Raw genomic sequence first — 1,076,076 nt, 5'->3', positions numbered from 1 at the left:
TCATACATTAGGAAAGTTAAAAAACAAATGAAGGAGTATGCAATTCATTTAAGTGTGCTATATTAATAATTTAGTCACTTCCAAGAAAGAAAGAATATAGTAAGTAATTGTTTACATTTGGGTCGACAATGGGGGTGATTTGGAAGCTAAAAGTTATCTCAAATTTTTTTTTTCTTAAAATAGCATTGTAGTACAGAAGAACTCTAGCAACAGCACATGAGCCTAAAAAGTCTGTAAAAAAACCCATAACATCAATGAATAGTAATCGAACAGTTTTCTCTAAGTGAAGTTTTTCTCAGTATTGGGTGGTAGTTGAAATATCTGAAAGTAGGTGCTATCTGTTTTTCAGGTAGTTCCTTGTGGCTGGGATTGGCTTGGAAGAAGAAACAGAAGTTCTGAGATGTCTGTGGGAACTGGGGTTGCTCCAATTACTGAGCTAAGAAGAGGAGTTCCCAGTATTTCTGATGGGGGAGTGACCAGAAACCCAAGTTTTTCCTGCCTAGGGAGTGGCAGATTCCTCAGTCTTTTAGAGTGCACTCCAGTGCAACCTTCCCTCCAAAGCACAAGTCAGTGAAGTGAGAATTTTGACATTTTGGAGTGCTTTAATTTTCATACATTATTTTAACCCAGTCCTCAGCATATAGTAAATTGTTTAATTAGGTGAAAATAATAGCTTTGTCATCATTATTATTACCACCATATGCCTCAGTCTTATCTCTCAAGTGAACTAGCTAACTGAAGTGTTCGTAAGATGCAGCTGCTTGTTAATAGAGGTCTTACCTTGAATATTAAGAAAGATAACTTTATTTTTTCCTACAACTGAGAGAGAAACTGATTTTTTGACATTAAGATTTATTTTGGAAAATGGGTTTCAAAATACCTACTTAAGGAATGGATTCATAAAGTTTACATTTAATGTTAGAAATCTAATTTAATATTTGAAAGCAGCTAAGAACACCCTGGCTTAACCAGGAATGATAAGGAATCATATTTAGTTACATTAGGGATATATTAACACTTGAGAAATTTAAAGTTCAAAATATAAGGTTAGTATAATCAAATTGTGGTAATTGGTTTGTTATTTCTATTTTTGGATCAACATATAGTTAGCAGAAAAGGACAAGTTACGTTTCTAAGCCTCAGTATCCCTTGTGTATGGGAAATGTAGGCAGTACTGCTCTTCCCACCTCACAGGGTACTGTGAAACTCAAATAGTAGGAATGCAGAAATGCTATGCAATTGATAAATTGCTATGTAGGAGGAAAAGTTGCAATGCCAGTTTCATGTCTGCCAGATCTTAGTTGCCTACAATAAATAATACCCTGATGTCGCTTTGCTACAGAGGATTTTTTTGTTTTGTTTTTAAGTGTTAACATCTGCTAAAGCAAAAAGATGTAGAAAGCAAGTCTATAATGCATCCCAAAGCCAAATGAAAGGAGAATCTGGATTTAGCCTTGTATTTTCTGTTTGAACTATTTGATAGCCTAGTAACACAACACAGATACATATTTAATTATGGACTCCATTTAAAAATGAGATTTTCTGTGTATATACCTTTAAAGGTTGCTGTGAAACTGAGAGGTAATTTTAACACAGTCTTTGGAGAATATGAAAAGAAAAGACGTTCTCATGAGTAGCTTGGGACTTCAAACAAGATTTCCTCACTGCCTTAATATTTTTAAATAGAGCAAAAATCTGAAAATGTTTTTTCATTCAGGAGAAAAGGGTATGGAACTGTTCAGTGAAATTGAACATACATAGGTTTCTATTTTGGCTAAATATTTGCTTCAAGAAAATCTGTTGGTAAGAATTCAGTAGAAAATCTCAATTTTAAGCCACAGTATTAGGATATGTGTACCAGTTATCAAAACCCTTAATTTTGGAGTTATTCTTTATTCTCCTAAGTATACTTATTCCCTTTATCTTTTTTTGTTTTAGATTTTGCAAATAAAGTATTAATGAAGTTAAGTGTCAGATTGCCCACATAAAGGACAAAATGAAGTGTTCAGATACGCAGAAAAATACAAAGAACATAAACAGCTATGCACTTACTATTTCACCACCTAATACTTCCCATACTTTGTGTAATTTTAATATATGACTTAAAAAAAACATTACAGATTGAACTGATCTCCTTTATGTACTTTCCCTGATCTTAGCCCCTGTATATCCCTTCTCCACAGGTAATCGTTACATTGAATTTAGTATGTTTTAAATTCACTGGTGGTTTTTCAAAGAGAATTTGGTCTGTATTCTGTAGTCTAAGTTGCTTTTTGTACCTAAAAAAATACTGCAAATATTTATGATGTTTATTAAATGGTATGATATTTTGTTCAACACACTTTAAAATTTTGTTAAGATTAGGATGTCTGGACATTAATAATCCCCTTATCAAATCTCATGACATTTAACCAATTTTAAGGTTATTAAATCAATTCCTTTTCAATAAATACTGTATGAGTTGTTTGAGTCTCAAGTTTTTCCTAAGGCAAAGATGTAAAAAGTAAACAAGGAGCTATCGTTAGTATTTTAAAAGCTGAAATTATGTGTGAGATCCTCAAATACAAAGATATCCTTTCCAGCTTCACATTATAGCCACTGTTCGTACAGCTTAATGCCTCCCTCCCATTTCAGTGGACAGAAAGAGTATTCCCCTTAATTGGTGTTAGTGCTTAGAAAATAACAAACCTCCCTCATTCCGCTTCAGTTACCAACTTAACGATCTTTCTTGTTCCTCCCATATTATCACCTCCCAGACGTATTTCATCATCAGGTTTTCTGGAATGTTTTCCTTACAGTGTTTTATTCCTGGTCATAGTCACTATTCTGCAACGATATCTGGGCTAGCCTAGCTTGTCAGTATTACAGTTTGTTCAGATCATAGAACCTTGCTACTCAAAAGTCAAGTCCCCAGACCAACAGCAGTTATCACCTGGGAGCTTATTAGAAACTCATAATCTCTAGCTCCGCCTCTGACCTGCTGAACTACATTTTGACAAGATTGGTAGGTGTGACCCATTTGGACACTCAAGTTCTATGCTAGTAGAATTTTTTTTTTCAGTTCAGTGAAAATCAGCTTAAAAGTTTTTTCTTATTTTTTTGCTGAGTGTGAACATTGCTACATTTTCTTGGTAATTTCAAGTTATTCGAGAGATATGTACTGTTAACGCTAAGGAATAACTGTAGAGCTGAAAAGGACCTTATGTATAGTTTTAACCTCATTTTAAACTGTTCTAGATAGGTCAAATGAACAGTTTAGCAACATATTTGTATTGACTTACCTGTAATTAGATTACAGGTACCTGGGTTTCCAGTTCAGTCCTGCAATGTGTTAAACTAATTAAAGGAAGTAGAGGCCTGCTGTTATTCATAAATTAAAATTACTGGAATTTAATGTACAAGATAATAGGTAAATAGCTAATAACAGAAATCAATACGATTGTTTTATTTAGTAATAAACATCAAGTTTAGCCTGACAGGGAAAGGACTTCCACGTGAATTGATAATTATTAAATGACTGGAAATTAACAGTCTTAAGCCCTGTCTCTGTTACATCATACTTTATAATAAAATGACCCTTGGGTCACTTTGGTAAATAGAAAGCTTTCCTATTCACTGAATGCTGCTTCAGTTCCTTTCCCAACTCCAATTGGATAGCACAGTTCTAAAGTTGCAGTACCTAAACTTTACTAGTGATGCTGCTGATAGCTCTCTGCGTTAGAGCTGTGATAAAAATACAGATTTAGCTGTGCCATCCTATGCCTTCAGTGACTTATTATCCATATCCTTAGCATGGTTGTTCATGTTCTTGTGGCTAGCAGTTTTCTCTGTTGTCCTGTCTTGCTGAGTATTTCCTGTTTACCACTCCCATTGCTGTCTCTAAACCTTGTTGCTGCTTTAGCTATCATTTAAATTGTTTTTCTCTTTACTTTTCATCCATCTTCTCTTTGCAGTTAATTTCTTGCTCCTGTGACTTACATTTTTATAACCACAACCAACCAGTTACATGAATCCTTTCAACTGGTTAATGAACTGATAAATGATGGTACAAATTGTAATATTCAGATGTTTTTCTATTTTTGTCTGGTTCAGCTTAAAATCCTCCCTTTTTAAAAATTTTCTTAATTTCTGGTATTGTAACAATTCCAGACGGTAGAAATCACTAAAAGGCTCCAGAAACCTGAAGTATTAATGTATTTATCACTAGTGTGTTCAGCGCTAGTGGAGAATTAGTCAAAGAATTGTGGTTAAAAAGCTCCTTATGCTGACACCTATAAAGTTCTAAAAGGTGGTTCCAATTCACTTAGTAATGATTCATAGAAGTTAAAGTACATATATATGTTCAAAGGAATAATTACTGCTGTTTTTTTAAAGATGTAAGTAAAACAGCCCCAGGGAGACCATGGTAACATTGCAGTAGTTGTCTCTTCCCTGAGTTTGGAATTTTATAATGTATATTTTAAATTATAAATATTTTTTGTTCTGGAAAAAGTATAGGCATTGACATTAGACTGAACTGTATTCAAAGACCTTATTCTGCTACCCAGTAGTGATGAGACCTTTCAAAGCCTTAATTTTCTCATCTGTAAAATAGAGATAATACCTGCCTCATATGTTCACTGTGAGGATTATGTGAAATACAGATTCATTCCATTGGTAGTTTTTCTTTCTCCTCTTGCTTGGGGAAGATTCTTGGCATTCCGTTTATGGAAGTTTTTTTCCCCTAAGTGTTAATTTATACGTTTTCAAAAGACGTTTGTTGGAATTTGCTATTTGCATTGTAGGGAATTCAAAGATAAATGGAACCACAGTACACTCAGCTCTTTTCTTTGATTTTTGAAAATGCACATTTGTTCCAACATATTTGATATATTAAGGAAGAATTTAAGTGTTACATGCATTTCGCATTTAATGTGCGATTTCATCACGAGAAACGTGGAAAACAGAAAACTGCACCCAGCTAATCCAGGCTGTTTAGAAATACACCAGGTGCGCACACGTATACACCTCAGACATCTGTCAGCTACCTACCTCAGCTCTTCACGTGTTAGGGGGCACACTTACCCACATCTGGGGTTAACAACTTGCCGTCCAATTTCACACAATCCTTCCAACACTTCACGATGACTCACAAGCTACAACGCTTCCAACACCCACTTCCACAAGCAAGCTTTCAATCTTTTTTAAAATAAGGCATATTTATAGCAGTATTTATATATTTCTTAAACATTTAACATGCAAAACTGTGCTGCCATTTTTTTTATTGTTTGTTTTTGTGTGATGAAGTGTTTGAGTGTTGTGTCCCATAAGCCCTGTGGTTTTTATTGTGTGATTTTGCATAATGTGGCAGTGTCTGGAAATGCTTATGCTTTGTTATAGTAGAGTTGTCTACTCTCAAGGAGCTTCTAGGCCAATTCACATTATGACAGAAGGTATATAGCAAATTGTGATGCTGGACATGAGAAAACAGGGTTTGAGGCTGGGCATCACCATTTATAGATCATGGCAGCTTGAACAAGCCATGTTAGTCTGAGCCCATTTTCTCGTCTATGGCCTTTCCATCTTGTCTATGCTATTACAGGAATCATGCTTAAAAAGATAATGCCCAAGATGTTTATTTTCTAGTTTTTGTTTATCATAATCTCTTGAGCATTAGTTTGTAATCTGGGCATGGTATGTATTCGTTTTCTGAGATGATAATAGTATTAATTTCAACCAGTCATGAATACTAAAAATATTGCACTCTATGTAATCATAGTATATTTATTGCTAATTAATGTATAGATTAATAGCATAGGCAACAAAAAATGGCAAATATTAAAATATTTTCAAAATAATGATTTAGTTTCAAACAAAATATGCAAGCACTTCACAAAATATCAACTGCTGTAGAAATACAGTTTGGGAATGTCTGTAGTGATAGAAAAAAGAATCACCTTTTGAACCAGTTTTTTAAGGTGAGATTATTTTAACAATTTTCTGAACGAATGGAGGTATTTTTCGACCTCAAAGCCCATGGCTCTTTTCTCTCTACACCACAATAACAAAATGATATAAATTATTTGTGGTTAGTTTTTTCCCTTTCCATTTTTGTTTTGTTAGATAATAATTGAATTTATTTATAAAAATTACAGGAGAGTGCTTGCTTCAGCAGCACATATACTAAAATTGGAATGATACAGAGAAGGCAAGACGGGAATAAAGACACAGACCTACTAGAGAATGGACTTGGTGCTTTGTGACCACCTAGAGGGGTGAGATAGGGAGGGTGGGAGGGAGGGAGACGCAAGAGGGAAGAGATATGGGAACATGTATATGTATAACTGATTCGCTTTGTTATAAAGCAGAAACCATTGTAAAGCAATTATACTCTAATAAAGACGTTAAAAAAAATGACAGGAGAGCACATGAAGAGGTAGATTTCGGTTTTAAAAGACTGTCAGTATAAAACATCCAGTATTATGCTTTCAAATGAACCACTAAGTAACTCCTCAAACTGGATTTCTATGAACTAGAAACATAAACTATACTTACTCGCTAACATCTTCATTCAGCAAATACTACTACATGCTAACTAGAAGCTGTGAATCAGCATGAAACACAGTTCCTTCTTATCAAGGGGCTTTCAGTCTGGTGTGAAATAATAGCAGTTGTATAGTTTGGTAAGTTTTATGCAGAAACTACTGGGCGCTATTGTAGTATACTCAACCTTTACCCGTTAGAAAAGGATTCTTGGAGGTACAGTTGAACCTTGAACAACGTGGGGGTTAGGGCTTATAACTTTATAGTCCTCCCTTTGTACCCTTGGTTCTGCATCTGGGGATTCAACTGAGGATCCTGTAGTACTGCAGTACGTATGTATTTATTGAAAACAAAAATCCATGTTTAGGTGTACTCGTGTAGTTCAAACCTGTGTTGTTCAAAGGTCAACTGTAGTTACAGTTGAGAGCTGGGTCGGAGGGATGAGGAAGGGAAGTGTTGAAGACAGAACAGTTTGTTTAAAAAAAAAAAATAGTACTGAGTCAAGATTATGGCACCCTGGAGAAACTAAAAGTTTAACATGGCTAGGTCATCAATTATGAGACAAGGAAGCAGTAGAGAAATGTGTTTGTTTGGGTATGAAAACGTCAAATCATGGGTCACGCTAAAACATTTGGACTCTATTCTAAGATCCGTGTTTTTAAACACAATTATTGGTAAAATGGATTTAAGAGAAGGGTCAGGGTTGGAGTGACAAAACTGATAAATTTACCCTGCTCATTAAAATATCCCTTTTAAATATAGAGGATTTTTTTTTCCTAATTCTAAAAAAATCACACAAGTATTAAGTTTGTTTAAATCTGTATATAAGAACCTCAAATAAAACTTGATACTAGATTCTCCTAAAGAATATAAAATTAAGACTTCCAAAAGTATCTCGTTGAGTGCCATTAAAAGGAAGATCCTTACTCTAATGCTGCATCATCCTCTGACGACTTTAAACCCCATGACCATACTTCTCTAATTATATGATAAGGATTAGAGAAATCCATGAAACAAACATGATGCATGGTTTTGGCACTGTCTTTTTTTGTGGTAATTTTAAAATATTTTCCCATTAAATCAAACATGGACATATCAGAAGAATGCAAAACATAAAGCATGTAAGTGACAACAGAAGATTTAAAATGAAATTTCAAAGCCATTTTAGCCACTGTACTTTTAGGACCATTTTAGGCTGTGATTCAAAGTCCCATAGGAATATTGCCTCAACCTCCTAAGCTGTTCATGCTGCCGTTTTGGCTTGAGAATTCTAGAATCCCTATTTTTAAGTAATATAGAAATTTTAAATCTGAAATATCAGTTTTGTTGAGTCAAAAGACAATGTAGTTGAGCAAAGACCCCTTTAAAAAAAGTTTCAAGTCCCACAGTAAGCTTAACTCTTTATTACTTGCTAATAAGTAGTATGTTAACCATGATTTGTCTTTCAGCTAATTCAAGCAGAATTATACATGCAATATATCCTTGAGTTTACAACCACACTCAAAAGCAGTTGGATTGAAAATTCAACATATTTTTCTTCACCATCTGTGCCTCTAAATTTGTTATCTACCTTAGCTTATCATTTTGTATACAAAAGTCATATGTGTTTGAGTTTAATGAGAATTACTTGAAATCAAGTAGACAAGTAAGATATCTTTGGGAATACTGTGCTTTATATTAGATAAGTAGAACTGCCAAAAATATTTCTGTTAGCATTTGCTTTCTTTCTGATCACTGAATCACTATACCTAACCTAGAACTCTAGAAGTTCCTTACCAATATATTGTCTCCCTTAAGTATATTTTCTTTCTGTGTCTCTCTTTATTCATCATTCTTAACTGCGATGATGTATGGAGTTGATAATTTAGGTCAGATCCCACTTTAGAAACTCCAAAGACTGTCAAATTTTTTGACACATTAAATGAATTGTTATTAAACAGATGTAATTTAGTTTTAATTAGTTTAATAGTGTTTGACCTAAGGAGATCAAAGAACTCTCATTCATTCTGTATTTAATATATTTACTGTATAAGTATCATACTATCTTGGTCTAACTTATGGAGTAATAAATGCAAAATAATTGGCAAAATTAATCCAAATTTTGTTTTCATTTGTCACCTATTTTTGCTAAATTCTAAATGTGAACATGATATACACAGGTACTAGTATACTAGTACATGAGAGTTTGATTTGTTTCTTCAAGAGTAGTTAGGATGTTGTCTTCTGTTAGGGTAGGAGAGCTTAAGTATGTGGGTCTTTGTAGATTTGTTGAAGCAAGTGATAGGAGACAATTCAGATGATAAAACAAGACACATAAAGCAGCAGAGTCATATAACATTTAACAGGATTTCTGAAAGAACGCAAACATGGTTAAGTGTGTCCTTTTCCTCTTTTGTATTTATACTCAACAATGAACACTTGTTGTATGGAGATCTGTAGTCACAGTGTACCCTTTTCTTTCCCTGTCTTCCTTCAGGGGGAAAAAAGTATTATGTGTTCTCTAAGAACCTAAATTTATACTTTTACATGCTATCATAAAGATGATCAAAATCAATCATGGACCTAATCTAGCTTTGTTAGATTTGTAGTGCCAGAAGGAGACATACTCTTTTAATTTGTCTATACAACCAACACTAAAAGCAAACTATCCACATGGTAGCCCTTCAGTCAAAGGAAGATGAAGAAAAGATCTTTTTTGAATCTGATTCTTCTTGGTCCTGGTTGCTTATCTATATACCTTTTATCCCTGACACAATTTTACATTACATAACATTTCTTCTGTCCTTTGGATATAAATCTTGTACATTTTTATCATAAGATCTTTACTTTTTAGTGCATTTTTGCACTAGAGAGCCAGAACTTTCTCTTTGCTGTCTTTTTTTCTCCTACAGGATGATCATGAAAACATCTGTTTTCCTTTTTCAGATAATGGAGGTGGGGGGGGGGAGGGTTTGATAAAACTTCAGGAAATGACACACATGTTGGAGCAGTGGCAACAGGAAACACAAATCTCATGTGCTGTAGGTCTGGATTTGCAGTTGTGGTCCTGTAGTAGGTAAGAGAATTTAAAGAGTATTTGATAGTAATACTTACAATGCTGAACCCTGTATATATTTGTACATTTAATTCCTGTGGCAACACTGTAAGGCAAATATATATTATTTCCATATTAGAGAAAATGAGGCTCAGTAGATGTTACTACCAAAGTCACACAGTAAACAACAAAGACTGAGCCCATGTTTTGTTTTGTTTTTTAAACAACTTTATTGGAGTATAATTGCTTTACAATGGTGTGTTACTTTCTACTGTATAACAAAGTGAGTCAGCTATACATATACATACGTATATCCCCATATCCCCTCCCTCTTGCATCTCCCTCCCACCCTCTAGGTGGTCACAAAGCACCCAGCTGATCTCCCTGTGCTATGCAGCTGCTTCCCACTAGCTAGCTATTTTACGTTTGGTAGTGTATATATGTCAATGCCACTCTCTCACTTCGTCCCAGCTTACCCTTCCTCCTCCCCGTGTCCTCAAGTCCATTCCCTACTTCTGTGTCTTTATTCCTGTCCTGCCCCTAGGTTCTTCAGAACCTTTTTTTTTTTTTTTTAGACTCCATATATATGTGTTAGCATATGGTATTTGTTTTTCTCTTTCTGACTTACTTCACTCTGTATGATAGACTCTAGGTCCATCCACCTCACTACAAATAACTCAATTTCGTTTCTTTTTATGGCTGAGTAATATTCCATTGTATATATGCACCACACCTTCTTTATCCATTCATCTGTCAATGGACACTTAGGTTGCTTCCATGTCCTGGTTATTGTAAATAGTGCTGCAGTGAATATTGTGGTACATGACTCTTTTTGAATTATGGTTTTCTCAGGGTATATGCCCAGTAGTGGGATTGCTGGGTCATATGGTAGTTCTATTTTTACTTTTTAAGGAACCTCCATACTATTCTCCATAGTGGCTGTATCAATTTACATTCCCACCAACAGTGCAAGAGGGTTCCCTTTTCTCCACACCCTCTCCAGCATTTATTGTTTGTAGATTTTTTGATGATGGCCATTCTGACTGGTGTGGGGTGATACGTCATTGTAGTTTTGATTTGCATTTCTCTAATGATTAGTGATGTTGAGCATCCTTTCGTGTGTTTGTTGGCAATCTGTATATCTTCTTTGGAGAAATGTCTATTTAGGTCTTCTGCCCATTTTTGGATTGGGTTGTTTGTTCTTTTGATATTGAGCTGCATGAGCTGCTTGTATATTTTGGAGATTAATCCTTTGTCAGTTGCTTCGTTTGCAAATATTTTCTCCCATTCTGAGGGTTGTCTTTTCGTCTTATTTATAGTTTCCTTTGCTGTGCAAAAGCTTTTAAGTTTCATTAGGTCCCATTTGTTTACTTTTGTTTTTTTTTCCATTTCTCTAGGAGGTGGGTCAAAAAGGATCTTGCTGTGATTTATGTCATAGAGTGTTCTGTCTATGTTTTCCTCTAAGAGTTTTATAGTGTCTGGCCTTACATTTAGGTCTTTAATCCATTTTGAGTTTATTTTTGTGTATGGTGTTAGGGAGTGTTCTAATTTCATTCTTTTACATGCAGCTGTCCAGTTTTCCCAGCACCACTTATTGAAGAGGCTGTCTTCTCCCCATTGTATATTCTTGCCTCCTTTATCAAAGATAAGGTGACCATATGTGTGTGGGTTTATTTCTGGGCTTTCTATCCTGTTCCATTGATCTATATTTCTGTTTTTGTGCCAGTACCATACTCTCTTGATTACTGTAGCTTTGTAGTATAATCTGCAGTCCGGGAGCCTGATTCCTCCAGCTCTGTTTTTCTGTCTCAAGATTGCTGTGGCTGTTTGGGGTCTTTTGTGTTTCCATACAAGTTGTGAAATTTTTTGTTCTAGTTCTGTGAAAAATGCCATTGGTAGTTTGACAGGGATTGCACTGAATCTGTAGATTGCTTTGGGTAGTATACTCGTTTTCACAATGTTGATTCTTCCAATCCAGGAACATGGTATATCTCTCCATGTGTTGGTATCATCTTTAATTTCTTTCGTCAGTGTCTTATAGTTTTCTGCATACAGGTCTTTTGTCTCCTTAAGTAGGTTTATTCCTAGGTATTTTATTCTTTTTGTTGCAATGGTAAATAGGAGTATTTCCTTAATTTCTCTTTCAGATTTTTCATCATTAGTGTACAGGAATGCAAGAGATTTCTCTGCATTAGTTTTGTATCCTGCTACTTTACCAAATTAATTGATTAGCTCTAATAGTTTTCTGGTAGCATCTTTATGATTCTCTATGTATAGTATTATGTCATCTGCAAACAGTGACAGTTTTACTTCTTTTCCAATTTGGATTCATTTTCTTTTTCTACTCTGATTGCTGTGGCTAAAACTTCCAAAACTATGTTGAATAATAGTGATGAGAGTGGGCAACCCTGTCTTGTTCCTGATCTTAGTGGAAATGGTTTCAGTTTTTCACCATTGAGAACGATGTTGGCTGTGGGTTTGTCATATATGGCCTTTATTATGTTGAGGTAAGTTCCCTCTATGCCTACCTTCTGGAGAGTTTTCATGATAAATCGTTGTTGAATTTTGTCGAAAGCTCTTTCTGCATCTGTTGAGATTATCATATGGTTTTTATCCTTCAATTTGTTAATATGGTGTATAATATTTATTGATTTGCGTATATTGAAGAATCCTTGCATTCCTGGGATAAACCCCACTTGATCATGGTGTATGATCCTTTTAATGTGCTATTGGATTCTGTTTCCTAGTATTTTGTTGAGGATTTTTGCATCTATGTTCATCAGTGATATTGGTCTGTAGTTTCCTTTTTTTGTGACATCTTTGTCTGGTTTTGGTATCAAGGTGATGGTGGTCTTGTAGAATGAGTTTGGGAGTGTTCCTCCCTCTGCTATATTTTGGAAGAGTTTGAGAAGGATAGGTGTTAGCTCTTCTCTAACTGTTTGATAGAATTTTCCTGTGAAGCCATCTGGTCCTGGACATTTGTTTGTTGGAAGATTTTAAATCTCAGTTTCAATTTCAGTGCTTATGACTGGTCTGTTTATATTTTCTATTTCTTCCTGGTTCAGTCTCTGAAGGTTGTGCTTTTCTAAAAATTTGTCCATTTCTTCCAGGTTGTCCATTTTATTGGCATATAGTTGCTTGTAGTAATCTCTCATGATCCTTTGTATTTCTGCAGTGTCAGTTGTTACTTCTCCTTTTTCATTTCTAATTCTGTTGACTTGAGTCTTTTCCCTTTATTTCTTGATGAGTCTGGCTAATGGTCTATCAATTTTTTTATCTTCTCAAAGAACCAGCTCTTAGTTTTATTGATCTTTGCTGTTGTTTCCTTCATTTCTTTTCCATTTATTTCTGATCTGATTTTTATGATTTCTTTCCTTCTGCTAACTTTGGGGTTTTTTTGTTCTTCTTTCTCTAATTGCTTTCGTTGTAAGGTTAGGTTGTTTATTTGAGATTTTTCTTGTTTCTTGAGGTAGGATTATATTGCTATAAACTTCCCTCTTAGATGCAGCTTTTGCTGCATCCCATAGGCTTTGGGTCGTCGTGTTTTCATTGTCATTTGTATCTAGGTATTTTTTAATTTCCTCTTGATTTCTTCAGTGATCTCTCGGTTATTTAGTAGTGTATTGTTTAGCCTCCATGTGTTTGTATTTTTTGCAGTCTTTTTTCTTGTAATTGATATCTAGTCTCATAGCATTGTCGTCGGAAAAGATACTTGATATGATTTCAATTTTCTTAAATTTACCAAGGTTTGATTTGTGACGCAAGATATGATCTATCCTGGAGAATGTTTCATGAGCACTTGAGAAGAAAGTGTATTCTGTTGTTTTTGGATGGAATGTCCTATAAATATCAATTAAGTCCATCTTGTTTAATGTGTCATTTAAAGCTTGTGTTTCCTTATTTATTTCCATTTTGGTTGATCTGTCCATGGTGAAAGTGGGGTGTTAAAGTCCCCTACTATGATTGTGTTACTGTTGATTTCCCCTGTTATGGCTGTTAGCATTTGCCTTATGTATTGAGGTGCTCCTATGTTGGGTGCATAAATATTTACAATTGTTATATCTTCTTCTTGGATTGATCCCTTGATCATTATGTAGTGTCCTTCTTTGTCTCTTGTAATAGTCTTTATTTTAAAGTCTATTTTGTCTGATATGAGAATTGCTACTCCAGCTTTCTTTTGATTTCCATTTGCATGGAATATCTTTTTCCATCCCCTCACTTTCAGTCTGTATGTGTCCCTAGTTCTGAAGTGGGTCTCTTGTAGACAGCATATATACAGGTGTTGTGTTTGTATCCATTCAGCCAGTCTGTGTCTTTTGGTTGGAGTATTTAATCCATTTACATTTAAGGTAGTTATAGATATGTATGTTCCTATTACCATTTTCTTAATTGTTTTGGGTTTATTATTGTAGGTCTTTTCCTTCTCTGGTGTTTCCTCCCTAGAGAAGTTCCTTCAGCATTTGTTGTAGAGCTGGTTTGGTGGTGCTGAATTCTCTTAGCTTTTGCTTGTCTGTAAAGCTTTTGATTTCTCTGTCGAATCTGAATGAGATCCTTGCTAGGTAGAATAATCTTGGCTGTAGGTTCTTCCCTTTCATCGCTTTAAATATAATGGTCCACTCCCTTCTGGCTTGCAGAGTTTCTGCTGAGAGATCAGCTGTTGACCTTATGGGGATTCCCTTGTATGTTATTTGTTGTTTTTCCCTTGCTGCTTTTAATATGTTTTCTTTGTATTTAATTTTTGATAGTTTGATTAATATGTGTCTTGGCATGTTTCTCCTTGGATTTATCCTCTATGGGACTCTCTGCGCTTCCTGGACTTGATTGACTATTTCCTTTCCCATATTAGGGAAGTTTTCAACTATAATCTCTTCAAATATTTCCTCAGTCCCTTTCTTTTTCTCTTCTTCTTCTGGGACCCCTATAATTCGAATGTTGGTACGTTTAATGTTGTCCCAGAAGTCTCTGAGACTGTCCTCAATTCTTTTCATTCCTTTTTCTTTTTTTCTGCTCTGCAGTAGTTATTTCCATTATTTTATCTTCCAGGTCACTTATACATTCTTCTGCCTCAGTTATTCTGCTATTGCTTCTTTCTAGAGAATTTTTAATTTCATTTATTGTGCAGTTCATCATTGTTTGTTTGCTCTTTAGTTCTTCTAGGTCCTTGTTAAATGTTTCTTGTATTTTCTCCATTCTATTTCCAAGATTTTGGATCAACTTTCCTGTCATTACTCTGAATTCTTTTTCAGGTAGACTGCCTATTTCCTCTTCATTTGTATGGTCTGGTGGGTTTTTACCTTGCTTCTTCATCTGCTGTATGTTTCTCTGTCTTCTCATTTTCCTTAACTTACTGTGTTTGGGGTCTCCTTTTCATAGGCTGCAGGTTCATAGCTCCCGTTGTTCTTGGTGTCTGCCCCCAGTGGGTAAGGTTGGTTCAGTGGGTTGTGTAGGCTTCCTGGTGGAGGGAACTGGTGCCTGTGTTCTGGTGGATGAGGCTGGATTTTATCTTTCTGGTGGGCAGAACCGTGTCCGGTGGTGTGTTTTGAGGTGTCTGTGAACTTAGTATGATTTTAGGCAGCCTCTCTGCTAATGGATGGGGTTTTGTTCCTATCTTGCTAGTTGTTTGGCATGTGATGTCCAACACTGGAGCTTGCTGGTCATTGAGTGGAGCTGGGTCTTAGCATTGAGACGGAGATCTCTGGGAGAGCTCTCGCCCATTGATATTACATGCATCCGGGAGGTCTCTGGTGGTCCAATGTCCTGAACTCGGCTCTCCCACCTCAGAGGCTCAGGCCTGACACCTGGCCAGAGCACCGAGACCCTGTCAGCCACACAGCTCAGAAGAAAAGGGAGAAAAAAAAAAGAAAGAAAAAAAAAGAAAGAAAAATAAAGTTATTAAAATAAAAAATATTAAAATATTAAAATAAAAAAATTTAAAAAGTAATAAAAAAAAAGAGACAACCAAACCAGTAAACAAATCCACCAATGATAACAAGTGCTAAAAGCTATACTAAGATAAACATAAGAATCAGAAACTAGTCTGTTGCATACAGCAAACCCCTAGTCTACAGTTGCTCCCAAAGTCCATGGCCTCAATTTTGGGATGATTCATTGTCTATTCAGGTATTCCACAGATGCAGGGTTTATCAAGTTGATTGTGGAGATTTAATCCGCTGCTCCTGAGGCTGCTGGGAGAGATTCCCCTTTCTCTTCTTTGTTCGCGCAGCTCCCGGGGTTCAGCTTTGGTTTTGGCCCCGCCTCTGCATGTAGGTCGCCCTCTGGCGTCTGTTCTTCACCCAGACAGGAGGGGGTTAAAGGAGAGGCTGATTCGGGGGCTCTGGCTCACTCAGGCAGGGGGGAGGGAGGGGTACGGAATGCGGGGCGAGCCTGTGGAGGCAGAGGCCGGCGTGACATTGCAACAGCCTGAGATGCACCGTGTGTTCTCCCAGGAATGTCATCCCTGGATCACGGGACCCTGGAAGTGACGAGCTGCACAGGTTCCCGGGAGGGGAGGTGTGGATAGTGACCTGTGCTTGCACACAAGATTCTTGGTGGCTGCAGCAGCAGCCACAACACACGCCCGTCTGTGAGGCTCGTTTAGGCGGTGTTCTGAATCTCTTCTCGTAATGCACCCAGAAACAATGGTCTCTTGCCTCTTCGGCAGCTCCGGACTTTTTCCCAGACTCCCTCCCGGCTAGCCGTGGCGCACTAGCCCCTTCAGCCTGTGTTCACGCAGCCAACCCCAGTCCTCTCCCTGGGATCCGACCGAAGCCCGAGTCTCAGCTCCCAGCCCCCGCCCGCCCTGGCGGGTGAGCAGACAAGCCTCTCGGGCTGGTGAGTGCTGGTCGGCACCGATCCTCCGTGCGGGAATCTCTCCGCTTTGCCCTCCGCACCCCTGTGGCTGCGCTATCCTCCGTGGTTCGGAAGCTTCCCCCCTCCGCCACCCGCAGTCTCCGCCCGCGAAGGGGCTTCCTAGTGCGTCGAAACCTTTCCTCCTTCACAGCTCCCTCCCACTGGTGCAGGTCCCATCCCTATTCTTTTGTCCCTGTTTTTTCTTTCTTCTTTGGCCCTACCCAGGTACGTGGGGAGTTTCTTGCCTTTTGGGAGGTCTGAGGTCTTCTGCCAGCGTTCAGCAGGTGTTCTATAGGAGTTGTTCCACATGTAGATGTATTTTTGATGTACTTGTGGGGAGGAAGGTGATGTCCATGTCTTACTCCTCTGCCATCTTGCAGGTCCTCTGAGCCCATGTTTTAAACACCAATCCTTCCACTATCATCTCAGCCCACAGACCTTTAGTGATAACATTTTATCATACACCTCCATAAATATGCATAGTTTGCTTTTGACACATTTATTCTTTATCCTGTCTTACTGCCTTCCTCAGGCTCTAGGGTTTAGAGCCAAGTGATGGGACAAATAAACACAAAACTAGGCTCACTTTCTGGTGGGAGTGTGTTATCAGAGACCAGGTGATGGTATTCTTTGCTCTTGAGTCTTTAAGTTGGGCATTTCTGTTTTTACTGACATCAATGTACTGAGATCTCAATCCACTCTGAGTTTCTCAATATACTGGCCTCCATTACCACCAAGGACCTATTCTTGCCCTGGCTTCAACATCAACAGATCAGACCTCTGATTTCCCAGCGTGTCAGCCTATACTTACTAACTAGCTCCATTCAACTTCCAACACTTCCCTGGGCTTCAGCACATTAATAATAACTAATAATTAAGAATTGCTATGTGCAAGCTCTACACGAAGTATTTTATATAATTTCCAAAGTCGTAGAGTCTATAAGTGGTAAAGCTGGAAATCTAACTTAGGAAGTCTTTCTAGAATCTGGACTCAACTGTTGCACCCATGCTTTTTTGTAACATTTGAGTTGACTAAATTCACTCCTTGATTGCTGCCCAAAATGTAATTCAAGTCCTTTATTGTCTGCCATATACTCATCCTCATAATTTTCTGTGCTTTCTCTTTCTGAACAAACTTCCCACTGCTACTCTTTCTCCTTGACCTTTTCACACTGTTTGTGTAACCCTCACTCATCACTCCATGGTGAACAAAGCCCTTAGAGTGTTCACATAATGCCTTTCCCACTTCCTTAACTAAACCCTGATTCTTCTCATTTTACATATATCCCATGGGATTAGAAGGTAGGGCAAGCTTTTTTCTCTCAACTACTGCTTCTCTCCCTCTACTTTCAAGTAAACATTCCTACTCCAGTGATACTTTTGCATCTGACCACACCTTCCTTCGCCCAGTTTCATCTCTACAACATAGCAACCTCCTGTTCACTCCTTCACATTCATTGAAGACTTTTGCACCTGGCTTTTTGTCTTATCACCCAAGTGCTGACAAATGTCTTGACTGATTTCCTACCCATGTTTATGACTTATGGAATATATTCTCCTTAGAGTTTCTTGGTCTTCTAAACTCCAGTGACCCATACCTTCACAACACTTCAGTCATCCCTTCCCATGTCAATGTATGCTCTTTATATCTTCCAGAACTGTTTTACCCCTGAAAATTTGAACTTCAACAAACGTTATGGGGATTTTTGTCTTTTTTCTTCTGCTGTATCCCCAGTTCCTAAAACAGTATTTGGCACATAGTAAGTGCTTAATAAAGACCTGTTTGATCCATAAATTACAACTTTCAATATTTCAATCTCAGTATATCTGGTTTTTGAAAACAGAGAGCCTATGTTCCTTGATTCTTCCCAGTTCTTCTACCTAGTCTGGAGCTAAGAATTGTCATCTGAACCACTCTCACTAAAATCTTCATTTCCCTTATATCTGTCATTTATGCCACACCTGACCAACAAATCTCAACCCAGATCAATATCAAAATCCATGTTCTTTGCTTGAATTGCTAAGTACAGTTGAACAAAATCTTACATCCTTGCAAATTAGCTCAACTCATCTGAGTACTTCGCACCATCTTAAAATTATTTTAGGGACCAAGGTCAATTCCCTTTTTATATTTCCCTTAGCCTATATATACGTATTTCCAACTTTACCACTAGCAAATACTTAGGGATAAATGTACATAACATTACTTTTTGTACATGTTTGTCCTTCTGCCTATAATGTTCTTACTTCTCTCTTTCCTAGCCTGCCGTTTTGTACTTATTCTTAAGAGTGAATTGTGTTACTGGAATCCTTCCCTGATTTCTCAGCCTAGACTTGGTAAATTGTCTCCCTTAACAAACTGTTTATCTGAATCACTGCACTTGCCAAATCCATTCAATTCAAGCAAAAAATTGCAAAAATGACTCACAGTCTAGCAAAGAAAACATAAAACAACCATATTGCCATGGTTATAATAGAGATGTATATAAAACTGTGCTATGAGAGCACATGGGAAGGATAAACTAATGCCACAGAGGAAGTGAGATTTGACTAGAGTACTAAAGGCTAAGTAAGTACTTGCCAGAAAGAGAAATGGATAAGGAAGGTATCTTAATGCAATAAAAGATATGTGCAGAGGCACAGAGTAATGGAAAGACATTATTTTCAACTCATATGAGTAGTTCAATATTGATGGAATATAGTATGGGAGGTGGGAGTGCAGAGAGATAAGACTAAAAAAGTTGGTAAGTCTTGTCTGTCATGCTGAGGATTTTAGTCTTCCCTATAGATAGAAATTGTGAATACTTAAATAAGGGCTCTATGTGATCAGATTTGTATTAGATAACTGGTAGGAATGATGAGGATGGATTGCATGCAGGAAGAGACCCTGGAGTAATTAAGATTAGTTGGGGAAATTCTTGGAACAGAGCAAGCCAAAGATAATGCTATGAATTCAGGCAGTGGAAAGGGAGAAAATTTGAGGACTATTTCAGAGATGGGCTGGGAAACTAATTAAGTGAGAGGATGTGAAGGAAAAGGAAGATTTGATGACCAGAGTGTTATGCTATTATTTTTTTTTTTTTAAGGTAGAAAAAGAAGTAGCTCTTGTAGTGTAGTTTTAGAGCAACAGTTTAAAGGACTGTTGGAACATTCAATTAGATTGTAAAAGAGATGGGAGTGGAGATAATGTCCAGGGAGTCTTTGGGCCATACCATATAGATAATAGTTTAAGCAATAGGAGTGGGTAAGGTCATCTATAGAGAGTGGATAAAGATTTTTAATTTTATCTATTTCCTATTCTATCAGTCCTCTCTGCCCAAGTAGACTGTGTGCTCATTGAGGGCTAGGATTGATTCAAATTTTATATGCTTCTAAGAGTCCAGCACAAGAAAATGATACTTTCAACAGGAATGAGTATTTGCTAAAGAATTTTTTTTCCCTCTTTGCTTTCTTATCTTCAAAGCACTTTTCCTTCTTTGCTTATGCACTCTCTGTTCAATTCAGCACAGAGAGTAATTTGGAAAGTAATTTCTGGTGAGGTGTATAATATAATGAAATACCACCATAGGGAAAAATTTGAATGTTCTGTGGAACTTGCCATATAACTCCAGACACAGTTTCACCTTAGAGGCTTTTTAAGAACATAGAAAAGTTATTATTTTTTTTTTGGAAAGTAATGTTAATGATATATTGTTACTTCTATTGTTCTGCTTTGAAGTTTAAAAATATGCTAATCTGAAAGGCTACAACATACAAATAGGCCTATGTACTGTATGGTTTTCACAAAATATATGAAAAAGAGCTTATAATATCAATGCTTATTCCGTAATGATATAAGTTACTTTTAGATACACTATCACAGAATATTTACACAATTCTAGGTCTACATATACACTCTATGTAGATAGGCTGAATCTGTATTTGTTGATACTTGATAAAATTTTACTCCATTAAATTTGGCATTTTTTTCTTTATATTTTCATTTACCTGGCTTAGTGAGGTTTTTTTCCTCTCCTCCTTTACTCCCTCCTGCCTGCCCCCTTCCTTGTTCCATTAGATTCTCAGAGTTAAATAAGCAATTTTCTAAGATGTCCTTGTCAGGCAACATTATGGAAATTATTTGAATATCATTGCTAAGCCAGGTGAGCCATTTAAAAATGTAAATAATTTGCAATACCATGAATCTAGCTGATGAAGAGCAACCTTAATGCTGATTGATTTATTAGAATCTTTTCCTGATTAGTAATTGCTTCAAAATCTCTTTTCTGTGGTTCAGTTTATCATTTTTGTGCCAGTTCTTAATATAAATCTGTATAACTATCAAGTCTGTAATAAGCACTTCACATCATTACTCTATACTTTTCAAGCCAGTAATAGAGGGCAGTAACTGTATATTTCTTATAGCTATTGACTACTTACAGTGCTAGTTGATATTATTAATGATCTGATTTATAAAATATTTGAAAGCTTTGCATTGGTCCTACTCAACACTATTTTGTTCCCCAGGGTGCCATATTTTCAAATATATATTATGGCACCAAAACAAGACTTTCAGGTTTTTATCCATTCTTTAAAAGTATTTTAAAGGAAAAGATATAGTCATGACATTGAGTCATTTCAAACTTGAGCTTTGTTTAAAATTCACAATCGTGATTGTAATTTCAAGAAGCACTGTCTTAAAGTCGTCTCATTGCTGTAATGAAGCTGCTAGAAATTTCATTTATTCTCACGTTAAATCTCAGGAAACCTATTTTATCATAGGAAATAAGTCAGTGCTAAAATACTGCTTTGACTCTGAGGTTCAAATTTATTCATACATCTCTTGAGGAATGCCTATCAGTCAATCACAGAAGCTTTATTGCCTATTATATTTATTTTTTAATATAAATTTCAATTTAGCATTCTCTGAGGGTAAGTACTCTGTGTATTGCTACTTTCATCACGTGTGTATCTTCATTTATTTAACTATACATACATCAGGAAGCTTACCATGCTCTACATAGCACAGATTTTAGATGTGTAGTGATAGTAAAAGGATTTGAGTACAATACATATTAACTAAAAAAATCTGTGATTATGGCTGATTTTCAGCTATCTATTTAACAGAGATAAGAGACTGTACTATGTGCTATATAAGATCATTTCCACTTTGGAATTAACTTTACTGTGAAGTAATTTTGGCTGCTGTAATTTTCATAACAACCATGATTTACTGATGCAAATCTAATACTTGATATATCCATGAAAAAGTTAGGACAAATCATTTACTAAAACAAGAACAAATACATATCTCTTAAAGCTGTTCACATGTAGCTCAAATACTTATACACTGTTTTGTTTCAAAAAATACCCTTTTGTGGGAACAAAAACTCTTCATTTCTTTTAATTTCTCAAACTATAACTACTTTTTTAAAAAAAGCATAATTATATAAACAATTTGTGTGCTGATATCTGTTACATTTAAAGTATTTTATTCTTAAATGGGGGAAGCTGGAATCTAACATGTTTCAAAATTCCAGAAGATATACACCAATATATTGCAAATAATATAGGATTTCTTTTTGCATATTCATCTAAATGTTGAGTTGTTTTTGCACCTAGAGGCATGTCTAAGTTTTTTTGCTAAATTCTAAACCTTTCCTTATGAAGTACAGGTTAGTTCCATTCCATTTACATTTGATCTAACAAGAATTTTTGAGGCCTAAAAAGACTACTTGTTTGAAATAATACAATATTAGTGATTAAATTGAACATTTCATTTCTGAAGTCAATGTGGAAGAAAGGATGAACTGGAAGGATCCTACCTAGAGTAAAAATGCAGTGCATTTTTCCCCAGAGATAGTTGTATTAAACTAAGCATTTTCTTTCAATTGATTAGATAAGATATAGTTCAAAAATGATCAACTGAACTTATAAGTTAATAAACACTTCCTAAATAAAAATAAAAATTTATTTATTTAGACATTTGTTTATACTGGTCTATTTATACAACGTGAAGAGTTTGTAGCCCCCAATTTACTACATTTATTTAGTTCAACTGTATTTTTTCATCTAGAAAATGTTTATTCTATCATGAAAAATTTTTAGATTTAAAACTGAAGCTTAACATATAAGGGAAAACAGATTCTGTCTCAGTCTATAAACATATTCACATTGCATAAAACACACACCTCTGATCTCATGTCCCCTTCTATTATTTAATCTCACTTCCCCTTCACATTCACACTTTTACAGGGGTAGTCTATACTTACTATTTCACAAGACTTAATCCACTCCAGTCAACTGCAGTCTGACTTCTGCCACCAATATTCCACAGAAATTTCTCTCATCAAATCATTAATGTCCATCATTAATGACCTTCTAACTGCCAATTTACTAAGCAAATAGTTTCCACATGTCACAGCATTTAATTTGCTAACATCCTATCAAGTGTATATTCTTATCCCAGTTTTGCAGATGAAGAAATCCACTTCCCATAATTCTTCAAGTTTCAAAAGTTAGCCTGATAGGATCAGCTTGAGTCACATACCAATTGATGAGATCATCACTACAAAATTTCTCTGACTAGGCAAGTTGGGGCTGTGTGCCTACCTCTGAACCAATCATGGTAGCCAGGGGAATTGGATGCTTTGATTGGCTGAGATTGAATCACTTGCTCCATCCCTGGAGTCCTTGAGCACATAAACTAAGAATAGGGAAAAGGTGCTTTCCTAAAGGAAATTCTACCACCTTTATGTTTATGTATTATGGTTTTTGTATTCTATGAATTTTCTTCTACCAAAAAGGTATTTTCTGCTTTTTTTTTAAATAGTAGCAGAAACTCTGTAAAAATAATATTCCTTAATTCCAAAAACATATGAAACTTATACTATGTCTTAGGCATGGCATTAGATCCTAGGAGTACAGTATACAAATAAGACATACATAGCCCTTATTATAAAAGAGCTTATAACATGTAACTGTGGTCATTAGTATTTTATGCTCATGTACCTCTTAAAACAATTTTGAAAATGTGTGTACCCCTTGGTATACCTTAAACTGACATCAAAAATTTTTGTTATAAATTTGAATAATAAATTTAAATAAATGATTTGATTTCCAGAATATTATAAATGTTTTTTTAAGAATAAAACTGTGTGCTTCTTTAAAATAATACTAATGGTATTTAAAACCCATAATCATTTGATACCCACCATCTTCCATCTAAAAACTTTTTTTGTTTTTTTAATTTTTTTGGCCGCACTGCACAGTATGTATGATCTTAGCTCCCCGACCAGGGATTGAACCCGTGCTCCCTGCATTGGCAGCACGGAGTATTAACCACTGGACTGCCAGGGAAGTCCCTAAAATCTATTTGTAACAGCTTTTCTTTGACATTCAAAAATTAAAATTTTTCCTTTTACTCCCTCACTTTGAGTTTTTATTCCTTTTTCCAAATATTTCTGTCCTTTTTACTGATTATCCTTACATCATCATATGCAACCAAAATATTTATAAAAATGAAAATATCAACAGTATTCATTTTTTATTGTTGTGTAAAAAATTACCACAAGATTAGCAGCTTAAAACAACCCATATTAATTATCTCAGTTTCTGTGAACCAAGAATCCAGGCCTGGCCTAGCTGGGTTCTCTGTTTAGGTTCTCACAAGGATGTAACTGAGGTTGAGACAGGTTCTCATCTGAAAGCTCAGCGGAGGAAGAATCTGCTTCCAAGCTCATTCAGATCATTGGCAGAATTTATTTCCTTGCAGCTTTATGACTAAAGGGTCTAGCTTTCTGCTGCTTGTGGGCTGGAGTCCTCTGGAATGTCCTAGAGGCTGCCTATGGCTTCTAGAGGCCTTTTGCACTTCCTTGCCATGTGGGTTTCCTCAATATGCCTGCTTACTGTATCATGTTAGCAAAGAGAATCTCTCTCTGTCTTCTAAGGAGGAGTGAGTAGTCATGGAAGTGACATGCCACCACATTTGCCATAATCTGTTAGTTTGAAGTAGTCCCAAGTGGTGCCCACACTCAAAGGACAGGGCACCAAGAGGAACAAAACCATTGGGGTTCACCTTAGGGTCTGTCTGCCACATCTACATTTCACTACTTCTACCAATAACTCTCTTTGCTTTCCTTCCTTGAGACCTTCCCCACTTCTATGAAAACAACTGGAAGACAGAAGAAACAAATATCTGGATTCAGGATATCCCAACATGGACCAAAATTCCACATTTCTAACACAAGCTTATCCCAAGTAGAATATATAATGATAGGAAAATAGAAGAATTTTTATGGACCTATGGCATCTTGATTAACTATTGAAAGGTATGTCTCCCCTTTTTTTGGCAACAGATTTTCAAACCTCCAGCAATAAATCATAGTAATATTTAATGTGTGGGAGAGGTATGCATTACTTGGTAAAGGGAAGAAGGTCTTTTATGAACCCAGGCAGGTCCTTAGGCAAACCTAAGGCAGGTCCTTAGGCAAAAGAGTACTATGGAAGATGAGGGCACAGACTGATTTCCTTAAGGCCATTCATGCTCCTTACCCCCTGGAAAGTCTTTGCACACCAGGAGTGTTTATATCCTGCCTTGAAAGATCTTATACTCATGTGATCCTAATAAAACTGATGCCTTTGTCACTCCCTTTATTTTCTGAGTCCCACATACACCAAAGAGTACCCCACCCACCAAATTAAAGTTCTAAAATTATTTTCTATAGAAATTTCCACTGAGACCTTCAATATACTAATCTATTTCGATATTCTATTCTCTGAACATCCATAAATAGGAAAAAAAAAAAAAACCAAACAAACTGTGCTATTCTAACAGGGCTATCTATTTCTATAAAATTTCTCCAGTCTTTTTGTGTTTGAGGACCTTTCATTGTGTCAAAAAACAATCATGATTTCATGAAAACTCTTACTGTTAGTACCTTTTGATTGATAGAGTACATAGTAGTAGAAAACTATGATTTTAAATGGATCTGCTACTTTTTAAACCACATGTAACTAAAAATATTTCAGTACACCTCACAATGCTTGTATAATTTCACACCTATACACCTATACAAACACACCTATACAATGTTTGTATAACTTCAAAGTTTGCAGACCTTTTATAATAACCACCAGGACTCTGTGGGACTCAGGGTGAGAAGCACTGAATTCTGGTATACCCACTTCCAAAAGGATTCAAAGCAAATGAGGCAGTGAGTGTTGGTTATTATCAGAACAGAGCACATGGTGTTTATTTTTGCCACATCTTGCCCCAGAAAGTTTTAAAGGCAGAGTATAAAGATATATTACATGACAGATAGCATAAGGAAAAGTGAAGGAAAATAAAATCAAAGATGAGGACAAAGTAGAAGTAGGATTAAAAGCCACATTGTCCATTTTACGTGTCACTATCTCATTTCTCATACGTAAATTCTCACACATAAAAATGCAAGCCCCATGTCTATCTCTTCTAGGGTTTGGATTTATTCCTTAATCTAAAATTGTATTCTTTTTCTTTTCTAATTGTCCTATTGATTGAGTCAAGTTAACTTTTCCTTTGCCTTTGCTGTCATCATCCCCCTGAAATCCATCTCCTTTGTTGCCTCTTTCTAAAGTTCCCCTTTCCAGCTTCCTCTTCTTACAGTGTCCCCCACTGTCCAAAGCAGCTTCTGTAACATTCATTTGGGAAAATATTACCCAATTTAATATTGGGGTTTTTTGTTTGCTTGTTTGTTTTGGCCACACAGCTTGGCATGAGGGATTTTAGTTCCTCGACCAGGGATTGAACCCATGCGCCCTGCAGTGGAAGTCTTAACCACTGGACCACCAGGGAAGTCCCTTTTTTTTTTTTTCATCCCAGACCTTTGACCCATTTTTATGTGTCTCTGTCTCCTATTCTGAGATACTTTTGTGCAGGGGCATAGATAAGGAAGCACACCGGAAATAATAAGACACTATATAAATGCAAGATAGTTTCTTTACCCCCAGACAGGAACCCAATCATTTTTAGAGAAGGAGCTACTGTGCCCATTTCTAAATAGGGGCCACTCTCTATGATATGTAACATTAACCTCATGTGATATCTTCAGCCACATGTATAATGTAACTTTGGTTATACCTGTTTGAGAACCGTGGCAAGACTCCCTCTGCCATGGTTTAATTCACAATCATTTTTTCCAGGCTAAACCACACTCTGCTGATTTTACTGAACTGTTAATTCATCACTATCCAGTTTCCAATCATGAAGAAAATGGGCAGAGTGTCTAGGTGATATCATTTTAGAGTTTCTACCTGCCTCTTTTCTTCTGATACCACCCCCAGAAAGAGTCAAATTTCTCTTCTGGTCTGTAGTCCACACCTAAATTCTTTCTTCAGTTTGAATGGCAGGCAACGTACCAGTTGGCCCCAACCTGAGTTAATGAAAGGCCTCCACGTCATGGTTCACAGAGCTTTCATCCCAGGTGAAGCAAGACCTCCTGGGGACCCCACTGTCACAGTGTACTCCCCTAGCTACTCCACTGATGGGCTGCCTGAGCCTTCTTTCCTTTCCTTCCCTGTCTCCCCAGGAACCATGTTATAATAAAAAGCTAATGATAGTTTGAAACATTAGCTGATATTTCCTCCTGGAATATCCTATTATGTTTTTACTTTCTCCCAACTGGACCAATAACACATCATTTCCTCAGGAAGAATAGGTAAGAGAATCAAATTCCTGGCATTTCTTCAAGCTGAGGTATAAAAATAAAGTAATAGATTTGGAAGAAAAAGTCATTTGTCAAAGCCAGCTTTTTCTTGTCCTCAAGACTTTATCTTGGGAGAAAGAAATGATTAAAGGAAAAGTAAAGAGCTTAGAATGTTGGAAGGGCTGAGTAGAAGTCATATATCCTGCCCCCAAAAGTGGGCTGAGACTTGAGGGGAACTGATTAAACTTTGATAAATTTGTGAATCCAAGAGTAGGAAAGGTCTATATTTTATTCTCTAGGGAAGCTGAGGGCAGGGTCAGCAAACTCTGACTGTCCCACGTGCCAGCTGCCTGTTTTTATAAATACAAACCCATGCATTTATGTACTGCCTATGGCTGCTTTGATGTTATAATGGCAGAGCTGAATCATTGCAACAGAGACCTTATGGCTTGCATAGCCAAAAATATTTACTACCTTGTCCTTCACAGAAAACGTTTGCCAACACTTGGCCTAGGGCATTGGCAAATTCCAGTTCCCCAGGTAGACGTGTGGAGTGTTGTCTGGGAGTACAATGAATGGCTAGCATGCTTAGGCGGATAGGCTTAAAACAAGCAACCAGCATGGCACATAAAAGTCAAATGCATCTGACAGTTTCCCATGAACTCAAAGTGGCAAAAAGATGGATAAAAGGCTGAGACAGTCCTAGTGAGTTTTTTGCAACTTTTGTGTGGTATGGAAGCAGCAGAATGGTGACTATACAGAAATAACCAAGAATGCCATCAGGGCTTGGAGGAGCCAGCACAGACAAGAACAAAGAAATGACCCGTTAGCATCCTTCAGGACCCAATGGCCAAGGACCCCAAGGGATGACTGATGTAACAGATGTCAGTCTGAACAGTGAACCTGCACTACAGACCAGGTGCCAATGCATAATCCCCCTCAACAAACTTCAGGAACCAGAGGATGGAGACCCTACATCCATTCTTTTGTTCATTCATCCATTCCACAAATTCTCACAGAGTACCTATTCGTTTTCTATTATTGATCTAGGCCTGGGAAACACAGAAATAAACAACAATGTTGATTCTCCCAAAAATATCACCGGACAACCTGTTAATAAAGCAAAGGTAAATTTATTAGAACTTACTGAGGTAAGGGAGAACACCACCTTGAAGGAGTTTTAACACATTTTTTTTTTTTTTGGATTTTATTCTTTTTGTTGCAATGGTAAATGGGAGTGTTTCCATAATTTCTCTTTCAGATTTTTCATCATTAGTGTATAGGAATGCAAGAGATTTCTGTGCATTAATTTTGTATCCTGCAATGTTACCATATTCATTAATTAGCTCTAGCAGTTTTCTGGTGGCAGTTTTAGGATTCTCTATGTATAGTATCATGTCATCCGCAAACAATGACAGTTTTACTTCTTCTTTTCCAATTTGTATTCCTTTTATTTCTTTTTCTTCTCTGATTGCCGTGGCTAGGACTTCCAGAACTATGTTGAATAATAGTGGTGAGAGTGGACATCCTTGTCTTGTTCCTGATCTTAGAGGAAATGCTTTCAGTTTTTCACCATTGAGAATGATGTTTGCTGTGGGTTTGTCATATATGGCCTTTATTATGTTGAGGTAGATTCCCTCTATGCCCACTTTCTGGAGAGTTTTTATCATAAATGGGTGTTGAATTTTGTCAAAAGCTTTTTCTGCATCTATTGAGATGATCATATGGTTTTTATTCTTCAATTTGTTAGTATGGTGTATCACATTGATTGATTTGCGTATATTGAAGAATCCTTGCATCCCTGGGATAAATCCCACTTGATCGTGGTGTATGATCCTTTTAATGTGTTGCTGGATTCTGTTTGCTAGTATTTTGTTGAGGATTTTTGCATCTATATTCATCAGTGATATTGGTCTGTAATTTTCTTTTTTTGTAGTGTCTTTGTCTGGTTTTGGTATCAGGGTGATGGTGGCCTCATAGAATGAGTTTGGGAGTGTTCCTTCCTCTGCAATTTTTTGGAAGAGTTTGGGAAGGATAGGTGTTAGCTCTTCTCTAAATGTTTGATAGAATTCACCTGTGAAGCCCTCTGGTCCTGGACTTTTGTTTGTTGGAAGATTTTTAATCACAGTTTCAATTTCATTACTTGTGATTGGTCTGTTCATATTTTCTGTTTCTTCCTGGTTCAATCTTGGAAGCTTATACCTTTCTAAAAATTTGTCCATTTTTCCAGGTTGTCCATTTTATTGGCATAAAGTTGCTTGTAGTAGTCTCTTAGGATGCTTTGTATTTCTGTGGTGTCTGTTGTAACTTCTCCTTTTTCATTTCTGATTTTATTGATTTGAGTCCTCTCCCTCTTTTTCTTGATGAGTCTGGCTAATGGCTTATCAATTTTGTTTATCTTCTCAAAGAACCAACTTTTAGTTTTATTGATCTTTGCTATTGTTTTCTTTGTTACTATTTCATTTATTTCTTCTCTGATCTTTATGATTTCTTTCCTTCTGCTAACTTTGGGTTTTGTTTGTTCTTCTTTCTCTAGTTTCTTTAGGTGTAAGGTTAGATTGTTTACTTGAGATTTTTCTTGTTTCTTTAGGTAGGCTTGCATAGCTATAAACTTCCCTCTTAGAACTGCTTTCGCTGCATCCCATAGGTTTTGGGTCGTCGTGTTTTCATTGTCATTTGTCTCTAGGTATTTTTTTATTTCCTCTTTGATTTCTTCAGTGATCTCTTGGTTATTTAGTAACGTATTGTTTAGCCTCCATGTGTTTGTCTTTTTTACGTTTTTTTCCCTGTAATTCATTTCTAATCTCATAGCGTTGTGGTCAGAAAAGATGCTTGATATGATTTCAATTTTCTTAAATTTACTGAGGCTTGATTTGTGACCCAAGATGTGATCTATCCTGGAGAATGTTCCGTGCGCACTTGAGAAGAACGTGTAATCTGCTGTTTTTGGATGGAATGTTCTATAAATATCAATTAAATCTATCTGGTCTATTGTGTCATTTAAAGCTTCTGTTTCCTTATTTATTTTCATTTTGGATGATCTGTCCATTGGTGTAAGTGAGGTGTTAAAGTCCCCCACTATGATTGTGTTACTGTCAATTTCCTCTTTTATAGCTGTTAGCAGTTGCCTTATGTATTGAGGTGCTCCTATGTTGGGTGCATATATATTTATAATTGTTATATCTTCTTCTTGGATTGATCCCTGGATCATTATGTAGTGTCCTTCCTTGTCTCTTGTAACATTCTTTATTTTAAAGTCTATTTTATCTGATATGAGTATAGCTACTCCAGCTTTCTTTTGATTTCCATTTGCATGGAATATCTTTTTCCATCCCCTCACTTTCAGTCTGTATGTGTCCCTAGGTCTAAAGTGGGTCTCTTGTAGACAGCATATATATGGGTCTTGTTTTTGTATCCATTCAGCCAGTCTATGTCTTTTGGTTGGGGCATTTAATCCATTCACGTTTAAGGTAATTATCGATATGTATGTTCCTATGACCATTTTCTTAATTGTTTTGGGTTTGTTTTTGTAGGTCCTTTTCTTCTCTTGTGTTTCCCACTTAGAGAAGTTCCTTTAGCATTTGTTGTAGAGCTGGTTTGGTGGTGCTGAATTCTCTTAGCTTTTGCTTGTCTGTAAAGCTTTTGATTTCTCCATCAAATCTAAATGAGATCCTTGCTGGGTAGAGTAATCTTGGTTGTAGGTTCTTCTCTTTCATCACTTTAAGTATATCATGCCACTCCCTTCTGGCTTGCAGAGTTTCTGCTGAGAAATCAGCTGTTAACCTTATGGGAGTTCCCTTGTATGTTATTTGTCGTTTTTCCCTTGCTGCTTTCAATAATTTTTCTTTGTCTTTAATTTTTGCCACTTTGATTACTATGTGTCTCGGCGTGTTTCTCCTTGGGTTTATCCTGTACGGGACTCTCTGCCCTTCCTGGACTTGGGTGGCTATTTCCTTTCCCATGTTAGGGAAGTTTTCGACTATAATCTCTTCAAATATTTTCTCTGGTCCTTTCTCTCTCTCTTCACCTTCTGGGACCCCTATAATGCAAATGTTGTTGCGTTTAATGTTGTCCCAGAGGTCTCTTAGGCTGTCTTCATTTCTTTTCATTCTTTTATCTTTAGTCTGTTCCGCAGCAGTGAATTCCACCATTCTGTCTTCCAGGTCACTTATCCGTTCTTCTGCCTCAGTTATTCTGCTATTGATTCCTTCTAGTGTAGTTTTCATTTCAGTTATTGTATTGTTCATCTCTGTTTGTTTGTTCTTTAATTCTTCTAGGTCTTTGTTAATCATTTCTTGCATCTTCTCAATCTTTGCCTCCATTCTTATTCCGAGGTCCTGGATCATCTTCACTATCATTATTCTGAATTCTTTTTCTGGAAGGTTGCCTATCTCCACTTCATTTAGTTGTTTTTCTGGGGTTTTTTCTTGTTCCTTCATCTGGTACATAGCCCTCTGCCTTTTCATCTTGTCTATCTTTCTGTAACTGTGGTTTTTGGTCCACAGGCTGCAGGATTGTAGTTTTTCTTGCTTCTGCTGTCTGCCCTCTGGTGGTTGAGGCTATCTAAGAGGCTTGATGGGAGGCTCTGGTGGTGGGTAGAGCTGACTGTTGCTGTGGTGGTCAGAGCTCAGTAAAACTTTAATCCACTTGACTGTTGATGGGTGGGGCTGGGTTCCCTCCCTGTTGGTTGTTTTGCCTGAGGCAACCCAACACTGGAGCCTACCTGGGCTCTTTGGTGGGGTTAATGGCAGACTCTGGGAGGACTCACGCCAAGGAGCACTTCCCAGAACCTCCGCTGCCAGAGTCCTTGTCTCCACAGTGAAACAGAGCCACCCCCTGCCTCTGCAGGAGACCCCCCAACACCAGCAGGTAGGTCTGGTTCAGTCTCCCCCAGAGTCACTGCTCCTTCCCCTGGGTCCCGATGCGCACACTACTTTGTGTGTGCCCTCCAAGAGTGGGGTCTCTGTTTCCCCCAGTCCTGTCGAAGTCCTGCAATCAATTCCCACTAGGCTTCAAAGTCTGATTCTCTAGGAATTCCTCCTCCTGTTGCCAGACCCCCAGGTTGGGAAGCCTGACGTGGGGCTCAGAACCTTCACTCCAGTGGGTGGACTTCTGTGGTATAAGTGTTCGCCAGTCTGTGAGTCACCCACCCAGCAGTTATGGGATTAGATTTTACTCTGATTGCGCCCCTCCTACCATCTCACTGTGGCTTCTCCTCTGTCCTTGGACGTGGGGTATCCTCCTTGGTGAAGTCCAGGGTCTTCCTGTCAATGATTGTCCAGCAGCCAGTTGTGATTCTGGTGCTCTCACAAGAGGGAGTGAGAGCACGTCCTTCTACTCCGCCATCTTGGTTAATCCTCCTTAACACATTATTGACCAGGGGATTTTTGCAGAAACTAACGCCTGTGGCCATAATACATCTCAGGTCAAAAATGTGTTAAGAGTGTCCCAGAAAGAAGCCGAAAGTAAAATGTTATAGGACTTTGGGGTCTGAACTCAAGTAGTTTAAGGAGGGTCTTTCAAATGGAGTTGGACAGAGAATGTGACCTAATCTGTCAGGACCTGCCAACAGAGACAAGTGAGAGTCTTGAAATGAGTCTTGCTAAGTAAACCATGGTTGATGAGCAAAATGTTTGTCCAGGTGAGCAGGTCATCATCTTTGATAAATTGTTCTGAGGGAATTTCCTGAAGTAAGCAGTGAAGTTATTTATTGGCTTACAGCCATGCCTTTTCTGGGCAAAGGTTTTCTGTAACAAACAACTAAGTCAGGCTGACATAAGTGGTCTACACTTGTCGAAGTCATATAGCCACAGGTGGCCTCCATTCTCAACCAAGTCCTCATGGGGCTTCCATTCTGGCTGGGGAAGATAGACAATAAACAAATTCTGTATAAATCAAATGTGACAAGTGTAATGGAGAAAATAATAAAGCCGAACAAGGTAGAGGGAGATTGGAATAGGGCTGTGAGTGCTATTCTGTAGAATGTGATCAGGAGAGGCGTCTTTAATAAGGGTTCATTCGAGCAGTTCCTGCAGTGTGTGTGAGAGAGAGTCACAAAGACTGGGATGGGGATGGCTTGAGAGCATCTCTACCACTTTCAAAATAGGGGCTCAATAATTAGTTCAGCAAGAGAAAAGTACAGTTGCATTTCTTCCTCACCTGAGTTGACAGACTGAGATTTATACCTCTTCTACCATAAAAAAGCCAACCTGCCATTTCTTTCTTTCCTTCCCTTCCTACTTGGGATTCGCTGTATTGCCTCAACTGTTGATCTTTGTTCTGGGTATATCGTACCTGCCTCAGGTCTCCTGCTGGAAAAGCAGCTCTGGGCTTGCAGACCCCGTGTTTCTCCTTCACATTTCACCATGCCTGACTCTCCTCCTTCACTTCCTGAACTTCCTGCAGGCTTTCTACACAGGAAACACTCCTCTCTCCCAGGGCACAAGTAGCCTCCTTGCCTGTGCAGACCAGTGGGCGAGGCAGTTGAAGCCAGGGCACTCTGGAGACAAGAGGAGACCGAGGCACAGACTGGTGAAAGAATTTCCCAGCACACAACATTAGGGCTGCGATAAGCAGCTGAGCTCTCCTGACACCTAGCTCCCATCCCTCCCAAGCTGTGTGTGGTATGTGCCACCTCGCTCTGAGAGCTGTTTACTATGGCTTTTACCTTGTCAGGGATACCTCAGATTCTCAGGTCTGGACTTTTTATTTAAAATAATTACAACTTACGTTCATGTGGTTCTCTGTAGCTTGCAATGAATTTCTTCAATCATTTGCGCTTTACACAGGCCCAAGGTAGTCTAGGGGATGAGGACGATGGTGATGATCAGAGCAGCTAACCTTTAATGGACCACTAACTATGGGTCCCTGTCAGTTCTAAGTGATTGATATCTGTTATCATTTCACCCTCACAGAATCCCCTGTGATGATCACATTCCTGCTTTACCGGTTAGGAAACACAGAGAGAAGTTCAGTAACTCATCCCAGGTATGTTAGCTGTATGGGAATTCACCCCAGAAGATCTGAAGCCTGCACATTCCCCACTCTGCTATAAGCCTCTATAGGGTCCCTATTTCACGGGTTTGGAAACAGAGGCTCCACCTCAGTGGTGGAGCTAGAAATATAATTCCTATTTTAGTGGTCTTTCCACCTCCTACCACCTCCCTTTTAAAACCTATTACTTTTTGGCTAAATTCAAAATGGAAGCCCTCAGGAAGCTGCTTTGTTTAACCTGGAAGAGAGGATGAAAATGGACTTAGGATGAAGGTAATTTTTCACTATTAAAGACAGTGTAGGGAGTTCCAGACTTCGCTCTCCGCCCCCTTTCACCTTCCCACAGCTTTTGGTCGTGGGGCCCTGCTCACGTAAACTCCCGCATCATATGAGCTCTGAGTAAGGGCCAGCACCCCCTGAAGATGGACCAGTCTCCATGCAGTCCCGCTGAGACATTAAAAACTCTCTTCTCATAGGCTGACAGGAACGATAACGTTTCCCCTTGAGGACTGCTTGCTCTGTGACACTTAAAACCCTTATTTCTGCAGTTTCTCTTTACCTGACTTATAGACAGTTTGAATCTAGAAGTTGAAGCCCAAAAGCTGGGATATGAATAGATTTAATGGATTCATCTGGGCATTTGCTGTGGTTTGAAATAAACAGCTTCTCGGTGAACAACTTTATTTTTAGAGTTATCTATCTTATGCTCTTGAATATCCTGTGGCTCATCATGGCCTATGGGCGCTTATCCTTAATATGCGGCTTCCTGCGCAGCTAAAACGGAGTGAATGCAAAGGACGGAGAAACATTTCCGTGTGTGATTCCGCGTCTCTTCACATCCTTTCTCTGCTGAGCCGTCTCACTCAGGAGGAAATGCTACCTTTGCCCATTTTCATCTTCAAAGAATTTTTCTGGATGGTTGGTGATTACTCTACATAACCCCCTTTAGAAGTGTTTGCATTCTCTCTCTAGTATGGGTGAAGAAACCCAGGTGGAAAAGTCAGGAGGTTGAGGCATTTCCCCAAAAGCTGGAGAGGGTGCTTGATGAGAGCTGAGGTTAAGATGCTGCCAGATCTTTGCCTCAGGTTCCCTGCTCACAGCTCTCCCTCTCCATGAGAAATACATGCCACTTAAATATTTACATTTTGCTAACAGTAGCAGAAATAATGCCAACAAATGTTAATTAAGCAGCCACGAGATGATTAAAACACTGGTCTGGGCCTCCCCAGTGAGAGTAAATCTATGAACATTTCCTTATTGACTCTCAGAAGCCTCACTGTGATCTGTCTCCGGGAGCTGAAACAAAACAAAATTTCTGATCAAAGGGATTTGTCCCAGGGGGGGATCAACTTTGCGTTAAGGAAGCACTCATCCCCTGGCTGGTAGGGATTGGATGCTTATCTGGTGGCAGCCAGACATGGCAGTACGACTCTGAGAAAAGGATTTGTAGTTAAGAAGAGTAACCATCTGGGGGCCAGGTGCCAACTAGGGCCTCCCAGTGCCTGCTTCTACTGTTTCTCCAGAAAGGGCCATCTTTGCTCGCTGCTTCCACAAGTGAGGTCTCTATAGCTGCTGGCAGTCTTGTGTACCTTAGCTGTAGCCTCAAGATGCCAGTTGAGTGTGAGAGTGTGTGTGTATGTGTGTGAATGGGGGTGGAGGGGGTCAGCTTTGCCTTCCCCCCTCATCCAGTTCTTTCTCTGTCAAGTTAGGAACTAGCCGCATCACCTCCGTTAAGTACAGAGAGGCAGGCTAGGTGCACTCCATTTCCTGTCCAGTGATTTTTTTTCCCCAGCCCTTTTTTTTTTTTTTTTTGCATTCCCATGGGTTAATACTGACAACTTTGCTTTCCTGCTCCCTCCTGCCCTCCCTGGCAAAGGTGCCGCCAGGACACTTTCTTTCCTCTTTGAGGCAACTCTTGTGAGGATTGCTGGACGTGGGCCCCCTTTATGTCCTGGGCTTTTCCCCAACTCTGGTGCACTCTCTCATTTTTCCCACATGAGAGAGTCTCTTTTTTGTGGCCTTGCTGCTCCCACTGAGAATTCAGGTGTGTGCATGGTAGATAGGCTGCCCCCAGTTTGCAGGCCAGGAGCTGACTCCCAGACTGGCGTTCTAGCATCCCCTAAGGCCACAGACTCTTGTCGTTAAAGGAAGGGGAGGTTTTTGAACAGAAAAGATTTCCTTTACTGGCAAGAATCTATAGAAAGAAGAATCACAAAACAAGAAACACCTCCTTTCTTCAGTGTAAAAATATTCTCATGGATGTTGGGACTAAAAAGCCACCATGCCTACACCAAAGGAACTCAGGAGGTGGTAGAGGAGATATGGGTAGCCAACACTCACAATACAGAAGATGAGGGCCCTGACAGATATATCCGTAAAGGGCACCAAAATCAGACTGTTGAGTTCAGGAAGCCTGCCTGGAGGAAGTGATACTCAAGCTGAGTTTTGGAGGATAAAAGGTAACTGCAGGTAAGACTGTACATAGGAGACTGTTACAGTTATCAGGTGAGAAAGTCATCCAAGTGGACAGATTACAGCAATTAAGTAGAAAAAATATACAGGACCTGATGACTCACAGCCTTGGAGAGGAAGTGGGGTTGGTAGCGAGAGAGATGGAAACATTAGAAATAACTGTCAAATTTCCCTTCTGAGCATCTTGGTGGATGAAGGTGCCAGTCATCAAGATGGGAATACAGGAGAGGGATTGGGCTTGTTGGGGAGGAAATGAGTGTGGTTTTGGACGTTTCGCCTTTGAGGTGCCTGTAAGTCACCCAGATAGAAATGACATCCTCCTCGCCTGTGTGTTCCCCAGACCCAGCTGCAGACAGAGTAATTGCCAGGCTCTAGCAGGGCAATTTCCCATTAGCAGAGAGTCTTAGCATTTCCTGAGCAGCAGCAAACTTTTTCAGGTTCCTATGGATGCGTAGACTTTTAGGAATGGAAGCACCTTTAGAGAACAACATCTAGCCTAATTTTGCAGATTTGTCTAACCTTAGCCGCAAGCTTTGTGCACCCTTAGAAGAAAAAATGACTGACCAAACAAGGATTTCTTCTGCCCCTAATACAGAGTGCTACAGATTATGAGGTCCTTCTCTGCACTAATTCTGAGCCTACTTTATTCATGTGTGAATAAGAATCAAGAAAGCACATACTTACTGAACCATGTCATGAATAGATGACTTTATCTGGGAAAAAGATACCCTTCTTCCCCTCAGTGCTCTGAGCCAGAAATCCTCAGTAGCCTATGATATCCTTGACCCTCCTGGACAAGGTCAGGGAGAAATTGGAATCAGAATCTGAATAACTAGGACAATCTCCCTTGACATTTTGCACTCACATTCAACTCTATAAAATACACCAATTTAACATTTATTGAGAATCTCTTCTGTACCAGGAACTGTGCTAAGTACCATGGCTTTTAGAGACAGGAAGGGAAATTACAATGTATAGTCTAAACTTTAGGTTGCTTCTGGCCTAGAAGAAGAAATACATATTGAAAGAAAACGTGATGACATAAATCCTTGACTTGTTCTGTACAACTTTCTCTCTCAAAAGGTTAAGAAAGTAAAGAGAGGAACCAGTGCTTTGGGTCTACCTGTGAGAGACATACAGGGAAGAATCATTAAACTCATATTTTCCTTTCCTCTCAAGTAAAATTATCTTTAGCAGAAAATACTACATGAGACATATGTAAGAGGGAATTAAGACCTGAGAGAAGTGAAAGCTGACGTGTCCTGGTGTGGAAGGACTTCATCTCAGATTACTCTCTTAACTTAAGGGTACAACCCTCAAATGCTGCTTAGTGATTTTTGAGGAGATGGGGAGTCCTGGAGAGGCACCCCAAACTGAAGCAATAGTCTTGGTTTTCAAAAAAAGGTCGGGGGAGAAGGGTTAAGTCTTTCAAACTATTGTACAAGCAGATGAGCGTAATGGCAATGGAGGGCAATGTTCTAGACTGAATTCCCTTTTTAAAACATGCTTACAAATACTTAGAAGAGGAAGCACAATTAACAGGAATCAAGCTTGTTAATGAAGAGTGAATCATGCCAAACTCACCCCCACTTCTCTTTTTGATACAGCCACAGCACTGATGCATCAGGAAAACGCAGTAGACATCGTGTATCCAATTTATTTGGGAACAACATATGTGACTTTAGAACCACGATTCCAAAGAATTTACAAGAACATTAAAAATTCTCAGAACAGAGCCCATTAGAGCCCATCCTTCAGGTGTAATTAAATTCCCATGTATTTGCAGTGTCCTAGGGAGGCTATTAGAGAGAGCCTGGCGGGTACTTTAGTTATTTATTCACTTTATCTCATACTATACTCTCTTTCAACTCTTCAAACTTTCCATTAATCTGTTAGCCTGTCTTCAGATTCTGTTTGCTTTAAGTTGCTTTTCTCAGACCCTGGAACTGATTAAGGAAAATATCTATGCAATTCATCAAAGCCAGAGGAAAAGCCAAGTGGTCTTTGAAGTTTTAAGTATAATGTCACCTTTTGCTTTGTCTCTACATTTATTAACTAGGTCAGGAAGTGGACATGGCCCCTGAGGGTCTCCATTTGACCTTGATAGGGGCCTGGCTGCCTTGAGAAAAAAAACCTGGACTGAGTATAGATTGTTTTTGATTTGGGTGACACTAGATCAATGGCTTCCCAATTTTTTCCATGTCTCATATTAGAGATGGCTTTTACAAGTGCACCGCACTCTCATGGTTATCCCCAGATTATAGGGTCTGGCAAGGATCAGACTGGGTGCATTTTACATGCAATTCTTGGCAGCCTACTTCTAAGTCCATCTTTTTCTTTTTTACTCAGGAGAACACATTGAGTTGTGAGGGAAATTCATGTTATTACAGTGGTATAATTTTTTTTTTTAATTTTTATTTATTTATTTACTTTGGCTGTGTTGGGTCTTCATTGCTGAGCGCGGGCTTTCTCTAGTAGTGGCGAGTGGAGGCTACTCTTTCATTGTGGTGCGCAGGCTTCTCATTGCAGTGGCTTCTCTTTGTTGTGGAGCACGGGCTCTAGGCGCATGGGCTTCAGTAGTTGTGGCTCACGGGCTCTAGAGTGCAGACTCAGTAGTTGTGGCACACGGGCTTAGTTGCTCCACGGCATGTGGGATCTTCCCGGACCAGGGCTTGAACCCCTGTCTCCTGCATTGGCAGGCAGATTCTTGACCACTGCGCCACCAGGGAAGCCCTACAGGGGTATAATCTTGATTCTTGTCTAATGTTTATGAAAAACCCAATTGTCCCTATATCTTGGTATTTATTAAAGGTGACAAATTACAACAGCTCGTAACTGCATCACACAAGTGAGTTGTGACTCTAGGACTAAGAACTGGATTAGAGACAGTGATACAGCCAACAGTTTAAAATGTCAACAGAAATGATTTATTATGTGGGGGAAAACACAGTTCCTGAAGACCTTTGTGCTTCTAATGATTGACATGTTCCCAGCAGACTGGTGAAAAATGTTAAGTCTTTGTCTTCCATGTTTCAGCTAATTGTTTTTGAGATTTAAACAAACAACGAAACCCTTCATCTATGGATTTATCCTACTTTAAGTACCCAATAACTTTGCTCCATTTTCCTTCCTTCTATCAAAATCTACACTCATCAAAAGGTCAGACATCAATTCATTAACACCATCATATAAATTTCAATGTTCTTTGTTTTTCCAGTAAAGGAATATGGTTTGCATTTTCTGCCTTATTTCAACTGTAGAATTAAAATTGCTTCTATTCAACGGTTGTCATTTTAAGTACCTGCCTTAAAATCAGAGAGTTTGCAGCTTCAGTCTGGAGTTATCCCTTTTTGAAATCGTAGAAAATAGGCAGCTACCAAGAAAGGCAACACTGATTCCCAGCCTCCTCTGCCAGGCGTTTTCAGAGTTTGCTGGCCTCCATCGGTCATTCCTCTCCGCTCTGCAGCAATCTCTTAATAAGGTCCATTTCACTGAAATTTTTAAATTGCCCCTCTTTATAGGAAGAACAGTTTGATTCAGACCATTTTCACAGACTAACTCTTTCAGATAAGAGTATTATAAATTGGATAATAAAACTAAATCTCGAAGAGAAAGAAAATCAAGGCTTTATATCAACTATAACCCATACAGAGACTTAGGATCCCTCCTCAGCAATTCTTTTGTAATTCTACCTACACCGTCTCTAAATTAGTTAAGTACATGTGGTAAGCAACTAATCAGGGTTTTGTTTCTTAATTAAAAATTAGGGCACGATACTGGGAAAAATCTCGCATTGACTAATCCAAGCGCTTAGGCCCTCAAATTCAGCTTAAATAAACCATATTCTGATTAGGTATTTGCTACATTTCAATTTCTTTAATTTGAAAAGTCAAATTGGGGATAATAATCATCATTTAAAATAAAAGAGTCTAAAAACTACCACAGACATTTGCGAAGAGGATAAACACAGCATGGAGTTTTAAGTAGTAGGGATCAAAGTTTCCCTTCTGGTGTGTTACCCTCAAGCCCACAGGCTCGAGTTACAATCCCGTTAACATAAATATCAGGATTGTTTTACTGGCAGTGTTTCTAATCTGGAAACTCTCCTCTTTCTCTCTTTAATGTAGTTATGGGCCACCTTCTCTGCGCTTCAGCCTTGAGCCTGTGGGGATCCCAGAAGATGCTGAGGCCTGGTTTCTGTTCTCATGGTGCCAGGACAAGCTTCCTAAACATAGATTTATTCATTACCTCTGTCTTAGCTCAGGATGCTAGAATAAAATACCACAGACTGGGTGGGTTAAACAGCAGTTCTGGGGGCTGGAAGTCTGAGGTCATGCAGTCTGAGGGTCCAGCCTGGTTGGTTCTGGTGAGAGCTCTCTTCCTGGCCTGCAGACAGCTGCCTTCTTGCCGCATCCTCACCTGGCAGAGAGAGGAAGCTCTCTTCTCTTCCTATAAGGGCACTAATCCCTTCATGGGGCCCCCACCCTCATGACCTCATCTAAACCTAATTACCTCCCAAAGGTCCCACCTCTAAATACCTTCATATAAGGGCTTAGCGCTTCAAGATAAGAATTTTGGGGAGATACAAACATTCAGTCCATAACAACCTCCTCACTTAAAAGTCCTCGGAAGTATCTCCCATCTTGAATTAGAAACCTTTTCACACACCGCTCCCTGCCTCCCCACTGCCCCCGCAACCCAGCTTTCATCCTTCACCTTACAGGCTGCCCCTCACCTATTCCAAACCACCTGCCATGTGTTTTTTCTGATGAATTTTTTTCTATTATGTTCCATTGGCCTGGAATCCCTTCCTTAACTTGTCTACCTGAATAATTCCTATTCTTTTAAAATAGCAAGTGTAGCCTTTCTCCTCTCCCCCTTTTTACCCTATGACTTTTCCTTATTCAGTCAGCTGGCATTTATTCTCAGCAATAAGTTGTCTCAGGCACTATTTTCTCAGGTAAAGCAGAAAACAAAAGACCAAAAAAGGTCCATCCTTGCCTTTTGATTTTTAAAAGCCTCAGGCCCTCAGGGGAAGAGAGGCCATAGGTTTGAGAAAATAATAAAGCATAAAAGCAGTTTTCCTCCATACAGATGAAGCCACCAGACATGAATTCTCTACTGTTTGAGGAGGAAGGAGTTGGAGCAGAAATGAGGAATGAGAAGGCATCAGAGGAGATGAACAGGAGAAGCAGATCTTGAGAGGTGTGTGTGACTGAGAGCACAGGGGGCTATATCCCCCACCACCCCTGGGAAGAGATGCACAGAGAGAGAGCGGGATATCGTCCAAGTCAGCAGACAGCCCTGGAGCCCCATGCAGCAGCCCCAGTCCAGGGAGCTGTGGCATCTTCGAATGATGTCATGAAAGTGCCACAGAATTTTAGCACCATAGTTTCCCAAAGTATAGCAGCAGTAGCAGCAGGAAGAAAGCTGCTGGAGGGATTTGCTAGATTGGAAGTGATCTTCTACTGGATGTGAGGGATGAGCTGGGTGTGACCTGCATGGACCAGCCCTTTGGAGCAGATAGGAGAATGGATGTCCCTATAGCTGCCAGCACCCCCAGCCTCACAACCCCTAGGCATTACGAACATTCCTAAAAGATGGCTGCTACCCCAAACTGACTGAGATGAAGATTTCACCATCTGGCAGAATGGGCATGCAAGATAAAAACTAAGTTGAATGAAAAAATCAAATCAAATCAGATGTATTCCACATCAGAATTTACAGACAGAGATTCCAACCCATACAAGTCCTTAACTCAGCTTTGACATCACTCTTATGAAACGTATGATAACTCTCCTTGGGAAAGGGAGGAGCTCTTTCTTTTTAAAAACAGAAGAAAAGATTCCTTCTTTACAAGGTTATTATAAGGATTGATGACATCACGTTTATAAAAGGCTCAGCATAGTGCCTGATTCATTGACAGCTCTCAATATTCGATGGATTATATTCTAATTTGTCTGGTTCACCTTTGTTTGGTGGTGCCTGGCACAAAACAGACACTCATATGTGCTCAGTGAATCACACCATGCTCTACAATCTAGTTAATAGAAAAGACTGGCACATACGAAATATGTTTATTTATAGATTACATACCACTCTTTCTATATTTGTAGAGTGGTACATAACCTATTCATGCAGTAATGGTACAGAATAGAGGAAGAGATCACTCTTGTTAATTGTCAAGCTTCCTCAAATCTGAACAGCAGGGAACAAGAAAGAAATCAGACACCATTATCCGGAATATGAGATCAATTATCTTCATCTCTTGGACCATTGCAAATTTTGGCCCTGATTCAAGCTTAGTGAATGTACAATTACTCTCAGTGCTACTCAGTCCACACATGGATCTAGACACCCATCAAAATTCTTTATCTTTACGGCATTTGGTTACATTTGAAAATAATACGTAGAGAGACCACTGAGAAACGCAGGGCTATATCGCAGTAGGAGACGTCAGGGGCTGTTACAAGACGACAGGAAGCAAAAGTTTTCTTTCTACAGGAGAAAGGAAACGGAAGACTGCTGTTCACATGAGGAGGGAGCAGCCACACCTTCTGGCTCTGAATCCCAGGTCGCCCTACCTACTGGGCGTGCCACTGGGACATCAGCGCAGGATGCTGGGCTCCCTGGAAAGGTCGGTGGCTGTGACTGCTCGGCGGCATTACGGAAAGTGACACTCCCACCACTAATCAGATACCTGGTAAGTGTCTATCCGCATGAGGTTGAAAATTAATCGGGGAACAGACCCACCATGAAGGTGTGAGACGACCAACGGGGTGACTCGATGCATGCTGCACATGGCTAGAAAAAAGAAATTCTGTAAATTAATTGCCAAATGAGAAGGAAATGAAATGCTCTGTCTGACCCAGCAGTCCTTCTCTTTCTTTTCTCCCCACCCTCTGCCCTCTCTTCATTCTCTTCCTCCTCCTTCTTCTTCTCACCAACCAGCCTCCTCCGCCCCAAAGAGCAGCCACAGGTTAGGGAACTTTTGTCCAAGGAGGATGTAAAAACCCCAAACATTCCATGGGAGCCAGAAGGGACAGAAGGAAAGAAATGACTTCCGTAAGAGGTCCTACACCTAGAGAAATGGAAATTAAGGGACTCTTCATGACGCTGTAGTGCTAAGAAAGGATTGTGACCCTGTAGAGTGGTTTCCACTGAGATCAGAACAGGGGTCTATAGACCGACTAGAGTCGGATGGAGAGGGAAACTTGTATTGGGGAAAACACCTCAACTTTACTGCGAGGCACTGACACCCAGGAAGCCGTGATGTGTAGAGTCGCTTCACTTGTCTTCACTTGGCTGCTTTCTCTTTTTGGAGTATTTTTTTTGTAGTGCGGTGTTGTAAAGATATTAAACCAGGGTTTCTCATCCCTGACATTATTGACATTTTGAGATGTGGGCCTGTCCTGTGTATGTGTTGCAAGACGTTGAGCAGCATTGCTGGTCTCTACCTACTAGATACCTTTAGCACTCTCTCAGGCTGTGACAACCAAAAATGCCTGCAGACATTGCCACACGTCCCCTGGAAAGAAAAATTCCCCATGGTTGAGAACCACTGCTTCAGAGGGTAGATTGATGTTGTTAGCCCTGTGATTTCTGGAGTCTAAAATGGAGCAGAAAACTTTCTGATAGTGAACTGACACTGATTCCAGGTGTTCCAGTTTCCAGAGTAGGAGGGATTGAAATTTTATGTCACCTGTTGAGAAATTACTCGACTTCTCTGGGTATAGCAGGTACACTGATAGCTTTCATTTGGGGATGCAGTTCTATCTAAAACAGTTCTTTAAAATGTCTAAAGAAAAAGAGTGTTTGTGGAGATGCCAGAGAGGTAGTTATTAAAGGGGGAATAAAGATAGAATTAAGAGCCATTTCATTTCTTTTGTCAAAAATTATAAAGATATTAAAATCCATACAGATTAAAATACTACAAAATACTAAAAGTACTAAAAAGTCAGTATAGCAAAAACAAAAAAAATCCAATTAAAAAATGAGCTGACAAACTGAATAGTCATTTTTCCAAAGAAGATATTCAAATGGACAACAGGTATGTGAAAATGTGCTCAACATCACTAATCATCCGGGAAATGCAAATCAAAACCACAATGAGACATCACCCTCACACCTATTAGAATGGCTATCATCAATAAAGACAAGAGATTAACAAGTGCTGATGAGGATGTAGTGAAAAGGGAACCTTGTGTTACAAACCCTGTGGGATTGTAAATTGGGGTAGCCACTATAGAAAACAGTATGGAAGTTGCACAAAAAGTTAAAAATAGAACTACAAATTCTACTTCCATGTATATATCCAAAGGAAATGAAATCACTATGTTGAAGAGATATTTGCACCCCTCATGTTCATTGCAGCGTTATTAACAATAGCCAAGGCATGGAAACAACCTAAGCGTTTATCAACAGATAAATGCATAAAGAAAATGTGGTGTACACACACACACACCATGGAATACTGTTTAGTCATAAAAAAAGGAAATCTTGCCATTTGGGACAACATCAATGGACCTTGAGAGCATTATGCTGAGTGAAATAAGTCAGACAGAGCAAGACAAATACTGTATGATCTCACTTATATGTGAAATCTAAAATAAAACCCTCCAGCCCCCTGGCAAAAAAAAAACCCCAAACTCATAGACAAAGCAATCGGATTTGTGGTTACCATTAGGTAGAAGGTAGGAGGTGAGGGAATTGGATGAAGGTGGTCAAAATGTACAACTTTCAGTTATGAGATAAGTACTGAGGATATGATGAACAACAGAATGACTCTAGTTAACACTGCTGCATGGTATATTTGAAAGTTTCTAAGACAGTAAATCCTAAAAGTTCTTATCATAAGAAAAAACATTTTCTTGTACCTATATGTAAGTCAAGTCATTCATTATGTTGTACAACTTAAACTTATACAGTGCTGTATGTCAATTATATCTCAATAAGCCAGAAAGGGAAAAATAAAATTAAATAAAAATAAAATGTAAAAAATACTGCAAAATCCACCTTAATGACAAATAACATCAGTTGTCCCCATGGCAGGGGAGAAATAAGGATAAAGATGAATTGAATTGAGGCCACAGCAGTATATAATCACAGCCCATTATCTTTAGCCCCTCGGTCCACTGACCCCAGACTAGAGCTCTGCTTCCCATTCAAGGAATTCCGAATCACACATCAGCTGCTACTCTCCAAAAACACAAACAGGCGAGTCCAAACACAACAGGGGAGGAGCATTTGGGCCGGGTTTGAAAATTTAATAAACAATTTGAAATAAACCTGAGGTAAAGTGGTGACAACAGGTAAACACATTTGGAAATGACATATAAATAATATTCAGCTTCAAGTAAGTCCTATGAGGGACTCTAAGAAAAAAAAGTACAGTTGTTGGGTTAAAAAACAGACGAGTAGGGTTAAAACACCCTACACATGAAATGGTGGTTAAAGCAGCCTCGGCTCTTAACTAAATGCTGTTCATCCTTATAATATCTGTATTTGAGAGGTTAAAAAAAAGTTTGGACACTGTATTCCACTTTGCCCTTTCCACCTTGGTGCTTACAATAGTCCTGATGCTTTTCTCTTTTTCCCAGGGCACTTGACTCCGGATCACACACAACTCACAGAGAGATTAGATAAGTATTGTCTGGAGAACAATGAGAGTTGGTGGATAAATTGGAATGGCTTACAAAGAGGATACAAAGGGGGTGGTTATCATCAGGGTATCACAGGATTGGGATGTGGGTCCTGTGTGCTCCATTAGGGTGTGAGCCTGAGCCCATCATTACCATCCAATCCTTTTTACAGTTGACCTTGAAAAGAAGGTCAATGCGATATTGACCAAATTTGCAAACAGCACAAAGCTTTCAGGTAGGGGAGATAAAGACGATGACATATTACAAACCCAGCAGGAAATAGATAATTCAGGGCACTGGTTGAACAAAAGTGAAATGAGGTTTAATACAGAGACATGCAAGATAATATATGCACCTGAGAGAAAATAACTCTCAGCGCAGATTCAAATTATGGGGGTATTACTCAGGAAACTGTCATGCTGAGTGAGATTTGGGGAGGATGGTGGATAACAAATTGAATAGGAGTTCACAGTGCAGTGCCACAGCAAAGAAGGGCAGCGCTATTTTGAGATATGTAGACAATATAAAGCGATCTTTGAAAATTCAAGTGGGGACAGAGTGTTGCTTTACACCATGTGGGTAAAACCTCACCTTGAACTCCCTGGTGCCCTGACATTCACAAAGACGGCAATAAGATGGAAGATTTAGCAAAGACAGTCATTTGAATGGTATTCAAACTGATGTAAAAGTCTCCCTAGGAAAAGCTGAATTGTCTTCCTTTGCAAACACACATTTATAAAAAAGTTTTTTTGTGGTAAGTTCCTTCTGTTATTTTATTTCCTTTAATGCCTTGTTGAGTTTCAGGAAGGGGAAAATAACTACTTAGAAAAGAAGAAACAAACAACCAAATGTATTCTTTTAGGGAGCAGAAAAACAAGTGTTGAATTTTCATATGTTCAGCAATATTTACTGGGTATAAATTCCTGCCTGCCAAAATCTTTGACTCTAATAGGAAAAGAGATGACAAAGTTATCATACAAGGACAAATTAATCCTTATATTAGACTCATATATTAAACTAATATTAGAACAATAGAAGTTCAAAAGGACAGATACTGTTCTGGAGTCGATTACGGAAGTTTTCAAAGTGCTCTCTCCCCCATTCATATTATTGAAAGATCAGTAACAGGGGGAGTGGGCAGATGCTTGAATGGGGAGAAAATGGAGCTTGTGAAGTTGGTAAGAGGGACATGACTGGCACCTGAGCCAGCTGGTGGGGGGTGTCAGGAATGGAAAGGAACAGAAGGATAGGAGAACTTGTGTGAATGAAAAATCATTAATACTTGGGAAGATCAAGGCTTTGCAATCGGACGTACTAGATTTTAATCTAGACTGTAGAATTTAGCAGATACATAAGCATGCAGTTTATGTAATCTCTCTGAGGCTAAGATGTTTTATCAAATTATAAAAACTACTTTGCAAGATTATGATGACAATTAGAAATATGTATATGTGAAGCACTTAGATGTTAAAACCTGTAGTAGGTCCATGATGAAGGTTTACAGTTTTAGTAACTGATTAGTTGTTGAAGCCATAGAGGAAAAAAAATAAGACTATGAGGTTTTATTCCTGGAGTGAATTTTAGTACTATTTTTCAGAAATACAGCAGACAGAAGGATAATTTATTAGCTTGGCAAGGTGCTTGGACTTCCATCCATGTTGTGTTTGAAGAGATGATAGAACACCCAGGGTTTTGATTTTGCTAGAATTTGCCTCTTGAGGTGTTTCATGCACTACCGGATATAGTGAGGGTAGAGTCACTAAAATAGTAAAGTTGTATAAAAATTCTGAATCCAGTTTTCAACACTTAGAGAAATAGCAATGTGTTAGCATTTCTGCAGAACAGATTTTGAACATTTTGATGGGCCTAGGTCAAACTGAAAAAGAACTCAGGACTAAAAATTCTCAGCTCATTGGACCATATGTATTCTTTTTTTAAAACGTAAGTACCCAGCGAAAGCAATAGGAATTACTCATGCTCAGTTTCTAACTCACATTTAATTTCACACAAATAATGGCAATGTTTTTATGCAGATCATGAGTGTGTGTAGTGGGGAAATTTCCATATTGGGGTACATGGATAAATAAATAAGCAAAATAATAAACTAAACTCCAAATAGAGGATGTAGCACATCTGTCTTAGGTTCGTGGTACTTTGTATTAAGATTTACCTCATTGTTGCTTTTTATATCTCTAGAACATTTGTTATCAGTTATCATTGCATGGATAGGAACAACATATGAACACCTGGTTAAAACAGTCACTGTATTATGCTTCTTTGCACACATTTATTCCCATTTTGTCATCATTCAAAAGACATTTTTATTTCTGCCATTCAAACAATAATCACTTCTTAAACTTAAAATGATATATTAAAAATTAAAATATAATTAGCATCATCATAGCTGAAATGTACCTAATTTTACTGACAACAATTTGCTAATAAAGGAGAGAAAGGTTAATATGAATGGTGTCGATCATCTTTCCAATCACCCAAATTTATTTTTACACTTTAATATTCTAGAGCAGAGGCCAGCAAACTTTTCTGTAAAGTAGCAGAGAGTAAATATTTTAGGTTTTCTGGACCTGGAGGCAAAATCTAGGATATTACGCAAGGACTTATATAAAAGAGAGAAAACAAATGTCCACAAATTTTAAAAATAATAATTAAATATTATTCATCAATATAACAGTTAATATAACAATAATTAAATATATTTTTAAATAATATGGGTCTATTAATGAGAAGAATAGAATTCTTCTGGGGGGGATAGAATTTTGCTTAATTGAGGTTGAAATCTAGTGTTCCCTCATTCTCCTACAAAGCCTTCTCTTGCTTCTCTGAAACACAGTGATCTTTTTTCCAGGGAACGCTCCAGAATGTGTTGTTAGCACCTCTGTTTTGGTACTCAATATACTAACCTCATAGCATTGGACTCTTTTTAAAGTGGGGAGGCAGTTTTAGAGCACAGGCTCTGGGGTAAGACTCTCTGAGTGTGAATTCCAGTAGAATTTGAAATGCATTTGTTGTGTAACCTTTGATTACTTACTTCAGTTTGCTCATCTATAAAATGAAAAGTAGCACCTACTTCATAGGATTGTTGTAAAGATTAAATAAATTTAAAAATGCAAAGATTTAGTACCGTGCATGACATATTATAAAGCACTTGATATAAATATGATCCTTCTTTTAACTTTTAAAAACAACTACTAAAAAATATAAAACCATTCTTAGCTCATGAGTTGTGTAAAAACAAGCAGTGGGTTGGATTTGGGTCATGAACCATATTTTGCTAAAATTTTTTTCTTTCCCTTAAACTATCATTATCTGTGTATTAGAACCAAAATTTAAGAGCCAGAATGAACTTTAAGCTGTTAAAATTACTTCACTCGTTGTACAGATAAAGAAACTGAGACCAATAGTCAACTGACCTACTATTACAATCTAGCTCATTAGTGACAGGTCCTAGAGTAGAACCTCCATCCCTGGGACTTCCTACAACTGCAAGTCACAAAGTGCAGCCTGAGTCGGGGGTTAAGAACAGGTGGAAGTCGACTAGAGTTAGAATTGGTGAGTTCAGACATTTAAGTCTTACTCAGTTCCAAAAAGAAGACCCAACATGCAAGCCTCCTATCTGATTCCTAGCGGTTTTGAGGACTTAGGAATTACTCCTTCAGACTACAAGAATTTAAGGAGAAGGCAAGATTTGCAATATATAACCTTCTCTGCTCCAGGATCCAAACTCCCATGGGATTTGTATTAGTGTGCTAGAGCAGCCATAACAAAGAACCACAGGCTAAGTGGTTTAAACAGAAGAAATTTATTTCCTCACAGATCTGGAGGCTGGAAGTCTGAGATCAAATGGTGGGCAGGGTTAGTTTCTCTCATAGGCCTCTCTCTTTACCTTGTAGATGGCTGTCTTTCTATATTTTCACATGGTCTTCCCTCTGTAAGTGTCTGGGTCTTAATCTCCTCTTCTTATAAGGACACCAATTATATTGGATTAAGATCTACCCTAATTACCTTATAAAGTGAAGCTAAAAACTAAATTACCTTTTCAAAGTCCCTGTCTTTAAATACAGTAGACTTATATTCTAAAGTACTGAGAGTTAGGACTTCAATATTGAATTTTAGGGGGACACAATTCAGCCCATGACAGAATCCCAACTCTGATACTTTAGAAAGGTATCTATATAATACTGGAATATTTACACCAAGCACAGGATGGTGGATTGATAAGAAATGGAAGTAAGTAACTTTATAAAATCATCTGCTTTTCAATGTTGGAAGCAGATGGACTGTCATAACCAAGTCTCCCAAATACTCCATGGGTCTCAGTTTTCTAATCCTTAAAACAAAAACCTTGACCTGACTTACAGAGGCAAAGCAGAAGTGAATAAATGTATGTCAAGCACCTTGAGGTCCTAGAGGAAAGTAATTCCATCTGCCCAAAGCATTCAGGTTATGTATTACAGTTTCAGAATTATATTTTTAACCAAGTAATATTTCACAAGGATAATGTAATCACCTAATGAAGTCCCCTTGAATGTTAATTATAGAGACGTATTGAAATCCACCAACATGATTTATTTTTTCTGAAATATCCTTTTTCATACCATCTAATTTAGAGAGCATTGTGCCTACAGCATTCCATTCAAAGTCACCTTGCCCCTTCACAAAATCCTGTTCTGCTAGAAATATATTTAAATTAGTGCATGGTATACAGATTTTCACCTTACAGAAGTTTCTGGGAATTTCTGATTGAAATATGGGTAGAGATAACTGTTTGTAGGAAAAGCATTAAAAAAGCAAAATTTGTTTACATTGCTCTGCACTTCTCTTTTAATAAGTATCCCTTATTTTTAGTTAAGCACATTTATCTTCATTTGAAATAGGGTAGATATCTCATAGGTGAAGAAACTGACAATCAGAGATGTTTAGTAATTTGCCCAAGGTCACAGAGTTTGTAAGAGATGGAGTCAAAACTAATATCCAATTTTGTCTGACTCTATTCTAATACTTTTATTATAACATTGCTTTCTCTTTCAGAATCCCTTTAACCATAAAACATCCAGTAACCTGAAATATAGTTTTGATAACATACTTTCTATATCTGTTAGTCCACTTTTGTAAGTAATATAAAATTAACTCGAATTGATTTAGCTCCTTCTCAGCATGGCAGCTGGATGTCTGCCAGTAGCAATGGCAGAAGAGAGAGATGGTATTCTTTTTAGAGTAAAGAAAAACTGTCTCTGAAGATTCTAGCAAACATTTTGTTTTGTCTTATTGGTTGGAATTAGCACACATGCTCTGAACCAATCAAAGGGATGGGATTAAACTCAAACCAATCAGGTCTAGCCTTTGATCTGAGGTTAATTCCCTAATCTACAGAGATGTTGCTCTGTGGAGAAGCTGTGAAATGAAGATTGGCGAGTAAACTGCGGTATTGCTTCCTCCCGAGGGTCAGATAACACTAGGCTTTTAATCTTTTAACACCCCCTTTTCAGTGTGTTTGAATGTACCATAACTGCAACCTGTTTGTTTCCTCAGGATCCTGTGCTTTTAAAGAAGAATGAGTTCTAATTCATTACTTGTCAGGTAGACTAAACCCTTTGCCAAAGCAACACCTTCTCAGTGAAGAGACTACTTTAGCCAAGCTAAAGCATGGGTGACACACAGCGGGGCAACCTGGCTGAAAGGTAGCTGTCACTGGGAAGGTCTCTTCAAGCACGCTCCCTCTGTGAAAAGTTATCCTTGTCAATTAAGAGAAAAAAGGGAGAGAGAGATACCCTCATTTTTGCTATAATACATAAAGAGTATACTTTTTTTTGTTTTAAGGCAAATATTTGCTTTTGTGGCCAATATTTTAAGCAAATATTTGTGTTTTTTTTTAAGATTTTAAAAGTTTTTAACACAAATATTTGCAACTTTTTTGGGTGGTGTTTTGTTCTGTATGGTATGTTTAAAAAGATAAGAAATTGTTTGGGGTTCAGTGTAGAGGCAAAGACCTAATTTTAGTGTAAAGTGGTGCCCCCAGAGAGCCTGCACAAATAAGATGACTCAGCAGTAGGCCTGATGGCATGTGTGCCATTAAGGTAGCTTCACTATTTAGATGTTGTTCTTAAACTAGATGCCTGAAAATGTGTCTCAGGGGGCTTAATACTCTTAACCTTAAACCTAGTCATTTTATTTCTGGGAATCTAGCCTAAGGGGAAAAAATCCTTCATGTGGAAAATGCCAAGGGGGAGAAAGGGTCGGGGGATGGATGGATTGGGAGTTTGGGATTAGCAGATGCAAACTGTGATATGTAAGATGGATAAACAACAATGTCCTACTATATAGCACAGGGAACTATATTCAGTATCCTGTGATAAACCATAATGGCAAAGAATATGAAAAAGAATATGTATATATATGTGTATAACTGAGTCCCTTTGCTGTACAGCAGAAATTAATATAACATTGTAAATCAACTATACTTCAATAAAATTTTTAAAAATGAAAAAAAAAGATAAGAAATTTGTAACACTGGATCTTTAAGACTATAAAACAGTGAATTGTATCTGTTATAGTATTTCAGGTTATAGTGTTTCAGGTTATAGTATTTTATAGCTAAATGAAAAAAAAATCCTTAAAATTGTTAATAAAACATATGTTTTAAAAGAACATTAGATACCTCTTAGAAGCATTAATAGCAAAACTATTTTTCATAATCATGCATCTCAGTAGTAAAATATCACTTTTCTTTTAACTACCAAACTTTGGAGAAAGATCATTTTTATAGAGTTATGATAAATAATATTTAATATATCATCAAATACCAAATATTTACTGAGTGTTTTAAAATAACTTCAGGTATATTAACTCATTTAACCCTCATTATAACTCTCTAAGTTTCTTCACTTTACAAATGAGGAAAGTGGGGCTCAGGGAAGTAACATTGATAGTAAGTAGTGGACTCAAGATCCAAACCCAGACAGTCTGGTCCAAAGCACTGCTCTTATTGACAATGTTATACCACTTTTTTCAGTATCTAGTGCCTTTCCAGAAGTATCCCAAGGACTTTCTCCACTCAACACTCTACCTCAATAGTTAATACTCCTGATCATACCCTCAAATTTGTCCCTTCGCCTAACCTGCTTTTCCTCCTTATTAATAAGAGCCAACACTTGAATGGAATTTAATGGTTTACCAAGAATTCTCACATAATATTTTAATTACAAAGTGGATTTCATTCATATTCCTATTTTGCAGAAAAGAAACTGAAGTTCAGAGAGGTAAAGTTTCTTATGTTAGGACTGACGTCACCAATGTGGTGACATAGGCTGTTCCTGACTTGGCTCTCCCTCACAAGGAGAACAACTAACCACTATTCACGGACAAGACACCACTGAAAGAACCCTAGAACACGGGGGAGAGACTGAAGCACCACTTTAAACTAGAGACCAAGAGAGCCTATATTAGAATAAGAGGAGTGGCAACATGCTGACTACATTGACCCTCCCCCAGGCTGGGGCAGCACCATGCCAAGAGGTCTCCCTTGAGCCTCCACTTGCTCTAGTAAGAAAAGAGAGCCCAGGGTGGACATTCAGCTCACCCAGCATTGTGGGTCACTTGTTGAGAAGCTCCACTCCAATCTCGTCTCACAGGGATTGCAGGGTATCTGCAGGACTCAACTACTGGGAATCTGGTTGTGACAGGAAAGGGAAGAAGGGGCTTGCAATAATCAGCACTTGGATTTTGGCAGAATGAGTTCCTACCTGCAGCACCCAGGTATGGTCTCAACCAGTGGCTTTGCTCATCTGCAGAGCCAAGACAGTGGCACAGTCTGTTCGGGAAACTTGGCAGGGTACAGGTCTGCCTGACTTGGGTCCACAAACAAAGAGCTTTGCCGGCCCTATCACTAGGTGCCCCCACACAGGTAGGGAAGCTGAGTCATATCCCAGCCCACTGCTGATTAGCTCCCAGCCCTGCCTGATCAAAATGGCTGGCCAGAACACCTGGAAGCTGCATAGCCTAACAGTGCTCATGCAGAGGGTATGGCAGACAGAGCTGATCATCTGCAGAGCAAACCCAGTGGTCCTGTTTGGCTAGGGAACCTGGGGTGTCAGTTGGTTTGAGTCAAGACCACAAATGAAAAGCTTTGCCAGGCTTGGAGACAGTTCTTATGCTCTCCTGGGCAGGGAAGAGCATTCATAGCCCTGCTCATTGCTGGATACAGCCTTCAGCCCACCCAACTGGGGAACATAAACAGAGCCCATGGGAAGCTGTGTATCCCATCCAACAGGCCTGCTTACAGTGGCACTTGAACAGAGAACACAGCCTGTGGCTTTCCCCTTCTGTAGAGTAAACTAAAGGCCTCATGTGGCTGGGGAATTCAGTGCACAGTCTTGCCCAATTCAGATTCCCAAACAACAAGCTGTGCAGGCCCTGAGGCCCATCCTGCTGCCCTGCCAGTGCAGAGAAGTTAATTCATAGCGCCATCTACTGATGAGTATAGTACCCAGTTCTGACTGTCTAGTCAGCCTGACCAGAGAATCCAGGCAAATGTGTAGGTCATCAGCTCATCCTACACCCTTGCTTGGGCAGAGAACCAAGCCAGCAGTCCTATCCAACTGTTCTCAGCCAGCAGCAGCTCCCCAAATCTCCTCCCTGACACCAGAGCTCAGACAGTGGCCTTGCACAAAAATAGACCCTGATAGCAAGACATATCAGTCTAGGACATTACCAGAAGATATGTCCAGACACTCAAACTGAGCTGACTGGTGAAGAACTATCTCTGCCAAAGTGAACCTATAAAGTCTGGAAGAGGACTCAAATGCAGAGACACCAATGTAAGGAATCAAGGATCATAAAAATCAGGTAAACATGATACCACCAAAGAAAACTAATAAAGTTCCAACAGCTAAGCGTAAAGAAATGGAGGACTATGAACTGTCAGACAAGGAATTTAGAATAGCTCTCTTAAAAAAGTTTAGTGAACTACAAGAACACCCAGGCAAGTAAACAAAATTAGGAAAACAATGTGTGAACAAAATAAGAATTTCAACAAAGAGAAATAGAAACCCTCCAAAAAACCCCCACAAAAAACAAAAAACAAAAAAAGAAATCCTAGAACTGAAAAATACAGTAACTGAATTGAAGAATTCAATAGACAGCTTCAAAAGCAGACTCAACTATGCAGAAGAAAGAATCAGTGACCTAGAAGACAGGATATTTAAAATTATCCCATCAGAGGAGCAAAAGCAAAAAAAATTAAAAAGAGTAAAGAAAGCAAAAAAAAAAAAGAATAAAAAAGAGTAAAGAAAGGATTTATGGGACACAATCAAAACAAATGATATCTGCATTATGGTAATTCCAGAAGAATAGAAAGAGAAAGGGACAAAAAGTATATTTAAAGCAATAAAGGCTGAAAATTTCCCAAATCTTAAAAGAGAGGCCCAAAAGACCCCAAAAATGTTGAATCTGAATAGGGCTACATCGAGACAGATTCTAAGTAAATTGTCAAAAGTCAAAGACAAAGAAATAATTCTGAAAGCAGCAAGAGAAAAGAGAGAATTTATATACTAAGAAACTCCATAAGATTATCAATGGATTTCTCAACAGAAACTTTTCACACCAGGAGAGAATGGGATGATACATTCAAAATATTGGAAGAAAAAACTGTCAACCAAGAATTCTATACCCAGCAAAGCTGTCCTTCAAAAACGAAGGAAAAGTAAAGACTTTCTCAGACAAATAAAAACAGAGGGAGTTCATCACCACTAGACCTGTCTTACAAGGAATGCTAAAGGGAGTTCTTTAAGTGGAAATAAAAGGACACTAATTAACATCATAATACCACAAGAAGGTAGTGTAAAACTCACTGGTTATGATAAATATATAGTCAGATTCTGTTATATGGTAATAGTGGCACATAATACATTTACAACTCTAAAAGTTAAAAAAAAAATGGTAAAAATAACTATAATTATCTGTATGGTTACCCAGTATAAAAAATAGGTAAACTGTGACATAAACTTGTGAGGGAGAGGAGGAGTAAAACTGTATAGTTTGGGAATGCCTTGAAGTTAAGTTGTTATCAGCTTAAAATAGGGTGTTACAATTTTCAAATGCTTTATGTAAGCCTCATGGTAACCACAAGGGAAAAACCTGTGGTAATCACACAAAAGTACATAGTAAAGAAGTCAAACATACTGACCAAAGACATCAAAACACAAAAAAAGATAGCAAGATAAGAAACAAGGAACAATGGGTCTACAAAACAGCCAGAAAACAATTAACAAAATGATAATTGTAGTCATTACCTATAAATAATTACCTTAAATGTAAGTGGATTAAGTATTCTAGTCAAAAGACAGAATGGAGACTTGGGCCAAGATGTCAGATAGGAAAACCCTGAGCTCACCTCCTCTCACAGGCACACCAAAATCACAGCTGTTTACAGAGCATCTACTGATGAGAAAGACCAGAATCTAGCAGAAAAGGTCTACAACTGAAGATATAAAGAAGGAATCATGAGACAGGTAGGGGTGGAGTCACTGTATAGTCAAGATCCATACCCCTGAGTAGGCAACCCACAAATGGGAGATTAATTACAATTGCAGAAATTTTCCCCAAGGAGGAATGGGTCTGAGCTCCACATCGAGCTCCCCGGACCAGGGGTCCTGCACCGGAAAGATGAGCCCCCAGAACATTTGGCTTTGAAGGCCAGGGGGCTTACTTTCAGGAGACCCAAAGAGTTATGATAAATAGAGACTACATTCTTAAAGGGTGCACACAAAATCTCACATGCGCTGGGACCCAGTGTAGAAGAAGTAGTTTTAAAGGAGCCTGGGTCAGACCTACCTGGTGTTCTCGGAGAGTCTCCCAGAGAGGCAGGAGGCACCTGGAGCTCATCCAGTTGGGATGATGTAGACACTGGTGGCAGCTATTTTTGGGAGCTTGTTCTACCATGAGGACACTGGTGCTGGCAAGCCCCATTTTGGAATCCTTCCTCTAGCTTATTAGCACTTGGACCCTCATCCACCCACCAGCCTGTTGGTACCAGTACTGGGATGCCTCAGGCCGAGCAATTATATTGGTGGGGACACAGCCTCACTGACCAGCAATCAGCCTGCCCCTCTGAGTGAGCCCAAAGCTGCCCTGGGACACACTGTTCACTAGAGGGCCCAGGATCCTGTCCCACACACCAGTGTGCATGCACTAGCTCTGGCACACCCAGGGTCCTGTAGCCTGTGAGCCTGGGACTGAACTCTGCCACCAGTGGGCCAATATCATCCCCAGGACCACTGCAGCCTTGCAGCTTGGAGTGGCAAGACTCAGACCACCAGCAGGGCAGCACCAGCTCTGATACACCTAAGGCCCCTCAGCCAGCAGCCCTGGGATCCAGTCAACAAAACAGTAGACTCACACAAGATTCAGGACACCCCAGAACCTGTAGCCAGAAGTGTCAGGCACTGGTCCCACCCACCAGGGGGCCAACACCAGCACTGGGGCCCTGTAGCCAGAGATTCTAGGATCCATGTGCACCCACCAGTGAGCTGGCACTAACCCTGGGAACACCTGGGCCCTGGCCTTGCCCACCAGCAGGACAACACTAGATCTGGAAATCCCAGCCCTGCAACCATACACCCCAGAACCTGGTTCTGCCTTCTGCCCACCAGTGAGCCAACACTAGCCCTGGGACCCCCCTGGGGTTCTACAGCCAATCACCTCATGACCCAGCCCCACCAACCAGTGGCCAGCAGCCTCTGCAAAGTCATAACCTAGCAACCAACCAGGCCGAGGGCCAGCCACACCTACCAGACCTCCAACAGTAGTAAGCCTACCACAATAGAAGGACTCACACAACCTGCATGGGGGCATCCCTAGAGTATAGAGCTCTGGTGGTCAAAGGAAAGTGTGCTACTCGGATGCAGAGAATATCTCCTGCAAAAGGCCACTTCTTCAAGGTCAGGAACTATAACCAAACTACTAGATACATAGGAGTAAACCCAGCAAATTAGGCAAAAATATGGTGATAGAGGAACATGTTTCAAATAAAGTAACAAAATAAAACCCTAGAAGAAGAACTAAGTGAAGTGGAGATAAACAATCTTCCTGATAAAGAGTTCAAGGGAATGACTGTAAAGATGATCAAAAAGTCGGGAGAAGAATGGATGAACAAAATGAGAATTTAGAAGTTTTATTCAAAGAGAAAATACAAAGAAGAACCAGAAGAACCAATTGGGAGATTGGGATTGACATATATACACTAATATGTATAAAATAGATAACTAATAAGAACCTGCTGTATAGCACAGGGAACTCCACTTTGCTGTACAGTAGAAACTAACACAACATTGTAAAACAACTATATCCCAATTAAAAAAAAAAAAGCAGAGATGAAGAATACAATAACTGAAATGAAGAACACACTAGAAGGAATCAAAAGTAAGTAGATTATATGATACAAAGGACTGGATCAGCAAGCTGGAAAACAAAGCAGTGGAAATCATTGAAGCTGAACAGAAAAAAAGAGAAGAGAATGAAAAGAAATGAGGAGTATTTAACAGATCTCTGAGACAATATCAAGAGTACTAACATTCACATTATAGGGGTCCCAGAAGAAGAGAGAAAGGGGCAGAGAACATATTTGAAGACATAATAGCTGAAAACTTCCCTACCCTGGGAAAAGAAACAGACATCCAGGTCTGGAAAGCAGAGAGAGTCCTAAGCAGGATCAATCCAAAGAGGAACACACCAAGACACACTGTAATTTAAATGGCAAAAATTAAAGATATAGAGAGAAAGGTAAAAGCAGCAAGGGAGAAGCAACACGTTATGTACAAGGGAACTCCCATAAGGCTATGAGCTGACTTTTCAGCTGAAACTCTGTAAGTCAGAAGGGAATGGCATGGCATACTTAAAGCAATGAAAGGGGAAAACCTACGATCAAGAATATTCTACCTGGCAAGGGTTTCATTCAGATTTGATAGAGAGATAAAAAGTTTTAAAGAAAAGCAAAAGTTAAAAGAATTCAGCACCACCAAACCAGCTTTACAAGAAATGTTAAAGGGACATCTCTAAGTGAAAAAGAAAAAGCCACAACTACAAACATGAAAATTCTGAAAGGAAAAAGCTCATTGGTAAAGGCAAATATACAGTAAAGGTAGTAAATCAACCAAGTTCAAAGTTAGTAGGAAGGTTAAAAGACAAAAGTAGTAAGATCATTTATATCTGCAATAAGTAGTTAAAGGATACACAAAACAAGAAGATGTAAAATATGATGTCAAAAAGTAATCATGGAGGGAGGAGAGTAAAAATTCAGGGTTGTTAAAATGCATTTGAAATCAAGAGATTAGCAACTTAAAACAATCATATATATATGATATATAAATGATACACACACACAAAATAGAAGGGAATCAAAACTCAACACTGAAGATAGTCATCAAATCACAAGGGAAGTGAACAGAAGAAGAAATGAACAAAAAAGACCTACAAAAACAACAATTAACAAAATGGCAGTAACAACACACATATCAATAACTACCTTAAATGTAAATGGACTAACTGCACAAGTCAAAAGACACAGAGTGGCTGAACGGATACAAAAACAAAACCATATGTATGCTGCCTACAAGAGACTCACTTCAGATCTAAAGACACACGCAGACTGAAAGTGAGGGGATGGAGAAAGGTATTCTATGCAAATGGAAATAAAAAGAAAGCTGGCGTAGCAATACTTAGATAAAATAGACTTTAAAATACAGACGCTATAAGAGAAAAAAAGCACACTACATAATGATCAAGGGACCAATTCAGAAAGAAGATATAACAATTGTAAATATATACACACCCAGCATAGGAGCACCTAAAATACATAAAGCAAATATTAACAGACATAAAGGGAGAAATTGACAGTAACACAATAATAGTAGGGGACTTTAACACCCTACTTACATCAGTGGACAGATCATCCAGACAGAAAATCAATAAGGGAACACAGGCCTTAAATGACACATTAAACCAAATGGACTTAATAGATATATATAGAACATTGTATCCAAAAGCTGCAGAATACACATTATTTTCAAGTTCACATGGAACACTTCCCCCAGGATAGATCACATGCTAGGCCACAAAACAAGCCTCAGTAAATTTAAGAAAATGGAAATTGTGTCAATCATCTTTTTCAACCACAACACTATGAGACTAGAAATCAACTAGAAGAAAAAAACTGAAAAAACACAAACACTTAGACACTAAACAATATGCTACTAAACAATCAATGGATCACTGAAGGAATCAAAGAAGAAATTTTAAAAAATACCTGGAGTAAATGAAAACAAAAACCACTATCATCCAAAATCTATGAAATGAAGCAAAACAAGTGCTAAGATGGAAGTTTATAGTGATACAAGCCTACCTCAGGAAACAAGAAAAAACTTAAACAACCTAACTGTACACCTAAAGGAACTAGAAAAGGAAGAACAAACAAACTGCAAAGTTAGTAGAAGGAAAGAAATCATAAAGACCAGAGCAGAAATGAATGAAAAAGAGACTAAAAAAAAAAGAAAAAGACAATAAATCTGAGATCAATAAGATCAATAAAACTGAGAGCTGGTTTTTTGAAAAGACAAACGAAATTGATATATCTTTAGTGAGAATCATCAAAAAAGGGGGGTCAAATCAATATAATCAGAAATAAAAGAGGAGAAGTTACAACCAATATGACAGAAATATAAAGGATCACAGAGATTACTATGAACATCTATATGCCAATAAAATGAATAACCTAGAAGAAATGGACAAATTCCTAGAAATGTACCATGTCCCAAGACTGAACTAGTAAGAAACAGAGAATATGAACAGACCAATTACCAGTAATTAAATTGAATCAGTAATTTTAAAAAACCCAAAACTCCTCAAAACAAAAGTCAAGGACACATGGCTTTACAGGTGAATTCTACCAAACACTTAGAGAAGAGTTAACACCTATCCTTCTGAAACTATTCCAAAAACGTGCAGAGGAAGGATTGCTTCTAAACTCATTCTATGAGCCAAGAATCGCCCTGATATCTAAACCAGACAAAGATATCACACCAAAAAAGAAAATTACAGGCCAATATCACCGATGAGCATAGATGTAAAAAGCCTCAAAAAAGTATTAGAAAACCAAATCCAACAGTATATAAAAAGGATCATACACCTTGATGAAGTTGGATTTATCCCAGTGATGTAAGATGGTTCAATATCCGTAAATCAATCAATGTGATACATCACTTTAACAAACTGAAGAATAAAGATCATATGATCGTCTCAATAGATACAAAAACTTTTGACAAAATTCAACATCCATTTATCATAAAAACTCTCCACAAAGTGGGTATAGAGGGCATATACCTCAACATAATAAAGGCCATATATGGTAAGCCCATATCTAATATCATACTCAATGGTGAAAAGCTGAAAGTATTTCCTCTAAGATTAGGAACAAGACAAGGATGCCCACTCTCACCTTTTATTCAACATAGTATCCTAGTCCTAACCACAGCAATCAGACAAGAAGAAGAAATAAAAGAAATCAAAATTGGAAAGGAAGAAGTACAATTGTCCATGTTTGCAGATGACATGATACTATACATAGAAAATCCTAAAGAAACCACTAAAAAACTACTATAGCTCATCAATGAATTTGGTAAAATTGTAGGATACAAAATTAATACAAAGAAATCTGTTGCATTTCTATACACTAACTACAAACTATCAGAAAGAGAAATTAAGAAACTATCCCATTTACCATTACATCAAAAAGAATAAAATACCTAGGAGTAAATCTAACAAAGGAGGTAAATACCTATATTGCAAGATGCTGATGAAAGAAATTGAAGACACAAACAGATGGGAAAATATACCATGTTCATGGATTGGAAGAATTAATATTGTTTAAATGACCCAAGGCAATCTACAGATTCAATGCAATTCCTATCAAAATACCAATGACACTTTTCACAGAAGTAGGACAAATAATTCTAAAATTGTTTGGAAACACAAAAGACCCCAAATAGCCAAATCAATCTTGAGAAAGAAAAACAGATCTGGAGGTATCATGCGCTCAGACTTCAGACTATACTACAAAGCTACAATCATCAAAACAGTATGATAATGGCACAAAAACAGACACATAGATCAACGGAACAGAATAGAGAGCCCAGAATAAACCCACACACTTATGGCCAATTAATCTATGACAAAGAAGGCATGAATATACAATGGGGGAAAGACAGTCTCTTCAATAATTGGTGCTGGGACTTCAGATGGCTATATGTAAAAAAAAAAAATTAGAACATTTTCTCACACCATGTGTAAAAATAAACCCAAAATTTACTAAAGACTTAAATGTAAGACCAGAAACCATAAAAATCCAAGAAGAAAACATAGGAACACTCATTGACATAAATTGTAGCAATATATTTTTGGATCTGTCTCTTAAGATAAAGGAAACAAATGCAAAAATAAACAAATGGAACCTAATTAAACTTAAAGGCTTTTGTACAGCAAAGAAAACCATTGAAAAAATGAAAAATACAACCTACTAAATGGGAGAAAATATTTATAAATGATATGACCAATAAGGGGTTAATATCCAAAACATATTTATCAGCTCATACAATTCAATATCAAAAAAACCCCAAACAACCCAATTTAAAAATGAGTAGAAGGCCTGAATAGATATTTTTCCAGAGAAGAAATACAGATGGCCAACAGCTACATGAAAAGATGCTCAACAATGCAAATTACTAGAGAAATGCAAACCAAAACTATAATGAGATATCACCTCATACCTTTCAAAATGGCTATCATCAAAAAGACATAAATAACAAATGTTGGCAAGGATGTGGAGAAAAGGAAACCCTTGCACACTGTTGGTGGGAATATAAATTGATGCAGGCACTGTGGAAAACATTATGGAGGCTTGTCACATAACTAAAAATAGAATTACCATGTAATCTAGCAATTCTACTCCTGGGTATATATCCAGAAAAAAAGAAAACACTAATTCAAAAAGATACATGCACCCCAATGTTCATAGCAGCATTATTTACAATAGTCAAGATATGGAAACAACCTAAGTGTTCATAAACAGATAAATGTTTAAAGAAGATGTGGGATATGTGTGTGTGTGTACATACACACACACACACACACACACACGTTGGGTTGGCCAAAAAGTTCATTTGGGTTTTTCTGTAAGATGTGTGTGTCTATATATATATATATATATATATATATATATATATATATATATATATATATGTACATACATACACCCACACACACATACCATATACATACATGCATACACACACACACACACAATGGAATACTACTCGGCTATAAAAAAGAATGCAATTTTGCCATTTGCAACAACGCAGATGGACCTGGAGGGTATTATGCTAAAGTGAAATAAGTCAGACATAGACAAATATTGTATGTTATCACTTATATGTGGAATGTAAAAAATAAAACAAACAAATGGATATAACAAAACAGTAATAGACACACAGATATAGAGAACAAACTAGTGGTTACCAGTGGGGAGAAGGAAGGGGGAGGGGCAAGATAGGGTAGGGGATTAAGAGGTACAAACTACTATATATAAAATAAATAAGCTACAAGGATATATTGTACAACACAGGGAATATAGCCAACATTTTATAATAACTTTAAATGGAGTATAATCTATAAAAATTTTGAATTACTTTGTTCTACATCTAAAACTAATATAATATTGTAAATCAACTATAACTCAATAAAAATAAATTACAATACAAATAACACATAAAAAAAGGACATATAATGGCTGAGTGGATACAAATACAATATCCAGTGATATGCTTCCTTTAGTTTTAAAGACACAGAGTGCAAGAAGGAATGGAGAAAGGTATTTCAAGTAAATGGAAACCAAAAAAAGCAGAGGTAGCTATACTTATATTAGACAAAATAGACTTTAAACTAAAAATGGTAAAAAGATACAAAGAAGGTTATTCTATAATGATAAATGGGTCAATCCAATAAAAAGATACAACAATTGTAAATATTTATGCACCCAATATCAGAACACCTAAAATATATATAAAGCAAAAACTAACAGAGCTAAAAGGAGAAACAAATAGCAATAAAATCATAGTTGGGGACTTCAATACCCCATTCTCAATAATGGACAGATTATCCATAGAGAGAATCAATAAGGAAATAGCAGATTTGAACAACACTGTAGACTAAACAGACATTTACTGAACATTCTATCCAACAACAGCATAATACACATTCTTCTCAAGGGCACATGGAACATTTTCTAGGATAGACAACATGTTAGGCCACAAAACATGTCTTAGCAAATTCAGGAAGACTGAAACCATACCAAGTATCTTCTTTGATCACAATGATATAAAACTAAAAAATCAGTAACAGGAGGAAAACCGAAAAATTCACAAATACATGGAAACTAAACAACACTCTCTTCAACAACTAATGGATCAAAGAGGAAATTAAAAGGGAAATTTTTAAAAGTATTTTAATATAAACAAAAATGGAAACACAACATACCAAAACTTATAGGATGCAACAAAAGCAGTTCTAAGAGGGAAGTTCATATCAATAAGCACCTACATTAAGAAACAAGAAAGATCTCAAAGAAACAACCTAACTCTACACTTTATGGAACTAGAAGAATAAGAAAGAATCTGGTCCAAAATTAGCAGAGGGAAAGAAATAATATAGATTAGAGCAGAAATAAATAAAGAACAGGAAAACAGTACAAAAGATTAACCAGATTAAGAGTTGGCTCTTTAAAGAAAATTAATAAAATTTACAAACATTTAGCTAGATTTTTCATGGAAAAAAGGGAGGAGACCCAAATCAACAAAATTATAAGTGAAAAAGGAGACATTACACCTGATACCATAGAAATACAAAGGATCATAAGAGACTATCAGAACACCAACAAACTGGACAATTCAGAAGAAATGGAAAATTCTTTTAAAAAAATACAACCTACCAAGACTGAATTAGGAAGAAATAGATAATCTGAACAGACCAAATACTAGTAAGGAATTGAATCAGCAATAAAAAAATCTCCCAATGAAAAAAGCCCAGGGCCAGTTGGCTTCATGGGTGAATTTTACTAAACATTTAAAGAAGAATTAATGCTAATTCTTCTCAAACTCTTTCAAAAAATTCAAGAGGAAGAAACTCTTTTTACAAACTCTTGTTACAAGGCCAGCATTACCCTGATACCAAAGCCAGAAAAAGACACTACAAGAAAAGAAAACTAACAGGCCAATATCCCAGATGAATATAGATGAAAAAAAATACAGCAAATCAAGCTCAGGAGAACATTAATAAGGATCATTCACCATGGTCAAGTGGGATTTATCCCTGGGCTGCAAGGATGGTTCAACATATGCATATCAATTAATGTGATACATCACATTAATTAAATAAAAGAAAAAAATCATATCATCATCTCAGTAGATGCAAAAAAAAAAAGCATTTGACAAAATTCAACATCAGTTTGTGCTAAAAACTCTTAACAAATTAAGTATTGAAAGAATGTATATCAACATAATAAAGACCATATATGACAGGCCCACAGCTAACATCATACAAAAGAAAAGTTTGAAAGCTTTTCCTCTAAGATCAGGAACAAGACAAGTATATGCACTCTTATCACTCCTTTTCAACATCATACTGGAAGTCCTAGCCAAAGCAATGAGGTGAGAAAAAGAAATAAAAGGCATCAGAATTTAAAAGGAAGTAAAATTGCCTCTATTTGCAGACTAAATAATTTTATATATAGAAAATCCTAAATATGCCACCTCAAACAATTTAGATCTAATAAACACATTCAGTCAAGTTACAGGAAACAAAATTAATACACAAAAAGTTAGTAACATTTCTATACACTTACAATGAATTATCTTAAAATGAAATAAAACAATCCCATTTACAGTAGCATCAAAAGCAATAAACTTAGGAGTAAATGACACCAAGGAGGTAAAATATCTATACTCTGAAAACTACAAGACAGTGATGAAAGAAAACAAATAAATGGAAAAGTATCCCATGTTTATGGATTGGAAAAATTAATATTGTTAATATGTCAATACTATTAAAAGCCATCTATATATTCAATGCAAGCCCTATCAAGATTCCAATGGCAATTTCTACAGAAGTAGAAAAAATGATCCTAAAATTTATATGGAACCAAAAAATACCCTGAATAACCAAAGCAATCCTAAGGAAGAAGAACAAAAATATCATGAGGAAGAACAACAAAAGGCATTACACGTCCCGATTTCAAACTATTCTATAAAGCTACAGTAATCAAAACAGTATGGTTTTGGCATTAAAACAGACACATAGGTCAATGGAACCAATTCAAGAGCCCAGAGATAAATCCAAGCATATACGGTCAACTAATATTTGACAAAGGAACCAAGAATACTCAATGGAGAGAAGACAGTCTCTTCAATAAATGGTCCTGGGAAAATTGGATATCCACATGTAATAGAATGATACTAGGCTCCTATCCTACTCAACTCACAAAAATTAACTAAAAAGTGGAATAAAAACTTAAATGTAAGACCAGAAACCATAAAACACGTAGAAGAAAACAGAAAAAAACCTCCCTGATATGTCTTGGCGATGATTTTTTTGGATGTGAAAATTAAAACATAAGCAACAAAATCAAAAATAAATAAGTGGGACTACGTCAAACTAAAAAGCTTCTGCACAGCAAAAGAAATAATCAGTAAAATGAAAAGACAACTTATGGAATGGGAAAAAATGTTTGTAAACCAAATATTCAATAAGGAGTTAATATCTAAAATATATAGGAAACTCACACAATTCAATAGCAAAAAACCAAATAACCCAATTAAAAAATGGGCAAAGGACCTGAATAGACACCTTTCCAAAGAAGATATATGAATGGCCAACAGATGCATGAAAAGATGCTCAACATCATTAATTATTAGGGAAATGCAAGTCAAAACCACAGTAAAATACCTGGTAGAATGGCTAGCATAAAAGAGACAAGATATAACAAATGCTGACAAGAATATGGAGAAAAGGAAACCCTTATATACTATTGGTGGGATTGTAAATTGGTAAAGCCATTATAGAAAATGGTATGGAGCTTCCTCAAATATTAAAACTAGAACTACACATGATTCAGCAATCCCACTCCTGGGAATATATTCAGAGGAAATTAAATCAGTATGTTGAAGAGATATTTGTGCCTTATGTTCATAGCAGCATTATTTATAATAGCCAAGATATGGAAACAACCAAAGTGTTCACTGACAGATGAATGGATAAAGAAGTTGTGGTATATATATATACAATGGAATATTATTCAGCCATAAAAAATTAGAACATCCTGACATTTGTTACAACATGGATGGATTTTTGAGGGTATTATATTAAGTGAGATAAGTCAGACAGAAAAAGACAAATACTGAATGATTTCACTTATATCTGAACTCTAAAACAAACCAAACTCATAGAAAAAGTGATCAGATTTGTGGTTATCAAGGACAGGAAGTGGTGGGAGGGGACATTGGATAAAGGTGGTCAAAAGGTACAAATTTCAGTTATCAGAGAAACAAGTACTGGGACTGTAACATACAACACGATGGCTATTCTTAACACTGCTCTATGATATGTACGAAAGTTAAGAGAGTAAATCGTAAGAGTTCTTATCACAAGAAAAATATTTTTTCTTTTTCTTTTATTTTATATCTATATGAGATGATAGATATTAACTAAACTTGTAATATTTCATGATATGTGAGGACAAATCATTATGCTGTACATCTTAAACTTGTATAGTGCCGTCAATTATATGTCAATAAAACTGGAAAAAAAGAAAAATAAAGGGGGAATAAAGGCCTTATTCAAGATCCTTCAGCTAAGAGGAAACAAGACTTTACTCAAATCTTTTGTTTTTTTCTGTGATGCTGACAATGCCGTCTTTAGCGGAAAAAATTTTCCTCTGAGCTATCATTGTTGAGTTGTATGGAATGGAGTAAAGGTCGCAGAAACTTTTTCACACTCTTCTCCTGGGAGCTCTGGGCTCCCTTGAGGAACTTTCAGGGGCCAGCAGGAGAGGATGAGCTGGAGAGCCTTCGAGCATTCCCACTGATCAGGGAAGATCTAGTTTCAGCTCTTTTACACTTGCACTTTTATGAAATAATATTTTAGATACAATATTCGCCTGCTTAAAAACCACTGCTAAAGCAAACAAGCCACAAAACAAAGCAAAACAAAAAAACTTAGAATGAAAAAACTAGTTCTATTCCAAACCTCAGACAAGGTAAATAATTTTCCACAAATCACACAGCTCATAGATGCATAGAACCAGAAAGACCATAACCTAGTTCTCCCAAGTTGCATCCCAGGGCTTTTTCTACCATCATTATAAATGCTACCTTCCTGAAGAAAAAAGTCATTTAAAAGCCCATTACAAAAATGATAAACTGGGAGCCAGAAACAAAATCTTAAGGAAAAAAGTAAGCCAAGTGCTGTATTGAGGTCTGAGAAGGCCATTTTTTGCCTACTCAGGCACTGATTCAATTGTTCATTTTGGCATGATTTGAGGTTTCTTCTTTCTATGTCCAGGTACAACTCTTTTTCAGGAAATTCAGTATGGACAGTTATCTACTTGGGGCAATAAATGAGACTCTTTTTAATGGTGTTCCTTGCTCTGCTTTGAAGAAAGATAAATCGGAACTTGCTCTCAAAACACCTTACCAAAAGTGAAAAATATATTTTAATATTCACACTCAGCCCTGGGTAAATGAAAAGTAAAACATATACATGATAAGCATGGAAAACATAAATGATCAAAATGTTAGTAATGATATAATGTAATAAACACATAATTTACCAGAATACTCAGGTAATGGAATGGGCGCATGAATATAGTTTTCTAGTCAACTTGAACAAGCAAAAAATGATTGGTTTAGCCCTCACAAATTTTTTAATGTAATTTTATTTACTCTTAAAAAATAGCTATAATACTCTTAATGTATGTTGTTTGATAATTTAGAATATTATAGTGCTTCTGGACCATCATTCTGAATATGAATTCTCATTGAGTTCGATAAGGTGAAGGAAACTGGGTTTAAGGAAGCTTACTCCCAAAAGCTTTTTATTTTAAAAATTCATAAGGCGTTCTCTTTAAAAATTTCAACTACTTCTCTTTCTAGCCATGACAAAATAACTAGTGCTTGAAATGCTTGTCCACTGTAAATAACTAGAACACTGGACAAAATGTACTGAACAACAGTTTTCAGACACTGGATAACAGGTATAGCAGGACTGTGCCCCTCAAGAAAAGGAAAACAGATGAGATTATCCCAACAATTGTCCTAGATTTCTGCCTAGTTATTCTTTCCCTATGGTGACAAAAGGAAGGTGAACTTAAACAGAGCACAGAGATGTCACTGAGTTGTGGCGTCAGAGATCAGAGCTCAGGGAGGCTGAAGCAGTTAGAATTTGTGGGTCAGCATACAGGAGAGGGTTGTCTAGGGTACGAAGCTCCAGAAATCTCCATAGGAATCCATTGTGCCTTTACTTGACTACTAAAGTGCATGTCATATGATACAATACTACACGAATAAGCAAAGAACTACAAGCACCGTAAAACAAATAATTCTCAGACCTCAAACAAGGCTGGGAAATGTTCAGCCTCTGAATAGCTTAGTACACAGTTTCTCTCTGAACACCTGAAACATTCAGAAGTGAACCCAGAAGGATTGAGACAGGAAGGAAGGGGGCAGGGCACAACCCTTAAAAGAATGATAAAACCGTTAAGAAGAACAGGGTGCCACAAAAACTGGTTAGAACCTACTAGGCCCAAGATGGTGGAAGATTTGACTTCCAGTTGACCTTGAGTCTCATTATATGCTCATTGTGGTATATTAGCATATGTTACATGACACACACACAGGTGCCAGGACAGTTCCCAGGCTCACCATAAAAGGCCAAAAAGTGGGTGGTGCCCCAAATCCTGGGAATCCCCACCCCCTTCTCCAAGATAGTTAGAATATTCTTCCTACTCATTAGCCTATGAAATTACCCAGCCTATAAAAACTAACCACCCCCGCCACCTCTCCCCTTCTGAGATGGCCCACACTCTGTCTATGGAGTGTGCATCTCCCTGAATAAATCTGCCTTCACTTTACTATGGTTCACTCTTGAATTCTTTCCTGTGCAAAGCCAAGGATGCTCAGTTGTCAGCCAATCCCAGGGACTCACCTGAGACCTAGGACATGACCATCCTCTCACACCCCATTTTTCCTGCAACAGGATCATTCCTTAAAAGCAGGGCTAAACCCCCTAGAGTAAAGGTTGTTCTAGACATGCCCTAGCAAAACTTAAAAACAAGCTTCAAAAGGATCAAGCTGATCAATGTAACTGAACTGCCTATTAAACACTCCATCCAAACTCTTAAAAAGAAGAAAACAAACAAGAAAACATATGCAACAAAGTAACATTTCTAATACCCAGCTTTCGATCTAAGTTCACCTGTCATAAAATGAAGCAAAAAAACATGACCCATAACCAGAAGAAAAATCAGTGAGCTGAAATAGATACAGAAGTGACAAAGACATTGTTATTAGCAAACAATGACTTAAAAATAGCTATTATTAATATGTTCATGGATTTAAGAGAAAGCTGTGAACATAATGAGAGAAATGAAAGATTTAAAAACAGGAAATTTTAGAGATCAAAAATAACTTTGTCTTTGTTGAAAAATTCATCAAATGAGCATGCCAAAAAATTAAGCATTGTAGAAGAAAACATCCGTGAACTTGAATATATAGCAATAGAAACTATTCAAACTTAAGCATACAGAAAATAAAAAGACTGAAAAAATCTGAACAGAGCCTAATGATCTCTGGGACAACATGAAGACATCTAACATATATGAAGTGGAATCTCAGAAAGGGGGTTGGAATATGCAGAAAAAAATTAAGTAACGATTCCAAATTTTACAAACATGGTGAAAGCTATAAATGTGTAGATCCAGGAAGCTCCAATGAATTCCAAGCAAGATAATTATAAAAAATACACACCAGGACATGATAAAATAACTAAAAAACAATCAATAAAAATAGTTTTAAAAGAAAAATATACAGTGGAACAAGGTTCCATATTCTAATAATGACTGCTGGCTTCTCATTAGAAATAATGCAGACTGGAAGACAATGCAATGAAAGTTCTGAAAGAAAAAACCTTGAGAACCTAGAATTTTACTTATAGCAAAAATATCCATTAGAAACAAAGGAGAGATAAAAATATTTCAGATAAACAAAATCTGAGTGAATTTAATTGCCAGCTGCTCTAAACTATGAAAATATGTTAAGTTTTCAAGTGGAAGAAAAGATAATATAAAATGGGAACTTGGATCTAAAAAAAAGAAATTAAGAACCCTGGAAATGGTGAATATTTGAGGTAACAAAAATGACATTTTTTCTTGATTTTAATTAAAAAATTGACTATTTAGACTAATAATATTTTGTGGGATTTTATAGCATATGTAAAAGCAAAATGCATGACAATAGCACAAAGAATTGAAACTCTTGTATGTTGTGTGAATGTAAAATGGTACAATGATCTTATAAACATACTCTTACTGTACAACTCAAGAAGTTTGCTCCTCATTATTTACACAAGAGAAATGAAGCATGTACCTCACAATGACTTTAACACAGATGTTCATAGATGTTAGGATAAACATTCATAGTGGCCACACGCTGGAACTGAACCAAAGGTATATAAACTGGTGAATGATGAACAAATTGTGTTTTATTCATCCAATAGAATACTACTCAGGGCTAAAGGAATGAACTATTGATGCATGCAACAACATAGGTGAATCTCTAAAATAGTATGCTGAGTAAAATAAGCTAGACAGAAAAAATATATACTCTAAATTTTATTTGTATGATATTTTAGAGCAGACAAAACTAATATATCAACAAGAAAATAGATCAAATGTTGCATGAGGTCAGAGTTGGTAGAACGTTACCTGCAAATGGAACATAGAAGAACTTTCGGGATGATGAAAATACTGTACATCTTGATTGTTGTAGTGGTTAAATGGGTTATTAATTTGTCAAAACTCATTTAATCGTGTAGTTAAAATGAGTTCCTTTTATAGCATGAAAATTATAACCAATATTTAAAAATAAAACTAATAAATAATGGAAGACTTGAATGTTTCTATTTAATGAACAATTTTCTTTAGAACAAGTTAATGTAAAATAATTGATACAGGAGCTTTACATAATTTACATAATAGCTTTAAAATAATTGATACAGGTTAAATGAGAAACTCTGTGCTCCTACAGTATTCTTACTTTTTCATTAATGAATTTAATGTCTAAAATAACCCATATTTTGACCTGGTTGCGTGCCTCTGATTTTCTCATTTGATGGATGATTTTCTGATTAATAAAGTCATATTTAAATCAAAGAAAACTAGAAAATAAATTTCATCATTCCATTTTCCCTCTTTGAGTGACACTGATTTCATTCATTCATTCATTCATTCACTCTTTGAATAAGATAGCACAACATAGGCTATGGAATCAGTAAACTTGGCCTCTAATCCTGGCTAATTATTAGTTGTATGGTTTCGGTCACCTCAATCTTATTATTTTTTTGTTGTTATTACAGACTGTGTAGTCAATAAGTAGCAATATTAATATGCCATAAAGAAAAAGCACAGTCCCTGTCTTTAAGAAACTTGCACTTGGTGAAGAGACAGGTGAACAAGTAATTGTGACATACTTTTGTCATTGGCGGGATGGAGGAATGTACATGTGCAGTGGATGTCCAGTGAAGGGCCACTGAAGTGTGCTGAAGCTATTTGGAGGAGGTGTCAGACAAGAAGTTCATATCTGGACTCAGAGTTGAAGAACTGTTAGGAATTTACCTAGTTGACCAGCAGGCAGGAGCCATTTTAGGTATAGTAAACCCAAGTGCAAATGTAACAAGGCTTATGAAAGGTAGTATTTTTAAAAAATATTGTAGAGGTATAACATTTAAGGGTTGTAGGTTGGAGCCATGGGAAGCGAAGCAGGACAAGTAAATACACACCAGCTCATGGATGGCACTGCATCCCACCTATTTGAGAACTCTATCAGATTGGATGCTGATTAATGGAAGTTTTGTCTTGTTTATCTGGATGTAGAGATCACCTAACGAGTTGCAATGTTTACCAACACACTAGGATGTGCTTCCTTTGTGTAAATCTAACAGTGCTAGTAAAGAGTTTCTGCTACATTGTTTAAAGTTATAGTTAAGTTTTGTGATTTATTTTCAATGGTGTTAATATTTATCAGCATATCTACTTTTCCTTTAAATTTGTGAGTTTTAGAATTTCTATATCAGCTGATTCCATTTTCCCCTCCATTGAGAATACAGTTCACCATTTTGAAATGATGGTTGATGGAAAAGATGTAATTTCGTAAATTGAAATATAATTTATAAATAACTGTTGTATTTAATAAAATGAAGTTCGCATTTAAAGTGGCTTTTTAGCCTTACCTACCTCCAACTTTTTTTCCCAAACATTTTGGAGCTCAGTGGACAATACAAGAAGATTGAATTAAGTCCATTTAATCTTCTGTCCCAAATGAAAAGAAAAAAAAAAAAAAAAGGCTCGAAACATTGTTTTCAGTTGAACTCAGGAGGCTAAGAATTTACTGATCAGGGCTATATCTAGAGACAAATAATGTTTATCAATCAAAGTTTAGTTCATAAAATAGAACACTATTGTATTTCAAATAGTAAGGGATATAATATAGGGTATTAGAAACTTACAAAATTGTTGGAAAAGTTGGAGGAGTGTGAGTCAGGGATTAGTGATTAACTCAACCGTAGAGGTTAAGGATATACCACCAGAGCTGCAATTCAGGAGTCAGGAAGATGCTGCAGGCCTCCCACCGCACTGCCACAACTGTCACTCGACTGAGGTAAAGCCAATGACCTGACCCTGGGAAGCTGAGTCCAGCCTCCACAACCGCCGTTGTCGCCATGACCACGATCGCCAGCACTAGTTAACAAGAACTGCTCTCTATTTCTCTTCCACCTTCCAGATCTCATGAGAGCCCATGTAAGTAACAGAAATTAATTTGCATTTATAGCTCCAGCTATAAGAATGTCTGAGGAATGAGGATTGTAGTGTTCTTTCCCTTAGGGCAAAGCTCATGAAAAAGAAAGGAGAGAAACGGATGCCAAGGACATATTTGAGTACTGCCAACACGTCTTTCAATCTTAGAATTGGGTCTCATTCAAATTTTGCCTCATGAGAAAATGTGACAATTTAAAATTACAACAGAACGTACTATAAAGAAGCATGGTGTTAGAGGTGGACGTCCTATAAAAAGAACTAGAAAGTAAGCAACTTGAGGGCAGGATTAATATTTTATTAATTTTTAAAATTTTCTCTCTAGCACAGTACCTGATATAAGATGGACACTCAATAGTTTACTGAATAAATGAGTTGAATGAAATACATTATCCCAACACAACTGACCGTGGTTGCTCATTCATCCATTAGCATTAGAATTTCAACTGCTCTAGTTGAAGTTAATAAACTTATTTTTGCCACTTTCCCTCCAATATGTATGTGTATGTGTGTATACATACGTATATATGTGTGTGTGTGTATCAGCATTTATCTCCTTAGAATAGTCACCTACATAAATACATTTCAATTATCCTATTCAGGAAATTAAATTTTGATATAACACCCTTATCTAATATACAGCCCATATTCAGATTTCACCTTTTGTTAAAAAATCTAGGATCCAGTCAAGAATCATATATTGTATTTAGTTATCATTTCTCTTTAATCTCTTTTAAACTAGAAGAGTTCCCTAGTCATTATTTATCTACCTATTTATTTTCATCTTTCAAATACTGACACTCTTTTGAATCCAGGCCAGTTGTTTTGCAGTATGTCCTTCAGTTTGCATTAGTCTGATTGTTTGTTCATAATGAGAGTCAGGCTTACATTTGGTTTGCATTTTGTTCAGGAGCTACTATGTAGGTGACTCTGTGTCCTCAGAGCATGACATCGAAAGGCACCTTATGTCAGTTTGTCCCATTATTGGTGATGTTATATTTGATCATTCAGTTAATTTATTTATTACTAGTAAATTTATTTTGAGGTTTGCATGTTGTACTCTCCATGTATGGAATGTCTCCTAGTGTCTGGGTACTTTATGTGTACAAAGGCATAAGGTTTTAATTACTTCCCAGCAATATCCGGACATAAAGGAAGAATTTTCCTCTGCGGCTATGTTTCTAGGGAGCTGTCACCCAGTAATTGCACTAGTATAGCTATTATAAATGCAACAGTTAGGAAATTGAGTAAAGCAGAAAACACTACTGGGTCTGAGTATAAACTTCTGGACAATGCAAAGGAAATCCTTGCTGTAAAGAGGATCTCATGTAGACGTGGGCCTTCCTGTCAGCTTGTTTCTTGACTTTGGGTCCTGATGCTTGCCTTGATATTTAACTTGAAGTGCTGACCTGCACAGGACTTTTAGACCCTGGCCAGGAAATAGCCAAGGTCTGTAGCACTTTCTACCCATGGGACTTTTCTCTAGCTACTCAGATCACATTTATCCAGAACTCAGCTTGGATTACTATTTTTTTCTTTGTTTGAACATCTTTGGAAAACTAGAAGCTCTCTTCAAAGGCAGGAAAAAAGATAATTCTTTGAGATTAACCATTAGACATGTAACTCAGAGAATTAGAAACATTTGTGGAACTAGTCCTATCACAACAGGGAATTTCACAATAAGAGAAGGATAGAAATTCTTCTGTTTTGCAGACACTGTACAGATTTTCCTGACGGTGTATGCGGAATAGCTTCGGTTAAATACACAGCTTGTGAAACCAGCAGACTACAGAGCAATTTCTGGCTCTCTATCTTCTACCTGCAAGTCTGAACTTCCTCATCTATAAAATAGAGGTAATATATACTTTCCTCACGGATTATGAGGATTAATTAGACAATGTCCTTAAAGTGTGAACAGCACTTCTAACCATACTCAATGCCAGGCATGTGGATGCCAAGACTGGATTTTATTATCATAATCACCTTCAATTTAGTTAATATTTCACAAGGACATGATGGAGGCATATCCAAACTTTGATAACTCAAGCTTCCCCTATTTGAAATGCTACTAGTGATGTTTAGCATTATAAAAGCCCATGATTTTAGGGGAGCACAGTGTGATTGTTCAGGAGAAATGGAGTGCATTTGGAGTCTGATGATTTTAGGTACAACCTAAACTAAGATGTGTTTAGGCATATTACTTAACTCTCAGCCTCAGTTTATTAATCTCTATAATTTGTAGAGTTTCTCTGAAGATTTGAACTACTGCATTGGGAGATAAAGAGGAAAGGCAACTACTGGGGCTCTGGACTTTCTTCTCCATGTGGAAATAGAACTTCAGACCCTCAAGTCTTCTAACCATTCCTGATCCTTCAGACCCTCAGGTGTCCTGATCACGGGAGAGGATCAGACAGGCTGCTCACCATTTCCCTCCCACACCCAGCCCTGTGCCGGCTTTGGAAACAAAATGACTTAAATAGGATAGCACCCAACAATATCTTTATGTCCCAACTGATCTCCTATGAAATTACTGTTTTCCCTCATGACATTTCAATGATGGAATAAACCCTGCTAAAATATATTGCCTTTCCCAGTCGATAAAGATTAATTCAAGTAGTACTTATAAGAAGTAGTCAAGAGGAAAATAAGATTTAAAGCTTGTTTCTCTAATTTTCTGGGCTGTGGTCAGCTCCTAGTGGTTCAATGATCTGATTTTATATGTGTGTGTATATATACACACACACACACACACACACACACGCATATATATATATATGTACACACACATACATATACACACACGCATACATATAGGTTCCATTTGTTTTTAGTTTTGTGGTTAATATGTTAACTATATGAATATTTGCATAATGTTTCTAGACATTTGAGAGTTTTTGTATATAGAGAATTATATAAGTAATTCCCTAATAAAGTCTCTGTTTGGATTCTACAGATGACTTTGATAGAAATATATCATCTAAATATTTTTAAGCATTCATGTATTGCAAAGGGATATTCTAGATACTAAGAGGTAAGAAGGAGTATGAGACATGGCCTCTCTTCTCAAGTAGCTTATAACCCAACTGAAAGAGAAAGCAAACACAGGCAAATGGAATGATAACTGAAAATGGAATGATAACTGAAAATAAAACCTAAAGACCGAGTAAACAGACCAGACCATATTGCTTAAAAGAACCAAAAAGGCAGGTGAGATAACTTACATATAGAATGATTAAAAAGGTTTCATGATTAACAAGAGCTAACATTTATTGAAAGCTTATGATATTCTAGGCACTGTTCTAAGTGCTTTACACATTTTATCTCATATAAACCTTACAATCACCCTAAGAGGAAGGTGCTATTTTCCCCATCTTACACATGAAGAAACTGGAGCACATGTGAAGCAACTTGATCAAGGTCATGCATCTAGTAAGCAGTGGAACCAGCATGGAGGCCAGTTAGCATGGCCTATGCAGCCCACGTGTTCTTAGTTTTTATGCCAAATACCTCTTGAAGGGGATGAGTTAAAGTGAAACTTTAGAGGACGAGTGGAGTTGAAATGGAAGACCTTTTGGATAGGTCAGTGAGATCACTGGGGTAGGAAAGTACAAGTAACTTTTCAAAAAAGTGAGTAGTTCCTTTTGGATGGAGTCAAGAGTTCCTGTAAGAGTGAAGAACGTAACACTAAGAAGGGCAAAATTGGGGTCCCCTTGTAAAGGGCCTTATAGATCAGGTTTAAGATAAGGTACTTCAACACCATGATTACCAAGGAGCCACTAAACATTTTTGGCATGAATTAAGGTTCTTGCCTATATTTATCCATATCCCTCAAGAAGCCCAGAGAACTGTGTCTCTCTGTGCAAGATCTGTGGTTTCTCATAAAACCTGAACCTTACTCCACCCATTCTTCCTCTCACTGACTTTCTTCTTGTGCCAGAGACAGACAGGGTCATACCAATGACCTTCACCTTGAACATTCTTGGTTCTTGTCTCCTTGTCCTCCCTTACTTTTCTGTGGCATTCTTTGATACTTGACCATTTCTTCCATCCTAGAAAATTCTTTGCCCTTGGCTCCTGTGCCTGCATAGCTTCTCCTATTTCTGAAGGTGGCTCTGTGTGAGTTTGTGTGTGTGTGTGTGTTGCTTTTCATATTTGCTAACATCCTGAGTATAGGTTCTGTCTCAGCCCACTTTTCTTCATTTTCTCTCTTTATCCGTATTGCTTGGGGTCTCTTCCACTTCCACAGTAGAATAGGTAACTTTAAATCTAGACTTCTTGTGCTTCAGAGATTCCTGACCAGTAATTCCATCCACTGACCCTACCCAAAAAGGGCCTTCATTTTCTCAAGCCCCAGGATGACTTTTCAGGCCCAGGAGTCTTCAAGCTCGGCCTTTATTTTCACTAGTCATAGGGGTTTAGCCTACTCTATTTTCTTTTTTATCTGTTCCTTTTCACTCTCTCTTATATGACTTTTCCCCCCACTACCTCAAAGAGTAGTAGCAGATAGGACATGGTCTAGGTTCTTCCCTTTCTAAATGTTTCTGACCACAAGAACACAGGTCTTCTGCATTTTATGGAATTTATAATACAGACACAGCTTGATAGCAAACGTGGAGAAGTAACAGAGGTTAAGAAATCTTTCAGACTTTAAAATGTTGTAGTCCACGGTTTATAATTCCCAATTCCTTTATTAAGGTGGTAGCATCTGGAAGTTGGACTCTCTTATCTTTCTCCTCCCATTCACCAATTCTGCCATCCATCCATCATGCAGCTACTACTTGATGTTCCAACACAGAGCCCACACACTCCTACTCCATTGTTTTATACCGGCTTGTGCTGTACCTCCTTCTAAAATGCCTAGGTAGTTCAAACACTGTTCATTAAATGCCTATTATTTATTGAGCACTATACTACATATGGGTTATAAATACACTGGTACCATTTCCTCATGGAATCTGTAGTACCATTTTAAATTGAGTGTGTGTGTATTTGTGTGTATGTTTGCCTGTGTGCATAACAGTTTTTCTACTCCCTTCCTGCTCAAATATGATGAAGGATGTGAGTCACATAAAAACCACAAGCCTTCCTAGAACCTTCTTCTGTGGCTTAGAAATATACTTTTAAAAGAGGTCTTAGAAGATACCTTAATCCATATCTACTACATTTCATCACCTGGCAGCCCAATACACATATCGCCTTCTTCCCATATATACAATTCCAAAGATGCCTCAACTTGCCATGATCTTCATGATTATACAGTTTATAGACTAAATAAAACACTCACTCAGAACCAACCCATTTAATATTTAATATTCAATAGTAAAGGAAAAACAAGGCAATGAAAACAGAAATTGCACTTGGGAAGAACCAGTAAGAAAATTACAGCTCTCCACCATGTATTGATCATATCCTGCATCCTCTGGATAGAATAATAAGGTATATTATGGGAGCAGAGACATCCATGGAAAATAAATTGTCAGACCCATTTCTTGGCATTAGAGCACTTTCCTTGGCCAGGAAATCTGACTCCCTGACCCAGGCTGGCTAGGTGGTTTCTCTAGTCGAGTATTCTCTATAGGGCCCTCCTTAATAGAGAACCAGGAATAATTTCGTAGTGTACATATGTATCTGCATTCTCATAGCTGTTCAGTTCTCGATGGCACAGATATTCATCGTACTTTGTCCTGGTCTTAGCCTGGGTGACCCTCCCAGTCAGTTTGCATCAAACATAAACCACTACTCTCTAAGCTTGGGATTTTCCCTGATGCTTCAACCCTCTTAAAACCTCTCCCCATTCACTTTAGAAACTCCAATTAATTTTTTAAAAGCCAATTCTAGGGATAGCTGCCTCTCAAATCATCCACCCCAAAGTCTGTTTACCAAGCTAATTTGTTTGTTTACTTTGAGGGACAAGCCCACTTCTGTTGGCTTAATTTCAGCTATTTGGGACATGTTCATCCACATTGCATGTTGTTCTGTGCTTAATAACCCTTACCTCATGGCAAGGATGAAGAAAAATGGATTGGGAAGAAGCAGATGGGGCTTTTCCTTGCCTAATTTACCTTTGTCATATCACCAATTACTGCACTGGAAATTCCACTTCTAGAGCTAGAATAAGGTGGTAGAAGATTATTGCCTATCCTCTATTCTTTTTTTTTTTTTTTTCCAGAAGCAGGGCACATTGTGTAGAAGGGGGAGGATATGTTTAATTTGGGTATTTTGAATTTGAACCAGTAAGCAAATTTCCAAGAGGAAGTCTTTTGAAAATAGTTTGAAATAAGAAACTAGAATCGAGGTAGGAGATCTGAACTGGAGAGGTAGCTTTGGAATCTAATTTCAACAGTTTTATGGTTGAAATCTGAAATACACTTAAGCTCAGTGAGGAAGTAAATCAACGGAGAGAAAGAATGTTGGAGAATCAAATAAGCCAAGTAAATAGGTATGTATTGTATATACTAAAATGCCATAAAATATTGGTTTTGATTTTTATAATCATCATTATAACTATATCTATTAAAATGAGGAAGACGAAACAGCGTTGGATTAGTTATACGATTGGAGGAGGACAATGAAAGTTAAAAATGCCAAGAGAGGAGAATATTTCCAGTAAATTCTCTAGTATCAAATACGCTTCAGAAAGATCAATGATACTGACTGACAGAAAGTCATGCGATTTGGCAAACAGGAGAGGTCACCGGCAATGGTGGTAGGGGTAAGAGACAGGTTGTGGGAAATTATGATGAAAATGAAGGTCAAGAATTGGGGGTATTTGTTTAGATTGTTAGCATAAAAAGGAAAGGATGCTATTGATTGGTAAATAGAAATGGCATTAAAATGAAGTAGAAAAGGATTGTTAACCAGGGGAAATAAAATACTTGAAGGTGGAAGGAAAGGGAATAGATGGGATACAGCTTGTAGTGAGAAAGAGATTGAACTGCTGGAGGCAGATGAGGGTGGGAGTAAACTTATAAAGAAAACAGGAAGGAGTGTGAGAGTTTTCTCAGGGATTATTTTTGCTGAACTCAGCCAGAGATGGTGCAGAGCCCTCCACATCACACGAGAACTTGCCCTCTTTCAGCTTTCACTATCAATCCATTTTATAGATTTTGTCTTTTTCCAAACATCAGATGAAACTTTCCACCTTGCTTTGGCATTCTATTTACATTCTGTTCCCCTACACACCTCACAATATGGTTTACTACCACATAGAATTGTGTCATATGCATGTGAATAAGATGAAGCAACTGTGAGCCTCATGTCCAGTAATGCAAGGGTTGCAGGAATGGAATGATCACTCTAATTTGATGCTTAAATAGGTATAGGACAATTCTTTTCATAGCTGTCTATAAAGTCTTCATGATGAATTACATCAGAAATACAAGTAGATAAAAAGAAAAACAATGTTTTATTCTTTCTAAGGTAAGGGTGTTAAAAACAAGGTTATTTTTCTGAATCGTATTATGTGAAATATGTTTTGTTTTTGTTTTTTGGCTCAGGTTTGATAGACTTCACAAAATCAACTTCAAATTCAATTATTGTCATCTCTCTCTACCCCCCTTCCCCTGCCAGTTTCAAAAGATGTGACAAGAACTTAGATGTTGGTTTAAAAACACAGAAAATGTGATTAAAGCATCTATAGAGATTATCAGAGCAGAGTCTATTTTAATAACCCTTTTAGATTTTTGTACATACAATGTGGACAGGGGGATTTAAAGTTGGTGCAAGTACCTTTCCAATTATAATTAGAATTGAACAAAACACTGATCAATAGGTCTTTTTCTCCTTGGGGTTATGAGAAGTCTGCAACAGGAATTATATTTTGGGACAGGGGTATAGGAAGTTATTTGGAAAAAAAGAATTAATCATAACTGTTATGATGATTTGATCTGGGTGATAGATGGTCTCTTAAATAAGCTTCTTACTTAATCCACCTGAATCCAGCCTTCTTTTGTGCAGTCCCCACAGGAGTGTTTTATGTATTTTCTTGTGTTTGTTATTTCATGACTTTGTGGTATTTACATCAGTGCCAATGACCAGAGAGAAGAATTTATTCACTCTATTCTTTCTCACACTCTGGATTGATTCATACAAATTGAGGCAGCATGTAGGAAAGGTTTCATTAATTTCAGGCAGGTCATGGGAATGAAGAAACATATAGAGTGTTAATTGAAAATATCAGGTGTGTGCTGTCTCCTTCTTAATTTCCCAGGCTAAAAGCTTGCTGGGTTTTTCTCTTTTGTCACATAATACATGGTAGTGTATTTTTTAAATTAGCTTTGGGTTGCTGAGTAGTTGAAACACTGTATTGAAACTTGTCTTAAGCCAAATTATTATAAAGCATTTGATTGTATGAATGTTTCATTTCTCTGCCACATCTTTTATCTAGATTAGTTACGTTGATAAGATTAATTCAGTTTCACCTGGATGTTAGATAATTCTGGGGTAAAATAGCTAACAGAATGTCATAGTTGGTTTCACAAATCTCTTGTACAATTTCATGAGGAAAGATGTCTGTGAGTCTCCATTTTATAGAACTATGTCCTATATTCCTCTAATATATGATTGGAAAAGATAACACTTCTTGACCAACTGGCTGTCATATGCACAGAACTCAGACCCGATAAACCATTCTGAAAAGATGAGAGGGTGTAAGGCAACTTTCAAGATATCCATGTAAAAGCCTATGAATATGGGTTTAAAATTTTTGGCTTGTTTTATTTTGTTTGCCTCTGATGGCCTCTTTGTGGGTAGATTACATATTTTTCAGAAAGCAGAAATTTGGGTAACCTTTATGATTATTTAAAACTGTAAAATGTACAGTAACCATTAAATTTACTCATTTTTCATCTTCTGAAAGTAAATAATTGAAACTGCTACATATTTATAACAATTTGAATTGAATTAAAGCCCTAAAGAACTCAGAAACTAGGATTCCTGAAACGCCTCCTGTTTGCATTCTAGTTTATAGAACTCCAGCCACTTCAACCAAATAGAAATGACTAGTTCTGACTTCCCTGGTGGTGCAGTGGTTGAGAATCTGCCTGCCAATGCAGGGGACACGGGTTCAAGCCCTGGTCTGGGAAGATCCCACATGCCACGGAGCAACTGGGCCCGTGAGCCACACCTACTGAGCCTGCGCGTCTGGAGCCTATGCTCCGCAACGAGAGGGGCCGCAACAGTGAGAGGCCCGTGCACCGTGATGAAGAGTGGCCCCCTCTCACCACAACTGGAGAAAGCCCTCGCACAGAAACCAAGACCCAACACAGCCAAAAATAAATAAATAAATAAATAAACAAAATTAAAAAAAAAAAAAAAAAAAGAAATGAGTAGTTCTTAGAAGCCTGATAGACTCTTGTAATTCCATAGAATTGTTTGTCTCATCAGGGCAGCAGACTTCCAGAAATAATGTTCTTCCATCATCTCCTCTGTCAATACAAGTAGACAGAGAAGTATTCCCTGTCTTTGTTCTTTCCCTCATCGCTCTCTTCCTCTCTGAATCTTTCCAGCTCTTCATTAGTACTAGTGGAAATAGTTCTAGTTTCTCACTTTCCTTTTAGCTTCTGCTTTAGACTTAAATCACTCCTAGAACTTTCTGTAGGGAAAAAGGAGCCACAAAGATGGCCTGTTTCCTACTTTTTTTTTAAATGGACACATATTTATTTATTTGTTTATTTATTTGCCATGTTGTGTGGTATGCAGGATCTTAGTTTCCCGACCAGGGATAAAACCCGTGCCCCGTGCATTGAGAGCATGGAGTTTTAACCACCGGACTGCCAGGGAAGTCCCAGCATGTTTCCTACTTATGTGATCTGCCTCTTCAAGGATTGCTTATGTGACCATCACCTTATTTTTAAAATAAAAATTGCTTAATTGTTTGTTTTAATTATTAAAATAATACATGTTTATGACATAAACACCCCACACATAAGAAAATTTAAATTTGTAAAATAAAATAAAGAAAAATATTTGAAATTTAAGTTACTATTGGTTTAAAATAGATTGTTATAATATGTTGCATGTAAACCCCATGGTAACCACACAGAAAATACCTATAGAAGATACACAAAAGAAAATGAGGAAAGAATAAAAGGATGTCATTACAAAATAATTAATGAAACACAAAGGGAGACAGCAAGAGAAGAAAGAGGGACACAAAATCTACAAGACAGGGAAAAAAATTAACAAAATGGCAGTAGTAAGTCCTTCCCTACCAGTAATTACTTTAAATGTAAATGAATTAAACTCCCCAGTCAAAAGACATAGAGAGGCTGAATGAACAGAAAACATGATTCAATTATATGCTGTCTACCAGAGACTTTAGATTTAAGGACACACATAGGCTGACAGGAAAGCATAGAAAAAGACACTCCATGCAAATGGTAACCAAAAGAGAGCAGAGGCAGCCATACTTATAACAGACATAATAGACTTTAAGTCAAAAAATCTCAGAAGAGACAAAGAAGGACATTATATACATTGATCCTTGAACAATGTGGGGGTTAATCTGCATATAAATCATAGTTGGTCCTCTGTATCCATAGTTTATCCACATCTGTGAATTCAACCAACAACTACTGTGTAGCACAATAGTATTTGCTATTAAAAAATATCTGCATATAAGTGGACCTGCACAGTTCAAACCTGCATTGTTCAATGGTCAACTGTAATTTTAAAGGGTCAATTCAACAGGAAGATATAACTATTATCAATATATATGCATCCAACATCAGAGAACCCAAATATATGAAGCAACCATTGATAGAACTGAAAGCAGAAAAACACAGCAACACAATAATAATATATTTCAATAATAAATAGAGCATCCAGACAGAAAATCAATGAGGAGCTGACTTGAACTATACTTTAGATCAAATTGACCTAACAGACATATACAGAACATTCCACTCAACAGAAGCAAAATACAGTTTTCTCAAGTGCACATGGAACATTCTCCAGTATAGATCACATGTTAGATAACAAAACAAGTGTTAGCAAATTTAAGAACATTGAAGTCATACCAAGAATCTTTCCTGATCATAATGAAATGAAACTAGAAATCAATAGCAGAAGGAAAACTTGAAAATCCAAAAATAGGTGGAAATTAAACAACATACTACTCTATAACCAATGAGTCAAAGAAGAAATCAAAAGGGAAATTAGAAAATATCTTGAGACAAAGGAAATGAAAACACAATATACCAAAACTTATGGGATACAGCAAACGCGGTACCAAGAGGCAAGTTTACAGTGTAAATGCCTATATATAAAAAAAAGAAAGAACTCAAGCAACCTAACATTATACCTCAGTGAACCTGCAAAAGAACAAACTAAGCCCAAGGTTAGCAGAAGGAAAAAAACCAATAAAGGTGAAAGCAGAAATAAGTGAAATAGAGAATAGAAGAACAACAGAAAAAAATCAGTGAGTTGGTCTTTTGAAAAGATTAACAAAATTGACAAACTCAGCTAGGCTAAGAAAAAAAAGAGAGAGAACTCAAATAAATAAAATAAAAAATGAAGCTAGAAAGAAAAGCTAGAAAGATGAAATATTTCAATTGATGCCACAGAAATAAAAAAGGATTGTGAGAGACTATTATGAACAACTGTATGACAACAAATTGGATAATCTAGAAGAAATAGATAAATTCATAGAAATATACAACCTACCAAGACTACATCATGAAGAAACAGAAAATCTGAACAGATCTATCACTAGTAAGGAGACTGAGTCAGTAATCAAAAACCTCCCAACGAAGAAAAGCTCAGGATCAGATGGATTTACTGAGAATTCTCCCAACATTTAAAGAATTAATACCAATCCTTCTCAAACTCTTTCAAATGCCAAAGAGAAGGAAATACTTCTAAACTCCTTTTAGGAAGCCAGAATTACTCTGATACCAAAGCCATACAGAGACACAACAAGAGGAAAACTATAGACCAATATCCCTGGTGAAAATAGATGTTAAAATCCTCAGCAAAATACTAGCAAACTGAATTCAACAGCACACTAAATAGATTATACATCATGAACAAATGGGATTTATCCCTGGAATGCAAGGTGTTTCAACATTTAAAAAATCAGTCAATGTGATACACCACATTAACAGAATGAAGGATAAAAATATCACATGACAATCTCAAAAGATTCAGAAAAAGCATTAAAAAAAATTAAACACCCTTTTATGATAAAAACGTTCAGCAAACTAGGAATAGAAGGAATGTTGAAGTATCTCAACATAATAAAGACCATAAATGAAAAGCCTACAGCTAACATCACACTCAATGGTAAAAATACTGAAAGCTTTTCCTCTAAGATCAGGAACAAGACAAGGATGCCTACTCTTGCCACTTCTGTTCAACATAGTAGTGGAAGGCCTAGATAGAGCAAGTAGGTAAGAAAAAGAAATCCAAATCATCCAAATCAAAAACTAAGTAAAATTATCTCTGTTTGTCAATGACATGATCTTATATGCAGAAAATTCTAAAGATTCCACCAAAAAGCTGTTAGAACTAATTGACTGAGTTCAGCAAAACTGATACAAAAATCAACATAAAAATATCAGCACATTTTCAACACTAAAAATGAACAATTCAAAAAAGAAATTTAGAAAACAATTCCATTTGTAATAGTATCAAAAATAATAAAATACTTAGGAGTAAACATAATCAAGGAGGTAAAAGACTTGTACATTGAAAACTACAAAACATTGCTGAAAAAAATTAAAGACACAAATAAATGGAAAGATATCCTGTGTTCATGAATTGGAAGACCTTAGTATTGAAAAATTTTTCATAATACTTAAAGCTATCTATAAATTCAGTACAATCCCTATCCAAATCCCACTGGTATTTTTTTTGTAGAAATAGAAAAAAGAATCCTAAAATTCATATATAACCACAAAGAACCCTAAATAGCCAAAATAATCTTTCTTGAGAAAGAACAAAGGTGGGAGCCTCACACTTGTTGACTTCAAAACATGTACAAAGCTATAATAATCAAAACAGTATGGTACTGGCATAAAGACATATAGACTAATGGAACAGAAAAGGGAGCCCAGAAATAAACCCATGTATATATGGTCACATGATCCTTGACAAGTCTGACAAGACCACACACAATGGAGAAAGCTTATGCTCTTCAGTAAACAGTAGTGGGGAAACTGCATATGTACATGCAAAGGAATAAAAATGGATATTCATCTTACACTATACACAAAAGTCAACTCAAGATGAATTAAATGCTTAAACATAAAACCTGAAACTACAAAACTTCTAGAAGAAAACATGACATTAGACTTGACAATGATTTCTAGATATGATACAAAAAGCATAGGCAACAAAAGCAAAAATAAACAAGTAGGAACACATCAAACTAAAAAGCTTTTGCACAGCAACAGAAACTATCAACAAGACAAAAAAGCAGTCTACTAAATAGGAGAAGATATTTGCAAATGATATATCCCATAAGGGGCTAATATTCAAAATATACAAAGAATTTATTAAACTCAACATAAAAAACACAAACAACCTCATTAAAAAATGGACAGAGGACCTAAATAGACATTTTTTTCCAAAGAAGACATACAGATGACCAACAGGTACATGAAAAGATGCTCACCACCACTAATCACCAGGGAAATGTAAATCAAAGCCACAATGAGATATCACTTCACACTTGTTAGAATGGGTATATTCAAAAAGACAAGGGAGAAGTTGACAAGGATGTGGAGAAAAGAGAACATTTGTGCACTGTTGGTGGGAATGTAAATTGATGAAATCACTACAAAAAGAGAATGATGTTCCTAAAAAAATTAAAAATAGAACTGTCATATGATCCAGCAATTCTATTTCTGGGTATTCATCCAAAAGAATTGAAAACAGGACTTCAGAGATATTTGTGCTCCCATGTTCATTGCGGCATTATTCACAATAACCAAGAGGCAGAAACAACCTAAATGTCATTGATGCATAAAAAAAGAAAAGGTAATATAAACATACAATGATATTATTTGGCCTTCAATAAAGAAGGAAATCCTCTCATATACTACAATATGGATGAATCTTGAGGCCTTTATGCTAAGTGAAATAAGCCAGTTACAAAAGGACAAATATTGCATGATTCCACCTATATGAGGTGTTTAATGTAGTCAAACTCATAGAACAGGTAGTAGAATGGTAATGGCTAGGGCCTGGGGGAAGGGAAAATGCGGAATTGCTAGGCAATGAGTATAGAGTTTTAGTCATGCAAGACAAAAAGTTCTAGATACCCGATGCACAACAATGCACATACAGTGAACAATACTGTACCATACACTTAAAAATTGTTAATTGGGTATATTTCATGTTATGTGTTTTAACCACAATTTTAAAAATTCTATATTTGAATCTTGAGTTTTTTCATAGTTTAGTATGTATTCAGTGTTCTGTGGAAATGTTCTATGAATGTTTGAAAAAAGCATATTTTATTATTTTTAATTAATAAATCTTATTACTTAATAAATTCTATTAATTATTTGACCCATCTATGTTATAATGCTGGCAACTATATCTTCTACAGATTGACAGTGGCTTGCGAAGTTCTTCTACAATTATATTTCTCTCAATTTCTCCTTAAATTTTCAAACAACTTTTCTTCATATTTACATATCTATATATATGTTCAATTTAATGCTGTGTTTTGGCTTTGCCTCTCTTTTGTTTCATATTTATACTGCTTCTCTCTCCCTCCTCCCCCTCCTTCTCCCTTCCCCTCTCCCTTCCTTCTTTTCTTCCTTCCTTCTTTCATCCTTCTTTCATGTTTTTGACATTTTCTCAGTACCTCTTTAATCATTTTTATTTCTTTTTAATCTTATTTTTGCTGTTAATAACATATAACCTATTTTCATTTACATCAAATCTAATATTTTCCTTTTTCAACTTGCTTTGTGCTTTCTAGCTTCTGTTTTTTGTCTTTGATAAATATATTTTATTTTTATTTTCTTTAATAATGTGGCAAGTACATATATTGTTTTAAGTTCTACCTCTAATTGCTTATAGTTTATCAAACACATATGTAATCTTCATTTCTCCATTTATTAAAATCAAGAACCAAGAGACTACATCCCATTATGCACTGAGGAATTTATCCATCATTCTACTTCTCCTCCTCAGAGTGATCTTTGAAGACTGTAGAATGTAGAAGCATTGCTTGTGTGTGCATAATACATGTCCGTATAAATATTGTAAATGTATCTGCAGAAGTCGCACCCATTGGTTTTAATACAATTTTCCCATTCTGGATCTCTTGATTTTGATTATCTCTTAGTAAGCTTGAACATCTTTAATTTTTTTCTAGAGAGATTTGTGAGTGGTATAATTTGAGAATATCATTCGTTTTTTTTGTCTTTAGGTTTTAATATTGTAGGAAAAGTTGGAGGCTAGCCTGATTTTTGTTCTGAGTCAGAAGCTTTGGTGTTTGTAGAATTTTTTGTTGTTATCTTACAATTAGCTTTAATAGCTTGACTACAGCCAAGTTTAGGTCTTTTTTGTTAACCATGTCTAGGTCATAGTGAGCTCTTCCAATTTACACACTGTATGTTTTCTTTTCAGCTCAGGAAAAATTTCATTGAACATGTATTTGATTGTTGTATTTAATGATGATGATGGTATTGATAACAGTTATTCATTGACTACTTGAAATGCCTATATTAAATAATTTACATGCTATCTAATTTAATCATAACAATGTCTACTATTATCCTCATCTTAAAAATAAGCAAACTGAAGCTCAGAGATGTTTATTAATTTTCCAATGCCCTCACAACTAGTAAATAGGAGGGAGTTTGAACCCCAAAGGCCTCACTCTGAATCAAAAGGAGTCACTGGTATGAAATGTACAGCATGGGGAATATAGTCAATAGTAATATAATATTTTTGTATGGTTACAGATGGTAACTAGACTTAACCTGGTGATCATTTTGAAATGTACAGAAATATTGAATCACTATGTTGTACACCAGGAACTAACAGTGTTGTAGGCCAATTATACTTCATAGAAAAAGAGATCAGATTTGTGGTTACCAGAGGCAGGAGGTGGGGGGGGGGGACCGGATGAAGGTGGTTAACGGACACAAACTTCCAGTTATAAGATAAATAAATTCTAAGGATGTATGCACAATACAGTGAATATAATTAGCACTGCTGTATGTTGTACATGAAAATCCTGAGTTCTCATCACAAGGAAAAACCTTTTTTTCTTTTTCTTTTATATCTATATGAGATGATGGATGTTCACTAAACTTATTGTGGTAATAATATCATGATGTAAGTGAAATCATTATGCTCTACACCTTAAACTTATACAGTGCTGTACATCAATTATATCTCAATAAAACTGGGGGAAAAAATCAAAAGTCCTCAGCTACTAATTGACACTGCCTCCTCAAGGGGTCTAAGTTTCAGATTCTTTTCTTTAGGTCATCTACATCTATTAGCTTTTATCTCAGCACTTTATCTTACATCTTTATCATATTCAGTCATTTTGAGTTCTAGGAGAGCATTTTGAGTTGGATGCTCTCTTCAAAGATTTGATTTTATACAATGTTAACTTTGTTTTTGATTGCCTAATTTTAAAAATTCTGAATTACATTTTAGGACTCATTAAAATCCTTTTAAAGCTTCATCTAGTATCATTTTTGTCTTTTTCATTGTTTTTGGCACCGGTGCCATGAAGGCATCAAAGAGATGTTATTCTAAAATGGTCTTATGTTTCCTGTAGCAATTTTTCTGAATTTTCAACATGTTCCTCCTTTTCTCAGGTGTTGCTTTTTTTGTCTACTCGTCCTTGGTTGGGGAGAAAATTCTCTGGGTCTCATGTTTTTTTGTACGCATGGGGAGTATGTTTCTAGCAACTCTCCCTTTCTACTAGCTGTTCAGAAATTCCTCCTCTCAGACTTAGGTCCTAAGGGCAGAGTGATATCTATAGTCCCTACAATCAGTTCCTTGCAACTTTGTCATCCGGAGTGGGTCTGCTGGGCTGAGACGGATATTTTTTCTGTGGTCAGGCTCTCTGCCTATGCTTGCAAGACAGAGGAATCTACAGCAATTCTTAACACAAGTTTAGAATAGGGAAGACTGCTTTCTGCCAGCATGCACTTCTGCCATCAGACTTCATGTCTCCTCACAGCAAGCACTGTTCTCAGGCACCTTATGCATCCTAAGATGCTGTACACTATTGAGTGTTCCCATCTATTTCTGACGATGACTTTCGCAGTCTCTGTGTAGAAAGCCACGAATGCATGGGAAGCAAGGAGAGATGCATTGTTGGGTCAGTTGGTTATGGGAAGACCACTATGCATCCCATAGCAAAGAGCAAATATTGGAGCTGAATCGAGGTTTTTTTCTCCTTCTCCATAGTGTTTTTGGTATTCTCTGTTATTCTTGGTTGATCCACAGAATATATGAAATCTGAATGTTTATTAATGCATAAATCTCAGTGATAGAGTCAATGGAAAATCTCCCCAGACTTTAACATATGTTCTCTTAGAAGTTTTGTTCTGTACTTCCGTTGCTAGTTTTTTGCTTTTTCCCCCCATGGGATATTTTAATTGCAATTTACAAGGCTGCTCTTTTCATCTGGATTCCTCAGAAAGTAGAGCATGGGGCTTATGCTTCGTTCAGAATGTGGCTCCAGGGAGCAGAGTCTGAAGCAAGAAAGGAGGGAGAGCCATTCCAAGGGTGTGGCATGGAGTTGATTTCCACTATGGGTGACTGGCTGATCAATCCTGTCAGATAGCCGGGAAACAACATAAAATGTATAATCTTTGGTGGAAAAACTCCTACCTGAGAGGAAGTAGAAGAGACTGCTGAAATGGACCAGGTAGAACTAGTGGACTTTGATGCAAATCAGGAAAGATGGAGCCGTTACAATGGAGAAGCATATGAGGATGACGAATATCATCCTCAGGATGGTGTTCAGTGTCAGACCTCTTAACGGGGCCAGTGAATAACACTCACTGCTGGCATTTCATTTGCAGTAGTGATTGAGTGAAGGTCTATAATCATAATATGCTCACTGCTTGCTATTGTTTGTTTTAATATTCAACTATAGTAGTGTTTTAAAAGTTAAATGAAGAATAAACTCAAATATAAAAGCTAAAAAAACAAAAAAACAAACAAAAAACCCTAACCTTGTGTTAGCACCTGGTGTTAGGGACAGTGTCTATTAGTCCCCATCTCTTATTAAAGTTTCTACCCATGGGGGGTTAACTCATGAGTTGCACATATGTGGATACTGAACAGGTTCCTGGAATCAACCTACAAAACCCTGGGCAGGAGGCCAAGGCATGCAGCACAGACTGGAAGCCAGGTGCTATTGCAATGCTCCTCCTTGAAACCACATGGGCCATGCAGATCCAATCACTTGAGCAGTGGCTGGAGAAATATACAACAGAGTGTGGAGAGGTTGGTAGAAGGGACCTATTGGGGACATACCAGGCTCTCAGTAAAGGCTGAAGAAGCATCAAATGCTTTAATCTGGGATAGAGCAGAGTTGTGTAGGGGAGCAGAATTTGCCACTCCAAAATGTCTCTTTGGCATACAGATAGCTTTTTTTTTTTAATTTATTTTATTTTATTTTATTTATTTTTGGCTGCATTGGGTCTTTGTTGCTGTGCGCGGACTTTAGTTGTGGCGAGCGGGGGTTACTTTTCGTTGCGGTGCACGGGCGTCTCATTGCAGTGGCTTCTCTTGTTGCGGAGCACAGGCTCTAGGACCATGGGCTTCAGTAGTTGTGGCACGTGGGCTCTAGAGTGCAGGCTCAGTAGTTGTGGTGCATGGACTTAGTTGCTCTGCGGCATGTGGGATCTTCCCAGACCAAGGCTCGAATCCGAGTCCCCTGCATTGGCAGGCGGATTCTTAACCACTGCGCCACCAGGGAAGCCCATACAGATTGTTTTGAGCTGAAAATAATGAAGGCCCAGAAGACCTAAGAAGAACTTTTAACTTTCCCCCTAGTTGCCCAAAGAACGTATCAATAGATAGGGGACCTTTTCCAGGAAGGGAGCCATCATCATAGATAACTGTAGTATGAACTAGGTGCAACTGACAGGAAGGAACCTAGCAAAGTCTGTTAAAATTCTACTCTATGTCCCATTGTCTCTGCATGGCCCAGCAAACATTTATTCACCAAACATTTACTCTTCCATCTCCATGTCAATTACCTTCCTCCCCTGTGAAACCCCAAACAATTAACCCCAACCTCCTCTTGTTTGTAGCTAAAGAAAGTATGTAAGGTGAGGGTTTTGGCCATTTTGGGGAGTTACTCAGTTCTCTTGGGTCTCTGCTATGTGTACATGTTACTAAAATTTTATGTGATTTTTCTCCTGTTAATCTGTCTCAGGCTAATTTAATTCTTAGACCAGCCAGAAAAAAACCTAGAAGGGTAGAGGAAAATTTCCTCCTCCCTGACAGTTGTTTTCAATTAGATTTAGCGTTACCCTAGATACTAACAAAATGGAAAGAGCTAATATTGCTCAAAAGTTTACAGATGTTCTAAGATTGTTCATGTCCTCATATTGTGAGAATTAGAGAATCAACATCACATCTACTAAAGTCCCCTAGTGTGAGCCCATTTCCCCATAACCTCTCCTATAACTCTGAAAGGCCCTCATCTTACTTTCTATGTGAAATACCTCTGTCTTCGTGAAATCCATTAGATGGATAGTGGTAACACTGAGACTCTATGCAAGGGAATTTAAGAGTAACTCAAGCACAAGGCTGGTGGGTAAGAAGTGAGGACACTGGGCTCTTGGGAAAGAGGAGCAGGAAGGTTGGAAGTCCCTTGAGACCCATTTCAGATGTTTTCACCACCCTGCTGCTAGCCTTTTCACAATAGTAAATTAATCCCAGAGATAAGAGAACTGTTTTAAATCCAGTGACAAAATGGGTTTGTGACAATGAACTACTGAAATACTTGTATACTGTTTGCTGCTTAACTATCAACATTCAGCTACTTCTCACTGGCAGTGATATGTGATAGTGTCATTATGGCCCAGACATAATTTTAGAGCTGTCACAATTGTGCTAAGTAGACCAAAACATTGGTAAGATCTTACACTATTGTAAACCTACACTCATATATGTGTTATCAGTGAATTTTTTTTTTAAACTTACATTTTGAATGCATTTTATTTTTGGGGGGAGATTTGAATTTTATTTACTTTTCTATACATCAGGTTCTTATTAGTTATCTATTTTATACTTAGTGTATATATGTCAATCCCAATCTCCCAATTTATCCCACCACCACCCCCGCCCCACTTTCCCCCCTTGGTGTCCATATGTTTGTTCTCTACATCTGTGTTTCTATTTCTGCCTTGCAAACCGGTTCATCTGTACCATTTTTCTAGACTCCACATATATGCATTAATATATGATATTATTTTTCTGTTTCTGACTTAACTTCACTCTGTATGACAGTCTCTAGGTCCATCCATGTCTCTACAAATGACCCAACTTCATTCTTTTTATGGCTGAGTAATATTCCATTGTATATATGTGCCACATCTTCTTTACCCATTCATCTGTTGATGGCATTTAGGTTGCTTCCATGACCTGGCTATTGTAAATAGTGCTGCAATGAATATTGGGATGCATGTGTCTTTTTGAATTATGGTTTTCTCTGGGTATATGCCCAGTAGTGGGATTGCTGGGTCATATGGTAGTTCTATTTTTAGTTTTTTAAGGAACCTCCATACTGTTCTCCATAGTGGCTGTATCAATCTACATTCCCACCAACAGTGCAAGAGGGTTCCCTTTTCTCCACACCCACTCCCCTCTCCAGCATTTGTGTTTGTAGATTCTCTGATATCTCACTGTAGTTTTGATTTACATTTCTCTAATAATTAGTGATGTTGAGCAGCTTTTCATGTGCTTCTTGGTCATCTGTATGTCTTCTTTGGAGAAATGGCTATGTAGGTCTTCTGCCCAGTTTGTGATTGGATTGTTGGTTTTTTTAATATTGAGCTTCATGAGCTGTTTATATATTTTGGAGATTAATCCTTTGTCCAGTGATTCGTTTGTAAATACTTTCTCCCATTTTGAGGGTTGTCTTTTCATGTTGTTTACAGTTTCCTTTGCTGTGCAAAAGCTTTTAAGTTTCATTAGGTCCCATGTGTTTATTTTTGTTTCTATTTCTATTACTATGGGAGGTGGGTCAGAAAAGATCTTGCTGTGATTTATGTCAAAGAGTGTTCTTCCTATGTTTTCCTCTGAGACTTTTATAGTGTCTGTTCTTACATTTAGGTCTTTAATCCATTCTGAGTTTATTTTTGCGTATGGTGTTAGGGAGTGTTCTAATTTCATTCTGTAATGAAATGAGCACCACTTACTGAAGAGACTGTCTTTTCTCCATTGTATATCCTTGCCTCCTTTGTGATAGATTAGTTGACCACAGGTGAGTGGGTTTATCTCTGGGCTTTCTATCATGTTCCATTTATCTATATATCTGTTTTTGTTCCAGTACCATATTGTCTTGATTACTGTAGCTTTGTAGTCTAGTCTGAAGTCAGGGAGTCTGATTCCTCCAGCTCCGTTTTTTTCACTCAAGACTGCTTTGGCTATTCAGGGTCTTTTGTGTCTCCATAGAAATTTTAAGATTTTTTGTTCTAGTTTTGTAAAAAATGCCATTGGTAATTTGATAGGGATTGCATTGAATCTGTAGATTGCTTTGGGTAGTATACTCATTTTCACAATATTCATTCTTCCAATCCAAGAACATGGTATATCTCTCCATCTGTTTGTGTCATCTTTGATTTCTTTCATCAGTGTCTTACAGTTTTCTGCATACACGTCTTTTACCTCCTTAGGTAGGTTTATTCCTAGGTATTTTATTCTTTTTTTTGCAATGGTAAATGGGAGTGTTTCCTTAATTTCTCTTTCAGATTTTTCATCATTAGTGTATAGGAATGCAAGAGATTTCTGTGCATTAATTTTGTATCCTGCAACTTAACCAAATTCATTGATTAGCTCTAGTAGTTCGCTGGTGGATTCTTTAGGAATATCCATGTATAGTATCATGTCACCTGCAAACAGTGACAGTGTTACTTCTTCTTTTTCAATTTGTGTTCCTTTTATTTCTTTCCTTCTCTGACTGATGTGGCTGGGACTTCCAAAACTATCTTGAATAATAGTGGCAAGAGTGGACATCTTTGCTATTTTGTTGAGGATTTTTGCATCTATATTAATCAGTGATATTGGTCTGTAATTTTCTTTTTTTGTAGTATCTTTGTCTGGTTTTGGTATCAGGGTGATGGTGGACTTGTAGAATGAGTTTGGGAGTGTTCCTTCCTCTGCAATTTTTTGGGAAGAGTTTGAAAAGGATGTGTGTTAGCTCTTCTCTAAATGTTTGATAGAATTCACCTATGAAGCCTTCTGGTCCTGGAGTTTTGTTTGTTGGAAGAGTTTTAATCACAGTTTCAATTTCAGTGCTTGTGATTGGTCTGTTCATATTTTCTATTTCTTTCTGGTTCAGTCTTGGAAGGTTATACCCTTCTAAGAATTTGTCCTTTGCTTCCAGGTTGTCCATTATATTGGCATAGAGTTGCTTGTAGTAGCCTCTTATGATACTTTGTATTTATGCAATGTCCATTGTAACTTCTCCTTTTTCATTTCTAATTTTATTGATTTGAGTCCTTTTCCTCTTTTTCTTGATGAGTCTGGCTAAAGGTTTATTGATCTTGTTTATCTTCTCAAAGAACCAGCTTTTAGTTTTATTGATCTTTGCTATTGTTTTCTTTGTTTCTATTTCATTTATTTCTGTTCTATCTTTATGATTTCTTTCCTTCTACTAACTTTAGGTTTTGTTTGTTTTTCTTTCTCTAGTTGCTTTAGGTGTAAGGTTAGCTTGTTGATTTGAGATTTTTCTTGTTTCTTGAGGCAGGGTTGTATTGCTATAAATTTCCCTCTTAGAACTGCTTTTGTTGCATCCCATAGATTTTGGATCATCGTATTTTCATTGTCATTTGTCTCTAGGTATTTTTTGATTTCCTCTTTGATTTCTTCAGTGATCTCTTGGTTATTTAGTAACGTATTTTTTAGCCTCCATGCCTTTGTGTTTTTTACATTTTTTTCCTTGTAATTTATTTCTAGTCTCATACCATTGTGGTTGGAAAAGATGCTTGATATGATTTCAATTTTCTTAAATTTACTGAGGCTTGATTTGTGACCCAAGATGTGATCTATCCTGGAGAATGTTCCCTGTGCACTTGAGAAGAAAGTGTAATTTGTTGTTTTCGGATGGAATGTCCTATAAATATCATTTAAATCTAACTGGTCTATTGTGTCATTTAAAGCTTGTGTTTCCTTATTAATTTTCTGTCTGGATGATCTGTCCATTGGTGTAAGTGAAGTGTTAAAGTCCCCCACTATTATTGTGTTACTGTTGATTTCCTCTTTTATAGCTGTTAGCATTTGCCTTATGTATTGAGGTGCTCCTATGTTGGGTGCATATATATTTCTAATTGTTAAATCTTCTTCTTGAATTGATCCCTTGATCATTATGTAGTGTCCTTCCTTGTCTCTTGTCACATTCTTTATTTTAACGTCTATTTTATCTGATATGACTATTCCAGCTTTCTTTTGCTTTCCATTGGCATGGAATACCTTTTTCCACCCCCTCACTTTCAGTCTGTATGTGTCCCTAGGTCTAAAGTGGGTCTCTTGTAGACAGCATATATATGTGTCATGTTTTTGTATCCATTCAGCAAGCCTGGGTCTTTTGGTTGGAGCATTTAATCCATTCACATTTTAGGTAATTATCAATATGTATGTTCCTATTACCATTTTCTTAGTTGTTTTGGGTTTGTTTTTGTAAGTCTTTTTCTTCTCTTGTGTTTCCCACTTAGAGAAGTTCCTTTAGCAATTGTTGCAGAGCTGGTTTGGTGGTGCTGAATTCTCTTAGCTTTTGATTGTCTGTAAAACTTTTGATTTCTCCATCGAATCTGAATGAGATCCTTGCCAGGTAGGGTAATCTTGGTTGTAGGTTCTTCCTTTTCATTACTTTAAGTATAATGTGCCACTCCCTTCTGGCTTGTAGAGTTTCTGCTGAGAAATCAGCTGTTAACCTTATGAGACTTCCCTTGTATGTTTTTTGTCGTTTTTCCCTTGTTGCTTTCAATAATTTTTCTTTGCCTTTAATTTTTGTCAATTTGATTATTATGTGTCTCAGTGTGTTTCTCCATGGGTTTATCCTGCCTGGGACTGTCTGCACTTCCTGGACTTGGGTGGCTATTTCCTTTCCCATGTTAGGGAAGTTTTCGACTATAATCTCTTCAAATATTTTCTCTGGTCCTTTCCCTCTCTCTTCTCCCTCTGGGACCCCATGATGCGAATGTTGGCGCATTTAATGTTGTGCCAGAGGTCTCTTAGTCTGTCTTCATTTCTTTTCATTCTTTTTTCTTTATTCTGTTCCATGGCAGTGAATTCCACCATTCTGTGTTCCAGGTCACTTATCTGTTTTTCTGCCTCAGTTATTCTGCTATTGATTCCTTCTAGTGTATTTTTCATTTCAATTATTGTTCATCTCTGTTTGTTTGTTCTTTAATTCTTCTAGGTGTTTGTTCTTTAATTCTTCTAGGTCTTTGTTAAACTTTTCTTGCATCTTCTCGATCTTTGCCTCCATTCTTTTTCCGAGGTCCTGGATCATCTTCACTATCAATATTCTGTATTCTTTTTCTGGAAGTTGCCTATCTCTACTTCATTTAGTTGTTTTTCTGGGGTTTTATCTTGTTCCTTCATCTGGTCCATAGTCCTCTGCTTTTTCATTTTGTCTATCTCTCTGTGAATGAGGTTTCAGTCCCACAGGCTGAGGGACTGTAGTTCTTCATGCTTCTGCTGTCTGCCCTCTGGTGGATGAGGCTATCTAAGAGGTTTGTGCAAGCTTCCTGATGGGGGGGGGGACTGGTGGTGGGTAGAGCTGGGTGTTGTTCTGGTGGGCAGAACTAAGTAAAACTTTAATCCACTTGTCTGCTGATGGGTGGATCTGAGTTCCCTCCCTGTTGGTTGTTTGGCCTGAGGCGACCCAGCAGTGGAGCCTACAGGCTCCTCTGATGGGGCTAATGATAGACTCCAGGAGGGCTCATGCCAAGGAGTACTTCCCAGTACTTCTGATGCCAGTGTCCTTGTCCCTGCTGTGAGCCACAGCCACGCCCTCGCCTCTGCAGAAGACCCTCCAACACTAGCAGATAGGTCTTGTTCAGTCTCCTATGGGGCCACTGCTCCTTCCCCCGGGTCCTGATGCGCACACAACTTTGTGTGTGCCCTCCAAGAGTGGAGTCTCTGTTTCCCCCAGTCTTGTCAAAGTCCTGCAATCAAATCCCACCAGCTTTCAAAGTCTGATTCCCTGGGAATTCCTCCTCCCGTTGCTGGACCCCCAGGTTGGGAAGCCTGATGTGGGGCTCGGAACCTTCACTCCAGTGGGTAGATTTCTGTGGTATAACTGTTCTCCAGTTTGTGAGTCACCCACCCAGGGGTTATGGGATTTGATTTTATTGTGATTGTTCCCCTCCTACCATCTCATTGCGGTTCTCCTTTGTGTTTGGATGTGGGATATCTTTTTTGGTGGGTTCCATTGTCTTCCTGTTGATGATTGTTCAGCAGTTAGTTGTGATTCCAGTGCTGTCGCAAGAGGGAGTGAGTGCACATCCTTCTACTCCACCATCTTGAACCCTGAATTCATTTTAGATTTATGGAAAAGTTGCAGAGATGGTACCCAGAGTACCTGTATATCCCTTATCTCTCTTCCCTAATGTTAACACCTTAAATAACCATCCTCCAATTGTCAAAGCCAGGAAATGGTCATGGTTTAATACTATTAACTAAATGTCATACCTTATTTAATACTTCATACCTTATTTTAACTTCACCCATTTTTCCATTAATGTCCTTATTCTGTTCCAAAATCCCACATTGCATTTAGTTGTTGTGTCTCCTTAGTCTCCTCCAGTCTGTGACATTTTTTCACCTTTCTTTGTCTTTCATGACTTTGACACTTTTGAAAAATACTGATCGTTTATTTTGTAGAATGTCTCTCAAGTTTGTGTTCATATGATGTTTTCTCATGTTTAGAATAAACTTATGCCTTTCTGACAAGAATACCAAAGTAATGATGTCGTGTCCTTTCGAGTGCATAGAGGTTATTTTTTAATATTCTCTATGTTTAGATACAACTTGTAAAGTTGTGTTACTGTTCATAGAAGTACTGAAACAGTGAGTAGATGTAGTATTCTTGGCTTTGGATGTGAAATTGAGGTAGATGACTTCTAAGATCCTTTTCTATTTATCAGAGTCTATGATTCCACTTCATCCATTCAGCCAATAAATATATTGAGAACCTTCCATGTGCCAGGCATTGGAACATAGACAAATACTTGTATCTAAACAAACAATATTTTAGGAATATACATAGACATATGCATATACAGCAAAATACATCTATTAATAGAGGAATGTATAAATTTCTTGGGGAGCTCAGGAGAGTTGGGGGTTAAGAAAATTAAATTGGGGAATTATAATGTGTGCTTTTTCCACACCACCAAGCAATTCTCCCATACCAGCTGGGTATCCTACAATTCAATTCAATTCTGATACTAACTGGAGCTCATGCCAGATCCCACAGGTTAAGGGCTCAGTCCTACAAAAATGCCCTCCCCCACCTCCCCTTCAGATGCCAATTGCAAGTCCAGGTTGTTGCCCCTGCTTCAGACCCACCAACTGGTTCCCATGACCCCCTCCTCAGTTTGATTAATTTGTTAGAGAGTCTTAGAGAACTCAGAGAAATATTTACTTATGTTTACCAGATTATAAAAGGATATAACTCAGAAACAACCAGGTGGAAGACCTGCATCAGGCAAGGTATGTGGGAAGGGGGTGCCACTCTTCCTGAATGTTCACCAACCCAGAAGCTCTTTGAACACTGTCCTTTGGGGTTTTATGGAGGCTTCAATACATAGACATGATTGATTAAATCATTGGCCATTGGTGACAGAACTGAATCCCCAGCCCTTCCCCTCCCTGGAGGTCAGGGGTGGGACTGAAAATTCCAACCCTCTAATCACAAGGTTTGTTCCCCTGGCAACAAGCCCCCATTCCCTAGGTTACCTAGGGGCTTTCCAAAAGTCACTTCATTAACATAAAAGGCACCTTTTCAGTTCTCCTTCAGGAAATTCCAAAGTTTTAGAACTCTGAGCCAGGAATGGAAACAAGGATCAAATAATAGATTTCTTATTATAAATCACAATATCACAGGGATATTAGACAACTCTTCTCTCCCTAATTTCCATCTTTACCCATACAGGAAGGAATGTCCTCTAACATTGAACTTGAAGAAGTTGTGGGGAAGTAGATTCTTCCTTCTCCACCCCCTTAACTGAACTAATTGGTGAAATGGTAAGACCCTGACATTCACTGGGTATCATATTTTTATGGGGCATTGATAAATGTGTTTTTGTTTATATATGATCCAGATGCTTGATTTCTAGGACTGTTGTCTTTGGAAGCAACAGGCTTTGTTTTCAGTTTTTGTAAGGTTAATCCCTCAATGGATGGGGCTCTGGGCAAGGGTGAGGGAGCTGACTCGTCTCTATCTTTTCACTGGTGACTGGTGTATATGCTTGAGTGTGTTTGCACAGTGGGTGGTTATATGAGGCTCTGTTGAATTCCCCAATCCAGTTCTACCATTAATAACATGGCACTTTGATCCCTATTTTGATTCATGTGTCTATTATCTATTGATTTGAATCCAAAGGAAGAAAGATCTGTAATTAGCACTCCTAAACTTGAATACCTTTGATTGTCAGGACAGGCTTTGCAGAGGCAGAGCTGTTTGGACTAGGTTTTGAAGGTAAGACAGAGAATGTCAAAGGTAGAAGACAGGTACATATTTTGGGCACAGGAGTTTTAGAGTGTTTGGAAAAGTGGCTAATCATAGTATCTCTCTTCTCTACCTTGGGTTTGGAACAAATTGTCAAATAAGACAATGGAGCAGCAGATGGACAACTGAATATAATTTTTATTACTGATATATGCCAAGTTGGAGAATATAACTCAGGGTAGTTCTGCTGAATGTAAAAGAATTTCAGTCTAAAATGGAACTGGAGGATATGAAATGGAGAATCTCACACATGCACTCTCAAAAGAACAGAACTTAAGAACTAAGAAACTGATTTCCTGTAACTGCCTGCTTTACAAAAGACTGAGAGTTATCTCCTGACCAATGAACATCAGCCAATATTCTCTTCCCATTCCCAAGCCAATGAGCTTACTGCTTGGACTCTGGTTGGACCCCATCCTCTTTTCACTCTGTGTGCATAAATACAGCCCACTTCAGAACATCAAGGGACTCACCTATAGCTTGCTACAGTATGTGTTTCCAAATTGCAAGTCCTCTGCTATTCCCAAATAAACTCAGTTTCTGGCAAATCAAGCTTGCCTCAGTTTACTCCTTTATTTAGGTTGACATGAGCAATCCCCAGAATTACCCTGAATTTCCCTCATGGTCACGGGCAGTGATAAACTGGGGCAAGTATCCCAACATGGGTTGTATGCATGTGAACAGTATAGGGTATATGTGCGTATTGAGATGATGGGAAATAATAGAACATGAGACTAAAAAGAAAAATTGGAACAGACTTAGCTCTTTGGAAAAGGGACATAGCTTGTATCATATATTAGATCACTCTCATTGCAGTATGAATGATGCATTGGCAGGAGGGGTGACAGAAGGCAGGCAGCAATTTCAGCTCCCCATTTGTTGACCTAATTCAGGAGTGAAGTGACTAGTTTATGAACCAAGACAATGGAAGTGAGGTTAGAGGGAACAGGATAGATTCAAGACAAATCAGTACAGTGGAACAGACCCACTCGGTGAACAGTTAGATATGGAAACGAAGGAGAGGAAGAAGATTAGGAAGTCAACCGAGTCTCTAGCTTGAGGATCTGAATTAGGGAACATGGGCAGCAGCAGGTGCTTATGGAGAAAGGACCCTGACAATTTTTGAGCTCTTAGTGTGTGCTAGCATGTGCTGGGCACTTTCCATGACTATTGGAGTTTAGGGGGTCAAGAAATAATATTCTTATTTCTCTCCCAAATTTGGAAACCACTGAAGAATAGGACACAGGAGTTAGTCACATGCAGATCAAAGTTTCTGGCCAGGTGGGCTTGCCCATATTTTTCGCCTGAATCAAACAGATTTATCCACTAGTGAAACTGGACAATTGTAGGCATTTATCACAGAGCTGGGAACAGATCAAGAACAAACCCTTCTAAAAGGCAGGCACTTCTGAAGGAGAAAGAACTTAGAAGGCACTGACCTGAGCAGTCTCAAGTCCTTCTGAATTCAACAGAGTGCTTCTCCTCTTTTGGGCAGAAATGAGTAAAGGGTGGAGAGATGAAGGAAGTGGTCCTTGGTTTTCTTTTTCATTCTTGGAAGAGGCATTGGAATTATTCACATCTATGGAAATAAGAGGAGTAGAAAATAAACATTTGCTCTAGTATTGATAGTACTCATTTTAATACTTGCAACAATACTGTGAGATAGGTATTTTTATCTCCATTTTATAGACCACAAAACAAGGCCCAGAGAGGTTAAATTATTTGTTAAGTTCACACAGCTATTGAATGGTGGGGGCAAGATTTATATCTAGGTTTGCTTGAATTGGAATACTGCATCTTTTGCCATTGGTATACTACATTGCTTTAGGAGCTGAGTTAGATGCTGACAAGGACATCCAGGTGGAGAGGTACAGTGGAAACACATATCTGGGGTTCAGAAGGAATCTTGGGCTGGAGTTATAAATTTAAGAGGCAGAGGCAAAAATATGGAAGTTGAGACTTTTGAGTAAGATAAAATTCCACCGAAAGTATTTGATAAGGAAGACTATGTGAAGGAGAGCATTATGGAAAAGAGAATGTTTGGAATAATCAACAGAATTATGGGTTGGTTGCAAGTTATATACATAAATTTTACTTAATTTCTTTCCTTAAAATCTATGACATATTTTCAAAGATAGATCATGCCTGTCATAATTATGTTTATTAGCCTCCCAGCATAGGAGGCAATTCTGTTCTGTAATTGCTATGCCCTCTCTACTTTACAGCAGCATTGATCTTGGGTTTGGATTGACAAACTAGGAAGACACTGTTGGCTTCACCCAGCATTGTTTAGCTTTAGGAAAGGCTACAGGATATAAGATCAGCAGAGCAAAGGTGCCATGACTCCCAGGCACACTTTGAGGTCCCTCTCACTCTGCACCTGGAATGAAATGAAAGTGAGTAGATGTAGACAACCTCAGTTTAGGGAAACCTCTGGGTCCTTTCAGCTTTCATGACTAGCTAGTTACTTAGACCGTCTCAGAACTATAATTCTAACTTTTATTCTTTAGTGCAGCTGATTCTCACCAATAAAAGTTATCCATTATTTGATAAATAATCTTGACAATAAGGTATAGGTTCTTGGTCTAGTACATAGTTCTTGGCCGGATTCTTGTTTATCTTGGATCTGGTACAGGCATACTCCTAAAATTTCTTCCATTATTGTTACAGGAGGATTTGCAGGGTCATATTCCCAGGTATCTCAGAGTAGAGAAAAGGCCACAGAACCATTTCATTCCAGAAATGAAGAGATAAAAATCAAGGGAAATCTATATACATTATACAAACTATGTAACCTACTTATTAAATAATTGTTAGTGCATTAGAATGATCGATGATCAATTACAAGTGATGAAAATTAAAAACAAAACAAAACAAAACTTCAAGCTGATTTAACTAAAAAAGAAAAATAATTGATTAAAAATCGGGAAGTAGTTACAGCTTCTGATACAGGTAGATCTAGGGTCTTAGCATTGCAAATGATATATTAGTACTTTCTCTCTCTCTCCATTTCTCCACTCTACTTTCTGGTTTACTGGCTTCACAACTAGGCCCAACATGGTAATCTCTGTCAACTCAATACTTGGTTTCTCCAATGTTCAAATCCAGTGGAAAAAAAGATTTTATAAAATTCTCATTCTGCCTCATTGGCTCAGATTGGAGCATATTCCCATTCTCGAACCAATCACTGTGGTTCAAGGGAATTTGATGCTCTAGTTGGTCATGCTTGTAGCTGAAGGTGGAGGCCCACCTGAAGCACCAGGACTAAGAATTGGAAACAGGATGCTCCAGGGGAATTTGAACTTACTGGAAAAATGGTGAGTAGATGCTGAATGACTGAAAAAAGCCGTCTGTGTTTAGGATTCTTGCTCTCTTTCAACTTATAGGAACCCAGCTCAAAGTAACTTAAGGATAAAGGAATCTTCATGAGTTCACTTCCATGAGAAGTCCAGAGGTGCAGCTGACCTCATTCAAGGCAGCGACCAGGAGCTCAAATGATGTTGGCGTGACTCTTTCACTTGCATTCTATTTGGTGTTATTTTAGTATTTAGACCTCTGCACAAGGTGAGCGAATTGGCAACTGGAAACCTCATACTTGTTATGTAGCTGGAAACATTTGACTACTTCAGCATTTCCAGTAGATAATAGTCTTTCCCATTAAGCTCCAGAACCCATGGAGAAGACTTTCTGCCCTGCTTGGGTCAGATTTCTATCCCTTCATTAATGACTAGGCCCCGATGCCAGGCTACTTTAGCAAGGTTTGGACTCACCATTGACCAGGTGAGGGCAGGACACTGGGATTAACAACCCCAAGGGGGACCAGGAAGCAATGGTTCCCAAAGGAAAGTGGATATATATCAGAAGCAGCAGACAAAACCATAGCCACAGCAGTCTACTCTGACTGGTTGGAGGCCTGTAAAGGATTTAATATCACGTCCATATTAACATTGCTCATGTACTTTCTCACTCCTCTGAAAGCAAATCACCGAGAGCAAGTGTTTTAAATATGAAAAACAGAAAGATCACGTGTGTGTTCCACTTTATCAGAACATAAGACCTCGTATCTACTCATTGGAAATTCATATTCTTGTAACCAGATTTGGAAGAAATTTGGGAGTAATCATGCAATTCCTGGTAATAGGCCTGGTATTTTCCTCTGCAATGCTACACTGACCATATCAGAGGAAATAAAGGTACTGAAATGACTGAGATGAGTTCGACTGATAGGGTTTTGTTAGTTATGGTTTTCGCTAATGTTATATCTTAAATTAAATATCAGAATAACCGTAAAGATCTCACCTTTGCACTTTGAGAGTAACTTTGGCAACATTCTTATTTAGTTGTAATTCTTTTATATGCAAGTCCTTTGGAGATGAGCTTTCAGAAGGGGAGATTCAATCAGTGAGTTTCTTCTAAATTCATACAACTTTATGATCAGGCCTGGAAGTGAGTAGGGTGTCTTTAGTGAGGTGGAGTAGAGATGACTCACTTTGTTTTTTCACTACGTACCACACATTTCTCTACATGTGAGCCAAGCTTTCTTCACTTTCAGCACTAGGAATGCGTCCACCCAAGCTGATTAACTCACACCAAGGGTTTAAATGGAATGGAATGAAGATGGCTTATTTAAATCATATGCATTTTGAGGATCATTAGAGCTCTCTGTCCTATGAATAAGGATGATTAAAATTCAACAGAGTTTTGTGTATTCTTAACGTGCATTTAGTTTACACCACAACGTCGTCTTTAACATACCATTATGCTGTGTGCTGTGACTGCTATTCATAATGACACACATGCAGTAATAAACGTGATGATACAGAATAAGTTTAAGTGTCTTTACATTATTCTTAATATAATAATGGTTCCTAGGGCTGCATGCAGCCGTGAGTGCATATTAACAGGGGTAGCCCACTGTGAATTATGAATTTATAACACAAAATTTTCAGAAAAAGTACTTACTGTGGATGTAAAATAACCACATTTTACAGCTTGGAACTTGGTCTGGTTAAAATCGCTCCTAGCAATATTTTTAAAAGAAAATATTCCAGAGGTAATAAGTGAACTGAATGGATTTGTGAATGATTGCCATAAAGTCTTCTTAAGGTAATAACTCACAAAACTGCAAAAGGAATAGAAAATTATCTTTTTATGCATGTGTAATATGAAATCAATTCAAATGAATTCCAGTAACAAATGTTCTTGATGTTTTTGCCATCTTAATGGATCTCCCTATTTATCTTTTATTCTTGTTGGTCGACTGATACTGAGACAGAAAGGATCATATTTCTTTGCTAATTTGAACTGAATGCCTATAAATGTGGATAATTTTAAGGATTAATTTTTTAAGTTGCCATTTTGACCTTATTTGGGTAATATCCAGACACACATCCGCTCCTCCCTAAAATCTCTCTGAAATTCCTATCGTCCCAATGAACTGGTCCAAACACTTTACTCTCACACGTGAAACTCTTTGTGAACTATCCACCACATTCTTTCCAAACTCATCTTACTTTACCTCCCATCACCTCAAAATGTGTACACCAGCATTTTGCAAACATTCATTACCTCTTTGCTCTCTACACATGCTTTCCCTCAACCTGGAATGTTTGCCGTGCCCCTGTGGACACTTTTCAGTTTCAAGGCATAGTTAAAGCCTTGTCTTCTCTGTAACATGGCCCTTGATCCTTGTGTTGTATCCCTTGGCCCAGCCCACCCCAATCACACACTTAGTCACGCCCTTTACAATGCTGTTTCTGGACTGTGTAGACTGACCTCTGTTAGTGTACTTACTGGGCAGCACAGCAGTAAAATAGGCAAAATACTACTGATCCTAAGGGATTGACATAAGCCTGAAATATGTGTAATTCACAGTATCTAGTACACAGTGTGTACCGTATGTATTAGCAATTCTTATGCTTACTGAACTGAATTTTAATTATTTTTAACTATGAGTATCTCTTACTATTCACCCCATGAAGGTATATGTCTTATACTCAGGACCAAGCGTAATGTTAAACAAAAATAAAAAAGTGACCAGTGAATTCATGTTGCAAAACTGGGTTGGATAATTCACTAAAGCATTTCATAAATTGTAGAATGATTTTACACATGAGTTATTGTTACGGTATTTCATTGATTCTAAGATTCACCATCTTGCACAATTTAACTCCTGAAATTGGAACGGGTTGTCATAGCTTGATTGGCAGCATTCATTCTTTCTTAATGGAACATAAAATCATGAGGTGTCTTACTTTTGATGGTGTCCTAAATTCAAAGAAATATGGCATTACTACTTCCAACTAGAGTTAATAACATCAGTTAAAAATATCCGTTAAGTGTCTGTATTGGTCAGGGTAGGCTGAGTGCCATAATAAATAACCACAAATCTCAGTGGCCTATCAAAGGTTTAGTCTTCACTCATGTTCCAGTCTAATGTGTGTCAGAGAAGAGATGAGGGAAGTCTGTTGTCTACAGTCTTTCAGGGTCTATGCTTGTTCCATCTGGATGTGGCTTCCACATCCACTGGTGTAGTGGCATCTTCTCATGGACCTTCTACATGAAGGGAAGAGTGACAGCACAGAGGACTCTGCTGGAGGCTTGGGAACCAGCCTAGGTGTGGCACGCATCACTTGCATTCCCATCTACCAGCAAAACTCAGTCACATGGCCCTACCTAACTGCAAGAAAGGCTAGACATATAGACTAGATGTGTGCCAGGAGGGAGAGGAAATGGGGTTTGGGAAGCACACAAAAATCTCTACCTCAAGCATCATGAGACATGTGGCAATGTTGAGACACACACAAAAGTTTCCACAACTTCTATCTGCAAAGAGCTTATAATTCAATCTCTACTCAGTCAATAAATATTTACTGACTATCTGCTATAAGCCGTGCCATATGCTAAATGACATGAGGTATACAGAAACAATGGGATTTGGATCCTTCTGTTGAGGATTTACTATCTGAGAGAGGAGATGAAACAGGCACATAAATAGCTATAAGATAGAAAGTGAGAAGTGCCATGAAACAGGAGATTGTACCTAGGTGGAGAAATCAAGAAAGGGTTTTAGAAGAGAGATGTGTTGACATAGACTAAAACAAGGAAGACTTTGAACATGGATATGAACAGAAAGAATGCCAGGAAGAGGGACAGACTTTAACTCAAACTGGGGAAGAAGAAGGTACAGGCTTGATCTGAGTGTTCCAGAAATATGCCCGTGTATGGCTGTTAGCATAACTGATGCCATCTTGGGCCTGTATAGTTCCTCCTGTTCTTCTGCTGACCTTACCCAGGACAGTACTGTGCAGTGAACCACTTCTCTGCTGTCAAGGACTTTGTAGTTAGTATTGTTTAATAATCATTAGGACCACGGGGGCTCTATGCTCTGTTAGTCCCCAAACGATGATGACAATCTTCCCTGACATATTCCCGGGGCCTGTGACACTAGTTACCCATTCATAAATCTTGACGTTGAAATGCACATCCTGTTTCCAAGCACCTACCTTCATACCCTAGGTTAACTATAAAACTGTCCCAATGGCGCCTGGCCAGTCTGGAGTGTAGCTGTTAATGCTTTTGGATTGTTGTTCACGCCATCGAGTATGTTACCCTATAATAAACCGATCTATTGATTATATGGAGCTGTCTGCCTCATTTTTCAGTCTAAAGATGTCTTCCCAGTTAGGTGGATATTTTTTGTTCCCTGTGTCCTTCAACAGCCTAGAACAAACATATGGTCTCAAAGAGCCAAAGAAAATCTTAGTGATTAGAAGCAGTCTAGAAAGAGGGATTTGAGCAATATTTTGAGGGGTGTAGGATTTTGCTAGGTAAATTTAAGGAGGAGAGAGCGCACAAAGGAAGTGCACAGAGGCAAGGTCTCCATACGGTTGGCTTTGGTTCTAGCATTCCAGTTGCTGGGCGAGCACACCTCCCCTTCTGTTCCCCTCTCCCCACAAGCTACACAAGACGTGGTAGGTCACGTTCCATGGGTGTGGCCTGCATCCAGTGCTTTCCACCTGGACATACGTACAGCATGTCCTCAGTGCAGAAAGCTTTGTTCCTGAAACCCTGTCACCCTACCACAGAGGGCACTGTAGCCAACGCCTTTTGTGCCCAGTGTCACATTCCCTTGGGCCACCTCTGATTTCAGCCATGGTTGTGACGGACAGTTGCACGGGAACCCAGACCCTCCTTGTGCCGGCAACCTCCCTTCCACCTCAACGGCACTCTGCAGAGCCTGTCAGCCTTAAAGTGGGGGAGTAGTTGACAGCCTAGGGGGCAGCCCTTAACCAATGAGCGAGGGTGTCCGGTGGATAAATGCCCATATTCATTTCAATTCAGATGTTTAAAACATCTTTGAGAAAATTGTGTTTTCCTTGTTGACTGTTGACAAAAGCAGAGAACTAGTGAAAGCATTCCAGGAACTAAGAAACATCCAGGATCGTGGGTGTTTTTGGTTTTTGGTTTTTCATTAGGTTACTGTTCTTTACCTTAATAAGTTCTGGCTCTGTAAGCCTCCTTTAAAAATATAAAAGATATACCCTCTTTGTCTAACAGCTATAAAAGCTTATCAGCACTGTAGTAACCTTTACAGGTTTATTTCTATTTAAATCACTTAATCTGATTTACATTAGTCTTTTTAAAAGAAGCAATATTTTCTTGCTATAGACACACTTTGAAATTGATATGGTTTAAATCTTCCCACACAGGCATCTCTGAACAGTGACTTACTGCTTTCCTTAGTTGCCAACAGACTGAAGAGATACGAATAATAACAAAAGAAATCACAGGCTTCCCTGCATCTATGTCACCTTAAAACCCCAGAACTCTCAGTGGCTAAAATAAGAAAATATGAAAGAAGCCATGTAGGCTCTTAGTATAAAAGTTACCTGCAGAAAAATAAAATTCCTTAGATGTCTGCACCTCTACATTGACTTCTACTTAGCGGCGTCCTCATAGCCTTCATGCTGGTGGATGGAATTCAGTTTACCATACCTTTATATTTCTAGAATTCTTTCAAATACCACATTTCGATATGGATAACAGGAATGACAACAAGATTGTCAAGAAGTGAAATGGTACCTATAGAATTCTTACTATCTACTACGAAGTATGATATACACTTTACATGTAAGTCACTTATTCCTCAAATCAGCCCAGTGAGACTGGTATTATCCCAATCTTACAAATGAGAAATCAAGACTCAGGGAGGTTAAGTAATTTTCCTCAAAGTTACATACTAGTGAATGCATATCCATTCAAGGCAGATCTGTTTGACTGCCTTGAAATGACAAACTGGGTCCTTTCTTCCCCTTCCTTATTTCTCCCTTCCTACTGTCTCTTCATCCGTATTACTCCACTTATTCTTTGTATAGACCCACTCTGAATACCTTTTCTGCACTAGATTCTGGCTTACAGGCTTTCATAGACTCATAAAATGCAACCACTGGATAAAACCGCAGAGTTACAATGACCACAAAAGGTTAAGTAGTTCAACCTTCCTATAGATACAAGGGTCGGACACCCATCGGGGGGTTGGGGTGGAGGGATGATACAACATTCCGAACAGTTTAAGTCTCACTCAAAAACTTTCTGAGATTGGAATTTACGTTCTTTCAAAGTAGCGCATTCTTCAAATCTCAGCTTTAATCCTTTTTTTTTTTTTTTTAAACTGTGTTGTAACTAGATTTTATCACCCATTCTCCACTAGAGCAGCCTGCAAGGAGAAAGCCAACCTTTCTCCAGAGGAACAAGTGGCTGGGCAGCTTTGGCCCCTGTCCCATTGGACAGAACACATTGGAAATGGTCTAGTCTGGTTGCCTTGATCAATTTCCAAATCAAGACAGTTTGACTGTGTCTCTTTTGTCAAATTGAGAACTGACTTTTAGAAATTCTGATCTTCCAGCAGAGTTTCCAAATCAGTGGGGAGGATATTTCTCCCTCCCTCCTCTTGCTTACTTCCTCCTCCTTTTTCTCTTTGTTATCAGAAACCAATATAAATTTCCTATACAACTACTTGCCTCTCTATTTGACCCATTGTTTCTTTTAGGGATTTTTTTTTTTATCTGAAGAATCCTTTGTCAGTTGCTCTTGGAACCTGTACTCCAGCACCAACTCCACTGAAGGTAACTATATATTCTGATTTATTCAAATTCAATCAGGGAGAGTTAATGAATTCCTAAAGGCAGGAGATCAATCATGTTCTATTTATATTAACTTTGTGTTGCCTCACTTGTCTTTTATAACTACTTTAAAGCATTTGAGAAAAGCATATTTGTAATACGTTCTTCTCTTAAAATAACTTTTAATTTTTTAAGGAATTTTAATACACCAAATTCATAAAAATCTTAGCTTTCTTGGGGCTTTTAGGACATACACAGTAATATTTTTTATTAACAAAAAGAAACCTCCTCACAGATTTTGTGCCTCACAGATTTCCTCATTTCCTCCAAGGTAGAATTGATTCCATATTCTTTTTTGTCCCCAATGAAACTCAGTTGTAACAGTTTGTTGCATGTGCTTGGTTTATCTGTTTGCTTCTCTTTCTGGACCATGTGCTCCTTTGTCTCCTTGTGTTTTGCAGTATCCACGGTACACACAGTAGGTGCTGCAAGAATGTGTTGTTTTGTTTGAAAGACTGGATGAATGAGTGAATCTAAAATGCTGTGAAACTAGAAAAATATAGGATGTACAAGACATATCCGAGGGAGACTGGCTGGTTACACATGGAGCAAAGGGTTATGGCAGATGAAAAAGGTTATGGCACAGCATGATTAAATGTTGGGAAAATGAAAGGATGATATAACGTATGCAACTGGGCACTAAGATTTTGGTATAGAGGGAAAGAGGGGCTGACCTAGAAGAAGAAAAAGAGTTTGACAGGGAAGTGGGTTGTGCACACATATAGAGGGATGACTGGGAGACCAGAATTAGGGCAGGGGAGACCCATCTCTTTCAGAAGCTGGTATAACATCATGGACCTAAGTTTTTCTATTATGAAAGATTCTCAGACCTCCCTTTGTTGGCCAGGCACTTATTAATTTTTCTTCAAGAAAGTAGGGAGACCATCTAGGGCAGGGGTCAGCAAACTTTTTCTATAAAGGGCCCTATACTAATTATTTTCAGCTTTGCAGGCCATACAGTCTCTGTAGAAAATTCTCAACTCTGCTCCTGTGAAAACAGCCATAGACTATATGTAAGTGGTCCAATTAAATTTTATCTACAAAATCAGGCATTGGGCTGGGTTTGGCCTGCAGGCATAATTTTCTAACTCCTGATTTGGGGCTCACAGATCATAGTCTATGCTTTCTGGTCTTCTCTCAACTCTGTTGTGTTTTCATGGCTTGCCCAATAAATTGGCTTAATGTGAAATTAAGGCCTTTCTGCTCCAAATGAACAAATAACAACTTAGCTTGCTTACTAACAAACTCCTTAACAGGAAAATGTCAACTGAAAATAAAAGCACAATGTGACAGTTGTGAGTTAAGTTTTATTTGGGGCAAAATGAGGACTATAGCCTGGGAGACAGTATTTCAGATAGCTCTGAGAAACTGCTTCAAAGAGGTAGGGGGGAAGGTCAGTATATATGTGATTTTGGAGAAGGGGGAGTACATGCAATCGAGCACATATTTTTTGCAGAAGGTTTCTGTTAATCTTGTAAAAGTTACTGCTAGTCATGAGGAACAGATGTCACCATGAAGGATTTTAGTGCTTTTCTAGATACGAGGAGATGCAAGAATTGGGCTCATAAAATCCTCTCCTGAAAATATGTAACTACCTGAAGACTTGTTCTGCCAGTTTTTCCCAGAGCAAAGAGTGCCTCATTCCTGATCTCCACCCTGAACGCCTTTCGGGGGTATTGAAGGTCAGCAGCTACAGCGGCTCATGATTTAATCCTGTACAGGTAGATGGCAAGTGCCAACGACAAGTGCCAATTTGTAGGTGACAAAACAAAATCTTTTATTTCTTATTAGCTACAAAAAGTTCACTATTCAAATAAGTTAATACAATGTCTGAAATTCACTCATTAGAATATACCCTATTAATAAGTTGAGAATTTCAAATTACCAATTTTAAATCCTTTCGAGTTTTCCAAAGGGGAAGAGACAAAGAGGAGATGATCACTTGGGACATGTGAGCTGGGGGAAGTGGTGGACATGAGGTGATAGGTGAAGAAAAGTGGCAGAACAGGCTAGTTGGAGAAGACAATCAGCTTTGCTATCCTCATCATTTGACTTAAAGTCAGTCCAGCTTGTCTCAAACTCATCATAAATTATTTCTTGGGGGGCATTTTTGTTAGCAATGACTATTAATGCTCTGTGGCTTTGATTTGCAAGATTTCTGAAAAACAATTTTTTGTTTAAATATGATTGATCACATAAAAAATGAATTAATTCTCAATGGATTCTAATTGTGGTTCCACTTCATTCCTTGGGATAAAAATTCAGATTCCTAGAGAGGTAGTATTCTGATCAAAATGGGGCTGTAAGTTTATGTATAAAACTGTCTCCTCCCAACTATAAACATATGGCAATAATATCTATAAATAATATAAATATAATAATATAAATAATATTTATAGAGTCATTGTTCTGGAACATAAACATCTCTTATGGACCAAAAATTTTTTTAAAAATTGCAATTAGGGAGGCTGAAGCTGGAGATCTACTACATTACAGGATGAAAACACAGAGGCAGCTGAGGGCTCCATTTCTATGGGGAAACAGGACCTAAGCTTTCCATACTCTAGTCAGGAGCTGAAGTAAGAAAAAAATTCAAAATCATTCTCAGGGGCTGTAGCCCATAGTGTACTACTCAGTAGCATGGTAGGAGGAAGCAAAGACAGCTGGATATGGCTCAAGCCATATACTAACTTTGATGCTTGATCGGTTTTAACTCCAAGAACAGTGATTCTGAGCTGCCAATTATCTTAGAACTAATGGAAATTATAATACCCTAGAAAAAGGGAGGGCTGGTGTTTGGAGGGTAAAACGTGCTAAGATATTTTAGGAGTAAGAGAAATAGTGAAAATTTTAGGCTTTGTTAGAAAAATATGAAATTAAGTAGGATTGTTAAAAATTTTAATATTGACGCTAAAAGAATAGAAATACAAGCTATAATTCTAAACTGGCAGAGAGGAAAAGAGGGAGTGAGAGCAAATAAATGTTATCAAACAATAGGCTGGAAAAGAAAAGGACAAAAGATAAAATATGGAAAAAAGAAAACACAAAATAATATAGTATAAATGAGTCTAAATAAATCAGTAATCAAAATAAATGTTAATGGATTAAATATACCAAGTATTTAATCCATTAATCCACTCAGAAAAAGAGTGATCCAATTGCATATTAAAACTGTGTTCGAAATCTAGACTTACCAATGTATCATTAGGGTAGGTGGTTTGGAGGAAGGTGAAGCAAACCAGGTGTGTAATTTTGGTGTCATTTTTGTTATTTAGGATTTAGATGACCTCAGTGTGATTTAGTTACACAGGAAACCAGAAATAGTAAAAGCAGTTGATATCACTGAATTTGTCTGCACATTACTATGCAACTCTGTTTTTCAGGGGATTTGGAATGAGAGACACTTCAGCTAAAATCCTGGTTGTGTCATCTGACTTTGTGACACAGAACAAGTTATCTAAGGTTTCTGAGATTGTTTTCTCATCTGTAACATTTTATAGAATCCTACTTCACAGAATTAAAGTGGATGTAAGTTTAAAGTGTTTATTAAGGTTCAAGGTATGTTAGACCCCTAGTTCTCTTTCCCCTTTACTCTTTAATGTGTTCTATTTGGGGCTAAGATAAAGCTAAACATTTGGCTTGATTTAAAGCTTCAGTAAAGAAGTAAACTTAGAGGCAGCAAAGGCTCATTAAATCTCAGTCTCCGTATGTAGATGGTGTTTGCTTGGAAGAACTACAGGAACTCAAAATGATATCCAAGAAAGGGGGTTTTCCAGCTTGCCTGTGCTATAAATCAAATTGTGCACAGCACCTTAGTAGCTACTTAAGTCTTTTTCATTTTACCAATAGGGGAAATGAAATACAGAAGGGATTAGTGTGCTGAAGTTATATAGAACAATGTCTCCCACACTTTAATGTGCATATGAATACCTGGGGAGTTGGTTAAAATGCAGATTCTGATTCAGTGGGTCTGAGTGGAACCTGAGATTTTGCCTGTGGTTTCAATGCTGATGCTCAGTGGACCACACTTGGAGTTGTAAGAACATAGATGTTGATGGCAGAACAAACTTTATAACCTGAATCGCCACTAAAAACACAATGTGCTTTCTGCCACTTCACACTTCAGGTAGCTTTCCTGGGAAGCAAACAAGACCTTGTTCCTGGAATAAAATAAGGCACATGATGCTGTGGTTTATAGAACAGGAAGAACTATATATTGATACATATTCTTCTTGGTTTGTAATTGGAAGTTAGATGGCAACTCTATATAAATAAAAATTAAAGTGATCAAAAAACTTGTTAGTGAGGAGAGAATTCTGCATGCTGCCACCTCCAAATTCTCCCTTTGTGCCTTTCTGCCAACTTCCCTGCCAAATTTCCAAGTCTGTCTCTAAGGCTTTCACTTGAAAAATAAATGGATTTCAAAGCACCTTCTTCTTGCTGTGACTCTCACTGGGGTTTTAGAACACATATAAGGGAACCAAAATCCAAACCAAAACCCGTTGAAACAAGATACATTCAATTGTTAGGTTTGGATTCAGATATTTTAGTCAAGTTTATTTAGGCAACATTATTTTCCCAAATACTTCTTGCTTTTGGGATTTGAATAAGGCTCTTAGACCCTTGGGCTCAATTTCCCTGTCTGTTATTACACTAATTCTTTTTTTTTTTTTTTTTTTAAAGAAACACTTAAAATTTTTCTTTTAAGTGCTAAGTTCTTAGATTTATGGATTCAATAAAAAACAGTGCCTCTTCAGTTTTTCAGGGCTTGTGCTGATTTCTATGGCTTTGCTGACAAAAACTAGATTAAAAATTTTTATTGAATCTTGTCTGAAATGCTTAAACTTGACTTCAAGAGAGAAAATTCATTCTACCAATTCTCTCATTGGATTTGGCTTTGGGAAAACAGAATGTAAGCACTGACTAGGCTACTTGTTTATGTCTGGATGTATCCTGGTCTACCCAGCCCATCGGGGGAGGAGATTTCTTATCCCATTCATAATCTCACCAGAATTATGTATATTGCTTGGTATTTCAAGATGTTGCAGCCTGATTACCATCTATGTAGACAGGGTTTGAATTTTCCAAGATCCCAGCAGTTGAACAGAACTCTGATTTACTCAGTGAAAGAATTATCAGGAGACTTCTTTATGCCTTTGGAAGAACTTGTTTGTCAGAACTCAAAATTCAAATTTCTGGGTTGCAGCTTCCTGCAGCTCTGATTATAGACTTTCTCTCCTTGGTCATGATTTTCTTCATTTGAGCTCAGTTTGGTCTCTAGAAGTCCAGTAGTGTTTTACGCACTTAGATGAACATTGAATCAGGAGGACAATTAAATAGCTAAGAACAATGAACTCGGGAAACTCTGCCTTTCTTCTCTGTTTAAATCCAGGAATTGTTCTAGGCTTCGCTTTCAGGATGATCAAAACCCTTTGGTTTTTACCCTCCAGTTACAGACTACCAGAAAAGTGTGGAATTTGTTTCATTACCTTGTGAGATTGCTGGCAACAGTGACTCATGCAGGGATGGTTATTTGCTTCCTGTGATTTTCCTGCCATGCAGGTGGTTGGTTATATAAAAGAAATTTTTTTTAAAGAAGTTATTTTCAGATATGTCCTGAAATAATATCACCTCTGTTGGGTTGCCTAAGGTAATAGGAAACTGAAGGATGAGGGGTAGGGGGTTTGGTCTTGCATTATTTGCAGTATAAGGGTGATGAAAAGACATGTATGTGTTAGAATAGCTATGTACAGAATGTAATACTATCATTGCTCATCGCTAAAAATTTAAACACTGCAATAACATAATTATCTAGTTGGGTGAATTGGTGGACTGCAGTAGTGTCATTAGTGTGATTTTGAATAATATTTTAATAGGAAAAATATTTACCATAAGAATTATTAAGCAGAAATTTTGATACCTATTTTTTTGCTTTTGCCATGGTGTTCCCCAGCCCATACCCCACCCTAGGAGGAAGTACCCCTGGTGTTTCTATTCTCTCCTCTAGAAGAATGAAGACTAGATTTGGGGGAAATTTATTTTTGACAGGTAAATTATACATAGCACTTTTGAGGTATAGGTGTTAAGTGAACTTTAACTATTAAAACATTGCCAGAGCATTTGTATATCTATACTAGTGAGTTCAAGATACTAAAAAATAAATATCCACTCTCACTTGTCAAATGCAAAGGCTTTTCATCCTGGCACAAATTAAATGCCTCATTCCTAATTTCCAAACTTATTTAGTAAATGCATTTTGAGCTCAGTCATCCCTGTAAATTTAATCAATCAAAAAGTTCTCCTTTTGAATTGTGATTCCTCAGAACTTTACCAGTAAGTCACTGTGGGGATGCAAGCTTCTGAATCAAACTCTTCAGATCCCGTTCTGCTAAGATCTCTCTCTCTCCACCCAGGCTGCAAGCCTAGGCAGCCACCCAGGGTTCTATGTGAGGGGCTCAGAGGCCATTAGGAGTCAGGGAACAGCTTTCTCACTGGCATGGTCCTGAGGTTCTTCTGAGGAACGATGGGGCAATGACACTGGCTGCTGCCGACAGCCTGTCTGCTGTCCTGGAGTTGCTGTTTTTCAAAGCTAATCTCTTTTTCCGTTCATTTTTATACTGAGATTTCATTACCATGTAAAACTGCAAATATCAAAAAAGGTACAGATCTACTCGGAGAGGATATTACTGAGTTAATCTCATGAGATATCACAATGCCCATACATTTATTTTTTCAGCCGTTATCAATTGGATAGTTCATATTAATCAAGCTTCCTATGATTTTGCTGCAGAACCAGTTGTTGCTGCTGTCAGTTTTTCCTGTGTATGGTTCTATCATCTAAAAGATGGAGAATTCTATGGTAGGAGAATTTCTTCAGACTCTGAGTCAGAATAAGATCTAGGAAAAGGTGACATGATCTATATTCTTAATTTAGAACTTTTCTCTAATGATCAATAACTGCATCCAAGGTGTAGTTTTTATGCTTTCATTTTAAATATAGATCAAGCAGCATTTCTAACATATCTTTTCTGTTAAACATTTAATATATTACACTTTTTATTTAACTCTTGAGACAAGGAACCTATTAGTTTATAAAAGAAAATGGATAACTTTTTCGGACTGATTTTGAAAGCTGCTGGGAAGAAGCAGCAAATTGGAGCTAAATTTGGATCCATCGGTGGATAGTAGGTGAATGATAAGGTATGCGTGCTATTTAAATAATCGTTGGATCACATTTCCAGAGAACTTCTTACCTATACAAGATAACTTCCCTTACGATAAGAACATAGGGGAAGTGAGTTTTAGCACTCAGTGAAAGTTTCAAGTCTACACTGATGTTGGGCGACAAATAAGAGCCACCCCACAGACTGAGTTAATACAAATATTTTGTGTTCACTTTGTCCTTATGAATTTAAACAAGATTGCCGTGCACCATACAAGTTGTACAGGAAAGAAAGACATCTTTATTAATTTAATTCCTCAACTAATATTCATTAAGCACTTGCTACATCCCAGGAACTGTGCTAAGTGGATGTGCTCCAGCTCATTTGAGTCACTGACTGATACCATCTAACATCATCCTGACCTCCCTCCTCACTTCTGTTCTACAACTACCGGGTCCCAGACCCTGAAAAATGTCTCCTGGACTAATTCAGTTTTCCTTGTCTTGATCACTTGTGAGAGGTTGTTTGCACCAGTCCTCTGTCTTCCCTCTCCTCCTTCGAGTTAACCATCCCTCTGATCAGCCTGGGGACCCAAGTGTTACTTGCGTAAATGGTGCTCTGAGAACAGCGGTGCCCTTTCCTTTTGGGAGGAAGATTGTACATTTCTGTTGTGGTCGTTCTGTTGCTACAGGACGTAATGGGACCTGTGATTCCTCCGAACCCTCATCATAATGAGCTAACAATGGATTCCCTCTAGCTCTCTGTACTTGTTAAACAAAGTAAGCTTTTCTTCAGAAACAAGTACTTCACACTTGTTGAATGACACTTTCACTGCCACAAAATTGTCTAAATGAAATGGGACTAGAGATGAAGGCATGTAGCAGGGGAAGAAAGAAGACGTTTTCCCTGAGGCAACTTGCTTTTCAGTGCTGCCAGTGACCATCTTTGCCTTGGAATGCCTTGAGTAAAAGTAGGTACTAAGCAGGAACGAATTTCAACATTTTTTCTAAATTCCTAATTTTCTTGACCAGTTGGTTGGCAGTACTCAGAGCGGTATGAGCTATCTAAGTTGCCAAAATGGACACTTTTTTTCCAGAAAGCAGCAGATATTATTTTGAGAATTCTTGAAAATTCTTGCAGTTTTTCTTAGATTGAAAAACAAGATTATAACTCAAATTTTAAAAAATTTTCAGTCTGATCTGTGAACATTGGAGAGAATTTGAAATCTGAATAATATCTCAATTATTCGTATCTGAAATCTGACTATAGTATTTCAATTATTTGTATCTGATTATAGTCTGAGATAAAAAACAAATTGAGAATAATTTTTACTCTCTCTTGTGTGTTGGGGAAATTTTTACTAATTAAAACAAAATCATTTCCCAACTCAGAAAAATTCTCCACAATGGTAGTAGAAAACTTATTGAATAAGCATTAAACCACAAGCGTTAAACCACAATGTGATGCAGGTCACAGGCAATTTGATAAGAGATTGCAAAGACAGGAGGGATCAAGATGGCAGAGTAGGAGGATGTGGAGCTCACCTCCCCACCACAGACACATCAAAAATACATCTACATGTGGAACAATTCTCAAGGAAAACTGGAAACTGGCCAAAGAACTCCTATACAACCAAAGCTATAAGAAGGATTTCCATGTAACTGGGTAGGATGGAAAAAATGCATGGGATTGGGACCTCTATCCCTAGGAGGGCTTTGAAAGGAAGAAAAGGTCCACACAGGTCACCTTCACACTGGGAAGCAAGCAGGTTGAGCCACACACTGGGTGTCCCAGTCCTGGAGTCCTACATGGAGAAGACAAGTCCCCCTGGCTGCTGGGAGAACTGCTGGGACAGGTAGAAGGGCTGGAGAACCTAGACCCACTCATGAAGAGTGCATGGGTGCAGACTTGCCAACAAACAGGGCAGAGGGAGCTCTGCACTGGCAGCTGCTACCTCACCGTGCTCCCCCATCTGAGCGAGGCAAACACCCTGGACCTGCTTACTCCACACCACAGCTTGGCATGAGATCTGGGTGAGCTGGGTCTGGGGAAAAGACTCTGTCTAGGGACACAGGTGGGTTGGGGGCCTGGGATGTGGTTCAGGTAGGGCAGCAGCAGCCAGTGTTGGCACTAGCTCAAATCAGCACCACAGGGGAAACCCAGATTTATGATGGCAGCACAGCTGCTTCAGTTCCTGCAGCCACAAAGCTCCAACCTCTAGCCCCAGCTTAGATGACACACTGGCCCAACTCACTCCGTGCCACAGTCTTGGGACAACCATAAGAGGGGAAGAGACGCCACCTTGTGCTATGTCTGAGCAGAGCCATGAATTCCTACATGGGCAGTGCATCAGACCTGTGTGAGTGCAAGAGCCTCACTTCAGCACTCCTGTCCTTTGGGGCAAAGAACACATTCAAGGGAAACAGACCCTGCTCAAGCTCAACGCTCAGGGCTTCTGCTGGAGCAACTGGGGAACAGACCCAAACCTTGACAGGGTGGTGATATCTAAGGAGCAGAGAGGAAGTCCTGCCTCACACTCTGTGCAGGCTTTAGATCCCCTAACACAAACTGCACTCCCTATCAAGGTGATAGTGGTCAGTACACCTGGGGAAAAATGTGGCTGTCATCCACATCAAAACAAGCCTTCACACCAAAGACACTGGATACACACAGTCTACATAGGGACACTCCCACATAAAAACACCCTTTCAAGACCACAATAGATAAGTGTTTCTTCTAAATTCATAGAGACAGAGAAAGTTAAGTGAAAAGGTGGAAGAACTACTCCCAACTAAAGAGCAAGAGAAAAACCCTGAAAGTCTAAATAATGAAACAGATCAGTCTACCAGACAATGAGTTTAAAAAGGAGATAATAAAAATGCTAATTGAATTAAGATTATCGATATAAATGTAGATCATTGTAACAAGGAACTAGAAACTACAAAGATGACCCAATCAAAAATAGATAACTCAATTTCTGAGATAAAAAGCAATCTAGAAGCAATGAATAGCTGACTAAATGATACAGAAGAACATATAAGCGATTTGAAAGATAGAATAATGGAAATCACCAAATTAGAACAGCACACAGAAAAGCAAATGAAAAGAAAATGAAAGCAACATACAAGATCTATGGGAAAATATAAAATGTGCCAACTTACACATAATAGATGCTCCAGAAGGAGGAGAGAGAGAGAGGGGAGATCAAAAATGTATTTAAAGAAATTATGGCTGAGAACTTCCCATACCTAAAGAAGACAACAGATATCCAGGTACAGGAAGCACAGAGGGTCCCAAACAAAATGAACTCAAACAGAACCACACCAAGACATATCATAATTAAAATGGCAAAAGTTAGAGATAAAGAAAGGATTCTAAATGCAGCAAGAGAAAAACAGGGTTAGTTACAAGGGAACCCCCATAAGGTTGTCAGCTGATTTCTCTGCAGAAAGTTTAACTATATCATGTCACTCCTTTCTGGCTTGAAAAGTCCTGAAGGGGAAAAGCCTGCAACCTAGGATAGTCTACCCAGCAAGACCATCATTTAGAATAGAAGGAGAGAGAAAGAATTTCTCAGGCAAGCAAAAACAAAGAGAATTAAGAATATTAAAACCTATTCTAAAAGAAATGTTGAAGGGTTTTCTCTAAATTGAAGAGAAGCAAGAATTTATAGGAAAGGGAAAGATCCCAATAGGAAATGTAAATATATAGTAAGGATTAAAGATCATTTAGGTAAGCCAGTAGGTAGATTAAAAAACAAACAAAAATTGTTAAAGCAACCATAACTACAGTAAATATTAAAAGGACAGACATGAAGATGAAATATAGGACATCAAAAAACACAAAATGTGGGGGAGGGGAGTAAAAACTATAGATCTTTTAGAATGTGTTTGAACTTAAATGATTATCAGTTTACAGCAAGTAGATGTAGTTATAGGTCAACATCCATGAACACCAGGGTAACCACAAATCAAAAACCTACAATAGATTCACAAAAACCAAAAAGAAAGGAACTCAAGCATACTATGAAAGAAAACCAAACTACAACATAAAAACAAAAAGAAATGAACAAAGAAGAACTACAAAAACAACTGGAAAACAAGGAATAAAATGGCAATAAGTACATAGCTATCAATAATTACTTCAAATTTCAATGGACTAAATGCTCTGATCAAAAGACAGAGTGGCCAATTGGATAAAAAAAAAAAAACCTTTAATATGATGCCTACAAGAGACTCACTTCAGGGTGAAAGACACACAGATAAAGTGAGGAGATGGAAAAGATCTCATGCAAATGGAAATGACAAGAAAGCAGGGGGCAGCAATACTCATATCAGACAAAATAAACTTCAAAACAAATGTTATAAAAAAAGACAAAGAAAGGCATTATATAATGACAAAGGGATCAATACAGGAAGAGGATATTATACTCGTTAGCATACACGCTCAACAAGAACATACAATGGGAAAGAGACAGTCTCTTCAGCAAGTGGTACTGGGAAAGTTGGGCAGCTGTATGTCAATCAATGAAATCAGAACACACCCTCACACCATACACAGAGTAAACTCAAAAAGGCCTTAAAGATGTAAACATAAGACGTGACACCATAAAACTACTAGAAGAGATCATAGGTAAACCATTCTTTGACATAAATCATACCAATATTTTCTTAGGTCAGTTCTCCAAGACAATAGAAATAAGAACAAAAATAAAACAAATGGGACCTAATCAAAGTTACAAGCTTTTGCACTGCAAAGGAAACTGTAAACAAAAAGACAACCTACATAATGGGAGAAAATGTTTGCAAATGATGTGACTGACAAAGGCTTAATTTCCAAAATATACAAACAGCTCATACAACTCAACAAAAAAAACAACCCAATCGAAAAATAAGCAGAAGACGTAAATAGAAATTTCTCCAAAGAAGACATACAGATGGCCAATAGGCACATGAAAAGATGCTCAACATAGCTAATTATTAGAGAAATGCAAATCAAAACTACAATGAGGTACCACCTCACACCAGTCAGAATGGCCATCATTAAAAATTCTACAAATAAATGCTAGGGTGTGGAGAAAAGGGAACCCTCCTACAATGCTGGTGGGAATGGAAGTTGGTGCAGCCACCACGGAAAACAGTATGGATGTTCCTCAAAAAACTAAAAATAGAATTACCTTCTAATCCAGCAATCCCACTCCTGGGCATATATCTGGACAAAAATATAATTCAAAAAGATACATGCACCCCTATGTTCATAGCAGCACTATTCACAATAGCCAAGACATGGAAACAACCTAAATGTCTATCAACAGATGAATGGATAGAGAAGATGTGGTACATATATACAATGGAATACTAGTCAGCCATAAAAAGGAATGAAATAATGCCATTTGCAGCAACATGTATGGAACTAGAGATTATCATACTAAGTGAAGTCAGACAGAAAGAAAGACAAATACCATATGATATCACTTATATGTGGAATCTAAAATATGACACAAATGAACCTATCTACAAAACAGAAACAGACTCACAGACATAGAGAACAGACTTGTGGTTGCCACAGGAGAGGTAGGGTAGGGGGTGATGGACTGGGAGTTTGGGGTTAGCAGATACAAACTGTTCCCTATAGAATGGATAAACAGCAAGGTCCTACTGTATAGCACAGGGAAGTATATTCAGTATCCTGTGATAAACCATAATGGAAAAGAATATAATAGAAAAGCATATAAAGAAGAAAGTATATATCTGTATAACTGAATCACTTTGCTATATAGCAGAAATTAACACAACACTGTAAGTCAACTATATTTCAATTAAAGAAAACATACATGCCTAATACAGGAGTACCTAAATACATAAAGCAAATACTAAGACAGAAAAAGAGAAACTGGTAATAGTACAATAAAAGTAGGAGACATTTTAACACCCCAGTGACATCAATGGAGAGATCATCCAGACAGAAAATCAGTAAGGCAACTAAGGTCCTAAATGATACAGCAGAACCGTTGGATTTAAATGTTATCTAATTAAAGGACACTACATCCCCCAAAAAGCAGATTATACATTCTTTTCAAGCACACATGGAACATTCTCCAGGATGGCCCACATACTAGGTCATAAAGCCTCAACAAGTTTAAGAGGCTAGAAATTTTATCACGGATCTTTTCCAACCACAGTGGTATAAAACTAGAAGTCAACTACAGAAAGAAAAATGAGAAAAAAACAAACACATGGAGACTAAAAAAACCAGTGGATCAACAATAAAATCAAAGAAGAAATCAGAATATGCCGAGACAAACAAAAATGACAGCACAACTTTACAAGATCTATGGGATGCAGCAAAAGCATTTGTAAGATGGAAGTTCATAGTGATACAGGCTTTCCTCAAGAAACAAGAAAAATCTCAAAACAACATAAGCTACCACCTAAACAAATTAGAAAAAATAAGCCAAAACTCAGCAGAATAAAATAACAAAGATCAGACAGGAAAAAGAATAGAGATTGAAAAAACAATAGAAAAGATCAATGAAGCCAGAAGCTGGGTTTTTTTTAAAAAGATAAATAAAAATCGACAAACTTCTAGCCAGGCTCACAAAGAAGAAAAGAGAGAGGACCCAGATAAAATTCAGAATGAAGAGGAGAAACAACCAATACCACAGAGATACAAAAAATCATAAGAAAATAGTATGAACAGTTATATGCCAACAAATTGGACAACCTAGAAGGAATGGACAAATTTCTAGAAACATACAGCCTGCCAAGACTGAGTCAAGAAGAAACAGATAATTTGAGCAGACTGATCACCAGAAGTGAAATCGAATCCGTAATTTAAAAAACTACCTGCAACAAAAGTCTAGGACCAATGGCTTTACTGGGAAATTATGCCAAATATATAAAGAACTTATACCTATTCTTCTCAAACTATTCCCAAATTCAAATTCATTCTATGAGGCCACCATTACCATGACATCAAAACCAGACAAAGACATTACAAAAAAAGAAAATTATAGGCCAATATCTTTGATGAATATAGATTCAAAAATCCTCAACAAAATATTAGCAAACTGAATCCAACAATACATAAGAAGGACCGTACACCATGATCAAGCTGGATTTATTCCAGGGTCACAAGGATGGTTCAATATATGCAAATCAATGTGATACATCATATTAACAAAAGGAAAAACAAAAACCACTTGATCATCTCAATATATGCAAAAAAAAGGATTTGACAAAAATTCAACATCCATTCATGATAAAGACTCTCAATGTGTGTATAGAGGGAACATATCTCAACATAATAAAGGCCATTTATGTCAATCCACAGCCAGTGAAATACACAATGGTGAGAAGCTGAGAGCCTTCTTGCTAGATCAAGGAACAAGATAAGGATGTCCACTCTCACTGCTTCTATTTAACACAGTATTATAAATCCTAACCACAACAATCAGAAAAGAAAATTAGATGTATCTAAATTGGAAGAGAAGAGGTAAAACTGTCACTATTTGCAGATGACATGATACTCTATATAAAGAATCCTAAAGTCTCTACCCAAAAACTATTAGAGCTAGTAAATGAATTCAGCAAGGTAGCAGGATACAAGATTAATGTACAGAAATCTGTCTCATTTCTATATACTAATAATGAAATATCAGAAGGAGAAAGTAAAAAAAAATCATTTAAAGTCTCATCAAAAAAAAAATCTAGTAATAAACTTAACCAAAGGTATGAAAGACTTATACACTGAAAACTACAAAACATTGATAAAATTGAAGATGATTCAAAGAAATGGAACGATAGCCCATGCTCTTGGATTGGAAGAATCAATATTATTAAAATGGCTGTACTACCCAAAGCCATCTATAGATTTAAAGCAATCCTTATCAAAGTATCCAGGACATTTTTCACAGAATAAGAATAATCCTAAAATTTATATGGAACCATGAAAACCCCTGAATTGCCAAAGAATCCTGAGAAAAAACAAAGTTGGAGATATTACCCTACAGACTTCAGACTCTACTACAAAGCTATAGTAATAAAAGCATTGTATTGGCACAAAAACAGATACATGGATCAGTGGAACAAAATAGAGAGCCCACGCACCTATAGTCAATTATTCTTTGACAAAGGAGGCAAGGATATACAATGGGGAAAAGACAGTTTCTTCAACAAGTGGTTCTGGGAGTTGGACAGCTACTTGTAAAACAGTGAAATTAGAACATTCCCTTACACCATATTAAAAAAAAAAAAAAAACTAAACTAAAAATGGTTTAGAGACTTAATTAAATGTAAGACAAGACACCATAAAACTCCTAGAAGAGAACATAGGCAAAAGACTCTCTGACATAAATTGTAGCAATATTTTCTCAGATCAGTCTCCCAAGGCAAAATAAATAAAAGCAAAAATAAACAAATGGGACCTAATTAAACTTAAAAGCTTTTGCACAGCAAAGGACACCATCAACAAACAAAAAGACAACCTATGGAATGGGAGAAAATATTTGCAGAGGATGCAACCAACAAGAGGTTAATACCCAAAATATATAAAGAGCTCATACAATTCAATATCAAAAAAACAAACAATCCAATCAAAAAGTGGACAGAAGAATAGACATCTTTCCAAAGAAGACATACAGATGGTTAACAGGCATAGGAAAAGATGCTTAACATCACTAATTATTAGAGAAATGCAAATCAAAACCACAATGAGGTATCACCTTGCAACTCTCAGAATGGCTATCATCAAAAAGTCTACAAATAATAAATACTGGAGAGGGTGTGGAGAAAGGGAACTCTTGTACACTGTTGGTGGGAATGTAAATTGGTGCAGCCACTATGGAAAACAGTATGGAATCTCCTAAAAAAAAAAGAAAAAAACCTGAAAATAGAACTACTATATGAGCCAGCAATTCCACTCCTGGGTATATATCTAGAAAAAAATAAGAACACAGTCAAAACGATACATGCACCCCAGTGTTCATAGCAGCACTAGTTACAGTAGCCAAGACATGGAAGCAACCCAAGTGCCCGTAAACAGATGACCAGCTTAAGAATATGTGGTGTGTGAGTGTGTGTGTGTGTATGTATGTATATATATATATATATATATATATATATATATATATATATATATACATACACACACACACAATGGAATATACAATGGAATATTACTCAGCCATAAAAAAGGGATGACATATTGCCATTTGCATCATCATGGATGAACCTAGAGAATATTATGCTTAGTGAAATAAGTCCGACAGAGGAAGACAAATACTGTATGATATCACCCATATGTGGAATCTTAAAAAAAAATACAAATGAATGTATATACAAAACAGAAACAGACTCACAGACATAGAAAACAAACTTATGGTTACCAAACATGAAAGGGGGGGAAGACAAATTAGGAGTATGGGATTAACAGATACAAAGTACTAGATATAAAATAGATAAGCAAGAAGGATTTGCTGTACAGCAGAGAGAATTATACCCAGTATCTTGTAATAACTTATGACAGAACATAATCTGCAAAAAAACTGAATTGAAACTAATACATGAAACTCATGAAACTAACACAATATTGTAAATCAGCTATACTTCATTTAAAAACAGATTTCAAAGAGAGAAAGAAATCTCATCCCTTTATATAGCCATGCCGACTAACCTACTACATACATGTTTCAAGATGAATAATAAGTAAATAAGTAAAGGACTCAACATCATTTGTCACACATAGTTCATCCTAACTTTACCTGGTAATTGGGGAGACAATATGTATTAGCTAATTGGTTTTATCTAGAGAAAAAACAAACCTCATTTCTTTATAGCAGGAGGCAATTTTGCAACTTAGAGCAAAGTGCCCACTGAAGTTAGGTTCCTATCTGCCACCGAATCTGGAAGATAGGGGTACTATCTCCCTTGATGTTTGCATTTCAAAGAGATAGTTCCCCAGTTCTTCAGAAAGACATTCCAGGTCAGAAAGATGACAGGAGGCCAGGTGACAAAAGACCTATCTAGTCTTCAAAAGGATTTATATGTATTTCAAAGAAGTGAGGAAGTACTTACAATGATAAGTTTTATAAAGCAAATGCTCTGTGAAAAGGGAGGGGAAGGAAATCTCTTTCCCCATTTTCAACAGGGAGAATTAAGCCTCTTCTTTTTAATTTGTGTTTGTTCTTACATGTGCAACTCTGCAGAAAAAATCATTATTTGGTTTCACAATTGTCTGCTAATAAGATCTGTTATGTAAATGTTTACCTCTGGATATTGAGATCATGTGCAATATTTATAATTTTAACTCTGATAAATGTAACCTGTGAGCTGAGTTCCCTAGAAATTTGGGATTCCTTTTGCAGCAGTTCTCCTCCCCATGCTCTAAGAGAATGGAGTTGCTTGGGAGATCAGAGATCTGGCTTATGTAATTTTGTAGGTGCCATGACCCTCGGTCACAATTCAGTGGCATGCTCAACTTCTGAGCTCTTTAGTTAATTTATGTAGAGTTAATAATTCCTCCCTTGGCCTTCCTCTTAATTCAGTTACTATTGAGGTAGATATCCTTACTGCACCCAATTTCCTTCTTACTCCTCTTATCTATAACAATGGTTCTTAACACTGGATACATATTACACTCACCAATGGACCTTTAATAAAATAACCATGTCCAAGAACCCATCTCTTTCAGAGATTACACTTCAGTTGATTTGTCGTGGGACCCAGGCATCAATATTTTAGATCTCTACTGTGCAGTTTGAATTTAGAACCACTGATCCAGAACAAGTGATTTGTCCAATAAGCCACTCACCAACAATAATAATTACCCTCTGTCTGTAGGATGGTGCCATGCTCATCCATTAAGAATGGTGGGGACTTCCACTTCACTGGCTCTTTATATAATGGAGGAAAATCTTTTATAGGAGACCACATTATCACTACCACCACTGTTGCTACCACCAGTAAGTGTAAGCTACCTATTTGAATCCTTAGTACCATGCACAAAGTCTTGCATACACCAGCACCTGATAAGTCTTCATTCAATGAATGAGGAATGCCTAGTTACTGAGTAGTATGTGAGAATCAAAGAGACAGAATTGGAATTTCAGGTCTCTTCTGAAATTCCAATTCCAACTCCAAGGATGTAGGATCATAGTAAAATTCAAGTACATGATTATTTGCTGGTAAGAATAATTAAGGTGTGATCATAGTAAGTTGTTAGGCTTTTAAAAAGTGGGGAAAACTCAAGCCAGAGAAATCTGAATGGCAAGTAATTCCTGGATTTTGAAACATTTTAGTTATGAGATATCAATAAAGCATTCTGCTATGGCTTATTCATCTCTCCACTGAGAGAGAGAGAAAAAGATAAACACCCAGATGCTTTGTAGAATTATCACTATTTCTTGACTTGGGTGGGAGGGTAGTAGAGAAGAGAATAGATAAAGGAGGAAAACTGGGCAAAGATAATGTTTTTAGGGTTGAGGAGGAGAAAGGAAAAGTATGAGAGGACAGGAAGAAATTGATTGAGTGGGCCTTTCCCAACCAAGACAAGGAGAGTTAGAATGGGGATTGTTCTTTACACACAAGCATAATATTGTATTAGCCTGAGACATCTAACAATAATTTTGGAGCTTCCTTATCTTCTTTGAAATACACCTTATTCCTTTGGTAAATGTACTTCCTGGGTTTTTTCCTCCCCCTACAGCCCTACATGGTCTTCTGTGGAATATATATATATATATATATATATATATATATATATATATATTGTTTTTTTTTTTAGAGGGCAGGCATTTAACCAGGATTTTACCTAAGTTTACCAAACATTCCAGTCCCCCAAATGTTCTACATTCAAAAAAGAGCTCCTGGCCAGGTAAACCTGAAAAGCTGTGTGCTATAGCCCCATGCATATTAACATGTTAAAGGCCGGAGAAACCTGAAATAATGAAATATGTTGAAATTTAACCCAGCGTTCTCCAAATTCATGAAAGTAGGGAACTCTTTACAATAACTTACTAACAGTCTGCAGAGCTAGAGATCTGTATTACACACTTTGGGGAATACTGTGTTAACTCACTTTACCTGCATTACATTTTCTGTCCTGTTACTTTAGTTCTATTACTGTGGGCCTTTATTCATCTGTATTACTGAAGACCTAAGAGGAGAAAGAAGTTGAATTTCAGAAAATAGGTGGGAAAAACAGGAAAGTGAAGCTACTAGAGGGCAGAGAGAGATCCAGAACCAAGATGGTGTTAGATCAGAAAACCAACCAAGCTGATCAAGGACTTTTCACGTGAATATCAAATTTAGGGAGAAGAAAAAGAGTGTAAGGGAATAGGCTTTCTGGATTACTGTGAGTATGTGATTTTAGGTTTCCTACTAGAGGCAATCTAGTCTTTAGACATACAGCCTGTTCAAAAGAATCAGGATGAATGTGAGCTGAGCTCGAGATAAGCAAGAAGCGTTAGTACAGAGAAAGAAATGTCAAGTTCTATATGATGATTTCAGAAAAATTGCTCTGATTCTCTCTAGAACATGGTTATGACCCACATTTCATTAAAAAAGAAATCCTGTTTGGGTAATATTGTTGTTCTCTCTCTCTGCAAACTCATTACCTACTATAAAATTTATCATAACCCAAATCCAACTAGCTAGATTCCTCTGGCTGTAACCAAAGAGTTTTTCTTTATTATTCCACATTTAGAAAAATAAATGTCAACAAAAGAAGCTAATGGGAAGGATTTATGAGATGTGCAATAATTCCAGCTGCATGACTTTGATTTCCAAAATGCTTTCACATCGAGTATCTAATTTGGTAGTGATTAGGCAACTGTAATTATCTTAGTTTCCAGATGAAGGCCATTAAATGATTTGCCCAAGATCACACTGCTAGGAGAGCCTGCACTTTAGCTCCTTTCTTCTGACTCCAAATTCTATCTTCATCCCAACACATGTACAGCTTATTTTACTAGTCCTTTGATTTTACAAATAATTCACACTTGAAGTTCACAGAAAAATGATGAGTTAACAACTAACGATTACTGAGAAGTTACCATGTTGTGGGCCCTGTTTTGAGTCTTTACGTAAACTATCTTATTTTATGCTCACAATATTCCTATGGAGAAAACACTATTGCTATCTTCGTTTTTCTGATGAGGAACCAAGGTTTAGAGAAGTTGATGGGTCTGGAATGGAGACTCAGGTCTTTTTGACACTGGAGCCCGCTCACGCCCCAAAGCTGTTTGTGTTCGTTTTCTATCGCTCTTGTAACGATTACCACAGACTCAGTGGTTTAAAACAACACAGTTTTATCTTACCGTTCCAGAGGTCAGAAGTTCAACACGAGTCTCACTGGGCTAAAGTAAGGTGTTGGCAGGGTCGCATTCCTTCTGGAGGCTCTAGGGGAGAATCAACTTCTTTGCTTTCTCCAACTTTGAGAGTCTGGCCACATTCGTTGACTCCTGGCCTCCTTCCATTTTTAAAGCCAGCAACATTCCCTCGCGCTACTCTCTCTGTAGAGTCTCGCCAGCATCCGCTATTAAGAACGCTTGTAATTACATTGAGCACACCTGGATAATCTAGAGGATTCTCCCTACTGCACAGGTCTGCTGAGTAACAATATTAATTCCATCTGCAACTTTAATTTCCCTTCGCTCTGTAACTTAACATACTCAACTGACGTGAACATCTTTGGAGGACATTACTCTGCCTACTACACTGTTCTTTCTCTTTTCACAGAAAGGAAGAGTCAGTGAGGTTTGGTATGCAGTACTACATTTACTCAGGTAGAAAATGTCACCAGGATGTTTTTAAAAGACTTTCAAAAATAAATATGTAAACAAAAACAACTTGATTAATAATGAAGAGCCTCGAAAATATGAATTTTTTATAAAACAACTGGATTTGCATACTACTGTGTACTTTAGAGTGTTTTCACACACATCTGATGCCCGTAGATCACCTGTGAGGTAACTAGGTTAAACTTGATGGTTAATTAACCCTCCTCCCTCCCTGCTTTTTTTGCTTACTTTTTCTTTTTATCCTGCCTTGTTTCACAAATGGTTTCTTTTTCCCAAAAATAAATTATACTGTGTAGGCCTAGTAAAAATTGTAATTTTAACCTAAAATAAATGCATTAAAATTTCCCACAACTTTGTATTATTTTTTAGTTTAGTTTTCAAGGAACTCTGTGGGAGGATTCTGAGTATTATTTGCAGATGACCGGTCTTGGAGTTGTTTATCTCATCAATAAAAGGAAAATGAGAATAAAGTAGACATTGTTAGGAGAAGTAAGAGTGAAGTTGGTAAAAGGAAAGCATTTATTCATTGAAAAGCCATATGGAACACTTACCATAAGCTAGGCAATGTTCTAGGCTCTAGGCAAAACAGTAATGAATAAAATAGCCAAGAATCCCTGTCTTGGGAGCTTAGACAGCAATTTCTAGAAGGAGAGATAGATAATGAACAAATTAACAAGTACATATGTAATATTTAGCAGTGGTAAGTGCTGGGAAGTCTGAGAAGAGCCAGTCAAGTTGATGGTTGCTATTTTCTACAGGTTGGCCAAAGAAGACCCCCCTGATAAGTTACTATTGTGAACGGAGACCAAAAGGAAGTAAGAGACAGAGCCATGTGAATATATGGGTACAAGGGTTTCAGACAGAGGGAATAGAAAGTCCAAATGTCCTGAGGTGGGAATATTCTTGGCATATTGGAAGAAGAGCAAAGAAATTATTTTATTTCATTTTCCCAGCATTATTGAGGTACAATTGACATATAGAGTTGTGTGAGTTTAAGGTATATAATGTATTGATTTGATGAACTTATATTGCAAAATGATTACCACCATAACCTTAGCTAATACACGCATCATGTCACATCATTACCATTTCTCTTTTTTTTGGTGAGAACATTTAAGATTTACTCTTAGCAACGTTCAAGTGTAAAATACAGTCTTATTAACTATAAACACCATGCTATATATTAGATTCCCAGAACTTAGTCATCTTCTAACTGGAAGTTTGTACCTTTTAACCAACATCTCCCCATTTCCCTCATCTCCCAACCCCTGGTAACCACCACTCTACTCTCTGTTTTTATGAGGTTGGCTTTTTTAGATTCCACAAATAAGTGATATCATACAGTATTTGTCTTTTATCGTCTGACTTATTTAACCTAGCATAATGCCCTCAAGATCCATCCATGTTGCCACAAATGGCAGGATGTCCTTCTTTCTAATAGTTGAATAATATTTCATTATGTATGTGTGTGTATACACACACACACACATATATATGTATATATACCACATCTCTTTATCCATTCAACCATTGGTGGACCCTTAAGTTGTTTCCATATCTTGGCTATTGTGAGTAATGCTGCAATAAATATGAGAAAGCAGATATCTCTTTTATATCTTGTGTTCATTTTCTTTGTGTATACATCCAGAAGTAGAACTGCTGGGAAGAAATTATTGTAAGTGAAGCAGAGGGAGAAAACCAGACAGAAATAAGAAATGAGTTCAAAAAAGTGGTAGGGACAAGACTATAGCCTAATATTTGAGAAATTTGTTTTTATTCTGAGTGAGATGAGGATCCACTGGGTTTTTGGAACAGAGAAGTGAGATCTGACTTCAGTTTTGAAAAGATCACTCTGGCTGCTGAGGGTGAGAAAGGGAATAAGGGGAAGAGAGACCAGTCAGGAGGCCATGAAAATCATCCTACTGAGGGATGATGGTAGCCCCTGAGGTGGAGAAGGGGCCAGATTGTGAGTATATTTTGAAGGTAAATCTGTAAAGATTGCTAATGAAGGGGAAGTGTGGTGTGAGGGAAAGGGAGGAGTCAAAGATGAAGCCAAGGAATTTAATTGAGCAACTGAGAGAACGGAGTTGATACTTACTTTGATGAATAAATCCAGGGACAGGGTAGGTTTGGAGAAGAAAATGCAGATTGTGGCTTTGGACATGTTAAGATTGAATTTCCTATTGGATACTCAAGTTGCAATGTCAAATAAGCAGTTGGATATGTAAGTGTGGACTTTAAAACTGGATATATAAGTTGCAAGTCATCTTAAGTCTTATTTCCTGGTGTGTCTCGATATTTAGCAGTTGGAGAAAAGAGGTGGAAATTAGTAAAAGAAGCTGAGGAAGGGCCAGTGAGATAGGAAGAGAATCTAAATGGAGTAACAACCTCAGAGTCAAGTGAAGAAAGTGTTTCCAGAAGGAGAGTAAAAATGCAGCTAGTAGGGACTTCCCTGGTGGCGCAGTGGTTAAGAATCCGCCTGCCAATGCAGGGACATGAGTTTGAGCCCTGGTCTGGGAAGATCCCACATGCCATGGAGCAACTAAGCCCGTGCACCACGACTACTGAACCTGCGTTCTAGAGCCTGTGAGCCACAATTACTGAGCCCGCGTGCCACAACTATTGAAGCCTGTGTGCCTAGAGCCCGTGCTCCGCAACAAAAGATGCCACCGCAATGAGAAGCCTGCGCACAGCAACGAAGAGTAGCCCCGGCTTGCTGCAATGAAAGCCTGCTCGCAGCAACGAAGACACAACGCAACCAAAAATTAATTAATTAATTAATTAATTTTAAAAATGCAGCTAGTAGGGGGAAAAATATAAAATTGAAAATTGCCTGTTGGCTGTAGCAATGTAGAGAGGAATTTGATAACCTTGACAGGAGTGTTTACAGTGACGTGGTAAAGATGAAACTGATTGGAGTGAGCTCCAGAGTGACAGGGTGAAAGAAAGAGACAGCAAGTATAGACACCCTTTAAAGACGATATCTGTGAAGAGGAGCAGTAAAATTGAACAGTAGTAGAGAGGATCATGAGTCAAGAGAGGTTTTTTTATTTTTCTATTTTTGAAATTTTATTTTTTAATTGAAACATATTTGATATATAACTGTGTAAATTTAAGGTGTACAAGGGAAGTTTTTTTTTTTAATGGTAGAAATTATAGTATATTTGTAGGCTTATAGGAATGAACTAATAGGAGAAATTGATGACTCAGGAGTCAGGACAATTGCCAAAATAAGTACGTAACAGGATGTGGGGATGCAGCTCAGGGAAGCACCGGACTTACACAGAACCATGGAAAGTGACAAGAGAGAAGGTGGAGGATGCAGGTCCAGATACAGATAGATTGGTAGTTTGGTAGATGTTCTCACTGCTTCTGAGAACTTCTAATGTCTCAGTGAAGTAAAATGCAAGGTCATCAGGAGAGAGTGAAAAGAACAGAGGAGCTGCGAAGAGTTTGAGGAAAGAGAAGACGGGATCACCTAGGAGATTAGAGGTGAGAGTATACTAGGCAGATGTGGTAGGATGCTGGTGGTGAAGTTCAGCATGGTTCTGTGTTTTTCTCTAGCTCCCCCAGGGATAAGAGATTGAAACTGAATCATAATCATTGGTGCTATAATATTTTTTAAATTTGTAAAGATATTTTCTCTTTCTGGATCATAACAAAGTATTATGAAGCCTTTAATGTCATCCACTCTCTGGGAACATTTGTATTTTCAACAGTAGGAGAAACCATTACCCAATACCTGATGATTGAATAGTAGAACTTCAGATTTCAGTAATAAGGTTGGTGAGGAAATGTTATTGGAGAATGAGTACAACTGTTGTTCCTCAAATAACAGTATATTGTCATCAATGGATGCATGAATTTGGACCTTTATAAATAAGCAGTTGTGATTTTAGATATTTACTTCCAACAGAGGTTATTCATTAATGTCTGGGTGAGTGTGCCACTTAACTCCAGAACAAGAAAAGAATAAGAACAAGGAAAGGTTTAAGGGGGTAGCATGTTTGTAAATCTTCTTTTTTGCTGTCCTATGGTTATCTTTTAAAGCTGTGATTCATTTCCAGGGTTTTTCACCAAAGTGAATAATAAGTACCACAAAGATTCCCAATATTTTCTTTTTTTAGCCCTTTGGCCCATTATTACAATGCTAAACTTAGACATCTTTGGAAAATGAGAGCACAGTGGTGTCCTCATAACACAAGATGCTAACTCTAGTCACCCCTACCATTTAATAAAGACAAAGGAGATGTCTCTCTCTCTTAAGTGGCAGAGCTAACCTTATAATCTGTCATAGCTCTGCTTAAGCAACAAAATTCTGAGAAAACTTCTGACACATTTTTCTAGACTTCTGGAAAAATAGTATATAAAGAACCAAGAGAGCCTGACATGAAATGAAGACAGCTTACTATTCTGTCTTTTTTCCTTAATTGGAAATGCTGTTTTATAAGAAGCTCTATTTTATTTTCATGCACTTCAAAGAAGATCAGGGGAGTTTGATTAAACTAGAAAAATCCTCACTGGTGCTTTAACATTGTTGTTTTATTGCAGAACTCACAGTGTGGTTCAAAGAGAGGTTGATGGGCCTGGTAGTGCTTTCTGGTCTAGGTTACAATGGGAATCTTGAATTCTAACTGGATAATTCCCAAACAGAAACACAAAGATAAACAGCAGAAAATATAATTCAATACAAAGGTATTATTTACTTTTATTTTCCATTTGCAATTTATTTGTTTTTCATCGCTAAGGGTCATTATCTAGCCTGTTATTTATTCATCCATCTACCCTATTAAACTAACATTTATTATGTATCTACATGGTACTAGCCTTCATACGAGGTGCAGAGAATATGGAGATTAGTCAGTAATGGTCCTTGATCTCATGTAACACATAATCTAATCTTCCAACATAACCAATGGTATTGGGTTGAATTGTGTCCCCCTAAAATTCATGTCTACCTCAGAATGTGGTTTACCAAACCTCAGAGTGTGACCTTATTTGGAAATAGGGTCTTTGCAAATGTAATAAGTTAAGATGAGATCACACTGTGGCATCCTTATAGGAGGAGGGTTATTTGAACACAGACACAAATAGAAGGAAGGCAGCCATGTGAAGACAAAGGCATAGGTTAGAGTTATGCTGCCCCAAGTAATGCCAAGGATGGCTGACAGTCACCAGAAGCTAGAAGGATACAGAGAGAGCATAGCCCTGCCCACACCTTGATTTCAGAGTTCTGCCCACACCTTGATTTCAGAGTTCTAGCCTCCTGAACTATGAGACAATAACTTTCTGATGTTTTAAACCACCCAGTTTGTAGTTCGTAATTTGTTAATGTCAGCCCTTGCAAACTAATACAGATACTCACCCATTTTGATATATCTTCACTACCTTCAAATAATTCTCTTCTCTCACAGTTTCTTTTGTAAAATCATTCTGTTTAACTGGGGAAAACTTTCAAACAAGTGGTCTGTTACTAGTTGATTTGCAATACTCTGTGTCGACCCATTTTCTTTCTTTCACCCATCAAGTGTTTTTGTTCTCATGTAGGGTAGATGTTTTCTTTTAAAAGTACATCTGTGAGACAGTTTGCTTTCATAGTGCAAGTGTATTGTGGTGTAAATAAAAGCTAATCATAGAGGACTAACTAGAAGCTGAAGACATTTTTACCAAACCACAGGTGAAGGGCTTATAATTCTTCCCAGAATTTCAAATACTTTATGTGAGAAGTAAATATGGAAGAAAAATGATATCAGGGCTTCTTAAAGCTAAATGAAATTTCTACTTGGCAATGTCTTAATAAACAGAAGCCAGCTAAGCCATATTTTTTTTAATCTGCACAAAATGAATGGCATTTCAATCAATAGATCCAACAGGAAAAGAGCAAGCCGTGGTAGTACAGCTGCCAATGTCCAATAATAGTAAGTACTCAAGTTAGTACTCAAACTTGTCCCTGTCCATTGGCAGGGACAAATTTTGTGCAAATGTTGTTTCATGAAAAACAAATTCTCATGGTAATTGTTGGTGACCATGGAGATCATGTTCTAAATTAACATTGTACGATTATTGATTTGGAGGTAGGAAATGTATTTATCCTAAAAGCTCATTACCTAGCAACCACTGAGGCAGAGTCACCCAATCAGAAATTGACTCTCACATAAAACTATGGAAGTCAAGTTACATGTACAGTTTTTTTGTGTGTGTATGTGTGTGTTTTATTTGGTATTCAAAAATAGGTCTGCATAGAATAGAATATTCATAGCCATTACTTTTCAAACCTGCTCAAGCTAGATTCTCTTATAAAGAATAGGAGAGAGCATAAAAAGATCTCTTAGGGTACTTGGGAAATAGCAAAACGATAAATTACTTGCATTGGTTAGATAACTTTTATTTTTTCTTCAGGGGAGAGCCTTCTTCCTTCCTTTGTAAACATTCCTCCTCATTCTCTCTCTCACTCTCTCTCTCACTTTCTCTTCTCTCAGGACTAACCATGTAGAAAATCTTAGAATGTACATATACAGAACTATCTAACCAACACAACCTACTTTCATGTGGCATTTCTTTTAAAATATTTCTTTCTGAAATATTTCCCTAAGATAATAATGCTCAAGATTAATCAGAAAATCCCAATTTGATGTAAAATAAAATGTATGTGGGCTCTTCTTGGGTATGATCCCATGACAAACAGCTGTTGTGTGGTACAAGTCCAAGTTTACTCATTCAGTTCATGGAGTTAAATAGTAATTCACCTGGAAATAATACTCCTCAATGACAATAAATGTTTGTGCACCTACTTTAAGATTCTACTAATTTCCTTTCGTATTTTAATATGTTGGAAATAATTTCATGCTACTGTATAAAAGTGGAGGTGTTTTGGAAGTGGTGGTGACACATATCTTTAAAAATCTGTTATAATAGCCTATCACATACAAACCCTGCTCATTTTTTGAATACTTGCTAAAATATAAGAATAAATTAAACTTTCACGTTAAAACTAGGAGGGTAAAATAGTCAATGATCTTGACCTTCCTTACTTAGTATCCTTATATGATTCTTAATAATGTTTGACTAGTTCTGATCACTTCTCAAAGGACAAATGTTTACTCAATAGAAAAATGTAATTCTATCCTAATGCTTTGCAGGGGAAGAATTATGTGAACCATGTATGTAACTATATCCTGAACCCTTAAAATTGGTCATAAATCTCTCAAAAACTTTAATTTTTTAATCTGTGTAGACTTGTTTTCATCATGTTTAATGTTAAAATCTAGTTACCTGTTGAGTGCCTGCGTGAAAGATGAAATGCTTGGAGCATTTGGCATGACAGTTATAGCTATTAGTTATTAAGCTGGTAAAGTTAAATTTATAACCAAGTGACCAATGAATGAATGCTTTACTCCTTAATCCCTATTTTCTATCAGTTAGGCATACCACCGTCCGAGAGGCTCTACTGAGTTGGATTATAAATAATATATCTATACATACACATAACTAGACACAGAATGATGTATATAACTGAAGTTAAGATCCTTAGCTGGCATTAGTAATGTATCCCATGACTCATTCCCTGACAAATATTTATTGAATGCCTACTAAGTACCAGGGATTGGAGATTTAGCCGTAAACAAATCAAACGAAAATCCCTGCCTTTGTGGAACACTAATTCCATGATGACTTTAATTACAACATTGCAACGAAATATTTAATGAGAATTGTGTATAAGATTGAGCAATGTAACTGGCTTTTTATTGAAGTAAAATTTATATAGAGTGTAATATACAGGTAAGAAGTAAACAGTCTGACAAGTTTTGATGAATATATACACCTGGGTTTATAACTGCAGTCAAAGTATAGGACATTTCCATCTCTCCAGAAAGTTTTCTCATGCTCTTTCCTAAAGAACCCATACACCGCAACAGGAATGACTGTTCTGATTTTGACAACCAAAGATTGCTTCTTCTTTTTCTTAGATTTTATCAAATAGAATTATAGAGTATGCACTATTGTGTCTTACTTCTTTCACTCAGCATAAAGTTTCTGAGATTCATTCATGTTGTTGTATCAGTGGTACGTTCCTTTTTATTGCTGAGTATGATTTCATTGTATGACTATACCACAATTTGTCTATTCATTCAAATGTTGATGGACATTCGGGTTGTTTCCAGTTTTAGGTTCTTATGAATACAATCTGTTACTTAAACAATCTGGCATAATCCTTTTTCGTATAAGTCTGCTGTCAGATATATGTACTGTGAATATTTTCTCCCAAGCTGTAGCTTGCATTTTCATTTTTTAACCATGTCTTTTGATGAGCAATATTTTTAAAATATTTGAAGTCAGTTTGACACTTTTTTCTTTTATGGTCAGGGCTTTTTGTCTCATCTTTAAAAAAATTTTCCTCTTCAAGAGTCACAAAGATATTCTATGTTTTCCTCTGGAAGCTTTAAAGTTTTAACTTTTGGTTTTAGGTCTATGACCCATTTCAAGTTAATTTTTCTGTGAGGTAGAGGTTGAGATTTATTTTTGCTCTATGTATTTATCCAGTAATCCTGCATTATTTTTTGAAAAGACTATTTTTTTCCCTATTGAATTGTCTTGGGGCATTTGTCAAAAGTCAATCGACCATATATGTTTCTGGAATATTTCTGAACTCTATGTTCTGTTTCATTGATCTATTTTTTAATCTTTATGTAATACCATACTATTTATAATAAATTTTGAAATTAGGCATTGTGAGTCCAGATTTTTTCTTCCTTATTCAAAGTCATTTTAGATATTGTAGGCTCTTTCCACATAAATGTAAGAATTAACTTTGTGATTGTATTTTAAAAAGCTTGTTGGCAATCCCACTACTGGGCATACACCCAGAGAAAACCATAACTCAAAAAGACACATGCACCCCAATGTTCATTGCAGCACTATTTACAATAGCCAGGTCATGGAAGCAACCTAAATGCCCATCGACAGATGAATGGATAAAGAAGATGTGGTACATATGTACAATGGAATGTTACTCAGCCATATAAAGGAACGAAATTGGGTCATTTGTAGAGATGTGGATGGACTTAGAGACTGTCATACGGAGTGAAGTAAGTCAGAAAGAGAAAAACAAATATCATATATTAACGCATATATGTGGAATCTAGAAAAATGGTTCAGATGAACCGGTTTACAAGGCAGAAATAGAGACCCAGATGTAGAGAACAAATGTATGGACACCAAGGGGGGAAAGTGTTGAGGGGGTTGGTGACGGTGATGGTGGGATGAACTGGGAGATTGGGATTGACGTATATACACTAATATGTATAAAACAGATAACTGATAAGAACCTGCTGTATAAAAAAAAATAAAATTCAAAAACAAAAGTAAACAGAAATGTATACAATTAATTTTATGTTATATTTCGTTTAACTCAATATATCCAAAAATATTATTTCAACATATAATCAATATAAAAATTATGAGATATTTTATAGTCTTGTCTTTGGTACTGAGTCTTTTAAATCCAGTATGTATTTTACGCTTACAGCACACCTCAGCTTTGATTAGCCACATTTCAAGTGCCCCATAGCCACATGTGTCTAATAGCTGTCATATTGAATAGTACAAATCTAGAGGATAAAAGACAAATATATACAAAATTAACTTGTAGTTGAATATATATTTTGTCCTTCTATAAATGCATGGAAGCTAATAAGATAACTTCAAAAATTTACTTTCTTAAGACACATATTGCATTATCTAGCACATTTCTCAGTCTAAGCACTATTTTAGGGAGGGATAGCAATGGTTAAGAAGCCAAGCTCTGAGCTAGATTGCCTATTTTCCTATACTGCCTCCATAATCTACTGTGTGACTTTAGACAAGGTTCTTATTCTCTTATTCTAAGACAAAGGTCTTAGGTAAGTTAAATAAGATCAAACAGTGGAAGGTGCATAGTAAGCATTCAAGAATGTTAGCTCTGAGTATTTCACTGTGTGTGTGTGTGTGTGTGTGTGTGTGTGTGTGTATGTATGTATGTATGTGTATTTGGAAACAACTTATAGATGACCTGGATGAAAAATGAATCCAGTGTGTGAGTGTGTGTGTGAGTTTGTGAGTGTGTGTCTGTGTGTGTGTATGTATGTGTATTTGGAAACACCTTATAAATGACCTGGATAAAAAAATGGATCCAGTGGCAAATCATGTTCATTTATGTCCCTTTTGGTTGGTCTTATAGTTAAACTGAGCCACATATATCAGGTTTGATATATTAAAGTGGAATAATCAAAAGCATGACACTTATGAAGAAAAATCATGAGGAAAGTGTCTGTGGAACCAACCAAAGAAACAGCCACCTACCCTGGCCAGCGGAGAGAGGTTCCATCTAGGGATCTCAAAATTGCTCTGTATTTAGAGCTGAATGGACTTTTCAGACATTTTTTATAGATATATTTGCTCTAATTTCTATTTCTGGTCCCAAGCTGCCAGTAACCTCTGCTGGCTCAGTTGACATCTGGCAGCTCTCTGACTCAGTAACTTAAGTCAAATTATCCTTTTCTCTTTGTTTTAATAACTATACTCTTCTATTCTCCTCCCTGGAGGCCAGAGAGAGGACAGAAGGAAAAAAAGAAGTCCCTCTGAGGCAAAGTCTTAGATTTTTGAAAGAATCTATTTTGGACTCGCTTTAAAATCCATTCATTTTGATGAATATAATCTAGTATGTGTCTGGAGCCAGCCCAGTAAATCTGTGAAGATTCTCAGCTTCATCTCAGTATTCTGAGAGACAATAATTCTGCACTTCGGTGGCATAATGAGATTTATTTGCACAACTTCCATGAGTGTATCTATAGAATGTGCTTGTGGGGGAGAAGGGTTATTCAAGTGCTATCATCTGACTTTCTGCTTTCAGTAAATGTTTGCTATTTGAGATATTTTTCTATGTATGTGTCTCTTCGAGTTTCTCTGCTTTGTGATGTGTTCTCCTCTTGGGAGGCTGGTGGTATAAGTAATTGACAAAAAAAGCTAATAAATCTGAAGTTAATAGGGCTCTAGACAGCAAAAGTACGTAGAAAAAGGAGTCTCACTAGCTGCAGTGTATGGTTGAAGGCGGAACTGTCAACAGGAAGTCTGATTATTGCAAAGGGCAAGACACAGCTCAGAAAAATTCCAGATGAGTTTTCAATTCACTGAAGTCATATCTCACATCAGCATATACCTTTCTCTTGGGATTTGAAGTTGGAGAGAAAGTAGTCAAGGAAGGATACAACTCTCTGTGGGGTTTCAGCTTAGCTTGAATTTGGAGGTGGTTCAGGTGAAATACCTTGAGGGGCAAAGTACACAGGAATGGAGAGTGTCCACACTCAGATACATCATGCACCTTAAATGTTTGTATAAAGAGCCGCATGATGGAACCTCGTGCATTTTGTGATAATTTGCCATTCACGTTGCTTTTGAAGCTCAGTGATACAGATTCACTTCCTACATACAGGGAGATCAGACACACTTAAACAGCATTTATCTGCTGTGGTTACACAGTGGAGGCGAGGTGGGGCCGTGGGCAGGGATTCCGTTCATGCAGACCCTTAGGCAGGAGCTTGGCTGAGGGTGGGTACAGCGACAGCTGACATCTGACTGTCATGGCAGCCACCACTCTGTATTTCCTCAGGAGGTCCTCAGATGGGGTGAGGAGGTGTGTCACTATGGTTGTGTAGGTGACACGCTGCTGGGGCGGAGGCTGCTTTTCCCTGAGATCTGAGCGCTGAATCTGTGATAGCGGTGGAGACAAGATCCCTCATAGCTTCTAACTTGTAAAAAGAGTAAGGGGCTGAACCATCGTACATTTGAGGAGTAAAAAAAGGGAAAGGCAGCTTAAGTGTACAGCTGACATGGGGACACAATTATCAAAGAAACTACATTGTCTCTGATCTATAACACAGGAATTGGTTTCTCTCAAAATCAAGTCAACTACCTCTTGAAACATACACATTTCTCACACTGAAGAAAAAAGGATCTCATTTGAAAATAGCATGTCAGGAATGAGGGTAAACTGAGGCTTCCATATAATTGTAAGTTTCTCAACACTTACAGAGTAAACAATTTGTGCCAAGTTCATTGCTAGGTCCAGCAGGGAGGTCTAAAGAAGCAGGGGTCTCATCCAGCAACAACTCCCTGACTCTTCCCGGAGGTCCAGCTTTGTATGAGACAGTGGCCCATGTGGGTCGGAGACAGCAGAGGGAAATACGTTCTAGAGTCCTTGCGGGTGTCTGACAAGCACATATTCACCTGCTCTGGAGACCGCCATGTCACCTGAGGAAAGAGAGAGAGAAGCGGGTGGGGGGTGTATCACTGAGAGAGTAAACCCTCCAGCTCCTGACAGCTCTCTACCTTCTCATGTAGCCTGGCAGGACTTCTTGCCTTTGAATTCACTGCAATACAACTGTTTCTTAGAATCAGCTCCCTTTTCTGGCTGAAGCTAGTTTGCACGGATATCTGTAATTTTTTGAGGGAGACCAGATGTACAACAAAGGAAGATGAATAAGTATTAAATTGAAGTAGAAATAATCCTTCCTATTCTAATTTCCATCTTCCTGCCTTGTATGTGTATATTTTTCTTGATTCTCATATTTTTTGAGCTGCTCAATGGACCCTTCTCTTTTGTCTACCCTCTTTCCCTTTGTAATTTTATGTGATTTGCAGTAATAATGATGTCAAGTAAATGAATCCCAACCTTTTTTCTCATTTCTGGCTTTTATGCACATTATGCTCGATAAAATTGGACTATCCACAATATGACAGAAATCTATTCCCCACATGGTTAGTATATTAGTTATTACTGAACTAATACAGTGTTTCCCATGTAAACCGCAGCCTTTCCTATTTTAATCTCTATATGACCAAGGCCTACTTACTTGACTCTGCTTAAATGCTATATATTTCTGATTCCTCTTGCTTACCTCATCCCTCTCATCCCCTTCCCTTTCAAACCTATCCACCCTGGGAAGTAATTCTCTCTCCTTAAACTTCCCACACTATTCTACGTACTGTGCATGTGCTAACTCATTCAATACTAACCATAACCCTATGATGTACATAATCTTATAATCACCACTATTTTACAGATGAGAAAATTAAGGCGTAAAAATCGCATGACTTTCTTGATTTCGTGCTTTTAGTATATAACAGATCAAGGATTCAAACCTAGACAGTCTGGTTCTAGGGTCCATGTTTTCAGCCCTTATTCTGTAATGCCTAAATATTGTCAGTGCTTTATATGTAATGTTAAAGATGTTGATGGCAGCTTCCTTTCCTCCTTTAACCTTCTTGAGTGTAGAGCAGCTGTTTGATTTTCTCTGGTTGCCCCACATTGCCTAGCAGGGTGCCTTACACATTCAGAAACTCAATAAATATTGGGTGAAGGATTGATTCTCTTATTTTGTTACCGCATCACTTTCTGTGGTTTGGTTGTCTCTAAATTTAACCAAACAACATATTAGTTGATGGTCAATATGTTGATTTATCAAAAAAACCTTATTAAGACCAGAGTAAGCCATCTCCTTTATTTCTTTCATGCCACCTCTCACCTCCTCCTGGCTGAGGAAGAAAGTGGAATTGGTTTGACATGACAAATTTTGTGGGCTGCTTTTAAACAACTTAATAACCTCCAGGGTTTTACAAATTGATCTTTTTCTTAATGAATTGCCCCAGAAACTTTCAGGTTTGAGAGTCAGACCAACTGCTCCATAATTCATGAGTTAGTCCTTGTGTTCTTCTTGTAATGCAGGATGAACTGATTAATTTTTTGGACATTTTGGCAAATCTGATCTGGGTGACTAAGTCCCTGGCCTGTTTTAAATCCTATTTCTTAAGTCCTCTGGTAGGAATTATATTATGTCTCTGACAATAGTGGCCTTTGTAATGAGAACTGAAACAAAACAGGCATTAAACATGTTCATGTTAGCCAACCATTATTCATTTCTCCTCTTACTACAAAGAGTGTCTACCCTTTTTTTTTGACTATGTTTGAAATATATTTCCTGGTTGTTAAATGTTACATCCCTCCTGCTAATATGATTTTGTGTATCAGAAGCGTATGCATAGTTTGAGGCTTTGGATGATAGAATGTGGATTCATTTATTTTTGAAGGTTAAAGTTTGGGGATTATTTATTACAGCAGCCCACCCCATACAAGCATGACCTTTACCTTGCTCATGAAGAAGGGCTGGTCACACAGACAACAATCTACTTAATCTTACTTTATTATGCCATGCAAGTGCCTGGGAGAAATTCTGAAGCTAATGCTGTAGTCAAAATAAACTAATCTGTAATAGTTGAAGACATTTCCCTCTTCCCTGAAAGCTGTAGCTCCTATAGCTTTAAAGGGAGGCATTTATTTCTTCATTCATCCATTTATTTAACTAATATTTACTGATGTTCTAGCATGTGCCTGGTCAGGTGCTAGGTCAGGCGGAGCATATAAAGATGAATAAGAACTGACACCTGCCCTTGAGGAGTTCAGTCTGGTGAAAGGATACTGCCAAGTTGTGTATCAACAAAAATACTGGGTATTTACAGAAGGAAGAGTGATTAAGTTCCTAGAGTACTTAGAGAAAGTGACTTTTTTTTTAACATCTTTATTGGAGTATAATTGCTTTACAGTGTTGTGTTAGTATCTGCTGTATAACAAAGTGAATCAGCTATACATATACATATATCCCCATATCCCCTCCCTCTTGCGTCTCCCTCCCACCCTCCCTATCCCACCCCTCTAGGTGGTCACAAAGCACCGAGCTTTAGCTTATATATACTACCAATTTTACATTTGGTAGTATATATAAGTCCATTCCACTCTTTCACTTCATCCCAGCTTACCCTTCCCCCTCCCCGTGTCCTCAAGTCCATTCTCTACGTCTGCGTCTTTATTCCTATCCTGACCCTAGGTTCAGAACCTTTTTTTTTTTTTTAGATTCCATATATATGTGTTAGCATACGGTATTTGTTTTTCTCTTTCTGACTTACTTCAGTCTGTATGACAGACTCTAGCTCCAACCACCTCACTACAAATAACTCAATTTCGTTTCTTTTTATGGATGAGTAATATTCCATTGTACATATGCGCCACATCTTCTTTATCCATTCATCTGTCGATGGACACTTAGGTTGTTTCCATGTCCTGGCTATTGTAAATAGTGCTGCAATAAACATTGTGGTATATGACTCTTTTTGAATTATGGTATTCTCAGGGTATATGCCCAGTAGTGGGATTGCTGGGTCGTATGGTAGTTCTATTTTTAGTTTTTTAAGGAACCCCCATACTGTTCTCCATAGTGGCTGTATCAATTTACATTCCCACCAACAGTGCAAGAGGGTTCCCTTTTCTCCACACCCTCTCCAGCATTTATTGTTTGTAGATTTTTTGATGATGGCCATTCTGACCAGTGTGAGGTGATACCTCATTGTGGTTTTGATTTGCATTTCTCTGATGATTAGTGATGTTGAGCATCCTTTCATGTGTTTGTTGGCCATCTGTATATTTCTTTGACGAAATGTCTATTTAGGCGAGAAAGTGACTTTTGAACCAGGTCTTCATGGCTAGAAAGGAGGGTGCAACACTGAGAGCAGGCAGAGGAAAGAGAGGTTGGGCATGAAAGAGAGATAGAGGGATGGAGATGAAAAGGAGAGTTGGGCTCTGATGGGGAAGGGCTTACTGTGATTTTTCTAAAGTGGTCGTATTATATTCTGAAGGTAGTAGAGTCTGAAGGTTTTGAAACATGAGAGTGACATGCTTGTATATATATATTTTTTTTTTGTAGGAAGATCATTTTGGTGTCAGGTGGGGCACAATTTGGAGAGAAGGTAATAGGAAGCTGCCTATAAATACTGAATGACATTGCTCAGAATTTGATTTTCTGGAGATGTTTATATAAAAACTCAACCTTAGTGGAGAGAAGGATTTTATTGATAATGATCGTGTACTGATAATCGTTAATGATTTATTTGCCCTATAGCAAAAGAATCAGCTCTGGCATGACTTTACTGCTCTCAGGGTACAAAATCACTGTTATTTTCCCCAACCCAGTGCACGTATCTGAAACTCAACCAAACCCTTGGCATTTAAGCAAGTTCACGCTCATTTGTAAGCTGCTTTGCTCAGCAGTATTTGGACAAAACTGTTGTGCACGTTTGGTGGGAAAATGGCCTTAAAAGTAATTGTGGAGCCCAAACTTTCTCTCCTGACTAAAGCAGAATCAAATTTTATTTAAGAGTTGATGAGACTGATTATGGGGCTTGGGATACTGCAGAGCTGACGGCAATGGTGTCTGCAGGCCTAATGTAGAGCCTCATGCCAGTCTATGGCCAAACTATTAATCAATGGTGACAATGACGACTGTGATGCGTAATGTAAGTCATCCTTGGAAAAATTAGCTGTCTTGTCTGTGTCCACGGAAAGGAATGCTTTCTCTAATCACGGAAAACTGTATTTTTTTACATAAGAAATCTCAGATCCCATATTCAAAAAGAAGAATCTTGCCGTTCAGGGTGTATTTGAAGAGCCGGCTGGATTCATGAGAGAACTGGGGTATATTATGATATTATGGAGTCAGGAAAAGTAATTAAACACACTATATTGCCCATCTCTAAGGTCTTATATAATAATAAGACTTTTAAAATGTTAAAAAAATATATAATGAACATATGCAGTAGAAACCCACATGTGTTTACAAAGAATTAAAACTCTAGAAAAATATCATGATGTCATGATGTTTGGCTTAATCAGACTCAGCCCAGGAAGAAGTGGAAGGAATTTTGCAGGTGGAAGCCATGATCATTTGATGTCTCGGGTGGTAGTGAGTAGTGATGACAAAGCAACGCCAGAGCTACTACCCATGTGACAGAGTAGAAGTCCATCTTCTGAGCCATGTTCAAGGACATAAGTCCAAGACCTGACTCTGCCACATATTGGCTCTGGGATGGTGGAAAATTCATTTAAGCAATATATGCCTTGGTCTTCTTATCTGTAAAATGAGCAAATTCAATTATATTCCCTCTGAGATGCTTCTTAGTTCTAACACTCTATGAATTCTGTGAATTCAAGTCATTGTCTGAAGGCCCACAATTTCAGGGGTTAGATGAATCTGGCAAAGTGGTTGGGTTACCAGACTCTGTTGATGGGCTGTTAGGGCCGTGGTGCTAAAGCAGCAATGTCGATGAGGCAGGGAGGGAAGGACTTTATATTCCTTCAGGGTTGGAGCTGATCTCTATCTACCTCAGTTTCCACAAACCAGTTATGAATGTGGAGTTGCTGAATGAAGGTTATAGCTCTCATAGGACTGGATCCACCAAAGATACAGGAGAAGGATGCAAGGTTAGGATATTCTGGCCCTCTCCTACAGTGTCCATGCAGTGCCATGATTAAAACAGTAATCAGCTTGGTGACTTAGGCAAGTTGCTTAATCTCTCCGAGCCACGTTTTCCTCACTAGAAAACTGGGCTAACCATAGCACCTATCTCATTAAGTAGGCTTGAAGATTCAGATAAATAATTTCTAAAAAATAGTACTTATTGAGTGGGAAAAGCCTGGCATTTTGTCTGAGTTTTAAACTCTCAATCTTACTTATTTCTCAAAAGGAGTAGAGGGGATGTTGAGTAGAAAGACTGAGGTGGCGGAGAGGGAGGAAAAAGGGACAACAGAAACAACATTTTTATAGCTTTGTAGCTTTGTCTAGGGCTGGGCTTTGTCCCACAATTTGCCTCAGTCTTCTCGTAATTCATAAGCATACTGCTGTTGTAGGTGTGACCTTTGACTTTCTAAAGGAAAATAATGAAGCAAGAGAAAGTTAGTGCAAGTGGATTCGTGGCTAAACATAAATGTGTCTTCTGTATTTTATGATCACACCAGTGTGTTCTACTTTAAATTTCTCTATTTTTTCCCCATTTTCAACTTGGTAGAAATCATTTGCTGTCCTTATGTTCAGTTAGTGAATTTCTTTTGTAGGAAAAAGAGCTTTTTAAAAATCGACTGTAATGACCACAGCACAAGTGAATCCTTCCTATAAATTCACTTGGATTTTAACCTTGACTATTGTAAATGAAATGTAAGAATAAATTTAACATGCCTGAGAGAAGCAATTGGCTCCTCTTCTATTAATTTTAGGTTCACACCTATTAATTTGTTTTTGGTTTCCATAGCGGGCAGACTAAGATGAATTGCATTCAAAGTGTAACAGGAGTGATTTGGAAGACAGAGGCTCAGATGAAGATTTTTGAAACACTGTGATGTATTATCTAGAATGACTGTGAAAATATCTTCCCTTGAGAATTTTCTGAAGAGACTGGCTTCCTTCCTGTTTATATTATACTCAGTGCAGTGGTAGCTGAAGTGTGGTGGTGGAGGCAATGGTGGAGGGTGTGTATCCAAAGCCCCTTCCAGTCCAATCCTTCAGAGTCTAATACCAAAGGGAAGGAAACTTCACAAAGAGCCTTTATCATTAGAGCCAACTTAATGACAAAGAGCAATTAAGCATTTCTATGGCGGGTAGTATTCTGTGTCTGTTAGCTATTATTAAACTTATTGAGTTTTTGAAGGGATTTATCTCTTGTTGCCTCTCTTTGCCTTGGCTCAATAAGGCAATGAAATCAGAATTGCATGCCTGTGACAACACGGGGCGTTGCCACAGGATGAAAGATGTTACCAATTTAGCCTGCCGACCACTTCAAAATCAAGAGGAGGAGCAGATGGGCTGGCTCTGGAAAATTCTCTTACTTGCTAGATGAAAACAACTCATAAAGTACTAAAGAAGGAAAAGTGATTTTTAAAAAGCAAATACAAATCAATTTTTCGTGTTTCTTGGTATGTTTCCTAAACAATAAAATCATGTTTGGCCTAGAATTAATCAAGGAACATTTGTTGAGGGCCTACTAAATATCTGTTATGAACTATGGAGTACAAAATTAATGAGTTTTAAAGATATCGACTGCTTCTAAGGAGAGTACATATGATTACCAGGACAAGCTGCACACACATGTGTGTATGTTTGTCTATATCTATTTGTCTATCTATATATATATCTATCTGTGCATCTATGTATCTGTCTATATATCATCTATCTGTAGAATTATATTAGCAACAGGTCTTGAATTAATAGTATATGTATATCACATATAGATAAGACTAAATGTTAAATTGTGAGGTACTGGCATATAAAATACTGTCAGTTACGCAATATGCAATACATATATTGTAAAGGAGAATTTTTAAGAAAAATGAATATGAATAGAGACATCAGAGACAACTTGATCTGGACATTCAGGTGCATAGATGGGAGGAACAAAACAATTAGTTATGACAAAGAGCTTGAGCCAAGATAGAGGTTGGAGTCAGGGAGGCAGTGAAAGGATCTGCTTAATGGGGGCTAATTTTTCTTGATTTGGAATTACAGAAGATAAAACAAAGTAGGCAAATAGTCCAAGAAAGCTAGACAGAGCTGGAATTAATGTGGAACCCATTATAGGGTTCTAAACTGGAGATGACATATGGTTTAGTGGATGAATGAATTTAGATTTGGAAGTAAGCTCTACCTTCACCACTATTTTGTAAGGTTGGAGACTTGCCTAATGGAATTATTTGGGAAGATGAGAGTTGAACAAATTGTGCAATAGTAGAGGCAAACTTTTTAAAGGTGGAGAGGAATATAATTTAGCATAGACGTTGCTGCAAACTTGGTGACATCATTCATTTAAAAAACATTTGTCAGTACCAGCACTGTGCTAGATACACCCAATGGACAAGCTCCCTATCCTCCTGGAGTTCATAGTTGTGTTAAAAAGCAAAATTTAACTGAGTAAATTTTAAAGAGCCTATTGTCTTTATTCAATGATTCATGAACAGGGCAGCATCTAGCAGAAAGAAAGGAGCTCTGAGGAGCTGTACAAAATGGAAGGCTTTATAGGCAGAAAGTGGAGAGGGACAGGAAAGAGCAGCTTGTTTAAGGCAAGGTCAACTTCCTTTGGGGGATGGAAGGGTTTTCTTGAGCAGATTACTTCATTAGTGCTGACAAGATTATTCCAGATTGATTGGTTAAAGGTTACATTCCTGGCAGAGGGTGAAACTGCAGTTAGGTTAGGTATTAAGTCTTGGTTTGCTGACATAGGGCTTAGCACAAGTGACTCCATTTGGGGCCTGTTGCCTCTTTTTAAATAATTTGAATGATGTCCATATTTAATACACACTACTACTTTGGGGTAGAGAAAAAGTAGCTTCTTTTTCTACAACTTGTCTAATCTTCCTCCTCATTCTTATCCCACTGAGTGAAAATATAACATTGCCCATTAATAATATTCCATCTCATCTTTCTCAATCTCAATCATTTAACAGTCTCTGTGGGTTAAATCTTTAGTAAATCCAGAATTTTCAATTCCCCATTAGGGTTAGTTTAGATTGTCTCTTTCACATGACTCAATCTTTTAGGCAAATCTTTAGTCTTTCAGATTTTTTTGTTCTTCTTCCTGCTCTTTTCCACAGTGGCATCTGGCTATGGAAGGCTTGTTTCAGTGACCTTGAGGTCATGGAAAAGAAGGTAGGTATTCACAGGGTGTCTTTAAGATACTGGTGATCTGAGCTGATAAGGCACAACCAGAGCTATCTGAATATTTGGAATGATAGATGAGGTCTATCCCTGGAATCCACAGTTAAACCATTTGTCTCAGATTCTGTTGTCTTCCATGTCCTGACGCAGGCCCTGATGGTCCACCTCCCCTAGCAACAAATGCATGCGTGCTCACCAGGGCACACAGGACCCCTCCATGTCCCACATGGGCTCTGTGGCACCAGGGGAACTGTGTCCATCTCTCCAGCTGCCTTCCCAGACCATTGTTGCACTGTTGTTCTCAGCCTTCCTATGTGATGCCTGAGAAGAAACATGCAACCGACCCTCTTCTCTTCCACATGGTATCAGTGGGCTTTCTCAGACTTACCCACATTGGCTTTCTCAGACTTGCTCACATTGGCTTTCTCAGACTTACCCACATGTTTCTAAAACTCCCCACATCCTGAAGACTTTAGCCCTGTTTCAGTCTGAATTATCTCCCTCACCCTAATTCATACGTTGAAGCTCTAACCTCCAGTTCCTTGGAATGTAAATGTATTTAGAGATAGGGCCTTTAATTAAGGTTAAATGAGGTCATATGGGTGGACCTTAATCCAAATTGACTGGTATCTTTATAAGACAAGGAAAGTTGGACACACAGAGAGACACCAGGGTTATGCACACAAAGGAAAGACCATGTGAAGACACAGCGAGAAGGTGGCCATCTGCGAGCCAAGGAGAGAGGCCTCAGAAGAAACTAAAGCTGCCAACATTTTGATCTTGGACTACTAGCCTTCAGAATGGTGAGAAAATGAATTTCTGTTTAAGCCACCCAGACTACGATATCTTCTTATGGCAGCCCAAGCCGACTAACACAACTCCCAAAGCAGAAAGTTGAAGACTTATCCTTATGACTTCTTGGCTCTTTCATCTCTCTTCCCTTTCTGTGATTTACTGGAGCAGGAAAGTTGGACTTCCCATTTCCTGTGCATAATACTTTCCTATTTTAATCTTCCTTTTTCTCCTAGGTACCAAGCCTCATAATACAACCATGATGGAAGAAAGGGTAACTCCCCCTACACTAATAAAAAAAATAAATCCATGATTTGAGTCTATCAGGCATGACTGTTCTTATGGTAGTCATGGAATAATTTGTAACAGTGAAACTAGCATGAAAATGCATTAGTTTAATATCCTCAAAGTATTATCCCTGCTACATGGCTTTAGTGGAGGAGACAAGCTTTAACATATAATCACACAAGCGAATAAGTAATTATGAAGAGGAGTAAGTGTGATGAAAGCAAATATAAGACCTATTGAGATGGGAATGGGTGGCAGTAGGGAATTCCTCTCTAAGAAAGATTTCAGCTGGGACTTGAAGGAAGAGTAGGATTTAGCAGGGAGCAGGGGGAGAGTGTTTCAGGAGTGCCAAGGCAAAAAGGAGGAAGGACGCTCCTCTGAGGAACCAAATGGAAGCTAGTGGTGGTTGGTGGGGGCTGAATCAGGGTGAACACAAGGGTGTGGCATGGGTGTCATACTGCGCTGGGCTAGTATGTAGACCTGACTGTGGAGGGCTGGTGGACTGCGTCAGAGGTTTGAGATTTTAATCCCAGTGCAAAGGCAGCCACCAAAGGATTTCAGCCTGTGATTGCCAATTTGTGATGATGGAAACTCCAGGGAGCAAAAATATGTAATGATACCAGCTACAGGAGCATTTATTAAATGCTTCCTTGGTGTCAGGAGGTTTCTATGTTGTTATTTAATCCTCACAACACCTGGTGAGGTAATAATTGTTACTCTTTATTGGGTACTGACAGTATTCCAAGCACCATAATAAATACTTTACAAATAAATCTCTACTCTCACAGCAAACCTGTCAGGAAGTATTATTATCTCCTTATTTTAAATAATAGAATGCAGGCTCAGAGTGATTAAGAGATGATTAAGGTAAGTGGTAAAGCTGATGTGCAAACCACAGCTATATAGCCCTACCTTCCACAGTCCTAGGTATGTAGTTTATTTAAATAGAGAAACAACTGGAAAGGGTTAACAGTAGACAAAGCGAGATAAACAAGAAAGATGTGATTTGAGGAAGGCCCTTCAATATTCCTGAACCTCTCATTCTGACTGAATTTAGGACAAACCCACAAAATCTATTTGTCATTCTACCTGTGTAATTCACCAGCAACCCTTTAAGTCACCTCGTGTCCGTGCCGTGCGTATTAGTTTCCTAGGGTTTCCATAACAAATAATCACAAACTCAACAGTAGAAATTTATTCTGTCAAGATTCTGGAGGCCACAAGAAATCAAGATGTCAGCTGGTCCGTGTTCCCTCCAAAGGCCCTGAGGAGCATCTTTGCTTGCCTCTTCCACTGGTGGCTCCAGGCCTTCCTTGGCTTGCGGCTGCATAACTCCATTCTCTGCCTCCATTTTACATGGTCTCTTCTTCTTTACTCAGTGTGTCTCTTCTCAGTGTGTCTCTTATAGGACACGTGTCTTTGGGTTTAGGACTGGATAATCCAGGATGATCTCACCTATAGATCCTCAAATTTAAATGCAAAGATCCTTTTTCCAGTAAGGTCGGATTCACAGGTTCGAGAGCATGGGCACATCTTTTTCCCACTTTACCACGTGTTCCATTTCAGGAAGCTCCTCCTGTGTTCTGGATGAACATCCAGAGAAAACCCAGGGTATTACCAATCTGGTTGTGATCTCTTTGCTTCCAGAGGCAGAAGACCTCCCTGGTCAGGGTGCAGCTCTCTTGCTGTGGTTAAGGCTTCTGACCAAATATAGACAAGTTAAAAGTCTACAGAAGCCCATGGATGTTTTTCCATTTTGTATTTGGGAGTTTTGTGATATTTCAGAATTCACCAAAATCATATAATTTCCCTTTCTCTCCTTGATACACAGCTCTCTTTCATGTTTCAGTTTGTACATAGAGCATTAGAATGTGTGTTGTTATTGTACCTAAGAGTAAAAATGTTTGTCTGGAGTGTAGATAATAGTTATGACTTGATCATTTCCTTTTTTCATTTTTAATTCGTCAGTGTTAGTCCAATGAACCGAAGTGAAAAAGATCTTCACACAGTCCCAAGTTAACAAATTCTTTTCTACTCACTCATACATCCAGGCATAAATGATAAGGCATCGTATGTGTTTGGAATGGAACCCTGTAATCTGACCTGCAGATCAAAAAAGTGCTAATAAGTGGCAATCAATCTATCAGCCAACAAATGGTTTTATTTTCACTCAGTAAGGGTTTCACGCTTAAAGGGGAGATGGATAATTAAGACTTCATGTTTCAAAATATTAAATATTGATTTGTAGACATTTAGCAGCAGGCATAAAGCTCTCCTGAGGGATGACAACAACTGTCTAAAAGATTATAAAAGATTTTATTTCTCTTGGTAGAATTTAGCATTTATTTCTTATTTAAAAGATGTGAAATGAGTTAGTAAAATATTATATCAAGGAGATAGCTTGGAGCTCCACAAATGGCTGTCATGTCTGCAGTGTGTGGCTAGCCAGAGTTAAAATAAAACCGTTTTGCTACTTTCATATCATCTTTTGGTTTATTGATGTGTCAGAAGGTTTATAAGCTCTTCAACTCAAGTTTTGATTGTTTTATCCAACTACTGTCACTTCTTATCAGTATTACAGGCAGAAATCAAAGAAAAGGCCCAAGGGAGGAGGACTTCCAAATGTTGCTTTTTGCTGTCACTGTTGTAATGCTGATACTCTCCTGACAGGCCCTTTTTCTTGACACCACGGGGTAATTAGGGGGATTTTTATAAGAGGCTTTACCAATTAGTTAATACATTTTCTGATTAAACACTCCTTTGTCTCAGCCATACAGAAACTGCCTAAATGAGTAGGAGCTGGGGATGGGACCTACAGTCGGGGCTAGAGGGAAACACCACGGTGAGTCCAAATGTCACCTAGGCTTTGACTTTCCCAAGACCTTGAGTCAGTAATCCTTGTCAGTGCAGGCAACTGGGACAACGTCAGGGCCAGACATAGTATTCAGACCTTACAGAGTAATTTTGCGTTCAATAGACCCCATGTAATGTGTGGATTTCTAGTACCTTGGTGAAATTCAGTGTCTTTCCGAAGACACTGAATTCTCCACTAATAAGCTCTCCACTAATAAGCTCTTTTGGTTGAGGAAATGTGCAAGATAAAGAAAGGGCAGCACATTGAATGGATGTGGGGACACCCACAAAACAATCTAAAGGTTCTGGAAATACCCAACATAGAAGACTGATAAAAATTGCAAAATTCCCCAGTGTTGCCATAGCATTCTCACAGATACAACTTGAGTTTCAACTTTATTTATCCTACTTAATATACTTTGATACAAACAAGCATGCCATCAAAAATCATATGCCATTTGGTTTGTTGAATCAAGGTCTTAGTTGATAAAAGTAAAAACTGTGGTTCCAAGGCAGAACTCTTTTGGCAACGTAAGGCTTGGTGGTGTTGGGTGGAGTGGAGGGATGGTGGTCTTGGGTCTGCTCTTCTGCTGGGGTAAGAGCGGAGTTTAAGCCTTAGAGTTCCCCAGGTGGAGGGTGCCTGGGAGGGACTTGGCTGGGCAGTCTCTGTTGCCTCTTATTTTGCTCTAACGGTGGCTTCCTACCTCTGAGCATCTTTTCAAATTTCCTTCTATACGGCATTCACTCTGGGGTCTTTTATTTCTCATTTTAATACTTCAAAAAATTGACAGCAGTTGGATTAAAAAAATTGGAATTTGGATTGAAGTTCTTATAAACTTTCTTTCCATTGGAGATCATGTAATGTTTGGGCATGTTGCTTTTGACAGCTCCTGCTACTTTCTAAGACTGAGGTAGGTAACATCCCATAGGTGTAAACTGTGAAGAGAAATGAGCCAGAGCCTCAAGTTCCCAAATTGTAGCCATGATTCTCCACTGGATGATCCTTGGATTTCCATGCCCGGTGGTGTGCTTTCTATTGATTTTTGTTTTCTAAATCAATTGCACCATGGGGCTTTAGAATTGCTCATTAAGGAGGTTGAAAAGAAGTAAATTTGGTTCAAGTTTTTGTGCTGAAAATTTGCACTCTCTAAATCTGAACTGCCTAGCACTAGGGCTCTGCAGCCCTTACCTCATGCTTTGGTGGCTCCCTTGCATATATCCCATGGCAAAGTGGAAAAGATTTAATGAATAGCCTTGTGGTACATGAAATTGATTTCCTTAGCAAATATTAGTTTGGGAGTTTCATGTGTGAAACTGACATGCAGTGTCACAGTTCATTTTGTTTTCTTTTTTGCACTGGTATATTCAATTTTAGAACAAAAGTATTTTTGTATTTCCCATTGAAGTTCATGTGATGCAGTTTAGAGCTATCTTTTGCTTATAATGAAACACTTAGAATTAAAAATGCATTCTTTTAAAGGCACATCTTTTTTTTATTAGACATTTGAATGCATCACACCGTTTTATCAGCAGTAGTAAGTAGAGGATAGAATAGGGAAGTGACAGAAAATCCATTTGGCAGAGAAAATAGGCTCTCTTCATATGTGTATGTGATTGCATGTGCGTAACATTAAGTAATCATAATGCAAGTATAGACATCTTTTGGCATCATAATGGCAAATCAGAAAATAAAATACAATTTTAAAAATGTGGTCTGTTTTGGTCACTTGATTATTTCACACTAGCAGCAAATAGAAAATAGGCTAAGACAAGTGAATCTACTACATTAGATTCTAAATTAAGTCCTAGGTTATATCTCTTTTATAAGTGAAAGGGAATTTAAAAGGCAAGTCATCTATTTGGAAAAGAAAAGGAGACAATATAGTTAGAAATAAACAGTCATATTTTGTTTTAAACATATATTTTATAAAACAAAGAAGCAGCTGTGTTTTCCGTAAGAGAACCATTGAGAGTGCATTAAATGGAATATTTAAAGCTGTAAAGTTGAAGTGGGAATTCATACCAATTATCATTGCCTCTAATAATTTAGATAGTATTTCCTAGTATGCAAGAAAATCTCTAAAGTATATGATCATGTTCATATTTATATTTAGGTTCGAAAAAACAAAACAAAGAAAAAAATCTTTTTCTTTCGAAGAGCTTCCAGGAGTCTTATTCGACATGCAAATCCCGTCTGATTATCAGGTGATCAAGGAAGTATTTGTCATTTCTAAAATACTAAACATTAGATTCTGAAGATAATGCACCCTGAAGAGGGGAAAACCTGGCTCATTTAATAACGTATACTTCATTTACAGTTCCAAGGAGCTTCGTTCTTCTGGCTACGACATTTCCCCCAGTCATGCATGGTTCTGATGTATGCAGATCTCTAAGTACATTTTAAATAGAACAACAACTGAACGATTCACTCAACAGGATTCATGAAGAGGAAATAGACATATTTCGGCATGGGAGAATATTTATGCATTATTTAACAGCAATAATGTTTGAATTCATACATTATGCAAATGCAGTTATAATCAGGAAAATGAAAGAACTTGGACTGCTGCAACATCCTTAAACCCACCATTAGGTACCTATTTGTGCATAACGTGTAATGCTGCACAATGCCTTACGATGCTACAGTGTGTCACTCGAAGAGAAAAGTTATCAGAGATTAACTGGGTATAAAATGAAAAGTTGATGAACCCTTGATTGCTACCTTGGTACTGAGTTCTATAAATTTACCCTCAAACAAGTGCAAGGATGTTAATGATAATTAACATGATATTGGAATAAAATGCACTTTACTCAAATGCTGCCCCCCATTAAAGCTTCCCCCTATTTAGTCAGATATGGATGACTTCATCTTCTTTATCTAGAGCGCCCTGCTTATGTGCAGGCACTAGTCTAAGAATTTTACATGACTTACCTCATTTAATCTCCTAACAATTAGCTCATAACAATGTTATGAGGTAGACACTATTATTATTCCTATTTTACAGATGAGAAAACTGAACCACAGAGAGAATGAGTATCTTGCCCAAGGTCACTGAAGTATTAAGTGGTAGAACCTTGACTTTGAATACAGGAAGTCTGAATCCAGAGTCTACTCTCTTAGTCTCAATGTCATGTTGTTTATATGTATTACTATGACAGTTACTTAAGCTCTACTTCCTTCTTTTAGAGTGTAAACTCCCTGCTTTAAAAATGATAATAATCGACCATTTGCTATATCCCAGGCACTGTGCCAGGCTGGGTGGATGCATAGATGAGTAAATATAGCCCCTGCTCTCCAGGGGTTCACAGTCTAGCAGGGGAGATATACATGAAACTAGACTGCATTGTGGGAAAAGAGAGACAGGCATGTAGAGAGGGAATTAGAGAAGCAATTGGAAGGGCATCTAACTCATCTGGAGGAATGGGAGCAGGAAACTGAAGGAAAGCTAAAGGAAGAGATACCCATGACTGGGGCTGCATCCTATTTGCTTGGTCCTTTCCTTATCCTCTAGCTCCTGGCATGGGATTCTGCACAGAGAAATTGAATAAGTAGATCAGTTTAATGTTTAATTGGCTGAATTAAGTTACTCTTTCCCAACACCAGGGACTTCCATGTTGGTGATCTTGGGTGCCACAGTGTCTGGGGAGAGTTTAGAGAAGACATGTGCCCTGATTTTAACTGAAAGTAGTGGTTCCTGTTGATTTGTAGAGAATTTTATAAAATCCATGACCTTGACCCAGGAAAAAAAATACACCTGTGTGGAATTCTGTGAAATTTCAAGGTGTTTGTGAACTCCCTAAAACCACTCAGGACCCCAGGTTAGGGACCCCTGGTCTAAAGGACGGCAAGTTGGATGAGTAATAAGCTTACTAGTACATAATGGCCATGAGTACAGATCAGTGGTTCTTAAACTTTCTGGTCCTGAGGGACCTCTTTACATCTTTAAAAATTATTGAAGACCACCCTCACCCCAAGTTTTTGGTTTATGTGGATTATATCAATCTACACTTATGTGAGAAATTAGAACTGAGAAATTTAAAAATATTGCCTACTAATTCAAAAATTACAACAACCCCCATTATATGCTTACATAAATGTGTTATAGAATATAACTATGATTTCCAAATCACAAATTTAGCAACACGAGTGGTATTAGTTTACATTTCTGTAAATCTCTTTAATGTCTGCCTCCATAGAAGATAGCTGGATTCTCAAGTCTGCTGTTGCTTTTAACCTGTTGGGTTATGTTATTTTCGTTGAGCATATGAAGAAAAAGCACTCTCACATAGATATGTAGTGGGAAAGGGAGGAGTACCTTGAATAGTTTCATAAGGTCATTGTGGATGTTCTTCTTTGATATTCCACCAAAACTTGGCAAGTGGTTATTTCTTAAAAGTTATTTGAAATGTCAAACTTGAAACCATATTAACGAACTTTTTGTACTGTTACTTGAAAGTCCACTAGGTTTTTTTGCATTTTGAGTGGATCTTTTGCTCCTGCATGATTTTTATAAAATTTCACAATGTTATTTGGAAATGTAAATTCACTGAGTTTTGCAGATCTTCTTGACACATTTCATTATACAGCATTAAAAAATTGCATTCACTAATATCACCATCAATCTCACCCCAAAATCTTTAACTTTGGGAAGCTGTCAAACTCATCATTATGGATACAAGATTTCCAAAATTTCAATTTTCACGTGAATGAAATTTAATTTTATCAATGACAACAAACGTCAGTTGCTTTTCTTGAAACGGTGGTTCACTTCATTTGTTTTTGAGAAAATGTCTCCCAAATACACAAGATTGAATAATCATAGTTTGTCAGTCATTCTTTCAAGTAAAAATGCTTTTCCACAAAGTGGCTTTTTCAGCTCACAACACAATCACACAAGTGTCTCTCCTTGAGACAAATCTTGTGCTTCTCTATGCAACCAAAGCACTTCATATCTACTTCCCATTTCATCATCTTGATTATTAAATAGTGTATTCAAGAGTAGTTTTTTTTTGTTTTATTTATTTATTTATTTATTTATTTATTTATGACTGTGTTGGGTCTTCGTTTCTGTGCGAGGGCTTCCTCTAGTTGCGGCAAGTGGGGGCCACTCTTCATCGCGGTGCGCGGGCCTCTCATTATCGCGGCCTCTCTTGTTGCGGAGCACAGGCTCCAGACGCGCAGGCTCAGTAATTGTGGCTCAGGGGCCTAGCTGCTCCGCGGCATGTGGGATCTTCCCAGACCAGGGCTCGAACCCGTGTCTCCTGCATTGGCAGGCTGACTCTCAACCACTGCGCCACCAGGGAAGCCCAAGAGTAGTTTTAATAAAATTAATTTTATTGTTTCATAAAGGACATTCTTAAGTGAAACTGGCATTTTTTAAAACTGTAATTGCATGGCAGTTGAAAAATACGATTATGTTGTATAGCTGGAGGTCACTGCCTTGATTTTGCAAAGGCACCAGAAGTCCTATCCACCATTCCTTTTGCACCATTAATGCAAACCATCAACAAAATGATAAAGGCAAATAATATCTTAGTATTATTATGAAAGTAGTTTTGACCTTGAAGATGCCCTGAAAGATTTTAGGGACCCCTGACATTCTGCATTCCACAATTTGAGAGTCATTGAGGTAAAAGGTACAAAAAGAAATTAGCTTCCTCTATGGAGAAAAGTTGAAGTAAATATGGAGGCAAGTTGAGAGGTTTGGGGAAAACAGCTTTTCAGGGAGAGAAGCTAACTAATAAAAGTATTAGTGTGTACCTAAGGGTGTTTCAAGTGCAAGGAAATACTGTAGACTTCTTGGATGTCCAATACACCAATTTTAACACTGCATTGTTCAAGATAAGGATGTGAGACTCCTGAGGCAATCGTTTTCCTGGCTGCAATTTTTAACCTGAGTGTTTCAAACACACCAATATCTATTTCTCTGGGTAGAATTTAAAGAAGGAGTCAGTGGGAAATGGTAGGAGGGAATTACACTCAACCAGCTGAAAATAGAGATTTTTAAAAACCTCACAAAACAAAGGCTTTCAAGAGTGAACTTATACTGCAAACCCATAAGCTTCAGAGAACCCAGGTTCAGAGTGGAGTGTTGACAGAGGCAAGACTGGAAAAGCAAAAGGCTGTTCTGCAGTAATTAAAACTAAACTGAAGAAGTCGAAAGATGCTTGTTATTCTGTGTTTTCATAGCAGTGTGTTCAGCTGCCATGGAAGAGGCTCTATTAGCATTTACTTTACAAATCTCATTTCTTCAGAGGTCAGAGCTCAAGCTGAAAATTCACTTCTGGTGGAAATTCCTTACCTTTCTGTTGGCCCATGTCACAAATGGAATGCTTCCTAGGTTTATTTTAGTTGTCTAAATATTGTAGGGTTGCCTGGTAATAAATCAACTTTATGTAATATTTTTCTTCTCTTTATCTTTAGTCATCTTGAAACACTAAGGGTTTCTTGCATTAGAGTAGAATCCTGTATAATACATAGATCACTGATAAAAAGATAATTTGGTGTTGTGAAACAGGTTAATAAGAAAGAATATTACTAGCCATTCATCTTGCTGCCTCCAAGGCAAAGAATGTCTTCCAGAGAGATAGCAATTGAATGTCCTTTTTAAAACACGGTGGTAATTTTCCCACCAAGATTATTGGTATGTGGATTGAAACTTGCAGTAGAAAGTTACCTGAGCTTCAAATTTCATTCATACTTTGTGATTTCCATGACATCCATTTCTTTAAGCACAGTTAAGGTATATTGTGTAGTACATTTCATATAGTCTGATATGCAGTTATTTCTGGGACTAGGTTAGCATTTGGTGGTGTTTCCTGCCAAAGAATTTTGCAAAGGAAATTGCTGTGCTTGGGTAGTGCATGAAGAATGTAATCTGCCGCGACTCTTGAGTACCTACCACATGAATAAAAATATGTGCTCTCAGCAGAAAAAAAAAAAGCTTAGACTAGAAAAACTTACCCTGTTCTTCTGACCTCTGTGAGTCATTGTCACAAGAGAGGACAAGTAAGTACACAGCTCTGGAGATAAAGATAAAGGAGATAGGGTAATAGTCTCATGTTTCTACCTATTTGGAAGAAACTATTTTTTGTGATCTGGAAAGTTGTAGACATTCACACTTGGCTTTGTAACTAATATAGTGATTAAACACATTTAGGTAATTCTGGACTGGGCATCGATGTTAGATTAATGGAAGACCTTTCTGGCAGTGCAATCTGTTCAACTACCCAGAGGGGTTTCTCAGAGGACTTTTTGGAGGTATCTTGTTGGGAAGTTTATATAAGAATAATCATCGAATTAAAAAATCACAGTGATAAAGGGGGCCTTGGAGATGGTTTATTAATGGTTTATTACCATTCATTTCTCAGGTGAAATATGTTTTCAGCTGTTTAGGATCATATCAGATGAGAGCGAACCTCTGGATGGGCAATAGTCCAGAGAACTCCTTGAATTCCTTTCAAGACCTAAGTTTTCATGATTTAATAATAACAAATATAAAAATATTTGCATTGAAATAAAAGCCCTCCATACATTCTAGCTATCATTTTTATTATCTTAACTGTTGGTTAGATGCTAAAGAGTGAAGGGGTAATAATAAAACCAGGTCTGAGAAAAAGGCTGAGAAAAAGACTGTCTCTCTATAGAGCTTTTCAAGGCAAGTGAAAGCAGCATTAGCCTGCTGAGTGGTCGTGATGGGGAACAGTTGAAAAGAGCTTAGAATTTCCAAATCAGCACAAAAGCAGTACAGGTGTCACTTCAATCTCATATAACGTTATACCCCCCTCCCCAAAACCCTTGTTCCCTTTGTGAGTCAGAATCAATATAGTTTAAAAAGAGGCCACAGGAAGGAAGCACGGTATTTGCTTACTCATAATGAATACTCTCCCTGTGATATATTGATAATATTGCTGCTTTTGTTTTTAGAGGTATAATATATGCCCCCCACCATCACACACACACATATTCCAAGCTGAAACATGGCACCAAGAGCTTCATCCTGCGCAGTTTCATTATTAATAGTGTTATCATTAATGCAAATGTTGACACATTATCTGCACAACCATTTTCTAGTAAGGAAATCCACAAATAACACTTGACATCTTGTTTGCATAGCAGCTACAGTGTGTATTTTTCACTGTTCTTTGTATCTTTACTGCTTATTGGAGCGCCACATCATTTTGGCCTAGTTCAAAATCTTTTAATATGCAAACCTGAACCAACATCAAAGGGAAAATCAGCTTCAAAATGATTTTCCACACTAACAGTCTTGTACATCGCCACCAAATATTATCGCATTGATTACTACACAGTTTTAAGATACAATGGTTTTGTGTTGATTTTTTCCCCATTAATATATGTGGACTTTCATTATATGATTTTGGGGTCATAATTTTTTAGTTCTCATTTTCTTTTCTTAAATCTTCATTAAATGTGCAATTTTTAATACAATTCAGGGTTTTCTAGCATCATGATGTTAATGATACTTCAATTATTTTACACTATTGTTTGCAATGCAATTAAACAACACACTGAATCTTAATATTTACGTTTCTTCTGTATGCCTACAAGCATTACATAACTATTGCAAACTTGCTACAAATTCTGGAGGATTTAAATCAGAAACAATCTTTGAAGAGCTATACCTCACCATAGGGTGCAAACATCTTGGCTCCTAAGAAAGGCATCGTAGAGAAGGTTTGCTAATTGATTTTTCCTTAGGAACAATCTGTTTCTCTTCCAGTTTATTATAGGAAACACTGGCATTTGTCATTTTTCCAATATTTGGAGCTTGCTGCATTAATAAATGCACATATCAGATGATGCTCGCTCCCTGTCTGATGGGCGAATGGTGTTGGGCAGAGGAAGGTCACACTGATGTTAAATTTGCTGCTGAGCAAAGGATCACAGTGTAAATGGAATCCTGAAAGCTGGGAAATGTGAGTGTGCCAGTGTAAATAATCTATTAATTATTGACAGCTAGGGGACTGAAATTCCTATTTAGTCATGACATCTTCATTTTCACACTGAGCCATTTCTGGCATTTTTAAAATTAAAGTTTTCTTTTACTATAGATATGAAATATTTCCATTTATACTAAATCTCTGCTGGTGCTTTCTTCTTCTTTTGACATTTTGTCTGATTTTTGCATATTAAAGCAATAGCAGATATGGCAAAAGGCAAGGAATGATCCAAGAATGAGAAAGAGAACAATGGTATTAGGATTGCTTACACATTACACATTTTAAAAATTCTGTCCCTACGTAGAGGGGAAACAAACCCCCAGGAAAAATGTAAGTGATGTTTGAGAAGCTTCAGGCACATTCACTATTTACAGAAGCCAAATGACATTGAAGGTGCTGACACTTATGTGACCATTTAGCAGATATCGCAGGACTGTAGGTCATTTTCAAACATTTAAAAATATTCCAAGAAAAAGGACAAGGCTAATGTAAAATATTTTAGCGTCCTTGCTGTTATTTTTTAAAGTTATTATTATAAACTGGTCAATGACATGATACCTTCATATATTCAATTTCTTTATCTCTACTACACATCATCAGGCTTTCTTTATTTCCGGCATCAGCTGTTTGTTTAACTGAAGTAACCGGCACTCTGCTCGTCAGAGTTTAACCGGAGAGAGTATAAATGTAGCCTAACGAAAAGGTTGGACCATGCAAGAACATTTGGGGACTTCTGAGGCACAGTGGGTTGGTGCCCCTGACATGTTGGGGAATGGCTTTTATTAACAGCACACTTCCATTGGCGAGGTAATGTTCAGGTCTTTGATCACTATAAAGACCCTCTCTTCTGGGTTTCTTAACAAACTAAAAGGTTGAATCAGGTCCCCTGAAGTTTGTGAACCCCTTTTTGTCCATTTGGGTCAAGTTTGAAGCCCAAATGGACCAATTTATGTTTTCAGGTTAGTGTTGCTTTGAGTTGAGGAAATATGTTTGAACTTTCTATTCAGCAGTCCAACTCAGGGGGTGTGAATAACGGTGAACTGTTCACACGAGCCCCAGCACACCTCCACTGCTGGGTCTCCTACTGCTGGACTGCTGGTCCAAACTGGCCTTAAAGGATTTGCCACCAGGAGGAGGTCTTTCATGTTCCTCTAACTTTGATTTCCCACTCTCTGCTACTGATCATTTATGATAAACTGGAGCCTTTTCAGGTGAGCAATGTCATGGCTGCTGTCTACATTTGAAATGACACTACATTGATGCATTTTACAACTAAAACCAATATGAAATACATGATATTTAAAAGGAATGTTTTAGGTAATATGTCTAAGATAGAGAGGGAAAAAGTGAGAGGGAAGGGTTACCATGGAATAAACGTAAGTGTGAGGAATTTAACTATGTAGTTTGTTTAAAAGAAGAAAGAAGGCAGGAAGGATCAGTAAGGAAGGAATCCTTCAGAGGCTAAGCTAAGAGCAAACCATTATTCCTAACAGAATCACATAGTAGGTATGAGTCTTTGTATCTTCAATTTGGAAAGATATTTTCCTTTTTGGGTGTGATGCTGTGCATTGTGTGTTCTACAACAACAGTATCTGAAATGGAGGAAATATAGATCCATCCTCATTGCTTATAACATGGGAGAACTAGCTCAGTCACAGCCCTGGTGGTACTTGAAATGCTCATTCTGTCCAGCAGAGGGCACTAGTAACTAGTGCACACCAGTAACACATTCACGGTATTTCCCATGATGAATAACCATATTTTCAATACATTACAAGCCACAGTAATGAGAAGAACCAGTTATTATTTTTCTTCTTGTTATCATGACATAATATCTTTTATTTATCCCAGTGAACATTTCCAACTTCTATAGCTTCAATTAAAATATCAATGCCGGGTTCAGAATACTCTCTCAATGTCCAGAATTGGTCTGTTAAAACAAATCCACACAGATGTTTTCTCATGTCTGAATAAAAGGAACTTTCCTGACTTTTTCTCACACTAACACTTCTATTCATTTAAGCAGGATTCCAAAGCAAAAGGGCAACAATTCTAAACAGTGGAGATCTTTGAATGGATAGAAATGGTGCTTCAGAACTTTTAAGAACCGTGTCTCTGCTGCCCCAGTAGGAACTTTTCACTGAGGAAACACAGTCAAGGTTCAACAAATCTTGATTTCACAGACAGACTCCAAAAATTTTAATTAGCCATCTCCTTACATGTTTAGATATTATTTATGTAACCATCTTATTACATATTTAAACACTAACACTAATTGGGCAGCCTGCTGACTGTTACTGAAGACTTCCTTGCAGAGTGACAGATATTTCCAGCCAATGATATTTTGGTAACCAAAATATCATTCGCAAACTTTAACTAAAGAATTTTGGCCATTTTCATCACCCTGGACCGGATGTATAAAAGGAAGAAGCCATAGAACTTCATATATCTTAACTGTTCCTCAGTAAACTTACCTATAAAAAACAATAGCAAACACCTTCAAATCACTAGCAAGAGTTTCTTGCACTATTTTTGTGCAGTAGCAATCTAAAAATATTATTATTGAATGATAGTTATCTAAATATAAAGTCTATGTATATTCTTATTAAAAAGAAATTTTATGACATTTTTAAATTAATGTCTTTTTATATCCCCATATGTACACATGTGTTTAACTTTGGATCTTTGTGATTCTCCTTTTTTGGCAGGGAGACCTAGACTTTATGAATATGTGTGGCAATTTAAAAAGTAAATAAAAACATGAATGTACACTGCATATCATTGAAATGACATACTTTACTATAAAATTATACCTTTTACGACTTTCACTGAAAATATAGACTGCAGTGCCGGTTGATCAATCAGAGTTCTGAATTTTGTTATTCATATTTCTTATCACCTGTTTGTGAGTAGTGTCCATTTTGCTTTTCATCACAGTTGTGCCTGGCTGAGTGCAGAAAAGGTTACATGCTGGCACATGGGGAAAGCTTATAGGAAGATTTATACCATTTTGAATGGATTGTTTCAGGTTGCCTGCATTTTTAATACCGCTTTCTTGTCACGGAGAAGAGTTTGTTATTTTTGGCTTTCATTAGAGTTCTCACTTCAGAGTCGGTTAGTGTGGGTTTCTGCTTTCAAAGCTGACATCTCTTTTCTTTTTAGCATCTGTTACATAAACAGGGTGAATAGCTACAGGGTTCCAAAATCGCGAAGGAAGCAGCTAACCCGCTTATTCCTCGCTCGACAATGTAACTGACAGCACGCAGCTCTCTCCACCCCTGCTGTCTCAGTTTTGAAGAGAAGCGCTGCTGCGCCGCCTCCCCGACACCAAGGCGCTGACAACAGGCAGATCTGAGGCAATGAGTGTTGCTGGGAAGAGAGCAGAGGAGAGAAGCCTGGTGGTGGGAGAATGAAGGTAATAAAGGAAATTATTGATACTTCTATAGTGTTTTTTTGCATCTTTATCTCACTGATTCTCATACCATCCCTTTGAGAATATATAATTATTACCTCCTGTTAAAAATTCTATATACATATTTGTATATATGTGTATTTTAAGTAAAGAAGAGGAGAAATACTCTAGGTAGGAGAATTCTTTTTTCTGTTCTCTGAGCAGGGACTGGTCAAATCAAAATGTCCTAAACACAAGGGAAAATATTATCTCACACAACAAGAAGCTTCAACGTAGACTGGTTCCAGGGCAGAATGATGTCTTCAAGGACTGAACGTCTGCCATGGTCTTTCTGCTCTGCTGTTCTCAGAGCACACTGGATTCACACTCAGCTTGTGTCTTCATGGTCATAAAATGGCTGCCACAGCTCCAGGAGTCACAGTTCACATTGCCAAACAACACAAGATCTAGCACAGTTTCTTAAAGATAGCAAAGTCTGATGCATCAAATTGTACTGTTTTACCTCTGAGCTCAGTGGTGGCTTAATTCCCAAGCTCCACGGGGAAGCAGAATGGCTCCATTTGCTCCTATAGCTCGGGTTCAAGCCCATCATAAAAGAAAAACAGAAACAAAGACCTTGGCCTCAGAGAGTTAAATAATTTATTCCAGGATCCAGGAGCATATATGGAGCACAGTGCCCATTGTTCTGTCTCTAAGTCTGTCCTGGAAGGTGTTTGGATTAAGAGAAGACAGCCCTCTCAGATCTCTGTTTATTTGTACAGAATATCCACTTCTTTGTACATAGTAGGCTCTCAATCAGCATCAGTTGATTTGATTTTAGGTTTAAAAATGAAATTAAAACGAAGTTCCCTCAGGCTATTTGGCTTTGCTCTCTCTCTGGCATTTCCCTGTGATAAGTTTAATTGAATTTGAACCAGACTCAACTGTGAGAAATATCCAGGACCCAGATATCTTTTCTTTTGTGTTTAATTTTGTGCTGATGTCAACATAGATGGAGATAGACTCTGAACTCATTCTGCTTCTCTAGGATGCTAGCTTCACTTTCTGTAATTAATCAGCCAATTAATCTACAATGCCTTTTGAGTAACCCCACTAGTACTCCATTCTACCTGCTCTAAAGTATGTAAAAGGTGCTTTTCATCGAGGAGCTTGCAATATATTTGGAGAAACATGTCAAATACACGTAAAGGGTTGACTAATGGTTTTAAGGTTATATATGCATCAAATAATCAAGCTCCCTGGGAGGCTCGGTACACAAACAGGCAGACATAAGATGTGAGCTGGCCTTTGGCAGGAGAACTGGCCACAAGGGAGGAGAATAATAACTCTGATGGAGAAGGTCTATTCAAATTTTATGAACATGAGTTTTCTCAGATATCTGCAGCTGCACCACCTTGGAGGGATTGGAACTGAATAGGCCTCAGAGGCATACCTCGGGCCTGGAAAACTGGGCCAATTGCTTAGGGCTGTCTACTCTATGCAGTGAGAGAATGATTCAGAGAGGCAGCCTTGAGGGCCAAAGGAGGATGTTTTTATTTAGGAAGATTTAACTAAGAGAAAAAGTTTGCAGGATCTAAACAAACAATCAGCCAATAAATGCGGACCTCATCCCCAACACAGAGCCCACCAAGCCACACAGCCTCTTTTATGACTTATTTAGTATGGTTTCTAATTCAACCTAATTTCCCTTGCCTTATCAGCAGTGTAGGCTCAGTGGACTTGATAGCAAGAGTTCTCTGATCTGTTGTTTTTTCTTTCAGCCAGAGCCTCTGAAGCTTGGATCAGGAATAGAGGTGTCGATTTGGAAGTCAAGAACAGGAGATGACTACTGACACCAGATAGGTACGCTATATAGGCAAGAGATTACAGAGGAGATAGCCAGAGATAGAGCCCAGAGGATTGCTCACTAGGGTTGATTCTAACCAAAATTGTCCCTGGATGTCTCATTTGTAAAAAGAAGACCATAATAGTATATCCATCCCACAGGATATTGCGAAGTTTTGGTGAGTTAATAGATGCAAAGCATTAGAAAGTTTTTTGACAGATAGAAAGTACTCAATATTGTTGTTATTAAGGCTAATCATCTTCTAATTTTCCCGTTTTCCATTCTTCTCCCTTTACACATTTCTCCTGTCAGTGCTAAGCTGCCCTGGTGTCTGCATACCCTCCCTGGATGTTTGCAACCCTCCCCAAGCCCCTCTTGAAGGATGTGTGGGCCTCCAGTCCTCCCTCTTGACTTTCCACAATCAAAACTTAACTGTTCCATATCATGTAATCCAGCAATTCCACTCTTGGGTATATATCCGGGAAAAATTAAAACACTAAATTGAAAAGATACATGCACCCCAGTGTACATAGCAACACTACTTACAAGAGCCAAGGCCTGGAAACAACCCAAGTGCCCATCAACAGACAATTGAATTAAGAAGATGTGGCATTTATATACAATGGAATACTACTCAGTGAAATGAAATACTGCCATTTGCAGCAACGTGGATGGACCTAGAGAATATTATGCTAAGTGAAATAAGCAAGATAGAGAAAGACAAATACTTTATCACTTATATGTGGAATCTAAAAATTATGGAAAACAGAGACAGACTCACAGACATAGAAAACAAAGTAGTCACCAAGGGGCAGAGGGAAGTAGGGAGGGACAAATTAGCGGTATGGGATTAACAGTTACAAACTACTATACATAAAATAGATAAGCACCAAGGATATACTGTATAGTACAGGGAATCATTGCCATTATCTTATAATAACCTATAATGGAGTATAATCAGCAAAAGTACTGAATCACTATGCTGTATACCCAAAACTAACACAATATTGTAGATCTACTATACTTCAATGAAAAAAGAAAATTTAACTGTTCCATTTCAAGCCCCACTAATTCTGACATGGGTGTTTGCATTATAAGCAGACAATGCCTTAATGTCTAAAGAATGTCTCTACTGCTGAGATATGAGACATCAACAGTGGTTTGCTGATTCAGGGCTCTCTTGGGTGCCCTCCTCAAAATACACTTGTAAGCAGTCCCCTACTCATGTGATACCTTGAAAGCAAAGCAAAATAAATGGTGAAGAAGTAGGCACAGAGAAATGAGCAGTAACAAGGATGCTATCAGACTATTTCCACAGAAACCAAGAACTGGTTTAAAGAGAGAAGCTAACAAATTTGTGGTCATTTAAAGCCTAAAGACACATTTAATAACATTTCTTAATTTCTTTAAGTTTCTATCTATTTCCCCGTATGGAGGAAATCTACCCGACATAACATAAACCACTAATACTGTGCTCTAGGCAGAACATGGTTCTGTAAGCAGTGCAGACGGGTTTCAGGGAAACTAACAACATTATTGATTTTAGCCAAGCTTATTAGAATCAGTGTTACATGCCCTCTTCCTCTACCAGATTGTATTTGGACTTCATTATGAAATCTCATTACATTAAAAGGAGGCAGCAATGAGTTCTGTAAATAAAAAATTTCCAAAGATGGATTTGTTAAAATTAGTATATCTGTGAAACCTGCTTTGGGTATCAATCTGTCAGGAAATGGAATCATGTATTTTCTTTCTATCCTGCATACCCCCTGCTCTTTTTTCTGATTGAGAATATTCGCCAAATCTAGCAGCATACAGAAAATCATCCCTTGTTTTCCTGTTAGCAACTTCAGTGCAGCATACAGCTGGGTGAGACATCAGATCACATAATGACTACAGGCAGCTTGAAGGGAAGAACATGGGTTTATTCCCCTTTCCATACAGCTCAGTGACACAATAAACTCGTGAATCCCAAACAAGAGCTATGACAATGGAGTTAAGTCTGCAGCCCTCTGGCCCTGGGTTTTTAGTGCAGGAATATGAAGGACTAGAAGAGATTTGAAATCACTCCCATTTCTGCTTTAATATGTGGCATATCATTTGGATTAGGCGGCTTAAGTGAATTGATGAAATTGATGGAAATGAATTTATATTGGAAATTGTTTTTCCAAAGCAAACAGTTACCACATGTACTTTCCTCTTAGACCCTCACTCCTGCAGCTGTTTATTCAGTATCAACACACACAGTCTTGTAAATACTGGAGAGAATGATGAAAACTATTTAGCCAGAAAGCTGAGTACTCTTTCTTCCAAAATTACAAATACAAACTCAACACCAAACTATGAGTGTGGCTTCACTTGGCACTGAGGAGAGATTCTGGAATCCCCATTTGAGAAGCAGGGAAAGATGAGAAGTCCAAGGCCTTCCTGGAGGGACTCGGCGGCAAACCGCTGGCCTGCTTCACACACGGCTCCCCAGTAAACCTGCGCCGGCTTTGTCCCAGAATGCTTCCTCCCCACCCACCCAGCTGACATTTAGGATCTCTACAGATCTGGGCATTGACCTGATCTGTTGGATTAATACTGACACGGGGACGAAGACCTTGGTACCAAGATACTGAGCAGAATATTACAGAGTAGGGAGAGCCACACAGAGAAGTTAAAACTCCCAGGACTCAAGTCTCCAGGTAAAGGATGACAGTTGAAGTGACAGGCTGACTTCTCCCTCTTCTGACATGGTTTTTCCCATCCACCATACCCTCTATAGATTAGTAGTGGTGTCACACATTTGCTCAAGCCATACACAGCCGTGCTGGGAAAATGTAGTGTCTTTATATTCTATAATTGATCTGAGTCTTCTTTATGAGTCCCCTCTCTCCTGGATGCTTTGAGTTGCCAATAAACAAGATATCAGTCTCCTCTGCTTTAAACAGTCTCATTTCAGCCTCTGGTTCATCTGTCTGGCCTCCTCCCAGGACTGCCTATGGGCTGCCGCCCCTGCACCATGGGGACTTGGCTTGGTCCCAAAGTTTAGGGATGTCCTAGAGATCTGGAGCCTGGAAAAGCAGGCAGGCGCTAGTTGCAGTGTTCCTAAATTCCCCTAGAACTGTACGTTTTTAATTATCGTCCCCTCTTGGGCTGTGACCTCAGGATGGGTGGGGCAGGGGAGGGGGATTGTACGCATATGAAAATGCATATGCATCCCTGCCTCTGTCTCTTTCCTTCCTGCCATTGCTCAGAGCTGGCAAGGTTGGGCTTTTATTTTACTTTCTCTTCCTTTCTGATCAGGACTTCTTACATCCTACATTTCCCTTGCAGAGATCATTCCCACTGGTCACTGAGGTTTAAAGAGAGAATCCAATTCACCAATAAAGGATTTCAACTCAGAAGGCATTTTGAAAGCATTGCACCCATTGCCCACTGTTATACTGGTAGAGGTAAAATTTGAGTGGAATTATAAAATATTGGAATAATAAAATATTTCCCATATAAGCTTTCCTCACAATGTCCAATTTCAGAGGCAAACTTGAGATGTCTATTGCCCTTGCTCCCACGTTGTTTAGCTAGATATCCTGACCTCACTAGAGTCTCCTAAAATTCTTTAAACCAGATGGGTATTTATCTTTAGTTACCACAGTATACTTGGAAAAGTGTGCATGATACTTGTAACAAAAACTGTGAAGGGTTTTGTATCAATCTGGTTGTTACCAGTCTGTATTTATATTTACAAAATTCTCTTGTAGTGATTTCATTAGAGCAGTTCGAAGCAAGGAAGTCTCTCACTCCTAGTTTGTAGAGTTGTATATACAGAGGCATTAGGTTATGAAATTAGTTTTCTAAGCTTCTACAAGGGGAAAAATGATCTCGTTGTACTCAACCCTAGTCAACCTCCCCTGGAGTACGTTATACAATTCTGGATACAAACAGTACATCTCTCGGAGGGCAACTGGGACCCAATCATTCAACATATTTATGCAACAAATATTTCTTGCACTCTACAGGCCAGCTCTCTTTTTTCGGTGCTGAGAACAGAATGGCGAAGTGTTAAATAAGGTAGAAAAAGTCTCTATCCTGAGGGAGCTTGTATTCTGGTAAGTAAAATAAGAAAAAGGATATGGGTGTGGATAAAAAATGTCACCTGCTATATCAGTCAACAAAGGATGTTGCGGTTATCAAGCCTTCAGCCACTGCAGCTGCCCCAACTGTGCACCCTGAGGGGATTCAGGATGGAGAAAAGCAGGATACTGGTCCTAGATAGCTAAGGTGAATATCAAAGGAATGATGTCAATAAGTCCAAACTTTTGCATCTTCCCATACATAGAAAAGCACTAAATTCATTAACCTGAGATGTCTGGTTTTCTTTAATTAACGGTAATATTTTGATGCTCCAACTACCTGATTTTTTTGTTGCAGAAACTCCTATATATCCTGGCTCCTCCCTTACCTCTTCAAAGCTGTCCCTCAGAGCTGTCTGAGAGGCTGTCTTCTGGGCTTAAGTCCTCAGCAAGTCCACCGAAAAAACCATAATTCTCAACTTTTAGGTTGTGCATTTTTTTTAGTCGATGTGGATAAATATAAAGAGTACCTAGGGAACTTCAAGAGCTTATCCATAAGAAGAAGAGAAACCCTGGGGAAGGGAGAGTGAGATTTGACAACTGTATATAGTACATGGTCTGAATTTTAGAAGAGAGAGGAACTCATATTTCTATTTGGTGTTGCTGTGTAGACAGGACCAGGGTCAATGGGGAGGATTAGGGAGGCAGATCTTGCTCAATATAAGAAAGAACTTGCTAGCAATTAGAGTTTTACTTCACCTGTCTCTGTAGAACCCTAATATACTGCTGGCGGGAATGTAAATTGTGCAGCTGCTTTGGAAAACAGTATGACAGTTCCTCAAATGATTAAACATACATTTACCATACGACCCAACAATTCCACTTCTAGGTATATACACAAGAGAAATGAAAACATATATGCATACAAAAAGTCGTCCATGAATGTTTATAGCAGCATTATTCATAATAGAGAAAAGGGGGAAACAATCCAAATGTCCATCAACTGACGATCAGATAAAATAAATGGAATATTATTTTATTGCCCTTTTTATTGGCCATAAAAAGGAATGAAGTACTGATACATGTTACAACATGGACAAACCTTGAAAAGATTATGCTACATGAAATAAGCCAGTCACAAAACACCACATATTGTACGATTCCATTCATATGAAAGTACAGGATAGGGAAATCTATAGCGACAAGAAATAGATTAGTGATTGTCTAGAGCTGGCAGAGGGGTTGGGGGGCTAGGAGAATGAAAGCTAATTTCTTTTTGAGGTGATGAAAATGTTCTAAAATTGATGGTGACAAAGTCTGCACATATCTGTGAATATGCTAAAACTGTATACTTTAAGTGACTAAATGACATGAACTACAGCGTTAAAAAGCTGTTAAAAAAAGAAGTAATATTTGAATCTGTGGTTTCAACTTTTCAAACCAGATTATGAGACACTCCAAATTACAGGTTTGGTTTGAAGGAAAAGAGAGAGTCCATTTTAGGCTCCTTTTGAGCCTTTTAATTCTCTATTTTAGCAAGTATGGAAATCAGACATTGTCTGATGACTTGGGGAAACTGGGTTTTCTGAAAGATAACTCCTGCCTTTTTTTAGTGCTTTCTGTGTCCTTTGTCCTAGGTTCTCACTCCTAAGGATGCAACGATAAGATTCAGAAGAGAGAAAGATCTGAGAAAATTCACAAATCAGTTGCTACTCTTCATCTCTCAATGAACTTTTATCAAAAAGGACAATTTTTAAAAGAAACGTATAATAAAAGAAGGGTATCACTTATCAATACATGCTTGAAATTTATAATAAGGAACAAAATATTAAAATTTCATGATTTTATTGCTTGTTATATGAAATAATAAAATTTTTACTTATTGGTACTTACTGAGTATCTATTGTGCCCTAGTCACTTTTAAATACCTTAGTCATAATTCTCTTTAGCGTTAAAGAAACAGTTTAGAGACACTGTAATTTGCTTCAAATCACTGTTTTTGGTTCAGTGGCAGAGCCAAGGCTTGAATCTGTGTCTTTCAGACATCAGTTTGCTTTTACAAGTTGCCTCTGAAGAAAGCGGACCAAAACTGCAGCTTGAACGTCCTTACTGCTAAGGAGTACAAAACAACCTAAGAGGTAAGCAAGAAACCTGGCTATGTAAAAGTTCCCTCCACAAAGTTATCAAAAGTGAAAACACATCCTAAAGTGAGTTCTCCCGATTATTTCTTAATAGGTCAATACCATTGCTCAAAGTCTTGAAAATTCCAAATTTTCTTATTTCGTGATTACTGGATTCAGATGGCAGCGCTCTTGCTCTGTCTTTTTCTCTTGCCTTCACCCTACACAAATTGCTAGCTGTTGAGCTGCCAACAAACCAGAGCTCCCCTGGTGCTTCTCACACATCTCCAGAAACGATGTCAGACCAGCTCGGCTCATGTTCATATTCTCCTTGGTTGATGAAATATTTAAACCGTGCTGATAGCCTCAGATGGCATTTTAGATGCTGAATACACCACCCTGTGGGTCTCTTTCCAGAGGAACAGTAGGCTGCAGTGCCCTGCATCCGTCTCTCTCCCATATTTATGCTAAAAATGATGCTTCCTCCTAATGCTTTTTAATCAAAAGCAACTCACCACCAATAATGAAAAAAAAAAGTCATTGCTAGTAGGCTTGACTGGCCAAGTGCACACAATTAGTAAGACCTTTTGGAGGAAGAATGTACAGAAAATGCTCCATTCTTTGACTTTCAATTAAAATGGTAACAGCAACAGATCAAGTGATAGGAAACCTGTTGCCTTTCTGTCAACCCTGAGGCTGGTGCCCGGTGGGAGAGCAAGGCGGTCTCTGCAAGCACAGGTGAGCAGGTCATGCAGAGTGCAGCTTTTACACCCAGGCTAATTGAGGAAGACATTTTCATTTTGACCTGATCCCATAGAAAACAGACAAACAAACCCCAAACACTTGTCGGAGAGCTGTGCTGACACAGGTGAGGTTAATAGGTGTGAGGGACTAGACTTTCCTTAATATTAATAAAAAATAATTTGAGCCTTAACACAGTGCCCTTGTTCCTTAATTTTGATGGTAAAAATCAAACCGTTTCCCTTCAATGTCATTAATGGGGTCAGTCTCCGAGTCTGAGTCGGTTGCCATGCCGCCAGTCCTGCGGAATCCTAAAAACCATCATCATTTGTTTCTAAACAGATCAAGAGCTATTTACCATCTCAGTGTTTTGTGCACAGCTGGGTGTCTGGCAAATGTCCAATATCCATTAACATTGAAAAATTAGTCCCATAATGCATCTTTTCTGGGGCTTGAGAAGTATACACAGTGACACATGTTGGGAACCAATTACACTTGCACTACCATTAGTCTGGCTGCATTCAACTTCCCAGCAAATGCAGGCTAATTTAGTTTCCAGAATGGTGTGTCTAAATTCATACAATGACCTTAGAAAAGGCTGAGTATCTAAAGATTTAAAGTGGAACAAACTGCTTAGCAAGAATATTACTTCTCATAGTGAAACATGAGAACACATTATGTGATGATTCGCTGAATTTCTGCATGTTTCCTTTTAATCCACCCTTTCTAAAACTTGCAGTCAGGATGAGTCGGGAGGGCACAGTTGGACTAACAGATCTCAGTAACCATGTTTATTCCCTTGGTCTGCAAAGCTAACATCGCTTTGTATGTTAGCAAATAATTAAAAATGTGTCTATTCTTTCTCACTTCTGGGGTTATAGCTGGGTTACCTGATTCCATTTGTTTAATGAATGAACAAATTCTGTCTTCGGAGTAGAGCACGTCAAACTCTATTTGGGAATCATATTATGATACTGCCCAAGATAAGCAAAGCAAACTATAATGGGTGGTTTGGTAAAATGCCGAAAGTAGAGAAGTTCAGAAATAAATACTTTCTAGAAAGTGTTCTTCAAATTTGCACTGTCAGAAAAATTCCTCTAATAATATCCAAGGTGAAAGAGAGAGTCGAATCTATCTGGGGAGCAGCGCCCCCCTTTTTTCCCAGGTGTCCATTCAGTTTTCAGTAATCAGGATGGAAACTGATTGGCTTCTCTGGCTGATGATTCTGGAGCGCGTAGTGTCCAAGCTTATCTTAGCTCCCTTAGTCTATGTCATGCTGTTTAATAAAGCTAAATTGCTCACATAAACAGAATACTGTGCCACGGGCTTTTAGGATTCAGAGGTAGTTTAAAAATATAATTTTTCACTAACATTCAACAGAACAATTTAGCAATAGCTTTACAGAAAATTGCAGGAAAGCAGTAATTTTCCAAATGTGCACGAACTGATTCAGCAATTTACAAATTAGAGACTTTGCCGGGGGGTGGGGGGGTGGGGGGAGGGATGTGCACTGAGGTAAAAAAGTTGTCCTCTCCTAGGGAAGATTTTCCATGCCTCAGGCCACGCTGGCGAACATTATTCCGTTTTTCTCAAGTACCTTGAAATATCATGGTAAAGCTCCTTTTGGAGGTTATAATTAAGTTAAAATTGCATTGACTGAATTGACTTAAATTGGGGTTGATTCTAGGAAATATCAAGGCCTCTGTAATTTAAGGGTAATTTTTAGTGGGTTTGGAGGCATATGTTAGGATCTCCTCTGGCGTGCTCTTATTTTGAGAAGACTATATATTTATAATATTCTGGGTTGAAATGCTTTCAAACATCATAGGAAATACAACTGCCTCATCAAGGCTGTTGATTTGTGTTCTTACTGAGTTAGGAGTTTGGGGTTAACATTCTTTTTTATCATTTAGGGAGTGTGTGAATCATAGTTACTGCTGAAAATTTGTAGGATAGGCACATAGACATAGTAGATTAAAATAATAAAGAAAAATGTGCCAATTGGGAAAAACATCCAAACCTATAATTTTTCAAAGCTGTTTATATTGTATGTTTCCAGGTCATTTTTTTTTTAATGTAGGGATTAACCCAATGGGTGTAGAAGAATTTGATTTATTGGATGAGGAGAGTTTCAACTTGGTTGAGAGTATTTCATGTTAATAACTTGAAAGGTAAAGATTTTTACCTCTAACAGTAATTTGAATGTGTGTCCTGCTTAAAATAACTAGTTCAAAATAGGCTGGGGGAAAAGGTGCATTTTATTTTTTGTATAAAATGCATGCAGGGTTATGATCTCATCACACATACAAAAAACCCTTTACAACTGGAATCGTGAACAAGAAATGTATTTCTTCCAACTTAATTATTTAGTTTCCTATGAAGAAGTTGCTCTGTAGAGGTCAATTATCCTTCAGGGATATCCTGGAAGAAATGAACAATTAGCTTGATTTTCTGTTGAATTTAGAGCTTGAGACTCAGTATGTGATCTATTAAAAAAAGGAGATAATTCCTCTTAAACCATGTCCTAATCTACATGGGAGTCTTACACTGCAGGTAAGAAATCAGTGAAGTAATCTAATCCACCACCATGGGGCCAAGACTGAGCATCTCGATACACAACAATCATGGCTTCAAAACATTAAAAGAAAAATCTCTTATGGGGAGCAATGAAGGATAACAGAATTCACTCCTCTTGAAGTGTAAAACCTTATGAAAGGGAAATGCCATCTGATTTTTTTTTTTTTAAACAAAAGAGAATTGCTCAAATCTGATTAAAGGGAGTAGCAGCAAACATTGTAATTTGGGGTAATCAGGAGAGTATACAGGTTTATGGAGAGATGAAAGGCAAGAGTATGACTTTCATAAGCTTCAAACTATCCAGGAGGCTGACTATTACCTGGTTCTGCTCTAAAATAAGCTCTCTTGCCCCAAGAAACAGAATTTAAAGTGGGGACTAAATTGAGTTAAAAAGCATCCTACACAGAGCTTTTCAGAAAAGCACTGAATTCGCCTACGCAATGAATCTAGAAAAAAAATATTTCCTCTCTGGAAATGTCTTTCTCTCTCTTTTTGAGTTAACATGGGAGTTGTAAATACAACATTCTCTCTCTCTCTCTCTCTTAATTTGAGGATGGTAGTTTCAGCTGGCTCTATTGCCTTGGAGAAGCCGGGGCTATGCTTTAAGCTAAATAATATTGGATGCCCCTCAGGATCTTTACATCACCTTCACGTCACTGATTGAGCATTTCTCCTGAGGATGCATTCATTTGTTCTGTCTCAGTCCTAGGAGTCTGGCTTTTAAACATACACACACACAGACACACACACACACACACACACTTGGGATAGAGATGAGAATATGCAGAGGGTTTAAAGAAGAACTCAGGAGTATATTATGGAGTGGGAAATTGTTGGAGTTGTGTCGTTTCAAATATAATCCCAAGAAAACAGTTTATAGCCAGTTGCTGGTTTTCTTTACAAGAGGAAGAACAGTTTTATCAAAAACCACTCTGTGGGTGGCAGAAATAAGTTTCTCCATGGAGAGGGGGTAGAGCTCTCTTGAATGGCTGCTACATATGATACCAAAGATAATTTGTAATAATATTTAAAGACAGCACCCTGAATTCATTTAACCAATTTCAATGCGATTTAAACACTTTTCATGCATTTTCATTGACTTTTACAGCATTCTGGTGAGGCAGAGTGGGCAGATCTCATTTCTGCCTCTGCAGTTAAGAGATGGCTGTGATGAAGACTAGAGCCGCGGATGTGTGGAGTGGTGTCTGGTGATACAAGATTAGGTGCTTCTTGTTGAATCCCTTTTCAAGTTATTTTTCTGATATATTTCCCTTTCAATATTTTCTGTACTCAGTTGCACACTGCTTCAAGTCTTGCCTGGAGGGAAGGGAGAGGGGGGGTCCCAGGACTTGAATCAATCTGAAAGACATGCTCTTTGATTTTAATCCCCCTTTTCCCTTAAACTCAGCTTATGCGGACAGCCTCAGCATGACCTAGTAATCTTGAGCCATCGGATTGGCATCAGATGTGGTCAGAAGAGATTTTATGAGGAAATGTGTGTTCCTACCACTCAGTCTGGACTTGTATCGCCAAAACCAAGGCAGCTTAATGTGTCCTGAAGGATTGAGTAGAGGCAGCAATCATAGATTTTGGTGTCAAGACATGCCTGGATTTAAGCCCCGGCTTTGACACTTAGTCTGAGTCTTCCTCATCTGTAAAATGGAGGTAATATTGATAACCACCTCATAGGATTATTTATTTAGGTATTGGTAAGGATTAAAGAGACAATGTGAGCAAACTTGCGGTCGCCACAGACCCATGCTGGACCAAACAACTCATGTCTCTGTGATGCATAGTAGCTGTGGATTCAGAATTTTCTTGAGCTTAGTCTTTTCTGTAGTGTGCTTTCTTGGTCAAAGCCCCCAAATGCCAGCTTTCTCTGTTATACCATGTCAGAAACCCACAAAGGAACTTTTCTGAGTGTAATTTTATATCAAATATATGTTACAGAACTCTTAACATAAGAAACTTTTCTTGGTCTTGATTATTTCACAGTATATACCTACATCAAATCGTTATGTTGTACACCTGAAACTAATATAATGCTATGTGTCAATTATTTCTTGATTTAAAGAGTAAATGAAAGTAAAGATGACTTGAGGAATCCATTAACTAATCTTTGCCCTATCGAGTAGTAAATTTTGTCATAAGAAGGCCTCACACCTCATAAAACTCTCTCTGAAGGTGCAAAATATGTGTGGTGGCAGTTTCCAAAAGCATTTCTGTACTTTGTTACCAGAATCAAACGTCAGAGAATGTTAGACCCAACAGCACCTTGGAGAGCACCAAACTCACTGCTCAGCCCATTTCACAGATGAGGAAACCAAAAAACATAAAATGGCCGCACTGCTCTTCAGTTACTAAGTAGGAGCCTTGGACTCCTAATTCCTAGTATTGTGCCTTTTATATCTCATAGAATAAAACATAATCTAATATTTGTGGATACAAGTCTGAAGGCAAAGACTACTTGTTCATAAAACAACTGATCCATGTAAACAATACAGTTATTCAGTCAATTCATTCCTTGGCAGGGGAAGGGAGGATGAGTTGCTGATGGGGAAGGGACTCTTAAATTGGCTGTTTGGCTAGTTGTTTGATGAAATCACTCTCAGTTCGGGCCAGTGGTCATTCCAATAGTCTTCTAGATACAAACAGATCAGGAAAAAGAGCTTCAGTGATGCCCCTTCCACTGCTGTTCTGGATGAATGGGAGGCAGTGGTTATGGCCATGGGCATTCAATTTGACAGAAGGAGATGGTGTTCATTCCTCAGGATTTACAGGATGCATAATTGTGGCTTGTTGTCAACTCTGTCTTATCCCAAAGGATGGCTCTGGGTGAGCCATCATATTTTTTTTCCTTCCACAATGATTTGTTTCCTCTATTCGTTTTTCCTTCAGTGGTGCATTTACACAAGGCCTAACAAAAGATGGACACCAAACTCAAGGGCACAGTTCAATAGTTCAAAAGGCCTTCTCTGGGAATTAAGGGGATGTTTGAGCAACCACCAGAATGACAGGTGAAGTCAATACAAGGCAACTTTAGTTTTTCTTTTCCTATTTGCTCTTAGAATTATGCATTTTGCCTAATGAAGAGTTGGTGAAGCTTCCTCTCTAATAGTAAGTTTTAAACCACCCCAAAGCATTTCTTACTCCATCCCCAAATTGCTTTTCTCTGGTAGAAACATTTTATTCTCCTAGGTCTCTAAAAGTTAGAAGATGTTTCAAAGGTGGCAACATCTGTTCCCTACATATTATCTGTTCCCAAAAGAGCTTTGCAGAATCACCTTCACTAATGTGGAGCCAGCACTGAGCTCTGTTACATCTACTTATGTACCACATATCTGGATGCCTAACTACTTGTGTAATCTGAAGACCAAGATCTTATAAATGATGGCTCATAAACTTTACTACCTGAACTTTACCAGCTCAGCCCCCAGTTGCTCATTTGAGAATCTCAGTCCCTCTCCCACTTGACTCACTAATCATGTATGTAGGCCCACCTTGGGATACATTCACTTAGGATTCAGTCTGTCAAGTTCTTTGCAAGGTGCTTTACCAGCCTTGCAGTGTCCTTAGAAAGAAGACTCTTCCAGGGCACAGCATTTGTCTGGGAATGGCCCCAAGATCCTTTTGGGAGACTGAGCTGCACCATTATGGGGGGGTGTCATGGGGCCGGAGACCCAAGAGAAGAGATAAGAAAGGCCTTCTCCCCTGCTCTGTGTTGTACTTTGTCACCTGGGCTCCAGAGTAGAATAACTTGGGTTCAGAATCTTATAACATTCAGCTCTGTACATCCTAACATCTTCCTCCCTTTGTGTCCAAGACGGCTGCCCATCAGACTGGTGGTGGGGAGGAGAGCGGTTGGGAGAATGGAAGGATACTGTACCATCCCCTCCATCCCTCCTTCCTCCTCAGCACCCCTCATATATACAACCACAGCAACGCTACTAACCCCACAGTGCCTCCTTCAGTTGAAACTCCAGCCTCTTTGAAAATTCACTCATGGAAATGAATATCCACGTGTGTGGCGGGGCAGGATGGAGAAGCAATTGGATAGGAAAGTTCTCTTCCTGAAATCCTTGAGCAGTGTAGGAATTCAGAGTAGGAAAGGCTGGAGCCAATCAGGTGGTGAGGCCCTTCCTCTCACACTGTCAGGGCGTCTGGTTCCTTCTGGCTGGCAGTTGTTTCTTAGGCTGGGTGGTTGTCAGAGGTAGATCCTGTTCTCCGTGTGTCTGCCTCAGCTGGCTTCCAGGAGAACAGAGCATGCTGGTGACCGTTCTCATCAGTTCTTTATTGAAGAGCTCACATGCTTGCGCTCAAACCATATAGTAAGGGGATGAATGTGGGGAGATTGCATGGCTTCTGACTCCCTACCTTGGCCTTGAGGGTATGCCAAGTGGATGCTCTCTTGCTCACTAATTCTCCCTCTTCTCTCCTCTCACCCCTTTAAAGCCCTTTCCCACGTGGGTTCCCAGCACCATCCCTATTCCCTTCCTACTCCCACAAGTTCTCCCAGAAATTCAACACCCTCGCCAGAATAATGGAGCCGCTGTATTCCCTCCTTGTGTCCGGAAAAGTCCACAATGTGGGCCTCATGCATCCACTAGATGTTGTGACTTTTTCCCTTCTATGGGCTTTTTGCTGGTCCACCGAATGTGCTCTCAACTAGAGCCCACTGGAGCTCCAGAAAACATGCTCCCCCTCTTCCTCTTCCCAGGAAGCTGTCCTTTGGAAGACCTGGTACATAATCTTTGGTACAGATTCCCATTTCTCCTTATTAACAGACCTTTGACATTGTTTCTTGAGAATGAACCTGGCTTTATATGTTCCCCTGCATTACATTCCTTACATTCATTGGCATGGATGGCACCAAATCTAAATCTCTTCTTTCTCAGATGAAACTCAGCCTCTTTGAAAATTAACTCATGGACATGGGTTTACAAGTTGACCCTTGAACAACATGGGAGTCAGGGCCACTAACCCTCCCGCTTAGTCAAAAATGCTCGTATCACTTATAGTCCACCCTCCACACCCATGGTTCTGCATCCGGGGATTCAACCAACCTCAGATCGTGTAGTACTGTAGTATTTACTATTGAAAAAATAAAAGCATGGATAAGTGGACCTGTGCAGTTCAAACCCACATTGTTCAAGCGTCAACTATGCACGTGTGTGGTGGGGTAAGATGGCTCCCCAAATTTCTCCCTGACCACAGAGTTGGGGTGTAGAGGTGGAAGGACTTGCAGGTGGTTTTCACCGTGCACCAGCACGAACGGCACTGCTGGGGATGAGGGGCCGTGCCCTGTGCACACTCAGTATGTTTTCACACAAGTCCTTTAGTCTCTGTCTTAGGTTGGGTCCCCCAGAAACAGACCCCGAGACAAGGATTTAAGTATAATTAGTTTATCTGGGAGATGATCTCAGGAAACGCCAATAGCGGAATAAAGGTGTGAGACAGGAAAGGGAAGGAAGGAAGCTAATGTGTGTGCAGTGGACCCCCCGGGCTCAGTCCTCCGCCAAACTCTGGGAGACTGTAAGGAACTTACATCAGAAGTGTCCCACCCAAGGGGCGGGGAAGACGGGTATTTATTCTTCTCTGTTACTAATGGCACGCTACTCTGGGAGGGATGAGCTCCCTCAGCATTTCTGGCAGGCCCCGCCCTCTGTTAGAAACCAGAGAAAGCCCTCCGTGCGGAGTCATAGGTGCTCGCAGTCGGAAACCGATAATAGCTTGCATTGGTGCAGAGCGAAAGGGAATGGGCAGGCCACTCACTGCCCCGTCTACTACTGCTCTATTCAAAGATATGAGGAGAAATACACTTTTATACTTTACTGGTCTGTGACCCAGAAATGTAGAGACCTCTCCTTTCCTTTGGTCAGAACCTGCTCCGTGCAGTTTGCTGGTGTGGCTTTTTGAAATGTAAAGCCCTCCCTACCCCCATGCCACAGAGAAGGATGTAGCAAGGAAGGAGGAAGACTGGCTGGGATATTGGGCCGTTTATGATCGTCGGTCTTTGTTTTGATAGCTCCTAAGAAGGTGGCTAGTACCGGTTTAATGAAAATCAGTATTTTCTAAATGGAATAATAAATTAAAAATTGGGATTTGAATCAAGAACCCCTGATCTCAAGAGAGGTGCTTTTTTCATTTCGTTCCACCTTCCCCTCATTAGGGAGTCCCTGAGCTGAGGAGGCTGGGAACAGTAGTTGCCACCAATGATGGCAACGAAAGGGTTCCCTCCCTGGGAATTCTCGGCCCTGACTGATAATGGCTTTTGTGTGTCTAGGACTGGGATCTGTAAATTGGCCTGCCAACCTAGCCAGAATGCTAAACCCCACTCCATTAAGGGCCATTCAAATCAACCAAAACGTCAACACTCTTAAAAACGGATCTATTAATAATTCAAATGCTTTAGTAACAATACAAGCGTTTTCTCACATTATATTTAAAAATGTGACAATGTTTGCCCATATTTATAATTGCGCTGGCTTTCTTTTTCAGAAATGGTATGATTGCTAAGCACTGACACATTTGTTTCTGCACTGAATAGTCTGATTTGATGAAAATTTCCCAAAGCCCATAGCTCTTATTTCAATAAAGAAAATTTGTCTAGGAAAACTGTGAATTCATCCCAAGAAAAAAGAAGCTAGTTTTAGCATAGGATTAGTGGTGTTTACGTGTTTTTGTTTCTTCTAGTTCTTTGATAATTTGTTATGGGCAGTAACTTTCTCATCAGGACTCATTCTGTTCCACCGGCTGTAACAGGTACTAAAGTTTCCATGCTGTGGATCTGCACACACATTATGTGCACATGCACATGCATTTACACACTTACTGTATTCATTCATCCATTGGACAAATACTTGCTGATCCATAAATTTGTCACTAAATGTATAAACTTATTTGAAGGCCTACGATAAGGTAACTGCTATGCTAAAAAGGAGAGCACAGACCTTGTATTAGGAAAGACCTTAATTCAAATCCTATTAGTTGCCTAAGACTGAGTAAGTGAGTTCAACTCTTCAAGTTTCAGTTTCTAAATCTGTCAGATTGTGATAAAGAAAACTTATCTCATGATTGATGAGGGTTAAATTAGAGAAGACATGTGAGTAAATTAATATTTAATTCTATGGATGACGCTATGAGATTGATATCATTATGCACATTTTTGTAGAGGAGGCAAGCAGGATTCTCCCAAATATGATTCTCCCCAAGTTGCACAGAATGGCATCCATGTAGTTAAAACAGGAGGCCACGTTCTGATTTATATACCTGACATCTTGCTCTACAGTTTTCAGGCTTATATAGAAGTAACAGGAAGCTTCCTTTTATCTCAGGTGGCACTACAATTGTTCTTATCAGGTAAGAGACATAGAATCTCTTTTTTTTATCACTTAACTACTCATTAAGGTTAGCAAACTTTCATTGATTGGTAAAGGAGTATGTGGCTAGTTAAGGGGGCAGTAGCAACTTAACTGCAAAGCAGAGGATGCCTAACAATTTCCCTGAAAGTATTTTCATTTATTTCCATTGGGTTTTATTAAACATCCAGCATTACAGCTTAGGAATGCTGTTTAAATATTCGAGCGGGAATTGATTGTGTGTTTTGACATAGTTGTGCTTTTGCAGGAGTATCAATGATCATATGGATTGTTTGTCCATTTGATGAACTTCTTGCATGAGTGGTGTTGACAGTCAGACTGTTCCTTCAAGAGCATGTTTGGCTCCACCAGCGTCCTTTTGTTATATATTAGGGTAAATATTTTTCTTTGTGTGTGTGGGAGCACATTTCTAAAATCACAAAGGAAGGCGGTGGGAATATATGATTTTCATATACAAATATTTATTTTACAGACAACATTTCAGAAACATTTAGTGCATACAGCTAAGTAGATCTATATATTGATTAGGCTGGCTTGTTCCCAGGGCAGGAGAACTTGATTCATCTCCTGTAAATTCACTACTCTCTTTAGAGTTTCAGGATCTTCACTGACAGCGTTTCTCCCAGGGTGTTAAGGCCTTTGCCACCTACATAGGCATGGGTAAAGAAGAAACAAATAGGAGAGGAAGACAGCAGCATGAACAGAATATTTTGAAGATAGAATTACAAAGCATAAAAAATGTTTACCTTTGATATCTTTTGTATAAGAAACCTCGGAAAAATAATCTTTATATTTCTCTTCATATTTTGACCTACTTTTTTTTTTAATTTATTTATTTTATTTATTTATTTTTGGCTGTGTTGGGTCTTCGTTTCTGTGCGAGGGCTTTCTCTAGTTGCGGCGAGTGGGGGCTACTCCTCATCGCGGTGCGCGGGCTTCTCATTGTCGTGGCCTCTCTTGTTGCGGAGCATAGGCTCTACACGTGCAGGCTCAGTAGTTGTGGCTCACGGGCTTAGTTGCTCCACGGCATGTGGGATCTTCCCAGAACAGGGCTCGAACCCGTGTCCTCTGCGTTGGCAGGCAGATTCTTAATCACTGCGCCACCAGGGAAGCCCATTTTGACCTACTTTTGACAAAGGGAGGAGGATAAGGCAATAATGAGATGGGCTTTGGAGCCTGGTCCACCTGAGCCCTCCTGTGCCCCTCAGTGTGGCCTGAAGGAAGTTCCCGACAGTCCTGGGTCTCAGGCTCACCCCCTAAGAACGAGTACCATTATAACTACCACGTAGAGTGGTGAAGATTAAAGAAAATGTATACAAAGTACCCAGAACACTGTAAGTAATGAATAATTGTCAGCTATTTTTATTTTTTAACAAGGTTATTATAGCCCCTGGGAAGACAGAATATCTAGTGGTTGGAATATAGTATTAGAAGTGGGCAAGGTGCAAAATTCTGTTTTTAGCTCTACTATCGACTCATTACATATTTGGCATTAGGAACGTACCTTCTTACTTGTGCCATTTAATTTCTAAGTTATCTGAAAAATATGATGTTGGAATTTGGTGATAATAACAGAGCCCAAAAGTGTTTTCAGAAGGGAATCTGGAGATAATGGGGGAGGGAATAGATCACACAGAGCCTTGTTGACCACTGTGAAGATGGTGACTTTGACTTCTACCATGTCAGGGTTTTCAGTAGAGGAGTACAGTTACCTGGATTAGGTTTTTAACTGACTCTTGTGGTTGCTGTGTTGACACTAACCTATGGGGTGGGGTTTGGGGAGAAAGGTAAGGCAGTAGGCAGAAAGGCCCATCGGGTGGAGATTGTAGTAATCCAGGCGAGAGCTGGTGGTACCTCAGATGAGGATGGTTGCAGCAGAAATTTTGAGAAGTAATTATATTCTTGATGTATGTTCAAAGTAGAGACAATAGCATTGTAGATGGGTTGGATGTAGGGTGCAAAGAAAGAGTTAAGAATCACTTGAAAGTTTTGTCCTGGCCAAGTGGAAGGATAAAGTGCCATCAGCTGGGAGGGGGACAACTGAAGTGGAGCAGATTTGGGGTGGAAGATCAGGAGTTCAGTTTGCCACATGCTGAATTTTAAAATGTTTATTTAATTCTAGGTCGATTAGGCAGTGAGAGGTATGCATCTAGAGTTAGAGATATGGATCTGGAGTTAGAGATATGTATCTAGAGATCAGACTGGAGATACAAATTTGGAAATCACTTGCATGGAGATGGTATTTAAAGCCATAGACTGGATGAGATCACCAAGCAAATTAGTGTGATAGTAAAGAGGACCAGCAGTTGAGCCCTGGGACAGTTTACTTCATTAAATGATGTCTCCCAAAATTTAAAGGAAGAGCAACATTATTCAAAAGAGGCCATATCTACAGTTGATCACTTTTGTGACTTGTAACTGTGAAAAATATAAGTTGTCCTGCTTTTGCTAGGTTTCTGCTGAAAGAGAAGGTATAGTAAACAGGGGAAACTTGATGTTTTTTTGAATGTCTCTTAACTGCCACAGACTTGCATCTGGAATATATAAAGAATGTTCAAAATTCAATAATAAGAAAACCAACCCTTGATTAAAACATAGACAAAAACTTTGAACTGGAACTTTACCAGAGAAGATATAAAAATTGCAAATAAGCACATGAAGAGATGCATAGTATCATTAGTCTTTATGGAAATGCAAGTTAAAATCACAATAAGATATCACTGCACACCTACTAAAATAACTAAAAAGCAAAAACAAAAGAAGAAGACAAAAAACCGATAGAACCAAATGCTAAGGAGGGTACAGAGCAGCTAAGACTCTGATGGTTAGGAATGTAAAATGGTACAGCCACTTTGGAAAACGGGAAGTTTATTCTTATAAAGTTATATGTACTCCCCATAGACCCAGCAAGCATATTTACCCAAAAGAAATAAAAACTTATGGTAACACAAAAACCTGTACACACCTATTTGTAGTGGCTTTATTCATAACTGCCCCAAACTGGAAACAACCCAAATGTCCTTCAACTGGTGAATCGATAAACTGTGGTACATCCTTACCATGGAATACTATTTAGCAATAAAAACCAAACTACAGCTACACACACCAACATGGATGAATTTCAAATGTGTCACGGTAAGTTTAAAAACCAGATTCAAAGGCTATATATCGTCTGATTCTATAAAGACAATCTATAAAGACAGAGAACAGATCAGCAATGTGATGGTCTGGGATTGTGGAAAGGAGTTGAGTGCAAAGGGCACAAGTGAATATTTCGGAGGGAGGGAACTCTTCTATATCTGGATTGTGGTGGTGGTTACACGACTACACATTTGCCGAAACTCAAAGAAGTGCTCACCAAAAAGGGTGGATTTTACTGTGTAGATAATTATATCGCAATCACCCTGACTAAAAACAGGATGTCTTTACACTAACAAAAAACAACTGGAAAAGAAATCAGAACAAACAAACAACCACATGACTTCACAGTGTTGAACTTCTGGGAAGCTACCTCAAAAGTCAAGAGAAAACCGGATCCCACGCTGAAGTCTTTCCCAAGGGCTGGGCAAGAGGGAGCGAGTCAATGAGGACCCCTTTCATTCGCTGCATCCAGAGCACTTTGACAAAGCCAGAGATGGACTTGCTGTGGACCATTGGACAGCACATTGCCTCAGTGAAAGATGATCCAGCCTGATGTACTACAAAGTGCCAGCATACAACCAGCTTGTTGTATTTTTAGATCCCAGACTCAGAGACACCATGTATGGTCTTTTCACCTGGGGTGAGGTTGACCTAAAACACTACAGGCAGATTCTCTGGAGTAAAAGATTTTTAACTACATGTCAGCGATGACTAGTTACAAAGGGAAAGAAAACTTGCCCCATTTGACAGTAAATGACAGAACAATGTGACAAAAGCTAAAAACAACAACAACAAAAATCAGTCTTTAAGACAAGAGGCTGATCCTCAGTAGTGTTAGGAACAAGTCTTTTGATTACATCTTTTGTCCCACAAATAGTAAATCCCTACCCTCAAAAGGCTTTCTAGGCTGGTCTCCTGTATTTTGGTCTGATGACCTCCAAAGTACAATTTGCAAAGTTGAAGGAATCTGACCTGTGTTTAATGTTTAGTTTCCATCTATCTCTGCAAAGTGTATTCTGGAGAGGAAGCCGCAGGATCTTGTGTCCCCCTATAAATCAGGTACAGCACAGACCACATGTTCTATAGCTTTTTAGAGACTTGAGTAATGGGTTAAAACCCTGATTAGTAAAAATGCTCTTTTAAACCTCTTGATTTAGTCTTCTAGCTAGGCTATTAATTCTAATATTGGCTTTCTATGAAACTTCAGCCTCAGTAATAAAGTACGGAGTAAGGCTTTGCTAGAACTAAGCATGCAGAGACACCAGACAGGGTTCCTGTTCCTAAGGGCTGGCATTAGGGTAGGAAGAAGCAAGACTTAATAATAAAATAATAATCATGATGACGATGATGATGATGGCAATTCAAAGTAGCATATGCTAAGTCACAAATGTGCACAAGAAATAGTAAACACAGTAGAGAAGCAGCACCCCGCAAATAGACGTTCGAGAATCAAACAGTTCTGCCCTGAAGTCCAAGTTCCATTCCTTTGTGACTGTGAAACACTGGATGACTCACGGACCCTCCGTAAGTCTCAGTTTCTTTATCCAGAAAAAAAGATAACTGTAGATTCTACTTGTGAGCGTTAAAGGAGATCACACCTATAAATGTTTATGTACAGTACGGGGTACAGCAAGCACTCCATGAGTGTTAACTATTGGTAGTGGATGGAAGCGGAGATAGTACAAGTCATAGTGGGATTGGAAAAAAGGGGCTATTTCTGCAATGGTATGTCAAGTGTGCTCTCGGGGGGAGGTCCTGGCTGGAGCTATACATTTGGGAGTATGAATAGTCATACTTCAAGTCATGGTAGTGGAGTGAGATTAAGGAAAGAACGTAGACTGAAGAGAGGGTATGGCCTAGCAGGGAGCCCTCTAGCACGCCAAAGTCTAGAGGTTGGGCTGAGAAGGAGCTACTAAAGTTGGATTCGTTTTCTCTCTATTTATTTCAGAATTTACCTCTATAACACTTTACAAATCCCCCCAAAACATCACAGTCATGGAATTAAGCTTCAGCCTAAATCCTGACAGATAGCTCGACTCACTTTCATTTCTGTCATTATTAAGGGAATGTGAAAAAAAAAAGCTAAACTTTTCTTGGCCTGTGTAATTGTAGTCCAGGTCTCCATTGTCAAAGTAAAGGGTTGAAGCAATTATCTAGATAATTCAGGCAGAACCTACCAGGCCCTTGGGACCCCTCTCTCCTTCTGCTGCTTTTGCCTGAGTAACTAGGGAATCACGTCAATCCTCTCTCTGCTCACGTAACTCTGGTCTTACTATGTCTTTAACCATTGGACCTTGTCACTGAAATAAATATATCATATTGGAAACAAACACCAGGGAGGTAAGGCACTCTCGTTTCACATGTGGATGTATTTTATTTCCATATGGACTATGTCGGAAGCCAGTGCAGAAGGCAGATCTAAAGTGTAAAGGATAAATGAAGGCAGACAGGTAGGAACTGAGTCCTTGTCAGTTTGAAAGGAAATCAAGCCCCCTAAAGGTGAAGGAGATGAATTTTCTTGACAAGATCCTGTATTATCATTTATTGTTATTTATGGCTCTTTGGGAGAACAGCAAGAATACTAAAATGAAGGAGAACACGTTGACCCATGTCACAAAACACTGTATGAATTTATAACCTCCCTATTAGAGATATTTTTCTAATCAAGAAGTAGCACTTTCGCCTCAAGAAAAGGGATGTGAAGGGGTATGAGAAATTTTTGATAAAAGACTAGAAAATCGTACTTGCTTAAATGCCCAGGATGGGATAAATAACAGCAGAGTAAATGAAAATCTCACCAGCAAATGGCACCCTCCCTTTTGTGTGACTGAATATAAGTCCATGGAACTTGCGGTTGTGCCCAAATAAAGAGAAGCCACCGGCTCTAACTCGGCATTGACAGAGGCTGTCAGATCTTATCTTAATGAGGCACAGATCCTAGGACAGGAGAGGAACAAAATGAAGCTGTGTGATAAGGTACACAGCGCAGTAATTGGATCAAGCTGAGGCAGTGGTGGTCCTTAACAGCAGCTCTGGATACAAACGAAAGGGCTGCCACTTGAAAATCATTTGCTACGTTTCAGTGTTACTTTTGTCCATAGACTTGTGTGTGAGAAGAGTCTTAGACTTTCCTTCTACATTTGCCTTCCAGAATATTTGTCTCTAACCACACTTCAGCAAATTTAACAACCTGGGAATCTTGAGATGCTTGAAATCCTTTATTTACGTGAATAGAATATACTTTCTCAGCTCTTACCTTATTCTGCATCCGGTAAATTCCCCATGTTGCTAGCATAGTGTTGCAATTTGCATTGCATTGTCCATGATTTGCCAGGGTTTCCCCAAGATGCTAGGTAAATATTGACATCCCATGCTGTGAAATGAACTCTCCAGAATAAACCGAGGTCTTGTTACAATTAAAGAAGTATTTAGCCCCTGTGATCCACAGCACTCTTATAACAGTTCCATAGACATTGTTTCTGTAATATATTGCTTTGTAACAAGCTGCTCCAAAACTCAGTGGCTTTAAACAATAGTTTATCATCTCTCATTATTCTACAGTCTGGACTGGGCTGAGTGATGGAGTTCTTCTTCTCCATCTGGTGTTAGTTGGAGCTGGAACATAAGAAGATGGTTTCTTTACTCACATGTCTGGGCCTCGCCTGGGTTGTCTAGAACAGCTGGGGGCTGGTCAGGCATCTCTCTCCACGTGGCCTCTTCATGTGGCAAGGTTGGGCCTCCTGATGGCATCATGGTCTCAGAGAATCTGACTTCTTACATGGTGCCTGGCATCCAAGAGGGAAGAGGCAGAAACTTCCGGTCCTTTTAAATCCAGGGCTTGTCCCATAACATTATTTCTGCTACACTGTACTGATTAAAGCAGGTGATGGAGCCAGCCCAGACTCAAGGGAGGGGAGATAGCTATTTCCCCTCTTAGGAGACGAAGATGCACCATATATGTACAAGAGGGAAGGAATTGACCTTTAGGGACCTTAGAGAGACCTCCTGACTGCTCTGGTGGGGACTGAGGAGCATTGGACATTGGATTCATTGCTTGTAGATAGTTTATTTCTAGTGTAGAGCATATTATTTCAGGGATATGAGGTACCCTAGGCATCATTTAAAAGGTGTTTCTCCATGTACACACTACTGTATTTAAAATGGATAACCAACAAGGACCTACTGTAAAGCACAGGGAACTCCGCTCAGTATTATGTAACAACCTAAATGGGAAAAGAATTTGCAAAAGAATAGACAAATGTGTGTGTATAAATGAATCACTTTGCTGTACACTTGAAACTAACACAACATTGTTAATCAACTATACTCCAAGATAAAATAAAAAGTTTAAAAAAGTCAAAGGCAAAAAAAAGGTGTTTCTCAAACAATTTTATGGTTATCCATAGTAAGAAACATCTTATATCACGATCCAGTATAAGAAAACTTTAAAAATATACACTTAGTAGTTTCATGAAAGAATATTGATCTTTAATACATGCATTGAACTCTGCTGTTTTTATTCTGCTTCATTTTAAAGAAAGTTGGTCTTGACCCATTGAAACTGATTTTATGATCTACCAATGGGGTAGCATCGTGATCTGAAAAATACCAACCTAATCCTATCTATTCATTTTACAGATGAGGTTGCTGAAGATTCGTGGGGTTGGGAGACTTGTTGGGCGGAGGCAGAACTAGAATGCAGGTCTCATGGCTCAGAGGCTAAAGCTCTGCCACTCACCACAGTGCTGTAAAAGCTGCAGCGCAAGCAGTGATCTAATGTGAGCTGTTCATTTTGTTTAGTTTACTTTCTCATTCTGGTCTCCAAAAAGGTGCAAATGAAGGATTTTTTTTTAAAGAGCATTTTCTTTCTCATTACCCTACAACTTAACCATGCTTAGTATATTTATTCAAGCATGAGCATCAACTCACAGCATTTTCAAGCAAGCAGAAAAAGCACAACCTATTCTCTGCCCTCAGGCTATTTTTCTGGTAGTTTATTTTCTTCACAACCCTAAGATACATAAAAGAAATAAAAGTTCATAAAGTCATACCTACTTATTAGAGCAAAGAGGGAACATTTCCTGACCTCAATGCTGTGAAGAAAGGGGGGTGGTAGAAACGTCCACAGGAGGTTTTGAGGAATAGGGCTGTCTTCCAGGAAGAGTTTTAGTATATTTCTGCCTGGAATCACAGATTGACTAGATGACCTCTGAATCCAACTCATTACTTATCTCGGTGTAGTGGTGTGATGGGGGCTGCATTAACTGATGGCCCAATTAGCTTTCCAACAATAAAACTGCTTATTAAGTAAACTAAACTATCTCTAAACATGGGCCTGCAGTTGACAGTACAGAGCTGTACAGACATTACTTTGGTTCTTCCTGTAGCTTGAGATTCTACTGCAGCACTGTCGAATAGAAATATGATGTGAGCCACATATGCACCACTTTGAAATTTTCTAGAAGCCACATTCAAAGAAGTAGAAAGAAACAGGTGGAACTAATTTTTAAACTTTATATTTTGAAATAAATTTAGACATAAAAGAGTTACAAAAATAACGCAACATTCCCAGACATCTTTCATTCAGCTTCTCTTCATGTTAGCATTCTGCATAACCATGGTAAGTTTATCAAAACTAAGAAATTAACATTGGCACAATATTATTAACTAAACTACGGACTTTATTTGGATTGGGGAAATGAATTAACCCAATTTCAACATGGGATCAATCTAAAAATCATTAACAAGATATTTTACGTTCTTTGTTTTGTGCTAAACCTTCAAAATCTGGTGTGTATCTTACACTTATAGCACATCGCAGTTGGGACCAGCCACATTTCAAGCACTCAGTTGCCCAGGGTGGCTGGTGGCTCCCACGTTGAGTCGAGTAATCCTACCATAACAAGTCAGAGAAGAGCTGCCGTCAACAATCGACTTCCTCTTGGGTGACCCCTATGGTAGGTACTTGAGTCCATGAAGTACTGATGGGCAGGACAAAAGAGTCTATTGTTGACAGCACTGGCTTAGGGATCAGGCAGAGTGGAGTTCCAACCTTGCAACTTACTGTTAGCTATGCGACTCTGATATCTAACTGAAATTTTCAGGACCTCCTTTTCCTCATCTATTAAAAAATGAAGAAAATAGCACCAACTCTTGGGGTTACCAGATTGATCGAATGAGGTCACGCAGTTAAATGCTGGCACGTGCCTTACCGGGAGTGGCTGCATGGTAAATGTTAGCTTTTAGTGGTTCTCTGTGTCACGGCCAAAAGATCAAATATATGTGCATTTTCTTCAGTGTTGAGTGCTAGATAGTAAAAGTTGGTTTAAGGCTCTGGTTAATATTTTAGAAAAGCTCGACAAGTGGTTATTGAGTACCTACTATTTTCCAGGCACAGTGCTAAGTGCTAGAGGCAAAAATGTGAATAAAAGCCCTTAAGGAGTTTTCGCTGCAGAATCTGAAAGACTATTTATGGAAAAGGAATAGTTACCTAAGATGTTTTTCAAATCAATGGATCAGGCTGCATTTATTAGTTGGATTAAAATTTACTTATTTCCTTGTTACAGAATGAGGTGGCAAGCTCATGGAGATGATTAGACACGTCAAAGAAAACCATCAATGGTAATAACAACAATAAAAGCCAACATTTCTTGAGCACAAAATCATCATGTGAACACAGCAATATAACTCTAGAGCTTTGCCTTAACTATTATCTTACAATGTCTCTAGTAAAGTTTTTGTTATCTAAATCTCTGAGTGTAGCGTATGTCAATTTTTAAAATCCTGACACATACAGAGAATCAGGAAACCACAGTAGTGACTCTTCCGAACTTGTAAGATAATTGTCTTTGGGAAATTGTCCTATGATGATCCTTCCCTTCCTCCCTCCCTCCCTCCCTCTCTCCTTCTCTCCCTCCCTTCTTTCTTCCTTCCTCTTTTCTTACTTTCCTATATTTCTTGCATCTATAACATAAAAATTAGACAATTTGGACAAATGATCTCATGATACAAAGTAAATGCAATTTGAGGAATGAACTACCTTGAACTTTCAAAATAAAGGCTAATAGCTCATTGGTGTATTTTAAAAGATTCTATTCATAGTGCAGTGATCACAAGACAAACAGACTGAATTCTGGCTCTTATATATAGATATATTCCTTTTGGGCAACTTAACCAATTTGACTCTCAGTTTCCTTATTTGTAAAATGAGAGTAAGAAAAATGCCTTCCTTTCAGGATTGTTTTGAGGATTAAAAAAGATAATGTATGTAAAGCTTGTATTACAACATATGCTTTACACACATCGACCACAGAATGAGTGTTCAATATATGGTTGTTTAACAGTCAGTCCAAGATTCAACCTACTTGCAATTGGGGGGTGCTGAGGAATAAGAACTAGTGTAGCAAGAATGCAAAAAGAAAGAGTCCTTTAGCTTTTAATTAGCTAAATGGTATCTTTGTGCCTAGATGATCATTTTGAAACCTAGATTTTTTTTAAGCTAGATAAAACTTTTTTTCCCCATTCTACTGTCTCCAATTTAACTTTTCAAGGACAAAATATAGAGGATTTTAAGCATGATGTTTCTTTTATCACTTAAAGAGGATTGCCCTTCTACCTCAGCCAGCAAGGTCATGAGACTCATTGCCCCGGCATGGAAGGAGGCCAGGGGGGAAAGGAAATGGGAAGCCCGAAATTGGCCTCTTCTGTTCCAGGAGGATTTGGGGAAAGGGTGACCTGAGATAGAGTGAGGAGTTCTTCCTGCCCTTGGTTGGGTCCACTTCTCATCGGCACAAGGAAACTTAAGAATCACCCAAATAATTCTGTGATCCTGAGAAGTGAGTGCTAATGGCATGGTGTGGGGAGAGGATGCAGGGTCTCTTAACAATCCCAACCTTTGCAGTGGGTCTCCGCCCAACTTGGCTTAGAAATGATGGTGCCATCACTCTTAGGGATGAGGCTGAGGGAGCATCATTGGCTCTCCTTGGCCTTTGTAAGGCTCAGCAAAACTGGCCTGGTGTGGGGATGTAGAGGCCTTGAGAGGCCAGAAGACTGCCAGAAGTTGGGATGGTCATGGAGCAAAAGACTCCAAGCTGCATGCGGGGAATGAGTTTAAACGGTTGGGACTGTGAACTCTGGAAATGAACACCAGACTCTTCTCACTGTCAAAAAACTGTGAGATAGAAGCACTGTGCCTCTGCAGCTTAAGTTCACGGAGCAGAACAGACCAGACCAGACCACATGTTACAGAGGACACGGGGTTATTTGTACATTCTATCTCCTTCGCACAAGCACTAGGTTGCGTTAGCTACATTCCTCCATATTCTCTGACAACATTTTTACAAATAGCAGGGCAAGGATAAGGTAGTTTAAAATACTTAAAAGAGACTGTTATACCAAAAGAGACTGAGCTGCCTTAAGGGAATAATTAAACTATTGGATCTAAGTTTACCAGATTAGATTAACATTTATATTCTCCTCTATTAACTGGTAGTATAGGTGTGTATGTTTTTGTTTGTTTGTTTGTTTTGTTTTTTTAATTTTTATTTATTTATTTATTTATTTTTGGCTGTGTTGGGTCTTCGTTTCTGTGCAAGGGCTTTCTCTAGTTGCGGCAAGCGGGGGCCACTCTTCATCGCGGTGTGTGGGCCTGTCACTATCGCGGCCTCTCGTTGCGGAGCACAGGCTCCAGACGCGCAGGCTCAGTAGTTGTGGCTCACGGGCCTAGTTGCTCCGCAGCATGTGGGATCTTCTCAGACCAGGGCTCGAACCCGTGTCCCCTGCATTGGCAGGCAGATTCTCAACCACTGCGCCACCAGGGAAGCCCCAAGGTGTGCATGTTTGTATGTGTAGAAAAAAAAAATGGGAGAGTGAGAACATGGGAATATAGCCAATATTTTATAATAACTAGAAATGGAGTATAACCTTTAAAACTTGTGAGTAACTATATTGTACACTTTTAACTTATATAATATTGTACATTAACTATACTTCAGTAAAAAATTTTTTCTAAATTTAAAAATAGGAGATTCCTTTCAAGGAGATGGGTAAGATTGTGAGAAGAGCACAGTTTTGCAGGGGGAGATCAAAAGTTCTATTTTGCACATGTTAAATTTGAGATGCCTATTAGACATCTAAATGGAAAGGATGAGTAGGCATTTAGGTATGTGAGCCTGAAATTCAGAAAAGAGGGCTACACTGGAGATAAAATGTAGGCATTATCAGCAAATAGTGTTTATGTGCCAGGGCATGGCTGGTCCTTGGCAATTCAAGTGTTTGAAGAATGTATACTTTTCACTAGTTATCTTCTGGCAACACTGCATGCACAGCTGGGATGGGGGATGGAAGCTTGACTGATTTTCCTTTTCCCTTGACCATAAGCCTAAGAAAAATGGAAAAGTAGGAGTAGATTTAGTTGACCTAGAGGGTATGTATTGGTGCTGAATACAAAATTCTTAGACATCTGTGTGGTTTCCCATGAGGAAGGGAGCGAGGCAAACCTGCCCACACTCCCTACAAGCTTCACAGAAGGAGTAGTGAGGACACAATTTGCATGCCACCCAGGTCAATATTTTGAGAAGAAAAGTCCTATCCTTTTGTAGCCTCCTGGTTTAATACAAAGGCACAAGAAGAGTAGACATGAATGAGGAGATTGAACACTAACAAAAGCCACTTGCCTCCCACTGTTTCCACCTCTTTAACTTCTAAAAATAACATCTTTGAGAGCTGGGCCTGCATATACATCTGTCTGTTGGGGTTTTCACCGTCCTTGTGTCATACTCATGCTTCATGATGAGGAGAAATTTAAGGCATGTACCTCTCACTCCTTTCCTTCCATTTACCTCCACATTTACCTCTTGTTCACACATCCATCTTCCCCAAGTGTGTTCAGACATGACAGTGGAAGCAAATGCTCTATTTCATATCACTGGGGATGGACGCCATCTTTCTAAGTAGATGCGCGTGGATCGATCTTCTCTGCATCACTGACATAATATAAAACTCCCACTCTGTTGAGGTGCCCACAGGTCCATTGTCATTCCTGACGTGTTTTCAGTTGCTGATTCTGCAGAGTCTATCTTGTTCTTGAAATAAACATAGTCTTCTTTTCTGAGAGGCTTGAGCAAAGTATAGGAGACAGTTTAGTAAACAATGGCAGTAATGATGTTAAGTATGCTAATATTGACACCTACCATTCATTAAATATTTTCTTATGTTCTGGGTCACTATGTTCATCTCTTTGCCTGTCTATCTCAGATACACATGAAGTGGGGTTTGGGAGGCCATGTACATGGTGGTTAGGGCCAAAGCTCTGAAGCCAAACTGTCTGGGTTTGAATTTTGGTAGCATCACTCATTGCTGTGTGATCTGGATCCCCATTTTTCTTGAATTTTTTTCATCTGAGTAATATGAATAGCAATAGTGAGGATAATAAGGGTACCAACTGCAGAGAGTGGCTTCAAGGACTAAATGTGATAATATAAAGAAACAAAATCTGACATATTAAGAAACTAGAAAAACACTCAGCCCATAGTAAGCAATCCATAAATATCAGCTTTATAAATATCAGTATTATATTTGTCCTCCTGTCAAAAATGAGAAGAATAAATCAAATGCAAGTGATCCTAAACTTCACCATGATAGGTGGTATGTCTGGACTTAAAGTCAGGTTTGTTTCAGGCTATATATCTTCAGAGGCCAAAATGGCCCCATAACAGACTTCTGACATTTGTATATAACTAATGAATGTTTCATTCTAACATAAGAAATAGTGGTAAACACATCATGTGCTGTATCACACAGGTACATGTTATATCACTGTCAAGAGAAGACCACAGTGTTCCCATTTTACTCGACTCTTGTACTAGTTCAGGTGGCCCTGATCTACGTGCAAACTAAAACAACAATAATAACAAAACCCCCAGCAGCTATGTGAGAAGGTCAGTGCACCTGACCACTACTGCATCAGATCCCAGGCTGCAGAGTCCTGCCTTCACAGTCGAGCCTGTGCATGTACTTTGTAAACTTTAAAGCTTTTATAATTATCATTCTGGGATGCCTACTGTGTGGGTACCAATACCTAGGAATATTTGTGCCATCTGGGTAGAAATTAAAAGCCCCTGAAAGTTGACATTATAACTCTCAATGCATTTTTCCTCTCTATTTTTCTTGTTTCTAATGTTGACAACCACCCACATGGTATTCACTGGTTCTCAAGTGTAGCCCACAGAAATGCCAGCTGGCTGCATGCCAGTGTCAGGAGGATGAGATTGTGGGGAGCTTCCTCATAGCAAAACTTTGTCAACGACCAGCATTATTTCGGAATCTGAAACATTTTTCTTTTTCTGTCCCTTTGGTTTCTCTTTCCACCTGGGAGTGGGACCAAGAATGGGTTACTAATTATATTGTGGTAGCTGTGATTCGTAACAACCCCAGCCCTCATCTTTATGCAGCGTCACTCACTTAGCTGGTCCAGCTAATACTCGGAGATCGGATGGGGCTGTCAGCGTGCACATGCAACATCGCAGGAACTCGGCTGTGCCCCCTAGTAGTTCCGCGATGGCTTTTAAAATATGATTTGTTTTCTCCAAACCTGTCCAATGCACAACATCCAGAAAGATACATGATAAAAACACAAAATCTGCCTCCTGCTTATTTTTGACAGTTATAACAATCTTTGTCTTCAATTAATAGAAATGCTAAATTTATCTGTTTGAGAATCGATGACTACCAAAATTCAAACAGAAGCATTTCAAAACCCAAGACCTTTCTTCTATCCTAATAACAACTCCTCAGGTAGCAGCACAGACACGAAGGAGTATTCTTTAGTTTGGAATCTGGTCTTGTGTACATTGGATTGCTGATTAGAGCAATAATAAATGAAGAAAGTTTGCAGAGTGCACAGCACTTCCTAGACTGTATAAAAGCATGTTATCTTTTACTCAACAGGCATAATGCTTTAAAAATGGAAACTCACTAGCTTCAGGACATATTTTGGCCTCCAAAGTCTCCCAGCCAAGAAATCTAAGGGCTTCTGACTGCATGTATTTTGCACATAATGAAAATACATGGTGAGCCTTCAACCTGTGTGTGATGCGTGCATATCAGTATAGTAACTCTATGTGTTACTGTGCTTGTATTAATCTGCCAGGAATGAGAGCAGTTCACTGACTTAAATGTCTTTAGAGAATGATGGAGTCAGGATACAGAGACTTGTCATTCGAGGTGTATTTGGTTTATACTCGGTCCTGTGGTGGTTCAGAACGCTGTATTATCACATGTGGAGCATCGTCTCCTACCAAGGCTCTCAGGGGCTGCCATATTGGATTCCAAGTGGCTCTGGGTTTGGGAGCAACAACAAAAGAGAGGGATTCATTGGTGCCCCTCCTCTACCATAGACCTGAGCTTTCCTTCTATCTGCAACTCTGGACCCAGAGCTTTCCAGTAATTTATTTAAAATGCAGCTATGGTTTGGAATATTTAAGTTGTTCTTGCTCTGGGTATATTGTGTATTTCTTTGGTAGAACAACAGATAAGCTAGTATTTACTGAGTACTATGTTCTAGGCAGGTTCTAAGGGCTTTATATGTGTTAGTCCATTTAATCAGCATAGCAATCCTATTAAGTAGCATTACTATTGTCCCAATTTCCTGATGAGGATATTAAAACACAGCAAGGTTAAGTGATTTTCTTAGGGTCACACGGTAAGTGGTAGAGGGGAAACATGTCCAGTGCTTTTAACCACTATGGCCATGGACTTTGAGAGACAGCTTTTATGTAGAAGTAGCAGTAAGGAAATTTTTTAATATCAGGTCAATCCAGAGGAGAGGCTAGAAACCTCTGATTTATGATACATAAACTTCTTGGTTTTTCAGGCTACTTTGCCCTGTTAGCAAGAGTATCTAAGAGTCCTCAATTTGGGGGAATATCCTAAATCTATTGTAGCTACACATTTTCTCCTTTTGCAACAAAAATATTCTGAATGTGTAAAATACATGAAAAAATTGCAACTTGTAAGAGATATGAACATAAAGATTTTCTTACCCCATGTGGTGGTAATAGAATAGATGTTTCCAGAACTGGTACCACCCACAGTTTTAAGTCTTACCTAAGAAGGAGATAGGGTTCCACTCCAAAGGAATGCAGGGTTCGCTATATTAAACCATTTGGCTGGCGATTGTACCTAGAGTAAGGAGTGCTGCTGTACCCGCCAATCATTTGTTAGCTTCACACACAGTTGTAGGACATTTTCTATAAATGCATTTTCTGTAGATGGTGCATTTGATCAAGGACTAGACATTTCAAGGGATGCCTTTGAGTAGAAAGTTTTGATTTGCTCCTATTAGGTCTAGCCCTGTCTCACAATGAGTCTTGGTTCCCCCTGAATTCTGAGATGTTGCAAGTATCTGAGGTAGTACTGAGTGACTGGTATTCCCAAGGAACCTAATACAATAAGGACCAGTTGAAACGCTGCCCTTGGAGACTCACGTGTATACTTCACCTTGGTCTGTGGCCAGGACACAGGAGATGGATGAGCCATTGGTTCATTTATTTCAATTCATTCCATATCACTCCACATCACCAATCCATTTCACTCCAGAGTAATACCAACAGCGTTCTCTTTTTGGCCTGAACCAGTGAGTCCTTTAGATGTCCAGTGCTACCTCCTAATTATTTTCATTCTTGCTCCCCCCGCCCACAAAAAAAAAAAATCATTAGCAGTACTGTGCATGATTTGGTTGATTCACCTGCCAGTTTTGCTACACTCAGAATTCTAGAGCAGATCTGCAAATGAAAGGGTGTCCAAGTAAAGACTCTACATGTGAGGATAATTCACTAACTAATGGTTGCACTGCTAATTTGATTTTGCTGCTGATCAGAGATATGAAGAGAATTGTAATTGAAACGCATTGCCACCAATTTGTAAATGTTGGTACACATTATCCATCATTGTTATGCTATTATGCTATTAACATAAATTATCACATAGAGGTAATTTAAAACTGTTAACTGATACAGGTAGAACTTTTTCCTGGTGATAATTACACATAAAGGAAAGAGGTCAGGCTAAATGTTGCATGGTATTATTGCATGGACTATTGATGGACAGTAGTGATTAAGTGATGTTAGCGCTGAAAAATTACTTTGTTCCTAGCATTTCTATTAATTTTCTGTTATACATGAATTTAAAATATCATATTCAAATAAACAATAAATTTTTCTTAAAAACACACTTTCAGGGTTAACTTTTCTAAAGTCACTCTTCTGCTTCATGTTAATTTAATATTGATTTTAATGAGTTTTTGTTTCACGTTTTTTAGCTGCATACTTAGCTATAAAACATTTTCTTTAAAAAGTTAGAAGACACTAACTCACTACTAGTGAATTCTTGGTTGAGTACATGAATTCCCAATTCATTTGTTTATTGATGAATTGTGTCCTATATTCTTAAGCAAATTAGTACCAGAAATAATAAGCTTATACTTCAGAAGGTGAGTATTCAGTTTGACTAAGGGAATTGGGACATGTGGGCAGATTCTGTGTTGATGCTATGATATTATGAAGAAAGATTTTCAATGGAGTCTATCACATTATGTACTGTATGTGGCTTTGGGGATATAACTAATGAAAGGGAAACTAAGATCAATTATAGGATGAGAGATAAAGCCAGATGAGGAGCACTGGATATTTCAGGTTTAAACTTTGAAAATCTTAAGTGCTTGAAGCTTCTCAGCCAGAGGTTAGGTTGTCAATGAATATCACAATAAAAACACTGGACAAGTCATTCCTAGAAATGTTCCATGAGATCTTACTACAACCGTATGTCAAGGACAAAATGTAAAATGACAAATAGGTCCTTAACAGAATAATGTGCTATAACTTTATCTCCTCCCAAAGGGTTCCATCAGTGCTAGGACTGTTGAGTCTATGAGAGTCATGTGTTACAAGTATTTATGAGATGGAGAAGAAACAACATAGGTGACATTCTGCTGCTGTGAAATGGGAGGCCTAGACTGATTTCTCAGTGCTCAGGTCAGAAAATATTTGCACATAAACTTATAGAGAACACGTGACAATAATTCTTTGTTATTCTCAAATGTGGAACACTAAATTCTGAGACAGGACTTAGTGGGCTGTTTCTAAGTGATAAGTTCTAATATAATCACGAAGGGTGAGAGACATATCATCAAAATTACTCTTGAAAACCTCAGGAAGTTGTCCTATCAAAGACCTAGACACCCTCTTAGGAAATCCAGAGCTGACAGTTTTCTCCCAGGTTGTGTAGATCAGATTTCTATGCACACCAGAGGCAGTAGATGTCATCTATTTAGGGCCATAATGCACAAGAAGGATATATGTATAAGCACCAGAGTCTGAGTCAACAGAGCAAGGACAGTCACATGATGAGGGGCATGTAAGAACCGGGGCAGGTTGAAGGAACAGATTTTCATCTTCTCACATTCCATCCACAATTCTCTCTGAGATTTATAGGGACTGAGTGAAATTGCCGAAACTGCTGGCCTAATTGCTTTATTTAAACAGCTATCTTTCACATTCTTCTTCTCTTTGCTCCTCTCTTTTCTCTTCGTCTTTTCTCCCTTCCCTTACCTCCCCTCCACTACTAACTCTCAACAGAACATTATTTAGCGTCACCCTGACAGCCTCTTTGAGATAGAATAGAAACATTAGGACTTAAAAAACTTGTATGTAGCGTATTCTCAGCTCTAAGATCTCTAATTTGTTCAAACCTCTATGACTTATTTTATGTTGGTAGGGATTCTTAATGTTTTTGTAGGTCCGAGATTTGAGTAGATTCTGAAAGGACCCTTTCCCAGAAAAAGGTACTATAAACATTCAAACTCAACATAAAGAAAAATCAAGATCCATTCATGGTCCTATAATTTTTAACTAAGATTCTCTAGACCACCACAGATTTCTCCTTCAACTAGCAGGTGGTCCACATTCTCACAATCTAATATTCTCTCCTATATCATCACTTTAGAGGGGACCTATAAGCATGATAAGGACAGAATACTAAGATTGAATAGCTAACATGCATTAAATGCTTAAAGATGTACAGGCACTAGTATCAGTTAACTCATTTACCATTTATCACAACCTGATGACAAATGTGCTGTTATCCTCATTTTACTGTTAAGGAAACTGAGGTACAGGAAGGTTAAGGAATTTGCCTAGAAAACACAACTAGTAAGTGACTGAGTCATGATGTTAGTTCAGAAAGTCTGGTTTGAGAGTCCAAGCTCTTAACCACTATGCAGTATAAAATTAACCGGGTTTCCTTTCTCCTCAGTTTGGTAAAAAGAGAAGAGAAGATGATCATGGCTATACTGTACCATCAAATTGTGACCCTGTGACAGTGGCCATTTCTACCAGTGCTTCCCTCCTTAGAAGAGGATGTGCCGCCTCTTAGTACTTGAAGCTGGCTGCTGACCTACAACTACATCCAGCCAGTCTTACAATCAGTCGCCTTGGTAAGCACTTGAATTGATTTCTAGCAGTTTTACAATCTGATTACGATTCCTAAAAGGACTATACCTACTTTTCAGAACAGGTTAATTACACATTACTGTTTGTTTTACAATCAAAATATAATTTCAAAGACTATTTAATAAAAATAATATTATTTAGGACACGTGGCTGCAAGTATCAGAAATTTAACTTGTTATAACTTAAGGAAGAAAATAAATTATTGGGTCATGATCTCCAAAGATCTACAGAACAGTGAAGTCATGGAAAAATACAGAGAAGCTAATATTATTGGATATCTTTTGTCCTCATCTGCTTTTCCTTTTATTCATTTTCCCTTATTGCTAACTGGCCTTTTCCAAATGGCAGGAAACATGAAGCACCATAGCTTACACATTTTACATTTTACATCTTAATCACAAAAGGGAGACAGTTTTCTCATTTTCTTCATGTCCAGTTCAAGAATCTAAGGCAATATATTTTATGGACACAACTTGGTTTAATTTCCCAAGGGTTTGTTCCCTGGAACAAATAAAATGGGACTAGGGATAGAGGGGTTGGATCGTTTGAAAACATATTAGGTCCATAGAAGTATGTGGATGGAGTAGGAAGAGAGAAGTTCCCAGGAAAAGGGACGGAGTGATAGACAACCCTTACCGAATGGTTATGAAAGAAAACTCAACTCAATTTATTTGCTTGAAGTTAGCATTAAATTATAGAGAACTATTGGAAAGAGGGCTTGAAAACTTATTTCTTGCTTTACACATTGGGAAAAAATGGTGTGCAAATCAAATTTGTGTTAATCCAGTAAATAAGTGACTGTTTGGAAAACTTTTATTATAAATATTTCAGCAAAAGTAATGTTATTACAGTAAATAATATCAACCTTAATTTGGATTTTCATATCAGTTTAGAGTGAGATAAAATTGTAATGGGAAGCCAACGGGAATAAGAAGCACCTTTCTTCAAAGCACAGCTGTGGCGTCCTGCCGAATGACCTTCTGGAGGAGTCTGGGACTTGCGCTGAGGGAACTAAGCTCAGAAGCAAAGTGGATGGGCACAGTTTATGGACTGACATGTCAGAGGTTTCCTCATAGTCTAATGCCACCTGGTGCTTTTTAATGAAATAAGCAAAATAGAATTAATACACATGACATTTTAAGTAACATGATTCTGAGACATGGGCCTGAGTCCGCTCCTAGAAGAATCTGTAGTTTTCGAGAGGGAGATTTCACTGGTGTAGCTACACCTGCCTTACATTGCTGTCACTGTGCTGAGTAAAAGATGCTTCTACACAAGCATGTTCTCAGGAATTATGTTAGTAATAAAGGCTTGTACCTTATGGAGGTCACATTTTCAGCACTGAACAAGCATCAGGATGTGAAGGACAAGTTTATCATTCTGTCTCACTCATATTAAGTGAGAAAAAGAAATTTACGTGTGAGACTTTATGTATTTAAAAATACATGCGAGTCAGAACAGCCTCTTCAATAAGTGGTGCTAGGAAAACTGGACACGTAAAAGAATGAAATTAGAACACTCCCTAACAACATACTGAAAAATAAACTCAAAATGGATTAAAGACACTATCAAACTCTTAGAGGAAAACATAGGCAGAACACTCTTTGACGTAAATCACAGCAAGATCTTTTTTGACCCACCTCCTAGAGTAATGAAAATAAAAACAAAAATAAACAAATTAATTAATTAAGCTTAAAAGCTTTGGCACAACAAAGGAAACCATAAATAAGACAAAAAGACAACCCTCAGAATGGGAGAAACTATTTGCAAATGAAGCAACTGACAAAGGATTAATCTCCAAAATACACAAGCAGCTCATGCAGCTCATACCTCCAAAAAACCCAATCAAAAAATGAGTGGAAGACCTAAATAGACATTTCTCCAAAGAAGACATACAGATGGCCAACAAACACATGAAAGGATGCTCAACATCACTAATTATTAGAGGAATGCCAATCAATATTACAATGAGATATCACTTCACACTGGTCAGAATGGCCATCATCAAAAAACCTACAAACAATAAATGCTGGAGAGGGTGTGGAGAAAATGAAACCCACTTGCACCATTGGTGGGAGTGTAAATTGATGCAACCACTATGAAGAACAGTATGGAGGTTCCTTAAAAAACTAAAAATAGAACTACCATATGATCCAGCAATTCCACTACTGGGCATATACCCAGAGAAAACCATAATTCAAATAGACACATGCACCCAATGTTCACTGCAGCACTATTTACAAAAGCCAGGACATGGAAGCAGCCTAAGCAGTCCATCAATGGAGGAATGGATAAAGAAGATGTGGTACCTATATACAATGGAATATTACTCAGCCATGGAAAGGAATGAAGTGGGGTTATTTGTAGAGACATGGATGGACCTAGAGACTGTCATACAGAGTGAAGTAAGTCAGCAAGAGAAAAACAAATATCATATACTAATGCATATACGTGGAATCTTAAAAATGGTATAGACGATCTTATTTGCAAAGCAGAAATAGAGACACAGACATAAAGAACAAGTGTATGGATGCCCGGGGTGGGGATGGGATGAATTGGGAGATGGGGATTGACATATATACACTATTGATACTATGTATAAAATAGATAACCAATAAGGACCTACTATATAGCACAGGGAACTCTGCTCAATGAGCTGAGGTGACCTAAATGGGAAGGAAATCCAAAAAAGAGGGGATATATGTACACATATAGCTGATTCACTTTGCTGTACAGTAGAAACTAACACAACATTGCAAAGCAACTATACTCCAATTTAAAAAATAATAAATAAATAAATACCGGATCTGCCATTTAAACAAAAATATATGGGAGTCAGATTGAAGCCTTTCTCCTTGACCAGCTTGAGTGAGTGTGAGAAACAATGTGCTGTGGATGGGTGCATGCAGCTCTGAACTCCATCATTTGGAAAAATGAATAGCAGGAAGTTTTAGCTTTAATGCTTTTTAAAAATGTACTTTATGTTTAGATTTATAGTTAATATTTAAAATCTCTTTCATCTACCATTAACTCTGGGAGCATGATGATGGAACCCTAATATCAATTTGTAGCAGTTTTTGGGGGGGAGTAGACGTGCGCATTTGCACAGCAAGTTCAAAGGACAATTTAAGATTGAACAAATGTAAACACTAATTTATGGTGATAGTAGGCCATCTCAGTAGCTTGAAAGGGACACGATGGTATATATGGGGAGAGAGGGAACAGAAGGATGAGATATGGTGGGGAAAATGCAAGAAGGGTGTGAAATTGGTAAGAAACAAAGTGTGTTTATACATAATCACAGACACTGATTCTACATAGAGGAAAAAGAAAATAGGATGTTAGAATTATAATTTGTGAGAAAGAAAATCCAGCATGCTTCTTGGTCATTTAGAATTATGACTCGTTACCCATTATGCCATTGGAAGGCATTAATATATAGTTGGTCAAGAGTATGGGCTGTAGAGTCTAAGTTCAAAAATCTTTCTTACTGGTTGTGTGACCTTGGACAACTTAATCTTTTAAATCTCAGATCTACCATCTTCAGCATGTGGGTAAGAATAGAAGCTGCTTGAGAAGGTTATTCTGATTAAACGAGCAAATCCATATAATGTTACTACTATAGTGCCTGCTATACAGCAACCGCTTAATAAAGTTTCCTATTATTTATGACTCAGTCATTAATTCCCCCTCCTCACTTATGGATAGAAAAATCTGTCCCAACACGTACATGCACATCCTGGTCATATTCGTGGCTTCAGTACTCACTGGAATGGCCTTAACGTTGTCTGATCATGGATAACTCTTTGACCAAGGGATAGTAATGGACTGCTCAAGATAGAAGGTGACAAAGTCGTAACTACCATTCCTACTGATGGGTAAGCTGAGTCCCAGAATGCCTATGCATCCTTCATAAGATTACCCAACTAACTGGTGTTACATTAATGATTTTTCCATTATAACATTTATTCTTAAGATCCTCTGGGGGCCAGGAACCTCTATGAGCACCTGACAAAAGCTGTAGACTTTATCCTCAACCAGTGTATCTCTGCACATATAAAACATTTTGCATACAATCTCAGGGAAATCCCCCAACACCACACCCAACACACACACACACACACACACACACACACACACACACACTTTCACAGGCTCTTGGTTATGGACTCTAGCTGATCAACACCCTCCTGATTTTGCACCTTGAAAAAAATAACTTCCGGTTAGATTCATCTTTGTTTTTCTTCCCATCCATGTCCTTCATGTAGAGACTTTCATTCTCTCTTCCCCCTGTTCTCCAGACCATAGACACAGGAACGGGAGATCTAGAAGCAATGACTTATATTTTAAAGTTGGTTTGAACCTAGAGGTCTTACCACCTGCATCCTTTGGAAATGTTTCAAGAAATACACAGCCAACTCCAAGAAAAAAATTTCTACCAAATCCCTCAGGAACAGAGCAAAGAATAAACTAGGAAAAACATAAATGTGGGAGTATGTCCATATGTGTGGCTGTTCTAATTTTTATTATATCAAGATATAATGTGATGTGAAATGAGATGGTGCCTCTAGATTTGTGCTCATAACAGAGAAAAAAATTGCCCCAAATCATTGCTTTCTTTACCTCCTGCAGATGATGACTTGTGGTTCAGCTGGAAACTTATATCCAAACTAAAGTTTTCTCGTCAGTGGTGGAATAATTTATTTTTTTCTTTTGGAAAAGTTACAAGCATCTCTCTGTATGCAAAAGAGTGAGCAGTGGTAGACATAAGAGAATGGAAGGAAAAGGAGTGATTTGCTTTCAAAGTAACAAATGGTTATTAGAGTATTAGTGAAGGAATAAGAGGGTGAGGCAAAGCATCGGAGTGGTGAGAGGGGAGAGAGGAGAGGAAAGGAGAGAGAAGCATAGGGAGATCAGATTGCCAGCTGTTCATCCACCCCTCTGTTGGTGGCAGACAGAGGACCCCCACTGTCCCTTCCAACCTAGCCTAAAGCCCCCAGATAGACTAGCACGTGCATTAGCATACGAGGGACATCATAATAAAACTCCACAGACTGGGTGGCTTACACAATAGACACTTACTTTCTCACAGTTTTGGAGTCTGGAAGTCCAAGATCAATGTGTCAGCAGGGTTGGTTTCTACTGAGGCTTCTTTTCTTGGCTTACAGATGACCACCTTCTCTCTGTGTCCTCACATGGTATTTCCTCTGAGTTTGCACATCCCTGGTGTCTCTTTTGTGCGTTCAAATTTCCTCTTATAAGGACACCAGTCAGATTGGATTAGGACCACCTTAACGGCCTCATTTTCTTAATCCCCTCCTTAAAAGCCTTATCTCCAAGTGCAGTCACATCCTAAGGTACTGGGTGTTCGGACTTCACAGTATGGTTTGGGGGAGACACAACTCAGCCCATAACAGCAGAGTAGCTTGTCAGCCTGCCAGCATCATAAAAATGGTCATCCAGGCAGAGGTGAGCAGAAGTTTTTGTGTTTTTCATCAGAGTAATATTTCCGTAAGGTAGAGCGATGCAAGGTGGGCTCACCACTTACATTTTGAGCCATCAGGATTTGGAAGATAGAAGGTAGACAATGATTACTTTGGCTCTTTGACCAAGGTTAAGTCCCAAATCCTACACCAGCTCTCTCTGCAAAAATCTGAAGTCTCTGGAACAAAAGATTTTCTGTAACCCTGAGAATGGATTTCCAAGAAGTCTGCCAACCCTAACATAAAGGCTTTGCTCCTGTCCAGCTCTCACTGCTGTGTACACTCACCACGGTGGAACATTTCCAATCCTGTCAGCTTGTCTTTGATTTTACATTTTTTATAGTAACTTTCTAGCCAAATATCAATGCTGCTCACTGTCTTTTAGATGTTCAAAATCAAAAGTTGCACAGTGGCTATGTTTTTATTTTATTTAAGGATTATTTCTATTTTTGGCAATCTTTGACAGCTCTTTTCAGCACTGATGCTACAATAAACCCATTGAAACTCTGGCTTTTATGGAGAGCAAACAAGACAGAGAATTATTTCACCCAACTAAGATGAGAGACAGATTTTTGTTATCTTCCGCCTCCAAAAATCCTATATATCTCCATTAAAGGTTTACCTTAAGAATGGAATTTTGTGTCTTGCTTGCATTTTCTAAACTTTGGAGTATTTCACATAAAATAGAAAAGTACCTTTCATATCTTTTATTTAAAGCCAGGACATCTCCTGGGCCAAAGAGGTGACTTTTAGAAATGGAGCTAGGCCATGATCTTTTGCCCCAAATGGGAGACAAATCTAAAGTGTGCTGAGCTAAGAAGCCAGACAGGTTTCAGAAACCTCTTACCATATTTATTTTTATCTGTATACTTCATCTCGTGCCCATTCCCATATGATCTGCCATCAATTACCCATTGTAATGGAAACCTCGAGTTTCTTATAAGGCAGAGATACAATAAAAGTAACTGGAGGCCAGTGAGGCTGCCAGCTCAGCTTTTGTCTTGTTTCCTGCCCCTGCACATCCCTGACTCCTTCCTATGGCCTTGTTGTTAAAAGCATCCATTTGTATATTTCTTCCTTCTCACCTTTTAAAGTTCATGGGGAAAATTATTGTGTTTTGTTTCAAGGCACATTGGTATCAGATCAGGAATTGAAATCCTGGCCCTACGCTTGCTGTGCCGACTTGGACGAGTTTCTTATCCTTTTTTCTCCCTTAGTTTCCTCATGTCTTAATTGGTGCTGAAGAATAAATGAGATTACATTTATAAAGCACTTAGTCTAGTGCATGGCCACATAGTATCAGCACTCCACAAATGGAAACTATTTGTATATTTCTTATTCTCTCTCCTTATTATCTCTTTCATTTTGGTCCCATCTCCTCTCCTCTCCTCCCCTCTCCTTTACTGTCCAGTTTTCTCTTTCTCCTAACAATAACATAGTATATGCACACCTTTGCCTGTGACCCAATCCAGTGAGTCTCAAGCAAGGGCTGTATTGGATATACTTAAGGATATTTAAGTATTTCAAGAGCCTGAGGGAAGTCTTAAATTGATCTGTGATAGCACTTCATTGTTTCTTTTCTTTTGACTCCAATTAGGTGAACTCAGTGTAGAGAAACTGTCTGCTTCCTGTTTATCAGCAGCTCTGATGAGGAGTTATAAATGTCTTGCATTAATAAGAGAGAGAGAGAATGGGAAAAAAGAATCAACTTATAAACACATTTTTTTCTGGGAATTACATCTTTCAAAATGTGGAGTCCATGAGGATTGAGAAAGAGAACAAAAAAATTAAACACATTTTTTTCTCTTTTCTCATCTCTAAATTAAAAAAGACATAGACTAGATGCTTTTACCCGTCCTGAATACTAGTGGTATGGACCATGTCAGCCTGACTCTTTAATTGAAAGGTGTTTTGGTGTCTGAGGCCATTAGCCCTTTCATTGAGGGACACTATAAGAAAAATGTTTATGAATCATACCATTGTGTTAGTTGTTCAGGAATATTATTGCGGACATTGCCTGCTACATTATTCAGCGTGGCTCATGTATGAAAGCCATTCCACTATTTCATATTGGCATCTAGGAAACTTACAGTCAAATTCAAATCTCAATTCTAGCAACTGAAGTGGTCTTTACAGCTTACAATGTATATTTTATTATCCCAGATCCTGGTGTTTAAAAAACAACGTTTTCAGATTTGTCTATTTTATGATATTTACCTCAAATCCTCTCTAGAAAAATTCAGAATATACATTAGTAAACAACTCTCCTCCCTCCTCTGGCTTCTCTAACTTCTTAGCGCTCACAGATACCATTTCCTCCAGAGGCCATTTCATTCACTCGCCTTCTTAGTCTCCGTTTATCTCCTGCGTAAAATCAACGACTCATAATTTGTGCACGAGGACTAAGAGAGAGGCGTCGGCTCTTTCTCCTCTCCCAACCTCTAATTTTTGCATGTGGATTTCTGTTTGGCTTGCAGATGTTATTCTATGCTATCTGGTAAGAAGAAATCTACAGTGATAACTCGTACCCCGTATCATACCTGACTTTCCCTTATGGTCTTAATTTTGCTAGTGAAGCCTGATATTTTTCTCTTCTCTATACTTCTCTTTTCTTTTGTTTGAGAATATCCCATATTTTATTTTGGAATATGTCATATTTTACATTGAGAAGATGGACTCCAGACAAAAATTGTTCCTGAATTACTCAGTTTGTACCTTACTTAAAAACAATTGGTTATTGCAAGCCACATTGCCCACAGAATGTTCCTGGCTCATGGCAGTCCTTGATTTAGTCATTTACTATGGATTATTGAAGGGGTTTCGCATTTTAATTTTGCAAATTGTTTCAAGAGCGTTTTGGTCATTTACAACAAAAACTTTAGTGAGCAGGATACACATGTAACATTATTTTTTACAGAAGGATTGCTGAGACTCTGATAACTAAGATGGCATGTGGGTTAGCACATGGTGAAAGCCATGGATCTGGAGTAGGACTTCTTGGGTTTGAACCCCAGATTCTTCATTTATTTGCCACGTGGTTTTGAACAAGTAACTTAGTCTTTCTGTACTTTATTGTTTTTGTTTTTTAATCTGTAAAATGGGCCCAAAATGACACTTTTAACTTAGCTCAGAGCCTGGCTCATGAGCAGTATTATTGTTTTGATGATTTAAAATGTTCAGGATAAAATTGTCAAAACTGGCCTGCAATGAACTGGAATGTAATTACACTTTATTGCCTTAACTCCATGCCTCTTGGCTATTAGCTGTTGGGTTTCTGTTATCCAGAGAAAGCTGTTCTATACCCCAGCATTATACTTGGACATTGGGGAACAAAAGGGAGCTCATGTAAAATGAAGCTGAAAAAGAAGTTGATGATTTAAATAAATGAGAACTGTTTCTTATAAAACCCGGGAAGGATAAAGAGCCCCACTCAGTTCATTAACCAGTCGCTAAATGGTGTTTGTGTTATCTCCATGAATACTAAATGAATTCATTACGATATGTGCTATCATGGTGAATAGCAAATGAATTCATAACGATGGGCTTCATAAAAATATTCCTAATGGAGAAGTTATGCATTATCAAGCTGGTTTCTAGAGTAACTAGGGCTTCCATTTAAATGGGGGAAATAAATAATACTAGTCACGACATTGGTTAGTTGGAGTTATTTGGGAAGGTTCTACAGAACTGAGAACACAGTTCACGTCTTGGTAATCTATCAGTAGCCTCTGATAACTCTCAGTTTTTGGTTTCTGTCTTTTGTTACTGATGGCTGATATCTATTTTTGTCTTTGATTCAAAGAGAAGGATCCAATTATATGCAGCTAGTCAACAGTAAACCTTTACTTTGTGATTAGAAAGATTAAGTGAGAAAGTCTTAAAGCGTTTTCAACCTTTCCTGCCCAGAGGCTATCTGAAGGAATGGTTATCACACTTCACCAATCTTCAGGTCAGTTGCTGTACATAAAATGCAGTGAACCCCCTCATCTGCCCACTTTCTCTCAGCATAAGAATAGAATAAATTTTAGAATTAACGGCATGAATAGTGTACCCTTGAAGTAATATTTGAATTTTATTGACCGTCATAAATAGATTATGAAATCATGGCAGCAACAAAAGCACAGATGGTGTCTTATTATAAACCTGCAAACTGCAAGCAATGAGCCTGAAGACCACTCAGAGGGCACTTGTGGGCCATCAGTGGTCTAGAAACCACACTATGCTAACCTCTCATCTAAAGGTAGAATTAATTTCTTAGAAAAAAATTGACACAACTTCTTGATTTCATAATAAAATTAAAATACATTCAGGGCTTAAGTTTCAAGAACCAGCAGTTTTATGTGTAACCCTAATTTATGAATTACATTTGAGCCTCTAAGAGAAATATTTAGCAAGAAGTATAAAAAGTAAAAGAAATACAAGGTAAAACTTTACTAATGCAAGCAGTTTAACAATTCAATTAAATAACATTACTTGCAGCCTACAATGTGCAAGGCATTGAGGGAGATATGTAAATAAGACACTGTGTTAGTCTTCAAGAAATTTTCAATAGAGTTTGCCATGTACATATTTCACTATGATATAAATTAAACTGGGATAAGACTTAGAACTAATATACACATAATAGAATGTGAATAATTATAGCAAAATAATAATAATCACTTACATAGGATTTTTTTGTGTGCCAGGAACCTTTCTAAACACTTTACGTAAGTTATTTATTTAGTCCTCACAACAAGCCTATGATGTAGGCACTACTGTTATCCCCAATTTACGTGTGAAGAAATGGAGCCACAGATGGTAAAGTAACACAGAGATAGCTGACTGTGACCTTTTCTTGCTTTTCTTCTAGGATGGAGTGTTTTACTGAGAAGAATTTTGAAGCTGTAGAAGAGGGTGGAGCTAGAAGATGGAAGAAGGTTGGATTCCTGATACCATAAAAAAGATTGGACTTTCCAAAACAGAAGGTGGTATCAAAAGCAACAGATATATAAAATAGGGTGACTGGTGAAAAAAGCGAAGAAAGATGTTTGATAACTAGAACATCAATGGTATTTCTGAGTGGTTCATGGAAGCATTAGTGCATGGACATGATTTCCAGATTAAACTTAAAAAAAGAATAGGGCATAAAAAAGTGAAGACAGTAAGTGAAGCCTGTTCTTTTGAGAAATTTGGTATTGAGGGCCAGGGGAGCAAGGATGAGATTAGGTATAGGTATTTTTAAAAAGGAGAGCTTTTCAAAGTAAGCATGGAATAGATGTAAGAGTGATTGTCAGAAGGGAGGAGTCGATGGAGACAAAGTGATTAAAGATGCAATCATCCCACCCTTTCTTGGGAGGGATATACAATTTTATTTAATTTATTTATTGAAATATAGTTGACATACAATATTATGTTAGTTTCAGGTGTACTACATAGTGATTTGATATTTGCGTACATTATGAAATGATCACCATGATAAGTCTAGTAACCATCTGTCCCCATACAAAGTTATTACAATAGCATTGACCATATTCTTTAAACTGTGTATTACATCCCTGTGCCTTATTTACTTTATAACTGGAAGTTTGTATATCTTAATCCTCTTCAGCTGTTTCACACTGCCCCCACACCCCACCCTTTAGGCAAACACCCTTTTGTTCTCTGTATCTATGAATCTGTTTTCATTTTGTTTTGTCTTGTTTTTTGGGATTCCACATATAAGTAAGATCATATGGTATTTGTCTTTCTCTGACTTATTTCATTTAGCATAATACACTTAGCTCCATCCATGTTGTTGCAATAACAAGATTTCCTTTTTTTTATGGCTGAGTAATGTTCTGTTCTATATATATATATATAGAGAGAGAGAGATAGATAGATAGATAGATAGATAACAGCTCCTTTATCAAGTCATCTATCAATGGACACTTAGATTGTTTATATATCTTGGCTATTGTAAATAATGCTGCAATGAAAATTGCATATATCTATTTGAATTCGTGGTTTTGTTTTCTTCAGGAAAATACCCAGAAGTGAAATTGCTGGATACATGGAAGTTCTACTTTTAATGTTTTGAGGAACCTCTATTTTGTTTCCATAGTGGCTGTACCAAGTTACAATCCCACCAATAGTGCACAAAGGTTTTCATTTCTCCACATCCTCACCAACACTTGTTATTTGTTGTCTTTTTGATGATAGTCATTCTGAAAGGTGTGAGGTGGCGTCTCATTGTGTTTTCAATTTGCATTTCCTTGATGATGTTAAGCATCTTTTCATGTGTCTGTTGATCATCTGTATGTTTTCTTTGGAAAAATGTCTATTCAGGGCCTTGGCCCATTTTTTAATCTGGTTGCTTTTTGATATTGAATTGTATGAGTTCTTTGTATATTTTGGATATTAACCTCTTTTGGCTACATCATTTGCATGCATCTTCTCCCATTCAGTAGGCAGCCTTTTCATTTTTTTTTTTTTTTAAGAAATTCACGTTCTTTTATTTATTTATTTATTTATTTATTTATTTATTTATTTATTTATTTATTTATGACTGTGTTGAGTCTTCGTTTCTGTGCTAGGGCTTTCTCTAGTTGCGGCAAGTGGGGACCACTCTTCATCGCGGTACGTGGGCCCCTCACCATCGCGGCCTCTCTTGTTGCGGAGCACAGGCTCCAGACGCGCAGGCTCAGTAATTGTGGCTCACGGGCCCAGTTGCTCTGTGGCATGTGGGATCTTCCCAGACCAGGGCTCGAACCCGTGTCCCCTGCATTGGCAGGCAGATTCTCAACCACTGCGCCACCAGGGAAGCCCGCCTTTTCATTTTTGTTGTTAGTTTCTTTTGCTGTGCAAAAGCTTTTTAGTTTGATTTGTTTTTTCTTTTGTTTACTTAATTGAAGAAACATATCAAAAAATATTGCTAAGATCAATGTCAAAGAGCATACTGCCTATGTTTTCTCCAAGGAGTTTTATGGTTTCAGGTCTTATGTTTAAGTCTTTAATCCATTTTGAGTTAATTTTTGTATATGGTGTGAGAAAGTAGTCCAGTTTGAGTCTTTTGCATGTAGCTGTCCAGTTTTCCCAGCATCATTTATTGAAGAGACTGTCTTTTCCACATTGTGTATTTTTACCCCTTTAGTCATAGATTAATTGACCATATAGACTTGGGTTTACTTCTGGGCTCTCTATTCTGTTCCATTGATCTATGTGTCTGGTTTTGTGCCAATACCATGCTGTTTTGTTTACTGTTGCTTTGTAATAGTCTGAAATCAGGGCACGTGATACCTCCAGCTTTGTTCTTTTTTCTTTTTTTGGCTATTCTAAGTCTTTTGTGTTGGTTTTTTATAGAATATTTGTTCACTTCTATGACAAATGACATTGGTGTTTTGACAGGGATTGCATTGAATCTGTAGATTGCCTTGGGTAGCATGTTAATTTTACCAATATTTATTCTTCCAAACCATGAGCACAGCATATTTTTCCATTTGTTTGTGTTGTTTTCAATTTCTTTCATCAGTGTCTTATAGTTTTCCAAGTACAGGTCTTTTGTCTCCTTAGTTAGATTTATTCCTAGATATTTAATTATTTTTAATGCAATAGTAAATGGGATTGCTTTCTTAATTTTTCTTTCTGATAGTTCATTGTTAGTGCACAGAAACACAACAAATTTCTTCATTTTAATTTCATATCTTGCAACTTTACCAAATTCATTGATGAGCTCTAGTAGTTTTTGATGGCATCTTTAGTATTTTCTATATAAAGTATCACATCATCTGCAAAAAGTGACAATTTTACTTCTTCTTTTACAATTTGGATTCCTTTTATTTCTTTTTCTTGTCTTGTTGCTGTGGCTAGGACTTCCAATACTATGTTGAATAAAAGTAACAAGAGTGGTCATCCTTGTCTTGTTTCTTATCTTAGAGGAAATGATTTTAGCTTCTGACTGTGGAGTATGATGTTGGCTGCAGGCTTGTAATATATGGCTTTTATTATGTTGAGATATGTTTCCTCTATACCCACTTTGTTGAAATTTTTATCATAAATGAATTAACTCTGCCCAAAGCTTTTTCTGTATTTATTGAGATAATCAAATGATTTTACTTCTTCAGTTGGTTAATGTGGCATATCATATTGATCAATGTGCAGATATTGAAGCATCCATGCATCCCTGGGATAAATTCCACTTGATCATGGTGTCAAAAAGACGGATTTGTTGTTAGTTATAGGGATTGGACACCATGGTGTGAGGAAACATGGCTCGATGGTGATTTCCCTAGCTCAGTCTCTTCATTAGCCAATGGACCTATTTCTTATTATTGTAATCCAAGGAGAGAAGGAAAGGAGCTTGTGACCAAGATAGAGAAGAAAAGTGAATCCAGGGAGTAATTTCAGGGAAGCCAAGAGAAAAGTTTGCTGATTTTTTCAATGTTTGGCACATTTCAATATCACTTGCATGTTTTCTGAAGAAATTTTTATCAATTTTTCAGACTCTGGACCTTCATTAAAGAAAGTCTTATAACAAACACACACACACATCTCCAGTTACTCTAACTATGATACACAAAAGCCTTAGTTTTGAGTAATTTCCTATATTACTTAAACATGTAATATATATGATGACTCAGGTAACTTTATCTTAGCTTCATTAAAACAATGGCATTAGAGCCTATCTAACTGATTAATGGCACATTACACATATCAGAAAGGAGAGAACTTTTCACATAGTGCCTAGCAAAATGTTAAATGAATTAAATGTAGTTAAATATGAGCTTTAACACACATCTCATTTAATACAAAAATCCTGTGAAATAGGTGTCATTATCCTGTTTTACACATGAGGAAACATGTTAAGTGACTTGAGTAAGGTTACAAGGGGTGGAGAGGAAAAGCATGGTCTTGAATGGGTTTCAAATATCCTAGTAGTACTTTCCCCTGCATTACATTTGTTTTGTTTGTACTTAAAATTGAAAGTATAAGGCAAGTTTAAACTATAAATTTCACTGTGTATTAAAAATTATAATATTTTTGTGTAATGACTTCTAAAAACTGTTCACAGTCTTGTACTGTGGCTTACACCTCAGCAGAAAAAGCTCTCAGCACTTTGAGAGTGGGACCATTTTATGTAGCCTAAAAATGCTCTCAAATGAAGCCATTTAGTAGCAACTCCACAGACAACCTCCAGAATATAAAGTACGAACAGAGTCTAAATGGGAAGAAATGTTTTTGTGGGGGAAGAATGCTATTATTAGCATCCTTAGAGTCACCATGCTCTTAGTGTGGAACCTGAAGAAAAACAATGATGTAGATTTACTGATACTAGTCTCTAGTACCCTCCTGGAGGTAACTGATAATCAATTACTTACCTATTCTTAATATCTTTTCTATTTCTACAATAACAATCACAATAAGAACACAAATGGTTTAATGCAATCATTTATTCCTTCCACAAACTCTTTTTAAGTAATTATTTGGTGCCAGGCACTGGGATTAGTATTTTCGATACAAATATGAACAGAGTTCCTAATCTATTCCCTTGAGGCTCTTGTTCTCTATTGTGTGTATTTTAGGTATATATATATATATATATATATATATATATATATATATATATATATATATATATATATACACACACACACACATATGTAGTATTACACATAGGACTGTTAAAATACATTATAAAAGATATTATATTAATGATAACCTGGCATTATGCATCAAACTAACAGTTGTCCCAGATGACTCAAATTCTAAACTTTTTCAGGAAAGAAGCTGCCTTATACAGCACTTCTCTTCTCTCCCTAACGTCTCCCTTCCTCACCAGCTGGTACAATGGCTTAGACTTAGTGAGTGGCCAAAAATACTAATTAAATGATTTCTTGATTGGCTTTTGATAATCTTTATTCTTTAAGGTATATATTTAGCATTTTTCTCCACAGCAATAATTTTTAACCATCAGATAGATTTATTCTTTCATCAAACACTAATAAATGCTACTAGAGGTCCTAGGTAGTTTCTGGATAATTGTCACTGAGTTCAATTCACATCTAAACAAAGTCTTGATGCTCCAGGATTACTAAGGATGATTTGGCCTATGTCAAAATTATTTCCTAAGGTCAGTAGATCAGGCAGCGTCTGCATAATGCCACCACCATTAAGTGATCTAACTTTCACATTCACATGTTGGCTTTATGTTTGCCCATCCAGGGGAGGAGAAAAAGTGAGAAAACCAAAACTTGCTTGGTCATAGAAGGCAAATCACTCAGTCAATTGTCTTGCCTCTCTAGGAAGCTATGGCTCAAAAACAAATTGAGCATATCTAAAGCTGATAAAGTGCCTAAGCTTCAAAAGCAAAACAAACCCAGAAACTGATAAATCCCTTTGCTTAAAAGCAAAACCAAAGAAATTTAAATGACTAAGAGAAAAGCTTTTGTTTAGCAGCCAGGGATATGACACATAGTCTTGTGGGAGACAGGATGAGAATTAAATGATCGCATAAATGATCCCACTGTTTTAGTGGATGGTTATGAAATGACCAAAAAAAAATATTGCTCTCTCATTTTGATCAGGGTTTAAGGTAATACAGTGGAACAAGTTTGATAATTAAAGAGCTCCAGGAAAGCTGATGTTTATTAAAAAAAAATTAAACTAAGCCAATCTCCTCACTATGTAATTTAGTTCATGACATTTTTTGTTTATTTTCATGAAAACCACTTCATTCTTTATCAGCTAGGCTCACTCATTTCTAAGAAGTCAGAATTATGTGCCCCCAAAGTCGATGATGTACATTGCAGAGCAATCAAATCAGCTTGAAGCATAAAGTCATTTTGTGATTAATTAGATCTGAACTAGCTCTTCTTTGGAGGACACTTTGTGGTAAATCCCACAATCTTGTTTGTGTGTGTGTGTGATTTGGGCAGTATTTAGCCCCGTGACCCTTTCTTACTTGTTGAAATACTCTCTACCTTTGGACTGCATGATAACTAACTCTCTTGATATTTTCCCAATTTTTTAACTTCTTAGTCTCCTTTCTAGGGGTTTTCTTCTTTGCCCCATCTCTTTAACTTCTTAGTTTTCTGCCCCAGTTGTAGTATATGATGAAGAGCATAAGCTTTGAGACAGACTGATTGTGGCTTCTCAATAACTATGAGATTTTGAGAAAATATTTTAGCTTTTTATGTCTTGTTTTCCCTCAATAATACGCCAAGATAATTATACTTACCTGTTTGTTTCCTAGGGCTGCCACAACAAAGTACCATGACCTGGATGGCAGTCTCACAGTTTTAGAAACTAGAAGCAAGAAATTTAGTTGTTAGCAGAACCATGCTCCTTCTGAGACCTGCAGTTTTGCCTCTTTCCAGATTCTGGTGGGTTGCTGGCAATCTTTAGCATTCATTGGCTTGCAGTTGGGTAACTCCAATCTCCGTCTTTGTAATCACATGTTTTCTCCCTGTGTCTATGTCTTCACATGGCCATCTTCTTATAAGGACCAGTTACATTGTATTAGAGGCCCACCCTACTCCAGTATGACCTCATTTTAACTTAACTAATCACATCTGCAATGACCTTATTTCCAAATAAATTCATATGCTGAGATACTGGAGATTAAGACTTTAACATATCTTTCTTGGTGGGACCATTTCAACCCGTAACACTGACCTATGGCATTCTTGTTTGAACTAGAATGACTGATCAATTGCTTGGCATCTAGTAAGTGCCACAAAGTTATATTCCCTTCCTTTCTCCTTCATGCTGGGTTATAATTACAGTGTCTGCCCATGACTGATTTCAGTCTGTCCCAATGTCCTTAATCTTTTTCCAAAAATGTGCACTGAATGTGGTGAAAGTTGGGTCACCACGTTGATCTCTATTGATTCTCATCGTCACGCTGGTTTCTGAGGACATGGGCTAATTAATGGTATTTGGTGTTTTTGTTTAGAGAAGCACTTACTGGCACCTCATGCAGTGTTTACCCACTGTTGGCTTCTTTCTTTGTCATTTTATTCAGTTTTACCGCAATCTCTTCCACACCACAATATGCTTTTGTGCAAGGAATCAGATCACTATAGGGAGAGGGTTAACGTCCACAGATAGTGGACCCCAGGAGCACCTGTTCTGATACAGGAGGCAAGATGGCTCTGGAAGACACAAACTGTCCTAAGTTATGGATGCTCAAAGAAGAGTGGTTAGTTTTAATTATAATACTTTACTTTTGGCTATGCTTACCTCCTGCCAGATTTCTAATTCCCTTAACATTTAAGATTGCCAAATCAGGCCATCTGTAAACATGAAAAGTTGTAAAACTGGGGTCTTTCACCAAAGTGATAAGTTTTAATATTCTGAACAGAAGAAAGAATGATTTTTCCGGTCCGGAAAGTCCCAAACAATTTAGTTTGGAGTGGGTATACCTTCTTCCTTCTCCACCCTCTGTAATTCCTAGGGCTTTCTGAATGTGGGTGGATTTTGGTTCAAAAACCATCTTTTTAAATTTTTCTTTTTTCCTTTCTTTCTATCCAGAATGTGCCTTGGCAAGCATTGTGGAGAAGCCCCGCACAGCCTTTCATGAGCCAGAAAGGTTAAAACTGTGATGAAAGGACAGCCCCAGCTCTCTGCTGTTGGTGAGTTATTCTGTTTATTCTACATATGTTTCCTTTTAATTAAAATGTCATTTTTAATTAAAAATGAAATGTCAAGAAGGAAAAAAAATTGGCAAAGTCTGGACTATTGCAATGAATGCAAGCAGAAAAAGTCAGTAGAGAGGAAAAAACTTTGAAAGGATGAGAACAGTATCTCATTCACCATTTTTGCAGAAAGAAAAAAAATCCAGAAGAGGCTTGGAGAGGTTTGAATGGTCCTTGTTGTTCATGGCATACACGCACATCTGCTTTATAGCATGTTCCCATAATTAAAAAATATATATTTGATATGTGGGCACATGCTTTAAGTTAATGAGTGATGCTGATGGGTGCCACATTTTTCATGAGTGACAGAGCCACTAATGAGATATAGCATTGACTGCAGAGGGCACCAATAAATTGTGTAAAACACCCTTTCTGGTCATTTATTTAATATATTTTACAGAAGTATAATGCCTTATAGCTTAATATGGAGCTCTTATTTTGTTATAAAGACCCAAGCCTACAATGGGCTTTTCAGGAATTATGCATCATTTATGCCTCCCATTTCAGCATTGCTCTGATAGAGAATGTTCCACATTATGATTAAATCCTCAAAGGGATGCTTCCATAGACAAGTAAATTCCATAAAAATAATTGCACGAGAGTATCCATCCCTTTTCCTAGAGTGTAGGAGCTGACACACGGTTAGGAAGATGGTGGGGCATGTAGAAATCCGCTGTGGAGGAATGACCAAAAAGTAGTTTTGGTATTGAATAAGGGAGAGACCAATGAGGAGTGAACCTCTCCCCAGCAGGTAGTACTTTGATTTGGCCTTTCATCTCTTTCATTTTTGTCTTGTTTGCTCTTTCGATGAAAACTTCCCTTCCCTCTCCCTGTCTGCCCATGTTGGCTTTATTTTCTTCCCTCTGTGGTACCATGCTTTTCCTTGACTTGCGTCTGTGCATATCGTCTTCCTTATACTTGAAATATAATTTTTTCCCCCAAACTCTCCCCTAACTCCCTTCCTAGCTACTCCTTCTCATCCTTTGGATCTCAGTTTATAAAATCAATTCTCAATAGCATCCAAATCTACTGCCTTTTCTCTACCATCAGTAGGTTCTCTGATTACCCGCCCACCATGATATTCTTTCATAACACCCTGGACCTCTCCCTTGTAGCACTTATTGCAACTGTAATTAAATAATGAAATGCTTAACTTCCAACTTAACTTGCCTACTTTTTCTAGAGTGTAAGCTCCAGGAGAGGAAACCATGCCTACGTTATTGATGGCTATGTCTCTAGCACCTGGCTCACTCTCCAGTACATAGTAAATGTTAGATACATATTTGTTGTTGAATGAAGTTTACTGTCAGTGAAGTAAGACTCTGTGTGTGGTTAGTATGATTTGCTACAAAGCAGGTGAAAAGTAGTGTAGGTTCCTGCAGATTATGAACAGGCTTTACAAACAGTCAAGCACACCTCTACTGTAGATTTAGCTCTGTCTCTAGTATGGCTGTGAGCCATGAAAATGATAAAAGTGCTTAGAGTTTCATCCTGAAATGATCAGAAAAAAAATGCAATTTTTGGAGACATAATTCAGTAAACCGATATTAAGTTTCTACTGGCAGTGTGCTTGGTACCTACTGTACAATTTAAGAGCTCTCAATTTAGTAAAATTTGTGGAGCAAGTGAGAATGAAAGAACATTTTTCTGCTGGCTATCCTTTTTGTTCTCCACCAGTAAATGTTATCTAGAGGAAAATGAAAGTTAGGTATCTGCCCAGTTCTTCACTGGGTCTACAAGGAAACATACTTGTATCTATTTACAAAGCTGAACCTGAAGGAGATTGAAATGTTGTTACTTGTTTACCTTAATAGCTGATGAACTAATATGAAATGACTGCTTTTGTTGAAAAATAAATAAAATGGTAGAAATTTTATTAGGTATATATTAATTTCCTTGCCTCGTCCTCAGTTTTGTAAATATAAGTAATAAAAGTAAAGACATCTCCTATCCATTTCACTGGATATTTTTTGACAGTTATCTTTGAAAAATATTGAAAAGGTTCCCCCATTTTTCTTTATCACCATGACAGTCCAGAAGTCCTGCTTTGTGTCCAGTTGAAATCCCTCCTGCTTTATTAAAACAATTTCTGCTTGTTTGCTTCTCTGTATCCATGGAGAACAACTGATCGACATCCTTCATATAAAACCCTTTATATTCTTGGAGGCAGTAATTTCCTGTGAGATATTTAGTTGAAAGTTTCATAAACTTTAAGAGAAAAAAAGGACTGTGATTTTGTAACTTTACATTTTGTAAAGTTTATACTTTACAAAAATATTATCCAAAGTTTTGGACATAAAGATAGTTACATTTACCTTCCTGTGTGACAAATTAACTCTAACCCCCTTTTAAATAGCATTTTGAGTCCCATAATAATACATTTAAATCACATATTTCCTGTCAAGCATGGTTAATTATTTTGAAAGTGTGTGCATTATAGCACCTCTTTTTGGCTTCTCAATTTCTTGGTAAATCTCTTCTACTGTATTCTATCATTTAAATTTATAATTGTTCCAATATGAATTATCACTCATTTTGAATTGATTTTGGCAATTTGATTTTAAAACCTTGAAATCTGATTATGGATAACCAATAAAAAAAATTAATGTGAGAGACAATAAAATATTATCTTTTAGGGTTGAGTGATTCGATTTAGGAGCAGTTTTAAAAAATAGCTTATCTCTAGCATTAATTTCACATTAGTTGTCCACAGCAGTTTAAGAAATCCAAACATTTACATAACAAAAAAGGCAAAATGTCACTTAAACTGCGAACATTTGTATGTGATCTAGATGTGAAGTTATTTTCCGGGATTGACAGCACGTGGTATTAACTGTCTCACAATTTCTTCATTCTTCACAGCAAGGGAGCTCTTCTTCTTGGCAGTTCTATGATTGGAGGGGTCTCCATACAAATTAACAAAAAGTTCTGCCCAACTGTTTCCTTGGTTTTGGTGAGAGGCTGCCCTCTTGTGCAGAGATGAGAAGCAACTGTTTAAAAACCTCATTTGCCTTATTAGTGATGCAATTACTGTTGGATACTGAAATGAACATTAAGACTTTGCTTGGCACACGCAAATCATCATTTAGAAATACTAAGAAGCCACTCTTAACCTTCCTTTGGACTCCTTGTACTTTATAAATGAATTATGATTTTCATAATTCTTTTATACAACTCGGGCCAAAGGTAAACTTTCACTTCAATATAAGAAAATAACCCACTAATAGGAAGAATCTACACGGTTCCCCTTTTAAAAAATAAATATCCCAGCTTACCCTTCCCCCTCCCCATGTCCTCAAGTCCTTTCTCTAGTAGGTCTGCGTCTTTATTCCCATCCTGCCCCTAGGTTCTTCATGACAAATTTTTTTTTTTTTAGATTCCATATATATATGTGTTGGCATACGGTATTTGTTTTTCTCTTTCTGACTTACTTCACTCTGTATGACAGACTCTAGGTCTATCCACCTCACTACAAATAACTCAATTTTGTTTCTTTTTATGGCTGAGTAATATTCCATTGTATATATGTGCCACATCTTCTTTATCCATTCATCTGTATTTACATTTTATTAAAATATTCTCTCATGAAAAAAAATAAGTAAATGATGTGCTTTTTCTAATTATTAAATCTTCTGATCTGTTAACAAACAGAGTCATATAACTAAATAAAAATGAAGTCAGAATTATTCCTTTTGGTCTGTTGAAGGCTGGTTCTTGACTTTGTCACCAGAGGGAGAGAAGAAACTTGGAAAATCCTTCCAAAATTAGCACTTAAAAGTGAAAAATAGAGCACACACACTCTCCCACCCTTTTTTGGTCTTATTTTTCCAAGTATTTAGTTTCACTGAAGTAGTGATTCCAAAATTCATCTTTGATAAGTAGATAGATAATAGTAGATAATAGCAGTAGATAATAAGTGGATTATTTCTATCTGATACTTTAATAATGTTTTATTTTATGCAAATGCTTTCTTGTACTTTTTAAATTTAGGGTTTAAAGAACTTAACAAATAATTATTGTCATTTAGAAAAGAATTAGTTGACTATCTGTGAAAGGTATGAGCAATGAAGAATCCTGAGCCATGCTATCTGAATTAATTACTCTGTCTCTAACCCATAACTCACAGAATGGAGAAGTAAAGCTTTGATGTGGCTTACACTTTAGAATTCCATGAGGTCTTTAGTCGTCAGATGATGTTCGAACTCCATCTTTTTAAAAGATAAGAATGACTTAAAAGCAAAAAGAGCCCCAAGAAAAATAAAAACATATGTCCACACAAGAAGTTGCAAACAAATGTTCATAGCAGTATTATTCATAATAACCATAATAGCCAAAAAAATGGAAACAATCCTAATGTCTATCAGTGGAAAAAATGTGGTTTATCCATACAATGGAATATTATTCATCTATAAAAAAAATGAAGTACTTATACCTACTACAACATGGATGAATCTTGAAAACATTATGCTAAGTGAAATAAGCCAGACACAAAAGGCTACATAATGTATGATTCCATTTTCATGAAATGTTCAGAATAGGCAAACCTATAAAGATAGAAAGTAAGATTAGTGGTTTCCTAGGAGTAGGGGTAACAGGAAAGGTTGGAGAGGGAGAGAAGAAAAGGAGAGCTGCTATTAATGAGCACAGGATTTCCTCAGGAGGTGATAAAACTGTTCTAAACTTGATTGTGGTGATGGTGGCACAACTTTGTGAATATATTAAAAACCGTTGAATTGTACACTTTAGATGAATTGTATGGTATTGGAATTACATCTCGATAAAGCTGTTATTTAAAAAAAAAAAAAAAAAGGTAAAAAGAAAAAAAAAAAACCCTGCCCACTGTGTTCTGTAACAAAGTCTTTTCCTTTATTGTCAGTGTCCGACATTTGGCATTCAAAACTCTTCTTATGTGTGCAGCTAGCCTCACAGAACCTTCCTTGGTTTTTAAAGATTTTATGTCACTGGTTCAAATCTGCCTTCTTGTTTTATGAGTTTAATTATTATGAATAATATTCCTTCAGACATTTTTCCCCCCTTCCAGGACAAAATGCCTTGCAGGGAATGTAAATATTTTAAGTGTTGTTACAATATTTATATGTGCAGAAACAAAGAGCCAAGGGCGGCACTTTGCCCTAACAGATCCGAGCACAGGCTTTGAGGTCTGACCGATTAAGATTCAAATCCTGCTTATTAGTTGTGAAATCTAGCACAAGTCCTCTTTTTGAGTCTCAATTTCCTTAGCTGTAAAATGGGGACAGCTTCACACAGCTGTTCTCTCGTGTATTAGATGAGATAATGCATTTAAAGCACTTTGCAAAGTTGCTTAGCACATGATAGATATTCAAAAAGATTAATAATAATTCTGAAGGAAACAATTCCGTTTATTTAACTAAAGTACATTTCTAGAAAAGAGTTAGCTTCCTCAAGCCACTTTAATGTTAATTAGGGAGTTTTTGCTTTGGTTTTTAAAAATATGAATATTTCTAGAGAGTTCAATATGAAGATGCATTTTTTTTTCCTTTAAAAAAAAGCTAGATAGAAACATGTAAGGAGTCATCACAGCTTTGGGAGAATGGACAAAATTATTCTCTTCAGGTATTATTTTCAAAATAATGGATTTTACTTGTCTAAGGAATTTTTTTCTGCCTTTTCATTACAATTGCAATCAGCACACTACCTGCTGTCAACAACAACAGAAACAGCTGGATCACCCATTTTGATGAGGGATTACTCTTCAGTATTTATAGTAACACCCATTTCACCAAGTGGAGCCCAAAAGAAGGAAAAAACAAACAAGTGACTTTCCTTATACCAGGTAACTGCTTTCTTTTGTATTAAATTTCCTTCCCTATTGCTTTCCCCAGCTTCAGAGTCTGAAGCCCGTTTTGCCACTCAGGGGACACTTTGAAAGCAGCCAAACCAATGTAGCTAATAGAAATTTAACTTTAAAAATACAAAGCTTTGCTTTAAATATCCTGTAGAAGCATTAAGCAAAATATTAAGGGATAAAAACAAGCACATAGCCATGCCAAAGACCTTGAAATCTGAACAGAGACTAGGTTCGAAGTCAGACATGCATAAATAAGTGTCTTTTCTCAGTGATATTAATGAAATGGTTAATTCTGTTGTCATGGCAACAAAGAACAGCTGTGATAAAAAAGCTAAAGGTCTATACATAATGCCCAATACAAGGTCTCTCTAGTTCTAAAGCTGATTTTCTTAGCTACAATAGAAGTGATGTGTTTTCAATATCATCCTAAGCTTTCACGTCAAATCCTCCCAGTTAATCCAATAAATAGACAAGTAGCATAAAAAGGAATATATGTTTGTACATTATAAACCTTATAAAAGAAGTTTACCTGTGCTCAATCTTAAGAGGGGATCTGGAAGGTAAACATATGCTCCTGGAAAAATAAAAACCTTTACTGAGTGGAAATTGTAAAAAATAAAATATGTTCAAATGGGATATCAGAGTAATTATCAAACACATTATTATCTAGCCAGTCAGTAGGAATGTATTATATCTGAGATAACAATATCACTGTCAACAACAGCAATGCAACAGCAAAAGTAACTCAATTTTTAAAACTCACCAGAACATAATAAGTGAATGAGTTTTTTTCCAGGCCCATCAGTGTTGTTTGTGTGAAAGTGAATTCACTTCAATTCGCTGAATAATCACACCAGTAAATCCACCCCGGACTGCAGATCAATTTTGGACTCTGATAAAGACCCAGGTAATATTTCATCTTTCTGCATAAACCTCTTCTCTCCACCTTCTGGTTCCTGGAAGATGTCCTAGCTTTCTTGGTCTTCCTCATCTCTGCTCCTCATGGGTCTCTATCAGAACTATTCTCTCCACTCTCTTCCATGTTTATAGCTCGGGTACTCATAGTGCCTTCCCTGCATTACTCTAATAACTGAATGGGTCCCAATTTAATGTCTTCTCAGATGTCAGAGTGATCTTTTTAAAACACAAATCAAATTGTGTCATTTGTCTTAAAATCTTTCAGAGAGTCTCCCTTTACATTCAGAAAAAAAATCCAAACTTCTTTATTTATTCATCTGTCTTTATTTTTTAAATAAACACTATATATTTAAGGTGTGCTTGATGATTTGATGTACCTATACATAGGGAAAAGATTACAACAGTCAAGCTAATTAACATATCCATCTCCTCACATAGTTACCATTTTTTTTTTTGGTAATGAAAGCACCTGAAATCTATTCTCTTAGCAAATTTCAAGTGTATAATACAGTGTTATTAAGTACAGTCTGGCCGTTCGCTAGATCTCTAGACTTAACGCATCCTACAGAGTGGCAGCTTTGTATCCTGCGACCAACATCTCCTCATTCCCCAACCTCTCTGCCCTTGGTAACCACCATTTTGTTCTCTGCTTCCGTGTTTTCAACTTTTAAAAATTACACATATAAGTAAGAGCCTGAAGTATTTTCTTTCTGTGTCTGGCTTATTTCGCTTAGTATAGTGTCCTCCAGTTTTATCCCCGTTGTTGCAAAGGGCAGAATCTCCTTCTTAGAAGGCGCTTCATGATCTGAACCTTAGTGATTTCACTCTCATCTCCTGGGATGCCGCACATCTTCATCTCTGGCCAAAAAGATCTTTTGAAGCTTTCCAAATGGGCAATATGTTCTCAATGTCTGTGCCATTTTACAACTCTTTCTTCCTTTAATTTGAATGTCTCTTTTTGCTTCTCCATCTAATACTCTCCGATTTGTAATTTTAGATCTAACTCATATTTTCAAAGGTGGGCAGCATAGTATTATATGTAATGCAAAAAAAAAAAAAATTAAATGTCCCATAGTTAAATAATTTAGTTAAATAAATTGTGGCATAGACGCAATATGGAATGTTTTGAAGCCATTACAAACTATGCCAGAGACATACATGTATTGATACAGAAAATATTTACTGCTATCTTTTTAGGTTACTATCAGGTGAAAAAACAGTATGTTCAATGTGATTCAAGTTTTTAAAATTAACTTTATTGATGTATAATTTACGTACTATAAAATGCACACATTTTAATTGTATAGTTTGATGGGGGTTTTTTTAATGAATACTAGCATGTGACCATCGTCACAATCAAGATAAAGAATATTGCATCACCCAAAACTTTCACTGGCTCCCCTTACTAGTTAATCCCACTGCTACCCCTGGCCCCAAGCAACCACTGATTTCCCTTCTATTAATATAGATTTGATTTTCTTTCCTGGAGTTTCAATGAAACCATATAGCATGTGCTTTTTGTGTTTGGCTTTTTTCTTCCAGCACAGAGATTTTGAGATTCCCCCATGTTGTTTTATCGATAATTCTTTCATTTTATTGCTGAGTGGTACTCTACTTCATTATTCAGTAATTTATCTATTCACATGTTGATGGACATTTGGGTTATTTCCAGTTTTTGCCTAATATTAATAAAGCTGCTATGAACATTCAAGTACACGTCTTTGCATGGACACGTGCTTTCTTTTCTCTTGGGTAAATATCTAGGAGCAGAATTGCTCAGTTGATTGGTAAATGTATGTTTAACTTTATAGGAAACTGCCAAATTGTTTTCCAAAGTGGCTGAACAATTTTACATTTCCATCTTCAATGCGTGAGATTCCAGTTCCTCTGTAGTCTTACCAAGTTTAATAGTGCCATTCGTTTCAATACTGGCCGTTCTAGTGGGTGTGTAGAGGTATCTCACTGTGGTTTTTATTTGTATTTACCTGTTGATTAATGACATTGAGCATCTTTCCATGTGCTTGGTCATCTGTTTATCTTTCTGGTATCTATTCAAATCTTTTGCTCATTTTTAAATTTGTCTCTTTTTCTTGAGTTGTAAGAATTAAATTTTTTTTTTCTGGAAACAAGTTCTGTTTTATGTATGTATTATACAATATTACATAATGTTTTATGTAATATTTACATAATATTACATAATATTTTCTCCTTGTCTATAGCTTGACATTTCATTTTCTTAATGGTTTCTTTTAAATAGGAGAAGTTTTTACATGATTATGTTTTGGTAAAAATAAAGCATAAGCACATCTATCAAACACAGACAAGAACGTAATTGTGTCTTTCATCTTCGCATTCCTAGAACCTGGCTCAGTATCTGACATAGTCAGTGCACAATAAAATTTGATTGAATTCATTCAGCAAATATTACTGAGCACCTACAATGTGCCAGGAACTATGCCTGGAACTGGGAACACAAGTTATATATGAAATACAGACCTTGCAAATAAGTAGCTTACAGTTGAATAAATGAAAGGCAGAATACTGTATATGGATGAATCTCTATATTCTCTGTGCCTAGCAGGATTCCTAGCACTTACTAGCTACCTGAAAAAAGTGTACTGATGAATGAAATGGAGTGATAAAAATTGAGCCTTGCATTTTTTAGTGCCATTGTTTCAGATACACTATCCATTTATTTGAGAGGGTTTTTTGCTTGTTTGCTTATTTGTTTTTAACTTATTTAATAAATATGAAGGCGGACAACCCAAATAAATGAGAATTTGATAGAAGACTGAGAAAAGTTTATAGCAGAGTTTTGTTTGGAGTGACCCAACCAAGTGAGCTGTTACTCTGGGGCCTTTGCAGAGCTGATGACTCCTAAAAGGAGAGGGATCAGGCAAATAAAATTTTTTTCATTTTTTTTTTTAGGAGAGTTCATCTTTAAATAAAAATGGGGCCCCAGATGTCTGCATGGAGCTATCTCCTTTCCTTCTTTATTAGAAGTGGTCAGATCAGATCTCAAGTCAGTTTAAATGTCTTAATTATTAACAAGACTACGATCATTCTTTACATAGATGTTGTCTATGTATTCCTCAGTCACTAGAATCAGGACACCAGTGTCATTATCTGTATAATCAAATTGGGTGATTTCATCCTCAGGCTCTCTAATCAGCATGATACTGGTAACTCATTTCCTGTGAAACATTAACTCCAAGATATTAGATATATCATTACTGGTTACTACGTTTGAACCGTTTTCTAATAAGGGCAAATAGAAATGGTGATTGCAAGAAGTCTCAAAACATATGAATAAAGAAAATGTTCTTTCAGCAGATGATAAATTCTAGTTATGTAGTCATTCATGTGTAAATAGAAAAGGCAATCGGGAGTGTGGAAGGATTTTTTATCTGGATAAATTGATCATTGACTACTATTTTAGTCATGGGATGTATTTTTCCTTTTATGATCATACTTAACAGGCAGGTTTTTTTAGTATCAAGATTTAAGATGGGAGATTAAAGCATTTTTAATTTTATGGTAGCATTCTACAGGGTAGGGACTTTTTACAAACACTAGTTTCCTCTGAGTTTAGCTTCTGTCTTCAGTTTTGAGAATAAATCACTACCTGTGGGTGGAAATATGCACCTTGATACATTTGGTAACAACTTTGAAGACAGAAAAACACACACATTTTTTGGAGTACAAATAGAGAAAATGCACATTATAATCTTTAGCTTTTCCAGACAGGAATGCATTTCTGGGGAACACAAGGCTGTTGTCTAATTATTGGTGAATTCAGAACTGCTTGTTAACTTGTGTTAAATTGAATTGAGATCACCCCTTAATCTGGCCAATGCATTGCCCTATTACATTTAGTAAACTTTACCAGCTGCTTCATGATAATTCTTTCGTCCTTCTACAGGACGACTGGTTATAGAGTTCCTTAAAAAGCAACAAGGCTAATTTTTCAAGTTTTCTAATTTCTTCCAGCAGCTGATAGGCATTACTGTAGAAAGTCTTGGAGACGACAGTGAACTTTGTCTGGCTTACATTTGTATGAGAAAACCCTGAAAGAGACAGCAACAGTTTTCACACAGACAGAAAGCCCTGGAAGAAATCAGTTACCATCTTGGGGGGAAAGGTGGCCTCTATTGTTCTGCCATAATTTAAAATCCTAATGATTGAAGAAGAGGGTTCTTGGAGGGAAGAAAGAATGATATATAATTTTATCCTCAACAATTAAAAACCAACAAAACGAGACCCAAACTCTAACCCAGTTGTAATGTTCCATCTCATCAATAAAGACAGGAATTTTTAAAGTTTGTAATTTTGTTAATTAACCTACCATTGCCTCAATATCCTTGTCTAGAAAATGAAGATAATCATACTATCTTTGTCACTGACTTATTGTGAAGTTAAATCAAATTATTTAAACAATCCACTAGGACAATAGATGACACTTAGTACGGGCTCAATAAATATTAGTTTTACTATTAGTACTATTGTTAATACTATTATTTTCCACTTTTATTATTATTATGGATAACTCCTCTCTGGTTTCTGTAATGTTTAGGGTAAAGTCTGTAAAATGAAAAGAGCTGAGCATTCATCTTTGGGGGTGATCAGGAACTGACATTGGCCTTCTGGAGAGAAGTATCCTCAAACATTAGAGATCACCGTGTCCTACTTAACAGATAGAAGGAAGCGGTGTAAGCCTTTCAGGCTTGCATCTTGGGGGGAAAGAATGTCATGGGAGACCTTGGCCTGAGCCAAGGTCCTGGGACATGACCGTGTTTCCCACTGTGCTGAGAGAGCACCAAAGATGAGTCAAGAGTCAGTGGTAATCAATTCACAGTTTTATTTGGAAATACAGGTCCATGATCTTTTTTTCCACAATTCTAAACAAAACCTCCAATATCCAAGAGGGTTTGGGGTTTTTTGTTTTTGTTTGTTTGTTTTTTAGTAACTTATCATTTGCCAGTAAAATTAACCTGACTTGCACTCATTTGGGGGTGAAATCTGAACTGATGTGTTGTGAGTCTATTGTAACATCATCATCGCCCTTAGAGTGAATACACGGATCCAGAAATATTAATGACCTCGTATATGGAGTGCTGCCCTCATCTTTCTAGGGATGTATATGATATTCAGCATATGCATATGCATTTTTTCCTAAAATGTGAGAAATTCTGAAATGGGAAACACGTGTGGCCCCAAGCTTTGTGGATAAAGGATTAAGAACTACATCTCCTCACAGATTCACTTCGATCTGGTAGGGTGAGCTGACCCAGTGTGATCCATCGATTCCTCCCTGGGCCACTACCTCTGAGTGCCCACTCCTGGGGAGGCATCTGTCATCTCCATGCGGCCCTGGTGGGCTCACCAAGAGAAGGGAGGCCATCGAGACTGAAGCCACGGCCTGACTGTGGCGACTTCTTGCCTTAGAGAAAGCAACCCGTCCCCACTTTTTTGAAGCCAGGAGTCAAAATTTAAAGACTATTTGGACAATCAGAATTCAATCTGAAGGGTGACCTCCCCAGTGAGATTAGAATATGGCCTTGTGGGTCGAACATTTCTAGTTCCAATAAAGCCTTTGTATATTGGAGACTTGGGCTCCTACCCATCTTTGGCTTTCAGTTTGGTGCTGAGAGCTCCTGCCGTAGGGAGATATCCACACTTTGCCCCCACTTCAGTAATGTAGCTAGTACGTTGGGACCACTCTGGGCTGACGCCTTCCCTCTTTTTTCCACTCATCTTGAAAATAAGACACTACCTCTGAGATTTATCAGTATCTAACAAATCATAGCAGACATATAAGGTCATGTTAAAGAAAGACTAAACATAGATGCTAGTCTTGGTACTTAAATATTCTAGAGAAGGAATGTGAATTGGAAAGGTGTTTGTTTAGTAATGAAATCCTAGAAATGGGATCACAGATGGAAATCATTAAAGCACCTTGGAGGGAAGGGACTCTGGCCAGGGGAGGTGACTTACCAGCCCAGGTGCTCTGGACGATTAGAAAGTAATGTCAGTGAACATTCCAACCATCTAACCAACTCCCTTTACTTTATTCCTATGTTTTCCTTGCTAGAGAGAAAAAATGTTGACCCAAAGGCTTGAGAGTCCAAGCTCCTTGGCTGTTCTAGTTCTTATTGCACAGTCTGTTTCATAGAACTGTGTCTCTGAGTGGAGGTGATAGGAGTTTACCCCAAGATGTGGAGCTAGTCTGCTGTGTGCCCTAATAAGCCCCCAAGACTGAGCTACCACCCTGGAGGCATTCTTGTAGGCGGGTGGCAGCCCTTCCTGAGACTGCCTGCCTTTGCCTGCAGAGAGCGGATGGGTGATTAGGAGAAGCTGACACGGGTAACGTCCCTAGTTGTCAGATGGGAAATGTGCATCTTCCCCTCCAGGTTTTCTTCCTGAAGGAAACATCTATTTTGGTATTCTTTATTCTTTTCTAAGGTTAGGGTATATCAGGTTGACAACAGTTTGTCAAATAAAAATATTTACTAAGCGTCTGTTGTTTTATCCTCACAGCGCTAGGCCTTAGGGGTGTGTGAAAGAAGGGGAGATATGTTCCAAACAAGCTTTAAACAAGACGAAACCATTCCTGCAGCTAAACCAGGGCAGGTAACTGTGGCTGGTTTGATTGACAGTGGGGAGAATTGGGGACAAACTTAGTTAAAGGAGGGGGAGAGAGGTGTGAGAAGAGGTGGTGGGAGGTTCTAGAAACTTGTAAACAGGGAAGACACTTGCATATCTGCAGGGGCCAGGCAGGCAATGAGAGGGGTGAGTGGAGGTGGTCTGTCCACTTGGAGAGCCCTGCCTGAAGGGGCAGCTGCTTCTAGTTTTAGCTCAGGGGTCAGCAAACCTTTCCTGGAAAGTGCCAGATAGATAGTAAATATTTCAGCTGTACTGTCTCTGTCATAACTTGTGACTGTGAAACTCTGTTGCAACCCCACTATGCAACTTGTTACCCATGACAGCAGCCATAGACAGTTCGGTTAGTGAATGGATGTGCTTTGTTCCAGTAAAACTTTATTTACAAAGAGAAGCTGCCTTGGTGTGGCTCCTGGAGTATGCCAACCCCTGCTCTAGAACTGATGGTTGTTGGATCTGAGTTTTCAAAAGGATTTAGAAATCAGGATCGTGATGTGACGTATTTTGATTTTAAGATGTTTACTCAGTAAAATTTTTAATGCCATCTGATCCAAGCAAAATCATTTCTATGGCCCCATTGCAGCCAATTTGTTCACTCTCAGTAAGATTTGATATAGGCTTGGGGATAAGCAGGGTTTGACAGCTGATGAGGAGAAAGAAGAACTTTCTAATAAAAACAATAGCATGAGAAGGACGATCAGGGAACGGAAGGTGCTCATGGTGGGTGGTTTAGGGGTATAAACACTAAAGCCATCTTCTAGCTGTGAGACCTTGGACGAATGACCTCACCTCCCAGGCTTGGGTTTCCCATCTCTGCATAGCAAGGATTAAATTAGTTATTATTTGTAAAAGTCCTTGAAACAATCCCTGGCACAGAGGAATCACCAAATAGCTACTGGATTAATAATAATAAAAAGACCTGTTAAGAGGACTTGTAAATAACAAGCTAGATGTTTAGGCCAACTTACTATTAGGAATAAGTGCAAAATTTTTCACTCATTGTCCATTTTCCATTGATATGGGTGCTTTATTATTTGTAGTAGAGATTAGTGAATTCTACACAGGCAGACAACTTCCATTTGGTCTGGAGTCAAACTCCACTCCTGACTGGTCGCTCACTCTGCAAATGTGTCTCTTGATCCCAAAGGGGACCAGATAGACTATATATACCAACTTGGGAGGGAGAAGAGAGAAGGAACATCTAAGGAAATCTATTATATGTTAATTGCTCCTTAAGGTATCAGAATTCGTACCACAATCCTGTGAAGTAAATATGACAGTCTTCCCTCATTCTCCAAGTCCAGTAGCTTGCTGCTGCTAAGTGGCAGTGGCAGAAACTCAAACCCAGTTTAACATCAATGCCCATGTCCTTTCCTCTTTGGTAGCTGGGGTTTTCAAAATGTGTCTTGTGGCACTCTAGAATTTAGGAAAGTGACCATAAGCTCCTTGTGAGCAGAGATTTGTCTGTCTTTATGTTGAAATCACCAAGTCCTAGAATATGCACTAGGTATTTGTTAAATAAAATAAATATCGATACATAAATAAAGGAAGGGAGGAAGGCACGTAGGACGTTTATTCGTGGCCTGTTTCAACCAGAGCAATTCCACTTGCATCTGCTTTATCCTTCTGGAAGCTCCTGCAGTGCCTGTCACTGCCTCCTCACAAAAGCACATTATCTTCTCTGTGACATTTGCAGCAAAACTCAGAGAACGATAGTGTTATTGCTACATCCCTGTATAAGGGTGTCTTCTCTAGGCCTGAGCTGAGATTAGAATCATCTAGCAAGTAGAGGCTCTTGAGCCTATGCTTCAGGAGCCCAGAATTCCCAACCGTCACTTCTAGGACTTGCCCAGGCCTGTTCCCTGGGTCCCCTTTCCAAAGGCAGATCCTACCATGAGACGTGTCCTGTGCGATGTGGGACAGGCTCTTTGGAGGAAAAGAAGTTTTTGGGTTTTTTTTTCCACTGACCTGAATATTTGCACTAAGGTGTCCACAGGCATGTGTCTGAGGCCACTGACAGAGAGGGACAGAGAGAGAGTGCGGAGAGAAAGGTTTAGGCTGGGAAGGCAGTTTCCATTTGTACTTTTGCTCCAGGCACCGTAAATATCAGGGCCAACTCATTGGACCCCTTTAACAGAAGGTCATATAAGGAGTGGGGGCAGCTTTTATTCTTTTTACCTGAAAGTAGAGCTGATGTCACACTAAGAAGATTGAGAGTTTTGTTGGCTCTGGGACTGGCAGGATGTGAATAAGAGGATGTTAATGATGAAGTGGAAACTCGGAGGAGCAGAATCCAGGTTGAGAGTGATGGGACCCTGGTGTCTCCAGGAGCAGTGCTGGTGTGCAAGAGGATGCGGGAGCACACGGCCCCTTGGAGACAGGTGTTAATCCTTTTGTTGTTTTTGGAAATTGGGAGCGGGGTGTGCTCTTCAAAAACGGCTGACATAGGTAGGCTTGCAGGTGAGGGTTGGCTGTGAACATTTATTTCGTAATGTCAGTGTGACCTCATTGGTCCACACAGTGACCTAGTGAGGCCTGAAGATACCCCAATCAGGTGAACATTTCACATGAGCACTGATTAGCCCAGGGCTGACAGTTCAGCACGTGTCTCCGTCGGAGCTGTCCTCACTAAAATTCAGCCCTTCTTGCAATAGTTCTCTTTAAGTACGCTTCGCAATTCTTTGGATGAGGGTTTCTAAAAACCTATTCTATTGGGGAGCCCCAAATCTGTAATTTCCTTCTAATGAGTCCTGTTAATTTGATGACAGCCTTCTCAAGCATCAACACCACCCTCCTTTGGTCTGTAGGGGGCTTCAAAATAAGATGGATCCATGAGGACAGAGAGCTACCAGGCACAGTAAAGAAGCTAGTGTCCCTGACTAAGGAAGGATTTATTAATGATTTTAGTCCCAAAGGGAGAGACACACAGAAATTCTTCAGAAAGAAAGAAATGGCGATGGTGAAATTAAAGCAATCCAGATGGCCTATAAACAGGCTAATTATGTGGAAGACCCAGAAGCAACTCTGAAGTTTCTTCCGCAGCTGCCTTTGGAGTCTGCCAGGTAGCCAGATGCTGGCAAGGCAAGCACATCTTCCGCAGGTATCAGCAAAGTGGTGCCACATGTTAGAGCAAGTGATAACCCCCTAGGATACTTCTTTATGTAACAAAGAATATTTTAGATCTTTGTGGGTAAAATTCTAGAGGATTTAGAAACCTTCATATTATTCAATGAGTAAAAATTATTTACAAATTATTTTTCTTATTGGAAAGGCATAATTATGGAACACTGCATATATGTATTTGTTCACACCCATAACCATGATGTCAGATTAAGGAAAGAAAATGGTACTAGTACATTGTTAATTTATTGTAATTGAGAGATAAATAGCAACATTTTGATGAATAATGTCATTTAATGTCAAAGTTTTCTTTATCATCTTAGAAGTATCAAGTCCAAAGCTTGGTGCAGACTCTGAAATTAGAGAACAGGATTGAAAAACTCTGCTCAATCTCTTGGCCTTCACCAGACCCTTTGTGACACCCTGACAGACATCCTAAAGCAGGGCCTGCAGGCCTTTCTCCCTAATTGAGTTTGGTGATTTTTTAAAAAATTAATTAGTTTATTTATTTTTGGCTGCGTTGGGTCTTCGTTGTCGCTCGCGGGCTTTCTCTAGTTGTGGCAAGCGGGGGCTACCTTAGTTGTGGTGTGCGGGCTTCTCATTGCGGTGGCTTCTCTTGTTGCAGAGCACAGGCTCTAGGCGCACGGGCTTCAGTAGTTGTGGCTCGCGGCCTCTAGAGCACAGGCTCAGTAGTTGTGGCGCATGGGCTTAGTTGCTCCACGGCATGTGGGATCTTCCCGGACCAGGGCTCGAACCTGTGTCCCCTGCATTGGCAGGCGGATTCTTAACCACTGCGCCACCAGGGAAGCCTGAGTTTGGTGATTTTAGCAATGTGTGCAGAGAAGCCAGGCACCTGATTCAGAATGGAGAAGGAGACAGAGGGTGGGAAAAGGAAGTGTGGAGGCTTCCTATTTAAAATGAATGGATCGATTTAACAATGACCAGGATGATGTCATTAAAGGCATCTTGGTGATTACTAATTGATGTTCCCATGAGGTGGAAAAACTAGTGCCCCCCCAGAAATCCAGATATTATGCAGGTGTCTTTTTAAACTATATCTCATAGGAAGAAAGAACAATTGTTTGTAGTAGTTCTATGTTCAATATCAGGGCTTAGTTTAGAAACCTAGAAGAAGAGATTCCCAGCTGACCCTTGCACTCCTCTGGGCTTACACATTGTTATAGGATTTTCTGGTGTACCTACCAGTCTCCATCATCGTACTGTGAGTTCCCTGAAGGGAGGAGCCATGCCATTTAATTCAAAATTTTATTACGGGAGAAAGAATGGTCTTTCCAACAAATAGTGCTGGGACAAATGGACATCCATGTGCAACAGAATGAAGCTAGACTCCCACTTTACACCATCTAAAAACATTAACTCAAAATGGATCAAAAGCCTAAATGTAAAAGCTAAAAATATAAAAATCTTAGACAAAAACATAGGTGTAAATTTTATGACCTTACATTAGGTAATAGTTTCTTAGATATTACACCAAAAATATAAGCAACAAAATAAAGTAGATAAATTGGACATCATCAAAATTTAAAAAATTTTGTGCTTCAAAGGACACTATCAAGAAAGTGAAAAGGCAACATACAGAATGAAAAGAATTTTTACCAATTGTTTGTCTGAGCAGGGGCTTTTATCTAGAATATAAAAAGAACTCTACAACTCAGTATAAAAAAGACAAATAACCTAATTAAACATAAGAAGAGAATATGAATAGACATTTCTCCAAAGCAGAGATAAAAATAATACACACAAGAAAAAAATGCATAACAAAAAGCTATCAGGAAAATGCAAGTCAAAACCACAAGGAGAGGGGCTTCCCTGGTGGCACAGTGGTTGAGAATCTGCCTGCCAATGCAGGGGACACGGGTTCGAGCACTGGTTTGGGAAGATCCCACATGCTGCGGAGCAACTAGGCCCGTGAGCCACAACTACTGAGCCTGCGCGTCTGGAGCCTGTGCTCCGCATCAAGAGAGGCCGCGACAGTGAGAGGCCTGCGCACCGCGATGAAGAGTGGACCCCACTCGCTGCAACTAGAGAAAGCCCTCGCGCAGAAACGAAGACCCAACACAGCCAAAAATAAATAAATAAACTAATTTAAAAAAAACCCACAAGGAGATACCATTTCACTTTGCTAGGATGACTATAATCAAAAGGACAGATAATAACAAGTGTTGGTGAGGATGTGGAGATACTGGACATTCATACACTGTTGGTAGGAATGTGAAATGGTGCAGCAGTGACTTTGGAAAGCAATCTGGTAGTTCCTTAAAAGGTTAAACATAGTTACTACATGACACACCAATTCCACTCGTAGGTATACACCCAAGAAAAATGAAAACATGTCTACGCTAAGGCTTGGACATGAATGTTTATAGCAGCTTTATTAATTAGCCAAAAATGAAAACAAATGTCCATCACCTGATGAATGGATAAATAAAACATTGGTATATCATACAATGGAATATTATGTAGCCACAAAAAGAAATGAAGTATTGATACATGCTACAAGTTGGATGAAACTTAAAAAGATTATGCAAGGTGAAAGAAGCCAGTCACAAAGGACCAAATATTTTATGATTCCATTTATGAAATGTCCAGAATAAGCAAATCCATAGACAGAAAGTAGATTGATGTTTGCCTGAGGCTGGGGCAGAGAGGAATGGGGACTGACCGCTAGTGGGTATGGGGTTTCTTTCGGGGAGTGATAAAATTGATAGTGGTGATGGTTGCACCACTCTGAATATACTAATAGCAAGTGAATTTTATACTTTAAATGGCTGAATTTTATGCTATGTGAATTATACCTCAGTAAAGCTGTTAAAAAAATAATCTGTTGTGTACCCAGCCCACAATATGCCAGGCCCTCAACCTGGCCCTGGGAATGCAAAGATGCATATGGCAAGTGCTTGCAACTTATTGCACTCATAGGCAGATGCATAAGGAGCAAAGATATTATCAGGAGGGAATGATTAACTCTCGTGTCTGGGGATGCCCTAGAGAAGAGGTCCCAACGTCTTGTGTTAGTTTTTGAAGAAAGAAAAAATATTACTCCTTGTATGAAGAGCAATACAGAACAAGGAAACAGCACGTGCTAAAGCATTAGGGTGTTTTATATATTTTGGTATAGGGTTCATTTTTTAAACTTCTATGCTAAAAAAGGGAAAAGTAAAGAAGTTTAGAAAGCACTTCATTGGGCAATTGTTCTAGTATTGATGAGAAGTGGGAAGATGTCAGTTCTGGTCGAAAGTGTGTGATGGAATGGAGGGCAAGGGCCACGCAGGGGGCATGTTCATGGAGCCCTCACTCTGGACCTCTGTGCGTCAGCTCTCTTCATCTGCAGCAGCCCCCCTATAAGGTCTGTTTACTCTTTTTCCACTTTAGAGACAAGGGAAGTGAGGCACAGAGAAGTTAGGTAACTTGTCCAAAGTCTAAAGCTAAGTGGCAAGATTGGGATTCAAACCTGGGAACTCTGTCTCCAGAAACTGAACTTTTAGCCACTCCTTTATTTTGCCTCCCCTGAGAAACCTGCCACAAGGCTTGGCCCAACCCTGGTCCTTGGAAAGTGATTGTTGATGGAATGAACCCAGCTCTCCTGTCAAGCCCAAAGAGACTGTGCTAGGAAGCCCTGCCCTTGAGCATGGGCACTGCCACCACCTACACCCAGAGAAGTTGGAGATGGAGGCCCTGGTCTCATGTTTCAGGACAGCTGCCTCCTTCCTTCCTTTTTACTCTTTATAACATCCAGCCAGCAGATCCTACTGCCAGGGGCACCATCCTGAAAAGCTAATATAAAAAGATATTTGATATATTATAATTTTGTATTATTAAACTAATATTTATTACACACTTTGCACGTGCAGGCACTGAGAGAAGCACTTTGCATGCATTATCTCCTTTTGACCTCACAATAGTGCTGAGAAGTTGATCCCTGACAGAGTGGTGTATTGGTTGATGGCATGGATTCAGGAGCTAGACTGCATGCGTTCAAATCTCAGCTCTGCCATTTACCGGCAGTGAGGCTTGTACAAATTGTTTAGTAGCTCTGTGCCTCAGTTGCCTCGGCTCTAAAACTGATGATAATAATAGTACATACTTCATAAGACTGTGATGGTTAAAAAGATTATAGGATGTACGGTGTTTGGAATAGTGCCTGGCATGTAGTGCCAACTGGTTAAATGTTAGTTGTCATCAGTCATCTCCTTTCTCCTGAGAAAACAGGCTGAGATTATTAAGTACCTTCCACAAGAAGACACATCTAAACGGCAGAGTCAGGATTCAAGCACAAGGAGTTTGATTCCAGAATCTGCATTCTAAATCACTACGCCGTGTCACCTGTCCACAAGATTCTGTTCACCTGGTATATATCTTCTGTGAAGTATCCTTTGTCTTTCCCAGATGGACTTAAGGATCCATTTATATTATTTCCATAATAGCACGATCAACATTCTATTAGAAGAAAATTACTGTGTATTTCTAGTGTTTTTCCATTACTTTACACAGTGGCCGGTATCTACTGGTTATTAATAAATCTATGGTGTTCTCAACTCTACTGCTAAATATATCTTCAATCCATTCCTTCCTCTCTAACCCCACTATTGCTGCCTTATCAGTTCAAGTTCTCAAAATTTCTTGTTTGAGTGGCTGTAAGGGCACTGTAATTAAACTTTGTGCTACCATACTCATCACCATATGTCATGATATGAGATACTCTTAGTAAGCCTTTGTCTGTGCAATCAAAAGACTCTACAGTTTCCCTGCTGATAAAATTGATCTGAAGCTAAATGTATATATAGTTAGACCCAATAATTTCACAATTTGGACAGCTCCACCACCTGAAAGTCCTTAATAATTATTATTTGATGAATGTGGAGTTGTCTCTGCTATTTAAGGCATGGTAATGAAGAGTTAATTTGTAAACACCTCCTGGCTGAGTGTAAAAATGGTTGATGCAATACTATTGATAATATGCAAAGTATGGTTTTCTTTACTGTTGCTATACCAAACAAGCCGTCTAAGATTTTCAACCACCCGACAAATTCCATATGGGTCTGTATGTAGTAATGAACATCTTCTCTAGGGAAGGTATCTTCTAAACTCTCTGAAACTGACAGTCATTCATTCATTAAAATCTCACTTGATGCAGGAACTAATAAACTTCCTTTCCTAAATAACACATCCTTTACAATGCATAAAGATTAAGAAAACTTCATTTCTCATTTTGCCTCAGCATGAAATTGGTAGGCTAAATTTTATTTACTGCTCAATTACACAATCTGGTTAGGGGCCAAGCAGCTTCAGTATTTTCTATTTACTACACAATTCTTTCAGTTTCTTTTCTATCTAGAGGAGCTGTACCTTATATTTTAGTTTTCAATACCTTGAAGCACCTTTTTATACATTTGTTTACAGTTAGAATATCCTCTTTTTGTGTGGCATCTATTTATGTCTTTTGCCCATTTGCTCTATTGGTGGTCTGTTTTTTTCTTATGATTTGTAGGCGTTTTAATATTTTGTAAGTGAGTTCTTTGTCAGTTATATGTATTGCAAATGTATTTTCTCACTCTGTGACTTACCTGTTCATACTCTTAGTGGTCCTTTTGATGAAAAGAAACTCCTAAATTTAAAAAATTTTTAAAATTTTTGGCCGTGCCTCACAGCTTGCAGGATCTTAGTTCCCCAACCAGGGACTGAACCCAGGCCCTCGGCAGTGGAAGCGAGAAGTCCTAACCACTGGATCACCAGTGGGAGTTTCCCAGAAACTCCTAATTTTAATGTTGTCTTTATCAACTTTTTCCTTCATGATTAAGATTTTTGTTTTCTGTTTATTAAATATTTACCACTATGAACCCATCAGATTGCTAACAACACCCCTCCTTCCAATATAAAGTGTTAACAAGGGTGAAGAGGAACTTGAATGCTGCTGGTGAAGTGTAAATGGCTATAATCATTTTGCAAAACATTTCAGTAGAACAAATAATAATAAAGACACAATTCCTATGATTCAGCTATCCCCTTCCTGGTTATTTCTTAAAAGAAATGCATACATCTATGCACCGAAATACAAACACAAGAATCTTCATAGCAGCATTATCTGTAATAGTAAGAAAGACTACCAACGACCTATATTTTCTTCAATAATAACATAGATATGAAATTTTGCCATACTTATGCACTGGAATACTACACAGGAATAAAAATCGTCAAATTGCCATTACATCCAATGGCGTATATGACTCTCCAAAGGCTAATATTGAGTGAAAGAAATCAATCATTTAAAAAAATACAGGGCTTCCCTGGTGGCACAGTGGTTGAGAATCCGCCTACCAATGCAGGGGACACGGGTTCGAGCCCTAGTCTGGGAAGATCCCACGTGCCACGGAGCAACTGGGCCCGTGAACCACAACTACTGAGCCTGCGCGTCTAGAGCTTGTGCTCCGCAACAAGAGAGGCCGCGATAGTGAGAGGCCCCCGCTTGCCGTAACTAGAGAAAGCCCTTGCACAGAAACGAAGAACCAACACAGCCAAAAATAAATAAATAAATTAAATAATTTGAATAAATTTATTTAAAAAAATACATATTGTGGGGGACTTCCATGGTGGTCCAGTGGTTAAGACTTCCACTGCAAGGGCACTGGTTCCATCCCTCATCTGGAAACTAAGATCCTTCATGCTGTGCGGTGTGGCCAAAAAAAAAAAACAAAAACTTATTGTGTGGTTCTATTTATATAAAGTTCAAAAATATTTATATAAAATGCTGGCAAACCAGCATGGTGTTAGAGGTCAGGACAGTGGTTAGTTTGCAGGAGAAAGGAAGAGGTCCAAGGAGGATTTCAGAGATGCAGGGAGATTTTTGACTTGGGTGGGGATTAAATGACTATTGTTCTCTTTGTGTGATAAGCTGAAACTTATGACTTTTGTGAACTTTTCTGTGTGTGCTATATTTTAATAAAAGAAGTTTATGAAAATAAAGTTAGCACATAAGACAAAAATCATATTAAATTTCTTTTTGAGAATACTTGGCTCTACATTTTCCTGTCTCATCTCCTATATATATCAGTGTAATCTGATATTTTTGGGCACAAATGAATGCTTTGTTTTTACTTCTAAGGTCATGTAAGTGTCTACTTCAGACAAATTTTTTTTTCATATCTTAGGTACTAGATTCTAGCAACATGGAACTATATGGACCTTAAAAATTATCTTTAAGTCCCTTGATAAAGACCTGAAGTAGGGCAATGAGAATAGAAGAAGATACAGAAGCACTTCTTATTTCAGAGGTAGAATTGATAAAAACTGGCAAAGGATGGGAGGAATGCAGTGGGACAGACTGTAGTTGATTTTTATTCTTTGGTCCATCCGTTTACCCAAATTTGGTAACAGCAGAGGCTCTTGATCCTTGCAGAATATATGAGATTCCTATTGTTGCTGTAACTATCACAAACTAAGTTACTGAAAGCAACACCAATACTTATCATCTCACAGTTCTAGAGGTCAGAGTCTAAGAAGTGTCTCCATTGGTTAAAAACTAAAGATGGGCTGAACTGCCTTCCTTTCTAGAGGTTCTAGGGGAAAGTCCATTTTCTTGTTTTTTCTAGCTTCTCGAGGTGCTTGAATTCCCTGCCTTGTGACCCCCTTCCATTTTTAAAGCCCTAAGTGACCAGCTGAGTATTTCTCGATTGCATTACTGACATTCTGTCTCTTCTGCCTCCCTCTTCCACTTACTGAGGACTCTTGTGATTACATTCAGCTCACCCAGATAATCTAGGATAATCTCCCTATTTTAAGGTCAGTTGATTAGCAACCTTAATTCAATCTGGTATTTATTCTCCCCCTTGTCATGTAGCATGATAAATTCACAGGTTCCAGGCATTAGGACATAAGCAGGTTGGGGAGGGGACATTTTTGTCTTATCACGCAACAATATATTTGTTATGATACAACAAAGACGATGTGAACTTAGAGCTCCGGGGGTCACACGTGGAGCCTGAAAATAAAGCCACAGAAAGCAGAACAGAGAGATGAAGGGAATCTGAGTGCTGCTGATGCCATTATTTGAAACTCTGGATCCAATAAATACTACCCCTGGGTTTTTAGTTATGTAAGCCAATAACATCCTTCTTTCTTTTCCTAAAATAGTTTGAATTGGATTTTCTGTCACTTGAAATTAAGCATCCTGACTGATATGGGGCAGGAAGGAAAGGAAGAGCTTATTGTGATTTTATTGGATCAATCCTGAGTGACTAGACGAGGAGCAAAGCTATGATACATGAAGAAGGATGGGAAGAGATGAACTAAGGAGGAGATAAGAGTTGACTTTAGGCATCCAAAGTTAGGCTTTGTAACTGAATATCCATTGTACAACAAGCACTCTGATATACACATTTGAAAGTCAGAGAAGTGGGGATGACACGTAGACTTTGGAGTCCCCAGTCTTTCTCCTCTTATCTTTAATGTAGATGTTTTATCTATGGTGTTCTTTGCTAGGTCCTTGGACTCCTATACTGCTGTCTTTAGCAGAAGAGAGCATAAAGCTGCCATGTTCTTGTCTTCAGGAAACTTTCAAAGATTTTTATTTTAAGGGTTAGCTCAGAATAATACTGGAATAGGAGGCATTGCCATTGGCCATAGTTGTTGGCAAGCCTTTGCAGTAGGATAAAAATTACTCATGCTTGTAGTCTCAAAAGAGAAAACGAACTTTCATTATTAAATACACCATGCCCCCCCAACCACATATGTAGCCCCATCAAAACATCACAACCTATACGAAGGAAGAGCAAGATGTAGTCTCCCAAATGTTGCAAAACAAAAGGGGAATGTAAAAAAAAATTATGGTTAGCTTCCTACAGTCCTGTCCCAAATCCCTAAGCCTCCCTCTCCCTTTCACTCAGAAGAGGTTCTTTTAAAACAGAAAATAAGCATTTTTGAGTTTCTTACATAAAGACATAAATTGAATTGAAAGTTTCTTATCTTTCACTCAGGTTCTTATACCTCCAAGAAAATATGCAGACTTAACCTTTTCAATAATTGAGTCTTAACATACGTGTGTCTTTCTCACACTTGTGTGCGTGTGTGTGTATACTTGGCGTTTTATCTTTGACCAAATACCTAGATTCCATGGAGCTGGATACCATAAAATCATAGAAGGCCAGGAAAGATGAATAAGCCAGCACTAGTAACAGGCAGGTAGATCTTATTTTCAACAGAAACACATGAAGGAAAATTATTGGTAAGAGAGGAGGTCTTGACCCGTATGTTGACTAATGCAAATCTTCAAAAACTTCCAGCAGTATATGAATTTGAATTCATCAATGGTAGTGGAATAGAGAAGGCAGGGACACAGAAGACTCTTGGTGCTTGCGGAACACAGCATATGGAAAAGCACTACATAAATTCTGTAAATAAATAACTGCACAGATACATTAATCAATATGACTCACTACCATAGACTATCTACCAGTGACAAGATGGCTTGGTTTCTTTGATGGCACAGAAGTTTATAGTGCATATTAGAAGAATAGTAAATATGAAAACAATGATAGACAATATCAGAGTTTATAAATGCTATAGATCAGTTAATGAAAGGCTAACATACTCAGAGGGACAATTAGCCATGCAAGTTTCCAACCTGAATGGGACTATTCACTTTAAAAATGTCATTTTGTAATTAAAAAAATTTAAGCAGGGCTTCCCTGGTGGCGCAGTGGTTGAGAATCTGCCTGCCAATGCAGGGGACACGGGTTCAAGCCCTGGTCTGGGAAGATCCCACATGCCGCGGAGCAACTAGGCCCGTGAGCCACAACTACTGAGCCTGCGCATCTGGAGCCTGTGCTCCGCAACAAGAGAGGCTGCGATAGTGAGAGGCCCGCGCATCGCGATGAAGAGTGGCCCCCACTTGCCGCAACTGGAGAAAGCCCTCGCACAGAAACGAAGACCCAGCACAGCCATAAATAAATAAATAAATAAACCCAAAAGTAAAAAAAAAAAAAAAAAAAAAAAAAAAAATTTAAGCAGAAAATCTGTACTAATTAATAAAAGAGGTACTATATTAATTAATGTTACCATATTAATTAATAAAAAAAGAGCTAGACTACAGGAACCTCCCAGAATCATTAAAGATCTGGTCCAAATTTTCACTCTGCAGGCAGTTTGCTGAATTGTATGCATCTGTGGATAAGAGGAAAAGTTACAGCTCTGGGTGGATAATAGTATGTCTAATGGCTTTCCAGTTAATTGAATTAACTTCGTAGGCTAGAAGTAGATCAGATCCTGCCATGTAATAAGCTCATTTCTAAGGACCGTATCTTAACCCTTTCAGACAATGGTTATTTCATAATTTCTTCAGGCCATTAAATGGCATCCTAAGACCACCAAAAGTGAATAATGCATCTCCAAATATTCATATTGTGGAAAAATAGATAATACCCGCTTAGCAAAAAATCTGGAAGAGAGGGCATCGTCTGAAAGTCAAGTCAGCTGAGCTTCATTTCTAAATATGGTAATTGGATATATATATGTTAAGTTTCATTACCGGGATCTTTCATTTTTGTTAGAATTAGCTACCCTACTCTCTTTTTAAAAGAATCTTGATCTTCCAACTGCTTGGAATATCTTTTTCCAGATTGCTATGGTGATGAATGAATGCTTAGGAAGTCATACCACCAGTTAATACTAAGACAGTCTGATTTTGAGTCTAGCAAATGTAGATTTTTGCTAGTAGCCTTTTATCTCTTTAAAGTGTATTTGAAGTTTCTATGTTCATAAATAGTAGCAACAGAAATTATAATTATATCTAATGTATTAAATGCAAAGCTATCATCTTCCGATGAAATTTTACAGATGAATAAATTGAGGTTCAGTGGTCTAGTTAACATATCCAAGTTCATGTACTTGGCAAGCAGCAGATCCAGATTCTAACAACCTGTGTGTAAGACGAATAACTTTTTTCATATTTGTAGGAAGGTTTGGGAGGTGCAAGTGAAGCTGGGGAACATGCACTGTGGGCTGTGTAGTGGGCGAGTGGAGTATTGGGTTTAAATATGGACTTTGCCCTCTTCAATGTATGGTCTTGGGCAAATTGCATAAACTCTTTGAGCCTTGGTTTTTCATCTGTGAAATGGGGCTAATAATCTCTATTCTGATCAAATTACTGTGTGCTTAAATGAGATGTTTTATTTACATTTTAGTTTTGGTTTGTTGCTGTCACTTTGGTTGATAGAGTTTTAAAACAATGGTAGAAGAATTTGTTCTGCATTAAAAAATGTTTGACTTATATAAACAATATTTACAGGTAATTTTTTTTCTTAATATACAAAGTCAAGAAGAATCTTTAAGTTATTTTATTGTAATGACAAGGCTCTCACATGAGTAGTACAAGATAGACCGCTGATGGTCTCTTCAGACAATATTAGATAAGATCTTAGTAACTGAATGTTTTTATATTATTGAAATTCTGTGTTTATTATAAAGTATAACCTGATTATATGAGCTCTAGTATAAACATATTTTTAAGTGAACACATTAAAGATTTTAATGAACTCATTGTTAACAAGGGAACCAGTAAGATTTACAACTTGTTCCAGTATAAAAATTTTAATTTTAAAATAACAATACATAATAGAAGAGACAGAAGATGATTTGTATCCAAAACACATCTTTGTTTTCTAAATTGCTTCACTATAGGATGTTTTTAAATGAGAAAAAAAAATTGAATACTTATTCAATAAGAGTTATTTAATTAACCTGTATTATTTTACTTTATCCTCACAATAATCTTAGGAATTAGAAACTATTTTAATACCAATTTAATAGATTAGGAAGTTTGGTTGTCTGAGGTAACAAGCAATTAAGTGACAGCCAGGTATCAAACTCCAAAGACTGCAATTATCTTCCAACTTTGGTTAAAGCCCAGAGTATGTAAAGGACATATGTTTGGAATAGTAGTGGAGGCTCTTAGTAGGAGAGTATTGAATTCCATTTTAATGAGACTGCATTTAATTTGTTAACAACACATGAAAGGATCTGGAGGTTTTTATGGTGGTAGAGAAATATGATGGGACATTCATGTTGGCAAGTAATCTATCAATAGAATAGCACTGAAGAAGTGGGAGGGCATGTTGGATGGCCTGTTAGGAGGTATTACAAGAGCTGGATAATACACATTGGAGGAAAGAACCATGGCAGTTTCTACAATTTAGAGCTGGGGAAAGACTTGGGGAATGTTTTAGGAGTAAAATTGTTGGACATGGTAAGGGACTGCATGAAAGCAGGGAAGACAAAAAGCAGGAGAGGTAACTATTTTGACTTTTGAAATTGAGTTTGAAATGCTTAAATACAGCAAGTGGTCAGATACATGGGTAGAAGTCCAACTTGGAGGTATAGATGTTAGCACATCTGTGTAGAAGGGGTAATCAGAGTCAAGAGTGGGAAGAAATCTTAAGGACACCTTCATTAGATTTGAACTAGCTTGATATGTATGACTGACTGTGAATGGAATTTGCTGTAGAATTAACCCCAAACTGCTCTACCAAGAGATAGCAAAAGACCGTGTTATTTAAAATGCTTTATAAAATTTTATTTGGTATTATTCAATCATACAGATTTTGTGGTAAATGTGCATTTCTAAAAGTGCATAATCAAACATTTAATTCTTCTTGATCTTGCATTTGTCATAGAAATATGCCACAGGTGATTACATAAAGATTTACTACTTATGGATTCATATTAAAATATGACACAAAGAAGAGATAAACTAATTTATAGGATGCTATTTGCTGATTATGAAAATAGAGAAATATGAAAATATTATTTGGCAATAACAGAAAATATTTCTTTTTTATTTAATTACTTTGGAAATTCAACATAAACACTAAAATAAAGAGTTGGTAAAGTGGTATCACACATTTAATATATATTTCCAATACTATATTTTTCATTCTTGAAAAATGAAGCACATGACCCACTGTTGTATAATCTGGGTTGTGTTCAAACATTAACTGCTGTAATCATGAAGGTTACTACTAGAAGCAGATAGAACAGATCTGTGCACAGCAAAAGAGTGGTTTTAACCAGAGTTCCGTCCTAACGCGTCTTACTTTGTTAGGAACATAGTTTAAATATTTAAAGAAGAATGTCATGTAGATTCATTGGTGGCGTTTGGACACCCATCTCAGGAGTGAGTGATGAATAGCACAGCGTGATATGAATGGTTACTAAATACACTCCCCTTCAGTATCCAGCACCAAAAAGAAGTTATTTCAGTGAAGTGGCCTTAAAAAAGTTTCCCAAACCCTTGCTGGCTTTCTTTTCCTGCCACAGTAAATTATTATTTGACTTCATTGCAGCTTTATGGAGCTAATTACCTTTGCTTAGAAACAGAGTTAAAATTAAATGTAATTTTTAATTATAAAATGTTTCCTTGGAAACATTTGCTCATAAGTTAAATTGTACTTTGTTCTAAAATACTTACTTCTTTTACAATTAGAAATCAAAGACAGAGCCCAGCATAGGGCAATTTGGAAACTGTAGCATTAATTGCCACAAAACTGCTAATATTTTTCATAATGGACAACTGATGGTGAACATCCAATTAACTGCTACACAGTTACATTTAACAACTCTCCTCAAAAAAGAATTACTCTATTTTATGACCATTAATTGAATGGTCACTGGCAGTAGCCATTTTTAAAATTTAGAAATTTCTTTAGAAATTATCTTTTTTTATTTCGAAATTATATATTTGTTTGAATTTAGAAAGAGCTGAGCATAATAATCACAATTTAAAAGATCAGCATAAGTAGGTGACCTCAAGGTCCACAGCAACTGTTTCACAAATCACCTTAACACACGGGATTCACAGCCAAGGGCAAGCCTCTCTTTGGTTCATAAGGTGTTGTCCTGGAAACCATTCTGATGCAGTCGATAATAGGGCAGACGGAGAGACACAGGGTACAGCCTGTACAAGTGTCAGTAATGGTGGGCAGGTGGGTTTCAGGATCAAACTGGATAGCCTGCGAACAGAAATAAAGAGTCTTGCTGTCACTGCCCACAAAGGTCAAGAATGCCCCCATTTTAGCATCAACGTTTTTTTCCACTGCAGGAGAGCTGCACTTGGAGACAACTACGCCCAGCACTGTGGTGCAGCTATAGCAACAGTTGAGCTGCCAGGGAGAAGGGGAAAAAAAAAAAAAAAAAAAAAGGACAGAAAAGAAATGCTTTTAAAATTAGAAACACAATGTTTAAAATTCCTTAGAGGTATTTTTCTCTCTTTGTGTGAGGAAAATATTTCATAAAATAGTAACTCTGTAGTGTCCTGTGTTCTGAGAAGAACGTAGGTCTTGTCAGTCTGACCATGACTGGGTAGGTGTCGGCTACCTGAGGGGGGCAGGGTGCTTTCACACCTTGCCCTTCTCACACTCATGGTTCTCGACATTGGAGAAGTGTCACTGTCAGATGGGGCAATGAATGCACTTGTTTCGATTTCAAATTATGTGTGTAGTGTTTAGAAGAAGGCAATAGGAAAAAAAATTAGCTTAAGTGCCAGCTTTCAGGTTTGAGGATTTCCAAGCTGATTCTAGGCATTACCCGACCACCAAGGGGAAAAATCACTGAAAGGTGGGAGCCTGGACACCTGGCTTCCCGGTCCTGGCCTGACACTCCTCAGCTGGGAGAACCAGGATAAGGCTTCCAGCTCTAAAACTGCTCAGGATTTTGAGAAATTCAATAATTTATTCCATTTTTCCCCCTCCCTTCTTTCCTTCCTTCCTTTCTTTTAACATGAAGCAATCTATAATATGCAATGAAAATACCTAGTGTGAAATTTACAATTGAGATTTTTATTTAAAGTCATGATGATTATTTGTTAAAGAGAGATATTTCAACAGTGGAAACAACATGCAAGAATTTCCATCTAGGGGAGACTTCAGGGTAGCTACGTGGGGGCAGAGGGGACTTGAGGACTTGTCTGGAATCTTGCAGAACAATTTGATGTTTTTACTCAGATGGTGCACTAATTTGGAGGGATGAGCTAGGGGGCTGAGAAAAATTATGAGGGTCATTAAGCCCCCGCCTCACTCCAGATACTCCTTGAGGCTAGGTCTGCAAATCTTACATTTTGAAATAATTACTGAATTCTGTTGTTTTTTTTTTTTGTCCTGTGTCATATACAACATGCTATATAATCCAATTCAAAATATTTTTTATGTTTAAAATTTTCCTCCCCCAAATGAGGTTACTTGTAACTATAATTTTTTTTCTCTTTTATGCACATAAAAATGAAAATGGTCTCATTAGAGTAAATTATGTCAGGCTGCTTAATATTTTTAAAAAATTTCTGATCTTTAAGGAAACAATCATATATCTGAACAAGAGCTGTAGTTATGACAAACTATTAGAAAATTTGTCTAAACAAATTGTTGCCATGTTTTGTAAAACAACATCTCAGATGGCTGTTTAAATGAGTAAAAGCTATTTCTCTTCCTTATGTACCCTTTTATAAATAGAAATCCAAGAAACAATTGATGAAAATAAAATAATACTTATGTTTTAGAAATCTTATACTTTGAAAATATGCAAACATGTAAAACTTTTCAGTTGAAGATTCTGATTTTCTATTTTTTATCTTTTAGAGACAAAAGAATCAAAGGACTTTTAAAACCTTTTTAAATGTATAATTGTGATCTTTTCCCCTCATTAATAAGATTATTTTTGCTAAAAATTGTACCAAGGCTAGAATTCCAAGGTGGGAGTCATAACCTCTAAGATTTAAGATGTTAGAACCCTGATGCTGTGATTTTAGTGACGGAACTTCCTTACTTATCTCTGATTGGTTAATTAGAAAAAAGAGGAAATGAAAATGCATGTGATATGATTAGCATTTTCAAAGTAACCATTAGAGACACTTCTCAGATAGAAAAAAAAGTGATACAATGGGTGAAAATTTGGTATATAAGTAGTGTTAAATTAAGGAAGAAGAGATTTTTTTAAAATTAAAATTATGTCTGTCATACCTGTATTAGGTGATCAGAAGAATATGTAATATCATACCACAAGCAAATAGGAACTTTCTCCAAGCCGAATAAGGTAAATGAACTACAATTTTTAACAATGGCCATTTTATCTATTTTGAAAATTCATTAATCATCTTAAAGGGATCTTATTTTACTTTATTATACTTCTGTATATCTTGAAATAGTTAATGAAAATAATATTATTCTGTAGTTTTTAGCCTGAAGACAGTTGAATGCCCACTTTTTCTTTGTTGTTCCATGGCAGACTCTCAGCTGAAGGATGAACTGGGAAGAATCTCTGGATCATTTCATGTGGTAGGAATACAACTTGTTGGCTCTTCCAGCTATAGAGGATTTCTGGTCCCAACCAGACCACCTAGTTGGTGGGAAAATGCTTTTTCTTTCTAACTGAATCTCAATCAATACTGAATGGAAGGGCATTCTCTTTTGGTAGAAGGAAGCAAGTCCTTTCAGGGTCATGGCAATAAATTGTAGTTCTTTTCCCTCTGCATGAGAGCATAATGCTTCCTCATGGCCATAACTGTGTGAATTTCTCTTTTTGTTTGAATTTTTCCTTCCAATTTTATGAGTGATGAAATGATACTAAAACAATACTGTGCACTGAATGGTGGCATCGTTAGTATGAGTTATGGCTTCTCTTTAAAAAAAATCACTATGTTATGAGGGTGAGAGGACAGAGAGCTATGTCACTGCTAAGTAGCAATGTTTGGCACGTCTGGTCTGAATCCCACACTTTGTGACAGAAGATGCTTTCTGCTACATAAAGCCAAGAAGAAACATGCCTCACAGCAGCCTAATTGCAGCAGGATTCTTACCTGGTAGCCAGAGTCATTACAGGTCATGTAGCATTTGCCACAGCTGATACACATTTCTTCATCAATCACAGCCACAACTTGCTCGAAGTTGCTCAGTTCACCAAATGTTCCAAGGTACTGCAGTGCTTTTCCAATCACATCCTGAAAGATAGGCACGGAATTACTTACAGTGTTCATTGTAAAACATTACCATGTGATGATTAATATCTGTCCAAATTTCCCTGTTTTTATAGAATGCTGCATTATATAACTTAGAAGGTTTTGGATATTGTAGTTCTCACAGATATACTTTTTATAATTGTAGCTTACATATTTCTGTCTCCTGAAAGATGGGCTTTCTCTATATATCTAGCGTAGAAACACAAGACCTAACTAATTGCATTCAACAGGTTTTCTACAAATGATCTAAATCAGTGTTTCTGTGGACAGAAGAAATGACACCCTTTTCAGTGGTTGTGGCTTACTTTTTCTCAATTTTGGACTTTGAATGATCCAAAAGTAATGAAAAGTGACAAAGGGTAATGCACTGATACTAGAAAACTTTAGACTGCTAGGAATGAGGGGAATAAAAATGTGGACACTATGCATTTACAGCAGTGCATTTGGAGTCTAGATTTCATTTAGAAGAGTGCTTTGATAGCATACCCACCTGTCATGCCTTGAAGAGTATATTTCATTACTTAAAAATTCTAATTTATGTTAATTTATTAGGTTAATTTAATAGCTAAATAAGATGCTCTTTTACTATTAAAGAACTAGGATTTTCTTCATTCACCACTGAAGATTTTTCATGCTGTTACACATTGCTTTGTTCTTCATATTAATTGGAAGTGTGCTTAAAATGTGAAGCACAGAAGATGTTTCATCAACAATAAGAAACACTTTGTTTCATAAAACAAAACAGAAGAATGTAACAATGTTTGTCAAATTAGTATGCTGTCAAGATTTTCTGCTTCTGTTTTTAACTTTTAAGAAGACAATCTTTTGTTTGAATTCAAGGTCCGTGTTCAAGGTGGTTTGACTCATATTGAAAGCCATCTTCCTAGATTCTCTATGGTATCTTATTTTCTGCTCTTCTTTTTATGACCTTGGTTATCCTTTTTTACTCTATTTTTTCCCTATTTCAGCTCTAAATGACAATATGCTCATGACTTTGAGCTTTTAAACAGAAACAAAGTTTATATCATTATATACCATTCGTGTGTCTCTCAAAAAATAAGGTGATCAAAAACTTACTGTCTTTACTATTTTCTTTTCAGTGTGTTGAAGGTATAATTTCAGTGATACCACAGTCTGTTTGTAGGCGGGGGGGCACTTGATGTCCAAATCAATATCTCCATTCTGAATTTCTCTCAGAAACTTAAGATCTACTTTTATCAGCTGCATGATGAGCATTGTCATTAGAATTTGGTATGTCAAGTTCACCACTCACTGAATTTTTCACTAGCATCACAAAACTGGATCTTCCTTCTGATTTCCTTAGTCTTATTAACACTGTTAGGATATCTTCAGTCACTGAGGCTTGAAATTTCAGAGCTGTATTTCACTCTGACTTCTCCCTACACCAAAATCTCATCAGTTGCCAAGTCTTCTGAGCTCTGGATCTGCAATATCTTTTGAATCCTCTTTCCATGTCTACTATAATCTTTAACCATTACTAATTAATTTCCCATTACTTCTAATGTAGTTACAAGAGCCTACCTAAGTCTCATCCTCGTATTCTCCCTTTCCTTTCCACCTTATGCAGTGTTACCATCTTCATCTACGCTGTAGAGCACAGATTAAATTTTCTCACTACCTTACTCAAAAATCTGTTGAATCAAATACAGTTTCACATTTAAGTCTAGCATTTAAGGCTTTCTACCAACTAGTCTTTTTTGGTCTTATTTCTCACTTCCAAACACCATGTGCTTTAGCTACACTGGACACATGCCCTACACTGAACACACTTGTCAGTCAACTCCTCTGGCACCTAATTTTATCTTGAGTCCTCTGTCCAGAATACCCTTCCTTCCCATCTTCACTTTGAAAAATCCTGTCCATCCTTCAAAGACATCTCACATGCCACTACTTCATGAAAATCTCCTTAATTCTTCCTTCTCCTTTCCTAACCAAATTGAAGATGTGATCTCCCTCTTCTTCATTCTCTTCTTCCTTTGTCTCCTACATCTTTTCCTCCTGCCCTTTTCCCCTCTTCATCCTCTCTCTCTCTCCCCCTCCTACCAATGCAATGGCCTATAGTGTCTTATCTATTATGTGGAACTAATGGTTACAGATTACTTTGAGTTCTTACTATGTATCAGGCCAGTGCCATAATTTTTAAGCATTTTCTCATTTAAATCTCACACATTTTATAGAGGATGAGATTACTGACATTTAACGTATAAAATTAAGTAAATGATGAAGCAGGGATTCAGACCAGTGCTGCCTAACTTCAAATTCTATGATCATAAGCACTCTGCTTTACTGGCTCATCTGTTATTTCTCTGTTTAGCAAATTTTACTTCATGATGTAGATATTTTCTACATTTAGCTCCTTATTTGCAGTCTCTTAGTAGGCTTTATTCATCTTTGTATCTCATGTTGTGTATCTTGTGCCTCAGATCACTGAAACATAATGGGTACTCAAATATTTGTTAAAATAAATGTACCTTTAGTTTTTCTATATACTAAATATTCAGCAAAATATTAGGCACACAGTTGTATGAGCTAACAGCTACTTTTTGATTTACCGAATACTTTTGTTAATATGAGATTCACAAAAAGATTTGAGTACCTCTTTAAATAGAAAATAATCATAGTCAAAGTATCTGGATATGTTTAATATTTTCTAATATTTTAAGACAGTAAATGCATGAGGTCACTCTATGGCTGTAAAAGACTATACGTGATAGAAAATAATGTTTTCAATCTAGTAAACAAATTAGTCAAAGCAGTTGTTTCATTGAATTAGATCATGGCTTGACTGAAATCATCAGTAAATATTCAAAAGATGATTAAACAGGAAACTCCCTAGATGGTCATCCAGCTTATAAGGCTTATTTCAAAGAAACAATGCATATTTCTAAGAGATTTTATTGTAGGAAGCAAATTCACATTCTGTGTATATCAAATATGCCTTTTGCTCTATATTGGAGATTTGCTGTTGTCATCTATTAAAACATCCTTGTTTAATGTGAAACTAAATAAAACAAAGTCCTTGGAGCCTCTAAAAATTATTTACACATGGTGTTAAAAATCACCCCTCATTCATCATAGTTCTTAAGAAAATTATGTATATATATATATTTAATCTGGAAGAGGATAAAAGAATGGCAACTATTTTAAGTTATTTTGTAAAGAGTAATCAAAGAAAATGAATTATCATTCTATGTGGCAGAAAACGTGGACATTTGTTTAAAACTCAAAGCTTTCAGGTAGTACTGCCAGCTTATAAATACCGTTGAGTACACATTCTGGAATTTGGAGTTTGCTGAAAGTTGCATATAATCAGTAAAGCACATATGGCTAGTCTAGTCCCTGTTGGACACACACCTGTGGAGATTAGGGTACCTACATTCATTATTCCAAGCAGGGTGTGGATATACAAAGGTCACGCAATCTGCTATAGCCATCCCTGATTAGTGGAAATGTTTATGTGTGAATGTGTATGTGGGAAAAGTGATGCCAAATTCTTTAAAGTGTAGGTGATACATTTGATTTAAATATGTTTTCCCAAAATTAATGTTGGGAAGTAGTACAGAATTCTAGAATCACATCTTTGTCAATTAATTATTTGTTTGGGATAATCAAAAGTATTTTTAAAAACTAGATCAGTCAATATTTCTGTTTGATATAAAGTTTGGGATCAAAAGTGAGGAACTAGAGGGCCCCCATCCCATCCCTGCTGCATCATACTTAATGTATTAGGCTTAGTATGAATTTCTTAGTTTTGGCCTGTTTTATTTTTACAGGTGATTGAAGTATTTTCAAGTTGTGATTGATATCTGGCGTGTTAACTGTCCTTAGATTTAAGTCTTCTACACATCTGATTAGCATACTATTTACGATGCCTGTAAAAAAGTGTCATTCAAAGGCCAGGATCAAGGACAGTGTGCTGTGGGCAATCACTATGATGTCTATCCAAAACAGATCAAAATTATTTGGACATAGCTGTTTAATTACTTTACCATTTCCTTATCTGTACCATTACCAATGTCACAGGTTCTTATCTGTTGTATCAAGTTCACTGCTTGCCTAATAAACCTATCAAAATAGGAAATGAGATAATTTGGTTTGTTCTCACAGAATTTATGCTGACACTTGATAATTTCTTCCTTTACTAATGCTCTCAAGTCAAAAGTTTAATGATCCTTAATGAAGCTTTCTGGTCTACTTCTATCTTTTCTTCACTCCCCTTGCCACATCAACCTTTTCCTTTTCTAAAGAACCTGAAGCACCATTTATTTTTTAGCAGTGTGATACAGCAATATCATACTAAAATAGTTTCAAAAATATAGCATACAATTTATTTTCGATATCCTATATAATGTCCTCTGAGCTAGGAGACAGGGATGGCGACTGTACAATTAGAAAGGGAAGTCTTGAGTTTAAATTCAGCAGAACTCTGATAACAGGACTCAGCGTGAATAAGCTGAGTTGGGAGGGCAGAGACAAAGCATGATTCAGGAAATAAAGTAGTAAGTAAATTAGTGGAGAGGGTGAGAGAAGCAAGCAAACCAAGAGATGGGGTAAAAGCTAGCGACGACCTGGGAACTGAAGTGGGTGAGAGAGGGTGGAGTGGAAGGGAGCTTGTTACTGAGAGACAGATGGGTGAGGTTTGGGTGTAGTCAAGGTTGGTTCAGTACAGATCTGTGGCCCTGATCACTGTATTCTTTTCATGTGGGCTGGCTCAGGCTTTAAAGTAGTAAGTTCTTGCCAGACACTTTGAATTTAAATACATTTAATGAGGCTAAATGTGATGTGTTTCTACTTTATCCTTACCTATCTTGGGCTTCACCTCTCGAATATGTTTTCCCTATCCTTTTCAGTTCTAAGAGCATTCTTTATGGGGATGCTACAAAGATAATAGGAGCTGAACAGTTCTAATTGTAAAAGTTAACAGTATACCATCTGCCCTAAGTAGTGGGTGTATTCTCTCTTTTTTTTTTTAACTCTTAATAGACAAAATACTTTTCCATTTTTCCTAATATTTTCTCCAAATTCAGATAATTTGAGGCTTTGGTATTTCTGAAACATTTTAAAATCTTGATGCTATTCTTTTATGATCATCGTTGGTAATGTGATCTCTATTTTCTCATATGACCATTGCATACTGAGTTATCTAAATGCTTCACTCTTTTCCTGTTCCTCGGGAAACTCAGAGATTATGTCATCAAATTTCAATTTGACAGCCTCTCATTCTTCTTGAACCATGTTCAGGTTAGAGCTCTGACTACGGGATTGTTTTCTATTGTTGTTTCTGAGCTCCCTGAAAGTAGATTTACTAAAAGGTGGCATACTTGTACATTTAAGCTCAGACTTCCTTTCTGTGGCCTAACGGACTCTACGATGATATGGGATGGTTACTTTCCTTCAAGATTCTTTTAGCTGCCATTTTCCCCAGATTTTTATAAGGAACCAGAAATAAGTCAATGCAGTAAGTCTCTCATTGCTTCTCTCTCCTTTGTGAGATTAAATTTCCAACAAGGCAATTCAATAATTTTGCCAATGTTTTGCCTTTAGTGGAGTGGGATTTTCATCTGAAGTCTGTAAAGGCTTACATCGCTGCTCTATCTTGCCTGTCCATATTAATCATCTGGTTACGGGGTCTCTGATGTAGTCCCCGAAAACATTTCTGCTTTCCTTTCATTTCACTCTCCTGCAGCTGCTTCCTCCATGCTTCACTTTCACGTTTGTGGATTTCCATGCATGTGTATATCTTTTTGACATATACTGCTCCCCCGCCCAGCCCTTTCATTAGACTTATTTATTCCAAAGAAGATATACCTTTCCATCATCATATTCTGGTCAGGAATCACATCTCAAAACATCCCTGTAAGACTTAAGAGTTGATTTTTACCATATTCTGTTCATGTGTTTTAAAGTGCAGTTTGATAATTTTTCATCTGCTATTTGTCTGTATATAGACAACTGAGAATGTTAATGCCTCCCGCCCATTTCTCTGGTATCTTCTGAAAATTGCTGGGAAAATCCTCCACTATTTTTCTTCCTGTGCCATCCCTTTTATGCCCCATAGTATCTAATATGCCTTACAGCTTTATATGAGTACTTTTCTCCTTCCCCTCACAACTCAATTGAAATAATAAACCTCTCGATCAGGCTGACTGGTCTCCTGCCAACACTGTCTTGCCAGTCTTATGAGATGCAGTCTATCTCTTCCTAGAAGCAGCAGGAAGAAGAGATGAAAACATCACTAGTGCCCCTAACCCATTCATTTTCCTACCCAGAAATTCAAAGACGTTAGAGATACATTCCTGGCTTCATAAAGAGAATGAGAATTCATTCTCATATATATCAACAGAAGTGGGAAGCATTCGGGGAACTTTATAAGTCTTGGCAGACTCTCAAATCTCTGTTATATGCTGCCTGGGACTAAAGCACGTTTCTCATTTAGCAGGGCCAAATGTGCACACTGTCACTTCAGTTCTCTTCAGCCAGGAGATAAAACGGCTTCCTATTTGGTTTCTTTTCTCTAGCACAGGTGAACCTGTGGAATGTGTTAGGAGCTTCTTCAGAAGGTCCTGGTTCATCTTTTAGAAAGAGACCTTTACATCTATTGCTGGAGGTCAGTTGTCTTTTTCTTACTTTATCTCATTCTTGCCCTTCCCCTTCAGCACTGATTTTGACTACCCTCCTCTTCCTCAGAAGCCTTTTCTTTCACAAAAGTGACGGTTCCGCAATATGGCAATATGTATGGTAAATGTTGTGTCACTATGAAATGGAAATTCAGATGTAGGATTGATGAAGAGGAAATTCACTGGATGCCAGGCTGACTCTAGGGCCCCAGTCTATTCCCTGCTGTGGGACTGACAGCCTCTGAGACCATTTTTTGGCTTCCAAGGACGCAAGGAAAAGCTGGATACCATGTTGGCTAGCGAAGACTTCTGGTTCTCAAGGACCCCCTAGTCACAGTGTAACACTGGGAGTAACCACTCTTGATGCTCTAGCTGAAATCCTTAGATGCTTAATCAGTATATCCCCTTGCCCTTTTACATCATGTTAAGACTGAGCAAGAAAACTGGATTATTTTCCTCATTACTGCCTCTCAGTTTAGTCCTTTCTAGGAAATCCTATTGAACAATAGAATGAGTTTTGTATTGGATTTAAGGTCCCATGGCTGAATTTATTCCAAGTATGTATTAACACTATGCTTTGTAAACATACTCATATGCTTGAAATGCCACCTTCCTTTTTTTTTTTTTTTTTTTCCCTTTCATGAAAGACAGAAGAAGATAGTGATTAAGGCCCAAGTTTTAGAGCCAGATTTTGGAATCAAGTCTTGGTTTTCATGTCTTCCTAGCTGTGTGACCTTAGACAAGTTATTTAACCTCTCTGTTTATTAATTACTTAATCAGTAAAATAGGGAAAATATGGATACCTGATAGGGTTATGGTGAGGATTAAATGAGTTAATTCACAAGCATGCAGAACAGTGCCTGAAACCTCATAAGTAGTCAATAAATATTAGCTTTTATTATTAATTCTCTGCTTAATTAACACTAATTTATTAAACTCCATGTTAAATATCACCATCTCTGTGAAGCTTTGCACAATTACCCGAGGCGGAACTAATCCCTTTCACTCCTCTGTGTTCCCAGAGCATTTTGTACATATTTGATTGAACTGTAAATAATTTTTAACATGTGTCTTTCTCCCTTGTTAGACTATGAGCTCCGTAAGGATAGATATCTTTCTTTTTAAAATTCATGTTGTATTCCCAGTTTCCCGGATTGCAGCGAGTGCATAATAAATATATGTTAGCACTACATCTCCACCAAGATGAGGAAATTCCTGGTGCCTTGAACCATGCCTTGTTAGTCTCTGGACGTAGACCCAGTCCTTAGCACACTGCTAAGGTCACATAGCAAATACTCAATAAATACTTACTGAATGACTGATATTGAAACTGCCTACTTCTGAAGCAGCAGACCATTAAGTCTTATCTGAGGCATTTGAAAGAAAAGAAGAACAAAAGATGAGATCTACTGAGCATGGCTTGCTTAGAAATAATATTGTCACACTCATAACCAGAGAAGATGGGGGTAGATTAGAAATTTGAAAGCATGACTGAAAAACTTGTTCGGACAAGAGGGGCTTAGTTACCTTTGTGGGACACTGGGGCCCTTTCTATAGCAGATGGGGAATAATATACTGTGCTAGCTGAGAGGATAAACAAAGCAGTGACACAGAGTTTAAACTATTGAACAGAGGAATCTATAAAGAGGCCAGCAGCGAGGAGGGAAGAAACACGCTAAAATAAACAGATAGGTGGACAGGGAAAATATTGAGCACAAAAACAGATAACCCAGGCCCTCAGGAAAAAGGGAAGATGGAGAAATGGTATGTGGAGAACAGAAGAAAGACTGTCGGGAAAACATAAAAGTAATGATGAAGCAGCAGAGGGAAGTATGTAGCGTGCCTGGGTAAGTGTGGTACGATAAAACAACAAAAAGTACAAGAAGAAATGTCTGATTCACGTGCAGAGAGAAAATGACTCTTAAAGGGAACGTGGCTGTTAATTTCAATGGGGACTGAACAACCACACGGCCGCATCATCCAGATGGAGTCTAAAATAATGGGCAAGGGGGCAAGGGGCTCGTATGAAAATGACAACAACCGTGGCTCCTTACATTTGAATAGAACTATGCCTCGTGCAATACTTTCACACACATCATTTCATTTAGAACAATGGAGTTGAGGTCTTCTGACATTATCTAGTATTTATTCTCCTTCCCGCCCATCTCCCACCTAGATTGTTACAATAACCTTCTAACCAGTCTTCCCGCTTCTGTCCTTGCCCATCTAGGATCTTGTATCAACACCGCAGCCAGAATGAGCCTCTGAAAAATTTTGTCAGATCACATCATTCTTCCTTTTAAAAAGCCTCAATAGTTTCCTGCCAAGGACTTTCCTACTTCGGGGTCTTTGCATTTTCTGTTCCTTCTGAACGGAACGTCCTCCCCCCGATATTTATCTGCATTGATCACTCTCTTACTCTTTGAAGTGTTTACTCATATGCCATTTAACCAGGCAGGCATCTCCTGATCAGCCTCTCCAGCAATTACTTTTCTCCTAATCCTGCTGTATCTTCTCCACAGCACTGTGACCATCTGACATAGTATGTACCCACTCGTTCATTTGTTTATTGTCTGTTCTCCTTACTAAAATGTAGACACCATGAAAGCTGGGCTTTTGTTTTGTTCACTACTGAATCGCTAGTGACTAGAGCAGTGCTGGAACATAGTGGGTGGACAATAATAGTTGTTGGATGAATGACAAAATGGATGTATGGGTGAATAAGACAATTATTGCCAACTGGAAATTGGAATCTCAGTGGTTACATGTGAAAGACAAAATGAAACAATACCAGATGTCCTTGCCAAGATGAGCAGTGCTTTCTGACCTGTGGGCCACTTCCTCATTCTTAAGACTGCCTCTTTTTTTTTCTCCACGTCATCATTTCCTTCTGGTTATTCTCTTATTTTTTTGATCACTTGTTCCCATTTGCTTCCCCAGAACTTCCTACTCCCTCATAGGGTATTAGGTTAAGCAAGAAATGAAGAAAATATACATGAAGCTTCTGTCTTGTGTCTGGCACCCAGTAGGCAGTCAGCATGTCAGTTCTTTTTTCTTTATATCATCCAGCACAGGTGCAAAATTAGCTTGAGTTCACTAATTTCAATATGCTCAAATCTAAATTTTTCACCCCACATTAAAAAACTCATCAAACCTAAAACACCAAGAACAAAACCCTGATTCATTATCTTTCATTTTTCTTTATCTCAGTTAGTGGGACTATCAAAAATCTAATCATCTTAGTCTCCTTATTTTCAACTCCTTACTGTCCCTTATACCTCAGTATATAATGAGAATCATCAAATTTTAGAGGAAGAATTATCAAGACTTCATCAATTTAACCTCTGCTTCTGTTTCCATAACCATGGCCACTCACCAAATTTAGGACCACATTATGAATCACTGGGAACATCCCTTTTTCCACTTACCCTTCTAATCACTACCCAGTCTACAGGGCTCCTTAAACGCCAGTTCCTCAGAGAGGCCTTCCTCATCTCCTTCAATCTAAATTAGGTCTTGCTATGAAAGAGACTCCATACATCCTGTATTTTTCTTTATAATTTGTATTACAAATATAGCTTTATATTATTAGTGTGATTCTTTGTTTTAATACCTGTTTCTTTCTCTATTCTGTATGCTTCATGAGGACAGAGGCTGTGTCTGTTTTATTTTTTGTACTATAGATGCTCAGTTCCTAGCACCCTGCTTGTCTCATGGTAGGTATATGATAAAGATTTCCTGAAAAATATACGGACTTCTTCAAAACTTCCAACTTGGTTGACTTCCAGAGCTTTATGTATTCCTACTAACATTCTTGAGTTCACTTTACTGGACATATGGAAATGGAGGGTCACCCTAACGTGTTATCTCCTTCAAGCTGTCCATTCCTAACATCATAACTAATAGTAGGTAACATATACAGTATTTAGGATATGTTTGGTGCAGGCTAAAAGCACTTCACACACTACCTAATTTATAATCCCATGAGGCAGACTCTTTAATTATGTCCATCTTACAGATTAGTTAACTGAGGCGAGTTCATGTAGCTGCTAAATGGCAGTGGCATAATTTGAACCCAAGCAGCATAACAGAGTAGTTCCAGGCTTAATTCAGGAAACTCTTTTCCCATAAATGTAATCTGCTAAAATCTTATAAACCTTGCTACATATTTCAATGAAGGAAATAGCTTCTTAAGACTTTCTAGCAGTCACTTTCTTCAAACACGGGCTACTTACTAAAATGACACTGGTAAGCCCAAATTCAGTTTCATTAAATGCCTATGGCATTGCAGTAGGTAGAAAATCATATGTCACCTCTTATCCAAGATGACTCAATGTATTGTCTGGACTCCATTCCTTCCTTATTTGCCAAGGACATAGCTTCTTTAATCATGCCCTTTCTGGTAGCTTTAGCTATCCTTTCCGAGCGTATAAACACATGCAAGCTTAGAGTATCCTAACATATACAAACCAACCTTTCCCTCTACTACATTTCTTCTTGTCACTTTCCTTTTGATCTTTCTCAAGTTCAGGAAAGAGTATTCCATATGCCTTGTCCTTAATTTTGAAACCTTTATCCACTCTTCAATTTACCACCTGCTGGATTCTACTTTTCACCACTCCACTGAATCTGCTTAGGCCAAGATAAGCTAAAATATGAAGGTCTGATGTTTATGCTAAGGAGTTTACCTTAAGATCATGGTTAAGATGTGGGAATTTTAAGCAAAGGGTAAAACAATCAGATTTGCATTTAACAAAGAATACTTCATAATTGTTGGAGGATACATTAGATAAGAATGAGAAAAGAAGGTGGGAGGCCAGTTTGTAGAATATTTCAGAATTCCAGGAAAGAATGTGTAAAGAACTTCCCTAAGACCTTTGCAGTAGGGAAGAGCAGAAGAGGAAGAAGACATGACAGATAAAAATGGTGGACATTGGTGAATGTCCATGATCCCATTCATGAGTGAGATGAGTCATAGGATGAAATCTAGGCCGAATTTCAGGTTTCTGCTTAGGTAAGAGGGTAGATAGAGTGCTGCTCATTGAGACACAGGACTCAGGAGGAAGATCAGGCTTAGAAGGAATGATAATCAGTTTAGTTTGAAGTACGATGGCCTTTATGCACCTTGCTTAGACTATCCAGGTGGAGGTATCCAGAAGATAGTGGGTGACACAGGTTTGAAGCATAAAAAGAGGTAGAGATGCAATCCAAAAATGGGCAGAAGACCTAAATAGACATTTCTCCAAAGAAGATATACAGATTGGCAACAAACACATGAAAGGATGCTCAACATCACTAATCATTAGAGAAATGCAAATCAAAACTACAGTGAGGTATCACCTCACACCAGTCAGAATGGCCATCATCAAAAAATCTACAAACAATAAATGCTGGAGAGGGTGTGGAGAAAAGGGAACCCCCTTGCACTGTTGGTGGGAATGTAAATAGATACGGCCGCTATGGAGAACAGTATGGAGGTTCCTTAGAAAACTAAAAATAGAACTACCATACGACCCAGCAATCCCACTACTGGGCATATACCCTGAGAAAATCATAATTCAAAAAGAGTCATGTACCACAATGTTCACTGCAGCTCTATTTACAATAGCCAGGACATGGAAGCAAGCTAAGTGCCCATCGACAGATGAATGGATAAAGAAGATGTGGCACATATATACAATGGAATATTACTCAGCCATAAAAAGAAACGAAATTGAGTTATTTGTAGTGAGGTGGATGGACCTAGAGACGGTCATACAGAGTGAAGTAAGTCAGAAAGAGAAAAACAAATACCGTATGCTAACACATATATATGGAATCTAAAAAAAAAAAAAAAAAAAGGTTCTGAAGAACCTAGGGGCAGGACAGGTATAAAGATGCAGATGTAGAGAATGGACTTGAGGACACAGGGAAGGGGAAGGGGAAGCTGGGACGAAGTGAGACAGGGGCATGGACATATATACACTACCAAATGTAAAATAGATAGCTAGTGGGAAGCAGCTGCATAGCACAGGGAGATCAGCTCGGTGCTTTGTGACCACCTAGAGGGGTGGAATAGGGAGGGTGGGAGGGAGACGCAAGAGGGAGGAGATAAGGGGATATATGTATATGTATACCTGATTCACTTTGTTATAAAGCAGAAACTAACACACCATTGTAAAGCAATTATACTCCAATAAAGATGTTTAAAAAAAAAAAAGAGGTAAGGATAGAAGATAGTTGAGTCGATATATAGGAAAAGTTTAAATGAATCATAAACGGAAATGATATAGAAAGAAGGGAGCAGAGAGCGGAGTGCAGACACCATCATCATGTTCTCTCTCCACCCTTTTCTCTTATTGTACCCCAACCTGCACCTGCTTCTGTCATGTGAAGCTACATGCTGCTACCTGAACTCATCAATCTTCCCCTCAAGGTCCACCTTCTGCTACCTTTTCCATCTGGTTAATATCGAGAAGAAAAAGGAACTATGTTGAACATATTTCAAAGTAAAGAATCAGCACTGTAGTAGAAGAAACATTTTTGTCTTCACAGAAATGTTAAAAGTAGTCCTAAGGTCTTGGTTTCAAGTGAGGGGCTTATAGCCAAGAATTTTGGACTTTGTCAGAAGTTTTTATTTGTAAAGTTTTTTGTTAAACTCTTCCTTATTAGACAAAGGTTTACTTAAGGTATGAAACTTTTTATAGAAATTGGCCATCCTTATTAGAACTTTGTCTAACCCTTTTTTGATTCACTCTTGAAAAGTTTTGGCGAATTTTGAGACATTGGACATTTAAATGTAAAGTAAGTCATGCAATTTATGATACATTTTTTGTCATTGAATCATAACTTGAGAGATGGAAGGAGCCACTTTAAAATGCAAATATTGAGATCTTGGAATGATTGCTTATTTTGAAAAAAAATTAAAGATCTAGCCATATCTGATACTTTAGAGCAGAACAAATTTTAGATTAATTAAATAATCAAACGTAAATTCCAAAAGAACCATATGGGGTGAATCCATATAATCTTAAGGTAGAAAAAGCTAAACTAAGCAAATAAAGAAAGGGAGAAAACACAAAACTAGCTTTTGCCAGATATGATTTCATAAAAGTAAAACTTCTGTATGTATATCTAAAAACACCATCATACAAATTATGAGGCAAATGGCAATATATAAAAATTTTATTTAAAAAAATCTATAAAACAAAGATAAATACTACAACAGAAAACTGGTCAAAAGAAATAAGTAACAAATTCACAAAAGAAGAAATGGTCAAAAATATATTAAAAAATCATGCCAATCTTACTACTATTTAGACACTGGAAATTAAACAAAATTACTTTTTTGACTATTATGTTAGTTAAAATTAAAAATAAATCTACTGTTGATGGGTGTCTAAGAATATGAGTCCTCTCTTAACATTTTTTGGCAGAATGTAAATTTGCATGTTCTTCCTGGAGAACAATTTGGCACTATGTATCAAAAGCCCTAAAATTTCACCTGCAATTTCTCTTGAGAAAACAATAAGAGATCTACACAAAGATTTTTGTACAACAATAGTTATAATAGCGTTATTTGTAAAAAATTCTGGAAATAGCCTAAAAATTCAACAATAGGTTAATTTTTAGAAGTTAATAAGTTCATATTATGAAATATTATAAAACCATTAGAGTGATATATAAATAATTATGAGGTTTTTATATGGAAAATTTGAGTATTCTATATTTATTTTAATGTATTACATTTAGGTTTAGAAAAAGAACTAGAATTTTATAAATCTAAATTTTAATAGTGATTAAGTTGAGGTGGTAGGATTATGGGTAAATTTTAGATTAATCTTTGTGCTTTTAACAGAGACAAAACAAAACAAACAAATGAAACTACAGAAGGTCAGGAGGAGGAAGAAAAGCAGAAAGGAAAAGAGACTTCTTTGTCCAGTGGTCTCCTCTTACAGATCTCTCATTAGATATCTGCCCCAAATCAAGTGATTAGTAGCACAGTGGTGACAAAACACATGTGTCACAATTCCCTTACTAAACGTTATTCTCCTTGTTCTATACTGACACCTTCATCTTCCATGAGCAATCTCTAGGTATATTTTGTATAATTTCTAGAATGGATCCAAACATTTTGGTCCCTATTATGAGCCAATCTTTTCAATCCTAAGCCAACAATTCTCAATTTCACCTCCATCCCCCACTCTACCACTGTTTACTATGTGACTTGATCAAATTATTTAATGTTTTTTAATTCCTCAATTTTCTTATCTGTAAAATGAATATAAAGATAGTACCTATCACAGGTATTGTGAAGATTAAATGAGATAAAATATGTATAGCACTTGGAACAGTATTGGCATATTAGAGCTATTGGTTGCTACATACTTCCATTGATGCTTTCAGGAGATGAAATTTCTCTCCTACTCTGGAAAATCATACTGGAATATGAGTAAAAGTGAATTTATTAGAGGACAACTGCTCGAATTAAAAATACAATCATACACACACACAGAGCTCACTTTTGGTAACAACATCATGGCTCTAGAGATCAAGTGTCATCTAATACCACCACAAATATCTCTGGGGCAGGGACAGATCTCTATCTTCCTTCTTCCTCTAAAATATAAGCTCTGCCCCACTCTATAGAAATATAAAGCCTTATAGAAAGCAAGATGAAATGAGCAGTCATTGTCATAGCAAATGTAATTCCTCATTTTCCAGAAATAGTTGCACCTATAACCGGTGAAAATTCCCCCTCTCTCTGCAGAAAAACCTCACCATTATCAGCTACCATTATGCTTTCTGACAGGACACACCATATTCCTAGAAATGACAACAGGTATTATAGAATGGGTATAGACACCCTGGGAAGAAAAACAAGGTAGTGGAAAATCCACTGGACATTGAGAAAAATCTACCATAGCAGCCCCTTAATATGTCAGCACTGTTATGGTCTTAGTGATGGGAAGATGGTGTCAATGGTGTCTTGAGGCTTATGTAATGTAATACCAGGGGTACTTCAATTTGGATCATCTCTGAAGTAACAATTTAGGAGAGGAATGTAAGCCTGTACTATTTCTAATAAGACTCCTCATCTCTCCTTGAGACTTTAAAAAATGTTTACTTACTTTCCTGACTTCCCATTTCTTTGGTTTATTTAATTCTGCTGAGTTTGATATTTTATTTGGATAAGTGATCGGCTAGCTTTAATTCAGCTTCAGCAGGTTTTTTGTTTGTTCTGTTTTGGTTTTGCTTCTAGGTTATCAATATATTCCCTGACAGAATAGAAGCCTACAAAAGGCCGCAATGCTTTTATAATCACCTTGCTCTTCCTTTATTTCAAATATAATATTTTTCTTTTGAATTTTGTATACATAAGGAAAAGATGGAGATCTTACATTTATTTCAAATTAATTAAGTAGGAAAAAACAAGTAGGGAGAATTCCCACTTAACCCCACATCATATATTAGTTATAGCCAAAGGGTGGGGGGTATAAGAGCCAAAGGATCTCGCTTCTTCTTTACCTTCAGTGTCCAGTTCATCCTTCTAGTATCACACAAATAATTTAAAGGAAACAGCTCAAGAGACTCTTTGGGGCTTTTATACTGCTGAAAGTCCCAAGTGTTCACTTTATTTGGAATTATGGCGTTCACGTGCTGGTAGAATTTGTGTTCAGCCACTTCCATATTTCCTTTCAGAACTCTGAATAACTTAGCCCTCTCAACATCGTCTAAATTCCACTGTTTTTAGCATAGGACACATTTCTTCTTTCTCATAGATAGAGGGGATTTTTAAGGGTTCCAACTCCTGTTTGACTACTAAAGAGGAATTTCAAAGCGCTCCTAAGAGTAAGCTTTTCAGCTGATGCTTCAACCAGGAAATGGAGATAGTCACTAAATGGAGAAGAGTAAGTTTCAGTGACTGAAAACCACATTCCCTGATGGTGACTTCAGAGAGAATGTGGACCTGTAATACTCCTTTTTTTCTTTTTTTTAAATTATGATTACTTTAAAATAATTCCATCTTGAGGGAGGTGGGCAGGAGGGAAGTAGGTGTGGCTATAAAAGGGCAAGCTGAGGGATCTTTGTGCTGATGGAACTCATATCTTGACTGTGGTGGTGGACACAGGAACCTACCCATGGGGTGAAATGACACAGAACTAAACACACGTGTGTGCTCACACATGCAAATGAGTAGAAGTACAACTGGGGAAATCTGAATAAGATCAGTAGATTGTATCTGTGTCATTATCCTTGTTGTGATGCTGTATTACAGTTTTACAACATGCTACCATTGGGGAAACTGGGTAAAGCGTACATGAGACCTCTCTGTATTATTTCTTACACCTGTATGTGAATCTACATCTTTTTCAAAATAAGAAGTTAAAGAAGAAAAACAAGAAATATAATGCACACATAATTCCATCTTAATGATGATTTTTGATATTATCCAGAAAATAATTTCCTGAAACCCAAATTTGTGCAGGCTTTCCCAAGGCTGAACCAGAGAAAGTCTGTCCAAAATGTAAGGTATCATGTTGATATTGATGGTGCATATTGATCATTTAGTTGTACTGTATGACTAAGATACCTCTTCGATTTAATTGTAGATTACAGTAATTTTTAAATGAGTGTAAGAAGACAAAGAATTCACTGTAATATTTTATGGCCTATTTAATACATCCAAAATTTGTATGAAACACATATTTGACAGTGTTCTAAAAAGTATAAAATATACAAATAAAAGAGGCTATCCTGTCACTGCAGACAGAATTTTTAAAGCTCAATATATTTTAAAAACAAAATCGGTGGTACATTTAAACAGGAAATAAACACAAAGTAAACAGTAAAATAGACATACTTACATATACAGTTTAATCTTTACCTTAATAGTGGGAATAGGCTTTTTGGGGATAAAATGGTTTCTCTCAAGTGGTGGAAAAGTTGCATTTTGTTCTTTCAGTCTAATCTTTTCCTCTGCTATGATTTTCTTGCGCTGCTCAAGATAAGGTCCAAAACTTGGCAGTTTCTAATAGGAAAACACACAAATAAGAAAGTATGTTAGCTCACAGAAGAGAAAAATGTGAGGATATAAACACAAATATTATAAACAAACAAATGTGTGTTTTGAGACTGTTTCACGTATACTGTAACAAGGTCTTCATTCATTCTTGGACACTATAGTCTTCTACGTATCAGAGTCCATTAATTATTAAAAAGAACACAATAGCACAACACCTTTACCAAATATGTATGTATTAGATATACAAATATTAATTGAAATACATTTCTAAACAGAATAAAATTCACAATGGTAAACCAAACCATTCACTTAAAACAATAGCTGTTAGTTAAACCATTTGTTTAGTTCATATAGACAGAAGGTGAAACCTATTGATGCTTTTTTTCCTCTTCATCAGGTTTTTAGCACAATACAGACACAGCCTAGTCTCTGACAAATGCTTTTGTCAATAGCAAAGGTACTTTGCCAAAGTTCAAATCTGTATCTCTGTTTTATTGTGTTCAAATTCTCACTACATCTCTTTAAAGATTGTAACTAATGTTGATTGCAGTTTACTGGAATAGCTGAAAAACAAAATGGTAAAAATATTGATTTCTCTGCACAGAAAATAAAGTTTATTTTGCATGAAAGAGGCAAAAATAGAAATGAAAAGCAGAGGAAATATCACAGTGCTTAAACAAACTCCCTCAGTATTCAAAAATCACATTATGGAGCTTTAAATCTCAAGGTTATTCAATTGTACTTTACAAAGTTCATTTAGAAAGATACCTGGGTGTCATGGAAAAATGTTAAGTGGTTTCACGTTAACACGAATATGCCCTCACACTATTCATTATCCTACAATTATTTCCTCTTCACTTTGTCCTTCTCTTCTAGAACCTTTGATCTTCACTTTTACTGACATATACTGCTGGTGATAGACACCACTGAATTCCAAATGTTCTGTGTCTGCCTGGAACCTGGAATTGCTAAGTCTCCTTTCAAAGACTGCAAAAATACCACCACCACCCCCAGCTCTCCTGCAGAATAAAGCAGATTTACCTACCCAGTGAAGGCTTGGAAAACTACAGCATTCCAAGGTCATCCTGATCTCTGCCCTAGCAAGTAATTAGGTGAAAAAATCACACTTGTTTTAAAACGCTGGCCTCTACCTACCAGGTTGCATAACACTCTAGGAATATGAGTTCTCTGGTCCTTTAGAGATGTCACTACGGTAGGTAAACTAAACTTAAACTGTGTCCCAATTCGGCCAATCTGCAACTGAAAATTTATATTAGCAGAAAATATTCATGTGGAACTATCTAAGATTGTTACTTCCATTACCAATTTACTGTAATTATGTCAACAAGTTGAGCAAATAGAAACAATGTTATGAATGCCAAATTAATACACACAATTAAACCAGAACTATATACTTCATCTCTGCACTTTAGTGCTTTTCTAAATTACAATATTTAATGATTACAGTACTATGAAATGATATGACAGAGAGAGAAAATATATGAATATGTTGTATCTATTTTTTCGTAAAATAAGTGATGCTGTCTTGTTAAAAAGCATAAAATAGAGTATAAAACAAATCCTCAATATTATCACATATGTAAGCCCCTTTAATGTAGAAAAGACAGTGCTTGCTTGTCCTATTATGAAATGATTCTTCTCCTAGGGCAGGTGAGGTGTTACGGATTACACTTGGTGCCAAAGAAATGCCCCGAGGGTCCTTTCTTTGGTGAATGCACGTCCACTTGATATAAATCTTGTCAGAATATCAATCTCCCCACACTTCTCTTACACATCAAGGACACCTCTACCCTAATCTTATATCCTTGAAGATTATTATCAAGACTTGTTAGTGTGAAACGCATGACCTCTGAGCCTAGCAGATCCCTCGTGATGAAGGCAAGCTCTATGAAAATCTGAACCATTATCCTGATTCCTTGATGGGGCCTTACCTTCCTCAACACTATCTCATTCCACCTAAATGTTCTGTAAAATTATTCAAAAGAAATTATTCTCAGAACTTTTTAATCTATCTTCTTTTAAACATAGACCAGAGGAGATATTTTTTTCCATTTAGATTATTCTTTATCCAGAGAAAAATAAAGCAGTTAAATTTAAACTGTGATGATTTCAAATTGTTCCAATAATGGAAATAATAATAATAATAATTAATAATAGGAAATCCCTTGATTCAGAATAGAATACAGCCTGAATAGACACCAACCACCTGATGTTTTCTGTAACTTTTTTGCCATGGTTGACCACATTTACCATATTTAACTAATGCAGCCTTTCCATAACTAAAGGTGCTATGATTCTAATGTGCTAATCTTTTATAACTAGTCCAAAGGAGAGGTTTTCAATTTAACATAGAGATTCCTATAGGATTTTCTTTGTGTGTGGGTTGAAGAATCAGTGGAAAAAAAAGAAAACTGTTGCCAAAGTTTTCTTTAAATTGAAAGCACACCCACACAGAATATCAGTGACTGCCCCCTGGCCGTTCTGCCATTTATCTCCAAATCAAAGAGGGTCTATTTGCATGTAGCTTCTCACTGCCATATGGAGATCCCAGAGGCCAAAGTGTTGTAGTACCAGGTTCCAGAACTTCAAGCCTGCCATAGTCATTTTGCTTTCTGCATTAGTATGAGAAATTTCACTGCCTTTAAAAAATTATTATTATATCGCACGTTAGAATGCCTCTAGGAGAGCTGAGAACTGAACATTTGAAAAGTTAAATTTTCTGCAAATAAAAAGATCAATTCTCCCTTGCACCAGAGGATCACATATTACATTTAGGCATATGTTTGTGTTCAGATCTTGCCAAAAGAACAAACCAGAGCAAAATAAAAATAAGGAAGAGTGAAGGTGAGGGCAGAGCAGGCCACTGTATATGTGTGCAATCAGCGATGATTAATAAAGCATTTAGTTCAAATCTCTGTCTGAACATATAGTTAATTGATTTCCTATTGCAGGAGGAGAAGCAGCAGGGCCTGACAGGGCGAGCAGCAGGAGCTTTTCCTCTTCATTCATTATTTTCTTGCAGAAAAAGTTGTAGCCTGCGGTAACTCAAAGAGAGCAGTTTTGAGCGTCATGCTATATTTCTTAAACAAAGGAAAAAGTTCTTTAGGACTCTCGAAAGCTGCTTTGTAACTGATGAGCTGAACAAAGCTCAGAAATGGTGTGATTTTTGTTTCAATGCTTTCTCCAGGGATTCATCATTGATGAATTTGTCCTCACCAGAAAAGCTAAATCCTACTCATTTAAAGATAACAGTATCTCACACTAAAACTGTCTCTGTCCAGATATTAAAGCATTACACTGCCGATAGAAAAGTGACAACATAATGAATCAACAAGGATACCTTAAGCCAGCAAAGCTTTAAGGTAAAGAGGTCTATTTGGATTATAATTTATTCATGGATCAATCTAAAGGTAATTGAGCATATTATGAAGTAGAAGAGGGTTCTTGTTTCTAATAGAAGCAGGCACTAGTATCTTCCAGTTTAAATTGCATAATTTTTATGAGAATGGCCGCAAGTTGGCTAATAGCACTGGTCTACAGTGTTGTAAGAGATCAACTCTTATTTTCCTAATCATACTCTCTCATCTGATTTGAAACAATGAGGGCAAGAAAAGTAATTTCTTTGATATTCAAATGGTAATAAGTTAAAAGATAAAATGATTTCAGGTTTATACTGAGTGCGAGATATATATATGTATATATATAGTGCATATACTGTAAATATATATATATACACACACACACACACACACACACACTGAGTGCAATATATATCTGTGTGTATTTTAAATTGTATATATATTTTGCACTCAGTATAAACCTGAAATCCAAATATATATATGTCTCATTTCTGTGTGTATACACTGACAGATTGAAGAATAAATTAGAGGTAAAGGATATAGTATGCTTCATGACTAAGAATTTATTTTATATTTTTTACAAAAACACGTTCACATATGACTTAGTTACACTATCTATCTTTTGTCATTTATTCAACATATACAATATCAAATGCCTACTCTGGGTCAGGAACTGTCCTTCGCTACATTAAAGGTTGAATAATTTCCATACGTAATGTGTGTAATTATCATTGTGACTAATTTTATAAGTATCTCCTGTCATTCATTAAGGGGTGGTGTCAGGCTGAATTATATGTCAAGTATATCTGGTTATTGCAGTTATCTAAAGGCATTGTACACAAAGCTCCTTGGAAAACTATTTAATCTCAATCAAATGACCAACAAAGAGAAAAGTGAAGAAAACAAACTTTCAAAGAGTTGATCTTTAACAAAACTCAGAAAGGCAACGGAGTACTCTTGGATACCTAAAATAAAAAATGCAGGAGCACGATGGCTGGGAACCTGGGTTCTCTGAGTGTGTTCCTAGCACACCCTACTTTCTTTTTTTTTTAAAACATCTTTATTGGAGTATAGTGTGTTAGTTTCTGCTTTATAACAAAGTGAATCAGTTATACATATACATATGTTCCCATATGTCTTTCCTCTTGCATCTCCCTCCCTCCCACCCTCCATATCCCACCCCTCTAGGTGGTCACAGAGCACCGAGCTGATCTCCCTGTGCTATGCGGTTGCTTCCCACTAGCTATCTATTTTACATTTGGTAGTGTATATATGTCCATGCCCCTGTCTCACTTCGTCCCAGCTTACCCTTCCCCCTCCCTGTGTCCTCAAGTCCATTCTCTACGTCTGCGTCTTTATACCTGTCCTGCCCCTAGGTTCTTCAGAACCTTTTTTTTTTTTTTTTTAGATTCCATATATATGTTAGCATACGGTATTTGTTTTTCTCTTTCTGACTTACTTCACTCTGTATGACAGAGTCTAGGTCCATCCACCTCACTACAAATAACTCAATTTCATTTCTTTTTATGGCTGAGTAATATTCCATTGTATATACGTGCCACATCTTCTTTATCCATTCATCTGTTGATGGACACTTAGGTTGCTTCCATGTCCTGGCTATTGTAAATAGAGCTGCAATGAACATTTTGGTACATGACTCTTTTTGAATTATGGTTTTCTCAGGGTATATGCCCAGTAGTGGGATTGCTGGGTCGTATGGTAGTTCTATTTGTAGTTTTTTAAGGAACCTCCATACTGTTCTCCATAGTGGCTGTATCAATTTACATTCCCACCAACAGTGCAAGAGTGTTCCCTTTTCTCCACACCCTCTCCAGCATTTATTGTTTCTAGATTTTTTGATGATGGCCATTCTGACCGGGCACACCCTAATTTCAATCATTGTGCACTTGGCGTGATGCAAGGAAGTGTGGGAGACAGACATGAGAGGTCTCTGCTCTGTTCTGTCTGAATTCAGTTACTTTTCTTCTTCCCTTCCTTCAATTATGACAGTAATCAATTACTTACATTTGATCCTGATATTTATTCCAAAATCTGCTTTCACATGGCTTACATTCAGAAACTCAGGTTTTCCCCATGAATAACTGGCTTGTAATACTTAATCACTCATATAACAGTAAGCCATTTTTCATGATATTATCAGATTTGGACAGTGGAAAACAATAAGAAGACAAAGAGAGAAGGACCGTCTGTACATTATATTACCGTAGTACTATGTGGTGCCCAGTGGTGCAAATTGGGACACTGGAGTTGGACATGCAAAATATATGAAATTAATGAAATATAACTCTTAGTTTAACCTGATAAATTTAAGTGGACAACTTCTGATCAAAAATGCAACGTCTATAGCAGTCAAAAGCAAAGATAACTCATGCTTCATAGTGAAAGCAGAAAGCCAGCATTTGCATAGTGGTTACGATACTGATTTAGAAGTCAAATTTGCATTAAAATCACAGTTTTACACTCATTAGCTGTGTGACTATGAGCCAATTACTTAACCATTCTGCTACTAATTTTTCTTATCAATGAAATGAGAATGATAGTATCTAACTCACGATACATTTAATGCTTGGTATAAGCATTAAATGGAATAATATTTGTAAAGTGCATGCCTGCCAATTTATTCCCACAAGCCTTAACTGCTTATGTCGCATCGTGTACCAGGCTCTGTATTTCCACGTTTGCTCATGCTACAACGAGCCCACCCTGTCTTTTTTACCTGGTACACGCCCATTCGGCGTTTTCCTCTCAGCTCGGTATTCACAGCATTGCAGTAATGTCCTTTACTGACTCCCCTCTGTCCCCAGTGTTAGGGGCCCCTTGCAGTGCTGCAGGGCACTCTGGGCACTTTTTAGCCTTGCACTTATGCCACTGCCTTATCACTATTCGCCTCTGCCTCCATCTTCTCCACTTGAGGTCCTAGTTAGTTTTTGATCCAGCACGTAACAGGTACTCAATATGTTTTTTTCCCCCCTTGTTTTTGGCTTGTTGCTTAGCTTTTTTCTCAATAGGTTTTTCAAAACTTGAAAAATTACTGAATGAATGCATGCATGAATATCTCGAATGTATTTTAAAAATCCTGCTGGTTGTTTGAAATGTCAGACAATCCCAAACAATTACTTTCAGAAAGAAATTAAGTTACAGAAATAGGTTTTTTAAAATTAAAAATTATATCATACTTACACAACAGCTGTGATTCATAAATTAAAAAAAAACACTTGTAGAGTGCAAGACACTTACAATTTATATATAAAAGACAATCTGTCTCCTTAAAGAGCCTGTAGTTAATAGCAATTGCAATACTGCAAGACAGAGGCTGTGGCACAGGTGACCCAGGATGCCAGATGAACAATGACAATGTGCCCCTGACCCCGGCTGAGAGCACAGAACTTTTCTAGAATTGACATCCGAGCTGAGTTCTGAAGGATAGGGTGAAAGTTGGTTGGCAAGTAGTGAAGTTGGAGGTGTGAGGGTCAGGAGAGGGGAGGAAAATCCTCCAAGTGGAAGAAACACCAGAGGGAGAAGGGTGATACTTTGGAAGAGATGCTGGGAGCCAGCAGACTGCTGACCCTCTGCTCCGTGTTTCATAAGATACAAAGGGTGAGCAGCTTCTTCCGTGAAGGGGAAGCAGAGCACATTTTGTTGTGAAGTGATAAAGTCGGGATGTATGTTAGGAAGAATGTCAACCAAGAGAAGAAAAGCTAACATGAATGGAATGCCAGCAAAGGATGAAGGAGATTAAGACTTGCTTTTTGCCAAGGACTGTGCAGGTGCTGGAGCTGCAAAGACAACTAGGAGGTGGTTCTTTCCAAAAGCAGTTTATGGCCTGTAGGAAGACTGACTCATATTCAGTGGAACTGAGGTGAGAACGTTATTGTTTTATATTGAAATATCATTTAAATGATGTATAGCAGATTCCTCTAAAGAAATAAACTTCATTGCTTAAAGCGATAACTTTTAAAGCAATATCTTTAGCTTGGAGTTCGGGAGATTAAGCCCTGATGGCATGATTGAAGAGAAACAAAACCAAAGAGATGGTCAAACCACTATGCATGAGAAATGCAGAAGAATTTTGAAGCAGAGACACAAGAGGGAAGAGATATGGGGATATATGTATATGTTTAGCTGATTCACTTTGTTATAGAGCAGAAACTAACACACCATTGTAAAGCAATTATACTCCAATAAAGATGTTAAAAAAAAAAAAAAAGAAAGCAGAGAGGACAGGGAAGAGGAACGTGCAGGAAGAGAAGGAAAAGTGAGAGATGTAGAGGGAGAAGAGCCTATTGATGTGATGACTGGAGTACTTCTATAAAGAGGAAGCGCTAATACCCAATTTTAAGCAATCCAAATCCTCCTCTATGACCCCTAAAACTTTAAAAACGTCTCCTACCCACTTACATATCCTGGAGAGAAATTTGGAAGAAAGTCAGGGAAATAGGGTTGAGTTTCATGGTTGGATTGGCATATATTCTCAAAGAATAGAGACCAACAAGAGATAAGATTTGAGGGAGATTCAGAAATCAGTGGGAATAGGAATTTATTGCCAGAAGTGACATAGAGAACATAATCTCTAGGAATTTTGTAGCAATATCCAGAAGGATGGGACTGGTTGATCTCAGGTGACATTTGGGTTATGTAGGTAACTATAAGGAAGAAAGGGATAAACAGAGGAAGAGATGCACACACAGTTTGATGTAACCCTGATCTAATGAGCAATTAATTCCAACTAAGAGACTTCTTAGTGAAGGAGGAATTTAAATTGTGATGAAAGATTATAAAAGGGAGAAATAGTGTGTGGTGTTGGAAAGGGGGGAAAAAAAGAGAAAGGAATGGATGAGCAAAGGGTTGAAACATTAAGAAACTACAGAATGAACTTATTCTTACATGACTAAAACAGAGTAAGTGCCTGAGGAACAGTAGCAGGTAAAGCTGGGAAATCTATGAAGGGCTCTGAATTCTGGGCAAAGCAGTTTGGATTTTTATTCTTCAGGGTGTAGGGAAACACCAGATATTTGAAAATATGTAGTCAGGGCTTTGTGGTGGCAGAAAGAAGGATGAATTGTGGGTAGGTGCTTTAGAAAAAAGAGAATGATCCAGAATGTTGGAGATGGGATTCCGATTGTAGCAGAAAAGGGAAATAGATGACATACATTTTTTAAAAGATTATACAGTACTCTGGAAAATAGACAGCCACTACTGACTACACATCCCAACTCCAACAGCACACATTGATCTTCACTCCCTCACAACCCCCCAGCTGCTGCACCCCTGCTCTGACAGGGTCTCCTGCCTGAAACCACCTAGCTTTCATTCTTTCTGACACAGAACCCTCTCTGACAAACTTGTGTCTCTACCTCTTTGCTGCTCATCTTTCTGCAAATGACCCCTCCTCTCTCACCATCCCCTGCTCAATCAGAGTCTCAAACATTTTCAAAATCACATGGGAACTGTGTTCATGGGTGGCTTCATAGGCTGTGAACTACAGAAGAGTTACACCTTAGTGAAAATGAACATAAAACAATGGCGGTAGGGAACCTGGGAGGGATGAAATAGGATTCGTTTTTCTTTCCGTGCATGCTGGAGGACTCCTGCTTGTGTTTTGTAGTGATGATGAATTGGGGGAGAAGTGAAGGAAATCAACTTCCTCAACAATAGCTCTAGTGAGAGGTGATTGTAAGTTCTATACAGGAAGGAACTGCACCATCATTATTATCTTCATCAAAATCAGCATATTTATTGAGCACTGCTATACACCAAGCCCTTTGCAAAGCGCATGAGTACCTAATCTCTTCTTCATTGCAACCCCATGAGGTGGGTATTGTCCTTGTCCCCATTTACAGATGAGAAAACTGAGGCTCAGAAAGGCTAAATAACTTGCTCCAGTTCTCTTATTAATAAATGGCAGAGCCAGGATTCAAATTCTAGTCTGCCAGATGCTAGACTCTGCTACGCTGTCACTCATATTTCGATGTAGTACTTACAAAGCTTATTAAATGAGTATTTAATGTATTTTTGATTGATATAAAGAAGCATACTACACACATATTCCATTCCTTGAAATCTATGCTTCCTGTTTTTCTTTTTCCACAAGCTGTGAAGTGAAAAACACCTCACACAGTAGACATCATTAAAGAAAATGCTGAACACATGCCATGCAAAATATCTGTATTAGTTTAGTCCTGTTTATTACTGGCCTCAAGTTTAATGAGCTCAAGTTAATACAGGTGAAAGGCCAGAGTGTTACATGTAGCGGTTAATGAAATACCATAGAGCTGCTGAGAAAATGATTAGCAGCCAAATGTGAATTTAATATATACTTCATTCTCAAGATGCAGCGCCCCGTGGGAGGCATCTTTCTGGGGGAAATAATGTGGTACATTGGAAGTAGCACTTGCTTCCGAGTTGGGAGATGGGGCTCCGATCTCAGCCTTGCTGTCAGCTCTCCTTGTGACCTATGGCAGTGCAGTGACTCCCTCTTAGTCTCAGTTCTCTTATCTGTAAAATGAGGAGGTTGGACCAGATAATGTATAAGGTTCCTTCCAGTGTGATGTTTTGTTTTGTTTTCAAATTCAGTTAGAAATCCTTAGGGCTTCTGCCCAGGTAGCATCACATAGTCTGTGGATGAAACGTTGGATTGAGTCTTAAATTATATTGATATATACCTCTTTCCCTCCTATTTAACTATAGAACATTCTGCATCTGTTGAAGCTGTAAAATATGGATATTATAAATAATGTTTATCAAACTCCTAAGGTTGGAGTTAAACTGTTTTAGGCTTCATCAGTACAACCACAGATAGCATTGCTATTTTATCTCATTATTAAATAATGAAATCTGTATAGATAATTAACAGAAATAAAAATAATTTTAAAAAGAAAGCTATTATAATCTGTATAAATTGGGAAATTCCTACGATCACAACTAACACTACACTGTAATTATCTTTACAAAGTTTGATGTCTAGCTACAAACTCACCTGAGACATACTCTATACAAAATCAACTACACACATATTAGAAGTAGATATAAGTGATAACAGGCATGAAATTGCCAAGTGAGTAAGATTAAAACACAAATACACTTCGACTGCATTTGTGTATATTCAAAGTTTTAGGTTGTTAAGGGAAAATAGAGCCTTCTACTAAAGCAGTGCAATATACAGAATAGTCACTCGTCTTGGGATGCAGAGACTAAGACGCTTAGTTTCTAAGACAAATCACCTGCCCTCTGTGAGCCTCAGTTGTCATCTGTGTAAAACAGAAATAACAATGACCACTCTTCCTCCCTACTCTTCATAATTTTTTGAAATAGGAAGGCACTAATAGATTACTAAAATACAGCTTTTACCATTTTAAAAACGATAAAGCAGCGTAGAACCCAAGTGTTTTTTTAATATATTGAATATAAATATGATTTATGCTCAATATGATAAACAATATAAAGATGAAGTATGCTGAATTATAAAAATGTCACAAAATACTAGCTACACATGAAGAAAGACTTCCTGAGCTATAGTTCTTCCAATGCTTTAGGACGACTTGAATGAAATAATTGGCTTTTGAAATCCACCTTCAAAATGCTACTGCTTTCATGGCTAAATATTGCATAGAATGTCAAGGGCAAACACCAATAAGGGAAAATGGAATAAAAATTACTTCATTCAATGGTATGGAAGCAAAGGAAAACAGAAAAATGGAGTGATGAAGAAAATGGGACTGCTATAAATATGAAAAATGCATTCAGGATTCAGGCTATATTTGGAGCCAGAGTAGAAGATTAATCAATCTTTTCCATATTTATTCAATATGATACCCTAATATTTCCCTACACAGAAACACCTGGATTACTGCTTTAAGCCTTCTTACCTCAAAGTGTGGCACAAGACAAAAACTGTTACATTTTGATACAATCAAAACTATTTGGAGTTACATTTCAGGACATACCGGAAAAAAAGATCATCATTTTGAAAGTCAATTTTTAGGGTTTCTATGCTAAGCAGGAGATTTATATTGGAGAGAAAATAAAAGTTAAGTGCAAGTTTTTAGTTGAAAGGAAAAGAGTTTTCTAACATAATTAATTACCATGCTAGTAGGAAGTACTTAACGTGGGAAAAGAATCTTTTATATGCATGGCAAAGTGCTCCATAAGCAATAGCTTCTGCATACAGAATAGAAAACACTAGCTAACACCCATCTGTAACATCAGACATATCCAAACCTAGGTCACTACTGAAGGCAATCCTTGCCCCACAGATTTGGATTTTCCTCTCTGTCTCTTCCACATCACTTTCTAAACTATAATATCATTATTTATGTATTTTCTATTTTTCTGAATAGATCATAAACATTTTGAGAACAGGATACTTTTTTAACATGTTTTATCATTCCTCTTAATTCTTTACATATAGTTGGCTTTAATTAAATATTTGATGAATGAATGAAGGATTAAAATCAACAGAAAGCTGTGCTGACAAGAAATTTCAGCTAACCATATGTGGTCACAGCTTAATGATGACAATAAGTGATCTAGTCTAAACACTTTTCATATAAAATATTCAGAAAGATTCTCTCTATGCACAATGCTGGGCAAGAGTGGGATTGACCTAATGCCTAATGACCAGGCAAATAAAATTTAGCCTGGTCCATAATATTGCATAAACCAATCCCTGATAATAACAGGGAATTGTAAAAACAAATAGCATTTGTAGTGATAAGGTATTGTAAGGTATAGTTCCAGCAATCAATTTAGATTCAATGGCTTAGAGCTCAAGACAAATAATTTCTTTGTATTTTCCAGGTTCTTTGTTTAAAGTTTTCTATCAAGAAAATAGTAATGACCAACGATTTCATTTTCCTATTCATAACAAAAAAAATCAAACAACAAAACATTTTATAGACCATAGTTACAACAACCATTATTTTATTAAAAATTTACTTTGAACAATTGTGAATCTAGGCAATTATCACATTAAGTCAAATACTCAGCTTCAGGGAAAGAATAATCCACTTGATTCTGTGGCCTTTACGAAGGCCATATGGCTGCGCAGTACATGCTACTGTTCTTTTGACCCCCTACCCCAGCCGTTGGCTGCCATAGTCTTTTATAAAGATGAGCCTAATGCTTCGCGTTGGCTAATACCACAAAATGAGGACAGCAGTCAAAGAAACGAGCCATTAGTACATAATTTTCTGAGCTTCATCAGACATCAGCCAATTGTTGAATATCACATGTCCTAAGAAGCATTAGCACCAAACTCTAAAACCCTTATGTAGCTCTAAATTTCTAAAACCATAAAACCATATGGTTATGGTTTTAGAAATTGTTTTTGTGTATTATCTCCATTTCCACAATAACATGATTATTATAATATTGCTGAAACTTGAGGCCCCACAGATGTGGCAAACACTTAATGCCCAAGTCCACATAACAGTAGGCAGCAGAGCAAACTCAAACCTAGGTCTCCCAACTCCAAGCTTAGCCCCTTCTCCTCTATATGGACTGGCCATGTCCTTCCCAAGCGTTTTAGCTGCTATTTCACCTAAAATTACTGTATGGTTTTTGGCATTTGACCAAGGGAAAGATCTAAGAAAATGTGTTCTTGTGGAAGGCTCATTCTATGTGCTAAGCATTGAAGATATAACAGAGGGCAAAATAGATATGATCCCTATCCTCAGGGAGTTTGTAGTAGTTTGTCATGTAATAGGATTAAACATAAATAAATAATCCTATGAATATATACAACATTTATCACAATTTTCAGTGATATATAGTTATCTGATTATTTGTTTAAAGTCTAATCCTATCAGACAACAACCTCTAACCCTTTGCTTTACTCACCAGGCAAAATCTTAGCCCGTATTTAACTCAATTATCCAGCTATTCTATATTTACACTTGAAAACTGAATATGGCTGGAGAATATGACTGCTCCCCATCCCCCAAATGGGCACTAAGTACTCAGTAAGTCTTGGTACGTTACCACTGTCATTCTTGAGCTTTCTCACTACAAAATGACATTCTTATACCTTCTTTCTCCTCCTAAAAACAAAACTGCCACTCTTTCTCATTGTTAGTTGATGATCTTGGTTAAAGATCATTACATTATTGGTTAACATTTTTGAAGTAATTGTTCTATTCTAAATTTTATAAATCCACCCCATCTGTACTATCATTCTTCATCTTTTCTTCTTGCCATGAGGGGAAGCGTCCTGGTTCTTTCAAAGGCTCCACTGAGGGCTCTATCTCACATCTGCCTGGTCATCCGAAGGAATGTGCCTCTGTAATTTTTATCTCTGCCCACCCCATGATTCACTCTCACTTTAAAAAAGTATTTCCATTAACACACAGATGTGCTTTAATCTCTCATCCTGAAAACAGATACATAAAACAAATAAAATAACTCCTTTGAATCTACAGCCACTTCTAGGTATTATTTATCTACTGCCTTTTAAATTTCTTTTAAGAATGGTTAATCGTGTCTGTCCTCACACCCTCACCTCCCATTTACTCCTCAGTATACTCTTTTCAGGAATTTGTCCTCCATTCCAAACCACGGAAATGCTTTGGTAATGAGGTCAACAAACACCTTTATTTCTCAAATTACATGGCCACATTTTTGTGCTCATTTTACTTTATCTCTCAGAAATATTCAACCTAGATAAGCCCTCCCTCCTTCTTAAAATACTACCCTTCTTTTCCTCCTACATCACTTCTGTATTTCTTTTGCTGGTTAAATCTTTCTTTGTGAAACTTAGAATATCCAAGGCTCAGTCCTAGGCACTCTTTTTTCCCCCTCTGTTGACATACTCTTTCCAAGTGATTTAATCTTGTCTTATGGTCTTAAATATCATTTTAACTATGGCTTTCAAATTTATAGCGCCAGTTCTATTCTTCAAACTGAGCTCTAGACTCTTATGTCCAGCACCTTAATTAACATATTTAATTAAATGTTGAGAAGCAATCTCAAAAATTGACATGTCTTAAGTAGATTCCTTGTTATTTCACTCCAAATAGGTTTCTTTTCCAATCTTTCCCATCTCAGATAATGGAGTGACTGCTCACCCATTTGCTCAAGTACAAACCTTAGGGTTATTCTGGCTTCTTTCTTCCCCTTACCATCCTGCGTAGATTAATCCTTCAGCAAAACCTCCAGGCTCCATCCCCAACACACATCCCCAAATTCCCCACTCCTCACCATCTTCATTGATACGGCACTAGTCTAAGGCCTCACTGTCTCTCACAGTGAACATGGCAATAGCCTCCTAACTGACCTGCCTTCTTTCTCTTTTGACTTGCTATAATGTATTCTCCACATAGCAACCAGAGCAGTTATCTCAAACACAAATGAGAACAGGTCACTCCTCTGCTTAAAATTCTCCAATGATTTCCCAGCACACTTCAAATAAAATCTATAAGCTTCACAATGACTGCAGATTTATCTGGTCCCCGGCTACTTCTTCAGTTTTCTTTTTTACTGTTCTCCTCTTAATTCACTATACTGCAGGCACACTGGTCTTGCTTTTCTCAAGTCTTATAAATTCCTATAGGCTTAGGGACTTTACAGTTAAAGTAGGCCCTCCAAATCACACTCTGCGTATCTCCCTTTTAATAATAATCCTATAATTAATTAATTAATAAGTTCATTTCTCCATCCTCTCTAAAAGGTATGAACTACCAGAATAGGTCATTCATCAATTTTGTTCACTGATGTTTCCCCAGAACCTTGAACCCTGACTGACTCATTGTATATTCTTAGTGAATGAAGGTACTGGGTGGCAGTATATTTAGGATAAACAGTGCAGTCCTTGAACTGAGCTTGGCTTCCAATCCTGGTTCCATTATTTACTAGGTTTTTGACCTAGTCAAATTTTGCTTAACTTTCATAATATCTCAGTTGCCTCATTCATAAAATGGGGATAATATTTCATAGGGTTGTAGTAAGGATTATATAATTTATACACTGTATATAAAATGAAGCTAGAGCTTTGTACATAGCAGCCACTTAATAAATGTTAGTCCTTGTCTTCAACATCATCATTATTATAGAAATTCCAGCAGTGTATTATAGTTTTTTCAATTATTATCTTACATGTGCTTTAGCATATTTTGCTATGGGCTTACCAGTACCCTAGAATTGACGTTCCCCTCCCTCCAGTAAACTATTTTTCCATCTTTTACAAGGAAAGTCAATGGATTAAGCATGTTTTACATGGTGGAAAATTGTTTATTTCACATCCAGACTGCATACCCTCTATAAAGTAAGAATTGCTCACATAGTTATATAATTTTATGCTCCGCATGTTTAAGTAAGTAAAATTAAGGAAATGAAGATTTGATAGTTGAGAAGTAAATGTAAACACTAGTGCTTAAAGAATGAAGGCAAGCCCATTCTGTAGCCTAAAGTGAATGCTGTCATCTGTAGGGGTTGGGGAAAGATCCTAAGATCTGAGCCCATTACCGCGCTACTTCACGAACATCTGGCAGTCTGTCACTTCACAGGCAACAACATCTTCTCTAAACAGAAGAGACTTGAATTCATCAGGGAATCCCATAGTACAGTATATGCTTAACTTAAGTACCTGCTTTCCGTGATTTCCATAGATTATCATATTCATGACACTGTGGAGTGAAAGCATTCTTCTCACTCTCTAACCAGAACATGAAAAAGAAATTAAAACATTGGCAGGCACTTTGTCTCCAGTTTGTTGGACAAGTAAGAAAAGGACTGTCTACCCATTTATGTAAATGAAATTCTGTCAACTCAGCGCATTTTAACAAAGATGACAGCTGTCTGTCTATTAATAAATACCTGACAAGATAACAATTACATTTGGAGTTGACTGTTTTTTCTTTCAATAAATGTAGGTCAGTGGGTATTTTTAAGATTTTGTTTAAAATAAATTTTCAAACCCCAATAACTTTTCCCCTCATCTCCATTAAACCAGAAAGAGATTTCAACATGTACATTCTTGCTTTCTTAGCAGTGGTTTCAGAACATAATGGTCAAAGCCTTTTTAATATATATAACTATGAAATTAAATATGTATGTGCTTACTGTGTGTATATACATACATACACACACACATATAAATATGACATCCATACTCTAATGCAATATTTTGAATTCTATAGAAAGATGTAAAACATAGTAGGCTCTCTGTTGTCCAGGAGTGGCTACTCAGTTTAGGGATTATCTGGGTTCTTGTGCTGCTTCTTCTATTTGACTTTGGATTTTTATTTCATTGTTGACTATCAGAAAGGAAGGGTAAGGGTATATAACAAATTAATTAATCTGGTTACCCATCAAGCTTTGGGAATATATTTATGAATAATATATTAATGAATAATTTGAGTTTTGGTGGATTATCTATAGCATTCATTAATCCATCCTGGCCCAATGGCCTATTAGTTAGATTTCAGAAAGTGAGTTTTTTAAACAGAATGAGGATGAGATTTTGAATTTCCTTTTATGGAAGATCATTCCAGGAGAATGTGTTTTTCTCTGTCTAGTGGAGTTTGGGAGAGGGTCTATGTTGATGTATTAGAATGCCAGTTATAAGTACTGGATAATTTTATCTTTATTTATTACAGATTAAAAGCACAATGTTGTATTTAATCACCTTTAAGATGTTATATTATTATTATGCATATTATAAGAGGAAAAATATAAGCAAAATAAATTGTTTAAAATATTAATAAAACTTTTTACACCTTCAGAGTCTGCTAATTTAAAGATGCCATCAATTAATTGCAAGACATTCTGATTCAGAGGTATTAAAATGTGAAAAAAATGCATGTCTTATAATTGATGGAATGCATTATGTTCCCCAAATACTTACTGGCGCAGTTCTAAGGTTCTTTCTCATCATTGTTAGTAGCTGTAACAATGGTATTTCATTATTCCTAGAGCAATGCTGTGTGAAAATTACATCATCATCCCTAAAATTCTATTTATAAATAAACGTCCAAATTTTAGAAGTATAAAACAATAACAAAAACCTTATCATCAGAAAAAGGCAGGGAATAAATATTGTTTTATTTCCAGCTTTATCCCAGAAAACAATGTGAGTATCTGAAAGAAAGAGAAGGCAGAGAGGAGAACTCACTGGACACCTCTGATTTGGGTGGAGTCCAGATCTGAATGCTTCTGAGATAGGTATCTGTTGTTTCCTGAATTCTATTTTCCCCCTATATCTACTCTAGAGGTAGGTAGTGCCATTTTAAAAATAAGATTAATGTGAGTTCAAGAAGAAATGATCATATGCAATAGTGTTCCTTCAAAGAAAATCATGACATCTGACCATTTTTTAAAAAGCAAAATTCACCTCTTCTATTTCTTATGAATGTCTTTGCATGAGCTAAATACCTGAGCAGTTGATGGACTTAGTTATTTCCAGGAGAAACTCCTGTTGATCAGAGTTCAGGGAATAATTCTAGCACAGCCCCTTGGAGACATTTTTTCTAGGACAGAATGAGCCACAGGGAGAAAGATACACAAGACAATGTCAAAAGATACAGCATCATTATGCCATTTAACGGCTGGTGTGGGTTACGTCAGCCAATAGTCCAGGGAAAGTAGGTTTTCCCTGAATAAAAATGAATCAAAAAGATAATGTCATATTTTATTAGACTCAATAAAATCATAAGCAAATACCATACATTCCTGTTAGTCATCTAGTGATGGAACTGTGTATGTGATGGCACTAATGGATTCCTTAAATGTAAATTACTGCTAAATTCCTAAGTAAACCATCCCTCACTTCAGAGCCATTGTAATCCATCTCTTATGTCAGTTGAACTGTGATGCTTATCCTTCTGATTGCACAGGCTTTACTGCTTTTCTTCATTCATCTCTCATACTCAGTAATCTTTTTACCTCACCTTTCCAAGTTTATAATTTAAAAGCAATCTATTCACTGCTGAAAAAAGGACCCTAGTGTAAATAAGATGTCTTCGAGTTATGACCAAAGAAGCCATTACTGGTTATACAATGGTCCAGGTTCTATTACACATACGACAATCTGGGGAGCCTCACTGCTCGCGCGCCTTCAGCAATGTTTCGTGTCAACACACAGAATCAAAGCTGGGCACTGACTTTGGGGTCTCCTTCTGTTCCTACTTCTTTCATATGGTCTTACATTTCACGTTTGAGAGAGAAGTCCCAGAGGGCCAAGATTGGCTGCAGTAAGTTCTTTGCTTTGTCATCAAAATGGATTTTGATTTCTTAAAAGTTGCAAAATAGTGGATTGGCTAAATTGGAATTCATTCCTCAAAATCCTAGATGGCCATTAAATAGAAAATCATATACAGGAGGATTATAAGAAGTATAGAAAATGCTTATATAATAAGAGAAATAAAAAGCAGAATTAGAGCAGTATATGCAGTAGGATACTAATTTAGTTTGAGAAATTATAGTTTGTATGTGTATGCACACACCTGCACACACAGTTGGGATCTCTGAGTAGTAAGATTAGCAGTGATCTTTTTTATACTCAATGTATTTTGCTAATTTTCTACAGTGAGCACATATTACTTTTATAATCAGAAAAATGTTATTAAAACAAATATTGTCTTAAAAGGTATACTAATGGGAAATATTATAAAAACCTTTGTGGGAATAAAATTACAGTTATCATTATAGCAAAAATTGTTCTCTTTTTTTAAAACTATGAGCTTCAAAAATTAATTTAGAACTGGAGCTACCATGCAAATCTAAGTTGTGGGAGAAAGCATAAGCAATGATGAGACAGAAATATGATAAGCAGACCTCAGGCCAAATTCTAAAATATTGTTAAATACATATTAAATCGGAAATGTTCATCCACTCCAGCAAAGCACTGTGCACATTTGAGGTTAGAGGTATTTATTTCTGAATAAATGACTAAATTTCTGTCCTATGTGGGGTGTTGGCAAATTAATGTGCCTCCAAGAATTAAACTGTAATGTAAGCTTTTTAAGAATTAAAATTCTAATACTAGCTTTTATTAGAGTGAGTTATTTTAAATTTATATTTCTGAAGGAAGACATACATTTAGATAGATGTACATATAAAATATTTACACGCACACTCAGAATAAAACTTTGAGCTACCTAAACAACTGTAGTTTTCTGAATGTCCCTGAGCCTAAAAATATTGCATCTCCAGAAGGATCTTTGGTGGCAAGTATCATCTGCACTGAACGGAGCTGAGAAGAGCTATCAAGCTAAGAGTTACCCTCACATTCAGTGTCGATGGGTCCGTTTGTGGATTGAAAAAGAACACTTTTGACTGGCTAGTGATGTCTTTTGTAGGCCAGTCTTTTTATGTAGAAGTCAGTGAGTATGAGAGAAGTTTCACTAGAATAATAAAACCAATTTCTAAAAATATGAAACAAAGACTATACACAGATTAGAGGTCATAGAAGCAAATACATTGATGCTGGAAAAATAAGGTATCAGTAGAGAGAGGATCGTAAACAACAGTTGGTGAGACACAGTGAAGGCTTGGATTTTACAAGCACTGAAGACCCATTAAGGTGATATCTACTTCCCAAACACTTAAAAACGGGTATCTGTATTTCACTAAGGCCTGCTATACACACATATATAACATGTATATGAATATATAACAATATATACTATATAAATATATATATTGTATGTGTATACACACACACGTAAGTACACATGGAGAGAAGCCAACTGTAATTTAAACTCCATCTTCCTCTGGAAGCAAAGGACAAATGCATAAAAGGGAAACTGGGCATGTGCACATGACCTAAAAAAAGATAAATGAAGGAAAATATTAATGAGTCCATAAAATTTTCCCATTGCATATGATAATGAAGTTCAGAAAAAGTAGCTGTGGAAATTCTGCAAATGCTGAGACATCGGATGTCATTTGAAAGCTGAATAATCTTCTGTCTAAATAATCCAGTTAAGTTACACCAATGTTTACTGAGAATCTACAATTTTTTCGGCAATGCCCTCTCTCACTGATTCACTGTTCAGCAAGGAGACTCAGGCTGACTGCACCATGGACACCTTCTAAAGGCGGCTATGCTGTATTGTACTGAGACACCAGCTTAGGAGGCGCAGAGACATACAGCTGGTGTGAAATGACAACCCTGGATCTGCTATGGATGCAGGGGAGCTCTTCTCACAGAATTCATTTCGGTACAGAACCTCTTTCTTGCAGCATTTTGTAGTGAAGATGAATTACTGTTATTGTCTTCTAATATCTATCCCAGCAGATGCTTGAACAAGTAACTCAAGTCCCCGTGGGATAAAAAGCATAATGACAGGTTGAATGTGCTAACACTATAGGTTTCCCCACTAAAACCTTTATTGATTAAATGCCTTATCATCATCAAGAGTCACTCATTTATCTGATGCTTTCAAGTATATGTGAATGTATGGATGAACTACTTTTTCCCGAACAGTCTTCACTAAAAGATCACTTCAGAATCATCAGCTGAAGCTTTATTAATGTAGTATAATTGCAGAGGACACTCAAAGGAAGCTAGGTCAAGCACTGTTACCATCTTTCTCATATACTGATTCAACCTATATACTGGGGTTTATCCACATTCTAGAAAGCTAATACAGAGATTAGAGGAGAAAGTTAATCCATTGTGTAGATACATTGCTTGGAACTTTTAGTATCATTGTAATGTCAAAGATGCAGTTTTTGATATTATTTGGTTTAGAATTTTGCATCTTTATTCATAAGTTGAAAATGGCCTATAATTTTTTATTGCAGTATTATCTGGTTTTAGTAGTAAAGTTGATCAAGGTTTATAAATTTATTGGGGGGGTTTTTTGTATCTTTCTATAAGCAGGGATTGTTTAAATAACATAGAAACTCTGACAAAACTATCAGCTATTCAGTTGCAAAACTACTCTTGCCTGATATCTTTTTAATGGTAAAATTTAAAGTTTGCTTTCCAGTTCTATAGATGATAACTGGTTACATATTTCAAAATTTTTCTTGTTTATATTTGATGAGAAATTAGCTACTCTCTCTAGATTTTATTGCCAAAGAGTTATACATAACACATTATTCTCTAATTCTCCTGTATCTGAGGTTACTTCTGTTTTCATTCTTACAGAATATATTTTTACTTCCTCCTTTTTGAGTTTTAATAGTAATTTTATCTATTTATTGGCTTTTTCTTTTCAAATGTCATTTAAAAATTAATTAGTTAATTAATTAATTAATTAGTTAATTAATTTTGGTTATTTCCCAAACAGTCCTTGCTGACACCCAGGAGAAGAGCATATTCCTTGTAGATCCAGTGTATTTCCCCCTGGTGCAGGCTGACCTTCCCTTCTCTGAGCATCCTGAGCTCTCTTTATAATCTTCAGGTTCTATTGTGAAAACACCTTCTTTCTTTTCCCTTCTATTTTGCCCCTGTCCTTAACCTTCTGCCTAGATGCTCTTTCTTTTTAACATTAGATTACTCTTTCTTTTCAGAGTTTCTTTTTCAGGCCAGAAACTTTGGCTTCCCAGCATACAGAGCATTTAAATGTACATGTGTAGAAAGCAGTAGATGATTATAAAATAGATTCCCATGTTTCTTGGCTTCTGCAAAGAAGTAGGGATGGCAAGGGCGTCAAAAATTAGATCCAGCAATAATGAGTGACATTATTAGGTTTTTTGTCTGTTTAAGTACCAGGAAACAGCAGCATCTACTGAAAAGAATACTGAGCCTGGAATCAGATTAGAAGATTAAGGGCTTCCCTGGTGGCGCAGTGGTTGAGAGTCTGCCTGCCAACGCAAGGGACACGGGTTCGAGCCCTGGTCTGGGAGGACCCCACGTGCCGCGGAGCGACTAGGCCCGTGAGCCACAATTACTGAGCCTGCGCGTGCGGAGCCTGTGCTCCGCAACAAGAGAAGCCGTGATAGTGAGAGGCCCGCGCATCGCAATGAAGAGTGGCCCCCAATTGCCGCAACTGGAGTAAGCCCTCGCGCAGAAACGAAGACCCAGCACAACCATAAATAAATAAATAAATAAATAAATTTAAAAAAAAAAGGTTAATTTCTTTAAAAAAAAAAAAGATTAAGGTTTTAGGTCTTTGTTTAAATTATTTTTTCTGCCAGATTCAAAAATTAAGGCTTCTCTAAGGGATCTTTTACCAAATTTCTCTCTTTTTACTCAAAATATTAGAGAAGTACATACAGCCAAACCGAAAAACAAAACAAAACAAAAACAACAACAACAAAACTAATTGTAAGTTTTATGGTCTGGTGAATCTGCTTCAAAACTTTGTAAAAGCTTATTTGTTTATTTTTAATAATTTACCTTTCAGTGGTTTAGACCAGGTCATCTGAGGATTGAAGTTTAGCGAGAAAATTACTGTGCCAGTTGCAAATGGAAAAGAAGTTTCTAAATTTAGGTTCGTGGCTTTGGAGATCTTTGACTCTGGGATGAACCTGCTATCTGCACACTGACCTGGGCAAGGAGCACAGCTCCCCCAGTGGATACCTCTTATGTATGTAAGACAAACTATCATCATTTCAAAAAGATGTAATGAGACAAAAAATAATGTAATATTATTTAGTAATAAAGGCAAAAAAACTCCTCATTGTTTTTCACAGGCTTTGGAGACAAAAGGTTCTTGCCTTCAGGTCCTGGCAATTTTGAATAAAAAGCCTTCAGTATAAAGCACACTAGGTGTGTTATTTATTGTGATTGCTAGTGACGTATGAGAGGCCAAGCAGAAGAGTATTTGAAAAGAAAGACCAATGCCGTGCATTCTATAACTCTGGCTCACAACCAGTAAGACGTCAATTTTATGCCATCGACAACACATCTCATCCCTTCAGCGTGTCCCCAGAAGTCAGGTAGGAGTTCCGTGTAACAGCCCTGCACGAGAAGACCGCTGAAGACAACGACGTGGAGATCAGCACACCGCGTGTCCCACTTTGCGGCCCAGTCCCTTGATTTCCATGATTTGACAGGAGATGATATCAAAGGCTGAAGGAAGGTGTTAAGGAATAGGTGAGCAGTTAGGATCGCGAGTCACACGCTGACAGCAGAGGGAGTGTCGGGCTACCCGGTGAGTGAAGCCACGGACATGGGCCCTATCATAGAAAATAGGCTTTTTGTTAAAGCTCTCAGTATCGAGAGGGAGGAGCAACCTTTCTGGCATGAATACTCTACTGCTGTGAGGATTCAGTAAAAGGTCTTCTCAGGGTTTGTTTAAAAAGGTCAGCTCAGGAACTACTGACCCCCATGACTTCATCCTGACAGTTTCAGCCCTCTCACAAAATCACTCTTGTCACTTCTAGCCTCCTGTGCTTTTCTGAAAACAAAACCCTCTACCACCTGCCGTCCATTATTCCATCAGCGAGCAACACGCGCTCTCTTCAGCTGATATTTCAATTTATTTGTGGTTAGATGTGCAATAATCCTCTGACCGAAGCCGAGGGAACAGTTTAAAGATTTAGAACAAAACAAAGCCAGTGCTTCAAACATCTCTTCATGCAATACTTACCAGACACAAAAATGTGGCTAATTCTCATCCACACAAAAGCAAAACTAAGACACGCAGATGGTCAGTGCCTGCCCTCTGCAGAGGGAGAAGCAGGGTTGGCTCCAAGTAACAAATAATTATCCAGGTCCTTTGTAAATCAAGTTGTACCACTTCTCCTGTGAGCAACCGCAAAGACGGCTGCATATATTTGCTATTAGCGCCTTCTTTGTCTGGGGATTTTGTTAATGCCCTTTCTTCATATAAGTTTGTGTCTCCTTGTTCTCACATTTGACACCAACTGAAATAGCCTCGCAGAACCTTTGTTTCTATTTTCTTCAAAATGTGTATTCCTCAATGAGGTTTCATCCTAATCTCTTCTTTTCAAAAGGATATGAATTGAACATGCAGAGAATCAGCCTAACAGGACCGATTATCAATTTCCATTTCCTTTCAGCGCCTCTGCCACCCGTGGGCCCCCTAGACAGCGTTCCTTGAAGACAAAGGGTGTCTGAAATGGACAACTTTATTTTCTACACTGATCTCTCTTAGTGGACGACAGAGACTCATCGCCCATAATAAATCCTTCCTCTGACCCTTTTATATAATGCACAGCTGAGCTAAAAAGGAAATCAATGTGGCAATTTTAATTTAGCAGTTTCATTCTGTTAATTTATCTAAAAAATCCTATGCCATGACTTCCCCTTGTCAAAACAGCCAATTCCTGTCAATGTGAAAATGTGAAAATGCTTTGAGTTTCTTCCCTTTTTAAAAATAGTATGGCTGTAAAAACCATGGGTCACATACTAAGGCCTCCGTGATTTTCTTGTGAGTGCAAAGCTCCTTTCGAAATCAATGTGAGCGCAGCAAGTTAGAGAAATGTGGAGGGTCTCTAGGGAGAAAAAAATCTGGGCCTACATTGTTTGTTAGCTTTGCTAAAGATGCCTGTGACACACTTTGGAAATAAGATGCCAAGTATCTGCAGTCTGTATGTGGTGGTGAAGCCTGGTCATTTTAGTAAACTGGGGCTGTTTAATCATGATTCATCCTTGGGGAGAGTTCTAAGTAATGAACATCACTGTGTTTTCTGTTAGGGCACCGTAAAATGAGCTTGAGAACGACCGGCAGACAGAGCCTTACTCTGCTCTGGATGCCACGCTGTCGTAGGGGAAGGAGGCCACCTCAACGCCACACAGCCATCAGGGCCACGGTGGGATGAGCAGGACTGGGGCCTGGGAGAGGTGCAGACCCCACAAGGGAGGTGGATTCTGCTGCCTTTTCAATAGGAATCTCATGTCAAAGGAATTGCTTTTTCAAGTCTTTGTTCAAATCTGACTCTTCCGAAACATCCAATTTAAATTGAGAATTTTTCCTGCCTCTTGCCGTTCCCCAGCCCTACCTAGACCACTTACATAACTTTTTTCTTTTTTTCTCCTTAGCACTTGTGACTTTCAACCTCCTTTATAATTTACTTATTTATTATCTACCTCCATTCCAGGTAAAATGTTAAGTGCCCTGACTGCTTGTTCACTAAATTATCCTCAGAGCATGGCATAGTGTTTGGCACACTGTATGTGCTCAGTAATTACGTTTCCCAAAGAAATGTTACAGGCCCGCATCTGCCAAGTTGTCCTTTGGGTGTGGGAATGGCAGCATTGCACCTCTGTTGTCACCCCAGACCAAGGCCCTCTGTAGAGGGTTTCCTGGAGGCTGACTCACATCATGGACGCGTTTGGGAAGAAAATCACCTATTGCTCTGAGAACCCTCAGGACTTCCATAAGAACTGAGACTGGTAGAGGAGAGGAAGCCCAACTCCAAACCAGATCAAGGAACTAGCCCAAGTGTGGGCTTATAAATAGTCAGATCCTGGGACTTGGGAATTGTAGAGACAAACCTAGCTGGTTTCAGTTTGATACAAGGCTTCAGCTATTGGGCCAGCATGCTTCAGCAGTCATTCAGTGAGGGCCATTATGGTATAGGTACCATGCCAGCCACTGCAGAGGAGACAGCAGCTGGCCTATGTCTACAAGTTGATTCTGACGTATAGAAGTTAGCTTATGTTTCAAGTCCAGAGCAAGACATGGGGTTTACTATCTTGAATCTTGAAGAATGGCAATGCTTTCCGTGGCAGAGATGAGACAGATGACATTAAATGTAATGGGAATGGTGTTAAGAGAAGCAGAATGCATTTGAGGAATAACAATCACGTAATCCACTTACCTTGCAGACATGTTTACTGGAGGGAAACTGAAAAGGGAGATAAATCTAGAAAGATCGATGGCTAATTATATTGGAGATGGGTTTTATAAGTTGTATTATTTTATTGGGGAACCACCAATAGCTTTTAAGGAGAGGGCAGACTCCTTCGGAAGTCTGTGCTTTAGGCAGGATGTTTTATTTTATTTTGTTTTTGTGGGGGTAATGGGGTGGTGGTAAACATAATTAGTTAACTAAATAAATATTTATGAGTGCTGAACTATAAAACTTAAGAACTATGAAATCCATCCAACTTCTAATCTTTAAGTGATAAAAGAATATTCTAGAATAGAGTCATGTATCTGCTTTTCAAAGACCTCCCAGATAGAGACTTTGCAACTTTGCTCATCAATCTTTCTAGTACTCTGAACAGTTAAGAAATTCTTCTTTATTTCCAAACCAAACCTCTTAACCTTCATTATAGCCAACTTTATCTGACTTCATCCTATATGTATACAGAGAATTACCATATGCCATACAAAAAGTCAGCCTGCTATATGCCTGAAGAGAGTAAGCAAGTAAATTTTGTTGAAATAATCTACTGTTCTCTAAAAACCTTGTTGCTTTAATCTTTCTTAATGTCACTCATTTTATCCCTTCAGTGAAAAGAAACAAAACAGAAAAAAACTCTTAGGTCTCTTTGCTATCTTTATATTTCCTTCCGAAGATTGACATTAAAACTGTACCTAGAAGAGTATGTCTATTGAAGAGACTAGTGGATGATCATTTTGTGACTGTTTAATGTCATTGATTGACTTTTTAGTCCTCAATTGCATTGCTCTGATTAGTCTGATTAAATATAAGATTGCCCATACCCTCAGATTTTTCTTTTTTCTATACTCAGACCTAGTTGGATCAGATCATCCTCCGTTATCTTCAGAGTAAAGGTTAACTACCACATGACCAGGGAACAGGGAAACATGGTTTTGACATATTAATTTGTTTTAAAGGTAAAACTCTCAGTTTTAAGTTGATAAAATATAGACTGAAAATTTTAATGCCAACAATAACATTCTGAAAATTCTGGGTATCTTTACATATCAGAAACATATTTGCCTTGCATACCAGCCAGTACTAAGATATACACACAAAGAGTTTACCACAGTTCCTGTAGATAAAATTTATTTTTCTAATAAATTCTGGCTCTAATAATAAGGTTGCAGTTTGACCAGTTCATTGAGACTTGGTCCTTTATTATCCTCTGAAATTGGTACTATCAAGTGAATTTAAGAAAACCAGTAAAAATTCAACTGAATAGTTTCTGAAATATAGCACCTTCAATAGCCCAGAGGACTCTGCTACTTTCTAAATCCAATAAAAAAAGTAAATATATGAAGAAAAATATATATGCTCCTTGACATCACATTTAGATACTAGCTTATTTACGAAATTTTTCTTTATTGGTCCTTTGAATGTAAGAAAATAAGAAACCTAGATGCTTTAAAAATGGATGAGAGCACTTATTAACCAAGAAAATATACATGAATGTATATCAATATTTACTTTTGTGTTTTTATTCTTTCATTGGTCCCTAATTTTTCTATTTTATTTCCTATCTAATCTTTAACAGATTTTTAGAAAGCTACATTACAACATCCTAAGCATCCTATTTCATATTAAGCCACTGCTGGGCTTAGGTGGATACTTTTATTGAGTTGTCAGGACGATGAAGGTTCTGAGCCCTCAGCATATAGAAGTCAATATGCAGTAATGAATCTGGGTCCCTGCCAAATATGGTCTGCCATTGTGAAGTTCCATCCCTGCATTTTAAATCGTGCTGGAGTTTCTTGCATTTCACTTTTTCCTTGGATTTTGTTTCATTAAACAACTTCGGAAGAAGTATTTCACACTTCCAATCTCTGTGTGAAAGTCACTGATCAATCGGTGGATTTATGGTTTACAATGACACAATGCCTGATATGTAGGAACCAGAAAAAAATTTCATAATGAACTCCTTCCTTATCATTTTACTGAAGCAAATGGTTCCCCCTGCCCTGCTCCAAATAGCACATATTTCTGGCATTTTAATATATCATTAGTTGGACCAGACAGATTTTAATCCCTAATAAAATAATTCTCCTAAACCTTAACTTATTTATTTCTCTTAATACTTTGCTATGAGAAAAGGCAAATAGTCATGTTAACTGGGTCACAATGCTTTAATATTATAACTTTTAGTAACTTTTCTCAGTAATTCAAAAAACACAGAGAGGCACAGTTCCCAACAGACAGCCAAGGGAAACCAAAGAACTAGATTTATTCCAAGCACAGACTCCATAGGTCAATGTCCACATTAGAATTTGTGTTTTGCATTTTATATTATTCCCTTCAACTTGTTTCAGTGTCTCTCAAGGATGAGAAAATATATTTTCCATGGTCCATTTGGAATTTATTCCTCCATATTTGGACAGATACTAGGGGTAAAGTATTTGGTTTCCATGGATAGAAGCCCACTGAGAAAAACTAGATGCTACTAAAATCTGCCTGCATCTTTGGACATCCTGTATGATCCTTCTCTTACTCTCCTCCTGTCCCAAATATCTGTGCATCCACACAGAAAACAGAATGGTTTGCATGCTCTTCTCTTAGTGATTTGCTGGACAATCTCTGTTTTATGAATTTAGGAAACTCCTTCTATCTGTGGGCCCTTACTTTTTCCTACTTGGTGTGAAAGAAAAACTCTAGTTTCATCCTAAATAACATCTGGAGGAAATGAATCAGTAAGGTAAAACCACAACTTCTATAATATTGTTTTAACCTTAATTTTGAAATCTTTAAAAAGGATTCTTTTAGAATAAACTAACTAGTGAGAAAGAAATAAACCACTTATTTTTGGAAGTAATAAATGATTTTAGGACCCTGTAGTAGTAACCTCCCAAATTAGCTCTTAGATTAAAATTTTCAGAAAAGAGGAAATATTTTAAAATAATCACATTTTCCTACCTAAGGTGAAGATGGTTCGTTGGTGAATGGAAACTGAACTTGTATCACTATGTCTCCTGTTTTATGTGGATGAATCTCTTTTTCAAAAGACTGTCTCAACTGCATGAGTTCATTTTTTTTTTGTAACAAACAAACCAAAAAAGTATTGCATCTTAGACATTCTGATTCTTAGACAAAGCATCAAAGCATCTCATTTTACCACAGAAAGTAAAGTATATTTCGGTTTTATACCAGATCATCTACATAGGTGTGAAAGAGAAATTCCAGTTTTATAACTTCCTAGTACATATATTTATTAGAACTATGCTGAATACTTGCATAGGCCTGAGGTTTAAGAGCCTTAATTTACTGAACATGACAGAATAAACCATGATGAGCAATAAATTATTTTTATATAAATGTTTGGAAATAGTTCACTCTGCTTAGTGGAGATATAATTTATACCATTCCTTTCTTTTGATACTATTAATGTTTTATAAATCCTTTTGAGATTACTAGTACAATGATCAACTTTAGCCTTGCTCTTGTCTGACTTGTCACAGATTCTCAATTTTTGGGATAACAATGAGTGAAATTTACTGTATGTGTGAGACTTTTTCCAGAACTGTTCTTTGGCTCTCATTTTAACAGATGTGGTCTTAAGTGATAAATATCAATAGTTGGAGAAATTGAGAGACAGTAGCTACTTCTCCACTTTCAGCACAAGTTTCCCAGTTGATTTGGTTTGGGATATCTTCTCTTTAGATACCAATATCTATATATAAATCTGATAAATTTGCTTGAGTAGAACTTCTAAATGTGAATATTTGACAAACCTGATTCTATCCTAGTAATTTTTATTATCTGTAGATTATAAAGCATTTGTATACAAATGTCTTGCTGAAAGCTCTGAATCTTAACAAAACAAGCACTTGCTTTGACTTGCCTCCCTGGCCCCTTCTTCCATACTTAAGCTGCAGCCAAACTAGACTTCTTTCAATCCCCAAATGCTCCATTATGTTTCATGCCTCTCCATCATGCACATACTGTTCTCTGGGTCTTAAATACGTTTTCTCTAGTCTTAGTCTTGTGAAGACTAAAACTATTTCTTTAGGTCTAAGCTTTGATATCGTTTCTTCTAGGAAGCACTCCTGTCAACACTTACTTCTATAGCACCTGGGATTAACCCATTCAGAGCATTTCCTCTGCTACCTTGAGTACCTTAGTTTCCCCCTAGGCTAATTCCTCGAAGGGCAAGGATTGAATGTTGCAGTATTATTAGCACAATGCCTGTCACATAGCTGCGCTCAAATACATTCGTTGAATAAATGAAAGGATGAGTGGGCAGTGAAAACATCATCTTTTCTTTAATGTGCTTTCTGTACATGATTTCCCCATTTCAGTTCTTTTTTTTCTCCTGGAAATACTACCTTGAAATGTTCTCAAATACTCTGTTTTCTTTGGAACTTTTCTGCCTTGCTCTACCTGGACAATCATTTATTCATTCACAAATATTTTTGAGTTTTGTTTATGTACAAGGCATTTTGCAAGGTTGTGAGAAGAACTCCAAGAGAAATCATACTTGGGTGTTGCCCTCAAAAAGTTTACAGTCTAATAGAAAAGGAAAGACTGGCATAAAGAACACTATCATCAAAGTAGAGAATAGTGTCAGGGAAAGGAAATGATGTATTCAGTTGGAGACATAAGACAGGTCTTCCTAAACATGAACAAGGTCTTAAAGCATGTGCAGGGTCTGGACATCATGGCATACAGAGAAAAGACATTGCAAGCAATGAGATAATGTGTGCAAAGAAGAAAGAGGAAAACAGAGAGCATGTAAACACAGACAAAATCTGTTTGGAGCTCAGGGTTTATGAAGAATTGGTACAATACTGATGGTATGTTGAGAAGGGAGCCTGGGTCTAGATAGTAGAGATCCTTGAATGCTGAGCTAAGAGTTAGATTTTTGGCAGACAAAGGGGACTATTGAAGCTTACGAGCAGAGCTGTAAATCTCTCATCGTCTGGTTGAGCCTTGCTTCATCTTCCTACACAATATTTCTGTATCTAACTTTTTTTTCCTACAAAGCCACAGAAATACTTCTCATCCTGTTCCTGTTCCTTTTCCTATTATTTTATGACATAGTAATTGATTCTTCTAAAAAGCCCCACTTGAAGGCTGCTGGAAAGGTCAATGTCAAACTATTTTCCCCCATCCTCATTAAGCTTTATTACTTATATCAAGTTAAAAATCCTAACAATTAGCCTCTTCTGTAGTTTCCTGCTGGCATCCTTCCAATTCCAATTTACCTGCTATACATTTTCCTGGTCCTTTTGAGACCTTTGACTCCAACTCTTCCATTTCTGGAGCCATTTCCTTGTCTTATATACCTCTGTGTTGTCTCTCTTTTTTGAAACACCAACTTACGGCCAAGCTCCCTTGGACATCTTGGATTATGGATAAAGCATATTAAATAGAAGTCATTAACCCCCCCCCCACATGATGTTATATGTTGCCATAATAAACCTGGTCTGTATTGCTCATTTTGCATGAATCAAGCACATAGTAGTAGGTATTTAATAAGTGCTTAGTGAATAAATGAATGGAATGAATCTTGATTCATGTTGGAATACATGTTCCTTATGAATAGGAATTATTTTTTATATTCTACACCCTCCTCTACTCTCACTGGTACAGACACTCAACAAATGCTAATTAAATGAATGTAATTAATCCTTTCAGAAAAAGGAATGCTGTGGAAAAATCCCAAGGAAGTGCCAAAGAGAATAAATTTTCTCACCTCAAAATACTCAGAGCCTCATATATGGTATTTAAGATAATACAGAAATGCACTCTTTAGATCTCATTTACTGATGCTTGGCCTATATGCTTTCAATAAAATATAGCCATTGTTGATTTTTTTTAAAGCCCACCTCAAAGGTTTCATATCTTTGAACTAAACAAGAGTTCTGGGTTTTTATGACTTGCACAAACAAACAGAAGCTGGATGTGCTTAGAGTTATCTGTACCTAATATTTTAATTCCATTGTTCAATAATTCCCATTCCTTTGCATTACTTTTGCTTTATTATACTCTTATAATACTCTCAAATATATCTATAAAACTTTACAACCCTTATTCCAATGGCATATGGTGTGTGTTCTGAAGAGAAACATGTTTATGAGCTGAAAGATGGGAAGAAAATGTAAAGTACTCCTACGGGACTTAGGGAGGGATTACTGCCTGCCTGCATGGCAGGAACACTGCAGTATATCAGACTCTTGCAACCTGAATCAGAGTTCTTCTGTTTCCACAATGAACAGAAGTCTGGGAATGTACTATGCCAACTTTGATGCTTTTAGGGGTTTTTTGTTTTGTTTTTTTGTTTTTCCTGCTGGAGACTGAAGTCAGTAGTTCCTTAAATGGTACTTAAATTCTGTGTGCTATAGAATAATATCTATTAGGAAGGAGAGGAATTTAGCGTGTGGACAGAGGTATGAAACCAAATACAATTTTACTGTCCTCTCCCATTGGAGCCCCCGGCCCCCCAAGACTTTGTCAGGCCACAGTTAGTTCTTGGAGAACTTGTCCTTCCATAATCATTTTTGTAAGCCTACAGATTCTTGTTTTGAAAGACCCTTTTGTGTTCTTAAAATGCTTCACTTGTTGAGCTCTCGATTCAAATTTTGAGCTGCCTCCGATATAGAGTCCCTATTTGTCTTTCTCATCACAGTCATCTAACCATGGAGACACAGAGTCTAGAAATCTTAGCATGGTCTCTAACCTTTCTAGTTGCTCCCTAATTGGTCAACAAGTACAGCCATTTCTCCTCTCAGTTCTCTCCTACCCACTTCTCGCATCCATCTTTGCTCTTCCCTAGTTTCAGGCCTTGACCTTATCTCCCATGGCCTACTTCAGTCATATCTTAATTGATCTCTTCCGACTCTAGCCTTTCCCACTCAGATTACCCTCCAACATGCCACCATAGGATGACTGTTCCTTTAAGAAAGCCTTAAATAGCCCCTTAAATAAACAACAGCCCCCTCCCTCCTGGCTACTAAGTCCCAGAGGACTTTGGGATTGCACTGCTCCACACACTCTTCACATCAGCAGCACTGGATGCACTCAGGGTCTTCTGCACAGTCTACTCAACCTTAAATCCTCTTGAACTTCTTCACCTCTGAAATACGGCTCCTCTGTCAAATGTGGCTCAAAGACTCCGTATGTATTCCTGGATTTCTCCAATTAGAAAGAGTCTCCCTTCTATGCTCCCTGACACTATTGTTACCGCATCTCCATTGCAGCATTTTTATTCTGCTTTTTATTAGAATTTGTAACTTTAATTCCTGTAGCACCCAGTGAGTTGCATCTTCCTGTCTTCTTCAGCATCTCCATTACCCATTTGACAGTGTGTTTTAAGTGGACCTAAAATTATCTTTGCAGAAAGTATTGGCTCTACTCGTGAGGACATTTTTGGTCTATATTCTGACATTTTTAAATGACCCAGCCTTCCTTGTAGATATTCTAGTAACAGGTAAGATAAAATGGCATGGATCTGCCTTAGTAACACTCAGTGATGATCAAACAGATTTGAAATAAAATATTCAAGGAGAATGGTTTGAAGGATAAATTTTTCTAGATTTTCTAAATTTTATTTCTAGGTGTTCTAAATTCAAGTTTTAGAGATCTACTTAACTAGATGGTCCTTTGTAAAAATCTCATCACTGTCAACAGTGAAGGACAGTATGAAGTTCTGCACTAGGAAACCCACTATTGCATTTGTATCAGGGATGTGGCTCTAGAACACAGTATCTTTGTAAGGATATAACAGACATTTCTTGAGGGATTCTTACCAGAAAAAGCTGTGCTTCATTCACTTCTGTTGGTTTATACCTATAGGTATTATGAATTGTATATGTGATTGTTCCACTTTTTGCCTTAGTTGCTAGGCAGTTTAGAATCTTATTTTCAACAGTGCTTTATTAACGAACATAAGGCCACTCATAGACAATGGCTACTAACTCCATTCCTTTTCCATTTTATTTTTCGCACTTTAATATCTACCCTCTGATTTTTTCCCTTTCTAACATCTACCTATCTAACCATCTGTCTATCATCTACTTATCCAGTTATTACTTATAACTTGAAAATCATTGTAAGAAGTTTTAAATATGAACAGAGTTGAGGAAAAAAATATTTTAGAAATTTCTATTTCATACAAACTACATAAGATAGTACTTTATTTGTAGAAGGTACTCAAGGGTTTCCTGACTGAACCCAAAGAATTTCAAAGCACTGAAAAATCCCAGAGAAAAAGGCTATAGGTCAGATGTAATCAGTCACTAGAAGGAACCCAAATAGGCTTGTGGTCAAAGTTGAACACAATAATATGGTACTCATCATTATTGGGTTTCATGTATTTATAGTGACTCATACTTCATAATTTTACATAAAAATAGTGAGGCAACATATGCAGTATTTTTCCCTACTATAATCCTCATAAAGAGGATCTGAAAGAGAATGGTATTTTTCATGCATGTACTAATACTCAGGCACCACTATATCAGCTAACTCAAACAGCAGTCACAAAAATGACATCAATATTTCTCTTACCTCCACCTGAGAAAGGTTAGTGTTATGGGATGTACACAAGAAGAAGGGCAAGGAGCATGGATTACTGGTCCCTGCTATATGTCAGAGCAAGACAACTGAAATACACTGAGAAGGTCAAGAGCAGTGGAAGCTGAAGAGACAAGTGTTTGTGTGTGTGTGTAAATGTTCATAGGATCTGAAGAAACCTCAGTACAAATGTCAGTTTTCATGACCTGATCACATATGACTCAATACAGAGGTGAAATCAAGATGCCCCTACTGAGAAGTTCAAAGTATAGACTCCTGAAGAATAAGACTGCAGCAAGCCAAGAGATCCAGTCATAACGGGAAGGAAATCCATGAACACACTTTTCATATTATGCTCAGTTGGACTAGCAATGAAGAAAGATCATTAAAAACTGAATAATTTTAGTTTCTAGGGTTACCTTATTTTATTTTTTTACATTACAAAACTTTTCATTCACTTATTTATCTTTTATTACATGCTTTTTAAATGAAGCTATATGGTTGCTAAGGTGTCTACAATTTAAAATACATTTGAAAAGATTTCTGTGACTTTCACAATTACCATGCTATTAAGAGTGAACACAACTAAAATTGGGAGGGACATGGAGAAAGAAGCCGAGGAAAAAAATTGTTTTTAAAGATGTTTTTAAAGACACACACACAAAATGTAATTCCTTCATTATCCTCATCAGACTTTCTTACATCTCAGCATTCTTTAGGTCAATCAGTCAAATCGCTGCTAATGCTTTCATCAACAGGAACATCATGATTGAGGTTAACACATCTGTGCGAGAGCTGTTACATTATAATAAAAAATTATAATGCTAAGAACTTTTTCCCTTAAGTGATATAGAAAATGCCCCTACAGATAAACTACTATTATATATCATTTCATTAATCTATTCCACGTTCATTACCTTGGCTATAGTATAGTTTACTAGGATAGGAAATGGATAAGATGCAGGAAATCTTTATAGCATAAGAAATATGCATAAAACATCTTGTTTCTATATTTTTCAATTATAAAGGTAAAATAATACTATAGAAAAAACTGACACAGAGAGTAAAGTAAAAGAAAAAAAACACACACAAATCCAGCGCTCTAAAATTGGTATTCTTATGGGCCCTCCTTCCATCTTTGTCATGTGCAAGTCATGATGATGTAAAATTACTGTTAGAATATGTTTGCTCACTTTGCATTTTATCATGTGGAGTGTGCCAGATCACTGCCTAGAAACTGAAACACTCTATTTTAATGATATACCATAATTTAATCAATTTTCCATATTGCTTCCAAGTTTTTATAGTTAGTACTATTTGACTATTAAATAATGATGAAGTGAACTTGTGTGCACATTTTAAAAAAATGTATTTGGGAATATTTCCTTAGAATTAATTCAAAGGCTTTAGATTATAGGATTTCTTTTCCAAAGAGTTGAAACTATTTCCAAAGTTATCAATAGTTACAAGATCACCAGTTTCATACCAATACTTGACATTGTCTTAATATACATAATTGTAATATTTATGCTTATTTGTTATGTGATATAAAAATGAGACCTTATCTTTCTTTTAATTTTTTTCAAAAAGCAGTGGGCTTGAAAATTTTTTCTATGTTCTTTATTAGTTGTACTTTTGTTCATGTATTTGACTATAGAGGTATCAAGATATTTTTCTTAAAATTTTAATTTAACCTTTTATTAAATAAAAATAGTAACTCTGCCACATTTATTATACTCTCCCTAATCTATTGTTAGCCTTTTTAATTTAGGCTATATATTATGTACACAGGTTTTTTAATTTATGCATATAAATCTATAAATTATAATTTATATTTATATTAATAAATGGATTCTATAATTGTTGGTATTACCTTTATTTTATTTTTAAATTGCTTTTCGATAGTGATAACGTACAGGGATATTATACTTTATTTTCTTCTAACTTTTTAAAGTTTATAGCTAACATACAGAGAAATCTATTTGTTGGTATATTTTTCCTTTTTGTTGCTTTTTAAAATTGATTACCTACGGAAGTTTGATAAATATTCAGTTTTAATTTCTACCTGTTCTCTGGTTTGTTTTTTATATCTAACTATTTAATCCATTTGGAATTTGCTTAGGTGTATGGTATGAGACATTTTCGATTTTTTTTCTACATAACTGCTATACATTATCATGTAATACATTTTAATTAAAAAATACTTTCCCACTGTTGTATGAAACTTGCTATGATACATAGAATTCATAGAACTTATTATACATACAAGGTTCTATTTTTAATTTAAAAAATTTTATTCCATATAGGTAGAGACTATTTGTTAAGGGCTAATTACATTGATAATATATGATAATTACGGGAAGCAACATTACACTGATAATTTCCTTATCTTCTAGGGAATGACTTTTGACCAAGCTGGAGCTTTGTAGAGTTGGCACTGGGCTGATCATAAGTTTTCAAGAAATGAGAAGAATATTGCCTTCAATTTTTAAACTAAGTTGTTATTCTATCTCCAAAATGAAAATAACGCTTCTCATTAAATCTGAGTATAAATGTTTGTTTTCCTTTGGTAAATGAACTGTTTAAAATAAAACTGCATTTTGTATCATCACATAGTATTGTGAGCATGGATTCTGAAGCCAGACTGGCCAAGTATAATTCTCTCGGCTGCTACTGACAGGCTGGATAGTTTGGGGCAAATTACTTAATCTCTTTGTGCACTACTTTCCTCATATATAAAATGACAATAATAACAGTCATTATCTCCTGGGGTTATTACAAGGATTGGACGAATATTTATATTGTTCTACCTAGTTTTAGAGGAAAAGGGGAAACTGTGTTAACAAAAGTTTCCTAGAAAGGGTTATCATTTGGCTAAATCTTAAAACATTAAGTAGACGTTCACTATTTGAATTTTCCATTTTGACACCAGTTTCGGAAGCTGGTGGTTGCCGATTTAGCAGAGAATTTTTACTACATACTTTTAGAAAGTTCTGCCCAGCTCTGCTGGGACAAGTAGAATATTGCTTTTTCAAAGAAGTTCTAGCATAGGTTTCTCTTCAGATCATATAAATCTTTTGCCTTTTTTTTTCAAAGAAGTCTTAGGCCTAATGATGAAGTATGTCAATGCTGCCTTTGACAGCTATCTCCTCTCCGTAGAACTAGTGCTGAGTACCCCGGTGTTGAGAGTATACATGGTAAAAGATCTGATAGAATAATTTACACAAAGGTGAATAGTAGCTAGTGGGTTACTTCTTTTAGGCAGGATCTTATGTACATTTTTTATTTAAAAAGTGTCTCAGAAATAATTGATATTTAAAAATATCACCCTAAAGGGCAGCTTAAGCCATTATTTTTCTGGGTTTCTCTAAGCATTAAACTTGGTCACCATGAAGCAATAATCCTACAGTTATTAGCTTAGCTCTACTAACACACACTTCTACTTAGTTGATTTAGCTAATCCTTAGCTTCCACTAAGAATTGACATGGTATAGTTATTTGAAGGACATTTTTGTATCTTTCACAAAACAGCAGTAATAGGCATTGTACATTATATTAAGGAATATTTCTTAAATATGGATCCATGTAACAAAATTTCCCAATATTTTTTGCCTGTCAGAGCAAAATATTGTCTCTTAAGGCAAACCTAGACTTCTCCTTTTATCAGACCACAAGCACTGCAAAGCCCATGACCTTCTTTAGTTTCTTGGCTACCATTAAGTTTAAAGCTAAACTTGGTGTCCTGTTTCAGTAGTACAGCTTATCTTTGGTTTCTGATACAAGTACTTCTTACTTCCTAAATGATTCCTGATCTCTCTTAAATTAAAAAAAAAAATGGTATTATCTTAAATATTTTAAATCTATAAGCTGTTTTAAAAAGCATATAGGTACATGAATGAAATAGTTATTATCTGTATTCCTCTTTTGACCTTTATTAAATGTTAATTTTTAAAAGACAGTGGTAATTTTTTTCTTTCCAAGTAAATTTCAAGGTCCTACAGCAGGATAGGATTTCTTGTTTTATACCTTCTATACCCTTCACTTATAGGTACTCAGTAAATAACTTGATTGGCTGACAGCTGTCTTTTAAAAGAGGATGTCTAGTTTTCATTAAAAAATGATGGGTTAATAGAAATATTGAGCCAACAGAGTCTTTCTGTTATTTTCAAATTACTCCACAATGGTCTATGATTATTTTCTACATGTAAGGGAGAGTATATCCAGGATCACCACTCTTTAAACTGGAAGGGATTTTGACAGAGTCCAGTTCCTTTATTTCAGGGATTAAGAAAACAAGGCCCAGAGACTTTATATCATTTGCAAAGGTTACATGTGAAGTCATTAGAAAGTCAAGACTGGAATTAAGGCTTCTCATTTTCCAGTTGAGTCATCTGAGGCCAATCCATCTATTCACCTTCTACATCCACACAATAAGAATGACTTGCACACATTTTAAGGTTTGAAATCAAGCATGACCTTAATTAGAATCTTCATTCATAAAACTCTAAGCTTTAAAAGTGCTAGGAGTCATGACACAAATAACAAAGTTCTGAGAGCTCACTGTGCCAGGCCCTGTGTTAAACATGTTTTATTATTTCATACAATCTTCACAATAACCTTCGATGTAAGTATTACTGTTATTCCCATTTTACAGATGAGAAAATGGGTGTCAGGCCCCATGCTTAGTACCAAGATTCAGCTGAGCTGAGCTCTCATTTACTATGAGTATTGCCTCACAAATCCATTACAGTACGTGCTTTCCTTTTTAGATAGGTAGATATTTTTTCCTAAGCCAGACTGGGCTACCCTAATAATCCTCTACTAGAATTCTTAATTCCTACCCACTTAGGCCTTTTCCCTGGAAACTTCCTGCCATCAAAACAGGAATTCATACTCAGCCCTTCAGGACTGAAGTCACAAGTAGTGCTGGAATTCAAGAAAACACCAAGTATTCAGACAAATCGGGGAGGAATCATCTGAATTCCTTCAAAAGTCAGTGAAAAGAAGATGCTGCAATTAAGGAGTACCTTGGAAGAATGTAGGAATCAAATTTGTGCAGAGAAGGAAGGAATCTAAGGTGAAAGCAACTGGATCCTTTCTTTGTTTATGCCATCCTCAACACCGGTAAAGAGTAGCGTACTAGATTGTCTTGGACTAGAAAGAATAGCTAAAATGGACAACTAACACCATAGTATTTCAAAGTGGCACATATCAGAGAAAGTCTCAGCTAACTAATCACTTCATTCCGTAAGTATGATATTTGCCAAAGGTGATCACCTGCTAATGTTTCTGATGAAGCCTAAGGAATCATGTGGCAAATGCTGAGGAAATAGTTCAATTTGAACCAGATTAATTGTTCACCTGTTGGTGCCACAGTTCTGTGTAGTGGTTGTTGGGTCTTTTTGTAGCTGTGGAATACAGGGCCTTCTGAAAATGCTGAGAGGGCAGTGCCTTCCCGGAGCCGACTCTACTAGATGCCAACCTCAATCACGCATGTGCCAGCTAATACCATGCCACACAACCCATCAATGCTTTCAGCATATTTAATCATCTGCCTTGGAGAGACAGAAAATATTACTATTGATTTAGCTTGGTGTTTAATGTGGTTGTTAAATTTTAAATCACTGTACAATGACCAATACTTTGGGTAGTAATGTAATTCTTCCAGGTTTATCATCTCTCTTGAAGCTTAACTATTTAGTTCATTGTGTAGCATTAAATTCCAGACAGAGGAATCAACACTAAATAGAACAACTTTTCTGTAAGCTTTCTCATAATGGTAACAGGAAAAGACAATTGCTCTCACTGTGCTCCTCTGTAGACACTCTGCCTGCTCTGTATCTCTATCAGTTTTCCCATAATGTGCTCTTGGCACACTTACTTTAGGATTGCCGGTTTGAGAGCACGGCTTTTTTTATCCTTGTCACCAAATGTGATATTTTGAGCATTCAAGATACACTGCAAGTGGGGATAAATATTGAGACTGATTAATATTGAGACTGAAATGGAGAACATGTAGGTTCATCTACCTCTTTATAAAATGAGCCTTTAGGAAATTATTTCATCTTGGGGATACGTCTGGCTATTCTGCACAATTTTTTCTAAAAGGCTAATAGTTAATGTGCCAGGCAGCACTCCTTCTGTACTCACCGCCTACAGGGAGAGTGGTCTTGGTAGGTACACACCTTAACATAGCATAACATCAACTCTTGCCTTTCCCACAGAGAGACTGATGGCTTCACTGAGTACACATCCCTGATCCAAGATGTTAGTGAACACATTTCTTAACGGCAGTGGAGCTCTCAAAGGTTTTTTCAGTGTTCACCAACCACGTTCCAGTGTGGAGGAAGGATGTTAGCTAGGTATGGGACTAAGCACAGATGCAATCTGGGTATTCAAGCTGACCCTACTGGTGGATGTCGGCTGCACACTGAATGTGGCCTGGCTGAAACCTGTTCCTATATGAGTGTGGCATGTGGAAATTGGAACAGATGGCGGGGTCAGTAATAAGGAACTTGTTTGTTGTTGCCGATTGGAGGCCATTTCTCCTGCCAGCATGACTCCACAGATTTATCCTGGCATTGGTGACCAAGGGGAGACAAACAACGTTGTTCAACAAGCATTCTGAAAGATAGCATATGGCCAGGAATAAATCTCTAGAGAATACCAGGGTGTGTTGTGTTGTGCTACACACTGTGGTAGTATTGCTCCTAAGCAGTAGAGGGCATGGTGAGTTCGTCCGGTTAGCAGTATAAATAGAAGTGACTGAAAACAGCAGCAAATATAATCTGGTGAGCTTGGGAGCAACTATGTGGTGTGCTGCTTCTAAGATTACTTGCTTAATAAACTGCGTTCGTTTCATTCTTTCTCATTTTACTACCAGAAAATATTCATATGGGTTGGGTTTTAGGGTGACAAAGTGTTGAGAATGTTTGTTGATTTTATATACATATATATATATATATATACACACACACACACACACACACACACACTCACATATGTGCGTGTGTATGTATATATGTATATACGTAGTAACTAGTAAGAGAGAAGCATTAATGATGCTAGTCTAGAAGCTTAGTTAATTGGGAGTCTCTGGGGGAAGCAACTCAAGTTGGTGTCTGCTAATTAAGGCAATGCATTTTCCAGGGATTTAGGAAACCCAGAGCCCGTCTGACTTTATGACCACTCATGGGTTATAATGCAATAGCAGTGACTAGCTTTCACTGATTCTACTCACATGGCTGACTTGGTTAGATGCATTTCACTCTCACAACAAAAACTCGTGGGCAGTAATATAGTCACATTAGTCATAGAATAAAATACCAAGGTGATTCCACTTTAACATTTTTTCAGAAATCTGGAAATTTTATCATTTAGTTTGGTCCTTTTGAAAAAAAGAAACCTGTCACAATTGCATGTTTCTTCTGAAGCTTTGTGGGTTCACAAATCTTATTCAAATATAGATTAATTTCCTGAGATACCTCCAAATTAGGTATCCTGAAATTCCATTCGTCCAGTTTTGATCCATGCCGGCTCTGGCTCATTAGTGCTGAGCAGGTCCTGGTGCCTCAGGTGCTTCTCCCTCATTTCTGAGGCTATAGCAGGATCTTCCCAATTACAACTGATCAAGTAAATGGGATTTTTAGAAAACTGCAAGGTACTTTTCATTCTTCTGAGAACAAGTTATAAAAATAAAAATATTTACTGTTAAAGTGGTATCACAAGATGAATCAAAGAAAAGTCAAAACATCATGAAAAACCCAATAATACAACTTCCAGATATGCAACAGAACAATGAAACAGTGCCAAAGCCAAAGACTTGGTTTTATTCATGGATTTAAAAAAATCTTGGACTCCTGGTATTTAAAACTTCTCTCCCTAGAATCTGGGTTTAATCCTAACATATGAGAGTGACCAGAAAAGCTCTGAGGTCTGCCTAGGGTTTTATCCAAAAGCAAGAAAAGAACCTAGTGGGTTTGAGAGAGAATAGAGATGTTCCTGGCTAGTTCTGAAAGTGAAGCTCATTCAGTAAACTGTAGTATCAGTTTTTCCAAATCTCAAGTAATTAAGTTTTGTGTTATACTACAAAGCTGAACATAAGTGTGAGCTGAGAGTGGGCCTTAAGTCACATGGGTTTGCAAACAGGTGGAGGGTAGGGAAAGCTCCCTTCTGAGTAGATATTACACCTGCAAACCTTGTCATTATCATCCCAAACAGGGTGGAATGGGAAGTGCTACTGTGGGGACCTGGCTTCATGGAAGAGGGTGCTTGCATTTTCTAGCACAGTTCCTGGCACATACGGGAAGCTCTATACATGCATGTCAGACAGAACTTCGAAGCTTGGGAGACCATGGGGTGGAAGGGCACAGAAGGTGGCCAGCAGGTTCCTGAGTTAGAAGGGAATTAAGTTAGGGCATGAAGATGGGCACCCTTGCTCCACTCTGCCTTACCTCCTTGAATTTATCTCCTGTTACTTCCCCCAACCATTCTACTCCAACACTATCTCCTGTTACTTCCCCCAACCATTCTACTCCAACACACTGCTCCTTGCTGTTCCTTAAGACTTTCACACTGCCTGTTCCTTCTGCTTGGAAATCTCCTCTCAGGCATCCATATGGCCTATTCTTCACATCCTTCACCACTGTGCTCAGATGTCACCTTCTCAATGAACTGCAACCTGTCTCCTGACTCCCATACTTTTGACTGCCTTACCCTGCTCTGTTCTTCCATTTACATAGCCATGCCTCCTAACACACTACCACTTCTTATCCTTATTGTTCATTTTTATGTCCTCTCTCTTGAAGATAAGTTCTACAGGGGTAGGACTTATTTTTATTGATGTGTCCTAACTGTCTAGAACAATGTCTGGCAAACAGGGATTTGATAGTTATCTTAGGTTTCTGTGCCATGTGAACTGAATTCCCTTTGAAGCATCACAGAATATATGCTGAGGGCGAGTAAGGAATTATTGACTCCTATGCTAAGTAGCTGCAGTGCGTATCCGTGACATCCTACCAAAAGCCAGCATCCTGGGTATTCTAAAATCACATTTAAGAATTACTCAGTGGCCCTCGAAGAGATATATGCATTCCCATGTTCACTGCAGAAGTATTCACAATAGCCAAGGTATGGAAACAACTTGTGTCTCACACACACACACACACACACACACACACACACACACACACACACAGAGGAATATTATTCAGCCATGAAAAAGAAGGAATTTCTGCCATTTGCAACGAAATGGATGGAGCTTGAGGGCATTATGCTAAAGGGAATAAGCCAGACAAGAAAAGATAAATACTGCATGGTATTACTTACACGTGAACTCTAAATAAAAAGGGAAAAGAAAAGACAAACTGAGAGAAACAGAGTAGAAAAGTGGTTGCCGGGGGCTGGGGGGAGGGTGGTGGAGGAAATTGAGAGAAGTTGGTAAAAGGGTACAAGCTCAGTTATAAGATGAATAAAGTCTGAGGATCTAATGTATAAATGATGACTATAGTTGATAACACTGTATTGTATATCTGAAATTTGCTGAGAGAGTAAGACTTAAATGTTATCACAAAAGTAAAAAAAAAAAAAAAAAACAAGGTAAATATATGAGGTGAGGTATGTGTTAATTAACTCTATGGGGGGAGAATCCTTTCACAATGTATACAAATATCAAATCATCACCTTGTACACTTTAAATATCTTACAATTTTATTTGTCAGTTATATTTCAATAAAGCTGAAAAAAAAAGAGAACTACTCAGGGACTCTCAAGTCAAATGGCAGGTCGAAGAGCTCCTTTGGATTCCTCCTTGGCTGTTTGGAAGCAGGGTCTACTAAATTAGATTTAGAGGTACTCAAGGTTTGAGAGTTATCCCTATATAATGCAGAGAGGATAGGAATTTAGATACCATTGGAAACTAAAATATATTGAAATAGAATCAATTTAGATTAGATAGTTCTTCAAATCAACTTGCACTCAGAGAACACAGGAGCATTTTTTTGGTCAAAAATAATCAAACTTCACATTAAGGATAAATAAATCTGTCTTCGGTAGGACTTCACCAAATATTTCCGGTGTTAGTGTGAAGAACTAACTTGAGAATTCTGGTGAATTCATTTTAAAGAAAACTTCATATAACATTAGGGAAGGAAAAGAAACTCACATCTTTCATATAGTTCTACACATTTAGAATTATAGATACATGAGAATCTCTCTTTTTCTCAAAGACCTAAGAAAAAAATAAAGAGATAAAGAAAAAAAGGAGAAAAGAAAGAAAAAGAAAAAGAAAAGATTCTAGGGATTTTTATTTCAGTCCTCTTCAAATAGTTTATTCTCATAACTTCTATCAGATTTAACTTCCTCATATTGGTTTAATTTCCCTTCCTTGGTGGTAGACTTAGAAAATGCACTCCTTTAAAAAAAACTTTACATAATAATCCTTTTTATAAAAGAAAAGTAACAATTTTTCTTCAACCTTTCTTTTTTTGGCTAAACTAAGTTTAATTTAGTCTACAAGCTAAATAATGCCCTTCCTGATTTTGCTTTTTGGCACTTGAATAGTCTGGATTCTTTTAAATTTGGCTCTTCCAGGGCTATTTTGATGAAATATTTGATCAATATTCTTTAGAGACTCCTACAAAATCTTCTAAAGCTACTACTTTCATTTTTAGCCTTTGTCACTATAAAAAATAAATGTTCACTATGGGAAATTAAGGAAATACAGAAAAGAAAAAGAAGGAAACCAAAATCACCCAGAATGCCTGCTCTCAGAAATGCCAGTTAATATACAGATATCTCCATTGCTTTTTTCCCTGTCCACATATACATGTTTTTTGAACAAAGCTGGAATTATATTTAGATATCATTTAGTTTCCTGCTTTTTTTTTAACTTAATACGAGCATTTCCTAGGTACAGTGTACATTATTTTTAAATATTATATTTATTTAAAAAAGGAGTCACTTTCATTCTACCAAGGGTGTTTATAACAAGATATATTTTTGAAATCCTGCTTGGTAGAACAGTTATATAAGAAGTGGGGTATCTCAGCATTTGCTTTAAACACACTGAAATATGGCCAGCACATTTGGAACTGAGAACACTTGACCAATTAGAGTAAATTCCTTGAACAGCAAAGTAAATAAACCCAGAAAAGTGATTTGAGGACCACTATTACTGATTGAGGTATCTGATTCTCTTGTCCACAGTGGAAAGAAACCTCAGGGATGAGTGGACCTAGACTCCTGAGTAAGGCATTTTAGCATCATCCAGTGACTGTAGCAATTAGGTAAACCCTTCTATGCAGTAACTCAGTAAATATAATGCATACATTTATAATGCTATCTATAAAATAGCAAATACAATCTTCATCTATATTCCACAAGTACTTTCTTAGAATTTAAGTTTGTCAGGCGTTCACAGGTTAAAAATGAGTTCTTTTTAATCATAAGAATTTTTTTCCTATAGCATATTACCAGGGAACTTAGCTATTCATTACCTCACAGGTTTAGTTTCTGAGGTGAGTACAATTATAAACCAAAAAGCATTCTGAAAAGAAAATTTACAACCCATCTTTGTAGGGCCATTTCTTATATATCATCTTGCAAATTTTACTCTACCAGAATTTGGGCAGAGTTATTCTTAATAAGTGTGTAAAGGCTGCTTTTCTGTGTCATCAAGAAGAGTTATCCCCCAGCACACGCCGACTTATTCTTCTAGTCTATGCAGTATCCCCAGTTACAGACCTTTCCTACACGGTAATCATTATTCCTGCTTTGCTTTTCTGGTCATCAAACCCCAGTATGTATCACCATGAAACAAATGTCAAATAAACGATTGTCTCAGGAGAACCCCAGAGCTGAACGTTTGACTCTCAAGACTTTGGAACAATATTCTCTGATCTTAAGGCCTTTGATAATTCAAGTGGCTTTTTAAAGCAGAAGGACAAGAAATAGGTATGCTTCCTTAAAGTAGATACATAGGCAAGTGTTTTTCTTTCTGCTTTGCACAAATATAGTAGAAGAATCTTTTATATTCTGGGCAACCAACCAGAACTCTATTAACTGGTAGATGAAGTAAACTAAACTATATGTTCCAGATGTAATAGGGAACAAATGCGCTCAGTCCATGGAAGGTAAAGTCACAGCCCACAAATGGAACGAACTAAAAGTTATCAGGTCATTCTACATGAAAAGTCCATTTTGACATTTCTGTTGTATTAACAATCTGTTCCTGCTTTGGTGGCCTTGGAAGAATGAACAGCAATATTCATAGCCTCTACTATCAGCCTTGTTAATTTTTTTGAAGACCACTGGATATTTATTAACCTACGACTTTTCACTACTTGAAGTGTTCTCATTTCTATAACAAATAGATTAAAGTCAACAGAGAAAAGTTCCAAAGAGTGACAAAGTTATTGGGTTTTCTTGAGATTGCTATGCTTACTTCTTTATAATGGAGGTCTTTTGAGTCATAGTGAAATGTCACCTATTTGGAGTCACATGCTGTGCTTTATCCCTTTGGTAGATCAGATAAAGAGAGAACTTGGGTCCATCACCGCAATCTGATGCAGCAAAGAGGAGCGACAACTGAAGTAGTCTTAGACGAGTTATCATTTTTTCTTACAAATTACATTCTTATTCATTCTACAGTGACGCCAAAACAGCATTCGTTCTCTCAGCAAATTTAACAAATAAAATAAAATACCTTTCAATGTAGTGGCTAAGATTCAGTGATGTTGAGGGAAGGATGATACGTAGAGAGATGCTAGTATGGTACAGGGTGTTGGTGGTGGGGGAGCAAGTGTGCACCGTTAATAGGAGAAGATGTCAAAAAAAAATGAAGCATAATAATAGTGCAATTTATCCTTGCTAAACGTACTGCAGTGTGCTATAATTAAATATGAAAACCTAAATTTATCTCTATGTTCGGTTGTCATTAATTTAACAGGGAGTGCACATGTTCTAATCTAATGGCTGATTTTTTTTTTCTCCATGTGCAGCATATTAAAATGTATATTAGCCTCAAGGTGCATAAACACAAAATAATAGACCAAAGGTTTTGGCCTGTGGAGAAAAAAATCCATGCTCAAAGGCCGTCAAGTAGCTGTGATGCAGGGTAGACACTCACTTAGCCTCATTAAGCCAAAGCTCTCTTTTGCTTGTCTTTTGTTCTGCATGACAGCAGCCTCTTTGTTGTATAATAATTCATTCCGAGTTCGTTCCAAGCTACCGAAACTGGTGAACTGTGGCCATTTTAATGAGAAGTATTGGTGGTATGCATAATCTGGAAGCCACGTGGGCCAGACAATCACAGAGCACTGCAGCCCGCAAAATGAGATATTGTCGAAATCACAAATTTGTCAAGTTGTTTTTGGACAGGGTATTATAATAAGCACTAAAATATGCATCCTATTACTCTGCATCTGCCAGTCAAAGATCACAGTAATGAATGCGTGCTGCAGGGTAAAACCAGGCCGTTTTCCTAAGTAAAACAAACCACAGAGTACAGAAAAGAATTATGCGGTAGTTTTTTTTTTTGTTTTTTTTTGTTTTTTGGCATTGCTCGATTTCTTTTTTTAATCCTTTTGCACCAGGAGTCAGGTTCTCCTGGCATGGTGTCCACTGCTAGCAGTGTATACACAGAGCCTTCTGATGCCAGGGGGTTTACGTGAATACATTGCTTTTTAATAGGTGTGCTTATCAACGGAGAATACAAAACCTCAAACTCAAAGCTTAAACTGAGTCTAATGAAGAATTCCTTGGAGACAAAAGGAAAAAAAGAAGGATAAGAAAATCTCTCCCAATGATATGATGCCTTATGTTTTATCCTTTCCTACTTCAAATGGCTTAGGCTTTGGGGCTTGTTTTTTTTTTTTGTTCGGTTTTTTTTTTTCCCTGGGTTTTGTATCTGTTTGTCTGTTTCTTGCTTTTTTGTCTGTCTGTCTGTTGGTTTGCCTTTTTGGATTAACCCGAAGCTTCCACACTAGCCAGTTTAAGAAAACCAATACAGTGTATAAGGCAAGTCTTTTCACTTGTCAATAAAAATGGTCCTTAGGGAGAGTGACCATATAATTTATCACCTAAACCAGAACTCAATTGAGAATGAAAGGGAGAGGGGTATCAACAATTGAAGGCATAAAAACCAGGTTTGTCACAGGCAAACTGGCCTATACGATTATCCTAACTGTAGGTTTTTGGATTGGTAAATGTGAAAGAAACTCACAGTGACCAAAGGCAGTACAACACATTCTGTTATTTTAGGCAAACTGCATTAAACATGTAGGGGTTTTTTTGTTTTTGTTTTTGCCTTCAGCTAATGGACTCTCCATAAAGTCTGGCTAGAAGTACAATGACTGGAAGACAATTGCAGAAGAGGGAGAAGAATCCACCGTTCCACTCTTTTCTAACCACTCATTTAAACACATTTTATTTGATCAGCAGGCACTATGAGAGACAGCAATTTATAAAAGTATGGTCCTCATGGTGTTTATAAACAGGACTGGGGGTGGAAAGATGGTTAAAGACAAGCACCACAGTGACTCAGACAAACAGGTACACACATAGTAAATGTTCAGGTAGGTATAAACCAGATGGTCCCTTAGTTCAGAGGAGAGAAATATCCTTGCTGGTGAGGAAAAATGAACAAAGCTTCTTGAAGTAGGTAATGACATCCTGAAGAATGAGTAGAATTTCATTAGGCAAGGAGAATTGAGTCAGGGGAATTAATTGCACATCGTAAGCTGAGACGTTGAGGTTGTGATAGGAGCAGGGCATGTTTCAGGACCACTTGACTCAGAGATGGTGCTGTATGTGCAGAGGAGTAACAAAAGTAAGATCGGTGTAACAGGTTGCAGTGAGATCCCAAAGAGCCTTGAATGCCAAATAAAAGAATCCCTTACGTCTATTGATCAAGCAGTGTCATTGAAGGCTCAGAACAGGAAAATGAGTTTTGGAAAGAGTAAACTGGCAGTGATATATATATAAGAGGGCTGGAGCGGGAGAAGCTGGGAGGAGAAAGCCTACAGTTGAAGAGCAGGAGAGAGGTCCTAAAAACCTAAACTAGAATATTGATATTTGAGTCAGATAAATGGGGCTCATCCAAGTGCTCCCATTCTTTCTGAAATATTTCTACTGTGAGACTTGCACATATTCCCCAAGCTGCATCATATCTTCTCAATGTCTTCCGTGCCCTCAGCCATCAGTCCATCTTGTTTTCATGTCCATCTCTGCTGTGCCTTGTCTCAGGCTCAGTGATTGGAGAGCACGAGACCGGTCTTGAGCTCTACTTTGAGAATGCTCAGGACCAAGAGGGTGAGTCTATGTGACTTGGTATAGCCTAAGCTAGTAGGCATTTTCTTTTGCTTTAATGTTTAAAAGTGCGAGCACTTTGGGGACATAACTACTTTATTTTATAGGTGCAGGTCTGCAAAGGAAGATAAGTGCAAGGCAAACCAGAGCCCCGAGTTTGTCTCAGGAGATACAAGCTAGAAGCTCTGCCCACAGTTGAATCATGGAAGCCTGAAAGTGTAACAAATGTCCTGGGATGTAATGTCTGGAGTCTTAAAGCTGTGATGCATGACAAGCTAAGCTCTTCAGTGCCAGAGGTCTCTGTCTCTGGGGTACTAATACATCCCTCCATTGCTCAAGTCTTCTGTTTGGGGTGTATCCGTGTGTGTGTGTGTGTGTGTGTGTGTGTGTGTGTGTATGTGTATGTATGTGTGTGTTTTCCTTTGGGACATTTGCTTTGAAGTCTGGTCATCAAACTAGGCTTTTCCCTGGTGAGAGGACCATCCTATAGAGAAAACATCCACATTTGCCTGCAGTTTGTGTAACTTGCTAAACTGAAGACAGACACACTGCATGGCAACCAGAATGCTTTCATTCACCTTTTAATTTCATTAGATTTGCATCTACTGGTCAAAATTCTGGTCTTATTTTTCAACTCTGATGATGAATACTAAGAATTATTTTACTTATAGCTCTATTTCATTTTGTAGGGAATAAGAAGTATTATGAATTTTTTTCTTTAAAGACCTCAATAATATTTATCTTCTAAATGGAATCTTCAAATATACCAGGGGTATCTTATGGCTTACTACATACTGGGACATGTCTACTATAAGATCCCTGGAAATATCTGTCTCAATAATATCATTCCACATGCTGATGTCATGACAAAAATCATTGAACAGCTGTTAAATAATCAGAAACACTTGATAAAATTTCTAATGATTGTTCTACGTAAATGGAATCCCCTACAGTGCATTGCTTGTATTTTCTTTATATTCTTCTTGAATATTCTTCCTTGCATTATAGCTATTTAAATCTTACCTTTCAACTAAACTATAAGTTCTCAATAGATAACACCTGCTTCACTCTAAGTTCACAGCACAGAGCCTTTCATGTGCTTTGGGCTCGATAGATATTAGTGGAATAGAAAGGTAAACCTAAATGTTTCACACTTTTCAGAGTTCTTCTCTATTACAGAAACATAATATGCAGATGTGCTAACAGAGGATGACAAAAAATAGCAGTCTTTTGAAAACTAGTATTTATTAAATGGATGGAATATATGTTATAAGTTAGTGTTGTATAAACAATTAAAATGCTCTACAAGGACCAAACTGAAAGCTCATATTGGTGGCAACATGATATTGGATTCTAACTGTATTTCACCTGCAAAAGACAGATTACTTTACTCCATCCCCAGTGCTATCATCTTAGTCTATGGCAACATCGTCTTGTAACTAGATTTCTCTAACAGCCAGTCCCACCTGCCCAGTGCAAAATAAAAATGCAAGGCCCATTGTTTTAAAAAGCATTAAGAACTTCAAGATGGAGTGAGCAGGGCATTAAACCAAGAGCAGAACTCTTCTGAAGAGGGGAGTGTTGTGAGACTGCACAGGTCACACACCCGTGAAGCTGGCCCTGGTAATAAGTCTTCTAATGATCTCTCTGATTTGATTTTGCATATTTTCTATTTTCCCACAGCAGCACAATGATGTATTTAAAATGAAATTTAGATAACATCATTGTTTCTGGGCGAAACCATTTGACAGCTTCCCCTTGCACACTTAATATAATCCAAATTCTTTATCATAAAGCTCCACATGATGTGGTCACTGCCAGCCTCTCTAATCCTATGTGGTGTGACTTTTACCCTTTTTCTCTAACTTTGGCCATACAGGCCTTCTTTCAGTCTGTTAAACTGAATCACAGATGCTTTTCTCTCCCAGTGGAATGCTGTTCCCTGACTCCTTCTCATCCTTCAGATCTCATTTCAAATATCACTCCCTCAGAGAACCCTTTCTTGATACCCAAACCAAAGTAGCTACACATTCCACATATTCTCCTAAGCACACCTTTTTCTCCTTCATTATAGTTATCACAAACTTTAACTTTTTAAAAAATTAAAATTGTTTCTCTCCATTATCTGACTGTAATCTCCAAGAGGGCCAGAGCCCAGTCTATCTTACTCACCATAGTATAACATCTGGCACAGAGCCTAGCTTACAATAGGTGCTTAATAAACATTTGTTGAATGAATGAATGAATGAAAGGTTCATTCAAATGCTCAATGACATTTTGCTCATTCTTTTAATGAAGTTAAGATGTAATTTGCTTGGGCAACCAGAAATATACAAGTTCACTCCGGCATTTGGAGGGGGGAGTACCAGGCTCTGTTCTGTACCCAGGAAGAAGCTATTTTCTCAGGATAATGAGCATTTATTAATATTTATTTTTGTTATACAAAATAGGACCCAGAACTAAGTACATTCCCTCGTCATCTGTTTTCATGACTCCTGGGTGGTCTGAAATATAATGTCTCTTTCTAGGGCCTTCTCTTTCCCGTTTTCTATTCTATTTCAGAACAATGAGCTGTTATTTTTCACTAGCCATCTTGTCCTTCTTTGGCTTCAAATAGAACTAGGGCCGTTTTTAAGAAACTACACACAAATAGAGTATATTGCCTCTTCCTGGAATTCTAGTACATTATTATGACAAATGTTTTTCATAGCAATATTCATTGCATTATGTTCAACTGTTTTTGTTGTTGGCCTGGAAATACTAGAAGTATAAGTACTAGCTTTGACAAAGTAATAAAGTCAATAGAATAAAACTATGCTAGGATTATGGCCTCTTGTTAAGAGATAAGCAGCAAAGTCAGTACATACATGGAAAATTAATATTGATATCAAATTCAGCTATCTTATGCTCAAAATAAAAAATCATTACATTCTTAAAATAGTCTTCTATGAAATGTATTCCATTTATAACTTGAATGCTATAGAAAACATTAAAATACTTTATATATATTTATATAGCACCTTACTTCATTTAGAAGCTTTTTATTATATATATGTTTTTATTATATATATATTATGCTTACATATATAATATATATTATAGATATAAATATATATGTGTAAACTTTCTTTTGATTCTCTATAACAGTTCTGTGAAATCAGCAGAGGAAGATTTAGTTATCTCCATTCTCTAGATGAGAAAACTGAGGCTCAGAAATATTACCTATGACCATGCAATCAGCTAATGATAGAGTCAGAATTCAGATCTTCAGATTCCTGTTCTTTCTATTTTACTGTTCTATGTTTAACAAATACAGCAGATATAAAAAGCATTTTAAATTAAAAACATTTTGATGAACATATTCTACTATTCCATGGAAGAACTTAATAGCAAAAAGTTAATTCATGAAGAAGATTTACGATCGTACATTATCTGAATCGGAATCGGTCTAGTATTATTTACTAAGCCCCCTTCAACATCCCCCCATCAAAAAGAAGTGTATTAAATTAACATTATAGTTATTTAAGAACTAATTTTTTTCTAGCCTGATTTAACTTTATGGATAAAGTATTAATTATGATTTCTTGGTTTTCCATCAAAATGCAGTTGAGGATATTTAAACTGGTATTTCCAGGAAATTCCTTATGCTAACTTGGTAAAGCATTTACTTCATAGGAAATATTTTCAATACTTTCTATAGGAAATTACACTGTGCAATTTCAGCCCAAGTTTCCAGGGATATGGAGGATTTATTTCCTGGCCTAAACCATCTCTAAATGAGATTTAAGAGTTTAAAAGCTGGTAGTGGAGGGGAGTAGTGCCTGTGTTCTGGTGGATGAGGTCATACAGAGTGAAATAAGTCAGAAAGAGAAAAACAAATATCATATGCCAGCACATATATATGGAATCTAAAAAAAAAAAAAAATGGTTATGAAGAACCTAGGGGCAGGACAGAAATAAAGACACAGATGTAGAGAATGGACTTGAGGACACGGGATGGAGGAAGGGTAAGCTGGGACGAAGTGAGAGAGTGGCATGGACTTATATATGCTACTAAATGTAAAATAGATAGCTAGTGGGAAGCAGCCACATAGCAGAGGGAGATCAGCTCAGTGCTTTGTGACCACCTAGAGGGGTGGGATAGGGAGGGTGGGAGGGAGACGCAAGAAGGAGGAGATATGGGGATATATGTATATGTATAGCTGATTCACTCTGTTATAAAGCAGAAACTAACACACCATTGTAAAGCAATTATAGTCCAATAAAGGTGTTTAAAAAATAAATAAATAAAATATATTCAAATTAAGGGACTTCCCTGGTGGTGCAGTGGTTAAGACTCCACACTCCCAATGCAGAGGGCCCGGTTTGATCCCTGGTCAGGGAATGAGGTCCCACACGCATGCCGCAACTAAGAGTTCACATGCCACAACTAAGGAGCCAGCGTGCCGCAACTAAGACCCAGTGCAACCAAATAAATAAATATATATATGAAAATATAAAAGATATTCAAGTTAAGTAAAATATTTCATGTACAAAATAAATTTGCATTCACAAATAAAACTATTATGCCTTGGAAAAAAAAAAAGCTGGTAGTGAATGTACGGCTGGGCTACATTACATTCAGACGAATGAGATTTGCAAGGTCAGTGTCAGTATCAAATTTGGTTTTAAAAGCAAAGATAGGAAGTTTGACGTTCTCACTTTTTTAGAAGATGACTGACTCACATATATTGTGTATACATATATATGAACACATACATATGCAGAGGCCCATATTTAATATCTGTTAGTGTATCTATTAAATGATGGTGTGATATCACATATACATACACAGACACTCATATTTAATAGATATTAATATATTATATATTATACATAATATATGCTATTATATATAATATATGCAGATAGGCATACATACATATGCAATACAAAATCGATATTGACATATGATATTTTATATATATTAATATATATAATTATCTATATGATATTAACACTATCAGCTTTTTTTGGTCAAGTTGTTACTCTCTCAGGTATAGCATGACTAAGAAATGGATACTTTTTTAAGCTTATGTTTGATGATTTTCATTGTATTTTCCCACTGATAAAGTAGAATTTTAAATATAACTTGTGTTATTTTTATCTGTCCTCAATTGGAGTGCTTCCTAGTTCATTAAATTTAGAAATCCCTTCTCACTGCCCCTCTGTCATGTACTTAATGATCTGTAAAACACTTAAAAACACTAGAGGAGTTCGTTTTTTAAAAGAAACCCTACAGAGAAGCCTTCTGAAATGTCAGAAAATCTTTTGTAATCAGCGATTTATTTATTTGTGCTTTAACTACTGATGTTCATATAGTAGAGGTATTCTTTTGCAGGGCAAACCTGTAGTATGCTCTGCAGCTTAATCTGATGATAGCTGATAACAGTCTATTTAAAAAAAATTTTTTTTTGCATTGCTATCGTAACAAAACTAGTTTAGAGCCTAATGAGCAGAATTAAAAGCCAGAAGAACAGGATTTAGGTTCAGCTGGGGGGAAAGAGAATAACAGCTACACCGCATCCACACTCCTTTTCTCGCACTGTCTTTTTTGTGGACTATTTGGTAACATGGCACGATAGGTGAAATGAGGCCTGGCTGTAGGCTGTAGAACGTGGTGAAGACAGTGCTAAGAGCACGTGTCTAGGTAATCTGCGCAGTAGGTACCCTTGTCCTAGGTAAGTTAAATGTGTTTTTACCTGTGTCATCACGAAAGTGGAACAGGCTAGGGCTGTATTAGACTGAACTTTTCTCAAGACCTGGTAGTGAGGTGGCAAGTTGGCCTCTACTGGTTACCTTCTGTGTGGGGTAAGGCTTACCTGGCCTGAATGAGTACCCAGATTTGGGCTGGGTACTATTAGGTATGTGGGATGTAACATTTGGGACATAGTTTTCTGTTTGATTTCACTACTATACGTCAAACTTCATGCTTCCTAAAATCAAAGGCTTTTCGCATTTCATATTTCCGTGTGCTGTCATACGTCTGACCTTGGAATCATCATTTAAACTATTCATAGCTCTTTTCATCTATCAAATTTTATAACCTGTTGTTCTCTGGATCCTGTATGAAGCATGAGCCTTTCTGCTTTTGTGGCCAACTATTCTCTTTGAATTTTCACCTGAGTCATTATCTGCCTCTTCCATGGTTTGTCTCTGGATAGGAGGCCCCAAATTGCATTAGCTGTTTTTATTATCCTAATACATTGAAAGCCTGATTTTACTATAATTTGTTCTTCATTTTCATCCCAGTTCTAGGTCTCCTGATAATCTGTTTTCTAAATTGTGTCTATTAAATGTCTTATTTGGCATTATTATTTCACAGATTCATATCTTACATTTAACCAGGTTTCGCTTCATTTCTTTGTCCTTATTTGTAACCTCTTTAGATTCTTTTGTAGAAGTCAGCTTTTTCTGAGAATTCAAAAGTGGCTCTCAAATTATAACCATCTACAAATTTCCTTACTGTTCTTTTGACCTCATTTTCCAATGATTTCATTAACTGAGACATACAAAATCCTTCCTACTTTGAGATATGACTTTATTGTATTATATACACCAGTATTTCTCAAACTTTAACATACACATCAATCACCTGGAGATCTTGTTAAAATACAGATTGTGATTAAGTAGATCTGGGGTTGGGCCTGAGATTCTGCATTTCAAACAAGCTCCAGGTGATGTTGATGTCGCTGGTTCATGTACCATGCTTTGAGGAGCATTTATCTAGACAATTTTAGTTCATGCAAATAACATAAATAACCTAACTGATTTCAAATAAAGTTTTAAGGAAACTGTTCATGTTTTTACACATGGAACTTATTTGAAATGGTGGTTACTTGAGATGAATTTCTTTGTATTAGACTTTGTATTAGAGAAAGGATCTTACTTCCATACGGCCTAAGAGGGTGATTAGGATTTGATTTTCCCTTCTTCAGAATCTAGGGTTCTGCTTTGGGGTATGAAAATGCTTACGTGGTTCTTTCAAACCCTTCTTGATGGTAAGCTATATTACCTAGTGTTTGCTCCCATTCAATCACATGTCACCTTTTCTGCCCATTCACATAACTTTAGAGATCCCTTTTCAGTGTATTGCCATCCTCTTGCCTTTTGCTTATTGGGGAGATTTATCTACTTATGTGGGATTTTATTCCTCAAATAAGATAGGTTTGATTACTGACCCCTGAGGAACACAAATGCCTAGTTATCCCTATTTGTAATTTCCTATTATTAAGTCAGTTCTCTATGCAGGACAACAAAGTCCCTCTCCTTTCCATGGTGACTGAATGAAGAAGCAATGATTACAAGGAGCCAGCCAGAGCATATGAGACAGAAAAAAGGAGGCTTGAAATTTCTCCAGACTTAGGAAATATGTATTCCATGGCACAGAATGGAGTATCACTTCTGAAATATTTCACTTTCTGTGAAAACTGCCCACACCTCTTGATGGATATATTTTGAAGTTGTACAAGCATTCTCACACCTGTAATATGTGTATAAGCTCTCCTTTATCTTTGACAATTTTATTTACACTTAATGGTACATGCAGCTAAAAGTCATATATTTTCTAGACATGGCTTGATTTCAGGTGATCTGTATCTGCAACCAGAGAATAAGATTCTTTACAATGAGCAGTGTTGAATAGGTGCTCCTACAGTAATCAGGCATCATGTATTTGGACTTGACTGCTCAGGGTAACCATATATATTCTTATTGAAGCGCTGGGTGCTTAAAAATGCTTTACTTCATTCCGAAGTTAACAAAAATGACCCTGAAAAGTACACTGATAGCAAGCAGTATTGCACCAATTATACCCTTCACTGCATTTGATTGTGGGGTTTTCTCTTTATTAGCTTAAAAGTGAGCAATACCAAGTCTAATTCCCCAGGGCCTTTTGTGCTTCTACAAATCATGTCAAGTTGCTCACAACCACTGAATTCATTGCTCTGATTTAGAGATAGCAGTACATTGGATGAGAATTTAAAAACAACAATAGCAAAAAACACTTAGGTCTTCAATTTATACAAATTCGCAATTTCAGAGAGTTTTATATCTAGGTGAATGTTCTTTTTATGAGGATTCTTCATGTTCCTCATTAACTAGAGATGAATTTTGGAGAGTCCACTTCCGGTAATGGCAAAGTACCTTGTGTTGAACTTCTGCAGGTAACTCACCACACACACACATACGAAGTTATCCAAAGGGATTTGAGAATGATTAAAAGAAAGCAGAAACTGAAGGGAGGTTGATATTTGGAAGAAGGGAATAACACCATTCTTTTTGCTTGAGGATGGGTTCAGGTGGTATCAAGCAGGGAGGTTAAAATTCAGAGAGAAATCCACAGTCCTACTAGTTGAGAAACCAGAGTTCAGTGCCATCAAAGCATCTAGAAACTGGGGGAATTTCTAGGAAAGGGGAAAGCTACAGAGAGCATCGAATTCTGCATGTGTACTTGACCCAAGTCTCTGGCTGACTTCTGAGCTATGCACGTGCTTGGCGGACTTCAAGCAGCCCAGCCAAAGCTGAAATAACTGAAATAGCTGAAAAGATATTTCAGCTTCCACTAAGTGCAGAGGGGTCAGAGCTTGGGGTTTGCGTTCACATGAGTTAACTGTCTGCTGAAACAAACAAAAGTCAGCACTCTTAGGTAGCAAATAATAGAGTCCAGAGTCTCCACAACGTATCATTCACACAGTCCAGAAACAATAAAAAATTACCAGACATATGAAAAAGCAGGAAATTGTGCCAATTCTCAAGAGAAAGGGCAGTCAATGTAGATCAATCCTGAGATGATCCAGATATTGGAATTAGAGGTCAAGGATTTTCAGGCAGCTATCATAACTATACTCAGGGTATAAAAAAATATAATGATAATGAGTGATAAGAAATCTTGCAGGAAAGAAAATCTATAAAAATAAACCAAGAAGACATTCTAAAACTGAAAAATGTGGTATCTGAGATAAAAAAATTTCACTAGGTGGGCTTAACAGCATAATGGTGATGGTACAAGAAGAAAGATTCAGTGAACATGAAGGGAGATCGATAGAAATTATCCAATCTGAAAAATAGAGAAAATAAACAATTGAAAAAATAAATAAATAAAAGAACTTCAGGGACCTGTGGAACAATATCAAACTCTAATAAATATTTAATTGGAGTCCCAGAAAAGAGGAAAGAAAGAATGGGACACAAAAACTACTTGAAGAAATAGTAACTAAATATTGCCCAAATTTAGTAAGATGCATACATTTACAAATTCAAGAAGCCCAGAGAAACTTAAGCTGAATAAATACTATAGATGATTTTTGAAGGTTTATAACATTTTAATACTATGTAGGGGGCAAGTTGGGGACTCTGAATTTGTAATATGTTTGGAGAAAAATGTAGCAAAGGGGATATGGAAAAATGGGAAAATAACAAAAATGAACTAGAAATGCATTTTGTTCCTTTTAAATCTATTATTAGAATGTTAAACAGGAGTACTATAAGAATGAATTATCCATTAGATAACTAAATAAAAATAATATTATTCAGTCACTATGCCACTTAAATAAATTCTAAGATTTCCCTTCATTTCCCTCCCTCCCTTCCTCACTTTCTCCCTCTCTCTCTCCTTCCCTCTCTCCCTTTTATCCTGGAGAAAGGCAAAGAACATAGTTTTTCTTATTGGTACCATAAGATTGAGGAAGAAATGACACTTTATTATTTGGGTCAAGAGTTATTGTGATAACCAATAGTATTATATTTATAATATTGCATATTTAACTAATTTCTCCACAATTATTATAGAGTAGAGTGCTGGGCTTTCTAAGATGATTTTAAAATAATTTCTACTTAAAAGATATGAAATTAAAACAGAAAATTATTTTGTGAAAATTGGTGATAAAGGAAAAATAACAAGCAACTTTTCTCTATTAGCCATTCAGAATATTAGAATATGGTGACTGGGAAATTATACTGAAAATGCAAGATAGAATGTTTTCTCTACACTACTCATAGTAGAATGTTAACTATACATCCTCAACTGAACCAATGCCCTGGAGCTTTTCTATAATATTGATAAGAGAGTTCAAAATGGATGTCTCTTTAATGTACCACCTGACAAATAAGAGATTAAAGGTCCTGCAGAATTTTGAAGGCCAAATGATGGGGTGTCTGATTCTGAGAGATAAGCTAACTCTTTAAATAGAAATGAAAGATTGCATGAGACTTACCCCCTTCTATCAGCCCCCCTCTAATTCCCAAGGTTTAAACTCAATTACAATTTCATTGGTACTTGAATTTTCCCTTATTGTCACCAATTTTGAACATCTGAATTTCAAAGAGAACACAACAGCCTTACACACAGAATCAGTCATAGTTGGAAGGGTACCACCCAAATTATTTAGTTCGTCTACAAGAGACTGTACCATTACTGGGATTCAATAATGTGGTATCTGAATAAAAGCCTTTCTTTAATTACTGCTTTCATTTTTTTTCAAAGCCCAGTTCTTAACAAATTTTGAAAACATAAATTTGGACCTGGTCACTGTCTGTTCTCCAGTTAATTCTTCAAATAGCTTCAGGATAGCTTTAGTTAACTTGGCAAAATGCCCTCAGAAATGAATTAGCATGTTTAACAACTTGGCCAGTCTCTCCCTCATCCCTACCCCAAGCAAAGCCTATTTAATTTCAAGCAGGCATTTTAGCATATAGTGGTTAAATTCCATCCTGAGTTCCTATCTTGAATTGGCTGATTTGGAGGCAGGCAGACTTCCTTCTGTATCTCATGCAATTTAGAAACAACAGCAGATTAGCGATTAAATTGGCTGAACAACTTCTGCCTCATATCAATTAATTTCTCCAAGGATTTTTCCTTAAATAAAGCATCTTTTATACACAGCTGCAGGGAATGTCTCAAACAACCCAGCTATATAATACACCACGATCTTTGAATACTTTCATTTTTAATGTTAGAAGCTCTGTCATAGAAAAGAGCCTGGAAATCCATCATTATTCTACATTGATACAAGTATAAGAAATAACAGTATCAGTGTTCCAATAAATTAAGACTCTGTAAAGAAGAACTCTCACTTTCTGAAAGGTGCTGCAATCATGAGGGATCTGAGGGTATTTCTAAGCCAGTCAAGAAAGAGCTATATATTTGGCATCTGTAGAGGTATTCTCCTTTTTAATGTTAAATTCAACATGAAATCGAAACCATGTGTAGTTAAAGTGATTTTCCAAGTAGAAAGAAAACAACCTACCAACCAAGTCCACACACTGTGAACAGTATAAGAGGAATGGGACCACCCTCCTTTGGAAACAGGGCTGAGAGGATAAAGTTGTGGTATTCACTTGTTTCTGGTTCCTAGAGTTTGATTCTTAAAAAAAAGTGGAAGGTTAAAAAGTTGTACAGTAAAACTGAGTCTTCACTTGAATGGGAAAAAAAAAAATCACTTTCCTCTTGGGGTTTCCTTAAGATGCTTGGTGGTTTACCTGTGCTATCCCCTCAGCCTTTGGAAGCTGATCAACCCAGCTACCTACTCCTTTCAAACTTCTCTATCCTCCCAGTTCAGAGGTACCAGGAATTACCTACCAGGAATAACATTTTGTATTGAGAACTCTCCAGACATAAGCAAGAATCCAGAAATTTGCCAAATGGGCTAAAACTTGTGTTTTAAAGTTTAAAAATAAAAAAATCAGAATTTAATGCATATACAGGAATATTACCTATGTTCTGCATTATCTGAGCATTTGGAAATTTTCCTTATATTTTATTTTCAGTAATTTTTAATACCACTAATGTTTTCAATAACTTTAGAGAGTATATTAACGCTAAATTAGATAATGGGAATGTTTCTGATAGCAAAAGTTTAGATTTATTAAAAAATGGAAGAACAGATTTACACATTAAGTTTTTAGAGTGGCATTTTTTTTTTCTTCTCAGCAGATAGCCAATGGAAATTTTATATTTATCAAGAGTTTTAGTGCAGGATAAAAGTTAGAATTATTCCTGTCATAGGAAGAGCGCAATAAACACTTCTGTGGACTATCTACCTCATATTTATATACTCCCTGGATTTATTTAGTATCCCGCTATTAGATTTAAAAGTTAAAGCCCATATCACTCCATTTCCTGTAAGTTACCACTTCTTGACACTGTACAATTCTTGGACGTAATTACTTTGAGTCCCTAGAGTAATGTCAGTAAGCAACTCATGAAAGCTTCCTGGTAGAAGCAGATAGAATGAGACAATGACTACATAACTGAGATCAAATTATATCCGCAGGGAATATGGTGCTCTCTGTATTCCATAAAATTCTACATGAAAAGCTCACTGATTTGGATGAATAGTGTGGAGAGTTCTTTCGAGCTGGTGAAAAGTCTGAATTACAGATTATTGGGAAAGAAATGCACATCCACTGGAAGAAACCACTAACAAGTGCTCATTTAAAACAGTACCTACATTGTTGGTTTTCATAAGCATTTTGATAGCATACTTGAAAGCTGTTAATTATCTAAAGTAGGTTAAACAGTTTCTTGCAATGTGTTTATACTGATAATTTGTTTAGCAAAGCAGTCCTTTTTATATCAAATAGCATAAAGGTATATTACAGCTACTAATGACTAAACATCCTGCATTTTAAATTAGTTATATCTCAAATTTACAAGTCTGTAGTTTTTCATTACTAGTCTTTGGAAAAATTCTAGGCCTTTCTTTCAGAGGTCCACTATTCTTATTCAATATTCACAAATATATAACTTTAATTCAATATGATCATATCCTGAGAGAGTTATGTTTTCAAGTTTGGATGACAGATTTCTATAGTGCATGATGAGCTTAAACTTTTTCTTTCAGTCACATAGTCACAGATTCTAATTGTAAATCTGAGGAACTCTGAGACTATGAAACCTTTTTACAAGCGTGATATTCTCCAACCAGCAAGTTAAGCTTTTCCTAGGGAAATAAGAATGTTATGAGGCTTACCTAATTAATACCTATCTTGCTCTGTGATAGTCACCCCTACAGTGTTCAACAGGCTATCACAGTCAAGTGTCAAATGAGTTCCAGAAATCAAAGTACATTTTACCAGCAGCCATTCTTCTCTTTTGAGAAGGATGTGGACTGGTTCGGGTTTGTGTTCTGATTTCCTGCTGTCTGGGTTCAAATCCCAGCTTGGCTATTTACTAGCCTTGACTGTCTTCTCATCTGTGAAGCAGGGACACCAGCAAGACCTATTTCACAGGCTGGTCTGAGGCTTAAATGTGCCACTCAGTCCAGCACACAGTACTTAGGAGGAACCAGGAGAATGTTAACAATTGTTATCTGTTTGCTAGAAACATATCCAAAGGAAGTTAGGTTCATTTGGCATGAACTGTTCTTATCGAGTTTTCATTTCCCCCTACCCCTACCCATGAGCATTGCATTAGACAAATTCTGCTTCCAAAAGAACACTGTTTTCCTTTTTTCACAATTATATACATATTTAAAACCAGTGAGTTCAAGTTTTTTCCAGGGGGCCAAATTCAACTTTAATATTCAGAAATTTTCAGAATTCACATTTTTTTCCCTTTGGTAAAATCAATGTATCTTCAAAGTTTTGGCCCTGCCCCCGGGGGTGATGATTTCTCAGAGATGACCAGTACTGTGTTCGATCACATTTTCAAGCTCTCTCAGTTCCCTTGATGCAATCTGTCTGGGGCTGGAACTTGCATTTAACGTGGTTAAGTACTACCTGACTAAACTTGCTCACATCAAAACAGGGTTTCAATTTCCATTTAGTGATTTTTGTTCTGCTCTTTCCAGACTGAGATGATCCTTCTTAGTGGAGAGGATGGAAACAAAATAGAAGTTGAGTAGTTCTGTCAACTGTGTGTCCCCTGTAAACACTTAACAATTTTACATTTACTTTCCTAAGAAATGGTCTGATCACTACCGTTTTCATCTGGTAGCCCTAAAAAATATATTACTGATGAGATGGATACCATCCATATTACTCTATATTTTTCTCTCCAAATCAAAATGTCTACATATTAGCAATCTTCTTACATTTTGTCTTAGATGAAGCATCTATTTCTTTCCAAGGCAAAACAGTTGGGGGAAGTACCCTTAGTGTGAAAATGTGCTTACAAATGCCTGTAATAATGATCAGAGTTTCTTCTTCTTTTTTTTTTTTTTTTTGGACAAATGGGGTTAAGTTTTGAAACACACTGCCATACTTTGCTCTTTAGATGAACTCTATTCTCAACTTGCAGCAGTTAATCACTACTGAATCAGGTTATATTGTTCTAACCTGCATTAGAACAGGCGTACATATTTGGCATAATAAATAAAAAAACCTCAAAAACACTCTCTGATGGTGACCGATGGTGTAACTCTTGTATACACCAATTACGCTCTGCCTGGGATTGTCGCTTGACTTTGTACAATCACGATGATGAAATCTCCTCAAAGACAACCTTGAAGCTCGTCCCTCAACCCCCAAATCCTGCTGCTGCTTCACCTCACCCCACCGAGCTCTGGCATGCTATACCTTGTCACACCAAATTAAAAATAAGGAGTAGATAAAAATTTTAATTATTTTCCTGCGAATTTTTCTTAGGTCCAAGAATATAAGGCCTGGTATCCTGTAGGACTTCCAGAAAGAACCTTATAGGAGTAAACACAGGAAATATACAAGCATTGTAAAGCTAGGGCATAGTCCCCACATACAGATCGAGGGTACTTTCAAACACCACTTGTAGGTTTAATTTTGGTTCTCTGCAGACCGACATGCACCACAATGCTTGAATAAGGACTGCATGAATGGGAGCTTTGCCTGGAGTATAATGAAAATGTTCTAATGTTCGTGGCAAGTGTATGTAGGGGTTTGCTTACCATTAAGCATAAATCAGTCATTGCCTGGTACCCTGAACGGTGAAGGGCACTAGAAGCACATAGGAGACTGTGTACCATAGGAGAGTCTAAAGTCCATTCAAATACCAGTTACTGCCTAGATGGCTGATTTTATATGGAATTGAGATGACTTAAGAGAGAAAGAGGGCAGTGTTCACAGTTCGGCTGGGCATCCAGCCAGACGTGCACACAAATCTAGACAGGCACTGCAGCTGCTGAAGGAGAGGCCCGATGCTGGGGCGGGCAAAGAAGTCTGCAGGCTCCTCCCCATTGTCTGAAGTCTCTCTCTTCTCCATTACCCACCAGCTCTCTTTATCTCAAACACGTTTAAAGATATAAATCAGCAGACAAGAAGGACTAGATTCATTAAGGCAATTGGTGGGGAAAATATATGCATATAAACAAATACTTAAATTCATAACCCAAACTGGAACTGTTGTAGAGGAGCTCAAAGTCAAGAAATCCAAAATAAAGAGACAGAACTGAAGGAAGAGATGGGTTCGTGACCTTTGCCTGTAAACAGAGTACATGGTGAGGAACAGGCCAGTGGGCAGGATGGCGATGTGGCTAACGATCTTGATGCCAGCAGTGAAGGGCCTAGGGAAGGAGGTGATGTGCCTGCAAAAGTAATGATTTATCCTGAGTCCACTGAACACAGGTGAGCAAGCAGGTGTCGTGTTATTCCCAGTACAGTCCACTACCATAGGTCACTGGAAGGCAGGTAGAAAGTTCACCACTTTGCCCACAGATTAACAGAATCTTAATCTGCTGTCAACCCAGCTCAAATCTAAAGCATTAGAAACAATGATTGTCTCAGCACAGGATGAAAAGTAGAGGCAGTGAAGCATAGTGGGCAAGTGTGCAGATTTTGTGAGCACATACACCTGGGCTAGAATGCTGTCTCTGCTTGTACTAGCGTGGGAACTTGTACAACTTTCTTAACCTCCCTGAGTCCCTTTTCTCCGCAGGAAAAAGAGGATAATAGTTCAAACCTTACATGGATTGTTATAAGGATGAAAGTAGGTAACATACAAAGCTGTCAAAACAATACTACACAGCAACCAGTTGAAAGTATTTTTATCATATCATCATAATTATTAATTCTACATTTCTTTGGGCTAGTAACTAGGAAGTCATGAACTGACTCTAACAGCTTTGTCTGTTTTATAAGATGAACACATACGTGACTGAATGGTAGACGCAGGGCTTAGCCAGGCTGTGCATTCAGTGGGTGCAGTTGAGGGGCATCATTGGCCCCTTGGAATAACAAGACTGATCCCACTGACAAGACATGGGATGATGAGACCATGTAAGAGGAAGTTCATTGGAACAAAGGAATTCTTGAAATGGGAATATTAAACGTCTAGAGAAGACATAAGAAAATTTTCAAGCTAAGGAATCATGGTGTTTATGACCATGACACAGGAATTAAGGAATCAGGTGAAAGTAGATTTTGTGTCCCATAGAATTTGAAGCACCCTCATTGTCACAATCATAGGTAGATGATGCTGTTATCTTTCTTCGTAGACTTTAGAGTCTCTAGTAGTGCGTATGAGAAGGGGATTTGTATTTTATAAACTCCAGAGTACATATATTAATGAGTAAAAAGTGTGTCTTACTCTGGCTAACAGTTTTTATTGGACATCCTTCAAGTAACAAATAAAGTACTTCAAACTCATTGGATTAAGTTCTGATGAGCCTAGAAATGCTAAGGAGAGGGAAAGACATGATTTGATACAGAGTTATAGATCTGGTTTCTGTGTGTGGAAATTCATATAAATTTGTTTTTGTCACACTGATTTTGATAACCTGCCATAAAACTTTTCTTAATGCTAAGAGGAAAGACATAGCTAATGCTATAAATTCATATAGATATCTCTGCCTTACATATTTTGGTAGCAAATTAAATTTATCACTTCATTATCCCTTCCTGGCAGTTGGAAGTTGTAGACTTTAATGGAAGGTGCCAGGGCTGCTAATAGAATCTTCTCGTCACAGATGAAGGAAATGTAAAAGCAAAACTCAAAGATTTGATGGGTTTTATGCTAAAAGACAACAGCACCCAAAAACACAAGCTAAGAATGAAGCCTGTACCCTATCAGGGGATGGAATTAATTATCTAACAGATTTGTAACTCTTTCTCTGCTATAAATAAAAATGCAGCAGTTTTCACAAGTGATCATTTGGCCACAGCCATTGCCTAGTATAGATTGGAATTAATGAGGACATTTACATAAAGCTTATACTACCATTTTCCACCCTCGAGACAGTTCATCTGTCCTTTCCCAATTGCTCCTAATTTCCCAGGTTGAGATGGACACTTGTTCCTTTCTGCTTCTATAACTCCAGTATCATAATAGCAGTTATGTTGAAAGGAGGTATAGTTTAGTGGTTAAAGGCACAGTTTTTGCAATAAACAGAACTGCGTTTGTATCCTGCTTCCACTAGTAATAACTAAACCTCTTTAAGCCTCAGCTTCCACCTTTATAAAATGAGGGTGTACATACATATAAGTAAATGCATGTGTATATGTATATGTGTAGATAGTTATGTAAAGCATTTAATGAATTTATTACTATTATCTTATTATTATTATTATTATTTTTTTTCAATTGACCATCCCTTGATGATAAAGGGTTTATCTTGTTCATCACTCAATCTCAATTATCTACCACAATGCCTGGTATGTAACAGATACTCAGTATTTGTTGAATGAATATACATATGTTTAAATGATTAAAAGCCAAACTCAAATTAAAGCTTCTGAGCTAGGCAGAGAGACATAAATTCTAGTTAGTACCGAAAATCAAACCTGTCACAAAAGTTATGAATTCAGAAAAGATATGTGATATTTGTTTTCAGCCATAATTTTTTAGGAGATGCATCTTAGATAATAGGAAGCGCAAAAGCAGAAACTTGAAGGAAAAAAATACCAGCATCAAAATATAGTTTTGAACTTTTTACAACTTTGCCATAGTAATGCCTCACAAAATGCACAAAATGTACACGTGTGAATGGAAATTCAACCTCAAGAGTTTTGTCTTTATTTCTATAAATGTTATAATTTTATTATCTATTAATAATGGTGCTATTACAAGACAAAATGTCAATGCATATATTAAAGCATCAGAAAGGTATTTGGCTTAAATTTCCAGACAAATGTCCCACTGGGTTTGTCTGTATAAGGGTGGGTAGGACATTAGGGCAAAGGAGCCCAGCCCTGCATGTAACACTCTATCAGCAATCAATTTAAGGTTCTGTTCTGGGAGCTGTGGCCTCAGGCAAGCCCAGCTTTTCTTAACAGAGGCTGCAGGCACTGGCTGATCATACAAAGTAAAGGAAGTTGAAGGCCTACCAAAGGACCTAATCAAATCTTCCATCTTTCTGAAACAGCTTCTTATTTGCATTGTGATGCCACATCCCTTACCTGTGTCACTCCTCAAGGAGCCAGTTGTTCCCCTTCTAGATTTCTAAGCCCTAGCCAACCTCCCTGATGTGCAAGGCCTAAAGTATTCCAATTCCACGCCCAGTTGGCAGAGGGAGTTGGCAGAGGGAAATACATTTGTTTATGCCCCCAGTCATCCATTTTCTTTAAGCTGGTTTCCAGCCAAGATTGTTATCTAGGTACCAGTTATTCTTTTCCAATAGTTAAATTCATAAGGTTTTAGGTTCCCAAAGGCTACCTGATTAAAGTAATTTGGACATAAAAAGTGTCTCTAGTATTTCTTGTATGATATATCTTACTTTGTCCCTAGAAATATTACTGAATGCTTCTTCTCTAGTTTCTTTCAGAATTAGTTGTTTACTTTTTTAAAGTTAATTTAACGTATTTATGTATATTTACACACAGTAAAATACACAGTAGACAGTTGGAGGAGTTTGAATAAATAAATATATCCATGAAACTAAGACCCTAATCAAGGTATAGGACCTTGTTATCACTCCAGAAAATTCCCTTGTGCCTTCTTCCAGTCAATTTCTACTTATCACTGTTGTGATTTTGAAATCAAGTAGGACCCTGTGGGGATCCTGGGCATGGAAGCTTTTCTATGTCCTCCATTTCTTGTTTATAGGGAATAGGCTTGAGCTTCCATGACCTTCCCTGAATTCCAAAGGGCAGGTTCAAACTGTTGCTAATCAGGGAAGGGAGGGGACACAGAGACAGACAAGGGAGGAACAGTCCAAAAACAATAGCGCAGCCTTGGGGCAGGGTCCTGCTTCCGCCTCAAGGCATACACATAACAATATATTTGAGCTCTTCTGCAGAACCAAACCCCCCAACGAATGGAAGATGTTAACTACTTGATGAAACATTCTTCATTTCAGAGAGCAGGTCACAGTTTGATAACCTCAAGAATCACAGAAGCTCATCAGGAGACCACCTGAGGACAGCTTAAAGGAGTGGAGGCCTTGCACATACCCTGATACTTATCAGCAACCCTACCCTTGAACCACTGCTATAAAACTCCTCACCAAATCCCCCGGGGTTGGACCACACAGTTTGGGGGCAGGAGCCTGCTGTGTCCCCCTTTGCCTGGCAAAGCAATAAAGCTATTCTGTGCTACTTCACACAAAACTCTGTCTCCAAGATTCAATACAGCACCGGTGCACAGAGGCCAAGTTTTCAGCATCAATTTCTAACATAGATTTATTTTTCCCATACTAAAATTCCACATAAAGGGAATTATTTCATAAGTACTCTTTTGTGTCTGGCTTCTTCCTCTTAACATAATGTTTTTGAAATTCATCTACCTCAAACTTTAAGGAGATATGTTTTTATTTCTCTTTGATAAATACCTGGGAGGAGAACTGCTGGGTCTTATAAGAAAGTGCCAAAGAGTTTTACAAAGTGGTTGTAGGATTTTATATTTCCACTGGCAAAATACAGAGGTCTAGTTGCTCCATATTCTTGCCAACATTTGACATTGTCAGTCTTTTTAATTTTAGCCATTACAGTGGGTGTGAAGAGGTATCTCATTGTGGTGTTTTGCTGCACTCTTTAATGTCACCTAAGCTTTTTCTGTTTTTCCTTACCCAGGTTTGTCAGTTCTTACCTAGTGCTGTCCTTTACTTAGGAGAATATCATTCCTAATCACAGGTCAGGCTACCTAAACTATGGTGATGTGCAAGGTCACCTGTGTGATGGAATATAAGTTGGTGATGACAAAAGATGCATCTACCAAAACATTTCCTTGACTCACTCCTGCTAAGCTTCCTTTGGGTTTTCCAGGAGGGGCAGAATGTACCACCATCACAGATAGGCTTATTAGGCTTTTGGTAAATTAATTTTGGTAAATTAATTAAACAGAAGTCTGCTCAATTTTGGTGCCGAAGGACTAACGGAAGAAAAAAGGAGTGGGGCAAGGAAGTGGGGCTCTAGAATGTCCATCCTTGGACTCTACCTTGTTCCTTTTATTCAATTACTGCCTGCTCTAGGCCTTGACACCTACCTAACCGGTTAATGCATTCCTCCTTAGCCCACGGAAATTATCCTTGAAGCTCCTTAGAATCAAGTGTATCTCTTATTAATTGATTTAAAGTGAAAAAAACCCACGGCATTTCATACAATTTAGGCTAAATACATTTTTTAAACACAGTGCAAATCAATTGAACTGTCCTTTCATGTTGCATCCTTCAACTGCTGAATATTCTATATGGCATTTCACAGAAATATGATTTGATTTGAGAACATCTGCAGCAGTCTGGAACACATTTTCCCCTGTACTTGACTTTTAGCTCATTACAGCTCTCAGATGTTCTCTCAGCAATCCTGTGACATACTGGAGTGTTACTGAACAAACATCAGTGAAGCCTGTGTCTTGAGTAGGTGTCGATCTCGGTTGAAAATCTTTCAGCTTTCTTAGCGTCAACACTAGAAGAATTTAATTAACCCACTGAAACTTTCAAAATGATAGTTAATGCATGTAAGAAATGAGAAATCTGAAACGTAGGGGGAGAGTGGATAAGTGCTTAACCTCCCACAAGCTGATGCCTGCCACCCTCAGCCTGCGCTTAGGCAGCCCATGAAAAGCCTTGCTGCTCTGTGCAGGCTGCTAGACTTTGCCATGAAACCTCTGGCTTGCTCTGTCACCCCTCCGGAGATGGAGAAGGTGGAGGTGGCAACTACTGCTGTCACACTCCCCGGTCCCCAAACAAGGTCAGCTTCCAGCCTCTAATCAGCTCCCATCCAGCTGCTCTTGTGTTTTTAGTAGGTGGGGTTGGGAGACCAAGGTCAGAAAAGCGCTGTTGGCAGTGACACGGTTTTCTGCCCACTGCTGCTATTACATTAAGGAAGCAGCTGGTGAGATAATGTATGCCAAAGTGCTTTGTAAATTATAAAGTGCTTATATAATTGTCAGGGATAATCACTACTGTTGTTTTATTCCTAGGTTGCAGGAAGAGCACTGAACTGGGCTACTGGGTGGCAAAGTCCACCAGAAAGCTGGAGAGATGGGCGTGTGGGGTCCAGAGGGGGGTCTTGGTGAGAGTACAAATTTGGATGATAACAGCAAGGAGATTAAAATTGGCTTCTGGGTCTGATGAGCACAGACAGTAATAGAAGAGCCATGGACAGCGGAATGTTATGTGAGGGCCAAAAAGGGGGAGGGGTTCTAAAAGATTAAGTCCAGGAAGTTTCTCTGCAGACACAGAAATGTTGTTTGATCCCAAGCCTCTGCCATACTTTCGGCCTTAGCCTTCCCACACTTCCTAGACCTTAATTTCAGATTATTTTGGAAAACATTCTCAAGTTCCCTGCCACCCCTGCTATTCTGTGCATATCTCTATATCACTGTAATTATCATACTATATTATATAAATAACTCTTTAATTGCCTAATTTCCACACTAGTCTGTGATCCTTTTAAAGAAGGCAGCATTATAATGCCTGGCACATACCAGGTGCTAACAATTGTTTGCTTGATAAAAAGTAAGGGAGAAACCAGGAGAAAAGAGTGTTCAAAAACCAAAGAAGAAATTTCTAATAGGAAGAAGTGTTCAATTGTTGAACGTAACAAGATCTAGTAAAGACAAGACTGGAAATTAATGGATTTGGTGATCACTAAATCACATAACTTGAAAAAGAGCAGCTCTAGTGATTTGGGGGGTGGGGATGGATAGAAATCTAATTTTGATGGGTTGGAGATAGTAAAGCAAGTAAGGAATGAGAGACAATGAGTAGGGATGATGTTTTCTGGAACCTGACCTGTGAAAGGAAGAAAAAATTCTTCCTTTCAGAAAAGCGCTTTTTTCTTCCTGTGAAAGGAAGAAAAATTCAGACCCTGTTATTTATTTTTCTCAACAATCCTATGGGATACCTATTGTTATCCCAAGTTTTTAAACAAGGAAATGGTGGCTAAGAGGAAAGTATGTAAGTTTCCCAAGGCCTTACTACTAACAAGAAAGAAGCTAGGTGAAAAGCATAAACTCTGCTCAGTTTCATCAGTTGGATTAAGCCAATGGTGGGATCTCTTCACAATAACCTATTTAAAACCAGCTACAAAGCAGGAATAAATATTTTTGCTGTATGGTTTGGAAACAAGGCTATCTGGTATCTTCCGGCATTCTGCCAAGAGATCAGGCCCAGGGTAGAGTGATGTAATGGAAAACTGCATTATGGTACCAGCTGCCAGCACGTGGAAAGAGGTGCAGAAAGGAAGATGAAGGTCACTAAAGAGGAGCTCTTCCGTTTTACAATTTTCAAAGGGCGACAGAGCTATCAGTCCTCTGGCAACAGCTACAAGTTATTTGCAATTCTGTATTAATCCTCACTGGCTGGTTGTACTCTGGTAATAATCATACTTGAAATGTCAGTGACTTAACACAATAAAAGTTGATTTCTCACTCATAAAAAAAGCCTGTTGTGTCTCTGGATATCCTCAGTGTGGTGGTCAGCAATCTAGGCCATCCATCTTACGTTGCCACTTTCTCAACATGAGACTTCAGAGTTTGCTATGGCAAAGGAAAGGGAATTTAGAGAATTGAGTGCCAGCTGTGAAATGTTTCCACTCAGAATCACATGCCACATTTCACTCACATTGCATCAACGAGATCTAGTCACCTAGTCATATGAAGCATCCAAAGGCAAGGAGGTTTACTTCTCTTACAGAACAAGGAAATATTAGTGAGCACCACCAGTGCTGACCACAAACTCTGAGAGTATGAACAGAGAAGGATAATCTTGCAGGCTTGTTCTATATCTCAGTGAAGAATGTATACAGTAGTCCTGGGATAATTCTATTTTCTTAGGAGGCCCGGATTACCACAAATGCCATATGTTTACTTTCATTAATTTCACTTGGGACCTATATTAAATGTAAAGAAACATTTAGGTAACATTTGGTAACATTTAGGCTCCAATAGATAACCGGCTTGATAGCCCTGAAATGATGGGTGACATTCTATAGTTCAGTTGGAATGGGCATATGCAGAGAATAATTGAAAGCAGAGGATCTAGAGAAGGTTCTCTAGTTTGAGATGAAATAGGATAAAACTGATAAGCAGGAAAGACAAGAAAAATGCTTTAAAGATATATGGCAACAGAGGTTCAGGAGGCACGGTCTTGACGTGGTTTGCCAGGAACAATCCACAACAGATGGGCCAGCATGGGAGTAAGGCTTCAGGGCACTTCCAAGTCTATGAGGCAACTTCACAGACAGAGCCTGAAGCTGCAAGTCAAAGAATTCTCTATGTAGCATTAGTCACGTTCTCTGGGCAGGTTGTAGTCACATCTTCTCAAACACATTTCTAGGGGTCACTCGTGGCCATGAAGCACAGACTAATATAGAGCATGGATTTTAGACACTAATAAGATTGCTTTCCAATATCTATACAGCATGAAACGGAGGGGATATTTAGAAATTAGGTGGTTAATTAGGTCAATATGGCAACCAAACAGAGTAATCAGGTTTCTAAGGAGAAGAGGAAAAGGGATAGATATTTCATCTGGATATCTAAATGGATTTAGTTAATTGGGAGACTGCCAATTATTCAGAACAATTGAAGATATCTTGGCCTATCCTTCCTAAACTTCCAGGGTTTTGGTAATGCTATTCAATGGCAGTTACATGCATATAATTTCAAAGGTAAAAAAATACAAAATACAAAACCAAAACCAAAACCAAAAAACAAAACCAAAGAACTATGGTTTGTCTTGTTTGATGTTTTTGGGGAAGAGGTAAATCACATCCTTCTTTTGAATTTCAAATAGCAGACATTTAATTTTTTTCTCAAATCTTAGATTAGGATAAATTGTCATAAAGCTGAATATAATTAGAATCTCTGTTGACTCTTTGCATTATCAAAATGACTCCTTTGATACCAGAATATTATATCTTTTATATAATGCTCCGTTTATTCAAGTGGTCAGTGAGCTTAAACAGAGATATAACAAATACCTATTTTTTTCTCAGGGGAATCTCAGGGGCATAGCTCAGAATTACAGAGAGAGATTTTGCTTTATTCCATAAAATCAGGATTAGGAACAAAGCTAACTGGTTTGCGATAAATGTTCACTGATTTTGTAGAGTTCTTAGGAGGGAGGATAGGAGATGAGTTTAAGGATAGTATTTGAATTCAGATTTTATCTTACATGCTTATACTAATGGTTTCTTTACAAATCCTCAGTCCCCACCAGAACAAGAAAAATCCTAATTTTTTTTCCTGGCTTAAAAGTACCATCAGAATTAATGTGGGTAACTTGTGTTGAAGATGAAAAGCACTTTTACACAAGTTCTAAGTATATAATTAATATTAATGAGGTGCATTCTGATTAAAGTAGTATATTTGATGAAGTATGAGGAATTATACTGAACCACTTACTTTCATGAAAGTGACAAAGGGAATAATTTCATTTGTACTTGGCGATTAGATATCAATTTAATGAGTGAGAAGAAATAGGGAATCGTAATGTTTAAAAGCATGATGGAATGCTGGCAACAGTAAAAATGTTGTGTGGCTTATATTTTATTTCAGGCACACGGTGGTGGACTGCAACGAGGTAGGTATAATGGTTACAAATTCAAGAGCTCATTGCTGCCCAAATTCCTAAACCAGTCAAGCTGTCAGTGCTCCACACTCCAGGAAGTGGAAAGCCATACATGTCCTGCAACATCTTTCTGTGTCGGTGCCCATGCAGGCATTACCAATTGATCACATACCTCCGCTGGGCTTGGCTTTGAGTTAGAATTCTCCTCTACAAAGTGCTCTCAGTAATTGCTACCAAATATCAGAGTTCCCCTGTGAAATGAACCCACCTACGCCTGAGATGGGAGAGAAAACAAGCTGGGAAGGTTTATAGGGACACACACTATTCTGGTTATAAGCAATGCAAAACTATCTCTTCCCATAACATGAGAGACTTCTACCAGCACCTCCTGTAACTGTTGATATTAAATTCTGATATAGTTACTCTGATTTGGCAACAAAGTAGGCCCCTCCCTTTCACCTATTTTAGGACCAATGATGAACCATTCATGCTAGTTTACTGCCCAAACCCCAAATTAACAAATTCATCTCCATTTTGCTTGGAAAGCAAACATTTCTGATTTGTTTAGGAGCTTTTTTGTGTGTATGAAAGGGAGTGCTTCAAAGGACAAAGTTGCAGGCTTTTAAGCAGATCAAACAAAACTAACCTAATAAGGGCATGTTATCAATAGAAAGCCAAGAGAATGTATAAAAATAATGTATGAGTATCAGCTGGAAAATCTACACAGAAGATGGAAGAAATCCACTCTTAAAGCATTGCTCAAATGTTTATGCTTACCCTAAGGTTATCCATATATTTTGGATACAGATATATCACATATCCAAATTACCCCAATCTATCTATGTTAGAATTAACTATAAAAATAACTGCCATGCATTGAATGCCTGCTATGTGCTACATACATCTTATATATGATTTCTGGTCCTCACAAAGCACCCATGAAATCAGTATCATTATCTCATTTTGGCATTTCAGCAAAGGAGAACTGTAGGATTCATGTGGTTGGCCCAAGTTCACCCAGTAGTAAGACACTGAGGTGGGATTCAAACCCAGACCTGCTGGACTCCAAACACAGTGCTCTTTTTACTACAGCAGCATATTGACTCCTTTGTGGGATTCTTACACATTAATGAGCTGATGAGACACTCAGGACTACAAGAGGGGGATATCAAATCTTATCCAACATTTTTTGCTTATAAGTAGGAATAATCACCATTTATAACAGGTGATTGCCCTATTCTTAAAGGATACTTGGCAATTCAGCATTCTACCTAAGATACTACTCAAACCATCTGATGATATTTAGAGATGTAGATAAGTCCCCATAATATCTATGCAGTAGGCTCATTTGGTAATTTTGGAAAGTTTGAATTTCCAGGAACTGATGCTTTGTTTTTTTTGCCATGTTCTATGAAATGAACTAAAACAATAAAAAATATTTAGCCTCATGCAATCAGTCATAGAAAGCAATAATATTGATTTCTATTTCAATCATTACCCAAGTAACTGACAGAAATGTAACATGTCATCTGGAACTTTTCTAACTGTATAATGTATCCCCAAAACATAACCGCAGGGACAAAGCTGCAATGAGAGAAAATAGCATGGACAAGATCTACGAGGCCGTAAGATGAAGTTGAAAGAAAATGGCTTTCATCACTTTTTCTCTCTCTTTTCTGGGCTAGCTGTGCAAGTGGTCATGGATGGGAGTTTGCTGCAAGAGCCCACGGGCTCCCTCACAGTGGATTTTTCACTGTAAGATTCCGTGTACTTGTTGATAAGATTAAATTATTTCAAATCCAGTTTACTTTCATAAAGTATTACATATATTTATTCTGGTCACAAGTTCTTTGTGAGATATAAGTATTATGGATATGTTCTCTCATTCTGTGACTTAAATTTTCATTTCCTTAACTTGCCTTTTGATGAGTACTTGCCTTTTGAAGTGCAACTTATCATTTTTTTTTCTTGTATGGTTAGTGCTTTTTGTATCCTATCTAAAAATTTTTCCTTATAAGTAAATATATTTACTTATATTTTCTTTAAAAATTTTATAGTCTTACTTTTTACTTTTATATCTATGATATATTTAAAATTACTTTTGTGTCCTGTGTGAGGAAAGTATGAGGTTCATTAATATATATCTATATCTATGGTTATCCATTAATTCCAGCACCATTTATCAAAAGGACTTTCCTTTCTCCATTGGATTGCTTTAGTGCCTTTGTCAAAAATCAATTGAGTGTATATGTGTGGGTTTACTTCTGGACTTTCCATTGATCTATTTGTCTATCCTGACACTAAAACACACTTGCTTGATTACTGAAGATTTATAGAAAGTCTTCAAGGCAGATAGGTCAAATCATCTAAGTCTGTTCTTTTTCAAGATTGTTTTGGCTATTCTTGCACCTTTGGAATCCAATGTAAATTTTAGAATCAGTTTATCAATTTCTACAAAAACGTGTGCTGGGATTTTGACTGGGATTGTCATAACTCTACAGATCAATTTGGAGAGAACTGAGATCTTAACATATCTCTCCATTGATATTTCTTCATTAATCTTTCTCGACAATTCTTTGTAGTTTTCAGTGGGTGGCTATTGCATATATTTTAATTTGTTCCTAAGTACTTCGTAGTTTTTAAATGCTATTGTAAATGGCATTTTTAAATTTAATTTTCTGATTGTTTATTGTTCCTGTTGTTCATGTAGAAATACAACTGACTTTTGCATATTGTCTTTTGTCCTGAAACTTTGCTTAGTTCATTTATTGACTTTAATAGTGTTTTTATAGGTTCTTTAGGATGTTTTATGTACACAATATTACTATCTGCAAATGAAAACAGTCTTAGTCCTTTGTTTCCAAACTGGATGCCATTTCTTTCTTTTCATGTTCTTATTGCACTAGTTAGGACCTCCAGTATAATACTGGATATAAGTAGTGAGCATAGACATTTACGCTTAGTTCTTGATCTTAGGAGAAAAAGTTTATTTTTTTGCCATTACATATGAAATGAGCTGTAGAATTTTTGTACATTCCCTTTATTAGATTGAGGAGGTTTTCTCCCACTAGATTGCTTAGGGTTTTATGATGAGTAAATGATGGATTTTTTCAAATGCTTTTCCTGCATCTAAGGACTTGTACTGAGAACATATAAAGAACTCCTAAAGTTTAATTAAAAATAAACCCAACTTCTAAGTGGACAAAAGATTTGAACAGACACTTCACAGAAGAAGATATATGGATGGACAATAAGGACACAAAGAAGTGTTTAAATCATTAATTTTCAGGGAGATGAAAATTAAAATTGCAATGGCATACCAATGTGCATGTACTAAAATGTCTAAAATTAAAAAGACAGAGGATACTAAATGTTGGCTGGAAGAACCGAAACACCCATCCACAGTTGGTAGCAGTGTAAAATGGTACCACCACTTTGGAAATCTGTTTATAGGTTTCTTATAAAGCATACACATCACCTTATGACTCAGATATTACACTCCTGGGTTTTACTCAAGAGAAGTGAAAATATGCATTCACAAAACCAGTTATGCCTGAATGCTTATTTCAGATATATTTATAATAATGGGAAAGTGAAAACAGCCCAAATGTCATTTTGAATAAATACACAAATTGTGGTATATTTATACAATAAAATATTTTTTACCAATAAAAAAAATGAATTACTTAACACTCTCCAAATCATGGATGAATCTCTGAAACACTGTGCTGAGTGAGAGTAACTACACACAAAAAAACATACAATGTGGAATTCTAATTATACGATGCTAAAGAGTATGAACAAACTAATCTATGTTGATGGAAATTAGATTGTGTTTGCTTCTGGTGGTGAGGAGGAGGGAGAGATAATGACTGGGAGAGTGCAAAAGGGAATCTTTGAGGTGTTGACAACGTTCTGTATCTTGACAGAATTAAGAGTTGCATGGGTATATCATTTGTCAAAACTCATCAAATGGTTTATTTAAGACCTGTGTTTTTAAAGACAGACCTTTTTTCTTTATGTAAATTATATCTCAATTTGGAAACATAAAAAGCATGAAAAAATAAATAGCATGAAGACATAAAACTTTTAAAGTTGTGGGTAAACTGGAGATACCACTCTCCTCTTCTGAGACTGTTATTATTAGGACTTTTGTGATGGTCATGCTTATGACATTATATATTCCTTGTGGATACTTCTTTGTTCTCTGTGTTGGATAATATACCAGAGACAAATAAATAGATAGACATCTACATATCAAACACCATAACCAGATAGCACTAGTTTTACAAAATCATATTACTTTCGGTTTTAAAAACATGAGAATGATGCATCTGGTCATATAGATGCACCAATTTTGGTTTCTATCATCAAAATAAAGCCTTGTTTTATGAGTCATTATACAAGCACCACGACAGTTTCTCTGATTTTATCCTAATGAAAGCTTTTTAATGAGTACACATTATGTTCACTTATTAATATCACTGATATGTATTTCATCATATTTTAATAACTACTGAAAGTAATTTGGCACATTTACTGTTTTCTTCTAAAATGCCTGCTATTTTTGAAAGGGCCTGGCTGGAATTTTAATTATAAATTTGCTTCCTTTTTTTCCTTCTAAATAAGGACACAACAGATAGTCTGTGCAACTTAATTCTATAAACATGTAGCATTGTGCTAGGTGCTTGAAAACTCAAGTGTAAGTAAGACATGATCTCTGTTTTCAAGATGCTCATAATGAGCTCAGCGATGGACAAGAAGTAATGTTAACTAGAAGATAATGTCATAACTGCAATAGCAGTTGTATGAACAAAGGGCTGTAGGAGAAAGGAGTGACAATTTTCCCAGAGGAAGAGGAAGAGAGTCATAGATGGCTTCACAAAGTAAGTGACATTTAAGACAGATCTTAAAAAAAAAAAAAAGAGTGATCAATATATCATTCATCAATTCGGCTACCACGCTGTTGCTCCTACATGGTAGACATTGGGTCAGGCACTGGCACGCAGTGTGTGGTCTAGGCCCTAAAGAAGCTTATACTCTAGGTACATTTTGCCAATCCTAGAAGGAATGCAGGTTGCTCACTTGCCTATCTCACTCTTTCCACTCTGGCTTCTTTCCATTTCATTTTACTAAACTAGACTTATACACCAAAAGGAACTTTAAGTTCAAAGTTATTATTTTCCTTTTTACATTTTTTCATTTCTGATGTCATGGGAAAAGTGATGGCTTGATAAGTCATTGACTACTAATATTTAGTTCTACCACTTAGCTGTTTTCTTACAACATTGATTTATTCATTCAGTTACTTATTTGGGGAGGGGGTTATTTATTTTATTTATTTATTTTATTTATGGCTGTGTTGGGTCTTCGTTTCTGTGTGAAGGCTCTCTCTAGTTGCGGCAAGTGGGGGCCACTCTTCATCACGGTGCGTGGGCCTCTCACTGTCTCAGCCTCTCTTGTTGCAGAGCACAGGCTCCAGACGCGCAGGCTCAGTAATTGTGGCTCACGGGCCTAGTTGCTCCGCGGCATGTGGGATCTTCCCAGATCAGGGCTCAAACCCGTGTGCCCTGCATTGGCAGGCAGATTCTCAACCACTGCGCCACCAGGGAAGCCCCAGTTACTTATTTGAGCATCATTTATTAAGCCTTTTCTGAGTATCAGTGGGTCCCCAGGAATTGGGATACAAAGGTGAAGAAGACTGTCTGGTAGAAGAAACAGAGATGCAAAAATTCAAATGCTGTGTGATACTGGTTGCAACTAAGGTTGAAGAAGAGAAGGAGAAATTAATTCTGGTGTAGAGGTCAGAGGATAACTCAAAGAGAAGCAGATGCTTTCATTACTCTTTAGTGAATTGGAAAGACATTTCAGATGTAAGGAACAGCATGTGAAAATGAACGCAGAGCCCAAGCAATCAGTAGTGTTGTCCTGTGCTGTTTCCCTTTCAAAGGCTCTTGCTTAGGAATCCTTCATCTCAGGCACAAAGAAGTGAAGGCATTTCCTCCCATGCTTTCTGACTGTAACATTTTCTGTTCTAATATTGGAGCATCCAATTTCTTTCATGTTTCTCAAGCAAATAATCTCCACATAATTCTTATTTCCATACCTAAAAATGCCAAATACTAACAGTTTATTTTCTAATGTCACTAAAATATATACTTTGTCTCCAACTCTAAAGAAGAATTTGTGGATAAAGGTATAATTGCAGCTATATTCTCATTTCAGTATTCTTCACAACGCTTTATCTAAAATACTTGGGGCCAAACGTAGCTCAAAATGCAGAATATTTTTTTGGACTTTAGGAAAGAAAAGTGGTACACATACTACCTTTTCCCTAGCACCTACAGCAAGATGTGGTGTGGCAACCTGGACTTCAACACATTCGTCGCTCTGTAGTACACGCGTAAATGTTCACTCTAAGAGTAATAAATAAAGATTATAAAAGCCTCACATCAGTTCAGGCCGGGTTTGCTGCCAAATGAGTTATGTGAAACATTTGGTTTCAGAGCATTTTGGGTTTCAGAAGTGTTAATGAGAGATGGTGGACTTGTATTGTGGTTATCCACATTTCATAGTTTTAGAAACAGATTTAGAGAGATTAATTAACTTGTCCAAGTTGCTTAGCTAGTAAGTAAGGAAGCATCATGGAAACCTAACAGTCTTACTCGGAAATCTGTTGGTAACCACTGTCCCGTACGTAGCAAGCAAACACTTCACTTTTATTAAGTCGCCAGGTTTTCACCAGGTAGAAGAGGGGATTAAGGTAACTGAGTATACAATAAGAGTGCTTCGCTACCGATGCACCTCCTTTTTGATGATACTGTGAATAGCCTCCCCTTCCTTATCCTCACAGACTTCCTCGTTGCTGACTGTCTGCGCGGACTCTGGATGTCATGCTTTGAGAACTGTATCTGTCCTTACAGTTCTTCTTGCTTACATGTCTGACCCAGCTGCTGAACTAACTCCCTGCCCCTGGTTCCTCAATGGGTATTTTCAACCACTGGCCATTCAGAGCCCAGTGTGCTGCTTTTTCAGATTTCCTCTCCTGACTCTATTTCATTTCTCTTCCAGCTCAAAATCATTTCTTACCAGTTTTCTCCCTCAAGAGAAGCTTGTGTTGTTCCCATTCTCAAGCTCTGATTATATTCGGTTGCTATTCTTGCCTTCATTCTTCCTGGCAATGTGGATCCTTGTATGCTTCCATCAGAATCAGGACGTTAAAATGCAGATTCCTGGACTCACCTTTGACCAATGAAATCAGGATCTCTAGGAGCGGAGCCTGGGAATCTACATTTTCATAAGCACGCCACATGGTTTTTAAGCACCACGAGTTGGAGATCAATAGCTTTGTGGTGTAGCAGAGGTGATGACTGCTCTTCCTGTGGGATCCGCTTTCATGCTTGCGGGCACGAATTTATACAACTTGCACCATAAGACCAGAGAAAACCATAAATGCCTGACTTCTTGCTCTTCCAAAGTCACACGAAGAAACATTGCTTGGGAAGTTTAATCAATTTATACGTGAGGTATGCATTAGGGAGACTATATTAAATATACTAATTACATATATTAAATATACTAATTACTTGAAAGATAACATGACTAATTTGGCCAAACTAATTTGTTTCCATGGCTCAAGTCTCATTTTTCCTCCATCTTCAAACACTGTACTGTAATTCGTTTCTTCGAAATTTCTACTCTAATTTATTCTAGCCTGACCTCTGAGCGAAAGATGAAAGAGAGTAACAGTTGTACTTTCCAAACAAATTTTTCCTGTCTAAAGAAGCCAGCTACTTCCAGCGGAGCTTTCTAAAAAGGGTCTGCAACTTCTCTTGTCCCTTTAGCATGAAAACAGGGTAAGAACCAGCATCCTATTCTTTAGCTAATGAAAATATAATATGAATTATTTTCAAAGATGCACACACACACACACATACACACACACACACCTGCAACACTAGGAAGGAACAGCTAGGAAGCCACAGTGCTTTGATTCACTATTAGGAATATTAACCTAAAGGGGACAGTCACCTATTGTTTGAGTCATGTCAGCCCTCACCAGAGACTCTGGAGCATAGATCTATTACCAGACCATCTGCTTGTTCCTCAACTTAGTGCTGAGAAATGAATTGCTAATATAATCACATAGGCAAAATCTTTTCTTTTTTTTTAACAAATGATAATGCTGGAAATTACACTTACAATTTTGATGAAGGCTGGACTTACTAAAATAAAGTCTGAATCTAGATTCAAACTATCAGAAAATCAATTTCCACTTAAGTCACTGACACAAGTGTCTCCATCATTATCCATCTTTTATTTGAATATGTAAGTTTTCAAATGAGTGTGGAAGTCTTTTAAAGACAAAAATGGCACAGTGCAATGCAGCTACTTCCATTTCAGCTTGCATGGTGACTGCATACATTTGAGACAATGCTTTTATAGACAGTCATAAACTATCAAAACTACCATGTCAGAAACAACTGACTTGATACATTTACATTGGATGAGTGTAAAGTTATTTGTAATTTTTTTTTAGTTATGAACAATTTTAGGATATTGATGGTCATTGATAAAGGCAAGAACACTCACTGTCTAAATACTTGCAGACTCAGTTTATGATAATATGATTAGTTACACTAATAATGCTGCTTAGGCACAGTCTCGCTAATTATAATATTATAAATATTAATGTCACCCAGCCTTTTTGTTTGATTGTCACTCATGGAGTCATTCATCACGATATTTTTCTGGAATCCACACTGTAAGATTTTATTTCTTTCTCCCTTTTATTTTTCATCACTGGACTTGCAGGGATACACATTATTCTCCAAGAAGCCCTTATTTTTGGCTATCTGTTTGGAGAGGAATAGTGATATTTCCCATTAAAACCAGCCAAATGTAAATTGTTATATGATGTTTTTCTTATTCTTTCTGAGTCCCTAACCCTGCCATCCAAGGCAAAGTACCCAACCCTGCCATCCAAGGCAGAGTACCCAGGGTTTTTGTTTTCCATTCTTTTTCATGTGACCTGTTTCAAGTTAAGATTCATTTGAATTATTAAATTCTTCCTTAAGAATCTTTTTACTTGCCTCTCTTTTTTTAAAGTTAATTATTGATGTAGTGACAAGCTGAAAAGACTAAGAATTATAATTTTTTCCTCCCCTCATTCAGGACTCAAGAAACGTCTTCTGACAATGGTTATCTATTTAGAATAATACAAAGGAAATACAAAGGCGAAATGCTGAATGTTGTTTTAGAAAAGATTTGCTAAAATCACTGTATTATACAAAATGTAAATGTAGTGTATATTTCTCTGAAAATAGCAGTTAGTGAGAAAGTTGGGACATGACCTTTTGAGCCCAGGTTTAACCACATAGCAGAAGCAGTTACAAAAGATACTGATTAGATTTTAATTTTAAAAACTTCATCATATTATTCAGGGCTCCAGTGATTTGATTGTCTTGAAAATAGAAAGGTAATGTTATAATTTCCAGAGCTTGTTAAAGAATAAAGAAATCTCCAGCCTCCCACTGGAAAGAATGCCAGTCATCACCACAGTAAGCAAGAATTTGGAGGCACTTTACACTATAAACTTCAATCTTTTTCTTTCATATGACCTTGTGTTATATTGGTTTCATAAAAATGTAACTCAGAGACCTATCATAGAGTTGTAATCAAGCCTCCTTCAGAACGATTCTACAGCAGAAATCACATCAAATGGGCACTGTGTTTCCTCTGTTAGTGAGATGGTAGGAGGGCAAACAAGACCTGAAATAGAAAGTGAAGAAGGCAGAGTTCTCAAGGACAACCCAGGAGAGGTGGCCACATACCTTTCCCACGAGTTCAGCAATGCGAGGAACTGGTTTCCCTTTCTGGTGACTCTCGGTGGCTGGACTCTGCCCGTCCCAGTCTTGTAGCTCTTCAATGCTTTTCAGATAAAGCAAGGCTTTGAGGCCAGTGCAGTAGTCTTGAATGACAGTGAAATCCTGATTCTGAACAGCACTGCATACCTAGAAAAGGTGGAGCAACCAACTAAAAGTCAAGCTGAGAGCTAATTCTCCAAACAGCCTCACTTTTCACATAGTCAACACAATTTATTTTATGTGCCAGGCACTGTTCTAAGCATGACACGTCAGTTGTTGCCTGGAGGGGATGGGAGTGGTAGGGAGGGAAGGACTACAAAAGGGCACAGGAAACTTTCAGGGACTGTGAATACATTCATCAGCTTGATGTGGTGATGGTCTCACAGGTATACACATATTTCAAAACATCAGACGGTACACTTTAAACACGTGCGGTTTACTGTATGGCAGGTATAGTCAGTATGGCTGTAAAAAATTAGGCCCAACCAGAAGAATTTCCAAGGAGTGAAATTTAGCACAACATGAGAATGGACATTTTAACTCTCTCATTCTCCCTCCGTTGAGACGTGCAGCCTGGAGGTGGTTCTCATGCGAGGAGGTGGTCCTGCTGAGCTGGAGTGCAGCTCACCCATGAACTCAGCCCTCATGTACCACTGCCTGCCTCTTCAGCCTCATCTATCACTGTCTCCCTTTGCGTTCACTGTGCTCCAGTCATCCAGGTCTTTCCTCTTTTCCTCGAATTCGCCACATTCTTTCTTTGCCTTAAGACCTCATGAGATCTCGCTGCCTAGAAGGTCTTTCCCTTCTACGTATGGCTAACAGCCCAGCTTCAGTCTCATGGGAATTATCACTTCCTCAAGGAGGCCTCCAGGAGCCCAAAATAAGTTAAGACCTTCTTTAGCTCATATATTTTTGACTTCTAAGTCTTGCAAGGTTATTTGATTGACAGCTCCCTCCCCCAATAGACTGAAGCTTCAGGAGGGAAGAAGCTATTTTATTTTGGTCAACTTATTATCCCCAGTAACCAGCACAGAGTTTGTCATTTATTCTGCTCTTAATAAGTATATGTTGAATGAATGCGTAATTCAGAAGAGATTTTTTAAATGTGAGTGACATTTCTTAGAAAATAGAGATTTAATTCTAGAGTTAAGGAAGGTTGATTCTGAGAAATTAGGATCATTCAAATAAAAATATACTTGAGAGTCTGTGTTAGGATTTGAGTTAGAGCTTGAATTTAGTGGATTTAGAGAAACACTCCAGGTTGATTATTTACAAAGATACTTCTCCAATTTTGATACCATACATAGTCTCCAGAGATTCATTTACAACTGCCGGTAGGACCTCCTCGCCCATATGGCCCATCATCACTTCAAATTCAAAATTTACCATATAGAATTCAACACCTCTCCTCATCTATATTTCAAATCAATCAAGAGAAACAGCCATCCAAACAAAACTAAGCAAAGCAAAACTCACTTCTATCCCATCTTCCCAGATGTTAAATTCTTAGCATATAACATAGTTGCTGGTGATTGCAGCCAATAAAGAAAAACCATGTCATACATGAATGTAGATGAAGAAATACCTGAAAATAGAATAAATCATATTCTATTTCAAGTTCTCTTAAAGCCTTCTGAGTCTTTAATTAATACATTTTATTGTAATCCTCATGCCTAGTGCACTACCTGATACCTAGCTATTGCTAGCCTGGTTGAGAAAATTTATTGAAAACACACTAAGGGGTTCCAGAATAGGGAATGGGAAGTAAATAGAGACAGAGAAAGGGCAAGAAAAATATATACCTAAGAGTTCTCAGCAAAAAGTGGTAGTGATTTCATCATATATATGAAAAAGAAGTCCAAGTGTGGAATTCTGGGAATATGAGCATTTAAAAGGAAGGCTAAGGAAGACCATGAAGGACACTAAGCAGAAGAGATACAAGACAGCATCATGGAAGACATCAAGTGCTGCACGAAGGTCAGTAACATCAGAGGTGAAAAGTGATCGTTAAATTTACCAATCAAAAGACTTTAGCATTTATGGGGGAGAAGCTCTGCAACAGGGCAGAAGCCATCTTATAGCGAGTTGAAGAATGGATGAGGATTGAGGATGTGACGATATGAAGACAGACTGCTCTGATGAGAAGTTTTGCTCCTATTAAGAGAAAGAGGAGAGCTAGGGGTATAAGTGGGAGAATTTTGTATCTTATTTTTATAAGGATGGAAATAGCTATGTTTTAGGGGAATGTGGACATTTTATATTTCAGAATAGGACAGAATGGCTTCTGTATATTAAATTTCTGTCAAAATTGGCTGAATGATGGTGTGGTAAGAAGAAAACAATGTAATATCTAACATGAGATGAGCTCTTACTATGGGCCACACACTCTGTTAAACACTTTTTAATGTATTGGGTTGTCCAAAAGGTTCATTCCGGTTTTTCCATAAGGAAGTTATATCATTTAGTCCTCAAAATAACGCTGAGGTAGGTTTAATTTTTAGCCCTATTTTACAGATGAGGGAAGTGAGATGCAGAGACTTGCCCCAGGCAGGCCACATGGTTAGAAAGTGGATTATACTGCATAATTCATGACCGTGCAGTCTAAGGTGACTAAGGTATATTCACAGAGGAAAACTCTTTTCATGTAAATACAATTATCTTTTCCATGACCCAAACACATGTATATACAATTTTAAATGATCAATTATCTTCAACCCAAATATAACTATTGTTTTGAAAACTCGATACTGCTAGATAAAAATTGTCGATGTCCTCCTGTTTTATTTACTTCTTACTTGTACACTATGAGTAAAAACAACAAGGCAAAACCAAAAAGCAGAAATAAAAACCTTTCATTTCCTATTGTGAAGGGCTGTATGTTACCACAGTGCAGGAAAGAACATTGAATAACCACTAAATACAGACAAGAATATTTTCTAGGAAGTCCATTTATATCACATAAAAAAATTTGTTTCTCAGGAGGAACAATTTAAGCATTAATTAGGCCTGTTATAACTTTCTTAGAGTTGATTTTCTTTTCAGAACAATTATAAAGAACATCATTATAATTTCCTCCACAGGATTTTTTTTTTTAACTGTAAAAGTCAACTGATGCTTTACTTAATCTTCTTTGTTCACTGTGAGATTCTGTTTTTTTTGTAGTATATGTTAATGGGTATACTTTTACTATAGTCTTAAAATAGTTCCCCATATGAACATAAGAAATCAGATTTTGAAAATCACATCACGTCATGTAATTTATGGGATGTTCATGACTGCTGTGAAAACCTGCTGCTAAAAGGACTCTAGATACTCTGCAGTGTATGAATAGTCAAGTTGAATCTCAATCCTCCCTAACTTTTCCAATGAGAAGATACAAGAGCCACTACTTCTCTTAATCCACAAACACGGCACAATTTATATAGAGTAGACTCAGCCAAGTGGTGCTGGAGTGATCAAAAAGTAGACTTGTGTATTTTAACTGTGGAAGAACATGTGGGGCTAAAGACTAAAAAGACTCCCTCTTTTCCCACCCTCTTGTATGCAGTTTACCCTATAGTGCTAGTGTTTCACATAACTGGGAGCTACACTGAGCATGTGAAGGGGACACAGAACTTGAAGAGGGAGGAGAGACTACCAGGTGGCGACTGAACATGGCTGGGATGGTGTGATATGCCGGAAAGCCTGGACGCCACCATCAGGCATGGGTGTCAGAGGGGACCACGTCAGGTATGTTTCATCATCAAGCAAATGTCACACTATTTATATACCTTCCTAAAGTGAGTAATTTACCTTTTACTATCCATAAGATTAAACATTAATTTTCTGATAGAATTTCTGATAACAGAAGCTTTCACACTGATATTTCTTTGAAAATTTTAATATATATATATTATCGGAGGGTCTTATTAAAATGCAGATTCTGTTTCTGTAGGTTTGGAGTGAGGTCCAAGATTCTGCATTTGTGACAAGCTCCCAGGTGGTGCTGATGTCACTGGTCTACACTTAGAAGAGCAAGGATGTAAGCACTGGTGGGGATGAATCTCATCTTATCCTGAAATGCTGTCTGCAAAGTAAATTTCTTCCAAACAAATAATTTCTTGATTTTTACTATTAGACTGTAGCAACATTTTCAAGGCCCTTTAAAGCAGCACTACTTATAATAATAAGTCACGTCTGAGAAAATGAGAGTAATTTTCTGATGAAACAGTAATGAGACCCAAAATAAACTTAGGATGCAAGCACACCACTGGGAACAGAGCTTTGTCCATGGGATTTGATGCTCAGAAAATGGTTTTGCTCAGAAAGGTGCCTCGCTCTTGCCTCACCTGCACTGAGGGCTTTATCTCTATCTCAAAGGTAAATGGTTCCTTTTAAAACTCCAAACATGTAGCTGCTATTCCTAAATGGGTGTATTTTATATGACATCTCTTAATTGTTTGTTTAACAGCTCTGATTAGGACTCTTAATAGCTGTTAACGTGTTTGCTCAGTATAATTTGTAAGTTCTTTATGGTGAAGGCTGGTTTATCTTTCTTCGCAGCGGGGCATCAGGTGCCATTATAAGGATCATTGCCACCATTAATTATTTCCATAAGCGTGACTCTCCCTACGGTGAGCTGTTCTAGATAGGAGCCCTTGGATTCTCAGCAGGGCCAGCCCTGTGCAGGGGCTGAGTAGGTGGTGACCCCCTGGGCAGCGTGTTTTGAGGTGTGCTGTGAAGCTCCCGGGGCCACCGAACAGTATCCTCTAGAGGTCTGACACAGGGCCCTGAATTTTCACTTTAGGTGCAGCCACATTTAATTGAAGCCTGTCTACGTAAAGCAACTGTAAAAATACCTGGGAGGTGACAGAGGGTTGAGGGGTGCTATTCCTTTCTCATTATTTCTCATTAAATGAGATTAACCATATTAATAGTAAATTACCTATTTATGGTGATTTATATTTTAAAAATCTCCTTTACATACACGATCTCTTTCAATACTCTGAATAAAACTGTGAATTAGGCAGGGGAGAGGATAGTATTTTTACTTTAACAATGGAAAGAGCTTGGACTTGAAGAACTATTTCTTAAAGTCTAATTGAGTGGGTTTTATGCCATAGCAAGTAGTATAGCCTAGGGGTTAAGAGGATACATGTAGAAGTTTGGCAGAATCAGGTTTAAACTGCATCTTAGCTGCCTAAGTATGAGCAACTTTCTTCACTTAAAAATGGAGATTAAATACTTAGCACATAGGAGAGTAAAAGGCAACGTATTTAAGTGCATAAACTAGTAGCTAGCACTTAGTAAGCTAGATTGGCACCAAAAATAAATTTCATAACATGAATAAATCATTAGAGCATGAATTAGGCAGAATAAAATTTTTTAAATCTATACTTTTTTGGTCTAATGCAGTAAAAGAAGGTCACGGATATTATTTTTATTTACGTTAAGTAACGACCTCAAAAAAAGCTCTGGTCTTGTTGTCAGAAGACATGTCTGAGACCCAGCTCTGTCCTTCAGCACCTGTGTGACGAAGCTAGTCTTTTAGCTTTTTGATTCCTCCTCTCACACCTCCCAATTTGAAAACAGTGGATGATGATAGCTAATTCATTACTGTGAGGATTCAATTACCTCATGTAGGTGGAACTGCTGTGGAAATTATAGTACCATTCAGACAGAATGGTATCAAACCTCATAGTTATTATCAGGTAATCTAGAATTTAAAGGGCCTGGTGGAGGTCAAAATGGAAACTTTTGCCTGTAAAGGAAAACAAACTCCTTGAAACATAAAAGACAATGTACTAGAAAACTAGCAAACAGAATTCAAACTGGATTAAAAATACTAATCCCAGGCAAATAACTTGGCCAAGAAGAGTTCTATAGAAATAGAACACTGTGGGGCTGGCACTTGCTTTTGTGCAACAGAGTAGCACCTCTTTCAAATGATATTTTGAAAATGTGACAAGGTTCTTCCTTTTTTTTTTTTTTTTAACATCTTTATTGGGGTATAATTGCTTTACAATGGTGTGTTAGTTTCTGCTTTATAACAAAGTGAATCAGTTATACATATACATATGTTCCCATATCTCTTCCCTCTTGCATCTCCCTCCCTCCCACCTTCCCTATCCCACCCCTCTAGGTGGTCACAAAGCACTGAGCTGATCTCCCTGTGCTATGCGGTTGCTTCCCACTAGCTATCTGTTTTACGTTTGGTAGTGTATATATGTCCATGACACTCTCTCACTTTGTCCCAGCTTACCCTTCCCCCTCCCCATATCCTCAAGTCCATTCTTTAGTAGGTCTGTGTCTTTATTCCCGTCTTGCCACTAGGTTCTTCATGACCTTTTTTTTTTTCCCCTTAGATTCCATATATATGTGTTAGCATACTGTATTTGTTTTTCTCTTTCTGACTTACTTCACTCTGTATGACAGACTCTTAACTCCATCCACTTCACTACAAATAACTCAATTTCGTTTCTTTTTATGGCTGAGTAATATTCCATTGTATATATGTGCCACATCTTCTTTATCCATTCATCCGATGATGGACACTTAGGTTGCTTCCATGTCCTGGTTATTGTAAATAGAGCTGCAATGAACATTTTGGTACATGACTCTTTTTGAATTATGGTTTTCTCAGGGTATATGCCCAGTAGTGGGATTGCTGGGTCGTATGGTAGTTCTATTTTTAGTTTTTTAAGGAACCTCCATACTGTTCTCCATAGTGGCTGTATCAATTTACATTCCCACCAACAGTGCAAGAGTGTTCCCTTTTCTCCACACCCTCTCCAGCATTTATTGTTTCTAGATTTTTTGATGATGGCCATTCTTTTTTTTTTTTTTTAAATTTTATTTTATTTATTATTTATTTATCTGTTCATGGCTGTGTTGGGTCTTCGTTTCTGTGCGAGGGCTTTCTCTAGTTGCGGCGAGCGGGGGCCACTCTTCATCGCGGTGCGCGGGCCTCTCTTGTTGCGGAGCACAGGCTCCAGACGCGCAGGCTCAGCAGCTGTGGCTCACGGGCCCAGCCGCTCCGCGGCATGTGGGATCTTCCCAGACCAGGGCTCGAACCCGCGTCCCCTGCATTGGCAGGCAGATTCTCAACCACTGCGCCACCAGGGAAGCCCGATGATGGCCATTCTGACCGGTGTGAGATGATATCTCATTGTAGTTTTGATTTGCACCTCCCCAATGATCAATGATGTTGAGCCTTCTTTCATGTGTTTGTTGGCAATCTGTATCTCTTCTTTGGAGAAATGTCTATTTAGGTCTTCTGCCCATTTTTGGATTGGGTTGTTTGTTTTTTTGTTATTGAGCTGCACGAACTGCTTGTAAATTTTGGAGATTAATCCTTTGTCAGTTGCTTCATTTGCAAATATTTTCTCCCATTCTGAGGGTTGTCTTTTGGTCTTGTTTTTGGTTTCCTTTGCTGTGCAAAAGCTTTTAAGTTTCATTAGGACAAGGTTCTTAAATAGAGATCTTGAAGTATCTGACACAGCTCAGATGAACCCATGATCACAATGATTCCTTTTCATTTCTTACCGCATAGGCGGACAAACTACACTCCAGGTCTCAGAAATGTGTGCCACCAGACTGTAAGCAAGTAAAATACATGTTTACAATTTAAGTCCAAAGTAGTCTCAAAGTTTCTGTACATTCATTAGTAAGAGGGATATTGGAGGGTAACTACATTTAAGCAAAAATGGAAATTCTGCAATGCTTATCACATTCCAAAATATACTAATAACAGAGTCTTATGTGGCTGGAAGAAGTTCAAGAATATTCCCATGAAACGTATCATAGATGAAACACTGAATAAGGAGGATTATCCATCCAATTCTTAAAAGATTTCCCAGAAAAAGAAGAAAAAAGTGATCCTATGATGTCTCTTTACTAGTCTCTTTTGATAAAGGGTTAATCTGTTTAAGCAATGTAAAACACCTGCAATATTTTACATAGTGCTTTATTGTTTTCAAAGACAAAAGGGAATTTAGACATTTTTCAGACCAGCCTCCTTGTTTCACAGCTTAGGAGTCCAGAAAGGTTGAATGAACTGTCTGTGGTCACACAGGTGGAGGCAGGGCTGGCCTCCCCACCTGGTCTGAAGCTTTTGGGCTAAGGCACTGCCTTTCAAGTGTCATCACTTAGTCCATACACCAATTCGGAAAGGAAGACAGAGAAGGTGTTATTAAATGTTTAGTGAGTGAAGAAATGGAAACTAAACATTGAATGTCCCAACTCAAAAGATTAGTAGGTGGTTGAGTCACTGGTCAGGTTCAGATCTTCTGACCTCTGCTTTTATCTTATTTCTCTAAATTCCGAAATCTTAATTGTAATGTGTCTTCCATGGTTCAATATGCTCATATTTATAATTTTCATAAGAAGAAGCACATTATTGAACAATGATTTCAAATTTATTATTTAATCAATAATGGCAGAAATCCACAGATTTTTAAAAGCATCCTAATAATTGGAGGACTACTTGAAGGTTTACTACTAAAACTGGAAAACAGACCTCTACTGTTGTTGGATGAAAATGCAGTTTCCAATCCCATCTGTCCACACCCTCTGATTAAAAACATCAGATCTTCCGAAGGCATGGAATCAGTCATTCCTCACTAAATTGAGTTCTGACCAGTACTGATAAACATGTATAAAACTACATTGTACTTTTGAAACCTGTGTACAATACATACTGCTAAAGTAATAATTCAGAATAACAATATCCCCCTGTGAGGTTTTGGCACTACATAAACATGGTACTGCTTACTAGAATTCATGAATAAAACACCAAAATTATGATTTTATAAAGCTATAGGTGAAAAGACAGCCCCTGGAGATACATAGTACATAGGGAGCTAGATAGGGATATATTTGCATATCCACATAAAACCACAGATCTTAGTAGCTCTATCATATTAGTTTCCATTTGTTGGAGCTGTACAACATCAAAGTTGTGACGTCCCTATATACTGCATTTAGCAGTAATGTAATGGACTACATGAAGAAATCAAAGTGAGAGTTTCTAAGTAGTTTCCTGGCAATTGAGACAGCAGGCTCTTTCATGTGCTCTGTAACTGCAGCAGTGCATTGATTTAAACTCCTTCTGAGATCTCAAATGCTTTTATACTCTTAGGTCTCTCAAGCAGCTTTTTTTTTTCTCAAAGTGATAAAATTCTAGCATTCAGCAGAATACCATCTTGTTTGCCCCAAAAGGAGAGGGCTTATTTCAGCTTTGCTACTAAACTGCACAGGATCACTAAGTAAAATAGCTATCCAAATGCCATCCTATTAAGAAATCTGGCTTTGAGTTCAGTTTTCTATGTTCTGACCATAGCAAATTGGATTGGGGAAAAAAGAACAAAAACAAATAGCCCCACAGATGTTGTTTTTGCGAAGGTTCAGTTCAGAAAAAGCCCAATGGATAAGCAGTTAAGCTTACTAATTTTTTTTCAAAGTTGTCCTTTAATTGCTACTCATTGATAAATCCTAAAGGTATAGGAGTCACTTAATTTTTGTTTTGTGTGTCATCTATTTCATTGTCGATTACATTCCTTATCCTCTTATCTAGCCTTTTAAATTACATATTTTCTGACAAATTCTAAGTATATGAATACCTCTTTTTTCCCAATAAGGAAGGAATTTTATGGAGCTTGAAAGGCTATTTTTCAATGTCCATCTGTGGTCATTCTCTATTTGATTAATTTCTTAACCCACATTCAGCTGAAGAGAGACTAAAGAGAATAAAGTGTTTCCAAGGTATTTTATACTGAGATTCAGACCACATTTTGCCAACCAGAATATATCCATCTAGTCTCCAAGTACTTTCTTACAGGCAGCACAGGTGATGGGCCACACCCTCGACTATTATTCAGAACAGCATTGTGGGACTGATCTTCTCACTTGTACTTTGTTGATGACACAACTTGACTGAAGATGGCCTGGGTTGATTAGTCAAAGGGATGTGCCCTGCAGGTGAGATTGCCTCTGTCTCCTTCCTTATATCGTCCTTTACAAAGTCAGTTCCAACTGGATTCAGATCTCAATTATGACCTGAACCAAGAAATAATAATAGAAAAGAATCATACAGAGGCACAGCACCGCTGTCTGCCTTTTATGAGGGGCTAGAGATAAAATGGGTAGGCCAGGCACAACATGTAGGGCCAAAGAATGGTGACTGCTCACCTGCCTCCTCACAGACATTGCTGTTGATGGCCATGCTTCCCCACAGACATAAATACAAGACAAAAAAACCCGAGGCAAGGCCTGGAGTCTTCTGCACATCAGGGTCTTATGTAGCCCATTCTTCAGTTAGGGGCTGTGGCTGCAGTTTGAGGAAGGTTGGTCCCTTTTGCTTCAGAAGCGGTAGGACTTTTCTACTAAAAAAAAAAGAATCTCACCATCCTGGGCTATTGCTGTGGTGCAGCATCAGTTACCACAGTAATTTTCAGTTACTCTGCAGTAACACAGGTGGTGGTGCAAGGGTTTCATAGAGCATTGTGCAAGCTCAGCACCTCCCATGATCAAAGTGGGGCAAGAAAAGGAAACTAAATATCCAAACAATAGCTGTCAGATGACTAAAATCCATAATTTTAGGCAATCTCTCTTTTTCAACAGTCAACACAGCTGCGAAAACTTGACTTACAATATCATTTACTAAAATACCACATGGGGTTTGGATGACAGAAGGAGAATAAGTCATGATGCCTAGAAAGGAAATGTCTATTGGGCAAATTATCCCACGGAAAATTTTTTCTGGACCTTGAAGATGGATAAAGGTATGTGGTTATTCAACAATATAAGCAGACATTCATCATTACAAGAAAAAAGGACTATTTGCCTGCAATGAGAAAAATGCTATTAATGTGAAAATAGCATCTCAAATAATACTGTCCACTTCTTAACTCAAAGCCCTCACAATTCAGTAGTTGATTTTATGGTTAATGTATTATTGATGAAAACACAAATTTGTGAGAGTAGTGTGTAGCTAGTATCAGTGAGTCAAGAATCTTGACTGAGTTGCCGATATAGTCTGGGACAAAAAAGTTAGACAAAGTTCAGCTGATTGAGTGAATACTTACAGAGTTAAGTGCTATAGAAAAAAACCCTACCAATGTTCAAGTTAATATACTGAAAGCACTCATATACACCGATGGAAGGCTGGAGAAGCAAAGCAAAAAGGTTTGTATTTTTAAAAAGATGTGTTCTTTTTAAACATTAAAGACCTAAAGACAAAGAACATTAAAGACTTGCTCTTAATTCCTTTACTATACAGGTAGAAAACATGAGGCTCACAAAGTTTGTGACTTTGTGGAAAGACCAGGAAAATAAATTGCATACTAGGTTTTTATTTTTTTAATTAATGAAGACCAAGAACCTGAAAACAAAATGCCTGGTTTTCAAGCTTCCACAAATGGATCGCTGGAATATGGTTACAGATGAATGAATGCAATGACCAAACAAGCAGTTTTATTTCTGCATTTCTCACTAAAAGGGCACATATTTTATGATTTGTGAGTATGAGAGTTAACCTGAAGGAAGATAACAAACACCAGTAAAAGTTCTAGGCTGAGAGTTTTAGGAGGATACTCAGAGGTGATCATATGATTTACCATCGAAACTATGACACTTGAGAGTAAACAGGGAAATTATTCATGAAAACACCAGGACAATCAGCATAAATTAAAATTGTCCTGGGGCTTCCCTGGTGGCGCAGTGGTTGAGAGTCTGCCTGCCAATGCAGGGGACACGGGTTCGAGCCCTGGTCTGGGAAGATCCCACATGCCGCAGAGCAACTAGGCCCGTGAGCCACAATTACTGAGCCTGCGCGTCTGGAGCCTGTGCTCCGCAACAAGAGAGGCCGTGATAGTGAGAGGCCCGCGCACCGCGATGAAGAGTGGCCCCTGCTTGCCGCAACTGGAGGAAGCCCTCGCACAGAGACGAAGATCCAACACAGTCATAACTAACTAACTAATTAAAAAAAAAAAAAAAAAAGGCAATGTTAAAAAAAAAAAAAATTGTCCTAGACAAATCTAGATCTATGGTTTCCTTACCTATTAGAAGGTTTTTTCCCCCATGTTTAGATCGGAGGGAGATTTTCGCTTATCCTCATGGAATGTGTTCTGAAATGCTCTGTTACGTTTGGTTTGGTTTAATATTCTGGTCCTTCAGGTACTTATGCAGGCCTCAGAACCTCAACAATGGATTGAAGTCACAGGGCCTTTACTGCTTAGGTGGGAATTTGGAGTCTTGGATAGCTGACCTGATCCAGATAGCCCTAGGGTTAAAGGGGCCCTCTTGGCCTCCAAGGGTCTATTGGCAGAAGAAGAACTCAAGAAGAATAGAAACAATAAGGACTGTCCCAAATCTGAATCTTATAAGCCAGAATCTTGTAAACCACCCTTAAGGGTGGAAATATCTGATGTACTTTACATATTTACCAGTCTGTTCTTTTGTAGCTATCATTTCTTTATACTTTACCCAAATTCCTGTAGGCTTACTGTGCTTTGAAATTCACCTAGTGGGTATTACGTTCCAAGTTCATGTGTAGCACCACATTTAAACTTCACAATAACACCATGAAATGTGGTATTATTTTCTTCAATTAGCAGATGGGTAAAAGAGGGTCAGAGAACTAAAGACCTTGACTAAGATCATACAGCTAATAAATAGCAGAGCAAAGCTTCAAATCCTGGGTCAGTCTGCTTCTAGGACCCTTTCTCATAACTACTGTGTACTCTTGCTTTTCTGCTGTAACCACTACAATCACTCATGTGGAAACAGGGATAAATAAATAAATAAATAAATTTTGTATTATATATATTTTTATATACATATATTATGAATTTATCCATCTATCTAAAATAGAACTCTTGTGAGGACTATAGCGAATAAAATATGTAAGTATCTGGGTCAGTACCTAAAGTACATGTATGGTAGGTGTCATTGTCTGGATCTCATTCACCAGTTTTCAGAGACACAATAAAAGGATAGGTACTATATCTGTTTTGTTCATCACTGCACACTCACATAAAGATTTGTGCTTGGCATGTGATTTGTTCAATGAATAAATGAATGAAGCAAGATAAAGATATCAGAGTAACAGCACTCAGTGATGAGCATAGTTCTCTTTCATTTTCTGTCAATAATTCATTTTCTCTTCCTCTAAAATAAGATGTTTTTATTTCAATTTCTATTGCATTTAGAGTCTGTTCCATTCATTGCACCATTAAACATTAATTTCTTTGTACTTAACTCTTTTCTGGGAATACCAATGTATTTCTAGGATGCAAAGAAGCAGTTCTACTTCTCTAGCATTCTTCTTGATACTCAGCATACTGTTTGTCACAGCCGAACTCAGCCTGTATTTGGATTATTACTTATCTGGTGGTCCCACTCTAGATACCTCAATGTTGATAGCAGCTGTCATTTGATTTTTCTCTTCTAGTAGTCTCCTTTAATAACAACTGGATAAACATGTAATTTATTATTCTATAAAGACCTCATTTAACAGTGACTGAACTTATAGTATCATGTCCAAATTATGCAATGTTCTAAACTACTAATTTTCATTCATATATGCATATATGTTGAAGTGTTTATATATAGCAATCTAGATGCTAGCCATGGTGAAGAACAGATAAAATAGAGCCAGGAGAAACTAAGGGAAAGGTCTCTAAGTTCATTTGTGTCTGGATTCGCTTATTTTATTTTTTTTGTTTCTGCATCACTCTTATATCCAGTTGGCTCCTTGGATCAGGACCAATATTTCCATTCTAAAGAATTCTTTCTCTATCTTTGATTATTTCAAGTTCATCCTTTAAATTTAAAGTTCAGAACTTCATCAACTTACTCTAAGTAGTTCAAGGTAAATAATCAAATTTACTACTGAACAGATTTGTGGAAACACTGGCATTTAAAACAATTTGCCCTCCTTTAAAATATATCCTGAAAAATTGCTGCATCTTCCCAGTAAAGACCTTTTCTATTTGCTTGGGATGTAGCCAGGAGTGTTTAATAGATCATTATGAATTTTAATCATAAGAGAGAAGTTTTTTGACATCATTTCTTCAAAAAAGGTTTCACTCAAAAATTACCCACTCATTCATTTATTTTTTCATTCAAAGATACTAATTTATGAACCAGTCCTCTGGTTTCTTTTCAAATTCTATTATCAAACACAACTTCTGACTGCAGCATCCTGAGATTATGCTGTTTGTTTTATATCTATCAGAATGAACCTTCCTCAAAAAGATGTTGTCGGGGCCAAATGAGATAAGAATTATGAAGAACTATATACAGGAAGGATTTCTTGTTATATGTATGACACAGTGGGTCTCATTCAGAGGTAAGAATAACTATTCAAGTTTTTAATTGTGTATCTTGATGTGAAACTAGTGCCTTTTGAGTTTTCTTTCCATAATGATTAATTTCTAAGATAAGTTACTACATTGAGCCCCAGGACTAAAATTATCACATCTATGTTGTAAGCAATTGGCTTATCACACACAGATGAATATATAAGATAAAATATATAAGATAAATATAAAAGATATTAAATATATAAGATAAATATATATATAAATATATATATATAAATGAATATATAAGATAAAAGACCAAGAAATAACTGAATTTCAACTGTCATGCTTTGACAACATAAACTAAAATCTGATTGCCATCCCCTCTCCACATATCAACATACTGCAAGTTTTAAATCAATTAAGAATATGAATTAGAATATGTATATGAATTAAAGAAAAAGATAAATAAGGTAAATGCAGGTTAAGTGAATTTTATGTGTTTTACATTTCAGTCTTATCTATAAAATGTCACACTGTGAGTTAAACTATTGCTTACATCCTGAAGCTGTTATAAGGAACAGTCCCTAATTACATAATGCTCTAAAATGCAATAGAACTGGCTTATTTTTTTTTAACTCTCTTTAGATTACTCACATTTACTTTGTGTGTTTCAGAGACATCATGCCCTATGAATATGCAACATTATTCTTAATTTAGCTCTGTAAAACCAGGCATGTGCAATGTGTGGTGTATTTGGCCATGCTGAATTCACCAGTGATTAAACTGATTTTTAGCTTGCGTCATTGTTTTCAGGTCCCGTGATGAGTCACGGAACTTTTCTCTCACCTCATATATATTACTGCATCTGGTATCATTAGGATGGAGTTAACATAGGTAGTGATTGATTTAGGGAGATGATAATGAGATTATGGCTCATGCCCTTAAAGCATGACAACTGAAATCCTATCCTTTTCCACATGAGGAAATATGCTAAATATTATAATATCTGACACGTCTATCACTGTGGGATTAAGCCAGCTATCCGAAACAGGGTTGATATTTTGATCCTTAGACATACTATCTTCTTTGTCTTACAAACACAGCATAATTGATTCGGAGATAATGAAGGTTTATATCTGCATACTCAAATTTTTAATTCTAAGAAGTTTTTAGGTCCTCTTGGTTCAGATCTGTCAGCTTAAACAAAAGAAGCAAACAACCATCACTGTCTCTCTTTCCTCTGATTTTGTGGGGCGGGATCAGTAAACAGGTTAAGAGAGGTGTTTAAGTGTTTAACTAGGAATATGTATGTTTCAGACGAGGAGAATCTGGTATGAAAGTTTTCAAAAGACCCACAAGTCACAAGAACATTAAATGTGTGGGAAATCTGACCACTTAAACACAGCAGAGAAGCAATATTTCCTGAATGTTTGAAGAAAATGGGTTAGGAAAATGGATGAGCATGATTTTAAAGGCTAATAAATTTAGGCTTTTTTTTTCCTTTGGAAGGAAATGTTTTCTAGACCTTTTATTTACTTTATTTAAAAATATACATTTGATGCAAATTTCATTTCTTTTGATCTTTTCCTCTAACATAATCTTCTAGAACTCAGCTTCAGGATATATATATATATATATATATATATATATATATATATATCTGAGAATGATGAGGGGTAACTGAAACTGCCCTCTGAACTATTCAACACCCAGACGCTTTTTGTCTATTTCTAAACATTCACTGATAGAGACATCTACCCATTCATTTCTCAGCATCTATCCACGAGCATGTATCCATGTATCTACTTTGTGACTAATCACTACCAGGCATTCATAAGAAATGGAAAGGAATATACATCCTAGCTGAGAGAGAAGACATACATTTATGGGTTATACATGCATTTGAAGGCTCGGTACATCCCTGGAAAGTAGGATAGAGAAAAGGAGATGCAACTGCCTATCTGACATCTCCACTGAGATGTCTCCTAGGCATGTTAACTATGGCCAGAATAGCATTCTTAATTTTCCCACTCCTTACAACCTACTTCTCCAATAGTCCAAAACTTAGGAATCATTCCTTATTCCTTTTGATTCCTGCCCACAAAATTCTAATCTCTCAGCAAGTCTTGTTGCACTCCTTCAAATATATATTGTGAATTGCTTCATTTCTCTCCACGTCCATTGTTTTTTGTTTTTCAAGTCCATCATCATCTCTCACCTGGACCATAGGAATAGTTTTTACCTTCCACTCTTGACCATCTCCAAATTAATCACCTACACAACAACTAGAATGATTATTTTACGATATAAATTAGATCATATTTCAACACTGCTTAAAACCAGAAACGTCTTATCTCACTTTGAAAAAATGGGAACACCTGATATAATACCTGACAAAGCCCTGTATGACCTGGTTCCTGCTTACCTCTCTTACTAATGCCCGATATGCTCTAGCCACATTGGCCTTTTCTGAGCATGCCAAAAAATGGTACGCCTTTTATTTTGTCACTCATGCCTTTATTTTTGCCTTAAGGGTTTTGCCTTATCTGCCTGTAATGCTCTTCTCTATATTTTCATATGGCTGGGTAGTCTTCTCATTCAGTTCTCCTCTTAAATGTCACCTCTCCAGAGAGGACTTCCCCCAGCAGACAATCCAGCGGCCCGGTCACTATTTTCTATTTTAAGTTTTCTGCTAGCACTTTTCACTATCTGTGGTATTTTTCTTATATGTTTGTTTCTTATTACTGTGTCTGATACCTATAAGATACTCATTAACTCTTCAGAGAATGAACGGACATTATTTATAACCACGACCTAACACTGCTTGATAACGCGAATCTCATGACTGAAGTTCTCAACGCGTTAGTTATCGATACCATTAAAGCCAATCTCTCCCTGATGTATTTCACTTTTCCTAAATAACACAGAGTTTTAAAAATTAAAAGACTTGCATCAGACATAAACAGTTATACCAAGTATGATCTATGTTTATTTATAGGAAAATAGTCTAATTTTAATACTTTAATGCATAGAACACATTTGTGGAATCTAGGAATGCCTCCGCCAAGGATGCCTTGATTAGGCAGACTCATTTGAACGTGCTTACTTTTAAGTTAGGCAGGGCTCATAAACATTTATTTAATTTGATTACATTTGAGATCATAATATTAGTATAAATATTAGTGGATTCTTATAAAAGGTATTATGTCTCATTTCCCAGTAAAATTAAAGAAATAGAACTCCTAAGCATTATTGATTTCCCTCGTGTTTACCTGCCAGATTTTTCACTGTGAATCACTATTAATCCAGATTTCAAACCTTTATATTTAATAATAATTTTGTTACATACAGTACTCAAGCAATCTATCTCTAGGTATGTGTATTTAAAAAATAGCATTAAGAAGGTATAATTTAATACCATAAAACTTATCTATTACAAGTGTAATAGTCAATGATTTTTAGTAAACTTACGGAGTTGTGCAGCCATCACCCCAACCCAATTAAAAAATATTTCCACCACCCAAATGCTCCCATGTGCCCTTCTACAGTCATCCCCCCACTTCCTCCCCAGGCTGCCGGCAAATGCTGATCTGTCTTCTGTCCTCATAGATTTGCCCCTTTGGATCATTTTCATATAAATAGAATTATGTAATACAAATAGTACAGTACTTTGTGTCTGCTTGTCTTCACTTAGCATAATGTTTTTACACATGTTAAAACAACCTATGCTATTATGGTATCAGTTAATTTCATTGCTGAATATTATGCCATCGGACGTACCACATTTTGTTTATCCATTCATCAGCTGATGTGAATCTGGATTTTCTCCAATTTGGGGGTATTAGGAACAGTGCTGCCATAACCATCTGTGTACAAGTCTTTGTGCGGATATATGTTTTTATTTATCTTGGATAGGTACCTAGGAGTGAAATTTCTGGATTGTATGGTAAATTTATGTTTAACTTTCTAAGAGCTGTCAAACTGTTTTCGAAAGTAGTTGCACCATTTTACATTCCCACAAGCAATACATGAGGTTTCCAGTTTCTCCACATCCTCACTAGCACTTATTACTGTCTGTCTTTCGAAAATAGTCATTCTAGTGGGCAAAAATGTCAATATAGCATAGTGGTTAAAATCAGAGATGCTAAGCCAAATTATGTGAGCTTAGATGACAGCTTTGCCATTTATCATCTTGTTATTTAACATTCCTATCTATAGAATGGGGACAATGCTAATATCTATCTCAGAGGATTACTGGAGGGGTAAATGAATTAATATAACTAATAGCTTACAAAAGTATCTGACACATAGTAAATTCTGTGTAAGCATTAGCCATTATAATAGCTTTGTTATTATGATTTGCAAAGTTATAATGTACGTATAGCCTGTTTGTGGATTATAGTGAGGCTTTGGGAAGCTATTTATGTTCTCTTCATTAAGAGTTTCTTATATGATGTTGGGCTAAGATAGTTATCACAATATCCAGGCACTAGAATGTCAAGTTTTATAAAAATCGAACTAAAGATCTTACATATAATTAGAATGGGTAAGACTCCAAATGGCCAGAATGACCTATCAGACAACTTCAGTTAAAAACTGGGACTTAGACTGATTTAAGCAGTGGTTTCATTTATTCACAAAATGTATCTATCCATGAAAAAAAATGAAAAACTAGGATAGACAAGTTGTTTTCCTATATAAAGTTGCATTCAGTTCTCAGTTACTTGACCATAAGGACCTTCTTCCTCCCTTTTCTTTACCTGTATATTTGTTTCTTTGATTCCTTTTTTCCTTTGCTTGACTGTTTGGATGATTAATGAAGCATTGCGTGCTTCAACCAAGGAATGAGTGGAGAAACAGCCAAAGAATGATATTCCCCCCTCTCAAATCACTACGATGCTCATTTTAGACACTTTTCCAGAGAGAAACAAGTCCCATCTTCTTATCAGGTATATTTCTGATTAATAACTTTAGAATGTGTTTTGCACGCATGCTACTCAGTTTTTAAATATTACTGAAAGCATTTCAGAGCACTTCCCCTGGGTTTCCAGGTATAAGCAGGAATCACTTCTGCATGCTTAGGTCACTGCTGTCCTAATTTCTCCAGGTTCCAGAAAGTCTTTGGGTACCCATTTAATTCTCTCACAGCAAGCTATTCCTACTTGAGAGCACCCAACTTCTTAGCTTTCTGTGTCTCATCCTGGGAGTGAAGTGATCTAGGTTATAGTGTGGTAAAAATATTACTATAAAATTGCACACTATTTTCACTTACCTATATTGCCACTTATGGTTATAACCAAAGAAATTAACAGTATGAATATAACATTTAACTGTTTCTGTACTGACAGGGTTTTTCTCCATTTCTGAAATTCTATGCTTTTACAAAATAAGATGAATATACTCTGTTTAAAAAGAAGTAGTAAGGCCAATGGATGAAAGATACATGGAAGTAGATTTTCCACAATATGAGGCAGAATTTGCTTATAATTTTAACTGGATAACTTTAAGGTAATAAGTTATCTGTCACTGTGAATATAGAGGCTTGATAACCAGATGTGTAGAAGAGATTAGAATCCTGGATGAAGTGCCACAATGGGCCACCCTACAGTTTGTAGGAGCCTGCTTTCACAGGGTGATAAAACCCAGAAGGAGGGAGAGTTAACTCTCCAGAAGGGTGAACTTTAACCAATGGGAGAGAGAAGGCCAAAGGGAATGGCAGATAAATTTTTTCTTCATTTTCCCTGTGATGGATTTTCCCAAGGCACAGTTGTGTTTGTTTGTTTGTTTTTTGCCACGCCATGCTGCTTGCAGGATCTTAGTTCCCCGACTAGGGATTGAACCCAGGCCACTGCAGTGAAAGCTCCAAGTTCTAACCATTGGACCGCCAGGGAATTCCCCCAAGGCACTGTTTATCTAGTCTGTCTGGAGGCAGTCCATGTGGTCAACTGACTGTAGCTTCTCTTTGCATCTTGTGAAGCAGTGGCCAACTCAGTAACACATTAACTTGTATTCAAATTGCATCTTCCTGTCTCATTTCTAGTTTCTTTTACTCTAACTATCCTAGATTTTACCTTCCAACAAAACATTAGCACTTGACCTTTCCCTCAGGCTCATTTTCAATCAACCTGAGCTAAGACTAGCTACATGCTAGTCAAAAGCTAGAATAGAGGGCTGTAAGTTTTGTTTTAAAATTCTTTGTAAATGTATAAAAATGCTAGCGGGGGATGATGATGACGATCATTCCTATCTAACATCTGTGGGGTACTTTTTTGCAGGTACTATTTGAAGTGCTTTACATGTGATAACGTTTAATCCTCACATCCATCCTACGAAGTAGGTATTACTGTTATCCCCACTTTACAGATAACAAAACTGAAGTATAAAAAGTTCACACACCTATTAAAGCCAAGGTCATATAGCTAACGAACAGCAGAGCTAGGATTTCACTCTAAGCAGTCTGATGCATTTTCATTTGTGTTGAAAAATACATCAGTAAGGTGCAGTCTTCTGAGGTCCCCTGTGCTTAGCTGGCAATTCTGAGGCTGATATCATTGCCTGTGTAGCTGACTCTGGACAAGGCCACTTGGGTCCTTGCCACACTTTTATGATTAGAATGTGGTTGCTAAAGAGCTGAGGTCCACTTGCTTTCAAGAATGCGTGCTTGGGGCATCAGACTCTCTACCTCCCAGGCTACTTAGCTCACACGTTCAAAAGGAAGCATCGTAAAACACACACTTGGCTGCACCAAAGTTTCTCATATCTTCCTGCGTAGAGGTTTATTACAGAGACCTGTAATAAAACAGACTTTTATTTTATGCTTAATTCAGGGCATTTGTAGTTTCACCTTGCATCATTTTTACCCACCATCATACAGTGCATATTACATCCATCCTGCACACAAAGAGACATGCCCACGCTCAGGCTCATTATACTTATGTGACTATTGGGGCTATACTACAAAGGTTCCTGCTTTGTGTTGTGTAAGATACTTACAGCTGAGAGTGACCTATACTTTCATTTTGCCTTCCTCTTGCTCTATTTAAAATAATGACCACAGAATCTCTTTCAACAAAAGGTCATCTGGGTCAATGGACAGAACACAGAGGATCAGATCACCTGCCATAATTGCAAATTAATGCTCTCCTGGTAATGCATTAACTACACACTATTGATCTACAATTGAATCATAGAAGAACTACTGAGAAGTGATTTTATTTTCCTATTTTTTTGTGCTTTTATTGCTTTTTCCATAACGCATTTTTCTTTCAACTGGAATTTTCTCTAATTGTCTCCATTTTTAACTTCCTACAGCGAGATGACTTCTAACTTGTAATTAGAATCTGTAAAAATTCATGTCTCTGTCTCAAAAGGCTTTTGGAAATCTACTGAACTGTAACTTTGATGCCATAAAACACGTACATGATGCACAGATACATATTTCTAGAAGGCCAAGCTTTTGAATGATTTTTTTAAAAACTTAGATAAAACAGAAATCCATTTGGTCCTCTACCTGAGATTACAATTTGTTGAATAGTCTGCAATAAAATATTCAAAATTTTCCCCTAAAAGCATTTTGCTTGGGAGCATTGATGATGTGATTTCCCTTCCTCGAGCAAACTTTTAACATATAAGTAAACAGTTTCTATCAGATACATTTTTTTAAAGGAGTGTAAATGTGAGAGGAAGATGCAAAAATCCAGTAAATATTTATACACATCTGCACAGAATACTTCTGACAGAATCCAGATTTCCTCTTGTTTGTGGCAAACTCAATTGATAAAAATTCTTCTACCGAGTGGAACTGATCATAAGCTTGTATTTCAATGCTGAATTTGGTCATGCTCCTAGTTTATAAAAAGGTCATCTGGCCTAAGCCTGGTTTTCGAATTGTGAATTAGGAGTCACTTGAACTGGAGACTGAAATTTCCTGACAGAAATTTCCTGTACATCTCATACACCTTAAACTTATCACTGATTTTTTAAAAACTTCTGAATGGGAGACATAGTTGTGATTTCTAATAAAAGTCTTTTAAGAAAGTTTTAGGCCTATAAGAACTTTGATATTTTACTGTAATTTCTTTCATAATCATTATTTGCATGAGTCCTAATCAATACTATGAAAATAAATGTGCACCCAAATTATTTGCTTATTCTTTAATCCTCAGTCAATCATTATCATCTGTAGCAAGAAAACCTCTAATAAATGTCAATTACATGACTAAAATGACATGATCTTGGTACTCTTTCTTCTAGGAGTTTATAATGAGAGACCAACACGATCAAGAGTTGATATGCATTTTCCAACCAATCTGAGAGCTGGACCAGGGTGCTGGAGTCTTCCTGATGTGCCAGGCATCGCTGGATGGCAAGAGGTTGGCAGGACCAGAGAGGCTGGAGCAGGAGGGAGGCACTAGATGTACGGGGACTCCGAATTGTGATACTGCCTTTAACATATTAAATATTTCTCACAACAACCCAATAAGGTAGATACTATAACTTCCATTATACAGATGAATAAACCAAGGTTTACAGAGGTTAAATAGTTAGCTTAAATTTATTTAGTTCTAAAGTGGTGAGTCCAGGAGTTGAGCAAAGAACTGTAGAACTTCAAATCTCCTTCTCTTAACTACCATAATATACATGGCAATACAACCAGATCTGGATACAGAACAGAGGCACACAAATACTGTCAAGAATCTTCAAGACTAGAATAAACAAAGGATTTTGAAAAACGTTAGGGACCAACAACAGGCTTTCTTAACTGAATGCATGAAGAGCAAGGAACTTGAGACACTGGTTGGCAAGATAAACAAAACAAAACACCACATATTAGACAATGATGTAGAGGTATAAGGCAGAACTGTTCAGCTTCAATTTTACCGCACTAGGAAGAGATCCCACTAACCTTCTTAAGGCGGCTCTCAGAGCTCAGTTATGTCTTTGGTGCAGAGCCCTAGGTGTCCTGTAGTGCAGCTACTGCCTAACGGAGTTGTCCTCCCTCTTCCTCTACCTTAGACACATCCTGTATGAAGATCAGAAAGTGAATAAACAAATCTTCACATTTCTAATCTTCGAAGATGGTTAGAAATAAGACTTTTTCAAGGCTACTGCGTAAGAAATGAGCTAGGTGTTCGTATTTTAAATACTGCATATTATACCCAAAACAATATTTTTAATAAACAGGACAGGTGAAAATTCATATGTGTATGACAATTATTTGTAGTGCACAAAGGCATTTTCTTCTTCATACTTATTTCTTCTCTCACAAAGGAGAAAATTAACTCTGTAGTATGCTCCAAGTCAAAATAATTTGTTAAATACACAAATTGCAAAATTGTAGGATTTATTTTGATTCACAGAGTAAAATGTCTTTTGGAATGTTCTAATGTAAATAAATCCAGGTTACCGTGGCCAAAAAAAAAAAAAAAAGAAAGAAAAGAAAAGAAAAGTGTTGAAGAATTGGGATAGCACATACAAAGCAAAATAGTAGAGTACAAAATTGAATGTCAGGCCTGGAAGCTCTTGGGGGGGGTAGGCATTTATGAGAAACCAACTGTGAAATGTCTTTTTGTGGTCTGTATTTTCATATTTAGAATCTTTGTGGTCTGTACTTTCATTTTTTTCTTGTAAAAGAAATACTTAGAATGGCACAAACAATCTATTCTGATCTGAGCTCTTGGGGAAAAAATTCAAATATATTAAGCATGTGATAGAACTGAATGATTCTGGAAAGGGGTTTGTGTTAGTCTGATTTTTGGATTCATATTTAATAACATTTTTGTTGTATAGAAAGTTGACGATGATGTTCTACCATTAACAGAACATGTACTGGGAGATATGTTTTTTTCTAGAAGTGATGGATTTGTGTTGATAAAAACACACTTTGGGGAACATCATCCTTGGAAACAGTAAAAAAATATTTGCAAGGCAAGGATGAGGGAGGCTGGCTGCAGCCCTAAAAGAGAGGAGAGTGGAATCACAAAGGATAAAAACCATAAATTAAAAGGGAACCATGTGCTCTGGAAGTTCAAAGTAGAAAGGGCCCACTGAGCATTTATTTGCTCCTGGATTTGTGGAGAGAGAGAAGGGGTATGGTGTCAGACTGTGAAAATGTAAAGACCTTGTCACTCTTTAATAGCTTCCCATTAAACAGAGAATAACATCTAAAATTTTTATCGTGGCCTACAGTACCCCACAGGATCCGCCCCTGCCTGTGACTGCCCCTTCATCTCCTATCAGCCTCATCTCTGCTGTGTCCTTCTGTCCTGAAACAAGACAAGACTGCTCTCACCCTTGTGTGCCAGGCCTTTGTATTTATGATCTTGCTCTTCCTTCTGCCAGGAGGACACTTTTCTCCCAGACCTCTGCATGGCTGACTTTTTTTTTTTTTTACTCATCCGAATCTGGGCTCGATTATCTTATCACTCCTTTGAGGGGGCTTCTAGCATGCAAGGTTCCTGAAAGCATTCCCAGTTGTCTGAAAACATCCTTGTACCCTTGGGGCTAGAACTATGCCTGGCACACAGTGGGCACCCACCACGTGATAAACGAAGATGTCATCTGATGCGAGTTCACTGAGGACATCATTTCCCTTTTACTAAATATCGTATCTCAAATACAACTAAGATCACATCAACGTTTACTGGGAAGCTACATCAATATGCTATTTTTGTTGACCTTATTGTGAATTAAATCCCTCCACAGCTTTTCCACAAAATCTTTTCTTTGCCATAGTTACCTCTATTATAGAGTATAATTAAGTTTTTGCACCCAAGGATGGGACTTTATATTTATCAACAACCAGCTTTATCTTCTTATATGGTATGAGTCACATATGTGTCTCTTGCTTTTCCTGAAGCTACATTGGAAGTTACTGTGCCTTCCTATTTCATGTTACTTAAAAATTTGATCAACTGGATTTTTATGTTTCCCCCAAACAGAACTCAGGAGCCCTAAGTTAGCCAGCTTTCTAGAAATCTCATGATTTCCTTTACTCAGCACATGAGAAAATTTATTAGAATTTAAAGTAATTTTGGAAACTGAAGACTTCAGGGATAAATTATTTAATAAGGAGTAAGCAGTTCACCTGGAAAATTATAAGGCTGGGGTAAACAAATGATACACAGGTGTAGTTCAAGAGTTGAGAATGAATCATCAGTTAATAAGTCAAGGACAGAGCATGCATTCACGTGTTTGTGAATAATGCTGAATTTCTTTTTCATTTTCTAGAACATTTCTTGAGCACAATAACATGGATGGTAGGAGATGCAGAGACAAATCATGGGGTAGAAATCAGGAAACAGGGTTTCTAATCACACCGGTTAGCCAACTGATGAAACAAAGTTAAGGTAATTACAAATTTGCAAATCTACAAAATAGGGTTAAAAATGCTTATTGATATGCCCTTAGCTTTGTAAGAGCCAAATGAATTAATAACTAGAGAGGACTTTTTGAAAAACAGATGGTAATTCATCATTAATATTCTTTACAATATATTTGCTATGGCTTAGCGTTTTCTAATAACTCTCTATTCAGTCTGAATTCTGAACCCTAACTTAGTACCAAAACGAGTCTCTAAAATATTGAGGTGGATTTTTAAACAAATACACAATTATACACAGCTAAATTAGTTTGGGTTTTTCAAAATAATAATGTTGGTGGATGGCATTGCTCAGAATAATTTTGTTACACATTTTTTTGAACAGTTTATTAAAGTCAGTTTATGGACTGACAGAAGAGGAGACTCATGACTTTGTATACCTAACTCAGTTCAGTAACCAACGTTGTTCACTTGGCTTGGCTCTCTTTAGCTTTGTTTACAGGAAATGAGATCCATTCTCAAAGTATGAAGAGTAGTTACTGATGGTATTGAAAACACATTAGCTCCCAAGTGACTATTTCTAATAGTCATTTGGGTGGATAAGTTATGGAATGATTATTAAAAAATTAGTTATGTTAAATCACAATTCATTTCAAATGATAAACTGATAAATTGGAAAGATTCAGAGAAAACCAACATAGAAAACACAATGTTTAGAAAATAATATGTGAAATAAGAATATCTAAACAACTGGGATTTTTTTTTTAAACTGAAGAATAAAAAGGTAAATAGTAGTTTAAAACTTTGGTCAGACATATGAAGATTCTTTGATGAAGAAGTGAAACGAGTAATTAACCATAGCTCTGCATACAATGCAAAAAGGAACAGACAATATAAAGGATCTGGCCAGAGTCAGGAAAAAATTTAGCCAAGGAAGTTTATACAAGATCAGAAATTTCATATGGCTAACTGCAAACATCTTGGCTAACTCATGGTTATTTTCTCACATAAAAGTCATTGTGTGGTAGAGTTACTTTTTCTTATAGTAAAACTGTCATTCAAAAAGATTACATTTAATTTCAATTAATTTCTTTTGAATCTAGATATTAATCTTTCTATCAAGTGGCGAGTGTGTAATCATTCGAAAGCCTAGCAGGTTTCCATTTAATTTCCTCTGTTTGCTTATAAACAACATTGTTGCACTGCAATCAAGATACTTTTCAAAAATTAAAACCTCTTCCATTAAAGACACCATCCATTAAAGTAATTTAAAATAATGTAATAACTGACACAGTAATTTGAATTTCACTGAATGGATACTATTTTTTTCCTATATATTATTCTGCGAATATAGGGTTTCTATTTTTTAAAATAACTACTTGCATATTGTTCTTAACACTGTACATGAAACACTCATTAAAGCTAGGAAACAAGAAACTGCATAGTGGAAAGAAAAATGTGTCTATTTTAACTAGCTATGTGAAATAATTCTGATGCCATTTAAAATAACTTTGAATGGTATCAACTATTCTTCCTTCGTGTATCATAGCCTGACTTTAAAGTGAATGATGATTAAATAAAAAATAAGAAATAATTGAATAAATATATTTCCCACTTACCCAATAAGAATTTAAAATATAGTATGCAAAATTTTTACCATCTAAAGACCCCCATCTATATATTTGAAGCACTGCAGTCTTCCTGTGCATTATGACCAAGAGAGAATGTCCACAACGCATCTGCACTCATGTGGAAATAGTGTCATCGTGCTGCTTCAATTACCTCTTTTTCTCTAGTTTCAATGAAATAATACATCTCTTGATCACATTAAAAAATTCCATTTAGCTTGAAATAGCTCCATCAGAGCAGCTAATTATTGTCAAAAATTGATTTGGTTATATAACTCTAGTGAGTGTCTGTCACATGACCATGACTCACAGCAAATGCCCACTATACTCCCTCTTTCTGCTGTATTTCAGGATTTTCTATTAACTTCAGTGACAAACCCATACAAAAGAAATGGAATAAAAAAACCCACCCATACAATCTCAATGAAGGCACAGGTCATAATTGTACATGAATGAACTTCCTATAATTTCTGATGTCCTGAATCAAAGTCCTTAAAAGATTGAATTGTAGTGGCAATATCATTAAATTAAATTATAGAAACCCAAAGTAATTCAGTGAAAAAAAAGGTAGTATAGTACTTATATCCTCTATCTATATACAATAGAGGAGAGTGAACATTTTGTGATGAAACCTATTACTAAAAGCAACTGACTCAGTCTGGGTTTTGGTTGCAATAGAAATCCCTAAATAGTTTTTATTAACAGAAATTGTAGACTAGGACTTAAATCAGATGAAGGGGATATAGAATTCATTCTGAAGGCTAGATCTGGGACAAACAACTTAAACTACAAGTTTAAAAAAAAGCCAGTGTTAATTTATTAAAGTAATCTTTTCAAACTGTTTTAAAGGGAAATTATTCAAGTTGTTTATTTATGCCTTTCCTGAATAACTAATTGGCAGCCAGAAGCAAACTTCTTTTTTTCAGAGTAGCCTTTCAAAAGATTTAAGACCTCAAGAGTTTATGAAGAGTTTGAGAATGTAATTTAACAAAGAGGTATTTATAAATTTCAGTGTTCGGTATCTTAAATTTAATAATAATTTTCACTTAGAATTTTTATAGATCTAACTTGCGTATTCGAACTAATGAGAGCCATCAAAAAAGATGAAAAATAAGATTTCAAAGACACTGGGGTTCACTTAAATAAATCAGAAGTCAGTTGGGTTGACTGACAAAGTAATAGGAGCAGCTACCCAAGAATACACACCCATAATTAGTTTTGAACCTTATTTCTTGGCCAGAGTGTTGCATCTGATTCTGTTGTAATAGTCATTTTTACTCCAAAGTTGTTCCAGGGAAATGATCTGGAATATTCAAATTATTCTCTAGCTAACTCCTTAGTTTTTATACAAAACATTAACTGAAGCATTTTTAAGGTAGGGTTATTGGATGCTTTACCATTGAAATGTTAAAATCCTCATCAAAGCAAGTTGTAGAATAAGGTAATACAAATAAACAGTGCCAATGAGAAATGGTACATTCCTAAAAATTGTAAGAAGACTTCAAAAAGCAAAAAATTGCCCATTAAAATGCAGCCTGAAACCTAAAAGTCATTTTCCATTTATAAACTGCAAGGTGGTCTAAAATATCTTGTGATTTTTATATTTCAGTTAAACTCTCAATTAGCAAAAATTTAAGCAAGTGATGCTATAACCTAAGTATTTTAATTCAATAAAAATTTCCCTGATTCCTCGCCTTCAGTTTTTTATACAAATACTACGTTTGTAATGAGACCTCTATTTTTTTACTTTTTCACAGCACATACCATCTTACATACCAGATAATATACTTATGTTTCATATTTATTATATTATATCTTTGTCCTCACTAGAATGTAAGCCCCATGAGGTAATGGACTTTTGTCTGTTCTACTCACAGAAGTATGTATTCCAAATTCCTAGAATAGTGCTAGGCATGTAGATTCTCAATAAATATTTACTGAATGAATGAATGAATGCTTCTCTGTGATGCATACTGATTAACAAGAAAAGAATGTTCTATCCCACTTATCAAACTTATGAAAAAAATTTTAGCTTTCCATTTTTGAAATGTCAGTACTTTTTCTAAAGTCACATAGAAGGTCATGGTTATTAATTTCACTTAAAAATTGAATTTGAAGTTGCTACTTTGAGAATAAATCCTTATTCCAGTAGTACACTCGCCTACCTACATAGTTTATATATGTGCATCAAGAAAATCAGAATCAAAATGTTTAATTTATATCACTATTTCTGTGTTTATTACTTCTCTTTCTAAACTCCAGTATATCAGCACCATCACACTATTTAAATACATTATCATCTGTCTGATTATGTCTTGTAAAAAAATGCATCTTGTCAGTACATACTTTACATCTGAGTAGAAACAGAAAGATAGATTTGATAGTATTCCACCTTAAGATATGTAAGTAGATGAGCTCTTCAAGGGAAATATTGTAGAACCAGAGAAGGGGCATGAGGTGGGCAGTAAGCACCAGTGAACAAATGGCAACAGAGAAATGGGAGGGTGATGATGGAGGGAGGTGTACAAAAAAGATCTGAACCAACTGCCAGAGGGAATTTGATGGGAAATTTTTTTTAAAAGATGAATAAAAACTGATACTTACTAGCACACCAAGGCCCAGCTGACATTAAACACTGTGAATTTGGAGTAAATCCAATTGGCAAAGTTACCTGAATTTCTCTAATAATATTCAGCATCCCAGAAGTATAGAAAATGAAAGCTTAGATTAACCCAGGACTAGGGAGTGGAACAGGGTAAAATTCAGTTACAATGGAAGAGAGATAGAAATATTATACATTCTCCACCCCATTCAAATGCCAAGCCAAAATTGTATATTCAAGGATTTTCCCACTCATAACTGTCCTAAATATATCTTAATACTGATTTTAGTTCATACTTTAGAGAAAATTGGTTTAAAAATATTTTCTGGCTGAATTAAAACGTGACTAAAGCTAATGACACATAATTGATACATAATCTGTAATTTTATATCAGTAAAAGCCTATGTGTGGAAATTTACCTTTTTAACAACATCAATTGGGAGTCAATATTTTCCATGGCTGGAAAGTTTCCGGGCCATTCCTAGCCAGAGCTGAAGGGGCAGTGCTTTGGCAGCCACTTTTTAATACCATGTTGACCTTCTCATCCCCTCTTCATCATCTGGTTTAAAAAAATGACAACTCAAGCATACTCATTTAAAAAATTCATTCAACAAATATTTAATGTGTTTTTCCTATACCCTGGTCAATACATGAGGTGACCAGTGTTCTATGATGAGGCCTGGCATGAAAAGATACCTTGAGCCAAACAGATTTCCTCTTTTGAAAATCTGAGCCAACAGATACGAAGCTGGTGAGGTATTTCATGTAGAAGGTGGAGCTGAAAGACCACCATGTGGAATGGGTCCATGACAAGCATGGGCTAGGCGGAAGTTCAGAGGAGGCAGGAACAAGGAGTAAGTCCTGGAGACAAAGGACTGAACAGAGCTATAGATTCCTTTGAGGGAGAAATCACATGGCTCACAAAAGAGATGGAAAAGGTCTCTGCCCAGAACTGTCCCATTGGTTCTTGCAGTTCCCGTCTCCACTCACATATAGAATACAAGAGGCTTCATTTTCTTCAAGTAGTTTGAGTGAGTCTCTGCTTCTTGATCCAAGATGAGCCCAAGCAGAAACTGCAATCTGAGTGATTATTTCACCACATGTTTGTATGAAGACACAAAGTACTCTATATATTTATATACCAGGGTCCATAAACTGAGTGCACATCTGTGTTTGGAACATATCATGTTATTTATTTTTCTATGTTCCCACATTTCTTCTCTTCTTTGAATCCTTACTCTAAGAATCAACTTGTAGCCTGAACATGGAAGCTTTGAGTAGATGGGGAAGATCTGCCTATTACTGCTACTCCACCTTAGAGGTTCTGGGAGGGGGGTAGGTGGTATGACCAGTTGGAAGAGCTTTGGCTTTGCAGTCGAGAAACTCAATGTTTTAGTTCTGGCTTTAGCACTAGTCATGTGGCTTTGGCTACACTACTTTCATCCTCCAAGCCTCAGATGATGTCAAAGAAGTATAAAATGATTTCACTTTCAGGTAGGCATGGAAATACTGTATCATCTAGCAGTAGCTAGAATCAGCACATGGTAGACAGTCAACAATTTCCACCCCTCATGTGTGACTTGCCCAAGCTCACACGTCTGGAAATGAGCAGGAGTCCTTTCTGGAACCCACTCATAATGCATTTTTATCCTTGAGTTCATGTATTCCTCCATGTTCATGAAAATAAATTCAGGTGATATTCAAGCCTAGACATCCATTATCTTCCAGATTCTTCTTGAAGATACTGCTCTGTATTCTCCCTTCATTTCTGATGCCCACAAGTCCCTTCTTTTATCATTTCCCTTCTTCTTAAGGAAATTCCTTCAGTCATTCTTTTAGTTATGCTTCCTGGAAATAAATTCTTAGTATTTCTTGAGTTAAGAATGTCTTGTTTTATCTTTCCTTCTTGAAGGAAATAGGATTATGGGTTGATAGTTCTTTTCTTTCAACAGTTGAAAAATTTTGTCTCACTTTCTGGACTTGACGGTTTCTGATGATGAGAAATCTATTGTCATTATAATTGTTTGCTCCTTATAGGTAAGATGTCATTTTCTTTCTTGCTTTCAAGGGCCTTTTTTGTCTTTAGTTTTCAGAAGTTTGATGATGATGTGTTTTGGTATGGGTTTCTTTGTATCTCTCACGTTTGAGATGCATTCAGCTTCTTGAATCTTGTAGGTTTATGCCTCTTACAAAACTTGGGGAGTTTTCAGACATTATTTCTTTTTTAAAATAATTTATTTATTTATTTATTTATTTATTTTTGGCTGTGTTGGGTCTTCATTTCTGTGCGAGGGCTTTCCCTAGTTGTGGCAAGCGGGGGCCACTCTTCATCACGGTGTGCGGGCCTCTCACTATCGCGGCTTCTCTTGTTGCGGAGCACAGGCTCCAGACGTGCAGGCTCAGTAGTTGTGGCTCACGGGCCTAGTTGCTCCGCGGCATGTGGGATCTTCCCAGACCAGGGCTCGAACCCATGTCTCCATTATTTATTTTTCATCCCCTCCATCTTTGACCTCTCCTCTGGCACTCTGATAACATGAATATTACAACTTTTGTTACACTCCCACAGTTCCCTGAGACTCTGTTCATTTTTTTCCTTTCAGTCTTTTTTCTCCCTGTTTTTCAGATTGGTTAATTTCTACTGCTCTATCTTCTAGTTTACTGATTATTTCTTTGTCCTCCCCATTCTTTCATTGAGCCCATCAACTGAGTTTTGTATTTGTTATTATATTTTTCAGTACTGAAATTTCCATTTGGTTCTTTATATCTATGTCTTTTTTGAGACTTTCCATATTTTCCATTTGCTTCAAGCCTGTTTGTAATTGTTTCTCAGAGCAACTTTATGATGTCTGCTTTAAAAATCTTCATCAGATCATTCTAAATCTCTGTTATTGCTATCTTGGTATTGGCATCTATTAATTGTCTTTTACCATTCAGCTTGAGGTCTTCCTGGGTCTTGGTATGATGAGTGATTTTCAATTGAAACACTGACATTTGGGGGTATTATGCTAAGGGACTCTTCATCTTATTTAAACCTTTTGTTTTAGCTGGCTTTTTTGGATACCATTCTGGCAGAGGAGGGCAAGGATGCTGCCTCATTACTGTCCAGATGCCTTACTTGTCCTCCTTTGACACCTGAGGGACATAACTCCTTGTTACTGCCAAGAGAAGACAGGAGTTCTGGCTCCCGTCTAGGCCTCATCTGACACCAGGGGGCTGTGATGGGGCGGACAGAATGGCCTTGTTACCGCTGGGTGGTGATGAAAGTCCTGACTCTCCATTAGACTTCCTCTGACAAGACCCCAGGGGGGAAGGAGAAGGGACACCTCATTACTGTCAGTGGGGTGGAAGTCCATGCCTCCTACATATGGGAGCTCATTATAGCCCAGGAGAGATGCTGGGTGCCTTGTTACAGCCTCCTGAGGCTGGAAGTATAAGACCCGTGCTTGTCCTTTGCTTGTGTGGACAGGTGTGGCGCTGCAGTTTTTAGCTGTGGTGTTTGGCTAGAGAAGAACAGTTATGGTCTAAAAGTTTTCTGTCTCACTAGGCTGCCCTTTCCTGGTTCTCTGGCTAGAAAGAGTACGGGTTTTTTTGTCTGCACCTGTTGTTTCTGGGTTGCTGGCTTCTTTGGCTCCAAGTCTGGGATATATGAGGCAAAAAGAAAACCCAGGAAATTCTCCACTGTGTTGTGCCTTGGGCCCTGAGATTCCTAGCCAGGCTGCCTTCTCCCCACCTTTCAGAGTCTCTTTATGTTCGTTCTAGATATATAAAGGTTTTTAATTGTACTTACTCAGAAGCATAGGGAAAAGTACACCTACTCCATCTTCCTGGAAGCAGAAGTCCTCCTCCATTAGCATTTTGATATATGTTATTTCCAATTTATATTTCATAACAGGATGTTAATTCCGATTGTTAAATTGGCAACACAAGACACTGCACTCCACTTTCTTGCCACAGAATATAAGTGATGCTACAGACTCTGCTCCCCAGTTACCATCAGTGTTAGGTAGTAAGCAGCCGTATTAAAGTGGGATTTACCTCAGCGGTCACAGTCTAGTCCTCATATGAAAAATTCTACCTGGGTCATGTCAGACCATCCAAACCTGCATATCTGGTCCCTGAGAGAAATGCCTATGCTATAAAGTGCTGAGGCACTGTACTGCATCTATGCTGAATAACATTATAATATAAAAAGCAAGTGTATAAATAATAAACAATTTAGTAATTTCTAAGTTATTTGTAGAGGGCTAATAAGAGTATGATGTACTACATCTCAAAGTATCACTTTATGAAGACAATGGATGATTTTCCCTCAGCTTTGTACCACAAGAAGGTAAACAACCAATTTATTTCTATATTTTGAAAGCTGTGATTTCTTTGCTTTGGCTACCAGGAAGTTCAGAGTCAAGTTTGTTAATGCCTCCAGTACCATATGGCATAGATTTTGTGTATTGGCCTTGCCCTTGACTTCTTTTATTTTTCAATCAAGATTTTACTTTTACCCAGAGTTCCTCATATATTTGGTTTTTATCCAGTAGTACAGTATGCATTTTGGAACGTGATCTCATTTATTTTAGAAACATACAGGTGAACAAATACGTTAAAAAAAAAAATAGAGGGTTTGTAAGCCCTCAAAAGGACAGGAAATGAACCTCCGGTTTGTTCTCAACTCATAATAGAAATTTAATGAGTGCCACCCTTTTGATCCTGCAAGGCCTCTTTCTCAAGAGACCCTATGTGACAAGAACATACTTGTTGTCACATAATTTTCACTTTATTTGTTAGACGGAGTTTTGTGAAGGGACAGACAAACACAAGTACTACCTGGAGGACCGAAGCACCACTGTGGAGAAACTGAAGACCACTTTCAGCTGAGTCAATTCCACCAGTGGCCAAAATGGGAAATCCAGGCAAAGCGTGAGCAATGGTGGTCACAGCTCTCAAAGCAATAGGTCTGATGGCTGTGCCTACAGAAAATGAGGATGATCAATGGTTAGTATATTGACCACTTGAGCATATTGCCTTATAATAACTATCATGTGATGCCAGTGTTGTACTAGACAAAATTCAATTTTATCTCTACTTAAGATATATACGTATGTAAGATACAAGCATTGCTATGTTTGAAAGTATGTTAATTTGTAAATGGATGTGTACTTACTTTAAGGACTTTGATGCTATTATTGCATGCAGGCATGTTATGCAAGTGGGTATAACAACTCTAGAACTCTCACATAAAATACATACATATCACAATTTGATATACAGTAATGTGTAAAAGATGGTATGGAACACTTGAGCATCTGTTTTAAAAAGAACAAGGAATAGCAGATTTTGTAAAAGAAAAACAATCACATACAGTGCATAAATAGACATACAGCTCTGTTATGTTTCCGCGAAGTATAAAGCAGCTGGTGTGAATAGAGATACTGCAAAAACAAGCAAGGTGCTGATGAACTTGCAGATTCCATATTTCATTTTACATGTATTTCCCAAAATCTGATAGTGATTTTACTCAAATATAGTGAGCCTAATCTAATTTTTCATACATTAGAAAATTTTAATCAAGTTAAAGAGAATTTACTAGAATTCAGTAATTAGAGTATGTGTTTGAGTTTGTATACATTATTTAACCAAACATTACCAATACATTATTTGCTAATTGTAATAAAGGTTGTATGGATGGACAGAACACTCTGAGGTCATTTTTTACATGATTACACTGTATAAGGCTGCTTAGACTCTCAAGGGTTAACCCAATCGGGAGTAAATTAATGCTCTCATAACATAGTAATATAATTTGATATTTCTGATGTACACTCATAAGTCAATGGTCCTTTAAAGGCATTTTCTGAAGTAAAAATAGTTCCTTTTGTGCAACAATGTGGCATTGCCTCAAATAAGGGCTCCACAAACAACAAAACAAGCAAAGGGTAAAATAAGCCTCATGTGGTGAGTACTTTGGCATCTCCTCCACCACCACAAGCATCCTTACCAGCATTCTCAATATGTATTCATTAGTGCTCCTATTAAGGAAGCACAAAGAGCTTTCATTAAAATCGGTGGTTTTCTTTTTATCCTGTTCATTTCAGATGAAACTAAATTTATGTGTAACTAATGCTTTAGCACTCAACACCAAAAATGTTTGTGGAAATGTCTCCTTGGCGCTCCCACACCTAAAAAATCTTCCTCTAGATAGTGGAGTTTCTTAGTCAAGAATATTCAATACTGACATTTCAGGATTCCATAACTGACATTTAAATACAAGGTAGTAAGTTAGGGCAAATTAGAAACTGAACGTCAAGATTCTATTTCTATTTCAAAATATTTATCAGTGACTTCTTCTTAGTCTATATGTTTTAACCATAAAAAAGATTAACATAGTGGACAGGAGAATGCATGGAAAGAATACACACACACATATTTATAGAAACCTATCTTTAGCTATACTAAAAAGAAATTCAAGAGTAAAAGTTAGAGGAAAGCATTTTTAAGGGAAGTTGTAACTTAAATAAACCTTTTAGACAGACATACAGCTATCTTGGCATAATATAACTGATACGTTCCATATATGCTAAGTTGATGGCTCCTTTACACACATGCTACTTTGAAGTAATAAAGAAATACTGGGATTCTTTTTTTTTCTTATTTAGTTGACCCTGGAGAGTAAAGGAAATTTTTGCTAAGCAGATAAATAATTTATTTCTAACTGCACTGTTAGAAGACTATCATTAACATTAAGGGGTAAAATTTCAAAGTGGTACACAGGGATTTGGCCACATATTCCAATTGATATTAATGGACATCAAATGGCAAAATCCCAGAACACAGCTTTGAAAATTTAACCAGTTACATTTAAAGGGCAACATTATTACACAGGTGTTAAAAAACATCAGCAAATGCTCAGTGGCATTTGAAGATGTTCAATTAGGTCAACAAGACATTTTCTATTTGATGTTTTTCTTCTTTTTTAAAACTTTTCTAATTTACCTAATGAACACGAAAACCTTTCAAACTAATAAAGGTATCTTTTCTAAAATTAAGAGTAATTATGTTCTCTGAGGAAATGGGATCCAAAAATGAAGAAATGGATCCTTCTGTTGCTGGGTAATAGTAAATTCAGTTTTAATTTCCATTATAAATTCCATTTGATTGGTTTTCTTTATAACTCAATTGATTTAGTATGAAATATAAGCTACCTGTTCTCAGCATTTTTATGGGGAATAGATTTTAAAAATGACTTTTATTCGCCATGAAAGGTTTTTGGAAGGAAACTGAAGGTATGTAAAAGGATCTTTCTAAATTGTTATACAGAAATTTCTTTTTAGTTTTAAAGTGACAGAAATGAAAAAATAATAGATTCAATATAAAAATAAAACTTTTGGTGTGAAAGAAATACATATATCAATACCATACGAGATTGTACATATGTTAATTAAAATGCATACAGATTTCCAGAATCACAGTTATTGAGATAAGAATTTTTAAAACTTTGTCACTGCTACAGTAATTAATGATTTTAGACCAAAGACCAGGGAGAAAGAAGCCAGTTGAGAAGCTCAAGGAATTAAAAGTGGACTCCATCCTAAAGGAAACAACAAGGTTTAAATCAAAAAAATGAAATCCTATAAGCTTAAATTAATTAATAGGCAACGTGCAATTTAAATTAAGCCTTCATCTACATGGGGTAACCAGATGAAGCTGATGGGAAATTAATTAGATCAAGCCTTTCTGTTTCAACAGTGTGGGAGGTGCCAATGAAAGTCAGCCATTCTGAATCCCCACATTTTGAAACAAGCTGCAGGTTCAAACAAACAAAAAGTGAACTAGACCTTTGAGTTCCAACATTGCTGTGAAGAGTCCTGATTTGTACTAAACTTTTTTCCCCCTAGCGGAAAACCTGGGGGACTAGAATGAACTTTTGGTATCTAATCAATCTAGGCCCTCCATATAGTCACATCCTAAAATGCAAATCAGTATGTTGAATTCATAGATCTTTGATAAACTTCACATTACATTTGATTGATTCATGATCTAGAAGAACATTTCAGTAAGCCAGAGATGTTGAATTCAAAGGTAACCAATCTGAATTTGATGATTTTTTTTTCTTAAGAAAATACTTTAATTGCAATTTCAAAAATGCTACCGTTAGTAGTAGTATTACATATTGATATGCAAGTAAGAATTAATGTATTATGACTTAGGTTCCTTACTCAGGCCTCATTTATCCATTCATCTGTTCATCTGTCTATTCAAGAAATATTAAGCACCTGTGCCTTCTTTTAAAAAAGAGGTAATTGTAACTGAATTGGAGAAGCTTAAAAGACAATCTCAGCTAATCAGTTTATGTTGTAACCATATTGTCACCCAGGGTGGATACCCAAAACACCAGTCTCAATGATCTTAGGAGGTAGTTTCAAGGTAAATAATATGAGTTCAGTTATTCATTCTGTACACATCCCATTAGGAAAACTCCACATTCATTTAAACATCATATATTTTATAATTACTATTAATATAAATTCTAGAAAGAAGGGAATTTGAGGATGAATTAGTTACATCAGAGAGACAACAGGGCCAACTGCTTAGGTTCAAATTCTAGCTCCACTATTTACAAGCTCTGTAATCTTGTGAAAATTTCTTAATCTTTTCATCTATAAAATAATAAAATTATACAACTTCATAGAGCTGTTTTGAGGATTAAATTATTTAATATATATAAAGGGCTAGCACATAATAAAGATTATACAGATGTTTGCTATTATAACCTGTACTACCTAGGAGGACAATTGATTTCAGAGGGAGCATTTATTTAGTTTACTTTGTGCCTTTTATGCTGTTGCTGTGTGCTTAGTAATGCAAAGAAACCTTTTTTTTTTTTTATTGGAGACAAGATCATGATGCCTAGGATGATGAAACTTTATAACCTCTGCTCCCTTAGAAGAACTACACATCTCCCTCTCCCTTTTCCCCTCTCCAGCACCTTTCATTTAGTGGTGTCATAATGTTGGTAGGATTAACTGACTCCAAAGCTAAAAATCTCAAAGGCAGACATCCATATATTTAAGATTTTATTTTGAGAATCAAAAGGTCCATGCACTAAATCAATATGCAAGACTTTTAATGACAACATCAGAAGTTGAGTTTATTGGTGAGAAGGAGGCAGAGCTTTACTTAGCATGACTAAATCCTTGAAGAGAAAAGACATTTTTAATGGGCAAGATAGTGTGGAACATATGCTAATTTTGGATAACTGAAATTTTGAATAATTGAGTTTAATTCTGTTTGTTTTTTCCTTAATCATTTGACTCCTAAGACAGCTACTGTTACAGAGTTAATTGTTAAAGCTAAGTCCACAATAAACTCCCTGATAATGGCTCTAGCTGGCAATAAAACAGAATTGGGTTATAATACTCACTCATGCTCACTGTGTATACAAAAAGAAAATGTAGTTTTAATTTGCTTACATTAATTAAAATATAATGAATTAAGTGGATAACAAATTCCTTAGAAATTGAACTTTGACTGTCTAATTGTTAACAGTTTTAACATCACCCAGAAGAAAGAAAATATTAGCAAATCAAGAATTTCAAGGATTTAGGAGTTGAGAGATTGATTTTTATAAAATAAACATAAATCAAGCACCAAAAATTTATCCTTTAAAACAACTTTAAAATATTAATGAACTTAACATACTGATAAATATGTAAAGCACAGCTATTTAAAAATACATCTTTACACATGGATTAAAGTTCCCTGAGAAAATTACCATAATTCAACTAGAAACTGAAGTACTACAAGGATACAGGGTTATATCAAGAGATATGAAATCTAAAGAGGAGAAATGGGAGAAAAAAAACCAATTATTTTACATTGTTATTTTAGGTTTACTGAAAAAGCTAAAAATTTTCTTATGAAAATGTTTTAATTTTTGTTGAATATTTCAAGATATTTTTTCTGAGTCTTCATATCTTTATAGCTGTTTATCTGCTTCATAACATATTCAATATATTCATAGTCAATTCATATTCAATAATTTGGTACCTAGCATGTGCCAGGCATTTTATTTCAAAGCAATAGAATTAATACTATTTACCAGAGAAGGGGCCATTTTCCTTTCTGAGCATCTGTTCTTGGAGTGATTTCCATAGCCTGACACGGAGACTGGGGCTTCATACAGTATGTGATTTAACCCTTAGAGTGCTGTGCAGGTACATGCTATCATCTCTGTTTCGTATGTGAAGAAATGGAAGTTCAAGCTGAATAAAACGTGTTTTATGCCACAGTTTAAACACCAAGTCTCTGTGACTATCAGAGTCCATACTTTTCAGCTGCTACTGAGAAACGACAGTGCAGCAATGATGACGAGGATCACTTGCACGTTGTCTTTGCCTAAGAAAACCAGTATCAGTATCGTCTGTGGTCTAACGCTCAGAGCACAGGTTCTAAAGTCCAACCAATTAGGTGTAAGTCTTTGCTCTATTACTTTACACAATTGTGACTCTGAGCAAGCTCCTTAGTTAGCTTCCTAGAACATCAGTTTTCCCTATCTGTGAAACAGGGACATCAAGAACAATAATATCATAGTAACTTGGGGACTATTACATGATACAATTTGTGGAAAGCACTCGGCACAGGGCCTGGTTCATAGTATATATAAGCTAATATTACTATCAAAGCCAGAGAAAATTGATCAGAAAAATAAGCATTCACTATAAACATGTGAGGATAAACACTTAATACTTAAGGGGTGTTAATTAATCTCCTAGATATTAAATTTGGAGATCCTAAGTCATTTCATTTCTAAAAATTATAGTTTGAGTCTATGATTGTAAATGCATATATTTGTGTGAATAACTCTTTATTAGATTTATAATGCAATTGCAATATCTAAATGTATATGTCTTATCTAGAAACTCTATTTTGAGAAATCTAATCCATTAGTGCATAGACATAAAGTTACATGTACAAAGATGTTCCTTGAAATATTGTTTCTTATAGCAAAACAGTGAAAACAACCTAAATAATCACTAGCAGTTATGCTAGTAAATAAATTATAGTTCATCCATGTATGTATGATATCACAGGAAACCTTTAAAACTGACGTGGAAATATCTCTAGGATATGATGTTATGTGTTAAATGACAAGTAGCAGAATAACACATAGGGTGTAGTCCCATTTTAGGTAAAAAATGTATGATTACATTTAGTATGTGGTCATGTAAATGCATAGAATGTTGAGTTTTAAACTGCTAATAGTTATTTCTGGGGAACAGGTTGAAGAGGCACTTTCAAGTTTGATATCTATACGTCCATATTATTTAATTCTTTTAGTTAAGAAAGTGTTTATGATTCACTTCTGCAATGAAAAGTGACTATTTTTTATAATGCTTCTAAAACAATACAGGAATAGGCATTTTCAGATTCTGTGCTGTGAAACATTTATATATGGGATGTGCAATGATTCTACCCTCTGTACACTCAGAAGAGCACATTTGGTTCTATATCCAATATTTTAAGTAAAATATTAACAAATTTAGAATATATCCAAAACAGGGTGAATAGAATGATCTCTCTCTCTCTCTCTTCCTCTCATTCTCCCCGCCCTGCTACACACACATATACACATACACACACATAACGGGATGGACCCAGAGATGGAAAAAGCCTATGAAAAGTTTTGTTTGGAATCAAAGGGTAAGCAAAACCAGTAATTTCAGTATGTCAGTTTTCTGAAGTAGTTTAGGATATGGTGATTTAGAAGAGCACAGAAAAGCAAGAAAGTGTTTCACACATATCAAATTAAGGATGTTGAGTTATGTTACTAGTGTATGAAACTTTAATTTTAACATTATCTGCCAAAATAAACTTTATTCCCCATAACTTAAAATGCATATGTATATATATATGTATATATAATATACATATATTATATATAAATAGTTTATTATGTACAGTTAATTCCACTGTTATGGTGCAATAAGATTGATTTTGAAATAACAATTTTTAAAAATAATATGTGTGTGTATATAAAATGACTGAATGTAATCCCAATAGTTGTCTTCAAATATTTAAGGGATAACCATAAAGAAAGGCTTCATTTATGTTTTCCTCAAAAGATAACTAGAAGAAATGGTTAAGCACACACTACTGGTTTTCTTATTGTTATTTTTATCATTAATTTGTTGTAAATTCAGCAACAGAAGTAGCTACATTTGGATGCCCATATCCCTTAAACCTAAATGGATATTTGGCAGGTAGTGGCAGGTAGGATACAATAAAAAAGACCTCTGTACAATAGAAAATATTGGATTAGATGATCTCTTCCAATTCAAAATTACAGGATAATATGAAGTTTGTCATGGTATTTTAAGGAGCAATTTTATATGCTCTGTGGTTTCCCAGTAGATACCAGTGATGAAGTTAACTGATAAAAGGATTAAGTATGAGTTAAAGTGAAATTTTAACATGCAATACATTCATTATAGAGACTCCTCTTTTGAGTGCTTTCTAATTGCCAGGTGTTTTCCTAAGTGTTTTTTCATGCATTGTCTCAGTGACATTACTTTAGGTATTTTTTTGTCCTCATATTTTTAGATATGTAAATGAGATCATAAGAAATAAATATCTCACCCTCAAGATCACTCAGTTAGACAGTGTGGGTCCAGTATTTGAATCTAGGTCTACCTGACTCCTAATACCATGCTCTTAACCACAATACTATATTTCTTCCCTATTTTAATTGTTTGCATATTGATTAAGTTATAGAGAGAGGAGTTAATAATTTTTATAAATAATAAAGATATGTTGTCCACGTATGAGAAAACCAAGAATACTGGCATTATATTAATTGTTGGCTAGTAACTAGATAGAAACGATAGTAGTTAGTAATTGGTATAACTAGAGAGACCATATGACCTGGTTTGCCCAGGAGAGTTCCAGTTTATCACACCTATATTTATTTATAATCACATGATGTAATTATAAACAGCATCCTCTTTCACTCTAAAAGTAACCTAGTTTGGTTAATCAATTATAATGATAATTGTATCTAGGAATTATAGGACAAAGATAATTATGGAAGCAAAATGAAAGTTGATTTAGAACAAAACCATAATCTATGAAAAACTTAGAAACTAACTACACCTTCCAAGACTCAAAAGATGGCATGAAGAGATAAGTTTCCTTGAATTTGTTACTAGAGGGAAAAATATATGGCATTCATATGTGATATCTAGGCATAATTAGTCTATATGTTCTTTCTGTTTTCAACCTGTAGGTGGCCACCACAAGCTACACTTATTAAACAACTCATTAGTAGCATTTTCAATACTGTCATCTTCAGATAATTAGCAATTTATTTAAATAACCAATTTCTGTAGAAATAATTGCCATGAAATGCCCTGAACCTACTTTTTCATAAACTATAATAAAAGTGTTAAGATAATCCCTGACATTTGCAAATGCCATTAGTTCACCTTTCCTTTTGATAGTGCTATGGCATTATGTTTAAACAATTACCCGATAACACAGCAGTTTAATGAAACAGTACAGTAAGCACATTCTTCAATATGGCCAGCGAGGACATTCGGATTTAGAAAGAAATCCAGACATGTTAACATAGAGGAAAGACACACAGACAAAAGAAAAAGGATTACTGAAATAAGTACATTATTGCTATTTCCAACTTGGTTTAGTTTTCATAGTAGATGCTACAACACGTGTACTCTCTTTGGAAACAAGAATGGAGAGTTTTGTAAATTGATTCATGTAATTGGATGGTGTCAATTAAAATCATATGAATCTATGAATATGTAAAATATACTCATCATATTATTTGTTCAGTAACCTCCACACACAAGAAACAAGCAGGGAATTTTTCTTACTCTCATTTTTCATGTATTTGTGTTTTTACTTACAAAATGGTATAAATTTTCAAAGTAGAGTCATCAAGGAAAAACTATAAATGGCTTTTACATCTCAGATGGTATTTAGCATTTAAAATGGACCAGGGTTCTAATCTCAGTTTCTTCCTTGTTATTCGGCTCCCTATTTTAAGATCTATTGATGAGGGCTCATAGTGTGTTTCTGAGTTACCAGAGATAAAACTCTCTGAGACTGTCACAATTTTTAAGCTGTTGGTCTTCAGATTGGAATTGACATATACACACTCCTATATATAAAATAGATAATTAATAAGGACCTACTGTATAGCACAGGGAACCCTACTCAATACTCCATAATGGCCTATACGGGAAAAGAATTTTAAAAAGAGTGGATATATGTATACGAATAACTGATTCACTTTGTTATACACCTGAAACTAACACAACATTGCAATTCAACTATACCCTAATAAAAATTTTTAAAAAAACAACAACTAGAATTCAAAAGCAATGACAATATCATTTTACGGCTAAAAGGAAATAATGCTGAGAACCTACTGAATACCAGGTGCTCTGCTAAGTTACTTACACATTATTTATATCCTCACAGGTCACATATGCATTATCCTCCTTGTACAGATGAAGAAATTCAGGCTCAAAAAAGTTAAACAGCATATGTATATAAGAAAGGCAGGGTTGTGTAGTAAAATAACACATTACAGCAATAAAACAATTAGTTCACAATGTGACCATAAAATTCATTGAGGGGTTTGAATTTGAGGGCTTTTCTCTATTTCCAGATTACCATATGCCTCAGTCCCCCCCTTATAAGTACTTCTGGCAGTACTGTAAGCTTATAAATATAATGAATTTACCTATTAATATATGACTCTTTAAAAAATACACATATCTCTTTAGAGAAGAGATTCTGAACCATGACAGACTTAGCAAACTTGGTGTATAAATATTTCTCATGAGATTTTGCCTAAGGATGTTCAGGGCAAATGTCATCATACCACATAAAAATCTCACAGTCTATGTGTATTCAAAAATGGTTATTCGAAGAGGAGAAAGCGAAAGATTAAAATGACGATGATAATGTTGATGACCAGAACTAGGCTTTGCTCTTGGAGAACCCAGGACAATTAGAAGGGGGCATTTTTCTGAAGACATAAAAAATAACAAAAAATTTCCCACATCCACTAGGATCATATTATCTCTTTCTTTGCAAAGCCATGATTTCTTTCCTCTCTGAAATTCTGTACTCTGTTTACACTGTGGGTGGTTCCATGGTCAGGGTGTCCATGGTAGCACTTGCCCTACTGTCCAACTATTCCTTTTATTCTCATTCTCTTTTTCACTTTACAGTGAATTACATGTGTAAATCTCTGGGCCTTGTGATAAGGCTGCATTCCACAGAGTCTGCTGAAACCCAGGTTGTACAGCAAGCACTGAGGTTTTGTTCTCTCCTCTGGACTGGACATCTCTCACAGATATTAATGGGCTTTAACAATTTTTTTATTGAAGTATAGTTGATTTACAGTATTATATTAGTTTCAGGTGTACAGCACAGTGATTCGGTACTTTTACTGATTTTAGTCCATTAAAAGTTATCAGAAGAGAATCGGTTAATTTCCTGTGCTATACAATACGTCCTTGTTACTTACCTATTTTATACACAGTAGTTTGTATCTCTTAATCCCATACCCCTATTTTGCCCCTCTCCCCATCAGTAACTACTAATTTGTTTTCTATATCTGTGAGTCTGTTTCTGTTGTGCATATACATTCATTTGCATATACATTCGAGATATAAGTGATATATAATAGTTGTCTTTCTCTGTCTGACTTATTTCAGTAAGTATAATATTCTCTAGCTCCAACCACGTTGCTGCAAATGGCAGAATTTCATTCTTTCTTACGGCTGAGTAGTATTCCATTGTGTATAACTCACGTTCTTTATCCATTCATCTCTTGATGGGCACTTGGGTTGCTTCCATATGTTGGCTATTATAGATAGTGCTGCTATGAACATGGGGTGCATGTATCGTTTTGAATTAGTGTTTTCATTTTCTTCAGATGTGTACTCAGGAGTGAAATTGCTGGATCATACTGTAGTCCTATTTTTAGTTTTTTGAAGAACCTTCATACTGTTTTCCATAGTGGTCGCACCGATTTACATTCCCACCAACAGTTACAAGGGTTCCCTTTTCTTCACATCCTCTCCAACATTTGTTATTGGGTAGACTTTTTGATGACAGCATTCTGACAGGTGTTAAAAGATATTAATGTGGACGAGGACATCTCCAGGTGGACTCGATCAGAACTCTCTGAGTACCAATGCTCTCTGTAAACTGACCAGGCACTTAGGAAAGTAGGGGCTCTACTCATTAATATTTGCTCTACTGATTAGTAATTGCTCTCTCAGTTAGTTGACAATAAAATTTCTTCCTAAATTACAATAAGGTAAAAAAATGAGAAATCATTTTTAGTCAAAAGTATTGCTTGTACCCAGCACTATGTCAGTTACTTAAAGGTACTTCCTCTCAGCAAGCTTATGAGACTAGTAGATGTGATGAAAACATGGGCAATGCATGTCCACATCCTGATTATGTGGAGCAAACTAAAGAATTTCTGAAACTCAAAGGATAGGACGATCCAGGAGACTGAAGTGGTTCAGGAAGGCTTTGTGGGAGATGCAGGATGTCAACTGGGCTCTCAAAAGATGGATAGGTAGGTGTGGGGTTGAGAACTAGGATATTTCAAATTCTGGCAGGGGTTGGGGACAAGGTGAGCAAAACTGCAGATACACTAATGAACAATTCATGTTTGTGAGACACTTAATATTAATAGCAAAACTAAAGCAGCCTCTCAGGTTGGGATATGGTATACGACTCATTTGGGTGGGGAGAGGTGTTCCCTGGTGAGCAGAGGGACAGCCCCTCCCCCACCCCCCCGCTATCATCATAAATTTCTGTATGATATTTAATTTAAAAAAGTGATTTTTAAAATATTGACCTGGCATAAGAATCCTTCAATTCTTATGAATTTCAACAGCGTCTGAACAAAAGATATAATATAATGAAAGAAGTCCAGATTTATTTCATTGTTAATAAAAAATATTTCTCCGAGGGAACTAAACAGAATATATAGTCTATGTACATGTCCCTGGCTATAGCCTTTATATAGATCATGAGGATCTTTTCAGTCTGATTTAAAAAGTAATAGGATTTTTATCAGTCAGAAGAGACAAAGGTTACAATTAAAATAGTAAGATTCCTCTTTCTACAATGTAGAGACCTTACGTAATGGAAGAGCGTACAAGTTCCGCTCCATTCAACCATTCAACAACTGTCACCGGTATCGCACATTTTTATTTTCATAAATGCATTTATACTCTTAACAAACATCATAAATATTGCAGAAATCTGCAGCAAGCATAAAATAGAGCACGTGATCGAGCAATTAGGAAAGGGAAAACAATTTAACATTACATTACTTCAGATAAGATCTTCCAAAGTATTACCTAGAGGAGCTCTCATACTATACTAGACATTGGGGATGTGCATCACTCTGGTAACCTCTTCTACCATGCCAGAGGGCAGCTAGGGGCCTAAAACTGGTCATCTAGTCTCAACATGTGCCTATCCATGTGGCCCCTGATATTTTAGGGCTTTGGACTATAAGCAAGGATGCTCCTCAGGCAAGTGGGGAGTTAGAAACCAGCAGCTACTTGGATAACCATATAGTGGGAAAGAACATCTATTGGACCTAAATAGAACCAGGTAAAAGCAAATAAAATAATCTATGTAAAGCAGGTAGCAGAGTGACAAGCACATATTAAGTGCTTAAAGCAGTACCATCACAACAGATTTTAAAAACAATAAAAATATAAGGGAATACTGTGAACAACTTTATGCAATAAATTCAACAACTGAAATGAAATGGACAAATTCCAAGCAAAACACAGCTAACCAAAACTGACAACAAAAAACAGAAAGTCAAAATAAAAAACAACCCCATAACTATCACCAAAATTGAATTCATCATCATCATCATAATAAAAAACATTTGTACCAAGCAAACTGCAGGCCCAGATGGCTTCACTGGTAAATTCTATCAAGCTTAAGGAAGAAATAATACCAATCTTACACAAACTCTTGCAGAAGATAGAACAAGAAGGAACAATTCGCAACTCATTTTATGAGGCCAGTATAATTCTGATACCAAAACCCAGCAAATACACTAAAAGAAAATAAAACTATAGGCCAATATCCTTCATTAATATAGACCCAAATATCTTTAATAAAATTCTGGTAAACTCTCTTTGAAGAAACTGATAAGCTGATTCAAAAATTTATATAAAAATATAAACTAGAATAACTAAAACAACTGTGAAAAAGAAAACAGAATTCAAGGATGCTATTTCATTTCAGGACTTGCCATAAATCTACAGGATCAAGATAACAGTATAAAAATATAGAACAGGATGGAATCCAGAAATAGTCCCTACATATAAAGTCAATTGATTTTTGACCAAGTCACTAAGTTAGTTCAGTGGGGGAAAGAAAAATCATTTTAACAAATTGTGCTGGAACAACTGGATATTTGTAAGAAAAAGGGGAAAAAAAGAACCTTAGTTGCTATCTTACTTCATACAAAAATTTTTAAAGATTCAGAATGGACTGAGGACCTAAATGTAAAACCTGAAACTATAAAGTTTCTAGGAGAAAAACATAGGAGAATATCTCTGTAGTCTGGAGTTAAGCAAGATTTTTTGGAAAGAATATTAAAAGCACTTACTAAAGACAACCCTCAGAATGGGAAAAAATATTTGCAAATGAAGCAACGGACAAAAAATTAATCTCCAAAATACACAAACAGCTCATGCAGCTCAATATCAAAAAAACAAACAACCCAATCCAAAAATGGGCAGAAAACCTAAATAGACATTTCTCCAAAGAAGACATACAGATTGCCAACAAACACATGACAGGATGCTCAATATCACTAATCATTAGAGAAATGCAAATCAAACTACAATGAGGTATCACCTCACACCAGTCAGAATGGCTATCATCAAAAAATCTACAAACAATAAATGCTGGAGAGGGTGTGGAGAAAAGGGAACCCTCTTGCATTGTTGGTGGGAATGTAAATTGATACAGCCACTATGGAGAACAGTATGGAGATTCCTTAAACAACTAAAGATAGAACTACCATATGACCCAGGAATACCACTACTGGGCATATACCCTGAGAAAACCATAATTCAAAAAGACACATGCACCCCAATGTTCATAGCAGCACGATTTACAATAGCCAGGTCATGGAAGCAACCTAGATGTCCATCGACCGATGAATGGATAAAGAAGATGTGGCACATATATACAATGGAATATTACTCAGCCATAAAAAGAAACAAAATTGAGTTATTTGTAGTGAGGTGTATAGACCTAGAGTATGTTAGACAGAGTGAAGTAAGTCAGAAAGAGAAAAACAAATACCGTATGCTAATACATATATATGGAATCTAAAAACAAAACAAAACAAAAAAAGGTTTGAACAACCTAGGGGCAGGACAGGAATAAAGATGCAGACGTAGAGAATGGATTTGAGGGCATGCGGAGGGGGCAGGGTAAGCTGGGATGAAGTGAGAGAGTGGCAGGGACATATATACACTACCAAATGTAAAATAGATAGCTAGTGGGAAGCAGCCACATAGCAGAGGGAGATCAGCTCAGTGCTTTGTGACCACCTAGAGGGGTGGGATAGGGAGGGTGGGAGGGAGACGCAAGAGGGAGGAGATATGGGGATATATGTATATGTATAGCTGATTCAGTTTGTTATAAAGCAGAAACTAACACACCATTGTAAAGCAAATATACTCCAATAAAGATGTTAAAAAAAATAAAATAAAAGCACTTACTAAATTTTAAAAAATTGATAAACTGGATTTTATAAGAAATCAATAAAGAAGCCAAAGTCTAGAAAAAATATATATTTATACACATAAATTTGAAAAAGAACTCATATCTAAAATGTATAAAGAGCTCCTATAAAACAATAATTACAAGATGAATCATAGCTAAAATAAGCAAAACTTGAGCAGACGTTTCAAAAAAGAAAACATATAAATGGGCAATCAGTACATAAAAAAGTACTCCACCTTAGGGAAATAAAATCAAAACCTTCGTAAGACTCCATTTCACACTTGTTAAAAAATAGGTAAAAATCAAGAAGGCTGATAACACCAAACGTTGACAAGAGTGTGGAACAAGTAGAACTCTCATATATTGCTAGTTGGAGTATAAAATGAGAAAATCACTTTGGATAATTGTTTGAAAATCTCTTTAAAAATTAAACATACATCTATCCTATGACTCAGCCATTTCATTCCTAGATTTTTGCCCAGGAGAAATGAAAACAAGACTACAAAAGTGTATGTACAAGAATGTTCACTGCAGCCTTACTTATAATAGCCCCAAACTGGAAACCACCCAAATGTCCTTCAACAAGAGAATGGATAAACAAATTGTGGTCAATTAATTTAGTGAAAATTATCATCAATAAAAAGGACTTGCCTACTGATACTGAAACAACACAGATGGTTATAAAAAATATTATGTTGAGTAAATGAGACCAAAGAGTAAACACACACACACACACACACACACACACACACACACACACACACACACACTCACAGTGGTAGGGGTGTGAGAAAGAGAGAGACAGAGATCACAGAGAGAGAGAATGAATAATTTCATTTATATGAACTTTAAGAATAGTCAATATCTATATATATCTACAGTGACATATATATATAATATGGTGAAGGAATTGACTGCCAAGCAGTCTTAAGAGAATTTTCTGGTATGAAAGAAATATACTCTATATTATTTCAAACTGTAGTTACTACAGATGTATACAATTGTCAGTGCTAATTTAGCTGAACACTTAATATCTGTGCATTGTACTGTATGTAAATACACTTCATTCAAAAAATAAAAAATATGTAAATACATATTAGAGGTAGCAAAAATGTCCATCTTAAAAGTAAGCATCTCCCAGTTGGATCCACATCTAAGAAATCTTTGATGGTCAGATCACTCAAAGACTTCATTTTATAAAATATGAGAGCATCTTCCCATTAGCGGGCAGAAACTACATCCAAGAGAAAGTGAATCTTATATTTTAAAGGTCAATAGGACTAAAGATCATATCTGCAGTACATCATGAACGAGAAATCCGGAGAACTACATGACCCATCAGAAGCACTTTTTATGATATTGTTGGCCTCTTCAATGCTTGTAATCTCCATGAAATTTTCTTGAAAGCAGTGCTTTTAAAGAAGCCATATATATCCCATATAAGCATGTACAGGAACATATACACACTGTCAGTGATAAATTACTGATTGTTAAGAATAAAGATAACATGGAGTATAAAAATGATGCAAATATAAAGACAGGTATTACAGCCAGACCCTAGATCTAAAGCACAGCCTCTGAATTAGCCAGGCATTGTAAGCACCGCTCCATGTAGGACACAGCTCCAGTAAGCTGCAAAGGCAATTTGGCCCTTTGCTGACTCTTGTACTAAGTTAAGACCCCAGAGCCAAATTTCAAAAATGTCATCAACTGATCACAAATATTGTTAACATATAATGAGAGTTTCTGTTTCTGCCCTTTATGCCCAAATTGCTGTTTGAGTATATCTTTACCTCTCCAAAACAAGAGAGTGAGCACTCAAGGGTGTTATTCCTATTAAAACCTTGTAATCATAAACTGATCTTCCCAGCCGAATCTTTAAAGAATATTTGGCTTATAGCTTATGTCAAGTCTATGATGGGTTTGCAATGAAAAAATCCTCTCCCTATTTGCTGCTTTTCCAATCTTTTATGTTTTCTGATGAAATTTCAGGCTCTTGTCAAATTGAGGTCGTTACTTTGTAGACTGGCAAGGCTATTTAGACTGAATTGGCAAGTGTGCAACCCCGGATGATTCAACTCGTTGCCAAATGGCATTTAGCTAACTTCTGCATGCATGAAAAGGAGACAGCCTATTATCAGGACCAACTTGGTGGAAAAAGGATATATAGTCAGTATCTAATGCACGTATCTAAGCAGAAATGGGATGCATATGTTTTTCCTCATTCATAGATGCTCATTCAGTTTATATTGTTGCCGTTAAGTGTTTCATCATCCAAATGCTTAAATTGTGCATAATGATTCCAAATAGCATTGGACCATTCTGAATTGGGCATTGGGCATCACAGATGTGCTAAATCCAGTTACAGTGGCATGGCTAGAATATGGTTTCCATGCCTCAAGGGGAGAGACTTTTTTAGTAACCTTTGCCAAAACTGCTATATATTGTTTTCTCAACAGAGTTCAGAGACTCTTTGTAATTGTGTAGAAACTGACAGAAATCATATAGGACTATACCAATCTTTCAAATCTTTTCAAGTATATCTGCAGTGGGTGTAAATAGGGCCAGCAGTCACAGTGTATTTCTCTTTTCTAACACTAATATTTGTTTTACTCTAGGCAATAAGAAAAAGGTGTGAGAAATGGCATGCTCACAGGCAGTAAGTGGCTTGGAAAAGGTTTCCTGTTTGCATTCTAGAAGATCATTTATTTATAAACTCCAAAATACAAATCATAAGACTCCCAGAGCTCTTATTTACTAAAAGCTAAATTGTTACAGGGCAGCTCTTGAAATTTGAAATTTTAAAATGGCAAACTATAAAAAGTTTCAAGAAAAAATAATATATGTCCCATATCTAGCACAAACTGAACTAGAGGAACATATTTGTGATTGCCAAAAAGGGCTAGCACTCTAAAGACTGTAGGCAAACAAAATGCTAACAAGTTTAATTATTCACAATGGCACATTTATGGAGAGTATAATGCCGCAATCAATAATTACAAGCCCACACAAACAGCATTGTAATAATTCTACAAGGCGTGTTGAGAAGTGAAATAATTTAGAATTTGAAATCAATAGCATTTATAGACATTGGAAAATGTCAAATGGAAAATGAATGCCAGTGCTTGTATTCTTTCTGGAGCATTCTCACTACTCAGATTTTAATTATTCCTTAAAAGATTTCCTAGTACCTAAAAGCAAAAGCAAACATTTGCCCTTTCATGTCTCAATTAACTCTTCCAACAGACTCAGATTTGTCGAGAGCTGTTTTATATACAGGAAAGTGACAAGTCCTCATGAGAACTAAGGTTTGTCCCAAGTTTTCTCCTTTAGTCTTTGTCCCTTTTGGCTTCTCTCCCTTATGACCTTCTCAGCCTCCAATCTCACTTTGTTCCCTTTGTTTCAATTCAAAAAACTCTTTGTTAGCATGTCAAAATAAAGGTTTTGGCACAAATGCTTTCTATCACAAGATATTACTTTGGTAAATTTGTAAATTAAAATGCTCCTTATAATTAAAAATAAAAGAAACTGTGTGAGGGGTATAGGGAAACTCTGGGTACTATCTTTTCAACTTTTCTTTAAACCCCAAATCATTTCAGAACAAAAAGTTTATTTTAAAAAATCCCTTATACAGCACTTGGATTCTTCCTGCTCTTACAAAAATATCAGTTTGTCTACATTATTTGGCAAAAACGAAGACACAAACTTGTGCATACTGGAAATAGTTTTTTAAAAACACAGTACTTATAGTTGTTTTTATTAATTGCCATTTCCTATTAAGAAATAATAGTAATAATATCTTTTATTGAACTGTCTACTATGTGCAAAGCACTCGATTAAGGCTTTTACTTAAATAGTTTCATTTAAATCTCAGAAAATCCTTAGGAGCTATTACTTTTGATGCTCAAAGTGGTTAAATACCCTGCCCTTGTAATAATAACTGAAAGATCTTAGTTTCCACCCAAATCTGTTGACTCCCAAATCAGTGCTGCTTTCCACATTGCCTCACTTCAAACAGTTAGCATTTGTGTGTACTTACGTTCATACTAATATGATTCCAGGCACTGTACTAGGTTACATATTTGTAAGAGTGCTCAAAAGTAACCCTGAAAACAAGTTGCTATTAGTCCTAAAAACAAAAGGAAACACCCTGACGTTTTCTAGTAAAAGCTGTTCTAGTTATGAAAGCATTTCATTGCCAACTCTAGTCTTCGCTGACACTTCCTCAGGTTACTAAAAAAAAAAAAAAAAAAAAAAAAAATCTATATTTAGCCATTTCTTTGTTAATGGATTGATGTCCAATCACCTTATGTATCACCAAATTACCTATCAACTGAAAAAGAAAAAGCAGAAAATTTAATTTCAGGTTACTCCAGAAACTATGGCAACCAGGCTGTTTGGCAGTCAAAGGGTGTAAAATCCAGATTAGATAGATGGATATATTTACATATTCACTTTTACATTAAACAGAGTGGATGACACATTCCTGTATAAAACCTATTATTTAAACACTTCAAGTGAAAAGTGTTAAAATAAATGGCTCATGACTTATGAAGTGTTAAAATAAACGTTTATTTCAACACTATACATGTCATAAGCCATTTATTTCAACACTTTCTACTTAAGAAAGCTCACCCAGACAAAAAGGAAAGATTTCCTTTGCTAAGATATGTCAAGAGGCCAAGACACAGAGGCTAAAATTGGAGTTTCAATGCTAGAGCTCTTGGTTTGGAGAGGCTAGACCAGAAGGTACGGTGGGAAGTTTGATGCTTCACACCTGGTAAAAGCTCTATGCTTGTGGTAAGCAACATCACCCACATTGACTTCATTTAGACATCACATTTATCTAAACCGATTTTGAGACTTCAAGGCATGCCTGAGCATCAAACTGCAAATGAAATGTACTGTTTGGTGGTATTTCTACAAAGAAAACATATGTTCTATTTCATGTCTCCACTAATTAGAAGAGTCTAATGTAACCCAAACTCCGCAGGAAACAAAGCTTCCAAGAATAAAGGCAGCGTTTCATAAGTATAATAAAGCTTATATAGCACTTCTTATATGCCATGCTCCATTCTAAGTGCTGTACAAATATCAACTAATGTAATCCTCACAACAATTTGGAGAGGTGGGTTCTCTTATTTCAGCCTTTTTTTTTTTTTTTTTTTTCCAGATGAGAAAATTGAGATACAAAGTGGTTGAGTAACCAATCCAAGAGAAACCAGTAAGTGGTGGCACCAGGATTTTACCCCAAGCAGTTAGCACCAGAGTCCCCACACTTCATCCCTGGGCTAGGCTGCTGCCTCTTAGAAATAGGATAGCAGACTATTTCGTGTTACGGTCTAGAAGTTATGTAAGCTTGAGAAGTTGTCCAGTTCATCAATTCATCTTCAGGCAGGGCCAACCTAAATAGGTGAAAATTTCTCCCCTTTGCAAATAAGACATATAAATACAAATAATTAATGATGTTTCTATAAGATATTAGTATTGACTGATGACTGATGATAGTTATGAATTCTTTCAGTTTTGCCTATTTTAAGATTTTATTTTCCTACAAAAGGTCAAACATCTATGGTTAAAATGAGAATGTCTGATAGTGACTAAGTTATTTCCCTCTAGGATGTTTCTATGGCCTCAAGGCAAAAATGCTGGCAAATGTTTCCATTTTCAAGCAAACCCAATAGCAGTAGACTTCATATTCTGAACATGTCTCTGGGGTCTCTTTTATAATGTCTCTAACCCCATTCACGAGGGCGCCACCCTCATCATTTAATCACCTCCCAAAGGCTCTACCTCCTAATACCATCACACTGGGGGTTGGGATTTCAACATATGGATTTTGGAAGGACACAAACCTTCAGTCCATAACACCAATCATTCCCTTTGACAATCTCAAGGCCAAAAATTGGTAAAAAGAAGTCAGGAGACAGAGGGCATTGTGACATATGAAGAACATACTTTTAACATACCACAATGGGGAAAAAAATTCTTAGAGAGATTATTATAGGGGTATCTGGCATTTCAAAAGAGAAAACTAAAGTGTAGAGAAATTATGAAATGTATTTCACAAAAAGAGGTGTAGGATTTTTTTTCAAATGACAATTTGGTTAATATTAAAATATATACCAATATGTTTAAAATCTCTATATTTGATATATTATTAGAATATAAACTAATACTTCAATAGTATAATTTTGATAACTATCATATATTGCATATACTAGATGAATGAGATCTATCTTTTCATAAAGAAACCTGATATTTAAGAATTATTATTGAGAACAAATTTTTTTTTTTACTACTGGGACTAAAATAAGGAATATATATATATATGTTGTCTGAGTGTGAATATCTTAACAGCTTTTCCTCAGTTTAAGAAAAGTTTCAGACCTTCAACCAGAAAACAAAGTTTAAATTAAAAATGAACTTTTATACAAATTTAAAGTATACATTTAAAGTATTCAAATATTTTCATCCATTAAATCACCAGACATTTCTTGAATGCTAACTATAAAGTAGCTATTACGTTTGGAGGTGGTGAAATAACATTAGCGTGTAATACATGCTAATGGCTCCAGAAAAACCTGAGCAAATGACCATGACAGCTCAGAGGAAGGTGCAGTAGTATACTTTGCTGGGTCATCTTTAAGATAATATGAGCTAAATCTTAAAGAAGAAGTGGCATTTTAGAAGACAGAGAAGGCAGGCAAAGGAATCACAGATAGAAAGAACTGCATGAGCAAAAGGTCAAAGATCTGGAAGTAATCGGAACATGAGATGTGTAAGTAACAAGGCCTAGAGTAAAGGATGGATTAGGAGGGACAGGAAGGGGACAAGTCTGAAAGGAGGGTGTGGCAGGTATCTCTGTGACCCACATCTCACCTCCTTAACCACCTCCAATTTCAACTGTTGCTGCCATGGACAGTTCCATGCCAGCTATTATTAACCCAAGAAGGCAGAGGCCCACTCTAAGTTCTGCTAGGCTTCTTTCTTCTTTGTGCCCCAGGGTTGCTGCTGACACAGCAGAAGCCCACCAGGTCTGCGCAACTGCATCCACAGAAGTGCCAAGCAGTTAAAATTCCCTGGACAGCTTTCAAGTAGGGGGTGATGGGCACCACTGGATAAATGCTTCGGCTTTCCATCCTTCAGGTGGAAAATTCAGCAAGACCCTCTGCCGTCTCTATACTTCTCAGGAGTTTGCAACTGTGATCTCAAAATAACACTCTTAATTGGCTTTTGCTTCTTCTTTGCCTTACTCTCTTTCCTCCTTAACGCCTGCTTCCTGAGATCAACTCCCAAATAAACAACCTGCATCCAAGTTTTTGTCTCGGGGTTAGCTTTCAGAAGAACTCAAACTAAGGCAGTGAGAGTTACAACAGGGCCAGTGTGTGAAGGGTCCTGTACTCCACTCAGCATTTTGGACTTTTTCTTACAGGAGCAGGAAAGCCTCTGCGAATTTTGAGCAGAGTGGTCACCAGATTAGACGGTATTTTAGAAGTTATAAATGGTAGTGGTGTTAAATAAGGATCAGAAGGAGATGAAAGTGAAAGTGAAGAGATTATTAAAAGGTCATTTAAGAATTAAGTCTGTTGGAGTAAAAAATGTAAGTCCCCAAAGATACTCTATACAGTAGCATCTGCTTTGTATAAAGTGCAAATCCAAGCAAAATTAAATATCATATTGCTTAGGTGTATTACACACACACACACACACACGATAAAATTAAAGAAAAAACAAGAACTTGGTAAACATAATGATAAAATTGAGGATGGTGGTTATCTCTGAGTGTGAGACAGGAGAACGGGATAGGGAAGAGCAGGTAAGTGCCGGTTATTGGCAACATTCTAGTTCTTACATTGGGTTAGTGGGATCATAGACTTATAATATTAATGAAATAATGAATTAATAAGTAAATAAGCAAATAGAAGAGTACCATTCATGGACCAATCATGATAGTGTTTTGTGACTGAAGACCCATTTTTGTGCATCCGAGATAATCCAAACAAATGAACCCCGAACTAGTGAGATTAAGCAATAAGTATATCTTTGTAGAAGAGTTCCACGAGGTTGTTTGCTGGTGAAAAAAATGTGGAATTAACTATTCTCCACATATTTAACTTCAGCTTTGAAAAAATCCATTGGAAGCTACTAAAAAAACTGTAACTACTAAAAATAATAGTAACTGCAGTGAAACGAAGTTACTTAAAGTGTACACTGCTCTCTGATTGGATAGTGGCTAAAACAGACATGATTTAAAAAAAAGAATTAAGTTCATCATCTGTAAGTTCAGGTCTTGGACTAAATCAAGGTTATAGAGACAGAAAATGAGGTAAAAGAGTTCTGTCACACTCAAGAGATGGACCATATTGTACCTTGTGATTAATTAGATATACAGAATAAGAGGCTGGGAGGTTAATGTTATTAACTATGATAATTTTTAGGGTTTGTAGAAGATAATAATTCGGATTTGGGTGAGTACCTGAGGTTATCTAGATGGAAAACATCTGAGCTACTTAGGAACATGAAATACAGTCCATTATTTATATTTTGGTTTGCCATGCATAGTGCACTGTATAATTGGGATTCTGTAAATGTCTTATTTATATATAGTAGCCTAGGGCTGAAAGAGGATGTGACAGTGTTGACTACCGCAAAGCATTTCCTAAAATGGTGTCCAGTTGAAAAACCATCTATGGACTTTAGTGTCATAAAACCTTGGTATAAATTCTGCTTTCCTCTCTTAATAGCCACTGTGAGCTGGATTTTAAGCACTCTAAAAATAAAGCTAACAACACCTACCTCATAAGGTGGTTGTGAGAATCAAATGAAATTCGGAAAATGCTTTGAAACAGTAAAAGTGTTACACAAATATTAGTTACCACATCATTTTAAAAATAGCTTTGGAAATTGATGAATATATAGCAACATGGATTCTGATGTTTCTGAGGATGATGATGATGATGATGAAAGCTAAAATCTATTACCCTTACTATCTGCTAGCTAGATCTTTAAGTACTTTATAATGATTATCCCTTAATGATGATGGCAGAAATTGGAGTGATAGACCAATGAACCAAGGACCAAAGTGTTCAACCAAGGTGAGAGAGTGACTTAAGGACAGTAGATGAGATCAAGTGGCATAACTGAGGCAAGGTCAGTGCAAAAAGTCGAGGTGGTATAAAGAAGACCAGAACTTCAAAGAATGGTGATTGAAGACCGTACAGCAATAATTTGGAAGGAGTAAAATAATAAAACAATTATATGAACATCATTAATTTTTGATCGCATTAAAACTCAACAAGCTTTGGACAGTGGCATATATGGATAGATAGGTATGTACACATACCTCTACATATATATAAAGTTGCCTGCCTTTCACCACTGTCATTCTTGGCAGGTAAAACACTATAATCATTTTATAGTTGAATGGCATACAATGCAATGAAAGGTCTTCACAGGAAAAAAAAATATTATGTTTTCACCCTTTTACTTTCTTTAGCAGTGATTAGTTCCAGAAATATAAGGTATCATCACTTCTCAAAAAGCGCTGTAGGCTATAAGACTGCTCCTCTGAAGTGGGCACGATGTAATAAATGTGCTTTATTCCTAAACATCAATCAGTTTCAAGAATGGCAGCTGCTTGTAGAATGGTAACAATAGAAATAGTCAGCTAAGAAGTATGCTAGGCTTGAAAACACTGGATGACAGATGTGAAGTCTTCTTGTTATAAAAGAACACTCTCATATAATTATGGTTTTATAACTAGTTACATCAGTTTCTAAATATTTAGTTTTTAAGATTTCTGTATCTTTTTTGTAACGAAACTTATATGGCAGTGTCCTGTACTGACATAAGAAATAAGATATAGAAATATATTCAAGAACTATATGAAAGTACTCGGGATAGGTGTGGTGGCTCTAGGTCATTTAATCTGAAAACTACCCCATTTTAATGATTACTAAAAGCATGATTTGAGAGTATTTTAATTTACTGCAAAAGTATGGACTTGAAGTAAGAATGTTTGTGATACATCTTGCAATTACATGAAGTTAAAAGTTTAAGCAATTTATGAAATAGATACATATACTTTATTGAATGTGCTCTTTGGTAAAAACCATGATGATTTTTATTTTCAAAAGCAAAACTTCATTTTGTGTCAAATACATAGAGAAAGTGGGTCCCTTACTTATTAAATTGAGTTATATTTTGCTGGAGAGAGGGTTTGCAGACTGAACCTAACTATATAATGTAACATATCTAAATGCCAAAGAAATACAGTGGACGGTTCTAAAGGAGATTAAAGAGCTGGTGAATTCCAGGATGTGCTGGGAGAAAGTGATCCTCAAAGTACAAAATGAGATAAGCGGACGTCAGGCATTCCAAACTTCAGAAAGTTTTTGAAGGAAGGCATGGAAGTGAGAATGTACACACTGATTTTACAGAACAAGGAGATAAGCATTCACCTTGGGTAGACAGCGTGTAAAATGATCACTGAGATGTAAATTGGGAAGTAATGCTTGCTAGATTGTAGAGATGTAGTCTAGGATGACTAAGAAGTTTGACAAACAGGACATTGGCATAATACAGAGTTCTTTCTTTGTGGCACTGAGCAGATTTTGAAGGGGATTTTAATATAGAGGTGAAGGGAGAGAAAGGGAAGGGGAACTAACTGGCTGCCTCTATGTGTTGGGCAGTGTGATAGACAGCTTTGACTTTAAATATGTCATCCTTATAATTATACTTCATTATTAATATATGTATTTGAAATCACATTAATTCAAAATTATTTTAGAAAACCAATCGCACAAATATGGGAAAGTTTAGTACTAAATGACACTTGCTCATGGGGATGAAGTTATGACAACCCTCTTTGAGAAAGAGAGAAAAGAAGAACTTATATATCAAGAAAGAATCAATTTGCATCTCTCTCCTACCGTGCTATAGGAGGGAGGAAAATTAGAAGAAAAATTGTGCCAAATGGTTGTTTTATTTTAAAAAAATGTTTCAGAAGGTGGTTCCAAAATTATTTCTGAAGGCTGCGAAGGGTATGATTTTACTTGAGAAGATAACAGTGTTCTTAGAATTGAGAAGTAAGAGTAGGCCAGGCATTCGGCATGCATTATCTCATTTATTCCTCATAACAGCTCTGGGAGGCCTGATTTTGAGTATTATCTTCAATTCCCAGTGAAGATACAGAGGTCGTCAGCTGATAAGTATGCTTTTGATGTTTAAACTCAGTAAGTTCTTTGCATCATTTATGTGGCCTCCATCCAGTAACTCGGGAAACACTGAATTACTTGCAGTTTCTTGAGATCATGTTTATTCCCATCTCTGTGTCAATTCTCTTGCTATTCTCACTGCCTGAAATGTTCTTCACCTTCTTCTCCTATTCCTCCTTTGAGGCCCATATGAAATGTTATATCCTTTGGGGGGCCCTCCTGGATCGTCCCCAATCACCACATTCCTTCCTTCTTGTTCCCTCTAGCCCTAGCAGCCATCACCTTGAATGACAGCCAAACAGGCATGCATGCCTCTTCCTTTGTGGTATGAGCTCTGTAAAGGCAGCAGAAAAATCTAGTTACTACCTTGATTGTGGGTGTATCCATGGGAAAGAAAATGAAAGGAAGCTTTAGGCAACACTGAGCATGGCTGGATGAGTTCATGAAGCTCTCTTCAGTCTGTTTCTTCATGTGTTAAATGGGGCCAATGGAAAAACCCATCCCCCCAGGGTTAAACAGGAAACTGCGTGTAAAGTGTTCCACATAGAACCTGCCACACTGTAAGCCACCAACGCGCGTTATTTCTTACCACTGCTGCCACTACCATCATTATTCCTAGAAAATTCATTCCTTAACTTCCTAAAAGATCGAAAAGTGTTATGCTTTCCTCTAAAACTTGAAGACAATTTTAAGTTTTATAAAACTGATTGTCATTGGGCGACTGCCATTTGAGTTTTAAATGTCACGATGAAACATACATTAACTTTTATTTCTTTTATAATTTATATTTTGTCTTAACTTTTGATCAAAGCCTCGAAAGAATTAGCAATTTGGGGTACGTTAACTTTTACCTAGAAGATACATAAAGGACAATATTACCCTTCTTATTTCTCTTTCTCTTTTAGGAGGTGGAAATTATAAGACATTTTCCAGTAGAAAAGATACCAGACTTGGGTATATAGTCAGTTTTATTCTGGATCCATGCTGGGAGAGAAAACAATGAATGTTCCACTTCATTTATGATTTCCACTGTGAAAATGATAAGGACTAGTATATTCTCAAATCAAATTAATCTATAGTTGTAGCATTTAAGATACAGTGAAAATCCCTAATTCAAGTGTACAGTATCACCTATAAAGCCAAAATAAATGGGGTAAGATAAGAGTTCTCAGTCTTGGGTTATAGTGTCAATGCAAGACTTGAGCTGTGTTAATTCAACAAGCTTGATCTTGATTGCCAAAGCATGCCTGTCAATATTTAGCTCCCAGGGGGCATGTCAGGGGCCTTTACAGAAACTAGCTTAAATACAAAATACTACAGGAGGATTTGTGATCCTTTTCCTAACACTCAGATTAAACTGCTGATTTTTTTTTCTTCTAGCTTTTTAAACCAGGAACGTGTTTTCCATATTTCTACAGTAAGAAGAAGAGGAGAAATTGCATAGAAGAATTGTAAACGCTGTTATTAGGATTTCTTGAAACCCAGATAAAATTCTGTCACATGAAATCACTATAAGGCTTTTATCTGAGGTTTGAAATAGAATTTCCCCACCATGATTACAATATGGGGAAAAGTGTGGAAAAAAACGTTAATCTGTATTGAGAAATAAATGTAATACAGATGAGATGATGGGTAATGATTCCTACAAACATAAAAACAAATGGCTTGCAATTTAGTAACTCTATACTTAGAATCTTCTGCTACAATGATGCTATGAGGTTTCTAGACTTCTGTAGCCATTATTCTTTACATTTAAGAAATATAGTGAGACCGGTCAGAATGGCCATCATCAAAAAATCTAGAAACAATAAATGCTGGAGAGGGTGTGGAGGAAAGGGAACACTCTTGCACTGTTGGTGGGAATGTAAATTGATACAGCCACTATGGAGAACAGTATGGAGGTTCCTTAAAAAACTAAAAATAGAACTACCATATGACCCAGCAATCCCACTACTGGGCATATACCCTGAGAAAACCATAGTTCACAAAGAGTCATGTACCAAAATGTTCATTGCAGCTCTATTTACAATAGCCAGGACATGGAAGCAACCTAAGTGTCCATCATTGGATGAATGGATAAAGAAGATGTGGCACATATATACAATGGAATATTACTCAGCCATAAAAAGAAATGAAATGGAGGTATTTGTAACGAGGTGGATGGAGTTAGAGTCTGTCATACAGAGTGAAGTAAGTCAGAAAGAGAAAAACAAATACAGTATGCTAACACATATATATGGAATCTAAGGGAAAAAAAAAAAAAAAAAAGGCCATGAAGAACCTAGTGGCAAGACGGGAATAAAGACACAGACCTACTAGAGAATGGACTTGAGGATATGGGGAGGGGGAGGGGTGAGATGTGACAGGGTGAGAGAGTGTCATGGACATATATACACTACCAAATGTAAAATAGTTAGCTAGTGGGAAGCAGCCGCATAGCACAGGGAGATCAGCTAGGTGCTTTGTGACCACCTAGAGGGGTGGGATGGGGAGGGTGGGAGGGAGGGAGATGCAAGAGGGAAGAGATATGGGAACATATGTATATGTATAACTGATTCACTTTGTTATAAAGCAGAAGCTAACACACCATTGTAAAGCAATTATACTCCAATAAAGATGTTTAAAAAAAAAAAAAGAAAATATAGTGAGGATCAATCTTATAATGAAGAAAACCTACATCCTCTATGGTGATTAAGAATAAAACATGATATGAAAATTAGCATTTTTTTCCTAAACTAATACATTTCTCTTTCCCATCTGAGTTTTCTGGTTTAATAGATAGAGGTTAGCAATCTACATTTGCCTTTTATTGAGCCTGACAAAGCATTTATGAAATTGAGTATGACGAAGATTATGGCAAAAATAAAAACAAAATGTTAAACATATATCTCACATAATTGAAAAATTACCCCCTTCACTTGGTGATCAAAATTTTTATATATGTCAAGTCCTTATAACATAGCAGAGAATGGCCTTGATATCATCTATCATCTTAGTTTTTTACCCAAATAATGACTAAAGATGAAATCAGATCAATGCTGCACTAGTGAGAATCAGGCTGAAACGACCAGAACCAGACCATGATCCAGCTATTTTCGGTTAGCTATAGACAGCTGTGATTGACAATGCTGATTTTTAATACACAAATGGCAAATTTCTCTTCTCAATCTACAAGTTTCTGAATTGAAAACTCTGACGATTCATTGAAACAATACAGTTTTGATTTATCATATTTGTTTTACTAAGGTAAGACAAATGTCTGAGATACATTCTTAAGTTCTATTTGAGCCTTTATGTAGTGATAAATCTTCCCATCATTGTCCCTAATTTAAGCTTCCTAAATGTCAATTGACCCTCATAACTATTATCATATTTTATAAATGGATGGATCAAGTGAGCACAAGGTAGCACCAGAAAGCTACCAGTATTTAAACCAGGACTTGAACCTGGTTTTGTTGATTACAACCTTGGGCTCTGTCTTTATCAACATATCAGAGATTTCTTGATTGACGCAAAGCTTGCATACAAACAATGATGAGACTTCCGGACCTAAAAATGTTTTTGTTTTTAGAGAAACGTTACTCTCCATCATGTGTCAAAGATTTAGTTAGCGAAAGATAAAACATTATGGTTTTCAGTTATATTGTGTGTTGTCTTTTCTTAGAAAACCACTTCAGTTTCCCCCCATTAGATGACAATGGCAAATCAGTTTTTATTCACTATCCCTCTTATCCTTGGACACTGCCTTATTGGATGCTGGGAATCCTAACTATAAATTACCCCCTATTACTCTTGCTGTGGTTCACCATACTTCTGCCTCACTAGTATTTACTGTTTCTTAAATTCCTAAACTTGTGGTAGTAGGTCCTTTGAATGCCCTCTTCCCTCTGCCTGGTGCTATAAGTATCCACATGATTGCATGATTGGCACCTTTTATTCACACAAGTCTCAGCTCAAATGTTATTTCTCAGAGGCACCTACTCTGAGCCCCAATTTAAAGCTCCACCCCTTTCTTCCTCTATCAAAATTATATCACCTAGTTTTTCTATATTCATAACAGTTAGAAGTATCTGAGATTATCCTTACTTATTGTTTATTCCTCACCTCCCGTCCTGCTCATTGTTGTTTGCTAAGAGTCTAGAACAGTACCTAGCACATGGTAGGCTCTCTAACAATATGTTTAAAGGATAAAGAATTGAATCAGTCTCTTTAACATCCAAATATAATATATCCCACAAAAATATTTTTAAGAATAACATTTGTCATTATCAGCCCCATCTCTGGGAATTTAATCAGAGCAGAATTTGTGTTACTGTGACGTATAAACAACCTCACTGTCTATTTTCTATGATGTAATGTATTTTTAATATAAAACCTGATTTGAGATAAATCTGGTATTTTAATCTTTCCACTAAACTTCTTTTTTTTTTAAAGAGCTATTCTTTTTTTTTTAAATTAATTAATTAATTTTTTTTTCTTTTTTGGTTGTGTTGGGTCTTCGTTTCTGTGCGAGGGCTTTCTCTAGTTGTGGCAAGCGGGGGCCACTCTTCATCTCAGTGCGCGGGCCTCTCGCCATCGTGGCCTTCCCTGTTGCGGAGCACAGGCTCCAGATGCGCAGGCTCAGCAGTTGTGGCCCACGGGCCTAGTTGCTCCGCGGCATGTGGGATCTTCCCAGACCAGGGCTCGAACCCGTGTCCCCTGCATTAGCAGGCAGATTCTCAACCACTGCACCACCAGGGAAGCCCTCCACTCAACTTTTAAACACAATATTTATTTAATCATTTCAGGTCTCCTACTGACTAGCTCAATTTCAAACATGTAACCTATCTATTCATAAGTCAGAACATTTTAGTATTCTCCACTTAGATGATCAGTTTTCTAAGAAAACCCCATTTCTTTATTATAGTATAAGTTTGATTCCTCCACTCAGAATTTTATAAATTAAGCATTCCATATCAGATGTATTCTACAACATTTTTATTGAGAAAAGTAATATATTGTACTTCGAGTAAAAGTAAAAATTACTTTTAAGTCATATGAATCTAGACAAATAGCAGTATTGAATAAAGTTATTACCAATTACCAGATTTTTTAAGCTAAAAAAGATGGAGATATCCAGAAATAAAGAACTTATTCTAAGTTTCCTAAGAATTAGCTCATAATAATTTTAATAGAATATGAATTCCAGAGAAATACTGTGCTATAAAATCTGTGTGATTTGTCCGAGTTCAGAAGGGTATTAATAAATGTTCCTAGGCAGCAACTTCCACTTGGCTTAGGATGTCAAGGGAGAATACTAGCCAGGGAATGAAAAATAGTGCCTCTGTGCTCAGAATGCTCAGCTGCTAGGAGAAGAAATCTCTGCACCACGGACAGAGTGCACGGGAAGCATCCAGACAGACTCTAGGAGTGTGACCCAGTACCTGATTAAATAACATTGCTGTGGCCTGAAATTCAGGGTCCTGGATCTTTGGCCTTCCCATGCAATTCAGTTCAATACTTCATTATACCTTGTCAAGGCATCTCTGGTGGATTTGCAGTTTTCTTCATCTTTTATGTGAATATTTCAGATGAATGCTGTATCATCTAGTTCTGCCCCTCCCTTTAGCAGACTAGTGAGAAACAAGAGTTTTATTTAGGTCAGAGTAATTTAACTGACCCACAGCAGAAAGTTCCTGAAGAGCTCAGCATCTTAGCTCGAATGCTGATTTAAAAAAGAGAGATGGAGTTGGGAACACTTTTTTTTTTTTTTTTTTCCTCTCTGAGCTGGGACAAGCCTTCAAGGCAGCCTGAAGTTGTAGGCTGCAAAGGATTATATTCCAGATCATTCTTTAATTTTGGTGAGGATAAGTAGGATTAAGACCTGATTTCATGTCTGTTGGCTTTGAAGAAGTGCAGAGTTAGAAAACAACCTCACAAAACTCCATAGCCAGTCCGAAAGATCAGGTGCTAGATTCCTTTTTTTCAGCAGTGTGCTTTCTGCTAAGCCACTGAGGAGAAGCTTTATTGTCAATGAAAGAATATTGTACTTAACATCACATCAGAGTCCTTTAATTCTGATCTCATCATTTAGCATACATGGACAACCACTTCCCCTGTCTGCATCTTGGTGCTGTTATCTTGAAGTGTTCACTAGGATTCTTCAGAGGATAAAGTGAGAGAAGAGCCTGGGAGGTCTGAGTGTCATATGGAGGCACATTCTTTGGCTTTTCTGTCAGCTTTGTTAGCTAAGCACAAGGTCCCTACTAGCTATTGGGGGAGCTCAATGTTTGTGCTCCAGACAAGGATCACACCAAAGAGAAATCTGACTCAGCAGCTGTCTCTTCTTTGGGAATTGTCACCATTAGTCCCTCAAGAAGAATATACTTGTCAACACCTCTGGCTGGCTCCCCACTTGCTCCAAAGGCTAGATCTTTGAGCTAATAATAACTTTTCAGTGTGTTTGTCATTTTTTCTTATATTCTAGGCAATCTAGGAATATTATGCAACTATTAAAAATGATAATCATGATAATTTTTAATCGCATGGCAAAGTACTTATGATGATATAATTTTAAGTGAAAAAATGCAAATAAAATTGAATATATAGTGTTTTTCTATGATGATAAAATATAAATTGCTTGTGTGTATACACATACATATATATAATGTATGCATGCACACACATATATCAATAGTGAATAGAGGATAGAATTACTGATTTTTACCTTCTTTTTTACATATTTTTCTATTATCCAGATAAAAAATTTCAACAATAATGTCTGTTTTGATAATAATTTGGAGGTGTCAAATCCATTGGCTTTGAGATTATTACAATTTGGAATGATTTGGTATGAGGACTATTTGTTATATTACTGGTAGCCTTGTCACTCACTGCTTAAGTCTCTTCCCTTTCCCAGCCTCAACTGGGACCAATGCATGGATGTAATTTCTGCCATCCAAGGGTACCATAGTTAGCCATAAAAAGGAGGAGCATTTTCTGTCTTTTCCCCCAGATGCTGTTCTATGACAACTTGCTTTTTACCATTAATGCTTGCCTGCTTTAAATGTGTACTTACTCATTGTATTAATCAGGTAGGTTGGGCTGCCATACCAAAATACCATAGACTGAGTGGCTTAAACAGTAGAAATTTATTTCTCAGAGTTCTGGAGACTGGGAAGTTCAAGATCAAGGTGCCAACTGATTCAATTCCTTAGGAGGGGAGGGCTCCCCTCTTGGCTTTCAGTCAGCAGCCTTCTTGCTATGTCCTCACATGGAGGAGAGAGAGCACTCTGGTGTCTCTTCCTCTTCTTAGAAGGGCACCACCCTTGTGACTTTATTTAAGTTTATTACTTCTTAACATGTCCTGTCTCCAAACACACGGGGAACTAGGGCTTCATAGTGAACATGAATTTGGGGGCGGGGGGGGGCATAATTCAACCCACTGTTAAATAATTCACTTAAACTGAGCTAAACTATTCAACCGTACATAAGCACTCAAACTGAAGATGAACTGTTAACTCCTCAAATTATCCCACTGAGAAGAGAGTTACCTATATTCAAGCCCTGCTAGTCTTTCAATTATGCTGTACTCTCCCAATAAACTTATTTTGAAAAGGAAACAACTTAATATGATATTTTGGATATGTCAGTATTTATCTGATAGAATTATAAGCAGGCAAATATTTTTTAAATTATTTAATCATTATTCTTGCATGGTGGGGAATGACCTCACAACTGAAAAGGCTGGATATCAGAATAAAAATCAATTTAAAATTTAAAAGTTGTCAAGATCATGAATGTATCCGTACATGATAAAGGGGAAAAAAGACCAAAATTTAGGTGAACTGGCATTTGTAGCGTGATATAAAATTTTCACTGACAAAATTACATATGATTTCGAAACTGTTTTATGGCAAATATATTAGATATAAGTAAAAATGTCTTTAGGAAAACTGTATTGGGTAACTAAAAAGTAGCTTCATTGATGAGAAATCACTTATTGATGGTGTGTGTGAGAGTTTGAATAAGATTGTTCATGAAATGAACATGAGAAAGATTACTTCCAAATTAACATATTATTTTATATACAATGTACTTTTATGTATGTATAAGGAAATTATGATATTAAATATTATTATTAAGTATTTGAAATTTTTCTTCACATCTGTATAATTTATTTATTCAAATTGGCTGAAAGTTTTTTTTCTCAATCATCTCACTCAAAATAGAGATTGCCTTATAATCCTAGGCACCTTGTATTTGGACATAAACTGCCTTTACCAGACACTTAATCCACAAAAATTGTACTGTGTGAACTACACAAAAAATAGTATTTAACACTAACTCTGTGGATATTATTTTGAGACACTGGAGAGAGATGCTCATCTAATTGATAGTTTTCTTCATTCACTTAGCACAATTGCAATTATCTTCTAAATGTTCAAGAGTTATTCCCTTACTTCAAGGTTATTCCCATTACCTTGAAGGCCTGGGGCTGTACATGTTTCCTTCACTTCATTCCAGCAGATTCCCTAGCATATATATTTCTTAAAGGAAGGAAAGAGGGTGGAAAAGTTAGCAAGAAGCAGCAGAATCACTAAGCACCTAATAATCTTCCACTAGGAGTCTGAATTCATAAAGAGTGGGAGAATGAGTTTCACTTTCCCCAAGGATCTATGCTATTGTGGTGTTGAAAGACAGAATGCTACTGCAGAAGAATGTCTACAGACTCTAAACCTCGATCCTTCTCTCTCCCCAAACCTGCCTCCTTGCATTTCTGAACCAAGTGCTGACACTCCTCGTATATGAGCTACTCCTTTGGGTTACATCACAGATCTCCAGAAGAATCTAATTAAAATATACATACATTATCTGTGGAAGTTAATTAGCTAAGCCATTTACGCCAAAGCTCACTCACATGGACAGCTATGATGTCTGTGAGGGGATAAAACATAGAACAGGTAAATTCTGCTGTGAGTTTGGGGCCAGAAAATATTTGGAATACAGGCAATCACTACCTCAAGGTGGGGCTTGGGAGACAAAAGTTGGGCTCAAACACCAAAAGGCAATATGGACACTGGGAATTTGTCGGCTAAAAGAGGAAGTAAAAGTGAGAGAAACAAAAACTTTGTTTAGTTAAGTTCTTCTAGAGTATAGCCCTGCCTATGCTGAACATTTTAAAGGAATTAGTTATATATGTTCTCCCACAACTGTTTTATGTGTATTGAGTAATTTTAGTCAGGAAGATTTCTGTTCTTTATTTAATATCTGTCTCTTGTGTTGATTCCCTAAGCTGTATTGAGTATCTACTACTACTACTACATACCAGCGACTTTGCTAATAGAAGATTTAAAAAAAAATTGACCAATATAGCATTTCTGTGCTAAAAGATCTTTCAGACTACTAAGAGAGAGATGTAAACAAATAATAACCACACAAATGATTGACTTCTTTGACAGAAGCACACGGAGAGTATGTGGAAGCCATTGAAGGGAACATCTAATTTAGCTAGAGAGTTCCCAGAGAAGATTTGTTTGCACACTGAAGAAAAACTGGGATTTCCCCAGACAGGGGAAAAGCAAGAGATAAGCAAGAAGCATGGGGACCAGGGAGCATTTGAAGACCAGAGAGTGGTTCCCTGTGACTGGAGCACAGCTGAGTCTAGGGAGGTGGGCAGGCAGAAAAACCTAAGGCTAGAAACGTGCTTAGGGATGAGTTTGTGGGCGTAAGGAGTTTGAAGATTAAAGAAAGTTGTCTGTAGTGTAAAGAAAGAATAGACAGAAGATGGGAGAGAAATCATGGAAGTAAAATCAGGTGGGAGTTTATTTCAATATTCCCAGTCAGCGATAGTCTTGGGGGTTAGAAGAAAAAGACCAGCTGAGAAAAACATTAAGTAAGTAGGTTTTTTAGGCTTTAGAGATCAATCAGATATGGTAATCTTATCATAGCCTCCTATTATCATTTTGGAAGAGGTAATGTGCATTGAAGGTAAAATTGTAATACAAGTCAAAGAGGCTGTCTTTTTAAATTCAATATTTTTCAAGAAATCTGCATATTTTCCACACTCTGATGATACTATATTTTGAAAGCCCTGCGAAAGCATCAATTTTATTAATGCCAATTAAAAGAATGTAGAGAACAAATTACTAAAGCATAAATATACAGACCATTTTTCAATTTATTGCCCACTCACCACTGCCTTCTACTTCACCACATTCCAAAATAATTGTCTGTTTTCCCCGTTCTCCCACTTGGTGAACGACTGAATCACGGTGTTCAAATCAAAGGACTTCCACACTTTGAATAATAATAATTGATCTCAAGCATGTTCTCTTAGGATTTAACATTCATTGTATTCTTCTCTCTGAAGTGTTTTTATATCAGTAACTGTAGCTTCATTGGCCCTTATATCACAGTGTTCGTTTTAAGAGCAAACCAGTACCCTGAGATAACTGTGAGCCTCTTTTTGAAAGATGATTTGTTTCCTGCAATTTGAATTTAGGGCAACAGATTTTGTCAAAGGCAAACAAGCACATTTTTCTCTTTTAAAAACCCAAGTTTTGAACATCTGTGAAAGGTCTCAACTCAATTTGACACTCCGCCACGTCCTAGAAAAACCCCAACTCACAGTCATGTTTATTTCTTCTCTACTTTTTCTCCAACTTCCACTACATTCTAAAATTATTTCCTGACTAAATTAATAAAAACAAATTAAAAGATGGCAGAGAGCACAGGCATAGAAGCTTATTCTTTTTGAGAGGGCTACATTTAGCTAGAAGCATATTCTGTTGCTTCTAGTTTGAATCTTTATTTACACAACAATTAATCAGCTATAGTATGTCTTTTATCTGAGTAAATGATCAACAATCCTTTCTAAATATGTTAAGGAGTTCATTTCCATCTGAATTCTCCTGACAAATACTAAAATAGATAACCTTAATAAGGCACTAATGAGATCATTATAAGTAGTTTTGTCTGTATTTAAAGCACAGATTTAAGATCTTCATTAATGATTAACTACTGGAAAACTTTGTCCAATCCCTTGAGTTATTTTTAAATCTTCATACACTATAATTACATATACTCAATCATAAAACTTTCCTTGGTGCTGAACACAATTGAACTTTGAATAAGAACAAGTATGTTACAAATCTTGGCTGTTTAAAAGGTTAATCTTTAAGTAGATTAATGACGTAGTGATCTTTACTCATTTCAAGCTTTTTTTGACTGTGGAAAAGATACTTTACTTACAAGCTATCATTCTGACCAGACTTACAGGGATAATTTCTCTAGAATATTTAACAACAAACACCTTGAACTTTCTGATTATAAGGTGTCTCTGAGATCAGATAAATTGCATGTGGTCTATCACTGGTCTTTATTTCGGTTGTAGTGAAATAAACAAAGTGCACTTTTTCTCATCAGTTTTGAAGGAGTGACAATTAGTTTTTAAATTATATTTGAGCTAAAATCAATGTGCAAGACTTTAACCCTAAAGTTACCTGACAAAATAAGGGCATTTTACCCCTTAATTTTTGTGGTACCACAAAATTAAAAAAACAGAAATACTTGATATTCCCGTTCATTAAATATAAAATAGTTATTTCAAAAAATAACTCGTAGGTGACTATATTTTAAATTCATAATGTACAATTTCAGAATTAAAGTCAGTTTCAAGACAAACTAGCTAGTAGTTTCCAGCAAAGAGGTGAATTTAAGAAATGTAATTTTCTAACATAATCAAGCCTTTCAAAACATGGTTTGCCATGGGCCCAACAGGGCTAAGGCTAAAACTCAGTATTTTCTGATCCCTGAAATCTCTGCAAAAAAAGGAATGCAGAAAATCAACACAGAAGTTTAAAAACTATACTAACATACTAATGGGGCAACATTGATATTCATCTATAAACTATTCCCTCTCACAAGATATCATTTTTTAATACAGTGAAATTACCTCCATAGTGACTGCAAAATGGCAGTTAAAGCTTTAAAGTGTAAATCTTTACTTTTGAGTGTTTACCCGGCAGGGCTTTAAAAAGTGTTGGAGAGGACTAAGGAAGGTGGTAAGCTATTTATAAATTGGAAGGTCTTTTGCATTTGTCTAGGAATATATATTGTCAATATGTGATTAAATTACCATACCAGTTTTCCTGGAGGATTTCTGTGTTTATTGCTCTTTTTTGGTGAAACATTTATCCAGCTCTCTCAATCTCGTCCTCTTTCTTGTATGAATCCACATATATTAAAATGCAGGTGTCTTACTTGTCTGATATATGTCATTTGCATTATTTGAAATCCTGTAGCCCCCCAATTTCTTGGAGTCCGTACAGGTCAGGAACAAAATTATTTAGTAATAAGATTCTAAGGATAAGACGATGTCTAATGAAACATACATATAACAACTTCACAACCAATCTTTTCAATTTTCCTGTTGAATTTTAGGAGTAAAGTTGGAGAAAATGTCTATTTTGAAGGAAGCACAGACTAAATTATTGTCATCATAGCCTGTGAATTATTACTGGATGCCCATTTTGCTCACAGGAGACTTTATACACCATAAAGTTAAGGCAATCTTTATTTTAGAAGCTTATACTTTAAAGAATAAAATGAAGTAAAATAAACTTTACTTTAAAATAAGTAAAATAAACATTAGCTCAGATACATACATCTAAGTGCAAGTAATTTGGAACTATATGAACAAAGTACATATACTCATTAACAATGATCATAATAATAATAACTAAATGTCCAATGAGCATTTACTAAGGATTGCTATGCTAGAAGCCCCATGGGGACAAGGAGTGATCAGTGTTAGTGACCACTGTATCCAGTATGTGGGACTAGCATCAATTACATGCTAGGCAAGTCCTTCTCTCCTGAAGTTCACAGTCTAAGGAAGACAGACAAGAAATTAGAAGTAGAATACCATAGAACTGTGACAGAGAGATGCACGGTATGCATGGGCTCAGGGGGAGGGGCTTCTAAAGTGTTTGGGGACGTATAAGGAAAACAGTGGACTTTGTCTTGAAGAATACATGAAAGAGTGGCTCTTACAGTAGGAATGCCTCTAGGTCTAAGGGAGCGGTATGTTTGTAGGTGTATCAGCAAGAGAGAGCTTGGCATGATGTAGATGTGTGAGTAGCTCAGCATGGTTGATCATGGCCCAGGGTAGCTGTAAGGAATGACAACAGATGAGGTTGACTTGACTGGGACAAAATCATGCAGGGCCCCGGGATGCCATTGTAAGGCAACTTTTATCCTGGAATTCTATCCATTTTATAAATTCTGGTTAAAAATGATACCTCTCCCACAAACCTTCTCTGATCCTTCCAGCGAGAAGTGAGCTCTCTCTCCATGGAGCTCCTACAGAGCTTTCTTTGAGTTGATCTTTTGGCATTCACCACATTTTCTCTTGCAATAGGTGGTGGAGTGAAAAGAATAGGGAAGTAGGATTCAGAAGGCAAGAGGTCTACTCTCAATTGTGCCTTTGGACAAATTTGTTAACCTTATTAATTCTGGGTAACAATACTTATAAGCATTTACCACACAGGGTTACTGTGAGTATGTGAAAGTGCTCTAGAAATTCTGAAATGTTACTTGAGTTATCTGAGTATATATCATGTATTTCCTATAAGAATGTACACACCTCTAAAAGGGACAAGAATTAGACTCTAGGAGGGGTGGACAGTAGTTTGCTAATTATTTATAAGCCTAAAACCTTGAAGATTAATCTCAATCTTTACTTCTTCCAGGAAACCTTTGCTTTGTCCCTCTCCCTGACGCGTTACTTCCCCTCTTCTTGATTCACACACACGTGCACAGCTATTGCATGGTACTTGCCATACTATGGCTTCTAATCTTCCTCCTCTCATTTCCTTTGCTGGATCCTCCTACTCTTCCTGATCACAGAATGTTGAAACAGTCTTTGGATCTCTTCTTTTCTTTATCTGATCTGTATGCATTTCTAGTGTGTCTCATCAGGTCCCATGATTTTTAAATACCATACACTGTTTACAGTCCGAATGCTCTATTTATGTCTTAAACTCTTCCTTTACCCTGAGCTTCATAATCAAATATCCAATCAGTGACTATACATCTTCACTTGCATTTTTAATAGACGTTGTAAATCCAACACACCCGAAATGAACTACTGATCTTCCCCACTCCCCTGCCATAAAGCTGCTCTTCTTCAGGGTTCTCCATCACTTTAAGTGGCACCATTATTCATTCAGATCCTTGACCCAAACTACTTGGAATCGTCTATAATTTCCCTTCCTCTCATTTCCAAAACCCAATCCCTCAGCCTGACTTACTTATAAAATATACCCTGAACGCAACATTCCCACCCTCCATCGCTTCCATTGCTACCTCACTAGTCTAAATCACCGTCATCTTTGGCCTGGATTCCTGCATTAGCCGTCAAAATGATCTCCCTGCCTCCATTCTGTCTGCCACAGAATAGCTACTGTGACATTTGATTTAAAAATGGAAATCAGGTCATATGCCTACCCTAAAAATTAGAATAAAATCCAAAATCCATAGAGGGCCCACATGACCTCTGGTTCCCCCTCTCATCGTATTGTCAAACACTCTCTTCCTTGCTCACCCTGCTTCACATCGCATACCCTCACTGCTGTTCCCAAGCACTCCGCCATCGCAGGGCCTGTGTGCTGTGCTTGCCTCTGCAGGTGAACACATGGCTTGTGCCCACATTTAACTCAAGCCTTTTCTGACCACCATACTTTCTAAAACTGTGATTATATACTTCCCTTGCCCCTTCTCTGACCTTTTCTTTACAGAACTTATCACTATATTGCATTAGGTATCTCTTTACCTATTTATTTATTCCCTCTCTCCTCTATTAGAATGTTAACCTTTGTGATAGCAAAAAAGCTTATCTACCTTGTGCAGTCCTATATTCCTGAGCAACTGAAAATAGCAAGACCGAATACTTATTGAATAAATATACAATTAATACATGTTTAATAAAACAGGCATTATAAATATATTTGAATAACTGATTTCAAGTAATGGGCCAGTTTAGCATTTGGATGCAGTCTGATCAAGATCATGCTCAATTGTCTCTTAATCCACCAATCTTTTCTTCATAATTTAACTGAACATTCCTGGCTGACAGCTTACCTTCTAGGTTTCCTCTGTAAGGCACTTTCTTCCACATGTTTTCTTTTGGTGGTGCTGATCTATGTATTTAGTTTGCTATTGTTCAGTTCAATTTATGTAACTAACTCTGACTAATGTGCCATGTAAGTGTTTACTGTCATTCATCTCATGACTCAGCCTGTTCCAGGAAATGCAAAGATCAAAAAGAAAATTAATTTCTCTTTGATTGTGGCTTAATATTTTTCATCTTCAGAGATGTATTCCCCTCTGACTTGAATGACGTGTAATGTCAATGAAAGTCTGCCTACTCAGGGACTTCAAAGCCAAAAGTAGTGTTCCAGTCTATTACAGAGCAGTGTCCTTTGAGGTTCCAATTTTTAAAAGTTAACATTTACTACTTGACTGCCCCTTTACCACATTACAATTCAGGGCAGGACAACCAAAAACTCCAGAAGGTGAGTGGATAGGGAAAGAGATACACAATTGTTGTTGATGATATAACAACACATGACTAAGCTGCACTAGTTAAATGTTCCTCAATGTTCTTAACTCAATGCCCAGATTTAGAAAGTCACAGATCAGGACTCCAATTACGCTGAATTACCTGGTGGTATTACTAACCCCCAAGCCGACTTCCTGCCGTTGCTCTCCTCTAAAACTGTGTAGAGGAAAATGAGGACAACCAAATCAGGCTAATTTGATGTGCATAATTGGAAAGAATGCATCATTTAAGAAAAAAAAAATAGTTTCCTGTCATTTGGCAATGACGCAAAAAGCTAGAGAAATCTAAAATCCTGAATTCTGTACAGAGAATATTTTCCTCGCACAAGGAGATTTACTAGTTCCATATCAGTTTTAATTATGTGTGTATGTGTACACACGCACAGACAAAACAACAGACATACACATACATATGCATTACACTCTTAATAAGACAATGGTATTTCACAGAAATTTTTCCATAGTTCTTGGTAGACATTGAACTTGAGCTTATGAATGGCAAGAATTTATATTTAAAATATAATGTGACATGCTGAATCTCTAAGTATCAAGGTTCTTACATTGAAATTTTTCAAAGAATTGTTTTTTAATTTTCTAAAAATGTAACATATTTTGATGAAACATTGCAGATTCACCACACCTATACACTCCTTCCTGAAAACCCCACCTTAATGACAGAAAGTAAATATTAAAAGAAAAAAAGCACAGATTCATGGAGACAAAGAGAGTAAGGAAGGTATCTTCTATAGATGAAAAATTTTGGAACTTGGAAAGTGAATTGAGAAGTGGTAACTGACGTAGTAGAAACCTATGAACATGCATGGTGTGGAACTCCCAGAAAGGCTCAGGACTGTGGAACGCAGCAATGCGGTGGAATGAAGGGCCCACAAGGGACTAAAAATGGGAACATCATGTGAAGATTGATATGTAGAATCAGCAGGACCCCAGGTCCCCTCTCCCACTCTTTGCAGTCAGGTTTCTAGTAGTCCGCTAAAGACCAGAGATTTATTTTTATGGAGAAAGTGTACTAGAGATACACCAGATATCAAAACTAGTGGAAGGCTGTGATTGAGATGATAATGAAAAGTAGGGAAATGAAATCAAAGTCTGCATATTGAACACTGAGACCACCATTCACCCTCCTTTCCTTTTATATCAGAGGACATGTACTTCCATGATAGGAGACTTGAGGATTCTTTTCCTAAGAAACTATTTGTTCCTAGAGAAAAGACCCCATATTTATGAGCCCCAATAAAAAGGACAGCTTACTGTTCAATCATTCTACATTTAAACTCTATAACTGCTCAACTTCACTCACAAACTCAAAGCTTCCAGTCAGCTTTTTAGTGTCTCACACTCAAAACTAAATCAAGAAAAAGAGCCCTGGATCCCCAGACATTTCAGAAAGTCTCCTACATGAACTAGAGAAACCAAAACAAATCATCAAAATAAATAAAAGAATGAATAATGAGGAGGAAATAGTAAGCATATAATAATTGAAGGAAAACTGAAAGAAAAAAAACAAACAGTTAATATCCTTAGAACGAGTAAGATAAGGCATTGCATTCAAAAGATCAGCATGCAATAAAAAAGAAACTATTGGGGGCTTCCCTGGTGGCACAGTGGTTGAGAATCTGCCTGCCAATGCAGGGGACACGGGTTTGAGCCCTGGTCTGGGAAGATCCCACATGCCGCGGAGCAACTAGGCCCGTGAGCCACAATTGCTGAGCCTGCGCGTCTGGAGCCTGTGCTCTGCAACAAGAGAGGCAGCGATAGTGAGAGGCCTGCACACCGCGATGAAGAGTGGCCCCCACTTGCCGCAACTAGAGAAAGCCCTCGCACAGAAACGAAGACCCAACAAGCCAAAAATAAATAAATTAATTAATAAATTAATTTAAAAAAAAAAGAAAAAGAAACAATTGGAAAACAAGAAAGAATTTTAAGAAAATTAAAATACAACTACCAATAAAATAATAGGTTAGGGGATTAAAAATGATATAAAATTATATCCCAAAAGATAGAATAATAAATCTCCCAAAAGAGAGAACAGTAAGATTCAAGTAGGAAAAAAAAGATTTTTGAAAATTAGCAAGAAGAATGACTAAAAAAGACTGGAGAAAAATGAAGACAAATTATAACAAAATAACACCAGAAAATTTCTTAGATCTAAAGGTATAAATTTTCAGATAGAAAAGACCTGAGAGCTAAAGAATAAATTGAAAGGAAAATCCTCACTGCAAAAATCAGATCACAAGGGGTAAAGAGATATGAAAGGGGGGAAATATATATATATATATAATATAATATATATAATCTTAAAAGAGCAGATATTAATTGCAATCAGATTTCTCAACTGATAGAATAAATCAGTATAATGGCTTAAAATGTTTAGTTAAAAATGACTTTAATGTGGAAATTTATGCTCAATCAAATTATTAAGTATGAAAATAGAATAAAGATATTTTTAAATATGCATGAGCTGAAAATTTATGAGTATGCTTAGACTATCTCAGGAAGTTCTCAAGCTAAGTTCCAGAAAAATATGCTAAGCAATTACACTAAGAACGAGGAACATGGAGGAAACAGAAATAGAGAATCCAACACAAGTACTAAGTTAAGGGGCATTCCTAAATGATATCAAATAGGCATACAGGGCATAGGTTTTGTTTTGAAAATGTATATCAAGTTACAATTCTACCAAGTGAGTGTCAACATCTCTACTTCACCACCATTTTTTGAATTAAATATTACCTTTAAAATATTTTACCAATTTGATACTTAAAAATAGCTCACTGCTGCTTTACTTTGCACGTCTCTGTAAACTGAGTTTTAAAAGTTTTCTTTTCCTTGTGTTATTATTTATTTTCCTTTTTTGCTCAAAGAACTTTAAAACTCCACCTTTAGTTTAAGACAGACCAGAAAAGAGCTGCTTTTTTGACTTACACCTGGATATTATGCTATAAACTGAGGGATGTCATTAGAAAGCCAACTCACTGGTGATAGCATGTTGGCTGTTAAGCCTTTTGTTGAGGATAGAACTATTATATTATATGGTATTCACTTAATGAGAAGGCATGCACCTTGGTTCTGAAGGAACTGCGTTATTATCTTACAAACACTTTTTACATTCATATTTTAGTTTTGTTCATGCTTTTAAAAAATATATAGATGTTTAAAATTACATGCAAATACATTCAATATCTTCACTGTGATATTTTTTCATTTCTTTCATCTTTAGAAAGCTTTTCTTTTCCATTTACCCAAATAGGGTAACTATCCACCTATCGTTTTTCTTTTTTCAATAGTTTAATCTAGTACAGTTCTTCTTTTAGATTTTAATATAAAACTTATTTTGATGTATAGTATGAAGAAAGGAGATACTTAGATTATTTTTAACAAGGAGCTAATTTACCCATTCATTATAAGTTTAATAAAAGATCTTTTCCCAATTGACTTGAGAGTCTCCTTTTATAATATGTTATGTTCTTTGGAATACAGAGTTTCAGGGTTTTCTGTTTGGTTCCTTGGTTTTTCATTGATTGTTATGCCAGCAAACATTTTAAAATTATCATAATTTTGCAATTGTCTTGTATCATCAATTGTGTATGTCCTTTTTCACCTTTCTTCTGGTTGAAAATATTACTTAGTAACTTTTTTTTCCTATTTTCTCTTGCTTCTGAACTTTAAAATAGTTTTGTATGTCTTAGAAAAAAGCTTATTGTAATTCTATAATTGCATTAAACATACAACTTAATTTGAAATAAATGCCATATTTACAGTAATGAGTCTTTTGTGACAGTGGTCCCCAGCCTTTTTGGCACCAGGGACCAGTTTCGTGGAAGACAATTTTTCCATGGATGGGGGTGGGAGATGGTTTGGGGATGATTCAAGCGCATTATATTTATTGTGCACTTTATATCTATTATTATTACATTGTAATATATAATGAAATAATTATACAACTCACCATAACTCACCATTCTCATGCAGAATCACTGGGAGCCCTGAGCTTGTTTTCCTGCAACTAGATGGTCCCATGTGGGGGTGATGGGAGACAGTGACACCCGAAGTGTGTTGCTTATGTCCAGTCTACTCCGTAATCTCGTTTTGGTTGCTGTCACTGCAGAAAACCCTGCTTCACAAAGATAGGATGCTGGAAATGGAAGCAGGCTTTTCAGTGCTTTTGTGGCAATCTCTGGATATTCCTCCATGACTTTAATCCAGAACATATGGGGATTTGAAGTTGTCTCAAACATACTTTTAAGGCCACCGTCATTTGTGATCTCAAGCAGTTGATCCTCTTCTAGCACGGACAAAGTCAATTCACCTGGCTTATTCACAAATGGGTCGCGGATCCATTCCTTCCCAGTTTGGGGGTCTTTTGTGGTTGGGAAGTAATGCTCAAAGTCTTCTGAAAGCTGAGATAGGTGATCATGCACCAGCTGGGAGAAAGAAGGCCCTGGCTCAGTCTCTTTCAAAATCTCTGCTAATGTTTGAAATATGTCAAAAACCCCAGTGTTCACTCATCGCCCCCATAATTCCAGTTTGACTTTGAATGCAGCCACTTTATCTGTCTACTTGAACACAGTTGTCGTTCTCCCCTGAAGTGACAGATTGAGTTCGTTGAGCAGGTTGAATATGTCACACAAGTAAGCAAGTTTTGTGACCCATTGTGTGTCACTGAAATGTGCTGCCAGTGGTGACTGTTTTTCTAAAAGAAATCTCTGGAGCGGCTCTCATAGCTCAAAAACTCTGGCCAGTGATCTACGTTTAGAAAGACATCTCACTTCTGTGTGTAAGAGAAAACGTGTGTGCTCTGCGTCCATCTCCTCACAGAGCTGCGCCAACAGACGTGAATTAAGGGCACGTGCTTTAATGTGGTTGATAATTTTAATCACATCCTGCAAAACGTTGTTAAGTTCAGGTGACATTTTTCAGCTAGCCAGCATTTCTCTATGGATGCCACAGTGCGTAGACTCACATTCAGAAGTGACCTCTTCGACCCAAGCAGTGAAACCAGAAAGCCGTCCAGTCATGGCAGCCGCTCTGTCCCCGTGCATATACCGACACAAAATGACCAATTCAGTTTTCCTGATATGTAATCATTCAAAGACTTGAATAGTTCTGCAGCTGTGGTGTTGGTTGGCAACAAAAGTGCACATAACATATCCTCATGCGCATCTTCCTGAAAAATATATTGAACAAAAACACGCATTGTTGCTTTGTTGTCAACATCGGTAGACTCATCAACCTGGATTGTGTACCATGGTGACTCAATCCTCTTTAACAACTGTGCCTCAATATCCTCTGCTATTTCATCAATTCATCTAGTTACGGTGCTAGCTGAAAGAGGAGCACATGTCACCTTTTGAACTGCAGCCTCTCCTAAAAGTTCACAACAAATGTCCTTAGCAGCAGGCAGGATCCACTCTTCACCAATGGTAAAGGGCTTCTTAGCTTTAGCAATGCAGTTAGCCACTAAGAATGATGCTCTCAGCGCAGACACATTTGACAAAGTGGTGGCCTTCAGTAATTGCTTCTGTTCTTCGTGTTCACATTTTTTCCCTTTGAAAAACTCCAAAGCCTTGTTTTTTAATGCAGGGTGCTTGGTCTCCATGTAGTGAAGCAGTTTTGAATGTTTCATGGCTTCATTGGATAGCCGGTCGCCACATATTATGCAAAGCGAGCTTGGAGAATGCGAATCACCTGTTTCAACGAACCCATAATTTAAGCAGGACTCTTGGTATTTTCTTTTAAATGCAGCTTTCTTTTTGTGCGCAGTCTTAGAGTCTTCTGTTGTCTCATCATTGGGTCTTTCCCCCTTTTCAAAGAAGCTCTCCAGCGACGTTAGTTTTTTACTTATTTTGGCTCAGGTTAGTTTGTGGGCTTACCAAAACTGTGACTGAGACAAGTGCACAGTGCAGGAAAGAGGCATGGATGGAAGTGGTAAATAAAATAATGCGTGGGCCACGTGAGGACTAAAATAAGTGTCGGATTCTGACTTAAAGCCTGCCACCAGATGCAGCTGTTCAATTGAAGTACATCAACTCACTTGCCGCTATAAAGCCTGCCACCAGATGCAGCTTAATTGTCACTTGCCACTCGCTGATAGGGTTTTGATATGAGTCTGCAAGCAGTTGATTTATTACGGTCTCTGTGCAGTCAAACCTCTCTGCTAATGATAATCTGTATCTGCAGCCGCTCCCCAGCACTAACATCACTGCCTCAGCTCCACCTCAGATCATCAGGCATTAGATTCCCATAAGGAGCACGCAACCTAGATCCCGCACATGTGCAGTTCACAGTAGGGTTTGCGCACCTATGAGAATCTAATGCCGCCACTGATCTGACAGGAGGTGGAGCTCAGCGGGTAATGCAAGTGATGGGGAGCGGCTGTAAATATAGATGAAGCTTCACTTGCTCACCTGCTGTTCACCTCCTGCTGTGAGGCCTGGTTCCCAACAGGCCACAGACTGGTACTGGTCTATGGCCCAGGGTTTGGGGACCCCTATTTTACTACAAGGGTGTACTATGTTTTGTCATTTATTCAAATCTGCTTCTCCATGCTCTGCAGTTATGTTGTTTCTTCCTTTCAGCCCCCATATATTCTTTGTTAAGGATGAATATTTTAAGTTTTTTTTTTTTTTTTGCTAGTGTGAATGTTAGTGTATAAGAGAGCAACTCATGTTTGTATGTTTGCTGTGTGGTGCAGGCCTTACTGCCCCAAGAGCATAGGCTTGGGAATCAGTCAGACTTGGCCTCAAATAAAAATGAACCTGAGTCTCTGGCACAATTTTCCTCATTTATGAAATGATTCTTTGTAAAGGCTGCTTAGCTCAGTTCCTGGCACTAAGGGGCCCTTTAATAAAAGGTAGCTGCTATATAATATCTTAGTGACACCATTGTCATTACACTGTCCTATACTCTTATTAATTCTAAGATTTAATATTTCATTTTGCATTTCCTAGGTATATGAGCAGTGCACCTCCAGATAACTATATTTTCTAAAAATTTATATCCCTTTTTTTCATGTAACGTATGTTACACATAACTTCTAGAACAACATTAAGTAACAATCTGATGATATTATATAAATAATATTCATAATATTAAGCCACCCTTGCATTCCTGGCGTATTATTCTTTGGTCAAGATGGATATTTTAATATAGTATTGAATTTAACTTCTTAGTAATTAATGTACATTTAGATTCATAACTGAAACTGATCCAAAATTTTTATTTAGTGCTTTTTAAAAAATCAACTTTCTAGTGTGCTGAGTTTCATAATAACTTCCATTACAGAAATATTCTGGTACTATTTTTGTAGTATTGGCAAAGAGGAAGCACCTTATAAATGTAACCATTTATTTTGTACATATCATTTAGTTTAACCATCACAAAAACCCTCTGAAGTAAACATTATTCTTATTCCTATTATACAGATGAGAAAACGCAGGAGATAAATGTTTCCCAAGGTGTCAAAATATATTAATTTAAAAATCTGTGCTTTTGAGCACTACACTGCGTAACATGACTTTCAAAAATATTATTTTCTAATTATATTGCAAGACCACCATTCCTTATGTCAGGTCCCAATTTTTAATATTCATTCATTCAACAGTGTTTATTGAGCACCTACTATGTGCCAGCCACTGTTCCAGCAACAGAATATATATCAGTAAGTAATACAGTAAAATATCTCTGCTCTTGGGAAGTTTACATTTTACTGAGTAGTAGCAGACCATAAACATAATAAGTAAGTAAATCATTTGTGGGCTGTGTCTAAAGCAACACTTAGAGGGAAATTTATAGTTTTATATATTTATATTAAAAGAGAAAAAAAGTATAAAGCCAATTATCTGTACATCCACTTTCTATTCTAAGAATCTAGAAAAAGAGGAACAAATTAAATCCAAGATAAGCAAAAGGAAGGAAATAATAGAGGTAAGAAATGAAAAGAGAAAATGAACAAAAGCTAGAACAAATCAATAAAGCCAAAAGGTGGTTCTCTGAAAAGATCAACAACATTAATAACTTCTAAGTAGAATTATCAAGGAAATAAAAGATAACGCTCAAATTACTAATAATAGGAATGAAAGAGGCTAATAATTACAGATCCTAAAACATTAAAGATAATAAACATTAAAAGAATTATAAATAAGTATATGTGTCCTCTTTCCTTCCAGTTTTATTGAGATATAATTGACATACAGCACTGTGTAAGTCTGTGTACAGCATAATGATTTGACTTACACCATGAAATGATTACTACAGTGTTTAGTGAACATCCATCATCTCATACAGACACACACACACAAAAAAAATCTTTTTCTTTGTAATGAGAACTCAAGATTTACTTACTTAACAGCTTTCATATATAACATACAGCAGTATAACTTTATTAATCACATTGTATATTACATTCGTAGGGCTTATTTATCTTATAACTGGGAGTTTGTACCTTTTGACCACCTTCATCTAATTCCCCATCTCCTCACCCCTCACCTCTGGTAAAATCTGACCTCTTTTTCAGTGAGTTTGCTTCTTTGTTTTTGAAGTATAATTGATCTACAACATTATGTTCACTCCTGATACACAAAAAAAAGTGATTCGATATTTCTATACATTAGAAAATGATCACCATGATAAGTCTAGTTGCCATCTGTCATCACACAAAGATATTACATTATTGACTATATTCCCCACATTGTACATTTCATACCCATGACTCACTTATTTTATAAATGAAAGTTTGTACTTGTTAATCTCCTTCACCTATTTCTCTCTTCCCCCATCCTCTCCCCTCTGGTAACCATCTGTTTGTTCTCTGTATCTATGAATCTGTTTCTGTTTGTTCATTTGTTTTGTTTTTTTTTAGATTCTACATATAAGTGAAAACAGTATTTGTCTTTCTCTGTCTGACTTATTTCACTTAGCATAATACCCTCTAGGTCCAACCATGCTGTGGAAAATGGCATCATTTCATTTTTTATGGCTGAGTAATACTCCCTATATACATACCACATCTTCTTTATCCATTCATCTATCGATGAGCAATTAGGTTGCTTTCAATCTTGGTAATTGTAAATTATGCTGCTATGAACACTGGGAAGCATATATCTTTTTGAATTAGTGTTTCTGTTTTTTTCAGGTAAACACCCAGGAGAGGAATTGCTGAATCATATGGTAGTTCTATTTTTAATTTTTCAGGAATCTCCATTCTGTTTTCCATAATGGCTACACCAATTTACACTCCCACCAAAAGTACATGAGGGTTCTCTTTTCATCACATCCTTGCCAATATTTTCAATTTGTTGTCTTTTTTATAATAGCCATTCTGACAGGTGTGAGGTGATATCTCACTATGGTTTTGATTTGCATTTCCCTGATGATTAGTGATGTTGAGCATCTTTTCATGTATCTATTGGTCACCTGTATGTCTTCTATGGAGAAATGTCTATTCAGCTCCTCTGCTCATTTTTAAATCAGGTTGTTTGTTTTCTTGATGTTGAGTTGTATGAATTCTTTGTATATATTTGCATATGAAACTCATCAGATATATCATTTGCAAATATCTTCTCCCATTCATTAGGCGGCCTTTTTGTTTTGTTGATAGTTCCCTCTGCTGTGCAAAAACTTTTTAGTTTGATGTTGTCCCATCTGTTTGTTTTCCCTTTTTTTGCCCTTGCCTGAGGAGACATATCCAAAAAAATATTTCTAAGACCAATGTCAAAAGTACTGCCTATGTTGTCTTCTAGGAGTTTTATGGTTTCAGGCCTTACATTTAAGTTTTTAATCCATTTTGAGTTTATTTTTGTATGAGAAAGTAGTCCAGTTTGCTTCTTTTGCATGTGGCTGTCCAGTTTTCCCAACACCATTTATTGAAGGGGGTATCTTTTCCACATTGTATATTTTTGCCTCCTTTGTTGTAGATTAATTGACCATCTAAGTGTGGGTTCATTTCTGGGCTCTCTATTATGTTCCATTGGTCTATGTGTCTGTTTCTGTGCCAGTACCATATTGTTTTGATGACTATAGCTTTGATTTTGAAACCAGGCAGCATGATACCTTCAGCTTTGTTCTTCCTTCCCAAGATTGATTTGGCTGTTTGGAATCTTTTGTGTTTCCACCAAATTATTTATTCTAGTTCTTTGAAAAATGTACTTGGTATTTTGATATAGATTGCATTGAATCTGTAGATTACCTTGGGTAGCATGGCCATCTTAACAATATTAATTCTTCCAACCCATGAGCATGGTATATCCTTCCATTTTTTGTGTTGTCTTCAATGTCTTTCATCAGTGTCTTACAGTTTTCCGAGTACAGGTCTTTTACCTCTTAGTTAGATTTATTCCTAGGCATTTTATAGTATATGTCCTTTTTAAATTTCACTACTTCAAATAATAATTATCCTTAAGTTTTTCAAAAGGCTGTTTCAAGTTTTTAAAATTATCTACGTCAAGAGTGAAGCAAAAAACATCTCCGATTTAGGATAAGAAATTTGCACACCTGAATTTCCACCCACCTACTTTTGTTATTTCTCACAAATTGTCCTTTGTTAAAATAATCTGGAATTTAGATATAAGTTTTTCCTTTTAAAATTTTGTTAATATTTGTGGCTTCTTTTTCAGGATTAAGTTTTGACACAGGCATTTAATTTTGAAACTCGATTTCCAATAAATATTTAGGCCTACATATATGGTTAACATTTTAAAAGCTTAACATTTATGCAATGTCCTCCTAACTCTTGGAATCATAATTTAATTCAATGGTTCTCATACTTTAGTGTGCATCAGAATCACCTGGAGGGCTTGTTAAAACAGACTGCTGGGCCCTACACTTCAAAATTTCTGATTTAGTAAGTCTTGGGGTTCTCCCTGAAAAATCTGTGCTTCTAATAAGTTCCCAGGTGATGCTTACCGCTGGTCCAGAAACCATAATTTGAAAACCACTGCTGTAATTTATCACTCAGTTATTTAGTACATATATCTTCAATAATATTTTTAAAGAATGATATATTTTCTGAGCCCTTGTATATCTGAGAATTTTCACACATTAATATCAACTTGGATATTTGATTACCCTTTCTTCTAAAAATATGTGCCACTCCATTTTCTTCTGCTATTTAGTGTTCTTGAGACCATATCTGTGGCTAGCCTAATTTTATCCATCTATTCTTGTAATTCAAAATATTTTGTAGAATGTGCTAGGTAAGTCTCTTTACAGATTTTTCTGGTAATCAGTGAATTCTTTTTTTATTTTTTAATTTAGGAAAGTGTTTAAAAAGTTTAAAAATATATGCCTTTCATTATGAATTAACATATGGAAAGTGCCTATTAAAGAAACTAAAATTTAGAAAGTAAGCTTAGAATAGTGACTGGTATTTTTTCTTTAATTACCTGCTGCCCCACCCCCATCCTGCTACTTTCATCAAGAATTCCGTTTTTGGTTGTCTGTATGTCCATCACCTTCTCTTTCATGATATTGACTTCTCTGTCCTATTTGTCTACATTTTGGAGCGATTCCTAAGGCCACCCTTCACAACACTGAATTGAGTTTCCATGGTTTCAATTTTTCTCTGTCATAAAAGCAATGTGGATTTTATTTGTGCTATTGTATTTTTGCTTTTTTACTATTTTTTCCTTTTCTCAACTATTTCCCTATCCATTCTGCATCTTCTCATCTCAGTCCAGCATGAATTGCCCCTGCTTTTTCTGTCTGCATGGTTAGGCAAATCCCCTCTTCAGGACTAAAGGTATGTGCAGCATTGATGTTCACATTTCAAAGGCAAATTGGCAGAATCTAGCAGATCATGGGAGTCTGTGAGACTAAAGTGGGAAAGTTTTATTTTTTTCTCCTTGCCTTGATCTCTGGCACTCTTTACAGATGGAATATATGTAAAACTACATAATTCCCAGTGAACTGATACTAGGAGTCTTCGAGTCTCTAATTCTACTTGAAGATCTTAGCTTATGAGGATTAGAGCTCTTAAACATTAGGCATTGCCTCCAGCTACTCCTGGCCACCCCTCACAGAGAGAGAGATATGAAGTTTTCATTCATTCTAGAATCTATCTTAGGGCACTGGAACAACAGCAATGCTGCTTGCCTTAAAGTAGGTATAAAAGTGCTGAAAGTGCTTCTTGGCTCTGTTTTTACCTATTCCTGGTTTAGAAAAACAAAAAAATCATCCAAAATATTATCATAAAAACAGCTCTTTTGATACATCCAATCATATGCACATTCTCAGAAATACCTGGTCAGGAATCCTATAGGAGTAACAAAGAATGGCCTCTAAATATATATCCCATCACCCCAAATTTAATACCTATACATAAAGCTCACCAAATAGAAAGTTAGTAAAAATTGCTTGACAAGTGTGACATTTGGCTAAAAGTTAAGTCAACATTTTGCTGTTCCTTTGAATTTTGTCACTCTTTATTTGTTCATAAATGTTAGTGAGAATTTTGGAGAATCCTTCTGAGGGTCTACTCATTTAAAAATCTAAATTATTAGTAAAAAGATCAATGACTAAACTGAACCATCAGCGATATATTGGTTCACTTCATTCTCCTTAAAACAAACATCTCAAATTTTTATACAAAGTATTATACCTTGTAATGGTGACATTCCCCACATTAAAATGCCCCCGTCAACCCTGTGCCAAATGGGGACTGAAGATCACAGGTGTCAGAATACTCTGAGATTCTTGTTGAGAAAAGTATGTATTCCTGGCCTCACCTCAGATCTACTGAATTAGATGCCCTCCCGGCCCAGGAAGTGGCATATTTAACGAGCTCCTTGGGTGACTACTATCACACTAAACACTTTGGTGATCCCTGCTATATTATAAACCTATACAAAAATGGTGAAACTAAAGAAAAGTCTTTTGGGAATGATTTAGAATAATGGATAAGGAACAAACATGCAAATACACACACACACACACACACACACACACACACACACATTATTTCTACCGAAAAGTTACCATACCCCCATCAAGTATAAACCTGCTATTAAAACAAGGATTTAGGGAGCTAGAAGGGCCAAGGCAAAAAGATATTTCCGCTACTCAAACTATTATTGTTAGTCCAATTCTTTTCTATTATGTTTTATTTTACACTATTTCAGACAGAAATTTATAATTCCATTTTGACATTGGGCTAAAGTAAAAGACCAAATGTTTGGAGCTAGTGAATAAAAATCCAGCACAGAAATAATTTGATCCATTAAACCTTTGGCATCTGCCTTGAAAAGTACATATGTTTCTTTGTGTTATTTCTCAGTATATTAATATGAGAAATGCATGAAGCACAGAGGTTAATAGGAATACTGAGAGGTTTACTAGACCACTTACAGTATAATTGTGACCTGTCATTACTGTGATGTTTTTTAAACAGTGATTAATCTTAGTGGCATATTTATAGATTATTTTCAGTCTAATTTTTTTGTTGTTGTTAAAGAAATACAAAAGTGGGTCTCTGTGTATTTTCATCCTACAATATGTTAAGAACATTACAAAAGCATAATAGAGTAAATTAATACAGAATGAGCTGGGGTAGGAAAGTTGCTATAACATAGTGGTTAAATTCATAATATCAAGAGCCAGACAGCATGAATCCCAATATACCTAGATATCAGCTGTGTGACATTACAGAATTTACTTGACCTTTCTGTGCCTCAGTTTCTTTTTCAGTAAAACAGGTCACTAACTGAGACCACCTGACCAGGTTGTAATGATTAAATGACATCACACATGAAAAGTTCTTAGTGTCTGGTGCATAGTAAGATGGCCTATAGTCTATTAGAATTTCTTACTCAGTTACAAAAAGCTCACCAGCAAGTCAAGGTGGATGGCAGAGATTAAGAGACAGTCTGATCTCCAAAACCTTCTGAATTGTACACAGCTGAAAATTAAGAATCAAAAGGTGTTTCTTGCAGGTCTAAAATGTGCCTCTAACTTTCCTACATTTTGGTGGAGATAACGAAGAAACAGTAATGGCTCCTGCTTTTAAGAAGCTTATAATCTAAATAGGTCAATAATTAAACAGATGTGCTAAATGAACAAAGATGTCCAAGAAATATTCCTTGGACTCTTGACTACATCTATATACTTTTTTTCAAATTAATTCACACTGATTAAAATTTCTCATACCATATGATGCCCAATGTATGCTAAGAGGGTTTCACCTTCTTCTTATTTTAATTATATTTTATCTTCTTTTGTTTTAAACCAGGGAAAGTGAGAAATAGTGTAGTTTACTTTTTCCCTTTCAGTAAGGGCTTAGCATAGGTTTTTTGGCCCAATATCTTCCCCACCTCACTACTTTCAAAATGTCCTTTTCGCGCTCCCCACTTAATGAAAAACTAACATCTCTGAATTACTTAATAGTGCTTTTTGCAAGCTCAGTTGAAATTATAAAGGAGACGATACTGCTCCTGGGGAAAAAGATGGATCTGTCCAAAAAGAAGGTGAGACAGTTGCAGGAATACATGGTCATTTGTAACTGACTGAAGATTACAAAGAAGGAATTAAGAAGGACCCCAAAGTTTGTTCTCAGCATCACAGTTGGACCAAGCCCTCACACAGTTTATCTAAGCCAGTAACAAATAAGGTTATTTATGGCTATCTTGATGACAGTTTCATTTCAAGTGAATGCTGCATGCTTACATTTTAAGAAAAATGCCTGAATGCTTCCTGTGTTTTTTTTTTGTTTTTTTTTTTTTGATGTGGACCATTTTTAAAGTCTTTATTGAATTTGTTGCAATATTGCTTCTGTTTTTATGTTTTGGTTTTTTTTTTGGTCACGAGGCATGTGGGATCTTAGCTCCCTGACCAGGGATTGAACTCACTCCCCCTGCATTGGAAGGCGAACTCTCAACCACTGGACCGCCAGGGAAGTCCCTTCCTGTCTTTTTTTTTGTTCTTTGTAATAAATTCAAGAATTTTTCCCTAATTCACCTATTTGACTCAGTTTTCCCATGTGGAGATGAAGTGATATAGATAATAAGGGACATGATTTTGACAATGTTCACACACTGTCAAATCGTAGAATAAATTTTAGATTACTAAGTGACATCTGTAGCCTATTAGAATTTAATGAGTATACCATAGTTATACCATTTAGACTTATTGTGGCAGATTTTGGATGAAGACATTAATAAAAATGCCTAGCAGTTCATCTTTGGAGATAGATCTTAGTTTGAATCCAAACTATGACATGACCTGGCTATGTAAACTTTGGCAAGTTGCTTAACCATCTGGAGTTTGTGTCTTTAAGTCTGTAAAATGGGCCCAGTAATATCCACCTCATAGGGTTATTTAAATAAGAATGCACTTAGAGTGTTCAATACAGTGCTGGGCACCCAAAGATCATATTATTAAAAAGGCCTGGATATTCCACACAGCTGTTACTCATTTTTTGAATTGCCAGGGCTGAGGAGTGCAGAAAGGCTGATCAATTTTGCTAGTAACACAAGTGACTAGCAGCATAAATGTTCAGATACCACCATTAGCACATATTAACTTATATACTGAAATTTATTAACCCATGCAAGGAAATTTTCTCAGAATTGCTGGTGCTACTTTAAGAGACATAGTCGAGTTTACATAAAAAGTAATAAAACCAAGGTACTGTTTTGTTGTCATAAAGTTGTGCAAAGATTAGATGAAATAAGCTAGCACTCTTGTCTTAAAAGTATGTATACGCAGTGATGTACTTCATATGGCAGTATGTATCCCATGGGTAAATTGATTTTAAGGGAATCACTTTCTAGATCTCATATTTCCATATGTATTATTTCTTAAGTTATATTGCCTGGGATAGAGTACAGTCAAGAGATCATGCTGGCTCTTCTGTTCCCAACTCCCATGTCTCAACAGTCCTTTCCACCTTAGAAAAAAAGCATATTTCTCAGTGATCTCAAATACTGCAATGGTATAGTGCCCTGTGGTGTAAAGATTCTGGGGTACCAAATGGAATGATAATTCAAAATATTGGCATTGGTCTATGACTGAGTAAAAACTATTTTTGCAAGTCAGATGACTTCTAAGTTATTGCTTCAAAAAAACTGAAAGAGAAACTCATCAAATTGTTTAAGTATTTTTGGTTAAGATCAATAAGCAATGTTTAGCTTATAACATGAAAGGTGTCCAAAGATTTGAGTGAAATGACTATGATATTATAAAACTCTTTCCACTCTAAAATTAAAATTATTTAGATGAACAAGGACTTTCAATGTTCACATCTACAAATAAAAGCAGGATAGAATGATGCTGAACCTGGGCATTTTTAGGAATAACATGCATCAATGGATACATGATCAGATTTTTTTTAAAAAAGCCATATTTTTCCCATTAAGAAACGCATTTCCAATAAAATTAGTTTCATGTTGAAAAATAATCAAAACTTATAATACATTTATATTATGATAAAGTATAAATTTTAAAGTCTAACAATACGAAAGAAAAACATTTATCATTTAAAGTCTTAACCCAGAAATTTAAAAAATATAAATGTCCAGTTATAGACATATATTTTGTTAAAGACAAATTCCATAGAGGGGCTTATAAAAGAAGCTCAAGCTTAAAAATACATGAAAACAGAATAAAACAGAATAAAATCTGGTGAGAAGTTCAATTAAAAATATTAGTTCAAGGGAAAAAAAATTTATGTAAAACTTTCAACTATTATTTAGAGCTTGTTTATGTATTTTTAAATAAGATGACGAGTATAAAGTCACTGGTCTTTAGACTCTATTAGGTTTATTTACAAGAATGATGTAGCAATTTCATTTTAAGAATGAATATTTGCAGAACTCGGGAAATTCTGTCTTTTGCTATCAAGTAAACTATAGTCAAAATTTGTAAAGGTCAACCTAAAATGAGTGAATGGTACATGGTATATAATTTTTTAAATGTGGGGTATTTGTGAGCATAAAAATTTGAAGACCACAGACATAACATGTATAGAATCCTTAGTATACTTTCTGCACCAAACTGAATCAAAGTGCTGGACCTTTTGCAAAAGCATAGCAAAGAGGTTAAGCTGGCCTGACCAGATTCCTTTGCCTCCTCTATTCCAATCCTAACTCTTCCTGTACCATCACTCCTGTATCATCTTGGCAGTCTGTACCTTTAATGCATCAGATACTGCATGGGTCTCTCAAAGGTTTACCATGCCCTACACTTAAGGACCTCTTGGAACTTATCAGGTATTCACATGATACAAAATTGTCTGGGCTGCACACCAGGACACTCCTCCATCCAAGAAGGCTGTAGGCAGCTTCCATGGTTGATGAGCATTATGGCAAACAGGCTATAAACATGACTTTGGAAGACTCTCAGTGCATAGTGTAATCATGCAAAGAGCAGGGATACTGTACATGAAATAGCTTATCTCCACAACATTGGTTATCTCCTTCCTTTTACTGATAAAAGGATACCATTGTATGGGGACGACAGGAAAGAAGTAAGTGAAGAGAAAACAGAAGGCTACCAATACTGTTGTCTTCTATATTTTAAGAGTCTGAGAAAGTAACTAGGTTCATTATTTAAGTGCTTGTCCTGGGAGAAAACTGTTATTATTCAGTATGTTAGTATCTGCACAAAGTCAAAAAGGAAAACATAATATTTCACAGTCGTGAGCTTAATTTTACCCTTGTCTACCTCTGACACCTTCAAAGGATTACTAATATCCATAAATTGTCTTTAGTGGCACTCAGAATGGATTCTCTTCGCATAAACAATGGTTTGCAATCAACATTTAATCTGGAATGGGGTGACATATTCTTTCTATTCTGAAACATCAAATATTGTGCTCTATACTTTTTCTAGGAATTAATTCTGACCTTATTAACTACAATTTGTTTCAGATACTTAACTGTGGGCAGAGATTCTGCATTTATTTATAGAATACCATGATTCTCTAATTTTACCTTGGATTAAAGCCTTTTAAGTTATTTGAGAAGTAAGTTATTCAAACCAAAATGCTCAGTGACACTAACTGTACTTCATCCACTGTTCAATGCGTATTCTCAGGCCCTCCCATACTTATGTATCAGAAATTCAAGAGGAAGACTCCAGCAATCTGTATTCTAATAAGTCCTCCAGGTACTGGTACACATTAAAGTTTGAGAACCACTGATCTCCTGGAGTCTCACCTCACCAGCAGGACTTCCATAAGTAAAAACTGGCTACAGTTTAGAAGTTAAATACAAATATTTCCTTTATCAACATTCATGAATCCTGATACATAAAGGAATCATATATACAAATCTTAAGTCCAACAATTAAGGGTTAATCTATTTTCTATTATGTGATCAGGCATTTGCTTCTAGAGGGTTTCAAGATCTTTAACTACTGAGAACCAATGACAATTTGATAGTTCTCTGGATGTTAGGAATAAATGTGTTAGCTTTATAGTCAGAGTTTGCTGGAGAGTTTGGACCAATGTTTATGGATTTAAACTGATGAATGGATAAAGATGGTGAAGAATCTCATTCTAATCATGCCCTCCTTTCCTAATTTCCCTTTTCACTGTTTGGTCTTCTTCCCCTTTTCCTTAGGGAGCCGAGTGATTGATAGCCTAATCCAATGACTGTATTACAGCTGCCTCAACTAGGACTCTTTTCCTTATCATTAGCAGTTAGCCTATGGTTAAATTCACAGCTCACTGCTTGGTACAGCCCCTGAGATTTAAGGGTCTGGCCTTTAGAAAATATTTAACATACAACTGAAATCTTGACATACTGAGAACTCAGTTCTCTGCAAGTCTTCTTTAATTAATCCAATGTACTGTACCATTGTTCTGTATGAGAGTGTGACATGGTGCACTGTTCCTGAAGCTTACAGGGATGTGTGGCTCTAAATTAAACAGTCACTCACATGTACCTACACTGATTTTCAGTACAGAAGATATGCATGAATCTGTGAATATTTAAATTCAAGCTCAAACAGTGACAAAATACTCTCTAGTTTTACTTTCATAATAGAACCTTTTTGATTAATTTCAAGCTTGAAATCTTTCTTTATGAAAACACACACACACACAGAAGAAAGAAATTTAATAATTCATTACCACTGCTGCAAAGGTAAGTTTTCTTAATATGCTTGTCAGTGTCCTTTAGTTTACGAAGTCTATCAAATATTTTCTTAGGAGCTGGTAACAGACATTATTTTCCTAATTTTGAACAAAGAAAACATATATACTATCCAGATACCCAAGAATTTTTTGGCTCTTAAACATCATTCGATTTTATCATTTATCTGCAGTTATTTTAAAATACCTAAGGAAAGAATATAGACCTTGATCTATGCTTTAAACCTTTGCCCTTGCTCCAGTCTGTCAATGAGCTGTAAGCGTCTATGAATATGGCAGCTGACTCCCAGATGAAAAATTATGCATCTCATAAACTGCTATTCTGCTGAAATGTCAAGCCAAGGCAAGGCTGTACCTCAAACTCAGCACTTGGCATTTTCCTTCTGTCTGCTTTGTTGCCGTGAAGCAAACACGAGCAGTGAGGATCTGTGTAGGGCAGGTAGCAGGCGAGCTCACTGTCAAAAATCTATTATTAGGGCTCTGATCTCCTGCATAGACCAACGACGGCCAAACAGTGAGAAACTCCGGCTTCGGGAAAAGCAATATAATGCAGAAGGGGATTCTTTGTCAACCTGTACATGAATATATTCAAATAAGCATGATTTAAATGAGAATAGTTCTAATGGTGAGCTCCTCTCAACTAAACTGATAATTTATAATGAAAATTGTAATTCAACATCTTTATTTGATATGCCTACTTTTGACTATTCTGCAAATATAGTACATATATTTATATAACAAGTTCTTTAAGAATTTGATCAGTTAAACTTGTGATAGTCTAAGAATGTTTTTACATATGTGAATAATAGACTAGAATTTTTTGCATTATGTTGGTACATATAAAAAAAGAAAATAGATAAGTGAGTATAAAATGGAAGGCTCTCCTTTTAATTATTCTTTTTGGCATGATTTATTACTGCTTTTTTATTCATTTAAATATTATCTTTAACAGATTATTTTAGATATTTCAGTATTAAAATCTAAGCTCTTATTGATAAAGATGGTTACAATAGATAGCTGAAATTTTATGACGGATAGTAGGTGTGTTTTTCTGAAAGGTTTTTATGCATCAGTAATCATGTGATTGACACATAAAAAAATCCAGCCCATTAAAAACTACTTCCTATAAAAAATATCAGTACTGCATTTTGATATAATTGTAACGTATAGTATAAGAACTTAAAGCAATCTTACCAAAATTTTCAGTTGCTTGCATGTGTGAAAACAGTTATTCAAAGCAAAATGTAACTGAAACTTCTGAGTTTCCAATCTAGTGTATGTTTTGTCATCTTCTCCATTTTACACAATAGTCACTAATAAATACAACAAAATAAGTTTAAGTTTATGCTTAGAGCGGGTTTCATTGGATTTGTGTTTATGTAGTGCCCAGTAGCTGAGGGCATGCTGCTAAGTCCCGGCAACTCTTGAGTAACTATTTTAAAGACAAACATAAAATATGCAGTGTGGAGCCAATGCTTAAGATTCTTTTTTAAGCTACTATTGATACATTATTGATACATCGATTCCCTCAAGTTTTCTGAACTATACACTTTGTACTCATTTCTAGCCCTACATTGTCACGGAGTTACAAATTACTAGCAAATTTCTAACTTGCACCTTCTTTTATTGGTAATTCCCATGTTGATTTTACAAAGAAAACACCCTTAGGCTTGTAACTATAAGAGCTCAGTTAGTGTGCACTGTCCAATAGCCCACACAGCTAGATTTCAAATCATGTATCATTTATTTGTAGAATGTAAGAGCATTTATGGAATATACCATTATCATTTGTTGAGAAATACACAATCATTTCTTAACCTCTGTAATATCCTTCACATGATTAGTAAAATATGGGTTCCTGAAACATATTAGTAAACCCATATCCGTAAAATATGGGTTCCGTCTTTGATGAATTATTCAGAAATCAGTATAAAGTTTATAAGTATTAGTAGTGAGTAATAATAGCGTTCTACTGTTTTAACTAAGTTGATACAGAATCAATAATTTCAAACGTCTAAAATTTGAGATTGAGGACAAGAATTTCCCTTTTTTGATAAAATAAAACAAATTTAGCAAATAAAATAATTTAAAACAAGTTAATTTTTCAACCTTGTAGAAAGTAAATTATATTGAGCCTAAAGTATCTATCATCATCTCAAAGTGCCTTCTGCACAGAAATTTCAGAACTTTTCCCTATATGCGGGTGTGTGTGTATGTGTTTTCATGTAAAACAAACGAAATATGTGCGGGACAACGGAATAACAACAAACCTAAGGAATATGCCCATCCCCCATTAATAAAAAGAACCTTTTAAAACACAATAAGGAACAATAACAAAAACTCCTTCAAATGAGTTTACCCCACTGCTTGATTACTATTTCTCCCGATGCAGCTATAAGTGAATAAAAGTTATCCTTGTGAAGTCAGTTGCAAGAAAGACATATCTTTAGTTATGCCATGCAGGACTCATTTTTAACCATCTCTAAAAGAATCTTATCTACAGGGAGGACTTCATGTGAAAATGTCCCACCACAGCTGGATAACACCATTTATACAGGTGATAGTAATCACGGAGTTAGGGGCCAGCTTAAGACACCATTATTATTTGGGGACAAGGTCAAGAAAAGGGTCAAAATCTGAAACTAAATCAAGAAAAAAAATTACCAAACTAAAACTAGGTAAAATAATGAGTAATCCACTTGAGGACAGAGTTTATAAATAATGTTCCTGATGAGATTAGTGTTCCTTCTAACCAAATAAATAAAGCCAAGGAATTTTCTCCCCTCCTCCACAAAAAAAAACAACAATAATTTATTCAACTGTGTAGTGATACATGAACTAATTGCTGTTTGATATTAAAAAGTGTTCTGCATGGATTCTAGAAAAAAAGAAAGTTAGGTGGTAACAACTTACAGTATTATGTTTCTACTGTCCAAAGAAAAGTAGAGAATATTGATTCTTTAGAGGCAATGATTTAGACGTAAGTACTTGTATGGTGGAGAGCTTAATTAGTCATCCTAGTTTCATGAAAATATTCCTTATGAATACTGAACAAGCTTTCTTTTGATACTGTTCTCACTATGAAATCTCCTTTAATAGACTCCTACTGTTATCACAAATCTTGCCAGGTATTTCTCCTACAATTAAAATTTAGGTTTATAAGTCATTTTACTATGAATTTGATTCCTGTGTTTGACCACCTTCCCCACTCCAATGACCTACAGGTGAGTTGGAAAATGCAGTTTCTAAAATAACAAAGCTGAGGATGAGACCTTGGAATGAAGTCCTAACTCTCCCTCTTGATACAAATTTTAAACTTCAACAAGTAGAAGTTACCTCACTTAATGACTTCTACAGGCATAACGACATCTTTTATTTAACAAAGAGACCTCCCTCTAAAACAGCAGCTTTCCGACATTTTTTTTTTTTTCCGACATTTTTGAAGTTAACCACAATAAAAAATTCATTTTACATCATGACCTAGTATAGAAATATATATATGTGCACATTACATGTATAACTAAAAAAAGATGTTTGACCAGTGTTTATCCCAACTGTGTGCAAAGCCTTCTGAGAGTTTTTTCTGTTCTATTTCATTAAAATAAAAAATTTGTTCAGAGTTCATTAAGCTTGATTCCATAATACACTCATAAGTTGGGAACCAAAGTTTGAGAAACATTGTTTTAGAATACTCTAGAATCCAGACTGATCATATTTGAAATAATTAAACTGACATTCCTTAGCTGAGGTTCTGTTTTTGAAGCTAGTCACTGCACCTTACTAGCTAATATGTTTTAAAAGAAGGGCATTACTGAAATGTGACCATTGTTCTATAGCACGTGCCCTACTCTAGTTCCTCACCATTTCCCCATTGAAACAAAACAAAATATTCATTTCAAATAGCAGGGATCTTATTCTGGGAAAAAAAAAAAAAAGACTGCTAGAGAGCTAGAAAGTATTGAAAGAGAAAAATAGCCTTCCCTGGTAATGAAAAGTATGTACTGTATTTCAGGTGGCTATCCAAAATTGAACTCTTTTTAGCTTTCACTTAAAAAAAAAAAATCTATGATTCAAGCAGCTCTTCTAAAAGTAGATATTCCAGTGTTCTGAGAGAACACTTGGGTAAGTATTAGCACTGTGCTGTGGGAATTTTTTTTTTTAATTTTGTAAAAATACCTGGCATATTTTGTGTAGTTTTCTATATTGAAGCAGCATTATTGATAAACTAGGAATGGTATTTAGCCATTTTGATATTTTCATCACTCCTAAAATTTGCAGCCATTTTTATTTAACACATTTTGTTAGGCTAGGTTTTGCTATAACTCATTCTGAAGGTACTTTGTTATAGAACTTACTTCTGTCCTAAAATATATTATCATTGCCTGTTTAAACTGCTTTTCAGATTAAATTACCTTTAAATTAAAGCAAACATTGCTTTAAAGGAGAAAAACTATTAATTTTGTCAATATGGAGAGAGTCTATTTTCAAAACAAATTGTTCATAATGTGAAGGGACTTAATATAGAACCTATTAGAAATGAGGTACAAACCCTTAAAAATGTTAGGGACATTTTGTTGTTTAAAATGAAAGTTCTACCCAGGCTTGGTTGAGTTTATAACCCAAGTGAATATTTATAGATGAATTTATAAATCTTAGAAATAGAGTTTTATGGAAATGTTAACGGGCCCTGAGGTACAGCTAAACTTGTTTGCAGATACTGCTATAATTTCCAGTGTGTGTATGCTTAAAAGACTGCAACACAAAAGACTTTTTCTAATGCTGTAATTCCATCAGTTTATTAGACTGAGTTATGGTATGGGAGAATATTCAGAAACTGCAGCTTAAATGAGAAAACGTGAATGGTGTTACTTATATAAAATACTACTGCAATAGTTCTTTTATTAATTTTTAATGTTCAGCACCCTCTGTGACCTCCTTTATTCTCTTGCTGTCAACATGGCAGGCTGGAAAAATTGAAATGGGCTGACAGAAAACATAGTGCGCGTTACAGCCCAACTCTGGAATCTCTCGACTCTCTTTCTGAGACACATGCTAACTTGCTCCATGTTATTCTGCATTACAATAATATTTAAGGCCCTGTTTGATAGCTCTTGATAAAAGGGAGTTCTGTCTGGACCCTGAGCAGGTGCTCCTCGTCAGCCTTCCTCTTTCTGACATTGTGGGAATGGCATTCAATTAAAAGCAGAATATACTATTTTTTTTTTTTTTTTTAAGTCATGGCTCATAGGCACACTTCACGCTCTCAAAACATAATACCTCAGCATGGAGAGAGCTTTATTTGTGTCTATGCAGCCTCTTCCAAAAGCACATTTTGGTCTGATTCAGCAATGCTTTTCTTGAACAGTGGGACACTGCTATGTTATGTATATTTACCACTGTCTCTATCACCAAGGAGACTAATCCCCATACCAGTACAGTCAAGAACCTCACAGCATTGTCTTTGCAAGACCAAGTTCATGTTGTCACAGCAACAGAGTGCACAGGGCAAAGATATTGAACAGGACTTTGGGATTAAAGCTTCTCTTTCTGTTTCAAATCCAAGTGTTTTATGATGAGAAAAAGTGTGCAAAGGTATGAGGTCTGCAAATATCTTGTCAGCTGAAGCTATAAGTGTAATGTTTTAATGATTTATTTCACAGTTGTGAAGGTGAGATTTTTGAAGAAGGTAGATTTCAAACTTCTAGGAAGACTGGAAACTAACCCAGACTATGAAAAAAGATATTAAAATCAGGGTGCTTATATTCTTCTTTTAAAAGGCCTTGTTATTAGCCTTTACTAATTAATGATGAGACAATTGTGACAATGAGAAATTCTGAGTAATGCACAGACTGCAAGAGAATAGAATTTGTATGAAACCCTATCTTGGTATACTCTCCTCTTGTGCTATCAGTCACTTGATCAATCTGTTCCATCTGTCGTAACTATTAGGAGTTTTGACCAGCAGTGAGTTATAAGAATTTGGGATCATAAAAGGCACAATATTCTTGCTTGTAACATGATCTCTTGATTTTTCATCAACCTCCAAGGAAGCAAAAATGCAAGGAGAGGGTAACACTTACCGGACACTCCTCCGTACGTAGTCCGTTTCCCAGTGCCCACTGCTGGCCAGGGTGTGCCATCGGCTTTTAATCCCATGAGACCTGAGACCGTGTTGGTGGCTGTAACACCATCTGCGCCACCTATGAAAAACACAACATTTTTCTGCAGTCCTTAAAGGGACGATTGCTAAAACCCATTCAAACCCACACAACCCAGAAAAATGCACACTCTACTTTCTCTTGAGAACATTTCCTCCCCTCAAATATATTCACTAATTTCATTCCTATAATTATACTTAAAATGCTAGACATAAAAATTTTTAATTACCACCACTTTATTTTTCCAATTATTATACAGATTTGTGGATGCCAAATGTTTTGTACTCAGTGTTATTTTCCAGGTAATTTACAATATCTTTACAAATCAGGATGCAATTTCCATTGGATAGCACACAAGCATATATGATTTGTAAAATCATGCACTGACTGTATGATTTATGTATTCAAGATATTTATTGAGCATGTGTTTAAGGCAGTGTACTAGATCCCATCAAATATAAAGGGAACTCATAAGAAATTTCACCTGTGGAAGCAGCTATCTTTTTAAAAAGTTTCATTAAAGGTTCAGGTGCTATTGCTGAACTGTTATATTGTGAAGTCATTCATTTTGGAGTGGTTTGTTGTGACTGTGGCTTCGTTTCATAATTGTTTGTGTGTAAACCAGGTGTTTATTAGGAAAAATGGTAGATATTCTTGTATTCCCAGGTCACTTACTAGCTTGAGTATAGGTATGGATCTGTTACATTTGTGAGGTCAAGCGCTCAATTTAATACTTTTCTTAAAGTTTAAAGAGAGATATGAACATATATTTGTGGATAAAGATATACTTTAGTATGGCTATGAAATTTAGGCCCATACTTACATAACGAGGCAATTGATGTAAGTCAGGTTCTTACCTTCCTTTGCAGCTCTGGCGATGCTTACGATATCAGTGACATTTGGGGTCAACTTGGCAAAAAAAGGAATCTGAACAGCTTGCCTAACCCAGCGACAGATGTTTCGCACCAGCTCTGGATCCTGTTCAAATAGGTCAGTTAAATATAGAACATAATTAAAGAATTGTGATCAAAATGTGTGCTGGAACAACAGCAAAGCTGGAGATGTGCAAGACAAATCCAACTTGACAATGAGCAACATGATATATTTCTCAAATTCCTCCTCAGTATTACATCTAGACTCATTAGGGAACTAAGGTTAACACACTGCAAGTGAACTGCAAATTCATCACATAAAGGTTAAATTCCTCAAGGGAGCCTTTGGAAAATAAAATTACAAAGAACCAAATGGAAGAAAGTGTTTCCCACTTCCAGTTAAATAATGTCAGAAATAAAACATAAACTTCTGGTGATAAGTTTGGGAACCATTACAGAATTTCTAACGACCTCATTGGTTTAAGCCTAATAAAAATATTTGAATAGCTGACTCCCAGGTGAATGGTATGAAATCTGAAGTCTATTGTTTTCATTATTAGAAGACTTAGTCTTGTTGAAGTGTATTCAAAAGAAAATATGTGACTTCCTAATCAATTTAATTATGGTATATAGTATATGCTAATATGGGATAATTCAGCCTTAGGTTACCCAGGATCTGATCAGTAACTTTAGCTTACTTTTGCAAATGTTGCCAAGAGCTGTGTAGCACTTTTCAACATTGGTCAACTTGAAAGAATTGATCAAAATGACAAGAATGAAACAAAATATCAAACGCTCATTTTTAAAAGCAAGGAATAGATGTTTTCCTGCCCTGTGTCTTGTGATTTTTCAGGCTTCTATTTTCTCATGGGACAAGTATCATTTAGAGGGCAATCACCTATCCTTTCCATTGAAAATAACTTAGCAGTAGTAATGTTCTTTGATTTCAACACATACAATAGTCCTTTTTTTTCATTACTTTTAGTGCAAAATTTATTCTGACAGGTACTGATAATGTGCTTTGATAAATTACATTAAAATATGCAATAGCAATTCATTATTGAACTTGGTAATATTATCTTAGGAAGTTAAAATGCTTTTTTTAAAAAATAAAAGATCCACCCAGAAAAATGCATATATTTAAACTATGAAACAGTAGGCAAGAATTTCATTTGTAATTAATATTTTTACATGTAAGAAAGTTGATCTTTGCATTTTAACCTTTCGAATTCTTTTAAGATGAGATTTCTAATGTTATAACCTTTAGAAAGAACCTTTTCACTTAGGTTTAATGTATCTTGATCAGTCATCTTGTATTACTCTACAAGCTACGTGTTTGTGTGCTAGGACACTGTGATGAGGTAATTTCTTTCAGTTGTTATTGTCGCTAGTCAGCAAAACTAATAATTTCAACAAGAAATCTTTGACTTGGCTTGTTCTCTTTTCAGAACAGTAATTTCTTCATTAAACATAAATATTAAAAAAGCACTATATGCAATGCTCTACAGGGCATACTGTGTATTATGAATAGTAAAATCTGGAGACTTAGCTGTACAAATTCTAACTCATGAAAATGGAGATCTGCCCCTGCCCATGCAATGTTCATGAAATATTTATAACCACTGCATTGGCATTATGAAGACAGTTGTATCTTTGTGACTTTCATTTTTAAGTTATGAATTTCCATGGGACTTAGCCTAGAAATGACAGTAACTCTAGATGACATCAATTGCATGTCCTTTGTGAAAGCTCTCTTTAAGGTAGAATTTGCCGATAATTTAAAGATCACTTGAATTGCATAATACATGGAAGGTAGCCTGATAAGAATTAGTAAAACAAATTTAAAATATTATCTGGTTCCAATAGAGTAAAGACTAATAATCTGATATAGGTTTCTAAGTGGCTTTCAATACTATTGACCACCGTGTCTTCATATTTACTTTGAACATCTGTCACACTTTTTTCTGTTGATTCTCACTAGTTGAATACTTTAAATGGATGCCTCAATACATTGTTTAACAATTTGAAATTTGTTCAGAGTTTTTCAGTTTTTGTAAAAAAATATGGTCCATTGGTTACCTTTATTTACTTGAATCATCTGCTATTTTGAGATACCACAGTTTAATCCTCCGATAGTTCTATGTGTAAGGTTTATGGTGTTCAGATATATTTTACCTGTCTTCATACTCAGTTAAGCCAGCTGTTTACTAATCCTCATACCCAGCTGAAACACAATTTGATTACCTGAGAATTTTAAAGACAACTTATAGCCAACATTATTGTAAAAATTATTGACTGTTCCATAAATTGCAAAGTTTTGTTTGACAGGCATAATAGGGAATATTCTAATACAACTAGAAATGTGGTGAGGCTAATAGCATGAAAAAATGAACCTGTATACTTTGGGGAAACTATTCACACATTCCTAATTTCCTCACATTTTTGATATGAATGATCGAGATCTAAAAACAATTAATAGTGCTTCTGCATCTTGACCTTCTCATTTGCTAGTGATAGCATCAGGTGGCATTGCCCTTCCTAACAAGCCAATTTTTAGAATCTTATCGAAATGAATAAATTTTAGACAATTTCTAATTCTCCCCTCCAAAAAGTCTTCAGAATAGGAAATACACAAAGTTACTACAACCTCTCAGACAGACTGAGACTTTAACATTATCCACATCAACAAAAATTAAATAAAAGAAGACAATTCTGGACTGCTTTTCTACTTTTAGGCATATAACATTGTAGGCACTCAAAAAAAATTGTTGTGTCAATGAAAGAAGACTAAATGAAAACTTGGCAGATTTTCAATTTATTTCTTTATGTATCCATCAATTTATAGATTATGGTTGGGTTTAAGAAAAACACAAATATATTTTATGATAGATACTGTCTAAAAGGGTGAAATTCACTAAGACTTCTTTACAAAGCAGGAAAAATTCTGAAGAAAAATGGTAGATAATCATGGAAAAAAGAACAGCTTAACAAGTCTTTTAAAGTGTCTAGCCCACAAAAAGCCCACCTGTATCACCAATTTTTTACTGGCTGTTCCTGCAGATATTCATAATGCCCATCCCTGATCATGATTTATAATCTCTCCCATAGCAACTGCTTGTGTGTGTGTGTGTGTATATACTACTTTAATACCTGTTAACCCTTTTGTTATTTATATGATCACCAAAGAAAACTGTGAGGGAGCAGAATGGGTTTTCCTGTGATGGAGCAGAATGGGTTTTCCTGTGATGGAGGTGTGTGATATTACTAGCAAGAAAGCAGTGAAGCCCTTAAAGGAATGAGTGACAGGTCTGGGGAGCACGTGGTGGTCTTGGGGGTACTACATGACGTGAAGGTAACAGATCAAGCTTGTGAGGTGCTAAGAAGAGGATAAAAGCAAACTAGAGATAAATGTGGCCTCTGACAATTTTAATGAGGAGCAACCCTGTGTCTGTCTGCAATTAATACACTCTGGAATAGATTCCTATGAAAACCAAACAACAGTGACAACAGCAGAAAGCAGAAAACGTAGTTCTGAGCAGCTTGTTTGTTGCAGAAATTTTCATTGTCCAAAACTGGCTGCTTTTAAAAGCTTAATTTTCTATCTGGGCCACAAGATAATAATTTTTAATTCTAGTAACTAGCATGTCTCTAGTTACACATTAAGGGGGTTCTATATATGATGCACCCTGCTGCTTTTGAGGACCTTTAGATGACCTCTCCATTGTAGGACAGGTATTTTCACCAATTACCTAGGGCATCAAATCTCACTGATTTCATGCCCTGTACAGAGGAATAAGCACTAGAGAATGAGATTGTGAGAATTTCTTGATAAGTTAAATTACTAGTGAAATTTTTGACTTTGAGAAACATTTTCTCCAATTTCCCTGGTAATTTCCACTCTGCACAATTCTTTTCAAAATGGCTTTCTTAGAAGGTGGCATTTCAATGAACCCACTGAAAAATTTTACCAGTTATGAAATGTTTTCTACTAAGGAACTCTGAAGTCTTAATTCACATGGCATGCTAGGAAGTAGCTAGCATTTTTATGTCCACTTTTCTGATAGAACTAGGGTCCAGAAGATCAATCTGAGTACCTATTTCACCTTCTTAATTTTCTTTCCCATTATCATGTCCTAAACCATCATCTTCTTTAGCAAAATTGCTCCTTAAAGTAAAATGCAGCCATCAATTGTAAACTAGAACTATAAAAGGCTTCTACTTCATTTATACCTGTAAGACTAGCTGTAGCTTCAGAGTAATAGGCAAAAGTGATTTATTTATCCTTCTATGTCAGTAAAGTAAGACAGAAAGAGTTAACTACACCAGGTAGAATTATTAGTAAATGCAAAGACTAGGCATCAGAATGGGGATGTTTTTAATTAACTTATATTTTAGCATGTGTCCTTCTTGCACCAGTTTTCCTGATTTAAGAATTCTAACGATGGCATAATCACCTTGGAAAACCATTTGGCAGTTTCCTCTAAAGGTAAATGTGCACTTACTAATCCATGCAGCAATTCTACTCTGAGTTATATATCCAAGAGACATGAAAATATATATCCACACAAAGACTTGCACACAAAAGTTCATAGCAACTTTTTCAAAATAGCTCCAAATTGGAAACAACTCAAATATCCATTAGTATGTGAATGAAGTGGCATGTCTACACAACGGAGTACTATTCATCAATTAAAAAAAAAAAACTAAACTACTGAATCATGCAACAACTTGGACTTAATCAAGGAAACATTATTCTCAGTTAAAGAAGTCCACAAAAGAGTACATGCTGCATGATTACATTTATATGAAATTCCACAAAGGAAAAGCTACGCTGACAGAAAGCAGAGCATTGGTTGCTGTCACTGAGGTTTGGGGATGGGAAAGAGATTAAGTGGGAAAGGGCACAAGGAAATTTTTTAGGGTAATGGAAATGTTCTGTATCTTGAGTGTGATGGTATTTACATGAGAGTAGACATTTGTCAACACATATCAAATTCTATACTTAAGTGTATTTTTTTCTGTTATAAGTAAATTATACCACCACAAATTTCATTTAAAATTTTAAAATAATTCCAAGGGTGTTCAAATATAAATAGAAAAATTAAAGCCAGTGGCATTCTAGGCAATGTGGGTTCTATCCTTTTAACAAATTTATTTACCGACGACAAGGCACTGCAACTAGCCTATGCTGGAGACAAAGATGAGTGGGACAAGGAAGGCAGAGTCTACTAGGAAGTACAACCCAGGCACATAAATAACATGTATGTTGGATGTTAAGTATAAAAAAGGAGATCCTGATATGCTCTCTTATTTCAGAGTATTTCAGAGCATGTAGCACAGAGTTCAGCACATAGTAGGCACTCAACAAATACTGTCGACTTGATAGAGCTCACATTGCATAAATTAACATTGACTTTCTTATTTCTATTTACTCAGAAGAAACCTGGGAGTATAAAATTACTGGTTCCAAGATAACCTAATAGACAACTGTTTCAGGCACTATGCACTATGTTAGACAATGGTGTTAAAGATATATAATACACTATCTCTATTCTTAAAAACAAAACAAAATAAAACACTTCATAATCCAGGGGGGATATGCATATAACAAACATATAATATGAACATAAAATGCTATAAGTCTATAGTAATGTATCTGTATATGCATATAAAATATTATATATATATATATATATATTTTTTTTTTTCCTCTACTTCCCTTGTGCTTCAAGTTGAAGATGACACAGAACTAACTGCTTGTGTGTTCTCTCCTCCCCAGGCACCCGTAGCCTCTTCCATTCTGATCCTTGCTTCAGGCTTTTCTTTCTCTCTCTCTCTGCCCAGAATGTCCTTCATCTCTTGTCCCTTGGATAACATCACTTCCATCCTACCTCAACAAAGGATGGATTAATAAATAATGACTCCCTTTTAAATACTCTCATAATGTTTCTTCATTACTTCATTTATCACAGTGTTTTATAATCATGTTTTTTTTTTCTTCCCTGTCTCCACCAGACTATTAGTCTTTTAGGGGATATATCCTACTCTTTTATCCTGATCCTCTCATGTAGAGTCTAAGACACTAAAGATAATAAATACTGTGTTGAACAAAAGAATGAAGAACTCCTAAATGTGGATCCGATTTCCACAGTGAGCAAGAAAACAACTGTCCCTTCCCTTCAGTGGAGCCAAAATAAGCTCCATTGTCCCGGAGATATTAGTAGTTTTTGCTCCATAAGCCAGTGGAATTTGGAAACAGTCTTTCGCTGTTCTCTACCAGCTAGCTGAACTGCTTGGAAGACAGCTGTTTCCTCCTGTGGCCTGGCAATCCATTAAAAACTCCCTGAGGTCCCGACTGCCCATGGCCCTTTCTGTCTAAATCTTTAGGATATTGAAGATTTTCCAGTCTGCACTCCTAACCTTGCCTCAAGTCCCAGTCCTTGGTCCCTGGGGCCTGGTGGGGAAGTCTATCCATAGCTGTGCCAGTTAAAGGGAACTTGCATTCCTTTAAATACCATTTCCTGTGACTATGGTTTAATGCTGCTGTTTCTTCCATTCAGACAGCATCTTCCTAGCGAACCATTCCTCTGATATTCCTAGTGTCAGTGTTCCTCATTTCCACACACTTCGTTTCAGAAGCTTAAACCTTTAACAAATGGATGAGAATTGCCATGAACTATTTAGATAATTCTTAAGAAGTAGGTATTCTTTGAGTCATTATTTTTATCCCCTCTGATGACTAGCCCCTCTTTATTCCCTCTGGTCCACTAGCTCACTTCTTTATTCCCCAGTGGCAATGTAATGATGGAGGTCAGCTCTGAAAACGGTTCAAACTTCAAATCTTCCCCTCCAAAATTTGTCCCTATGGAAGCAGATTCAGATTTCCTCAGATTATCTTGATCCTATCTTAATCCCATCTAGAAATCCACTGCCTCAACTGACCATGGCAATAGAGTTGGAGAAGTACCTCTTCAGTAGTCAGGCCAATGAACATCTCCTGCTCACAGTTCCATGTGCTATTCTAGCCAATGAGTGTCTTGGGGAGGCTCTTATTTATTATTATTTATTTATTTATTTGTGAATTCAAAGGTTAGTATTGTCCATGATGCAGAAAAAGTGCTGTCCATAGTCTGTTAATGAAGTTATTCAACGTAACCTGAAAAATCTTATATGTGGAGAAATAGGCTATGAACATGCTTTGCTGATACCACCGGTAGGGGTTCAAAATTGTGGACCAGCTGAGCCAAACTGAAACTCAGCAGGCTGCTCCATCACTGCTCAGAACACACCAAAAAGGCTTCAGTGGGTAATGAAGTGCCAGCCGTCACTTGCACTTCTGTGTATGGATTCATTTTAGATAAGGGCAAGTAAGTATTTAAGTGTATAATATGGAGTTTTTATTCTTTGCAGACTTTAGGCAGCTTGTCATTTGTTTTCTTAATGCAAAGCATTAGTGTAAGCAGTGTAACAATTGATATTTTATACATCTGTTGGTCTACTCACTTAGCCTATGTTTTTGAGTGCTAGAGTTAGAAAACAACCAGAAGCACAAAACCTCAGTATCTTTATAATCCCCTATTCGGGTGAATGATTGACCGACACAGGGAGGAGACTAGTGTAAAACAGCCTTCTGCCCTGGAGCGCCCATGATGCTGATACATTTAAGATGAAGAGAGTCTAGGGAAGCCATGCTTCTGTCCTGGGAACTTTATGAAATCCAAGCAAGAAGGAATAACTGGGCTTCCCTGGTGGCGCAGTGGTTGAGAGTCTGCCTGCCAATGCAGGAGTCATAGGTTCGAGCCCTGGTCTGGGAGGGTCCCACATGCTGCGGAGCGACTGGGCCCGTGAGCCACAACTACTGAGCCTGCGCGTCTGGAACCTGTGCTCCGCAACAAGAGAGGCCGCGATAGTGAGAGGCCCGCGCACCGCGATAAAGAGTGGCACCCGCTTGCCGCAACTAGAGAAAGCCCTAGCACAGAAACGAAGACCCAACACAGCCATAAATAAATAAATAAATAAATAAATAAAATTAAAAAAAAAAAAAAAAAAAAGAAGGAATAACTGCTGAGGCAATTTTAAATAATGTAGCAGAGAAAACCTCAATCCCTTGGCAATGAATGGTTTCAGCTAAGGGGAGCTCATCCGTAACAAGCTGGTACAGTTCCTTAAGGGATTTCTTCCTACTGCTGCTAGAAGAGCTAGAAAGAAATATCTAGGCCTTTGTTTGTTTTGCCAGCTCAGTAGACTGATTTCCCTCTTTGAGCTGAAAAGGACTTGGAGATAACTAAAAGTGGGGTGACTTTATTGAAAAGTGTTTGTGTGAAAATGTGGGATGGGGAAGATATTAAACATGACCTTTTGTAAGTGTGATATTAACAAACTCTTGATAGAAAATTCATGGATGTTAGATTTTACCCCAAATTTTGAGCAATCTGAACCTAACTTAATCTTTATCAGTGCATTTATACTCATGTGGTTTATAAGAGTACACATCATAAGGTGTGTGTGTGTGGGTGTGTGTGTATGCACATGTGTGTGTAAAAAGAGGATTCTCTATTTTAAAGTCTTTCAGGTGTCAAGGAAAGGAACCATGGCAAGCCTACCCCCGCCCCCCCACCCCCATTACTGAGGGCTTATTACAAGTATATATGGAGAAGTAAGATGGCAGCAGCATTGGTGACCCACCAGTGAAATCAGTGACAAAGAGCAGCTCTTACTTTCTTGTTTTTCCTTTAAGAGCTGGTGTCTACTGCTTTTAGGATTAGAAACTCTGTGATACTAATGAATCTGCTCTTACTTTTCAGTATCTCTTTTTCCATTTCTACTTCTACTGACTTTCTCTTTTTTCTATATTGCCTTTTGGTTCTCCCATTCAGTTTTTCTACAATCCATTGGAGAATCTATATATTTCAAAACCAAACCCACAAGAGAAGATCCTCAGATAAAAACAGAATAATTTTTTTGTTTTGTTTTGTTTTTTGTTTTTGTTTTTTGGCCGTCCTTCCTATTTCACACCCTTCCCATTTATTTTGTTAAATTCCCACTGTATGAAGTATTGGTGGAACACAGAAACTATCTCCACTATGGAACCCACTGAAAAGAAAATTTTTGTCTCTCTATTCTCTGGCAACCAAGAAACAATTACATAATTCTAGGCATGGCCAACTGATGCTCCAGCCAAAATTTCAATCTCACAATCAGAAAAGTGGCTGAAGTTTCTTTGTGGTAGTGTGTGGTGCAATGTCTCTTGACAGTACCCAACAATGGCAGTAGTGGCAGATAACAGCACTGGTACAGGCTGTGCATTACCTGGGCAATTCTTGCTGCCCATTCTCTGGATCCATTTGGTTTCTGACACTTTTCTAAGCCTGTTGTTCCTGCCTTCCCTTCAGGCACACTCCCTGAAAGGCTGCTGATCTCTTTTTATTTAGATTACAGCTGGTCACCTTTTGCTCAGGATACAATATCTAGTCCAATGAATTGTGGTCAAAGTATCCAGGACACATGCTTTTGTGACAGCTTGTATACAAGATATTGCTTTTGGTCACTTCCCTTTAGAAAGGAGCTTTAGGTGTGGCAGGTCCTTAGCTACGTGGATTGTGTATAGTAATAAATAAATAAATAAATAACACTTTTTATTTAGCTCCTAATAATTAACCTGAAATGTTCCATGAAATGTGAAAATTACAAAAAAATAAGGTATTAATTTGTCCTCAAATACAGTCAAATTAGATCACTTAGGGCACTAAAAATTGGTCAAAGTCAATAGAATATATAATGGCCTTTGGGATTAGTATATGTCATTATTTTTCTATAAATCATTTAGCATTTGAATATGCCATAATAAGCAAGATGTCATATAATTCAAGAGATCCTTGCAGAAAGAAGTAATACATATCACCCAGGTACAGGAAAGCTTGATTTGAAATGTATTAAGAGTAGTTATGAGTTCTTAAAAGATGGATATGTAAACAGAGAATGGTAATATAGCCCATAAGAAAAAATATCCTGAGGCCCTGAAATTAATTTAAAATATGATCTCCCTTTCACTCTGAATACCTGCATGATTACCAATTCGACAAGGATCTTTCATTTATCCCAACTCAACTTTACTAAGGTGCCTGCAGCCTACATGTTTGATAAAACAGTTAGGAAGCTTGCATGGGGGGAAAAAGCTTCAAATTGCTTGATACACAAAATCGTATTAGTATTAAAAACAGGTGAGTATTTACTTTTGTAATATTCAAGAAATGTAAAGTACCCAAAGAACTGCTAAACTTAGATAGTTTAAAACTTTGCATTTTTTTTTCCACTTAAAAATAATAAGTGTGGTCAACTTTACTGGGTCATGTAATTAACATCTAGATGTTGCAGCATATAATTAGGTTTTTAGAATATTGGGCAAAGGCAGCATCCAGCATCACAAAAAGGTTTTACTCATACATTTCCAGTTGCTAATATTCCTAGATTTTAACATGCAACAGTTGAAATCACAAATGCGACACAGTTACTTCTTACTTTATCCTTTCTCTGCTATGTAAGGTATTTGTGGGAATTCAAAAGCTATTGAATCTAAACCTTACTGGACATTTGCAATCATCCTGCAGTTAACCACAAAGACTTTATGAATGGTTTCATTTTGGTATAAGAAAAAGACATAAAAACAACCCCAAGCAATTTGCTCTCCTTGAAGTGTGTACAAAGTGGGAAGTTAGTGGTAGAATGATTACTTTTATTTACTTCTAAAGTGTGTGTGTGTGTGTGTGTGTGTGTGTGTGTGTGTGTGTGTGTGTGGTGGGGCGGACTGGAGTCTTGAAAGAGTCACAAAATGGCAGCAACTGGATTAGGGCCTGTGGAGAAACACATGGGTAAGGAATGCATAGGAAGACTCTAAAGCATGGGAATGCCCTGTGCGATGGGAAATAATAGAAAAAAAATTCCAAACTATTGCTTATGAAGGGAGCAGAGAGGAGATATGGTTAAATGGTTCAACAAGAGTTTAGAGTCAGCTTCCTACAGATTCTGTGCCTTATCCTTTAGACAATAAGAAAACACGAAAAGCCACATGGTTAAATCCATGTTTTAGAAATATAATTCCATATATGTCTGTGAGTTGAGTAGGATAAGATACAGAGCAAGCAGGGACACCAATCTGAAAGAGAAAAAAGGCCTAGTGCTAGTGAAAAATCAAGAACTTCAAGTGGACTAGAACATCATTTTAAGGATGAATATTAAAAACTTTCAAGATTAGTACAAATTGGAGTTGGGGAATGAAAATCAAAAATAATTCTGTGGTTTGTCATTGTAGGAGAATAGTAATTTCATCACCCAAGTGAGGAAATACTAGAGAAGCAGGTTTGGCAATAAAATGATGAATTTTAGATACATTGAGTTTGAGGTCCCTTATAAGACACCTAGCTGAAAGAATCCAGTTGAGAGTTAATAGGAATCTGGATCACAGGAACACTAAATCATAGATTTATGAGTTGTTAGTATGTAGTTGGTAGTTGGAGTCTTGTGAAACCCTTGCTATGTCAGAGAGAGAAGAGAACAATGAGGAAAAATCCAAGGAAGAAGGGAAACTCCAATAAAGAATATGTAGATGTAGTTCTTGATATAAAATACACCAAAGACATCAGGGAGGATGAGGACTGAAATGTAGGCAATAGATTATACCCCTTAAAGCCACTGGCAATTTATGGCACATATAGCTAAACATAATAGGGATGGAGGCAGAATACAATGGGTTAACTAGTTATAGCTATAGATACACACAGCCCAAGAAAACCAATAATAAATTTAATCTGAACTATCAGAGCTTAGAACTGTGCTTGACATAAAAGGTGTATGCAATGAATATGTTGAGTAATTATCATTTTATTGTTATCACAATTAGAACTAATGACACAGTGGAAGATCATTTGCTATGTTATGAGGCAATGCATATATGTAAGGGAGACTATATGACATTTTTAAAGGAATTGGTTATAGTTTAAACAATATCTCTGAATTCTAACAATGTGAAATCCATGACAGTCTGAGATCTAAATAATTAGCTTTGTTAATTAAATATCTTATTGAAATCACAGGCCTAGATAGGACTCAAAGAGGTTATTTAGACCATTCTCAGGCAATATTAAAAATAACAAACATACAACACAGTGATTTACCAAGTGCTCTCACACATCATAACTTAATTATCCTTAAATCATTCTACGTTTTGTTTTCTATCAAGTTATCCCTAGTGAGAGATACAGTAGACCCACTTCTCACAACATTTGAAGACAAATTCACACAAATCTCTTTCGCATCTTAATACAAATTAAAATCATATATTTCTGTTTACCTTGAAAGAAAAAAAAGAAAAATTGTTTAATATAATTTATACACTATCCTTGCATTAAATCTTTCTTCAAATGTTATTTTTAAGAAAGTTTTCCATGATTATGAAAGGATGATTTCATAACTATCATGGAGTAATTTTTTGAATAAATTATTTAAAAAATTATTGACTAAGAAAAATAAAAATTACTCATAATAAAACAACCAAACAACAGCACTATTAAAAAGGTTTATTTCCTTCTATTTTCTTGGAGTAAGAACACAGTTCCCTCAAAAGTTAATTCTTACCATTTTTACAGTTGTAAATCCTTTTTTTTTTCATTATATTATGTGCACTTCCTATGTCATTCAATTTCTTTAAAAATACTATTTTGATATTCATAAAATATTTCATCATATAGATATACCCTATTTTACTTAATTATTTCCCAATTTCTGCACTTTGAGATATGTCCAGTTCCCATTATAAATAATATTGAACTAAATCTCTTCTGGTGATTGGTGCTCCTAACTCCTTTGTTTTTGTTCCTAGGTGCTGTGTTTATGGATAAAATATGAATTCTCTTAAAGCAAGCAAACAAAATCATACATTTAGAATATATAACCCCTTAGAAGAGCTGGATAGTCAATAGACCTGGGCCTGACACTAGTGGAAACTTATGTTGCTATATGTTATCATGGGAGCAACTGGTGAGGGAGACAGAATTGGATTTTTCAGTTGATGCAAAATAGGCGAGAGCCCAACCACAATCAAACAATCAGCTTTTAGCCTCCCCCCCATCCCCCCGGGACCCCCCCGCCGCCCCGGGCCTAGAGCACACAGGGCTTCCATGTCTCACTCACAGATGGATCTCTCCTCAGTTAGCACATGTACAATTTGCTTTCTCCACAATGTTTAATTTAAGCCAATGTTATTCATAATGGGATTTTCCTGAACCTTATATACCACAGATATCCCTATTAAGAGATAAAATGATAATGCTATTATACTGTGGCCACAGTCATTTCTAAATAATTAAGAAATACACAATAACCTATGCTGTACATATAAACCATGATATACAGTCAAAATCGTCACTACGTAATTTTAGAACAGTCATGTTAGCCCACTTATGTTTAACTACCAGACCAGAATTTGTTAATACACTTCCTCCATCCACAATATACTTCCCCATTCATATCACACACATTAGTTCCAACCCTTGAGAGAATTAATTTCCTCATTTATCTTTCCTTAGGATTTTATATATACTTGTACTTGGATTGCTCAATAGAAATGTTATTAGACGAATGAATGAATATTATTTGTTATGTAACTGGATAATATGGTAAAAAAAAAACTTTAAAATGTCAATAGGGCTATACATTCCCAAACACACATTAGTTAGAAAAAAGTAGGACTACATACTACTAAGGGAAAAAAAAAAGGTCAAACTACATTAAATACAGGCATGCTTTTATAAAGCATCCTTATGTAATCTTTTGCTAATTATCTGAGAATCATATATTTACTTTTATACAATTAAATTTCCTTAAAATTTGCTGAAATTTTGCTGCGATTATGTTGCAATCAATCCTTACAGAAAAGAGGTATCATTTATAAATTCTTGGGTTAGTTTTATTACATCAGTTCTTCATAACCAAGAGGTTTTTTAGTTTATATCTTTGTTTTATTTCACATTTAATTAAAGCTAACAATTTGTTTAAAGTGTGATAAATTAAAGAGACTGTTTCCCAAGTTGAGTAAGAGACAATTTTTAAATGTTACTTCCTAGATTTTTGGGCAATTTGGTAGGATGAACTTAATAGCCTAAAACAGCTATTTAAGAACAAGAGAAAAGAAGAAGAATAGTTGTAAATCTGAATTTTGTTAAAATTGTATGAATAGGAATGAGCATTAACTAAAATATATTTTGGAATATGGAACTGCTACCAATTTGAAGTATGCACAAATTCATTTTTATGGTTATGCCATTAACTTTGAATTATCCATATTGGACTGGTAAGAGCCACTTATATTATAAGCAAATTCAAAAGCAAGTATATTTCTCTTTGGGATGTAATCACAGTTACAAATGTACACTTTTAACTTTCTTTATTTCCAGTATTTAATCCTGGATTAAAGTGATGCTTGGTGAGCACTCTGCTGGTTACTAACAGGTAAGGGTAAGAAATATCTTTGAGTCACCATGCATGAATGGGACACTAAATAAATATCTTACTCTACACTACCGAATGTAAAATAGCTAGCTAGTGGGAAGCAGCCGCATAGCACAGGGAGATCAGCTCGGTGCTTTGTGACCACCTAGAGGGGTGGGATGGGGAGGGTGGGAGGGAGGGAGATGCAAGAGGGAAGAGAAATGGGAACATATTGTATATGTATAACTGATTCACTTTGTTATACAGCAGAAACTAACACACCATTGTAAAGCAATTATACTCCAATAAAGATGTTAAAAAAAATACACTATCAGATTATTTTATACCATATTTGTGAGTTTGATCAATATGAAATATTTAGCATATTCAAATTTACAAAAGAATATACATACTATGATCTTTTATTTCTATGGTATTTCCCATAACTTCTGCAATACCAAAAGTACACTATGTGTTTCAAGAACACTTGACAATGTATTTAGACTTTCCAAAAATTTCAAATCAGAGCTTTAGTATAAATTTTATTATTAGTTATACATATAAAATCTTAATATACAAAGAACATTTTACATATATTCCTCTCTTCTTAATAGGAAATGGAAAAATGGACAACTGTTTGAACATTAAATATCCTATAATTCATCCCGATATAAAAATGAAGACCTGAAAATAAATACTGATTTTCCTGTTTATAAAAGAAATCAGGCTGAGTCCCATGTCAACAAATGAGTTCCCAGCAGCTCTAAAGAAATTATAAAGACGATCAGTCTATTTTCTTTTTTATTATTTTCTTGCCGTTTATTGTCATAGTTGTTGCTTAATGAAGATGTGAACTTGTATAACTAAAATCTGCACCACAGTAAACAATAAGGCATCATCAGCCATATGCAACTTATTTGCATAGTAGTGGGCTGTGTGTTGTGTAACCGGTTGTAACCATCTTTTCCTTATTTGGTGATATTCATCCATTCATTCATTCATTCAACAAATATATATTCAACTACTATCTTAGTTGTTGGGGTAAATAAGTAAATAAGTAAAGTGAATAAGACAAAGTTAAGGTTCTCACGGAGTTTTCATTCAACTGGGAAATACAATATGGAAAAAAGAAATAAATACGTAACACAATTTCAAGTAGGTAATAGAAAATTTAGAGCATGGTAAGAAGATAAGGAGAGAAAGAGTGCGGGGGCTGTGGGTATGGTAAACTGAAGATGGGTTGCTTGGTTTAAACCTGAGGAAGTCACATTTAAGTTTATGTATATTCTATGACCAAAACAAATAATCACTTTGCTTTTGTGGTACCTTAAAATTGTTTTAATTTCATTTAGTTAATTTTTTAAATTTGTTCCTAGATTTTGAATTGTTTCAAGTTGGGGACCATTTTTTTTTTTCATCATGCAATATCATCCATAGAGGCAAGCATAATACTGATGATATACAACAGGCACAATAGATGTACTAATCATTGACTAAATATTCATCACTTTAGATAAAACTTTATTAGAATGAGATGTGACTTCAGAGCAAATACTATGTTGATTTTATATGATCACTACCTGTTTCTATTACCTAGTTTTATGTTTAACACAATAACAGGAAACTGAGATGCAGATGTTAGCTGGTAGAATGCTTGTAAAAGTTAGACTAATTCTTAGCTCAGTGATTCACTTACACTAACCTTAATTCACAATTCAAATTCCTTGCAAAACTATACACTGCTATATTTTATATGAGATCACTCACCACTAGTTAAAACTGCAAATGTTCACACTCATGTTAAAATGGGTTATGGCTAGGTAGTGAGATTTAAGGAGGAAAGGGAGAAAGGTAGGAAGGAAGGAAGGAAGGCACATAGGCAGGCAGGCAGGCTAAAGAAGACTAGACCTAAGTAACTGAATTAACTCCTCCAAGGCATCATGGTATTTGGTTTTTGTTACAAATTAAATGATAGTGCCATATGTTTAGAGTGGTTTAAGAACGGGTGGTTTTACTTTTTCAGACATCGATATAGAATAGTATAAGATTAACTGAATGCCTGCTTTTATTAAGACAATAACTTTAAGTTCTACTTAAAGTTACATAATGCTTATGCTAGAGCAGGTGTTCAGAGAAATACAGTTCCATAGTACTATGGGAATATTCTTGGTACTATGTATATTATCTAGGAACTTTTACATTAGAAGAAAGAATACCTTATTTCTCTCAGCTTTAAGTTTAATATTCCAGGTCCTTTTTATTCCATCTGAGATGCTACTGAGATAATCACTGTTAATTAACCTCTGATTGTGTACCTAGGAACACTGAGAATACAGTTGGTGTGTCTAGGCCTTGATACACCCCTCCTGCCTTGCTGTTCTATTTGGCGTTCTGAGGTCTCAGCTGCCTCCTTAAAATGATGACACATCCCATCTGTATATGAGGTCTTTGAGCCAGTTCTCCTGTTTCTGTTTTACAACTTATATAAATATATATATACATACAACCACATATATTTAGTAAACATATTAATAGTGGAAGTAATATGAAAGTAGGACTAGGGCTAGCATCACTATAGGCAATTTTTTTTTTTAACATCTTTATTGGAGTATAATTGCTTTACAATGGTGTGTTAGTTTCTGCTGTATAACAAAGTGAATCAGCTATACATATACATCTATCCCCATATTCCCTCCCTCTTGTGTCTCCCTCCCACCCTCCCTATCCCACCCTTCTAGGTGGTCACAAAGCACCGAGCTGATCTCCCTGTGCTATGTGGCTGCTTCAAGAAACGAAATTGAGTTATTTGTAGTGAGGTGGATGGACCTAGAGTCTGTCATACAGAGTGAAGTAAGTCAGAAAGTGAAAAACAAATACTGTATGCTAACAATATATATGGAATCTAAAAAAAAAAAAAAAAAGGTTCTGATGATCCTAGGGGCAGGACAGTGATAAAGACACAGACATAGAGAATGGACCTGAAGACACGGGGAGGGGGAAGGGTAAGCTGGGACAAAGTGAGAGAGTGGCATGGACATATATACACTACCAAATGTAAAATAGGCAAAATTTTGAAGTAAGAATTCTATCTCTGAAGACCTGACCATTTTGTCTGATTCTCTGTCTTAAAGGCATCTTCATCTGCTCCAAGCCAAATACCCTGTCTTCACGTTTGAGCATGAATATAATTCAGGATAGTCATCAACAAATGATAGTGGTGATGTATCATATGACAGGGACTAAATATTTACCATTTATTGGGTCCTGGCATACTATAAGCAGTCATATAAATCACAAGCTCTGGGGAAATAAATTGTAAGTTAGGAGTCAATAAATAAATTCCTTATGATTACTGATGTACACTGAAAAACAGAAAAAGCAAGAATTAAAACTACTACTTAATATAGTAAGTCTCTGATATTCATAGGCTAAACATTTGAAGTCTCAACTCTTTGTGAATGATCCCATAGAGCAAATATTAATATATATTTTTATATGAAACTTGGATGATGTTGTGAGCTTCGTGTGAGTCACTTGGCCAGGAATAAGCCTAACTTTTAAGAGCTTTTCTAGCTAGCACCTACGCTGAGGTGCAGGCTGAACTTTTTTTTTTTTTTTTATACTTAGAAGTACAAAATAATTTTTGAACATGTCAAAAGACTTTGTGTAAAATGAACCCCAAAGAAAGCCAATTGTTAATTCTCATGACGGAAATAAGGAAAAAGTGAAAGTTTTATAAAATTGATGCATCTTTTAGAAAATAGAAGTTCTGTATAAATTTGGTGGTGACTCAGGCAAAAATTAGTAACCATATGCCCTATATGGGAAACAAGAAAAAGTGATGTTTGAAAACGTTTCGGCCGGCGCTCAATTCAGAATTTATGTTAATAGCATTATAAATGACTTTAGTTCTGTTTCTATAGAATCATTAGGGTCTACAGGGATCATTTAAATATTTCAGTTATACTTTACTGCTTTTTATGAGGAAAGTTATATATTATAGTGATGCTTAGGGATTTGAGAAGGTCTTGGGACCTATCCCTCATTAATATTTAAGTCTCAGCACTTGTCGATTTACTTTTCTGCTATAATTTCTTGTTGATTCTTCAGTAATTGCTAAAATTTGGCTTATTCAGCTTATTATGGAACTCTTTATGAAGGTGCAGAGTTTTCTTGAAAGTTTTTGTTAAATTTGACACTACAATGCATGGAAACTTAGGACTTAAGATACCTTAAGAACTGCAACTTCTCCAAATGTCCAAGTGTTAGCATGGGCCATGGTTAAAGTTATATCCCCAGCTGCTGATTTCCTGCTGTTTGGTCATTTTTTGACTCATTTTTGAAAACGATGGCAGACTGTATGGGCTTTCACACACAGTCTGTGGTCATACGTAGTTTATAGTCTAAGAGGGAAGCAAAGCATGTAATCATAGTATAGGCTGGTATGGGATTCTAGAGGCAGCATGATGGCATAATGAAAAGAATATGGGATTGGAGTCAGCTAACCCTCTGTTTTCCTGGATCTGTCACTTACCAGCTATATGACAGGTACCAAGCACATAGCAGGAGGTCGACATACAAGATAAGCAGCACAAACTGCTGCCAAGTTTAGAGAAGGAAAGGGTCATTTTGGGCAGCAGTGGTCAGTAGAGATATTTGACTCTATCCTTGGAGAACAAACAAGCTTGACTGGGCAGATGGTGGAAGGAAATCTGTTCTGTGGCCCAAACACAAACGAAGGTGCTGCAGGGAACAAGAAAGTGGGGTGCATACTGGGGAAAGCAGAGTGTATAAGTGTTGCAACATGGAGGTTCTGTGGCCAGGTGAGGAGAAATCAGATCAAAACTAGATTTTGAAAGAAAGACAGGTCGCCTATCTCTGTGATAAGCTTCTAGAGAGGGTACTTCCTTTGTTTTTCATCATGCTTTCCTTGGCAACATGCACAGGAAGCTCTGCTGTCAGCTTTTTGTAGAGGCTGCTTCCTAAATTTAATTAGAAGATGCTTCCTAACACAGAAGCAGAGCCTCCTCTCTTCTTTCCATTACTGCACTTTATCTAATCAAACTCAGCTCCTCAAATTTCCAGCTTAGCTGTTTTCACCACTGCCTGTGCATCAGAATCACTTGTGGAGTTATACACACACACACAGGCCTTGGGCCCAGACTTCTGGACGAATCTAGGGAAGAGGGGTCCATGCACATTTTCAAGAGAGTTTCATTGGTGATTTTAATCTTCAGAAATGATTGGGGGAGAACTTGTAGCTCATACCTTCTTTCTTTAAAATGCGGGTCAAAGATAGTCACCTGTTCAGATACAATAGCATGCTTATTTCTCCTTGGGATAACTGTACATTTCTCCTTAAAATAATGGAATATGTCACCTTGTCGATTAATTGTAGAGCTGTCAATACCCAAAAGCCTACTTTATTTACCACAGCTCTGTCTGACCCAGTGGGTCCCCACAGTCTTGCATTACCTCCCACTTGGCCAATTCAACAGATAGGACCAAGGATAACTCTAAATTTCTTACATTTTAAAATAACATACTGGAAAATATAACTGCAGTTGCTGCTCTCTTAAAAGTAGTACACATGCCTTTTTGAGGCAAAGACACAACGCAGTGTACTCCTTCTAATATTCTTTATTCTTCCCTTCCTCTACCTTCACCCTAGTGACTTGAGGCTACCCAGACCTCCTTCTCCCTTTACTCCCACAGGCTATTTTCTTTATTCAGTGCCTTATGTCCTGTCTTACATCTCATTCTCTCTCTTCAAGGTAACTGGTTTCATAAATTTAAATCATGAAGTTATAAATAGATTAATGATTTTTCCTTATAAAGAATAGCCACATTTTAAAAGATAACTCCAGAAAACAACAATGTAATAATGTCTCCACCTCATAGAATGACTCAATGATGGTGGATAGTTCAGACACCACGGCACAATAGTAGGAAAGACATATTTGAGCAAGTACGCCTTTACAAAGCGTCTCTGGAATTACACCTTGTAGACTATTCTAAGCCTGACTAGTAGGTGCTCAATAAGTGTTTTAGAATGAAGAACTGCGCCAACATATTTAAATAATGTCAAGAAAAGAGAATTGAACCAGGAGCCAGGAAACCTGAGTTCGAGCTTAGGTACAAGATGAAAATGGACCTGAAAAAGGGGGAAACAAGTGCTTAGAGAGATGGGAAGTGAACCAGAAAAGTACAATTTTTAAAAGAAAGGAAATAATTTCAAGAAGGGGTTCTAAATAAGGTTAAATTCTGTGCAAGAGATAAGAAGGTGACGATTGTGAAAATGTTATTGGTGACATTTCTGATAGTATTTTGACTAGAGTGAGAGGAAAGTCAGACAGAAGTTTGGAGTGTATAAATGGCGAAGAAGTGAAGACAGTTTTCTAGATGACTGGAAATGAAGGGATGAAAGAAAAAAAAAAACGGACAGGTGTACTGAGAGGGTGGTAGGATTGGAACAGGGTTTATCTCAGGATTTTGTTCATGCACGTAGGAGATGGGGAAGGGGCCAAGGTGAAGGAGGAATGAAAAATATAAATATGGGGAAGAGAGTGAGATATTAAAGAAGTAGATGAGGTTGGGATTAAGCACTTGAGCAGAGGGGTTTGTCGTGGAAAGGAGGAGGGACTCTTATCTGACATTTGGGTTAAAGGAGAATGCTGACTAGAAAGATATATTTCCAGGAGTGTCAGAGCAATGAGGAGGCAGAATTCCTCAGGCCTCTACCAAATATTTCCTGTTGTACTCTCTGTTCCAAGAAAAGTACTCATTGCACCTCGCTGAGACCACCACCCACAGGCCCAGCTCTATGGTATAAGGTACTTATTCAGTTAGGTCTCCCAGGACAGATCTCTACTGTCTCCCACTGCTCTAAGGCAGAAGACCTCTAAAAGACATCTTAGCTGATGGGCTGAACTCCTAGGCTTTTTGCAAAGAAACTACTAAGGCAAGTCTGAATTGAAGAATTATGACTCAACACATTTTTGGGAATTGGTTTCCAGCTAAGAGAGTGCCTCAAATGAAATTAATACAGAGCTGAGTAGGATTTTGAAGGACCATATGGCCAAGAATCTCTCAGTCTGGCAGAATGGCAAGGGATAGCTTAATAGCTAAATACCACTTAACTATATTAACAAGCTTGGCTGTGTCAATACTGGGCAAGAACTATCTCCCAGCAACAGAATCTGAACCCATGACAGCCACACTGGCTAAATAAAGACTTGGTTTACTTCAAAGGAAGTGAGTTACCACTAAATCGGCAAGCAGAAGGTGGGCCCTGCTTAGTTCCATTGACAGCTATATCTTGGTTCCCTTCTTCCACTTTTCTAAATGGGTGGCTCCTCCATGACTGTTTACTAAGTACGGCAATTACTGTATTAAAGAATTTTGTAGATGAAGTAGTAGGACATCATGATCCCATTATTTTGACCTGCCATTTTAATCCAAAAGATATTTCGACTGTAACTCTGGGAAAATTAGACTCAGTAAAAAAAAACCCAAACAAAATAACTGTGAAAGTGAAAAACTGTATAACAAAACTTTACACTTGATGGCAATATTTAAAACTGTGAAGACAGATTCTGGGAAGATAGAAAGTTGCCAGAATAACACAACACCTAAAGAATCTTTGAGCTCCCCAGAGAAGAGAGCAAGTATGAGGCTTCATTAACCTTGGGAAGGGGAGACAAGCAGAAGTCCCACTAGGTCTGAAGTTAACACAGCAGATTTTTTTTTTTTTTTTTTTTTTTGCCACTGAAGAGGGCTCAGCCAACATATGCCAGTGATGCTCCAATCTTGCACATCTGTCAATACTTCACATGGTCCTCTGGGAGGCTACATAATCCTGCTAGGGCTGACAGACCTGGAAGGGTTGGAGGGTGGGGAATAGGTGGAATAAATTGCTCCAACCATTCATATTTTAGGAGGAACTGACCTTTTCCTACTTTCACCTATAGAGTCTTAGGACCTGGTCTTACACCCTTCTCAGAGAAGGGGTTCAGGTATGCCAGTGTGTGATCACTAGCTCACAAGACAAAACCTCTGCCTCATCCACAACCTTCCACTTGCTCAAGAGAACCTCAAATCCTGGCCTGTTCTTGAGTGACAAAACCTACATTATAGGGAAGTCAAAGGAGAATTACTACCTATTTCATAGACTCTGTAAGTTGTGGGAAGGAGGTCAAGCTGAACCAGTAGCTACTATTAAAGAACAGCTAATGAATTAGACAGAGAAGAATGTTAATTTACATGTAATGAGCATTCTCAAGGAGCTGCAATTAGAAAATAAAAATAATAATCACTTGAAGTGACAATAATGATTTTCAGAATTCTAAAACCAAATAGAGAAATTGAAAAAGAGTGTAGCCACTGCTAAGAACTGAATTAGTTGTCTGGATGATCAAATAAAAGGGGAAAAAAAAGAAAATTAGCAATAAAATAAGAGACTTAGAGGAAGATCTAGGTGACATAATATGCAAAGAGGAGTTCCAGATGGGGAAAAATTGAGCATGGAATAGAAGTGATAATCAAGGAAATAATAGAATAAAAATTCCCTGAGTTGAAGAAAGACTTGTGCCTTTTGAATGAATAGGCTCACTAAGACTCAGACAGGATTAATTCTACGAAAAGCCACACACCTAGACATAATCAGGGGAAATGTCTGACCTCCAATGCTAATGAAAAAAATTCTTTCTTCTACCCAGAACAAAAATAGTTTTCTTACAAAGGAAAGATTATCTGACTATGCCATTAAAAGAAAAGGCCTATGATCCAAGAATCTTTATACTAGCCAATATAATACTCAAATGTTAAGGAAAAAGCACAATGGTTTTCAACATTCAGGGATTCAGAAAATATGCCACCCATGTATTGATATCTTATCTGTAGAAAATACTCAAGGAAGTACTCCCAACCTCGTAAAAATTCAACCAGAAGCAAATCTTTACTTTCTGAGAAGAGGAAAGAAGAACAGTACAATGAAATAGTGTTAAGCAACTTGTTTTAATTTATATGATGACAATTCTACAACTAAGATTTAGAATAGAAGTTATGACAGGATTCTTAAGAAATGTGTATTCTTAAAATTATATGCTTAAAATAAGATATATATATATGTGTGTGTGTGTGTGTGTGTGTGTGTGTATATATATATATATATATATATATATATATGTCTTAAATAAGTTTAATAAAAACTTGCAACTACATTTATTCAGCTACTTAGGAAACCCAGGAATTGTGGAGGGAAGAAAGTAGAGGGAGAAAGGCAGGCCGAAGCCTAACGGTCTCTAAAAACAAGTAGAAGGAGGAGGACTTCAGGGATAAAATAAGCAAGTAGGCTGTTCTAGTAAGGACATCATAATTATTGAACTTGATATACTAATTGAGAAATATTGCTTTACACATCATTGTGAAGAGAAGAATAAAAGTCCATATTAGAGTAACAAATAAATAAATAAATAATAAAACAATGGGGGAAAACTTCAGCAAAGTAAGCAAATAGTAAACACAAAATAATATGAACTATTAAATCAAATAGATCAGTTACCACTATATGTGTGAGTAGGCTGAATTCCTTATCAAAGTAAAAAATATCCAGGTTGGGTTTAAAAAATCAAATCAAATAGCTAAAATAGAAAACAAAAAACAAAAAGCAAAAAAGAATGTAGGAAGAGCAATTTAGTTTTGAGTGAAAATCTAGACCAAAAGCATTGATGAAGATAAAGAGTGATATTATATAGTGATAAGAGACATGATTCCCAAAACTATATGCATAAACTATACAGCAAACAAGATAAGGCATATAACATAACTTTAAGGCACGAGTTTAGCATAAGGCTTACAACCCTAGGAAACAAATAGGAAAATATATAAAAACACAATGATCATTGGAGATTTTAATAGATGTCTTTTAGATGTTGACTGAAAAATAAGCAAGGATGTAGATAATTTGAATGATACAGTTAACAAGCTTGATTTAATAGATAATTGTAGAATTATGTAACAAATCTAGCACATGTATTTTTCTCAGATAGCAACGTGAATACACTGGGCATACAACTGGCCACAAGAAGAACATGTTCCTCAGCAAATAGTGGTTTTATTCACTGAGTTCTTTGATTAGAAATTAATGAATTTATGCATCAACCACTAATCGATGACCTACCACACTCCTTCATCCACTGCTGACATTGTAGGAGACTGATAACAAAGCTGAGCTATGGAGAGAAACTGATTCAATAGATAGAGAGGGTACTGAGGTAGAGAGGGTACTGAGGCGTCCAATTCTTGTCTCCACTCTTCCCCTGAGTCAGCTGTACTATCATTCCTGTGGTTTGGCTCAAGTCAACATTTCCCTCATTTGGCTTAAGCGTTTATATTTTCATCCAAAAAAAGGGCCAACTAACCCAAGGTTCTCTCTCCCTCTTTCTCTCCACACATACATGCAAACATGTATATTGAACTTATACAAACACCTTCAATTATGTCATGTTGAATTACAAAGGCCCTAAATTGATGCAGAGATCCTCAGATTTATATCCATATGCACAAGGCCTGACAAGTTAGACTTTTCTCATGAACCTTCCTTTTCTTCCCCAGAATAGCATAATTTAAGAAAAAAAAAATTTGTTGAGTATAGAGTATACTTAGGAACCCATGGAATTTTCAAGTTTCTAAATTCTTTCACTGAACACAGACTACATCATTAAAAATAAACATTTTGAGTTTTTTGGCTTAGAATTTAAAAAGGTGAAATTTACCTTAAAGGCTTTTCTGTTTTACCTACAAAGTTAATGGTTCTCATTTCCTTTATCTCAAAGCAGATAAGCATGATGATCTGATAAGAACAGCTGGTTTCTTGGTCAGCCACTTTATCACTCTGTGTTTCACTCCTTGATAAAGATTGGCACATCTTTTTCTGTTGTCAGTGTTCTAGTAGTACTCATATCGGCTGCAGAACTAAGTCTTTCATAGATGAAGCCTAACTATTCCAGTGGTGGGCTGGAGCCAACTCTATATTCAGTGACATCAGGTGTAGCTTGAAACTGGCCATAGTGGGAGCATTTATACCACAGAAACCACAAATGCTACAGATCAGGGGTTCATTTTCCATAGAGCTAGTTTAACAGCACACTACTGATTTTTGTTCCAGGTAGCCGATTTGACAAAGTTTGGAATCTCACACTCTAGTAGGAAGAAATAAAGTAGAAAAAAGGCCTCTCAGAAACTTATTATGTTCTGCTTGAGTAAATGAATTTATTTCTGAGAAGTATAGTTTTTTAAAAAAGTCATGGAGTCCTTAAACTAATAATCTTAGGAAATGTTAAGTATGAAAAGTGATCTTATAAAATTATAAGCTTAGAAAAAAATTGTACTTTTGCTAAAGGCAAGTTAAAAACATGATCTTGTCTACTCTCCTCTTTTTAATCTCCTATATTCTTGTAGTAGTGAATCTTTCTAGTTTCTACTTCCAAGAACAACTAATTTAATTTTTCAAAGGATGGTTAGAATGGCATTTCAGTGAATAAGAATTTTTCATATTATGTCTTAATAAAACTTGGAGACCTGTTATTATTCTATGGGGAAAAAAAAATTACCAAAGCTTTTTCTTTCTGATAAAGCACTGAAACATTTTTATTACTTCATACAACTTAATAATGCTAAGCAGAAGTGAACTTATGTTCTTAATGGAATTAATCAATGTCCAGCTGATTTTAACCAGTATTAGGTTCAGACTGGGCACAAATGCTTCTCAAAGTCATGTGTGGGAACATGAACTGAAATCCCTTAATTTTCATCCACAAAATGTCCAGAAAAGTAAGAAAGGTAAAGACAAGGTCAAAACCGAGTGCCGAAAGTTGAACACCAATGAATGTGCAGAAGTCTAAGAGGGATTTGTGTTGGGAGTTGAAGTCATGATAAGGGGCTTGTCAGGAGGAGGCAGAGCCCTGCTCTAAGGGGCTTGAGTTGTTTTTATTTAGCAGCCTTTGTAATTTCTGCCCTTGCCAGCTCATGAAGGGGCTTATCATTAGCACCCCACCACTCACTGTCATCAACACTCTAAGAAGGACAATTCAATTTATTTTTATGACGGAGACCAGTTTTTGAGGTCTGGATGAAGTCTGCTACCCTCTGTATTTGACTTACAGTTTCAGGTATTTAATAAACACTGTTAAAACAAAGAAGTGAAGAAAACCACCTCCCAAAATGACAACAACAAACAAAAAACAACAAAGATAACACCAAACAACTTAAAAAAAAGCCTTATAAAAAATACTGAGAATCAGTGCATTTCCTTAATGTTATAAAGGTCTTCTGAGATTCCTGTGTGTGTGTGTGTGTGTGTGTGTGTGTGTGTGTGTGTGTGTGTGTGTGTGTGTGTTTAATTGTCTCAGCTATCGTCTATGAACCGAGAAAGACCTTCTTTTGTTCGAATGTGACAGATCAGTTAGAACTGTGGCAACTACCATTTACAGCTATTGATTTCCATGTGACATTAAAGGCCCCAAATTCAACCATTATTCTCTTCAATTGTCACAAACAAAGGTTAATAATAGTTGAGTTTGGACTGAAGGAATCAAGTAAAGATTGCCAACTGAAATTAGCACGTTGTTCCTTTCTGGGTCACAAGTCAGTATGAGGGTCTGTGTTCCACAGATTACATGTATATTATCACCCTTTTAAAATGTGCCTTTCTCCCAAAAGTAATATTCGAAATACAGAAAAGGAAAATGTAGTTTTATAAGAAATCAAGCCATTTAAAATAATAAATAATTTAAAAATATATTTCTCTTTGCGCAGAGTAAAAACATTTTGCTTTGTTGCTTCTATTGCAGCAAAATAATGTTTCTCATAACTGTAAAAAGTGGTATGTAGCATGATTAAACAATATTTCAGTCCCTTAGTTCATGCAGAGGTTACCAGCTAGAGGGGAGAAAGGTTTGATTACGTTTATGTCTTCCATGAGGAATTTTAAAGGAAAGCATACAACTTCTTTAATATATGAGTGCTGAAGCTACAGATGGCTTTCTCTCATGGGTAGGTATGAAAGAATAAAGTCCTTTTACTATAATAAATAGGCAAAAAATAGCTGGTAAGATATTATAAATCTTCACAAAAGCAATGGCAAATTTTAAAAGTCTACAAGTCTTTACAATTTCAAGTTGCTTATATTTATATCATGACTTACTACCTATTTATCCTATTTATGAATGGTAAATAAAGATGCATGTGCTGTGTCCACTGTAAAAATTTTAACAAGTACCTTATTTTAAAAATATTATTCCAAAAAAAAATAAATAAAATAAAAATAAAAATATTATTCCAATAATTTTAATTATTATTTATTGATACATTATCATTAAATAGTTATATAGCACTATCAAATTATAATTCTCCTTAGATGGAAACTAGTCATTTTTGGACTATTTCATAGACAGGAATTCTAGATCAAGTAAATGAGTTTAGGATAATTTATTGTAGATCATTATTTCTAAAAAAAAATGAGACTCCTCCTAAAAGTTAACCTGTGGTTGTTAGTAATCATTCTAAGGAATTTTGGAAGTGAAGCAATATATTTCCAAATAAACCTGGTTTATTCTTTGAATAGAATAAACATTGGGCCTGACTTAATGTCATGCAATAGCATTTCATAGCTTAATAACAACAGTGGTAGTGAAATTATTTTAACTACAGGATCCTATCCTGTGCACTCAAACATAATAATATCCTTTTAAAACCTGACTGAAATTTTAAAACACCCAAGAATTAACAAGTGTTCCTATATAATTGTATAAAAGAAGAAAGAAAATTTCTCCCTTCCCAATCCCAGAGTTTCTAACCACTAACATTAGTGTGTGTTCTTTTCATTTTTTTACCCTATGTTTATATAGGTTTATCTATATATACTTAGGTATTATTGTTATTTAACAAAAATTTAATCGTTTGCTTTGTTCTCTCTCTCTATATATGTATATACATATATATGTTTACACACACACACACCACATACATCGATATATGTGACATGTTCACTTCTTCCCCCTGATTAAAACATACAGACCTACCTCGTTCTTTTTAATAATGGCAGAGTATCCTGTTGTATGGATGTGCCAGTCCCTTAAAGATGAACATTTAAGTTGTTTCCAGTTTTTGTGTTTTTACAAATAGTGCTGCACTGAACTATTTTCAACATGTTTATGCATGTGCTAAGATTTTTATAGGATAGATTTCTAGAATTGGATTACTGGGCCTAAAAGTTCATGCCCTGAAATTTACTCAGATTCAGCATAACACTTTCTCAAAGTGTGGTACGATTGACTTCCCCATTAACAAAATGTGAGAGTGACTGCTTCCCCCACATCCACAACAGCACAGAAGGTTATCACTCTTTGCCAATTTAACTGATGAAAAATTTAGTGTCTGTGTTGCCTTAATTTGCATTTCCATGCTGACCTACGGAGCTGGCTATCTTTTCATGTTTACTGGCCATTTGCAGTTCTGCTTCTTTGAACTGACGATCCATTTTTTATTGGGTTGTTTCTCTTCTTCTTAATTGGCTAGAAATCTTTTTTTCTAATGTTCTTTTCTCCCTGCTTATATGGATAAGGCATGCTCACTTTAGAAAATACATATAGGCGGAAACAAGATTAAAGCTGTCCATGTTGCTACCCACACAGAGAGGACTATTTCTGGCATATGTTTTGTTAGTAGCATGAATGATGAGATGGAATAATTGTGTCCACTCTGTTATGTCACCTCTTCTATTCACTCAACGACATAGCCTTGGCATTTTTCTATACTTTTAATGTTCATTCACAACTCAAAATTAAAGTTGAATCAAAGCCGAGCTGCTCAATCAGCTTCCTCTCATAACTCATGTCCTGTACTGGATCATGATTACTGTGGGAATGCAAGAAAATGCCTTTTAGTTGATAAGTAGAAAACAGCAGGAAGAAAAGTGACAAGAATCTTAATTGCAATTACATACGCAAGCAGACTCTATTCTTCTAAATATTTACATGTATTTTAACCTTCACTACAACTCTATAGGATGAATACTATTATTAATCCATTTTACAGAAGAGGAATTGAATGCAAAGGCAGTTGCTTTATATAGCATATTGTATGCACACAGACTGAATCCAGTAATCCAGTTTTGTGATCTGTGCTCTTAGTGACTATGCAACCTGCTTAATGGAAGTACAAAAGCAGCAGTGAAATCATTTGCACTTGGATTGGTGTTCTGTGAATTATTTTTCCCAAGACTTTTTTCCCATTGCAGGGATTTTGAACGTAGGGATTTTTTTCATTATTTGTCTTTTTGTTTGTTTTTACTTTTTATTTTATATTGGAGTATAGTTGATTAACAATGTTGTGTTAGTTTCAGTTGTACAACAAAGTGATTCAGTTATACATATAAATGTATCTGCTTTTTTTCAAATTCTTTTCCCAATTAGGTTGTTACATAATACCGAGCAGAGTTCCCTGTGCTATACAGTAGGCCCTTGTTGTTATCCATTTTAAATATAGCAATGTGTACATGTCAATCCCAAACTCCCTAACTCTCCCTCCCCTCCACCCTTCCCTCCCCACCTGTAACTGTAAGTTCATTCTCTAACTCTGTGAGTCTGTTTCTGTTTTGTAAATAAATTCATTTGTATCATTTTTTTTAAGATTCCGCATATAAGTGACATATTTCTCTTTCTCTGACTTACTTCACTCAGTATGACAATCTGAATAGAATAAATACAAAAGAATATTTATAAAATATATTTTTTTACATAAAAATACTTGTGTTTCTCATTTCCTTGCTTTTTTAAAATTAGTTTTACCATATACATTTACATCCCTAAAAAACATATAATTTAATATTAAATGATTTTATATTATTGGGTTGGCCAAAAACTTGTTCAGGTTTTCCTGTAAGATGTTACAAAATCCCGAATGAACTTTTTGGCCAAGCCATTATATATACATGCAATTATATTCTTTCTTACTTATTCTTCTGCAACTTTCTTTTTTAGCTCAATATCAAATTCCTAGGATTCATTTATGTTTTTGCATGTAGCTGTGTACCAATCTTTTTTATTGCTGTATAGTATTTCACTGTATAACTACATTACAGATTTTTCTATCATTTTTATTGTGGATGGGTGTTTGGTTGTTTATAGTTTTTATGTTATCTCTTAAGCGGCTGTTCAATTCTTTTGCCCATTTTTCTATTGAGTTGTCTTTTTCTTGTAAATTTGAAGAAATGCATACATTCTAAATTTTACTCCTCTGTCAATTGTTTGTAGAACAAATGTTTACTCCCAGTTTGTATCTTGCCTTTTCACTCTCCTCATGGTATCTTTTGATATCAATCTTTTCTTTTATGATTTGTGCTTTTTCTGCCTGTTTAAAGAGAGCTTCCAGATCATGAGGTCAATAACACATTCTTCAACATTGTTTTCTAAATGTTTTTAGTAAATGTTTTTTGCCTATCACATTTAGGTCTTTAACTACATGTATTTGATTTTTGTGTATTGCTAACAATTGTCCTAGTACCATTTTGTTCGTAGTTCAATATTTTTGCACTGGTTTGCAATTACAGCTCACTTAAATCAAGCTTCCATATGTGCTTGGGTTTTTTTCATGAATTCTCTATACTGTAACTTTGCTCGAATATCTAAACCTGTGCCAAAACCACTATCCTAAGAGCTATAGCTTTATAAGAATTTTTGATAGTGGTTAAGGCCAACTCAATGTATATTAAGTGCTTAGAACAATGTTTAGAACAGAATAAATGCTATATGGACCTTTGTTATTATTATTATTATTATTGAATGCCTTGGCTTTTTTTTTTTTTTTTGTCATCCATATAAACTTTAGACTCAGTTGGTCAATTTCAATGAAATAATTTTGCTGGGATTTTGATTGGGCTTGCAATAAACGTAGAGATCTACCTGGAAAAAAATGAAAATCTTTATATAGCAATATCTAATTCCTGAAGTTGATATTATCCATTTTTTACATCTTTTTAAAATGTCTTTCAATAAAAATTTTTAAAATTTTCTACAAAATGATTATATACATCTTTTGTTAGATTAAATCTATTTATTTATATTTTTAATGCAACAATAGTGTATAGTTTAAAAAAATACATTCTTAACTTGGTGTAGCTAGTGTATAGAAATGAATTGATGTTTGCATATTGATTTTTTCCCTAGAAACTTTCTAAAATCTTTTTAATTCTAATAATTTATCAGTGGATTAGTTTAGAATTTCACTATAGATAATCAGAAGATATATATCATCTAATTTTTTTAATCCTTATATTTTAAAATTTTTATACTTTTATTTTATTATAAATTGATTTTATAATATAAAATTAATTAGTCTTACTGCATTGACATTTTATATCTAGTACAATGTAGGACAGATATGCAAATAGCAGGTATCCTTGTTTCACTACTGATCTTAAAGAAATGCTTACCATTAAGTTTGCAATATATATTATTACAAAAATAATATATATTGCAATTATTTTGCAAACATGTTAGATCACTTTAAGGAAATTCATTCCTATTCATAGTTTTCTAAGATGGTTTTAAAATTATGAATAGATATTGAATTTTATCAAACATTTTTTCTGTAGCTATTGAGATGATCATATGAATTTTTTCCCTTTTAACTGTTTATGTGATGATTTACCTTAATTAATTTTTTTCTTTTTTGGTTAAACCAACCTTGCTTTATTGAGGTAAGCCCCAAGTGTCATGCTATATTCACATTTTTTATGCACTGTGGGATTCAACATGTTAATATTTTGTCTGGTATTTTGTATCAATGCTCATGAGTGAGATTAGCCTGCAATTTCTCACACTGACCTTTCAATATCAAGGTTATATCTGCCGTATAAAATGAGTTGAGAGGGGGGTATTCCTTTTTTTGCTATAGTCTGTAATACTTTAAAATCTTTTCTCCAAACACTTCCCATTTTCTGAAGCTAGTTTTGGAAGGGCTGCTTTTTCCTATGCACAAAAGACCCATCTGACTGTAATGTTGGTCAGCCATTCTATAGTTAAAATGAAAATTATGAGTCTTTTTGACTAATTAGGTTTCAAACAGCTTTTGGTTGTACAGTATATTCATGGATGTTAAGACAGTATTGTCACAATTAAGGTTTTTGAAAAAATCCTTTCCAAGAGGATGTTTTCCATCAATAAACAGAAGTAAAATTAAATGCCCGATTAACAAACATAATGTCTCCTTTAATAATTCTCAGCACTCTGGTAATTCTGCTAATATTACTGTGCTATCTACAACTCTTTCCTTTTGTTTCATGTTTTGAATAATTCAATTAAAAGTCTGACAAAGCAATAACAAGAGATTAAATGTTGTAGAATTGTAATTCGAAATAAAAACATAAGCTCTTTGGAAGTATTTATTAAAAATTCTATGAAACCTTTTCAAGTATATGAGATTCTTGGATTCTATAAAGTTAACTGCTTAGCCAAGTTATCCTGCTTCCTCTTTTGTACTCAATTCCAGTAAACGAAGAAAATAAAAATGTGTAAAGCTGAATGACGTTCTTGCAAAATAGACCACTTAGGAAGGACTCTGAGACTTCTCTCTTTGGCCTACATTGAAGGAAGGATGATGCCTTGCCTTCTTTTCTCCTGTACTGTGAGAAGACTCATCTGCTGTAAGATGAGCACTGAACAGCAGGGTTTATAATTTTGACCCTTTATCTGGAAACCATTAAGGTACAAGGCAATGAGGAGGATATGAAAAGGAATGTGATATAGACCTGCCCTTAGAAAATACTTACTTTAGAAATGGAGGTAGGACAAAAGTCACTTTCATGCATAAACTAATCTCATGTGGTCGGTGGGCAGAAAGGAGCCAAGAAAATATGCTAAGGAGCATATGGATCAAGATGTCAACACCACAGGATTCAAACCTCCCATATAGATATAGTTCTGCTCTCATCAGATTTAATGATGAAGAAAGATACAACGAGGAAATCGCTTATTCTAACATCAAGATTAAAAACAAATTAATATAACGTGGCATCACTTTAGAAGAGGAGCTATGGAGTAGTGGTGAAGTGTACAGGCCTGTAGTCACACATCCTGACTCTGAGGCCTGGCTTGGCCATGTCTTGGCTGCAGGGTTTTGGACAAATTGCTTAACCTTTCTATGCTTCTATTCCTTTATCTGCAAAAATCAGGAACATGGTAACACTAGCTCAGAGGGTTGTTTGAGGATTAAATAATATAATCTATGTAAAATGTTGACACATTTCCTGGCATATAATAAACTCTCAAAAAAACAAGAGCTATTTGTTGCTAGCAATGTAAGCCAATCCTACAAATTCTTATCAAAAAATTAGTGATGATTCTATGAGAATCAGAAACCATAAGACACATTCAAACAAGAAAAATGCTAAGTAAGCAGAAAAAGAAGAAAAATACAATTAAATAAATAAAAGAAAGTAAACCATGAGAATTTTTTTTTTTTTTTTAAATCTTGTGAGATGAAAGTAGTCTCAGACCTGGGACTGCTCCTCTTCAGAGCAGGAGAGAGAGGTAGAAATGACAGGGAAGGGGACCACAGAAGAAAGGGAGTCATGAGGAAATCAAAACCTCCTTTTTAACAAAGTAAATTAAACTGTATTATAATACTGACTGGGGTATTGGTGGTGAGAAGGAAGAAATTAAATGTTCAAGTCATAAGATTTAGCCCAAAATACGTTACTTAAACAGCTTCCTAATCTGAAGTGTAGCACTGTATACAAGCATTTAAAAAATAATAATATAGCCCTCTAAATTTACCTGCTTTCTCTATTTTTATGTTCACAACTTATACCAGAATGTGTGTTGCCCATGCCAATTTTATATTTACTAATCTACATATAAGACTGGATAACTTTTGTAGGTAACTATTCCATTTGAACAAATTCGAGGTGATCTGAAAGTTTGGGTACAGGAGTCAGCCAAATTAACTGATAAATTAATAGTTTAATTTTGGAGAGTTTTTTTTTTTTTTTTTAAAGATGACAGGTTTTATATTAAGACTGACACCAGTCCAGGAAGGCACAGGAAGAACTGAACTTCAATTATTGATGGTGCTATAAGTCACAAAATCAGGAGAAAACATATGATGTAATTTTTGGATTGTGTTTTTTTTTTTTTTTTTTTCCCAATTTTTACTTTTTTTTAAACGCAGCTCCTTTTTTTTTTTTTTTTAAAGAAGGGTTTCTATTTATTTATTTATTTATTTATTTATTTATTTATTTATTTATTTATTTATTTATTTAGGCTGTGTTGGGTCTTCCTTTCTGTGCGAGGGCTTTCTCTAGTTGCGGCAAGTGGGGGCCACTCTTCATCGTGGTGCGCGGGCCTCTCACTATCGCGGCCTCTCTTGTTGCGGAGCACAGGCTCCAGACGCGCAGGCTCAGTAATTGTGGCTCACGGGCCCAGCTGCTCCGTGGCATGTGGGATCCTCCCAGAACCAGGGTTCGAACCCGTGTCCCCTGCATTAGCAGGCAGATTCTCAAGCCCTGCGCCACCAGGGAAGCCCTTTTGGATTGTTTTATATGCTGATTTTAAAAATGTTATCATTTAGTCAACGGTTTATATCATAAATGGAATCTGGTTGATAAAAATGCAATAGGAGATTCAAAAGAGATTGATACTGTTGACTTAAAAATTAGGACATCATGTCAAAGGTACACAAAACAGGAGTGATGCCTAGTCAAGGCTGAGCCATTTAGTAATGGGATGAATAAAACTACAGAGGGTGAACTGGGTTCACCTAATACAAAAGTCAGTTTTGTTTGGTGGAATCAGCTACAAAAGCCCTGCTTTTAGGAACAAATCTGTGGGAGGTTTCCTGAACTTCTCATCTTCTATCTTGTCACCAAAAATATTTCCCCCATGGCATCCTTTAAGGATGCAAGTGTCCTAGTTACCACATTTGCTTATTTACTTTCAGTTTATTATCTCCCTTTCACTTTTACAACATCTTCATAGCTCTTTATATATGTTCCTCCCTCTTCTCCCAACTAAGAAAGACAATATTAAAAATGGAAGTGTGAAATATATGAGAAAATAACACGAGCATTTTACTGCATCTGGAAGCTGACAGGACAACTGACTTATTCTTTTGGGTGCATAAAATGCACTATATTACAAGTTTGAGAGTTTACTCAGAAGGCCAATTAGTAAAAATAAGAGAAGTTGTTCCAACGGCATTTGTAAAATGTTATTAAAGGGACCAGTGTTTCTTTAAAAAAAAAACCAAAAAACTGATATAGGAAAAAGTTAAGGGGCAGAATTCAAAGTGGCAAGAAAAGAGAAAAAGAAACCACAAAATGAAGGAAACACTTAACTAGAAATTTGGAGACATGAGGAAGAGTGGAGAGATGAAAAATATAAAGAAAATGATTATAGAGATAGAAGAAAATCATTTAAGTGGCAAAAAACAATAAACTAGCTTTTCTGAGCTACTAAAGCAATTCTTATTTAAAATATCAAGTACAAAAAAAAATAAAAACAGCAATAACCCTGGAATACAATAAAGTAAAAAAAATAGAGAATGAAAATATAAAAATACAGTAGAGATAGAAACAGAAAACCAAACGTGATTCAGGAGAAACCAAATTAGAAGATAGTAATTTTACAGAAAGAGAAAATAAACAACCAAATAAAAGCAAACAGAGGGGAAAACATTTAAAAGGAACAAGGAACTAAATGCTACAAAAGGAAGAGTTTAATTATAGATTTTTATTTAATTACACTAATATTTAATAAGTATACATATTAATACAATTAAATTCAGCTACTGCAAATATTACAAAAATCCATAATCATACCAGAGGTGAGGATACTGTGTATGTTTGTCTTTAAATGCAACTCGAAAATGAGATTGAAGAATCTGGCATATTCTCGGATATTCACTGCCAAGGAAATTTGAGCTTTCTAATCCAATTTAGGAAGAAAATCAGAAATTCTTTGTAAATAAATCTAAATAAAGAATAGGAGTGCTAGGTCCAAAAGGATCAAGGAAGAGAAAATGGAGAAGGCAGAAAAACAGACAGCAATATGAGGTGTCCACAGAAAGAGGAAAGAAATTGGGAATAAGGGACATGACTAATTAAAGAATGCAAAAATGCAAAACAAAGCTGATGGTATCCAGTATCCTCAACACCTGCACAATTCCTGCCACATAATAGTTGCTCAATTAATAACTAATTAATTAATTGAATGAATGGATGTTTCAACTACCAGACTATCTTTTCAGGCTGTGTTCATCAATAGAAAAACAATGAAGGGAAAGCAAATAGGTAGATTTGCCAGGAATAGTGTCAACATAATTGCCACTTTGGAATAATAGACCTACTTTTGGAAAAAGATGAAAACCCTGAATAATCCAGAAAATTAGGAACAAAAACATACAGATTCTATGTGAATTGATCTACAGGGAAGAAATAGGTCTGCACTGTTCTCAAAGAACAATTCTTACTGGTTGCTTTGATTGTTTTTTATTGTCATCAGCCTTGGCACTCCTCTGGATGTGTGTGTAGGATTCTTGGAACCAAAATGAATATCACATACAGTAAAGTGAACCTATCCTGAAGGGAAAATGACAACCACATAACACCATGTAAAAGAATGCCAACAAAAAGAGAATTTGTTTTTGCGTTATATGAGACAATAAGGCAGAAAGAGAAAGAAAAGTAAAGCAAATGACTGTGTGACAGAAAAGAACAAGGCTCACGACATACAAGACCAAGAAAAGGGGGTGGGGGAGCCCACGAAGGCAGAAACAACGTAACAAAAAGGACAAAACCAGCAGTAGAAAAGAACTGTCAGACACAAAACCCTCAAAACAATAGATACGAAAAAAAGGATCAAGATGACAGGAAGAGCAGCATGGAATCTAGTAAGAAAAAGAAACAAAAATTTCAAATAATGGATTTTCTATCACCCCTGCTGTTCCACCAGTGCATTGTGTCACAGCCTCACAGAACAGTGCATAATTTATTATGGTCACTCGCTGCCAGGCTGTTCTAAAGGGCAACAGCTATATGAAAATACTCCCCACCGTTGGATGGCTTAATGATCCACCCTTTGTAGAGGGGTAGGGCTGTGGAATGGCCAGCGAGGACAGAACCACTTATGGTCAGGATGGTGCTCTGCATATTTAGTGCTCTCTACCCTGTGAAGAAAGGGCGAATTAACTCTGGGGCACCTCTGTGGGAGTTTTTTCACCCCTCTTCAGCTTCTCCTGAATAATCACCATCTATCAGGAGTAGATTCTGAATGCCCAATATCACATATTGCCTCCTCTAGGGGAGGGATGATGTTAAGTTGAAACAACAAAAAAAAATGGATTTTTAGAATAAAAACAGTCCTTGAAAATGAACATTCATGGCTGTAAAATTGCACTGTATTTTAATCACGTCTGGAGATTTAAAAAAGAACTGTTAGGGCTTCTTTTTAGAAATGAACTTGGATACAGAAAAAATAAATATGACATAAAAATAAAGATCATTCAAATTATTTTTACCCATCATTTTCAGGAGCATGGCCTTTTCAGTAGTATTTATATAGAAGAGTTTTCATTACTTCCACAAATAGCACTATCTTCAAAGAGAGATGCATCATTAAGATATGTATCCATTTCTATGATTAGTAAAGCCAGGGATTACTTCTTTAAAATTCTCTTTTGAGGGGCACTAGTGCCTGAGGTTGGGAGCAGAGGTTCATGAATCAGATGCCCAGGATTTGGATCCTGATGCTGCCGTTTACTTGCTATGTGACTCTGCCACATTACTTACACTTTCAGTCTCTGGACCCTCCCCTTTGTACAATGGGAATTAATAATAGTACATATGCCATAGAGTTGTGGTGAGGATTACATGAGTTAGACCTTGAATCAGAGCCTGGCAGGTGTCAGTGATGGTACCTGCTCTCAAATAAAGTGTGAGGGGACATGCAGGAGGCATTTGTAATCCAGAACTGTCTGTCATTAGGTGGTGGGCATGGAGACAGGAGAAAATAATGTGCTGCTCCAGATCTTCTCAATGCAAATGGCACAAAAAACCACTTTGTATGAAGGCTTAATTCATCCACTCATTCATTCATTCACTCATTCATTCATACCTTTATTAATCTGTCCAAAAAATATTTACTGAACATAGCATGTGTCAGAATAACATTAATCTTGGGGGTTCAATGTAGAGCAAGTCACTCTAGCCATAGTTCCTTTGTCTGTAATATAGATAATGTTCTATCTTCTACCTCAAAGTTGATTGAGGAGTGGATGTGATCCCATGTATAGAAAGACCTAGCAAATTGCCTAGAATAATATGGGCACTAAGTGAATAAGCTCAATTTCTATTGTTCATAAAAACTCTTCATGAATTTATTATCTTGGTGTATATATATATATATTTATTATATATATATACACATATATATATATCATGGTAACTTTCTTTGTAGCCACCTCAAAAATATAATTCCTTATTTACTATCTATTGGGAAAACTCTATTTCACTTTACCCTAAATCTATAATTTCTATAGAGAGAGTGAATATCTAATATATATAATATTCAAAATTTTATATATGTAAGTTTTTGTTTAAAATAAGGATGGCTCCATTTAGAGGAAAGTTTTTAATAAGAGCTTAGTGATAAGGATTGGAGAAAGTATATTGAAAATATCAGAATCACAGATATCAGTGCATGGTCCAGGATTGGAAAAGTAAAGATCCCCTGATAGTTGGGATTATAAACCATGGATTTGTCTGAGGCTAGGTCAACAGATGGATAAAGAATGTTTACCTGTTGTGGGTAAGAATGAGTCATTCACTACACCATGGAACAAAGAAGAGAAAGCTGGAGAGAGTGTGACTGCTGAAGGCATCATCTGTTTTCCTGGATCCATACAATCATGAAGTCAACTTCAACCTTGTACCATCAGTTACATAAGCTAATATACCTATCTTAGTTTATAATACCATAATTCCTCCATCTGCAGAAGACAGAAAGCTAAGAACTATCTTTCCACTTGTTTCTTCCTTAAAACCCATATCCAATTCATCCTCAATTGCTGTTCAATATACTCCTTACCTTTGGCATATCCATTTCTCCATCTCTACCATCATTTTCCTCATCTAAGCTACAAACCATTGATATTTTTTACTTGAACTACTTTCTGCAAGAGATTTCAGCTGGTCTTCTCAAGTCCATTCTCATGCTCCTCTATTCTATTCTCTCAAAATGAAAATATAATCCTATCATCCCCACCATTGTCACCGTTCCACTCACCAAACACATGCACATGTACATATGCACACACATATTCAATAAACCCTTTACTAGCTTTCCACTGCTGTTTGGATAAGTTCAAAATGCTTAACAAGGCCTGGTTATGGGGTCTTAGACAGCATGACCTATATTTTCCTGTCCAATACCGTCTTGTGCCACACACATCTGCTCTAAGTACCCCATTCTTATTTCTTGCCCTTAACAGGAGGTGTTTCAGCCACAAGGCTTTTGCTCATGTTGTTTCCACTGCCTGGAATGCTCTAACCCACCCCAATCATTTCACTTGGTTAAAAATCCTCTAAATATTTCAGTTATCAGATCAAATATCACTTCCTTAAGTTATCCTTCCTTGACCTTTCCTTAAGTTATCCTTCCTTGACCTTTCCTTAAGTTATCCTTCCTTGACCTTTCCTTTCACAGGAAAGAGGAATAGAGAACAGACACTAGACGTGAAGGGAGCTAACTGTTCCTTCATATACCAAGTTCTCCCATATTAGGCAAAACATAGTTATAGAAAAAACAGGAGTGGAATGCCTCCTATGTTGCCATACAACTTCTTGTGTAGTCAAGAAAAGAAATATGTTGGCAATGGAAAACTGGCAACAGAAATCTCATTTGATAGAGAACTAGAAATTTTACAAATAAGAGAAAAAAATCTGCATTCTCTTTTTTGATGAGTGATTAACATACATTAAATGTAACTGAATTTGCAGTTACCTTTGATCTATGAGGACTTTTAAAGCTGAATATACCCAGGAACAACAGATAGGGAGGGAAGAATAAACACCCAACCTATCAATTCTAGAAAAAATAAATAGCAAGTAATACGAGGAAAGAACCAAAGATATTTAAAACATCTCAAAGTGGCTAAAATTGACAATCATGCTTTAAATTGGTATCTCTTTAAACAAAACTTTTTTTTCAGAGTATGTATTAATTAATCATATTGCTACTTGATAAACTGACTTTTTTTGAAAGAACAAAAAACAATGTTAGCTCCAAACATGACTGTCATTAAGATTTCTGCAATGTAATCAACGTCAAGACAGACTTCATGTTTGTGTAAAATCCGTGATTCCCCATAAGGACCACCTCGTGTGTTTCAGGGGATGGGGGATGTAATAGTTCCCTGGGAATGTGACTGCCGGACCATGGTAACAAAAGCCCTAGAAATTTCAATTCTGAATCAGTACTCCTAGGCTGTAAAATGCTATGAGTTTGATAAATCTATTTTCTTTGACTTACTTTTCTGGGGGGGGAGGGGCAATATTTTCTTCTATAGTCAAATAAACCCATGTGCCTCCTTCTTAACATTGGTCACCTACTCCCAGCTGGAAGCCTTAAACTGATTGTACTTTAAAAGATTACTTCTACCCCAGCGAGAAATGTGTAAAAACTTTCTCTCTGAAGTAGAAGTTGCCTTAATTTTACGGTCTTCTTAAAAGTAGTGCCTCTTACGCCTTCCCTTGATTTGCCTTATTCATTATTCTCTCTCTTGCCTTATCTTGAACTCTGCTGCCTCTGAGTCTGTTAGCTCATGAGTTCTTATTAGTTTTCTGGTCCAATCTTGCATTCTAGCCCAAAATGCAGTGCCCTTTTACTCCTGGGTCTTTTGTCCCTTTTAATGCAGGACTCAAGTCCTATTTGCCAGTTCTTTCAAATATTCTAGGCTAGTTGGATCCCATGACTGGACCTGCCATTCCATTGCCAATATTTCTATCTTAGTAATTTTGGTTTCCAACTTTTGTTTCTATTCTGCACTGCTGATACCTATTTATTCTGGTGTGACATTATGGTATACAAACTGCATGATATCACAGACTAAGATCATAGCCTCTCCCCACCTCATTCCCACATCTCTCTCTTTAGGTCAAACATATTGTTGGTTCATCTTTGTGCTATAGTCAACAGACATATAGAAAACTCTCAAATTCACTGTGATGTGATCATTTGAGAGTGATTTTAAAACAGTTTGAAATGCTATTGCTGCTTTATTTCAGGAATATAACATGATGAGTGTAGTAAAAACCACATTAAGTTTGAAAATACATATTTAGATGTTTTTCCTGCAACCATTCACCGGGTGGTCCACCTATTTGTACTAAATATACATATATATATATATGTATATATATATGTATGTATATATATATATATTTTTTTTTTTAACTGACAGACCCATGATTGTTATTCTAGATAAAAACAATGACACTTCCTGATCTAGAACTAGTATCTCAGTTAGATTTAAAGGGTGTTGCTTTCTACTAAAATTTATTATTTTTAAAAGAAAGGGATCATTTTTATATCATTAACCAACATTAATAACTAAAATTGAAAACCTCATAGAGAACCAGCTTAAGGCAAAATATTGGCAGTTCTGTAAATGCCTCTTACAGATCTCCTGTAGTTGTCTACTAATCCAAGCACCCATGTCTATGCAAATGTCTGGGAATTAAAATCAAATAAAAAATTAGGCAACATAATATAGTGTAAAGCAAATATTTCTTTTTAATCAGGGATACTCTTTCTCATAACCAAGTTAATAATTTATTTTAAAGCACTTCCAAAATTATGCCGCCAAAAGGAAAAATAAAAGAAGGCAGGATAGTAAAATGTATTTGGGTAATATCAGATTTCAGTCGCTTTTGCAGAAGCTTATACCATGCATCCGTTTCTTGTCTGTCTTCCAGGAATGAGGTTATTTTACAGTGCAGTGATTTCCAAACCTGTGACATCTCAGGGGCTCAACCCACTGAGGCTAACCTAGCCTAGCCCACGTTTCGCCAGTCAGCTCATAGACCTCAAGAACAACTTCCTAGCCCGAACTTACATTCGTCCATGTTGATTAGAGCAAAGTTAAACACCACATTCAGGACAAAGCAACACTTTGACACCCATGTTTCTTAGAGGGGCTAGAGTCAGAAGGGATGGGAAGAATCAAGAACCTTAAACAGAGGAGGTCTCGTGGGCACATACCTAATCAGTATCAAAAAGAAAATTTAACTCAGCAGTAAGCCTCACCTTAGATTCCCCCAAGAGATGTCAGAGAGATCACTGGGACTTGAGTTTGTTGTATTTTACCACTGGTGGGGCTCTCACATTTCTTTCTCTAACCTTTAAGATTTCTCATACTCTTGAGTTCCTGCATTTCACCCCTCTGGGAAATATAGGAAGTGCTATCACTTGTCAGCTGTTTTGGCTTTAAAAGAGGTATCTTTATACTGTCCCCTCCGCAGACATTCAATGGGGACCAGATTGAGGCAGGGCTGTGGTCATTGTTCCCTAGACCTTGTATTGCGTATGAGATAGAGGGTCTGTTAGCCCAGCCGCTGGAAAAAGGTTTTACTTCCCAAGGGAAGTGCTAGCACATCTGGGGCAATGTGGTCCTCACACTTAGTTCTGGATTCTCTTCCTGGTGACAGACATCTGCTGTCTGGCAAGGGCAAGAACAATAATCTGTGTTTTATGAAAAATGTTGGCATGTTTTAACAGAAGCAAACCCTTTCTCTCTTTTTTTAATAAAAATACAGAGTTTATGTAAATTAAATTTGGACACAGAACAGATCATGAGGGAAATATCAAAGTGTTGCTTTAGGTGACCTTAATATAACTCAACAATTATTTAAGATCACTGAACATTTTAAGATTTACCACTTGTAAACTAGTTTGTTTTGCTTAGCTAAATCATCATAAAAAGCAGGACTGTATATGTATTTCCTGATGAGAAAATTAATGTTAAGACTGTTTTAGTTGAATAATCCAGTGTTTGGAAATTCTATGCAGAGAATGTATGTAAATAAATGGAGGGGGCTGTGAGATAGAAAGACATAGCAGGTGATGATGGTGACACCGCCATCTTTATTCAGGACTCTGCTTTGCCTGTAAAGCTAGAGTAGTCTTCTCTCCAATTACATACTAGCATTTTGGAATTTTCCATCCAAAGGAATTGTTACCAAGCTAGTTGTGCACTATTTAGCAATCATACCCACCCACAATGAAGGCCAAACCATGGCATCCAAAACACTGAACAATGAGAATCCTCCAAGGGCCAGATAAATAACATCTCTGTAGCCTCTTAGAACTGTTAGGTAAAGAAATCCAAATTCATTGACAGTGATTCAATCTCTAGGTCACCATAGACTGAAATGAGAGTATGTACCTAGTTTTTATCTTTAACCTGTTCATATATAAAATATTATTTTTCCTTTCTCATGGAAAATTTGTTTGATTGATAAAACATACCCAATTAATGAATTAGATGTCATTTGAAATAGAATTAGACAGGTGATTTTTATTTGAATAATTTCAGTTGAAAAGATACGAATTCCAGGCGGAGGGAATAATAGTATTCAAAAAGGTACGGAGTAAGAAGTTTCCAGGGCAATTGACTGACTTATTCAGTTGACTAGAGATTTGGTTACACCCAAATGACAAAGTAGAAAATACTGGACAGAACACCGGATGGGGGTCAATGACAAGGGCATCACAGGCTCTGAGCCTTGTTAGTTGGTTACCTCAGGCTAAGGTTATTTAGATCACTTCCCAGTCCCCAATTCCTGTCCTCTAAATAAGGAGGCTGAACTGGGAAATCTTCAAGGTTCCTCTCAGTTCTGGGAGTCTGTGCCACATCATTGACTCAAGGCAAAGAAGGAAACAGCTGGTGTGAAAAGTAACTCAAGAAAAGACTTTAAAAATGTATGCTTTCTGATGGCAAGGACAAAAAAATCATGGGGATTACGTAACCAGTATTTTAAAGTCCTGTGGAGCATGTTTCCTCTTGCTCTCCTTTTTTGCTATGTGGAAGATAAACTAGGAAGGTAGGAAGACAAGGCAACTTATCCCATACCCCACGCCCCCCCCCCCAACTATTTTTCTTTCGGTAGCTGATGGAGGGTCTAAGAATTAAAGGCACTGCTGGCTGAAGAAGGCAGCCTAGAGAATCTTCAATGTCAGGAACCCAGAGGATTAGCAAAAATGCTGGGAAGGCTTGGTTTCAATACTTAAAGGTTGAACCAGACAGGCACATACTGATCAAATCCATGTTGCGAATGAGCACTTATCCTTGGTCAAATGTTTGCTGCTGTTTACATGTACCAGATATGTTGTTAAAGGAGCCTAATTAAGCTCTAGTTCCTCATTGCTGCATGGCAGTGCAGGCCAAGTGTGGCCATATCTTCCTTATTGCAAGAGACGTAAGAAGTAGAATTTCTTTGTCCAGCCACCTGTTTTTAAAATGTTGGTAATAATTTCAAAAACAAAACAACCACAACAACAGTAGAAAGTTACTCAAGGTCTATTCAGCTTCTGTGTGAATCTAGGTTAGGAGGTTCTACAGGGTGGAAGTGAAAATATTCAGTATAATTCTAAAAGGACAAAAGAGGAATATTCACTCAATGCCCTATGAACACTTAGCATTTCAGAAAAGGAGAAGACCTCAAAGAGGTGCCATTTCATCTGGACTTTACAGAATTTATTGTAGTTCAAGTACCTTTATAAAGTAATATGCTGCCACAGGAAATTGGTTTACACAGATTGCATGTAGACAACTTTAAATTTGAATGTCAAGACATCAGAGAAGCTTCCTTATTCCCAAGAGACAGAACACCTAAATGGTAGGTTCAGGTTTGTTTGTGACTTTAGAGCTGACTTAGTCCTGCACTTAATTTTAAATTAATAACAATAATATTTATGCTCATATTCAAGTACTGATTTATTAGGAACTGTTCTCTGTGCCTTTCCTATATTCAGGCTTACATGCTAATTAAAGCTCAGGCCCCAGGGGCCACTGACCAGCTTTGTGACCTGGGAAACATGGAAGCTCAGGTTTTTTTGTTTCTTATTTTTTGATTTGTTAAATGGGATAATAACTCATCCTACTTCAGAGGATTGTTATGAGCAAAAGGAAGAAGACAGAAAAAATTTTCATGTTGTAATATAACTCTGACTCTTTGGAGTATACACAACCCAAACTAGAGCACATTTTCACCTTTACTTGAGCAATAAGTAAAACGTTGACTTTTATGCAGGCCAGGGAAAATGTTAATGTTTTTAAAAAGAACAACATGATATGCATTTATTTCTTTAGTTGTTCTTGCTTTACCAATGCTCTTTATGGGTAGGTTAAAAAATTTCATGTTAGCCTGCTGCCTATAATGTTAGCATTTAAAGAACATTAAAGCTGGAGGGGATTTAGAGATCATCTAGTTCAAATTCCATGTTATAGAGATGGAAACTGATGCTTTAGGAGAGTAAGTGACTTGATCAAGGTGACACAGATGGTTGATGGAAAGAATAAAGAATGAGACTGCCTTTAAACACTTAGAAAGTGTCATGCTAAGTGTTTAAGATTTTATATGAAATTTCACCATGCAGGGAATATACAATTCAAATTCCCAAGGTCGGCTTGAGATATTATTTATTTCTATAAATTCCATAAATGTATATGATGTCTCTGTGCTGTAAAGGTTAGAGCCTTTTCTATTCATATATTTCACAATTTTTAGTCACTTACGGAAACATAAAGAGTTTAAATATATAAGTATATGTTTAAATATATATAGCTAATTTAAAAGCACTTAGGTACAAAGGCAGTATTTTTCACTTATTTGATATTTGCAAGAAAATATTTGAGATAAAGGAGAATAAAACAGATGTTTAGAGAGGAAAATATACTGTATTATGATACCTTACCTCATCTTAAGGAGCTAAAATCACTATTGTTTCTAGAAACACCAGAAATGTGGACAGTACAAGAGAGTGTTTCCAATGGATAAATATTCTAGCCATGGAATTAAGGTCAGTTTGTTTCATTCATGAAGCAAACATTTATCAGGCTCTGGCGATACACACAGGTCTGTGCTTGGCACAAAGGGAGCTTTCAGCAGATGGGATTCAGGATCACACTGTGATGGGAAAAATGAATTGGAATGGCTCCTCGGTCCCCCTACACTGAGTACAAATTCCCCATCCCACCAACTTGCAAGTGTTTAAAACTATGAACCTTAGGGAGGGAAGAAGAGCCAATGGGAACAGGAGGCAGAGAAAGGAAAAAAGGAAATAAAAGAAAAGATGAATAAGCCCCAGATGGTTTTGTGCCCACTCTAAAAATTCAGAGTTATAGTAAAGATTTTTTTTTCAATGCACTAATATTCTTCCTTCCTGCTATTTAAAATATTCAACATTCATGTGTCCTGAGGCAGAGTAATCATTTAAATTATGTTGGAGCAAAATGATTAAATTAGCTTTATTTTCCTATTATATAATTTGAGGATATAATTCAAAAGAAAATTTCTAAACTTGGCTAACAGAAAGAATTGGTTATAGTTTTAGAGATTATAACTAACAAGTGAAATGGAAATGGTTCTAGGTTTCCTATAGTCTAAGATACAATGGTTTTTGGAACATATGTTTTCCATGAGTTTTAGAAATCTTAATGATAACTGACTGCAAAATTTTAGCACTTGCATCTTCATTCAGCCAAAGGCTGTGAGAAAATTTGTGTGGCTAAATAACTTTCTGGAGAGGATACACCTAAGACACTTAACAGCTGGGTAAGTTTAGAGGTGTTCCCAGAGCAAAAGTCTACTCTAAAAAATAAACTCAAAGCTGGGCAACATTTTCAAAATAATTGTCATATTTGTGGCAAGGAATATATATTAAAATACATCTTTCTTTTAAAAGTTAGTCAATAGATTTAAATTTTCCATAGCTGTTTTAATCCATGTAACTAAAAGATATTTTGGTTCTAAGTTTCAGACACTGGGAAAGGGGTAAAGAGAGAAACTCGACTCCCTCAGGCCCTGCTCCAGGTGTCCTTTTAGGAACCTTCCTCATTTTAACGAAGTTACACATCTTGACACACTGACTGCTGCCTGATCATATGACTTATAAAAGTTATGATTTAATATAACGGTATTTTTCCTCTACAGGTAATTCTGAGGCTCGTTCTATTACCACACTTCTGGATAATCTGTTGTGAGTGGAATAGAGAATGTACTTGAACAACATTTGACTAGGCCATCCTTTCCTGCTGCCATAAAAGAATGGTTTCTTCCTAAGTCACAAATCTATTCTGAATGTTAATTAAATATTTACAAGGTACTTTAAAATCCTCCCTGAATGCTAATATGAAAAGAGCAACCTATGTTCATTTGAATAAGCAGAAATTTCTGCCCAAGTTAAGGGCCTCTGGCCTCTGAGTTTAATTCAAATAATTCTATGACTTGAAAAAAACAGAATTGAAGAATTGAGCACCTACTATGTACAAGGCCCTGTGTCAGATGTGGAAATAAAACTAAACTTTCTAGGACTAGGAAATTTTTCATAAATTACAACATTTTGTATTATTTAATTCACATCATTTCCCTCTGGGCTTAAAAGCTAAATTAGATGCAAAATACTCCCCTTTTTAGCATTAAGCTTTTACATTGTTCCTTAAAGTATAACACTGTATCTAGTTACACAAAGATGCAATATTTTCTACATATTAACATATATTTCCACATTTTATTCATTAGGTTTTTGAAAGTATTTTAGCATGAAGTTTCCATTTATTGTATCCAAAAATAAAAACAGCATTAAAGTCTTTTTGCAACTCCCAAAACACAGTTAGGGAATAATGATCATATGCTAAAAAATGTAAAATGCAATTTGTGCTGTGCCCCATTTACTACAAAATCACTACGAACAATGCATTTTGTACAGTATATTGCTCCAGGGAAACTGGATCAGCATCAGGAATGAATAAAGAACATTGCATTTGAAATCAGCTAATTCTGCTTCGGCGCTTTTAAAAACTATTTGTTATGATATTACCTCCTGTCAAGCACATAATGTGATATTTTCCTCAATAAACCTAAACAGTTGCTGTAATTTCAACTTCTCCCGTTTTCCACCTTTTAAGCACTAAATATTTAAACAATGCAGACCTGGAAGTCTCAAGCCACTCATCTGATCCTCCCATCTTCCTGCCTAAGGTATAGTAACTATCCGTACAGGGCCTGTTCTGTCACACAGACATACATAATGGCAGCCGTTGAGGTCCTTACCTGCCCGCAAGCCAGGCCCATTCCTCTTTCTCCCATGCCATGTGGACACGACAAATTTAACTCCAGGGCATCTGCTCCAGAAGCCTTTAAGATGTGGAAGGAAAATGAAAGTAAAGGCAAAGCTTTATTCGTGTACTGATAGGTTTCACCATTGATAACTCAACATAGGTCACATTTGCCAAATTTTAACTACTCTGCTTTCTGCACCACGGCTACCTTGTGAGGTATATTCTGACTCTCTCAAATGAGAGTGTGTATGGCAGCAATAATAATAACAACAGCAAATATTTATTGAGTGCTTATAAGGTGACACTCACTGCACTATGTGAGTTATATTTGTTATCTCTGACTCTCATAATCTTTGGATTATTAGGGTACCAATTTTACAGATGAGGAGACTGAAGCTCAAGGGAATTAAATGACAAACCTGGTTATCAAATGCCACAGCAGAGATTTTAACTCAGGTCTGTTTGACATCACATTGATTCTGCCCTACACAGCTTCTATTTTCATAGAAACAAATCTTACTAATTCTGGATAATTGGTACTGGAGGTAGCAGTGCAAAGAAAAATGTAGTAGGCTAGCTGGAATGAATTTGAGTAAAATTTTAAATGTTCCTCTTTTATCAATTAACTTTTATTATTCATTAATACTGCTTTCATATGCTTCAGAGCATTCAAGCATGTTAATTCCCCAAAACTGGAACACCATTCATTATGTTCTATGTTGCTTTAAAAAAATTCAAAAGTAAAATAAAATTTTGGTAACAGTTCAAATTAAACCAAAGTACAGAAAAATATAAATAGTCTTTCTCTTCTCTCCTTCCATTTCCTACCTCTAAAGTAATCAATGTTAACAATTTAATGTGTAATTTTCTACTTTTTCTATGTATATAAAAAAGTAAAACATACATATAACACATGCATCGGGCTGTTTTTTTCTTCTTGGTTTTGCTCTTTATATTTTTCATTTTTTTCTTCCAGTTTCATTGAGATATAACTGACATAGAGCACTATATAAGGTTAAGGTGTGCAGCATAATGATCTGACTCACATGCATAACAAAATGATTACCACAAGAAGTGTAGAGAACATCCATTATCTCATATAAGTACCAAATAAAAGAAAAAGAAAAAAAGCCCTTGTGATGAGAACTCTTAGGGTTTACTCTCTTAACAACTTTACATAATGACAGACAGCAGTGATAATTATATTAGTCAAGTTGTACGTTACATCCCTAATACTTGTATATCTTATAACCAGAAGTTTATGCCTTTTGACTGCCTTCACCCAACACACCCTGACTCTGATAACCATAAATCTGATCTCTTTTTCTATGAGTTTGTTTGTTTGTTTATTTTCAAAGTATAATTGACCTACAACACTGTGCTAATTCCTAGTGCACAACATAGTGATTCAATATTTCTATACATTTCTATACATTACAAAATGATCACCATGGTAAGTCTAGTCACCATCTGTCACCATATAAAGATATTACACTACTACTGACTATATTTATCATACTGTACATTTCATACCCATGACTCATTTATTTTGTAATTAGAAGTCTGTACCTCTTAATCTCTCTCTCCTATTTCTCTCATGTTTTTTAACTGATAATCAATTTTACTGTAGCTCTTAAAAGTCCATGCTAAGAAACATGAAGTATAGATAATTTTGTCTTACTTTAATAATTAAACAGGAATCTTTCTTATTTAACTCATTAATTCATTAGTATACAAATGGGTCTTACAAAAATGAAAAAAAAAATTCACGCTAAGCATTCTTATAATAATTGGAGAAACACAGAATTTTTGAGAAGTCTTCTGTAAAAACTCTAAGAACAAATAGAACACTTTTTAATTTGAGGAATGGAGGATAAACTAAACAATCCTTTTCCCTAACTTCTGGAACTCCTCCAATGCCACAATTTCCTTTTAAGTAAGGTAAACCAGAAGCTTGAATCAGTTCCCATAATATTATAACATGTCTATATCATCACAATAAAGTTCATCATTTTCTAGGTGTACCAAACCTTTCTTTAGGTCAACAGAGTTTCTTCAAGTCTCTCTTTTCTTCCTAATCGATCAAGATTTTAGCCTATTTTTTCCTGTTTCATGAATTTTAAATAGGACCTCAACAAACTTAAAAATTCTAGTTAGTTCTTTCTTGGTTGACTTCCTACCTACCTTTATTCGTTAGTGAGTCTGCTTTTTCTTCTGTACATTTGTGAAAATTCATTTGCCTATTTTCTAACATGGTTTTATTACGGTTTTTGTTTCTTTAATTCAATTTTAAAATGCTTCATGTTATTTGAAAATTACCATGAATCATGCTACATTTTTTCCTGCTGGTTTGGTGGTAAGCTCGGACAAAGCACAACCTGCTAAACTCTTCAGCTCTAATCCTAGAGCTGCTGAGGAATTTGGGCAAGTCAGTTAACTTTCTTTGTCTCCATCTATTTAAGTGTAAACCAGAGATAATATGACCTATCTCAAAACCATGTCATGTGGGAATTTCCAGCTTAATTAAAACATTGTACATTGTAATTATATACAATACTGCGCTTTTCTTATTATTTCTTAGTTATTTCAAATACTTCTTTTAGACTTCTTTATTTCTTTTAGACTGCTAGTTGAATTGCAGCAATTAATAGTAAATCAATTCAACATTTTGGAATAAGTTTTAGGTACCATTCGTATACATATTTACATTATACATATTTACTAAATTTTAAGTGCAAGTTTACAATTAGCTATCATAGTAGACAATAATAACTAACATTTACTGAGTACTTACAATATGTCAGACATTTTACTAGGCTCTTTGTAATGGGATATACCATTATCCCCATTTTGCAAGTGATAAAACCAAAGTACAAAGAGTTCAAGTGACTCACTTATTGTTCTATAGCTTGTAAATGAGAGCAGGGTCTTGAACCCAAGCATTCTGAGTCCAGAGCCTGTAATCTTAGTCACTATCATAACTGATTAGAAATCACTTATTCCATGGCTGGAGTTGTTTCAGTGTGTTAACAAAACATTACAACTCGACATCCTCAAAGCTTCTAAACTTTAAATAAATATTAAAATCTTGTAAAACCACTTATCCAATTTAAAGTCTGTTCAGTGTCTAATTGCTAAAAATGTCCCCAGTGTTATACACGTATACAAACACTGACCCACCAAACACACCTGGAAAGACCTTTGAAATGAGCATCTAGGCTTCAAAAACAGATAATCCTGCTCAAGGTAACACCAAGAGATGGGGAATATTCAATTGGCCTCTGCTTGAATGCTTCTGTCATAGGATGTACACCACCTTAAAAGGTAGTTAATTCTATTTCCAAGCAACTATATGCATTCAAAAAGCCTTAATTGCTGAATTAGCATGAAATGTTAAATTAACTGAAACTGGGCATGCATTCTTACTCCTGTTAGTCACAAGCTTTTTAGTTTAGTCACTTAGCCCAGAGTTTATTCTGCCTCACCTAAATGATTATACAATAAAGTAATCTAGTGAAGGCAGTGACAAAATTTGCTGTTTCTAATTTCATATATTATCTATCACCCATCTATCGGCATGAAGTAGAATGATATGTTAATAGTGTGGACTATGGAGCCAGAGTTCATGGGTTTGAATCCCACTTTTACCACATACTAGCTGTGTGAGTTTGGGCATATTATTTAACAACTTTTGGCCTCAGTTTCCTCACTTCTAAAAGGTGGAAAACAATAAAAGTAACTCGTAAGGTTGCTTTTCTAAGGAATAAATAAATTTAATCAAAGTGAATGACTTAGAAAAGTGCCTGGACTACATTAAATACTATGTTAAGTATAAACAATTGCTATCTATCTACCTGTCTCTCAGTCCATCCATCCATCCATCCATCCAATTAGAATCTCCAACTTGCCCTTCCTCAGCTTTGATCTGAAAAAAATTTAGAGTAGCTATCCATACTTCAGGGGGAAAAAAGAAAACTATTCTAAGGAATTCTCAGAGTAGTGGTAGTAGTGTGATTTCTAAAATCTTCTGAATCATTTTATAAAAACTCTCAGAGAAACTAGGGAAGCAAAACCACAAACCCTTGTACAACATATACAGCAAAATCGGGTACACAGCTCTTTCCCTTCTCCTTTCCTTACCTCTCCCTTCCTTCCCGATCAATGTAGTTCTAAAGTCATTGGTTGGGGCAGAGCAAGGTAGGTGACTAGGAAGATCTAAGGAAGAGCCACGAGGGTCCAGTGTGGGATATCAGAGCCCAAGCACGGTGAGAAGGACAGACATGTGGAGGGTGGCTTGGTGTAGTGCATCAGAGCCCTAGTGGGAAGGGAAATCTTCCATGGATCAGGGGAAAAGGCAAAGGACATCAGAGCCCAAGCAGGGTGGAGAGGCATGAAGCTACACTTTTTGGATTCTCTCTTAATTTCTTCTGTTAAAAGAATACGCGAGGTCCACGGCCAACTTTCTATGTAGCAACAGTGCCAACTAGTCTCAACTATCCAAAACTGGGGACACAAGTTTTCTGGGATCTTAAACCACTTTGAAGTGGACGTGGCACAGGTAAACACTGAACTGGCTTGGGACCCACTGGGCACAAAGTCTGTGACTATCTCTTGTCTCCAACTAGGTGTCTATCTTCCCTGATTCCATTCTGTCCTGCTTACTGTTTGTGTTCCAGGACTTATATCCAACTGGTCCTACGTATTTCTGTAATGCGCCTCTCTGTTTTCTACCTCAGCCTATTTGAGATTTCCTAACTTCAACATCTATTTAATTTTATAAAATACTGCTAGCCCAGATCCAGGTCAAAAATGAACCTGGTTTCAAAGTGGTTTACGTGGACTCTCTGCCTGGAATAGTGTGGCCGCCTGGTTTTGACATCTATGCCTCTCAGCTGGGCCTTCCTTGTCTCATCCTAACAGTTACAGCCAGACCCTTGGCAATCACTCATCAAGTCCCTGACTTAAAATCTTCAGCTTTGGATCTTAATCACCTCAAGTTCATTGGTGCCCAATAAAGTGCACTCTTCCCATTTATTGTATAATTGCTTCCTTTTTGTTCGTCACATGCCAGTATGCCAGCTCTGTGCCTCTATTTTGCTTCACTCAACAAATATCTGAGGATTATCCGCTGGCTGGCAAAGCCATATGTTTGGAAATGGGAATTAAACAGTGAACCAGATGGGGGTCTCTAACCCCCCTGAGTTTGCTTTGTCATAAGGAAGATAGGTTACAGGGCTGATGACACCACTGTTAATCACCATTTTATTAAATTCTGCAGAAAAAAGGGACAAGCAAAGGTAGACCCAGATTTGGCGGAGCCTGAAGTTTGTACAATTTGGGGAAACTTCTTTAAAAATGAAAAATAATTTAAAAATGACAAACAGAAAATTAGTACAGGCGCTCGGAAGTAGCTTGTACAAGTAAGAGCTCTGAAACTTAACCTTCATTAGCTTTATGGTAAACCAGTTTCTGAGGACAGGATCTTAGACGGAGTAGGACAGGGGGTTAACTTACTAGTCAGGGAGCTCAGAGTGGAGGAAGAGGGAATATTCCAGGCCAGGGGAACAGCAAAGGCTCTGAGGTGTAAATGTATTGGAGGAGTAAAAGAAGGCCATCGGGGACTGGAATGTAACGAACAAACCCAAGGTGACACTGGGGAAGTGGCAAGGTACCATACCATGTAGGTCAAGTCAGGAGTTTTGCATCTTAAGAAAGGTAGTGGGAAGACTGTGGATTGATTGAGGGAGAGATTAGTGGGGCATCCTGAGATAAACTTAGATTAGGATGGTAGCAATGCTTATTGAGCCACACCTAATTTATATGTCTCCTCAAATCTGATGGCTTTAATTGCCACCCAAGCTTTTGCCACTAGCTTAAAAAGTGCTATCCTACATCTCCCATCATGGCCAGCTCTCACAGCTCCCTCAGGATGAGAGTGGGGCTCTGTCACAGCCTCCACTGTACCTGTCAAAGTGGGAGCTCCAGGAGGGTCAGTGCCCTCAACATGCTGTGAGATTTGACTTCCCTAGCAGCTACCTAAAGGGGGCAGGACACATAACCCAAAAGTGCAGAAGAAAGTAAAGCGTTGTAGTGTAAAATTTTACCAATGAGAGACAGGAGACAGGAAGGAACCAGTAGATAGCTCCCTCCCCCCTCTTCTCCTCTAAACTGCTGTGAGGCAGGACAATTCGATACAGCCCTCTCCATCTCACACGACTGAGCGATTGGCTCCATCTCCTTGGGTAGTGGCAGCCAGCTCTGGAACGCACCATGCTCTCTCTGCTTTCCCTTCTTCCTATCGCCTTTCCCCGCCCTCACTCTTACTGCTCTGGAATTGAATCCTTCAATGAAGCATCTTCACATTAATTTTGACTCAGGTTCTGTTTTCTAAGCTAACGCGCATTAAGAAATAAATGGATTCAAAAATCTATTCAAATGAGTTCAAGATCTCTTTAAGACCTACTATTGTGTATGGTTCAATTTGGTATACACGTTTAAACTGTGAACATATCTACACAGCTGAGGCTCTACCTTATTCACCTTTGTTTTGGCTGGCCAGGGACTCTGCACATAGTAGGTGCTTCATAGATCTTCCTTGCATGGAATTGGAATAGGTTATCAATGTCCCAGAAAAGTAGGATAATGTGTGATCAGATAACTGAACCAAAAAAGATTGAGCAAAGCCTAACCATGCTACTGATTTGACACCAAGCTGTAAAAACTTTTCCAGAGGCTGCTTCTGTCTTATGGTGTTCAAAAGACAAGACAAATGAAAACCAGGTTGAGGAATGCATAAAAGAAGACATTAAAAGTGTGGGTAGTCTAGGGTTAGACTGAAAAGGAAGGTTTGGTTCAACACGGTTCTATTTCCCAGAATATGCATGTGACGAAAAAGATATACTGTATGTGCATTAACTTTTAAAAACAGCATTTAGTAGAATTTACCATATTTTAAGAATGTACTAGGTTCTTTTTTTTTTTTAACCACCCACGTGGTCTTAAATGTTTATTCAAAATAGTGAAATAAAATGGTAGCCCCTGGTGAAACAACTAATAATGATCCCTTCTTGTGCAAATTTTCATTCTGATATAGAGTTTCTGTCTCATTTTTTCATGTTCTTATACAACTGGATCTGTTCTGCTGTTACACATGTGCATTTCTGTTTTCAGATATAATAGTAAAGAGCAGATTTCCTCAATTCCCTACTGCGTAATTCAAGAATTAATCTACTCTAAGGAGAGAAACTTCATGAATTTAAAGTATACCCATCACCACATTAAGTGATTTGCCGAACTTAAAAGCAGTGGCTTGTTACAACAGCTGGTGTGTTATCTCAGATTTCTTACCCCTCATTATCACCACCCTGAAAGAAATGTACATCTAAGTGGTATAGTAACTTTGGCTTGAACACTTTTTGTTTTTGTTGATTTGTTTTAATGTGGGCTCTTCCATTGTAAGAAAATCTGTTTTAATCTGTTTTGAAGCATGTGTTCATAGAAACAAAACCAAATACTGACTCTACAAAGCTTTACTGGGTGTCTCCCATGTAAGCTGTGATGGAATCATGCTGCCTATCGCTGCCCTCCAGGGGGATGTGAAGACCTGGGGATAGTTCCTTCATGTGCTATACCCTGAGTTGGTCCATATTTTAAGATTAGAGGGAAGTGTTTTTTTTAATTGACACCATCTATGGATTGAACTTCTTGATATGTACATTGCTTTCCTGTGGAGAGATCCCACAGACTGTTTTCACTGAATGGAAGGCATATCTTTTTCTTTTTTTTTAATGTTTTCCTTTTTTTTTCTTCCTTACTTCCCCTTTTACTTTTATTGATTGATTGATTGATTGCGATAAGAACCTAGAAAATGATATTGAATTGTAGTTTTAAACTACAATTAAAGAATAGGATGTGAGAAATATGAAAAATATCTTTAAGTTGGTTACATGTATAAAGGTTTTTGACTTTTTAAAAGTAAAATTTGCTTATTTAAAAATTAATGCTCATTACTGAAGAAAATTCTTTAAGTATTTTATTCTACAGAAGGCAGAGAAGCTAGTAGCGTGATAAAGCCATTCATCATAGTCAAGCTTTAAATTGGCAAAACTCATGCCAAACATGGGCTCTGTGGAAGATTTCATGGTCAATTAGGCAAATACATGTATAAAATTGACCCAGCTACAGAGATCATAAAGCCAATTACTGATCATGTTAATTTCACCCCTCTAAGCCCCAGAAATAATTTTTGCCCTCGCAGGTTTAAGATATCCAAATAAAATATACAATCAATATTTTTGAACACTATAGAAGGCTTTATAATATTTTATAATGTAGAGTCCTTAGTTCATAAGTATTGTTAGATTTAGTCTTCTATATTTCTGAGAGGTTTTCAAGAAACCCCAGCTCAAGCTGTCTACAGTATTTTTCATGACAACACGATGGATATAAGTATACAATTTTAATTATGTATTTTTCCATTTGAAATACAAATTTGAGGCACATGGTTAGTTGTTTGCATTTGTGCAAGATTCAATTTATATTATAGAAAACCTGCTGACTAGTGTTACGTTCAGGAGCATTCTGTCCTACCATTTTATGCATGTCTGTATTCAAACTAGAATAGTATTAAATGAACCTTTTATATTTTAAATATTCAAGAGTTTTATATTCAAAATTTCTTTTCTCGCTGTCAAACTAGCTTGCCTAAAGGCAAGGTAAGATCAAGTTAGACTCTCAAAGGTAGAATTAAATTTTATCATGGCATCCATCATAATATACAGTTTGCTTAATATGCAAATAAAGAGTATATGGATTCAAAGAATAAAGGATTTTTAGGCAGTGTGTGAAATCCAAGGGACCACTTTTATAGAATAGATTCCTTTTAAATTTACATTTCCATCATTTTAATGAAAACATAGAGTAAACAAATTTTAATAGAAATGTTTTAAGTTACCATTTTCCATTCAATTTTACTTCTACTGGGTTATTTTTCATGACAGCTCTTTATTTAAAACTAATAAAAATAGAAGAGAAGAAATAAAATAAATATACTAGAAAGAAATCATTACCTCAGCCTTTCTGGAGAGTTCCATCCAGTCATTTTTGTTGTAACTGCACATGATGCTAGCAATCACAATCTTTAAAAAGAGAAAGGAAAGAATATTAGATCAAATAGTTATGCCTTTGTACACAAGGGTATATGATATATATATATATATGTTTATAATGATAAACTATATTATAAAAATTAGTTTTCCATCTGTTGAAAGAAATCATTAAAAAAACAGCAGGGCATTATAGTGAAGCAAAGGATGAGATCTGGGGCTTCAGACTTACGTTAGAGACTTTCTCATTTACTCTCTTTGAAAACTTGAGCAAGTTACTTTCTGATCCTCAGCATTCTCATTTTTAAAATGGAGATAATAATCCTGACCTTGCCAACCTCAAAAAGTGATAGTTGGAATTACATGGATTTGTGTATGTGAAAGTGTTGTTTAAATTATACAAGGACACAGAAATATTTATTAATATAATTACTGGTATAGCTAAAAGGTTTCAAGGTATGGAAAGGAAGTAAATTAGTGTCTTCTTCAATCATATCTTATTATAGTATGGATAATAACCCCTTACATATTCAGAGTGAATTATAGTTTTAGAGTTTGTTAAATGTTGATTATTTAACTACAGTCTTACAGTAACCTTATAATGGAGGCTACAAAGAGTAGTATCTACTAGTATCTGCTCTGAAGCCAGAATGTCTAGATCAGAGCTCAGACTCTACCACTAACTGTGTGGCCCTGGGCAAGATATTCAGTTTTCTCACTGGTTAAATATGGACAATAGTACCTTCCTACTTAGAAAAGTGATAATTGAATTGCTAAGATTTTATGGCTCTAATGATGTGCTAGCTAATGTTTTAATGGATTTTACTTTATTAACTTACTTAATCATTCTCAACAGTATTCTCCCCATTTTACAGATGAAGATGCTGAGGCACTGATATGTAAAGGTACAGAGCTAATAAAGAGCACAGCCAGGACTCAGATCCAGAAATTTGACTGACAGTCTGTGTTTTTAACCACTAGGTTTTGCTGGCCTAATGTAAATCTTCAATATATGTCAGTAATTCTTTTTATTATTACCATTTAAAGACTATGAGATTGTGACACAAAGAGTTTGTGCCAAGCCTAAAGTCACAGAGTCCAGTGGAAGAGTCCAGTAAAAGCCACTGGGCTCTCACCACATACAGCTTTTTAATGTATGTCTAAAAAACAAAACAAAACAAAGATGTGCTGTACAAGTCAGATGAATGCTTTTAATATTAAGAGAAAGACAGAAAATACGTTGGAGAGAGTTCTGAATACCAGAGTTCGAAATACTGAATAAGTCTGTCCTTAAGATTGGGTCAATTTTTTCTCTCCTGATAGACTGTAATCTCCATGGGTGCCTGGACTGCTCTGCATCATGCATCATTTTATCTACGATAACCGGCATGATGTTTGGCACATAGTAAAACTGAGTGAATAAATGCACGAGGGCACTAAAGGTTTAGGAACAGAGAGTTGCTTTTTCAGCTCATCCTTTTAAAATTAAGCAGAAATGAACACCATGAGTTAGAGAAGGGGAAAAAAATAAACAATTGGTGAAAACTGTTGGCAAATAATTATTATACGAGTCAGACTGAAGAGTGAGCAGGGCAGTTGCGAGTGCTGGTCTTGGCGATAGAAAAAAGGGTCAGATGTCAAAATACATAGAATTCGTGAACTAGAAGGAGCAATTAAGAAAGAAGAATCAAGAGATCTGAGAGGCTGATTCTGAGTTACTAAGAAAATCTCAGAACTTCAGTCAGATAAAAGTAGGACAATGAGGAGAAAAAAGGAAGCCAGGAGAAACAGTATATTCAGAGATTCCTCTGTAGACAGATGAACAGAGAGAGAAAAGTAAAAGTAGATGATGAATAGAGGAGGGAAATTAAGAACGCACAGAGTTCAGGATTCAACTTTTGTGTCCAGTTAGGATGCAGCTTTAAAGAATTTGAGAGAAATATGTAAGAGTGATCCTTGGCCTTTTCTCTAGGGGCTAAAAGAAAGTGAAAAGTCAAATTCCAAACTTGCCCATTTGCAAGCAAAAAAGGGTCACTAGCATAATTGTGCATCTTCAGTAATAGATGCTCCTTCTGCCACTTCCACGTGCTCTAAGATCTTGGGGATAATCTGCCCCACTCTCCAGGTAGAAAACAGATCAGGGAGGAATTCCACAGGGGACACCAGATCTTCTGGACTAGATAATACCACCTTGTGCGTATCCTTGCATGAAAAAAAAAAAGGGGGGGGGACCTCATTGGAAAAGAAAATCAATTGGGATGAAGGCTGGGGGCAGGTGACAGATTCCTATTGTCTTCAGTGGCCTCAACGTCAAGTAAACAAATAAACATTTTTTTAAAAATGGTTAACCTAAGGATTTAGGGGAGGAGCAAACTCCCCAAGCTTGTTGGTAAAACTTCAAGGGCAGGGTTAGCTCCAAAGATTCAGACTTAAAAAACGACTTTAGCATTAGATATTAATTCTCCTATGGTGAAAGAGACAAACAATAGACCTAGGATTTTAGGGAGTTTTACTATTCAAAGCAAATCAAGACAGACAAAAAACAAAAACAAAAACAAAACATGCCTCCAGTTATGACAAAGCATCCCCGAGTTCACATTCCCGTACAAATATGAAGTAGCTGCTAAATCAGCACAGCGTCCTACTCCCCAGTGTCCCTCTCAGGGTGCCACGGAGGACAACAGGGGAGAGGCTTCTCCTGGGCAGGATCCAGGTAGGCAGACGGGCTGACCAAGAAAGCCACTTCCAGGGAAGTAAGGTTTACTAGCACTGACAACTGGATATGATAGATGCTCTCAACTAGTGACTAAGATAGTTCCTCTTTACTGAATGGCGATTTTTATTTTGATAAAGCTGCTTTTGCTTCAAATATATATTGATTGTGTCTGGATTGGTTAAAATCGTCATTTGCCTTATAAGGCCTGAGGATCACGAGGCGCTACACTTGAGCTTGATGGAGAGAAATAAGTATCACCCAGAGAATTTTCCTGAACTTTGAGAACACTGGTGCCATCAAATGCCTAGGAACGCAGTGACTAGATATGATTTGGGGCACACTGTCATTGGGGAAGGGTGACCACAGGTGGGAGAGGTGCATTGTGTTGAACAAATACAAGTTTTATTTGTACGCTCTGAGCAGCTGAGCACTACCCTCTTCTTTCCTCATCATCTAAAACCAGACTTTACCTTCTTGCCCAAAAAGCTGGGAAAATATCCCCAACAGGGTTAATCACAGTGATCAACTACTCTGGTCTCATTAAAGTCCTTCAATGGAGCTGGGGAGTTAAAGGCTTTTTTCCTCTTTGGTCCCTGAACTGGAATAAAGTATGTTCAGAGTAGCTGGTAATCACTGACGGCTTACTTAACCAACCCAACCCTCCCACTCCTACCCAAAGCTAACTGAACTAGGTAAAAACAAAGCAGAGACAGAGGAAAGTAGAGATGCAAGATGGAGAGATGTTTCCGCCTCTTTTAAGTCAGGTGTACCACTAACATGCCTGTACAAGTGAACCAATAAATACCACTTTTGGCTTAAGAAAACCCAAGTTATATTCTATTTTCTATCACTGACAGTCTTGACAATTACTACTACATGCAAAACTAAAATTGTCACTTTTAAAATAACTTCCTAAGCATTTTTTTTCTGTCAAGTAAATTTAAGGGAAAAATAACTTTATACACTATTTTTAAATGTTAAATTATCTAAGAAGTCTAGAAATCTTTATCTAAAACCAAGGGATAGTTTGTGAAAATATATGGTAACATTCTATTTCAGAGGAATAATGATGACTCCAAGTTATTTTTTATTAAAAGATATTAGGATTTTTCGAAAAGTCAGGCTAAAAGACATTAACACTAAAAGAACACTGGACAGAATTTAATCTTTCTTTGATGATTAGAAAGCCCTTCAGTGTTTTTCTGTGCTTAGTTTTTAATCAAACAAAGGAAGATAGGTTACTTTTTTCCTGTGGAAAAAAAAAAGAATTGATGTGTATTTTACATTGTGAAACATCATGAAATGTTACTAGAAATGAATACCCAATGAAACATTTTTAAAACCAAGTAACATTTCCCTATCTTTCATTTAATTTATGCCATTTCTAAGTGCTCCGTTTTTCATGGCTAAATTTTAAAACATTATTGGATGAGTCTATACATAACTATATCCTACATTTTTTGATACACAGTCTAGTGAGAGATTCAAACAATGCCAGTTAATCAATTAATATGGAAGCTGAGCATCTGCTGTGGTAGGCACTGGATGACATGCAGAGGAGTTTAAGATATTGATTCAGAGTCTTTGTTTATCAACATTTAACCAGTATTTTTTGAGACCCTCTATGCGCCAGTAACTGTAACTCAAAAGTGATGAGCAAAAGAGGAAAAGTCCCTACCTTCCTGCAGCTTACATTTTTAGGGAGGGAAAAAGTCATTTAAAAAATACATTATTAGGACTATTTCCAGGTCAAGATTAAGGAAAAATCGAGGAGAGCAAGATGGAGAATCACAGGGGCGCACAGAGCCTCATTAGATGATGGTCAGTAAAGGGCTCTCTGAGTTGAGAAATAAAAAGATAAGAAGGCACCTCACACAGAAGAATGGATTGGGACCTGAGTGAAAAGTGGCATTCCAGGTAGAGAAAACTGCATGTGCAAAGACTCTGAAGTAGGAGTGAGCATGATATACTTAAAAAGAGAAGCCCTTTGTAGATAGTACTCCATGACAGGGCAAGAAGAGTGTAAGAGGAGACGAGAGAAGCAGGCAGTAGCCATATCTCTGGGAGCTGAAACCTGTGGGAGTTTGGATTTTATTGTAGGTATAATGGGAGACCACTGAAAGGTTTAAAGGAGGGTGATAAAATGATCCGATTTACATTTTCAAAGATGCTTCTGGCTACTTTATAGAGGACGGAATGAGGGGCTGTAGGGTAAAAGCAAAGAGTCCAGTTGAGTTGAAATAATGTGGCTTGCATAATATTCATGGAGATACCAAGAAGTGGAATTCTGAGCTAAGACCAACAAGGCAGATCAATGGTTAGACTCAGGAGGTGAGAGGAGAGAAAGAATTAAGGATGATCCCTAGACTATTGGCTTGAGCCACTGAGTGGAGCATAGAGACTTCACCAAGATGGAACAAAGCGTAGTGCAGTAACAAGTGGGGGTCTGTTAAGAGGTTCAGTTTTTAATATATTACATATAAAATGTCTAGCAAGCATCCCATTAGTGATAACATCAAGTGTGCCACTGGATACATGAGTCTAGAATTCACTGAAGAGGTTAGGGATGAAAGTGAACATTGTAGAGACTTCAACATATAATGGTATTTAAACCTACCTGGCTTAGTGACTTCTAAACACAATAGAATAAAATAGAGAAAATGAAAGAGATGAAGATTAACCCAGAGCCACATGAAAATGTTAAGAGAGGGAAGTGTTCCAAAAAGTAAGGAGCAATCAACGGGGATGAATGCTTCTGACAGCTGGTGTAAGAAAACAGAGAAGTGTTCACAGGATTTGGCAGTACAGATGCCATTGGTAAGCTTTACAAGAAGGGTGTCGGTGAAACAGGGAGGACAGAAGTCAGACTGGAGTCGATGGAATGAACAGAATATGAAGGAGTGAGAGAACGGATACACAAAGCTCTCTAATAGTTTTTGTGGACTAGCTCAAAGAGCAATGAGGCAGCAGATGAAGAGCCGTGGGAGGTCTAGTGAGATATATATTTTTTTAAATGGACTATATTTGAGTATGTTTTTATGCTGGTGGAAATGATGTGGAAAAGAGGAAGAAGCTGTTGAAAAGGCAAGAGGTGATGATGAATCTATAATAATTTATGAATCAAATTTTGGGTGTTGTTTCTCCCTGAACAATACTTCAAAGGTTAAAAACGACAGGACACTTACTCTGCAACAAGAAAAAGTAGTGTTAAATGGCTTCAACTGTCATCCTTCCAAACTTTTAAATTAAAGAATCACGATTCATAGTCAAATTATTTTTTTTATAATTCATTTCCTTATGGAATAAATGATTTTATTAAGTATTTATTTTTTCAATCTGAATGACAGTAAAGTCTGCACATCAGAAATTAAGGTGAAGAGCAACATAAAATTTCCAAGTAGTTACCAGCAGGCCGTCTTGTCAAATTTCCAAATATTTACAGTCTATGCCTAGAACACAGGTTGGAAACACTGATTTGGTATTCTGTAATCATACTGTGAACTATATTGGAAATTCAGTCAACAATTCAGCTTCCAGACAACCTAAATTTTTTAGTACGGAAAAACTGCAAAGTGACAAAGGTGAACAATTGTAAATTACAAGTGGCCGAGTTAGGTTTTGTCAAACAATTTAACAAAATCATTGCTAACACTACTGGGATTATATTATATTGAGGAGGAAAAATAGCATGGGACATGTGATTTTCAAAGACATTTAAAACTAAGAAAACATGTTTACTAAATATTAATTAATTGTACAACATTCAAATTGTAAATGTTCTTTATACCACTGTACAAATATACTAAAGTGAGATTGGTACAATTTTCCTGAAATGTACACATTGAGAGTAGAACATTAAAAGTAAAACTTATAAGCTCTTCAAATTTTATATGGTTACTGCTAATTTAATGGTTGCAAATGAGAATAGTACTCTTAAAGCTGTCTTCTGTATTATTTTAAAATTTATCATTTTCTTTGCTTATTTTGGGACCCACAACTACCTTGCTTACACAACTATTCTTAATACAGAAAAGTCATGTTCAAAGCTATAAAATATGCACATAGTGTCCATAGAAAATCAGAGATGTTTTCCACTAGAACAAGAAATAAAAAACCACTGTAGACTATTCAGGAACTACAGTAACTGCTGTTTTTTCCTCTCCTTTTCATCACTTCTTGCTAGGTTTTTATGTAGTTTCCGTCCCCACTGTATTTAGCAACTGATCTACCCTAGGTCAGCTGTAACCTTGGCAAAATTATTAGATACTTTTCAGCCCAAATCTATACTGGAACTCTTTCCAGCACTGAGACAGGTAACTACCTCCAGCTTCCTGAGACCCTCCTCTGTATGAGCTTTGGAGATACCTCCTTTTATCCCTATTTTTCCTATTTCTGCTATTCCTTCTCAGGCTCTCCTGCCTTTAGCCACCTTTTCCACGTTGACGTCCCCAGGTTCTACTCATGGTCCTCTTTTAACATAGACATCATGTTCACAATGAATTCAGAGAATACCTATATGCAGAAAATTCACAAAGTAAACACCTCCAACCTGTGTCTTTCTCCTGAGTGCAAGAACAGCATATTCAACTATCTTTGAGCACCTATGTTCAACTTGCCCCAAATCAAACTTAAATTTCTCCACCCTGAATTTGCATTTTCCCCACATTAAATTTGCTTATACTCTACCCTTTTGTCCCAAGTTAGAAAACACGGAGGAGATATTCTTTCTTCATTTCTCCCTCATTGCCTACATCCCATTACTTACCAAATACTCTCTAGTCCACTGGTTCTCAGACTTGGCTGAGCACTGAAATCACCTGGAGAGCTAAAAACATAACCCCAAGATCTGTATGTAGTTAGGCCCAGGGATCAGTGCTTTGTCAAGGATCTCCAGATAATTCTAACATGCAGGATAGTCTGAGAAGTATTGCTCTAGTTTACTCATCAAATATCTCTTCTAGGTGTTCCTGACTCTTCATCACGACTGTCTTAGTTAAGACCTTCACCACTGCTCCCCTGGATTACTGAAGTACCTTCCTTATTAGTCTCCCCATCTCTGATATCAGCCTATGTCATCTGCCAGATCCATCTAAGAGACAAACCTGATCATATCACACCTCTGCTTCAAATCCAAGTTCAAGATAAAATCTAACTCTTTAATATGCTATACAATACCACAATGGGACATTTGCTCCAACCGCACTGAATTACTTTGCTTCCTGAATGTAACATGGATTCTGCAATCTCTTGACCATATGTCTACTCCTTTTGTCTGAATGAATAAGGAATGGTCCCTGTGCTCATATGGAATAATAAAGGAGACATATGTAAATTGAAACAAAAATAATTATAGTGTATGAACCAGAATACAGTGAGAGCAGAAAGGAAAGAGTGATTATCTGTATCTGTGTGAATCAGGGAAGGCCTCAGAGAAAAGGAACTCTTAATCGACTATGAAATCATCCATGGGTATTTATTGGAAACTGATTAGAAATGAAAAGGCCAAGAGTACTCCAGTTGTAGTAAGCAGCAGAAACAAAGGCACAGGGTGCTGTGTTTAAGGAATATGCTCTGCTTAAGGAATATCAAGGAGTTCAATTTAGCTTTGGGGGAAATGAATGGCTACACTTCGAGGGCAATGGAGCTGGGTGCATAGGTTGAAATCAGATTTATTCAGGCAAGGGGTTAAAACAATGGTTTCTAATCAGCTGAGCATTTGGCTTTGAATTTTAGATTATTTTGTCTAGTAAATTCCTGCTCCTCTTTTGCCCATTACCTTTCCCAGGAAGGCTTACCTGTTCACCCCTCCTCCCCTGTGTCAGACACCTGTCTTCTGAGATCCCATAGCACCCTTTGCATGTCTTTATCATAACATTTACTATATTGTATTAAACTGTGGTTTGTATGTCTTTCAAAAGATGACCAAAGTTTTTGGGGACAGGGCCCAGTTTTTCATCTCTATATATCTAGTATCTAGTATTGTACCTTATATTTAATTAGTATTCAAAAATGTTTGCCTCAAAGGAATAATGAAATAGGTAGCTGAGAAAACAAAGCGCAAGTAACACACATTGCAAGTAATCCAAGCAGTTAAATAATGTATTGCATTACATTTACAATATCTAAATGTAAGTAAATTTCTACATTCTACAGAGAGAATGAGAAGGACAGGTAGGTGGTACAAGGTAAGAAGTTCAAGAACCTCTCACATTTTATAAAGTATACTTTATATCAATGAATAAGAATCCATTATATTTGTTTATAGATTTACACTTAATACACATTTTCACATATATTATCTCATTTATTCCACGTAATAATTTTGAACTTAGAAAACCTTATATTGAGAATAATGAGCACAGATAATTTACTTTACCAGCATAAAGTAAATCAATAGCAGAGGCAGGGATTAAGCTCAGGTCTTTTGACTCCAAGTTCCTCTTGACTACATCAAGACTATACCATATTGATTTCCTATCCTTTCAATTTACATTAGAGAGTCTAGCTAATTTTGTGTCCTCAACCCTCTTGTGGTAGTCTATTTGAAAGAAAGCGTTCCCCTCCCTGTATCCATACCCCCTGGCAAAGTAACTGTGCATCTACTCTGATAAAGTGGGGGATTTATTTACCTGCCTTTTGAATGTGGGCTTTGTGACTTGTTTTAATCCACAGAATATCACAGAAGTGATGTTGTGCCAGTGTCAAACCACAGCTTGAAGAGGTCTTGTCCTCTTCTGTTTACTCTCTTGAAATCCCGCCTAGCCATGTGATCAAGCTAGTACAGCCTGCTGAAGGATCAGAGACCACATGGAACAGGGATGAACCATCCAGCTGAGGCCACTCGGGACCAGCCAGCACATAGCCCACCTGGAAGTTGACTATAGACTGAGTAAGACCAGCTGAGACCAGAAGAACCACACAGCTTAGCTCAGCCCCAATCGCTAACATGCATGCAGAATTGTGAACTAAATTCATAGTTGCTTCAATCAACTAAGTTTGGGGTGTTTTGTTATGTAGCCAAAGCTAACTGATACCACTTTTATTAAGTTTAACAAGAACAACAAGAACTAGCACTTGCTCTGTACTTGCATGTGTCAAGCACTATGTTAAGCATTTCATTATTATCTCTAATCATGATAAAGTGGAAATTATCAGCCCCAATTTACAGATAGGAAAGAAAAAAACTTATTTAAAGAGGTTAAGTACTCACGATTGTACAGCTACCAAGAGTAAATATAAATCTTAAACTCTCTACCTATAATATATTTTCTCTGAATCATTTTTCTTTGCTCCTTAAACACACATTTATAGAAAACTATGTGGGTTTATCTTTATACATGATGCATTTCACTCAATGCGTGCCAATTTTTATTACTTTTATTTTCAGAGGCTAACCTTATTTCTGTGTTCTTGCTCAATGTATTATTTCACTGTGACTCCATAAGTACCATCTAAGCTAGATAGGCAGACTGAACTGCCTAGGAAATCATGAAGTCAAAGGGAAGATCAAGTGAGAAAGACCCAATGAGATGATCGCTGTTTCCTAACCACCTAAACATGTTAAGGAATGAAAACAGGGTAGTGTTGGCTCTTTATAATTTGGCCCCAAATCACCTTGCTGCCCCTTATCTTGACACACCAAACTGAATACACTATATATACGGGCCACCAGACTTTTTTTGGCTTCCATCCTTTTCCCTGTGTTGACCCTACTCCTCTGACAGTATATCTCCTATTCATTCTTCAAGTTCTAACACAGAGCTAACTTCTATCACACTGCCCTCAATGATCTCAGACACAGAATTACTGCTTTTACTAGGTATTTGAGTGTGATGCATCTACCTCAGTTCCTATCACACTATATCACAGATGCATGTTTATTTATACCATTGTCTTCCCTTACTCCACTCAATGGGAAAACATGCTAATTTTTATTCACCTTCATTTTCTTATCATTTGGTTCAGCACTGAATGGCAGCTAATGTGAATTTAACAAATGTCTGTAGAAGGAAAGATGGCCTTTTGGTATTTTTTATTAATTTAAAAAAATTTTCCAGTTCATCCTTGTAAAGATTATAGTACTTGCTGCAACAATGGAGAAAAAGTTCATATATGAAACTACCAAGACTACCGTATATTTTCATACCTATAAGCCATTTACTGTCTTCATAGCATGATTTTGGCACTGGCTTTAACCTATGATGTCTAACTGGATTTAGGTTGTTCTATCACTGTTGACCCTTCACTGAGGTTGCAGTAAGTCAACTGAAGTCATAACATTTGAATTCACTGTACACAAAAATGGTGTCACCTACATAAAACCTGTGAATGAGATTTGATTTTTCTTTTACTTAAAAGGTCATGATATGTTGCCTGTATTGATGTGGTTCATTCAGGGACACAGCCTTTCAAAGGCACATAAAGGAGTTGATTTGAAATATGTTATAAAGTATCTGTATTCCAATTTTAAACTTTTTGTATTTAGAGGCTATAACAAATATTAATTTAATGAAATGCCTTCATAAATTAATAAGGTTAATAAATACAGTATTAAAATGTGATATAGGAATTTGAGGTTAAAAAAGAGGTTAAAAATAAAGTATTAATTTAAAAAAACCTCTCAAGATAATTACATGGAATAATGCGCTACCTTAAATAGTCTGGGCGCTTCTTCCAATACTATACATATAACACATGGGCGTTATAAAGATTATTGAAACATTTTCTGTAAAGATTTTTAAATCCCAAATGAAAATTTTATGTAAATACTGTTATTGTAATTATTTTATGAGATGTAGCTCTTTTGCTCTCATTAACTATGATTGCACGTTTAATGCATATTCAATTAGATAATCCTGTTGTGTAAGTTAGTAGTATTGTGTCTTAAGTTCTGGATGGTAAGCTTCTGGAGGACGTTGGCTGTGTCTTCCATCTCAGCCTATGTCCCTTGTGGGCTGGGATTGCCTGTTCTGTTTACTAATGTACCTGACACATACTAGGAACTCACAAAATATTTGTTGAGTGTAGAAATAAATAAAAGAATAGCTGAAATGCAATAAATGTTTGTTAAATGCAATGTTTTTTGTTTTGTTTTGTTTTTAAAGTTGCAATTTTTTTTTAATAAGATTGTTTTATTTATTTATTTTTTTAATATTTATTTTTGGCTGTGTTGGGTCTTCGTTTCTGTGTGAGGGCTTTCTCTAGTTGCGGCAAGTGGGGGCCACTCTTCATCGCAGTGCGCAGGCCTCTCACTATCGCAGCCTCTCTTGTTGCGGAGCACAGGCTCCAGACGCGCAGGCTCAGTAGTTGTGGCTCACGGGCCCAGTTGCTCTGCGGCATGTGAGATCTTCCTGGACCAGGGCTCGAACCCGTGTCCCCTGCATTGGCAGGCAGATTCTCAACCACTGCGCCACCAGGCAAGCCCAAATGCAATGTTTTTAAGAAGTCAGGGACTTCTAAAAACAAACAACTTACTCTTTCCCAACTATATGCTATTACCTCACAGAAATTCTATAGGTTCCAGTTCACTGTGGAACATGCTGCCCACCCTTGGGAGACTCTGACTCTGTTCTGGGGACTTCTTCAACCTTACATATTCTCCCCTAGACGTCCACAGGCACTCTCCCACACCTCCTTCCATTCTCTGCTCAAATGTCATTGCCTCAGTGACACTTTACTTAAGACTGCAAACCATCCCCTCCCAGCTCTATTTTCTTTCCCATGGAACTTTCTATTATATCATTTTATTTAATATAGTTAATGTCTTTCTTGCCTTAGTGCAAATGTAAGCTCCACTAAAGCAAGAATCTTTGTTTTGGATACAGAACAGTGCTGGCATATATGGTGATGCCCCTTACTTGTGAAATGAATAATCAAATACTAACATGTCATTTAAATGTCTTTTTGCATCAGCTACCTGATCTATAAAATGGGAATAACTTGGCTTCCCACACTTTTTTCATAGGGATTATTCTGAGAATAACATGGCTTTATATATTTGACATTAAATACTTTTCAGTGAAATTCAATGGTTTTTTATGATTAAGAGAATAATGCCATATTCAGATTTGCCATTTTCTACAATTAGTTAGAGTGCAAACAATGACATTTTGAAATAGTGCACCACTTTGGTTTTAAACATCCACTGATAAGACTTTTAAAAATATGTCATTGGAAAGGGTAGAAAGCATCATCTTTATATGCTCCTTTGATCTTTTGGTAGTGTCATCTTGTGGGCATATTTGTAAATTAATGCAGTTTAAAAAAAAAAGAGGCAGATCCACAGGATCAAACTTTATAGATCGATTCACATTTTAAAGATATTTAAAAATTCTTTTTAGATTTCACTGAAATATTAGGAAATTCACTAATATCTAGGACACCTTTCATTAAATTATGTTTCTTGGCTTAAACTGTTTTATCAGAATTGAGATTAAAATTTTTTTCCTACTCACTCAGAAAAAATTCTAAGACCTTTGAGCCCCAGACATGTATGATTCCCTATTTGGAAGACCCAAAGAGGGCCCATACTGCCAACAGGTAGCACGTGAAGGATAGAGCAGTGTGCTGCAATGAGCAAGGTCTGGAGAGTGGGGGAGGGGTTAGCAGCCGTGCCCTTTTCCTGAGACGTCTGAAGAACACACACTTTAGACCATAAAGCGGGAAGCTCTTCTCCTCACCCATGCTCTGCATGAGACACGTGTATTGCCATTGCTCCTGTCCTTCCCCTATGCACTTCTGTAAGTAGTCAGTCATCACCTTTCTCCCCATGAAACCACCTGCTTCAGTGCCCACCTTGAGACAGGCACAGAGAAGGCGCTGAGGGAAAGCTAGATGACTGAATAAACTAATGATCCTGTGCACTCTCTGTTTACACAAGTGATGCCATCTTCAGTTTTTTTTCCTGCTTTCCTTCTCCTCTTCATCATATCCCATCCCCACCACAGTTTCCCTCACCTCATCAGACCTTTCTGAACAGGAAGCTATTTCCATGTGGGGACTCATGTGCTTCCACCTCCTCCACCTGGAGGAGCCGCATCTGCCAACAAGGGGCACCTTGGTAAACAGCAGTGGAAACAAACCCTCTAACACGCTGCACTTTTCAGGATAATGATTAATGATACTCAACTAATAAAACATTCATTGTATCATTGAATTTTGATAAATGATTCCCTGCCTTAATATGCTGTTGATACTTGGGAATCAACCAAAGATATTTCCACATTTTGTAAACATCTTTGGGTTTCATCTATATTTCAAATTTCAGTTCAAAATGTTCCTTCTCAGAAGCTTGGCATAGTGATTTACGACAGAAATAATGACAGGATCTTTTTCAAAGTGATTGGAACCTTTCCGGTATAAACTTTACACAGCATAATGAATGTGTTGGCATTTTGAACTTATTTGCATACTATAAAAATAAAACAGAGTGTACAACAAAGTCCCTGTTAAATTCACATTACCTGTTAAATGAAGATACCAAAAGGCAGAGTAGCCTAATTCAAATCAAGAAATGCTATTCAAGCCATACTTATATACCTCTAAGATAATACATATGCACTAATATTTACAATGCATGAAAAGGGTATACATCTCATTAAGCACATGGGAAAAAATCCCCAAATTTCTTTGCTTTAGTGAGTTATTTCATAAAATATTTCTAACATCAATATTAGCTATTTCAACGGCTGAGGTAAAGTCACATTTGTCAATAATCAATGTATTAGCACTTCTAATCCAAAGCAAACTCTGAAGGACCTTTTCAGAGTTTAAAATTTGATGTTTTTTCACAATAATATATTTAAAGTTTAAAAATTAAGAAGTTTTTCTCTTAAATGTTCTTTTTGCTCATTGTTCATACTTTCCAGCTTGCTCATGATTGCACAGATGTGATATAAATGCTGTTTTTAAGAAACAGCAATGAAGTGTTTGTTTTGTAATCTTTTCTCTCCCATATCCCACATATAATTACATGATCTTTGAAACTTTCAAAACAAATAAAAGTAGCCTTTCAAAATAAAGTAATTGTATGGCTGGAATTTGTAGTCCTCTATATTAAAGGTACATTATACATATTCCCTACTATATAAGATTTGCCAATTTGAAAGTTTATTTAAAAAATAAATTTATAAGCATACACATGTCTTAGGAATTACTGTATAAAAGTATACACAGTTAAGAGTTGGGGAAAAGGCATAAGACTGAAATTTTGGGTCATCAAATGCTTTGTTTTGATAATTACTATATATTTTCAAAGACCATTATAAAAACTATAGCATTGATTATTTTAATTACTTAGAATATGGCAGAGAACAGCCTCCATAATAATTTGATTTAAAAAACAAATTCCTGTTTAGACCTTTGGAATTATTTACAACTACCTCCAATTGTTCTGTCAGTTAATGAAGGAATAGTGAGGTGTCCTTACCTCCCCCACCAAACAAGTCATCACAGTAGAATACCATAAAAGCACGTGATGAGGATTTTAGTATCAGATGCAGCCTATGTCCCCACATGTCTCATAAATTCTTCTAATGCATTTTCACATGCATGATCATGAATGCCTATTCAGTGAAAAAGTTTACCATATGTTACATTTTTCAACAACCAAGAACAAAGAGCAAATGGCTCCTGGCCTTGTATATGGAACAAAAAGCATAAAAGCAAAACAAAAACCTCTTACATTTTTACTAAATAAAGGAATGAATGCAGAATTGTAAAGACTGAGTGCAAGCTTCTTTGGGCACCATGCTGTTCTTTTCTTGAGACAAAAGTGTTCAATGAGAGACAGATAGGAAGGAAAAGAGATACAAATGTAGACCTCATGTGTCACCCAATCCATCTTCTGCTTAGTAAAGAACTGTTTGCTACAGTATACTATTAAATGCTTCCTTCAGTATACTTTAAGTAACATGAATTTTTATTATTTCTTTAGGAAGAATTCACAATATAGTAAGTAGGAAGTTACTGTCAAGAGTTTTTTTTTTTTCCTTTCCCTCTTCAAGATACTCTTGGGTATGCCTCTTGAATCAGGCTAAGCAATCCCTTTCCTCTTTTAATATGTTCTAATGACTTGGAGAATTATTTCTCAGTAGATATTAATCAGCCAAGCCAGAGATATTTACTGCATTGGCTAAATGTATAATATATTCCCCCAAATTATTTATGTAAATAATATATACATATGTATGCTTAGAAATCATATATATATTATATGCATACATATACACATACACTTCCCCTTAATCAACCACCCCAATAACTCTACAATGATCCAGCCACCTATGAGCCTGAATTACTCAGCCAAACAAACACACACACACACACACACACACACACACACAAATTCTATAAATTGAAAGGAAAAATCCTTAACCTTAAATTTTTGTCCTATCTAGGCAAAGTCCTTCTTATTGAATTGTGATTTATTACAATTAGTCTTTTTATCAACTGGTTACCAGCCTTGGTTGAGTGCACAAGCAATTTCTGGTAAAGGACTCATTGTATCAAAATACCTTAACCAATAAGCTATAGGTTCTGAGAACCTCATTATATGGAATATTATCTCTATCATATACTTTGGTCTTAAGAACTGCTAGAAAAAATTCACTCAAAGCAAATTAGTGGCTACATTTCATGTATTAAAGGACATGTATAGTTTTGGTCTGGTATCAGTTTCATGGTGTCATTTTACTGATGTGCATCAGAAGGGACCCATGGTGGAAAATTAACTTGGGCTTTTTAACTGGCAGAGCAAGATGCTCATCGCCTAAAAATACTTATGCCTCAATGGTGTTTTTTTTCTCATATAGAGATATTCTGCCCCACTCCATTTCTTACTGCCTTCTTATTTATTTGCAGAAAAGCCATCACTCTCCACTGAGTATGCTGTATCTATAAAACTGCTAATAATCAAGTCTCTCTAGGTGCAAAGTATTTTAGTTCACAACCTGTATCTTACTATGCATGCTAACAGCAAGCAGTATTGAAGCATTTCTATTGCCTGACTTGGCCTTTGGTCTGGTTTAAAGTGTCAGCTTCTTCCTCTGTTCATTTCATCTTGAATAACTTTGTCAATGATTATATTTTTTAAGATCTTTATTGGAGTATAATTGCTTTACATTGTTGTGTTAGTTGCTGCTGTATAACAAAGTGAAGCAGCTGTAAGTATACATATATCCCCATATCCCCTCCCTCTTGCGTCTCCGTCCCACCCTCCCTATCCCACCCCTCTAGGTGGTCACAAAGCACTGAGCTGATCTCCCTGTGCTATGCAGCTGCTTCCCACTAGCTATCTATTTTACATTTGGTAGTGTATATATGTCCATGCCACTCTCTCACTTTGTCCCAGCTTACCCTTCCCCCTCCCCATGTCCTCAAGTCCATTCTCTACGTCTCTGTCTTTATTCCTGTCCTGCCCCTAGGTTCTTCAGAACCACTTTTTTTTTTTTTTTTAGATTCCATATACATGTGTTAACATACGGTGTTTATTTTTCTCTTTCTGACTTACATCATTCTGTATGACATAAATCACAGCAAGATCTTTTTTGACCCACCTCCTAGAGAAATGGAAATAAAAACAAAAATAAACAAATGGGACGTAATGAAACTTAAAAGCTTTTGCACAGCAAAGGAAACCATAAACAAGACGAAAAGACAACCCTCAGAATGGGAGAAAATATTTGCAAAGGAAGTAACTGACAAAGGATTAATCTAAAAAATATACAAGCCGCTCATGCAGCTCAATATCAAAAAGTCAATGAACATTTTTCAGATCACTCTAAAGAATCTTTATTAAACTAGGCATCTCATTCTTTTTTAAAGAAACTCATCAACTTCCCCTACTTTTCACTAAATTTTCTTTTACCAAATTAAAATGTCTTTGCCAGTAGCATGGCTGTTTTTACTTCCTATGAAGCCACCCTACCCCTTCCTGAAGCTATGAGGAAGAAGAAAACAACTTCAAGGAAAAACATACAAACAAAAAACCTCTAGGAGACTTGCAGAATGAAAAAACGGGGAAACTACTATCAGTCTACATATTTCTCAAGGACTTCCTTTTGAAGCTAGTGTTATAGCAGTCATCCATCCTAACTAAACTGATCAGGTAATCCTTCCATAATCTCCATCTTTGATGAAACAACACTTCATTTACAATAAGAAAAACCATTAGGGGGCTTCCCTGGTGGCGCAGTGGTTGAGAATCTGCCTGCCAATGCAGGGGACACGGGTTCGAGCCCTGGTCTGGGAAGATCCCACATGCCACGGAGCAACTAGGCCCGTGAGCCACAATTACTGAGTCTGCGCTTCGCAAGAAGAGAGGCCGCGATAGAGGCCCGCGCACCGCAATGAAGAGTGGCCCCTGCTTGCCCCAACTAGAGAAAGCCCTCGCACAGAAACGAAGACCCAGCACAGCCAGAAAGAAAGAAAGAAAGAAAGAAAGAAAGAAAGAAAGAAAGAAAGAAAGAAAGAAAGAAAAACCACTAGGCTTCCTGAGTTGTCCATATTTCAATGAGATACTTATCAGCAATATGGCATCTTCCATGCCTTATTACTGACAAAGTTTTTCCTGACATCCCTATAGCATCATCCCTTTTCTTTGATAGAGTTACACTATCTGGTATGCGTGTGTGTGTGTGTGTGTGTGTGTGTGTGTGTGTGTGTGTGTGTGTGTGTTTACTCCAGTAGCATTTACAGCTTGAGAAGATATGAATTTTATAAAATAGTCTCTTTTAAATTAATTATTTTGGATACGTTTGTCGTGTCTTCCCAAGTGTATACACCTTTGATGGCAGGGATCCTTATATGCTTTATTTTCCCAGGTAGGGTGTCTTACGTATATTTGCTGTACTTCTGATTAGTAGATATGGCAACTATTCAATATCACCTGTCTTACTATAAAAAAGATGAAGGAAATGATTAGAATAGAAAGAGAAATCCAGTCATATTGATGTTTAAGGACCATTAACTTTTTCAGTTCCCATTTTGTCAGAATTTGCTATTAAATCACATTTCATTGAGAACCTGAAAAAACATGTCACAATATAGGATGCTTTAAAAAGAGGGCAGTCTAATTTCTTATAGTTTTTTCTTTTTTTTTTAACATCTTTATTGGAGTATAATTGCTTTACAATGGTATACTAGTTTCTGCTGTATAATAAAGTGAATCAGCTATACATATACATACATTCCTGTTTCTCCTCCCTCTTGAGTTTCCCTCCCACCTTCCCTATCCCACCTCTCTAGGTGGACACAAAGCACTGAGCTGATCTCCCTATGCTATGAAGCTGCTTCCCACTAGCTATCTATTTTACATTTGGTAATGTATATATGTCCATGCCACTCTCTCACTTTGTCCCAGCTTACCCTTCCCACCCCCTGTGTCTTCAAGTCCATTCTCCACATCTGCATCTTTATTCCTATCCTGTCCCTAGGTTCTTCAGAACCATTTGGTTTTTTAGATTCCATATACATGTGTTAGCATACGGAATTTGTTTTTCTCTTACTGACTTACTTCACTCTGTATGACAGTCTCTAGGTCCAGCCACCTCACTGCAAATAATTCAATTTCGTTTCTTTTTATGGCTGAGTAATATTCCATTATATATATGTGCCACATCTTTTTTATCCATTCATCTGTCGATGGACATTTAGGTTGCTTCCATGTCCTGGCTACTGTAAATAGTGCTGCAATGAACATTGTGGTACATGACTCTTTTTGAATTATGGTTTTCTCAGGGTATATGCCCAGTACTGGGATTGCTGGACATAAAGTAGTTCTATTTTTAGTTTTTTAAGGAACCTCCATACTGTTCTCCATAGTGGCTGTATCAACTTACATTCCCACCAAAAGTGCAAGAGGGTTCCCTTTTCTCCACACCCTCTCCAGCATTAATTGTTTGTAGATTCTTTTATGATGGCCATTCTGACCTGTGTGAGGTGATACCTCATTGTAGTTTTGATTTGCATTTCTCTAATGATTAGAGACGTTGAGCATCCTTTCATGTGTTTGTTGGCAATCTGTATATCTTCTTTGGAGAAGGTCTAGGTCTAGGTCTTCTGCCCATTTTTGGATTGCATTGTTTGTTTTTTTGATACTGAGCTGCATGAGCTGCTTGTATATCTTGGAGATTAATCCTTTGTCAGTTGCTTCGTTTGCAAATATTTTCTCTCATCCTGAGGGTTGTCTTTTCATCTTGTCTATGGTTTCCTTTGCTGTGCAAAAGCATTTAAGCTTTATTAGGTCCCATTTGTTTATTTTTGTTTTTATTTCCATTTCTCTAGGAGGTGGGTCAAAAAGGATCTTGCTGTGATTTATGTCATAGAGTGCTCTGCCGATGTTTTCCTCTAAGAGTTTGATAGTGTCTGGCCTTACATTTAGGTCTTTAATCCATTTTGAGTTTATTTTTGTGTATGGTGTTAGGGAGTGCTCTAATTTCATCCTTTTACATGTGGCTGTCCAGTTTTCCCAGCACCACTTATTGAAGAGGCTGTCTTTTCTCCATTTTATATTCTTGCCTCCTTTATCAAAGATAAGGCGACCATATGTGCCTGCATTTATCTCTGGGCTTTCTATCCTGTTCCATTGATCTATATTTCTGTTTTTGTGCCAGTACCATACTGTCTTGATTACTGTAGCTTTGTAATATAGTCTGAAGTCAGGGAGCCTGATTCCTCCAGCTCCATTTTTCTTTCTCAAGATTGCTTTGGCTATTCGGGGTCTTTTGTGTTTCCATACAAATTGTGAAATTTTTTGTTCTAGTTCTGTGAAAAATGCCCTTGGTAGTTTCATAGGGATTGCATTGAATCTGTAGATTGCTTTGTGTAGTATAGTCATTTTCACAATGACATTTCTTCCAATCCAACAACATGGTATATCTCTCCATCTGTTAGTATCATCTTTAATTTCTTTCATCAGTGTCTTATAGTTTTCTGCATACAGGTCTTTTGTCTCCTTAGGTAGGTTTCTTCCTAGGTATTTTATTCTTTTTGTTGCAGTGGTAAATGGGAGTGTTTCCTTAATTTCTCTTTCAGATTTTTCATCATTAGTGTATAGGAATGCAACAGGTTTCTGTGCATTAATTTTGTGTCCTGCTACATTACCAGATGCATTGATTAGCTCTAGTAGTTTTCTGGTAGCATCTTTAGGATTCTCTATGTATAGTATCATGTCATCTGCAAACAGTGATAGTTTTACTTCTTTTCCGATTTTGATTCCTTTTATTTCTTTTTCTTCTCTGATTGCTGTGGCTGACTTCCAAAACTATGCTGAATAATAGTGGTGAGAGTGGGCAACCTCATCTTCTACCTGATCTTAGTGGAAATGTTTTCAGTTTTTCACCATTGAGAATGATGTTGGCTGTGGGTTTGTCTTATATGCCTTTTATTATGTCGAGGTAAGTTCCTTCTATGCCTACTTTCTGGAGGGTTCTCATCAAAAATGGGTGTTGAATTTTATAGAAAGCTTTTTCTGCATCTATTGAGATGATCATATGGTTTTTCTCCTTCAATTTGTTAATATGGTGTATCACATTGATTGATTTTCATATGTTGAAGAATCATTGCATTCCTGGGATAAACCCTACTAGATCTTGGTGTATGATCCTTTTAATGTGCTGTTGGATTCTGTTTCCTGGTATTTTGTTGAGGATTTTTGCATCTATGTTCATCAGTGATCTTGGCCTGTAGTTTTCTTTTTTTGTGACATCTTTTTCTGATTTTGGTATCAGGGTGATGGTGCCCTCATAGAAAGAGTTTGGGAGTGTTCCTCCCTCTGCTATATTTTGGAAGAGTTTGAGAAGGATAGGTGTTAACTCTTCTCTAAATGTTTGACAGAATTTGCCTTTGAAGCCATCTGGTCCAGGACATTTGTTGTTGGAAGATTTTTAATCACAGTTTCAATTTCAGTGCTTGTGATTGGTCTGTTTATATTTTCGATTTCTTCCTGGTTCAGTTTCAGAAGGTTGTGCTTTTCAAAGAATTTGTTCATTTCTCCCAGGTTGTCCATTTTATTGGCATAGAGTTGCTTGTAGTAATCTCTCATGATCCTTTGTATTTCCACAGTGTCAGTTGTTACTTCTCCTTTTTCATTTTTAATTCAATTGATTTGAGTCTTCTCCCTTTTTTTCTTGATGAGTCTGGCAAATGGTTTATCTTTGTTTATCTTCTCAAAGAACCAGCTTTTCGTTTTACTGATCTTTGCTATCATTTCCTTCATTTCTTTTTCATTGATTTCTGATCTGATCTTTATGATTTCTTTCCTTCTGCTAACTTTGGGGAATTTTTGCTTTTGTTTCTCTAATTGCTCTAGGTGTAAGCTTAGGTTGTTTATTTGAGATTTTTCTTGTTACTTGAGGTAGGATTGTATTGCTATAAACTTCCCTCTTAGAACACCTTTTGCTATGTCCCATAGGTTTTGGGTCGTCGTTTTTTCATTGTCATTTGTTTCTATGTATTTTTTGATTTTCTCTTTGATTTCTTCAGTGATCTCTTGGTTATTTAGTAGTGTATTGTTTAGCCTCCATGTGTTTGTATTTTTTACAGATTTTTTCCTGTAATTGATATCTAGTCTCACAGGGTTGTGGTCGGAAAAGATACTTGATATGATTTCAATTTTCTTAAATTTACCAAGGCTTGACTTGTGACCCAAGGTATGATCTATCCTGGAGAATGCTCCATGAGCACTTGAGAAGGAAGTGTATTCTGCTCTTTTTGGATGGAATGTCCTATAAATATCAATTACGTCCATCTTGTTTAATGTATCATTTAAAGCTTGTGTTTCCTTATTTATTTTCATTTTGGATGATGTGTCCATTGGTGACAGTGGGGTGTTAAAGTCCCCTACTCTGATTGTGTTACTGTCAATTTCCTCTTTTATGGCTGTTAGCATTTGCCTTATGTATTGAGGTGCTTCTATGTTGGGTGCATAAATATTAACAACTGTTATATCTTCTTCTTGGATTGATCCCTTGATCATTATGTAGTGTCCTTCTTTGTCTCTTGCAGTAGTCTTTAGCTTAAAGTCTATTTTGTCTGATATGAGAATTGCTACTCCAGCTTTCTTTTGATTTCCATTTACATGGAATATCTTTTCCATCCCCTCACTTTCAGTCTGTATGTGTCCCTAGGTCTGAAGTGGGTCTCTTGTAGACAGCATATATATGGGTCTTGTTTTTGTATCCATTCAGCCAGTCTATGTATTTTGGTTGGAGCCTTTAATCCATTTACATTTAAGGTAGTTATCAATATGTATGTTCCTATTACCATTTTCTCAATTGTTGGGGGTTTGTTATTGTAGGTCTTTTCTTTCTCTTGTGTTTCCTGCTTAGAGAAGTTCCTTTAGCATTTGTTGTAAAGCTGGCTTGTTTGTTCTGAATTCTCTTAGCTTTTGCTTGTCTGTAAAGGTTTTAATTTCTCCATCAAACCTAAATGAGATCCTTGCTGGGTAGAGTAATCTTGGTTGTAGGTTTTTCCTTTCATCACTGTAAATAGGTCCTGCCACTCCCTTCTGGCTTGCAGAGTTTCTGCTGAAAAATTAGCTTATGGGGATTCTCTTGTATGTTATTTGTTGCTTTTCCCTTGCTGCTTTTAATATTTTTTCTTCATATTTAATTTTTGATAGTTCGGTTAATATGGGTCTTGGCGTGTTTGTCTTTGGATTTATCCTGTATGGGACTCTCTCTGTGCTTCTCTGGACTTGATTAACTATTTCCTTTCCCATATTAGGGAAGTTTTCAACTATAATTTCTTCAAATATTTTCTCAGTCCCTTTTTTTTTTTTTTTTCTCTTTTTCTTCTGGGACGCCTATAATTCGAATGTTGGTGCATTTAATGTTGTCCCAGAGGTCTCTGAGACTGTCCTCAATTCTTTTCATTCTTTTTTCTTTTTTCTGCTCTGTGGTAGTTATTTCCACTATTTTATCTTCCAGGTCACTTATCCGTTCTTCTGCCTCAGTTATTCTGCCATTGTTTCCTTCTAGAGAATTTTCAATTTCATTTATTGTGTTGTTCATCATTGTTTGTTTGCTCTTTAGTTCTTCTAGATCGTTGTTAAATGTTTCTTGTATTTTCTCCATTTTATTTCCAAGATTTTGGATCATCTTTACTATCATTACTCTGAACTCTTTTTCAGGTAGGCTGCCTATTTCCTATTCATTTGTTTGGTCTGGTGGGTTTTTACCTTGCTCCTTCATCTGCTACGTATTTCTCTGTCTTCTCATTTTGCTTAACTCATTGTGTTTGGGGTCTCCTTTTCATAGGCTGCAGGCTCGTATTTCCCATTGTTTTTGGCGTCTGCCCCCAGTGGGTAAGATTAGTTTAGTGGGTTGTATAGGCTTCCTGGTGAAGGGGACTGGTGCCTGTGTTCTGGTGGATGAGGCTGGATCATGTCTTGCTGGTGGGCATGACTGCATCCAGTGGTGTGTTTTGCGATGTCTGTGACCTCAGTATGATTTTAGGCAGCCTCTCTGCTAATGGGTGGGGTTGTGTTCCTGTCTTGCTAGTTGTTTGGCAGAGGGCATCCAGCACTGTGGCTTGCTGTTTGTTGAGTGGAGTTGGGCCTTAGCATTGAGATGGAGATCTCTGGGAGAGCTTTCGCCATTTGATATTATGTGGGGCTGGGAGTTCTCTGGTGGACCTATGTCCTGAACTTGGCTCTCCCACCTCAGAATCTCAGGCCTGACACCCAGCCAGAGCACCAAGACCCTGTCAGCTACTCAGCTCAGAAGAAAAGAGAGAAAAAAGAACAAAAGAAATAAAATAAAATAAAATAAAAGTATTAAAATAAAATATATATATTATTAAAAATAAAAAAAAATTTTTAAGTAATTTAAAAAAAGAAAGAAAGAAGAGAGCAACCAAACCAAAAAACAAATCCACCAATGATAACAAGTGCTAATAAGTATACTAAAAAAATAAAACAGCAACAAAAAACGACAGACAGAACCCTAGGACAAATGGTAAAAGTAAAGCTATACAGACAAAGTCACACAAAGAAGCATACACATACACACTCACAAAAAGAGAAAAAGGAAAAAAAAAAATATATATATATATATAAATAAATAGGAACAGAGCAACCCAATCAACAAACAAATCTACCAATGATAATAAGCTCTAAATACTAAACTAAAATTAACATAAAACTAGAAAAAAATTAGATTCAGAAAGCAAGCCCGAAGTCTACATTTGCTCCCAAAGTCCCCCACCTCAATTTTGGGATGATTCGTTGTCTCTTCAGGTATTCCACAGATGCAGGCTACATCAAGTTGATTGTGGAGATTTAATCTGCTGCTCCTGAGGCTGCTGGGGAAATTTCCCTTTCTCTTCTTTGTTTGCACAGCTCCTGGGGTTCAGCTTTGGATTTGGCCCTGCCTCTGCATGTAGGTCGCCCTCTGGCATCTGTTCTTCACCCAGACAGGAGGGGGTTAAAGGAGCAGCTGATTAGGGGGCCCTGGCTCCCTCCGGCCATGGGTGGGAGGGGTACGGAATGCGGGGTGAGCTTGCGGAGGCAGAGGCCAGTGTGACGTTGCAACAGCCAGAGGCGTGCCATGTGTTCTCCTGGGGAAGTTGTACCTGGATCATGGGACCCTGGCAGTGGTGGGCTGCACAGGCTCCCAGGAGAAGAGGTGTGGATAGTGACCTGTGCTTGCACACAGGCTTCTTGGTGGCTGCAGCAGGAGCCTTAGCGTTCCATGCCCATCTCTGGTGTCCGCGCTGGTAGCTGCAGCTCCCATCTGTTTCTGGAGGTTGTTTAGGCAGTGCTCTGAATCCCCTCTCCTCGCACACCCCAAAACAATGGTCTCTTGCCTCTTAGGCAGGTCCAGACTTTTTCCCGGATTCCCTCCTGGCTAGCTGTGGTGCACTAGCTCCCTTCAGGCTGTGTTCACGCAGCCAACCCCAGTCCTCTCCCTGGGATCTGACCTCCGAAGCCCAAGCCTCATCTCCCAGCCCCCACTCACCCCAGCAGCTGACCAGACAAGCCTCTCCGGCTGGTGAGTGCTGGTCAGCACTGATCCTCTGTGTGGGAATCTCTCCGCTTTGCCCTCTGCACCCCTGTGGCTGCGCTTTCCTCCATGGCTCTGAAGCTTCCTTCCTGCCCATCCCTCGTCTCCGCCCGCAAAGGGGCTTCCTAGTATGTGGAAACTTTTCCTCCTTTACAGCTCCCTCCCAGAGATGCAGGTCCCATCCCTATTCTTTTGTGTCTGCTTTTCCTTTTTTCTTTTGCCCTGCCCAGGTACGTGGGGGGTTTCTTTCCTTTTGGGAAGTCTGAGGTCTTCTGCCAGCATTCAGTAGGCGTTCTGTAGGTGTTGTTACACATGTAGATGTATTTCTGATGTATTTGTGGGGAGGAAGGGGATCTCCATGTGTTACTCCTCTGCCATCTTGAAGGTTCCTTATAGCTTTGAAAGGATTTCAAACTGTGTCATTACATCTACCTATAAGGTCTAAATTCACATGAATTAGACTCTCACTCATTAGACTGTCACTCTCACTCATCACTCACGTAATGTGGTGCAGAAACTTCTTGTCTTGTCAATGGTTCATGTAGAGCTATAATTTGGAATATGTTAAGGAAATGTATCTAGTGACTGTTCATGGTGCTAGATCCTTCCAGAATCATTGACTGAGTAAATGCTTAACTCTCTGATTCGCCGTAGCCATAAGTATCAAATTTTGGACCTCCCTCATTTTTAACTTTAAAGACACTATTTTGTTTTAGCTTCTAGCTATACAGCAACATTTTCCTATCAGAAATGGATCCTGCCAGCAACTGGCATAGAACTTCTCTTGACGTATGTCTTGTGGTAGTTAGCAGTTGCCAACACGTCACATTATTCTTGGTGAAACAGAAAAACTTCTATCTGGAAATCATTAGAGGTCCATGACCTATAAAGCTATTTGCAAACCCCACACAAGTTTAAACAAATGTGAAAGTGTTGCTCCATTCATCATTCGGATGGAATTAATCCAGACCTTCTGGGATATCCTTAACTGAGAGGTGGTCACTGAATCCCCCCTTTAATTAGGCCCTGGCTTCATCTCAAGCCCAAAAGATTTCTTATTGACTCGTATTTTCCTACCATTGGTTCTCAACATTCACCCTCTAATATAATATAGCCACTAAAGATTAATTAATTAATTTTAAATTTTCTAAGGTGTGTTCGGAAAGATCTTTGACTCCTGTCTCCCTTGCTTGTTAGCTGTTTGATCACTGACAGGAAACATACATCCCTAAACTCTACAAGGGATGTCACATGACATAGTGTGAAAAGAGCTTGGGCTTCCACATTTATTAGATGTGGAGCTTAGGTAAGTTTCTTAGTTCCTTGGGTAAGTCAGTAATTTCTGTAAGACTCAATTTCCTTATCTGTAACATGGGGTTAATAATAGCTGCCTTAGTGAATTCTTGAGCTATTTTTTGGAAAGCATTTCTATTTATTTGTCTATTTCTATATCCATCTCTGTCGCTTTCTCTAATCCTATCTCCATCTCTACTACTACACCTGTATTTCTAAATGATAAACATAAAACACCCCAAAAGTATTAGCTAGCTCCTTTGCTTCTGTAATTATCTAAAATTAGCACATATTTCTTATATACAAATATTAAATCCAATATGTAAATTTCAATTTCAACAAATAACATATTACAACACATGCCTTTAAGCAGGAGAATTGCATTAACTGAATGGTTGAAGGAAGTATAGGAACTACATTTCTTTTAAACAAAACTACATATAGTAAGAAGAATATTCTTTAAATAGACATGGTCTGTTGCCTGGTAAATCTGATTTTGATTTTATTTTACTGTGTGTTTTCACTTCAATTTTTTTCAATATCGAAATACAAATATGCTTCTTATTAAAAACTACCTAGAACATCAAATCCCATGCAGTAAGAGTGTTAACCATTGTAAACCCTGTCATGTCTCTGAGAAGCAAAGGAATTATCTTGTTATCAATTTAATAATGGAACACTGAAGTAAATGATGCCATACACTGACACCAGTAACACTGTCTCTCTGGGGAAATTCATGCCTGTGAGAACTGTCAATCCAGATGGATATGGACATATTAAACATACTCCCTTCAATCCATAAATCTACCCTTTCTGGGATACCTTAATAAAAAGATTCCTTATTTTGATAAAGACAAGCTACGCAGAATATCTTGACATTACTGATCTATAATCCTTTTATTTAAAAAAATATTTTGTGGAAGGGGTTAGTAAATAATTTAACAAATTTTCTTCTTCTTCCTTTGTTTGCTTTAACATAACCTGCATGTAAAATATTATTCTGAGGTTTTAGATGAATGAAGTATTAATAATTACAGAGATGTAAAAAGCAGATATAAGGTATTGATTCAGCTATTTGCTTTAGCAAGCTTTCTGCAAAACATAGTTTACCTCTGCTGTTTTGCATTAAAATTGCCTCTAGTTCTAATTCAGATGGATATAAGATGATTCTTTACATTAAATGTGTCATACATTTTCCCATGAGAATATATGACAAGAAAAGTAAAAATCGTAAGTATAAATATATCAATCAAATATACAGTACTAGGAAAGAATGAAAATCTTCTCAGTACAAAAATACATTATAAGAAGAAGCAGAAAGTAAGAAATCAGTTCAGTTGCACTGTAAAATTACTGAGATGTTTTGGTATCTTAGATTGCTGGTGCATATTAAATTGCATTAATGGACACAAGTTTTAGCCAAAACCTAGAAGTAATGACATCCTCAATGCCTAAAAACTGTGGAAGGAAGAACACATATTGATAAGGGGAAAAGAAGTTCAAGGTGGAAGTAAGGATTCTAGAAAAGGTTCTTGAAATTTCCAACTGATTTTGAACTATTACTCCCACCGTCCCCACCCCAGACGATTATATTCCAGGGTGAAGAGAGGGCTAACTTGCCATGAGATCATTCGATGTGTTCTTGTCCAAATGCCTTGTGGGCAACCCAGCTAGATATCTTAACAGGCACCAGAAACACTATGTACTCAAAACCAAACTCACCATTTCCCTCCCCAGATCTGTGTCTCCTGCTACATTCCATCTTTAGTGAATGGAGCCATCAAATACACACTTATGTAAATGAGAACTGAGAATCATTCTATAATACTTCATTTCTTTATGCAATAAGCCCTACACTTGCTACTTGAATAGTCACTATCTCTGGCAATTCCAACTCTTACACCCTCTAAAATTTATCACCTCTTTCATGTCCACTGCCCTTGTCCAGGTTGTTCCCATTTATTACCTATGTCAGGTCCTTCTATAGAGCTGGTACCTAATAGCTACATAAGATACATTATGGCTTTAATTCTCACAACAATTTTATGACATAGGCACAAATATTCCCATTTTAAAGAATTTTTTAAATTAAAAATAACTTGTATTAAAGTTTAGATAATTGCAACAGTTTAGAAAAATGCAATATGAAGAATAAAAACCTACCTCTAACTCTATTCTCTACCTCTAGGCCCTTTTTCCACAAATGTGAACACTATTAATGTTACTTATCTATTTAAAAACATACATTTTCACACCAAAGAGATCATATTACGCACATGGTTCTGCAACTTGAACTTCAATTCCAAAATTATCTTTGATATTTATTAAATCAGCCTCTATGTATTTTTTCAAAATTTTCAAAAACCATTAAGCAATACCGCAAAAACTACTTTTGTACACATATGTTGGAGATTATATCCACTGAGTAAAATCTTAATGAAGAGATTTCTCGGTCAAAGGGCACTTGCATTCAAAATTTTATTGCTATGGTCAAATTCTTCTGTAGAAAGTGTGTACTAATCCCACAATCAGCATATGAAAATGCCTATTTTCCCATATTCTATTAATCAGAATCCTGGCAGGAAACAGATGGCACACTCAATTTGGGTAATTTGAGTAAAGATTAATAAAAGGGCTATTTACAAAGGGGTAGGCTTGTGGCAGGAAACCACAAGGGACAGTGAAGGATACCAAAGGAGCCAGTAGGGAGCCATTACCATCCCAAGACCTGAAGGCTGGTGAAGAGGGAGGGCCATCAGACAGGAGCTGAGATTTAGTGGCATTCACAGCCACCTCGCAGTGACTCTTCAGGGAGGGAGCTCTCAACCTTTCCACAATCTCTCTGGTCCTCCTGACTGAGCCTAGCTGGAAGCCAGAGGACAAGATGGCCCACTGATGCAGGTCAGCCTTCCAGATCCAGATATGGTGTGAAAGGGGACAGTGGATCTGAGCAGCACACTGATGATGTCGACCGGACCTTATAATTTTCCAGAGTTGAAAGTTAAAAAGGGTTTGTGCATAATGTTGAAGCATGTGGGTATTTCTGTTCTGTCATGCTGCTTTCTGAACTATTAAATACTCCTTTGCTAAGTGGTTTTGGTGTCTCTACTCTTGTTCTTTTTCCAACAAGTTTCGGTAGAGCTATTCAGGGATCTTTCCAAAATGTAAGAGGGGTCATGCCATTTCTCTGCATAAAATCTCTCTGTAGTTCTCCATTATTCTGGGATAAAGTTCAAACTCCTAGGCAAGAATAAATGGCTTTCATAATTGGGCCCCTGTGGTCTGGGGCCATCTCTCTAGCCATCATGCCTGCTACCAAAAAACTGCCCGTTTGTATTCAGCTCTCAAGCACTGCTGAGCGATTTGCAGTTCCCAGTTGTGAACCATTTTCTCACACTTGTATGTGACTATATTACTTGGTCAGCAAAGCCAGCTCCTCCTTTGTACACATGGTCAACTCCTATTCATTCTTCAAGATGCCACTCCAGAGTCCCTACCTCTGGAAGGCTCTTCCCAACCAACTCTCTTTTGGCAAAGTTAGACACTCGGTACTCTCAACCTCTATGTGACATTGTGCATTTCTCCCTTGCACACAGTTTTCTGAACCTGTTTACTTGCTTATCCTCCCCTTCAGATTGTGAACAACTTGAGAGCAGGGCTTGTTGCTTGCTCATTTTTTCATCTTCCTCTTTGGTATAGAGCAGAGACTCTGATGTCTAATGAGTGTGAGTCCTGGGGCCTTCACTAATTTGCTGTGTGTACTTGGTAAAGTCCTTTCATTTCTCCAAGTTCCTTAGCTTATAAAATGGACGTAATCTTAGCGCCTCACTCTTACGATTGTTGTGAGAGTTAAAAGAGCTTTAAGTCTGCCAAACCTTTAGCACTATGTCTGGTATAGAAGCACTCAATAAATTGTTAGTCATTAACCTTGTTTGTTCCAGAATGTTTACGTATCATATCAAACCACCAAGGATTCCATTTCCAAGAGGTTCACAGCGACTATTTGCATGAAAAAACACTACCTTTCCCTAGAGTAATGTGAAAAGGTTTGAGGCCTGACATTAAAACTCCTGAGGGCATCAAATTTAAGATTTCTAGACAAACAAAAGAAACAAGTGGTTGTTCAAATCTCTGGGTAACTAGAGAAATACAAGGGTAGACTTGTTTTGTCAGTTATTGTTCATTGTGTAATCCATAGCATACAAGAGTGTCTAACATATAACGGGGGATAATAATACTTGGTGGAAGAATGTATATGTCTTAGGTTGGGGGGACACAAACTGCTTATTGATATGAACCACTGTTGTGGCCTAAAGTGCCACACAAGCCCATTGTCAGTGACTGGGAAATTATTGCAACTCCTCAGGAGGGTGGAAACACTATTCAAAAAGCATGGCAACAATGTAGGGTCTTAAAAACTGCTATCTCTGCTGGGAAATTCTCCCTCAGCTTTGAAAACCTGATGGCAGAATCAATAGGAAGAATGTTTCCAAGAGCAGAAGCAGGAAGAATTTCTGTAAGAGGTGAGGTTCTAAAACAGTAAGACATGTAAAGTACTGAGGACAGGAGCAAGGAGATAGAGCATAGAAGCAATGGGGATTGGAGTTCTGTGTTAATACTGAGTGCTGCTTCTGAGTCAAATGCTCCTGAAATTCTGATTCATTCTTACTCCTTGTTTTATCTTTGGGAAAAGGGAGAGAAATAGAATTCTCCTCACCATTAATTCTAAGTGGTATTATGAATAAACTAAAAAAATAAATCTGACTTTTAAATTATAATTTACAATATTAAGAAAAGTACCACTATTTGGATACAGTTTAGAAAATGCACATTTTAAACAAATAATACACTCATTAGGGAGAGTTTTACAATTAGACGCAAGAAGGCTTTCACAATTTGATTATTTAGTCCTTATCAAGGCACCATGAAAATGACTGGATAGAGGGCAAATGACAAGGGCAAATGATATTAAATGAGGGGATTAAGGTCACATTTGCAGACTTCCTCTGATAACATGTCCACTGATGAGTAGGGATTGTGGTAGGAGACCCTGAAGTCAGCAAACTAAAGGCGGGGTAAAGCACAATAAACTTTTCTCATCACGGTCTAAGACATCCCACTTCCTACTTGCATGGTGTTGTTAGGTCAGTGGCGTTGCCTCAGATCCTGCAGGTCAGAATAGAGAGTCTTAGCACATGACAGGGTGGTAGGCTCTGGTGCTTCATTCACTGAGCACCTACTGTTTGCCAGGAGTTGTGCTAGGTTCTAGGTATACAATAGTCAAGAAAACAGATGTGATATCAGCATACATACCTCACGATTACAGTCTAGTGAGGAATAGAGACACTCAAAGAACATAAAATGGTGTATGCCTACAAATTGTGATGAGTGCTGCAAGTAGGTTGTTATGGTATCCAAACAAACACATACATACATAAAATAATGGGCACTTGACATAGATAATCCTTTCAGGTAATGTCTACCCATAGAAGTGACTTGCAATTGAAAATCTGACAGATGAGTGGAATTGGGGGGGTGAAAAAAATGGCCAAATTCAACTAAGCGGACTATCATATATCAAGACCCAGATGCAGTGAGAACTAGCCATGTTTAAATACATAAAAGAAGACTAGTGTTGCTGGATGGTACCAACAGGAGGGAACGGAATAAGATGCTGTCAGGGAAGCAAACAGTAACCACAGTAAAATGTTGGTTCCAGCAAAAGAAACCATACCGTGATGATCTTACGAGGAATTAGCTAGAAAACTCTCTAGCTCTCCCATGCTGCCCGTATGCCTATTTTTAACTTGAGGGTGGAGTTGAACATCACTGAATTCTTGATTTCATTCAAGTCTGCAGGTAACCACACATCCATACTGTAAGCTCTTTTTCTGTCTGGTGTGTCATCTGGCCTAGGGGGAGGAGGAGTATGATTATGGCTAAGTGGGGTAGGTGAAAGGAAAGCAGCAACTTCTTTTGTTCCTTTCCGTTCAGACCTGATTTTATCCTGAAGAAGAGAGTACAAAATGACATTGCATCCCACCTGCTGGGGAGAGTGCAGAATTGGTCATGGGCAATTGTGAGCACTGAGCTGACATAGTACCCTGGTGACCCGAATGAGTTAATGTATTGTCCAGAAGCTGTAATTTACAACCAGGAAGAATTTGGGGTATTGAGAGGCAGATTGAATAGGTCCATTTTGGCCCATTGTGATTTCAGTGACAGGTCCTGTTTGCTCTAGTCTAAACTGACTCACCAAATCATGCATTCAGACAATTAAATCACCAACCCTTTGACATACTGTAGGATTCCTGCAATGTGACACAGCCCTGTCACTTCAGGTTCCAGCTTAATGTGCCCTTTACTTTCCAGTCCTTTTCTCTTTTCAGGCACTTTGTGCTGAAAATCTTCTTTGACATTGACTTTAAAACAAGATATGCACAGTGTTGCTTATCTTTCTATTAACCTATGAATACAAAATCTTGCCTATAAGCTTGTAATAAAACCAGATATATAACCAGAAATATAGCTAGGCATCTTGATTCTAAGATTTGTACCTTTTTAATTAACCAACACTATGTCATATCTGTTTGTCTTTTCTTGTGGAACTTTCTTAGTATATATCAATAATAACTATTACATTTATTTTTATCTACTGATGATAAGAGATAATTCCAATAAAATACACAGTCAAAGAGGATTTTAAAAAAACACTTCCAGAGTGGTTCATGAAACTAATAAAAATGATATCTGGGAAACATTTAATACTTTTTCAACCAAAATACCAGTGGGAAAGTAGTCCCTATAATAATGGGTGTTCAGTGGTTACATGGGGACACTCCAGAACTTTTGCTAGGGTGGTTTATTCAGAAACAGTCATGGTGCTGCTGGATGGACAAGATGGAAATGAGTCTTTCATCACACAAGTAGAAAAGACAAGTGAAAGTAGAGTGGTAGTCAAAATACTACTGGCAAAGAAAACAGAGACATGTGGCTCAGATAAGAACGACCTGCTAGACTGTGAAAGAAAGATTCTTTGGCCCCAGTGGTTAAACTATATCACCAGAACTATAGAAAGGAGGAAATGAACATTGATTATGATACTATGCATCATTTATTATTTGTTATGCAAATACTTATAGTGAAATTCTCCATAACACTCATTACTGAGTTTGGGCTCAGTAATTCTTCCAGGATCCTTCTGTCACCTTCATAAGATCAATTTGAAAGAGCCTTCCTCTTCTCCAGACACTGATATTAGTATATGACCTAGTGGGCCCTTGAGTATTGTATTTGAAATTCTTGTGCCCACAGTGAATAAAACCCTTTTCCAAATGCTGTTTTAGTGAAGATTAAATTTTTCTTAGATTCTTCTAAAATATAAAAACCAAGCAATTAAGAGTTCTTAGATTGGCCATTCCCAGCATCCCACATTATCTTTATTCTAATATGTTCCAAATGCATCAGGTAACCAATCCAGTTTTTCAGATTTAAAATTTTCCTTATATTAAAAAACATATAAATTAAAAGAATTGAACCACGTTTATTGAATATAGATTACATAGATAACGAGTCTGCCTTAAAAATTTTAGGGCATATCATGACTATGCTTAGGGTAGTGTATTATAAAAAACTGATAAAATTAATTTGAAATCCCTAGACGATAAATATGTATATATTTGGCATACATAGTTAATTCTTTTATTAAGTGTATATTAAAATCAGCAGGATAACTAGATGTTACCAAAATATTTCTCAAGAAAAACAAAGAAAACTATTTAGTTTCCTCTTTACAACAATACAATACAATAGATTATTAAGCTGATATCTTTAATAAACTGATGATTTGTACGTTTTGGTAGAACACAATTAGGCAAATCAAGATATTTCAGTGTGACAGCAACAATTTCAAAGTAAAGGTAGAATTATCATATTGTCTTATTAATTATTAGGAATATTTTGTTACTAAAAATAAAACTATAAAGATATCAGAAGAAAAGGGGAATTGGAAATTTCTACTCTCCTTCTATGACTACAACTTCTTGAAAACTCTAACCTCCTATAATGATCCAGTTCTTTGTTACTCCAGAGGAAAATTTAGAAGGGACATTTTACAGAAACAGATGTCTATGATCAGTAAGGTTTCACACATGATTATGCTCTTAGATTATAGAAAAACTTCAATGGAGATAAAAGTATATTTGACATTTTACAAAAGAGCCTTCATCCAAACATGCTATGGCTTCAAGCCAATCCTACAACTCTGGTCAAATCCTTCTGTATTCGATTCTAAAAACATTCTTACTTGAACCTTTGGCAGCATTCTTTTAATCATTCCCCTTTTCACAACTTTCATTCCTTTCTTGCATTTTAACTGTACACTTTCATACATATTATATCTATTGGCTTCAGCTAACTGAAAAAGAAAACCCATGTCTTCTTTACTATAGCTATAATGTAGATGTCACTATTTAGGCCATTTCGACTACTTAGGATTTTGTTTTATATGATGTTCCTGCAAATTCCTAGAGCATGAGAGATTTCAGATTCAGAGTTGGCAGAAGAATTTCATCATTTATGCAGCATTTAATATATGAATTAAGTTGTTTTGATCCTGCACTATTTCATATTTAATCCTCAAATACATTCTTTGAGAAAATTTCTATCAACAACCACTGACTTGGAATACTTTGAGGCAAAAGGAAAGGCATATAGCCAAGCCTTTGTCCTTTGTTTTTTGAAGTTAATTATCTATATGTTGGTAAATCCAGTCAAAATATAAGCTTTCTGATATTGGAAATCTTGAGAATTAGACAAAAATGACTTTCTCAATTTTTTTTCCTGGTTATTATCTCAAGAGCCAACATGAACCTATTCCTATTTCTGCTTGGTCAAATGACTGACATTTTTGTGTGTCCAAAGATCTATACCTTCATCACATATAAACTATAATACAAAACTCCTGTTTGTCTATTCTAGGAAACTACTAAGAAAACATAACCCCAATCCTTCACTCTACACTAGATACCAAAATAATTTCACAGCTGATTTAAAACTCTTACCCTCATCTTCATGCCCCAAGTGCAATGTGACCTGTCTAGCCAGGAAACTAACAGACCATTCTCTCCCTTCCTCTTTCTGCCGTGTGTTCCCCAGCTCCCAGCAGTGGTCTGTTCCCATAGTTAACCTCACAGACAAGATAAAGCTTTCTTGCCCAATGAAGCAAGAAGAAAAAAATTTCTCTCTGAAAATGTACCTCCATCTCAAATTTCTTTTTCCAGGAATGGATATTAATCCTGCCCCTTTGCCCACTCAGCCAATAGTCAAAAAACCTCTGAATATAAAAATTCTCAGTAATTTTCTATGTTGCTCCCATCAAACTAGTTCATTACATATGACTAAAATGGAGTAGGGAATAGAAAATAATATGTATTCACCTCTGGAATGATCTCATATCTTTTCTGAGCATGAGATCCCACTGGCTTCTCTTATGTGCAATTCAAAGATGCCTAAAAAGATGACTAAGTATTTATGGTTCAGTTAAAATGTAAAAGCTCTTTCTTCTATTATTCAATATCCACTGCAACAAATACTACTGCAATGTAGGTTATATGATACAATAAGATTTCTCAACCTCAGTGAGAGATCTTTTTAATCAAATCATTGCCAGACATGTAGTATCTTTAAGGCGGTGATAGCATCACTCCATCTCTTTGTTTATGGATGAGACTGTGATTTGGCCAAGTCATATAGCTGCCAACAGAGCTGCAAAAGATTGTAGTTCTCGCAGACTGGGCCCAGCATTTATTCATTTATTCCCTACACTCCATGATTGTTTTCCTAACTCATCCTCCTCTCCCCACTCCCCCCCACCACCAAGCTGCAGACTCCCTACTTTCAGTTTCAATCAGTTGCTTGAAATTATTTTGGAAAGAAAAATAGTTCTTCAAATTCTAAACCTGAAAAGGAAAAACAATTCAAAAAGTTAATAGCCAACAAATATTTATTTGAGTGATTACCATGTGCCAGGCACTGTAGAACAAAATTAATAAGGTGGAATCAGTAGAGGTAGAAAAGCAGCAGGTTTTGTTTACACAAGGAAGTTTCAAGAGTTTGAGCTCATTACTTAAAATAACAAGGGGACCATGTGATAGGAGACAGTTAAGACAGACATCCAATCAACCAGCCAAGGAACTACAACAAAAACTAAAAGCTAAACAACAACAAAATCTACCTGAGGTCCTTAAAAAACACTTGAAAACATCACTTACACAAATAAGTGATTCATATAATTTGAAAATGAACACGTTCAAAATGCATCAAGTCCTTAAGTTTTTCTGAGTGTGTTTAGGTGTTTTTAAGTCTGTTCATGTGAGCACCAGTAAGAAAGGTTTCTTTTCAAAGTGCTCATATGGTTATGATTAAATTACAGTATTAATTTGGATTGAGAAAATGGTTTACTTTGCTAAACAGAATATTTGGTAAATAGAGTATTAAAATTTTAAAACATTTAGAACATTTTACAAGGATGCAAATGGCATCAGAATATCAGTTCAGGAACACTTAGTAAAATAGTGAGCATTTTTAGAAGTGGACATTAGACATAAATTTCGATTTTGGTAGAATTAATACAAACTATTATGCCACCTTTGTAACTATACAGAGAAATGTTAAATGTTTAGCTCGGACTATTAATGGTATAACATGATATAGATCTTGGTAAATTTGAGTTAATGTGGACTACAATTTGTGCTATGTATATGACTGTAAAGATTGGTATGCTTTATAACTTGTTTTATTTCACATAATTTGATTTTATATTTCACTTAATTAACTTGTATGCTTTTTAAATTTCAGTAAATCAATAATATATTGGTGAAAATATTTTATATAAGAAATAAATTCAGCATAACTTTGTCTGCCTTAAACCTAAATACAAAGAAATATCTGTCATTGTGATCTGCAATTTCTTCCTTTTTCTTTTTCTTGTCTTTCCTTTTCCTTCTTCCTTTTTGTTTTGTTTTGCTTTGCTTTCTGGTCAGGAGGTATGATTAAGTAGATATTGTTATAGGTAAGTGTTGCATATTGGTGAGACTGAAAGCTTTGAAGTTCAATTCCTGGCTTTGCTACTTTCTAGCACTTTTATCTTAGGTAATTTACTTATTTTTTTAGGATTAGTATGCACATTTGTAAAGTGAGGAAAATACTTTGTTTAAAATTGTGATGTGCATTAGTGATAAAGTAGGTATTACTCAGCATGGCAACTTGCACAATAATGGGCAGTTATTACTAATTAATTTAGTCATCGTTAATTACCATACCCTGACTAATAGATACTGACAACATATAAGTCTAAAGGATGTGCACCTGGGTTTTAATAGTATTCTCTTGGGTGTGTTTTATTTGTGGGTGGGGGGAAGGGAAGGTTAGCAATAACCAAAAAACATGTATTTAGGAAAAGAGGCATGAGGTGCTTAATAAATGTGGACAAACTGAACACCAGTTTGCATGACTTGGGTACCAATATCTCTGAACTTCATTTTTCTCCTTAGTAAACAGACTGAGCCAGATGATGCTTGCTAATTAGTGATTCAAAGATTCTGGCATTCAAGGACCCTATGACTTAACAATTCAGTTACATTTATTGAGAATGATAAAGAATGGCAACTTCAATTTTTTTTCTACCATCATCAGATTTCTCTCTAAGATTAGAAGGCTGTTTCAGTGATGATTGGAAGTAAATCTTAATATAAATCAGAACATCACAGGAGATGCATAGACGTTCCTTAGTTAGAACTATGAGAAAGGAATATTACCCTTGGAAAATTCAAGTGTGTGATTTGATATAGCCTATCTAATCAATCACTGATCGACTTAAACAGATTTGGTCACCTGTTTGTTAGACTCGGCCAACATGGCCTAGGGGACATGGATTTTTAAATAAGAATAATAATTTAAACTAAGTATTTTGACAGTTGCCTTTTCTTAAAAACAAAAAAACAAAAAAACAAGCAAACAAAAAAACCTTTCACAGCATGAGTCCTTTAATTATATGGCTGATTTTCTATAAATTATTGAAAAATTTAAGAAATGCCCACTTCCACATGAAATTAAATAACATATCATGATGTATATGACAGAGAAGCAATTGAACTTGGCTGGGCATGTGCCTTGGCCCTAGGAATACCAAGAGACCACTATCTGGAGGGAACAGAGACTTATGTGCAAATAATTACAAGATAGAGTTATATATGCATTGATAGAAGCACTATTATCCTTCTCCCATATCTAGTTCCTCTTATAAAATTTTTGGTTTACATCTGTACACCTTTTTGTATCTGTAAAATGTGCCTATGTGAATCAATCCTTTTGAGAATGTTGAAGTGGAGCCTGGAGCCTGGGGGTTAGAAAGAACAAAGAAAGAGAAATAGTACATAGCAGAACAGGCTTATGAGTTTTTGTCAGACAATCTTTGGCAAGACACTATAAAATAGGGCCTTAGAACTAACCCTTAGAAAAATTCATTTATTCATTTTTCTTGAGATATATTAATTGAGTCCTACTATGCACAAGCTACTGTTCTAGAGGGTCGAGATTCAGGAACAAATGAGGAAAAATAAAAATGTCCCTACCCTTATGAAATTCACACTCTAGAGAAGAAATAAGTTTTGTGAGAAAAGGGACAAATATATTATTGAATATATACTGAAATAATGAAATATACTGTCTAGTTGAATATTATATTCTAAAATAGTTTCTGACACTTAGTATATATTCAATAAATATTGGTAGAATAAAAAAAGGGAACAATTTTGATAGTAATGAGTACTATTGGAGTTTGTGATAGGGGACTGCTCTCCACATGACAGTCAAGGAAAGCCACTGTAAGATGGTATTATTCGAATAGATAACTTGTGCTAGAATCTCTCATTTCTTTATAAGATTCAATTACATGAATGTTAGAGGATTTGATATTGTCCCACAGATCTCAGACACTGTGACATATTTCTTCTTTGTTTTCTCAGTTTGGGTAACTTCTTTTACTCTGTCTTCAACTTCACTGATTCTTCTCTCTGCTATATCCAGTCTCCCTCAAGCCTATACTATGAATTCTTCATTTCTGAAATAGTATCCTTCATATATTTCTATTTGGATCTTTTTAATATTTTACAACCCTCTGATAAAATTCTACCATCTTTTCATGAATGTTTTTCCACTAGACCTTTTTTTTTTTTTCACATTTATCATGTTAATTCTAGAGTCTTTATCTGATAATTCCAATTCTATCTCTGGATATGCTTCTACAAACAACTTGCGAGAAAACTCTCTTGACCTGGGTCACATTTTTTTTTTTCCCCTCAAACCTTATAACTTTTCATTGTATGTCTGATAGTTTGTGTAAAAGAACAGTAGAGACTTAAATAAATAAAACTTATCTCAGAAAAGGGTGTACCCCTTCTTCTGAGGCTGCTAATGTAGGAGACTGAGTTGATCAAATCTGTAGTTAAGCTGAGTCTGGGCTTTGTGTTGATTTTACTAGATCTAGTTCTCCACTGGCTTCAAATGTTTGAGTGTTGGATTAGAAATTTCTCTTCAGTAGGACTTGGGAACTGAGCCCCAGAAAGACTCCAGAGTCTCTTTATTATGATTAGTCCAGCCACCAACTTTCCAAACCATGGGATGTCTCTTGCTGCCTGCAGACCAGCTGCTAGCTTTTTGTGTTGCCGGGGAGTTCTTTTTGCTCTCTACTTCCACACTGGCCTTCCGTGCTTCAGAACATCTTTCTGCTGAGCATGCCTTCCTCAAGCCTTCAAAAGGGCTACTGCAATACAACTGGTGAAGGCCTAGAATGCCTTGGAGAATTTCTCTCAGGGCTCTTTCCCCACCCCAGGCTTCAGTAGGCCTCTGCCTTGTAACTGGAGAAGGTCCTGATTCCCTTCAGGATGATCTCTCTGAGCTCTGCTGCCTCAGCCCCACATCTGGTAGGCAGCTCAATGAAATAACATGGGAAAGAGTTGGTTGCTAATGGCTGACAAGTTCTCTGCCTGGGCTCCTTGAGGTTCTCACGCATCATACCACTCCAAACACATCCATTAAACATTCTTTAAATCTTTACTGGTTTCTCTGTTGTGATTTCCTTCCCTTCCCACCATTCCTCCAGGGAGCAAAACAGTCAAGAGTCTCTTCTCTCCCAAAAAGAGCTTATCACTTTCTGGAATTTATTTCATTTGGGTTAATCTGCCTGGGTTAAAAAAAAAAATCCAATTTTGCTGATTATCTGACTTACTCTGGTTTTTAGGGTGGGAGTGTAATCTCTTCTGGCTTTCTATCTCCTAACTAGCAGAAGTCCTGCCTGAAATTCAAAGACACAACCTAATTATATTTTATCTATCCTAGCTGAGTTTGAACTGAGAAGGTCTTGGAAGGTGTTAAGCAGAAATAAGGCAAAAACTCTGAGTCGTAAAACATGATACAAAAACTTATTGAATAGTAAGTAGGAAAGTATGTTAAATGTAAAGTATTTGAGGTGTAATTATAGTCTGGGTAACAACAAAAATTACTGTTATATGTCATTTTCACATTGATTTCCAATCCGTTTTCTAATAATTCATCTACAAACTTATTGCATACATAAGTTTTCCAGTCTATAAATGTGTTCATTTTCTATATTGACACCTCCCCCCCAACCTTGCAACCCAAGAGCCATAACTAAATTTACAATTTAAACTAAATCAACCACAAAACAGTTACTGATCATTTTAATATTGGGGATTTTAAAGGACACATTATGAAAAAATTAAAATGCAAAAAGCACAAAGTTAAATTAAATTATTTATTATGGAAAGATTAGTTAATCTAGTTACTTCTCTAAATTTTTCATGAATAAAATATTACACAAAATTTCCTTTTGGGTGATCAGTATATAGATCAGAAACTCCCCAAAGAAGCTGTATTAATAGTTAACTCATTCTTTATTAATACTCTAGGCATTTTAACAACATGCAAAGTGACGTATCTACCTCAAAAATGACTTTAATGATAAGTTATTTCTTTGCTTCATGTACATAATGGATAATTAGCTTAGGAAAAAGCTCAAAGGGAGAAAAAAATAGCCAACTGTGAAATTCACAAATACTTTCCTTGGACTGGGTGCAAATGCTATTCAGGCCAATACCAGGGATGCATAAATTCTCTGTATCTTATTTACAATCTAGTCTTGATTAGTTAGGAGCTCATTTTCCAGTTTGTGAATTATCTAGGTCTTTGCTTCTTCTCTTCCCCCTGGCTGATTACCTTTCCCATTTCTCTGCCCTTTAGCACCTCCACCAGAAGGGGAGGAAAATCCAGGTGAAAAGAAAAAGTGAATCATACATGGACATTTTTAAGTATTCTGAAGCTTGACTTTAAAAAGTAATATTTTTTTTTCTATTGTGAGTGTTTGTACATCAGACCTCTGTCATCAATTTGAAATTTTACCACTAACAGTCTGAGAAATATCCTTGGGAAATTACCTTCATCTGGATATCAGATTCTAATACAAAATGGGGATGATATTCATGTATTCCTTACAAGGTTATTTGAATTCATAAAATCTCTTTGTCAAATTCTTGCTTCTTTTCCTTCTGTTAAGATTCAGGGCTTGCCTTGGGAAATGGCTCCTTGCCAAAAAATGTGGGTTTTTTTTTTTTTTCTTCCTTCCTTCTTTTTTTAAAATCTCTCTTCTCTTAACACGGTTATAAAATGCACTCTTGGTAGAAAAGTAGAAGCTACTGGCAAAAATATATCTTTACTGTTGTATTTCATTCATAATTCTTCTCTATCTGCTATTAAAATGGATAATCACAAGTTACCTGTATGAATGGACCTCATTTTAATGTATATTTTCATGACTTTGATTCTTAAAATGAAGACACATCCCATAGAGTGAAATTTTAAGTAAATTAGCAGGTTCATTTTACACATGTTTGTTCTATTAAAGTTTGCCTCATTTGTGATATTTTAAGGATGAAGTACTAAATTTGCCTAGTGATTAAATTAGAAGTCCAGTGCCTCCGTGACCATTCTCCTTTTAGATTGTTTACAATTAATTAGATCATATTTGTGCATCACAGATATAGTTTTAAATTCTGATTAAATTGAATCAATTACCCAAACATAAATAATGGTTGAAATAGAAAGACAGTTGTTAAAGAGCAGTCTATAGGCCTTTAAAATAGTACTAAGTATTTATTTTTTTGAAAACTGTCTTAAAGAATAAACAGAATAATTTTAAGTAAATACCTTAGAAGACCTAAGGGGAAAAATATGAAATTTGTTCCTTGTGAAAAATAAATCTCTGGAATATTCCCTGTAGGGTACAGTGTAAAAGAATAAAATGCCAGTGGCAAAAAAAAAAAAAAAAAAAGTAAAATAGAATAAGTAGTTTGTAACAAAGAATGCAACACACACAACTATAGTATCTTATGTTAAATAACAGCCTCTATTTAATAATCTCCAACTTTTAGCCTCTCATAAAACGTTGGTGCTTTTTAAAAAATTAATAAATTAAATGGGCCCTTCAAGATAAAAAAAAAAAAAAAAAGATACAGTTAGGGACTTGAAGGGTCAGGGGCAGTAAGAGGTTTTACTTTCTCCTTTCTCTCTCCTAGTTTCCCTAATACTTTAAGAGAAGAATGATTAGAGCTGATTTCTCCACAAAAACAGAACACTGACTGATGTGAAATATTACCAAATTGATATTAAGTAAATGAGTCCACTGAGCAAACCTCTTCAGCAGTTTGAGTATGGGCTTTGTTTTTAGTTTATGACATGGTCTGGTTATGTAGCAAACATATGTAATTGATAAATTGTATCCATTGCCTCTCTCATGAGCTAGTATATAACCAAGAAAGAGTCTAAATTCAATGCAACATCGCCATCCCCAGGGTCTCTTTCAACATGGTTCAGTGTGGTGGATGCTATACTTCCACACTGAGGAGAAAATATTGTTACCCAAAAGGCAGCCTGACAAATTACAAAGTGGAGGAGAATTTGAGAAAAAGTATGTTGCAGGCAGTTAATGCTTGTATATATAAAGTGACTAAAAGCTTTGATGGATTTTCTTAAGATTTTTCCTTTACCGAATGAAATAAAGCCCTAGCATTTTAATCTCCCACAAAGCAGAAGCTTAAAAAAACCACCCAACATTTCTTTTCTTTCTTAACACTGCATAACATCATTTTTAACCTCATGTTAATTCCTGTGTCTCCATATCAAAGTGAATACAATCAAAACACTAGAAAATTTCACGGAAGGTAATAATTGACTGGTGGCTTGGGCAATGGGTAGGGATTGAACAGCCAGGTGACAGGGGTTTAGCCATTTAATCCAACCTGGGATTAATTCCCAGGGCACATCCCATGAAAAGTGCTTTTATAATTTTAAATTTAACCTATTGAATATGTTAAAACAGATTTATTGAAATATAATTCTCTATATACTATATATTATATAAAGTATAACATATAATAATTGCACATATTTAAAGCTTACAATTTTACATACTTTGAAACTATCATCACAATCAAGATAATGAATATGTCTATCATGCCCCCAAATTTCCTTGTGATGCTTTATAATCCCTCCCTCCAACTCCTCCCCTGTCTATGAGGCAACCATTAATCTATTTTACATACCTATAGATTAGTTAACAGTTTCTACAGTTTTATCATAAAATATGTATTTTTTGAGGGGAAGAGGGGCTGGCTTTTTTTTTCTCAGCAAAGTTTTTGAGATTAATCCATGTTGTATGTATCAAATAGCTCATTCTTCTTACTACTAAGTAGTATTTTATTGTATACATACACCACAGTTTGTTGATCTATTCAGCTGGACATTTGAATCATTCACAGTTTTTTGCTGTTACAAATAAAGCTGCTGTGAACAGTTCTGTACAAGTCTTTGTATGGACATATGTTTTGGTGTTTCTTGGGTAAATAGCCAAAAGTGGATTATCTGGGTCATATGGTAGGTGTATGTTTAACTTTTTAAGAAACTACCAAACTATTTTCAAAAGTGGTTTTACCACTAGCAATGTATGAGAGTTCTTGTAGTTCCATATCCTTGCTAACGTTTGATATGATCAGTCTTTCAAATTTTAGACATTCTAATAGATGTATATCTCACTGTGGCTTTAATTTGGATCTCTATAATGACTAATGATGTTGAGCACCTTTTCTTGTGCTTATTTGTCATTCATGATCTTCTTTGGTGAAGTGTCTCTTCACATGTTTTGCTCAAAGTGGGAAGGGTTGTTTGCTTTCTTATTACTGGGTTTTGAAAGTCCTTTAAACATTTTGGATACAAGTCTTTTACCAGATACATGATTTGCAAATATTTTTCCCAGTCTGTAGTTCGTATTTTCATTTTCTTAGCAACAGGTTTGAAGACCAAAGTTTTAATTTGGAAGAAATCACATCTATCATCTTTTTCTTTCAAAGACTATACTTTCGGTATGCATCTAAGAAATATTCAGTATTTCTCTAACCTAAGATAACAGAACTTTCTCCCCCTTTTTTTTAAAGGAGTTTTATAGTTTTAGGTTTGTCATTTGGGTCTATGAATATTTTGAGTTAATTTTTATATGTCATGTCAGACATGAGTCATTTATTTTATTTTTATTTTTTGCATATGGATACCCAATTTTACCAGCATCGTGTGTTGAAAAGACTATATGTTGCCCACTGAATTTCCTTTTAGCATCTTTGTCAAAAATCATTTGTTCATATAAATAATTTGTAGGTTGTTTTCTGGACTTGTTATTCTGCTCCATTAACCTATTTGTCTATCTATCTTTATGCCAATACCACACTATCCTAATTACTGTAGTTTTAAAATAAGTCTTGAAATCGGAAAGTTTTAGATTTCCAATTTGGTTCTTTTTAAATTATTTTGGCTACTGTAAGTTCTTTATACTTCCATATGAATTTCAGAATCAACTTGTTAAATTCTGCAAAAAAAACATGTTAATATTTTGACTGTAATTTCATTTTACCTTTAAATCAATGAGGTTACTTGACATCTTAACAATAGTGACTCTTCTGATCACTGAACATGATATAGCCTCCCATTTACTTAATTCTTTAATTTCTATAGTAATATATTGTAGTTTTCAGTGTTCACATCTTTCACATCTTATGTCAAATTTATCCCTATTTCATTTTTTTGCTATACTGATATATTGATAAGATATACTTATTTCAGTTTCCAATTGTTAATTGCTAGTATATAAAAAGTACAAATGATTTTTAAAAGTTGACCTTGTATCTTCAATCTTGCTAAACTCATTTATTATTTAAAGTTGTATTTTGGCAGGCCAAGGCCAGGTTGAGTCGTTAGGCATTTGCCTGGAGTGCAGAATTTAACGGAGTGCAAGAAAAGTTAGTAATGAAGATAAACAGTATTTTAATGCAACTCTTTAAAAAATCAAATCTGAAAACAGTAACTTGTAAGCTAGCTGCCTGCTTTTGTAAATAAAGTGGTTTTTATTGGTATATTCAGTCAGATTTTCTACATAAATAATCATGTCATCTGTGAATAAAGGTAGTTTTACTTCTTCCTTTGCAATGTGCGTATCTTTTGTTTGTCTTCTCTTATTAAACAGTACAGGAACTCTAGCACAATGTGTACTAGAAATGGCAAAAGCAAATATCGTTATTTTATTTCCCTTAGGAAGAAAGTATTCAGTCTTTTACCATTAACTAGAATGTTAGCTCTAGGGATTTTTTTTTAAATGCATTTTAGAGGGTTAAGAAATTACTCTTATATTCTTAGTTTGCTGAAATTACTTAAAAGTTAGGAAAGTATTTTTGAATTTCTTCAAATGTTTTTTCCTGTTTGTGTTGTTGTTACTATTTAGTTTGCAACTTATGTGAATTATATTATTTTCAAATGTTAAACCTACCAGAATTCCTGTAATAAACCTCATTTGTTCATGATGTATTATATTCTTTATATATTGTTGGTTAATATTTGTAAATTTGTTTAGAACTTTTGCATCTATGTTAATGAGGAACACTGGTCCATAGTTTTCTTTTCTTGTCCTGCCTTTATCTGGTTGTGATATCAAAGTGTGGCATTACAGATTTAGATAGTATTTCCTCTGTTTTTCTTTTCTGAAAAAGTAGGTGTAGAATTGGCATTATTCTTTCTTAAATCGTTGGTAAAACTCACTCATGAAGCCATCTGGGCTTCTAGTTTTCTTCATGGAAATGTTTTAAACCAGTAATTCAATTTCTTTAACGTTATCCATTGCTTCTTGAATACACTTTGAAAATTTGTGTCTTTAAAGGGATTTGTCCAGTTCACCTAAGTTGATTATCTGCATAAAATTGTTCATAATATTCTGTAATTTTCTGTTTTATATCTGTAAAATCTGCAGTGGTGTTACTTCTCTCATTCCCTATATTGGTAATTTATGTTTCTTCTCCCTTTTTTTTCCTGATCAGTCTGGCTAAAGTTTTATCAATTTTATTTGTCTTCTTAAGGAATCAGCTTTACCTTCCTTGACATTTTCTATTATTTTTCTGTTATTTATTTCATCAATTTCCTCCTCTCATCTTCATTATATCCTTTATGTTATTTATTTTGGGTTTAATTTTCTCTTTTTCTAGTTTTTAAAGGTGGAAGTTGTAGTCATTAATTTGAGATCTTTCTTCATTTCTGATACATGTATTTGATGCTATAGATTTTCCCTCAAGTAATGCTTGTATGATATACCACAAATTTTGATATTTTGTATTTTAATTTTCATTCCGTTCAAAATAATTTTTAATTTTGCTTGTGATTTCTCTTTTAACCAAGGGTTATTGAAGTATATTATTTATTTTCTAAATATTTGGGGATTTTCCAAATACATTCCTGTTTTTGACTACAAATTTAATTCTGTTGTGGGCAGAGTATATACCTTGGATGATTTAAATTTTTTTTTAATTGTTTAGACTTGTATGGCTCAGAATATGGCCTATCGTAGTAAATATTATGCATGTACTCGAAACGACTGTATTCTGTTGCCTTTGGATGGCGTGTCCAATAAACGTCAATTAGATAAGTTGATAGCATTTTTCAAATCCTCAACAGCCTCATTCTATTGTTTTATTAATTATTGGCAGGCAGGTATGGAAATCTCCAATTATAATTTTGAGTTTTCCCATTGCTCCTTGCAGCTCTATCAGTTTTTTATTCAGGTTTCTTGAGCTCTGTTATTAAGTCATAAAACATTTAGGATTGTTATCAACTCTGGATGAATTTTTTTCATCATTATAAGTTGATCTTTTTTGCCCCAGATAATATTCTTTGCTTTTACAACTACTTTGCTATCAGTATTATGAGACTGTATTTGAATAGAATTACCATTGTATATCTCCTTCCATTGCTTCAATATTCTCCTATTTGTGTCTTCATATTTTAAATTGTTTTTTCTTGTAGGCAGCATACAGTTGAATCTTGGTTTTTTTTAACCAAATATGAAAATCTCTGGCTTTTAATTGAGATGTTTAGACCATTTACATTTAATTTGACTATTGATATGGTTAGGTTTAATTTTACTTTCTTTTGGTGTGAGTACTTTGTTTAATTCTATCTTACACCTTTATTGTTCATGTTTTATCTGTAACTGAGTCACATTATTTTAGTGGTTGTATAGAGCTTAGAGTATATATCTTTAAATTATCACAGTCTACCTTCAAGGGATATAAAACTTTACATAAGGTTTTAGAAGCTTACAGTAGTATACTTCCATTTCTTCCTCACAACTTTTGCACTATTGTTGTCATATATTTTACCTTCATGTATGTTATAAACTCCCCACACTATCTTATAATATGTTTTTGTTTAAACAACCAATTCTCTTCTAAAGTGAATAAATAATTTAAAGAATTATTTACCCATGTAGTTACAAATCTTGGTGCTCTTTACTCCTTTGTGTAGATACATATTTCAACCTGGCATCATTTTCCTTCAACCTAAACATTTTCTTTTAACATTTCCTGTAGTGCAGATTCCTGGTGATGAATTCTTTCCATCTTTTTATGATTGAAAAAGTACTTATTTCACTGTATTCTGAAAGATACGTTACTGAATTTTGAAATCTAGGTTAACAGTTTTTGTTTGCTTGTTTTTTAAATCTTTCAGCACTTTAAAGATGACCTCTAACTTGCACTGTTTCTTTTTTTTTTTTCACCTCAATGCACAACTTTAATTATCTTACAACTTTACATGTCAATTATACCTCAATAATAATAAATTATACCTCAATAAACCTGAAAAAGGGAGGGAGGGAGGAAGGAACAAAGTGAATTACCAAAAACCAACCCTGTCTCAAGGGAGGACACTTTTCTATTCAGTGATGCTAACTCCATGATTGGGCTAGAATCCCAGACTATGGGAACGTTATCTACTCACCTGCTAGAATAAAGCATGGGTTTGTCTCTGAGCCGACACTCTACAGAGAGGGTAACTCATCAGTTACTCAGGGCCTCTCAGCCTCAGAATCCTCCATGGTGAGATGGGGGTGATAATCACGGTACCTGCCTCGTAGGCCTTAGGAAAATTAAGTAATGAAATCATGTATGCATAGTGCTTAGGGCTCAATATGCCTCAGACATCATTATTTTTCTAGAAGAGTCTTCAAGACCAAGGAAGGGAAATGACTTGCCTAGGGCCCCACGGCTGATTCACAGCAGAAGCAGGTTTGGACCCAGACTTGTGGCCCTTGGTGTGCTGCCCAGTGAAGCCTGTTCTAAACCCCTGAGAGCAGGGGCTTCTCTCAAGCTCTAATCACCAAAACTGCATTGAAATATCCCAGTGAGAGAAAGGCCCCTCGGTCCAAGTCTGATGAAGAACCTAGAGCCAGTCAGGCTTTCCCCTCCGATGACATGAACCCCACTCCGTGCGGTGTGCCTGGTGGGCAAAGGTGCCCCAACCACAAGCACGAATCACCCCAGCGCCAGCAGGGCCAGGGGTGGATGGCTCATCCCTCTTTATTTTTTAAAAAATGTTATTGTATTTTGGAAGAACACTTAGCATGAGCTCTACCCTCTTAGCACGGTTTTAAGGGCACAATACAGTGCTGTTGACTACAGACGCAGTGCTGTACTCAGGTTCTCTAGAGCTCGTTCATCTGCCTTTCGCCTGAAGCTTTTTGCCCGTTGATGATAACTCCTCATCTCCCCAACCCTTCAGCCCCTAGCCACCATCTTTCCGCTCTTCGAGTCTATGAATTAGACCATGTAAGATAGCTCATATGAGTGGGATCACGCAGGATTTGTCTTTCTGTGACTGGTTTATTCCGCTCAGCTCATGTCTTCAACGTTCCTCCTGGTGGGAACGCAAAACGGTGTAGCCTCAATGGAAAAACAGTATGGAGGCTCCTCGGCAAATCAAAAACAGAACTACCTGTGACTAACCCAGTTTATAGAAGAAGAAGTGACAACCGAAGAGGTGTCTTTCCAGAGTCCCTGCGGTGAAGAGGCAGAGCTGGACCCAGTTCTGAGCTGCAGAGCCCGTAACCTGCACTGTTTCTGATGACAAATCAGAGCAGTAACCCTTATGTTAGGTTCCTCTGTATGGAACAGGCTTTTTGTCCCTGACTGCTTTGAAGTTTTTCTCTTTATCACTGGTTTAATTAAGTTGATTATGATGTATTACCTTGGTGTAATTTTATTCATGTTTCTTGTGCTTGGAGTTCATCAAGTTTCTTGTTTATTATTTTTATTTGTTTGTTTTTGTTTTGTTTACATAGTGGGAGGCTTATAGTTTTAAGAAAAACTGGGAAAGTTTGGTCTATTATTTCTTCAAATTTCAGGAATTCCAGTACATATTAGGCCACTTGAAGTTTTTCCCAGCTCACGAATGGTATGTTTACTTTCTTCTCTCTCTCTCTCAACCTCTGTGTGTGTGTGTGTATGTGTGTGTGTGTTTGTGTGTGTGTGTGTGTGTGTTTCACTTTGGATAGTTTTTATTGCTGTATCTTCAAATTTACTAATTATTTCTTCTTCAGTGCCAATATGCTGATAATAACTTCCAGTGTGTTTTCCATCCCTTTTGTTGTAGTTTTCATGCTTGGAATTTTGATTTAGGTCTTTTAGCTATCTTCCATGGCTTAACTTAGCCTTTTGAATGTACGGAATAACAGTTTTAATGTACTTGCCTGTTAATTTTAACATCATATCAGTTTAAACTGATTGATTTTTTTTATTATTTTGGGACTATTTTCCTATTTCTTTACATACTAGGTAATTTTTAATTGGATGCCAGACATTGAACTTTATCTTGCTTGGTACTAGATATTTTGTATTCCTATAAATATTCTTGAGCTTTTTCCTGAGTTGCAATTAAATTACTTGGACATATTTTTATCCTTTCAGGTCTGGTCTTTAAGGTTTGTTGGGCATAACCAAATCAGTGCTTAGCCTATGGCTAATTGTGAATCATTTTGGATTTATTTTGATTTTTGTACATTAGACAGATCTTTTTTTAAAAAAATAATAAAGTAATGCCACTAGATAATTGTCCTGGATTTTAGCAAAAAAGCGAGGCTGGGAAATATCTATGTCCTCTGGAATTCACGAACAATATTACAAAATCATTACTTAAGCTGTGGTGTAAAAAAGAGAAGAGCTTCCTGGAGGATATACTAGGCTTCCCTTCAATACCTGATCCAGCAGTTTTCTAATCTATTTAAAATAAATCAGCATGGGAATATGTAGACATTTATAGAAACAGGGACTTTATAAGCTCAAATAATTCCAGATGGAGCAAAGAAGGAATGCCTCCAGTTGCAGAGACTCTTACGTTTCTGTTGGTGAATACCCTTTTTGGGATACGAGGAGAGAAGAGCTAAGGTGCTGTTTGTGCTTTGTAAGCTCTGTGATCAGAAAGCAAAAGTAATGAACTTACACTGATCATTGCTTCCTGACAATACATTTATTGTAGTTCCATTTGTTACAAATTTATCTGAACAGACTGAATGGGTAACACAATCCCCTATTTCTAATTCGCTGGACTTAATTATACATACTTCAAAGAAAAGGAAGACCACTTCTGCTGAGTCAGCCTTTGTGGCACCTGTAAGAAGACTGTGCAGGAGTAATGGGGTGACGAATGTCCACTGAACAAGTAGGGAGCATCCTCCTGCTTGGAGGATAACTAGATCTGACTCAGTCCCTCGACTTCCCTATTTTCAAATACAGAACTTAAAATGAGGCCAGGTAACAATTCAAGCCAAGGTCCACATTGAGTCACTGGCATTGTTTTCTATAGACACCTACATCCCTGCAAAGCAAAAAGAGCTGAGCTATAAAGTGTTCTTCACTGGAACTAATGACAAGATAATGATTGACTGATGACAGAACTTTCTTTGTCAAATGAAAAGATTTGTTTGTTTTTTTTTTCTTTTGACAGTCTGCAGTTGAGAAAGCTCAATCTAATTGGCCCATCTGAGTGGGTTGACAAGGGAGGATTGTAACATATATGTTCTTAATTTCTCAGGTTCTTCATGGTGTAATGGAAAGATTTCCAGTTCCAAAGCATTTACATACTAAGTTAATGCAATGTCTCTAAATGTCAGTTCCCTCATCTGTAAAATGGGGAAAATCTCTGTTTCACAGATACATAAAACCCTTAGCACATATAAACAGCTCCCAGTAAATAGTTCTGGTATAGGAGTTTTATAAATATTTAATGATATATGTCAAAGTTCATGAGTGACATTGATGGTATATGTAGTAGAATCAATTGAGGGACTTTATAAAAAATATAAACACACACACATACACATATACATATCTATACACATACTTACATACACACACACAGATCTATATTCACTGTATCCATGCCAGAATTCTAAAATGATTCAACTAGTATAGGGCCTAACCATAAATACCATTTTTGAAGCTCTCTAGGAGATTCTAATACGCAACCAGAATTGAGAAATGCTGGACACAGGTTCTTAATCTGAGGTCCTTAGAACCCTTGATAGAAAACAGAAAATTCATGAACTTGGATGGAAAAAAAAATTAGATCTTTATTTTCACTAGCCTTTCACTGAAATTTAGCACTTCCTCCATCATGAAGCAACAAACCAGTGTAACACTATCAATACCTATGACTTTGCACCAACAGAAACCAGAGAAAATCACATAGAGATGCAGAGTTGCTGCAGCTATCTCAGGGTATCAGTTGGAGTCACCATTATATCAAGACTGCAGTAGGTATTAGATCTGCCATTAGATTGTATTTTTTAGTGCCTTACTAAAGAGTAACATATTTTGCTACATCATATGTTTTAAAATATTTCAAGAATTTTATTTTAATATAATGGGAATCCTTTATTACCTTATGAATTTTGTTTTATGCATTGAAAAACAGTATTCTAAAAGGCTTTTAGGCTTCACCAGGGTGCTTATGGAGGCCATGGCACACACACAAGGTTAAGAACTCTGTATTTAGAGGCTACTGGTCAGGAAAGCATCTTCAGAATGCTGACGGAGAGCAACTTCTTTGGAGTCATTTTGAATATAACGTGTGCAATGCCGATCTCTCAGTAATAAACTGAGAATGGGTTTCAGTAGAAATGAGGTGTCTTATAATAGAAGTATATTTACATACCAATTGCTCTTCCCTTATTAATTTCTCTAACAAAGCCATCATTCCCTTTTCTATCTTCACCAGCTGATTCACTGATGAATCCCTATCTTTTGCCTAACTCTCACTTTAGCTGCCACAAATGATAGAAAATGCCAGTCTTCGCTTGCTAATTCAGTGCATTCAGACAAAATGCAGCATGTATTTCTTGGTAAAATTTTTTTGCAAGCCTAAAGTATATGATGTCTAAGGTTTTTGCAGTGAGAATTAAAGGATTCACTTAAAATTGATTTCTGTAAGCCCTAATTACACAATACATTTCATAATAAGCATTGCAAAATCTCAGCTTAGGAAAGAAAAAAAAAAAACAAAACTCTTAGTAATAAACTGTCACTACAATGATCAGTGTGCCAAGTTTAATTCACAGGTAAATAAAAGGAAAACTTGAAAGCCAAGCAGAAATCTGGTATAAGTGTAGGCTTTGGTATAATTCTGTGACAGTTAAGAAACAAGCCTTTACAATATATTTCAGGGGGTCTTAATGTCTTTATATTCAACATGTTCTTCCAGCTGTCTCCTTTAGTTCACGGTCAACTGGTGCCTACTTTCTCTGGAAAGAAAGATACTGGCTGCTGATGTTAGCTGAACTATATGCTCCCCAGCACAATTCCTTTTTCAGAAAAGTTAGCCCTTGCTTAGAAGCTGCCATAATAGGTTGAATTATCTGATCCCCGCCATTAAAGGTGGCAGCCACACACTCGAGAACGATGTGGGAAAACTCCAGTGAGAGTGATAATTAAATGTGGAAAAGGAAGGGTCACCTTCTTTCATTCAGCTCATTGGGTATGGCATCAGAGTAATTCCAAAACAGTGGGGGATATTCTACTCTCAGCATGGCAATATCTAGGTGCACACATATTATTTCTATGGGTTCAAATGGGAATGCCATTTTAATTGTATTTAAAATGTTATCTTTGATATGGGGAGTAAAAATGTTAGAAATTAATTCTAAGAACACAGAAAAAGAATAATGAATATAATCTAAATGGTGAAAGAATTAGAAACAAGAAAAGCTGCACTGTTTTCTCAGAAGAAAAAGTGTTATAGGAGAAGAAAATTATTTCCAGGGAAATTGAAAAGAACATTTAAATGTGTTCAAGTCTTTCTGCTTGACTGTAGGATCACAAAGCAAGGGTTTTGTCTCAACTTTCTTGTCTACTTACTGTCATTTCTTGGAGGCCATTATTATTACATCTTATTCCTTCTCAAGAGAGGGTAGAAAGTATCAGGTGAGCTTAAGACAAGTTATTGGTAGGTGTTATTTTCCAGAGAAAGGGATTTTTTTCAGATACATTGGCTCATCTAAATACTATGGAAAGAATATTTCATACTGTTCTTATTTTGCATTAATATAAGTAACACTGAGCCTGAAATGATATTGCAATATAAGCAGGTACAGTAGTGAACACTATTACTAGACAGGAGCATGGATGCTAAAATCAAATTTCAAGTTCAAATTCTGGCTTCACCATATAATAGCTGTGAACCTTGGGCATGCTACTTAACTCTGTGTGCCTCAGTTCCTCATCTGTGAAATGGGGAAAATAATACTACCTATCTTATAAAGTTGTTGAAAAATTAAATGAGTGTTAAAATATATAAAGCATTTATAACCATAACTAGCACAGAGTGAATACTACGTAAGTGCTCACACTTATTACCATTTATTATTATTTTATTGAATGTTCAGTACCTAGCATAGTATTACTTAACACTGTAGATTGTTTAAAAATATATTAATAATTATTTCTATGGTTGCCCACTTTTTGTCCTTGTCATTCTGAGAAAAACTTCCCAAAACATGTGGATTCTTTAAAACACAAATAGTCCAACAAAACTGTTACTAGAGTTGATTATATAATGTGCAAACAGATAATTGCAACATCAAGCTCAGAAAGTGAAAAATTCCTGACCAGAAGCTATAGATTTCAGATGGCCTTTATAGTTCCCTTCACATCTGAAGGGTTGAATTGAGGAAGATAAATTGTATCTTATGTGATTATATTTTGTTTCAAGATAAGAGAGAATTTTAAAACAATTAGAGCCTTCTAAAACAGAAAAAGAAACTTGATGAGCTAGGTGATAGTGTGATAGCTAAAGTTCCTTCGTAAAATTTCCTGATTTATCAGTTTGTGGGCAAACATCCACAAATTTCATTAGATTTTAAAATATTTATTATTAGAATACTTGAAGTGTTCTCATTTGTCTTTGAAATCTTTTCTACAATGCAAACATACATCACCCCAAACTTCAACCTCAATTCACCACCAGCTCCCTGAGAGAGAGAGAAATGTGTGTGTGTGCATGTGTGTGTACGGTGAAGGGGGCTGGGGGGAGGAGGAGGAGAATGAATGAATGACATTAAAGACAACACTAACCAATTATTGAAGAGAAAATACTATCTGTGGACTAAAAAACTATAGGCAATATATAAAAATCCACAAAAAATGAAATATCATACATAAGCCTGATATTACTGTAATGTTTGTGTATAGTACTTTAGAAGAAAAAAAAAACGTTTTATAAAAGATAGTTGACTCATTCAGAATAAAGGTGTTAAAATTATTTGGTGAATTATTTCCCACTGAAAAAATCTAAACTATACAAGAAATTCTGCTTCTGCCTCAGCTTTATACTTAAAATGATTTACAGTCTGCAATTTCTTCCTAAGGTCATCACCTTCATAAATACTAGCCACATACAGTGAAAACCAACTCAATAAAATGAGTATTTCATTTCTCTTCCTCCTGGTTATGTAGATACTTCTTCCATCTACATGGCACCCATTTATAACAAAGCCTCACATTGTGCACATTTTTATGAGTTCTTGAGCATTTCTTTCTTTTTTATCTTTCTATGCATCAGCAAAGCAACTGGCAGATTCTTTAATAAAATATATTATACACATTAATATTTATAAGCCTATGAATTGGATGTTTAAATAAACATTCACCAACTTATGCCAATTCTTTTGTTTTAGACGTTAAATCACACTTACATTGTCTGGAAAGTCAGCTTTTAGTTCAGTGACACTTTGACACCAATATGCAGCCGTTTTTTCACTGATGAGCTCAATATTCAGGAAGGAGCTTTGTCCAGGGCCATACATGGGGCCAGAGGTGGTCCCCCGGATGATTCTGGGTGAAACATTTGTCACTATGTCCTGTTGAAAGAATAAAGATATTGGGTCTCCTTTCTACAAAGGAAAAACTGTTATCTTCATTCTATGCTCATTTCCATATGACAGGATTCTACTAAGTCCTGCCTCACATTTTTAATATATTTTAAATTACAGTTGAAAATAAACTACTATCAAATGAAAAAGTAAAATAAAATATTTGTTAGCTTTATTTAAATTACTTCCTATAATTGTAAGGTTAGCACAGTGGAAAAATATGTAAATTCATTTACACTGGTTTTGGGCATACACACTTTAATTTGTCTGCAATTAAATAATAAATAAAAACACGATAAGTAAAATGTAAGAAAATCATTTCAGTCTATTTAATCTAAGCATCTCCAATGAGATTTTAACTCAAATAAGAGTTAATGTTTGTAAAGAAAAAAAATTTTTTTTCTAAAAAGTAATTTCAATATAAATCAGCTAAGGAGTACATATTAGCAAGACTGGCTCATCAAACTTTAACACACATTCTAACAAACTAACTAGGTTGACTTACCTATATGATTCTAACTATAAATTCACATTCAATGAGAACTAATTTTTCCCAAGACTGAAATGAGGATATCAATAACTTCCTGATAACTATAAACAGTAAACAGTCAAATTAACTTGCTTGTTAAGTGTAATTAACAATCCATACTGCTTCTAAAGCTGTATTAACAAAGAAGAGTAACATTCTTACATTGCTAAAAACTAAAGAGAAACAAAGAGAGAAAAATGTTTCTTTAGCCAGCTTCCAATTAAAATTAATTTTGAGTAAAGGTCATTTACTTAAGGAGCTATCAGAACTATTCCTTTAAGTACCCCTCCTCACCATCTTGTCACTTTTAGTGAGATAACATGAACCCCCATTAGTATATAGCAATTAAGGTCAATTTACATATTTTAATTAAGAACCACCCCATATAAAACAATTAGCGTAATAGGCATACTAACTGGATTTCATAACATTTGGACGTTTTTCCAACTAGATAGACAGGAAACCTTAATTAGCATTAATTAGTGCTGATCTGCATATGTTTGATAAGGCATACCCTTGCCACAAAAGATTATTTATTCCTGAATCTGCCAAATGCTACAGTTGCAGAGGATAAAAGGACTTTTCTTCACATTGCATGTTAATTTCTGGCAATTTACATTCACTTTTACATACGAATTAGTATATTATAAAATAAATGTTATAAATGTTACAATAAGCCACCTTAAATAGGTACATTTTTACTTATAGGAATCCTGCCAGTTAATGTTTTACTAATTAAGCCATTCTACTTTTATTGTAATCGTAGGAATACCACCAGCCTTACTTTGATTTGCTATTGTGAAACCATGTTACGCGATCTTAATGGGTAAAATGACAAGTAGAGTCACTCCAGGAAGCTCAAGCCTAGTGGGTCCAGTTTCTACCTTGGCAAATGCTTAAATGCGTACCTGCAGGTGGCTTCTGTGCAGCTCACCCAGGTAGGTACTCTCATGCTGTCACGGTCTGAGAAAACAATTCTAGAAATGTTTCATTCAAATTAGGCTGATTTTCTCTTATGTTTCAATTTTCAAGAGCCATACATTTAAGCCTTGAGTTCCTCCTTCCCTCTGCTATCCCCTCTACTCTAAATTTTCTTCACCTAGATAAGTCCAATCTAGGTCACAATTTGTGCTCTGCACAGGAGAATTGGACCAAGGAGGTGAAGAGAGTCCATATTCAGTTTACCAAGGCATGTGCCCTGGCAATGGGTAGTTCCACAAATGAAAGGGCACCTGTTTTAAATGACCATTTTGTAATTTATTGACCTGTGTTGAGGAGGAAGAAAACTTTCCTCTACCCTTCTAGGTTCTTCAGGCTGGTCTAAGAACTAAATTGACATGAGATAGATTAACAGGAGAAATGGAATTTAACTTCATATGTACAGGAATCCTACATACATGAGAGGGTCAGAGTCCCCACATACACGAGAGGTTCAGAGACAGAAAGGTTAAATGAAGTATAAATGCCATCCTGAGCTAAGGAAAGAGATAGGGATCTGGGGCTTCCAAGAACAGAAGGGTCATTATAGGACAATAAGAAGAAGAGTAGATGTTTGGTAACTAGATGTTTGCCCTGTTGAATAGATGGAGACACCTAGGTAAATAACTCTTTTCAGGGAAAAATCCCAAATTTAAATTCTTCTAGGTACTTAAAGGAGGGGCAGTAGTTTCTCTTGACTGCCTTTACCTTGACTGCCTTTATCTCAAAGTAACCTTCATGCCAAAGTGACACATTTTGGGGATGCTAATTCTGAACCCCTACATTGGACGTGGCACTTTCTGCTTATTCAACAAAACTGACTCGTGTGTTAGACTCCCTGCTCCTGCCCATTCTTCAGGTCTTAGCTTAGACTTCAGTCTAATTAGGAATCTTTTCTGATCTCTCCAGCACCATTAAGTCTTAATCTGCTCTGACTCACACCATCATAACAATAACAATGGTACCAAGAGTACCATTCCCCATTTGGTACTCTTTACATTCTGTATTGTGATTGTCTATATTCTTGTCAGTACTTTTCAGTAGAGTGTAAACTTTTGAAGAGAAGGAACTATATCTTGTTTACTATTACATGTCCAGCTTCTAGCCTGGTCTTTAGTAAGTGTTCATATAATGTATTTTTCTTTGTTTTTTTTTTTTCAATTGAAGTACAGTTGATTTACAATGTTGTGTTAGTTTTGGGTGTAGAGCTAAGTGATTCAGATATACAAATATACATATATATACATATACATATATATACATATACATATATATACACATATACATATATATACACACACATATATATATATATATACACACACACATATATATGTATATATACTTTTCCAGATTCTTTTCCATTATAGGTTATTGCAAGATACTGAATATATTTCCCTGGGCTATACAGTAGGTCCTTGTTGTTTCAAATAATGTATTATGAAGGAACCTAAACTAGAACCCTAGGCACTAGAATAGGTCTTGTCCTGAGGCAGGAACTATAAGGTATTCGTTGCTGGCCTCATTCTGTTGCTGAACAAACAAATGCGTTTGGGCTTATAGTCAAATTTTAGGAACTCGTTCTTTGCTTAAAGCCTTTCCTACTGGACCATTTACTTGCTTCCCCTGATCCCTCAGGGACCCCTTCTTTGAATACAGTCCCCCACCCCACACTATGGCTAGATCCCGATACCAGCATGCAGTGATGCAGATTGCCCATTACTCCACTTCTCCCCATCCTAGCCTACTGTAGATCTTTGATGACAGAAAGCATATTTGAACTTGATCACCCTGTAGCTTCTAAGACCTTTCTGACTGTTGACCCTAAGTTGCTGGATTTATCTGATCTCTAGGATCCAAATAGAATGGCCCCATTCAGATATAAACCAACTCTTATGCTTTTCCAGTTCAAATGGATAAGAATTCCTAACCTGGTCCATGGCCACCTAGGGGACTTCTTGGGTTAAGAGATTTCTTAGGTTAAAGTCCTGATAAGATGATTTCTTCCTATCAGGACCTTAACCAACTATAGTTGCCTCTTATATCTGTGCCCTAGGCTGGGCCCATATCTTCATAGAATGTGTAGATATTTTGTTAATATCATAAAATAAAAAAGACATGAGTGGAAGGATCACAGCTATACTGAATAGGGAAAATCTCAATAGTCCAGGAATTTTAAGCCATATGCTATTTTACAGTATTCCTCCTAATAACAATTCGGCTAAGAACTCACAACAGCCAAAAGGGTCAATAAGATGACAACATTTAATTGGAGGACAGTCAAGCAAATGCTTCTTTCTTCAAATGTCCTCCCTCAGTGATACCTTAAAACCTCAAATTCTTCCATTAGAGATTTTGTGTACTGTGAGTTGAATTTACTGTTAATGTTGGGATTGTTTTATTTTCCTCTTCTATAATCCAATGTTAAACTGTAAATATACCGTGGGAGGATTATCAATGATTTCTTTAACCAAGATCCAACAGGAAGTACAAGGCAAATCAAAGGGAAATTTTATCTATTGTATGACAGGGATTGTTTACTCATTTATGTTGATTTATGACAGGTAGTGCCTCTCTATACAGGTCAGTTTTCTCTCTCCTTAACTCAAGCAAAGAAAAAGATCCTTAATAACGGCCCAGATTACAGCCACCTATTGTGTAGAACTTGTCAACTATCCATGAGTCAACTGTTACCATCACAGCAATTAAAAAATTCAGCATATTCCAAATTCAACTAAAGTGCCAAAATTCCAATATGGTCATCCAGTGATAAATCAATAATATAAATTTTATTCTAGGTTTTGTTTCCCAAATTCAGTCATATTTACCACTACTTTGTCAAAAACCTTCTCCACTGACTTGAGACTTAGACTTTTTAAATTAAGTGAAAGATGAATGAAAACTTGGATACAACAAATTATCCTTGATTATCTGATTAAAGTTAGAGCTTCAATAATTGGGCAATAACTTACTAAAGCATTTGACCTGGGAATACTAGAATCTGAGTATGATTTTACAAGATGATATTTTGCTTTAACATTTAATAGCAAAATCATATGAGCATTGCTTAAGGGAGTTAATATAACAAAATAAACATATTCAAGAATAGTTAGAACAGATAAGAGTTCATTCTCTATAACAAAGAAGATGAATTACCATAGTTCTAGTGTTCAGTACATTAGCAATATTCAGACTTTTTAAAAAATTGATGTTTATTTATAAGAAATCATTAGGTGATATCACTGCTTCATGTGATTTTGTAATTACCATTATAAAATGGAGTGCTAGTGACCTCTTAACACTTGAAGTGATGATAGTGATTTTTCAGCACTAGTAAAGAGATTGAAATGGTAAATAGGCTGATTATATTTGTTTGTTTAAGTTCATTTACTTGACCTCTCTTATTCTAAAAAAAAAAAACAACAAAAAAACCATGCTGTTTCCATGGTTACTTCTGGAGTAAGATAGTCACAATGGGCTCAATGAATAGGAAAAGGAAACTTTGCAGAGATGACTTGGTAGAAAACTAGGAAAAGAATTGGGGTCTAAAAATGGTAGCTGAAAATGAAAAATAAAATTTGCACAGTGAACCACAGCTACTATACTACAACAGATGAATTTTAAAAATATGTTGTTGAGTGAAAAGAGCAAGATGTAAAAAAATATAGAATATGATACCTAAAACATACTTCTGTGATGAAATTAAAAATAAGTAAGAGAATAATTTAAAACAATTACTTCTGTTACTTTTTGGAGTAGGTAGATGCTGGGGGAGAAATTGGAGATGGAGGAGCAACAAAGGCTTTCTAAAAGTATTAGTGATATGCAATTTCAAAGAAGCTTTATTCCTGAACTGTAGAAACACATGGTAGAATGAGAAATCTGTTTAATGAGCTTTGTGCTAGCATAGTGAATATTGTTATAAGCTATCGCTAAAGGTTTGTTGGTTTACCTGAAAACCTGCAACTTAAATCTTAAGGATATTTGTTCCTTTTTAATTTCCAAGATTCTGCTGTGAACTGGTTGTTTTTTATCCAAAAAAATCTTTTAATTATTTGGTTTTAATAACTGGAATTTCAAAAATGTAATGCAGTGCAGGAAAAATCATCCTCTAAAAGATATCATCTTCTATATAAGTGGGATTTAAGTATTCATTATTCCATAAAAGAGTAGACTCACTTTACAGATAAATCTAACAAATATCCTGTTACATAATATAATTCCATCATTATAAATCTGGCATACTGTTACCCTGGTAATAGCAAAAAGTAAAATAAAATTCAACTGTGGCCCAGTTTCTAGTGCAACTTCACTGTTATGAAAGAACCCTCTAACATTTTATTTTCTTCATGAACTAAGTATATTAATATTTGATTACTCCCTAAAATAAACTTTATAATGGTCAGAATAATTTCCACTTGGTTGTTTTGGAGGGGTGACATGGGTAGGATGAGAATTTGTTCTTAATACATAGATTTTCCATCTTAGTATCTTATACAATGATAGCACTCAAAAACCTAAATTAGGGACAAAATTTACCCATTTGTCATCAGGAACTTTAAATCTGTCTATCCACATGGAAAACACTGTAAATAAGATTAACAATGTTATCCTACAAATACAAAATAATTTATCAGAGAAACAGTGGTGCTGAAAATGCAGAAACAATAATAATTTAGATTTGTATAGCACAGATCTTTCACATAGATCATCTATTTGATCTTCACAACTCTGTCATCATGCAGTTAATGCTACAACCAGGTCTTAGAGAAATTAAAGTGACTTGTCCACTGTTGCACAGCTCTAGTGAGCATTAGAGACGAGACTAGAATCTAGATGTATTTATGTGATATGAGTAATAAAATTATTAGTGATTTAACATTTGATGTATATGATAATAATTAGGACTAATTTTAGTTGCAAGAAAAATAAATCAACTTGAACAACTTAAATTTTAAAAGTGGGATGTGGCACATGAGCTTTAAGGAAAAGAAATATATTACATAATGCCAGAATGTTAGGAATGTTCCTCTGTCTCTTTTCTCTGCTTCTAATTGCATATCTCTTCATTCTTTTCTCTTTCTACAGAGGGCTTCCTCTGTCTCAGTTCTTATGATAGAACACAGGCCTGTGACAGGTCCCAAGTTACAAGATGTATAGTCTCTCCCCAAAACTTGTAATCTCTCAGGCCCACCAACCTCTGTGGCAGAGACTCTGACACGCTTAACTTGGGTTAGATAGTCACCGTTTGTCTAATTAACTGTATCTAGCAGGGTAGAATTAATCAGGATTCACACAGATGCTCATGTAAACAAAGATGTAGTAACTGAGAGCTGAACAAGTAGTCTTATTAAACAAGTCTTCTACCCAGGACTAGTCTGTGCAGGTTCACCTTACGATATGGGCATTCATAAAGTGTCATTAACTTGGAAAATGGCTGCAAAAAGACAAAATCATTATCATTTAGTGAAATTAAACGTTCCATAGTCTTGAATCAACCTTGATAATCCATTTCTTATTCCTGTGGCCCCAAACTTTGCAAGATCAAAGTCCTAAGAACCCTTTGAAATCTTCTCATGTTTTAGAACACATTGGGAATTCTGTATTTCCAGTGTGCTGGTGTGTTGACGACTGTCAACACAAATGGCCTGGGGTGCACTTAATCTCAATCTTGGGCTGGACAGAACTGACTGATGGCTACCCTATGTAAGGAAGGTAAGAGAGTGGAAGGAGCAAGAGGAAAAACAAACAAACAACAGCACATTGTGCAGTAGAATAATTAGGGAAACAATTTAGAACCTGATTAGGCTTAAAAAGGAAATGATGAACAGAAACTAAATATACTGAATGTCTATGTCAAGGAAGGAATTTTACTCACATGCTCTTAGTGCACACCTGGGGCCAAATGTCTTCCTCCTCTTGGATAGTGTCAGACATCTAGAAGATTTGGTTTCTCACACTGCACAAATATGGAGATTTAATTTTTGAATTTTATTCATGTCTGACTGGTAAAATTCTGGGTCACAGATTTGTAGCCTTTTGTCTTTCCTCTCGCCCTTTTCAAGGAGTTTATAACTTTGCAAACAGGACACTAAAAAGTAATTTGATTTGCTCGTTGACTTTTTCATCTATCAAAATGGCTTCACTATATCACAGGTTGTAGGATATTACATGACATAATAGAGCACATGGCTGACATGTGGTATTTGATAAATAAATATTTATTCATTCATCAATTCACCAACTTTAGAGACAAAGTAGAAGTTGTGAAAGTTCAGGCAACTGTGCATGGGCTGAAGCTGGGCACTCAACAGGAAATTAGGATGGGAAGATTGCATAGAGTTAGGTCAAATTAGAGAGTCTTGAATGACTGTTTTAAAGAGTTCAAACTTCTTTCTGCAGGCTTTGAGAATCCATTGTGTTCTGTCTCTTATTCAAGTTATTAATACCAATAGCTCACAGCAGCTGTGCATTCACAGAGATAAGTCTTACAAGAAACAGATGAAGAGCTTTTTCAGTGCTGATATCAGATGGATTAGAACGTGATTAATCAGCAGACAGACTGATTAAATTATTGGGTTCACTGTTCAGATAAGAGGTTTTGGATATACTCTGCCAAACTGTAATTAACTTAGAAATTTCTGCTGGCCTGCTCATAAGATGATCATGTGATATGCTTTGAAGAAATCTTTTAGGGCCCAAAACAGCAGCTGTGAAGGTATAAGCATGAGTCACTTCTAATAATTATTAAACATCTTCAAGTATTAGGGCAGGATTTTCATTGAAAATGATAAATATTAAAAAAAAAAACTTTACTTTTTATAAAACTTGTATAAATGCTGTGGTCTTACTTGAGAAGCCACTGTAAATGAAATGGCTATTATTTAAGGAAGGGGACATCTAAAAGAATCAGACAGAAGTTCTCCATTTTTGCATTATGATTAATAAAATATTGAGAAAAAGCCCTCACAATATAGTGCATTTAAAAATACCTGACAGGATATGAAAAAGCAAAAGCAAAAGATGAACAACTGTACCTGTGTCAAAATAAGGAAATTTCTCAGAGATCAGAAATGACAACCAAGCAGAGATCCACAAGGCAAACCTTTTGTAGGGTGATATTTGCCCTCAAGGTTTCTGCCAGTCCCAGGTGGCCTACAGCCTGAGTTCTAATGGCTTAGAAACATCTGAGAGAGCGACATAGTCAGGGTACAAGCATGGTGGTCATGTGACAAGAAGCCTCCAAATAACGGTAGCACCAACAAAAAGTTATGCTCTCATTTTCTGAGCTAAAGAATAACTATAGAGTAATGATGGGGTATGTGTCCATTTGAGCCTAAATATTGGATGAGAAAGAAAATATCTCTCCTAAGAATACAAACTTGTGTGGGGCCCAAAACCACAAGTTGAAAATTTGGTTTAAAAGGGGCTTCCCTGGTGGCGCAGTGGTTGGGAGTCTGCCTGCCAATGCAGGGGACATGGGTTCGAGTCCTGGTCTGGGAAGATCCCACATGCCGTGGAGCAACTAAGCCCGTGAGCCACAACTACTGAACCTGCGCGTCTGGAGCCTGTGCTCCACAATGGGAGAGGCCGTGACAGTGAGAGGCTTGCGCACCGCGATGAAGAGTGGCCCCTGCTCGCCGCAACTGGAGAAAGCCCTCGCACAGAAACGAACCCCCAACACAGCCAAAAATAAATAAATAAATAAATTTATTAAAAAAAAAAGGCTCTTGGCCATAGTGTCTTCAGATAATTAGTAGAAGCAGTATCAAAATCTCTCTGGAGGAAATTTTACCCCAGGGATGTGAGTTCACAATAGATTTCTACTAATCAAATGAGGGGAAAAAAGGCATCATAAATTAAAGTCAGTAGGAAGAAAAAGCTATAAAATCAAATCTACAAAACAAAGCAAAACAAAAATCCCCCACAGATACTGAGATTTTCAAATATGGAATGTAAAAGTTTAGTATGTTTGAAAAATAAAAGAGAGGCTTGAATGTATAATCAAAGAATAAGAAATTCAAAATTTACCATAAAAATTTAAAATATAAAAAAAAGAATTTCTAGAAATAAAAAAGTAATAATTGGGAAAAAAAAGAACCTTAATAGTTTGGGGCAAATAAGAGATTAGACATAGATGAAGAGAAGTAGTCAATTTGATGATATATCTGGGAAAATTACCTGAAAGGTAGCACAGACAAATGAGATGGAGGTAAAGAGACATGAAACACAGATTGAGAATTAAAGGAGAAATCTAACTGGAGTTCACAAGAAGATAATAGGGACAATCAGAAGAGAAAGTATTTCAATATATATTGTCAGAGATTTAATAGAATTAATGAAAGATGTCAGTCTTCAGATCCAGGGACACCAAAAAACTCAAGGAAAACACATTAGATCAATGGAAAAGAATAGAGAGCCCAGAAATAAACCCATACCTACATGGTGAATTAATCTACAACAAAGAAGGCAAGAATATACAATGGGGAAAACACAGTCCCTTCAATAAATGATGTTGGGAAAACTGGACAACTACATGCAAAATAGTGACACTAGACTTACTATCTTATACCATATAAAAAACAGACTCAAAATGGATTAAGACTTAAATAAGATCTGAAACTATTAAACTTCTAGAAGAAAACATATGCAGTAAGCTCTTTGACACTGGTCTTAGCAATATTTTTCTGGATCTGTCTCCTCAGGGAAGGGCAACAAAAGTAAAAATAAGCAGATGGGACTACATCAAACTAAAAAGTTTTGCACAGATGAAAGAAACCATCAAGAAAACAAAAAGCAGCCTACTGAATGGGAGAAGATATTTGCAAATGACCCATCCAATAAGGGATTAATATCCAAAATACATAAAGAACTCATACAATTCAATTACAAAAAACAAACCTGATTAAAAAATGGGCAGAGGACCTGAGTAGACACTTTCCAAAGAAGGTGTACGGATGGCCAACAGACACATGAAAAGATGCTCAACATCACTAATCATCAGAGAAATGCAAATCAAATGACAATGGCATATCACCCCATACCTGTCAGAATGGCTATTATCAAAAAGACAATAATAACAAGCATTGTTGAAGATGTGAAGAAAAGGGAACGCTCGTGCACTGTTGGTGGGAATGTAGATTGGTACAACCACAATGGAAAACAATATATAAGTTCCTCATAAAATTAAAAATAGAACTATCATATGACCCAGCAATTTCTGGATATTAAACCAAAGAAAACAAAAACACTAATTCAAAAAGATATATGTACCCCAATGTTCACTGCAGCTTTATTTACAATAGCAAAGTTATGGAAGCAACCTAAGTATCCACTGATGGAGGAATAGATAAAGAAGACATGATGTGTATATACAATGAAATATTACTCAGCCATAAAGAAGAATGAATTTGCCATTTGCAACAAGATGGATGCACCTAGAGGGCACTATACTAAGTGAAATATCATACAGAGAAAGAGAAATACTGCATGATTTCACTTACTTGTCAGATCTAAAAAACAACAAACAACACAAAAGAAACAGACTCACAGATACAGAGAACAGACTGGTGGTTGCCAGAGGCAAGGGGTATAGGGAGATGGGCAAAATAGGGGAAGGGGATTAAGAGGTACAAACTTACAGTCATAAAATAGACAAGACACAGATATGTAATGTACAGCATAGGGGATATAGTCAATAACATAACTTTGTATGGTGACATATGGTAACTAGATTTATCATGATGATCATACCATAATGTATAAAAATATTGAATCAGTACATGGTACACCTGAAACTAATATAATATTGTAGGTTAATTTTACTTCATAAATAAATAAATAAAATTAGTACCTTGTAGTAAATAAAGAACTAAAAGCAAAGAGAAGACTTAAAAAGGAACCAAAGTTAAAAAGACTACCTACAAGGAAAAGCAGATTGATAGTGCACTCCTTGACAGTGCCAGTGGAAGTCAGAAGAGAGTAATCTATTTTCTATAAAGAAGAAATGTTGACTGAGAATAACTGTATACCTTCAAAATTATAACTCAAGAATGAGGATAGGGACTTCCCTGGTGGCACAGTGGTTGAGAATCTGCCTACCAATGCAGGGGACATGGTTCGATCCCTGTCTGTGAAGATCCCACATGCCGCGGAGCAACTAAGCCCGTGCGCCACAACTACTGAGCCTGCGCTCTAGAGCCCATGAGCCACAACTACTGAGCCCGCGCACCACAACTACTGAAGACCATGTGCCCTAGAGCCCATGTACCACAACTACTGAGCTCATGTGCCACAACTACTGAAGCCCACGCACTGTAGGGCCCACGTGCCACAACTACTGTGCCCGCATGCTGCAACTACTGAAGCCTGCGTGCCTAGAGGCCGTGATCTGCAACAAGAGAAGCCACCGCGATGAGAAGTCCAAATTAAAAATAAATAAATAAATAAATAAATAAATAAATAAATAAATAAATACATACATACATAAAAAAAAAGAATGAGGATAAAATAAAGACATTTTCAAATAAAAGGAGTGATGAGCAAATAGTATATGGCAGTGACAATGAATGAACTAATGCTAATTCAACTAAAATAAATGCGAAAACCAGAAGATTAAACAATAAGTGAAAAGCATAAGAATATAAACTGTGTGATCATACTTATATAAAGTATTAAAACAGGCAAAACTAAATATACTCTTTAGGGATTCATATGTGGCAAAACATAAACAAAAGCAAGAAAGTGATTATCCCAAAATCTAAGTTATTACCTCTAGAGGAAAGAGAAAGGAATGCAGCTGAGGAGGGGTGCATAGAGTCAAAGGTACAGAAATGTCTTATATTCTACATCTTAATTCGTGAAATGAGAAATAATAAACTCATTTTATTATTACTTAAACTATATATCTAAATTACACATACCTTTTTGGTATGCATGCTATGTTTCATGGTTTTAAAAAAAGTAAAACAAAAAGAAACAAAAAAATATCAAGCAGGAAAAAGAAAAAAATGATAGGATGCAGACCTGATGGTGGAAGTATTCTAGAGTAAGTCATCTAAAACTCTAAGATTGGTGTGTTCTTCCTCAACCTTAACACCTCTGTTGATATACAGCCCTGTATGATATTTTAGAGAATACTGGTTCTAGTGTCCCTCTAAGAAAATAATGAGGTTGTATGACATGATCCCTACCATCACTTTCAGCCACCACTGATTAGGATAGCAAAAAGTCATTTATCCATAAAACTATAAAACATTCAACATGCAAATCTTTCAGATTAGAAATGTTACTATCTGAACATTTTCCATCCATGACACAAATTTATGATTTGGGGATAATCTCAAACTCATCATTAAAGCCACTTTAGGTAACACACACACATGCTGTGGCTATCTTAGGGAATCCTCCCCACCAATATTCTACTGACTAAAATAAGAAGACGCAACATGAGGGAGAAAAAAGAAGTTTATTTCCGCCAAGAATCTGTGAAACCAATCAGCTAAGAAAAAATCATTCATCTGAGCAAATATACAGTCAAACTCTCCTAAATGTAAGTTAAGCAGCCATGAGATTTAATAATTGAAATAATAAAGTTTAAAGTCTGTTTTTCCATAATTATTACACCCCAACTCAATAACATTCTTTCATATATTAAGCCGTAAAGATGCTTGCATTATAATTACAAAACACCATTTAAAAAAATGTATTATGTCCTACAGCACTTAGCCTTGACAAACAATTACTGGATATCACATTCAATTGAATACAAAAAGCAATCTTTATCACAGGTTAAAATTAGCCTTGGAACAATAAATGCTTTCACAGCTATTATAAACTCCAAACTGCTTTGTACCAGTCTCTTCTGAGGAAATGCAAACAAGTAAACTGAAGGACATTTGAAAAACTTCCTGTCTGTGTCCTCTAGTTTTTTCAAGTTGTTTTTTTTTTTTTTTTTAGTTTCATAAGGAATAATCATTCATGTTACACTTAAAAGGTGGTCGATACGGCTTCATAGGGAAAGGCTTTACAAATTAGAATAAAATAAAACAAGAACAAATAACCAAGCAAACAAAGAAACTGAGAATTCTGAACTTCAGAATGTGTTATTCATAGTAGCACTCTATTTTAATTATCGGGACCACTTTTTAGGCATTATTGTAAAAAAGAAAATTGAATGGCAAAGTCTTTGCTTTGATGGGTTTCAGGCCATGCTACCCCAATATATGGCACGTTGGCATATTTAACACCTTAAGCTGAAGAAATTGTTTAAAATGGCAGAAGCAGAAAGGTCACGCTGACCTCATTCCTCTCACTCTTTTCTCCTGAAACACGTTATACAACTTTCATGTGAAAAGTACCCTTCTTGTACCTGGAGGAGGGAGACATTCTTATACCAGCGATGGGGAATTGGGGGCCAAGAAATCTGTACAAACAAACCTTGTTAAACTCACCCTTAACTTCCTAGTTATTTCTTCACCACTTACTACCCCCTAGTCCAAACTGCTTTGTCTTGTCCATTCTTCACAAATTTATTGTTTCTTTGTCTAAAAGGTATTAAAGCTTCCTGCTCTGGTCACTTCTTAGGGTCTTCATTGTCTTGTGAAGTATTCTGTGTACGTGTAAAAACTCAACAAAATGTGTATGCTTTTTGTCTCTTAATCTGTCTTTGTCAGTTTAACTTTCAGAATCCAGCCAGGGACCCTACGAGGGTCCAGGAAAACTTTTTCTTCCCCTAGAAATGGATTTGTCAGTTGGTTCAAACCCAGTATTCTGAGATAATATACTTTCTTGTCCCCTCATCCTTCAGAAGACAGCATGAACTGTAGAATTTCACCATTTAAATTACTTAATGAATTACTTTAATCATAATAGTTATTAATTCTGAAAATGGTATAATCAAAATCATAACAGCAAAGTGGTGGGCAGATGCAAATGCTGGATATAACCACAAAATATTCTTACAGGTTGACCTAAAAATAAACTGATTCCTGGTAGAGATGTTACAATCAAAATCTTCCATCACTTTGACTAAAATACTAATTTGAGAGTCTACCACTAGCTTGCTGAAGTAGCCTTAGAGATCATTAGAGGGTTAGAGGGAACAATCCAGTGCTCAGTTTTCCTTTGGGCTGTAATCATGTTCTGACTTTAAGTATATTCAAAATTAATTAATTAAATAACTATAATAATAACAATGAATATATTTTAAGTAGCAATTAATTCAGTCACTTAAATGCTTGCCCAAGTGCCAAGACTGGTAAAAGCCCCTCCAAACGATACCTCATATTTGTATAGTGCTCTACAATATCTTCTGTGCTTTCACATATACAATAAAATTTATGCTCTTAAATGTCCTATGAAATGAAACATTTCCCAAGGGTGCTTGCTGGGATATTTGGGTATGGATGGGAAGTTCTTTGACCATACCACCTTGGGAAAACATCAAAGTTATAGCTCCTCTTGGTGATTCACAATGCACCCTAAGCATATGAAAGGCCATAAGATATCCAGTACTAAACTTATCTGTCAACCTTTCCATAATCCATTATCTCACAAACCCACAGGACTCTGAAACTTTTTCTCACATATTGCCAATTAATATCGTGCATACTTTAATATTTTACAGCAAACAGATTATGATATACATATATGGCAGTGGTCTTTAAAATTTTTTATCTTGTACACATCAATAAGAGCAAACATTTGACCAGTCATCTCCAAATAAATAATTTGCAAAAATAAAATACTTTCCTACTTTCTTACAATATCCCAACGCTTCAGGGATGTTTGAACTCACAGTGAACAGGAGGGCACTGAAAAATATCTCTCTGGAGTACAGAAAGAAGAAAAACCTGTCCAGAGAGAAAGCTTAAAATCTTACAAAGGACAGGAAGATTGTCCAGAGCAGAGGTCGGTAAACTTCTATTGTAGAGAGCCAGGTAATAAATATTTTAGGCTTTGCGGGCAATGTGATCCCTGTCACAACTACTCAATTCTGCCATTGTCACATGAAAGCAGTCATAGACAAAATGTAATGACAAAGCAACCTGTGTTCCGATGAAAATATATTTATGGACACTGAATTTCATTTCTTACTGCTACTTACATACATTTCATATAATTTTCACTACTTACAATATTATTCTTCCTTTGATTTCCCCCCCCCAAACATTTAAAAATGTTAAAATCATTCTCAGTTCATGGGCTGTATAAAAACAGGCAGAAGGCCAGATTTGGCCAGTGGGCCACAGTTTCCAGACCCCTTGTCCTAAGTGTAAAGGGTCAGATTAAAGAGCAAAGCAAAGGATGGGGATGAGGGAAAGCACCATTTTGATCTTCCTACAAAGCTTTACAGGGTGAAACACAAATAATTAGATAAAGATGATTCTGTTTCTTAAGGTTTAGTAGGCTTAAGACATTTAAGCTGCTTGACAGTAAGCAGCAATACGAAATACAGCTGGTCAATATATAACTGATTCCAAAATATAAATGTGGAGAGGAATACTTTCCAAAATATTTTTTAAAATGATGGCCACTTTGACAAGTTTTCAGGAAACTCCAAGATTAGTCAGAGCTGGCTCCATGGTCCTTATGGCCCTCTGTGGAGAGTCAGCACCAATGTTTACTAGTTGCACTTGTCCTTGCAAAAATGATACAAAGGAATGGCCTTTTAATATATCAACCTCATTAGGAACAAAATGCACTGCTAACATCTGTAATGTTTCATAGCACTACATATAATTATTTTCAAATTTAGGTGAGGGTTACACAAACATCATAGATCTCCAGAAGCCTTTTATCTGATATATGTAAACATAATAAAACTTCATGGTTCTGATTACCAAAGGCTAAAGAATGAGTAATTTATACACTGCAGGCCTACAGATGTACAACTTGTGTGATAAAATAGCCCTAAGGGGAAGCTCCAATTGCAAAGACAAAGGACACAAATAAAATGCCATTATTTCCTCACAAACTTTTTTGGTTGTGGTTGATTTTTTTAAAAATAGTATTATTATTTCTGATTTTCCGGTAGCAAAAATAAAACAGTAGTTACAGGCAACACAGTTTAATACTAGTTATAAACAAGAGAATGTTGAATTTCATTCATTAGCATATTGATAAGTTTCTGTTTCTATAACAAAATTAAGTTCTATTAACAGTTCACAACTTAGACTGTAGATACTAACCACAGCACCATATAACGATCTTATAATTGGATTGCAATGTCTTGGATCAATTTTGTAATGGGAGTAATTTCAAAATAATCTTATTTCTTTTTTGAAATGGTTACAAATCTAATATATAGAGAAATGTGGAAGATCCCAAGTACCTGAACCACAGCAAGTAAGGTATCTGATTGTTCCCTTAGATAAGATGAAGGATATGAGCTAGGAAAAAAAAAAAAAACTTAAATAATTGCTTATTGGGCTCCACTTTCAGCCAAGTCATGATCATCATTTTTATAAATAACTGATGGTAGCCATATAAAGACCTGAATACAGATATAGAGAGATCATATTTATTAAATGTGCTGATGGTATTGAGGGGAATTAGAAGAAATTACTCCAATGGACTAAGAGACCAGATTAAGAGACACAGGTCAATACTGATTACCATAAACCTACTGCACCCATTCCCCTGGCATTTCAGAGGCTTTTTTTTTTATTTAAATACGAAGAGGCAGTATGGTGCATTGGTTAAAAAGAATAAAGTCAAAGTACCTAGTTCACATCCTAATTCTTTCATCCTACTAGCTGTGGTACCTAGACAAGTTACAACCTCTTTCTACTTCACTTTCCTCATTGGTAACATGAAGACAGTTAGAGATAACATTTCAAAAAGTTATCTTGGATAAGGTAAAACAAGGTACATGTAAAGTACTTGGAACAGTATGTGATAAAATATAAACATTTATTATAGTTCAATGGTCTTCTGTGCATTAACATTCTTTACCCTCCCTCTAGTTCCAATATATATGATATAATATTGATGCCAACCTTATTTTGGTGAATTGATACTGGGTATTGGGGAGGTTGTGCACCGCTCTGAGTAGTACACCTGCACAAAGATACTGGGAGAACTCTGGTCTTCAGGAGGGCTTCTGCTAATTTACTGAAGCTGCACATGTTAGCTGACACAATTGGACCCACAAAAGGATTATAAGATTTCTGAATTAGTTCTCCTGATAACATGCCACACTGCTTGTCCTGGTAAAGGGAAAGAATTTAAGCTGGAGATTGTGAGTGCTACAATGTGGCAAAGATCTAGGTCATACATACCCTTTATTTTTTTAACATCTTTATTGGAGTATAATTGCTTTACAATGGTGTGTTAGTTTCTGCTTTATAACAAAGTGAATCAGCTATACATATACATATATCCCCATATCTCCTCCCTCTTGCATCTCCCTCCCACCCTCCCTATCCCACCCCTCTAGGTGGTAACAAAGCACCGAGCTGATCTCCCTGTGCTATGCGGCTGCTTCCCACTAGCTATCTATTTTACATTTGGTAGTGTATATATGTCCATGCCACTCTCTCACTTTGTCCCAGCTTGCCCTTCCCACTCCCTGTGTCCTCAAGTCCATTCTCTAGGTCTGCGTCTTTATTCCTGTCCTGCCCCTAGGTTCGTCAGAACCTTTTGTTTAGATTCCATATATATGTGTTAGCATACGGTATTTGTTTTTCTCTTTCTGACTTACTTCACTCTGTATGACAGACTCTAGGTCCATCCACCTCACTACAAATAACTCAATTTTGTTTATTTTTATGGCTGAGTAACAGTCCGTTGTATATATTTGCCTTTTACACATCCTTTCTCTCTCAGTGTATGGTGGAGATTTTCAGAGTCTACATAGACTGTAGTGTCATTTCTCTGATGGCTATGTGTATTTTTGTGTTTTCTTTTTAAAAAAAACTTTGTTCCAAGCTTGAGATGCCTACTTCACTTCTGCAAATGTGTATAATGAGATCAATAAAGTTTCCCCAACAGTCGCAAATTACACTGCCTCTACCTTCAATATGTTTTAAGGGAGATCATAAAGACTAAGGTGGACGGTCCCAAGACAGGACAAGAAAAAAAAAAAAAGCTAGAGTCAGAAAGGGAGACCAATATATTGGATACAGAATCAAATTCCAAAGAGATGTTGATGGGCCAGAATGATAGACTTAATTTAGCAAAATAGCATGTAATGAGTAATTATATTTTGGATCTAACACTCCAAATACACAAGTACAAGATAGAAAAGGCATAGTTCATCAATGGAAAAAAAATAAAATACTATGGTGCTTTTATTTCAACATGGTTATAAAAAAAAAGGAAGCTACACACAAAAAAATAGTGAATATATTAATAGTAAATTTGTATTAGAAAAAGGGATGTGATTGTCCCACTGTTTTCAGAGCTGTTCAGAGTACTGCTTCCAGTTTGGGGCAGCTGAACACTTTCGTTAAAAAATAACAACAACAAAAATTGGTTAAGAGACTTAAAATGATATCATATGAGGAGTAATTCAAAGAAGTAAGCATATTTAGCTTAGATAAGGTAAAACAAGAGCTATATAAAAGCTTTGATCATTTATCTGAAGGACAGTCATTATAAAGGAGGTTTAGACTTTTTCTCAAATTACCTTAAGAAGGAATAACTTGCACAATAATTAGAAACTATTCAAAAGCATTTCAACTATGCTTTCTAACATCCAAAGCTGTTTAAAGAGGCAATTATTTGTCTCTAGAGAGTTCCTCTTAACTGAAGTATTTGAGAATAGTGTAGTAGACACCTACTAGGTTATCTACCCAGCACTTCTTTTCTGAGAACTGTCTTTACTCTCCTTCATCCACTTGGTTGTGGGAGCCCTATACACAACTTTAGATTGATTTGGGGGCAAGCATTTTAAAGAGAGTCCAGACATGGTTGCAATTTTTAATTACATTTTCTTCCTTAGGTGAACTGATTTCTCGTCTTTGGGATCTTGTAGGACATCCCATTATATACTTCTCACTTAGACTTAAGTTGCTGCAAGCAAAACAAAACTAACATACCTATTGGTAAGCATACTAATTGATAACGATGGAACAGGCAGATGACAGCAAATAAACCTGCAAATCCTCTTCCAGCTGATAGTTTGCATTTTTGTGGTTACCTATTTTCAATAAACATCCATTTTTAAGGGTGGGATTTAGAAGTTTTATCACAAACCCCAACATTTACCCAAATCTTCTTAGCTCACATAGCCTTAAAAAGAGAAGAAAATAGGATAAAATGTTCCCCAAGTCATTAAAATACTGAATTTTTGAGAAATAATTCCCCATTTTCCCTCTCCCCCCAAGTCCCTGGCAACCACCATTCTATACGCTGCTTCTATGAGTTAACTATTTTAGATAACTCACATAAGTGGAATCATGCAGTATTTGTTCTCCTGTGACTGGTTTATTTCACCTATCATAATGTCTTCTAGGTTCATCTATGTTGTTACAAATGGCAGAATTTTCTTCTTTTTCAAGGCTAATATTTCATTGCATGTATATACTACATTTTCTTTATCCATTCATCTGTCAATGGACATATGGATTGTTTTCATATCTTGACTATTGTGGATAATGTTGCAATGAACGTGTGGGGCACAGATATCCCTTTGCGATCCTGATTTCAACTGTTTTGGGTATATATCCAGAAATGGGATTGTTGGACCTTATAGTAGTTCTGTTTTTAATATTTTGAGGAACCTCCATACTGTTTTTCACAGCAACTGTACAGTTCCACATTCCCACCCAACAGTGTATAAGGGTTCCATTTTTTCCACATCCTCACCAACAGTTGTTATATGATTTTGTTTTTTTAATAACAGCCAACCTAACAGGTGTGAGGTAATATCTACTTGTGGTTTAGGTCCAAATTTCCCTGATTATTAGTGATGGGTATAAAATTTATGTTATACAAGATGAGTAAATTTTAGAGGTCCGCTGTAAAAAACTGTACCTATAGTTATAACAATATGGTATTGTGCACTTTAAAATATGTTGAGGATAAATCTCATGTTAAGTATTCTTACAAAAAAAATAAAAATAAAAATCCACAAAAAACACAAGGAAATTTCTGGAGGTGATGAATATGTTTAGTGTCTCGGTTGTGATGATAGTATCACTCATGGGTGCATGCATATGTCCAAACTGATCGAAATGTAAAAACTAAATGTGTGCAATTTTTTGTCTATCATAGTTCAACAAATCTAAAAAAAGATACTGAATTTTTGAACAGATGTTAAGTATTGATCACAGGTCACTGAAATGACAAGTCGAAGTTGTAATAAAATATTCTAATGATGAACAATGCAGTTTAGGGAGAAAGAATAGAAATATAATTATTTCAAATTCTGAGTGTAAATATGGACATTAACACAATGAAGTGTAAATGCCAATACAGCCCAGGTATATATACTTTCAACGTTTGATTACATATATGAGAACATACCAAAGATATATTTCGAATTAGATATAGATCGGGAGTTTCAATAGACGTTATTTCACATTTTAAATTTCTGGGACTATCTCTAATAACTTTTAGATATTTGGTGTTCTTTGATTAGTGTCTAGGTATTAAGTTAACTCTCTTCTTAAAATAATGTACAGATTAATTTTATTTGTAGTAATTGTATACTAGAAATTTTGAATATATTTACTGTTCATTCATTCAGTAAAAATTTAGAGGGCAATTAGTCTGTACCAGTTACTTCCCGTTAAAATTAATAAATAACCCTCAAATGAATAATAAACATATAAGACATGTGTTTTTCATATTTAGGTACAAAATATTATGGTGGTATATAATGTAGAAAATGCATACAGACGTAATTTTGTCATTTTGAATATCTTTCCTAATCTTTTATTTAGCCTGAATGAAACATATATAATATAATTATAACAAATCTTGGACATCATTTTTATTGTATAAATTCTATAAATCATGAATAAAATGCAATTCCAATAAAAATTCCTTTGATTGACTTTTGGAATTATAAAAAAAATGATTCCAAATTTTACCTATAAAAATAAAGTAGCGAGAATAGCTAAGGAAATGTAAAAAGAAGAAAAGGGCAATAATATATATTAGTAAAATTAACACATATAATAAAAATCAGTAATTTTAACAGTATGGTTTTGTTGCAAGAAGAAACAGAAAGAACAATGGAGCAAAATAGGAAGCCAGTGTATGCGGGCATGTGTGTGAATATGGTGGATAGTTAGACTATAATATTCAATTAATGGGAAAATATGAATTAGTCATCAATTGTCCTAGGACAATTGATAAATCATTTAGTGAAAAATAAGCTAAAAATAATTATGACTTGCCATACACCAAAATAAACACTAAATTTTATAAAGTAAAAATAAGTAAATGAACAAGAGGAAATAGAAGAAATATATGTTACAGTGTACCTCAATTTTATATGTTGATACATTTTCTAAGTATAAAAGCAATGAAAACAAAGAAACAAATAAATAGGACAAACTAGACTTAATAAAAATTTAAAATATCTATACTTCCATACCATATAATCATAAAAATACAAATGAAAACATGGGAAAATGTTTGCAGCATGGAGAGCTTGGATTAATACTCCATCTATTAGAAGGAAAGGATTAACAGCTGAGTTGTGGCCTTTCTTCTAGCTCTAGTGTCAGAAAAATTTTTTCTGTAAAGAGCTATTTAGTTAATATTTCAGTCTTTGTGGTTCAAAAGTCTCAGTCATAACTACTCTGCAATTGTACCATGAAAGCTACCACAGACAATATAAACTAATGGGTGTAGCTGTGTTCCGAGAAGACTTTATTTACAAAACTAGGCAAGGGGACAGATTTGGCCTGTGGGCCTTAGTTTGCTGACCTTTGTTCTAGCCTCAGAGATGCCTAAAGACTTGACGTCTGGCCAAATTCTCCTTGCAACAGTAATTCAAAGAATGTATATCTCATACAAGTTAAATGAGAGTCCTGCTGAGGTTATGCTCTACTCACTGGATGGCTGCACCTTGTTGTTGAGTTTGGTCATTAATTAATTAATTGATGAGATGCAGCTACATCAAAGGATGTACCTACCACTGACAGAGCCATAAACTAGCAAGGTAAAAAAGACTGGATGGATCCGAGAGCTGATGGTGTCTCTGAACTGAGAGTCCTCACCCAGGCAGCCTCTTTTATAGTAACCATGGAAGTCCACAGTGCAGAATGATTTGTGGATGTTGGAAACTCTGCCAGAGACTCATGCCACTTCCACTCTGCTGTCACTCTGCATGCTGAACGGACCTGTCCCAGATCTTTTTCAAACCTAAGTAAACCTGATACTGAGGCTCTGAGCTTGACTATCAATCCAAATCCAAAGACAACTGCTGCTGGGAAGAGTAAAATATATGTGTGATTATAAAGGGTTTTAAATCACTAAGAAAAAGATGAACCTTCTAATAGGAAAATGGCCCCAAAATATGAATAAACAGCTGACAAAATAAAATTTCATACGAAAAATAAAAAGAGAAACAATAAAAATGTTTTACCTCATTAGTAATCAAAGAAGTAAGTTTAAATGACACCCCATTATATACCTATCAAATCAGAATTTATTTTAATGATAAAACTGTGTATTGGTAAAACTTGAGGGAATAGGAAACTTCATGGAGTTTACGTTGGAAAACTTGAAAGAATTTAGCAACAGAAGGTGAAATAAAATGTACTTTTTGAACAATAATCTCATTTCTGGGATTTTATTTCAAATGTAAGTAATACAAAATATGTGTATACAAATAATGCACAGCAAAGAAATTATTTGTAACAGCAAATAAATTAAATACAGCCTTAAATGTCAAATAATAAGTGAAAAAAAATTATATCAAAACCAAATTCAGCAGACATTGTTCACTGCCTATCTAATACCCAGTCCTATTTTTGTTCTTACAGAATCCTGATATCATTTAGGGGAAAATGTGCCCAATTTAAGACTTGCCTCTGTATATTCCCTTCCACTTAGGGGAGGCCATTTGACATAGATCTGGTCAGTGAGAAGTAATCTGAGAATTTCTGAAAAAGCTTTGCTTCCTGATATAGACATTGCACTTTCCTGCTTTTCCTTTCTTTCTGCCTGAAAAACATATTTCCCAATAGCCGCATTTAAATGATAAAAAGCAAGGAGAAACACCTCAAATTTTTGAAGAGAAATAACTTTTAAGCTAGAAATTTTAAATCAATGAGAATTTTTAAAATGTACCTACTATACACCCTTTCTGTGGAGCTTTCTGGAGGACTGGTTTTACGAAAATAAGAGCTCAAACCAAGAAAGGAAGAAATGGGATTCAGGAAACATGGAGAGTAGCGTAAAGTAAATTGAGGACTCAGAGATATGAGTATAGGTTAGAACAGGAGTGGGTGGTCTCCATAAGATGAATAAACTGACTGAATCTTTGGAACTTTTCGTGGAAAAACTGCTTATGCATATGTAAGAAATCAGGTAAAATATATAGGAAAAAATAATGAGTTATATAAAAAATAAAACTTTTTTAAAAGGTGTAATTATTAAATCCATGTAAAACAAACATTTGTAAGTCAAAGGAAACAATCATCACACACAACTTGAGTCAACAATGAACAATATTTACATAGACAAAGTAAGGTAAACATTAATAATTGAGAATGCAATTCTTAGGAACTGTAACAGGAAGTCAATAGAAAATGTATAACTAAAAAAATGCAATGTAAGTGCATTAGACTCATACTTTTTAAAAAACCTAAAAAATGGTAAAAATTGAAAGTAGTTGCTTTGCAATAGCAAGAAAAAACAGTGTGAAAAGGTGGGGCAGGGAAGAGCTGAATTTCATAAAAATATTTTTAGTATTATTTGAGGTTTAATTTTGGGCACATATTACTTTGCTAACAGCAAACTTTTGTTTTAAAAAAGTTATAAAAAGTAGACTAAAAGAAAATATGGTATAAAAACTACTATGTTAAAGATTACTATACTCTATGTGCAAAAACACCCCTCAAAATGTTAGAGACATATGACTCAATAGAAAAGTAGTCAATATTTGTCAATTATTCCTCAATAAAGCTTGGGGAAAGAAAGGAAAAAACATAGTTAAAGGAAGTGCACAGTCATTTCATAGAGGAAGGAAGGTAAATATTGATAACAATGTAAAAAGACACTTAAATTTACCAGTAGTCAGGAAAATGCACATGATAACCAGGAGATGCCATTTTTCACCCATAGGATTTTGCAATATGGTGTGTGAAAATAAGTAAAGAAAACCTTATTCTAAATGGAGTTGGGAAGCCCTGAAGGGGGAGCTCTCATGCACCACCACTCCCAAGATTTTCTCCTTGCCCAGCAATAGCCCAACCAATGAGACACAGCCACATTCAACCAATGAGACACTGCCACTACCCTAAACTCTTGTTCTCCTCCAATGAACTTTCATTCAAACAGCCCCTCCCAACTCCCTCCTTTCCTCTATGAAAGAACATTCGTCTACTTTGTTCTTCAGACACGTCTGTGGTTCACCCATAGTCGGCATGTCCTGAATTGCAATTCCTCTGCTATTCCCAAATAAACTTGTTTTGTTGGCTAAACTGCTTACCTTTATGTTTTAAACGTTGACATTCAAAAAGTTGAAAAGATTGATATAACATTCAATGCTGAAATTCACGATGAAGATGGATACTTTTACATTATTGGGTGTGTGAACTGCTAGGACATTTTTGAAAATTAATCTTCAGTGTTTCTCAAAATTAAATAATACATATACTTTTGAATCAACATTCCCCTTATAGGAATCTAGTTTAGAGAAATAATAGCCCAGAACGCCAAATATGAACATTTCATAGTGACAAAAATTTATAAAACCCTAATGTCCATCAAGAAAAAAATAGTTGAATAAATCCTGCTATATCCAATCCATACTATGAGAATTAGGGAGCCATTTAAAAAAATGAGTGAACTTGCTTACATTCTACTTTGAGAGGTAGACCATAAACAGATAAATAAAACCGCATAAATTAATATAACCATCTTGTTAGAACCTTAAAATCTTGATAAAGTTAAAGCTATTTTTTAAAGTTAAGAAGCCACGGTTCCTTTGGTTGTTTCATTTATCTAACTGATACCTGCATTGGCACATATTTTTATCTAACAAGTATTTTAAATTACCAGTTCCTCTTAGAAGACTGTATGAGCTCCACTTTCTCCTTCTCTCTCTGTATATGTATGACCATTCACACACATAGATATATTAAGAAACACACACCCATTCCTAGAGAAAGAAATTACTGATAGTGGATTATAAATCATCATTGCCTTGAAAGTATTTTTTTTTTCTGTATAGCTTTTACTAAAGCAGATGCATTACCTTTTCCTATTGTGGGGTGGTGAGGGCGGTGGGAGAAGCAAAGGTCTATCACGTTGAAAGTTATAAAAGTGATACTACATGTCGACAACAATTGACGAAGCACAGTGCTGTTGTTGAGAGAAAGGTCTAGGGGATATATGTATAAAATCTAGATATAAAGATTTACTGTCAATCAGTGAACTATACAGTTATTTAATATGTGGATGTATCCAGTTCTTCCCATTGCATTAAATTGCCTTATTCCTCCTTTAAAGTGGTGTTATCCACCTGAACACACATTCAATTACATTTTCCACTAAGGATGAACTGCTAAAAATCAATGCACACATCATAGACACCTATATTTTTCTTTCTCCATTAGAGTTTAAGATTGCTACAATTCTATAAGTATTGACTCACTTCATTAGATTATTTAGGGTGAAGAACTTGAGGCAAAGATACCGTTTCCATGTGAGTACTTTAATAGAAAATATATACTTAAATTCCACTGTTTTTTTCTTCAGGTAAAGGCTGAACCAGATTCGGTTACACATGGGTAAAAAACTGGTTTGGATAAATAAAGGATATGTGCAGGCCAGTTTCATTAGCAATAACAAGGAAGATTTTTATTATTTTACTGGCAATCAAAGATAGCAAATTTAGTTTTCATAATAGGAGTAGCAACTAAAAGAAAAGTTTGTATTTCTGGGTACTGAGAATAGGCCAGTCACCTTTGCGCAGAAAAAGTCCCCCACCTGCCTCTGCCTTCACCTATAATTTCCCATTACGAAAGTTAAGATTTTAGTTCTTTTTATATTACCTCTCATGCAAACTTACCCTCTTCCAACCTCCCAACATATCTGAACACATTTTCAGTTAAATCTCCAATCAATATTTTTATGTTTGTAACTAGGTAAATATTGGGATAGAGTGAGAATAGGGGGAAATAACAGAAATACTAGCTTGACTTCTTTGACTATATCTTGTATACATTTGACTCTGGACCAGGCACATATTTTACATAATTTAAAAGCAGCCAGTGGCATAACCACACAGAGAGGTGCTACACAACACAGCTACTTTAAAGCACTGTGATTTGTACATCTCCAGTGGGACAAAAATAATGGCAAACAAAACAAAATAAAATATATGTCAAATTTTTTTCCGGTATTAAACTTGTTGGGATAGTGGTTTTGCTGTGTATAGTATAGAAGAAAGAAAGTATAGATGTAACACTGACAATGTCAATTAAAAATCATGTAGCTCTGAACTGGAATTGGAAATAATAAGTATCGTTATTTATTTTATTCTAAAACAATATTCAGATCGCTGTCTACTAAAAAAGCCTAGAAGCAATGACCAACCTAGCATCAGTGGGCAGCCCCAGGACCCAGATTATGGTCTCTAAATACTATTTTTTTATTAAGTGGAACCAGATTACTCAGAGAAATGACTTTCTACTTCAGGGCAGGAAGTAAGCAAAGTGAGCCTAGAACATTTTGTCCCATCAAAAAACAAGGCAGCTGTCAAAAAATACAAGCATATTAGAGTCATGTGAAAGCTTATAAATAAGTGGAAAAAAATAAAGCATTTATCCTGCTTCTCCTATATGAACTCTAGCTCAGTGTAACCAAATAATTCATGGTAGGAAATTACTCTTTATAGAATTCTAGTTAACATTTGAAGAAGGTAAGATAGAATTAAAGTATCATGTTTATTCAATCCCAGATAAATTAACAGATCCATGTAGAGTAATAACAAAATTTGTTTTCTAAATCAGTGTACTATTGAGACACTGGAAAAAACATATGTAACCTGGGTTCTTTGGGATGTATGATTTCTTGAGATGACCAATAGTTACTTACAAGCATCATCAATAGAGAAAAGTGGCTATTTTGTATACCCTGATAGATCAGGATAGATACCTACTAGATATTCTTGCCAAAACAACAACAACAACAACAAACACTATCAATCCTCTAGATCTAACCACCACATTACGATAAATCTAAGGGTCTAGGGATAATTTAAATGAAAGCTCAGGGAGGCAATCAATGAAATCTAGGCTTTAAAAAACTCTAAAGGACAGATCAGCTGGCTTTTCTAACAAAAACTGACAGAAAAAATTTTAAAGAGGGAAAATTTTAAAGAGATTGAAGAGAAATATCATACAATTGCTATTTAGGGATCTTATTTGGACATACTAATTCAAGAAAACAAATAAACAAAATTAGAAGCAAACACAAAAGTTGACTAGATATTTTATGATATTAAGGAATTGTTGTTAATTATTTTTAGTTGTTATTCCAGTACTGTTTTCATATTAAAAGAGAATCTTTTTAGAGATATATATTGTGATATTTACCAATTAAATCATAAAACAACTGATATTTACTTCAAAATAATCGGGAACAGGAAGAGTGGTGAGGTAAAAATGGATGAAAGTTGGCTTTGAACTTATAATTATTGTAGCTTGGGGATGGACATGTTTTTTACATTTAGAAATTTTCTGTAATTAAATTTTTTAATATCACATGAATACTAAGCTTTGTTATCCCTTTCAGATACTCAAAACGGGTCCTATGAAAATCTGTAATATCTCAATCTGTGTCCCCATCTTAAATGATTATATATATCAAAAGAATATTTGTGCCTATTGTAAATTTAATTTCTTTTTCATAAGCTAACCACAAATTGGTATGAACCTACAGGTGTAAAGTCTGAAAAACAGTGGCTCTGACTAGACGATATCACTGTTTGAGCACATAAAACTTAGTTGAAAAGACAATCCATAGCTTCGTGAAACTATTTATACTTGCTGATATCGGACACCCTATTTTTAGGAGAAATTATTATGAGGAAAAATATATTTTTAAGGAACTAATGAGTTTGGGGCATGTGCTACACTAAAGAGTTAATATCCAAAGTATATAAACAGCTCATACAACTAAATATCAAAAACCAAACAACCCAATTAAAAACTGGGCAGAACGGGCTTCCCTGGTGGCGCAGTGGTTGAGAATCTGCCTGCCAATGCAGGGGACATGGGTTCGAGCCCCGGTCTGGGAAGATCCCACATGCCGCGGAGCAACTAGGCCCGTGAGCCACAATTACTGAGCCTGTGCGTCTGGAGCCTGTGCTCCGCAACAAGAGAGGCCACGATAGTGAGAGGCCGGCGCACCGCGATGAAGAGTGGCCCCCACTTGCCGCAACTAGAGAAAGCCCTAGCACAGAAACAAAGACCCAACACAGCCATAAATAAATAAATAAATAATTTTAAAAAAACAAAAAAACTGGGCAGAACACTTGAATAGACATTTTTCCAAAAAAGACATAGAGATGACCAACAGGCACATGAAATGATGCTCAACATTGCTAATTATTAGACAAATGCAAATCAAAACCACATGAGATATCATCTCACACTTGTATAAATCTTCAGTGGAGAAAAGGGAACCCTTGTACACTGTTGGTGGTAATGTTAATTGGTGTAGCCACTGTGGAAAATAGTATGGAGGTTCCTCAAAAAACTAATTTGAAAAGATACATGCACCCCAATGTTCATAGCAGCATTATTTACAATAGCCAAGATATGGAAGCAACCTAAGTGCCCATCAACAGATGAATGGATAAAGAAGATGTGATATATATATGTGTATATATATAGTGGAATATTACTCAGCCATAAAAAAGAATGCAATTTTGTCATTTGCAACAACATGAATGGACCTGGAGGGTACTATGCTTAGTGAAATAAGTCAGACAGAGAAAGACAAATGCTGTATGATATTGCTTATATGTGGAATCTAAAAACTAAAACAAACAAATGAATATAATGAAACAGAAAAAAAAAGATTACAGCTTATGTTCTTATTTTGACATCAAGGCAAAAGCTCAGTTCTAAAAACTGGATGAAATTAGCACAGCAAAGTCAGGGAAATCCTAACTCAGTAATTCTCAGACTGTCCCTGAGGGGTCTATTCACATCACAACCACATGTGCTAGAGCTACTCTAGGACACATCACAGGCTTGACCTGAGGTCATTGTCCTGGTTAATCCTCTCCTATTATCATGAAGATGAGAAAATATGTCAATAATGATAGTTACCCTTTGTTGAGCACTTACTATGCCCTCAGCACTTGTTAAGGTTTTACTTCTATTACCTGCTAGAAATGTACTTGACACATGGGTGAACTCGGTAAATTATAGTTATTACTATTTCATTGCAACAACTTTACAAATAGGAGACTGAAACTTAGAGTTGAAATAACTTGCACAGAGTCCCCTAGCAAATTGGGACATGAAAGGGAAACCTGCTACTGAATACATGAGATGTACCCATAATAAGTCCTGTTGGTGTTTAAACCAGCTTGAAAATTCATTCCCAATGGCAGTGCTACCATGAAAGTTGGTTGGTGAATCAGAATAAAGCAGAACTGGGCTTTATTCATTAGTTTATAATTCAACAAAATTTTGATTCTTGCTCTAAACATGCACCTTAATAATGTTACCCTTAATATTTTTTGACCACTTACTAGATGCCAAGAAATGTATCTAGTATTTTCATCACTATGCCAAATCAACCACCACGGCATGATGTTGGTTGGGCAAATCATTAACCTTTCTGTGACTCTGTTTCCTTTCTATAAAGTATTGATAATTATAGTACCTTTACTAGTACATTATCATCATCATCACTATCATCAACTCAGTGACTATTCACAACAATTCCTTATGGTAGATATTCTCATCTGCTCTACCACTTACTAACAGCTTCACTAGAGCAACCATTCCGTGTCTCATCCTCATCTACTGGATGGGACTAATATTAATATATACTGCATAGCCTTGTGGAGATTTAGTGAGTACATTAACCCACAGCTCCTGGAATATAAACACACAAGAATTGTTTTCAATTGGGTAAGGTCCTAATGAATGGGGGAATGGAGCAGGTATGAATGGCTTTGCCCCTGAAACCAAAAAATAATTAAATATCATATATACTGTGCAATTGTGAGGGCTCACTGCTCTTCTGTGTCATCATTATTTTTTTAAGTTTCTTTTGATGCCATTTTTAGAGTAACATTTTTTAAGAATAAGGGGAGACAGTGCTGTGTAGTAGAAAGACATTGGTTTTGGAGTTAGGTAAACCTGACTAAGAATTCTGGCTTCACCATTTAATAGCTGTGTGACCCTGAATAGTTTACTTACTTCTTTGGGATTCTGTTTCCTTAATTACAGTATTATGAAACAATATGAAAAGATATAACATTCTTATTTCTAAGAGCTGTCATGAAGATTAAATCAGATGATCTATGTCATAGTAATACATAAATTGTTTCAGTCATATTTTCCTCTGTATCAAGTTTTTAGAGGAAGGTAGGCTCTACAAAAAGATTTGATCCTAGAGTTTTGCATACTCAGATTAAATATTTTTTCCCCAAAAGTTGCAACATCAGCAGATTCTCCACCCAACTTTCATGGTAGCACTGCCATTGGGAATGCATTTTTAAGCTGGTTGAAACATCAACAGGACTATTATGGATATATCTCATGTATTCAGCATTCAGTAGCAGGTTTCCCTTTTATGTCCCAATGCCTCAAAAGGAGCTCTTCGGATACGGTATTTTTGATTCATTTCCACTTGCCAAGGAGGGACTATCAGGTTTTATTTCAAATTTGTGTCATGCCATTGCTGTGTGATACTTCACATCACAAAAGATGACGCAACTTTCCACATATTAAGCTCGACACAGTCATAAATTTGCACTCCAAGCCCTCACCGACTTCAATAAGGCTTCGACTTGTAGAATGATTGCAGATCAAGCCATTTTGATATAATGTAATTTTTTTAAGTAGCTTTTTTCCATAAGTAGAAACATGCTGCAAACAGCAAACTACCTGCATAGCATAACACACAGCAGTCAGTAATCCCGCTCCTTGTCAAAACATTTTCTGTTCATATGGGAGTGTTGACTGTCGTCAAGAGACTTAAAAAGACTTTAAGGAAAACCTCTGTAGCCACACTCTACTCCCTATTAGCATAACACAATTTGAGGGGCCTCATTAAAATCCATTCTTACAGAACCACACCTTGGATGCTTTATTACAATAAATTAGCTACCACTGTTGAACTTCTATGCATGCAAATCATAGTACATTTTCCTTCATTTTAAAAGCAGCTTCTGTTTCCAAATTAAGATTTATTTTGCCAGTTGATCACAGCATAAATCACAAAAAGCACAGCCTGCAAAGATATGTCTCAAGTTCAAGCAGCAATGATCTGCTACTTACAACCCTGAAGACAATAAACATTTTTATCCCATCAACCAGAGTCTAAATAAATTCAAAGAATGAAAAGTCTTTGAAATATACAGGCTTTTGGATATCAAATTACCTTTGAAACCCCCCCACCCAGAAGTATCTCTAACAAAATCCATTTGAAATACTGCTTCAATATTAAAAAAAAATCAATAATTTAAACCACAGGTTGAACATTTTTACTTCTTCTACGGCAGACTGTCATTTTTCGAAATGAAAATGCTAATGATACCGAAGGGGAAAGCACTAAGCAGAAGAGATGCACGAATGAAACCTTGGATTGGCTAGACTTGCTGGTTTGATGTCTTTCTCTCTCACTCATCTGTGACAAAATGTCTTTTAAAATCAACAACTTTCATTTCAGTGTTTCTAAAAAATGCACTTCTCTATTGTACATTACCTTCTTTCTATAGGAAGTTAAGGAATGTGATATAGCAATACATTTTATAGTAAATATGAATACAGAATGTTATACCAAGTAGGCTCTATTATTTCAGCATAATCTATAATGTCAGGACACCTTTAAATATTGCACAGAGCACTAGGGAGAGGATATTCGCCTAGTACTAACGGTTTTCCTATTCATACCACTGAACTAAAATATAAGCAATGAAGAAAGCCAGGGAAATCCAGAGCCCAGAGGAGTTCAATTCAGAAGAAACGTTTTTGCTGCCTCTGAAATTATGTGCAGTGTTTAAAAATGTTAAGAAATAAAGGTGTGAGTCCAGGGTCATCACCTTCCCTGTGCGGGCACTGGATTTAAATGAGCTCTACCTAACATAAAACGTTGCTAGTAAACTGGGTGAATGTTGGAGTTGAGTCATTTTTGTCCAAGAACTGGGAATTCATGGAGTGTAAAACATCTTACTGGAACAAGGGCCAGAGAGATAAAACCAACAAAACAATGATGACCAATAAATAGTCAAACATGATCCCAAGAGCAGTGGGACTTACGAGGGAGAAATCTTGTCCCATAAAATAAGATAGTTAAAAAGAGACCGATAGTAAATCTTTTAATAAGTTTCTCATTTCTTTCCTAAAAACCTACAGCAACTTAAATTCAACCTATAGCTAAATTATGAAAAAAATATTATTGATCAGTTTGTATCAAATGATAAATTACATCATATTTCCATCTGGAAGAATAAAAATCCTAACTTAAAACAGAAGAGGGGAATTTGGCTTTTGCTGAGTGGCGGCTGTGTTTGTGGCACTGAACTATGACTGTAGCAGACACAAAGAACAAGGGGACACAGAAATTGTTAAGCTAACATACACACACTACTATATATAAAATAGATAAACAACAAGGACCTATTGCTTGTAATAACATATAGTGGAAAAGGAACTACATTCAATATCTTGTAATAACATATAGTGGAAAAGAATCTGACAAGGAATATATAGCTGAATCACTTCGCTGTACACCTGAAACTAACACAACATTGTAAATGAACTATACTTCAATTTAAAAAAAAAAAAAGGTTAAAAATTTAGAAAACAAAAAAATTGTTAAGCCTCAGTTTATCCATGCAGTGGGGATTATGACATCTACTGTAGTGATTTGTGAGTAGTAAAAAACAAAATGTAAATTATGTGGCTTTCAGAACTCCTGACATATAATATATATATAAGAAATACCCAATGCTAGTTTTTTCAGAGGAAGATAAATCTGGAACTCAGATAACTCTAAAAAATTTTAAATGTTCTAATTAAACATTTAGCATGGTAAAAGAGAAAAGAGCTGGCTAACAAGTTGGTTCACCTACCTCATTTTACAAGGTTACATAGTGTGTTAGTTGCAATTCCATTGCAATTTTCGTCTTCTTCCTATTAAAACAGGCAGTTCGAGAATTCCAAAGGTTTATGCAATTTTAAGGGAGGAGAAAGTTTCCAGGGAGGGTTACATCCAAACTGGCTCCTGAGGCTGAACTGAGTCTCCCACAGGCAAGATACTGGGGAGGGGTCTTCAGATGGACGCTCACCACATGAACAAGTGCTGGGGAAAGGCAGCACCCGGCATCTTCGGGGGACGTGAGGGTGCCCTCGGGCACGTGTGACTAGAGCAGTGAGCAATTTATAAATCTTGTGCACAAGCATAGTCTGTAGATTGGATAATAAAAAGAACACACGGGGTCTGAGAGATTGTATAAGATATTACACAATTGTATTATACAATTATAGGAAATTGTATAATTGTATATACAAAGGGAACATTTCTATTTAAAAAAATCATAGACTCTCTGTTACTAAACCTCCTTTTTGTTAAAAGGTGGAGTGGAAATCAAGGCTAAGAAAATATTGGGTTGAGATGACAGAGGGCCTTGTATGACATGGTAAGGAGTATGAAGTTTCTCCTACAGGTAGAAAGGATAGTGACATGCCCAAATATACTTTAGGGGGATAAATTTGGTTGAAAATAATCGCATTAATTTATATTGGGAGAGACCATGGAAATTAGACCCTTCAAGAGGTTCATGAAACGTTCTAAGTGAGGACAAATGAGGCCTTGAACAAGGAAAGTCAGAGCAGGGATGGAAGATAATGTGTATGGAGTGTTCTGGATTTGGTAACTGATTCTATGGGAATAGTCAACACTCCATTTGAGAAAGAAGGAGAGAAAGAAGGAAAGAGAGGGAGAGGGAGAGGGACAGAAGGACAGAGGTACAGAAGGAGAGAGAGAGAGATCGATCAGTTTCCCCATCTTAATAAACTGTAAAAATGTTTCTCATGCCTTTCTCTCTGCTCCCTCTTTCCTTCATTGAAAATCAAGAGTCAAAATGTAGATATGGACTTAAATGGATGAACAGTTCTGTGTTGGTACTTTATTCACTTGTGAACTCAAAGTTTTAATAAATTTCCCTTCTTAAGCTGCATCAAAGTTATTTGTTCCATTGTTGATTTTATTATTATTGATTATATTATTATTACATTAGCATTTCAATCTGTGAAGTGCTGTTAAGACAGTTTGTTAACAATTTGTCATGATACCTCTGATGGGTGGGAGGATGACACACATCATTATCATTATTATTAAGATTTTCTTTTACAGCTGGTACCATGATAAATGATTTACAGATAAACATAGCAATACTCAAGTTATTTATATCAAGTTAATTAATCATATTGATTTAACAACCTGTTCTGTTAACTTTTCCCCTGTAGATGTTAGTTTTAGATCTTATTTTAGAATAATTAAATTGAGTTCAAACTTTCAAACTCTACATTAGTACATATATCTCATCTGAAAAATTATTAACATTTTCAGTTCAATTTTAATAACTGCAATTCTTCTAGCAGGGTGACCTTTTCCTTCCAAATATTTGAAGTAATTATAGCTGGAGAATGAAAGTACCCACTGACAATTTTCTTTTGCTATTGAAAAGCCCTACTTCAGTGACTGGCACAGAACACAGAAACCACGTTTTTCTCCTATCTTCATTTCTTTATGAATGGGGCAACCATAAACAGCTGCCAAGTCAGAGATCTGGGAGTCGTTCTTGCCTTGTCCCTCCCCATCTCTAGCTTCATGCAATCAGTCACCAAGGCTGTTACTGCAGTCTCCTTTATACATTTTATACAGGTTCACGTTACTCAGTCTACAACGTTGGGCCAATACCATTTCTTCTCCAGTAGAATGCTCCTGTAAAGTCCATGAAGACTGGATGTTCCTTGCCACGTTCCTCACCACTCTATCCTCAGGGTCCACGTACAGCACTTGGAAATAGAGTAGCTTATAAATACTTGTGGAATGAATACATTAATCCTCCCCCTCTTGCACAGAATGAGAAAAGTACCAAGTAGGGTAGCAGAGAGCAGGGAAAAACATTTGCTCCAGATTCCTAGAGTGATATTCTTTAGTCTTGCTATCTAGAGTGTATTAAATATATTCTTTAGTCTTGCTATCTAGAGTGTATTAAATGTTTCTCCTTAGGCTTCTAATTTAGTAAGTTATGCTCATAATATAGCTTGGAACATTTATCCATTTCCTTGAACTATATAAATAACCAAACAGTAAGAGAGTACTCTTTGAATATATGACATCCTGTAACACTGTCTCCCAAAGGCCGGGGACCCATATAAACTGGCTATTCTTTACAGGTTGCCTTCTACCCCCAACCATAAACTCCTAATTTTCAGAAAGACTTGCTCTCATGTCATGCCTGCAGTGGAAGTGGATCAGCCTTTCCTGATGACCGCACTTCCTAGATCAAGAGAAAAGAGTGAAAAATGGCAGCTATTTTAACTGCTAGTTATGACAACTAGTTGTTATGGTGATATGTTATTAAGAATAGTAAGGCAATCCCAATCTCCCAATTTATCCCTCCCCCCACCTTCCCCCTGGGTAACCGTAAGTTTGTTTTCTACATCTGTGACTCTATTTCTGTTTTGTAAATAAATTGACATATACACACTACTATACATAAAATAGATAATTAATAAGAACCTACTGTATAGCACAGGGAATTCTCCTCAATACTCTGTAATGACCCATATGGGAAAAGAATCTAAAAAAGAGTGGATCTATGTATAGGTATAACTGGCTCACTTTGCTGTACAGCAGAAACTAACACAACACTGAAAATCAACTATACTCCAATAAAAATTAATTAAAAAAAAGAATATTAAGGCAATTATTAGGCTTTCATACTTTTACTATTTAGTTATCAATTATACTAGAAGTGAATATCACAATGAGAAACAACTTCAAACTCATTCTGATAGCTATGATAAAAAAGACAACCAACAATGTTGGTGAGTATGTGAAGCAACTAGAGACCTCATACACTGCTGGTGGCATTGCAAATTGGTGCAGCCATTTTGGAGAAAAGTTTGGTGATTCGACAAAAGTTAAATATAGGGTCACCGTCTTACCCAACAATTCTACTCCTAGGTATATTCACAAGTAAATTGAATACATACATCCACTCAAAAACTTATCCATGAATGTTCAAGAAAATACTACTCATAATAAGTAAAAAGTAGAAAAAGACTCTAAATATTCATGAACTAATGAATGGATAAACAAAATGTTAGTATATCCATAAAAAGGAATGTAGTTTTGACACATGCTACAACATGGATGATCTCTTGAAAATATCATGCTAAGTAAAAGCAACCAGACATAAAAGGTCACATACTGTATGATTCCATTTATATAAAATGTACAAAATAGTCAAATCCATGAAGATAGAATGTGTATTAGTGGTCTCCAGGGGCTGGGGGTGGGGGGAATAGGGAGCCATTGCTTGTAGGTATAAAGTTTCTATTCTGGAGTGATGGAAATGCTCTGAAATTAATTAGTGTTGATGGTTACACAATTCTGTGAATACACTAAATACACTAAAAAACGTGGAAATACATATTTTTAAAGAGTGAACTTTATGATATATAAATTGTAAAAGAAAAGAATTCTAGAATGAGGTTGATAGCTAAGGTTGCTAAATATTGTATTTCTTTTTTTTAATTGCAGGGATAAAACTTTCCAAAGAATTAAAAAAAAAAAACTGATTATATAACACACACACACACACACACACACACACATATATATATATAAAATATACATATTTTATATAATATACTTAGACCAAAGTAAAGTATTATAAGTTCTCAACAGATAACTACATAATCTCATGATATATATACTTTATTCTTGTGATAGCTATATATAAATGGAAATTATCTAGCTTTTGAATTAATAGAAAAAACACTGAAATTTATATGTAAATGTAAATGAGGAATTTTTTTTTGAAGATTGTGTTTTGTAAAAATTCTTCTTTAAAACTTTATCAACAATGATAGACAGATATACGTGATTTCTTCTTATGCAAACTTATATCACTTACAATAAATAAACTTTTCATATTACTCTCTAAGGAATAAAATGAAAAACTGAGTAGATCAAAATGTAGAATGGTTGGAGTTGCAACACTGACCTCTATCTGATTTCTCTCCCTCAGGAGATATACCTTTAAATAAGCAATTTCAGTGTTTAGCCTTGTATTCCTTTGGTAAATTCACTTTTCTTCTATCTTGCATAATTTCTTTATAAAGACTTCATAACCTAAGACTCCAAATGGAATGAATATGATTTTTCTTTACCCTTGAAATAAAGAATTTTATTTTACATCTTTTATTAATACCTGTGACTTAATATTTTAAGGTATTGCTTTAAGACAGGTTGAAAAATACCTTTTGTGTTAAAATAGCAAATATTTTCATTTACCATGTATATATCTCCAAGGTTAATGCTAATTCAAAGATATTTTACAGAGTATATAATATGTATTTCTCTCTTTCTATTTAAAAACATATAGCATACACACAACTTCAAATCCTCCGTGGAAAACAGTGAGAATAAAAAACATACACATTCATCTAATCACAGGCATACATGCATTTTATTTGCTAAGAATGCAATAAAAAATGTTGACACTATAATTTAATCAAGACCTTCTCTTTCAGAAATCTTGTTTTGAAACACTTAAAATTTTATCTTTCTTCATTAACATAAAAGTATAAATCCAAGATTTATTATGCATCTGTGACCCATTGTTTCAACTGCAACTTAAAGTTCTATTCAAAATCTTATTTCAAAATCCTCAAAAATGTTGGAATCTAGAGGCAAATGGCAGAAACAGTCATTTGTATTCAGGTCTCTTTTAAAAGGGAGATGTATGTGTATACCTAACTTCATTTATAAAGGGCCTGTATTCTTCAGTGGATTAGTTTAGTTTATTTACAAGGAGAATTTTCATGTTTGTATTTCAACCATAGATAACTTTCTGAAATGAAAAGTTATACTTCCTCAGCTATAAAGAACAACAATAGCAACAAAATAAACTTCTAGATCTTTTATTTTTAAGGCACTAACATTTTGCAAGTTATAACTCCAACAGTACTCACATGCATTCAGAAATGAAATACATGTAATTCAATACTGAAGTACTCTGTTCTTATATTTTACTAAATTTAAGCAAAAGCCATTTGTGTGGTAAAATTGTATAAATAATAAAACTGAAATGCTCCCATTACAAATAAAATTTTTTTATTTCTTAAAAGTATATCCAAACATATCTGTAGTAGGTCTAATATTTTATGGCTCTTGGTGAAGCATAAATTAAAAATTAAATAATTAACCCAAAATTCTTACTTCAAATGTCTTTTAATCAGTCATATTTGTTGTCTTCTCATATTTTCATAAAAGAGGCATTTTTCCCCTTAAATGCGTGGAATTTTTTTTTTTTTTGCACATGAACACCAAATAACATGTTAAAAGGGGGAACTGTAAAAACACAAGGTGTATATTAATATAATATGATATAGTGTATCAGAGCTGATAAATGCCAAGCAAACAGCATTTAACATGTTGAAGCACACTTTAAGCCTTCCTTTGCTCACGTAATCTAGGCTTCAAATGTATTTCTCAATTGCTCACTACAGAATAGCTTCAGAACTGAAACAAAACTTTCAGTATAAAAATGAAAACCCCTTTGTTTCCACAAAAATCCTTATTCTGTCATCCACTGGCATGAGTTTTCCAGTCATGTTCTTTGCCAGTCCTTACCAGTGTGCCAATTACACAAGCTGCTTCCCAGACTTCAGACACAAATTCCACAAGACTGCTGTGCAAGCGTACCCTAATTAACCATCAGCTTAATTAGACAATTTACTGTGTAATTAGCAGGCAATTAGTCAACACCTCTCAGATCTTACTGACTGCTGTGACAGCCTTTCCGTCTCTCCACATTCCAATACACAACAGCGACCCTGTTTCTAGCACTCTTCAACCCGGTACGACATGGTTCTGGATAGAGAAGTGGGTAATATTATACAACAAAGGAAAAAATCAATATGTAGTCTGTCCAATTATTGAACTGCTTATAAACTTGTCTTTTATTTAATACTGAAAGTTCAATATTAAATATACTTTAAGTACTTGCTCCAAAAATGGCTATAGCGGCAACTTCTTAATATGTTTTATTTCATGTTTTAATGTAAAACAATGCAAATTACATGTACTATGAATTATGCTCCATGATTGACTATGCCTATAATAATTTGAGTGAATTTTCTGATCTGCATGTAAGAGAACTATTCGATTAAATCCTATTAATGTTAATAGTAGTTATAGACACAAACCCCATACACACTGATGGAAGGCATTCTAGAGTTGGGAAGCATTTTCTAGTTTTCAGTGAATTATAAACAGGTTCAGAAATCAGGAATCACAGCTTGGTGTTTTAACATTTACATTAATACTTATTAAGTTTAGATGAAAAAGCGTTTTTAAAAATGTTTTTCTCTGAGCCCGTGTGTATGTTACATAACATCCACTGCTCTTTGCAGTGCAATTTCTGATCCTTATAAAATCCTTTCCTTTTTGGGGGGATTTTATGATTGGTAACTAATGAGATTCCAACAGCTATAAGAAAGAACAATGCTTTATCTCTTTTGCTTTTCAGAAATATTAAAGATGAATTTTATTGAATGATTTAAAAGTCACAAATCTTCTGCTATTTGAAAGGAACAGAAATGAAGAATATGTGACCATTCCTTCACAGTTTAATTGGTCAGTTGTCTTCTATATTTTCTGTTATCTGATAAACTGCAATAAACATAAAGTACTTATTACAATAGATTTTTTCCTATATTATTTACACTTCCCCATTAGCAATGATTTTTTTCTTTCTTCTTTTTGAATGTAAGGGCCCAAAAATTCTAGGCAAGAAGAACAATTAGTGAAAGGCAACAGGTGACAATGAGGTTGGCTCATTGGAGAAAACTAGAAAAGGCCATTGTGGCTGTAGCTTAATTGGTACAAGTAGAACGAGATGAGGTCTGAGAGACAGGCAAGAGCTAGATGATAAAGCGATTTGTACAAGAATTTTGGATCTTAGTTTACGGGCTATGGAAAGCCATTAGAATGTTTTAAGCAAAGGAGGGGCATGATATGACTTAGGTTGTAAGAGATCACTTAGACTGTGGTTTGGAGGCTGGCGTAGTTTTCAGTGAGAAATGATGGTGGCGGCTTAGATGCGGGTGGTACTAGTGGAGATAAGACCTTAAATGAGAAGGGCAAAAATATAGTGATTTTCTATGCTTTAAAAAATGATTACATAACTATTAACATTTTAGTTTGGCATGCAGATTGTGGTGACAATAATGACAGCTCTACTGATATAGTATTTCACATGTTAAAAAATCATTTTTACAATTTCTTTTTTTAACTCAAACTGATCTTCACTAGAATACCATAAAGAAGGGAAAACAGATATTTTCGTCTTGTTTTACAGAAGGTTTAGAGAAGTATAGATGTATATTGTAAGTATAAAGTATAGATGATACAAACATAAGCCTCGTGATTAGACTGGATTAATCAGAAAAAAGAGACTGTGTTGGGGGGAAGTGGAAGTCATTATTGAAATGGTGAATGGGAGTTACATCGTGATTAATAGTGACTTCCAAATTGAATTATGTAATTCCTCTACTTAAAACCTCTTTAGTTCCCTGTTGCCTATAAAATCACATTTAAATTCCGAGCCTAACACGCCTTTCCCATAGTCGCCACAGATACTTATACCACCCTGTGATGCGTTATGCTGAATCTCACTTAAGATTCAGCTGCTGAATCTTAAATATGCTTGGCACTCTCAAGACCATGGATGTCCGTGTACTATCCTTTCTGCCTAGAATAAAGATACAGCTCAAATGTGGAGTTATTTTTCTTTTTAAAAAACTGAGGAAAATACTGCTTTTGAAGTAACATTTTTAGTCTAAGAATCTCTGCTGCCTTATGTCAACATTTAGTCGGTCTTCCTGCATCTTTTTGTTGTATATTCTGAACGAGTTTAAGCCTTGTAGAGCAAAAACCATTTATACACATACACACACACACACACACACGCACACCATATGAATGGTCAGTGCCTAACAAATGTTTGAGTGAATGAGAAAAAAAAAAGTGTATATAAAGACAACAACAGTTCTCAAAATACATCCAGTCTAGTCAGTATACCTAAAAGTGACACTTATGACACTTTTAGATAAATTTTAACTTTAATATAGAGTGAATTTGGCAGAAGCTAATGATAAATTGTTCCAAACATATGGGATATTGTGGGAAAACATGCAAATGAATAAGCAGAGCAGGATGAAAAGGGCAGGGATTTAGCTGAAATGAAAGAAGCAGATGGGTAAGTCGGGTAAGTAAAGGTAACTGATGTATGAAAAGAAAGTTTGGCTGAATGTTTCTCTAAAAAAACAGTTATTTCCTTAAGCATCTAGTGACACCTTATTTCAGAAATAGTCGTGAATGTGAAGTGACGAATATTGAACATGAAGCTCATCGCAAGTCACGTAAGAAAAAGGAACACAAATAGAACTGCAATTTAAAACTGAATAAATTCTTATAACAAAATAGCCAATGTAGGTATATCTTTAATAAAAATTTGACAGTGAGCTAATCACTGGGTTTTATATTTAAAGTGGTTTTTTTTAATGAAGGTTAAAGACTATCTTTATGTAGTATGACTAGAATCTTGTTAAAAATCAATAAAGAAAATACAAAGCCAAGGACGGTATTATAGAATTCAAGTCATCTTAATTTCAACCAAGACTGCATCATTCAAACATTCCCAGAATATGGATATTTTTCAACTAGTTAAATTTAAAATCTGCAAAAAAATTAAGTGAGATGGGATGAGGGTAAAATCAGTTTCCCAACAGCAGGGCTATACTCTAAGGAAATTTCCATTAGCCATAATTATGAGAATTTTCCATTAACCTTGACACTAGTTGCTTAAGAAAAAAGGAGCTGAATAAGAGGTATTTTCCACTACAAGTTAGGTTCTGTTACCAGCTAACCCAGACCAAAATTGTACACATCAATTTATATTATTAAAAAGCCTATTTGAGTCTCACCTTGTCCACTCTACCAAAATGATTAACTAATTAACAAGTGTGAAATCGCAGCCTGAAATGGAAAAGAGGTGAAGACATAATTATATTGGAAAATTGATTGGTCTCCTTCATAGTCGACTAGCCCAAATTGTGAAATAGAAGGCAAAAAAATTTGAGAACAATTTAAATAACTTTAATAATATACTTGGTTAAAAATGCTACTTTGGTTACAATTAAAAGATTTATGTTTAATATTAGAAGTATGTCAACCTGTTTGGAAACATCATAATCTATATTTTACTGAACAAACTAAGCCTGGCATACATGGCATGCTTGAAAATTATTCATTTAGAACTTTGGGGAGAGGTAGGGAGTATTTTTACTGGATTCTAACTTGCAAGACGTAGCTTCATTATTGCAAGTGTACACACAAATGGGTATGCAAGCACACACACATTCTTTTGTTGTTGAAGCGATCAAGTTTGCTTCAGAAAAGAGCTTGCTAAACAGTCCTGAAGTGAACATTTGGATGAAATCGCCCATAAGACTACTACGTGTGAACTGTAGCCTTTTAAAAAACCCATTCTTTATAATCTGAGGGTGAGTCAATTTTATGAATTATGAATTCAGTCAAAATTATGAATACAGTTCATCTAAATAACAATTAAAGAACCTAACCAGTGAAAATCAAACTATTACTACACAGAAATCACTTACGGTTTTAGCATGTTAAAAGTTTCCCAGAGGAAAAGCTTATATTGAATGTGTTTAAATAATTATAGTCCTTAGCTAATGTATAGTTAGATATACAATAGGAGAATAATACTACACATAAAAAAAAAACCTATTTATGTACTAAATTTAAAGCCAGAACTATAGCAGTGAAAATAATGCAATGGAATGTTGTTCATTCATTGTTTCATAGACTTTCATGATAAAGTAATGTAGAAGCTCAATAATAATAAAATATATTAGTTTTGATATAATCTTTTAAAAATCCAGACCTTTATTTCTCATAAGGCCTTCCAAAAGGAGTTATAAGAGTAAACTGTGATTTTTCTGTATTGTAATCCAAAGAGAATTACTTAGGCTCTAAAATATAATTATGTATCATATTTGTGAAATTTTTCTTAACACCTTTAAATATTATTTTTTGCATTTATAGTCCTGACAATGTTAGTCCTGATTTTTGTCTGGTTCATAGGTGCTGGCAATTTGTGCAAATGTAGGGAACTTCCTCTCCATTAACATAATGTGGATCGAAACAAGTTTCTGGAAATCCACATGGGAGAACCGACAACCGACACGGTGAAAAGTCTGCAAACCTTATTATGGGAAGGAAAATGGGACTATTTAAAAAGGAAAAAGACAAGGCTTGCAGATAGGACATGAGAGCTGTCTCCAAGTAACTGAAGAGCTGTCATGTGGAATTGTGGTTTAAATTAGAATCCTATAATTATTCATTCATCTAACAAGTATGTATTGCATCCTTCCTATCTGCCAGACATGGTTCTTGGCACTGGGCATACAGTAGCAAACAAGCAAGATAACATCTCTCTTCTTATGAAGCTTACTTCAAATGGCTAAAACAGAAAATATACAAGTAAATAAATAAATGATTAAGAGCATGGTAATTTCATATGGTGCCAAGCACGGTGAAGATAAAACAACCAGGGAAATGGGGGACAGACAGAATGAGTTTTGAGTGGTCAGCAAAGAATTCTCTGAGGAGAGAATTTTTGATGTGAAAACTGAATGAGAAGCAAGAGTAGCTGCATAAAAAGCTGAGGGCAGAGCCTTCCAGGCAGAGCAAACACAAGCAAAACGGTCCTAAGAGTTGGAGGAGCCTACCATGCTGGAGGACTAGGAGGGTGGCCAGGGTGGCTGGAGAAGGATGGTACAGGAAGATTGGCTTTCCATGACAATGGATCCCAGAGCTTTTTCATAAATCTCTCTCTCTCTCTCTCTCTTTCCCTCTCTCACTCTCTCTCTCTCAGTGAAATGGTAGATAGAACCAAAATAGACATAAAATCCTAAGTGACGCTCTGCTTGAAGCAGGGGGTGGGAGGCCCTCAGTGCACCTGTTCAGCTGAACTCCAAACGCGGATGAAGTCAAACTGCCTTCATTTTAGACATAAAGTAATGAGGTCCAGTGAGGATAAATTAGGAAACAGCATCATATAGAGGAAAGAGCCTGAAATAGACCAAATAGACCTTGGTTCAAAACCTGGCATGGTAAATTTAAGCCTTTGGATGAGTAGAACCATTCCCATGCTCCTGGGTCCTGTCTGAGGACCGAAGCATGTGAATGAAGCCATCAGGGACAAGCCAGCCACCAAGCTGTCTGTCACCTGGCCACAAATGCGTTAGTGAGAATAAGTAACATCACATGGGGCAAAAAAGGCCTACCTAACTGAGCCCTGACCAGATTACCAAACTATAGGATCAAGAGCAGATTACTTGTTGCTTTAAGCCACTAAATTGTGGGGTGGTTTGATATACAGCAACAGATAAATGATACAGAAATATTTGCTAGCCTAAAATCGAAAACATGCAGCACCGGATCTCACATTGAGAGGCAGGCAGAGGCCTCTCTTGAAAACTCAAGAGTAGTCTGTTAGTAATCTGGAAGAATGTTAGTGGAGGCTTGAAACACAGTGTGAAAATTGCTATTGGAGACTGGGAAAAGAGTGGCGTTGGGACTTCCCTGGTGGCGAAGTGGTTAAGAATCTGCCTGCCAATGCAGGGGACACGGGTTCGAGCCCTGCTCCAGGAAGATTCCCACATGCCGCGGAGCAACTAAGCCTGTGCGCCACAACTACTGAGCCTGCACTCTAGAGCCCACGAGCCACAACTACTGAGAGCACGTGCCACAACTACTGAAGCTTGTGTGCCTAGAGCCCATGCTCCACAAACAAGAGAAGCCACCGCAATGAGAAGCTCGCGCACCGCAACGAAGAGCAGCCCCCGCTCGCCGCAACTAGAGAAAAGCCCGCGCGCAGCAACGAAGACCCAACGCAGCCAAATAAATAAATAAAATTAATTAATTAATTAAAAAAAAAGAGTGGCCTGTATTATGCAGTGACAGAACAAGTGGCAAGAATGTCACTGGTGATCATTCAGAAGATAGAAAATGTATATAATGCGTTTGTGGATCTGACTAAAGAAATCTCTAGACAGAATGCTGGAAGTGTCAGTTGAGTGTTTCTGCCCAAGTATAGTAAGGTACTGTAAGAGAGAAAAGAGCCAAATAAGGATATATTTGACTGCTAGCAAACTTAGAGTGAGTAAAGCAAAGGAGCCTAGGACTTGCTGGGTTGGAAAATAAAGCTATTCTTCACACTTCATCTCTCCTGGAAGGAAAAAGATTTTCCAAATAAGAAATGACCCTGGGGTAAAGATCACATCAAGAGCGTTGCTATATGATACTTTGTTAGGACTTTACAAAGATTTCAATCAGGTCCTAGTAGATTCTTTCAAGTAGACAATATCGATTCTAAGAATCTTTAGGACACTGTGTCACAGCAGCAAGACATATTCAAAATGAAGAGAAGTCTGTCTCAAAAAGACTTATGGATGTGGCTTTGGGGCATGGAGTCGGCCCTTAACAGATCTGAAAAGTTTTTAAGAGAGTTTTGTGGTGACATCACTATGACCTAGGACTAAAAGGGATAATTCAAAATAAAGCGAGGAATAGGGATTCCTAACTTTCTATGGGCAGAAACAGGCTGAAAAGGCTACTCAACTGCCAACATGGACCATCAGTGGTCATTTCTAAACAAAACAAAGCAAAACAAAACTCAGAGGACAGAAGCAAGATCCCAGAAGTTAGGGCCAATAGTGAATAGGAACAATGGATTAGGGAACCACTACTAGAGAGTAGAACTGGATCTTAATTAAGCAAGGGGCCCTGACAACATGTGCCCAACTGAATTTCAAAATTGCAATGGACAAGTGATTGCTATTTTCCTTCCATTTCTTCTCTTCCTGAATGAGAGTATCTGCTGTGGTTCTCATGACCATATCATTTTATGTTGGCTGTATAGCAGATAGACAACTTGTCTTTCTATTTCACAGAATCCTGGATAAAGTGAAGGTGAACCCGAACAGCCTTATATGGGTTAGGACCTGATACAGATCACTAGATCATAGACATTGAGCCCCAAATCATGATTGGATGACATTTTGAGTGTCTTGGAATGGGGTGGATGCATTTTGCACGTGGAAGGGATGTGAATTATTGTGACCAGAGGGCAAGTTACAAAGACAGCTGCAATAATCCTTCCATGCTGTATGCATGCCCCTTTGTGATATGACTTTGCTGTTCTTCCCATCAATGAGCAGATGGTATTTACCTACTTCTTGAATACAGCATGTATATTGTACCTTGTAACTTGCTTTGTCACAGAAAGTACAGTGGAAGTGACAGTGTGTGACTTTTGAGGTCTCAGCAAGGCCTTGCAGCTTCGAGTCTTGCCTTCTTAGAACACTGCTACCTTGTGAACAAGCTCAAGATACTCTCCTTGATGTTGAGATACCAAGAGACAAGAGAGATTATGAACAGATGGAGAAAAGGGCCCGGCCATCTCAGCAATTACAGCAACTCCGACCAGACACATGAGTGGGGCCATCTTGCCTGTCCCCAGGCATCCCTCCAACTGACTGCAAATGCATGAATGAGCCCAGCAGACATCATGTGATGCAGAAGAACTTCCCACGTGAGCGCAGCCGAACTACAAATGTGTATAACTGAGTGAATAAATAATTGTTGTTCCAACTCCTGGGCTACTTATTTAGCTTTCTCAGACCATTACAGTTGATCCTGGAACAATGCAGACTTGAACTGTGTCCACCTATATGCAGATTTTTTTCAATAATTAAGTACTACAGTACTATATGGACCCATGGTTGGTCCAATATGCAGATGTGGAACCACAAATACGGAGGGCTGACTCTAAAGTTATAAGCAGATTTTCGACTTTGCAGTGGGTCGGTGCTCCTAACACCAGTGTTGTTCAAGGGTGGGTTGTATTTCATCTAAAAAATTGTACTATCTATCTTATAGGGATGTCGTGAAGATTCAATGAAAAACTTATGAAAAGTATTTGGCAATATCTATACATTCTAAGTAACTGATAAATGGTAGTTAGTAATGTGTATAAAAATAATAATCATAACAATGACCCGCAATTTCAAACAACATGTTCAAGATAGTGATACAGAAGCAACTTTGGACAGAGACTGTTGTTGCCCAGGTCAAATTTCTTTTCCCTAGATGGCACTGCCTCGCCATACTTGTTAGCCTTCCTCTACGGTATTTATTTACTTGGAAGGAAAAAAAAAAAGAACACCATATTTTAAAATCAACAATTCATTTATGTTAATAAGTTAGATTAATTTATGTCATGATGTCTCCGAGGGCAGCACTATAAAATATGGATGCAACTTATGAGAAGGCCGATTTGGGGACAATAAAAGGAATACATTTCTAAAACAGATCTTTCTATAGCTATAACAGGCTGCAGTGCCTTAAAGATCTAGCATGTTCTGTCACTAAAGGCATTCAAGAACAGGCTACATTTCTTCTGTCAGGGCTATTGACACATAATTTGGCCAGATAATTTTTATTTCCCGTCCTAATACTGTACAATACTTATTCCGTTTTCTCAAAAATTCTCTGCATTTTAAACGCTTAGTCAACAACCTAAATCTTAATACACAATCCATGCATTTAGAAATTCCACTGACATTTTCATTTTTAGACATGTATACATGTACTATAAAAGCGACCTGGGATATGAAAATTTTAAATTGGCCTTTTCTCCCTTGATTGAGATCAATACTCAGAACAATCCATTTTTTATGTGTTAACTGTCTGTTCATATGGCTGGAAGAAAAATAAACTCAATATGCTGTTGCCAAGAAATCTATGTATTCATTTACTAATTCATTTATCCAAAGAATATCTATAAAACATTTATCAAACTCTTCCTATACACTAAGCACCGTGCTATGTGGTATAAGATTGTATTTTATGGAAACAGTTACAATCAATACTTTGATGCCAAAGAAATAATGAAGAACCTTAAATATTTCTCAGATTTTAGTTTTCAGTATTTTATGTTGAGAGAGACTCATTATTTGTATACCTACATACCTAATTATTTGATACTTATTAAAACAAAATATATGCATTCAAGACATTTTCTTACTAAAAATAAATTACAAGTGTACTGTAATAGCTATATACAGCTTATAAATGAAGTGAACTTCTGCTTAGGTTTGAATTTGATTTATGATAGTTAGAAACACTTCTGAGTTTATCTGTGTAGTGATGAAGATATATGCACCCTGCAGTTAGATATTCCATATTTGCAGTATATAATATGTGGCTACCTATGAGAAAAAATTTATGATATCATCAGCAAAAACAAAGTGTTTTATCTATTTCTTATCAGTATAATGCAAACACAGGTCAGGAGGTTATTTTATGTGACATCTAAACAATTTCTAATATTCCCAGTTAAACAGAGCATTACTCTGGTTTGTCAGGACACTTTAGCTTTAATTAAGCTTGACAGATTGACTTCTCCCCTACCTTTTAAAACTTGAACTCAATATATATTTATATTAAAATTTACAATTATATTTTAAATATTTTTATCATGATATTTCAAATATTGTCTTTATAACACATAAACAGAATCTCAAGAAAAGCAAGCTAGGTATTTTGGGACACTCTAGGAAAGTCTGATTTGGGAAGAAAAAATATAGTTAATAAAAGCCACCTTTGATGTTATTTAACACAAGAGCAAACATAGATCTTTTTATATTTGACATTAAAAATCTTATCATTTGCCTCCCTAAAGAAAGCACATACAGCTTTTATACAGACTGCACAGTAAAGAATAATAATATTTCTGTTTACTGAGATATCAACTGGCATTTCACTGTAAGTCAATGGTCTTTCGTTGCTACAGCATATTAGACCTCAATCTGGCATCTACAAATGTCAAGAGTATAAAAAATATATATATAGGATGAAAATCAAAGCATGTTCCAAACTCCCCAAAAAAATAAAAAAAGGGAAACAAAGTTCACCTAAACATATTTGCTGCAGAAATCAGTGTAATATTCAGCTGTCAATCTAGAAAAACAATGAAGGAGCCACACTGTCAGTAGGACAGGATAATAAAATTTCCAGCAGATGTTCAGGCAGAGCTCTAATTTTTACTGAACTCCCTTGGCAAGCATTTAATTTCTTTATCATATGCAAGCTCGGCAAATTGTACTTCATCAAAACTGTATTGTGAACTATTAATATTTCATATGATAACAAAACTCCATAGAATAACCTTTGTCATATTAAGAGCATCCAAATTTCAAATGTCAAGACTCTGAATTTTAATACATTTTAAGTAGACTCTTGAAATCACATACTAAACTGTAATAAGGCTAATCTAAATTGGTATGTTATAATGCCACACAAATGTATAGTACACATAATACTTTAATAGATGTCTTTAGTAAAAGGCTGTGAAAAACATGTGTTTATACTACAATATTTCACCAATAAGAAAGCACAGAACTCATAAGACGATAATAAATTCACAAAAATGTAATCACTAATTAGAGACAATATAAGAACACAAAACGAAAAGAAGTAGATCTCTATGAAGCAAAACGACTACTTTGCAAAATCAAGTACGGGAAAAAATCATATTTGAAAATAGAATTATATAAGCCCAAGGTGGCGTTGTTATTTATGTCATTACAATCTGCACAAATACATTTAAAATAGTTTTTGCACAAATATTTTGTTGTACGCACCATCAAAGTAAGTAAAGTGGAGCTTCCTAAAACCCCCGTCATTATATTTTATGTGCCAACTTTAATTTGCATTTGTCCATAACTCTCCTTTTGAACCAGCATCACAGACTTCTGAATTGGTAGATTAAATTCAAATTGGAGGTTCAGAAGGAAGTTAGCTCCCACATTTATTTCTGCTGGTGATCCTAATACAGGCAACTTCTCTTAGGTTATTGAAAGAGACAGCTTCACAAATCAATGGATGTCACCAACAGAGTAAAGACAGATGTCTCTGATTAATCAGAATTCAATTTTTATAAGCAAACAGGAAGTTCAAAGCAAACACTTTTTTTTCCCCTACAATTCTTCCCTTATACCTGATTAGCCACCCTATTTCTGTTTACATTTACAATTTTTTAAATAGCATAACTAAAGTAGTCATTAAGTGATATCAGAGACTCAGTTTTTCTCAACGGATTAAACATTTGATTATAGCTTCCAAGTAATTCTTAAAGGAAGAATTGAAATAAAAACAAATGTAATGTCAACATTCTACAAGGTTGTAAACAATTGATTTATGATATTCTAAAGCTAAATCCAATATGTTGTTTATTTTTACACTTTGTTTAACCAAAGCATTTCTAAGTATTCAGCCAATTTATGAAAAAAACCTCCCTTTAGCTATTTAAACATAAAAATATTTAACTTTTTTTTTCATGCACTAGTTTTCTAACTTTTGAGGATTCTCTAGATATTCTTGATCACACTTACACATAGCATCTTGTAAAGCTGTCAGAATAAAACAGCTGTGATGTTTTAGCCATAATAATGCCAACTATTGATCCTAGTAAGAGGTGAAAGAAGAAGAGAATGTGCTTAATGGGGCATATTTGTTGTGTATTATTTTCTTTGCCTAAGGATAAGGCTGATTTAAATAATGATACTCTTTTCTCAGTCAGTAGATTCACACATTCGTATACATTAATTATTACTAACTACTAGTAAGTACTAAATATATCGATAGGTGTATCATTGACAATTTTGTCAATAAAGGGCCTAAAAATGTTAAATTTTCCTGCTTTTTTCTAATACAAAACCATATAAGGATGCAACCCTCCACTGCATAAATTATTCCACTTTGAAAACATTCACTTATATGCTTTCTGTACTTTAAAGAATCAATCTGAACTTTAATATGTAGTTTATTTTCTACTAAGTATGTCCACTTGCATTGTGAGTACAACGTCATAATGTCAAATTAAACTCAGGTATTGTATTTGGGGAAAGGTTTCTGTATTTAAAATTTCAAGAAGCATCTTATTCCCAGCACCAGTAAGTTACAATAAGTGATTTTTTTTGACACGACTTGGATTCCAGGATTATGTGCAAATAAAATTCATTGTCTCTCTAACTTTGAGTTGAGGCATGTGTCCTCATTCACATACATCCAGAAATCACAAAACAATTAATAATGCCAAAATAAGAATAAGTGAGTTTGTGATTATTCAATGAAATAGACACTCTGTAGTATTTATATTTTTGATGCTTCTTAGACAAAACACAATAAAAAACTCTATGCCATTCCCCCTCCATGGGACAGAAGGAATGGAAGGAAATTAAAGACTCATTTGTAATAATAGGTTTTATCCAGTAGTTTAATAACTGTTATTTATCGGTCAGAAAAATCTTTCCATTATAATATTTATGCCCTAATTAAAATACATGATATTGAAACATGACTTCAAAAATAATTTCTTACCTTATCAAGAGAGAAAGTTTTGGTCAGAGCAAAGCCCCATCCAGCTTCAAAAGCTCTACGAATCATGGATGAACTGGTAGCTGGAGTCGCACTGGCAAGACCAAAAGGATTTGTGAACTTCAATCCAGCCATTTCCACACTAATGTCCACCAGATCAATAGGAGTATAAAAGAGGGGTAGCTCAGGCATGGCAGAAACTGAAGCTCCATATTGTGACTGCAAAAAAACAAACAGCCAATAATTATTCTTGTATCACATCTGATTTTTCCATATCATCTTTTACAAAAATCACTTCAACACAGCATTTAAATTAATATAGATTACATCGGTCTGTTTGGAATGATGAAAACTAGCACAAAAGTCAGTTAGCAGAGAACCAAATTCATATAATATCACCTTTTTCTAATTTAAAAGGTAGTTTAAAGAGTACTAATGGAAATAATATCAATTAAATAAACAAAAAAACTACACTTAAAACATTCTGAGATTCAAACACAAAAGGGAATAATTTCAGAATGTATCTCCTTGGTCCCATTAGCCCAACCTTTTTGTACTTAATTTGTGGAAATGTCTTTAGTGCTCAGAGATACGGGCAACAGCAAGTCAGGAGTCCTAAATTCAATTTCCAGTAACCTCACTCTATTTATGAGATTTTAGGAAAGCCACCTAACACATCCTTTCCTTTTCTCCTTTACCGTTTTCAGTACAGCAGCATGAATGCCGGTTGCCTAATTTCCTACCTCCTAGGGATACTGGAAAATGCAGGAGATCAAAAGCCACAGGGAGACATCTAATTTGGAAAGTGGGTAATGTATTCATGTGCATGAGGGGACTTTCTTCAGAAACCAAACAGGTACCAAACAGTTAGAAATTTCAACTGTAATCTCTCAAAACTGTAAAATTACCTTTGTTAAATGAACATAGTAATAAAGCACTTTGCATAACTGGAAAGATTCAATCAAAAAACCCTTTACAAAGTGCATGGCCCACTGAAACATAGTAGGTGCTTGCTAAATGTTGTCTCTCTGACTGTAGAGGTTATTGAACATTTCATCAGGTCTTTTGTTTGTAAAATGTCTCTGTCTCAGAGGAGCTTCAAGATGGCGGAAGAGTAAGACGTGGAGATCACCTTCCTCCCCACAAATACATCAGAAATACATCTACATGTGGAACAACTCCTACAGAACACCTACTGAACGCTGGCAGAAGACCTCAGGCCTCCCAAAAGGCAAGAAACTCCCCACGTACTTGGGTAGGGCCAAAGAAAAAAGAAATAAAAGAGACAAAAGAATAGGGACGGGACCTGCACCAGTGGGAGGGAGCTGTGAAGGAGGAAAGGTTTCCACACACTAGGAAGCCCCTTCACGGGCGGAGACTGCGGGTGGCAGAGTGGGGAAGCTTCGGAGCCACAGAGGAGAGCGCAGCCACAGGGGTGCGGAAGGCAAAGCAGGGAGATTCCCACACAGAGGCTCGGCGCCGAGCAGCACTCACCAGCCCGAGAGGCTTGTCTGCTCACCCGCTGGGGCAAGCGGGGGCTGGGAACTAAGGCTCGGGCTTCGGAGGTCGGATCCCAGGGAGAGGACTGGGGTTGGCTGCATGATCACAGCCTGAAGGTGGCTAGTGCGCCACAGCTGGCCGGGAGGGAGTCCGGGAAAAAGTCTGCAGCTGCCAAAGAGGCAAGAGACTTTTTCTTGCCTCTTCGTTTCCTGGTGCGAAAGGAGAGGGGATTAAGTGCGCTGCTTAAAGGAGCCCCAGAGATGGGCACGAGCCGCGGCTATCAGCACGGACCCCAGAGACGGGCATGGGACACTAAGGCTGCTGCTGCCGCCACCAAGAAGCCTGTGTGCAAGCACAGGTCACTATCCACACCGCTCCTCCCGGGAGCCTGTGCAGCCTGCCACCGTCAGGGTCCTGTGATCCAGAGACAACTTCCCCAGGACAACTCACAGCGCGCCTCAGGCTGCTGCAACGTCACGCCGGCCTCTGCCGCCGCAGGCTCGCCACGCCTCCTCCGTACCCCTCCCTCCCCCCCGGCCTGAGTGAGCCAGAGACCCGGAAGCAGCTGCTCCTTTAACCCCGTCCTGTCTGAGCGAAGAACAGACGCCCTCAGGCCACCTACACACAGAGGCAGCTCCAAATCCAAAGCTGAACCCCGGGAGCTGTGCGAACAAAGAAGAGAAAGGGAAATTTCTCCCAGTAGCCTCAGGAGCAGCGGATTAAAGCTCTACAATCAACTTGATGTACCTACATCTGTAGAATAGCTGTATAGACAACGAATCATCCCAAATTGAGGAGGTGGACTTTGGGAGCAAGATATATATATATTTTTTCCCTTTTTCTCTTTTTGTGAAGGTGTATGCTTATGCTTCTGTGTGTGATTTTGTCTGTATAGCTTTCTTTTTACCATTTGTCCTAGGGTTCTGTCTGTCTGTTTGTTTTTTTTTTAGTATAGTTTTCAGCACTTGTTATCATTGGTGAATTTGTTTTTTGGTTTGGTTGTTCTCTTCTTTCTTTATTTTTTTTTTAATACTTAAAAAAATTTTTTTAATAATTGTTTTTTATTATAATAACTTTATTTAAAAAATCTTTTTCTTTCTCCCTTTTATTCTGAGCTGTGTGGATGCCAGGCTCTTGGTGCTCCAGCCAGGTGTCAGGGCTGTGCCTCTGAGGTGGGAGAGCCAAGTTCAGGACATTGGTCCACCCACCGACCTCCCAGCTCCACGTAATATCAAATGGCGAAAATCTCCCAGAGATCTCCATCTCAATGCCAAGACCCAGTTCCACTCAACGACCAGCAAGCTACAGTGCTGGACACCCTATGCCAAAAAACTAGCAAGACAGGAACATAACCCCACCCAATAGCAGAGAGGCTGCCTCAAATCATAATAAAGTCACAGACACCCCAAAACACACCACCAGACATGGACCTGCCCACCAGAAAGACAAGATCCAGCCTCATCGACCCAGGACACAGGCATTGGTCCCCTCCACCAGGAAGCCTACACAACCCACTGAACCAACCTTAGCCACTGGGGGCAGACACCAAAAACAAGGGGAATTATGAACCTGCAGCCTGCGAGAAGGAGACCTCAAACAGAGTAAGTTAAGCAAAATGAGAAGACAAAGAAACACACAACAGATGAAGGAGGAAGGTAAAAACCCACCAGACTTAAGAAATGAGGAGGAAATAGGCAGTGTACCTGAAAAAAAATTCAGAATAATGATAGTAAAGATGATCCAAAATCTTGGAAATAGAATGGAGAAAATACAAGAAACGTTTAACAAGGACCAAGAAGAACTAAAGAGCAAACAAACAATCATGAACAACACAATAAATGAAATTAAAAATTCTCTAGAAGGAATCAATAGCAGAATAACTGAGGCAGAAGAACAGATAAGTGACCTGGAAGATAAAATAGTGGAAATAACTACTGCAGAGCAGAATAAAGAAAAAAAAATAAAAAGAACTGAGGACACTACCAAAGAACTCTGGGACAATATTAAACGCACCAACATTCGAATTATAGGGGTCTCAGAAGAAGAAGAGAAAAAGAAAGGGTCTGAGAAAATATTTGAAGAGATTATAGTCGAAAAATTCCCTAATATGGGAAAGGACATAGTTAATCAAGTCCAGGAAGGACAGAGAGTTCCTCACAGGATAAATCCAAGGAGAAGTACGCCAAGACACATATTAATCAAACTATCAAAAATTGAATACAAAGCAAAAATATTAAAAGCAGCAAGGGAAAAATAACAAATAACATACAAGGGAATCCCCATAAGGTTAACAGCTGATCTTTCAGCAGAAACTCTGCAAGTTAGAAGGGAGTGGCAGAACATATTTAAAGTGATGAAAGGGAAAATCCTACAACCAAGATTACTCTATCCAGCAAGGATCTCATTCAGATTTGATGGAGAAATTAAAACCCTTACAGACAGGCAAAAGCTAAGAGAATTCAGCACAACCAAGCCAGCTTTACAACAAATGCTAAAGGAACTTCTCTAGGCAGGAAACACAAGAGAAGGAAAAGACCTACAATAACAAACACAAAACAAGAAGAAAATGGTAACAAGAACATACATATCAATAATTACCTTAAATGTAAACGGATTAAATGCTCCAACCAAAAGACAGAGACTGGCTGAATGGATACAAAAACAAGACCCATATATATGCTGTCTACAAGAGACCCACTTCAGACCTAGGGACACATACAGACTGAAAGTGAGGGAATGGAAAAAGATATTCCATGCAAATGGAAATCAAAAGAAAACTGGAGTAGCAATTCTCATATCAGACAAAATAGACTTTAAACTAAAGACTACTGCAAGAGACAAGGAAGGACACTACATAATGATCAAGGGATCAATCCAAGAAGAAGATATAACAATTGTTAATATTTATGCACCCAACATAGGAGCACCTCAATACATAAGGCAAATACTAACAGCCATAAAAGGGGAAATCGACAGTAACACAATCATAGTAGGGGACTTTAACACCCCACTTTCACCAATGGATAGATCATACAAAATGACAATAAATAAGGAAACACAAGCCTTAAATGCTACATTAAACAAGATGGACTTCATTGATATTTATAGGACATTCCATCCAAAAACAACAGAATATACTTTCTTCTCAAGTACTCATGGAACATTCTCCAGGATAGGTCATATCTTGGGTCACAAATCAAGCCTTGTTAAATTTAAGAAAATTGAAATCATATCAAGTATCTTTTCTGACCACAATGCTATGAGACTAGATATCAATTACAGGAAAAAATCTGGAAAAAATACAAACACATGGAGGCCAAACAATACACTACTTAATAACCAAGAAATCACTGAAGAAATCAAAGAGGAAATCAAAAAATACCTCAAAACAAATGACAATGAAAACAGGACGACTCAAAACCTATGGGATGCAGCAAAAGCATTACTAAGAGGGAAGTTTATAGCAATACAACCCTACCTTAAGAAACAAGAAACATCTCAAATAAACAACCTAACCTTACACCTAAAGCAATTAGAGAAAGAACACAAAAACCCCAAAGTTAGCAGAAGGAAAGAAATCAAGATCAGATCAGAAATAAATGAAAAAGAAATGAAGAAATCGGTAGCAAAGATCAATAAAACTAAAAGCTGGTTTTTTGAGAAGATAAACAAAATTGATAAACTATTAGCCAGACTCATCAAGAAAAAAAGAGAGAAGACTCAAATCAACAGAATTAGAAATGAAAAAGGAGAAGTAACGACTGACACTGCAGAAATACAAAGGACCATGAGAGATTACTACAAGCAACTATATGCCAATAAAATGGACAACCTGGAAGAAATGAACAAATTCTTAGAAAAGCACAACCTTCTGAGACTGAGCCAGGAAGAAATAGAAAATATAAACAGACCAATCACAAGCACTGAAATTGAAACTGTGATTAAAAATCTTCCAACAAACAAAAGCCCAGGACCAGATGGCTTCACAGGCGAATTCTATCAAACATTTAGGGAAGAGCTAACACCTATCCTTCTCAAACTCTTCCAAAATATAGCAGAGGGAGGAACACTCCCAAACTCATTCTACGAGGCCACCATCACCCTGATACCAAAACCAGAAAACAATGTCACAAAACAACAAAACTACAGACTAATATCACTGATGAACACAGATGCAAAAATTCTCGACAAAATACTATTAAACAGAATCCAACAGCACATTAAAAGGATCATACACCATGATCAAGTGGGGTTCATCCCAGGAATGCAAGGATTCTTCAGTATACGCAAAGCAATCAATGTGACACACCATATTAACAAACTGAAGGAGAAAAACCATATGATCATCTCAATAGATGCAGAAAAAGCTTTGGACAAAATTCAACACCCATTTATGATAAAAACCCTCCAGAAAGTAGGCATAGAGGGAACGTACCTCAACATCATAAAGGCCATATATGACAAACCCACAGCCAACATCGTCCTCAAAGGTGAAAAACTGAAACCATTTCCACTAAGTTCAGGAAGAAGACAAGGTTGCCCACTCTCACCACTATTATTCAACATAGTTTTGGAAGTTTTAGCCACAGCAATCAGAGAGGAAAAAGAAATAAAAGGAATACAAATCGGAAAAGAAAATAAAGCTGTCACTGTTTGCAGATGACATGATAGTCTACATGGAGAATCCTAAAAATGCTACCAGGAAACTACTAGAGGTAATCAGTGAATTGGGTAAAGTAGCAGGATACAAAATTAATGCACAGAAATCTCTAGCATTCCTATACACTAATGATGAAAAATCTGAAAGAGAAATTAAGGAAACACTCCCATTTACCATTGCAACAAAAAGAATAAAATACCTAGGAATAAACCTACCTAAGGAGACAAAAGACCCATATGCAGAAAATTATAAGACACTGATGAAAGAAATTAAAGATGATACAAATAGATGGAGAGATATACCATGTTCTTGGATTGGAAGAATCAACATTGTGAAAATGACTCTACTATCCAAAGCAATCTACAGATTCAGTGCAATCCCTATCAAACTACCACTGGCATTTTTCACAGAACTAGAACAAAAAATTTCACAATTTGTATGGAAACACAAAAGACCCTGAATAGAAAAAGCAATCTTGAGAAAGAAAAACGGAGCTGGAGGAATCAGGCTCCCTGACTTCAGACTACACTACAAAGCTACAGTAATCAAGACAGTATGGTACTGGCACAAAAACAGAAATATACATCAATGGAACAGGATAGAAAGCTCAGGGATAAACCCACGCACATATGGTCACCTTATCTTTGATAAAGAAGGCAAGAATACACAATGGAGAAAAGACAGACTCTTCAATAAGCGGTGCTGGGAAAACTGGACAGCTACATGTAAAAAGAATGAAATTAGAACACTCCCTTACACCATACACAAAAATAAACTCAAAATGGATTAAAGACCTAAATGTAAGGCCAGACACTATCAAACTCTTAGAGGAAAACATAGACAGAACAATCTATGACATAAATCACAGCAAGATCTTTTTTGACCCACCTCCTAGAGAAATGGAAATAAAAACAAAAATAAACAAATGGGACCTAATGCAACTTAAAAGCTTTTGCACTGCAAAGGAAACCATAAAAAAAAACGAAAAGACAACCCTCAGAATGGGAGAAAATATTTGCAAATGAAGCAACTGACAACAGATTAATCTCCAAAATTTACAAGCAGCTCATGCAGCTCAATATCAAAAAAACAAACAATCCAATCCAAAAATGGGCAGAAGACCTAAATAGACATTTCTCCAACGAAGATATACACATTGCCAACAAACACATGAAAGAATGCTCAACATCATTGATCATTAGAGAAATGCAAATCAAAACTACAATGCGATATCATCTCACACCGGTCAGAATGGCCATCATGAAAAAACCTACAAACAATAAATGCTGGAGAGGGTGTGGAGAAAAGGGAACCGTCATACACTGTTGGTGGGAATGTAAATTGATACAGCCACTATGGAGAACAGCAAGGAGGTTCCTTAAAAAAACTAAAAATAGAACTACCATACGACTCAGCAATGCCACTACTGGGCATATACCCTGAGAAAACCATAATTCAAAAAGAGTCATGTACCACAATGTTCATTGTAGCTCTATTTACAATAGCCAGGACTTGGAAGCAACCTAAGAGTCCATCGACAGATGAATGGATAAAGAAGACGTGGCAAGTACATACAATGGAGTATTACTCAGCCATAAAAAGAAACGAAATTGAGTTATTTGTAGTGAGGTGCATGGACCCAGAGTCTGTCATACAGAGTGAAGTAAGTCAAGAAAGAGAAAAACAAATACCGTATGCTAACACATATATATGGAATCTAAACAAAAATGGTCATGAAGAACCTAGGGGCAAGACGGGAATAACGACGCAGACCTACTAGAGGATGGACTTGAGGACACGGGGAGGGCGAAGGGTAGGGTGGGACAAAGTGACAGAGTGGTAGTGTATATATGTTCATATATACACTACCAAATGTAAAATAGATAGCTAGTGGGAAGCAGTCGCATAGCACAGGGTGATCAGCTCGGTGCTTTGTAACCAGCTAGAAGGGTGGGATAGGGAGGGTGGGAGGGAGGGAGACGCAAGAGGGAGGAGATATGGGGATATATGTATATGTGTAACTGATTCACTTCGTTATAAAGCAGAAACTAACACACCATTATAAAGCAATTAGACTCCAATAAAAATGTTTTAAAAAAAGTCTCTGTCTCTCTCCTTGTCCTCCTCCCTCCCTTTCTCTCTGTTTATCTCTGAAAGACAAATAATACTGGCAAATATAAAGAGGATGAATTTTCTCAGCCAAAGTGGTTACTGAATGGACAGGTCTAATTAATTCTAAAGTAAGAACTCTTTTGTCTTGTGAATCATCACTCAAAAGTTGTTTGAGCAGAACTTTAATTTTACAGGAGTGTGTCGTATGTAGATAAAGGTTGCCATGACCTGAATAAAAATTATTTCTAGACCTCCACCATTTATAATGTAAAGTTAAGTTCACGTAATATGTAAAAAAGCATCAAACTTGTCAATTGAAAGACTAATGTGTCTCTGGTGCCTGCAAAGAGGTACCTGATGGCATCTAGCCTTCAGCTGTGGAAGGCATCTTCTGCCAACAATGTTCTGGGTTTCAAGGGACATTTCTGAATATTGTGCAGTCCTATTGTGAGCATAATGTCTTCTGTTCTCACGTGGATGGCAATACTATTAAAAGGATTATTAGCAAAGACAAAAGTTATAATGTATATTATAAGGAAGTGAGGGATATAATCTGAGTCATGTTAATTTGAGGTGTGTGTCTGTCTGTGTCTGTGTGAGTATGTACAGGGATAGGTGAGGAAATAAACACCTTCGGTAAGATTTTCTTAGCTCTGAATAATCATAATTTAAATTGAATCAAGGAACTTCAAGGTTAGACTATGGAAGAATTTCCTGACACCACAATTTGGTTAACACCAGGGAAATTTTAGAAGCACCTTCCATGTTTGAGGAGCCTTAGAAATTTTGGGCAATCTTTGATCTGATGATGATAGCAGAAATACTTATGGTTCCATGTTCATTACTAGGTGAGGTGAATGACACTACATTTTCTCTTTTCTTCATGGCTTTGTATTGAAATAACTGATCTCTTCAATCTCACAGATGAATTTTAGTTTGTCAATAATTATAGCTATATAGCATTAGACAATAGCCCAAGGACGTAGATATATATGTGTAGTTCAACTTGCATTTCTTAATTTACATAGTGTTAAATACATAAAGCATTGCTTTGGAATTCTTAAGAAGGTTGCTGTCTTAATATTTAGAAAGGGAATGATGTGGACAAACTCTGCAAGATTTTCCTTAAGCTTCAAAACAAAAACGAAAAGCAAACAACAAAACAAATGATAAAAAAATCAATATATACACAAAACTCAAATGAGAAGTATACCTTATTATAAAAATGTATACTTTATTTAATTGACAAAACTACTACTGATGTATATGCAGATATGACATAACCTAAAATCTTTAGTTGTAATATGCAGTCTTTTTTCATATTGTACATACAGGTCTATATTTTGGTTTTGTCTTTGTGACTTTTTACCACAGTGTGGTGCTACAGCAAACCAGTCTGTTCAACCTCACACTATACTCAAGGCTTAATGTATGCTTCATTTTCTGAAATTTAAAAGCTTGTTCCCCTCTGCACCCTTCCTCAGGGAACTTAAGCATCTCAGATTTCAGTTCTCACCACAAGGCTAATTCCTCCCAAATCCAAGTTGCAACCTCCAAATTCAGATTTCCAAGAGACTTCAAGACCTTTGGATGTGGATGCTTTGTCGTTAATTCAAAACTCAACTCCTTCAAAATGTACCTCATCGTACATTCCCTTCTAAAGAATATGTTATTCAGATTTTCAATTTCAGACTGTATTATTTTTCCAGTCATCTGATAGTGTTAGTAAATAATGAATGTAAGAAACAACCTAGATGTTGAATAATGAGGACTAGCTCCCCAATGATACTACTGTACAAAGAATGTTATACTGGCGTCAGGAATGACACAGAAAAAAAGAATGTATTGACATAGAAGAGTGATTATCCTGTAATAAGTGAAAAAATTAGTGATGAACAAAACAGACAAGGTCTCTGGAACTTACATACAGAAAAATGTAAATAAAACTACCAACCAACCAACTGAACACAAAATTAAAACCACAGATCATTCATCACACTGCCACTTGTCTCCATGCATTATCTTAGGTATTCCGACTAGCCTGAAATATAACCTAACACTTTCTTCACCCATCAAGCTCCTAATCATCCTTCCAAACTCAACTCATTCATGCAAGAATGTGCTTCCTGGGGCATTTCCTTAATAGACTTCATATAGTTGTCTAAAGTAGCTGACTCTTTTCTTTGATATTTTCTCATTTAAAATATGGCTGTACCTCAGTAGTCATCATACTGTGCAGTACATGTTGATTTTCTCTTCAAACAGAACATAAGCTCCTTGAGGGCAGTGACTATAACCTATTCAAATTAGTATGACCATTAGAATTTGAAATATTTGCAAAATATATGTTTAGATTACATTATATCATATTACATATAAAATACCTACTCTTAAAGGCAACTCTGCCCCTTGTAGAGACAAAGATAAATAAAATCACTTTTCCATAAGGCAACCCTCATTATTTATATCTTTATAATTATTTTTAATACACAGTGCTTTTCGACATTCTCATTGTCCTTTGTTGGATATCTCATTTACCTTCTATTTTCTGAAACTGAGGAGTCTGCTAAAGTAGTTAAAAGGGTTCAATACAGAAACTTGAATTTTAAAAATTTTCCCCCTCTCTCCGCTCTCTAATTCAGGAATCAACTTATAATCTGGACATCACCACAATCTCTCTGGTTGTTCAAAATGCACTTAATAGAAGCCAAAAGAAAACTACAGAATCAAAAGAGGTTGAAGTGATAAAGAACTGAGATCAGGATGGAGGGCAAGGGTAAAAATAGAGATTAAGGAAAAACTAAATATTCAGCAGATTTTTAGAGAGTAAAAATAAAAAGTAACACTTCTTTTATAAAAGCCATTGTCAGCCTCATGAGATATTGAGAATGAGAGAGATGTCGAAAGATGACTTTTGTAAAAATTTGCTTTTTCCCCCTCAGAATTTTTTAGGGGAGACTGAGAAAAGATTTTAGTTACTTACAATTCAATCTAAAAAAAATAACTCGATGACATGCATAGACCATGAGAGTTCCCAAATTTATATGAGTTACACTTAAATGTTCTCATTTCATTTCCATCTACAAAATCCTTCAAGGAGCTTCACTACCTGCAGAATACAGCATAATCTCTTCAGCACTATATAATTCCAGTTGTTATCTGGGCTCTTTCCTTTCCCTACACTTTCTAATCACATCTTTCACACTTTCTAATCTCGTCTACTACCGTTCCCTCACAACATCTTATGCTTCAGTTTATTAAACCACTTATAATTTCTCAAACAAAACAATATCATTAATGCATCTATGCATTATGACTTTTATTTTTCCTAAAATGTTACTTCCTGCCTGGCTTTTCTGCTCTGAAAATTCCAACTAATCCTGCAAGAGCCAGTCTTGCTGTCATCTCCACCAGGAAACTTCCCCAGCTATCCACAAACTCACTTATTCCCTTATCATACTCTGTTACTTGGCTGCTTACATGTATGTGTCTCCCATCTAATTTACTTTCAGCACCAAGCATAAGACTTAGCAGAAAGATGCTTAAAATATTTGTTGAATGCATCAGACTACCGTCCATGGGGACTTAGCCTCTTTTTACATCAGTTCCCATAAGATGATAATCAGTTTAGATGAAATAATCATTAACTGTATTCCAGATATTAAAAAAGTCCAATATTCTACTATTTTAATGTAGAGTAACATTCAACTCTTACCTCTGGAAGACTACTGAATTTAGCAAAGGCTCTGAAAAGAGCCATCTAGTAGGAATGGTAAATAACTGTTCTCGGCAATCAAGTTCCTATGTAAATACAGGTATTCTATAATTCAGTCACACAAAGTGACATAAAAATTCACCTCACAATTTTGCCAGGATCCAGATTAAAATAACACATTTTTCGGCCCTCCATGACTTTTAACTTCCAGATTCAAATGGACTCCTTTGGTTCCAAGTAACAGAAACTAGGTTCAGAAGGTTATTATGAGGGTATAGAAGTATCTCATGTAACTCAGCAGGAAAACAGCAAGGCATCCAGGAAGGGCTGGGAATCCTCATGGAAAGCCATAGGATCTGTCTCTTGCTCTCTCTTCTGTGTGCATCTAGGTTTATTCTGTCTCTGCAAATTGACTTCCTCTGCTTCATTATCCAGAATGGTTGACATTTTATAGGTCTAGCCCAGTCATTTTTAACTCTACATTTTAAAACATTTGGAGAGTTTTTTAAAATTCTGATGTCTTGGCAAGAGAGACTCCATGCTAATTACATCAGAATTGCTCTGAGTAGGACTCAAGCACTGTAATTTTTAAAAATCTCTCCAGGAGATTGCACTGTGCATCCAAGCTTGAAAATCATTTCTTTAGCCGTATTAACGCTTCTCCTAATTCTTATTCTCAAGTGAGACATTCAAGTTTAGCCACCATCATCTTAAATGTCTACATTTTTCAAATAAGCTGGGCACATACTCTAAAAAGTGCTTACCTGCTTAAAAGGCATTAGTTCTGACAACCATCAATACATTTTCCAAATGTTAAGGCCCACTGTAAAAATAGGTCACTACTTTATTCTCAAAATGAACAAGATACTTATCTATTTGCAAATAATACTTATGCTGGGCCCAGTGATAAGCGTTTTGTACTTATTCTCTCTTTTTGATCACAACTCTTCAAGTTAGGCATCATTCTCCTACTGAAGATGAGAAAAGTGAGGTTCAAAGAAAGCAAATTACTTGTCCAAAGATAGGCAGCTAATACATGGTAGAGCAAGATCTGCATTCAGAGCTTTCCCTTACTACATTATATCAAGTTGCCCCTATTTACATAAACATTGTTTTTCTAAAGTATTAATGCCCTCAAAATAGGAAACTGACTTAAAAATTATTCATGATGGTTTAAGTGCACACACACACACACACAACACATGTACACATGCACTGAAAAATCTATTATCAAAAATGAAAAGCACGGCTTCCTGGTAGTGCAGTGGTTAAGAATCTGCTTGCCAACGCAGGGGAGATGGGTTTGAGCCCTGGTCCGGGAAGATCCCACATGCTGCGGAGCAACTAAGCCCGTGCTTACTACAACTACTGAGCCTGCACTCTAGAGCCCGTGAGTCACAACTTCTGAGCCCACGACACAACTACTGAAGCCCATGCACCTGGAGCCCATGTGCCTGGAGCCCATGCTCCACAACAAGAGAAGCCACCGCAATGGGGAGCCCACGCACCGCAACAAAGAGTAGCCCCTGCTCACAGCAACCAGAGAAAGCCTGTGCACAACAATGAAGACCCAACGCAGCCAAAAATAAAATTAATTAATTAATTAATTAATTAAAAAAAAAAACCAACACTGGTGAACAGACTCTTATATCTAAGGTCCAAATTAAAAAAACAAAAAAGAAAGAAAAGTATATACCAGTCAGATATTAATGAGATAATCAATCATAATGCCTTTCATTTGAGAATAGAAATAAAAACAAGTACAATGCTACACTACAATGACCTATTATTTTATTATTACTCTTTATCACTGGTATTCTTCTATTATACCTGGCTGGGTCATGGAATCACAGAGAAATTTGCATACATAATTGTTATTCTGTTGAGGGAAAAGCAAATCACATCATAATTATGTATCCCAATTTCACTTTTTCCCTAATTTGCTTTAGTAGAATGATTTTTTTAAGAAAGCACTGTTAAAAGCAGGACTATTGGTAGTGTTATGTTTGATTGAAAAAGAGAAAATAACTATCACTTTGTTGCTTCCTATTTAAAATCATCAAACAGCTTTCACTTACTCATTTTATTTATATTTCATTGTGATATAACTATAATGGTCCCTATCTTGGGGTACAGCTGCTCTAGAAGCATCCATTCTGAGATTATTTTAAGGCAAAGAATAAATAATATTGTGCAGCTACTTACAGCTATATTAATTCATAGGTTGGATTAATGCATTAATTAACTCCAGCTCAGTTACTTTGCCCTTTGAAGAAATATCTGAGGGAAAAAACTTACACAGCAGAAATTAATTTGGATTAGCTGTTTCCATGATGGAAAGGCCTAGGTACAGTGATTATAATTATAACATAAAATCAGATTTCATTTCTCCATTTTGAGAAATTATTATTTATAATGAAAATTTTAGAAAGATATGAGTCTATAAAAAAGTTTCTAAAAAATAATGATTCCATTTTATTCACTTATTTAAAGAACTATATTCACATTGCTTTTAATAAGATATTTGTAACCTGAACACAAAATAAGGCTACAAAATTAAATGATATTAACTCAAATTAATGTGATCTTTTTCTCCATCTAAACCCTACCTCCACCCCTAACTACCAGCTGTTAAGCAACTTAAAGTAGTATCATGCAAACATTCCTCTGTTCTTCAATAAAAAAAACCTATTCCTCCCCTAGTTTTTCCCATTTACTTTATTATGACACTGCCATTTACCCAGCTTAAGCCAAAAATCTGTGAATCATTCTTGATATTGTTCTCTCTCATTCCCCATTTCTCTTCCACCAGCAAATCTAATGGCAGTGTCTCCAAAATATATGAATCCAAGCACTTCCATCCATTTTCACTGTCACCATTATCTCTTACTAGGACTATTTCTTACTGGTTTCCCCAGTTTCCCCATTTTCCTTGCCTCCTACTGAAATCCACTCTTTACTTTGCACCAGAATAGCCTTTTAAATACATAAATTTGATTGTTTAAAAATTTTCATTGGCTTCTCATTGCATTTTGTTAATATTCAAACTCTTTATTATAGTCTACAAGATCCTTCATGATTTGGTCCTGTGTCCCTATCCAAACTTACCTTATTCCACTCTCTATATAAATATGCATATCAGTCACATGTGACTTCCACCAAACTCTAACTTTCCCTGGGGGTCTGCATGTACTCTTCTCTCTACCTGGCATGTTTGTTTTTTTTTTCTTTAATTCTTCAGTTTCCATGTAAAACTTTACTCCCATTTCCAAGTACCAGCACTTTTAGCAACTGCTATGGACTGAACTGTGTTCTCCCCAAATTCATATATTGAAGCCCTAACCCCCAAAGTGATGGCATTTAGAGACTGGGCTTTTGAGGGTTACTTAGGTTAAGATGAGGATGTGAGGTCATGGAGGTGAGGCCCTCACGATGGTATTAGTGCCCTTATAGGAAGAGACACCGGAGAACTAGCTCACAGCTCACTTGCGCTCTTCTCTCCCTCTCTCTCTCTCTCTCTCTTTTTCTAGCTCACTCTCCACCATGTGAGTACACAGCAAGAAGGTGGCCATCTACAAGCCAGGAGAACCCTCACCAGAACCCAATCATGCTGGCACCCTGATCTCAGACTTCCAGCCTCCAGAACTGTGAGAAAATTAATTTCTGGTGTTTAAGCTACCCACTTCATGGTATATTGTTATGGTGGCCTGAGCTGAATAATAGAGCAACCCAATGTAGAATCACCAATGAGTCAAGTGTACTTGTAAAACGTGCTTCCTAAATCTCATGTGTCCCATGACCTAAAATGTTTCCTAGGCATATTCAATTTTTCAACAATATTTACGAAGTGCTTACTATATGGTAGACATTGTGACCAGGTCTAGGAACACAGCAGTAAACAAATTACACTTTCTAGTTTCATGGTTCTTATACAGAGTGATGGGGGCTAGGGGGTGGGAGACAAACACAAACATAGATTAGTGTATCTCTGTGTGTGTGTGTGTATGTGTGTGTGTGTGAGATAGTGTGATTCATAATGAAAGATATATATATTTGGTCTTTGTCCTGTTTCTGGCACATTGCTCCTAAAACTCTTGGACTTTCCTCAATGATGAAAACAATGAAAGTGTCTTTTGCTATGTCAATGAGGTGACTTTTGGAAAGAACCAAAGGATAGGGGCTGGTTGCCAGGAGAATCAACCTTGTGGTAAGTTGGAACTTTCAGTCCCACCCACCTGACTCCCTGACCTCAGTGGAGGGGAGAGGGGCTGGAGGTTCAATCAATCGCCAATGGCCAATGATTTAATCAATCATACCTAGGTAATGAAGCCTCTATAAAAATCCAAAAGAACAGGATGTGGAAAGCTTCCAAGGTAGGAACACCAGATTTGGGTGAGAGTGGTGTGCCTGGTGAAGGCATGGAAACTCCGTGCCCTTTTTCCATATCTTGCCCTACATAATAATTCTTCCATCTGGCTGTTCCTGAGTTATATCCTTTTATTATAAACCAGTGATCTAGTAAGTAAAATGTTTCTCTGACTTCTATGAGCCACTCTAGGAAATTAATTGAACCCAAGGAGGGGATCATGGGAACATCTGATTTATAGCCTGTCAGAAGTACAGATAACAACCTGCTCTTGTAATTGGCATCCTAAGATAGAGGGGGGTCACTGGAACCTCCAATCTATAGCCTATTAGTCAGAAACACATGTGATAACCTGGACTTGGTGACTGGTACCTGAAGTGGTAGAAGGGAGGAAGGTGTCAGTCTTGTGGGATTGACCTCTTCCCTGTGGGATATGACACTTATCCCCAGGTACATAGTGTCAGAATTGAGTTAAACTGTAGGATACCCAACTGGGGTCCTGAGCATTGCTTGGTGGTGTACAGAACCACTCCCCCTCTACACACACCTGTTGGTATTAAGTCCAGGGACCCAAAATATTGTGTCTTAAAGTGGTTTTTCCTCAGAAACAGAATGCAGAATATGTGGGTTAGGGAATAGTATGGCTGGGGTCAGGGAAGTTTTCCATTTGGTACCCACAGAGGCTTCTTTAATAAAGTAACACCTGAGCAGATACCAGAAGGAGGTGAGCAAAGGGTCATGTGTGTATCAACAGAGTTTTGGTATACCCTTTTTATGACTTTTAAATGAATGGCCCAATTTATCAATTTAGCTACAGCAATAACATTGGTTTCTACCTTCTACTAAGTATAATATCATCCATTAAGAAAACAGAATGTATCAGTCTCCCAAGGCAATAGAAATAAAAGCAAAAATAAACAAGTGGGACCTAATCAAACGTATAAGCTTTTGCACAACAAAGGAAACCATAAAACAAAAAGACAACCTACGGAATGCAAAAAAATATTTGCAAATGATGAGACTGTCAAGGGATTAATTCCCAAAATATACAAACAGCTCATACAGCTCAATAACAAAAAAAAATAAACAACCCAATCAAAAAATGGGCAGAGGACCTAAACAGACATTTCTCCAAAAAAGACATCCAGATGACCAATAGGTAATTTCTCAACGTTAATTATTAGAGAAATGCAAATCAAAACTCCAAGGAGGTGTCATCTCACATTGGTCAGAATGGCCATTAAAAAGTCTACAAAAAATAAATGCTGGAGACGGTATGGAGAAAAAGGAACCCTCCTACACTCTTGGTGGGAATGTAAATTGGTGCAGCCACTGTGGAAATCCACATGGAAGTTCCTTAAAAAGCTAATAATATAGTTATCATATGATCCAGCAATTCCACTTCTGGGCATATATCCAGAGAAAACTCTAATTTGAAAAAATACATGCACCCTAATGTTCATAGAAGCACTATTTACAATAGCCAAGACATGGAAGCAACCTAAATGTCCATCCACAGATGAATGGATAAGGAAGATGTAGTATATATATAATGGAATATTACTCAGCCATGAAAAAGAATGAAATAATGCCATCTGTAGCAACATGGATGGACCTAGAAATTGTCATACTGAGTGGAGTCAGACAGAGAAAGACAAATATCATATGATATCACTTATATGTGGAATCCAAAAAATAATACAAATGAACTTATTTACAAAACAGAAACAGACTCACAGATATAGAAAACAAACTTATGGTTTCCAAAGGGGAAAGGGGGACAAGGATAAATTAGGAGTTTGGGATTAGTAGATACAAATCACTATATATAAAACTGATGAACAACAAAACCCTACTGTATACCACAGGGCCCTATATTCAATATCTTGTAAAAAATTATCATGGAAAAGAATTAAAAAAAAGAATATATATATATTTGTATAACCGAATCACTTTGCTGTACGCCAGAAACTAATACAACATTGTAAATCAAGTATACCTCAATAAAATTAATTAATTTTAAAATTAATTAATTATTTTTTAGAAAAGTAAACAGCATGTAGACTATTACACAGAACCTCTACTTCATACAACCATAAGGGTCAGTTAAAAGGATAATACAGTACTTTAAGAAATGGCTTCTAAGTTAGCCAAGGATCCCTCCCAAATAATAAATCACATGTTGACAAATTTTCAAAAGTGTCAGTCAAGAAAGTAACAATTGCCATATTCACAGGCCCAGGGGCAAATGCGGCAACACTGCTGACAAGATGTCAATGACTAGTGTAAGAAAAGCCTGGTGACCAGCACAAGGTGGTGCCTGACAGCAAATCCATGTAGTACAAAGGAGTCAGTATGAGCAAGGTGAGAGTGATGAAGGTAAATAACAGAAGCTGACATTTAAGAAAGGTGACAGCAGCAATGTTAAATATTAAGACTTGGAATAAAAAGCTCAAAATTGTAAGTCAACAACCTATCAGGCAATCCCTGCTTTTGTGTTAAGCTATTAACTCTGTATTTCTGGGAGGAAAAGTCTCTGATATAGGCTAAGGCGGGGATAGGATGCAGGGAGAAAACCAGTACAGTCTCTCAGAGGTTATTGTGCCACCCTCAACAAGTCAGTTAGGTCTCTTTAAAACTCATTTGTCTCATCTTTAAAACAACGATTGTGAAGGATGTTGTGGGAATCAAACGAGAAAAATTGTAACACCGTTATGCTCATTTTCACCCTTCCATTTCCATGTTAACCGTACCCCACCACCTGTTTTAGCAGTTGAAAGTAGTATTTATCACCAATGATCCGAGTGAATTTGTAAAATCTACTTCCTAAACCTCATGTGCCCTGTAATCCTCAGCACATTCAATTTTTCAACCACAGTTATCAAGTACCTACCATATGGTAGGCGTTTGTTGTCCAATCACCTACTATAACACAGGCGTTGTTCTAGGCATCGAGGATACCATAGAGAACAAAACTGACAAAACATCACATTGAAGGCTACATTCCCATGGGATGTTGTCCTGCAGGCAGTGACTATGCAATATATGCTAAGTCATCCAAAAATGAAATAACATCATTTCGAGGGGTAGTTGTATGGATTACAAAAGCCCAGTACCCTTGTTCTCATCCCCACTCTGGTACAGAGTTCTCTGATGACTGGCAGGAACTTACCTACACATTCTGCCTTCCACAAGCTCAGCTAAAGTTCAGCCAAGAGAACACCACAAGGAAGAGGCTCGACAGTTACCGAAATGAACAGCAGGGCTGAGGATGAAAAAACTTGGCTACAGCCCCAACATGGCCATCACACAGTTTCAACACCTTAACGACGGCATTACATTTCTCCTGTTCTTTTTTGTGGATCTTATTGCTGTCTTTATCTCTTTGAGGATCTTTAACATACTTATTTTAAAACCCTTTCAGAAGATAGTTCTATTACTCAATTCTCCTATAACTTGAATTTAATCTTTCAAAGTCTGTTCCTCAGCTTCCTGCCCTATGTATTAAGGGGTTTAATCAGATGATATTCATATCTCTCTCAACCAACTTCAGCATAGGTTTTCTAATTTGTAAAATGGGGGATAAATGGTTACTCCAGAGGTAATTTTTCAGTGTAACATGAATGTTAAGCTCCTAAAAAGGAAATGAGCATGTAGCAGGTGTTCAGTAAATTAGATTCTTTATTTTTAACATGTATTATTTGGGTTTCAGAACCATAAAAAAATTATAATTTTGTCCTTTTTATGGATGAAAATAGTGAGGCACAAGATAACACATCAGAAACTTTAACAGGTTTCAAGTCTTTAAACTGGGAATTCCACCTCTGTAAGTACATTGTGCTGCCTCAGAGCCATTAGTGAGATAACCAAAAGGCAATGTGACATTCCCAAAGGTCTGAAGGGAGAATTAATTAATAATTAAGTCAGGGCTTGAACCCAGGTCTCTTGACTTTTAGGTTTCCATTACATCACCTTATCAGGATAATTTTCTTTTTTTTAATTTTTATTTTATATTGGAGTATAGTTGATTAACAATGTCGTGTTAGTCTCAGGTGTACAGCAACGTGATTCAGTTATACATATACATGTATATATTCTTTTTCAAATTCTTTTCCCATTTAGGTTATTACAGAATATTGAAAAGAGTTCCTTGTGCTATACAGTAGGTCCTTTTTGGTTATCTATTTTAAATATAGTAATGTGTACATATCAATCCCAAACTCGGATTCTTTACAACTTGTATAAGAGTCAACTTTACTAAATCACTGAATGCAGAGAATAAAATTCTAGCTGAAATTTTCAACTGAGTTATTTTGCATTTGAATTTCCCCCAGCAAACTAAAGATTTTTAGTTCTTTGTTCTACTGTGATATTGTCCTTAGCACCATACAGCTCCAGGCATTTAAGGTGTTAAAGATATGGCATAGAATTCTTAACACCTATAGCCCATTTGGACCAAGTGACACTGCAGTGGCTAAGTTCTTTCATTCAACATCAGCACACGCTGAGATCAGGTTCTGTATGGCATGGATCAGATATTTCAGAGTTATTTTTTCTACCCATTCTAATCTTGAGTTATCTGCCTGAAGTAGCAATCTACTGCTATATTGGTAAGGAAATATTCTGCCTTTATGGAGACAATTTCATTTTAAATTACTTTTCAGGTCAAATGCTGCCATTTAATAAGGTTTGGAACCTTATACAAAGTCAATAAAAGGCGTTAAAATTACTTATTAGTCATGGCATTTTCTTCCCCTATCACCAACTAGATAGTTTTGTTTTGATAGCTCCATTAGATATAGGCTCATTCCTCATTTTTTCCTTGATTTCCTTTTACAACATATAGATGATATAAAAAATAAATCCCCCTTCATATACAAAAAGCTACACATTATTAAAATTGAATTTTTAATAGAAAAAGTATTGTCTCTGATACTTAATAATTACTTTAAACATTAGCTAGGGCATACACCAAAAATTAACATGAATGTACCACCAAAGGCAAATTCTATAGATAGCACAATAGGGTTTATTGTATGCTTATTTACAAGCACTTAAAATGGACTTTATTTTTCAATAACTGTAAGCAAATTTAACTTTACTACTTCCCATTGAAAGGGATAAAAATGAGATCACAGGCACTTCTGATTCTTTTTCAGTCTAAAGGCCCAGTTTTCCAACGAGAAACTGGGCTGAAGTCGTCTCAATACTGTGATCCTGACCAAGTGGAAAAACTTAGCATGGAAACAGCATTTAGCCATGACATACTTCAATATTATTTTTCGGAGGCTATCACTATCTCAAACTAAATCCATTATGATTTAAAACTGTCTTTTTATTGATATTCATTGTTTTTCAACCTGACAGTGGCCAATGATTTATACCAATTTTCTTTTAACACAGGAATTAAAGAGTTTGAAATATATCTTAAAGGACACTTTTTCAATAGGCCTCCAGATTTTAATACAGCTGTCATTTGAAAAGCCTTACCTCCTCTCAGTTGGAGAAGGGTTTAGAGAAGAAACCAGCTCCCTTGATAAGCCTGTTTTTATTTGAAGCAGTGGAGGATTCAAAAATTAGTATGACATATTGATGATGCCTTTTTTGAAAGGCATTTTTATTCCCTAAGTAGAAGAAGACTGTAGCTGGCTGTCAATCATTAAACCACAAATGAAGTCCTTTGCCTGGTTAAGATATTTGCAACTATACCAATGCTGGTAAACTAACCACCAAATTATAGCCTTTTCTCCTGCCTCACCCAGATTTCACAGGGGCTGCACACCCAAATAAATGCCTCTTGGCTACCCATTCATCTAACAGCTGGAAAGATGACACTTGACATTTGGAAACTTTCCTGTGAAGATTGCTGCAAGGCTTTCCCATTAGCGTCCTGGTGAGACTGTAAGGTCGAATAAGCTGCCTCAAAACCTGCAAAGGGTAACGGAAATACTCTAATATTAAGGCTGTGCGATTTAAATTTCTAATTCTCAAATCATAGTTCTTCAGATACTGTAGAAACCACTGGTATATTTCAGGGCAAAAGAATGCCTTTGAAGATGTGGAATTAAAGTGATATTTTAAGCAATGATGATGATAAGTGCCTTTTATTTAAAGCTGGCACTGAAGGTCTTCTAAGCAAGAGAGACTTGGACATAGATAATTTCTTCTAAGTTTGCTTTCTAAAATCCCAGACTGTCATGTTTTTTTAGCAACTGTTCATCTTTGTCCAGCGCAGAAATCTTAAACATAAGACACTGTCACTACCATTCTTTGGGCTTTATTTTCACATCATAGATGTTATTAGAGATAGGTTTAAAGTTTTAACAATCCAACAGTGTGGGTTTGTTTGGAAAATCATTGACCCCAATATAAAATAAAATTGTAAATATTCCAGTATTAAGAAAATGCTGTGATCTTATAAATCTTTCAAGTATAAACATAGGACTTTTTTCTCTTTAGAAAGAGACCTTTCGAAGAGACCCCAAAATCAAAAAGTTTTAATAACCTGACAGTTCACTAAAGGTATTAGATAGATAAAATCCTTCACATAATCTCAAATCCTAAAGATGGCAGAAGGTGAAAGATTTCATTTATTGATATGAATGCACATAATTCAATTAGCTTTATAGCAATGATCCTTCTGCACTGTGCCCAGTTTTGAATTCCCCATCTTCAAAGTGTCCTTACAATTTTCTATTCTTGGTTGTTAACTCAGTATTTCCCATGTGAAAGATTCACAAGAATGAATAGGCCTCTCTAAATGTTCAGTCATATGTCCAAATGTAGATAAAATTAATGATTAAAGAGGAAAATGAAACATTTAAAAAATATATGCAGAAGGGCATTGAAGAAACAGCAGACATGAATGATGTAACTTTGAATCTTGAATTAATCACCATCTGAGACTGAAATCACTTTTTAAAAGTCAATTTAGTGAGGCTGAATTTTACCCTATTAGCGACAATGACAGATAGGGATTCCTCTGGATGGGAATCTCATGGCCCCAAATCACAAAACAACACGAACACAAACCTAGCTTTCTCACAACATTCCATTAACAAATCCACCAAGAGGAGTCTCAGCTCACAGAGAGAAAATGAAATACTTAGCAATGACTGGATGACTCTTTTCAAACTAAAATCGCAACTACCATGTTGTACTCACTATATGGTGGGACTATGGCATGTCTCTCTCTCCACTAGGTACTGAAATCACAAATTTGTTTCACATAGCCTATTGAACTACCATCAGATAGATGGTAATGACTTTCTGTCACTCTTGACCTGGGGCAGATCTGAACTAGTGACCAAAAGGTTAAAGGCTCTGTATCTCATTACTAACCCCCTGAGAGATGTAGTTCTCTCAACAACTAACTATTCTTTTGTGCCTCAATGAAACCAAAAGAAAATACACAAAAACCTCAAGCAGTAGAGAAGCAGGTCATCCATGCAAGGAATTTGATAGTTCTGAAGAACTTTACAAACACCTATTTCAAAATATACCCATATACTACACACATCTAAGTAGAATCACATTAACTGTGAGAGAAGTTCATTATAACCTTTAGTAAAATATCATATAAGCTTCACTGAAGCCGAACAACATTGTAGAAAGTTGAGCTGAAAAAACACTGTAGAAAGCTAAAACTTAAAGATACCTGTGCTCTGTGATCTTACAGGGTTAGGAAAGACATTTTAGATCTAGTATGATGCTCTAATATTTATGTGTGTATCTTGTACATACATTCTAAGATAATTTTGCCACAAGAATTAGTTTCAGTCGACAAAATGGAAAGTATAACATAAAGAAATAATCATAAATGAAATAATCATAACAGTATCAGGCACTTTAACATGGATACTTATTATAGGAATACAGCTTATTTAATTAAGGGTAAAGTTTGAGAAAGAAAAAAAAAAGAATATCATTTGGGAACATGCATGTAGACGAACTCATGTATATAGAAGGAACACTGAAACTAAACCAATAACAAAATTAACATTTTGTTGTTGTAGAAATTTGACCTCAAATGCTGTGCCAATAAACAATATTCTGTAACTATTTAACTTCAACTATTCTGTAACTAAGTATTCAGTGACACCTAAAGTCACTTGTAAACTCAGTAACCAAAACATTTTTTTAATGTTTAATGACCCAATGCCTCTTTCCTTACCCTTTGCAGTTTCTCATGAATTCTACCTAGAAGAAACCAGGTGTTATCCTTTTCATTTCTTGCCTATAGTTGAATAAGCTCTATACAAATTCTGTCCTTTATTTGAGTTTCTATTCATTCCATATTTATCCTTCCACTAATAACTCGTCTTTTGCCTTTCAATATTTATCTTTGTACCACCACAACTGATTTCATAGCAGCAGCATGTATATTTAGATAAACCCTTCCACGACCAGTAATAAATATTGTGGTTTTTTTAATGTTACATATAAGAGATAGTGAATTTAAAATAGAATTCTGAATCACAGAATAATGACATGACTAAAGGATCACTCTAATGATGTAATCAAACCAGTGACTTTTGAGATAATTTCCATATATTTAGATTGCTTTATTTGACAAAACGTCTCATGTTTAGAAGATCATTTTCTGAGAACTACCATGATCACTTTAGGAAAAATGAACTTCTGATCTAGGATTAGACTTAGAAGAATTTAGCTTGTATTCTATCTCCAAGTTCTCAGAGAAGGGCATAGCATGGTGAGATACCATATAGCGTTTTTTCCCTCTACGTTTTGTGACTAAATTTTTGTTTGTCTGTCAGTACTAGAACAAAGTGAGTGCTGAATCTTCTGAATGATTGTATTTTTGTAAAGAACATTTGGTATTAATGTATTAAGGCCCTCTTTGGTAAAGTAGGACCTTAGGCATCTTTTACACTCTCTTAACCAAGTTGGTTACACCAAACAGATTCACTAGACTAGTTTCTTCTCTCCTTTTCCTCTCTGAGATTTACAAAGGAAGGCCAAGGAGTACTGAATCTTTGTAATGGGTGCGGTGCTCCTGTGTGCCTATGAACCTTCCACTCTACCTGTTGAGCTGTGTGCTTATTGAGTCAGTTGTACATTCTTTACCCCATTTGTGTTGGCTCAAAGTGTAAATAAAAATTATATAAATCGATGAGCTATATACGAATGTGAAAAGAAAGAGGGTTGATTCTGTGAAAACTAAGTTGAATGTTTTCAAAAGATATGATAAAAAGGTGAGTTACTAAAAAACAGTTGCTGTCAAATTAAGTGTGACAGAAACAACTGAAATGACTTCAGGGCAATCATAAAAACCCAGAAAATTGCTATGTATGTTCCTTGAAAATGTGGCTCCACTTTAAAAAACAAAAATGGAAGTTGTAGACTATATATTATAGACAGGTTTAGATAAGAAATATGCTAGAACTCCAGTGACTGGATTGAAAAGATCTTGGCCCTGCTTATTTTTTTTAAGAGAAATGAAAATGAGAAAATATCTAAATGCTTTAAAATAAAATGATATGCTTAATATATGTATATATCCTTTTTATACATCCCCATTTTAACTTTTTCGGACTAACCAAAAAATTATTGATTATTGTTTCATAGGACAAGATAACTTTTTTGTACTCCTGTGTTTTTAAATAAATGTTCTGGATTTAACCAATTTATCACTGATAAATATTCTGGATTTACCTATATAATTAAATGTCTAATTTTTACTCCAATTAATAATTAAATGGTCTTTAATCATACTAACTGAGCTAATTGCCCTTCTATTTTCTTTCTCTGGAAAGTTCAAATTCCTAGAACTTTTCTATACACTTAATCATTCTGGTTAAGGTATATTTTTAACCAGAATTAAGTTATACACAGACTACAGCCTCCAATCACAATCTTCTAATTTCAGTTTCAAACTACAGAGGAACTCTCAGGAGAAGTTCTATTGCATTATTATATTTTTAAATTTTAACACATACTGTAGGGGAAGATATCAAGGACTGCTGCTAATTGGCAAGAAAACTAAGATTCCAGAGTTGAAATGTGCCAGGGAAGTAGTTCAGTACAGGGGAACTTAACAGCTAGACATTTGTGTGTTCAAATCTTGGCTTCATTTCTAACAGGACACTGACCTTTAATAGGTTTATCATTTGAGCCTAAAGTAAAGTAGGTAAAGTAAAGTTGGTAAAGTATTTTTTCCAGCTATGAAACATAGATAACGATGGCTGTTTAACAGGGTCATTATAACCAAAAACTGTACGATGTATGATAGATGCTAAACAATTAGTGGCTGTTATTTCAATGGTTGACAAGTGAATATAAAAGGCATGTTCCAGGGAGGATAAAAATCAGGGACTACTTCTTCTGAGTCTTCTCTAATAATTCTAGTCTGTTCCTTGACTAATTTAGCATTTATTTGTTATAGTAAATTTAGCTTTCTATTACGTCATATATATTTTTCTCTAACTATTTCACATGGATGAAATAATTGAATTCAAACATCATTATAAGCTCCTTTAGAGAAGAAAGGCTGATGGGTTAATGTGGTTAATTTCTTTTTTTTCCTATTACAGAACTTTTTATCTATCCACCTGTCCACATACATGCACACACACACACACACACAGACACATACACACACTAGTTAAATAAATCCATTACAAAGATACAAGTAAAAGTGCAAATTTGAAAATTTATAGAATTTTTTTGTTTACCTGTAGACATTCTTTCAGTTGCATACTCTTTCTTTGGGTACACTGTCAAAATTATCTTAGATAGTCAGTATTCTCATTTAAGTGAAAGAAGAAAACTCAAATATGCCTGGACTCCACTAATATCATAGTATTATGAACAAGTAAGGTGAAGTCATATTGGATCACTTATTAGTACAACTAAAGAAGGGCAAGTTTAATATTTTAAAATAATGACTTACAAGGAGAAAAATGTTGACAAAAAGAAAAATATTTCTCTCTATATAAATTCCAGATCTGACACTATCACTTCTTTATTCAAACAGTTCCTACCACATTCCTGCCTCATTACATACTCCAAATTAAATTCCCAAATTGGGTATTCTCATCATGTTCTAACCCCAGTATAATAAACTCCAGATCCTTTCTCCCATGTTTCCTATATAGTCTCCATGTTCAGGGCCTCCACTAGCCCAGACTGCCTTTCGGTGAAAAAAAAAAAAAAAAAGCTGTAGCACAGGTGCAAGGCTTAGGGAGCAGGCAGAAAGCACCTTTGTGAAAATTCAAGGAAGACACTCCTGCCTCTGAATAGAAGCAGCACAGCAAAAGATGTCATTGTTTGGTGAGTGGAGCTTGGTCTGGATTTCAGCCAACTGGTACCCTTGTTTGGGTAGCCCTTGCACAGTGGGCAAGCTATGCAATCTTATCCAGTAGGCTTCTTTAAGTTCCAGCGATTCAAATCACTCAGCATTCTTCCAGTTTTTCTTATCTTCCCTCTTTACGTGTATCTTGATTTTTATGAAGTCTGCTCACTCCATATCCTGATACCCACCTCCAGGCAGACTCAATCATTATCTCTTCCATACTGCCTCGTGCCTTTACATTTTTTATTACTACATTTGTTATTTTGTATTATGTGTATGCTTCCATAACTATTTGTAAAGTACCATTTTAAAAAACTACTGCTTACTGAATGAATGAATGAATCCATGCATGAATGACTACATGGATAGACAGATGGATGTATATGGATGAATAAATGAATGGTTAGATAAAATGTTCTTGTCATGACCTGAAACAGCCTCTTTCAATCTTCATCTGTTAAAATACTATACTTTGACTTTCTATTCAAATCTCCTATTTTATAATTTTTCTCTGATACCATTTTAACAGTCCAAAGGGAATAATCTCTAATAATTCACAAACAATAAATATTTATAGCTCAGACTCTTTACTAAGAACTTTCCATAAACTCCCTTATGTATTCTTCCCTGAAACCCAAAAGGGTAGGAACTTTCTTATTGCTCCTTTACTAATAAATCATTTCTTTACCCCTAAGAAGACCACATCTTAGAGCAATGAAGTGACTTTCCCAAGGTCATACAGTTTGAAAGTATTGTTGAAATCAGATCTGTTTAGTTCAGAGCTCAAATTTCTAACTACTCTATTATACTTCTCCTCATTTATTCACTTTGGTACCGTCTCAAAGTCAAGTGTTAGACCCAACAGCTGGTACTCAATAAGTGGTAATTGATTAAATTAACTAATAAAATTTAAGTGAAGCTCACTTCAGATCACTATGGGAATTACTGAAATCCCAATATGTGTGTCTTTAAATAATCTCATTTACCTGAAAAAGTGTATTTCAAAGAAATTCTAAATATCCAATTGCAATGATTGCATGTATGAATTAATACTATAATGTATGTATAAAATCATTTTTTTAAGTCCACTATCTAGTGTTGCATGTTTCCCCAAAGTATAACATAAGACAAGGTGTTATAAACCTTCATTCATGAATACACTTCAGGCATTATATAAATTTTTCTAAACTAATGCTACATTGGTAAGAAAACACTAGTTATTTGCTAATTAACTTATATAACAAATATATTAGTTTTCTTAATTCTTCTTTAAATTCCTTTAAAATCAATTATCCCTACGTTTTTTCCTATTTAATGATGAATACACTCTTTATTTTGAGGGTATATTAGTAAACTAGCACGCCACTGGCTTGTGTAGCATCAGACTAGTAAGAAGGCTTCAATCAGGGAAACATAGGATGCTAAAGAACACACTAGAAGGAAAGTGTTTCTGGAAGAGGAGAAGGAAGCAAAACCTGAAGGACAACCGGGATACAGATAGGTGAAATGGGTGGAGTCGGGAAAGGCCCAGATGTAGGAGATATCTTGATGTGTTGGGGGAAATTCAAATTGGTATCACAAGCTAAGGAGTTTCGGCTTTATCTTGAGTATAAAGAGGAGCCTCTGAAGGGTTTTAAGTGAGGAAATTAGGATCAAATTTGTATTCTAGAAAGATGACTCTGGCTGCAGCATAGGGGCCTTGGATTTGACAGGGGGAAATTGAGGGCAATTTTAGGAGGTGATAGAGGCCAGAACTAAGTTACCGACAGTGTAAAGAGAGAAAAATCTTACTTTGTCTATATGTTGCTTTTTAGTCTCATAAGTGCTTAGCACTTTGTATCCAACACCCTCGCAGGAAAGTGAAAGTGTTCATTTTACCTGACAGAGATTTTATCTACCTTCTGTTTTTACTGTATTTCTAAAATGCCATTCAATACTCTCTTTGACCAGTCTGAATTCTTCAGCCAAACCCAAAACTTTTACTGGTCACAAATTTTTAATTTTTTTATATTTTAAGCACTATCATTCCTAGCAATACATATTTAAAGCACATGCACTTTTTTTTTTCATAATACCTAAGAGTCTGTGTCTTTCTTTTCATGAGTAAGTGGCAACTAAGTAAAATGATTGCTCATTTTTATCAGCGCACATTTATCAGATTCAGGGAAGTAGAAAGATAACAGTGAAGTAAAAAAAAAAAAATACCCTTAAGAATCTTTCTGAATGATAATTGTGAAGCACTACAAAACCACCATCATCATAAAATACAGTAAACATTCTCTATGTCTTTTAATTTAAAAGCTACAAATGGATTTAAATATTTAGAAAACAATAACACACGCCATTCTCCACTTGCCTATGTTCAATTTTACCTTTTCAAATCTCTCTAGCATCTCTGCCTTCCCACCATTTTCACTTCTGCAAACTGAATTCACATCTTCACTAGGTTTTATCTGGCGTAGCACAAAAGCCTTTTCCCTTCTCCTGGGTCTACTTTCATTTCTTCAAGGAGTTAACAGGCTGGTCAGTGAGATGTCTAGTCAACCAAAAATCGTATTTCACACAAAAAATAAGCAAATTAAAATAAGTGTATGAAAGTCTTTACAGGGATAGAATTGACCAGGCATATATGAGAGAGAGAAGAAAAGAAAATTTAGATAAATAACTCATAAATAAGGGTGTGTACAGCAGTGTTGTTTTATGAGAAAAATAGGTGTGTGAACACACTAGCATAAATCTTTCAACTGTGTTTTCTTAAGAATTATCTCTATTCTGAGACTGTGCTGTTTCCTACTTTTCTCATAAACTTTCTTGTTAATAAATGCAAGTAAATATTATAATTTCATGTGTTTGAGTGTTTATTTTAATGCTGTTACTCAGCAAAACAAGAAGCAATCAGCCCTATATTGGTTTCCAAATTGATTTTGAAAATTTTATTAGTCTGAGTAATCCAGAGTTTGAGGAGCATTGATGTAGAGGATTTGACCCTGGCAATCAGAAATGTTAAATACTGGAGATGAAACAAGTTTAGGAGATCATGTTTGGTTTAAAAGCAGTGAGTTTGAAGTGTAGGTAAGATATATATCCAAATGGAGTGGTGAATTTGAAATGTAGTTTAGACAAGTGAAGATGTTTAGCAGACAGCTGGATCATGGAAGAGAATGCCCTACTGGAGATACAGATTAGGGAGTTATGCACTTGGGAGCCTTGGGAGAACACTATGAAAATAAGAAATAAGAGTAGAATGAGAAAATTAAAAGAGTGATAAGTTTTGGGACAGAAAAAGTGAAAAAGCCAAAGCAGGAGTCCATCCTGGGTAGTTGTCTTGAACTGTTCCTGCTGTGTATTTCTGAGGCCATATGGACTCTCCAAAATACAGATGCTGCAGCAACTAGAGCCAAAACCACTACCGACATGTCTCCTTTGTATTCCCAGATTTCTGTCTGTTAAAATTGCATTCCTTTTCCCCTTTTCTTCCTAGCCTAGTCCCTTTTGATTTATGAATGATTTGGACAGAATTCTTAATTTTAGATTTATCATCTCCCCAAAACACTGCTTCCTTTGTCTCTATGCACAACCAATAGGCTGTGGTTTACACCCATTCTTAGAGCTTTACCTCTATGGGACACCACACCACACTCTGGCCCAGATCCCAATATCTCAAGCCCCACTACTCAGAGATGCCGAGGTGAGGTGGGAGTAGGTTGGTTAACTAACAACATAAAAAATATGATGTAATCAGTACCAAGTCCAGGCCCTACCTAGTAAGTAAGTAGTCATGGATGAATTACAGAAAGAGTAGAGAACAACCAGAATAGACTAAATGGTGGTGACAAAGAGGAAGAAAAATATTCAAGGAAACATTAAAGACAAACTGAATTTTGCTAGCATGTGAGCAACCAAAGAAACCAAAAGAAGGGAGGCAGGAATTATATCGTGAATTTAGAGCCTTTCTTGAATAGGAAAGGAAAATAAGGATTTTATTTACAAGAGCAAACTTTTCCAGAAACATTTTATGTAAATGAGGTCACTGTGTCTACATTTAGTTAAATTATAGAGCAAGAAAAGAACAGAGCATTTTGTCAAAAAGTAAGACAACTGAAATCTAGTAGATATGGCTTTTTTCCCCAAGAGCACAAAATTACTGTACCAGAGTATGTTTAACTTTGTATTTTATCATTTTTACATTCTGCATTTGTATCATAACAGTAAATAGTGAAAAAATAATTACGATTGAAATTTATAAAATATTTGTTTTCTTTTCAATTAGGTGCATATAATTTAGGAATTGAATAGGAACTCACTGATCCATGTGGACAGACAACATAATTTTCTGGACTGTGCAAGATTATTAGGAATATAGATTCTATATCATACTGCATATCATCCAGATTTGATAAATGTATTAGCTATGTCTTTAAGCATTGATAAATATTTTGAATACAGGATGAATAACTTCATAGTATTCCACTGGTAGAAATGCACAAATGAATTTTCAATCACCTAAACAGGTCTGCTATCCAGTCCACATTTAAAAAATTTTATCCAAGCAAATATGTATGTGACCTATTGCACATATAGTTACTATATACCTTATAGAAATGCTCATATGAATGAGTAGCAAAAATAAAGAAGTACTTATCCATTGGAAAAACATTAACTGAAATTGATGGCAAACACCTACCTGTATATATTTGTGAATGTACCAAGAGGCTTGCTTTCCGTCATTCACGGATTCCACTGTAGTGTTAGCCATACCAACAACATCACCACCTGCAAACACCCATGGTTCACTGGTTTGCATAGTTTCTGGATCTACTTCTGGGAGATCCCATCTGTTAAATTTTATAGGGCTCAAGGCTTCTTTTACTGGAAAAAAGTGAAAGACAACAGGCAATGACTAATCTGTGCATCACATAATAATTTGAAAATTAAGAAAAATTATGATGTAATTATTGTTCTAGGGATTCAAGCAACTGTTTTTAATGAACCATAAAAATGGAAAGTTAATGAAATATCTTAGTTAACAACACATTCAAAGTGTACTGACTTAACCAATTCAAAATAAAACTCACATGTAGATGTTAAAGACCACAGATTTGGGCAATGTTTCAGATCTGGTATTTATGTGTAAGAAGTTTGGCAGACTACAGTCCTTTAAATATTCTAATGGTTATAAAATGCATTTTCTAAAACTTTGTCCATGACCATTATTTTCACAAATTTGTTATTACTCGTATGATCCCAAATTTATTCCTGTGTAACATAGTTGTAAGTTATATTGTGAATTTGAATCAACTGCCAATCTCTTCCTTTCACAGCAAGTTTTATGAACAAAACAAGACAATATCTTCTACGTTTCCATCAAATTACTTACACTTAATGTTAAGCGATTTAATGGACCCAGAATACAGTTACATTTAGCCAGCAATTTCTGTTTTATTTTGTAAAAATCTACAAATGCAACCATTAACATTAGTTCCGTGTGGAAACTGCTCTGTAAAAGAGATTTAAATTATCTGCTAAATATGCTGTGTTCCAATGAATCTAAACATGTCAGGAAAAGGAAGAGGTTGAGTCCCTTTAAGAAAAATTACCTAAAGGAAACTCACTCGTCACACGATCTGGATATTTGAAAGAGATAAAAGAAACTAAGTTAGATTAAGGAGTTGATCTAGAGAAGAAATGAAGAAAGGTAGACAGTACCATATATGATGGAGCAAACTGAGCCAGTGTTTAAGATAAAATGTTCTTTCCAGGTATTCATATCATGAATTTTAAGCACAGCTTCTCAAGATAGACTAAGGGAGCTATTTTTTACTCCAATTGAAAAGAAAATATAACAATATAAACAAAAGGAGAAAATATTGGAAGTTCTTAGAATACAAAAATTAGTTGTTGAATAGATGAATAATTTAAGTTTAAAATAAAATAGCCAAATGTAAACCATGTTATTCTAAAATTATTTTTTTCTGAGCAATAATAGAAAAAAAACATAAAAATAAACCCAGGTGCATATTTGTAGAATATTAGAAGAATACTTGAAGAATATTAGAATTCTAGAAAACTATTAAGGGACTACTGTTGACTGTGTTTTCTGCACAAGACTGTAGGTTCCATGAGAACAAGAATGTGTCCATGCTATGCTGCTTACCACTATGCCACCAAGCCTCGTACAGCACTTAAAACATAAGAGACACTCAATTCAATGGATGGATGGATGGATGGACGGATGAGTAGATGGATCAATGCCATCATGCTCAGGTTTTTATTTAAAAATCTTCTATTGTTTGTACCTCTGATGCAATTTCACCCTTCATTGAGAGTAAAATTAAATATTCATGTAATTATTTTCAATACAGAATGGCATTCTGAGAAGATTTTTCTATTGTCTTTAAAGGTCACATGAAAAGAGACCTTTAGCATTTGTTCCCCGTTGCATAACAGATCATCACTACCATCTGTTGACAGTTACCTGAGTTGCAAAACGTCAATAGTGAGCATGGCTCGTCAATTCAACCTATTATAATAATGATAACTGTAACACACCATCATTGAATGGTATAGAAACATACACACACACACACACTCACATGCAAGGGGTAAAAACTAATTCTCCTATATAAGAAATGACCTTATTTGTCCAAGACTTTGATACAACCTTGTCCTACATAGAGATCTGAAATAAAGATGGGTTTTAAATGAGAAGGAATTCAAAATTATTTCACTAGATCAAAGCTCTTTTATACATTTTCCTCATTTTTTTACAAGAATATCCTTGAAGATTAGCACAGATTTCACTCTAAGCTTGAGCAATGCAGGGATTATGCCTTAGTTATCTTTGATTTCCCACAGCAGCTATTAGAGTCAAAGACATATATACTGTGAAGTTATTGAAGCTTAAGCTTCAGGGTCCCTCACTTGCATGGGCCTCTTTCAAGGCCTAAATTTGAATTTGTAATTTTTTTCTTTTTTATAGGAAGTCTTCAAGTTATATAGGCTTCAGGTCTCGCAAAACTTGAATCTACTCTTCAGTACAGTGCACCTTAAATAGTAGGTGCTGAATAAATGCTTGCTGAATTAAGTTGAAGTTCATGAGTAACGTGCTTTATAACTTTTTTATGATTTACAAATGCATATGGTATGATTCACTTTAATATTAGAGCTCTATCACTAACTCAGTCAATAAATAGGAGATGTTACTAGAAGTTTAATAAGTAATTCTTGCATTTCTTAAAATATTTAGCACCAACACTATAAGCCAACCTAGGAATGTTTATTTGTGAATTCAAAAGCACTATTCTACTCATGGGTCTTTCCATTGGATACACTTTGTATTACTTTATGTCTCTGAACATTCATACATACTCATGTTTACTTTTTAAAATGTGCTTTCTTTCCTCAATATTTAACTCAATTATAACTTTAAGTCAGACCTGAATATAAACTTTTAATTTTTCTATCATTTGTAACATCCAACTAACCTCACAAATAATCAAATAACTATGACACTGTATTCCAAAACAGAACTTTTCTCTCACAGCAAAAATTATCTCAGCCCCCTTTTGAAAATCACCTATTTAATTTTCCCCCTACTCTTTTTAGAGGGCTTCAAGTTTAACATGTTCATAGTTTCATTTAAGAAATAAATAGAAAAAATGAGAGATCAAGCAATTGGTTATGATGTTATTAAATAGTATAGCAAAGCTTACATCAATCAAAATAGAGATCATTTGTTTGCATTTTAATATCTAATATTTTAACTTTTTCTTTGTCCAAACGATAAAGGATCATTGAAAAAATAGAAAAAATTGAAAAAATAGAACATGGACAGCTTATAAGAATATAAGTGATGCTTTAGTCGGTCAGAAATGTTTTCAATCAGTGGCACTAAGCAGCTAACACAAGAAAGACTATTCATTACAACTTGAACATCAAATGATTAGGATCGTTTCCCTGTAGGCACAGTGGACTCAATATTTAAACATGAGAGACAGAGAGAGGGGATTAATTAATTTTTTGAAACTTTGTTGATTCTGATTGTGGATCCTAATAACACTTTTCATGATTTCGATGACTCTTTTGAAATGTAGTTATTTCTATTACTTAATCATATTTTTAAAGCTCCAAAGTATTTAACTTAGAACTCAAATTAAGGATTCAGTGAAAAAAATCTATATGCTTTTATTCATAATTTGGCAGGAAGGAGTTCATTTATTTAGCTGCTTCTTATTAGAGGGACTTTCATCCTCCTCGTCATTGTAACTATCCTTCTATGGACTCCTCACAGCTCTCTGACATCTCTGCTGATACGTTTAACTTGGAATACAATAAAAATAAGTCTCAGAAGGATATCTTCTGTTTTGCCTTTATCTAGCTTGGAAGGAATGAAAGCATAAGTGGATGAAAAATGTATATTTACATTTGCAAACCAAATAACTGCTTGCCATAGCCTATGAAGTGTTAAATGAATATTAATAGAAGGATTGTATTATTTTCTTTCTTGTTTATAAAATAATGGGGGTGGGGGAAGAGGGATTTTCTGTTATGATCATACACAGTTTCCCCACAGATTTCCATGAGACTGCATCTTGTTGGAGACTGCAGCATATGTCCTGGTAGTTCCATAGATGAACAGAAAAAGAACTTGAAAAAGAATCACAAAACGTGCTTATTCACAGCCTATATTATTCTGCAAATGGGATAGAAATGTGTTAAATGTTATGGTGCCTGGAATTTTATGCAGTCTTTAAAAGGAATGAAAACATCCTTAATTCATACCAAACATTCAAGATTTATGTTAATTTTCTGCTTTAATCACTACTATGTTCGAATGAGCTTACTTAAAAAACAAAGACACTCTGAGGTAGCTTTAAAACAAGAAATGGTTTTGAAATAGGAACTTTTAGTCAACTTAATGTTATGCATGAGATGATTTTTTTATATAGACTTAATTGTATTGTGACACACAAGTTCTTCAATAAGCCACAGCTTAAAATTGCAGAAACCGTCCCTCAGGGACACATCACTGGCAGATGCAGATTGCCAAGGTCAATTAAACTGATGTAGCTGTGCTGTCATATATGTAGAAGAGAAACCCACAAGCATATGACAAGTATATTTCTCAGTATTTATAAAAAGATGTCAAGAATGTTATATTTTAGTACATAAATATAAATGAATTCTCCATAAACAATAAAACAATACAACAGAAATCATAATGAAGAAGGATTATTAGTATTCTTTGGAGAGTTTGAGATGCTATAAAAACAATGGGGGGAATAAAAAATTTCAACATTTATAATAAAATGATATCTTGAAAACAGATGAATTCATCAATGTGCTTGTTGTTTAATTTTACATAACGTATTAGCCAAGAGGACCAAAGCACAATGAAACAAAAAGGCGAGCTGAGGCAATAATCTCAGTAAATCAGAGCTGAAAGCAAAATCTCAGCAAGAGCAAATAAATTCTAATTACAGGGCCAGGATATCAGAGCTGTGTTTAAACAGAATAACCTGGGGTAAGGAGGGGACAGAACCACAGAATGCCTTCAACCAAGAATATCAAGTCCGGTTGGCACGAGCTTTGTTCTCACACCTCCCTTCTGCCTCTGAGTATTCGAATCAATATGCTGTCCATTCCCAAACACAATGGAGCGGACAATGACAATTCATCATTTTCTTTCTGTAAACCCCTCAGAAGTCAACCTTGATACTGTACCTTCCTGCTCCTACAGAACCTCAAGTACCTCTGATTCTTTTTAGACTATTGTCTTTCTCATATTCTCCTCTCTCATCTTCTATGTTGAAAAACTGGTCTTAACCTGGTTCTCTCATCTCACTGCCATTCTTACATCTTCTTTTATCTAATTTCTGGAGTAATTTACACTACGTACATTTTTTACCACCCAATTATTCCTTCCAGTGTATCCCTCTTATGAAAATAGGGTCTCTACGGTCACCAAATTCCATGACTTCAGTTCTCCTTCTTTTTGCCTTTCTATAGCATCCAATAGCCGAATCACGGTAATTTTGATCTCCTTCTCTGATTTGCGGAATGCTACTCTATCCGGACTCTCCTTCTTTTTAAACTGTCCTTAGGCTCTATCTGGCTCCTCCTCATCGTGTCATCATCCTCTTCCCAGCTCTCAAATATTGTCTACTACACTTTTCTGTGTCAGAAATCATAGTTGTCTTGTGCTTTTAACTTCATCTCTCTGGAAATGACCTCAAACACTACCTTCTGCTTTTTTATTCTGACACTTCTAGCTGCCTGTTAGAGATTCCAATGTGGATGCTCTACTGTCCCTTCTAAATGGTCACATCTAAAACCCAGTTTACAAGCAAGCTTCCTCTAGGATTTTCACATTTCACAATTATTAGTAAGCTTGCTTTTTCACGTCTCCTACTCATTGTGACCACCAAAGCTTCACTGAAACTCTTATCACTAAGATGATCCAGATTGCCACAGGCAGTGACCCTTCCCGTCATCACCTCACTTCAGGAACTAGGGTGGGGTGGGGTGAGACACCCAGAGAACAAGATTTAAGAAGGTCCTTAGGCTCAAGATCGTGCAAGGGCAGGTCAGTGCCTCAACTGTCTCACCCTACGCGTGGCACTGTCTTCCTTTATTTCTCAGTAGCATTCAACAGATGACCAGTTCCTCCTCATAAAAGTCCCTTATCTTGGCTTCAATGACACCACACTTTCTGCTTTTCCATTTGCCTCCATGATCACTCTTTAACCTTCACTGCTGCTTTTTCCTATTCTTCCTTCTCAAAAAAACCTAGAAATAGATGTTAATCTTGGCATAATCTTTGAATCTTTTCTCTCCACTTATCTCAGCATGCAGTCAGTTACCATGTTCTAACAATTCAACCAAAGGAAATTCTCTCCTAGTTACTTCTTACATCTCATTTATATCATCCTCACCTAATGAAGAATGTTAAGGAGAGCAATCAGGATTCACTGATCCCTTGTGTGAGGCAGACATGATGCTGAATATTTCCATACAGTAGTCTCATTTAGACCACAGCACAGCTCTTTAAGGTAGGTATTAGCATCCTAAATACAGCCAAGAGGTGGTAAAGCCAGTATATGAATCCAGTTATTTCTCACTCCAAAGCTCTCCTTGCCACTGACCCTTGGTGTGAGGGAAAGAAAAAGCCAGGAATAGGCCAAAAACAGTCTCTTAAAGTTTCACTCTTGGGAACCACGGGAATAATTTAAATGAAGCAGATTGGGGTTGGAGGGGCAGCAATTATCTTTCTTGTAGGTCTTATTCCCACAATTAGAGAATCAGCTCATTGTAGAGAAGAAACCCAAGTATTTTCCAAAAGCTTCCCAAAGCTTCTAAAGAAAGTCTCTACAGTGACAAACACACTGATTAGAGAAGAATAGGCACTTGGCTAATTTCTTTTGATTGATTTAACTATTTGACTTTCCTACTGCTATGGTTAAATAATGCTCAGTTTGGATATGCTTGTAGAATTCAGGCAGTGTAAAAGTACAGATTTAATTTTCTTTCCCTCCATGCCCAAGACAAGCTTAGGCTCCCCAAGTTAAATACAAAAGATGGATGTCAATAATAGCCTGTAGCAACTCCTTTTGTTTTACTTGTATTCTATAGGGAGTCTCATTCTCATTTCCTAAACTGACCAACAAATCAATTCAGAATTAAAATTGTCTAAGCACTTCACCTTGATTTGCTTATTTCTCTGCAATAATTCCGTCTATTTAAAACACTAAACTCCTTGAAGATTTGATTTCATTTTCTCTGGAAGAGATCTCCTCAAGGAGGTCAGTGTCCTTGAGGAAAATATATGGGGATTGTTTTCAAATTCTCAGTTGGATTCCCAAATGCTGCACTTTGATTTGCTTATTTATATTCAATGATACCATCTACTTAAGACTACAAACTCCTTGAAGGAATAGATCATCCTTTAATCTGATTTGGACCATAATCATCATAATTCTATGCACATTTGGGTGCCTAATACCTCTTGATAATTAGGAGACAGTGAAAAAAGTGGAAAGGCTACTGAAATATTTTATGTATACTTCTCAGTGAAAGAACTTTTTAAAATGCTGGATGATACCATCAAGTGATATAAATAATTACAGAAAGGGGTTAAAAAATGTTTAATATAAAATCCTCATTTGCTGCATTTAAAGCATAAATAAAAACAAATAGAAAGCCAGAAGTAAATTACACTACTTGTGAAAACAATATTATTAAAATATAAGTGAATACTGAAAAATATTTTAATTAACAAAATAAATCAAATGGAAAAGATTTCCTAAATAGAGCTTTAAAAGTAAGTCTATGTGTGTTTGACTGCCATGACTAATTATGTATCCATGTAATGTGTGTTCAATTTGGGCTTATTTAAATAGCAGAAATGCTCATTAGCTGCAGTATATCTGTGAAGCTTCAGTAAACAGTTTAATGGTTTTTATGTTTAACCAATTTCATAAGTTCCTGTAATTTTAGCTTTAGCAGCTCATTAATGTTACTTTTTGATATCCATCTTATGACTTTTTTTTTCCTTGTCAATCGGCTGTAGGCATACTTCAGTGCAAACTTAAAACATACAGTAGAATTTATTTTAAACAATTTTAGCACATAAGTAAATGCACGATTCAAAAATACAGCTTCTTTATATAGAGTACTGGTTGTATTACCATGCAGTCAAAAACTATCTTTGGTATTGACAAAGGCTATATTCAATAGAATTCATGATGATAATAATGACAAACATTTATCGAGTGCCCCAGGAACATGTGGTTGGTTTGGGATAAGGCAATGTATATGTTATCTCTCTGGATCTTCACAGAATAGGTGTTATTTTAATTTTATAGCTGAGGAAACTGAGACTGAGATAAGTTACACAGATCACATTCTCAGGATTTGAACCTAACTACAAATCTGCCACAGCTGTACCAACTGGGAATACCTTCAGAGGCATTTGGAGATAAACACCTAGACCTTAGTAGAGGGCCCTACACCTTGGAATTAGATACAGTCACATGATGGACGAAATTCTAGAGAAAGAACACAAACCTGGGTTAAAATAGAATGAACCATTTATTTTTTAAAGTGGCAGCAATCACAACCTGAACTAAAGCCAGAAGAGGAATCATCAGAGTTTCATGAGAATCAAAATGTTTCTGAGCCATACAGCCAAGAAGTGATCATTTCAAGAAATGTCAGGTAGTTAACCAGATTTGGGGATCTGGAGTTCAATGAGCAGTAAAAAGATGACATGTGCAGGTAAATGATGAAGGCAAAAGGCAGAATAAAAGGGGTTAAGGAGAAAGGATCTGGCACAGACAGCAAGGCAGTGCATACAGGATGTTCTTCTGGGACTTTAATAATGATTGCATAGGAAAAAAATACGGTACTAGCTTGCATTCGTTCATTCAATTAGCAAATATTGTCTGCTGTGTACTAAATCCAGCTGTAGGCACTGTAGTAAACCATAGATAAGGGAACTGTCCTTGTGGGATGTACATTTCAGTTGGCAGAAGATAAAAAATAAAAGGTAAACAAGTAAGTGAACTATATGATAGTGAAAATGGCTATGAAGAGAGATATATCAATGAGAGTGTTATGAGGTGAGGGGGCTGAGAAATGGAAGATCACGGTGGGGATGGAGAGGCACAGAGGGCTCTTTGATGAGATGACATCTGAGCTAAAACAAAGGATAAGAATGAGCCAGCATGTGAAGACCTTGAGGCAGATCATTCCAGGCAGAGGGAACTGTTACAGAGGAGTTAGAATGAGCTGAAGTTGATGTACTTGAAGAGTAGAAGGGAGGCTTTATGTGAGTGGAAGAAAGCAAGCAAGAGAAGAGGAGAGGGGGCCTAGAGATAGGCAGAGGGCTGATCAAGGAGGGCTTCATAAGCTGTGGGAAGAATTTTATTCTAAATAAAGTAGGAAACCACTAGAGGGTTTGGAACAGGGGAATGAAATGATGTAATTCCTGTTTATAAAGCTGATTCTGGTAGGATTATAAGGAAGCAAGAGTAAATGCAGGGTGACCAGTGAGGAAGCTACTATTTTCAATGCAAGTGAAAGTATCAAGCATCTGACCATTCCCTCAACAGAAGGAGGACTTGCTGGCCTTCATGTGATACTTTACATAAACATTGCTTTCATATGCTTTTGTCTTAACTGTGAATTTTCTGTAGGAGTATTTAGAATAAAGCAATCATTTCATTCTATTCATCCCAACATTTATCCATCTCTTCATTCATCCATTTATCCATTCATTCAGTGAACCCTTGAGATTGTGCTGGGTACTTAGGGTTAAAATATGAATAAGTTACCCTGCAGTCCTACTGTTAACATAATTTAGAGTATATAAGGTGTATAGCTTGAAATAGGAGAAGAGCAGGAGCCAAAAAGGAGACACAAAATTAATTATATGTTTCCCTCTGTGTGTGAGGGGAACATATTTTATTGACATGGCCCTTTAGATTTCTGGTACCCACCAACTTTAGAATAAAATTCAGATACTTTAGCCTAACACTAAAACATTTTGTGAATTAGCAATGATACATTTCTCCACCTTTACTATTTCTTGTTGTGTGCATTGTGATCTAGCCAAAGGAATTACCCCTTGTAGGTATCTAGCCTGTTCACTGTGATGAAATGTGCTTCCCCGTCTCTAGTCTCTTAATTCCTGCCCAGTCCTCATCTCTATTACCAGTGCCACTGCCTCCATAAAAAATTCTTTGATGCTTACAACTGGAAGTCATCTCTCCACCCTGTGTGTTATGCTAGCAGTTTATCTATTTCTCCTTGAGTCTATCTAATGGCATTTTGCATTTTTCCCTCTCTATTAGACTGCAAGCTCCTGTAGACAGGGACAATGTATTTTTTGTGTGTGTGTGAACCCAGGAGAAACTAACCCAGAATCTTGTAAACTCAATAAATATAGAATGAAAGAATGGGAAATAAGGTCCCACAAGTATGTAGGAGGGCGGATTAGAAGGGTGTTAAAATTAAATTGAAGCATTTGGTTTCAATCCCACCATCAGGGGAGAATAATTTTAGATTCTAAACTATGAGAGTAATGCAATGATACTGGTGATGTAGTAGCTCATTTGGCAGCAGTGTGCAAATACAGGGAAAACATTGGGCCATGTTAAACAAAGTGAATTGTCAATACGCTTTTCAGAGGTCTTGGAAAATCATTGGATGTTCACTGAACATAATATGCTTGACACTCTTTCGTGCACTTGTATGGAAAAAATGGCTGTGTAAATGAAAGTCCTTTGAAAACATTTAAAAAGCTTCATAATTACAAAATATTATAAGAATGGCTAGCATGGAAAAAAGGTTGGCACTGGATAGCATTAGAACATATAAAGCTTAGGCGAGACCTCTGAATTTATGTTCAAGTAAGTGCTGGCTTTCTCCTCCAGCAATGCCAGCACATTCGAGACACCTAATAAATTACATGTGCATATTACATTTGAATTGGGTAGCTTCCATACTGGGGGGCTATCTATTAAATATGATTCAACGTAATTTTCCAACTGATGAAATTACAACTTACATGTATGTAGGTCAATATCTAATTTAACCAAAGACTATTTTAAATAGGTATATTGTTATTTTTATCTTGTGATTTGAGCCAAGAATACAAATGCAAAGTAATTAACAAAAATAATCTGTAATACCAAATACATATTACTAAGAACATTAGTATACAATATACATCATTACTAAATTTATAATTTCACTATATTTTACATCTTGATTTTACATCTCACAGCAGCAGCTTACTGTAGTTTAACACTTCACATGAATATTAGGTTTCAGAATAAACCTTTAGTATGCCATAAGCTAACTAGTATTTAAAAGACAAAGATAATACGCTATGGTAAACAAAGCTCTGGACATGTATTACACTCACTCTATGTTGAATAACATTTTCCTACGTTTTAAGATTTCTGTTCTCTGAAACAGTTATGTTATTTTGTCCATTTTCTACCTTCTTTCCCCAGCAAAACTTGTTACGTGCCACTGCTCTACTTCTTGTATGTAATCTTTGATTTGATGGAAAAGTACTGATTTATCCACTGTCTCCCTGTAAGAATGCATATGATATCAACCACTAGTGAAACCTGGAAAACAAAGATAAGGGAAGGCTCTGAACAGAGCTTTTCACTGGGGAAACAAACCTATTCCTATGCAGTTATTAGAGGGAAGTAAAATAATTACAGAAATATCATGTTGTGCTTCAAATGGATGTCTAAGGCAGTTGTAAGTGATGTGATGTTGAGTCCAAATCACTTTCAACACTGTTATCAGTTTGACCTCCCTCCTCATCACCTTCACCCGTTTAAAATAATTCCAAAGAAAAACTGTGCAAAGATTCCATTATTTTGGATGGTTACTCTGCAGAAATGCCAGTACTTGCTTTAAATCCTACCACTTTATCCTCACTCTTCACAGTGTACTCTATAATAGAAAGACAATAAATCTTTCAGCCAGAAAAAAAATCTGACAATTAGGACAATTTTTAAGAAAATATGTACAGTTTTACTATTGGTTTCCTGAGAATGCTTCTTGCCTAAAATACAGTTAAAAGCCAGACAATGTACAGGGAAGGCTAAAAAAGGATTCATTCTCATCACTGGGCCAACGATACAAAGGATATACCAATCTTTTATTACTCAGGCATTATGAAATGAAACGGTAGCATCAGGAACCAAGTGCATTAGTGAAAGGGGGAAGGTACAGAACCATGGATTAAAACTGTCTTGATGCCATGTCCTCCAAAGATATTTACCACCTAAAAAGCAGCAATAACAAAAGCTGATTTTTTTTCCTCTTCATAATATGGTAGGTGAGATCCTTCTGGATTTCCAAATACCACATGTCCTCTTTCATCATACTTTTAAGAAGTTGTTATCTAAAGTACAAGTTATAACAGCTTTTATTCATTAATTCAATCAATGAATAACCACGGTTCTGGGCACTAGGTTATGACAGTGAAAAGACAGACAAATGATAGATAATGATTCCTAATGTCTCTTTTCAATCAGAATGTTCTTAGTTCTCGTCCTGTTTCCAGTTGTTGAATGGATTAGCAAATCCAAATGACACACATCACCACTTCCCTCAGATCTGTTCTGTCTGCTGCATCTGTGAGTTCTGTAGGCATCATGAACATCTGATCAGATTCCCATGCTACATACTCCATATTCCACCCCTTTATCAGATGACCAAACCCTGACTGTCTACGTAAAAAATATGTCTGGATTCGGAATGTTCTTCTGCAGTTCTATGGCCTTTAACTTAATCTGGGCCTTAATTAGTAGCCACGCAAACTGACGAAAACAGTCTTTTAACTGGTTTCATAGATACTATTCTGTCTTAATCCCAGGCCACCTTGGAGCAACATGTTTATTCCACACTCCTGATGCTTCCTTCCATGTGGGGAAACAATTATTGGTATAACACTCGTGGTGTCTCTCTGTATCTTACTCACCTCTCTTAGAAAAGCTGAATTCAGTAGTTATAATTAGTGGATCTGGAAGAAGAAATTAGGCATGCATGACACACCCTTGTCAAGCCTATAGCTTGGCAGCTGCCCAGTTGAGCACAGGTTGTCTCCCTCCCTGAACACTGAAAATCTTACTGCTGCAGCTTCCCAACAGGGCACCTGCAATTGCTGGATCTTACCTGTGACCGGTGAGTAACTTTGCTTATTTCAGGCATCCAATACTAGGAAACACACTTGTCTTCTGATATGAACCACCTCAAAGGTGACTTCATGGTTTCTAACTCCCAACTATTTGAAGAATATTACAAATGCTGCAAACCCAAGCAGAGATAAGGAAGATCTATCACCTACCAGAATTACCTCATTAACATAAAAATCTCTCCCAGGGGCTTCCCTGGTGGCGCAGTGGTTGAGAATCTGCCTGCCAATGCAGGGGACACGGGTTCGAGCCCTGTTCTGGGAAGATCCCACATGCCGTGGAGCGGCTGGGCCCGTGAGCCACAATTACTGAGCCTGCACGTCTGGAGCCTGTGCTCCGCAACAAGAGAGGCCGCGACAGTGAGAGGCCCGCGCACCGCGATGAAGAGTGGCCCCCGCTTGCCACAACTAGAGAAAGCCCTCGCACAGAAACGAAGACCCAACACAGCCATAAAGAAAGAAAGAAAGAAAGAAAGAAAAATTAAAATGGAGATTTCTTTAAAAAAAAAAAAAAAAACTCTCCCATATTTAAACCCCCTCATTTGTCACCTGGGTGTCTATAGGATAAAATTCAAAACCCCTGGCTTAGCATATAAGTCTCTTAACTCCACATAAATTTGTAGCCAAATTTCCTGCCATCTTACCCTTACCCACTTCCCACCTTATCTTATCATGCAGCATCTGCTCCAGCTGAACAGACTTTCTCACTATTGTCTGGTCACCTGAGGCCATTCATCAGCTTGTACTTTGTGTATGAATATTCCCTCTAACAGAGAAACTCTTACTCAAGCCCTAAAACCCAGTCCAAATATCATCTCAGATTAGCACATTATGCTACAATTTATGTATTTACAAGCCTGTTTCTCTCATTAGCCCTTGAGTCCCTGGAAGGCAAAGACTCTCTTTTACTCATGCTTGTATTCTTAGTGCCTGGACAGGGCCTATAACATATTTGGATATTATAAAATGTTCATTGCATGAAAAATAATGAGAGAATGAATAGTAAAAATCATAAAATTAAAAGTTCAATTTTAGAAATAAAAATGAAAAATTCAGACCTTCATTTATAAAGATGAGAACATGCATGAAATAAGTAGGCTGATGACAACTTTCTAAAGACATGCTGTTTTTTTTAATATAGCTTTTAAAAATGACTGTAAAATGACTACTTAATCTAACAGTATGGTGTTGAGCAAGTTGCATAATCTCCCCGTGGCTCCCTCCCTTCCACCCCCATTCCACCTGGAAACTCCTACACATCACTCAGCCTTCAATTTACAACCCACTTCCTCTAGGAAGTTTCTCTGAACCTTCAGACTATGTTTTGCGCTTCCCTAGGACTCTAAACTTCTCCCAGCACAATTGATTAAACTGCATTCCTGGAGGCAAAGTTTGCATTCACCTTTTCCACACGTTATCCCCAGAATACAGCCCAGGGCCTGGAATAGCAGGCCATCAAAAGTCATTATCTATACCACTCTCTCACGCTGTCACATCTCACCCCTCCCCCTCCCCATGGACATATATACACTACCAAATGTAAAATAGATAGCTAGTGGGAAGCAGCCGCATAGCACAGGGAGATCAGCTGGGTGATTTGTGACCACCTAGAGGGGTGGGATGGGGAGGGTGGGAGGGAGGGAGATGCAAGAGGGAAGAGATATGGGAACATATGTATATGTATAACTGATTCACTTTGTTATAAAGCAGAAACTAACACACCATTGTAAAGCAATTATACTTCAATAAAGATGTTTAAAAAAAAAAAAGTCATTAGCTAAACAAATAAATCTGTGAAATTAGGAGTCTAGAATACATTATCTCTTAAATCCCTTCCAGCACGTTTGGAAATGTATGTAAGGAAAACTTCAACGCAAGTTACTGTATTGTAACATATCCATAAGTTACACTGGACTGACAACTTTATTTTTCAGTTCTTTCTCATCCATTCTTAGTTGTATTAATCATTAGTGAGGCCCTCCCTCTAACACTTGTGCCATTAGTTAAAAAGTTCTCTGATCTATCAATAAAGTACAGTATTCCTTAACCTGTTCTTTGAAACTATATTGTAAACATTTCTGTTTATAAAAATGCATGCAACAGGGATAATCTGACCAATTATGACACATTTTCAACTTGGTACTCCATTCTTTCCCCTTCCTCTTTATTTTTGGTAAGGCAGAAGAGGAATGATGAAAGCTGAGGGCCACAAAGAGTGGACAATTGTTCAAAGAAAAGTTTGCTGAATCTCTAAGTGCCATGAGTGGCTTCTGAAGGACATACTTTATTGTTTGAAAAATGAAACATACTGGTTAAAAAAAAAGGGGTTATTAAAATGCCTCAGTGTTCCCACTTCCATTAGAGAAGTAGCATATAAGTAACATTTTAATACGGAAAAAAACAAATCAAACATACTGATGCCATGTTTTTTCAAGCACAGGTAACTATTATTATTGGGCACTTGACTCATCCAGTGCTCAGTTTAAAACACCTTTTCTAGGTTTTTCCCAACACCTAAAATAATTGAGGAAAAAATGGGCCCACTTGAAAAATTCCTGAATATCTGCATTGTCACAGTCTCATGCACACCATTTCTTGCCTACCTCGCAATTTCTAGCTCTGGCTTAGGCCAGAACAAGGCAAACTAACCCATGGCCTGCATCTTTTCTCAGGGTAGGAGGCAAGTGAATCAAACTACACTTGAAGCTAGTACTGGCAGAACCTTTTATTTACCCCATGAGGTTTTGAAATAATTTTCTGAGGGAACTGGTAAGCAGTTTTAAAGCCTCTCCACCACCATCCCCCTCCCCGCCGCCCCCCAAAAAAACCTCACTCCCTTATGGAACTAATTGCAACTAATGCTATGAAGGAAGTTGCTTTCTGAGGGTTTCCTTAAATCTTCAGAAAGAACTGGGCCTTCGTGTTTCCTTGTCTCTAGTGAGATGAGCAGGAAGAAAATGTAGGCGCTGGGTGAAGTGTATAAACTCCTTTCCTAGAAGAAAAGCCAGGCACTCCCTGCTATGCCCAGAGAATTCAGTCACCTTGTGATTTGCTCTCCTGAGCAGTGCTGCGCAGCATTATCCTGAGTCAGCTTTACACACCATTCATCCTACCTTTCCTTCCAAAAACAAAGGTTTTTAATCTTAGTTATCTCATACCCTAATTTTCAAATGCTTAAGAGCTCAAACTTAGTATCCTCTAAAGTGCTTCTCTTTCCACTTTAAGATAAAAGTGAGCAAACAAACCAAAAATCTGGCCCAGTTTTACCATGTTGAAGAGGAAAAAAACAAAGATATTAAACATATCCTCTGCTCTTTATGTACTTGATTTATGAAAACCCAAAATGGAGTTTTCTAACTACTAAAAATTAGTTGAAAGAAAATTCCTCTCAGTGGTATGAAAATCATCAGAATTGATAATAAAACATTTTTAAAACATGTGATACAGTTACAAGCTGTGTAATCTTTTTTCTGTAAGTAAAAGTAACCAAATATAGGAAACATTTTCTCATTTAAAAAATCATAAATTGTAAGAGCATCTGCTTCAGTTATTTTATAAAGACATGTGGACGAAGCCTGCAGGGCCCCAAATGAAGTCCTAATTTTCAAATGCTTTTACTCCTAGACAACATTCATAACGTCATAAGGGTGTAATATAACTCAATTTAATTATTAAAATATGACTTTGTTACACAAGCATAATATCTAAAATGTGCGAGATGCTTGCTCACTATGTGCTTGACATATATCTAAGTGCTTTACATATATTATTAATTTTTTTATTCTTAAAATAACTCTAGAAGGTAGATGCTATAATCTTCCCTCTTAAAAGATCAAGACCACAAGACCACGGAGTATGAAGAGACTAAGGGAGCCAGATTTCCAGCTGGGTAGGCTGGCTCCAGAGCCCCTGCTCTAAGCTGCTCTACCAGACGGACTCTAATTAGTGTCATATTTATTGGATTATAAAGAGTGCAACAATTTATGCCAAAACAGGGAAAAAAATCAATAGCAATAGAAAAACAGAACTACTTGTCTAACATTTATGCTTTCTAAGAAAAGTAAACCAAACTGACCCCACAACAGGAAAAAATAACAACTAGGTGTAATAAAATTAATATCTTAACATGAATCAAGTCAAGCCAAATGCACAAATATATATTGTGCATCTATTATGGGTACAATAATATGTTGGCCACTATTGGGACTACAACTTACTATAAAGGCACAGTCTATGCCTTTTTGAGGTTTACAATCTAATTGGAAGATAAATTATAATAGGTTCTGGAAGATGAAAACATCTGGAAGATGAAAATAGCTCTTTTCAAAGTGGACATTTCAAAAGAATGAGAGGATGACGTGGTGTAGTGTATGAAAGAGGCACAGAGGTCATGGCATAGGCTAAAGTGCCTTCCTTCAGTTGTCTGAAAGCACAGTCAAAGACACATAAAACTATGTCAACTAGATCTCCTAGGAATGTGAGGACAAGGCGACTGTTATCACCTCCATTGGAAAAATGAAACTGTGAGGTCAGTGAAAATGGTAACGCATTCTCCTTATCAATTCCAAACCAACAGTGAAGATATGCACGCTTTCACAACTGGCAGTTTGGTTCAAAGCAGAAAGAGAAGGGAATAAAATAAGGAAAAAGTCTCTTAAACTTGACATTGTCCGAACAAACAAAAAGAGGGAAAATTCAATTCCATAAACACTGACGTTGGTGTTTAATAGAAGAGGAGACTTCCTATATTAAGAAACACACACTTTTAAAATAAATAAATAAATGTTTAAAAATTTCCAGTGAATGGCAATATTTGTGGAGTAGAAATGCCAGTTAAAGGTAGCTTGTGCTTAATTTACTGACAGCCTTTAAAATCAGTCTTCAATACTAAAATCCAAATTTGAGGTGATATGGAATCTTACATACTTAGAGAAAATGGATGAGAATTTTGAAAATGTGGAACCACTCTCAGTTTTTCATAGGAAAGATATTAAACAAGGCTAAGACTTTATCATACCAATCAAATTAGAAATTGGACACCACACTGCCTTTAGAATTTGGACAGTAGTTAATGAAGGATTCCATTAAATTGTGCTCATGATAAGCACACATATATTCCATGCACAGGGATGTGGAATACAGAGTCTTTTGTTCTTATTTCCCACTTACTGCTACAATCCAAAAAAAAGAGAAATAAAATAGAATTAAATAAAATAATGATGATTACTTATAATTGTTACAAGCCTTAGGAACAATGAAATAACTAGCAACTGTAATCCAGGATATTATACAAATTTGTTTTATAAATTTGACATACTTTTCTTTAAGCTATTGAGGCACTTACTATTTTTCTGACATGAAATATTTATTACAGATATATTGGGTGCTTAATACTAAATAAAGTTATTTTATATTCTCCTTTGCGAAACACACAAATTAAGGGACTTGCAAAAGTGATGCAGTATATCAGGAAAAAATGAGATTAAAAATTTAATTTTCTGCAAATCCCCAACTTAGTTTACCTTTACAAATACCTATTATTGATATAATTGAGACACTACAATTTCATTTCACTACTATTTTCATTTAAAATATTATTGTAATCAGACAATGCTGAGTATAAATTATCACTGTACCTTATATGTACTCTGTCAAGTTTATTTCATTCCTTGAATTCTTCAGCATATATTTACATAATGCATTCACCAAGGACTTTCTAAATTAACCGCTTTGGAATTCACCCTGTATCAGATACTGGGAGGAACAGTTCAACAGGGAACAGTGGAACGTAAAGTCAGGCACGTAGTATACATAAAATCATTTGCTGAAGTTCTCAAGTACTAAGGAGTAGGCGCTTCATCCTATTGTGTAGGGTAAAATTGTTGAATTTAATGAAAAGTAAAACTGGAATTAGATATCTGAATCTGGGATACCATTTTTGGACTTTAGTGATAGGAGAACTATGTATGATAGCGAACTTGAGAAGGAATCTGCCTTAAGGAAACCTGATGAGGTGATCCTTCCTTACTTTGGGCATATCTCTCTAAATGTATTCTTAACTTGATAAAACAACTATTTGTTTGCAGGTCTGCCTCCAACACCAGTTTGTGAGGTTTTTAAGTATAAGGAATGCCTCATTCATCTTTGTACTCTCCAGAATACAACTTGGTACCTGGCATTCACTGGAAACTCACTAAATCATTGTTACATGCATGAGCATAAATATATGATGAAATGTCTTCTGAGACACAGAGAGTGGAGAAAGAGATTGCAGAGTCATTTTACACAGAAGTGCAAGAGTGCCTACTGTAATCTAGCTATTACTTGGCACATAGAAGTTGTTCATTAAATATTTCTTACAGGAATTAATGCATGTGTGAATAAATGAATGAATGAATGAATCAGTTCAGTGAAGGAATAAATATATTAAGAAGAGAAATGGGCAAAGTCTGAACTTTGGAAAGCTAGAGGAAGAAAAGCAGTCAGTGACAGTAGGAAAGGAATAGTTAAAAGAAAAAGCAAGAAAATGGAGTGCTGGACTTCCCTGGTGGCACAGTGGTTAAGAATCCACCTGCCAATGCAGGGGACACGGGTTTGAGCCCTGTTCTGCGAAGATCCCACATGCCGCGGAGCAACTAAGCCTACGAGCCACAACCACTGAGCCCGTGTGCTGCAACTACTGAAGCCCGTGCGCCTAAAGCCCGTGCTCTGCAACAAGAGAAGCCACCGCAATGAGAAGCCCGAGCAACGCAATGAAGAGTAGCCCCCACTCACCGCAACTAGAGAAAGCCCACTTGCAGCAACGAAGACCCAACGCAGCCAAAAATAAATAAATAAAATACATAATTTTTTTTTTAAAAAAGAAAGAAAATGGAGTGTCATAAACAATAATAATGTGTTACAGTTTCATTTCCAAAGCACTTTCCCATTATTTCATTTTAATTCTGACAACAGTCCTGAGAGGTAGGAAGAGTATATATTATTATCATTGTTTTTTAATAGAGGAAGAAAGCTGAGGCTCAGAAAGGTTAAGTGACTCGGAAGAGAGTTTTTCAAACAGAAAGAAATATTTAACACTGTCAAATGCAGAAAATAGAATATGGACTGAAAAGATGTCACTGAGTTTGGCATGAAGTTCACTGGAACCTGTGCAAAGTGAGGTTGGGAAGGACGGAAGAAGAAGGGTAGAAAAGCAGGTTGATGTTTAAGGAAACAGATTATAAGTAAATATATTAAGATATATCATACCACATATGTAATAATCACAAAGGTACCACACATAAATCACATCACACGGTATCAAGATGGGATAAAATTCAGGGTAGAAGAGGGAGACATGAATATCTTCTCCTCTTACCCAAATGGACAACTTGCTTCCTATAAACTGATTTTCACTATACCTTATACCTGTGCACGTGAAAGTTTTCTTTGAAATTATTATTTTAAGATTTTAAATACCATTTAGATAAGATCTTCTTGATCAACTTCTAACAAATAATGATTCTCTCTACTATTTTTTAAATGCTTTCCATTCAAAAAACAATATTGAATATATTTAGAAAGCAGTAGAGGCATGAATGCTATTTAATATTCCAGCTCTTCCAGTTCCCCTCTAACTTGAAAGTAGCTCTTATTAATGTCAATATTGAAGGGCCCTCGTAAAGCAAGTAATTCTATTTGAGGAAAAATTTCCCTAGCAGTTTGTTTTTCAAGTCAGCAGGAGGGGGGAAGAAAGGAAAGTGAAGAACCATTTTTCTTTGATTTCTCTAATGTATAAGGGGTAACACATGTAGAGCACTGGAAGAAACAAACACAAGTAAATTTTGGAATAAAATACACAAATTCTTAAATGACTTCGTCAAATAAGCACAAATAAATCAAATTCTCTTTTCTTCTACTTCATATTTTAAATACTAAGTTAAATCTTTCACTCTTCACACACACAGGAACATAAGCTTTGGAAAGCTGTTTTCTATGATCTTCTAAGTCACATCTACTTAAGTTTGCTTAGGAAAAGATATATTTTTCTTAATATTAGAGTTGTCAGTTGTGGAACATAAATTTAGATGGTAAAATAAATTATTTTTTGATAGGCAAATAATCAACAGAATTGCAAGTTAAATATGATTCAACTTTTGACTCAATTTTTGGTCATATGCAGAGCAGTAAGAACAGTATGATTTTTTTAGATAATAGAATGCAATTTATACGTTGTTCTTTTTTTCCTTGCTGAACTCATCAACAAATAACAAACCACACTGTGACTATGTCTACATATCACATAAACGTCTAGATGAAAAGTGACAAATTCAGGCCATCATCCAGCTATTCAAAAACATTTATCTTGATGACATTAAACATCTGGATGTTTCCAAATACCAAGATGTTTGATGTCCTGCAGATAAAATATCTTGATGAGTGGTTAAAATTTTCACTTATCTGTTGCAGAAATACGCACATTTGCAAGCATATATCTCTTTCTATTTCAGACACAAAATGTAATTTTAGCATGGATATAGTAGGAAGTTATAGGAATCGTCAGGTTTAGATTTTTTTTTCTTTGGTTACTGTTTTTCTTAATGAATCTCTGACCTAGAGAAACGTCTTTCTTTTATTTTCCTTTTAGTTAATAAAATAGTTAATTGTCATTTTGACAGCATGTAGTAAAAGGTAAAAGATTTGCAAAATGAAGGCATGGAGGTACCAAGGCTTTATATACAATGGCCCACAAAAACACTGTGTGTGGGGAAAACAACACAAAATAGTCTTAGTTGATTGACTTATTATTCATTTGGAATGCTATATAAAACATTTCCTTTTCTCATTATCTTTTTTTTAAACATTTTGTTCTTTCTTAGCATGTCCATTTATGCCACTTAAATGAAATGACAGGAGTTCAAACTTCCTAATTTGATAATTTTGATGTTTCTAGTGATGATTTGGCATGAAGATAGTAGTCAACATGAATTCTATTTTTGACTATTCATTAGATCCTAATTTGCTTGAATCATTGAAGATTGGCTCTTACAACTTATCTGTCACATTTTCTTACTCTAGGTCAAATTGAAGAAAAAGCTATTCTTATAGAGGAAACAAGGCAAAAATTATTACAAAGTAGAACATGTATTTTGATTATAAAGCTTAAAAGAAAGATTAATGTTCTTCTCAATTCCCACTACTTTAAAAATAATTCTCTATAAACATTAACCATTTCTACGTCTTATAAATCAAGATTTCTTGCATTCCATACTAGAAGAAGGAAATGAATGTTCAAGTGAAAAACAATTCCCTGAAAGCTGGAAACCATTATGGCAGTAAAATAACAGACAATTGCCTAACACATTTCAGCTCCCGAGCACTCTACCTTTAGGATCACTCAGAACTGAGCCAAAGGCACTGATGACCACATCGGCTTTCAGACGGACTATCTGATCTTCATCTTCATTCCATTTTCCAGTTTCATCTTGCTCTGTCCGAACAAACTGCACAGCAACAATTCTCCCGCCTTTTACTATAACCTTCCGTGGGGACAGGAAAGGCAAAAATTCACATTTTTCTTCCTTCGCAAGCTCCATCTAAAATGAAACAGAAGAGAGAAAAACATGAAAATGTTTCTTCTTTATTTAATATTTGATTTTTAATTCAATTATACATGCTAAAGCTTATAATGTTTAAATAAACGTGAAGTTTTTTCTTTCACCAAAGCTGAGATTCAGTTATCAGCTATTCACATTTTATAAATCACTGACTCAGGAGAGTCTTAGACTGAAGTTGTCATGTGGAATTTTATAGATCATGGCATCACAAGATACTTCTCAAGTTTTAGGTTGTGCATGCCCTACGGTTGGTGATGTGTGAGGTTTCTCACTACAGTAGCCTGGTCTCTTTACGCTTTCATTTCTGTAGGTTAAGTTCTCTTTTTAATCCTGCATTATATAAAAATAAATTCTTATTATTATTACCAGACTGTATATATCTAAGCTGGAAAAAAGTCAATAAAGTGGGTGAGCAGTCTCTGGAAGTAAGTGATTAGAATGGTAGGTAGGAAAATAGATTGGAGGAATTCTGTAGAACCAAGAAATAAATAAGATTTATTTTTACTTTTTGTGTAAAAATATACACGAAAATTTCAGGAAACAAGTATGCTCCTCTTGACAAATTCCCAGTTATTCCACATATCTCACATAATTTATTGTGCCATAAAATTAGACACTCTAGTTTTTGTTTGTTTTCGTGCCCATAAAGGGATTTCTATTAAGACAGAATGTTGATATTTATTTATTCCACTTACTGTTTTGGAGGAAATCCAGGCATTTGTTAATGTGATCCTAACCAGTATGTTGAGTAGTCTTTTTCAAAAGATGTAAAAACATCCCACGAAAGAGGTTGAGAGGGTGTCGAGTCTTATTCTTTCCCTACCCCATGGAAGACAGGTAGATTGTCAGTTGACAAGTGAGGCTGAGAAAGCTGTGTGTGTAAGGCTTCAAACCAGGAATTATCTGGGCTACATCAAGATGAAAAAACTGAGCCATAGAGTAACTTGCTCAATGTTGCTCTGAAGCCACGGACCCATCTCTCAGCACTCTATCCATAACTAGCGGTTCCAAACTTTACAGTGCATCAGAATCACCTTAGAGGGCTTGTTAAAACACTACATAGGCCCACCCCTAAGGTTCCTAGTTCTGTAGGACTGGATGAGTCCTGAGGATGTGCATTTCTAACAAATGCCTAGGTGATGCTTTGTTGCTGGTCCAGAAGTGGCATTTTGTGAACTATTGTCATTTTAGATTAGAGCTGTCTCTGAACTTAATTGATCTATACCATGTATTCTCCATGAGACAAATATTGCCCATAAGGGAGCAAAATTGATTCTTGGGGAAGAAAAATTCTTAGATAACATAAAGCATAGAGCCATAGCTTATAAACAGATATACAGAATATCTAGGATATTAAAATAAGAGTGTGGGGGTAATTAGAAAAAGAATCTAAAATGACTCCTTCAAGGGATGATAATTTTTTTTTTTTAATTTGAGAAATGCAACATATTGCCAAATATTGGCATGAAGCTATTTCAGTCTACATCTTATTTAGGATATTTTTTGAATACTGTTTTTTTTTTTTTTTTTTAAACAGTTTTATTTATTTATTTATTTATTTATGGCTGTGTTGGGTCTTCGTTTCTGTGCGAGGGCTTTCTCTAGTTGCGGCAAGTGGGGGCCACTCTTCATTGCGGTGCACGGGCCTCTTACTATCGCGGCCTCTCTTGTTGCGGAGCACAGGCTCCAGACGCGCAGGCTCAGTAATTGTGGCTCACGGGCCTAGTTGCTCGGCAGCATGTGGAATCTTCCCAGACCAGAGCTCGAACCCGTGTCCCCTGCATTGGCAGGCAGATTCTCAACCACTGCGCCACCAGGGAAGCCCGAATACTGGTTTTAATGGCTTAAAAATTGGACTACCTAAGCTATTATCACACAATATTTTACTTTGCATTATAAAATTAAGAGGTTAGCAATAGCAAAAGTACTACATAAGTGGGTAGTGTGGGTGGTAAGTATACAGAACAGTGGATCTCAAACTGCTCATGGTTTAGAAGGAAAAGAGAAGTAAGTGGAACTGAATCAGTTTTGAAACCCACTTCCACTGCTTATTTGAGATAGTTGCTGACTCTCTTTGACCTTCAAGTTCCTTATATATAAAAAGGGGATAACAATACCTAACTAATTGGTATGTGGTGTTGTTTAAGGCAATTCAGAAATGTAAAACACCTAAAGCAGAACTTAACATGTAGAAGGTGAAAATAAATGCAATTTATTTGTAGTTGTCATTTTCTGAATTCACTTTTTCCCCAAATCATTCTTCAATCTATTTAGTACCACTTAGCAATAGGATTATGACTCCAATAGAAAGGTAGCCCAACAACAAAGGTAAAAAAAGGAAAGGCCCAAGAAACTTGGACTACTCTTTAATTTTCTACAAAATAAAAATGTGTGATGTCTGGAAAGCAAAATATTCCTTAAATACCTCAAATTACAAAATAAATAAAACATACCATGATATGTTTTCTGTATCACTTTTGTCCTATTTGCATAATGCAGTGTCTTATAGCTCAATATAAACCAGTTATTGTGTTTCAAAAATGTCAAGTGATGCTAAATTTTAATGATAATGCCAAACTTGACTGGATAACAATGCCAAATGTTTATCGTTTGAATAAATCAATACATGATGTGTATTTATAATAGTACTCCTTTCTGTGGAGGGCAGAAATAAAACCCTGAACTTGGCTGTACACATATTGGGAGCATGTCTCAGACTGATTTAGGGTCTGTTTTGTCCCATTCTACTCTTCTTAACTATGAATACTTAGTATATATTATTATATGTAGATAATCTCACATACTTTTTGCCAAATTTGGCATTTAATTTAGAAACAAAAATTGAACACTGCAAACAAATCAAAACTTTTAAGAATTTAAAATAAGGTTACCAATGATTTATGCTTGAACATGCTTTAGTAGTACTCTTACCATGGCTTTTGACTAAAACCTATAGTCTAAAACCTACGTAGAGTTATGAACATGAAGAAATCATATGTTAATGTATCCTTAGCTCATATCATAATTTTCCATATATGCCAGGGTTGATACCAAATATTTAGTATTCATGCCAGCTATGTGACAGTGCACGGAAGTCAGCAGGTATATACATTGGCCCCCAAAGAGACTATTCTAAAATTCTGCTTTTGAAACTTGCAATGTTATTTACTTTCTCAAACATTTAAGATTAGACTATTGGGCAGCAGACACAAATCACACTCCTTCCTGCTATTTTGCTATTAGGTACCCAGATTTTTTCATTTTACATAAAAGAGGGGAAAAAGCTTTTAAAGGAAAGATAGAAAGACATGACGAACATATGTAATTATTTGGAAAGTATTGATATTATATTGAAAAAAGAACTGAGATAATAAGACATATCTTAGTCAACAGGGGAATATTAGGAAAATGAGAATTGAAAGTAAGTGAAGCCATATGTTAAGTGAAATATCCTTTGCATTATTTGTGGACAACAGAGGAATTTACTTTCACTGTTTAAGAAATCTGTCTGACAAGACAAAAATAATAATAATAAATACTTATATAGCAGCTACCCTTTAAGTGCTTTATATATAACTCATTTTAATTTTCACACAGGAGATATGACACCTATATATTAGTTATTTTTTAAGTATTTCTTCAAACCAAGTTTTTCTCCCTGTTGTGGCTCAAAAAGCCAATAACACCCTGGATATCATCATGATTTACAGATTTATCAACCGACTTCAGGCACTCTGCTGCTTGCTGGCCTCACAACCAACACTTTGTGGGAAGAAGTATTATTTCCTTCCTACAGAAGAGAAACTGAGGATCAGAGAAACCAAAGGTATATTAAGAGATGGCAAAGCTTAGCTAAAATCCTGATATGGCTGGAACAAAATCCTGTGGTATTCAGTTTTATTCAAAGGCAGAAATTGTGGTATATTTGAAATAATGAGACTTTGTATGGTTCCAGTTGTTGACTCTCAAAACAAGGCGAATTAGAACAGGAAAGGATCTAGCCAAAGGCAAATTAAAGGTAAGGAGTTGGCTGGATAAAGGCTGCCTTCAGTGGGAAGAGGAAATCCAAGCTTCCTAGTCTAAGTAAGTTTAGAGGTACTATATAATCATGAAATACAGGAACCAAGTGATGGACTTATGAACCCAATATTGTAAATTAGTTCATGGAGACTCCTTGAATCCAGAGGAAGGATACGTTTAAAACAAAGAAGTACTACTTCATAAAGCAAATAGTACAGACATAAAACATATTATCTCAAGATATAAAGGTGGAAAATTAAAATAGAATTTAAATACATTTATTTGTTAGACAGTAAACTTCAAAACAACTCTTTAAGTACAGAAAGAATATCTTACTAACTTTCTATCCCCAGTGTCCAGGAGTGACATTCAAATATTTAACAAATGATAAGCACAAACAAATGAACATTCAGACAGATGCCTGGCAAATCAGGATATACTCCAGCTGATATGCCACATGGAAGGTTATCAAGTGAATTTCAGCCGTATCAGTATCTATCAAAATGACTGGCACACAGTAGACACTGAATAACATTTTGTTTACCAGAATGAATGATTAATATGAAAACCCAGAGGACATTCAAGCTAACAAAAGGAAAACCAATTAGTAGTATGTGGAGTCAACAGCTACTAAACATCCATCCCAAAGCAAGGAACACAGAGCATGCAAAAGACATGCTACCTGATCAGAGCATCCTATGTTGTGAGTTTGAAATCAGAAAGCAAATGGTACTTCTCCTCAGTATGTGAGTTACACTGCCATATGAAAATGATGGACCAAAGTGACCAGTGGTCTAACCTCATGCAGTGGGTCTTAATATTTTATTGTTCAAATTAATCAGCCTTCTGTGCTAATTAGTTCACAGATGTCAGTGTTAGTGCCTTTTAATACCTAATGTTTGTTAATGATCATTAATAATCAGCAGCTCAGCGTTTGGTATATGGACACTTCTGTTCATGGCACACATATTTATTTACTTGTTTGATGGAGCCTGTTCTCATGAGGAACAACTGGTACATCAAGCAAACATACAAATATCTCTTGTCTTTTTCTCCACCAATAATTACGCAAGGGAATAAAAGACAAAAGCATCTATAAGGTTCCATTTTTGAGGTTCAATAAATCAAATTGTTACTTTCTTTTCATACTGTATGAGGAAAGTGAAAAAAAAAACACTTCTTAGCTTTGATTTTTATCTCCATATTCAGGGAAAATATGTGGTTGATGCAGAGTGAAATAAAAATAGAGTGCTATAACATGCAATAATGATCATCATTTTAATGATTAACTTTATGTAATGTGATGATTTGGTCTGATTAATATTACAGGCATCATACTGTGGAAATTATGAAACAACTTAATTTACTATAATTAAAAGCATGATGTCAACTCATTTTTAGATTGCATATAGGCAAAGTAAGCATAGGTTATAAACCATAATTAGCAGAATTCAAAACTAGCATACGTTAAATTCTAGTTGCCGAAGTTTGAGAAACGATATGAAGAAACTATATTCTTTGTAAAGATTATCCTCTAATAGCTAGACATTTAACAAGTTATCAATTCTGTATGAACATGAGGACCTCAGAGATGGTATTTCAAATCAAAATTGTCTGGTAGTCTGCTTTGGCCAGTGATAATCCTGGACAATATTATCTTTTATTTCATCACTGTTAAATTTATTCATACTACATAATGAGTCCAATTAATTTATAAATTTACCATACATTTATTAAGTACTTATTATGTACAAAAATGGTGCTAGGTGCTGCAGTTAATAAAATAATCCCTACTTTCAAAAATCTCATAGAGGCAGACAAATCTGCAATTATATTGTGTGATAACATATAAACACCTTCTGTTCTAATGACAGATAAAAGGGCATTTTACACAGCAGTTGTGCAGGTCAAGAAAGGTCAGCCTGGAAAAGATACAGCATAAACTAATCTTGAAGGATGAGTAGGAATTAGTTACTGAGAAATTTTGGTATGGAATAGATTATCTTCCTTTGGTGAGGGAAGATGTAGGACAGTAAAAGAGTTAATCTCAAGAAAGAAGGAAAGTGACCTGGTTAAATCCCCTTGTAAACATATTAATGGAAAACAAACTATCAACCAGCATTTGCAAGTGGGAGAGCCCTTATCTGCGTAAAGCTTTTGGCAAGATATATCTGCTAGTCTAGGATTGCTATGGTAAACAAAACCTGGGAAATATGGATTTATACAGCAAGGCTCTCTCTAAAGAGTCAAATAAACTATGTAACTATCTGAGTATAAACTGGAGATGTTTTATAGTTAAAACAGCTTCTTTTTGTGTAAGTGATGGAGCTACAAATGTTACTTAGAGACCCTACATTATTCTGGATAAAAGCACACCCTGATGCAGCAGGATGGGACCTGGAGAACTGTACTAGCGGTCTTCACCTCTTCTTGTTTACCCCACACTTCATGTTTACTTATATCCTTGAAATTATTTATAAAGCTCGATGCAAGTTATATCTCTAATTCATATGAGTTTGATTTCACAATCCAATCTTCTGGTTATTTTGGTTACCAAGGAGACGAAGGAAGATAAAGAAAGAGTCAGTAAACTCTGACGATCCACTCTTGATCTCATCTTTAATTTACTAAAAACTTCCTAATGTATTTTGTACTTTTTGGTTTATACAGACTCACAGTCTGTGGTGGAATGCAGAGCAATTTTGATATGCTTACCACTCTCTGGAATCTACAAGCTAATTCTGCAATTATTCTTTTCTTGGGCAAAAAAGTTTGCTGAAACCACAAGTTGAGTTTCCTTCTTTTAGTACCTCCTATGGTGTTACAAGCATTTGGCTTCTTTTAATTTTAAGCTTTTAAAATTGAAGAATCTTGAACAGAAGGAAACATTTCTTCACATGAGAGTTGTACTACACATTTAATATAGTTGCCCCTTAACTATTTTGTGTCATGACTGAGCTGCAAAAACCAGAAATGCAATGCATGCATAATTTATAGGCTTAAAATGCCTTTGCACAGGTATCATAAAATACATCTTTTCTAACAAGAAGAGGGTATTTTTAAACATTACTCATTTATGATTGACAACATTTTCTTAAATCTGACTAGCTCTTATTGTTCCTCATCTTAGATTTTGCTACAGTCAAGCATTCCTGGCTATTGGAGTATCTCACAAAATTACCTTCTGCATAACTTTGGTGCCTTTGCAGTACCTTCTTCCATCTTGAAATGTCTCTTCATATAAATTCTGTACAAATCAGGATCCTCTGTTTTATGCAACTCGTTAATCCTCTCTGATTCTACAACTTTTTATTCATTTTTCCTTTGGTTTCATACATTGCTTGGTTGAATTTCTTTTTTTCCTTTTTTTTAAAAAAATTCTCAGCTATTTTTTAAGAGACTGAAGACCAGGAACAATTAACATTTTTCAATCTACTTTTAATACTAGGTAGATATTGTAATATAATACATTTTAAAAATTTAAATTAAAATATAAATAATTAAATAAAAATAACTACTTATTTAAAAGCTCTCAGAAGTAATTTTGAGGTATATGTATATATATAAATATAAATTATATATTTTGAATATTTCATATTCATTTAAAGTCTTCCTATAAGGTTTTCAATGTCCCTAAAATATTTCATTCAACATGCTTCATTGATCTGTTGTCTTGGATCAAGCACTATTCTATACTTTCAGTCAGACCCAAGTTGAATGAGTCAATCCATTTGAAGGAGACTGCACTTTAATTTGTGGGATGAGTATAAAGTAATAACTACCCTATGCGGTAAGTGCTGTAATATAGGAAGCATAAAGAGATATAAGGTCTCACAGGAGGGAGAGGCTAATTAGAATGGGATTAAGGAAGCCTTCAAAGAGAAAATGACATTTAGAGCAGACCTTGAAGGATGAGCTCACCTCTTAAGAGAAAAAAAAAATCACTTTAAAAAGAATGACAATTTTTTTTTGGTTTTTGCATTAATCCATGCGTGTTTTTCATTTATTTTTATCTTTTAAATTGTATGCATGTCGAACATGTGTTTAAAAATTATACAAATTAATTTTTAATATTTTCAATTTATATATAAGAAAAGAAGATATTGGAAAGCTGAGATGAATATTATTAATGGGAGAGGCGCTTCTAAATTTCACATAAAAGTTAATAGAGTAATAGCAACATAAAGTTTAATAGAGTAATAACAAAATATCATTATTTAATAAGGTCTGACAGTGACTTGATACCAGTTTAAAATGTTCACTGTTAATGAATCTGTGTGTATGTATGTGTATATATATTTTTTCACATATATAGTGTATATATGTACATTGGAAAGTTGGTAAAAAAAGGTACATAGTTTTTAGCTCTACAGATATTCCTAAGTCAACACAATGCAGCCATCCCCTTGGGATTTTTGAAAATAATTAAGCATTTAGAATATATAATCATGAATGGGCACAGGATTTGTTGGCTCCTGGCCTATTTACAGTCCTTTTTTTCCACTCACCATCTGAATTATCACATGTAGTGTAGAATTCTGACAACCACACCTGTCAGCTTCTTTGATATCCATGTCTTGAGTGCAGCAGATTTTACCTCACCAACTGACTGAGGAAACATTAATTGCAACGCGTTTCAAGTGTAATATTTATAGATATTGCTAAAATTTTCAGTACAGAGTTGCTCTCATTCTATGAAGAGATAAAGCCTTCCTGTCCAGATTCCGTATCATTCACAGATCTTTCTCTAAATGTTCAAAATACAGAACTTGGGGAAATAGAAGAAACTCTGAGAAGCATAGTTATAACACTGATTTTACAGATGGGCACATCAGACTAGAATATATAACCTAGAACCAAGTACTTCAACTTTTAGTTAATTCCTTTTTGACTGTTCCATTCTACCTCTCATACTACACTGAAATTTCAGGCTTTTCAAAATGTAAACACATACAGATCCTTGGAATGTCATTCCCACATCATCATAAATTATTAAAGGCATACTTAATATCTTAGTACCAAGGGAGTCATTAACTACCATTAATTAACTTTGTGTTCCTGGGGAAAATTGTGTGTGTGTGTTTGTTTGCAGGTACCTTCTTCATATCTCCAACCATGCTAACAGGTCTCTGATTACCTTCCATGGAGAACGTCAACCGAAATGATGTGCAGATGACAAATATTGAAGAGCTGCTATAAGCATCACCCTTACTAAGTAAAATTAAATTTGCCAGCTTATAAAGTTTATTTTCTAAAAATAGTCCCACGGTCATATCTCTCATAACTAAAAAACTAGAAAACGTTAGCTACTGGTAGGAAATGTTTAACTAGCCATATTTAGATGGTGAAAGTATCTACGGATGTAGCTTTAACATGATTATTTGATATTAAAAATATCTGAGGGGAGACCTACGGATCATGCCACATGAATGATCTATAATGGGGCATGCTGTGTAGTACCAGAAGGATTCAATTAAAAGGTATATTTTTTCACACTAAGATGTGTTATTTCAGAGTTGTAATAATAGTTGAAGAAATTTTTGACTAACAGACCAGGTAATCTGGTTCTGTTATTTTATTATTAAAAATAATAAAGTAGCGTTATCAAAATTGTTGACCTTCTGAATAGCTAAAATACATAGAAACAGGCATCATCAAAGTTAAATCAGTTATCATTTTGGCAAATAAACAGGGGGGAAGCCAAGGAGTGCTAGGGAGTAAAATAGAGAGCCCGTTTAAAATATAGCAGAATTAAAGACCTGTCATGTTTTGCTGCCATTGGGAAATTGACTATGTGAACAATAGATTCTTGGTATGTTCTCTGTGTGTGGGACTATGCTATTAAAATAATTTTGTACCATAGTCTTCTCAGTAATAATTAATAAGAACTACAAAGTCCTTCCCTAACCTTATCCTTTAAATTTATCAACTCAAGAGGGTCTGTTGAGTCCTGACCTTCATGCCTCCTTCTAGGGATTCCCAACTGCCTAAAGCATTCTTGCAGTTCTATCTGATCTGTCCACAACTTTTAATACCAGCATTTTTGGGGATTCTGTTATCCTGTGAAATTTAATCTCACCTATTTAAGCTTGCAGAAAGTTCTGGAGGGAATTATTAACAGATTTTCCCTCATCTTCTTAGAGGACAGTGCTGAATGATTGGCTGGTTTCCCTAAGGACCCATGGCTGAGCAGTGCTAGTTTGTCAGTAGCGTCCTATTTAGCATGTGTGTGAGGCCACAAGGGAGACTGAAAGACATTTGGAATCAGAATTACATCAATATGCTGATGATGCCTCCATATCTTCATTTCATCAAACCTTATATCCTGTAGCATTAACGCTTCCTTAACTAAGATGGAAAGTGCCCCCAAACAGCACACTGCTTATGGCTCTAATTAGACAGCTGGAAGCTACATTGATGGTACACTAGAGCAGCAGATCAGCAGCCTCAATATCACCAGTGAACTTGTTAAAAATGCAAATTCTCAGGCCCATCCCACAGCTACTCGGTCAGAAATTGGGACTAGGGCCCAGCAAGCTGTGTTGAACAAGCCCTCCAGGTGATTTTGATGCACACTGAAGTAAGAAAACCTCTGCATTAGAGAAATGGGATGTGCTTGTCACTGCAGAATCTATTAGTGGTGCCTCCTAACTTGGTAGATTAAAACATTTCTGGATCTAATTATATGGTTCTTTGTTACTAAGCATGTAACAATTCCTTGTTAAGTCTAACTGGCCTATATAATAATTCATATTTGCCACTAAATGATGGGAAAACTTTATATTGTTCTGTATTTCCCTCCCCCTTCAAAAATCATTTGAGAATTAGACCACAGCTTTGGATATATACATGCTGACATGCCTGACAGTAAGGCCTTTTACCAACAGACAAATTATGTTATTTCCAAATTCCATCAAAGAGCCAAAGCCCAATAAACAATATACATATTTGAGAAAAACTCTAAATGTCAATCTTCATTGACTTCAAAGAAACCAGTGTGATTGCAGTTTGTGTGTACTGGGGGTAGAAAGCATAGGAGGAATAGAAGAAATACAAAGAAATTGGGTTTGATATTAAATTCCTCATATAGGTTGAAAATTTGTCTGAGAACATTCTTTCAAAACCTGTATCTTGAAGAAGATACATGATATTGACTTACCAGTTTCATAAGTGTTAGCACTACCATGTCTTGGGCCTCTTTGATGTATACCAAATCAAGTAATTACATTTATCTAACTTGGAAACTATGAGCCTTTTTAATGCTAGAAGCCCTGGATGCTTATTCTCTCCAGAAAACATTCATTCCACAATTATTTGTTGAACACTTTTTATGTGGCATCGATTGTGCTAGGCAGGGGAAGAAAAAAGTGATGATCAAGGCACCGTTCTCATAGAGCTCACAGCTCAGTAGTTTTAAGACCACGTAAACATTTTAGTTTCTTGTAAGCTAACAATAAACATCCAAACATTTGTTCTTCTAGTTTTAATTAAGCCCCAGATCCGCCTGAGTTCTACTAAGCTCAACTGCGGGCGTACGACAAGTTATCCCACCAACCCATTGCTTCCTCCCAATACTTTGATAAACACAGTTCATCCCACCAAGCTTTGGTCTTCTGACCGAGCCATGCCTGGACTCTGATCCTTTCGTTCCTATAATCCAGCCGCTTTAACAATTAGCCCCTGAATAGCCTCCCTGCTTCTGACCCAATCCCCCTTAGTCAATTATCAGTAGAGCAGTCCTTTTAAAATTTAACTCAGATCTTGATGTTTGTCTGCTCAAAACAGTTCAGTTGTTTCCTCTTTCACTCAGTAAAAACTAAAGACCTTATGAACACTTACAAGACCTCACCACATACTGCCACATACTATCCTCTCATACTCTGTTCCAGTTACGCTGACTTTTTTTTTTTTCCCCTATTCCTAGAAGTCCAAGAGCCTTCCTCAATCAAGGATGAATGCATTTACCTTGATATGGAACCTTTTTCTCCCAAATGTCTACATTCCCTCAATGTTTTCATCTCTATCCCCAAAGTCATCATATTAGAGAGGCATTCCTGGACCACCCCATTTAAAATGGCAAGTCCTGTCTCCTCTTCCACCATACCCTCTCCCCAAATTCACACTTTGTTTACTCCTATTTTAACTATTTTCTCCATTGCATTAACCACTGTTCAACATACATTTATGTGACAATTTGTTCGGTTGAGTGTCTTTCCTTACTAGGTATGAGCTCCATGAGGGCAAGAATTTCTATCTGATGTGTTCACTGCTGTATTCCAATTGCCTAAAGCAGTGCTTGATACACAGTGGATGCTCAATAAATGTAGGTTGATTAAACAAACAAACAAACAAGCAAACAAAACTTCTACTTCCACCTTCTCATGTAATTAATTATCTGGTCTTGTTTTGCGTGTCTACTTATGCAGAAGAAATAGCCACTACTCATTTCTACTGACCCTTGCCAATGAAAGATGACTATAATATAAAGTATGAAGTAAACTGACATTGCCATTCAGGGGTGTCTTCCCTTCCAACTTTCAAGGTGCAGCCTTTCATAATGAAAACTTCTCTGACTTTAGATTTAGAAAAATAAGATTTAAAATATTTAGTTCAAAACATATTGCTCAAGTACTTATTATTTGCTGAGGTCCTATGCTATGCATGAGGAGACAAAGATGAATCAAATTAGCTTCTGTATTTTTTTATCTTAGGCAAGTCACTTTACTCCAGTACGGCTGTTTTCCTTTTATTTGTACCATGATAAGATTGCACTAATTGATGCCTAAAATGGTGTTCCATAGAGGGTGTGGAGAAAAGGGAACCCTCTTTCACTGTTGGTGGGAATGTAAATTGATACAGCCACTATGGAGAACAGTATGGAGGGGTTCCTTAAAAAACTAAAAATAGAACTACCATACGACCCAGCAATCCCACTACTGGGCATATACCCTGAGAAAACCATAATTCAAAAAGAGTCATGTACCAAAATGTTCATTGCAGCTCTATTTACAATAGCCAGGACATGGAAGCAACCTAAGTGTCCATCAACAGATGAATGGATAAAGAAGATGTGGCACATATATACAATGGAATATTGCTCAGCCATAAAAAGGAACGAAACTGAGTTATCTGTAGTGAGGTGGATGGACCTAGAGACTGTCATACAGAGTGAAGTAAGTCAGAAAGAGAAAAACAAATACTGTATGCTAACACATATATATGGAATCTAAAAATAAAAAATAAAAAAGAAAATGGTCAGAAGAACCTAGGGGCAAGACGGGAATAAAGACGCAGACCTACTAGAGGATGGGCTTGAGGACACGGGGAGGGGGAAGTGTAAGCTGGGACAAAGTGAGAGAGTGGCATGGACATATATACACTACCAAACGTAAAATAGATAGCTAGTGGGAAGCAGCCGCATAGCACAGGGAGATTAGCTCGGTGCTTTGTGACCACCTAGAGGGGTGGGATAGGCAGGGTGAAAGGGAGGGAGATGCAAGAGGGAAGACATATGGGGACATATGTATATGTATAACTGATTCACTTTGTTATAAAGCAGAAACTAACACACCATTGTAAAGCAATTCTATTCCAATAAAGATGTTTAAAAAATAAATAAATAAAATAAATAAATAAATAAAAAATAAGTAAAATAAAATGGTGCTCCAGAAAAAACTCCTATGATTGCAAGACTATCTCCACCTTCGATTTTGGAAAAGTCTGAAAGGGTAGAGTGGATGGAGAAAAACCTGGAGAATAAAGTTGACATTTTTAACTCAGTCATGAACCAGTGGTGACTCTGATATTTTAGTGAGATTAATCTGTAATGTAGTTAGTCTACATGTGACAAATTACCTATTGACTACAGTTATAATTCTTGCCTAGAATAGAGACTCCAAATATGTTCAGGCATTCTAAAGCAAATCAAATTCATAATACTGATTTGGATAAAATGAGTAATTTATCTTTCTATAAATACATTTGGTTCTTGTTCTCAGAACTAATACCCTTTATAAGGCATTATCTTCCTTAATGTTAAAATTTGAGAAGTCTGTGGTGCATGTACCCAGCTGATGTTTCACCCAAGATTAGTCACCAGTCACCTGTTAGAATGAAATGATTTCAAATCTGTCATTTTTAGTAAGTTAACTAATTATTAATTCTAAATAATGCTTACGTTAGAGCTCTTTTCAGAAATAAATGGAAACCTCTTTGTTCTACTGCCTTCATAGCAGAATGAATTAACTATAAGTAATATATATATATATATATATATATATATATATATATGAATGCAGCTTGTAAATTTGACTTATGGAAAATTCCGAATGTCTCTAATTACCACATTCTCCTAATTAATATCCATATATTTTGTGAAGAGTATCTAGTATTTGGATATGCAAGACTTAGCACATTCCACTGTTACTAGTTAAATACAGTACCTTTCAAAGATATTAACCCTGACAATAAGAAGCACTTGTGTATTGACAAAGATAAACTTCTCATTGTATCCAAATCAGTATTATAAAATAATTTTCTTTTACTCTGAATGTCTGTACTAGAAAAAGCAACTATGGGTAACCCAGAAATTTTTAAATGTGCGTCTCACAATCTGAAGAACATTCTAATGATTTAAACTAGGAGACTGCACATTAACAGTTACATCTTCTAAAATGTGTTGCATGACAACTCCATATTTTCTGATGGTTCCATTTTACCTCCTCAGGGACAGCTCTTATATGAACAAAGCCTTTTCTGAAGACGATGAACACTCGGCGGGCTCCACAACGTAAAGCGGATGTTGCACAGTCAAAAGCTGTGTCTCCAGCTCCAAGTACAATCACGGCTCCCCGTATCGATGGCAATGGAGAGTGACAGGCACACATTCCTGAATGATGAAAGGAAGACCCCATTTTCAAGTAGAGAAACCATTTCTGCATGACAGCTCAAAAGATACTTGTACTCAAAGCAGTGTAAAATTGCATCTTGCAGTTTTCGAGGATGGAGTGTCACTATCAAATTATTCTGCTTCATTGAAAGACAGTTTTATTCCCACTTTAAAAATATGCTCATACATGTAATTTCATAGTCAATACCTTTAACTTCTTTTTTTTCCTTCTAGAAGGATAGCTATAACACATTTTGAAGAGTGTGGGTCATAATAAACTGGAATCAATCAATTTAAACTCTCTGTCAAAGTTGTGATATGTATTTTTAACTTATTGTCGTTAAATTTGTTTGTTAGAAGAAAAAAGTGATCCTTGTGATCGGAGTTAATAATCTGCAGTATTCCATTAAAACATTTTATTTAGAAATCATCTTATAAGATTTCTAACATAATAGCCCTGCTGCATAGTATATTTAGTAAATTTTGAAAATTAACATGCTGAATATGTTCCCTTTATGTAACTGAAGAATTTCTGAGAACTATTTTCTTGAAATAGTTAAAATAAAACTTCCTCCCTTTTACTGCTTTTTTCCTGGTTTTGTTTGTAAAACTGAGCAATAAAAGAAATATGACTCTCCAAGTGAATATTTCTCAACAGCATTTATATGAATATTTGATGCCCATATGAAGATTCTTTAAAAAGTAAAATGCAGGTGTTCGCTATGTATTAGGTAGCGCTGTATTATTGGATTAAATAAAACTGTTGACAAGATAAATTACTATAATTTTTGAAATGGCACCACAGATAGCATAATCATTTTGCTTGAAAGAGTTTGTATTTGGGATTACATAATTAGCCTTTTGTAATTCTCAAATACATGCTATGTGTACAATGATCTTCCCTAGCAAGCATCATGTTCTCTTGGAAGGAAGAGGACGAAGATGGTACACAACTTTAGCTGTAAAGTTCTACAGATTGATCTAAGACAGAAAGTTTCTTATCTTTTTCAATTTTAGGAGAATAAATGTAGATTCTTATCTTTTCCATGTGTAATTGATGTTAGACTATCTGAAGTTCAGAATTCTTTTTTTTTTTTTTAATTTATTTATTTGTTTATTTATTTATTTATGGCTGTGTTGGGTCTTCGTTTCTGTGCGAGGGCTTTCTCCAGTTGCGGCAAGCGGGGGCCACTCTTCATCGCAGTGCATGGGCCTCTCACTGTCGCGGCCTTTCTTGTTGCGGAGCACAGGCTCCAGACGCGCAGGCTCAGTAGTTGTGGCTCACGGGCCTAGTTGCTCCGCGGCATGTGGGATCTTCCCAGACCAGGGCTCGAACCCGTGTGCCCTGCATTAGCAGGCAGATTCTCAACCACTGCGCCACCAGGGAAGCCCCAGAATTCTTTAAAAATATATATTAAAGGAGTTTGACTATCGGGTTTTAGGGAATATATTATAGCTTCTTTAACACTAAGACTATGACTCTAGCCCAGTCAAAGCAGAGGACAGGCATAGCTTCCAGTTGTTCTTCCTTTGGTGTGTGAAGTGATTTCACACAGAGACTAGGTATTAGGGTATCCATCGAAGTGTTTTATTTTAATTTCATAAAACTGTGGTTCAAGAAGAGACTGAATCTTTCTGCTGGTGTGGATACAAATCATGGAAGACATGGTCACTTGTCCTATTTTAAACAAAAAAATAAAACAGTTCCCAAAGTGAAGTTCCTGCCTTTTCTTTTAAGAACATCTTCTGATGTTTGTTAAGGGCACTCTTATTTTGAAGCAACTTTTCATAATGCAGTTTAGACCTGTATATAACACAGTGAAAAATCCTTATGATGATGTTTGATTGGGAGGATGGACAGATAGATGATTCTGGCTAACAGTAATATCAGATTTTTTTTCCATTTTACATTGGTGTTATAAAAGGATGCATTGGAGATCTGGACAATTTCCTACTGAGCCTGGACTTAATATACATTCATAATACACATAACAACATAGGTAACATTAGGAACAGAAGACAATATGTGATACCTGCTTTACTGCTTTTGGCTACAAGTGGCAGAAAGTCTTTGGATGTATAAAACCCCTGGTCCTGTGTCAGGCCTTGGAAGATGTGATCCTTTTTGGGTTCTGGCAAACCTAAGTAAAAAAATTTATAAAATATCATTAGCAGGAGGAGTGACTTTTCCTACCGACTATTAGAAAGAAAGTAGAAAGCTGTAATCATTAAGATAATGTGGTTCTTAGAGGAAAAAAATCTATAACCAAATTAACATAAAAGAATGTACATAACACAATGTAACAGACCTCAGAGTATACCTTTAATACATAACTAAGAATACATCATAAATCACACATTCATGTGCACATGTACATATACAGAAACATGGATACTCACATATAGTGTTAAGGGGAAAATCAGGTTATATTCTTTCCTCATGTCATAAATAAAAATAAATTTCTGGTGTATTAAAGTGCTAAATATAAAAAATTCATCACAAAACCTAAAAGAAAATATGGATATATGTTTATGTAGTTCCTGAATATGGAAGGTCTTTCTAAGGGGGTAGGGGGGGAGGAAAGACTAAAAAATTTCGAAGGAAAAAAAAGTATTTTACCAAAAAAATTCAGCTAGTTTTACACTTCAAAAATATTATAAACAAATTAAATGCCAAGTGATTAGCTAGAAGAATATTTTAACAAATAAAATGTCTTTTCTATATAAAGACATTTCTCAGTTTTAATGAGGAACATATTAACTTTTCAATAGAAGCATAAACAAAGGGTAACAAAAACTGGGATAACAAAAAATATAAATAGTTTATAAGCACCAAAAATCTTAAATCCCCTAGTAATTTAAGAACTGCAAGTTAAAACAATGAGATATGATTTCTCCTCTATTAAAAAGTAAAGGGTTTAAGAAAATTACACTATATGGCAAGGTTAAAGATGGGATGTGTTATGCTCTTTCGGTAGAAATTTGGTAGAAACTGGTATCTAATTCTAAAAAACAGTTTTGAATCTATCATAAGAAAATACGAAGACATGCAAATAAAGGTTTGATGTACAAAAATGGTCAGTGGAAAAAAAAGATACGAGAGAGAAAGGGTGGAGGAATATCAAAATGCCAACAGAATGAATAATCCAGTTTTACTTTAAGAGATGAAAAACATGACAGAACAAAATGCAGCCATTAAAACAAACATTTGAAAAATGTGGTAACAGATTGTAGTCAAAATACAGTGTTAAATAAACTAGCAGGACATAAAACACTGTGTATAGTATGATTTAAGTTTTATAAAAATATATAAACTATATAATCTGAACAGTAATCATTTCTGGTGGTGAGATTGTGGATATTCTGGGTTTTTAAAAATTATTTCCTTATTTTCCAAATGTTCTATAACATGCATGTATCAACTAATTAGGAAATAATTGCCAACATTTTGAAAAGAATATGAATAGCTGGTTAAAATGTTTTCAAACTACAAATGAAGCAAATCTGATAGCTTTCACCCCACTACAGGAAAGCTTTTCATCTCAATTCCATAAGGGGGAAATTTATAGTTTAATGTTATTTACTATCCAAATCTCAGTCTACCAATAGGCCATTCCAGAGAAACAGGAGCTTATTTCATAGTTAAATGAAAGCGAATGGTAGTTGCTGGTAGACACACGGAGTAAAAAGCATGGTCCAGGAGATGAGTTTTGTTGTGTGCGATAAGGTTGATACTGTATCTGACCTGAAAACTGAAGGTGCTGGTGGATTGAGTGCATAGCCAGCAATAAACTACTGCTGTCCCTTCAAACTAAATCAAACATTTTTCTTTCCTGTCTAGCACCTCTTTCATTTCCTCCCCCCAAAAGATTTGCCCTTTGTTTTTAGGTTATTTTAAGACCATTTTTTAAAATTATTTTAATTATCTAAGAAAGTTAGGCAAGTCATTTGACTGGTCTTTGCTCTGGCTTCTCTATAAACAAAACGGGGATAACTTTATTTCTTCATTTTCTGACACGGAGGAATATCTCTTAGTCTATTTGTAACATGGAAACTATTACATAAATGTGCGGTTATATATAATAATGCAATTCTTTTCGAAGGACTGAGATGGGGGTGGTTACAGTTACATAAATATAGCTGGATATGTACTTGAAGAGTCTAATGACAAAACAATTTTTCTTGAAAGCTATTAAAAGATGATTGTAGTTTAAGCTACATTTGATTAGTCAAACCAACATGTATCATTTTATATATATATATAAAATATACATATTTAAATAATAAGGACCTGTCTCCCCTTTCATATTACTATACTATAGAGATTACATATGTTCTATGGTACTTCATTTTCCCATTTTCCTGTTAAAAAACCACAACAAGGAAAACAATGTGAAGGGTTTTGCAATTTCAAGGTGATAGGATAAGCAAAAACCTTTAAGACAGATCAGAAACGAAGCACAGAGAATGTAAGTGGTGGATAAGAATTCTACAGTTTCTGGTAATGAAGTCTAAGATCCTTCCTTTACTAATTCCTAATCTGAGATTTTTCATTACTTGCCATGGTTAAGGTAAAAGGGAGATTTACATCTGTGCTTATTTTCTATAGACCCACTGCTAAAATAACTGTTATATAAAGAAATGCAAGGCATTCGTATTAAACACACCGCCTGACCCATAGAGATGACTTTTTCTCTCCTGCAAGAATTATTTCACAAGAAAAAAGCTTTGGTAAAATTTAAATTTCAGTTTTTCACTTGAATCATACACTGACAAGGACAACTGAGTTTCCTGTGCTTTCACCCCACTCTGCATTTATCACTGTAATGAATTTAACATTTACTGGGTCAGATTCTCCCTGTAAATGGTCAAGAGGGCACCAGCTAAATGTTCTGACCTATAGATACTGGCTTGAGGAGAGGAAAAATGAGCCAGTAACTGGATGGGATGATTATGATTGGGTTATCTCTGCAGCCTATTTAGCCACACCTCAAGTCATGCTCACTTTTAGATTCCCAGTGTCCACGGAGCCCTTCTCCCCTACCTGGGTGGCAGATCATCTATTAGGACCATGTATCTGAAGCTCTGCTCACATACTGTTTGGCAGTCCAGCCCAGCTGGCAGAAGTACCCTATTCTCTGCTAACCATGATGCTGCTGGGTGATTAGGAAGAGGGTCTTTGTCATCAGACAGAGTTTGGTGTGAGTTCTACCTCTCCCATTTATCTGATTGTGATCTTCTGTAAGTTCCTATGACGGTTAGTTTTATGTGTACATAGCTAAGTACACACATCAAATTATCCAATCAAACACTAATCCAGGTATTACTGTGAAGGCAATTTATAGATGTGGTTAATATCTATAATCAGTTGATTTTAAGTAAAGGAGATTACCTCAATAATCTGGATAAGCTTCATCCAATCAGTCCAAAGGTCTTAAGAAAAAAATTGAGGTTTCCTCAAGGAAGAAGAAATTCTGTCTGTCTGCTGGCCTGGCCTACAGATTTTAGATCTGCCAGCTCCCACAATTGCATAAGCCAATTCCTTGAAATAAATCATACCACTCAATCAATCTATCTATCTATCTACCTATTCATCTATTTTATATATCTCTTAAAGGCTTTATCTTTCTAGAGAGCCCTGAAACAATTCACTAATTGCTCTGATCTTCCACCTCTGCATTTCTAAAACAGAGATAATAATTATATTTCTCTTCTCTCACAGATGTGCGACTTAAAGGAATATCTATCTATCTATCTATCCATACATATATATATAAAGCATTGGGACCTGGCACATAGTGAATGCTCAATAAACACTATCTATTAATATTATGATAGGTTTATTATTCTGTAGTTTATAATTTTTTTTTCAAATTCCACATCTTGTGGCAAGGAAGAATAAAGCTTAAATCAAAGTAAAGTATTAAAACCTTAGCAAATTTAAACAAAGTGCTACAAAAGAAGAAAAATGAAGCAACCTTAAGTGAAATATGAAAGATAATGAAACTTGCAAATACCCATCTATCAAAGGAAGATTTCCCTGAGAGTAGGTGGCATATTAATAAATAAGGTATGTGTCTATACCAGGATGATCTCAAAATGACACTGAAATGACTTTTTAATTCACCTTTCAGTGGGAAGAAGGAGGATTATGAATAAAGAGGAATTGACAAAGATTTGACAAACAAAACAGCTCAGGGTAGTATACGTATAGTGTTCTTTGTTTTTCAAGAAGGCCAGATAGTTTCTTTGTTCCCCTAGAATAGTTACTGAAGTTTTTGGTGTTTCAGCATGCATTTATACAAAGGAACACCTTCTTAAGAAGTACTGAAAGATTATCATTTTCAAGTTCTCCAAAAAGAAAAGAAAGAACTAAAATGTTGCTTATACTACAGAAACTCTAACTTAACATGTATTGATTACTTATAGGCACTGTTCTAAGTGTCTGACATATAGGTAGGTGATTTTTATATACTAACTCATTTAATTCTCAAAACAACTCTATAAGACAACTCGCATTATTATCTGCATTTTAGATATGAGGAAACTGAGGCACATAAAGATTAAGTAACTTTGCTGAAGGTCATAGAACAAGTAAGTAGTAATGTCAATTTCTAACCTGGATGGTCTGGCTGTAGAGTGTATGCTTTAACTTCAAAATGCTGCCTTTGCCATGTATAAGGTTATAATTAAGCCCTGTTATAATGTGTTGCTACATAACAAGTGATGTCTAAAGTAATCATTCAACGTATATGTATTAAGTTTCACTGTAAGGCTATGGATACGCATACAACACAGAATGTTCCAATCTAGTGGTAGAGAAAAGACTGGCTGCTTCCCTAGGCTGCATCTTTGTTTTGCGATTCTTTTCTCTAGCACAATTCCTCTCTAAAATGTCTTCCTTCTTAAGTGCATTCCCCTTGGGTATCTGCTGGTTATTTTTCAATATTTGATATTCTTTGAAATCTGTATCTTTGCTTTGTTTCCAAAGCACCTCCCTCTGAAACAACTACAGAATAAACAACAGCAGTGTATTTAGTAAATTCTTTGTACTCATATTAAGTTCTGCACAACTTCAATTAACATTAACAAGATATTAAATATTCTGTTTTGTGTTATCATCTAGTAAGTAACAGACGAGGAATAAGTTTCTAAGGCTGAGTCTTCATAGCTATTGTAGGACGTGTTTAAGAATTTCTCAGATTTTATAATGTCTGCATGTGTTACTTCACTGGGTCCACTCATTCAGTGCTAACTGAATTGAGCAACAATTTGTGTGACGCCTCTCATTCTTGAAGGCATTCACTTGAATGACAGCTAAGCCGTCATGCAGAAGATGGTGAACAGATAGACATGCCACGGGAGACAGCCTCACACATCCCACAGAAGTGGAGAAGACAGCACAGAACATTGTGAGACTGCCTCAGGTTCCTGGCTTACGGAAATGGGCAATGTTCTAGTATTCTGAACTCTCTCTGCAGGTATACCGTCCTGTTATTTCACACGAGTGCTTTTTCAATAAGAAGATTTTAGTAGACATATAAGATCCCTCTGATTATGTCCTATTCTCAAGTGTACTGGCTGAGCACAGCAAAATGTAGTTGATGGCAAATGTCCTAAGTTTTTCACTTTTCCAAGTACTTTTGTGTCTGAGATTTTGCTGTCTTCTCAAAGAAGAAAGCACGTTGTGTGATCTCAGTCCTCATTGCTAAGCCTGGTTTGGGGAATGGTGCCGCATGAGGAAGAATATTAACATGTGAAGGTTAAACGTGGATTCATTAAACAAACTCTCACTAAGGGACACGAGGCTATCTACCACAGCTATGCAGTTGTGTCTTTGTAAGAAATGTCCCTGTGTAACCATTGTTTTTCTTTATTTCTGTTTATTAAATCTTTTTAAAATATCTTAATGCCAACTGACTTATTTCTATCATTTGTAAATACAGCGTACTGAATAAGAGTGAGACCTCTAAGTCGGACTTTCTGCGTTAAAATTCTCATTCTAGCTCTTACTAGCCATTGACCTTGGGCAAGTAAATTATTCTTTCTGGGCAGCAGCGGCCTCATCATAGGGTTGTTAGGAGAGTAAAATGAAAACAATATATGTAAAGCTCTTTGCATAGATGTGAAATAAACGTTTCCTTTTATTTGCATTCTCTCCCTAAAAGCCTTTGTTTGATATAATGAAAGGATACATTCGGATAGCCATAAATTAAATGTTCATCTAATCCATGATATACACAATTCACACTGTTGCACATTTAAGCGGTCAATGTTGGACAGACTGGTTAGAATGAAAGGCTGTGGTAAGACAAGGGTATTCCTCTAACCTCATTCATTCTACAGACTACAATGGACGCAAACCATACGTGCTTCAAGACCAGGAAATAGCAAGGTTAAGACTCTCTATTGGTTAAGGCATCATTCAAATTGCATTAGTTAGTTAAAATCCTGCCTCAGAGACCACTGACCTAGGAGTCTGTAGAACTGGGCTCTAGTCTCATTATATCCCCTTTCTAGCTGTACTTGGGTAAAATTACTTTTAATACTGTGGCTGTCAAATTCCTTTATTTTATCTAATTATGTTTTATTAAGGTATAATTGACATATATTAGTTTCAGGTGTACAACATAAAGATTCAGTATTTGTATATATTGCAAAATGATTACCACAGTAAGTCGAGTTAACTGCCTTGATTGGAACGAAGATATCTCTGACTTATGTACAGGGTTGTTCTGAAATGAGGTGGAAAAGTGCACATAAAAGCACTCTGGTAAATCTAAAACAACATTCAAATGTAAGTCATTATTACTGTCTTGGGTAAAATATAAAAACTATGGAAAATAAAGACACACATTATAAAAGATTCATAGTATACACTTTCACAAACAGAAGATACTGCAATTAATCATAAGAAGATATTTAAATGGCTGTATATAGATATGTAAATGTAGGTATAACTCATAAATACATGTATTATGGATATATGTGTTTATATACTTACTAGAAAAAGTAAACTATTTCGATATCAAGCCCAAACAGTTGAGATTACAATATGGAAATAAAATATTCTTTTCAAGGGCCTAAGCATTCCACAATTTCACAATGGATTATAAAGTTCTTCATCTGTCACTTAAAGATCACTTATATGACTCAAAGGATTTACTTCCAAGGGAAAACAGTGCCATAAGGGTTATCATTCTAGGATCTATATATGGATTAGAAAGAGAACAGATCAATGATGCCCTATTGTGATTCTTTTCTCAATAAAACTCCCCATCTTTTTCTGACAACCCACTGTAAATGCGTTTAGCTCTTGAGTGTTCAGACTGAATTCAGAAAGAGTGGAGTGATTCAATATAACACATATGAAATCAGATCACCATATATCACAATAGTATTCATTTCATTGATTTTTCAAATCCCCATTAAATATCTGTTCGTATAACTGCTGTCTAGTCTCTCTCTCTCTCAATGTGACCACAAGCATTAATTGTATGGATCACGTAATTCGTTAGAGCATAACAACATGAAGACTTTTTTTTTTTGGGAGATGAAGACTTTTAAAAAATGTTATGAATGAAATCACCATCTCAAATCATATTTTTTCCCATTACACAAGGTATTTTTCTGTACAGAAACATATAACAATAATGACATCCAGAACTAAGAGGAGTAAAGAACACTCATACAATTTTGAAAATCGGAGAGACGCTGAACTAAGATCTTCTTTTTGTATTTAATTATGAAAACAGTAGAATTTTAAAAGCATTGGAGAAGAGAATAAAGTAAGCAAATGTAATAATTCCTATGAAGTTACAAATGTATTTCAGTTTGCTTTTATGATTTCATGTAGAAAATATGTATAAGTTCTATTATACCAACGAGATCAGTTCATAAAATTTCATATTAGAGCTTAATATCAGGCTCCAATTTAGAGTTTGTATGGGTGACAGACAATATAAACGTATTAATAAAGCAATGTGTTCACAAGATCAACACATATGAAGTAAATTGAATCTAAGTGGTTAAAATTCTTCTAGAGGATTTTTAATCTGTAATAAAATATCTAGCAATTTCATATAACAAAATGAGAATAAGGTTCACTATGCATTTGGAGTCTCATAATTTTTACTCCTTTTACACATTTGGAAAAAATAGAGAGAGAGAGAGAGACCTTATTTTAATGAATAAAATATTGTCCAAGAACTCAAAGATGGATAAAATATCCTTGAGTGTTTTTTTACTTTCCTGATAAATAACTTCTATATTCAGGATCCACCTTATCTATTGTTCTTTCTATATAAAGGGACATATGAAGGAACCAAAACAACAAAATCCTGGACCAAAAACAAGAAGATGAACTATTTTTCTTTATATTTTTGCAATCCAATTTTCTTGTAATTAGCAGAAGTTATTTTACTAATTAAAATTTAATTTTAATATAAAAATAAGATCTCATTAAAATCCCTCTTTTAGAAAAAATATGTTAATGTAATTTTCTTTTTCTGTCACAAAATTATACATATCCTTTTGATTTTTGGTATTATTTATTAAAGCGTGCTTTATCTCTTGGGCCTTTTCTATTTGTTTTCCTCCCTTCTCTTTTCTCTGTTTCTCATTCTCATTTGGCTTTTGTTATAAAACAATTTCCTTAAATTTTAATCCTCACATCATGAAGTAAGGGTAAGCAAAAAAGTTCAAAGAATATGCCTCAGGCAAAGATTTTTTTTTTCTTAATGACTGGAATTCTTAGATGGTGTTAGAAAATTACTATTTAGGACTATGTAAGTATACTATATTCTAAAGTAAAGAAATCATTAATAATAAAATACTTAAAAGGAACAGTTATATTACAAAATAAATCTACCAGGCTTACAAAGAAAACAAATTTGCTACAGCTACCTGCTGTGGAGATGAGGCAGTAATCTCAACAGCAGGAAATAAAAGAGAAGAGAGGAGAAAAATACAAAAGCACAGACATTAAAAAAGTAATTAAAACACTTATCTCCATCGACATACATTACGAAAAAAACCCTCAACCAACCACCTAAAACCATACTTTATTGAACTGCACAGCAGGAAACAGCATTAAAGCTGCCACCGTAAACACACATTCTGTAGAAGGGAGGACACCCCTTTAAAAATGTAATCTCAAAAGTATTACTAATGTGTTAATCACCAGTAAATGTACCATACATTCATTGTATTGTATTAGTTACTTTCTCAAAGGTATTTATTAATTGTACTTCTAAATTTTTTACTCAAGTAAATTCTTAAATATATGTACTGGTAACCTCTTTATTTGTAATCGTTCTAATGAATTTTACAGCTATATTGTGAGGCTAAAGTATTCTGTATATCAAAAACTTTATGTAAAAAATTTTTAGTATAACATGCATTTATAATAGATAATGCAGTTAAACTGTTTTCTTTAAAGCCAAACTAACCTTTGCTATAGTACTGAAATAAAAAGAGTGAAACACAATGCAAGAGTTAAGGTCATGGATTAAAACTGAAATGAAAGCTAAGAATCATTCTGAATTACCCAAGTATGCTCTGGCCTTCAGAGCTCTGCAAAGTGAAACAATACAAGTCTGAGGAAGCAAGTGGCAGACCTTAAAATAAAGACCATGCACCAAATGTGCTTGGTGACTCTCTCAGCTGCTGAAACTTGTTTCTGCATCTACCTGATTCTCCCCAGGCATTATCTGTGAAACAATGGAGAGCTGCCTGATTCAGAATCAAAAGACTTCTAATGGACTCCTGACCTCTATTTTTTAGCTATTAGCTATAAGCTCATGCCTAAGTCATTAAATTTTAAACCTCAGTTTCCTCATCTTTAAAATTAGAAGAATTACAAAAATGCATTTCCTTATAGAACTGTTATGTGGACAAGTAAGCATAGTACAGTTCTATACTGCTGAAACAACTTAATTTCACACGTAGAAAATGCAATTCACAATCATAGATATTGGTTTTGCTACCATATAATTCTTTTATCTTTTAATTATGCATTTTGTTCTTTACTCAAATGATACATTTCTGTGCAAATTTATTTATCTTATTCTAAGTCACTGCTGTAGTTTTTAAAAATCTTACAAGAAAATACTTAGGAGATTTTTTTCAAGAAATGTGTATGTAATAAGAAAACTATTAAATTATTTCCATAATTAAATATACTTGGAATGTGCTTAGTATTACTGACACACTGCTGAGTTAGAGTCTTGAAATTAGAATACTTTTCTAGGAATTCAGAAAATTCCACAAAGTAATCACTTTCCAAAGACACTCTTGATGGATAGACATGGTCAACCATTTCAGAAACATATGGTTGACCTTGAACCTCAGTTTGTTCATCCACAAAATAGGCAGATTATCTAGAAACCAAATTCTGAAACTTGCCTGTGATTTTCAAGGAATCCAAGACTATGAAAACGTATCTTTGTACATGTGTGCATTTTATTGTGTATGTGCACAGAGGGTCCATACCTTTCATTATACCCCCTACAGAGCCTGTGACTCAAAAATGGTTAAAGAATCACATTCACTAAGATTAATTCAACTATACCATACCACTTATCCAGCTGCCATTCCAAGTGCATGGAGTGTGGTCGCAAATGCCAAAATGCAATGTAATTATCCACACCTGACAAGTATATAAATACCATTTTATATAAGAATTTGTAAATATATTAAGATCTGGTAAAATAAAGTTATAGTTTTGATGTCAGACATAATTATGTTCATATTTTTACTACACTGTATATTGGCTGTATAACCTGCATAATCATGGTTACTTAAATTTCAAGTCTCAATTTCCTTATCTATGAAATCAGATAGATTAATTTAGATAATATATCTCAATAATATGATAAATGCTTACCACAGTGACTAGCATGTGGTAAATACTAGTAAATGAATTGGCTTTTATGTATTTTAACTTCCAAAATCCTATTACTTTCATACTTGTACCTTCCTTGATATTTTTCTTTCTTAATACTTAACATAATTTTAATATAAAACACCACAACAACCACCAAAACTACAGATAATTTTAAAAACTTAATGCCAATTGAAATTTCCTTTGATATGGGTAATTAACCATATAAAACTTGGCAGATTCAATGTATATTCACTACATATCCACATCCACTACATAACTGAAATTTCTGTTACTTAAAAAAGCCAAGAAAAACTACAGTCTATCCTGTTCAACTTTCAAATTTGGATACTAGTTGTGATTTTTAATTGTTATTAAGATAAGATGAAAATAGAAATTTTGTATGTTTTATTTATTTAAGCACTTATTCATTAATACCTATTGAGTGCCTACTGTACTTGGGATACAGGGGTACTTGGGATATACAGAGAGGAATAGCTTCCAATCTAGTGGGAGAAGAACACATAACCAGAAATAGAAGAAAGCAAGATAAGCGCTATGACAAACAGATGCATAGGTAAGTGCACAGGAGCCCTTACAAAACACAGTTCACTTCAGCTGGTGACAATCATACTTATGCTCAGCCTTGAAAGATGAATGTTTCCCATGGTAGAAAAAGAAAGAGGAAGAATCAGCAACATATACAAAGGTGTGAAGGGGTAAGAGATCAATCTGAGTGAAACTAGGGTGTGGTCAGGGGAGCAGACAGGAGAGAGGGAATAGCAAAACTTGAAATTTGACAGATAGGCAGGCCCCAGACCATAAAAGGCCAAGCAAGCCACACCAAGGAGTTTGGATTTTACCCAGAGGAAACACTGCAGGGAAATGATACAGTCAGCTTTGTATATTAACAAGGACAAATTGGTAGCAGTATGTAGAACTGATTGGCAGGCAGTGAGAATGAAGGAACTAGATCATGTAAGGGGATACTGCATAAATCCGGATAAGACAGGAACACTCACCTTGTACTTCTCAACTTGGATTATTAGTAACCTCCACTAACATGGCATTGCAGGGAGTGTCCACAGCCTCAGTACAAACACAGCCTACTTTCCTGGGGCAACAATTTCAATCAAAGATAAGTACTTTAAATGATGGTGTTTATATTAAGACAAAAATGGAGATGTTGAGGAATGAAATGCAAATTTCGAATAAAATTTTACTACTTCAAAGAAATTCTGTATATGAGATTTGAAACTGTGCCTCTGGATTCCTTAGAGGTATGTTTTCACTTTCTTCTCCTATTACAGTAACTTTAATGGGGGAAAAAAAAAAAAAAGGATTCACACTAAGATACTGACAGTGGGGATACATACAGGAGAATAAAAACATATCCTGAAGGTCTTTAAGGGTTAATTTCATTGGATTTGGCACCTCGTGGTTGAAAGGAGTAGAGGGAAAGGAAGGGTCACAGCTGAGCCTCAGCTTCCTGTTTTGGTGGGTTCCTCAACAGTGGTGTGCTTGACTGTGGCCCAGGACAGTGGAAGAGGAGCAGTTGCCAGGGCAACAGTATTGTTCCACTTTGAACATATTTAATGGAGCGTGGGATAGCCAGTAAAGTTAATCTACAGATAATTAACAAGTAAAATTTCAAGTCTGAAGCTCATGAGAGAAATCTGGTCTGGACCAAGAGATTTGAAAAGTATCAGCAAAGAGACTGTACTGGAAGCCATCAATGCTAATGAGCTAATCCTGAGGAAAAGAAAGCCAACATTGGAGCCCTAGATAACATATCAACATTTAAAGGAAGAAAGAGGAAAAGGAGCCCAAATGGAAATTGAGGAGGGATCAGTCAGTCAGGAGAGGCAGGAGAAAGCAGTATGCTGGAAGCCAAGAGAAGAGAGGTATGAGTTCAGACTTATATATATATATATCTCCAGTGCATAAAAATGTACCAAGAAACAGGTGTTTAAAGAGTACTTTTGATTTTAGGACTCATCCTTCTTGAATTTTAAGTATAGTACAAGGTTACTATACTATAATTTTGGAAATAAAAGCATTAATTAATTAATTAGTTGTTTTTGGAGATAATATAACTAAAGGAGATTTATTGAGAGAGAACATAAAAGAGAACAAAAACAACAAAATAGAAATATATGTATTGTAGCTATGAAAATCAATTTAAATGAGGCAAATCAGAAGAGGAAGAGGAAACAGGATAAACCCTATACTGACACCCACACTGCAAGGTATTCTAGTGGTAATGCCTGCCAAAGTATGAAAAGATTTTGCTAGAAGAGAAATATATCACATGCTTTTCTAGGAATCAGTATCAGTGGAGAATATATTCATACTAAAATGCTTTTTTAAGAAGAAAAAATTAGTCAACAATGGCAACTCTGCATTAATTAAATTCTGAGCGAATAACAGAAAATGTATGTAGCTTAGCTTGTATAATATTTGTTTGATTAGAAACTGCCTTTAGGAGGGCTTCTTAAAGAATTTCGTCAAAACTGAAGCTTTGAATTAGGGAGCTGTTGTTCCACCTCTAGTAGGTTTGGAAATCCCACAAAAGGGCCCACTGATATGTGGTTCACCCTGCAACAAATATTCTGACTTCTGAAAGCAAAACCAAATAATGACTCCCGGACAGGTGAAATACATGGCCAAGGTAGCAACACCTATGTTTGCTCTCAGTTCCCCCACCTACTTGCTGTGTGATGTGTAGCAAATTAGCCTATTTCTCTGTACCTTAGCTTTTACTTCTGTAAACTGAAGCTTTTAGCACCTCGTCCCCTGAGCTTTTCCAAGAACTCTTGAATCACGAAGCATTATACAGACATAAGAAATTTAATAATAATTGAAAATATTTTCATTATAATGGAGTCTATTACATAGACGAAGAGTATCATCTTCTCTTTTACTACTACAAGGTGAAGAAACTACAGTAACAGTGGATGGTGGATTAATCAGGGAGATCAAATTGAAATTCTGGGTTGCTCTTTGGAAATGATTTAAATTCCCTATGAACTATGCAATATACACACAGTCAAATATTAAATTATACTCAAAAGCACCTGAACCACTATAACCATGGTATAAAAGCATATATCTTGACATCATCAATAAAAATCTTACACTTTTTAAAGTCAACATAGAATAATGAATTCTATCCCAAATGCCTGTGGTTTAATGAAGTAAGCAGTAGATGTTTGATCTTTTTTTTTTTCAGTTTCTGAAATATGATATTAGGGTCATTTCTTATCGTAAATATTTTCAGTTTTTTTAAATAAGTCATAGTCTACTGCTAAGCTGTTTGAGTTCTGCTGCTTACAGCATGGTTCATGTAAAACCAATATCAGCAATTGCATCTAATCCAATAGTTGTAAATTCTAGCCATGATGAACACTTCTGTGACTCTAACTTGCTGTCTTGCCAGTGTACTCTGTAGATTATGAAGGAGAGGAGACAGAATTCAGTTCAGAAGCTCTCTTCAGCACCCCCTGTCCTAAATTCAGGCTCAACTTCGTATAAGCTCAGTAGTAATAAATATTTTGAGTTCACGTTTGTAGTGTGTTTTGCCACTTAACAATAATTCTTGTGTACTGGAGCTCCACAACAGCTTTATCAGCTAGGCATCTTTAGGACCATTTAAAAAATGAGCAAACTGAGGTTCAAGGCAGTGAAACAAGCTTTCTGAAGTCTCAGAGCTAGTAAGTGCCAAAGCCAGAATTAATCCAGCAAAAACTCTTAAATACAGTGTTTCTTCTACCATTACATAGAATATATGTTTAGGATAGTCTATAATCTTTATTATCAGGGGAAAAAAAGGAACCATAACCTAGTCTTTGAAAATTTAGCATACAATGATCTGTGGCACCTTAAATTTTCTGAATGTTAATACAGTCGTTTTATTCATAAGAAAGATAAAAACATGCTTTACAGATTAGCAGGTAATTATTCACATATCCCACCTACGCTACATTTTCAAAGATTTTAGGTAAACTATGCCTACTTAAATTTAAATGATGTCTTGTAAAAAGGATTTTCTAAGCATTATTCATTTGTTTAAAGCACAGACCTACAATGACAAACCTATCATCAATTCATTTTGTTGAAAGGGTAATAATGAAAGCGTTATTTTCCTTCTTTCACTGCAAGTCACTTGACCTATGTTAAATCAACTCTCAAATTTTCATTCATTATTTCTACATGAAGGATTTTTGCCAGCTCAAAAAAGTATAAATCTTCATTTGTCAAATTTAAACTATCCCTGTTCCATTTGCTATCAAGGCTCATAGCTCTTATCCCTTAAAAAACAGCAAAATATTGTCAAGTCACACAACCTCCCCACAGCCTCAGATGACCCCTGGAATCAATAATATTTGTAACTTGTAAGCGCACAGTTAAGGAGATCAGAAGGCAAGCGCTGTCCTCGTTAACCGCATTGAGCTGTGATACTACAGCCGACTCCCTTGTGTGGTCTGTGATCAATTTTAATCTCCTGACCAAGGATAAAAGAATGCAGACTCCTGATTCTGGATTCATCTTGAAAGGAGAGTATAGATTTGTATGTCTGCAGTGGGAACGAAAGATTTAATTCAACTGGCATTCCAGGAAAGAATACATCTAAACTACCATTCCTCCTCATTACCCTCACTGCTTCCAGGGTCCTCTATCGACAGAGCTAAATACTGAAAAATGTGCACACAATGGGTTAAAAAGCAAAGCTGTCTTTGTGGACATATGATCAACTGACTACAGAAACAGACTTTATAGTGATTTGTCTTATTGCTACATGATTTAAAGTGGAATCACTTTTTCTATCTTGAATTTCCTTATAAAGGTTATAATTTTGTGCCAGACTTCTTTGTGTGAAAATCTTTATGTTTAAGCAATTAAAGAATGCATAATTTACTAAAATCATCATTTAAAATAATCATGATTAGTTGTTTTCAAATCCCTACATTTAGGTACACTGTTACATTTTGGAACTTTAAATTACAAATTGATATGAGAAAGAAAAGACATCACCAGTTTATTAGTTTTATATCTTTATATCTATACCCATGTCTCTCTCTCTCTATGCACATACATATATATGATAATGCATTTACAAACAAATGCAGAAATATTCTTATTTTTCTATAAAAATAAGAAATAAAATATTTAATTGTTAAAGTAAATATAAAGTGTTCTTGCAGTTTACAGGGACAATTCAGGCAACTGCAATTTGAAAATTCCCTAGTTCCTATAAAATAGCATTTTCAATACATCAGACAAAAATTCCCATTCCACATCATCACCACCATCATTGCAGCAAACAGTTTTTGAGCATTCATGATGCATCATGTACTGTGCTAGACAAAAACAAACAAACAAACAAACAGAGCAAGGTGGTGAAGAACATGGACCCCAAAGGCAGAGCCTCAGTTCAATTCCCAGCTCTGCTCCTTCCAAGCTGTTTGATCTTGAGCATATTAATTTGCCACCTTTGCCGCAGGTCCCTCATCCGTAAAGCAAGTATAAGGTCATGAATAGCACTGAACTTAGTAGAGCTTTTGTAATGACTAAATGAGAGAACACAGACAATCACGGAAGTATGTGTGGTGCTTCATGGGTATAAAATAGGTGTTAGCTATAATAAAATGTATTCTGGCTTATTCATTCATTCATTAATAAACATTCAGTAAGTGCTCCCTATGTAAAAAGGACTGTGTTAGGAAACAAAGATGAGCAGAAGACAACAATCTGACGTTTGCAAGCTGTTTTAACTTTTGGACATCAGCCTTCTTATTTACAAAATTAAGATATTAACATTTGTCTTGAAAGACTGCTATAGGGATCAAATGAAATTAATTACATAAAGTGTCAATCATAACACCAGCTAACATAGGGGATGGTCAATAGATGTTTATTGAATGAAGGAATAAAGAACTGGATGGATGGATGGATATATGTTATGCCTTAGGCAGAGAAGAAACAAGAGTGAATCAATCAGTCATCAGCTCAGAGCACACATTTATAAGTGAATTTCAAATATTTCTAGACGAAAAAATTGAAATATGGCAGGTAACAAGGTTTTTACATGAAGTCCTGGCAAAAAGTACATTTGTCCTGTTTCCTCCCATAGAGAAATCAGCATCTAGTGAAAATGTAAAGGATAAATATAGATTCCTTTCACAGGAGCTGCCTTTTCTCTGTTTATCAGTTCAAAAGGCCCAAATTTGGCAGGGGTAGTCAAATGATATTCTAAAACCAATAAAGCAGGCTATGGTGCTGTTTACCAGGGAGGAGTGATTTATTTTATCATTTGATTTTAAAGATGTAATGAAATCTATGACATTTTGATTGGCTTGAAAACTCTGGAAAAAAAAAAAACCTAGAAAACAGAAGTGGGAATCATCTTGACATTTTTATTTTAAGAACAATGACTCCACCTCAGCCAACAGAAGTGAATTAGTAAAGGAATCTGTTTCTCTATGTGAATTTTAGTAATGGAAAATTATGTTTATTCTGTCTCTTAAAATGACTATTAACCAGATAGTTAAAATATATATTGATTTGAAAAGGATAGTAACATTTTAACCTATCCAGTGTGCCAATTCAGTCCAATTCTGTTCTATGTATGCTCGAAGCTGATCAGTTTTAATGAGTTGTTCTATGAAAGTAATACCACCAAGCATTCATTTTTTTCCTAGTTAATGCCAGGCTAAATTAATGGTATAATGAGAAAGAACTCAGGGGTGTGCCAGCATCTTAAATGGTAAAGAAATTGGGGGCTATCAGACCCAGTCAAGTGGTAAATAGAATGATAAATCTAATTGCAATGTGCTCAAGTAAAAGACACCCAGATCCAGGTAGAAGAGCATGAAACTCGGAGCCCAGATCTGGCAGAGCTGGGTAAGGGGCAGAAAAGAGGGCATTTAGAACAAAATCAAGTAGCACTTCTTGAACACTGGTTCAGGAAAGCTTTGTGGAACTAAAAACATTTCTTTTAGATATCTTAACAGTACTATACTATCTGACCAAACAAAGTGCTATAAACTGACTACTGTAAATGCCAGCTTATGTACAGAACTCATCTGTTGGTTTTTTTTTGTTTTGTTTTGTTTTGTTTTTGTTTTGTTTTGGGGTTTTTAAAAAAATTTATTTATTTAGGCTGCACCAGATCTTAGTTGCAGCTGTGGACTCTTACTTGAGGCATGCATGTGGGATCTAGTTCCCCGACAAGGGATTGAACCCAGGTCCCCTGCCTTGGGAGCTTGGAGTCTTACCCACTGGACCACCAGGGAAGTCCCAGAACCCAACTTTTCTTAACTGAGGATAGACTTTGCATATGTGTGTACATGTGTGTGTATAATATATATTATGATGCATGCAAACATATTCACAACTACAGGTACACAAGTAACTCCATATCTACTTATCTAGCTGCATATGGATATGTATATGTATGGTTTAGAAGTATTAGTTAGTAACAAACATATTGTAGCTTTATCAAAAAGTAAAACACCCATCCTTCTCAAACTCTTCCAAAAAACTGCAGAAGAAGGAACACTCCCAAGCTCACCCTGATCCCCACCATCACCCTGATACCAAAACCAGACAAAGATGTCACAAAAAAAGAAAATTACAGGCCAATATCACTAATGAACATAGACGCAAAAATCCTCAACAAAATACTAGCAAACAGAATCCACAAACACATTAAAAGGATCATACACCATGACCAAGTGGGATTTATGCCAGGAACGGAAGGATTCTTCAATATATGCAAATCAATCAATGTGATACACCATGTTAACAAATTGAAGAATAAAAACCATATGATCATCTCAATAGATGCAGAAAAGCTTTTAACAAAATTCAGCACCCATTTATGATAAAAAAACTCTCCAGAAAGTGGGCACAGAGGGAACCTACCTCAACATAATAAAGGCCATATACGACAAACCCACAGCAAACATCATTCTCAATGGTGAAAACCATAATTCAAAACGATACATACACTCCAATGTTCCTTGCAGCACTATTTACAACAGCCATAATTCGAGAAGATACATGCACCCCAAAGTTCATTGCAGCACTATTTACAATAGCCAGGACATGGAAGCAACCTAAATGTCCATTGACAGAGGAATGGATAAAGAAGTGGTACATATACACAATGGAATATTACTCAGCCATAAAATAATGCCATTTGCAGCAACATGGATGGACCTAGAGACTGTCATACTGAGTGAAGTAAGTCAGACACAGAAAGACTAATATCATATGATATGGCTTTTATGTGGAATCTAAAAAAAAAAAAAAAAGGGTACAAATGAACTCATTCGCAAAAAGAAGTAGAGTCACGCATGTAGAAAACAAACTTATGGTTACCAGGTGATAAGGGTTGGGGGGGAGGGATAAAGAGGATGTGGTACATATATACAATGGAATATTACTCAGCCATAAAAAGGAATGAAATTGGGTCATTTGAAGAGACATGGATGGCATTCTGTATGACACTAGAGAGTATCATACAGAGTGAAGTAAGTCAGAAAGAGGAAAACATATATCGTATATTAACGCATATATGTAGAATCTAGAAAAATGTTATAGATGATCTTATTTGCAAAACAGAAATAGAGACACAGACATAGAGAAGAAATGTATGGATACCAACGAGGAAAGGGGTGGGGTGGGATGAATTGGGAGATTGGGACTGACATATACACACTACTATATATAAAATAGGTCACTAATAAGCTGTATAGCACAGGGAACCCTATCAATACTCTGTAATGGCCTATATGGGAAAAGAGTCCAAAAAAAAAAAAAAGTGGATATATGTATGTGTAACTGATTCACTTTGCTGTACACCTGAAACTAACATAACATTGTAAATCAACTATACTCCAATAAAATTTTTTTTAAAAAATAAGACAATTAATTGACTTATCTTGTCCCCTCTACCAGCTCGAAAATCATTCACAAGAATCAGTAGGTATAGCTGCTTTAGGTAGAATGGTCTCTCTCCTTTCCTACCTTTATCTCATAACCTTCCTATAGGATAGAAATCACCAAGAATCCATTGACTGCCATTATCCAAGATGGTTTAAGACACCCAGACAAATTAGGGATAAGATGACCACTAGGCCAGGCTAAGTTTTAGCCAAACAATCAAGTCATTCATCACCAAGTCTTTTATAACCGATGCACCTCCTGATTGGTCTGTGCCCATGCTTTGCTGGTTAGTCAATATTTGAATGTCACTCCTGGGATCTAGCCAAATTAAAGTGAACATGAGGATGAGAGGCCAGGAAATATTTTCTATGCTAACATGGCAACAAGGTGGAGTGGGATGGGGTAGGGGTAGGAGTAACAGAGAAATGAGAAAACACAGACATGTTGTCCCTTGCCTCTTATCAAAATATATAACAAAATCTCAGAGCGCTTCTCTTCTTCACTGACTCCTTAATCCCTCCTTCTACCAAATGAAAGTAAATATTCCCAGAGATTTATTGTTAACATGACTTTCAAGCATCAGTTTACAACTGTAAAAAGCATGAATGGCTCATCTATTATTTGGGCCATAATGACAAATATTTAGAGTGTATCCTATTTCCACAGATATCTCCTTAAAACCTGCATTTATATAGTAATTGATATTAAAAGTAGAAAGGGTTAAGAGACTAACTTAATCCTGTGTTGCATTCGTTAAATTCAGCATATTAATGCAATATGATATTGTCTCTGTGGAGTTTCATTTCACATGATAAAAGAAACAAGAAGCATCTGATCAATAAACAGAAAATCAAGTTACATATTCCCACTAGGTTGCTCTAACAAGGATTAATCTCAGAAATGTTGGTGCATGCCTAACGTTGCGGCTTTTAATCCTCTCACACCAGTGGGTCTAAAATACTTGCCATTAGCACTAATGTAAAAAGAATTAATACTTTACATATGGATATCCACTCTACTCAAATGAAGGGGTTAATGGTAAAATAAGCCTTTAAGGATGTAAATGATTCCTCCCATGTGGCTGGAAAATAGCTCAAGTGTTTTTCATTTAAAATTATTAACATATAGAAACATTATTATCTCTGCAGTTAATATGCACCTCACTGAAAATCTCATGGTCTGCAAAAATTAAGGAAGGTAGCATCCTTAATGAAGTTATAAAACATATATCATTTATTAAGCAACAAATTACATCTTTAATTTCGGTTTTAATATATCTTTAATTTAAGCTTTAATCATTATATGGAAAATGCCTTCCAAAGCCCCAGGACAAATTATGTCATGGCAATAGGGTTTGTTTCTTCTACCCCCTACCTTCCACCCACCTCCAGTGCTAAACAAGGTTGTAATTGACCTCAAGCTTCCTTTTTATGAGCAGGCACTTCTCTGAAATACTGAGAAAATCAAGGGCAAGACAACAAGTTATGAATGTTTTTCCATTAAGAGTCTAATTGTATCTAATTTTGACATTTTTTTATTGATTAATGTAGAGTATTGAATAATCTAGCGAATGTTATGAATCAGATTTTCATTGCTTAAAATGTGAAATGTTAGAATAAAAAGGTTAAGCCAAATTAGGCAGACATTTTTCTTCCCTCCCTCCCTCTCCCCCTACTTTCTTTCTCCCCTTCCCTAGATTCCTTCCTCCCTTCAATAAATATTTATTAAGCAGCCTTGATATGATAGGCATTGTTCTCTTCTGGGAAAATTTATCTAAATTTGTCTTAAATCATATACTAATTTAATGTAAAGTCTATTTGCACAATCAAAGCGTAATTTCAGTTGTCAATAGTTGATAAAGTTTGTCTGAAAAACCCTCTTTCAAAGGAAAAACATTTTATGTCTTGATAATACAAGGGGGCAAACTGTTCAGTGTGCTTATAGAAATCAATCATACTTCTCTGAAAATAATTAGGGAAGAGTGTGCATGTCATTAAAATCTTTAATAAATTCTTTATCATTGTTCATCCTCTAACACAATGCTCATCACCTGTTTTACATAAACAGGTAGTTTCAATCACAAAATGTTAGCATTTTGATGCTATATGTAGAAATTTTCATTACATACCATTTCTCAAATGGCAAATATGTTTTTCCCTGTGTAGCAGGTCGAGGTGAAGGATGAGTCAGCTGAAGGAGGAGAGATGTGTTGATCCTGGAGGAAGGAGGGCAGGAGGAGAGGACAGAGGAAGGAGCACGCTGATAGGTGCTGGTGAAACTTCCAAAACAACTGTTACTAATCCTGAATTGCCAGTATGTGTCTAAATCTGTTCATTTATTTTATATACATTTACAAATTAAAATTACAGTTTTAAAGAGGTAGGGTATGAATATAAACATATAATGAATTAATTCTAATTTATAAATTTTATTATATTAAATAAATAATGAGGGTATCATTACATGTCAATTAACACCAATAATGAGTAAAGAAAAGAAAATGAAATTAGATTTAGAAAGTAAATCTAAATTTACTTTTCTTTTCCATACACAGTATAGAAAAGAAAATGAAATTAGATTCCTTGAACGTACGGAGGACAATTGCACAGAGCCAGAACTATGGGCACCATACAAGTGGTAGTTACTCTATAGTTGACCCTTGAACAATATGGGTTTGAACTGGGCAGGTTGACTTATATTCAGATTTTTTTTCAGTAGTAAGTACTATAGTACTACGTGATCTGACCTTTGGTTGAATCTAAGGATGTGGGACTACAGATACGGAGAAACTGTGGATACAGAGGAACTGCAGATACCGAGGGCCAGTTATAAAGTTATGCCTAGATTTTTGACTGCATGGAGGATTGGCCCCCCCAACGCCCCAATTGTTTAAGGGTCAAATGTATTTTCTTTTGTGTATACTTACAATATTATAATTTTCTTTGAATTTTCGCTGCTGGATCATCTTTTTCTCTAACTTTCCAGCTCATGAAGAGCCAGAGAGACTGGATCTTACTTATAATCCCAGCGGTATCTCTCATGGAGTCAATACTCAAATAACTGACCTATGGGAAATTTTATACTGCACCTACAAAGTTCTACTCATGGCACTGAAATATAGTGATTTAAAATATAATAAATGTTTTAAAATGAGACAAATCTTTAAAGTTGATTTCAATTTTTTAACAAAGTTTTATAACACGGTGTATCAAATCGGGTTCCCACAAGAAACAGATTTCACTCTTAAAGGATAATAACTCCAGGAGATTTTGTTTACAAAGGAAAAATTACACAGGTGCAGGTAAGATGTTAAGGAATTACAAGGGACAGAGACTTGGGGCTAGAAGAATTAATCGAACATCAATGGTTCTGCCAGATAATCTAACACTTTCACTCTGTTTTCAGTAGATCAAGAGTCACCTATTAGATATTTTTTTTTTTTTTATAAATTTATTTATTTATTTATTTATTTTTGGCTGTGTTGGGTCTTCGTTTCTGTGTGAGGGCTTTCTCTAGTTGCGGCGAGCGGGGGCCACTCTTCATCGCGGTGCGCGGGCCTCTCACTATCGTGACCTCTCTTGTTGCGGAGCACAGGCTCCAGACGCGCAGGCTCAGCAGGTGTGGCTCACGGGCTTAGTTGCTCCGCGGCATGTGGGATCTTCCCAGACCAGGGCTCGAACCCGTGTCCCCTGCATTGGCAGGCAGATTCTTAACCACTGCGCCACCAGGGAAGCCCCACCTATTAGATATTATAGCATATAGTATTTACAACACAGTGAGGTTATTTACCCCATAAGTTTGACAGAGCAAAATCAAACATAGAAACTTTTTATAAAACCAGATAAAACTGAGATAAAAAGTACTTCAAGGATGATTTGCTCCCAGAAGGGGCTTGACTTGTCCAAAACTGCATAGTCAACTAAGTGACCAAGCTGGGGTCTGGACCCAGTTACTTAATTCTCAGGCCACTTAATTTTCATTAACAATGAAAGCATCATGATTACCCACCAAAAGAAATCAAATGTACATCTTCCCTACTCACCAAAACATGCACTTTTCGATGTATTTTTAAAAACCATGTTTAAGTGTGAATATACAGGATTATTTAATGTTATAAGTTGCAGAGACCTTGGATATCATCAGAGCTCACTGTCTCATTTTAGTAGTGAGAAAATGAAGCTTACAAACTTTTAAAATATTTGGGTACCAAAAGCTAGTTAAGGGCAAAACTAAGACTTCGAGATCTTCTAATTCAAACATCGATGCTCTTTCCACAATCAAAGCTGCCTTTTATTTCTTCCTTATTTATTCTATAATGGCAGGCTTTGATCTACTTTTTTTCCCCAACTTTATTGAAGTATAATTGACAAATAAAAATTGTATATATTTAAGGTGTAAAATGTGATGATTTAATAAACATATGAAATGAAATGATTATCATGACCAAATTAATACATCCATCATCTCACACAAGTGTTTTTGCTTGTTTTGTGTGTGTGTGGTGAAAATACTTAAGATCTACTCTGTTAGCAAGTTTCAAGTATACAATACAGTATTACTAACTATAGTCACCGTGCTCTACATTAGAACCACAGAACCTAGCCTATACTGAAAGCATGTACCCCTTGACCAACATATCCGCATTTTCCCTACCCCTCAGTCCCTGGTAATCACCATTCTACTCTCTGGTTCTATGAGTTTGACCTTTATAGGTTCCATATATAAGTGGGATCATACAGTATTTGTCTTTCTGTGATCGACTTATTTCACTTAGCATAATGCCCTTCAGGTTCATCCTTGTTCTCACAAATGGTAGAATTTCTTTCTTTTTTTTTTACTGCTGAATACTATCCCATTGTGTGTGTGTGTGTGTGTGTATATATGTATATGTATACACGCAAACACACACATGGGATAGTATATGTATGTGTACATATACACACATACATATATTATTCATATATATATACATATATATCACGTTTTCTTTAGGAAATGTACACTATTAGTAATAATGTAAATTGATACAGCCATTAGGGAAAACACTATAAAGCTTCCTCAAAAAATTAAAAAAAAATAGTACTACCATTTGATCCAGAAATCCCACTTCTGGGTATATAGCCAAAGGAAATGAAATCTGTATCATAAAGAGATATGTGCACTTCACTGTTCAATGTAACTATTAAAAATAGCCACCTCACAACGGTCAGAATGGCCATCATCAAAAAATCTCTCAACAGTAAGTGCTGGAGAGGGTGTGGAGAAAAGGGAACCCTCTTGCACTGTTGGTGGGAATGTAAACTGGCACAGCCACTCTGGAGAACAATATGGAGGTTCCTTAAAAACTAAAAATAGAGCTACCATATGACCCAGCAATCCCACTACTGGGCATATACCTGGAGAAAACCATAATTCAAAAAGATACATACACTCCAATGTTCCTAGCAGCACTATTTACAATAGCCATAATTTGAGAAGATACATGCACCCCAATGTTCATTGCAGCACTATTTACAATAGCTAGGACATGGAAGCAACCTAAATGTCCATCAACAGAGGAATGGATAAAAAAGATGTGGTACATACATACAATGGAATATTACTCGACCATAAAAAAGAACAAAATAATGCCATTTGCAGCAACATGGATGGACCTAGAGATTGTCATACCAAGTGAAGTAAGTCAGACACAGAAAGACAAATATCATATGATATCACTTATATGTGGAATCTAAAAAAGTCTACAAATGAACTTGCCTACAAAACAGAAATAGAGTTACAGATGTAGAAAATAAACTTACGGTTACTCTGGGTAAGGGGGGTGGGTGGGATAAACTGGAAGATTGGGATTGACACATACACGCTACTATATATAAAATAGATAACTTATAAGAACTTACTGTATAGCACAGGGAACTCTACTCAGTACTCTGTAATGGCCTATGTGGGAGAAGAAGCTAAAAAAGAATGGATATATGTATATGAATAACAGATTCACTTTGCTGTACACCTGAAACTAACATAACATTGTAAATCAACTATACCCCAATAAAAATTTTTTTTTAAATAGCCAAGATACGGAAACAACCTAAGTGTCTATCAGTGGATGAATAGATAAAGATTTCAGGCTTTTAAAAATTCAGAACCATTTCAACTTTTTCATATATGCCTAAAAGAACTAGCTTAGGCTGCTAAACTCTGAAATACTGTTGAATGTTGTTGGCAACTATGATTCAAGTTAACACACATTTAAAGACTGTTGAATAAAAAGAGGTGATTAAGACATGATTCTTGTTTAAAAAAATTCATATATCCATGTATCCAATTACTTACTGAACATTTTCCCCTGGTTGGCCTAATAATACATCAAATTCAACATGTCCAAAATTTGATCCATCATTTTCCTCCCCAAATGTACTCTTGATCCTATCTCCCCTTTTTATGAACAATAAGCTAATCATTCATTCAAAATATATTTATAGAGTACCTACTATGAGCCTGACCGTGTGCTGAGAATCTATGATGACCAATAATGAATTGATGGCTACCTTCATGTAAAAAAAAAAAGTGTCGTGCAAAGTACACACCAACTATCCAGCTCATCAGATATGTAGAAAAGTAAGAATCATCCACCTAAATATCTCCCTCGTCATCAAACCTCATTTTTACTAAATCACAAAGTCCTATTTTTTTCACTTAATAATTTCTCAAGTTAACCTTCTCAAACTCACTACCATAGTTCAGGCCCTAACCTTTTCCTGGCTGACAAAAATAATCTCCCAAACTGATCTTCCTGCTTCTAGCTCATCTTTATCGGAATCGTTCCCCACCATACTGGCAGAGAAAATTTTCTGAAACGGAAAATTAGCCATATCACGGTCAGGGACTCCCCCGTGTTTAACTCCTTAGCATGGAATATAAGGCCCTATTCAAGTTGTTTGAACTTTAGTCTCATCTCTCCTATTCTTTTAACAACTACACTTCACTCCCTATAGACTAATTTGACTTTCATCGTGTAGTACCCTGAACACGGTATTCCTTCTCATTTCTCCATGTATTATTGATTCCCTCTGATTGGAATACCATGCCCTCCTTCTTTGTCTAGCTATTTCTTACCTTGTCTTTAAGAAGCAAATGATAAATCAACTCCTCTGAGAAGATTTACAGACCAGTGTCACTCCCTACCCCAAACTGAGATATGAAATTCCCACTCTGTATCCCCCTTCTTTATTATTATTATAACCAGCGTTTGAGTCTACTGTATCGGTCTTTACGCTACACTCTAATTTTTTATTTTGTGTGTGTGAATTCTTTAAGGAGAAGTCCCTGCTTTGTTATTGTCTGTATACTTTCTGCCTAGTACACAGTAGGTATTCAATAAATACTAGCCCAATGACGGAATGGTAAATTCAGTTGTTTGTTCATTTTTCATTTACTTTCACACTTTTCTCAGCGTCATAAAAAAAAAAAAAGCCTCCCTACGTATGTGAATGATTCATCCTTTTTTCTTTTAACATTCAAGTATCCAAATGTAATTTTAGGATAATGAAATTAGAAATTATTCTAAGAAGAGAATTCTTCTTCAAAATATTATCTTTTTGAGACAAAATAGGATTACTATTCAGAGACCAGAGGGATAATACAGAGACTCTGGATAGTTCACTTAATCATTCATACAAATAGTTTGGATGTTGCACTAGAACCAAGATTTCCAAGCGAGGCAATATTTTAAACCTAAGAATGAGAAATATTAATAACTGTCACTACTCACGTATCAGCTCAAATTAGAGTGCTTGGATAACTGTGACGACACAATAAGTAGAAAACTGATTCACACACAAAATATATATATATACACATACATATGTCCTAGGTGAATGATTTGTACAATATTAAATATTATAATTATAATTTTTCATTTCAATTTTAATGCTATTGACAAAAAGCCCAAAGAATGAATATGCTACAGTTGTGTTAAAATTTCTAAGTTTATTAGAGCAGAGATTTGTTCTAAAATTAAGGTTATGAAAATATTCTTTCTTTCCTTTTCTCTCTTTCTCTCCTTTCTTCCCTCCATCTTTGCCCCTTTCCTTCCTCTCTCCCTCCATTCCTTCCTGCCTTTCTTTCACAATTCATAAATGATCAAAAGGCCCAACTCCTACATATTAAGATGAGGATTAACTATGAAGAAAGAAAAAAAATGCACAATGTACATGTTTACAACGCTTACACTTTCTTCCTCAAAACCACAAGACCATGATTCCACAGAAGTCAGTTTTGAAAATGTACAAAATACTATACAAGAACACTAAACCAATCCACAATAAAATAAATTGACAATGGGCTATTGATTTCAGGCACAATTATAAGCCTTTTACCAGGCTTACAGATCACTAAGATACGGTGACTGGAACAGACCAGTCATATTTGCAAGTTAGCATTAAAAAAACAATTTAAACTTAAATAAAGTTAGGCTTACACTAGACTTTCTAGACCCTTAGCTTTGCTGGATCTTTAACTTTTGGTGGTTTACATGTCCAGTGAAAAACACCATTATTGAGGATGAGGCCAGGCTGAGGATGAAATTTGTCTTATGACCTAGGGAGAGTTACAGACTATGTGCAGGAAGAGTCTGTCTCTGAGTGGGGCGTGTGTCTGCTGCTGGACACTTAGGTGGGAGAGTGTATCTGAGAAACAAGGCTTGTTAAACCCTTGCTTCTCTAAGCAAGGTCTGCAAGTCTGCAGCATCTACATCACGTTAGAGCTTGTGACAAATGCAGAAACTCCAACCTCCACCCCAGACCCACTGAGTCAGCTGGAAGCAGATCTCCAGGTAATTCGTATGTATATTAAAGTTCGAGAAGTACGATTAAACCATCAGTTCTCACCCTGAAGTAAGAATAAATTTTTATGAAAAAAAGGAAAAAGTTCCAACCTGCCTTCTCTTGAAAAATTCTTGTTTGCCCCTTGGTCCCACTGAAACATAGGTCATACCACAGCCAGACCTGTTGTAGGTTTGCTAATTGCATAAGAAACCAAATAGGCAAGTATATAGAGAAAGAATTTTGGGAATGCTACAGTAGACCCTTTTGAATGCTGTCACCTAAATGGTATAAAAATCATTTCCCTGCTTTCTTTTTGTCCCATTCCACTGATGAGGAAATTAAAGCATTGCTTAGTGCTGTTCTAGATCAGTGTTTCTCAAACTCTCTGTGGTGAGGGACCATTCTTCTTTAATTCCAATCCATTTCAAAAAATAATTTTGGTAAAACAATATAAAAATAAATTACAAGAAATATGAATTCAAAAAAATAGCAAGCATACAAATGTATGCCCTGATATTTTACTATTTGATTCATCATACATGAAATTACTCTGTCAGTTATTATCAACCAGGTTATTATTGACCAGTAACAACCACTTCAGAGACTGGTACCAGTCTATGGGTACACTGTCTGTGGCACTGCTACAGATCACATAGAATTTGAACCCAGGTGGTCATACACTTCAGAAATAAATAGATTTGAATCTAGATAGTGAGGCCTCAAAAGCACCACTTTCAACCATGGCACCATCATCACTGACCCGTGAAAGGCACAGTCCAGCCGGAGCACAGGGTTCCTTGCTTATAGACCAGTGCTTAGCTTTTGTCAATGAACCAGATCAAATCATAAGGCAGTGTAACATAGAAGAAATAATAATATACCAGAAACATCAGAGTATGTAGTTTTGTGTCTCAGTTTTGCAACTAGTATGTAATCTCAATGAAGATGTTTTTATTTATCTTCACTATTTTTATTTTGTTTATATTTGGTGTGTGATATACTCCAGACTGTAACTGACTAATGTAGCACATCACTGGGTTGTTATATGGATTATATACTTTGACAACGTTTTATTATTTTATTTTATACAGATTGTTAATTTACAAAATCTAATCTTCTATAGAAATGTAATCAATTGTTTGGTTTCCAATCAATTAGGTAGTCAAAACATATTTTCATTTCTCTTAGAATTGCTAGAGATGCTTAATAAAATTATTCCTAGACAATTTACACCAAATTATATTCAAGAATCTTATTTATATCAAACTGACAACTACCAGTTTATGATCAAAATGGATAGGCTGGTTGGCATGATAAAATACAGTGTTCTGATTGATTCAGTTGCCTTTAGCATTTAGTAATATGTAAAGATAACAAGTTAACTACTTTCCATGCAATTGGAATTAAGCGAATTTTTTTTTTTTTAAATTTTATTTACTTATTTTTGGCTACGTTGGGTCTTCGTTGCTGCGTGCGGGCTTTCTCTAGTTGCGGTGAGTGGGGGCTACTCTTTGTTGTGGTGCGCGGGCTTTCTCATTACGGTGGCTTCTCTAGTTGCGAGCACGGGCTCTAGGCGCAGGGCTTCAGTAGTTGTGGCACACGGGCTCAGTAGTTGTGGCAAACGGGCTTAGTTGCTCCGCGGCATGTGGGATCTTCCCGGACCAGGGCTCAAACCCATGTACCCTGCATCGGCAGGCGGATTCTTAACCACTGTGCCACCAGGGAAGCCCCTAAGCGCATTTATGTACTTAATTGTTTATAATGTCACATGAGAATTTTGAAAAAATAATTTCCTTTCCTTTCAAATGTGTTACATATATTCAATCCATACCCATGTTTTAATCAATGCAAGAAAAGCTAACTAATGATACTGTTAGAACCATTGGTTCTATTTTTACAATACTGACCAGCATCAAAAATCCAGCAGCTATGTTTTTTATTCCTTTAAAAAGTTTCAGTTTTCCTCCTTAGTCTTGGTATCTTTTGTATTTTTACCATATATACAAACTCAAATTTCACTTAGTTTCTAGGAAATCTGGAAGCAATTTTTATCCATTAAAAATGGATATTTTTAATATGGCAACATTATTTTCTAGGCTTAAAGCATTTTTAAATATTGCCAGTGGCATTTGTGCTTATACGATTTGACAGCTTTTTCTCATGTTGAAAAATAGATTTGGGGAAGTTAAAGCAAATTCACACATCTGTAATTGCCATGACTGATTCAAAATATAAAATAGCTGAATGCTATGAGAACCAATTGAGTCATTGTTTTTTATTTACTGTTATAGTTAGGCAAAATTCCCTAGAATAAGTGAAAAATATATGTATATATAGGAACCCTGGAATTATTACCCTGGATCAAACTCAGATTCCAGGGCTACTTGGCTACATCACTATCTCAAGGTATACATAGGACATTAATCTTAAAGTTCTGCTATGTATTGGTGTTTCCATACCCATTTGAATATATTTAGATTTCTCACTAAGAGCATCTCATTGGTTATAAGAACAATTTCCATATCACCTTCTCAAAATCAGGCAAATATAATTGGCCAAAACATTTCACTCAAGCTTCAAATAGCTTACAGTTTCACATATTAGACCAGAAATCCATATTTACTTTTTATACTGTTCACTAGTGTATGACTTTTATTAGTATATGCTCTTTCATTCTTCAGTCTCCCAACACGTGGAGGTGTAAGCTTTTTAGGCTTCCTTCATACTTCTGCCTTCATCTAATCATTTTAATTAGAGTTTTATGGTTCCATTTTTATTATCCTTTCTAATTAAAAAAATCAGCCTCCCATTTGCAAATGTTGTATAGCTTTATATGAAATTGGATAATTAGAAGTTTTCATCCCATTAAGAGAACTATCATATTTGCTTCAAACTCAACTATCTAATAATTGGCAAATTTATACACCTACCGTATAAGAGTACCTAAATTCATAATGATGGCCATGTCAGCATTGTAAGAAGCTGAATGTCTTTTGGATATCAAAGAAATTTGAATTTGAGTATAATAAAAATATTAACTATTTTTAGAATAAACATTGAGAACCTACTATAAATTTATCACTCTTCTAGGTACTTGGAGTAGTACAGAAATATATGTACCTGTACTTATATATTATTTTATATTTACTGTGTTAGGATAGGGATATGAGTTAATTTGAATACCACTATACATGTACACTGGAATTGAACAATTAGGTAAATCAATGGCAGATGATGGGAGTCAGCTTTCTCACTGTTGGCATAGGAGGATATAGGCAAATAAAGGGAAGATGCTAAAATGACCAAGTGTTAATGAATTAGAGCTGGAGACACCAGTATGTACTCATGTTCAGCTTAGTATAGATACAGATGATTATATATTTATAGGTATTATGTATGTACACAGGTGAGTATACACATATATATTTTCTTACTCTGTCAGTTAAGAGGTCCTAGAAGCAATAACACTGCAGTAGCAATGAGCATACTTAACTCCGAGATCTTCGTTTTTAATAAAAGGACCTTGGAGAAATGGCTGATTCTAGGACTAGGGCAAAAAATATACACGATATGCCTGTAGTCTCTTGTAGTGCCACAAGTTAAGTGCTAAAACACAAATACACAAACACATACACACACAAACACACACACAGAGGATGATGGGCATACATCAAAGAAGCACTGGAGCCAACTTACAGAACTCCTAATGGCCACAGCTGGAAAAATCAGAGCAACAAAATAAATAGCTTAATATTAGATTATATCCCAAAGCACAAAATAAGCATCCTTGAGTTCACACTTATATAAATAAATGATTAGATAAATGAATAAACAGGAAGAATAGACAAATCTCCACACAGTATAATTCCAAATAATTTATGCAGGTACTCTACTCTCAAAGAAGGGGAGCATAACTCCCCAACTCTTAAGTATGGCCTGCTCATAGTGACTTCCTTCCTCAGAGTATGAAAAGGGGGCAAAAGAGTAACTTATTAGTGGGGAAACCCGGCATACACTACGTTAGCCAGGTAGACTAGAACAAGTTATTGAAGGTGGACTATCATAGAAAGTGAAAAGAATGACCAACCTAGAGTAGAGATGATTCACTGCAGAATAATTGGAAATAAATTTGGAACCATAGAGTGTTCAGTTGTTACCAAGACCTCATAAAGTCAGCCCTAAGCAACAGAAGCATTTTTATGTGGGGTTTTTTGATCAGGGACACAATATAATGAAAAGAACTATTAAGGAAGATAATTTTAGTTGGCGGGATGAAATGAGAGAAGAAATTCTGATACAGAGAGCCTGTCTATAAGAGAAAATATTATTGTTTATAAACATCTGAAATAGAGTAAGAGCAGATACAACAGAAGAAAAAAATGATATAGAATTATTATAGATTAATTGTAGATGATATACAGGACAGTAATTGTTATGGTCTGAGTTGTGTGCCCCAAAATTCATATGTTGAAGTCCTAACCTTCAATGCTTCAAAATGTGATTGTATTTGGAGATAGGGTCTTTAAAGAGGTAACTAAATTAAAATTAAGTTAAGGTCATCGGGGTAGGTCCTAATCCATTAAGACTGGCATCCTTATAAGAAGAGGAAATTAAGACACAAACACACACAAGGAAAGACCATGTGAAGACAGACACAGGGAGAAGATAGCCATCTACAAGCTATGGAGAGAGGTCTCAGAGGAAACTAACTCTGCTGACACATTGATCTCAGACTTCCAGCTCTCAGAATTGTAGGAAAACAAACTTTGTTGTTTAGGCCACCCGCTTTGTGGTACTTTGTTATGGTAACCTTGGAAAATTAATATAATGATAAAACAATAATTCTCAATTCTGAAGTTTTGCAACCTAGTACAATAACCACGACATCACTAAAAGTAACTGGGAAAATGGAGGAGGAAGTTCATGTGGGCTGTGGCAGATGATAAATCCCTCAACACAGATAAATCATTGCCCTCTTTGGGTCATTTAAAAAATCAAGGATAAAATAGCTTGTCCTCTTGACTGTGTACCTACTAGCCTGTGGGCAAAGTGAGGTCTGAGACCACTTCCTTCTTATTTTTCACTCTCTGTGATCTTGAAACATAGCAAGAAATATATAAGTATTTGTTAAGCTAATGAATTTATATTTCCCACAGTGCCAAGCCCAGAGTGTCTTGCATTTATCAGTGCTTCATTAATGTTTGTTGAAACAAATCAATAGGAAAAAATGTTTTAAGCCCTAGTCAAAGTTATAATTATTTTTAAATGTCAATGATACCAACATAATTTACATGAGAAAACAATTATTAAAGTAATGGGAAAAATATCATGCAGATATCCAGCTACTTCAGGTACTTTAAGATGATTTTAATCTCAATTTAATTTGGAAGTGAATACTTCCAGTGCCTATAACTGGTTACTCCAAATGACAGGAAAAAAAGCAAGCAATGACTTCTAAGTCCCTCCGAAAACTTCTGCCTAACTGAAAATGGGTTTGTGTTCTCTCTCACATTTCTACTTCAGTCTATTGTTTCTAAATATGATGTATATATTTCCAACATAAACAATAGTCTTCTAAAACAATGTTAAGTTGCTATCAGTTGTTAGTATTTGCCTGACTTGTATAGGTGAGAAGGATCAAGTCTTATCATGTCTCCCTTCTGTATTAGCTTGACAACTGTCAAAATGAAAAGACATAGAAAGGGAAGAGATTGGAGGGGAACTATAATTCTTGAAATACATATTATGTGCCAGGTATTTTCTAGGTGACATACATTCAATTCCCATAGTATCTCAGTGAAATATATTACTGTTTCTAGTTTATCTAAGGGGGAATTGGAGCTTAAATATGTTGAAGTAACTTCCCAAGGTATTATATTCACTAAGTGGCAGATCAAGGATTTGGCTCCAAAGCCTAGATACTTTAATTTACAGCACACTGCCTTCCAGCATTAATGAAACTTTGTATGTAAATATTAACAACAATAATTTAATAACTATAATCATTTCAATTATCGCTTCCAAGTAAGTAAACTGCTGTTACCTGCATATCACCTCTTGTTGCATTATAAACTGAGAGTGTGAGGACCCAGCCTGTGGCAACTCACATTGTTTCAGGTATTCTTCCCAGATCACCCTCTTGCTCTTCTATTTCTCAGGTTTCTAGGTACCAAAGAATGTACGCCCCCTCGCCTTCCCAATTATGACACTGCACTTGGAGGCCCAACTATGCCTTTGTCTGTTGCAAGGCCAGCAAGTTTGTAAGTTCCCCCATCCTCATCTTGCCTATGACAGAAAATCCTGCTCTGAATAACACTTATTTCCTTCTCTCTATGTACTGTGTTTTGGAACATCTTTTCCAGACTGGATGACTCAGGGGGATTGAGCGCTATCAACTGATTATCATTTGACACTACATTGCTAATTGCATTGAATTATAATAATATATATTTATATATATAGCATATATAATATATACAAATAAAATACATTATTATAATTATAATACTATTAGGTTCAAAAAGGCAAAAATTATAAAGAGCCTTTTGAGCCACACTAAAGACTTTGGATGCCATCCTGAGAAAGACCAGTTTGCAAGCTGAGTTGTAACTATCTAGTAAGGAAAAGGCAAGTGCTAGGACTAAGGAATGATAAGAAAGGGACCCATTTTAGAGACATTTAGCAGTAGACTCTTTAGGATATGAAAACTGCCTGGATATGGAAGGAAAGGGAGAGAAAAAGTCTCTGAAACTTTGGTCACTTCCATTGACTGAATCTTCAGGAGCACTTGCTTCCTGGATTTACCCATCCTATTGCCCCAGCTCTCTAATACTCTCCATTTATACTCCAGGAACCTATTTCCACATCCTGCTTTAGCTCACGCCCGATGTGTATTCATCACTCCTCCCTGTATCTTGATACATATTCCATCCCCAGATATCACCCAGTATACACAGTGATTCTCTTATTGTGTATGCCAAAGAGAAAAAATTCTCAGACATTAATTGTTAAATTGCCATTTGAAAACCAACTAGTAATAAGAAAAAATGCCTTTGGCATCATATATGTTTTGCCTGCTATTTTAGGTCCTGCAATCAAGCACATAGCAATAGTCTCAAACAATTGTATCAAATAACAGTTAATTATAGGAAATCTAGTACTTGGAAATCTTACCAATAATAACAATGATAATAATAATACCTCTTCATAATTTTTAGGAGATGAGAACAACCATGATTTGTGAGGTGATAGCCAAGTCCTACTTAGACTTACAAAATGATTTATATATGAAAATTAAAATGGTTAAAAGGAGAAAAATTCAGGATTCTCATTTCATTATATGCAAATAGAACTAGTAAATACTAATGTATGACTGTGCTGTTTTATGGGCCATGTATTATATGTAAAAGAGCATTATGTGCTTAGACTTTGAAACTAGACACCTGGGTTCAAATCCTAGCCTCTACATACTAACAAAAGGACCTGGGATGAATTTTCAACTGGGAATCCCAGTGATGGGGAGATACGCATAATTCATTTGACTTAACATGTGTAACAGAATTAGAAGAATGCCTGGCAATTAGTAAACTCTCACACACATTAGATATTATCTCTGCTCCTTTTAAGTTAATAGTTATCTTTAAAACAAAAAAAAAGCAAATCACTGATTTATTTGATTTTCTGTTTTCCTCCCAGACCATAACTACTCTAGCAGAAAATGCTATCTGTCCACCTCTAAGTCACATGCTAGATCTGACATCTTTTTACCGCTTAGGTTGCTACCACTTGGTTTGGGCTTTCCCAGAAACAGCCTAAGACAAGAAATCAATTGCAAGTACTTTACTTGGGAGATGATTACATCCTTGGAGGATGAGGACATGAGTCAGGGAAGGGAAGAATGAAAACAAAGGGCGTTTTCCAAAAAGTTAACCCATGAGTAATGAGCTCAGATCTGTTAGGGATTCTGGGAGCCAGTGTAGGACACTTGCCTCAGAGCTATCCCATCCCGGGGGTCTGGTAACCGGAGCATTTAGGGGGCATTAGTGATAGTTTGAAGGCTGCTCACAGAGGCATTATTTCTTTTGGTACATCCTGCCTCTCCACTGTCATCTCATACTGGCCCCTTACTTTAGATTGATACAGCCATATTTTATCAAATGTAGTAAAGCCAGCATGACTCACATCCTCACATAATTCAATTACTCAAGTGACTCTCCTCAGAGATGCCATTTCGGATCATTCTATTTAAAATAGCACCCCACTCCCCTTAAAAGTCAAAAGTTTATTTCAAATGTTAGCAATCTTTTGTTTAAGATCAATATATTCCGCAAAGTCTATGAATGGGTTTTAGAAATTAGAATCTAGACAACACTATGATTTATACAAATCTTTTAAATTTTATTATTACACCTATAAAATGGGGATAATAAAATCTATTTTCAGGGGTATAAGAATTGAATAAAATAATACAAATATGCTATAAAGCACTATATAAATGTACTACAAATGCAGTGTTCTAATACTTAACACTTTTTAATATTTTGTGCTAAAGTTTTCCATACGGTTCATTTTATTTCATTTCCATTTTCCTTCCTTAACCACTTACTTTAGTCTGTTTTGTTTTGTTGTTTGCTTTCTAAGTCCCTTCAAATACTCTGTATGCCATCTCTTATGTGTCTAATCTGACGCTGCTCTATTTCTCCATGACTTCTCAGTCACTCTATTTCTAGCTCCCTCCACATCCTCCTCCTGGAGGGTTTGTTCCTTCCTCTGAGCATTCTGCCAGTATTGTCTCTCCTGCCGCTTGAAGCTAACAAGACCCTGAACTGCTGCTTCTCTAGGACCTCGGAGCTTAATGTTTTGTCAGCTTCAAGCTGTTTTGGAGAAAGTGTTGGCTTATTTCTTAGCTGTAGCATTGACTTAGCAAGTCTTTCTTCTAAACCTGTAAATAATTCATTTCAGGTCAAGTTTTTGTTACTAGAAACTTTTCCCAGTAAATAACAAGTTTATTTATCTCCAGTAAGAAAGTATGGTTTGGTGGTACTAGTGCTAAGCAACTTATTAATAAAAGAAAAGTTCTATAATAGGAAGGCATAAGCCTTCCACTTTGGTACGACACTATTTGCTACTATTTTTTTGTTTTGGGGAGCAAAGCAAAGAATTACGGTGGTAATACAGCTTCCTGCCCTTCAGAAAGCCTGTCAATAGGCGGTACTGTCAAAAGCTTCAAGACATAAGCCAAACCTCAATGGGACACTAATACTCCTGTTGTCTTGATATGTTTCATTCTAGGTTCTATAATAATTTAAATAATTGAAGAAATGGAGGTAGTTGAAACAACAACAAAAAGGTAGGTACGTAACAGGCTTCCGAGAGCGGCTTACCGATTTTCATTTTGCTGATACCGCACCTAATGTGGCTTACAGGGATCCCAGAAGGATTTCCCAGTCACTTCAAACTGTCATAGTCTGAGCTGCCCCAATGATGGGAGTGGGATCAAGAGTACTGGGCATTCTGTTAGTCATTCCAAGCCCAAAAGACTGTAAGTCAAGAAAAGGCACAAACTCTCTTCTGATCGGCAAAATTGAAAGCCCAGCCAGCCACTATCAAGCCAGCTCAGAGTATAGTTTATCTTCTCTTGTCAATCTAGCAAACCCTATTTGTTGCTGGCATTTCAACAAGCAAGATTTATTAAGGGTGAAATGTCAGTCTTGGGCCTTGCTCCACCTTGTCCCAGGTCAGTAGGCAATGAAAGTGGTCATTCTAGAAAGTGGCATTTTGCAATCATAAGCACTTATGTGAAACCAATTTGAGAAATGATTTATGTTGACAAAGAGTAAGAGATCAAATGCATAAAGCAATAAAGAGATGGACAGAAAAATATGTGCTTCTAAGGAACTTGTTATTCAGAACTAAGTTGAAGGAATTTCATGTAAAAAAGTAGATATGAATGAATAACTTTTCTATGTTTTATTCAGGAAAAAGGAAACACATGCAAACTGCTAAAATATAAAAAGAAATGAAAATGGAATTTTCTTGAAACACAATTTGCAATTTTGGACAAATGTTTGCTCTTTAAAGGTATGTGAGTAGGAAAAAAAATTTGTGGAGAGATCTTTATAATACAGTAGGGGGATAAAAGAGTCAGAGAAACCATAACATTAAAAGATGCAAAATAAGAATATTAGATCATTTTATGGATAACACAGTTATAGTTTTTTGAAATGATTTTTAAAGACCCCTTTGAAATTGAGACTTGAATTATACATAAATACAGCCACAGGGTTGGACTTCTAAAATTCCATACCACCACTCAATTGTAACCTAAAAGTAATGCCAAGAGTACATAAGCACAAGACCATGTAACTTCTTCCATAGTAAAAATAACTAATATAACAGGGAGTGAAATGAAAAGAGCTGGCAATGCATTTCCCCCCCAGCATATCAAGCAGGTTTTCATAAGGAAGCTGTGGTCATCAATCACTACCTCATTACCAGCCCGTCATCTGGGCTTAGGCTAAATGTATTCTGGCTGGCTGCCATACTAAATGTTCAATGAAACATCCTTAAGGCTCTCTACAAGTTCAGCTGAAGTCGCACATGCTATACATCAAAGAGGAACATTAGCGTTATCATAGCTTAATAAATAGTGCCATTCTGGCAATGTAATCTTGTGTTCTAGAGCTATCTACCATCCCTGGTATTATACTGCTTAAGTAAACAATCGTGCTGTCTCCTGTGAGGTTTATTTAATGATAAATGCATATAGAGATAATTAGTCATACTACTACAGATATACAGATATACTGCCAAATCTACTCAAAAGCTGGACATAAATGAGATTAACAAAATATTTTAATACACACAACATGTAAAAAAAAAAATCTCTCTGGGAATATAAGTCATACATGTCCATTGCTATTCATCCTGTTTGACTCTTACTGGAAAACTTCTAAGCCAAATAATGGCCCCAATCTTGCTGGTGACTTTCACAATTTCGACTAACACAGATATTGGGTGATACGCTCATTGTTGAAATGGTTGCTCGCTGTCATTAGTCTTATAATGATAGTCCCAGAATTTTTAATATACATACAGGTGTCATTACCTTCACTTGTATAAACTATATACCTAAGTTTGAGGATGGTCTATTTTTTAAGGTGAAATGTGCAAAATGGTTTCAGAGCAGTCAACATTTTTGCAGTTTCTGGTTATTCTTAGTTTGGTCTTTAAAGCCTAAGGATACAGGCAACATGCACATTACTAAGAAAAAATGTCCCTGGCTTCTTCCCAAGTTTCAAAAATATATAAGTAATTCTAACACAAAATTGTGGGGCATGCTTTTCTAACACTAACAAATTTGCTGAAGCCACACAACTTTCTTTGGTTTTCTTGCTAATTACATGCTTTTGATTAAGAGTTTCCAAAAAGATAGTGATAATATTTAAGAGATCTGAAAGCTAAATCTAAAATGTGAAGTCAAACATATTAATAAGAATTATGAATCAAGATGGGATATGCCAACAATAAGTAAATTTTAAAAAGAAAAGACTTAGTGCCAAATATAAGATGAAGGTCAGCTTGAGCCAGAAAATGAGACAGAAATATAAAACAGCAAGCAATGTTAAGGCCCTCATAAAGTAAAGGGGACTAAAAATGAGATAAGGATATGGAACCAGGTTTCCCCTGAAAGTCTAGGTCTGGGGCTGGGCTAACCTGCCAGGGAAAAGTGGCCAAAACCATTGCCAACACGCCGTCTGGAACTATGACATTTTAAAATGTGAGCCTACAGGGGATAGCTGGGCATAGACACAGCCTCTTCACTATTAATCAAACCAAGACATCAACCACTTCAGACGTTAGATCACTGTGGGAAGAAGCCCCCAGACACATTATTAAGATGTCAAGGAGGAAAACCGTTCACTCTATCCTTAGATTCAGTGTCTGGGACCTGTGAATTCAACAAATAAAAGATTAACAGGAGAAAAGATGTGTGGTTTTTATTAATATTTACATGCATAAGAGTTCACAGAAAATAAGCAAAACTCAAAGAGGCAGTTTGACTTGGGGGTTTACATACTCTTTTAACAAAGGAAAGGAGGTTTGTGCTACAAGGGAAGACAAATTATGGGGAAATGACTAAGAACTATATGAGGGAAATAAAGAAAGATAAGGGTTATTTTAGTAAAGTCTGTTTATGCAAACTCGTCTCAAGTGTTGAATCCAATCTTTGGCATTGAGTTCCTCTTCCCTTCCTTTCCTGGTGGGCAGGGGCATGACTAAGGGGCACTTCCACACAGAGAAATTTATGCCCTGTTTTTAGGCAGATAAGGGGAGGGCAGAGTACTCTTCCTGTATCTGTGATTCTTAATTGCTTTCAATTCAAAATAATCCTTATGCCTAAGAGGCATATTTTGGGGAGGCATATTCTGATTCCCTTCAAAGACCTGATTCAAGACTAAAGTTCTAGAGGAACAGATTAGGAAACTGCAAAACCACTGGATAGGGAAAGGAGGGTATAGATGAGGAGAGAGAGAAAAGTAAACCAACACAAAATTTTTTAATTCTATTACAAATGAATATGCAAAAACAAATGTTACAAAGGATTCAAATGCTAAGAAAGAAAACCATCTAAGTCAATATGTGAAACAGGAATTACAAAAAAATAAACTAATTTTACGGAACACTCTGACAAAAACATTACAGTAAGTATGTCCAGAATGCTTAGAATAGAAAATGATATATTGGTTTTTCTTAACAAAGTATCAACTTCTGGTACAAAAAGGGGGAAATTAAATATGCAACAACAGATTTGAAAAAAATAATTGATATAAAATAACGGAAATAAAATACAATTAATAAAATAACAATAAATGAAAAAATAACTCTTGCTCTGAAGATGTCAAAAAGATAATTAGAAATGATCCTGAAAAATTCATCCACAAGGCAGAAGAAAAACTAAAACAGGAATAAGTAGGTAGAATATATTGAAGCAGGAGGAAAGGGGGCAGGGACGACCTTTAAAAGAATGATATAGCCATAGTACAAGACAAAGACTGGTTAGAACCAACTGGGTCCAAGATGATGGAAGATTCGACTTCCAGTGGACCTTGAGCCTCATTATATGCTCATTGTAATACACTAGCATAAGCTAAATGACACACCCACCACTGCCCTGACAGTTCTGAGGCCAACCATAAGAGGTCAAAAAGTGGGCGGTGGCCCAATTCCTAGAAATCCTCGCCCCTTCCCCAAAATAATTGGAATAATCCTCCCACTCATTAGCCTATGAAATTACCAGCCCATAAAAATTAACCACGCCATATTTCGAGGCTCTCTCTCACCTTCTGAGATGGCCCACGCTCTGTCTGCGGAGTGTGTTACCCTCTAAATAAATACACTTCTTACCTATCACTTCGTCTCCGAATTCTTTCGCAATGAAGAAAGAACCTCAAATTCACCGGGAACAATATGAAAGATACCAACAGATGTCTTTGAAGTTCCAAGAATAAAATAGAAAAATAGAGAAGTATAATTAAAAAAAATAGTAGGTGAGTATTTTACAGTATTTAACACTGGTGGCCAAAGTGGGCACTTATGCTTCCACAAGGCTTATAGAACAGTGTCAGAATAAAACCTATTCATGTCTGGGTGCAGTACAACTGACAAGAGCAGGATTTTTAGGGACAAAGAAAAACCCTCAGGACCAAATCTAATCTCCTCCATCTAGTTGCAATTGCCTGAAATTCCTTTAACTGGAGACAAAGCCTTGCAATCTGTAGATAGAGATAAAAGGCTTAAAATGCAAATAACCAGGAAGAAAGAATGTATTCAGTCCAAGCTCTGTTTACTTAGATGGGGTGTTCAAAAAAGTGAAGAGGCACAAAGCACCATAAGAGATCTGTTGAGAGTGATGTTTCTGAAGAGAAGGTCTGGAACAGCACTGCCTTCAGACTCAGGCTCTCTGCGCTCCTGGCTCTGGATTTCAGACGGTAATGTTCCAGTAATTTTTTGGCTGTACTCCAAGGGGTGAGGTGTTCTGTGGAGCCTAAGCTATGTGCCCACCTGGAGTCCACGCTTCGGGATGGAATTCCTTTCACCAAAGGCCTGAGCCTGCCTCCTGGGCCTGCGGCCTCTTCTTTGGTTATTATACCATCCTTAGTGTCATGTCTGCAGACCAAGGGCGAAGGGTGGCCAGGGTGCAGCTATTGCTCTCCCCATTTATAAAATGGGAATAAGACTGTCTATTCTAGAATTGCCACAATGATTTAAAAAGTCATTGTATATGATTGATATATATAAACATTTAATAAATGCTCATTCCTTACCCCTTATTGATAATGCTATTGTCGTAAAATAAATGTATGTGTACTGAATAAAGAATAATGTTCTATCATCTTCTGTTATCTGCTGTCCCACGGCTCAGACACTGAACAAAACTACCGTACTATACTCAACATTAACTGTTATTTTGCGCATATTTATTTGGTTGTTTCCTCCCATCCTGTCTTTTTCTTATCTATTATAGACATTTTGGAAATAAGAATTTGTAAGCACTGTGCATTTTAAAAAGTACAAATAAGAAACAGTTGAATTTTCTGAAAGTTTAAAAAAATCTCCTTTCCTAATGATCATTAAAGTGATGTGCTATATCAAATAATCAATGGTCTCATTAAAAACGACAGCGGTCTTACAAATAGTCTATGAAGCTGGGTCCTTGAGTTGCAGTGGTGTATGTCTGTGTATTTAATTTCATATAATTGGTAGGTAAACAAAGAAATAGGATTTTCAGCTATGACATTGATTCCAATTATCTCATTGTTAATTTAAGGAGCCCACTGGAGGCTTAAGATCCATTAAAAAAATATAACCAAATTAGATCCTCAAACACATGTATGCATCACTAAATGATGCTTCTCATTCCTCTGCAAGCCGATATGATTTCTGAGTGACACTGATAAGGTCAACAGTCATGTGAAAGCTGGTTCTTATTCTACTCAGCCTAATTGAAATATAGGGACAGAAACTGTGTTTTTATGATATCACAAAAAAGGAGTTAACTATTGAAACAGAAGCAACCCAAGGGCAATCAATCATCAGAGAATCTATCTCTTTATCTAGTCTGCATATATAACTGACAACTCATCAAAATATTTAAATATATATGAATGAAGTCAGGTTACACAGTGACTTGCAGAATTTGAAGAGTACAAATTCATTGATTTGTTTTTTAAAAATAAATTCCTAAGGAGGAGAAAGGGCATTTTCCAACTCCCCTTGAGGCACTTAAGATTTTTTTTTTTTAGTATTGCTTTCAACCTCTAGCAGAGGTATTTTTATTGACATATTTATTCTGTTAAAAGATTATGTGAGTCTGTAATTGTACCGGTCGCATAACAACACCATGGCCAACAAGGCCAACATCCAACACCATGGCCTAACCAGTGTAAGTGGTTCCCCGGTAGTTTTGGAGAAGTTAGGACACAGCCTACATCTGCAACAACCTTCACTGCCTGGAGGCTCCTGACCCTTCACAGATGCCATGCGTCATGGAAATTTTCCCTGGGTGAATAAAATGGTCATTTTTATAGAAAAGTCACAGAGGTCAGTAAGGTGATAGCTGAAAAAGGTGACTCATACTTGACTCTGGTGCTCTAGCTCTAAGGTCTGAAAGTTAGTCTAAATATCTTGTTTATTCTTGCCTGCTATGACTTTAAGAGGTCAATCCCCTTAAAGAGATAGATCCCAGTAGCTGGTCTTCTAGCATAAAATGTTTATTATGAAGTCAACGCTTCACTTTTCCTCTTCAATTTGAAAAGTGATTTTTAGCTTCCCTGTCTTTCTTAGATGAAGATTATGACTGCCTGGCTGACACATGCATGGAATATAAAAGGCATATGTCACTGCTTAGCCTGTCCCAAGTCTTACAGTGGGAATAAACCAAATGATTCTTCCTTTGGACACAACTGGTTGGACGGGGGATGAATGCTTAATCCAGGTCCTAACCTCTGATCAGTCCACCCAGATACTATACGCAGTCTGTAGTGGGGAATTTGGTTGATATCTGTAATGCAGAAGGTTAAGGACTTCTTTTGGAGACACGTACAGTAAGCACATGTAAAGTTATAGAGAAAAGTAGAGGATGAAAATAGCAGAAACAAAAAGAGATCAGATACAAGAGTGTTTGGCAACCAAGAAATGAAGAGCTTTATTTCTATTCCTGATGCTTTCTACTTCCCATAAAGCCTGGCAACATCTCATGTCCTATATTTACAATGAATCTCTTTACTTGAGCTAGCTTCCGTGGCTTTCTGCAAAGAAGACTACCATTGAGAACAACACAGCAAACATATTTATTATTACTGTCTATAAAATTTGAACTAGAACTCTCAAGCTCCTCCATCTCTAAGCTGTAATAAACAAAACTGTAACTTTGTATAACTACCAAAATGTCATGTTAAAATGTCTTCCCATTGCTTCCTACCCTTAGTTATCAGGGCTCCACATGTTGCAAATATTTGTGTATATATGTCAGATGATAAGGCACTACAGAGTGAAACATCACATGTTTTAAAGGAAAATATTTTAAAGTTACATTTTGGAATATGTAATACTTTCACATAGTTCAAAGATAAGATACAGAAAGATACATTGTGAACAGTCCCTCTTCCCGATTGTCTTCACTGTTTTAACTTTTTTGGATAGCACTGAATATATGAAATTTTCATGCATACACAAGTAAATATTCTTATTACCCTATTTTTTGCATAAATGACAGCATATATTGTTGTACACCAACTTTTTTCACTTTACTGATCCATCTCAGAGATATTTCCCCATTGATATATAAAGATGTTTTGCAATATTTTTAAAGCTTCCTAGTATTCTGTTGTATAAATATACCATAATTTATTTGTTGATTATTAGCTAGTCTCTCCTGATGGACATTTAGGTTGTTTCCATTACTTTGCTACTTTAAAAAGTACTGCAGTTAATAAACTAGTAGACACATCATTTCTTATGTGTAAAGAAATTTCTCAGAAGTGGAATTGATGGCTTTACATAAGCATTGTATGAGAGCGTCTATTTTCTCACAGCCTCATCAACAATCTGCCAGTCTAATAGATAAAATGGCATCTCAATGGAGTGTTAATTTGCATTTCATTTATTATGAGTGAAGTTCAGCATTTTTTCAACTGTTTAAGGGTCATTTTTTATTTCCTTTTCTGTGAAACATGCTATTCTATCTTAGTGTAGGATATGAAACATAGATCCAACTTTATTGCAGAGGATATCCCAGTTATGCCAAAACCATGTAATGAATAATTTGTTTTTCCACACTAATTTGGAATACCACCTTTTACATATACTAAATTCCCATGTGCATTTGTGTCCATTTCTGGGTTTTTCTAATCTATTCTGTTGATCTGTCTTTTCATGCACTAATACCATATTATTTTAATTGATGAGATTTAATGATGTTTTAGGTTTATTACAATATATTTTAACTTCTGTTGCTCTTATAAATACATACTTTCATTTCACCACATCTTCTAATAGGTTAATTAGAATCATTTTTTGTTTGCATATATAAAAGCTACTGATCTCAGTACACAAATTTTGAACTCCAGTTTTCCTGAAATTTGTTTGTGAAAGTTTATCAGTTGATTTTTCTTTGGTACTCATCTAGAATGAAATATTTTTTCTCAGCCAATACAATTCTTATATCTCTATCTTCTTTCTTTTCCCTAAGTGTTCTGACTACTACTTCCAGTAAATGTGAACTAACAATAATGAAAATGGACATTATTATTATTGTATTGGTCCTGAGTTTACTGAGAATGTTTCTCCATTAGAGAAATGCTATGTTAGAATTGCATTAGGATAGATATATATTTGTGTTAAGAATATATCCATCTCATCCTACTTACAGTATTTTTCTTTGAAAATCAATGACTATTGAACTCTGTCAAATGATTTCCCAATTTTGATATAAATTATCATATTCTCCTTAGACTTATTAATATAGTATATCACTAACTTTCCCTAATGTTGAACAATGCTTCTATTCTGTAATGAACCTCCCTTTTTCCTGGTGCATTATTCTTTAAATGTGTTGGTGGAGTCTGCTTGATAAATTTCATTTAATATTTTGTATTAATATTTATAAGTGAGATTGGTAAGACTCGTACATAGTTATTTTTTTTTCTTTTGGGGAGAATTAGGCAATTTTTGTCAGGTTTGGCATAAAAGTTATGAACATTATATAGATAGATTTTCATCACTACTACATCTTCATTGTGATTTTCAGCATTTGGTCTTAGAAAGTGCCCTATTTCTCATTTTATTGCTTTTGAACTGAATTTCACCTTGCCTGTTATTAGCATCATGACCCTTGCTTTACTTTTGTTTTCATTTACCTGGTGTAACATTATCATCCTTTTATTTCAGCCTTTCCAATTCACTTTGTTTGAGCTGTACCTACTAAATAAAGCATAGAAGTGGGTCTTGATTTGAGATGTAATCTAAAGGATTTGTTTTCATTTTTGTTTTGTGCCTTTTATGATATAGTCAATATAGTTGGTGAGCTCAGTCATCCTATTTCATGTTATTTTTCCTGTTTTTTACATGTTTTACCACTTGGTCAGCTACTTTCTAAAAATTTAAAATGGGTAGTGTATATATGTCCATGCCACTCTCTCACTTTGTCCCAGCTTACCCTTCACCCTCCCCATAACCTCAAGTCCATTCTCTAGTAGGTCTGCATCTTTATTCCTGTCTTGCCCCTAGGCTCTTCATGACCACTTTTTTTTTTTTTTTTAGATTCCATATATATGTGGGAAGTAGCAGCATAGCACAGGGAGATCAGCTCGGTGCTTTGTGACCCCTTAAAGGGGTGGGATAGGGAGGGTGGGAGGGAGGGAGATGCAAGAGGGAAGAGATATGGGGATATATGTATATATATAGCTGATTCACTTTGTTATAAAGCAGAAACTAACACACCATTGTAAAGCAATTATACTCCAATAAAAACGTTAAAAATAAAATAAAATAAAATGGGTAGTTCTTTTGATATTTTTACAAAAACAATACCCTCAACCTACTAATATTTTAGATAGCATCAATAGTTCCCTAATATGAAAAATGATAAGATTTCTTCCCCTAACACCCATTCTCCACCACTGGCCTTTAGTCAATACTATTTCCAGCCTTATGCTTTTCCATTACATGTTAAGAGTAATGTGCTTACGTAAGCTCAATGTACTTATACTTCTATTGACTCAGTCAGCTTTAAATGATTACCTAGCTATTAAAGATAAAGCCCCACATTGTTTCCCACTTTTCCTCCATATTTCTGTTATTTTTATCATTTCAGCATTATCATAGCACATATCATTCATATTCTGTTCTATCACCATGATCCCCACATTTGTTCTAGAATTTATTCTTCAGTTATGTTTGCAGCACTAACACTTTTGACCCACCTTCCAGCATCTTTTCTGATTGACTGAAGTTTGTTCTCTAATAGTTTCACCAAGAATGGTCTCCTGAAAACAATTTTTCCTGAGTTCTTGAATGTTCAAAATGTTTGTCTGTAGACTTTATACCTGAGGACAGTTTGGCTGAAAATAAAATACTTAGCTCATACTTTCTTTCATTGACTCTCTTGTAGGTATTGCTTCAGTGTTTTCTGTTCTAGAATAATGCTGCAGAGTTGTATGAAGCCAGTCTAATATTTTTTCTCTTAAGTATGACATGATCTTTTCCCCTATATAACCAAAATATATATTTTTTTATTCTTTAAAAAAAATCCATTACTTTTCCTAGGATATTTCACAGCCTTAAGCACTCCAGGGTAATTTTTCCTGGCAAGACATTCAAAGTATGATTTATAATCTTTTATTTCATGCATAGAAGTTTTCTTGAATTATTATTTCAAATATTTGTTCTGTTTCATTGGAGGAGGAAGAGGCTTTCTTCTGAAGGACTCCAATTATGTGTATGTTAGATCTCTTTTGACTGTTTCTTATAGTTATTATTTTCTCTTTCAATTCTTTCCCTTTATCCATATCATTTTTTGCTGTTCTCATTTCCATGTTATATGTCCTTTACAGTGCTTTGCAATCTTTATTAATTTTGCTTACATTCTGTCTTTATTTCAGTGATTATGTTGTTTTTATGTCATCTTTCTTATATTCTGCCAACTCATTTTCTAGCTCCTCCTATTCTTCTGCCTTGGTTCTGGCACTTAGGCTTTACAGCTTTCACTCATAGAGGTGATGATACGCAAAGTTTTCTTGTTTTAAATAAATAGCAAAATATGAGTCATTATTTTTATATGTTCAACTGCAGTATGTTTCTGGGGAGTATGATTCATCTATTGGTAAATGTATTTGCTTTTTTCCACAATTTCTTACAGTATTTATGTTTTAAGGCCAGAATAATATCTTATTACTCATTACCTAATGTTTTGACTTCGTTTAGACTGGTTATTTAGAGGATGATCCTGCAGAGGTGGTTAGGCAGCGAGAGAAGGTAACGTTCCAAGATTATTAACCCAAAGGTTCTATTCTTTTTTTGCAGCCACGCACACAGATGGCTTCCTGCAAATATAGCTTTTTTATGTGGGATTCCTTGAGTAATTTCACTTACTCTGCTTTGCTGAACAAAATCAAGTACAGGAAGAGCTTTTTGTTTTTGTTTTTTCCTACAAGCATTGCCCACCCAAGTTCCAACACTTATTTATGCAAAGAAGGGCAGATTGCCATGCTGTCTGAGATCTCTCACTTTTGACTCTATAATATTTGTTTTCACTTTCTCTTCTACAGTTTTTGTCTGATTTAAGCAGCTCTTGGCAGCTCCTAAAATACTTTGGAGTATACATTATATCTATATTCTGATTTTACTGAAAAAAAATGTGTTTGGATGTTTTTGATATTATTGATGTTGACTTTAAGAAGAAATGTGAGCTAACTTACTAGGAAATATAAGTTTAAATATTTTGGTGTCCTTTTCACAAATAAAGAAAATTAAATTGACGTATATTATTCTTAAATTTTAACATGAGTTTATATATTTTTTCTAAGCAAATTTTATATGTGGTCGCCCAAAACAACGGGAAGTACAGAGCCCAATTATTTATCTGATTAGAAATAGAAGACAAATTCCCTGGAGGTGAGATATACCATGTATAGAACTAGGAAAAACAAAGCTAACAGTATAATATACAGTTTTTATTCTAATATATACTTATATAGTATGTGTTTCTTACTAAAAGCAGAAAACTTTAAATCCAAGATCACACATGTTTTCAAAGAGGGAAATTTGCCTATTATAATGTGTAATAAACTATTGAACATAATTTCATTCAACAGTGCTACATCTTTATAATTTCTCTAAATAAGCCAAAGAAAGTTTATCTTAAAATACTTATCAGACTATATTACATCTACCTAGTACCTTTGTATAATTATATAACTTCTGAAAATAAAGATATATACATTCACTCTATATTTGTTTTCCTAATAAAATATTAAAATTATTACACTGTCAAGTACTATATCATCACAAAAGTTATGTCCAATAGGATTACCAAAACAAAAGTCTCCTCAGACTCTCCTCTATTTTTTTCCACTTCATACATTTGATATTTTGCCAGTTACTGATGAGTCAACTCTGCCCTTTCTCTTTCATTCATCTTCTCATTTTCATTTCTGCTGCTACTACCAAATCAAATTTTCATTATCTTTCACCTTGACAATAGCCTCATAGAAACATGAAAACTTATTGTTGAAAGGAACTCTGCGATCATAACTAGGCCACCAAATATCAGGTCTGGATTTAATTACAGCTATTACTAGGTGATGGTTTGAGACTATCGGTATAGTTTAGGTCTAACAGAAATAGTAGTAGGGAATCTAGGTGGTGAGATCCATCCTGGATTCAATCAAGTACCAGCTGTCATCCAGAAAAACTAACCTTTGATAGAACTGTGGAAATCAGTCTGGGGTTTAGAGTGAATGTCTAAGGCACTATAGGCAAACTAATCTAAAACTAAAGTAAAAGTGGACCAGGTGCTGTGGACTGTGTTAACGTAATAAGAAAAGGAATTAGGGAGCTGAGGCTTAGAAGCAATTTAATGTCTGTGGATCATCTCATTAGATATTATGTCTTGGGCTTGATAGGAAACCAGATACTTGGGGAATAAACTTTATTTCTGTTATATGATTATGGTTAAAATTAGTGTTTTGAGAATAAAGTTTAGAACATAATTACTGAAAGAAAGTAGCTATACAAGTAAAAAGTAACAGAAAAAAGGTAGAAATAGAATTAAAACTATAGATTATATTGATTTATATCATAAGGACATATAGTTTTATTCACTATTGAGAACTGGGATTTTTGTTTTTTTACATTTATCTCAGTGTATTGTACTGGTTCATTTTTATTTATTTATTTATTTTTAACATCTTTATTGGAGTATAATTGCTCTACAATGAGGTGTTAATTTCTGCTTTATAACAAAGTGAATCAGCTGTACATACACATATATCCTCATATCTCCTCCTTCTTGCATCTCCCTCTCTCCCACCCTCCATATCCCACCCCTCTAGGTGGTCACAAAGCACCGAGCTGATCTCCCTGTGCTATGCAGCTGCTTCCCACTAGTTATCTATTTTATGTTTGGTAGGGTATATATGTCCATGCCACTCTCTCACTTTGTCCCAGCTTACCCTTCCCCCTCCCTGTGTCCTCAAGTACATTCTCTAGTAGGTCTGCATCTGTACTCCCATCCTGCCCTTACGTTCTTCATAACCTTTTTTTTTTTTTTTTTTTAGATTCCATATATATGTGTTAGCATACGGTATTTGTTTTTCTCTTTCTGACTTACTTCACTCTGTATGACAGACTCTAGGTCCATCCACCTCACTACAAATAAGTCAATTTTGTTTCTTTTTACGGCGGAGTTATATTCCATTGTATATATGTGCCACATCTTCTTTATCCATTCATCTGTCGAAGGACTCTTAAGTTGCTTCCATGTCCTGGCTATTGTAAATAGAGCTGCAATGAACATTGTGGTACATGATTCTTTCTAAATTATGGTTTTCTCAGGGTATATGCCCAGTAGTGGGATTTCTGGGTCATATGGTAGTTCTATCTTTAGTTTTTTAAGGAACCTCCATACTGTTCTCCATAGTGGCTGTATCAATTTACATTCCCACCAACAGTGCAAGAGGGTTCCCTTTTCTCCGCACCTGCTACAGAATGTACTGTTTGTAGATTTTTTGATGATGGCCATTCTGACTGGTGTGAGGTGATACCTCACTGTAGTTTTGATTTGCATTTCTCTAATGATTAGTGGTGCTGAGCATCCTTTCATGTGTTTGTTGGCAATCTGTATATCTTCTTTGGAGAAATGTCTGTTTAGGTCTCTGCCCATTTTTGGATTGGGTTGTTTGTATTTTTGATATTGAGCTGCATGAGCTGCTTGTAAATTTTGGAGATTAATCTTTTGCCAGTTTCTTCATTTGCAAATACTGTCTCCCATTCTGAGGGTTGTCTTTTTGTCTTCTTCATGGTTTCCTTTGCTGTGCAAAAGCTTTTAAGTTTCATTAGGTCCCATTTGTTTATTTTTGTTTTTATTTCCATTTCCGTAGGAGGTTGGTCAAAAAGGATCTTGCTGTGATTTATGTCATAGAGTGTTCTGCCTACGTTTTCCTCTAAGAGTTTGATAGTGTCTGGCCTTACATTTAGTTCTTTACTCCATTTTGAATTTATTTTTGTGTATGGTGTTAGGAAGTGTTCTAATTTCATTCTTTTACATGTAGCTGTCCAGTTTTCCCAGCACCACTTATTAAAGAGGCTGCCTTTTCTCCATTGTATATTCTTGCCTCCTTTATCAAAAATAAGGTGCCCATATGTGCATGGGTTTATCTTTGGGCTTTCTATCCTGTTCTATTGATCTATATTTCTGTTTTTGTGCCAGTACCATACTGTCTTGATTACTGTAGCTTTGTAGTATAGTCTGAAGTCAGGGAACCTGATTCCTCCAGCTCCGTTTTTCTTTCTCAAGATTGCTTTGGCTATTCAGGGTCTTTTGTGTTATCCTCAATGGTGAAAAACTGAAACCATTTCCACTAAGATCAGGAACAAGACAAGGTTGCCCACTCTCACCAGTATTATTCAACATTGTTTTGGAAGTTTTAGCCACAGCAATCAGAGAAGACAAAGAAATAAAAGGAATCCAAATCGGAAATGGAGAAGTAAAGTTGTCACTGATTTCAGATGACATGACACGAAACATAGAGAATCCTAAAGATGCTACCAGAAAACTACTAGAGCTAATCAATGAATTTGGTAAAGTAGGAGGATACAAAATTAATGCACAGAAATCTCTTGCATTCCTATACACTAACGATGAAAAATCTGAAAGAGAAATTAAGGAAACACTCCCATTTACCATTGCAACAAAAAGAATAAAACACGTAGGAATAAACCTACCTAAGGAGACAAAAGACCTGTATGCAGAAAATTATAAGACACTGATGAAAGAAAGTAAAGATGATACAAACAGATAGAGAGATATACCATGTTCTTGCACTGGAAGAATCAACTTTTTGAAAATGACTATACTACCCAAAGCAATCTACAGATTCAATGCAATCCCTATTAAACTACCACTGGCATTTTTCACAGAACTAGAACAAAAAATTTCACCATTTGTAAGGAGAACTGGGATTAAGATATAACAACAGCTAACACATGTTAAGCATTTATTTTATGCCAGGCACTATTTTACGCATTTTATCTGTACCAAATCATTTAATTGTGTCTATGATCCATTGAGGCAGTTATATTACTTTCCAGACTTAAAGTTAAGAAGACTGAAACAAGGAGTTATTGAGTAACTCATTCAATAAAAAAACTAAGTTTAAACCCAGGCACTACAGTTCTGGAATCTTCAATCATAATCATTTGGAATACATGATTCTTTGAAACTATGCATAGGCATATGACTCCTGCTATCTCATTTCAGTCAGATGAGATCCTCCATAGAACAGTTTTTATGCAGGAAGCCTATGGTGAAAGAGAAACCACCTGGAAAAAAAAAATCTACTTTTTTCTCAATATAACATACTACCTGTGGATTGTAGATTGTTTGCACAGAAGGCCATAAGAACTCCTTCCATCCTTGTATGCATGACCCATTGTAAGTGACTTTGCCATTCCTCTCCTTAAAATTTAAGGGGAATCTATGACCCTGCCCTTGCATTTGGATTATCCTGTGACGATTGCTTTGACCAAAATAATGGGGTGAGAATAACACTGTGTGACTTCTAAGCCTTGGCTTCAAGAAGGCTTGAAGCTTGTACATTCATTCTCTTGGAACAAACCTACCTTGTGAACAACTGGGCTAACCTCTTTGAGGATGAGATACCATGTGAAGAGAGATAGAGGATGGGATTTCATGTGAAGAGGGATAAATGTGTAGATTAAAAAAATCCAATTTTCCCAACTGAGACCTGAGACATGTGAGAAGCCCAGCCCAGGCCAACCAGCCTCTAAGCAGCCTCCTAACTGATTCCAATTCATGTATAAACAGTTGAAAACATGTGTAGCAGAACTTCTGGTTGATCCCAGATCAAAATGCCATCCCACGGAATCATAAGCAAATAAATGTGGGATTGTTTCTTACGTAGCAATAGCAAATTGACATACTTTAAACACAAAAATCCATTAGAAAATTGGTCAGCCTGGTTATTCCTCCTGACTGGTCAATTTCATAATCTGCTTGTTGACAGTGATTGTTTAAATTAGGTCTTTCTTGATATTTTGTTTTATTACCCTCTATCTTTCAATACTTTCTCAAGTCCTTTGGGCTTTACTCTCATTTCCAATATGACTGGCTTATACTATATAATTTCTCTGTCTCTGTCTTTCTATATGTGTCGGTATGTGTGTGTGTGTGTGTGTGTATAAAATATTATATACATTATATATATATATATACACATATATAAAATATTGTATGATTTTATGGAGTACTAGTCACTTCAACTTTTCTCTTTAAATCCCAAAATCATTTAGTTCAAAATATTGTGCGATGACAGCTTTATATGTGTGTATATGTAGAAAGGAATGGAGAAACACTATTGAAATAGCTATTTAATACAGCTATTTAATATTCACTCTCCACAATCACTTTCTGAACTATCTCCCCCAAAGCACATAGGTATCCTTTTGTATGTATTCATTTCTTTCATACTTTTATTACAAAATAACCTAAATTATGGTTCTTTCTCTTGTTATCCTGGATTCTTTCCTAGAACAGAAACCCTACTGAAAGTGTAAACTGTCAAATTTTCGTCCATTATGAAAATCTCTCAATACTGACAATTAGCTTCTAGTTGTTTAAGTCACCAAGTGCTACCTTCTGTCCCCACAGGCAGCCTAAAAAATGCCCCACAATATTAAGTCGAAGGTACAAAACCTTGCAAGAAATAATCTTAATGTGGGATTGGCTGGTGTTCAAATTTTCTTATGAAGGACGCACATAAGGACATAGAGTCTGCTTATGCCATTTATATGAGTCTGTAACTGTGCTCAGTTTTATAGGAGATGAAAAGTGGGAATCAATGTCAGTACCAACAATTAATATTTATAAGGATTACAGACTGATGCATAATTATCAACTTTTCACATGTGTCATTTCTTTTCATCATCATATCAACCCTGCATTTGGGACCTGGGAAGGGTGTGACTTGTCCAGGGTTGCAGATCCAGTTTAAAGACAGAAAGAACCACAAACCTATATTTATTATGAATTCTTATTAGATTCCTACTAAGTATGCCCTGGATCTTAATTTTGTTTTACATATGTTATATCTACATAATTAGAAAGAAGGACATACCTCTGTATGTTCTTTGATGTTAAGGATGCTAGGCAATATTAATATTTGACATCTTAGCAAGGAGTTCTAAGAAAACTCTTAAATCTAGAAGGCTTATATTTTCATATGTTTGCCTACATATTTCAGTTTAATTGAGGAAGCAATTTTTAGTCTTTAATTAATTGGAACTGTAATTATTCAGCCTGGAGAAGTCAATTTAATGAAGATTTTCAGCTACATAAGGAGCTCTCAAGATGATCATGCCTATTTCCACTTAAAACTGATTTATAAGTAAAAAAGATGAGGAAAATATTCCTGACAGTGAAGGTTAGCAAATTTTAGAAAACACAAAGGTTATAGAAATTCTTTCATGACTGTTATTAAATCTTCATATTTCTTATTCTAGTTATAATTTTGTCTGCACATAAGTTACTTAAAAATAATGTTTCTTTTGCAGTTTTGAATGATTTTGTGGCTGCATATAGTAATGTATTTAAATCTGATCACAATGCAATTAACCATGTATTACTATTTGGTAATTAAAAGATGGTATTTAATTTTTTTGACACTTCAGGGGAGTCAAAATTTTGAAAATAAGCAAAAAGTACAAAGAAAAATTTTGGGGGACTGTCTTGTTGCCAGACTAGTATTCCTGTGTTTAATTTAAATGATAGTTAAGATTTCATAAATAATTCTAAGTTAAATATAAGAAGGGGGAGTTGGGAGGTACCAAACAGTAATGATGAAAAGCCCCTTATTTTTAGGCCATGAATGCTCCCAGAGAACAGAGAAAATGAGAGACAGGGGAGAGGTCAAGATACTATAATAGGCAGAGATCTGCGTTCCTGAAAAGAGCAGAATCAATGCCATGATCTTGTGTTCCTATTACTAAAGCCTCTTAAATGATTTTCCCACCTCTACTCTTCCCTCTATACAGCTGACAAAGAGATTCCTTTAAAATGGAAATCTGTAGGCGGCCAAATGCGCCTACCAAGGATCAAGGTCTCAGCAATGGGAGGCCACCATTCCTTCCCAATATCAGAAACTTAGGGGATGTGGGGCAGGAGGCCACCGGAATGGAGCCCACCTGATAGTAGCTGGCGCTGTCTGCTTTTACAGCCCTCCCTCTCCTGACCGAGGCCACTGCTCTCGGTCTCCTCTTTGTGCCGCTTAACCGAGGATGGCTCCCTCCAAAAACCACCCGCTCCTGTGCACTCAGAAACCACTGTCCATGCCACCATCACCTGCCCCGTGCCTCCTGTGACCAACTGACCTCCGTGGACAAAAGAGTCTGAGGCAGAAGAACCAGGAGTGTTAAGAATTCTGGGATCTGTAAGATGCTTTGTGAACACAGGAGGCGGTTCACTGTGGCTTCATAACAGCAGTTGATACTGGTGATCCAGAGGTTTCAACTTTTCCTCAATATAAGAAGAAAGATTTAAATAAAGCACCAAACTTTGGAAAAGTCTGCTACACTCACACATTTTTGGACAAAGTTTGGGAAGAGCAATGAAAAGTGGCTGTATCCACATCCGGTTACTATGGAACTGGGAGCTGAAACAGCTGCAGAAATGACAGGGTCATGAGAGACCTTCAAGATGGCGGAAGAGAAAGATGTAGAGATCACCTTCCTCCCCACAAATACATGAGAAATACATCTACATGTGGAACAACTCCTACAGAACACCTACTGAACGCTGGCAGAAGACCTCAGAATTCGCAAAAGGCAAGAAACTCGCCACGTACCTGGGTATGGCAAAAGAAAAAGGAAAAAACAGAGACAAAAGAATAGGGACGGGACCTGCACCTCAGGGAGGGAGCTGTGAAGGAGGAAAAGTTTCCACACACTAGGAAGGCCCTTCACTGGCAGAGACGGGGAGTGGGTGGGTGGGGGAAGCTTCGGAGCCACAGAGGAGAGCGCAGCCACAGGGGTGCGGAGGGCAAAGCAGAGAGATTCCCGCACAGAGGATCAGTGCCGACCAGCACTCACCAGCCCGACAGGCTTGTCTGCTCACCCGCAGGGGCGGGCGGGGGCTGGGAGCTGAGGCTCAGGCTTCGATCAGATCGCAGGGAGAGGACTGAGGTTGGCCGCGTGAACACAGCCTGGAGGGGGCTAGTGAGCCACAGCTAGCCGGGAGGGAGTCCAGGAAAAGGTCTGGAGCTGCCGAAGAGGCAAGAGACCATTGTTTCAGGGTCAGCGAGGAGAGGGTATTCAGAGCACCGCCTAAACAACCTCCAGACTCGGGCGCAAGCCATGGCTATCAGCATGGACACCAGAGACGGGCATGAGACGCTAAGGCTGCTGCTGCAGCCACCAACAAGCCTATGTGCAAGCACAGGTCACTCTACACACCTCCCCTCCCGGGAGCCTGTGCAGCCCGCCACTGCCAGGGTCCCGTGATCCAGGGACAATTTCCCTGGGAGAACGCATGGCATGCATCAGGCTAGTGCAACATCATGCTGGCCTCATCCGTACCCCTCCCTCTCCCTGGCCTGAGTGAGCCAGAGCACCCGAATCAGCTGCTCCTTTAACCCCGTCCTGTCTGGGCGAAGAACAGACGTCCTCAGGCGACCTACACGCAGAGGCGGGGACAAATCCAAAGCTGAACCCCAGGAGCTGTACGAACAAAGAAGAGAAAGGGAAATTTCTCCCAGCAGCCTCAGGAGCAGCAGATTAAATGTTCACAGTCAACTTGATGTACCCTGCATCTGTGGAATACCTGAATAGACAAGGAATCATCCCAGATTGAGGTGGTGGACTTTGGGAGCAACGATATATATATGTTTTTCCTTTTTCTATTTTTATGAGTGTGTATGTGTATGCTTCTTGATGTGATTTTGTCTCTGTAGCTTTGCTTTTACCATTTGTCCTAGGGTTCTGTCTGGTTTTTTTTGTTGTTTGTTTGTTTTTTTAGTATAGTTTTAAGTGCTTGTTATCATTGCTGGATATGTTTTTTGGTTTAGCTGTTCTCTTCTTTCTTTCTTCTTTTTTTCCTTCTTTTATTACTTTTTAATTTTCTTTTATTTTTAATAATTATTTTTTATTTTAATAACTTTCTTTCCTTTTCCTTCCTTCCTTCCTTTCTCTCTCTTCCTCTGTCTTTCTCTCTCTTTCTTTCTTTCTTTCTTTCCTTCTTTCTTTCTTTCTTTCTCTGCCTTTTCTTATGACAGGGTCTTGGTGCTCCAGCCGGGTGTCAGACCTGTGCCTCTGAGGTGGGAGAGCAGAGTACAGGACACTGGTCCACCAGAGACCTCCTGGCTCCAAGTAATGTCAAGCAGAAAAAGCTCTCCCAGAGATCTCCAACTCAACGCTAAGACCCAGCTCCAGTCAACGACCAGCAAGCTACAATGCTGGACACCCTATGCCAAACAACTAGCAAGACAGGAACACAACCACACCCATTAGCAAAGAGGCTGCCTAAAATCATAATAAAGTCACAGACACCACAAAACACACCCTCAGACGCAGTCTGGCCCACTAGAAAGACAGATCCAGCCTCATCCACCAGAACACAGGCACAAGTCCCCTCCACCAGGAAGCCTACACAACCCACTGAACTAACAATAGCCACTGGGGGCAGACACCAAAAATAAGGGGAACTATGAACCTGCATCCTGCGAAAAGGAGACCCCAAACACAGTAAACTAATTAAAATGAGAAGACAGAGAAACACACAGCAGATGAAGGAGCAAGGTAAAAACCCACCAGACCAAACAAATGAAGAGGAAATAGTCAGTATACCTGAAAAAGAATTCAGAGTAATGATAGTAAAGATGATGCAAAATCTTGGAAATAGAATGGAGAAAATACAAGAAACGTTTAACAAGGACCTAGAAGAACTAAAGAGCAAACAAACAACATTGAACAACACAATAAATGAAACTTAAAATTCTCTAGAAGGAATCAATAGCAGAATAACTGAGGCAGAATAACAGATAAGTGACCTGGAAGATAAAATAGTGGAAATAACTACTGCAGAGCAGAATAAAGAAAAAAGAATGAAAAGAATTGAGGACACTTTCAGAGACCTCTGGGACAACATTAAATGCACCAACATTCGAATTATAGGGGTCCCAGAAGAAGAAGAGAAAAAGAAAGGGACTGAAAAGTATTTGAAGAGATAATAGTTGAAAACTTCCCTAATATGGGAAAGGAAATAGTTAATCAAGTCCAGGAAGCACAGAGAGTCCCATACAGGATAAATCCAAAGACAAACATGCCAAGACCCATATTAATCAAACTATCAAAAATTAAATACAAAGAAAAAATATTAAAAGCAGCAAGGGAAAAACAACAAATAACATACAAGGGAATCACCAAAAGGTTAACAGCTGATCTTTCAGCAGAAACTCTGCAAGCCAGAAGGGAGTGACAGGACCTATTTAAAGTGATGAAAGGGAAAATCCTACAACCAAGATTACTCTACCCAGCAAGGATCTCATTCAGATTTGAAGGAGAAATTAAAACCTTTACAGACAAGCAAAAGCTAAGAGGATTCAGCACCACAAAATCAGCTTTACAACAAATGCTAAAGGAACTTCTCTACGCAGGAAACAAGAGGAGGATAAGTCCTAAAATAACAAACCCAAAACAAGTAAGAAAATGGGAATTGGAACACACATATTGATGATTACCTTAAATGTAAATGGATTAAATGTTCCAAACAAAAGACGTAGACTGACTGAATAGGTACAAAAACAAGACCCGTATATATGCTGTCTCCAAGCAGAGACCCACTTCAGACCTAGGGACACATACAGACTGAAAGTGAGGGGAAGGAAAAAGATATTCCATGCAAATGGAAATCAAAAGAAAGCTGGAGTAGCAATTCTCATATCAGACAAAATAGACTTTAAACTAAAGACTATTTTAAGAGACAAAGAAGGACATTACATAATGATCAAGGGATCAATCCAAGAAGAAGATACAACAATTCTAAATATGTATGCACCCAACATACGAGCACCTCAACACATAAGGCAAATGCTAACAGCCATATACGGGGAAATCGACAGTAACACAATCATAGTAGGGAACTTTAACACCCCACTTTCACCAATGTACAGATCATCCAAAAAGAAAATAAATAAGGAAACACAAGCTTTAAATGCTACATTAAACAAGATGGACTTAATTAATATTTATAGGACATTCCATCCAAAAACAACAGAATACACTTTCTTCTCAAGTGCTCATGGAACATTCTCTAGGATAGATCATATCTTGGGTCACAAATCAAGTCTTGGTAAATTTAAGAAAATTGAAATCGTATCAAGTATCTTTTCTGACCACAACGTTATGAGACTAGATATCAAGTACAGGAAAAAACCTGTAAAAAATACAAACACATGGAGGCTAAACTCAGAGATCACTGAAGAAATCAAAGAGGAGATCAAAAAATACCTAGAAACAAATGACAATGAAAACAGGACACCCCAAAACCTATGGGATGCAGCAAAAGCATTTCTAAGAGGGAACTTTATAACAATAGAGTCCTAACTCAAGAAACAAGAAACAACTCAAATATACAACTTAATCTTACACCTAAAGCAATTAGAGAAAGAAGAACAGAAAAACCCCAAAGTTAGCAGAAGGAAAGAAATCATAACGATCAGATCAGAAATAAATGAAAAAGAAATGAAGGAAATGATAGCAAAGATCAATAAAACTAAAAGCTGGTTCTTTGAGAAGGTAAATAAAATTGATAACCCAATAGCCAGACTCATCAAGAAAAAAAGGAGAAGACCCAAATTAACAGAATTAGAAATGAAAAAGGAGAAAAAAAAACTGACACTGCAGAAATACAAAGGATCATGAGAGATTACTACAAGCAACTCTATGCCAATAAAATGGACAACCTGGAAGAAATGGACAAATTCTTAGAAAATCACAAACTTCTGAGACTGAAACAGGAAGAAATAGAAAATATAAACAAACAAATCACAAGCACTGAAATTGAGACTGGGATTAAAACTATTCCACCAAACAAAAGCCCAGGACCAGATGGCTTCACAGGTGAATTCTATCCAACATTTAGAGAAGAGCTAACACCTATCCTTCTTAAACTCTTCCAAAATACAGCAGAGGGAGGAACACCCCCAAACTCATTCTACGAGGCCACCATCACCCTGATACCAAAACCAGACAAAGATGTCACAAAGAAAGAAAACTACAGGCCAATATCACTGATGAACATAGATGCAAAAATCCTCAACAAAATATTAGCAAACAGAATCCAACAGCACATTAAAAGGATCATACACCATGACCAAATGGGGTTTATCCCAGGAATGCAAGGATTCTTCAATAAATGCATATCAATCAATGTGATGCACCACAGTAACAAACTGAAGGATAAAAACCATCTGATCATCTCAATAGATGCAGAAAAAGCTTTTGACAAAATTCAATACCCATTTATGATAAAATTCTCCAGAAAGTAGGCATAGAGGGAACTTACCTCAACATAATAAAGGCCATATATGACAAACCCAGGGCCAACATCATTCTCAATGGGGAAAAACTGAAACCACTTCTACTAAGATCAGGAACAAGACAAGGTTGCCCACTCTCACCACTATTATTCAACATAGTTTTGGAAGTTGTAGCCAGAGCAATCAGAGAAGAATAAGAAATAAAGGGAATCCAAATCACCAAAGAAGAAGTAAAACTCACTGTTTGCAGATGACATGATAGTCTACATGGAGAATCCTAAAAATGCTACCAGGAAACTACTAGAGCTAATCAATGAATTTGGTAAAGTAGCAGGATACAAAATTAATGCACAGAAATCTCTTGCATTCCTATACACTAATGATGAAAAATCTGAAAGAGAAATTAAGGAAACACTCCCATTTACCATTGCAACAAAAAGAATAAAATACCTAGGAAGAAACCGACCTAAGGAGACAAAAGACCTGTATGCAGAAAACTATAAGACACTGAGGAAGGAAATTAAAGATGCTACACACAGATGGAGAGATATATCATGTTCTTGGGTTGGAAGGATCAACATTGTGAAAATGACTATATTATCCAAAGCAATCTATAGATTCAGTGCAATCCCTATCAAACTACCAATGGCATTTTTCACAGAACTAGAACAAAACATTTCACACTTTGTATGGAAACACAAAAGACCCCGAAGAGCCAAAGCAATCTTAAGAAAGAAAAATGGGAGCTGGAGGAATCAGGCTCCCAGACTTCAGTCTATACTACAAAGCTACAGTAATCAAGACAGTATGGTACTGGCACAAAAACAGAAATATAGATCAATGGAACAGGATAGAAAGCCCAGGGATAAACCCATGCACATATGGTCACCTTATTTTTGATAAAGGAGGCAAGAATATACAATGGAGAAAAGACAGCCTCTTTAATAAGTGGTGCCGGGAAAACTGGACAGCTACATGTAAAAGAATGAAATTAGAACACTCCCTAACATCATACACAAAAATAAACTCAAAATGGAGTAAAGACTTAAATGTAAGGCCAGACACTATAAAACTCTTAGACGAAAACATAGGAAGAACACTCTATTACATAAATCACAGCAAGATCCTTTTTGACCCACTTCCTAGAGAAATAGAAATAAAAACAAAAATAAACAAATGGGACCTAATGAAACTTAAAAGCTTTTGCACAGCAAAGGAAACCATAAATAAGATGAAAGGACAACCCTCAGAATGGGAGAAAATATTTGCAAATGAAGAAACTGACAAAGGATTAATCTCCAAAATTTATAAGCAGTACAGGCAGCTCAATATCAAAAAAACAAACAACCCAATCCAAAAATGAGCAGAAGACCTAAACAGACATTTCTCCAAAGAAGATATACAGATTGCCAACAAACACATGAAAGAAAGCTCAACATCACTAATCATTAGAGAAATGCAAATCCAAACTACAGTGAGGTATCACCTCACACCAGTCAGAATGGCCATCATCAAAAAATCTACAAACAATACATTCTGGAGATGGTGTGGAGAAAAGAGGACCCTCTTGTACTGTTGGTGGGAATGTAAATTGATACAGCCACTATGGAGAACAGTATGGAAGTTCCTTAAGAAACTAAAAATAGAACTACCATATGACCCAGAAATCCCACTACTGGGCATATACCCTGAGAAAACCATAATTCAAAAAGAATCATGTACCACAATGTTCACTGAAGCTCTATTTACAATAGCCAGGACATGCAAGCAACCTAACTGCCCATCGACAGATAATGGATAAAGAAGATGTGGCACATATATACAATGGAATGTTACTCAGCCATAGAAAGAAACAAAATTGAGTTATTTGTAGTGAGGTAGATGGACTTAGAGTCTGTCATACAGAGTGAAGTAAGTCAGAAAGAGAAAAACAAATACTGTATGCTAACACCTATATATGGAATTGAAAAAAAGAAAAAAAATGGTTATGAAGAACCTAGGGGCAGGACAGGAATAAAGACACAGACACAGAGAATGTACTTGAGGACACAGGGAGGGGGAAGGGTAAGCTGGGACGAAGTGAGAGAGTGGCAGGGACATATATATACACTACCAAATGTAAAATAGATAGCTAGTGGGAAGCAGCCACATAGCACAGGGAGATCAGCTCGGTGCTTTGTGACCACCTAGAGGGGTGGGATAGGGAGGGTGAAGGGAGATGCAAGAGGGAGGGGATATGGGGATATATGTATATGTATAGCTGATTCACTTTGTTATAAAGCAGGAACTAACACACCATTGTACAGCAATTCTATTCCAGTAAAGATGTTTAAAAAAAAAATGGAGACCTGATTCTTTCACTCCCCATCCAGATACCTCCCTTCTCTGGCCACTGGTCTCCTTTCTTTGCTCTCTCCCCACTCAGCTTACATGATCCCTCCCGTGTCTCCCACGCAGGGTAGGTCCCCTTGGAATGCAGCCTCATAGTCCTTTACAATTCATTATATCACTTTTAACATTGTTTCACGATGCGGTATGTGTTGTATTTAATATTTGTCTCCCATCAGCCTAGGATCTCCTTAAGAGCAGGGATTATGTGTGCCCTCTTCACGTTTATATTTCCAGAACCTGCCCAATGCCTGACATGAAGCAGGTTCCCCAGTACCCTGTTAAATGAATGAGTAAATTTGCAGTGAATAATATTTTCTTTACTAATCTCTTCATTTATTCAATCATTCAATAAAACATTTAAAAAGGATTTAGTTTATGCTCAGTCCTAAAGCTACCATGGGCAAAAGGGATGCATAAACCTTGCTCCAATTTACTTTCTAATTCATTAAGGATAACATATAATAAGTTCCATAATACTAAAAAAAATTCTTTCATAGAGGTTAGTTTTCTTATGATAGTGATTACATGTTTAAAAATCTTGTTGATCTGAAGAGCATGTCCCTCATAGTAACAACACTCAACTTTGCAGAAGTGCCTTTTAGGGGTGCGTTAAACAAGCAGATACATCTCACAAACCACACAAAAAGGAATTAGTAGTCCTGATGGCATAATTCTGCTACTGTTCCAAGTTTATTGTCACATTGTTTTTCATTGGGTTTAACCCACTATGACTATTATCAGGTTACTAGTAACTGGAAAGAATTTTGAATTTTATTTTCTGAAATAATTACCTAGTATATGTGAAATACAAGGTAACTACATTTATAGAAAAGGTATAATTTTTACCTAAGCAACAGTGAATAATTCCAGGTGTGTACACACACACACTCACATACACAACACACAAGCACATTAGAACTCCAACAGCAGTGCTTAAAATAGTACCACTCCCTTCATTGCATTTTATTATTTATCATATAACATGTCACCTAACTAAAAATTGTTCAATCGTAAAATGATAGATTATTCAAACGTCTAGCTATAATAGTTGCAGTGAAATCCTTAACTCAGAGTATTTGATGAGTGTCAAGACCTCAAGACTTCAAACCTTGTTTCTGTTTGGGGACTGTTCTTTCAAGTATCTACAATTTATTCATCTTTATACATAAAACATATGTGCAATTTTAATAGTTGTATATGATGCAGAATTTGAACATTTAAGGGATGTTGTTACACCACATTAAGTTTAACCCTCATTTACGTCTTGGATGATAGATGCAAGAATTCCAACTGAGGCGATTTTATGAACCAGTTAAATGATTTGTATTCAGAACAGCATTAAAAGTCCCCATGACAAAGTGTACTTGAACAAAAATACCCTGCTTGTGACACATCCTTTACAAGTAATGCGTTTTCATTTTTCACATGTTGCATCTCATTTATTTTACTCAGGCACACATACTTAAATCTGCAAGATACTGCAAGCTTCCAATACCTTTGAAATAATAAATCACTTCTTGCAGATGTTTTCACCCGCTGCAAGGCTGCCGTTCATTAATCAAACATTATCAGTTTCTATCATTGCCCAGTGTTAAACAGAAAAGGCACTTCATTTTGAGTTCTGACTTTCATTCACTGGTTAGTCCCTGACCCCACAGTACTCATTGCTTGCACTTTAGAAATGTGAAACCTCCTACAGTGTAATAGATTTTACAGCAAAAATCCTAAATGGTATTATATTTTTTGGATTCTGTATTGCTTTATCCTGAGCTAAATCACACTACATATCTAAAGTGGCAAATAAATGCAGTCATAATATCCATTCAGAACTATACCCACAAAAATAATAAATTTATAACGTATGCTGTGTTTCTATGAATATACCTAACATCAAATTTCTAGAACACAGGTGCAGGGATATACTTTTTTAAAAATTTGCTTAAGCTATTTAAATCATTTCAGAAGACAATGAAGGGCAATTTGTCTACCCACAGTAATTTTTAAGCCTACAAAAAGAAACTGGAACAAAGAGACAACTGTAAAATCTTTCTGAATTTTTTTCTCTCTAGGGCAACACATTATGGAAAATGGATCGACTTGTAATACAAGATATTATGATCTTATGGATCATGAGTCACTGGAGACACCCCATAACATCCTTACGACCTAAAGAACAGACAACTGATGTAAACTGCATTTCTTTACTGCCTTAAAATTAGCCCAATAATACAGATACTACAAAAAAGAATTTCTGTATCACTTTCATTTTCTTTTCAAAAACACAGTCTCATGTTATTCATTCACTTTGACTAACAAGTCTTGAACAATAAGAACTCAAAGCCAACTCAAAGACCAAAATTGATTTGACAATAAATTAATGAACTGGAGACTGCCACGCAATTAAATTTATTTATTTATTTATGACTGTGTTGGGTCTTCATTGCTGCGCGCGGGCTTTCTCTAGTTGTGGTGAGCGGGGGCTACTCTTTGTTGTGGAGCATGGGCTCTAGGCACGCCAGCTTCAGTAGTTGTGGCGCACGGGCTTAGTTGCTCCACAGCATGTGGGATCTTCCTGGACCAGGGCTCGAACCTGTGTCCCCTGCATTGGCAGGCGGATTCTTAACCACTGTGCCACCAGGGAAGTCCCCACCCAATTAAGCATAAAGGAAATGTTTTATAAATATTTCATTTCACCAGTATGAATCGATATCATTAGTGATTATTCATAAACTTTCTCTCATTAAGGTATGGTGCTAAAAGCCATACATATTGATACGGTCCCCTTTCCAGTAAATTTATAATAACAATTATGTGAATTTTTGCAAGATCCTTTTTCAGATCAAGATCTGAGGGATTCAAAGTCAGTAAGAAAAGCGACATGAAAAGCATGTTACCATGATTTCACTCAGGTATCAACTAACCTTACAGAATATTAATTTGAGGGCAGAGGGGAGAGTAACAGTACCACTGCAATTTTTTTGGTATGGTGATGCTCTTAAGCCTGGAGGCCTAAAGCATGGAGACTCCGATGTCATCAATCCAGAAATCCAGATGCCTCCCACCGCCTTGGGAATAAATCCAAACTCCATAAACTTCTTAACCTCAGATATGACCCATAATAATTTATTCATGCCCTGCTGTCATGCCCTATCCCTGTCATATACTTTCTAACCCTTCAGCATGAATCTTAGGAATACATCATACAATACTTGCCACAGTTTTCAAATTTCACTCCGTCCTTTCAAGTTCCTGTGTTGTGGTGGACACGATCTTCTCTGCCAGCAATGGAGTTACCTCACCTTCTCTGTCTAAAAAACTCCCACCCTACCATTAGCACAGTGATTTAAAAAAAAAAAAAAATTATGAGAGTCTCCAGGAAGTATGTCTAAATAATCATGGAATTGTTAGTGACTAGTAGAGTGCCTAGACCAATAATAATTGTTAAAAATATGACAAATAATTGAATAAAATAATGGACATGGGTAAAAGTTGTCTTTAGCAGTCAAAATTTGAATTTCTTATTTATGCCTTGATATGTTCTTGTCCTTACATTTTCATAAAATCAATCCCTCCTCCCTTTTCTTTCTCTATCCATTCTATCTTCCTATTTTAGTTTCCCACAAGGGAAGGATCTGAAACACTTTTGTATTAGGTTTAAAATAAGTGATAGTGTTAAAATTTTATTCTTCCATACACAAATGCATTTAACTAAAGATAAGCATATGATGTTTTCCTTATGCTAAATAACAAGGCTTTAGCTGTGATATTGTAGGTTTGGGCTTAAAAGTGTTTGAGGAGAGAAATCAGAATCAGATCTCTATTTAAGTCTGAACTTAATGTCGAGCAGTGATCAATACTGTGCATGTGCTATCTGTATGTACAATAACTTATCAAGGTGTCATCTGTAGTTTATAACCCCCATCTTATCTCAACTAACCCAACAATCTCAAAAATTAATGGGATAAGTAGAGATGCCATTCACAAATTTGTGTAAGGCCAAATAGGTTACAGATACGTACCTATAATATATATTCTCCTACTTTCATAATGTATTTGAGATAGTATAATATTTGAGATAATCTAATAATTGGATAATTACAATGACTGAACACTCACATTAACTCTGAGTTTCCTGGCAATGGAGTAAAAATGAGATGATTATAAACTACATAGATATCAATATCTAATGAAAGAAGGTTTACCAATTCATCAGGAGAGACTATTTTTTTTCAAGGAATTTTGTTATACCAATCAATATATAAAATTTACTGACCAATATAACAATGTTCAATAGTAACTGTACCAAAGGAATAAGATTTCTTTACTTGGCTTTTTAAAATTTGAAGAAGTCTTGGGAATTGTAATAAAATAACTATATATATATATATTTCCATATAATTTTCAAGATTATGTGAGATATCTTATTGTAACCTTTATATAACCTTTGTAAGGCTATAACCTGATATCCTTATAACCTTTCTGTACAGAATCACTAATATGTATTATCTGATCTGAGCAGCAAATACATACCTTTAGAAAAAACAATTCAATGACTATATTATCCTATCAGAAATATCTTTTATAAAAATAAAATATTAAATAGCAAACAATAATAAAATTAGCTTGAAAAATAATCAATCAAAATCAAATATGGGCTACCATAAAAGGGGTATTTTCTATCTATTGTGTTCTACTTGAATATACACAAATATGATTAAACACTTGCATTTCCCAAGAAAAAAATCTTGACAATTAATTTTGCAATGAGGCATTTTGAAAATAAAATCCTATGTGATTCCACAATGAAGTGTCATGGATTTGATTTTTAAAATTACTACACCGCTTTGTTACAAACTAATATGTATCCCTTTTTCCTTACAGGCTAAAAACATGGTCTCACTGAAGCTCAGCTCCACTACTCTGTTAAGCCTCAAACAGAGCGAGACACATTTGTGACTCCTGTTTCAGCGCTCAGAAGATGCTTTTTGTGAGTTTCTTTCCATGTTGCCTGCTGAAACACATCTAGCCATCCCAGCTCCAAAGTGAGAGTGGTAATCTCTCATGGAGTGTCACAGTTTAATTTTGTTTTTGTTTAAACACATTGATTCCTAAAACTCAGCTAGGGCAAGGAAAATAAAACCTTTGGGATTCAATAATAAAAGTTAAAATATTTAAAAATAGTCTTCTTATAGAAGAAGCAATCAAATGAGTGTAACACACACGAGTACACAAAGTGCTGGCATCTCCTCCCACTCAAGAAAACAAAACTTAAAAATTGTACACATTTGAGATAAATATGAATGGACTTGTGTTATCTTGTGTTGTGAGGCAATTAATAAAAATATTGACTTTTAAATATTTTTCTGCGTCATCTAGCTTTCACTGTTTGGGGGGAAATAAGGCTGAAAGGGGGGAATAGCATGCTTAGGAAACTCAAAATAAGGACACATTTTCCTCTTTAATTTTTAATGAAAAATAATTGCTAAAGAATATCATTATTTCTTTTGCAAGAATGAGGACTTAGAAGATTGAAGGAACTTTTCAAAAAAGCAACATCTCTTGAGCTCTGACGTTATTGTACTTCCATTTCTCTTATAAATCTAATGTACCATTTTCCATTAGCTATTGATCTCTCTACAAGTCATAACAACACATCTTATATAACAAACAACCATGCCTAACTGTCATATTTTACCTACAAAGCAGTTGCTCTGAGAGCCCAGTGAGAGAAGGGATAAAAAGTTTCTCAACTTATAGAGAAATTCACTCACTCAAAATGTAGAAATTCACTTAATCCTCCTTTTTTTCACTAGAGTACCCTTCTGCCTCGTGTCCTCTAGTCTAGGCACTGGGTTTACTCTCCTGAACAAATGGGGTTCTTAAGCTCTTCAAGGTGGACAAGGGATCAAGAGATTTAGCTGCTTTTTAACAGACTTTTGACAAATCTCTTCCTTTACTCCTACACTCACAGCTGCCTGGTATTACTAATATTGAAAGTTTAAGTGGATTCCTTGTTGTCCAGTTCAGGACTCAGTTTTCTAGGGTCTGCTCAGTCCGATCTCATATAGCCATCTGATTTTCAGCTCCTAAAGTTTTATTGTTGTTTTCTCACCTACTCTTTTTTCTTCTGGGTTTATGGCATTTGAAAAATTCTATTGCTTTTATTTTAGTGGCAATTCAGGGTAAGATAGAAGGATATGCTTGTATTCAGCCTGACATTTTCAAATAGAAGTCTCACTTTAATTATAAAAATAAGAACTTCTGTATCATATCTTACTTTGTGTTAATACTTGGAAAATTTTCTATTTTCTTTTCAATAACCTGAATAGAACTAGAAAATTTATTTGTAGGTGTGACTTTTCTCTCTTCGGTCTACATTCCAAGAATGAATTTGAACTTTTAAGTTCAACTGTAATTTCTTAAGCCCATTGCATAACTGTATTCTTTAGCACCTTCACTGTACAATTATCACACCAGTAAGCAAGACGTAAGGCAAAAAAAATCAGCTATGGTTCTCTGTAGATATTTATTTACAAAAACTTCTAGAAAGTATTAAAATTTGTATTTTTAAATTTCTAAATTCTAACATACACAGTCTTGCCCATGAGTTGGCTCACGCTTGTGACTCTTAAAGTTGTCAATATTTTATGTAAGCCAATGTAATATAAAACCAAATTATTTTTTGACAGTGTTGGGGCTTCTGTCAATCAATGACATCACATCCTATTGCCATTACAGACTAAACAACTGGTTTTATTTTTAATACATTGTATGTAAATGAAAAACCATCCATTTTCTTATAGTCACAGGTACATCTGATAAAAAATGGTTCCCTAAAAAAAAAAAAAAAATGGTTCCCTAACAAAGGAGCAACAGGTGTCCAGAAAATTCAGTTCACACTGCATTTTTCTTCTGCTAGTGGTATCAGAAAACTAATAAATTAACATCAATAATATATTCCAAATAGAAATATATTTATTATACAACTAATGGGGGATACTGAAGATGATTGTTTCCTCAACTCTTCTCAGAGACCATTCTCATTTAACTATAACAATTGGCTAATTAGAATTATTCCTGAAGAATTTTTAAAACAGATACAGCTTATGCTTTGGAATTTCATACAAATATTAAAAAATTTTTAAGGCCAACTAATGGTTCAAATATACCTATAGGACCACACCTAAAGAAATTAAAGGTTATTTAGTTGCTTATTTCCATTCATAAAATTCTATTAGTTTTATTCTACAGACAGTACCTGCAGTTTGCATCAAATAAACCACAAGAACAACATCAAGAAAACATTTTGTTTAGTTATACCAGAATTCAATTTTTGTTGATGCCCTTTTAAGCATTTCAATTAGTTGTTATGTTTATGTTTAGTTTTATAAATTAATCTTCTCAAATATCTAAATACACATTGCCTAATAAGCTTTAATATTCCAAGTGATAAATATGAGAAAATGCTTTGAAACCAATTATAAGAATAATCTTACATAGTCTGAAAATGCTGATCAAAGTATATCATTTCAATAATGTCACTGCTGGGACAATATAGCTTTATTTGGTGAAAATAATGATTTTCACTTTTAAGAGAATGTTAGATTTTTATCCTATGTACATAGAGATTAATACAACATTGAAAAGCCTAAGCTACAGTAATTTAAGAGTAAAAGACTGTATATATAATTCTAATAGCTACTGACTAAGTGGCCATTTGTTTTCCAATGTCCTCATTAAGGTTCCTAATTTTAAATCATAAGGAAAAAGACCTAAGACTTTAGACCTAAATATTAATTGCTTAACTCATCTTTTGCCCAAATTCAAGCTCTAATCACCTCTTACCTACATTGTATAGCAATTGCCCAGCTTACCTCCACATGTCCAGTCTTGTTACTCTCAAATGCATCCATACAGACTATGCTGCTTAAAACCTTTCAATCGTCTTTCATATTCAATAGAATAACAGCCCAAGGTCCTTAGCTTGCTAAGCTGACCCTTCGTGATCTGCTTCTTGCCTAACTCTCCAACCCAAACACTCAACAATTAGAGATTCACACACTCCAACAACACTAAAGTACTCAGGATTTATTATGCTAGTTCACTGAAAACTTGCTCTCTTGAGCCTTCTGCCAGAAATAACTTCCTCCCTCCAACTTCTCTTTTCCTGCTACCTCTTAGTCATTCTTTCAACTCAGTAAAGATGCCACTCCCTCTAGTAAGTATCTGTGACTCCCTTCCCCCACCCTAAAAAACATTCTTACACTTAAATTCATCAGGGCCATGGATAATGTTGGGCATCCCCACTGTGCCCACAAAACTGGGCAACTCTCAGTCACTACATACATTAATTACCACGATGCTTTGAAATTATGTTACTCTACACCCCGTGAGTCTTTAGTCTTCATGAAGCCAAGTACAATGTTTTCCCCGTTACTGAATGCTTAACAAGCAGTACCTACAATTTCTTTTGTTCGATACAATGTCTATCAAGATCCATCCATGTTGTTTCATGTATCCCTAATTCATTCTCTTTTGTTGCTGAGTAATATTTCATTGGTGAATATTCCAGAATTTGTTTAATCCATTCATCTATTAATGGACATTTGTGGGTTTTTTTCCCCCATTTTTGACTAATATGAATATTCATGTAGGAGTCTTTGTTGTGGACATGTTCTTTTTTCTCTTGGTTAAATATCTAGCTGTGGCATCACAGGGTAGGTATATGTTTAACTATATAAAAATTTACTAAACTGCTTTCCAAAGTACATTTTACACTCCAACCAGGAATGTATGAAAGTTCCAGTTGCTTTATACTCTTGCCGATCTTTGGTATTATTAGTCTTTTTACCTTAGTCATGCTAGTGGGTGTGAAGTGGTTTCCCTTTGTGGTTTTAATCTGCATTTCTCTAATGATTACTGATGTTTATTTAGCATCTTTGTCATATACTTATTGGCTAGTCCTACATATTCATTTGTCTGTTCAAACCTTTTGCCTCATTTTTTTTTTTAAACTGGACTATTTATCTTATATGCCATAAAGAATTCCTACCATATTCAGGAAATATACAAATTCTCTCTCTATATAGAGAGAGAGAGTATTTACCATTTCATTTGAAGAGCATTTTTTAATTTTAATGAAGTACAATTTTTTCTCAAATTTTAATGTTTCATTTTTTAATTTTCCTTTCTCACAAGTATTTTTTAACCTATCTAATGATCCCAAGGATTTTAAGGGAAATCCATAATTTCAATGAAAATTATACTAACAACCACTGAGCCCTTGGTACTAAGCACTGTGCTAAATTAACTTAATCATCAGAGTAACCCCCATGAGGCAAATTATTATTTCCATTTAAAAGATAAGGAAACCTAAACAATGAGAAGTTAAAAGAATTTACTCAAGGGCACACAGCTAATATGAGACAGAGTTGGGATTATATTCTGGTCTTTCTAACCTTGAATTCCCTGCTCCTAACTTTTACTGCTTTACTGCCTCTATAATTTCAGGCCCAGGTGATAATTCGCTGGAAATTTAAAAAATCTGGAATGCTTTTACTGCTAAAAGAGATCATGGGAAATATCTGTAGGATGAATATAAAATTTTGATATAATTAGATACATCCAAATAGGCTGCTTGTAAATTGGCACTTTGGAGATTTGGGAGAAAGATTCCAATGATCTTTTTTATATTACATAATACAGTTTGTGCACCAGTATATGGGTGGTACCTGCTCCATATATTCAGTAATGGAAATTCTTTGGTTATCTGTATTGTTCTGAATAGTTATAGTTTAAAAAGGTCAATCCATAATAAGAAGTAGTTACCATACTACATATATTGAACTATTGTTCTTTAACATATGGCTAAGTAAGTCTTTGGCAGAACTCACTTTTTTCTTTTGACTAAAGTTTTGGCCTAAAGGCTTAGCTCAAAATGAACTACCTCATTTTTCAAGTCAGCAAATAAGACTTTTTAACTTATTTTTTTCACTTATGCTCTATAGATGACTTAGATTATTTAAAAGTGAAATACATGCACAAAGTATAAGAACTCAAGTTTTTGAATGAATGCTCAATTAGGTCATTCTGTATTGAATTTTACATACATTTATTTTGCTCTCTTGTCTCTTTCTCCTCATTCACTTTCATTTCTTCCATTTCCACCTCCTCATACATGAGTATTGTACATTCATATAGTCATCATTCATATAGTACATTCATTTTAGTCATCCAGGTTACTGGAGCCTACAAAGCTCCAGTAACATAGCATAATACGCTTAAGGATGAATTTATCTTCAATTTTTAACTTACAAAATGCCCTACATTTTTCCTAATAGTAATATTCTCTAATGGCATGGTGGCAGATCTCATCACTGTACTCAAGCAAAACACAAGCTCTTGCTACGGACTAGTAATTTGCTAAAATACCACTGTTCCTGCATTTTTGAAAATAATATATTTGTCATAATAAGTTACTAATGGGGTTATTCAGTGACCTGATAGCATTAACTCCTTTTCAAAGCAATTAATTATTTATAGCTGAGTAAAACTTATAGCTAGACAAACTGGCTCAAACCAGCTTTGTGTGTTGGTTTTATTTTTGTATGCTTGAAGGGATAACAATTTTGTAGATCTCTTAGAATTCCATTGAAAAAATAATAACTTATTTCATTGTAATACATTCAAGAGATATTACTTTTTTTAAATACAAATAAAAAATAAAACTAATGTTCAATAAAGGTATCATTCCCACTTGTTCCATCTGTTACAATAAAATGTTTTATTTTGTTCTTTTCTTCCTTCTACCCCATAAAAGTTAACTGGCTAAGATGTCCCATAAATGTAAAAGTAGTTAAGGAACATTTTAATGTTCTTTGTCTATATTTCTCTACTTTGCTGTGGAGTTTCCTTTCCCCACTTAACATTTTCTGTTGGGTGTGTTCCTGGAGATAAGGTTTTCTCTTCTCTCTCTCTCCCTCCCCCACTCCCCCACCTCCTCACTTGGCTCTCATGTTCTACCTTAGAATTTTTTCCATCATCACCAAACTCTCAATGAGGAAAAGTATCCTTACAACTTTCAAACACTAACACAGCTGCCTATGCTGTTCTTTTCTAGTCTCTTATTCTTCCCCACCTTCTCCTCTTTAAATATTTCAAACTTTTGTTTTCCATTTACTTCTTGCCTTGCCAGAAAATGTATTCAGATTTCTCTATTAAAGCAATAACTGCAACTTTCTCACCTCTCCTTTTCCCTTAAGCCATTTTACCACTCTTTACTTACTTTCCTGTGATTATTGTATGGGGTACTGTGGAATGGTAAGAAGACCACAAAGTTTGGATATATGCTTTAGTTCTTAAGATCCTTGGTGACCTTAGGCAAGCCACTTTTCCACCTAGACATAGTTTCTTCAGCATTAAATTTGATGTAACGAACACCTGCTCCCTGGGATTATAGTGCAGTTTACATGAGATCCAATGAGATCATATGTGCAAGGCCTCTAACACATAGTAGGCATTCAAAAAAAACGTTAGCAAAGCACTTAGGCACTGATGGCTCAAGCCAAAGTTGACATTTACAATGTGACAGATGTGATTTATTTGCATTAGATAAGAAAAACTCTCAAAAACACCAAGTGTACTTTCTAGAGTTATTGGTTTTTCTTACTTTTCTCAAGTTTATCAAGTTACTGATAGAGCTTTTAAGGCTCTTTCAAAACACTCAACAAAGGCAATTACCACAACTTAGATTCAGGTCCCTAAAAAAAAAGCTGCATTTCAAAACAGTCTTCACAAAGTAATCATGAAACATTTGCTAGCCTGATTAATAGATATTTAAAATCTTCTGAATGACTTGGCTCAGGATTTTAGTTCATTTCCATTGTAACCATTTGAGGAGAGCTCACATCTGTGATCAACAAGCCTGTGCTGTGTCCTGCCACTCATCTACACTGGTTGGTGGAATGATCAGGAACATGGTAAAAATTCCCACAGGATCCCAGAATCCTTTCAGCATCCTGTTATAAATAAAAAGGAACTCTCCGCTAAAGCCAATTTGATAAGAAAAGTATACATCACTTTTCAGCTGAAAGGTAGGTGATTTTAATAGCAGGTTTAAGCATTTTTGGAAAATTAGTTATTTTTTAATAGAAACAAAACCAGTGTAATTTTAAAAATTGAATACAAATAATGATTGCCAGTGGTTAATATTATATATTGTTACCAGGATTCTAAAAAGTTACAATGTTGAGGGAAAAAGAATTTAGCACAACAACAATTACCAATGTTTAAAAAGATCTGTTTATTTGATTTAACATAAATTAGGTCTGTAGTAATAAGTATTAGGTAGAGTTTAATGCAACTCATTACTACAAATTCATTTTGTCAAGAGGGTAAACATAAATCCTGAGATCATAACTTGCCTAAGATTTTCCTCCCCACTCCTTTATTTCCTCTACCAATCAACCTACAGTGGTTTGTGGAGACCATATGTTCAGTTATTCTGCATTGTGAAAACTTAAAAGAATCTGTGAGGATTGATTTCACATTTCCATAATACATAATGTATATTTTCTTGCCAGACGTTAGGGGAATACAACATTGAACTCTAATGATGGCAAAAAGTTAATTTTAGAGATGTATCTATTTAATAGTTATGTAATTAAGAGAATTTCTAAATGTATTAAGCCATATACTAGTACTATATTTTGGTAAAAGAGAAAATACAGAAAGCCAGTAAGAATACTCTAGGGAAGAAGCAAACTTAAACAGGAACAAATTATGGCAAAAGCGAATTTCTTTCGCAAAAGAATTTTATTGGTTATTGAAAAAAGGATGGTAAACTTACATCTCACTTTATATGATAAACATGTCTTTAGGGAAAAAATAATCAATAAATTTTATAAACTCTATCTTAGTTAATTCTTGTTAAGGAAATTTGCTTTTTTAAGGACTGCAAGATTATGCGTTTTAAAGTAAAAATTTTCTTTCCCAATTCATTTATTTTCTAAATATACATGTATTATACAAAATTTTCTTTTAAAAGGTATATTTTCATGTAATTATTTAATATTTCCAACTTACTTATGACAAATTTCTAGTATTTCCAAGTCAACTCCTTAGCAAGTAATAACCAGGTTTGAGAATATTGGCTCTGTACATCAGCAGCTAATACTAGCATCACGCTGCAGAAGTTCAGTACTCATGTGAGTTAACTTTACTTTTTCTCTATTATCACAAAAGATCCCTCTAACCAGAGAGTTATCTAATCTATGCTAAGGTCAAAAGAATGGGACAATAACAGAACTAAAAATAACTATGAATAAGTCATGTTGAAATAATATCCCTAAACACAGAATTAGAACATAGTCATTGCAGTGTGTCTGAATATCGCACTCTGTGAGCGTGGGCAGTCATACAATTTCACTGGGCCTTAGTTTCTCACGCCACATAGGGCGGTTATGAAGAACAAATATGTAATCCCACTGATGCTATGGCTTCACATAATACCTATAAGCTGATAATACTAATGATTGCCATTTTTTTATTCTTACCACATGCCAATTTCAGTGAAAAAATAACTTACATTATTTCTATTACTACCAATAATCATGAATGGTGGAATAATAACTGAATTTGACCAGCTTTAAGGCTTATAGTTTTTCTGCTAGAGCATACAGCAAGTAATACTAAATCTACCTCTCCTGCCCACACTTCACACTTGATTTACAGACATAATCAGGTATACCTGAGGGCTTACTGGATCTTTCCACCAGGATATCACAGGAATCCTAAACGTAAGAGGTCAGGTCAGAACTCATAATCTTCCCCTCTCTTATTCTATTGGTAAATTGACACCACCATGCAATTGGTCAAAAGAAGTGTTGGAGACATCCTGACTTAGAGCTATTCCTTAAATTTTGCACCCGCCTTGCTGATTCTTGCTCCTATTATTCACTGACCATATCTAACCAGGTGCTAAGAACTACTCATTACACTTCCTCACATTTGTTCCCTGCTCTCAGCTCTCACAGCCCTACTTCAGACCCTCAATTTTATTTTACCTGAATTATTGCAATAGGTACAATGTAAAATTTCCCAGTATCTGATCTTGTCCTTCCCCAATCCATTTCCATAGTGCCACCAAATTAATCTTTCTCATCTCCTACCTCTCACATCACATTCCTTCATCTTCCACAGTAAAAAGGAAATACACTAACTAACTAAACTCACATGCATATCATGCAACATCTGCAGAATGTGACTGGTTCTATCTGTTTGACCCTACTTTCTAGCACACACCCCTGGCAGTAAAAGCTCCAGCAACAATATGGAGCTGTTCCAGATGATATTCCCTATATCTGGTGTCCTCCTCATCTTCTGCCTCCTACATGTTCCCTGATTTGTCTTTTTCATATAGAGGCTAATGGCTAGGATGAATTAATAGGAACACATATAAGTAAGTGAATACAATGTTTAGAGGTTGTGCCACCATGTTACATATTGTAGGAAAGAAAGAAAGAGTTACCTGTGGAACAATCAGGAAATGTTTGTTTATCTCCCCTTAAAACTGCAAGCTTCTTGATAGCAAGGACATATTAATCACCTATCAGGAATTTAATATTTACTGAATGAACAACTGAATGAAGTAATATAAGCAATAATGGGAGTGAAAGCCTTAGCATTAGAAAAATTATAAGAATGAAGGTCATTTATTATTGTTAATACTTTAAGCACATGTCTGTTGATATTTTTTCCAGTGATGCCAGAGTTGGATTCTAAAGGTAACTTATAAATATTAGATTTTTCAAATAGCATTTTCAGGTTGTATGGGCATAATTAAGTAAAAAATACAGCTACATATGTTAAACTATTCAAAACTATTTTTTTAATATGATGTTGAATCAAAACATTTTTTAATCTGTGCCTCATTTTGGTCCCTGTTCTTAGAGGTCTTGATTCTTAGAAAACTTTTATTAAAGTCTAGGAGTGAGGTTTGCTTCCCCTAGACTGCTTTTTGACTCTTCTTACACAGAAAAAAAGGGGCGACAGAATGAAAATAACCTTAAGATTATGTTGCCTTGAAAAAATTACCCTTTCCTCACTTTATCCTCCTCAAGCTTCCATTTCTCAGAAAGTTGAGGTTAAATTGCAAAAGGCTGGTAGCTAAGAATTAAAACAAAACAAACAACCCCACCACCCCCCTAAAAAAACCTGCCCAGAACCAAGAAGGATTGTTTCATAACTTATATGTGCATGTGTGTATGCAATATGTGTATACCATACACAGAAACACACACATATGTAGAAGAAAAAAGAACACATTTGAATATAATGGAAAATAGTTGCAAAGAAACCTAAGACAGCCTTAGGGCCAAATCTATACTACTCTAATAGGAAAACCTCTCTGTTGAACCAATCATTAGAGACTTAGTTTTCTTTAGTCCCTATATGATCCACTCTATAGTAGCCCAGAATCTTCCCACCAGAAATTCTAGTCAATAGCTACCAAATATGTATTAGAAGGGGGAAAAGCACAGATACATAACAGTGATTCAACTTCCCCTAGAGTCCCCCATTAATCAAGCATTTCTACAGTCAATAGCAGAGGAAAACATACATATGCAAACACAACTCCAAAAATTTACTTATTTGACCATATCAGAGTGGTATTCTTTAGAAAATAACTTTAGTCTATATACACAAAAGGTTTCTATTTTATAATAACAATATAATAATAACTGATTATACTTTCCAAAAAATGGCAATAGGATTTTTCATTATTAATCTTGGTTAGCATTTGGGTTTTAGTTTTCATATACTTTTTTTGTTTTGGCATTTTTCTAAGTAGCATAAAGGCAAACCTGAATCCAGTTTAACGCAAATTTAAGAAAAAAACAAAAATTGAATAAATCAGTCCTGAATTCAATATATTTTTACAGTAGGTCAAACAGATATTGAAATAAAATAAAACACGATTTGTCCCACCAATTAGCACAAAAAAGCTGCATTTCTACCTGATCTTACTGTCTTTAAAGTTAAGAAAAATCATAAGTTCTATTCACTATCCACATTCTTTTCTTATTCAGTATTTAGTTTAATGTTATCTCTTTTCCCTTACCAGTTATACTTTTTCTATGGTCTTTAATAAACTTTGCTACGTAACAAACACCTTATCTGTTTTTTGTATAAGACGATGGATACACTTACATAAAAATGTAAGGATATGTTCCAAATAATGCCCAGCTTACTTCCCTGAGTACCAAGAATAAGAGGAATTACGGTCTGAATGTCTCTTTGTTACTCCTGGGCTGAATCAACAGGTGCTAATTGTTAGAAATTATAATGGAGAGTTGAGAGAGAGGACAAAATAAGGTAGAAAGGAAAGTTACATATATTTAATAAATCATGTCCTAGCCTAAAAACAAAGATTTTTATTGTGTATGTTTCCCATTTACCTATCAAAAATTGATGAGATACAGTAGAAACTAACAAAACATTGTAAATCAACTATACTCCAAAAAAATTCATTTAAAAAATTGACGAGAAAACATAAAACTAAGCATGAATCACAATTTATAAGATTACACCTTAGAACCATCAATCACTTCATAGACAACTGACTAATTTCAGTTCTCAATTCCTGCTGCGACTTTAATTCATGGATGTGTTTTTGTTTTTTCTTTGATTGTGAAACTAGGCATATACTTATTTACTGAAGACTACTTTAAAAGGATAAAAATTAAACCTGAGGAAAAAAAATAGCAGGTTTACCTATGTTAGTAATATTTTTAAAAAATTAACATAGGCATGGCGTCAGGAAGAAAAATATTTCTGGATACACCTTTCAGATAAGTTATTTGCTAAAATAGTAACTAAGATGTGAGGAAGCCAGGTGCTTTAATGAACACGAAAATGTGGGGACCCACCTACAACCGGCTATTTTAAAGTGCTAGTACAAAATAATCAGTGATGGATACATCTTCTGCTTTAAAGACAGGTTTTACATTGGTGTTCTTAAAAGTATTCAAAAAACAGGTCCATACTCTCAAAACAAGTTAGGTGGTATTAGACAAAAAAGTTAACTTGATTTACACTGCATGTGGACGTCCAGGTAAAGGCTTCTCTTGTCTCAAAACTATGAGAAAATATAAGCAGTTACTGTTCTTAAGTAATTCCTTGGTCTACAACCTGCTGGGCAAATCTGGCCTTCCACCTACAATATAGTTTTATTGACACACAGCCAGCTGTGTTCTTTTGTTTACATTTACTCTTTTCTATGCCTGCTTTTGCACTATAAAGGCAGAGACCTACAGCCCACAAAACGTAAAATACTTGCTGTTTTTTAAATAAAAATTTTGCTGACTTCTCATTTAACTTTTTTTCCCACTAGATAGAAGCTCAAATAGAAGATATTTAAGTTCTGTCTTCTAATATTCCTCTCTCCAATTCACCTCTTTTAAACTGATCTTCTTGCTGTATTTGGTCCTCTTTCCCCATCCTTTTGGCTTAAAATCCAATTGAGGTCCTCATGACATCAAAAAGATAAATACAATTTCATTTTTACTCAGAGAGGTTTTTATCTGCTAATCCATCTTCTCGATTAATTCTGCACTTATCCTATATATTTTTAATATTCATTACATCTATATTACCACTGTAAGTTTTTGTTGGTAATAGGTAGGATGCAAATAAAAGTATTAAAACTCACTATAAACTACCTCATACCCATTACGATGGCTACTAACAAAACATCAGAAAATAACAAGTGTTGGCAAAGATATGGAGAAATGGAAACCCTTGTGCACTGTTGGTGGAAATGTAAAATGGTTCAGGCACTATGCAAAATATTATGGCATTTCCTTGAAAAATTAAAAATAGGATTACTATATGAACTAGTAATTCCACTTCTGGGTATATACCAAAATTAAGTGAAAGCAGGGACCTAAAAGATATTTACCCACATTCATAGCAGTATTGTTCAAAACAGCCAAAAGATGGAAGTAACCCAAGTGTCCACTGACAGAAGAAAGGATAAACAAAATGCAGTAATACATAAAATGGAAAGTTGTTTAGCCTTAAAAATAAAGGAAATTCTGACACATGCTAAAACATAGATGAAACTGGAAGACATTTGCTAACTAAGCCAGCACAAAAGAACAAATACTTTATGATTCCACCTATAGGATGTATCTAGAGTAGTTGAATTTATAGACATAGAAAGTAGAATGGTAGTTGCCAGAGAATGACGGAAGGGGAGAAGAGGGAGTTGTTAAATGGGTATAGAGTCATTTACCATTGCAAGAAAAAGAATAAAATATCTAGGAATAAACCTACCTAAGGAGACAAAAGACCTGTATGCAGAAAATTATAAGACACTGATGAAAGAAATTAAAGATGATACAAATAGATGGAGAGATATACCATGTTCTTGGATTGGAAGAATCAACATTGTGAAAATGACTCTACTACCGGAAGCAATCTACAGATTCAATGCAATCCGTATCAAACTACCACTTGTATTTTTCACAGAACTAGAACAAAAAATTTCACAATTTGTATGGAAACACAAAAGACCCCGAAGAGCCAAAGCAATCTTGAGAGAGAAAAACGGAGCTGGAGGAATTAGGCTCCCTGACGTCAGACTATACTACAAAGCTACAGTAATCAAGGCAGTATGGTACTGGCACAATAACAGAATTATACATCAGTGGAACAGGATAGAAAGCCCAGAGGTAAACCCACGCACATATGGTCACCTTATCTTTGATAAAGGAGGCAAGAATATACAGTGGAGAAAAGACAGCCTCTTCAATAAGTGGTGCTGGGAAAACTGGACAGCTACATGTAAAAGTATGAAATTAGAACACTCCTTAACACCATACGCAAAAATAAACTCAAAATGGATTAAAGACCTAAATGTAAGGCCACACACTATCAAACTCTTAGAGGAAAACATAGGCAGAACACTCTATGACATAAATCACAGCAAGATCCTTTTAGACCCGCCTCCTAGAGAAATGGAAATAAAAACAAAAATAAACAAATGGGACCTAATGAAACTTAAAAGCTTTTGTACAGCAAAGGAAACCATAAACAAGACGAAAAGACAACTCTCAGAATGGGAGAAAATATTTGCAAACGAAGCAACTGACAAAGGATTAATCTCCAAAATTTACAAGCAGCTCATGCCGCTCAATATCAAAAAAACAAACAACCCAATCCAAAAATGGGCAGAAGACCTAAATAGACATTTCTCCAAAGAAGATATACAGATTGCCAACAAACACGTGAAAGAATGCTCAACACCATGAATGATTAGAGAAATGCAAATCAAAACTACAATGAGATATCATCTCACACCAGTCAAAATGGCCATCATTTAAAAATATACAAACAATAAATGCTGGAGAGGGTGTGGAGAAAAGGGAACCCTCTTGCACTGTTGGTGGGAAGGTAAATTGATACAGCCACTATGGAGAACAGTATGGAGGTTCCTTAAAAAACTAAAAATAGAACTACCATACAACCCAGCAATCCCACTACTAGGCATATACCCTGAGAAGACCATAATTCATAAAGAGTTGTGTACCAAAATGTTCATTGCAGCTCTATTTACAATAGCCAGAACATGGAAGCAACCTAAGTGTCCATCGATAGATGAATGGATAAAGAAGATGTGGCACATATATACAATGGAATATTACTCAGCCATAAAAAGAAGCAAATTTGAGTTATTTGTAGTGAGGTGGATGGACCTAGAGTCTGTCATACAGAGTGAAGTAAGTCAGAAAGAGAAAAACAAATACCGTATGCTAACACATATGTATGGAATCTAAGAAAAAAAAAAAAGGTCATGAAGAACCTAGTGGCAAGACGGGAATAAAGACACAGACCTACTAGAGAATGGACTTAAGGATATGGGGAGGGGGAAGGGTAAACTGGGACGAAGTGAGAGAGTAGTATGGACATATATACACTACCAAGCATAAAATAGATAGCTAGTGGGAAACAGCTGCATAGCACAGGGAGATCAGCTCAGTGCTTTGTGACCACCTAGAGGGGTGGGATAGGGAGGGTGGGAGGGAGGGAGACACAAGCCGGAAGAGATATGGGGACAAATGTATATGTATAACTGATTCACTTTGTTATAAAGCAGAAACTAACACACCATTGTAAAACAATTATACTCCAATAAAGATGTTAAAAAAAAATGCAAAGAAACTATAAGGGACTAAAAATATGTGCATGCATGCACAGTTGGGGTAAATTATGGACAACAAGATACAAAAAGACCAAAAACCCATCTGCCACTTCTGAGCAAAAGCAGGGGGTCCAGAACAAAATCAGAGAACTGTGCATGCCCCCTGCCCACAACGCCACCAAAGGGGTGGACAAATCACCTAAACCACCCCTCCAGACCCAACACTTGGACCCACCCCTACCCTCACCCCATATAAGGAACCAGCTAGCCCTACCTCAGTGAATGAGCAGAGAAATGTGTTACTTGTTTTTGCTCAGGAGTCCCATTAAAGCCTTGCCTGGAAAAAAAAAAAAATGGGTATAGAGTTTCAGTTCTGCATGTTGAAAATTGTTCTGTGAATGAATGGTAGTGATGGTAGCATAACAAAGTGAATGTACTTAATGTCGCTGAACTGTACATGTAAAAAATGGTTAAAACAATACATTTTATGTTATGTGCATTTTACCACAATTTTTAAAAATGAATTTAAAAAGTTTAAACCATTATATATGAGCAATGCCACCTTATTGTATTGGTTAAGAGAAAGGCTTTGGTTTCAGATGGACCTCCATTCAAATCTAGGTTCTAGTACTAAGAAAATTACTTAACTTCTTTTAGACACAATTTATGTATGTGTGAAACAAAAGTATCAATAATACCAATCCAAAATTACTTCAAGATAATTAAAATAATTTATGCAAAGAATATAGCCAATACTCCAAGAAATTTAGCTACTATATTTATTATATTCATATGTACACAATTCTTATTTATTAATTGCATTAAAGTAGTTTTATTGTTTTTCTAAATGAATCATAACCCTTTAAATTTATTTTGTAATCTGTAATCCTTAGCACATATGGTAGAAGTTTAAAAATATACTTTGAAATATGATCAGCCAATGGTAAGATTAAAGGAATAAGAACAGTGGCAATGCACCTGACTATGGTATGGTCTTTATAAAATACAAAAGAAAGACTATTTCCTTTCAGTAAAAGGGAAACAACCATAGAGATACTAAATTGTATTTAAAAATACATTGACGACGAGCCCGCGCCCGCGCCCGCGCCGCTCAGAGCTTTTATTGTACTTGGAGGAATGAGAAAAGTCACTAAATGTTACAATTCCAGGTCCTCGGGAAGATGGCGGAAGAGTAAGACGCGGAGATCACCTTCCTTCCCACAGATACAGTAGAAATACATCTACACGTGGAACTGCTCCTACAGAACACCCACTGAACGCTGGCAGAAAACATCCGACCTCCAAAAAGGCAAGAAACTCCCCCCGTACTTGGGTAGGGCAAAAGAAAAAAGAAATAACAGAGACAAAAGAATAGGGACGGCACCTGCACTAGTGGGAGGGAGCCGTGAAGGAGGAAAGATTTCCACGCACTAGGAAGCCCCTTCGCGGGCGGAGACTGCGGGTGGCAGAGGGGGGAAGCTTCGGAGCCACGGAGGAGAGCGCAGCCACAGGGGTGCGGAGGGCAAAGCGGAGAGGTTCCCGCACGGAGGCTCGGCGCCGAGCAGCACTCTCCAGCCCGAGAGGCTTGTCTGCTCACCCGCCGGGGCGGGCGGGGCTGGGAGCTGAGGCTCGGGCTTCGGTCGGATCGCAGGGAGAGGACTGGGGTTGGCGGCGTGAACACAGCCTGAAGGCGTTAGTGCACCACAGCTAGCCAAGAGGGAGTCCGGGAAAAAGTCTGCAGCTGCCGAAGAGGCAAGAGACTTTTTCTTCCCTCTTTGTTTCCTGGTGCGCGAGGAGAGGGGATTCAGAGCGCTGCCTAAACGAACTTCAGAGACGGGCGCGAGCCGCAGCTACCAGCGCGGATCCCACAGCAACAGGGGCGCAGAGGGAAAAACGGAGAGATTCCCGCACAGAGGCTCGGCGCCGAGCAGCACTCTCCAGCCCGAGAGGCTTGTCTGCTCCCCCGCCGGGGCGGGCGGGGCTGGGAGCTGAGGCTCGGGTTTCGGTTTCGGTTGGATCGCAGGGAGAGGACTGGGGCTGGCGGCGTGAACACAGCCTGAAGGGGTTAGCGCACCACAGCTGGCTGGTAGGGAGTCCGGGAAAAAGTCTGCAGCTGCCGAAGAGGCAAGAGACTTTTTCTTGCCTCTTTGTTTCGCGGCGCGCAAGGAGAGGGGATTCAGAGTGCCGCCTAAACGAACTCCAGAGAAAGGCGCGAGCCGCGGCGATCAGCACGGACCCCAGAGACGGGCGTGAGACGCTGGGGCTGCTGCTGCCGCCTCCAAAAAGCCTGTGTGTGAGCACAAGTCACTCTCCACATCGCCCCTCCCGGGAGCCTGTGCAGCCCGCCACTGCCAGGGTCCCGTGATCCGGGGACAAGTTCCCCGGGAGAACGCACTGCCCGCCTCAGGCTGCTGCAACGTCACGCCGGCCTCGGCCGCCGCAGGCTCACCCCGCCTCCTCTGTACACCTCCCTCCCCGCAGCCTGAGTGAGCCAGAGCCCCCGAAGCAGCTGCTCCTTTAACCCCGTCCTGTCTGTGCGGGGAATAGACGCCCTCAGGCGACCTACACGCAGAGGCGGGTCCAAATCCAAAGCTGAACCCCAGGAACTGTGCGAACAGGGAAGATAAGGGGAAATCTCTCCCAGCAACCTTAGAAGCAGCGGATTAAAACTCCACAAACAACTTGATGGGCCTGCAGCTGGTGAATACCTGAATAGACAACGAATCATCCCAAATTCAGGAGGTGGACTTTGGGAGCAGGATATATTAATTTTTCCCCTTTTCCTTTATTTGTGAGTGTATATGTATATGCTTCTGGGTGCGATTTTGTCTGTATAGCTTTGCTTTACAATAGCTTTATTTTACTTCACTATATTATAGCCTCTTTCTTTCTTTCTGTCTTTCTTTCTATTTTTTCTCCCTTTTACTCTGAGCCGTGTGGACGAAAGGCTCTTGGTGCTCCAGCCAGGCATCAGGGCCGTGCCTCTGAGGTGGGAGAGCCAACTTCAGGACACTGGTCCACAAGAGACCTCCCAGCTTCACGTAATACCAAACGGCAAAAATCTCTCAGAGATCTCTATCTCAACATCAAGACCCAGCTTCACTCAACGACCAACAAGCTACAGTGCTGGACACCATATGCCAAACAACTAGCAAGACAGGAACACAGCCCCATCCATTAGCAGAGAGGCTGCCTAAAATCATAATAAGGCCACAGACACCCCAAAATACACCACCAGACGTGGACGTGCCCACCAGAAAGACAAGAGCCAACCTCATCCACCAGAGCTCAGGCACTAGTTCCCTCCACCAGGAAGCCTACACAACCCACTGAACCAACCTTAGCCACTGGGGACAGATACCAAAAACAACAGGAACTACGAACCTGCAGCCTGTGAAAAGGAGACCCCAAACACAGTAAGATAAGCAAAATGAGACGACAGAAAAACACACAGCAGATGAAGGAGCAGGGTCAAAACACACCAGACCTAACAAATGAAGAGGAAATAGGTAGTCTACCTGAAAAAGAATTCAGAATAATGATAGTAAGGATGATCCAAAATCTTGGAAACAGAATAGACAAAATGCAAGAAACATTTAACAAGGACGTAGAAGAACTAAAGAGGAACCAAGCAATGATGAAAACCACAATAAATGAAATTAAAAATACTCTAGATGGGATCAATAGCAGAATAACTGAGGCAGAAGAAAGGATAAGTGACCTGGAAGATAAAATGGTGGAAATAACTACTGCAGAGCAGGATAAAGAAAAAAGAATGAAAAGAACTGAGGACAGTCTCAGAGACCTCTGGGACAACATTAAACGTGCCAACATTCGAATTATAGGGGTCCCAGAAGAAGAAGAGAAAAAGAAAGGGACTGAGAAGATATTTGAAGAGATTATAGTTGAAAACTTCCCTAATATGGGAAAGGAAATAGTTAATCAAGTCCTGGAAGCACAGAGAGTCCCATACAGGATAAACCCAAGGAGAAACACACCAAGACACATATTAATCAAACTGTCAAAAATTAAATATAAGGAAAACATATTAAAGGCAGCAAGGGAAAAAAAACAAATAACACACAAGGGAATCCCCATAAGGTTAACATCTGATCTTTCAGCAGAAACTCTGCAAGCCAGAAGGGAGTGGCAGGATATACTTAAAGTGATGAAGGAGAAAAACCTGCAACCAAGATTACACTACCCAGCAAGGATCTCATTCAGATTCGATGGAGAAATTAAAACCTTTACAGACAAGCAAAAGCTGAGAGAGTTCAGCACCACCAAACCAGCTTTACAACAAATGCTAAAGGAACTTCTCTAGGCAAGAAACACAAGAGAAGGAAAACACCTACAATAACAAACCCAAAACATTTAAGAAAATGGGAATAGGAACATACATATCGATAATTACCTTGAATGTAAATGGATTAAATGCTCCCACCAAAAGACACAGGCTGGCTGAATGGATACAAAAACAAGACCCATATATATGCTGTCTACAAGAGACCCACTTCAGACCTAGAGACACATATAGACTGAAAGTGAGGGGATGGAAAAAGATATTCCATGCAAATGGAAATCAAAAGAAAGCTGGAGTAGCAATTCTCATATCAGACAAAATAGACTTTAAAATAAAGACTATTACAAGAGACAAAGAAGGACACTATATAATGATCAAGGGATCGATACAAGAGGAAGGTATAACAATTGTAAATATTTATGCACCCAACATAGGAGCACCTCAATACATAAGGCAAATACTAACAGCCATAAAAGGGGAAATCGACAGCAACACAATCATAGTAGGGGACTTTAACACCCCACTCTCACCAATGGACAGATCATCCAAAATGAAAATAAATAAGGAAACACAAGCTTTAAATGATACATTAAACAAGATTGACTTAATTGATATTTATAGGACATTCCATCCAAAAACAACAGAATACACATTTTTCTCAAGTGCTCATGGAACATTCTCCAGGATAGATCATATCTTGGGTCACAAATCAAGCCTTGGTAAATTTAAGAAAATTGAAATCGTATCAAGTATCTTTTCCGACCACAACGCTATGAGACTAGATATCAATTACAGGAAAAGACCTGTAAAAAATACAAACACATGGAGGCTACACAATACATTACTTAATAACGAAGTGATCACTGAAGAAATCAAAGGGGAAATCAAAAAATACCTAGAAACAAATGACAATGGAGATACGACGACCCAAAACCTATGGGACGCAGCAAAAGCAGTGCTAAGAGGGAAGTTTATAGCAATACAAGCCTACCTCAAGAAACAGGAAACATCTCGAATAAACAACCTAACCTTGCACCTAAAGCAATTAGAGAAAGAAGAACAAAAAAACCCCAAAGCCAGCAGAAGGAAAGAAATTATAAAGATCAGGTCAGAAATAAATGAAAAAGAAATGAAGGAAACAATAGCAAAAATCAATGAAACTAAAAGCTGGTTCTTTGAGAAGATAAACAAAATTGATAAACCATTAGCCAGACTCATCAAGAGAAAAAGGGAGAAGACTCAGATCAATAGAATTAGAAATGAAAAAGGAGAAGTAACCACTGACACTGCAGAAATACAAAAGATCATGAGAGATTACTACAAGCAACTCTATGCCAATAAAATGGACAACCTGGAAGAAATGGACAGATTCTTAGAAAGGCACAAACTGCCGAGACTGAACCAGGAAGAAATAGAAAATATGAACAGACCAATCACAAGCACTGAAATTGAAACTGTGATTAAAAACCTTCCAACAAACAAAAGCCCAGGACCAGATGGCTTCACAGGTGAATTCTATCAAACATTTAGAGAAGAGCTAACACCTATCCTTCTCAAACTCTTCCAAAATATTGCAGAGGGAGGAACACTCCCAAACTCATTCTACGAGGCCACCATCACCCTGATACCAAAACCAGACAAAGATGTCACAAAGAAAGAAAACTACAGGCCAATATCACTGATGAACATAGATGCAAAAATCCTCAACAAAATACTAGCAAACAGAATCCAACAGCACATTAAAAGGATCATACACCATGATCAAGTGGGGTTTATCCCAGGAATGCAAGGATTCTTCAATATACGCAAATCAATCAATGTGATACATCATATTAACAAACTGAAGGAGAAAAACCATATGATCATCTCAATAGATGCAGAGAAAGCTTTCGACAAAATTCAACACCCATTTATGATAAAAGCCCTGCAGAAAGTAGGCATAGAGGGAACTTTCCTCAACATAATAAAGGCCATATATGACAAACCCACAGCCAACATTGTCCTCAATGGTGAAAAACTGAAACCATTTCCACTAAGATCAGGAACAAGACAAGGTTGCCCACTCTCACCACTATTATTCAACATAGTTTTGGAAGTGTTAGCCACAGCAATCAGAGAAGACAAAGAAATAAAAGGAATCCAAATCGGAAAAGAAGAAGTAAAGCTGTCACTATTTGCAGATGACATGATACTATACATAGAGAATCCTAAAGATGCTACCAGAAAACTCCTAGAGCTAATCAATGAATTTGGTAAAGTAGCAGGATACAAAATTAATGCACAGAAATCTCTTGCATTTCTATACACTAATGACGAAAAATCTGAAAGTGAAATTAAGAAAACACTCCCATTTACCATTGCAACAAAAAGAATAAAATATCTAGGAATAAACCTACCTAAGGAGACAAAAGACCTGTATGCAGAAAATTATAAGACACTGATGAAAGAAATTAAAGATGATACAAATAGATGGAGAGATATACCATGTTCCTGGATTGGAAGAATCAACATTGTGAAAATGACTCTACTACCCAAAGCAATCTACAGATTCAATGCAATCCCTATCAAACTACCACTGGCATTTTTCACAGAACTAGAACAAAAAATTTCACAATTTGTATGGAAACACAAAAGACCCCGAATAGCCAAAGCAATCTTGAGAACGAAAAATGGAGCTGGGGGAATCAGGCTCCCTGACTTCAGACTATATTACAAAGCTTCAGTAATCAAGACAGTTTGGTACTGGCACAAAAACAGAAATATAGATCAATGGAACAGGATAGAAAGCCCAGAGATAAACCCACACACATATGGGCACCTTATTTTTGATAAAGGAGGCAAGCATATACAGTGGAGAAAAGACAGCCTCTTCAATAAGTGGTGCTGGGAAAATTGGACAGGTACATGTAAAAGTATGAAAATAGAACACTCCCTGACACCATGCACAAAAATAAACTCAAAATGGATTAAAGACCTAAGTGTAAGGGCAGACACTATCAAACTCTTAGAGGAAAACATAGGCAGAACACTCTATGACATACATCACAGCAAGATTCTTTTTGACCCAGCTCCCAGAGAAATGGAAATAAGAACACAAATAAACAAATGGGACCTAATGAAACTTAAAAGCTTTTGCACAGCAAAGGAAACCATAAACAAGACCAAAAGACAACCATCAGAATGGGAGAAAATATTTGCAAATGAAGCAACTGACAAAGGATTAATCTCCAAGATTTACAAGCAGCTCATGCAGCTCAATAACAAAAAAACGAACAACCCAATCCAAAAATGGGCCGAAGACCTAAATAGACATTTCTCCAAAGAAGATATACAGATGGCCTACAGACACATGAAAGAATGCTCAACATCATTAATCATTAGAGAAATGCAAATCAAAACTACAATGAGATATCATCTCACACCGGTCAGAATGGCCATCATCAAAAAATCTAGAAACAATAAATGCTGGAGAGGGTGTGGAGGAAAGGGAACACTCTTGCACTGTTGGTGGGAATGTAAATTGATACAGCCACTATGGAGAACAGTATGGAGGTTCCTTAAAAAACTACAAATAGAACTACCATACGACCCAGCAATCCCACTACTGGGCATATACCCTGAGAAAACCATAGGTCAAAAAGAGTCATGTACCAAAATGTTCATTGCAGCTCTATTTACAATAGCCAGGACATGGAAGCAATCTAAATGTCCATCGACAGATGAATGGATAAAGAAGATGTGGCACATATATACAATGGAATATTACTCAGCCATAAAAAGAAATGAAATGGAGGTATTTGTAATGAGGTGGATGGAGTTAGAGTCTGTCATACAGAGTGAAGTAAGCCAGAAAGAGAAAAACAAATACAGTATGCTAACACATATATACGGAATCTAAGGGGAAAAAAAAAAAAAAAAAAAAAAAGGCCATGAAGAACCTAGTGGCATGACGGGAATAAAGACACAGACCTACTAGAGAATGGACTTGAGGATATGGGGAGGGGGTGGGGTGAGATGTGACAGGGTAAGAGAGTGTCATGGACATATATACACTACCAAATGTAAAATAGATAACTAGTGGGAAGCAGCCGCATAGCACAGGGAGATCAGCTCGGTGCTTTGTGACCATCTAGAGGGATGGGATGGGGAGGGTGGGAGGGAGGGAGATGCAAGAGGGAAGAGAAATGGGAACATATTGTATAAGTATAACTGATTCACTTTGTTATAAAGCAGAAGCTAACACACCATTGTAAGGCAATTATACTTCAATAAAGATGTTAAAAAAAAAAAAAAATACATTAATCTGGCACTGATAAATTTATCAGTAAAGTATAAATATTAAGGTTCAAAAAACAAAACCATCATGTACATAAAAAAAGGAAGAGTAGAAGTACAAAATAGGAACTTAAAGAGTCAAGGAAGCAATTTTCCATTTAATATGACTTTTTTCCACTAAACTAGATGTACTGACATAATCTTTGACTGATTAACTCAATATCAATATCTTCTCCAAATTTAACATGAATTAAGAGTTGGATGCACAGTTTATCTCAGTAACACAAGCAAAGTGAACATCTGTTAATTTTCTGTCGTGTAAGTTTTTGTTTGGGGAGGTAGGGGATGTGAACAGAGCCTCTGATGAACAGAGCCTCTGATGTGTAATGTTCTTTCCATCTGCACACCAGGAGGCACCGCATGGCTAATCAGAAGATAACACACATCAAGTTTCTCACATATTTTGAGATAAGAAAGTAAGTAAATCAAAATTTTGTTTTAAAATTGTTTTCTTAAATGTCCATGGCAAATATGCTTAAAAATATACTCTAAAGGTTTATGTTGTTTGAGTTAATAGTTATAAATTAATCATGAAGTATTGTTTTCCTCATATATTAACTCCTTATATAACTTAAATAATATTACGAAGTAATATGAGTTTAAGAAATTAAGAAAGAGTAATGTAACCAAACTAGGTTCTCCCCCATTGATTTCCACTTATTCATTTAAATAAATCTGTGTCATACAAAAGAGCCTTGGGGAATTCAGAACATGATTTTGCTGGAGGCCCCTTAAACGATTCAAAGACAGGATCTGGAGAAAAAGTGATTTGATATAAATTTCAATTGAATTGCTTTTAAAATAGATGTATTACTTAAAATACAATGTCTTAATGAAGTCTCCTCTTCAAAGCACTCATCTTGCTTTAGAACATACTGTTTTTAAGCATTTATGTCAAAGAAGGTGTTTAAAAGTCCATGGAAAAGAATATTAGTTCATTTGATCTAGTGCTGCTGGCCAAAGATGGTATAGCCTAACCTGTATAAATAGGAAATAAGTGATAAATAAGACACAAATTAGCCTGCAAGTTTTCTCATTTCTAGTCTACGGAAAAAGTATCTCTAGAAAGAATGCTAAAGCATATGTAGAAATATACCTACTTTCCTCTACCTTGCATCAACCCTGCCATTTCCATATCATTTCTCATGCTTCTCTTATTAATCTCTCTTTCATTGTGTATAATGGACTCCCTTACTTTACCAACTTTTACATAGAGTGATTTACAAAAGGGTAAGATATGCAGAGTTGTGCCATTTGTAGAATGAATAAAGCTATCTAGTAGTATGCCTCAACTTTAATTGGAAATCACTGATGTTTTGTACATATGTGTTCGATGTAGTTGTGAATTTCAAATTCATTGAATTGGGGGGTTGGGGATGGAGGTTGTGTACTGTGGCATTACTTAATACTTCTATGATAATATCCACTATCTTAGTGACTTCTAATTTTGTTAATTATTCTGAAGTTTATCCTTCGACATCAACATTCTACCTCTAGAGGACAACCCATACCTATCGGATGATTAGTACATTTAAAAACATCCATCGTGTTGCCCAGAGTGAATGTTCAATAATATCCCCTTCCAAGTTCAGATGATGATTTTCACCCATCAAAAGATGTAACCATTGGCCATAAGCCATTGGGAACTGCTAAAAAAACAGTGCTTTAACAAGGTGCTTCTTTAATTTCAGCAACTACAGTAAGTGAAATATATTTTCGTTTCATAAAATATAGAGAGAGAAATATAATAAAAATTCCTCCATGTCTCCATCCAAAGAAATCCAAAGATGTGTTCAATATTTTAAAATATAATCTACATTCTTTCACAATTTTTCAATAAAAAGAACATGGACTACAGAATATTTTAAAATAACTCTCTTGCTAAATAAATTACTTCCTCTTTGACTACCATATGAAAGCAATCAATATGTTTTAATTAAACAAATGGTTAATTCAACAGATATTTATTGAGCACCTACAATACTCCAGGAATTCTACCAGCAGAAAAAGCCATTTTTTTAAAAAAGATTTTCCTGTATCACCACCTTCATCATAAAACACTTATTAAACACCCTCAAGCAAATAGCTTTGCCTTTACCAAAAATGCTCAAAAAAAACCTAATATTCAATTTAGCAGTGTAATACTTGATGTAATGATAGACATAAGCGTAAGAATGACATTCACTATAACATTTAGAATTTTAAATTTATTGCCTTTGAGTGGGTAATCAAAACCATGAACACGTCCTTGCATTTCATCAAAAAAAAGATGCCTGGAAAGTACATGAATTTTAAAAAAGGTTAAATGATCAAGTATAGTTTTAAACTTCTCAAGAAGTTATGATGTTACTTTTCATTTTTTCCTTTATTTCTCTTTTCTTTTCACTCTTCCAATTATTTTACTTCAAAAAACTGTATTGATATACTATGTGTCAAGAAATGTGCTGAAACTATAGAATACAAAGATTTAAAAAACTAATCTCAGTTCTCACAGGTTTTTAATACTGCGTATTTGTGCATGGGGCGGAGAGGTGGATATATGAACACACCAAAAATACGAAGAAGAAAACTAAATTCAGTCCTATAAATGACATATAAAACATTTTGCTATGTGTGAACATAGAGTGAACATTTATCTCAGCAGGATGAGTATGACAGTCTCATGTAGAAAGTACCATTTGAGATGAATATTATATGTATTGACTTTACCATACGGGGACAGAGTGAAAATTTTTCTCAGTAAAGGAAAGAGTATAAGCCAAGGTATAATGGCGGTTATAAAAGTACAGGTTACTTTTGAGGAATGGCTAGAGATGTGGTAGTGGGAGAGGTCAATAAGGGGTATAGTTTTAAGGAAAAAAGGGTATATTTGGACAGCTATGGTAGCCAGTTGAAAGTCATACTAAGAAAATTGGACTTATTCTGAATGCAGTGACAGCCACAAAAAATGTCTGAGACATTTATAGCTTATTTTACGTAGTGTTATCTCAGGTGGAGAGTTCTTCACATTAGAGTATCACATTACTCAGAGAAGCAGTGATAACCATCCTAGGGACCAGGATTACTCTTACCAACATGATTAGTATGGTCTCCGAATATAATCAAACTGTTTAGGAATCAGTGCCAGCTTGGTGAACTTGAAATTAGAACAAGGAGATTTAGGGATCTTTAAAATGGACTTACTATGTATCTTCATGATAGGGGCTCAAATAACTCCAGGTTCATTGATTCATGTGCCTTTAAAGAGACACTGCCAATATTTCCTCAGGTTCTTTTTTTTTTTTTCTCCTTTTCTATGCTTGGAAAGTTGACCAGCCCCTATTACCTGCTTCTGCAGATTAAGATGCACTTTCTATAGATATGTTAATATGATCAAAGACTAATTGCCCTACATCTATTTTATCTCCTTCTGGGGGCTTTGCTTGAACTCATTAAGTGATGATTTAATGAACTCTCAGCTGGAATTCTATTTCCCTCATTTCTGAATTCTTGGGAGCCATCTCACAATTATACCCGAGTACTTACAAGTGACACTAGATTAGACATTATTACAAATTTTAAAAAGTGGATTGGCAAAATATCCATGCCCTTTTCTCACTTACAATTAAGACAGGCTTATTATTTTAAAATAATCTATTCAGAATTGTGCATAGTTCTTAAACAACTTCAGTTTTTATCTGTAGACAGAAGTTAAGTGGGTGGGCTAAAAACCTATTTCATTTTCTTCTAAATAAATAGGAAGTATACATGATTGTGTACAATTTAGAAACTACTGATTAAGAAGCTAATTAAGAATAACTTTCACAGAGAAGAATTCTGGCTCTAAGAAGGCACAGGAGATTTAACTAAAGGCCACACTATAGAAAATTTAACACCATAATCTCTCAATGGATTTTCTTAATTGTAATTATCTCTTCTTCCACTGTTACAATATTTGGGCTTCATCACATTTAAAAAACATTCTTTCCTGACAGTACTGGGAGAAAACCAATTGGTAGTAACAATGAGAAAAGTGATGCTAACTATAAAGCCTAATTCTTGCAGATTATGAAGTCCCATATTCAAGATCATTAAGTTGGACAACTCCATGTAAGCAGGTGTCATCAGCTAACTTGTTGATTTTCAGTCATTGCACCTGGAACAACTTTTTATTTTTTTTATTTTTTATTTTTATGTATTTTTTAACATCTTTATTGGAGTATAATTGCTTAACAATGCTGTGTTAGTTTCTGCTGTATAACAAAGTGAATCAGCTAAAAGTATACATATATCCCTACATCCCCTCCCTATCACACCCCTCTAGGTGGTCACAAAAGCACCGTGCTAATCTCCCTGTGCTATGCAGCTGCTTCCCACTAGCTATCTATTTTATATTTGGTAGTGTATATATGTCAATGCGACTCTCTTTGTCCCAGCTCACTCTTCCCTGGGTCCTCAAGTCCATTCTCTACGTCTGTGTCTTTATTCCTATCCTGCCCCGAGGTTCATCAGAATCCTTTTTTTTTTTTTTTTAGATTCCATATGTATGTGTTAGCATACAGTATTTGCTTTTCTCTTTCTGACTTACTTCACTCTGTATGACAGACTCTAGGTCCATCCACCTCACTACAAATAACTCAGTTTCGTTTCCTTGTATGGCTGACTAATATTCCATTGCATATATGTGCCACATCTTCCTTATCCATTCATCTGTCGATGGAAACTTAGGTTGTTTCCGTGTCCTGGCTATTGTACATAGAGCTGAAATGAACATTGGGGTAAATGTGTCTTTTTGAATTATGGTTTTCTCAGGGTATATGTCCAGTTGTGGTATTGCTGGGTTGTATAGTAGTTCTATTTTTAGTGTTTTAAGGAACCTCCATACTGTTCTCCATAGTGGCTGTATCAATTTACATTCCTACCAACAGTGTAAGAGGGCTCCCTTTTCTCCACACCCTCTCCAGCATTTGTTGTTTGAAGATTTTGTGAGGATGGCCATTCTGACGGGTGTGAGGTGATACCTCATTGTAGTTTTGATTTGCATTTCTCTAATGATTAGTGATGTTGAGCATCCGTTCATGTGTTTGTTGGCAGTCGTATATCTTCTTTGGAGAAATGTCTATTTAGGTCTTCTGCCCATTTTGGGATTGAGTTGTTTGTGTTTTTGATATTGAGTTGCATGAGCTAATTGTAAATTTTGGAGATTAATCCTTTGTCAGTTGATTCATTTGCAAATATTTTCTCCCATTTTGAGGGATGTCTTTTTGTCTTGTTTATGGTTTCCTTTGTTGTGCAAACGTTTTTGAGTTCCATTCGGTCCCATTTGTTTATCTTTGTTTTTATTTCCATTTCTCTAGGAGGTGGGTCAAAAAGGATCTTGCTGTGATTTATGTCATAGAGTGTTCTGCCTATGTTTTCCTCTAAGAGTTTTATAGTGTCTGGCTTTACATTTAGGTCTTTAATCCATTTGGAGTTTATTTTTGTGTATGGTGTTAGGGAATGTTCTAACTTCATTCTTTTACATGTAGCTCTCCAGTTTTCCCAGAACCACGTATTGAAGAGGCTGTCTTTGCTCCATTATATATTCTTGCCTCCTTTATCAAAGATAAGGTGACCATATGTGTGTGGGTTTATCTCTGGGCTTTCTATCCTGTTCCATTGATCTATAATTCTGTTATTGTGCCAGTACCATACTGTCTTAATTACTGTAGCTTTGTAGTATAGTCTGAAGTTAGGGAGCCTAATTCCTCCAGCTCCGTTTTTCTTTCTCAAGATTGCTTTGGCTCCTCACGGTCTTTTGTGTTTCCATACAAATTGTGAAATTTTTTGTTCTAGTTCTGTGAAAAATATCAGTGGTAGTTTGATAGGGATTGCATTGAATCTGTAGATTGCTTTGTGTAGTAGAGTCATTTTCACAATGTTGATTCTTCCAGTCCAAGAACATGGTATATCCTTCGATCTGTTTCTATCATCTTTTTAATTTCTTTCATCAGTGTCTTATAGTTTTCTGCATACAGGTTTTTTGTCTCCTTAGGTAGGTTTATTCCTAGGTATTTTATTCTTTTTGTTACAGTGGTAAATAGGAGTGTTTCTTTAATTTCTCTTTCAGATTTTTCATCATTAGTGTATAGGAATGCAAGAGATTTCTGTGCATTAATTTTGTATCCTGCTACTTTACCAAATTCATTGATTAGCTCTAGTAGTTTTCTGGTAGCATTTTTAGGATTCTCCATGTAGACTATCATGTCATCTGCAAACAGTGAGTTTTACTTCTTTTCCTATTTGGATTCCCTTTATTTCTTATTCTTCTGATTGCTGTGGCTAAAAGTTGCAAAGCTATGTTGAATAATAGTGTTGAGAGTGGGAAACCTTGTCTTGTTCCTCATCTTAGTGGAAATTGTTTCAGTTCTTCACCATTGAGAATGATGTTGGCTGTGGGTTTGTCATATATGGCCTTTATTATGTTGAGGTAATTTCCCTCTATGCCTACTTTCTGGAGGGTTTTTATCATAAATGGGTGTTGAATTTTGTCGAAAGCTTTTTCTGCATCTATTGAGATGATCATATGGTTTTTCTCCTTCAATTGTTAATATGGTTTATCACATTGACTGATTTGCATATATTGAAGAATCCCTGCATTCCTGGGATAAACCCCACTTGATCATGGTATGTGATCCTTTTAATGTGCTGTTGGATTCTGTTTGCTAGTATCTTGTTGAGGATTTTTGCATCTATGTGCATCAGTGATCTTGGCCTGTAGTTTTCTTTCTTTGTGACATCTTTTTCTGGTTTTGGTATCAGGGTGATGGTGCCCTCATAGAAAGAGTTTGGGAGTGTTCCTCCCTCTGCTATATTTTGGAAGAGTTTGAGAAGGATAGGTGTTAACTCTTCTCTAAATGTTTGATAGAATTTGCCTTTGAAGTCATCTGGTCCAGGACATTTGTTGTTGGAAGATTTTTAATCACAGTTTCAATTTCAGTGCTTGTGATTGGTCTGTTTATATTTTCGATTTCTTCCTGGTTCAGTTTCAGAAGGTTGTGCTTTTCAAAGAATTTGTTCATTTCTCCCAGGTTGTCTATTTTATTGGCATAGAGTTGCTTGTAGTAATCTCTCATGATCTTTTGTATTTCCACAGTGTCAGTTGTTACTTCTCCTTTTTCATTTTTAATTCTATTGATTTGAGTCTTCTCCCTTTTTTTCTTGATGAGTCTGGCTAATGGTTTATCTTTGTTTATCTTCTCAAAGAACCAGCTTTTAGTTTTACTGATCTTTGCTATCATTTCTTTCATTTCTTTTTCATTGATTTCTGATCTGATCTTTATGATTTCTTTCCTTCTGCTAACTTTGAGGTGTCTTTGTTCTTTTTTCTCTAATCTTCAGGTGTAAGTTTAGGTTGTTTATTTGAGATGTTTCTGTTTCTTGAGGTAGGATTGTATTGCTATAAACTTCCTTCTTAGAACTGCTTTTGCTGCATCCCATACGTTTTGGGTCGCCGTGTTTTCATTGTCATTTGTTTCTAGGTATTTTTTGATTTCCTCTTTGATTTCTTCAGTGATCCCTTGATTATTTAGTAATGTACTGTTTAGCCTCCATGTGTTTGTATTTTTTACAGATTTTTTTCCTGTAATTGATATCTAGTCTCAAAGAGTTGTGGTTGGAAAAGATACTTGATACGATTTCAATTTTCTTATATTTACCAAGGCTTGATTTGTGACCCAAGGTATGATCTATACCTTGGTGTGACCCAAGGAATTCTCCATGAGCACTTGAGAAGAAAGTATTCTGTTGTTTTTGGATGGAATGTCCTATAAATATCAATTACGTCCATCTTGTTTAATGTATCATTTAAAGCTTGTGTTTCCTTATTTATTTTCATTTTGGATGATCTGTCCATTGGTGAGAGTGGGGTGTTAATGTCCTCTACTATGATTGTGTAACTGTCAATTTCCCCTTTTATGGCTGTTAGCATTTGCCTTATGTGTTGAGGTGCTCCCATGTTGGGTGCATAAATATTTACAATTGTTATATCTTCTTCTTGGATTGATCCCTTTATCATTATGTAATGTCCTTCTTTGTCTCTTGTATAGTCTTTAATTTAAAGTCTATTTTTTCTGATATGGGAATTGCTACTACAGCTTTCTTTTGATTTCCATTTACATGGAATATCTTTTTCCTTCCCCTCACTTTCAGTCTGTATGTGTCCCTAGGTCTGAAGTGGGTCTCTTGTACACAGCATATATACGGGTCTTGTTTTTGTATCCATTTAGCCAGTCTACTTTTTTTGGTTGGAGAATTTAATCCATTTACATTTAAGGTAATTATCGATATGTATGTTCCTATTCCCATTTTCTTAATTATTTTGGGTTTGTTATTGCAGGTCTTTTCCTACTCTTGTGTTTCGTGCCTAGAGAAGTTCCTTTAGCATTTGTTGTAAAGCTGGTTTGGTGGTGCTGAATTCTCTTAGCTTTTACTTGTCTGTAAAGGTTTTAATTTCTCCATCAAATCTGAATGAGATCCTTGCTGGGTAGGGTAATCTTGGTTGTAGGTTTTTCCCTTTCATGACTTTAAACAGGTCCTGCCACTCTTTTCTGGCTTGCAGAGTTTCTGCTGAAAGATCAGCTGTTAACCTTATGGGGATTCCCTTGTATGTTATGTGTTGCTTTTCCCTTGCTGCTTTCAATATTTTTTCCTTGTATTTAATTTTTGATAGTTTAATATGTGTCTTGGCATGTTTCTCCTTGGATTTATCCTGTATGGGACTCCCTGTGCTTCCTGGACTTGATTAACTATTTCCTTTCCCATGGTAGGGAAGTTTTCAACTATAATCTCTTCAAATATTTTTCAGTCCCTTTCTTTTTCTCTTCTTCTGGGACCCCTATAATTCGAATGTTGGTACGTTTAATGTTGTCCCAGAGGTCTATGAGACTGTCCTCAATTATTTTCATTTTTTTTTCTTTATTCTGCTCTGTGGTAGTTTTCTCCTCTATTTTATCTTCTAGGTCACTTATCCGTTCTTCTGCCTCAGGTATTCTGCTATTGATTCCTTCTAGAGAATTTTAAATTTCATTTATTGTGTTGTTCATCATTGTTTGTTTGCTCTTTAGTTCTTCTAGGTCCTTGTTAAACGTTTCTTGTATTTTCTCCATTGTTTTTCCAAGATTTTGGATCATCTTTACTATCATTACTATGAATTCTTTTCAGGTAGACTGCCCATTTCCTCTTCATTTGTTTGGTCTGGTGGGTTTTTACCTTGCTCCTTTATCTGCTGCATACTTCTCTGTCTTCTCATTTTGTTTTACTTGGTGTGTTTGTGGTCTCCTTTGCGCAGGCTGCATGTTCGTCATTCCCGTTGTTTTTGGTGTCTGTCCCCAGTGGGTGAGGTTGGTTCAATGGCTTGTGTAGGTGCCTGGTGAAGGGGACTGGTGCCTGTGTTCTGGTGGGTGGGGGTGGATCTTGTCTTTCTGGTGGGCAGGGCCGCATACAGTGGTGTGTTTTGGGATTTCTGTGAACTTAGTATGATTTTAGGCAGCCTTTCTGCTAATGGGTGGGGTTCTGTTCCTGTCTTGCCAGTTGTTTGGCATGGGGTGTCCAGCACTGGAGCTTGATGGTCGTTGAGTGGGGTTGGGTCTTCGTGTTGAGACAGAGATCTCTGGGAGAGCTCTCACTGACTGACATTAAGTGGGGCCGGGAGGTCTCTGGTGGACCAATGTCCTGAACTTGGCTTTCCCACCTCAGAGGCTCAGGCCTGACAGCCGGCCGGAGCACCAAGACCCTGTCAGCCACTCGGCTCAGAAGAAAAGGAAAAAAATATATAAATAAATAAATAAAGGGAAAAGAATAAAGTTATTAAAGTAAAAAATAAAAAAATATTAAAATAAAGAAATTAAAAATTAATTTAAAAAAAAGAAAGAAGAGAGCAACCAAACCAATAAACAAATCTACCAATGATGACAAGCATTAAAATCTATACTAAAAAAAAAAAAAAAATACAGACAGAACCCTAGGGCAAATGGTAAAAGCAAAATGGTAAAAGAAAAATCACACAAAAAACCATACATATACACACTCACAAAAAGTGAAAAAGGAAAAAAAAAAATATATATATATATTAAAAAAAAAGGTAGAGGGCAACCAAATCAATAAACTAATCTACCAGTGATAAAAAGCTCTAAATATTAAACTAAGATAAACATAAAACCAGAAACAAATTAGATGCAGAAAGCACACCTTAAGTCTACAGTTGCTCCCAAAGTCCACTGCCTCAATTTTGGGATGATTTGTTGTCTATTCAGGTATTCCACAGATGCAGGGTACATCAAGTTGATTGTGGAGATTTAATCCGCTGCTCCTGAGGCTGCTGGGAGAGATTTCCCTTTCTCTTCTTTGTTCGCACAGCTCCTGGGGTTCAGTTTTGGATTTGGCCCCGCCTCTGCACGTAGGTGGCCTGAGGGTGTCTGTTCCTGCCCAGGCAGTATGGGGTTAAAGTAGCAGCTGATTCGGGGACTCTGGCTCACTCAGGCCAGGGGGAGGGAGGGGTACACAATGCGGGGTGAGTCTGCGGTGGCAGAGGCCGGCGTGACACTGCACCAGCCTGAGGCATGCCATGTGTTCTCCTGGGAAAGTTGTCCCTGGATCATGGGACCCTGGCAGTGGCGGGCTGCACAGACTCCCGGGAGGGGAGGTGTGGATAATGACCTGTGCTTGCACACAGGCTTCTTGGTGGCTGCAGCAGCAGTGTTAGAGTTTCATGCCCATCTCTGGTGTCTGCACTGACAGCCGCGGCTCACACCCACCCCTGGAGCTCGTTTAGGTGGTTCTCTGAATCCCCTCTCCTCAGGTACCCAGCAACAATGGTCTCTTGCCTCTTCTGCAGGTCCAGTGTTTTTCCTGGACTCCTTCCCGGCTAGCTGTGGTGCACTAGCCTCCTTCAGGCTGTGTTCACGCAGCCAACCCCAGTCCTCTCCCTGGGATCTGACCTCCGAAGCCCGAGCCTCAGCTCCCAGCCCCTGCCCGCCCCGGCAGGTGAGCAGACAAGCCTCTCAGGCTGGTGAGTCCTGGTCGGCACCGATCCTCTGTGCGGGAATCTCTCTGCTTTGCCCTCTGCACCCCTGTTGCTGCGCTCTCCTCCATGGTTCCAAATCTTCCCCCCGGCCCACCCCGTCTCCACCAATGAAGGACCTTCCTAGTGCGTGGAAACTTTTCCTCCTTCACAGCTCCCTCCCTGAGGTGCAGGTCCCATCCCTATTCTTTTGTTTCTGTTTTTTCTTTTTTCTTTTGCCCTACCCAGGTACGTGGGGAGTTTCTTGCCTTTTGGGAAGTCTAAAGTCTGCTGCCAGCATTCAGTAGGTGTTCTGTAGGAGCTGTTCCACAGGTAGATGTATTTTTGATGTATTTGTGGGGAGGAAGGTGATCTCCATGTCTTACTCATCCGCCACCTTGTAGGTTCCCCTGAAACAGCTTTTTATGTCGAAGTATGGATGTTTGCATTTATTACATTTTTCCTACATTCTCTATATAACTCACTTTCCATGTTTTGTTGGCCATTTACTTGTTTTCTTTAACTTTGCTTAATCTTTATTTCTTATCCATAAAATAGAGTTAATAATATCTACCTTAAGGGCCATTTTAAAAGTTAATGTCATAAATTATATTAAAAATTGAGAATGGAATATTTTAGCTAATACTGCTACTACTAGCATTATCACCACCAGTCATATCACTATTCCTACTTGTTTATTTCATTTATAGTGTAATGCCAACTTTAAAATTATGTAGTAGCTATTTCCCCTTGTGTTTGGTTAATATTATAATACTCCAGAATTGCCAACATATTTTAACATCCTATCAATTTATTTTGGCAAATAGTCAAAACAGTTGCATTAAAATCAATAATTTAAAAATATTTATAGACTTTCTACTATGTGCCAGGGACTACACTATACACTGAAGATTTATCAGTGAGTAAGGCAGACAGACTCTTCAGCCTACAAGAGTTTAACTTCTACTAGCAGAAACAGACATGTAACCAGTCAATTATAATACATGGAAATAAGTGCTAAAATCTGATCTGAACATCCACAGAGGGAACAGGGACATAATGGTGTGAGGATTGGTGGTAAGGAAGTGGCTTCATTCATCCAGGCTAAAGAGTGAAGGTAGGGAGTGGATCGTCACAAGTAGAGAGAACTCCATGAAGTAGAAAAAAGGATATGGAAGAACTCAAATATGAAAATAACGACAGTTCTGGATCCAAGCAACACCACGTCCAAAAACCAAGTTAAAAAAATTGAGATGAGGTAAAAGTGAAAACATTTCACATGTTTGCAACACCCAATTTTATAAGTGACTAAGACATAAGTTGTGAATAAATCATGAAGAGCCTTGAAAGTCTTATTTTAAGGAGTTTTTCCTGTATCCTGAAGGAAACAGGGAGCTAATTGGGTGGGGGGTAGGGGCGATTTAAATGAGGAAATGACATGATGAGATCTAATTTTAGAAAGATCACTATTTCTGTTGTGTGGTTAACAGTGGCCAAAGAGACTGGTTAGGAGGCTAAGGAGTAGCCTAGTAACATGAAGAGAGGCGAATAGTGATAGTGAGAAGTGAATTCAAGAGTCAACACAAGTAAAGCATATAGTGGTGAGACAGAGACTATTCAGCTCTATAATATCTTCCTGCAGCCTCTGCTTCCTTTGTATCTACTGTGACTGTAATTATGGATTTTACTGGTATTCACCCCATAATTTCTTCCCTCTCTCAAGTATTAAAAACAAAAATTCAGAAAAAAAAATACTTTGCCAGAGGAATCTATAAAGTATTACCATTTTTCTGAGGGTGTCTTAGTGGATATTCTTTCCCTGACATGCTTGCTTAGCCTTTTCATCACTGCCATGTTTTGTGAGAATATAAGAGGTAAAGTACCATAAAATGGACAATCAGAAATGGGAAGAGAAATAGGCTCCTTTGAAGCAAAGATTAAGGATTCAATTCTTCATTCACCTAGAACAGTGATGCTTAGATTGGCTCCAGAATATAATCACCCAAAGAACTTAAAAAAAATATATACCTAGAACATTGTAGTCACTCAATACTTATTTAATTCACTCAACAGCTGCTTATTGAGAGGTGTTGGGCATACTATGAGGAAAAAGCAATTAGTACTTGAGGGTCTTTACAACGTAGAGCAGTGGCTTTCAAGCACTGACTATTAAGCCACATCTTAAAAACATATTTTCCATATAATGCAGTATGCACGTGCAAGCACATACACCAAAAACAAATACACATATGATGGAAAAATATTTTTCACAAAGTAACACCACAACAATGTGCAGCACACTTTTTGATATTTTCTATTTGTTTGTGCTCATTTTTTAATAATAAAAAAATGATGGTTGTAAACCATTATATTGATTTCAATACCAACCAAAGAAAGCCATCAAATACTCTGAAAAAATCTTGTACAGAGGATGTTCTAACTCTATTTCTGAATACTGAAAGTAACACACTGTGCCGGTGCTTTTATTTCAGTAAAAATACCCAAAATTTAGAGTCTTTTAAAAAAATACCAATTATCTCAAAGACAACTCAATCCAGTTTGAATAAGACACAGAGCTTTATCTCACTTACCTTTATTTCACTTAGAAAAAACTAAACATCTCATGGGTAAAGAGACGTACTCTTTCAGTCTCACAATGATGTACACACAATGAGATAATTTCCTTAATGGATTCTGGAATTAGTTAGGGAAAAACCTAAAAGTGAGCAAGTTTTCACCAGCAATATTATACACAATACTAAAAATCAGGAAACATGAGAACACACTTCTGTTAATGCAATGGATTTATAAAGCTATCCTTAATAAGTCATGTTCAATTAAAAAATAACTTTTTTTTCTTTTAGACAAACTAACATAGGATGAGACAGTAGTTATAACTACAGAAGAGCTATAATACGGTATTCCCAATTACAGAAGGAGAAAATACTCTTTTATCATTAAGTAACCTATGTAACCAGCATGCAAGTACTAAGTTCCAAGAGTTTTTTCTTTGCTATTAACTGCTTTACTGATTTCTCTCAATAAGGATTCCATGTGTCAGATACAAATGATGATGCACATGTATGGCAGAGACCTGTATCTTTTTCCTCTCTCTATATCTATTATCCCCCTTCTCTATAGAAATAGAAGTTTAATGGAGCATTATGTCCACCCAGCTAAAGGTTTTATGTCCCAACATCCTTTGCTGCCAGGTATGTTTATGTGACAAGGATGTAGACAATAAGATACAAACAGAAGTGATATGTGCAATTTCTGGGTCATAAACTTAAAAGGAAAGGAGTCCCCTTCCTTATTTCCAATTTTTGTTGGCAGGAATGTGGAAATATTGGCCACCTGAGAACCAAAGATGGAAGTTAGGTGTTGAGGATGGTTCATACTGTTAAAATGAGAGAGAACTAAACTTATATCTTGTTTAAGCCTCTATTATTTTCCTTTCTTAAAGTGGCCAAACCTATATCCTAAGTAATGTAGATTTCCTATTCCAAAATGTACTCCTCTATACTGAGTGGGAAAAAGGAGATAAACAAAGTGAGTGAAGTTTAATTACAACATAGAAGCATGGTGAATGAACAAAAGCATGTAAGGGTGTGAGGCTGTCTAAGTAATAGGCAGTTATACGGTAATAGAAAGGTCACAAATTCCCAACTCAGCAATCAAGAGTGTCAAATAAATACTTCCTGGAGAATAAGGCTACTTGTCTTCTACACACAGATCCTTTTTTTTTGACAAAATGAAACTTTCTTGTATACGTTTCATACAAAATACTGAAATAGAACATAAATGCATTCTACACATCACTACACCAAAATGTCAAAAGATTCACTTCTCAGCATGAAAATGCACAGAAACATAAATATGAAAGGACTTCACATTTTAAATGTTTTATTCACACCTCAGTGCAGAGTCAAATGGAGTATTGTGAATGGGATGTAGCACTATCAAATAACATATGTAAGGGGACTTAATGGAATAAAAGAAAAGAAAACTCTGAAACATTCCTGATTCTTGCAGATGGAAGATATCTCCATGGCTGAAAACACTCAGAGTGATAAAATTCAGCTCTTCCAAATTTTGTTATAATTTGCTTCTTGAGCAATTAATTTGGAGATATTTCAATGTATTGGTTATTTATTTGGCCCCTTATCTCTTCAGTACAGAGATTCTTTGTAGACAAAGTTCATAGAGATACACTAAATTGCATTAGCATATACAACTCCATTAATAGAAAATATATCTTTTACATACAACTGCTGTAGGAAACCACAATGGTGAATTTCAAATAGCTATTTGAAAACATTGCCAATGTTTCAGCTCTATTGCCTGACTAAATTTTTCATTTATTATTAACCAAACATTTTTTAATACACATTTGTTGCGAGTAACAGCAACTTACTGATCCAATTTTGCTGGTTATTAGTAGAATATACATCAAAAAATACTTGCCCAATTTCTTTAAGTAAAATTCTCAGTACAAATGTAATGTTGAAAAATAAAACCAAAATCAAGGGTAGTGCTGCTAAAAATGGAACCTAGAGAATATATCTCTAGATATTTTCTCTTTCCTCTTCGTATCTACACATGATTATTGTACTTAGATAACATAGGGAAATACTGCTGACAATGGCACTCAAGTTTCTGAAAGAAAGGAGGTTCAGTACAGATATTTAGGAGCTAGAAGGCAGGAAAATTCATCTTCCTCTTCATAATTTTTCATCTAAGTAAAGGGAGTGACAGAGATGGTCTTAGACTTGGTATCAATTATCTAGTAAGAGAACACATACCGTCCTGATAAGAAAATTTAGTAGGCAGTAAAGCATTCCTGATTATTTTACTCCAGAAACACTATGAAAAAAGAGAGCCCTAAAACAAATGTTATCCAGTGTGTGATTACTTAAAGAGATGGAACAGTTTTCACCTCTGTGCAGGTTTATTAGACATTCCTATTCAAAGAATATGAACTAGAGAGGAGACAAACTAAAAGACATGAGGATGCACTTAGTTTATACGCCATAATTGTTCATAGTATGATCATGTAAGAGAATAAATACAAACTTCATAAGACAAAGAATAAATTAAATCAACCATTTGCTCTTTCTGGTTTCTCAGTATACAGGAAGTGGAAGGGAAAAGTATTAGAAAACTCAATCTCCGTGGGATATTTAGGCAAAATATGGAACCATAAGATACATTAATTGCCTTAGCAGTTATACACTGTCCATGTGACATTCAGAACTATGATTAAACATCTTTAAAATTCAGCCAAATATGAAAAGTCTTTAGAAAATATTGAAAAAAATAGAAAAAGAAAATGAGCTAATTCTCTCCTTTAATATCAACTTAACCAATTTGTTTAATCATAAAGAGAAAGCTACAGCATCAAGATATTTCTAAGCCCAAATTCTGACCTTCTGTGGCATGACTTGAAAACACTTTGCTTCTTAGATGTTCGCTGGTGATGAGGGTATGGTGAGAGAATGGGAAGATAAAGACAGTCTTGCCAAAGTCAATCCATAATGAGGTGAGGCAGTACAACACGTTACAAAATAGGAAATTTTCTTTGGCCATTCATTTCTGTCTGCTCCTCCCTGAACAGACACAACTTCTACCATGAAAATGTCTGAAGGTAGTTATTCTTCTGGATATTATCAGGAAGTAAAAAAATATTATGAAGAAAAATATTTTAAAGTAAGCTACTCACCTATCCCAATGAAAGCAGCTTTGTACCCTTCTTCTTTCAAAGTGCTAAGAGTAATTTCATTCACTGAGAGGCTTTTACCACAAATTATCTGTAAGAAAAAACATTTCGGTAACTGTATTTTGGCATTTGAATGACTAAAACCTTAATCTTTAACATCAAAAATAATAAAAACTCCATATACACATATGTATGATTCCATATATAGATATGAAAATATTTTTGTCTTTTAGTATATAGGCTTATGTATACTAAATAGTATATAAATAGAACAAAATGTTTTACTTCATAGCTAAATGCATTTTTGCCTTTTAATTAAGTACCAGAAGAAAAGCTAGTGTATTTAAAATCAAGTCAGTAGATTTTCACAGTTTAATTAGTATGTTCAAGGCACTATGTGGGGCATTTTAAAGAATAAAATGATAAATGAGACAGTTTCTGCCTCAATGTGCAGTCAAGATCTGTGCAGAAGATGTACAGAAATAAGTATAATAAATAACAGAGTGTGATCAGCACATGTCTACAAGAACTCAAGGGATGGAGAAATTCATTTTGGCTGCGGTCATATAGATGAGAAAAAAGAGAAGTAGTGGGATTTCAATAAAGCCCTTTTTAAACTGAAGTATAGTTGATTTACAATATTGTGTTAGTTTCAGGTGTATAGCAAAGTGATTTGGTTAAACATATATATGTGTGTATATCTATATTCTTTTTTTAATTCTTTTCCATTATAGTTTGTTGTAAGATATTGAAAATAGTTCCCTGTCAATAAAGCCATCTTAAAAAATGGATAGGATTTTGGTAGGGGACACTGTCCAGGGAAGATGAGTAAAGTCAAGAGTCAGAGGGTAGATACTTCTATTAAAAATCACAGTACTTTGCTCAATTCCCAGACATGAGCCTATTTTCAGATCTTGAATCTGCTGACTGAAGAGGTGGTCAGGTCCCTAGAAAGAAAGACCCTGAAACATCCTGGCAAGTAAATACTATAATGATTCCTCTATTCCTTCTCCAAAGGGAATTATAGCCATTTACCCAGGTGACTGTACACTGGGGAAAGGGGAATAATCACACATTTCAAGGACACTGGACAAGGTTCTTCACTGACATTGATACCTGAAGAGTGGGGACCTACAGTGATAAGGTGAAAAATGGAACCTGGATAAAGTCTGGTTCACAGTGGGCCTAAGGGGATCACAGATCCAGTTAGTGGTTATTCCCAAGTCTCCAAGTGTATAATAAAAATTGTTATACATGTCAGTAGAAAGAATCCCCACGTTGGGTCTCTGGTCTGCAAAGTAAGAGCTATTATAGCTATAATATTGGGAAGGCCAGAAAACTTCTGAAACCCTGGTCGAGAGAGTAAATCAACCACAATGATAGCCTGGAGTCGGTGGGATGGGGAAAGATGGTGGTGGTCCATGTTATACTTCTGTTTTATTTCCCAGTCTGGCCCTGCTGAGACTAGATGATTTCTGGAGAATGACTGTAAACTCCTGCAGGCTTGACCAAAGTGTAGCCCTGACTGCGGTGTCTGTGACAGATGTGGTATTATTGCAGATTAGTAAGGCCACAGGTACACTGCACGTAGCCATTGATATGATGAATGCACACTTTTCATCATGTTTCTGTGGAAAAGGGATCAGAAACAGTTCACGTTCATGGGGGAAAGATAAGAATATTCATTTACAGGTTTGCCTCAGGAATATGTCAACTCTCTTCTGTAATAATATATATAATCTGAAACGATCTGGCCATACCACAGAACATCATAGTGATCCATTACACTAAGAACGTCATGCAGATTGGACAGCATAAGCAAGGGGTAGCTAGTATGCCGGAGACTTTAATATGCCTGCCCTCCACAGGGCGGAAGATGAACCTTATGAAGATCAGGGACTAGCCACTTGAGTGAAGTAAAGGGGTCTACTTCTCAGGTATGTGCCAGTATATACTCTCTAAAATACATGACTTTGCTGCAATTTTGCACTCATTTACCATTATAAATAAGGAAGCACAATGTCTGGTAGGTTTCTTTGAGTTTTGAAGTCAACATGTTCCTAAAAACAAAAGTCTCTAAACTGTTTCATAGCAGAAGAACAAAGTTTACCCATTAAAACAATAATTGTACCTAACTTGCATAGAGTACCTAACTAAGTGCAAGACTCTCTTCTAAATACTGCATAGATGGACTTCTTTCATCCTCACAATAGCATTATGAGGTGGTTATCTTTATCCTCATTTTACAGATGATGATAGTAAGGGACAAGAGAGCTTTGACAACCTTTACCAAAGTCAAATATGTAATTTAACTGCAGAACCAGCACGTGTAACAGCTATGCTCTAACGTCTCTTGAGAATGAAGGGCAGAACCAGCACCATCCTCAAAGGCACAGAACAACATACTGCATGTGGAGAACTACTTGAAAATGTAGTGTTTCTGGAGTATAAAGTGCAAAGCAAAGAATAGAAAGAGAAAGTAGGGGGATAAAATGACTTTGGATATAACATAGGAGGGCATTTTTGTTTTACTAAAATACTAGTTCTAATTTTATTGGCAGATAAAGGAACCATCTGAAAGTTTACAACCAGGGGACAACCAAGGTGAGATTAATAACTAATATTCAGAACTCTGGAACATATCAAATACCATGAAATAAACTGGACAATTAAATAAACACATATTATTAAAAGTACTTAATACTAAGTATCTAATAGTGGGTATTACTATTAGAGTTAGTAGAGTTAGATGCTATTAAAAGTAATGGATAATGAAGCTTTAGAATTTTATTTTTCAAAGAGTAGATTTTTTATTAAACTATTTTTGATCATAAAGAAAGATAAAAAGTTCTAGTGCTTATTTTTTGAAATGACCTCAATACCAATATACAATGAAGGTTAGACATAAAAGAAAACTACAGGTCCAAATATTCTAAATAAAATTTTAGTAAACTGAATAATACTACAAATTCCAAAGTTGAGCAGTGGAGTGCCCTGCCAATGGGTCTATCAGTGGAAGTGATACTCAGAATACTTGACTTTAGGTTTGGTTTACTAATTGACTCAGCAAAAAAATTGAAGAAAGACCCCCATCCTTCCTGAGGTAGTGTTTGTGTGCATGCGTGTGTGTGTGTGTGTGCGTAGTTGAGTAGTGGCGTTATGTGATTTGTCAAACGGGATTGAAAATATCCCAATTTTTCCACCCTGATAGAGTGAACATGTCCCGGAATTTGTAACATATAGAAAGGATGCACAGATATTCTGCGTTTCTCAGTCTGTTTCCACCCTAGCAGGCAACAGCGTGCAACTGAGGAATCAAAAAAGTTGAATCATACTTTTGTGTATCAAAAACTGGAAAGACAAGTAGCTTAACTCCTAGTGTTAATTTACTGGGACTGGGACCAGTAAGACTTTACTTACTGTAGCCAGACACTGTGGGACAGGGGGAGAATAACCATAACTGTGCAGTAAGTAGCTCCATGGTGCAAATGAGAACAAAGCAATAAAAACTATAATCAGTGGAGTGGCAAGCACAAGAACTCTTCCCTATGTTGGGGAATCTAGTCAAATTTCCCTTTTCTAAAGCCTAAAACCCCCAAACATTTGCCATCAAATCAAAAACTCACTCTCAGAAAGAACAAGGAGAAAGATTCTTTGACAAAATGTTAAAATTTTGCTTACATTATGACTTAGGAAATTGGACCAAGACGTGTAAAACTTAACTAAAACTGGGATTATATGACAACTACAGACATCAAAAACATTTTGTGGCTGATATACTATGAAGTCCTAAGATTATTTGTTAAATATATATGATGGTAGAAAAATCACATTATGGGCATTTTGTTTGTGTTTTTGCTCCTTTTTCTCCCACATTTTTCATATATGTAATATTTTCCGTCATGATTTTCTTAGATATGGATTATAGCATATATTAACGTCCCTCTAATGGCTTTAATAATATATGCCTGGGTACTCAAACATACCAGCTAAATTCAGAAGAAAATTCGCTCCACATCAAGCTTAGTGTAAGAGTTATTACTATTTCAATAGAAGGGCTGAATATAATAAGCCCTGAGCCAAAGTTCCACCTAATATCTACTCCAGGACTTGACAAAAACTTTCTTTATGCATCCATAATATGTCTTCATACATATAATAATAATTTTAATGTAGGATTAAGGTTTACAACTTTTTTGGTGTGGAACTCTTTTTTGAAACGAACTATGTGACACCCATTATTAAAAAATACAGATAATAATGTACATGCTCTTCACATTTTTCTCATAGAAAATTTGGCTAAATAGACCAAGTATATCCAGAATCTCTAACATAGAAAATAAGATAAAATAATTTAAAAAATAAATTCAGCTCTTTTTAGACACAAAATTATTTTGTTGGCTATTAATGTACATGTTTCTCACCTTCCAGTAGACATAAAATATGACTTCATATTAGTTTTCAGTAACATCCTATAATGATGGAAATGCTTGCTGCAAATTAGCATAATGACAAACAAGATGATGTAGAAAATTTATCAAGAAAGATATCTCAGGGCTTCCCTGGTGGCTCAGTGGTTGAGAGTCTGCCTGCCGATGCAGGGGATATGGGTTCGAGCCCTGGTCTGGGAAGATCCCACATGCCGCGGAGCAGCTAAGCCCGTGAGCCACAACTACTGAGCCTGCGCGTCTGGAGCCTGTGCTCCGCAACAAGAGAGGCTGCGACAGTGAAAGGCCGCGCACCGCGATGAAGAGTGGCGCCCACCTGCCGCAACTAGAGAAAGCCCTCGCACAGAAACGAAGACCCAGCACAGCCAAAAATAAATAAATAAATAAAAGTGAAATTCTTTAAAAAAAAAAAAACTCTTTAAAAAAAAAAAAAAGAAAGATATCTCAGATATTTTTGTTCAAATTATGAAGACAAATTCCTAGCGATTATAAATTTAGTTTAATCAAAGTAGAATTCTGTCAAAATATTGAAAAATGACAAATATACATATTTTAAACATATTTAGAAAAATATAAAATCTTTATGGGGATTTACATTTTTAGCTTTAAAAAATAAAGTCAGTAGAAATATTATAAAGACTATGAAACAAGAATATTTATATATACCTAAATTCTGAATTGCAAAACAACAAAAGAGTATTTAGTCTAAAAGATTGGTAACATTTTCAGACACAAATATCACAGGGGACTTTGTTAAAGTCTACCTAGGGTTAAAAATAATTGACAGTGGTTTATGCTGAAATTTTTATTCTAAAATAGTTTTATAAAAATATAACAGCTTAGAGGCTATTTCCTCTAAAGAATATTTTTATTATACTAGGAAAAATCCTTTGATGTGAAATTAGTTGAGAGTATACTTGATAAGTTAAAAATCTTATAACTTGCTGATAAGTAAAGTAAAAAATTAAAATTTGAATTCTATCACAAGAATACAGAAGCAAATAAAAATATTATCCTAAAAACTCTGTTTTAAAAGGGAAAAATTATTCAACCTAGAAAAATAAAAATTAAATCAGTATGCAACTCAAAAGGTTGAGAAAGAATAACAAGCAAGTGTAATCATAGCAGGGGGAAAGAATTAATAGAGTCAGCAATTAGTGAATAAGGAAACATAAAACTCTGAGACCTGATTCTTTCAAAGATTACATTAACTAGAGAAACCACTATCTAGTCTTATCAAGAAAAAAAGTTAAGAACACACAATATATAAGTTTTAAGATGCGAGAGCAAATACCATCACAGGCACAGATGAGGTATTTTTATTGTATACTAGAATAATATGTTTAAATCTATGCTAATTAATTCAAAAGTCTCAATGAAACAGAAATTTTTTCTAGGAAAATATATACTGACCAAATTAGCATAAGAATAAAATAGGTGGAAAGACTGTGGAAGATTTTTTTTAAAACATCAATGTTCTGTTTCTCATAAAAAGACTGAAATCAGATGGATAAAATTTTCAAATTTAGCAAAAATATAAGTATCAAGACAATATTCTTACCAATAATAAAATAATGAAATGCTTGGAAATTTATTTCTATAAAGCTAGCATAAATCTATAACCAAAATCTATAGCATAACCAAAACTCACAAAGATAACAAATAAAAAATAAAGCAAAACAAAGACAGACTTTCAGTAGCTTTGAAACTCTATAAAGCGAGCAACAGAATCTATTCCCTGTTGTATTTACAGTTTTAATATTCAGTGCATAAATAAGTGAATGCAAAAGAAATTTTTTTTAAAAAACTCATAGAACAAACCTAGTTCTAGATGTACAGATATAATAAAACATGATGCAAGATGTATATAATCCAGAAATGCAAAGATTAATATAACTCAATACATTATCTGAACACAGATTTTCAAAAGGGGCAATTAAAAAATTTAACACCCCTCCTCCATTAAAATAAAACAAAATAACTTAGAATATGTTACTATTCTAAGTCTAGAAAAAGAAAACATTTACTCAATATGATAAAAATGCTATTTCATAGATCAGAAAAGATGCCATGCATTACCACTTTTATAACATACTAGTGACAATGAAATAGTGGAAGAAAAAAAATATATATATATAACATACAAATACAGGGGTTTTTTGTGACACAATATTTGACTGGAAAAATTCGTCTTAGAATAAACAAGAACTAATCTATCAGCTATTAGATATGGAATAAATTGAAATTACTCAACAAGAAATTTAGCTGAAGAACATAGTTGGGAGGGAAGATGATGAATTAAACTAAGTTTATATATGATGAGTGTATGTTATTTGGATGATAAATGTGTTCATTAAACTATTAAGATTACAGGACTGGAGTTCAAAAGAAAGATGGTTCTAGACAAGTCCTTAGCACACCTCTAGGCAAAAGTAAATTCTCAGTAATTATTTATCAAATAAATGAAACAAACCTATTAGAAAGAGAAAAAAATCAGATAATAACCAAGATAATGCTAGATCATGAAAGCTAAAAATACATACATACATGAACAAACATGCATGCATAGATACATGCATGCATACATGCCAGAATATATCACATGCTGCACAGGAGCCAAACAGTATAAACCCAGAGAAAAACTCATTTCATTGCCAGGAAATTATTGTTGACTTTAAAATATACAGTGTTAGTTGAGAGGTAAAAACGGAAGGCAGGTTATAAGAAGAATTTGGTGACGAGAAAAATGTGGTAACAAGTGTAGAACATTTTTAAAAATATATATCCTTTCATGAATAAAGTTGATAAGTCATAAAAGATGCAAGTATTTCATCAATGGATACAAGTCCTCAAAGCTGAAAAAGAACCTCATTACTGTCTCTCCTCAGAGTGATGGACAAGACAGTATTAACCTTCTCTTTAATTCAGGTTCTAATTCTTTCCTGATAATTTCATAAATTCATAGGGTTTAAAATTCAAATGTACAAAATGGTGATAAACTCCTTCATACACCTTCCCAAAAGCAATCTATACTATCAGATTCTATACATTTCCAGAGCACACATATTTCCAGGCATATATAAGCAGATATGTTTATATTTTACACAAATTGTAGTAGCATACTTTTCCCTTTGAACAAATATTGACCAAGGCAAGGGACATTAATTGATTTTGTCAAGGTTATCTGACTATAAAATTTGAAAGTGGCATAATTGTAGCTGAAATGTACATTTTCTGGTACTCAGTGCATTGAATACTATTATGTTTTGAGTTTCCTAGTAAGAGAAATGGGTATGCCCTAATTTATGCAATATATCTGGTATAGTAGAAATCAAATGCAATTTTGTAATTACTTATAAGATGAATTCAGAGGTGTCTTAATTTTTGATTCATCTTCAATCTGAAGTATCACTTAATATATTAGTTTGAAGTCTCAATAATCATGTCCTTATCTAATGAGATTTAGGTAAGAACTTGCATTCAAAATGAAATACATTTAAAGAACTTTTCAGAATATATTTATATAAAGCAAGTAATCACCCTTAAATCTATTTTGAACACTATTTTTGAACTCTGTTTTCATAAAGTTGTGCACATCTGTACTGCATACTTGCTATAAGATTTTTTGTTTGGTGATTATGTGTAAATGTTTCATCGCCTAACCATTGCCAAATAAGATGTAATTATAAGTGTAAATGCACAAAATACTGTTTTGAGTGTTTCCCTTTTTATTGATTATTTTAATTTTTATTTCTAAATGCAAGAGCCATGAATAGTTTGCACTTTTCAAAACAGCTCCTATATGTACTTACAGAATGTATTATGTAAATCATAGCACTCTGTTAATCTATTATTTTATAGCTATTACAGAAGGGTCAAACTTTTGAAATAAAAATAGCAATAGGTTCAAGTGAAGAGCCAGAGTATGATACTCTTAAATAATACAAAAGAATAGGAATATCTAAAGCTATATTGCGAAAGTAAAATGTACTAATTTTTTGACCATCTTTAAAAGAACACAATATTTATTTCACAAAACAATTAAAAATACAGAGCTGTTAATTTCTACCTTGCTGATTAACTGTTTATGTTGAAAAAGGATTATCACAGTAACACTATTGACATTACGCATATAGTAAATAAAATAAACCTCTATAAGAAATTATGTTCCAAATTGTGAAATACGAATGTTTCAGAGTGCACAAAACTTGCGTGAAAAAAACGTGATTAAAGCAACCAAAACCTTCTATTAGCTGCACTGAACCCCTAAAGCAATTTAGGAATTTGTTTCTTACAGACAATTAATCACATGCAGGCGTGCCAGATGAGAACTATTGATTGCCCTTTTCCAGGCTAGTGGCATTCAGACAGTAGACAGACAAATGCCCTAAGCAAGGAGAAGCATTTTTCTGCTTCTGCCTGGTGTAGCTTTTAATTGTTCTTTCCTAAAGTGTGTGACATTTTGTTGTTAATCTTTAGTGTAGAGCTTACTCCTTTCTTTTGGAGCAATACACATGTAAGTGTTATGTTTTTTACTTACCTTTACACCAAGGTCCTTCATAAGCTCAATCTCAAAATTTACTACATCATATGGTAGCCGGAACTGAGGGATTTCAGAAATACTGAAAATAAAAACGAGAAGCATTTGTGGGAAAATCACCAATTTAAAAAATGCAACATGTCTTTATTGATCAGTATTAAAGGAATAAGTATCTCTTCTGAGGGTATTTTCATATCACATTATGTGATATCATATCACATTTTTATATGCATTTTTATATGCATGACAGAATATGATATGGGTTACAAGAGAAACAGTAGAAACTGATGCAAAAGTAAATAAAAACAGTGAAAAACAAATAGTGAGTAGACAATTGGACTATACTTTTAAGTTTATTACAGTATTTAGTTGATTTATTTACTAACACTTCTATAAATTCCTAAGAAAAGAAAATCTTAAAAAAACAAAAATTTGAAAGTATAGTGTTTAATATACATATCATATATACATATACGTATATGTACATACACACATATATTCTATAACTATACCTCTAGCTTGTTCAAATTCAAATCTGTAACTTTGTATTACCATGCTGTTCAGGACATTACAGAATAAGTTCCGTAATGTGATCTACAGAATATTTTTACAGTAAAACAATCTTCTATGAAAGCAATGTGTCCCAAAAGGATTCAGTCATTAAAAAGTAATCCTATTTGATATCAGTGCTCATTGTTTTCTGTCTTCAAATACAATCACTTCAAGAGTTAATAGTTCATACATAGTATTAAAGGTAAGTTCAAATAACTTTTCAATATCTTATAGCAATAAAAAGGCTACATATGTTCATGAATATATAGCAATTCATGTAGTCATTCATCTATTCATCCAACAAGCATTTACAAAGTACCAGGTACAGTGTTAGCTGCAGTGATTTAATGGTGAATTTGACCAAATTACCACTTTTAATAAGCTCTCATTCTTGTGAGCAAAGATATATAAACAGATCATTACAACAGAATGTAGTACATTCAGTGAAAGAGCTATATCCAAGCACAATAGAGATTGATTTGTAAAATAAATAAATAACTGTTGAAGATGAACTTTCTGGATCATTCAGTGCAAGGTCTTCCAAAGTGCATCTGTAGTCTTTTCATTCTTTGGTGACTTAAGAACTTGATTATTCAATTAATTTCCATACATCAATCAGCAAGGCACCATGCTCAGTGCTATAGAAAATGCAAAGTAGTGAACAGTGCAAAATCAAGGCCCTATATTAAAGGAGCTTTCTATCTAGTTAGGGTGTAAGATTATACATAAGAGTGATTTAGGGCATAGGTTAAGAGAGAAAAACCTCCTAAGCTGATCTTTGGCCAACCACACCACCTCAGAGGTTATCATAATGCTCTGGGCACCACACAGCACTCTGCCTTTGTAGGGTAGCAGAATATGCCCCTCCAAATATGCCACTTTGGCACAGGATTATTTTGAGCTGAAGACAATTAAGAAGAAACAGATACAAGAAAAGCTCTCCGGTCCCCTATTATCTGCCAAAAAGCAGTACATAAATTCGCAACGGTGTGTCTTCCTTTCCTGTACCAAGAAGGGCAAAACTCTTAATCACCAGGAGACAATTGTAGACCCTTACCAGCCCAAAGATGGGCACCAAGAGGAATTTACATTACAAGCCTTACTAAATAACTCTTATGTTCCATTAGATTCTCCCATATATTTACCTTCTCACAGTTTGCTGTCCCTAAAAGCATAAACCCCTTTTCCTTTGTCTTGTCACTTCTCCACAAATTTATCATTCTTTGTTAAGATGCTACATAAACCTGAAGTTCTGACCCCCCTTCTCTGAATGACTCATCACTGAGTTCTCCCACATGTATGTACAATACATGTGTTAATAAACACTGTTTTTCTCCTTAATTTGTCTTATGTTAGTTTATTTCACAAGGCAACTACTGACCTAAGAGGATAGAGGATATTTTTTTTTCCTCCCTGTACCTTCCGAGGCTAAGGAGAAAAATTCTTAAATAGTATGGATTATAAGTAGGCACAAACAGACACCCAATCTTGATAGGCCTGGGGGTCCGCGGAAGAGAGACTGAAAATGGACTAACACTGGAGTCTGATGAAAGTCCTCAAAAGGCTAGACGGGAAAGCAAAAATTCCAGCTAAATAAACCAACCACAGCAAGGTGAGCCTCTAAATACAGACAGATACACTGTGAGGCTGAGTACCTTCCTCTGACTTGGGATTTTTATGGGCTCTGAATAGAAGTATACAATATGTAAGAAAAAAAAATGATGCTAGTTTAGGTCAATGGTTCTAATTTAAGATACAGCTCTGAAACAGCAGGTTAATGAAGCAGGAACAATTTTTCTATTGACCAGAAAAAAAGGAGAACACACTCAACCTAGCAAGAAGAAACCGGAGCAAGGAGGAAGTATAACTCTGAAAGCTGAAGTAGCCAGCAGAGCAAATGGAATGCCAGGCTGCTAGGGCTTGAGCAGCTCCGCTTAGAATCACATACTGCCCTGAAAGCGATGTAGCCCACACTTACTTAGCACATGTGTTATGAATAAATGTGTGAGAATCACATCTCCAAGCATCTTCTATAGGAAATAAAAGTAATGTGAGATACTAAAAAGAGTTAGATTTGATCATAATCAAGTAGGCAGGGGATAAGGAGGTAATTATTGATTGTTATAAACATGACACAATTATATTCACCAGTAGATGAGGTCAGCAGACAGATGGGCGATACACACACACACACACTCACACACACACACACACTCTCATGGTACAACGTGACAAGTATAAAATACCAAATGTGAACGAGAGTGTTTCAAAGGAGAATTAGCTTATTGCAAGATGAGATCATCAGGTGAAATGTGACATATGATCAGCTTTCAGACAAGTAAAGGCATCTCAAGATGACGAAAATGATAAGGAGGAGGAACAGAAGGGGGAGGAGGGAAAAAAAAAAGTGTACATGCTGTGTTCAGGGGATGGGCAATGGAGCAGAGGGTTGTCAGCAGGCTTTAACAGGAACACTACCACCCCAGATACCAGGCAAATTCCTCCGTATTTCAGAGCTCTAAATGCCGTCTGTATGTGATGGCACCCGCATTTTTATCCTCAAACCTAAATTCCAGACCTTTATATTCGCTTGGACGTCTAATAGGTATCTCAAATTTTTTATACGCCAAACTAAACTTTGGTTTCTCCACCCCAACACATGTCCTCAGACAACTCCTTCCTATGAGTCACTCAACCCCTAAACTCGTACTCTATTCCCTTACCAGCAACACACTAAGTTCAGGTGCAGGCAATAAGGAGGTGCACTGTTTTTAGACGATTTAAAAAGTTATAAAACTGACAAAAATAAGCCTTTTTGTATTATCACCATGAGCAGGTAACTCTAAACAAGTCAGTGATATTCTAAACACTGTCTCCCCCCAAAAAACTCTTTGGTGGATCTAAATTCTAAATAATGGCTACAGTTGTTATAGAGTTTTAGTAATAAATGTTTTTAAAATAAATATCCACATGTGTCAGGTCTACAGTCCTCCGCTCTACCAGCTGAGCTATCGAAGGTGAAGCAATTATACTCCAATAAAGATGTTAAAAAAATGTGTAAGCTTTAAATAATCCCAATTTTATTACCCATTCATTAATAAACTGAGTTCTACAGAACAGTTAATATGGAGAACTCCAGTTAAACAGCAGCCACTGGCACATGCTGATTCACCTACAAGCATATTGCTCATTCCAATGGCCATAGGCAGCATGTGTCTCCACCCCTGCAAGACTACGTATTCCAATGTTTAAACAGTTGATCTGTGATTGATAAAATGATAACACATGAAGCAACATGAATCTACTTCAATTCTATCATTTTGTGTGACCAGAAGTTTTTAACTTGGGTTGAAACTTTAAAGTAGTGAAACTGTGTACTATACCTTTAATATTGAAATTATTTTGTTTTAATTGCTAATATTCTGTTTTAGGGGAGTGAATAAAAATAATTATAATCACCAATTATTACATAGTTCTCTTTGAAGATTATTTTATTGTACAGACTAGAGGAGAACCAGATTTTAAAAATTATCTATTCCATATGTCAAATGCTCTAGGGACAGCACTGAACTGCCATTTTTGAAACCCCCTCATGCATTTATAAACACCTGACGTACTCTATATTTGGTTTATTGTTGCTTCATTGTCTACCCCCCCACTACCAGAATATGAGCCCCATGAGAACAGGCACTTTGCTTTATCTACCTTTGTATCTCTAGGGCCGGAGACAATGACTAGCACATAGTAGGAGATCAATAAATAAAAAAGGAAGGAAGGAAGGAAGGGAGGAAGGAGGGAGGAAGGGAGGGAGATTATCCTCAAGACTGCATGTTGAGAAAGGGGATACAAGGATAGAAGACGGAATTTAATTGGAACGGTTACTTCCCAAGTTTGTTGTACTTGTAAAAACAGACTTTCGTTCTTCTATACGTGCTCTTTTAACAATCTAAAGTTTTGAAAGAAATTTTCCCTGTGGCCACAAATCCTTTAGTACAATCAGTGGAATGCCCAGATAACCTAAAAAAATAATTGTTCTTGTATGTTCATGTTTCTTTCATCTAAATGGAATTAACCAGTAACAACCTCCTTCCATTCTTTTTAAAGCACGACGCTCATACTCCGATAAAACTTTGCTTTAGTTTATTACGCTACAGGTACCACACTTTAAATTTGTGTTACATCACACACGTTCTCAAAATATTTTCTATGACTAAAACTATTTCACTTAAATCCCATTTCCTTATTGTGAATCCATAGGTTGTCTTTTTGTTTTGTTGATGATTTCCTTTGCTGTGCAAAAGCTTTTAAGTTTGATTAGGTCCCATTTGCTTATTTTTGTTTCTATTTCTTTTGCCTTGGGAGACTGATCTAAGAAAATATTGCTAAGATTCATGTCAGAGAATGTTTTGCCTCTGTTCTCTTGCAGGACTTCTATGGTGTCATGTCTTATATTTAGGTCTTTAAACCATTTTGAGTTTATTTTTCTATATGGCGTGAGTGTTTTAAGTTCATTGATTTACATGTAAGCTGTCCAGGTTGCCCAACATCAGTCGTTGAAGAGATTGCCTTTTCTCCATTGTATATTCTATAGAGTTCCATTTATTTTAAATAAAGCAAACTCCACCCAATTTCTAAGCTTGATATGAATTTCTGAAAATCAGATACAAAGTGAATACTTTCCATTTCAGTGTATGAATCTTCATGGGAATAAATGATTATGTGACTGAATCCTGGTTTAATAATGATGCTGATTAATAGCAAATAATAATATGGTATCTATGAGATAAACACTGCATAAATGTACATTAAAATGGAACATTTTTAGTAGATTCTAACATAATTGTAATCAAATGCAAAACTTAAAGAGATTGGAGAATGAAAATACGTGACCAGGACAGAACGTCTGTGTACACCACAAAATGAATCATCCTATATTCTGTGGAGTTTGGTTTCCCCATCTCTAATTAGCATAATTTTCACATATATATATTGCCGTTAAAGGAAAGATTCACAGGGGTGAAATAAGCTTTCTTTTTTTTTTTTTAAAGATTTTTTTGATGTGGACCATTTTTTTAAAGTCTTTATTGAATTTGTTATAATAGTGCTTCTGTTTTATGTTTTGGTTTTTTGGCCACGAGGCATGTGTGATCTTACCTCCCTGACCATGGATTGAACCCGCACCCCCTACATTCGAAGGCAAAGTCTTAACTGCTGGACAGCCAGGGAAGTCCTGAAATAAACTTTCATATGATTGGTTCCTCTATTCATAAAATATTTTGCTGAGATTTCTCTTAAATTCACAGAACTAGACAGAGAAATTTTAAAATAAATATTGCTTAAAGCCAACTGCAAATTTAAAGTGAATAATGAAATCAAAATTTGAGCATTTGGAAAAAGAACACTTAAAATACCATCTGTGAGCCTGAAGTTCCTATACAATTACGAACCAACAATATTCATAATCGTTTTACCCCATCATTTTTGACACTGTGAACATGAAATAAATGTAGGCATTACCTTAAACCACCAACGTATTCTTGTTTTTCAAATACAGTGATGTCAGAGTAGCCTAATCGAGCCAAGAAGGAAGCACAACTTATACTTGCAGGCCCAGCACCCAAAAGAGCAATCTTTGCAGAATAGGCTTCAGGCATTTTTTCTGGGGGAGGCAGAAAATGATTCCTGATTTGTGGGATATTCATTGCTTTGAACACCTACGGAGAAATCAATTGGCATGGTTAAAATTTTTAAGCTAACTTTTACATCCTCCAACATATTTTTAATGTTTCAAATCCATTTGTGCTTTTAACAGAAATAAGCAGTACATTTTAAGTATTAGCATACTTAGAAGTTATACTGGGTCAAGCCAATGGCAATTTATGCTTGACTAACTCTTTCTCAGTCTTTGAAATTCCTGTCTAAGGTCCTCTAGGAAGCATTCCTGACTCGCTTTCCCTACTCCAGCCCTGGTCCAAGTTAATTGCTCCTCCTCTGAGCTCCTGTATCATACTGTGTATGCTATTAACGAAACCATTTACCATGTGTGTCACGTTTCCATGTTAGTCAGCGGAACGTTAGTTCTTGAGTCAAAGAATATGTCATATATAAAAACACACACATATAACTTATTAACTATTTGTTTTAAATATTTTTAGAAACATGTTACCATTGTATAACCAGCAGTGAGCACTAACCTGGCACACAGACATTCAGTAGATGATTTATGACACCTGCTTCTGGTTATGATAGATTAGCTTTTGAAGGATAACGTTTCAAAAATATGTTGGAAGCACTGGAGAGCCTCTGAAGTAAGCCTGACTAGAGGAGTCAAGATCTCAGAAAAAAGGGAACAGCAGAGAAGTGAGATGACAGTTTAGGAGTTACTTTTACCCTGAGGGAATTCGCCACTTCTTAGCAGAGTGAGGAATCTTGTAGATAGATGACCACAGCTCAGAAGAGACAGAAAGAGAGATTTTAGCTAATTTTCTAGGACTAGAGAGACACAGTGTTTATAAACAAAACAAATCTCTATAAAGCAGAAGGGAGCTTTCTGCACTCTGAGAGGCCAGAAGAAACAACTGGAGTACAGGAGTAGCTGAAGAAGAAGTCCTAGTAAACACCTTAGCATACAGCTGAAACTTCTGGAGGGCTGTACTCTGCAAGTGGGGCGAACCAGAGGTAGACATGTAACCCAGCCTGATTTAGATGAAGGTGATAAGGTCTCACTCCTGTCTACCTCCCAAATGATAGGGTGAACCTTCTGTGGAGGATAATAAGTCAACTGCAACATCTACAAATTTTCATATACAAGGCCTGGCTTTTGATCAAAGAAGCCCAGGCCTCTCATTAACTAAGAACTAAGAACTGCCAATAACTCAGAAAACATAAAGATATGCATACATAATCCAGTAAGTGTAGTTATCAAAGATAGATTTTAGAATAACTATAATGAACATGTTCAAAAAATACATAAGAATGTGAACTTTACCAGGAAACTTGAATTTGTTTAAAAAAAATAAAAGAAATTTTAGAAAAGAAAAAAATTCAAAATTAAAATTGAAAACTAAATAAATGTACTTAACAGTAATTTGAACAGGTGAACAAAAATGGACTCATAAACTGAAGATGGGTCAATGTTTTGTTCTGTTATTTGTAAATTACTATTGCACTGGATTTTCCCCCTTAGTTTTATAGTAGGGTGCATCAACCTTGGTAGTTTTTCAGATTAACTGAATATTTGGATGAAATTTTGTAAACTTCATCACAAAAGCAACATGTTTAGAAGTCTGGCTTTAAAATTATGCTCTTGGGGTTGGGTCGTGACCTCTGTCATTCTCACGGTGTACAGTATTGAATAAGTGCTTTCACATCTCCATGCTTCAGTCTCCTCAAACTGTAAAGTGGGGTTAATAATATCTATCTCATAGGGCTAATATGAGGATTAAATGAGTTGATACATGTAAACCTAATCTGAGGGTTTCTCTTCCCATCTGTAATGAATGCCAGGGCACAGGAGAATTGTACCACACAGTAGGCATCCAGCAAGATTTTGATGAATTTCAAAATTCCTGAACTCCAGTGATAGGTTTCAACAAATGAGTAACACGCAGTTCTTCCTCAGTGATACAAAAGGATGGTTATTTATAGGTTATTTGTAAGTGAATAATCTTGAGGAACATTTTAAATAGATTTCCTTGTATAATCGCCCTGTGATTTCTGACTTTTCACTCATCTGGAAAGTGCATTTCTTTCATCACTCCATATTGACTTTACTAGCATTTTCCCCATAATTTTCATATTATTTTGAGGCAAGGGGGAAATTTTCCTGATTTTTAAAATGGAAAGACTGAGACACAGAGAGGGGCCATGTAATTTTCCCCCAAGCCTCCTCACGTTCTGGAGACAGAAACAGTATAATTTTCTAATAATTATGCAGTGCTCTCTAAATGGAAAAGGACATAACATGGTAAATGCAAAGATATTTACCGATTCTAATTTGAGAGTACCCTTTTTCTCATTTAAATCTTTCTTACTTTCTAAAATGGTACTTAATGGAAATAAACACAAATATTTGGTAGCTATATTTCTTCCTCAACTACTCTACTTGTTCTTATTAACCAAGCAATAGCAACTATAAACTATAGGGGAATCATGACAAAGTTTTCTTGGATATTTCAGAATATCTCCACTAGTTGAAGCATATATTGTAAAAGGTGAGTTGTATTCAACATATCCCATAAGACTTTTATATTTTTGCAAGTATTTAACTTGATTTTATTATAGAATAAAACATAATTTCTGGTAATTTCTAAAGAGATACTATTTCATCAGTGTAGGTCTAAGAGGAACCTTAATAAAAATAATACATTGGTTTTCATTTTGCTGGTTTCAGTTTCTTTGAGTTAATTAATTAGCAACATGACAGTCTCGTTACCTTTTGAACGCTTAAATGGAGAGAGATTGTTATTTGTGCATCCAAAAGTAAGTTACCTCAAATTACATGCCTTCTAGGAGACGCTTCTATGTAATTTTCTTTGTAACTTGCTTCCTTTTGTGAAAGAAGTCAAAGGAAGTACTGAGTACATACTATTCACTGCACTCATCCTTTGAAAAGAAATATTCCTGGGCTGTCTGACAGTTTCTTCACCACAATTAAACAAGGGACACCAAAAGTGGGAACTGTGTTTCAAACACATCAGAAATAAGGAAAACTTCACGCTATGGCAAATTTTTAGTTATCAAAATTATTAATGCATTAGTGATTCTTAAAAAATGTTGTTTCATTCTTTTCTTATTATTAAAATAGACGTTATTGTGAGACATCGCTGGCATGGTAAAAATACTGTGTAATTTGAAATCAGAATATTCTGTTCCATTAAATTTCCACCTTAATTTGGTAAATATCTTTATGTGCCCTCTATGCACTAGATACTAGTATGAATAAGACAAACACAGACCTTCCAGTAAGTAGTTCCCTGGGTTACAGGGTACTCATATGTCTTAAATATAGAAAAATTATTACAATGCAATCTGTCCATGTGTAGGGTTCATTTTTATACATGGTGCTGTTGGAGCTGGTGAGAAAGAAATGTTATCCCAGAAGGGAAGAAAGATAACGCCTTAGCCAAATCTTAAAAAAATGACACATGTTATTGTGGAGAGGATTTCACCTCTCTAAATGTCAGCTCTAAAATTAAGAGAGTAATAATTACTTCAACAATTTATTGTGAAGATTGAATAAATCAGTGATGATAACCTCCCGGGATTAATGCTTTCTCTTTATAAGGCACTCTCGTAGGTGCTTAACATTTATATCTCCAGCCCTAAAAATCTTTAAAGTTAGGTATGATTGCTCATTTTATAGACAGCAGAACTGATTCCTAACTTATTTTTCTACATTATAGTTCATATTTTTATTATGATTAAACTATATGTTCTATTTGTGATTTAAGGCTACAACTGAATTAAATAGTTAAGTTGACAAAATACAATTAGAAAACATAGGTGTGTGTACTTTGGTTATGAGCAACTTTACTGATCCAAAATCATATGTAGGTTCAAACTAATCAGTGCAAGCACTCATTTGCCTTCAGAATTTGCTCATGCTGTTCTCTGTGCCTTGAATTCTCACCCACTCCCGACTTTACCACACTTGATGAACATCTTTCAGGATTCGGTTTAAATTTCACTTTCTAAACTCAGCTTCCCCTCCCTGCTAGACTATCTGTTAGGGTTCCTAGCTACTGCCTCCCACAGTATTGTCTGACTGCCCCTTCTCCGCACTTCATTGTAATTTGCTTGCTTTATTGTCTTTCTCACTAGGCAATAAGCTCCCTGAGGGCTAGTATCATTCCTATGTTGTTCATCACTGTATCCTTAGCACCCAGACACTGCCTAGTACCTAGTTAGTCACTCAAATATGTTTTCAATGCTGGAGTTGGAAAATAAAGCTACCGGGGGTCAGGCAATCCATGCTACAGCTTGCTGGGGACAAAAGGAGAGCAGGAAAGCAACAGAGAGTGATGGAGACATGGTAGACTGGAGAGATCATTCCCCCGTCCTATCAGCTTCAACTGATTTTTAATATGATTTTTCTAGAAACAGCAGTAATGGTTAACTACTTATAAGCAGATCAATAAAATAATAAAACAACAGTAATTAGAAGGCAGCCATAATTGAAATGTGCTGGTCGTTATGTGATATGCCAGATAATCATTTACTAAACTATTTTCAAAAAGCCAGGTTTTCTTTGTAGATCATCATTATTTTTGTTCTCATTTTCTATTTCATTATTTTTCTATTATTTTCAGTTCCTTTCTTCTACTTTTTCCACATTTACCACCAACACATCCCTCCTCCACCTGTTTCCTCTCTCTCTAGCTTCTTGAAATGAAACCTGCTTACTTATATATAATCCTTATCTCTTCTGTTATACACACTTAACACAATAAATTTTCATGTAAAAATGGCTTCAGCTACATTTTACAGGTTGTCAATGGAAATTGTGTCATTCAGGTCTAAATATTTTATAATTTCTATTGTGATAACCTCTTTAACCCATGAGCTATTTACAAATGTGTGTTTTAAATTTGTTGCTATTGCCTTCATTTTGACAACATTTTTATTTTTGATTTCTAATTTAGTTGTGTTGCAGAAAAATGCAGTCTGTATGTATTTATTTGGAAACAATATATACATATATACACACACATATATAACTATATGCACTCACTCTATATTAGTTGGGTACAGGAACCTTTCTGGATTTATTAAATCAATCTAATAAACTTTATTCAAAAACATCTTACAAATTTTGAGTAAGGCCATATTGTAACATATACATAAATTTATGAATTTTATATTTTTAAGACATTTATTCTTCTTTTCATTAATTGTTTTTCTCTTTATTTTTATTAGTACACTTTCCCTAAAATTCCACTTTTGTTACATATGAATATCACTATGTTAACTTTTTTTGGTTACTATCTGCAAGGTATTTCTTTTTTCAACCACCTTATTTTCAAGTTATCTTAATAAGGTCTTAAGGTCTTTCTCTTCTAAACATCATATAGCTGTTTGGAGTATTTATTTTTAATCCATAATAAAGTCACTTATGTTTTAATAAGTAAACTTAATAAATGTAAGTTATTATGATTAATTATATATTTGTATGTATTTCTACTATCTGCTCTGTGTTTCCTGTTTACCATATTTTGTATTTGCTTCTCTCTCTCGTTTTTTATTTTTCCTTTCCTGTCTCTCACTGGATTAAGTTTTCTACCCACCCACCCCTCTTTGATTCTATGATTTCTTAGAAGTTACAGGTGGTATTTCTATATTTTTTGTGATTACCTTTTAATTTTTAACATAGATATTTCAATGTTTTTAAAACATTGAAGAGAGATATCAAGTATCTCTTTCCTCCCAACACTAAAGGCCCTTAGCACCCTTAACTGTGCTCTACCACACCCACCTCAACACCTTCCTTGTCAATTTTATATAAAATTTTACCTCTATCTTTGTTAACACCCCAAAATGAGTTGTTATCATTACCTTAAAGTCAATAGTTAATTTTATTTACCACCATATTTTTCTGGTTTATTTGCTTAACATCATTTCTTACATCTCCCTCTCATTCCAAGTTTGTCTCAGTCATGCTGAAGAATAACTTTTAGCAGTTCTTATAACAAGGTGAGTAATAAGTCACCTTTGATTTTAAATGCTTAAAATACCTTTACTCATGCTTGTATTGTTAAGGGAGAAATACAGTTCTTTATCTTAGTCCTTTAAAAAAAGCGTTCTTGGCTTCTAACATCTATGGATGCTGACGAAAAGTCTGGGGTCAGTCTAAATGTTGTTTGGTTTTAAGGTAATCTTTTTTTTCTTTTTCTGGAAGCTGCTTCTTTTGAGATCTTTGGTATTTCACAATATTATAATTGTGTGTCTAATAGAGGGTCTTACATCTTTCCTTTCTTTTGGAAAATTCTCTACCCTAACTGCCTTAAGGCTGCTCTTCACCAATCTCTTTCTATTCCATTTCTAAATTTAACTTTTTACTGGTATTTTCACTACAGTGAATATTTCCAATCAACTATTTTTCACACCAAATTCATTGGTTTTTTTCATAATTTTACCTTATTTTTATGGATATTATTTTCTATTTATTTTAAAGGCCTGATTATGGTAGTATTTGGTTTCATTAGGATAAAATCATCTATAGGTTGAGTCTTTTGATTATCACTGGCAGCATTAGCTTTTTTAATGTGGCTTTGGACTTTTTGTTACAGACTTATTCTGAGAGAAAGTTTTCTGTCTTTGCACTTACCCTCTTGCTTCTTATGTACAGTATGTGATGGCCTCCACCCAGCATCACTCCTCTCCCTCTACCCCACTGCAGAACCAGGTCTCTAACTGGAAGCCCAGGGCTCTAGTCCCCAGGTGATATTTAGAGATAACACAGAAGCAAGTTACTGGGCCACTAGGCACATGCCCAAAACACTGGGGCACAGCTCTCACTGCTTCTCTTTGTAGCTTCATATAAGCCCTAGCCCTGCACCTATTTTTTTTAAAACTTTCTACCAGGGGTAGGTAAATCCAGTCCTCTACGATGCATAATGTTTTTGGTACTTATTATCCCACACCAGTCAAACTCCCCAGCAGCCCCTGACTGTTTGCTTATGCAGAGCCTAGCAGACAGTGGCCCAAGTCCCCTGTTTACTGTTGAATATTTCTATACCATTTCTGGCCCCAAAAGGTATTTATCTTCCTTTTTAGTTCAGCTATTTACTTTTCTTGTGTGCTTATTATATTTCATTTATCGTTACACTTTGGAGCAAATGAGTATTTAAATTTTAACTCCCAGCATAATGGCTCTTACAAGTGATTCATGCTGATACACTATTACTGCTTTGTACTACTTTATAGTACTACTCATCAAATATATTTGAGAAAAAAAATACATATTTTTAAGTTGTTAAGATTCAAACAAATGAAAGTCCATCCTTCTACACTGTAACGTGCCCACAAGAGTATATATATTTGAACTTATAAAAAACAAATTCAAAAAAAACATTAATAGCAAATAATCTTAAAAACCATGTGATTTCGGTAAATTTCAATGTTATTGCCCCAAATCTCTGAACGTATTGTTATGTGTTAAAACTCCAGATACTAATATATAGTTTTAAGACAAACTAAAATGTGATGAAAATCATCTAACAATTTATCCATCCTGCAGTTTAATTATTCATCATTGTGCCAGCACTGAGTATTTTTTTTTAATTTTTATTGGAGTATAGTTGCTTTACAATGTTGTGTTAGTTTCTACTGTACAGCAAAGTGAATCAGCTATATGTATACATATACCCCCTCTTTTTTGGATTTCCTTCCCACTTAGGTCACCACAGAGCACTGCGTAGAGTTCCTGTGCTATATAGTAGGTTCTCATTAGTTATCTATTTTATACATAGTATCAAGAGTGTATATATGTCAATCCCAATCTCCCAATTCATCTCACCCCCCAACCCCACACTAAGTATGTTTAATAGATTTCTAAAGATTTTTGGAAAAGAATGGCAAATATTTACCGAAATCTTTATCAAGACATTATTCCTTTCTATTAATCATTGCATTAAAACCAAAAGGAGAGACACAAATGAAGCCTGTACAGACATTACTTGTGTTTGCATCCCCAAGAGCAGCCCTCTTGATTTTATTGATACAAACTATTGATTTTATTACTCTTTAATGCATATCTTTCATGTACATCTTATTTCTCTCAGAAATACTTTTTTTCTTTTCTATGAACAGTATTCACAAACTATTGATAACACTGTTTTCAAATAGGAGTAGTATGGAGAAATTTTATTCAAAGATGATACAAGTTTGGGACAATAAGGCAAGTGTGAGGTGTCATCAAATCTAACAACTATTCGCTAATCCATATTCTATTTATAGATGAACTGCACAAGGCATTAGCCATAAATATTGGTTATTATCCATAAATATTGGTTACTATCCACTATCATGGTAATATATCTTAGATTATACACATGAACTAGCAGATCTTATTGACCAGTTTGCCAAACTGTATCATAAATGTGTTAGACTCATTCTTAAATGTATTTATAGACCAGTTATCACAACATCAGGCTTAGGTTTTCCTAATTAATATAAAACTTTAGATAAAAGCTTAAACTTCAGGGCTCTCAATTGCATGGGTCCCTTCCAAGGCCCTGCATTTAAATTTGTAGCAGTACTTTTGTGTAATTCTTCAAAGAAGGAGCCCAAAGTTTATCATCTCAGGCTCCATGAAACCTGAATACTGGCTGTATAATAATCCTTCAATGGCAAGAAGAAAAGAAACAAAAAAGCTTACTGGTAACATATATAAATAAAGAAAATGACTAAGCCATATGTGTTGGTCTTACACAACCTATTTTAATATAGTTGCTTCATATCTAACAGAAAATGAGGTACAGCGACCTTATTTTGTGAGTTGTAAGGTACAGTGACTGAGGTATTTGTGGCTGAGTCAACAAGGTGTAACACTGTGAGCTTGCAACCAGAAAACCCAAGTTTACATTGACTTTGTATCAATGACTTATAACATTAGGCGGGACAAGTGACAGTTTGTGAAATAATGGGAATTAGATGCTTTGTACTCTGGATCTGCCCTTTATTACATGTGAACTTGTGTAAGCCTCTTGTTACTCATACAAAAAAATGAGGGTGATAACATTTACCTAGAGGGTTATTTTGAGTATCAGTCAAGTTCTAAGTAAAGTACCTAACATTGTCCAGGGCTAAAGGAGTTTGCTTAACAAACTATGATTTTCTAACCATTTTGATCCTTGGTTTCCTCATGCCCAAAATGGGAAAAACATTGGCTAGTTTACATGTCTTAATGGTTGTTTTTCAACATTTTAAAGTGAGATTTTTTTTTTAAGTGAGATATTATAAAAAAGGATTGACGTGCTATGCAAGTATGGAGTATTATGATGCTACATTTTCCCCCTACCTGATCCTATCCTTTGTACTAAGGTCTAACCACCTCCAAAACCAAATATCAAAAATTAATGAAGATTAGAGAGGGGAGACAGCAGACGCAAGAAGAACTACAATCCTGCAGCCTGTGGAACAAAAACCATATTCACAGAAAGACAGAAAAGATGAAAAGGCAGAGGGCTAAGTACCAGATGAAGGAACAAGATAAAACCACAGAAAAACAACTAAATGAAGTGGAGATAGGCAACGTTCCAGAAAAAGAATTCAGAATAATGATAGTGAAGATGAGCCAGGACCTCAGAAAAAGAATGGAGGCAAAGATCAAGAAGATGCAAGAAATGTTTAACAAAGACCTAGAAGAATTAAAGAACAAACAAACAGAAATGAACAATACAATAACTGAAATGAAAACTACACTAGAAGGAATCAATAGAATAACTGAGGCAGAAGAACAGATAAGTGACGTGAAAGACAGAGTGGTGGAATTCACTGCTGCAGAACAGAATAAAGAAAAAAGAATGAAAAGCAATGAAGACAGCCTAAGAGACCTCTGGGACAACATTAAACCTAACAACATTCGCATTATACGGGTCCCAGAAGGAGAAGAGAGAGAGAAAGGACCAGAGAAAATATTTGAAGAGGTTATAGTCGAAAACTTCCCTAACATGGGAAAGGAAAGAGCCACCCAAGTCCAGGAAGTACAGAGTCCCATACAGGATAAACCCAAGGAGAAACACGCCGAGATACATAGTAATCAAATTGGCAAAAATTAAAGACAAAGAAAAATTATTGAAAGCAGCAAGGGAAAAATGACAAATAACATACAAGGGAACTCCCATAAGGTTAACAGCTGATTTCTCAGCAGAAACTCTACAAGCCAGAAGGGAGTGGCATGATATACTTAAAGTGATGAAAGGGAAGAACCTACAATCAAGATTACTCTACCCAGCAAGGATCTCATTCAGATTCAATGGAGACATCAAAAGCTTTACAGACAAGCAAAAGCTAAGAGAATTCAGCACCACCAAACCAGCTCTACAACAAATGCTAAAGGAACTTCTCTAAGTGGGAAATACAAGAGAAGAAAAGGACCTACAAAAACAAACCCAAAACAATTAAGAAAATGGTCATAGGAACATACATATTGATAATTACCTAAAATGTGAATGGATTAAATGCTCCAACCAAAAGGCACAGGCTTGCTGAATGGACACAAAAACAAGACCCATATATGTGCTGTCTACAAGAGACCCATTTCCGACCTAGGGACACATACAGACTGAAAGTGAGGGGATGGAAAAAGATATTCCATGCAAATGGAAATCAAAAGAAAGCTGGAGTAGCAAAACTCATATCAGATAAAATAGACTTTAAAATAAAGAATGCTACAAGAGACAAGGAAGGACACTACATAATGATCAAGGGATCAATCCAAGAAGAAGATATAACAATTATAAATATATATGCACCCAACATAGGAGCACCTCAATACATAAGGCAACTGCTAACAGATATAAAAGAGGAAATCGACAGTAACACAATAATAGTGGGGGACATTAACACCCCACTTACACCAATGGACAGATCATCCAAAATGAAAATAAATAAGGAAACAGAAGCTTTAAATGACACGATAGACCACGTAGATTTAATTGATATTTATAGGACATTCCATCCAAAAACAGCAGATAACACTGTCTTCTCAAGTGCTCATGGAACATTCTCCAGGATAGATCATATCTTGGGTCACAAATCAAGCCTCAGTAAATTTAAGAAAATTGAAATCATATCAAGCATCTTTTCTGACCACAACGCTATGAGATTAGAAATCAATTACTGGGGAAAAAAACGTAAAAAACACAAACACATGGAGGCTAAACATTACTAAATAACCAAGAGATCACTGAAGAAATCAAAGAGGAAATCAAAAAATACCTAGAGACAAATGACAATGAAAACACGACAATCCAAAACCTATGGGATGCAGCAAAAGCAGTCTAAGAGGGAAGTTTATAGCTATACAAGCCTACCTCAAGAAACAAGAAAAATCTCAAATAAACAATTTAACAACAACAACAAAAAATTAATGAAGATTGGATTATTAGTCCAGGGATGCTAATGTAAATGCATATGCCTTATTAAGTCTGTTATGAAATTTCGTTGTTGGTTTGTATTATTTCCTGAGAAACTACAATGTTTCTCAGAACATGTAGTATGTAGAAGCAGCCTACAACAATACTTAATTCTAATCGATGTTCAATCAATGTTTGTTTGATTAACTGAATCCTTACCTAGTGGAAGCTTAATACACTGGGTGTTCATACAAGCCAGTTTTCCTGGTATAGTCCTGGTTTGTTTCTGTTGCCCTGAATTAATTATTAATAGTGTTCTCATTCACTCTCCAAAGTATCTCGGTCATTTGTTTTATTAACTGATTTATAAAGCAATCGACATAACACACAGAGTATATCCAATCTCACATTTCAGTTTATGCACTTTTTCTTAATAATTGATTTTAATATGAGGACTGCACCTAAATTTTTTATTCATCTCTACTTATCTATTTGATAGATGGGATGCATCACAAAAAAACATTATTTGAGAGAGGACATGCAATACTCTATTATTTATTAGTGTATGTGTGTCTATATTCTCCTCTGATATACCTGTAGAAGGCAAAAGTTTAAGGCTTTCAGTGACTCCATGTTCAAGATGAAGATATGGTAGAAATAATATTTGCCCTATTAAAATAATCACTAACTCAAGTAATCATGTTCCTTCTTCATTCACAATTCTTTTAAGTATTTATTGCAGCATTTAACAAAATACAAATATTGATGTCATTTAAGTAATTTTACTAGGTTACTTAATGTAGCCTCATAATACCTGGCTGTTTGAATCATATCAGTGTATTTTTTTATTATATTATAAGCACTGGTCAATTTGATTTCAACTGTGCCTACTCAAAAAAACATAGAAATAAATACAAATAGTATATGATGGTATATAAATAGTATATGATGGTATATAAATAGTATATGATGGTGGGCTAAGAACTGGGTATTACAAATGAGAGGTGATATAAAAAACCTGCTGAGAGATACAATTAGAGAAAAACCTAAAGAGTAATTCTGTTTTCAGTGAGTCATCTGATTTAGTCTGGAATTCCGTTTGTCAGTTCCATTCTTAACTGAAAATATGAAAAGTAAACTAAAAGTACAGTGTCAAGAAGTATATGCCACACAAAACAGTATATTTAATGGGTATTAAGATAATCTCATAAAACATTTACTGGGAAAAACAGATACTGTTTTTAGATACCAATTTCATAATCTAATGTATTCCTAAAAATTCATAATTGAGGCAGCAATCTTAAGTACTAATCCTCTGAACCTCATTCACTTTAAGATTTAGAGTCAAACTTTAGAACCTTGGACTTTCAATTTTAATTTTTCTAAATTGTCTCTAAAACTCTTTAACATCAGTAGAAGGGAAGTGATTTGACATGCGGCTAATTATCTACTTATAGTTGTTTTTCAAACTTTAGAAATGAGTAGAAAAATGCATTCTCATTTCATTATCCTTTTGCAACAATTCATTAGTTAAATTTGAGAGGTAATGAGAGTGTAGTTGGTTTATTAAATGTGATAAATATATGATTTCTTTAAAATTTAACTAAATGATCAAACACATTTTAAAATAAAATTTTCAAGTGTTACATTTGTGTAGAGAAATTTTTAAGACCCTGATGAAATTGATATGAAAATCCACAGCAAACTATTATTTCCAAAATTGTTTTATTGAAGCACTATTATTATACCTAACTGAACTAGGAAAAACTGCCTCCACGAGAGATTTGGAATCACCCTGTAGCCTGTTTGTCCCACAGGCACACAAAAGTGTATGAAGCAAGGTCACCGCAGATGTGAGGACAGCAAAGGATTGACAATACAGGGCAAAAAGAAAGTAACTGAGTAGCTGGTCTCCTGATTCTCCTCACGCTATCCTTTGTGTGATTTATTCCTTTTCTACCACAGTACCTCCAAATCATATGCCCATGTTCAAATGGAAAGGTGTAAGGTATGGATTTAAATGATAATGGCAGACTACAGAGTTGATATTTTAAAAATCACTTATAAGTTATAGGAAAAACAATTTTGAAAAATATCATACTATTTTACTTTGCTTTCCTAACCTTTGCTTAATTTGGCTGAAAAATAGATTTATATTTCTTTAAAGGTCAAAAATCAATCATTGTTTTATCAAACAACCAAAACATGAAATTATCTGCATCATGTCCCACTTTGACTTAAGTATTCATGTCAATAGTTTAGTAGTTTGAAAGAATAATAGTATTTTGTATACTGTTATTTATAAATTAATAATTTAATATTTTTATTTTAATATTATTTAAAATATTTATACTTTTTCTTTTCACTGGAAGCCAATTAGTTCATTGTATTTTGCTTATTTTTTTAGTTGAAGTATAGTTGATTTAGTGTTAGTTTCAGGTGTACAGCATAGTGATTCAGTATTTTGCAGATTATACTCCATTTTAGGTTATTACAAGATAATGAGTATAATTCCCTGTGCTATATAGTATATCCTTGCTGCTTATCTATTTTATACATAGTAGTTTGTATCTGTTAATTCCATACCCCTAGTTTGTCCACCCCATTCCCTCTCCCCTTTGGTAACCACAAGTTTGTTTTCTGTATCTGTGAGTCTGTTTCTGCTTACCTTCACAACTTTGATAGCTGGGTATATTTAAGTAAACAACCCTTTGACAGAACTCTCTAAAATAACTTGCCCTAAGTAGTCAACTTAAAAAAAAAAAAAAAAAAAAAAAAGAATGGAAAGCTTTTCTATATAGTTCCACTGGGATATTTTTATTTATGATTTGATAGATACATTTGAAGCCACGGTAATACAAAGTAAAAATGGAACGTAATAAGAAGATACATTCCTATCTAAATTCCATGAGTCACTTAAAATGCACTTAATGCCATTCTAATCTATGCTATGTCTTAAATAAATAGAGTGCTTTGGAAAGCAGTGGGTAGTAACCTCACTAAAACCAAGTGAGAGTTCTCAGAGGAATGGTGTTTCCCTTTCTCTCCCTCTCTCTGTTTCCTCTCTCCCGCTCTCTCTCTCTCTCTCTCTCTCCCCCCCCACCCCTTCCCTTTCCTTATCGCTCTCCCCCTTTCGCCTTCTCCCTCTCTGTTGTCAGGTCACTGACAAACTAACAATATTTTAACTCATCTTGTTTTGAAATGCAGTCTTAGTTCGTATACATATTGCGTGACCTTTTACTTACTACATCCTTGCAAGCTTGCCCTGTTTTAATGAAGAGGCAATGAGTCCCCAAAGAAAAATGTGGAAGAATTCAAGTGAATCTTCTCCATCAACTAAGGATTTTCTCAGGTTGTAAAGATCATACCTTGCACTGGTCAGGTAAGCCTAATGCAATTTTAAATTTGGTAGGAAAAGAAATTAAATCCAAGAATTTATTGCAACAACTCACAACCTCAAATTGTTTCTGTTTTCTCATTCCCAGGAGCCCTTCCTTAGAATTAACCTGTCAGAAAGCAGGAAGGGAATAACCCTGATTTATTACTAAAAGCAAAGTGAGATTTAAGCTTGAGGGATACTATGGGAAGGGTCCTAAAAAGAAAGAAAATATTGCGTTTAAGTTGACAAAATCAGACAGGGAAGTCATTAACTAAAAATCTAGTGTTGACAGGCATTTAATTTGGTATTCTAGCCAACTGGACACCAAGGATTACAAAATTTTACTGGAACCTCCATATAAGCTGGTCATTTAAATGATACATGGGAATTGACCTGGTAGTTGACTCCAAAAAGGAGACCCCAGAGAGAATAAGATGTCCCAGAGAATCAAAGTCATTTAAAAAGGATTCATAAAAGAAAGACATGGCGCAAACTTACAGGATAAATAGGGACAAAATGTTTTCATATTACTTCATTATAAATTTGCATCCAAATAACACACCTGCTTTTAATCCATAAATTCACAAAAGCTAATGTTAAAGAATATTATTCAGTTTCAGGGTGTTTGATAATTCTACAACCTCTATTACTCAAAAAATATTACAGAAGAATACTGATGCATTATTTCAAGCTGTAAAGATTAAAGACAGTTTCAGGAAAAAGAATCAGTTAAGCAAGATAGTCTTTTCATAGTGGGGGCTCCTAGCCACACTCCAATGTGAAGTTAATGAATATATCCCATTTTCAGATCCTCCACTTTATATAATTTTCAGTGAAAGTATTTTAATAACCTTCTGGGATTACAACTAATTTGACATGGTTTTAGAAAGTTCCATTTTTGAAGCCAAGCTGTTGAATAAAAATACTGTTTATGGCACAAAACACTTACACTTTACCTGTATATCACACTAAAAATATTGGATATCAACAAAGCATCAAGAATTAAAGATATTTTAAGATTTTTGTGCTTTGCAGGGAGGGGAACAATGTATACATCTTACATACCTCAGTAGCAAACTGTTGCAATCCACCAATATTAATTGGTCCCTCTTCAGTGGCATATAAATTGCATCCACCTACACAAAGATCAGAAGTTGGACATACCATTCCACAGGTCAGACCAAGTGGGTTATCAGAAAAAATCATCTTAGCAGCTCCATAATAGTTCTGCAAAAATAAAATAAAATAAAATTTTCTTATGTAACAATGTACCTTTTAAACATTCAAATTATGACCTATTTTTTTTCTATTAGATTACTGGATTGAAAATCAAGATATGTATAAGATGCAGAGGTTATAATACTGTTTACCATCAGGAGCTATAAAGCAATTATTAGCAAAGTAATATATAGGAGTATTCAATATACATCATATTAATAAATGAATAATTAATTTTGGTAGTCAAAATTTAAAATATGAATGTTCTGTAACTATTTTTCTTTCACAAGGCATCTAACTCTACCCTGCTATAAATATCTTTTCAGTTTTAACAAAGATTAGTTAGGTAGATTGCTTGAACAAGCTTAAAATCTAAACCTTAAGAAAAAAAAAAAAAGATTATGCTCAGGTTATCCAGGTTATCCTCCATTTAACTAAATTAAAAGCAACCAGGGCTCTATTTCCCTTCATTTCATCTGGCCTGTCCATGGATACTATGTACTGTGACACTCTGTGTTGAGTATCCTCCTTCAGTAATATCCTATTAACCAAATATGCAGACAAAACTCATTATATAGGCCTAAACCTTAACAAGTTCATCCCTAATCGCTCCCTTCCACACATTTGACTATTATAGATTAGCTTAGAATCCTTTACATTTCATTAAGAATTTTTGGGGACTTCCCTGGTGGCACAGTGGTTAAGAATCCGCCTGCCAATGCAGGGGACACGGGTTCAATCCCTGGTCCGGGAAGATCCCACATTCCATGGAGCAACTAAGCCCGTGCACCACAACTATTGAGCCTGCGCTCTAAAGCCTGCGAGCCACAACAACTGAAGTCCATGTGCCTAGAGCCCGTGCTCTGCAACAAGAGAAGAGAGTACCACAATGAGAAACCCACGCACCGCAACAAAGAGTAGCCTCCACTCACCACAACTAGAGAAAGCCTGTGGGCAGCAATGAAGACCCAACGCAGCCATAAATAAATAAATAAATAAATTTTTTTTAAAAAAAGAATTTTTGGACTAAAAAGAGAACTGCCATATGACCCAGCAATCCCACTACTGGGTATATACCCTGAGAAAACCATGAGTCATGTACCACAATGTTCATTGCAGCACTATTTACAATAGCCAGGACATGGAAGCAACGTAAGTGTCCATCGACAGATGAATGGATAAAGAAGATGTGGCACATGTATACAATGGAATATTAATTACTCAGCCAGAAAAAGAAACGAAATTGAGTTATTTGTAGTGAGGTGGATGGACATAGAGTCTGTCATACAGAGTGAAGTCAGAAAGAGAAAAACAAATACTGTATGCGAACACATACATATGGAATCTAAAAAGAAAAAAAATTGTTCTGAGGAACCTCGGGGCAGGACAGAAATAAAGACACAGACATAGAGAATGGACTTGAGGACACGGGGAGGGGGAAGGGTAAGCTGTGACGAAGTGAGAGAGTAACATTGACATATATACACTACCAAATGTAAATAGATAGCTAGTGGGAAGCAGCTGCATAGCACAGGGACATCAGTTCGGTGCTTTGTGACCACCTAGAGGGGTGGGATAAGGAGGGTGGGAGGGAGACGCAAGAGGGACGGGATATGGGGATATACCTATGCATATAGCTGATTCACTTTGTTATACAGCAGAAACTAACACAACGTTGTAAAGCAATTATACTCCAATAAAGATGTTAAAAAAAAAAATTTTTTTGGAACCCGACTTGTTCATAAGTAATACGACTACATCATCATTTACTAAATAATAAATAATAAGTTGAATATTTCAGAAGCATGTTTTCCTCTAATGCAAATTAAAATATTGGGCCTGACCAGTATTCTTCAAAGCTGTCAAGTATTCTGTCAAAAATAAGGAAAATTTTGAGAAACTGTAACAGTCAAGAGGTCCCTAAGGAGATGTGACAACTAAATGTAATCTGTTATTTTGGACAGGATCCTGGATCAGAAAAAGGGCATGAGGTGAAAACAAAGGAAATCTGAAGAAACTATAAACTTAGCTAATAATAATATATTAATAATGTTTCATTAATTGTAATAATGTGCTATACAGTGTTAAATGTTAATAGTAGGTGAAAATTTGTATGGAAATTCTCTGTACCATCTTCACAATTTTTAAATAAATATAAAAATGCTCTAAAAATACTTTTTAAAAAAGAGAAGGTAGAATATATTTAACAATATGAAACAAATGCATTTATTTTTCTTTTGGCTTTTGTTTAAAGTACTTTTGAAGGTCTTCGAAAACACATACATTGCTTCCATCACTAACTTCAATCATAAATACAAATTCCTATATAAAATACTGATGATAATAAACAACAACAATCATCTTTACTATTTATTGACTCTTTACTACATTCCTAGCACTTTACCAGGTCTTTATTTAAGTTTTAACACCAATCATCTTATATAAGATGTCCAGCACTAAATAAAAAATTTCTAGGCATAAGAAAAGACAGAATTAAATCCCTGATAATCAGAAAAACAAATAAATAAATGAAGCAGACCCACAGGTGATCCAGAAAGTAAAGTTAGCAGATGAAAACTTTAAATTAATTTTAATAAAAATTCAGTCTAAAAAGACACACAAAATAGATGAAACAATAAAAATATAATTAGAATATTGTAATCTGTTAAGAAAGAATCAAACTGGCATTCCATAACTGAGTAAAACATTTTAAAATAGATCTAAATGCATGGTTTTAACAGCATTCATGGTGGTTAACAATATTTCTCTTATTCTCAGATCTGTCTCTCCACTCCATTTCTGTGTTTACCACCTTATTTCAGGCCCTCAAACCTCTGTCTGGGAAAAGGAAATCATTGTGCCCTGTTGGTGGGAAAGTTAATTGGTGTAGCCACTGTGGAAAACAGTATGGAGGTTCCTCAAAAAACCAAAAATAGAACTACCATGTGGTTCAGCCGTTCCACTCCTGGGCATATATATGAAGAAAACGAAAACATTAATTCGAAGGGTTACATGCACCCCATGTTCATAGAAGCATTATTTACAAAAGCCGGGATGTGGAGGCAACCCAGATGTCCATTGACGGATGAATGGATAAAGAAGATATAGTATACAATGGAGTATTGCTCAATGGAGTATTTGTCTTCTTAGAAACCAACAGTCACATCTGACACATGTAAATGTTTCTTCAGTACACTTGGAACCCGAGTGACTTTTTGGGCAACCCAATATGTTCACCTGATTTTTAAAAGGGTTCCAAGACAATTCAATAGGTAAAGAACATTCTCTTCAACAAGTGATACTGTAATAACCAAATTCCACATGCAAAAGAATTAAGTTGAATCTCTACCTTACACCGTACATAAAAATTAACTAAAAATGGATGATAGATATAAATTTTAGAGCTAAATATATAAAACTCTTAGAAGACAACATAGGATTAAATCTTCATGACCTTGGATTAGGCAATGGTTTTTAGATATGACAACAATGCACAAGCAACAGCAAAAATATAGATAAACTGGATTCCATCAAAATTAAAAGGATGCCATCAGAAAAGTTAAAAGAAAATCAGAACAGGAGAAAACCATACATAATAAGAAATTGGCATCTTGAATATGTGAAGAATATCTACAACTCACTAATAACAAACAAACAGCCAATTAAAACGAGCAAAGTATTAGTATAAACATTTCTCCAAAACATACAAATGGCCAACAAGCATAAGAAATGACGCTCAACATCATCTATCAGAGAAATGCTAGTCAAAATGACAATGTAATATCACTTTTCACCTGCTTAGTGGGCTATAGTTGAAAAGACATACAATGAAAAGTGTTGGCAAGGATGTGAAGAAATTGAAACTCTCATAAGCTACTGATGGGATTGTAAAATGATGTAGCTGCTTTAAAAAATAGTTTGGCAGTTCCTCATAAGTTTTAAAAGTAAAGTTACCATGAGATTCAGCAATTTCACTCTTCGGTGTACACCCAAGAAAATTCACAACATATATCTATGCAAAACTTTGTACACTAATGTCCATAGCAGTACTATTCCTAATGGCTAAAATGAAAACAACTCAACTGGCCATCAACTGATGAAAGGCTAAAAAAAAAGTATATCCATATAATCGACGTTATTTGGCAATAAAAAGTAATGAAGTAATGATAAATGCTACGACATGGCTGAACCTTGAAAATATTATGCTAAGTGAAAGAAGCCATTCACAAAACACTACATATTATATGATTCCATTTATAGAAAATATGTAGAATAGGCAAAACTAAAGAGACAAAGCAGATTGATAATTGCCTATGACTGGGGGTCTGAAAAGAAATGGAAAACAGCTGCTAATGGGTATACAGTTTCATTTTGGGATGATAAAAATATGCTCAATTTGATTGTGGTAACGATTGTAACTCTGCAAATTTATTCACCATCACTGAACTGTGCACTTTACATTGGCAAATTGTATGGGATATGAATTATATCTCAATAAAGCTGTTATTTTAAAAAGTACATTTACAGGACTGGGAATTATATAGGCAATGTGTAAGGCAATAAAAAAATCATTCTTGTAGAAAATAAAATTTTTTAATAAAGAAATATTTGAATAAGACTGCTAAATTAGATGCAAAACTGGACAATATCCTAATAGGCAATAAAACATAACTTTTGGAGTTATATTTTCTATTGAATGGAAATAATTTGCATCTCTACTGTACACAAATCTAAAAGTAAAGATGTAAATTTGCAGTCTAAATTTTAATTAATGTTACAAATTAATAGTTCTTTTTCCTAAAAGTTAAATAATACTTAGGTGTCACCTTGCATTTACTTACAAAATGCTTTAGTATGATAATGGTAAACAAATACAGACTTATCTCATTGGTCATTGGTCTGGTTTTGGATAATTTTGCCTAATAGTGGTAAACATTAAACAAACTGTTTATAATGAACAGTTATGAACTTAAAATTAATTGGTCTATTCCTAAGCAAACTTCTTTAGTTCCTACTTAAACCCATTGATCCACTAACTCAGCACCCGCAATTAAGCAAGCAGTTAATTACTGCTGAGAAAATCTCAAAGTCATTGTCAGTATTCTTTCCTCATCTTACTTGACACATCAGGAACATCTGACATGATTGATTAACAAATATTTACGGACTCACTGACTAAAAAATCCTATTGCATAATTAGAAGTTTTTATAATATAAAAAGAGTATCATAGCAAAAAAATGTCAATTGCAGATAACTTTTAAGGATATTTGAGGAAAAAAAAATGCAGAAAGAATATAATCTACTTAAACACCTAAGGATCTTTCCACAAGAATACTGATTGTTTTATGAGCCCCAAATTAGTTTCAAGACTGCACATAAAAGAATGACAGAAAAAGAGAAAGAGATACATATTTTTTTAAATGCAACAAATAAAACATTTAAAATTACACTTATGGCTCACGATATGCTACTGCTGTCAAACTTACTAGGGCCTGATCTATCACAGCCTATCATTGACAATAAAGCTGTCTAGTAATTCTTCAGCACTCTCATAACTCCAAGTGTAACCCTTACATCAAAATAAAATTATAGGAGGTTATAAAATTTTTTAAATTAATAAGAATTACTGAATGTTTCTTAAATTAAAACATCACCATGACAATTTTTTTTAAAGCCAAATTTACGTTCCCTGATATCAAAATGATTTGCTATCGGAGTAAGAAGTCATTTCAGGCTAAGGTTTAGAATCAGTTTTAAAATTGGTGGTATTCAAAATGACTCTGGAGGTGACAGACCTAAGAGATGAGAGGGAATGCCATACAGTCATTGTAGCTTGAAATGAGTAAATAATCAAAAAAGTTCAAAATATGTCTTGGCATAATGACTTGGCAGTTTGGCTAGAGTAGTTCATTCATTCACTTAGGAAATAATGATTAGGAGATATATCTGGAAAATGTGTTTGGACCAAATTATGGAGAATCTTCTCTGTCAACTTAAGGGTTTGGTATTTAATTGAAGTTTTTTAATAGAAGGGTGACAGTACTACGGGACTAACTAGGAAGACTACTGTACAGATGATGTGGAAATTCTCAGAAAGGGAGTGGAAATACAGGGAATTTGAAGAAGAAACAATTTAAACCTAAAAAACGGAAAGCATTGGCATATATCACAGAATATAGAAACATGGTTTTGAAAATGGGCTAAGCCAACATAAAGCAACTATTCAGAAGTCACCTTTGCAATCGACCTCTTACAAATAATTTTGAAGAAACGGTAGATAACTCCATGTGTAGAGATCTGGGTACTCAGAGTCAAAGACATTCAGAAACCTATTAGAAAGGGAACACTTCCTCAACTCTTCCCATCAAGAACGTCAAGATCAATATCAATTATTTCTCTCATAGTAAGTGGGAAGATTTCTTGAGCCCTCCTTCTAAACAAGAGTTTTGACTCCTATTCTGTGAGCTCTTAAACCTTTCTAAAAGTAAAGGCTATAAAATTTAAATTTAGAAGGGTACTTTAAAGACAACCCAGCAGTCTCCTTCTAGAAAATACACAACCATTTCAACTGGTTTCTTCATGTTATTCAATCAGTCACAAGTATTTTAGTCTTCTACTGTGTGAAAGAAAAAATGTACAGGGCTATGTTAGGAGGGATAGAAAATAAATATCTGATCTTTTGTGCACAGATTTATTTTATATATAAAGGATGATGACTTTTACCCTTCTTTAAACAAAAATCTAAAAGACAAAAATGATGTTTGATATGTTTGCTGTTTTTATCTCAACACAAAAGAACAGGCGTTGACTGTTATCCAGTCCATTAACTTACCCAGTGTCTTGTCGGTGCTGAATTTTCTATTACTCATTGGGACTTTTAAAGCATATTCTAAGGTACAACTTGTGCCATTTACGTGAGTTAATTTTAAGATAACTTCAACTTTTATTCTTTGTTTTTCATTTTAAAGTTATAGCTTGAAACTTCATTAGTGTCATCCCTCTACAATTTAATGATTTTTAAAGTCATTATCAAGAAACACAAAAAACTCACAAGCCAGCTATTCTCTCATATGGTATAACTATTTTAACAAATAGTTCTATCATATTCAGGCCTTCATGTCACTACAGCATTATCAATACAGCTGGTGGATTTATTTTAAAGTGTTCTTCCTTCTTCCAATGAGTGTTTTCACAGATGGAAGCACCCTTCCAAGATAAACTCCAATCTGTTGCATTTAAAAAATACTTGGGCTAAACTTCAATAAGTTTGCATGTGTGAGAAGGGTGAATTAACATTACTTGTATTTCTGGATTGAGCTATATAATGGTGAGTGTCATGATGTACATTAGTTAAATAGAAAATATCTCTAGTAGCACATACAAAAGTATAGGCAAAAGGACATCTCTCTGGCACTCACCATCCCTCAATAAACAATCTATGTATCTTCACATATTTGGCAAAGGAGAGGTAGGGATATATCACGAACAGAATACACAAAAATTCCTGCCCTCACAGTACTCACATTCTTGTAGAGACAAATGGAGATGGAAGAATAGATTTGGATGCTTTTATTCTGAAAATCCTCCCTTCATACCACATACATTAAATTTTACAAAATTTTTACATGCGTAGACTTTAGAACTATGAATTTATTTTAGTCTCACTTAATGCGTAAGGAAATTAAAAAAAATCATTCTTGTAGAAAATACAGTTTTTATCTGACCTTGAGATGCTGAACTAGAAAACACACATTCAAGTGCGTGCACGCACACACACACACACACACACACACACACACACACACACACACGGGCTTCTGAGCCATATGCTACTGGATTTGAATCATGCTTATACCATATGATTGGAGGAAAATGTAGTATCTCTCAGCCTCAGTTTCATCACCTAAGAAATACAGATCAAAATTCCTTCTTAATTAGTCATATTTATGTTAAATATTGTTTAAATACTTGACACAGATAAGATGCCTAGTACATTATGGAGCATAGGGCAGATTTAATGAATTTAAGTCCCCACCCCTTCCCCTAGGCTTTTTCTCCCTAAAAAGGTTTTCTTAACATGTTAATTCTAAGAGTTTAAGATTTTAACACTTATTAAAGATAACTCATGTTAGGAAGTAGAAGACAGCAAAAAAGAGCAAAAAGTACAGAAAGAAAAACTGTCATCAATCTACTAAGTCATAAAAAAGAAATGGCATGGAGGCATGTAAGTAGAGGCATAATAATTTATATACATTATAGAAATGTAAAAATGTCACTTCTACTTCTCCAATTTTTTGCACCCTATCCACCTTTCTCTATTAAATTGACCTGAGAACATATAATATTACCCAAGTTAGTTAAGACAACTTAGTGTGTATGTGTACATGTACTCAATTCACTAATCATCAAGTATTTACGAGCATCTACTCTGTGAGAGGTCTTTTGGTAAGCACCAGATATACATGAAGAATCAGTATTTTTGCTCTAGATTGTTCTGGTTAAATGGAATACAATTATCATCTAAACCAATATGTATCCTTTTCATATATCATTGTTCAAATAACATTTCCTTTAAAAAGCTTTATCAATTTTTCACCATTTTCCAACTGGAAGCATAATGCAGGTATGTCCTTTCTTTGCACTACACCTTTTCAACCACTGTATTTGTTAATATAAATTTATGATAGTTGTATATTTTTCTGATGTGTCTTTTATTAATTTTTTAAAATTTCAGAAACCATGTCTAATCTTTAATCTTTTCCTCTAAGCAAGCAGTAGAATATTAGAAACTCAATTGATTAGCATTCAAAAAGTGTAAAGTACTTCACAGTTTTGAATGATCATTTTAAAGTAAATAATGTGAATATCTGTTGTGAAAACTAAAAAGCCCACTTTATCCAGAGAAAATAATAAAATGTGCAATAGATTTTGTAAGAAATTTACAAAGGTATAATTTTTTTCATTCTTAGAGAGATATTAAGAAGCACAGAAAGAAACAGTAGAAGGTAAGATTATTTCATTTAGTGTATGCTAGAGTTTGCATATAGTAATTTACCATAATTCATGATATAATTTCTTCAAGGAGATAGGATGCCTTTCTACATCTAAACTGCAATGCAAATATAGAAACACATATGTTAGAGTCATGATCATAATGTTAGAATGATCATTAAAGTTAAGAAAAAAAATGTGAAAGTAGAAATCTACAAGTATCATTTATAAATATTACATAACTTGAAAGCAAATAGAAATATTTTAATTTGAGAAATTATTGAAGGTGAAGTAAAATTAACATTGATAGAATCCCCTATTTATAAACTACATAAAAATGCTAAAAGATTTTTCTCTAATTTTATATTATAAATTTTATTTTTTATTGAGATTATTTTTCCTTACAACCCAACTAAACTACATCTTTTTAAAAGTAACCAGAAATATGGCTTAAATATGATTCTTCATACTTAAACAAATATATACACACATTCTATACTAAAAGGGCATTTGGTGTCTAAAAATTTGAACTAGAAATTTAGTATCTGGATGTATTGTTGCACTTCATATGTCTCTGTCTTCTGAAAGGCTTTACACTAAAAACAAAGCTATATCACATGCGCTGCCTACTCAGCAAATAATTGAGAATTGTGTCATCTCGGATATAATTTAAATATACTGGTTACTAATATTTGGCTACAAAGAGAAAAACTGTGGAGGTTTTGTTGTTGTTTCTTTGGTCTTTAAAAATCTTTTGTTATTCAAAAGGGCAAAAAAGTACAAGTCAATCAAGTTTTTGGCCAAGTTTTAAAAATAAATTTATATTTTCAATAACAAATATATATAATAGCTAAATAAAAAAAAAAAAAACCTGAAGGTAAGAAAGAGCTCAAATAATCTCACTCCAAATCATCTTACCCCAAACAAGATTTAAAACAACAAACTCAGTGACCGTTGTTGAACATCATATATATGATAATAACTTGACAGAATTTTACTACTTATGATATTAGAACTAGACTATAATTTAACACTTCTATTTTCTTCTATTCAACCAAAATAAAGTCAGACTATTTTATGAAGGTTTGCTCTTCACTGACAGAAATGAGAGATTTCTTAACAGACAGGGTGTTTTGGTGTCTACCATAGTGTGTTATTATATATGGCTCATAAAACCAGCTGTCAGTTACAATCTGTACAGTGGGTACAAATAGATTTATCAGAAAAGTCTCCTTTCCAAGTGCATTAATTTAAATCCAAACTACTTTCAAAATTATAATTAGTTTTGATTATAATAATTTACTTAAAATTCTTCAATTTATCAAAGTAGTTGTCTAAAAATGAAACCCAAATTTCTTTAAGATGACGTCTACTGTGTTATACATTTTGCCCACTCTTCAATATATTAATACTACTTATAAAACTCTGTCATGATATCAAATGTGTTACTTATTTAGCTCTTTATATTTTAATAATGACTTATAAATATACATACTTCATTCATATAAATAGTGTAGTGTGATGCAAACAAAAGCACACTCCACAAGAAAAAGCACACTCAGGAAAATCCAGTTACATTATCAAGTGGTTGTGTGATCTGGGATAAATCATTTAACCTTGCTGGATTTCAAATTTCTTCTCCATATAATGGGATGGTTAGTTAGATTAAAATTCCATTTGTCTAGATTCTGTTACACTGAATTTTACTTATTAATAATGACAAATATTCTAAGTAGTATCTCATGTGTTTACATAGATTTTTCTTTGTCTGGATTATACTAAAGAAAAAAGCCGTAATTCCAGTTTAATTTACATATAGTATATAGACTATAAATCATTGTTCTGTTTTAAAAATAATTAATTTTTAAAATATATCTACAATAGCATATGTTTAAATGTTTCCAAACATACACACAACCACAGTGTGGCTTTACCTGTTTCATATAAAATTGGTTTCATATGTACATGAATATCTTTTCTCATTTAGTTATATTACTTTTAGATTTTATATTGCTTATATTTTGTAATGGATTGACTAATAATGCTTTGTGTTATAGGTTTTCAGAACTAAATGTTAATCTTTTGAAGTGAATACGAAGAAAAGTAGTTAATGTTACATGTGTTGGCTGTGATTAAAGTAAAAATGTAGCCTTTTAAAGGCCCAAAGACATATATTATAAAACAGAAACAGGACAGACTTTGCATAAGCATTAATGATTCAATAGACAATTTAACATCCATCTATCTTTTCCAGTACAATGCATTAGAAAAGAGGGGACATTTTGACAATAATATTATAGTCTTTTGTCTTTAGCACTAGTAAATTTAGCATTCTACCATTTGCTAGCCTCAAAACTGAGAGGCTATATATTAAAGGCTGAATTCCAGAAAATTTAATGTTAAACCAACTGATAAATGAATGAGGTAAGATAAGCATACATTTGCATTAATAAATTTAAATTAATATGTTATTAGAGTCCAAACACAGTGTTCAATAATTATTTTGTAGAGCCTCTTTCCATTTCATAAAACCAATTTTACATGTTGAGAAGAGTTAGGATATTCTGAAAATAAATATACTATCAGGGGAATAAATATAAAATTAAGTATATGATAGATGTGGCATTTCAGAATAGTGGGAAATGTATTATTCAACAGATTTGGAACTATTAGTTATTTAGAAAAAAAAAGGCTGACTCTTTCTCTCATCCTTTATACCAAAATAAAAACTTAGAGTAAGGCCTGCACACGTTATTCTGTAACCCCTTAGCTTTATTTTATTTTACTATTGAATTTTAATTTATTGTTTTTATTAAAAAAATACATGCTGGGACTTCTCTGGTGGTACAGTGGTAAAGAATCTGCCTTCCAATGCAGGGGACGTGGGTTCCATCCCTGGTCAGGGAACTAAGATCCCACATGCTGCGGGGCAACTAAGCCCATGCGCCACAACTACTGAGCTCACGCGCCTCAACGTGAGAACCCACGTGCCACAAACTACAGAGTCCATGCGCTCTGGAGCCTGCGCCACAACTACAGAGAGAAAACCCATATGCCACAACTAGAGAGAAGCCCATGCGCCACAACAAAAGATCCTGCATGCTGCAACTAAGACCCAACACAGCCAAAAAAATAAATAAAATAAATAAATAAAATAAATAGATATTTTAAAAAATAAACATGCTCATTGTAGAAGTAAAATAATATGGACATTTATAAGAAAAATGTTAATAACCTCTTTACCCTGCCCTCAACCTCAATCAACTGAGGAATCTAAAGTTTAAGTTATTTCCTTCTATGCCACTTTTAGCTTATATATAAATTAGAATTTTTTTTAAAGATAGTGTTATGCTATTCACATTAATATGCAACTTACTTTTTTCATTTAATAGGGATATCTCTCTAGATCAACATATATAATAATAATGCATAGTCTCATAACATTCCATAATATAAATATAACCTAATAGATATAGCAATTTTCCTAATGATGGATGGCACTATAGTTGTCTCAAGTTTTTGCTACCTCAAACAATGCTATGATTGGTATAATAAATACTATTGTACATGTGCCATTAAATGGTCGTACTTTTATTTCTCTAGGAAGAACAGATAGCAAAGCATTGCTAGTACAACAGTGTATATATCTGAAATTTTCAAGTACATTACTACTGTATGAGACTTCTTGCTTCCTTTCTGCTAAATAGCATAGGAGGCTATTTAACTTTTTAACTTTAAAAATATGATGAGAGGGCTTCCCTGGTGGCGCAGTGGTTGAGAATCTGCCTGCCAATGCAGGGGACACGGGTTCGAGCCCTGGTCTGGGAAGATCCCACATGCCACGGAGCAACTGGCCCCGTGAGCCACAATTACTGAGCCTGCGCGTCTGGAGCCTGTGCTCCACAACAAGAGAGGCCACGATGGTGAGAGGCCCGCGCACCGCGATGAAGAGTGGTCCCCACTTGCCACAACTGGAGAAAGCCCTCGCACAGAAACGAAGACCCAACACAGTCATAAATAAATAAATAAATAAATAAAAGAACGTGAATTTCTAAAAAAAAAAAAAAAAAAAAAATATGATGAGAGAAAACTGGTGTCCCACCCTTTGATTTACATATTTCTGGCTAACATGGAAGTAGGACATCTCTAATATGGTCATTAATCATTTGCATGACCTTTTCTTTAATGTTTATAACTTTTGCCCATGCATACAGAGGGTCAGGTTATTTTTTCTCATTTAAATTTTTAGGAACTCTGATTTAACAGAGAAGTTACCACTTAGCCTAAACATTCAGAGCAAAAAAAAATGTTCACTTGTTTCAAGTTTGGTTAGATTTTATTTTAAAATACATTTTAAAATGTGTGTAGTAAAATTTTCTCTCACATATTTCACAGCTTCAAAATTATCCTTAAATCTTTTTCTTTTTATATTTAAAAACTTAGTCCACCTAAAATTTATCTTAGATGGCCTGACGAAGGGTTCTAAAAGTAAAGTAAAATTATATCAGAACCACTTTTCAAAGAACTCATCATTTTCCACTGAATTAAAATGTTCTCTTCATTATATATTATGTTCTCTTACTTACTTGGTTCTATTTACAGACTTTCATCAGTTCCAGAAATGTGCATTCCTATACCAACTCTATATTATGTTGACTAGAGTAGCTTTATAGTGAGTATCAATATCTGATGGCAAATCTTTTTGTCTTATTTTTCAACAGTTTCTTCCATATGTCTTCTCAACTACTATTTCAGTATTTACTAATAAAAATGTGGGTTTCAATCATTCTAGACTACCCACTAGATCTTAAATATTTATAGCACTTTTCCACATGTATTGAGAAATAGTTATCTACTATGACTCTTCTAATTTAAAAAGTTAAAATTATAGGTAAAATATGTTTTAAAAAGTCACTGTGAACGCATCCATGAGCTTTCATGTCCAGGGACTGAAAATGACAAGGCAGTAAGCACAGAAATAAGTGGAACCATCTTAAAGGCATTCGTCAAACCAGGTAAAAAAGGCTTTCATTTTCAGGGCCTTTGAGAACATAGCAAATATAAATTCCTTCTAAAGAAACATGTCTTCATTGTTGTCCTCAAAGAACTTCCACAGATAAAGCCTCAAAGAAAATGAGCAACCAGAGTTAAAAAATAATAATAAAAAAATGAAAATTAAAAAAATATTAACCATACAGAGAAACAAAACACTATGAGTGGAGCCAGTAGACATCACAGACAATATAATCAGGCTCACAAATACTTTAGACAGTGGAATTCCCAGAGTACAAAAATAAGTAATTTTATCTGTTTTAAAAAATTAAAGATAGGCTTGAAAAATAAATAAAAAGCTACCAGATTTTTTTTTAATGTAAAAAAAAGGACTCCTAGAAATGAAAGATAAAATTGTAATTCAAAACTCAGTGGTCCATTTTAACAACATGTTTGAAACTGGTGAAGAAAGTATTAGTAAGCCTGAAAGTAGAATTGAAGAAAATGATCTAAGATATAACCCCCAAAAAACAGAGATGAAAGTTTAAAAAATAAATTGAGTCATTGAGAATAAAGTAAGAATGTTTAACATACATCTAATGAGAGCTCCATAAAGTGAGGAGAAAGACAATGAGAAATTCCCCCAAATGATGAAAGACATCAATCCACAGATTCAAGAATCACAAGGAAAACCAAGCAAAATAAATAAAACAAAATCCAGACTTAGATAAATCACTGTAAAACTGTTGAACACTAAAGATAAAAAGATCTTTAAATCAACTCCCCTCCAAAGACATTATGACTCTCAAATGAGCAATAACTAGGCTGCTGGTGACCTTCCAATAGCACCAATGCATGACCAAAGACACTAAAATGATATTGTCTGAGAGGTAAAAAAAAAATAATAACTGCCAACCCAGAATTTTATACATAGTCAAACTCTTTTTCAAGAGTTAAGAAATGTATAAACAGTTTCAGAAACAAAAAGAGTTGGTCAACACCATACCCTTACTGAATAAAGATTTAAAGTATTTATTCTAAGCAAAAGTAAACTGATTTCCCATGGAAATCTCAACATGGGAAAAAAAACTGAAGAAAATTGGCAAAAATGTGAATAAAGCTAATCCAATATATTATTGGCTAATCAAGCATTAACAATACTACTGATCAAGTTTTAAAAGGATAGAATTATTACATTATGATAGGGAGGGGCCAATTAGAGTTACAGTACCTTAGTCTATGCCATAAGACCCACTCAGATTAGGTCCCCAAATGGCACAGACCCATAATATTTAGCTTGTTGTAAAATTTAGAATACAATCAGTCCTAGAAAAAAAATACATCTTTCACATTACTCAAAAACTGGCATCTCAACTGTAAGGGAAACTGACAGACAAGTTCAGAACTACTTATTTAAACCAAATGGCGGATTTAACTCCGAAGGATAATGGCTTGTTAGTCGTCTTGGAGCACCACATAGACTTTTTTTTTTTTTTTTTTTTTTTTTTGGTAGACTTTTTAAAAGCTGTGTTCCCTTGAACATCATCTTATGGCAGGTAGGTAAATTTCTGTCAGTTTTCTTGGGATGGATAGAGGTGTTCACACTATCATCTGGCAATAAAAGTGAGGGAACTAGCCTTGTGTACCAAAGAAAACCTAAAATCTCATCACTACATTTTGTTTTATGTATCCAAAATATTCATATTTTTTAAATTACTGAGTAATAAATTATGGACTTCCTAATACTTTTTTTTCATCTGCTTACTTCTCTTTCATAATAGTGGGAGAAAGCCCAATTGGCTTACATAATAGGTTATGTATTGGGACATTAGTTTCTAGGCAATGGGGAGCCACTGAAGCTTTTTGAACAAGGGTGTAACGTAATTAGAGTTACGATTTTAAAAAATTATTCTGAAAATGATCAACATTTTATTTGATAAGGGTATAAACAACTTAGACATTGAAATTGAAAAGCAAACCCAAAAGGAGGATGGACTAAATCTATTGATTGCACTTCTGCTTTGTAACCTTTGTGCATGTGTGTGCATATGCACACACACACATATATCAAGATAACATATTTAAAATATTGTTATCAAGAATATTTATCAATAAATTCTGCTGGTTAAATTGTGTTGCTCCTCTGACTTCTTGTTACTTTCAATAGGAATCTATGATAAAGAAGAGTCTTTTATTTTACATTGAGTCATTTAGTCAGTATTTTTTCTAATGTATATTATTAAATTTATTTATCTAGATATAAAAGTCACAAAATCTAAGTACACAGATTCTGTAAAATATGCAAATCTGTGGAAAAACCAAAGCTTTACAACTTAATATAAAATTTTGAAAGAGAAAATAACTATTGTTTGAAATAAAGCATCATGAAACAAACATTTTTAAGTCATTTTTCACTAAATTTATAGATTGACCTTATGCATACTGTTTTTTCAAAAGAAAACTATCAAAAGTTATAACCTAGTATTCACAGTTTGATTAATCTGAAACGTTTACTTCCGATTGAGAGATACAATTGCAAACAACAGCCTGCACGAACGAAGGAGAGAAAAACTGACTGAGGAGGTACGACAGAATTGAGTGTACCTTTGGAAACGAGAGCTGTAATCCAGTTTGTAAGAAAGTAAAGAATGGAAGTACTGGCCTAAACTCCACTGAATCACAGAAACCTAACACAATACAACACAAGTGACATCCTTTTCTCAAAAAGGCACAAGGTTCATTGAGTTGGGTGATTCAATTACCCTCTCAACCTGGAAAGAACCCCCCTCCTGATTTGAAGTCCACTGGCAGAGCAATGTGGGACAGCCTACATTGTACACAGCTGGTAAATAGCTAAAAGCTGCAGGCTTTAAAGTACAAGAATCTCTGACCTTTCATGATTGCTGTAATGATTCTTCAACAAAATACTACTTACAATAGAGTTCCTTAAAAGTCTGGCAAAAGATTACATTTTCAATTAAATACCTCCAAATATCTTCTCTTCATACGGAAATCTGTTTAAATAAATACCGAAGTGCAATGCTTCATCAGGTAGTAAAGAATTAATGAAACAACATTTTTCCTAAAATAGAAATGATTCTGATCTTGTTTAGACACTTTATAAACTTTTCAAAGAATATCGTTATTCCCATTTTGTCTTTTTGTGTGTGTGTGTCCTCCCCCTCACCCCCCTGTCTTTTTTTAATAAACTATTGTAGACCTTAAATGAATGTGCTATACACTAATTAGAATCACAAAATCACTATTGAATTATAGAATATCTAAGGAAAATTTAGCTAGCATGGATCATAATTCTAGTATCTCCTCATGCATGAAGCCAAGAGTACTACCTTAGATATAATTTTAGCCAAAACACTTTCTACTTCAAATTTTGGACATTTTGCTTTACTCCTTTTCTCATGAGGTTATTTTTAAATAAATGAGATTTCATGCACACATTTCACGTAAATTATTCATTCTCACATACAAGACAGAGATCCTGTGATGATAAATGTTTGGGATACTACAAAGTTAGTATCCCTTTTCAGATTCCATCTTATTTACAAAACAAACATAAATCATTGATGATTTCCTACTATCTACAGAATTAAGTCTCAAATATTGAGCATAGAATTAAAATATTTTCATGACCTAATCCCAACCTAATTGTCTGGTCTCTTTCCCATCACTCTTCTTCATATAATCTAGGCTTTATTTTAGCTACACTGAATTTATTATATTTCTCCAAATATGCCATGTATACACCCATATTCCTGCTTTTTCATATGCTGAATACTCTTCCTGAACTGCATGGATTGCAGCACTAACCATATTGAATTATGGCTAGGTTTTTGTGTTGCTTTGTTTTTTAATGTATCTGGCTTTGCTCATAGATTATGAATTTCCAAAAGGCAAGGTCATAGCAGGGACCCTTTCTTACCCAGTGCCTGTCACTGTGTTTGGCAGATAGTAGGTGTTCAATGAATAACACCGGCTACAAAAAAAGTAATCACTTGTATAGTATTTACCATATTGAATGAATAGGGACGTTAATAATTCCACATCAACAAAATATTTGCTGAATAATTACCATATTAGAGATTTTCACATACAAATATTATTTAGTTTATACCATAATCCTGTAAGACAGATGCTATCTTTCTTTCATAAATGAAGGCAAAGAAATAAGTAATTTTCCCTGGGTTCACAAGCGTTCAATCTAAAAATTCAACCTGGACTTCAAATCCTAAAGAAACTGACCATGTAGATTAATACCACATCCTATACCTAAGTAATAACCTCTAATTCTTTTGAAATCCTAAAGCTATATAAATTTATAATTTTTCTCCTACAATATTTTTTATATCATTGACATATTGAGAAATGATCTTTATTTTTTTTTTTTTAGAAATTTCATGTAATGTCTGAAACATTTATATTAACATATTTCCATACATATTTCCATACAAATACAAATATAAGATTTTTAGAAATTTCATGTAATGATTGAAACATTTATATTAACATATTTCCATACATATTTCCATACAAATACAAGATTTTTAGAAATTTCATGTAATGTCTGAAACATTTATATTAACATATTTCCATACAAATAACCCAATGAAAGTTTAGTATTAGTTGTTTTGTTTGTTTTTTTATACTGCAGGTTCTTATTAGGCATCAATTTTATACACATCAGTGTATACATGTCAATCCCAATCGCCCAATTCAGCACACCACCATCCCCACCTCACCGCAGTTTTCCCCCCTTGGTGTCCATATGTCCATTCTCTACATCTGTGTCTCAACTTCTGCCCTGCAAACGGGCTCATCTGTACCCGTTTTCTAGGTTCCACATACATGCATTAATATATGATATTTGTTTGAGAAATGATCTTTATATATTAAAAGGTAGCTGGTAGTTGAAGGGGCACTCAACTGGATTTTTGCAGCATTTTAGAACGTAAGTGTTAAACCCTGTGAAAAGAAGGATTCGCTACATCCTTATGGGAAGATTCCTTCAGCTTTTGCTCAGTTAAAAGATAAGATACTTGGCTAAGAGCCTGTAATGCTCCTTTCACAAAAAAAAGATACTATTAATTATTCAATCAATAAATCATTCTCTTAGTGAATAAAAATTAGGCTTAGCCTTACATTGATTTAAAAAAAAACCCAAAAACTGAAAGATCAAAATTCCTTTTTTTTTCTACTCATGTCCATAAACGTCTGTTTTCTATTTTTTAATTGTTGGGGGGTTTCTGGTTACAACTCTGTCAGTCTCTATGAATTATTCCAAATCTTAAAACAAATTCCCTTGATTTGTTTCAATGTGCCAGAGTTAATACCAAAGCACATTTTAAAACAAAGATACTTCACAGATTTGAATGTGTTTTGATAATCAATGACAGTTCCTATCTATAAGCATTTAGCAAGCCTAAGCTAGAGTAAATCTATTCAGTGAATGCTTTGTATTAAAAAATGATTAATTTCAACACGAACTAATTTTTAAGACAATAAACAGTGAATACGCATTTCACAATCATATCACAAACTGGGAGAGACTTAATAAGATGTGCCACGTTTTCACACGCCTATAGAAATCATGTTTTTAATACTTTAACCCAATTTACTAAGAGAAGCTTTATGCTTTAATCATAGTCATAATAGATAGAGAACAAGATCAAAGGCTGTTATTAATTTTCATTTGCAGAACTGAATCCAAATTTACCTTGTTTGAGATACTTGTGATGAACGATTTAATATCTAGATTAGTTGGACAGCTCTTCTGACAGGGGGCATCTGCACATTTCAGGCACCTAGGGAATAAAATAACTGAATTAAAGAAACTATAAAGTAAGTGAGATAATATTCTATATATTCTCTACCCTATACCCATTCAGAGTTAGTGTCTAGTAAGAACAAATAAAATTGTACTATTTTTAGGTACAAAAATTTTTTAAGCAATAAACATAGAGTACTTGTGTTTCACTTTTTGCACACCTCCTAAGGTGTATGAAATGGCACCATTGAGGCTAATAACTGCCCTTCCTCTTGGTGTTCCTCCTAGAGTTTAAGAAGATCATACTTATTTAAGATACATCATTCATCCATCCATTTACTAAATCAGTCTTATTTGGATCCCTCACTACACTGATAATGCTTAGAGAATGGAGTCTTTTATGATAAAAGTTTTGTATGCCTTTTAGACCACAATTATTATACAAACACAAAGGTAAAGTCTCTCTTTTACCACGTGTAAATTCCTTTCTTCCTCCATTCATCCCTCCCACTTTTCCACCCACCTCTCCCCCCAGCCTCCTTCTTCCCCTGCCATCATCCCTCCCTCCCTCCCTCCCTCCTCCAATTTTCTGATGTCGTTTAACCTACGCATTATTCACATGGCAATTGGGCTTTGCAGTAGATGCCTCAATGCATAGACCAGATCTACCCCCTTTCAGACTGAAGCATTTATTCCTCCAGCGCTGTGCCCTCACGTGAAGAGAACAGGCGGAACCAAGGTCATGCCCCCTTTCCAGTTGCAGCCAGTTTCCAAACACAGGTCAGTGAGGGGAGGTAGAGGCCCAGTCTCCTTGCCCCCACTTGGGGAACAGGTCTGCAGGGATCTACTGCAGCCTTTATTGTAGCTATGTCTGTCCAATCCTGATTCCTTCACTCTTGTACAGGTGTGGATCTTCTAATAAACTTCCCACATACTAATCTCGTATCAGAATCTGCTTTCTGTGGAAATGACCAGAGACATGTTGAAACTTCAGTGTTCCTAAGAACCACCTGGGAAGCTTGATAAATGTCATAATTTCCACAGAGAAGCCCCTCCTGAGTCTGAGTCATTGGCCTGGGAATCTGCATTTTGGGAAACCCCTTTAAGGCGATTCTGATAAACATGGTTGGAGCCACACAGTGAGAATCACAGTTCTATAATTACTACTTTAGGACTGAAACCACTGGTTAGAATGGTCTTTAATTTGTACATTCATATACGAATTTGTGTATTCATTCAAAAAATATTTAATGAGCCCTTGTTACATGGCAGAACCTGGGATATGAGGTTATAAAAGTGATGAACAAGACCACCATGGTCCTGCTCTCATGGAACTTGCAGTTTGGAGGAAGTTCAGACATATAAAAGGCACTTGTAGTAGTCAGTGTGGTCAATGTGAATTTGGGTAAAAACAGCATGCTAAGGGAGCATATAAGAAGAACAGTAGCCCTGGAGGGAGAGAGTCAGGCAAAGCTTATTGGGAACAATAACACTTAAAGGGATGCTTGAAGAATGAGTGGGCATTAGGGAAGCAAAGGAGGGTGGGATTTGGAGTGCAGGGTCACTCAAGAAAATGACGAAGGATAAAAACACTATGCGCCAAGGCCTGGAGAGAAAAAAACATGAGAGGGTAGGTGAACTAATGGAATCTGGTCTGGCATAAAGTGAAAGTGGGAGCAGTGAAAAATTAAGCTGGTGATCTGAAATTTAACATATACCATTGTCACATGTTTCAGAAGACGAGAATTCTCTGAGAATTTCACTGAGAATGAGTCCCACGTTGCTCAGTGACAAAGGTCACTAGCTGGCTCATTTTCTACCCACTTCCATGTGTAAAGACGTTGGTTCATTTCCTTCAAGAAAACAATACTGGTCTCCTTGTCATTCTTTTGTGAGTCAGAGAGTTCTCTTCATTGTCTGAACCAATTTCTCAGTACCTAATTAATATCTTGTTTTTAAATCTGATCTCTTCTCTCTGGTTTGTGCCCTTAGCCTTCTCTCTAAATTAAATTTTACACAATGAGTACCGAAGGCTTTTCATAATCAATTGTCCTCTCTGAAATGCAGTCATTAAACCTCTCCCCTATCATTTCTCTAAATGCCATTGTTAGATTCACATTTATAATTTAGTTGAATTCCTATCTTCTTATACTTATGGGGTTTTTTTTCCCCTAAAACACTGTCACTGAGTTTAAAAAGAATTTCTTGGAAGTATGATCAGTAGGACAACAATCCAAAAAGAAAACAAAGCATGGTCTATTTGGTCCTTGATGTTGAAACGAGGTGATACTTATATGTGTTATCTTCACATGGATAAATCTGTTGTACATTAATAGTGGTTTGAAAGGATTTCCTATTATGTGGTAAAATAAAGTAGCTAAAATAAAAATAGCTATAAAATAATAAGCAATCTTAAATGTCTTCTGATTTGTAAAAAAGTCATTTTGACAATTTTTTAAATATTTGCCACTCCATAAGAATAAAGCAACAAAAATACTTGCTATGATAGATAAAGATATAGATACATAGATAGAAGATTCTGGTTATCCCTAATGAAGTCACAAGTTTTCGGCTTTTCTTTTTTCTAACACCCAACTTGAATAATAAGGCAATTAAAAAATAAAGTTATAATGTCAGCAGGTATGAATGAGCCAAATTAATTCAAAGTGTATTTTTCTGTTCTTCCAGAGAAATCTTATATTCAACATAAACAGATTCACTTAACAGCCCTGACAACGTAAGGAGTTTTAGTTGTGGTTATTAAGCCTCTTTACCAAATAATTCTCCTTTTATTATTGAGCTAGTTCACAAATAACAGCTGTTGGAAATGTCAGATGTTAATGAGGCAGGGCAATGGAAACCTGAATTGTAGCATTCTTTTTTTCTTTGGTGCAATGAATATGCCAGAATGGGCAGACTCTGATAATAATACCATCTTGCAATTCTCTAAGCGCTCTGCAGACTAAAGTGCATCAGGCTGCCATTAATCCCACTTATCACTTTGACAGCTCAGTAATTACACTACTGCTATAGCCAGGTAGTCCTAATAAAATATCAACCACTGCAGTGGAATGCATACTGGGGAGATGTTTTATTAAACTTGGGGGGGGGGTTGATCATCAAGTGACATTAGTGTTGACCTATTTTTCTATTTGACAATAAATTATCCTTTGACCATGCCATAATAGATATTACAGAGTGCATTTACTGTACCAAATCAGAAAGGTACTGCATTACAATGATGTAGGCAAATGGTGTAAATAAAATAGCAGAAATGCATGTCAGAATGTTATTACCTAAATTGCTTTAAATGATTGATACCATGAAAAATCACAGACACAGTACTTAGGGGAATATGTCAACAATTATTGTAAACCACAGTCCTACATAAATTTTTCATTAGAAGTAACATTTAAATTACACTTGTTTTTATCGTCAGTCATTTAATTCCCCTTTTATGTTTCAAAGTTACTCTTTTATAGTGCAGTTTAGTTTTAAATTCATTGTAAGAGGCAAAAGTTAATTCAGATAAACATTTATGTAATATTTTAATCCCCAAATAATTACATTTATACTGAGTATGTTAAATTATTTTTAAAGCAATAAAAAGTCTTAGATTTCTTACCAATGATGAACTTTTTTCATTTTTATATTTAATAGGCAGGATAACTACAGATTTCATTAAAAGCAAAATATACAATCTTTAATAATGTTAATCCTTCATGATTCAACATCACCATAAAAAATGTATGAAAACTTTAGTACCGCTACTTAAAGGACAAAAACTATTAAAGATATATTTATCCAGGATCTTTCTCTAGGGAAAGAGAGCTATGATTCCTCTCCCCAAATATCAGTGAGGCTGGACAGTTTTACTCCGTAGTATGACACCAAAAAACATTATCGTGAGCAATGAACTAAAGCATTTCATTCTTCACACATCTGAGAACAAATGCCTGCTTCTTTTATTGTTAAGCATACATAGCAGTTGGAAGAGTAACATATGCTTGTTGAAGAATTTTCTAATCCATGAGTTTAAATAATAATTAATTTCTTTCTCAGTTTAAAAAAATCACACAAATCTGTTTGAAAGACTTAAAAGCTCACATTGCATTGGCTTTGGGTTTTTTGCTAGACTTTGGTTCAATCAAGTCAGCACTGTTTCATCAGGTTATGTATAATCTATGTTAGCTTTTATAATCAAACTGGGCAAGTCAGTATTTACATTAAAAAATTTAAATATTTTCTTAATATTCATGTTATATTTCCTCAGATCTTTGATATTCAGTACCTTTATTTGGAAGGTCTAACTAATTCAGGTGTAGCAGTGGGTACAGGATCTAACTTCTCCACCCTATAATAACCAGTGTAGGCAAATATATAGTCTAATATCCTTCCCCAACTTGGCAACATTTCTACTGAAACTGGGCAGAATGGAGTATCAGATTGAATGGAAGGCGTGTGAATCAAGAAATGGAGGTTAGAAGTGTCATACATATATCTGAGTTCCACAGCTTACATCACTTGCACCCAGATTCTGTCATAATAAAAGGACCCAAGAAAGCTGGTTGGCATCTTTAAAACATGATGAGACTAATCCAATGTTCTGATGCATTAAATATACAAGAGCCATTCTCAGCTTCCAATAATTCTCTCTGCTTCTCTCAGTATTCCATTAACAGCCTTTCCTACATACTTTCTGACTCTGCTTCTCTGATTACACCACAGGTTCTTACTAGCTCAAGGGTATTTGGAACTAACTTTGAATATTCCTAATATGCATCTTGGCCCAGTTTCTACATTCCGCTGGGCTGGAAAGCTATGGCAACATCATTTACAATAACTGAATTTTTTTATCCTGTGCACCATTCTGCCTTTTAACCCCACCAATGATGTTCATGTTTTAAAGCTTTTAATATTTATTTGATTTTATAGGTTAACAACAAAACAATTTTTAAGTAAAGCTATTTATCCACTAGAAATTTCCATTCACATGTGGGTGCTCCAAGACAGTTCAAAAGAAGCAAAATTTAGAACAGTATACAATTCACACAATCAATGCTCAAAACATTTTGTTGGATGATCATGAGTCTCAGAATATAACATAGTTAAAAACTTTTCTACAATATTTCTATAGTCTGTGTCAAAAAATTGTTTGTCTCAAATACTAATGGCTAAAAATGTGCATTTTACACTTTTTGCATATTTTGAGTTAAATGAAGGAACTTAAAGTTAAAAATAATACTCATTTTTGATCTTCATATATAACTGATTCTTAAAAATTAATGACCACTTTTATGTCCACTTCATAGATGAGAATATTGAGCCTCTGTAAATCTCCCAGAAGCATAATGAAACCACTGGCCAAGGCAGCTGAAGGAACTACTGGAACATATTTACCATCTTACACCCATCTAGCCCATTCAGGTATGAAGACAACTCAAAATTTTTAAAGGTGATGTTTTACTGACCTCATCTCTTGACAACACTAGTGCCTCCTTCTCAGAGTAAGCTGAAGACTGAGAAAAAAGCAGTTGAGAAGTCACAGCTAGAAAAAGGCTATAGTATCCTCTCTCCTAGAGTTCAATTTTAGTTTAAGAAAAAAAAAAGTGGAACGTAGTCTTAACCATCTCCTCAAGAGGCTTCTCAAGTCAAGATGAAAACATTAGAGCTTTATGATATTACACAGTTTCGAAGGCTAATTCAATTAGAGCTTTAAACAGCTTTGGCTATAGTCACTTCTACTGGAAAGATACTTTTTGAGCATATTCTTATTTTTGAAAAAACTGTGTGTGCTACAGAAACCTCAACAGCATAAGAAGCCATAAATTTGCATACACATTGTCCTGCAAGCAAATAAAACACTTCCATAAGAACTTAGTATATATTACCTCCTGAAAATTTTTAAACAAACATATCGTCCTATTTTACTACACAAAGAGAGTATCATCATGAGTATCTGAAGAATGCTGCTCTTAAACTTAGATTTTTCTCTTTCTTACAAGAGCCAATGGGACTTTAAGTTTTTGTTGTACAGAGGTGGAACAAGAAGAATGTGATGGAATCTGTATATATTATAAACTGCAGGAAGTCACTGAAAGAAAATAAACATACATAATGCATATATGCATAAGACAGAACTAATTAGGTATGAAAAGAGAACCAAGTATGATTAAAGGAAGTGGGGTCAGTCCTTAAGGCTTTCAGAATCTACTGGGGCTTTAAGATACTAGAAATAGCAGTTTTAAATAATAAGCCAAGATTTAAATACCAATACCAAAATCTAAAGAAAATAGGTTTATTTGCCTAATGTAGGTTACAGCAGTGAAGGAAGAGTGCCCCCATTTCCAATTTCTCTCTGCTATAAATTTTTTTGAAGAGTACAAGATCATGACTTACAAATTGAATTGTTGAAATGGAATAAAAAATGTTATTATATTGTAACTATTACAAGTAATTAGGGATTTCCCTGGTGGTCGAGGGGTTAAGATTCTGTGCTCCCAATGCAGGGGGCATGGGTTCAATCCCCAGTCGGGGAACTAAGATCACACATGCCACGTGGTGCAGCCAAAAAAAAAAAAGTAAATATTACACATTCACAAGTTTTAAAAATATGCCAATAACACAGAAACACTTAAAGTCAATGAATACAGAACAAAGTATTTATTAAATGTTTTTTTCTGCCAAGTAGATATCTAGGCCCTAAAACCTATGATATAATTTTATCCCTGTCATTTGCAGCTACAACAGAGGTATACTTTGATCAAGAAAACCAGAGAATACTATAGATAAAAGTCCTGCTTTATGTCCTGGAGGGATGGTCCACTTGGCAACACTCTTAGGAAACCATTTTTTATCCACCTTAAAGATGGTGGGGATTGAGAGTAATTAAAGGGATTGAAGAAGATGGCCAGATTCAAGAAGAACATAAAGAGCTTCCTCTGTCTTGCAGTAATGAGAGGGTGATAAGCCATGTACCTGGATAGGGTTACTTGTAAGACTTGGTTATACTAAATATAGGCAGCATAAACAAGCCAGATTATACATAGCATATAGGTATGATATATAGAGCGTGTGTGTGCACACACCCAGACTTATGTGTACACTAATATTAATTACTAAGTTCTCAAATGTGCTTGCTTGTCCAAAGCCTTTAAATGTATTACCTCAGAAAGCATAGCATAGAGGTTAAGAGAACAAGCTCTGGATCTTGATTGCCCATATTTAATTCTTGACTTCACTGTACTGGTGTTAAGACTTTAGGCAAATGACCTAACCTCTCTGGGGATCAGTTTTCTCATATGCAAATGGAGATAATAATTTGTACTTCAGAGGTTTGTTGTGAGAATGTTTAAATATTATACACTTACACCAAATAGTATGTACTTCTTTAGTTATTTAACAGGCATTCTCTATAACTCTCAAAATGCTCTGAAAGTTATGCATTGCTTTCTCTCCTTTAATATGAAGGGGGTCAGTGAAGAGTCACAGTATAATGTTTTACAGTTATTTACATACATTAAATGTAGTGGATATCTGACAAACATAAATATATGCTTTAAATCTTCATTTTCTCGTTATGGGATTTCAGAAGAAGGAAAAAATATTTCTACTTCAGGAAAATCAGAGAAGCCTTCTCAAACAAAGATACTTATGCTGGAGACTGAAGAACAAGTAGGATTTTACTATGGACCAATGAGTCTACTAGAGCTTGATATTGAGAGCAAGTTATGGATGCATATGTGGTTTTTCCATATTCCACGGAGCAGCTACTACACCATGTACATTTTACCTGCCCAATAATATAGGAGGAATGAACGAATAAAAGGAATGAGAGGAAAATAAATTCTGTTGCCTAATGCAATTCATTAAAAAAAAAAAAAAAAGATTATGGGTTCATCCAGGGCAGAGACTATGTAACCTATCTTTGGTTCTCAGTATTACTCACAAATGTTTATGGAAAATTCCTGTCAATGCACTTCTTCAGGAATCAAACTGCTAAAATACATGTCAATCTCATCAGTGACCCAATGCCATTTATACAGAATCCTTTCCTCATGAGGTTTCTGGTTGTTTCTTCATGCTAATAGTATGAGGCAAACATATTCTTCTCCCAAAAATCAGTTAAACTAAAGATGATAGGTTGGGCAACTCAGTATACTGTGAAGTTTGTGCTTTTGAAAAATGGATATATCCTAACTAAAAATGTAAACTGACCTTTATTATGGATGTATAGTTGAGTAAGTAACTAACAAAAGCAAATAGCAAATATGAGAATCCATGCGATGAAAGAGGCTTTCCTTCATTCCTGCTCCACACATTATCTCCTAGTACTTCTGTATTTTCAATGCCTGTGTAAGGCATATTTCTCCCTTCCCCTTTTCAATTGCTGCCACCTGGTGAGATGGTGACAAAGTATTTCTTACCCTCCAGGGTAAGGTAGCACTTTGTCCTGACAAAATATGCTATCTATGCACAAATAAAATATTTCCTTAGGTAACTGTTTGCAAATAAGAAAATACCTATATTTTACATACCATTTTAATTTGAATACATTTATATACATGTGACGACATACATCCATAATAAAGATCAGTTACACGTTTAGTTAGCATGTAGTCGTTTTCAAAAACCCAAGATTCACGATACATTTTATAGTCTAGCCTACCATTTTTAACTACAGCAAGCCATATGTAATTATTTTTCAAACCAGTATATTGTTGCTCAGCACAATTGTGGTTCCCCTCACATTCTAGACAGCTGTTACATGATGCTCAATACACTTTTGATCCTTTACAGACCTTAGAGAGAACTAGGTGACAGTACTGACAGTTTTTATTATAGCTTTCCTACTACTCAATAATCTTGTTTCACCTGGACTATTTCCCCAGTAGTGTCATAAACTCTTTGATTTATACTGAGAATCCTTCCAGGCTTCTTAGAAAGAAGAAATTATTTTTCGTAGCATGTCCATATGCTGTGCAAATTATATTTTCAAACTTTGGAACACCTGTTGTATGTTTATCTTAATGTCAATGAAGCCCCTTTAGGAAGGGCAACCAAAAAAAGTAATTTATATTAGTCATAGATGCTCTAAAAGCAAAATTTTCAGCAAATTTCAAAACTGAAAAAGCTTTATATTTTATGACTTTGTGCAGGCAATTTCAGAAAAAATATAATAATAATAGTAATATTGACAGATCTTTGATTTCTAATAAACATGTAAAAGGGAAACAAAGTCAAACAGTTTAATCTATAAATAAAATACAATTCCTAGATATGTGGGATATATTGATCATGAAAAAAGAACATTTGTGTAAATATGTAAACCTACTTAAGTGCATGGGGACTAAGATTTAGGATAGATTTTACTTTTTACAATGTTATATTATTTGAATTTTTTGCAATGTGTACATAAAACATGTAATATAAAAAAGATTTAGATGTTGATTGGCAACTAAAATCACATTATCTTGTGTAATTTTCATTTTGGTCATTTTAATTGCCAAGGCCAAAGCCAACCCACGATGCTCCCATATCCTCTTTAAGTTTTACAAGGGGCCAGTTAAAGGTTTTAATAGGAAGACCACAATGAAGTATACTTCTGAGTAGCCGGTGGTTCACAAAGCTAACAGAACAAAGGGTCAGGTCTGGCCAAAAAAAAAAAAAAAGAAAAGAAAGAGTGAGTGAGTGACAGCACAAGTGCTGGAGGGAGTCATTAATTAAGTTAAAACAACAGCTGAATAAAATACTTGGTCTTAAAATTATAAGATGGTATTTGCCAATAATAGTATTTAAATTTATCCAAATCTCAGCTATCTAAGTGCAGCAGGAATGTAGGAATACATTTATTAAAAAGCCACCATGTTCTAAGTTCTGTGCCGGCGAAGGAGAGAATTTACTGAAACTTACTTGGAAGATGTTGACTTAAAAATATACTGGACTTACTTCATGTAAAAGAGATTTTTGTTCAGTTTTTTTTTTTTTTTCTTTGTAAGTGCAACAGTGATTGCAATACTTTAGGTGCTGAAAGAACAGATTTTGAGAGCAAATGCCATATCTGAATTTTCTTCCTGTTGGAACTAGCATTCAGTTTCAAGTGTGGAGCCCGTACAAATTTATCTAAAAGTTTTACTTCATAAAAATAATGTCACTCCTCCTTTTTTAAAAGAAAAGTTTTTAAACACACTTTAAATTAAATTTAAATTTAAATATTCATTCCTTTTACTTAGTTAAATCTATGTTGATTACCCCAAGTAAAAGAAAACTGTATTCAGCACAAATTTTTTCAAGTGTTTTACACAATCCTGGTGATCTTTTTAAAAACCCATATCTGATCATGACATTCTCCTGCTTAAAGGAGAACTGGCATATAATGACCTTTGAACGTGGCCCCTGCCTATTGCATTCCTCCAGCTCCAGCTGCAACACCTGCCCCACTCTAGAACTCTGCAGTTCCGTGAGCAGGTCAAGTCATTTTTCAACCTCTATGTATTCCAACAGGCTCGTCCCTTGCCTGAAGAGCCGCACTTCAAACCTGCTGCAGAATTCATCTCAGCTGTCTCTCATGGACCCCCTGGTTCTTACCATTCTGATCTCCCAGAGCACCCTGTGGATTTCTTTATCAAAGTAATTAACACATTGGACTATAACAGTTGATTTTCTGGTTTCTCTACTATTTCCTCCTCCAGTGAGAAAATGGTTGGGTCCCTTGTCTTTGTTGTTGGTGTGCTTGGAAATAGATTCATTTTAAATTGGCTGAAAAAGACAACCAGAACTTTGGGAATATGCCCGTTATTGTTTTATTTTTTTTTTTTTCCGTTATTGTTTTTAATGTTTGGGAAAAATTATTTTAATAATTGACTTTCAAACTTATGTAAATAACATACACTTACAATGAAAAATATTTATATTTGGTTTAATTTATTTAATAAATACTTGTGTAGAAGTTGCTATATGCTAGTACTATTGTATGTGTTTTATAAATATTAACTCATTTAATCTTCATAACCACTCAGTGAGGTAGACATAAATATTAACTCACTATATCTTTATAAGAACCTGATGAGGTAGATACTGTTGTTATTCTCATTTTAAAGATAGTAAGGCACAAAATTTTCTTCTCTGATTTAGGTTTGAAATATTTTATTGCTTATTTCTGTGATCCTGGTGATTATTAAGTTAATAGACATTTCCTAAAGTCCTGGGATTCCCAATTTTCTCTTCTACTTCATTCTAAAATCGTAATAGTGTATGGTGATATCAGGGCTTGCCTCACAGGTTGTGAAAGCTGAATTCAGGACTATTATCCAGGTGTGACTTTCTCCAAAGTCCAGTCTGTAGGTATCATCATTTCATTTCTGCAGTATTTCTCATAATGATAGCCAGGAGCCCCAGAGAACTTGAGAAAGTTTCTGATATAATATAAGAAAACCATATATGTTATAGTCGTTATTATACAATATATGCCATATATGGCTGGCTTCAAATGCAATCTAACAAAATTCCTCATTTGCTTTACGAGGTACCCAGCAATAACACTTGCAGATCGTGTTATTCTTTACAAAGCATTTTCTTATATGTAAATTACCTACAGAAATCACTAAGATCAATCTTTTCAGTAGAAATACCAGATAGACAAAATAAAAGCAATTAGAAACAATCTACAGATATCACAACTATGAGTCAAAATAGATAAACTAAAAATGTATTCAACATCTGTAATCATGACCAGCCTAAAATAATTATGTCACTATAATTATAACATTTGGAACATTATATATTGTGGCAAAAAAATAATTAAGACCAAAATTTTTCTGTTAAAGATGTTGTCCAGACCACTATTACTTCCCACTAGGTTTTGTGTGAAGTGACTTAAACACTATTTCAGTACTTGGGAGTTTAATGCGTAGGAGTCAATGCTGACTTCACACATGAAGAATATGCAGAAATTTCAGGAAATTAATGAATATGGGAGAAAAACAGATAAGAATATAAATGTTTAATCTTCTTAATTTAATTCATATCTTAAGGTGGACCAAGGCTTCAGGTAACAGCACTGCTTGGAAATGAACTAATGTTATGATGGTCTGATCATTATCAGAATATTTTGAAACAAATTAGCCTAGAAGCCAAAGGACACAATGTTCAGAAATAACATCTTGAACATTGTCATCAAAATTAGCTGCCTACAGCTTAATATTATTTAAACTCTAAAAACAGCAAAATAAAAAGCTAGGGGCAAATCACATATATTTTTATAAAAATGGAAAATTCCATTGACTACGCTTCTAGTGAAATGCATTATAACACTGACAGTGCTGTCACAGTTTGTCACATGCACCATTAAATTTAAGAAATTTAAATGAAGAATTTGAGTGGAAGTAATAGAACTTAAATATGTTTGTGGTCTATGGAATCTTAACACATCATTTCCTTCGTTTTTTCATTCATTTCCTTCCTTCCCTTTTTTCTCAATCAACAGATACCTATAGAGCATTTGTTATTTGCTGAAGATTTGTAATCTGCTGCATTCTGGAGTAAACAAGATGAGAAAGCCTTGGGTTCTGCCCTCAAGAAGCTCACAGTGGAGAAGTCAGACAAATGAATACACGTTCTCAGATGATGCGAAGGTGTGGTAAAGGAAAGATGAGGGATGTACATACTTGCCCAATCTGTTCACTCCTCTTTCTTAGTATAATGCTAAGGACACAATGAACAGATATGCTTCTCTAGGATGTGTGTGTGTGTGTGTGTGTGTGTTTCTACATGTGTATAGGTGTGTCCTGTGGATAGGCCAAGTAATACAGGGCTTGAGGAAGATATAAAAAGTGAGGAACTGGAAGTATTTACTACTGTCTACTGAAAGTAGCACAGAGCTCTCTGCCCAATTACTTTTAGATTCACCTCAATCACAAACACATAATCTCTTTCAAATGATCTCTCTTCTTTTACCCACACACCAGCCAGTAGGTACTCATCACAACACAATACCATAAGAGACAATATAGTTTGATGGATTCTGGACTTAAATCCAGCTCTATCACTTACTAGCTTTGTGATCTTAGAAAAGTTACTTAAATACTTTGTGCCCCCAGCTTCCTCATCTAACTTGCTAATTATAGACTAGACACCATACAACTATAGGGAGGATTGCATAAATTAATACACGTAAAACATTTAGTGTCTGCCACATAATAAATGCTCAATGATGTAAATCACTGTTGTAAATCATTATTGTCTAGGAACAATGGAGAATGCAATGGAATAAATGAGCCCTGTTTTTCCACAGCTAATGGGAAGCACAATGTTATGATGAAACTGCAAAATAATGACTACCACACAGGTTACTGTGAAAACCAAATAAGATAATTATGAAGAGGACCAACAATAATGTTGCCCAATAAATGATAAGTAGAAAACATTTAAAAAAATATCTTCCAAGCCACTTCAAGGGAGTTTGTGGAATACAGAAGTGAAGTGGTATCATATTGAATAAAAATAGAATGTGTAACCATGAAAGATTATATAAAATAAAATATGTAAGATGTGTTATGTGCATCCATAGGTTTATAAAGAAAACAGCAGCCACACCCAAAGCCAAAAATAAACTGATCTCTACAGATACCCTACTAGCATGATGGGTCAAATTTAGAAATGACTTGGCAATCATTACCTCGTTTCTCCAAATGATCTCTTCTTTAGCTCATTATTAATAGTTTTAATGAGACTGTGTTAGTAACCAATTCTGTATTTGGGTAGTTAGTGTAGGCAAATTTATATGTCAACAATGAAAAGAGGTACTGGAGCCTAGGTTGGTGAAAGTAGTCAGGGAGGCAAATGAATCTTGCTTTTTCAAGGGAAGCACCTCTGATAGAGGTATAATTTTTGGCCTCTTTTATTTCCCACATCTAGAATGGATATTTTTCCAATACATGAACACATTTCATATGATAGGACACCTAAGTTTTCTACTTTAAACAGAAAGAGAAAGAAGAGAAACTTATATTCAAAAATATTTTTAGAGAATAATTTTTCTTATGTACTACCTTTTTATTCAAGCTGTGAAATGTCCCACCTGTTCCCTTCTTGATATTTTTTTCCTCTCCGAACAATCCCACGGAGAGGAAATTGTTTTACAAGCTAGGAAGATATGAATCTGTTCTCCCAGTAGAGTGAGTGCATAAATCCTTTTTTATTGAAGAGGTGTTGGTAAAGTTCTATATATAAGACGACAGTACAGTATTGATTTTGGTAATGCTGATACAAAAGCAATATTTTTATTTAAACATGCCATATTCTTTCCATTTTCCTGCCTTTGCTCTTACTTTTCCCTCAGTATAAAATGGATGACTCCTCACTCATATTCCTCGTCTGGCAAATTCTTGGGCATCCTTCAGGATGCAGAACAGGTATCATCTCCTCTTGAGAAGTCTTCCTCAATTACCTCCTTTCCCTGCTTAAAGGTTATTCATTTACTTCATATCCCCACATTTTTCACACTATACTATAATTATTTTTTAAACTAACTATATCCCCAAGTAGCTGATAGGTTTCAGGGGACATTCATTCATTCAAAAAATATTGATTGAGCACCCGTTAGGAATAAGGTCATGAGAAAATAATGGCTAAAAAAACAGACACAGATACTTCCTTTCTGTAGCTTAGGGTTAAACAAACAAACATTTCATTGAAGATGAAGAAGGATTATAATAGCATAGAGCAGTGGGACCAGGGGATCAGGGAAGTCTTCCTGCCATCTCAAGGATGAGTAGGAGTTACCCCAAGCGAGGAGAGGAAGGGAGAAGGCAAATGAAACATGTGCAAATGCTGTGAGATGGCAGGAGGCTCAGAGGTTGGAGGTTTTGAAGGAAGATGCTGGTGCCTGGAACAGGAAGTGAGCGGGAGGGTGACTAACAAGGGCTGGGAAACTTCAGATTTATTCTGGGACTTCCATCAGATAGCCATACCAGGGGCTCAAAAAATGTTTGCTGAATAATTAAACAAATAATAATAATAATAAAAAGAAGACTATGCACTTGCTTGGTTTTTGAGGGCTTATATTATTTCTATCTTGAGAAAATTAAAATTTTTTCAAGGTAATTTACTTCACATTACTATCAATAGGAATGAATATTTTTGCCTTATTAAGACTTTCCCTTTCTCATATATTTAAAAGTAATTTAGAGAGCTATAATTCAGATTAAAATACAATATTTATGATGCAGTTAACTTGAAAAATAGGCATCTTACATACATCTGCTTCCAGAGGAAATATTTATAATATTTACAAAGTTTCTCTGTGGATTCCAAGAAGAGGAAATTGTACAATCTCTTTAGGAGAAAAATGATCATTTTCCGCATAGCCTTACCAAATGAATGCCCCCAAAGACAGCTTGGCACTAACCATTTCTTTTGTCTGCACTACTGAATTCCCATAATATACACTACCCAAGAAAAAGGAACACCTGCCCCTGACTGATCATCTCTTTATAGACATTTCCCATCACGAAGTGATTCAGTCATGAGGCAAAGACACCTAAAAATAAACTCTCAGGGGAAGACAAATTCAAGAATCTAATCCATAATTGTCCTCTGCATTGAAAGAGCACTGGACAAAGAGTGCCTTCATGCTCCTATTCTGTTATGAACAAATTATATAACCCTGATCACATCATTTAACCTGATCAGGCCTCAGTTTTCTTATCTTAAAGGTATGGGTGTATGATTAAGTGGTCTCTAAGTGCCTTCTAACATAAAAGGGCCATGGTCTGATGTCCTCTTCACATGTTTCTCAAATGTTATGAGACTAGGAGAGCAAAATTCTTAAGAAAAAGTATAAACACCATTCAGTTTTCGGTTTTGGGAGTCAATAAAGGATCACCAAAATTTTAAACTCTAAATTTTTTTAAATGAGAGAAATGAACCTTTTAATAAATGGAACATAGTTTGAACCCAATAGTGAGACCTGTCCTAAAATTTCATTAGTGACATGGAAACCCTTATTTTAAAAGTAATGTGAAGAACTTGAAAGAAACCCAACCCACAGTAATAAAAATGGTAAAATATCTGACAACTTTGATCTGGTCCAAAATGTTCGGCTACATTAAGTGATGAGGATATAGAACGTTTCCAATTCCTCCACCCTGTATTTCTTGGCAGTCTGACTTAATTTGGGATTAAAAAGTCCTTAAGAAAGGTATTTAATTCCGTTTTTAAGTGTTAGGAACTGACCGCCTCTACCTACACTACAGTCTGAAGTTCCCATTTATTTCTATCTTCATCATGCCATTTTAGTCTCCTGCACAGGAAACGTCAAGCTCCTTTCTAGAAAGTGTATCAAAAGAAAACAGTTTGGGGCCAGAAAATATGGGCTTATATCCTGTCGCTGCTACTTGAAGGCTGTGGGGCTTGGGTAAGCCACCTAATCTTTCTATGCCTACCTTTTTCCATCTGAAAATGAGATAATACTTACCTTAGAATCATGAGAATTTAATAATGTACATGAAGGGCTGAAGCCCAAGTAGCTATTCAAAACAGACATGTATTCACTTACACATTCTGTTTGCTGGTGTTCCTACTCATCCCACCAACACCTTACCTGAAGCATGTCTCTCGGGGACTAAGTCTTTTGACCTGTATTTTGTTTACTTGCTGCCCAAGCTATAAGCCAGAATTACTGAATCCCACAGACATACACCTTTTCCTGGGTTGGTATTCAGAAATATTTCACTAACTTTCCTAAGGCCCTAAAACTCCAAAGATCTGTTGACTACTCATTAGGTCAGGTTTTTTATTTCTGTCATCCTGTCTCTCTCCATCTCTAGTCTATACTTCTTAAAACTGCTAAAATCCTGAATTTTGAGTCTTCACTGCCAATTTGGCTTTTAATATTATGCTTATCTATTCTTCGATAATCCAATGGATTTATTCATGTGGCTTCTTATAACCTCACCACTCTCTTTGATATTTCCTTTCCTTCCTAGCCATCAAGTTACGTAATAGTGGAAAACAGCATTTGTCTAAATTAACATTGGTATATTTCTCTTAGAAGACAAATAATAAACTATATTTTTGGTTAATTTTGTATATAAACCACTACATATAATTTTTTTTAAAAAATGATATTTTGTTTTAGATGAATATTTGTAAGACACACAATTTTTATACTGTATTGCCACCTTGTATAATCTTTTATATATATGTGTATACATATATATTTGTATTAAACTCACATTCCTAAACTGAGATGCTATTAAGAAAAGACATGACTCTAATTTGTTTCAGCAATAACATCATATTTATTTATCAGGCATTTTCTAAGTACCTACCATGTGACAAACACACACCAGGGTTTCAAAAATGAATAGAATGTGATCCATGACTTTACACAATAACCATATTGTTGGGCAGCAAATATTTAAACACCTAATCATGGCTATATACGGTGAGATAAATTAAAAGATAGTACAAAATGCTCCAGAAGCAAAAAGAAAGCAGTGATAAGTTTATAGTGGGGAGACTCAAGGGAAGTATTCTACAGAAAGTGGCTTTTAATCAATCTGGTCTTAAAGAACAATGACTGTGACAGAGAGAGAATGAAAGGGGGGGGGGTATTCTGGTGGAAGAAACAGAATGAGAAAAGGCATGGAACATAAAACTACATGGTGTGTTCCTGAAAAAGCTGTTCTACAGGAAGGTTAGAGTAACAGGTACCTGAGAAGCGGTAGCTAGAAAAAAATGTCCAGAAATATAGTCTGGATTAGAACTAAGTTTTACTAGTCTTCTAAGAATTTTGGTTAAAATGACATTGTACAATTTTGATTTGAAGTTCATCTTCATTTCAAATAGCCACATGACATTCTCTCTCTCTCTCTGCCACCCCGTCTCCCTCCCTCCATATATACATATGTTAAAAGTGCAGAGGTAACCTAAAGAACAACCGAGATACCTCAATGGATAGGAAAAGAAACAAAAACACAGAGTAGCAAGCAGATTGGAAGCAACAGGTCTGATGGGCTCCAGGCCCTGAAGCAAGCATAGAGAGCCTAGAATCAACTCTTTTGGTATAACTGAGACCAAAAGTGCCCCACCTGAGATGGGGGACTGGAATATGACTCTCTGCTTAAAATCATGGATCTTTACCATGTAAGAAATTAGAAAAACACTGAGAGTTGTGCTAATTTGAATAAAGACTCATATAAAGCTTTATGCCAAAGAGAGACAGAAGGAAGCTAACACAGACTTGATTCTAAGACATGGGTCAAGCCACCCCTCATGTGGTTACCACAGATACAACATCAACACAATATTACTATGGGATAACTTCCAGAGCCACCAATAAAAGACATGAGATCCATATTGAGGCAACCATGGAATTATTACATGGGAAGGGAAGAAAAACACATTTCCTCAAGAGAAAAACAAATAAGCGCAACAATCACTCAATATACACGAACACACAAAATTTCTAAAAACAGACAATGAAAAACTTATGTAAAAGACTGCCAATAATCAGGAATTGAATTTATTACAAAGTGAAAATACAGAGTAATCTGAAAATTTCAAGATTACTATGTTTATAATCCTCATAATAAAATAAAATAATGGAGTAGAACCTGCTGTATATAGCACAGGGAAGTCTACTCAATGCTCTGTGGTGAACTAAATGGGAAGGAAATCCAAAAAAGAGAGGATATATGTATACACATAGCTGATTCACTTTGCTGGTACAGCAGAAACTAACACAACATTGTAAAGCAACTATACCCCGATTAAAAAAATAAAATAAAATATATTTTAAAAGTTCAACTGTAAAAAAAAAGTAGTAAATACCATTCCTTAAAAACAAAAGAATAACATATGAAACAAAAACAAGCAGAAATGAAAAAGAAATGGGAGGATATTGAAAAGAACCAAACAGAAAATCAGGAAATAGGAAGTTTTGTCATTGAAATGAAAGTATAATAGATGGGACACATTCTAGAGTGGATGCAGTCAGAGAGAAATTTACTCAATTGTAATATGATACTGGAGAATTCATATAACCTGCAGCACATAGTGAAAAAGATTAATACATTTGTATTCTGGGATAAGGAGTTTAAACATCATTGTACAGCGGAGAGTGGGGAATTACTATTCAGAAGATTCTTTAGGAACTAATTCTGGTGTCAGTATAAAGAACGAACAACAGGTCACTGTCATATTCCTGCCAAGTCATGATGAGGTCATGAGCAAATAGGTAGTAGAAGGAAGGGAAAGAGATACATTATTTTCCCCAGCTTTTCTCTCACTTCATTAAGGTAGTTTCCATATTTAAAAAAATTACTTAGGTCAAAACTTCTTTAGTTATTCTCTGAATCCTCTCTTTCTTGGCCTCAGATTCTTTCTCCACAAGTATTCCTATCTTCATTCTTTCCTTCCAATCCCCCTAGCATAGAGCCTTATTACTACCTACTACCCAGAGTATTATTTATTTTCAGGATGATTGGATATCTCCAATCATATTATTACATGGCAGTCATACTATTTTCTAATAACTGTCAAAGGAAGTGCAGACTCTTGAAAAATGATAATAGAAAATAGTACTATCTTAAAAGTCAAATGGATCTGGGTTCAAATCCTGTCTTTTCCACTTATTAATGTGACAAGTCACAACTGTTGTGAGCCTCACCTTCTGAACCTATACAAGTGGATTCATAGAGTTATTATCAGGACAAAAAGAGATTAAATATCTACAGTCTTGCTAAATATTTGTAATGTAGTAAGTGCTTAATAAATGTTACTCCCCCATCCCCTCGAATACCCAATAAGAACAGCATTCTCTAACATTCCTGATTAATCAACAAAGAAAAGACCAATGCCCCCATTGTGTCTTACCTTTCTCTGTTTATGTATTTGGTTAAACTAATTTATTTACCCAACTGTCTCCCCTTCTAGTCTGTAAAACTTTCAGAGCAGTGCCCACTTTTATTCCTCTCTGCATCACTCTATACCTAGCACAGTGCCCAGCTAATAGAAGAGGCTTAATAAACGCTAGATAAACAAATTAATGTAGCTACCATCTCATTTATCTCCCACTTGCTGCCCCTACATGCAACCAATGCTTTTTAAAACTGTACAGTATGATATTCTTAAATTACCTTTACAAGTCTCTCCCTCTTGTTCTTCTATCATTCCCCTCGACTTTCCTCCTCCTAGCAAAAGCACATCCAATCTACCTCTTTGACTGATTTTCTTTATTATCTCCCTCAAAACTGACCTATCACTTCTCTGAATTCCTCAATCAAGAAAGAGAAAGGATCCTAATTATCATATCCAATAATATATTCTGTTTCCTAGGCTAGTTTATCACACATAGTAGGAGCTCAAGTTTGTTAAACTGACTTCAATAATCTTGCCAATTAATTAAAATTTTTTCATAGCAGTAGAATGCATCATAAAAAGATAATGCATATTTTAAATTATCATGATTTATTAACTCGATTATTTTGATTTATGCCAGGGATCTGAAACAAGGATTTAAAAATCCAAATAGGATATTAAGATTCTCAATATTCATTCAAACATCTATTATGAATCTTATTTCTCTCTGAAAGTAAAGCTTCATACCAACCTAATTAGCATGCATTTATTGTGTGTGAAAACATCCTCAAGGATTTTACTTTTTTTTCCAATCAGGTCATAATTTCTTGTACTAATAGCTACTAAATATTTTATTAATTTAGAATTAAAATAAAGTAAGATAACACTATATATAAAAAATAATAAGAACACTGCTGACAATCTGTTGAGGTAAGAAGGAAAGCATGAGAAAGAGGGGAGAAAAGGAGAATAAGAAACTGGAAGAAAGAGGTGACAATGTTCAGAAAAAAGGAAAAACAAAAACAAAAAGAACAGAATAAAAAAGGAAGAGAACTGATAAAGGGGTGAAAAAAGTAACAATGAAACAAGAAGGAAGAATACAGAAAGAAAGAAGAGAAAAACAAGAAAAAAGAACAAAGCATAGAAAGGGAAAAAATGTTAGATGCATATGGTATTTATTCTATCCTTATATATAAAATTCTAGCATTATGAAATTAAAATATAGTATAAGAGAAAATGACTCAGCTTTCCTGAGACAGTTTTTTACTATTTGGCCCATTTCCAGCTCAGAAATTGTTGTGCAATTCCAAAACACTTAAAAGATGAGATCTGGATTTAGATTACAGCCATCTATTTTGGTTTAGCATAAAGGTGACATTACATATACATGTTCACATTAATATCAATGCATACTTTCCATCATGTTTCATGCAGTTTCAAGCCAAAGAATAAACTTTTACTTTATCTCTTTACACAAAATTATCTGTCAAATCGTATTTTCATATTTTAGGTTAAAAGAGGTAAAAATAGTTTCTATTCATAATTAGCCCATGCTTTACAATAATCATAAAACTCTAGGAATAAGACTGGTTTTCCTAAGAATATTTATAGTACTTTATTTGGACCTACAATGCTGACTTATGAATAGCTTCTCATATTTTCTGCATAAGATTTATTTTATACATTTATTTTATAATTCTCTCCTTCTTGAAACTGAAATTAATTCTAATTAATGTTGCAGCTCTCATTCTTTGCACAGTACCCAACAATTTATACATTCAACAAGTGTTTGTTGAATGAATAAATGAATGAATATACCAATGAGATGTTAATGGTTTAAGCATTTTTGACTAATTCTTTTGTGAACTAATCTTTTCACATTTGACACATTGTGTCTGCTTCTTCCATTCTATCCTACCTATTACTACCAAGCTAATTTTCCTTATTTATTTTTTAATATTATTTATTTATTTATTTGGCCCCACCAGGCAGCATGCAGGATGATAGTTCCCCGATGAGGGATCAAACCTGTGCCCTCTGCAGTGTAAGCACAGAGTCCTAACCACTGGACTGCCAGGGAATTCCTTAATCTTCTTTAAATACTTATTTAATAATGATATTCTCCTGCCACAAAACATTAAAAAGACTCATCCTTTCTGAGGCTTAAAGGTTTAAATGCCTTGAGCTCCCTACCATTCAGTGATAGATTTAAATGTTCTTCAACATTTAACTTTCACTCTGATGAGGTTCTTTGCTTTTTGTTTTAGGTATTAATATATGACAGTCATAAACTTGTGGGAGTTCTTTATAGAGTTTGTGGGAAGGAAATGCTTTTGCAGATTATGTTTCATTGCTTGGATATTTTAACATACGACAGCAAAATGTCTCAAGAAATTTTTTGTTTAATACATTTGTATGGGCCGTGGCTACAGACAGGCTATTGGACCACCTCAAGGTCACTACGCTCAACAGCCATTACACTAAGGTAGGACATCTGAGAAATTCAGGTGCAAGCTCAGAGGACACAGAATCAGCCGTAGAACACAAGCACCTGTGGCAGGTAATACCACATAAGAATAACACTCAAGAATTTCCAAATTCCATCTCTAGACAAAAACTCACACCTCACAGGTGGGCTTACAATATAAACAGGAGAGTAGCTGGTAGCCTTACTCTTTTTTTTTCTGCTTTAACATCTTTATTGGAGTATAACTGCTTTACGTTGTTGTGTTAGTTTCTGCTGTATAACAAAGTGAATCAGCTATACATATACATATATTCCTATATCCCCTCCCTCTTGCGTCTCCCTCCCACCCTCCTTATCCCACCCCTCTAAGTGGTCACAAACCATGAGCTGATCTCCCTGTGCTATGTGGCTGCTTCCCACTAGCTATCTATTTTACATTTGGTAGTGTATATATGTCCATGCCACTCTCTCACTTCGTCTCAGCTTACTCTTCCCCTCCCTGTGTCCTCAAGTCCATTCTCTACATCTGCGTCTTTATTCCTGTTCTGCCCCTAGGTTCTTCAGAACCTTTTTTTTCTTTTTTTAGATTCCATATATATGTGTTAGCATACGGTATTTGTTTTTCTCTTTCTGACTTACTTCACTCTGTATGACACACTCTAGGTCCATCCACCTCACTACAAAAAACTCAGTTTTGTTTCTTTTTATGGCTGAGTAATATTCCATTGTATATATGTGCCACATTTTCTTTATCCATTCATCTGTCGATGGACACTTAGGTTGCCTCCCTTTCCTGGCTATTGTAAACAGAGCTGCCATGAACATTGGGGTATATGTGTCTTTTTGAATTACGGTTTTCTCAGGGTATATGCCCAGTACTGGGATTGCTGGGTTGTATAGTAGTTCTATTTTGAGTTTTCTAAGGAACCTTGATACTGTTCTCCAGAGTGGCTTCAATTTACATTCCTACCAACAGTGCAAGAGGGTTCCCTTTTCTCCACACCCTCTCCAGCATTTGTTACTTGAAGATTTTTTGATGATGGCCATTCTGACGGGTGTGAGGTGATGCCTCATTTTAGCTTTGATTTGCATTTTTCTAATGATTAGTGATGCTGAGCATCCTTTCATGTGTTTGTTGGCAATCTGTATATCTTCTCTGAATAAATATCTGTTTAGGTCTTCTGCCCAATATTGGATTGGGTTATTTGGTTTTTTGATATTGAGCTGCATGAGCTGCTTGTATATTTTGGAGATTAATCCTTTGTCAGTTGCTTCATTTGCAAATATTTTCTCCCATTCTGAGGGTTGTCTTTTCATCTTATTTTTGGTTTCCTTTGCTGTGCAAAAGTTTTTAACTTCCATTCAGCCTCATTTGTTTATTTTTGTTTTTATTTCCATTTCTCTAGGAGGTGGGTCAAAAGGATCTTGCTATGATTTATGTCATAGAGTGTTCTGCCTATGTAGTTCTCTAAGAGTTTTATAGTGTCTGGCCTTACACTTATGTCTTTAATCCATTTTGAGTTTATTTTTATGTATGGTGTTAGAGAGTCTTCTAATCTCATTTTTTCCATATAGTTGTCCAGTTTTCCCAGCACCACTTATTGAAGAGGCTGTCTTTTCTCCATTGTATATTCTTGCCTCCTTTATCAAAGATAAGGTGACCATATGTGCGTGGGTTTACCTCTGGGCTTTCTATGCTGTTCCACTGCTCTATACTTCTTTTTTTGTGCCAGTACCATACTGTCTTGATTACTGTAGCTTTGTAGTATACTCTGCAGTCAGGGAGCCTGATTCCTCCAGCTCCGTTTTTCTTTCTCCAGATTGCTTTGGCTATTTGGGGACTTTTGTGTTTCCATACAAATTTGTATTTTTTTTTTGTTCTAGTTCTGTGAAAAATGCCATTGGTAGTTTGATAGGGATTGCACTGAATCTGTATATTGCTTTGGGTAGTAGAGACATTTTCACAATGTTGATTCTTCCAATCCAAGACCATGGTATATCTCTCCATCTGTTGGTATCATCTTTAATTTCTTTCATCAATGTCTTATACTTTTCTGCATACAGGTCTTTTGTCTCCTTAGTTAGGTTTATTCCTCAATATTTTATTCTTTTTGTTGCAATGGTAAATGGGAGTGTTTCCTTAATTTCTCTTTCAGATTTTTCATCATTAGTGTATAGGAATGCAAGAGATTTCTGTGCATTAATTTTGTATCTTGCTACTTTACCAAAATCATTGATTAGCTCTAGTAGTTTTCTGGTAGCATCTTTAGGATTCTCTATGTATAGAATCATGTCATCTGCAAACAGTGACAGTTTTACTTCTTCTTTTCTAATTTGGATTCCTTTTTTCTTCTTCGTCTCTGGTTGCTGTGGCTAAAACTTCCAACCTATGTTGAATAATAGTGGTGAGAATGGGCAACCTTGTCTTGTTCCTGATCTTGGAAATGGTTTCAGTTTTTCACCACTGAGAACAATGTGGTTGTGGGTGTGTCATATCTGGCCTTTATTATGTTGGGGTAACTTCCCTCTATGACTACTGGAGAGTTTTTATCATAAATGGGTGTTGAATTTTGTCAAAAGCTTTTTCTGCATCTATTGAGATTATCATATTGTTTTTATCCTTCAATTAGTTAATACGTGTATCACATAGACTGATTTGCATATACTGAAGAATCCTTGCATTCCTGGGATAAACCTCACTTGACCATGGTGTATGATCCTTTTAATGTGCTGCTGGATTCTGTTTGCTAATATTTTGTTGAGGATTTTTGCATCTATGTTCATCAGTGATATTGGCTTGTAGTATTCTTTCTTTGTGGCATCTTTGTCTGGTTTTGATATCAGGGTGATGGTGGCCTCACAGAATGAGTTTGGGAGCATTGCTCCCTCTGCTATATTTTGAAAGAGTTTGAGAAGGATAGGTGTTATCTCTTCTCTAAATGTTTGAGAGAATTCCCCTGTGAAGCGATCTGTTCCTGGGCTTTTGTTTGTTGGAAGATTTTTAATCACAGTTTCAATATCAGTGCTTGTGATTGGTCTGTTTATATTTTCTATTTCTTCCTGATACAGTCTCAGAAGGTTATGTTTTACTAAGAATATGTCCATTTCTTCCAGTTTGTCCATTTTATTGGCATAGAGTTGCTTGTAGGAATCTCTCATGATCCTTTGTATTTCTGCACTGTCAGTTGTTACTTCTCCTTTTTCATTTATAATTCTGTTGATTTGAGTCTTCTTCCTTTTTTTCTTGATGAGTCTGGCTAATGGTTTATCAATTTTGTTTATCTTCTCAAAGAACCAGCTTCTAGTTTCATTGATCTTTATTATCGTTTCCTTCATTTCTTTTTCATTTATTTCTGATCTGATCTTTATGATTTCTTTCCTTCTGCTAACTTTAGGGGATTTTTGTTCTTCTTTCTCCAATTGCTTTAGGTGTAAGGGTAGGTTGTTTATTTGAGATGTTTCTTGTTTCTTGAGGTAGGATTGTATTGCTATAAACTTCCCACTTAGAACTTCTTTGCTGCATCCCATAGGTTTTGGGCCGTCGTGTTTTCATTGTCATTTGTTTCTAGGTATATTTTGATTTCCTCTTTGATTTCTTCAGTGATCTCTTGGTTACTTAGTAGCATATTGTTTAGCCTCCATGTCTTTGTATTTTTTAGTTTTTTTCCTGTAATTGATATCTAGTCTCATAGCGTTGTGGTCAGAAAACATACTTGATATGATTTCAATTTTCTTAAATTTACCAAGGCTTGATTTGTGACCCAAGATATGATCTATCCTAGAGAATGTTCCATGAGCACTTGAGAAGAAAGTGTATTGTGTTGTTTTTGGATGGAATATCCTATAAATATCAATTAACTCCATCTTGTTTAATGTAGCATTTAAAGCTTGTGTTTCCTTATTTATTTTCATTTTGGCTGATCTGTCCATTGGTGAAACTGGGGTGTTAAAGTCCCCTACTATTATTGTGTTACTGTCGATTTCCCTTTTTATAGCTGTTAGCATTTGCCTTATGTATTGAAGTGCTCCTACGTTGGGTGCATAAGTATTTACAATTGTTATATCTTCTTCATGGATTGATCCCTTGATCATTATGTAGTGTCCTTCTTTGTCTCTTGTAATAGTCTTTTGTTTTAAAGCCTATTTTGTCTGATATGGGAATTGCTACTCCAGCTTTCTTTTGATTTCCATTTGCATGGAATATCTTTTTCCATCCCCTCACTTTCAGTCTGTATGTGTCCCTAGGTCTGAAGTGGGTCTCTTGTAGACAGCATACATATGGGTCTTGTTTTTGTATCCATTCAGCCAGTCTATGTCTTTTGGTTGGAGCATTTAACCCATTTACATTTAAGGTAATTATCGATATGTATGTTCTTATTCCCATTTTCTTAATTATTTTGGGTTTGTTATTGTAGGTCTTTTCTTTCTCTTGTGTTTCCTGCCTAGAGAAGTTCCTTTAGCATTTGTTGTAGAGCTGGTTTAGTAGTGCTGAATTCTCTTAGCTTTTGCTTGTCTGTAAAGGTTTTAATTTCTCTGTCAAATCTGAATGAGATCCTTGCTGGGTAGAGTAATCTTTATTGTAGGGTTTTCCCTTTCATCACTTTAAATAGGTCCTGCCACTCCCTTCTGGCTTGCAGAGTTTCTGCTGAAAGATCAGCTGTTAAATTTATGGGGATTCGCTTGTATGCTATTTGTTGCTTTTCCCTTGCTGCTTTTAATAGTTTTTCTTTGTATTTAATTTTTGATAGTTTGATTAATATGTGTCTTGGTGTGTTTCTCCTGGATGTATCCTGTATGGGACTCTCTGCACTTCCTGGACTTGATTATTTCCTTTCCCATATCAGGGAAGTTTTCAACTATAATCTCTTCAAATATTTTCTCAGACCTTTTCTTTTTCTCTTCTTCTCTGTGACCCCTATAATTCTAATGTTGGTGCATTTAATGTTGTCCCAGAGGTCTCTGAGACTGTCCTCAATTCTTTTCATTCTTTTATCTTTAGTCTGCTCTGCAGTAGTTATTTCCACTATTTTATCTTCCAGGTCACTTATGTGTTCTTTTGCCTCAGGTATTCTGCTATTGATTCCTCCTAGAGAACTTTTAATTTCATTTATTGTGTTGTTCATCATTGTTTGCTCTTTAGTTCCTCTAGGTCCTTGTTAAACGTTTCTTAAATTTTCTCCATTGTATTTCCAAGATTTTGGATCATCTTTACTATCATTACTCTGAATTCTTTTTTCAGGTAGACTGTCTATTTCCTCTTCATTTGTTTGGCTTGGTTAGTTTTTACCTTGTTCCTTCATCTGCTACGTATTTCTCTATCTTCTCTTTTTGCTTAACTTACTGTGTTTGGGGTCTCCTTTCAGCAGGCTGCATGTTTGTAGTTCCCATTGGTTTTGGTGTCTGCCCCCAGTGGGTTAGGTTGGTTCAGTGGGTTGTGCAGGCTTCCTGGTGGAGGGGACTTGTGCCTGTGTTCTGGTGGATGAGGCTGGCTCTTGTCTTTCTGTTGGGCAGGACCGCATCCGGTGGTGTGTTTTCGGATGTCTGTGAACTTAATATGATTTTAGGCAGCCTCTCTTCTAATGGGTGTGGTTGTGTTCCTGTCTTGCTAGTTGTTTGGCATGGGGTGTCCAGCAATGGAACTTGCTGGTTGTTTGGTGGAGGTGGGTCTTAGCACTGAGACGGAGATCTCTGGGAGAGCTCTCTCCAAGTGATATTAGGTGGGGTCAGGAGGTCTCTGGTGGTCCAATGTCTTGATCTAGGCTTTCTCACCTCAGAGGCTCAGGCCTGACACACAGTTGGAGCACCAAGACCCTGTCAGCCACACGGCCAGCCCGCGGTCCCCAGGAGGGTTGCGGCTTCAGTCAGTGGTACCTCTCCAGATCTGGCAGCATAGTGAGGCCACCCTGCCCTGGGGCTCAGGGGCAGCTCGGTGATGGCAGAGGAGAGGGACCCCAAGCCAGGAGTTGCAGCTCTGCCCAAACACGGGCTCCATTCTGGTAGCCTTACTCTTGAGGAGATACTAACAACTGGTGCAAAAACTGGCCAATCAATCAAACTTAATGCCAATCTATTGGACTCTCCATCCAACCCATAGTCTGGTAAGCAGTAATATATGCACATTGTTCAAACCAATGTGCTGGGGGCGGTTTTTTATGTGACAATAGCTAATTGATAGGAAAACTGTACCTAGAAGTTCAGTACTATCATAACAAAAACCTAAAATATGTGGCACTGGCTCTACAATGAGGAGGTAGTCAGAGGCGTAGAATTCTTACAAAAGATAGAAAAATGGCAAGAGAATTATTAGTGAAGGTTGGGAAGGTGCTGGAATTATTAGGGATGCTGGAAAAATAATGGCGACTTGTGTTTTGTAGCAGCAAATTTAACACTGTGCCCTGTAGTAAATCTAAAGCAAGATATTATAATATACCTAATGAATTTATGGACCTTGGCAAGATGACTTTTCAGGTGATATATTCGGAATGGCAGTTGGTCTTACTACATATAAGGTATATTAATAAAGAGTGAACCAAGAAAGTACTTGTCCATTTGCAAGTCGATTTTAGAGGGAATACAGTGAAGCTGAGGGTAGCTAAGTTTGAAAATAAAATTTTTCTCATCTCTAGTCTTCCCAGCTGGCAAAAGATTTTCAAAGTGAAATGAGGCCCAAGGAGTACAATCAAATCAAGGCTAAGGCTGTAAGGCCCTTTGCTAAGATCTCTAAAAGAATTAAGTGGTGTCCAGTGGGGACAGAAAAGATGAGGACGAAGACATGGGCTTCTAGAAATCTTTAAGGTGTGGTCTCACAGACACCAAATCAAAAAAAATAGCAATAATAAAGTGTATAAAGAGAAGCATTTCTGGAAAACAATTGTGGTTTGGCTTTTGTGGTGAAGAGTAAACTATAACAGACATAGAGAAAGTCCACAAAATTTTATAGTAAGTTTCACAGGTAAAAGAGCCACCAACTTGTAATAAAAGCGATTTAAATTGTTCAAATTGCAAAATATCTTCTGGGCCTCTAACTTTCTATGAGAGGAATAAGTCTAAGAAAACTACTCTGGTCCCAAGATGGACCTGAGAAATATTTCTTCAGAAGTAGCCGAGAAAAGTAACAGATTAGGAAGGACATCACAAAGAGCAGAGCAAAAATCTCAGAAGGGGCCATGGGGAACAATGAACTGGAAACTTACTCCCAAGGGGAAGAGTCAGGACCTAATCAAGGAACATTTCCTATTTTTGGAGTTGAGGAACTTGATAATATTTTTCCAGCATGGTTTCAGAATTACTGTGGACCAGTGACTGTTTGGTGCCTCTCATTTTCCCCCTTTTTGAAGCTGCATCTGAGGAATCACATCAGAACTTTATGTAGTTTATGAGACCCTGTAATTAACATGATACTAGAACTGGACAAGATTTCTGATGGTGCTGAGTTGGAAGTGAGGACATTTTGCTTTGGGGAGAGACATGTGTAACTGATGCAAGAAGTTGTCTATAATAGAGTGGTAGAAAAATGGGACAATTTCTTCACCCCTTCCCATATCTACACCCTTTGCAATGTGACTTTGCAGCTCCTTTCATCAAAGGGTAGATCTATTTCCCAAATCCTTGAATTTAAGCTGATGCTGTGAACTGCCTTGGCCAAGAGAATGTGGCAAATCGTATGCGAGTTCTGAAGCTAGGCCTCAAGAGATCTTTCATGCTTATGCCCCCTGTCCTGGAACCTTGCCATTCCTGTGTGAACAACTCCTATCTAGTCTGATGTAGCTAGTACATGAGTGACCACAGTGAGGAGAGTCCAGTTGTAAAAGCCAAGGCTACCCAGACCTCCCAACAGGCCGCCAACCTCAAACATGTGAAAGAGTTTAGTCAAGATCAGCAAAGCTATCTGCACAACTTAGCCCTGACGGGATGCGTAAGTATACTCATGTACAATAATAAATACTATTGTTTTAAGCTACTGAGTTTGGGGATTGCTTGTTATGCAGCAATAGCTAATTGATACATGCAATGATCCTCTACAAATCTCAAATGCAGACTAAATAACAGCCAAATTTTTAACAACATCTAGAATTAATTTCCACAGTCCTCTCTTTAAATAGGGCCAGAACCAGATGGTCATTTAGGTTCTTTCATCTTATGATTTTGTTCTTTCTGCCGATGCACAAAAGAGAGGCTGCGATTTGGCAAAGTTAAGAGAAAACACACTATTACAATATCTACTTTTTACTTAAATGTTTCCATGAATAAATTTATAATGGCTCAGTTTAAGAAGGAGATGACCCAGAAAAAGAGCAATCAGTTCCTCTGAAGTTTTGGGAATCTGAGAAGAATTCTCTCAAATATGTGCATATATCCCTTCCTAATTATGGAAATTACTGAGCAAGCATCTTTCTATATCTAAAAGTTCTAGATTTTGTAATGCCAGGAGATACATAATCTACAGTTTTCTAAAAAATACTGTGTGCATATTTGTGTATTAAACATAATAATTCTAAAATTCACTGTAATCGGGCTACAGTCCTGGGAAGCAGAAAATGTACTTTTACCCTGAGTGTGCTCTTATCAGCATTTATTTCTATGTTCGCTGATTCTAAATACTCTTTTTATGCAAGCAAGCATTGCCAAACATCATTCTATAGGCAAGAATTTCCCACAAATCATAGATTGACAGTGAAAGAAATTCACTCATCCTTTTTATTGGCATTTTAGAAGACATTAAGATCTGTGATGATAATGTAAAAATTTCAAGTATCCTTTCACATTCTAAATTTAGTCATTTTCTTTGCAGTTTAGCAGTTAAGCAGTTATTTCACAGTCATGTGAAAATGGGAATATTTCAATTACAAAAGCTAAATTCCTACTACAAGAGGGATAAATGTTCAACATTTTTTGCTGTAAGTAAAACTACTTTTTATGCCTGTAGGACTCCCAAAATCACAAGTATTTATTTCAAAATGCATCTTTTCCTAACAAGGAAAAGTCCATATTAGTCTACCACTTATTGAAGGTTAAATGAGAGCTCTTTCAAATTTAGCCAAATTTCACAAAATACAAGCTATTTTATCAAGATATGATAAATATTTGTCATATAGTAATAAAAGAAATAAGAAATAAAATTTATTTATAATATTAACTATATCACATAATCCCCCCCCAAATAAAAAATAAAGAGCATTAGATTTTAAAAATGAAAACTCTATTCAGTTTTTCATATAAAATTACAAAAAAGGGGCTTCCCTGGTGGTGCAGTGGTTGAGAGTCTGCCTGCCAATGCAGGGGACACGGGTTCGAGCCCTGGTCTGGGAGGACCCCACACGCCACGGAGCAGCTAAGCCCGTGAGCCACAGCTACTGAGCCTGCGCGTCTGGAGCACGTGCTCCACAACAGGAGAGGCCTGCGCACCGCGATGAAGAGTGGCCCCCGCTCGCCGCAACTGGAGAAAGCCCTCAGACAGAAACGAAGACCCAACACAGCCAAAAATAAATAAATAAATAAAATTACCAAAAAAAATAGCATTTACTAGGTTACAGCTTATAAGATGACTTTCTATAGCCATTCATCTTTCTGTTGACAGAATGTCCCGGATTCTTATAAATTAGGTAGAAATTGCTGGTCTTGCCTTGATTTCCATTTACTAGCACTATTCTGCAGGAAGGAAAAAGATTTTTTGGAAGAAATGAAGTACTCTCTGGTATAACAATTTTCATGCTCAAAGAATACAAGAGCTGGATAGAATTATACAAATTTTTCTAAAGCAATAGAACAGCAAGTTTCAACCAATTCATCATGGGTTTTTTACCTTAAAAAAACTCCTCAATCTTTTACCAACATTCTTCAAGCATAAGAATAATCTCCATCATACATTTGAGTTATAAAACAACATTTAACATACCAGGTTGGAAAACATTTGTCATTGAGTAATGATGTGTTCATTTTGAACAATTATGAGACTGTGACTGTTAAATCATTACATTTTTTAGATTAAAAAAAAAAATTAACACTGTCAAAGTGTGGGACAAGATCTCAAGACTACCCTCAATATATTTTGTGGAAAACATCTCGAAGTCAAATGTGAACTTAATTTAGAAATATTTCTTAGCTGTTAAAATATAGATGCACATATTTTCAAACCTCTGCCACAAATTAGCTGCTCTTTCCACATGGGATAATAACTTTAAAATATTCAAACATTATTTTTCTCCATAACTTATAAAGAACACAGTGTCTGGGGAAATAAAGCAGAAAATAGGAGACATTAGGAAGAAGTTATCACCCTTCTACTTTAAACCTTCCATTTTGAGTGGGAGTGGAGGTTGGGGAAAATAAAGGAATAAATCAGTAAGCAAATTAATCATCAGTATGATTTTAGCTACTGATAAATGCTTTGAAACAAACAAAAAACACACACACAAAAAAGCGATTGACTAATAGGAGCGAGGATCATTTAGATTAGGTAGTTGGGGCTTCCCTTAAGACACAATATTTGAAGTAAGTCCAAATGATATTAAAAAACCAGCTATCAGAAGACCCGGAAGGAAGAGTGTTTTGGCGGGAGGCTCTGTAAATGCAAAGTATCACTGCTCATTAACACGTTCATGCTGCACTTCCATAACTAAACTGCAGTTGCCTGAGTTCAGAGATTACGTTACCCTAGTTGCTTTATATGAACATTATTACCAGTATAACTCTACATTTCCAACAGTTGATTAATAAAAGTCTATTAGTTAATGAAAATAAATGTTTTTGTAGCAGTATGATATATGAGTGTGTATATTGATTTTAGCTATTAGGAAAAGATAAAATGCCATTACTTAAGCTATGTAAATAAGGAAATGACTGATATATTTAATAAACTTTGCAAGAACAAAACTTTTTCAAAAGTTTTTTAAAACTTTTGCATGCATTTTTTCTATGAGTACCAACATTTTCCAAATTAGAACATACAAAAATACATAATTGCATAATTAATGTTGTGAATGAAAAAATACCCACTGGAATAAAAAGCACCCCTATGTTCATTACAGCATTATTTACAATAGGCAAAACATGGAAGCAACCAAAGTGTCCACTGATAGATGAATGGATAAAGAAGATGTGGTATATATATACTCAATGGCATATTGCTCAGCCATAAAAAATAATGAAATCTTGTCATTTGAGACAACACAGATGCATCTAAAGGGTATTATGCTAAGTGAAAGAAGTCAGACTGAGAAAGACAAATATTGTACGATCTCACATGTGGAATATAAAACACAAAACAAATGAACAAACTAAACAAAACAGAAACAGACCCATAGATACAGAGAACAAACTGGTGGTCACCCGAGGGGAGGGAGGTGGGGGGTTGCTGAAATAGGTGAAAGGGATTAAGGGGTACCAACTTCCAGCTATAAAATAAATGTCACAGGGATGTAAAATGCATCATAAGGAATACAGTCAATAATACTGTAATAATTTTGTATGGTGATAGATGGTTACTACACTTACAGTGATGATCATTTCATAATGTATTTAAATGTAGAATCACTATGTTGCACACCTGAAATTAACATGATATTATATGGCAACTATAGTTCAATTTTAAAAAAAAGATAATTGTAAGTGACTAACACCTCACATGAGAACATACTATTTTGAGTAACTAGAAAACACACTATATTTTCATGACACCTTTTTTTTTTTTAATAAATTTATTTATTTATTTTTGGCTGAGTTGGGTCTCCATTGCTGCACGTGGGCTTTCTCCAGTTGCAGCAAGCAGGGGCTACACTTCGTTGTGGTGTGCAGGCTTCTCATTGTGGTGGCTTCTCTTGTTGCGGACCACGGGCCCAGCTGCTCTGTGGCATGTGGGATCTTCCTGGACCAGGGCTCAAACCCATATCCCCTGAACTGGCAGGTGGATTCCTAACCGCTATGCCACCAGGGAAGCCCCATGACAGCTTTTTGATATAGGCTCTGTCTAGGATGACTGGATAATATAACAGTCATTTCTATATTATTAAACTGGGAAAATTTATAATACTCTTGTAAATAAATCTTTATATATGTTAGATCAAGCATAGGCAATGACATGAAATATATTAGATATGATATCCAACATTTCAGTGTAACAATTTATTTACTGCACAAGTCTCATTCAAATATTCTATTTCTTACATTTATTTATTACATCCTTAATACATCTTAAAACATTAAAATCTAAAATATAAATATATATGGGCACACACATATACATCTATACATATAGGATGTATTTATTTGTGTGTATGTAGATAAAATAGACCATAACACTATAAATACTAAAAATTGGCAATTGTGAAAAACAAATGGCCATCCATTTGAGATATTTTTAAATGTTTAAACTTAATTTTATCAAAAAATTTACAGTTAAATCAAAATGTAATTTTTCCCACATCAGATTGGCAAGTATTAAAAAGTGTCCAGTGTTGGAAAGTAAATGGGAAACAGATATATTAATAACCCATCAGTTGTTATCAACTTTAAAGAGCTATTTGACATTTATATTAAAAACAAACTCCTACCCTGCCTCAGGTGGGGCAATAACTAATAATTTTTCTGCATCTATGGGTAGATCTCCTTCCTCATTCCTAATATTCTCAATTTATGTTTCATAGCATTTATTTTTATCCATTTGGTATGTTCTATCTAAATAAATGATTTATCTTTTCGAAAAACCAGCTTTTAGACTGAGTTATCAGTTTTTCATTTTTTATTTGATATCTTCATTAATTTTTACTGATTTGCCTACTGCTATCATATTTCTCACTACTATTGAGCTTCTATCAAGCATCTTAATTTTAATAGTTTTCTCATTATAAATAGTGCAGTGTTAATTAGTACATAACATTTTTCTGGTTTTTTTTTTGGTCTCCCCAATGTTTTACAAGGCACATATTCTACTTTGAATTTTTCTAGTTGTTCTCTTTGTGTTCTGTTTAATAGCATAAGTGAACCTATTTTTCTCCTGGTCAGTTAAAAGTAAAATTGTATATTTTTGACTTCTTTAATTTCCCTACTCCATAATTACTCATTCTTCATTATTACAGTCTGGGGTCTTACATGCAAATTATCATCATTATATTGACATGTTTGCATTAAAACCTGTTCTTTCAAGAATATTTGTCTTTTACATTCACTTGTACACAAGATATTTTAAACTTCAATTCTTGTTTTCTCAATTTTTTTCATTCAGTTGGAAAACATTTTCCAGTAATTTTCCCTAATAGGTTAAACGGTATATATTCTGAACACTTGATGTTTAAGAACATCTTTCTGTCACTACCATAGATAAACATCTTGGCTTTTCATAAAACTATTAAACACAATATATTTTTTCCTTAAAATTCTATAGATAGAATTTCTCCACTGTCTTCTGACATATGGAATTGAAAATAAGATGTGTGAAGCCGACTGATATTTCCCCCTCTTATAATCTGTTTCTTTGGCCTAGATATTGATAGAAATTTTCTTAATTATTGCAGTACAATAATTTGACAGTAACAAAAAGAAAAAGAAATTACTGCAAGGTAAATAAAATATTCTTCTATTATGCCTCTGATTATTGTCTCATTTCCACATTTTTGCTTTCTCTTTGGGGCACATCTATTTCTGCCCCCCTAATCTCTATTCCCTTACTCTGCTCTTTTTATTCAAAGTATTTATCATTCCTAATGTATTATATATTTCTATGTCCCCATGTCTATAATTCTTCATCCCTCCACAGGATGTCAGCTCTGTGAGAGCAGGTACAGTATTTACTTTGTTCATTGCTGTATCCCTAGAGAATTGACTGAGATCTAGTATACCTAGAAGGTAGCTAGAATATAAATGCTTTGAGTGAATCACTGAAATCATATATATTGGGCCATCATTTTATCCTTAATATAATTGATTGTCTCATGTTAAACGTTATAATTTTCATCTGCATTACTAAGAACTGCTCAAATTTCTTCTTTTTATCACAGATTTTATTTTTTTAGCCCTAGTTCTACTCATTACTGTCTCCAATGTGGGATTTTTTTTTTTTTTTTAGATTCTTAGCAGTTCTGTCTTACTTCTCTCCCTTATCTTATCTCTTCCTGTATTCTGCTCTTTTTTCATAGAAGTCATGCTTTCATGACTGTGTTGAAGTCCTAAAATTCTTCCAAGGTGCGTGCATGTCTATGTACTTATATTTAGACAAAAGACAATGGGTAACAGTTACAGGCATTGCTACCAGAGTTCATCTGCTTCACATGACCAAGTCCTGTGACTATCTTAGGACTACCTTTCAAAGAAGATCCTATGACTTGATTAGTTTTGCAGACTTCCTATCCAGTTTCTCTAGGACTTTCAAGATCTGCCTATATGTAGAAGGAGGAAGGAGGCATGGTGGAGACAGGAGCGAGTCTACAGCAATGAAGCATCCTCCTCCCTCAGTCTCAGGCAGTCTTTATGATATAAATTTCAGGCACAATAAAAACAAGAAACCTAGCCAAAGTTTTCTTAGGGGAATTCCTTCTGATGTATATGTAGTATGTAATTCTTCAAGACTATTAAATTGTCCATCAGACTTAGTTGTCACTGTTTTTGTAAGGTTTGACATTTTTAGTGTATCTCCTTAAGAGTTCATAAAGGCTGGAAAAGGCTACATTTTAATTTTAATTAAAGTAGTATTCAAGTTTTCTGACAGATATTATATATTTCTAACAAAATTATCTTAAATACCACATGAAGTGTGGCTACTATTTACCATGATTAAACTACTAACTACAATTAGTAATTATTTATTTATATGTCTTTCTTCCTTTTCTTCCCTGGGTAGTCATTATTTGCCACCTACCAGGTGGCAGTGAAAATCCATAATGATTCATTTTTAACCCAGATTATCTAAAATATTAATATTTTAAAATGTATATATGGCAGGCTTTTTCATATTATGTATGTCTGATTTTTCACTTGCAATATAGAAAAAATGACTTTGTAATGAAAATGACTTTCCCTTTGCTTATGAGCAACTATAAATCTGTTTCTTGGAAACAGTGTCAAAGATACTGCAAACATCAAGTCCCCATTAATTTCTCCTTTCTTTGAACATCTACTGCACATTCACTCACTAACATGCAATTCAGTGCTTACTTATTTGCAAATTCATAGCATGAAATGTTCTTAAGATAGAAGTGCCAGAAGGGACCTTACAGATTATCAAGTTCAATTTACAAATGAGAGAACAGAACCACAGAGACATATTCAAGATTGCAAAGCTAGCTAATGGCAGAACTGAGGCTAGAACTCAGGTCTTACCATTTCTTTTCCAGTTTTGTTTTTCTAGCCAGATGGGAAGGTATTTAAGGACAGAGATCATGTCCTCTATGTCCTAGTAACCTCTTTCATAATATGGGTAATAAGTGAAAAATGTTGAAGCGCTGATAAATGAGGGACGATAAGCAAGACATACTTTCGTTTTTCAGTTGCTGTTCTAGCTTGACTAGCATGGTTAAGTAGCAATTATGTACCATATCATAATAATGTGACAACTAAATGTGATAAACCTCAAATGTGTTCTCCAAGTAAGGTCACATCAGAAAATACTTAGAAATAAAAAAATATTTTCTTTGGCTGTAATAATAATTAACAAAATATCTCAAAGTTTAGTAACCACATCAATAACGTCATCTCATTTAATCTTTCAATGGCCGTATTTAGTAAACATTATTATTATCTCCAAATTACTAATAAGAAGAAAAATCTCAGAGACAAAGTAACTGGCTCAATGTCTCAAAGCTAATGAATAGGAAGGCAGGAAATTAAACTTAGTCCATTTCATTAAGAAGCTTAAATTCTTTCTCTTTCTATCACTTCTCCACACACGAATGCTGTTTATTAAACCATGTCCAAAAACTCCTGTATTCAATACCACCAAAATGAAAATTATAATTATTACTCTCAACATTCAAAATTACTATAACCTAAGATATATTTCTTAAAATGTGTAAACTTAGTTATCACTTCTCACTAAAACATGTCAGTGATTATAATAGAAATCATTTCTTTTCACTGTTACGTCATTGTATATAGGCATAGACAGGGTGAAGGGAAAGGTTTCCCTTTATGCAGCAGTGAATACTTAAACCTATTTAACAAATTGGAGTTAGCAACGGTAAAACTCAAAAGAGTAGTATCTCTGATAATTTTCCACATATTCCCTAAGAAATAGCTGCTCAATTTTCCTCAAAAAAAAAAAAAAAACAAACCAAAAAAACCCTTAGGTACAGTGAATTTTTATGTACAGCACAACATTGGTTAAGGAACCACTTGGTGCAACAAGCTCTCTTTCTATACTGATGGTTATCATTGAAACATACTGCCACCTTATGACAATTCTTTTTATATCTTAATTTTCAGAAAACTCTGTTTTAAAAATAAACTCTTGCCAGGAATATGACCATGAAGTACAGAAATTATATAAAATTTAAAATAAACAAATAAAATCCCTAGCTGTATTGAAAACAGACTGAGAGAAAAATTCTATATTTAAAATAATATTTTTAGATTTTGAATAACACAATGATTTTGATGACATGATGTAAGCATTTTTAAATTCAAGAGACCAGGATATAACTGATTGCATGCTAGCAATGGACTTAAATTTTGAGTCTACTTTCCAATTATAGTTTGAGAAGTTATATCCAAAGCTTTAGTCCCTTATTGTATCTATCATACTGCATACACATACACAAAAGATATAAAAATTGCAATGGTTCTGTTTGGAAGTATAGGGGAGAGAGACACTAAAATTAAGAAAGACGGTATACCTGAATAAAGTCTTTATTGTGTGAAATTTACAGTAAAGCAAAATAAGTATTATTACTACTACAAATTAAAGTACCGATTTACATAGAATCCTCTTTTTGTTTCCACAGTAGAAATTTCTATTGTACCAGAAAATGTGAAGCTTTTATCCAGCAGCTGGCTTATTTTTCTCTATGGATCCAGTGATTCATGTCTGTATTGGGTTTTGTTTCCTTTTTTGCATTAGCTCCTAAGGTACTTATAGACGAATTTATGGTTCATATTTATCAAGTATATAAGAAGTCATTGTATGCATTTTGTACTCTACTATCACTCCTGGCTACACCTTATTTTTCTGCCTTATTTTTACTTTGGCCTGATAGTACCATTTACTTTCATTTTTATGTATATACTTGGTACTGTGGAATGAGTATGGATTTTGGAAGCTGAACAAACAGAACCAGCTCTAACTTTTACTAGCTGTAAGATCCTGATAAATTACTCCATCTCCAGGATAAACTATAGATTTGTCATTCATAAATTAGGGTTAAAATACCTTCTTTGCACAATTATCATAATGATTAGAGACAATGATTAGAGATAACTAATATTTATTGAGTGCTTGATATGTAATGGTTACTTATATAACTTAATTTCTACATTTTGATTTCAATAAAGCTTCTGAAATCAAGTTGTATTTTATAATTGCAATTAATACAGTAGTATTCTCTCAAAAAAGATGTTTTTAAATCAGTGATGTCTTAGAATCTAGAAAAAACAGTATTAACTTATTGTGCTGTTTTTTTATAATCACCCTCATGCTCTTTTTGAACTAAGCAGAATTATTAACAAAAATATTTCAATGAAATGCTCAGTTGAAGTTAAATTATGAATGAAGAATAAACAAATAAAGGATGTAATAAAGACTCTGATTTACAGTCTTAAGGGAAAAAGTTGACAATTCACTAAATTTTTCTATTTTTGTTTAAAATTTATGAACAAAGGAACAAAACTTTAAAAAAGAATTTGTGCACAATAACACATTGCTTAGTTTAGTTACTGACTTGCTGTTTGCCCAAAGTTTTAATCAAGAGAGTTCTCACATGTGGATACCAGTGGAGACATCTGTAAAAGTTAGTGCCACGTTAACTCTTCTAGGCATCGCAGCACCTGGTGACGCCACAGGGAAGAAATCATGGATACTTCTTGAACATACTGCAACAGCTGTCAACTCAGAAGGAGGTATATTCTAAGTTCTACCAAGCAAGTAGTATTCTACAAAACCTCATTCTATCCCTTCTTTTAACTGAAAAGAAGCCAGATGGAAACATGCAACTTGTCAAACGGCAAATAAAGAATTCATATAAATCGTATTGCATGTATCGTATGTTCAGCTTTAAATACTTGGTCGCTCAATTCTCAGAATAATTTCACTGACATTTTAAAATAAAAATAAAGATACCGGATGCTTTTCCAGGTAAAGACAACACCACATCTCTAAGAGAATACAATAAATGTAAAGACAATGGCAATATGACTGTATCTTTAACATAATATCAGAATGAAGAAATAAGAGACATCATTCTAGAAGCTGAATAATGTCCAGAATGGCTGTGACTGCTGCATGACTAGCCATCTCTCACAACAGTTAATGGTGCAATCTGCTTGGAGCACACAGCCACAGAAAACCAGAAAACAAGCATTTTTATTCATGATATAGCAATCCTACCTGTGCTGCTAGGGCTAAACCTCCACCTGTATCTCCATTGCAGACTTTTATTTCCATCCATTATATGAAATTACCATAATAATTTTAAATATACTGTGGCCAGATTTAATCATTAATGTATACAAAGATCAGAAACTAGTAATTTTGTGATATATTATTGCTACCAAAAATTACTTACGATATTAAGATCATAAGATGCTTTTCACAAAATTGGACACATAATTATTCAATATTTAGAGTTCAAGCTTCACTATTTCTGAGGTGTCACTGGGAATGTGTTAATTTGTCCATCCATTCTCTTATGTCCACATAAAAACATTAATTGAGTATCTACCATATAACATATACCATGCATTTTTATTTACACGGAGCCATTCCTTAAACATCACTAAACATTTCTTTTATAGCTGAAGTCTAGTTTAGGGCAGGAAAAATACCCTATAAAATCTGAAAGAGAATGATTTGTATCAAGAATGTGAATCACATCGTAAATGGTCTCCATTGGGTATGATGTCTTAATGATGGTGTGATAGAGATCACTGAATCCCCATGAGCATTCATAAATTTCTCACTAAACTCACTAAACTAAATTGTAGTATAAACAATTTCCTAAAAGCTTCTTAATGACACAAATTGTTTGCTTCTCTTCTACATAAAGCCTAAGAATTATATAAATGATTTTAGCAAGCCAACTCTCATTTTTCTATACCAGTAATAAAATATCTTAATGTGGTTAACCAACAATAAGCAGTATTTTATTAACAATATTATCCACTTTTCAAATGCTTAAAATTTTACATTATTTAAATACAACAACCACATCATTCATGAGAAATAGACATCTTTACGCCCAGCACTACAGGTGAGAAAGCTGAGCCTCACAAAGGTTCAGAGAGCTACCTAAGATCACACAGAAAGCGAGAACACTGGGGTTTTGACTAATTGATTCATGTTTGTGTCCAGCCCATGTCTCATTCCAGTCCTTTATCCCTTGATAAAGCTTTTAGGCACAAAAGTTAAATACTAGAATGTACTCTTCAGTATACATTGTAAAGGAAACTTTAAGGGACAGAAAGATGGCACTTAAGATGTTGAGGCAGGAAACCCAGCCACTATTTTCCACTTCCTCTCTTCCTTATCCTCTCCCGCTAATAGATGCACAATTAAACCACTGCAAACAAAGAAGTTCTATGCAGGAGGTGTAGTTCACACTGCCCGGTTTCTGTGAGTTACATAACTCACTGTAGGAGATACACTCGTAACTACTACTTCCACAATCCTCACTTCTTTGCAAGTCGTTTTACCTCGCCTTTCTTTTCACACCATCATCCCATTTCCTTTTGTGGCACCAGATAGCTGCTGTGGTTAACAATATAAACGATGACAGTCACTGCAGCCTTGCTTGGCACATGCTCTATGGAAGGTCCTCATCCTGGTAGCTAACCTCTTTCCCGGAAAATGGAAGCCTACCACAGAGAGCTCTTGATTATCTGCAGGTAGAACATCTGCATTGGGAATTACCCATTTGCTCCGGACACTGCCACGCACACACATTTCTTCCCACCCTGCCAAGCTGCATTCCAATTTCATTCAGTTGCCTATTTACATTTAAAACTTCCAACAAAAGCACAGAAAGTGAAAGTGGTGCAAAGGCAAGGGGGTAGGTGGGGAAGGCCCACTCAGAAAAAGGCCACAGAATCATACTACTATTGTATATATACCCACTCTAGCATTAACAGGATTAGTCAACTGCCTTAAGTCATATATAAAGAGTAAACTATTTTCCTTGGCTACATTTGAAAAACAGAATAAATGACTAAACTCCTTTTCTGCATTTGTCCGTATGAATCAAGCCTTAGAATATATTCCCTGAATATCAGCTGGTAGTACCATCAGGGTGCTGCTATGGTTCTTTGTGACTCAAAAATATAAAATGTGAATCAACATAATGAAGGCACAATCCTAGAGAAATGTGCAATGATGTGACAGGCACTTGAATTCTCAAGAATTCTTGGAGAGTGGGGGAGCGTGGGGTAAGGGAGAAGCACAAAATGTTAACATTTATTGTTCCTGTGTTACCTGTCTCTCAAACATTCTGTTCCTAGTTCTTATAGAATCAAGGCTATCGAATATAAAAACAGAATAGAAAACTTTGATCTTGACAAAATAATTTTTGAATAATTATGACTATAGGTGATTGGCCTCTTCTACAATATTAAGAACTCCATGGCTCAGTTTTATGTAGATACGTACTGATCATCTTATTTTTAAAAAATCCTTCTTATTTAAAAAAAATATTTTTATACGAGTGGACTTGGACCATAGGAAATAAGATGTACTTTCATTCTTGGGTTGAAGGTGAAGGGGTTGTTACCCCAGGAATGATGTTGATAAACAAGGGAAGAATCTACACTATTTTACTTTCAGGCAAGAATAAGAAGGCATCATTTCTTGGGGATCATAAAGCTGGAGATAGAACCTCATGACAACTTGTTCAATGGAAGGCCATACCTCTCTTAAGATCAGTACTTTATCCTAAATCCCAGACTTGTCCCCATGTCAGTAATAGGAAACATCAGCTTTTCCACACAATCCCTCATACTTCTAATAAAATCATGCTCCCCGTGGCAACAGATGATATCTTAGGAGAGGCAAGTTCAGAGTAGAAACAATAAACATAATTGTGGTTTAAGGAGCAGGACTGATATTACACTGACCTTATTATCCTCTTACATTTTTTGTTAGGAATAGTAGTAATAGTTTACAAGAACATGAGTCACTTTATGGTGTAACCAATCTGATGTGCAATATTTGATCTCATTTGAATTTCTATCCCCAAGAGACAAAAAAATGTTCAATATAGAAGGAATAGTAAATAAAAGCAAAACTAAGGACATCTCAATTCCCAGTGATCATTATCTCTCCAAGCAATAGTGTTTCCTTAGGCATGAGCCATGCTTTTTCTTTTCCTTTTTTTTCAAATTACTCTTACAGTGAAAATAAAACCAATTTTTCAGCTTTTCATAACAACATTTGAAAGTATAGATATCTATTCAGTAACCTAGTCTCCCTGGCAAAAAGCTCTAGGGGATATATGAAGAAGCTCTTTAGAGGAAAAGGATATACAGAACAAGAGAATACACTTAAGTCTCTAAGTATATTAAGGAAAATGTAAATATATACAATTTTACAAGACTAAACCATTGTCTTCAAGAAATGGAGCACACAATGTATTCTGGGGGGGGGGGTTCTCATTTAATACAATAGGCTATGAATCAACCAGATTATATATTTCCTCTTACTCATAAGGGCACTAGGGAAGCACTGTTTCTCATAGATGGTTTATATTTAAAAACACAGCCCCTCTCTTTGCTCCCCTTTCAGAATACTTTCTAACTACTTCTATGAAAAACATGCAAGGGATTCATATTACGTGACTAAGCTGACAGATGTTATCCAAAGTGGCATTGTTATGAGACTGTGATTTTGACAGTCATCTATATCAACTTCTTCTTAATGTCTCATTTTTCACAGTGTTAAGTACACAGGAATAAAGGTAGCCAATACATAAAAATGTGTGTCCAGAGGAATTTTAACACCAACAGAAGCTGGGAAAGTAATTCCTGTGTTGGTAACTTTTGTGTCAGGAAATAATGTAGAACTATGATGTACATGGCGCTCTAACTTTAGTAAACACAAGGACATTTGTTAGATTTTTGTTGTGTAATGCGAATTAGATTCACATTTTGCGGTTTAATAAAATCATTAAGAGAATATAACTAACTCAGACTTTGTAGAAGGGAAAAATATATAGCAGAAAAATAAAAATATACTTGCCTTTCCAACAAGCTTCAAACACCATGAAGTCCATTAAACATTTAATTTAATTTAATTTAATATGCCTATTTCCTTGGTGATAACATTTACTGTTATAACATTTACCATATTTTAATATGCTTTACTGAATATGAGAAAGATCAAATATGTATCTTTTGGAGTATGTACCAGAGATATAACACACATTTCCTCTACTAGTATCATATGAAGCAGCTTGGGCCACTGTTTTATGCTATGCATATTATTCATTTTGAATATATATTTAGAGTAGTATTTTCCAAGTGGAAGAAGATAACTACTCACACGCATTTGTGATTCAATGCTTTCATTTAGGCAATGACGCCCACCCATCAATAGTCTTTCATGCCATATGTTTTTATAGCAGTTCTCTAAACACAAAGGGAACCTAAATATTCAGTGGGTTTCAAGCACATCAGACACCTCTGTGTTTATTAATTGATCTTTATGTGAGTTGAAAGAGAAAGATGACCTTTCCTTATAGGTCACTGCCTCCTGACTGAAATAATGTGTGCCCAATTTGGCCTTTAAATCTTAGGTCAATGATATGCCTCAGCCAAATTAAAAAAAAAAAGGCTCAGCATTTCTCCAAAAATACTCAAGACAACCTCATAGAAGATGAATGGCATTTAAATCTTATTACTCTGAAAAGAACAAAGGCAATTTTTTTAAAAAGCATTCCCTTCTCTTTTTATAACATGTTTATTAGTAACCATTACTTTACCAATCCTATCAAATATGATGGTTGGTGCCCCCAAAATTTAATGATATTTCTAAGGAAATCCATGCCTTTTCCAAACATAAAAATGAAAAAAAAAAATAGTGCAATATGTAAAAATTTTTACATTTGTGACTTGTGATTAGCCTTCATTTCTACACAAAAGACATCACCCTTGCAAATAATATTTTTTTATAAAGCAGAAAGATAAAATGTGTCCAGTCCACTCTGAATTACTGTAATGTTCTCATTTAAAACCACCATCTGTCAGAGGTCATCTTATTTTATACCAAGGGAACATCCATTAAATATTCATCCTCCTCATCCTGGAAATATGCTCATACAAGATTAGGTCCCTACCTGAGGAGATATGAATATTAGTCATTTTATTAGCTCGTCTCTGAATGAACCTTAGAATAGACACCTGAGAAGTTTACACCTGAAGAGTATCATTCTTTTTAGGCTAAAGAGTGTGATTTCTGAGGGCTTCTATTAATTTACACATTCTGAGGCCAATGAGTTAATTTACACTATCTTGGCAACGAGCAGTTATCACTTACTTTGTTTGATTTTAAAATAGCAAAAATTTGCAAAGGTAAAGTTTGTTGAAATACAGCATATACCTGCAAGAATTTGGGTGGAAATAAAAAGCTAATGTTGGCATAACTGCTGAGGGGGAAAATTGGGTAAATCGCTCTCTTTTTGCATGGAAGTTCCTAACTTCTAGACTACTTAATCACAGCTTCATAATTTATGCTTTATTTCCCTGGCTTTGGGGGAAAAAATACACAGGTCACTGTGAACTAAGAGCAGTCCTTAAAATATTCATGCCGCCTTCTATTCTTCATACAATAGTAATGAGAAAATTGAACATTTTGTTCAATTACAGAAAAAAACTACTAAAAATTTCAAGTTATATATGCAGACAAATAATATGTAAATTCAAGAAGAAAACAAAGCCTCCCCTCTCATTTCACAGATTTCCTAGGAGGATACTTCATATAAGCGGTATAAATATTTGAAAGCATAACTTAGTTAAGTCATAATTGCATCTATATCTAAAGTGAAATGGAAGAAGTGAGACCTTCAGCCTAAACAGTGAAATAGATCATAATGACACTTTGGAAAGAAAGAAGTTTCAAGATGCTATATCATAACTGCTGGCTTACATTGTCAACCTGCATTTCTAGTCTTCATTTAGAATAGTGGCAGTCTTTCATGGCAAGGTTCCCCTGCTACTCTGTAATACATGAAAAAGAAGAAAGAGGTCTATTTACAAGATTCAACTTACCCGTAGGCAGAGAAGTAGCAAACACTTTAAAGAACGATTCTTGGCAAAGACTAGAAGTCTAAGATACAAAATTCAAAATAATGATCCTTCTGCAATTTTTATGATGTCCTTTACTTTAAAAAAAAAAAAAAAAGCTAAACTCTGAACAAACAAGTTCAATTGAGTAAAACTATGGTAATAAACGTACTTTTAAAAATAGAGCTAATGACTCTCAAAATGCTCTTTTCTGAAAATAGAAGATATTTATACATTAAATGCTAAAATATAAGTGAGCATTAACATTGATATTATCAATACCTCTGCACAGAGTTCACTTTGCCATTTACTGTTACTGGTCACCTACTGCACACATTTGAAAGACAAAGTTTAATAGTAAGTCTTCCCCTAGGAAAAATTATACCACAGTGGGGAAATATGCATGAAAAGGTTGAAATAATCATTGCAGTACAATGTAACAAGTACTTTATTATAATATGTGATAGATTTTCGTCAGAGGGTACCAACAATCCCTCCCATCCTTGTATGTGCATGCCACTTCTCCCTTTAAGAGATGGGATCTTCCCTCTTGAATGTGGACTACATTTGTGACTCCCAGTGACCAATAAGATGGTGGCAGAAGTGCCACTGAACCAGTTCTGAAACAAGGCTTTAAGGGGCCCAGCAGCTTTCACTTTTGCTCTCTTAGAATCTAACCGCAACGCTATGTGATGCTAGTTTAGCCTACTGGAGAATGAGAGGCCATGTGGGAGAGCCATGTGAGTGAGACCATTCTGGTATTCCAGCACCAACTGAGGTCCCACAGGATTGCAACCACACAAGTGAGCCCACCTAAGAACAGCAGAACTATCCAGCTGAGTCCAGCCAAAGGAATCATAAGAAACAGTAAACTGTTGTTTTAGGCCACTAAGTTTTGGGATGGTTTGTAACGTAACAATGGATAAATGATACAAAATAAGGAAAAAATAATCATTGCGTTCATAGACCTATAGAATCTAATCTAATTTTCCCAAGAATGATCAGTTAGTAAAGGACAAAAAACCAATTCCCCTGAATTTCCACCCAAGATGGAAGTATAGTGCAAAGGCAAAAATACAAGCTCTATTCTCAAGTTGAACACAAAATCCTGTGGCTGAATATGAATCACATTAACCAATACAAAAGATGACCTACCTTGGTGGGACACATTAGTATCCTCACTCAATAATAAATTCACAGTGATCCAGAATCTGGCAAAGATTCATATAACAGCCCCAATTTAAAATATTACAAATAATTTGTTAACTATTCAGTATTAAAATTTTGAAAGTGATATCCACATATTATATTTCAGAAACAAATATAACAGGACCATATAAGCTGAGCCTCCTTCAAAAATGCTTTATATGAGATATGGTTTAATGATAAGGCTTCTGACTGTACTGGGAACATCAATCATTGAACAGCATCTCTTTCTTTTCTAAAACTGAATGATAAGCTATTACTCACATACTTACTATTGATCACTAGGATACAAAAACCTGTGTGGTAAATTCTAGTAGTTTAATTTCTGGGAAAATAGTTTGTGAACATGAATTTTAGGTTTTTCTTCCCAGAAAATAAATCATATTTTTTATTATAGATGTTAAGCAAAATTTTAAATAGCCCCATTTCTTTTTTCTGCTTTTCTCTCACCTCCCACACTTCTTTCTCAGCCCATGGGATCTCATGCTGGCCTGAGTTCCTTTTGTTATTTCACAATTTTCTCAATTCCTCAGAAAAGCAATATTTGAATAACAAAATTAAGTATAACATAAATATGTCTTTTTAGATACATCTCCCAAAGGACTCCATGTCCCCAAATCACTCAACTCTTTTCCCCAAATCAACACGTTCAGTCTCTGAATACAGCTGGTATCAGCTAGTTATTAGCAAGAAAGCTTCAACACATGGCTAATAAAAATACCTCTTTAAATCTCTGATAGACTTAGAGATGGATGCTTTGAAAAATCAAGGAGGGAGGCCTTCAATAGTGCAAGGGAGAGAATCAAGTCAAAGAGCAGAGAATCACACCAGCAGTACCTGAGGATGTGTGCAAGAGGGAAGGTGTGCCTTTGGAGAGGGGAGAGGTTACTGAGGATCCACGTTGACAGGAAGCTGGGATGTGTGTTGTAAATCCTTCACTCACCTCCCTCAGAACATCTTCAGTAATTTATCCACTGCTTACTAACAATTTCTAAGAAAGAACTCTTTCTGTTGATGGAGAAAAGTGATAAATTCTGTCTCAAAGTTACTCTGGGCTCAAAACAGATACTACTCATAGACCCAAGCGACTTCAGGATTATGCTCTTTTTAAACAGAAAAGGTGTTGCTGGAAGAGGCCACTCTCCTTGCACAAGAGGGAGAGGAATGATATTAGCATTTTAGTCTCTAAAAGTTCTTTCTTACACATATTGAAAAGGATGGTACAACGCCTGGAGGGATTCCGCATCAGGACCCAGGAGAGAACAGATTTTCTACAGAATCTATGCATTTCAAACAGAAGTACCATGTTTCCAGGGAGGGTATAGAATATTCTGCAACAATGTGATTTATGTGGTTCTCTTACTTTTTTGACATTTGTTTCAGAGCAATTGCCTGAATACACTCTTTTTTTTTTTTTTTTGGCAAAATGTGGATAATAACATATGTTGAAAAAGTAAAAAACAGTGTGATTATTTTCTATGTTCACCTATCATTTGAATATTATTTGTTACTCTCTTTACATCTCTTCTTTACCCTTCTTTACAATTCTTCAAAATATTAGGTTTATGTATGATCATTTATATTGGGAAAAGTAGAATTACTAGAGAGGACATTCTGTTGAGTTCAAAATATTCAATTAGGAAAAAAAATCGATACATCATTTAATCACATTTATAGTCATGATTAAAGATTATCTACAAGTATCACACGGTAAATGTCCTTCTTTGCTTTAGTATAAACTGCAATCAAAAGGTCTCCAATTATCTATTAAATGATCATAATATGTTTTATAAGTAGATAAGCTACTCTATTGAGCTTATAACTTCTTTATTAATGTTTATACATTCAGTCAGGAAATAGGCAGTTGGTTCATCCAAAGTGTCTAAATAATAGTTATATATATATTATAAATAAATACCCAATATGACAGGTCAGTTATACCCACAGTTTCTTAAGAGGCATCATTCACATTTTGTAAGGAACAACTCTTTTTTGTACAGGGGATGTCTGAGATCTGTGATGCACTCTTATTAGATGCCAAAGCACCCACCCATCATTGTGACAACAAACAAAAACGCCTCCCCACGTTTTCAAATGCCCCCTGAGGGGTAATAACACCTACTCCCCCAGTTAAGAATTACTAGATTCACTTTATAATTCAGGAGGGAATAAAAATCTTTTACAAAACTGAAACCAATGAAACCTCTACTTAACTTGGAAACCACAGTACTCTGCTTTTGCAACTGTAGCATTAGCAGTACTGTAACAAGTTTTATGGTCTAGTGTGTATTTATAGTATAGCTGTGCTAAACATTTTTGAAGGAGTGAGAAATTTGCATTTGCGATAAGGCAGAAAGCTTACAGGGAAACTCGGCTTAAGTCTAGTAACTATATCATGGTCTGCTCATGAATCAATTGGCCCCAGGTACAGTTCTTTTTACTACTTCAAAATCCCCTTTCTTTGAGAAAAAGAATATTTAAATGTTACACTAAACTAATTCATTTCAATCAGTATCCCACATTTGTGGACAACACGAAAACAAGTATTTTATAGACTTGTCTAAAACTATTCTGATCACTGAAATTTGTCCAATTAAATATTCAGCTACATCAATATTTTATTAGACCTTTCTTTTTTTGTTAAATTGTGGGGGAAGACAAGGAAATAGGAATATAGAAAAGGAGTTAGTAATGGGAAAAGAGAAAAAAACAAAATCTTTTCGATTCTTAATTGCTCTAGGAAGCACAGTGTTCATAATATTTTGGGTTTAAGAAACTGATTTCAAAAAATTATAAGTATTTTTTAAATGAGGGAATAAGTTGATGCTTCTTTATAGCTCTCAAAGAGAACCTTCTTCTGCTAACACTTTTATGCAGTCATAATGCAGTATAAAGATACTTCAACTAATAATTGTTCATTGTAGGCCCATTAAATACAAAGAAGGACTATACTATCAGAAGACCTTAATCAGAGATACCTTTCTGACACCAATTTAGTCATAGTACTTTGCCCATCTCCCAGAGGAAAAGAGAAAGATACTGCTACTGACTCTTCAGTCTGCAGCGGGCCGTTCTTGCGCTAAATACTTCTTATATTTTTTTTTCTAACTTAGTTCCACAGCATTTCAGCAGCAGCATCTCCATTTTACCAAAGATGAAGCTAAGCCTCAAATATGTCACACCACAGATAAGTGTCATTAAAATAATATAAGAAAACTGATGATTAATAAGAGAACCAGAAAACTCAGTTAAAGTCACGCTCCTTTATGTAAGTTATCAGTCTTCGGTAATTTCAAAATGGGTAGCAAAAAATATAGGAGAGAAAATAGTTTCTATTTGTACTTTCCTATCCTCTCTAAAAAGAGATTCAGCAACTGCAGGCAGCTTACTACATATATTCATCATAATTCATTCACTCATTCAACAAATGTATCTACCTACAACAAATAGGATCATATTATTTTATTCCATCATTTATCAATTGTTTAAATGCTAGGGATATGTAATTTAAAGTGTTGGAATAATAAATAACTATGCAATCAACTATTGAACATTTAGTGAAAAATATTAACTGTAAGTCATATGTGGGTCCTACTAATAGAATACACAAAATATATTAAAAAACTAAAGTAGAATGGATAATAGTATACATTACAGCAAATAATCAGAACAAATATTCCTACATAAATTTGACTTTATATACTTTTACCTTTATCTTAGCAATTTCACTTTTTGACATAGCAAATAAAATTTTGCATTCATCATTGCAGTTTTTTTTAAACAATGAACATAGTATACACACTTCTATGCATACGAGTGTTTAACTTTTCTTTAATATACGTATATGCTCAATAAAGATAGTATAAAATAGAAATTACATTCTCTGAGGAAGTTATTTATTAAAAATAACTGTTATAATAATGATTGCATGTCTCATTTTGTTGTACCAAGATACAATGAAATACTACTTATTATTCTAATAAAATGCAATAAAAATGATCTTTCCCTGTGTTACTGTTGTGATTTTAAGGTCTCCCTATAAATCTTCTCCTACTAACAAAAACAGTACTTCATCAATCGATGCCCCCATTAAAGACACAGCAATGATGGTGACATCTTAAAACTTTTATTGTACTGTACAGTTTAAAATTCACTTTCTCTTTTAATCTACATATCAATTCTGTTAGGTAGATATTATTATTATCCCCCATTTTACAGACATAAGTATTGACGCTTAAGGAAGTTTTTTTTTTTTATTGTGTCAAATTACACAGCTAATTAAGGAAGTTAGGTAACATTCATTTTTCTTCAGGGCTTTTAATCACATTAAATGGATTCCTCTATTCAACATATGGATTTAATTTTCTATGAAAATAATACTGTAATTTCTCATTCCACACTAATCACAAATTTAAAATATCCTCTCAATACACCAGGAAAATCTATGTTTTAGCACTTATATAGTAAACATCCTAATTATGGACATGACTCACATAAATAAGTTTTCACCCCAATTCACTGTAACTCTTTCTTAATGCCAGTATAAAAATTACTCTTTATTGTTACTTGTGAAAAAAGACATCAGGGAGATTCTGAACCAACAAAGGAGGAAAATACAGGAAGGGAAGGGGAAAGAGAGATAAGGAGGGAGAGACAGAGAAATAGAGAGAAGAGAGAACAAACATCCAGCAGTAGTGATATGAATTATTTTTTTAGTTATCACAAAAGTAATAATTACACTGTAACTCCATGGGTACAATGGTAATTTCACAGTAGCTCACGTTACTGTTATCATCCTATATCCTGATAACTGTGAAATTAATTTGTGGCACTACTGTAAGTGTTGGCCATAAGCTATTCCCTTGGTAACAGTATTATGCTACCATAGGGAAGGAATATTTGGCAGCAAAATGGACAGCAGCAAGCTGATTATACATGGGAAAGCTTCTATCTAAATACACATAGCATAGCAATCACCTTTGAAGAAACTACATGGCTTTCCAAAAGAGTTCCCTCTGTTCACTCTCCAGTATCTGTTGACTATAGTTAGTTCAAATGAATAGCAGGTAATGATCAAATTACCAGTTCATATTTAGTAACAGAGCCTTCTTATCTTTAAAAATTACGAGGAGAAAGTACAAAAATGTATTACATTTATCTTGCTCTCTTTTCTCTTTCCTCCTCTGAAATTATTACATGCCTTTAGAAGCCATACCAAATGTATACACACACACACAAACATACACAGTTCAATGAAAAGCATGCATGCAGCTGATAGCTAGGCAACCCTTAGGTATAAACAAAGATACTAGGCATATTTTTAAAACTATTTTGCTTAAGGATATTCATTTAAGAAGGAAGATCTTTTACATCTGCAGTCTACTACCTTCAAAGTCACAGAAGGAAAAGTTGAACATGTGGCCAAAACTCTAGTAGCTTACATTTCTACTTTTTCTTTTTCAACATAAAATATTGAAAAGAGTATACACTCAAGTGGAAGAGCATAACTGTATGATATCACAAGAAATTCTGAATTAGAGATGTGTATTTTAAAAGCCATGCACTCCAAGCTTTGGATGGCTTAACAACACAGAGGCAAAGGGCAGATTCTCCAGCTCGCCCCTTCTTTCATGACACTAAGTAGGCTGAATACCACTCCAGGACAGCGACAAATTGGCTGAGCACACTGTTTAGATTAGCTAACGTTTATGTGTCTGTGTTAAACTAAGCGTCATGAGACTGGCACTGTTTGGTCATTTTCAGATAGAAAATTCAGATATGAATTCTTCAGAGTTCAGTAAGTCTATTTTAAAATCTATTTTTGCTTTTGATATGATCAAACTGTACCTAGAGATATAACTGCATCTTAATATTTATGATAAGCTTTCGCTGAGTGATATTTTCCATATATATGCAATGCAAGGTCAATAGTTACTAGAAAGTCCTTTGTTTGGCGTATCATAGATTCCTGTCAGCCTAACCTCAGGGACTATTAGGTTCTGACAAGTTCTGCAGAAAAGTTAAATCACAGACAGAAATGTATTAAGCTTAGCTGGCCCCCACCCACCAATTTTTTTTTCCCCCAAAGTACCTGGCACAGAGTAGGTTTACAATATTTGCTGAATAATTGAATAAATATTCTCAAAATCCTATTTGGCTATATTCCCCATAAGGACATTGTCCTAACCTACATTTACAGTCATCTCCCCTGACATCTATTTCTCCAGAGTTATTCTCCTAATTTAGATCTCTGGATATTCTCTCTGTAATATCTTGGAAAAGATCAATGAGAATGGGAATTATAGGATATCATTTTATTTTATTTTATTTTTATAAGAACTAACCACAGATAGGCTAACCACAAACTAAGCTAATAAACCATGGTTTAACAGAATTCTCCATAATAACCCAATAAATAGTGAAATAGTTTTTGCTATTATGAAGTTACCACCTATTCAGTGTATGACCACAGGCAAGTTTCTTGACCCACTTGAATCGCAGTATCTTCATACATAAAATGGGTATAATAATAGTACCTACCTCATGGGATTATTATTAGGGAGAAACAAGATAATCCATGTAAAGTATTTAGCATAGTGTTGAAAAACAGAAAGATCATATTAAATGTTTATGTTATTGTTATAATAATATTATATTAAACACATCAAAAGTTTTGATACTTAAGATATATTCACTTCAGTGCTTAAAGTTTTATCTACCATGTCACCTAGCCTGGATATGTTCCAAAACCTTTGCTGAATAATCTTCTTTGTACCAGAAACTAAAGGTGGTATTGAAAAGAAACAGATTTTGGTGTCAAGCAGACAAGAGTATAAGTTATAGCTTTGTCACTTAAGAGAGTTCTCATCTGCAAATTACTGAAGCTTCTTGAATGTTAATTTTCTATTAAAAAGGGTAGAGATTATAAGTGTCCACTACCTTCTTCCGATTTTTAGAGTAAAATTCATACTCCTTTCCATAGCCAATGGGTCGTAGAACTCATCTTCCTCCACCAAACTCCATCCACATTGCTGTCTTCAGAGTCCTCATACATGCCAAGCTTGATATCCATTCAAGGTGAGCCTGGAAACCCACGTACTTTACCTCAGTGGTACACCTCCCCTCACCCATGGAAAGCAACATTGAGGCATAGAGGATTTATATAATGATTAGTCGGGCACATTATGTCAACTGAAATAAGGTTTCCAGGAAGTTTGTACATTTGAGTAACTTCAGTATTTCTTAGGAATCACAAATGATTATCCTAGCCTTACAATAAAATGTGACCCTGATTTGTGTGATCAATAAGCAAATTTTCAAGGAAATTACTGAGTATATGACAGTAACTTCTAGAGGCAAATTTATACCTGCATGAATAAGTTGTCATCCTGAAAAAAAAATTACCTTCTGAAAGTCCATGCTAGTTATCTGAAATAACAAAGGTGAAGTACAAACTATGTGATCCATCATAAGGTGAAATAAACATGTATTGCTACTCTGTGATTTTGGTCTTTATCTCTGTCTGACCCATTTCTTGAGATTATTACCTCAAGATGCTCTCCCATGGAGTTTTCACTGAGAATACTTTAATCCAGTTTCTTAAAAATCCATAACAAATTACTAGGGTCTCAATGACTCAACAACACTCCTATGTTTCAAAAATGATATATAAAAAACATAATCTACAGTAAGTGTGACTAAAGTATTTTATACCTGGAGTGTTGAATTGTTCCATTGGAGGAGAGCAGGAAAAAATATAAGTTCACATGCCAAAACTAGAACCTCGTTGTCACTTTAAAGTGTATTCTCTCTGAATTTACTAATTCAAAATCCCACAATTCCAACATGAATCTCTTAGCCTCCCATTTTGCTTGCTCAGTTTCCCAGTTACTACTGGTCTTTATGTTCTTCAAGATCTCTGCTATGCTCTGTGTTGAAAAATAGATAAAGTGAAGACACGCAGAACTAGACTATCAAATGGTTCAAGTCCCTGATTTGCTATTCACTATCTGTGTAACCTTAGGCATGGTTCTCTTAACTGTGAAATTAATGTAAGAATAATACCTTGAATTTAAGTAATAATAACACCCACCTCATTGTATTGTCACAAGAAATAAGTGAGTAATCATACGTAAAGTATTTAGAAAAGTTCCTGGCATAAGGTAAGTAAGCAATAAATTACAGCTATTATGATTGAGTCCTTCATTTTTTCTTTATCTATTTTAGTTCATCCTTTTTTTTACTTAAACTCCATTTTAATGATTTTAAAGAACCTTCTATAAAGATGCCTATCCCCTTGTTTCTCAGTTCTTCCATTATGCCTTTCTTAGAAAATTCATATTCTGAATGAAAACTTTCATGCCCACAGAGAAAACCATACATACATGCAGAAAACCAGCACCATAATACAGCCAATGTCACCAATTATCTGAGCTCTCAAGACTCCACAGAAACGGGACCTATTTCTTTGGTCAACTTCTCATTCTTCCATTCTCCAGAACAACTATGGAAAACTTTCATCTTTTCTCTGACTGCCAAGCCATTTCTGTTCCATTCCTTTATCCTCAGCATGATAACCTTCCTTTTTATTTTTGTGACAAAAGCCTTTAGTTGGTGCTCCCTAACAGAGCTGTCACCAATTCTCTAAACCTGCTTGTAATGACCACTGTGTTTCTTCTGCCCCTTATCATAACGGTGTTTCTGGTCCTCTTCCTATCAAAGGCGAATCCCCACAAATGTAAATGGATTCCATCTCCTTCTACTGTCTCTAAAGTCACATGCTTTCAATTTTCACCTCTTCTCCTTTCATCTCCTAGAACCTCCTTATTAGCATCTAATTATTTTTAGTCACTCCAGTGTAATAACATTCTTCTCTGAATCCTACATCTCCTTCCTCCTATGAACAGCCAAAAAGTAGAAAGAAGTTTGTTGCCTATACTGACCATCCCCATTTTCTTCCTGCCTACTTATTTATTCATTCATTCCACAGTCTATTCCGGTCTAGTTTCTGCTCCTACTTCTCCATGGATACACTCATGTTACTAAGTATGCCCACGCCATTCACTCCAGAGAATACATTTTCAGATCTCCTCCTATTTAATCTTTCAGAAGCATTCAATAAAGTTGTCTACTCTCTCCCTCTTAAAGCATTCTCTTTCTTTCAACTTTAAAAATAGTATATTTTCCCCTTGCTTTTTTGGTCATTCCCCAGTCTCCTTTGTTTTCATTTGTGTTTTCCCATTCCTTTCCTAAATTGTTAATATTGGAGTTCTTCAAGATTCTACTGTGGTCTTTTGTCTCATTCTACACTCATTTCCATGGCTTCAACTATATCTCCATACTTATCATCTTTATGTCCTGCATTCTCAGATCTCCACACTACAGCCCATCTCCGTCCTTATCTTTGGGCATGTATGTCAAATATAATTATTAATTCCTTCATTGTTCATTCAACAGATACATAGTGAACATCTGTCATGCACCAGGAACAATTCTAAATGGTAGGGATGTACATTGAACAAACACAAAAAACTTCCTGCCTTCATAGAGCTTTATTCTATTGAGGGAGTTACATTAAATATAAACAAGTAATATAGACAGTATATTAGATAGTTGTGAATTCTCAGGAGAAATATAAATTAGGAAAGATGAATAAGAAATGTTGATGATGTAACTTGGGTTATGTTTAGATAGCAGCCAAGGAAGGTGTCTCTAAGAAGGTACGATTTCAGTTCTTCAGAGAGAACTGAAGACTGAGAGGAAGCAAAGGGCATAGAGAATGGCAAATTCCTGTGTTCTGTGAAACTTTTTATGGTTTGCCTCCTCCCTCTCTAATCGAATTTTCAGCCATGTATATTAACTATTCACTGCCTAGCATTTTTTTAAAATTTTTTATGCCTTTCTTAATTGTTTACTTTGCAATAAATGATAAACATGATTTATTTTATTATTTGAATAGTAGTGTCTTATCTTCATGCAAACAGATCCTCTTTTATTTTAGAAGTAAGCAGGATGTAAATAATATATTAAATCAAAGTAAAATACATCAGTATGTGAGTTGAGCTTTTACTTTGTAAAGAAAGGGCACTATGCTTAATAGAAAAAGAGACGCAAAGAAGCCGGATTGTAGTGGGTAGCGGTATGACTGAAAGGTAAAGACATGGAGTCACACTGTTTAGATTACATATTCCAAAAGGTTGGCAGTGAAACACCTTCCAGATAAATTTGTAGTTAGATACAGCACAATTCTGACAGCTGGCTCTTAGTGAATTCTTTCAGGTTTTTAAAACTATTTAATTATGAACATAAGCCTTAATTAAGACGAATCTTTCTTCTGCCTAAATAAGAAACTGCTTAAATGTCGGAGGGCAAGACTAAAAGTTTCTGTCTAAACTCATTTTACAGTCTCCACATTTACATACAACGTGCCATGCTACCAGGAACCACTAAGCACATTCTCACACAGGTTCAGGGCCATCCATGCTCCAGTAAGAACTTTGAACTTGAAGAAATATACAAGAAACCACTGAGTCAGAAGCAATTTCTACTACTCAAAGTACCATTTGTTGCCCTTTGGGTGTCCCAGATATATTCCTCAGATATCTCTGTTACCAAGACTCCCAGCTTAATCTTTGCAAGACTCACTATGTGAGATCCTTAATTTAGGGACCATATTCTCTTTAGTGCAGATGTCAGAGCCGTCTACTTATCCTTCATGCCTTGACTGATCTTTCTGAAAGGCAGAACTTTTACCATTAAAAAATATATGGTTTACATGTCTACAAATCTATATAATGAACACATTTTTCCCTCTCAGGCTATAGTCCAAGGTATGGCCCTGAAATGGCTTCAGGTTTTTTCTTCAAAAATTCTGTAGGATCCTATATCAGTTTTTCTTTTTGTTTGTTTTCCTTAAGGTTGCTGTTGTTGTTTGATTTACCCCACCAGTAACATTTTTTTTCTCAAACTAAACTGAACTGGCTCATCAAGATACAGTAAAGTAAAAAGACATCTGCAAAAAACTTGATACAGGCAAAAGCAGCATTTAAATGATTCAAAGTTTTGTTCTTACATGTCTTCAACATACTAGTTTATTATTCTTTTCAAATAAACACATTATTTTCTCAAACAGAAGGTATGAAATTATTACAATAAAAGCAAATTAAATATGTTAAATGCTGTATAATTATCTCATTTATATGGCTAAGGTTATTAGCTTATATATAATGTCTTTAAAATAACTCCTATTTGCAGTTATGTTTCAAACTGCAGATTTGACACACCAGCCAGGAGGAATGCTACAATTCCTGCTGTGCTAAACTTACTGAAACAAATAGAAAAAACACTTTATTTTGTTTTGTTACTGTTTTACTATTTTGTAATTGGACTACCCTACAGGAAATATTCTTCTTTATATCACTGAGTTAGTATAATAATCTTGTTTCATGCTCTTCCTTTATACACAATATAAGGATTTCTGAATTATTATTTTATATTAGGGATAAAAATAATATGACACAAAAAATTTAAAGATATTAATCAAAAGGTGTGTTAGAACTACTTGTAATGGCAAATGCTCCTAATAATATGATTGAATGTATTTTTTGACCATGGAAATATGGGCACACATACTTATATCAAGTATCTATAAAATGTGACTACACAGAGATAGAGAGATAAGAAGCATTCTGAAAAAAAAAGTGTCTTCTCCAAATGTTTTAAATGATTAACACCATATATCTTACTATTCAAAGATTACAAAGTTGTTGTTTTTTTCCTTTCAATTATTAAACAAAATAAGGCTAAAAAGCAAAGTCTCCTTGTATACAAAGTAGTCTTGAAATTTGTATCTGGAGACTATCATTTAGGGTTATATTCAGTGATGCTTATATATTATGTGTTCCTTGGTTAATTTTGCCAAAATAAATAACTTTTATGAAAGTGCTAATATCTTCATAGAAGCATTAAAAACGATCTTTAGAAAATGCTTGATAACTCCACTCCATCTCTCCCTGGATTCCACATGTTAAGACCACCGTTAAAGAGAATTTTGTCAATGAAGTAAAAAATTCACTTAAAAGGTTTTTAAGCTGGAGTAGCTTTATGAACAGTTGTGCTAACAGCAATAAAATGTTATTTCTAGTGAATAATGAAAAGTCTTATCACATTCTATTTAGAGAAAAAACAAACTTGTTAATATGTTAAATGTTTTTTTTCTTAACCCTAATTCTCATTTAATGCAGACATTTTGAGGAGGAAAAAAGGAGTGCATATAATGGGATATAACATATAATTTGGAGCTCTATATAAATACCACCTGTTCCTTAAGTACTATCAGCACTTACTGAGGATCAGATTATAAGGATACCAAAAAACTTTATTTTATATAAAAGCACACATAGAATTTCTTCAGGAACAGACACTTGTGAATATAATAGTAACGAAAACTAAATATAATTTTTCAAATTACATACTACGGTATCATGTCCTAAAGCTCTGTCCCAAAACTCACTATTTCTGAGGATTTTAACATGTTATACAAATTCATTAAGAAAAATAAATAAATGCATTTACTTCATAAAACTTTAATTAGACACATCCTACAACGTGTCTTTGACATTATCTAGCCCTACAGAATCTCACTGATATTTCTCTTCCTACACCAAAGTCTATGGCATTTGATTGTGTTCACCCAGGTGTAGCATACTCAGTGATACAGAACTCTCTCTTGAGTATAGAAGAGGGAATTAAAGAAATTAGAAGATAACAGGTTGCATATTCTAGTTGTAAAAACAGTCACTTTAGGAAAAGTAAGTGCTTAAGTGGTCATACAAAAAGCCCAATTAAAACCAATTAAGCTTTGTCTCTTAGGATTTGTAAACCTATACTTTTGACCACTGAACTGAGTTGACAAGACCAATCAATAACTAATTCTTATCAAAGTAGTGAATTACTTCATTTACATTTGGGATAACCTGCATGTATATTATTATGGTTTTGAAAAAATAGATAAACACTAACTTGACACTTGCTAAAATATTCTGTTAAAACAAGCAATGACCTGGGGCTCTATTTTGATTCATTTAAATGAAATATAAATTAAAAATGTTTTGAAAAATAAGGCTCATAGAAGTTAAGGAGCTTACTAAAAATTACAGTCAGTCTGAGGGACAGAGCCAAAATTAAAACTCTGGAAGTATAGAAGACTGACCAATTGAAAGGTAAAGCAAATTAATTTTGGTTTAAGGCAGTTGAGTTTTGCACGACAAACATGCAAATGTCAAATAAGCATTTAGAGCTTTGGGTCTGGGGTTCAAGAAAGTGATGTGGCAGATAATACAGATTTAAGAGACACTAACTAACACACAGACTACGAATAAAGGCAAAATAAGTAGGTGAGATCACTAAAGGCATGAATGCAAAGTGAGAACAGGACCCAAGAGGAAAAATACTTTAGAGAAAATAGGAAAAAAAAAAGTGGATTAAGTATTCTGCTTGAGGGAAGGAGACACAAGAGGGAGGGGATATGGGGATATATGTATACATATAGCTGATTCACTTTGTTATACAGCAGAAACTAACACAACATTGTAAAGCCATTATACTCCAATAAAGATGTTTAAAAAAAGATATACATATAAGATATATGTATATACATATATATGTGTATATATACATATATACATATGTATATATACACAATGGACTATTACTCAGCCATAAAAAAGAATGAAATAATGCCATTTATAGCAACATGGATGGACCTAGAGATTATCATACTAAGTGAAGTAAGTCAGACAAAGACAAATATCATATGATATCCCTTATATGTGGAATTTTTTAAAAAGGATACAAGTGAATTTATTTACAAAACAGAAACAGTCTCACAGGCTTCCGAAACAAACTTATGCTTACCAAAGGGGAAAGGTGGGGGTGGGGAAGGGATAAATTAGAAATTTGGGGTTGACATGTACACACTACAATATATAAAATAGATAATCAACAAGGACCTACTGTATAGCACAGGGAACTCTACTATTATTAGGATATTATTTAGGATAAGGATATTCTGTAATATCCTAAATGGGAAAAGAATCTGAAAAAGAATAGATACCTGTATATGCATAACTGAATCACTTTGCTGTACTGAAACTAACAAAACATTGTAAATCAACTGTATGCCAATATAAAAGAAAATTTTTTTAATTAAAAGAAAAAAATATTCTGCTTGAAATGAATAAAACAAACAAAAGAAAAACAAAATTTGTTTTTCTCTAAAGTTATAATGACATGTAATTGCTTATATTCAACCAGTACATAAATTTAATAACCAACACAATGTGTTAAGGTAGACAGAGGGGGACTTCAACTTCTAGACAGAATGTAGTAGGTCACAGTAGGTCAATCGATGCTCGAATTGCCAAAAACTAGAAAAAGCTGAATAAACCACAAACATTTTCAGAGGCATCAGAGATCTGAAAAAGCAAGGAAAATTACACAAACTAAAGATCTTGAGAAGGGAGAGTGTTCTCAAGATGAGTTGAGGAGAAATTACCAAAACTTTTAGTGATCATTGGCACAAGGGAAGGGGTGCTATAAGTGGAACATTAAGAGGACAAACACGTCTGTCTCCCTGCTGGATATATGCAGAATTCTAGTGGTGTGTGGGAGGCTTATGGAGACTAAAAAGTTCTAAAAGGCAAACAGAAAAAAAAAAGGGACGAGGGAATGGGGCATGAAATAAAAACTGTTAGAAACAAAAGGAGAAAATTGACAAATTTCAAATCATACTAGAAGAGTTTAAAAACCCTCTCTCAGAAAAAAATAAGTATTTAAATAAATAAAAATCAGTAAGGATATTGAAGATCTAGATAACACTATCAACTGTCTCTAATTGACATTTATAGGACACTAAACCCAACAATTGCAGAATAAACCTTCTTGTCAAGTCCACGTGAAATATTCACTAGGCATAAACCATATGCTGAGATAGATATCAATTTTGAAAATATTAAAATCGTAGAGATTTTATTTTCTGGCCATAATCTTTTACAATTGATAAATCAACATTGACACATCTTGATCACCCAAAGTCCATAGTGTACTTTAGGGTCACTAAAATGTTCAGATCTTTTGCCTATTTTTTAATCAGGCTGCTTGTTTTATTATCATTGAGTTTTAAGAGTTCATTGTATATTTTGAGTAAAAGTCCTTTATCAAATGTGTCTTTTGAAAATATTTTCCCAGTGTGTGACTTGTCTTCTTATTCTGTTGGCAGTGTCTTTGCAGAGAAATTTTTAATTTTAATGAGGTCCAGATTATCAACCTTTCTTTCACAGATCATGCCTTGGTATTGTATTTAAAAGTTATCAGTGACTCAAGATCATCTATGTTTTCTCCTATGTTCTGGGAATTTTCTAGTTTTGCATTCTACATTTAAGTCTATGATCCACTTTGAGTTAATTTTTGTGAAGGCTGTAAGGTCTGTGTTTATATTCATTTTTATGCACGTGGATGTCCAGTTGTTCCAGCCCCATTTATTGAAAAGACTATCCTGTATCCATCATATTGCCTTTGATCCTTTGTCAAAGATCAGTTGACTATATTTGTGTGGGTCTGTTTCTGGGCTATCTATTCTGTTCCATTTACCTGTCTGTTCTATAGCCAATACTACACCACAATATTGTACCTAGAATGTCTTAAAATTGGGTAGTGTAAATTCTCTGACTTTGTTCTTCTCCTTCAATATTGTACTGGCTATTCTGGATCTTTTACGTCTCCACATAAACTTTAGAATCAGTTTGTCAATACCCACAAAATAACTTGCTAGGATTTTGACTGGGATTGTATTGAAGCTAAAGATCAACTTGGGAAGAACTGATATCTTAAGAAAACTGAGTCTTCCTATCGAAGAACATGGAATCTCTCCATTTATTTAGTTTTTCTTTGATTTTGTCCATTGGAGTTTCATAGTTTTCTTCATATAGATCTTATATATATTTTGTTAGATTTATATACCTAAGTATTTCATTTTGGGGGTTGCTAATGTAAATCATAATGTGTTTTGAATTTCACATTCCAATTGCTCATTGTTGGTATGAGAAAAACAATTGATTTTTGTATATTAACCATGTATCTTGCAACCTTGATATAATGTTTATTATATCAGAAGGGTTTTTTGTCAATATTTTTCAGATTTTCCACATAGACAATCATGTCATCTGTGAACAAATACAGTTTTATTTCTACCTTCTCAATCTGTATAACTTTTATTTCCTTTTCTTGTTTTATGCATTACCTAGGACTTCGAATATGGTATTAAAAAGGAGTGTTAAGAGTGGACATTCTTGCTTTGTTCTGAATCTTATCAGGTAGATCATCTTTTTATTTGGGTCTTTTTTTCTTTTTTGTTATTTAAAAGAATGATGTATGCATCCATTATCTTTTTTCTTTTTATTTATTTAAAACAATTTTTTTATTGAAGTATATAGTTGATTTACTATATCATGTAAGTTTCCAGTGTACAGCACAGCAATTCAGTTATATATATATAAAAAAATCATATTTAGATTCTTTTCCCTTACAGGTTATTACAAAATATTGACTATATTGATAGTTCCCTGTGCTATACAGTAGGTCATTGACGGTTATCTATTTTATACATAGGACTGTGTATATGTTAATTCCAGACTCCTAATTTATCCCTCCCACCACCTCTCTTTCCCCTTTGGTAACCATAAGTTTGTTTTCTATGTCTGTGAGTCTCTTTCTGTTTTGGAAATAAGTTCATTTGTGTCTTTTTTTTCCTTTTAGATTCCACATATAAGCGATATCATATGATATTTGTCTTTCTCGGTCTGGCTTACTTCACTTAGGATGATAATCTCTAGGTCTATCCATGTTGCTGCAAATGGCATTATTTCATTCTTTTATGGCTGAGTAATATTCAATTATATAAATATACCACATCTTCTTTATCCATTCATCTGTCAATGGATATTTAGGTTGCTTCCATGTCTTGGCTATTGTAAATAGTGTTGCTATGAACATTGGGGTGCATGTATTTCTTTGAATTATGGTTTTCTCTGGGTATATGCCCAGGAGTGGGAATACAGGAGCTCTATTTTTAGTTTTTTAAGGAACCACTATACTGTTCTCCATAGTGGCTGTACCAATTTACATTCCCACCAACAGTGTAGGAAGTTTCCTTTTTCTCCACACGTTCTCCAGCATTTAGTATTTGTAAACTTTTTGATGATGGCCATTCTGACCAGTGTGAGGTAATACTTCATTGTAGTTTTGATTTGCATTTCTCTAATAATTAGTGATGTTGAGCATCTTTTCATGTGCCTTTTGGCCAACTGTTTGTCTTCTTTGGAGGAATGTCTATTTAGGTCTTCTGCTCATTTTTGAATTGGGTTTTTTGTTTTTTTGATATTTAGCTGTATGAGCTGTTTGTATATTTTGGAAATTAATCCCTTGTCAGTCACATCATTTGCAAATATCTTCTCCCATTCTGTAGGTTGTCTTTTTGTTTTGTTCATGGTTTCCTTTGCTGTGCAAAAACTTTTAAGTTTAATTAAGCCCCACTTGTTTATTTTTGTTTTTATTTCCATTACTCTAGGAGACAGATCCAAAAATATATTGCTGCAATTTATGTCAAAGAGTGTCTTGCCTATGTTTTCCTCTAGGAGTTTTATTGCATCCAGTCTTACACTTAGGTCTTTAATCCATTTTGAATTTATTTTTGGGTATGGTGTTACAGAATGTTCTAATTTCATTCTTTTACATGTAGCTGTCCAGTTTTCCCAGCACCATTTATTAAAGAGACTTTTCTCCATTGTATATTCTTGCCTCTTTTGTCATAGATTGACCATTAATTGATTAATTGATTTAACATTAATCAATATCTTACCACTTTTATTCAACATAGTTTTGGAAATCCTAGCCACAGCAATCAGAGAAGAAAAAGAGATAAAAGGGATCCAAACTTGAAAAGAAGGAAAACTGTCACTGTTTGTGGACGACATGATACTATATACAGAAAATCCTAAACACACTACCAGAAAACTTACTAGAGCTCATCGATGAATTCAGTAAAGTTGCAGGATACAAAATTAATACACAGAAATCTGTTGCATTTCTATACACTAACAATGAAAGATCAGAAAGATAAATTAAGGAAACAATCCCATTTACCATCACATCAAAAAGAATAAAATACCTAGGAATAAACCTACCTGAGAAGGCAAAAGACCTGCACTCTGAAAACTATGACACTGATGAAAGCAATCAAAGAAGACACAAACAGATGGAAAGATATACTATGGAAGAATCAATATTTTAAAAATGATCATACTATCCAAGGCAATCTACATATCCAATGCAATCCCCATCAAATTACCAGTGGCATTTTTCACAGAACTAGAACAAAAGATTTTTACTTTTGTATAGAAACACAAAAGAACCTCAAATACCAAAGCCATCTTGAGAAGAAAACATAGAGCTGGAGGAATCAGGCTCCCTGATCTCAGACTATGCTACAAAGCTACAGTCATAAAAACAGCATGGTACTGGCAAAAAAAACATATGCAGATCAATGAAACAGGATAGAAAGCCCAGAAATAAACCCACTCACCTATGGTCAATTAATCTTTTTTCCAAATATAGTAAAAATGGTAAGGGTAGTTTAGTTTTATAATAAACTGTGAAACTGTCTTCCAGAGTGTCTGTAAACTTTCCCCTCAATTATGCTTTAATTGCATCTGACATATTTTGAAGTTTTATTTTCATTATTATTCAAAATGTTTTTTAAATTTCCCCTGTGATTTCTCCTCTGAACCATGGTTATTTTTAAATTTGTTGTTTAATTTCTAAATAGTTAGGCCACTGTAAGTAAGTGGCTGGAAGTAAGTAAGAGAGAAATTGGCTGGAAGTAAGTAAGAGAGAAACTGAGTCACAAAATATAAGGTCAGAGAAGCAGTCAAGAGAATCTGAAATACAAGGGGTATTTTGTAAAAGGGAAAATTGTAGAAATTTTCCCTTTTACTTTAGGTGAGGTAGGAAGCCAATGAGGGGTTTTGATCAGAGGAGAAATATGATCTGACAAATTAATAAGGTCATTCTAGCTGCTGTGTGGAGAACAGACTTTATGGAGCCCATTTGGAAGTATAGTCCACAACCTTGGCTGCATTCAGGAATCACCTGAGATGCTTTAAAAATATTGATGCTAACTAAAGCCTCCCCAACACATACACACACACACACACACACACACACACACACACACACGCACACACACACACTTCTCATTTAACTGGTCTGGAGTTTGGCTTAAGAACTGGAAGTTTTTAAACTTCCCTTGTCCCCTCATTGGTGATTCCAATGTGCATTCAAGGTTCAGAACTACTGAGTTTGAACATTCTGAATATATTTTTAAAGGAAGTAAACAATGTTTTCTGAGGAATTCTAATAGAGTGCAGAGTATGAGAAAAATGAAGAATAAAAAGAGTTAAGAATGACCCACTTGTTTGGCTAGCCTGACTTCTGGTAAACTACAAGGTGAATTAGTGGTAATGGAGAGGTCTAGGTTGGCTGAGGTTCCTTTCATGCACCATATTCCCAAAGAACTGTGCACCACAGTGGTTTCCCATTTATGTCTTCACCTTTTCTCTTAGCCTATAGCCTCCTAGCCCTTCTTCAGAGCTCAGCTCAATTAACCCCCTTGGGGAATCTTCCTTGTCACATCATCCTATAATCTACACTCTTACCAATACAATTCTCCTTTGGAGAATTATCTTAGTTACAATTTAATATACATTTATGTGATTATTTGATAAATGCCTACCTTTTCTCTCATTACACTATGATGATAAAGTTCATGAAAATTTGCTCAAGATTGTAACTCTCGTGCCTGCTTGTGCTTTGCACACTTAAGAATTTAATATTTAGGGCTTCCCTGGTGGCGCAGTGGTTGAGAATCTGCCTGCCAAGGGTTCGAGCCCTGGTCGGGGAAGATCCCACATGCCGCGGAGCAACTGGGCCCGTGAGCCACAAATACTGAGCCTGCGCGTCTGGAGCCTGTGCTCCGCAACAAGAGAGGCCACGATAATGAGAGGCCCGCACACTGCGATGAAGAGTGGTCCCTGCTTGCTGCAACTAGAGAAAGCCCTCGCACAGAAACAAAGACCCAACACAGCCATAAATAAATAAATAAATAAATAAATACATAAATAAATAAATAAATAAAAAAGAATTTAATGAATATTTGAACCATGTCTAAGAGTAGCTATCTCCACAAACTTTCAATGTCATTGTGTTTTCAGTGGCCTTGTATCTATTATACTAGAATCACCCTTTTAGATATAAATGCTACTAGAGTTCACAAATACATACATAGCTCAAAACAATAAAAAAATTAGTGTAATAACAAAGCCCTCTTTCTTATTCAAATCTTCTAAAATGCCACAGATGAGATTTGAGACTCTTGCATGTAAAGTATAACTTCATTCCTTTTTTTTTTTTTGATCAGTGTTGAATTTTCATTTCGGAAAAACACCAAAAGGAAAGCTATTGAGTGGAGTATGTTAAAATTATCCTTTTTTTAAAATTAATTTTTATTGGAGTATATTTGATTTACAATGTTGTGTTAGTTTCTGTTGTACAGTAAATTGAAACAGTTATACACATACATATATCTACTCTTTTTTAGATTCTATTCCCATATAGGTCATTACAGAGTACTGAGTAGAGTTCCCTGTGCTATACAGTAGGTCCTTATTAGTTATCTATTTTATATACATAGCAGTGTGTATATGTCAATCCCAATCTCCCAATTTGTCCCTCCCCCCGCTTTCCCCTTTGGTAACCATAAGTTTGTTTTCTACATCTGTGGCTCTATTTTTGTTTTGTAAGTAGGTTCATGTGTACCATTTTTTTTTAGATTCCACATATAAACAATATCAAATGATATTTGTCTTTGTCTGACTTACTTCACTCAGTATGACAATCTCTAGGTCCATCCATGTCACTGCAGTGGCATTATTTCGTTCTTTTCTATGACTGAGTAATATTCCATTGTATATATGTACCATAACTTCTTTACCCTAACTTCATTCTTAAAATTCAATAAATTGTACTATCAATCAGTATATTTAATTACACTCCAATATACACACAAAATTTTAAAATTCAATTAGAAAACATAACCATGTTACAAATATATATATATAACTTATCCTAAATTATAATCTCAAATTATAAATTGAAATTCAAATTTTATGTTAAGGCTCACTGTAATTCTTGATACAGATAGTCCTAATAAACTCTAATACCATTTAATTTCCAATCTAATAAAAAGAGCCTGAGGTTACTAATTTAAAGAAATTAATTAAAACCACAAATAAACACCTGATACATCTATATTTCAAGAATAGCAGTCAAGATCAAAAACTCACTGAGTATATAAGCTGAAATTTTAAAAAACCAATACAAGGAAATCATCCCTTGCTGATGGTAACTTGTTTCCTTATCAATAACCTCCTAACTGTGACTATTTCTAGGTTTTTAGCTTCATCCATTGCTCCTCACCACTGGTTTTGTTTTAATCTTCTCTTATGATTTTAAAATTAATAAATACATGTTAATGACTTACACAATTTTCTGCACATCGCTGGATTCTATCTAAACACTTTATACAAGCCATCTCTTTTACCGGGAGTCCTACCCCAAGGCACTATGCTCTGAACGCAGAAGTTGAGGGCAGTTCACCCCTTGACTCTGGCACCCAGCCCACACTTGGTATTTGGCAGGCCCCATAATTACACTGATTTGAATAATATAGAAAAAGGCTTGTTTACTTTTGTTTTTAGGAAACATATATGATAACTACAATCACTTCTGAGCACAAGATAAACCTGGAATGTGATAAGACATTCAAAGATATTCAATTGAATTATGCTACAAGGAACATGTGAGTGTGACTCTGTGTGTGTGTGTGTTTGTGTGTGATATATATGTTGTATGTGTGTGTGTGTATTTAATAGTTATATGTTTTCAAACACTGAGGGTTTCTTTCCAAAGTACATTTTAAAACCTGAGTACTGTAACATTAACAGATGAGCCTAGATTGAGTCAAGTCCAAATAATCTACCATGTTACATACTTATGAGGATATAAAATATAAAACTTGAGGAATTTATTCATATCCTAAATAGACTGTTTGGAAATTTGTGTAAATATACTACTTCTATGCAACATCATATATAAAATGTATTTATTGTTACATATAAGCAGATAAAAATAATAAATAATCAGAGGCATACAATAATTTAGCATGTTTAGATAATCTTAAGCTTGCTCATATATTTATAGGTTGCAAATAGTATGTATTAGTATTGATATAGTCAACATATCTTTCTGGAATAACTATATCATCTATAGAAATATATGTGACAAAAATACTTATCATGACCCTTAAAAGCAGGTAAATATTTTGGTGGAAGTGCTGAAAGGACAATCAATTCTCTAAAAATTTCAAGTGAGCAGAATAATCCTGAAGAAATATGAATTGCAAGACAAGTCTTGTATTACTACCAAATAAAAATAGACTTTCATTTTAATGGAATGACCCAACCTAAGCAATGATTCTCAGGCTTCAATTAATGGTTCTAACTGGCTCAAACTTGCTACTCAATGCTTTTTAATTATTTAATATATTTTATTCATATGCAATCATTTAACTATATGTCAAAACTAGTAATTTATTTCTTTACAATGAAAAAATTTCTTATCCTTGTTTCACTATTAAAAAGAAAAAATCTGATTCCTCAAACAGCTTTTTCATCCAAACTGTTTAAATTTCAACACAGTTCTTAGCCCTGGGTGAGAAATGTCTCAAGCAATATTCCCTTACAGAATATGAAATTATAAGCAACATCTAAGTGGATGAAGGAAGAAATGAAATATGAAGGAAAAATATGACAATGACAAATATAATACCAGTAAGTAATTTAACCTTATTGTAAATCATTTTTCTTACCCATCTTAAAAAAAAAAAAAAGATTGCTCTAAACTCTCCTCAAAGATAGAGGGAGATACTGGCAGGATAACTGGTTTGTAAACACAGCACAGATATCGACTAAAAGTTATCACCTATGAGGTCCAATGACAGACACCCATTTCCACTAAAACTTGATGGAAGTTGATGTTATGGAAGATTTCTAAATAAAATGACTACTATTATTTCTTCTATTTGCCAGCCAAAGTAATGGCCCTTAAAATGGGAGAGAACTATAGGGCTAAAAGTTAGGACATGCACTAAATTAACTAAATTTCTTAGGAGGTTTCTTGGAAGATATTAGGAAGACTGAATTTTAAACATCAGGAACATTTTTTTAAAAAGAGTACAGAGTATCCCATATGGCCTCTCACTGAATCCTAGAAAAAACTTCTTTGTGCACTAGAAGAAAAAGATTTATTCATTATTCACTGATTTATTAAGTAAATATTGATTGATTAAATTTTAAAATAGAGGTAATTCCTCAGAGAGTCCCATGGGTACAAAACTTTATAAAGGAGTTAAATAGACAAAAAACACATCACAATGAATTATTTTCCAATAAATATCAGCTATCATGTTATGTGCTTTAGTAGATGCCATGATTCTTCATCCATTTATAAAAATAATTGATAAACTATAATATCACAATGTTGTATTTTCATAGGTATCTCATTGTGGTTAACTAGTATAAAACCGGAGAGTAACATTATACTGTTTCATAATGTACATGGTTCTTCAACCACAAGCATAACAGATTAATGCTAACTGATTCAGTGGCATTGATATGGATACCTCATGTTGGCTGCATATTGGTGATTTTACAATTGCAACTGACGATTTAATTCTTAATCATGCTTGTTCACTTGCATGAGTAATCTAGGAAATGTAACTTATTCAATTTCAAGGAACAGCCCAGAAACTAAGAGATATGACACCTCAGTAAATGTTCTAAGTCACACTTATTAATAACATTGGAAGAGCTTCATAGTATTTTTACTATTAATCAGAGAAAATCACAAATTCATAATATAGGTACCAAACAATTCTTTGAAATTTATTTTAATTGGTTTATGTCAAGTTTGCTCTTAACCAGGGGTCAGTGAACTATGACCCATGGGACAAATCCAGCTGGCTGCCAATTTCCATAAATAAAATTTCATTAGAACACAGCCACAACAATGCAGCCACACTCGTTGGATGACATATTGTCTATGTGGGTGCATTTGCACTATACCAGCACAACTGAATAGTTCCAATTAGAGACCATATGACCCAGAAAGCTGAAGGTACTATCCAGACTTCTACATAAACGGTTTGCTTACTTCTGCTTTAGACTATCAAATTACCATGTTCTGTTTATTGAAGCAACAAATTCAGAAAAAGTAAATCTAACCAGTTAGCTATCTTCACCAACTGTCAGCATGAGACACTTTTTTTTTTCCCAAAAAATAGAGTAAACACAAACTCTCGATGGATAGAATTCAGTATACATCACAATAACCTGTAGAAATAATAGATAAGAAAGGGTAGAAATTTTCTTTTAAATGTAGTGTGCTGATATATGAGAAATGGTAAATAGAAAAACTAAACTGCAATGTATATCTTCTAGAAGAGAAGACTATTACAGAAAAAAATAGAATCAGCTATTGTGTTATATGCGGAATGAATCTAAATAAATTAGAATGAGCAATAACAAAATATACCAATGTACTTATAAACAATAATGAATTATCTATAAACCCATTCTATTATTCTTCTTAAGTTGTAGAAAATGCCAAATATAATTACAAAATGCGTATTCAAAACATGTAAACCACTAATTTTCCACTTGTAAAAGCCTGATTCAAAAAGCAATTTACTTTATGGTTTACTTAAGCTTTGTAACTACATTAAAATATGATAGTATATACACAACAGCTTGTTAACAAGATTATCATAACATTAAAATCATAATGTGGCACTTCAATTATGGATACTTAAAATTAAAGCTAATCCTCACAGTACCAATTTTTATCTCCTAAATAATTTTAGCTATTAGCTGCTCATTCAAAGTCTGTATCTAAAATGATAAGCATTCTAGAGTAAGACAGCTCTGTACTTTTCTTCAGTAGCAAAACAAAAGCTGTATCCTTTCTCTGCAGTCTTTAACACACAATCTTTTGCTACTAAGGGAAAAATGCAATTTTTTTTACCTTAGTTAAGGACTATCTATTTATGTTGTTGCTAATGTTGTTTTAAATAGTAACTTCTAATATAATAATACATATTTTCTGTTTTGGTTTTATCGTTCTAAATGTATCAAGTTGTCATAAAATAGCAGTTACAATATTAATTTGATTTTTTTCTGTAAATATTTCTTTTAAGAAAATATTGTCTAGTTACACAGTGGGCACCAGGGTGAAAGAACCAATGCTCGGATTAATGAATATGATAATGCATTTTATAAGTATATAACTGTATAAAGTCATGCCTGATTTACTTGTGCTGTTGTTTCTCAGAATTTATAATTAATAAGTAGGTAATCATTTCTCACATTCAAGTTCTAATTAAAGTTCAAAGTAGAGAAAAACAGCAAATTAACATAGCTCCTAATTCATATATGCCAATTGCTACCAAATCCATAAATAATCCACAGGTATTACATATATATTTGGTTTTATTAAACATTAGTGAAAATTAACATAGAACTTTTCTTCTATTTCCCATGAACGGTGAAAAAATTAAATTATCTTTGGCCCATTTGAAACTGAATGACAAATCTTGCTTTCACTCATCCCTGAAATGAATGAAAGTAACACTCCTAAGTTATGCAGTAAACAGATAATACCAAATGTATATGTGTGTGCATACATGTGTGCACATTTGCACACATGTGTAAACTGTGTGTATACATATGTATTCATAGTACACAAATTACATTAACTTAATTACACGGAATATATAATCAAATGCCATTAATTGCATATATTTTTACATAATTAAGCATTTTCCTAATGCTTAACCTACATTTTCTAAGCTGCATTTCAATAATGTTATTAAAGTAGTTTCATCATCATTATCTAGAAAAAGTGATGGTGTGCTTTTGTCTTTATATTTTATAAAATCTGAAGATATTCAGCCTGGTTGCCCTCTTTCTATGTTAGGTGACACAAACCACAGACACATGTGCTTATGTGCATAGTAGAGTATGTGCCTCTCTCTAACAGAAGTGATAAAGACAAGATATTCTCCTCTGCATGGAAGAAAAGAGGATACTCTTGTAACCTGCTTACTGGGGGCGGAGGGTGGGGGGTGTTTTCCAGAGATTCCTGCTGATTCATTTAGCAAAAAAAAAATTTGGAGAAATATAATTATTATAGGATCAAGAAATATGATTAAAATAGAAAGCTTACACATTGCTTCTGCATCCAATTTCACAGGTCAAACTTTGCATGTAGTTAAAACACACACATACACACACACGGGCTTTATAATTACCTTTATTTTTGTTAACTTTGAAAACAAAAATATCTTACTGATATTGAATCATATATAATCACTGATCATTATATAACATATTCAGGATTTTAAACAATTTGTGTTTACTTTTCATACCATTAAACAACCTGCTGCTTTCATGAGAAATATTTTAATAATTTCTCATTTTATTTATTTTATACTTCTCTTCAACACCACTTCAAATTTTCTCATGCCTTAGATTTGTTTTCTAAACTACTTATTCAATTCACTATTCATAAATATTTAGGTTGCCTTCTCTTCCCCCTCCTCTTTTTTTACCATTATAAAAGAATTTCATTGAAAGTTGTGCATAAAACTGTAATTCTAACAGATATGTCTAAAAAGCAAATGGATCTCCAAATTTCAAATGCTGTCACACTGCAAGATTTCCTTGACTGGGACAGGGAGATTCATATAGAGATAGAAATAAAAACAGAAATTAATAGAGATAGAGTACATATATATGGACATATGTATATATACAAACACATTTCTGCTTATTATATATACACATACACACACAAACTTATCTACAAGTGTAAGGTTAAGTAGGATAGTGGTAATATTCTTATCTCCAAGTCTTATTCAGATGGACAAAATTACTCATAGAGACAGTCTTTTACTTCAATTCATGTAGAAGTACCAGTTAAAGAAATACCAGTGTAGTTTAACCATTATGCTTAGCAAGGGATGCAAAATTAATATAACTAAAACAATAAAACAATAAGCAACTAAAACAATATCTAGGTACCAGGAGTAACACATCCCTTAGATCAGATGGCAAACAGCCTCAGTACCACTAGATATTAACACAGGAATGAAACTAAAGTTGTACTTTATAGACTAACACATCTAGAAGGGAAAAACTGAAAAATACTTCTTTTTAATGTCTTTGAATCTCTCTTCAGACCTCACTCTTTCAATGAAAAGTTTAGATTGCTATTTATATCCCTTCTACCTCTCAAAGTCTATGAGTCTAAAGTAAAGCAATAGCTTTAAAGGATTTTTACCTTTCGACTTAAATGATATTTACAATGTACTGTATCTCTTAAAATTATTTTCCTAATTTACATAGTTATACTTTCAGTTTTAACTCTGGATACTTGGCTGGGTTTATGGTACACCTACAATTACTATTACACACACCAGAAAAAAAGCCAAGAACATAAACTGTGCAACTCAACATCACCATCTAGTGACAGAATTCCTAACACGTGACAAAGCTGAGCAAAAAGGAATAGATTTCAGAGATACAATGTCCTGGTAGTTTATCTTTAGATTAATCACCTAAATGTAACAGCTCTCACTGAATATGTATGGCTGTGCAAATAAAATACTAACCCTTAATTGGCTATGTTTGTACTCTAAAATGTAATTTATATTCTCACCATAGAGGTATATCCATAGATCCCACCAATCTATATTTTTGTGTATTAAGTCATTATCAGAAAGCTTCGTATAGTTTTTTACATTTTTTTCTTAATGAACTATATTCTATATGTAACTTTTCTTTCAGATTTTGACACCCCATTTTCTTAAGTTATTCAACTGAAGTACCTTCCAATTTCATTATTTCTACTACACATGGCCCACTACTGCCTGGGTAAGTAAAAAGGTGACAAAAGAGTCACCAAGTTTTTTAAAAAGGTCCCACTTTTCCCCTTGATGTTTAGAAGTTATTACAGGGGCTATGACAGGTGCAAAATATAATACAGTAATCAAATCACTTTGGTATGATAAGAGGGTTGAATTGGCAGAGATAAGGGGAAAAAAATGAAAAGAAATTGAGAATTTCACCTCTAAATTCACTATTATCATACTATAGACAGAGATTTCACCTGGAGATGATACATTTTTTTCTGTCCTTAAAATTTTTTCATGTCATCATTTTCAGAAATCCTGTACAGTATTTCCACACAGCCATGGAACTACAATGGACTCTATAAGTTAAAAAAAAATATTCCCTCTGGCATTCTACATTCTAAGACCACACTGAAGTTTTCCAGTCAATTCCATTATGTATGATATACGTAATTTATCTGAAATAAGCACTATACACCATTCAATGGAAATAATGTATACAAACATTGTAATACTTTGTATCTTCATTTTCTTAATGTTTCATAAATTACAAAGCATTCTCTCCTACATTATTGCTGTTCTGCATATCAATCCTATTAAGTTTTTAATCTTATCTTACAAAAAAGTAAGACTAAAAAAGACTAATTTATCTAAAATCACAGTTGGAGTCTAAAATCTGATTTTTGCCACTTATCCTAGATTTTGTATCTTATTTTATTCTTCCCATTTTTCCTTCTTACTTCATTATTTTTCTTTTTTTCTTTTTAGATGGAGAATTTTAATTAAGTTGGCATAGTTAAGACCAAAAAGGGAAAGTGGACATTGTCAGTGTATCTTCAGCCCTTGCCTTAACAGGCGAATGAACACAACTTGAAACACAGGTGACTCTTGCTGGTCTATGAGACAGTGAAGGGAGCTTCTCAATATTTAAATATATTAATATAACCAGTTATAGAAATCTAAATATAACACCAATCTCCTATAGGGTTTGAGAAGGCATTCACCATATCCCTGAAAAGTTTAACATTCCTTATTCAAGTTTAATCATCTCTTTAGAAGGGGAAAACAGTGATAGTACTTGTTGAACCAGAATTACTATCAAAATTCAAAAAGCTGACCATATTTATTTAGCCACAAGCCAATCTTATTTAAATGAGGATAGAAATATTACATCAGCCATTCATGATCTGAATTCTAGTGTATGAGATCAATTTAAATATGGTACACATAAAAAGTCATGAGACATTTGTTTCATAATAAATAAGGCAGTGGCCAACGATTACGCATTAGTAGCTTTTTTGAGATAAGCTATCAAGTCTGCCCTTTCTCCCTTCTTCTTAATGCCAGCAAAGATCATTTTTGTTCCAGGGATGTACTTCTTGGGATTCTCCAAATACTCCATCAGCATCTCCTCTCCCCAGAGGTGATGCCTTCGTTCTTGTTGGCATCTGTGTAAGAGAATCCGACAGCCTGTCCTGTCTTTCGCCCAAACAGACCATGGAGATTTGGCCCGGTCTTGTGCTTGCCTCCCTTTTCCACAGTATGGAACTGGGCACACTTCTGAACAAAAATCTTCTTGCCCTTCTCGACATCACCCATTTTTAAATCGTTCTTTCTCCATGCACGACTCAGAGGTTCCCACTCACAGGCCGAACGTCCAGCTCTCTAATCCGAAGGACACGCCAGTCCGCGCCTATGTATCTCATTATTTTTCTAATCATTCATAATATGCTCCCATTATAGAAAATTTAGAACAGAAAATTACAAGCCTGAGAAATGTGTAAGCCCACCACCCAGATATAATAGCTATTTTGCTGTATTTTATTCCTATCTTTTTTCTCTGTATTCTTTATATTCAATGGAGATCATGTTCTACATGCAATTTTGTTTCCTGGTATTTTTCAGTGAACATGATGATACTCGTGCCACTCAAAAACACTGTGTTAAAGATCATTTTAATATCCAGATATAACTAAATACGCCACAATTTACCATTATGTATATATATTTATTGATATACCATATATATTATTTTATATTCTAGAAACTTCATTTTCTTATTGTTTCCTTAATAGTAGACAATTAGGTTTTACTCAATTTGTTTACTGTTATATTCTATAATTTGAGAAACAGTTTCAGATTGTCCATAATTTCTATGTCATGTGCATAGTATATTTCATGAAGTTAAATTTATATGAAAAGGGGTACGTTTGTTTCAAGGTTCTTAGTACTTATTGGTGCACTCCTTTCCTTAAATGCAGAAGTAATTTCAATTCCTCTTGATCTCTGAGAATAGGACAATGGCTCTTACCATTCCATCTCCAGCACTCAAAAATCTCCTCGCTGAACTGCAGTAACGTCAATAACCAAGAATTAGTACTTTTTATGTAATTTATATTTTGCTTGCCATTAGAGTTGAATATTTTAAGGGTTTCTTAATCATACTTTGCCAATTAACCACTGAGCTCCTAAATATTTTTGAATCTCTTACACACATGGCAATACAGAACACTGATGTTGTCTTTAAATTTTGTGATTTTTTTCCATATACAGAAGCTTTTTTAATGCAGTCAAATCTTAGTTATTTCCTCAACTACTTTTTGGATTATTATCTCTTTCCCCATCCAAACCTCAGAGATAGTCACTTTCATAGTTTATTGGACTGTGGCTGTCTCATTTATTTACTTTAGCTCTTTAATATACACGAAACTTCCTTTAACACCTGTGAGGTGAAAATATAAGGTGATTTCTTTTTTCTAAACAGCAAAACAACTGCCTCTTATACCATTTGCCGAGCAATTCAACACGTTCTGGATGACCGATGTACTCTAATGTAACTACCTCATAGGATCTTCATAGAATAGGTAATACACAGAAAAGTTCACAAATTTCCATCTTTATCTTAAAACTGACCACATTACTAGATTCTTTTATAAATTTCTAGAGTGTTTTTGTTGTTAATTCCATAGAGATTTCTACATACAAGTCATGTCTTTAGAAAATAATAGTCACCTTGTCTCCTCCATATCATATTTGTTAATTTTGGTTTTATAGCCATTACTATGTTCTGAATCCAGTTTAACTCTTCATTTCTTGAGAGTGTGCATGACGTGTATGTGTGATGTGTGTGAATGTGGTTTAGCCTTACCCTAGACTCTCCTTTGATGATAATTCCATCGGTGAGAGAAAGGTGAATGTCATGTTAGCAACTCAAAAACATCCCTCTGGGGCGTTGCTGTCCAAACCATAGCCACTAACCACGTGCAACAATTTACATTTAAATTAATAAAAATTAAATAAAATTAAGCATTCAGTTCTTCAGTTACACTAGCCACAGTTCAAGTGCTCAGACACACCATATCAGGGTCCCAATTTATTCTGTTGGAGAAAGTTATTTAAAATTTTTAAATCCCAAAATATGTTTCTCTCTGACACACATTTTCCTAAACCAAGTATTTTCTTAGGCATCTGGTTAGACTCTCGTCCTTTCTGATTCCATGCACTATCATTCGAAATCAGATGCCTTCCCATGGCTACAAATATCAAAATGCTTAACAAATCCCAGTCTGCAACCTCCAGTCTTTTTCCTGAGTCGCAGAGTTGTATTTTCCTTTGCCTACTGCAAATTTACGCATGAGTTTACCATAGCTATCTCAAATTCATCTGAAAACTAAAATCGTCTTACTTAATCCTCCTCTTCTTTTCTCTTTCCCTATCTCAATTAATGTATATCCAAATACTCAAAATAAAAACATTTGAGTTTAAACTTACACAGTGCTGTATGTCAATTATATCTCAATAAAACTGGAAAGGAAAAAAAAGTTGAATACAAAGTCAAAAAATTTTTTTGACTTGTCCTTGATAAATGTCCTTCTTCTTATTTTTTATCTTTATCAATAATTCAACAGATAATTATTAAGCACCTAATATGCTAATACTATGGTAAAGCTAAGAATACAAAGGAGAGCAAAATAGCAATCCTCCTACCCTCATGAGATTTACTGTCTAGTAGGATACACAAATAAATTAGACTTTATTCTGAAAGCATAAGAAAACTTTAAAAGGTTTTAAACAGAGCAACAGAGATTAAATCAAGTTTTTCATATACTGAGGCTATTAAGTCACAGAGTCTCATCAGATCTACCTTCTAAATATTTCTAAATTTCTCAAACACACTCTACTCTGTTGACCTCTATACCCTTCTACCTTTATCTTAGTGGGGTCACTGATTTCTCTAGATCTCTCATTCCCTCCACTGTACCCTCCACTCTACTGCCAAAACGAACTTTTGAATTATTTTCTCCCAGTCTGGGTATGAGTTAAAACCTAATAAAATACTTGTTTCATTTAGCCAGCACATTCCAGAGTAGGCTGTAGCCCCTTATACGTTTTAAACAGCCGGCCACAGGTCCTCACATCCAGGATTAGATCCACACATCTGGGATCAGGAAGAAGCACCGGAGGGGTCTAAAATGATTCCTGAGCTGGGACACTGATGAAAGAACAGGTCCAAGACTGCATGGCAAAGACTGCCCACGAACAGGGATTGGATGAGATGACAGAGAATTGAGCAAGGGCAGAGACCTCTCTTTTTTGTTCTAAGCTCATAGCAGTAGTAGAACCTTAATAAATAAGGAGGTAATGCCCAACTTGATGATAAGGCCCAAACACAGCAGCCACAAAATGTCACTCTTCAGATTCAGTCCAGTTTTGCTCCAATTTCTCCAGACTACAGACACACTCAGGAGGAGGGTACCACTGTGGGTGCCCGGAGCCACCTGAGGGCTGCAGCAGAGGTTAAGTTAGTGAGAAAAAAAGGATGTTCAATAGCCAAGCTATGTCATGCCCATGGACCAAGAGAAAAAATGCCATGGCATTTTTGGGACCAGGGAAACAACTCAAGTACTGGGGCTCTGAGTCTTCACATCAGGCATTTGATTTTTGTATCTGTCTCCCCAACTAGGCCATTAGCCCCTTGAGGGCAGAGATTCTCTTATTCATATCTGTAACCCCATTACCTGGTGTATTACAGAAACACAATAAATGTTTATTAAATAAATGAATGATCGTATCTATCCCCACATTGTATTTTCTTACCCTATTAGAATTCTAAAAAGCTGTAAAATAATCTTCATAGTTTTATCAATATATTTAATCCTGTCACCCCTTTCCTTAAAAACCACAATCACTCCTTGAAGTAATTTAAAGTATCTATCATGGCAAGCTAGACTCTATGTAACTGACCTCTAGAATATGGTAACAAACACATTTCCAACAAGCCTCCTGAGACCAGCCCCTGAGCTAACTGAAATTGTTGGCAAATTATTCATACCTGTCTCCCACTGCCCCCTCTCACACTCTGAAATTCTGAATAGTTCCCACCATCCCTGCCAACCTCGTACTGCTTTATTTATACCCAAGGATTCTTGGCATAAGGAGAGATACTACCAAATAATTCTGCCTATGTGAGTTTTGCAGGAAAACATACATTCAAAAAAGCTTGAAAAAAATTTGCTTTACATCAGACCATTTTACTGTTCTTGAAATACATCTTGCACTTTTGTTCAATACCTTTCCCTCTACCTGTAAAACTGGCCATATTCAAGGCCTAGATCAAATTTCTTATCCTCTCCATGGTTTTCTTTGATTTGACACTCTTCATGTAAGACAAAAAAAAATGATCATAGATGAGAGAACAATTAATTTTTGCCCCTTGATGCATTCTCCTTTTATTCTATTAGTCACATAACATTATAACTTTTTGTTTACATGCTTCCATAGTCTCACATATAAAGAATGAGCTCCTGCTGTATTTTCTAAAGGCAAAAACCAGAAGTTTTTTAAAAAGTGCTAGGCCCACAGTACACTAAACTGTTGAATGCTTTTGGTAACAAGATTATTTAGTTGTGTTTAGTGAATCTAAAGATTATGAGCGTGTGTATGTATGTGTAAAATATGCTGCCAATGTAACCAAAGTACATTACACAGCCATATGATTAAATGCTGATTTAAATTATCTAGCCTATTGCTTTATCTCATAGCATGGGTGGTTGAGAGGTTACTCCAAACAGGTAATACTTGTTTTTCTCATTAATTCATCTCTACTTTTTAAAAAGCAGAATTTTCGAAAATGGCAAGTATTACAAAATTTGGCAGAATTTAATAATCTCTTCCAACACAGTTCTCCCATAATTCAATTTGTTTTTTTTCTTGATGATGAATTTTCTATACTAATTACATCCTTCCCTTGTTCATTGTATTTCCCTCACTCACATCCATTTTCATTCACATTGCCCCTTTGCAATTCTTTCTATGTTTTTGGCCTTTTATTCAAAGCTTCAGAGCTGGCATTCTCTTTGTCTTCCTGTGGGTCTATGGGTTTACTTCAAACTGAATAGATATAAAAATACAGAGAATAACTGTACAGTTCTAAATAAATGTTGATATTATGCTTAACATATTCAAAGTTATTATAATAAACATTTACAAAAATGATGTTTTCAATTTATACCTCAGGTAGAGGATAAAGAATATATTGAAAAACAGCAGTTCAGTCATAACTTCTGCATTGGCCTTTTCCACGATACATTTTACTCTTTATTTTATATTTACGACTATTTTCAATAACTTTAACTTTCTGAGAATGTCCACTTGCATTGTATATAGATACAAATTCTCTATTGTGGACTCAGTTTTATTTTTCCCTCTTTTTTATTAGTAAAGACATTAACAATAAAATAGGCTCACTTGCTCCAGCTGGTAATTTCTCAGTACTAGTAATATATTATTCCTCTTTTTGTGACATCATAATCATCTATATAGAAGTACCATGTATCTTTGTGTAGAAGCTACTGTTTCCATTAAATTTAATTACCTCCCCCTGTGGTTTTAAATAGAAGTGGCTTCAAAATGAGGGCAGCTTCTATTAAATTTAATTACTTTCCCCTGCTGCTTGCATGGTAAAAGGGAGGTCACTAAATGAGAGCAGCTTCTAGACTAAAGTATATGGTAACTGTGTGCCAGCAATAAAAAAATTGTGCCCAAAATACCCTTCTAGGGAGCTTCATAGGTTTATCCTTTCTCCTATTTAAAATTTTTTCTTTAGCCTTAATTTAAGCCCTTAAAAAATGAGCATGGATAGAAGGAGATATATTTTAAAAATCAATTTTAGTTCCACAGGCTAAATCAAGGCAAATATACTATTTCTGTACAAATATATTGGAAATTATCCCACTCAAAGGTTCAAGCTCAGAACTTTTAAGATTAACATCATTTGTTGTCATTTCTCCAGCTGTAAGGATGCTAAGTTTTATTCTTCACACATTTTCAATGTCTAGTAAAAGCCTTCATTGATTCTGATCAGATGGATTTAAAGACTGCCTCCTAAAAGTTATTAAAAAGGTATTAAGTTTAGGGAGATTTCAGAAAAATATTCAGAAATAGTAATGTTAAAAAGGAAAAAAAAGAAAACCCATCAGGTTCATTACAGACTGCTGTATTTGAAAAAAAGTTAATCTGTATGCTTTATAATAGTATGAAAACGTATATCGGTTTAAAAATACTGTGGTATAATCCTATAAAATATTTTAATTAAATATTAATTAGGAGAAAATACTACTCAGTTAAAACACCATTGTACTATTTATTTTTTTATACAGGCAGAATGTAGATGAACAACATTTCCATTCAATCACACAGTTTAGTATAAATATAAAACAAGACACCCCTTAAGCATTTTAAGTAACAAATTAAACATTTACATTTTTTACTGTGCACTGAGGCTTAACATTTATGCAGCTTCAAAACCAAAGTACAGCCTCAAGGGAAGTCTCTCCACTGACAAATTAATACCTTAGAGAACAGAGCTGAATGGTGGCAATGAACTCATTTGTTCCCCCAATAATGAAGAATGACTTTTTCTTTACCACATCTGTGACTGTTGCTATGGTGACCCAGACTTACCTCATTGCTTCTCGGAGAGCTCCTCGCTCACCAAGAGTCGTGTGCTTGATGTCATCAAAATTATTCTCCAGCTTCTCGCAATTCTGCAACATATTAGAAAAATGCATTAATCCTCCAACATCCTGAGATAAAATTATATCTATGCAATTATGTAAAATATAATTGATTATATTGATTATGGACTCAAAAATATGCACACCATTTTAATTGAGTAGGATTCATTAAAATTGACAGTGTGAATTCAACAGTAACAAAATAACAACGTTTTATGATACAGCTGTCACAGAAGTCTTCTTATCAATTTTTCAAAATTGGGTAAATAGAAGAAATGAATATTATATAAAAGTAGTACAACTTCTAGAGTTTTGAGGTTTAAAAATTAGTTCTCTAAAATAATCTCAAGTATATCAAAGCCAACTGGAATTCAAAAGAAAGTCAATAAAGTTTGAAATCACAATAAATTGTATATGATAAATACCCAGTTCTAAAATATTAGTATTTACTGATATGGAAAGATAAAGCCCAGGCATAATATAATAATAAAAGTTCAAACATTTTGAAATCAAAATTTTAAAATTAGATCTTTAAATAACAGTTATATACAAATTATTCACAAATATATATATATATATATATATATATATATATATATATATGTATCTGTATTTGAAAATAAATAAGTCCAATCATTAAAATTGTGACATTACATCAGCCTCTTAGCATTACTGGACTGAATTTTCTAAGAGTTTTTTTTTTTTAATTTTAATTATGTTTTTATATGTAAAACTAACTTAATCTCACATGACCCTAATAAGTTATCAGAACATAATATATAGGATTAAATTTTAGCCTAAAAAATGTATCCATATGAATCTTTTGGCACATTAGATTTCATGTATTTAGGTAATAAAATAATTGGATTTAGCATTTTAGTTAATTTAACAGACAGTAAAACTAAATAATAAAAATTTAAACATTAATGGGTTCTATTTTAAATTGTAAATAAGTATGCTGGATTTCACAAAAATACAGAATTTAGATTAATAATTTCCAATGTGTAAGAATTCATTGATTTAAAACCCACTGTTATATATACCATTATCTTACCTTGATATCTTTTTAGATCAGCCAAATTAAGGCAAAGATCCTTTTTAACACAGTTATATGTTTTACAATGAAAATCTTGAAAATTAGCAAAATGTATCTAAAATAATTTGAATTCTGAATAAAAGTCCTTTTTTGGATATGTAAGTTGCAAATGTCTCCTGCTCTGTGTCTTGTCTTTTCACTTTTTAATAGTATCTTTTCATAAAGAGAATTTCTTATTTTTAAAGAGGCCCAATTTATTATTGCTTTAATTTATGGTTAGTGCTATTTGTGTCCTGTTTAAGAAATCTTTGATTTCCTCAAGGTTATAAATTTATTTTCCTATACTTTTTCCACAAAGCTTTATTACTTTGCATTTCACATTTAGATGTGTAATTCATCTGGGATTGATATTTGTATATGGTGTATAATAGAAAATCACACCATACAGGTCAGCAGTTAAATCAGTACTATTTATTGAAAAGGCCATCATTTCCCCATTTTAATTCATCTTTTCCATAAAGTAAGACACAGTATACATAGGGTCTGTTTCTGGAGTCCATAATGGCCAACTGCTCAATTTCCTATATTTTTGCCAGTATCACACTGTTTTAATTACTTATATCTATAATAAATAAAGAACTCCTACAAGTAAATATGAAAAAAAACAGACAATTCAATATAAAATGGGCAAAAGACTTATATAAACACTATATAACAGAGACTATACAAATAACTAATTTAAAAAAACATGCTCAACAACATTAGTCATGAGAAAGATGCAAATTTTAAAAATGAAACATCACTACACACTTTGAAAATGTGTAAAATGAAAAAGATAGATGATACAAAAGTGTGTTTTTATAGTATAAAAAGCAACTGCAGCACTGCTGGTGGAACTGTAAATTGTTAAAACCACTTGATAAAGCTTTTTGGTAGCACTTTCAAAAGCTGAGCATTCATGTCTTGGAATACACCCAGAACAAATATATAATATGTTCGCCTAAAGTCGTATACAAGAATGTTAATTGTAGCACTATCCAAATTTCCCCAGACTGGAAACAAGTCAAATGCACATAAAGATGGAATATATAAATCAACTGTGTTATATTACTACAATGGAAAATACATAGCAATGAGAATGAACAAACTACATCTATGTGGAATAACATGGATTATCTCACAGCCATAGTATTAAATAAATTGACACACAAAAGATCACATAGGAAAATTATTCCACTTACATGAATTTCAAAAATAAGCAAAGCTGGGCTTCCCTGGTGGCACAGTGGTTAAGAATCCGCCTGCCAATGCAGGGGACACGGGTTCGAGCCCTGGTTCGGGAAGATCCCACATGCCGCGGAGTGACTAAGCCCATGTGCCACAACTACTGAGCCTGCACTCGAGCCCACAAGCCACAACTCCTGAAGCCCGGGTGCCTAGAGCCCGTGCTCCTTAACAAGAGAAGCCACTGCAATGAGAAGCCCGTGTGCCACAACAAAGAGTAGACCCCGCTCACCGGAACTAGAGAAAGCCTGCGCACAGCAACGAAGACCCAACGCAGCCAAAAATAAATTAAATAAATAAATTTTTTAAAATTACCTTTAAAAAAATAACTTGGAAACAAAAATAAGCAAAGCTACAGTGAATAGTTCAACAATGAAAGTAAGAAAACAATTCCATTTATAAGAACATAAAAAATAGAATACTACTTAATAACTTTAACAAAAGAAGCATAAGACTTGTGTACTGAAAAGTACAAAACATCACGACAAAAATTAAAGAAGACCAAAATAAATGCTAAGACATCCCATGTTCATGAATTAGAAGACAATATTGTTAAGGTGGCACTACTCCCTAAATTAATCTAAAGTTTCAATGTGATCCCTGTCAAAATCCCAGATGACTTTATATTTTTTGTGCAGATTTTGATAAGCTGATTCTAAAATTCATATGAAAATAGAAGGGACCCAGAATAGCCAAAACCTTCTTAAAAACAGAAGTGCAGAGTTGAAGGCCTAACACTTCCTGATTTCAAAAATGACTATAAACCTACAATATATCCACATATATATATATATATATATATATATATACACAAATGTTCATAGCAGCATTATTCATAACAGATAAAAAGTAGAAAAAATGCAAGTCAATAAAATGATAAATGGATAAGCAAATATGGTATACCAATATAATGATATACTATTCAGCCATGAAAAGGTAAGTTCTGATACATGATGAGCTTTGAAAACGTTATGCTAAGTGAAAAAGCCAGATACAAAAGGTCACATTGTATCAATTCATTTATATAAAATGTTGAATACAGGCATATCCATAGAGACAGGAGATTAGTGGTTGCCAGGGGCTGCAGAGAGGGAAGGAATTATTGCTAATGGCAACAGGGTTTCTTTTTGGGGACATGAAAGTTCTGAAATTAGTGGCAATCAATGCACAACACTGTGAATATACTAAAAACCACTGAATTATATGCACTTTAAATGAGTGGACCTTATGGTATGTGAATATATCTCAATAAAGCTACTATTTTAAAAGTAGGTAAAACTAATCAAGGTGTTGGAAATTAGTGGATAGTGACTACAGAAGACAGAAGAGGGTCTTCTAGGGCACAGTTTAATTCATTTTGTGAAAATTCATGGAACTGAATACTTAAGATGTGTTTAGTTTTCCATATGTAATACTGCAATAAAAAGCTTTTAGAAGACAGTTCAAATTCTGGTGAAGGGATCATAATGCAGTAATATATCACTACAGTTAAAGAATGCAGATCAAGAAGTTCAAAGTATCTGATACAGTAAGTGTTAGCTACCAGCTAATAATAATAAACTAACATTTTATTATTTACTAAAATTCTGTACTAAAGATCCAATTCCTGTAACTTACCCTGATAAATTTTTGATACTTCATTAACTGAATTATGAACTTTTTCCTCTATACAGTGATAGTCTTAAAGAATGACATTTATATGACTATAATTGCAAAGATGAATAACTAAATTATTTGAATTAGATGGCCTTTGAAGAACACTTTCCCAGTACTTCTGGGATAAAAATTAGTCTGGACCTCTAAGGCAGAAAGCAGAGTTTTCCTTTCTTTATTCAGGAAAAAAAAGAGGGGGGGGGGGGACAAATATAAATTTTACACTGAACAGATTATAGTGCCCTTTCAAATATTTCTATGGAAATAATAATATTTTTTAGAAGCTTTATGTTCATAGATGTTCAATGCAGCATTTTTATGACAGTGAAATATTGGGGGGGGATCCTAAATTTTCAACAATAAAAGAATGGTTAAATAAAGCACTTTAAATTTGAGGGATATTATGCATTAATTACAAATGCTGTTTAGATAGAGTTAGCCAATGTTTGTATGACATTGTGTAATTTTTTTAAAAAGACACTATAAAATTGAATATGTTGTATGATATGATTACAATTTTGGAAAACAAAACAAGCAAAGCCAAAAAAGACCTAGAAATGAAATAGTAACTCAGATTATCTCAAAATGTTGAATAAACAAGGATTTATTTTTTTACTTATAGTTTTCAATATTTTCCAAAGTTTCAGTTATAGGTTTATATTTCTTTTTGACTTCAAGATTTAAAAAATTAAGAGTTTTTTTAAAGATTTTGGAAGTATTTGTATATTCTATGCTGAATATGCTATTTTTGTAAAATATAATACAACAAAATAAATGCTAGCAAAAGAAATTTAATATAAGATAGGACTTGACTTTTCCAATATTTATTTTTTCTATTAAATATGCACTTGACTAATTAAGATTTCTGCTTCCTCTGATTATTTGCCAATGAGTTCATGAAAGTTTTAATATTTCAAATTGTCCAAAAAAAGTTTCCAATCAGTTTGCTTTCTTGACTTTTGCACACCCAAAAAGAGGTATAAGGATGTACACAAAGCAGTAAACGAAAATAAAGTCATATAATAAAATCAGTTACCTTTATTTGCTATATTCAACCTACAACATAGCTGAATGTGAACAACTGATACTCAAATAGTGCCACTTGGGCTAAGCGAATACCTGAAAAGACCCAAACACAACTACTAGGTATATAATATTTGGAATGTACTGTTTTTAACTTTCATATATTTAAACTTAATAACAGATGACTAGTATTTATTCATGATTCTAAACAGACTTCGCAATACAATTTTTAGAGTTGCATAATATTCTACTGCACCCATGTGCTATTATTTATTTAGCTAATTCCTTTTTAGTTTGGTTTGGTTGTTTATTGCTAATGCTATTATAAACATAAAACAAGAATAGATGGCTAAAAATGAAATAAAAGCTTAAAAAGTATTAAGAAAAAAATAAATATTCATTGACTGGGATTATTCATTCCAACTAATTTCCCATCTGACTCAAATTGTTTTCATCTAAAATATATTCAAATTACGTGACTATGGTAGAGTCAATACTCAAATTCAGGATTACTGATTCTATATCTCATTCTTTTCCCGAATTTAACTGTTAATGGAAAACAATGCATGTTTTACTTGTGGTCATATAATTATACTTATTTTTTTCTAGGTTTGCCATAAACCCAACCCCATCAATTTAGATGAATCACTGCTAAGAGTCTTACATTTAAATCTTAAGTTGTAAAAAGGTTTCATAACCTTGTTCTTTCAAACTTTACTGACTCTTGATATGGAAAACAGCACCTATCACTTCCCCACAGGTGGTTTACAAATCAGATGTGGAAATAGATATTTCTATTTAATTGTTTTGGGCATATTTTTCATTTTTAATATATCTCCTACTTTGGATATACATAAATATATACACAGATACACACACATATATAAATACAAATGTGTTTGCTAAATGGAGTCATTTAATAGAAATAAATCTGTACCTTGACAAGGTATTTTTGTTTTGTATGGTTGGTTTTCAAGAAAATCTTAGAAACTTTGATTTTACCAACAGAGATTAACAAAATCAAATAACGTTATATCTGAATCTCTTTATTTAAGAACAACTGTCTTCAGTTAGGGTACTGTCTTCTCACACGCTACCTATAGGAAATGTGAGATTTAATCATTAAAACCAATGGAAAGGCTAGAAAGTCGCGCTACTGTAATTAAGAGAGAATTTTAAGATCTCAATTTAGCCATTTAAAGTAACTCCCTAGACCAGAGCAATAATGCCCACGGCAAAACAAAGTCATAGATAACAAATATTTAAGGCAGCCTGCTACAACCGTGTGACACATCAGCTTAGAATCAAGAGCAAACACCGATGCAGTCCACAAAAACCTCTTTTCATCCCAATATCCATTTCTGAGTCCCTTGGGAAAAACTGTATAATAAAATGTAAAAAGCAAAAATAAAAAATAAGCTTTTTTATTTCTTATAATTTATAAATCATTTCAAAAAAGTAAATGTTAATCTGATCAATTTTTGGAAAAGGTCAATTCACAGTAAAATCCATGTGTAGACAACCTTTTCAAAACAGAATTCTTGTGGAAATTTTACTCTTTCAGATTTATATTTTTAAAAATTATACAGATGGTTTCAGAATCTCAAACGAGTCTAGATGCTACTACAGAAAAATGCATCTGCCTCCCTTCTATGTGGTAAATTGAGAGCATAAAGAAAAAATGCATATACTTTCTTGTTTGTCTGTTTTTTCTTTTGGTCCTGAAATCCCTCATCACTTTCCTCCTCTTTGCTACCCGCATTGTGGTTTTAAACTTTATTTTGGTCTCCACTGCTGCAGAGAAACAAGTTCGTGAAGGACATTAAAGAAGAAACAAACAAGATTACTGGATTTTGAGTTTTTAAAGGCCTATCCCTAGCATACATAAACAATAGGGTGGAAAGACTGCTTGATTATCTAGCTTTTCCAGCCACAGAGATAGGAGATAACAACATTCTTCTGAAGACAGAGTGAGAGAAAAATTGGACACAGAAGCCTTAAGTGGCCCCACTGAGCTCACTATGGCTCCAGGAATTGAGGACAGGCAAAGATATCAGAGTTGACTGAGAGATAAAGTGTTCCAGAGCATCTGAAGGTATTTCTTCATTTTAATGATGAGAAGCCTCAAATTTAACAGTGATTTTATCTGGAAGTGCTTAAAATGACATATTTTACCATGAAGTGGAATGGGAACCCAAAATGAGTATTGAATAACAGAAAAGGAAAGAATGCGCCATGTTTCACACTCCCTGAGTCTGCAAAAAACTTATTGTGCCCAACAGAACAATAGAGGAAATAAATAAGTCTTGTAAACATTTAAACAGTCTAATTGTTACCTTCACCAAAAATACCTGTGCCCTGAAAAAATCAAATCCAAGATTTTTTTTTCAAGAACAATATATGAAAGTACCAAAGAAGAGATACAAGAGTTAAATTCAAATTAAGACAAATGTTAGTCTTTTTCCAGAATGAGATAAACATCTCAAGCAACTAACATTTTTATCTGCTCATCCTCTCCATAAATAAAATTAAGCATCAGATGCTTTAGATGAGAGGCAGAGAGACTCACTCTCATGTCTACCATCAGTAACATTTTCCTAACATTAGGGACAACTGTAAGTAAAATGGAGCCAATGTCTTCCTATCAAAGTCTATTCTCAGCCCAGTTCATATGAGTATGGATCTGAGAAAAATTATAAACTTATGTTAAATAACTTAATACGCTGTTCATTACAGGGTGAAACCATGTAGCTCAGATTGGGACTTGAAGCCACATGCCAGGACTCAAACCTGGCCTAAACCCAGATTGGGACTTGAACCCACGGTCTTTTAATTGAGATCACACACCTGGTCTCAGGACTTAATGAAGCTCAGGTTCTTGATGTTCTTGTCGCAGAAAGAATTCAGTGAAAGACAAAGTGATAGGTAAGAAGTGGATGTATTAAGAAAGAAACACTCCACAGGCAGAGTGTGGGCCATCTTAGAAGGCAAGAGGCCCCGAAATATGAGGTGGTTAGCTTTTACTTGCTGGGTAATTTCATAGGCTAATGAGTGGGAGGATTATTCCAATTATTTTGGGGCTGGGGTGGGGATTTCCAGGAATTGAGCCACCACCCACTTTTTGACCTTTTATAGTTGGGCTCAGAACTGTCATGGCGCTAGTGCATGTGTCATTTAGCATGCTAATGTATTACAATGAACGTTTAATGAGGCTCAAGGTACCCTGGAAGCCAAATCATCCACCATCTTGTACCTAGTTGGTTTTAACCAGTTTTTGTAATGTCCTATGGCTATGTCATTATTTTAAAGGCTGTGCCCTGCCCCCTTCCCTCCTGTTTCAAGGGGATTCTATATGTTAATGTAGGATTATCCCAGAATACAATTTCAGGTATAAGTAAGGCATAGGGGACTTTCCAGGGTGTAAAAAACTTTCAAACAATTCTAAAAATGAACTCACCCATGGTGATGACTGATACTTCCTATCTTTCAAGTGCCTCGTAATTTCCCTTGACCAAGATAATTGCATGAGAGAGCTGCAACCATCACAGCAGATGCAAGACAGACAATCTCTTTTGTAGGAAAGAGGGAAGGGAAAGGCAAAGGGTAACTAAAAAGGAAAAGGGGACACAGGGAGAGAATGACTGAACAAACTACTCCTCAGATTAGCAAGTACAAGAACAAGAAAAATCAGTGATTAGTAATAAAACACTGGAACAAAAAACAGGCCTATTAGCCTAAATACCATAGAGCAAGAAAGTGGGAACACACAGAAAAAATGGAAGGACATGAAAAGTATTGAATTTAGTGCTGACCAGACATTCCATTGTCTACAACAGGCAAATGTTATCTCTACTTAATTAGTAGGAAACTGGAAATCCATATCAGCAACCAAGGTAAATGTTATAGTTTTTTGGCATATAAAGCTGAATTATATTAATAGTAAACTAGCTAATAACATGAAGGACTTACTCTGTGTTAGACACTTTTCTAGGAACTTTACCCATTTAATCTGCACAACAACCATTGAGATCCATACTTTACAACTGAGGAAACAGGCACAGGGAGATTAAGATAACTTGCCTAAGGTCATATACCTAGTAAGGGATAAAGCAGGGATTTGAACCCAAGGAGTCTGTCCTCAGAGCCAGACTCAAATCCTGCAGAGACTGCTTCAAAATAGTAAACTGAATAAAGTGAATATAATAAAGTTCTGCATAGGTCCTCCTCTACATGTTTGTTGTTAAATTTAGATAACTGGATTGGATGGTAATAGTTTACTAATAAAGTGGGGCATAAGTTCGTACAGAATACCGTTTTATTTCTTTCTGGATGTGCTATACTTTACAAGGTAGAAAAATAAGGAATCCAATATACAGATGTTTAGGCAAAATTAATACCCATAAATATTTTGCATGCAACAGTCTTTATTTGGGTCTGTGACACCACTGTGACAAATATAATGAGCAATTAAATTCCCAAGTGCTCAGATTTTGGCAGCAATTAAAGTAGAAACTAGAAACTAAGCATCAAAAAGAACTGGTTTTGGTGGCCTCCTGCCAAATGAATCCCCATGGGTTGAGAGAAGGTCTAGGGTTTCAACTGTGATAGATTTTACAGTGTTTTAGTATCTCATCTGTATTAAGGATTGTATAAAAGTATGATAAAACAAATGAGTAAAATATCAACAGCAACATGGAGGCAAAGTAACACACAAGAAGATCTCTGAATGCTGAGAAATTTAAACACGATCACTGAAGTATCTTTGCTTAAACTAAACCAAACAATAACAAATTCAACCAAGTATCTAGTGATGCACATGCTGGATGGGGCAGGAAAGAAGCAAAAAATTCAGCAAATTACATTATTAAACAAAAGAATTGATGGTATTACCATATAATTTAATTTCTATTAGGACAGCATTTCCTTTATGAAATAATCACAATAACTAGAACTAAATAGATTGGATCTAAAATTTACATAGTAACCTGATTTTTTTTAATTAGTAAATTAATTTTAATAAATGAGGAAACAGTTTTATATTATTAAGGTCACAGAGAGTTAATGGCACAGCTACTAGAACTTTAGTCTCATAATTACTAAATAACAAAAGCTGAAGTTAATCAATTAAATTTCAATTCAGAAAAAAAAAACTTGAAAATCTACTGTTAGGCATCATACTAAGCATCAGGGATATAAAGGTAAATAAGAAAAGACCCCCATATTGATAACAATCCAGTGATAATATAGAGAAGAGAGAGGAATTAACTCTCCTAGAGCAGAGATGTCTATGAGTTAATGACTTCTAACCATGTCTTTGAAATGAGGCAAAATTTTCCAGATTAAGGGGGGCTGAGGAGGGGCGAGAAGGCAAAGGTAGTGGAATTGGCTCTAGCCTCAGACCTCAGCATTACTGCCTACTAGTTATAGGTCCTTAGGCAGGACACTCAGTTTATCCTAAGCAAAATATACTTGAACCTTCTAGCACTGCCATCAAAATTAAATAATACATGTAAATCACTTAGTACACCAAACAAATAGAAGGTTTTCAATAAATGGAGGAAGCAAAGGAAAAGAATAAAGAGGAGGAAGAGGAAGAGTATCCATGAACCCCACCATAATCCTAATGGACCAGACATTATGGAGTGAGGTAGAAAAAAAGTGCGTTTTTCATGTCTCCCAAGTGATTCTAATGAGTAATAAAGTAAAATCAATACAGTCTTTATGGGAAAAAGAAGATGTTTAGCTTTTTGATCATAAGATCCCTATGAGAATATAATGAAAATCATGATCCTTTCCTCTTAAAAAATTAAATATTCACAAAAAATTCATATGCATATACATACAATATGCTACATGCAATTTCAATGAGCCAGTGGATCCCCTGAAGCCCATCTATGGCCCTATGTCTATGCACACCAAATTTTAATATGAGGAAGGATGATTTTGTAATGGACCTAGATGACATGGAAATGAAAGTTACAAATATAATGTCCAAGTACATTGAGAAGCAAGGGGTCCAATAGCTGGCAAATTTCTATTGTTTGATAATGATGCTTAAGTTTAAGTATTCATATTACTCATAAAAACTATGTTGCACAAGTCAATCCTGTTGCCAAGCTAAAATGAAAGCAAGTCATTCACTCATTCATTCATTCAATATTTATTTAGATTCTAATAGGTGCCAGATACACCACGGTAGTCACTGGGGATACGAAGGTTTAAAAAAAAAAAAAAAAAAAAAAACTCTTCATGTTCAAAAACACAATTTCAATTCAATAATTCAATAAGGAAACTATTATCAGGCAAGTATGTCCCACATCCAGTGGAAGAATCCTTGCATATTACTGCGATCATTACAAATCTCAGATGACTGGAAGCCTGCAGGACCCACAGGGAATTAACACCACCGAGGTCACAAGTTTTATGGAGGCAATTATAAATTTACATTTCAAAATCTGAACAATTTACGTAAAACAGCACACTCCAAGCTATAAAGCTACAACTCTAAGGTAATTTAGCATTGATTAATTTAATGATTTTCTTTAGGCAGTAAGGCAAACAGGGAAAAGTTAATACCAATGCCTATGTTTCTCATGAAGTCAGAAATTCCTAAGGTCTAAGTTCCTCCAAAGAATGAGTCAATTAGATGAACTTACTCTTCCAGTAAAATGTTACGTTTTAAATCTTGGCACTCAGAAAAAGCCTCAAAACTAGCCCCACTGAAGTTCTTTATGAGTGAAGTAAGAAATAATAACCATATTCAGATTTTTTAAATTCCAGATGAATATTCTAATACCAATATACGATTTCCAGTTCTAATCCAGAGTTTCATATTTCAATAGATAATTGCTTTTCCCTTCGGTATGTCTTAACTAGTCTAATCCTTTCAGTGAACATTAAGACAATCATGTTTAGCTAATGTCATTTCACTAATGGTGGCCAGCTTACAATCAAGGCCTGTCTAGGAGAATCTCGTATGAGTCACAGTGAAATAGAATATAATATAGTAGGAGACGTAGGAGCTGTGGAGACAGGAAATCTGTTTTTAAGTTCCAGCTTTGCAAGTAAACTGTTTATATGTTCTTAGGAAAATGCTTAACATCTCAATCTGCAAATATTTCCTCATGAAATGAAGATATCAATGAAAATGATAAAAGTAATGACACACACTTCAAAGTGTTGTGAGGAAAAATTAAATGAGATCATGTATGTGAAAATATGCTCTAAACAAGAAAGCACTGTTCAAATAGTGCTATACATTTTTAAATGGATAGAATAAATCTCATTTCCAGGCTCATAGTCTAAGTCAAAATGTATTTTAGCTACAATTACCTTTAAGTATTTTAAATTTTAACTCTTAACCATGGTAAGAATTAAGTAATATTTTAGTACTTTCCCAAGGTGAGCAAAAATTAAACAGTTCTGCTGCAGAATCCTACCTGCTGAGCATTAATTCCTATATCTAAAGTAGGTAAACAAAATTCAAGATTGAGTATTTACTTTTTAATCTTAATTTCTTATTCAAATTACCACATAGTCCTTTACATAACGTATGGTTATATTTTGTCTTTTTTGGATTCTATTTTTTTTTTAATATTTATTTATTTATTTATTTGCCTGTTTCGGGTCTTTGTTGCAGCACGCAGGCTCTTAGTTGCAGCTCACAGGCTTCTCTCTAGTTGTGGCGTGTGGGTTTTTTTCTCTTCTCTAGTTGAGGGTGTGCGGGCTCTAGGGAGCGTGGGCTCTGTAGTCTGTGGCACGCGGGCTCTCTGGTTGAGGCACTCGAGCTCAGTAGTTGTGGCACACAGGCTTAGTTGCCCTGAGGCATGTGGGATCTTAGTTCCCTGACCAGGGATCGAACCCGCATCCCCTGCATTGGAAGGCGGATTCTTTACCACTGGACCACCAGGGAAGTCCCCGTATGGTTAGATTTTGAATGAATCTCACTTGGTTTACAGGATAACCAAATGAAAAACAATTATCATTATTTCAAAAAATATTGTGGAGTACTATGTGCCAGACACTGCCAATCTCAAATCGCTATACAAATCTTAATATTTGCTTTTTAGAAGTCATTATTACTTATTCACCTAATCTTGAGGGGGAATAGCCTTTCAAAGAGCAATTTAAATAATGAAAATCTACTACTTCAACTGCGAAGTTTGCTCACCTTCAAGCTCTGTTTGATAGGACCGATCTCATTTGCTACCAGGCTTCCTGAACTCAATTTGCTCCCGTGACAGTGCCTCCTTGCTGTTCCTTCTACACAAAAGCACCCCTTCTCCTCAGGGCCTTTGCACATGCTGCTCCCTCTGCCTGAAATGTTCTTCTGCCAAATATTCACATGGTTTACTCTCTCATTTCATTCAGGTCTCTATTTAAATGGCACTTCTTTATAAACATCTTCCCTAACCACTGTCTCTAAAAATGAATTTATCTTCACTCTCTCTGCCGCCTTTCCCTACTTTACTATTCTTCTTCATAATATTTATTATACCTAACATTATATTACATGTTACGGTATTTTAAAAATACTGTATTCATAAAGGCAAGTGGTTGTTTTTTATTTATAAATATTGACTATTTATGAAGGCAAGAGGATTTTTTTATTAATTTATTTACTACTACATTTCCACATAGTACTTAACCATTAAAGGCTTGTTGAATGGATGGTCTAGGAACTTTCACATACATGAATCAGATGCTAGCTTCAATTAAAAGTGCAAAATGATGTCAGTGAAGGCAGCTAGCTATCTTTCCTCCAAGAGGCCTTCCATTGTAGCCTTATCTTGACAACTACCTCATGGTCCAAATTTGGTTATTCAGTCTTGCAGACTAACAGCTAATTTTGTCAGTCTGCCTTTCATATTTTGTCTCACATTAACCAAGTTAAATGAAACAGAGATACCAAATTACAGTGCAAATGCAGTCATTTATTACATGAAACTGTTACATGGACCAGACTATTATGATAACATAAACAGTGAAATTTAACTTTCAGGAAATTCAATACGGAATGGCAAATAAAAATCAATGTTGGTTAGTGAGCATAGATTCTAATGAAAAGAAATCAGACTTTAAAAAGTGTTACTTCAAAAGAGACAGCATAGAGTATTCTTGCATTCCACAAAGAGATCATTACCAGTGCTTTACTGGACATGAATAGACACTGCCCTTGTTGAGCTTTATAACTCAGCTTCTCCTGTGATTCTACAGATAAGTACTCCTAATGGACATTTGGGTATAGCTAACCCAAACAAGTCTATCTGCCAGTTGAATCTCCCAAACTTTTTAAGATAATTTTTCCTGTACATACTCGTAAGTCACAACAAAATGTTCTTTGTGGTGCCAAAAAAAAAAAAAAAAAATCAAAAAGAAAACTATTTGCAAGTCACTATAGTAAGAAAACAAGGACTTCCAATTAAGTACTTAATAAATTGCTAAAATGGAGGGGAAAAAAAACAAGAAAGCAGAACAAAACCAAAAAAGCCCTGAAAGTACTAGAAACTGATGGTGTTTATAAAATATGCCTGCTAAGAATAAGAAAATAGGGAAAAAATTTGGATTACAAATCATAATCTACATTTGTATCATTTTCTCAAGATGTTGCTTCAAATCCTAGCTCATTTACAGCACTCTCATCCAGTTCAGCCTATGATATCTACTAAATAGCATGGGTGTATATTTTTTTGATGAACGGCAAAAGCTTACTGGCCAAACTAGACCTTCCTGTGTTCAGTGATACAGTGGAAGATGGACAGAAAGCTACAGAAGGAATGGAAGCTTTGATCACCTTATTTGTCTCCTAAGCTTGGGTATGTGCCCTCCTATTTAAATACCTCTTTAGCACTGGAGTGCATGCAGACCACAGTTCACCATGAATTAGCTCCTTTTCGGCAGTTCCTTGCTATGAACTTCAAATAAATGACAGAACTTTGTATACCTTCAAATAACCCTCTGGTAGATATTTTGAGTCCTGCTATGCTAAATGAGGCCAATAAGAAAAACCTAATTCGAAGAAGATCAGAACTTTCCCAAAAGACAACTCTTCAAGTGTTATATATTTATGAGTTAATTTCTATAAAAGGTATTTCTACCAAAACAAAAAATTAAATTCATTTTCTTAATACTAATAAATTCATGGTACCAAGCACTTCATATACTGGCTGATTTGTTATCGTAGAGAAGGATCAATACCAGTCTGCGTAATCTACATTAAAATGCCCATCAACCACATGATCCAACAGCTATTTACCTTTGTCATGTGGAAGCTTGAAAATAAACTATTTACTAATAGTTTTACTAACATCAGTATGTCCCCACTAAATTAATTACCACCACTAGAATGGCAGAGGTACACAGTTGTTCTATATAGGATCTTAAGCCTATTCAAAATTAAAAATTTGATATAATCTGGAGGCTTTAAAATTAAACAATCCCTTGTCCTTGGGCAGCTTATCTCAGAAGCAGTGGGTGTTCTTTCCAGAATAGGGATATCTCAGCAGATGAGGAAAAGTTTGAGGTCAAGGTTGACAGTATTGGGGTAGTGGAATAATTCCATTATTACTACTCTGACATCAGTGGTATTTTTCTACATCTCAAAGACAATTTTAGATAGTTAAGTTTTTCACGTGAAGGATTGTTTTTAGGAATATCATCCACTTTAAAAATCTTAAACAAGTGTCTCATTTGCTGAATCCAATCTGCTTATTCATGCACTTAATTACATAGAAAACACATTATTCTCAATGTTTAGCACTTAATCTTTAATATGTTTACTTTGGTCAAAATCTACAAATGTCTACAGACCATATGGCTGCGTAATGCAACGCATGATGTATTACAACAGTACCATACATAGCATGTACGATGTAAAGTTAGACATCAGGTAAACTCACAGATGTGAACATACGTGAACATAGTCTTTTCTCCAGTGCTGGGAAGGACCACTTACTTTAAAATTCTATTAAAAAATAATTAAAAGTTGGCTATGTATCATTTTAAGCTATCTCATTCTCTTGTTTGGAATAAAACCCTTGAGATCGCAGCAAAGTGAGTCAATTCAAACAGGAAGGAGTAATTCAGTACTGGAAGTACTGAAATTTAACAATCTTCAGTGCATCAAAAATTTTAAATGTACATTACAAAAAAAATATTGCAATCCGATCCAACATAAGTCTCCATAAACAGTAAATTGATAAACTGATTTTTGTTTACAAAAACATATGCCTAAGATTTCTCTATAAACATGGAATGCTTGGTACTAGATAGATATCAAACAAATAAAAGACCCTAAAATAGTATTTCTAATCATATATCTTCAAAAGCACACGTGCATTTTAAATATGTGAGAAAAGTTTAATAGAATCATTTAAGTTCTTGTGTTAAGTTAAAATTCAGAAAAGCAATAATTTTTAAGTCACAAAAATAAAGCCTTCTAATATCCTTTTGGTTTTGAAGAAATAAAGGTTTTTACTTGACAGTTACTTACATAAATTTGTATCAAAAAGAGAAGTTGGCAGAGACTTCTAAATTCATAACAATTGTCTATTAGTCTGTTTTTAATAATTTTTCGTTGGCATGTAATCCTCTTTAATTAGATTCCACTCTCTGTTGTTTCAAGACTCCATAAACTGGTGTCTTATATACCAGCTGCTAAAGCAGGAGTTACTGTCTAAATGATATTCACAATGAGTATTTAGAAGGTTTACAATTATACCCTTGCTAATAAATTGTGCTATTTTCCCCAACAATTTTAAGTGCTAATCTTCAGAAGGCATTTTAAAATTAGCTAAAATTCCATCAAGAGATTTACAAAAATTGTTAGCATGAAGATAATTATGTCACAGTCCTTGGACTCCATCTCTGATTGTGTGCATAAATCAGAAAATGTCAGCTGTGTTTTCCCTTAATAATTATCCTTGCAGCAATATATTATAGTCTAAACTCCTATTATAATTTTTGTTTCTGGTTTCTAAAACATCAGACAATTATTTCAAAAGTTTGGAACTGATTAAATAATTTATATTGCCCAGAATAGTAAGTGATTATCAGTTCTAAAATTTTAAGTATCAGTAATAAGTGGATCAATATGGAAAGTATAAATTCAGTGCTCATGAACACTCCATCCTCAGGAACTAAACACTTGAATGTGTTAACAATTTTTTTAAAATATTGATTGATTAAAAATCTAACATAGCAGATAGTAGGCACATAGAGGTATACATTTGAGTAGAAATTCTAAGACATATATCCTTTTAATTTCAACACTAGAAACACATGAAACATAGTATCTGTGTATCTGAAATATGTGTCAAGTTTCTTATCATCTGTTAATATATGATTTTTCTATCTTTCTTGTAAAAAAATATAACCTTCATTTCAGGAGGTATGAAATGAAAAATAAGTGCTCTCCTTTTCGTCCAATAATCATAAATTACAGGTGTGTTTTGATTTTTTTCTGATTAAACAAATTAGACTAAAAGATGGAATTTTGACATAAGCTTAGTAACCATAATAAAAACCAAAGTCTTAGATTGTTATCTTTATACTTAATTAATAGCTAAATACCAGGAAGTATTTTTGGTGTATTTCTCACCATATCAAGCATTTTAGAATTAGCAAAGATAAAAGTTCCAGTTCTCTGAATACATCAATGCTATAACTTATCAAAATGGCTGGATGTAATAGTTAAAGGCATGTGGCTGAAAGTTGTGGGTATTCAAAGACAGGTGAAAAAAAGGGTATATTTTCCTGAAACGTTAATTTCATGAAAGATATTTTGGGAAAAATTTTGAAATTTTGCCAGTCAACTATAATCAATAGTCACATTTTCCATGTTATCCAATACTATGTCTTTTCCATGAAATCTCAGAGTGGAAAATAGTTATGTGCACTAAATAACTGGTAAATAATGGAAATTGAGTATTATTGCTGAATTTAACATTATAAACTCTGCAGTCACATCAAATTAACAGGACCATTGCTAGCCCAAAAAGGAGTGTAGCAGCTAGAACCAATGATTTCAGCAGACTCCCAAGATTCAATTTTCTGAAAAATAAGTTTGTAACCTTCGAAACCAGGCTTCTTTCCTCATCAATTAAACCAACCAATAGACAAAACTCTTTCCCACAAAATACATCAACATTTTCCACAACAACTTCCTTAAAAATGTTTTAGTAATACACATTATCAAGCTTCAATCCTTTCTCAGTACACTCCCCAATATAAAAAACAAGTTTAAAATTGTGCTTAAGTGAATTAGCATTTTTAAGTTTAATTTTTCTTTAATTTCAAATTTTATTTAATAATTAGATGTTCAATTGTAAAATTAATATATTTTCCTTGTAAAATTGGAAACAAATACGAAGTTATATAAAAAATAATAATCTACCCCATATTAAAGTCTATTCTAATCCTCTGTACTAGTCATTTTAAGCACAATTACTATCTTTCTATAGAGTTTTCCATGCTCACAGAAACATATACTTTATGCTGTAGTTTTCCTGTGTGTTGGGGGGTGGGGTGGGCGGGTGTTTTCCAATAAAGTTCACCTTTTTAAAAAGTCAGCAATTTTTTTCACAAAGCATGAATATGTAGATATCCTACCAGATCAATAAATATGTCTCTAAAATTCCAAAAACTACATCAAGTCCCATATTTTTAGCAATTTTATTAATGATAGAAATGTACTTTTTATCCTAGCATTTTATTGCTACAAATAATACTATAATACCTACCACTGTACATGGGTGATGATAATTTTTCTTATTGTGGGATAAACTTTTTCATAGTGGAAATGTTAGGACTTTTTTTTTTTCATTTTAATATATATTACTAGATTTTTCACCAAAATTTTGTACCAATTCACAACTCACTAATAGTGTATGAAAGCGCTTAGTTACCTGCAACTTTGCTAATGCTAGATATTATTAATCTCCTACACGTTTGCCTACTTAAGACTGGAAATCATTTTACATTTACCTGACTTCTAATGAGGTTGAGCATCCTTTCATGTGTTTACTGGCTGTTTATACTGTCTCTTTTAGAGACTGCCTATTCATATCCTTTGACATTTTTCTTAATCATTTATGTTATAAATATATTCCCAGACAATTGCTCCTATTTGACTAGTTTAGGATACATTTTGCCACACAATCATTCCTTGTTATTTTGTTGCTTGTTTTTAAAGTATATTAAAAGCAATGACAAAAAATGACATAAAATCTATAAAATGGGGACTCGGGGCAAGATGGCGGAAGAGTAAGACGTGGAGATCACCTTCCTTCCCACAGATACATTAGAAATACATCTACACGTGGAACTGCTCCTACAGAACACCCATTGAACGCTGGCAGAAGACGTCAGACCTCCCAAAAGGCAAGAAACTCCCCACGTACTTGGCCATGTGGATGAAAGGCTCTTGGTGCTCCAGCCAGGCATCAGGGCTGTGCCTCTGAGGTGGGAGAGCCAACTTCAGGACACTGGTCCACAAGAGACCTCCCAGCTCCACGTAATACCAAATGGTGAAAATCTCTCAGAGATCTCCATCTCAACATCAAGACCCAGCTTCACTCAACGACCAGCAAGCTACAGTGCTGGACACCCTATGCCAAACAACTAGCAAGACAGGAACACAGCCCCATCCATTAGCAGAGAGGCTGCCTAAAATCATAATAAGGCCACAGACACCCCAAAACACACCACCAGACGTGGACGTGCCCACCAGAAAGACAAGATCCAGCCTCATCCACCAGAACACAGGCACTAGTCCCCTCCACCAGGAAGCCTACACAACCCACTGAACCAGCCTTAGCCACTGGGGACAGATACCAAAAACAACGGGAACTACGAACCTGCAGCCTGTGAAAAGGAGACCCCAAACACAGTAAGATAAGCAAAATGAGAAGACAGAAAAACACACAGCAGATGAAGGAGCAGGGTCAAAACACACCAGACCTAACAAATGAAGAGGAAATAGGTAGTCTACCTGAAAAAGAATTCAGAATAATGATAGTAAGGATGATCCAAAATCTTGGAAATAGAATAGACAAAATGCAAGAAACATTTAACAAGGACATAGAAGAACTAAAGAGGAACCAAGCAATGATGAAAAACACAATAAATAAAATCTATAAAATGAAGCTAAAATGGATTTTTTAGAGGAAAATTTATAACATTAAAAGAAATAACATAGGAAAAATCATAAAATATTGAAAATTATAAAGTATTTATAACAATTCATAACAGAGAAAAAGAAAAGAGAATCCCTCCACACTTATCTGATGGAAATGGGAATAAATTTGTGAAACCCAGGGCTGTAAGATTTTGGTTGGATCTGCTTTGTATCAGAAAGAAGCATCCAAGCAGAAAATAGGGTTGTTATTTATGTTTAAATCATAAAATTTAATATATTCAAATGACATCTGAATAACTAGTTGAGAATAGAGGTTAACCAAATACTGTATTTTTCTTAGATGAAAGCATGAACTTCACTAATTTCCTTAATTTTTCCATGTTCACCATTTCACCATTATTTACGATGGTATGTTCATTTTCCAAACATTTAAAGATAAAATAATCTGTGAAGAAAATTTCACTAGGCTATTTGAGTCTTTTCCTTTTATTTCTTTTTATTATTATTTTAAAATATTGTATTTAATTAGAAAAAAATGAATGGAGTCATGTGTACAATGATGCCAAATCCATGAAAGGCAAGGAGATTCACCTGCTACTATAGCTACTTTGAATGCTCCAGGAGCTATAGCCACATTCTCAGTTTATACTTTGTCTCCATGAGTTTGCTTCTTTTTTCCTGACTGGTTTGAGTAGCAAAACAGGTAGTTTTACGTATTTAAAAGTTTGAAGTATCAATAACTGTAATTTAGATAATTTTTAATGAAATAGACAAGAATGTGTATAGTTTTCTCTGCTGCACTTCACTGGAGACAAGCGTTGGTCCAAGAAATTTTCATCATGAAGGAATATGATGCTCTGTCAGAGGTTAAAAACTGAAATAAGGTAAATCAACTTAAATTCATTGCTCACTCTAATACGGAGATTTGCAAATTTGGTCTATTTAAACATTCTTACAAGTTTGGGCATGATTCATTAAAAAATTATAAGGAAAACAGTCTATTTATGGTACATGACCAAAATGCTGCAATGAAAATGAAATTTGAAAATTGAATGAAGAGAGTTGATTATGCAGATTGCAAGGCTCAGATAATTTACATGTGATGAAAATTACAGTATCAGTTTTTAAATTAATGGCATTATCAGTCATCGTTTTTCCCTGAATCAGTCCTTTTATGAGATTATCACAGAGACAAGAGAAGATGGACCAAAAGATTAGTGACCCTTTTATCCCTTTCATCCCATCATAAACCACAAGTGGCTTAACTTGTCATCAAAAAATATACTTATCAAAATTTCCGTCAACACAGCCTGGAAATATTGCACTGCACTGCCTCTTTGACTTGATTCTGGATCTCACTTATTAGTGATTATCTGGAGGTACTTCGTAAGCAGTGAGGAAAAGAAAGTGATGGCATCTCTCCCCCACATGACTGTGTGCAATCGCCAATGCTGGGAAGGCTAAAAAAGAATGATAATCACCACGTTGCTGAAATGAATATGTGATATAAGTACTTCTTAATTAAACCAGCTTCCTGACATTGACAGGATCATTGAAACAGCATCCTACCGACTATCCAAAGGAATACCTGGGAAAAATATTGTTCCTTGGCATAAGCAATTCAAATATTTTAATGTCAAAATGAACAAATCTTAAAGTAATCTGACATACTACATATTTTACTTATTTTGTTTGCTGTTAATTTTATCAAGCTAGAATGCAATTTCCACAAGAGAAGGTATTTTCCTATATTTTGTTCACTGCTGTGTTCGCAAGGCATCAAGCAGTGCCTGACCATAATAGGCATTCAATGAATGAATTAAAACCATATTAGATGTAGAATTAAAAATTTGCATAAATACTAAAATTAAACAAAAGAGACTTTATAGACATTTCCCCTGGGCTAAAGGCCCAGACCTTCTCTAGTATGCAGGAGCTCCTTTGAAAAGCACTACTTTATTGATACAGTTCTTAAAAACTGACTTGCTTCACAGGGGAAGATGATAAGCATATCTTAATTTTTCTTTAATGACTATTAGTAATACATAAAGTAATGTATTATTTAAATTATTATAAAGTAATATTTCTATTAAGCATATTAAATATTTCAACTTGATAAACTGAGTAGATATCTTGCCATCCTTGTTAGAATAATTAAATGTTGGCTGCAATCCTTAACAGAATAACAAGTATAATAAAATTGTCAGTGAATATGTTAAAATTGCAAAGATGAAAAAATTATTTTAGGGCTTAATTCTCAAATGCACTTTTTTAAGGAAAATCATACTAAACTGCAATTCAAGATAGTTTCCTCTCTCACTAATATATTATTTAGTTATTTCTATTAGAAGACATCTATATAATATATTTAAATAGTCCAAATATCTTAATTCTTAAATTAAGCATTTTATACATATTACATACACATATATTACATACATACACTTAAACATATCCTACAATTCATATAGGAGCTTACTTGGTATAACTCTCCACCAAATGATACTATTAATACCTTTTACTAATTTCACTAAATTATTATTATCATAATTAACATGATTATGGTATTATCTTAAATAGCTTATATATTACTAGTTCTACGAAGATCTGCTCAATATTGTATTCACTGACAGATTGCTGCTGAGACCAATGAACTGGAGGGGGCCTTGAAAATGCAATAAATGTTTGTTGAACTGAATTGAAACTACTGCCTATTGGTAGTTATGAAGTGAAAATCTATATTGTTTAAAAGACTTCCAAAAAACAAACTTCACCACCTCTCAAGGAATTAAAATCTTCACTCTTAGGATATTCTTTAGTTCTAATCTAAAGTCCTTACGCGTCCCATCCATCCGCTTGTTCTGCACTCAATGGAGATGTCCAATAAATATTTGTTAAACTCCATCCTCTTGTTCTGTTCTCAATGAAGATGGAAAACAGCTAGTCATCTTTCTTTTGTAAGAACTCTTCATCCTTAAAGACTGTTATTAACTCCCTATTCTTATAGTCTCAAGATTGAACAATCCAATGCTTTAGCCTTGCTTCATCATTCTGATTTGTTTTCAACTCTCAATTTATACACATGCTTATCTCAGGAATCCACTGCATTTCTCAACTTTCCTTCTTATTAATGGGGCTCAAAACTGGACAACTTGTTCTATGCATTTAACCAGTTTTGAACATAATCAACAAAATGTTGCTTTACAGCTTCTTACTACAGCAATAACTCCCTCTCCAGCAGCCCAATCTAGATGTTCTTAGGAATTAAAATGACATTGACCCACTAGAACATACAGATTTACTGGAAGAAGCTATTTTCCCTCATAGCAAATAATGTTTCCCTTCAGTACATTCCGTAGAGTTTTATCATAATTTTTCTCAGCACAAGCCAATTACATGTAAACTGAATACAATTTTAAGACAAAACAAAACAGAGTAAAAAGTGACACCCATGTGCCATTACATGGTAGATTTGAATAATTCCACTGTCTTCCCCAAATCCATTATTTATGGAGCCTCTGACAATCCCCCTGTGAACAATATGATATCTGCTGCATAAGAACTTTTATTTCCTCAGCTAAGTTGGAGATGTAAACTTGATTTTCTAAACACTTATAGCATACAATCAGGCTGACCTTGCTTTGTGTATTAACTAGATTAAATAATAGCTGCACCTCTCTCCTTAAAAAGTCAAATGTTCATTAACTGAGTGAGTAATACTCTGAAATAGACACTCCATATTATTTGCATACATAAATCATTTTATGAATTTTATTGGTATGGATTTACTAGAAATAAATTAATAGTACTTTTAGAATTTATTCTGAATATTCTAGCTCTCTGTCCTCGTAAAGTTTACATTTTAAAGGAGGGGAGAGAAATGATACAAATATATACTTCAAATATCTATTTAAAATATAGTAAAATACACACTTCAAATGTCAACATTTAACACTGATAGCCTCAAATACTGTTAAATGCTTTAGGGAAAGAAAGGAAGGTAATGCGATAGTAAGGGAGATGTGGACCTAGTACAAACAGAATGGTCAGGGAAGGCCTAGTTTCTAAGGTCATGATAGAGGAAAAAGGAATTGCAAAGACCCTGAGATGGCTATGAACTTGGCTAATTTCAAGTAAATGAAACAGTGTTCCTTAAAGTTTGATAAAGTGCATAATGGTAGAACTTCAAACAGGAGAGGTGGACAGGATCCAGATCATAAAGGATCTTGTTAAACCGTGGTAAGGAGTTTGTAATTCATTGGAATTACAACATGAACACTTCACAGGGAGATACTTATTTAGCATCACTGTCTTAAAAGCATAAGAAAATCATCACGTAATATTTTCTGTTCTCTTTTTCAATCACTATTCCTCGTTTACTAATTTTTTAACTTCTTAAAATATTAGTTCATCATGTGCTTCTATAAAACACGTATTCATCAAGAAGTGTAGATTTCTAAAAAACACTGCACAACAGATAAATTACCTTTTAGCTTGTGGAATTAAATATGATGAACAAAAGGGAGGGATGAATGGCTGTCCCAGTCATCATTTTTAGTTAGCCACCCTCAGGTCTGACTTGCACTGCTCATCTTTCACTAAGAATCAGTGCTGTATTTCCAAACTTACTGCTAGGTATTTAGAACATGTTTGACACTGAACTGTATATTTTTCCTCAATATAAATTATTTTGGGGAATTCCCTGGCGCTCCAGTGGTTAGGACTCCCCACTTCCACTGCTGGGGGGCAAGGCTCGATCCCTAGTCAGGGAATTAAGATTCTGCAAGCTGCGCGGCATGGCCAATAAGTAAATAAATAAATAATTTTCTTCCCAGGAACAACCAAATACTTTTGGGATGCAGTGACTGTTGAAAACTAAGAATACAATTGCTACAAAAAAGAATCTCAAATAATTATTCAGACAAGAACTCTCTCTACTTATTTTATTTCTTAAGTACAAAAAAAAAAAAGATGTAGTGTAAAAACTAAAGATAAGTGAGGGATAAAAGTGTAAAAAATCATAAGCAATTGGTAAAATGTGTCCTTAACATACCTATGAAGCTTAGTAAAAATAAATTATTCTGAAAAGTCTCATAGTACTTTAAAAATAAAACAGATTTAAAACACAAGTTTATCCTAACAAAATAATAAAAAGGATCATTAGGCAGGAAATAAAAGCATGCTATATTTATCAGCTTAAATGAAGGGATGAAAGAGAGCCTCACTCCATTTATTGACTCTGGTATTTACTGATTGTGATAAAGAAGTCAATTAATTCAAATATGTTAAAAATTGAAGATTATACACTTATAGAATCAATATACAGTGTATGATTTATTAGTCTAAAGGAAAAGATTAAAATTTCAGCAAAAAAGGAAGAAAGAAAGAGAAATATCATAGATGTGATGAGGGTAGGGTAGGGATTAAGATAGCATTTGAATGCAAGTCCAAATATACCAATTAAACATAAATGTAAAATGGTTAAGCTTCTCTATTAAAAGACATTCTAAGAATAAAAAATAACAAGATATACCTCTATATCAAATAACAATTATAAATAATAGGATGGGCCAGGCAAATGCAAAGAAAAAGATTGTTTTATATTGATAAATAGTAAAATCTGCAAAGAAGATACAGTAACATTAAACTGAGATGGAAACAAAGCATTCAAAACATTTTTTAAATAGTCAATATCAATGGAAAACTTTAAGACATTTCTCTATTTTTTCTCTTTTTTAAATTATTTTATTGAAGTATAGTTGATTTACAATGTTGCGTTAGTTTCTGCTGTACAGCAAAGTTATTCAGTTATATATATATTCAGTTATTCAGTTATATATATATATATATATATCTATAATATATATATATATTATATATATACAATCTTTTCCATTATGGTTTATCACAGGATATTGAATATAGTTCCCTGTGCTATACAGTAGGACCTTGTTGTTTATCCATTCTATACACAATAGTTTGCATCTGCTAATCCCAAACTCCCAATCTATCCTTCCCCTACCCACCTCCTCCTTGGCAACCACAAGTCTGTGTTCTATGTCTGTGAGTCTGTTTCTGTTTCATGGAAGTTCATTTATGCCATATTTTAGATTCCACATACAAGTGATATCATATGGTATTTGTTTTTCTGTTTCTGACTTACTTAGTACGATAGTCTCTAGGTCCATCCATGTTGCTGCAAATGGCATTATTTCATTATTTTTATGGCTGAGTAATATTCCATTGTATATATACACCATATTTTGTTTTTTTTAAGGTACTGTTTATCTGCATTCTTTTAATATCTTATTGAAATATAGCTGATTTACAATGTTGTGTTTAATTTCTGCTGTACAGCAAAGTGACTCAGTTATACATATTCTTTTTCATATTCTCTATTTAACAATAAGAAAATATCATTTCTGTTTAAGAACTTTTAAAAATGGTGACTATTCTCCTAAAATGTCATATTGAATAGATAAAATAAAATAAATCCAAAACAGTTCATCCTTTAAGAGGATGTGTGAAGTGTCATTGTAGAGGAGACAGGAGGTTGGGCTGTGACATGCAATTATATTTTAGGTTATTAGGGCAGCAGATCTAATTTAAAAAGTTTTATTTTGTGTGTATATAGCATATAAATATCAAACAATATTATTATATGAACACTTACAATATATGTGTATAGTACACATTTAAATTGTCTTTTTAAAAAATCTACAAATATATGAAATTACTAATTATACAATCATGCCTAATTAGATATGAATCAGTGTTATTCATGTCATAGTTATAAAATGGTATTATATAATTAACAGCAAGTGTTATCTCGCTCTGTACCATCACCATTACTCAGCATCTTGAGTGCTATGTTTGTTTTGGAGAAGCTCAAATAAAAAATCAAAGAGTTTTCAGAGGAAAACAATGAGGAAAGATTAAGGACTTTTTTCTGTGTATTATGAGATTATGAGTCAAACGTTTCCAAACATTTGAAATGTAATCAGTTTCAGTTTGCTTTAAGTTATAACTAACAATTGAAGATTAGATGTGAGAGAAATTTCTTATACAGTATATTTTAAGGAAATAATCTTAAATATGTAAATATGTGAAATCAGGGCCTTTATATCAATACCATCGAGGCATTGTTGACAGTAGCAAAAAAATAAAACAAAACAAAACAAAACCTGTATAAAAATTGCATGTTCAGCTTTAGGGCACTGAATATATAAATTATCATATTACTGTGGTACTAGAAGCATTTAAATAATATGTAGTATGATACGTGATAAAATAATATGTAAATTTTCCATTTAAAGTGAACAAACGAGGTTATAAACTAAGAGGTATCTATATAATCCCATATTTAATAAAAATATAGAAGTATTAACTAAGACTGAAACAACACACCAAAATGTTTGTGACTTTATTTTTGAGGGGTAGGATTTCAAGTGATTCATTCCACTTTGCTCTGCTCTGTCTATGTATATTTCCTAAAATTCTCTAACGCTATCAAAAATTCTTTAATAGCTAACTTTTACTGAATTCTTGCTCTGTATCAGGCATTGTTCTAATTCTTTTAAACCCTACAACAGAGGGTAGGGTTTAAAAGAACTACAAAAGAGCCATTACTAAATTTGTTTTTTCAGATGAGGAAAGTGAGGCAAAGAGGTTAAATAACTTGTTGCCTAAGATTTCCTGGGTAGCAACTGACAGCGCTCAGATTTGAACCTTACACGTATGGTACCAGGACCTGCACTACACTCTAAGCATTCCACAAACAAGAAAAGAATGATCTTTTATAATTCTCAAAGCATTATAATAGTTATATTAAAAATTAAAGAAACAAACCTGATGAATATAAAGATTGCCATGATCAGTTCTATCTCCTTTTATGCATATTTACAGGAAAAAATATGGGCAAATATTCTGTAGCAATGTTTGAATAAAGCTTTTCCTAAAGACATGAGTCTCTTCCAAACTTTTAATTTTGTGACTTTCCTTTAACAAAAACAAAAAAATCACATGTTGTTGTCCTCAGGAGCACTAAGAAACTTCCTGCCTGAGAAGTAAATGACTGAGGGGAAAAAATTATAGACTATTATAGCATGCTAATAATCCAAATTAGATAAACAAACACAAGCAATGGAAAGGAAGAAAGATCAAATGCACTCAGCAGAGAATGGTGATAAAGAGTAATGGACAGCTCATTCTCCACAGCTAAAATTGCACAAGCTAAGCTGTCTAAGGAAAATGAGTCATCTGATTCTCAAGTTATAAGGGAATCTTACAGAATATTTTGAGTTTGAATAGCTAACACTGCAGGCAATTGAAATAGGTCTTCAAATATCTGATTAAAGTCATGCACGATTACAACTGGTATAGAATATTTTTGTACCTCTCTTACAAATGGTAAAATGCAGGTTAAATTTCCAGTTTCTCTGTTACTTAACTTGCAAAGTAGGTATTAATTAAGGAAGTAAATTAAGGTTAACTAAAATTTCAGTTATGAAAATGAAGTTTAAGACTCTTTATTAGGACACTTTTCACTTCTACAATGCTTCTTAATGAACTATTTTGTGCTTTGATTCAATAGTCCTTTTATTTCATACGAATTCTTTAACACAAATGGATTTTCACACCAGAATCTGGCTTTAAATCTCTAAGAAAATCAGCCTCAGAATACTAGGGTGACTGAATAAAAGGAAAAATGAGAAGAGGAATAATATGAGGGGTGCTGCGCAACCATGAGAGATAAGAAATACATGAGATCATAGGGAAAATAAAACTACCAATAATGTCATCTATAGAATTCAGTCTCCAATTATTTCCAACTTAATTTAATCATGCAAAGTGCCTACTAAAAACCACCAGGCTAGGTGATTTTTGTATTTCATTGCTTATAACTATAACTCTACCAACTGTTCCTCTATAAATGATATATTAAAATCAAATCAATAATGATTTTTAAAATATATGTCCATTTTTAGAATATATCTCCCATGATTCTTTACCAAATCGCAAATGAAAGGGAAAAATATGTTGTTCTCTTTTTTCATAAATTGTCTATGTAATAAAATAAAACAACATAATTTATGTAAAACACAGAATAGAACTTTAACGTCTTTCCTAAGTTAAGTATATCACTGTTTTATCATTTGACAAAGCAATGATGCTCAAAGAGTAATATTTGACAAAGGAAACTGTCATATCTATAGTAATAGAAAAGATATATAGAGAAGGACATCTTAATTAAATTTTTTAAAATATAATGTCTCTAACAAGTTATAATTTTGGAACACAAATTATCACTTGCCTAATTCCCATATATATGTCATTTCTGTTACACTTTATTTAATATTCTCATTCAAACAAAGTAATGAAAAGTATTTGCTATGATGAGGTCTAATTAGGATCCTCCTTATTTTTAAGGTAGTGTAGTATATCACCTCACTTATTATTCCTTTCACCTATAAACTATGACATATATATAAATCACCTAAGTGTAGATACTACATATAAGGTCAAGGTCAAAGGTGAAATTCTTGAATGGTAATATACTATGATGGAAATTCAAGAAAGAGTAATTATAATTTAAATATGTAAGGACATTTGGACCTCCCTCCCTTATGTAGTCTTTTTCAGATATCCATATATTTACACCATTTTACAGAAAGTTTCTGACCTTAAATCAAAATTAGATATTCAACCCTAGTCCCCAAAATTCTGCAAATATCAAACCAGACCATACCTACTTTTATAAATTTCACAGTGGCTAATGGTGCCAGCAGCAAGAAAAAAAAAATAATTGGGAGCTGGACAAATAAATATGAAAGCTTTCTGTAATTGTAAAGCACCATAAATAAGAATTGATGTCTATGTGTGTCTGTGTTTGTGCTTGATTCAGGTAAACCAGGACTGAACACCTGAAAGAAACTGAGCTGTTAAATTTTGCATGTCTGAACCAGTCAGGAAGTACAGTTATATGATGACTGAAGAAAACCAAATGAAGGAATGGAGAAATGAAGTGGAAATTAGGCCACTTTTAACAAATATTCAAGGATCAACATTAGAGACTAAACTATTATTAGCTAGATTCTTAAAATCAGAAATTCTCACATTAAAAACTAATTCTCTGTTTTAATTTTCTTTCTGCTTTCTCTTAGTTATAATAATACTGACTAAGTGTTACTATGGCTTACATAGTGCTTGCTATGTGCCATACATAGGGTGTCACATTTGCTAACAATATTATTATTATATGGTAGTATTATTAAGATTAGTATATATTAATATCATCCTCATTTTATAGATGAGGAAACTGAGCACCAGATAGTGGAAATAGCCTCCCTAATATTACAGAGCTAGTAATTTTCTTTTCTTTTTTTTTTTTTACAGGGCTAGTAATTTTCTAAACCTCAGTTTCCCCATCTTTAAAATGGAACACAGTATAATACATGTAATGCATTATAATAATTATCATTATTTATTAATGATGATGTTATCCAAATTGTAAGAGTGGAGTTGTAGCCAATGAGCACTGAACACCTGCATTTTCTAAAAAGGTCATCTCCGTTGTGAAATTGCTTTGCAGAATGGCAACTTTCTATTCATCTTACTGAAATTCAATCGATCTGATGCTCACATAGTAATATTCTGATTATTATTGGCTTTTAACGAAGTTCCTTTCTAGTGTTCTGATACATGGAAGAGTTACTTTCCTCATTATAAACTAACAAACTGGCACACTGAAAGTTAGGAAGAACTGGTCCCATATATTTCCCTCAGAAATAGTTTACCAATTTATTAATGAGAACCAATTGGCTGTCAATACCCAGACCCCACAGTGCATTCGTTTTATCTTGACATCACCTACAGGCATATCTCCCTAAAACCCATTAATCCCATTCTGGGTTAATGCTTCAGAAGTGCTTTCTAGCACTTGGGTATCTGTCTGTCTGGTTATTTCTCTTGTATTAAAGTCCTTTATTAACAGGTTTCTCTCCCTCACTTGACTAAACATTCTTCTGTGTATAAAAGTTCATGCATAACCCAGTGTTCGATCGATAGTAGGTGCTCAATATCCACTTACTGGATTAATTAACGATTGATTTATATTTAGTTCAACTCTTCAGGAACTTCTATGCTATTAGTTTAGTCATGTGCAGTCTTCAAAATTTTTGATCAATAAACTCCTTGGGCATTATCATACTTAAATTTCTGAACTAGGTGAATCACTCTGAAAAGAATAATTAAGATTCTGCTGCCAAATGGGGGCACATCTGATGAGCAGCAACCTATATAAAATTGCTGAGTACAACCTCAAGGCTGATTTTTTCCTATCCAAGTATGAGACATACTACACCACACCTGGCCTAGAGTCTAAACTAGAACACTATCTGAATTAAAATGTTTAATAAATCTACTAAACTGTGTAAACAAACAGGCAAAATTTATTTAACATTTAATTTTTCTTTCAAAATATATTACACACCATCTTCAATTATCTTCAGATATACTTTTATTAGAAGGCTGACATGAAGGATGTCTTCAGATAATAAGAGATCATCAGATAACTCACGAGTCACATGACTTATCTAATACTGAGTAGTTAGCATAGAGTCTACTTCCATTTTCCAGTGCTGCTGTGCTTTACGAAACTATCTTCAAAAAAAAGCAGCAGTTATAAGAATAAACCAGGCCACATGGAAGTAAATGCCTTATCCTCACAAAAATAAAAACATTTATAACCATAAAAGAATAATAATAAGAAATAATAAAGATGGATGGAAAAACATTCCTAATTACAATGTTTGGTTCTGGGCAAACATTCTGGAGAAAAGAACAAATTTTTAAGAAAATTAATCTGATTCAAAAAGAATCAGAGGGCTTCAAAAAGAATTTGGAGGACTAGAATCAACTTTAACAGAAGCCAGATTCAGGAACAAATCATTAGAAATATGCAAACTTATAAATCTTTAATAGACAGGTAGAAAGTTCCTTTTAGAAAAGAGCCAAAATAAGAAAAATCTAAATGTTTAGAATAAGTTAAGCTGGGAGCTGAATTTCCAAGAAAGTTTCAGTCTTTAGAAGACACATCAAAACACAGCCAATTTCACGTAGCTGCAACCAAAACAGCCTTCAAAATACATCAGAAGAATTAAGAACTTCAGATAACACTAAAAGCAGTGCACTGGATAAAAATTTCATTCTTGAGGGAAGTACAAAACTACTTTCACAAGAAGCCAGAGAATGGAAAAGGGAAAGGGAACAAACATATTAAACAAAATAAAATGTTAGAAAACTCTAAAGTGTGTATGAAATGAATTCTAAAAGATAAAGAAAGATCAAGCCTTGGGTGAACACTAGCTAAAGATGAGGGATTGGGCTACTGCTCTTGGAGAAGATAACATAGATGGTGGGAACTTGGAACTGAATATAAATAATGCATTAGATCCTAAGTGTCCATCAACAGATGAATGGATAAAGAAGATGTGATACACACACACACACACACACACAAACACACACACACACACACTGGAATATTACTCAGCCATAAAAAGAATGAAATTTTGCCATTTGTGACAACATGGATGGACCTGAAGGGTATTATGCTTAGTGAAATAAGTCAGACAAAGAAGGACAGATAATGTGTGTTTTCACTTATATGTGGAATCTAAAAAATAAAACAAATGAAAAAGCATAAAACAGAAACAGATTCATGGACACAGAGAACAAAGCAGTTGTTTCTGGGGGGATGGGGATTAAGGGAATACAGTCAATATTTTCAGTAACTTTGTACAGAGTATACTCTATAAAAATATCGAATTACTATGTTATACATCTGAAACTAATACAATATTGTAAGTCAACTAAACTTTAATTAAAATAAAGAATGCATTAGAAAATTAAACCCTCTTAGAAGATGAATTAAAAGTCATTTTGAAGAAATTAATTGATGCAGCTAAGTTATTTTTTTTTTTTCACATCTTTATTGGAGTACAATTGCTTTACAATGTTGTGCTAGTTTCTGCTGTACAACAAAGTGAATCAGCTATATGCATATATATAACCCCATATCCCCTCTCTCTTGAGCCTCCCTCCTACCCTCCCCTATCCCATCCCTCTAGCTCGTCACAAAGCATCGAGTTGATCTCCCTGTGCTATGCAGCAGCTTCCCACTAGCCATCCATTTTACATTTGGTAGTGTATATATGTCAATGCTACTCTCTCACTTAGTCCAGCTTCTCTTTCTCCCCTCCATGTCCTCAAGTCCATTCTGTACATCTGCGTCTTTATTCCTGCCTTGCCACTAGGTTCATCAGTACCGTTTTTTTAGATTCCATATATATGTGTGTTAGCATACGGTATTTGTTTTTCTCTTTCTGACTTACTTTACTCTGTATGACAGGCTCTAGGTCCATCCACCTCACTACAAATAACTCAATTTCGTTCCTTTTTATGGCTGAATAATATTCCATTGTGTGTGTGTATATATATATATGTGCCACATCAGTGGAACAGGATAGAAAGCCCAGAGATAAACCCATGCACCTATGGTCACCTCATCTTTGACAAAGGAGGCAAGAATATACAATGGAGAAAAATAGTCTCTTCAATAAGTGGTGCTGGGAAAACTGGACAGCTACATGTAAAAGAATGAAATTAGAACATTCCCTAACACCATACACAAAAATAAACTTAAAATGGATTTAAGACCTAAATGTAAGGCCAGACACTATAAAACTCTTAGAGGAAAACATAGGCAGAACACTCATGATCTAAATCACAGCAAGATCCTTTTTGACCCACCTCCTAGAGTAATGGAAATAAAAACAAAAATAAACAAATGGGACCTAATGAAACTTAAAAGCTTTGCACAGCAAAGGAAACCATAAACAAGATGAAAAGACAACACTCAGAATGGGAGAAAATATTTGCAAATGAAGCAACTGACAAAGGATTCATCTCCAAAATTTACAAGCAGCTCATGCAGCTCAATATCAAAAAAACAAACAACTCAATCGAAAAATGGGCGGAAGACCTAAATAGACATTTCTCCATAGAAGACATACAGACTGCCAACACATGAAAAGATGCTCAACATCACTAATCATTAGAGAAATGCAAATGAAAACCACAATGAGGTATCACCTCACACTGGTCAGAATGGCCATCATCAAAAAATCTAGAAACAATAAATGCTGGAGAGGGTGTGGTGTAAAGGGAACCCTCCTGCATGGTTGGTGGGAACGTAACTTGATACAGCCACTATGGAAAACAGTATGGAGGTTCCTTAAAAAACTAAAAATAGAACTACCATACGACCCAGCAACCCCAGTACTGGGCATATACCCAGTATATTCAAAAAGAGATATAATTTAATGTCGTGTACCACAATGTTCATTGCAGCACTATCTACAATAGCCAGGACATGAAAGAACTTAAATGTCCATCAACAGATGAATGGATAAGTTACTTATTTAACAACTCAATAAAAATAAATAAATGCTAACTAAGCTAACTGAAGAAGATAGGAGAATTTATGTACTTAAAGGTTGTATCAAAAGTTTCCAAACTGGCAAAGCTTCATTGCAGTCAGAAAACACACACACACACACACACACACACACACACACACACACACACACACACACACACTGAAAGGTAGAAGCAAAAGCTCTGGTGGAAACTTCAAGTTTTTCCTGAACTGAATCAAAAAAAAAAAAAAAATGCATTTTCACAAAGTATCCAATTTAGAGTGAATTTATTCCATAAAGACGGAGGGGAAACTTCCCAACAGAGATGAAAAGGTCAGCTACACATGTAAAGAGATAGACATCTCTAAAATTATTGCCAAAAGTCTTTTAGAATAATTTCAAAAAATATCATTGGCTATTATCAAAGGCAGCTTACCTTCCATGAGAAAAAAACTCAGATAATAGAATGAGAGATCTGTTGGCTGAGGGAAACTCTGATATCATAAGAAAACAAGATGCCTACACATTAGACAAATTATTAAGAATTTAAATATTCTAAAAAGTATCCTAAAATCCTCAATACTCCAAGTGGGGCACTTAGCAGAGACCAAGGAGGACTACCTGGAAATGCTCTGGATGAACAGATCTCTGGAAAAGGAGGAACATCCAGCTGTGGTGTTGTGCAGCTGCAGAGTTTCAAGTCCAGAATGGACCAGGTGCCACGTGCTCCTGTCCCAGGGTTAGAGCCACATGAGCAGGCCCTTCCATCAAGGCAACTCCTTCCTGACAGAGCAGGTCCTCCATAACAGCAAAACTGACCTTGCACTGGCAGGTGTTTTGGGCTTTCTTTGGGCTCAACTCTCCCACTTGACGTGGAGTTGCTGGTCCAGACTCTGGTGGTCTAAATCTTTCTGTTAAAAGCGAGATGTTACAGACGGATACTCAGGGGCAGGTATTAAGAGAAACCCTTGACCTTCCCCCAATTCTGTAAAGTGAAGATGAACTTCCTGAAGAATCCACCCCCCTGAAGAAACTCCCTCACTCAGTACATCCTCCCCTGACAACAAGAAAGGTCTGTATACCAAGCACTGAATTTTGTCTTCTAATCACATAGCCTGAAAATAGAAATAAGTCAATTTCCTAGTTCATCTCATCTTCCCATGAGTCTGTTTCTGAAGATCCAGAACCACAGCAAGATGCTTTGTTTTTCCCTTTACTAAAGGAATTTTTTTCTCTCTCTCTCACTTTTTTTGTTTTTTTTACTATTAAGTGGTTTTTTTTACTATTAAGTGGTTACACAATGGCTCAAATGAAAGTTTGATAGGATTATAATCCATAGGAAAATGTTTTATAACTGTGTGTTATTTAAATGTGAATCATACGTAAATTGCTTCCATCTTATTCAATTTGTAGTTAGTGTAATTACAGTATCTTTGTTCTTAAATCCACTAAAATAATCCAGAAACACAGGCAAGTATTTTTGTCTTTCTTCAAAAATAAATGTGATTTTTTTCCTTTTTTTTATAGCTATTATTTAAGTGATTATGGAAAAACTTGATAGGATTACAATTCTTAGGATAATATTTTATAAATGAATTTTATTGAAAAGTGAATTTTGTGGGTACATTGCTTGTTTTCTTCTGTTTCTAGATAATATAAAGACAGTACTTCTGTTTTGCTGTTTTACAAGTCTTCCCTAACATTAGCTGAGTAAGAGTTTTACAAGGGAAATCCTGCCATAAAGACATTTGAAACTTGAACTTTATTCTGTAACCAGTGATCAAATTTAATGTATTGGCGAAACTAGTATGTTTACCAAAATAAACTTTGATTTAAAAATATTAAACTACTTAAGTATCTAGGCTCTGGGAAAGAAAAATAGACATTACTGTCTAGTACTTCAATTAAGAAGTATCAAATCTATACTACTGTCAAAACAATTTTAATATTAGTCATAATATATGCTTAATGAATATATACTTGAAATCTTTAATGCCAAATGCAGAATGTATTTGACAAATATTATGTGACTAGTTCTAATTTTGAATGAAAATACATGTATTATAGTTCTATGAATTTACAGTGACCTATAGTTAATGTTTGATATTATTTCTGTTTTTCTAATTTCTACTTGATTTTTTTTCTTATGTTTATTTTCCACTGGTAATTTTTAATCAATCTCTCCCTTTTGGACCATTTACTTCTCTGTTTTTGAAAATATCAAGCAATTTGTTTTTTGTTATCTTTGTTTTATTCTGCAGCTTTATATCTTCTTGCCTATTACCCAAATGACCCTAAGCAGTACTCTTTCTAAACCAAAAAATTAACAGGTTAAAATAAAATGCTCTCTATGGGACTGTTGCATGGTCTAGCAACATTATTCACTGCCCTTTTTAACACAGAGCAGTAACAAGGATTCCTTCCCTTTCTGTCTCCTTAGTATACTACGCAAAACCTTTCTTTCACTGTATATCGACTCACTGGTAAACAGAAGAAAGATATAAATGACAAAGATATGTTCCACTATTAATACCAGTATTCATAACAATTTAATCTTTTTTTAAAATTTCTCTCTGGTAGATTAAATGAGATAGCCTTAGATTTTCATAATCATGGAAAACAACAGAAATTCTAAATATTTTTATGAGGTCGTATTTTAAAATATCTTATTTATAGCTAGAAAACACTTTTAAGATACTAACATCCTTACTACTATTCAATTATTGACTTTTAAAGTTAGAACAATGTCAGCTTAAATATAGTTATTAAAATACCCTTTTTTACCAATAAAGGAAATTTTCCTACCAAATTATTGCAGAAGACAGAGGTAAATATAGCTCAGTATATGCACTAAAATGTAGAAAACAGTAAAAAGATTTTAAAACCAAATAATAGAAGGCATTTAACAAATTTATCATTTATGATCATTTGCATTCACCAATAATAGACAAAGTTTTTCACCTTGAACTGTAATTAAATCCAAATCTATACTACTTAGGAGAAACAAAACAAAACAAGGCCAGAAACAAACAAACTTTTTAAGATAAAAGCATGCACAAAAATGTATTAATAAGCAAACAAAAATAAAACAGCTACAATAATATACTAACAGATAAAATACAAAGCAAAAATTTTAAATTGAGTTTCAACACATAATAAAATATATGGCTGCCTAACTTGAATGCTACCTCTTCAGAGGCCATCCAACCTAAATTCCCTGTCTAGTCACTTCCTCTCATTTCCCTCTATTTACATTCACCACAATATATTTATAGTACCCAAAATTTTATCTACTTAATTACTGCTCATCTTCCCTAACTAAATTGTACTCACCAAGTATTCAGTCCCATTTAAACAGACACCTGATAGTATTGTTTAAATAACACAGCTAACAAGTTTAAATTAATAAACATATATCAAATTTCACATGATATCCCATAATTAGGGGATATATTTACTTTCAGTTGTTCTTAGGACATTAAAAACTAATAACCTAATATTACACAAATTTAAAATAATATGTTACAGTCAATTCTAAAAAGCAATTTTTATACAGGCATTCTCACTACAATGCAGCATAATGAGAAAATGATAACATAACAAGAAAAATACGATCATTTGGACAAAAGCGCCAACCATTATCCTGAACAGCTATTAGGTAAAACTATAATTAAAAAAAAAAAAACTTGTTTTAAATAAGTAAAATGAAAAAACTCCATACAGTAAGTCCCCTACATATGAACCTTCAAGTTGCCAACTTTCAAAGATGCGAACATGCCTTCGCACGTCCAATCACGTAAGTTAGTTCACGTGTCTGGCGTACATTGTCAAGTGCGTGCATCCTCTACGAGTGGTTGTGCTTCTGTGTACTTTACGGTACAGTACTGTATAGAGTACAGTAGTACAGTACCTTTATTTCAAGCCCAGGATGTCTGGAAGCAAGTGTAAAAGCAGCAGTGATGTAGCTGGTCCTGCCAAGAAGCGCCGAGCGATAACGATGGAAACAAAAGTGAAAATAATTGAGAGTGGAGCGAGGCGAAAAGATGGTAGACGTCACTGGTTCCTATAGCATTGAACTCCTTGCTGTGCAACACGAGGAGCTTACTAATGAAGACCTAATGGAACTGGAGGCCCAGAGAAGAACGGAGAGAAGAGACACAAGAGGAAGAAGTAACTGAAGAACTGAAGAGACTCACAACGCAGGAAATGGCAAGGGGATTTTCTTCCTTTGAGGAGGCACTGTTAGTTTTTGTGGCACAGGACCCGAACGTAGAATGGTACACGAAGGTTGCAGCAGCCATTCAGAATGCAATCCAGTGCTACCGTGTCATCCATGATGAGAAAAAAAGAGCTACTACCCAGACATCCCTGGATCATTTTTTCAGGAGGTAGACAGAATTGAATCCAGCAAAGAACCAGAACCTGTACCATCAACATCACACGTGAGTGAAATTTCGGCTTTCTCTCCATCTCCTATTGCTGACGATCCTTCAGCTCTACCATCTCCCACCTCCCCTCCCTCCTCTGCTCAGTAACTCTTCTTACCTGTTCACTTGATGCCAGCCCCTGTATGCCAGCTGTTGTACTGTAGTACTGCACTTTTTCAAGGTGCTGTACTGTAAGATTAAAAATGTTTACTTTTTGTGTTTGCTTTTTATGTATTATTTGTGTGAAAAATATTATAAACCTATTACAGTACAGTACTATATAGCCAATTGTATTAGTTGGGTACCTAGGCTAACTTTGTTGGACTTATGAACAAACTGGATTTACAAATGCACTCTCAGAATGGAACTCGTTTGTATGTAGGAGACTTATTGTACTAAAGACCTATCCAAGCTGTAATTACTATTCTTTAATCTTAATGATATATTTTTTTTTTTTTTTTTTTTTTTTTGGCTTTTGAATGCTTTTAATTAAAGTACATATTGCTTCTGCTAAGGACCTTGTCTCTGTCTTCTCCCTGGTGAGCCATGTTGAAAACTCCCTATTTACAGCAGGATTCTGAATCAGCCCACATGGGATGGCCCAAGGAACTGCATTTAACCAACATCACTGGGGATTCTAATGCTTGTGGTCCAAGGACTGTTAATAAACACCAGGAGGCAGTAGAGCTTTGTGTGAAGAATGTGGGTTCTGAAATCAGACTGCCTGGACTAAAGTCATGCTTCAACCACTCATCTGCTGTGCAGTGGAAGCTTTCTGTGCCTTAGATTCTTTCTCTCTTCAAAGAGATGACAATGATCAACAGTGATGGCACATTCTGTGTCCTCTACAGATCCAGCTCTCTCTCCCCATAGGTTCTCCTTGGAGGGACGGGGAAGCTTCAGGTACCGCCTTGGAAATTATCTCCACTGGCCCAAAAGTCTTAAAATCGTTTCCGCCATTATAAGGAGCCGCAACCAAACAGGAGGCGGGGACGCGCGCCACGCGGATGCGCGCTCCCTTTGTCCCACCTCCTGGCCGGCCCGCTCATTGGGAGGAGGGAGCGCGCTTCGGAGAGAACGCGCCGCAGCCGTGCGTATGTCTTAATGATATATTTAAGTCAAGAAGTTATGACTTTAAAAAACCAGAGTGATAGTAAAAAAGTGAAATAAAATAGTAGTGATATTAGTAATAAGGATAAAATGTGATGTGGCATGCTACGAGGGCATCCAGCAGAGACACATGAGCTAGGCTACAGATTCAAGGGCAAACTTCCCTTCCTCTCATAAAGAAATGCTATATGATCAACAGAGGATATGAAAATTAAACACACACATACACACACACACAGGAAAGATCTGTAAAGAAGAAAGGGAAACAGCAGCTACACTTTTGGGGGCGTATAAACTGGTAAACCCTTTCTGGAGGAAAATTTGTCAGCATTCATTGTTTGAACAAGCAATTTCACTTCTAGGAATCTATACTATAGAAACATGCAGAGGGACTTCCCTGGCAGTCCAGTGGTTAAGACTCCATGCTCTCAATGCAGGGGGCACAGGTTCCCTGGTTAGGGAACTAAGGTCCCACATGCCCCATGGTGTGGCCAAAAAGAAACGTGCAGATATGCAAAAAGAAGGTAGACAGAAGGAGCTTCACTACAACGTGGTTTGTAATGGTATAGAACTGGGAAGTACTAAAAGTCTTTTAAAAAGGGGTGATCAGGGACTTCCCTGGTGGTGCAGTGGTTAAGAATCCACCTGCCAATGCAAGGGACACAGGTTTGATCCCTGGTCCGGGAAGATCCCACATGCCGCAGAGCAACTAAGTCTGTCTGCCACAACTACTGAGCCTGTGCTCTAGAGCCCGCAAGCCACAACTACTGAGCCCATGTGCCACAACTACTGAAGCCCACGCGCCTAGAGCTCATGCTCCGCAACAAGAGAAGCCACTGCAATGAGAAGCCTGCGCACCACAACGGAGAGTAGCCCCTGCTCGCCACAACTAGAGAAAGCCTGCACACAGCAATGAAGACCCAACACAGCCAAAAATAAATCAACTAATTTTAAAAAATAAAAATAAAAAAGGATGATCAGATACGTAATTACATATGTATATAATAGAATATTATGTAGCCATTAAAATTAATGAAATAGATCAATATGTACTGCCCAGGAATCAGGTAAAATCTGTTTTATATGTAGCAACTAACAGCAGACTCTTCTAAAAGTCTATAACCTGAAGATAAATCCAGTATAACAGTATAAGTTCTAATGTTACATAAAAGTATATATAACACTAAGTTTCTGGAATGCAATCAATAAACAAGTAAACCCCCAAACTGTAATAAAAGGAAAATAATAATGCATGTAACATAGTAGTATAGATCTGTTCAAAGAGAACTTCTCTTTAGGGTCCTAGCAAAGCATGAAAGTGACATTAGTCTAAAGTTAATTTGTATAAGACCCTGGAATATGGGAATGGAGGCTAGGCTAATTTGGGAAAAGAACTCACCAATTAGTGGGAAAGGCAGATCTTAGACTGAATAAAAACTTTTAAGCACCTAGTAAGATGCTAGGCACTTAGTAGATATAAGAACTTATAGTATCATTGGGAAGAGTGACAAGTAAAGCAGCAATGTAAACACAGTGTAAGAAATTTCTTAATAGTATAATATAATTTACTTGTTTGTAAGTTTTTATTGCCTGTCTCCCTGACAAGAATGAGAGTTCCATGAAGAAAAGATTTTTGTCTAGTTGTATTCTAAATGCTTATAGCAGTGCCAGGGAATTAATAAGTCCTCAACAGATTAGTTGATTGAATGAAGAAAGGGAAAGAAAATAAGGGATAGCAGAAAGGAGGGAAGGTGGGCTATACTGGAGGTAGGTTCATGGTGTTGGGAGGCCAGGGAGTAATCAGAGAAGGTTTTCCAGAAGATATAAAATCTTAGCTGAGACCTGAGGACAAGATTGAATTTAGTGAAAGTATTTGAATAGTGTGAGATTATCTTAGGTCCTTGATCAAATAAATGGAAGACTGCTTAGACAGAGATAAGTGGAACTGATTTCAAAAATATTGTTTTATTTTGCAACTAACATTCCAGTGGTGTATCCAAGGTGAAGATGTTGATAGATAGATAGATAGATAGATAGATAGATAGATGATAGATAGATAGATAGATAGATAGATAGATAGATAGATAGATAGATAGAATTTGATACATATATCAAATTATACAGAGAGTTCTAGTAAGAAAAATGATTGGAAATATGTTCACTGGACTTAGCAACACAGAGGCCATTTGTGACCTTGATGAGAGTGATTTCGTTCAAGCAGAGGAAGTGGAAACCAGACTGTGGAGGGTATAGGAGTAAAAGAGAAATGAGTGCTTGGCATTTCCAGAGAATAGGCAGTGATTTTGAGGTCTGGATGAGGGAAGGAGATGTAGCTGGTTACATCTGTGAATACCTCTAGTTATAAAATATACTTCAACTATTTTTTTTAAAATGACAAGCCTAGGCTATGTGTTTGCATGTGGAAGAGGAAATACTGCTGCAGAGGTAGAGGGGGAAAAATGTGTACTGCACTCAAAATGAGCGTCTTCCATAGGCTTCTGGACATTCTCACCAGGAGCTTTGAGAATTCAACAGTATAAAATTACTTATTGACACTAGTTGGTGAGGAGAAAGATTTGCCTGCCTATTATTTGGATGTGAAAAGAAAAGAAAAACAAACAGCTTTAACAAGCAGAGTAAGCTTGTCCACTGAAACACATGAAATGCATTTAATTTTTCTCTCCAGGAGTGTACTCAAGCTTGTATATCTCTGTGGTTTTGGTTGTTCTAGGACAATACCTTTGAAAATATCAAAATATTTCTGCAGATATTTAAAAACATTTACTCCAAAGAATAAGAAATATTGAGACCTAAAATTCATAATTTATTGATTACTGGATATTCGTTCATTTATATAATGGAAAATTATCATAGCATTTCCATCACTACCATTTCTTCATTCTATTTTTTTTTCTGTCTCTTTCTTGCCATCCTCCCTCACTCTTTGATTATCTACATAGTTCCATTCTCTCCACAATTTACTGTCAAGAAATATTTGCTGAAAGTTAATAATATTTATAATAATAATAAATATTTGCTGAAAGTTAATAATAAATAATAATAAAGTGTGTTATAGCATTAAGAGATAGATTTCAAATGAGCATGAGTCAATAACATTGCATTTATTTTATTATACTTAAATTTATTGCAAAAGTAACCCAGAAATTTCACCTATATCATACCAATATAAGTACATTGCTTTTACTTTTAAAATTAGTTATAAAATTATAAAATACTTGACCATATTATAATGTGGTAACTGGCACTCCTGTTTTAAAGCTTTTTTTTTTTTACAGTTAAGCGACAATATTTGGGAATGTGTAATTGGGAGAACTGTATATGGGCATACCAATAAGCTTTTTTTAAGAAACAGTTATTCTGGTCAAACCATGACCATAATGTCTCTGCCTAAAACCCCAGGTTTTTAAAAATAAGATTTATATAAACAAGGATCTAAAATAATTTAAAATATCAACACTGACACACATTTTAAACTAGAATACATAGGGCTGCCTTTTTAAATTATTCATTATTGAGCTATAAGTGGTTATACAGACATAGAAGAACCAAAGATGACTAAGACACAATCCCTATCATCAAGCAGCTCAAATCATCTCTGATGTTATAATAGAAGACATGGGAATCCACGTAGTTACACAGCACAGATAGAAAACTTCCTTTCTTAAAACTAGGATGAACCTCAAGAAGCATTTCCAAAAGTACATATAAAATAATTTTTATTTTTCCATTCACTTTCCAAACCACCTTGTCACCTTTGATTGTTTCAATCAACAGATGCCACAGGAGGGCAAATGTAGAGTAATCACACATGTTGTGGCCTCTCAGTGTGACTTCCATAACGGAGCTTCTTAACCGGCTTTTTGCGAATGGGTTAGAGGTGTGGCAGGACATACTGATGGATGTAAAGTGATAACACTTTTTGTATTGATAAAAACTGAGTCATTGTACACATTCAAAATTTACCACACTTGAAAATATATTTGAAAACTATACAGGTCCTTCTGTTAACTTTCTGATCTTAATAATTTCAAAAATATCCTATTTGAAAGGTTGTTTTTATAAATTATAAATTATAAATACTTAATATCTTCTTTCTGTACTTGATTTTTACTACATTATATTATATTCTTTATATATATTTATGTTTTATATAATGATATATTTATGTTTTATATAATGACATATTTATTTCATATATTTACTTATATATAAATATTTTTATTTACATAAATTAACTTATATAGGGAAATGTAACTAACTCATTTACCAAGCCCCATTTATACACCTCCAAATACTCCCTGGTATCTCAGTGTGGCATGCAAATATTTCTATGTGTGTTCTAAAACAAAAGAAAAATAAAGAAAAAGGTTGGGAAGTGCTATACTAAATGATTACTCAATTTGTAATGATGGGAAAACTGGCCTATCTGCAGTAGTGGTGCTCTCCTCAGCTAGATTATTCTGTTTGTGAAATTTTAACCTATAAACAATATTACGAAGTATGCCTCGAAGGATCTCACAATTTCATAAAACGTCCAGGTCTTAAGTGCATCAGGGTAAGAAACATTATTACTGATTTCATTTGGGCACCATAGAAAAAGCATAATATGCTCCTCTTCAAGTCCTTTATACAGAATAATTCCAGACAAAATAAAAACTTCTCATCATAACAATCCAAAGATATAAGCTATGTGATATTTCTCTTCTTATGACCTAAAACAGTCTTTTCAGTTAAAAGCCAGGATGAGAGCTGTATTATATTTACTTATAGAAATTGAGAATCATTTTGCTCACTAAAAGATACTGTTAGATGGTTAGAGAAAACAATTTATCGAGCCCACTGGGGGCTAAATATTTCTAATTCCAATCCACCTCAAAATGGATACAACATGAAAATATTGGTGTTCAAAGAAGCAGATGAATTTGAAAAACCAAACTTTAAATGTGAACTTCAATTTTGATACATGTGTAACTGTATTTTTTTTGTGTCATTAATTAGATTTGAGATAATAACATGGACTCGTTTCTAGAATCTTTGTTTCATTAATCTGTGTATATACTTTTGACAAGTATTTGTCTTGGTCCTGAGGATATAGTTGTGAACAAAACTGACTGAGCCACTGCCCTCAAGAAATTTAAATTCTAGAGAGGGAGAAAGTCAATAAACAAATAAACCAGCAAATATGTAGATGATAATAAATGCTATACAGGAAACTTAAGTGTGGTTAGAGATAATAAGAAATGCTGGGATGGGAGACGTTGCTATGTGACTTTCAGTCTCAAGAAAGATCTTTCCAATTACATTACATATGAGCAGAGATCTGAAGGAAGTTAAGAGAGTGTGCTATGCAGATATCTGGGAAGGAGTATTTCAGACAAAAAAAAAAAAAAGAAGATAGTGTAAATGCCATGAAGCAGGAAGCTGTATGATGTTTCATGAAAAATTAAGGAGACACGGACTTCCAGTTCCTGGTTCTGCATGTAAAGAGCCTGGAAGTCACTACTGCAACCTAACAACAAGTAAAAAGCCTGAACAAACTGAAAAATCAACAGCTTTTCTTGGGCTTGTAAAAGAGGGGAGGACCCAGAGCAAAGTGTTTTCCCCAAGACTGGGCAGACAGGTGCATACAGGGAGTCAGAGCGTACCTGTGTAAAGACTAAGGAGAGGAAATTGCCACGGAAACCAGTGCCAGGGTAGGAAAAGCTGAACTGTAATTGGTAAATTGTTGCATGCTCAATGTGAACAAGTCTGAGAGTGAAAAATTCCAGGGAACCCAATCATAGGGAAGCCCCCAAAATATTGTCAGATTTACCTCCAAGAGTAGATATATTAACTTGAGAGACAGCAGACTTCAAAGCAAGGAAAATTATCATAGAAAAAGAAGCCACATGCAAAAGAATGGAATCTGACCCCTATCTTACACCATACATAAAAATCAACTCCAAATTGATTAAGACTTAAGCATAAGACCTAAAACTGTAAAACTCCTAGAAGAAAACAAAGGAGAAAAACTTCTTGACATTGGTCTTGGAAAGACTTTTTGGATCTGACACCAAAAGCAAAAGCAACAAAAGCAAAAATAAATAAGCGGGGGACTACATCTAACTAAAAAGCTTCTGCACAGCAAAGGAAACCATCAACAAAATAAAAAGGCAGCCTATGAAATGGGAGAAAATATTTACAAACCACATATCTAATAAGGAGTTAATATCCAAAATATACAAGGGACACACACAACTCAATAGCAAAAATAACCTAATTTAAAAATGGGCATAGGACTTAGACATTTTTCCAAAGGCATACAAATGGCCAATATGTACACGAAAAGGTGATCAACATCACTAATCATGAGGGAAATGCAAATCAAAACTACAATGAAATATCACCTCACACCTGTTAGGATGTCTATTATCAAAAAGACAAAGATAATAAATGCTGGGGAGGATGTGGAAAAAAGGGAACCCTTGTATACTGTTGGTGGGAATATAAACTGATACCACTATATTGAGAACATATGGAGGTTCCTCAAGATATTAAAACTAGAACTACGATATGACCCAGCAATCCCACATTTGGATGTATATTCAAAGGAAATGAAATCATTATCTCAAAGAGATATCTGTACTCTCATGTTCATGGCAACATTATTCACACTAGCAAAGGTATGGAAACAACCTAAGTGTCAACTGATGGATGAATGGAGAAAAACAATGTGGTATATGTATATATACAGTGGAATATTATTCAGCCTTTGAAAAGAAGGAAATCCTGTCACTTGCAAAAACATGGATGAACCTGGAGGTCATTATGGTAAGTAAAGGAAGCCAGACAGAGAATGACAAATGCCACATGGTATATAACTTATATGTGGAATCTAAAAAAAAAGGTCAAACTCATAGAAATAGAGAGTAAAAAAAGTGGTTGCCATGGGTTAGTAAAGACTACAAACTTTCAATTATAAGATGAATAAGGTCTGACCATCTCATGTATAACATGGTGAGTATAACTGATAACGCTGTAACGTATAATTGAAATTTGCTAAAAGAGTAGAACTTAAATTCTCTAAATAAATAAAGTAAACGTGTGAGGGAACAGATGTGTTCATTAACGTGAAGGGAAGAATCATTAGAAAAATAAAAAAATAAAAAGAAGGGCATTACACAATGATAAAGGGGTCAATTCTCCAGAAAGACATAAAAATCCTTAATGTGTACATGCTTAACAACAGCATGTCAAACTAAGTCAGCATAAAAACTTATAGAATTGCAAAGAGAAATAGATGAATCTACTATCATGATTGGAGACTTTAACATCCCTCATCAGAAATGGACAGATCCAACAGGCAGAAAAAGTAATAATATAGTTGAACTCAACAACTACATCAATCGACTGGACATAATTGACATCTATAGACTATATCTAACAACAGGAGAACACACATTTTTCTCAAGCTCACATGGAACATTCACCAACACAGAACACATTCTGGGCCATAAGACACACCTTAACAGATTTAAAAGAATACAAAACATACAGTGTCTGCTCTCAGAACACAGTGTAATTATACTAGAAATTAGTAACAGAAAAACAACTGGAAAATTGTAAAATACATGGAGATTTAATAACACACTTTTAAATAACATATGGGTCAAAGAAATCTCAAGAGAAGTCTAAAATATGTTGAACTAAATAAAAATGAAAATACAACTTACCAAAATTTATGGAATGCAGTGAAAGCAGTGCTTAGAAGGAAATTTATAGTATTAAATACATATATTAGAAAAGAAGATCTAAAATCAATAACCTAAACTTCCACCTTAGGAAACTAGAAAAAGAAGAGCAAATTAAGCAAAATTAGAGAATGAGAGGAATTAATAAAATTGAAAACAGGAAATCAATAAAGAAAATCAATTAAACCAAAAGCTGGTTCTTTCAGGACATCAGTAAAATGGGTAAGCCTCTAGCCAAGCTAACTAAGAAAAAAAGACAGAGGGCACAAATTACTAACATCAGAAATCAAAGAGGGGACATCACTACAGATCCTATGTACATGAAAAGGATAATAAAGGAATACTAAAAACAACTCTATGCCCATAAATTTGATGACCTAGATGAAACGGACCAATATCTTGAAAGACACAAGCTGCCAAAACTCACACACAAAGAAACAGACAATCTGAATAGGACTATATTTATTAACAAAATTGAATCTATAATCAATAACCTTTCAAAACAGAAAGCACTAGGCCCAGAGGGTGAATTCTATCCCCTGGTGAATTCTACCAAACATATAAGGAAGAAATTATACCTATTCACTACAACCTTTTTCAGAGTTATCCTCTGAAGCAGAGAAAATACTTCCTAACTCATTCTGAGGCCAGCACTACCCTAATACCAAAACAAGACAAAGACATTATTAAAAAAGAAAACTATAGACCAACATTCTGATGAACATAGATGCAAAAATCCTCAACAAAATACTGGCAAATCAAATCCAACAATGTATAATAAGAATTATACATCATGATCAAGTAGGATTTATTCCAGATATGCAAGTCTGATCCAACATTCAAAAATTAATACAATCCATCAACAGGCTAAAAAAGAAAAATCACACAATCATATCAATAAATGCAGAAAAAGTATTTGACAAAATCGAATACTCATTCACAATAAAAAAAAAGCAAACAAATAAACAAACCTCTTGGTAAATTAGAAACAGAGGAGAACTTCCTCAACTGGGTAATGGATATCTACAAAAAATCTACAGCCAACATACCTAATGGTGAGAAACTTGTAGCTTTCCTACTAAGATCGGGTGCAAGTCAAAGATATCCCCTCTAAACCACTTCCTCTCACCACTCCTTTCCAACATCGTAATGAAAGTTCTAGCTAATGAAATAGGAAAATAAAAGGTAAACAGACTGGGAAGGAGAAAATAATGCTGTCTTTGTTCACAGATGATATTACTGTCTATGTAGAAAATTGGAAAGAATCTACCAAAACACTCCTGAAAATAATAAGCTATTATAGCAAGCTTGCAGAGCACAAGGTTAATAAAAGTCAACTGCTTTCCTCTATACTTGAACAAAGGGAATTTGAAATTAAAAACACACTGTCATTTACATTAGCAGCCAAAAAAGTGAAATACTTAGGTATAAATCTAATAAAATATGTACAAGATCTATACAAGGAAAACTACAAAACTCTAATGAATGAAATCAAAGAGGAACTAAATAAATGGAGATAAATAAATGATCCTATATAGAAAGGCTCAACATTGTCAAGGCGTCATTTCTTCTTAACTTGATCTATAGATTAAATGTAATCCAAGTCTAAATCTCAGCAAGTTATTTTATGGATACTGACAAACTGATTCTAAAGTTTACATAGAAAGGCAAAAGACCCCACAACACCCAACACAATATTGGAGAAGAAGAACAAAGTTGGAAGACTGACAGTAACCAATTTCAAGACTTACCATAAAATTACAGTAATCAATACAGTGTGGTACTGACAAAAAAAAAAAAAAAAGATAAATAGATGAATGGTACAGAACAGAGAGCCCAGAAATAGACCCACACAAACTGATCTTTGACAAGAGAGCAAAGGCAATACAATGGTGCAAAGACAGTCTTTTCATCAAAGGGTGCTGGAAAAACTGGACATCTACATGAAAAAAAAAAAATTAAAAAATAATCTAGGCATAGACCTTACACCCGTCACAAAAATTAAATCAAACTAGATCACAGACCTAAATATAAGAAAAACTATAAAACTAGAAGATAACATAGAGAAAACCTAGATGATCCTTGGGTATGGCAATGGCTCTTTAGATACAACACCAAAGGCACTTATGAAGAAATAACTGATAATTTGGACATCATTAAAATTAAAAGCTTCTTCTCTGAAAAGATAATGTCAAGAGAATGGGAAAGCAAGCCTCAGACAGGGAGAAGATATTTGCAAAAGATCTATCTGAGAAAGTACCATTATCCAAAATATAAAAAGAATTCTTAAAACTCACAATGAGAAAGCAAACATCCTGATTTTAAAATGGGCCAAAGGTCTTAACAAACACTTCACCAAAGAAGATATATAGATGGCAAATAAGCTTATGAAAAGATGTTCCATATCATATGTCATCAGGGAAATGAAAATTAAAACAACGAGATACCATACATAACTATTAGAATGACTAAACTATGCAACACCAAATGCTGGCAAGGATGTAGAGCAACAGAAACTCTCATTCATTGCTGGTGGGAATGCAAAATGATACAACCACTTTGGGAGACAATTTAGCAGTTTCTTACAAAACTAAACATACTTTTACCATATGCTCCAGCTATCACACCCCTTGGTATTTACCCAAAGAAGTTGAAAAATTATTATTCACACACAAACTTGCACATGGATATATATGGCAGCTTTATTCTTAATTGCCAAAACCTGGAAGCAGCCAAAATGTCCTTAAGTAGATGAATCGATAAATAAACTATGGTACATACAGGCAATGGAATATTACTCAGCACCAAAAAGAAATTAGCTATCAAGCCATGAAAAGGCATGCAGGAATCTTAAATGCATAAAAAAAAGTGAAAGAAGCCAATCTGAAAAAGCTACAGGCTGTATGATTCCTACTATATGACATTCTGGAAAAGGCAAAACTAAGGAGACAGTAAAAAGTTCAGTGGTTGCCAGGGGTCTAGGGGAGGAGAACGATGAACAGGCAGAGCACAGAGGATTTTTAAAGCGGTTAAATGTACCGCTCTGGTGAGAGATGCTGATAATGGGAGAGGCTATGCATGTTTGGGAGGTAGTACGTATATGGAAAATTTCTGTACCTTCCCCTCAATTTTCCTGTGAACCTAAAAATTCCTTTAAAAATCAAGGTCTTCCTTCCAGAGTAAGTCATTGGGAGAACAACAGAAGTTGGAGTAAGAAGGGTAGTGTTGCAGATTGTACAAGACTGTATTTTATCTCGATTGTGATGGGAAGACAATGAGAAGACATGCTGTATTTTATGTTTCAAGATAATAATAATATGGGTTTTTTAAGGTTTTGTTTGTTTGTTTTAAAAGTCTGAGGAAAAGGGGAAAACAAGGAGACCATATAGGAGAATACCTAAGTTCAATATTGTTTTAGATCTGGGCAAGAGATGGTCACATTGGAGAACCTCTATCTCTCAAACATATATACCCATAATACATTTATTAAAGAACAAATGCCTGCTTCTATCATTCTGAAACTGATATTAGGTGCTGACACAGTTCTAAACCCTAAAAGGGTTCTAAACCATTTTAAGGGTTTAGAACCCGAAATGTTCTAAACCATTGAGGCTCCAGAGAACACTTCTCTACATCTTCCAACCTATCTCCTTCAAAAAGAGAGAATAAAATGAATAAGTGTGGGTATGTCATTACTGACATATGAGATAAAAACTGCTTTGGAATGAAGGGAGGATTTGAGTTGCAGAAGCCTTTAAATATACAACAGAGAATTAAAGTCCTTCCTTACAGATAACATAAATTCGATGCTTCTTGTATCATTTTCTAGGAGTGCCAAGAGTCCACTGACTTGATTCTTTCCATCTTCTAATTCATAATTCCAGGAACACGTTATTGTAATTGTAGGGAAACAAAATTTGCCACCCCAAAATGTGTTTCTTTGGCTTGAGGATTATTTTAGGCTGACTGCTTTAAAGAAACAAAAGGTTCAGGAAGAGTTTTTAACCTCCTCCCCTTAACTGCCAGTTAAAAATTTTTATAAAGGGCCTGGTCCAGAAGGAGCACTATCACCAGAGATATCTACAAAGAACACGAGCTAAGTGTGGCCCAGGGCCTGGAAAGGAATGTGTTTTTCCTCCCCCACACAATCCTTACAAAATCTGCACGTGGCAGCCAGAGGTTAACTAGTAATATTAAACAATCCATATTACTGTTAAGTTTGTACGCATATATAGATCTAGATATAATATGTGAAACATGATTCTTTATAGTACCATAGACATGAAAACTAAAGCTTATATTCAAATTGATTTATTTTTATCAAATACTAATATTTGATAACATTTATAAAAAAGTTCAATATAAATTCCAACTTCAGTTAAATACTTGTTTTTAATATTTTGATATTTAATAATTATAAATTGTTTTACTTCATTGAATGATTTTGTTTATATTATTTTATTACACCATTTTAATAAATAATGTGAATATTTTAGAAAAAAAGTTTTAAATATATGAAAATAGTTTGTAAATGTTTAAATATTTACCTTAATTTACATTTTAATGAAATATATTCAACTTGGTATATTTTGAATAAATTCCATTATATTTTAATCCTTTAAAACATTATTGCCACTAGAATACAAATTATATGGCATGTTCAATTATCACAACACAGTTTGTTTCTGCTGAAACAAAGGCAAGAAAAAATAAATTTCATAATATAAATATAGCAATTTTATAAACTATACACGTTTACTTTATTACTCACCTAAGCATCACCAGCCCACCAACAGAACAGCCATGTATAAAAACCATATTTTTCGGGCGTCCCTGGTGGCGCAGTGGTTGAGAATCTGCCTGCCAATGCAGGGGACACGGGTTCGAGCACTGGTCTGGGAAGATCCCACATGCCGCGGAGCAACTAGGCCCGTGAGCCACAACTACTGAGCCTGTGCGACTGGAGCCTGTGCTCCGCAACAAGAGAGGCCGCGATAAGTGAGAGGCCCGCGCACCGCGATGAAGAGTGGCCCCCGCTTGCCACAACTAGAGAAAGCCCTCACAGAAACGAAGACCCAACACAGCCAAAAATAAATAAATTAATTAATTAATTTAAAAAAAAAAACTAGTAAATTGGCCACAAAAGATCTTTAAAAAAAACAAAAAACAAAAAACATATTTTTCAACTTTATCATTATGAACATGTATTTGTTAAAGTTGGATGCTAGAATATGATTTTTTTAACACTTTTTTGTCTTGCATAATAGCTTGTAAATATTCAGATATATGAGATGTGGGCCTCTATTTGTATTCTTGCCTGAGCCAAACAAATGTCCAGGCCAGGGTAACAGCCAGAAGACCAGGTATGGTTGTGCAGTTGTACACATAATTCTAAGAGAAACCACACCCACAGATCACAATATAGATGAAGCTCCCGTGAGGTGGAGAAGGTGAGAAGTTGTCTTTTCTGTATATATTTTGAAGGGAAAGCTAATTTTTTAACAGACTAGATATGATGTGTGGAGAAAATAAGAAACCAAGAATTCAATATTTTTGGCCAGAGGAATTAAGTGGATAAAGTTATCTTTTACTGAGACTTATTTGGCTATTAAAAAGAAAAAAGTTTAGGTAACTGTTAAAAAAAAACAACTCCTGACACTTTCTATGTATTTTCTCTTAAGAGGAATGACAGAACAATAATACCTACCATAGAAATACTTCACCAAGGTGGTAAGATAAATGTCAAGTGTTTTGAGTTCCTTGGAGGAAAATATTCTATAAATGCAAACTGGAATTGCTATCTTGATATTATTTATGATAGTTTTAAAATGATTTATTGAGTATATATTCTGTCTGGATTCTTTTCTGATGCCAACACGGTGTTAACAGTTCCAATGAAAGACTCAAATACAAGGCAAATCTCAGAAAATTTTTTTTTCTTTTGTCAACATTACTGTTTTCAGCACTTCAGCACTGTTTTCAGCATTACTGAATTTTACTGATCTTTCACATGTAGCTTTCTAGATGTTTATTCCCATTATTAAAATATCTATTTTTAAATTAATAATAAAATATTTTTACTTTTCTTAAAGTTACTGCCCTTATGACAGTACAATAACATTATTGCTTTGAGACAATTTTCTGTCAGATATATCAAGCTGCTGAGTATAATTAGATCACTCTTTTGCAAATTAGTTTCTTTGGAAAACTTGATTTGAATTTTGGGCAAACCCAGTAAAACTTGCCTAATGATATATTGGTAATGAAAACAACTAAAAAAAGGTGGGTAAACGTAACAACTGTTCCTATCTTGTTTCAGTTTAGTACAAAAATATTCCAAACATTTACTTTCTTCTTGCAAAAATATAAACGTATTTTTATATATTCTGGAGTGTGCTAGGACTTGCAGATGTCCAGTTTCATCCCTAGGTGTTAACAGTTTACTTACTAGCTACATGACTTGGACAAGGAACTTAACACCTCTAATTCTCAGTCCCCTCACCTTTAAATAGGGATAACTCTAGCACTTACATCACTGAATTATTGTGAAAATTAAGTAGGTGTTGTTTAATTTCTTCTTCTAAAAGGGTGCATAGTAATATACATTTAAAGGCCTTCATATGCTGGTCCTTATTATCCTGTCTATTCTGGTAATACTATAGTTATCTGCAGTTCATTGAAAATATGTCACCGTTTTATAAATCTATGAGGCTACACATGCTGTTCTTCTGCTTGTATTGCTTCCTTTTCCCCTTCTCTTTCCTGCCTGGTTAAAGGCCCGCTGCATCTTCAAGATTCAAATGACCCATCATCTTCTCCGGTTATTCATCGTATTCCCTCCTGGCAAAGGTAACTTCTATAATTATCCAGTTATTTAGTTCTCAAATACTTATAGAATGTCCAACATTATCCAATGTTCTAGAATTTTTCTATGCTTTAGAATATCTATTCAAGATTTATCTTAAAAATATAACTGTTTTTATTTTGACCTGTACTCTTCATCTTTCTACCATTGGTCCAAACCCGGTTTGTTGAATGAATGAAAAGAAGACTGAAATGCCACCATTTCTATTTATTTCTGTTTGAGGGATTAAATATTTGTTCAATTGATTCATAATATTTCCCACTCAAAAGATTAAAACTAGGTTACTATGATGACATTCATCATAAAGCAAGCAATGTTTCAGTGCTGGACAAAATATACTATGAACTGTTTTTCCAAGAAGGTATAAGATAAATGCAGTAAAAAGGAATAATGCTTTTATAGCGGAGATAAGTAAGAGTGTTCAAAAGAACACTTTCCGTGAAAAAATTACAAGCTATGATATTTAATCTAACAAAGCTTAGTATACATCTGATAAAGTCTAAACCTTGCATCGCAGATAACTTGTCCAATATATACCCAAAGTTTGAGGCTTGATAAGTTCTTTCAGCCTTTTTCTGGGTTGGAGTGAAGTTATCTTCTCTTCCACTTGTTTTTTCTTTTTTTTTCATCTCTGCCTAGAAGCAATTCTGGTACAGCCAGAACCACAGGACGTGTAACATTACCAGTAATTAGCAAGAAGTGACTTTACCACTGAATGTCTATAATAAGAGCAATAATAAGGAAAAAATCAGCAACAGTGATAGAAAAATCTATCAAGGATGAATATAATAGCTAGCAATCGTTGAGTGCCTACTATATGCCAGGCACTATGCCAGCTGGGAGAACAATGGGCCAAGATGGCACCATAGCTGGTATTTCCCACCGTACATCAGTGCTACATGCCATTGCTGCCTGTTTCTCCCTAATACGAGTATGGATACCTTCTTATATCCCAACTATGGTACTCAATATGTATTTAATGAATGATGAATGGCATTTTATTTAATTTTTTCATCCAACAAAGAGTGCTGTTCATTCTTCCTAAATAATTTTCACAATATCTGAAGAATCTTTAATCCCATTCTCTTTATTCACATAACTCCCACCTTTACTGATGCCCCTAACTAAAAAGTAAGTTCCAAATTAACATTCTAAAGATTACTCATTAATTTTAAAACATCACTTTTATGATGGTAGTATCTTAGTCAAAATCATGAGTTTACTGCCCTAAGAAAAACATCCAAATCCCTAAAGTGTACTTAATTTTTTTCACAAGCTCAATCCAGTCTTCTTTTCTAGACATTCTTTTCTAGACATTTTCACCTCCACCCTTCCTTCCAAAACTCTTCTTCTGTTGCTCTCAGGCATGAATCCCTTCTGGAGCCTGAATTATCTACTGGATTTTTGCCTCCCAAACATACTATGCATATTCCACATTCAAAAATCTGTTCTCCTTGCTGGACCTCCTGGCCCTCTTCCTTTTATTCACTCTTTTAAATCCTCCCCTACTAAACCAAAATATGGCAAGAACCCAAATATGATAGAAAAGTTATTCCAAATATGTGCAAGAAAAACAACCACACTGTCAAACTTTCTTAGGCAGTGCTGTGGGGAAATGATTTGGGTAGATTACTTGTTGATTTGTAGGTTACAAAGCTGCTGGCTTTAAAGCCAGAGAGTATAACTTTAAAAAGAAGGCATATAGATATAGATTTAGAGATAAAGAGAGATAGATAGGTTAATATAGAGGTATAGATATAGATTCCAATTCTCAAAACACATGAGAGGCAATTTAAAATGAAACATAATAAACCTAAAAGCAAATGGATAGAAAATAGATAGGATGAACGAATAGATAATAAGGGCAAAAGTATACCATAAATGCTATCTGTATTCTTACTGGAGCTCAGGGAGGAAAAAATGGAAGTAATCCAAAATAACCAACTACAATTACTTCATGTAACATGGAAATAAACAAAGAATACTACATCTGTATACGTTTTATCTCTTATAGAATAAGGAACACTGAGAGAGTTTATGATAAAGGGTCTATTTAATCATGAAAATCATATGGTTATATCAACCTGGATTTGTTTACCAAATACCCAAATGGATGAAGCGGGTCAACTGTATGGTGATGAGTGGTAACTAGACCTTTGGTGGTGATCACTTTGTAGTGTATAAAGATGTAGAATTACAATGTTGTACACCTGAAACTTATATAATGTTTCCCACCAATTTTACCTCAATTTTTTAAAAAGTATATGACATTTGAAAAAAAGTCACACTTAGGATAAATAAATGTATTATCACTTTACTCAAGTTTTACTATCTGTAAATTATGACTGAAGATGTAAGAAATCCTAGATAAATGTTTTATCATCTGACCCTGAGACATTCCCCATATGCACATAAAAATAAAATAATAAAATAACACACCATTTAGTGAGCATTTACCATGTGCTAAGCTTTGTATTATACCCTTTTAAAATTCATTAGTTCATTTACTCCTCAAAATAATTTAATTAGATTGCTATAATTATTAGTATTTCCATTTTTTATTGAAGGAAACTAGAGCTAGCTGATAGAAGTGAAGAATAGTACCCAAGGTCAAGTTAGTAAATGCAGAGACATGATTTGTACCCAGGCAGTCTGTCTCTAAGTGGGAGCTGATTACATTACACTCTACTGCTTCACCCAACACATAAAATTTAACTATCCTTACCCCTTACTCTGTTTTTCCTTTCCTACTTAATTATAATTTTCACATGTTCCCTAAAACTAAAACACCCTTTTCTAAGTCATTAGAATTTGATATATACCACTGTGCCCCTTAGGATTTTTTGGTTGTCTATACCTAAAATCTGCTTTAGGTAGTTTAAGCCAAAAAAAGAAGACTATATTTGGATACAAGAGTATCTCACAAAACACAAAATTGCAAAACTCTCCTGATGAAAAGCCATGAGTAACCCAGGCAGCTTTTTTGTCTACATTTGCCTCAATCTTCTCTCTCTTTAGACTGGCTTTTTCTGCTTTTAATATAATTGGCAGGTGGAAAATGGCCACCCCACAACACCCAGGTTTCATTTTTTTTTTCTACTGAAACAACCTAGAATGAAATGTTATCTCTTGTCCCAGATTTCTAAGACAGAATCTGCTTTTCCTGGGTTGGGTGAGTTTTCTCAGTCAGATTCAGAATCTAACCCCAGAATTGGGGTCAGAGTCAGATGGTGCAAGTACAGTTTCAAGGGCCCACACCTATGCACCTGTGAATTGGGGGGCAGATACCCTCAAAAGTATACACCACAGTCATATTTATTCCCGAATTTATGATAAATATTTGCCTCTTGTAGAAAAGAATCCTATAACTAAGGAACATAAAAACTATAGGGAACTCAATCCTAAGAGGTTGTACATGAAGGCAATCAGAGTATGCTATCCCAAAATATGCTACTTTACTCAATTTTTAAAGATTATTTTGAGCTGAAGGCAATTAAGAAAAAGCAAGTGCAGAAAGAGCTCTTTGTCCTCCACTATCTGTCTAAAAGCAGGACATAAACTTCCCTTCCTGAATGTGTTCCTCCTCCCTTCTCCTGAAGAACATCCCTTATCACTGGAGACAGAAAGCTGACACAAAGATGCAAAAACAAACCTTACTAAAATAAGTCCTATCAGCCATTAGTTTCCCCCACATACTTACCTTCCCACAACTAACCACCCCTAGAAGTCAAATCCGTTTTCCTTTGGTCACTTCTCTACAATATACTGCCCTTTGTTAAAATGGTATATAAGCCCATGAGTCTAACTGCTTCTTTGAGTCTTCACTTCTTATCTATGAAAGCCTTCATGGACATAAACTGTTAACATCAAATAAAATGTGTACACCTTTTCTTCTATTAATGTTTTTTTGCCAGTTTAATTCATAGACCTCATATATTGAACATAAGAAGATAGAAGAAAAATTTTTTCTCTTTTACATAAATTATAAATATGGATAGATAGATGATAGATAGATATAGAAATATACAGATATTTGGAGCTACATCTTCAAATGTTGATGTTGAAATGTTAACCACTGATCCAATCTGCAAATCTTGAATAGATACTAATGTTTTCAGGATCAATCCTGCGTAATGTTCTGGAGAATAGGTTAGTAAAATTTAAATAGATATTAGAAATTCTGAGAGACTAAAAAAAGAAATATTCCATACTGTCTTATCAAAGAATACTGAATCAAAGTATAACCATGCATAGGATATAACACAATTTTTGTTTTTGTTGTTATTAAAGCAACTCAAAAGAGGTAACACTAAAATACCCTGGTCTAAAGAAAACAAAAAAGTGCAATGCAGTTAGGATGTTCTGATCTTGACTGAGTTATATAAAAATCCAAATTAACTTCCATAATGGAGGACTATGACAGCAGAGTTTCACATCTCTGTTCATATTCAATTGTAAGTGTGTGACTAGAGGAGGATCCTTTTCAAGCTATTTCTCTATAGTCCCTGATACCCAGAGTGCATGCAATATTAATGTTCTAGCTTTGTGAGTATACGGCATACACCAAATCCTCACTAAAAGAAAAGCTCCTCAATTCCTAATCATTTCAATAGGCTCTAATGTAATATTTCCTACATTGGAAATCACTGCACTTTATTTAAGGAAATCAGTCTGGCCGAGTGAGCTCTGTGGAGTGCAGCCTGCACAGACGTCAGTTCAAAGGATCAGATGTCAAAGTGCTCCCTCTAATGTCCCTTAATCATCACTCCGATTAGTGCTTGAATAGGACTGTGATTAAAAACGCTGCTGCCATTGTCTACCTATTCAGGCGCCTAGCATTCTACGTGGGTTCCACCGATTAGTGTTTGAATAGGAGAGCGATTAGAAAGACAGCTGCCATTGTATGCCCATTCGGAAAACAGCAAAACTCGCATATTTATTTGTTATGAGCACCAAATAAATGTTTTGCAAAGGTAAAATATACCATTAGGCTCTAAAGACAATTTAGCTGATTTCTTTAGTTCAGAGCACTCTATTTTCCCATATGCAAAGTTATTTCTTATTTGCAAATACAGTAATATGCTTCATTAATATCTTTTAAAATATACATATCCTGTTTTTATAGACATAGTCTTAACACATCTGCTTTATTATATACTACTTATTGACCTACAATACATCATATAATTCCAGTTTAGTATTTATGACTATGCAAAGAATTTCTATATAAACAAACCAAATCAGTTTGGTTTCAGATCTTTTGGATTCCCTTCTCAATATTCCTGGACTAATATGTAATCTATATGAACAACTTCTCCAAAGAGAAACTTCCTTGTCAAATGGTTAGAGGAAATGTTTCACTCTCGGCCATTTTAAGGGAAGAGAAACATTTCAGGTTAGCACTTAGTTCCCTACAGGGGCTCACACAACAGAGCATTGGCCAGGGCGAGATCCCCATGACAACGAAGAGCTATAGACTGGTGAAACTGGGCAGGACCAAGGTGTCATGCTGAAGCTTTTTGGAGAGTGCAAAGTATGGTAAAAAAAATTCACAGGAAGATAATTCATTCCAACTTCATGCATATATTAGGCAGTGCTCAGAAAATCTGGTACCTCTGTTGTTTCCCTCTCTCTCTCTCTCTTTCTCTCTCTCTCTCTCTCTCTCACACACACACACACACACACACACACACACACACACAACTTGCTGCTAAGAAATTTCTGGGCAATACAGGAAATGTCTGCTCTGTTTTCCATTACCGTCCTTAATATCTTCCTGTTTATTACCCTTCCACATTCTTTCCATATTTAGTTACTCTGTTCTGTACCCACTATCATTATGGACCTACATATGTAGTAACAGAAACAGACCTGGGAGCATCAACCCATCAATGCTAAACAATGACAGTTATAGAGGATTATATATATGCCAGGAAGTGTTTTAAGTACAGTATGCAAATTGACTCATTTAATCCTAACAACAACTATATCAGGTAGATGCTATTATTACCCTCATTTTACAGAAGAGGAAATGGAGGCAGGAAGAGATTAAGGAATTTACTCAAGGGCACACAGGTAGTAAATGGCAGAACCAATAATTGAACCCAATTAGTGTATCTCCGTAACTCACTCTTAAACCAACCTTTCTGCTGATAAGTCATCCCTTCAGGTTCCACTGTCTTCTTTCATAAAAAGCCAACCTCAAAGATAAGGCAGCTAGCTTTAAAGGGAAAGATTTCTTTCTTTTGCTAATAAAGCTAACTGAAACACACCTTACTCAGAGGAAAGTTTTTTCCAGTTCAATTTAAACCCTGACTAGATAACTACACTCCATTCTAATTAACAGTAAAGTTGGTTAAAAAAAACAACAACAACAACAAGAACTGCCACTTAACTACTATAAAATTTCACTCCCACTTAACTATTATAAAATTTCAAACTAAAGAAGAACAAAATAAAAGTAACAGGGCTGACGGCTGACAATTACAAACGAGTTTAATTTGTGTGTCACATGGATGTGGAGAAAGTTGTGATCATTCTGAAATCAATAATTAAAGCAAAGCTTTCTTGTAACAGCCTCAGGAAATCAAGAGTTAACACTTTTCTTCTTTTTAGTCAATTAACATTTTATTACATATTTTGCCTGGAGAATAAATCTCTGACAATACTATTCTAATTCTATGTGTGGAATAAAGTGCCAAGAAAACACATACTTTCAAAGACAGAACCTAATATATGGCAAAATTTCAAATTCTAGCAGGTAGCAGAGTGTGCTTTCTTAATGAGATGGCATGCACTTCTCTCAGTGAAAGAATCAGAATACAGAACTTTTCAATAAATGTAATTATTAATATCCTTACTGTTATTGTTACTTGTACTACTCCCCTCTGATCTCTTCTGTCTTATCACTTGGTACTTCCCCCATATTCTACACAGCCATGCAGCACTAAAACTGTTAAAGTATCAATATCGTTAGTTCAATATCCTCCCTCATCTTAAGTGTCTGCAACATACAGTCTGTACTCTGGTGGGATCCTTCTTCTTCTTCTTTCCTTCCTTCATCTACATTTTCAACTTAAATTCTGTTTTCTCAAGAGAGAAAACAGAATTTTCTGTTTTCTAACCCTAAATCCTGAGACTAGGTTACATACTTCAGCTATAAGTCCCATGGATGGCAATACTTACAACACTTGGTTGTGAATGAGTTTAATGCCTGTTCGAATGACTGTAAGCTCTCAGGGCAGGAAAAGCATCTGTCCCTTTCCCCACTTTTCACAGTGGTTGGCACATATTTGGCCTTCCATTAATATCTGGTAATTAATTAAACTGTACAACTCAGATTTCAAGCAAATATACTATGAGTATTTAGTAAAATAATTTATCTATAGTAGTGTTGAGGCAGGAGGTAGATGGGCCCCCCCCCCCAGGGTAAGCAATTGGAGTTTGTCCCCTGTGGATACTCCAAGATGAGAATAGCAGGACAATCGAGAGAGGAGGCTGGGCCCTGCCCAGATAGAAGATAAGAGACCATATATTTCTCATTCTTGAAGTCAAGGAGACCTTCCCGACCAGAAAGCTCCTTGGAGGTCAAAAGGGGAGTTATGTCAAGCTACCCATAGGTCTCTTCGGTGGAATCCATCTTGGCTGAGAGATGCGTGCACACACGGGAGGATCCTGAGATATACCAAATATGGACTCTGAGCCAGGCAAATGAAAATGATTGGCCAAGGGAAACCTGGAAGAAATGCCCCATAAAAGCAATTTAAACTACCACGAGGGCGCAACCCTCTCTCTGAGTCCGCCCATGTGTCTATCCACACGTACTGTACTCTTTTTTTTCTCCTAATAAACACTTCACTTGTGTCACTACTTTCCGTCTTTGTGGGAATTCTTTTCTGCAAAGCCGAAGGGCCAGGGCCTTGTCACTGACCACTGGTCTAGTGGCTAGAATTCGGTGCTCTCACTGCCATGACCCAACCTTAATCTCTGGCCAGGAACAGAAACCCTGCTTCAAGCCGCTGCAGGCCGAGGCCAACCAAGATCAGTGTTGTATAAATATGGAAAAACGTGATGCAATATATTAATTATCTAAGAGAGGTCAATGCTACAAAAAGTACCTTATTTCTAGCCATTGGATCAATGCCCAAAAATGTTCAGAAGATGCTCTTTGGAGTTCATAATTGATATACAGACAATGGAAACCAATCAATGATTTCATACTCTAAGTACAGAGTCTACTTTGTATTCTTAAAGAAATTGAGATTGCCCAAAATTCTCCTTTAGAAATTTGTAACTAGACTTTAAGACTTCTACCAAAAATGCCCTTCACATAAGCAGTATGCTACTATATTAAAATAAATACTGGTTATGTGTCAAAATTCGTATGACTGAAGACCCCATCCCAATTTCAAAATTCCACCGTTTACATTATGTCTAAATGACCATGCAGCAAGAGTTCAGGCTCAGAATCCCTGTTCTTCTTAAAGTTGTATATTCTGACAACAGGATTTTTAGGCAGTCACATTTCACAGTACATTTTAACTCTGTAAAATTTTCCCTCTGCTGAACTTTTAAACTTGCATTTTCTTTAAAGGATTAGTTTTTTCTAGTTAATGTCTATCCTAACACACACATAAAGTTAATTACTAAATTTATACAGTAATAACTTCTAACCTTTGTTAGAAGAATGGAAGAGATTGTCCAATAAAGATCACTTAAAATATACCTATTTAAAAACAAACTTATTTTTCTAATCCATTACAATGTTCTCAACAAATGCAGCAGGATAACTGTTCTTAAAATATAAATGATAAAACCATACCAGATTAATGATTCCAAAAAATCCAATAATATATGCAGTAGCATTACTGGGAAATTAATGTAAGGACCAGGGAAGCCCACCCAGTGAGCCAGCTAGGATTTCTGGGGCCACCTGTGCCATCCAAATCCATCTGAGTCCCTGCTGCAGGTTGGCAGTTGCTACCCAAGTTTAAACACTCATGGGGACATTGCTGGGTCCCAAGGCATGCTGGTACCTCCGGCACAGTGCAAGCCTTTGGTTGGCAGCAGTTTTCAGGGTCAGTACTATGGTGACATAAGTGAGGTGTCTATGTCACAAAATTTAAGGAGACACTCACTCTCAGAGTCCTGCAATTACTGTCTCAGCTTCCCAACACAGGGTTCTGAATGGCTTTGCCTGGCCTAGCCCTTCTTTCTTAGTCTCTCTGACCCAAAGTAGGAACTTACCCTACCCTAACTTCCCACCCCAAGAGACCTCATTTGATACTCTGCTGGATGAAGGATGGGAGATAATCACCGATTCTGTTAAATCCAAATTCAAAATCAGACTTTGTGGGATAGGGGATGTTTTACTGTAATTTTTGTCTCCTTCCTCCTAAAGTTTACACATGTCAGGCAGCTAGGCCACTGGTTTTCATTTCTTAAAGAGAAGAATGTAAGTGCAGAAAGCAGCGACACAAAGATTTTCTGTGAGACTTCGGATTTCAGAAGTCAAGTTTTCAAGGAAACTGGAAGAACTTGGGTGATTGACAGTGTGGATTTAGGAGGATATGTGTGATGAGTTAAAAGCAAATTTTATCCTCCACTCTTACCTTCCCATCTAAACTATATAAATATTTTAAGAATGGAAAAACAAAATGAGGATCAAAAGGAAAGGGCAGGGTCCAGGAATAATGGTCGATCCAGAGAAAGAAGCTCAGTTCCTCAGGCTGGAGACAGGGGGAATGACAAACCCTAGCCAGGTGCGTGGAAATCATGAGCTTGGAGAACCTGTCACCCACTACTAACTAGATGAAGCCCTGGGAAAAGGTGACTAAACCGTGAAGTCCCCCAAGCCCCTGTGTCGAGAAGAACGTTAGAATGACTGTCATGTGTTCGAGAGTGACTTCAAAGTAGAAGAGAGGTGAGGGACAGGACGGGACCCGGTGAATGGGAATGAAGGATGACTCCATATTCCCCGTGATGGTTATTAGAAGAAAGATGTCATGAAGAATCAGCAGGGCTCAGCTCACCTATCACACTTGCCACCAAATCCCCAGAAACTCAGATATTAGCTCAGAGAAATAAGGGGGAGTGGGGGGACAAACAGGGAAAAGAGAATTCTGAAAGTGACAGTGACTAAACTTCTACTCTTAGAGAAGTTCAAAATAAAAATTAAGTTCAGTTATAGGAAAATAAAGGAGGTTTTATTTCCTGCATGCCTGAGTTTCTAGTCTGATATTTGTATTATGTATACAAACCATGTATTTTTCAACTATTGAAGAAGGCATTAAGCTGTAAAGAATCTTGGTTTTGGTTATTTTTTTAATTCCAGAAACTCCTTCAGGCATTGAGTCTATTTTTGGAAGAAAGCTATTGTCAGCAATCAGGAAAGAAAGCTCAAGCTTGAGAAGTTGTTTTAAACTGTGGTGTAAGAAAAGGCCAGGGCAGAATAGGATTGCTTTCTTACTGTGAATCTGGTCAAAAGCTCATTTAATTTTGGAGCTTCAAAATAAAAATTCATATTGTGAATTTGATATGTACCAATATTGGGACCTGCATTCTATGTCAAGTTTAACAGAGCCAAGTAGCTGGGCAACCCTCTGAATAAGACTGGTTGACTAATAACTTTATTAACTACGTGGATTTCATCTCTTAATAGTCATGTAAAATTGAGAGGGAAAAATGGACTCAGCAGATAAGGCAAGCTAGAAGGATAATTTCCGAAGTAGAAAAAATAGCCACATTCGGTATTCCGGTATTAGAGGAAAAGCACACTGATCTCTCCTTCTTTGTAGGAACTCTCGCACTACGCTCCTCTGGTTCTCATCTCACCCATCATAGCACTTCTTGGCTGAATTCTCATCTCTGCCTGCCCTTGCCTGGTGCTCAGTGCCAAGCTAAGCCACAATGGAGCCTGAGGCAAAAGGAAAGAAGTGTGCTTCCATATACACATTTTATATTTTTTTGTATTATTTATATATTTTGTATGATTTATATTTTTGAATTATTTACCTTGATTATTGAGTCTTTTGGTGCCTCCTTTACACTTTTCACCTGAGGCCAGTGTCTAACTCCTCTCTCCCTAATCCCTGCCCAAAGTCTAACCTCCATACTCTTCCCACTCCACACACCCTTCCTGGGTAACTCTGCCCACAGGCTTTTAATTACCCACATATATTCTGATTATTCAAAACTCTTCATCTGCATTCCTGACCCCGTTACTGAGCTTCAACCTTTAAACTAAACAGGATGACCCACAGGTACAAGAAACTCAAAAGATCCCAAATTGAATTCACGAGTTCTCTCAATTTATCCTATGAACAATTAAGCATACACATAAAGTCAACTCCCAAGTCATATTTATTTTACCTCTTGTTATGGACTAAATGTTTGTGTCCCGTCAAAGTTCACATGCTGAAATTCTAACTCTCATTGTGATGGTATTAGGAGGTAAGGCCTTTGCTAGGCTTTTAGGTTATGAGGGTGGAGCCCTCATGAATGGGATTAGTGCTTATAAAAGAGGCTCCAGAGAGCTCTCTCATCCCTTCTGCCATGTGAGGGCACAGCAAAAAGCCATCTATGAATGAGGAAGCAGGCCCTCACCAGATACTAAATCTTCCAGTGCCTCAATCTTGGACTTCCCAGCCTCCAAAAGTATAAGAAGTAAATGTTTGTTGTTTAAGCCACCCAGTCTGTGATATTTTTGTTATAGCAGCCCAAACAGACTAAGACACCTCCTAAATATATTCAAGCTTATCCTCTCTCCTACATGCCCCCTGCCCCTGGTCTCCATGATTTGTCTTCCAGCCTTGCACATCAGTCCCAGAGACCTGGCCTCCCATCTTTCTCCTTGAACCCATCTTCCATACTGAAAGTTAGACTGATTCATCTCAAGGCAAATCTGACCAACTCATACTGATAATTAAAATTCCTTCAGCGTTCGTCCTTTGAAAGAGGACTATACGTTGGTATTTCTTTCTTCTTCTAAAGAATGTGAGACCTTCGTGGCAGGGCCTACATCATGTTCATTTTTATTCCGGAGTGCTAAGCGGCACAATGCCTGGCCCATTGTAAACAGGCAATAAATGTAGAAACAAAGTAGTGACTAAGATTGTGAAGCTCACCCAGGGGAAAAAAAAATGATTACCAAAACCTATATATTACTTTAGTCACCTCCTAGAAGAAAAAAGGTCAGTGATTTATTTTTATTTACTTATTTTAAATAGTCTACTTAAAGAGCTCTGGTACCAGACTGCACGGATTCAGCCTCTAGTTCTACCGTTTAGTTGTGGACTCTTAGACAGGTTTCTTAAGCTTCCCTCATCTGTGAATGGAGATAAAATATAATACCTACCTCACAGGGTGGTTCTGAGGCTAAAAAGAGTTACTTCATAGAAAGCACTTTGAAATATAACTGCAGTCAGCAAATTCTTAATATACACTATGGTTTATTTTTATTTGTATTATTTTACTTTGAGCACCTACTACGTGCCATGTGTTTAAAACAAATTAGCTAAAATTCTCAAAACATGTCAAATAATTGGCTGTCTTTAATTGCCTTTCCTTTTTATTTTCACCCAGGATAAGTTTTCTGACTTGTAACATTTTCTGCTCTTTAAAAATTGCTAACGGAAAATGAGCACAAAATATTTATGTAATTAAGACAGTTCAACATTTTCAAAAATGGCAAAAATAAACAGCAGTTATGGAACACCTGCTTAAAAGATACTGGAAATAACTTCTTCGTGCTTCATTAACCAGTAAAAACACATTTGCCAGTTTAAATTCCCTACTGAATTCAGGATTTCTAATTATTACTAGAATGGTATTAACTTGGCAAGGAAAGAAATTCCTGGGTACAAAATTTCAGAATTGCCGTTCTTAGGGTACTTCTACAGGCCAAAACAGATGCCTATTTTCTAAAAAGCCTATAAACAAATATTTGTTTATTAAAAGTAAATGTGATGTAATTTAATAGACAATTTTAGACTACTTATTTTGCATATTTTATTCACCTTTGAGTGGCATTCAATACAGTGCCTGACGTACGGTTGCTTCAAGGACCAAAGTGGAAAGAGAGAGAGACAGAGAGGACTCTACCCTAATAAACCCAAACCACAGCCCCATGCAGATATGCTAAGAATGATAAGGCAGTAAGTATCTGAGTCAAACCAAAACAGAGAATTGTAAAGCCAAAGCAAAATCATTAGAAAATAAAACAAAATAAACACAAATAAGTAACGCCTTTCTATTTGGTAGTTGGGGAGTTGGATCAAAATGAGCTCTTTGGCTGCCTTCAGAAATGATGTAAGATTACTGGTCACAAATGTGACCACCACTACAGTCTACATTTTCCTTAACTTTAACGTATCTATTTTCTAATCATCTTATTCGTGTTTTTTAAGGAGGCCAGGTAATACACCGGAAAGGACACACTAGATTCAGATAACCAGAATTCTAGATACGGCTCCAACACTAAGTAATTTCAATGAGTTTAAGTAAATAATTTAACATTTTCAGCATAGTCAGTAAAATGAGGAAACAGATCAGTACAATGAGGAAACAAATCTGGGTTGTCCGTTCACATCATGGTAAAAATCAAATGGAATATGCAAAGGTACTCTGGAAACTGTATAGCACTATACAAGAAAATATGTGATCCTTATGTCTAGTATGTAAGGACTATGTAAAAGAGGGGTCATATTCATTCAACAGATCTTTAGTAAGCACCAAGGGTTCATGAAGCTGGGGACATAGCTTAAGAAACAAAACATGTGACGAACAAAACAGAAATCCCTGCCCTCCTGGATTTTATATACTAGTGGAAAAAAAATGACAATAAACAAATCAGTGAGTAAAAAAAAAAAGAGTATATCAGTGATGAGTGCTATAAAAAAAATTAAGCAAAGAAGTCTAAAGAGAGCTTGGTAGGGTGGCAGGTTAGAGTTTTAAATAGGGTGGCTGGAGAAGACCTTGCTGAGGTGACAACTGCACAAAGGAAATTATGCAAACTCCAAGTAAGCTGGAAAACCACTGAAAGATTCTGAGCACAGGAATATTAAAAGGATTTCTCAGATGAATTATTATGAAGAGACTCTACCAGGAAAGGGCATAAGCATGGAAACCATTACAAAGCAACTGAAATAATCCAGATGAAAGATAATGGTGATGGCTTAGAAAGGTTGGTAGTGGTAGAAGTGGTGAGAAATAATCAGATTATAGATATATCTGAAGCCAAAAGGATCTTCTACTTAGGTATGGAAGGTGAGAGAAATAACAAAATCGAGGACTCAATATTTTGCTCTCAGAGAAAGGGTGGATGGACATGACTCCAGGAATAATACATTTTGGAGGTAAGATCGTAATTTGGATTTTCAGTATGTGTACACTGAAATGGTGATTAGACATTCAAGTGGAGGTATTCATTAGGCACTTGGTTATAGAGGACTAGAATTTAAGAAAGTGGTCCAGGCAAGAGATATAAATGCAGGAGCCATCTGTCTATATATGGTATTTAAAATGAGGAGACAAAATGTGATCACCAACTTAGTGAGTGTCTAAAGAGAGAAAGAAAGATCTGAGCCCTGGGCACTCTGATATTTAAGGGTGAGAAGATGAGGAATAACCAACAAATACGCTGAGTGAGAAGGAGATACCAATAAGGAAAGAAGAACACCAGGGAGTCTGATATCCTGGAAGTCAAGTGAAAAAAATATTTCAGGAAGAAGAGAGTGACTGCCTATGTCAAGTACTGCTGATACAGGCCAAGATTTGGCTCTTAATTTAGCAATTTAAAGTTCGTTTTCCCTAAAAGCAAAATTTGAAACAGGGATTTGGGTTCACGTGATTATGGAGTGAGTGCTCTTCAGGAAACACCAATACAGGAGGGGTGAAGCAGGGTAGGGGTAAAAAAAAAATGCTGAGCAAGCATTTGTCAGTGATAGTGTCTAGTCTTAGTCAAAGCTACAGGGCAAGGATCTGGAACACAACTGCCCATAGGAGCTGTCCTTACCTTGAGGCAAGCGGGCTGGCTTCTTCTAAGATACTGTCTTTCTTTTTAGTTCTCAGGAGGTTAATTATGATACGTCTTCCTGTGGATTCTTTTGTGTTTCACAGAGGCTTTTGAATCTGTAGATTTATGTCTCTTGTTAAATTTGGGAAGTTTTTAGCTATTATTTCCTTTTGGGGTATTTTTCAGCCTCACCCCGGGTCTTCTCTTCTTGATAGGGGTAGAAGTTCAGTGGTCTCACCACTGACACCAGAGAGGGTGACTGGGGATGTGGGCTGCCTTGGTTACCGGCTAGCTAGTGGGTATGAAAGTCCTGACTCCCTACTCTTTCACCCAGCAGAAGGATTGGAGCATCTCATCCTCTCATCACAAGATGGAAGTCTAGGCTCCCACTCGGTCTTTATGAATGCATTGGGATAAGGTCACAATTTTTTTTTGTTGTGTTTGGCTAGATTAAAGCAGTTACTGTCGAAAAGTCTTCTGTTGCTAGACTGTTCCTTTCCTGGTATTTTGGCTAGAGAGAGCAGACTTTGTTGAGATCTGTGTATGTATGTATGTGTGTGTGTGTGTGTGCATGTGCGTGTGTGTGTGTATCAGTTAGCATTTCTGGTTTTCCAATTTCTTCAGCTCCAAGGCAGATAAAAGAAAACCCAGGGAACTCATCACTGTGTCATGTTTCAGGTCCATATCCCTAGCTGGTTGGCCTTCTCTTCACCTTTCAGAATCTTCTTATGTTTGTTTTACCTGTAAGGCTTTTTAGTTTAGATGAGTGATTATAAAACTCAAGTATGAAAACTTATCAATTAAAAAATAAATCATATCTTGTGGTGATACTTTTATTCAATTCTTCATGCACAAAGAGAATAATAATGAAAAGGAAAAAAAATGCATTCTTTAATGACACTGAGGATAACTTTCAACTCTAGCTCCATATTTCCCCTTGGGAATGTTATTTCACTGTTCTTTGTTAATCCAGTGTGTCACATAGAGTTTTCAAAATGGTTTACATCCAGAGCAATATATCTGCTGTTATAAATTGAGATTATTTTAACATATATTTAAAGCTTTTATTTTTCCTCTAACACTTGCTCATTATAGAAAATTTGAAATATACAAAAGTGTTAAGAAAACAAATATTAATTACTATTAACATTTCATTCTTTTTTTCTTTGTGAATATGTATATAAGTGTGGTTGTGTAAAAGTGCATACAATCATTCTTAAATACAGTGCTGTTTCGTGCCTTGTTCATATAATATAGATTGTAAGTATTTTTTCAGATTATTAATTATTTCAAAAGTAATTTTAATGGTTGCACAATTTACCACTGAATAGATCTGCCCCAATTCACTTAACCATAACCCAATGGTTGGAATTCAGTAGGTTTTTTCCCCCACTTTTTCTCTACAAATAAATAATTTTGGGATGATCTTCTTTCTATTTAATTATTTACCTACATTCCTAATTCTTTCCTTAGGATAGTTTACTAGGAGATGAATTACTGGGTGTAAGTGTTTGATAATTTAAAGGTATTATTATGGACTGAACTGTATGTATATCCCCTCAAATTAATTTATTGAAGTCCTAACCCCCAGTAACTCAGAATGTAACTGTATTTGGAGACATTTGGAGACAGCCTTTAAAAAGGTAATTAAAATGAGGTCATCAGAGTGGATCTTATCTGAGATATTGGTGTCATTGTAAGAGGAAATTTGGACAAGTACAGAGTGAAGACCATGTGAAGACACAGAGAAAAGACAGCCAGCTGCAATCCAGAGAGAGGCCTCAGAATAAATCGTCCCTGCTGACACCTTGATCTCAGATTCCTAGCCTACAGAGCACTGAGAAAATAAACTGTTCTTTAGGCCACCCAGTCTGTGGTACTTCGTTATGGCAGCCCTAGCAAACTAACACAGGTATTAACAAATATTGTCAAAGATATTGCCAAAGATACTGTCAAAATGCTTTTCTATGAATTTGTGCCAATATATATTTAATGGAGAAAAACACTTCTCACTGTATCTTTGCCAGTTACAAAAAATATGATAATATTGGACTGGCCAAAAATTTCATCGAGTTTTCTGTTAACACCTTATGGAAAAACCCGAATGAACTTTTTGGCCAACCCAATATGCACCACTCAGTTTACAGGCTAACATTACGGAATGAAAATGCTAATTTTTATAAAATAACAACAATAACAATAATAATAATAGAGAAAGCCTCTCTTTCTAAATAAACAGTTTAATAATCTATAAAGGGGACCTTAGAGATTTATCTAATTTAATCTAATTTATCTGGATCACATTTAAAATGAGAGAGTTGGACTTGATAATCTTTAAAGGCATTCTAAGTCTGAAAATTACGTGATTCTTTTTTCAGTATCCTTCAATTGTTCACATCATTATACAGGAACATGACTGATAGTTGATCTATTCCTTGATCTAATTTGGACCACATTAGTGTCCTTCCAGAGACCTCTACTAGAAATGTCATAGTAGAATGCAAAGCTCACAAAGCCGGAGCAAGGAAAACTGAATTTCAAATCCAGATCTGCTAGTAAGTGGCTGTGTTATCATCTCAAGTCATGTTGTTTCTCCGTATTTCTATTTCTCTTTTTTTACTCAAAAAACTTTGCTGGTTGGTCAGTGACAGAAAGATTAAAAATCAGATAAAAACAAATGCACATGAGCACATACCCTCAATTCCTATCCTCGAAGAGTTTATATGTAGGAAAGAAGTGCATAAAAATAAATTAAAATCATTGTATTAAACAGAATATATACACAAGGTACCGGAAGAGCTAATGTTAAATAAGCTAATACTATTAATTAGCTCACTAGTTACTTTGAGAAAATTAATTTTGGGAAATCAGGTAAAAAGGAAATTGCTTTCCCAAATTTAAAGATTTATACCCCCTAAGACAGCATTTTAAAATTGCCTTCGGGCTTCCCTGGTGGCGCAGTGGTTGGGAGTCTGCCTGCCAGTGCAGGGGACACGGGTTCGAACCCGGGTCTGGGAGGATCCCACATGCCGCGGAGCGGCTGGGCCCGTGAGCCACAATTACTGAGCCTGCGCGTCTGGAGCCTGTGCTCCGCAACAAGAGAGGCCTCGATAGTGAGAGGCCCGCGCACTGCAATGAAGAGTGGCCCCCCGCTTGCCACAACTGGAGAAAGCCCTCGCACAGAAACGAAGACCCAACACAGCCATAAAAATAAATAAATTAAAAAAAAAAAATTAAAATTGCCTTCAAGGTTGTACTTAATCCTCATTTATGGCCTAACAATCCCAGCCCAGTAATCATTTCATGGGCCCAATTAAATAACATTCTAGCAATCAGTAATCTCAGACTTTTGCACCTGTACCTCACCTGGAACTATGAGATGTTCATATTGAATACCTAATGTTCAAATGTTCCCCCAAAGCATATTTTACAACAGTTTGTATATATTAGTATACCCCTGTTCAACTGAATTATATTTATAACTTTGAAACTCTTCTGTATCATTGTGTCATTACAAAATGATTTTAAGAGGTTTTTATAGATTTTTAAGAAAATAAATTTTGGCACCAAACTAAATTTATATGATTTTAAACTATTTCAACAGATTTTTTAAGCATCAAAGTTAAAACACACTTTTGAGATTATTCAAATATAAAATATTTAAAATAAGAAAAAAATCACAGCTGTACTTTACACATATTTAATTATGTTTCTAACTACATATAAAATCTGGTCTTACAGTGTGTAGAATGAGATAATTTTCAGCATAAACTCATGTATCAGTGGTACTTACAAAGCAGTTCTTATCAGGATTTCTTTTCCAATGTTTCTTGGCTAATTTCTTGGCCAAAGTGGAATGGAGAGTTGCATGAGATTGTGTTCGAGGATTTAAAGCCAGGATACTCTGAAGATAGTATAAACAAAGTATAAGCATGTGTAAATATGTTGGCATTTTAAAAAACCAAATTTTATTTTAAGATTCCCCACACATACCCCAAAGACATATATTAAAAATGTTGTTTTTCCCTTCTACTATTGTAATTCCACAACAAACTTATCTAAAGTAATTATTTACTAGGTGATATCCCAGCTGACTTTATAAAAATATTTATTAATGATAATACAGAGTTCAAAAACATGTGAAATATAACAAATAACTCTTTAAGATAAATTTTATAATTAGTATTCTTACATGAGAATGAAAAGAGAGGCACTTCATTCCAGATTTGATTTAAAGTAGTAATAATACTCTCTACTTTAAGTTTTTAGAGTTTTACCAACTGCTTTCAAACGTATTATTTAACTTAACTTACAAACAGCTACTATTATCCCAAAATCTTGGATGATCAAATAAATTCAGGGTGGTTAAGTAACCTGTTCAAGATCAGTTCTTCTGAGTGTTGGGCTTACATGTGAATTCACCCAAAGATGAAATCAATATATTTTACTGTGACTTTGTGAGGTATAAAGTAGAAGAGAAAACCTTTCTAACCACACATGTAAAGCAGCACCTGAGTAACTGAATAAAGAATTAATTCCAAATCCCTGTCTTAAGCAATGCTTTAAAACATAACCACTAGGAGTCTTCCAGAACAATCACATGAGGACCTCTGCAGATCAACTCCCCAGCAGAACAATATAACTGATAAAAATTAGTAAAACTGAGAATCCTTTGAAATCTCCAGAAATTGTCGTATAGCCAAAGAGCAAATGAAGAAACATTTATTCAGGAAAAATCTAAAACTTGGTAAGAATGGCGAGGGTCTGTGGCATTTGAAGTGCAGTCTGCCCCCAGCCTCCATGTTCCCAGTTCAGCCTGACGGAAATTCTACCTCAGGTGAGTACAGCCAAGAACACAGAGCTCCCTCTGCCCCCAGCCTCTAGCTGAGGCTGTGGTGTCTCCCAGAGAGAGGCAGGACATGAACATTTCTCATCCCCTCTCCCTACTCTACCAGCTATGCAGCAACTAGATGCCAGAAAGTGCAGCTGAGAAGTCAGGAGCTCCTTTGCTTCACCCAGCCCCCACTCAGAGAGCAGAGGCTCTACTTCAGGAGCAAACATACCAGTAACAATGGGGTCCTGATCACCATCATCTCAGCTCACTCATGGTTTAGAGTTACCAAACCAAGAGAAGCAAACTGAGATCAGAGGTTACTGCCTATACCAGGGCCCTGCTCATAAAAGCAGGAGTGTCACTCTGTGAGAAGCAGGCCACTGTAACCACCCCTAGATCTGGAGCTGTGGCTCAGAGATTTTTCCCAGAGAAAGAGGCAGGCCATAAGAACAGACGGCTCTCCCCAGAAGAAGTGACTGTATTTGAATTAATACATAGGAAGTTCAAGCCTAAGGGTAGTCTCAAAAACAATAAAGATTTTGATGCCAAACAATTAAGACAAAACTGGTAGCTTCATGAGAGCAATAAAGCAAATCATAAGGCAGACAGTTTACCAGAAAGAAATAGCTAACAGCTCCTGTAGGGCCACAAGAAGCCACAAAGACTCACCTGAAAACTACACCTGCAAAGGGGCCCAAATTTAACTGAATCACACTGTGGAGCAATTTATATCCCAGGGCATTGTCAAAAACAGCAGAGCAATCAACTAGCAATCAACAGAGACTAAGAGCTGGCTGTGATACCAACAGAGGTGGACAGTTTAACAAAGAAATCCAAAGAGAAGACACAGAGAGTCCCACTAAAACCACTGTCATCCCAGAGTTACCGGGCACACACCCACGACTTCACCCTACATGAGTGCTATCGGAGGTTCACACCTTGAGGGAAATAGACTTCCCTAAAGTAGTCCACCAAATCACTAAACAAATATGCAAACAACAACAAGTCCCCATCCCTGGGGTGGGGGAGAGGGAAATTAGTATCCTGAATTGCTATATTACCTGAAATGTTCAGCTTTTAATAAAAAAAAAAAAAATTATAAGACATTCAAAGAAGCAGGATTATGTGATCCATGCAAGAAAAAAAGCAGATAACAGAAATTGCCTTTCAGAGGTTCCAGGTATAAGATTTAATAAAAACTTCAAAGCAGCCATTATAAGGAAGGTATAATAACAACATCTCATCAAACAGAGAATATTCATACAGAGATAGAAATTATTTTAAAAATTCTGGAGATAATAAACTACAATAACTGAAATGAAAAATTTGCTAGAGGGGCTCAATAGTATATTTTAACTTGCAGAAGAAAGAATTAGCAAATTTTAAGAGAACTCAAGAGAGATTATGCAATCCAACAAACAAAGAGAAAAAATAATTTTTTTTAAAATTAACAGAGCCTTAAAGATATGTGGTACACCACTAAGTACCCCAAAATATTGTAGAAGGATATCAGAAGGAGAGGAAAGAAAGGAGGAGAAAAAAATAAAAGGAGTAAAATGACTAAAATTTTGATTTAAAAAAAGACAGAGAAAACATTAAAATATATATCCAATAAGCTCAAGAAATTTGAAGTAGGACAAATGCAAAAAGATACACACATAGGCACATTGGTAAAAATGCTAAAAGTCAACACCAAAGAGAAAATCTTAAAAGCAGCAAGAGAAAAATACTCATATGTACAAGGGAACTCCAATAAGTTTAATGGTTGACTTCTCATCAGGAACAATAAATGTCTGAAAGTAGAAGGATAACATTTACAAGGTACTAAAAGAAAAAAATTGTCAACCAAGAATCCTATACTGAAGGCAGAAGAACAAAAAGGAAATAGATTTGAAGTATATTGTAAACCAACTAGACCTAATAGATATCTATAACCACACTCCACCCAACAACAGAATATACATTCTTCTCAAGTGTACACAAAACATTCTCTATGACAGACCAGATGCTAGGCCATAAAACAAGCCTTAATAAATTTTAAAGGATTAAAATCATACAAAGTAGTTCTCCAACCACAATGGAATCGAAACAGATATCAATAACAGAAAGAAATCAGGGAAATTCACAAACAGCTTACATGCACATAGTAAACATTGTGCTGAGAGGAGTCAGTTACAAAATAACACATATTGTATGATTCTGTTTATACACAATGTCCAAAATAGGCAAAGCTATAGAGACAGAAAGTAGACTGTGGGTGCCAGGGGCTGGGGTATTAGGGGCAAATGCAACATTACTGCTAAAGGGTATATGGTTTCTTTGGGGATGATGAAAATTGATTGTGGTGATAGCAGCACAGCTATGAATACTCTAAAAGCCTTTGAATTCTACACTTTATACAGGTAAATTGTACAGTATGTGAATTATATCTCAATAAGGCTCTTACCAAATAATAATAATAATAATAAACACATATTCTACATTCAGTGGATTTCACTGTATACTGCATTCATTCTAATAAACATCATTGGGATTTATTTTATTATCCCAGTATAAATGAAGATTACCTTTAGTAATTGCTATATATGATATACATGATATTTCTTCAATCTATCAATTTAGATGTCTGTGTTCTGGACAACAAACGAACAATAGAGCTATGAGTTTTAAACAGTGTATTCCTTATGATGAAATAATGCCAAAGCAACCTAGTAATAAGAGCCAACATTAGAAAACATAAGTGGGCTCCCCTGGCGGTGCAGTGGTTAAGAATCCACCTGCCAATGCAGGGGACACGGGTTCGAGCCCTGGTCCGGGAAGATCCCACATGCCGTGGAGCAACTAAGCCTGTGCGCCACAACTACTGAGTCTGCGCTCTAGAGCCCACGAGCCACCACTATTGACCCCGCGTGCCACAACTACTGAAGCCCGTGCGCCTAGAACCCATGCTCCGCAACAAGAGAAGCCACCACAATGAGAAGCCCGCTCACCGCAACTAGAGAAAGCCCACTAGCAGCAACGAAGACCCAATACAGCCAAAAATAAATAAATTTATTTAAAAAAAAGAAAGAAAACATAAGTAATCTCATTTTTATACAAAAAAAGTTGAAAACACTTTCTTATTATCAAATAGATGCAGTTTTCTTTTAGTTATTCAACCTGAACCATTACTAATCTCACACATTAATTCAAACTGATAAATAAAAAGATGACATTTTTAAAAGGTAGTTATTGTGGCCAAAATTTAAAAGAAAAAAAAAAAACTGGGTAATATGCAAGAAAGGTGGCTGTATTTCATTTAGTTTTTACTTCCACAATCCATATTGTGATAAATGATTATGTTTATCTATGTCGGCATAGTAATGTAACTTTGAGAATAAATATTCTGAATGCAACTTATTGGCTGCTTATCACAGTAACTTTTCTTTTACACAGCATAAGTAGAAAGTATAACACAACATGAAATATTGGGTTAACCTTTTGCAAAAAGGCAGTGAGTTGAATTCAATGGATCTTGGCTAAAAATAAATTGGATTGTGGAGAATGGTTACCAAGGATTTGACTTAATAATATCCCAAATGAAAAGTGATATAAAATAAAAATACAAGACATGAGTGGTTGAGAGCTGTTAAAAACAATTTTCCAAAGCAAGACTTTTTAAAACTAAAAGTCAATATCATCAATAACTAAGCAGCTGGCAGAATAATACAGGAGAGTTCTAAATTGTGTTCTTCCTAAGAAATGACCAAAGCCAGGTCCTAAAAGGGTCACAGGGTCCCCTCTCTGGATAAATTGAGCACTATAGGAGGCCCATTAACCCCTTCAGATATAAGGCATATTGCTTATAAAGGGAGATTTTCTCCCATGCAAAGAATTTGGCCTTTGGCTTTCCCATTTTCAGTAACACAATCAAAATGTACTGGTGATTCTAAAGACAAAAAACAGAATTTGAGAAAATTTCATTGTACTAATTTCATTTAGGTTAAGAAATGATAGAATATGATCCAGAGACAGATTTACACATGAGATCAAATCAGAGGCATGTGTTGTCACTGTGCTGTCTGTCAGTGCTATTCTGGGAAGCAGCTGGAACGCCACAACACACAAACTAGAATTGTGCATCTGAGGAGCATCCTTCTGTACCGCCACAGAGGACACAAAGAGGAGCCCGTATTGCCTACAATCACAGGCCCTCACTTCACAAATAAAAGCATTAAGTCTTAGCCCAAAAATACTGGAACTGAGTACTGAGAGCTTGAATTCCAACTGCAGAAAACCACTTGGCCAACATATTCTCTTTCTAAAAACACAGCTTTGTTTTATATCACAATATCGATTATTAAAACATAATGCACCATTAAGCTCCCTTCATCCTTTGCATTTTAAATTATAAGCAAATGTTTCCTCTTCAGTACTGGTCATTGCTTACTGACCCATTAACATAATACACATACACTGACATTTTTTATTTACAGGCTGAACTTAATGAATTAGATTTTGTCTTATTTAAATTATGCTTAAATTTTGTCTCTGATAACTTATCCTGAGTTCTCTATAACGGTCTCCTACTTTCCATTGCATCAGGTAAAAAATAAGTAAAATTTAAAACATGGTTTTCTCATTTTTTCATAATTCGGTATAACTATCTTGATTTCAACAAAACATTGTATTGTGCTGCCACTCTTTTCCTCTAGAAATATTCTCAGCTAACAGAAAAACAGAAACAACTATTGCTTAATGCTTTTGCTAAGTATCTCTTGCTTCATCCAGGTAACAATCTAACAAATGTTCATCAATGGAGAACTGAACTTTTCAGTACTCATTTGCTTAACAGTCTCTTGCTTACAGGCCCCAATCTCAGCCAATTACCCTACCCTTTCCTATGTCTATCACTAGTCACAGTATAAGGCAAGTTTAAGTAAGTAACTTAGGAATTTACAAAGGTGTCTTTGGTTCTTGGATAAGCTCAGAACTCCAGCTGGGTTGGGAGCTGAAGAGGAGATAATGCAGCCTCCATTTTGCACCTTGCACCCACACTTGAGATATAAATAACCTTGAAGTCTGAAAACCTTGGAAAACCATGGTAATCAGTCCCGGTCAAGAAATCTAATTATTCTTAATGCACTTTCATTCTTTGTCCAGGCTCAGATTTCTTTTCCTTTAGGTTGGACTACCTTTCCAAATAACTTATCTTCCATATTTTTCATTTTACTAGCTCTATGCAAAGAACATTTCTTCCTTTATGCACAATGACTAACTCACTGCAGTTAATACATAATTGATGAAGGATGGAGTCTCTAACAGTCCTAAATTTTACAACTTTCATTGTATTAAATATTTACTAAGCAATATGCATAGTGTTTCAGATTAAATTTGGGCTTAGATTTTAGCTCTACTATTTTTGCTGGTTACTTAAACTCTCAGTCCCTCTACTTCTTCAACTGTAAAATGGTCATTAGTAATAGTACCTACCCCATAGGGTTGTTTTGAGGATTAAATAAAATGACATATAAAACTTAGAATGGTGCATGCAGAAAGTGCTTAATACATGTTATCAATTAGTATATGATGGGACTAGATTTTAGACTCCACTCAACCCATTTATATTCATATTCTTGTATTGTTAATTTTGAATACATATGTATATATGAATCATACAGGAATATAGAAACAGATGAAGGCAACAGGTGAAAAGATAACTATAAATGAGACTGTAAGTAGAGATGTATCCCAGGTGAAACCAAATCATTGGTCTCTGAACTTATCTTTGCCGTAAGCCTGCAATTTCAAAGGCACATTGCCTGAAAATGCAACATGCTCTTCACAAATTAAAATGGAAGGGTCATGAAATTCAATTACAGATTTTTAAAATCCAGTACATGTATATAGCAATGTAGATATCATTTTATAATACATACAACTCTATATAACTCATGGACCTTTGGTTGCAACATGTTTAGGTGAACTCACATTACACTTCCTTCCCAAGAAAGACAGGGCAAGTCAAAAGTGATGAATTTATAAAACATCAAAAAACTCATCAACTGGAAGTGAATGAACCCCTTCAGAATGCTAGTCACTCTGGGAATTCCATGCCTGGGAAATTTGATCTATTTCTACTGAACCAATAGTTAACACAAATAAAATAGTTTATGTATCTTAAAGCATTGCATTCATCATGTCACTCTCCTATTCAACAAGCAAAGGTCTGACACGTGAAGCTGCTGTCTGCCTTTGCAGGGTCCAGTATGCACTCTCCTTCACTTACAGAATACACACCACACATTAGGCACCTAAGTGCTCCCTAATTGAAAAACGTCTTTTAATGTCTTTCAGAAAAGATTAAGAATTCAAACACAGGATCCATAACTTATACATCTGATATTAATCACCTAATTCTTAATACAGAACAGAGCATACCAAAGGTGGTGACTGATTCTGACTTAGACACTGTATTAGTCAGCTTGGACTGCTATAAAAGAATCTCATAGACATTTCTTTCTGACAGTTCCGAGAAGGCCCTGTCTCTAAATACTATCACATTGAGAGTTGGGGCTTCAACACATAAAATTTAAGGGGGACACAAACATTCAGTCCATAACAGCCATGGAAAGGATTCTACTATCTGTGGAACTATGCAAATGCTGTTAATCCTGGGCATTAACTTAAAAGATATTTTTCTCTTAAGATTGCAGTGGTACTACATTGAGTCTACACTTTTATTTTATCAAGAAGAAACTTCAGAATAAACTAAAGAAATATTACATGGTATAGCTTAAATTTTAATAAATAAAAACAATATTGACAAAGAAACTAATACTAGCCATTAATTATGTATCTTCCTTTATTCCTTTAACCATTTGAATAGCATATATACCTAGTTATGTACTGTTTATATATTTTCATCACAGAATTGAAAACAAAGTGTCACATGCAAACCCTTATAAAGTATCAGAAATATAAAAAGGGCTTCCCTGGTGGCGCAGTTGTTGAGAATCTGCCTGCCAATGCAGGGGACACGGGTTCGAGCCCTGGTCTGGGAGGATACCACATGCCGCTGAGCACCTAGGCCCGTGAGCCACAATTACTGAGCTTGCGCATCTGGAGCCTGTGCTCCGCAACAAGAGAAGCCGCTGTAATGAGAGGCCCGCGCACAGCGATAAAGAGTGGCCCCCACTTGCCGCAACTGGAGAAAGCCCTCGCACAGAAACAAAGACCCAACACAGCCATAAATAAATAAATAAATAAATAAATAAACCCAAAGTTTAAAAAAATAAAAAAGATGAGAACCTGTACTATACCCATTTTATTTAAAACTTTCACTACTTTATAAACTATTTTCTATTTAATATATTATTGCAAAGTATCCCTGCATTATATATTTAAATAAAAACCAATATTTGGAAAAGGCATAACTATAAAAATTCATGCTAAAATAGTATCTTACATTCGCAAGAGTTGTATATATATATATGAATGTATACACAGAAACTCAAGATAAAATTATGCACAAAGAGAATTAAAGAGAATTATTACATTACCAAAAGATATTCACCAGTTCACTGATAATTAAGAAAATTCATATTCTAGAATTTATACTTTTTTATATTCAAGAAAAATTAGTAACTTTATCTCAAAACTTGCTTTACAGAAGTTTTTTGGCCTCAAATATCAGCCTTTGAGAGTCTTTTTAAGTAATATGAAAACTATTACAATTTACCTTTAATCTATTAACTTTTGTGTATAAGATATATTGTTTCTCAAAAGAGCTGTGTTTACAAGACAAAGGGTCATTTTAGTTCAAGAGAGGCTAAGTGTATGCCAGCATGCTAAAAATAAAGCAATACTGGAGAGCCAATGGAAAAGCTAGAAAACAAGATTTAAGGGGAAAGAAGAGAGTATGACCTTGGCTGAGTTTAGATTTTTTTTTTTTTAATTAACTAAATTGAGCAAGTAGCATGATTTTCAGGTTCACAAAATCGTAATAAATCAAGGATTGACTAGTTGCCCTTCATTTATATGGTTAACAGCTAAAAGGAAACATATATGGGCTAGCAAGTGATTTATAACAGAAATAAAAACTAAAATTATTTTTAAGTGATCTATTAATTTCTTGATTTTATTAACATGAAGAATTATCATAAGATACATTTTCTTTTTGCCACCAGGAAGAGATCCACACCTGTGCAGAGACTAACCTACTTTCTTCCTTTTTTCCGCCCCACCATCCCCTAGTCTATCCCCACAGCTGTGCTTGCTTAACAAAAACTAAGGCAAAACCGTTGAACCAGCCCCAGCCAGAAAGCGCCAAGACAGTCAACCGCCCTGAACCGGTTCCAGCCCAACCACGAGGGCAGTGCCTGCGCAGACGAGACCCAAAGTGTCCACAAGTTGCCTTTGCCTCATTACCATGCTAAGATCTCCGTCCAAAGAGGGGGCTTGCACTTTGCGAGACACAGTTTGTGCTGCGTGCAAAGAAGCCCAAAGGACTACTCATGCTCTGGTTGTTTCTGGAAATTGCCGCCCCTTTCCCAAATTCTGATGGCATACTCACCTGTTACCCCTTAAAAGTTTCTCGCCTCCCTCCCTGAGGGAGAAGGGTTCAGTAGAACACGGAGCTTTCCCTTCCTCTTTCCTTAATCAATAAATAAAGTTTCCTGCTCTGCTGTGCCGAACCTGCTCCCCTTCAGTTGGTGCAAGCAGCACCAGGCAAGGAAAGGACCCAGCTGGGATCCACCCGATCCAGGAGGGGGTCAGTAAGAATTTGAGAAGGATAAGTGTGAGGCAAGGATGTGGTGAGTTTGGGAGTTGAAATATTTAAAATCAAGAAAATGCAACTTTTGAAAACTTTTTTTTTAATTATGCTATAAGCTTTAGTTTACTTCTCAACTCTCTATGACTTTTATGCCATATTCAATACTGCTGATTTGCTCTTCTATCCAGAAATACATCGCCTTTGGTTTCTCTGGTATCAGAGTTTTAAGGCCTCTCTTTCTATTCACTGCCTTTACTTTTGTGACTTCCATTGCCCTCTTGACCACAATTAAGGGTCCTTGGACCTCTTCTGCATGCCCCTTTATTTATGATTTCTTTTCTGCAGCTGAGTCTTATATCTATATTCCAAACCCTGAGATCTCTCTCTGTCTTGATCTACAGTTATCTACTTCACTGAATGTCAAATAACCCACTTGCATGTTCCATCATTATCTCAATTTCTTCACATCAAAAAACAATGTATTGTCTTTTTCACCCAACTTTTTAACTCCACTTGACTTCTGTCAATAATACCACCACTTCTCCAGTAAATTGAACTTCACATGTGGTCAATCTATAACTACCATTTCTTTTGTTCCTTAAACCCACACAATGCCAATGTTATTTACATTTGGCCCATCCTCTGTATTTCCTATTTCTACAAACTATTGCAGATCCTATTACAGTATACTTGGATCATGATATAATAATACTCTCCCAGTTAAACTATTCACCTCAATTCTGTACTTTCTCTCTTTCCTATATAACAGACATCCTACACACATATAAATGCACGTGCACACACACATATACACACCACAAATCTTAAATGTCTCCCCATTACATACGTAATGCCAATAAAGCTATCACCTTGCTATTCAATCTGGTACCCACACATAGACACACCACAAAGCTTGAATGTCTCCCTGTTACATACCTAGTGCCAATAAAAATTATCACTTTGTTATTCAATCTGGTACCACCTACCACTCCAACCTACTTCCACTCTCACCTATTTGTTGTTTATTGAGTCTATGTACAATCCTACATCCACACCTCTGCTCACATCACTTCCTGTCTAGGATGCAGCCACTTTATGTTAGTTTAAATGCTAACTTTCCTTTAAGAACTAAGAACTATTTCCTCCAAAAATTAAGAAGAACTGTCCCTGCCTCTATTTAGATCACATCCATGAACTTCTAGATAACCTATTGCCACTGTCATTGGACACATCAGATAGGATATTAAGTAATTATTAATATATATGCCCTCTCATCAAACTGTTCAGTAAAACCCTCAAAAGCAATGATATACTTTATATATCCTCCTGTCCTCAAAACCAAGCATAATTTTTCATTAGTAAAATTATGCAAAAAATTGTTAATAAGAAAAGTTCTTTAGCAAAACAGTCATAAAAAGCAGCAAAAAACTTCCAGTGGAGAACGAACTTTAATGATGGCAAAACAAACAGAATTTTGTTTTCTTCTTAGTGTTCATTCTATTGCAGAGGACAAAGAACACCATTCAGTATCTGTCAGCACTTACAAAGACTTTTAAGCCATATAATCATTAACTACTCCAAAATGGGAGGTCAGTGTTTTCCTACTTTCATTGGAAGGTTTAATTGTGCAACTCACTTGCTGAAGCAGCAGGGGAACACTTTGAACTGAACCTTGCAATCTGTGGTAATATAACACCAGCAACAAGTTCTGACAAGAAAACAAATGAATTACTTGTTATCCACTTTGAACATGTTCTAGGGTCAAAATTTTGGATTTTATTACACAACACAGACATCTCCAACATATGATAGATGTGGTCCCTACGACAAAAGAAGATGCAGACCACTGGACGAAGTAGACACAAAAAAATAAAAATAAAGTGGTCTAAGTATGTTCATAGAGCAATGCATGGTGCTAAGTCAGCCCAGAAGGTGAGTCTAGGAAAGGATAGATTTGAAGTGTATTTCTGAAGTGCTTCCCTTGTAATCTTTAAAATAAAAAGGAGATCCTCTTAAAAGAAAGTATGATTTCTTGTTTATAACAACAAAAACCTGGAAAATACCTGGCAAGAAGAGAAAAGTTAAATTACGGTCTGTCTACAGTTGAGTAATATACATACTTATTATAAATCGTGTTTAAAAAAATACTTATGTGGAGAAAAAATTATGAAAAGTTTTTAAAAGGAGGAAAAATCAAATTTATATATGAAATAAGATCAGTTCCATGAGAAAGATATAATTTTGTGTATTAAATAACTATTTTAATTAATATAAAATTCATGGATATAATTACTATCTAAGCCCCTTCTCTTAAGTGATATCTTGTATTCTTAATGACCTTTGTTTGAGTGCCTAAGAGAATGATTTCCATTTATTATAAAAAGTAGTATTAGCTAATGGAAAATATGCAGTATGAAGTCAGATCAAGATATCTCAATTCTTTAACAAACATGATCTAGCAATTCCAACTAGGGGCATAAATATCTCACTTTAAATACTTTTGATTTAAACCTAAATTAAGATATGAAGAAATGAAGCCTCTTTTACTACTCTTCAGTTGTAATTAAATACTACTTGACCTAAACTGGTTTCCTTTCAGGAATAAATAAAATTAACTCTCTGCATCTTCTCAGGGTCTCTAGGATTTAGTACATTAGAGTTGGAATAGACTTTAGATATTAATATTTGATTTCCCATCCTAACTCAGAAATCTTATTCCAAACACTTATTAAACTATATCAAATTTATCAAAGAAATATGACAAAGCATTAATCTATAACATATAGAAGGCTCACACAAATTATTAAGAAAACAAGAAAATGCTAAAAGATAAATACAAAAAGGGCATAAACACTTCACAGAGGAATGCATGTATATTTCCAGTTAAAAAATGTTCAGCTACCCACTGGGTCTTCATTGAAATAATTTTCTGCTCCTATCACTACTAGAAAAGCTCTTGTCAACTCTCTGATGATGAACAAGTTGCCCAGTATTTCTCTTTGTGCTACTGTTGTCATACATTTTACTTTTTTTTCATATTTTTCACCTTTTTTTAACTTTTCAAGTAATTTTTATAATAGCTTTATTGAGATATAATTCACTTACCACACAGTTTACCCATTTAAAGTATACAATTTAATGGCTTTTAGTATGTTCACAGAGTTGTGCAACCATCATCATAATCAATTTTAGAACACTGCATCAATTCCCCCTCCCCCAAAAAATTCATACCCATTAGCAGTCACTTTCCATTTCCCCCAAACTCCCAGATTCAGGCAATCATTAATCTACTTCTTGACTACAGATTTATCTGTTCTTTTTTCCCAGCTTCACTGCAGTATAACTGAGAGATTATAAAATTATATATATATTTAACGTATACAATGTTGTTCTAATATACATATACATCATGAAATGTTACCACAATCGAGCTAATTAAAGTACCCATTCCCTTACAGTTACCTTTTGTGTGTGGGGGGGGGAGGGGGGAAGAACATTTTAGGTCTACTCTCAGTAAATGTCAAGTAATAGAGATTAACTATGGTCGCCACGCTGTACGTATCAGATTTCTAGAACATGTTCACTCTGTATAACTGAAACTTCGTACCCTTTGACAATCATCTCTCCATTTCCCCCACCTCCCAGCCCCTATTTTTGCCTTTCTGTGCCCAGCTTATTTCACTTAGCACAATGTCCTTCCAGGTTCATCCATGACATTGCAAATGAGAGAATTTCCTTCGTTTTTATGGCTGAATATTCGTGTGTGTGTGTGTGTGTGTGTGTGTGTGTACTCCATTTTAGTTATTTACTCATCCATTGATGGATACTTGAGTTGTTTCTGTATCTTGACTATTGTGACTAGTGCTGCAATGAACATGGGAGTGCAAGTATCTTCTCTTCTGATACTGATTTCTGTCCTGCAAATATATACCCAGAAGTGGGATTGCTGATCATGTGGTAGTTCCATTTTTAATTTTTTGAAAAAATTTCACACTCTCTTCCATAATCGCTGTACCAATTTACAGTCCCAACAACAGTGCACAAGAGTTCCCTTTTCTCCACATTCTCACCAGCACTCATTGTCTTTCGTCTTTCTGATAACAGCCCTAACAGTATGAGGTAGGCTCTCATTGTGGTTTTAATTTTCATTTCACTGATGATTAGAGGTGTTGAGCACCTTTTCATATACCTATTAGCCATTTGTATGACTTCTTTGAGAAACGTCTATTTGCATCTGCCTTTTTAATTGGATTATTTGTTTTCTCACTATGGATTCCCCTATTCCAGACGTGTCATATAAACAGAATCACACAATATATGGTCTTTTGTAACTGCTTTCTTTCATTTTGCACAATGTTTTCAATGTTTTATCCATGTTGCATTTTACTTTTATATATATTATAAACCCCACACTACATAGTTTTCATTTAAATAATTACCTTTTAATGACCTTTAAATAAGTAAAAACCATATATTTACCCATGCAGTTACCATTTTTGCAGTTTTGTATTCCTTTGTGTAAATCAATATTTCTGCCTGATATCATTTTCCTTGTCTGAAGGACGTGACTTTCACATTTCTTACAGTGCAGGTTTGCTGCCGATACGTTCTTTCAGCTTTTGTCTGAAAAAGTCTTTTTCACCTTAGTTTTCGAATGCCGATTTCACTGGGTATAGAGTTCTAGGTTGGGAGTTGTGTGTTTTTCCCAGTACTTTAAATATGTCGCTCTGCTGTCTTCTCACTTGCATGGTTTCCAAGAAGAAATCTGTTTACCCTATCTTTGTTCTTCTGTACCTAGTTTGCCTGTTTTTTTCTGTCTGCTTTGAAGATTTTCTCCTTATAACTGGTTTTCAGCAATTTGATTATGATGTGTCTTTGTGTGATTTTCTTCATATTTCTTCTGCTTGGCTTCATTGGGCTTTTTGGACCTATGGATTTATTTTCTCAAATTTTTTTCTGATCTCTCATCCCATCACCACTCCTCTCCTTAGGGGATTCCATGTACGCATATATATTAGGCCACTTGAAGCTGTCCCACAACTTGCAGCTCATGTTTTTTTTCTCTCTATGCTTCATTTCAGATATTTACTATTGCTATGTCCTAAGTTCACTATCTTTTCTTCTGCACTATCTAATCAGTGTTTCATCTTATCCAGTGTATCTTTCATCATAGATATTGTAGTTATCATTTCTATAAGTTCAATTTAGCACTTCTGTCTTATCTTCTGTGCCTCTACTTAACTTTTTGAACACATAGAACATGTTATAACTATTTTAATGTCCTCTACTAATTCTAACATCTGTGTCAGTTCTGAGTTTGTTTCAATTCATTCATTTTTATCCTCATTATGGGTTGTATTTTCCTACTTCTTTTCAAAAATGTCTAGTAATGTTTAATTGGATGCCAGGTATTGTGGATTGCACCTTGTTGGGATGTTTTTGTATTCCTATTAATATTCTTGAGTTTTGTTCTAAGACATAGTTATGTGGAAATCATTTGATCCTCTTGGGTCTTGCTTTTAAGATTTGTGAGGTGGTATCTGAGCAGCATTTAGTTTAGGGTTAAATATTTTCCACTACTGAGGCAAGTGCCCAATGCCCTATGAATCATGAAGTGTTCCAGTCTGGCTGGTGGGAGCAGGCATTCTTCCCAGACCAGTGTAAATGTCAGGTACTGTTCCCTCTAGTTCTCTCAGATTGTTCTTTACCCAGCTTTGGGTCACTTTTCTCACATTCATGTGCTGATCATTCCTCTGTGGAAGACTCAGGGGGAGGCCCCCTGCAGAGCTCCGGGTTTCCCTCTGAGAAGCACTCTCCTCTGTTACTCTGTGCTACAAACTCCAATGGCCTTGGTCTCCCCAGAGTCCACAGGCCCTGGGTGGGTTCCCACTTCCTGAGCTGAAGCTTATAAACTCTCTCAAGAGAGTAAGCTGGGCAAATATTGGGGGCTCTCCTCCTTTGTTATCTGTCTCTCAGCGATCAGAATCTTTTGTTGCCTGACAGCTAGTTTATTAAAAACCATGGTTTCATACGCTTCATTTGTTTTTTACTGTCAGGTGGGAATGTATGCAGGAACGGGTTCATTCAGTAGGCCTGAGTTGCTCAAATCCTGCACAGTACCAGAAAAGGACTATTTTCAGAAGTGGTCCTTGACCCACTCCTGGGAACCAAGCTGGGAATGTTCTGATCAGAGTACTTTTATATGCCTAAGGTCTTGGGCCATGCTACACTAACCTGACTAGATAGTTTAAGCTTACAGTGTGATTAATGATGAACATCTGCTTTTTCTCTGGGGGTCTGGTGCTTGAGTAACTGAAGTCAGCCATGTAGCACTATATGCCTCTGTGACTAATGACAAATAAAAACTGTGAACACTAAGGCTTGGGTCAGTGCCCTTGGTTGGCAACACTTCACACATGTGGTTATACACTGTGGTTGGGGGAATTAAGCATGTCCCACATAACTCCACTGAGAGAGGACACCTGAATGCTTGTGCCTGGTTTCCTCTGGATTTGACCTATGTTCCTTTTCTCTTTGTTGATTTTAATATATCTTTCATGTAATAAACTGTAATCATGAATATAATAACTTCTGAGTTCTGTGAATACTTCTAGTGAATCAATGAGTCTGAGAGTGGTCTTGGGGACCCCTGACACAAAATGTAAACTCATTCCCTTTTACTCGACCTTGAGCAGAAGTGGAAGTAGAGACAAGAGTACCATATTTTAATGGTCACTCTCTCCCACACAACTTAACTTTCTAAAGCATCTTGACAAAAAAACATAGAAAAATTCTCTAAATGGCAACAAAGTGATTTCTCCACTCATATATTCAACTAAGTGTCAGCCAGTAAGAAGTATTTAGAAGTGTGGGTCTTTTAGGAAGTCTCATTAAAGGGAGGGGTGCACCCTTCTTTTCCCCTTCCTCCATCCTTTTGGAGCTCTAACTTCCAAACTGAACAATGAGGTGGACTTGAGGATATCAGAGTGTAAAGACAGAAGGCTGCTGACAAGAAAAAGGTGCTGCATGCCCTGCACTATGTGTCTCTGGGATGCTTTACATGAGGAAGAAATAAATCACTGTCTTGTTTAAGACACTTTTATTAATTTTTTCTATAATATGCCTCATAAACTGGTTCTTACAGTGCCCGAGGTGATTCTGGTTGCCAACTAGGTGTGGGAAGCACTGATAGTCCCATCAACAAGCAAACTATTTGGAGCCAGAATATATATAAACATCAAAATGAAAGCATTTGGCTTATGTACTTAAAAGAAAAATGGGAAATCACATCAGCATAAGTTAGTATTTTTCTTGAAATCCATCACCACGTCAAAAATCCTAAACCAAAAATTACTCATTTCAAAAAATGATCAATGGAAACTTTGTTGTGCCAGCAGAGAAAAAAAAAAAGATTCATTTTAATCTCCATTGATTGACTGCTAATAGGTTTCTCCATTTTAACTGACATGAATTTTTTACAATATGGCACGATGATGTGAATAAAAATTTACCCAATGTTCCTTCGTACACTGTTTTCTGGAAACCTTCCATAACCATCCTTTGCACACTCCCTGCCTTCAGTCCACACTCGAACCAAGCCATGTTAAACCCAACTTACCAGGCTGTGGTAGATTACACACTCTGTGCTCCCAAGATATACTGTCTCTATCAATATTTTTGGACTTAATTTCAGAATTTATTCTCTGCCTAATATATATTTCAAACAAGAAGACAGCTTAACTCCTCTTTCTCAAAATTTTATAACGTTTCTTCTTTGTAGAAATACTTAGGCACATTTTTCTAATGTTCTTACATTGGATGACTGTTTATAATAGCTGATGTTAAATGGGAGCTTCCAGTACACGAGGCACCATTCTAAGTGCTTCTCAAGTTGATCCTATGATGCCATTACTATTATTATTGCCAGTTTACAGATGAGGAAACAAAATCACAAGGAGGTTAAGTAACTTGCCCAGAAAGTGGTAGAGTGTCTTCAGATTCTATACTGTTAATCACTACTCTACTTCCTCCATGGGCAGCAATAATATTAGCTTCATATTTATTTTTAATGTATGTAACTCAAAGATTGCTGTATATTCATTGTAAATAATGAAATGAGTTTTGTATTAGGACATATAACAATGTAAATAAGACATGAATAAGTCAGACTTAAAGAAAAATCTATTATCTGTCTGTTAGCCACAGCATCTAACAAACTAACTGGTATACATTGATTACCTGTTTTGAGGTTAAATGAAAAGAAAGAGGCAAATCTTAGAAATATTGTTACGGAAGCTCTGGAAGGAGGTGATGACAATGAATGCAAGCTGTAAGAGAGAGAAAAATAAGTGTATCTCCCATGTCAAGAATCTGTGATTATAAGAGAAAGGGTAACCACAGAAAATAAAAATTGGGATACAGAACTGGCTTAGGAAAAAGTGTTCAATTCTTTTTGACACATCACTTGAGTACTGGTGTTATCTTACAAATGACACATAGACTAAAAAAACTGACAGTGAAATACAGCATGTTACCAGTGCCTTTCAATTGTTGAATTTGAATTAAGTCCAGACATCTTATCTGAAAAGCTAAGATCTTTCCTTAATTGTGAAGAAATCACAGATGCTCTGGTACCAAAAATACAATTTACAACTTAGAAATGCCAAGTAACACTACTTCCATTATAATAGAAATTATATGCTTAACACTTTCAGTTTATAAAATTTTTTACATATATTATTAGATCATGTGTTCCAACTGAAATCTACACTGTAAAAAAAAAAAGTCTACTTATGTGTCTGTCTGCCCAACAAGACTTGAGCATATCGACTATAATGACTGGCTATGACTCATCTCAGTATCTTCAGCACCTTGTATAGATATAACATAAATGAGGCTCACAGTGAATTGAATTGCAACTCCTTAGAGTGTTAGAGCCGTAAGGGACCTCCATTTACAGATGAACCTAGGAAGGACAACCCAAGTTAAAGGCAGTCAAGATTAGGACCAAGTCTCCTGATTCCATTACCTTACCATATGCATATAAAAATATTACTACAAAGAAGCTACAAAACACTTTGAGTTATCCACTATTTTACATTGTCTCTGACCACACTTCTGACTGGAAGTATATATAAAAGCAGAAATGGAACAACAATCAAGAGCTGTATAAATAATAAGACCAGAGAGAGGCATAATAGGTCAGAAGTTCAGTGTTTCAGATTTTTTGGATAAAACTAGGCTTCTTTTGTTTCCACAGGAAAGATCACATGATCCCCATATTTAAAATAATTCTTTAAGCATTAAAAGTTTTCCATTGCCACTGAAATACTATTCATCTCAAGATGAGTAAATTATCACTGTCACTTTCAATACAAAGCTTCTTGCACTTCAGCTGTCATTTTACAGATTCATAACTGAAAATAAATTTTAAGCAGAATTACATTGCTGTGTAATGAGTAATAATTTTATCAAATTAGTAGCATTCAGCTTCTAGTGAGATTTATTTTAGTCATAGAATATTTAGTAAAAAGAGTATACTAAACAGAACCATTTACCTTTTAAGACTTTTCTAAAATGAGGCATACTACTAGGAAACAATCATCTATTACTCTCTATTTCAATCTAAATAACTGTAGTAACTTCCAGGTGTTTGATAAAAGGCAATTCCATCACTGTATAGGTCCACATACTTTCTATAAGCCTTCCTGGCATTTAAACTTATTCAAAGGTATAAACATTTTCCTCAAAAATGATGGATATTAACTTGTAATTAAGGTTATTATGTTGGCATAGACGAGGATTTGACTTAATGGAAGACTCTGTGATGGAAATTAACAAGATTGCTACATAATTACATAACAAAATTGATTGTGAGCAACATTTGTGCTATTTACACACTTGTTAAGATTTAAGGAAGCAAAGGCTGGATGATTAATACATCTCTTGTAGTATTTACTATGAAGTGAAATAAAAACCTGAAGTACTAGAAATGATCTGTTTAACATTATCACAGAGAATGAGAGATCTCAGACTTCTTTTGCTGTTTTTTTTTTACATTGAACATAATAATTTTTATTGGAAAAGGTAAGAAAAGTTTTAAATAAAATTAAATTTAACCCTCCTAAAAATACAGGTAATGGAACTGAAGCATTTGACAACTTTTAAGTATATAAAAAAATGGTGTTTCTCACAATTCATGAATCAGTTCCAAAGTAGAGCTTCTGCCATAACCAGAATCTTGAAATAGGCAAAACATACTAGACTAGCAAAGCAATATCTAATATGAGCAAGGCTGTAGAAATGTCCTATGTTATTACATTAATTCTATTATTAACATAGCAATATCTTTAGGTTCACTAATATCTTTTTTAAATTATTCCTTGGAAAACTTTTCTTGGAACTATCTTACATTTCACTGTTTTTCACTTTCTAACCCACTATTTGGTAATTTAAATTAGTTTCAACTCTACTAGAGGAACCCAGAGATCCAAATATTTAGTGTTTTAAAATCTTAATTTAACCTTTAGGTGGTCTTTTAAAAAACTGTACTTTTCCAAAACTGCTAGGCAAATAGCCGACAAGACGAAAAATGTCCAAAAATGTGACAGATGAATTATACTAGTGGGTAAATTAAAAGCAGGAACAGCTAAAAGTGTTGCCTCTAGAAAAGGAATGGAGAGAAGATGGAGAGAGCTGCAGAGAAGTCAGTGTTGTTTGTGCTGGACCCAGCTCCAGCAGGTACTGGAGAGCCTACAGTTAACATTTTTTCCCAACTTCATGTTTTTAGGGTGTAAAACCTGCTGTGGAGGATGTATTTACCCCCGGTAATCAGCAAACACTACAAATCATGGCTTCCCTGCTCCCCGTCCCCCTCTCTCCACTCCCAATCAGTTGTTTACCAGCCTATCACTGGGAGGAATAATAAAGAGCACCACTGATTTCCTTAAAAGCTTTTCTTTATTTTTTATTTTTATTTTGTCCATTTGTTACACTAATTAAATTACATTTAAAGATACCTTTATTAAAACAATGAGATAATTCAGAGATTATTCCACAGGATTCACTGGGCAGCAAGGTAATCATATCATTTCAGTGACAGTACCTGAATAATATGGAAAGAACTCAAAGTTCCATATTAATCCAAAGTAGTTCCCATGGATATTAAAAGGCACTGGTAAGCTTGAGTAATAGCATGAGCATTTGCATAACTAGCCAATGTAATTTAATATCCCCAGAAAAGTTGACTCAAAGAATAAAAGTTATCAAACCCAAAGGTTGTATTTTTAAACCACAGGTTTATATGGAGGTATACTATTTTAAAATTGAGACATGAAATATTTACATAGACCCCTGATTTATTTCATTTTCAGGTTAACTGAGAACTAGACAAATTGCTTTGTTTTGAACATTGTAGAGTAAATTACAATTACACAATATGCAACTCTAAGTATTTGCCATTGTAGCATAATTAATTCAAAATTGTATTAGTACTAAAGATGCAAAAGAGGCAATGGTTAGGCTTATATAAATTAACCACAGATCATAGCCTTGTAACGATTTTTTTCTAATTCTCAAATATGAACTGATTGTCTTGACAGTGGCATCATCACTGTTATAAAGCAGAATTGCAAAAGAATAATGTCCTTCAGTCAAGGGATCCAGTGAATGTTTTATAACAAATGTCTAAATGTATAGAAACTAAAGAAAACAAAAAATATATATATATAGAATCCCAAAGCCAATTCCAGTTCTGCAGTCCATTTTGCCTATTTTTCCTAATTTCTCCAACAATTAAAGACTGTGTCCTGTCAGAGATCAACATAGCCTGGCAAAGGGCAAAACTGGTCAGTTGACACCATGTTGAGAAGTGATTGATGAAACCCCATCAGCTCCCCTCCACTGTAACCATCTGGCCTGTGGATTAGAAGCCATTCATACCTTGTTTCATTTACACATGTGAAGGACTCCTTGAAGAACTGAATATAAAACATCTTATTGAGAAATTTTGTGAACGCATACAGTGGGAAAAAATGAGGTAACATTTGAAGGACTTCCCACTCCTGTACTTCTTTGACTCCTCATTTTCATGTCATGTATTTTAATGTCTGAATAAAGAGCAATGTAAAACTGGGCTCATATTCATAGATTTTAGTTTCTAGTTCACTACTGACTTTAGTCAAACCATTTAACCTTTCTATGCCCTTGGTTTTATCATTTCTGAAACTAATATATCTTTGTAAGGCTGGAAACATGTTTTTAAGTAAGGCAGGGAGGAAAGAAGTGCTGTGAGTACACAGACCCACATTCACCCTTCTTAACTCTAACACTGCCAGCTCCTGTACTTACACCTGTCTTGCACCTGACCCATTTCAGCCAGGAGAGCCCTCCTCTACCTGTCCCTAGAAACAGACACCTAACTCATTTTTGGCCCCTGAATGACAGGAGATTGGAGTGAAAGTGGGAGAAGATTATAACACAACTTACATGAATCTCTTTATTATCATTTATTTAATAAAATGAAAATAGTGTAAAACTAAATCACCAAGCTGCATGAATGTGGATTTATAACATGCATACTTTAATTCTAACACCATAATTCTGAACCATCACACCCAAGCACTTTTCACTTTCTGTCCTGATTTATACTTATTTGTGAATTTGCTTCAAATTCCATTCTGATGTCATAAGCTCATTGAGGGAAGACGCATTTATCTTTTTAGCCAGTTCCCACATGGTACTTAATGTAGTGCTTAGGATATAGCAGATACTTAACAATTACTTATAAAACTGAATGAAGGTATATACCTTGTTGGTAACTTCAGCTTTGGAAAAATACATATTTAATTTTTAGTGTAGATTTTAGAATGTATATATTTGGTTCTTTATCATATTTGATAATAAACATTTTCCCCTCATACAAGGACTGTACATGTCTGTAAGTTAAAGAACTTCGTGATAACATCAGCTTCCAGATGCATTTGTTCTTAATTCATTTGTTCCAATCAATAATAGTATGAGGTAGACAGGACAATGATCATGATCTCCATTTTATAGATACGGAGGAAATTAGCTTAATTTGACAAAGCTATACAGTGGCAGAACGAAGACTTTAATAGCATATGTAGGGTTCTCTAAAATATATTATGATATTTAACCCTAATTACTTCCTTAAACTAAGAATGTGAATAAAGATCTTCTCTTTTACAAACTTTAGTTATCCCTAGCCTTACTATATCTACTTCCAAAATCTCATCCTTCCTTCCCTTGCTTCCTTCCACAAATATCCCAGCTTTTTTGCAATTCATATTAAAATCTGTATTCATCTGCTAGGGTTGCCATTAAAAAATACCACAAACTGGGTGGCTTAAAACAACAGGCTCACAGTTCTAAGGCCTATAAGTCTGAAATTAAAGCGTCAACTGGCCATATTTCCTCTGAAACCTGTAGGTTGTCTCTTGGAGGCTCTGGCGTTTGCAGATGCATCACTCCAATCTCGGTCTCCGTAGTCATATGGCCATCTTTCCTCATGTATCTTCACATCATCTTTCCTCTGTATTCTCCTCCTTATAACTCTGTGTTCCTGTCATCTACCAACCCCTGGGTCACCACACCACCCTCTGCCCAAATTCAGTGAAAATTTAACATGGAGTTTTCTTTCCATACCCTCCATTCTTTTCAGCAGTCCAGTGACTTCAACAGCCACTTAGATCATCCAGCATCTGCCTCTTACTCAACAGTCTCACCAACAATTTTTTTTTCTTCCACATCACTTCAGCCACCAGTCTCCCTTAGCCTTGTTATTAATTATTGCACCACCTCCAAAAGCATTATTTCAAACACACCACTCTAATCTTCACCTCTTATACTCTTCCCCCTTACAAAAATTCTTTGACCTTAAGACTGCCAATCCACTGAGTGCACCCCTGGTATTCTGACTTCCCTCATCTTCAAAACACCCTTAACTCCCTTCCCAAACTCTCTCACATCAACTTCATTGCCCAGGCAAATCTGAACCCAATTAAGCCCTTTAACTCCGTTCTCTAGCTACCCAAGCAGCTAAAAGTGGCTGGAGAATTCCCAATTATGTTCACTGTTCTCATGTTAAATTTTTGACAAATTCCAAATGGAAAACAAACACTGACTAACAATCCTACTGTACTTTCTTATTGTTTTCATTCTCCCACTCTGCAGAAAATCTATTCATACTTTCATCTGTTCTTCAAATCTATATTCCATTTTCCTCTTAGCCTCAGTTAACGATCTTGCCTCATATGCTTATTGAGAAAATAAAAACCATCACATGGGAACTCCCTCAATTTCCCACCACCCAATATACCACCTCTCTACCTTTTCTTCTACTCCAATGCTTATATTATCAATCCTATTCCCTCTCACCAAAAGAATCCTTTCATACATGTAATTATCCCTCCTATGTATTCAACACTGGTGTCTCTTTCCACTGGACCTCTTCCATTAACATGTGTATATGCTCTTTTATCCCCTTCCAGCTACTTCCCCATTTCCATGTTCCTCTTTACAGCAGAATTTTTCCCCAGAGTTTTCACTTGTCATACTATCACTTCCTTATATTCTGCTCTCTTCTCAGTCCACTCTTATTGGCTCCTTTCTCCAAGCTAGCTATTGTCAAGCTCACAATTTCTCCATGTTAACAAACTAAAGAACTTTATGCCCTCATCTTACCCTCTCAATAGCAATAAAGACAGCTGACTTTAACACATCCTTCCTCTTTCCCTGGTCTCTGTGATACCAGAGACTCCTCAGCCCCTTGTCCAGCTCCACTGTCTCTAAGTGGTCTTAGCCCCATAATTCTCCAATATCTATCTCCACTAGGACTGCTTCACTGATCTTCAGATGCTTATTTCCAGCTGCCTATTTGATATCTTCACTTTGATATCAAATAGGGATTTCAAACTTAATGCCATTAGATACAACACCTGTATCTCCCTCACACCGGTTACTTCTTTTTGCTCTTCAAACTAAGTTCTATCCTACCTCTTTGATTTGCTTTCTTTTTTAACTCAAAAGCCATGGCAGACTTCTGATCTTTCAGGTTTGAGTTCAAAAGTCACCTCCTTAAGGAAGGCTGCTCTGACTGCTACATGTAAAGAAGGCTCTACTAGTCATTCTGCATCATTTTATTCTGGTTTATTTTTACCAAAACTCGTCATACTGTCTAAAACTACCACACATTTTAAAGTTTTTTTACTGTCTGTTATTCGTCTACTGTAATGCAATTTTATTGAGAGCAGAAATCTTTTTGGTCTTGTTTGCAGATGTGTTTCTGAAATCTAGACCAGTGCCTAGCACACAGTAAGAAATTTATAAATATTTTTAAATGGACAAAACAAAAAAAGTAAATTTCTGTGTTTTTAAAATATCAAAACAACATATTCAGAGATACAAAGTCCACTGGAGTCAAAACAATAATTGGTAGCCATTATTAATATTTTAAAAGCTGACATTAATTACACAGTTGCTATGCGTTAGAACTATTAAAAATATGTAATACTGAATATGCACTATTTCCTTCAACCATACAACAATCTTATGATATAGGTACTATTACCGCCCCGATTTTTCAGGCAAGGAAACAAACAGAAAGTTAAAGTTATTTGCTAAGGTCAAAAACTAGTAAGTGGCAGAGCTAGGATACAAACACTAGTGCTTTCATTCCACAGCCTATACTCTAAATCACTAATCCATGCTACCCTTTCATTACAATTAAAATAAATAATAATGATCCATTACATATTACCAATAAATATTTTAATAGGTTAAGTCTACTAATCTATTGCCGTTTTTGAATTTATCTGAGGGTAGTTTTAGTGGATGGTATGTTTCCAAAATAGCATTAGTTTTGTTCTGATTTTGTAATTCATTACCACTTAATTTTCTTAAAATCGGTGATATTTCTACTGTTCTTATTTGTATTTCTTATTTTCTCTTATTTTATTACTACATTAAAATTCTGTTAACATAATTTGTTTAAAAGAAAATGCAAACTATTTTAAAATGTGGAAAAATGTTCAAACTTACAATATTCAAATAAATGCAAATTGAACTAATCAGACAGGAGTTTTCATCAAATTGTTTATTTAAAAATTAAAAATCAATATTAACCTTCAAAGGGTATCATTTCATACACATTCATACACTGATAGCAGCCATATGAATTTGTACAACTCAAAAATATTTCAAATCCTTAAAACAGTCATACCTGCAGTGGATAATTTCTCTTCTAGAATCCTTTCATGATAATATGATCTTAACATGTATAAAAATGTTTTAAAGTTTTGTTTATTACTGTCTAGTTTTGGTGTGAAGGGGTGATGGGCAGTAATATTCATGAACATATGAGAATTTTCTTCTACAAATGTTTTTATCTCTTTCAAAAAATATAGAGGCTTAAGCATACCAATGTTCAGAGTTCAGGTTGCAAGTAAATTTTAGCTTTAAAATGAAGCATGAATCAAAGTTATTTTGGGTCTTCCCTAGCGGTCCAGTGGTTAAGACTCCATGCTTCCAATGCAGGGGGTACAGGTTGGATATCTGGTCGAGGAATTAAGATCACACATGCCACGAGGCACAGCCAAAAGATTAAAAAAATTGAAAAATAAAAATAAAGAAAAGAAAATGTTTTTTAAAAAGTTATTTTGGTTAACACATCTAAGACAAAAAAAAAAGTTTTGCTTTATTAAATTTGTCATGTGAGAAAACTGTGTTGAGGCAAAAGTAGTTACACTAACTGCCCCTTTCCTCTTCCTAAGTACTATGAGGAAAAGAAAAAGGAAAAAATTGCAAACATACATGTGCTTGTGTGTACACACACACACACACACACACACACACACACACACACACACTACTCATTCTTCTGATGTAAAGACCTAAGGTGAAAGAATCCTTTGAGAATCTGGCCTGACAGAGTGATTTTGAAGGTGGGGCTACAATGTAAAAGTTTCCATCCTTGGTCACATGTTGGGACATCTGCAGTTGGTGTTACATTTATTCACTTGCAATCACATCCTGAGATTTATTCATTCAAGATAACAACTTGAGACCCAACCTTACTCATCCTGTTCTCCCAGGGCAGAAAAAATAAGGAACCATCATCAGGCAGAAGAGCCACAATCTAGAAATACGCATCAGATCAGGACTGAGTGCAAATCAAGTCATATCCACATCAAAGGAAAGGACATCCAGATGCCTGAGTGTTCCACAGCCTTGTGTCAGTGGTGGGAGGATGAGGCAAATGGGTGATTGGTTCCAATTCCATTTTGTCCTTTCTGTCTTTGTACCCAATAATGAGACACTTTTCCATTTAAAAAATACTTTTTAAAGATGTTTAATTCAGTTGAATCACTGTAGGTTAGAAGGGCAGAACTGAAATGCACTATAAATCATTAAAGCCACCCTCTCAAGTATATTTACAACATTTTAAGAATTTTGTTGAAGCTTTTTTTTTTTTAATTTATTTTATTTTTATTTATTTATGGCTGTGTTGGGTCTTTGTTTCTGTGTGAGGGCTTTCTCCAGTTGTGGCAAGCGGGGGCCACTCTTCATCGTGGTGGGCAGGCCTCTCACTATTGCGGCCTCTCTTGTTGTGGAGCACAGGCTCCAGACGCGCAGGCTCAGTAATTGTGGCTCATGGGCCCAGTTGCTCCACGGCACGTGGGATCCTCCCAGACCAGGGCTCGAACCCGTGTCCCCTGCACTGGCAGGCAGATTCTCAACTACTGCGCCACCAGGGAAGCCCTGAAGCATTATTTTTAATAACCACACTAAAAACAAATGTCTGATAATAAATGTTTTCAATAAACTTTGGTATCTCCACTCCCAGAGAATCATGCTGCCTTTTAAAAACTTAGTAAGAATGTAGGGAAATACTTCTGACAGGATAAAAAAAAGCAAATATAAAATTATATATGATTCCTTCTCTTTTTCGTGTGTGTATGTATTAAAGATTTTTGGTCTGTGGTTAATATGAGGTTTATATATAGCAATATATATATATATATATATATATATACACATATATGATTGTTTTAAGTTGCTGATCTCTTAATTTCAAATGTATTTTAACGACCCTGCATTTTTACTCCCCACCCCCTCACTACTACTGTTTTTGACATCATGTTTTACATCTTTTTGTTTTGTGTATCCTATTGCAGATATAGATGATTTTACTACTTTTGTCTTTTAACCTTCTTACTAGCTTTGTATGTCGTGGACTTGCCTTCCCCAATGAACTTTTTCCTTTCATAATTTTCATGTTTCTAACTTTGGCCTTTTCTTATTCCCTTAGAGAACTCTCTTTAACGTTTCTTGTAAAGCTGGTTTGGTGGTGCTGAACTCTTTTTCCTTTGCTTGTCTGTAAAAACTTTTGATTTCTCCATCAAATCTGAATGAAAGCCTTGCTGGGTAGAGTATTCTTGGTTGTAGGTTTTCCTCTTCATCACTTTAAATATATTATGCCTGCAGTGTTTCTGCAGAAAAGTTAGTTGATAGCCTATGGGTGTTCCCTTCTACATAACTCGTTGCTTTTCCCTCATTGCTTTTAATATTCTCTATCTTTAATTTTTGCCATTGTAATTTCAGTGTGTCTTCATGTGGTCCTCTTTGGGTTGATCCTATTTGGGACTCTCTGTGTTTCCTGGACCTGGATGTCTGTTTACTTTCCCAGGCTAGGGAACTTTTCACCTATGATACCTTCAAACATGTTCTCTTCCCTTTCTCTCTCTCTTCTTCTGGGACCACTATAATGGGAATATCAGTGAGCTTGATGTTGTCCTAGAGGTCTCTTAAACTGTCCTCATTTCTTTTCATTCTTTTTTCTGTTCAGCTTCAGTGATTTCCACTTCTCTGTCTTCCAGCTCACTGATTTGTTCCTCTGTATCATTTCATTTACTGTTGATTCCTTCTAGTGTATTTTTCATTTCAATTATTGTATTCTTCACCTCTATTTTGTTCTTTATATTTTCTAACTCTTTGTTATAAACCTCTGACGTCTCACTTTATTCATCCATTCTTCTCTCAAGTTCTTTGATCATCTTCACAATCATTACTTTGAACTCTTTATCTGGAAGACTGTCTATCTCTTCACTTAGTTTTTCTTCTGGGGTTTTACGTTGCTCCTTTGTTTGGAACATGTTCCTCTGTCACCTCATTTTGCCTAAGTTGCTGTATTTATTTCTATGTATCTGGTAGCTTGGTTATGTTTCCTGACCTGGGAAAAGTGGCCTTCTGTAGGAGATGCCTTATGCATCCCAGCAGTATACTCCCCTCTGATCACCAGAGCTATATGCATTAGTGGTGCCTCTATGAAGGCTGCATGGGTACTTCTGTTGTGGCAGGCTGACTACTGTGGATGGCCTGGTAGGCGTGGCCGGCCCTTCGTCCAGTTGGTTGCCAGGCCTTGCCTTGTGCAGATGCTGCTGGCTACTGGTTGGCAGCACTGGGTCACAAGACAGCTGGATGTGGAACCCCAGGGGGTCTTGGGACTAGTACTGGCTCAGTGGTAGGCAGAGCTGGGCTCTGGAGTGGGTGTGCAGAGCTAAGGTTCCTGGATCTAGTGTCAGTCTGCTAGTTTGTGGTGCCGGTTCCTGACATGGCAGGCTGTGGGTTTCTGGGTGTCCCAAACCTGGTGCTGGTGTGCTGGTGAGTGAAGCTGGAAATCAGGGCAGCTGGTTGAGGAGTCCAAGATATCTCAGAACTGATATTGGCCTGCTGGTAGGTGGGGCCAGGGTTGGCGGGGCCTGAGGCTTGTGCTGGACACTGGTAGGTAGGTCCAGGGCCCATGGGGTCCCAGGGCTAGTGCCAGCTCACTGTTGGGCAGAGCCAAGTCCCAGGGTCTCTGACTGCAGGGCCCCAGGGTGTCCCAAGGCTTGTGTTAACCCACCGGTGAGTGGCCAGCCCTGGGGTGGCTGGCTGAGGGGCCCATGGTTTCTCAGAGCTGGTGTTAGCCTGCTGGTAGGAGGGGTCAGGGCCCACTGGGTCCCAGTGCTGGTGGTGGCCTGCTGGTAAGTGAGCTGGGTCCTGCCATGGCAGGCTGCCAGGTGCAACTGACCTGGGACTGGTGACCATGTACTGGTGGGTGGGGTGGGACCCAGGGGGTTCTGGAACTAGTACCTGTCCACGGGAGGAAAGAGCTGGGTCCTTGAGTCTCTGGTTGAAGGGCGCTGGGGTTTCCCAGTTCTAGTGCCTGCTCCCTGGTGTGTGGCATCAAGTCTTAGGCCCTCTGATGGACAGGGCCATGCCCAGGGGAGGCTGTGGGTTCAGGGGGTCTTAAGGCAGCCTGCTTGCTGGTGGGTGGGGCCGTGCACACACGTGTGTGTGTGCATGTGTGCGTGCATGTGTGTGTATAATGGAATATTACTCAGCCAAAACAGAGAATGAAATTTTGCCAATTTTTCCATTTGCAATGACATGGATGGACCTTGAGGGTATCATGCTTAGTGAAATAAGTCAGACAGAGAAAGACAAGTACTGTATGTTATCACTTACATGTGGAATCAAAAAATAAAATAAAACACAGCAAATGAATGAAAATAACAAAAAAAGAAACATACTCACTGATACAGAGAACTAGTGGTTACCAGTAGGGAGAAGGAATCAGAAAGGGGCAAGATAAGGGTAGGGGATTAAGAGATACAAAATACTATGTGTAAAATAAATAAGCTACAAGGTTATATTGTACAGCACAGGGAATATAGCCAATATTTTATAATAACTTTAAATGGAGTATAATCTATAAAAACTTTGAATCACTATGTTATACACCTGAAACTAATACAATATTGTAAATCAACTATACCTAAATGAATATTATACGTGATTAAACTATTTAGGGAAAAAAACCTCACGTATAGGAAAATACTAAATTACTATCAGCATGACTGTTTCATGTGGTGTGACTGTATGTTTGGGATCTTCTTTTCACTTTTTTTTTGCATCTTTTAAATCTTCTGTAATGATCATGAAAAATAATTAAAATTAAGTTAGAGAAATTTTTAAAAATTAATGAAAATTAACCCCCCAAAAAAGAGTATTTTGCTGTGAATGTTGTTATGTTTTAATCCTAAGGATCTGTGAAGAGAACTGAATGACTTTTTCTTCTTTGAATTACCAAGGATTTCAAACTTTTCACCAGCAGTCCCCAAAATCTGTCATGGAAGAACATTTGGAAGAAGATTCCCAAAGCTTTGAGGACACTGTGGTGCAAAGAGTCAGAGAAAGGTAACTTGAATTTCTGTGGGGCTGCGGATCCACTATCTGTACTCTAGTTTCCACTGACAGTTATCAATCAAAAAGCACACTGGAAAAACTGATTCCTTTCTGGAATCTCTGGTCTTAATTCCTAGTTAAATACAGCATCACTCTACAGACACACAAAAATATGAATTTATTAATTCCAGATTACCCTCACAGAACTCCAGACATATAAAGAAGGATCGGACTTTTTCTGTGTGCTCAGGAGAGATTTAGATTTAACTCATTCATTTGATTAAAAAAGAAAAGGAAGCAGGCAAGCATGAAGAAAGTTTAAAAATCAGGTGAATAAGTATATCAAATCCATATAGCTGGTATAAATGGTGCACTTAATCCTACCTAGCATGTAAAATACAGTAGCTCTACACCACTACCTTGCATTTCCTTAATATGATCACCCAGCAGGTCACGTTTCCAAACGATTTCACCATTGCCATATTGTATCACAAACCATCTGTAAAAGACTGATCAATAGCAAACTCATTGAGGAATCAGCAAACTCTTCACAGTGGTTGAATGATTTCCACAAGGTCAGACAGCAAGGGATCTCACTTATGGAGCAAAAATATCCCCAGGCTTGGCCCCTATCCCAGGATACTTATCTTAATTAACATATAGTAAATACACATTATCTTCTATTGTTTTGCTGAAGACTTCCTCTTGGCCTTTAATTAAACATACTAACATTTCTAAAGTTTTAACATGCTACTATGGTCAATTTTTAATATCATTCAAAGGATTTCACAAAGACTAAACAAACAGATCTACTTAGATGAGTCAATCTTCAGTAGGTAAAACAAGTTGAAAACTGGAGGATGAAGTCTTGGGAGAGAGGTGAAAGTGGGGAAGGGCATGGGGAGGATCAGCAGAGAGTGGTAGGTAATAAAATATTGGGGGAGGGAGAAGTGCAGTCAGGCTCCATCCTTGAGCACCATCTGTATAAATCAGGCCTGGAGTTGACATGTAATTTTGTGTGGGTCCCCTGAGAAGTGGCCCTCAGGGCTTCATTATTGATGAAGAGATTTTTCTTCAAAGTGGCCTAGCCAGGAGTGCCTCAAGGGGACATTCATAAGCACTCATAATATCAATTTCCAAGCACCTGGGAGGTAGGGACACGGATTGTCTCTTTAATTATTATGATAGAGGTAGAAGATAGTGAGAATGCTATTACACAACCAAGCTGAAATCCTCAAAGACATTAAATTACTATAACCTAGTATAAAAAGTTTATTATCTGAGTCATCCTTTAGAAAGGGCACACTTTACCTTTTCCTGGTGCAAAATAGGTTGATCTCCAATTCCCTCCTTCCTAGGAATTAAAAAAGTTATAAATACAAATATAGTGTGTGCAGGGATGCTCAGAAGTCCAGAAAGAAACTTCCTTTGAAGCTAATATGCTCACTTAGAGAAACTATAAGTTTAGTCCAGTTTACACAAAGAGATATGGAGTTGGACACTTTTTCTTAAAATAATTGTATAGGGATTTCTCTTCAGAAAAGGATAACACCAATCCCTTCTACATATCATTGAGAATGCCAAGAAATCATTTTCACCAATGCTTGGGCCTGATCTAGTCACAAAAACACTCAGAAAAAACCAGAAAATCAATCCATATGTACACTGCAGTAAAACAGCAAGGGTTAGAGGGTAGGAGAACAGTCAATGCTGAATCTAAGTCTTATTCCCCAGAGATTTAGATGTGGCTAATTCTATATAGACAAAGCCTGTGCCACATACTTCCTTTGAATCTCCTGCAGCTTACACTAGAGGGTTGGTAATACAGTGAGTATTAAAAATATTTTTTAAATAGAAATAAAACTCAAAATGAAGAGGGTCTCTTTAATTTGACCTGAATTTTAAAAACTCCCCCATCTCATTGGTAATACTGACCAAAAGAATTCAGGAATTTTCTCATAAGTCATGTCTGCAACATTTTTTAATCTGTAATAAGCCTCACTCATAATTCTTTTAACTTCATTAACTCTCCCTTTCTTCACATATTTTAACAGCTTTTGATACCACTAGTTAATTCTTGGAGTTGAACAACATTCTAGCCAAATGACATTTACATAACACAGATGATATATGCAATAATAACATTTACAATAACTACTACCTTTCAAAAAGCACATATTTTAAGTGACAGATGCTGTCTAAGGCATTATATGTACATGACTCCAATTAATCCTTATTTATTAAATAAAGTTAAAGTTAATAAATTAAATCCTTAATTTATTGCATGAAATAAATTAAGATTAAAACCAACTGACAGAGGACGAAATGATAGTCCAGGAAACAACTTGACCACAATCACACAAATAAAAAAATAATAGTGCCAGGATTCAGGACTGTTTTAACACAATTTTTGTTTGTTTGTTTTGGTTTATTTTTCAAACTAACCATGAAATGAAGCTTGATTTTGTGAAATACAAAATAAAAATTTTTATACAAAAATAATGAGTTCCTAACATCAATATATAGATAACTGTGGTGAAGAGTCTGAAAGAAGTTATATGTTGAGTTAAATACAGATGTTTCATATCTACTAGTATAACATTTTAATTAAAAGCAATGGAAGCAGTAATAATTATAAACCACAGGAAAGACATAATCCTATTAAGAGTTATCAGTAGTATAATTGGCTCCAGGATATCTGTGAACACCCACATTATTGATGTTTGAGGCCAAAAAATACCTTCTGTCTGAACATGGAGGATTAAGAGCAAATGAAGTCCAGAAGGCAAACATGTCACATCTGAAAATCAAAATCAGATAAATTTATAACCTTAGAATGCCTTATTAAATATTTTTTAATTAAGGCAGGATATAAATGACCAGAACTTTCCTTACAGTTTTAAGGACTGAAGATTTCTTCCTCCTATTTATCATTGTGTCCATTTAGCTAAGAGGCAGAAAAGCAAATTGGCCAACTCTACTTTTCAATCTCTTTAGCCACATTGAAGCCTAGACTATATCAAATCTCTTACAGTTCCTTTGTCACATTATTTCATGACAATTTTTTTTTAGTCTCATTGTCTTCAATTTTAGTGTTTCTAATTTTGTGACTTAACTTTATGCTAATTACTAGAATTCTCCCACAGTGACCACACATGTTTACCTTATTGGAAGGTCTGTTTTTCAGCTCTTGTGTTGTTGCTTGTTTATATACAGAGTTTGGTAAAATGCTGTATTCCAATAGTTTAGGAAAGATATGATTGCTTAATGATCATCCAATTATCTCAGCATTCTGACTAGAGATCTTCTTGGTATTCTTACTAATTCCTTACTGTAAATGTAGAGCTTTCCAAAACTGGGTTTTCCCTCTAGAATGTAAGAAAGGAGACTACTGAACTTTAGCACATTTTAACAATTAGGCAATCAGTTAACACTACCTGCTATGATTAAGATTAAGCAGATCCAATCTAAAAATCTCCCTAGTGATAGATTCATCATTAGTCATTAATCTCACAGTTTTTAATTAAACCACTGAAACTAGCCATCTACCTCATGTGTAGGAGGTAAAATTTTTTTTAAAACTGTAATGAAATACATATATAACCATTCTTAACTATAGGAATGTGTAGTACCTTAAAACTGCAAGGAGCTATCATTGGAATAACTCTCCAAATTTGGAGTAACTTTCCAAATCACATAATCAGACACATTTCTACTGCCCAGCTAAGTTCCTTAGAAAGGAGAAATACTTTAAAATAAAATTAAGTATTGTCCACGGGACAGCTTAAAAAAAGGAGAACAATAACATTTTTAACAACTCAAACTCACAAAACAAATTTTTTTAAAAAAATTTTTTTAATGCTTTAAAAGCCTTGGCAAGTCAAGATAGCATTCCCAGAGATTTCTTGTGCCCAATCAATAAAAGGAAGGAGACAAAAACGGATGCAGTAAAAAACATTTAAGTTTAAATAAATAAATAAGTAACCCATAACTTCTGCAAAGTTGAATCCTTATTCTCTCCTTTGGATCTATGAACCACCTCCCTCCCCAGGGGCAAAAGCAATTATGATAAAGGGCATTCTGAAATATCTTTTGCCATCTCTACCAATTCAGAAGCCTTTTTTCAAAATTCTCCTGAAAATCTACTTTCTCCAAGTTGTTTCCATTATACTGCCATTTCCCAAAGCCATCATTTTATTATCTTATTTTCTCAATTAATAAACACAGAAAATTCTAGATTATCTTCTCAAATGAATAGAAGTCACAGTATCGCTAATTCAGAAACCATTTCTATATAACTCTAAAAGCATTATGATTTTGTGGACATTGGAGTGAAATCCTTTTTTTATTCAAGATAAATTTGAAATGAGCTTATAACCCCTTATGAGTCATTAACTGATAATTCTAAGAATAGACCTTGACTTGGGATTGTGGAAACAGTAAAGGGGTAGACAGCAATTTAGTTCAGCTATAAATACTTACCAAAATTACTAATATCCAAAGAATTAATTAAAAGCTCACTGTACCCGCATACATTTTCATTGTGCTATACTTTTACAGTAAATTCTCAATTACCCATGTCAGTGGAGGGGAACAAGACATTGAACAAAAGTGAACTCTTCCAAAATCATTCTTACTTGCTTTTAAAAGTGCAGATATTGACAACAGACCAGTTGTCAGTTCAAACTAAATGAATTACTGTTAAGGTATTGCTGAGGTCAGGGAAAGTGATCAATGTCTGATATTCACCTTTCTTGAAACCTTCCCAGGAGAATTTGTATTCAAAAGTCTTTCTTGACAAAATTTAGCTATATCCAAAAAGTAAGCCCACAAAGCAAAATAACTTTTAAAAGTATATAGCTACCATTAATGAACTTTAAAATAGTAGTTATTTCACAGGCAGTGATTTTCCTAAGATAGTTGTTCTATATTTTTATTTTTTAACATGCTTTGTCCTTTTCCTAACAAGATGTGAAGTTGTGACATTTATTTATTAATTTTACATCTTGTCTATGTTTATATCTTGTCTATTTTATATCTTGTTTATTATCTTGTCTATGATTATTTTCCTGACTTAGCAGATTGTGCAGATGTGACACAGAGAAGCTATGTAACCTAAACAAAGTCACCTGTCTAAAAAGGGGTAGAAATAGACCTCAACCACAGGCAGTTTGCTCCAGATCCCAGGCCCTGAACCACATTAATAGGTCTGGAAAAATGTCTGACTTCTCATACATCTGCTACCATTACTACAATAATTTTTTAGTGTATGAGCTAGATTCTATTGCCCAGTATCTATTACCTACTAATGCATCCTTGCTATGCCTATCTTCCAGCCCAGGGATATTTCAGTTTTGGAGTCTGGTGACCTTCTGACTGTTTTTTATGCTCCCAACCCTTCAAACCCTGATGCGCTATTGGATTGAGGCTAGAAATATGGAGTGAGCACACAAAACAACTTTGTAAACCTCAATAACTTTTGTCCCCAGAAACAAAAATATTTCTTGGCTGCTTCACTGAAACCTGAGGTTCTATAGGTAGCTTAAGGAGAAAATTAAGTCACTATCATAGCGGGTTGTCACCATCACCTTCTGTTCTTTCCACATTTATCAACTGAACACTTACTGTTTTATACAGATAATTTTTTTTAAAGATTACATGCTTCTCCACATATTTGAGCCAAGGCAATGGTCACAAGCAGATCAATCTCTAGACAATGATTTTAAAGAATTCATTCAAAAAAGGCAAATCCAATGTATACATTCAAATTTGATAGAAAATTGAACCTTCATAATTCATTCTGACTCTTCCAAAAAAAAAAAAAATGAGCTTTGGTGAGTCAATAGGATCACCTGAGACATCTATGCTTGGATGTGTTCCTCTAGATTTAATGTATTTTTCCTCACTGCATTATATTTTAATGATTAATTTCACACCCTTTCATGGTACTCTAGCTCCTGAATCGTGGGTATTACTTTGAGGGAAAAGAAAATTCCCATGCATGATGAAAGATGTTACTGATTAAAGTGTGGTGCATATATGAACTACATAAAAGGTGAAAAAGCTTGAATGCCACTATTCTATATCACAAGTAATATCGAGCCAACTAAGTTTAGATTAAGGGGAGTAAATGTGAGGGTTTGACTTTCTTAAATGGTCTTAGTTGAAACAATTCAAGAAATTAAGCTGGTCGTTAATGTTTCACTGGCATCTTTTTCCTTAGTGTAATATGGTTATGAACTGATTTCATGGACAACTGCAAAAGAGATACAGATAAATTCAAAAGCCAAAAGCCATCTGCCCTCTGACATTCTTATCTCTGAAATCAGTACATCACTACTGCCTAACACTGTCAGAAACTTACTATTTGACTTTGCTTCAAAAGGCGGGGGGGGGGGGGCAGAGGGGGCATTTGGTGAAGTCAAAGTAACAAGGACCAAAAAGGACAATGACGTAAATCAAGTATCTTTTACCCTGTGCATGAATAAATATTGGGTTAAATATATCATATTGATCAATATGAAAAAGTAAGCTATCCACAAGAGAAACCACAAGTAAATTAAGTAGACATGTCCACATAATATACTTTGGCTCTTATTACTAGAGTGGATTTTTCAAACCAATGTATGGAATCTGGAGAAAACACTACTACCATCCCCCAAACAGAACACAAAGTTCCTTCAATCACTGACAGAGATAACACAGTGGCAACACAATGGCAAAAAGCAGCTCTTCTGCAAACAGGTGGTTTTAAAATTTTACTTAAGCCACTGAAAGGACTGAGGAAAGGAAAATTTTTTCATTCTAGGGAAAACACAGGCGTGCACCTACACACGTTTTACCAGCGTAGGAGACTCACATTTTTAAAAGCCCCAAACAAAACACAACAAAAAACTACAAAGCAGTTTATTTTAGCTCAAACGTGCCGACATTGGGTTAGTACGTCTAAAATCACTGTTTGTTATTATATCTGTCTCATCGCATACATAAAGGTCTTAGGGAGAAGTCAAAGGAAATGGTCATGTATTTCAGGGAGGACTTTATTCACAGGAAGAAAGATGACATTTTTACAGAAACAGAGTGCAAGAGAGAATCAAAAACTGCTGACTAGAGGAAAATACAGTTTATTTTGTATTTCTGAAGGCACTGTATTTTTCATGCTTTCAATACCTTATCCCATTCTTCCCTATGTTATTTTCATAAGCAATACTAAGGCTAACAGGGGCTGCTCTAGCTGACACACAGATCTTTATTTCTATACTTTGCAAATATGCAGAATTCCGCGACTGGAGGTGGGGCAGCAGACTGGAGGTGTCTGGAAACGCCAAACGCTTACAGGGTCAAAGGGGAAGGTGCGGGATAGACTGCGTGAGACATGAGCGCTCCTTTGAGAAAATCCATCTCTCTCGAACACTCGTGGTTCTTCAGTCACTGCCACTCAGGGACTTCTTTAACCCCCACTCCGAAGTAAACAGCCAGGTCCCAAGCCAAAGAACACCCCTACCGTCGCGGGCCCCCCACTTCCCTCCCTGCCAGCCCACACGGGTCTCTGGGTCCTCGCTCCTCCGCCTCCCCCGCAGACCTCCCGCGGAGGCAAAGTTTCCCGCCTCTCCCACTTTCCCCGGCCCTGCGGTGGCCGCGGCGGCCTTCCGGGCACCCGCCAGCTGCGTCCCCCGCGCTCCCTAGGCGAGCCCGCGCGCAGTCGGTACCTCGATGTCCGCCACGTCCTTGCTTAGCACAGCGGCCATGGCGTTGCCCACAGCCTGGAGTCTCCTACAGACGAACCCTCCCCGCGTCCTCAGGCTCCAGCCTGAGACCAAAGCAACAGCTTTCCGGAGCGCCTGTGGATATGGAAAGCAGAAGGCAGGCGGCGCGGGGACGGGGCGGGCGCCGGGCGGTGACGCCCCCGGGGCGGGGCTGCGCGCTCGGCCCCGCGGTTTCCAGCGCGCCGAACCGTGGGCCGAGTGGCGGGAAGGAGCCCGCCCCCCGTCTCCCGCCTCCGCCCCCCAGCCTAGCAGCTTGTTTTCCTTCTACTCGCGGAAGGAAGGGAGGGAGAGAGCGCTCGCTCTGGGGATTGGCCTTTGCTGTGTAAACTGTTAAAGGCTGAGCTAGGTACGTAGGGGCCAGATGTGATTAAGGGTAAAAACAGTCGGCGCTCTAAGTAACTAATTACTCCTTTTCTCTCCTTCCGCAGGAGCCCTGCGAGGTGCAGAAACATTGTCTTATGGGCAGCTGCATCTTCAGAATTCCTCAGGGATAAGGTAGTAGTAAATGTTCCTCAGGCCATCCAACAAATAGGCGGGAGCAGGCAAGGGCAGTGGTCTTCTGAGAATTGACAGTCCCTGGGGGCGGGGGCGAAGAGAAAGGGGGCCCGGGATGGAAGTGAGCAAAAATTTCTACAGACAGAAGCTGCAAGTAGCAAGTCCTGTAGGTGGTACAAAATCAAGGTTGTATTTTTGCAGGGCAGTCCGTTCTAATGTCTGTTTTAAAAAATTATTCTAAAATGTGAAGCTCTTTTGAAGAATTGTTCTTCATGTTTTGTTCTAGAGCTTGCTGGGGAGAGGGGAACGATTTCATTTAGAGACGGTCTCAATCCAGAAAATATTCTCCTCATCTTTGAGTGTATCTGTACTCCAGACGTCCCTCCTTTCTCCCTCCGTCGTCCTCTCTTCTCCTGTAACTCGTCCTGCTTACTTCTGTTAAGGCTTTTATCACACTTCTTAGTCCTCTTGGCTAGATAGTGAGCACCTTGGATTCTAGTATTTCCTCTTTATCATTATTCTTTCAACAAATATTTATTAAACATTTTCATTCATTCAACAGATATTTAGTAAACATTTTCAATTACCAAACACTGTGTTAGGTGCTCTGCCCATAATCTTCAAGAAGACACATCAGTCTCATGGAAATTTTACTCAGCGTAAGGAAGTGAGCAAACTAATAGGAGTCTGAGATGCCTGCTTGGAAGATTAGAGGACTAGGACAGAATAACTGGGGTGTGAGTGTTCACTACCTTGAGTGGTTGGGAAGACTACTTTAAACAAACCATCAGATTACCGTCCAGAACCTGGATTGAGGCTGGATACATTTTTCTTAAATCTAATAGTATATTAAAAGAAAGTAGAAAGTTACATAGAAACCTTGGACTATTCTTGACTCCCCTTTTCTCCCACATTTAATGCATCCCAAGCTCTCAGGATTCAACCTCCTAAATACATCTTGGAACATTTCTTTATTTCTCCATCTTCACTGCATCCACCAAGATCCAAGCTGCTGGTATTGCAGCTTCTACTCTTACCCCTCTTCCCTCCAGATTGAGCTTTAAAAAGTATCGATTGGCTCATCACACACACACACACACACACACACACACACACACACAGAGCATAAATCTTTCAGTGGTTCCCACTGTATTCAGAATAAAATACAAACTCCATGGTGACCTCTGAATAACCTGCTCTTCCCCTCTTCTCCAACCTCACCTAGGGCTACTCTTGCCGTGAGTCATTATTTTCCAGCCACAAAGTAATCTTCCCATTCTCCAACCACTTTTCTCCCTTTACACATGTCCTCCATTCTACTTGTACTTTAGGTTTCAGAGAAACCTTCCCTGACCTATCCCCACCACCAACAAAATTAGACCCACCCTGTCTCTGTTGTTCTCTTTCAGGGCACCCTATTTTTGTCTCCATAGCCCTGTCAGATTTTATTTGCATATTTATTTGAGTGTGATTTGTTTAATATCTGTCTTCTGTTTAGAATGTAAGCCAGGAAGGGAGGGTCCACATCTGGCTTGGTAGCCTACTGAATATTCAGTTTCTAGGCCAGGACTGAAACATGAGACCAGGAATACTAGGTGACTGAATGAACTCAGTAAATCCTGAAGTTAGTTTACGCAGTAAGCAATTCATTTTAGAAACTTTAGTTTTACTTTACAGTTTCACTTTACCATATATTCTTCTCAATGTTCCACTTATTCCTGGGAAGTAAAATCATAGTATCTATCAATGATTTTCTAGTTAAAATGTGTCAGACTAACTACTTTTCTTTTCATGGAGTAATATTCCAAAGTCTGATTTCCTGCATCGTCCTACGACCATACCTTACGCACCACCAAAGTCATCTATATCCTCTTTCTTGGAGATATTTTTTATATATGCATACATATATCATACATACATATACACATAATTAGAAGGAGAGAAAAAGATATACACATGTGCATTTATCCACATATGATATGTATATAATATGATATATATAATTTTAATATGTATGATTCCTTCTCCAGTTTAACCAGAAAGTTTCAATAGTCAATTTCCTGACCACCAGAGATATGGATTTATGTGTTGTTTTAGGTTGCACACTAATACAAATCTTATCAGTTAGCAATCCATACTTTAGTTGTCCACATTATCCTTAAGAGTTTGACACTATATCTCCATTTTGATTTTATGTGATTATTATTCTCCTAAACCACCATAGAGGATAAAAGCCCAAAATATGCCGTCTTTCCAAAGGTGAGAGCTTCTTCAGTGATGCTCAATAATCAAATAGAAAATTTAAATGTTATTTTACCATCCTCTCAATCTCACCAAACAGATGTATCCTACTCTGAGATATTTAATTAAGGCATATAATCACATTGCTCACATGCCACACCTATACTCCATTATCAGTGATGGAATCTAGTAATATTTTAAATCCATTGAAATTCCACATTAAACACAGTTGTACCTGTAAATAATCCAAGCTGTTTAAAGCTTACTGCAAATGCATTCACACTACACTTTTTCAAAGTTGTAAATTATGATGGCACTTGTCAAGCTGTCCCTCCGTCTGGAAGCACAGTCAAATATCAGGTGTTCCACATTAATTTTTTGTAGACTTTAGAGGGACAGCATATCTAATAGTGTAAAAATTTACCAAAATGCATCTCAGCCTAATAATTTACATTACACAAATGAATATTATTATTATTACCACAGTCAGAAGGAAGGCTTATGAGTCATCTTTCATTTCTGGAAAGTTATTCAGTACCACGATTTTGGAAACACAATAAAAATTTAGATTTCCATATGCTTTTATTTCCCCTCTTTAGTCTAGAATTAAGCAATTTTTAAAACATTCTTTGGAAGATGATTTTCTCCCAAAAAGTCAGAGCCTTTGATTTAGCATGAAACCTTTTTTCCCCCCATCTGATTTTCTAAGGCCAGATTAACTCCTATCCAAACTGACCAAGAGGATAATGACTAAAATTCAGTTGGGCTCAAATATATCAAGTATTCCTGCTCAAAAAGGTAATAATGTATATATTGGTCCTATTTTATGGAATAAACATGGTATAATTTATTCAGTTGCATATGCCATGTATCCTTTATAAGCCTGCATGTGCACATGCATACACACATGTGGGTGCTACATATATGCATATATATTATGTAATGCCATAAAAATCACAGATAACAAAGAGAAAATATAAATTCCTGTCAGAAATTTATTCAATGATTACTTACTGAATGCTATTGTTTCAGGCCCTGAGATAGGCATTAGTGATACCCTAGTGTATAGTAAAGACAATATCCTTGTCATCACAAAAATTAAGCCACTAGTTCAAAAACTCATACTGTCACATAGTGATTTTGAGTAAGTGATTTAAATGAATGGGGTTATTATGAGAGTTAAATGACAAAATATGTGATAGTATTTTGTACATTGCAAAACACCATGCAGTTTTACACGTTAAGTGTTTAAAGATATATTCTCCAATGCTCATATTCCAGAAATACACCATTGGGGTATGGTTGACTATGAATGATTTGGGGTAAAATGCAGTGTGAGTTAGAGGTTTATAGACTTAGCTGACTTAAACTAGGGAAAAAATATCCTCTAGAATGAATATTCCCTGAATTTTTGTCATTACCTCGAGGCCTTTTTCTCAGGCTTGTTGCTTGTCTCTCACAATCAAAACTTACCATAATCCCAGCAGCTGGCAGTTAATAGCTGTCTCTTGGTTTTCTTGCTGAGATTTTACTCTTTCATAGTTTCAAGTGTGTTTATATTTGGGATTGAGACAGAACCTTACTGAAATTATTCAGTGTTTCTTTTGGTCAACTGCAGTGGATGTCTGATGTGCCTCACAGGTTCCCACCCTTCCCTGCAGGTTAAGACTAAGGTACTCATTCTCACAGCTGCTGGGCATGTTGGTGGAAGAGTGACTTTGCTGAGTCACTCTTCGGAAATTGCCCCTGGCTAAAGAGAGCTATTCACTTAAGGGTCATTCCTCTTCCTCAGGTAATGCACATCCAGTAACTGATTGATATGGGACCATAAAGGTTTGACACTTGCCTAAATTCAAGATATCTTTGAGGGGCCATCCCAACTTCAGAGGTCCCTGGAGGGATCAACTTCTCCCTCTGTCCATCCTGCTTCATTCTCCACTCCCACAGGTCCTCATCCAGATAGCAATTCCTAATAAATAAACTTCCTGCATGCACATTTCTATCTTAGGTCCACTTCCCAGGGGACCTAAGCTGCATTATCACCACTGTATATTATTTCACTGATAAAATATATTGCATGTAAAATGTACTTAATTATCCACGTGTCTGGACATAAAAAAAAATTGACTCATATAATAAAGTCTCATCATTTATTTCAGTATTCTGAGATATTCCTATATTTGTTCATATATTTATTTATACCACAAATAACTATATGCCTAATACATACTAGGTATAGTGAATAACATTAGAGATACCATGGTAAGCAAAAAAGAAATGAAGTCTGCTTATGCAGCTTGCAGGTGAGTTAGAGAGATAAACGTTTGTCAAGTAATCACACAAAAATATAATATTTACTATGAATAACAATATCAAGGAAAATATAGAGAACTGTTATATCAGAAGGACTGGGAAATCAGTGAAGGACACCTTGAGTAAATGACCTTGCTGCTAATTTCTGAAGGACAGTAGAAGTTAAGAAGGCAAAAAAGAAGAGATCAAAAGCATTCCAGGCAAGGAAATAATCTCTGCAAAGACTATAAGAACAGTGGTATCCTAATGGAAGGGAAAGAAGGCTCTGATATCTGCAGATCAGGAAGCTAGCGGTAAAGTGTCCCAGAGTGAGGCAGTAGAAACAAGAATGGACTGCGGTGTTTTAATCTTAGTTTAGGATTTTGAATATTATCCTATAAGAAATGAGAAGTAATGGAAGTTTTTTAAAGCAGTGGAATGACATGATCAAATATGTATTTTGAAGTATCACTCTGATTGCAGTGTATGTGTAATTGCATATTCATATACTCACTTGGGTAAATATGTGAAAATCAACCAAGGCAAGTGATTTCTGGGGATGGGCTCAGTCATTTCCTCCACATGTTAGCCTGGCTGATAGTCACCATGGTCATAGAAACCAAAATAGTGAGTTTCCTACCATGTATTAATGTCATTGTCATTTATTATTTTCTAATAATTAAAAAGCAGATCTCTATTTTCTTTTTTTTCTTAATTTTTAAAACTTTTTTCTTTTTTAAAATTAATTTATTTATTTTTTGGCTGTGTTGGGTCTTCATTGCTGCACACAGGCATTCTCTAGTTGCAGTGAGCAGGGGCTGCTCTTCGTTGCAGTGCGCGGGCTTCTCATTGCAGTGGCTTCTCTTGTTGCGGAGCACGAGCTCTAGGTGCGCAGGCTTCAGTAGTTGTGGCGCACAGGCTTAGTTGCTCCATGGCATGTGGGATCTTCCCGGACCAGGAATCAAACCCGTGTCCCCTGCATTAGCAGGTGGATTCTTAACCACTGCCCCACTAGGGAAGTCCCTCTATTTTCTTTATAATTGAGGTGTAGTTGATTTATAATATTATATTAGTTGTTTCAGATGTACAACATAGTGATTCAAAACTTTTAGAGATTATACTCCATTTGAAGTTATTATAAAATATTGACTATATTCCATATGCTATATAATATATCTTTGTAGCTTATTTATTTTATACATACTAGTTTGTACTTCTTAATCTTCTAACTCTATTTTTCCCCTCCACCTTTCCCTCTTCCCACTGGTAACTACTAGTTTGTTCTCTATATCTGTGAGTCTTTTTCTGTTTTGTTACATTGATTCTGCCCCAGGATCCAGCCCCACTCACCAAAAGGCAAGCACCAGCTTTGGGACACCGCAGAACCCATAGCCAGTGATGTCAGGATCTGTTCCCACCCACCAGCAGGCCAACACTAGCTCTGGAAACCCTAACCCTGCAACCACCCACCCCAGAACCTGGTTCTGCTCACCAGTGAGCCAGCACTAGCCCTGGGACCCTGGCCCCCTCCCCGGGATTCCACAGTCAGCTGCTTCACAACTTGGCCCCACCAAAGAGTGGCCATCAGCTTCCACACAAAGCAGAGCCTAGCACCCAACCAGACTGACAGCAGCCACCCACAGCCAACCACAACAGAAGTACCCATGCAGCCAACAGAGGGGGTACCCCTAGAGCATATAGCTGCAGTGACCAGAGAGAAGGGAGTGCATTGTTGGGACTCAGAGAACATCTTCAAAAAAGGCCACTTTTCCCAGGTCAGGAAGCGTAACCAACCTATCAGATACATAGAGATAAAAACAGCAACTTAGGCAAAATGAAGTGACAAAGAAACAAGATAAAACTCCAGAAGAACTAAGTGAAGTGGAGCTGGATAGGCAGTCTACCAGAAAAAGAGTTCAAAATAATGATTGTGAAGATGGTCAAAGATCTCAGGAGAAGAATGGATGAACAAAGTGAGAAGTCAGAGGTTTTTAGCAAAGAGTTAGAAAATATAAAGAAGAACCAAACAGAGGTGAAGAATATAATAATTGAAATGAAAAATACAGTACAAGGAATCAACAGTAGATGAAATGATACAGAGGAATGGAACAGTGAACTGGAAGACAAGAGTAGTGGAAATCACTGAAGCTGAACAAAAAAAAGAAAAAAGAATGAAAAGAAAGAAGGACAGTTTACAAGACCTCTAGGACAACATAAAACATAGAAATGTTCACCTTATAGTGGTCCCAGGAGAAGAGAGAGAGAAAAAGGGGCAGAGAATGTATTTGAAGGTTTAATAGCTGAAAACTTCCCTAGCCTGGGAATGTAAACAGACCTCCAGGTCCATGAAGCACAGAGAGTCCCAAACAAGATCAATCCAAAGAGGACCACACCAAGGTACATTGTAATTAAAATGACAAAGCAAAAATTAAAGACAGAGGCTAGATTATTGAAAAGCATCAAGGGAAAAGCAATGAGTTATGTACAAGGGAACTCTCAGAAGGCTATCAGCTGACTTTTCAGCAGAAACTCTGCAGGCCAGAAGGAAGTGGCATGATATATTTAAAGTGATAAAGGGGAAAACCTACAACTAAGAATACTTTACCTGGCAAGGCTTTCTTTCAGATTTGATGGAGAAATCAAAAGTTTTACAGACAAGCAAAAGGAGAAAGAGTTCAGCACCAGCTTTACAGGAAACAGTAAAGAGACTTCTCTAAGGGAAAAAGAAAAGGCCACAACTAGAAACATGAAAATTACAAATGGAAAAAGCTCATTGGTAAAGGCAAATATACGGTAAAGGTAGTAAATCCACCACATACAAAACTAGTAAGAAGGTTAAAAGACAAAAGTAATAAAATCATCTATATCTGCAATAGGAAGTTAAGGGATACACAAAACAAAAAGATGTAAAATATGATGTCAAAAACAGTAGTAGTGAGGGGGTGAGGAGTAAAACTGCAGGGTTGTTAAAATGCATTTGAAATTAGATCAGCAACTTAGAACAATCATATATATATATATAGATAGATAGATAGATAGATAGATAGATAGATAGATAGATAGATATATCTGTAATACATACACACTGAAAAAAGAGAAATGAATTCAAACAACATTAAAAATAGTCATCAAGACACAAGGGAAAAGAACAAAATAAGAAGAAAGGAACAATAAAGAGCTATAAAAACAACCCTCAAACAATTAGCAAAATGGCAATAAGTACATACCTATCAATAATTACTTTAAATGTAAATAAACTGAATGCTCCAAAGACATAGAGGGGCTGAATGGAGACCAAAAAAAATAACCCATGTAATATGCTGCCTACAAGGGACTCATTTCAGATCTAAAGACATATACAGACTAAAAGTGAGAGGATGGGGAAAAAGTATTCCATTCAAATGTAAATCAAAAGAAAGCTGGGGTAGCAATACTTATATCAGACTAAATAGACTTTAAAATAAAGACTGTAACAGAGACAAAGAAGGACATTACGTAATGATTAAAGAATCAATCCAAGAACATGTAGCAATTTTAAACATATATGCACCGAACATAAGAGCACCTAAATACATAAAGCAAATATTAACAGACATTAAGGGAGAAATTGACAGTAACACAATAATAGTAGGGGAATTTAACTCCCCAGTTGCATCAATGGACGGATCATCCATACAGAAAACCAATAAGGAAACACTGGCCTTAAATAACACATTAGAGCAGGTGGACTTAATAGATATATAGATAACATTCCATCCAAAAACAGCATAATATGCGTTCTTTTCAAGTGCATATGGAACATTCTCCAGGACAGAACACATGTTAGGCCACAGTACAAGCCTCGGTTAATTTAAGAAAATTGAAATCATATCAAGCATGTTTTCCAGCCACAGTTCCGTGAGACTTGAAATCAATGACGAGAAAAAAAAACTGCAAATAAAGACAAACACGTGGAAGCTAAACAATATGCTACTGAACGATTAATGGATTACTGAAGAAATCAAAGAAGAAATTTTTAAAAACCTGGAGGCAAATGAAAACAAAAACACAACAATGGATAATCTATGGGATGCAGCAAAAGCACTTTTAAGAGGGAAGTTTATAGTGATACAAGCCTACCCAAGGAAATATGAAAAACCTCAAGTAAACAACCTAATCTTACACCTAAGGAACTAGAACAAACAAAATCCAAAGATAGTAGAAGGAAAGAAATCATAAACATCAGAGCAGAAATAAAGGAAATAAAGACTAAAAATACAATAGAAAAGATCAGTGAAACTAAGCTGGTTCTTTAAAAAGGTAAACAATATTGATAAACCTTGAGCCAGACTTGCCAAGAAAAAACAGAGAAGGCCTAAATCAATAAATCAGAAATGAAAAAGGAGAAGTTACAACAGACATCACAGAAATACAAAGGATCATAACAGATTACTACAAACAATTATACTCCAATAAATTGAAGAACCTAGAAGAAATGAACAAATTCCTAGAAATGTACCATCTTCCAATACCGAAAAAGAAAGAAATAGGAAATACGAACAGACAAATTACGGTAATTAAATTGAATCAGTAATTTTAAAAATTTCCCCAAAACAAAAGTCCAGGGCCAGATGGCTTCACAGGTCAATTCTACCAAACATGCACAGAAGAGTTAACACCTATCCTTCTCAAATTATTCCAAAAAATTACAGCGGAAGGAATACTTCTAAACTCATTCTGCAAGGCCAGCATTACTCTGATACTAAAACCAGACAAAAATATCACACACACAAAAAAAATTACAGGTCAACATCACTGATGAACATAGATGCAAAAATCCTCAACAAAATATTAGCAAACCAAGTCCAACAATACATTAAAAGGTTCTTACTCCATGATAAAGTGGGATTTATCCCAGGGATGCAAGGATGGTTCAGTATCTGCAGATCAATCAATGTGATACACCACATTAACAAACTGAAGAATAAAAACTATACAGTCATTTCAATAGATGCAGAAAAAGCTTTTCACAAAATTAAATATCCATTTATGATAAAAAAAAAAAAAACTTCACAAAGTCTGTGTAAAGGAAACATACCTTGGCATAATAAAGACCATACATGGTAAGCTCACAGCTAATGTCATACCCCACAGTGAAAAGCTGACAGCATTTCCTCTAGATCAAGAATATGACAGGGATGCCCAGTCTCACTACTTTTACTCAACATAACAGTGGGAGTCCTAGCCACAACACTCAAACAAGAAAAAGAAATAAAAATAGTCCAAATTGGAAAGGAAGAAGTAAGACTGTCACTGTGTGCACATGACATGATACCATAGAAAATTCTAAAGATGCCACCAAAAAACTACTAGAGTTCATCAGTGAATTTGGTACAGTTGCATGATACAAAATTAATAAGCAGAAATCTGTTGCATTTCTATACACTAAAAACAAACTATCAGAAAGAAAAATTAAGGAAACAGTCCTATTTATAATTGCTTAATAAAGAATAAAATGCCTAGGAATAAGTCTAACAAAAGAGGTAAAAGACCTGTACTCGTAAAACTATAAGACACTGATGAAAGAAATTGTAGACAACACAAATAGATTGATAGATATACTGTGTTCATGTGTTGAAAGAATTAACATTGTTAAAATATTTATACTACCCAAAACAATCTACAGATTCAGTGCAATCCCTATCAAAATACCAATGGCATTTTTCACAGAGCTAGAACAAATAATTTTAAAATTTGTGTGGAAACACTGGAGATTCCAAATAGCAAAAACAATCTTGAGAAAGATGAACAGAGCAAGAAGTATCACACTCCCTGACTTTAGACTATACTACAAAGCTACAGTAATCAAGGCAGTATGGTAGTGGCCCAAAAACAAGCACATAGATTAGTGGAACAGAATAGAGAGCCCAGAAATAACCTCACTCATTTATGGTCAGTTTATCTACAACAAAGGAGGGGGAAAGATATAATGGTGAAAATACAGTCTCTTCAATGCATTGAGCTGGGAAAACTGGGCAGCTATATGTAAAAGAATGAAATTAGAACATTTTCTCACATCATATACAAAAATAAAATCAAAATATGTTAAAGACCTAAATGTAAGACAGGAAACCATAAAACTCCTAGAGGAAAACATAGGCAGAACACTCTTTGACATAAATCAATATTTTTTTGGATCTGTCTCCTAAGGCAAAGAAAACAAAAGCAAATATAAACACTTGGAACCTAATTAAACTTAAAAACGTTTGCACAGCTAGGGAAACTATCAACAAAATGAAAAGAAAACTTACTTACTGGGAGAAAATATTTGCAAATGATATGACTGATGAGGGGTTAATATCCAAAAAATATAAACAGCTCATACAACTCAATATCAAAAAAACAAATAAACAAACAAACAACTTGATTTTAAAATGGGCAGAAGGCCTGAATAGGCATTTTTCCAAAGAAGACATACAGATTGCCAACAGGCACATGAAAAGATGCTCAACATCACTAATCATCAAAGAAATGCAAATCAAAATCACAATGAGATATCACCTCACACCTGTCAGAATGGTTATCATCAAAAAAATCACAAATAGCATATGTTGGTGAGGATGTGGAGAAAAGGGAAAGCTTGTACAGTGTTGGTGGGAATGTAAATTGGTACAGCCACTATGGAGTACAGTATGGAGGTTCCTCAAAAACTTAAAAATAAAACTACCATATGGTCCAACAATTCCACTTCTAGGTATATATCTGAAGAGAATGAAAACACAAAGTCAAAAATATATGTGTACCCCAAGGTTCACAGCAACATTATTTACAGTAGCCAAATATGGAAGTGGCCTAAGTGCCCATCATCATATGAATGAACAAAGAAGATGTGATATATATATACACAATGGAATACTGCTCAGCCATAAAAAAGGAATGAAATTTTGCCATTTGCAGTAACATGGAGAGATTTGGAGGGCATTATGCTTAGTGAAATGTCAGACAGAGAAAAACAAATACTGTATGTTATCACTTATATGTGGAATCAAAAAAATGAAACAGATCTCTATGGTTTTAATCAAAGTCTAGAAAGAAAAACCTAAACCCCAGGAGGAATTCTGTCTCTCAATCAGTGGCTACCTTCCTATTTTCCAACATGAAACTATAAAGATCCATTTTTAATCTTCTGAATAATGAATGACAGGCTATTCTTGTTCCTTGGTTTGTTTTCATGATCACCACCTCCTCTATATTGTGAGGTCCTTCTTAATATTGAGTGTGTCTTATCTTTTCATTCTTCATGCCTAACACGGTACCTAGTAATAGTACATACATAAATATGTTGGAATTAATATTAATTATTACTCTCTCTAAACTTGACAGCATACAGAAAGCCTGAGAGGAAAAGATTTCTAGTAATAAATGAATAAATAAAGGGCATTAATGGGCCATTCACAAAAAAACAAAGAATAAACCAGATGATAAAGAAGTGAAATTGTATCAACCAAGCTAGTAATCAAAGAAATGCCAATTAAATGATAATGAGATATGATTTTTCACCTATCAGACTGGCAAAGAAAATTTAAGGAGTGATCAAGGCATAGGAAAATTAATGGATTCATAAGACTCTATAATGAGTAAAAATTTCTTACGGTGTATAGTTACAGCAGTTTAGCAGTACATACCCAAATTTTAAACATGTGCATTATCTTTGTCCCAGCAACTTCCTTTCTTATATTTTTATCTTAAAAAAAAAGTTATGCTTCCATGCAAAATTTACCTAAAAATATGGTTCATTCCAATGTTGTTTATGCAAAAACAAAAAGGTAACAACATAAATGTCCTACAAAAGGCGACGGATTGATAACTGTATTGAATGGATACAGTTAAATCTTATGCAGTCTTGAGAACTGGGGTTGTAGAATTTTACCCACAGTGAAAGGTACTGACAATATATCAAAGAACATATGAGATTATATGGTCTGAATATACATGGATAAGTAACAAACACATATTAGTTAATTATAGGAAAAAGTAAAAGTTATTTTAAAAACTTTATTGCATCATGAGCAAATACACAAGCACATATACCTTTTATAAATTTGTATATGTGCGTGCAAGGAAGACCTTCCTTACTCCTTCCATGGTGCTTGACACATGTTAGGCACTCTGTAATTTTCATATGAAGTATTTTATATGAAAAACTGAATACCAAAAGTGTCGATAATATTCTACAGTCCATTCTATGAAAATAATCATTCATATTGTATTTCTGGATGAAAATTTTTTAAGAGTTATAGAAACAGGCAAGTAGAATTATTAATATCATAGTCCTGGCTACAATTTTTTAAGTTATTTTTTAAGTTTGCCAGAAACTGGCAAATAGTGAACACTACTTAAGCCTCATCTAACTAGACAAAATAATCTGAATATTTGAATAATGTCCTATTACAAAATAATTGATTGAATGTATTGATTTATTTAATCTATAAAGTAATAATTACATCAGTCTTTTGCTCCAAACCCTTCACGGCTTCCCAATTTACTCAGTAAAATTTACAGTGCCCTATAAGGCATGCATGATCTAGCTGTCTGATTCCTCTCTCCCCCTAATTCCTGCTGTTCTTGTTCACTCCAACTCTATCCAGATAGGCCTTTCCATTTGCTGTTCCCTCTGCCTGCAGTGATATTCTACCAGATATTCTAACAACTAGCCCCTCATCAGCTTCAAGCATCTATGTAAAATTCACCTTTTTGGTAAGGTCTATTCTGACTACCTAATTAAAACTGCAGCTCCCATTTCTCACATTCACCATACCCCCTTTCCTGCTTTACTGCAAACTAGCATTCTATTTGCTTTAATTAATTATGTGTCCATTCATCATCTACCTTAAGTTCTGTAAAGTTGTTTTGTTCACTGCTGTACCCTCAGTATCTGGACTACTACCTAGCACACTGTATATGCTTAAC

The 1,076,076-nt window shown here is 35.9% G+C and overlaps 1 protein-coding gene, 1 long non-coding RNA gene and 1 pseudogene across 7 annotated transcripts; all 3 read right to left on the bottom strand.

Moving 5' to 3' along the window:
• Positions 1–99,102: 99,102 nt before the first annotated feature.
• LOC309636610 lies at positions 99,103–128,687 on the bottom strand. The gene is made up of 2 exons (XR_014250101.1): positions 124,341–128,687; positions 99,103–123,859 (listed from the first exon to the last, which is right to left on the bottom strand). It is a non-coding gene; the product is annotated as an uncharacterized lncRNA (long non-coding RNA).
• A 125,945-nt stretch (positions 128,688–254,632) lies between these two features.
• On the bottom strand, positions 254,633–1,062,247 carry DPYD (dihydropyrimidine dehydrogenase). Of its 5 annotated transcripts, XM_082476697.1 has the most exons (23): positions 1,062,043–1,062,247; positions 1,023,292–1,023,402; positions 949,668–949,750; positions 865,576–865,663; positions 845,708–845,869; positions 829,703–829,899; positions 823,634–823,715; positions 814,649–814,736; positions 704,725–704,832; positions 702,522–702,691; positions 687,552–687,762; positions 665,150–665,334; positions 632,802–633,017; positions 579,959–580,123; positions 523,228–523,296; positions 514,152–514,235; positions 465,269–465,389; positions 464,334–464,453; positions 397,336–397,478; positions 362,647–362,826; positions 277,816–277,959; positions 260,152–260,292; positions 254,633–257,317 (listed from the first exon to the last, which is right to left on the bottom strand). In XM_082476697.1, exons 1-23 carry the CDS (start codon positions 1,062,079–1,062,081, stop codon positions 257,147–257,149), a joined length of 3,078 nt encoding a protein of 1,025 aa, XP_082332823.1. In that variant the 5' UTR covers positions 1,062,082–1,062,247; the 3' UTR covers positions 254,633–257,146. The 5 variants fall into 5 exon arrangements, with proteins under 5 accessions (XP_082332823.1, XP_082332824.1, XP_082332825.1 ...); XM_082476698.1 differs by lacking the exon at positions 362,647–362,826 and having other exon boundaries at positions 1,062,043–1,062,202; XM_082476699.1 differs by lacking the exons at positions 254,633–257,317; positions 260,152–260,292; positions 277,816–277,959; positions 362,647–362,826; positions 397,336–397,478 and adding an exon at positions 428,307–432,076 and having other exon boundaries at positions 1,062,043–1,062,202.
• Positions 919,324–1,023,328, bottom strand: LOC309636499 (cytochrome c pseudogene; annotated as a pseudogene). The gene is made up of 3 exons (XR_014268695.1): positions 1,023,292–1,023,328; positions 949,668–949,750; positions 919,324–948,095 (listed from the first exon to the last, which is right to left on the bottom strand). The product of XR_014268695.1 is annotated as a cytochrome c pseudogene (transcript).
• Positions 1,062,248–1,076,076: the final 13,829 nt, after the last annotated feature.

Source organism: Balaenoptera physalus (assembly GCF_965194825.1).
Source record: "Balaenoptera physalus genome assembly, chromosome: 1".
Taxonomy (NCBI): Eukaryota; Metazoa; Chordata; class Mammalia; order Artiodactyla; family Balaenopteridae; genus Balaenoptera; species Balaenoptera physalus.
The sequence above is the reverse complement of the archived record's forward strand: the minus strand, read 5'-3'. Positions and strand labels throughout refer to the sequence as shown.

Excerpts from the sequence above, each read along its gene's own strand:
- DPYD (XM_082476697.1), bottom strand. The coding sequence starts at position 1,062,081 with ATGGCCGCTGTGCTAAGCAAGGACGTGGCGGACATCGAG. Across the intron at positions 1,023,403-1,062,042 it reads AGGACGTGGCGGACATCGAG|AGTATCCTGGCTTTAAATCC; the intron begins GTACCGACTGCG and ends TACTATCTTCAG. Across the intron at positions 260,293-277,815 it reads AGCCTATTCCCACTATTAAG|GATGTGATTGGAAAAGCACT; the intron begins GTAAAGATTAAA and ends CCTATCTTTCAG.